This window comes from Rissa tridactyla, chromosome 1 (assembly GCF_028500815.1).
Source record: "Rissa tridactyla isolate bRisTri1 chromosome 1, bRisTri1.patW.cur.20221130, whole genome shotgun sequence".
Lineage (NCBI taxonomy): Eukaryota > Metazoa > Chordata > Aves > Charadriiformes > Laridae > Rissa > Rissa tridactyla.
In genome coordinates, this window is record NC_071466.1 from 188770993 (window position 1) to 189915068 (window position 1144076).

The 1144076-nt window shown below is 38.1% G+C and overlaps 9 protein-coding genes across 17 annotated transcripts; 4 read left to right on the forward strand and 5 right to left on the reverse strand.

The window, feature by feature from the left end:
* Positions 1-70823: 70823 nt before the first annotated feature.
* Positions 70824-541512, reverse strand: IMMP2L (inner mitochondrial membrane peptidase subunit 2). 3 transcript variants are annotated; one of them, XM_054186971.1, is made up of 6 exons: positions 541467-541512; positions 529056-529193; positions 522615-522718; positions 231075-231140; positions 173260-173362; positions 70824-71322 (listed from the first exon to the last, which is right to left on the reverse strand). In XM_054186971.1, exons 2-6 carry the CDS (start codon positions 529188-529190, stop codon positions 71203-71205), a joined length of 528 nt encoding a protein of 175 aa, XP_054042946.1. In that variant the 5' UTR covers positions 529191-529193; positions 541467-541512; the 3' UTR covers positions 70824-71202. The 3 variants fall into 3 exon arrangements, with proteins under 3 accessions (XP_054042946.1, XP_054042935.1, XP_054042951.1); XM_054186960.1 differs by lacking the exon at positions 541467-541512 and adding an exon at positions 532331-532804; XM_054186976.1 differs by lacking the exon at positions 541467-541512 and adding an exon at positions 529395-529805.
* Positions 341099-343652, forward strand: LRRN3 (leucine rich repeat neuronal 3). The gene has a single exon (XM_054186946.1). The coding sequence runs from the start codon at positions 341099-341101 to the stop codon at positions 343223-343225; it is 2127 nt and encodes a 708-aa protein (XP_054042921.1). The 3' UTR covers positions 343226-343652.
* A 23084-nt stretch (positions 541513-564596) lies between the features above and the next one.
* On the reverse strand, positions 564597-819267 carry DOCK4 (dedicator of cytokinesis 4). Of its 3 annotated transcripts, XM_054197691.1 has the most exons (54): positions 818992-819267; positions 813902-814007; positions 731174-731257; positions 730130-730170; positions 727615-727670; positions 725550-725646; positions 720645-720793; positions 719163-719247; positions 717333-717484; positions 697597-697678; positions 696946-697006; positions 694909-695041; positions 693250-693338; positions 677690-677815; positions 660613-660737; positions 658835-658997; positions 657130-657236; positions 656301-656457; positions 650397-650494; positions 650208-650291; positions 650014-650114; positions 649205-649286; positions 647998-648168; positions 646356-646548; positions 638266-638393; positions 635967-636101; positions 631398-631496; positions 624782-624876; positions 616965-617040; positions 615257-615357; positions 614559-614617; positions 612716-612864; positions 611032-611117; positions 605479-605574; positions 603687-603747; positions 598565-598658; positions 594705-594853; positions 593528-593614; positions 591728-591832; positions 589699-589840; positions 588913-589079; positions 587483-587569; positions 585655-585831; positions 581653-581736; positions 579714-579833; positions 579233-579354; positions 578863-578983; positions 578377-578458; positions 578067-578176; positions 576745-576912; positions 574555-574627; positions 571951-572064; positions 570946-571007; positions 564597-567710 (listed from the first exon to the last, which is right to left on the reverse strand). In XM_054197691.1, the coding sequence occupies exons 6-54, from the start codon at positions 725634-725636 to the stop codon at positions 567282-567284; spliced, it is 5823 nt and encodes a 1940-aa protein (XP_054053666.1). In that variant the 5' UTR covers positions 725637-725646; positions 727615-727670; positions 730130-730170; positions 731174-731257; positions 813902-814007; positions 818992-819267; the 3' UTR covers positions 564597-567281. The 3 variants fall into 3 exon arrangements, with proteins under 3 accessions (XP_054053666.1, XP_054053651.1, XP_054053660.1); XM_054197676.1 differs by lacking the exon at positions 813902-814007; XM_054197685.1 differs by lacking the exons at positions 576745-576912; positions 813902-814007.
* Positions 819268-819371: 104 nt separating this feature from the next.
* Positions 819372-877548, forward strand: ZNF277 (zinc finger protein 277). Its single transcript, XM_054187920.1, has 12 exons — positions 819372-819448; positions 842265-842463; positions 845665-845753; positions 847586-847668; positions 861549-861640; positions 863037-863147; positions 866354-866486; positions 873504-873571; positions 874736-874832; positions 875300-875342; positions 875964-876138; positions 877182-877548. Exons 1-12 carry the CDS (start codon positions 819403-819405, stop codon positions 877372-877374), a joined length of 1329 nt encoding a protein of 442 aa, XP_054043895.1. The 5' UTR covers positions 819372-819402; the 3' UTR covers positions 877375-877548.
* A 41315-nt stretch (positions 877549-918863) lies between these two features.
* On the reverse strand, positions 918864-923825 carry LOC128909675 (uncharacterized). The gene is made up of 4 exons (XM_054201710.1): positions 923693-923825; positions 923025-923434; positions 919807-919975; positions 918864-919493 (listed from the first exon to the last, which is right to left on the reverse strand). Exons 1-4 carry the CDS (start codon positions 923823-923825, stop codon positions 919408-919410), a joined length of 798 nt encoding a protein of 265 aa, XP_054057685.1. The 3' UTR covers positions 918864-919407.
* IFRD1 (interferon related developmental regulator 1) lies at positions 923631-936093 on the forward strand. Of its 2 annotated transcripts, XM_054197323.1 has the most exons (12): positions 923632-923969; positions 926017-926121; positions 927066-927147; positions 927591-927715; positions 928023-928180; positions 929555-929605; positions 929700-929878; positions 929984-930092; positions 931887-932021; positions 933267-933395; positions 934519-934614; positions 935399-936093. In XM_054197323.1, exons 1-12 carry the CDS (start codon positions 923924-923926, stop codon positions 935486-935488), a joined length of 1305 nt encoding a protein of 434 aa, XP_054053298.1. In that variant the 5' UTR covers positions 923632-923923; the 3' UTR covers positions 935489-936093. The 2 variants fall into 2 exon arrangements, with proteins under 2 accessions (XP_054053307.1, XP_054053298.1); XM_054197332.1 differs by lacking the exons at positions 934519-934614; positions 935399-936093 and adding an exon at positions 933819-934512 and having other exon boundaries at positions 923631-923969.
* A 1125-nt stretch (positions 936094-937218) lies between these two features.
* Positions 937219-948396, forward strand: LSMEM1 (leucine rich single-pass membrane protein 1). 4 transcript variants are annotated; one of them, XM_054197370.1, is made up of 4 exons: positions 937219-937312; positions 941861-941992; positions 945311-945469; positions 947227-948396. In XM_054197370.1, the coding sequence occupies exons 2-4, from the start codon at positions 941866-941868 to the stop codon at positions 947427-947429; spliced, it is 489 nt and encodes a 162-aa protein (XP_054053345.1). In that variant the 5' UTR covers positions 937219-937312; positions 941861-941865; the 3' UTR covers positions 947430-948396. The 4 variants fall into 4 exon arrangements, with proteins under 4 accessions (XP_054053345.1, XP_054053336.1, XP_054053318.1 ...); XM_054197361.1 differs by lacking the exon at positions 937219-937312 and adding an exon at positions 937329-938290; XM_054197343.1 differs by lacking the exons at positions 937219-937312; positions 941861-941992; positions 945311-945469; positions 947227-948396 and adding exons at positions 937329-938290; positions 938751-939045; positions 940304-941851.
* A 79183-nt stretch (positions 948397-1027579) lies between these two features.
* Positions 1027580-1056419, reverse strand: TMEM168 (transmembrane protein 168). Its single transcript, XM_054207360.1, has 5 exons — positions 1056207-1056419; positions 1050186-1051452; positions 1038812-1038954; positions 1036388-1036662; positions 1027580-1032257 (listed from the first exon to the last, which is right to left on the reverse strand). The coding sequence occupies exons 2-5, from the start codon at positions 1051320-1051322 to the stop codon at positions 1031710-1031712; spliced, it is 2103 nt and encodes a 700-aa protein (XP_054063335.1). The 5' UTR covers positions 1051323-1051452; positions 1056207-1056419; the 3' UTR covers positions 1027580-1031709.
* Positions 1056420-1058068: 1649 nt separating this feature from the next.
* On the reverse strand, positions 1058069-1097557 carry BMT2 (base methyltransferase of 25S rRNA 2 homolog). The gene is made up of 5 exons (XM_054209212.1): positions 1097345-1097557; positions 1084460-1084601; positions 1075232-1075405; positions 1067548-1067662; positions 1058069-1062270 (listed from the first exon to the last, which is right to left on the reverse strand). Exons 1-5 carry the CDS (start codon positions 1097511-1097513, stop codon positions 1061641-1061643), a joined length of 1230 nt encoding a protein of 409 aa, XP_054065187.1. The 5' UTR covers positions 1097514-1097557; the 3' UTR covers positions 1058069-1061640.
* Positions 1097558-1144076: the final 46519 nt, after the last annotated feature.

Here is a 1144076-nt window from a genome sequence, read left to right on the forward strand (position 1 = left end):
TAACTGTAGTATCATTAAGTGTAGGATGTGCTTCTAGAAGTACTGAAAATCCTCTCGTGCTGGCTGTTGAAGAGGCTTAGAAGGCTAGGCAGTCACACTTGTCAATGCAAACTAAACATAAATCGATGGACAAAAAGAAAGGTATAATTTTGAAAGGGTGAAACACAAAACCCTACTAGGTATAATGCACTAGCTTGCACACCTGTGTAAGGTTTGTGGTGCTCCTGAGATGTAGACTAAAAATGCATGTAAAGAATGTATTAAGTATGTTGAAAAAATATTAAAGGAATATTATTTCATTTTTACTCAAGGTCATTCTAAGTATATGCTGACATATTCAACTATCCCAAGGACTTCTTTGAACCCAGACCTTGATTATGCTATAAGCACTTCTTTTACTATCAAAGTTATGTTAGAAAGTAGAAAATCTAAAGAAAGTTGTTTCTTCATTTAGAATACTCTTCCCAGAGGGTCAGAGGGTCTAAGATTAAAAACAAATTGTGTGCTCTTTTCTCTCTGTAATACACTTTCCATAAAAACTATACATGCAGTACATGCTTCAGTATCATTCGTAGGGGTTTTTTGTGTAATGTAATATATTCTTGCCAAACAGGGACTGGAACACCTCTCTTATGAAGAAAGGCTGGGGGATTTGGCTCTCTTCAGTCTGGAAAAAAGACGGCTGAGGGGGGATCTTATCAACACTTATAAATACTTAAAGGGCGGGTGTCAGGAGGATGGGGCCAGGCTCTTTTCAGTGGTGCCCAGTGACAGGACAAGAGTTAATGGGCACAAACTTGAGCATAGGGAGTTCCACCTAAACATGAGGAGGAACTTCTTTACCCTGAGGGTGGCAGAGCACTGGAACAGGCTGCCCAGAGAGATGACCCTGCTCTGGCAGGGGGGTTGGACTAGGTGATCTCCAGAGGTCCCTTCCAACCCTATGATTCTATGATTCTATCATCTTATGATTCCATGAACAACGCCTTAACATTTGAAAAAAAACTAAGTGTTTTTTAAGTTCTTTGAGTTGATTAATATGTCTGAAGGACTGTTTGAGAAAGTAGTCCTTCTCATGCCATGCAGCAATAAAATTCATTGGAGAAAAACAAATACATTGATGTTCTAATGAAATGAGAATGCTGTGTGATCCACAGGAGGAAGCATGAAGTCTTGAAAATACATTCTGAATCATCCTATGTAGCACTCATACAGTTGCATAGTCCATCATCAAAATTTATCTGGGAAAGACAGGAGCTGAAGGTATTAAAATTTAAAAGGCACTTTTGCAGAGAATGTGTAATGAGTTCAAGAAAGATGATTGCAGTCAAGTATTGTACAGAACATGTGTAATGAAAAAATCAGAACATATTTCAGGAAGAGATAGAAAGAGTAAAATCTTTATTAATACTCATAAAATCTAAGTGTCAGAACGCAGCATAGAAATCAATGAGATTAAGCAAAAGTCAAAAGGCATACATCAGGGATTTCAAATGCAGATACTGTAGCACAAAAGGAAGAATGTGCAGATTTTTAAAGCAAGCAGAACAAGTGAAGAAAAAAGGTGTATAGTGCAAATAGTTGGCAGTTATAAGTTCACAAGGATAGGGAGAACAGAACTAAATACTGTTCTTCCCACACATAAACCAAATAAAAACTTCCTATATGGATTAACTTTGGGAAAAGGGGGAGGGAGAACATGGAGGTAATTCATAAAAAGACATATTTAAATAGAAAAAAAAATTAAATAAATTTCTAAAATGAGGAGAGAATTTCTACCGTAGACTTAATGTATTAAACTAGACCTTTAGTAAGTCAGTGTCCATTAACTACATTGGACCTCATCCCTGATATGGAAATAATGTGACTGGGGAAAATAAGCACCTCTTTCCCCACGAAGTGATGTACAACACCTGCCATCTTGGCAGTACATGTATAGAATGACCGTTCCTTTTGTCACTCTTTAAGTTCATATCTCTAAATATATATTGCGTATATCTAAGGATCTATTCAAAAAAGCTGCATGTATCTTGAAAATAATGCAGTAACATTAAAAGGAAGATCCTTTCCTTTGCATATGCAAAAAGATTTCTGTCAGAACATTAAAAAAAACCCAAAACCCTCAAAAAAAATGATGATCCGGATGGTAATGTCAGGAAAACCAAATTCTTCCTTGTCCAGAATTGGCAAGAACAGGATAAATAACATCAGCTTTAAGTTTCTTTACCTAATGTAAAGCATAGAGAAACTCAGAATTTTAGCCCCAAAAGAATAAAGATTTGAGAAATTAAAGAATTTTAGAGGGCCAAAGTTAATATAAGTAAATATAAACTTATTACAAAGGGTGCTATATTAAAAAAGAAAACAGCAAATTCATGAAAAGAATAAATAAAATGTTACAAATCAATATCAGTGAATAATTCTTTCGACCAAAAAAATATCCCAAGGGCTCTGCCTAGTCATGAATACTTCAGCTACTTTGTATGATCCTTGATATGGCAGAATGGGTGCACTGGCTGCATGCTGTTCAACAGTAACAACATAGGCAGTCCATAGTATTCATCCGGAGGATCTGTCAGACCATGTATTCAAGGGCAGATTTTAAATACGGAAAGGCAAGCTGGGCCCTCCGTTTTGCTACGGATATTTGTGCAAGTGATAGACTATGTCAAACGCTGTTCTAAATGAAATGAAATGAAAGGATAAAAGTGTTTAATAGACATAAGATCATGTTTGCTGATCAGAAGACCCACAAAGATCAGCATATGAGCCTTTTCTGTAGAAACTATTTACATACAGGTGTCATTTCCTGCACTGCTGGAAAATGGTGTCACACAAAATTATGCAGTTCACAGCTTCACCACCAAAGACTGCTCTATGTCCATATTATATTGGAGATATAATGCCAAGGAATAAAGGACATGACTCCTTCTTTCGAAAGCATGTTTCCAAAAATATCAAGATACATGTGTAAAGATGGCCTTCAGGTTTGCTTAGAAAGGGCACTGGAAGGTGAAGATCAGCTTGAATTTAATCCAGTATCATATTGGCAACATTATAGGGAACGCTACTCAGTAGATGGGCATAAAAGATATCTACTGCAGGGATGTGTAAGCAGTAAATTCGCACTTGTAAATCACTTCAGGATCTAACACTGTAAGACCAAGTGCTAAAGTAAAATGTCGAGTTTCACTAAGTTCAGAGCTGCAGAAAAAGGAAGCTGAAAAATGTGTGCTCTGATCCAAACAGTGTTTTGATTTTAACGTACTCTGAATTTCTTCTTTCAGTGGGAGGTGAGCTCCCTAATATCATAACAAACTAAGATCTTTGGAAACAAATGGAACATGTGGCTTGACTTGGTTTGAATGAAATACAATTCATGCCGACATTTTTAGAGAATAAAAGGCTCATTTCCAAAATCTTGGCCCATGGAGATAATCATTAATAGAATGGATTTCTATTAGTTCTGAAACGTCTGCTCACTTTAGTAGCAGCCTGCCACCAGCTTTCGCTCGGAGATTAAAATCAATGGAAAAAAGCTCAAGCTTTGGTGCATGACCTATAGGGGTAAAGGTTACAGGCCTTTTCCACTTTTTTTTTTCCTTTTGTGAATCTAATTTGTAATTGGAAGATAAATTCACTGATATGTTTTTGGTTCTTTCATGCTTCTGCAGTGACACAAAGCAACTTTAAAACCATCTGCACTGACAAACAGCCATAAATTTAGTTTAAGCGGCAAATCATGGCAGGCTTGCAGCCGCTTTTGTACTGCTGAAGGACAGTGATAAACCCGACCCTGTGTTTCTAGTCATTGTGTCAGCCCCAGGAATTGTATGACAAAGGCTGAAGAGTATATATTCAACTACAACACAGTCTATGAGATTGTGATAAATGTCAAAAATAAGAGAATCTGGGAAAAAAAAATAATTAATCAAGTGTTTCTGTAAAGCATAAAGAAATATTTTGTCCAGTTATTATGAAACATGCACAAACTTTCCTCCTTGCTTCTCCGGTCTTACCAGCACAACTACCTGATGAGTTCCTGTTTCTTCAGAATGTAAGCTGTGGTTAAAAAAATATGCCCATGAAATTGGCAATGGAGACAATTTTTGTCTCGATGTCTTTGACAGGAAAACTTATTGAGAACTTTAGAAAATTTTTCTATGTATCAATGCTACTTCATCAATAAATTAAGAAGGTGCTGCTCAATAACAATTTGTAAAGTACCTTTTTCATTATGATTCCTTACACTAAGATAACATTTATAAGCATTGCATTAATAATGATTCCTAAAAGTAGGCTTCTGAATAAATTACCTCTATTATAACATGTTGCAGAGAAAATGACTCTGAAATACTCAATAAATTATTTAGTGGCAACCTTTAACAATGTGGTTGAAGTGATGACTTTTAAACAGCTTTCAATCAGGAAAATTTCCTTTGAAAGACAAAATGCCATCTTTTGCAAAGATCCAGGCTTTGCATATAGGTTTATGATGTATATTGTGGGTATGCACAACTAACATCTGCACACACTCAAAGCTGGAAAAAAAAGTGGTCTACCCAGGATAGCGTGGCACCATGCCTGCACCAGCTGAGACCAGATGCAATGCCATATTACTGCTGTATGAACAAGTTTTTGAACCCCAAGTGCTGTCAGGTCGAACTAGTATGTGTCAGCTATATAGAGCAAGAATACGCTTTTTGTTAGACAGGAACCATATCAGATATGCTACTACATATCCCTACTACATTTTTTCTAATTTAATTTAATTTAATTTAATTTAATTTAATTTAATTTAATTTAATTTAATTCAATTCATTTTAAAAGCATACCCATTAATTAGTTTATGATTTAAAATCAATTAAAACTTGGGGCCTTTTAAGAATTTTCACATCTGTGTCAGTCTTTATTTTGTCCCGAATGATCACAGAAATGGAATAAAACAGATGTGTAGGCTTTCTGTCATTAACACTCATTGAAATTTTGTTCATACGCTATATTTGAGGAAATTAGGTTGTAATTTAGCTTCTCTCTAATTGTTATGATTACCTAAACTACAGACAGGTCATGCTAATGGCACATGTAACTCATCAGTGTGACTACTGTGACAACAGAGGTAGTAGCTAGTCAACCTACCCTCTTTTAAAACTAATTTGCATGAAGTAATTCAATTTGCTTCAATGAATGACTGCTATTAATGTGCCAAGAATTCTGATTCGTAGGCTTTTCATTCAACTGTTCCTGCTTTTTAAAGGTTCTGTGGCCAATTGCTTTTTGGGCACTTGGGCATGAATAACACTTTACAGCACCACTGCCTCGTCAATACTGTTTAAATTACTCAACATCAGGGAAGGAACTGAAACAGGAGCACAGGGGAAATCCTTCGATGCAGGAGACAACAAACTTGTCTGCAGAGACATTAGAAGTCTCTTTGTCCTCTCTTTAGACTACAGATTAGCCTAAAAGCCTGGAGAAATAATACGAGAATAATTAAAATGAAAAATTAGATTAATCCCACTTGAGACTACAAACAGTAAAATAAATTGGTGTCTTTTTTTGCCAGCATGACAGAAATCAGTTAGTGAGCACTTCCAGGTTATAACATGCTTGATTTCGTCTAGAGGTCATTAGGTTTGGCATAATCATAATGGCTCCCCATTAAATTAATGATCACCATTTCCATTCTAAACCAAATCTTCATTAAGTTTTGTTTCTTGAATGGTATAGAGTAACACCGTATGTTAGATCCCTCATGTTACATAATTTCATATTAGTTTGTAGTTTTTTCATTAAATATTTATTTTATATATAGATAATTATGCATTATATATAGCCATTTATATTATGCAAGTGTGAATCCATACATAATATTTATATACTAGGTGAATTCAAGCTGAAGCCAAAAAAAATAGTTTAAGATTTTTCTTCTATTCAGCATATATATTTTCTTTGAGAAAATTTTTACATGTAATTACATTTTGAAAACTTAGAGTTAATGAAAAAGCTATCTGGGAGACTCAGAAAAGGCTGATGATTATATAGTTGTTACTGCTTGATAGTCCAGATGGTACTATTAATTATTATTAATCATCTATATAGTACTATGAACAAGTGCCATTGTATGAAAGATAAATCTCTGTGTTGTGGAGATCATAATAACAAGCCATACAAAAGAAACAAAGACAAAGCACGGGACGCATGGGAAACTGTGGAGAGAGAATAGTGATGAGTAATATAGGGAAGATTGCCTAGAAAAACGAGTTCTCCAAAAGGGTTTAAAAGAAGAGATGAAGGTATATGGTCTGTTCACAGGGCTGCCAGAGACCTCTTGGGTCAGCTCCCTGCAGACAAATCAAACATGAAATCACTTTCATAAACTCTCCAGGTTCTATCTTTAAAGCATTTGGGGGTGAATTGCCCTCAGTACTTGTGCCTGCAAGACTGACCCAGAACTGTGCTCTGAGAGTTAGAACCCATCGTCTCATTCCAGCTTCCAACTTACCATAGCCAGTTGATAGCCACCTGTTCCCACGCCAGGCTGATCTTTTAGCTTAAGAAATAGATCTCTCTCACATGCTTGCCCCCTTGACATACTCATATACAGTAACAATATCTTCCCTCATGTTTCATTTTGCTGGATTAATCTCTTAAAGTCTTTTCCTGAGAGATATGTTCTTCGTTCCCCTGAAAAACCCTACATCCCTTCGCTGCAGCTGTTGGGATTCCAGTTCATCTTTCCTTAATATGTTGAGCAAAGTGGAACATGATATTAGAGCTGAGATCTCACCAGGGCCTTTAAAATGACAGAGAGGTTTCACCTTGTCAGTTCAGCTGCTGGGAGCACCTCTCCAGATACACTATGGAATCATCACTGGGTTTTCATGGGCATTTCTCTGTGCTAGGAGATAGCCATTCTGTAATCCTGTCACCACCTGGCACAACCAGTCATTTCCCAGAGGAAGTATGTCCTAGCAGAAATTGTTGCAGTTACTCCATACATCAGGATGCTTCAGCAAGTGGACAAAATCAGCCTACAAGGATGCTCTCAGACACCAGTGATGCTATAGTCCCCAAAAAATCCCTAAGATCTGGCTCACTCCTACATACTGCACACAAGTGCAAGAAGATGAATGATTCTGTTACCTCGTCCAAAAATGTCATCATCAAAGGGCAATAGGAACTCAGAACTAAAAAGAAGAATCATCATATGTACATATGTGTTAGCACGATATCATACTAATCTATTTTTCCTACACTATGTTTAGTGTTGAGTTTTCATTGTTTGCTGGCGTCAAAGCATTTCTTTTACCAACGTGAATCCTTCCTTTCCATTGCAGGACTCTCTATTGTCTTTTCTTTCTTAAAGAAATGTTTATTTCCTCCCCTGAATCTGCATTCCTTCTTTACAGAGTTGTTACTCCTGTTCCTTAAAGAGGCTCTCACACCCCTTATCCAGTTCACTTCAATAACCAGTTTCTCTCAGTGTATCATCTCTATTTGATATTGAATCTTAGTTACTGGCATGCTCCTCCGAGTCTTTCATTGGATTTGCACTCAAATCCAAATCTCATTGTAGGTGCTTTTAGCAGTCACAGCTTTATCACAGTAAAACTTCTATTAGATTTTTACACCGGTTATTTCCACTGTTGGTTTCTCAGATTTTAAGCCTGTTACCTAAATCAGCTCTGTTGTCTCATTCGAGGGCAGCAGCTGACTGCTGCCTGCACTCCCTCACACACTGAACTGCTGCTGTGCTACTCACAGCACGGGATCCCAAACAGCCTCTGTAAGCTCTGAGCTACAGCTGCATTATCCCTACTAAACACAACCGAGTCCTTGGGTCTCACCCTTACAGCGCAAGACAAAGGAAACAACAGGACACAGAGAGCAAAGGAGTGTACAAAGTTCACCACAGTTCCATGATCATACATCAAGTTGTTAATGACACTGTCACCTATACGAAATAAAGAAATGAAAGAAGACTGGAAGAGAAAATTCTGTGTGGCTAAAGCAGACATATCTGAGAGAACACCTACAGAAATTAATCTTGAAAAAATTTTAAGATCCCTCACAGAATGTGGTTCTTGCACATAAAATTCAAATTGTTGTAAGAAGTGAAATGATAAGTAGTACGTCTCCTTATGACTATCAGTGATCACTAGCTTCCATCTTGTTTAGACTGTCTTTACACACATATCTAAGAGTTCCTTACATGCGCAAATATGGAATCCATGCATAAATAAATTGTTAACCCTCTAACAAGGTTTTGATTTAGGCAGAACATTGCATTTGTTCCAACCAACCTCAATGTTGTAAGGCACATTTACACTTATTTATACATCTACATCTCTGGTGTATCAGAGCATTTCTTAAACATTAATGAACTAACCTTTTTCTGCTTCACTGTAAAGGCTCTCAGGTTTCAGCCCAGTGCCTTAACCACAAAGCCTTCCATAAATCAGGTTGGATAATGAAGAGCTCTCTCAACCATAGAATCATAGAATAGTTTGGGTGGGAAGGGACTTTCAAAGGTCATCCAGTCCAACCTATCTGCAATGAGCAGGAACATCTTCAACTAGATCTTGTTGCTTGGAGCTCCGTCAAACCTGACCTTGAATGTTTCCAAGGATGGGGCATCTACTACCTCTCTGGGCAACATGTTCCAGTGTTTCACCACCCTCATTGTGAAAATTTCTTCCTTTTACCTGGTCTAAATATTCCCTCTTTTAGTTTAAAACCATTTTCCCTTGTCCTCTCATAACAGGCCCTGATAAAATGTTTGTCGCCTTCTTTCTTATAGGCCCTTTTTAAGTACTGAAAGACTTCTATAAGGTGTCCCCAGAGCCTTCTCTTCTCTAGGCTGAACAACCCCAACCCTCTCACCCTTCTCCTCATAGGAGAGGTGTTCCAGTACTAATCATAAATATATGCGCATATATATATATGTATATACACAAACCTACTTTCATACCTTGATCATACTGTCACTGCTCTAGACAATGGAGAAATTAAATTAGGCCTCCCTCTAAGGACTATTCAAGGGATACAGGCAGGGAACCTGCTTCCTGAAGAATGCCTTAGTCTATCAGTTCTTGATTACCTTTATGGGAAGAGATTTATTCTTCCAGGGGATTTGGAAGGAAGACAAGCTGATCGTTTAGGCCACTGTATACAGAAATTTGGTGTGCTTTTCATTTATTTTACCTTGACATGGATACTTCTTTAAAGTAGCTCATGTTTGATCCTTACTAAGACAAGCAGTGGCTAAAAGACAACCATTTCTATGAAGATTATGCTTTCATTCATTCATGAACATCTGGCTTTGTTTGAGTCTGTATTAATGGTACTAAGACAAATGTAGAGATTATGTTGTCTCTGCTTCCTTCATGGAGTAAAATGTCAGGTATTAGGATGGATCACTGGCAGTAATCCTTCTGTACCTAATATTAGCTGTTATGCAGAGTAGCCCCAGGCAGTAGCAATACAACTGTTAAAGTGAATCAACATGCTTTTAGATTTATGTCCCAGAAATGTACAAACTTTTATTTTTTGTGTGTGTTTTGGCACTTGTGAAAACGTCAGTGAATTTTCCTGGTTGGTTTTCTATGGAAGAGAAATATCATAGAAAGTGCAGTTAAATCCTCACCAATACTGACCTAAGAGCTTGGTACAGCTTATGTTTGAGGGCCTTTCTGGTTTAGCAGCTAGTGACCTGTGTTTTCCACAGAAAGCAGAGGAAATGTTGCCACTGTGAATAACATGGCTGTGAATGAATGCCAGTAAAATCTTTATCACATCAGCTTGTATTTTCTTTCTCTTTGTTTTGAAATACATAAATACATTTGAATGGGTGTATACAGTCATACAATTTTAAAACTGTAGAAGAAATGTTTACACTCTCAATAAAGGCAAAAATTGTGATATTAATTAAAATTTCTTGTTGCTATGTGACAAAAACTTAACTGACTATTTTTATCATGGTGCTAATATACAGTGTTGTGGCACTACAATGGCTTGTATATAGTTATAATTGCCATCTGTGAAAAAATAATTTTATTTTGTAGGAAAAAACAGCCAGTATGTCATGTCACACTCTGTTTCCATTTCTGCAGTACATTGTTGCCACCGACTTTCAAGCTGAAGTAGAAGTTCAGCAGGAATTTTCTGTACCTCAAAAGAAGTGATGACCTTGCGTTGTTCAACATCGAGTCATTAGGATTCAGCTATCCAGATGAACTGGAGGTTTCAGTTTGGAGACATGTTCAGGAGAAGTCATACAAAATATATTGGTATTACAAGAAGCTAACATCAGTACGACTTTGTAACTCAAAAATGAGTGCACAGTCCATGAACTTCACAGCCAGGCAAGGTGCTATATGATCATAATAAAAATGTAATTACTTCTTCTAGAAATGGTGTGCTGCTATACATTTTTATAGTAGGATTTTAAGGAAAAAAAATACTGTATCTATTATGCAGTAACATTCAGTATAAAAATGACTCTCAAAATTTATAGTTATATTTTATCGTCAATAGTTAAACACGAAACAAATGAATATATTTTTTCTTTGTAGAAATAGAACACAGTGTTTTCCTCCACTTACTCTTTCCTCACCATCATTTTTCACACAAGACCTGCCATTTTTAAATCAAACTCTGTAATAAAATGGCTTTACATTTGACATAGAACTGCTTTTCATCTATTTTACACTTTTTTTTTTTTTTGAGAAAAGGACAAAACAGGTTAAAGCTCAGCAGTCATTAATTAATTTTGTCACTGTAACTTAAAGAAAAAAAATCTTCAGATGTTACCAAAATAGTACAGGCAAAATTTTGCATTCCAGTACTCTGTTCTTCATACATTCATGGGCATAGTTATTAACCCGGGGTTTAGAGATATCTGGACTTCACCAGAACATTTTAATTCCTCTGCTCTTTAGATATTATTTCAGGGAACTAAGCAAATCAAGGGACACCATGCTATCTAAAAATCCAATGAATTTTAACATGGTCTGGGCTTTCCCCCAATATGTCCTGATCCTCCTAGAGCTCAATGATGGGTACAACCCATTTCCCTAGGTGCTGTAAACTTTCCATCCCCACCATGTCTTGTAAACTAAAGCATCTTACGATACAATTAGAAAGATGAAACTCATTATATAAGATAGCAAAGCTGGACAAATTTATCAAATTTGCACTATTTCTACTTAGTTTCAGTACAACAATCCTGCATCTGTTCATTACTTGTGTGATGAAAAAATGACTGTTTTCATTAATGCTTTTCTCTAAAGAGATCCATAATGCTCAGACCGCACTTTGGTTTGGAGTACTTTCCAGCAAATCAATTTCATCTTCATTGTTAGTGATTTTCTTGTTGCATCTTCAGATCCAATTAAACCAATCATGCCTTTTCAATTAACTACAATTACCTTAATTAGATGTGAATAACAACAAGAAAAAAAGGAAAACAACTTCCAAAGTTAATCAAGTTAGTGTATCCTTATTTACAGACTGCAATCAAGCCCCTGCATGTTTCAGTCCAGTTTCCAACTTCAGCACAAGCCAACCTCAAAGAGCTTTAAAAGAACAGTAGCAACATACAGGCAGCTCAATTCAAAGAGGGAAATTTTGTGGCTTTTATTAAATTTAGAAATGAGACAGTGCTCCCTGACAGGTAGTTGTAAAGCAGGTAACCTTTCCCACCCAGTCAGTGGCAAGTACCCAACCCCAGAGCTACAGCCTAGTCTCTGGAACCTGCTCTTTATCCCTTTGGCAAAGATGAATGGCATATCCAGGAGGATGCCTTGTCACAGGCTAAAGTTATTTAAATCACAGAATCATAGAATCATCTAGTTTGGAAAGAACCTTTAAGATCATCGAGTCCTACCATCAACCAGACTGCCAAAACGACTACTAAACAATGTCCCTAAACACCACATTTATCTGCCTTTTAAATAACTTCAGAGATGGCAATTCTACCACTTCCCTCAGCAGTCTGTTTCAATGCTTGATGACCCTGTCAGTGCAAATCCTTTTCAACTTTGAGAATAAAACTAGTTTTAAATGAAAGACAAGAAGTCAGTCACGCTGAAACCCTCAGAAATCTTGATTTTCTCCACACAACTCTTCTGTCAAACCCGCTCTGTGAACCTGCCAGTTCCTTCCCACTTTTTTATTTTCTTTGTATAGTATGCAAGGCACTCTCATTCATATCCCAGTACTCTTTCATGTAAACTACTGCAGTCTTCTCACATGTCTTTTCTTTCTGCTTTCTAAAAACCCAAAGCACTGTTTTGGCTTCTCTTGATAGTATCTTCCCATGGAATATATAATCTGTCTTCTACTGAGTTGCCTGGATCAAGTTCCCTGGAGCAAAAATTACTTTCAAAACTTCTTCCAGGAATGCTATTGATGACTCCTATGTTTTGTAACAATAAAAAATTTTAACACAGAGAAAATTTTCCACTGTAGATGACAGAATTTTTATTGGGCACCTATTCAAAAACTGTTGAACATGGTCCAAAATTAGCCCATTATCCACAGCTGCATTTTTCTTCCCATGCTAAAGTTTCTGTCTTCACATCAGATCAAAATAAGAACAAGGTAATTTGAGGGGGGGGGAAAACCACAATGAAATTTTAATAAAACAGCTTTTCAATAAAAAAAAAAAAAGACAAAAATAAAAAGACCCATGCTAACCAATGGTAATTACCAATGATGATTACAAAATATACTGTGGTAGTATAGACAGTACATAAACTAATACAAGATAAAGAAATGAGGGCTTTCCAGCCCCTCTCTTACTAGATCTACATAGAAACACTGACATGTCAAGACAAAATTCTGTATGTGAACTTTTACCACTAAGAAGACACTTCTCTGCAGATTGAGACAGCAATAAGATGGGTGTAAATTTAGATGAAAATTGAAAAGTTCTTCGATGCTGACAAAAATGATTCAGAAGAAAAACTGTAGCAAAGATATCAGAGAGAGAGAAGTGCAGCTAATATAAAGGAAAAGAGTCACTGTTCTTCCTTAAAAGGTAGGCAGTATATTTTAAATGAGAAATCTGGATTTTCTGAAAAAATCAAATATCTCTAACACTTAAGTGTTAGTTTAAATTAAACTAGAAGATTAAGTAAGCAAAAACTGATGGTTTTGTATAAAATTTGAGATTTATAAGTATTGCTTTAAATTGGTATCATATGATTTTAATCTTTATTTTAAATCTAGAATTAGATTCTTTTTTCCCTTTATAGGTTTCACATTACTGTAAACTCACTGAGACAATGGAAAAGAATAGGTACTTAGTAATTTTGGAAAACCTGATAGTTCTTTATTTAATAAATTTAGATAATTAGATCAGGACTTGGACATAATTTTTACATTAACACATATTTTTTTGAATACTTTCCATAGAATTAAAATAGTGTCATTTATATTCAGTTCTAAAGTGAGTTTGTTTCAGGTTCTGCACCCAACTTTATGTATGTTGTTTGTTGTTTGCTACTCATATGTCAGTCTACAGAAAAAGAAAGCACAGTTTATATTTTCTAAAATGGCTGACAATTTCTATAGTATATTTTTAATGCAACAGGAGTTAATAAAACCTGAGTCTTCCTCACTGTCTTGGAGCACTAGTGTTTCTTGTGAATAAACTCTGCATTCACTGACTTCATTTTGAAGGGCAGTTCTGAAGTGCACAGGCTAGATTCCTGGGATGTTTTGGCTATTGCTGAGCAGTGCTTACTGCTCAGAGTCAAGGCTGTTTCTTCTTCTCACACTGCCCCACCAGCGAGTAGGCTGGGGGTGCACAAGAAGTTGGGAGGGGACCAGCTGGCACAGCTGACCCCAACTGACCAAAGGGATATTCCATACCATATCACACCATGCTTAGCAATATAAAGCTGGGGGAAGAAGGAGGAAGGGGTGACATTTAGAATGATGGCATTTGTCTTCCAAAGTGACTGTTACGTGTGATGGAGCCTTGCTTTCCTGGAGATGGCTGAACACCTGCCTGCTGATGAGATGATGTGAATGAATTCCTTGTTTTGCTTTGCTTACATGTACAGCTTTTGCTTTACTTATTAAACTGTCTTTACCACAACCCACAAGTTTTCTCACTTTTACCCTTCTGATTCTCTCCTGTGTCCCACCTTGGGAGGGAGTGAGCGAGCGGCTGTGTGGGGCTAAGCTTCCTACCCCTGTTAAACCACAACACAAGGTGACAAAAATATGACATACATGCAGTGGGGAAGTTCAGTTCATGAAACCAACCTAAATCTAGACTGGAGCACAATCCCTACCAAATCACGTATGAAGCAGATATAAGAGGTGGGTCTCAACACCAACAAATTCAACATACTGATCCAGTGAACTGCACTGCGTCACTAGCTAATGGAGGCATAGCCTAAGTGTTGGAGTATTTGGACTGATGAATTAGATATGGGATTGTCTTTCCCACAATAGCCTCAATAAAGAATGGTAAATAACATGAAATGTAATTCAAACTAATACACTAAACCTGTAGCGCATATTGCTGTGACAATGATGAGGCATACTGATGTTTGTGCATACCCATGTTCTTCTAGACTATCCATTTCTCATGTGTGTGGCCTTTGTTTCCTTTCTTTCCTGGAGAACGTAAGCAATTTCCTCTGCCAGCACTGAACCTGTCCACCGTCAAACTGACAAACAATGTTTTCCCACATCTTTTCACCCAGGATCATGTCCTTACAGCATGTTCCATTAGCCAGTATTGGTCAGATTTTATAGCACAGCTGGTAGGATAATAAAGCTGCAGAATTTTCAAAAGATTAATTTGTTACAGTTAGGATTAAAACAATTAGCTTCATAGTACTACTGGCTCAACTAGTATGCTGCAAGCATGTAATTTCCCTCCATCAAACATAATTCCTAACAAAAAAGTAGATGCAAGACTGAAAATATATGGATGCCTTTATGAGCACTATTAATTGGGGAGAAAGCCTATGAAAAATGCATGCTGTATTCCTGAAATACTCCCTTCATTTATGTGTGTAGAGAAGTTTTGCCTGCCTTTCATTTTAAACATCTATAGCTCACTACCAATTTATAGCAATTTATAGCCCACTACTTAGTACCAATTTTTTTAATGACTCAAATTAAACACAGCTATATTCAGGAATTTCTTCCATATTAGTGTGTGCTTTACTTGCAGGCATTGCTTGTAGAAAGGGAGGAGGAGGATGAAAATCAGTCCCTAGCCTGATTTGAAGCAATTTCAAGCAATTTCAAGAAGCCTGTTCTTTGTAACTTTCTTAGAGCTAGCTTATTGGAATTACTTTTATGCACTTATACTTCATTGAAGGAAGAAACTTCATTAACTTTCAGCCAATTTTTACTTTTTTATGTAGCTAGGACTCCTTACAAAAATAGCTAGGAACTGATTTAGCAACTCAGTACTCCCACAACGTAAATATAGGTAAAAAGAAGATCTGGGGAAAAACAATTGAAAATTTGATTTAAATACCTGTATTCTGGTGAATGGAAGGAAAGGATTTCTAGATACTTTCTGACCAGCAAGGGTGGATGCCAAAACCAATTTGTTTTGCAAATGTTATTTCTTATTATTTTTTCTTCTGTTCAGATTATTCTGTTAAACATGACAATGAAGAATTAATAACACTAGCTAAAGTCACTGTAAAATTTATGCCCAAGCTTGTTCCATCAGCATTCAACACTGAATTGGTTTTCATTTTTATTTTAGTTCTTGGCTTCATGTGAGCAAAGATGAGTAAACTCTGCCAAATCTTATGTCGGTATTGGATGGAAGGCAGATGTTCATGAGAAACTAAGTTGAGACTTCCAGATTTATTTCAATGGAGAATAAATTTCATTTTCATTGTTTCCCCAGAGTAATGGTGCACTGCAAGAGTTCAATCTATAATGTTTCCTGTCCTGTTTTATAAAATATAGCTCTTGATGGTGATACTTTAATATAGAACTGTAAAATATACCTTAGTGATGACTCACACAATCAAAAACTGAGTGAAGAAATTTGGACTAAGATATATACCAAGTATGTATGCATGTTTATCTGACAGCGTAGCTTATCACAGAGCTGTAGAGGTTAGTTAGATCTGAAACAAAGAAGTCCAGTAAATACCTCAGTGAAAGAAAAGGGACAATGAGTTCACCAATTCTAGTTTTTGGCTAAGTCAGACATACTGTCTAAAAAATGTCCCTGCCTCTAGGTAGGTTTAATAATTCTATTAATTTTTTCAGATCTAACTGCTTCCATAGATCTATTTTGTGATACTGCATGCCTTGTGCTGCACTAGTGAAACCTATTTTAAATACACTGAAGGAGCTCAGAATCAACCTTTCTTTTCTGTTGCCCAGTAAGCAACAGTATAAAATCCTCTGATGCTACTTCCATAGCATCTATGTAAATTCTCAGACTAGCAGGCACCATAAAACAAATGCTCATTCCCAAAGTACCTAATCAGCCCAAACTGATTCCAAGAGTTGAGGTCAAAAACCTTAATTATTTTCTTTGTCTTTCAAAGTAGAGGAACCCACGTAGTGAAGTAAGCATTCGAGCAAAATAAACAAGGAAAAATAATTAAAGAAAACCAATGCCATGAAAAAGACTTATCTATGTTTTTTGTAGTACAGGTTTCTGTACTTTACTTATTATTATTATTATTATCATTATTATTATATCAGCTATTATATAGCTATATTAGCTATTATATAGCTATTATTATTATTATACTACACTTTGTGTAGTACACATTTGTGCGCTACACAAAGACTAGCGGGATCAAGGAAAAGTGTAAGTTCCAAATAATACAGGAAAACACTCAAATATTTTGATGTGAAATTATTGGGTTTCCAATATAATCCCTGGTGAAGTTTTACATTTCCACGTCCATTTAAGCACATCAAACCAGACAGATCAAAAAAGAGGGAGGCACTATGTTCAAACTTCAGTTTAGAACATACATACATAAATGCAAAAACTCATTTTTTAAAGCTAATTAGCAGTGTGACTTCTCATCATCAACACAGAAATCAGAGGAATACCTCCCCAGTGTATATGTACTTTAAAAGGCAAGAAAGCCTCCCAGATGCATCTAAGAGTCTGGACAGAAAGAATCAGTAACTCGGAGATTTGGTAGAATTAGCTCCTCAAATCTGCAAAGCAATGAGTTATTGATCACTCAAAATTAATGCCCTCCTTTCCACTCATCCCTAGTTAGATCTGAAACAAAGTCCAGCAAGTACCTCAGTGAAAGAAAAGGGTCAATGAGATCACCAATTCTAGTTTTTGGCTCGGTCAGACATAATCTCTAAAAAATGGCCCTACCTCTATGTAGGTTTAATAATTCTAGCATCTACATTTTTTCTTTCTCTTTTCTTTCGCTGTGTAGATGAAATGCATAGACTATTTTCCTCCAAGGACAAGCATATCATAGTTTCCATGGCACTGTTTGTTTAAAGTATAAAATGCACTTGGCCACACTTCAAACAGCATGTCATGTATTTCATCTTTCAACCATTCTGAAAAATGAAGTGCATGAGGTCTGGTAATGATGAGGATATTTTTGTATATCACTCATTCAGGTGAAAACTGAAAAGGTGAAATCAAGTGTATAGCGATTAGGAAATACTGCAGAGAGTAGACGTAATCAGGCTGACAAAATGTCACACCTCAGACCTGGTTTTGGGTCATTTAGAGATCAAAGAATGTCCCAGTTCAAGACACAACAGATAATAAACTAAAGCACTTTGACCAGTTTTGACTGGTTTGCAATAGCTAAAGATTAGAAATCAATTTTTCATTGTACTCCCTTTTCTTTTGATTCCAATATTTTTTTCTCAGCATCTGCCGTTTAATGCAGGCTGTGTGCCAAAACCATCTTAAAAAGCCTGCTATGCCAGATGTCACCCTTTTGCCCTTTTGCTCCGTCTGCAGATTTTCTTTTAACAGCATTTGAAGCTAAGTTAGTGAGCATACATTTTCCAGTAAAAGAGGCATTATGAATAACACCTTTTGTGTTTCTGAATAACACCCACAAAGTGCAGAACACATTATACATAAACTACATCAAATATATCTTAAAAAAAGGTTATTAAAAGGTCTTAGCTATGTGGAATGTATCTTAATGCTGTCATTCTTTTAAATATAACAGCTATCATGGAAGCTAGTAAGAAGGGTTAATAAAACCCCACAGAAATGGATTTTACAACATTAATTTGACCTGTGCAGGGTAAAGATGAGCTATTTCATTTTCCATATTTCTTGTAAGTTTTTGAGCTTCCTGTATGCAAGAGGTCTATTTTATTCTTTCTGAATGAGAAAACTGTTCCTGTTTGAATTCCTTATGTAGGAATTGGATGGATTTTTCTAAGGTCTTGGTCCTTAAACTGTGAATTTCTAGAAAGTAGAAGTGCCCACTGCTTCTCAAGTTATAGGCATGAATAAAAACATTTTATTTTCATTAGGAAAAATGAGACGCATATAAACTCTAATTTCCTCAGGCCTCTCTCATTCTTCAAGTACCAGCCACTAACCAAACAGTTAAAGAGTTTTTAAATAGGAGGCAGGGTGGAGGGGTGTCTCTCTTTGTTATAGAGAGAATTTTAAGATTTTGTTTTAATTTTTTAAACAATCTTTAAATATTACTATGTGTCTGATTACAGCATAGACCCAAATTCACTTGGTCTGGCCACTGCAGGTACCCATTATGTGTGGTCACAAGGAAATGCATGAGGTATTTTGGTTTCAGGTTTTCTTTTTCAGTAAAGTTTAGGCAGAGGTTGACTGCTGTGGGTCACTCCTTCTTTAGGATTAATGAAGCAACAAAAACAAAATGAAACAAACCAAAGAAAACGAACAAAGAAAAAAAAATTACCCAGCGCTCACATCCACAGGCTAGCTTACCAAGATGAAGGGACTGTAATTTGAATAAAATACATAGAAATCGGTGAAAAAGAGGCTGGAGAGCAGCCCCATGGAAAGAGATCTGGGAGTTTGGGTTGATGGCAAGTTGAACATGAGTTGACAGTGTGCCCTGGCAGCCAAAAGGGCCAACTGTGTCCTGGGGTGCATCAAGCACAGCATTGCTAGCCTGTTGAAGGAGGTGATTGTCCCACTTGACATTGCACTGGTGCAGCTCCACATCAAATACTGTGTGCAGTTTTGGGCACATCAATGTAAGAAGGACATCAAACTATTGGAGTGTGTCCAGAGGAGGACAACCAAGATGGTAAAAGGTCTCGAGGGCAAGACTTACGAGAAGTGGCTGAGGTCACTTGGCTTGTTCAGCTTGGAGAAAAGAAGGTTGAGGGGTGACCTCATCCCAGTCTACACCTTCCTCGAGGTGGACAGCAGAGAGGGAGGTGCTGATCTCCTCTCTCTGGTGACCAGCGGCAGGATACGAGGAAATGGAATGGAGCTGCACCAGGGTAAGTTCAGGTAAGCTAGGAAAAAGTTCTTCACTGAGAGGGTGGTCATTCACTGGAACAGGCTCCCCAGGGAACTGGTTGTGGCACCAAACCTGTCAAGAGTTCAAGGAGCATCTGGATGACACTCTCTGTCATATGTTTTAGTTTTAGGCAGTCCTGCAAGGAGCAGGGAGTTGAACTCAATGATCCTTATGGGTCCCTTCCAACTCAAGATATTCTATGATTTTATGAAAATGTTGAAATACTCAGGTAAATTAAAGCCACTATGCCACTATGGTATCAGGGTCTGAACTAGCTGTCCAGACTCCCTTTACACTCGGTGGGGAGAAACAGACACTTTAAGGGCATGCATTATCTTAGCTTAAAATCTCATTACAAAACATCATAAAAATTATTTGTAAGCCTGTTTATGTCTGTTGACTAAAATGAAACACTGGCTAGTTCAACTGTAGCCATCTACAGAGCAAGGTCCAAAGCTATGTGTGAAGACATTCATTCCTGCCCTGGGAATCCCACGAGCAAAGGAGCACAAGTCAGGACCACCATTGACATAGTCACCAATATCAGAATTGAGGCACCAGTGAAACTTGGCTGCCACACACATATATACCAGGGGAATTTAGGACATCACAGGGTTAAGAATGGTTTTGCACATGTAAATTTCTGGGTAAGTGCTGAAAGAAACAAATCACCACGTATTCCTCTCTATGGAAACAATATCTACTACCCTCCATTGACATAAAAAGGTGGCTTTACACTGTCTAATTTTAGATAGAACTATCTATACTGTGGGAGTGTATAGATTAAATGAGTCCAACTCTTGACATTTGAGTTAAACACAATGAACTACCTCAGGAAATCTTTCTCTATTGACAAAAAGCAGGAACCTTATTCTACTGAATAATAAAATGTGTGCTGTTCAACCTCTGTTAATAAGTACCAGTGCAGAATGATGTCCAACATAAGGCCATCCAGAGTGTATCTATAAGGATTCCATACAGGCATGTGCAACTCTCATGTTGTTTTTTCTGTTACTTTTATATATATATTTTTATATTACATTTTTGTGGATTTAAGAGAGCAGCGACGTATAGAATAGATATGAAAAAATATGTAATTTACACAGTGTTTGAAGACTGAGCCTGATTCAGGGAAATAAAGCCAAATTTAAGTTCTAGATAGAATGACAATATTTTTATGTGAAGTAAAACGACATGTTATTAATGAAATTATCTCTAAAAAAGACTCCTTTCTACAACAACCTATGCTAAAACTTATCCTTAAGTAAACATGTAGAATCACTGACTTACATAAATTTGTATTTATCTGTATATCAGCGCTCTTTTTTCATAGCCACATGCACACTTCTTCATCTTGAAGTTGCTCAAAAATGTTTGTGACAAGCTTTCGAAAGTTTTCAGTGAACTCTGCTTTCAAAATAGATGTGATAATTAGCTCTTGCAATTCAAGTTTTTGATCATGAAAAGCAGTTTAATAGAGCAACAAGTAGTTAAAAATATTTTTTGAAAGGTCAGATCATTTCCCTGTCTGCTTTGTCTTTCTTTTTGCAAGGATACTCTAAAAATGAAAGACATTAGAACACTATTTACCTTGCTAAGAATAAATGTCAAAGTCATACCTAAAAGAAGAACACTAAACTTTTTACTGAAGGCCAGCTGCCAAAATGCAAATTAACACCTACAAAGAAATATTGGACAATTCCCTTTAATAGTAACAAGACAAATATGAACTTAAAGGTTGATGTTACATGGAATGTTCATTAATATAAGCTGATATATGTTACATGCTAGGGCACATAATTTTGATTTTGATCTTCATGAATTGGAAAATTGTCCCTTTTTGAATTTTAGTGTTATTCATTTATTTTAATATTTTTCTGGGCTTAAAGTGTTTTGTTTTCTGTAAACCTCATATTCTAGACATCTAACACCAGACAGCTGCCAGAATGCAAATTAACACCTACAAAGAAAGATTGGACAATTTCTTCTTCCCTTGTAATTTTGCATTATCACTATTGAACAACGTTGAATATTTGTCTCCATTGAATTTCAAGTCATTATTCCAAAAAAACATTGTTTTTGACATAGTCTTTCCCACAACATCTTCTCCTTCAGGATTTTTTTCTGCATCAGCTGTAAGTGAAAACATATTCCTATGTCAGTTTAAGGATTAAGACTTTTACACATGTATAAATATCTTGTTCTCTTACAAACTCAGTAACAGATTAACAAACACTACCCTTCAATTATAACTAAAAAAAATTATGTCTGAACCCAATGATCTTTGTCGAAAAATGTAGTCATTTCCAAAGTTCAGGGTTTGTCCAGCAGGACAATTTAAAAATCTCTCTCAGGTTTACAATTTGTGGTTTCTTATACACAGTAACAGCTAGTGAATGAGGCTATGTTTCAGATGTTATCAAATTTCATGGTTCCTGTGTGTGTGTGTGTGTGACATGCTCTACTCTAGAGTGGAAGACGGTTCCCTTTAACAACCAAATCTCTTAATTCAGTATATTATGACATTAGCGGAAAGCTAGCAAAAAGAGAAAAGCATGAAGACTAGCATTTGACTGCAGTTTAGCAGAGACATACTCATGTGAAGTCATGCAGCTAATCATTCCACACGTTACTGGGATGTGTCTGAAAAGAAATTCAGTGATTATTTCATGGGATAATTTAATTGTTTTGACACTTATTTTCTTTTCAGTCATTAAAATTTAACTGCAGCATTGAATTACCTAAACTAACATTTTTGCCCTATAATAAGAAAATCTAGCATTGTGGGGGTTTTTTCATTGTTGTTGTTTTAAAGCACCTGTGATATGAAATCCCTGGACTAAACTTCGAAATACAGGGTAACATCATCATGGAACCTACATTATATCTTCTGTAAATTCCTCTTAGTCTCAGTCAATAGTCTGGAATTTCGCAGTCAGTTAGAATTTCTTTCTATCCAGTTCATACAAAAGAAAAAAAGTCTGAGTATTTCCACCTTTTTTTGGGGGTGTGGTGGTGGTGGTGGTGATGGATTGATGTTACATTTTTTAAATTTATTATTTTAATTACTAAAAAGCTTTAATTTTGAATTATTCTTCTAGACCCCGGATGTTTAGATGTATTTCAAGGAAGCAGGTGTCAGAATTTGGCTCACCTAAGACTCTATTTCAGGAACATACTCTTCTTGTACCTACCAAAATAAAGGGGTGTTTTCACACCATTCTGTATTTCTCATTATGCTATCACCTTCATTTGTAACTAATAATTTTTAGCCTAAAATATTATTCCAATTTTGGCAAACCATACCTGAAGTTTAATTAAGTTTTTGTCTCCCCTATAGTATGACACAAATAGAAAATAAAACACACAAATGCAAAAAACCCTACAGCAGTTGAGAAGTGAAAGAGAAGTAGGTGCCTTGGGAGATTTGTAGGAAAATAAACTTATTCAGCCATTTAACTAGTTGATTACTTATTTAATATCCAGCTCCAGTACATTAAATTTATAGTGTTAAGTTTCACAGTATGATGTCACTAGTTATATACAATTTCAAAAAAACCCAAACAAGCCCTAAAACAAACTAACTCAAAACAAACATCTCAAAAGTGACTCAAAGCAATAGATTAATTAGAAGACCAGAATGTAATGTAGTCAAGCATTGGTTTACCAGGGAAATGTAAAAGGGTTACTTTAACACTACACGTCTATACAAACACATACTCAAGCACACACAGCTGAAAGAAACCAAAAACACTGTTCTCCAAATAAAAATAACAGCTGAAATTAAGGAAATTTCATCATACTGTCTTAGGGTTTTTTTGCCAAAGTTACAGATGCAGCATTTAGGCTGAAGCTTGTCAGTGATCCACCTTCAGTGTATGAGTTTTTTAAGCTTAATCTTTATGAGATGTCATACAGTGTTGCAGAAGCAATCTAAATTAGAACACAAGCCATCAGGACATTGACTGATTAGCAGTCTAAAAGTACGATAATCTCACTCCATAAGAAAAATTCCTAAAGCCTCAATGTTAGTAAAAAAATAGCATTGTGAAACAGAGTGGAAAGCCAATTGCATTTCTTTTGCATTCAGAGAGACATAATTTGTTCTGTACATCCTTTTGTTTTCCTTTTGGCTCTCTTTATCTCCCTCTTTTTTTTTCTTTTTTCTTTTTTTTTTTTAATAGCAAAAACTGTTGAAATGCCAGGCATCTAATTGAACAGTAAAGACAAATACTAAGAAGACATCTCTTATAGGGTACCAATTAATATGTTGAAGCTAGATTTCACCATACTTCCTAAAATTCTTTCGGGTGAAATGACTAGCAGAATGCTAAAAATGAGATGAATTATTTAACTACTCAGTGGGAGTTCTTTATTAATTAACTTCAGGACATCTACCAAAGTCTTCATTTCCAATTTATACTCCCATAATACATAAGTTTATTCGCATAAAACACTGCAAAGAAACAAAAGGTACCACAAATAATAACCTTGCATTTGTTATTCTTGTAGTTATTGAAGAAATCATGTTATGGAAAGTTATAATCGCATCAGTGACTTCTGGCATCAATGATATTCTCAAACTCCCTGCCTAATTTTGTAGATAGCTACTCTTACATTTGAAAATTCCCACAGAATTTATAGGTCTCACAACTGAACTCTATACCATCATCCCAGCAGCACTCACCTGCACAGCACTTGTCTTCTGCCTAACCATCTACAGTATAATAAAAAGCTTCATTTACTATTGTCACCTCTTGGCAGAAATCACTAGAAAACAGCTGGAAAAGGTAGAGTTGGCATTGGTGCTTACGGTGCTCCAGCCTGACGTAATCCATGAATTTAAAGGTTATAGAATTCATTGGAAATATGTCCAAATGACGTCTGTCAAAAGGAATTTGAAACTCCACTCCAAGGAATGGCCTTATCAGCAACTGCTTGACCTGCATAAGTAGGACTCTATCTGTCCTTCCTCTTATGCATGTTCCACTTTACAAGGAGGATACATTAAAACACAAGGAGAGATCATGAAAGAATGATTTCATAGCTTGACGGTAATAGCTTTGCTGGGAAGAGCAGACCTAAGTCAAAGTCACTGCTTTGGTGAATATGGTGTGTGTAATTACAAACGACCAGCTCTCTGCATTTCCCTATGCACTAAAAGTAACTCGGCTTGAGTGACATCATTTTCCTTTTCATTTCAACCAATTAATTCCTCTCAACATAACAGTTGTTAATTTTTTTACACTCACTGTAGACCTAAAAACCTAAAGACCTCCATTTTCTATGGTCACTGTAAAGGAAACCCAAGTTCTCAACACCGATGTTTTGGAAAGGCGTAGAAACCATGTTTAGCATTACGAATGTCAACATTGCTGACCTAATCTCCGCTTAGTGAAACAGTCCTGAAGAGATTAGTGAGACAAAAATCAGGGCAAATATGCATCATAGCAGACCAAGAGGTTACTGCTTCTTTGATAATGACCCTGGAGATGACCAGAGTGGTGCAAAGCTCTACAGACTTCAGGCAGGGAAATGTTGGAGGCTTTAAAGGACAAAAGAGCCCAAGCCATAGTGAATAAAATCACCAAACATTTCTTACTGTTAAGCTGAATGCAAGTTGTGGCTGTTGTTCTTCTCCTACCCTGAGTACCCACTATATCCAAGAAAACACCTACTTCATGTTTCTAATGCTTTTTCTTCAGTTTTACAGAGAAACTGGGGTGATCCTGGAATTTGACTTAGGAGCCTTTTGAAGTCCATCATCATGGACAAATTTACACCACATAAGCAACGCTCCTATCCTGTTCTTCTTTTGCAAGTTTTATTGGTCCTCAGGAAAATATTCAAGGCAAAATCTTCCATAGATCTAGAAACATTAAAAAATTTGCAATACCATTTTTCAGTATGTCTTTTTAGAATACACTGAAAACTGGAAAATATTGTATACAGTTCTTCAAATTTCATAGTAAAAGATAATGAAATTTTTAAAATATTCACTGACAACCTCCCTGAAACTCCAGGAATTGAAGAAAAGCAGGAATTAAACCCTTATCCTCTGAATTCTAAATTGTACATCAGACAGTTTTTTTTCAAGACAGTCTTTTATTTTGAGCCAATTTTCTCTTCCAAAATAAATTAAATAAAAATTAAAAAAAATATCCAAAAAATTAATTTTAACAAATCACTTCTTTGGTTTGGCCCTTAGAACATTATAATATTCAAATGTAATGTTTTGATAGAGAATTTTCAAAATAATACTTGGACAGGATAAAAACAGTTAAATGAACTCAAAATATTTTAATTCATAAAATTTTATATAGGTTAAATACACCACACTAAACAAAATGAGGTTTACCAGCAAAGTTTCAAAAGAAATTTAAAGAGAAACTACAATATTTATTGTATGCCTACCAGTGAATAAATCTGACTGTCCCACTCTGAGCTCTGGGAAGGCTACCCTGCCACACATCATGCCTCGAGTGCTGCACCCTCACTGCAAGAATGACATTGAGGTGCTGGAGCGTATCCAAAGAAGAGCAACAAAGCTGGTGAGGGATCTGGAGCACAAGTCTTATGAGGAGCAGCTGAGGGAGCTGGGGTTGTTTAGCCTGGAGAAAAGGAGGCTGAGGGGAGACTTTATATCTCTCAACAACTACCTGAAAGGAGGTTGTAGTGACGTGGTTGTCAGTCTCTTCTACCAAGTAACGAGGAGGAAATGACCTGAAGTTTCTACAGGGCAGGTTTAGAGTGGATATTAGGAAAAAATTCTTCACAGAGAGGGTTATCCAGCATTGGAACATGCTGTCCAGGGAAGTGGTTGAGTCACTATCTTTGGAGGTACTTAAAAGAGGTGTAGATGTAGTGCTTAGGGACATGGTTTAGTGATGGACTTGGCAGTGTTAGGTTATTGCTTGGAACTGATGATCTTAAAGGTCCTTTCCAACCTAAATGGTTCTATGATTCTATATCCTGCGATAGCACTGCCAGGGTCACCAAGATTTGTGCTAGAGCTGACAGCTGGCTGGCAACACCTTGGGAGGAGTGCAGGCTGCAAGTAAGAGGTTTCTTATTAAATTCCAGAGACATGAAAGTTTCTATGGTATAGACTAGCCACGTTTTTGTGATAAATTATTGAAAAAAAATAGATTTAATCACAGAAAAATATTTCCAGCTAAGAAGGATTGCTAATGTATCCAGTGGCAGGGGCAAAGCCACCAATAGTGTACAGCGTACTTCAGTTCATCCTAGATCAAACCAGAGAACAGAATAAGCAATACACAACATAGAATTACACCTCCATGTAGGTACACTAGAAAAAAATTTTGTCTCTGTCTTCATAATAAACATGGATCCATACAATCACAATGTTCTTGTCAGTAATCTGAACTCAGACCGAGTTCGGGCTGCCTGAAAGTCCCACATACAATTTATTTTTTAGGCAAAAGCTAGTAAAATTGGGAATCCTCTGAACGAGTTACAGCTGGTTTTTCTGACTGACTTTGACTTTGCCATTTAGTTAAATGAGCTTCACAGAAGCCGCTAGGCCAGACTCAAAGTGATTGATGCAATCTTCAAGTGCAGATAACATGTCATGCCAGAAATTGTTTCTCCTCTCCTCTGGCATTACCAGTGAATTCATGTCCAGACCAACATGGAAGGTTTGCCAACATGGTGTGCAGCTGGATTAATATATCACTGAACATGGTCTGAAAGCAATTCTTGTGCTATGTTATAGCTAAAAGATGAAAAAGCAACAGTATCTGTCATCACTGGAGATGCAGAGTTTTCCAGAGAAGTGAAAGTCAGGAGTGAATTAAGAAAATCCAAGATTTCCCATGAGATACACTGTAGAAGACTGCAAGCTATTCAACTATAACTGTAATATGAGATCAAAAGTGAATTGGAGTCTAGCTGTGATGTATTTTCAACTACTTACTAACAATAATGAAGAAAATCAGACCGAATTTATTCAGAGCAAATGCATTCATTATTTCAAATGCCAAGAACCTGTTAAATGGTAGAGTCAGATAAATTTGCGGCCAAAGCCGGGGCTGTTGTAACCGGACAGTAAGAATCTCTCATAAATTAAAATTGCTGCTGTAATTTTTGCTGTAATAGACGTAAAAGTCAAGGAAGAAGCAATCCAAAGCCACAATAACAAACTGAAATGACTAATAACCATGTTCCAGTGACAGCCTGCATGCTGAAAAGCTGAAACTGAGGACACCTGAACTCTTCTGTTTTGGTTATATTGGCACCTTGAGAAACTGAAAGACTGAAGGCTGACACACATCCTAATAAATAAAATTCAGTAACTTATGGGAATGGTAAATTATTTTTCCACGGTCTACCCAAACATCACATTAAAAAGCATGAGGAAAAAGCCACTGTTGAATTCCCTAACTCAGCCTACAATGATACTATGTAAAGGTAAGTCAAAGAAAAGTGGTGTGAGCAGATGGCACTTTGCAGGCCAAAACACAGGAGCTTCCCATACAGCAGTTAGGCATGAAACATGAAACAGGACACAGGCTAGTACTGTCTGTCCGTTAAAAAGTAAACAAAAAAAAAACCAAAAAAAAACCCAACCCAAACCTCAAAGGAATTCTGAATGTATTACTATGAATGATACGAACATAAACACAGCATGAAGCAAGCTTAACTCAGTTTGTAGGTAAGCTACTACTGCAGCATAATAATAATTGCTATTTATTATTATACCACAAAGATACTTACTAGTTCCTGCAGAGATCAGAGAAAGGAACAGCATCATTCCCAGAATGTTGAAATTTACACAGTCTAACAGCAAAGTATTTTAACATGCATTTTAGGTAAAACCAGCAACCAAACCCCCCTTTTATATTTCTACGTTAGGAACAAGTCATAGGGGAGAATTACATCACCTGTGACTGAAACTGTTACTGTAATCAATGAACATTTGGATATTCCCTGGCATCTGCACTGTGCAATTCTCAAGACACTCCCATTTGTTTAAGATAATGTGTGTGAAATTACAGTGAGGAGATAGTCATGCTTAAATTTTCCTTTCTAAGCAAGGTTCATTAGGATTGGGTAGAAGAATGTGAAAGTATAAACTTGTGGGTGTTAGACAATAAAAGTCATTTGCAGTCTCCTGGCAGCAGCTTGGAAATAACAATTTCTGCAGTACCAAGTCATGTCAAATAATCTACCATCCATAAAAGACACAGCACTGAACACAAACTAATGAGGAATGCTGAACCTGGGAACAATTAAACCTGTCAACTAAACCTCACCCTGCAGACATGATGGGTACAATGCTCTCCAACACAGAGAAAATCTCTGTAGCTTTTAATGTGCTCCCTCCAAATGGATTCGGTCAATTAAGTAGAAGAAATGGTCAAAGGCTTTCACAAATTTGGCCAGTTTCTGGATTCCAGCCTCCTCAATGAAAAGTTCGAATAGTCACTGTTTGCTACTTGTTCATCAGATAATCAAGCCCTATAAAAATGCCTCTGTCAATAAAACATGCTTAAAGCTGGCAGCAGTCCCTGGGTCTAAGAAATGGAAGTGAAAAAAAAGCCAGTTCTGGATGACCATGCATCGAAGTTATGCCTCAGGATGTGGAGAGGATGACCACCAAATGGATAGGAAAGGTTCACAAGGATTTAGCAAGACTTGGTTAAAACCTTATGTAAGGTCCTGGTGAATCTCCTACGGATTTCCATAACTGCACAGTAAAAAAAACGCTCTTTTTGAAGAAGGTGTTATTTTTGCTATGTTACTGGGCTAAATGGACTGCTTATCAGCTCTAATCTGTTTGGGTTTTTTTCACAATGAAAGATGTTTACCAAGTTGTAAACTACAAAGTTAGTTTCTATTGGAAAGAATGTTTCTGAAATGTTGTACCTGTAGCTTATGAAAATAATAGATTACCCACTAGTTCATAATAGCAGGCGTCTGGAAATTACAACCCAGAAGAAACATCCCAAGTTTAAAGTCTGATTTCATGTTTTGCCTCACCCTACACAATGTTCCCCATGGGAACAAATGTGATTTGAAGGCACAGAGGCTGGCTGAGAGCTGGGAAAGAAGTTATTCTCTCTGGCTTTGCCTCTTTATAAAAAGAATTCATCCCTAAAGAGGAATTGTAGGAGGGAGTATCAAATCCTGCCCTGCGTTTTCAGAATAAGCCATAGCACCGTTTAAAATGAAATGTATAGAGTGGAAAAATACAGGCAGCCTAACCTACCTTGGGGCTGTTTCCTTCCTAAAAAAATCCTGCATGCATGAAAATGGGAGATTTTTGGAAAATTGTCGTCTGCTCCTCCTTTGCCTTGGCAAGAATATTGAAAAGATGAATAATCAAAGCCTGTCCTTGTCTAAGCCTATCAATGTCATTGTGAATGGGTACAACTTGAGCCTTTCTAACTGCATTAGACAGAAGAGCAACCTGAGGCAAGCAGACCTGGCTCTCCCAGCTTGTGCTGAGGGGAAGCTGCAGCATTGAAGAAGCCAGATCTACCAGCAGAAAGATGTGACCTTATTGGAATGGACGTTGTTGGTTGGTGCTGTTAAGCCTGTTCAAAGCCATTTCCAATTACACTTCGCGTAATGAAGGAAATAACAAACATTTCTGCCTAGTCCCTGGATTGAATCAAGTCATTCTTCTGTGAGACATTCTGATCTACAGAGGAACTTCATCTCATACACAAGAATATTATTAAAATTGGTTTCAGATAGCCTTTTCATTTCTGGAAATGGAGGATAGGATAGGAAAACACGGTAAGAAAGGCTGTGTGTAAAGTCTGTCTTTTTGATTTTACCATAGGAAGGAAGTATTCAAAACCAGGCAAAACCAGATCTCTGCTGAGTTTTTCTAGTTTTATATATGACCACTGAACTCAGATTATCATGTCCTGTGATGCAAAAGATACAGAATTCAATGAAATAATCACGAAAGGGATTCACTAGTTTGAATCTCACATGCATATACTGTGATGATTTCTGCCTACTGAGCTTCCAAGTTGAGGAACAGTCAGCTGTCTGATGCCCTCAAGGAGGCTTGGCAATCATGGATCATGCATTAGGCTATGTTATGGAGATGAGATTGGCAGGTTTCAAAGAAAAATCTGTGTGCTTAACTGCTACGCCGACTAACATGAAATGCTTGCAATAGGAATGAAGTCACTAAACACTTTGGGTTCCATAAGGAAGGGCGTGACCTGTAGAAAACTTACTTATTGTTTATAATTTTGAGTGAACTTGGAGCAATTCATTTTCCTCCATTGACAACCTTTGATATTTGTAGTTTCACACCATTCTGTTATGAAGCTGGATAGCACCTAGCTGAGGTGATCTTCAAAATTTTCCTTCTATTTAAATACAAGCACCTAAAGGACATAAACTGATATAGGAGAATATTAATACCAGGAAATAGTAATATAAACCCTTGAGAGGCAAAACTGCTGACTGTCTTCCAGGTCAACACCTTGATCAACCTGAAATTATGCTTTGAAATTAACGTATCAGTCATGTTAAGATTTAGCCAGATTTATGAAATTCAAGCTGCTTTTATTCCACGAGAATAAATTCTCTTTTCTTAACATTCTAGATACAGAATTATTGTACAAGCTCTAAAACTTCATTTCTATTTAGGAGAACCATGATAGCATTAAACATGGCATGAAAACATCACTTATGGTAGACTAAAAGGTATTAGATTACAGATGTGTTAGTGCCAATGAAATGACATAATAGAGCTTGGAAGAATTAACACAGTCATAATAAACATCTTCCACAACAGTTTCCAGGTAGCAGAGAAAATAAATCTACTTCAGGGGCCTTACTAAAGACTTGTACTAAATAGGTAAATAAAATATGCAAGAGTAAATTTTTGCTGGAGGCAATCTCTCCTTGAATTCAAAGGGAACACTGCATAGGATGCTATAGCAAAGAAAGGGAAATACGACAGCTGCAGATACAAGCCCTGAGAACCTCACATTATTAACATTCATGGCTAGGAAAAACATTTCTAAAGGACAGCTTTACTTAATCAGCTACCTGTGTAACTTTTCATGCTTCACGTAACATTCCCATCAGAAAGATGCATCAGTACAAGTCAGGAAAACATCCTCAGAGTCCTCACAGATAACATTTCCTGACCATCTCTAACTCTTTTTTTTCCATGCAGAAAGAGTTCTCGGCACTCTTAGGACCAGTGCAAACATTGTACTGGGTACAATGTAAAGAGGCAATATACAAGCAATCTATTTCAATTAGATCACCATTGTTATAGTCTAAGTACTATCAGGAATAATTCTTTATTTAAATGATTCTTTCATTTGCATCCATCTTCAGTGCCTTGATGTTTTCTTAACACTTTCCCATTCATACATTTACTTTATCCAAAGTACCTATGACTATCCTGTGAAAAGGAAAACCCTGCAAAGTGATTTTATTGATCCTGTATGTTTAATTTTATTACTTCTACTACTCAAAAAAACTCTAACAGCCATTCAGTTTCAACTGAGACAGAAGTCAAGGCTATACTTGTGTTCACCAGCCCCCACTCTAATTGCTTGGTTTTAATCCAAATTTCCCATTTATTAGCCATTTAAAATCCATAGGAATATTTTGCAATTTCTAAGCATAATAGAAGGTCAAAAGGGCTGGAGAACTTGCCTTATGAAGAAAACCGGAGTTAGGTCTCTTCTCCCCAGAGAAGAGAAGGCCTGGGGGGACCTCATCATAGTATTCCAGTACTTGAAGGGGAGCTAGAAAGAGGACAGAGGCTCTCTCTTCATAAGACCTACATGGACAAGGCGAGGTGACAGGTACAAGTTGTACCAGGAGAGGTTTCATCTCAATATAAGAAAGGTATTTTTTACAGTGAGAATAATCATTCCCTGGAACAGCCTCCCAAGGGACATGGTAGAGTATCCATCACTGGAGGTTTTCAAGGTGTCATTGGGCAGGGTGCTAGGTAATGTCATCTAGGCTCCCTTTCCCACAAAAGGTTGGACTAGATGATCTTTCAAGGTTTCTTCCGACCTGGGCTTTTCTATGATCCAGTGGTTCTATGTTCTTCAATACAGATTTAAAAAGGAATGAGTTTTTGAAAACACAGGAAGAGTAACAGACACATTATACTAATATCACAAGGGAATATCACAAGCCTTAGGCTTCTTAGGTTAAAGAAGAAGCAACATATTTTGTTTGTGGCATGGGAGGTCCTTTTCCTTTCATTAATGTTTCACCACTAAATAATAGCATTAAGGGCGGCATTATGTAGCACTGAATCACTTCAGAAAAAAACCTCACAAGTATAGTAATTCCAAAATGTAAAGGAGGTAACAGAATTTTTTCAAGCAGTTCTATAAGATCAGAATTTAATCCGTCATCTTCTTAGATGACAATAAGTGGCAATTAGTGCCATCATTTTTACCAGCTGGTTTTAAACATATGCATAGATATTCTATTGCCAATTTAGAAAAAGCAGCTTCACAGTTCACCCAAGAATTTCTGCCCTCTCTTCAAGAAAATGAATGTAATTTTCTTACATTTTGTAACTTGTAAAATGCATGTGATAGCCCTCCAAAACTTTCCATCTGTTACTGATGGGAAGGTTTTTCATATATATCTGAATATATATACATTATTCAGCATATAATTTAATACATAGTTATTTCAAATTTAAAGAGGAATAAGCTCAACAAGAACAAGAAAATATATTTTGTCAGACATCTGTTATAAATGTCTGTAAGTCTGCACTATAGGATAAACTGTAGAGAAGACTAACTTCACCCAAAACAGGTGCACTACTATAGGATTTATAAGTGACAGAGTGATGAAATATAACGCCTTTTCCCAAAAGCAGCTGCAAATCACCTTATAAAAGATAAAAACATCTTCTGACTTTCGCAATTTAGGTTGCATTTTTTATAATTCTGATGAGTTATTTCAGTGTGTTTCTATGACTTACCATACAGTTGATGGAGTTCACATATAATTTAACAACAACAAAAAAAGCTACTTTTAATAAAAAAAAAAGCTACTTTTAAGACATTGGATGAAATGAACTACAAAGGAAATTTTGAAAAGGACTTCGGGAGTTATTGCCTTTGGGACAGAATAAAGGAAGTTCCTGGTGATATTAAGATTGGAATTGACAGCATCATTCAGCAATATGGAAGTTATGAAGCAATCTTTTGAAAGCTTGGGTTTTTTTCACTAGAAGCTGCATGAAAATCCACGAACTAAGCTTAGCAAGGAGCAAGAAGAGAATATAATCTAATTTGAATGGAAAGATCTCAATGAAAGCTGAAAGAAATGAACATGGATTGGATGACTTAACACTGAATATTAACACCACCTTGACTTTCAAAAGGAACATGACATAAAAAACTTTGGGATAGATTAATATACTCACAAGGTATTTTATATACTTGTGTTTCTAAACCTGCTACAATAGTATGTACTTTAACAAGCAGGAAAATGCAACAAAAATATAAGATAAACTGATTGAAGGAAGAGACTAGACTGTGTTTATGTCATGTCTATAAAATAGTATCCCACTGGATCATGAAAATGCTTCAGGAGGTCTAATTTGCATGACACTATTAGTTTCACATCAGCAAAAAAGATATCAAGTAAAAACAAAAAGTTAACTCTATTGCTAACAAAATTCATATGTAAAATTTGAAAGAGTAGAGGAATGAACATTGTTGAGACTGTGTAAACAAGACATCTTGAACAATCATTTATTAGCATTTTTTTCACTAAACTAAACAGTAACAACAGCCTCAGACAATGTGTTTTAACAGGCAAACTTAGTACTCAGGAAATGTCATCAATTTCAAAGCCTAGCCAGAAAGAAGTAAAGATAAAAAGAGGGAAGCAATCGAATGCATACTGAATTTTATAGATTATAAATCATAACGAATAGGGTTCTTGTTCGTTTATCAGATGTCAATCGACTACCAGGTCAGACTGCATAAATGTGTACAGAATGATAAGAATAAGGCTAGAAGTTATCTTCTTCAAATAATGTAGCTATTGCAAGAAAGGGAGAATTTGCATCTTATGATACCATATTCAATAACACCTGTGAACTCAGAAAGGACCACAAAACCTGTATTTTCTTAAGAATCAGGTCCCATGGATTTGTGCATTGCTCATTTCTTTAAATGTTCCACAGCCTGAGCCTTCCTCTACCATGGGTAAGGCTTCCTTTCTCCAGACTTTCCCTCTAGTCTCAGGGGCCTAGGATTCCTGAAAACAAATCACGCTAGTAAAGACTGAGTACAAGAAAGCACTGAGTACCTCAGCCTTTTCCATGTCCTTTCTTACCAGATCCTATTCAGCACTGTGCTCCCATTTCCTCTAGTCTTCACTGTATGCTTATACACCTGGAGAAGTCTTTCTTATTTCTCTTCCACGTCCCTCACCATATTCAACTCTGGATGAGCTTTGGCTTTCCTAACTCCATATCTTCTCTCTTGGACAGTATCTCTACTTCCATTTCTTGTATGCTGCTACTTAATAGTAGGAGATGTCAAGGAAAAAGTTGGGTCTAGGTTTCCTAACTCCAAGGCAAAGATTAAAATATTCCCTCTAGTAAGGATTCACAACCATGAGTCGGGAATCAAGAGGGGTGCTTGTTCCATGAAATAAAATATGGTGTAAAGCCCCTTGAGCTAGTTCTAGTTAGGCTGGCATGAATGTATGGTGGAGTGCAATGCCATGCAGAGATAACAGCTTGAGTCCCAAGAGCATCATAAACAATTAAAGCAGCAGCAAATGAAAGCTTAAAAACCCTGCTTCTAAATACAATCAGGTAGCTCAGGTGCCACATTGCCTTCATCTGCATATATTGTTTCAACTTTGGGAGCTAGCTCCATTGGCACTAGCTTTGCACATATGCTGTGTTTTGGTATAATACAAGGCAATTATGCAGGGTTTTTTCCTTACGCAAAACAAAAGCAGAAGAAAGACAAATTTTCATACATACACATCCATTTACCCAATGCTTAGAGAACTCATTTGGGAAAAATTCAAGCTCAAAACTTCTGACAAGTGATTTGGAATGAGAATTTGATCCCATATCCTTTTAGCATGCCCTACGTGCCAGACTAAAACAGACAACAGGGTTGTGTTTTTTCTAATTTTTTCAGGTATTGCTATGTCAGAAGAAAAAGAAGTAGCTCAAGCCTAGTTTTAAGGGTCTTCTAATAGCACATCAAATCACTTTAACCATCTTGAAATCTTGCTGCTGAAATAGTGGTCCTATCCTAAAAATCCATGTTAAATTCTCTTTCCTGTTGCCTCTGTTGTCCTACAATTTGTTGACGCACTACTGTGTGAGTGTCTGACCAAGGAAAAAATAAAATATTGCTTTTAGGGACAGGCTGTTCCTTCATTAAGCTCAATGTCTAGGCATAATTACAGTCACTGTAATCTGGCATAAATCCATCCTTCTGCCAAGTATAGACATACCCAGAATGGTCTAATGTAGCTGTCGCAACCAAGACAAGGAGGAACTAACACTGAACATCTCCCAGGGAGACACCACAATGTGTATATTTCTTTATCTTCTGTGGGATGTTCAGACTTCCAGCTGACTATTAGAAGTGTCCAGAAAGAGGACTACAGGCTAGAATATATCCTGCCTCACAGTGAATGGAAAATAAAGCCACAGTTTTACCCATGAGAATGGAACAGGAACTCAGGGAAACCAACACGGGCAGCTGCTCCTTAACTGACAGCAAGTTAGATTTACATAGAAAGCTCACAAGCCTAAGCACTTATTGTTGTGCTTAAGACAAATATTCAAGGCCTCAGCATTATTGTATATAATAATTTGATGGTTGCCCCCATTTCTCTGCTGTATTGCCTCTATGTCATTTCAGCTGCTGCCCATTCCCCTATGTATCATTAACCAGACAGACATCTACCTTACTTGAAATGTCCATCCATGGGCTTGGATTTTTTTCGCCCTTCCTTTTTTAAGTCTGCAGGATCTGATCTGGTAACTCTACAAAATACATTATGGGTGGAGGGAAACTCATTAATATACAAGGCAAACACCATTGAGGCATTCAGCTGAAAGAGAAAGGCTTCCAACCTGCTCCAACAGATATTTAATGGTCGCGTGTGAAGGAGAACTTCAACAGACAAGATCCATATGAATACGCTTTATCTGCAAAATACTTACTAGTTAGATGGAAAAGCTAGAGTCTAACCATTGCTACAAATCAAACAGAGCAGAGAGTCTTCTGAGTCTTCTGCACTGAGTCTTCTGCATTTCATGGTACTCTAACTGCAAGGAAGAAAATACACTCTACAAATATATGCAGTTGCTAGTACTGTGTGTGAAAGATAAAATATAGCTTTTAAAAATAGTTTTGTGAGCTCTTCTAATGCAAACGCTCTCACTGGAATTTTTTACTGCTTTGCTCTCTGTGAACATTTGTTGGAGCGCACATTTACCTCCCTAAATGATTGCAAATAAAAGTGGTGGTGAACACCACCTCCAGCAAAGCAAATTACCAGCTTGCATGTGGAAGAACCACTCTGCTGTTGCATTTCCCAGCCCTCTTCCACTTCTGCTTTCAAAGACTTCCCTGTTCTCACTCTTCTAGCAATAAGAAATTATTATAGACTGTACACCATAGTGAGGAGGACTGATTGAGCAGAACTGTTGGAGAGCAGAATTTACCAACAGGCAGCTGTGACTGTGCCATTTACCTGTCCGCTTTTGAAGTCTGTTAATCTTTTCAGGTAATGGGAAAAAATGTTAGCAAAGTACTGATATTGCATATATACAATTTCCTTCTCTTCCTGTATCAGTCACATACACGTTCGCATGCATACGCACACACACACACACAGAGCATTTCTTTCTGTGTCCAATTCTGATTATGACAGCTCCCAGCTGAAGTTCTCCACAGTATTTTTCCAGTTAAATTTTCAGGAGGAATTTCATTGTATGGGCTGAAAACTGGCAGAAAATGTTGTCAGTTGACATCCACAGAATTTCCTGATATTATATTATTCATTTTTAAAATGTTATTGTGAAACCAGTTAAAGGGCTTTGAAATGGAAAATCCTAGTCTTTACAGTTCTTCACTGATTTTTATCTAGTCATTGGTCTCATTGGCATTTTCTACTTAGAAATAAATGCTTTCATTAAGAGGGAATAGATTTTTTTAGCTGACTAGAATCTTTCAGAGTAATTTTAATGTACACCTTTATTCTAAGAAGTCAGTTTCTTAAATAACATCTATTTGCTCTCTGAAAGCATGTTAACAGTCTTATACAACACACTCCATTAGCATGGAAATGGATTTTTTGTGTGTAATTTACTTTTCTACCACTGTATTACATTATAGCTGCAGTTATCAAAAAGAGACCGGAAAACTCTTGTTTACACACTCTTAAAGTGTGTAAGATTCCAGCTGTTTTTTTATTGTACTTCTAATATGTGTTCTGACTAACAACCTACTTTGTAATAAATACAAGTGCCTAAGTATATCAATACACAAATATATTTAAATTTTTCACATTTTAGAAACATTTTAGGAAATAAAAAGTCAAAATTTTGCAAGCATGTGAATATATGGCATATCTGACTGAGTCATTAGCATAACATGTAAGCATTAAGAATTAATGTTCCAGGAATGATGATCAAGTAAAGCAGGAGTAGGTAGGAATGAGAATATTATTGTGTTCACCTGGAGCCATTTATTGCTAATATGAGTCTTTAAAAATAGACATCATGGCAAACAATTGGCAGTAAGTATATAGCTGCATGACCAAAGAAGGTTATTTCTTCAGTGGGATTGCTGAAAATAATTCCTAATGCAAATGTAACTTCATATAACACAATACTTGGTTCTAACCTTAGCAAAGCATCACACTAAACTTGAAAAATGCAAACGTGTTGAGGAAAAAAGTACTGAGCAACTGGGTTTTTCTAGCACTGATCTTTGATATTATGACAAAATCCAAAAAGTTAAAGTTGACTCAGAGGCAGTTTTGGATACTTTATAGCTTTCAGAACACAGCAGTGTTCCAATTCCTTCCTTTTGGTGTCTCTTTTTCTGGGTCACACACATCGGGTAAGTCTGCCATGGCTTGGTGACATCAATTCTTACCTATCAAATTATTCCACTTGAAGGCTAATACAATCAGCCTTGCTGGGACCTTACTGAGGCCCAGGAGTCATGGAGATAAACTGGACATATTCAGAAAGCCACCTAGATCATGAATTTGTATGCAGAACATTCACTACACCTATAAACAAAACAAAACTTGTTGTTCTACTACTGTAAATAAATTTTTAAAAAGGATGAATTGTTTCCCCACAATGCTGGTTGAATCAGCTCAACACTCTCTGTGCATGAATTAGGCTAATTGCAACAGGCCCTCAATAGACAAAATGTGTGACTGAGTTGACTGAGTCAACTTGCTGCTTAGGACTTTCAAATTCTTATGCCACTTCTGTGTGACTCATAGTAATCTTTGATCCTTAAACTCATGACAGAAAACTGAGGTTATGGCATTTCCATGTGAAATACTGTCGAAATACCTGTAGAAAAAAGATTTCATCCATATGCCAAGAGATCACCCTCACTGAAGAACTATGGGTTTAAACAGTTCACTGCTTTAACTTGCCTTGTACTGAGGGGAGCATACCTACTACACTTCATACAGTAATTATGATAAAAGATACTGCTTCTGAATTTTCCAGTACCTAAGGCATTAGTTAGATATATGAGGATTAAAGCTTATGAGATACAGCTACCACCTGCAGATGTGTGGAATAAATAAATACCTAAGATAGAAGAGACTTCCAAATACTTGGTTTAAGTGTAAACGAACATTTCAGAGTTGCATTTCTTGCAATAAGCGAGGCTTCAAGAATATCCCCCCTCTTCGCCTTTAAGGAGGACAAGCTACTGCATAATGTCTGCTGAGAGCTTTCCGTAGGATTTAATAAAAGCAGAGTCAGGCTCTAACTCTATGAAATGTTCATCAGCGTTCCAGAATGGTCTGCTTTTGTTGACATCTATTTCTGATACATATAAAGTTGCTGTGTATACATCGTGTTTGTGCCATACGCACTCTTAGAAGATGGAGCCAGAAGCATGCTCTCAAGCTTCATATGCCAAGACGAGAAAAATCAACTCAATTGCCAATACCTTCTAAAGCTGCCAAGGTCAGGAAGACCTCGAGTTATATCCTGCTGTAAGTGACAGTTGCATACGTTAAAGATGTTTGTTATGGCAATACATATTTTTCATTTTCTGTTCATAGAGAATAGATTGTTCCTATAAAGAGAAGGTGAAAAAATATTAAGTTAGCATTCCTACTGATCAATATTTTTCTTTGCTCCTTCTGCTCCTTTAAAATTGAATTCCCCTTGAGCTTGTTCACTTTCAACCATATGCAAATTAATAAGGGACAGGGGCAAACCTAACAATTGTTTGTTGTTCTCTAACAAGTGCAGAGTTCTGTAGAAGCCATGGCACGTACCTTTTGAGTTCAATTCTCTATGCAGCTGCAGACTCCTCAATGCAATGTGTTTTGAGACTTAGAAGTAGAATAAATATTAGTTTCGGTGAAGCATCCTCTTTAGCAACTTCAGAGGGTGGGAACTGCGTTACAACGGAGAATGTGAGTTTTCTTCTGATACAGATGTAGAGCAGGAACATCATCAGAGGAAAAATCAGAAGTGGGGATTTGGATGGGATGGAGTCATCTTTATCAACAGGTCTAAAAAAAAAAAGATGACTGAGAATGTCTCAAATTTCTCTGGACCCAATTGCCTCATCCCTGTTTCTTCTCCTTCCAGCTCCAAAGTGGCTAGCTCTTCCTCTGTGTCTCTACCACTGTTGAGACAGCCTGAAAGAGATCAGTAGCTTGGGTTCAGTTTTTCATATGTGCTGCTTTCTCTCACCACATAGGTCATTGAGAGCCTCTGCTCTAGGCACCAGCGATTCACCCCCAGAGGTACCTACCTCTACCCCACCAGCATAGTCCCAGTCAGGATCCAGAGCATACCTGTGCCTCTGCCTCTACACAGGAGTGGGTTCATGAGTGAGAATCTAAGTAGGAGTTCAGGGAAGAGCCATCCCTTTTCCACGCCTTTTCTCTGGAGGCCAGATACTGGAGTGAAGAGCACCTGCAACAGGAGTTAAAAACAATCTTTTGATTGCAGAATCAAAAGGCAGAATCTCTTTAGCCTTTTGGCGTACTCTCCACACCATATCCTAAAGATGGAGCTGCACAACCTGTTCAGAAAAGGGATGCAAGCAGCCCCATAAAGCTGAGGCTCTTCACAACCCAACCCAAAGATACTTAGTGTTTTCTTGAATATAACCTTACAGGCTAGCTAACACTGTCTTAGGCAGTCTGTTGTGATTAAAACACATCTTTACTGTTTCAGTGTAGGGCACTGTAGTAATCTGCAAATTCTAATATGGTTTCAAAGACTTTTTTTACCATGTACTCCATTGACTGTTAGTCCTGTGCCTCGCCTGACGAAGGCAAAAGGCCTCACCTTGCAGTTCATGCCAGCCATGGGTTTGTGATTACAGCACAGTCTGGCCCAGGGACGGAGTAGCCAGGTGTTAGCAGCCCTCTGACAACAGCAGAAAGTGTCCACAGGAAGTAATGGAAGAAACCTCCAGCCTGGAAGTCGGTGACCTTAGCAGTGGTGTAGTGGTGACAGTCAGAGCGAGTGGGGAGGCTCACACTTTGAAAATGCTACTGCAGAAAAGACATATAGCAAAGAGACAAAAACTAATTTGTAACATAAGGACCTAATAAGTAGATGAAGAAAATAACAGCAAAAAGAGCGCATTCATTTGTAAAAGGCTTGAGGGCCAGGTCTCTCGCTTCTTTAAATCAGAATTTCTAAATAGATTTCAATGAAAGTACATTGATTTACCTCTGTGGGTACCTAGTTATTTCTACAGTAGAAGAAATGCTTAATAAATATTATGGATTTTATTCTCACCCTGTATACATTGTTACAGTTCCCTTGATATCAGTGGAACTACACTGGATTACAACAGACAAAGGTCAGGCTTAACTGTACCAAAGAACATTCACTGAGTGCTTACTGAGCTTTTGTGGTTCGGTTTCCCTGCATAGGCACTCTCACTGTGTAAAGCACTTTGAGGAGCTGGGCTCCCCCCCCAAAAGGGGCTAAGGTAATCTGCAAAAGGCATTTTAGGATCTTTATGGAAGTTTGATGCAGAATAGATGTTGTCATTTACACATGCAAATGTAAAGGTATCTGTTCCAAGTAGAACATCCTGATGAAGGAAAAAGATATTATTTGCATTTAATTGTGCCTGATACAGAATTAAGGAAAAGAAAAAAGGTAACACCCAGTTTGTTAAAGTGAAATTTGTTTATAGCTGTCAAAGTTCGTAAGCTACATCAGCTGCTCTGTTTGAAAAAACAGCAAATGGCTATTTGCAGGTGTGCCTTGGCTCAAACGTTCATCCCTTGTGACCTTATGTGAGCCCGAACTGTACTGACACAATAACATTTCTCCATCTCTCTTCACAGATACATCTGCAAGAGTTAGGATCATTTCTGTAAACTTACGAAAATTGTGTGTTCCGCCTTGAGATATTACTTGAGGAAGTCACTCATATATCGATTCCTGATGTTGCTGGTTTTTGCAAGATAAGGCTTCTAATCCATCTCTGCAAAAGATTAAACAGCTTTCATGCCCCCCCCCCCCAAAATTAAAATAGAGGAAAAAAAATAATTAAAAAAAAGATTAGTGTGTTGATGCACTAAAGAAACTCTCTTTTCAGAAATAAGCAAAAAGTAACAAGGCGTCCTGCTTTCTATGTCAGTGCCAACTTCTGAAGCTTTAAAGAACACTTCTGTTTACAAAGAACAGAATGGAAAAACCCCAATTGTGCCGCATCACTACCTATAAGACCATCAAAATTTCACTGAAATGAAGAGCTTTATGCACCCTGCTCAGAGGCGCAGGCTGTTAGCTGACTGTCCTTATCCTCTTCTGTTCTGAAAACAAGAATGCTACTGTGAATTTGAAAGTCCAGTTTGCTCTAACTAACGACTATGAAAATCCAGAACACTCTCTGATAACAATTAGGTTGAGTCAGCCTGAAACTAGTATCAGTAAGCACAGTTTTGCTTGTTCTTTCAAAAGTCACTGAAGAAAGGAACATATTGTAGAAGAAGCCGTGGGATCTCAGGAAGAGAAGGAAGAAAGGAAAGTGTTGCTTGGGAGCCTGGGAAGAGTAAGAAAACATCCTCAGCAAGGAATGTAAGAAATTTTAAGTATCCAAGGCAAGGAAGAATGCTCATTATCTTTGTCATATTTGTTAGTTTCCTCGGTGATTAGGGAATGGCAAGTAATATTATCAGATTTCTCTGTCTTATGAAGGAAGCAGCTCAAATGACTTAGTATGACGAATTTGCAGTAACTGATATTTATATACATAATGCACTAATATGTGTTTTAGGCACATATATTTCTTGTTTGCTGACACTAGTTGAACAGAAGTGCAACAAAACCTTTGCATGGTGGGTGAAAATAAGAATTATATACAACATATAAAATAAGTTACAAAGCTGGAGTTTCACATCTGTCCTAAAATATTAAAGACCTTTATTGCCCTTTATCCTCCTTGGTCACAAGTACTTGTAACAGTTAATGTTTAGAGGTACAAACTTTGCAATTTAAATACAATTGGCATCATTTCTAACAGAAGTATATGTGCCCAGAAATGCACGCGCACACACGCACACACGCATACACACACAATCACACTAACAAATCAGGACACCAAAAATTAAAAGAAAAAACCCCACAACCATACCCCTGAGAATATTGCTTTTAGTCATTGGTGATGAAGGCTGCACACACATGGAAACAGGTGAATGACCAGAGAATTTGATCAGACCAATACATTTTAAATCAGTAGAAGAGTGTCAATTGACTGCAAAGGTGTGGGATGGATCCATGCTGTGTGTGCACAGGAAGCCTAGAAAGGTCTTCTAAAACTTAAGATCTGGTATTACAAACCCATTCTAGCCTTTCCCTGGCTTTGTTTTTTGACTTGTAAGAAATTTCTTTTTCAGTGTATCCTTGTCAAGACACAGTATTTTTGAAAGAAACTTTTTTTTTTCTTGGTATCAAAATCTGATCCATCATAGAATTTCTGACCTAAACAAAGATACTACTGTGGATTCAGAGGAAGGACCAACATTTCTGCTCTTTCTGAGGACCTCTCAATTACTAATAGGCTTTGACATCCATATTTTACCCTGGAGTAGTAAGGCAGTGTTTCACAAAGATTGATACTGAGACAGTAAACTGAGCAGCTTGTTCAAAAAAAGGTCAGAGTGAAGCAAATACGAGAATCCTGATCATCTGTCCAGTGTACAGTACAGTGTACAGGGCGCTATATCCTAGATTTCAGAACTAGATTTGGCACATGAATACTGACCAAAACTTAAGGAATTCAGACCAAGATGCAGCTTTGATTGTTTTTTAAGACTGCAGTATGAGAAATTGCACCTTTAGCCTCCAGAATGAGACACTGAAGAACAGAAAAGAAATGCATTTATTATATCTATGCTTTATTTCAAAGATATATGTTCAATTTTCTACAATTTCTTCTGGGTATATGGAAGCATAAGTAACTGTGCGATTATACATTAATGCTTTAGAAAGACTGTATGTGAAGTCATTGCACTAATAGCATCACTTAATCTGAACATGTTTCGTTCTCCTACTTTAACCTTCAGATGTGTAGATTTAATATATCCAAGTTTTTCAACTATCTCTGAGGTCCTACTATAGGTTTCTTGTAGACACTGGGGAAACTGTTATGACCCCTTTCAGTCATAAGATAATTTTCTTCAGACTAGATTATGCTGAACAAATTATTCTCTGTTTTAACATGAATAAGTTTAATAATTTCACTGGAGCTGCACTGAAACCAGAGTGTAGCTTTTATAATTTAAACTACAATTATCATTTCTTTAATATAAACTGAGATAAAAATCCAAGGAGAGGTGAAATCTTTACGTCTTTTGATTTTTATTTTTTCCCCTGTTGGTTCAAGCCTAGGGGAACACTTCAGACTGTAATTATTTTGTAGGGCACTTGAACATTTCTATTGCTTGAAAAGACAGCAACTCATCTTTCCTAACTATAGAAAGCATTGCTGCAGTTTGCGTTAATTAAAGTCTGCTGTACTTATGCATTTTATAATTAGCCTTATTATGGTTCATAGAGTTTAAACTTCCAGGTTTTGTTCTGAATCCAAATGTAAAAAGCTCCCAAATAACACAATACTCTAGTAAATTCTCTTTAGATACTAACACCCACTGGCCAAAGTTCACTAATACAAATTCTGCTTCAGGAATAAATCTGGCCTTTCCCACAATTATATTAAAAACAAGTAGACAATAAACAAACAACAGACAATAAACCCTCTGGAGCAGTCAAGAGTCATCCAAGAGGGACTTGTGGTGAACATTCCATTTCATACTTTTTGTCACAGTTTCAGCTAGGATGGGGTTGACTTTCTTCTTAGCAGGTGGTGTAGTGCTATGTTTTGGGTTTGGGGAGGGAATACTGTTGATAGCACAGTGAAGTTTTTGGACGTTTCTAGGTAGCCAAGGTCTTTTCTGCTCCTTACACCATCCCACCAGCGAGTAGGCTGGGAGTGCACAAAATCTGGAAGGAGACACAGCCAGGACTGCTGCCCCCAACTCATCAAAGCAATATTGTATGACACATGACATCATGCTCAGTATATAAAGCTGGGTGAAGAAGAAGGAATGGGGGTGATATTTGGAGTTATGGCATTTGTCTTCCCAAGTAACCATTACACATGATGGAACCCTGCTTTCGTGAAGATGGCTGAACACCTGCCTGATGATCGGAAGCAGTGAATTGATTCCTTGTTTTGTTTTGCTTGTGGGCGCAGCTTTTGCTTTACATATTAAACTGTCTTTATCTCAACCCACATGTTTCTTCTCACTTTTACTCTTACAGTTCTCTCTCTGTTCCCAACTGGGGGGAGTGAGTGAGTAGCTATTTGGTCTTAGTTGCTGGCTGGTGTTAAACCACGACATTATCACAGGGGAAATAAATTTTCCCTGTCCTCAACATATGAAAATCTGCAGAAGCCTTCCGAAGTTCACTCATGGATTCTAGGATAAGACTGAGTCTAGTTTGAAGGCACAGTAGCCTGTGGATGTGTCAAAGGCAAAACCTGGGACAGCCTGAAGGCATCTTTGAATTGTGTGTTTCCTGATATTATTTTTTTTATTGTGTTGTTATTTTCTTCTGCTCCACACTGAGGATTTTTCAGCTTAGTGCATGAGCAGCAGTATATATGTCCCTCAAAGTCATTAGAATTGCAGAAATTGTTGCCACCAAAGGTTTTCTTGAAATATAAATTTACTTTACATGCTTTAAGATTAGCTTTGAGATCATGTCTCCAGTGTTTCAGCCATGCAGGTCTGCACCTTTGTCTTTCTATCAAAAAAATGGCATGCTCCCCTCAGGCACATGAAGAATATGACTTTGCTGTCTCATCTGAGATATGGTAATTGCAGTGTCAATGTCAGTGCTTTTACAGACCTACAAAGCTTCAGTACTAGTTATCATATTTTGGCACTTGACACTAGGTATTTGCTGAAAACAGCATAGGTGGAAATGAATGAGACATTTACATAGTAATCTGTCCACATCTTGAAGCCATAAAACTATGACAACAGCAGCATAATATTCCCATTCAAAAACTAATTTTGAGTTCAGTCAGTGGCTGGCCCCATAACTTACCAAAGTATTACTAGCCATGCTGATACACTTTGTGATATCATCAGCAATCAGCTCATTTCATTACCAAGATAACAAAACTTGTTGGCAGCCTGAGTCACACATTATCAGTGGACACTAAGGGGACTGTTACAAAGCTACCCTGTCCTGTGGGAAGCATAAATTCTGGGCCTTGGGGTTTTTTGATAGATTGTGAGATCACTGTGCTTTGTAGCAAAGTAATCAGTGGTCAATAGGATATCTGCAAGATATGAGCCGATTTTTTGCATCTACAGGTTTCAAGACTATGCTGATAGCTGTCCTAAAATCTGTCCATCAACACTGCATCACTTACAGTGCCAGTACGAAGTGAATTTAATTTATTTGAAAAAGAAATAAAGATTTCAGAAAACATCTTTGTCGTCAATAAGACAAAACCTTCTTTCTCATATAACAGAACTGGATACTGCTGATTTACTGATTATGGCAGCCAAATGGACTGTCCACAAATCAGAATGACTCATAGCATCAAAGCCTTTAGAAAGATTGTGAAAATCACTTAAAAGTTTTGGTTTTCCTCAAGTTGCTTCATTTGAAAGAGCCGTGTAGCAAAAAAAGTCTGTCATGGCACTGTCAGAATGGAATCCATGCTGACTTCTACATCTCATTCAACTTCTCTGCAAATTTACTAGGCAAACGATTTAACAGAATTGGCATGCATCATTCCAGCAGCTGCTGAATTCTACCACTCATCTGAGACTGATAATCTCCCTCTTTCATAAACCAACCAGCTGGATAGACCCTTTTTTGGAAAAGGTCAAGGAAGGGACAGAGTGGGCATCTGCTTATTCATTCTAAACTAGTCCAATTGGATGGGGAGAAGACAGGATCCCAGGCTGGGATTTATAACAGTTAGAATACTTAGTGGGAAACATACAAGACAGTAAATAGAAACACCAGATCTTTTGTGCAGAACTTTGGCTCTTAGGTTTTTATTTCTGAATTGTATAAAACTGGGGTACAGAGGCTGATACTCTCTTCATGGCTAAGGCAAGGAAGAAGCATGAGAGAAGAACTTTGATTAATTTTACAGAATTTTACATTAAATGTTCGCTAGATATAAATCCAAAATAATTTACAGGCAAATCACTAGGATTCAGGATTCCTGTTTTGGAACCGAGTCTTCTGTAGACAGTCTGCAAACTTTGTCTTCTTCCTGTTCTGTCCAAAATTATGACCCCAAGAATTTTGTGGTTCTGGCTGTACTGTAGGCTAAAGAAAAGGGTTGTGCTCTTACTTCTGATATCTTATAGTCTGGTACCAGTGCAACGGTCTGATGCGGAAAGAAGTCAGGTCACCCACTGCCATTTCCACTGAGCTTTCTTAACCGAGAGTTGTATTTGTTATAATAAGTAGCACAGGCTTAGGTACCTAGGAAAATTATTGCTCGAAATATTAAACAGTGAAGGTATCTCAAACACCTAGGCATTTTAGGCATGATTTTCCTGCATTGCTCTCTTGAACTCAGTTTCCCAATTTTCATCAAAATGTCAATTCCAAGATCCTTGGCGTTTTCTTGAATAAGTCTGCTGAGCTCCCTGTTATCATGTTTATAAAAAATAGTTAAGCTTATGGTGATTGTATTTATCTAGAAATTAAGATTAAAGTATCCTAAAATCAAAAGATGAATGAACTGCTCACTACAAAATCAAGACTTACATAAAGCACCTCTGCAGCCTCGTTTGAAAAGCTTGTAAATTCAATCATACTAACTTCTTAAGCTCAGTATGAAAAATAAAACTCGAGAACTGCAGACTTGTTTAGCCTATAGAAGGCTTGTTTAGCTTACAGAAGACAAGGCTCTGAGGAGACCTTATTGCGTCCTTTCAACACCTAAAGGGTGCTTATAAGAAAGATAGAGAGAGACTTTTTACCAGGGCCTGTAGTGGTAGGACAAAGGGTAATGGTTTTAAACTAACAAAAGGGTAGATTTAGATTATGTATAAGGAAGATTTTCTTTACCATGAGGGTGGTGAGATACTGTAACAGGTTGCCCAGAGAAGTTGTAGATGCCCCATCCTTGGAAGAGTTCAAGATCAGGTTGAACAATGCTTTGAGGAGGCTGATCTAGTGGAATATGCCTCCGTCCATGGCAGGGAGGTTGGACTAGATGATCTTTAAAGGTCCATTCCAACTCAAACCATTCTATGATTCAGCTTTATCCTATGGGATTCAAGCACTAGAAATAAAGGAATGATTTCCTGTTCTGCTGAAATAGGATAAAATGATGTTCAGAGAGAGATCACTGTACCTTAATCACATTCTGAACATGATGTTTTTTCTCCCTGTGCATTAATGTCAATGGGAGTGTGGGCTTATAGTTTCTTGTGTTCTAAATAGAACTCTATTGTATAATGGAGTGCTTTCAGAAAGTTACTTAATTAAAAAATACATTTCACTTTTAAATAATTATGTCATTAATAACATTTTTTTGCCTTTTAATCTCACAGCGAGGCAAATATTTTAAAACAATTAATGTAAAATGTGGAAATTATAGGCTCACAGTTCTGTTTCTAAAAGCAGTGCCATAGGGCAGTGACACTGATTTAAGGTGACAGCTATAGCGACACACTGTAGGAGGAAACAGGAGCTCTAGCACACTTCCTTGATGAGCAAAATTTGTGTTTATATGTATCATTTCACTTTATCTGACCAATGATAGGCAAAGTGCTCTAGGGCAAGAGAGGTTCAGTAAATTAAAAACAATCATAGACAAGTGCTTTGCTTATTTTTCTTAATCTTCCCTACATTTTATATTTAATTGTGCTTGTCTATTCCTATATTAACTCACCATCCAGCTCTGTTAATCCCAGATAAGCACTAGTAGCAGATGTTCAACATCTTGCAGGTCAATTTTCCAATACAGGAAGAAATATTGGCAGTCTTTTAGTATTTTTTCATGTGTAACCCCTTTACACAAGTCCTGGAACAGAGGTGGAAAGAACCAGAACTCAAGTAATCCTCTTTCACAAATCAAAGCAAAACACTTCTAGCTGACTTGGCCTCGTTGGATAAATTATGACTTGGGAGCAGACTCTAGCTAGCAATAAAAGTACACTGATCGTACAGTTTCCTCTGTTCAGAAATCTGTATAATTTTACTAACAAGAACACAGCTTGTCTATAAACAGTGAACACACCTACAAATACCAACTCAGACACCATCTTGTAATGTCTCCCAGAACATGTATTTTTGTCAGTGTTTCCTAAGAATGAAGTGGGTGAAGTGCAATTTCTTGGGAAAATAAATATGGATACACATTCTGAATACATCTGTTATTCCCTTTTGAGTAGTAATACAAGTACCCTGACAAAATTTGAATATGGACATTTAGCTGGTAGCAACAAAATGAGCTCTGGAATAAAAGGATTCACAGATGTTTGCAAATAGTTTGGTTATTTTGCCTAATTGCTCTGTATCTGAGCTATTAGACTTCAAAGAGACTAAATGGAAAAAGAGTTCCTGAAGCATTGCAAGGGAAAAGAAAAAGGTATGCAAGTTTATGTACTAGTATCTTTCCAGATAAAAGTAAATATGAGCAATCCTTTTACTCATAGTAATAAAAGACTTATGTAAGCAAGTACTGGTTAGTAGAGTCTGACTGTGAATGAGAAAATATTTATTGATAAAATTTATTTCCACATGCAGTTAATCAAGAGGTACATCCATTTGGTTATGCGGATGTTCATTAATTCATTGTTTATGCTGGTTCATTAACCTCCAGCTCCACTTCTCTGAACTTTAGCCTGGAGGATCTCCGTATAGAAATCATTCTCGACGTTGTGTTTGTGAGAAGTTCCCATATAGAGTGGCCTCTTGGGCATAACTACTTATGTGTTGTTTACCTGCAAATATTTGCATATGCCTAACTTAGCTAAGCTTTTTTTTTCCTGAGTGTTTATTTCCTGGACATGATCATAAGTAATAAGACAATGTGGTTTTTTAATTTCAGTAATTACTTTCCATCAGAATTCTTAACCCATAAAATAGTTATTCCATATGTGAAGAGTTGCTTTATTATTGCTTTCTTAAAATACACTAATACATACAGGAATGTCATCATTCAATATAGCAGATATCATTTCTCCATAGAGAGATTTTTAAAATAAATACATAGGTTTTCAGTTATTCATTTTGACAATCCAGTGACATTTCAGTGACAAAGGAAGTTAACATCATGAATATTTTTTGTATACCTCGCAATATTGTCCACCACCTGTAATAGAACACTGAGCATTGATTTTGAGCACTTGTAGCCCAGGGATACATATTTTTCGAAGAAACTACTTGGTCATGTTGAATAATTTCCCTTCTACCTACAGTATCTGATTTGCTTTAGAGGCACTTACAGCTCTGTCAGTAAACCCGAGATTGATTAGGACCACAGCATAGGAATACATAAGGCATGAAACCATGTAATATAGTAAGTCTTAACCCTTTTATCCTTTAGATTGTTTTCTTTCACTTAATTTGTTTTCATCTAGATAAAAATCAAACCAATCCATACAAGACCTCTCTTAACCCCAAAGTCTCATTTTGCCCTGCGATTAATTCCTTCTTCAACAATTTATCCAGCTGACTCTTCAGTTAATTTAAACTTCTTGTTAGAGTTCGAATCTTTGACATGTCCCACATTTCAACATGGTGTTTATAGGCTGACTTACAGGTCAATGTCCTATTTAACCACATTCTATGACCTTTCAGTTCTGAACTAGTCAATGATTTGAACTCTGCTTTTCTGACCAGCCTGTTCTCTTACTATCAGAATTTAAGCCACTTTATGACATTCCAATTAGCCACTGTTTAATTCCAACCATTAAAGCAAAATCTCTCAAACAAGATAATTTACCTTTTAAAAAATCCCCCAAGCCTGTTGCAGTTTTTCCACTTTTCTTGAATCATTTTGACAAGGTGAGGGCAAATAATGGTGACATTTTTCAAAACAAAGATTCTTAAATAGAAAGAGGAGATACACTTAAAGACACAGTTTAGCATGTTTATGTAAGGTATTCATCAATGGATTTCTTTTTTGCCCTATCATATTCCAAATGTGCTCTAAATCTCAGTTTGCTTTGCTTCAAGTACCACAGGGATTATAACTTTGCAGCATTTGACTTTACAATATATTAATACTGAGATGAACAACATCGGGTTAGATCCATCGTGTAACTGATAATTATGTTTTCTTACATGGATCACAAGAATTAAATTTAAAAATGCAGTAATATCCAAAGATACCAACATTGTAAGAGAGAAAAAAAAGGAAACAATGGTTTATATTTTACTTTGTTAAGGAAGTTTATTATTTTCAAAAGTTGAATTGCAAAATAACACCCTCAGAAAACTCAAAAAAAAAGTCTTGAAGACTATAAAAAAACCAAACAATCATGGAAAAGGAAATAATCTGGATGAGTAGCTAAGCAATAGAGTGAAAACTAGGAGCAGTGAGAATAAAATTTAAAAAAAGGGAGAGAGAATTTTTCATCAGTGGCAGTGAGAGGGAAAGTTTATCATGATCAAACTGATCAGTAGGGTGAAAATAACAATTATGGACTGTGACTAATAAAGAAAAACTAGCAGAAAGATTACTAAAATAAAGCCAATAGAAGCTAAATATGGGTGTAAGGAGTTCAAAAGCTTTAAGTTGTTGAAAAGCATTTGCCAATTGAATTACTATATGGTTTTGTTTCCAAATAGGTGAATGAATTACTCAAAATATGTATTCCAAATAATCACAGATGAACCCGTCATAACAAAAGTCGCTCTCATGACGCTCATGCTTCTTGGCACACGTCCACAAACTCTTTCCTTACCAATTTTCACAATATGAACTCATTACATCTGAATTAAAATGAAGTGTTCCCGCCTGAATTGAGAACCACTTCCAACCCTAACTGCTGCCTCAGCTCTGGTTCCCCAGTCTTAGTGAAGGTGCCAGGTATTACTACCAGTTTAAATTTGTTTTGTGCAGTGCCAGCCTTGCTCATTTACATATTCGGTTTCCATTCTGCAGGGAAGCACAACTCTCCAATAACCTGTCCTTAGTCAAGTGTGCAGACAGATGAGCAAGAGTATCTGAAGTCCAGCTTGGCTGAAGAGTTAGCTTCTGACTGAGCCCAAAGGCAAAAAGAAAGTACAGATAAAATAGAAGTGAGACTAGGCTATCCAGAAAAACATAAATTATTCTACCTCTTCTTCTGTGACTTTGGTGGGTTTTTTTTGGTTCTCCTATGTATTACTTGTATCAGTATTCTTTAACTGTGCTGTTCAGAAATTCCCCCATTCCTGATCTACATGGCGGTTTCATAATGCAGCCATCCTTTTTCCTTTGCCTGGATATTGTCATACACCAATCAGTATTCATTACAGTCTCTAAAAAGACAATCCACAGCCCTGCCTCTGTAGCCCAGACCTGTCTGTTTCTGTCTATATTAAATTTCTGGCCTCTTCCTCTAGTTTTCCTTTGTGGAGGCTATCTAAAATTGGCGTAATCCAAATAAAATGTTGAGCTGTTTTCCCTCCAAGATAACCCTGTGATCTGCCCTCATATGGACAATTGCAGCATCCTTTGTCTACATTCTCAAATCCGGGCTATCTTTAAGTCTTAATTTTATATATTCTTTTTTAATGTCAAACCACTCTCTACTGGACAATGACTGTATCCTATGTCTTTAATAGTCTAGTTTAAATCAAATTTTGCCAAATGCAGATGGGACATATGCTCAGTTAAATACCATTTCTCACATGCCATAATTAATTTAACTCTTCTAATTATTGTTAACTAGAATTTTACCTGAAGTTAGAAAAAGGTGCTTCCCTATGAATTTTCAGCTTGACAATCTTTGGAAAATCAGAGAACAGACCAAAAAAAATTCCTCAAAATTAATTAACTTATTTAAATAAAATTATAAATATCTGTTTATGTAATTTTCTTTTTTCTTCTTTTTGAATGATCCAAATTTCAAAATTTTAAAACCTGTTTTTTCCCTTAAAAAATATTTTTGCCTGAAGTCCTCAATGGAAAAAACAGCAACAGAACGGTTTTTCTATCAACTGCTTCAGTATCTGGGTTTGTTTGACCTGAGCAGAGGAAAGACTTACATACTGTGCTCTGAGCTATTCTTATTGATTCCATTCGCAAGAAAAGGTACTTCAAAATTGAAGGCCAAATACAAAAACCTTACTTAATTTAGTAACTAGTAACTAAATCTTACTTAACTTAATCTTGCTTAATTTAGCAGCTGCTCTGCACTGTGAGGTACCCTACAGTTAGCATTACAATCATGCATGCTGGTGGTAAAACTTGTTGATATTATTTATCTAAATACTCATCTCAGATTCTATTTCAGTGTTTGTTTTTTCTTTTACAAGACAACCCTCTTGAAATGTCACATAGCATAACGTAAAACTCAGCTTAAATTCAAGCAAGATAAACTGAATATAAAGAAAATAATCTTAAAAACAACAGCAACATTGTCTAACATGCTTAGTCAAGATCAATACTGTAATACTCTGCCTGCTATTACAGACAAAAAATCCTTCAGCTTTATGTAATGCATTCTCAATTCTTCCTTTTTTTTTTTTTTTATGTAAGCTATTAGCATGGCAAAATTCCAGAAAGTCCATTTCTTGTTCCAGATGGTTCATATCACTGTGTCTTCATACTTGATTTACATTTACAATACCTTCATCTGCTGTACAGGTTTCTCTGTTACTATCGTGAATTACTGTACACACTGCCACTTCTTTCTATTACAACAGAGTTATCAAGACAGAGTTTTATGGGAAATGAATTTTCCTCTCCAATATTCCTCAGTAATTTTCTCCTGGCTCATCCACTTCCTAAAAGTAGCCTTTAGTATAGATGGAATATTTTGTCTCTTTCAAGTTAATCTGTCCAGACATTTACCTTTGTCAATATTATAAAGTTTTCTGAGATCCACTGGAACAGGAGATACATTCACTGTGGAACTGTTGTACAATATGCCCAAATGAAAAGAACATAAGATATATGGATATCTCTTCATTACTTTCTCTCCTTTTACCTGCTCATTTCTCACATACTTCTTTTTCACAGTGGTGGGATTTAAAATTGCTTTTCTTTTATATGTGAGATATGCTTCTGTCTTGAAGAGTGATGGCCACCGTAGGAATATGAAAAATATGACAAAGGACAAGGAACCTAATACCAAACAATGTATTTAATATGTTAACATACCACAGTCCACTATGTAACAAAAACAGAGAGAGCACAGTAGAAAGTTAATGAGCTAGCAAGTGCCTCTTGTATTGGCATCTCAGACAAAAGCATTAGTCTGAACCAAACTTTTCACCTAAGGTTTTAAGCAAATAAATTTTTAATGCAGTTTTCTGTGAGAGCATTAGTTCTTCCAGAGCAAACTATCTTTTTTTCCACAGGTTTCGGCAAGGGCTGGGATCTGGCCAATGAAATATTAACATACCTTATAAAAATATGGTTTTACAAGTAATTAAAACTAATACTTACATATCATTTCTCAAATATATGTCAATGGAATTGTATTAGATATAATTTATGGAACAGAACAGAAGAATATAATGTGTGGCTAGATACATTGGTTAGCCAGGGACTTGCCTGAACTTGAAAATCTGCTGACTTCAATGGTATTCAATAGCATGCTTGCCAGTGGTGAAAACTGACAGCATATATCCAGTCTAAAAATGTAGGAAACGGCTCACTTGAAAAACTTGGTATGAAAAATCAGAAACAGCAGCTATCAAATGTTGACTGAAAGTTACAGGCTCAGACGTTAGCGTTTCACAGTCTTCTGAGCTTTTCTTTCCCACTAGCCACCCTGCAGATATGGCTGAAGATGATCTCTTCATTTCTAATTTGTAATCTTTCCTCTCCATATTTTAATTGGAATAAAACACTGCAATCTTTTGCAGAAGAATAAACTTCAAGTATTTGTATGTGATTATATTTATTTGTTAGAATTGTGTGTCTACTGTATTAATTATGTGATTAAAAAAGTAAGCTGGGTTTCAGTGGATAAAAAGAAACCCTGTTAAATGACTCATCATTTTTTCAGCTAAATAATACAAATACATATTAGGGGTTTTGTAGCATTTCGTATATTCAAACTCTCACAGCTCATTCTAAACAGAATTTTACTAAATACTTAGTTTTATATATTCCAGCACAAATCCTTGGGGAAAATTTAGTTGCTCAAAGTCATTAAGGATTTTAAAATCTCACTCAAATTAGGTAATAAACCAGAACAAACTAAACAGAGGGCAAACTTTTCATAAGAAATATGTGTCTATAGTTCTCATAAAATTAATATTTAACGTGTACTCTGCCAGGTACTATCCCTATGCCATCCTGAGCAAGGGAACTCTCTATATATAACTCTTGTTATGTTAGACTTATGAGCTATGTGACTGTCAGCGTATTTACATAATTGATCACGCGAGCTGTGCTTGGGTTCCCAGTGACTATCTGCTAAGTCTTTTCCTTCAACACTGAGATGTGGAGAAAGTTAAAAATGAGAACAGACAACACAGTTACTTTAGGGTGAAAGCTTTGAGAAGTAACAGGAAAAATATTTCTTGAAGTTAGAGATAAGCATATAGAACACTTTTTTCTTACGTTAACATTGTACAATATAGTTTTCATTTCACTGATCACAGAGAACGAGATGATATGTCAATGGAATTACAATGTTTAGATTTGAATTTAGAAAGCGGCTCATAGTTTTCAAAATACATTTTAAAAGATTTTGTTATAATCACAAAGCTACAATTCAAACTGCTTATCACAGTTATTTCACGTGAGCAGGCTAGGATAACCTTATTTGTTTAACTGGTTTGCGCTGGTTGTTTCTTCAGCTGGAATAATGAGATCAGGGCAGTGGGAAATGTTATCTTCCACCTGATCTCAAAAATCTTTCAGTTGCTGTTGCATTGAAATTGGGACCCTCTTGCCACCGAGCCTGCAATATCCAAGTTTAAAATCATACCAAATGCAGATTGTTAGGTTGTTTTTGCAAATGTAAATGTGTATTCAACCAAGGTGGGACTATGATAACTATGTGATTTGTCCTGTCATTCACAAAGTGACACAGCAAAGTTTAAATCAAGATTTAGCGCTGATTTTAAGCTTTCTGTGCCCAGTGAATGCCTGTGAGCACACAAATTCGGTAGTGAAGACGTTAGCAAACACATAATTTCCAAAATCCCTGTTAAATACAAAAAGGAATAACTGGAGGGAGCACATGCAAAAAGCATAAAATTTCAACACTTTGCCTCTAGTTTACATGCTAGATAGAGCTAATTATTGCCAGAGGTTACAGACTGGTAAAATTACAGAAGAGATATGGCAAATGGAAAAGACAAAATGCGAAGCTGTATGTGGGTAATGAAGAGACAGCGGTAAGCCGAAGCAAGGGATGAGGCAGTGGAACAACTGCCCTCATACACACGGCCTTCAACTACTCCAGGAGGTAAGTCCTTGCTCTTCTGATGTGTTATTATTTTTGCCAACAAGTAAAATAAACTTTCTGTGTGTATCAACCCACCAAGATGAAGTATTCTATAAGCGGCTGGCTGAAGTCTCACAATCGCCAGCCCTTGTTCTGGTTGGGGACTTCAACATGCCGGGTATCTGCTGGAAATATAACACAGCAGAGAGCAAGCAGGCTAGGAGGTTCAAGTGCATGGAGGATAACTTCCTGACACAACTGGTAGGTGAGCCTAGCAGGGAAGGTGCCTCACTAGACCCACTGTTCACAAACAGTGAAACACTAGTGGGACACGTGGTGGTCGAAGGTTGTCTTGGGTTTAGTGATCATGAAAGGGTCAAGTTTTCAATTCGTAGTGATATAAGGAGGGGGGTTAGCAAAACCTCCACCTTGGACTTCTGGAGGGCGGACTTTGGCTTGTTCAGAACATTGATTGAGAGAGTCCCTTGGGAGACAGTCCTGAAGGGCAAAGGGGTCCAGAAAGGCTGGACGCTCTTCAGGAAGGAAATCTTAAAGGCCCAGGAGCAGGCTGTCCCCAAGTGTCACAAGTCTAAAGGGCGGGGAAAATGGCCAGTCTGGATGAACAAGGAACTTCTGATGGGACTTAGGAATAAAAGGAGGGTTTACCACCTTTGGAAGAAGGGACAGGCAGCTCAGGAGGAGTACAGAGATCTCGTTAGGTTATACAGAGAGAAAATTAGAAAGGCAAAAGCCCATCTGGAGCTCAACTTGGCCACTAACATTAAGGACAACAAAAAAAGTTTTTATAAATATGTCAACAAAAAGAGAGTCAGGGAGAATCTCCATCCCTTACTGGATGCCAGGGGTGGAAAGTTGCAACCAATGGCGAGGAGAAGGCTGAGATACTTAATGCCTTCTTTGCCTCCATCTTCAATAGTCAGACCAGCTATCCCCAGGGTGTTCAGCCTCCTGAGCTGGAAGGTAAGGATGGAGAGCAGAACAACCCTCCCATAATCCAGGAGGAAGTAGTCAATGATCTGTTTCTGCACCTAGACACACAGAAGTCTTTGGGGCTGGGTGGAATTCACCCAAGAGTACTCAGGGAGCTGGCGGGAGAGCTCAACAAGACTCTCTCCATTATTTATCAACAGTCTTGGTCAACAGGGGAGATACCAGATGACTGGAGTGTGACTAATGTGACGCCCATCTACAAGAAGGGTCGGAAGGAGGATCTGGGGAACTACAGGCCTGTCAGCCTGACCTCGGTACCAGGAAAGATCACGGAGAGGATCATCTTGAGTGAGCTCTCATGGCAAGTGCAGGGCAGCCAAGGGATCAGGGCCAGCCAGCATGGGTTTAGGAAAGGGAGGTCCTGCTTAACCAACCTGATCTCTTTCTAGGACCATGTGACCCGCCTTCTGGATGCGGGGAAGGCTGTGGACGTTGTCTATCTGGACTTTGGTAAGGCCTTTGACACTGTCCCCCACAGCATTCTCCTGGAGAAGCTGGCGAATCATGGCATAGACAAGTGTACTCTTCACTGGGTAAAAAACTGGCTGGATGGCTGTGCCCAGAAAGTTGTGATTAATGGGGTGAAATCTTCTTGGCAGCCGGTTACCAGTGGTGTCCCTCAGGGCTCAGTTTTGGGGCCAATTTTGTTTAATATCTTTATCAATGATCTGGATGAGGGGATTGAGTGCACCCTCAGTAAGTTTGCAGATGACACCAAACTAGGTGGGAGTGTTGATCTGCTTGAGGGTAGGAAGGCTCTACAGAGGGACCTGGACAGGCTGGATCGATGGGCCAAGGCCAACTGTATGAGGTTTAATAAGGCCAAGTGCCGGGTCCTGCATTTCGGCCACAACAACCCCAAGCAGCACTACAGGCTTGGGGAGGAGTGGCTGGAAAGCTGCCCAGCAGAAAAGGACCTGGGGGTGCTGGTGGATGGCCAGCTTAAAAGGAGCCAGCAGTGTGCCCAGGTGGCCAAGAAGGCCAACAGCATTCTGGCATGTATCAGGAATAGCGTGGCCAGCAGGAGCAGGGAAGTGATGGTGCCTCTGTTCTCGGCCCCGGTGAGGCCTCACCTCAAGTACTGTGTTCAGTTCTGGGCCCCTCTGTACAAGAGGGACATGGAAGTGCTGGATCGTGTCCAGAGGAGAGCCACCAGGCTGGTGAGGGGTCTGGAGACCAGGTCATATGAGGAGAGGCTGAGGGAGCTGGGCATGTTTAGCTTGGAGAAGAGGAGGCTGAGGGGAGACCTGATTGCCCTCTACAACTACCTGAAAGGAGGTTGGAGGGAGGTGGGTGTTGGCCTCTTCTCCCAGGTGAATAATGACAGGACCAGAGGAAATGGTCTGAAGCTGCAGCAGGGGAGGTTTAGATTAGATATTAGGAAGAGTTACTTTACTGAAAGAGTGGTCAGGCACTGGAACAGCCTGCCCAGGGAGGTGGTTGAGTCACCAGATGTATTTAAGAAATGTCTAGATGTGGCGTTTCAGGGTATGCTCTAGTGGCAGAGATTGTAGGGGTTTGGGTTTTTTTGGTTTGGTTTGGGTTTTTTGTGTGTGTGTGTGTATGGTTGGACTCAATGATCTCAAAGGTCCTTTCCAACCATGAAGATTCTGATTCTAAGATTCTAAGTGCACCACATGTTGCCCAGGGCAAGGGGGTGCTGCGGGGTGAGGATGGGGCATGGGCCCTTGGGGGTGCGTCTGGGCAGTGACTCACCCCCTGCAGGCCATTAACGAGCTTCATGCAGAAGCTTGTTCATGGATTTTTATTTATTTCTGGTTTTTTTGCAAGCAGACATAGCTCCACTTATGATTCCAGGAAGTTTAAAAGGTTTTTTCATTTTCAAGATACTTCCATTGGACAAGGTGCACTATTCACCAGCCCATGCTTCCAATTTTCCTGCCCCTAAATATTTCAACATAAAAGGACTAGGCAGTCATCATGTTCAGTAAATAAGTAGCAAGTATTTAGATGAGTCACCTAGATATTACTGCATTTTAAGTACCATTACCTTCAGATAATGTTAAACATAAGCTAAATATATGAAATTTCTACTGTTTATCTCCCTCGGGGACATAGACATAGGAATTTCTAAATGAAATTCATAAAGAGAATGAATTCTTTCCTGTTTTTTATTTTGTAGCTATGAAATAATGATTTCTTGAATATGCATAACAGAATTACGAACAATTCTGTAACAGTGGAATCTTTAAAACTAAATACTGAAATTAGGTCAAAAGACATGGCTGTGACTTGTCATAAATATCTATATTTTCTTTACATGAGGAACAGAAAGCTTCTCTTTTCTATCATTGCAGCTTTTTGGCTTTAAATAGAATTTTAACTATCTGCATTAATTAATGGAATTATCCTATTCCTGTTCAAGAACTGACAGCGCTTGTAATATGCTAAACCTTCGATGAGGCCCATCAATTTTGATTGCAATGTAACAGTGTAGATTTTCCCTTGGTAACTAATTAGTTTTATTCATATAGACACCTTTCATCCATGGAGATAGAAGCGAGTAAAACATGTATTTGAACCCATTCGTAGGCTTAAGGGCAGATTATTGTAAATAAACACTGTTCATCAGTTCAGTTTCTTCGATTTCCTTAATTGGATGATGTTTAAAGAGCTGGAGCAGCATCAGTGTTGAACGTGTGCTTTCTTAGTTAATTATCTATAATTTTAAACTTTGCAGTCTATAATTAAAGACTTTCAATCTATATGCCAATTTATATTACCTACATTTTTATATTTGCATTCTGAAAGGATGTGTTTATGTTTCAGACATAAACTCAGCAGCACATGATAAGTTTCAAAAAACATTACATAAAAAATAAGACATTCCAAGACATTGACATGTTTCATATAGCATTTCCTTCAGGGAGACACCCCCAACAACCATGGCAAGCCCTCCACCACGTAGCACTGTTGAGGAAAGATGGATGATATGCTAGTTAGGTACAGGCAATTCACCAGTCTGTGGGACACGCAGGTGTGTTTCACCACCATCGCTGGAAAAATGTAGAATTTCTCCCTTGGCCAACGCTCTCTTCCATCTCTACCTTGTATGAGTGCATCATAAATAGTGTATCTTTCTCCAATATATTTACTGATTTTTTTAAGAAATATCGCAATGGTTTCCTAGGCATTACAGCTCTTACTTCAAGGCTGTTGCTGGCACTGCTGATGTGGGAACCTGCAGAGGCACTCACTGTTCATGGGAATGGGCAGCAGAGGTCAAAGGCCCTGAGGTGGCAGGGGGCAGAGGTTGCTTTTTATTAAAAACACTTGCATTCCTCCTCTCTGCAGGTATGTCCAGACTAGAACTGTGGTTTCTGTTTTGGTTTTGTTTTGTTGGGTTTTTTTTCCTGGTGGTGGGGGTAAGTATTTGTTGGTTGGTTTGATTTTTTTGTTTTCTTTTGGTTTTTTTCCCAAGGAAGAGAAAAAGGGAAAATAACCTCAAAAGAAGGAGGGTAATATTCTCAGAGCAGGTCAGCAAAACCTGTAAACACATAGATCAGAGAGTAAAAATGACTGTCATTTCTGAGGAAGTCAGTCCTGAGGAAGGACTTTTTGAAAGGAAGTTATGAAGGAAAAGTAAGGACATAAGGACAATGTCATTGAATCTCTGAAGAAATACTCATGGGAAAATATTCCATATTGATTTGTAAAAGTGCTGAGATTAAGCAAATTCTCGTAAGAAAAGATACTTTTATTAAACAATATCTCAGAGGGGCAAGACCGCAAGAACAGAAAAAGGTGGTACGAAGGCAGGATCAAATGCGCAGGTCATCCAGATCAAGATGCAAGAGCCCTGTGAAAGCCATGAACAAAGTTTCTGCTAAAATGCAAAATCCTTCCTGTGGAGGAGATACTGTCTTTTCTGCAAACTAGACAAAGAATCTAACAAAGGAAAACTGGACTATGAGTAGAAAGCACGGAAAATAGCTGTGTTTAGCAACCAATTCCAGCAGATGGTACAAAGAACAGAGAGGTGTCTACACCCCAGAAGAGCAATGGCTACCAACTGCCTTATATTATATCTGTATAGGTAAATGAAGTGTGTCTAGGACCATTCATTCTCTAGCATTGATACCAATGGCCTACGTTCACACTGTTTAATAACTTATTATTCTCCAAAGTAGGGTCATTGCATTCAAACCACCTATAAAAATGGTCACAGGCCCATGTAAACTCCTGCTTGAAGAAGTACCAATTTTCCTGAGACAAAACTATGCCTGAGACTCTTCCTAGGCACTTTTAGTTTATTAGGATTGATGCAATCTTAGAGACTAACTTTCCTACCTTTGGACAATTTGGACATCTCCTTGTGCAGTGCACTTCGGAAATCTCATTCTGTAGTCAATTCTTCTTCCCTTATTTGTTGTACAGGGAGCATGAATATTTGTACTGAAGACGTTAATTTACTAAAAAAGTAGTGTAGCACCTGAAAACTTTTGTGAATGTAGCTTTTTGTATCTTAAATACTTACAGGATTAAGGAACATCTGTGTGTGTATGTATGTGTGCGTGAGAGAGAGAGAGGCAGAAAGAGAGAGAAAAAAATATGCAACAGAGATTAGCCTCACTGTGCCTAAATTATAGGCTAAAGAACTTGTGCTGACTGCTAGATGCCTAAATCACTCTTTGGGTTTATCCCACAATGATTTAGAGTAAAAAGTTCCATTACCTTTCAATCAAGGTAATGCATTTTCTTGTACATTTAAGTATTTTTAGAAAATCCCATCAGAAGTTTTCAGTGTTTTTTAAAAACTTTCATCCACTTACCTCTGAGACGGGTCTGTTTTGAATACAGCTTATTAATAGATAAAAGGTAGAGGAAATAATTTCTTTTTATTATCCAGTTAGTAAAAGAGCAAATATGTTCAAACTTAGTATCACACCCTTGCAGTGATTTTCAGTAGTGGCTAGTGATTTGGCAAGCCAAGCATTTCATTTCAGATGTCTTGAAAAGAGAAAAACCTGATTTTCAAAAAGCATTAAAAAGTCAACCCCTGAAAAACAGACCCTTTCATGCTTGGCACACAGTTATTGAGGACTCAGACTTGGAATTGTGCCATAAGGCAATCCAAATAAGTTTAACCAATTGTAGAGAGAGAACAGAAACCTTATTATTGTTCAACTTGCTGGTACTACTGTGTTTAGCACAGTTTAAAAAGACTTTACTTACTTATATAATTGGTTTTTTATATAATTGCTAAGATCTAGAACAAATACTCTGATTTTTTTTCTGTGAACATTTAAGATATGAGAAAGTACATATTACATATGCTCACGTAAAACTCCTCATTTCAAGAACAGGCAACATGAATGGGATGTCTTAACGAATAGCTAACAGTAATCCACAAAAGAGTTAACACAAAGCACAAGTTGTCTGGAGTGTGAGCTTTTTAACTCAGCTGTAGAGTGATGTTATTCAGATGTTTTCCTTGTGTAAAGTCTGATGTAATCAACAGAAATCTGTATAATCTGGCTGATATATGTGAGTTAAAGCAAAACGTCTAAATCTTCTTTTCAACTTTCCTGTGAAAAAAATAGATACTAAGTTTGGTGCAACTTATTTTTTAAAATCTTAAAGCCATTGCCACCAACTGTGAATAATCTATCAAGAATGAAATCAGCACTTGGAGAAACCTGAATCTACATAATTTTGTGCGATCAAAGGGAAGTTCAAGATTAATATGTGTAATAAAATTCAAGAACAACTAGGAGAAAATTTGGCTTTGATTTTGACTTACCTAAGTTTTTTAATAGCAATCTGTTGTGCCAAGAACTAAATCATATAAAAAACTCAAGGCTTAGATTCATGGAACTTAACTGAGGTGACCAAAAGCTCTTTTAGACTCACTGAAAAGAGACTAGCACCTTCAGAGGGTGAGTGCCTCAACCCACCTAAGTCCTACATCATGCTCTCAAGGGACCTGTCTTTTAAAATCTATTAAGCAGGGCACTGAGTATAAATACAGCCTCAGTTAAAACACTGAAGTTTGGTAAGTGAATCTGGGCTTAGAAGTTCTATGGAGGATTTGGTATTCCTTCTTCGTGAAATACACCTAAAAAGTCCTTTTAGATTTTGAATCCTACTGTAAGCACTGAGGTCTTTCCAGCTTGTAGGGTAGAACCATCTCCAAGGGCTAATTATTCGTATCTTTCAGGGGAGGAAACACACATTTTTGTTGTCGGAGAGTGTTAGTCTCCTGTTAACGCTTTATGTCAGCTAACACGTGATATGGTGATTAAAAAAAAAAGCAAAAAAAAAAAAGAGATGAGTAATTTTATCATAACTGTTCTCCAAACTTCAGGCACAGAAGATATCTTTTTATTATTATTAGTGTGAGAAGATAATACACATGGTTTTCATTAGGAAGTACTTGAAAGATCATGGTATGGCTTTTCCATTTACCTTCTACCACCCTAGACCTCTGGCAGCAGGAAAAAACATCTTGATAATTGCTGAAATAAGGTCCAAGGCATTTTGTTTAAAGCCTAAAAGTGGAGGTTTCCATCTGAGTCATAATTTTTGTCAGTACTTGTGAGCTTCTCTATTTCAAGCTTCACCTTGCTTCTATTTTTAGACATAATTGTTCTTTGCCTTTGGAGACTTAACAACCTTCTTTTCACTGAAAATAAAGCCTTAAGAATTGGCTGACCTCACTACTAGGCTTTAGGTAATGCTATTATAGATTCTGCCAGGCATTTACAGAAATCTATTTCCTATTGTGGATATTCTTTAAAAAGGTTTATATCTTATCTTGGTCACACATTAAAAGATTCTGTAGTTGACAGCTCCGTGGCAAAAGATATTTCATCATTCCTCTAGGACTTTGTTCCTCACAGTTTTATGTAGTTCCCTGAATACTATTTCTAGGTACTATATCCACTGCTCTCCCCTCATCTACCAAATCAGCCATTTCTATGCAGAAGGTTAGCCAGTTGGTGTCAGCTCTTCAGGCTGAGGAGAGCCTACAAAATAGTAGGTGAATATACTAGCCTCTCAGCTATCCTGTAGAAGATAGTCAGTCTCAGCGTCTTTCTCTCAAGATGTGTTTTGAAATGAAGCACACCCCTGGGACCAGGATATGGTCCCAGGTGATGGATTCCACTCAAGAGCCCTTCCTGGAACTGTTGCAGCCCCACAGAAGGTTGCAGGTGTGGTTTCCATTTTGTCTCCATTGGCTTTAGCACAATAATTAAACACCGCCCTTCTCAGCTTGCTCCTGTGTCGAGTCTGGCACTCCAGAGCATGAGTCTCCCCGTACACCTTTCGGGCAGTCTGGCTGGCAGAGATGACGGAGTCTGCTTCAGGGCCTAAGCATCCTAAACATTAGGTCTTCATATATGTTGACCATAGTCACTAACTTTGCACACATATAGCAATCTGCCACCTGAATCTTTGTGATGTTTGACAGTGACAGTCATAACACGTAAAAATAATTAACATTGATAAGTCTTAATAGGTACTTCTCACAATGTTTGATAAGGGTAATTTTTTTTTCCTCCTTAAGAGAACTGAAAGAAAAATATTTCAATTTACCAGACTTTTCAGACAGGTACTGCAGGCCAAGCATCCCACAGACAGAAGCAGCCAACAGAGAGTAAATTGCTCCCAACTTAACATAGGGGATAGCACAAGTAAACAGAAGTTAAGGATAAAATTTCCGACTTCACTCAGATGCTTGCTATTTACAAACTGAGACTTTTCAGATGTTGCTGTTGCATTAAACATTTGTATAAATAATAAGAACATTCGGTTACATTAGAAAAGATGTAAGATAAGTAAAGGATTTAAATTTCATACTTCAGGGCATAACACTAACATTAATTGCCTGGGGTTGGACAGTAATTTCACTTACGGCAGGTTATTCCAAACTCTTCATTATAGGAAGTATAATTTACTGACCCCTGTCAGGAACAGGTTACCGGACAAATGGACTACTTATCTGAACCCTTAAGATATTTCATGTCAGATTCAGAATCATCCATTCATAATGAGGGAAGAATGCAGGAGAATAAAGGAAATGCATTTTTTTAATTACAGGCTCATCAAAAAGAGGTTAAAAGGTTAAGCACTATAGCCTGATCTTAGATCCTCAGGCATCACAGTCCTACAGAAAACTCAGGACCATTTGTGTGATTAACCGTTGTAATCAAATGGATAAAACCATAGGGAGTGCTAAAAAAATGCTCTTATATGTTTCATTTATTAATTGAAATGTGTATAAGAAAAAATATGAGGGTGGTACATTTTATCTCCCAAAGGATGTAAAATTCAATTTTGACATTTAATAGAAGGATATGAGAAAAGGTTAGATGTTAAATAAAATGCTGAGACATTTGTGAGTGGGATGAGGAAGATAGTACATGATGTGGTGGGTTAATATAGTTCCACCAAGTTATCACAAATTAAACATTTTTTTAAATTAAAGTTTTTCTCCCTGTATGATCAGGATAAACTGGTATTTAGACATAGCTGCTGCATTTTTAAAATATTCTACACCTTCAGGTTTTTAGCTACTAAATCATCCAAAGGCAAGCCACTCATCCAATAACACTGTTAATAAATTCCAATCAAGAAGATATTTGGATGGTGACATAATTTGAGTATTGGCAATATTTTCTGTGTAATGTTCTGCTTAAAAGTCTCTTGAGGTGCAGTTATACAAACCAGCTTCTGGCTTATCTTTTATTTCACAAATAAAAAAACCAAACAAATAAAGCCACAGCATTCAGGGCATAACAGATAGGGGACACAATATTTTTTTTAATTAAAAAATACCAGAATACACTATACGAAATTAAGTTTGTAGTCGTGGCACCAGACTTAATAATCTGCATATTTACTTCACACAAAGGAATTACTGAAAAGGAGTACAGATGCAGGGACGGGGACTTCAGCTCTGCTATCTCTGGGGTTCCCGGTCTATCCTCTAAGCCACCACCAGGTGGTTTTCTGGCAGCCTTTGTCCTCTAGTTTTCTTCAAGAATAATTTCTTTCTGCATAAAAGCACAGCTTCAATACAGTGGTTAGAAAGTGCTGCTACATGTTATTTAAAAAAATCCAGTCTCTTTGGGTGAAATTGTATATTTATGGAAGGACAATTTTTACAGTATTTGCTGTTAGTATGACCTCATTGCATTATTTCTGAGCCTATATTGCCACAGGAAACCTTAGCTCTAAAAAGACTCGTCTTTCCCTTCCACCATCCAATGGGGGAAGGCTAAGCCGTCTACTTCGAATTTTGGTTTTCACTAATCTTTTTCTTTCATTTAGATTTGTATTTTATATCACAAATTGTTTACTTGTGCATTAATGGTGCAAGAAAGTGAATGGCAGACAGTCTTGCTACTAAGGAGGTAGACTTCTTGAAGAAGAAATCCTGTTTTTTTTCCAAACCTATCATGATTATCTTATATGACCTTGGACAAGATGCCTAATAGACCATGGTAAGAATAATAGACCATGTTGGCGTGGGGAGAAAGTAATAATTCTCTTGATAATAATAGTAATGATAGTAAAATATTCCAAAGAGAGAGGATTATTCCATATTATAGCAAAATACCACAGGATGACCAAAGTTGCACAAGAGTATGCAGGTTCATCAGCTGCTAGACTCCTGAGCAATATGCCTACAGAATGATGCCTCTGACAGCTATTCAACTTGTCATATGCTGGAAGTGTTCAGAGCTCTTTCTGATTTTAGTGTGGTAAACAAATCTAAAGGAATGAAAAACATTTGTGAAAATCAAACTTCTGCATAGCAAGAGCTGTTACATGTCATCACTTGACTTTACAATGTTACTTTGAGTTCATATGTCTTAGATGTGATCTTTGATGTCTGATAAGTGTTATTTCCTAAGTGTTAGTACATAAGGAGCCAGGAAACATAAACTGTTTATTAAAGCACAATCTATTGTTTTGGTTTTACCTTCTTTTCCTTGGATAGTTCTGCATTAAATTATCCATTTTGTAGTGGCTTTAGACCCGAACAGCTAGTGTTTTGTGCGTGCCATGACAGATTGTTAGTCTTCATGTTGCATCATCTAGGTATGTTATCTTAAAGGATGAACAGATGGAAGAAATGAAACTCAACGCATCTCCTGCTACGGTGTTTCTTCGTCACAGGAAATCCTGAACAACTAATTAAGGATGCTCGTACGCATTAGATGACCATCCATTCTTTGCACCAGCTTTCCATTTTCTCAGTTGGTGTTTTGATTTTCTGTATGAGGCTGTGATGCTTAGACATTGCTGAGATACATAGCTTTGGTTTCCACTCTCTCAGAGGCAGTTGCTCATCTCTGCTAAGAGTACCAATTCCTGATCAGCTTGAAACATCTCTTCTTGCTCTGCAAGTGAAGTCTGGCACCCACTGAAGAAAATTCTATGTTTTGGGCCATAGGAAAGGTATTCATGTGACTCCTTATACATAAAAATATTCACGTTTGAAATATCCTGTCATCCTTTAATTTCTTAAAGTCCTACTTCTCACTTGTGCTTATTCTTATTTAACTCCCCTGAGTTAATGTGACCCAGCACCAAATCACCAGAAGGCCTGTGTTTGAATAGGAAGATGCTGACTTAGAAAGCTAATCGTGATAGTTTGAGTCCATGAGAATTTTGCCACTGATTTCATTGCTGCCAGAACAGGTTCTCATTATGCATTTCACATCTGAGGGTTGAAAACCAAGTATATTACTATATCAAAAAAATAATAACGCCTTTAAGTATGTGGTCATTTGTTATTGCTGCTGCTTGGTCCTTTCTGCTTTGGTAATATGGGTTCGCTTTTCATGCTCTGGATACTGAATGATACATTATGTTATCTTACTCGAATGCTTATGATTTCATTGAGGTATTTCCATTCACTAAGCTATGTGATGACGTAAAATGTCATGCATATTAATCCGACGACAATATGTAGCAAAATAGCTTCTTTTACAAGAATCAGGTTCTTTGGATGCTTATTAGAAGGAAGTGTTACATGAGGCTATTCTAACACTTCTAGGCTTGCATATAATGAAACTTATAAGTCTAAAGGAAGTAGAAATTGATGTAACTTGCTGCCTGCCCAGCATCAAAGGCACCACCAAGTTTACCAATCACAGAATAACTAATCAGAGAATGTATAAAATAGCTGATGTGGATCTCAAGGTGTAGTTAATTCATGATCCCATCTCAAACTACAAACAGGCCTGATAAAAAAATTTAAAACCTTGCAATGAAAAATAATCTATTCCAATGTTTTATTATTTTTAAAATTCAAACGTTTTTTTCTCCATGTCTAACATAAAAGTCTTATTGCTGCATTGTAAGTCTGTTAGTTTGCCTGTACATGATGTACTTGGAAAATCAATGATTCTCTTCCACTTCACAGAAACCTTTCATGATTTTGAATACTGTGCTTCAGACTCTCCAGACTAAATGATAAACCCAAGTTCTTCCAATATCTGGATCCATATCTGGATCCTTCTTCTCAGTTGGAAAATAAGGTCTGCAATCCTAAGGAACTTGAAATAATCTTTTTGGGAATGTTACTGATGCAGACGCATTTGGTTGTATCTTTAGACAACATGAATAGAAAAACATAATTAAGATAATAATTGAGGAACAAGTGCCTTTGTTTTTGTTGATAACTCTCTGGCACTGGTTTTGCAGAACACATACCAGCAAAAAGAGCCAACCAAATTTTCCAGCTAGTCAATATATGTAAGAACTCTGCCCAGTTGATACTCAAGAGGAGGAAGAGGGAGGGAATCAATTAGTGGAAAGAAGGGAAATGAAGACCTGAACAACCAAAAGAAGGGAAATGAAGACCTAAACAACCAAAAGAAAAAAAGCTGATCTAATCTGGTTTTTTTCAACTCCTTTTTATGTTTGTCACTTTCTTTCGGCTTTCATGGGTGTGTGTTTGTATATTTGTCACCAAAATTAATTATGACTGCGCTAAATTTCTTGAACTCATTTCAGTTTTGTTAATTAATTTGAAAAAAAAAACGATTGCAAAATGCTGTTTTCAATCACCCTATGCCAATCAAAATAATTGTGAATTTACTGCAATTAACACCCAAACAAACTGCATGAGTTTTAACTGAGATGAGTTCAGAGACCTATGTGGAACAAAGAAAGATCATGGCACATGTAGACAGTAAAGTGCTTAGAGAGCTGGAACATTTAAGAAGGTTAGACAATAATAGAGAGTTTTCATAGTGATTGAATGTATCATCTAACTGATACACAGATGTGTGTCTTCAAAGAGCTATAGACTTATTTTCATCTTGTCTGAAGTTCTGATAAATGCATGATTTTAGCTGAGATGTTTAAAGATCTTTTGTGTGGTTTGTTAAATTTTTAAAGTACTAATCTATCTAAAGTAAAATTCAATAAATATGAAAATAAGCTGGCTGATATTAATTTGCAGCTGAAAATGTGTCATTTTTCAAGTTCTTTTTACTTATGATGTGTGCAGAAGCTTCACTGCATATTCAGAGTGTATTTATAATATTAATTATATATTTATAGTATTACTTGTATACTATTCATAATCTAATTACATAGTTTCAAATAAATGTGGCAATCAATACTAACAATGATTTACTATACTTGAGAAATGAATGAAACAGTGCCTTCAGACACTGCAATATAATTTTTATATTTTGACTGAATATCTACTTCAGCAAAATATACAGGGAATGTTTATATAAAACACTCCTGAAGGAGAAATTAAAAATAAGCAATATGTATTCAGTTTAATAATAAACACAACCTGCATAAAAAGAAAAAAAATCTCATTAGCTTTTTGAAAAAAAAAAAAAAAGATGTATATTATTAACTTTTCAGCTATACAAGTACTGATTCTTTGGTATTAGAAATTATGGGACAATCCAAAGCATATTATGTGTTTGTGAGGTTTTTTTCATATGCAATCAATGATAATAATAAAGGTTCCATTCAGTTACTAAAGACACAATGTAAAAGATTAAAATATTTTATTGAAGGTTTTAATAATTTCTTATCCAGGGAAGCACAGGTACAGACGTAACAAGTCAAGCATTTTACCCAGAAAAATTGAACATTCAAACCTTCTACAACTAATTATTTCAAAGCAAAATAATGCACAATGCACTACTGTTTGACAATTTTTAAAAACACCAAACAAGAAAACAAACAAAAAACCCAAAAAACTTTACACTTAAGGTGGCATTTTAACATGAAGATGTCGCATGTATTTGCTGATATGGTACCTGATGTTAAAGCATATTTGGCAAAGCTCTTATGGATGATGGTATAACTGCTGCAACTCTTCCCGGTTAAACTTTACTTCAGTGTTTTTTTCCTCTGAACTTTTAGATCACTCTTGTTCTCTCTGGAGTGGTCTGCGCTCCGGAGGTAGCATTGGTTGTAACTTCTGCCAGCGTCGTGGAGGCCAGAGGATATGAGTAGCTCGAGCATGTAAAAGCCCAAGAGAAACCTGTAACCAAAATGTAAGCCAGATCGATTATTAAATACTGCAAATAAAATAAACTGTGGAAAATACAAAGCACTTGATGATTTGTTAGAGCAATGAGAGAACACAAAGCACGCACGCACGTGGAGTGTTTTTTGATAAAACATTTAGTGGAACTCAGACCAGCCTGCTGAAATGCCCTGGCTGTAACAAACATGAGCTAGGAATGTTTTTTCAGATTCAAGAAAAACAGTTGGCCAAAACAGGTAAGGGATTCTATAATCCACTGAAAGCTTTTGGTTATTAGTTATTCTTGGTACAGCACAATAAGGTTCAAGTATCTGTTCTGAAGAAGTTAAACACAACCTGTCTCGAATTTGAGCTATGTACACTAACCACAGCAGGACAGTGGCTTTTCTAAACATGCTGTGCTTTCTACTTATCATTGTCCTTCAAAACTCCATTTTGCCTCCAACCAAAAACGGAAATTACTGTGAATTGTAAATATTTCCCCGAGGATGAAAATGTATTTCTGATAGAATTACTTGAAACACATCTACAGATCAAATACTTTGGAACTTCTAGGATTACTTGCACTTCATTCATTTGTTTTGTAAACATGTTTTACTATCTTATTACTTATTATTGTTTTACTTCAGCAATTTTACTTCACTAATGTTCTACTTCAATAAATCAAAACGAAAATAAATACTGATATCACTTACAAATTAATCACTTAGAGGTGGTACAGTTTAGAAAACTGTATTGCTTACAAAACCTTAAGAAAACCACAAACAAGGCTTTTTTTCGAATATGGTATGAAATGGCTAGACTAAGAATAACTGAGAAGAGTCACATTTTCAGATTGAAATAATAAGACAGGCCTTCAATGTTGGTACTTAACATTGAGATGAAGTAATCTGGTATGGAGTTAATCTCACTTAATTTGAAAAGCCTGCAGGATAGACTTCTGCATCTTAAATTATTTGTTTAGACTTCTTCTGGAGACAACAGCAAGTAGTAAGCTTCCCAGTGTATAATATTCCCAGTAATAAACACCCAGTGCCAACAGAAAAGTTGCAAACAGGACAAAAACACAGTTAGAAATACTGGAATGTCTCCTAAAGAGACAACAGCGTCAGAAGTCTACAAAATTATGAATGGCATGAATAAAGAACGCATAGGCTTTATTTGCCTATTAAGTCATCATTTCTCATAAGAATGAGGAAACATCAGATGACATTATTTTAAAGAATTTTTAAAGACAACCAAAGGAAACGCTTCTTCAGAACGTGCACGATTACATCACGCCTGCATACATTATACAGGATACTGAAGACACCAGAAAAGAATAACAAAGTGGATCAGAAAATAATAATAGAGGCAAAGTCCATCACACATAATCGAACATAAACAAAGTAACAGTGTAGTCTCTATACTCCACATTAGGAAACACTGAGGGAAAAATTATATACTTGTTTTGTTCTTATGCTCTAATGATCTGCTACTGGCTGTTGTCAGAGCCAGGAGTTAAATGGATTTCTGGTTTGAACCTGTACATTCCTGCTTAAATTTTTATGTAAACTCAGTTCCTCGGTTCCATTCCATTACTCATCACAAAAAAAGTGATTTCAGTAAGCAGGTAATTCAGCATTTTATGCAAATAGACACCAAATAGGCCCCTAGGAATATCTTCAGCTAATTTTCTTGATTTAATTTCATAGGATTAATGTATATTCACTAGTCTCTCTCTACGACATAATCAAATCAGTGAAGCTGAAGTGGTCTATATCTAATTCCATATTCTGTAGCTTGATGAAGCAGGTGCTGAATTACTTGAATATAATTTGGTTACTTAATAACCCACAATATCTAAAAGAATCTAAAGTAGATCCCTGAAATTGCAGCCCAGCATTATATTTCGTTTGCTTGATCCCTTGTTTCCCTGATCCATTGCAGCTTTTTTCCTACATTCAAGCAAAGGACAGGCTGCTAAGTGACAACTCCGTTTTGATAGGATTTAGCTACATTTTTTTAAGTCTTGACATACTTCTGTGTAGTTTGCTGGATATTTGTGGAATTCACAGTATCCTTTATCTTAATTATCCCATAAAGGGGTCTGCAAATGTAGTATTGCCACGGGGATTTGCTCCCTGAGTATACAGCATGATGGCACACACATTACAGGCTGGTGCCAAAACATAAAACCACAGCAAACCCCACCACTGCACATAAAATTTGACAGCACTACTATAAAGAAAAATGTTAAAATACTCTTCTCAAACACAAATAACATCCCATTTTCAAAGCTCTGTGTTTTTCTCAGTGCATTGCTTGTTACCGATGTTAGTAGGAGGTCTGCACACAGACTGGGAATATAATAAATGAATCAAAATTTGTTTGAAGCTGAGGCTGGCAATAATTTTGCCCAGAGGATTACTTCTACTGACCATCATCTGACTTTAAACTAATAAAGAAATATCCTTCCTATAAACCTGATTTAAAGGACAACATGACTAGTGTTAAAAAGGAAAAACGGGTATTGTTGGGTGATGGAAGTCTTCGCTAAATAACAAATGACACTGATGCTATAGGGCTTCTTTTATAATAACTTAAAGGATCACTTTAAAAGCACCTTGATGTTTGACTTCTGCAAACAACCTTAATAACTTTGTCCACTGCCTATTATTATTCTGCAGTTACCACAGCAGCCATGAATTTCACTGAGGAAGAACAGAATTGTTTTCAGAGAATAACCTGCCCTTGTTAATGGGTTTACCCTCTTCACAGTTAGATAGGGACAAAGGGTGAACTGGGAGGCTACACTTTCTGTTGCAACAGTGAAATGCTGAAATAATCTACTAGAAAAGGGACTAATCAGTTCCCTTACAGACATTATTTACTCTCTTTACTTAAGAAAATAAGTTTGCTCCCTTGAAATGCTGTGTTAACTATAAGGAAAATCAGTACTTTACAGGCGCAAATTCTTTGAGGAACATATTTCATTTACGGACTTGAGTAAGAGATGCCATAAATCTATATAGTTGATTTTTATTTCTACATTATGATCTACATATTATTCTTGCTGTGGCAACAAGAGATGCTGTGTTGAACTGAATCCATATTATTCTCCCTAACCTGAGCTCTGTAGGCATTAATTCTAATTTTTTTTTAATCTTTGAATATTTAATTGAACAACTGAGAAGTCATTCCGGTAACATAGCAATTTTATCTGCAAAATAAGTTTTGAATGAATAATACTGTTTTGACACTGTTACTGTGATAAAAGCATATTTCCTCGGAGTCTTTAGTTGTTATATGTTACTTGTATGGAGACTGATTAGTTTTGGCACTGCATTAGGGAAACATAAGCCTAAACTTGATAGTGCTATCTGCAGTGGTATTTACAATTATCTATCTTGTTCATTCCATCCTAACAGGTTGGGATAAATGCACCTTTATTAGTATAGAGACTTATATTGCTATGACTTCTCCCCGTTCCAAAAGACATCGTTTTAAAATACTCATTGATTTACAGGCTGTACTCTCCACCTCTTCTTGTCTGTTTGCCATTTGATACCTTCACTGTTTCTTACCTTGATGCCTTTTCTAATCCCAAATCACAGTGGTAAAAGCAGCATTCAGACTGTGCAAGAATCCTGTAGCATGCAGTGGCACACACGAAAATTTCAATGGAAATCCAGGTCTTCAGCTTGGATTTCAAGAAAATGAAAAGTCCAGATAAGGATGCGACCCTAACCAGGATATTCTCAGTTTTCTCAGGATATGTAAAGTCTACCTAACCTGCTAAATTCAGGTACTACTGGTGGAGTAGCTGTGAGTTCCCTTTATGTTAGGTGCATTCCCCACAGATTTCTCTTTGCTTCTTTTTTCCTTGAACCTTTAGTTATTTCTCTATAGCTTAAACGGCCAAGAACTCAAATTCTGTAACAACATTAAAACAAGAAAGTACAGCACCACTGAATATAACCTGAAAAACAGCACTGAAGAACCAAAAAACCCAGGCCTTTACAACCTTTTCTAAAGCTAGACTTTCGAACTAGTCAATTTGCTAATTAGAAGTAATAACAAGACAAAGAGAAAAAAAAAATGCAAGAATGTTTATTCAGCTGTTATTGTAGCCCTGTAGGATGGTATTACCGTTGCTAATAACAAGCTGTAGACCTTGTACCACCACTGCAAGGCCTCAAGATTAATTTCTCAGGCTTCATCTTAACTTTCCTTGCCTGCCTGGAGTTTTGATTTAACTTCTTTAGCTGCAACAATTTTTCTAATGATCAGGTAACTATTGCCTAATTTTTTGCAGTTTCCCTTGTATCCCTTATATGTGATTATATTTGCATCATCTTGTGGTATAATCAATGTTCTTACATATACAGTAAAAAGTAATTATTCCATGTAGAATGAAATATTTATGACTTTAACATAATAATGTGGTTCACAAGACTATAGAAATGGGATAATAAAGACTGCAGGCCTACAATCAACTTAGCAATGGACATTAAAAAAAACCCAACAACTGGCTGGGAGTTGCACAAAAAGATTTTAAGGCTAACAAAGGTAAAAAAAGTTGAGAAGAACAAGGAATGTACTAACATACGCAAAACAAAACATGTAATAAATACAGATAAAAAGTGATGTTGCCAATCAATGAACAAAGAACAAGGCAAAAAACCACGTTCAAATATGTACTAAATTAGCCTGAAGTGGAACTGAGAGTGAGGGAGAAGAAACCATCACAGACAAACTCAGGAAAAAAATTAAATAGACTATTACATTATTTTCTTACAATGGGATTTGGGAGGATTGTGAATGAAATTTAACTTAGTTATTTCAATAAAAACATGAAATATACGTGAAAAATTTACATCTTTGTGACAGAAGGTCCTGTAATAATCATATTATAGTATGAAATAACATAAGAAATCTGGGAATATCTAGATTAGTCACAGAAGATAATAATAAGCAAAGGTAATAGGAAGATAATAATAATGCACAGCAAATTCAACATCAGATCAACACAACGATCCTCTCAGAAGGTGTACTTGAATAAGTACTTGAATACAAATATACTTCTGGAGAAGAAATACTAAGAAACACTATCTAAAAGTTCCCTTTTTTTCATCATGTTTAAGCCTAGAAAGATTTCCATATTAATTAGTATTTTGTCTCCTGGACTCATTAATAAATGTTTAAATTGTGCAATTCCTCTAAAATACCACTGGAAGTGAACAATAATAGCTACCTAACAAACTAGAAACAGAATTAAATTACAAGTGCCGCAGATTATAACCTGTGTACTTAAGGAATTTCATAAACAGGCAGAAAATCAAAATTTTAAAGGTATGTATCAGCCTCTGGTTTTGAAGAGTCACTTTTGCTTTGAAGAGTCTTTAGCTGAATTATATTCTGGCAATATTGCACAGGCCTTCCAAACGCTGTGGCCAATTCTAACCACGCAAACACAAAAGATTAAAATTCTCTCAAACTAAAAATAGATAAAACAATATGAACAATCACAGTGTTTCAAATTATGCTTTCTTTTCTTTGAAGTAATATATTCTTATTACTTTTTCTTTTTGTTCATATGCAGTTTAGTGAAGAAGCTTTATATACAGCCTTTCACATGCTCAGCACTATGGAATATCAGCTGTATTCAAAATTTTTCTCTCAAATTTTCTGTTTCATAACACAAAGTCACTGGGGATGGTGGGCAGTAATTCTGTAACAGTAGAGGTCTATTCAGATTATATTTTGCTGGCTGGATACTTGCTGCTCCCCACAGAGTTTCTGAAAGGTGCCAATACATTAGGTGAAAACTCCTCTAATATGGAGAAATCCTGGGTGATTTATAGATGGCACCACTTGAGCAGACATATGACTTTAATGAATTTTTCCAGATATAGTAGTTCATAGCCCTGCTACCTATATCCTGGCTGTAGTTTGACTACACTGAAATTCTGGAAGATTGGGAATGCCAAATTTGTGTGGAGGTTGAAAACTGTGTGTAAAGGGACCGGGCTAATGAAAAAGGAGAGAAAAGAGTTCTAGAACATTTCATCCCCCAAAATCTCCAAGAAAAACTCAGGATAGAAACACTTAGGTAACTATGTAGTGTTTCAGCTATAATACTAACAAAAACATATAGCGTGGGATAGCTATCTGTGTCAAATTAGATTGCTTGTCTTTAAGAAAGGTTGTTGCACTGGGTTTTGATATTAGATTGTAGGTGTAAAATGGTCTCTCAGAGAATTCTCCCAGCAAATTAGTCTCTTCAAAAAAATCCATACTTTAATAGAAAGTAAACATGATTGCTATTACATTTCATTTTCTGTACATGGTTGAACTTTGAAACAACTACTATCAAGTGCAGTTGAAGGAAAAAAGCTCAATAAAAATAAAATCCCGTGGATTACAGTAAAATCCCAGAGAAACCACTTCCTCTAGTAGAAGTGTCTGGGATAATGAACAATGGCAGAAGAAACAAATATCCTTGACCTCCTTCTTTTATGAATGCAAGAATAACACAAAGATGAGAATCAATAAAGTATTTTGTAAATAAACCCATACCACAACAGATGTTCTTTAACTCATATCAGCTCACTGAAGGCTGGCGTAACAAGATGCTAACTAGCTCATGAATACAAAAAAAAGTGATAGATTCGTTTCAAGTACATAGCAAAATACTAGTGTCTTCATCACTCCTTCCTCTCATCCCTGAACAAATCAGACCTAATGGAGCCATACAGATCTAGTGACAAAGAAAAGAATGCAGCCCATTAATTTTGTTAGTAAGTGTTCCATTACAGTTCCATTAGTTTGATAGCTGAAGCAGCAGCTCCAGCTCCACATAAAACATCCCATATGTGTTTTCTTTCACAGAGCTACTGTAAAATCAGTAAAGGTCCTTATTAAAGTTATCAAATTCAGAAGTGTTCATTTAGATATAAAACATATTATAAAAAATCTGAACATATATAAATGATAATTATTTTATTTTAAGAAAGCTTTAAACGGTGAAAATAGAACACTCGAGAGGGATGCACAAATACTACACATATATATGCACAGACATAATCACAAAATAAGATATACAAGAGAGAAATATATTTCAAATGCAATGGATGATTCCCAGAATGAATAAAATTTGCATGTTAGCCTAGAGTAGCTGAAATCATTATAACAACTGGGACTGCTTGAATTCAACATGGTTTTGAAATTTAAGCTACTCATGTCAGAAGAGGTGAGCACAGTCACTGCATTGTAATTAAAACCCATGTTATTGATTGAATTGAAAAAATGCAATGTACTAAATATCAAAATAACTGGGCTGCATTCTCGTTTGTTCTATCATGTCTACATGCCTATGTTAAAGTTACAAAAGAGGTAAAGGAAGGAAATGGTCACCGAAAACAGAATATATTTCACATATGAGATTTTTCTACAGTTAGATGTGCAGACAGAGACCAGTTAACACCGAACCATAATTTACATTCATAAAAGCTGTGCAGATTTAAAGCAATTCAGTACGAAGTAGTGTATTTTTTATTCAATGCATTAAGAAATCAGCTGTCAATGCCATTGACTAAATTAAACACTGTAACAAGCTGGGTACAAGTATTCTATGAGCTGAATTCTATCTCAATGCATTTTCTTGGAATTGTCGAGGATATACTATTGAAAGGGACACTATAGCTAATTAACTTCTTCACTCCTTCCCAGTTTCTTCTTCTATGTTTTCTGAAGACACCTTTTTAAAATAGAGTTTAGCATATAAAACAGCACTACTACTCTTTTATCTTCAGTAAGCATGGCTTTCTTAAAAATTATTCTTTGTTGCTTATGATTAAGAGAACCATTATACTAAATAGGTCTACAAAAAGATTTACAAACCAATCTATTATTTATTTTAGATTTCTCACAATGAAAATGGTGAAAGAATTTGCTTAGTGCACAGTATGATGTGCTTTGCATGCTGCATATACATAAATATCATTTAATAGTTAAAAGCTTTTTAATATTTCACTGGGTAATGCTCAAAATTCCTGGACTAAATGGGATTGTCACTAAGTCATGTAACTCAACAGAAGAACAAAATTAATGAAAGAGCCCTACATTAAAAAGCAGTAAAATATTTGCAACTCAGTATTTTAAGAACTGATAAATCAAGTGGCAGGAGACAATTACCAAAACACATTCATTATCTTCACGTAGATAGTATCCCAAATCCATGCATACTAATTATTCAGGAATACATAAAAGCCTTCAGTGTGAATTCCTGTTCAGCAATGTATTGTGTCAGTGCCAACTGAGTCAGAGGAATGTCAGGCTCAGTGACGTTTTTCAGCTTACTACACAAAGATTGATTATGTGCATTGTCTTTCTTGACTTAGGACACTATGCAGAAATGCTGTACTTTAAAAATTAAGTTGATTTACATTTTTGTCCCATTGCATGTCATTAATTTAGAGTTTCATTCTAAAGCTTTGGCAAATGCAGTGGTACAGTGCAATGAGTAGAAGGGAAGGAGTCAGAGAGCCGCTCCAAGAGCTCACACACTACCCAGGGATTGCGATCGTGCTCTCACTTTGCCGCTCCTCCCCAAACCCAATTCATCCCCATGGGCTGGTGCTGGAGCAGATGGAACCATGCCCTCTGCTCTGTCACCCCTTCTTCACTGTGCTTCCAGGAGAGCGGGACAGAGGAATCCCAGCACCACTCTGGCTATGGAGATTTACTGTGACGCTCTGTGCAACACAGGGGAGAGCCCTGGCATATTCCTGCTCTGCTTCCAGCCCTCATAATGAGTGGCTAGTATTGCAAAGCTGAGCAAACAAGCTGGGAAGACAGGTCAAATTTCATCAAATTTCCAGAAGTATAGCTATGCCAGGGATCATATGCATGCAAGCTGGGAGATATTGTTTCAGACTCATTCCAGATTAAAAAAATGGAAAGGAAGGAGTCCTACTGCCAGAAGGAAACAGCAGGCTTCTATTTCTACATACACTCCAATTCTTCTTCAAGACAAGTGATGTGAATAAAAACCAAATACTAGCTACCTCTTGCATCTAATTTATATTCTTCATACTCTTTGCAGAAGCTCAGAAAAGTACCCAATCTCATAGGTCAAAAATCAAGGCTATTTATGAACTTAGAGAAGTATCGACACTAAAGAAAGTCATGGAGAACACCCCGTTCCAGTGCTGCCTCATCTGCTCTGTTAGGAGCAGCTCCAGCCTGAGTGCTGAGTGGCTCCATCAGTGAACTCTGTGAAAGGACAGCACTGGGAGCAGCAGACCCCAGACATTTGGGAAAGTTCATTAACTTAAATTTTACTTGGCAGATACCTGGCACTCAGGCAAGATCACATTACAGTAAGTATCAAATGGTGAGGTAAGGGGGGGGGGGGGGAAGTAAAGAAGGCCAGCAGTAGCAAGAAAAGTTAATTCAAGGGAACAGGTGAGAAAATACCTCTTAATTAAAACAAAATGTTGCAACACCTTACGATATTACAACTGTTACTGGGCAAAGCAAGCCTTTTCTAAGCTAAGAGAACTGTTCAGAAATTTTCGGTGACAATAGCTTGTATGTTCAGCAAATAGATCTGTCAACCTGCTCACAGCTTCTCTGCTTTTTTATCACACATTTCAACAGTTTTAGCCTGATACAAATGAGGTTGTTGCAATACTGTTAAAAAAATCATTTTTATTTTCTCTTACCTTAAAAAGACTACTGTTCAATAGACTATTCCACTTAACTAAATATTTCAACAAATCGTGCTGTGAGGCTTGCTTATACTTTCTTCTAAAATGGCATACAGAAACAGTTTGACTTACAGAAAACATGCTGTTGGCAATATGAGTTATGAAAACCAACGGGGAGTAAATATTCAATGAGCAGCTAGGATATCAAAATGTCATTAAATAGCTGCATGATATGTTATTAAAATTATAAAAGACTTTTTAATAGAGGTCTTTGTGTGAGGATGGCTAGAGCTCATCTAAACCAGTAAATTTTATCAAGATAATTGTGTATACATAATCTCCCAAAGCTGAGAAAAAAAAGCAACACATAAATACTTTAAATATATACAAAGATTTTTCTCCCCCTTATAGCTATAATAATAGCTATGCATTTAAGAATGCTTAAATACTTCCTCTCTTGTCTTTATCTGATTTATTCTGTATTTTTGTTGAAACTATGGAGAAGAGATTAAATGTGCTAAACCCAGCTTTTACTTTACTTGGAAAGAACTATCTCCAAAACATTCTTTTTTCCCCTAGTCAATCTTACTGTTATTTAGTATTCTGTGTTTTTATGATACTGTGACATTTGTCAAAATACAAGGCTTCTAGATATAATTCAAATCATATAACTATCCTTTCACTTTGCAACAGAAATTATGATTAAATAATTGACACTATATACTTATGAATATAATTTCCACATCCTACATAACTATTCCTCCTCGTATTAATTTTTTTTTCTTTAGTTCACTCCTGGTCAGCGTAAGATAATGGCATAACAAGTTTCGCTGAGGAAAAATGCTTAAAAAAAAAATATCAGAAGATTCATATCCTTAATCAAATGCTGTTGCAGTTCTTCTATGCAATCCTGAGTCTACAAGGCCGGATATCACGTTTGAGATGATTGTCTAATTCTCCACAGAAAACTCCCTCAATCAGGAAGATTCGTGTTTATGGAGAAGGCAATTTTATAGACAAGTCATGTGATGGATCAAGTCTCCAGGCCTGGCCCATGTGCCTGGCAGCCCAGGTAGAGCTGACTGATCCAGAAGAGGGGCAGGGGACCAGCAGCCAGGGTGATGCCTCTCCTCATCATTATGGGGACATCAGAAAAACTGGGAAGGACAGGGGAAGCCCACTATGAGCTTCCTGACCATTACACTAGAGGTCCAGTCAATTGGCCTAAACAGAAGTACCTTCTGCCATTTGAGATGTCCCAGGAAACCTCTACTGGCCACTGTGCCTCCTCATTCAGAAGGGCATAGGCTTCTTCAAAGTCCTGTGCTATATCTTCCAAAAGCACATAAAATGTCTCAGGTCCACTAGGACACAGGAAAAACAGTTTGTAGACAGTCAGTTCTACCATTGCTCTCTTCAAGACGTTTGTTATTCTTCTTGGTGTATATTCACCATTTTTTTCTCTTTTCCCCTTGCTCTCTAGCCTTCTTTAATGTACCCTTACATAATGAGATAGGATACTATAAACAAAATAACTGAGTCACAGACTGCGTACTTTCAAAATGAAAAGTTACCTTCCTCATTAGCCAAATGCAGTAACCAGATTTAATCCACTACTTTCCCATCACTTTACCATCAAGAGCTATATTTGTCTCAAGGAAATATTAAGACTTGCTCTTAAGCTATACAGCATGAGCAAGAAAGTAGTGGAAGACTAATGAATTCAGTTGCCTGCATATTTAATAAAATATTCTCTCATAGTTATAATCAAGCCATAGTTCAGCAAAGCATATGCTGAACTTTAAATATTCAAGTAAAACACTTGAGCACATCATTAAAATTAAGTAAAATAAAATAAAATTAATACAATTTCCAGTGAGCTGATGATCCAGATTTATTAACTCTTTAAATTACCCGATTTTTCAGATTATATGTAGCTATTAGGTTATTTTAGCAAGATATAACCACACAGGACTGCCAGGTCATCAGTACAAGAAAAGGACTAGCACATTTAGGATGTGAAAGATCTAAATGTTAAAACTTTACACCACTAAAACCAATTCATTATATGGAGCTTTTTCATTTCCAGTAAGAAAATCAATGAAAGTAAAACTCCTTTAAGTGCTGGTCTTTCTAACACAATCTTATTCAAAATATGCTGCAAATCCAACATCTATTTTGTACCTCTTTGTTTTGGAGAACAGAAATCACATTTTCGGTCAGGAGCAGACTGCGTATCCATCAGCATTGCTATAATGCCTGGAGATCCAAGTACCGTCTCTGAAATTAGCTGAGGAGACAGCAGCAGTGACATGTGCAGACAGCACAATCTGATACATTTTCATCAGTCTGTTCTGAAGAAAATATAGTTCTGTATGTTTACTGAGCTGTTTTTCTACTTCAGGATCTTAGCACTCAAAGCAGATGAAAAAAGTGATCCGTATTTTAGTGACACCATTATGAATAGTTCATCTTCTAGCTTGCTTTAGAGTACTAAATTTCTGTCAGCTATAGGTAAAAGCTACGGAAAGATGGCTATTGCAATTGCTTTGCAACAGGGGTCTGGCAACCTCCCTGTAGCATCTTTGTTCCACTAGTGTACAGCCTCAGCAACCCAGTCTGAGCTTGGTAAGGACTACACGTTCTTACTTCCAAAATGATATCTTGTGAACTTTCTTGTTCAATGAGTCTAATGCTTCTTATTCTTGAACAGACAAAAGCCACCCACAAACCTGCAAAGAAAGGCTTCCACGTTTTGTTCCCAATTTCCCACAATAATGTAAGTCCCAGTGCCGTCTGGAGTCACATATAGCCAGAGGCAAATCTGAAGCTGCCTTGTCCTCAGAAGTCTCACCATCTGGTGGTATGCACCATTTACCCGTTTGAAGAGTGGATCAATCTCAAACTGGAGGCTGCCACACCGTATGTTGGTAGGCACGAGGATGTGATTTTAATCATGAGTCAAAACCATGATACCCTAAATGCAGCAAGTAAGACGATGGAAGTTAGTAACTAATGACAAGGGAAAGTGTGGTTCTTATTAAAAGTGAAAAAATGCAGGGCCAGGTTCTCAAGAGAATTGGGAAGAAAAGAAAAAAGAAAAGAAAAGAAAAGAAAAGAAAGAAAAGAAAAGAAAAGAAAAGAAAAGAAAAGAAAAGAAAAGAAAAGAAAAGAAAAGAAAAGAAAAGAAAAAAGAAAAGGGGAAGGGAAGGGAAGGAAGGGAAGGGAAGGGGAAGGGAAGGGAGGAAGGGAAGGGAAGGGAAGGAAGGGAAGGGAAGGGGAAGGGAAGGGAAGGGAAGGAAAGGAAAGGAAAGGAAAGGAAAGGAAAGGAAAGGAAAGGAAAGGAAAGGAAAGGAAAGGAAAGGAAAGGAAAGGAAAGGAAAGGAAAGGAAAGGAAAGGAAAGGAAAGGAAAGGGAAAATGCAGATAGCACTAAAACTTTGGATGGGTGTTTAGAGTTGCCTGAACAACCTGCATCCTGAAATTAGAAGAAAGACTTCCCCAAACTTCCGTAATAACTTCAGTGAGCATTAGCTGCAACTGGAAAACATTCCCAATTAGTACTAATACATTAAATAAGAGTGCAATAGCTTCAAACTTCTACTGAGAAAGAATAACCTTTAGCTTTCGTTGCAACAGAAGAGTCCAATGCAGCACCTTCTCTGCTCTACAGCAAGGCATCTCTTTCTGCAATCTCAGAATACTTTTACATCACCTTCTTCATAGTCTCTGCCAGATCTCTGCAGAAATTAATTCACAGCTATTGCACAGATCTCCAGTACACATTTGTGTAAGGAACTTTATATATAAAGATCATATCTGGATAGGATCCTAAAGCTTTTCTCTCCAGTCTCCTGACTTACTTCTCCTTTTAAGCTGTTCTGGTAGTCCTGTTACCCTCCCCATGTGCGTGTCAAGAAATGGGGGAAACTAGCTTTAATTATTCATCTTCAAGGCTTCCTAGCTGCTGGGTGGTTGCATTCCCCAGGCTTCCCTGGGAAGATCCCACCAACCTTCCTCCACTGCTGGGCAGAACAGCACACAACTCTGGTCCCCAGACTTTCTGCTGCCTAGCTCCACGATACGGTGGGAGGCAGATCCACTATAAATCCCCAAACACTGTTTTATGAGGAAGACTGGAGAGCTGGATGACAAAGGATACAGAAATAATTTCCAAGACAGATTAATTTCCAAGTTCAGCCAAAAGGTGAATCATCCAACAAAAAAGCTAAATTCTGTGGCATCTGAACAAATATTTAATTCTCTGGCCACAAAACACCACCTTAGATTAAACATTGATTGAGATGCCCTATCTCCCTTGTTACTTTTTTAAACCTCATCTAGATTCAAGAAAGCCATCTCACCTGTCCTATTGAAATGAAAGCAAATTGCTGTGGTCATCTTTTCAATCATGAAGAGTAAAGCTTTTTAAAGAGAATTTGAGATTCTTCTCAAGAGAGAGATGAAATAAACATGAAATTTGTAGAATATATATTGTATATGCTGTAGCAACTATCCAGAAAATAGAATATCAAAAAACAGAAAATAATAAAACTGGTTTATTCTCAGGGATAATATTTCAGCTGTCCTCAGTTATTAGCTTTAGTGCTTAAAGAAGCTTTAACGCTTCTTTGGTTTTCAAATGTTGAGGCTATAATACATTCAATTTCTGCTAAGTAAAACTTACTCTTGCCTTGCCCCTATAACTCTGTGTTTATTTAGTTCTTACTACCCTGTACTATGTATGGCATTACTATCAACACTTCTTAATCACTAATATTCATTTCTGAGAATGCTAATCCAAGCCCTTGAGCTGATGAAAATGCTAGACAATGAAATATACATACACAGAAATTGACCCTTTCTTTAGAAAGTCAACATCTCAAAGCTATGACAATCAAAATAAAGTTCAGTCTCCACTTACCATTCATTAGTACATTATACATACTCATTTACATAAGTACAAAACAGACGTAAAATGTTCCTTTTGTTGAGCATCATAGAAATGAAACTGCTAAGAAAGAGATATCAGAATACCTATTATGTCAAAGTACATCTTATTTAACTAAATGCATTGCTGCTACACAAACAAGGTTGAACCTATTTGATGATTATCATTTGAGATTTCTTACTTAGAACCATGTCAAAATTAATCCCTATTTAATGAGGTTTTTTGAAAGGGTTTTAAAATATCAAAATTCTGAAACATGCTCATTAGAGCTATTTGTAAGTAATTAAAAATGATAGCTTATAAATAAGTTGTGATTGGATCCTGAAGCCATGTCAGAAATAGTGCTCAGATGACAGCTTGTCAGATAATTTTATGCTTGATACATGGGCCCTGTTGATCACTAAATAGTGACATTTTTATTATTCCCTTGAAAAAAGAAAGTTAAAATTCCTGCCATCATAACTACTTTTTCCTTCCTTTTCTCTCCTAGATCTTGGCACATTGATAAAATCCATCCGAATATCAGAAAACCATTAACTACTCAGTTTGTGTCCCCCAACTTCTCCATTATCAAATGCCACTGTTATAATGTAAGAGAGCAATAAATTCAACGGAAAAGGTAACCAACATGCTCATGAAGCCTCAGTTTTTCTCTCTTTGACAGAGACACTAACATGATGAGCTATGGCATATCTGTGTAAAATTCTTTTTGGATTTGGAGTGTGTCACATTGTATCCGTCAAGAGTCAACAAGTTTCTCATGACATCTCACCCGTAGGGAAAGCTTGGGTGTTAGTTTTTGTTTTCTTTGCTATTTTAAGAGTATGGCAAGGATTACAGTAAAGGTTTTGAAAACTCCTCAGCCTTCAAAATGTACTATAAAAACTGTCTTTAAAAGAGATATCCAGAAATATGAAGTGCCCTTTATTTTTCATAAATAAGCCACTTGAAGCACGGAGTGTTTAAAAATGTGCCTGCTAACAAAAACATCAACATTATTTTTGTTAATAATATTTATTTGTTATTCTACAGAAAGTTAATTAGATGACAGTAAAACAAATCAATATGAAATGTCAAAATAAAAATAAGAGTATCTTTGGAAAACAAACCAGGAACAGTGATAGAAAAACCTGGCAATTTTTTCATAATTTCTTGATTATGATTACGATTATAATGTTAAGGCTAATTATAAGAGACTAATTCTTGCCATTCATGTTTCTTGGAGAAAACAAAGCTGCCCGGAGCTGATAATGTATATCTTTGTTCTTTTTATATAATGATACATGTTGCATATAAAAAGCCACCCCTGAGCTGTGAATTTCTTAATGTCTTAGCTTTAGATGTAATTTGAACATTGACTGGAGTCTGGAACCTTTCCTCGAACTGATTAGTAACTTATTTGAAAGTTAGTTGCAGTAAATTTGAAAGGACTGTTCCTGTAAACCAGTGCTATTCTTCATGTATAGGCACACTTGAATCTGACCCTAAGATTTATTTCGTTTCCTCTGTAAAATGAGAGATTAAAAAAAAAAACAAACCCAAACATATTTATGGAAGATTGTAAAATATGTATATGTCAAACTTCACCTCTTGAATCTTACCAGTTTCAACCATTAATTTATAGAGCAGTGTGAGCAGCAAGGCTTAACAGTATTATTACTCTGACATAAGTAGATGACAGTCTAGTATTGCACTGCATTTTGCTTTTGATGAGGACTATTATTTCCAATACGCATAATATGTAACAATACCACAGCTTGTCATGACTTATCTGAGAAACGTGAGAGCTTGCAGCAAATACTTGAGATTTATGAATGTCACTAGTACACAGACAGTGTTTTTCATGGTACTTACTGAAGCGCTATGTAAACATACTCGTGTTCATATGGAAAAAACAGGAGGAAAATATTTAGTGGAATTCTAGGTTTTCCAAGAAAAAAACACAACAACAACAACAACAACAACAACAAAACCCCCTCAAATATTTTGATTTCTGTTACAGAAATGTGAATGACACTAAAAATTCTTTTCAGCATTAAAAAGTGTTGATGACCTGAGGGACTTGTTTAAAGAACTTGTTTATCTACCAGAACGAAGCGTTATGCAAACAAGAAGGAACGTTCATTCCCTCTGAAATTTCTGAATCTCCTGTCCATTTATATAAGACAAGATATGAGTAGTGAGCAGCCAATTGCCTCACAGGCATTAGGCTCAGACAGCTATTAGAATATAGTGCAGACTACTGTAAAATTTACAAGTCTGACACAGAGCTTATTGGATTTAAGGGATATAATTTCATTTGTTTCAGTGGACACTGGATTTAGCTCTATTGGTATGATCCAATGTCTACTGAAGCATACGGAAAAACACCCACAAAATGAATCATATGCAGTCCCTATTCAGAGCTCCTAGGGTGGATGATGAGAGAGATTCAAAGATTTTTATTACTATTATCCTTAGCTTATACTGTTGTATTCTTTCCTAATTCAAGGATACTTGGTTTTACATAGGAAAAGTTCCCTGGCAATCACCAGAGAACAACTTCAAGTAATTTCTCTGTATTTGGAATACATGCTGCAATCTCGCCTTCGTTAGAGAGATTGCCTACATTAACATCTCTCTGACCCAAGAAAGAGGTGCTTGCATCCTGCAGGGATAATAAATCAAATACCTTAGGGTTTTTTCTAGCCCCAAATTAACATAATTCAAGTCCTGAAGTAAGACATAAGAAAAAGACTGATTTAGCTTGCCAATTAATACTTTCTGCTGAAGTGCCCTGATGTCCAAAATATAAATGTGAGAGAGCAGTGATTACTGATCAAGGTATTAATATTATTTGAAGAAGTTTAAAACACATATTAAATTTAGGAAATTAAAGTTAGAAAATCGAGTTTGAGAAAACATCTAAGAATAAGACTTGAGGTTAAATGATGACTGATTGAATTCTTTGTTTCCTAGAGCCTCCCTCTCCATAGCCTTGAAATCCTGTGAGAAATTCAGCAAGCTTGGAGTCTCCCACCTAACTCAATAGCCTAAACTGAAAATCGTGCTAAGCTCTGTAGATAATCAGTGCAAAGAGAGGAAGCTGACATAGTGATGTAGACCTGTAGTAAGCTATATCAGTCTTCCCCATTTCTGTCCATTGACTGTAGAGGGAGGCTAGGCAACTGTGCTATTAAATTGGGTGTCTCTGTTCAAGGCTTACAATTAGATTAAAAGAATCTGGGCTTTTATATTGACTTAAAAGTCATGTAATGTTCTCCATTAAAATCCATCTGTTCAAAAGATATGCTCGAAATAACTGCAAGACATCATCTGACATTAAATTAGCTTCCTAAATGACTTGATACTAAATTTATAGAGGACAATGGCAAAGCTCCCTTTGGACTTCACTGGTCCAGGACCAGTAAATAGTAACTGATACTGCTTTCCCCAGTTTCATGAACAATTTGTGGGTTTTTTTCCTCAAAAAATTCTCAGAAGTCTTTCTTTTTATACTGCAATGCTAAAGGAGAGCAGTAATAACTGCAGGTGGATTACTGAGTGTAGGTTACGGTGTTGGGAATCTTAGTGACCTTGAGTAGAATCAGTTTCCAAATGCAATTCGTTAAATACCATTATATTACATGACAGCTCTGGGAGTGAGGGAATATAAGAATAGTAAAGCCAAAGTCCCTTGGGGTAGTCAGATAAAATGTAGCAGAACCTGTCTAAATAACACATTTGTTATATCTAGTTTTGTTGCTTTAAAACGCTTTGCTCAGGAAGTGCTATACTCAGTGGAAGAAATCACCTCATCTCAGCTATCACAAAGGCATTGTTGTATGCTGCCTCTGTTCTAACCATGGCAACATGCTGCCACCAAAAAATAAATCTTTAAAAAAATAAAAATCAGTGATCCAAAGCTAGATTAAAAATATTCATTTCAGAATTAAAACATAACACATTGAAAACAAAGACTTCTTGGCTGACATTAAATCACCCATTGTTCTTTTTTTTAAAAACTGTCAATTTAACCTCAGTTCCCAGGTTTTCTTCTTTAGATTCCACTTCCAGTGCAGTAGATATGCCATTTTTCTCTATGGGACCACATCTGAAATGAGTCAGTCACTCTACACTACTCACAGTCAAAAGACCTTCATCTAAAAGTACTTTAAGATTGGATCTTTTGTATGAAGCCCGAGCAATCTGCAGCCAGTGAAGAATAAAAAATATATTGAGGATTCACTGCCAGAGATGCAATCGTGAGATGCAGAAATAATTGCTGGAAAATAACAGAAGCTGGTGTGCCAGGGAAAGTTTGGGTTTCTTCTGCTTTTAGAGAATTCTATGTGTCCAGACTACATACTAATTTTGTATGCCAGGGTACATAGTAAAAAAAATCATAGAATCATGGAATCACAGAATCACAGAATGGTAGGGTTGGAAGGGACCTCTGGAAACCATCTAGTCCAACCCCCCTGCCAGAGCAGGGTCACCTAGAGCAGGTTGCACAGGAACGCATCCAGGCGGGTTTTCATCAAGAATCAAGAATCATCAAGAACTGTTCCAATATAAGAAATGGCTGATTTCATATGAAAAAAAGCATGGCTAATAAAAATATATTTTTATTTCATTTTTAGTTTCATGACAAAGTCACTGTCGACTTCCTAGTTGACAGCAGAGCTTAGTTTTCCTCCAGATTAATTAACATGTAATGTAGTTATTTATGGTTACAATTGGTGTGTGTGGTTATATTAAGCTAATAGGGACTACAAGTTTCATTTTTCATAATATTTGTTAGGTCTAAGTAAACTAGAGGTTTCTATTTTCAGTTTGATATAGGAAAAAAAAAAGAGACCAAGAAAAACTGAGAAAAAAAGAAGTGGTTATATTTAAAGATTTATGCTGGAACTCTGTTTCTGCAGGTAGTGCATGAATATTTTCTCTGAAATGAAGTGTCCTTGATATACTCTTCTTGCACTTTATACTGTTCTATGAATTATAGAAGAATCCACACTGGCTGTGTGTGTTATTTTGGAAGAGTCACTACTCTCCTTAGAAGCAGACTGAAGTAAGGAAAACTGAAAACTGAATCATCCAACCAGTAGTCATTTGGTATCATCATAGACATGCCCAAGGGAAAAATGAAAGTTCAACTTAAAAATTATCTTGATAAATAAGCTTTCAGAAAAAAAATGTTAAGCCAGGTTAAAAAGGATCAGGACACTATTTCTACGAAAACAACAACAATGAGCAAGCAGACCAACAACTGAGACTTTTACAGCTAATTGGAACAAATGACAAAGGCACACTTCCTAGAATACTGTAGCCTTTCCAATTGAACATCAAAGAAAGGCTTGTACCAGCATGTAACAGAAGTAGCTTCAGATTTTCAGGTGATTTATTATGTTTTTACTAAATCATCAACACACCCTAAAATTCACCCCCGCCCCCACCCCCCCCCCAAAAAAAAAAAAATAAAAAAAATAATCCATCTAGTAGGTCGCTAACCTTGATATCTACAGGAGTAGTAACATTTTTAAAAGAGTACTGAGAGCTAAGACACTAAAGACTGTGGAAAGGCTGGCACTGTCCAGAGGATCCAGTGCAGACGCTCAGAGCTCCTCTGCTGGGGAAGCCTCAGCTTTCTGCAAAGAGTAGAGCGCGCAGCAAGGCAGCTATCATGTCTCATGCACCAGGGAGTTCTCTGTCTAACAGCGCTACTCATCTCTTCAAGGAGGTGCTAATTTTAGGATAATTTGGAAACGCTGTTCCATCTGCAAATTGAATTGCGCTTCCTATTTCACAAATACCAAGAACTAAGTAGAAGTCACCTTCACTTTTTCTATTTAACATTGCTTTTGCTGCAAGAGGCATGTATTTCACAGCTTGCTTTTTGTGCCTGACTGTTTTTATTTTTGATCCTTTGTAATACACTGTAATAATCAGTTTATAAAGACCAGTTTCTTAGAGTAAAGGCAGTAGCTATTACACTGGCTAAGTCATAAAGTATTTTGAAATGTCCTATATTAAGAACTATAGCAAACATTAATATTTTCTTTTTTATTTTAAACTATCATGCAAAGTTAAAAGCTCCTTTTTTTAAAGTGCAAGAGAGACTCTTTTCCCTTGTTAAAGCAAAGCTCCTTTAAATAGTAAAGTAATATTGAAATCCTAGTGCCAGCGTTGCTAGTTTATATGCAGCTGGTGGCCATCTGACTGCTGATATGAAGCCAATTGCAATTTGCCTAATAAGGACCGATCAAAGTTTACTACAGTTTCCTGAATTATTTTTATAGAAACTGCAGGAAAAAAAAGTATTAAAGATAAATTTCCAGAACATCTGCAAACACTAAAAATATGATTTTTTTTTTTAAAAAAAAAACAACCACCAAACCATGCAGTAGGTCCAGTACGTACAGCACCCCCTCATTTCAGATTTAGAACAGAGAGAGATCTAATCGAACTTGGTGGTCAGGGAGTGGATTTTGCAGCCATGTGGCCATGGTGGAATCATTTGACTCTCAAGTGGCTACCATAACAGCTGCTAAATGACAATGCTGGATTTAATTAAATATCTCAGGATTTCTTACAGACAGAAGCGGGCCAGTATAAATCAATACCAGATAATCAAAGTCAGCAAGACAACAAGAAACTGATACTGTCCACATTTAGTGTCCTCTGATATGTGTTCTGAAGTTTTCTATTATTTAATAGAATAAAAAGAACATCTTTTTCTTTGCCTGAAACACTGAAAATTACTAACTACAGCAAGCAAAAAAGGAGCATGAAATAAAGAGAATACAGCAATAGATGAAAAAAGATAATTTCTGCAGTAACAGTATGCAATCTTGTGTCTTTGACAACTCAAATCATTTTGAACAAAGAGTAATTTATGGAGATGAAAGGGCAAGCACTTTCCTTCATTCATTTATTTGTTTTATTCCCTGTAGGATACAGCAAATAAATAAAATTACTTCTAAAAAGCCATTTTCCATTGTTAGCATTTACGCCTTGAGGAAAAGAATCTTAAAATCCTTTAGCTTTTGAGCAAACCCACTTACTATCATCCATTCCTCCCTCTTCTCATTCTTCATGATAAATTCAACAAATTTTAGTGATGTCACAGGTGTTCTAAAGAAAAGTAGTATTAGCAGGCTTATTGTGACCCAGATTTAGATTTTTAAGATGCTTTAATTCATTAAAGCTGAGGCATTTGGACAGCAATACAATAATTATTTGTCCTAGTTGGGGAAATACTTTCTTGTCCTGTTCAATTTGGAAATAAGTCCTGTATTTTATGAAAAGCAGGATCAATTCGAAAGCATTAAAAAAAATCTTGAAAGTTATTTAAAATGTAAACAATTAGCAACTTGTATATAATTCAAATTACATAAGGTTAATCAGCAGAATCCAAATGTAGAGTTATTTCCACAGTGACTTGTCGCATGTTAACAAGGTTGAATATTTGGTATTTTATTTTAGCAGCATCACAACAAAGCATAAGCAGTGTGACCTGGCACAACAGTTTAAATCCAATTAAAGCATTCAGGAATATAGTTTCATAATTTGACAAAAATAAATACAAGAAAGAATGTGTGTCTTGTAGCTAACTCTAGGCACTAATTACTTAGTCTTGATTCCCTTTACTGTTAATGGTGGCAGAGGATTCTGCCTACAGAATCCCTTTATCTTTCCCTTTTTCCATTGACCACGCACCCTAAAGAGATTATCCTGAAGTTACCCCTTGGGAATAACCACCAATGCCTTTTTTTAGGCAATTTTTCAAGCAGGTGACTATAGCCAGAGGTTCAGGCATTCCTGACGTTGCTATGCAAATGTAGAAAAGATAAAAATACATATTGTTGAAAGATAAGATAGATAACAGCCTAAAAAATGTACTATTCCTAAACAGTGGCTGCGGTCACAAGAGACTAGATATCCAGTAGTAAGTAAAGTGGACCCGCTGGTTTCGGAACAAACTATGTTACTGTTTGATGAATGCAGGTATTGAGGAATGAAATTATTGATCTTCTTCTACCTATGGTTAATTCACATCCCCACAAACCCCCTGTGCAGGTTCTCCAACATTCAGCAGTTTTCCCTAAAGCTGATTATTTTCCAAGTATTGTTCACCTATTCTTCTGTATCAGGCTATTATAGTTTATCATGTGTAGGCCAGTTCTTGAAGATCATTCAGAAGCTAAAACATGCAGAAATCATACATGATCCTTACACATAGCAGTACATTAATCTGAAGTAAGTACATGCTATTTTCATTCCGTGCTATCCTTGGGATCCTGTTTATCTATCAGTGCAGTTAAAAGTGTGGGTTAGCATTCATATACCTAGAAACAATCTTGGGATGCAGCAATTTTAGCTGCCGCCTCTCCCTACACTTCTCAGAACCGCTGCAATTCATTGATGATTTTACCATCTGTCTCAAAAGCTAAAATACTTGGTTTAAATATATAAAAGCCAGACAAGCAACTCTACTATTACATGCAAAGGCCTCTCTAGCGCTGTAAACATAAGCTTAAAAGTTCCCACCGCCTTTGGAGTTCTACCTGTGTTAACAATCGTGAGACTAGAACGGGCTTGGCACCAGAATGGCTTAATCTAGGCTTTGCCATGGCAGTGCAAATTACTACAAAATGCCTCCTAGATTACGTTAAGGTTCTTTCCAAAGGAACTGCCTTGCTGGTGGATACATCCCATTGAGACATTTCAAGGAAAAGCTTGGAATTAAATCATCAATTACTATCCATCTTACTGATGATTAATCTTTGTATTTGTATACCTCTCTGCTGCTGTCCCATCTACGTAGGGATTTCTCTTGTTACCCCAGTCATGTAGGTCTAAATAAACCCTTATCACTACATTCTTACTCTTATACGTTGTAGACAAGATTTGGTCAACTCAATATCTGACAGCCAGTCTATGTACTGAATTTCTTTGCTTTTGGATACTTTTGGATAAAGACAGTTTCTCCTTTGTTCCTCCTTCTTTTCTTTTGTGGTGGTGTAACATAGCATTTCATTTTCTGCTATAATATCCTTCATTCCCAAATTTTACCCCTAATTCCTTTTCTTCAGTTAGTTATAAATATTAAGGAGTAGGCATACTTGAATTTGATTACATTAGCACATTTTACTGTATTGTGTTGTCTGTGTTACTCTGATATATTTAATTTTTCTCTATTATCTAAAACATGATCATCATGCTTTGAGTGAGGTAAGTATAATCAGAAAAGAAAGCAAAGGAACGTGCCAAGCTGCAAGACCCCTGAAGTGTAATTTCTCTTAACAACTCTTTTATTGTACAAATTTTCAGTGTAACACTGGGCATTAAAGCATACATAACTTTTATACATCGTATTACCACATGATGGGCAGTTGTCATATAGTGTGCCAAAAAAAGGAGGGATAACACTGTGTAGAAAATATCTATAGCGGTTTTTAGAGATTTTGTTCTAGCAGCACAGAAATGCAATCTAAACTCCTACATCACAACTTGACAAAAATACATTCAATTCAATTTTAGAATAAATCGTTTCTGGAATAAGATTATCTGCCACATTTCAGTTCAGAAACATTTCTTGATATCCACATTCCATTTTTTCACAAACAGGCATTCTGACCAAGTTTGGCAGGGTTTTAATTACAGAAGCACAGATATACCTCTAAAATAAAAGTTTTCAGTATTCAAACTTTGCAGGGACCACTTCATTTAAGACTCTGAGGGTGATATCAAATCTGAAATGACAGTTATGATTTTCAGGCATATTTCCCTCTATAACACATGCATTCTTCACACTTTAAAAAAATGAAGGCACAGTTACAGCTGCTGCCTACTGATCTGTGTGCATTGAGCAGCACAGCGACATATTCAGCTTATCGGAACCGTTTGCAAGAGCATGTTTGTCAAGCAAAACTATCTCAGAGCATTAGGGAACTGGCGTCTCAGTTGGATTACTTCACTAACTCTTCTATAATAGCGTAGAGGGGTTATTTCAACTGAGACTATGCAAACAAAACCAAAAAATTCTCACAGACTGCTAAGTGACTCAGAAACCTCAACACTGTGAAACCTAAAACCGTTTCAGGCTTGAGGTTCAATATGCAGATAAAATCTAGAGACGGTCAGAATACAACAGCAGGAAGGAAATTATAAGCTTTGACGCTGGCCTGTTTCCAAAGTACAGGCCATATCTCAAACTACAAATGGGCATTTTGATGCAGAATAAATACAATAAATTACTAATAATTCCTATGTTTTTATAGCAATATTCCTCGGTGAGTCACAGCGAACTTCATAAGATGGTATCATTATGCTCACATTGTAGGTGTGGAAACGGGCACAACAGGGCTCTCCTAAGCTTTAAGCAAATACATCTAGTAATCAGAAAACACTGATTGTCATGTAGAGACCAGGTCTGTTCATTTGTCACACTAGCTTGGCTCCAGACAAAATTGTCTTCTCATGTATGACTTTCAGCTTGAGGGCAGCTGGAGAACAAATATATTATAACAATGTTCTCTCTGTTGGTCAACCTTTTAGACCTCTGATGCCTGAACCTAAAATCCAGTGCGCTAAGGGCTGTGCTTGCCTAGGGAAAAGACAGCTTTTCCTGAATTGCTCTGAAATGTCATATAAGCACAGGCAAAAACAATAGACTGGTAATTTCACTTTTTACTATGCATTGGTAAAAGAACTTACAGCGTTCCCACGGTCTGCACAAGAACAGAATAAGTGACATATCTATGAAATGCTTTATATTAGGCTTGTCTAGCCCTTCCTGACTAAGCTCTGCCTAGCAGATCAACTCCTTTCTTCAAATTCCGTAGCCAGGCAAGATTAAGAGATCTGAGGAAACAAGATGAGACATCCAGAAAAATAAAAAGAGATTTCTGGAAGTAGAGGATCTAATACTCTCAGCAATGATATGATTATAAAATTCATCTGTGTACACTAGAATATTCCTAACACATTACAGTGCATTATAAATATATTTGTATAGAGTGCATTGTATTTGTATATTTATATATAAATATACATAAGTGATATCTAATCAGATCTTTATCACAGAGCAAACCAATGACAGAAAGCTTCTCAGAACGCTTTATTAAAAGCACAAAAGTGTCAATCCTTTTTCCAGCGGTGTCTGTGGAAAAACTGAGCAATTTCAGAAAGGCCACAGTTTTGCCAAGGTTCAGAGGAGGCAATCATTTTGACCGGACTGTGACCGAGTAAAGAGTCTTGCTAACTTGTATGGCACCAGCCAATTTTACAAGGGGTAAAGCAATTGACATCACCCATTTAAGGAATGTAAAATGTGAGGACAAGGACCCATATGAGTTCACCTTTTTCCATGACTGCCAAGTTATTCTGATCAAAAAGTAACTCAACAAAAGCTTCTGCACCTTCTTAAGTATTTGAAGCCCCTCAGCTGTGGCTCTGGTTATTAGCACAAATTACTCCAACTGTTGTACTGCCATGTAGAAAAGATTGGCTCCAAATTAGTCTCTTCTGATACGAGATACCAGCAAAATCAATTGTTTAGTGTCCTTTGAGCTTTAAAATTCCAAAACTGCCATGAATACCTGAGGGGTTTTACACACATAAGGAATGCATTCAGCTACCCTATCACACACATACGTAATTCCCAGTCAAATTGGAGGATTGTATCATGCATGTTATTAAGAAAATAATCACACGAATACTTCAAAGGGCCTGATTCCCTTCTCAGAGTAGGCAGACAATAAGGATAGCCAACAGAAAATGCTATGCCCAGGAGCCCCTGTACCCCAGTAGTAATTAAGAGACCTACGTATATGGGGAGAAACTCAGACAGTTGATGTCATAAATAAAGATATGTAAAAAGAGATGAAGAGAACAGAATAGACATGCTTGTACATAACCTCTGTATGTGATGAGAGCACTAGCCTGGGAAGCAAGATGACTTCATGCAGTCAGAGGAGATTCAAGTTGCATCAGCCACTTGTGGAGGCATTCCTTCTCCAAACGGTTAAAAGTGTGCTGTGCTAACACACTGAAACTGAGCATCACTGTAGAGAGATACAAAGATTCCCATGGCCACAGGAAGAAGGTCCTGTGAACCTGCCTCTGAAGAAGAGACATTAAACTGAAGGTTGGCTACACAAAGTGGAAATACCGCAGAAAGCAGGGAGCAGCAGTCAGGATTATGTGGGAGCTCTGAGACACCAGGTTATGTACAGGCATGCAGATGGGAACATCCACATGCCCCACCACCAGAAGTTTTTGGAAGAAATCTGTTACAACTGTCTCTTTATGTGGAGTCTGACCCTGTGGAACACACCTACCAGGTCATATTCTTCATCTCTTTCCTGCATTCCAAGAAGACTTGAGCTGAGTGGTGGCACTGAACTTCCCAAAGCAGAGTACTCATAAGGTCACTTATATACGGCACTGCAAGAAACTAGGGACTTTTAGTGTCAGAAGGGGAGACTCCTTGAAAGCTTAGGGATTTTGTGAGTTAGGTAAGCACTAGCCAGTTGATTTTATATTAAAATTTTACTTAAGATGCCTGAAGTTCATTTAATTTTCACTTTAGGGATCCTTTTCAGGATCCGTACTACAATGAGTAAATATATTTTGTGCTGTTTATGAATCTGATAAATATACAGCAATTTCATTTTCCCAATAAAATTATCGGGGGGGGGGGGGGGGGACGACATTATATTTTTAACTAAAACCAGGACACAACAGTGTGATTTGTGCAGATCCCCACCAATTTCAGTAGGGCTTCCCCTAGTGGCAGTTATCCTCCTGCTTAGAGTAAATCACACAGCCAAGATCTAACAGTCTAAACAGCTTCACAGATGATGCACACATTGCACATATAAACACAAACAAAAAAGAGGGAGAAAACAAGTTACCTTTTTTTTTTTTTCCGCTAATCTTAAACACAGACTAAGACTAGTATTTTCAGGGAGAGACTTCATTTCCAGATTTTAGTGAGCTATTAATGAAGTTTCCATAATGATTTTAGGCAGCTCTTTTCCAATACACATCATATTATAATGTGGACTATAAATGCTTTTGTTAACAAGCAGATGAGCCTGTCATTCCCATGCCAAGTAAGGATACTCTCATAATTAGAAACTGCACATTCCCTAGAAGCAAAACTCTTACTGAGTACACAGCTGCAGGGAGCCTCTGTTGTGGCTGCACCCTGCTTCCCACAGAAGAGGTCCCCGTGGTGTGGAAATTATTTCCAGCAGTTATAGAAATCAATGCAGAGTAGATTTTAAATATATTTCTAGCTTTTATTTTGAAATAAGGTTCTGAGAGGGCAGTTGCAAACAGATTCCACCCATCCCTTCCTCTTTAGCCCGAAGTTTAGTAGCAGTTTGTGCAATCGTAGGGGCAATTGATGGGGAAAAAAAATGAAGCATAAAGCAATGAGAGAATGTTTGAATTAAAGTGGATGCAAAGCACTTTCAAGGATAAAAATAAGTTTTGTAAAAGATATCTCAGCATCCAGCAATGGTATTATAACTAATGGAAGGACCTCAGGCAAAAGCAACCCTCCCTTCAGGAGGCTTCTCCTGAACCTTCTGTCCTCCCACTCTATCAAACCTAGCCATAACTCTCTCATAATGTCTGCTACAACAAATTCCCTCATATCTATCTTTCTTAACAAGAACTACAGCTTTTTTTTTTTTTCTCTTGCCTTTTTTAATAAAAATTTGCTTCCAAGCTGGTACGTGAAGGGGGCTTCATAGCCCACAACCATTGCAGCAACTTTTGGGGCAAATGGTCTGCCTAAACTCTTCCAATACCCTTCAGGCCAGACAGACCACCCTGGCTTTTAGCTAGAGATTTCTGCTTTTTGCACCTTTTTGCGTTTGCAGCTCTCCAACACCTTATCCAACTCCCACTCAGCCAAGTGGCAACAAAATGCTCAATGTTGAGACAATCTGGAGATTTTCCCTTGCTTGTCACAAAGTTTTTTGAATTTTAAAGTGTAAATCCTTCTTTACAAACACTTGGGAAACTCATCTGATTTGCTGCCCACTAGGGTCTATCTCATTATACACAAATGTCTATTTCTAGAATCTAATGTGAGCACATTTGCAAGGTAACATGTGAATCACCCAGAATCTACAGCTATACTTTTCTATTCACAATGCTGTCAACTTGGATTTTATATCAAGCAAGCATGCTGTGAATATGATCAAGAAGGTCATCTGAGGGTTGTTCTAGCATTTATTTTAAGGCTATCAGAATTTGGGGAAGTGTGCAAAGAAAAACATAAAGACCGACAAACTAGTAGCTTAAAACTAGTAGTTTATTTACCTAAATATTTAGCTCCCAAGTGCTTTTTTCAGCATACACAGCGCTTACGCATAATCTATGTTAAAGATAGTTTGGTCTTCTATATTACCTTCTCCAGAACATGTCACTCTGAGAGCAGAGTAATCCCTTTAGTATCAGTAGACCAGGGTAGGCAAATGAAAAATTCTAACCTATCATGTACTCAAGATCATCTCAAAAATTGCTCAGCTTTTTATATCCAAATCATTTTTTCCATAACAAGTAATGCTGCCCTGAACACCAAGGTTATCATCTGCTTTCTGAATCTGTCTTGGCAAGAACCACTTCTCAGTGACTGCAAAAGAAAGTTTCTCATGCAAGTCTTCAGAAATGCTCCTTTAGAGTTCCATTAGATAAAGGAAATATTTTCTTCTAGAAATGCTGAGACACCATCCTCAATTTTTTTGCAGGCACAGATGGTCAGCAAATAGAAATATCTTGGTGAAATACTACATTTTACTCTAATATTTAAAGTAGAGATGGAGTTCTAAACACTAATAATATCTCTATTCCTCACAGAATACCCAATGAATACCTACGATCCAATTACACCCACAAAGGTAGTTTGTGAATATTACTTGTATTGACTAGGCTAAGATGCCTGATTAAAATTTATGATTTTATTCAAATAGTTTATATGGACCTCTTTCTCTAAAACCTTTTATAGAAAATAAAAAATAATTATAATAATCAGTTAACTCATAGCATCCCACACTTTTGCAGACTCTAGTGGGTACACTTCCATTTTCAGTGCTACGTATTCGGCAGTAAGAATGAAAATTTAAGAAATCACTGAGATTGAAAACCTCTCTTTTTCAGTGGTATTAGCATGCAAACTACCATCAAGGAAGAAAATTTGATTTACGGATAGAACACAACCAAGCACATGGCAGTTGTAGGTCTTCACTCTATCCAAACAAAAGGCTGAAAAGCTGTGCACAACATAATTAATGGAGCTTAGCAGCAAGTGAGAATTCTGCACTCTCTTTTGTGTTTATTGGTATTCTTGTCAGCATGTTAGTTAGATATATACAGTTTTGTTGTGATATGCTGACAGATTTGGACTGTATATATTGCTCCCAGTGGTTGTGGGCTCAGTTTGCAGAACATATGCCTTCACAAACTGGGTTTCCTCTAAGGAATAAATGAAGGGCATCCAGTATACACTGTTGTCATTACTTCATTACTTTTCCAGTAGTCCCAGTACTCATAACAGTTACTCAAACATTATTACTGTAAAGACGTAAAGAAAAAGATGGATAATTCCTGGTAAAAGGGATTCTTTTTTTCAGGACATATGAAGGATTCAAGTAGTAAATATTCAGTCAATAACAGATTGAATTATAAAGACCCTCTACATATATCTGTCATCATTCTAGCAACTTTATATCATGTCTTTCTATTGGTTTCTCTCAAGGACAGCCATGTGTCCTCTCAGTGACAATTCTGCACTTTCTGACTTCCAGCAGCATGGGCACAGAGCATTTCCCAACTGCATTCTTTTGGAGGGCTCACTACAGCTGACCCACAGTCCTGAGAAGTCTAGGACATACCAACATTACAGGAAAGGTGAAAAGAATTCTAAGAAACTGCTGGAAATATTCCAAAGCATTTAATCTTGATTTATGTAGCAAGTTCAATTCAGTTCTTTAAAGACACTTTGTTTATCTCACCTGTCTTTTATACTGAGAGACAGTCAAAGCAAGGAATATTTTATGGCCTGACTCAACAAGATATTTAAGAATATAAATTGTCACACTCGCATGAGGGTTTTTTTTCATGGTTTAATACTTTCTGAATCACAGTGTATTTAAGTGTCTTCTACAGTGCTGTGAAAGCCATTGGAGTTTTCTGCAATAATAATGATTCAAAATGATAAAAGATCAGCCGTATAGAGCTGGACATAGATTTATAACATAGTGTCCTTGCAAATCTGCACTTAAGACCACTATGTAGTACTAAAAAAATAATTAAAAATTACTGTCAAAATCAACTACCAATTAAACTGAATGAAGGATTCTGAAAAGTCTGTTTAAAAAGACACAAAATACATGTCAGATTTTGTAAGTAAAGTAATTCTGAAAAGGAATTTTTGTTTTCTCCTACCTCAAATATGAAGAAAAATCACTTTGAATCTCATACTTTCCAGGTCCATTTGCCATAGTGTTATACAATGGTAGTAGAAACAGGTCCTTAAATATAGTCTAGTAGCCAGACTGCTATAAATCTTGTTGGATGATTTTTTATTCAGCTACTCAATTAATATTATTTCATTGTAAATCCAAGTATAAAGTATATCTTTGCTACAATAAAGAACAATGCAAGCAAAGGAATCTAAAGCAGAAAATTTGAACAATTACATGATCAGATTTGTTTTATTAGCTAATTCATATTTGATTTTCTTCTATTTTTCTCTTTCAATTATTAGATATGAAGATTTTTTGCAACCATTTTAATCAACACTCTTATCCCACTTCATTGTATGCAATGAAGCAACCATCCTGTGTGTATGGTAATATCTCCATGGTAACAGATTATAAAACATAAGCACAGGATTGTGATCACTATTTAGAAAAGAAGGCGGTTGAACATGAGGAAATTACACTCCCAAGTCATTTCATTTCCTTGATATTTCAGCAACGACATTTAAAGATTGGAATGTGCTGTCAATTCCCAAGTTTCAATTAAAAAAATATTAATTAGGCAATTTACATAAATTTATACCCTAGAAATATACCAGAAAATAAATTAATATTTTATCATATTCATTATTCTGTCTTTAAGGTAAGAACAAACTTACTCATGTTTCACTGTGAGCAAAATCATGGAAATAATTTAATATTCCCATTGAAGTCAACTTGTCTGTGGGACCATTTATGCTCTTAAGGGGAAGCACCTATTTTACAGGATGTATGCCTTTAAAGTATGCTGCATATTGTATTTTTTGATCTAAAGTACAGTCACACAAAAGAAAGCAGCAGAGGTACCTGAATCCACTTAGCTTTTTGAGAATGCATGAGCAAGGAAAAGGATCTGATCAGATATTCCCTTAGTTACAGTTATGAGCTATTAATAGGAGGAGACCAAGCACAATATGACTTCAGTGGACATACAGGAAAATTGCCTTTATGTATGTTACTTAGCTCTTTGGAGCATATTTAAGCAGGAAGAAAGCAAGCTGTCAAAGACTTCAATTCATTGCCTCTCATCTTCTCCTGTGAGGAAAGGACCTACCATCTTTTTCCTAACTATGCACTAAAAAACTGTCTGTGTTTTGATATCTAGTCCCCTTGATCCCACAGAGCACAGATTACAAGAATTACAAAAGGAATTATTTAGACAAGTTCTCAGGAGGAATCTGTGCATTATGGCAGTTCAGTTGACTTTTAGGAAAAATGTATTTAGGTATATTATTTACATTGAATGAAACAGTCTGAGTAAGAAGTTTAGACTAAATACCTAACTTCTAGATGCACACGGACAGATGACAGGTTCTGTCGTCAGAAGCCAATCCGTACCGTTCCAAGACCTGTCCAAATTAAGTGGGATGATTTACCTTCAGGAGTGACTATTTCCCTCCACTGGCTGTAGAGGGAGCCGACACAACGAGCTCCCTTTACAAAGCTTCGAGTTACATCATATAAATTCCAGCCCCAATTGCTCTCTAGTGTTTTATTTATTTACAGGCAGAAGGGACTAGCTTGCAGAAGATGCATTCCTCTCTCAGCACTTTGTGACTGAACGAGTTTTTGTCTAAATATCTGCTATTTTGTTCCTGCTCTGTCTGTTTCCCCACAGACCCAGAAGTATATGATCATCGACCAAAGAGCAGACAGCCTACCTACATTACATTTTTCTTGCTGCAGCCTGCTTGAATTAGAAGCAGTTTGAAAGATGCGCAGTTTCAAACGGTAGTTTATTTGCATTACTCGTGAAAGTCCTCCAGCTAAATTTCCACACAGCACACTGATTATGTCCATGCAAGTGTGTCTGTGGAGCTTTTAAGCTTATTGAGACAAATAGTGAAAGTAACAGACAGCGAGAGCTTCCTGTACTGTGCATAACTAGATTTTCATCTTAGCTTATTCGGAGCTTCCTCAGTGAATGATCCTTTTAGCCATTTTCATATCATCCTAAATAATTCCATGCGTCAAAGGTTGGAGGGTATCACTGCATGGATTTAAAATGCCTAGTTGCCAAAAAAAAAAAAAAAAAAAAAAGAATCAAATTTCTTGTAAACTTATATGTATATTATCAGTTGTAATCTTAGAATGAGGAGTGCTTTGAGGTCAACAAACAGTAGAACCGTTACCACAGTTTCCATTGTGTACATGGTGCCTTTTCCATATAATGAAATAACTTTTCTTCTCTCTAAAAAGCATTTCTGATCTAGGAAATAAACTATCTAAAAGAAAAAAACATCCTCAGGCAAAATTCTATGGACTTCATTATTCTAGAGATCAGACTAAATGATCCAATGACCCCTTCTAGCCTCCAAGGAACTTACAGAAATTACATGACCTTAATGAGTGAAAGTGCACATATTTAATACCCTTTAATAGATTCACGGCTTTTAAAGATCATTATGATAATCTGCTATGGCCTTCTACAGTAACCACTTATCAAAACATTAATGATCAAAAATCATTTCCTATAAGGCATAGAAAAATTCCTTACTAAGAGACAATATTGATTTTAAGACACTTGCAAGTGATAAGAATTCAGTACCATCAGGCAAACCGTGCTGGAGGTCAATGCCCTTTATTATTAGTTTTCTTTACTTTTTATTTTAATTTGCCCAAATTCAGCTTCCAATCACTTGTTCTCATTAAGCCACCTTTACTAAACCCTCCCTTTTATCAAAAATCTGTAAATAAAAATCTACTGTAAATAAAAACCTACTACATTCATACTGTTCAATGAGATTACACACTAATATTTTGGTATTAGTAATTCCTCAATCTCCCACTACAAAGGAAACCCAAATCATGCCTAGTATTTTTCTGAAACATTCCAAGTTAACATCATTCTTCTTAAAAACAAAGTTACTCTTCACCAGGTAGTTCTCTGGTGTTTCTATTTGCAATAGTTCATTCATTTACACTGTGAACACGCATACATAGGCATGTGCACGCATACATATATATAGTTGTATATATTCTGCTTGCAGGGTCTCTTTGCACCCATTTAAAGATGTGCAAATAAATAAACAAACCCCAAAAGGGACCATGCTATTACTTTCAGATGAAAATAAACTGCAAGATGTACTTAAGGCTCTCCAGCTGTGAATGGTCTGTGGGATCAGACCACAGATAATTCCAAGATAAAAAACACTGCAGTGTGTATCATGTGAGTAACAGGACATTTAGGGTTTTCTGTATCGTTGTTCAGATCAGCTCCTGTTGGTCCACACTATTTTCTAAAGCAGACAAGTGACTAATTCCACCGTAATCGAAATTGTTCATAAGCCTCTCAAAATCTACCTGAAGAACTTTCAGTTTCCAAAATTATATGCATTATTTTTTCAGACATGCTGGGAGGCTTATTATGTTCAGCTGTCTTATTACGTTGGCTGCCTTAACTCTTATGTCTCTTACGGAGGAAAATTACCTTTGAAATTGTACTGATATCCTATGAATCTAACCTATATTTCTTTTTGCAAGATCCATTAAAATACATTTCATTAATATTCACAGTCAATTAGCCCATATTGCAACTTAATCCAATCTTTTCATCCTTTGCCTCCACCACTAAGATTACACTTCCACAGGCTAAGTGACAGGAAGATAGAGCAGAAAGACCTCAGCAACTCAGCATGGTTCTTGTACTATGTAAGATTTTGAAGCTGTAACACAAAATTCTTTCACTTTCAGGTTTTGTACCACTGAGTCCATAAAAGCATATTTTTCCTGGAGGCTGTTGGTTGTTTTAAGTATTTCAAAGGCCTTCACTTTTGTGTTTTATCATTCACAACAGAAACCTATCCCACTTGTTTGACACGTTATGTCAGTTACCACCAAAAGGTGAGTTATGGCTCAAATTTGGGAATGAGCAGTACAAATATGGAAAGATCACCACATGACTGATCAGGAAGAAACCAAAACTGTTGTTTCTCTAATAGGCTTTTGAGGTCTTAAGTGACAGCAGTTTAAATTCAGGCTTACTTGTAAAGAAGCTTTATTTTAGTTTTCCTCTATATTTCTCATTCTCATTATAATAACTACTTCCCACTTCTACATTATTATCAAAGCTGCCCACACTTAAGGAAACTCACTGTTTGTCTTCAAATTCCAGCATCCATCTGGACTGAATAATGTACTATAAAAAGAATACGGCATTGCTTTCTTACTTCTTTTGCTTTGTTTTTAAATAAAAAGCTTGATAGAATTGAAGTTTTCAAAGCTGGGTGATACACTTTTTAACTAAAACACGATGCTTTGCTTTTGAAGCAAAAGCTATGCAGACTCCTAAGTGCAGAGAATCACATCACTAAAAAGTCTCATTGTACTGCCACCATCTGCAGACATACAGGAAATAGGTGATGCATCCAGATTGGCAAAAAGAGATAAAGAAGAGAGAGAGACCAATAATGAAGAGAAAGGAAGTGTTGATAAAATAAGAGCTTTTTACTATCAGTAAGGGGGAATCCCTATTAGCCGTATTCATTTTCAAAGAGGGAGTCTGTAGATTCAGATAAAGCTTCTGGCCACTGCTAATTAGCAAGAAGAAGAAACAAAATGTAATTTGCATCTGGAAACACAGGAACATAGAAATCCCCACGCTAAGTCAGTCTTGAGGTCTGTTTAGGTTCAACTGTCTGTGAGGGTCTCTCAGATACTTCAAAGGAGGAGGACGCTTACTGTGTACTGATCTGGAGCTGTACTGCCTGTGGACCTCTGACACCAGCTATAGATGAAGAAAAATCTGTAATGAATATCTTTGTGTAGGTAGTTGCACAAATACATGGAAACAAATCCTTTATTATGTGGCCTCATTTCTTAGTAGAAGCATTGGACACATCCTTTTCTAGCATGTCTGAGTGCAGCAAGCAGCTAACGTGCGTTAGGCCTGGTTAGCATAGCTGCCAGTGTAACCCCATGAACTTCAGCCAGGTTTTAGTTTCAATAAAAGCAGAAGGATTTAGGAAATGTTTTGTGTAAGTAGAAGCAGATCAATCACCTGTCCCAAACAACAGCCTGCACCTTGAACAGTTTTTGTGTGCTCAAGTAAGTAGATAGGCAAACTATGCCAACAATCTGCAGACCATCGAGAAGCGCAAAAGCACTAAAGAAATGCCTAGACTGTGATAGCAAATCAGAAAACAACATCACAATTCGAACAGATAAATCACCAACAAGTTATTCTCTACTCAATCCTATAACTAAGAACACTTAGCTGGGGAATGTTGAGGTTAGACAAGAGTTTCTCAAAAGACTCCAGGGAGAGAAACCTCATGACCTTGCACCATCATCTGGGACCGCCAGGGAAGGAAGAGCCCAGGTGACCCCACAGCCAGGCTGCAGGATGGTGCTCAGGCTGACTGTCACTACTCACACACCTGACTGCTCTGCAGGACTGCAGCATCTCTCCTGTGGAAGAGGGAAGTTGTGTACAAAACCACTACACAAACCTGGCCAACTTCTTGGCCTCATTGCACCACCTCCCTCATGGCACAACGAAGTTATGCAATTTGTAAAATTGCATATATCTGTGAATAAAGTCCTGTGGTATCAAAATCCATTTAGCCTCCGCATTTTCATTTGGTCTTCAACCACGACCCCAAGATGTCAGATCAAAACATTTGCCTCCTAAACCTCCAAAACTCTTGTTTATTTTTCATAATTCTAGTAATAATATATTAACAGGTGCATATTGCCTTGACTTTACAAGGCACACGCTCCAATATCACACAAATCTAAAGACCTTGTGATCGTACATATACCTGTATATATACAGATTGATGAGAACCCGATTTATCATTTCTAATTTCCCTAATACTTCATGGGAGGGCACTTGCATTTATGTAAATTTGTTACTGAATGAACACATTCCTCCAACTGCAATATGTCCCTCCAAGTAGTGCCACCTATCACTGCATATGCAAATACTCCTATGAATGTTAATGTCATTGAGGATAATTAGGGTTTTTTTTTTTGTAATTGAAAACAACAGTGATAAAATATTTAACAGGTGAATCAAGTTAATAATTTTTTCAAAAACAATTTTGTGCTATGATAATACTCTGGTGCTTACACAATAGAGATAATCAAAATTCCAAGTGAAGGACTGCATTAAAAAAGGGAGAGAAAACTTATTACCCACTCTTGTCTAAAAATTAGCAATACCTATTATTTTATGCTAGATAGGTGACCAAAGTTTTCCAATTTGCATAATCTTTTGAGAAATCCAGCTGTATCCAACTCAATCAACCTCTCACATCCATAAAAATCTAAGAAAATATTCAGTAAACCCAATTTCTCTCAATTTCAAAAAAATAGGTATACACATCTCTATATACATCTACCTATGTAGAATAAGCTTGATTTCCATCAAGTGAAATCAGCGCTGTCTTGAAAGGACAAATTAATTTTTAAGTAAGATGTGGTATCAAAATCCATTTAGCCTCCACATTTTCATTTGGTCTTCAACCACGACCCCAAGATGTCAGATCAAAACATTTGCCTCCTAAACCTATGTCTGTTACTATGTCTATGTCTGTTACTGGACCCAAAGATGCAGCCCAGTTTCATTTCAGGTCCAGGTGTACACCCTGTCATCTCCTGACTTTTTTGTAAGGTAATATCTAACCAACTATCAATCTTCCCACAGCCCTGGGAGACCTTGCAAGGTAATCTTGATGCAGGAGGAAATGGTTTGAAACTTTCTGATTGTACATATGTATCATTTTAGGGGATACTCCGCTCCAATTTTAACACCCTCTATAACTAAAGTTTCAATAGTTTTGAGGGTTTGTTTATCTTTCTTTCCTAAGGAATTACTTTCAGCACAGTGGGTTGAGATTTCGTCGTTGATCAATCAGAATGGATAAGAATGAGGACCCACACTGCTGGAGGGCAACATAGCAGTGATTCAGAACACCTCACTGACCTCAGCCTAGAAAAAGTTGTTTGGGAGCACAGGATGATAGTGGGTATTCTGAACATGGGGACCTAACCCGCAGCACTGCAACATTTCATTAAAATACATGCTTCGGAGCTTCGTATGTCCCAAATGAAAAGTTTAGTTTCCTGTCAAAATAAATGTTTCATGTTGCCTTAAATTACATTTCCATATTTTTATTATAATGAAAACAAGTATAAAAAATTGAATTATATTCCCTTTTCCTACATAATTTTTTGGTTCATCAGCTGAACTAAAAATCAGTTATTCATACAGTCCTACTTGCAAGTTCATTAAAAATATTGGATTCCATAAAATCCATTATATTTTATATAATCCCCAGCTGATTTGCATTATTTTGGCAGACTAGTTTAAGTCTTTATTTATCAAGCTTTGAATTGCTATTCCATTATTTTGACTGGGATCAAAGTTAGGGTGATAAGACTAGGTTTAATGGAAGTAGCAAGGTACAGTGAGTAGTGCTGTATTTGTTTTTTTAATCAAGATTATTTTTTACTGCATTTGATGCTAAAATAAATAAAAATATATGATTTAATTTTTTTTCAGTAAAACCCAGGATAAAATTGTAGACAATTCAGAACTATTGGGAAGAAAAAGGACTTAACTTTTTCTTTTTTTTTTTCCCTAAACTAATTTATAACTTCAGTTGTTCAGGTCCAAAGAAAAAGAAGTACATTTGGGCCAGCATGCCTACAGTAGCCATGCGTGATGACGGTGTCCAAAATTTTATCAGTTTACATATAATACTATTTGTGCAATAATGTTTTTGAAAATACAGATTCCAAATGAAATCTTTTAGTTATTGTTTGCAGTTTTGCATCTCTTTGTGGACAACTGCAGACAATTTTATGTAAATGTATCATCTGTAACATTAATAATAAACCAGAAAGGCTCTGATTTTTCCACAGAAATGTATTTCATTTTATATTCCTAAGCCAATCAAGGAACACATTTACTAACTTCACAGCTGAAGAAAAAAATCACACATCCCTTTTTCTAAGAGCACAGAACTTCTGTATTCATTTGGAGTATCAATGTGGGTGAAAAGTCTCTGCATACTCTCATATATTTTTGTTCAATGCTTAAGTATTATAATATTGTAAATGTAAATCATGTTCCTTACCAGGTCTTTCAAAAAATGTAAGTTTACTCACTACATCAGACTACAAAATCTGAACATATTCATATTGATTTTTGACTTTGAGACATGTTTGAAAACAATGAAAAGAAGTGCAAAACAGATTCTGTGAGGTTATGTGCATTAAAGGTAGTTTACATGTAATACTGCTCTTTCAAAGGGAACTTCTTGCAAACATCCTACTTATACATATCTATTTAAAAAACTCTGGCCTTTTTAAAGGAAAAGTGAACAATGTAGTTGGTAGACCAGATTGACTTGCTATATTGGAAATCAGGGTTCAAAACGGATTTTCCTGTGTATAAGACTATTCTTCATCTTAATAGCATATGCTTAAAACAAAGTAAAAAGGAGAAGGCTTACAATGGTGGCTTTTACTTGGAGCACTATAATGTGGTATGTGTTAACACAATCAAACAATGGGAGCAAGGGGGACTCACAATACTCCTTAGAACCCTCAGAAGTTCATTGACCCTTGTATATAGGCAGAGAGGTGTGTGCAGTCAGTATCCTTGGAGGGTATTTTCACATTAATGACAAGTAATAACCAGAAGTTTGTAGCTCTCTAATTGCAATCTAACAACAACAAACTGTGGAGGCAAAGCTGAATGCTGCCAGCAAACACACCTCTCTGTAGGGGAGGTAAAAACTGGTCAATATATACTTATATATACTTATTTTTATATACTTTTATATATATATACTTAATATACATTTATAATCCAGTTTCCATAAGAATAATTGTTTTCCATTTAATTCAAATGCTGCTTTCAGTTCTTCCATCTTTTTCCTTCTTTACTTCTTTTTCTCCTGGCATTTTTTTTCCTAAAATTGTTCTGGTTCTGTATTCAACCTTCCTTTCACCTGACCTCTGCTTCTTTGTGTCTCAAATAAACAAAACAGAAGAAGATCAAAGAAATCAACAAAGTTCTTAGTGAAGCTGGAAAAATTAATTTATAAGAGAGAGATTCAGTTTAAATAGCATATGACTAGCAGGATTTGGAGATAAGAATTAACAGTGTATGAATTTTTAAACGGGAAACATTAAGGAATTAAGGAGTAAGACCCAGAAAGCAAATGGATATGTGAAGCATGACTACAGATAGCACAGAGCTTAGGAAGACAATCTTTTTGGAGAACAGAATAAAGGGGATCTGAAAATTCAAAGCCTGTTGCGTGGGAAGCATGCTGGATTCAGACTGGTGAGTTAGAAGCAAGCACGTATGGGTGTTTTAGGCATCCATACATGTTATTGTATCCTGTAGAACCGCATAATATCTCTGAATCCCACAATTTGATTAGAACAAAAGTAAATTGCACAACTCTATGGCAATTTTTCATAAATCTACTACTTTAAATTATGACACAAAATAATTCACCAAGTACCTTTTATTTTATACACCTTTGACCACCATTTTTTTCATAGCTAATTTTCATAGCTACTGAATATGGTTCTTTAGCTTTTCAATTATTTTTCTTTTTAACCTTTTATCATGCTCTCTATTCTAGTCTAGCTGTTCCTGCCCTTCCACTCACAGACTGTTCCAGTTCTTAACTGTGCTCAGTTCATGCTTCCATTCAGGCCAGACTATGTGAGCCACTGTTCCATCTTTCTGTCAGTTTACTATCTGTCGACAGCAGTAATCTCTCTGCCATCTCTTTCACCTAAGGCTGACTTTTTCTCACTCAAAGTTAAGAGAATGAAGGAGGTAGCTCTGAGCAAAATTCTGGAAAGCTTTGACATCACTGTCTTTTTTGGATGTAGTGCAAAAAGGATGGTATGTGTAAGGGAAAAAATTGGGGCATGATAATGGAAAATTCTTTATGACAGTGATAGGGTTGGATTTGAAAAGGTTTCAAAAAGAGATCATAGATGACTTTGAATCAAATTATTTCACAGGTTTCTTACTTGAAAAGAAATGTGTCAAATCATTTTCAAAGTACATAGCTTGAGTATCAATGAAAAGACAGTAGGAGTCAGCCTACATTCATAAACATGACAATGATTTTAGGTACTTCAGTTCTGAACTGCTCAACAATATACCCTAAAGGGAACTGCATTCAAGTAAACACTAAACATCCAGCCACTGAGCTCTAATTCCTTTATGTTCTTCAATTGGGTTTTCAAAAACAGAAATACCAAAACTCAGTTACTTCCTGGAGTGCAGTCTAAAGTTTATGTGAAAATATAAGATCTAATGTCCTAAATGCATATACGAGCTTTACGTGTCAACATTTATTACATCATTACTTATATGTGTCAATATAACTCTTCTGAAAGCAACTATTATCATGGTTTAACCCCAGCTGGCAGCCAGGACCACACAGTTCTCCCTCTTTCCTCCCTAAAGGGCAGAGAGAAGGGGGAGAAAAGGAGGGGAAAAGGAAAGGGAAAAATAATAGAAACAGTAACAGAAAAGGAAAATAACAACAATAATAACAATAATAATAATAATAATGACACAAGTCACTCTCACCGCCTGGTGAATTGTCACCATCCCGAGCAGTGATGAGGAGTACCCACCCCCCCACAGCTAACCGCATTTAGATATGAGTATGACATCTATGATACGGAACATTCCATTGGCCATTCCATCATTCTGTCTAGGCTCCTTCTCGGCTTCTATGGTAAGCTGAAGAAAGTCCTTGAAAAAATATAAACATCACCCGGCAACATCTAAACCAATATGCATTATTGACATTGCTTTCATACCAAATCTGAAACACAGCAACTGCCAGAAAGAAAACTCTGTCCCAGCTGAAACCCGGACAACTACTAAATAAATAAAGCATGTAATCAATTTTTCTTAAACTTTGTTAGGTTGTTTAGTGTATTTAACTATAAAGCTGATGAGTTATAATGAAACTGTAAGGCTGTTTTTAGTTCAAAATTAATTGCCTGATATGTATCTTGTAAGTTAAATTAGATCTTAACGTGGGCTGATAATGAAAAAATGGATCACAATAATAATAACAGGAAAGTCATTATGATAACATTAATTATTATAATCACTGTGTCTGTCAGTATTAAAATCATGCAATGGTATTAAAGTACTACTATATTAAGGTCAACTTTATTCTCTTGTAGAAGTCTTTGTAACTTGAACTTTAAAGTGGCAGAAAGAAAGTAACAGTGAAAGAGCATGTCTCATACAATGTTTTTCAAGTATCAAGTAGTTGGAGATAAAAAAGTGACTGATACATATTTCCTGAGCATTTTAATACTTATTTAATTACTCTACAAAAGAAAATGTAAGAGAAACAAACTCTTGCAAGCTGCAGCTGTCCTGTCCAGAGTCTCTGAGCTGCTCAGATTAATTTAAGTTTCATTATGCAATGTATTTGTTTAGGAAATAAGAGTACTAACATGCTCTTTAAACTAATTGCTTTTACAGAATGCAGAAATTTTCTCTGAGAAACATAATGAAGCTTTATGAGGTAAATCAGACTGAGACAGCAAGAGAGGAAAAAAAAACCTAGTTACAAGAAATGTCAAAGGGAACTGTTTGAAGTGGTAGGCATGATCAAAACTGCTCCAAATGGAAATGTTGCAGCACTACTTGAATATCTAGAACAGGATAAAGAGGGAAGAGCATATAACTTGACTCTCACTATGGCTTTTGAGTCAAACTACCTTCTACTTGTTGTTGATACTATTTATTTTCTTAAATAGGCCTCTAAAAGGTCAATTTTAGTTCAAGCAAATCTATAGAGAGCATGAAAACAAGTAGAGTCCAACCTGGAACTAAAATTTCTTTCTTTTCGAATGCTGGGTCCCATCTTTCGTCAGTATCAGAATTCTTTCCAATCCTGGGCCCCTCATTTTGTAGGCAATGGAATCCACACATTCCTCAAGTTTATTAGACCCATAGATGACAGAGATATAACATTGGCACATGTCTTTTTCCCTTCAGTATTAACTGACGGAGCTGATGGGGTGCAAAGCAGAGAGCATACTGAGAGCCCCAATCCTGGGGCTTCTCAAATACAACTGCAGTGTGGAGCTCCACCAGCAGGTGAGCCTCTATTGAGTATATTTAGAGTAAAACTGTGATTCATTGTTTGAAAGACAATTTTAAAAATTTGTTGTTTGTTTTTTTTTTTGCCACTACACCATCCAGTAACCATTAGATACCCACAGTGTGATACTGAATTCAACTTGTAGCATAATTACCATTTCTGCAATATTACGAAAAACAGCTACACAGCAGGTGAGGAAGGTATATACATTTTCACGTTTCACATAGGTTAACAATACAACAAAAGGAAATTGGTTGTAAAATAATACCAAAAATTAGCAATCTGTGAAGGTCTCTCCTTTAAATCTTAGCTTAAAGAAACAGAAGATATTGGTTTCTTAGTTCAGTAAAAAAGGACACAATATTGCTGTAAGATTTTTTGTTCTGAAATGATTCTCTTCCTTTATTGCTTTTAGTTAAACTCGGTGTTAAGTACATTTTAAATATATGATGTACCATTGTACTTGCATTACAGTATGCAAATATAAATAAAATTACCACAAATTGGTGAACAATTAATAAGATTCGTTTCAGGGACACTTCGTCACTAAATGCTGTTTCCCTGCCAACCTAGACATGAAGTATTTAATTCTAAATGACACCACCTGCTCCTACCTATAAGTGAAATGAAAAAGCTGCCAAGGAGCTTGTTGGGAATTAACTTATGGCCTTCCCTTTAATCAGGCATTCCTCCATAACGGTGGAATCCAGCAATCTCATGGAATGAAACATATGATTGTAGTATATGTCTGAAATTCAATTTTGAACCTTCATTGTGATGTCTGACTTAACACATTTTTTCCTTACTATTTTTCTTTAGCTGCCAGATGGGTTACCAACTACTTGAAGCGAAGACATATTAGATAAATGCCAATGCCTACTCTGACAAGGACAGTACAGTTAAACAAACATTTATAAATGAAGGGTCCTCTGATTTTAGGTGGTTTTAATTTCAAGGCCTGTACTCAAACTTGCATTTTCAGAAACATGAGACTGAAAGGACAGCAATGAAAGAGGAAAGACATTTTAAGAGTTAAAAAACCATACAGTTCCAAAAAAAAAACCAACCCAACCATAGGAATTTGCTCATACAAATGACTTCTGTTTTCCACAGCGAAGGTTTTGTGATCCTTGTGCTTGGATGTTTCCTTTTCCCCTAACAAACTGCTGATAAAAAAGTAAAATCCAGTACACTGTCTTACATTTTGTTCTACGTCCTTAACATCACGTTTGATAGTCGGCCTAAGTTTTATCATCACATATAGAAGTGACTTAGCAAAAGAAAAAGTCACTGTACAAGCATTTTCCATGATAGAAAATAGCAAGATAACAACCCTTTCACCTTATTATTAATGGCAAGAAAAGTCATAGTGATGTTTTGTAATAAGCTTTCAAAGCCTATTCAGATCTAGCTCTCCTTGCTGACGTGGTTACAAATACTTTAACAGCTACAACAAAGTCATTTGCCCTGCTAAAGTTCCTCATCCAAACAACCGCAACAAGTTTAGCAGGTGTGCTGCATGTTTAAACAGCACGCATCCCAGGTTTTATGCCCAGTATTTGTTCATGTACACAGTATGTGTTTCTGATATACTCATAGCCCTTTGTGTCATAAACATCATGCTGTTCTGCACTGAAATGAAAGGGAGGAAGGGCAAAAAGTATCACCCGCTGAGGAATTAGAAGAACGGGAATACAACCTTCCTCTTTTCCTGAAAACAAAACACAGTCTCCTCTGCGAAGGTTGGGTTCACTCCCTACACATGCTGTGTTTTCAAATTCCTGCCATTAAAAGTGTGATCTGGTAGCTCAGCACAGTCTCCTGATAAAATATTTGCTAAACTCAACGTCTGTTTTCCCCAAGTGAATAAGTACTAGGCAGAGTCAAAGTCTTAAACCTCACCATTTAGATGCTGCACAATATTATCCTATGTGAACACTTCCATAGTTAGACAGACTGCTCAGTTGGGTATATAGTAATCATCCTTTCTTTTGCTGCTGTGTAACCAAAAGCTAATAAAAGACCAAATTCTAGATAACTCAGTGCTTACTTCGAAAATGTTATTCATAATAAAGTAATAGCAAAAGTGGTACAAACAATTTCACTTAGCAACTCCACTAAAAAAAACCCATAGGATTATTTATGTACATATATATGCAGGCATTCATAAATATGACTTAAATGCATCGGGCTCTCCCAGTAGAATTCACTATACTAACTCACTCACCTAAAGTCCCTCCTAAAAGTACAGAAGAGAGCTGGGTTCCTAGACTGTGATTCAATGTGCTGAGCACAGGAAGTCTAAATCACAAGCATGGAAAGGAAAAGAAGGTATGGTGGGAGTTCTGCCTCTTGCATGAAATAGGACAGTCACACACCTGAATTCCTCTGTTTTAAAGCTCAATTTTATCCTGCCACCCATACTTTAATGCCAACTTTAACTTTCCTGAGTGTGCAGAGGCCCAGCTTCAATAGGAAGGACAGGCAGTGGGCGCCTTTGCCCAGAGTAGCTCATAGCTCAGCAATTAAGACACTCACAAGATGTGGAAGTGAAATATTCAAATCTACTCAGGCCGAAGACAGCCTTGAAACCATTAATAAGTGTTTATCCTCAGTCAGACATACTCTAAGCATTTAGAATATCAGGAAAATCAGAAAATCTTGAAGCCCTAGATGAAGGGAGCACAGCTCTATGTATCCAAGGAAGCTTTTGCATGAAAAAACAGGCACCAGTAATGTCTTAGGCATCCAAGCAGTTAACGATGAGTCTCTTAAGTCTTCGTCCTCCACTCTTACTGCATCTAAACACATTGAATATCTGGCGAAGTCCAGAAAATACCCTCAGGAAAAGCCTAATGTTCACCATTGTGTCACACAAACTGTAAATGATTTTAGCATTCAGCTTGTTAAGGGGACAGATGCTGCCGTAAACAAATAAGCACTGAAGTGTCACCAAAATTGTAGAACATTTGGGATTAGGAATAATTGAGGAATTTGTACCAATAAAGACATTTTATTATTAAGCAGAAGTTGCATGGTCTCTTGAGATGGTGTATATGTACTAACTATATCACTCCCTTAACAATCACTGACAAGAGTATTAGAGTGCTGTATATAGAGCTCATCTACAGTAGCAAGAGGCAAAAAACGCGCAGGGAAGTCAAATACTGGAATCACAGAAAAATGGTATTAGGTTTGAAGAGGTGGGGGAGTTGAAAACTGATAGCTCATAATTCAGGGTCGGGCACTTCTTATTTTTAACCTACAGGCTGAAATTCTACTTTATGTCATGGAAAAGATGAATAGTTCCTTCAGGGGGTACCTAAAAATTGTTTACTGTTCTCATCACTTTGCCACAGTTAATACAGCACATAATATATTACCTAGCAGTCTAGAATTATTGCTTTGCAGCAATTTCATAGTGCTTACTTCAAAAGAAAACATGATACATGCCACATAGAGGATGAATGATGACAGCGACAAATAGAAGATATATTAGTGGTATTTTGAATTACGAAAAGTTGCAGTCTACTCTTTTTGTCCTGAACTTGTCAATAATGTATTAAGGCCTCTTTAGTAATTCCTATTTCTAACTATAGAAGCACTTAAATGGACCTCTCACCATACTTTAAAGCATTTCAATATTTTAAATATGCTGAAGACATATGAAAAATAGACATATAGACCCATTAACTGACCTTCCAAAGGTCAAACAGAAAATCTGTAACAGACCAGGACACTGAGTGCATTTTTTCCAACTCCTATTTTGGAGCTTGCTTTCATCTACCTTTACTGTTAGTTACTGGTTTTTACTCATTTTCTCACTTCTTACCTTTCAGCTTAGAATTTACCTTTCTCCAAAAGCAATTATAAAAAGATGCAATTATATGAAATGATTGCAGCCAGCTTCAGAACTTAGAAATTCAAATACTGAAGTTGTTCTCCCAATGAACTTCACATATTAAGAGGTACCTCCAAAATTTAAGACTAAAACTCTGTATACGAGAGCTGAAGTCTTTTAACTCTCTAAACTCTTTTTTAAAACGAGCAGTCAAAAGGCAGCCAAAATTCAACGTCTTACCAAATTTGAATCTTCAACATCATATGGCATGCTTTATGCAAAATAACACTTCATGGAAATAATTCCATGTTGACATTAAGAAAAGAAAAGCAATTAATCACCTCCTGTATGAAACACTCTGCAGTCACTGTCATATGCAATTTTATCAGCTGTATTGAAGCCAGAGTACGTTCTGAATTTCACACTTCAGGGCAGGAAATAGAGAACCTATATGGCTGTCTGGATTACCATGAGCTGTGTTCAGATCCCTTGTGTTTCAGTAAAGGTTTTAAAACTAATACATTATTATAATCCAATTATTCCTGATTATCAGTTTCCTAGTTTATTGTAGTTTCAAACACATGTGTTGATAAATTTATTGTAGTTTCAAACACGTGTGTTGATAAAGCACTGGAAAATCTGGGAGGGGATTTTCTGATAGCAGGTATAGTCAGATTTCCTACCTTTCTGATACCTCTGGTTTATACGTTCAGTTTTCATTAGGAACAACATCTAGTAAGTAGGGTAGGATATTTTCAGACTTAACAGAAAAATCCTTATAATGTCAGACAACACAGAGGCCGTGTTAACCAATATTTCTGATTACCACTTTTTACATATCTTCTGTCTTATATGTGTTATAAAGGCCTAAGTATATAACGTATCCAGAGGAGGGCCACGAGGATGATCAGAGGGCTGGAGCACCTCTCCTATGAGGACAGACTGAGAGAGTTGGGGATGTTCAGTCTGGAGAAAAGAAGGCTCCGAGGAGACCTTATAGTGGCCTACCAGTATCTTAAGGGGGCCAGCATTAAGCTGGTGAGGGACTTTTTAGGATGTCGGGTAATGATAGGACTAGAGGGAATGGATTAAAACTAGAGATGGGACAATTCAGACTGGACGTTAGGAAGAAGTTCTTCACCGTGAGGGTGGTGAGACACTGGAACAGGTTGCCCAGAGAGGTGATGGAAGCCCCATCCCTGGAAGTTTTTAAGGCCAGGCTGGATGGGGCTTTGAGCAACCTGATCTAGTGGGAGGTGTCTCTGCCCATGGCAGGCGTGTTGGAACTAGATGATCTTTAAGGTCCCTTCCAACCATAACAATTCTATGATTCTATGATTCTATGAAGTGACATTTGAACAAGTAAAAACCACACAGGTAAGTCTAGCTACAGCACATGTTCACATGTCCTGTAAGGACTCATTTTTTGTAAGTAGACCAGTTCATTGTTCTAACTCTTCTATCAACAGAAATGGCCAGCTTTTTAAAATATCTATTGATTCACGAGCGTAAATGAGCCATCAACATCTAAGGTAAGTGCATTGCTATGAGTATACTAAGTTCATCAACTAATTAACAGCTAGTAAACTCTAGTAGAAAGCTGTGCTTGAAAATTGGGGGGTTAGAATTTACAGAAAAATTATTGATTTTTTTAGGAACTAAAGGCTTAATTTAGGGACACAATATTCAGGGAAATGAGGAGTCAAATCTTACCTTCATTCAAGTAATTTACACAAACTTAAAGCACTACACTGCCTGTCCTAAAGGCATATTGAAAACATTCTATCCAGCTAAGAGAAGGAGGCAAAATACCCCTGAAACAGAGGTCATGGAGCTGAGAGTGAGAGGATGTACTGGTTTGACAGCACTGAAAGGAGATCTTGACTAGAGCTGTGATAAGACAGGCAGGCAGGAGAGACAACACAACTGGGACAGGTCTCCCAGGACTGGAATTACATCAAGGACCTCAAAGTAACTTGGGACGAGGGAATATGAAATGTCTTAGAACTTGTGATTTCCTAAAGCCTTGTATTTTGTGTTGTGCCTTCTAGTTCCGCAGTACAAATTTCTACCTGCCTCTTTCATGCAGGCAATTATACTGTATATGAAGAAAGAAGTTTTTTCTCCAGAGATGCACAATCCATATGCATGTATTTCACAGAGGCAACTTTAACAAAATATCTGATTATGAATTAAAACTCTTTTTGAAGTATGCTGGGAAGATATGCATATCTAGACTGCATTCGCAGTGAGAGGTTTTTCCCCAATATATTGTTGGTGTTACTTTCTTAGTAGCCACAGTGTAACCACTGGTCCTTAAAAAATACTAAAGACACTTCATGAATGTGGGCATTGTGGGCACTTGGACACCAGGTTTTACAGTGACAGAGCAGATCAGGGGACTGGACTTGGAGAAGACCATGACTTCTTTCTAGCCCATTTGCCACACTTTTTGTCAACCGAAGACAGGGTAGGAGGGCTGAGAATGATGTACGTGCAGGTCTCATCCAAACATCCTGTTGGGATGTGGCTGGGCGCACACCCAACCCTATGATCTGGAAATAGCTGGCATCCCACATTCATTAAGTGACTGCCAGCATTCAGCCCTTCTGTTGTCTAAACCTGTCCAGATTATATCTGTCTCCCATGCTGCTTAAAATGCCAGTGGCATCAGGAGTGAGGTTATGCTGGTGCTAATTCTAGTGAGCTGCTTCAGAACTCTGGATAATATGGAACTGATAATGACTAGAAAAAAACCTAAAAATTTCAGAGGAACCTAAGGTAGGTGAACAAGAAGTAAGTATTATGACAGATGAAATTCAATTTTGACAACAGGCACAATATCACCCATTAGAAGAAACAATGTAAACAACTCATATATAGTGCCTAGTTCTAGCAACCGTAATTACTCACAGAAAAGACAATACAAATGTAACGAAATAAAAAAGTAAAAAAATTGGCCTGGTGAACTCTTAGTATTGACAAGGACGTAGAAGCAAACAAACCTATACGTTCTCAGAGAATAGTTTAAGTCACTGTACTAAGAAATAAACTATATTTTGAATGTATTTGGATGAATGTATTTGATTTCAAAATCACTATACACCAACAAGTACAAAAGGATATAATTTTACAGGTCTATGTGTCACAACAAAATTTGTCCTTAGCTCAAGTATTAGTTAATCAATGCTGAAATGTTACTGGTGTAGGATGTAAAAATAATCGCATTATGGAAGTGTGAATCCCGCCTTATTCAGAACGCTGTCATCTCCTGTCTGGTCTGTTTACCAAGCAGCCACCATTTCCATTTAAGTACAATGATGTTATGAACAATTTGGACAGGGCCTATTGATTTACAAAAAATAGCATAGTGATAATCTACAGAGATCAGAGATCTGTGGTTTCATTTGGTAATTCAAGTTAAAATGAAGATAGATACATAATTACATGCTTACTGAGAATGAAAAATTGCTCATAGGATTAATAAAATCACCTTTCAATTGTAAAGATGAAAAAAAACAACAGGAAAGCAGTAGCGTATCATTTTCATAATGCCTTCAAAATATTTCCTTTGTCTCACAGCTACTTCTGACTATGTTTTAAAAAAGCATCTGCATGTCCTAAGCAAAACATTCTAAATACACGTTGCATGTTTTGGACGTACTTTTTATCAAATCTTATCTAAGCACCTTTTCTGCCTCTGGGTTAGGTCTGAAATAAAGAAATGTTAAAGTACCTTTTTCCCATATAATGTTTTCAATTTAATATAATATTTTTTGTTTTCTAATGGAGCAAAAAATATTGGTAAAGTCCACAGGGCATTTCCCAAATCCAAACTACTACACTCCCAAATCCCCAGTGAAATTATATGGCTTCTGTGGACTGTAGAGCAAGACATATCTTTCATCTAACAAATGCAAGCTTGCCAAATGTGCAGTCATAAAATCTGACAATGTGCAGAGTTTCTGTGCGCTACCATAGACTAGCTATAAATTTCATCATTTTTTTCAAGCTTAATCACAATTCTAGACTTCTGACTCTGTTTCTGCAGGGTTTTTCAAAATTTAGTTTCCTTTTAATCTCTTTATTTGGGACATTATTTGATTATTTCATACTCTTCAATATAACTAACTAGTACTTATCCAGGTAAAATATTTCCTCTACATATTTCCCATGCGCTATTATAGGAGCATAAGATGCCATGTCACTGTAATTGCTCTTAAAACATAGAGTTTGGATCAGTTACCTATCAAGTAGAGTACACTCTAATAGCAAACAATGACAACAACAACAGCAATAACAACAAAGGTTTATTAACTTCAGCACAACTTATCGCTCAATATAGCAGGAGCATCTGTGTGTAGTGTTCTCCTGCAGCCAGATAGATATAAGCAAAGAACCCTCAGCTGTGCCTGGAAAATGTAACTATGGCAGAAAAATCTATTCCACTGTGTTCAGCAGGATGTATTATAAGAAAGGATTTGAAAGAAGCAGATTTCCAGTTTTAGAGATTTGGATTGTCTCAGATGTGTATACAATTTCAGTACTTCCCTGAAACTTAACGAAATAAATGAGTCTATGGAATCTACTTCTGGAGTACAAATCTCACAAGGTTAGGTAGCTTTTCAAGGCTGTATAAGTCGGTTTCTTGCAGTGCAGCCATAAAAACTGAGAACAGTTTCTCAAGCAGGACTCTTTAGAACTTTTGGTACCAGTTAGAATGGAGACTGTGAATCAGAAAATGTAACAAAAATAACATGAATGCATCTGAACTCTTTTGGGCTACACAGAAGATTCCTTGCAAATTTATTTTTCATGTAGTTCCTGTTCTCACCATATTGGTGTACACTTACAGAACTGAATTGCAGTTTTGGAATAAATTCTGACAAATCAACCTGACTTTGTAGGTCTATTGTACACTAGTAGCAGTGGTTAATAAATATTTTTCATTTATTCAACAGTTAGTCTAAAAACCATATCTCTTTCCATCTTTGTAATTTCTAGCTCCCACTTAATGCAAAAAGAATTCTATATTGATGAGAATATGAAATGCCCTTGTGAAATTGAAAGATTATAGCAATTCCAGCATGAGTGTGACAGTATTGCCAACATTATACCCAAAACTCATGATTCAGATCCTGAAAATCAATTATTAGTTCTTATATAACATAGTACTTTTTATTTGCCTTCTGGCTTTTAAACTGTATTTCCAACTCCTTCACTGCAATTATGAGTGCTATAGCTTTCCTCTTGATAAATTTTATTGCAGATCTGTGAATCCCTGCTTATTTGTCAATTTCTCTCTTGTAATATATAGACTGAAGTAAAGAAAATAGTACTAAAGTAATATAGATTAGGTTATATAATGTTGCATATAGTATATGTATCCTCAAAATGAAAATTAGTCTGTGGTCATAAATTGGATACTATATTCAACCAAAAATGCAGACCCATTTTGTCTATCAGCTTCACTTCTAATTCTTATCCTATAACTTCTATTTGACATATTTCTCTCTAACAATGTATATTTACTCAATGGTTATATATCCTCTTCTGCTTCCATTTTAAAGTTGAGTTCAATTTTTCATTTTCTGACTATTCTTTGTCTACCTTTGCGGTTTGTCTTTGGTGATGCAACTTTGGGGAGTCAAGTATCATCTGCAGTGTAATTGATACACACTATAATTTCTCTCCCATACAATTCATGAAGAAAACAGAAATACTCTGGGGGGCAGTTTTCAAGTCTTGTTTTCTTCAAAGTCTTGTTACCTTTTAGAATCGCCATAAAGAAATATGACAGCATCAAAAACACTTAAAATTAAAACTTCGATAAAATTATGTATTTGGTACTTCTCATCTTGATATATATATAATATGTATAGTATTCCTTCCTTCTTAAGTGAATCTGAATGTGAATCAACAACAGTCATAACAAAGATTTACCAAAGCAGCTCTCCACAGTAAACATTAACAGAGCTGTATTTATGGGCAGATAACAGAAGTCACACACTCATGATTGAGACCTTACATTATCAAGCACATTTGAATTATTCGCAAATGAAACCGAATTCATGGATGCCTATTTTCCCCCTTCAATTTCTATTTAATCCTTTACCATCCACTGAGTTTTATGTGGATTCTACATAGCACAGTGGTATCAGCAACACAGACCACTTCAATGAATCTTCCTAAATGCCCTGTAACTATGGACTATTTCCAGTTTAAAATTGCAATGTGTTCTCAGGATGTGCCTGTTATTATATTCAAGCACAGGTCTCTCTAGCAACCACTTCAAAGGTCAGTTCTCATGCCCATGGAAACAAATTAAATGAAAATGTTAAAATGAATTAACATGTATTAATTTTAATGTGTAAGCCTACTGTTAAAATTCAGAATTGTTCCATTGCCCATACTTTTTGAAAGTTATTATCTGTGAATCGTATTTCTTTATGGAATTTCCCTTTATGACACTGAGATTTTTTTCCCACTTGTTGATATAATTCACTGTTTTCTGGCAGCTAACACTTTGAGGTAACTATCAAAAATTGATGGGAATAAAATATCTGGAATATGAGAAGTTGTGTCAGAGTAGGATTCATTGACTCAGCAATGAAGCTTGTAAGAGAACGGGAGCACAGTATTCTTAACAGCTATTCCACATTTCTGAACTTCGCTCTCCCTAGATATATACTTAGGAATTAATTTGCCCAAAGTTAGAAACAGGTGAATGGTCCATATGCTGATTCAGATCTCATTTGAACAATGAAATCCAGGATCACGACTAGTCAATGGATAGTAGGAAAGTTATAGATTTTGCTCCCAAATCTGAAGAAATTTTTCCATTGATTGTAAAAATTGAGTTATAAGGAATGAAACAGAAGTAATGCTCCCAGTAGATCAAAGTCTGACATTTGGGTGATTGTACAATACAACACTACCCCTCTATCTTAGCCTGCTAATGTTGCTCATACAGTTTAACATACAAGTACCTTGCATAGCTTGGCTTGCAGACAGACAAAAGAAATACAAACAGTGCAGGAGCAGATAGCATTCCAGAGGGTGGAAAATAAATATGCAGAAAATGACTCATTAAAGGATGTCTGAACCAACCTGGGTTTTGCATGCACAGTGGAAAATAATAGTCAAGAGGTGACAAAGATGGCAACTTCATGAATTACATGATTACAAAAATCAGCTCTGACTATACAATAAATAACACTGGTGGATTAAAAATATTAACTCAGGACCATTGGTAAATTTTTGTGTCAAGACTGCAATTAATGAAATATAAACTAATTAGCCACAAAAGCAAAGAGATATAAATTTTGTTTAAAAATAATCACTTTTTCCACTGAGAATATCTTGGACAATTTGTATCTTGGGAAACTTACATTGCTAACCTTGTACAGACTTTTCCTTTAAAATGTATGCACTTTTCTCTTCTGGGCATAAACAGAAATATCATTGTCAGGCTAAAACATCTATGACCAGCTCAGACGGGATGCAGAAGAGTTTCGCTGAACTGAAATGTTTAAGACAACTTGAATTTTTGATTTCCTAATCGGTCTTCAGAATAAGTAGATATTTTTTCTTTTAAAATTCTTTTACGTTTTGGTAGACTGATAGTAACGACAAAGTGAAAGCACAACAACGGGGAAAACAAAAGCTTAAGAACGTGAAGGGTAAATACGGGTAAATATCATCACCCTCTAGAAGGACATAAGAGGGGAACTGGCTATATATTTCAAACCCCACAGTGCTGAGAGAATGAAAAGCAGTAACAAAGAGGGTACACTATGAGAAAGAATTACAGGTATACTACATTAATATAGTGTTCTATCTTTAAGAAATGTGACGATGTCAATCTCCAGTGGATGACTAAGAATATCCTATATTAAAGAATATCCTTCCTGGACAATTGGACTGAGAAAAAAAAAAAAATCACTAAAAGACAACATGGAAGAAATCAAGGCACTGACCCCTGACCATTTCTGGAACACAAAATTCAGGCTTTCGGTATTTTTGTTTGTGGTAAATGAGTTTTATCATTTACTGACAGAGATTCTGTTGCCTCTGTATGAAATTACTTTGCCGATAATAAATTACAGGTTTTTGCTAACATTTGAATAGAAATGTTCTGGGTTGCTGTGTACTCTTCAGTAACACAGAGTGAAAAGTATAAAATTTCTTTGATATGCCATATTATGCCATATCTACAGCAAATAGATGATCAATTGTCGGAGGTGTCCCTGCCCATGGCAGGGGGTTGGAACTAGATGATCTTTAAGATCCCTTCCAACCTGAACCATTCCATGATTCTACGATTCTGTGATTGCCCTCTTGCAAGTTTATGAGAAGTATTTGCAGGACCTACAATGTGGAGTTCAGCAAAAGCACTAGGATTACAATACAGGTTAGATACCTGACACTTTCAAGATGTGTGTATATGGCTGCATGTTGTCTTGAATTAGACTATCCTCCCGGCATCTGCACCTAATTCCGGCATTCTTGGCTTGTTGCAGAAATATCTACAGATTTTTATAAAAAATATCCTTACTGATGTGGTGGTTGAGAAGATAATCCCTTTCAGTGTTCTAACCGGGATGGATATATCAGGATCAAGTCCTCACACAGAACACATGCTATAAGCACACAGATTTCAAACACATTTCTTTGTATCTCAGATAAAGCCAATAGTCCCAGGTGCGTTTGTTTCAGTTGGGTGGTATCTGATCTTAGGTCACATGCCAAAAACTGGAGAGAAGCTGTTTCTTAACAGGCAGGCTCCTGCCGGCAGGGTATCGATCATACCTCCAGTTAAGCATTGACCATGCTGGGGAAGCTATTTTATGAAGTTTACGTATGTCCTTGTAATTGTCATCTCCGCTACCTCCATCTTCTTTCAAGACCTACATCTGATTGAGGTAGACATCGATTCCTTCAGTCACCAAAAATGGTGACAACACTGCCATGCCACCATCCAGAAGCATCCACCAGCTGTCTGCTTCTGTAAGTTGGCTGAAGAACTTAACGTTGGAATGCAAGTCCTGCAACTCAGGAGCCAGAAAACTCTTGAGAAGATTGTTTACAGATGCAACATTGAAGAAAATTGCCATCATTTTCTATCTGAAAGATCTTTTTAAAGACACTTTCAGGGCTTCCCTTATTTTTAAGAATAAAGATATCACTGAGAATAAAGAAACCTCTTCCCCTGAAGTTTAATAAAATCTCTTCTATCAAACCTAAAGTAAAAACAAGCTTCTCATCTTTAAATGGCTTTCATGAAAGCAAAGGATGTTAGATGTTATGAGATAAAGAGTATCGCTGCATTCCTAACATACATAACTTTGGCTATTCCATCTAAGCACTGATTGAAATGTACTCAGCTCTTTTGACCCCTATTTCATTTCTTCAGTAAAGCCCGTTAAGCTCAAGAAAAGGTGTTATAAGCTTCAATATGATGAAGGTCTGGAGGACTGGCCCATTGATAGATGGACAAAGCTTAAAACATGTAGAACAGAGCAGTAAGATCCATGCTAAAAGGGGACTTTTAGTTAAAGCATTCATTTCAAAGAGCTGGAACATTTGATTGTGACTGACATACAAAAAAAGAAGTTGTAATTTTTTTTCTTTGATACATTAAGGCTACGCTTGAATGAACGTTTCAATGTGTGCAGGGCAGTTAACATTACACTGCCACATACACAAATAAGAAACAAATGTTTCCATTACTGTATTGATAAATAGATGCAGTTTTAGAAGATCACAACAACAGCTCTTGGTCCAAGTTTTAACTTGGACTTTCAAGTTTTCTTGAAATCAAAATAAGAATTCTTTTGAAGTTTTTAGTTTTCAAGAAAAGTTGCGGGACCTGACCATAAAATTACACTGCATTAAATCCTGGAAGGAACATATGACAGATTTTAAAACATTCAACAGAAGCACAGCTACTAGATATTTAACTATATTCCCACCGACTATTTTAACAGAAGCACCTATTCCATATGTAAGTTTTGCTTTCTAAAACGCAAACAGCCCTCCCTGTCCTACTCATAGCTGTCTAAAAGTCTCATATTCAATTTGTCATTTGATAAGAAGCAGTTGTACATTTTTGCTTTAACAATTTACAAACTTTTGGATGTTAAACCAAAGGAAGTATAAAATGTTCTATTTCAGTTAAATACCAAGTGATATTACATTCATTCAATTAGTATGATATTCAGCAGAGCCTTCTATTTGTCTGGATCTTCAGTATGCTGCACTGCAATGATGCGGGTTCAAAGTATCTTCAAAAATGCAGGTGAAACTGGGCAAGTCACATAAAGGGGCTGATGGAAAGGAATCCTGCTCTATATTACTTGGTGTGCCTGTCTTAAAAGTGTTAACTAGTTGCAATATTGAATACAGACAGGAAGCTCTTCCTTGGGAGAGAAAGCAAATAAAGTGTATTGATATTCTGAAATGTTTTGTCACATTGAGCCTGTTCAGACACCTTAGAAGATCAGGTTCACTCTGGGAATGCTCTCTATCTTCAAGAAGCCAGTCACTCCGGTACAGTTCTTGTTCCTCTCAAAAACAATAAAGGCATGTGTTTTTATATTAGTAAACTTATACTGCAGTAAATGATGTCTTTCGAAACTATTGGCTTTTACCTTAAAGGTTATGTTCACCTGTTTGCTTGATATCTTTTATATGAATAGTTCCACGCAGTCAGCACAGGATAGCTGAAATCCCAATAAACAAGGGTGGTGACCTTTTGTTACTTGTAAACATAAGGCAAACTCTATCAAGTATTCCACAAATTCTCTTACAATAGCACCTGCTTTCTAAGCCCAAGAGGGAATTTCAGAGCAAGCAGATGGATGAGGTACTCATATCAAAATACAGTCCCAAGAAAGAGATCAGTGCAGAAATGCCAATTGAGATTTTATTTACTGTTCACTCAGTGAGATGCACAGAGAATAGGAAATTGAAAATACAGATGTGATGGGAATTATACATGAAAGCATCCAATAAAATGCAATATGTGATGTACTCAATTCCACTTCTGTGTATGCTTATAATATACTGAGGTATCAGCAACCTCAGCTTTCTGAAGATACTCTGCCTATCAATGAGAGCTTATACGCTGGTTTCACCATCAGACCTCCTCTTTGAAAATGTCTTCTTTCCAATAAAACAAGGTAGAATTGATATAGCCACATCTGCAACAAATAGCATTTTCATTCTCTTTTGGTCTCCTGTCATTCTAAACCATTCTAAATTGAGAGAAGTAAGAAACTTCCTCTAAGGTTCCTCTTGAAGTTCCTGTATTTTACTGGGGACCTTCTGAACTAAAATCGGTATGGTTGGTTTTGGGTAGAACATTTATAGCCCTTTTTCAAGACCAGAATTAAGAAAAAGCAACCTTTTAAAATACATTGTTTTACCGGAAAACCTCCTCTGCCTTTGCACTTCAAGTCTTGCTCTCGGTAGCTCTTACATGGCAGATGTCTCAGGATTTTTTTGCAGACAGTTGCAGAGCACTGTGAATCCAGCAGCCACCAGTGCTAAAAACAGCCTCATCAAATTTGATATCAATCAGAGTTTGTGCATGCAAATATTAACATTCAGGTTTTCTCCTCAGACTTTAAGTACATTAAAAAAACATACTTTGTGCTAAGGAAAAAAAAACCACAAAACTTTCCATCTAATAATTATACTTGATTCTACATCTGCTAATCAATGTCCTTGAAGAACAAAGGCAGACAAAAAAGGTTTAAAAAAAAAAACCTTACTCAAGCAAAAAGAAGTTTGCAAACATAAACTTCAAAACATTAGAATGGCAGATCCAAGGTGTTTTAATTTTCTTATATCAATTTAAAAAATTGTTTCATTTTCTTCTGAAGCATTATGGGCAAACTCACTTTTAGAACTTTAAGGTCAAGAGACTACATGTGTTCCTGGCCTAACTCCAGTGATTATGATGAAACTGGTACTCTTCAGTACTTTTGTAATGTGTAACTGGTGTTTCAATTATTAGTAGAAATGCACTCAAGAAGACAGAAGATTAAGAGAGGATTAAAGCCAGCACAGCACTTACATTCTTGAACTGTTTCACTTAAATAAAGTGCAGAGTTTATAATTTCTGCTTTTCTTAGCGTTCATCAAACCCTGAACCATTACAAAAAAAGAAAAAAGATAAATACACAGATGCATTGGGTTTCCTGCTGAAGAGCAAATGTAAAGGTAATGTCATTGCAGCTTCAACACAGATGGTTTTTCTTACACTATTTTACTGAATACTAAACACACGCTCAAAATGTTTGAAAGCACAGTAAACAAAGGAGTCTAAAAGCCCTCTGCATTTATCTAATAGATACATTCAGAATATCTGGATGCCTACCAGATTTTAAAAGATGAAGAAACAATACAGCTATTCTCATGAAAATACTGAAAGTACTGATTTTGAAATTACTCATAATTGCATATTTACATTCTTACTATGATTAATAAAAAAGGCAAGAGTCTGATGGAAACCACTGAGGAAGAAAAATGGAAGGAACACCATTACTTGTGTGCACGACTAAAGGAATTTCCTAGAGTATGCAGAATAAAATGAAACAGTGAACCTACCTTTAAAAATATGCAAGACTTGGATTTACTAATAGGTCAGAAAGAAAAGAACTTACACTGCAAATCACACTAGAATGAACGGATTTAACTTTTGCAAATAGTAATGATGAGCTAGGACTGTGGCATCTCCTTCCTCCAGTTAGCCTGAATGCTTCCAAAATAGAAGTGGAAAGTTTGCAATTTAAGTGTTCTATCATTTGGACAACAGTTAGGCATTGCATAGACTTGACCAGCTACAGACATTTAACATGGTACGATACTGCGACACAAAGGCAGCACACGGAGGCATCCAAAGGTGCAATGGTGTGCCACATGTCCTTTTGACTTCTCATGGCCTTTTAAGGCTTTTAGAGTATAATGACATCATGTTATAAGCGTTCACTTACAACAAAAACCTGATCCAAAGTCCACCTGGCCCACTGTGGCTGTCAGAAAGAATGGACTATGAGATCACAAGTTTCTCAAAATTTCTCATTCCAACTCAGCACATACGACATGACAGAAACTCATCAACAAAGTGTGTACAAACAAATGTGGTTCTATGCGCCTGGCATATGAGCGTCTACAGCATTACACATGGTAACTCAGGCATGAGCATTAGTTATCTTGCAATGCTTTCCAACATTTCAAATTTAACTCTTTTTTGAACTTTACTTTTCAATGTTCAGAAGCAGTCAAATCATATAGTATTTTTCCAAATGCAAATGATTTCTGTTGAAGGAAAAAATATTCTCTCTCTTTATAAAACAGTGGATCATTAGTTATTGCTGTAAATAGTTTTGTTTTTCTTTAATGTTACCTTGGTACAATTTCTTCAAGTAATACTTGTAATTACTACATTTTTGAGCAATCTTCTGATGTATTCTTCCTTCTTTTGCCTGAGAAATTATGCGTTTTATGCACATGGATTATCTTAAAGTATTCAGAGTCACTGAGCCACTAAGGTAAGGAAGCTTTAATTTCTTTTGCGGTTCTAATTCTCACAAGGAGTTACAACTCCAGAGCAAGTTGAAAGAGGATAATTTCTTGCCAGGAGGATTAATGACCATCCCATTCTTGAACAGTGCTGGCATTTTGCTGGTGCTTTGATAGAAGACAGATTGCTTTTTGCTGTTCCTTGTTCTTAAAGGCTTTGCACAACTAACAGCCTTTCACTTGCAGCCAGTGTTTGGGGCACAGGAAAGTCTGAAGATTATTATCACAACCCTGTTCCATATTTTACAAACAACTGCTAGAAAACCCACAGTGCCTCTGCTGTCTTCTTTAAAATATGGCTTTGAGCCTGCAGAGCAGGGCAGAAGATTTTTCCATGGATATAAATTTACAAGGAAAAGAAAAATGTAAAATTTGTCAGATAAACTAGTAAATCATTTTCTGTTCTGAAAAATGTTTATTCTGAGCCATATTGATAAAAGACAGAAGAATCAAAGGAAAAGCAGCCAGCCTAAGTAGAAATGAAAAATCTTGAGTAAAAGGGAGTGCGCAGCCACTCTGTCCCAGAGCAGATTAGGAATCAAACATTGACAAAGGGAAACCCTTTAATGCCTCTTACCCCCAGCATCAAGGCAGATTTAACCTACCTCAACCCTATACTAAATAGAATTTATTTCCCTCTCTGTTCTACCGTGGTTATACTCACAGTTGCCCTGAACAAGGCTAAACCAGGTTCACACACGCTCTACACGGCTGTGCAAGAAGATTACCTGATACCAGAGGGACTCCTGAACTACTACAGACTATGAATGAAGCATCCAGTGAAGCAAAGTTAAAAGGCCCTAATCAACACTGACTTTCCTGCTTTACAGGCAGAAAATGGCCTTCAAATGTACCCAAGGTCACGGGTGATGCAGAGGCCTTTCTCCCTGAAATATCTTTCCAAAAGCAGTGCTCTGGCAGATCTCATGTGTGCTCATCATTTATATTCCATCTGATAATAACACACGTAGCCCTCTTATTCCTATTACTTCCATTCATACTGTATAAATAACTAGGAAATATGCTCTAGGAAATAATTTTGTAATAAAAAGAGAAGGAATATCTGCAGTTGTTCTTTTCCCAATCCCTGAACTATTTTAAATTATCAAGGCCTTTACATTTTATCTACAAATTTCCCTTTCGCATTTCTGTTCAAACAATACATTTCTTTTCTTGAACATGGAGCATCCTTATATATCGTTAACAACTAGGAACAGGTAAAAATGAACTTCACAGCATGACATAATAACTAAAATTACTCACTTCAGATATGTGAATTGCAAAGTCTTTCTAAAATGCAGAGGAAAATACTAGAAATTCTTCCTGGACTTTCTAAAAGCACAGTAAGGCTCTGTAAATACCAGTTCTCATTTTGCAAATATTGGCATGGCCTTAATGGCTCATAAAGTGTCACAGAAAAACCTGGAACTTGAATCTACAGGGTTTTGTTGCAAAGTATTATTTTTTTGTGAGAAATGTGGTAGAGGATAATATAAATGAAACTAAGAGGTAACAAATTATAAGAAACAGCTTTTTGCCATTTCAAGAGTCCTGCCTGGCACGAATAGAAAGTTTTAAGCAGCGTTTTCACTGTTTACTAAAACATTTGACCTTGTTTTCTTACGTCTGTACAACTGCAATGTATGGAGTTTTCTATTTGCTGTGGTATTTTTACTTGTTTTTACGACTTTTAAAAATTCACAAGAATACAATCTACATATAAGCCATTTGAGCATTCTAATATGATTTCAGAGTACTCTTAGAATTAACATTACTTTGAAGCCCTACAAAGTGGCTGAGTGATATAAATGGTCCTTCAGACTCAAAACAGTTGAAAAATTTCTTTATGTTACCCTTTATTTACAAAAAGAAATCTTCAAATGCAGAAGACATTCATTCATCATCTCATAGGAGAAGCTGTTATTTAAAGACAGAAAAAAACTACAAAACTTATAGCATTAAAAACTAAACTGGATTTCCTTTTCATTATTTCACTTTTTAGAATAATTAAGGAGACTTTAAGCAAAGCCCATATATTAGTTAAGATCCTCAAAAGGCCCTTTCTCTTCTATAAATATCCAAGAAAATATAAAGAAGCATAATTAAGTAGGTTGAATCCTTGCTAATTTTTATGTGTTGCATTACTGTAGGCCTGGATTGAAGGCAATCATTTCCTCTCTGTGCCCAAAACACAAGTGAAATCTGGAAGTTACCCCCGAGGTTTTCAAATTCCAAACATGCATATAAAATTATGTCACTTTAAACTACTATTCAGTGTTTTTCCTCTCTCTATTCAGCTTAATAAGTTTCTTACTAGCTCTAACAGAATTTTAAAAAAGCAGAGATTTCCATGAAGTAAATTATTTCAAAATTCTCCCAGTATTTCACATCTGTCCATGTTTTCAAGGCAACTGCATTACAAGAGAAATCAAAGACTAAGTGGGGTAGAGACAGACTTATGCAGAAGCTGAAGTAGCTCCTGAAGAATGAGTCCTTGACAATGTGATCAGGACTGTCTGCATTGCATTAGCAATTCACATGTCTACCTGTACAGATAAGCTGTGGCCCGCCCTAGGATACTCCAATCATCCAGATCATGCAATTAACTCTTGGAGATTAAGATAAATCCCATTTTGTGTGTATGCTTTAGGGTTTTTTTCTGTAGAAGACATGGGGAGGAAGGAATCTGAACCTCACCTTAATATAATGCCAAGGTAAAGCCGAGGTATACTCCTTGACCTGAGAACTGGGAAGTAGTCCAGGGTTCCATCATTCACCATGACTGAAAGCATTTTTCAGGACTTCATGTCATCGACTTTCAAACAATAGGGAAAGGCTACAGCAATGACATTATCACCTTGTATAAAATTTCATAGTCTAAAGTCTTTTAGAATATCGATGTTGAATGTGTTTGCAGTTGCCATTGTTTCTCATAAAAAGCACTAGTAAATGGAAGTCCTAGTTGTTTTCAAATAGCCTGTCTTGAACTCTACAGCCACACACTTTTGAAGCCCATCAGGTTTGCATATATTGCTAGGGAAGAAAAGGAAGGAAAGGAAGAAAAGGAAGAAAAGGAAGGAAAATTCGATGCTCAGAAGTGATTTATTTTATATAATTCTGAAAGAAGAACATCTACAGGATAAGCATGACGTCCAGCATCAACCATGGTATAGGAGTAAATTATCAAGTAGAACAGTCTGTTCCCTTTCATTTTTGATCACTAACTAACTAAAATTCAAGATAATGATATTTCTTATGAATACCCTCTAAGTGATAGTTTTCTGGTTAAAGTATAGGACTGGATTTCCTAAAATCTAAGTAGTAGTCAGACAAAACCCTATAAATCACAGCACCTCCAAGTTTCAAAATGAGATGACGGTAGCAAAGCTTTCCTGTTCCAAAACACTACTGTGAACCTACATCCTTGTTTAGAAAGTCATGGTGAAGAAGACAAAGCCCTCTGAGTATTTATAATAAATTACTAAATATATCATCAATTATTTTTCTTTACAATGGAGGTTACTTTATAAATGCGTACATAAGAAGCCTATTCCCTGGAATTTTAGAAAGTTACAAATTATGAGTTGGTTCTGCAACTGGAAAAGACAATTTAAAGAATTTTAGTTAAAAATGTTAGTGCAAATGTCCGCACTCTCCAACTATTGCGTGAACTCTGGCAAACATTTTGTCTTGTAGTTTCAAAAAGCAAGCCACTGAGAGAAAGTTTTGGCTTTATTTTTACACACAAAGAATCAAATCCAATCCAACAAGATTTAAGACAAACCTGATAATCCTATCACCTTGAACATTTTGACATATATCTAAAGCTTTTTTTTATATGTCTACAGGAACAGTATTTTTATCTTACCTAACTTCTTTTCTTTTTTTTTAATTATTGGTTTTCTTACTGTTGTTTTGACTGACAATAAAAGATCACTGCAATATACCTAGACTGCTGTGTATTTTCAACACCCCCCCCAAATACAATAAGAAGAGCAGGAAAAATTTTTGTTCTTCACTTTAATAGCAGTCATAAAGATAAGCCCATAAATTTGTACTGAATTTCATAAATGCCTGTAAGTAGAACTTTTTTAGCACAACTATTGTTTCAAACAATAGTACTTTCTATTTTACAGGGAGTGGGATTCAGTGCCTTCTCTTCTATAACATACCTTACAGATCTTTTCTTTCCCTCTTGTATTTTCTCTGCTCATTAGAAAAGAGTATGAGTGACCCAGTGAGGGAGTATAATAATTAGGGTACCGTCTAAAAAGGCAAGCAGGACCTAGGGACGCTCCACTTGTGCTACTGCAAGAATACAAGCAGCTTCTCATGCAGCCCAATATCATAATTCTTCCAGGCACTGCAACAACTGATCGTTTCTCTTTGGCCTCTTGATTAATTCATTTTTTCAAATACTATCAATTAACTTTGTGTCATCCTCCATTACTTATCTTTCCCTCCTGTATTCACCTATTTTGTCTTCTTGCCTTTGCCTTACTTTTCAGGTGCCCAGTGGTACTCAACACACTTCTATGTTATCTATTTTCCTCCTTCTGACATCTTGCATCTGTTTTTTCGATCTTTAATTTCCACTTCAAAAATGTACCCACATAGTACAAACAAAGGACCTTAAAATAGAATACAAGCTATTAAAAAAATAGAATTATTATAAAAGTTGAGATAGCCAAACCATGTAATTGCAAGTCACTGTTGTTGCATATTTCATTCTCCTATCCACCCTGCATGAACTTCCACTGCCACAAGTAAAATCAGACTGACAGCAGTCCCTTTTTTGTCTGAGAAGTACCCAGTGACTATATCTGGTATTAAACAATTAAAAAGATTTTAATTGCAAACAATTAAAAAGATAGGATTTCTGCCTTGAAGATTATACAGTGAGGAATAGAAAAGAACAGAAATGAAAGCAAGGCAAGGCAGAAGAGAAGGGAAAACAAGCATTAAACACACAGTAGAAAATATGAGACACGTTTTAGTGGCAGCTGAATAATACCGATAGTACTTTGAAATGAGAACAAATGGGAGAGTAAATAAGACTGAGCTGGAAGTCTGAACTAGAAAGAAAGAGAGGGAAGTGGATTTTGCAGGAAGAGATTGATGATGTTCTAAGTGTTTTATGAGTATGGACTATGAAGTTTAAAGAGGATTTTCTACAATAACATAACTCCCAGCTGGGCCAATTTTCTAAATTCATGAAGGACATTCCTGTCAGTTTGACTGTGTTGGTCTCAGTGAAAGCTTTTTTCATCAAAGCATCCCTCACTTTACTGCCCCCACACCACAAACCATGACCACTAAAAAAATGCTATGAATATTTCAAAGAACTAAATGGCATGGATGGATTAATATTTTAATTCAAGTTATGCTTGCCTTTTATCGAGATGTAACTTTGAACATAATAAATTCTGTTTAAAGAACCAAAGACTTTCATATTCTATATTTTGCATACTTTTTAATTATTTAAGTACTTTCTAAACATTGGAATGTTTATGGACATAGCCAATGGCATGCGAAAAGCAGAGAACAAAACTACGATCATATCCAACCTACTCCTCTGAAAAATTTCCAATCTAAAACAAAGAAGAAATCTGTTTTCCATTGCCTACTGTAAACACTTGTGCCATAACTTTCTTTACTTCAATCGACAGATCCATAAAAAGAGCACTGTACAGTATTTACCAGAAAAAATGTGAAGAAATATTTTTTGAGATTGGCTGCAGGCGACAGCTGAATTATAGCAGTCTGGCCAGTGAATGCTACTGGGAGTGTTCACAAGACTAGAATTCAACAGGACTGAGTGATTCACTCACCTCCTTGATCACATTTATTTCAAGGAATTCATTGCTAATAAACTGCAGCCATGTCATCATATGAAAACAAAACAAATTTAAAAGGTTACCTGCCAACAAAGACTTTGCACCTTTGGACACACAGCTAAAATCCTCTAAACTTAACAAAGGCAAAACTGAACTATAGGAGGATGAATTTTGCATTTCTATCGCAGAAAGTTCATATTTCTTATAATAACCTTCAGATAATTTCTCAATACTTTTTTCACTTAGTAACTCTTTCAGTTTTTAATGGGTTCAATTCATTACATCATGTTGGGTTCGGTTCATTCAATTCATTCATTGGTTACCAGGGCTGCATTAGACAAAGTATTGACAGCATGTCAAGGGAGGTGATTCTTTGCATCTCCTCGGCACTGGTGAGACATGTCTGGAGTGCTGGGCCCAGGGCTGGGCTCCTCAGTACAAGAGAGACATTGACATACTGGAGAGAGTCCAAGGGACCAGAGTATCTCTCCCGTGAGGAAAGGCTGAGAGAGCTGGGACTGTTTTGCCTGGAGAAGAGAAGGCTCAAGAGGGATCCCATCATTGTACATAAATACTTGAAGGGAGGGCGCAAAGAGGGCAGAACCAGGCTCTTTTCAGTGGTGCCCAGTGAAAGGACCAGAGGCAATGGGCACAAAGTGAAACACAGGAGGTTCTCCCTGAACATTAGGAAACATTTTTTCACTGTGAGGGTGATTTTCCCCTTGAAGATCACAGAATCAGAGAACGGCTGAGGTTGGAAGGGACCTCTGGAGGTCACCTGATCCACCCCCCCTGCTCAAGCAGAGCCACCGAAAGCCAGTTGCCCAAGACTGTGTCCAGATGGTTTTTCAATATCTTCAGGGACAGAGACTCCACAGCCTCCCTGGGCAACCTCTTGCTCCCTTTGGAAGCACACCAACAAACCTAGTAAATTTCAAGACTTAGTTTCTTCTCTCCCATGTTATATACTTTCCTCCTTTCGATAGGTTGCAATATTCTATAAAAACTGGATTATTTTTTTTGTCTTTCAACCCAAATTCTTACATCAGGTAGGGGTAATGACAAGACAAATGCAAGGCAGCACAGCCTTCAATAGGGCTGTGGAGAATGGTCAGCAAAGAAGTTTCTGATCATATTTTTTAGACCATATATTATACTATCACTACATTGTACTTCATTTCCTCCTCAGCTCTTTTTCACTGTGAAGTCTGTGCTGGAGATACTCCTTCTGTGGCGTTCTTTAATATATTTCCAAGATAATTTGATACACAAGACCTCCTGTATTAAAGAACATATAGCACTGACTTCTTGTTTGCAACAGTGAATAGTAGATATTCTTGCAGCAAAACAGTACTTTTAGAATAAAAAGAGAAAAAAAAAGATAACCTATTTTATTTTACAATGGTAGATTTCCCAACAGTCATATATGCCTGCACTTACTTCGAAACCTAAATTGTAATTGATTCATGAATCCTTTGTCTTTTCATACTCCTTTGCATAGCAACAGAAACTCACAGATATTCTGGCTTTGCTAGTTATGACTGTTCTGTTGCACTAAGTATAAAAAATTCCATTTAAGACACCACTGTGTTTCATCAGTCTGAGAAACTGAGTGTAAGAACTTGCTACATGGTACAAATTAGTGCAGTAAGATGGATTGCAATTTGGTTATGGTTCTTCTGTCTTGCTTTTGTTTTGCTCAGGCCTCACAAGTCATCAGACTCACAGAATAAGGTGTCTTGCATATACGGGCCCATGACAGACACATCTGCACATCGACATGTGCAGCAAAATGCCCCAGTTATGCCAAACTGCATGACAGAAGAGGGTTTATGGCATTTGAGGCTTTTAGGGAATATGCTATCACAAGACATATTCACCAGCTTCAGTGCATCATTGCTTCCTTCATTCTACTCTGGTGTAGTCCTCTGGTGAAAGCTACAATCTTACAGTGGGAGAAAAAAGTACACATCTCATACCTCAGTTAGGTTCAGAAATCAGGAAGATTTTAAGATCCTCATTTTGTTTTGCTGTTATTTAGAAGCAGAAGCAATGTTTTCGCCCATTAATCTTTATTCAAGCTGATTGTAAATTCTGGTGTCATCTTTATAAATACAAAGTAGCAATATAACCATTGATATCTGCTATTTCTCTGGAATACCTTGCCACTGGACTGTTCACAGAGTACAGTGTTGACTAACTCTTCTATTAGAGCCTTTAATGATAAACTATTTTCTGAAGGTCAGACTGCAAAAAACCCCAAACAGTTATGTTTTCATGGCTCCCTATTTTGTTATTGTTCTTCCTGCACTAAACAGATATTTAGAATCATAGAATAATTTAGAATGGAAAAGACTTTTAAGATCATTGAGTCCAACCATTAGCACTGCCAAGTCCAATACCAAACCATGTCCCTCAGCACCACATCTACATGTCTTTTAAATAACTGCAAGGATGGTGACTTGACCACTTCTCTGGGCAGCCTGTTCAAACGCTTCAATAATTTTTTCCTAATATCCAATCTAAACCTCCCCTGGTGCAACTTGAGGACATTTCCTCCTTGTTACTTGGTAGAAGAGACTGACAGCCACATTGCTACAACTTCCTTTCAGGTAGTTGTAGAGAGCAATAAGGTCTCTCCTCAGCCGCCTTTTCTCCAGACTAAACAACCACAGCTCCCTCAGACACTCCTCATAAGACTTGTTCTCTAGACCCTTCACCAGCTTCCTTGCTCTTCCTTGGACATGCTCCAGCACCTCAGTGTCATTCTTGTAGTGGCGGGGCCCAAAACTGAACACAGTATTCGAGGTGCAGCCTCACCAGTGCCAAGTACAGTGGACAATCGTTTCCCTAGTCCTACTCACCACACTATTCCCAATACAAGCCAGAATGCTGTTGGCCACCTTGGCACACTGCCGACTCATATTCAGCCAGCAGTAGACCAACATCTCCAGGTCCTTTTCCTCCAGGAAGATTTCCAGTCACACTTCCCCAAGCCTGTAGTGCTGCATGGGGTTGTTGTGACCCAAGTGCAGGACCCAGCATTTGGCCTTGTTGAACCTCAGAATTGTCCTTTGCCCATCAATCCAGCCTGTCCAGATCCCTCTGTAGAGCCTTCCTACCCTCAAGCAGATCAACACTCCCACCTCCCACCAAACATAGAGTCATCTGCAAACTTACTGACGGTGCACTCTGATCTCCTCATCCACATCACTGACAAACATATTAAACAGAACTGGCCCCAATACTGAGCCCTGGGGAACACCACTTGTGATCAGCTAACAACTGGATTTAACTCCATTCACGACCACTCTTTAGGCTTGGCCATCCAGACAGTTTTTCACCCAGCAAAGAATACACCTGTCCAAGCCATGAGCAGACAGTTTCTCCAGGAGAATGCTGTGGGAAACAGTGTCAAATGCTTTACTAAAGACTAGGCAGACTAAATCCACAGCCTTTCCTTCATCCACTAAGTGGGTCACCTTGTCATGGAAGGAGATCAGGCTTGTCAAGCAGTACCTGCCTTTCATAAACCCATGCTGACTGGGCCTGATCACCTGGTTATTCTGTACGTGCTGTGTGATGGCACTCAAGGTGATCTGCTCCATAACCTTCCCCAGCACTGAGGTCAGACTGACAGGCCTGTAGTTCCCTGGATTCTCGTTGCAGCCCTTCCTGTAGATGGGTGTCACATTTGCTAGCCTCCAGTCCACTAGGACCTCCCTGGTTAGCCAGGACTGTAGGTAAAGGATGGAAAGTGGCTTGGGGAGCAGTTCCGCCAGCTCCCTCCGTATCAGTCCCACAGACTTGTGTGTGTTCAAGTGGTGTAGCAGCTCACTAACCATTTCCTCTTGTATTATGGGGGGTTTTCATTCTACTCCCCGTCCCTGTCTTCCAGCTCAGGGGGCTGAGTACCCAGAGAACAACTGATCTTAGTATTAAAGACTAAGACAAAAATGGCATCAAGTACCTCAGCCTTTCCCTCATCCTAGGTCACTATGTTTTCCCCTGCATCCAATACAGGATGAATATTCTCCTCAGCCCTCCTTTTGTTGCTAATGTATTAATAGAAACATTTTTTATTGTCTTTTATGGCAGTAGCCAGATTAAGTTCTAGTTGGACTTTGGGCCATCTGATTTTCTCCCTGCATAACCTCACGACTCCTTGTAGTCCTCCTGACTTGCCTGGCCCTTTTTCCAAAGGTCATAAACTCTCCTTTTCTTCCTGAGTTCCAGTCAAAGCTCTCTGATCAGCCAGGCCAGTCTTCTTCTCCACCAACTCATTTTTTGGCAGATGGAAACAGCCAGCTCCTGAACCTTTAGGATTTCCTTCTTGAAGAATGTCCTGCCTTCACAGACTCCTTTGACCTTCAGGACTCTCCCACTGTTGACTCTGTCAACCAGTGTCCTAAACAGGCCAAAATCTGCCCTCCAGAAGTCCAAGGTGCAGTTCTGCTGACCTCCCTCCTTACTTCTCCAAGATTGAAAATTCTATCACTTCATGATTGCTATGCCCAAGACAACCTCCAGCCTTCACATCACCCATAAGTACTTCTCTGTTCACAAACAATAGGTCCAGTGGGGCATCTCCCCTACTTTGCTACAGAATACCAGAAGGTCATTTGGAATTACTACCGTACTTTGAAATAGCTCTGCAGTCGCTTCAGCTTATGCAGAATTGGGCATGGTCTCAGGCAGCCACGGCCAGACTCCTGCCTGCCCTGTTTTCTCCCCCAACAACTGGGCATTAGCTTCTCCCACAGTCATTTGAAAACAGGTGAGCAAAAACTGCACATGAAAGTGCTCTGACAGGGGAAACAAGTTTGAGAAGCACAAGGTTTAACACTAGGTTATCAGGTTTAGCTTAAATGAACATTTAAACTGTGTTTAAAATTAAACACAAAATGTACAGAACATTTCAGGTTTTTTTGTGCTAATTTAGGAAAAATAAATGACTAAAATAAATTTTGAATATAATTAGAGTGCAGCCCTCCTTCATATTTCAGATGTAGCACGTAAAAATACCAGGTAAAATAGGAAAACCCTGTATTTTCATCTGTATTACAAGTATTTCCTCCATATTCATCAGAAATCTTTCCTGCATAGTCTGAACTTAAATGATAGACATGTCTTTAATGTACATGTACATGTACATTAAAGTTGACTATGCAAGAAAAAATCATTAAAATCCCCAGGAAAGGGTCTGAGGGTGGCAGTCAATGACAAGTTAACACTGTAACACTTGCAAAACAGCAAATCTCATTCTTGTCTGTTTTAAAAACGGAATTGTGTGTGACACACAGAAGCCAGGAATTTTTCTCTATGCAGCACTCATGAGGCTTCCTCTGGAGAAGTGTGCACAGTTACACATGATACTAAGAAAAAAGCACATCAGTTGGGAAGGAAGTAAAGAGTAGATGTGACCACAAATGATAATTTCTTCAGGACTTACATGAAAGTCTTGAAGGAATTGTGTTTATTTAATCTAGAAAAAAAAAAAAACAAAGAAATCTCAGGGAAATATAGCAACTGTCTTTTAATAAGTAAAATCACACACAAAAAGGCAATGATTAACTGTCCTCCATCCCCGCTAAAGGAAGAGGAAATCAGAATTGCAACGAAGAAGATGTTCATTTGTGAAGAAAAGCTAATGCTAAAAATAGTGAGGGTCTTGAAAAGACAAGGAAATTGTTAGATCTCCTCCACAGAACAGGTTAGACAGGCATTCAAGGAGGTCTGGGTATACTTGGTCCTGTCTCCGTGCAGGCAGTGGCCTATGTTGCTACTGAGCTTTCAAACAGCCCTGCATCTCTGTGCTTCCTTGATATCACAAATTCAAAGTAGAAATACATACCTACGTTTCAGGTTTTTAAAGAGAACTACATATTGGTTGGGAAGAAGAAAAAGGGACTAATCAGAAACAAAATACTAGCAATGGTAACAAAAACAGTAACTTCAGCTCAAAGAAGTAATAAACTTTGACTCACAAATATAAATTCTGTTTTGCAGTACGCAATTTTATCTGTGTTTTTTTTTCTAGAACACATTATCCTTGTGTAGTTTTGAAAAGAAAGAAACCTTGTAAGTTTGAAAAGAAAGAAAAATAAAAATTTATAGAGTAAATAAACATTTGTGTTGAGTATTTGCAAAAATACAAATGGACTGTTTTGCATGGGAAACTCACTGTGAAACCTCACAGCCAAAACTGACACTCTACCGCTACAGGACTATGTTAAAATACTTGCTGTGAAATGCTCTGTAAATGAACCATACCCAAGATATTATGAGTACTTGCCCATCTAAAATCCCGAACGGACTGAAATTCAGGACATACAGATAAATCAGTTATGCTGTATGTGCTAAATAGTCTTTTCAACGCTTTTCAAACCACTCTTTGTGCACATTGTCCTATATCTTTGAATCAGTTGAATAGGGACTTGCTGGAGAAAACATTTCCACAATTAATTTCTTGTTTGTTTCGGTATAATAGCATGTCATGAAACGCTCACTGAACATAATTAGCTCCTTTACACTACTAATCCAAACCTTTTTGGATGAAAATACTGGCTTGCCAGATGGTAAGAAACAGCAGGATATCTCACCAACTGGGAAATCTGAGTTCAGGTTCACAGGCCACGGGACAGCGATGGCTGTAGACGACGGAAAGGAGAGAGGAAGCCCCCCAGGGCAGGGAATGAAGACTGCCGGTTAGATGGCTTTTGCTAAGCAGGACACACAATTCTTGCCTCTCTCACAGTAGAGTTGTAACAACACAAGGAATGCAGTCAGGTAGAAGACAAAGGCATCCATTAAAAGGAGAGGGTCAGGTTAAACTGCACTCAGCTCACAGAGGTGGTCATAGGAGACTACCACAGGTTGCTTATTCTTGTCTTTTTCCTCTTCCCAACTCTTGCTCCCCTCCCTTCGCTCCCCCCCATCTTCTGCCCAGTCTGCCTCTCTGGTGCTACTATGGACAACCAAAAGAAGAGCCACTACACAAAGAACTGTTCACCTAGATGTACACAAAATAAAACAAAAGACAAAAAAAATGGAAAGACACACAAAATTTCTGCTAGACTACACTGGCAGTGATCAACAGAAGATAATATGTTGCACTGCATATTTGTTCGTTTAGAATTTTGTACTGGGCTTTTTAAACAAAGGAAAAACTTTCTGTGAGCCATTTCATTGTTTTGCAGCCTTGTAGCTGAGGTTCTGTGCAGTGCTTAAGGGAAAGTAGCTTTAACTGAGGCAGGTGGGGAAACAATACTATAACTGAAAATCTTTATGTTGGTCCTGCAAACAAAAATTCCTGGCCAAAGCAAGACACTGAGCTTAAGATGTCCTAACCGGATCCCGCAGCCAGATATTAGAAAACCTAAATCAGGCAGGCTGAGTCAGATTGAAAATTTCTCTGAAAATGATTCTACTAATATTTTCTCTTTCTGTAAGTTGCCTGTTATTTTTTAAGGCATGTAAGAATAAAATTTCTTCTTTAAGAAGGGCAAGACAGCTCCGTGAGGGAATGGAGAGGCTGGCTGCTTCCTACAGGCAGGTGAGCTGGAAGCCAAGGAAGGAAGCACCATGGGCCCGGGGGTCCTGGTGAGGGTGCTCTGGGCCAGCAAGTGCACTCAGAGAACTGGCAAACCCAAAAATATAAAAGCCAGCATAAGACCTACATATGCCGCCTCATTTAAACGTAACTTTAATCACAGATGGAAACCAGCAAACATATTGTTCCAAGTCATTGCAAGTCCTTTCAAACAACTAGAAAGAGAGATCTCAAAGGGTTTCTTTTTATCAATATAATCTAAAAAGATAAGTTCAGAAAAACATGCGGTGCAATAAGCTGCCAAAATTCTGAACAGAAAGTCAGTGTGGCACCTGGCCCAGGCCTAATACTGGTGTCCCCTACGAGTGGATGCAGTTCAGGTCTGCACCGCAGCCCACATCCTTGCCTACAGGTCCACTGCCCACCACTATGATGGTGAGGCGCCTGTCATAAGCCTGGACCAAATCATGGCCTTACTGTGTCTGTCTGTGAAGGACTGTTTACACTTGTGGTGTTATAATCATAAGAACAATAACAACAATAATAATGATAAAAATATGGTTCTGGACAAGGCCAATCTACATTTTATCTATCATAAAACTCCAAAACTCTTGCTAGAGCATTACATTTTGCTAGTAGACAGCAGTATTTCATCTGTTTTCCACACAGTGAAACCATTTAACTCACTTCCACATTTAATCCTTTATCTTTTCCTACTATTTTGTATTCTGTCACTGAAAATGTTTTTTCTCCAGCAAACCTGTGGTGAAAAAGAATGCAAATTCTGCAGCAGCAGTAGCAGCAGCAAGTAAATTAAAACATGGAAAGTTTTATGAATTAAATATGAAACTGGCTAATGCAATCAGTTCTGTACTGTGTACATTATTTATTTTATTAAATTAATTTGACTCTAGTTCAGTTTCCAGGGTGCAAAGGTTTTCATATCAAAGACACAGTAGGGCACTGTAAGAGAAATGGAAGAGAAGCTGATGGATTTGGAGCTGAGCAGAGTGCATTTTGGGATTTCACAAAAGAGACTGCTTGGGATTTTGAGATACACATATTTTGGAAATTTTGTTTACTTTGATAAACAGGATGATAGCTTACAGTGTTGACATTTAATCTGTGAGCACCGGGCTACAAAACTAACACCTCAGAGAAGAGGAGGAGCAATTCACACTTTCTCATGTCATGATTTCAGTCGTTCTGTGAACTAAGACATCACTGGAATGGTCACATAGCATTTCCATTTTGAAATCTCCTTTTGATGTATTACCCCCAAGGGATGCTGTAACAGATGGCTATTCAACAAACATGCAGTCTTCCAACCCATACGCCTTTATCCCCAGCTACACTTCAGAAACCAGTAAGGGAAAGTGTAAAATATTACTGTCAGTCCTACACCAGCTAGGGTTGTAAAATCCTGCTCCTAAATTAATACAAAGCCCCTTCAAAATATTTTAAAAGCATTCTACTCAGTATATATTCACTGCTTTTTCAGGACTATCTTGCAGCTGATAATATATTCTTTGGAGACTGACTATTTCTATAAAAGCTACTTATACAATTAATCTGCTGACTGTCTATCCATACTCCTCCCCAAACATAAACGTTTCAAAATGTATTATATAGAAAATATGAAAGACCCATTTTCTGTTGCTAATATGTTTTTCATATTTCTTATGAGGACCAATGGGACTGTCACAGCATTTCTTCTTCCAAACACAGAGGTCAGCTTCTTCAAGCAATTTTCAAGGAATTGTAATCAGCATAAAAGGTTTCCCAGTAGGAAACAGACTGGCACAGAAATATTTGAAAAAAATGTCTGCTGTGGGGAATAGAAGCTAAAGAATAGATGGCTGCAAGTTAGTACATTTTTAATGTGTAATACATATGAAGGCACTTATTTCTAAAGAATAGGATTATTTTCAGTGACCACAGCATGCAACGCTCTTCAGAGAAACACACCGATAACATTAAGTTTTCTGGGATTCTGGATAGCTGTTTGTGGAGATCTGGATAAGCTTATCCCAATGTATGACACAGAAGTGTATTTCTTTTATGATCACTTAAATAGAAAGTTTCTTGAAGAGGACAATGATTTTCTTTATATTTTTACAGCCCATAGCACAGCAAGGACATAAAAGTACATTGCTCAATCTGACAGAATTAAAAGTGGGTGGATAAAGTGAAAGGGGTACATGTAAGATTTTCATAAACCATGAGAACCGCATCACACGAAAACTATTTCAGATTGTCTTAAAAACATGACTTGAAAGCTGTCTGAAAAATCACAATCTGTATTATCGGATGTCAGCATGTCCCTGTAGGGAAGGGTGCTACTGGAGCCAGGAGAGGTTTCTGCGGGACGGTTCTCTGTCTCCTACTGCTGGGAACTTCAGTGAAATTCTTGCGGAGAACTGAGGACCTCTGCCTTGTACAAACACTGACTGCCATTCTATTTACATTTACAACCCTTCATTTTTAATAATGTCATCTTTATTTGCTTGTTTGCATATCATTTATGTACTTTTATAGTACATATTCCTTAATAAATAAATAATAAACAATTCCTTAATAAATAATATCATTAATTATTCAGCAAAAACAAATCATGTCCCCAGTTAGAACATTCCTCCAAAATAACAGCTAAGATTCTAACCAAGGAGGACCCCTTCAGCTGACTGCTGAGAATATGGAAAATTATCAAACCTGAGATCAAAAGACATCTGATCTTTTAAAAGGTCTGCCCTTCAAAGGGAAAAGGGGGAAGCTGTCAGCCACAATTGGCAGGCACATGCTGAAAAAAACATCTGCATGCAGTGGAGAAATGGAGAGCACTTAGAAATTACTGAGAAATCCTAAGCACAGTTAAAGCAAGATTCATACATGTCTCTGTATTTTGGCTGCTGCGGCTGCAATAGTAAAAACTGATTAATTGTTACTAATAAATCCTCGTTAGTTAAGAAACAGCTGCTTCTGTGTTCCCACACTACTATCCATGTGCCAAACTACAGGGGTGAACTCAAGGGACTGAAAAATAGTTTTGAGTCCATGTCTCAGCTGGGAGATCTGGGCACTACCCGACTTACTATTTCAAGGCAAGGCAAGTCTACTATTCAAGGCAAAAGCCCATTCTTATGGCCATGCGTGTATAGATCTCAGGGAAACTGCAACACTTCCCAAACTGGATGATGAGGAGACCAGGTGTACTGGCATGTCCCAGATTCCAGCTCCAATCTCAGGTCACAGCACATCTAAAATCCTGAAGAGTCATGCTTAAAATCAACTCTCACTAATTTGTGCTTTATTGATTATAAGGAATTCCCAAGTGTGGTCACTGCTTATAAAAATGGCAGAGGCCTTGAACCAAAGTTTTGTGATCCAAACTACACATTGATGTTAGAATTCATGCCTAATATCAGTTATTATAAATCTTATAAACTATAGAAGACGTATAGAGTTTATAAAGGATGCCATCATCTTAATTTTTTGTTTCCTATTTCATTCTTTCCTGGTTAAAAAAAAAAGCAGATGCTGTTTTTGTAAGGCTGAGCATAAAATAACATAATTTGATTAAGAGTCAGAACAGACAAGACAAGACAAGACAAAGATTTGGCCAGAGTGAAAAGGGATCCCAAGGTAGAAAAGAAGGTATAGCAGTACATAGGAAGGAATGAAATCAAACAGTGGAGCTGCACAACTGTGAAGAGCAGAGATAGCTAAAGCTCAGCAGCATGCAGCAAGAGCAGAAATGGTACAGAGCATTTTACCCTGAAAGATGAGGGGCTTTGACTTGACAAAGGGAAAAAACACAGACAAGTGGAGATCAAGAGCATTCATTACATATGATGTAGGCTTCAGTTATTATTTCGCAATATTTGTTAAACCCCAGCAGTGGTTTAACCAGACTCAGGATAAGATATTTTTTCCTGACCTTTGATGTTTGCAATTATAGAAAAGGTTAAGCGTGACTGAGACTGCAAATAATATTAACTGAATGAGTTCATCTGCATTTTGCAAGGGCAAATGGACTGTTCAGAGCCCTGCATAATCTAGGAAAATCGGGCAAATACAAGAAAATGCGAACCCAGCCTTAAAAGTGCATCACATTTCCTCTGAAAAACAGAAAAAAATGCTTACTGAGAATAACCAGGAAAGTGGTAATATAGAAAGGAATCTAGAATTTGTTTCTGTTAGCAAATTATATTGAGTTTAGCTGAAACGCAACAATGCCAATACAGTTTTGCTATTTTGCATGTATATAAATATCCACCTTTGCAACACTTACAGGGAGGGATCTTCCCTACTTAGCTTTAGTATAAGAACTGCTAGAAAACTGGCTGCAGGTGTAAACAGCTTGCCAGTGGAAAGGCTGACAGTGCCATAAAGACTGGATTCCTCTCCTCTGACAGGAGCCGTCTAACCTATATTAGTCACTGAGTGTCCTGTTCATGGCACTTCCAGAGGATGATTCACCCATCCATCTAAAATCCCTGGTTTTTGATGGGATGAATCACCTTCTAGAGGTGTAATAGGTGAAAAGGGGACCCTAGATGACTGGTTGAACTTAGTGCTCAACCTCTAAACAGCCAAAGTAATGTAGCCAAAGCAGAAGCCTGTGATACCTAAAAGTTATAAATTATAAAAATTAAATCAGGATATAATTAATATCCTTTGCCTTGAACCCAAAAGCAATCCAATTAAAATAGTGTAACTAGCAATATCTAAGTCTTTTGTGACTCTATGAATGCATAACCAGACACAATGTGCATGTATTTCATATAAGTATGTGAGTAATGTGACTACCAAAGGGGCAAACAGTTGACATAGGACATACAAGACACCCGAATGATGCTAGACAGAACAGAACAAAACAAGAGCAAAGGACTGCAAATAAGCAACCTGCTAAATACACAAGAAAGATGAATGGCAAAATCAAAAATAAGACAAGTGTGGAATCTCCCTTCTGGGAGCAGGACAAATGTTTCATGCAGGGAGGAAGACAAAAAATGATTAAAACTAGTGTTACTATTTACTGGGACTAATAGAAAGTTGTGAAACATCACCTGAATTAAAGATTGTGAATAGAATAGAATAGAATAGAATAGAATAGAATAGAGCAAACTAGAATATTTCAGTTAGAAGGGACCTACAATGATCATCTAGTCCAACTGCCTGACCAGTTCAGGGCTGACTGAAAGTTAAAGCATGTTGTTAAAGGCATTGCCCAAACGCCTCTTCAAAACTGACAGGCTTGGGGCATATACCACCTTTCTAGGAAGCCTGTTCCAGTGTTTGACCACCCTCTTGGTAAAGAAACGCTTCCTAACGTCCAGCCTGAACCTCCCCTGGCACAGTTTTGAACCATTCCCACGCATTCTATCACTGGATACCAGGGAGAAGAGCTCAGCACCTCCCTCTCCCCTTCCCCTCCTCGGGAAGCTGTAGAGAGCAATAAGGTCGCCCCTCAGCCTCCTTTTCTCCAAACTGGACAAGCCCAAAGTCCTTAGTTGCTCCTCATAGGACATGCCTTCCAGCCCTATCACCAGCTTTGTTGCCCTCTTCTGGACACATTCAAGGACCTTCACATCCTTCTTAAACTGCAGTGCCCAGAACTGCATGCAATACTCCAGGTGAGGCCACACCAATGCTGAATACAGTGGGATAATGACCTCTTTTGACCAGCTGGTTATACTCTGTTTGATGCACCCCAGGATGGGGTTTGCCCTCTTGGCTGCCAGGGCTCACTGCTGACTCATATTGAGCCTCCTGTCGACCAGCACCCCCAGATCCCTTTCTGCAGGCCTGCTCTCCAGCCACTCCTCTCCCAATTTATACTTCTTTCTGGCATTATTCCATCCTAGATGCAGAACCTGGCATTTCAACTTTTTAAATTTCATCCCATTAATCACAGCCCAATGCTTCTAGATCTATCTAGATCTCTCTGCTGTCCCTCAAGAGTCAACAGCACCTCCCAGCTTGGTATCATCAGCAAACTTGTTAATGGTGAATTCAATTCTGTCATCCAGATCATTGATAAATATATTGAACAGAACTGGCCCCAGAAGTGAACCCTGAGCAACACTGCTGGTGACCGGTCGCCAGTCAGATGTAGCCCCAAAATAGCATAAAATTGTCAAGCACAAGGTGGAAAGATGGAGAAGAAGGAAGACAAGCCCACTAAGTGTAAGTATATATACAAACAGTTTTGTATGCTTAGTGCTGACAATTAATAGCGTATAAAAATGAACCATTAGCATGAAGCAGGCTCTTAATGAATTAGTTTAGTAAAGATTTGTTTTAAAGTTTAAAACTGGGCTGATGTGTCAGTCTTAAAAATATTCATATCACAGCAATCTCTAATGCCCTGAAAATATAGACATACATACCTATATTTGAATCTGGACACATATTCAGCTGCATCAGTCATGTGTGTTATGCTAGATGACTAACTAAACTAAGCACTCCAGTTCTTAATAGCACAAGTTGCATACAGGCTTACCTTACTGAAGACATGATATTTTTAAAAATATCAATATCTGACTATAAGTATTCAAAACACTTTCAAACTCACAGTCTAAGATATCACACCTTCCTTACCTTTGTAATTTTTATACAGTAAGAGTGGTAGCAGTCAGACTAGATCAGTGTACAAAATTTCACTGTATGCCAAAAAAATAACTATAGAATCATAGAATATTCTCAGTTGGAAGGGATCCACGAGGATCATTGAGTCCAACTCCTGGCTCCACAAAAGTTAAACCCTATATCTAAAGGCATTATCCAAACACTTCTTGAACACCAACAGGATTTGGGGCCATGACTGCTTTCTTTGGGAGAGTGTTCCAGTGCTTGACCACCCTCCTAGTTAAGAACTTTTTCCTAATACCCAATCTGAACTTCATTCAATGCAGCTTTAAGCCGTTCCTTCACATCCTATCACTGAACACCAGAGAGGAGATCAGCACCTCCCTCCACTCCCCATCAGGAGGAAGCTGTAGGCAGCAATGAGGTCAACCTTCAGTCTCCTCTTCTCTCAGCTGAACAAACCAAGTATCCTCAGCTGCTCCTCGTAGGTTCTGTCCTCTAGTCCTTTCACCATCTTTGTTGCCATCCTTTGGACACAGTCTAATATTTTTATACCCTTTTTATATTATAGAGCCCAAGACCACACACAGTACTCAAGGTGATGCCATACCAATGCTGCGTAAATTAACACTGATGTCAATTTGCAAATATAAGAAAATGTTAAGGTTTGAAAAACATGACCAAAAATTATTCCTAAAGGAATAAAAGACTGTATCTCCCGTAGCCACTTTTCCCAATGCATACTATTGAGTGTTTTTATTTGTGTTTGGAAGCTTGCTAAACAGAACGGAGAAAATAAACTAAGGTATACTTCCCCTTTGAAATCTCATCTTACTCAAAGGAGTAAGCAAATCTGCACAAAATTGTTTATCTGCAAACATCTTCGGACTTTATTGAGTTTGAAAAAAATCTCAGAAGGGATTCATACAGACCTAGATAAAATGTCTTTTCTATCAGAAATTGCTTATTCTGATATTTATTGCTAAAACATATGTAAATTAACAATACTGTAATAAAATTTAAAACACTGTAATAAGATCTTTCTTTTAAAACTTTTAGAAGATAAACAAAAAGCAAAAGTTGGAAATTTAACATTTGTTATTTTATTAAAATGTTACTACTACATATCTCCAAATAACAGAATTTTTGCAAAGCTTCTTAATATTTATATCAAGCAACATTGCCTTTCTTATGTTTTCATTCTGCTAGAAAACATACTTTTTAATTCTAAACTGAATTTAAATAGGACACATTTTCCAATATATGCAAATCCAGCATTATCACACTATGCATTGTTAAATAATGTTTCCGTAGATCTTGTAAAACTGCAGCAATGGCAGTATAAACCTCTTCTACACAACTGAGATAAATAAATCTCTGGAGAAGGCAGAATATTCTTTTCTATTGCTGTAAATATGGAAGTGTATTAAACTTCTGAACTGAGATTTGGTTTAGGAAAATGCTAAATGCTTACTTTCACTATCTGCTAAGATAAAGGTTTAGGATGAATCATGTGCACTTTAAACAGTACTGACAAGAACAATGTATTATTAAGCATTGAACTCTGCCACAGCAAATAATATTTATCTGACAAAATATAACTAGTGACTGACATTTTCTATATTAATGTCATGTTTCATCATTTTAGAAAATGTATTTTCTTAATTCCTACAGAGTGCCCAAGGTGTATGAAGCTTTAGCAAATGTGTGAACACACACTCTCTGTTCTGAATGTCACAGACTGACTCACTTTGGAGAACATAACACTCAGGGAGTCAAATGTAAGTGATACAAAAAAGGGGAAATTAAAAAGTAGTAAATATCTGTAATGTAAAGCCACAACATAAAGCCAAAAAAGTGACTCTTCAGAGAGAATTTAGTGGAACAAACTGAGAACAATAGGCAATATTCGAAAATTAGCCCACAAGCCCTCTGAACCTCTAATAGCCCAAACTGAATTCCTAATATCAAGGTCTGAGAACTGCTACTTCCATTAGGAAGAATGAGAAGTGCTCCTCAAGGGACAGTTAGACAACTGACTTCCCTGTCTTCCTGTGGTTCAAGACATGTGACTGAAAACTGGCTGTGCTTCCATTTCAGCAATTCAAAGTATTGAAAAGGGGAAAAAAAAAAAAAAAAAAGGAAACAAATGGCTGGTGGATTCAGAAAACTGCATACTAATCAAAAGTCAACTAATGTAATTCATATGATTTAACAAAAATACTGAGATCAATCTCTGTTAAGAAGACAAGAAATACATGAAGTTCATGGTTAAAAAAATGTATTTTCTTTGTTCCTGAAAAAAAAATGAAGGGAGAAAAAGGTAAAGGGAAGGAGACAGAAACACGGGGAAAAAAATAAAAAGTGGATGAGGGTTTTTTTTTTGGAAATGCCGGACATAAGAGTAGATCTTAGGTTCAGAGTTCACCGGACTTCAATAGAAGTCCTGATTTTCTTTGGAAGATTCATCAATGGAAAGAATTATGTATGCAGCATTACTGAAAGTTAGGCCTCTTATTAAGTGCTTTCTTACAAATACGAATTTAAATGCACACCTTAACCTTACTTGTCCATTATTTATAAAATCTTTTTGCACAGTATTTTTTTTGCAATGGCATTTTTGAGCTTTTGTGTAAGCATTCTCAAGCATTTTTAGCTTATCGAGATTTCCAACCCTACTACAAAAATAATACATGTACATTTCAGATGCACTGCTGACCACAGTGCTTGCCTTGGGACAGTCTATTAGGCTGCACTTGAAAGCAAACACCAGGAATTTGACAAATGTGTCAGAAAAACCACAAGTGAAATCATTAAATATATAGATATCCATATATTTAATGCAAGATTAATGCGGAGGAAAGGTGCTAATTTGACAGTTGTCAAGTGTCAGCTCCACAAAAACTAGCGAACATGGATTAGCAATGCCAAATCTATATGGAGCTTATACTCTCTAGAGCATACACCAATTGCCACATGCAGTAATGAAAAATAACTCATATCCGCAGTGCTTTACTTCATTGTCTTCTCTGCTGAGGGCTAAAAGCACAACATGATGCTAGTTTTATATTTTCGGTGATCTTGAAAGTATTGTATGAACTAAGTTGAGAAAGCAGGGGTTATTTCAATCTTAAACACGAAACATCTTGCAATCATATAATCTTCTCCATCTTTTATACATGAGGATATGCCTCTTGCATAGTTTTTGATGGTTTTGTCTGTTTGCTTGTTTTCCCACAGTGAAATCCCTTGCACACATTTTCACAATCCTTTCAAGATACCTTCTATCGTTATACGAGCTGAAATGTCTTTGTGCTGCTACTAAATATGCAGTTCTAAAGGGCTTCTGCAGCTGCCTACTCACACACTGCACTAGCATTGAACTCAGTCGGGATGTTTTTTCAAGTGCTTTGAAATACCTTGCAATAGAGAAGGTATTACAGAAAAGCAAACTCTTCCCTATTTCATCCATGTAAACAGAAATCTATAGTGTCTTCTGCTGTGAACTAACAAAGGCTGCTTGGTGTGACAGATGAAATGCCTTTCAGGAGACCCATCATGAGAGTCAACCCTTTCAAATGTATCTAGGGTTGCTCAGATGCCCAGGGAAAAAAGCAGCCATGAGTATTCATACAGCTTATTTCAAAAAAAAAGAGAAAGCTAGGATGAGCGAGACATCAAACTAGATGAGGTTGCACACGGCCTGAAAGACACTTTTTATTTAATATCAAACCTGTAACCCTTACCTCAGTCTGTGACTAAGTGTGACAGAGTCTATACTGATAGGATTGAATTAGGACTGAAAATATAACAAAAAGTCATAATCAAACTGCAAAAAACTATAACGGATTTCTTAAAAATAATGACAAATAAACTTCTGAAAATAATTTTTTTTAAAAAGCCTTTATCCTCAGAAGCTTTCTGTCAGTTTTATTCAGGTAGTCCAATATAAGCTGATGCTATTTACAAATATTTTTTCCCTTTATATAGCTGCATTAGCAATGCCACACTAAGTGTATTTCTGATTAATTACCCAGAACCCTAAGGGACTTTCGGTTTACTGTTTCATGCTTGATATTGTACCTATAATTGACTAAAACAACTGTAAATGTATTTGCAGTTTGCCAGCTGTTTTTATTTTCAGCTTGCGATGAACAGAGGCTGTGAATTATAACAAACAGTTCAGAAACTACAAGCATTTGTGACGTACACAACTGAAAGGATGTCGGGGGATGTATTCCACTTTTGGTATGTAATCCTTTTTCGTACTGTAAAAACATGTGCAATCAATTGTGAGGTTTAGAATTAGCCCTAAGTACTGGGAGATGTTCCTCACTGGCAAAGTGATACCTCCGACTATGGCAGTTTGAAGGACAGGTTCTTATGATCCAAAGAGGAAGATTACTTCTTCATCTATGTATCTAGCACTTACGTGCCCCAAATCAACATCAGAATAAAAGAGGAAACCTTTAAGTATCAAGAAAGAACACGATTCTTCTGGTGCATGATTGTGTGACAAAGATATGATCTCTTTCTCTGAAGGCTCTGCCAGCCCTGGGCAGATGGAGCATGGCAGGGGCTGGAGAAAGGCACGGCAGGGTGAGCTGTGTGCCATCCCTCGCTGGGGAGAGTCTCTGGTGCTATGAGCCTGCAGCATAGCGTCAGCAGGAAAAACCTGCTGGGGGATGAAGTCCTGACCTCGCTGAACCCTCTGGCAAAACTCCCAGTTAGTTCCACAGAGACAAGATATTCCCCAATTTTTTACTACTTTAATGTACTGTACAAACTAGACACAAGATCAACCCTATCTAGCTTACAAAAGGATTTTTGTTTTCCTGACTTAGGTAATAAAGCTATTGTAAATGTCCCAGACCTCAACGGAGGTAACAAATTATTTTTAAAAGTGGAATATATTGATATAGGATAGAAAAATGCAATGCAAAAATCTCTTAAGAGTTTGCTCAATGTCATTAATACGCTGTCACTGAAAGTCCACTTCATGCTGGACCTTAATTTTCACTTTTACTGTCATTTCAAGACGATGACAATACGGTGAAAAAGAGGAAACTTCTGTTCAGTTCCAAATTTAATGGAAAACAAATACCGAATTTTCTTTTGGTTGCAGATAAGACATGAAATCTAAAGCCACTAGTCATTAATCCTATGTAACATTTATTCTATGAAAAGTTTAAATTAGTCTCCAGAAAGCCGGCACCAGTCCAGTTAGAGACATAATTTAATTTTTTTATTTCAAAACCTATAAGCAGGATCTCTGTATTCTTTTTTTCACTTGAAACTTTGATAGCTTTACTCCCTTATGAATCTCATTTTAAAATACATGCATTTAAGTGCCGATTGGGACTTTCTCTAGAGAGCGAGGAAGAAAGGCTTTAAAGTGGAATTCTGACAGAAGAATAAACCTAATTTTTTTATTCCCAAGATAACTGAATCTTTTCCAGATATCACTGGTATCAGCTACTGTCTCTACAGGTAGACAGAACTATTTCTCCTTAGATTATATAGTTTTCAGAAAAAAGCACCTACCTGTTCTGACTAAAAAAAAAGTCTCTGAAGAATAATCAAAACCCATTTTACCAAATGTATCAATGCCTTGTTTCACCTAGAGGTGTTACACTATTGTTAGTTTTGTATCATTACTGTTTGTTACTGCAGCAAGACACTATAAAGAGAACAGGATCAAAACGATCAATAATGAAACCATCATGTGCTCCAGAAGGCAGATTATTATTACGTCCTGTTGAAAAAGGAGTATCAATTGAATTAGACACAGATTTCTAATGTTGATGTTTGCCAAGTTTATTTTACTTAGATATTTGTCATTAAGTTGGAAGAATTTGTTCACTGTTTTTTTTAGATGGTAAGTGTACTACTTCTTTAAATATGCATAATAAAGTCAAGTCTGATTTTCAACAGCTCAGTCATCCCCTTTGAATCTTGGATTCTGTTAAAATAATATGTCTGCTCTGACCTCACCTATTTTGACAAGAAACACAAAAATTCAGATTTGCAGAAGTAGGAGAGATTGTACTTCTTTCTTTCTGAGCTTACAAACAAGAGATAATTTATAACTGGACCTACCCGGAGGTAACGGTACTCAAGCAGCATTTGCTATGCGTTTAACACTTTATAACATGTCATCTGTCTAATCTATCTCAACTTTTCTGTCTCTGTAGAACTTAAGACAGGAAAAGATTAAAAATTCCAATTGTTTTCTGATTTTTTGGTTTATTTTGTTTTTTTCTTTTTTCAAAACCTTTGTTCAAAAACTCATTGAATCAGGCAAGGGGATGTGCTCTTTTCCTGTGTAACCCGGGGAATACGTTAGATTTCTTCAGAGTACCAAGAAGATATCCTCTTAAGAAACACAGATTTATGCTAGTAGGATAAAAGCTAGCTGTAGAGGTTAAGTTTGGTTTCACAGGATTTGTCTCTCAGGTTATAATTTCAATGGCCCAGTGTGCTGTTTGGGCCAGAGCTCTTTTTGATGGATAAAACCCTAATAACTTGAGACATAGCAACAAGGGTAAAGCTAAGGTTACTGTGCTGTTCTAGTCCAGGTAGTGTGAGATTCACTAAAATTCTGCAAGTCAGGGAGAATGTGAAGGCTCAGCTGGCAGTCGAGCTTTTTTTTTTTCTCCTCTGTGAAGTATGCAGCTTTTTTCTATATATAAGCAATCTATTGCAATACGATGAAGAACTAAGATTTCACACACTTAAAGACAACAAGTGATAAATTGAAATGACATGGTTCTGTTACTAGTTTACTGCTGAAGTAATCCAAACACCTTTTTAGGTTTTGTTACTGTCAAATTAATTTGTGTAAAATGTGCCAGGAGAGAACTCTGAAAGCAAGCCAGGGAAGATAGATATCCTATTATATTTTTCTTCTTTTTTAGCGCATGACTTACTTCAGTAAGTAAAACTTCAAACTAAAACACAGATGTGAAATAAGGCTTTCCATACAACCCGTACTGCATGTAAATGCAAATATAAAAGATCAAAACAATATCTTTATTATAGTCTTTTTTAAAGATATAGTTCAATCATGAGAGGAATGCCATGACAGAAATACAAGGTTTGCTTCTGCTATTATGTGAACCGTACCTTACTCTACTTGATGAATTTATCTTAAAAATAATTTTTGCTTTGGCATAAAGAATAATGTTAGAATCTTTCCTGAAATTAGTACCTAGTTTTCTTAGCCACAGCAATCCTTTCCTATCAACATGAATAAAACCTTTCTTTGGTACAACCAGGAAAGGAATTATAATTACTTCTGGTTTTATGGGTATGTGAGAACTTCAGTTTATCAGTTCAGCACCATCCTGGCTTACTTCTTTATACTAATAAGAAATATCCTAATAAGAAAACAGAGAACGACACTGTGATAAAGATAATGAGAGCGATCCAGGAGAGTGAACATAACCTCAAATACTTAGTAAAGATGTCTGGGATACTAAAGGAACATTTTCCAGGTCCTAGTTTTCCACAGAAATCCCCAGCCGTAGAGGTCATCGTGCCCACGCAGAGTTAAAGACACTCCCTAGAGGAGGATCTATAGAGGTACCCTGATAGGCCATTGGCAGCAGCATCTCTGAAAGAGAAATGTGGCCTAAAACCCACTGATACAGGACAGTCTGCTTTGGCCTATGTGCAGTGGAAAACAGACAAAGTTTACTTCTGAACAAATTTTCAAGGGAAGACTGCATATTAGATAAGGAAACAAATATAAGCTTCGTGGTACAAACTTTTCTGTCTGGTTCCTGCAGACCCACTGCATATCTGAATAATGCTTTGCTTTGAAGACATTATTTTTCAAACATTTGAATCAGTCCACCCCTAAACTCCTTAAAGACAGTTAGCCTGCTGGCTAACGTATGCTAAAAAGAATAACTGCAGCCCAGAGATCCCATCCAAGAGCATTTAGATCACCAAGTGTTTGAAAGCCGTATATGGATATATCAAGTTCTTCATGATTGACATAGAAGCGTCACGAATACATACTAATATTTAGAAATCCGTATACATACGACAGAATGATAAAACCAGAGCTTTAAATTAATGCAGTAGAGTAACAGATTTTGGAAATCTTGTTGGAATATTAAACAGATTACGAGGACATAAGTCATAGCTTTGAGAGTGGAGACTTCAAATGTCACAGCCATGAAGCTGCTAGAGCCCTAGCCGGGGCATGCACTGAGTACCATTCCTCCTGAAGCTGATAGGCTTGGACTGTGCTCAGCATGACAAGGAAGGTGACTTTGCACCTGGCAGACAAGACGTGCATTGTTTAAGAACATTAAAATAAGGCTTTATTTTAAAGTTAGGCTTGTTTCTGATTAGACAATTACGGAACTTTTTTTCTAACTTACACACTAAAATCTCTTTCTTGGCCAAGAAGGTTCTATTGTACAAACATACCTGGTTTGCACTGGTATGTGTACTGCTTAATGGGGCTAATAGTGTTGCTGACTTCAATGATACCAGTAATTCCTAGCACTCATCAGTATAAGGAAAGAATGAACTACAGATTTTAAATAATGGAAATTGAGATACTGTGACTTATGAAATATTCACAGGAAAACTCTAAGAGTAGCTAAGAGTGGACGTCATATAGAAAGATGCAAGGCAGTGCTGAGTGCAATCCAAAGTGAATAAAAGACATTTTTTCCTAACTTCCATTATTCGATGTAAGCATGAAGACTAAATTCTTCATTAGCATTTTTTGTCTTGTTCAATCTAAATATTTCTCATTTAACAGTTAATTGCTTTGTAATACTACCAAACTCGACCTTAGTTCAAAATACAATTTATACTTTGAAAATTGATGTGAAAAAACATTCACTCGGATACTATAAACATTTTAATAGCTATCAATAACTAGGAAGAGTAGAGTTACTCTCTAAATTACTCCATTCACTAAGTATAATCAGATCTTATGTTAATTAGGGAATGTTTTGAGTTGTGACCTTACATCTTCATTGAAACAAGTAAAATTGTGAGGGCCCCCAAAATTAATTGACAATAAATAACAGCTGAAACGTGTAAGACCTAACAGCGTGTTTGAGTACAGATCCCATGCATATGAAGCAGTTTCTTAGAAAACAATACATATCTGAGTGACAACAATATATTGAGCTTGGGAAAGACGAGTGTTTTATCTGTTTCCAGCTTGAGGATACAGAGAACACAGTGGCCACAGCAGTATCAGGAACCTTTTGGGGGAGCACATAGACTTTCACTCCAAAGTGCATGTCCATTTTGGTACTATCCACTCTGGAAAAGTAACACAGGCATTTCTGTTTTATCCTACCTATGGAAACCTACTTTAGCAACATTTTGAAGTACAAGTTTGAATTAGTGGCCCCTGGAAGTGACACCGTTATGAGAGTCGTAAAAAAAAGACTCTGGAATGCTTCTATCAAATCAATAAAACTGTAAAAAACGTCCTCTGGTGTGTTCTTTCTTCCTGCCAAAGTCTCTGAAATGTGAATGCAGCTATTACAATAGGTGGAAGCATAACCTGCCAAGCAGCAGTCATGGAGAATTTTGTAGGCAGTTACTTCTTCTGATCCTTCTCCTTTTTCAGCGTATTACACCATGTTTTGGTCATAGGCTTCCCCTGGCTTTCATTAGATATAGCATGTATATGGCCAAAATTCAATGTTGGATACCAGTTTCACATCTGTTACAGAGTACTCCAATAGCCTGTTATTTTGGCATCTAAATTATACAAATCCTGGTTTTTAATAAGTTGCAAATTAAACCTGAATTTTAATTTGTATAATAGAAAAATATGTGAATATAATCAGGCATAATACGGAATTAAAAATATTAAACTGCTAGCAAGTTAGGATTTTTAGACTTTCTGTTATTACTTTTATGCATTTTTAGTGGGAGGAAGCTGAGATTTTGGCTTTAAAACTTCTAACTGGCTTAACCACAAAAAAAACTGAGACCCACTAAGGTGATCCAAAAGTAAATTGGGAAGGATTGTAGCTCTTCAGTTTCCTCTCCCAGTGGTGTACCAAGTCAAAACTATATTCTACAAACAATAACTCTGGCAACATTGACTAAAGGTTTTCATAAGTTCTAACAATGTGAAATATTGCATAAGTACTACTTAATATACATTAATCCAACAGCTGTAAAGCAGTGATTGAAGGGACCATTTACTATGCTCTTAAGAAACACAATGGAGTGACTCTTTAAGAAAATACCTGATAACTCCTTTTACCATCATAAAATACTGAAAGTTTTTTGGGGTTTGGTTTTTTTTTCTAATTTCTTTGACCAATGCTGCACGGATTTTCATTATTAATATTGCATGACTTCCACCAGAAGAGGAAGTGTTATTTTGTGGAACAGTAGATTTTTCTTTCTTTCTTCCTCTTTCTTTCTGATGGTTGACCCATTATTGATCCAAGATCCATGCTTGCAAAGTGCAAATTATCCATCATCTTAATTTTTCTAGCTTTGGTAGGAAAGAAATACCATACCTAAGTATCACATCATGTTAACCACTACCTTGTTTCCCCTTCACGCTCATATCAGCAACTGATATCTCACAAATATTAGGTTTAGAACTTAACATTTTGTAAAACTTGTAATCTGGTCTCCCAGTTTCAAGAAGATATATTTCAAAGAAGAGAGAGCATTGGTATAAACTCTAATACACACATATTTCAGAACAGTATTCATTAAAATCATACTGGGATAGATACACTGGGGGGAAAAAAGCAATTTTGCAATTAGAAAATGTGATATTGAGTTACAGATCTTGCAGCTTGCAGGCATTGATATGTATCAGTGGTTTCCAAAGGTTTACACAGGACTTGTCCTCATAACCCCAGAGAGCTGCTGGTCGCCTCATTGGATATTTCTGTTCTGCATCAAATGCAATTAAACATACTTTCTATAACTACATGAGAACAAATATTATAGTTATATAAATGGTACATAAGTAATACCTGTAAGAGGAAGCAGTATATATTAACTAACTACACAGCAAGTGCCATGGAGTTATTGCTATTTCATGCCACTACTAACATCAGTTTTTGTATCATATATAACTCTTTTCTAAATCTCAAGGTTTACAAGAGAAGAATTAAAACAATTGTACTGTTTCCTAGATCTGACATTGAGATGCAGTAGCTTTTAATTGAAACCAACATAAAATATCAAACCCTAATAAAAACTAATCTGCAGTGCCCAAATCCTCAGAGCAAGTAAATTAAAATACCTATATCCAACTTTAATTAAGTGGCATTGTCTCAAATCACAATGAAGGGAAAAGGAATATATTTCACACTTTATTTTGTATACATATTTACTCTTCTGTTAGTTGGCATTATTCCTCTCAGCAAATGTAACATTCTGTGGGATTTACTCTCAAGAATTATTCCTACTTGTCTCTACTGCAGTGAAAAGGAGAACAAATAACTTTAAAATTCTGCTATCAATCTGAAAATTCCTCTAGACAACACCATTATTATGTTCATCAGAAAACAATTTCTATACTTTTATAGTTTCATTTCTTTAAAAAAAAACATAAATCTGTCCATTCTGTGCTATATTTATAAGTCAACACCTAGTTTGGAAACTGCTTTGATGGCTTTGATAACAATCAGAAACACAGTTATTGCCACAAAAAAAAAGTTATGACTATTTAAAAATTTAAGATATTAGTGAAATAACTGTCATCCTAATGAACTACTAAAATCAGTAAAATAACGCAGTTTAAACTAGGGTGCTTTATTCATTAAGACTTGCAAAATAAGAGAGAGAAAAGAAACAAAGTAAACAAAATGGAGCACTATGAGTCATGCAGTCCCTCAACTTCAGTAACAAGTACTTGTAGACTTAAAATTATATATACACAGACATTGACAAAATTAGGATCCTATTGATTTAGCTCTAGTTAAATATTTCTATTTGTTCCATAACACACCTCTAGAATTAGAAGTACTGCTTCAAAAAAAAAAGACTGTGGTGTTAATATAGCAATATATTTGGCAGTCTGGTGAGGTCCCCACTGACTGGAAAAGGGGAAACATAATCCCCATTTTCAAAAAGGGAAAGAAGGAGGAACCAGGGAACTATAGGCCAGTCAGTCTCACCTCCGTGCCTGGTAAGATTATGGAGCAGATCCTCCTGGAAGCACTGCTGAGGCAGAAGAATAACAAAGAGGTGATTGGGTACAATCAACATGGCTTCACCAAGGGCAAATCGTGCCTGACAAACCTGGTGGCCTTCTATGAGAAGGTCACAACATCAATAGACAAGGGGAGAGCAACTGACGTCATTTACCTGGACCTGAGCAAAGCCTTTGACACTGTCCCGCATGACATCCTGGTCTCCAAGCTGATAAAATATGGCTTTGATGGATTGACAATTCAGTGGATAAAGAACTGGCTTGACGGCTGCACCCAAAGAGTGGCTGTCAATGGGTCCATGTCCAAGTGGAGGCCAGTGATAAGTGGAGTCCATCAAGGATCAGTACTGGGACCGGTCTTGTTTAACATCTTCATCAGCGACATGCACAGTGTCATTGAGTGCACCCTCAGCAAGTTTGCCGACGACACCTAGCTGTGTGGGGCGGCTGACACGCTGGAGGGAAGGGATGCCATCCAGAGGGACCTTGACAGGCTGGAGAGGTGGGCCCATGCCAACCTCATGCAGTTCAACAAGACCAAGCGCAAGGTCCTCCATCTGGGTCAGGGCTATCCCAAGCACCGATATAGGCTGGGCAGAGACTGACTTGAGAGCAGCCCTGAAGAAAAGGACTTGTGGGTGCTGGTGGACGAGAAGCTCAACATGAGCCGTCAGTGTGCACTAGCAGCCCAGAAAGCCAATCGTATCCTGGGCTGCATCAGGAGAAGCATGGCCAGCAGGTCGAGGGAGGTGATTCTCCCCCTCTACTCCACTCTCATGAGACGCCACCTGGAGTACTGCGTCCAATTCTGGAGCCCCTACTACAAGAGAGATATGGACGTGCTGGAATGTGTCCACAGAAGGGCCACGAGGATGATCAGAGGGCTGGAGCACCTCTCCTATGAGGACAAACTGAGGGAGTTGGGGTTGTTCAGTATGGAGAAAAGAAGGCTCCGAGGAGACCTTATAGTGGCCTACCAGTATCTTCAGGGGGCCTATAAGAAAGCTGGAGAGGGACTTTTTAGGATGTCAGGTAATGGTAGGACTAGAGGGAATGGATTAAAACTAGAGATGGGACGATTCAGACTGGATGTTAGGAAGAAGTTCTTCGCCATGACAGTGGTGAGACACTGGAACAGGTTGCCCAGAGAGGTGGTGGAAGCCCCATCCCTGGAGGTGTTCAAGGCCAGGCTGGATGGGGCTTTGAGCAGCCTGGTCTAGTGGGAGGTGTCCCTGACCACAGCAGGGGGGTTGGAACTAGATGATCTTTAAGGTCCCTTCCAACCGTAACAATTCTACCATTCTATGATTCGATGATTTGAGGAAAACACTTCTTTTCTGCCCAGACTGAACTTTAAATATGGCCAAGTTAGGAAGATTCATGCTACCTCGTATACTTTCCAAACTATTCCTTTTAGAAGAGAGGGAATAGAGATAAAGGTTTGCAAAAAAACATTTGCACAATCTGAAATGAAATTTGATACACTTTGTGATCCTCTGAGAGAATGCAACAATAGAAAAGTGGTACTACAGTAGATAAATTTACCATTTTTCTACTCGATAAATGTGTCTCTGGCAATGTTAACACATAAGACAGCAAACTGACAAAATTTTGCTGTCCTATGTCCTAAATAGGACAGTTTACTGGCAAAATAAAAATTGCCTTCATAGATGCACAGAATCATATGGGTAGGAAGGGACATCTGGAGGTCATCTGGTCCGACCTCCAACTTGGAGCAGGGCCAACTCAGGTTGCTCAGGGCCTTGTCCAGTCAGATTTTTTTACTCTCTCCAAGAATGGAGATCTTACAAACTTTCTGGATAATAATAACAGGCAGATAATAATTTCCTATCATTCTGAAAAGTAAAATTTAGAACTTTATTTTGGTAATCAGTGACTCAGTTTTGACAATGTTCCATGTCCAAGGAAGTAAAAATAGAAAGAAACACGAACATTTAATGGATTTTTAAATTATGTCTTTGCAAGTCTTAACATGAATGCCAGGATGAATCAGAATTCCCTATACATCCATAAAAAAGTCAGAAAAGATTCCTTTGTTCCTTGTTTCCATTATAATTTATGAGATTCTATATAGAGAATATAATATTATAATTTCTGTAGAGTGGTTATCCTGTATATGGGTATTTCAAGCTTTTACTTGAGAGAAATAGAATTGTAAGGAAAGGTATACAGGGTTCAGTAAATGATTATATTTGAATGCAGAGCAGTTCAAAGTAGTTAATTACAAATGACGGTATGAACCGGACAGCTCTCTGATCTCTTCTAATATTTCATTAAATCAATCTAACATTGTTTCAACTTTTATTATTCCTGATTTATGTCAATGTAAGTGATGTCAAAAACAGGTGTAGGATGTTCAGCCTCCCATTCTTTCCAATGTGGTTGGAAATATGCACCAAATATTTGGATTAATAATTTATTGTGCTTGAGTGCGTAATATAAAACCTGTTCCATAAGCAGGATGACTGAAGCTTTATTAATGCTAAATAACAGTAACACTTCCAAGTACAATAATAGAGAATATTAGCTAGAATGCAGAAAATTTTTAAGATTTGACATACCTAAGACAAAAAAAACCCCAAATTTTCTGCTCCTTTACAAGTCCTTATGAGCATTCCATTGCTAAGAAGTAGAGTAGACTTACTTGAGAGCTTTTAGTCACATGATGATAGACAGGCTGCTTTAAAGATTAATTTTTATGCATTGGTTTAGACTACAGTCAGGCTAAATGTTTTACTTTCCAAGAGAATTAGGACAGCCATAGAGGACTTTTTATCCCCTATACTGCAAATTCAGTTAGTCATGATAATTTAATGGACAGTGAGGCCACACAATCTTATTATCGAGACTCCCCTTCAGCAGCTCCTGGAGTGAATTGTCGTTCTCAATAGACAAGCTACCATCCCAATTTGCATCTCACATATAATATTCTCTCAAAAGGGACAAGCATATTTACCCTTCGAGGTTTATTTATCAACAGTCATAACACATAATATCCTATCCGTTTTATTCATCATAGACTTTTACAAGTTCAAACTGTGCATGCATGCTATTTACTACTAGTAACTTCATGCTCCATATACAAAGGTTTTTTTCTGATTGTAAACAATTTTACCTATTTCATTTCCGCCAGTGGCCTAGGGTAAATATTATGGAATGTCATTGATTGCATATTTGCATTATACATCCTGTTTAATCACAGTTTCATTTCTTCTTTAATACCCAAGAAAGAAGTAGAAATGTCACTGATCGCATAAGAGTCGTGCTACTCTCCAAGGCTACATTTATACAACAGAGTACAGGTGCAAGTATTGGTCACACAAAAAGAAAGCAGAAGAACCTGCAACACTAGCTAGAAAACTGACGCATCCAAGTCCCCAGGTTTCACTGACTACATTTTCATCACTGTTATCCTCACGTTAACTTTATGTGTGTAAGCATAGATAGGTGTTTTTTTACTGAAATCACACTTTTGTTTTGCAACACTTGACCGCCTCCTCTTGACTTCGGCCTAAACTAAGAAAAATTGGGTTGCTATTGAAGCTATTTGTCTTAAGCCTCTCCAAATGGCTGGTTGGAGTATGGGGACACAAACGGGGTCACTCGGTATTTCGAGACCTGGCAGAATTCTCTGTGGAAAGAGTGGGCCCTGCCTACATACCTTACTGTGCAATTTTGTCACGATGCTGCTCAGCACACTGCTGGGAGCCGTTAAAGTTTTCCCACCTTTTGCCTTAGAGGCTGCTCCATTTCAGGGGAATATGCAATTCTTGCACTAGTTTATAGCTCAGAAATGAAAGCTTCAGCAGATGGCAAGATCATCACCAAGATGATGGGCACTTGTAGGACATGTGGCATTTTTTGTTTGCTATTACGCAAGTAATCCAGAACTGCAGAAAGATATCTGCGTCTTCCTCCAACTGTCCTCTGAACCTCTCTTGGAAGAAGACAGAACATATAAAGCAGGGCTGTTCTCATAGTCTGCAGAACTCTTGGTTCAAATATTTCCTTTACCAGCAGACACACATTGAGCTTCACTGAAAGTGTCTTATTTCAGTTCACCTTACTGTCTAATGAATTTTTCATATTTTCTGGTTCTGACCACTTGTATTCACTAACAGTAGTTACAGAGAGAAATACTGGACCAGTTTAAGACAGTAATTATAATAGACCACATTCCACTACTGTTATTAATTGAATTTGCCCATTGAGGGTTAACAGTTAAGCGATTTCTGTCTTATATCTGAGAGAGATGATGGTAGCCTTTGAAAAGCAAAATATTCACTTATTTTGAACGTCATTCTAGCCTATAGAGTTTTCTAGTCACAGTCTACCAGTTTGGGCTGCTGAAAGAAAAGATAGTTAAACAGATAGGAATGTTTTCAGACAGTTTATTGCATGAATTTTCAGTACAGAATTGCTTACATGGACAATCATAAATGCTAACTGAAAGCCATTTATTCATTTGAAGCTTATGAATGTAAAACTTCTGTTAAACAAAAAGTCAGGCTCAGGTTCAACAGGATTTAGTTTTGAGATTAAACACATTAAAAGATAGATGCATTTTTAATAAAAGGACTAGGATAGGGACCTGGTTGAGCCAAAACCCATGTTTTATGACAAGGTACTCACCCTACCTGTGTCTCAGGTTTCCCAGGAAGATAAGGAAGATAATAGCCTTTTTGCCCTTACACTGGATTGTGAAGCTTAACTCATAGTCTTATCCAAAGCCATTAAAGCCAATAGAAATCTCTCATTGACTTTAATGAGCTTTTGTTCAGGTCCTTTACAAGACAGCTGAAAGACTGCAACTGACTTCAAGCCCTAATTTTATAAAGGTCTTTCATATCCTGTGGTTGGAGGCATTTGGAAACACAGAAATGTAGTAATAGAAGTATTATATTTACCAAACAAATCCTCAGAAGATAAAATTGAATTTTATTTTTTTTTTTAAACTCTGAGAGCGCTATTCAGTGCATGTGTATATACACATTCCTGTACATCCAGGAACATATATGTATCAGTTATTGCATGCACTTATTAATGACTGTTCCTCAGATACCCTTACATGTTGGTTGCATAATCATCTCTGCACTGCTGGATGCCAACTCTACACAATTGATCTGGGCAAAGTACAATTTATAATGACTTTTCCCTTGATTTAGCCAGAGCGTCAGAACCAGAATATAAATTGTCGCTTTATTTTTAAGCTAGCATTGTCCTGGTTGTGTAAACAAAGACAATAAGTGATCTGGCATAAAGTTAACCATCAAGTTAAACCTTCAAAATCTTTAAGAACTTTAAAGCAGCAGAGTTTTATACCTGATCAATTCTTTATAATGTGTGTCCTGCATTTCTGATCTAAGAAAGAAGAATTGCCAGGAACAGTAATGTTAGCTTTCCTCTGCTGTCAAACTACATAGCAAACAGGCCCCCCCAAAACAGGAAAATTACCAGAATTGAAAACAAAAGGGGAAACTTTAAAAAGTGACATCATAATTATATAAGCTTTTCATTATTATATTCCTGTAGTATGCCACTTAAAGAATGGTAAGCTAATATTGTAAAAGCTTGACTTCATTCTATAAGAATTTGAAAACAATAACAGCTAATTGAGTAGAAATCTCTATTCTAGCCCAGGTAATTGAAATGAATTTCCAGCGATATATAAATTTTTATCCCCTTAAGTAATAGCAAAAAGATGCAAGTTCTCTGAATATTTATTGGCTTCTATTCAAAACAGCTATTTTCAGCATTATGAATGGCTGACACGACGTATTTCCAAACCTGAAACACATCAGTATCAAAGCAATAGTTTTATATAACACCAGCCATTCTGTATTTCACAAAGCCTTTTTTTTTTTTTTTAAAGACAACGTACTATAACCATACGCTACTTAATTTAGTCCAATACTTTGGAAAGGTAAGTAATATTTAAGATTTGATCATATAGAGAATTAACAGCATTTCTAATTCAGTGCTACCCACAAATGTTCTGTTATTTTTGTAATATGAGTTAAGGTATTAATTTTATTCAAAGACACGACTAAGCAGCAAGGAAATATTAAACCTTTACAAAATTTAGTTAAAGCATTTTCATTTTATTTACACACTTCAGGAAAATGTCTCTCTGTGCCTTAACATTCTAATTTCAGTCCTATAAAAAACATGCAATAACAAGAGATAATATAATTTATTTTATAATATTTTTATGAACTAAGCAAAGATAATCTAATCTGCCAATGTTTTACATTTTAGAAATTCATCTCTCTCCAAAGGTGCGTCTAATTTAGAACTTGATTGGTATCAGGGTTTTTGCTTTATCAACCTAACCCATTAGGCCATTACACATATTGTTATTCTCCAAGAGAAAAAATTATTCCAACATCTGTTCTCAATCTGTTTTTCCGTAATTTCCTTTTATGCCCCATGTAACTCATTAAGCTCATCTACAAAGCATTACTGTGTCTGACTGGCTACACTATATAAGCCTTTCTACTGTAAGACTGCATGAATATTAAAAAAAATGGAAACCTACTACATAATCCACTTTAAAAATACACTATTTTTACCAAATCTTTTGATCCAAGAAAATATATCTGATTTCACAAATCAGAATTGTGACACACGTAACATTTACCCTAATCTCTTAAGTGACGTAATTCTAACAAAATGAGAAAAATGGGTTCACGTCTTACCATTGTGCAGTCTCTTCCTTATGACTGCTGCAGTCTTATGAGACAAGAAGTGTTTAAGTTAAAAAGAATGGTTTGAAGAGAGTGATTTTAACATTTTAATTCACTTGTGCAAGTGATCTCAAGAGTAGAGCCAACAGAGGGATAGAAAGCATCCTAGTAACCTAAAATCTAACACTTAGAATGGAAAAGAACCTGGAGTCCAGCGTGTCATTCTAAATACACTTCCCATTTTCTTCTGCCCCCTTTTGCCGGTATTCAACGATTGCTACTCTAATTTAATTCCAGAGGAAAATACCTATTTACACTTGACCTGCCCATAATGTCATTCTTCCTGCAGAAGCACGAACTCACTGTCAAAAACTTACTAGCTCCCAAAAGATGCCACTTCTGTGAGAAAAGCGACATACTACCCGATGTTAGCTAGCAGCTGATGACTAATGTGAGGTCAAAGCCTAGTGAAAGCGATTTTCTAATATTTATAAACATCAGTGAATTGAGTAAAAAATTGAGGGTATTTAGATTTACCCCAACGTGCTATCTTGTATGAAAGCTGCACAGTGCCAACCTTGAGGATTTTACCTTGTATTATTTCTGTGTGAGCTGCTGTAAATCTGAAACCAATGGCAAACTGCTGAAGTTTCCTTATGCTCTGAGTCTCCATTGGCAATATATTGTAAGTGAAAAGAAGATTAGTGGCTTTATGACTAAGATTTATCTTGGGAACAGAGAGCGAGAGAGACAAGGAAAGGCCTTCTAAGAGAGAAAAGAGATACCTGCACAGGACAGACTGAATTAAATCCTGCTGGAAATAACCTCCAAAACCAGATGTTAGGAATCTTAGAAGACAGTAGCAGGAAAATAATAGTGAAAAACAGCAAGAAATACAAGCACAAATAAAAGTGATACAAAGCAAAGAAAAATGACATCGCATACTCCAAACCAGACAATAGGCTTTTTTTGCATTTTTTCCTGAGAACAAATTATTTCAAGTTAATAATTGGGCTAAACTTCCAGAAGCCAGAAAAAATCGTAAGGTCCTTGCTGTCGTTGATTCAATTAGAGTCAGTGGGGCAACTTCTATGTGAAATAGGTATGAAATGCACAAGGGTGGAGAAATCTAGCCTTGACAACTTCCCTGTGACAACCAGTGTTTTTTTTATAATATTAGAAGAGCATTCTCTCTTAAAGACACATGTCAAAAAACTGTATACGGAATAGAGCAAAAAGGATTTGTATTTCCACAGCAGGATGCACAGTTTATGCAATTATTTCCTGCATGCTAGATTAAGTTAAAACAAGAACAGGAATCCACACAAAGTGTTACAAAACCAAAACCAAACCAAAACTGAAGTGCAGAGAAAGAGTTTATTGTCTTCCTGATGAACAGATGCACGCTTTTACCAGTCAAGAAACAGATGTTCCAGGTTATGTTTTGTCATTATTCAATATGACAATGGCCCTTTATAAAGAAAATTTATATATTTGTTCTGGGGAAAGTTTTGAAATATCCCTACTGTCCTCCACACACGTTAACACTTACTAAGCACAGTTATGCCTTCCTAATTCTTTATCGCAGCACTGGCTCTAAAGCAAGATCGAGCTCCTGGGAGGGAACCATTCCAAATTACATCAGCTGGCAACTTGTCCTCAGGGAGCATCTGTCAGCTACAGGGGGCTGGCTCGCCCTCTGGCTACTTCTGTGGTACATCCCTCCAAATTTAAAATCTCCACCACTTCTCCTTCCATGCAGGAGAATTAAAAAGAGTCATTTTGTAGTAGTTAAGAGCAAACTCAATCTCTGCTGACCAAGATATTTTGTAAAATCGAATAATTCTTACAAAAATAATAAAAACACAATCACAATCAATTCATACTTGCTGTGTTGCACAAATGACTTAGGATACACATGCTTCTTTTCAGTTGCAAAGTGCAAATGATACACCGTGAATTGACTGGAGAAGAGAAGGCTCCGAGGAGACCTTATAGCGGCCTTCCAGTACCTGAAGGGGGCCTACAAGAAGGATGGGGAGGGGCTCTTTATCAGGGAGTGTAATGATAGGACACGGGGTAACGGCCTCAAACTGAAAGAGGGTAGATTTAGATTGGATATCAGGAAGAAATTCTTTACTGTAAGGGTAGCGAGACACTGGAACAGGCTGCCCAGGGAAGATGTGGATGCCCCATCCTGGGAAGTGTTCCAGGCCAGGCTGGATGGGGCTTTGAGCAGCCTGGTCTAGCGGGAGGTGTCCCTGACCACAGCAGGGGGTTGGAACTAGATGATCTTTAAGGTCCTTTCCAACCCGAACCATTCTGTGATTCTGTGATTCTGTGTGACTTACCGGGCCAAAAGCATTGCTGTCAAAGCTGTGTCCATGGTGATCACCTTCCACCCAAATATGCCCATGTGGAACTTTCACATACTTCTTTTTGTATCCAATGGTTCTAAAAAGAATTGCAAAAATAGCTAATCAATTTAAAAAAAAAATCTACAATGTTTTGTTAGGAAAATTCATACATTTATTGTTTTGGAATTTGACCTTGCATACCATCCAACAGTTGGTTAAAAAAACCTGCACTGAAATCCTTTAGACTTCAAGAGGCTACTCAAGTGAAAATACACAACAATTTTGTCTAAGTTAGTTGCACTATCAGGACCTATTTACTATGTTATGATGGCACAAATCACATGACAACAGTGAACAAGAGACGTTTTAGTTAAACAAAATTAAGGGATTCTTATTTCCATCTCTGTAGTAACAATTCTTTGAACCATCAGATTTTATCTTGAGTAAATGCCAGTGGACGTAAACGCAGGTATACGCAATCACATTTTTCTTCAGGGGTAGTGTTAGGTACTCATCAAAAATAGCCTGGCATATCTGAACTGGCCTCAGATTCAGAGCTTGGATTCCTGTAATGCTTATGTCCTGGGGATAGTATTTCTTCAGCTGTAACAAGCTAAACAGGATAAACTTAAAGGAAGCCCCTAAGAGAGGGCCAAGTGCTGCAAAAAATGACATTGATGATTCAAGCCATTCTCCACAGAAATTCATGCTGAAGCGGTGCCTCAGCATGCCCTGATATTTCAAAAACTACAAACTACAGATGAGCCCTAAAGCTGAGGTGCAGAGTATGCAGAATTCCTGTATTTAGTTCCCGAGTAGCTGTCATTTTCACAATTCCAGTCTGCCTTCTACCGTATACTTTTGCTTTCTTTCAGATGGGATCTGTTATTCTGCAGTCATTCATGCAGGGAGGTGATTTTACCATGCGCGACAAATTACTACCATGATGAAGAATTTACAGACGGGACTACAGATAGCGATACCTCTTATTTTGTTTTGGATAAACAAGTCTGTCCATAGACAAAAAGAGACTTTTGATCCATCTTGTTGCCTCCAGCTGCTCATCACTTTTCAACGTCTGAAAGGCATGTTCCCAAAGCAGGAGGCAGAAGGAGCATACTCTAAAACTAAAGAAAATCAACTGAAGAGAGAAAATCACCTTCACCAGAAGTTTCAGATGAACCGTGCAACAGCACTGATCTGGGATGTTCACAAGTCAAAATGAGAAAACTGGTTTTGGTGAGGTTTGTTTGGATTGAGGGGCTTGTGGTTGTGAGATTATAAGGACAAAATAATGAATAATCTGGAGACCATGAAATACTAAATGAATAAGGAATCCTGAAAAGTGCATTTTATTAACTTTATTTGGCTTTTTTAGTCAAATAAAAATAATAATTATTTACTTTGCAAGTCACAAAATCCAACCAGTGCTTTTTCAAGCAGCTTCTGGGGCAGATGAAAGGATGAGGGTGCAAGAAGTATATTCTAATGGAAGTTCTACCTGTGCTTTCATTGGAAGCTGAAAAAATAATAGCCTATTTATAGAGAAAAAAAGACTCTGATTTGCATCTTTCTTTATAACAGTTTCATATTACACAGTTTTCAAGACTGAAACATTTGAAACAAAAATACAAAACTGCCTTGAGTTGGTAAATCTATGATTTCTTAAACACAAAGAGTAGTTCTGTAATAATTTAATTATGTTAAAAGAACATTTTATTACTATGTAATTCCTTCTTTTTTTTTTAAAGAAATATGGCATAGTTTGGACAATGAAATTATTTATGTTTTGAGATTCCATAATGCTTTGTCTCACTGATAATTTCTTTTATAAAGCGCCATAAGAGACTATATTTTACTAGAAACATGTTTTAAGATACAGGTTCAGAGAAGTTGTCCATTAATTCTGTTCTGTCTGATTAGACACTCTGAAATTTATTTAATTAATATCTTCCATCAGTGATAAAGGCAAACAATAGCTCAAAAAATATTTAATTTTCTCTTCCATTCATCTTCCTGAATATAGAAGAGTAGATTGTCATAAAGTTTTGTACCTGTACAAACTCTATGCACAAGACTGAATTTCACCCAGAAGGGTGAAAGGATTTGAAAGTTAATTCTGCTGACATGTTTACTTCATAAATGTCAGGAAAATAATATGGCAAATGCCAGTCAGTGACTTCATCTCAGACCAGACACAATCTCATACCCCCAAATAATCTCCTCCTTTATTATGATTAGGAAATCACTAACAGGAAGGGGGGGGGGGAAAGCTTTTGCAATAAGTACTTAGAAACAAACATGAAAATAATTTGGTGTGCACAGACAGGTTTGGCAGTGGTTTGCAGAGACGCTGTGAAAATACAAAGGCTTAACACAGGTTTATAGTGTGTTCTTTAAGGCCTAAAGCAAAAAGAAAAAGATTATAGATTGCAGTAATTATCATTGGTTCTTTTATTATTTCTACAACATAGGAGAATACATATATGTCATAAACCAGAAAAAATTGCTACAATTATGCAAAAAAAAAAAAGGTCTTTTACAGTGATCAAAGGAGAATCATGTACAAATTCTCCTATTGAAAAAATCAGATGATTGTACACAAGAAGTTTTTACTTAGAGGAAATAGAATTAAAATTGATGATATTAATAAATGTATTAAGGGAATAAGGGAGAGAAAAAGAAATGGAAAAGAAACAGAAGTAGCACTTCTAATTATCTACTTTAGTAGATAGGACTGATAATGCATGGATAAATCCCCCTGTAAACTCAGTAGAAAAATGTAATACCTTCTACCATTTCATGTATGAGGTATATAAATCACCAGATTTTTCCCACATGTAGGTCCAATAGGAAAAAAATCAAGTTGTATTCTAAACAATAAGTACCTATATATCTGCGAACAAAAAGGAAGCAAGAAAATCCATTTTTCTAAGACAATTCCTTCAAAATGTTAGTGTAGTATTTACATAGGGCAGTTACCTAGGGACGTAGCATCCGCTTTAGCAAACGTCCTGCAAAAACTGTCCTGGGGAATGCAGGTGAAATTTGAAAACAAAGTTTTACTTGAGGTTTTCGCTGCATTAATTAGTAACAAATTGCAGCAATAAGGTCATGTTACAGTAAATTGGATCATCCATTACTTAATATCGTTTTTAATTTTCAAGATAATTTCATTGTTGAATTACTCCACAACAGATCAATAAACCATGCATGCAAGCAAACCAGGCTACAGGCTTCAGAAAGCCATATTCGGTTAATGACAGTAGGTTATTTTTAATTACTGTTGCAATGGCTATGTAGACTTTTTTTAAAAACAACAAAACCCAAACTTGTCGTTTCCTCTCCTATGAAGAAATCACAAATTGCTTCATAACCAAAATTAGTCAGTAACACTGCCCCTCTCCCACATGAATCTTGCAGAAATTAAACACTTTAATCTCTGGGCTAAATTGCAAGATGAGACCACGTGTGTGTGCTACATTGGCAATAATGACTCTTGCTCTAAATGTACAAAGTACCATCCATTCATTACACTAGCTAACCATTTTAGCTAGATGTGCTGTAAGAAACTGCTACCTGTCCTTTTGTGCAATCCTACAAGGCCAAATCACTAACACAAATTGTACAACAAAATTCTGAGAAGAAGGAGAGCCCTTAGAGATAGCTTTGCAGGCAACTAGCATCCACTTTTCAGATTCAGGACCGTGTAAATGCATAACAATTATAAGTGTAATGGTCAATATTTCTGTGAAAAATTAACACAATACGAAGTGAAAAATTACTTTCGAATGCTTCTATCATTCTTCAACAACAACAACAACAACAAAACCTAAAGTCCTCAAGCCAAATATCAACTAAAAGCAAAATCAGCTCATCAGGAATTTTACACCAACTCCTGTGAGAGGCATGTGCTACAAAAGAAATGCAGTCAATAATGTACTACACATTTTGAAAGTAATGTAAAAACTCATTTTGCTCTCTTAGTTGAGTATTCTTAATCTCATTTCTCTGACTTCGCCTGTAATCTTGACCTCTTTGTTAGCTCTCACACATGAAGTATTTAATTAAATTTAGAAGAGTCTGAATGAATTCTTAGGAGAACAATTGGTGTAAGTAATAATTAACTTAGTATTTGTTAATTTCATATCCAGTTCATTAGCATGGGTTTTAATTACTGAACAATCTTTTAAATTTCAGAAAGCCTCTACTTATAAAAAGTAGTCTTTCCCTTTCTGAAGTCTACTATCTTCAAAATAAAAATAAAAAAGACTGTTTAACACCTCATAGCCCTCCCATTTTAAAGGTTTTCTTTAGGAATAGCAGAAGTAAAGATACTAAAATACTCAGATTTTGATACATAGTATACAGGCATCCAAAAAAAACCATAGTGGTGTGTGCAAAAAAAATACTTCAGGTTTTACTAAAATCTTTGACAGGTTAGTAATAACCGCCTGTGCTACTGTTGCTCAAACTGCAGTTAAACTCACTGGCTTAAGAACAGGGTCCATGAGAGTTGCAATAATTTTCTTGACCAGAATGTAATGGAGCTACATTTATCTTTTTAGTGATTTTTACAGAAATTGGTCTGGAATTCTATTTTCTTTTTTTTTTTTTTCCTTACATCTGAGGTACATTTAGAACCTTTGCAAGGGTTTATTCTCCATGATTTAATAGTTAACAGATGTACTTATATCTATCCTTGGCTGAGAAATAATTTCAATCTTGACAGTCAAAAATGAGCTCTATATGGTATTCTAACCACCTGCCCACAAGCAAGAAAAATCTGCTTTTTTAGTATGTGGTACCAGTGCCAAACCAAGCAACTTGGCTCAGCTAAGTTGGATGAGGAATGATTGCCTTCAGTTTGATTTGACCTTGAGAAATCAGAAGGTCTCAGCAATCTGCATACCTTTGGTATCAGGGAACAGACACTGTCGATAATTTCCTCAGCTTGCACAGGACACAATAAAAAAATACAAACTCTTTTGTAAAATAGGTAGTCTCTATCATACGTAAGAGCAACTTTTTCCAAACAACATAAATTGCTGTACGTGGAAATTTTCCACATACCTCCATCTTCATCAAATTCACAGAATGAAAAAATAGTAAGATAGCCAATTTCAGGTGACACCCAGATCCCAAAATATGAACCTTATTGTAATATATCATGTAAATTGTATTAGTATCACCACAGGGAATCTCCCATATGACACTAAACACCTTCCAGCCACTAAGAAATCGCCTTTTTTCTCTTCCAACACACAGATACAGCCATCTGTGTCTTTTTACTTTAACCCTTCCCTTACATATACTATATTCCTTTGACCACAAGTTGTTATTTAGGACAGGTATGTGAAGAAACTAAACATTTTTTTCTGAAGGCCAGGTTACCAGACTATGCACGAGAGTATGCCAATAGGTTAGGAAACATTCTCCGGTTGTGTGCAGCTATTAACTTTTGCCCCAGAGCTGAAATGTGTTTTCCTTAAAAGCTGCAGATCAATTATTGAGAGGCATGACTTTAAAACGTGCACCCAAGCTGAGAACGGGGAAAGTGCTGGAGGAGACCCCGCGCTTAGGATACGGCTTCTGGAGCCCTGCCAGATCTGATATATTGAGACAGGAAGCCCCAAAAGAAGACATGACACAATGACAGAAATGGCAGAATCTGAAACAAGAGACTCCGATTTGGTGAGATGAGGAGCAGCCATTAAGGAGGCTGAGATTTCTTTGCCTACACTTGGGCAAATTTTTGAGTGCCTAAACCCTGTAGGTTTCACCTTTTACAATAAAAGATTTTGAAGTTTCAGGAAAAATTAGGACTAATTTACTGGTTTCCTCATTAGGAACAGAAGTAAGATAAAAACATAGCCTTTTGTAATAAATAAGCTAAGCAGTTAAAGCAAGCAAGATGCTGAACTGCAAATAGGATCTCTTTTTTTCCCAGCTAAAGCATTCCTACCAAAGTGATGCACCAGTGCAGGTTCCTGTGACTCAGCAGTGCTAAGAATAAGTAGAAATCTGATATGGAAAGTACGTGAGATGTTTGTAGCTCTGTTTTATTAATTAGATAATTTTTCACAAAACACTGTGATTGTAAACAAAATAATTATTTAGCCATTACTTTCTTCACCAGCTTCTTCAAAATAGCAGTTAATCACTTTTAAAACATACAGTATTCAGGAAAATTACTGGATTTCAACTTAAATTAAAAAGCAATCTAATCAGATACTGATGTTTACACTTTTTGCCAATTACCTGCTGTGTGAAAGTTAGTTGAATTTTCAAATGCATGCATCATATATTGCATCAGATAGCTTTTAACCTGTGTTTCTACCAGATGGCTACTCCACACTGAGTGAGGTATACAAACACGATTATATCACTATTTTGCAGGACAGTACAGTGCAGCCATTTGCAGCATAATATTTTGAAACCAGAAGTACTGTAGTCATGCAAAATTTTGTATTACTACTGCATCTGTCCTTTACACGGGTTAATAGAACCTAGATCTCATTTTCACTAGGGTTTTCTTTATACTATATTGGCAGAGAACTGGGAACCTAAGTTCTAAGGCCAGAGGATACCAATGTGATGAAATCCAGTTTGAAATCTGGATAAGTACAACCCTCAGACTTTCAGGCAGTAATTCATGCAGCGATTATTGAATAATTCACTACTAATTGATATCTTAAGCACGCACTGTTATGTGAATTAAAAATTTCCAGTTTTGTATGTAAAAATGTGCTTTATAAATAATACTTGCATTGCAAAATATTTTATATATTTATTATGTATTATAATTAGTACATATTGCTAGTCTCACAGACATACGACTAGATGAAAAGAACTTCATCTGAGTAAACATATAAGCTGAAGCTAAGTGTTCTAAAGTGCTGCCATCCAAAAAGCACTCTGCTTTTATAAACATGGGAATGAAGATAACTTTGATGCACACATGCCAGTGATAGGGCCAAATTATTTTTAATGCCACATCACAAACAGGTACAGAAGCTGCGCTTCAAAGTTTAGCATAATGAATTTATCTTGGCAAAGACTTATCTCCCCCCACCAAAATCGAAAGTTAGGAAAACATGAAAATATATTCTGTACATCCACTTGTATATTAATAAATATTGGTTTACATATGACCTGACTTATTCTCTGCAAGCTTTATTCTGACCTCTCTATTTTTTAACTACCTATTTTATATATACAGTTAAATAGATATATGGAAATACACATGACCCACATCACACATATATCAAAATAAAACCAGGTTTCTTAAGCCATATCACTTTAACTTCCGACCCCTGACCCCATAGGTTCTTCCTCAATGCACTCCTCTGCTACCTTCAAAATCTGTCTCATTATTCTGAACGCTAGCTTGGTCATCTCACTTTTTCTGAAGGCACACAAAACTACCACTCAATTAAACGACGGCAAAGAGATTAAACATGTTTGTCTGAATGCCACCTAGCTATAGAAACAAAAATTAACTTAGAAAAACTTTTAAACACTTTATACATTAGAGTCAACTGTTCATTTAACAATTCTTTTTAAGTCAACACTATTTACAGTTAATCAAGTCCAGACAATATCATATTATTTACACTTGCTTCATTTTTCAGCATTGTTGTTACCGTATTTGGATGAAAGTGCTGCAAATAATACAGATGAATATACAAGACTGCCTACCAAGCCTTGCATTTTATTAAAGGGATTCGTTGGATTTTGCCCTCAAGTCTTTCTGTAACTGAGGTATTTTTCTTCTGTAAAATAACCGGTCTTTTGTTATTCCTAGATATGTAAATGAGAATATGCCAACAACGTTAAAGGCCTTTCTACAAAATTTCTTACTGCTATTTTAGCAGTCTAGTGAAATAAATGTACTAGTATTCATATTTATCTAAAATGATAAAATGATTGAAAGGACAGAGAACAAGCCAGCTCAGCCACTAGAGATATTAGCTTCCCTTCAAGCCTGAAGTTTGCTTGATAACACCCCATTTTGTACCAGACAGGACATTGTAACAGAGAAGAGACTATAAATAATCATAAGAGAGAAAAGATGAGAGATATTGCTTGTGAGAATCACAGAATTTATGGGATCAGTGCTATAGGCAAAGGTATCCTTGACAGATCAGATTCCCAGAAAAGGACAGTAATCCTACCTCTGAATCCAGGTATATTTGACCAAAACATACCAAAGACTTAGACTGTAAAAAGAAGGAGGAATCATTGCCGCTCGCTGTCTTAATACCACATAATTTCCCAGATAATTGCTCAAATTTCCTTTGAAGGCTAATTTCAATGCAATTCATTTTTCTGTTCTGTTTCTTTCTTCTTTTCTTTCCTGGATTTTCAAAATATCCTCAAAACACTTTTAAGTATTTTAATGAGTAAGAAGCTGTGGACGTGCTGTTGTTCTATATGATCAATGTACCTGATACAATATAATCTTTATCTCAATGCCCTTCTCCTTCATATATCTCTTTTGGGAGAAGTTTTTCATGATTTCCGCCATTCACTAAGAATTTTTCCCAAAGCTACAATTTCATTTAATCTTGGATGATAACTATATTAGTTGATAACACTTATAGATTGTATTTTATTTTGCTTACATATCCCACTCTGTGCTTTAAAGACACGCTGTATATCTAGGGCCTAGGTTTTGCCCCTCTTGATACTTTTACCAATATGTATATAACTGCATCACAAAAGTCTGTTACTGAGGTGCTGGCAAGCACTTTGGGTGTTGAGTTAAAAGAGCCATAGCTACCAGAAGTTATTTCCTAGGTCTTGTGAACAGTAGAGCTGTAGCAGCAGTATCAGCCAGCAATGCCAGGGGATCTGGATTTTACGGAAATAATTTCTTCTTAGGCAAAATGTCTTTGTATTCATTTGCAGTCACTTGTTATGATTCTAATTTCCAGCCTCACATTGTCTTTCTGTATTTTTTTCAACTCATCCCACCTTCCTTCAGAAACTATGTACAAGACCACTGCAGATCACCATGCACATAGCAGCGGCACAGGAAATTCCCTCTGTTTCTGAGAGTTTTGCTCACATAGTCAGGAGGTGTATGACTACCTCAAGCATTTAATATCGCTTGTCCTGCAAAGCAAAACTCATTTTGCTCCCACTGCTAAGAACGATCAACTAACAGTAGCTTCCCTCCCACAGATGACTTTATCCCTTTTTCCTGTAACATCTGTGTGTGGTTTTGTCCTTGGGTCTTCTGCATAATTCCTTTCATATGGTGTGCCACTTTCTTTTCCCTGCATGTGTTTCATCTGTTCTATCACTAACAGCATTCTCATTTTCTGATCCTTTTCACGGCAGCTCTCCTCAAGCCTTTCAGGAAAGTATAATTTTGATGAATTTTTAATGAGAGTATGGATGATTTCTGATAACCTTTGAAATCACAGAGATTAATTCAGAATCTGGTCTTTGTTTTTTCTAAATTGATTAAACCTATAGCAAAATACTGCTGAGGTGATACTATGGAATATCTTCACAAGGACCTTCCTTTCAAGGTTCATATATAACTTGCATTACTGCCTCTAACTGTATTCAGTGTATTATTATTTAAAATTAGTATTAGAAAATTCTATATTTGATATCAATATGTATTTTGCAATTTGTTCAACATTGGATACTATCTAAAAGTAACAGCATATACTGTATGTATGTGAACATAAATATTCCTACATGCTTTTACACAAATCTGTCACTCCCATTCAAGTTACTGAAACTACTTCATTCTTTTGCTCAGCACATTCTCTTAATCAGAACCGTAACTATTTTCAGGATAAATTAAAACAAAATCAAAATGGTAATTATGTGTTGAAAAAAAGAGCAACATTGCATCTGTTTCGTTCACTTTATTTAAATGGCTAACCAGCTTACTGATTCAGCAAAAAGAAAACATACAATATCTCATTTTTCTCTACTACAGTCTTTCACTTGTGAATCTGTCTGATTCCAACTGCCAACTCTGTGCCCTTTTGAGTTAAGATTATGAAAATGATTCGGTTTGCTTCTTTTGGTAAAAGTTCCATTAACCAAGTGAATGTATCATTTCATTACCTTCTCACATTTCTCTACTAAATTATATTGATAATTAACATGACAGGTTTTTGCTAATATCATTAACAGCTACCAACAATACCATATTATATCCTATATTAGATGGGAATCATTTGCTAGATTCATTGTCATTAGTTTCATAATTTTACCAAGGTAAAAACTTAGTACTAACTCGAGGTCATCTAAGTGAAATTACCAAACCCTACTATCGCTGTCAAATTGGAAATTTTACACCTGTAAGAACGGGAGGATAAACAGAGAACAAAAAGACACTGCTATAGAAAAGATTAATTCTTGCACCCCACATCCTCTTTTCATTAATATTGAATCAACTAGGAAAACTGCTGGATAAAATTTTAGTTTTAGACACATTTTAAGGAATTGAAGACAATTGTTTTGAAGTGAACAGTAAGATTTACAGTACTGTAAACACGACCAAGATTTCACCTGATGCATACTCAATGGTTTGGGCTTGATATATTGCAGCAATACTTTCCTTTTCCCCTCTTTCAATAACAGATGTAGAAATTTTCTTCTCAGTAATCTCTATGCCAACCTAAGAAAAGAGATGCTCCAACTTTTTTTATAGATTAAAAGTTGTAGAACTTAAAAGTTGACTCAGCACTTAATCACCAGCCTGCAGAATCTGCAACTATTAAATAAAGCTCTCTGTAGAGCTCTTCTTCTTGAACTCACTTTTTCTCCTCACCCAACTCCTCTCCCTAAGCAGTTCTTCTGCCTTTTTTTCCGACACAGCAACTGTCAAGGCAGGGGCTGTAGCCTGACCTTTGGCTACTTGTCCTGTGTATTTCCTCAGCCTCCGGGTGGAGGTTGCTGGCCATGCTAGCCTTCCAACAAATGTGCTCTGTCAGAGGAGGAGAAGGGGAGGAGAGAAAAAATTTTAAAAAATCTTTGTAACCCAGACGGGAAAATGATGGCATCCACTGCCTTGGACAACCCCACTGGCCTATTCCTCTACTGAGGAAAAGCTGAATGGAGAATGGCTCTTTTTCCAAAAAATGGTGATAGAGGTGGTCACAGCAGCAGTGCCTCTTCATCACTGCTAGATGTTACTGTGCTAGAGGTTAAAGCGCCGGTATTCTGATTCCTGGGTGCTCCTCAGCTTAATCATAGAATCGTTTAGGTTGGAAAAGACCTTTAAGATCATCAAGTCCAACTGTTAGCACTGTCAAGTCCACCACTAATCCTTGTCCCTCAGCACCGCATCTACACATCTTTTAAATACCTCCAGGGATGGTGACTCAACCACCTTCCCTGGGCAGCCTGCTCCAATGTTTGATAACCCTTTCAGTGAAGAAATTTTTCCTAATATCCAGTCTAAACCTCCCCTGGTGCAACTTGAGGCCATTTCCTCTTGTCCTATCGCTTGTTACTTGGTAGAAGAGACCTATGTCCCCCTTGCTACAGCCTCCTGTCAGGTAGCTGTAGAGAGCGACAAGGTCTCTCCTCAGCCTCCTTTTCTCCAGGCTAAACAACCCCAGCTCCCTCAGCCACTCCTCATAAGACTTGTTCTCCAGACCCTCAACAGATTTGTTGCTCCTCTTTGGACACACTCCAGCACCTTGTAGATTGAACACAGTATTCAAGGTGTGGCCTCACCAGTGCCGAGTACAGCGGACAATCACTTCCCTAGTCCTACTCACCACACTATTCCTGATACAAGCCAGGATTGTGTTGGCCACCTTGGCCACCTGGGCACACTGCTGGCTCATATTCAGCCGGCTGTCGACCAACACCGCCAGGTCCTTTTCCTCCAGGCAGCTTCGCAGCCGCTCTTCCCCAAGCCTGTAGCACTGCATGGGGTTGTTGTGACCCAAGCCCAGAACCCAGCAATTGGCCTTGTTGAACCTCATGACTTTGGCCTTGGCCTATCGATCCAACCTGTCCCATCCCTCTGTAGAGCATTCTTACCCTCAAGCAGGGTAGGACACTCCTGCACAACTTGGTGTCGCCTGCAAATTTACTGAGAGTGTCTCAAACCGAGTCTGCTCTTAGCTGAGATTCAGATGGTCTGGATTTTATTGAGCCCGTGGAGACTAAAACAGGGCACTGTGCTATACAAATGAAAGTATTATTGAAGCACCACATATATATATTAACATTCAGCACAATTTAACCAGCCCTTCCAAGACTGACAACATGCTTGCTCGCTGATGTAAAAGGGCCTTTCAAAATATTTTTTTTAAGTTATCTACTCTGCAAAGACTCTAGAACAACTTACTCAGGACTGAGAAGAAGTAAAATCCATGACTCTGTAGAGCTTATTTAATAAATAGCAAAGAGAGTTTCTCCTGTCAGAATAGCATTTGCAACTGCTAAAAGAAGTTTTAACACATCACAAAGAACAATACCCCATGTGTTTTTTTGGAACCTTGTAAGAAGATCAGCAATGTGAATAGCTGTCTCAGTTAAAATCAGCTTCTTGTAGACCCGTGACTGCTAAAAGAGTCTGGCAATATTTCTGCCTAGCTGCAACTGTAAGAAATAATTCCCCACCCACACACCTTTCGCACAGAAGCTAATTGTTACACCTTCTCTATTGCTTAGCACTAACTAAAGGAATTAAAATTTCCTAGTCTGCTTTAGGCAGCATATACAAAATGTGGAACTTTAATAAATGCTTTCAAGATGCAATTTTTTTTTTATTTATGGAAAGGGGAGAGTTCTTATTCTCTGTACAGTGGAAGCCTGAAACTTTACATGCTTCCTTCTATTAATGTTTGTTAGGAAACTATATGAAAAGATGCCTTTCGTTGCTTTTCCTGTAAAAGTGCATTTTATTTTTTAAAGGACACTACTATCAAAAAGATAATCAAGAAGCTTGCAAGTAAGCCATAAAATATATTAACTATGTATTCTTAAATAAATGTATATTTTTATGATACAAGTTATGCTTATGAGTTTTAAAACTCTCAAATATTTCAATTGTGTTAAAAATCAGAATGATACTTTCTGCTGAGAAAAAATCTGAAATAATTGATCTAAAGGAAAAAGAGTTACACAGTCAGAACAGACTTTATAAATGTAATGTGACACTGGTCATAATTTGGGAAATATAATGGAAACTAAGAACAATATGAAATTTCACATAACATCCATCACAAGATTTCCTGAAATTTCAAAAATAGATTAAAGCAAGAAAAGAATGGGTTAATTTTATATATTTTTTTTCCAATCTTTATTTCCTGCAACAATAGCTGTTGTCATAAAAGCTTGGTTTGGATTTAAATTTGCCTTGAAAAGCTTACTCCAAAAAATCTAAAACCCAAGAAGTTTCATATGGATTTTCTTAAAAGATATGAACCCATATATGTAGATCAGAAGACAACTGCTTTTGAACTGGTGATGCTCTTTCAGACTGAACTTTCAAATTACACTTTTGCAAGACTCTTCATCCTTTGAGGTTTCCTACCCCTTGTATAGATACAATGAAATTCAACCTAGGTTTATACATCAACTGTATTTTAAAGGATATTTATATTCATGGAAAGTTAAAGTGACCTATAATACAATCTGCAATCGCCAACAAATATTTTTTAAAAGAAATTTCCAGGTGTGAATTTTTTTGAGCGTTATTAGTGTATAATGTAAATTACTACTACCAACGTGCCTTGAAACATGGTGAAAGTTGTGCAAATTGATAAGCAAATGAAAAACAAAAAATAATAAACCAGTTGTAACACAGACTTCTCTGAAGCAGTATTTGAATAATTCCAAATCAAGCTTTCAAGAGAAAAAATATGTCACTTTCAGGAGCCTCTATCATGGAACACTTCTCAAAAACTACACTTTGGTTTGTAAAATATTTCAGTTATTTTTTTACTGACCAGCCCTACAAAATCATGTGATTGGAGAGAGGTTTTGTTTTTATTTTTATTGGGAAACATCCAATGAAAGTTATAGATTACTTTATAAAATATGAAGACTGTTTCGTGTCTTCTCCATCACAGCTACGTTAACTAAATTTAACAAAAAAAATTCCTGAACTGCATGTTACAAGAAAATTTAAGAAAAAAGGGATGGGTTACTGCCTGTCCATAATAAACATGAGCTGAAAATGTGTAATCGTTGCTGGACTAAAATTTAGAAAGCAATGCACTTAGTTCTCATCCTTCCTGTCTTCAGCTCACCATGTTATCCGACCCGTGTCCCTGCCGACACTCAACAGTGCCTCAGGTTCTCACTGAAAATTCCCACAGAGCACGTGGTCGACTGACCTTGATTGCCTAGACATCTTACCTGCCCTTGGGTAGGGAGCCTCCAAACCTCCAAGAAGGACCCCGCTACCAAAGTTAAAGAAAGTTAGATAATAACAACTATCTGGGTCCTAGTATGTCCACCTTGCTCACAGTGCATGCAGATGTGTACCTGGGTCCACCCGGGGAGCAGTGAGGCATTGAATTTCTTTCCCTATTGTCCCCAAATCTCTCTGCAGTGTCGTATCCCAGGTAGTTTTGGTCTAGAATAAAAATCTATGACCCTCGACAAATTGGAGCGTTGAAGGATTCATGTATTCAAGAATTATAGAAGTTGAATTCAAAGTGTGTCTATTCAAGACATTTTGTTTAAAAGTTCAAGCAAAGCAAGGTGGATAAAAGAGAAGTTTTGCTTGAAATGAAAGTCTGGCAAATTATTTGTGTCTGATACACACCGCTCCAAAGAGACCCCTGAAATAATTTCAAGCAGTAGACATAAAATACTGAATAAAAAGACTGAAATAATACCAGTAACTTTAGTTTTCAAATTTTTAAAAGAGGTATCTCTAAGCACATTTTTATATCTAGTCACAGGTGCCTAATTCCATGATTTCTTCACAATTCTAATTAAACTCATTAAATAAATTATGTTGGTGCCTTCATGCCTGACAGTTAGTACAAGCAAAGAATGTAGAGATCATAGCACACAACAGCTGGTTTTAATTTCTAGCCAACTGTCTAAACATTAATGCAAGATTCAGGTTCTTCCTCCTATTTTTAATCTTAGCTGAAACAGGAAAATGAGAGAGAAAAAACTTTCTTATTCATATTTCAAGATATTACAACTTGAATACAGGTGTGTGCGTGAACATCTGAATATATACGTGTTTCTTTAGAGGGCTACATAGACACCTTGAGCAATCTACGAGCTGGATAATTTTTATATTTCCTTCCACTGAAGTATATTCTTGCCTTGCACTACAGTCTTGTAAAGCACTCAGCAAGCAAGTAATCAGCCAGCGTGACTGGTGATTTCTGTCCCTTACTGCCATTGTATGATTACTTTGAGGGGGGGAAAAAAAGTGATAAGCATGAATGAAACAAATATTCAAGTATTTTTATTCTTAAAAGGAGACATTTTCTAGGAGGTTTCTACAAAGAATTATTATTACTGAAATAAACAATTATAATTTGAAGTAAGCATCATGCAAACTCTTTTCTTGATATTAGATCCATATCTAAACATAGATAATAATATTTTGTGGTATTTAAGTTTAAGATAACATTACAGTATACCCAAAAAGTATACTCATCATGAATCTTTTATGAAGAGTATAAGAAATGCCTTATTTCTGCGTCTGAGCAGCAGTCCATGTAGCCCTATAGTCTGTCTCCAAACAATTGCAAAAGCAGACAGTGCCCAGAAAAGCGTGTTAGCCTGGCTACTCTCCATGAGCATCGAGATTTACTGTATCAGAGATGTTTGATCGTACATCGTTTTCTACTTCTTTTAGTATCCACTTATTGATCTGTTATCCATGAATTTGTCTAACCGATTTTTGAACCTGCTAATACTGTCTGCCTCCACAGCCTTCTGGGACAACAAATTCCAGAAGTTCACTATCTGCCGTGTAAAGAAGTACTTTCTTTTGTCTGTTATAGACCAATCTCCCAACAGTCTCATCAAGTGCCCCCAGCTTCTGTATTGTGGGATTTGATGAACAATTCAGCTCATGCACTGCCTTCACGATTTTTTAAACCTTAGGTATTTCTCCCCTCAGCCTCTGCAAACTGAAGAGTTCTCGTGTTTTCAGTTGTCTATGTCAGGCAGCTGCTCCATCAACATTGTTTTTGTTGTTTTTCTCTTTAATATCTTTCTATGTCCATCTTTAAAATCATGTCTCAAGAAGCCAGAATTGACAGTATACTTTAGGGGGTTTATATTCCTAGCCTGTTAAGGCAGACGTGTATTTGCTGAATCTTTTGTTAGTTTTTCAGCCTTGGTATTACAATCTACATCAACTGTGGAAACCTAATAAACAGAAATGCCCAATTTAGGAATAGTTGAATATTTTTCAGAGCAGCCTACTATTTGCCACATGTGCTCTTCTTTACACATTTTTTCTGAAAGAGCTCAATTACACACAGTCCATTATTGGACAATAGTAAAGAAGTGCTTCATGGAGCCTAAAAAGATTTAGAAAGCTGATCTTTGCTCTTAGGAGTAGATGTTAATAATAGCTTCTTTTTTTCTCACAACACTGGAATTTCATATTGCTTTGTTAACAGGAAAACCCTGCAAAGCAGTAAAAATTTCAAACCAAAGATCCTCAAATAATCTGAATCACCTACAAAAGGAAAGGGCATTGTCCTCATTAATACTTCCACAGCATTCGGTAACCTCACAGCACTGAGTCAACTGATGTCTCATTTAACTGGTGTATTTCTCCCATTCTCCTTCTCCCCGGGTATGTTTTTCCATTTAATGTTACTAAACCAAGAAAACGTTCATTCAATATTAATTCTGCGAAAAAGCCTTCAGAATTATTATGAAGATGATCAGAGGGCTGAAGCACCTCTCCTGTGAAGACAGGCTGAGAGAGTTGTGGTTTTTCAGCCTGGAGAAGAGAAGGCTCCGGGGAGACCTTACAGCAGCTTTCCAGTATCTGAAGGGGGCCTACAAGAAAGCTGCAGAGGGACTTTTTACACAGGCATGTAGTGATAGGACGAGGGGTAATGGCTTCATACTGGAAGAGGGTAGATTTAGATCAGATATTAGGAAGAAATTTTCACTCTGAAGGTGGTGAAGCACCGGAACAGGTTGCCCAGAGAAGCTGTGGATGCCCCATCCCTGAAGTGTTCAAGGCCAGGCTGGATGGGGCTTTAAGTAACTTGGTCTAGTGGGAGGTGTCCCTGCCCATGGCAGGGGGGTTGGAACTAGATAATCTCTAAGGTCCCTTCCAACCCAAACCATTCTATGACTCTATGATTATTCTTTGACCATTTTAAATACCAACAGAGAACCTAATTCTGTGTCTGATCATAGCAGCAAGTTTCTTGTCATTGCCTTGTATGTTAGCAGGAACACAAGTATGCTGAACATTTTATTAAGTCTTGTATCATTAAGAAATACTTGGCAAGTAGGGCAATTTTTATATTTCTTTTCTGAGCCACAAAGTGCTACACAGGAATTACTTCTCATTCTGCTTCACGTAATCTTGCAATATAAGAGTAGGAAAAAATAGATATATTTTTGTATAACAACGGAGAATCCCAGCATGTTGGTATTTCTGGAAAGAAAAGCACGATCAGCATGATCAGATGGTTCTGAAGAAGTGAGAGTGCAGTGCAGGAAGCCACAGAAAAGACTTCTAATCTTAATAGCCTGCGACAGACACAAAACTCCAAATTCTTATTTACAAACCACAGAAAAGAGGAAAAAAAATCAGTCGAAATCAAAACTGTTTCTACTTATGACAGACAGAAAAAAATGTATAATTTAGGATCAAAATACAACAAAGTATATGTTCCTAAATATATTTTGAAATGATGGATATCAGACTCTCTCTGCTTTATCAAAATATAAACAGTCAGTCATCACCAAAAGCTGAATCTGACATACATGAAAGAAGAAAAAAGGACCAACATGGAATGTATCACTCCTTGAACATCATTTTAAACATTGACATTACCTTTAGTCAATATTCATTTTAAAATAGAAACTTTATAGGCATCATGAAAAGCAAAAGGATCAAGAATAAGACTTCCAGTCTAATAATTTTTAGAATTAATCTATTTAAAGATCTAAAATTTCAATTTTAGATTATTAACATCAGATTCCATGGGTTGGTGACTCAACCCAGTGGAAAACATTTTCATGTCCCCACAGGAAGTCTACTATTTCAATTGCCTTCTCATTTGCATAAGGATGAAACAGATGTCCCTCACCATTCTGAGAGAGGAGAACGTTAGCCATGTATAACACCCACAATTTAAAATTTCAACAAAACTAATATATATTTTTAACAGCAAATCATGTAGAAACTGCATTTTCTGATTTAAAAAAAAAAAAAAAATCTGAAAATAGCCTGAAACCCCCAGTGATTTCAGAGGGGAAAACAAAATGAAGACCCATTCAGTCTGAATAGTCTGTACTTCAAATGGATCTTCTGTTGCATAAAAAATTGCCTGGGACAAGAAAAAATATTTCCCCCTAATAGGTTTCCAGGATCATTCAGAGGGAGACTTTGAACCGCTTATTTTGAACTAGGACTGTGCCAGTCAACCATGATCAAGTAGAAAAATATGACATTACAAAAAGGACTCAGATGACCTGAACCAGTTCTTGCGTTCAGAGAAAATGTCCATCAACCACAGACACTTACCAGATAAAGGTGATAGACAAGAATAAACATATTAGCTATAAAGGAAGATAGCTAAAACTAGGACAGATAAAGCAGTGAGTTCAGTAAGTCACAGCTGCCCATTATACTATGGTATGTATTTCCCCCGGCACTTTTCTTGGAAAGCACTTAAAAAGGCCTTGATGTAAAATGGGAAAATCACTTGGAACTTTGGGTTACTCATGCATTTTGTTCCGCATGGGGCAAGGACGATAAAGCTTGTTCACTTTACAGAGTAAAGTGGTCCTAACTAAAATGAGGGTCCTCATATACTTGTTATGTTGTTCTGGAAACAATTTTATTAACTGTAATTCTGCATAGAAGACTTCACTATCCCTATAGAGAAACTGGCAAAAGCTAGGGAGGAATGAGCACTATTATCCACATTTAATAGACTGATCTGACATGAAGAATCAGTGGTTTGTGCAAGGCTGTTCAACAAAACTCAGATTTCCTAAGTGCCAGACAAGACTATACCTTCCTTATTTGACCAGTTTTATTTATACAGTTTTGAACTGTAATTTTTCTCTTCAGTTTTTCCATCAGTAGCTGTAACTATAATACATTAAGAGAAAGCAATTTGTATACACTGTTCTAATAACTTAGCTGTACAATATCCAGTCCCATCGGTTTATTTGTTCTTCAATACTGGAAAAAATCAGTTTTGTCTGAAGCAGGGGCAATGGGCCCAAACAGAAAAACAGAAATACTAATATTATTGTTAATATTCATGTGTTTCCACAGACTTCTTTCTTCAGGGCCTTAGATGAGTTGGATTTGCAGGGGTTTCTCCCATAGGAATGAAGGTACATCACAACAGAACAGGAGGTAGGAGATTAATAACGTGGTTTTGGTGCCACACACACCAAGTATCAGCAGCAAGACCTTCTGTCTTGGATGTTGGCCCTTGCTCTCCTCTTCATTGCCCAGACAGAGATGCATTATGGCCAGCGGGAATGTATCTGTGCGAAGGACAAAGTACTGACGTATACCAGAGGAGCAATGAAGGGTCTGCATATGTTGCTGGAGGGTAGGGCAGGGATAGGAAGACTCCTATCCCAGTTGCCATTTAAAAAGCAGATACCTCTACACCCCAACAGTGCAAGGGAAGCCAGCCTTCCCTGCCTTTCCTTCAGATGAGCTGCTCCAGCACAACTCTGCATCAGTCATAATCTGTCACTTCCCCTGAGCATTAAAACTGTAATTAATTCCTCATGCCTAGCTATGCAAGGAAGTGGCACTGTATAATTCCCCAGCGAGTCGTTCTCCCTGTCACAGCAGAGAATCTTTACAAGAGAAAGAGAAATAATCTGACAGACACGTGACAGCTCAAAGAGACCTGTAAACATTTGCTTCAAAGCAGAAAAACGCACGTGTGAATTTCTTTAGAGGACAGCTTTAGAGCTCTATTATATTGCACGGGGCTTTGAGAGAGAGCAAATAGGGAAGTGTTGCATAGGAAAGCGCAACTGAGTTGCTGCCAGGTAATTGCCAGCTCTTCTTCCTACTTAATGGATAAGTTAATATCGATTTTAGGACAGGGACAATCATACTTTGTTACCTCCTGCTGGGAAAATTCCTAAGACATAAAAGCACATTATGTGCCTTTCTCCTGCGGTGCATACCCAGTTCATTCTTCAGCTTCTCACCCGGTGAGTTGCAACAAGCGCCTCACCATGGAAAGTCAGTAGAAAGCAATAAGCAGCAATACAGCTGCTATGTCTGAAATAATCCTCCTATCTAAAAAGCTATGTGCTATATCACTGTGGAAATATTACAGCACTTGCTGTACTGAGAAAAAGCCAAGTATTAGCAACATCACAAGTATCTAACGGGAGTTACTGAGGAGAAAGAAGGAAGGAGGATTTCTTCTGCTAGTGCAAAGGGACTTCCCAGTTATACCAACAGCAGCTTAAAAACAGCTATTGGGAAAGCTGGAAATAAAACAGATTAAATTCACAGCAGTCAAACCAGTCATTTCTATTTCAGACTTTTGTTGCCTTTCAGGTATGCTTTAGTGCTTGCTTTTTTTTTCTTCTTTTTCTTATTTTCCTCCAGGCCTGTACATTTCCTTTCATACACTTCTCCCCTTCCTTTATACCTCCTTAAGGGAAAGGCTAATAAATGTTAGGCCTGTTCCACAACGGTTTTTAGGTTTCTCAGCAACCCTAAGAAATACTTTTAGAGACAGCATGCACCTAATAAGGGTTGAGTGGAGTCGTTCCAATAAATTCTTAGGCCCATACAGATGGAACACACCACAAAACCTTGAGCACTGTTTCACTGTGATACAGCCCTTCTGTAGAGCCATAGTCTTCAGCTTCATGGCATCTCTCCTCTCTTCATAGGATGTCGTTTATTCACAAGAGACAGCAAAAGATTCCTCCATACCTCAGAGATGTAGCCATTTCATACATTGGGTTGCAGAGATTTGCTTTGTGATATGCTGCTCTGCATACCTGCTTCTCTAGAATGACAACCTTGCAAATAATAAATAGTGGCTCCGTGAGAACACTGGTAGTGGCACCAACAGCTAGAAGGCAGGTGATGAGACATAAAATCAGCAAAAGCATTGGATTTTTCAGTCTGAAGTTATCAGGAAAATGAAATATTTTTTTCGGGCAGGAAGGTACTTGATATGACTTGCTTGATATTTCTGTGGTCAGAGACTAGGAAACAATACATATATGTGTATGACACACATACCATAAACAGACTTAAAGTGCAAAGAAATGGATAGCAGCTTTTGAACACAGTGAAAAAAATCATGTAAACATTATTAAAAGTCTGGAATGGGTAATTCACAGCATAATCTAACAGTAAAGGAACATTTCCTGGGTGCATAACATTAGCATTATTACCACTGCTATATCACATTAAAAAAAAGAAAGTACAAAAGATAAAGAATACAGACAGCAGCAAAGAAAACCAAATACTTCAGAGTGAACTTCTAGCTCTGGATTAATTGTAAGACACATGATATTTTATAGACTGGTCAGTAATAGGAATGGACAAATACATAACGTTCTGAGATACAGAACATTCAGTTGATACTTAGATGATACACAAGGTATGATTATAATTTGTTCCTTTCTGTAGATTTCCATGAGATCAAGTTTTCTTAATGTAATGAATCACTTCAGTCTCATATTTCAATTTAAAGCATTTATGGCAGTTATGAAACTCACTACTCAGTCTGTGAGGCTGACTGCTGTAGGTTTTGGAGATGGATCACATAAAAGTCTTCAGTCCCTATTTAGGAAATAGAACATATGGAATGAGGACTATACATTGCTTTAGCTTTGAAAAAAAAATATGTGGAATTAAAAGAACAGGAAAATAATTTGCTCCATAACAATCAGGAAGTATTTGGGAACTATTTACCTCCATTCCTTACAAGGCAGCAAGCAAACAAGCAAACGATGCTCTGCTGTGTACTTCTGCTACAGGTAGGAGTCCCAAGAGGAGTCCCAAGAAGTGCATTCCTATGAACCATCGTGTTATTACAGCTATCCCTTTATGAACAAATTTTGAGTTCAAGAATACTGAATTCAGTGAGAATTGTCTAGCAAATGACAAATTGGCAAATGTCTAGCAAATGACAGTGTTTCCTGTAAATTTTTGGAAGCCCAGAAAAGGGTTCTTTAGGACTTGTTTGGACCTACTAACCTGCTAGAAGCAGAAGCAGCAGAGCTAAAGAAGAATTTCTCATTAGTCCTTGTGTGTTTTCTGAGCAGATAATACTTCACTAAAAAAACATCAGACAAATATTTGACTAGTCTGTTTATTAATAGTTAATAAATCTTCAGTGAGAAAACCTCAAGAGAAGTCTGATTTTCATATTTCGTCACCTCTCATATCAGGTCTACATTTTTATGCCTGTTTGATGCACATTATTAATCAAAGGATTATAAGAGAAAAATGACATAAAAAGGTAAAAAGATAAACTGAAGAAATACCAAGAATATAAACAGGACACTCGCTCAACTATTTATTTTCAGTATTGTCAGTACATGCTCAGCAATGTACAAATTCTGAAGACAATATCTTTACCACTAAGGGCTTAAATCTTGTACAATAATATAACTTCCTTGCAAAGCTGGATGGCTCAGAATAGAGAATCTTCTCTTTTCTGAATCACTGCTTGATATTCCTCCTGACTTTATAGCTTTAAATCTGGTCTACTATCTGGTCAGAAAATATTTTTGGATATTTTGTTCTCCGCAAAAAAGTTACTATCATGAGATGCACTCTTATCAAATTCTTATCAGCTACCAAAACCTGAATAAGCATAAAGTCTAAAAGATTCTTCAGATTATTGTCTCATCTTCAGGGTAGTAAGGGTATACGGGATATAAAATGTAAACAAGAGAGTGATTACTCAACCTTAATGAAAATGTTTAAAAATACTTAAGGATTTAAATACACCAAAATAAAGAAATTCAAAGCTATAGATCACATAGCTCCTTCTCATACATTATACGCTGAATACTTTTTTATTGCACTACATGCTTTTAAAGAACTGATACCTTATTAGAAATGTGCAATGTGGCACAGTTATTGTTGCTATGGGAAATATAATATTAAACTGTCTGACTTATGTACATACATTCTCTGATATAATGCTGCTTTCATGTAATATTTTGTAATAAATTTTCTCTTTCACAACCAGTCTTCTATGGACTATTTCCTCACAAGAGGTAGATTGCTCTCCCTGGGTGAACTTTTGCCCTTTTTTAAGCCAATGGGAGTTCTACTGTCAGCTTCAGTGGGGGCCATCATTTCACCCCAAACCTCTGCACCAAACACTGTTGCTTAGGGATATTCCCTGAAGATCTGATTCTGATTTCACTTACGCTGAACAGAAAACAAGAGAAAGAAAGAAACAGAAAAAGCATGAACGCAAGAAAGCAAGACAAAGCAAGAAAGCAAGAGAAAGCCACAAGCAAGAAAGCAAGCAAGTCTTCTGTTCCATTTCAGATTTATATCCGTTATATGATTTCTTTGGCAATTTTCCCATCATTCAGCTTAACAATATAAATCCAAATGTAATATAATCAGGACAGTTCTTATGTCTCAAGAACTAACTGGCCTGGTCTCTGTCAATGACCCCTTGTCTGTTCTTTTTAAAAATGAAGTCAGACATTTATTAAAGGTCTAAATATAAGTTCAGATGTGATGCGATAGCTGGGCATATCTGAAGGAAATAGTGTCCAAAGAGAGAGCATTAATAGCAAACATTTTGACATCAAAATTTATGGGCCTGTCTGCTTTACTTTGCCATTTACAGACTCCGACGTGGAATTTCTCTGCTTCAACTGAGCATTTTAAGGGGCTTAGTCACCTTCCAATTATCTGTGAGTGTTGTACAAATGAAAATGCACTCAAGCTTCATGAAGACCTGCTTAGGTCTGATAGGAATTCTCTATCTAGCCCTATAAACGTGAGTGTAGCCCTATAAACGTGAGTGTGTACACATGTATTCCATATATGCACTCCTGTGTGATGCACAAGAACTATGTCTTCCTTGGTTATCACAGTCCCAAATACAGCCAACTAACAGATAGTTCCCTACACATTAGGTAAGGAGATAGATAGGATTTTTTAAAAACAGTGAAATTTTTAACATAATTTAATGAGAACGTTTGATTTGTGAAGTCCTGTGAGTGACTCTCAGAAGACTTGACTACGCATACTTCACAATCACCAGAGCTCTAGGTATCCATCACCCTTGAAAATTGAAGACTATGCCAATCTCCAAATGTCAGGCTTCTTTTTCATTTCTTTGTTTTTTATATATCTTTTGAGAGGAGGAAGATGAGTGTTAAGGTTAAAGTAATGGATAAATGAGAATGATAAAACTCCTACTCTCTCAGCCTTATCTGACACACATAAGAAATAGCCTTTCAGTAAACACCCTCCTGGAAGACTGGAGTGCCCGCAAAACACAGAGTAGAGCAGAGGACCTTAGGTGGTAAACTCTTCAGTGAACTCTGCAACAGATAATTGAGCAGTATCTGGCGAAAAAGACATTTTTAATATAATCAGTGAAATGTATTCTGTAAGAGAATAAGAATAAAACTAGAATGGTTTCAAGGAAATAAGTTTAAACATGAAATTGATTTTATTCTTCCCTAATTTTTACAATAGACAAAGCCTTTAGAAAACAAAAAGTAGATGGGAAATACTGAAAATTTAAAAATTGACTTTGTTGCAAAATCTATAATGAAAGTCAACTTTTTTTTTTAACATTGTGCCTTCTGACAATAATACATATCTTTCAGCCTTCAATTGTCCATCCTTTTACACATAACTCTCTACATTTAAACTGCTTGAAAAGAACAGAGAAACACATCACCAGTTCAAAAACCTGACAAGACTACATTATCTAATGTATGTCATACTGGTATTTTAAAATCTCAGCATCTGAAGTTTTCTATTGTATACTCAATAAACTGGTCAAACACAGCTCTTAGCACAGTTCCAGCTGACTCTTTTGTTAGATCACGCTGCTTTTCCTTTCTAGATAAAACCAGATGATTCTTTATTAAAATTCCTTAAAACTTACTTTTAAAACTTAAGTATTTTAACTGCCTTTTCTTTGTTATCTACCTAAACATTTACTCCTGATGTATGGCAACAGATTCTTTCTTCATTTGCTTTACCTCTCACACAAACTGACTTTCCTGCTCGCTGTCTGAAATTAAATGTCCGTATTATATGGTTTTCTTTTGATTAGACGCATACAATATTTAATGCGTCTCTATGGCAACAATCTAAGAACTAATTAAGATATAGTATACAGCAGTGAGATATACTTACACATAAGCAAATTACAGCGTACCAACACCTCACTGTCCTGATATGTTAAATTCATTCTCATCATTACTCTTCATAACCATTAAATGTCAGATTTTTCTTTCCTTTTTGGGTATGAGTTTGGGCCTCCCACCTCATCACCATTACAGACACATACAGCTTCCACAGACACAAACTCCGCCTTATTGCACAATCCACGCTTACCCATCCAGACCACCAAAGTCCTTGTATTTTATACATCAGCAAAGGAAATGCTGAGCTGCCTCACACCCACCAGCATCCCAGAGCCTGAGATGAACCTCTTTGCTGAGCTCTGACCCTGTACCTGTTTTGTTCCTCTGACAGACAGTAAGACAAAAGGGAACAGACAAAAGATTTTTAATGGTACTTCTTGAGTCACTTCAGCCACCCAGACCACACTGGGGATTTCAAATCCCCATCTAGGATAACCTGGCTTTCTCCTCCACTTGCTGGAAAGGAGGCTGGGTTCTACAGCAGGGTGAACTGGTTCTTAAATCCAGTTTATGAGGCTCTGGTGATACTAACGACCTCAAACTAATGACCTCCAATGAATTTATATTTTATCTTGGAAAACTGGGAGATAAGTGATGTAGGCTGTCTGCAGATGTACGTCTCCACTGATACAATTTATTCTGTTACAGTCCGACTCATCTTCTCACTTTGCACCAATATCTCTGATTTTTGTAGCACATGCCTTTCTCAGACATTATCGCACTTCATATGCCAGTAAATTTTGTAACAACTGACTGAAAGGTGAATAGTATATATTTGGCACATACAAAATGTATGCTAACACATTTACTTTTCATTACACAGTGGGGCCTGACATGCATTTTATTTACTCAAAATTGATAATCATTATTTTTTTTAAATTTGATGAGTGTTTTGTCAGGGTTATTTCCTTCATTATGTTCATAGTATTAGTAGTAGCATCAACTGGTGGCCAGCAGATCAAATACTAACGAAATCTTTTCCCATTGCTGTCTATTTGATAAAGATTATAGCCTTACAATAAATTTTTAAACTTTTATTTTTTTAAAAAAAGTCTTATGTAAATATTCTCCCCCAAACCCTTTATTATTGCAAAGATTATTATTAGGTAACATCTTACAGGAAGGGTCATCACCCTTACAATGATTAGATTCCACTGTGATTAGTTTAAACTTATTGTACTATGAAATTAAACAAGGCTATATTTTAAATAGCTGTATGAAAGAGGAATTTTCCTTCTAACATTATAAATGGTGATATCTTTTACCAATTATCTGCTCAGACCCACAGTCAATGACCCTTAAACCCAAGATTTTCTATCCACTGTATGTTAAAATAAAATTTATGCATTTTACAGTTCTTGTTCTCTAAAATGTTAAAAGCAGCAATCAAGATTGGAGTCCCATTGTTAGATACTGTATAATCCCATTAACTGGGATTCCACTTAGCTAAGTTTAAAGGTTACAAACCTATTCTAAACTCATTACTATCAAAGGAGACGCATTCAGATGAATTATCATTCATTGCATCTATTTTAGCAACCTATTTTACGCAATATAATTTTACATATCAAAAGTAGGAGTTAGTTAGACCTGTGATTTTTAGAAGTAACTCTCAATAGGGAGAGTAATTGGAACAGGAAATTTTAACTCCTCCATCAATATTTGTGACAGGAACAGTGTATCTCACTCACATTCTACCGAAGTCTCAGAATATATTTTTTGTTGCACAGAAGAGATTAGGAAGGGAGCATAACACTGTTCATTTAATTCTGCCTTTCCAGGAGCAACTCACGCTAAAACTGAAAATGAACTGTGTCTCTATGAAAGCAATCAAAGAACAGAACATGCTTTAAAGATGGGGAGGCATTCCTTTTTTACAGAAAGTGGAAACAGAAGTGTAGAAAAAAGAATGATTACAAAGGAATAGCAAAAACTTGTAGGCTTAAAATCAGTAAGGGTAAAGAATGAAATGAGTTGAAAAAGAAAGGAGCCTAAAAGGCAAAACCAAATAGTTCAATTAAAAAAATGGGAAAAGAAAGCAAAGGAAAGTGTACTTTAGTTACTTAAGAGTTTACCTACATAGAACAAAAAAAACTATGATTTTTTTGTCACGGGACAGAGAGAAGGCTGAAGGGCTCTATACCTTACTTGCACCAGCTTTCACAAAAAAGAATTATTCATGACCAAATGCTTAATTAAAGGAGTTTTAGTGATGGGCTAGGATGGCAAACCAGCATACAGGGAGAACATGTTCTATAAAATATAGACTGTGGATGTATGCAAGAAGGTAACGTAGAATGAAATTCCCTTAGACTGACCAAGACAGTCTATGAACCCATAGCGACTATCTTCATGAACTCATTCATACAGGGCAGGAGATATCTCAGTAGCCTAGGAAAAGTAAGCATAACACCTATGTTTTTATTAAATAAAAAGTAGGATCCAGCGGTTATTGAGCAGTTGGTCTAATTTCCACAGCCAAAATAATGCCAGAGGAAATTATGATAGATTCAATTTGTAACCATCTATACAATGATGAAATGACAAAAATCCAGCCAGGATTTTAAAGATTAAATTCTGTTACATTGATCCAATGTCAGGTTTTTTTGACAAAACAACTGACCTACCAGATATGGGAAAAGTACTAGAAGCATTATATCTTCATTTTATTGAGGCTTTTGATGCACTCTCGAAACCAGTCTCATAACGCTCAGCTAGGAAATACAGCCTGTATCAAAGGTGTCTGGTTGGCATCCATGAGTCAGACGCATTCTCCCAAAGCAATGTATCCATTAATGAGCAGGTTTTCTAAGGAATGTGTGATTTTGGGGTTTAGGGTTGGGTTTTTTTGCAGACATGGGAATAAATCTCCCACATCTATGTGTAGGAGGAATGCAGCAGTTCTCACTCTAAAGCACCATGCTAAGAAGGGGAGGGATGGGTCACAGTTTATCACAGCATGTCATATCATGGCATAAACTTTTCTAGATTCTGTGAGGGGCAAGAAAAATGGGGTTTACTGGGATTACTAACCCTTTCAAAGCACCAAAGAGAATAGTTTATATTCCCTGCTTTCCCTGCAGAAATTAGCCTCCACTGGAGAAGCTTAGTGTCAACTGGATGATCAGTAAATTGTAGGAAGACCCAGAGATATTGGGCAGTTGAATAAAGCTCCCTAATGCATTCCATAGTATCTGGATTACCTGTTGTTCCAGTATTTTTAATATTGCAGCTAACGTAAAGTACTCTTTGGAGCTATGCTCATCCCACAGAAAAATTGGATGAGTAAAAAGGCTTAGTTCTTCTTCACATTTTTACTATGCAAACAGGAGACAGAATAGAGAGTAATCTAATGACATTTGCTGAGAAACAAAATTGTGATGGGTTGTAAACACTTTGAAGAGAAATAACAGAATTTTAAATTATTCCATTACATTTTAAAGATGGTCTAAAAAACACCACCATGAGATTTACTGAAAAATACCATCTTTAGGAAGGAGTAATTGAATAACATTTCTGCAACCGTTCTGCAGCAAAGATTTCAGTCATTATAGCCGATTACAAACAAAATATAAGATAATGTTGATCGAAAAAAGAGACAAGTGTATTTGAGAGATGTAATACAGAGATGTACTAAGAGATGTGTTGCATATAAAACATGAGGAAACTGGACAAATAATTTCTTCTTCTATCAGTTGCTGAGGTCCCAGATATAGTACCACATTGAAGTTAAGAAAAACTTCCTGGAGTGAATCCAGGAAAGAGCAAATAAGTGATACTAGGTTTCAAAAATAAATGTAGATTTCAGAAAGCAATGCTTCTTGGAGAGGGAAAAAAAAATGTCCAAATTTTATACACACAGGGATGGGCTCTGATCTAACTGTAACCACACAGTAAAGATATAATTTGGAATTTTATTGGTATTTTTAACAAAGGTCTATTAGGAGTCAAATCCAATGTCACTCATTAGAAGGAATAGAGGAGAAAAAAACAGAAATAATCATTCTGTTATTATATAAAACTGTGGTGTATCTCCTCTTGAATACTGCGTGTATTTTTAATATGCCTAATATGACAGATCTTAATAGAGATAGAAAATGGTACAGTAAAACTGACAAAGGTTTAGAGAAAAGCAACACATTTCTTAAGCAGACTTGGATTATTCAGCCTGGAAAAGAGATAATTGGGCAGAAGAGTGTGCTGAATAACTAATAAAAATATGAACAGCACAAAAGAAGGTAAATAGGGAACTACTCTTCCAATAGATAATGTAAGGAACATCAAATAAAATGTGACTGGTAAGTTCAAAACTAATTGGTTCTTTAAAGAGTGCACAAGGAAGCTTCAGAACTGCTTGCACAGGGTGTTGTGGATGCTACAAGTTTCAAAGGGTTTGAAAAGTGATCAAACTTATGGAAGAAAAGTCTAGTGAAAAGTTTATTCAAAGACATCATCAACCTCAAGATATTGCTCAAGCTAGGAGAATATTCTGGAGAACTGTCCCTATGCACCTGCCTTCTCTTCAGATTCCCCTCTGACATGGTAGGGTAATCCTGTGGTAAATAAGATCTGTCAGAAAAAATAGAAGGCTTTTTTGTCTGGAAAAATTAGACTAAGTGAAAGAAGCAGCACATAAAAACTGCAGTACCATATGAAGTCCTTTAGAAGGAATAATGATTTTTTTTTCAATAACTTCAGAAGCAAAAGAAAATAATTTCTTAATTTTCACTAACATAATTTACTATTATGAATTATTATGAAAAATATTCTAGCTATACAGATAGAAAGACACTGAAATAGTCATTCTAGGAAGGTTGTAGGATAGCTTTCAGCGAGGTTTAGAAGATTAAGACAGACAAACATTTGTTAGAATATAGTTGATCTTTCTTCTTTGCAGGAAAACTGATTAGACCATTCTCCCAGCTTCTTTTCTATTTTATTACTACAATTTCCACTGGAGTAGATGAAAAATTAAAGATGTATTCCAAGAAAAGGTGCCCCTTTAATGAAAAAACACTTCAAAGTTAATTAAATTAATTAAGTAAAGCTTTGAGACAACACATATGGTGCTTCATTCTTTCAACGGATGTGATGAACAGAACTGAAAGTTTTATAAGAAACATGTTCTGGCACTTTTTTATCATTTAAAATCTATTAGATAGAAGAGAAAGGAGGCCTGAGTGATGGGAAATTAAATATGAGAACAGAACTGATCCTCAGTGGATGAGTATTAGCACAAGGTCACCTCTCAAATAAAGAGAGAATGAGCCCATATATAAACTCCTGTTATCTTGTACAAAATCAGCTTTGTGAATAAATATAGCATGCTTCAGACTCCAAGACTACTCAGGCAGTGCTCTTCAGCCAAAAGGAACTCCAGACAACACAAAAAACTTAAATAAGAAAGCACTTCTCAGCATCATGGGAGAAAATAAAGAAATACCAGTATTGTTCATTAAGATGCCAAGCTCAAAACCTTCCATTTTGTTTACAATAAAGCTTCAAAACATGAGGCAATGTGAGGTCCCTCCAGAAGAAGTACTGTTCTTTTCAGAGTGAGAATCGATGCACTTCCAACAACTTCCTCCTATCACCCAGTCGTTATCAGAAAGTTTGTCCATTAACCAAATCCTTCTTTATCTTCCCTCTTTATCTCACTTTGTCTTCTCTACATGGAGTGGGATGAGGGATAAAGATCTGACTTCCTCTGGTGGCTGCTGCTGTAGCAGACTAGTGAAGCATGATGCCAGGGTATGTTAGATAACTACTTTTATCCTGTTTATCCTTGGATAAATTTTCAAAAAGAATGCAGTGCAAAGGAAAAACAAAAGTACAAAAATAACTTTTACAAAGAGTAATTCTCTTTCTCATCATCACTGGGTTGGTCTTACGAGTTTCCAAGTCACTAACTTAAATGTAGAAATTGGTGAGAACTAAAACACGTACACACACAAAAGGTAACTGAGTAGATTAACCTGTACACCAATGAAATCTAGGTCTGGCTTAATAACCTTCAAATTGCAGCTGACACAATGAATATTAAGCTAGTCAACCATGAGAGATGCTATTTAGGTTTTTTAGAAGAAAATTCATTACAATATACTGATGTTTATGTGGTTTTTCCCTGTACAAATGTGTGTTACTGTTTCTAGCAAACTCGTCACAGATAATTAACAGTGGGTCTCTAGCAGCGATGTTTGTAAATACTAAAATAATCTATCAAGAAGGCCTAAATTAGGTATTTTTTCCGGCACAGATTTTTACCAAAAGTTAGGGAAAGAAGGAATGAAAGGAAGGAAGGTAATTGCTTTCCCTCTAAAATGTAATTGGAAGAAGACTTCTAGTAAATTGAGAGTTAAAGAGAATTATCTTCTGAAAGTACTATTGAGTAAAATTTCCCCAGAAAACAGTAATCAAAAAAAGGTCTTGGTTAACCATTTTCTAAATTCAATACATTTTAATCATGTTTTCCCTATCCTGTGAAGACAATATATTTATTTTCTGAGATATATATATATATGTACACAATACTTACAAAAAAATAAAATAAAATGTAGCACTAAGAAGCACTGAAATTTTTCTGGGAGGAGAACGGGATTGATAATCTCTGGTTTACAAAATTCAGTCATACCATGTTATGAAATTTGTCGGAAAAGGACAGAGAGAGATGATGACTATTCATCTCTATAGTGGCACCTTGTATAATACAATAAATATTCAAGAAATATAATACCTGATAAAAGGTTAATATTGCTTCAAGCAGTAATTAAACCCAGATACCTGAGCCTTATGAGGGGCGTGGGGGGCAGCCACCCCCCAGTAACACATCCCGCTCTAGGATTCCTGCTTTGGATTTCATAACCCAACAGACTCTGCCTAGTCCTCGCACCTGGTAATTTCTGCAGCGATTTCACAGAATTGTTCATTCTTGCAAGCTACTGTAACCGCTCCACATATATTCCTCTGCTTATAGGAATTGGCAACCTGCTGCAGCAGACCCTGCTTGGGCAGGGAAGCTGGACTAGATGGTCTTCCAGCCTCACCCATCATAGTGATTCTGTGGTAATCCAGTTCTATGAGCTCGTGAATGAGCTGACAAGAGATTTATTAAAAATATTCAGGTTTGAAAAAATGTCCTGATCTCTGCTTCCCTTAAAGACCAGACAGAAGACATCCTCTTGTTCTAACCATATTCCTTCTTCTCCTCCCCTAGGAATTTTAGGAAAAGGAAATTATATTAAACAAAACAAAACAAAACGAAAAAAGCCACTGTTCAAAACGGATTAAAGCCTCATTAAGTAGCAACCAGGACTGATGTTTTCAGTCAGAATGATTTATGAATTTTGTTTGCTTTGTGCAGTACACCAGCAAACAAAAGAACTACTCTGAAACCATTCCCTGGGGGGAAAAATGTATGCAGAACAAGTTCAATTTTAAGACTCTCAGGCTGCATTTAACAACAAAACTATGTGAAAATATTAGTTAATTTTCACTGCATCTTAATTGAAATAGTATGATGTAATTATTCATACTTACTGAAGTGTGTATATTCAGCCCAGCATTATCTTCACTAGCTTTTGATATTTCGCCAGACTGACAAATTTGAAAGCAAAGAATTTTCTGAAAGCTTGTTCACTAAGCAAGTGGTTTCATAAATAAGTCTGGGTTTTTCATACAGGAATCTGCATCAGATGTATCTGGCATTTACTATTCCAGAATTGGCTGTGAATTGATAAAGGTTTCTGTGATTGATAAAGGTTCCGTGAATTGATAAAGGCTGTGAATTAATAGCGCTTTAACTATTTTTATGCTTTTTATATAGAAAGCGTTCTTATGTCATCCATAGACCAACTTTAAAATCAAAATATTGTCCTCAGCTTCTCTCCTATATGTAATCCTAAAATAAACAAAACATTAAGGGAGTGCTTGTCTTCATTGTAAAAAATACCACCTACTGTACAAGGAATCAATACCATGTATCCTAATAGAAATAATTCACACATGCATATGCAGTAGCTTACAATTGTATATTTTGACTTGAACACCACGAGTATCTTCTGTTAATCTGAATAATGTTCATAATGTGCAAGTAGACAGTATTCTCTTTCGGAAGACCAATCAAAGAAATAGCTATCAAATGGGATATTTGCTATTCAGAATCGAATTCTTCTGGCCATTAATGTACAAAAATTCTGCTTAAAACCATCCCTAAAGCTGTCTTTAATTCTGATTGTTCTCATAATTCTGATATTCTTTACCAGAAAAGTCTCAGGTCTTATAAGCCAACAATTTAATACAAAAATAATGGTATTGTTATCATCTCATCTGAAATGTATCTAGTCATTTGAAAAATGTCTAAGAAACTGGTGACATGATTCATATACATATGCTGGTGACATGATTCATCGCTTTCTACCTTTTGCAATTAGGCTGGATCTACATTATTTCTGAGAGATAATTGTCTATCCTCTTTCTTAAAATCCTCTAAGTATTCCTATTACAGGGAGGTTAAACTTCTTTCTATAAACAATTACCTTGAAAGATTGTATGAGCTTGGAACCAGGTTTAAACAGGTAGCTGAAAGAGTTATTATAAAGGGGCTAACTAGATAGCTGCTAGATATTATACAAGGAAATACAGTTTGTATTCTATAGTTTATAGTGAGGAAAGGGTTTTTTTTGTCAAGAAATGCTGCAATAATAAACAGATCTTCTATATAAAGTTTGACGGACAGCTTTCCTGCAAATTAGAAGAATGCACCTTAAATTAATACAAAGATTTCATATTTTGCATATGTAAACATCACAATTATATGTCTAATTAGGCATGCAACCATGCTTTTAAACTATAACAGGTGATACGTAACAGCAAGAGAATAGTTGCATACTTAAATAACAGCCTAGAGAGAACTGGGTGAGCCGGAGGAACCGGCATCTATTTAAATATGCTATGCCATTTTCAACATAATTAGTTATCTAATTGCAAATCCAAACTTACTCAATGCATTTGCACAAGTAATTAATTACAGTTTGTTTAAAAGCACTTCATTGGTAGTGCTTTATTCTTCATTTCCTGCAAATCATATTACCAAAGGATAGATTCGTTTTTCAAAAACAACAGAGACAAATATATAAAATGAAGAAAGGCATTAAAAAAAAGAAAGCACTACAGGGTAATATACCATTAGTGTTAAATAGAACTTCAGAAATACACCTTTTTGCTTTCTGAATCTATTTTAACTATTTCAAGCTGCAATATATCTAAATGCTAACAGTTATGTGTTAAAAGACTCTTTAAGCTTTCTATATAAGCAGAGCATCAATTATATAGGTTAGATTCACGTAAACTTCATGCAGGCAGGTAATCGTGACCAAATAAAACCCTTATTTATTGGTATTTTATTACTTGTGTCATACTAGCATCTAGAATCTCTACCAATAGATCTGGAATTACTATAACAGCTTTTCTATCATTATGTCCCAAGAGGTTTACAATCAAAGTATAAAAATTGCACTGCACGCAAATCAGTACACAGGCATATGAATCACAGAATCATAGAATGTGTTGGGTTGGAAGAGACCTTTAAAGGTCATCTAGTCCAACCCCCCCTGCAGTAAGCAGGGACATCTTCAACTAGATCAGGTTGCTCAGAGCCTCATCAAGCCTGGCCTTGAATGTCTCCAGCGATGGGGACTCCACCACCTCTCCAGGCAACCTGTTCCAGTGCCTCACCACGCTCACTGTAAAGAACTTCTTCCAAATGTCTAAACCTACCCTGCTCTAGTTTAAAACCATTGCCCCTCATCCTATCGCTACATGCCCTTGCAAACAGCCCCTCCCCAGCTTTCTTATAGGCCCCCTTCAGGTACTGGAAGGCCGCTAAAAGGTCTCCCTGGAGCCTTCTCTTCTCCAGGCTGAACAACCCCAACTCTCTCAGCCTGTGTTCATATGAAGAAACAAGGAGATCACTACAAAAAGCAATACAAAAACATCTTCCATAAAGTTGAAAATATTATAAAGATTGTCATAAGTGGTAAGCAAATGGATTTACAGAGGTTTATCTTTTTTCTTTTTTCTTTTTTTTTAGTGGGAAACATCAAAGAAACTAGACAGTATTTACTTGAATTATTAAATTACTGGTCAAAGGAAGTTCTTCCTCAGGCTGAGAAGAAGCAGAAGGCAAGTTCTGTGTATTACAGGACAGTGCAGAAAATAATAAAAGACTGAAAATGAAGAAAGAATGGTGTCTTGAGAATGACGATTTGCAACTTGTGAATGACAAGATGATTCACAGGTGGACCCAAAGAAACAGAGGTGACAGGATAAATCTATGAGCAAGAAGAGTCCCAAAGTACCCTGTCTAACACCCCTGCCCCCCGCCAAAAAATATAGCGCATTTGCATTTTTAAAGACCAGAGAAGTCAGAGCGCCAGTAATCAAGTCTAAAGATACTCGGCCTTTACTAGATTTTTACTTCTGATGAGACACAGAACCCACACACACATTGTTGAGCTATGAAATACCCTTTGTGATAAGGTCCTAGAAGGCATAATTATATGATATGAGGACTGACCAAACTACGCAGTGGATTTTGGCACGTTGACTCAAGTGAGATGAAACAGAAGCAGAGACAGTGTGACACACACTGAGAAAGGAAACTGGGAGACCAGCCTGGATGTAGGGCAAAGAAGAGCCCTGGAACAAACGTCAAATGGGAGGTGCTGATTACACATCCACAGGAAGGTGTCAGGGAGGCAGAACAAGATTTTACTTTGGACAGTTGGAAGCAGATCTGGAATACAGATAACTCTGTCCTGCAACTACACACATGACCTCACCTTAGCTAAACTTAGTGATGGCAACGACACAATATAGGCCCAGAATCCTGGACAAATGTTTAAGAAAATAACTTACGCAGAGCACAATGTGAAGCTGATTCAGTGATGGGGGAAAAAACTCAACAAAAACCAAAACAACCTTGGATTTTATACTAGATATAAGCTTGGAATGCAAAGACGAAAATAAATTGTTGCGGATAGATGAAGGAAGATAAGAACAGAATAATAAGCTCGAAATTTAGCTGGGAAGACTTCGGTGAGAAAAGTTTTATAGGTGCAAAAAGAGATTAAATGAAATGAGACATGCTAAAAAGACAATTGGGATCAAGGACAAGTTTCTTTAAGACAGACAAGAATAATGAGTCAGAGTGAGGGTAAAGAGCCAGAAAAACAGGATTAAAAATTCAGAAGATTAAATAAAAGAGGATGAAGAATAAAAATTCATGAAAGAGCAGAGAGGACAAAGAAATAAAGTTGACAAAAAACTGTTGCATCTGTGACTAGAGGAAGAAGGACAGAAAGTTGTAGGAGAAGAATAGGAGGTAATCAGAGGGGAAAGGACGGAACCAGGAATTACCTTTATCCCATGCAAATCACTGTATTTGCATAAAAACTAATAGAGTTCAGAGAAGAATCATATACATGTATAGAATTTATGGAAATGTTTATATTTTATTGGGTGAAATCTTTAATGACAGAAAAATCTAAAAATGTAGTTGGCTTCTGATGGTTTATCATTGCCTCTTTTAAAAGTGGTGTAGAGATCGGTGGCAGTTTAGAGCTGTTAGGAGTTACTAACACATAAAAGAAGGGATATTACTAGACAGAGAGATGTGATGCAATTGCATGGTCAATTAGGTCTTGTGTTCAATGCACAACGTGCCTTTTCCCATTAATGCTATTACATATTACAATGATTATTGTCCAGAAGGAATTTTCCCTGAGCTCCTTCTCCAACAGCATCCAGGACAAAGGAAGAAAAGGGGCAGTGCCCGAGGAAACAACTAGCTTGCAAATTCTCTACGGAAACAGGGACAGTAAGAGATACGCAGGTTCGGAAAATGTTCAAATAGCTTAATTTTTTCTTTTCTCTCTCTTGCCTGGAGAAGTGCTTTTCATGTATGCATGTAAAAGCACTGAAACTCTTCTAAATAGCTGTGCTCCCTCCTCCTCCCAGGTAGGAAGAGAAAATAAAACTTATTGGCTGCAGCAGATTTTAATTCCATTCTGTCTTGTCATTTTGACTCTAGTAGTTACTGAAGCTTTATCTCCAATGAGACTGGACTCCTTTTGAACCCTCGTTAAAAGGGCAGTAATAGCAGTATAGAACCCTGCTCTTCCAACCATGGGTACAACCAGGCAACAGTGAACACAATTTTATGTACGTATATAAACACATACATAAAATTATATACATGTAATTATACACATATAAAAGCATATCTAATACAATATATATTTTAAATTTTATACTTACATATTGAATATATGTCTCTGTGTATACACATGTGCTTTTATACAACAAAATCTCCATATGTTTTGAGGAAAAAAATAAATACAGGAAATTTAAGTTAGGAACTTGCTTCCCATGATTACATCTAGACCCTCTTCAAATGGCTATCTCTGCAATGTCAACTGCAATCACCGAAAACTGATGAAAATGACTTAAAACCCATGACATTGTGAAAGGCTGTGATTGTGGAAAGAAATTACCTTATATTTGAGCCTTCTGTTTTCACTTTATTACCTTACTATGGAAGCTTATAACTGATGCAGCTCTGTATCCCCAAGTCTCAGTGTCCCCTCTGGTACGTAGTATTTTAAGTTCTGGACTTCTAACTAGCCCATTAGTCTATTAAAATGAGATTCAGCATAATGCCAAACTGTAGGTCTCAGGAACACTTCTTGGCTTCCAGATCACCTTTGGTCCACGCTAGTTCTGTGTTAGTGCAAGACTTACAAGTACATCCTATCCTCTCCTCTCCCTTCTTACCTTGGAGAAGAAAACCAAGTATACAGAGGCTAGAAAGGAGGCACAGCACAAACTACACAGAATCAAAGACAAGAGATGCATTATGGTACATCCATGCTATGTAGATTAGACACCATTTAATTTCTAACTCTGTATATGTTTCCAGAGCTCTGATGATTTTAATGGAGCCATGAGTTTCCTCCTAGAGAAGAATTTTTAGGTCAAGTCATCTTGAAAATAGTCACAAGCAACATATCCATATTTTGTTTTCTCACCCAAAACCAACATAGGATGAGATTAATCTCCCCACATTAAATATCTATGCTATGGGCATTCACACTTAATCTATCAAACAAAAGTCTAATGAAATTTAAACACCTCTTCAAAAGTTTGTTTAACCTGTTATTACAACCTTCCAGTGGCAGAAATACCCCAACTTTCTTGCATTAAACAGCATGTAGTACATAACAATCCTTTAGTTATTGAATTATTCCCAATATTTAATGCATAACCCTTAACAGTTTAATCCAATCACTTCTTCTAATCTCTTACATCTTCTAAAGCTATGGGGAGCAGTTAATCATATCAATCATGTAGCAAACTTTTACATATTGAAAACTGCTATCAGGTCTTCTCCATCAAGCTTATATTTTCTAAATGTTCTCGTTCCTTCAAGCTTCCCTCATCTATCCAGTTTGTGTGCACCTTTTAGGTGCATTCAGTCAACCTGCTGTTCTTGCTGAGGCTTCTCCATTTCTTACCGAATCGAATAATTATCTAATATATCCTAAAATCATGTTCTTGTTTAGTAATTAAATTTAGTTTCTGTAAAGCTATCATATTCCTGCTTGCTATTCACTTTATGTTGCACAAATTCCCCCCCTACAATCTCTTTTCTTTTATAACAACTCCTAGCCAATTATCTCATACCTCACAATTTTCATGACAAATGTCAAGTAAAAAGCATGTGACAAACTACCTTATCATCTCTGACAGACTACGTATGTTGATGCGTCAGTACAGGAAAGACATCGTTTACTCTAAATTTGTTTGTTTTAAGAGAAGCTGGATTCTTCGACTGGATATTTTTTTATGGAGGTTTCTTGGAGAAAAGATTCACCCTATTCCATGCTACAGACTGGGAAAAAAAATATCTCTACTTTTTGTATTGTCAGATACTATTATACTTTGTTTTGTTTCATTTTGAATACCAAATCACTGGATTATATTGAATTTAGCATCTCCAGTTCCAAGAGGATGATTGATATCACATATGCACTGCAAGGAAAAAAAGCTCTGTCTTATACAGATGTCAGTGCCATACTTTCATCAGCTAAGTGACAAGGAGTCCCCTAGTTTGAGTATCAAATCTATTTAATGTTCCCAGTGCAAAATCTTGCATCTGGATCTTTCATTTAGACAAAAAATGTGTGAAATCACATACAGATTGGTAGTTCCCTATTGAACTTACATCTGGGAAGACTGATTTACATTGATTATACCAACAAATATATGGAATATTTCAGAGTCATACAAAGTAAGCAATTATCTAGTTCTTAGCAGGGTACAGGTGGTTAAGAGATGTGCTGAACTAAAATCTTCTCCAGTATATTTGGTCAAATATGTTCTTACAGCTATTGTCATAGGCTACAGCATATTAGACATTAATAAAGACATTAATTCACTTCTAGAAGTCAGTAGAAGCTGGTGGAAGAGCAATCTCAGACAGATATTACCACCAGACTCTTAAACACGCATTTTATCTCCAGCACAATGCAGTATAAATCTCAGAAAAAAACATAGCTCTAAATGAAGTGAAATAAACATAAATTAACTACTTAACATATACTTCCCCCAGGCTAGAAACTCTAGAACTCTCTGGTTTAATTTATTTTTGTGCAGTTCCACTGTAATAAAATAGACAAGACGTAAAAAAAGTACTTAACTTGAATATTATAAGAGGGAAGAGTCACTGATGTATTTGCAGATTTGCTCCCGGGATTTTCAACATTACTGCTCAACATTTTTTTAAAGCAATGTCCACAGAAAATAGAAGGTGTTAGAAGACCAGCTATGAATTATTTACAGCTATATTAACTGTATATTACACAAGCATATATTCAGTTACATATCAAAATCCTGAAACTACTGTTTCATAATATCTATATAAATCAAAGTATGTTGTCAAGACTCTAGAGCAAATTGTATTTGCTATTGCTTCTGCTACAGGCATTGCCGAGAAGATGTAATACAGTGGTTGTGGAGATGCTCCACACTGTGACAAATCTCCAGAGCCTCTTCCAAAGAAGAGCAGAAAAATGACATCTGCACCTATTATTTTTAGTGAGTTGTGGAAATGTGTCAGGTTTTCAGTCCCTTATACTGTCACTGTTGTTGAGCTTTTCCATTTTCACAAGGACAAAATTACAAGTACTGTTCCTGGGAAGAGAGAAGAAATTGTGTTTGCAACAGGACTGAGCAACACCAGCACAGTTTTTTTCACTTAGATTTTACTGACTGGATGTAGTACTTGCTTAAATTTTTGTGTCTCAGAATAGCCTTATGTCAGTATAATATGTGTCATCATTTCTAAGATAACTGGGCCATAATTTTTAAAAGCCAAAAGTGAGATTTTTCAAAACTGTACTGACATATCTTGATCAAATAACCTATGAAAACTTGGCCAATGACACCTCTCATTTGGGTACCTATTCAGTAAGTGTCATTCAGAAATTGCAGTGTATTCAGTAATACAGAAAACTGATCCACAATTCACTCAACATAATGGAAAGAATTCCATTCTTGTAAGTGATTTCAGATCAGGTTTTGATTAATATTTATATTAACAGCACTGAGAGATACCCTTAGAAATGTTACGCTCCTTGGCTTCCCATGATCTCCTCTGCATAAACACATTTTTAGTTTTGCAGAGATTCCTTTCAGAGAAGATATTGATGATAACAGCACTGAAGGGCTTGAAAGAGTTTTGTTAGGTGTTTTGTTTTCCAGAACCGACAATAGAAGGAAGGGTTAATTATTTCTTTGCTGAAATGGAGAGAAACTGTCTGCTGCAAAACTAGACAGCTTATTTGCTTTCATAACTTTGTGGATCAGAGGACTTGTTATAAAGAAACTTGATTGGGTCATCAGAAATCCACTGAAGGTTTTAAAATGCAAAAAAACCCAAACAACTACATGCTGTGTTCATTGAAAACCAGTGTGATTGTTACTATTAAAAAAGCTTGGAGAAAATTACAAAACACAAGGTTATTAATTTGGGGATTTAAGAGCTTTCCTGGTATCTATGTCTATATTTATTTAGCTTTCTTTAATTTTTGGTGATGGGTCCCCTTCTTCCTTTTGACAGTTTGAATGTCTGGGTTACAGCACAGCCAGACAGAGCTTCATGATACTGTAGTTCTTAACCGGATTTTCTGTGTCTGAAATCAGCTGATTTTAAAGTCACCCTGGGCCTTGATCTGCTATAGCCACTAATATGGTACTAATGGGATTCTGACACTATGCTGATGCGCGTGTGGTTTGGTGACTCAAGTAGTCAAGACTTAAAGAAACTTTTAAAACAACATTAAAGTAACTGATGGTGATTTGGTTAGAAATTGAGACTCATTTTATTTTAAATGTCCAAAGATGAGTACAATCAGAACACGTCTGAGCTGGAGTGAAGATATGTCTGTGTAAAACTGGAACTCCATTCCGTTTTGCAAACATTATTTCTTTTGTGAAGCTCCAATTTGAACTACAGGTTTTATTTTGGAATTCATGCTGTATTGCATCTTCCGTTGGGGACTAGACTCCATTTGGTAGTAAGATCTTTATACCTAACTTAATTACACTATCTGAACAGCTGACAGGGAATAAACACGACTAATGATTCTGATTATCTCTCAACTGCTGACCTATCCAACAATCTCTCTGCACAGAACCTTGCAGGGTGATCACAACTCATGATGTTCACATGTCTGATATTAGAAATAACTATTGCAGAAAATCACACTTGTATCTACAATACTTTAAAAGTGAGGTAAAAACTGAAAATAAAATAACGATGTTCAATTTAATCTGAATTTCAGGGGAAATTTTGGGGAAATTTCGGGGAAATTTCTCATTTTCAGAATAAGTGAAACGTTTAATTCTTTCTGCAGATCTACAGGGATGCAATCCTGTTTTCAGAGACGTCCCGTTCATGACAATATCTTTGTTGTATAACTTTACCAAACAAAGCCCAACAAGAGGGAATGCAAAACAATTTATGTTGTTCAACTTAATTTGTTTTCAAATTTGCATTTATTGCCAGCTGCTCTGATTGTCAGATGGAGAGTTTCAGGTACTTCCGAATACCAGATTAGCAATCTTTCCTTGTTTTAAGAGACATGAAGTTTATTCCTCCAATCTGGTTCTATTTAATCTAAGCAGAATTTGTCTCCTGTGAGTAACGGATGTTTTGAATTTCTTGTAATTAAAGTCAGTGTGTTTAAGCATATATTATACACTTAATTTATATTTAGACTCAAAGCTTCAGTTGCCTGTAAAGTGACAACACAGAATCTAAGTTTGAATAGCTGAATCATGATTCATTTCAATGTATTTTTCAGTTTTGTTCCCCACAAACCTATCTTATACCTCTTGATTCTTGACAAATTTGGCAGGGTTTTTTTCTCATTCATGTATACATCACTTATACATCTATATACAAATACATTTATATGAGTAGATATATGTGTGTGTATATATATTCTAGATACAAATTGAAAATCCATGTACACTATATAAAATATTTAGAAGGGATTATAAATTTAGCAAAAACAGGGCCTTGTCACTTTCTGTCCTTACTGTAGACTGTCACAGCCAGTGCTCTATATAAATTTCTTTCCAGAACAAAGCAGCTCTCCCAGGTTCATATGTTAAGTAATGTCTACAAGGCAGTTACACGGGAAGCTGGCCACACACCTTAACATCAGGGATACTCTTCTATTATTGACCATTCTTCAAATATCAACCAGTGAGAATACTCCGGCGACAAGGAATAATTCAAATACAAATAGTTTTCAATCATTGCTGTTAAAGGTGTATTCCCTACACTCCAAAGATGTACACCATCCTTAAGCTAACTTCGCGTACATATAAGAAAATTCAAACAAAAATTTCTATACATTAAATGACTCAAAGATTTAAACCACAAAAGGTTGCTGGATGTTTGCCAAAACTTCAGCATGATATTTTTAATTGCTTCTCATGAACCATCTTATTTGTTATGAAGAGTGACTCGTGTGCCTACACATAAGTGACTGTTGCTATTTTAGGCAGTCTTCTGAGACATCCTCATGACAAGGGCAGCTATAACACAATGTTCAAGAGAACTGTGCCTTCCTGAAACTGTAGCTTATAAGACCAGACAGGATAACTAGGGCATCTAAAATGCCACTAGATGGGTATGTTTAAGCAACTGAATCCCACCTATAAAGCCTGTAAAGCTTTCAGTTTTCCTTTGGAAATTAAAGGTTGTACAGAAAGACTTTTTAAATTCATCACTCAACTTTCAGTGGTTTATTATGAAGGACCTTGTATTCAAAAATTTCAAATACAAATTACATTATTTTCTTTCATCACTGAATACATAACATGGAAAGTGCTCATAGTGGGAAACACTTAATTTTAACCCCTAAAGAAGTAGCCACTAAGAGAAGAAGGAAAAAACATCCTTCAGCAACAAATGCTAATCTCTTGCCGTTGACCTCGTAACAAGTCAGCATCCAACAGTTAAGTACAGCAGAACAGAACTGAGCAGCTAAAAGATGAAACTTGCCAGAAATTTGTTAAACTCTGGTAAAAGAAAACTGTGGGCCAAAAAGTAGAGTCCTAACATATCTTGGCATGTTCAAAATTATTTTCACATGCCTGTGTATGAAGGGATGGTATATACAGATCTGTAAATATTTCTAAAGACCCCTCAAAATCTGTCACATACACCAAAGGATACACAGGAAGAGAATGCAATTACCTACGCCAAGGCTCTTACAGAATGACTTTAGCACTGGTACAAAGATGTACAGAGGATACATGAGCACAGGGGTGAGGGCAGGGGTGGGGGGAGAAGAGAAACATAATTTCCTAAAATGTTCCCTAAAAATTAAAAGAAAGGAAGGGGGGTTATAGGATGAGTTACACTACGCTGCACTATACTAGCTGATTAACTGTTGATGCAGGTATTTCTACTGTAAATGGTTAATTCTGACCATGCAGAATTTTTAAGTCTTCACATTAAATAATGAGCCTCGAATTACCTATGAAACGCTCTGGCTTTCCTTATTCATCATCATCACAAAAATCCACACTATCCACAGAGAAATGAAAGGTACAGATGTTACCCTGTGCCTTAAGGTTTGTAACACTAGGGCCTTTCCCTTTACAGCCCTGCAATCTTTCACTTGTAGCACTGAAGTCTGGTTTTGACTTTGTAGTCTTTCACTGACAATATCCCAAGGCTGCTGTGGCAATACTTTTACCGTATACTCCCAAATGGTCTTGTCCTCATGGCCTTGTGTCATCAAATTGCAAACTTTGATGTGTCTCTCATTTTGGGTTTCTCATGGGAACAGATTATGACTGATGTTTAAGTCACCCTTTCTCCTCCCGCCCTTCTTGCACCTCTCACTTCATATCTTTTGGTTTATAACTTTATGGTCAGGAATATCCAGAGCTTAGTAGATAACATTAGTAGATAATTATTATTTACATAGCCCAGAAGCAATATCCAGAAATACATGTGCACAGAGCTTCGCAACCAGTTAAACGAGTGCAATATCTGCACCTGATCAGTGTGCTGCAGTCAGCATCATCAGCACTGACGTGTAAGAGAAACCAGCAGGGAGACCAAGTCGGTCCTGCTGTAGATATATAGTCACTGTGGGAAGAGTTCAGGGAAATATCTGTGGTACTGGAGAAAATGATGAGAAGAGAAGTCTTGCCAGGAGATACTCCAGTCTCTTCCTTTCTGGCTGGCCACTGTTGTAGCTTTCTCTCCTCTTTCTTTGTCTCACTCTCTTTTTTTTATTTATTTTTTAACTATTATTTTCAAAGAAAGCTATTTTTTACATTTAAAGTATGTATACCACCAGATAGGGACCTCACAGGTAACCCTGTCTGCTCAGCCTTCGAGCAACACAGAGAATACTCAGATTTTAAGAAGCCTCCTACAAAAATCAGTAGACATGTATGCAACTTCCCTGATCCAGCTGCTATTTTGGCCCATGTTTGGATAATCTCAAGCATGAATGATGGAAAGAAGATTAAGGATGCTACTAATGATAGCAGTGAAACAGTTTAAGTCTATATGGCCCTGCCAGAAGGAAAGTAATTATGAAACATTCAATATTAACCATACTTTTATGTTCTCTGAAAAAAAGAAATATTTGAATTGACAGAGGGAAATGGTTCGGTTTAAAAGTCCTCAGGCTTTTATTATTACTTCAAAAATTGACCCAAATTTTCAGATTCTATGTAGTAGAGATCCCAAAAGAACATATCTAAAGCTGATCTAAATGAACCTGTTCAAACGTCACCAAAATTTTCCAGCAGAAGACGAGAATTAGGGATAGCTCAGTAATCTGTCAGGAAACTAAAGCTTTCTTTAGATAAATACAGAAACTGAACCAAAGAAGCAACATCCTAACATGTTTATCACATCTTTCAATTCAAAATGTTCAAGATTTTTTAGACAAATAGTTTGAGGAAACATAGAAGTGCAAACAAACACTGCAGCCACACATCAGAAAGTGCTTTCAACTAACTATCTAAATCTGACAATGTAAAAACATGTCGTTGAATTTTGCCTTCATATATAAGGAAATGTAGCAGCTCACCAATTCCCTTAATTGCCTTTCATATGACAAAATGCCCTCTTCTATCCCACGGGAGAGAGCTTTTGACAAAGACCAGCAAGCACTCCATATTAACCTCTGTCTCCTTGCAAAGAAACTGGAATTAACTTCAGCTGAATAAAACTTACAGGACTGAAAAATATTCTAGTACCTAAAAATTCCTTATGTCATTTTTGCCCTTTTCTTTTCATAAATCGGGCTCAAAGAGTTAATTGTGCTGAAATAAACATTAGCATAATGCCTAAGGATACAATTTTTTACCTGGCTATGGAAGTGTTGGCAGCATACATGCTGAACCTAAACTGTAGAATAACTCATTAGGAAATATGCAATAGCTGTGGCAAGATTTAGTACAAATATGCTTGAAGTGTTTTTAAAAATTAATATTATGCTGCTATGCTTGGCTTAATTAGCTTTCTTCTTCATTTACAAAGCATATCTGTCTGGTTTATGAACTTAGTCTCTATTCCCCATTCTTGAAAACCTGTTTAATTAAAGTTTTAGGTACCGCGTAAGCTTCAGAAACAGTAGCATGACTTTTATTACTAGAAATCTAAATCCTTCTTTTAAATATGATCATACCTACATATGCTATATGGGAAGTATGACAAGACATGCTCCATAATACTCCTGAAAAGACACATGATACTGCTACTTTTAATTATACGTGCCATCCATTTCCACTATGTTGCATGTAGGCAATTTTGGGTTTTTTGCACAGAAAGTTGCACTAGCAGTAGAACTGTGATTAATTTAGCCAATCACCAAGTCAGTCCCCTGAAATCCATTAAAGGTCACCTTTCTTTTTTAGGTACGTACCTATTTCTAATCTGTTCATTGATTTCCTCATCCATTATTCTATTCTATCTTTTTTAGAGGTACATCACTTATTAGAATCCCACCTCTACTAGCAGGGTACTATGCTTTGGTTTTCAATTATAGCAAGTCCTATCACAATCTTTTTCAGCATTTATCACTTGCTCCCATTCATGCTATAATAAATGATTAAATACTAATTTATTTTTGCTATATATACAAAATTGAAACCTAGTCATTAGAAATGCTATCTGGGATATACCTGAAGTTCTAGAAATACATGACATACAGTTTATCATAATATATTTTTGGCTGCATATTAAAAAGCTTGTGGAATAATGGTCAGCAAGCAGAAATTATTTGTGCAATCACTGCCAACAGACCACAGTAAAGAAGAAAATATTTTTGGCTCCCCTATGCACAGATGCTGGAGACCCCGCTTAATGACTTGTTACCCATTATACTCAAAATACGCTACAGTTTCATCACACAATTTACTTCACAGAAGCAGAATGTCAACAATAGTCAGTTCTATAATAATGAAAAAAGATAATAGTCATTTTCCCTCCTATTCTCATTTGAATCTCATAACCACTGGGGTGATCAATTTCCAAACCTTATTAGTTCTGCTACTGTGAACTATTCAGGCCCTCATTTCAAGATCAGTTTGCAGTGCAAAAATAGGCAGGCAATCTTTTTAAATGAGCAATTCACAATTAATATTTCTGCCAACATATATTTGCGAGTTTTACATAATAGCAAACGCAATAATTTCAAAATTTTCAAATTATAACATGGGCAGTTATTGCTTAAGGCTGACAAACAGTGCTATAAAATGCGAACTGGCACTAAAGAAGTTTGTCAGGCCATAAATATAAAGAGGAAAAGAAGCAAAGAAATAGGAAACTTTACACTGTTTTTCTAAATTTAAAAAAAGAAAAGAGAAAAGAGATATAGCATCATCAGTTCATCCTGTGTATAATTCTGTATCCATTACTCCACTCAACAGAAAAATATGAAATGTATAAAATCAACTATAAATCTTTGGAGAGGTGACATTTTTTGTATTCTTTACATATGTTCTTATCCCAAAAAATGTTTTCACCAGATTTGTATTTAGACTAAATTGGCCTATTTCCCTTAACATTAACAGAGCTGAAACGGTTCATACCAGCTGAGACTCTGATCCTATGAGAGTATGTTCAGATGATCACAAATGGCAGTGTCGGTGCATTTTAAGAAGTTACTGTGCTTCAGCTTGGGTTGGTAAGCAGACATGTGGTTCCTGTCAGCTCATTGCAATGCCAAGTACATGGTGTTCATTTTAGCTGCCTTCAACAGTTCCAAAAGGGAGCCCAGGTGAAAGCACTGGAAAGATGAGCATTTAAGAACAACACTTTGGAGGCGAGCTATGCTTTTTTTCATATACAGCATCAAAAGTGATGCAATTGCTGTTGTTTCCCTACACATGAGTGCAGATGGAAATTAATCTTCTTCATTAGACTAGAGTGGTATCATGACATGGTCAGCTTAAATGGATCACATGAGGGAGCAGTATCTCCAGCTGTGGGGGATGGAAGGAAGGAGGGAAGAATCTGTGTGTGTATATGTGTGTGTGTGTGTGTGTGTGTATAGAAATGGAAAGAGAGTAGAGAAAAGCAGTATCTTTAAAAAACACCAACTCAGTCACTTGCAGTTACCTGACCATTACTTGATTTGAATCTAACAGAGAGTCTGCTAAATCTTCTTCAAAGAAAAGTCACCTTTTGGGACTCTGAAGCCAGGATAATGATGCAGGTAATGAAATAACCGCGTACTGAGTCTAGTTTGCAAAATAGTTTTCTACTCATTATAGGTGGATAGAATTCTTTCACAGTGTCACCGGCTGAGTTCAGCACCCTAAATATATTCAAGTAAGATAGAAAGAGGACACTTGCACTACTGTAAAATGAAATGACCAGTAAGATTTATTTACATTATTCAGAGTAGACTCTTCCGTTTCAGCATGTTTTCCTTCAATTTGCAAACATAACGATATCCCTGATCCTAATACTGTTCAAGCTAATAAAAACTGTCCTTTCAATTTATAGGAGGGAAGTGGACAGAATTACGAGGTTCTGAACCTTGTTTGCCTTCCGGTACATCTATAAAATCTGCTGCTGACAAACAGACGAATTTATTGTTCATTTTCTGAGATGAGGAACCCAGGGAGTTCAGTTAATGGCTGTCCCACACACTTCTTAATGAGCATAAGCCTACGACATCGTCTTTCATCTTGACTTCCTCTTCTGTAAAATGGGTTTAATACTATTTCCTCCCTCCTACCCCAATCTTTGTTATACTGAGCTTTTAATACAATACATATAGATGAGCAACAGAGTTGACATGGAGCTCAACTTCTATACAGAAACTACTTAAGCAGCCATCTAAACATTGAGAAGATGAAGTCCTAAACTGCTCGGGAGAAAGACCATTTTTACTAAACACATCCTTTGATTCCTAAGAATGGATTTCAGTGCCAAATTTCAGACCACCAATGACATTTGTATCCATAGCTTAGAAAGCAAAAATTTGTGAAAATTAAAATACATGAAAGCATTTTATTAACTATTGGATTTTTTAAATGTTAGTGCATTTTATTTGTTTGCTGCTCACCTTTTTTTTTTAAATCTTCATAAAAGCAACCTATTGAGCTTCCCATTGAGATGATTACACTTGTATGCATGTCTTTTCTAACCGTCTGATGTCTTGGCAGCTTCCAGTGAAACAGAAATCAAATGTGTTTCTTTAAAAAAAAATGCCTACAAAAGAGATTCTCTCTTAAATGAGATGAATACACTGCATTTGTTTAAGCTTCCAATAAAGATAACATTCTTCTAAATGTTGCATAACGCATTTGAAATTTAGTATCATATTGTCCTGGTTTGCGGTAAAACAGAGACAATTGTCAGTAATTTTACTTTTCAGTTAAGCCTCTTCTAGCTCTCTGAAATTAACAGCATATTCATAGAATCTCTAGTCCAACCTCCTGCTCAAACCAGGCTTAGCTACATGATCAGGTGAGGTTGTTGAGAGCTTTATCCAGTCAGGCCTTGAACACCTCCAAGGACGGAGACAACAACTTCTCTGGCAACTGCCCCATAGCCTTACCATCCTCACGGAGAAAATTCTTCTTCTGTGTGGTCTGAACTTCTCTTGTTTCAAGTTATGCCACTGCACCACTATGCCTGGTTCCACCTTCATGCAAACTTCCCCATAGGTACTGGGTGCTTGCTGTTAGGTGACCTCAAAGCCTCCTCTTCTCCAGGCTGAACAATGTTTCCCCAGCCTCTTCTGACAGGGCAAGTGCTGCAGCCCCTGACCAGCCAGAAGTCTTGAGGCCCTCTGCTGAACTGGTTCCAGATTATTGATGTCTTCCCTGACCAAAACTGAACACAGAAGTCCATGTGTGGTCTATGACACAATGGTATTTTTATTTTCTTAAAACAGCATTTGTGTGTATCACAGCCCTGTTCATAATGTTCAAAAGGCCTAAACATCCTAGAAAATGATTTCATAGAAAATAAAGACCTGCTTATTAGTAGTATTATCCATTCTTATATTGGTCTGTACTCGGTGTCCAGCACACGGAAGCCAGTCAGAAGTGAACTGGTGACCGTAACTCTGCTGGATATTCATACTGCAAAAGTTACACGCTCTCAGTCCAGACAGGCCATGATACTTCACCAGTACTTTTCCCAGCTCCTCTTAACAGATTTCTGTTCTCCATCCTTGTAGTTTTCAATGATAAAGACATAAAGTGCTTGTCTGCCTCTTTTCTCTTAATTCTGTAATATATATTAGCACAAGATAGAATGGTACTTCACACAGCTACAGCTAATGCTCGCAATAAGTGTCTGCAGACACACTTCCTGCATATACTGGCGTATACTTCATGATAACCATGGGCTGCGTAAGTACAGGGATTTACTGAAAGCCATGAGAAATGTTACTCCAAGGTGCCTACAGAGCATTTTAAAAACTTCCCTACTGTTTATTACTCTGGCAGATTAAAATAGTCTTTGAACACTACTGAGACTCATTATGCACTGTGTTCACAGATACAGCATCTCTTAAAAGAGATGCTGCTTTTTGCATTTTAGAGTGCTGCTTCTCTAATTAAACCAAAAACAAAACAAAAAAAAAAAGAAGAAAAAAAAAAAGAAAGAATAAAAGCCCCTTTCTCCCTCCTGTAGATGCAGCTGTCATTAGTGTCTTGGTTCAAATGCACACTAGTAGAGACTAGCTGAGTACATACTGCAATTGCAATTACATATTCAATTTTTAGTACTTTTGCGTTTAGTCTGACTAGTAACTCTGTCAAAACTACTGTTATCGATGGTCTCTCTTTTATTGTCTCTTAGCGTTGTCCAAATTAAACCTCCTCACTTCAGAGGTAATACGATATGTTGTTTCTTTTTTCTACAAGCTAACACTGCAAATTCTGTACAATCTCAGAGAATCATATTACATTGTCTTTTCCCTTTCCTTTCCTGGGTCTACGTTGTAACTCCATTGTTTCCAGTGAATTTTAACAAGTGAAACCAACTGAAATATCAGAGAAATAATATTGATGAATTACACGATCTTTTAGCAATCTTACTGCTGTTATCTGTACTCTTAGGAAGAAAATATGTCTTTAAAATATTACGGATATTAAAGGAATGAAGACCTTACTGCACGGAGCAATGAGTAAATACTGCTGTAAGATTAACATTCACACTTTCCAATGTGGAAACAAAAGTAAAACATTAGTCTGGAAAACTGTGTCTTTTCATTTTTTGCATTTTCATATTTTTTGCCTTTATGAAAAATTATTTTACCCTGTATTTTCTGAAAACAAACGACCGCCCATTTGTACATTTTTTTGTTGAAATTGAACTTTCTATTCTTATTCTTTCTGTCTCTTCATGCACCTTCCTCAAATATTATGGAACCAAAATCTAATGCAAAGCAAAAACATTTCTCTATATTTTATAATGAGCATGAAGAATGCCCAGTTTTAGAAATCCAGCTTTGCAAACCTTCATTACTGGGCCTAGAGATCTACAGAACCTTAGAAATTTGTTACAGATAAGAAAATCTTCATCCTGGATTTGTCAGTTAGTTTTTATACCTTAAAGACGCTGTATCAATATATATTCCCATCATTTGTATTTATAGAAATGGAGTCCAGTCATGCATATGGAAATGGAATCAAAATCAATGGAAACTCTATTTAGGAGGCTTACAAGGATACGATCAATGCTGAAGAGTCATGACAGAGCAGTATAGCTGGAACCTAACAAAAGCTTTCATTGGCTTAAAAAAAGCCCATCCATACCTAACAAAAAGTAGCGCAAAATATACTGCATAAGTCCTATGAGATATGCATTCTGTGCACACAGCCACAAAATAAAAATATTTTGGAGGACAAAGGGTTTTTCATATAAGGGATAGTTTGGCTGCCGCTACATCTTTAGATACATAAAAACAGAACAATACGAAGATTGCAATTAGCTAGTCAAAAGGAAAGATGTTCCAAAATTTGTAATCTCTCAGGACAGCACTGTGTCTCTGTAGAGTACAATCAGTTCTAAGTTCTGTTGATTCCACTAGCACTCTTGTCAATATGGATCCCCACACTCACAGATCTATATTCACAACCCAAAGACAAAGACAATGGACTTTGAGAAAGAAGGAAATAGGATACAGCAAGAAACATCACCTGGGTATCATGACCAACTGTGATTCCTAGTCTTTCAATGTCTTTTACTGCTATTTCATTTTTCTATTCTAACTTTGAGCCATTGCAAGCACTACTTCACCACACCACCAGTACCTCAGAACAGTTACCACAGGTCTTTGTGTGTATTTTGGGGGTTGTTGGTGGAGAGGGAACAAGACTCTTACTACAGCACTAGTGAATATAAAATGATTTCTGTGATTAAATGGCAAAGGTCTGGATGCAATTCCTGCCAGGTGATTCCCTGAAGATGTTACGTATAGAGACATTCTTGTGCCCCAACACTGGCAAAATCTGAGTTTTTCTGAAGGCTATTCTGCTTCCTGTAGGCAGGCAGTAATTTTGTAGTATAATCTAAGACAAGTTGCTATCAAGTAATAGAGTCTCTGCATGAAGACAGCTGTTTTGTTAGACAACCATCCTTGGTCCTGAGTGAAAACCAATAGCAGCCACAACTATCTGATAAAATTGAGGTAATTCAGTGAAAAAAACAGAAAATTTGTTGATTGGCTTTTTCATACTAAAGGGATACTGGATGTCACCAACAGACCATCCAGTCTGGATCATCCAGTTGGTGATCCAGAGTAAAAAAAAGGCAACCTAACACGTGCATAGAGTAGCGAACAGTTTGTTTGAAGTTGAAAGGATTCTTCCAGAAGTGGACACAATGACCAGATTTTGGTTATATTTTAAGGCAGTATGGGATCTTTGACCGTCAGAAATATAACAACCTGCATGAACTTGAAAACAGAACTTGTACTGTGATTGCTGCATTAAATACTGCTGATGGGCTTTATTTCTATTAATTCTCCACTCCTTTTTCAAACCCCTTTATATCTCTGCCCTTCCTAACATTCTGTGACAATAGTTTCTGCAATTTAATGATGGACCTTGTAGTAAAAGTTGAAAAATTACTGAAGCTTGGTTTAGACCTACAGCCTAATACTATAATGATCTATCTCTGCTTCGTCATGCTTTGAGAAACAGGGAGTATTTCCTTACTCACATCTTCAGAGCAGTTTTGCAAGATGCAACACTGAAATGCAACATCATTTTGCTGAACCATTCGATCCTCAGAACACTGACTCCCAAATAGCCTAAAAATAATTTTTCCCTGGAAAAAACTTTTTAAAATTGCTTTTCTTAGGGGCTCACAAAAATTCTTAAATCAGGTACAGTATTAAGAAGCAAACAATTATATGAAAGAAATAGAATTGGCACACCAAGCTCCTGCCGACCTGTGCAACTGTGACAGACAGAAGGAAAAGAAATTAGTTCAGCAAGTCAGACTTAATTTTAACTGTTACTAGTTTAATCCCAATTTTGGTTTACCTTGCATAAACCTTAATTTATTTGTTTTACTGAAAACATACCGTAACTCGTCTGTGATAGATTACCATAGAATTTGAATTTCCACTACTGCATTTAAGATAAATGAGTTTTAATAAGTTTAATTTCAAGTTATTCAAAGTGGTTTACAATACCAACATTAATTTTTAACAAATTAGATTATATTGACTTTAAAAGTAGGCCTTTGGAAGAATTATCATTTAAACAGTCTTCAGGAACCATTGTAATGGTTTCCTACTTAAAGTTAATTCTCCTGTGAATCCATAGAACACAAAACAAAACCTGATCTATGGGAGCTACACTTTACAATATTGTCTATATACAAGCTGACCTACAGATTCGTTCTCAAGGGCTAAATGGTGATATTCTGTCTATCCTTTAAATTCTTTTGAGGAGGAAGTTCTAGTAGCTTATCCAAATTAAATTTTCTGTTATAGGTTTGTGGCATGTACTATACGCTTCCAGGGATTTACAAGACACTACTGAAGTCACTTCACCTGGACTGCCAAGTAGATTGGAAACAAGAACAGAAAATTGAAATGCCAGACTTTTTATTCAGTGAGTGAGTTTGTAGCATTTTTCAATCCCCCAAAGCACATATCAAAAGGTGGAGTACGATGTAGTTCATAATGTCTGACTACCAGAAAAATACAAAATAAAAGGTCGAAATGGATCCCTTATAGATCTCTCACCTACATTCCCTTTCAAAAACTACAAGTCAGTCATTATTATTTTCAAAATGACGCAGTTTTTATCTTAGTTAATGCTTTTAGAAATGAAGAACTGAAAACCAGGATTTTTCTGTTGTGGAATCATAACACCTGAACTCAAGTCAAAATATAAGGAACATTTCCTATTTGATCTTTCATGACTTTCAGTAATTAACAAATAGTAAAATGCTAACTAACTTATTTTAATTGATAACATGAGAAAAGACAGCATCGTTTTGAAAAATTATCCTTAATCATGCCCCAAATAGATCGACTAAAGATAATTCATTTATCTATGAAAGCATAACTACAGACTCACATATCTCATGGAGCACTAAATGAAAATACCTTCCAACTCACAATTATTTGGAAACCTTTCTTCACAATGGCAACTAAATTTCACCATCAACACACATGACATCAAGCAAAATTTGCAGAGCAACAGACAGACTTTGTACATTGAACTGACCTCCCAGACAAAACGTCCAACGCAACACAACTGGAATTCTGATTGATCAACTGAGCAGCAAAAGGCCTAAAGAAGTGGGGGTTTTAGCATACAGGCATATGTACTCCAAAGACTTGATATTAGGAATAACGATGTTCAAATGTTCCTCTAAGGTCAGTATTGCATCATGTTTCACCCATACCAAAAAAGAGTCAGAACCATGGGGAAGAGTCCCATGCTTTCAGATACATTTTTGTACATAATCCATGTTACTTTCAATTTCATTCAGAGCATTGTTGTGTGCTAATGAGGAATAATTCAATATATAGAAATATATACAAACAAAATCTTAAGAAATCAAAGCTAAGAGACTAATTTCAGACATCAAATAGGAGTCAAAATCTTCAATTTATGTTTTCTATACATGCTTTCAGTTACCAGTTGTCTGTTTTAGTCACAAATAGCCTAGTCACATACCTGCTTGCGGTATCATTACAAAATAAATACATATTTTTAAACAATCTTGCCAGCTTTGATGTTTTATCTTATTATCTAAGCTTTTGCTTTACCATAGTGGCAGGTATTACTTACATTTCCTACACATACACAATTAAGGAACAGCAATACGTAATAAAAACTTAAGTTACGATAGTCCAATAATTTATTCCTTAGCTAAAAACTAGTTTCTACAGTTAAAACAAAAGGCTTTGGGACAAATTTCATGTGTTCAAATAGAAAAAAAAAAGCACATGTGAATTACTGAGATTAATATTTCTATCAATAAATTAATCTAACCTGTTTTACTAAAGACAAATGAGGATCATTGTACAGTCTTCTGTACCCATGAGTGATTCACTAACCTACAGGCTCATCAGTATTCTGCACACACTCTCACAGCTATTATGCCCCACACCTTTGTCCATTTGCCCAAGAACACCCACAGAAGTTAATGAAAAGTTCAGAGTCTTAAGGCATTTGAATGTACAGCATAATTGATTTCCTACAGCTGGAATTTAAGTTATTAAATGTCTTTTGTATTTTCAAAAACTACATTCAGTTTCAAAAATTCAGACAAATATGTTACTAACACAGAACAGTGAAAAGTAACCCTTGAAGTTGCCTTATATCGTGGTCTCTTTTTGACATTGTTACAGAAATGAATGAGGAATACTGAATCGTCATTAATATCAGTCTTATCACTTCTATGAATTACAGCACTAATGTCAACTACATCAAGGAATAAGTACCTTCTTAAGGACATAGATCTATAAAAGGTATCACTCAGTAGCTCACACTACTCTATGTTTTTAGTTCTTTAAGGTGGTAGCTAGTTTTAGCTGTAGATGTCCACAGTTTTTGGACATCAAATTATCTTCTTAGTGTCCGTTATTTCAGATATTTTCCTTCAACAGAAATTTCAGAATTCATTTTTGTTTCTCAAACTGAGATGATTCGGAATTTTTCAATAGAACAGAAATTGTATCAACTGCAAGAGGGAAAAAAATAAAAACCAGACAGAGACATATTCCATAGTGCTATTAACTAGGGTTCATTGAGACCACACTCAAAACCTTGATTTGAATTGCAGCTGCCAAGTACTTCTTAAGTATTCACTACACCAGAGCAAGAATCATTATCTAAATGAATTGAGTCTTAGTCTGCCATATTGTCTGAGAGCTCCCAGGGTCATTCATATCTTAGTGTGGGAAAATAGGGATTTACACTCCCAGCTCTATGCCAATTCTATTCTGTACCTGGGAAAAAGAAACTCTTTCAAACAAACATTTTCATCAAAATAATACTGTTCCCACAAAAACTTTTGATTTACATCTACTAGTAATTTATTTCCAACCAGCCCCAGTAGGAAAATCTGTCTGTCAGAGTAAACCCAGTCTTGAAGCACCCCAGAGTCTATTCTTGCTACAACTTTTTTTCTGATAGAATAATTTACTCCAGTTCCACCATATTCCCTTCAGATTCCTACACACTGCAGTGAAGGCAGTCATCTATAAGGGTTCTTTGTCTATAAAATAAAATTAAATAAAATTAAACTTAATTTAAAATCCCCAAAATTTGAAGCAAATAAAAACCCCAACCCCTAAAACCCCCCAACTTTTATTTGCCAACAACAGTATGAAACAGCAGCTGGACTCTCTAAATGAAAAATCAGAGCCCCATAATCTTTTTGAAAAAATGCAGTACAATTACCTGCCTTGATACGTGGCAGATATTCTAAGAAACAAGCATTATTTGCACCCATGTACCTTTCATGAGAGAGTGAGCAGTTTTGTGTAACATTTCTCCTCTCATTAAAAAGGAGACAGGTACAATGCTGACATCCCTGTTAAGAATAGATAGAAAGAAAATACTAGAAAGTTCTCGTTGTCTAGGATACTGATTTAACATCCAATGAAAAGCTGCACTATTCCTATAAAGACTCGGAGACTAAGGCTTAAAATACTTACTTGATAATGTCTCCTTCAAGAGCAATCACTCGTTTAATGATCTTCTGTTCAGGGTTTCTAGGAGACCTGTGACAGGGGATAAGGTTATACAGTCAGTAATGTTCCCGTTGTTTTAAGAAAATGAAAAGAAATTCCACAAAGAAATAGACACTATTAAAGTCATTAGGAGATTCCATGTTCTCCTTGATATAGCATCAGTCATGATGTTCCACCCTGACATGAAGCTACCGTAATCATTCTCCTCACAAACCATCATTGAAAAGCAAATGCTGAAAAAAGACCTGCTTACAAACACCACAATAATCAACGTACCTTTTATCATGAAAAACACACTCCACAACATTTGAAGTAGAACATCCCACTACTAATGAAGAGGGTACCTTTGCAAATAGTTTAATGTACTAAAACGTGAATTCCCCATCAAGCTTTTACATCATATTGTGTTTAAAAATTCATGTCATTCACTCATTTTGGGAAAAAAAACTCCCTACGTTATATTAATATCTATCACTAATTTAGGTAAACCTTGCCTAGGGAATTCTGGAAGTTTAAAAAAAGCTGTAAAATTTTCTGAAAGTTTCATTCAGATTTATCCAAAGCTTCTTAATGCACTTCAAGTTATTTTCCTTTAAGCATATTTAATTGAGTGGATTCTGATCATGCATTACACAGAGTTATGAGAAAGCAAAGCTGAACTTGCATGCCTAGCCTGAATACTCCAGCTTCCTGGATGCACGTTAATAGATAGCATTATTAGAAGCATTATTCTTCCATAGTTTTAACTGGTTAATGTAGACATATGTGCACCGTAAAATTTCTTTCTTTTCTACTTTACCTCTTTTTCTTTCCATTCTTCATTTTTAATTATTTAACTATGCTAACTTTGTAGAGTGTTTTCATGTTATTTAAAAAATTCTTTTTATTTCCTTCTTGTATATAGGAAAGTCAGTGAAGGAACAAATGGCTTTGATTTTCTGTTGATGCTGTATGTTAGACTCCAGTACAACCTGCTAGACGTGCAATTGGAAAAGCTTTCTATTACAGTTTTCTTACCTAAAAACATTGCCCATGCCATCCTCACCACAGAGCATTACCTTTGAGCTCATCTCTGGTCAACGGGTAGCACATTAAGATTACATTTCCTTAAAACGCAAAGCTGAGATGAGTCTGGATGAAAAACTTCTCACTGCTGCATGACTAAAGGCATTTGCAGTTCACTTTCATTTCCAAAAGTTAAAAAGAAAAATAGTTTCAGGGTTATTCTATTTTTTTAATATGACGCCAAAAAAGTATTCCAAACATTTGAAAAGTGGTTTGTTTTTTGTGTGTGTGTCAGTATATTTTAAATATATTTCTATTTCAATGTAATAAAAAAAAAAATAAGAAGCATAATTTGGAATTTCAAAATATCAAATAGTTTCACTTTACTAAGCCTGAAAATCCTATTTTCAAAAAGCAGTGTGGAGCAGTGAACACAAATAAGGACCATACTTTGACTCCCTAGTCATCACTGGAATTTTCAAATCGTGATATCATTTAGACTAATATTTTTTTTAACATTAATTTTACCCGATGAGTTGCATAATCAAGTTCAGTCTTGTCTCTCATGCTCTTTATTAGGCTGAGAATACACATTTTTATAATATTTTACATGTCAACCTTGGGATGAATTAATCACGTTTCTGAGATGCTCATATGATTCAAATATCTGGATTATCCACAGCACTTTCTGATGCTGCTCCCTAGCAGGCTTCAGTGCACACTCACTCCTGCATTGACCACCTCTCTTTCTCAATCAGAGCAAAGGCTAAGAAAAAAGAACATGCCTTTATTATACAAACCATTATAAATAAAAAAATATTTGCAAAAATTACTTTACCGATCATTTATTTCATTTTTAATTTATCTAGGCTCAGATTGCAATATTTTCATGTCAAATTTAAGTAATGGAAATAATAATATGTAATGTATGTCATGAACTGTGCATTTCTCAAAGACTGAATGAAAACAAATTTTAAGTTTACTCTTTCAAAACTGTGTTCTGGTTTAACACATTATTTTCACAGGTTCTTTGAAATTCCCCATGTAAGCATTTTCAATTGATTAGTGTGTATATCTTGTAATGATATTACTGACCCCTTCCTTAATTTGCCTTCCTTGTGCAAAAAATTATAATGACCTTGAACAAACACTGCTCTAAATCTGCAATATGAGTATTTGTTCTAAGAGTGCTTACTTTTTTGCCATTGATGACATATTTAACCAAAACACATAATTTATCAGAAAGACGTCAAGGAATTCCTTGTGGAGAGTTATTATAAATCAGGAATATTTTTAATATTTGAAGCCAGAATAGGTTAAAAATAAACTTTTTACTAATGTTCTGATTATAATTCATGAAAATAGAAAAGGACTGGTAAGAGAGGGAGCAGCAGACTCAAACTGGCCAATAACACGGGCACTTTTAAAATAAGGATTTTCAAGAGAAGATCAGAATGTTTCACCAGGAGCCACAGAGATTGAACAGGAGGTAAGAGACTAGTTTTGAAGTGATGGATATTGATGCCTTCCTGAAAGGTTTTTAGTGTAACACTGGGATTTCCTTGATTATGGAAATCACAAAACCACACAGATATAGGCAATTTCTGTCTTTGAAATTTCTCAGTAGGTATAGAACAAATTAAACAATGAAGGATAAAAAAATGTCAAAACAAAAGTAATTGTTTAGTACTTCTCTCACTGATATCAGTGAGGTCACTAACAATAATCTTTGAAAATGGGATTTGTTCAAAACAGAAGGAAATAGAAAAACAAAAGAAACCGTTGATTTAATTTTTTGCACCTCTCCTAAATTATACTGTATTTTTTCATTCTCCTTATATGAAAGGTCATATTCAGGTATGCTACTTTTAAGTGACGGTGTGTGGGAAAAGACGAGATTTATTACACACAATGAAGATATTTTGTCTTCCAAAGATGTCATTCAGAAAGATCATTAATATGAATTAATAACAACCATCCATACATTTACCAGCCAGATCCATATCTGACGTTTCACAGAGCGGTCACCATTCCTTGATGATGTTCGAAATCAGCCTCTCAAAAAGTTAAGATTACATTTTGCTCAGTAAAAATATCTCCTCGTCTACATATAACCATTTTTCACTATGCATGAATTAGAGACATCAGTGCAAATAAAAACAGTCAGAATCACTATGAAAATCTCAAGCACATTACAAATACTAATGTGCAAGTAGCAGCTAGCAGCACATCAGTGATGCACTAGGAAAAACATCTCTGGAAAATAAATCCACTTCTTAAATTCAGATTGAATTCTACTCCACTCATAGTCACTTTTCTTTTTCCATGAAGAAAAATGGAAAACAGGCAAGTCTAGCAGTGTGTCCCTCAAGCCATCAAGCTCGAGGATAACTCATTGTTCCCAATTTCTCTTTAAACAGCAGTATTCTTTGTTAAAGCACCTCAGAAGAATGACTGCTGCATAATACAAAAAGAAAGCAATGGCCTGTGTAGCATCCAAGACTGATAAATATTTTTTATTTTATCTGTCAAAACAATGCTTTAAACTTCACCTACAGATCTCCTGATGGCTGGCTGCAAATAATGGAACAAAAGAGCAACATCCTCTCTGTCTGAAATACCTTCTGATGATGGGACATTTCACTCTGCCTTAACAACGATTTCTAATTTGTTCCAGACTTCAAGCTCATGCACAGTGCAATGCAGAAATCCCAGCCTCATGCACAAAGACATGAATCATGGCATCAAAATTCAGATTCAGTTTTAAGACAAACAACTTACCAAGGGAAAATTAGACATTTGGTATGTAGTTTGTGTTTTCCAGATGCAGCTTTAGCAACTCAACGTAAGCAACCTGCCACAATTAGCCGCTGGTAATAATCCTAGCTCATTCTCCTAAAACCTATATGTTTGTCTTATTCTGTATTGATTTTCAGCTCTACAGTCCTCATCCATGCCCAGCTTTCATTAAAAACCCACGAGCAACTCCGCCACAGTAAAGGAAGAGAAACAAATGCCCATATCATCAGGACATCATTAACTTTGGATTAAAAGCCTCTCATGTCTGGTCATTTGTTTGAAAAGGAATTGAGAGAGTTAGGTTAAATAGAGGTGAAGGCAGATCACCCCAGTGATTAGGGCAGATTCAAATTCCTTATTTATCCACAGCAAGTACTTCAAGACACAATATTCTAACCTCCATCCTATGCATTATTCTGGGGCAGGTCACCCTTTATCCAATTGATACTGCAGAAAAAAAAAAAATGCAGACTACATAGGAACCCTCCTCTCCCTACACACACATTTAGTTCTAAAGTTAAAAGATATGCTTTAGTAGAAGAGCTGTAAAGAGTTCAGTTTCATTTTTACATAAAAAAAAAAAATATGCTTTTCAGAGCTGCATGTTGTCATGAAGAAAAATATTGAGAGGATAAAGACTGGTCAGATAGCTTCTGTTGGGTTTTATCAGTGATGCACCCCTAAAACCACAGTCTGAAATAAACTAATAATTGACAAGTTCATAAAAAGAGTTAGTTTCTTGAGGAGGTAGAGAATAATAGCTAAATTTCAATAAGAAAGTGACACTTTGTTTTATTTCAGGAAAGCCCTAACAACCTTTCCTGTTTATCACCTCAATATCGCTTCTCCAATAAAAATTAAATATTTACTTATGTTTTTATTTTTAATTATATGCTCTTACAAATTCCATACATATATACATATGCATACACACACACATGTTTATACACACACATATAAATTTATACAAGCATCCTTTCTTCTATGTTCAATCCTGTATTGAACATTGTGGGACTGCAGTGCTACAAAACATGTTTGTCAGGAAAGACAGGAGGAATGATACAGCCATCAGGAAAACCCACTGTTTAGCAAGGGATTGTCAGATATAAATGCTGACAATTCTCTGAAGGCTTTCTCCTTTCCTTATTGAGAAAATGAGTATTTCAGTCACAATATTGCTCCTAAACTTTCTCCTTTCCATCATTTCAATTATTTATTTACTCTAATGGATATTGCTTAGCACAATTTTAAATAACTGCCCCATAAACTAACTAACATTTGATCAATCATGATGTTTTCATATTATTTCCACTTCTTGTATGTGTTACTTGACCCTTCTTTAATTCTTTGAGTTGTCTATATTCTTCTCAAGAGTTCCCACAGCAAATCATGCTTAAGAGCTTGAAACTGAAGGTTCTACAGACTTTTCTAGAGAGAGAGCACTTTTTCTACAATATCTTAAGATCCCAGCAAAATAAGTGAAGGAAGACAGTTGATTCATTTCTATTCTCTAACAGGATATATTAACATGTATCCCCAAATGCTATGTGATATCATTTCTTGCTGAGCATGCAGTCTCTGTAATAAATAAATAAAAATAACCTACCAATCCTGGATAATGATCAAACAAATTGTTTGATGCTCAGAGACACAGCAGACACACCAAAACCAATTATATTTTTCAACAGATATTATCACAATAGCTATCATGAAAAGAAGAAATTATACCTGAGCAACAGTAAAGTCCAACTAAATAAATGCCACAATATATGATAATTTTTATTTTCTTTTTCCTTGAATGAGCACTCAGATTTTCTGGGTGCATGCATTAGAAAAAGAAGATAAGATCTTATACTGTGAACTCATAATGAATAAGCAGGTAATACGTTTCAAATAGATAGCTTGAATTAGATACTTTGATGATCTACATACGCTTAGTGTTATCCATCCATTATCCTAGTCAACCTGCATGGGTTTTGCGCTCACTTGAAAATTACTGCAATTTTGATACTAACTGAGCATTCTCTACAACAGGACAAATGACAAAGAACAGGTATTTATTAGTAAGTTCCAGTGAAAAGTGCCTGAAGTTTTCAATGTTTATATGTATGTATCTATATATAAACATATATATGTATATCACTGCTAGCACATGGCTTCACTTTTTATGATATAGAAGCAAAATGTTTAGGCAGCAGCCGGAGGTTTGCCTTCAGATTATTCTCAGTTTACTTCAGATTGAGATATACGTGATTTGATGGTCACTCACATGGAGGTAATTGAAACAATGAACACTGTGTTGTTATAGCATGAACAGACTGAAATAATGAAGGCCATCTTCTTCACAAACATAATTTCTGCTTTTATGTACGTTGTTAATGCCAGATACTGAGAAGGATTTAGCTCCATAAAACAAGATAAGGGCGAGGTTTTGAGATCTTAGTCTAACACTGTGACCCAAAGACATTCAATCAGTGACCTCTTCATTTCTCAAAACTAATTTCTGTCTGATCAAAAAGTCCTATGTAGTTATAGTTTACACTTCTGGGAACTTCTAGAATTGCAGCAGGATGAAAAATTAGTTGCTTATCTCCTTCTCGAGCCTTTTGGGGATCCATAAAATAGCCAAAGCAGTAACTAAAATGCAGATAGAGACCAGAATAAATGGCATTAATATACCTACAGCACTGGGAACCTCTAAGTACAGTTTTGTTGGCTTTACTTTTAAAACATGCTTGGAGGAAGAGGAAATACAGAGGCAGTGGAGTTGTCTCATCCTTATTTTCTGACTTTGCTTAATAAGATAAACAGGGAGTTTTATATGGCTGCATCACACACTAGATAAAGACGTTGACCCTCAAAAAATTTTGTGCCCCTGGCCTATGATGAAGGAGCTTCCTGTTGCCGGCATAGTAGTTGATGCTCAAACTCTTGTATAGGAAGAACTATGTAGCAATACCCATTCTTTTATCCCTCCCAGTACTACAGCAATGATAAAACAGATCCAACATATCCAACTCTAAATGTTGTATAAGAATGCAAATTTACTTAATATATTTTCTATTTCTAAACACATATTTTCTAAAGCAAAACACTTTTAATCCATTCATTTTGCTTTTTTCACAGTCCATAACTTTTCTTTGAATTCCATACTTCTTTATGCAGATAATGAATCTGATAATAAACATAACATTTATCTAATCACATCACAGGTTCTGAGACAATGTCTATATTGTGGAAAAAACCACACAATATAATAGTGGAGGAAAAAAAATGACCACACTTATTTTATTCTTTTTTGCTGTCATTCCTATTGCAAATTTCTATTATATAGAATTTCTGCCCTAAATGTACCCAGTAACCAGGTCCAACATCTGCGTTCAGTTTGGACCCATCAGAACAAGAAAGATACTGACAACTGGAAAAAGTGATGGACCACCAAAATAATAGTAACAGAAGAGTAATGTAACAGCAGTGGCTAAGGAAATTGGGTTTGTGCATATCAGAGAGGAGACTATTGTCATCTATCTAACTGGCGATTCATGATTCAGACTTTTCAGAGAGCACAGGTGCACAGCAGGAGGAGGGAAGGAAACAGCATCAGTTGCAGCAAGGGAAATTCCAGTTGGATATTGAAAATTGGATATTGAAAATATAAAAAATATTTTCAAACCGCATGAGGTTAAGCAGTGGTGCAGGTTGCCCAGAAAGGCTGGGAATCAGAGAGACAGTGCTCAACTGGACAAGGCTCTGAGCAGGCTGACCCAGCTTTGGAGTTGATCCTGCCTTGAGTGGTTGGTAGGACCAGATAATCAGCAGAAGTGCCTTACAACACAAATTATTTTTCACTTCTAACTATGCACAGCCTTTAGCCTTATTGAAATATATGAAGAATCATGATGTTGATACCTTAAAAAACAACATATTTCATCTGGCATGCAGGCTCTGATGCCAGAAAAGACTGTACCGATCACCTTAATTAACTGCTGTAGCCCACAAATTTTTAATTTTTCTTTCTTTCTTTTCCATCTTTTCGGATAGTACCTAATTCTACTATAAAGCAGTTTTAGAGAAGGTTATGATATCTTGTCTCAAACATTCTGAGTGACGAGTCTAACATCCAGAGAAATTACTCTAAAGTTTAATTATCCTTGCTATTAGGAAATTGCATCTGCATTCAAAATTGAATTTAACCAACTTGAATTTCATGCCTTCTCCTCCAAGGCAGAAAAACCCTCAACATTTTATTTCTTCTTCATGCAGAAATATTTAGGCACAACAGTTCTTAAATTTCTCTTGGATTCAACAGCTAGAACTCCTTAAACTTCTCAGTATACAGTTAGTTTTCCAATTTAAGGACCGCTTTTGTGACCGCACTTCATATTTCCCCCAACATTTCCGTTTTCCTCTTGGCACACTGACATGAGAACCTAGTACTATTCAGCTTGTATTATTATTACACTTAACAATAAATTAATTAGAGCAACCTGATATTATTATGCTGGCTCAATGCAAAATCTCTTTCCTATTTACAATGTTCCATTTATTTTGTATATTCAGGCAAATAGGTCATCCTTTGAAGATGTCGAGCGGGTGTTGAAAGGATACAAAAAGTGCCAGACATCTAAACCGCCCTCTGAGCAAACTGCTTGCTAAAACAGTTAACCAATAAAGTTTTGACTACTAACTGCACTTCACATTCTGTAAAGTATGTTTTTGGACAGTAACCATGTGATTCAGGTCATGCTGTAATGACACGACCACCTTATTATTTATTGCCCTTTCTATCTCCGTATCGTTTGCAAGCTTAACCAATGATTATGAAGACAATTGACAAAAACCAGTACCTAGCTTTGGGTCACAAAGCAGTCTGCTGTAAATATTACCATCCACACCGGCCTCTCCAACCGTATCTATATCTTCATAGTTGAACTGACCTATTTATAAACTGTCTAATGTGTCCCACATTAATTCTATCGAAGGCAAGTTTCTAGATCAGGATATTATGTGGTAGCAAAAAGAATTCTTGAAGAAACAAAGTACACTATATTATGGCCTCTATCAACATTATATTTATATAGTTGTTTTGTAATTTTATTGATAAAACAGACCAGATTTGCCTGACAAAACCGATTTCCAAATTGATTGACTTTAACTGTATTTTAGCTTTTATTGATAGAATGAGAAATAAACCATGTGATCATTTTGACCAGATAAGACATTCCTATGGCCTTTCTCTTTGTTTTAAATACTGGAAATTTATTGCCAGTCTTGAAGTCATTTATATTTTCTCCTTCGTCTTTTTTCCCCTTCAACTGCTAAAGAGGCATTTTCCAAATGGTATTCCATACTGCAAAAACTGTTGAGTCCATGCTCGTCTGTCAGTAGCAATGTTTGACCCAGTTTTGATCTTAAATAGTGTTATAACTTTAAAGGAAGTGACATAGATAGCAATTTTTTTCAAACAAAATTATCATGCATAAATTGTATGTAATTTTGACAATGTTAGCAGACAATGAGAGCAACAGAATATATTCTTCAGTTGCTCCTGGATTTCCTCTGGGCTAAGTTTGAGGAAGCAGGCCTCAGTCCTAATAAATACTGGTTTAGTGAACCATTTTGAACATTCACCATTTTTCATCCATAATTTACAAAATAAGTACTCCAAGACAGCAGTTGCACCAACTGGTTAGGCATAAGTTCCAGGGATGCTTGATTTGCTCAGCAGCTCCAATGGAAAATATGTACAAAGATATAATTAAAAATATGAGGAAAACTGTACTTCTAATAACATCATGTAATTCTTAATTTAACTTCACATTGCATTAGCATTTCTCAGTCAAACCTCTTTTAAAAAACAAAATCGTGCACTGCCAAAAAACTATTTGGTTTTTACTGAAAGTAGTGTTTTATAATAATTACAGATTGCAAGCACGCACTGTTGGAAAGGTAGTATTTCATTTTTATTAAATTTTAAACTGTTTATGCATAACCTTAAACAATGCTTCCCTTAAACTTCATGGGGAATTCTGAGCAATCTCTAAACTGAAATGACAATCGGAATATATCACCTGCATAAAGCCTCAGTAGTCTTACATTTTGCCATATAGACATGGAATAATTAGAATATGTAAACAATTTTCTCAAGCTCTGCAATTCTTGGATATCTGTGCTTGTTCCTTCTCTCCCTTCCTCACGGACCCCCATTTCTTAGCTCCTCTCTACATTCCACTTTAGTGGAGTTTTCAAACAGAGCAGGAACATATCTCTCCGAGGATAATACATTCAGAAAAAAAAACTAGCTTCCATGGTAAATACCCATCCATAATGTATCTCCTGGAAGCAGACACTCTTTAGCAAAGATCTCCTACGCTAAGATGAAGGAGTTGGAGGAAAAAGAATAAAGATCTGCATACTTTCAAAGTAACTGAGCTTTCCCTAGTATATTTACAGCATGCTATACAGTTGCAGCCTCATTATTAAATGAGACACAGTAGTAGCAGATTTTCAGCATTTTTCATAGATGTTGAACGGTAATTGCAAATAATTTGGATCTTTGTTAGTGGATAACTGTGGACTCTCCCCAGTGGAAACTAGATGTATGATCCCTACGTGACAAAATTAAGCAAGCCTTTCTACACTTTGAACCCAGCGATCAAAATTGTGCATCTGAAAAAATTTCAGAATTGCATACAAGACAAAGTCAAGAAAAAGACAGAAAGAAAAAAAAATCAAATACGTATCCATAAGAAGTTACTATGTAAAAATTTCAGCCAATTAGCTACAGTGAGGCAAGAAAAAAATAATATTTTTTTTAAAAAGAGGAAAATTGAAAACTTTAATTAAAACACTTCACTGTAGTAAAACTAATTGGTACTGCAAAACTATATGACAAATCACTCTGAAAAATCTCAAAATACTATAGTAACTCACAAGCACAGCTACTATTTTGAAGTAAAATCTCATTTAATTGGTTCTCAGCCTTCCAATCTAACCACTTTGAGGTTAAACGACTCAGCCGCTTGTAATGCAGGCTGTGTAATCACAATAGTTATGTGCACTTGACCTTCTTCCTGTTAACAGAGAGACTCAATTAATTACTTGCTGTTTTAACTGGCCATTTCACCTTATCTTCACCTTTCCCAAAAGGGTTAAAACACTCTATACCTTAACCTTTGACTTTGAAACCATACATAGAAATATTTATCTACCAAATAGGAAGTTAGCACGATCTAGGAATGAGAGTATCTGGGCTTCTATGCTTAAGTCAACAACAGTAATATATTCACTGTTTCATTAACCATTATGCTGTCACACAGAAACCATATTTCATCTTTACTATAGCTGCCCAAACACTCTAGTCTGTAATGGAAATAAAATATGAGTGACTTCTGTTGCAACAGACAACAGAGGGAAAAACACAGAAAATGCAAAATGTAGTCAAATGCTTGAAAATCATTCTCGGATTGCCGTATGGAATACTAGATAGAAATAATCTTTAATATATTCGTATGATTGCTAAAATTATGCTTATTTTTAAAGAATCTTACATGCCGTGAGACTCACTTCCATACCTTCTTTGATTCTAGGATTAGACCTGTGTTCAGTCGCATCTCCTCTAAGCATACAAAATTAAATAATCAGTTGCTGTCCTAAAATGCTAATTGTGACCACACAATACACATTGTGCAGCAATTTTCAATCATTATTCCTTTCTGATGGGGTTCCAGAAAACTTTTCCCGTTATATAACACCACCACAGCTCTTGAAAAAGTACTGGATGCATATTTAGGTGTTAAAAATATCAGCGATGTAGGAATCAAGATATCTCAAAAGAAATTTAGAAGTTAAGAAGCCTGGGTCTCACGTTGTCTCTACTAGAGACCAAGTTTAGCATCTCAGATAGGAATAACATAATATTTAGGAAACAAAATTGTGAATCTGAAGAATCCGAAGTTTTGGTCTATCTTTGAAATCACCTAAACTCCATAAGCACACTGCTTTTTAAATTTTTCTAAATGTTACTTCAAACACATGTTGAGAAAATCTCTTTCTTGGTGTTTATGAGTAGCTTGATACCTTCTCAAATTTAACCTCAACTATGGCCAAGAAACTAAGCCTTCCGGATGAGGTAAGTCTGTTATAGTCAGTGCTCAGAAGGTAACACCTTCTGGAGGGGAAACTCTCTCCTGCTTGACTATAAAGGAAGCCAGACGTCAGCTTAGTCTAGCCATCTTAATATTAAATGATTCAAGACAAACTGCTTAAAAATATTGTTTCATCTACCTTGTAAGTATCTGTTGGAGATGTTTTTTAAATAACACAGGAAAGCAAGTAAAATACTAATGGTGAGGTAAAAGGAAGACCAATAACAATATAATGTATACTTTTAAAATAGTTGTAATACATCGTTTTAGTAAAAAAAATCATTTCATAATATAGACATTATGTCAATGTAAATACAAAGAAAAACAAACAAACCATCTAACCAACCAACAATTTCAAAGATCTCTACAGAGGCCAAGAGAAGTCTTGGCTTCAGAATGATTTGTAATTATTTTTGTAAAATAGTGTCAAAAATGAAAATCAATTATCTTCCAACTAATAAAAGGTAAAGACAGAGGCTTAACTAAGAAACAATTTTGCATCTCTATTCATTATAGCTATTAAAAAACCTGTCCATAGGACACAATCCTAAAGATCTCTATGTGCTCAGTAAGCACACAAAGAAATAAATTATTCCCAGACTCTATAACATTAAATTCACTGGAACTTGTATACAGTTATATAATAAAATAACATTGCAGAAATAGAGAGCGATGCTGAGGATAACTTACTTACGTAGTTCAAAACTTAGTATTTCTTATAATAGAGTGCAGAAAAAAATTGAGAATTAACATTAGCAAAACAAAAAATGGAAAGTTACCTACATATTTTAAACTGACAGTTACAAAACGTCATTTGCAGAAGTTACAAGATATGATTAAGAAAAAAGAACGGCAATAAGACAATTGGACACAACTAAAAACTCTCACAATGAAAAGAAACCAATCATCTAAGTTGTGGGGTTTTTTCCTCACAGCTTCTGCTTTTAGCTAAGAGAGTATTTGGGGAAAAATGCCCACAATTGTCCAGGCGTCCACCCTGCAGAGGAAATCAGGCTGAATTAACCATAGATTGGCTACTGTGACAGAAATCTTTGTAATAAAAGGAGTTATGACCTGCTTATGAGGATTTGGCAAAGAGCAGCAATGGGAAATTTAATAGGGAGTATTTTTCCACATGATATTCTTTCTCAAAATCTGATCTTCTGTGTCAGCAGGTCATCAAGCATTGTGCTCCATTTGATACTAATTGCATTATCCTCCACTTGTGTGCTTTCACAGATAGCAGAAGGGACCCTGCACAGTAACTGAGGATATTGCTCGAAGAGACTTTGATCACTTAAGCAGGCATGAAAGAACTTTGAGGAGTTTGTCAAGAATAAAAAAAACAGTGTCCCACGTTGGTTTTTTCCTATGAGATTTTTAGGATTCTGAGCTGCAAGACACTTCCTCTCTTGTATGATGACAAATACATTTATTTAAAAAATTAAAAAGAGAAGATGAAATAAACTAGAAGTGTCACCAACAGCGAACAGCATGAATGAGTAAAAGAGCTATACTTACAGATGATTTTTCCCTTCACACAAAGCAGTTTACAAGCTTTTTAGATAGTGTTCCCCTTCTCTGTGAAGGCCAATCTGCTCTCCCTCTTTCCCCAACTGTATACACAGCCTCAGGGTTTGGTCTGCACACTTGCTTCCCAGCTCTTCCCACGCTCCAGTCCGCTCTGGTTATTCCACCCAAAATGAATTCTTCAGTCTCAGGCAGCAGCAAAACCAGCCCTCGCCCCATCCAAGCCTGTCAAACCCGATCCTGTGCGACAGTTTCCCGCAGAAGGTCCCTGTCACCTTTTTCTCCAAGTAAATGATATGCTGCTCAGAATATTGCTAGGAAAGAGAGAGATTGGCAGAAGAGGCAAGAAGGGAGGGGAAAAGGATGAATTGAACTTCACAGACACTTTTTGACATTCTGAGGACGCATTCTTCACTCTCTTCCCTCTATCCATGAGGCAAAAGTTCAAACAAGTTATTTAACATTTTTGTATCTTTTTTTTCTTTTTTTGGAGTGGATCCATGTTAGAAAAAGGTGAATTCTAGTTGTACTATATCTCAAAATGTTGTGCCAGTCATGTTTCACTTAACCCATTGATTCATTGCTTTATTTTTAAAAAGCTTTTTTCTGAAAATATTCAGGAAAAAAAGAAGAAAGTCCTCTTACAGAAAACAGTCAAAAGAAAATTCAAGCCAGAAAGATTAATGATAGAGGCTTGTGTCAGGAACTAATATGGAAAAAAGCAATTCTTTATTTTTTAGTGGCTGGAAATGTTTGCAGTATTAGCAGCATGAAAACCTGGAAGGAAGAAATGCAAGATATGGTGTGGGATTAACAAAACTCTTAAGAAATTCTACTGGCTCTACTATTGAATTTTTTTAACACGTGGTTTGCATACTATTTGATTTTGGACAGTACTGACAAATTCTGACATGTGTTGACACACTATATGTATTGGGCCTTGCTGACACGAGTATCAATTAGAAAGATTAACAACAATCTTTCAACAGAAAGATTAACTCAGCTAATTCAAAGTTGGCACTATTGTCTTTGACATTCTAAACTTAAGCCTTTACATTTTCATGAGAAATGCGTATCCAAAACAGGTTGGAAACACAAAATTTAATGCAGCTGGGTGTGAAAAAAGCACTTTCACGCCCTTAAGAAAGCAAGAACAACACTGCACATTACCAGAGTTATAAAGAGCTGAATATCAAGAGCAAAAATTGTGGGAAATCATACAGATCTTTGTAACACCAGTGCCTACTGCATGACAAATTTAATCACTTAGAACAATCTAAACTTTTCATTTTGATTCTCTCAGTAATATTCTACTATCCATTCCTGATAGCTATTTGCTGCAGACAAAGATCATAAAATATATACTGGAATATATTTAAGCTGTACGGCATAGTGTTTTGAGATACTAACTATATACTTCTGGCTCAAAATCTAAAGATAGCTTTTGCATATACACTCCAAATGACGCATTACTACAGAAACAGTTACTAACACAGTTCCTTAAAACTCAAAGCTGTTTAGTAAGTGGTATAGTAATAGGGCTGTTGGAGCCATGATGGTGCAAGTATAACCTTACTTCTCTGAAAGAAAACATACAAGATTATAAAAAGGTGTCTATGAGTTTTGGTTAAAGGGTGGTATAATTCAGAAACTTCAGGATTAGGCTACGCTTCTTTTTAACCAAGAAACAGCAATACTGAGACTTAGCACTTATGTAACTCTGTACACTCAAAGCACTAATTGACAATACTACTAACATTTGTGATTTATAGCGTTTGATAAAAAGCTACCAGTGCACTCAGCTCTGCTATTCAAGTCTGCTGTGCAGACAACATGACGTGGGACTAGTCTTTACAAATGGATAATTGGAATGTAACCAAAATGTTATTTAAAAAAAAAAACAAAACAGTTGTCACATTTGGAACAGAAGATACTTCCCTGCTTCAAGTTGTGATCGGTTCAAGTTGGCAAGATGAGTCACCAGCAGCAAAACAACTACATCAGAACAGGCAAGGAGTCCTCAGCAGGCAAGGATGTTCGTGACATAAATGTGTCATATAGGAACGAGCTGGGAATCCCTCAAATTCCTGCCTGTTTATCTGCTTCAAAGAGGAAAAAACAAAAGCTGTTCTTCCTTTAGATTTTCACAAGCTTGTCTTTGACAGGATTAGTCAGTATTAATTCTCCGAACGCAGTGAATAGCAAGTACCCCTGACCCCTAACCCCCCCGCAAAAGGCATCCCAATTCATTCCCAGGGGCAAGGAAGGAACGCGCTGCTGGTACAAGCTCACAGATGTCTCTCCACAAAGGGCAGCACCTGCTACCACCCTAATAGCTCAGCGCTGGTCCACCCAGCTGACAGTTAGCTCAGTCAATACATTTCTACAACAACCTTGGTTGGCAGATCTCAGATCACATTTGTTCTTTTAAATATATTCTCAACTTTGACAAGATGGTCCGTAGTCTGGTCTTTGCAAAAGTCAATCGAGTTGTAACTATACTCATAAAAGTAAAAAATATTTCACGGCTTATGGAAAACCCCAACCTACCTTGATAAAATGCTAAATATAAATAAGTAGAAAGTATATGGGTTACATTTAACAGCACTTGCAACAGTGTCCACTCAAGAGCAATTTTGTAAGCTACAATAACAGCTCATAATCATAGTATGAATACAAATGTCTTTTTTCTTTTCTTAAAATATTAATGACATCAAGAGATTGGGTTTGGAGATAAGGGGGAAAGAGAGAATAAAAACTTGTATAAACTAGAATTTTTACTGCCAAGTTAATTCGTGAATAAATGAGTTTTAGATTGCTGGCAGCAGTTCACTGAGACATCATGTACCCTCCAGAAAAATTTTAGACTGTAAGTATCTTAATGAGACAGATGCAGTCTTCTCCACAACTGCTGAATCACAATTTCATCATTCATGTAGTGGAGCAGAAAATGTAAGAATGAAATTAGAAAGACCTTCTCCATTTCAATACAACAAGCCCTAAAAAGCATAATCAATTTTGGAAAGAAAATTAGCTATATAAACACTAGTGCATACGGTGTGTTTAATGTTTTCTATTATGTGTGGAAACGCAGCCCAGTACTCAACTGATCGGTTTATAATCAGACATAATTTAGAAAGTACTGACATAGTTCAAATGAAATTTTATAAAACGAGCAGTGGTACTACATGCCCAACTTAGGACACCTGAGGGCCTCATTATTTCCTTGGTTAAAAGCTTCTTTTCTACTTAGCTCAAAGTGAGTACAAAAGTCATTAGGTATACGCAAAAAAATTTGAGCTTGTCAACCAATATGTGAAGGACCCTTAATGGTGAGCTATACGTAAACTGTAGGTGCTTATATCACTCAATCTTCCATTTGCGAATTGGCATGATCTGTGAAGGTGTGCATTTAACAGCAAAGACAAGGATGAGATAATTATTAGATCTCTGATTAGCCAGAGATATCATCTCCTTTGCCCTCAGGAAATGCTATAGGACCTTTTTGGAATGCTTTACAGGCAAATACATTATTTTCTTTCTTAGAGGATGTTGCTAGTCCTGACCCACAAATTTGATTCCCTGGCTTGACCTTAAACCTGCCTTACCCCTGCAGACTTGTCTGGCAAGCTGGACTCTCAGCTGCCCCAACCATGTCCCTGGCGTGGTCTCACACTGTTTTGCATAAAATAACAGAATATCTCAAGTTGGAAGGACCCATAAGGATCACTGAGTCCAACTCCCCGCTCCTCACAGGACTGCCTAAAACTAAACCACATGACAGAGAGTGTCATCCAGGTACTCCTCGAATCCTGACAGGCTTGGTGCCACGACTGCTTGCCTAGGGAGCCTGTTCCAGTGACTGATCATCCTCCCAGTGAAGAACCTTTTCCTAATGTGCAATCTGAATTTACCCTGGTGCAGCTCCATTCCATTTCTTCATATCCTGTCACTGGTCACCAGAGAGAGGAGATCAGCACCTCCCCCTCTGCTCCCCCGCTTGAGGAAGTTGTAGACTGAGATGAGGTCACTCCTCAACCTTCTCATCTCCAGGCTGAACAAACCAAGTGACCTCAGCCACTCTTCATAAGTCTTGCCCTCAAGAACTTTCACCATCTTGGTGGCCCTCCTCTGGACACACCCTAATAGTTTGATGTCCTTCTTGTATTAAGGCACCCAAAACTGCACACAGTACTCGAGGTGGGGCTGCACCAGTGTGGTGTAGAGTGGGACAATCACCTCCCTTGACCAGCTAGCAACACTGTACTTGATGCACCCCCAGACACAGTTGGCCCTTTTGGCTGCCAGGGCACGCTGTTGCCTTATGTTCAACTTGCCATCAACCCAAACCCCCAGATCACTTTCTGGGGGGGCTGCTCTCCAGCCTCTTTTCTCCCAGTTTGTATGTATAACTAGGATTATCCTGTCCCACGTGGAGAATCTGGCACCTGCTCTTGTTAAATTTCATATGTTTGGTGATTGCCTAGCTCTCTAGTCTATCCAGATCTCTCTATAAGGCCTCTCTACCCTCAGGGGAGTCCACAGCTCCTCCACGTTGCAGCACAACATACTCTCATACAAGAAATGCATTCACTCGTTTGAGGGGACAGAGCAGGGCCTCACATATTCTTTTAAAAGGACTATTTATGACACAAAACATTTTTTTCCAGGGGCTGTGGGCCTGTCCCCCAGGGGGTGAGGGACTGCCCTGGCTGTCCCTGGCTCCCTGTGCCCCTTCTCTTCTTGCCTGCCCCTGTTACTCCCTGAGGGTTTCCAGCTGTGACTCTAAGCAGTCAGGCCACCCACTAAGCCAGAATGCCTTTGTCTTAATTCATATGGCACTAAAGCACTACAAGGACCTAATTAGCATTGACAAAGTGGCTTCAACATAACTAAAATAAATTTTTAATTACTTTAATTAAACAAATGCAAATTCCCAAATGTAGATGAGTTTAAACCAGTTTAACAAAGCTCTAGTTCATTTCCATGCGTGCTCTTGATTCTTCTCTGTGTCGCAGAAACAGGTATCCCTTGAGCATGGCAAATAAATGAAAGCTTCTGGGTGCTGAGTAAAACAATCGCATCTGCCAGCTGGTAAGATTATTCCAAAAACTTGATGAGCAGTTCAGGGCAGGAAAGGAAATTGCTACTATGAGCAGGAAAGAGGATGCTTCACAGGTTTCGATTCCTGTGCTGGACAATCACCAACCACATGCTAAAAGCCATACAATCTCGGCCATCAGTGGCAGGAAACTAAGTTTCACTAAACTGTGGGATGGAATTGATGGATGAACAGAAGGACAGAAAGGCAGAAATTATTTTATCTTGCACAAACTGGCAATGCTGGCATGGCTAGACAATTACAACTGGGGTTTAAGAAATCACCAAACTTCAGGAGAACCTACCAGCTTTGGCTGGAAGTCAGTAATTAACAGCATTCACAAAACTAGACGCAAAAATGTTGGTGTGGGTTTTTTTTGTTTTGAGTGTTGTTTTTTTTTAATTACCATGGAGAGCAGCAACCTCTGTAGAGTGGTAGTACCTTTTTAAATTACTATAATTCAATTTCTTGTAACTTCCTGATTGCAGTCAAACACAATTCTTGGTTAAATCACTCCAAGCAAATCTGAGGTTTGGTTTCCCCTAGTTGGTAAGCAGAGTTAAAAGTGAACAACTTCCCTGAAAAACAGAGCGTTATCTACCAAGTGTAGTTTCCTATTTGGCCATCATGAGGCATGATAATTATGGTAACAGCAGGGGAAGGAGTGGGTCCTGATAGCCTCCTGCATCAATGCCTCTGTGTTCATCATCATTTGTGTAGAGCTTAACAACACTCTGTCTCAGATCACCAACCCACTCACTCACCCAGCTACATTCCTGCTATTTTCAAGTACTCTGCTTCATTAAACCTTAAAAGGACTCTGATTGCAGGCTGTTGGGGAGTGGTTATGCACTTTTTTCTTCTCTGTAATTAATACAAGTAAGTCTTTAGAGTCTTACTCTCACACTTCCAAAGTAGTTTCCTTTCAGTTTACTCTTTTCTACAGGGAAGGGCAACTCTTGCTTTCTCTAACTTGGGAAGAGGTTTGGACTGAGAGTTCTCTCTGCCCTTAAAGGTAGGAGTGGGGATATTTTTACACTATTTACTGTAGCAATAAATTGCCAGTGTGGCCACAGGTGATTTAGCAGATTACACAAGGCAATGAGACAGTTCTAAATAGATTTTCTCACTTTGAATAATACTTGCTGAAGTTAAATCCTGTAGGAATAAACAGATTTGACAGATAACGTATGTACAATATCCTACTGCACAAACCTATTGTTTACACACATAACTGCATATTGGATTTTTGACAGTTGAAAAATCGCATAAAGATATTTACCGTTTTCAAGTTTTTGTAAAATAGAGAATATCGAGCTACATTTAGGTACTTAAAGAAACAAAGTAATCACATCATTAAAATTTTTAAATAAATTATCTAGTAAAAGTGAGCGTTAGCAGAATAGTACGTTTCATTGAAATGGAAATTTCAGAGATATTCACAATTAACCACTATTTATATATAAGCCCACTTGTCAAAGTCACTCGCCAGGTATTATGGACCAAGTACACTTTTCACTATGAATTCAACTGTGCAAGTGCTAATAACTCTGGCTCTTTTCCAGTAAAGGTATAATCACATAAATAGTCCCATTGACATCTAGGGCTCAGGAATGACCTCCATATTTAAGAACAATTTATCTGCCCAGCCCTGTTCCACTTGCACAAAAGGCAGCAGAAATGATTCCGTCCTGCCAGCTGTCTCTCTGGGAATTATCCATGTGACCCCTAAAGCAAGCACAAAGCTATTGTACCAACACACCAACCCACTCCTCCTCTGGAGTAAGGAAAGAGTTCAAATGCAGTATGTTCTCCTTCTCCTCAGGTGGAAGGCAATCCCTAATGGCCTCCAATCAGTAGAATCATAGAATCATAGAATGTGTTGGGTTGGAAGGGACCTTTAAAGGTCATCTAGTCCAACCCCCCTGCAGTACACATATACCACCTCCAAAGACAGGCAAAAAGAAGGGAGGATGTTAGCAGGAGCCGTAGCTTCTCTCCATCAAGTCAAAGCTCTCATGACCGAGTATTTTATATCTTCTAAAATAAAGAGAGTGGAGGAAGGTTTTTATTCTCTCTTGTTCTTATTTTATTCCTGACAAAAGGTACTGTTCAAAACCTATCTACTTATTTACCCACAGACTTCTCTGACACTAATATCTGCTGAATACTGTCTCCCAAAAAGCTCAATTGTGATTCCTTTCAGAAGCCTCTGTCTGCTATTTCCTGCGTCATCTTCTTCAGGACTCCAAGCTGTTTGGAAACATTTGATATCAAGCATTTTAGCAAGAGCGCCACAAAACCTAATTGCAACTGAAAACAGGCATGTGATTTCTAAATAAAATTCTTGTTAAATAATAACAGCTTGATGCATTGAATCTGCACTGCAGATTGAGCATGTGAAAACACTGAATTCTAACCAAGTCTTTAAAGTGAAAGGATGAAATAATCTCTCAAAAGAAGTCATACTACCTAACCTTGCTTGAATCATTTAAGACTGTCCTTTCTCACTGGAGTTTATTACAAGGCTTTTGATGAAAGTATTTTATTTTGCAACGTAATTTTTGTTTCCTTAGTTTCACTGCCATAAATATCTTTTTTTCCACATACCAGCAATTGCCTGTACTTTTCCCTCTTCCAAATATGCTACTTATAGAGAATTTCCATTCAAATCAGCTTTGAAAAAATTTTGAAAAAATGTTGAAAAAATTGAAAAAAATTTTGAGGTACAGTGGGATTCTGCTAGGTAGAATGTGAAACAAAAGGACACACTAGAAACTGAGAGGCACCAAAAAAAATTATGTTGTAATACTGAAAATATTTGAAATTGAATTTCCAACTTGAAAAGATTTTCAAGAGCATATGAGATCACCGGAATGCACAGAAAAACCTAATTAGCAAAGATACAAAGAAAAATGAACAAGTCTTTTATTTTGTTAATTATAAAGGGATCAGAGAAGACTGACAATGGGAATTATGCCTTTGTTCCTGAGAAATTAACTGCTCTTTAAGAAATGAAAGTCAAACATGATATTACACAGGCCCATTACCCACGTGAACTTTGGCTCTTCAACTCCAAATAAGCAGGTTTCTACTGTTAATGCTAAAAGTCAAGGTCAATTTGCTTGCTTCTACAAAAAATCAAACCATTCTTTGGTATTCATTATTTGGCATATCAAACTATTTTTATGGTATTCTTTTCTAGGATATATCAAACTAATACAAACTAAGTTAAAGCACTTGGTTTAGCTCCCGTAGAAATAAATGGTAGAAAAACTTCCCCAATGAAGCTAAGCCAAGACCAAGCCTGTAATTCTCATTGGAAATCCTTACAACTAGAACAAGGAAATCTGTAAATAACTATTGAACTATAACCTATAACCTTGTCTTCAATCGCAGCTCGAGATTTAAAGTTTAACCAACCAACTCCTAAATTTTAAAGACTTTGGTATAGTTTGGTTTTTTTTCTAGGATGTTTACCTTTGCATTCAGAAACTGAAAGACAATTTTCAAGACAATCTTTGACAAAAATAAATCATATGAGTATTGAAGTGGACTTCTTTGAAAGGACATAAATACACCTTTAATTGCTGCCTTTTCTAAAGAAGAGAATTTTAGACATCCTGGAGACCTACCTGAACAATCCACAGACAAGCAAATGACACTTGATTAATTTTGGCAACAGAATGGGAATACAGCAATATGTTAAAGTATTTGAAACCACAAACTTGCTAGTTGGTAATAAACAGGGGAATTATTCTGTCACTATTCTTTTAAGTGTGACACAGATGTTTTATTCTCATCCAACAATATATCACAGTAAAGGACCTTTAAGGCAACGAGCTACCACCAACGCCTTTAAGAATGAAATTTGAATAAAACAAATATATGATTTTTCTGTGAAAATAACTTCTGTCATTACACTTTTAGTTAATTGTATTTCTAAATGTCTTATCAATAAATTCATAGTATATAGCAGATCCATTTGTTCATATGAAAAGTTCATCTGAAAGCATCAAAATTCAAAGCCAACATCAAGATACTTATGATTAAGGCATACATGCAGGCATACTACTACTTTTTATATTTATTCAGATTGCCAACTTCACAGTGAATATATTAATGTTGTCCTTGTATGTCACTTGCATTCAATCCCTGGAGTTAAACTAATTTGGCGAACATCCAGCTACAAATCACTTAGTTAAAATTATCATTCCCTTGGTGAATATTCATTGGATCAGAAAGGAAATATAAAATGAAAGATGATTATAAGCAACTTGTCACTACTTGAGCTTTAACCTAACCTTGTTGTTATCCACAAATGACTGGTTATTTTCCATTCACAGGCAATAATCTCTGCACTATTAGTAATTAATATATACATAAATATTCTACAAAAACCAAATGACTACTGACTGATACTTTGCAGGCCACTCCCACTAATAGCTGTGAGTGAATGAATTTTAAAAGCAATCAAAAAAATAGCTGAAAACACTATGACTAGCAAGAAGAAAGGGAGGAGGAAGTAACAGTGTCTCATAAAACCCTCAAGGAAAACAAAAAACATTTTTAGTAAATACTTTGTCAATTAAATGTGTAATCTATGTAACAGCAACTGAAGAAAACAACAGTAAACTCTCTTAGACTACTCTGTTCTGAGTTTAAGTTGTTGAAATATCTTCATGTCTGAACTTACTAAATCATACCTTCTATTTTGCTCAAAAAGGACAAATATTAGTGACATTCAGGCAGGGGAGTACAAGAAATTTAGCTTCCTATTTGCCCTTTGGATGCCCCTGAGAGAGGGTACATTGCAGAGACAACATGCTACATCTCTGAATACAACAATGTCAACTATACTGTTTACTTCAGATAAAATTGCAGAAATGGGTGGGATGGAATACTACCATTACCGCTGGTAAGACATTTGATTCTTGCTACATATAAATGTGAGGCTTCTTCAGATTCAGGCCTAAAACCATCTCCTGGACAATATATCCTAATAAAGGAGACTGTTATCAACTTTTTTTAAAAAAAAATAACTATATTTAAACTTCTTAGACAAAGGGTTCGGAAAGATTTTTTATCTTGAAAGAAATCTGAATGCTTTTATATGCAGCACTATTCATTTTAGTGAAAGACATTTTAGGACTGCTATGAATAATAGCCAGAACTAAGAAACAGTGCCAGTGTACATTTCACCAACTTCAAGAGATGATCTGTAGCACACAAAAACTCTATGGATATATTCCTTTATTGGTTATAGTTACTATTTATGGGTGGTTGGTTGGGGTTTTTTACCTTTTTTTATTTTAATAACAGTGTATATTTCTGAAGGATTGAGGAAAATATATGACTTCTAAAATTTACACATCTAATTTCTGATAATGAATTTAAAGTAGGTCTCAGTACTGATCATACTGGTGATTTTGGATTAAAGGCTTAATAAATTAAGAAAAAAAACCCTAAATCTTTCACCACAGGGTGGATAATATGTCTGGATGAATTTTCAAAGGCTTGTGTTTAATATAGTGAAAATAAGTGAAAAAACAAAATGGCGGTATCTATACACGGCACCAACATCTTAATCAAAACAAGCCAGTGATGACTCAAGGATTAACTCCCACACAATTTAAATTAATTTTATCAAGCAATTACATCTAGGTAATATTCTTCCCCTTCCCTTTCTCATCATCTGTTTTCCTTGCAAAAGAAGAGGAGAAGCTTATGTCCTAAATACTAGCTATGTAAGTGTTGTGAGCTATCTAAAAAGATTAGCAAAACATGAAAAAAACAATTAGCATGACAGTGAATTCAGATCTTTGCCAAAGGAATGTATTATGTGGGTTACAAAGGTGATAAGGATAAAACAAACCTGTCAAAATTAACAAAGGTAAAATTCTACGGCTCTTGCAGAATCTGGTTAATACTAGATTAAATCCCACAGTTTTGAACTTTCCTGCCCTTCTTGCAAGCCATTATTGGATACAGATATTGTGGATGGGACATTATTAAGTGCTTGTAAGCAGTAAATGCTTCCAAGCAAAAACTTGATATACATTGAAAAGTTTCCAAAAAGCATTAGATTTGTCATTTCAAAACATTAACATTTTAATTAGAATATCAGACAGCCCATCCTTGTAATACGGTGGTGTTCAAGAGAACAAAGATGTTGTCCGAACATGTTCTGTCATAAGCATTTCTAACAATAAAAATCTACTTGGCTTGAGACGCGGTATTTATCATTATTATAGTTTTGTGAAGGAAGAATTATTGTGACTCTCTTCATCTCGCTTTCCTCTTTTATTATTTTTCTTCCATTTGTGATTCTTTAGTGAGTTCTATCATTAATACCATCCCTCAATATCAGCTATTACAATGTCATTTATTACCTGAAGTGCTCACCACAATAAGTAAACACATCATTTCAGAATGGCAGCATTGACTTACTCCAATTCTGATACAGGCTTATCATTTAATACTACACATTTCATACGATAGAACTGTCAAATCACAGGCCACTCAGAAGCGGAAATCACACAGTTTACAAAGTGATTCTAGCAGTACTATTTAGCCTGTAGCCTTCATAAGGAAAGTCCAAATATACTATAACATATCTATTTATAACAATTTTTCTTTTTAACATTTGCTAAGTATAACTCTGTCATTTATAATTACAGGTTTAAATATATTTTTGTTAATTTATCTGATGGTTAATTAAAGAAACGGAGTTGGTCACATCTCATTTGGGCTCAATCAGTTTAGCTTCACATGTTAGTGAGTCTTCAGTCTGTCTATTTACATAGAAATTGCATTTTATTCCAGTATCTAAAATCATCTTGTCTAACTCTTCCATTTTAACTTCTTATGTGACTGAAGAGGTATCTCATGTGGATACAGCCATCTGTCTTTTCCATGCCACCTGCAGGGCTAAGAGCTAGCTTGAGTGCCCATTTGAATCTCTGTCAGAGGTGGGCCAGAAGTTAGAATATACTGACTTATAGCACGAAAAATAACATTTTTTTTACATAGTTAGATGGAAATCCCACATTCTACTTAAATTCTTACCTTTCTGTTGATCAGAATTAAACTATTCTGCTTGGACTGCTAGTAAAATTATGATGGAGGAGAATCTTCCATCTTATTCTCCACCATACCCTGATTGCTACATATCTCTCAGGATATATTTTTTTTACAAGGGTGAAAATTGAAAGATGGAGGCATTCATAAATATTTTGACCCACAAACATGTTATAGATCTTGCTCTCTTGCAGGGTTTTGCAAAGGTATCATGAATGAATACAAAAGAACACTAAATATGCCCGTGGCAGCAAGGTTGGAACTAGATGATCTTTAAGGTCCCTTCCAACCTGAACTATTCTATGATTCTATGATATTGACCAAAGGCAAAAATGCAATTATAGAACCAGGAATATTGCAAATAAGTCTGCATAAAATTAAGCAAACTTTACTTTATTTTCAGTTTTGGAAAACTTTTTTAAGAAGGACTTGACTTCTTAACGAATTTGCCCAAACTAGTTTGAAGTAATATCTTTAGCAAAACCAACTTATTTCGAGGTCTCAAAATAAAGGCAGTGTTTATTGCATTTCAAAAGTTTTCACAGGGCAGTGGAAAAGTTTGACATAATTAAAACCAATCAATGCATAGCTCTCAACTTACATGTTTTTCACACGTTACATTATTATGTTCAATCATGTATGAAAGTCTGATGAAATATCACTGCTTTCTGGAAACTTCTAAATATCTACAGGTTTATTGGTAAACAACAGAAAATATAACCACTCAGTAATAGCACTAATCACACTCCTTTGCTGAAGGGGGTTACTCTGTTCTCACTTTCTCCTTTATACTCTCCTTTCTCTCTACTCACCCCATTTCTCCCTAAAATACCTTCACATGTCCACAGTTTGCACCACTTTTTCTAATCCTCTTCATCCTGATCCATTCTCTTAATCTTCTTTCAGAACACAGCTAGATCTCTTATTCTCCTTCAAACTCCAGTAATATCTGCTCCAAACATGCCTTTCGGCTCCAAACCTTTTCCTGATACAATAAGTCTACTCTTTACAATACCTCTGCTCCGGTTGTGCCAGCTGACAGCTATCTGAAGATTCTATATACCTCATTTGTTTCAAATTCTTGCCCATTCCAGACACTTGGACCTTTCAGCAAGATACAACCTCTTTACTCATCTTAGCTTATAGAGGCTTCCCTCCTGAAACAGACTGCATGGAAGATCTGTTGAGCTTCGCCTCCTCCAAATCAGCTCTCGCCTCCATTATCTCTTCCTTCTGGAACTGTGCAGCAGTGATTTCCCTTTTCCTCTCTGTCTCTGCCATGTACTTATGTTTAACTCTTCACTATCAGCTTCCTTGTTTTCATTTCTTCTTTTTACATATTCTCCTTCTCATGTCTTTTCTAGCTTTGATTTCTACATTAATGAATCATCTTCTCTCTAACCTCCCCGTTTATTTGCAATTTCCTTGCTGACCCACTTCAGCTCTTCTCCAAATCCCCCACTACCCCAGAAAAAGTTCAACATACTTGAGCTTCTCAAAACACTGTGCCTTCTCCAGTTACTCTGCTGCTGTGCCCTGTTTGCTTGCTTCAACACAAAGTTTACACCCGGCATGGCCCTTGTATTACCTCTTTCACCACCAAATAGGATAAAGTTTGGGTCTCTCTCTTTTTCAAAAATCTTCTCCTCCTGTTAAGAGGTCTCTTTTTTTCCTCTTCTTTATTTCTGTTATCTCTGGATATTCGCACATTTAAAACTCCCAACTGCACACTCAGCATCGCATGTCTCATTTGCTGCAACATCAGTTTCTCTGCCCCTAGCAAATGCAATCTTGTTCCACTCATACCCACTCAGAACGCTGCTACAAAAATGATTCTCCTTATTTGTCGCTTAGATCATGTCAATACTGCCCCTGCTGTATCGCATCAAGCAAGCTATTACTCTACATTTTAAAGGTCCCCAAAAGAGATACAAGACCATGTTTTCAGTTTAGCATGTTTATATGATTAAAGGGGTATGGATGGACAGCGGGGGAAAAAAACTGCTGGTTTTTGTGGTCCTGGTGCTGCACGCTGACTCTGTTTGAACTGCCTGGAAGGAGAAGATTTTTCCTCCCTAAAGCAGCTGGGTATGCCAGGAGAGAGAAACCTCTGGAGCGCTGGAAGGGGCCCTTCCTGCAGCGGGTCTCTCCTAAACACAGACCTCAGGTGTGAAAAATAACAGATGAAACTTTTTAAAGATACAGACAGGATACGCAAGTCTTTTGTGGAACCTTGGGGCTTAACTGCGATAGGGGTGGGGGAACAGATGGGGAGAGGGAGAGGGAGAGGGAGAGGGAGAGGGAGAGGGAGAGGGAGAGGGAGAGGGAGAGGAGTGTGTGCTGCAGACTGGTTTAAGAAGTCTGTGCAAGGTGATGGGGAAATGCAGGCCTATTTTTCATAGACCAGAAGCACTACTCCAGGGTCTACGCTTCATCAGAAAATTGCAAAAAGCTAGCCAATTGCATGATGAGCATTATGGGTTCCAGGATACGTGCAACCAGAACACACCTTTGTGTCCAGTTTGCAGTTACTTAAGAGTCGAACCGGGTCCAAATGAACATTAAAAGGTAAATAGCATTGCTCAGTAAGTCGGGCAAACAGCAAAAATAACTTAAGGAAAATCTGTTTTACATACATATAGGACTCTCAGTGCAAATTGAAAATTCTGTGGTTTGTGAGCAATGCAACAGGCACTGAAGAGAAATTAAAAATAAGTCCTGAACTTCATTTATGCACTGTGTCACTGTTTTAAGGCAACACTTATTTTTAAAAAATATTCTTTTGCTTGCATAGGAAATAAATAAAATCTCTATATCACCATGCCCTTTATTAAAGCAACCTAACCACGGGCTGACTGGCAATTCACTTCTAATTGAACAGTTACAGATTTAACCATATCATCATGTCTCTCGCTTCTGTAGATGAGTATTCAAGACATTTTCCATAGATGTGAGTGTCAAAAAGAGAGAGGAACTATATGTATTTTTCATGAAGGCTAGATCAGCACAGCATAAAATATCTCAATTCATATAAAAACAAAAGCCTACCACAAAATCATACAATTACCGTTCCTTAGTTTATTAACAGTCTCTTTCAACAGAACGAAAAACCTTACAGGTGTGCTTTTAAGGATTTTTCAATAGAAAAATTACTACTGTTAAAAGTCCACGCTGTTAAAAAAGATGTACTTAATAATAGCATACAAGTTTTAAAAATTGTTGGTTTTAAAAACTCTCAAGTAACCACCAGTCTGTTTGCACTTAAAGACGCACAGGCTTTTTTTTTTTTTTTACAGTTTATAAATTACATATTTTTACAGTCTTATCCTACAAAACGCAGTAAAGAAATTAAATTCTTACTTTCATACCTATGCAGGATAAACATACATCCCAAAAGTGGAGAGCAGCAGAAGAACAAAATGTGGCACAATTGTCTGTCAAGGTGACTGCAAGGCATCACCGTGATGCAGCTGTGAGAGAGACCCGTGTAACCCGTCTGCAGTAAAGAACAGAAAGCATCACTCCGATACCAAATACAGATCCAGCCATCCATTCTCAGGCAATTCAGAACACACGACAAGGAGAGGTAATAGTGAGACCAGAAGTCACACTATTTCACAAAAATGACTAACACAATTTGGTTTGTCAGACAAAGCAAAGACAGAAGACTGTGCCATATTTGTCTGTATATCCTAGGGGGCAGAAATTGGAGAAAAAAAAAGTGGAAAGAAATGTTTATTGATCTTTTTAAATGCTGTGAGGATAGAAAATGTTGCCACAGGACCGATGACCATAAAGTTACCATGAATAAACTTAGCCTGGGATTATACCAATGCTGTAATTATTCACAAAGAAGAGCCCCCAAAAGGCAAAGACTAACCATTTACAGGATAAAAGCTGAGACTTTTTAAAAAGTGTATGATATTGATGCAGGAGATAGCCAGAGGCAGATTTTCATGAAGCAAAGGGTCTATTTTAGCCTCCTTTTCCCAAATGTATGGGGAGATAACTTTGTACTATTGCCCTAGAAATGCCAGTACATTACTGATCAACACACTTTGTGATAGTACCAAATTGCATTCATTCTCATCATTTCCTTGGAAATGCAGATACCATGTTATTTGATGAGCACAATTTCAGCTTCCCTAAATGCTCTATTCAGACAGGAACGTAAGGAAGAATATCCAGTTATTTCATCAAATAGTAGTTCATCTGCTGGATTCTCAGATAAGTGAAAATCAGCTGAAATATTCTCCATTTTAAGAAGTGGAAGCAAGTTTTATACAGCTGGCATCTCACGTAGCAAACACACAAATAATGAACTGGATACAACTGTCACTCCTGACTCACCACTGTACACTTCCCACATATTTTTAGACACCGCTGATTTACGATACAGTAGACTAACATACTGCAAGTCACAGAGGTAGCTGTAGTATCTTCCTGTAATCTAATCACATTGGCAAACTGCAAAACCTTTATCAGTGTTGACGAGCAATTATACTTGTCTGCCCAGTGAAATCAATCTCCCTCGAGAATAAAGGCTCGCCAGTAGCATATGCACTATACAGCTGAACGTAGTGCTGCAACTGCTGTGCTAATGTGTCATGTGCTTTTGAACAAACAGCAATATAACATAACTCTGTAATCATTTTCATCAAACTTTTCATGTTTTTTCCTCCCTCTTTTTTTTTTTTTTTTTTTTTTTAATTAACATCAACTAAAGAAAAAATGAAAAACATATGGTGTGTGACAACAGTAGTGCTCTTCTGGTCCTGACCTTGAACCTAGACATTGGGGAAAAAAAAATATAGTAATATATATTGTAAAAGCAGATTGTTGACCTGCTACTTTCATTGTTGAACATTTCCTCTCCCAAGTAGTCCCAAGCCATCTCTCATACATGTGAGAACGTCCCTGGGAGCTTACCAAGGGAAGTCATGATTCCTACTTGTTTCTTGGCAAGTAAGCATTTATGATGAATATGGCCCTACTAAAGGAAACCAATAACATTGTTTAAAATGACGCATTTTAGGAGCCTAACAGAGGTAATTTCTACACAAAAATGACCTTGCCGTTAACAGCTTGTTTTTACTGATACTGTTTTCAGTGTGATTTCACTGGATATTGAAGTTGTTACTTTTCAATATTTATGCCAAAACGTCCATATTTTATCATCTGCCTTTTCAGTTTTCAACCTGAAGGAAATGGACATGAATTATACAAATGCAATATATGCAGGCATCAATCTCGCAACACAGCTTGTTTATTTTAATCAGCGTCACCTAGTGATATGCCCACACTTGTCAGTGTGGCTCTTTTTTACCAGCTTCAACCCTGCTCCAGCCACCTCTTGATTACATCCTTGCCCTTTTCCTACAGTATACACCCTGATTAACACCATTTTGTTTCCAGGATTCGGAACATGTAGCATACGTTGTATGTGGTCACGTATGAAAAATAACTGGTGCTACAATGGGTCAGTTATTTTAATTCAGTCTATCACAAATGAATGTGACAGGCAAGACTGACAGCAATTTTATTCCCCGGGCACAGTCACACAAGGGTTATAAAAGCTTAAATCCCACAACGACAGTGGGATGACACATTAACACAATATATGCTATTACGGTCACTTCGGCAAGTTATTACTAATGGAAAGACGTCTACTGATAGCATAAGGGAGGAGTAAAGCTGATATTTACGCATACAGTTCTCTCTACAACAAGTTCATATAACAAAGCAGTATTTGGTGCTCTTTGCTCCCTCAGAGAGGCTACCAATAAAGTACTTGCAAAAACTAAACAGCCCTCAAGGATGAACCCAACTGATCAAGGCCAACGTACCCGCAATCCAGCATTAGGGATGCTGGGAATAGAGAAATACAGCCTCCAGTGATGCCAATATTCTTTTACAAATATTACATTTACATACACACAGAAATTATGAAAAAATGCATGTATAGTGGTTAAAGTGCACAATTTAAGTCACTCTTTTCAACTAGACTAATACAACAAATTGAAAGACTAGCCAACCTCAACATATAAAAGTGACTACAATTATTATAAGACTACTTTGCATCAGAATATAAAATAACAGACAACCTTTCCCACTTATAGATTTAATTTATTTTTACGCTTGTCAGATCCAAGTTTGATCAAAATTGCTGCAAACAAAAGACTAGTAAATCCATGGTCCATTGGACAGTTATTGAAATGTCAATTTATTTCACTTGCTTAGTTCTATTAATTATATTCACAATACTAATGAGGAACACTAAGCTCTTTCCTTGGGATAACTTTTTAGGTATTTCTAAGTGAATGCCTATGTAAGATAAAAATAAAATCACCTCATTTAAACTTATTTAAATCTTCCTACATTCTAAAGAAAGAGCAATAAAAAACTTGATAAATCCATGTTAACTACACTTCCCAAAGCTTTAGGAAACGTGGATAAAGCATATTAACCCATTGCATCGTTGTAGCACTACAATAATTTTAGTAGCTTGAAGTCTTAAGGCAAAAATAACATATTCCAATGGTGACAGCATTTGAGTTGTTTCCAGAATGATTCCTCTATTTATAAATATATCTTGTAGAGGACTTGAAAGACTTTTTATTTGACATAATAGACTCAATACCTAACTACATTGAAATCAATGGTTCTCTGTCACATTCCCCTTTTCTCTAAACATTCAGGAAGTCGTGCATCCAACTATCTCTCTGATGTTAGAGGTCAACCTATCTGCTTTTATAACCTACAGAGATTTCTAAGCGGGCCTTTAGATGCCAATTAGCAAAAAAAGCATCATGCTGGTGCTCACTGGTCAGCTCTTAACAGACTTCCTTTGCTAAGAGAAAGGGAGAAATGATGCTGGTCTCACCTCTCTGGAAGGTATCTCTGGCCTAAGTGAATTCTGAGCTGCCCTCTTAAGCTGCGCTGTGCAAAACCAGAGTGACAGATATACCCCCCATTACTAAAAATGTTCAGTAAATGTGTGCGTGCTGTATTACATTATACATATATGTATACATTACATGAATTTTAAGAAATATATAGATACAGAGATAATGACTATCGCATTTCAGAGTTTCTGCGTGATTTCCCTGTGAGAAAACTTCCAAACTTATATATGAAACTTCCAAAACTTCCAAACTTATATATGAAAGAAGAAGATGCTCAGGCTTATACAGAGCTCCTATTAAATCTTGAAGTCCAAACTGAATAGTTTGCATGTAAAAGAAAATACACGATACTCTATGCTAAAAGATGCTTTGTGAGTCTCACATGACAAGGAAAGGGAAAAAAATAAAAAAGAAAAAATAAAAAAAGTAAAAAGAAAAAGAACAAAGAAAAAAAAAGAAAGAAAATTAGGAATTCACTGCAGACATAAACAGACTACCATATGAAAAGCTGATGATTCATGAAGACCAGCCAAAAAGAGATGACAACTAACTTCAAATCTCACAAGGCCAAAATTGGTGGGCTTTTTTCCTCTTAGCTTAGTTATGAGTAAGAGTTAAGTTTTAAAATCCTAATAATAATTTATAATAAGAGCATCATAGCTGGTGACTGAATGTTTTGCTCGACTTTAATTGCAGTGCTCCCAAGACATATCAAAGACTTCATAGGACTAAAATAGAAATATTGTTCATCAGAGAGCTTGAAAATAAATTATTAATATTTGGTTTCTATCACTTCTGTGGTTTATAATTTGTTATCTTTAAATTACCTATATATTTTTACTTCTTTTTTGTTATTCTAAAGAGGAAATCTTTTGACTCTCTTTCCTCTGACACACCTTTTCTATGTTTTCTCAGTTTGAATCCAGTTAGCCGCTCCTGTATTGCCTATGGAAAATGAAATTACCCTCACAATCCATTTGTTTTCTATAATGTAGAGTTAGTCCCTATTTGTAACTTTTGCCAATGCTCTATAAACTATTCAACACACGTCACAAAAGCTTTTCCTTGCTTGAAGGGCTTGTAGTCTCAGAAGAAACTAGGATGATTTGACTATGAAGGCCATGAAAGGAAAACGGAACAATGGTTAATACCACCACCACACCAACACACACACACATATGCACATTTTTTGTGGACATTGCAAAAACACATTTTTAGCGCTACTGAAGCAGAAAAAGGACCGACTGTCTTTTATTTAAAGATACCACTGGGAAAATGCTTTCTGCCTCAGGCAGAGTAGCTACGCCTACTCCAATCCAGGATTCCAGACAATGCTGGAAGAAGGAATCAAGGGCATCGTTGAGCATATGAATCTGCTTTCTTTTTTCCTAAAATCAGGCAGGGAAACAATCTCAGCCTACACTACAGATGTAGATCCATATGTACCTTTCTTCTCTTCAGTATTTGCAGAGTTTATTATTATCTGGTTTATTATCAGACACAGAGACAGGCATATTTGGTGTGCTCGTTAAACTTTCTGGTATTCTGATCAAAACTGACAGGTCCTGACCACCAGGACTAGAGCAGGAGAGGTGCCTTCTGCAATGGTCCTGAAGTTCTGGTCCTGAAGTCCTGATCGGCTACAGCTGGTGACACACAGATGTCCCCTCTGGCTCAGTCACCCAGGTTTCCTTTCCAGGGAAATTAGGACATGTCTAAAATAAAACAGGGATGTGGCTGGGGTGTGCGCCTGTGTATCACAGTTGGAGATAGTCCCCATGACTCCACTTTAAGAACAAGATTGGACTAAGCAGCACAGCGCGTTGAAAGTAGAACAGATTGTGACTATGCAAATAGTAAGCTGTTGAGTCTTCAGCAAGAAATCAATGTTGAAGTATGCTTTTGGCCCTGAGAAAAATTGCGCTTATTGGCATTAAGAGTGGCATAGGACAGAAACTGTGGCAAATGAAAGGGTAAAAATATTTCACTAGGAAGAAGAAGAAAATATGTCCATGCGGTGAAGGCTTCTAAAGATAGTTTTATGGGTTTGCTTGGACTGTAACCTTCAAGGCACCAAATGCATTTATTTTAAGGCAGTAATGAAAACATTTATTTCAGCGCACTGAAAGAGCAATCTCATACTATTACTATACTATAGTAAAGTTTAATCCACACCATCCTCAGCTGTGGCAGTTCTGATAATACATAGAAGCATGTTATCAATGCCTGAAAAACAGCAGGGAAGCAGCTAGTCAAAATAAAGCACGTCAGTTTTGCAGTTTACATACAAATATGATTGAATTTCTTTTCCTATGTTATTATAACTGCTCTGCTACAGCAATTGCTCGGGTCTCATAATGACAACATGGGCAAGAAAAACGAAAAGAAAATTAAATAAAAGCAGGATGACCTGGTAACAAGAAACATAAACCTCTTTCTCCCTGTGACTAGAAGATGATATTTAATCAACAACTGTGTGCTTTGAATTTGAGTCAACCTACCTCGAAAGGCCCTTGACCAAAGACAATTACAGTCAGTGAATGGCAGTTATTTTATGCAGTTTAGTATTTTTGAATTTGAATCACTCTTTTCTATTCACCTAGAGTACAATAATTCTATATTAAAATAAAGTGCTAATAATATCATGTTAAGTACACTGGCTTAAGGCCAGAGAAGTTCAAGAGTAAGAAATGTTCCTGCTTCCTATTTACCTGGCACTTAAGTTTAAAGCTTTGCATTGTGCAGCTCAGATAACATATTACAGATATATCATACTCGTACATATCAGCTCAGATAACATATTACAACTGCACACTAAACTGACAGTTCTCTTCTGAGTTTCCATTAAAATTCTCTACTACGAAGAGGTTCAAAATTCACCCGTGAAAATATAGTCTTGGGAGGTACTGGCTCTCATCTCAAGAATGGATATTTTCATTTTTTCGCAGGAAGTATCTGAGGAAAAATTTCAAAAATCATCTCTGAAGACACAAAGTGAACTGAGCCGTGATTTGAAGGAAGTTGGTCTGATAAAGGGGCCCTCAGTGGGGCGCAGAACCTTCACTCACTCCAAGCACTCGCTGGGAGGTGGCTGGAGTCCCTGACAGCAGCAGTCGCCTTGGCTCCTGCCCAGTGCAGTCACAGAGCCCCGATAACACGTCTGCACGGCAGTACAGATGGATCCCCTTCAAGCATATGTCCTTAATGTGAAAGGCTGCAGTCCTCTTAGACTCTAACATAAGCTTTCCACATCCTGTTCCGTTCTACAAAGAGGAACCAGATTTATTTTGCTTCCTTCTGCCATATGTGCTTCTGTAGAGAAAAGAGGATTTGTCCTAGTAAATGAGCACGTCATACAAAAGGAGAAATATTAGTCTCATTTCTCTCTCCCATGCACAGACTCAGCAGAGAAAAAAAAAACATTAAACATCAAGCGTTTAATATGGAATCCTGCCTCTGATTTTTTTAATACATATTCATGCTTAAACCTTCAAAGCATTTAATATAATCAATATAATTTTGTAATGGTTTTTTGTCCATTTTCTAGCCATCTTAGGCAACATAGTGAAGGAAAAGCAAAATATTTCTGATCCATGTTCCAAAGCCATGTTCTTGCAGCTTTTTCTCCAAGGTACCATTTGAAGCCACGTTGTCATTTCACTTTAAGGTTTATCAAGCATTGCAAGTCCCCCTTTGGAACCTAAACATCGTTGGAGGATAAGTAATTACAGAAAATGGCTCCAACTGCTGCTATAATGAACAAAAATTTCCTAGTCAGAATAATGTTTTCAAGTTTGTATTGGTGAATAGTTGCATATGAAATGCTGCTATAGTGAAGCATCTTTGAGAAAAGTGATTTTGATAGATCCTCATAACAATCCCACTGCAATAATCTGTATGAAAACTCAGTTATTTCCTTACTTTCTCGTGGAAAGGGTAGACTACAATGTGAGGAAACTGAAATGCACAAAATTATCTTCGCATTATCTTCATCTGCCCACACTTGAAGGCAGCTTTACTTTATTTTATATTACAAGAGTACCCAAAGTCAAAATTGGTGTCAAAAAGCACTTTCTAGTCTTCTTCATGGCATCACTTTCTCATTAAATCAAAAACAGTGACAATTTCAGGGCAACAAGTTGGCTTTATACCATGGGAAAATCTCTTCTTGACCTAAAAGAAGTCTGCTTGGACTGATTAAACTAGCTTTAAGGCCAGATTGTACAGGTGTTTGGCACGAAACAGCTACTCCACAGGATCTTGCTAAGAAGGGTTCTGTGGGAGAAAGAACAGAAGGTAGTTACCAGATTGATGACAGAATAGAAAAATGTCTCCCATGGATAAAAGTTTAATGAATTTTTGGCTGTGCACTATTCAGAGAGCAGCGTGCATGTTTCTGCATTTGAAACACCAAGCACCTATCCAGCCTCCAGAACTATCTTTTGTGCATTCTCTCTGACTGCCAAATCTGACACAATTTGTTTCACAAGTACAGGCGCTGGAATGTGAAACACCAATTACCAGAACAGGAAGATACCCCTGGGAGAAGTTATTAAATATGCATGTGTATTCATGAATACTTCACACTTCTCCACTGACCACACTACATGAACATTCACTAAAATATGTAAGAGTTCATGAAAACTGTATGAATGACAATGAACATCAAATGAGACATTTTGTATCACTTTTTGATATGTGACATCTAGACCTTCAGGGATATTATCTGACTGTCAGACTCTTCAATATCTTGCTTAGAAGCTCTGAATTACCCTCTGCAGGAATCTGCATTGTGCCTTAACAGGCTAGATAGTCAACACGCAACACCTAAGCTTGCAATAGTTTAACATAAACACGCATGAATCTACATACACCAGCACAAGGTATCATCCTTGCAATCAATGTTCAGGCAATCGTTTCTCCAAAAATTTCACATTCTTCCCCATGTTTTTTTCTTTTCATCTAAGAATACTCTCAATCTATTCTGAGCAAAACTCAACTTTCACACTTTTCAAAATGTAAGTAAGGCTCTGCTATTAGCAATAACATGGCATTTCCACCCTGTTATAGCATATATACAAAGTATTTATGAATAACTCAGCCTCGTCATTCTTGCTGACTTTGCAGACTGCTCTTGCAGCTCCTTTCTCAACCCAGCACTCCCTCTTCTTAGGACACTGAAAGGCACCAAATCCACTAACAGTTCTAAAAGAGAGTTCTTAGACATTACCAATAAAACAACTTGAAGTGACTCAACAAAATGTCTCTTTGCATGGTACCATCTGGAAATACAGTTCTCCTTAACTGGTCTACTTTTATGTCTATTCTGAGACCTGAAATTTTTTTCTTGTTACACTGATCTTTCCTCCATCTACCTTCTCAAAATTATTTTTCAGGCCTTCTACACTCAGTGCTCTTCCTAGAGGAATATAATTGCCTTGTCCATAACTTCCCAACTGTACATACAAAATCGCATTGTGGTACCTATAGATAAATCAGACAAATTAGGGAACTGACCACACTGTAAACTCATTTGCTATAGATCAGTTGCAATAGATTCAAATGGGTACACAGAGAAACTTGCACAGATCTGACTAAATTGATTCAAATATCAATGTAATTTAGATCAGTGACACTTCTTTTTGAGGGAGGGCATTAAACAGCATTTCTTCCCATTGGATGTACGCATTCTCTGGATGTAACATATGACTCTCCTGTTTATAGCAGCACAGATATTCTTTACATAGCTTTGATTTAACTCCACCAAAGCGGGTGAAACCTCTCCACTGACTCTGAATAGCTTTGAATTAGCACTGTGGTCGAAGATATGCCTTTATGAGCTAAATACAAAAATATTACATTGCAAAGTCATTTATCTGTTTGATGTACAATATACTGTTCTTGGTCTCTCATCTCAAATCAATGCCAATTATCTTTCTTGCTTCTTCCTATGCCTGTTTGAAGCAAACAATTTAAATCCTGTTTTTCTTTGCATTTAAAAGCTTATTTTCTGCTCCCTACTCAATTGTTGTGCCATGTCTAACACTGTATGCTATTAAAAAATAGCCGTATTTAATCCTCAAAACAAAGTTTTTTTTCTTCTGTATTATTACATGTGGAAGAAATGTTGACAGATGGATCAAACTGTTTGCCCTCGAATGGCATTATGAGTGGATAATGAAGAAAAAAATGTGCAATTTAGATTAGATTACTGGTCTGAAAGCAGGCTGTTCTAGTAGCAATTACAGAAAACTTACTTATTTACATATAAATAGCTAAGAAATTTCAACACAAAATGTACCTTAAGACATAAAATAAGAAGTTCAGTAAAACAAGGCTTAGGTGCGCTTCAGTGCTTGGTGAGGCGATTACAACAACCATGCATCTAACAAACAAAAGCAGATAGAAAGCCATTATAAAGTCTTTATTGGAAGAGGAAGAACCGTGGATTTTTTTAAAAAGCACTCCCACAACAATCAGAGCTCCAATATCATGAAAGCTTGACTTACCATTCAACCATTTTTGCAAAGGTTCAGTTCTAATATCAGCCAATTATGCTTATACAGAGAACAATATGGAGAATATAGTTTGAACACACTGTATCTCTACTTCTGCCTAGGAATACTTTAATTACAGCCCGGCGCTCAGTCAGCTGTATATCTATGAGTAAAAAATCCCCAACTTTTTGCAGGATCACTCAAGAAAGAAGTCCTCTAACATCCCACTAATGCCTGCATTAACTGGAATTCTGTAACGCATAAAATAGCAACTCCTATGGACATGTTATTTTCAGTTACATCTTGCTGGCAAAGCAAACAAGTCCCATTGGCAATAATGAATAACATCATCAAAAATGCTGTCATTTAGCAGGAAGGATTTGATCAACAGTTATCTCTACTAAATCATTCCCTCACTCACAGACCAAGACCACTCAGTTGTGAGAGACATACAGGGGCTTTGCAGACAACCCAGACTGCAGACACGACATGCCAACTCATACCTGCTGCTTAATTACTTTGCACAAGAGCCTTTAAAGGAGGCTGAATTCTGTCTTCAGGAACAGGGTGACCTCTCTATGGAAGGCATAAATACACTAACAGTGACTTGATAAAATAATTTAAAAATTAATAACAACAGAGAAGGTCACAAATGTGAAGGAGTGGAATATAAAGAAGAAAAAGAAAGGCTGAGTCCCTTGAAAGGAAAGATTTGTGCAACTAAACTGCCTAAAAAGAAAGTCAGGGAAGAAAAAGAAAAAAGATTTTCTATAAATGTAAGGTATTTTTACTCACTGTAACTAAACTCTGGGGAGATCTATCTAGATGAGCTTCGCAGAGTGTCAGGCTAGATATGCTATGCAAAACGTTTCTTCTAATCTTCAGCAGCTTCTGTGCTGTTAATAAATCCTGGTTTTAATTAGACCACTTGAGTCTTAGGCTTTTATAAGGAAAATTTCCTACAGGTTGTCCCAGAGAGATAAAACTTTCAAGCACTAAAAGGTAGCGGAAGAAAGGTCGCCGACAGGGATTCCCAGTCAAAGAGGACAATACTTCTCTTTTAGAGAGGTATACGACTACTGTAGGTCTAAGGTCACAGGCATTCTTCTTCCACTGACCAAGAACAAGAAGCAAATTCAAAAGAAACAGCAAAGAGCAGAACATTCACGCCCTTTTTTCTTCCCTCACACTTTAAATACCTAGGCAGATAAAAGGAATGGTAAGTACTTGCACTACTACCAAATGACAAAATCCCAAACACAAGACTGCAATTTCAGAGACTAGAATTGCAAAGAATTTCAAATACAACTTCTGATTTTATCAACCTGTTTTTTTGTCCCAATATGAAATGAATTAAAGGAATTGGCTTTATTGAAAGTATTGAGAATGCTTATTTAGATTACATTAAGATTAACAGTGTCAGCTCAAATAACAGATCTACAACAAATAGGAAAAGTACAGAGAGATCTGCAGTCAATAGAACGGTTAAAGACATCTGCTTTAATAGTTAATGAAACTTAAAGCAAAAAAAAAAACTTGAAAGGTCAGGGATTTCAAAACTTTGACAAAATACGTGACAAGTAGCTGGAATGCTGATGAAAGTATTCTGTACAACCACTCTCTAATCTCCTATAATCTTCTTTACTGCACAATTGTGCAAAACTCCCAAAGGAAAAAAAAATCATGTTTAATATTGTTTGATAATAAATTACTGAATGCGACTCTTGAAGTATATCTTGTAAACACGAAAAGAATACTTTGCCAGCTATAATACATGTGTTGTGTTATTCCTACTATTATAATAGTTGCTTTCTAGTCACTCCCCACTTTGCATACAGTTCTGAAATAAGAAACACTTGCAGCAAGTAATATTACAGCAAGCAAACTGTCACAATATTTTTAGGACATATTTGGTCTGCAAATTTCACAAACTAGCGGTTGCAATCAACATAGAGGCATTGCAGCTGTCACCACCTTTGAATCTGCTTAATAATCCTCCTCTAAAGAATATACAAATAAACCAACACTAGTAATTAAGCACAAAATCCCCATGCAAAGAGAGAATTTCAAAATGCATCTACAGTATTCTGCAAGCGTTGCTGTAACTACTGACGGAATAGAGGCTCTTCCAAAAGGAAAAAAGCATTACATACTTACCTCAAATTTCCCACATGCATCTCATTCTCTTAGGAAATCTTCCTCAGGTTTTTTTTTTCCTTTTCAAAGATCGTAAGATCATAAGTATCAGTAATATGATTCTTTCTTTTTCTCCATTTAGAAATTATTTTTTTCTTTACTTTTGAACTGCATTCAGTTATTTGACATGCTGCTGTGGCAAAAGCTGTGCAGAGAAAGGTTGTAAAAGGCATGCCCAACACGAAAGACAAAGAATGGCCTAAAATGGGAAGTCAATGACAATAGTCTGACTCAGTAAAAAATAACTTGGGGTTGGGGAGGGGAAGGATGGAGGAAAATCAAAGCTTTTCATGTATTTTTCTCTTGACCTGAGAAAGAACAGGTGGTACGCTTAAAGAATCTTATTACAGCTAATGAAGACCTCCATGGAGACTCCCAGGTTCAACTGAAATAGCAATCTGTTTGAAAAAAAAGCATTTGCCTCCCTTTTTTCCCCCATTCCGTACATACTCTGTGGATTTGAAGACTGTGCCTTCTGTACCTGTTTAACCAGGAAACAACTATGTGTAATACACATTCAGCAAGTGATAATGCAGAAAAGTAAAAGTAGGGTATGATGTTACAGAGATATCACAACTTTAGAGCAGGAAATTACTGAGGTTATGAACTGAAAGTCATTGACATGCCCATGATATTTTGGCAAATTTCAACACTTCAAAGGGAATTATGTAGAAAAGTTTCAACTATCTTACCTGGCAGTTTCAGGTAAGATAATTTAAAGGGTTTTTTTAAATGAAGTAATGTATGCGAGAGTCCACATGCAATGAATACACAGCTTGAAAACACACTGACACAGTAAATGTCAATATTCATATAATAATGCCTCCAGCTACACAGGCAATACACATCTAAAATAGAAGTGTTAATCATATTGTGAAAATACCTGACTAGTAAGACTACTATTTTGAAGTTACGATTTTGCACCCATATGAACATTATTTGTCATGGAAATAAACCAGATTTGAGTGGTTTTATTTTCACATTCGAACACCTATGATACTTATGTTTTTTATATATTTATCATGTATTTGATTACTTTTTTGATACCATGAGGCTTACCACACAATATGATCCCACTAAAGATTTGCACTGTATTAAATCAGCTACTTCATTACTTTTAGAGACCAAACCACTTTATTTTTCTATTTGTACTGCAACATCAATCATTTAAAGTGTATTTTCAATTGTGTTTATATTATGAGACATACAAAGCACATGAGGAAATACATTGTAAATAAATTATTATTACATTACTAGATAGCAATAAAGGTTGAAAGCAAGGAAGAAAAAACACAAAGTGCACTATTCTGATGGTGAGACTGCAGCAAACAGCAAACTGCTTAATCTATAGAGACAGGACAAATGTCAGAGTAAATTCCTGAGCAGGACTATAAAGCTCCAGGGAAAGATAATGGCATACTGTGCTCTTCAGCTTCTAGGTCTCAGCCTGGCACCAGGCTCAGACCATTCCTCTTTCATGCCATGATCCACTGCTTGCATACGCAGACGTCAGAGTTGTTGGTTAAAGGCACATAAGGAACGCCGGTAATGAAACTCACCCATTTCATTTCTCATAGCACTGTCAGTAACTCACAGTGCAAGCCAAATGGTTTCTATCATGTTTGAAAACCAACCACTAGCCAATGGTACAGGGACAATCTATAAATGTTTGAGCAGGTATGAAACTGCTACTGAAAAGAGGAACGCAGATTCGCGCAGGACATCTGATGGCTGTCTAGTGGCCCATATGAAACCAGCACTTGACACGCTTTTTCTTGGTTCCTGGTGCACAGAGGAGAATTAATACCCAAAGAAATCAGTAACCTTGGCAGTAAAGCCAAAAAGAATGAGAAATTCTGTCTTTCTCTTAGCACCTAAGAGTTGAGACATGTTACTTGAATACAGAATAGAAACATGCACTGTTACCAAAGACAACGCTACTGTGATATGCCAACTTCAGTGTCAATTCATGTAAGCGACAGGCATGCTACCTTCACATTCAAATTAGAAGGTGGAAGAAGCTCACTTTTCCTGCTGCTGGAGTACAGCTCAGTACAGAGAATTTTCACAAAAGTGTCTACTGATTTCAACGCTAAAGTATGCTTCTGAGAGGCACTAGAAAGAAACGTTTATCTGCTAGTGAGACCTCTATAAAATATGTTATATACACCAAAGAAAATAACTTTTCCAGAACTATCAGAATTCTTGAAAGAGCATTTCTGGCAGTTTCTAAACACAGTTACAGTGGCCAGAGTTTCATAAAATAGGATTCATGATCCAGCACACACCTGACAGCTGTTGTTACCACCACTGCTGCTAAGGCTGTTAACTGCTGTCATTTTCAATGGCAGCAAATCCCTAATTAGGAGAATCCGTGATAGGAAAGTGTATGGGCCTGTTCTCAGGATAGAGCAATGCATTTTGAACTAGTCATGATAGTAAAAATTAAAAAAAGAAATGAATTAAGAGGATGAAGATTTTTGCCAGCCAGCATCTAGCCAAACCAAGCAAAGCACAAGATTTGGTGGAAAGGCCACATGCCAACTAAAAGGACAGATGCTGGCAAAAGAACACAGGAACAGGCATAATGGCCAGCAAAGTCTTCACAATCATCAGTGGCTTTTAAAAAATACTAATTTTTTAAAGATTACATAGTATCACATATATTTTATATGTATAGGTGAATAAGAGCTAGAAAAAGGAATTGGAAGAAGGGCTCCTCTAGACTGGATATTAACCCCAAGGAACAAGCTGGTTGAGAAAGTGGTGGTGGGTGAAAGGCAGCTTGGGAGGGACTGATGTTTAATTTACAGAATTCACATTAGTTAAAAGGGGAGAGACAAACAGCAAAATAAAACAACGAACTTCAGGAAGGCAAACAAATTTGGATGAATCAGTGGAAAGATAGAAAAAAGAAGTTAAGAACAGAAGGTCAAAGAGTAATTTTTCTCAATAGAGAAAAAGGCTGGATTTCCACTAAATCAGAGTTTTCGCTGATTTTAAAGAACAATAAAGTAGGCCAAGTAGAAAAGAACATACAATGACAAAATAAGAAATGCCAACACACATTATGGAATACAAATAAAAAGAAACAAACATGATTAACATGAAAAAAAATCCCTGTGAATATACTAGCAGTGAGAGAAAGACAAAGGAGATATTGACCCATCATTCAATAGAGAGGAAAGGCTATTGACAGAGAGAGTGCTGCAAAAGGGCCAAAGTATTTAATAACGTTTTCCACCAGTTGTCACTAGAAGAGTCAATCGCAAGCCAATGGCCAACTCAGTTTCCACCAAAGGAAAAAAGACAGCTCAACTCTTAACACTGGTCAAGTTGATCTAAAGATGTGGTCTAGAATCATGACTGTCTCGACAATCTTTGCAATCATTCAACCTCCTAAGAAAGTAAGATTAGGGATATAAAGCCTATTGGTAAATTTGAAAGTGAGAATTGAGTGGGAAATGCAGTTGGGATTTGAGTGTGAACATTTGGGGAGACTTCTTTTTATTGCTTTATGTAGTAGGGTACAATCAATCTTTATTAATAACAGACCAGAGTCCAAAACAAGAATAAGGCAATGAAGAAGAGTTGAGTCATTCTAAAACTTCAGTGAGGAACATCTGTTCACAAGAAACATCTTTGCTATTACAGAAGCTGTCAACTGAACTGAATCAGATTAATCTAACCCATGATTTTAAAAAACATTTTCAAAACGGTTATGTTTCTTCACATCAGAACCCAGTAGATGCTATAATGAAAGAAAAAAAGTTATTTATCTCCCTCAAATCCATAGCATAAGCAGAAAAATTCTTTATAGAGCAATCACTCAGATTCACTATTCAATTTTTACCATCAGTTCTCTTCCTTGTTCCTTCCTGATTCTTTATCGCAGGTTGTCCATATACAAATTTGTGGTGATAACACAACTGACATAGTCAAGAGAAAATAAAATCAATCTTAAGATACCCAGGATCATGGGACCCAGGATCATTAGATCCACAGGTCTAAATCTCCACTTCTTTTTTGCTCTTCAGAGAAAACAATATCGCCGGGAGAAGACATGAGACACAAGACTTTAGAGGTAAATACATCTAACTAAACACAAGAGTTCAGACCTGATTCTGAAATCTGACGGAACAATAAAGCTTAAGGACTCTAACTCCAGGGCAACAAGAGCTCTGTCTCGTCAGGAAGGAGCTACAAATGTGAACACTGCACACATGAGATTTGCAGAGAATTATTAAATATAAAATGCCTTTATGTTACAATGTCATAATCAGATACCTATCATGTTGGCAGCTGCAAACTTTCTGTTTGTTTACTGAATGAAATTACACTATAAATATCACCTCCTTTTTGTTTTAATTATTAAAACCACTAAATTTCAAATCAGAAGAAACCGAACTTTTTAAATACATTTTATAAAGAATACAGATAAAAAACAAACTCACAATTAATTTACAATCTATACAAATGAACAGTCTGCAGTATACATTACTTATATCACCCTCAAATAAGAAATACACTGTGTGGATTTTGCAGTTAGAAAGAAACACCTATTTTTAAATTTTACTTGTGTGACACAGTGTTTTGCGGTACAAAAAGTATGCAAGTAGACTAAGTAAAAGGGACCGTTAATGAGCACTTACAGGTAGGAAGCAGATATTTAGCTTTCAGCTAATAACACTGTTGTCTAGGCTGAGTCAGACTGAAAATGATTTTTTTTAACACTGGAAGATTTAATTAACATTTTGCAATCATTATACTGTTCTGCTGTTACGCTGATTTTCTTGATCAAGCTGTTAGTTGCTTTACAAGACTAAGATATCCTCAACTACTACACACAGCACAGAACATTAATCACATTCCTGACATTTTCAAATCTAGGTGGGTCTGTTTTGTTTTGTAAATATGTGCTGTATCAGATACATGTGCTTCAGATTGATTTAGAATATCACCAGAGGGATACTGAAAAATCACACAAGAAAGAAAAGGAAAACCGTATGAAATTGGAGAATCATAAGATGTAATTGAGGCCAAAAGCAGAAGCCATTAATTTCACAAGAGAGCCTTGGATGGTATAAAAAAACACTTCAGATGCATTAGTTGGATATTGTTTTCCGTTTCAGTATGAGTAAGATCAAATCAAGGCAGCCTCATAGTAAAAGGAATCCTACAGTTACACTCTGCAAAGAGGGGTCATTTTAATTTCAGGGTCTTTTATTACACAGCAAGATAACTGATTGAACTGTGAAATAACATTTACAGCATAAATAAATTCTGATGTCCTCTCTTTAATGCATTTAGAAACTATAGAAGTATTTTGGGGTTTTTATTTGCGGAAATTATTATGATTCTTCAATTACTTTTGCATAACTTCAAAATATTCATATGAAGACTGTCCTATTGCTAAATCTTCTACCATTGCTAAATTTTGCACTAATTGTCAAATTAACTTTTTTAAGAGCTGTGATTATTTAATAGTTTCAGGGGTTCAAAGCTCTTCACCAAGAATGGACTCGTTTGCTATAAACCCATTATTTTTTTCTTACCTTTGGAAGCCTTTTTCTAGAACAAAATACTGTTGGAATTCAAAGGAAACAAGTGAAACATTATAGGCATTTCTACTATAGTAAATATTATGCAAAATGGGAAACTATACTTCTTCCAGCCTTCAGAGGATCAAGTGCCAACAGAAAGACAGCCTGATACCTGCAGAAGAGCAGCGTTTCCCAAAACCAGCCAAGTAGCTTCAACTTAACATGCAACTTATACTAATCCATGTACAAAGGTGGTTTCAGTAAGCACAGACATTTTAGTGTTTATAATGCGCAAAGATTCTCAAGAGCTCAAGGATTCTAAGCTGATCTGTTTTTTGAATGCATATTCCTTTAACAGAAGATGCTGCTCTTTTGGTTTAATTTTCAGAGTTCCCTTTTTGCCAATTTAAACTAATAGACAGTAAATGCTTCAAGGGCAACAGGTACTATTTCTATTATAAATATATAAAAAATAATCCCTATTTTTTAAAATAACAAATGCAAGAGCCTGCTTAAACTGGTGAAGAAAGACAATACCACCAGGAAAATTTCAGTCTTTGTATGACAAATAATCAGCATCATCTGTGCTTTCTTCTCCTTACAGGCTGGTTGAAATCTTATTCCCATCAGCTATAAACCCACTGGGTATTAGCTATCTGTCTGATTAACCAAGGCCTAAGTTTTTCAAAAGATATTTTCTTTAGATAGATACCTTAAAAATAAAATGACAAATCAAGTTTCATCTAGTGTAAATCTGAGCATCTCTGCGATGTAGCTGAATTGCCAGGTCTGTATTAATATACATTAGTGGAGATCTAGCTTAAATAGTAGACTTTTACTAAAACAGTTTAATATTTTTTTTCTAAAATAGTAAAATTTTACACAGCTATGTAAAGTGTTAACAAGGTTGGCTAAATTGTAAATTAACACACAGCTTGTAAATCAATTAAACTGTAAATTAACACACAGCTTCAGTTCAACTAAACTAGCATTCATTCAGAGAAAATCTGAAGTGTGTGTTAATGATACTCTCATTTTGGCTTAATTGTGTATTACAGCCAGGCCTTTTTATAAAATTTTTGGGAAGATGAGACTGCAGAGGCAAGTGATATTTATTCACTCTCGAAAATGAAACTGAATCACTTTTATCCCAAGACTTATGAGTTCCTGCCTGTAAATTTATAACTCACCTGAAGACAATACACAGGGGGGTTTGGAACAAGGTTGTCTGATGATGATAACGACAGAAAATCAGTGCGTACTATAATGTATTAGCGTCAGTGAGACTCCCTCCCTCTCCAGCTACACCCCCACTAGTCTGCACTAGGATGCTGATCCCAGATATTTTTGGCAGGTATTACACTTCTTAGAAACTTTGCTAAAACCCTCAATGCATAAAACATACTCTATTGTTTTTATTTTAAGGTCTTAGTCAAGTACGTGGAACACCTCTCATAAAAGATTATCTATTAATGCATGAATATGTGCTGAGACACTACGCTGCATGCCAGCAGCTTAGCAGCTCTGGATGTACTTCGCAAGAAACATCTCGACACTTTTATTTACATGCTACCAAAAATACCCTCAGGAAAATACATAAACATTAAATGAAATGTAAATTTGGCATCTGTCAGTTCAAACTTACCCACTGCAACTTTGAGTCACACACGTTGGCTGAACTGAATAGTCTGAATCCAAGTAACCTCATCTTTAGTCATAGACTCATTCACACCTCACCCTCAGCGCCAAACCACCACTAAGGGACAGATTTGTCTACCAGAAGAGCAGCAGATTGTAGGAATGAGGTTAAATACGTTTTGCTGTAACCAGAGGTACTTCCAACTAACAGAACAAGGAATACATTTATTTTGCAGTTGAGGAGGAATATTTCTGGACTACAGCAGTCAGTTACTATCCAGGTGAGAGAAGTAAAAGTAAAATACTGTGAACACAAGAGTTAGCAGATACATTATTTTTAAGTTGGCAAAGAAGACCAAAGAGGCACTTTGAAACTTTCAGTGCAGACATAACGCTGCAGTACGTAGATCAGCTATTGTGTTTCAATCGCAAGACTAGCAATAATCGTAAATTTCTTTAGATTTTAATTAAACTTTCCATAGACCTGAGCATATATCACTAACAGTATTTAAATTTCTTAAGTCACATAATATTTATACATCTTCACCACTCTTCCTTTAAGCCATAAAGAACTATACATAATCAGCACTTTTCCCCCAAAGAAAGAACTATCGTATTATAAACAACTTTGATTATATTCCATATATAATTACCATCTACATTTCAAGATTACTGTGGCCAGTCCAGATCAAATTATTAGCATACGCTAGCTCTGAAGTCTTTATTATCTTCAAACTTATTACCAAACTTTGAAATAAGAATTCCTGTTTTCTGCTTTAACGCAACTTGTTTTCTCCATGTGTCTGTAGTGATGCTCATATGTCTTCATTTGAAATTGTCCAATTATATTTTAATGTTACCCTAAAGACTCTTTAATCTTGTCCATTCTCTGTCTGATGAATAAGTATTTCACTGCGCTATAATACTTTCCCAGTGTTTTCACTGTAGATTTTTAGGCAAAAATTCTACTCTAGTCCAGTTTTAATTCACACATAGAAATCATTACTCCTTCAAAAACACTCAAATAACGGAAAGAACTGTTCATATTTTCAAATTTTTAATAGAATGTATCCATTATCTTAAAAAACTCCCTCTTGTCAGGAGCATTACATTCTTTTTTTTAGTGTTTAGCGTTTTTATCTCAGGATCACCTAGCTATGCGTGCCCAGAAATTAATCTTGATTTATGCTCTGGAATTCTCAGAGTCATTTAATTTGGCTATAGGAAAACACACGGCAATTCCCAGTAAAGTTTTCCCTACTTGCCCTTTCAGCCTGGGGGGCAATCCAAAGGCAGCATTAGCAAGAACAGCCACATGTGCTAATATGGAATTATTGTTAGTCAAATAAATTTTTCAATCAGGATAGCTACATTTAAAATTCTTGACATTCAAGGGCTCAGATGTGTTATCCACTTGTTAAACCACTTATGCTTAAGAGTAACATAATTAAGCCCAAACTTAAAAAAAAAGCAACTCATCAATGACAGAACAGTCACTAATCAGAAGAGAATATGATAAACTCCTCTGCTATTCTATTTATGCAAAAGAAAAAAAGGATGAAACTGAGTGGTAAACTTTTATTTGTAGCGCCTAGTCTACTGTTAATTACTACTTCTGTTAATTAAACTGTAGTAAGCAAGGAAAAAAAACCACTTTTTTTAAAAAAAACAGCTAAATGCTTAAACTTAGAGATACAGGTTCAACAGTGCCTTTGTGATTTCTTAAGGAAGATTTGATTAGATATTATTGCTGAATTAAGGAGGATGACCTGCCAAGCAAACCCAATTTTTAGGAAGTGTAAATTCTAGATGAAACTCTGCAGTAGACACAGAATCAACTCTGTTGACCAGCTTAGAGAAACACCACCTGAAGTTCAGAAGCCGAATCTAACACAGTTACTCACACAGAATTCTATTAGGAACAAGAGACATCTAAAATTTCCCAATATGATTCTTCTTCCATTTTCTAAGGCAGTTTCTCTGACCAGCCATTCTAAAATACATCATGAAGCCATTCTCTACAGAGATTGAATTATTTGATCAAATGGCAAAACCAAATTATGTGGCAAATACAATTGGACTACACTTTTGTTGAAACTACCTGTATTGTGACTTGAAGCTTTATTTTTCCTCTCACCTATAATATACCACATAGCACAGCTGGATACTTAAGATCAAAAAAGAAAACCAAAAGGCAAAGGTTGAACTAATTTTTCAGGGTAAATGCAACAAAGAGGAATACTGCAAATAACTACGAAGACAGTCTTCTGAAAAGGAATAAGGGATGCCTGCTGCAAACGTATTTTTGCATCTTTCCCAAATGTAAAGAAGGTAGCAGTACTGGATTACACTGTTAGGCAGACATCTTACTAGATCTCAACAATAGCTAGTGGGCCCCTATGTACCCAAATACTTGCCTTACATCAACAACTTATTGACCTACTGAAGTCAATTAAAATTCTCATGTGCTTAGGGGTAGATAAATTGGTTTAATCTCTTACCGAATCATAACTTTAATTAAGATATTCTTTATACAATCCCCATAGCATCTTTTTTCATGTGCAGTCCCAGTGACTTCCATTAGCTAATAATAAAATATCTGTATAAAAGCCCCATGAAAATTCTTCCTAAGGATCTAACTCCATTTAAAGCAAAGTAATGCATTATGTACATAAATGTTTTTTTTTCCTATTCCCCATCCTATAATCTTTGCCTCTGTATAAGGAAGCAACGAGATTTTTCATTGTTGGGAAAGTACTCGCATACTGGGTGCGTATTTGATTAACGCACATTAAATGAATGCTGTCTTTTTTCTACGATACTTCCTTTTCCCAGTACACCCTTTTAGAATAGTGCCTATAGAACAGGCCTTTTTAAAAAGAGGTGCTTAAAATCTGAATAGAAAAAATAGAATCATATGTATTACAGATCAAAATGCTAGTGGGCCAACCATTCTGTCTCTGCACTAGAGCAAGATTGCTCTCCATGGTGCATTTTCTAGTATTTTACCAGTAAAGTTTTTAATGTGCTAAACAATAGGACTTTTACCATTCCTCTTGGGAGATCATTTGCACTTAATATGTATTTCTGAAAAAGCTTTTGGCAAGACTCTACCTACATTTTCTATCTTTTCCCATGCAATGTCCTATTGAACACCCTACATATTCCTTCCTGTGTTTGGTCTTTATACAGGTCTTTATACAAAATATTTCACAGGTCACCTTCCTCAATCCTCTCCTAATCTGTTACCTGATATAGAAACATTTACTTTTTTTAAAATAAAAAAAAAAAGAGATCATGTATAAATATAATTTGAACATATGTATAATTGGAACATACATAATTTGAACGTATATATAGACACACAACACAATATAAACACACATACATAAATATATGTACGTATAACATAAACATGCATTTAATGTTTCCTTCTTAAAATAAAACTTCCATCATCCTCACTTTTGTTTATCGTACAATCATCCTCAGCAACTTTTTGGGATATTGATTTATGTATGTTTGGATGCCATTGCATCTGCAGTCTGATACAAATTGTCTTGATTTCTACCATGCAAAAGTGAAAATTTGTGTCTGATAGATCTACATAGCAATGCAGCGTCTACTAAATACTAAATTATATACTATCTTCATTATGTAGTAGTCTGGAATCATAACAGATTTTTCCACAAAAGACAACTTCTGGGTTGTTTTTTTTTTTATTCTCATTATGGCATGAGCGTAATCTCAATCTCAAATGTTAATAGCACCACTGAAAAAAAAAATAAATAATGAATTTAGACTTTTGATACTGACTTCTGTGCTATCATGTAAGTGAATTCAGGAAATACAGTCTAGCTTAAACCACTCAGTCACTGAAAGCTATTAAGAGTGGTTTAGGCAGAAAACTGACAGACACAATTTAGATAAAGCTGATTCTACATTGATGTGAGGTAGCTATATTAGAAGCAATCTCAGGAGGTCAGGTGGTCCTGTTTTCTACGGTTCATTTAATGAAATTATAATTGTAGCAATTCATTCTAAACCATTGAAAAGTTGATGACTTAGTCTTGTAAATATAAGCAAGTATATATATATGCTAATCCAAAGAGTAAGTACAGAATTACTAGACATGCAAACACAGAAATCAAGATCCACATTTCCCATATACACATACCAAGTGATACCTGGTATTACACAGGAATATTTGCTTCGGAAATAACAAAAGGACAAATGTTTCATGCAGTTTCTGTGTATTCTTACTACATATCTTAGCCAAAACCAGACTATGTGAATTCATACAAAATAAGTAGGTAATAATTCTTAGAGACATCTAATAAATTATTTTTTTCCTTTTCAAGAAACATTTACTATTGATGGTTACATTAGACCACATTAGAGTATTATTTTCTTTCCTTAAAAAAATATTCTACCTTATCAATGTTTGTCAGTCAAACTGATAAAATTGCCATTTCATAGTTCTGCTTAATAGCTCAAGCCTGCTAGAAGTTAGTGTCAGATACATTTCTAATCCTGTACAGAATTCTGGAGATCTCCCATATAATGTAGGAGTAAAAAAATGCACAACAGCAACTACCTGTGGAACAGACCCTGTACAGTATTAACCTCATAGCAGATAAATTGCAAATTACCTGCTACAAAGCCAAGCCCAAACAACACAATCTTTAGCAAACAGAAATCATATGGTTTATTCAAATATGAAAATTACCATATACTGATCCACTATATGACTGATCTTATGTCTAGTTAAATATTTCTAGATTTCAGACAGTAAGGAAAGTTAAATTCTACTTGATAATGTCGCATTTGGTATCCAAAACTTAAAGTCTTTACAGCTTCTGATGTAAAGTGATCTAAAGGCATTTCAATTTTAGGGTGAAATGAGATGTCATCTATGGATCTTTAGTATCAGCAAGAATCAATGAAGTGGCAATTTGCAGTAACAGGCAAAGCCTAAATATGGCACACCTGGGAAAGGAGCAGCTCCAAGGACTACAGCACACTCAGTCCAACTGTCTTTATTCCAACCAACGCTGCACTAAGTCAAGCTCTCTCACTCCGTTACAGTTTTAACATGCAATAAAATTAACGTTCCTCTACATATTGATTTTTCACTTCATAAAAATGTAACAGTCTGCAAAAGAAAATCGCATTGCAAGTTTTTGTATTTGTTTCTTTCTTTGGCTTAACTTCAACTGGCAGCCAAAGTGCCCTGTTGCCAAGGCTGTCCCAATGACACCCATCCCTCTGCCACGATAAAGTAACAAATAGCAACTGCCATGTTATTGGCATATGCAAAACCCAACAGCAAAACTCCTACTTTTAGTGAAATGAAGTCAGTCTGAATGCACTTTTAATAAAGTACAAAGGATAGCTTCACCGGGGTACAGTAAAACAGCTTTAAGCCTGGGATTCCCCCCTCCAATTTAAAACCAATGAAATATTACCTATTGCAAAAATAAATCATAACTTACCCAGACAGAAGTGCTAGTTCTTGTCAGTTTTCTGCCTTTTGAACAATACTGAATTATTGTACGCATTTTGGAGAGTTTTGGAACGTAAAACAGAATAAGACAGTAAAAATAGGATATTAAGCCTGGAGTATCAGCTAAGGGATCAGATAACTACAATAAATTCACAAATGCTGCCTTGAGATGAAAGAAATCTCACCATTAAACATAAGTAGTGAGATCATTCTTAGAAAGATTCCTTCAATAGAGGGTGCATTGAAGAGACATGGAGGATTATCAATACAAGCTGTCCTAAGTGCTGCTTTATAATGAAACTCAAGCACTATATAAAAATGTAAAAAAATATATATATAGCTGGTTTGAATTTTATCATATTTGGCCAAAACTATGTGCCAAATTTGACCCAAAGGAAGCATTAAAAATTATTTATTCTGTTTCTCTAAATCATAGAATCATAGAATGGTTTGGGTTGGAAGGGACCTTAAAGATCACTTAGTTCCCACCCCCCCTGCCATGGGCAGGGACACCTCCCACTAGACCAGGTTGCTCAAAGCCCCGTCCAGACTGGCCTTGAACACTTCCAGGGATGGGGCATCCACAATTTCTCTGGGCAACCTGTGCCAGAATTTCTTCCTAATATCTAATCTAAATTTTCCCTCTTTCAGTTTAAAACCCTTAACCCTCATCCTATTGCTCCACTCCCTGATAAAGAGTCCCTCCCCATCTCTCCTATAGGCCTCCTTTAGGTACTGAAAGGCAGTTACAAGGTCTCCCCGGAGCCTTCTCTTCTCCAGGCCGAACAACCCCAACTCTCTCAGCCTGTCTTCACAGGAGAGGTGCTCCAGCCCTCTGATCATCTTTGTGGCCCTCCTCTGGACCCACTCCAACAGGTCCATGTCCTTCTTATGTTGGGGACTCCAAAGCTGGACACAAATCTTTCATATAATTATTTTTATGGTATAAATATTTGTCTTAAGAAATCCATAATATAATTTCTACTACCATCTTTGCAAAACTTCATTCTTTTGAGAGTTTGCTTGGTTTCTACAGAGTTTCTGTGGCCTGGTTTTTCCATTTGAATCTTAGTGAAAGGTGAACCTTAGAACTACATTATTTACATTTCATTTTTTCCTTCCTCTATAAAATTATGATTGTTTATGACAATTCATTTAGCATTGATTTTAACAAAAGCTAGACCAGTCATAATAGAATTAGGAATGCTTAAAATTATGCACATCTTAGAAACCAATTTGCAGAGAAATAAAACTGAAAGAAAAGATTATTTCTATGCTACAGATTAAAAATTTAAAGGTCCAAATTGATTAAGACATAAACAATAGCTTACACATCTTATGGTGTGCATAAGGATATGTGACCTGTAAGTCTGCTGAGCATGGCAGCAATAATGCAGGTGGTCACTTAAGTCTTATTCCCAATGACTTGGCCTCTGTTACTACCACTGCTGGAAATAAAAAATTGAAATAGTAGGACAAGACCTTTAAACAAGTAGAGAAGGCTTTTCATCACTTCCATAAAGCAAAAGATGCTTCTCAGTGGTACATCCATATTTGCCAGTGTTATCAACCTTAAGAATTTTTTTCAGTTACCGCAGAACAATCTTTATTGTTTTACAGTCATGGTAATGTGGCACAGTGTTTTGCAATTCAATTACTTAGCACCATCTGAACCAAAATATTTCTTCGTTTAGTATAAAATTATTTTGTCAGAAGCTTCTTCTCATCAGCCTGTTGTTTAATTGCTTTTGTCTTTAGCAACCAGAGCATTCACAGTTTTTTAATTATTTGTTTGGGTAGGCCCTAAATCACTGCAACAGACATGGACAGGACAACCATCATTTCCTTCCATGGTAAAGAAGAACTGACTGTGGCTAAACACTGTAATCTGTAGAATTTACATAAACACATTAATTAGCCTTCCTTTGTTTCTCTCCAAAACCATATTAAAATACCAGACACAGCTGCCTCTCTGAGAGATTAAATTCATGTCCTTTCTAATTCATGATGTCACCCCAGTCACAAGCAATTTCCCGTAGTTTTACTTTCAAAAGAAAGACAACTAATGAAAACATCACTATAAAATTTTACATGTGTAAGTTGTGCAGACATTCTACAAAAAATTTAGTATTCATTCGAGACCCTTTTCTCACACCACTGGGCAAAGATATATAAGCCAGCATTCCTGAAGCTAAATCAAACTTCACTTCCAATAAAATAGGCAGCTATTATGACACAAGCTGAGAGCTTCAGCTTTTATTTCTATTAGAATGTTGCTTTCTCACATACACATAACAGAATTATTTGACAGAGTGTAACGCTTAAGGATGAGACAAATCATTGGGGTTTTACTTGTTCTGATAGGGGTGATCAGTACCAGCAGAACATTTTATGGAAATGTATCACAAGGAAAGTACCAGATGAATTTATGGAATCAAGTAAATGGGTTGATGTGACGGCCAAAAGGGCCTTCCTGGGGTTTTACAGGAGACTGAGAATGAAAAGTCCTCAATTTGAAGAGTAATAGTAACATTAGAAAAAGAAAGATGAGTAAAATTGGAAGACCCTATGCTAGGAAATATTGATACAAGAAAGGCCCAGGACTGCATCAGCAAGATCATGGAAAACTGTGTGAGTGTCTGGGAGCAGAATGAAAGGAGGAATGAGGAAAAGAGATTTACAGTAGTAAGTAGCTCTGAAGACTGACATCTAATAAACACAAATTGTGGCTCTTGGATGAGTCCCACTTTTTGATTCTCGAACATGTAGATTGGGTTTGCGGACTGTTTCTGACAAATAAAGACAAAATTCAGTTATTTTTATTGTTACTGTTATGATTTCTGGCACATCACAGTCAACAAACTTATATCCACAGTGCTTCAACAGATGACAACTAAAGGAAAAGGAAGGAGACCACATAGAAAGTCCGTCGTCAAGAGACTGAACCCACATGTTCTAGTCAAGTCCATATCTATTAGATTGTCTTGAAATTAATATAATTAACTTTATTCCTTACCTAATGTTAATGAGAACACTGCAGTTAGAATTAAATGCCACTTACATATCATACAACATTCATGACCACAGTTAGAAAATTTAGGAAAGAAAGCCATACTATTGTGAACACTCACTTTTTCACTTATTCCAGTATGATACTATTTTTTTAAGAGAAACAAGCAAAGGAATGTTCACAAGTGAAAAAGAGAATTAAAAAAAAATATTATTAACAAACTACTAATTAATCTGCATTTTTGGCATAACATAGCTTTAGCTTTTTATCTACTGAACTAAAATCTCTTTAAGAACCAATAGTGACAGGCCCAGCACTGACAACACTTAACAAAACAAAGGATGAACGCTACACAAATATTATTCAGATCAAATTTTTCTCAAGACCAGGCCTTAAGTCTCTGTCCACAGAGAGTTATATTTTCATGTTGGTGCTCATAAACAAACCCTTAAAATGCATACAAAGGGTTCATTATGCTATACACAATCATTATAGTCAATATTATCTTTCATTCCCGCTATGGAATTGTGAGTCAGACCTCACTGTGGAATGGACCCACCTCTCTCTCTAACCTCCACAGATACAATACTGGCCAGCATTGATGTTTAGTTAAACAGTTAGCTCAAAGGTTTTGAATGCTTATCATAAACTAATGCTCATCACCAACTAACTTCACTGTGCCGACAAAATATATTTTAAAAACAGAAAGACAGCTGTAATAAAATATTAATTTTACAAATTTAAATGTACTGCAGCAAGAAAAAAAAAATCAAACGGCTTTGGTCACCCAGCCACATTATACCTACACACTTTAAAGGTATTTTAAACTACTAGCTAGATTACTATTACTATGTAAACATGGAAGTCCAAAAGGAGGACTGGGGCCCCCGAACTAAAAAGAGAAAGCATGTAGTGGTCAGCTTATGAGTTAAAGGAGCCGCTTTGTAAAAGACTCCTAACTGCATGCTAGATTTGCAGCAGTAATCGCATTAAGCAAACCTATCAACTGCAGTGAAGGTAGATGAATGTAAGTAAGAGTAGACAATTGCTCATGACACGAAATGTTGGCAGTCGGCTCTAACTGGCCATGCTTCAACAAAGCATTTAAGCATGTGCTAAAAGGCTCTTTTGGCTAGGAACACTTTCTTGAATTGAGCCTAAGTGCTTTGTGGAGTTAGGGCCAGATAAAAACATGCATTATTCCTTTTTGTGCACAAAAACTTTCAAATACAGAGTGCTTAGAGAACTGATGCAGTCAACTTCTCCATCATTTAAGAGAAAAAAGAACAGGATGTACTTAGAAACTATAGGAAGTCATGATTTTCATATGCATTGACAGTCACACCTGAAGTTGATTATGAACTAACTTGGTACAGACTGTTCTCTGCAAGGCTGGAGTGATGACGACACAATGATGCGCGTTGGAATGAGTGTATATTCATAAACCTGAACGTGAGCAGCATATTTTTATTATAAACAAAACCTACTATAGTATCTATGGTTTGGTGGAAACTTTGAAATGCAGAAAACCATGCAAAAGCATCTTTGCCTTTTTGAGGAATTTTTTAGAGGAATTTATGTATTATTTCATACATATGTTCTTTATTCTGTTCTCTTCTCTCAAAGCAACAGTCCACATACCTATCTTAGGGAGGAAGCTGCTCAGTGGTCACCACTATCTCATCTTTCTTCAAATAGAAAAATGCCAACATCTCTATCACCAATGCAAAACTATTCTGTAATAAACCACAGAAAAGACTTTTTTGTGTGTAGAGGTGTAATCAATTCAAAAAAGCAGAAGATATCAAAGGGAACATGCATTTCCATCTATTTTTTTAGTGCAACTTAATTATTAATTGAAAACAGGTACATTGTTTATCTTACCAGTTGTATAGATACTATGAGCTACTGAAAAAATTGAATCTTTTTATTTGTTTACAGCCCTTAAAGAAGACTACATTTCTCATTATGCATACTCTCATATAGCCTGACTTTTTGCACTTTGAAGGCTTAAGACAGGAATTACTGCAATATACAACTTTCACTCAGAAAATCTGTGTTTCATGTCTTAGGAAATAAACCTCAGTCTCTCTAAATATAACAATTAGAAGAAGGATAACCAATTGCTTTCCCTTAATGAAAGAGACGTGTTCCTAGTTCCTCCCACTTTACCTCTACCTTCCAGCATTCCTGGTACTGGGGAGGGAAAAAGATTAAAAATTTTTAATTTATAAATAGTCTTTTGATTTCTAAGTCTAGATTCCAGCTTTTATAATTATGCATTTTATATATTCCATGTGACAAAATGGTCAAGTTACTTCCTAGTACTAGGACAAAGAACCAACCCAGCACATTTACTGACTAATGTAGAATCTCACTCCCAGATGGTTATTGCCTCTCATTTCTACAAAATAAGTCATCACTGTCATTGTTCTACAGCTTAAACAGACATTCTCGCTTTACTATGCAAGGATAAATAATGAGAAGGTTTTCTAACACCTGTGTAAACCAGAGTCTCTATTTCCCTAGCTTTAGCTACCCATCTTGCACCTCTTCCTTTTAGAATTCATGTTTTGATCATAAGTGACCAAAACTACAAACAGAATTCCAGATGAGATCCCACTAGTACCATGTATGTTGCCTTTAATATTTTCTTTTCACTCCTAAAAATGCTGTAATACATCCTGATATAGCTCTACACTTGTCTTTTTTCATTGCCATGTCACATTTGTGGCTTTAGTCACCCTGAGACTAATAAAGCTAGATCTCTCTCTTCCTCTGACACTTTCAATTATAACTCCCAGCTTATAACAGAAAAATCTTATTAGTTCCTAATTAGACTTTGTACTACACAATTTTGTTTCACTCACCCTTGCTTCTCTGACTTTCCTGATCTGATTTTCCCATCTTCTTCTATCAGCCAGTTTCCCAGCCTTTATTTTTATACTCAGAAATATTTCCAGTTGCCTTCAAGTTAAGCCACAGTTCAATACGAATTTCTTTCAGCAGTAGCACTGATCTGAACTAAAGTAATCCAAGAGGGGGGAAAAAATACTTTTCTTTTTTTTTTCACAGCCATATCGTCTTCCCTATCCAGTTTGTCATACAAGTTCTGCTGACAGTTAACATCAGAGTGAAAACAAGCCCGGGAAAGGAGAATGTGCGTCTTTCAACAGTGATGTAATCTGCAGACACATTAGCCTGCTCTGGAGGCATTACCCTGTTGTTCTTCACTAGCCTCAGCCTGTCTAACAGATGACTGCCACAATCTTCTCTTTGCTTAATAGCCTTTACCTTTTCCTGGCTTCAGCACTTGTTGGATCCATCACTCATGGCATTGATTCAGGGAGCTAAGAAAGTAGACCGCCATTCACCAGTATCAAATATCATCACACTGATAGGGCTGAGCAAAGGGTCAGAGGAGGAGGAGAGCCCACAGAGGGGCTGGGGAATGCATTTGCTGATGGCAGAAGGCTGGAACGACTGCAAGTCAGCAGGTTAATCTGCAAAGGTCATTTTACAGCCCAGTACCAGACTAACAAGAGCTTGCTGCTCTCAGAGGACCAGATCTTTTTCTCCTTGGCCCTTTCTCTACTATTTCTGTTCCTCTTCCCTGCTCCTAGCCATGCAGTCCTACCATTGGCAACGTTCAGCCCCTTTGTGAGCTGCTCGCACCCACCTTGGAGCACACAACTGCCCGAAACACACTGAGTGACTGAATTCACATCTGCTGTGTGACGGGAACACTCAGCAAGGAGGAGAGAGGCATGAAGGCAGAACCATGCAGCTCTTTTCTTTTGCACCGCTTCTCCTTTTCAGCTGTTTTGTCTATAGGCTTTTAATACAAAATAATAATTAGTAGCATTAATAACACATAACTAAAAAATGTATTTCAGTTGCTGACTATAAACCAACTGGAATGCTACTCAGTGTTAAAAACAATATGCCAATTTAAATGTTTGAAAGGTACTTCCAAGTTGGTAAGATTTAAAACATTAACTCAGCCAGATTCCACAATGTGGGCTCATGGTAATTTTGACTGCCCAGTGAGTCAATTAGGAAAGTTTTGGGAAAATTACGCCTTTTCTTTAGAAGAAGCCCAAAAGAGAAGAAACATACTGGGACACCACCCTGGAGCTTTGAAACAGACATTCACCATCTCGTCGTATATCACCATCTTGTCGTACATCACAATGTAGAGTGTAGGCATACACTCTACATTCTGAGTGAGAAATATATCATTAAATAAGGTGTCTTGTCCAAATATTTATGACTTAATTACTTATTTGTATAAAGACAAACTTCTGTTTTAAGAAGTCATGAAATTTTAATGAGGACAAAAGGCAGTAAAGTGAGAAAACTTGTGAAACGAACTCTATGTTTATCTCCAGGGTGGCATCTGAGAAAACGTCCCACAGATACTGCCTGACTCGAGAATGGAGAACGGGTTCTGACACAATTAACCTTTTGGCCATACAGAAAAAGTTATTTTTAAAAGTGAGATGTTTTCTCAAAGGCCAGAATTTGTACACCTTGCAAACTGCACTCCAATCAGCACTTCTTCAAAACTTATAAAACACAACGAACTTCGCTTTTCAAAATAAGTATTAGAAATACCAAAACATATCCTTAGCCTGCACATAAATTTTCTTTATTTGGATGAAATGACAAGAACAGACAATACGTGCCAAATACTAATACAGGAGTAGCCGACAGATAAAACAGTAATAAGGGGGAAGGTAAGGCATGGAGCTTATGGAAGTAACAAAGTTTAGTCAACCGGGCAGATGTAATTCTTGTGCTCTTAACCAAGTCTTCTGTTACATGTAAAGTATTGTTGTGAATCTGTGAAATTGATTCCAGGATTAAAACTTATGAAATTTATCTCCTCCTGAGCCACCTAACATCCTTATATAAATATATATTTTTATTTCTATTTTAATGGCAGCATTCTACCTTTGTGGAGCACATGCACTACAGTTGCTGTTGCAGGTAATTGTGCAAATAGCAATCAAGGGAAGTTTTGCCAATGAAAATGTTGTTCTTCTATTGCAATTTAAAATATTTTCAGTGCTTTTGCTAATTTAATTTTTTGCTAATTTTTTGCAGTTAAATACTGCAATTTTTCTGTTCTGTTCTGAGGTGCTTTCTGCTCATGGTTACTTAATTGTTTTATGAAAATAAACAAAATCATTTTATTCACTTAAAAAATAACTCATTATGGAACGAAGTCTAGCATCAGCTAGAAAACATTGCATAATTTTGTTGCCTTTCTCCGTCTTGCCATTTTTTACTAGCTTTTTCAGATTTTGTAAATAATTCAGACATTAGTATGCAACTTACCCCTTGGAATACTTTATTACAACGCATTTTTTCAATATATATTAAATCTTTCTACAAAGTCAATTTTTCAGGCATCAAAAATATAGTACTAAAACCAGTGCTGTAGGTTACATGTTGACATGTTAACCAAAAGACACTTCTAGGATTAGAAATAAAAATATATCACGAATTAAACATTTGATATGCACTGATTATTTTATCGTTATAAAATATTGCAATTTTACATAAAATATTGACTTTATCTGCTTAAAAATTTTGTGTACTATCCATCGGCATACAATACACAACAGTGTACAAGCAACCTCAATACACTGCCCTGTAGTCGTACTTCATGTCTCTCACTTTTAACTGTGTCAGTTTAACAAGACATTCATTAGACCTTCAGTATATTCTTGACTCTGCACGTAACATTTACTTGTTATGCATAAGGTATAAAGCAACAGAGAGAGCTAGGAAGATAAGTTATGTAAATCTCTTTGGAGCAAAGCAATGTGCATTGTAAGAAATCTTCGGAGTACTACTGAAAATAACATTTTCTACATATGTTTAGCCACATTTATTGAATTGTTTGGACAAAAGTTTGTAACGCATATTAAAAAATATGGCGATGTTTCAAACAGATGAATAAAACAGAAAAGACACAAAAAGGGAATGAAGTGCAATAAGAAACATAAATGAAATGAGGACGGTTTCAAAACTGTCTACATTAGGTGAAGGCAGATTTTTCTTCACTGGACTAAAAATTACAGAAAGGTTTAACTGACCTGATTGGCAAAGAACATTACCCCAAATCACCTTTTTTCAATAATTCTTCCAAGTCTGAAGAATAGCCTTTTTACCATACTGAATATAGCATCTCAGTGTCCTGCGATAAAAGGTTAGAAATGCAAAGACAGCTAGAACATATCTGCCCCAAATAAATTCCTTCAAAAGGAACTTTGTATTTTGAAAGAAAATTCACAAAATAAAAGGAAAAAAACCTGTAATTGCTTGAAGACATATGTTATAAGCAGGGTGAAGGTTATAAAAAAACTACATGAAATAAACATGGATTTTAAATACATAAGCAGGCTAATGCTAATGGTCATAAGCCTGATACTTAAGCTACTTGGTTTTGTGCAAAGGTGGCATATTTGTGCTCTACTCGTGGCATAGTGTCTTTTGTTCTATAATATATTTGAAAACAAATCTGAAAATATCATTATTATCCAACTATGCAAGCAGCACTTCTGAGGGACTGAAATCCTAAACTCAAAGCAAGCATTTAATCAGCCAATTTTTAAAATTAAAAGATTCAGAGTCAAGATAAACAATCATCCATCATGCAAAACAATATAATTTTCTTTCTTTTGCCCATTAAGCCAATGGCTCTTTTCATAATCTGATAAGTGAACAACAACATGAAACATCTGGAAAATCTGAGAGTTGATATGCCAAGGAAGAAGTAGTTCATATCACATAGGAGATTAATGGAAAAGCACCCTATACAATGTAGAGAGCCATGACTGAAACTCAGAGACGTACTGCTGGATCAGTATGGTCTGCCTTTCAAGCCAAACAGAATTAGGCGAATTAAGTGTTTTCAAAAACCTCTTTTGGATGTAAGATTGTACTTTCACATGGTGTTGTATTGGTGTTGTATGTATTTACCACTGCTTGGAACTAACTTAGAGACCTGCCTTTTGGCGAATGAAGACATGCTTTAATATGCATACATCTACAATTTACTTATATTCATTTATATATACATATGTATTAGAAATACAAAATTTGTTGACATACTTGTATATAAAAGTGTGAGGATGACTAACAAAGTATAGTATCTGACTCAAGTTCCCAAGTTACTGGAAAGAAGATCTTGTGATAACAAGGTACACTGTGGAAGCAGGAAAGAGTAAATAGCAGAATATTTTAGCCAAAAGGAACTAAATTCTTCAGGTGGAATAAATGCAGATGGCAAAAGAATTTGAAATTAGAGTCAGGCCAAAGGTTCATCTACTGTCTTTTGTCCAACACACGCTAAAAGCAGAAGGAAGATGGGATCACTCCATCTACAGAGACACTTGTGTTATCTAAAGCCAAATTCACTAGAAATGCATACGGGCACACACACACGCATGCACACACACAAAAAGCAGGACAGAGGGGGATGCAAAAAAAGCATTATGGCAAATTCCGTCCGGGAACATATACAATGAATTTAGTGTTACTGAGCTGCATATCTCAAAAATAATTTCTTTCCATTCTTCCTCTTTCTGGAATAGCTTTGTACTAATATTTCTAAAACCAAGATGTGACATTCTGATTACACTGAAATCAGTAATTCACAAAACCCTCATCAGCAAAACCAACCCTTTACCTGGGTTTTCACTTATATGTGTTGCTCACTATTACTTATTTTAGTTTATGGGTAATTTTCTTCCCAAGTGTATAAAAGCAGAGTTTACAATACGCCTTGGAAAAGTGACCACGGCACATGCAGTAATCGCTACCACGAAAGACACCATTTCACATTTTCCATGCCTTCAAGAAAACCAGCAGTAAATTTCTCTTTATAAAACTTTAATTCTGAACCCTATAATGTAAAACATTTTATTACAACATCTATCTCACTCCCTACAAGTATGTTTGGGAATGACTTGTCAAGAAAAGTGAGAATGATTCCATGATTCCTTGAGATGTTATCAATAAATTACTGCAAATTAGCTACCAAATAAGCCCCATGTTGCTGTTGCTAAATGTTTCATTTCCACAAGCTCTTTAGAGAGCCAGTGCATTATCCCATTGAACTACTGAAGTACGGAATTATGTGGTATTAAAGGTGAGGTATGTGCTTATAGAGCCTATTGAACGCTTTCAAAAATAAAGACCTATAGCCTTGCATTGTTTGAAAGCAGTTTCTCCCTTTCTTTAAACCCTTTAAAAAGCCTATGAAGATTTTAATATTCACAGGATTTACACACAGGTAAAATAATGGAAGTATGGTTCTCAGAACAAAAAGATTTGCCATGTATTATAGAGCGCTCTAATACTGGAGCTGTTCTGAAAGGGCTGATTAATCATACTGTTTAAAGGTTGTGACACATTTATGCTCAAACTAATACAGGCAAAGCTAGTAATTCACAGTTACAAACCTGTGCAAGAGACAGCTCATGTGTTGGGACACCTGGTTTTAATTTCTGGACCTTTTTGGACCCTGCCTATTTTTGCATTGAAGCCAGTTAATTAGCACATCTTAACTCTTTAGTGATTTGTGTGTTAAGAAAAAAAAGAGGCTTAATTTGTTGTTATTTGGATATGCACTGAAAAGCCTTTGTCGTTTAGGTTGACTCAGAAGAACCATAAAAACTGTAAAGAATAAGGATAATAATTCATATTGTACTTCTCCTTAGCCAAGATCATAAAATTTTAGACTCACTTTAAAAAAAAAAAAGCAATCTGCAGAGCATTTATTTAAAACACACAAATAGGTGTTGACCATAAATATGCTGCAGATGTCAGCCTAATTTATAAATAAATATTTAAATGGGTTTTAGTAAATTCTGAACATAGATCTTCAAGCTTTATAGAGCTAAAATTAATTCGACGCAGAGCAGTATGAAAATTTGCATAGAGAGACACTGGATATTTGGTGCTATCAACACCCTAGAACCCCTGGCGTACAGCTGTGCTGATCATGGGCAAGGAAAAGGTCATACTGGCATATGCCAAGTAAAAGCTTCTCTCTCCAGTTCATCCAAGCCAGAATGCTGACCTTTCAATTTATTTGCCTTACAAGCTTTTAAAGCATTTACCCATGAAATATAGGCCTTGCTGCATCTCTTTCTGGCCCTCCCTTCCACCAAAAAGAAGAAAAATGGACTGCACCCATGATTTCACCTGCCCACATTTTAAACTGGGGAATGGGCTTGCAGCAGCTGACTCCAGGAGCATTGCAGTGGCGGGGGCAGGTGTTGATCAAGGCAGCACTTATCCTATCCATAAGTGTGTCCCCTGCCTGCCTCATGCACCCTCTGCATGGAAAGAAGGGGAATCTATGTAAGCAGAGTCTATGAACCAGGTCTTGGGCTGACAGCTGTGTCCTGCGTCAGATTGGCCATGTGTTGAGCCTTACTAAAGCAGACCACTTCAGAGGGGTCTTTAAACCAAGAATACAGGAGTCTTTCTGCAACAGCCAAAAGAAGAAATAGATCCCACACAAGCCAGCCCTCCCTCTGACATCCCTGAAAGTGATTGATGCATAAGATACCTTGAAGAGGAAGCAGACGACTAAAGTCTCCGTCCCTCTGGCGAGAAGCTAGCAAGGGCAAAGACCTGAGCGGTCAGCAGGGAAGATTTCAGGGAAAAGAAAGGGGAATTGCCTTTTTTTTTTTTTTTTTCAAAATTAGGAGTGAGGTGGGAGAAAGCAATTGCATGTTCTTTGCACAGTCACAAAGAGGAGGGAAAGACTGGGCACAGGGAAGATGAATCATTGGAAAGTGAGATTCAAAGCCTAAGGTAATTTGTAGTTAGCACAGTTAGGAATATTCAATTAAAGGCTTTGAAATGCAGCATAGGCAGCAATAAAGATTTTGTATTCTCTCCAAAAGTAGCTGCACTCACACCCAGGACCGGGACAGTCTCAGGAGGAGTTAGTGGAATTAATAGAATCACTAGAATCTCCTCTCCTGGTCAAAAGTTAGTGCTCCTGCCTGACATACCAAATTATTCCCCATTTAGGTTACTCTTGAGGCACATTTGTAAATGGCAATATTGAGTCTCCTTTATGTTCAGTTCAATATTCTCCATTTGACATAACAGCGGCCATGATAAAAATATGTGTCCTGAGAGTACAGTTAGGAAAATATGAGAATGAATCAGCAGTTTGATTTCTCCCTCTTCAACCCATGCATTTTAACTTGTTGGGTTTCCAGTTTGAATGTTATTACTATTTAATTAAGGCCATAACTATCTGTGCTTCGGTTCCTGAAAGCCTATTTGGCATAACATTCGAATTAGCAGTAATGAGAAAAATATGCTCTTCCATCATCAAGTTTGTTACCTTGATGAATATCTCTCTATAGGAAAATATGAAATGAGTTAATGTACCTGCCTATTAAAGCCAGTTCAGGAGACGGCTGAACATACAGGTGGCCTATTAGCTAAAGAAAAATTCAATCTAAGGCCCAAGGAAGAAATACAGATGTATCTAAAAAGTGGATTTACTACAGCTATTTCTCACAGCTACTCATAGAAAAAGTAGATGTCAGCAAAATTAAGTGTGTTAAAAGATCACACTAAGAAAAGTTAGGCAATTTTGGGGCATTTGGATTTTGCATGTAAGATGATAGGGAGGCTTATATGCATTTTCTATGCTTATAAGGCTTTTTGTGACTTTCTTGTAGCTGAACTTAGATTATTTGTCACAGTCGCCAAGAAAACCCCAGCGGAAGATACTGAAAACATTACCTGAACAACGGAGTGAGGTTTCTATTTAATGATCAAAGTCACAGATGGGAACAAAACTTTGGGTACAATCTAAGGACTTTGGATGACAATTTGTTTTAGAAAATATGATCAAGGGTATGACTGTTTCCATAAGTATCTAAAGAAGTGGAAATCAACTTTGGTCTTGGTTTTGTTTTTCTACCCAAAGTATTTCCACTGGAAATTTGTCCCAGGATGTGGCGACTCAAACAAGAAGAAAAAAAATATTTTTCTTCTAATTTCGAGATTTTAATTTAATCACATTTTGTTATTCTGCTAGCTGTACCTCATTGTGTACCAGCAGGATGTATTTATCAGCAGGAATCTTATTTTGACTTATCTGACTCTCCTGCACTATACAAGGCAAGGTTTTATAAACCCCTCTGTAATGTGGGCTCCGCTTGTCATTAATTGCATATGTTTCAGTTTGAGTTCACATTTTTCCTCAAGCACAAAACCACAAGTGAATGAATTGTTCCAAAGGAAGTGTCCAAAGTGCTACTAATTCCTTACTGCTACTGGAATAACTTTCCTCGTGCATCCTAGGACCATATATGCTTTTTTCACAACTGTGCCATATGGTCACCTTATACTTCTTGATCGACCAGTAATACAGAGATATGTTCTCCTCCTCAGTTATTTCTAAGTAATAACCCACAACTTACAGCAGAATTGCATGTTATTGGCTCCAAATGACCTTTCTTCGTAGACTACTTGAGTGTAATCCCATTTCTATTATTAAAGTTCAAACAGCCTTTCTGAATGATATTCCTATTTTCCTCTGAGCTGCTTATCATGGGAAAAACCTCTCTCCTTCTCCTGTTCTCCCTGTCCTTTGCTTCCTCCTCACAGTGATGTCATCGTAAAATTTACTTGGCAATAAACTGTTATTTATGTTATCTACTTCATTTTATATTATATTTTTAGCCAAATATTTAAATTAGGTTATTAAAAATTGTTGGTTCCTCTTCTCTGGTAACTGTAATTACAAATTCAATTATTAACTCTTAATTGTCTCTCAGTATTAAATGGTCCTGGTCTTCACCAGGTAAATTGTATCAAAACAGATGTTAGCTTTTTCTGAGAGTACATATCCCAGTTATTTTATAACAAAATATTGATTTCATCTCTTTTGTGACAATACTGGTGGGAGTCAGAGGCTGAAGGGACTCTTTTGGAACCGTACCAGTTACACCATAAAGGAAATTGTCAGTATTACCAAACACTGAAGATCTTATTTCTTGGTGCAAGCATAACTTTAAGGATAATGAATAGCAATGCTTTTAGTGTACCTTGAGACATGTTGTGAATCCTTGCAATAAGACAGTAGAAAGCAAACAGAACTAGTGCAGGATTGAAACAACACAAATACTCTGGAATATTAAAAATTGATATTTCTTAGCTGAGACAAATGAGTTCTGATATCTCTATGTAATCTAAATACATTTATTTTATTTCAACCAAAGGTATTCAACTAAGTCAAGCCAAGGACATGTCAGCTTTACCACAGCTGCCTTTCTCCCTCTCATTTAACAGTCAAGGAGTTAAAGAAGATGATCTACATGGGATTGGCTGCTTATTAATTGTGCACACAAACACACACATAAACCCCTTCGAAGCATATTACCTTTAAAAGTAATCTCTTATCACCCAAAATGGCACATGAACTATGCAACATATATTAAGAATAATTATTCATGAGACAGATATCAATTGCTGATGACTTAAAGCTCATAATTTCAAAATAAATTGGCATTCAAACACACGTAAAATACAGAATGTGCTTCTATTTTCAAAGTACTGGTTTTGTTGTCACATGACCCAACAGAGTCATGGGGTTTGTAGGCCTTAAAAATGAGAATTTCAATCTTCGTCTTTGTTTTTATATGCTGTTTGACAGAAAAACTAACTGATAAACTAATTCATATATTGTACTTGCTGAATAAGAAGACTTACTGACCACATACTTAATTTCCCTACAGCTCTCTGTCAATCTGGCTGGGTGGCTGGGCCCAAAGAGTGGTGGTGAACAGAGTTAAACCCCGCTGGCGGCTGGCCACAAGTGGTATTCCCCAGGGCTCACCACTGAGGCCAGTTCTGTTTAATATCTTTACCAATGATGTGGACAAAGGGATTGAGTGCACCCTCAGTAAGTTTGCAGATGACACCATGTTGGGTGGGAGTGTTGATCTGCTTGAGGGTAGGAAGGCTCTGCAGAGGGATCTGGACAGGCTGGATTGATGGGCTGAGGTCAAAGGCATGAGGTTCAACGAGGCCAAGTGCTGGGTCCTGCACTTGGGTTACAACAACCCCATGCAGTGCCACAGCCTTGGGGAAGAGCAGCTGCAAAGCTGCCTGGAGGAAAAGGACCTGGGGGTGTTGGTCGACAGCTGGTTGAATAGGAGTTGTCAGCGTGCCCAGGTGACCGAGAAAGCAAACAGCATCCTGGGCTGTATCAGGAATAATGTGGCCAGCAGGACTAGGGCAGTGATCATCTCCCTGTGCTTGGCACCGGTGAGGCCCCACCTCGAGTGCTGCGTCCAGTTTGGGGCCCCTCACTACAAGAATGACATCGAGGTGCTGGAGTGGGTCCAGAGAAGGGCAATGAAGCTGGTGAGGGGTCTGGAGCACAAATCTTATGAGGAGCGTCTGAGGGAGCTGGCGTTGTTTAGCCTGGAGAAAAGGAGGCTGAGGGGAGACCTTATCGCTCTCTACAACTACCTGAAAGGAGGCTGTAGCAAGGTCGGGGTGGGTCTCCTCTCCAAAATAACAAGTGATAGTACAAGAGGAAATGACCTCAAGTTGCGCCAGGGAACATTTAGCTTGGATATTAGGAAAAATTTCTTCACTGAAAGGGTTATGAAGCATTGCAACAGGCTGCCCAGGGAAGGTGGTTGAGCCACCATCCCTGGAGGCATTTAAAAGATGTGTAGATGTGGTTCTTAGGGACATGGTTTAGTGATGGACTTGGCAGTGTTAGGTTAATGGTTGGACTCCATGATCTTAAAGGTTTTTTCCAACGTAAACAATTGTATGATTCTATGATTTCTACATCTCTCTGACACTTCCAGCTTATTTGTGAACAATTCTGATCTTTAAGGAATCAATTTCAAGTTATTTAAACACTTATACTTTAAAAACATATCCAGTCAAACCATATTTGTCTGGCTGTACTAAGGCAACCTTTTGTTTCTAAGCTTATTAGTTGACCATACACAATTGCTAAGAGGGGGGGTTAATTCAGTTGTTAATATAAGTGTTTGTTCAGCACAGAATACATGTGCTATTAATGTGGGGAAAATGTGCTGGCCCCAATATGATGTCAGTACGTTTGGGTATGTATTTGCAGTCATGTCGTAAACTTAAGCAAGGAATTTTGCCAAAACAGACTCACTTTCCAAGCAAAGGTTTGGTCAACTCATAGCCTTGTTTTAGCCATTATCATTGGATAGGCACTTCTTTCTACTTCAATCTAATACTACACTTCATTTCAGCGAACAAAAACCAGAACTCATATTTGATACTAGCTAAATGCTACACCAGATTTCTCAAGTGTCTTTACAGTAGAGGTATGCAAAGTGCAGAACAAAATAACATCTGCTTTCCCTGTTTTACTTATTAATATTGTCATTTTTGTTTTAGTAGGAACAAAACAAAATGTATATATATATAAATCCCTAAAATAAAAACAGATGTGCACACTTTCATAAGCATGTAATACAATACTCTTTGACTGTATTCCTTAAAGATGTGGTGGTATTAAACCTCTTTTGTTTCCTTTGCCTCTTTCTCAGTGCTATAATGCAATCCTCAGTGTTTGAGCACCAGACTTCAAATGAGAGATCTATTCAAAACATGCACAGACAAAATAAGTGGTTTCCTTAGTAATGGGAACTATGTGAAAGCCTCTGAAACAGCTCCTCCTCCAGTAAGTCATTATGTACATGATCCTTTCTACCCCCAACTTATTAATGTAAAGATAACTTCACATTTAAAGAAAAATACCTAATGTGCATCCACAGTTTTTGGCAGTCAAATTACAGAGGAGAGGGGGAAAAGTCACTGCATTCCTAATCAAATACACTAGTTTTTAATCAGGATGTTGCATGTTCCACTGACCTTTTAATTAATTTTCTAGATCTGCAAGTTGAAAAAAATGAAATTGTGTAACTAAACTACTAAGAACTTCACTTTGTTACCCATTACACTCCAATAGTTTAGTATATTCGATTTAAACTATCCTTAGGTAATCATATTCTGAACAGAGGCTGCACAAATCCGTGCTGTTCCTTGTCACCACTAAGATAGCTTCATAACAATTACCCATGACCACAGTTTGAGAATGGTATCGATGGCATGGCAAAAATTACTATGACACTTCTCTTAATCTCAGAGTAAAAGTAACTAAAAGCAAAATGACATTCCAGTTCTAATATTTAGCTTAGTGGCTCTGCTTGTACTCTGTTTTCTAAATTGGCAATATAGCTTGTGCAAATAGTCACGAAAAGCAAATAATCTAGAATTACTAGTGTTGTCCATCCATTTTCAATATTAAACGACAATAAAATGTTACAAAATAGTTTTTGTTTAGTTTAATCAAAAAAATGTAAGAAATTCAAGTCTGAAGTTCTGCCCTTGAGAAACCCACTGCGGCTTGCCATATATACTTAAAAAAATAAATGTGACATTATCTGGGAAAGTGGCTAAATTAGTTGGGGAAGGAGGTTCCTGTTCACTGATCATGTGTTATTTGCCACACCACACAGTGTTAACAGAAAAAATGTTAAATCTGTTTCAGATAATAGTTCAGGTAATTCTCCATAGAAAGGAAAACAGATATAAGCAAAGAAATGGAGAAAGTCCTCTCTGTAAGGACAGAAAGTTCAAGATTTACTACCGCCCGTAAGAATTATAACGTGTCACAAACAGGATGAAAATTCTAGGCCCTATACTCAAACTATTACTGCCACCATTTTCTTCATCAACCTCAGATACAGATTAACTCAAAGAGTCATGACACAAAAAGGTACATCCCATGTGCATACCGGGTCCCACGAGCAACAAGCAGATCCTTAGGAAATCAGCAAGGGTACCTCAGTCTTAAAGTTCTACCAGAAGATCCCAATAAATTACATCCAATTACTATGGGGTACAAAAACTCAGATGTCACCACAACACAGACATAAACATACTGAGATGAAATCAGTTTTAAATTGAAATACATACACCGAGCTTGAAAACCTCTTTAAAGATCGCATATTTCCTCTACCTAATCCAGCTGCACATAAGGATTCTCTAGCCACTTGTCACTACCGTGTCTTCATTAAGTTTCCCATGCGGCATCGCGAGGTTGTGGTTGCTATGTGTGACTCGCTTCCAGCCTTCAGCAGATGCTGGTATGCCAGAGATTCTTCCCTATTAAAATAGAGTCAGGGATGAAAATTGGAAGAACTTGGGTATCACTCCAAGTTAGACCCAACAGGTATAAACCATGTCAAGATTTTTCAGACTTCAGGCCACTCCAGAAGGCTGACTATAGTTCTGGGACCTATAATGATGAAAGAGACTATAGCTCTTGCCTGGGATCTTGTCCTTTCTGTTTCAGAGAACATAGCTGCTACATGAACAGGCAAATTTGCTGAAATAAGCAAAATCCCCTTGATCAACAAGATAAGCATCAGCTCATCACCACTGCTTTCATTCATCCCCATCACACATGACTGAATTTGCCTGTAATATACAACTCCTTTTACTACGCAGTTCCAGATTTCGCTAAGTCACATAGCACCTACTACCTACATAGCTTTTAATGAAGTAACTGATGCTTTGTGTAGACGTGAACTTTTCCTTATGTGAAATTCTTTACAGGTTCATGACCTAGATTTGTTTCCATCTGCTCTATCTCTATCCTATCAACACTAACTCTGAGATTTGATAAAAAGAAAGTTGGTAGCAGGTTAAGTAATCTCAGCATAACACTTTCCATTATGATGTACAACTGCATTTAGAAACTTGAACTCATTGTTGGCAACGAGCCTTTCATCTTCAAAAAAGACAAAGAACTAGAGCTAGAAATGTTGCTTTTGCTTATCATTGAAAAAACTATTCCATTTCAGAGAGATACACGTTGATAAAAGTTACTCTTTGTTTGTATGGAAGCATAGCCCTTAGGAAAATGTCAATAGTTACTTGCCATAATATCCAAAAATGCACATGACAGCGTAAGGTTGACGACATTGCACTGAAAATGCTGAAAGAATGGGGTTACACGAAGTGGTGGCACTTTTTTCTCTCTTCCAGCCAGATCATTCAATGACAACTGCCTATAATTAATAAGTCAATTAATAACTGATGAAGCCACAAGACAGATTTCCTTGAATCTGAGCAATTCTGGACCTTCATTCAGAAAGGAATACCTCCCCACACCTCACATGGAAGATGCACTAAGGCTACGCTTTGCAGAACTGGTGAGAATTAATCTGTCAAACACCAGCTCCTTTCTTTTTTTACACTAAGGGCTACAAGAAGAAAGTGCAAAGAGCCACCACTCAGCCCTCTTCCTTATAGTTATGGTGCCTCAGAAACCAAGATAGGGGCACGTAAGCGATAAAGCTATTCAAAAAGTGCCTGCTCTTTTGCACTTCGACATAATCTGTATGGATATGCACTTAGAAAGAATTTTTTAATTGCCAATTTCTGATATAAAGTCTGTCATCTTAGAATTTAAATCAAATACTTATGGGTTATTTAATTTAACTGCATGGTATTTATTTCAGGTTTTAACTATACTTGCTGTATTCTAAACACAGCTGTGTTATCAGAGCCTAAAAATACTAGAAATGGTCACCGTTAACGCCCAGAACCACAACAAACCTATAGGATATTAAAGCCCAAGGATGCTCCACCTTTCTATGTAATGAAAAAAAGGAAGGAGTTTTGAAATCCTCTTCCGATTTTGAGAAAAATGCAGGCACAGAACCACTGTATTTTAATAACTAAATTTTTTTAAGCATCATATTAATTGTCCATTACAAACAAATAATTACCTGGTTTATTTTCATGTGCACTCAGTAATCAGATAAAATGCATGCTAAATAAATACCTGGAGTTAGCCTGCATTACTTTCATCATCTCTCTATCAGTCTGAGATATGTTTTTTCTACCCTGTAACCTAATAAGCTATATATATAATTCTGGGGAAATAGATTACACTGCTATTTTAAAACCACCAAGCATCATAGTGAAATCAGCAGGAAAATAATTTAATGAACCTTAATCATCATAATTGTATTGGTTATAAAAGATATTTTTCTTCTGCAGATAGTTTGAAAAAAAAATTATTCTTTAGCATTAGCTAAATTAAAAAAATTCAATTATTTCACTTTTTATGAAACAGAACTTTATTATGATATAATAACATTTTAACTAATATGTAAATGTATGCCTATCAAGGAGGTACTTTAATTGCATATATAGTCTATCATGAGAACTCACTTTCTTTATGCAAGTATACTTTAGCTGATTTAATTATTTAGCCCTCTAATTACACAGTCCATACCAATCAACCAAAATGAAGCACTTCTATAATCTTAATTTCACATGTCAAATCATTGAATATGTTTTTGCATGATTCTCATGTTAACTAGAAAGACAGATTTTGAATGAACCACAGTGAGTACGTGAGTTTAGGGGCAAAACCCAAGATAGCTTTCATGTTGGGCAATGGTAGTCCCTGTGTATTCCCTTTCCCCAGATCTCCTGTTTCCCCATTGGTTGAGATAAGAGAAATACCAGTATTAAGTTGACTTTAACAGAACATTTTCCTATTTTTAATTTTGCCCAAACTTTTTGAAATTTTATTCTGTCCTACTCCACCCACCATCCCACCCCTGTAGCACAAGTTTACATATTTTGTTTGGGATAGGTGTGACTAACCACATGGCTGAGATAGGAGGGATTTCCATTTTTCCTGTGGGGGCGAGCATGGCAAAAAGCCTTACTTTTCTGACTTCAGGTTGTGCTTCCTTAACACATCCTGAGCACTGTCCCATCAGACACGGGCCATTATGTTGTGCATCAGGGAAGGCTCATAGGTTCACTCCGGGAAGTTCAGAATGGCTTGTATTTGCAACTCATGATGGTGAACATTAAGTACTACTAGAGGCTCCAAGAGCCACCTCGTGGGAGCAAAGGAGAGACAAGGTTTCATCAATGAGCCTTGAGGTTACAGCAAGGTGACAGGACATCTTTCTGGCCTGAGGTATTCCCTGTCCCAACCCCAGGCAAGAAGACCTGAAAGGCAACCAAAGATGGGTTGGCCCCGACTGTTTTTAATGTCTCTTTAATTCACACTAGAAAAAAATGTAATGACCGTATTACGAGAATGGGAGAAAATGGAAGGGCCACATGGCCTTCCTCCCACCCTAGAGCAGCTCATGTATTTTCAGCCTGTCAATGAACTGCCATTATCTCATACATAAGACGATCCTACTCAGTTGTATGAAAACTGAACAGCAGACATCTTGAAAAAATTTAAAAGTTGCTCCCTCTACTTAGTTTAAATGCAGTATTCTAAAATTTGAGGCAGAAGGAAAAAAAACTGCTTTATTACAGCCACAATAATGTAAGTACCAGTGGGTCAAACATGTCTGGTTTTGCAAAATTTGTCCTAACTAATTACAACAAACTGAAATTTATTCAAGAAGTTGGCATTACTTTAATTCACTTTTCATACTAAGTGATTTTATGAAGTGTAAAATAATTTTCTTACAGAATAAAAACAAAAATAATGCAGTCCACGATCTCAGACTCAAAGTGAATCAAAATGATATATAGTATTCATAAAATAGTAACCATTTTATAATAGAATTCTGGTGCCATTGCTGTTGCAAAAAGAACATTCATTTACACTGTTTGCTAATCTTCAGAATTTTTTCATACTATTATCAGACAGGACTGTGAGCTTTTCTTCAAAGCACAAGTGTGAAATGAGAACCACATCTCGTTTCAATCCACTAGAGGGTGGCCTGCCTCAATCAGGGCTGTAGTGCTGAATTCATGCAAGATATCCAACATTTTCTTGGTTTTGACCTGTTGATAACTAACTCTTTGTATTTCACTATTGTTCATCTTCTATTGCAAAGTAATTTCCTTTATATAAAACAGTATTTATGATAAAAACACTTTTTCTAACAACTATCTCATATATTGTTTTGTACACGGAGAAGGGATAATATATTTCAGCGTATACTTTCCTTAAATTGAAAAAAAACCTGTGAATTATTTTACACTTTTTAAAACCTTCATAGTTTGTATGCTCTTTGTTCACAGACAGAGAACAAATAGAGAAAAAAAAATTCTTCACCAAAGCGTATAGTACAAAGGGAGAAGAGAGAAAGAAAGGAAGAAGGAAGGAAGGGAAAGAAAAATCTGTGCAGCCCATTGTTTATATAATTAGATGGCCATAAAAGAGAGACTCAAGTAGACAGAGACTGAAAGAAACTGACTTTATGTAACCAACCCCTTCCTCAGTTTATTGTAGATTTTTATTTCTCAGAAAGATGTTTTACTGCTCCTACTTTCTACTGATAAACCTATGTAATAAAATTTAATATTTTATAAAATTTGGAAAAGGAGGAGTATGAAAAATCCTTTATTTTCTTAAACCAAAAAAAAGCACCAAAACTGGGGGATAAGGAGCATTTTTCCTGAATGATTTCAACATGCAGTATCCCCTGAACTACAGCAGCCTTTGCAGAACTTCAGTGATCTCTAATCAGTTGTTCTGAACACAGATAACATCCTTATACAGCTTTAGAACAAAAAAAAAAAAAAAAAAAAAAGGGATTTTAAACCTCCCGAGCTGTTCTGTACAAACACAAAACATGCCCTGTAACTCCCACAAATCGGAAGAGATCTCTGGAAGCGTGCAAAGGCTTGTTTCGTGTATCCGTACCCGAAGCAGCAGTGTCACGTAACAGACAGCTTCCCACGGCCAACCAGGCTGGCGCAGCCGCGCGTACTACGCGGCATCTGGGCACGCCGAAGCATTGGCTCCTCTCTGGGGAGTGGAAGGGGCTCAGTTATTAATGACCGCTGAGCAGGCAGCACCATGTCAGTGTGACAACCGAGCGGGTGAACGATGCACCACTAACCACCATGGAAACAAGGAGAAATAAGAAGAGCTAGCGAGCATCTCTCTCCCCCCTCTCCGCCCCTCTCTCCACTGGATTGCGAGCCTCCGCCAGCCAGGCAGCAACAGCGCTCTGGCAAATGTAAGGGATCTCAGCTGGCAGCACAGAGAGTCTCTCATGCTGTAGGATATCAATAGATACATCTTTGTATTATATACCGCTAGGCACCCGCACGCACACCGCCTCACACACACACATACGTGTATGCACATCTCTTCAGACTCTGGCTTTAATACAAGCATGTGGCTACCTGAACTAAGGAATCAAAATCACCGAGATGCAAGAACTCCTCCAGCTCTGAAACTACTCTTATTATAGGGTAAGTTCCTCTTTATTTTCAATTTTATCCTGACTTTTATCTTAACGTGTAAACTCTTTCCCCTTTCCTTTTTTTGGAAAGTTATTTTGTTAGTGTATTTCCACATTTTACTTTCTGAACAGAATTGCAAATGCAATTTGCTTTTTGTGCCAGAGATAATCTAAATGTGCTTGCAAGAGTATCAGATTTGTGCATTTGTTAGCTTTAAAGAACATCAAAGGATAAAAAATTATAAAGGGCGAACGTTTCCTCTGATGTTTCAGATGCTAAATCAAATTACACAGTTGCTCTGTGTTTTGAAACCAATAAAACAAGATACAGGACAGCCTCCTTTCTTCTCTCCAGTGCTAGGATTAAGGGAAATGCTGTTTATGTCGGGACCTAAAAACCACTGAGCAGCAAGGCTGAATGAGCATATCACAAACAGTTATTGAATTTCTGCCAGGCTACATCTTAAGGATTGTGGCAAATGACTTCGCTTAAAAACATCCCCTTTCCAGTCAGAAGGGACAGTGTGAATGTCTGATTACTGATGCAGCTGGAACGGACGCGTTAGGTAAAAAGGATCGCATTAAGCAGAAGAGTTCTAATCTTCTTTGGTAATTAACAGGATCGCAGCAGGGTGCCTCTAAAGTATATTTTCATGTAAGGAGACTGTTCGAATCCATCACTATAAAAGCATTGCCTGTTTTACTATAGAAAGGCTCAGAACTGCTTGTCTTTGCTTTCCAGGTCTTTGTTTTCACATGTCTAGTTGGAGTTTTTGCCCAGCACTGCTGTTCAGAAAGAGAAGAACCCAACACAGGGGGATGAAGGGGGCAGTAAATGCAGGGAGCTAGGAAAAAGACAGTGATTTTCTATTTGACCAATTTAATCTACATAAAATTCCATGCTAGCACTACTGTTGCCTACTGTGTTTGTGTTTATGTATGTCTATGTCATTTCTCTCATGCAGCATAAGAGTACCTCAGATGAAAACACGTTCAGTAAAGTCCATCAGCATGGATCTGTGATTCATGCATCAGTGAAAGCCAGAAAGAGATTTTACTTTACACCATGAAAAAGATAGGCTAGCTATACAATGCATGCTTCAAAGTGAAAAAATACAACCTAAATCTTCCTGCATGTTTTTGTTTGCTTTTTAGAATACCATGTCTGTATTAAAAAAAGCTCAGTATTTAGATTATTTCTCCTACCCCTTTTTCTTCCCCCACTCCCTCACTCCTGTACACCTTGGAGAACATTATAAAGAATCTGTTCCTTTGCAGCAATGCAATTATTTGCTTGGAATTTTAGAGTTAGTGCGTTTCGGAAAACAAACACTGCGAAACAACCATCAACAGATAGCCAATGGCTGTAAGCCTGCCACCTTTCCATAAATGTCAGGAAACGGGTAGCTTAACAATATGTATGGTAAGAAGTCAATTAATTCAGGTGACCTTTGTAAATGGTGACAATAAAGCAGCTCTGACAATATGCCACAGCATTCGATATTCCCTCTGGAAAATGAATGAGCTTAAGAAGAGGTTTCCTTTTCAGAGTACAAAATGAAAGGTATTGAAGCATTAGCTCCTGCTATTGGCAAGCTTGCTTCCTCTATTTTAGATGGTCAATGAAATCTGTTTAAAGCAAGCTGCCTTATTTTATTATGTGAACCACAATCTCTGGTTCAATTAATTAAATATGCTGTTTCTACCCACGTTGCATGTGCATTTTAGTTGTTAAAACGAGAATTTCAAGCTACTGGTTTGGATTTTTACAGAATGTGCTATACAAGAAGGAGAGAAAACCTGATTCTGATCTCTTCATGCTATATGCAAAGGACTACTCTGATGAAACTTTTTCTATTATATACCACAGTGGACTCGCAGCTTTTCTGAATCTTGACCCTTACCCATTTTAATGTAAAAATTAAGTAAATATGAGTAACTTTACACTCATGCATATTGGGACTTGCCACATATACTCTAATGCGCTACTTTAAAATATTATACAGATATGCCAAAGAGTTTCAGAAAAATGTGGTCATTCCAATCATATATGTACAGAGAAACATGTTTCATGTCTGAATACACAGCATAGCCATTCCTAACCAGCAAACCAGTCAAAATGTATGGTGACTGTATTTTGGTTAATATTCCCTCAAAGCTCCTGCAATAATGTTGTAGCGTCAGACAATGACTGGCTGATGTTGTTATGGCAACCCCAAAGTACCGCCTTTGAGGGTGGTAGATCTGAGCATGACATCGCAGCATGCCAGTTTGGAGTACCCACAAGTAGGTGAGTATTTCTCTTTTGCACCAGAATTAGACCAGATCAACTAGGCAAGGTTGCTACCTGAATGCAGATCAAAAATACCATGTTTGTTAACCAATTAAGAATGAGCAGCTCATGAAAATACTCATGTTCTGCAAATCACTTGTGATCCCTCGTGCCTTGACACAAGAGGACAAAATGAAGTGTTTCCAAGTGAGAGCAAACCCTTTAGCAGTGTTGGGGCCACTTTCTTTGACTCTTACCCCTAATCTTTATTATATCAATAATGATTCTACAAGCAAACCGAAAGCTTTGTTGCTTGGTGACAACCACTCTAACTTTAAATGGCTGGTGTTCATAGCCAAATGTTAGAGCATCTAAAGCAACAGAAGAAGATAAGCAGTAGGAAACAAAGAGTTTTTCAAGACAAGCTCTATCTTATTTCTGAAACAAAACTCACCACAGAGAAACAGTTAAACCTTTTTTTAAAAAAAATATAGGTATATGTTTTAGTGAGTTGTGGTGCATCAACCTTTTAGTTAATTCATGTCTCCTGCCTTCAGATAGTACCATTAAAAGCTGAAGGAAAAGAAAACTCTGGAGAGAGACATTGTCAGAAACTATCTTAGTAAACCCTTCCACTTTAAATTCCACAAACTCCACTTAATATCAACTAGCAAAAACTGACACATAGCGCTCAAGGAACTGTTTTCTGAAGACCAAAAAATGGACAGCTTCTAAAACACAAATTTTTATCTTTTTTTTTTTAAAAGAATAAGTCTTCAAGCCCTCATACTACTTCAAAAAGGATGTTAATTCGCATTCTAACAATACAACAAGCAATTAAAATCCTTTAATTTACTGAAGGAAAAATGCCAGCAGAATTTGAGAAGGAACAGTAGTGACAGATGTCATTAGAAAGGTCATTAAACACATTAGTATTAAGAGAAAAATCAATACGTCTCATTACAACTGTAATGTAACTGTAAAACCGAATTACTGTGCCTTTTACTTTTTCAACTGACCAGTCCACAAACTGTTAAATGCTGATACTGTGAAACGACATTGTTCATAATGAACTTTCCTTAATATCCTTGAGGCCAAAAACTGTATTTAAATAAACAGTATGATCTTCAGTTATACACAAAATTTATAAATGATGTCATCAATGTTTCTGCAATAAATTAATATTCTCAGCTGACCTGAACTGATAAAGTTTTATTAGCACAGCGCATGGAGCTATACTCATCTGTGCCAGAGAAATAGCCAATACGGATGTCAATCATATTATTCCACTTTGGGTTCTTTGTGGAGTAGCTGAGTGTGCCACCCGGTGAGAAAGAGCATTTTAATGGGGGTGAAATACAAACTACTTTCACAATTGTGCTGGATCCAATTACCCTCTCCTGACAGAATTTCCCATTCTTTATACATCAAAAATCATTCCATATAGTAAATCAACCATAATAAAAAGAATAGCAAAGAACTAATAAAAGACAGTCAACATGTGCACGTTTTCTTCTCTTGAATATTTAAAGACATGTTCTAGTCATACAAGCCAAAGGAAATATAATTTGATAAATAGGATTATAATTATCATGCTCATTTACTTCTATTTTATGATTTCTTAGCTCTAAAGTACAAACTGCTTGGAAGAACAAGCTACAGACATGCTCTCACCCCTAGCATATCCAAACCTGCTTACTGGTTTTCTGCAAAGCCAAAACAAATGCAAAGAAATTAAAATGAAGGGAAAGTTTTATTTCATAGCCACAAATTTATGCAGCGTATCCTTGAAATAATTACCCTTCATTTAGAAATATTTATTCTTCACAAAAAATTTAGCTCAATAAAACTCACTCTCTTTCAGCTTGCCTATTCGTTTAGCCACAAACTAACACTCTAATTCAAAGGAAATAAGAAATAAGATCTCTGTATTCCCATTATTTCTATTTAGCTGCTGCATTTCTGGAATTCATTAAAATATGTGCCCCAAATTTAATGGTAGCTTAACTTTATTAACCTCTGAATTACAGCAGAAAAGAATGCTTGCCTCTTTTCTGCTCCCAACTTCCACAATCGCAGTCAAACTGGGAAAGCTTTTTGACAACACTGACACAAAAGGAATCATTTAGCAATTCCCTTTCCTGCATAAGCATCTGTATTTAGAGGTAAACACTGCAAAGCTGAATAAAATGCTACAGGGAATATTTTTTCAAAATATCTACTGAGTATTACCCCAAGAGTCTTTTACTAGAGGGTTCTTGTCATGCAAATAACAACCACTCTGCCAGGAAATACTTTAAAGTCTCTAAAACATTTGGTATGAGAAAGGTAAAAATCTTAACTTTTGCTGTACCAAAAATTCCCTGGATATCCAGCTACCAGTATGAAAAGAAAAAAAAAATTTAAAAAGGCAAAATATAAAAAAAGATTGTTTATACAATTCTCTGTCTAGGGATCAGATGGTTTCAGAAATTGTCTGTTGAATAAATTACAGAATACTAATCCAGAATAAACATCAGGTAACAGAACACACAAGGAAGAGTAAAGTTGTGCACTGAGACATTTTTACAATCACTATAGAATATCCACCACCCTGGATGAGAGAAGATGATTCTCCTAATAGTATTTACAAAGGCAATGTGATGGTCAGACATTACTAGGGCTCTTCTAGTGTAGTCTTGAGAGGCTGGAGGAAACTACACCTGAAAATCGGGTTGGTTAGGATTTATCATCATGGTGGTAAAATAAAACGCCATCCTTATTCGAGACAGCATAAGAAATATATCCCTGACTTGGGAGGCATTTAAATAAGTGTAAATGTTTAACTTGTTCCCTGAATAAGGATAAACACAAACGTCTCCCCGTTCTGCTTTACAATAGTGGCACATCTCTGCTGAAAATGGAGATGTATACGTGTCACTATTTATATCATATTTATGTGATTTATTCTGTACCTAAAGTCCTAATAAAATTGTTCATCTTGACAGGAATAATTTTTATGCGGAAACAGAGACTTTTCCCAAAGATTTCAGCAGGTGTCATGGTAGATGTAAATTGAAGGACTGGAGACATCAGTTGCTTCACCCCAAGCTCATTCCTGTTGCCAAGTTTTCTCAAGTCCCTGAACTTCCTCTCCCCTCTGGAAAGCAGCTTTCTCTAGAGGTCGAGTCAAGCATCAGCAATTTTTGCAAATGACACTTAACAGTGAGATAATTCACAGTGTTTCTACCAAAGTGCAGGATTACCTGCTGAGTTCCCCCCACCAGCTGCTCCATGTTGCAGGCCACAGAAGCAGCAGAAAGGCAGGAGAGCCCGCTCCAGCGAAGGCTCATATCGGGCCTAAGCCTTCCCAAAAAAACTCTTCCCTGTACAACAGCTCCAAACCTACTGCACAACACAATACTGCTCCTTTTCATGAGTCCCATATGGCAACCAGGCAGTGCTTTAAAAAGTTTTCATCCATACCCCACGTGAAAGTATGTTTCAGAAACAATACAATTATGAAGTACAATATTTTCTCTTATCAAATTCTAAACAAATAAAAAATGCCTTTCTCTATGAAAAATAAAATTACAGTCAAGTGGCGCTTCATTACCACTGTAGCTTGAGGGACATTATCTGCACAATTCCTATTTAATACCAGTTTATAATAACACAGAGCTACTTAGGTTACCCTCTAAACATAACATTGCAAGTTTATCCCATATATATTCATTTTATTACACCTTTTTGAATATATATTTCTTTTTACACAAGATGTGCCATGTTAACTTTGAAAAAAGACAGCTGAGACTGTACCGCAGCTATTTCATGACACTCACACAATACAGTAATTTCACTACCTACTTCATTTTAATTTGTTTGGCCAGTTACTTGCTGGTAAGCCCAAATACAAGGCTAAAACTCTACAGCACTTGAGAGAAATGGAATGATTAATGACTATTATACCAGTTTGTAGAATTATCCTTATGAAGTGGGAGAAGACAAAATGAGGTAATTGCAAATATAATGATCTGTAAAGCTAGAAATGTTTGTCTGAATAGCAATTTCACCCAGCATGTATAATTCAGGAAACATATTCTTCTGAATGTTGCTTTGATATAGATTATCCAGTCATCAATATTGTGTCAGACAAACGCATTTTTGGTCATTTCCTTTTTATTGTGCAATATTCAGCATATTACTTTAGGGTTAGACTCTAAACTCCAAAAACACATAATGAAAAGTACTCTGCCCTCCAAGAGCAGCAGCTGAGCTCCTGAACTCTATCCTTCCTGGGCAGAAAGAACAGCCAGTGAATCTATGGGACTGCACAGCAATAGTCCTACATTTTTCACTTCCACAGACCCAAGAACAATTTGCATGTTTGGACACACATCGCACAAACCCTGTACTCACTCTGATAGGAAGCAATCCCCTTAGATATTAGTGCAGAGAGCAATTTTAATATTATGAACTTAGCTCTACATTTCAGTGGTATTACCTGTAAAATAGCGCATTTTCATTCCTAAACTTGCTACCAAGAACCCATGGTTCAGAACAAGTCCTAGTACACTTGGACCATATCCTCACCACTGCTCTAGTTCAGCAGCAGTCAGGGGAGCCGATGCATTTGTGTTCACAATGGTACAGATGCTTCCATGCCTTTAAAGCACAATAAAAACCAAATACCAGTTTTCATTCTGCAACAACACACTTTCATTTATAACACACATTACAACTTTAAGATATAAACCAAAGAAAATCTGATTAACACCAACTCACACAGTATCTATAATTTTGCCTCATTAGCCACAGATACTAAAGCGCAAATTGCCCTCTCTTGCACCTCTAAAGCTGGTGCTACTGTATATTGCTAGTGATTTCTGATGTGTTCAAACACCTCAGTAAAACCAGGCTGGATCAAAACCATTGTGGGAGCCTCAACTGAAATTGTTATCTTTTATTCCTTCTTCATTTTTTGCTAATTGTGTCTGTTTCCACTATCCCATTAACATTGTTTTAACAGAGTTCTGTGTAAAAGTAATTATAAGAGAACTATCTGCTAAAAACAAACAAATGAAACTATTACCATTGAAATTTCCATACTAGATGGAACAACCCAGAAACCTTTCACAGATGGTCCTCAGAATTGCCATCTTTGAGTGTAATTTTACTTCCATTTGTGGTAAATAGCAAAAGCCCCATTGATGTCAACAGATGCAGAAGGGATTCGTAAATGCTTTTTCTCTTTGCTTTTTGGTGTTTTCATGATTTTTCTATCTAGAAATACAAAATTCATCATGGTGCTTCATTTCCACTCAGGCCGCAAAGTAAAAGAAAAAAATAGCTCCTTGAGAACTTTTCTTCTTGTTTAGAATAATCCTAATTACTATACATAATAGTATATACATATTAATAATGTTATAGTGCAGCCTCTTTATCTAAGACATCTAGACAAAGATCCACAACTTTGTGAAAAACAATATTTCCCATAAAAGGAAATCTACCAAGTCAGTTACAAAAAAACTTGAAATCACAGTCCGTATTGCCTAGAAAAGCTGACTAGGTACTACACTTTGAGAGACCCTGGAAACAAACCCAGTTTTCAACTTCTGGTCAAACGGAATTCAATTAAGCAGAATTATACCAAACATTTGGCAAGTATTGTGCATTCTGGTTTGCCTGTGTGAGGAAACAGTAATATTCAGAAATGATGAGTCTTGATGAGGAGAAGTAAATCTCTTCAATATTTAATACGCACCTAACCTTGAAATATAACTCATAGACATCAAAATGATGTTTCAAAAATGGAAACACATGGTTCTCTCTGTAACTTTTTCCTCCTATTTGCATTTCACTTTTCTATAGTAAACATTTTTCCGTGAAGGACATCAGTGTTTACATTGTCATTTTATCACATGTGAGTAAAAGGAATAAGATTACGCATATTTTGTTTTTAAGAGTTGCCATAATTAATTTACTTAGTAAAAAAACCCAACAAACCAAAACCCCAAACTAAATTTATTTTGTATTTCTATGGCTACTTGGCAAATGAATGAGGAAATTAAAAAGTTTTGTCCAAATAGCATGGACATTAAAGGTATATTCCTATTCCTGTCATTAGAAGCAGCAAGAGTTCAACTCAATTCTCCCAAACATTCGGAGGAGGGACTTACCATAAAACTGGCCTTTTACTCTTTAGTCATAACAGTTAACTTGCAACATAGAATTTTTTGCAACTGTTTATGATTTGTGTCCTATTATTGCCAGTTCTATTCTAGACCCATGTGCCTTTCTCTTGTCCATTAATGAGTTATATCTCTTGGAAAAGAAAAGAATATACTGTGGTCTTCTGAAACTCAGATCTTCACTTGTTTGTTGCATAAATGTATCCCCTGCAGCCTATCAAAATGATGTCTAACATTGGAATTTGGCTACTCTTACTCCATTCACCTATAGTTAGCATGTCTCAGTAACGCTGTTCTGTTCATGTTCATTACTGTCACACTGGGGAATAAAAAGGAAATGAGGGGAAAAAAAAAACCCAAAACAACACAACCAAAAACCCAGAATTATTTAATTTATGTATTTTTACCTATGCTTTCAAGCTACTAGCCCAGATGTCACTGATGTTATGGAGAGAATATAGTAATTTTACTATTTTTTTTTTTAAAGATATCTGAAAGAAATATGCAGACTTTAATGTCTACATTAAAGGATATTAAGGACATTTTCAGTGTTAATTACCATAATGCTAAAGTCTTTGTTGCTTCATTTTAATGACAGAAGTTGTAGTACTTATTCCTGTATTTCCTTCTATGATTTGGAATAATTTCTAACTTTCATACCCATTACTAATCCTGTTCACAGTTACATTTAGAAGGTGCTCTAAAAAGGATTGTATTATTTATATGGTTTACCAATTAAAAATAAAAGTGTGATTTAATTGGAAAAGTATTGATTCAAATAGAATAGAATGCATTCTCTTGTAACTATGTATTTGCCTTAAGGGTTTTGAAAGTGGAAGTCACAGAAAGGTTTTTCAATTTATATTTAGGTACATAAAAGAACTTCCTCTAATAAAGTTTACATTTTAAAGTTGTTGATTGCCGGCACTCCCACTGCATTCAGAGGCTTCTTAATGCAATCCAGATCTAGGTGCCTTTTTTAGGCATATAAATATTGCCTTCAGTAGGTGTCACTTAACAATAAACTATAACTAGAATAGAGAAGTAAAATTACATGCAATTTCAAAGATTTAATTGCTGAAATCTTAAATTAACCACACATTGTCCAAATTCTCAAGTACATTTAGCATCCTTGGCTACCATCTCAGTTGAGGCAAAGTATATTGATCCACGTACTTGGAGTTGGCACACTTGGAGATATGCCAACACAGGTCCTGGCCTTCTGTTCCAAACTGAAATACCTTTTGGTCTTTTAAGGGTTGGAAAACCCATAAACTTCCTGATTTTCAAGTGTTATTCTTCATCACTGCTCTGACAGTCTCTGTGGTTTACCAAAAGTTCACAGAAAGCAACAAAAAAACTTTCCATTTACCTCAAGTGAATGTAGATTAAGTCTTTGTAGTCTTCACTTTGTTTTAAATTTGGTTTATGTATCAGTTCTTCAAACAATGTCTTCTGTTGGTATGGTATTATATCAGCCCTATCAGCAGCACAGAGACATAGAAAACACTACAGAAACATGAAGACAAATTGATAAAAGTTTTATATAAACACACACCATACATGCCTGACACAAATATGGCACAGAAACGATAAGAAGTTATGTTGGGACTGTAGACTATCTATCTACAGCTACTCAATGGTAAGCATATAAAAGTTGTGGTATAAATCCGCTATACTGCTATTTAATCTCTCATGTAGAGCTTAGCCAAACTTTCAAAAAGTCTGAGTAAATTTTGTGGAAGTCATCTACTCCATAATTAATCGAAATGTAGATATTTTAATAGAAGTGATAAGAAGTAATCAATATTCAATGTTCAATCCCATAAAAGATAAATTTTCATTATCATTGCTTAAAAATAAATTTTGCTTGGTATGTCAAGGTACAGTATTGAATCCACATGGACCAAAATCAACCATGATCTATGTGAAATGGGAAGGTCAAAGAAAAAGATTAATAAATACCGCATAGCAACTAGTAAGAAACTCCAAAGTTCAATTTTACCTTCCCTAAACTGGTCTGACGAAACAGCTGACTCTGCTTTGAGCAGGAGGTTAGACTAGAGACTTACTGAGGTCCCTTCCAACTTGACCCTCCCATGATGATATGATCCTTTCAGTACAGGGGCTTGCTCCTTTGCCAGCATTGTCTTAGGTAACGATCTACAGCACCATTGTCCTCATCAGAACCTGCTTAGATGTCTTAGTGTGGCTGCATTGGATGAGAGCAATTAAGATGCTACCGGAGGTGAAAGGCACTGTCCAATCTGTCTTGCTACACGTTTTGAGTTTGGTCTCTGAGCCAGTGGTATGGGGTTGAAAATTTGGAGAAGGCAGGCAGTCTCATAGACTGCTAACAGCTATAAAGGAAACAAAACTCCATGGAGTCAGGAGGCAATATTTGCTTTGTTGTTACCTACCAAGAGAAAGTAATTTGACCACATCCCAGCAGGATACTAAAAATTGTTTAAATGCCCTCCTATCTTGTTTAAAATTTTAAAATAACACACTATATTTATTCAAATAACAGAAAAAAACCCCCTATTTTCTAGTAGGGGAGAAGAACAATTCCCTCAAACATTACCATCTTAATTTTTAATCTGTGTATTTCTGCTCAGCCAGGTGTTCAGTGTATTCCACAGATTTGGGGCTGAATATACTACAGTTTAAATACAGTCTTGAAAATAGAGCATTGGCAATTGTGAATTAGAATTAGCATAATGACCGCTTCATAGTGAGCTCTACACTTTGACTTTCACTTCATGTAGTGATTATTCTTAAACTGTTTCACTCTTTACATGATATAAACCTGCAACGAGTTTCATGAGGAGTGATTCTGCTGAGAAATCTTGCCAGTTTGGAGCTATTATTTGTGCTGAGTTTCTCATAGTTATCTCCAATATCAAGATTCATCCGGTAATTACTTCTACTAGAGTAATTTAAGAAACATGAACCGGTCAATTAGAATTGCCTAAAATTTAGAGTACCCTTATATAGATGATTAAATGAACACCATTTTTAGTCCTAATCTTTGAAAAAAGACAGCAGTGTGCAAATGATGACAAACTAGAACCATGCTATAATATTATATGTAACTTCATTGAAGCTGTGGAGTGTAAATTAGGGCAGAAATAAGCTGCAGCACTAAATTCCAGCGTTTGCTCTAATGTTATTGGTGGATAACATAAGACAGATGTTTCAGTTCTGAGTTCTGAACGTGCATAAAATCATTGTCATGAGATTAGAGGGAGGGTTGGAAAGCCTTTACAGTATTTTTCTCGTATTAGAAACTATCTTGTGCAGACAGTTTGCAATTCTGTTCTTTAGCGTGAGTAAAAGCTATAATTTGATAATGTTTTTTAAGCAAAATGTTTCTGAAAAACATAAATTATATTGCCAATATTAATCACTGGAACTATATCAACTCTCTAAATCAATATTCCAACACAAGCATACTCTACAGTATGAAGTACAAAGAAGTTTTAGAAGTACTAAGCATTTCACCAAAATAATACCAACATAGTATCATAGAATCATAGACTATTGCTTAGCTATCATCTTTACACTTGCCTGACAAAGTCTGCTTGTTGCCATTCACTGGGGTTAAGTATTTGAATCTAATTAAAATCAAAATGCTAATGATATCCTATAAAATTATTTCTTCTTATAACAAGGATAGTTTCGCTCTATGCAACAATTTGCAGAATTCATTAGCAAACATTTTCCAAAACAAGCACAAAAAAGTTTGCCTGAACACAAATTCCTGTTCAGGCCCTAAATTGGACTCATGTGAACAACCAAATCCAGTTTTCCTAAATGCCTGCAGACACTCATATTCAAGATAGATGCTTAACAGAATATGACCAATTAGAGGAAGTCATATCTAAGTGCACAAGACAACTCTTAAAATTTCTGCTTACATGACCTGATAATCACACCCAGTGAACATGATCAGCACTTACAGCAACCACAGCTACATCTTATTGACAGTAAATACAGAAACTTTGACAGAGCAAAAACCAGTTTAAGCTGGTAGCTGAATGCTTAAATGACTTCCTGAGCCATGCAAAATACAAGTGTATGGAGAGACTCAAGGTAAAAGCTGAAGCTGATCTAATTCATTGTTATGTAAATACTATAGAGGAAAACCATAAAAACCAAATTGAGAATATGAGACTGTATATGATACTGCTTTCCACACTGCAAATTTACATGTGTTTTATTCTTGGACTTTTCCTGCAAAATGCAAAAAATGGTTACCCTAGCAACTGCCACATGTTCCTCAGTTTATTTCTGAGATACAGAGCAGCCTATAACAGAATAATACTGTGCACTTTTATCAGGATCTCTCAGCACTATAGAGAATTGGGAACTAAGTGTCACAACATGTACACGTATTTTCTCAAAGTTTTAAGAAGGCATATTAAAGAAAGAGTAGTTGTATATATTCTGCATGTATCTTTTTGCAATCTTATTTTCTATATTGCTTTATGTGTAAATTAAAAACAAAGATTAAGAGCTGTATGGAGAAAAATGTATACTCTGTCCAACCTGACAGTTGCTTTCTGCATTTTTCTTTCATTACGGTTCTAGTAGACTTCTATAACAAACAAGTAAAACTTTCAAAACTTCTTTAATGATGTAGGAGATATCACCTTCCAAAGCATAATCATAATGTAGATCTCCAATTCCTATCATCCGCCAAAGGCTAAGGTTTTGTTCAAAGTAAGAATTAAAGCATTTCACAGTTAATCATTCATTATCTGCCCTCCCTCCCCAAATGAAGCGAACTCTTTGTTACATGCCCAGGACCTATATAATTTCTGAGGAGAATTCTTGCAATAGTAGTACAAAACAATCAGCGTGCTAAAAAGGGAGCCATCTGAAGTTAGCCATTAATGAACGCACCTTAAGGAAGACTCTGTCATTCTTCCGCATTCTGAAGGCTGGAAAGAGGCCTCTGTGCACCTGAGATCTGCAGCTCAGGTCCTACAGACAGACTTTTTTTTCCAACCAGTCAGCACTGGAATCAACGAGGACTCATACAGGAATCTTAAGCTTTTTCCCCCCATCTCCCAGTGCAATATTTTATGGGTTTTGCATGAAAATGTTTTTGGATAGAATAGAGGAAAAGACTTGGTTAAATCCTGGCTCCTCATTCCAAATACATGATTGTGCCCATTCAGATCATAAAAATATTTCTAAATTTGTACTTGAAACAGAATAATCAAAATTTAAAAGTCTTTGGATTTAAATAGCATTTGTATGTTTGAATATTCTTCCCAGTAGCTATTTTCACAAGCTCTAACCAGTAAATGCTGCTCTGCCTATTTCACTTGTCTCTGCTGATTTCTTCTACGTCATCATGTACCTTAGGAAAAATTACAAAAGTGAAGGAGCAGCTAAACAGAAGAAAACAGAAGCCCATATAATTTTTGCTGCAGTTATCAGAGATGGAGAGTTTGTAAAATTTAGGAATAATGGCATTTGACTAAAACTGCAAATTACAGTCTTAGATTGATGAGAAAAACAGCAGCATTTGTAGAAGTCCTGAACAGGTCATAAGTTTTGAGAGGTCTAGTAGCACAGGAAGCTCTTGGATTGAGAGGGTGAGGGAATAGAGGCTAATTCTGTATTTAGGCTTTGGGAAGAATTCAAGCTAAAAGTGCCTCAGACATAAATGAAGGCCTAAGGGATGACTGTGAATAGGATTAAGACTAACACATTAATTTCATATATACCACATATACCTACACATGTTGGGCAGTCCCTTTGGAAGCACATATACTTCAACAAATTATTACAGATATATAAAAATAAAAACAATAAATTCAAGTGCAATGTTATGCTAGTCCAGGATACACGCACACACAAAGAAGTGATTAGATTTTTACAATTCAACAGAATTTACCTTTAGTAATACATAAAATAAATTATTCTTTTGATGCTTAGTTTAATCAAACTACAGAAACAGAATAGTGGGGAACATATAAACAGACTTTTTTTTGCATTCCCTTGGGGCACAATATAGAGTAATCAATTGTAAATTAATTGGGGAAAATTTGTTTTGCATAGCATAGAGAGGCAAAACATTAATTCAGAATCATTTGCTTAATGGCATTTCTGATATGTTATGCATGTATTCAGCCTAGTTTTTCATAGTGAGATGCAAAACAATTACCGAGGATGTAAATACCAATAAACCGTAATCTACATCTCTACTGAACAAGTAAAACTAGAGTCAAAATACTAGATAATCTCTAATTTCTACCAAGGAGTATTCACAGTAGTTATTTGAGTGCATCAAATCCTTCATCAATTAATGAGAATTTATAATTCTTTTATTACATTTAGGTTCACTCAGTACAGATATACAAAGCCACTCATGACAGCACAGAGGTTACATGTTGTATAATCTATCTGTATGTAAGCATTCAAGTCAGTGCTAGCTCTGTATATGTTACTTTCTTTTAATTTTTATATAAACTTAATACCTGCTCTAAGTACACTTTCAATAGAAGCCAATACTGGTTTTAATGGCATAAATATTTATGTCCAGAAATTGTTCTCTTTATTTTTAAACAAAATCCTGTTTGTGATTTGCCTTGTATTGGTATAGATAGAGACACAGATAAAATAAATATATGAAATACATGAGATGATAGAGAAACAGAGAGAGAAAGAAATTTTTTAAAAAGCCACTCTATAAAGTCGTCAAACAGATCTTCAAGGGAAAGCAAAAGCACATAAAGTAATAAAATAAAAATCTGTATAAAAATAACAAGCATTTTGCATTTTACTGGCCTTAAGAAAACTAATTTTAATTGGTGACTTACTGAAGATGAGACTGAATAAATGCCACTCTTGCTCTGATTAAATGTCAAGGCCATAGACATGTTGTTTCAAAGTGAGTGAGCAATAATTTGGTGTGTATAATGAACCTTACAGATGATTTATCTGTGCAGTACTCTCCTATTCTTATCAATGAAACTTCATGATCTGGTGTCTCAAACTGTAGCTTCTTTATTATGACATGTTTTGGTTTAATAAAATTTCATTTTTATTTTTAACAATAGAAGCAAACAGATGCAAACTTAACCTGACTGTGACTACATCTCTGTCATTAGGCAGAGAAGAAGGAGCAGTCAGAAATCTTATTGCTTATCTGGAAAAGAGTGGCTTGTGATGATTTTTGCTTTTCTTATCATAAATGAAATTTGAGAACCCCATATTCAAGTTCTTGTCCTCAAATCCACCATTTCCACAGCCAGAGGCTTCTAGGTCAATGTGGTTATCTTAGAAAGATAAGTTTTTTGTGACTCTGTACAAGTCTAAGCTCCAGAGGCGCTCTAGGTCCATGTGGTTATCTTAGAAAATGAAGCTCATCACCACACTATTCTATAATCTATGCCTAACCAGACACAATTGAGCCTTTAGGAATTAATAGACTTCTCTAAGTGGCATAAAAAGAATCTCCCAGCAGAAAAAAAACACTGTGAACTGGACCATTCTGTTCAAGTTCCTTGCATATAAGAATTCAGGAAATAGTTTACAAGTATTTCTAGAAGTATTTCTAGTATTTTTAGAACTTATATCTATAACATAGGAAGATAAACCTGGGGAAAAAGGCAAAAGCTATTTGCAAAGGTTACTGAGACATTCTGAATGATATTTCAGGACAGTATTTGCATCCTTTTTTTGCTTTTCAAATTTATTTGTATGAATAAATCTGTGTTCACACAAAAAGCTGTGCAAAATGAATTTTGGGTCTATTGTTCAGCCACAGAGCAAATTCTGGTTTGGATTCAACAAAGTTCATGAGCAATAGTTTATGAAAAATGAGTCATTCACTTAGAAAGTAGCTCTAACAGAAAGTATTACACAGCGTAAACAGTAAACTCAGAATATCAAACAACAAATATGAATTATTGTATTTATTCATATTGCTTAAATGAAAAAAAAAAGTATTAAAAAGAACATGCAGTTAAATTCTGTAATCTGGAACTGGTAAGTGAAATCTAATACATATGACAGCACGCTGCAAAAAGTAGGAAACACTGATAACCCAAAGAGACATGGAGCTTAGGCTAGAATTTGAGATCTTTCACATTATGCGTGATAAAAGCTGAGCTCTTGTAGCAGGCTGACGGCATGGTAAATTCTGGTTTCACTTGTCTCTTTTGGGCCTAGAAAGCACTGAGAAGTCTAATTCTTACCACATGGATCCCCAAACAGCCATTAGACAGACAGCCTTAGCCTGAGCAATAGAACAGCCCTCAAACGTCCAAGGAATGAAATGTCTTTTTGCTTTTTTTTTTCTTTTTTCTGAGAAGTGCTGGAATTCACCAAGTAGAGTGGAAGTAGAATTAAGTTAACATCAATTCAGTTTTATTTCCAACTCAGTTAATTTCCAAAGATGGTGAGCAAGAGAATGACAAAATAGGAAAAGAAAAAAAGAAAATTTACATTCTCTTTCCCCTCATCTTACTCTCTCCTGTCTGCCTCTAGCAGACAAAACCTGTTATAACTGTCTGTACCTATAGCTTTCAGAACAAATCAACAGTTTAATTTATTATAACGTTATCACTTGAAATTGTGCTCAGAATTCTAGCCATCAAGGAGGAAGTTAACAAAATCCTTATAATTCCACAGCTATTTTACAAAGCTAAGATGCAAATGAGATGACCAAATAATAACAAAAAAACCCACAAAAAAACCAACCAAACAAAAAAACCCACAAAAAACCTTAGTCATCCTGAATAGTTTGATAACTTTTCTTACCAAATACTTTTCTTTTAAACTGTGAAGTTGACCGACAGGAAGACTATGAATGCTATATTGCGGGGATATGGATAGGGGATATGGATGGAGCTACTTTAAGTTGATTTGCACCCAATAAGTATTCTGAATATTTTCCAGTCACAAAATTTAATGGGATCACAATTAACCTCAGCTGGGTTCTAACACGCACCCAGTCTGCAGAACAGAACACTATCTGTATCCTCCTTTCCTATGGCCAATCTCTGCAACTTTATTTTTAACTCTACTGAAAACATCTATTTTACAAAGAAATAGATGTGATACTGCAGCAAGTGTCAGCGCCCCCACTAACATTGTCACATCAGACAGAAGTCATTGAAATCTGATGATAATTTTGAACATAAAAAGGATATTTAATAAAGATTGTATTAAAACAACTGTTGCTTTAAAAGTACGTTGCCTGATAGAGCCAAATAATCACCTGCATTTTTCTAATACCTATTTGGAAAACTCTATCTGGCCCTGGAACTTTCTTTCTATAAAATGCAGAATGGAAGCCAAGCCTAACACTTCTAAATAACAAAATATCAAACCAGTATGTGTAGCCTCTGGAATTAAGGATTTTTTCTAGTGAAACAAATTTTGTTTCACGGTTCTTAGCTATTGTTATTTTTAAAAGAGAAAGCAATTAAAACCATGGTGAAAAATTATTTCAGAGTGACTTTTGTAGCAAAAATACGATAGACTCAGTAGCAGTAAGATAGGAATGAGCCTGTTCCAAAACAATCTGCCTAAACTAATTACCAAACTAATGAAGGCTAATCATTTCAAACCCTAATAACAGCTTGAAAAATCTACTATTGCACAATTAAGCAGATGAAGCAGAAAGATTTTTTTCACTAGAATGTGCAGATTTATCTTTCCATTAGGTTTAAAGGATCACATTTTTATATAGTCTACTATTTTATCTATACAATAAAGCAAAATAAATCAAAACAAACCTTCTTATTCACCAAAAATAGTTAGTGGGTTGTAAGGCTGATGTTCTGTAACAAGTTCAGAGAGAGAAATGTTGCCTTAACAGTCCTAGAAATTGGGTTCATATATAGGGAAGAAGTATCTGGGGGCATCCGCAGGAGCCTTTCTGCTTCAGCAGAACAGAATTCTTACTTCTCTGACACAGTCACAAAGGGGAGGTCGTATAGCAATTCCTGAAAGAATTTAAACCTCGAAAATAGCTTGGAAGACAGAAAAGAGGAATAAATGAAACTCATCGAGACTCCTTCACCGTAACATTTCCTAGGTTATCAGATTGGGAGGTACACAGTATTAAAATGAGATTATTCAGCCTAAGAAAAAACAACTATGAGTGCTTATCAGCTGAGCATAGTTAATAGTAAACTTTTTGATCTGCAAACATTAAGTGAGCATTGCCTGCACTCAAAACATCCTTGATACTGCCTTACTTATTAGATCGTCATCCTGGATAGCCACGATAAGGAAAAGGATGCACAATCCTGCTGGAGGCACATTCAAACGATCTGTTAACTCTCAACAAAACAACAGTCCGTTTCAAAGCAGGAATTCCCTTGATGACAAAGGGTTTGGTAATAGACCAAGCTACTAAGAAAACAACCTTCTCAACCTGTTGCGAAACCTTTCTGGACTGGTGCAGATCACTACATGACAATTTTTAAAGGAATACCAAGCCTTGCCTTATCTTCATCAATATGTAACTGCAGTCAACCATTTTTATTTCTTTCAAGATAATGCTAGTTTTTTGTAACTAAATATCTATGTCTCCGCCTGGAGTAGATTCTCCATAAAACATTGGACTAGTGAATATCGGTTTTCTGTGTCCATATGACTCTATAAACGACAAGGACATTAAAAGGGATTTAGACCTCCTGACTGTAAAGAGAACTCATCTCAATAATTCTTCAGTATTTTGTTGCAAGATAGGCTTTTATTAACTAACTTAAAATGTTTTGAATGTTTTAAAAGTTGACCCTTGAAGAATAATTATTTGTAGAAAAAAAAAAGCAACTAAACGGCAAGTTTATTTGTAACTTATCAATTATCATTCAATTCTAATGTTTAGCAGCAAAATGGGAAATATAATGAAACCGAAACCCAATTTTCAAGCCAAACATTTTTATGGCCTTTAGGGTATTTTCCTTGCTGCTTGTAATGGAAGTCTTGATCAATCCTAAAAGCCTGCTCCTGAAGGACTGTCAAACAAAGCTATTTCACCTCATAACTGCTGTAGGTTTCTACTCATTACTTCTATAGATTTCAAATGCTACTTCATCTTCCCTGCATGTGTCTCACATTATCACTCATGAACGACAGGAGACAAAAAGGAGCATTCTATCACTTTCAGGGAAATGTTTTCAGGACTTTTCAAGTTCTCAGCCATTTGGATGTGTTGCTTTGCATATTCACGTAATTCCAGAATAATCTCAACCATTAACCAACTGAAAGCTACTGGATGGCACTTCAGAATCAGAATTTCAGGAATACATCACGATCGTTCTCCACAACCAGTATTGGAAACTGAACCTGGTCAGGGTTTGAAAATATAACAGTTAGAATGCTCACGTTCTGCACTCCCTGTTCCACATGATAAATGTTAAATCTGGATTTACTTTCAAAATTTGCATTTTACACATAGAATAGCATGATAAGGACAGTTTAAAGCATACTAACAGAAGCTTAACAACTGGTATGGATTTTGAACTTCAAATGCTTTCCATGCTTTGTTTTCTTTGTATTAAGAATGTTAAAGCAATTTAAGGTGACATTTCCACGCTCATTAACAGAGGACACAAAGTCATTTGCAAGGAGACAGACAGGTGGTTTATAACTTCCATCATTATAATATTGAACAAGGTGACAACTATTGCCTGAAGGACGGATAATTATACTACAAGAGAACTTAAACTACATATTCCTTTCCCATTTATAACAACTAGCAGAAAAAGCCACACACCAAAACCAAGTTATCCGCATTTACCTGTTTAAATTGTGGTGAAATAAATTAATCCCCAGTGCACATTTCTTGGTGTTGGTTTGTGTATTACATCAGCTAACTCTATCAAGTGAATTGGCTATTGATCTTCAAAAGTATCTGCACTACCTATTAAACACTACTGCAAGAAAGTAGGCCTACTTACATTTTTAGAGAATCACCTTGTCACCTGAATCTCCTTTTTGAGATGGTGGATCAAATGCTCTTGAGACACTGTCTGCTTGGTTTTAACACACCAGCTGAGGAAGGACCAGTTAAGAAGTAAAACAACTCTTCCATATGTCACAGAGTTGATATGTGTCCTCTGCTTTAAACTCTCCCAGGGTATATATGCACTTTTCTTCTCTGAACTACAGCAACATGTATAGCTTCAAATATTACAAATTACATGGATGACTTCAAAGAAGCTCAGGCAACTTTGGTATTCCAACTGCTTTTTTTCCTTCCGGAGAACACTGGAAAATTCTAAAACCCCAAGGGCAGTTTCTGAGGAGGTTACTGAAATATACATATCCCTCAGAAAAAAAAAAAAAAAAAAAAAGACATCATTCTACCCTTCTGATTCTAGTTTCTTCTATTATTTCATGGGATGTACTCTAGACCTTATGATATGTATCCAGAAATCTCCTTATTTTCTTCAAATGCTTCATGAGCATTTACATAGGACACAAAGTGTTCTTCCATTATGTTTGCCCATTACATTTTGTCCAGACATACTCCTAGTTATTTTCCATAAATGCGAGTATGTATTTTCCATTAATTCTAGGTAGTTTCCATACATACTCCTAGTTAACTGGGGAGAACAGTTTATTAATTCATTGAAGACAAGCAGCAGTATGAGGGAACAATTTCTGAGAATATTTTTACGACTGGAAGAACATTTTTCCAATTAAATCTTCATATGGCCCTTCTTAGTTGACATATTTTCTTACAATTATCATGCACATACATGGAGGTAAAATAGCTCCAGGTTTTTCAATATATATAACTATTCCTCATCTATCTATAAATGATATATCACTGTACTTAATATTTGTAAAAACAACTCAGCTATTTCTCTTCTGTTGTCAACAAATCTAAAATTGTTTTACAGAGGAAGTAGTATTCTTTTTCCCACTTTCTTTTCACAAAGATTTATTATAATTTTCCTCATCGTAATTTCTTCTGCCCTTATTCCAATTTATTTTACTGAACCTGAGTGACCACAACCATATACAGTATTCCATGAGAGTCCTTACCTATAGTTGATAAATGAAACTAAAGAGTTTTGGCATTCTAGTGCCAGCGGTCCTTCTATGAGTAGAGCACGCATACCATGCCTTTCTCCTTACTTCTGATATTCCTCTGATGTCTTCCAAATTTGAAGAAGAAATTACTACTAGACCTTGAAAGCATAATTTGTCATTTCACACTATTGAAATGTCACACTATTGAAATATCTTTCTTTACTTATTCGAGTTGTTTTACTGCTGGAAAAGAGTACCATGCCATTGTCTGAAAGCAGAAAGGTGGAAGTCAGACTTAAAAATAAATGTCTTACAATAAAAAAGCAGGTTGCTTCGACTTAACATTATCATTATTACAAAATTATGCCTAATCCATCTTTGGAAGGACAAACTGGAAGGACAATTTGAAACGGTTCATCTATCCCACTTCAACACCAGTGATGAACAAAACTGTTCTATCATTCCATAATCACCTCTATAGGATTTTTTCAGCATCTTAATTCAAACTTATCTTTTGTTCAGTTGGAAGAACCATTTTCCCATAGCAAGATGCATTTCACTGCACAAACACATCTGTGCATCTCTCACATTCTTATCATAATATGGGAGGTAGTGTTCCTACATGTCTTTACATATGCACCTACAGCAGATATCTATGCCTAGTCTTTGAATCATAAGTAGTATTCACAACAAAATGCAAGAGAAATTATGCTTGTCAAGGAAAATCTAGTGCAAGCTTTGAGTACAGTGATCACAATCTGGTTGATTGACTTGAATACTTGAACGGTAAATACTGGTCAAAATTCTCTGGGAGACCAGAATGTTAATTTTAGCACTGCTGTCAGATTTGGCACCCAAAATGCAGAAAGGTGATGTAAAAGCATGATAGATGCTGGAGAGCTATGAAAGAAATACAAAATCAAGATGCAGCTATATCATGTAAGTTTCATTATCAAAACAATCCTGTTCTATGACATGCTAATGTCATGCTAATCATCTAACATTAAGGGATTGAGTGAATTTTTCACTTTAGACAAAATACAAAAAAATTCTTTTAAAATAATAGGAAACACTAGAATGATTGTACATTGGGAAAAAATGGAGTGGGGAAGGTGGCTATGAATCTATACATGCTGGAGAGATAGAATGGTTTAATTAAATTTACAATTTTGAAAGGAAAGGAAAAACACTTGAAAGAGGATTCAGTTACTGTTCCAGGAACTATGTGATTATTTAGCTGTAGTGCCACACACAGTGGAAGGGATACTGTTCTTAGATGTAAGTATTGCTATTTATTTATCTTGTATTTATCCTCTTTCTTCTGGTCTTATTTTAAAAAGCAAGCCATAAAGAGAAAATAAGATCAGCTTTTTAAAGAATTCACTTCTGAGGAAATAAGAAATGAACCACGATAATCCTATAGTGTGGGTTACAGCTGATGAATGGGTCATAAAAACACAAAAAGCAATAATTTCAGGTCTGAAAATAACATTAGTTTTGCAATCATATAAAAAAAACTTAACATGTAATGTTATTAACGAGATGCTCAGCTGAGCAAAAACTGTAATTAAAACTAAATACAAATCAAAATACCTCTGCAATCAGAAATGACAGTATCTCTATGAGCTGGTAATTTATGACTACGCATAAATCACTCTAACTGATATAAGACACAGCAGAAAACAGAACTTTTATTTCCTTATCTTTACAATAATATTCTGCTTTACTCATTGTCAGTTTTTGCATCCTGAAATCGTTTTTTCATCAATCCATTTCTCTACACTGCTTCAAGCAAGATTTAAAAAAAAATATCCATTTCTGTTGAACAACATATTGTGAACCTGATTCCCCAGGTGGCTCAGAATGAAAGTAATCACCTAATATATTCACATTTATAAAGTTAAAGCAATTCAGCCTAACTTGGTAGGAAAATTCATGATACAGAAATATTATCCACTACTGGCATCTCAAAAAATAAATTATTTCTGGTTTTTAGCAAGGCATTTTTTTCCCTTCATGGATCTCAAACCACATTCCATGTAATAATTTATAAGTGTACATCAAGTTGTCATGGCTGCCACTGAATGGGGAGTACTGGCTGGGATTGTAGCAGGATGTTCTTGATATAACTGCATTCATTAAGCCCTTTTGTATCTTTAGGTTATTATAGTTGATAATCAATACAGTGCACACTGGAAATGATAATTTTTTAAATTATTATAAGGGCATTTACCTTGACATGACCACTTGCCAAAACAAATCACAAATATACCAAAAACTAAAAGGTGAATTCACTAAACATTAGGAGTCAGCCAGTAAAGACTGATGATTTAAACAAACTTAGGTTTTTCAAGCCTAGATCTTTGTTATTGAAAAATTACAGAATAGAAATTGTATCTCCTAAAATTATCATGTTTATTGTGGTATTATTTCAGTGACCTTTTTCCTGTGATAAATAAAAAAAGATAAATTAATACATTTCCAAGGAAAATATTATGTGCTAAGTACAGCCACTATATTTCTCTGTCTTTATTACAACTACCTGAACATGCTTATTTCTATGTTTTAGGCAGGTTTAATATTTCCATTTCAAAAGCCACAAAGAAAAAAAAATATCACAAAATGCAGATTTTGCCCATAGCTCTGCTGGATTTTGGCTAGGCCTCTTTACTAGTCAAACGTACTGTAGACCCCCAGAATCAGTATGGTAGCTTTCTAGAAAATGAAGCCAAAACTGGTCTCACTCGTCTTCAGTTCTGGCCATCTGCTTGAAGCATCTGGTAACTGGGTACATTCACCCACATCCAGAACGTGACTGCTCTCTTGCCAAGTATGTGCCTAGGTAACTGCCAATATGTGCTTCTCCACTACTAACATGACAACTGTCAAAAAGAAGTTGAACATGTACGAATAAATCTAAATTAAACTAACACATTACTTTCCCAAGTTACAGCAATATTTTTTTTAACATAATTGCTTGATAATGGCAACGGTAAGTCACTTACACAGTGAAACCTTTCTAAAGTTAAGAACGATAATACAGATACCAAAGGTCTAAGTACTTTGAAACTTTATTTTTAACATTTAATCCTTGCTGTTTTCTCTGAAAACTAGGAAAAAATACGTGTAGTTATTATTTAAGAAAAAATCAAAACAAGTAATACTCACAATCAGTTAAACTTCTAGATAAAAACATCAGAATTATACATTCAGTATGTAATTTAAGAAGACAAAATAAAACAAGAAATCTGTTCAGATTCTTTTCAAAGTTTCTTTTGCAATTAATCCAAGTATATTAGACTATTAGATGTAGTCTAACTGCCACGTATTAAAAATATTGCAAGAGGATTTGGAATGCCGTATTAGAAATTAGAACACAAATGACAGATTAGAACACAAATGGCAAAGAAATACATAATTTCCATTGAAATTCATCCTGCTGTCATTTAAATACAATTTTCCAACATCTCTGCTCACTCAAAAATAATACCTAAAAACTATTTTATGCACTTCACATTGGGAGAAGAAGTAAAACAATAAGGTAACTGCAATTACTGAAATGTTTAATTCCTTTACCAAATACCATCAAACAACCTTTTTGTCTTCTTTTGCTATGACATTTGTGAAAAGGTCAGATGTATTCAGTGGCTAGGGACTGTGCGATGAAAAGTTAAAAGCACATGAGAAAGAGATCTACAGACAGAAAATCTAAAATCAAAGTCTGGAAAAGTATTCCAGGATCTTGATAGTAAACTACTAGACTACAATGAGAGGAAAAGAACAAACCTGAGGATATTTAGAGATTGTCACAGTAACTTCTTTCTTTTTCTTGCCCTGTCTGAACTCAATTAGTGAAAGAGAAAGGGTAAATCTCATGTAAATCTAGCTGATCATAATGGTTTTTTGTATCTATCTTTATTTGTAAATTAAAGTAACCTCATAGCATCTGATGTCCATGGATATAAAGTATAAAAGTACAAAATTGTGTCATTCTTATCTTGTAATGGTCTAAGGAGTGAGGATTTGTCCTGTTTTACAGCCATATTAAACATTTTAAGCTTGTGGCTTTCCCTCAGGAAAATTTATTCCAAGTAAGGAAAAAAATGAAAAGGAGGTGTAACAAGTTCACAAAACAAATATAAACACATAAGCTGAAATAATTATTCCGACACTGTAAATTGATTCTTGTGTTTGTCATTTCCTCTACGTCTTGCACTTACTGCTATTCAGGGCCAGCCTGAAGTTCTAAAAATCAATCATTAGGAAAAAAGTAAAGTAGATTTCCAAAATTATTGAAGGTCCCAACAGGAAGCCCTAGTCAAAGTTTTCAAACACGTCCAGATATTTCAGATATTCACTTTTGAGGTTTTCAACCCAAGACTCTTAAAATCCAGTGGTCACCTGATATCATCAGCTACCCAAGTTGAACGCTTCAGGAATGAGATTGTCAGAAACACACTAATTTCCAAAAATCCTCATTCATGTTTTAATTTGAGTAGCTTTATACGGTAGCTATATGTAAGATTATAAAACAGTAAGAGCACATTATAGTGAACTGTTAATTTGTATTCATAAAGAGAAACAGGATTTTGTATAAAACTCTTTGCCCCAGAGTAGAATGAAAGCAAGACTACATATGCTAGCAGAAATTCTTTCCATTTTAACAAAGCCTATATAATTTCCAGCAACTGTATTGGACCAACTAGTAGACCTCACTTCTAGAAAAATTTTATTTCAAGACTGATTCTGTTATGCAAATCTATTAAATTATCTTTTTCTGCTTTAACCTAAATTTATACTCCTGCCTCAGTCACAAACTTCCCATACATATTTCAAGAAAAACATCCTAGTTACATTTTTATAGAGAAAAAAACCCAAAGATTCCTGTGCCAGTTCTTGAAATAAGTCAAATAAATAAGTTGCTGCATCTTTTTATCAATCGTGCTGTAATAAAAAATTCCCCAATGAAACAATTTTTTTTTTATTTTTATGACACAACACACATGGAAGAATTTCCTTATAAAATTGTCAGAAACACTAAAAGTTCAAACTTAAGTCTGCATATTTCCATAACTAACACTTCAAAAAAAACCCCAAAACCCCTAAGTGCTGCAAGTACAATCAGGTGAGGTATGAAATGTCCCGTGCCCGATTTTTGGTTAGTGACATTTCCAGATTTCTGTCCCCAGAACTGCTCAAAGTGGTTATAATGACAAGAATTGAGAAGTGGCTCTTTCAGTTGATGTGTTTGAAAGGTAGCTTTGTATGAACAGCTGTGTTTTCAAAATGCTTGCCACCTCTAAATTGGTCCTTGTGAAGTGAACTGTTTGCCTTATTGCCAGCAGGGCACATTGCAGCGTAGCTGCTGCATTTTTAGTTTTTATCACTGTCTCTCTAACTGCTGAAGTGGAAAAGAAAGATTGCCAAAACCTGACGTGTTTCTTTTCCTTTCTGCCCACTCTGACTTGGTTCTTAGCTGTCTGTTGCTCCAGTGATGAGAAACGTTGCTCAGTTTATTCATTCACTGAATGTCTTTTCCAGCTCAAATAATGGTGATACCCTCTTGTAAACCAAGGCTCCAGCTGTCAATAGCAGTAAATGAAACAAACCTAATTAAGACATACCAATCATTGCCTACACAAGAGATAATTAGGCTGCAAAAAGTCGCAGGCATCAGGGTGCATTTTTCTGAAAGAAAGAGATAATACCTTAAAAGCAAGAGGCACACCATATTTAGTAAGATAGTAAGTATGGATTGCAATAGGGATAGACTTCCAGAAGAAATTAAATAATCTGTCCACAAAGGTTTAAACAGATTTAGGACAGAAATTCTAGTACAGGAAAACAATCATAAAAATACTGAATATCCCTACTAATTAGCCATACTAACTTTTTAGATGCAAACTCTATTTAGACCTTTTAACTGCAGACATCAGGAAGCAAACCATGCCATTTTATCTGGATGAAGAAATATAGGTACAATCAGAGTGCACATAAAGATTTATAAATGCAGCTAGGTAAAGAATTACATCAAAAACTCCAAAAGTACGATGCACAGCTCCTGCTGCTGCTTGTTTGAAAACTCTTATCCCACAGCTCAGCTTACTGGTGATAATTTGCCTGCTGAGCTTCATCTCTACAAGCTTTTCTATTGTGCAACACAGTAGGTACAAGTTTTAAGAATCACTTGCATCACATCAAAAATCTTGAGAGGTCACCAAAACCCACAAGCATAATAAAAATAGTATTTTTGCTTAACAAATAATGCTGACATAATTGCCTTATTTGAATTAATTTAATATTTTTTTTTAAGAAAATATCTACTTTTAGAAAATATCTTTTAGAAAATATCTCTGTGTATGTAAATCTCAGACACTTTAAATACTACTCAAAAGAACATACAAATAGCCTTCCGCTTCTCTTTGTCCTTATTAGTAACTTTAAAACTGGACATTTGAAACACAACTTTCACACAAAACTCCAGATGGTACAAAGGACTTAGCTTTAAAGCACTGGAACCCATTAATAAAAATTCTGAAAGTCACTGTTAGTAAGAGTATTTCAATTTAATCTTTATTTAGTATTATCAGTACATACTTACTATTACCAGTACATTAATGAAGAAAGGGAATCAATGCATTCCCAAAGTTGAAAGTATCACAAAGTTAAATGCTTATTTTCCAATACAAACATTTATCTCTGTGATGCTACATTCTTCAAGGAAATTGAACTTCAATTACAGTTTATAGTGTTGAGTGCAAGCTATAAATTTACATGAGGTTTATTTTGTTATAGTAAACTGCAGCTCACTTCTCAGTTCAAAATGGTTTACACACATCTCAAGGTTAGAAAATTAATTATATACACGCACACACACATAATCAATACAACCAGTTGGCATAAACAAAGTCATACTGCATAATTTGATTCTGGGTTTTCATGTCTTCAAGTGGGACCAGAAAACTTAACACCAGTAATCCATGTTTTCTTACCTTCTCTGTCAACATTGTGTATCAATATTATTATAAACAAAAAGACTAATAAAAATGTTTTGCCACTCAAATGATTCTATACCATTTTTGCTGTGTATTCCTCTACTTCACTTTTTTGTGTACTATGTCATATGATGTGCACTAGAGTCATATGATTTAGTTTTACGTTGTCCTGCAAAGAGCAGGAAGTTGGACTTGACAATCCTCATAGGTCCTTTCCAACTTGAAATATTCTATTCTATGATTCTATGATCTCATAAGCCACCATGGATGTCCATACTACTCCAGAAACATTCTTTTATTCCACACCTCAAATGATAGTTAATATAAAATCATTTTCATGTAAAATAATACATAGCTTTGGCAATGTTTAAACCAAAAATCTTTCTGAAGTGAAACAACGATGACTGTGCAGGCTGGGAGAGCGTGTGAAAATTATTCTACAGTCTGTTATTCAAGGCACTCAGCCCCAGTGAATATTTTATACAAGGCAGAAGCACTTTAACTGAAGAAATAAGAAAGATTTATGCTAGAACACCATATGAGCTTGAGCTGGTGGCTTATTAGCTGAAACGTACACCAGAAAGAGAAAAGGCATCAGATTAAATCACAAAGAAGAATAATTTCAACCTGGATCTCTAACCTCTTTTTTGCTGCCTTTTGCAGAAAGCCCACTCTAATATATACTACATGAAAAATGTCTGCTGGTGCCCTTTTTTTGGCTTGAGAATCCCATAGAAGCTGAAGTATAATTTCAGGAGGAGTATAAACTCAAATCCAGAAGGATGTTGGCTCCATGTATGCAAAAATGTAGCAGTTTACGTGCTTTAACTGGTACAGCCTCTCAGGTACCTGGGACGCACATGAAAAGTCCGTCTTGCTCCACATCCTATTTTTCACAGTGCCAAATAGCAAATGTCCAGGGAGGAGAAGAAAACCAGGTCAGCTATGTAGTTAATACTTCCCCAGAATACTTTCCCAGTACCTCCACCAAACAGAAGTCCCTGAGCATCATAGTGGGATGAAAATGCTGAGATTTGATAGCTGCAGTAGCAGTATGTTGAATCTCAATTAATTTACTATTCAGGTAAGATTTCCAATAACGTTTCAACTATTAGAAGCTTATATATTGTATTTGCCAGGCTTACAGATATATTTTTAATACACAATCCAAAAAAATTCCAGAAGTCAATGGGACATGCTTTAGAAAGTGCATCATGAACATGACTGAAAAAATTCCCCCCCATGGCCATCCTCTTTTCTCCCTTCATCTCATTTCCCAGAACAAAAGAACAGATTACATTTTTACTATTTCAGTCAGCATGCCTTTGCCTTTCAGTATAAACTGGGCCATTTGCATAAAAACATATTATTAATCCTCAAAACAGCAGAATGTTTTCTGTATGTTTATCTCACACATTGTCTGTTCGCTTTATTGATATACTTACATGTTAAAATAAAATATTAAATGTCTTTAAATGTACATAACAGAAACAGCAGCCTCAAAGACTTGCGGAATGTACTTGAAATTGGCCCAATGCTCATGTCATTCAACATGGTCCAGCACCTTTCCTCTGAGCTGATATGGAATACCTATGTGGTCAATATGCCCAGTCTTCCTGCGCCTGGAAAGGAAACCTAAAAACCAAATCCTTGACGCTTGACTTTTGGGATTCTGTCTATCTATGCCAGAAATACCTCAAAAGTTATTTATCAATGTCAATGAAGCACTGCTCTTACCTTACAGTTTGTAAACAATGTCACTCTGAATTTTAACACTAGAGGCAAGGGGAGAAAGGGCACAAATCTGTATCATATGGCAGCCTTCTGAGACAAAGTCCATTTAAAGTTAGTGTAAAGTCTATATTGTGAAGCAAACGAAGCAATTAATGCGTACTACTTCATATACAAAAACACAGAAGCTTTTGAATTATATGGCTTGGAACACAACGTACAGTCACAGCAGTATTTTTTCCCCCAGAAAAAGCAAGTACATACCAAAAATCTGGAGAGGACATATTTGATGCTTCAAGATGCTAAGGCTTCAGCCTTTACTATAATTTGGGACATGAAGACAATCTGCAACTTCAGAGCAAATTTCTGATAATGCAGAGTTACAGACCAAAGAAGCAATTGCTAGTGTAGATTTTTTTTTCCTTCTTATCACTCTAAAGACACTTTTCTGTTATTATTATTCCTTGCAATTGAAGTTATTGAAGCCAAAATAAGCAAGCCAGTAATTAGCCTGAATTTGGCAAGACGACAAGCTATTTATTATGAGGTACATATTTCTTTCTAATTATCACTTTAAAGAAAAAAACAAATTTTTTTCCTAAACAGCGGCTATGAAAAGGATTAGAATATGATAAAAACTGTGGATTATCAATTTTGTATATTTCTGTATAAATATCTCACAGGCTTGCCTAAGAATGTCATCATTAGGAATGTGTATTAATCCAACAATTCTTTTTTCCTTTGATTACACATAAATTATGTTCTTTATAAACTTAATGTTCAAAAGTTAAATATTCATGCTCTGTAGGATTTTGCTCAGTGTTTACATTCTCAAAGCCAACAGAACTCAGCCTGCTTCTGGTGATAACTGAAAGAAAAAAGAAAATATTTTATAGGAGCATAAAATATGTAGAAAAATCTCACTGATATATTTTGCTTTATACTTTGTGGATCTTCATCTTTCTGTAGAGCAATGCTCTACTGGATGTATGACAAGCTACAAGTCTAAAGATATATTACTATATTAACTTCATTTATGCTATCTGGATACCCCTACAATACTCTAGGCACTGCAGTCATTTTCTTTTCTTACTTGCAATAATTAACATTAGAGAGCAAAAGATGGCTAAATTAATTTATAACTTTATAGTTTCTTATACTAATTATTTCCTCTTCTTATATTTTAGGTCATCCTGTCATTCCTGCAAACACTAATCAATCATGGGATTTGAAGTTAATACTACTAAATAAATGAATTGCTTAATCTCCTATGACCACCTATACATACTTCATCTTCACAAAGCTTATCAATTTTATGTCATCAAGGACAGAGTGACCTTCATTTCCACAAAATGCCTCTTACTACTGGACAAGTTGATTACAAATTTATCACTTATCCTCAGGAAGAAAGTCCTTCGCGACCATCATCTGACAAATGCAAGTGTGTGTATTATCAATTGACCAGGTCGTGCTGAATTCCAAAACCATAATTGTGGAATACTAAAGGGTCTGCTACTTTTCTGAACATTTGAGCTAAGATGAAGGACATGCAACTCAAAATTAATTTTCTACTTGGCCTAGTTATCACTGCGCTAGTACAAGCTGTAGGAAAAAAAGCAGACTGTCCAGAGTCGTGTATATGCGAGATCAGACCATGGTTCACTCCCAAGTCTGTGTATATGGAGGCTCCAACAGTGGATTGTAATGATTTAGGCCTTTTTAATTTTCCAGCCAGACTGCCTGCCGACACACAGGTTCTCCTTCTACAGACTAATAATATTGCAAAAATTGAACATTCAGTAGACTTCCCAGTGAATTTAACTGGTCTAGATTTATCTCAGAACAATTTATCCTCGGTGACCAGCATTAATCTTAGAAAGATACCACAGTTGCTTTCAGTGTACCTTGAAGAAAACAAACTTACTGAACTCCCTGAAGAGTGTCTCTCTGGACTGCACAATTTACAAGAGCTTTATATTAATCATAACCTGCTTTCTGTGATTGCACCGGGAGCTTTCATAGGCCTCAATAATCTTCTCAGACTTCATCTCAATTCAAATGGTCTGCAAATGATCAACAGGAAGTGGTTTGAAGCTACTCCTAATCTTGAAATTCTCATGATTGGAGAAAACCCAATAATCAGAATCGAAGATATGAACTTTAAGCCTCTTATTAATCTGCGCAGCCTAGTTTTAGCAGGCATAAATCTCACTGAAATACCAGATAATGCTTTGGTTGGCCTTGACAATTTAGAAAGCATCTCCTTTTATGACAACAGATTTGTTAGAGTGCCGCACATTGCTCTTCAAAAGGCTACAAATCTTAAATTTCTGGATCTAAATAAGAATCCCATTAACAGAATACGACGAGGAGATTTCAGCAATATGCTGCACCTAAAAGAGTTAGGAATTAATAACATGCCTGAACTGATTTCTATAGATAGTCTTGCTGTTGATAATTTGCCAGATTTAAGAAAGATAGAAGCTACCAATAACCCCAGATTATCATACATTCATCCAAATGCATTCTACAGACTTCCCAAGCTGGAATCGCTCATGCTCAACAGCAACGCGCTGAGTGCCCTGTACCGCAGCACAATAGAATCTTTGCCTAACCTCAAAGAAGTTAGTATACATAGCAATCCCATTAGATGTGATTGTGTCATTCGCTGGATTAACATGAATAAAACAAACATTCGCTTCATGGAGCCAGAGTCCCTGTTTTGTGTAGACCCTCCTGAATTTCAAGGCCAGAATGTGAGACAGATACACTTCAGGGAAATGATGGAAATCTGTCTCCCCCTGATAGCTCCTGAAAGTTTTCCATCCACTCTGGATTTAAAAACTGGCAGCCATATTTCCTTACACTGCAGAGCAACAGCAGAACCAGAACCTGAAATCTACTGGATAACACCATCAGGACACAAACTTTTGCCTAATACTATTTCTAATAAATACTACATTCATTCTGAAGGAACATTAGACATACGTGATGTAACACAAAAAGAAAGTGGCTTATACACATGTATAGCGACGAATTTAGTCGGGGCAGATCTAAAGTCTATCATGATTAAAGTGGACGGCTCTTTCCCTCAGGACAGCAATGGATCTTTGAATATTAAAATAAAAGACATAAAATCTAATTCTGTTTTGGTTTCATGGAAAGCAAGTTCTAAAATTCTCAAGTCCAGTGTTAGATGGACAGCCTTTCTGAAAGCTGAAAACTCTCAGGCTGCACAGAGCGCTCGAATACCATCTGATATAAAGGTATATAATCTTACGCATCTAAATCCATCAACTGAATACAAAATTTGTATAGATATTCCCACTATCTACTCACAGAATAAGAAAAAATGTGTCAACGTAACCACAAAAGGACTGGACTTGGCAACGAAAGACTATGAAAAGAACAACATAATAGGATTCCTTGCCTGCCTTGGTGCTCTTTTGGGAATCATCTCTGTGATATATCTCTACAGCTCCATCTCACGAGAGATGAACTACGACGTTGGACACAGCTATCTAAAGAATTACGTGAAGAAACAATCCTTTTCACTCAATGAGCTTTATCCTCCTCTAATCAGTCTTTGGGACATGGGCAAAGAAAAAAGCACAGCAATGGAAGTAAAAGCAACTGTAATAGGTGTACCAACCAATATGTCATAAATATGTCAGTATATCGCTTAATTTCTGAAATAAAAGCACATGACTGCATTTGTGCTGAATAAAAAGGCAACAAGAAGAAGTATTTCTTTTAGGAACCAGACACCTGGACTTTGCTGCTGCCGACAAATGGGAATATAGACTGACTCAGCATAAGAGAAGACTTTTAACTAACTGGCTTCTAAGGGTATTCTGCCAACCAAATACAATTAACTTCAATTTCTAGAACTTTCATGGGACTTTTAAGTCTGGAATACAGTGCAAGTAGCCAAGAACATTTTCTGTATTTTTTTTTAATTATTATATAAAAGTAGTGGAACTGAGCAATACCTCCTCCTGTGCTGTATTACACACACTAGCCACGAGTTTTTTGCAGTGAACAGATATACTAAGATTGACACATGGTGTAATGAAATGGACAAATTCTGTAGAGTAGACACAGTGAGTATGTGAATTTTTTTTATGAGGAAAATACATTTTTGATTAAAATCAAAATAGTTTTTGGCTTGTGGGTTTTTTTGTTTGTTTGTTTGTTTGTGGTTTTTTTTTTTTTAAAAAAAAGTCTGGGAGCTCTTGCCTGACAATAAACAAACTCATTCTAACATCTGATAAAATATGTCATTACATGTTCTCCTGTTAAAATGCCAATCTGAGCACACAGGATATTTTTGCTGGTTTTAGGCTGTATAACTGCAATAAAACACACAATAAACATTTTTATAAACTACTTACCCATAATAATAACAACCATATTTTTCACGCTGCTTGTTGTGGGAGGAAGAAGAGAGAAGGGTGGGAAGGAGTCATAAGGCTGATAGGAAATAGATTGTTAGCTACTGATAACAGCAAGTCTTGAGCTGCTTTAGTATTTTCCCAGAAGCCTGAAAACTGAATACAATGTTTAGACTCAGATAATATAAATACAATATTTTGTCTTCAGTCAAAAGGGTAATTCAGTTATTATTAATGTCCAAAGTTTAGGCTGGCCACACAGAGACCTCAGATAGCTTGAACAGTTTAAATGATATTAAGGCTTTCTTTCTGGACTTGCACACTTCTGTTCAACAATAACAACAACTGACTAGTTTATAAACCTCCTCAGCTTTCACAATGTAACAAGCAATAAATGACTGACAGAAACATTATTAGTAGAAATGAATTGAAACAAAATGAAAAGAGAACAATAAAAACCTGACTACTCATATTGAAGCTAAAGTTCTCATGGGAGTAGGACTGGGCCCATAAGTAGCAAATGTGCACAAGAAGCTGCTGATCAGAATGTTGATTACAAGCTAAACCCAATTTTGTTAGGATGGCAAAAGGGACTACTCCTAAGCCCAGTAAAGAAAAGACATTTGACCATTAAAATACACAATGAAAAGACGTGGTACCTCCTGACAAAGAAAGCAACAGCAAAATTTTTGTTATTTTGGTTCACATATAAGAAAACAAACAGGAATAATGAAGAAAAAAACCTGGTTATTTCTGAATATTGTGCTTAAGGAATATTCATAGAATGCATAGGTAGCTTGAATTACAAAGCAAAAATAGGAGTAATAAACATTTCTTGTAAGTCTTTAGTAGACTTTAACATTTTTTAAACTCTGTAATAATATCCACATTATCTTTCCAGACTTGGTTGAAGTAAACATTTCTGCTGAATCGCTGACAGAATTTTTGTAGGTAGAAGAAGAGTTACTTCTGTATTTAGACATTAACAGAAGAGTTACTTCTGTATTTAGACATTAACAGAAGAGTTACTTCTTGTACTCAGACATAAACTTTTTTCACTTATTTATAGTTTGCTGCATACTTTCAAAATGTTATTGGTCTATAAACACTTACAACATGGAAAAACAATTTAATTTTACCTAGTAGTAATAAATAATTTGCTTCCATGTTAAAGATGTAATTTTTCTAGTTAAATCCCAGGATTTTTAAATTATGTAGAGATGATTGTCGAAGTTGTTGAAGGCAGAAAGAAGAACCTAATACTCATTTCAAACTACCAAAACTTAGAATATTCATAGAGTCTATATGTTTCACTGAAGAAGGAAGTTTACAAACCTGAGGAATGGCCATCGCACGTAAAGGCACAGTGAAGCTGAGCAGAGAAATGCTGCGATGGCATGACAGGTTTCAGCACCACGGACAGCGCTTCCGGAGCGGAGCTGCTCCGCGAGAAACGGGGTGGCTCAAATGGGACCCGTCACCAAGCAGATATTGGACTTGTCAGCAAGAACTTCAAGGTATATCATGTATGTCCACCTTTGGAATCAAGCTACATTTCGAACTTACAACTCTTAGAGCTTAGAAATGAGAATCCAATTTTTTTTTTTTCCAGGCAAAAACATCACACAACGTTATAAAACAGCACACAAATAAAAGTCTAATGGGGAGCACTGATAAGAAGACATTTTCCCTTCAGAGAATAAGTACAGGCTTTATTTACTTTATTTAAATATATCAGTAAAAGTTTTTGTTGATAAATTTTTATACATTTTTATACAGAAGAATTTTCACACTAAGCTTTTGAGAGCTGAAATGTAACTAGATATATCTCAGAAATATTTGAATTGTTCTACACTTTATACTGATATCAGATGAAAATATACCTTACATTTTAAGACTAAATTGATTATCCTGTTGCTGATTGTTAATATGTAAATTACTTCCTTTATATTCCAAAAAAGATAAATATAGTTGCATTTTCTTAAAGTAGCTTTGTAATCCTCCTCTCACACAACCTTGATTAAGCCATTTTACAACTTTATATCTTCCTTTCTCTGAAAGTATCTCTGAAAGAATATGCTGAGCTTTTCTTTTCAGCATGTCAACAAGATGCATCTTCTGTAACTAACCAACATTGAGTAATACTCTTTATTTGTGCAAATATGTCTTCACTGCTTTCACTCAAAAGGGAAACTTCAAGAAATACCAGGAAAATTTCCATAAGAATAGGGTCAACAGCATCTCTACAATGAGTTATGAGATCACAGAATTTTTAATGACTCATAGAATAAAACATTTGTGATTTTGTAGGGGTGCTTAACTGATGGAGTACAAAGAAGGAATATAACGGCAATAATGAGAACAGGGATATCCCTTCAAAGAGTTCTCACTCTTACCAAAGGATCTGCAGAAAGAAATGCTTGTAGATTTAGATTAAAACCTTAAAAAGAAATACTAGAACATTCAAGTTAATATCAACATCCATTTACTCATGAACTTATGTGTCAACAGCATTACAATTCTTCAGGATTCTACTGAGGCTTTAAATACCTTTACATTGAAATTTTACGTGTTTCTAACAGAAACGTAAGTTTAGTGATATTTTTTGATCAAATTCTATTTACTGTAAGAACATGTTAAAGGCAAAAAGCATGTTGGAGGTGAGGCCATTTAAACCCACTTAAATTATATTTCAACATGTATATTGATTGATGAATGGTTGTTTTATCCTTTTATTTTATACACTTTTGTGTGTTTATGTACTTATGTTCTACTAGCAACATGTTAGCCTGTCTGCAGACCTTTATTTCATTATATCTATTGCATTATTTTATCTAATATACAAAAGTAGCATCTTGTACAACACATGGCAATGCTTTCAATGGCAATACTGTGAACCACCTACTATCCATATAAACATAACATCTTTAATATGTACACAGAAACATCTCCATGATATTAGCCTACCAAATTTCTAAAAAGATTCATTATTTCTCCATGGCCAAAGACATTCTTCATGTTAAAATCCCCACAGAATCTACAGGTGAGCAGTGGGATTCTTGTGTACCTGTGTGTAAAAATGGATAGCTGTTCCTTCCACAGATATATTACCCTATAAACCTGAGAGTCCTTAGGAAGTAATAAATCCACCTTTTAGCTTTAATAGCTTAGTGTGTTTAACTTATAGAACTTCATGGACATATGCCAAAAAAATCTAACAACAATTTTTTCAGCAAAGTAGAATCTCTTAAAAAAGTATATTAAGAACCTCCTAATAGTGGCACAGTATACTTTTTAATAGTCTTTTCATTTACAGGAAGGTTGTTTTTTCCACATGAGGCATAGGGCTAAAATTTGTCTGTCTTTTATTAATTGGGATGTTTACTCTCTTTAATGGAGGTGGGAAGTGACAACAAGCTGTATTTAATTTCCTCAGAAACAGAGAAAAGCATTGCCACACACCTGTGTTTCCATTTATTTAATAGTTTTCTCTCAGGAATCCAATGCATTAAAAGCAGTATTTACTGATTATTCAAACCAGAAAACAGTAGCTCAGAAACAGATTAACTTTATCTTGGCATTTGACAGCAAACCTTATTCTGAAAGATGATACTAATGAAAGACTGTTTGAAGTGTCTGGCTAGGCAATACCCAAATCTTAAGCCTGAAAAGACTTTTAAATTCAATTTTTTAATTCAGTTACTTTACTTCACTCTATCAGCTACTAGACTGAAAAATAGTGTTCTATTCATAAAAACATCAAGCCTTTACTTCTTAGTAAAACATTTACAAAAATCAATTCCAATATTCCATCAGCTAACACAGACAAATGCTAGCTTACATATGTACATTTAAGTTTCTGTTTTAGCTACAATGATGTGAAATCATAAGTCCAAATAGTAGCTAAAAAACTTCCATAAAAGATCACAGAATAACTATTGATTTACATCTTAAAAGGAAATTTCCAAAATTCACTAATAAAATTCATTCTGCTTGTGTAACCTGAAGCAGTGACCTCAAGATAACTTAAAGAAGAAATGGAGATTCTTTCCTCAATCTTGTGCTGGCCGTTAATAGAAGAGACACAATGATCAACAATAAACTTAAAAAATATTCTTCTTTATCTGAAACCAGAAGAGATATTTCCAAAAAAGGTGCCTACATAGTCTAGAAAATAACTTCACATAATAGACAGTACCAGAAGAATTGAGGGTTTAGAGAGAAAAAATTGAAAAGTATCACTCTGTCAGACTTAAGAAAACAATTCTTATTAATGAACCGAATGGAGTAAAACCAGAGTGGAAGGGTGGCACTGACAAGACAAGAAACTTGACATAGCAGAAAGTGTAAAGTATGAAACGTCCAGTATGGAAAATACAAAAGACATTTTGAAAGATATAGTTAAATGGAATAGAGAAGACAGCCATTGAACACAAGCCACTAGAGACAAACCAAGACTAACAATTCACCTCATGCTAAAGATGAGAAAATGTATTTGGAAATCGATTAACAGTTGCATGCAGGTTTTGTAGAGATAAAACCCAAGATGGCTAGAAACATACCCAGAGTAAAAAATTACTGGTGTTGCCTACTGAAGATCATGGGACTTCATCACAACATAGCTTACAGAAAGACATCCTGAATAAAATTTCTGGGGAAACAACAGATACAAGTGATCTTTTTAGAACACCTTTGGGTCCCATGAGCATCAGCAGAAAGATGCTGGAATAAGCTGCTAGGTAGGGGGAAAAAAATGCATCCTTCTGGAATATTGGGTGACCAATTGTTTTGGTAGGTTGGTTGGTTGATGTACCAAATGTGTAATTTGAATAGCTTCCCATTTAATACCATTGGAAACAATTGGAACCATTCTCAGGAAAAGCCTAAATAGGCTAAGAAGGATTATCAAAACAAGAGAATGATTATCTAAATATTCAGTAAACATAAAATCAAGACACTGAGAAGAAAAATTAATCTAGATGCCAAAGTTCCAACCAAACTTCATTTACCCGTATGACAACTCTAGAAGTTGGATATTAAATAACATAATTGCAATTACTCATTTATATGGATGAATTCAATTTGAGTTATTACTGAAACTTGGCAAGATTTGCGTGATTGGAATGTTAAAATACATAACCACAATCCGCCTAGTGAGAATGGTGCTTTGAAACTGAGAACTGAGCTATTCCCTTCAGGTCCAATAAAAATTCTGAAGGAGTTGAGTCCTCTTCAATGTTTATATTATGGGACGGTGTGAAAATAATATAATGTGTCAGACTAAATTCTGTCCATGATTAGCTGCACTTCAGTATTCTCAGACAAAATGTACAAGCATCATTTGTAAATAGTGTAAGCATACAGTGGAACTAGTAATGAAAAATGACAACTGACCCTATGGTATGTGACTGACTATGGTTGTGTTATTGTTCTGATTACATTAAGTAGTGTTTCATTTCTATAGCCAGGGTTTTCAAAAAGAGATATAAGGTTAAGCCAATTGGAAAACATATTTAAAAGACTTGTTATTTTGAACGCTCAAGAAAAACTTTAAATAAAAGGAGTGTTCATCTACCTTCTTGAATACAGTATTCTCAGAGAGATGCAGAGCTGCAGTTACATGGAAGTACCTTCCCATTTTCAATTTTAAAAACGGAAGTAGACTGATCTTCAAAGAAGTCAACTTTAAAAGAAAGACTGCAAATGATCATAAATGTGGACTATTCTTTTCAAATAATGGAAAAATCACTTCTGTCTTTGGCTGCGTAAGAAATTTTGATCCATCAGAGCTACCAAACATGAATGAAACAAAAACTGTGACTGTGTAATTTCTATTTCTAGGAATTACAACTACAAATATAATTTTTACTTTTAATTAATGCCAGGAAAAGAACATCAACAAGAACATTTTTCACTTCAAAAACAAAAGTATACTCACCTACGAAAAGTCTATACAATTTACATACAGTTATTTATTATTTGGCTAACCACTTAAATAACCTGTGCACTGTGATGATTAATGACATAAACAAAGCTATAACAAGACACAAACATCCAGTTTCATTTTGAAAGCTTTTCGGTGCATCCCTCATGACTCTCAATTGTTGCTCCAAAGGACATATATCCTATCTCTCATAGGTCTTGTCAACCCTCTATGTATATCTCTGGTACCCCAGGGCATCAAAAAAGAACTCTAGATGCTTAAGTTTAGGAACATAGCTATGAAAGAACAACAACATACAAAAAGAAATTCCATTATATTACAAAGAAAATTAGCTATCTGATGGGAACTGATTTTTCTCTAAAATGTTATTTTACAGTTAATGAAGCTCATTCCTATTTAGAAAAAACGGAGCAGGGGGAGGGAGAGAAAGTTCCAGTGTTTTTGGAAACTTAAAATCGTTTATATGATTTCTTTAGACATTTGGGAAGAAAACTTTCTGCTTTCATTTGCTAAATTACTGTGATAGAAAAAATACAAGTATTTACACAACATGAATTAATAAAAAACCTGAAATGAAATGCGGATATGAAATGTTGACATTCTTACAGAACATTTGACATTCATTGAACCAACAATTTCAGATTTTAAGAAGTTCCATTGGAAAATGTTTAATTCTTTCTAAAGCTCATCCCACAAAGACATTCAAGACTATAAATCAACAGTCTTCAAAGCAACTGAATCTTTTATTAAGTCATTTCTCCCTTCAGACAAAGCTGAAAACTACAAACGAAATTCCTCTGGCAGCTAAAAAATGCTTTTTACAAATCTCCCTCACTTGCCCTTTTTTTTTTTTGTCTCTCAGCTTCCATTATTTTTAGTCTTTTTTTCCCAAAGTCCTTTTCTGTGCCTTGATGCAAATGCTCTGTTCCTCTCCTTTCCGTGATTCCTGTGGGTCCTTTGCTTACTTCCTGCTACTATTGTTGCCAGACCGTCACATCATTTCCAACACTGTCAGCAAGGACAGATGTTGTCTGACTTAATAAAAAAATTATCAAGCAAACATCATATTTGGAGGCAAAATATTTGAATAGCAAAATATAAATATTAAAGAAAGACCTGGAATTGTTAAAGAAAACGCTGGTGTAAAACTAATCAGCTAATGAGATGAAGTATCTTTCAAAGAAGCAAAGCATAAAAATGTAATGACATTCAGATGAAAATAATAACAGTAATATGGGAGTAAGATAAAGCTGAAAGGGCAGGCAATTTGGGCAGATGGCCTATTCCTGATCCTAAAATAGCTGATGTTCTTTTTAACATTACATTTCAGAAGAGTGGAAAACAACTCCATCTGCCTTACACTTACATAGCTATTGTTTGTTATGCGTGTTGATGACAATTTCATGCTGTACTCCAAATGGCCATAATGCTTTCGGGAATCACAAAGCTACATGCTGTATGTATTCAGGTGTGGAGAGCAATATAGAATAAACAGCCACATGAACAAGACAATAAATATCATAATAATTGTAGCTTATTGATCCAAGACCATTTACATTCATATTTCTACAAAATATACCCCCTAATATGGAAACTCAGGATTTCCCTCACAAATTGAATACACTGATTCTCTCCCGCCCATTCAAAGTACACCGTCATGTAGTACCTCATTCATAGAATCATATTTCCTTTAGTAGGAATTCTCTATTAAAATAAAGAAAGCAAGGTAAGGAAAGTCTTAGGAAAGTTACCAAAATAACTTCTTAGAGAATGTAACACCCATGGTAAACAATCATATTCTTCCTTCCAAGAATTATCCGTTAAAAGAGACTACTAAAATCTAAAGATTATTGAGTTCTAAACAGTACTCTGAATACAGGACTGTTCTCACTATGTGTCCTGGCCAGAGCTCAAGTGAAAGCAGAAGTGCTGAGGACAGCCGTACGTAGAGCAGATAGTCTTCCACAGCTCAGTGCTAAATTAAGAATCAAGGAAGGCTATAGCTACTGTCCTAGATACTGCTTTCTGCTTCAAAATGTCCACACACGAGACAAAACTACTTTCCAAGCCATCATCATGAAATATACAGGTTGATTCCTTTTGACAATCCAACTCAACTTTATTCTTTATCCCCATATGTCATGCAGATTTACACTCTTTCCCAGGACCAATGGAAGGATAGGATCCCTCTATGACATTTGGTGTCATATATCACCCTGAGACTGCCTGTCAATACTTGCACAGTGTGGATTTGATCAGACAACATTGTTGCTAGCCAGACAGACAGCTCTCAGGTTCACACAGATAAGGAAGTAAACAGGAAGAGTCCCATGTTAATAACAAGGTATTCACAGGTGATCCCTTCAATGCAGACTATTACGTCAGATGAAAAAGAAAACTTAGAAAGAATAATAAATGGACTCCTATGGAAGCATGTACTTGTTTCACTCTCCAGCACTTAAGATGACCTGAGAGCTAGGTACCAGAACAGAACAAGGGCCAATACAGCAATACGAGTCACTTCTATCAATAGAAGAAAGAAGACAAGGAAGAAACTAAGATGCCAAAATGAACCTGTTTATGTTCTTTTTTAAGGACTAAACTCACTAAATATGGTTTCTAGTGACATCACAACAGTGAAAGAATTACTTTGTTCATCTTTTTAAGCCAAGCAATTACACCATCTGGATCACTAGATTTTGAAGGATAGATAAATAAATGGGAAGATTATCTCTGTAAGACAAAAAAGAGTGAGGCATGCCCGAACTGAGGTGTGCAACAGCATGGACAACACAAAACCAAGTAGAAAATGAATTCTGCTTTTCAAGCTAACTGAATAATTAGGAAACACAAAAAAAATCTCAAAGCTTTCCTGATAGTTAATTATCCGTGCTTCAGAACCTCAACAGAGAAGGAGGAACATGCTCCCTTTAAAAGTAGAATAAACATTGGCTTTTCACTGGTCAAAGACAGACACACCTCAAAGAGAAATATCTATTAATATTTTTGAAAAAGCAGTGATGATACTCTTCATTTCATTTAAATAAATTTCTTCCAGTTCATACCTAGATTTTATAATGAAAGCATAAGAGTCATAAACTACAAAGGTTTACAGTTTTGTCATTTAGCATGTGAGCACAAGTCAGATTCCTTGAGATGGCTGTTGGAAATAACATTTGAGGGCAGAATCTTGTCAGAAATTCTTAATTTTTTTTTGTATGAAATTGTGCTGTATGCTGTTAACATTTATAATGTCTTTTGGTTTCTGTCTCTAGCATGAATTTCAGCTAAACTTAAAAACATACATCTGAATACTTAATAGCACCAAAGAAACTGGGTTACTGTCTGAAGGCTACTAAAGACAGCTAAAAGACAATGCTTTGACATAATGGTGGAATGATTTTATAGGACACAGAACCATATGATGAAAAGCATCTATTCCTATGTATTCTAATATTTAAATAGAAGATAAAAGGGCTACTGAGTTAGAATTATCACTTTTAAATGAAGTGCAGAGTGTCCAATAATTATGCAAAATAAAAACCATTTAGTCTCACTATAGTAAAGCAATGACCATCATTAAACTACAGGTAATCAGCTATGGCTTTCTTTACATATCAGGTAATAAAAGGATTAAATTAAATCAAACTGTTACTATCAATTATACTTGCTTAGATTAATTTAATCTTACCTTAACATTTGCTATAAAATGGGATAGGTAAATATATGTTACTTAGCTTTTTAAAAAATGCATTTTTGTCTAGTTAGTCAGACTATTGTGTAAACGGAAATACAATGATAGCTTCTGAGAAAAATTAAGTTATATCCATTTTATATTACTTTGACTCAACATGCAAAATGTGGTCATACACATTTTACCAACTCATTACTGGTTTTGTGCCTTACAAAAAACTACAGTGTTCACCAATCATAACTGTTGAAGTCTTACATAATTTATTTCATAAATGCTCTGCAGGTATTTATGAGAAGTACCTGCCCATTTTTAGCAAACTAAGTGCTATATTGAATATTCATGTGCCACACAATGTATTCCAAAATAGGAAACAATACTTTCTCCTAAAATACCTGCTTGCACAAGTTCGCCCGTCTATACCTAATTTATACAACATATGCACACCACTCTCTCTATTTTATTTCTTCTACAGCCACCTAATAGGATTTTAGTACTCAAACTAGGATGAACTGTATCCCCATGACTTCCAGACTCTTAGTTTGACAAGAATAGCACTATCCACTGTCACAACACTTATAAATGTATATTTGCATTATCGAGTCCAAATCATACTGCTGCCTTTCAGGCTGGTAGAGTCCAATTCAAAATTACTTCCTTTTCTTCCTTTCAGGAACTTTAACCTCTCTCTCGCCCTTCACATTTCTTCCATTTATTTAGCATTAATCTACTGTTTGCTCTTCCACAAAATCACACCAGCGTGGGCATGCAGCCCTCCTTTTAACTACTTTCTACTTCATTAATGCTTCATTTTTTCCCAGTCTCCTATGAACTGCATTTCCATAGCATCCTCTAGGCTATTTGTTATCTTTTTATAATTTTCTATTACATGAAAAAAAGAGCAGAAAGAAGTTGAATTGTTCTGTGGATTTGAATGCAAATGTCAAGTGTAGACAGAGCAAAATTGCAACCTTGAAAACTCTGCGGTTTGTTCCTCTACCCATTACAGCAGTCAACTCTTCTTAAACAATATTATGTTAACTAAAGCTCACTTTCTCTCCCTCAGTCTTAGAAAAGCTGATTAAAATAGAGGGTTACCACTACATCTAGAGTAATTTTGAGTTATTTCCAGCTTGTGTAATGACTGGATTATTAGAAAGAGAAAACAGAAAGAGAACGATCTCATTATTCAATCCAGGCTTTCAAAAGCATATTGCAATTTATAAGCATACACCAATAAACATATTACACCAAAGCACATACACCAAAAAGAAAAGCCTCCAGCTGCACTGAACATCAGTTAACTAAATAGTTTCAAATAAAAGAGACAAAAAACATATTGTCAAAGTGGTGGTGTTTTTTCTCTACCACATCAAGACGTAGGTAAGTGCCCAGCAGTACTTCCTCATGCAGCACAAGCATTTAGGTGCATAACTTCCACTGAATTTAACAGGTACTACACTCTGACCTGTTTGAGTATTTTGGACATTACTAAGCACGTCCCTGAACCATGAAAAGCCTGGCCCCATGAACCCAACTATCTGACTCATGGCCCTCAAAACTTTTCATATGCATGGCTCTAGTAGAGACAGTATAAAAGCAATGTACATCATTCATTTAATTGAAAACATTACATATATATTTAATTAGGACAAAATGGGAAAAAAACAGTATTATTTATTTAAAATGCTTAGAATAGAATACTTTGTGGAGAGCATCTGTTTCAGGATTAAATAATTCAATATCCATCAAAGAAATACTGGATAGTCTAGAATTTTAAGTACCAGAAAAGGAATGTTCTGTATGTTCAGATATTATCTAATTGCAAACAAAAGTAATATGCCATACGATATATTCTAGATGACTTTATTTTAAGATACAACAAATAATATAGGTTTCCCTCAGATTATTACTGCTCCTGACCTAAAAAGTTTCTAAGATCCTGCTCCTGCTATTCATCTCTAACTATCAATAATCCTCCTACAGGATTTCTTAGGCTTCAGCTTATCTTCCTCCTCCTTTTTTCTCCTTCATTTGAAAATTTCTTTTTGCTTCAATTATCTTATATGTGAAAGTTCCCCGTCTTTGTATGTCATGCAACATCATTCTCCCACTATCAGCATCTCTTCTTTTGTTTAACATTCTGGCACAGAACTCTCCTTTTCTCTTCCCAAAATTAATATTCCATCACACTGGATGTGTATAAAATAATCTAAATTCTTCTTGCTAGAACCCTTACATTAAACATGCCAAACTGTATGTATAATGAGATGACACTCCAGTGAGTAGGGGTTTGCTTTAATCAAGAGTGTAGAAAATATCTCATAAAATATTCAGAAAATAGAGAGAAAGTTTAAGGAAGGAAAAAAATATTTAAAACAAAAAATGGTAGATTGCAAATCTTATCATATGTTGCTAACAAATCAAGTGCAGACCATGTAAGTACTACAAATAAAAGTGAGGAAAAAATCAGAAACTGTCGACACTCAACGGTAGATAAGTCAACGGTAAAAAACAAATTGTAACGTAGGATGATAGAAATATTTCAGAACAATCCAGAGAAGAAGATAGCAGAAAAATGTGGCTAAAGAGGACAAAATCGCTAAAAGAACAAGTTTGAAACAGCATAAAATCAATAAACATGATAAAAAATAGGTTGAATGAACAAAGAGGTGCTACAAGTAGTGTTAATGATGGTGAAGGAGAAAAGTAGGGTAAAGATCTAGGAAAAAGATATAAGATATTGCTGAAGAGGAACAAGTGAAGACACTGGGTCTAACAACTGGTAACACAGGAATTACATGTAGCAAGAAATGAGGCAGTAGTTGGAAGCAAATTTTGGACAAGAGGAAGCAACAGTATTATCAAAACTTGAGAAAAAATAATTATAAAGAGATGAAGGAACAGCCAGGGAAATCAAGTGAGCTTGAAGAAACCGTGAAATATACATATCCAGAACCTTCAAATGGAGACAAGACTTAACAAGAATGTGGGAGAAGGACAAAACAGCAGGAGCATGTGCTTTGATTTGCCAAAATATTCAGTACAGAAACAAGTTGTAAGAAGCCTGACCTTATGAGTATTCTGAAATCAACAGGAAACAACCATGTTTAGGAAACAAATTATAATTTCTGTACCTTATGAGTCATAATTCACCAACTGTCTAGGAATTAGTTACAACACTAATTGTAAAACAAGGAGTACAAAAATATTTATTAGAAAGTTAAAAGAAGTAAATGCTTAAGCAATGAAGAAGAGCATGCCTGGACATTCTAGCTAAAATAAGGAAGGCAGATACAACAGGTAGTGTCAGTTGGGAAGTTTCATCCAGAAGACAATTGAAAGCTGATAACCCTGTGTTATTAAGCAAAATACTTCCATAAAGAAATCTCAGAGGGAAGGAGACACTACCGTCTCTAATTAAAGACTGAGCTCAAGGTCCAGGAGCTGCTTAACAGTATCAATTATAATGCCACTAATAACCAATTAAGGTTTGTGATTTTTCTAAACATTACCAGAGCCACAGCAATTTTTATTGTTGCTTTTAAGAAGCCTCAAAATTCTTTAAAAATAATTAATTCTAAAGGATTAACTCAAAAAACCACAACTTTTAAAGGCAATAACAAAAGACACTGGAATGTATTCAAGCTTGTTCTTAATCATATCCAAAGCAAGTGTATTCCACTAAAAAGAAGCCAAGCATTGTCACACAGAATAAAAGCCTGAAAAAAAAAACAAAAGGGAAGAGCAGGAGTGTAGGAGAGAAAAAAAGAAACCAAAACTAATAAAATTAAGAAGAGGAAAGATGGAAGACAAGAATTATTCAATTTAATAATATTACACAAGTTAATATATTTGTTATATATGAAAATACTGATGCAGAGAGGCAGACAGAATACAGCAACAGAAATTATCTCTTTAAAAGGTTTTCTTTTTAAACCCATTTTAAAATTGTTAGTAAACTAGCTGAATGCTCGGTGAAAACTTGGAAGTAAGAGAGCCTGAATAAGCCAACTACGTGTCTGCATGTAAAACCAGAGCTGATCTTAAAGATGCCTCTCAAATGCAATTTGGAGAAACCTGAATTAGCAAGTCCATAAAGTGCTGTGCAGCACTTCAAGGCTCTTACTAGCTTGGGTCCAAGTACATTTGAACATTATTAGCCTGACAGAAAGGCACATGAGCTTAATATCACTCCCACCAGCCCTGACTGGCTTGGAAAGACCCCACATTCATACCTAGATTGTATATACAGAGGTGCTAAAATATACAGTACTAGCCATAGTAGTTAAGACAGCAATGCTCCACACTCAAAGGGTAGTTGTTAATGATTTGTACTCGTAAGAGACCAGTCACAGGTGGTGTTCTTCCGGGGTCTATTCTGGGATTTACACTGCTTAGCATCTTTATCAATGACCTGGAGGAGGAGACAAAATCCTTATCAATCTGGCAACACTAACAAGAAGGATGCAGTCAATATATTTGAGGACAGGGCTGTCATTTAGAGGGACCTAGAGAGGCTGGAGAATTAGGCCAACAGGCTAATTCAAGGAGCGAGGAGACATGTAAAGTCCTGCACCAAGGATGGACTAACCCCTGAATGAGTACAAACCTGGGAGTTGCTCACTGGGGAGCAGCTCTGCTGAAAAAGACTCGGGGGTCCTAAGGACAGTTGGCTAAACTCCCCTGGTAGTGATGTAGGCTAACAGCGTACTGGTCTGTATTAACATGAGAGTAGCCAGTAGATTGCGGAAAACAATTATTCCCCTTTACCCAGCACTTGTTAGATCACCTCTGTAATACTGTGTCCAATTTTGGACCCCCACCCTCCCTGTACAAGAAAGACATTGATCAACTGGAGTGAGTTCAGCAGGAGGCTCCCAAGCTGTCAGGGGCTGGAGCACTTGCCCTACGGAGAGAGCTGGAGGCAGCTGCGGTTGTTCAGCCTGCGAAAAAGAAGGATTCGGAGTAATAAGTAGCAGCCTTTCAGTATCTAAGAGGTGGCTGCTAAGAATGCATAGCCAGGCACCTAAAATTGGAGGGGGGGGAGCTTTAACTGGGTACAGGAAAAATAATTAATTATTAGGAAAATAGTCTCAGGAACAAGTTGCACAGACATGTTATGAAATTTCCATTCTTCAAGGTTTTCAAGACCCAAGTGGACAAAATCATAAGCAACATGATCTGATTCATAGTTGACCCTGTTTTGAGCAGGAGGTTGAACTAGATGACTTATCTTCCAACCTCAATAATTCTACAGAGCAGTTATACCCCCAGAGATTATACCTGTGATGTAACCTGCTCAGTGAAGCAGAATGATTTTAGCTGAAATGACTCCGAAGTTTTGATGAGGAACATCCTCTTCCTCTTTTTTAAATGATTCAGAGTTTTTGCAGAGATGCTACAGTTTGGGTGGGTTGTTAGGCCTTTGACATTACTAAATTTTCAAACCGTATTCATAATGCAGACAGATATTTCCATATTTTTTTCAGTATGTGGGCATACTTTATTTCAAATATACTTAGTCTATTTTTTTGGACTAAATTCTTAGGAATTTCTTACATGCCTTTTCTCATATTCTACCATTTTCATTATGATGCTCCTTCTACATATCTAAATGGCATAATTTTGTATAAATGTAGAGCCACAGACTGTGAAACAATATAATAGTATTTCCTTCTTTTTCTTCAATGCAGATATGAGTAACTAGCAATTAGCTAGCATCCATTTTTCAGAAATATAAAAAACGTAGACTAAATCCATCAACATGAAAAAAAGATTGAAATTACCTTCCTCCTTCCAAAAAAAATATGAAACTGATGATCCAGAAAATCTTTCCTCCTGTGCTGCTAATTATTTCAAAATTTCATTTCTTTGGGCCATGGTTTTGTTCTATACCTGCAATCCTTCCTTCTTAACATTTCACTGTGTCTTCAAGCTTGAAATTTCAGTTTGATCAAGGATAATCCTCTTACAAGTAAGGTAACGTCCCAGACTGTATGCCTAAACATGGAGTTTCACCACTATGATGAAACAGTGCATGAAATTTAAGAACTTGGAAAAACACAGACTACTTTACAATATCAAAAATATTTCCAAAGTGGTCCAGAGGAAAAATTCAGTCTAAACAATACCTGGAAAAAAACTGGAAATGCTGTAATTAATAACTGTAATATGGACAAGTGGAAAGAATAGGTGGAAAAAGAAAAAAAAAAAAGGATACAAACAAGAACTAAAAATGGAGACAGAATCCACCTTCAGGAAAATTGCTGGAAATACACATGGAAAATGTAGCAGAAATCAAGACATTCACTAAGGAGAAAGCTGATAATAAGTAGAGCTTATAAATGGATATGAGATCATACAATTGGCTAGTGGGAATAAGGAACACATTAGAAAATAAATTTGCTGGTAAGCTAAGATACAGATATATTAAGTTCTGATATTAAGCAACCAATTAAGAATCAAGTATATACATAGGAATACAATAATAGTTATATTCAAATCACAAGCTTTCCTAGCTTGGTATCCTGTCTCTGACAAAGTTCAACAGAAGATGTCTAGTGAAAAACATAGGACCAAGGTGACTCCCCATAACACTTTCCCATAATACACCCTGTCATCTCCTCTAATTTCCAGGCCTCAGGGACTTCTTCACCCAGGGGAACTTTCATGTACCTTCATGTTTAACAGTCTTTCATGGACTCTTCTCTCATTAATTCATCTGAGCAGTTTTTAAATCTATGTAAGTGTTTAGCATTCAAAACATCCTGCTGATGTGCCAATGCGTTCTAATGATGTTTTAACAACACGCTAAAGAGATATGTATTTTTTTGCAGCCAGATGCCAATACAGAGGCTTTTATTTCTCAGTAAGTGCAGAGGGGTCAAAACATTTTTCCCTTTAACTAAAGTGTCAACTTTCTCAAATATTTGGTAAAACATGTTGGAATTCTAATGTAGCCAACATCCTAATAGGAATAGGTGGAGGAACCCTGATCTGTGAAAACGAAGCGCTATTAAGACCATTACAGAATGATCAGACTGTTGACCCTGGTTTGAAAACCACCAAGGTGACTCAAGGAAAGAAACCGTCTCCCCAAACACTTTGCAATCTAAAGGTGATTATTACTAAAAAAGGTGTTAAGATTTATTCTGGGACAGAGAGGAAAAGGAATTTGGGGATGGTGTAAAATTGATTATGCGATGTTTTAAGCAGAATGAGGAAAAGCAGGAAGAAAGAATCAAGATGAAAAATTGGACATGAACCGGCAATGTGTTCTCGCAGCCCAGAAAGCCAGCCATATCCTGGTCTGCATCAAAAAAAGCACGACCAGCAGGTCAAGGGAGGTGATTCTGCCCCTCTACTCTGCCCTGGTGAGACCCCACCTGCAGTACTGCATTCAGCTCTGGAGCCCTCAGCACAGGAAAGACATGGACCTGTTGGAGTGGGTCGAGAGGAGGGCCACAAAGATGATCAGAGGGCTGGAGCACCTTTCCTATGAGGACAGGCTGAGAGAGTTGGGGTTGTTCAGCCTGGAGAAGAGGAGGCTCTGGGGAGACCTTATTGCAGCTTTTAATATATAAAGGGGGCCTACAAGATAGATGGAGACAAACTTTTTACCAGAGCCTCTAGTGATAGGACAAGGAGTAATGGTTTTAAACTAAAAGAGTGTACATTTAGATATAAGGAAGAAATTCTTTACAATGACAGTGATGAGACACAAAGAGGTTGCCCAGATAAGTTCCGGATTCCCCATCATTGAAGTGTTCGAGGTCAGTTTGGACCGGGCTTTGGGCAATCTAATCTAGTGCAAGATGTCCCTACTCATGGCAGGGAGGTTGGACTAGGTGAGCTTTAAAGGCCCCTTCTGATCCAAACTATTCTATGATGCTAAGTAAGGAAAACATAAGGAAAAAAGGTGCTGACCAGTGGCTGGTCCGTACATTTGTCTGGCCCCATGTTGTGTCTGATCACCACATTCTGTCCTATCTCATTAAATTTTAGTCCTAACTATTTCCAGTGTAATTATACTTTCCAGTCTGTGTGTATGTGCATGATCTGCTAGAGAACATCAGGCTGAACTGGAACCTCTGTTGGATAAGATTTCTCAGTGCCAGTCACTCAGGAGGGACTGCAGGCCTGGGAGGCCCATAGCTCTGGGTGCCAGTAACTGTATGAAACTGGGTCTGGGGCACAAGTTCCAGGCGGAAAGATTGAACGTCTGAAACAGATGTGTTGTGGATGGGTTTGGATGTGAGCAATAGCAAACTCCAATCCTGATCAGTTCGACGAGGGGAAAAAGTTCAGGTTATCCATTGTGTTCGTATTTGTGTGCTTATGCTGGTGCTGGTAAAGAAACTGTTTTCTGTCTGTATCGATCTGTGTGGCCAGCCAAGTGCGTGTACCACACAGTGTGCAATGTGTGCTTAGCCTCGCCACTGGCTGGACCCCTGGGATGCAGAACCACAACAAGCTCACATTTATCGCACCAGGACAGGAGGCCCTGGGTCTTATAATGCTCCAAAGTTGGCTCTAGTAGACTACAAAAAAATCTTCCCTCCAATCTGAAGTTCATAGGTTCCAATATCTCTAATACAATTTCTAAGGTTACCCTACCAATAAAAGTATTTATCATAAGTAATAATATCTGAGGTGATGACTGGTTTAATCTCACAATCATTATATATGTAAATAAATGTAGTTTTCTAGTGTAAAAAAATAGCTTCTAGTTTAAAAATATTTCATTACAAAACTTTCCCAAACTATTTCCACATTTTCTTTCCCCTTTACAGCACAAAATAAACTCTCACGGCAACACCATCACCACAGGCAATAAGAATTGATCAGGGGTATGCTTATTGATACTGACGTATGCTGACAAACACTTTGACTAGTTTTCTCTAAGACTTCAAATGCGCTACACCACTGAAATAATTTGTTTTTTGTCCACAGGCAAAAGAACTGCCTGTTACTAAAGCACACAACCTTTGCTTCTACCTTTGAGATCCTAATAACTAACAATTCAAATTGACAGCACCAACCGGCGTCAAAATCTTATTGTGTCCTGAGGAACAGACAGAAGAGTCACACCTTAATTAGTGAGAGAACATTCCAAAAAAAGCAACTGCTTTCATTTTACCTTCTGCCATTATTGTGCTCTTTGATTTAAAACAATAATTAATTATGTCAATTTGAGCTTGGTATCCTTCTCTCACAATAAGCCAGTTGAGTAATAGTTTGTTTGACCACTAGCTCTCACTTCTGTGTTATGGCTGATTCCTGCAATCTTGACATTCTCTCCTAAGCACTTGTGAAATTTTAACCTAGTTACAGACAGTCTAAGCCGTACTTTTATCGCTGTCCCTGATATTTTCTTAGCTTCCTTCAGAAACTCAGTGAAAAATACTAGATGCAGTGACCTAAGCTGTATTTAGAGCATCTTTCTCTTAAAGTCTTGAGCTATATAGGCTTCTGTTAATCCTTGTTGCTCAGCTTAACAAGTCAATCGTGTTACAGCAGCAATAATTCCTTTCTTTTGTCAAGTTGCTAATGATGGAAGAACTAATATTTAAGTCCATGTATGTTCAAAGTTTTCTACCTGTGTAGTCTCCTCCATACAATCTACTTTTTAATTCCATACTAAAGTATAGATAGGTAAGTGACAAGGAAATCTCCATTCTCTTTGCAGCTTCATGTTCTTCCTGCTCCATGCTAGTCAGACCAACAAATGCAACTTACTTAATGAAATTTCATACTAATCATGCGTTTAACTGCACAATTCAAATTTCACATTCATCTCAACTGCAAAAGGGCTACCATTTCTTCTTTTGAGAGCAGCCCTTCTGGAGAAGGCCTTGGTGGATGAAAAGCTGGACATGAACTGGCAATGTGTTCTTGCAGCCCAGAAAGCCAAACTTACCCCAGGCTGCATCAAAAGAAACATGGCCAGTAGGCCAAGGGAGGTGATTCTGCCACTCCACCATGGTCAGACCCCACCTGGAGTACTGCATCCAGATCTGGAGCCCTCAGCACAGGAAAGACATGGACCTGTCGGAGCGGGTCCAGAGGAGTTCCACAAAAATGATCTAAGGGATGAAATAGCTCTCCTATGAGGACAGGCTGAGAGAGTTGGGGTTGTTCAGGCTGGAGAAGAGAAGGCTCTGGGGAGACTTTTCAGTACTTAAAGAGGGCCTACAGGAAAGACGGGGATAAACTTTTTAGTAGGGTCTGCTGCAACGGCACAAGGGGTAATTTTTTTAAACAAAAAGGCGGCAGATTTAGACTAGATAGAAGGAAGAATTTTTTTTACAATGAGAGTGGTAAAAGACTGGAAGAGGTTGCTCAGAGAGATGGTAGACACTCCATGCCTGGAAACATTCAAAGTCAGGTTGGACGGTGCTGGCTTTGAGCAACCTGATCTAGTTGAAGATGTCCCTGCTCATTGCAGGGGGCTTGGGCTTGATGACCTTTAAAAGTCCTTCCAACCTAAACTATTCTATGATTCTTTTTTTTTTAATATTGTGAAAGCTTGAGACTTTGATATTATAGTTAAAATAATATCTCTAAAAAGTACTGACTAAATGCTACACATTACTCTAGGAAATATTAAAGCTCTCAAAAATGTTTCATAGTTCTTAATTTATTTAAACACAGTAAGGAAAAATATTTAGTAATTTCTAATATTTTATTCTATTTACTTCACCTTTATAGAGATTTCACACTTCAATTGATTTGGAGTTACACGTAAAAAAATCTTCTGCGGTTAAGATGGTCAGTTTTCACTTTTAAAATATTTTCGTATTAAAACAGCCACTTTAATATGAACTTTATATATAAACTTTAATAGCGTATATATAGTGCAATGAATGCACAAGTTTCCAACCCAGTCTACAATACTGTAAAATCAATTGTTCTCTGAATGACTGCTCACATCCACTCAGCATGAATTACTGCTTTATAAAGTACATGGATATTTTTCCCTTGTGCGCAACACAATATACTGTATCTAGTTAGAAAAAGAAGAGAAAGATTCATATTTTCTACTGCTTATTCAAATTTTGTGTAATAGAAATCTTATTTTTCTAATTGTGTCAAGATGTTATACGGAACAGTTCTCCCAAACAATTTTTATGAGCTACTAGTTAGCTCATACACCCTTGCTTTCTTCCTTTTATTTAAAAACAAAGGATTCCCAGTAGTTTCATAGTAGAATGAGTCATTCATAATCTTTAGCCTACTTACTTGCGTATGTCCCGTAGCATACATTAATGTTACTTATAATAACCAGCAACTACTACAAACAGCAGAAATTACAAGGTTGATTCCCACCTTAAAAACAACAAAACCAACAAAAATCTGCATTTAGATTACCATCATATTGTTTATTCATATAAGGACACGTTCACAATTTTCTAATCTTGCAGTCATTGACTTTAAGACTAGATACTAGAAAAAAATTCAGCACATACTTAGACATATAAGTGCCTACAAACCCAGACCCAGAGTGCTGTGGTGGTTGCATCATTTGCTCTATCAACTTCTGTCTCTGAGTAGAAATCGAGCACCACTATATTCACTATGAAATACTCAAGCGTTCAAAAGATTCTGAGTTCAAAATGAACATGCAGTGTTACCAATGGAAAACCTAAGTAAATTTCTCATTCCTAAAAATCAGGAAATGCTCTATTTCACACACACCAAAAAAAAAAAAAAAAAATTATTTGCTTTACATAAAAGCTTCTTATGAACTATATGCAACTTGGAAAAGCATTATGGGTAATACACCATTATCTATTCCACATCTTGCTAGATTTAACATTAACATTGAAGAAATCACAGCTCTTATATTTACAGTCAGTTAAGCTACCATGAAACACCTTTTTTTTTCCTAGATATCAATATCATAGTGTAACATAAAATTTCTGTATAAGCAAAGGACAAAAAGCAGTAAAGAAAAAAAGTCCATATTAGAAATTAATTAACTGTAATTACATTAGAGAATGGAGATTTTTTTTCTAGATTAGAGAGTTTGAAAAGGTTAGTAACACGGCTAACAACCATAATTATAAAATTAACCGCCTTAATTGCTAGTCTAAAATTGCATGCTCCAAAAAAGCCTTACCTTCAATAGCACCTAAATGGATGCCACAAAAATTGAACTAACCATTGAAAACTATTTCACTGACATTTAACCCCAGAAAGGCATGAATTCAGTGGTATCACTTCAGCTATCAATATGCAAGCTAAACAACACAGGCACATTAAAAAATGAAATCCACAAAAGAAGCAATTTCACGAAACTTTTTCAGGCTTAGAATTAAAATTAACTTAAGTCAGAGGCAGATCTTATTTTGGAGAGAGTGAGGTTCAAACCCAGCAGAGTTTTACAAATCTCCCTAAATCTTTGCTCTGATGTTCTGATATAGTGACATGCAATGGCTGCATAACATAGCAGAGGTTTAGGAGAACAGTATTGCAAAAAACCCCAGTGTCTATTATTATCAAGAAGACACAAAAAGATTATATTTGTTTGTTCTTGGGGATGGGTCTCAATTATCCCTCTGCATCTTTAGCATGTGTTTCATTTATTTATATTCACAAAATGACTGCTTTATTGCAGAATCACTATACAGACACTACTCCTATCACGAAACCAGATCACTCTCTTCTGTGTAACAAGGAAAATTAACGGGAATTTCCTGCTATTTCTTTTATTTTAAATCACTTTGTTAAAGAAAATAATTCAAACACTTGCTAAGGACTTTCTATTAATAAATAGCACATTTATTACACAGCAGATGTGCTGAGAAAACACCCCCATGTTTACCACCTAGTACACATTTAATTTATTCTTGCTTTCCTCTGATGATTGGCATTTATGACATAACAAATGTATTTTTATTAATTCTCTCTATGTTTAAGTACACATTAGACTCAGATGCAGCTTCAATTCGACAAAGGAGCTATGTAGGCATAACATGTCTGCTAAAGCCCCCTTACTTTACAGTTGCCAGTATATCTGCACTTGATGCAATTAGTCCTGGAAAAAAAGGTAGGAAGAATAAGCAAATAAAGACAGTATTCTATATCCAACCAATTCTGCTCAGCACCAGTGATGCCCTGTGTTCCAAAAGTATACATACTGTGAAAAGAAAGAAATTTAATCCCTATGGTGTTCATAGTTTTGTGGCTTTTGAATTTCTTAAAGGTATCTTTGCTCTTGTGTTTCCAGAAGCAGCTATCAGCACGATTCTTGTACCTTCCTTGTACCAATCATTATTTTTTACACTTCTCCAGAGAACATTTTTATTCATCTACTGACCAAACAAAATAGTTGCAGTTTTTAAACCCTCTCTTCTCAAGAAAATCTCTCCCTGTATTCATCGTTCTACCTGACTGTACGGTAATAGTAAATTTAATGAATTCACTTAGGAACTCTTAGGGTAACTCAGCTTGCTACTTCTTCTGTTCATCTGTTACTAATGAATTTTACATTCCATTAGACTGCCTATTCACCTTGGCTGTTTTTCTGGAGTTCCTCAGTCTTCCATGGTACTACCTCATTCAAATAACTTGATATTACATACGAAATTTGTCTCCTCTTCAATTGCACCGTTCCTAAACAGCCCACACATCAGAACAAGATATTTATTTACTAAATTTCCATACTAGAAAAGGACCCCTCAATCTTACTCCTTCATTTATCCGATCTCACCAGTCTCATCTTAAAATTACCACCACAGTATCTGAGTACCATCTGTACAAAATCAAGAGCAATAAGGTAATTTTAATGGAATTTACTTGGGAATACTTGTCTTGGGCCTAAACCACGACAATACTTGAGGTCTCACTTAATTTTGAGAAAGTCTTACTATAGGGATGAGTCTGTAATTTTTCTCAAATAATGCCAAAATTTAGATCTAGTCTGTCTCTTCTGGAAGATTAAAATATGCATTATTCCATTTTTCTTTATTTGTAGTAAACTTATAATCTTCAAATTCGTGCTGGACTGCTAGCTGCATCTAGCAAAAGGCCAAATCTTGGTTTTCTGCTCCAGCTACAACTATAGTTATTCAAAGAACCTATTTTTTCTAACAAGGAAGAAAAAGGTTTTAGAGTATCAAAAGAAGGGAAGTTTTTGACAAAGAAACAAGGAATTATGACAGAAACTATTCTGCAACAGTAACATGAAATTAGTACTCTGATCATAAACTAAAGCCATCACTATTGTTCCATTCTGTCACTACTTTGCACAGCAATTTATAACACAAAATAAGATGCAGTATGTCACATACCAGTGTCATGATTAGAGCAATAAATTTTAGAACTGCAAATGATGTATACATCTCTTTTATTGTATAGAACAGCTAAATGAGAAAAAACATCTGATGAAGGAAATAAATCATGTGTGAAATTCTTGTGAGAAAACAATCTACTTGCTTTCATAATATATGTTATCACTAAGCAGCCTAACCAATTACAGAAGCAAAAGGTGACCCCGGTTTACAGCTGCCACATTTTCTTTAAGGCAAAATATGAGAAAAATACTTTCTATGTGCTATTAAAACTCAACTGTAGTAGATATTTTCTAGCTTAATTTCCTGCAAACTTTTCTTGAATCAACCATTTTTATTATGGGCTTTTATATGGTGAAATTAACCCCAATATAAATATTTTAATTCAAACACTAAAATGGATGTTACCACAGTGGAGAAAAATATGAATTTTTCTTTTGATCTAAATTTACTGGAAATGAATCACGGAATAATTTTGATTGGTAGGCACACGTGGAGATCATCTCACTTAAACCATTGCTAACTTCATGGTTTGATCAGGCTGCTCATGACCTTCCTTAGACAAACTGTGAAAAAATTTATGAATTTATTGTATCAAAGAAAGTCTTCTTTGAAACTTTTATTCTGATTTTTACATTCTTCAGGCTAGAAAGACCATAGGACTTTCCTGTATCATACCAGAACACAACTCACTTTCTTTATATATATTGTTCTGGAGGAAGCGATTGTAGATACACTAAACTGTTAATTACAGTGATTTATTTTTCTGTGCATGGGAAAAAGAACACCCTTCTGTTTGAAAGTACCAGAAAATTTAGAATTCAGCTTACATTTTTCCAAAATGCATTGCTAGTTGCCCATTTTTACAGAAAGCAAAAATAAAAGAATTCTTCTCTGTGATGCTGAGATTATAAAAATATTACACAACATTGTGTAGCTTCAAAAAAAAAACCAAAACAAACAAAACCCCCCAAAAACAGCTGAGGATTTATTTATTTACATCACCAAGTGGTGAAAACTAAATAGTAATGTGGCTATTTTTATAACAAATTTCACAATATCTCAGGGAAAGTTTTCTCTCCAAAAAGCTCTTTTAGCTAAATAGATTCAGCTCCAGCTCTGGTAGGGGTATTTTTGTTACTGAATTAGGTAACCCTTCTCAGTTAGTAGTAATTAAAAGGCTAAAGCCAACATAATGTTTATGTGCTCCACTTCTGCTTCATGAGTGAAGACAAGCCAGTAGTATCAAAGATGGAGATGTTCAGGGCTGGGGGGGACAATAAAACACGCTAAATCTCAGGCATAACTTACACATTTATAATGCCCAGGAACCAAGAGTGTTGGGAATAACTCCTAAGAGACAAGACTTTCTCAGGCATAGTTGGTTCTCATTCCTCCATAGGGAAAAAACAAATAACCTGGATAATCTCTAACGTAATCTGGATAATCTGCTGAGGTTCCCCAATTATTTGTTCTGTTTTCCTCACAAGGAAACATAGGCATTGAAGAGGGCAGTGAACACAACCTGCAGTGCAGACACTGTAGGATACATGAGGGACAGACATTTTGCCTTTTGACTCCATACCATGTGAAAGCAGCCCATTTTCAGACCCGAGCAGAACTTTGAAGTCATATGGACATGTTTTTTGCAGCATTGCATATAAGATAATACTGCCCTATAGTCCCGAGCTGTTTATGCATGGAATGAACTTGGTGATTGTCTTATAGCAGTACCAACAAAGTGACATTAAGTTACTGACATAATCTGGTCTAACCTCCTACAAATCACATAACTTCAGTCCCTGAGCTTGACCTACTGTTGAACTAGAGCATATAGTTCAAACAGTTTAATTTTTTTAATTAAAAAAATTAAAATATGGAGAATCTTCCATTGCAATATTACAATGCAGAGTCAAAAGGCCACAATAAAAAAGGGGTTGCATTTTTAGTGTAACTGATTGATGCATACGATATGAAGAAAAAAATGATCTCCAAAGAATGTCTCCCAGTATCTGTAACTTGAAACCCAGCAAAACCTCTCATTGAATAAATTTTAAAAAATAAGACAGCATATCTTTTGAAGAGACCAAATTGAGATATGTATTTAGGAAGGAGATTTAGGAAAAAGACTAACCAAAACTTAATTTAGATTTCAACTGTCTTAAAGTATTAACTCCTCATATATAAAGAATTGATTTGTGGTTTGATTTATATCTAAGACATCACCAAAGACACAAAATAAATGTTGACGGACATTTTTCCTTTTTTTAATTTAGTGGGTAAGCTCATAGAAAACCTTTATTAGATAGCATTCTTCTTGAAAGACTGACAAACAGACTTGGGGGGGAGGGGGTGTAAATATAAAGAAAAACCATTTAGACTTTAAGATAATAAAACAAACAAAGTTTATCTCCTTACCCTTATAGTAAGAACTTTTATATATATATATATCTAGAAAGCAAGTGAAAGGAAAAATAGGAAGGAGCTGTTTCTGTACAAAAAACATGCTGTTTCAGGATCCTGTTGGAGAAGACGCTTTCTTGTCTTCATTTTCCCTCTACCTGAACTGTTGGTCTTCCTCTTCAGCATTCTACACTCATTTAGCTGTACGTCTAAATTCCCTACGGGTCCATTAAGTATGTTGCTAGGCAAACAGTCCAGCAGCAACTGTAAAACAGGAGGTTTGGATGGGAGCCAGTTTTATAGGTCACTACACTGTAAACCTTCACATCATTAGAGAAGAAACCAGTCTCGCTAGCTGCAACTATTACGATTGGTATTCTTTCATTTCTCTGAAAAGATTGAGAGTCATTCATACTACACTACGTTTTCATTAATGGGTATTTCTAAATCAACGGCATCAATGAGTATAGTATTTTTCCATATAGTAGAAGGTTATAATTCCCTACTCATTGGAAGTATTAATACTATCTATCAATTGTTTAGAAATAATACAGTCATAGCCATGCTAAACATGTACAATTACCATGCAAGGGACTTCTAGTTTACTAACTTGAAAAGCACATACAACATAACAGAGGACTTAATCCTACATAAGCAGTATGTATTGTGTTTTCTTTCTTTTTTTTATTTTAATGACAATAAATCAAAGCAGACCTATTCACACAAAATTAGCCAGCTACCACATTATCAGATTCAGGAACGTGCCAAATAATACAGACTGAAGTATTGTTTCTTTGCTGTAAAGTATCATTATCTTGAAACTGAGCACAGAAACTCTTCAGAGTGATCCTTATACTAATTCAAACACAGAACACTATCTGAGAATAGCAAACTGCAGAGTCCTGCTGATGTGACCACAATGCATTACCACGTGGAAGAACTGCTGCTCCAATTAGTAAGCCCATAAATAAATAAATACGGTCCCGGAAAGGAGAAGATTTCAGTATTATTGTTCTTACAGGCTGGAAAAGCAGCAGTGAAAGAAAGCAGCACGCAGAACTGAAAAATCAAGGCAGATCCACAAGAAATATCTATGGCTTGGACATGTATATCTTAAAGTTTCTTTAGTTACTATTGGAGCATTTCTGAGATGAAGAAGCAATGTGAAGCAGAGCAAAAGAAAAACATTTCCTCTGTTAAGTTTACATATTTAAAGGAAAATATATGTGTTGAAATATATATCATTGTAACTGTACATCACAAGAGAAATGTCATTCAGAAAGCAAAGCACTCACGATATCAACTAGTTCTCCAAGTTTCTCTGTCCTTGTCTGTTCTTTATCAGTAACATTTTAAATTTTATGGTAGTAAAAGCGCACCAGTAATCTCCAAACTTTATGTTTTCAGGTAAAAGAAAAAGAAGAACGGTTTTGGACATAAGAAATGGAAATGCATAAGCTGAAAGATCACCACTGTCAAAGGTACAGAGATTTAAGCAATGACAGTAATTCCAGGGATTTCTCATCAGTATGGAGTGCAGGGAAAATAGTGGCAACATTTTTCCCAATTAAGCCCTAGATAATCTTCTGTACCCCCAATTTGTTGGTTGTATGATTTTTTTTTCAGTCTTAACACGATACTCTGTATACATTTACTTCTCCAGAAGTCCAAAAAAATTTCAAGCAAAGAAATTGATTTTTATAGCACTACTATAATCTTGAAAGAAGGTTTAGAATTTGTCTACTACTTATCCTGTCAGTTCTTGAGGAAAAATATCATCAGACAAAGCTATCAGAATTATTTAAAATCTCTGACGCATATATGTTTGGGCTTGAACAGGCAAGATGGAAACTTATGCTTTTAGTTTTACAAACAACAACTTCCTTGTGTTATCTGGGCTTTTTTCGAAGAAAGATTAGCAGACCTAACTCACAATCTCTCACTGATTCTCCTCAAGCAAGTTCTTAAATCCGTCTAATCTACGTACGTAAACAAAGATGCCAGAAAGGCTCATTAAAGAACCTCCTTTTACAAAACCCTGAGAGCTTAAAAAAGCCTGCTGGTACTAACAAGTTTTTCAACTGCTCTTAAAAATTTGGCACTATAATTTGTATTAAAAGGACAAAGATTAGGTACCAGATACTAGTAAACCCTATGTTGACATAAGCTTCAGAACTACTGACAAATTGTTAAACTGAAGGACAAAGGCTGATACCTGACATTTGCTAGTTTTATGGGAATTCTGTTAAGAAACTTGATCTACATGATGCGATGAGAAAGCAACTCGGCAATTGTCTCTTAATGTCCACTTAAGAAACAGAACCATCAGACTGTTGGTGGTGCACTGCTTTTTTCATAGACAAATGTCTGGGCCTTGAGGGCAGACAGAGGCCTTAATGTCCCTGCTTGTCTCACAGTGGATGGACTTTGGACCCTCACTGTGGCCTGTCTCCAGCCCTGTCTCTGGTCCCATCAGCTTTTGCTGCTGGCGGGACTCCTCTGATGGCCCCCGGCCCTGGCTCATCACTTGCTGTGTGGGGAACTGTCGACAGCCCACGATACCAGATCCTGGCTCTGCTCCCATGTTTGCACCCCTCAGTGAGGGCAGAGGGTCGAGAAAAACAAACAAAAAAAATCATAAACATGAATTCGTGAAAGTTAGAAGTTGTAATGAGGCAGTCCATTTTGTCAGAACTTGAATAGCCCGAGAAATCTGTCTTCATTGAAAATCATACCAACAACGAAGGAATTAAACAACTCATTTCTGCAGAGATGCAGTCTACTTTTTTGGTACGCTCTTAATACGCATAGACAAAACCCATATCATGAAATTTTTGCAAGTGATTTTCTGCTGTCAGTGCATCACAGAGGTGCCTAAAGTAGTTCTAAATGGGCTACTCGGTTGCTGAGATAACATAGTCCTGTTAGCACAGACACTGCATAATGTACTCAGACCATTAGTTGTAATACATTTTTGAAGATAGTGGTATATTTAGGAATTACTTTTGATAAGCTATATCAACCTGAAGAATCTCAGTTGTCTCAAAAAGGCAATCCCATTTTGGAACACAACAGGACAGGATAATTTGAACTTGTATAAAGAAATAACAATATCTTCTCTAGACAAAAAGGATGATAAGTAATACATACTTTAATAAAGCATAATAGATGCGAGCCTTTGCATGCTACAACAGTAAATGGAGTACACTGCTACTGTCTAGCATATGCTGCCTAAATCAATAGAATTTAGAGGAAAAATAGCTTTCTAACAACAAACAGTCAAACACACTCACCTAAATCAATATCAGAAATAACAGATTTACCATGCACTTCATGTTCCTAAAATGGTCTTTATGAAAGTTTAGAACTAAAATCAAACCACAACCTAGCATTTTCCAAAAAAATTTAGATAATGGATGGGAAGAGTGAGAAGCATTAAAACGAAAATAATGCACTCAAAATGTTCAAACCAAACACAATAGTTCATACTACACAATTATATCAATGGCCCTAACATTTTTTAAAAATCTGTAAAGATGCTACAAAGAAATGTAATAGAAATTTATAGAAAAACATTCCTATACCATACACACTTTTGCTGAAAGTTAAGAATTACATTAGCATTATGCTTCACGTTCTAAAGAATGTAAGTCTCTTGTCCTTGATTGCATTTTGATATATTTCCTCCATCAATCACAATGAAATTAAGAAAAACAACAAATTTGTATCCTGTGTCTCCCCACCAAAAAAGTAAACTTCACTACATACACACAACTCTGCTGATTAAACAGTTAAATTTTATCTTGCTTCTCTCCATAACAGGCCAAATTAAAATATTAATCTCACAAATGTTGGCCATGTGGTAATACGAGGGGATAAACCCATCACTAAGTGCTTTTACTTACAGATGCAGCTCTGAAAATCACAGATTAAGCGGAGTTAAAAGTTGGAGGCTTGTAGCATAAATTTCAAATCTCACCATAAATGAGATTCCAAAATATTATTGCTACATGAAATGATAAAATTGACATACTAGACAGAAGTTATTTTTAATCTGTAGTTGTATTCATTTTGGGAAATATTTGGTGTTTTGTCTTATTTTTTTAAAAGACAGTTTTTATGTTTACCAATTTCCATGTTTAGTAAAATGAAAACACAGCAAACATATTTATTTGTAAAGCCTTGAGGTCATCTTGACTTTGCCAGCTGCAAGAGAAACTTAATCCAAGCAAAAACTGAAGTGCTTTTAAATGTAAAATGTGCTTGCTTTCACATGAGCAAGCAGCCCGCAGGTAAAAATTGCCTGCCATGGACTCAAAAGATAATGGTGGGATTTCAAGCTCTCTTTTCAGAGTATTTGTAACTAAATTTGTTGATCAGAAGTCCACTGAATATCATAATGAACAATACGTGATGGGCACAGATGTGAGATCTGACAACAGGATGCCATTTTCCCGCTCACATTTTTTTTAAATTAAAAAATGTAACCATTTCCTCTCACTGCTGATGTTATGTTGGATAATTTATATTTTGTGAAAATGCAGAAAAAGGAAGGGGGAGGGGGAGAACGACAGAATAATGATAACACATTCCCTAAAGAATGTTTTTGGCCTGAAAATATTAAGATATTTTACAAGAGTTGCCACCATCACTGTGAGCATTGCTGGCTTGGACTGAGCATTTCTGAAACCGAAAGCTGCTACCATGCAGAATTTAGCCTATGTAAAATTAGACTGAGTGGCACCATCAGTGAGGAGACAGTGTAGATAAAAGCCTACAAAACTCATAACTTGATTGAGAATATCCAAAAGCACCTTATCTTTCTAGCAAACAGATGGAGGCAGAGGGGTAGCAGAGAGAATATACAGCCATCAGACACTGACAGGCATTCCCGATTTTCTGTGCTCAAGACCTGAACATCACATAATATTGCATTTCCAGTCCTGCACCACTGAAAGACTTCAGTCCATAAAGATGTAAGTATAACTTTTATGCCATTAAAAGCCCTTTTAACCTTTCAGCATAGCACAGACATTTTTAGTGTATGTATACATTAGGCTTCACAGATTTGGACTATCTGAGAGGCTTGGGGATTTTTCTTATGCTCCAGCAAGAAGATACTCTACGGTTTTCTTAGGCATTTACTACTGTTATCCGAACTTCTTCATTTGTTAATTTGTATTTTAACACCTATATAGTTGGTTGAATAAAACAGGAGCCTTTGATATTTATGGTGTCAGATTATTTTTGTTCAGTGATACTGGGACAGCCACCAGGAACTAGTTGACATGGTGGCAAATCAGAAATGTTCCAAGAATCAATTCATATCATAAGTCCTGCTAAATGCAATTGCTAGACTTACTTCACCCATAGTTCTTTGCCTTCTGTTATTTAGCAGATGTTAAAAAAAAAATCGAGAAACTCTAATCACTAACTGAAAACTTGATGAGTAGTAATTAACAATTACTAAATCCAAGAATTTTTACAGTTCCTTTAAAACTATGTGGATAAAGAATGAAAACATATTCAAAAACAGTAGCCCATAAGTAAACTGCTAAAATATTTAAGAATGTTTTTAAATTAATTAACAGTTTGAAATATATGCCTTCATTTCTGGATACCGACCTTTCTCCTACTCATTTGTTCCACCTAGTCAAACCTAATGCTGGGAAACAGATCAGTAAGTAATGATTCACCCAGGTAGAAACATGCTATATGGATGAGCGTGTGTTTCACTCCACTAAATTCAGGGTTAGTTACATATAACTGAGGCATGAATTCCACAAAAGATGAAATTTTTCTCACCATTGATGAGAAGGAGGATAGCACATATTTTATTCAAGATCCTCTCTATGCACTTATACTATTCAAGCAGTATATTTAATTCTTGCATGGTTGAGAACGTCAGAGACACACAGATGGAAACTAAGCAGCTAGACAGAAACAGTAAAATATCAAAGGTACACTCAGGTTAGATCACAGTATTCTACAGAAGATCTTTACAATACGTAAGAGGAAAAATCTCTCTACTAGGTCAAGATTTTCATTGACTTCAGCATGACAGCATTTCATCCTGAAAAATTAGTATTAGAGGAATAAACATTTCCCTGGTTAGGTAGCCCAAGTTCTATACACAGATCAATCTCCCCTTGGCTATCATTCCCTGTTAGTCATGCCTCCTAGCTGAGCCATCAGTAGAAACGCCAGAAACATTTCACTTACTCTGCCAAAATAATTTAAAACTGGTTCTCCCTTTTCCCCAATCTGTCTAATTCTTCACACTCTCCCAGCCTTACTCTTCCCAGCTCTAACAGGCCTCAGCCTCCAAATCCAGCCAATACACACCAAATAAATTTACATTTGTACTTAAAAAGCTAATTTCACACAAATCTTAGATCATATGAAAAATGATCTGTTTAACCTTTTGGTAGTAGGTATTGGCAGCACAGTAAGAAAGTTTATTCTGCTTGACAAATGCTTACTATGACTTTACCAGAAATCAATTTTCAAGTAAGACTTCAAAAAACTGTTGTTACATCGGTATGCATAAGGGAAAATTGCTGTCAGTTGGATCATGTAGCCTTATTCTGTTCACCCACTAAGATTTTTTCTGTGGTTACACTAAGCAGGAACCCAACAGATTTTCTAGGAATCTGGGTATTCAGAAACTTCATATGAAGACAGATATGAGTTCAGATTACGAAGTTCAAATTTTTTCAAAAAAATACGAGGATTTCTGCATTAGAGACTACAAAATTGATGCTGAACTAAATCTAGGTATAGAAAAAGTAAAATAGGAATGTGTCTAGTCAGAGTGAAATTTGTCTGATTTAAGGTACCAGAAAATGATCCATGTAGCCACGACCATCATTGTTCTGGCAAACTTAAAACTTTTTTTTTTTTTTAAATTCATTCCAGATACTCTATGAATAAGAATCTATAGTTGCTATGTTTTCAATAAATTCCAAGGGAATCAGAATTTCAAAACAAACATTCTCCTAATGTTTGCAATCCAATCCTTGCACGACAAGGAAAAAGGGCTATGAAATTAAAGCTTCATAGCCAGGAAAAAGAAACTCCAGTATTCTGTTTTCATTCTCCAATCTGAAATAAATATAACCATGAAAAAGCAAGAAATAATTAATAAAGAAAAAACATAATATAACTTTGGCTTTTAAAATTATTTTATCTCCAATGCTTCAATTGTCTTCTTAAAACTGAAGAACAACAGAAATATTTTAATATTATCTTGTGAGATACTACGTACTGTATCAAGTGCTGCAATACACCTGCTGACAGAAATGAGACTCCAGGGGTCACCGGTAAAGAGAAAATTTGCAGTATGTGCTATCTATAAAAGTCTAGTCAAAGAGAATATTTTATACAGTCAGAAATAACTTCTTAACATTTTGCACTCAAACAAAACAGCCTAAGCCTATATTTTCTAACCTTATAATGATTCTTGACCAGTGCAGGTAATTTTATGAAATATGTTACACTTACCGTATTAAGTCACTACAGTAGAAGTAGGAAAGATCACAGTCAGAGTAACAGTTAAGGGTAGCAAATTAAGCATATTTTTATTAGATTAGCTCTTCTTGTATTCTTTTATTGGACACTATAACATTAAAATAAAATAGGAAACCAAAAGATTCCCTGGATGACATGTTCTCATGATACCTCTTGACTACTGTCATTCAATATTCCCTCCATGTGACTGAGAGAATTAGCAGATTTGAGGGTTTTTTAATACTAACCCACATAAACAATTAACATAAGTGATATAAACTATTTTCACTCTTTTCTAGACAGTGCTCCAATATGATTCTTATTACTCTCATTTGACTAGAGACAAAAACTTGAAAAAAACTGAAACTATCACCTGAAAAAAATGTATTTTTGTATTTGAGATGCAGCACACTTGCTAAAGCTGCCAGTTCCACCTCTGCATCAGTAAAGAGCTGGTATATTCTTAAAGACTTTTCTTTCTTTGAAATAAGGCCTTCTAGTCTGAACTAACCTCAAAAACAAAAGACAAAAGGTCCCTAGAATAAACTACTTTCTCCAAGTTGTTTCAAGTCCTCTCATGATTTCAGTCCTGACTCAGTTATCATGCTATTAATATTAAAACATATCTCAACCTCCAATGAGAGAATTTTTGAAGGAACATTTATAATAAACCAGGATAATTTTTGGAAAATGTATACTATCAGGATCCCAAGAGCAGAAAACAGTTGTGAAGTAGCTCTGCCTGTTAAGAATAAGTTTCAGAGGAGCTTGAGTAGTTCTTTCATGGCAGATAGGAAGATAAAGCCCAGCAATCCTTCCTGCCGTAGATCAAGATTGTTAGCTTTATAATTAACGCCAAGAAAATTTAGCTAAGTCAGATAGCAGAAGATGAGGAACCTAAGATTTATTTATTATGTTTCAAAATGTACCTTGGGAATCATACTTGCAACTTCTTCTCTAACTTGGCTAGACTAACTGCAGGTCAGACGACAAGACATCTATATGAATATCACTAATATTACTTAATCTAGAAAAAGATGATACTTTAAAACATATCACTTCAGCAACAGCAGGAATTGACTTGTTAGCAAGGAAAAAGGATAATGTTAAATATTCAACCATGACCATCGCCTCTCTAAATTATTTTCCTAGCAGCTGCCATTCTTTGGGAGATGGAGAACCCAAATATCAAAACACTGTGAAACAAAAATGCTAAATACAGTTAAGTGAAGAACTTTTGGTTTTCAAGTATCTTCCTGGAAAATATATCAAAGACAAATATTAACACAGTTAAAGTGGAGTTAATGCAGAAAGACTTATTCAGCCAAGAGCCAGCAATACTTCAATATGTGTTTGACATTTGTAGAATACAAAATTTAAATAAACAAATTTAAATAAATAAAATAAACACTTCAAGGTGTCACTTCCCTTGGGCTGTCTGCATCTGTTCCTTTACACTGAGGAATATAGCTTACCTTACAAACTGCTTTTGTTTAGAACCCAGCAAAAAGGAATTCTGCTTCAAGACTGGGATAACAGGCATCAGCACAATACTAATATCAATACAAACACGACAGGCTGATCTATCAGCCTTCCGAAACACCGTGATTTTGGTGGGTTGGGGAAAGGACATATAGGATACACAGGTGCTTTGCAGATTAGCTAATATAAAAAACAAATAATTGTCCACTGAGAGTTAGTATCTCTTTCTATTTACAGCATTGATAATTCAATATTCATTTTATTATGTATAATCCAATTTTTAGAAGACAAATCATTTAAACTAAATAATGAAACAAGAATCTCAGCTTTAATTAAAAAAAATCCATTCCTCCTCATTAAAACAAACAAACAAACTGACACAAAAAAAAAAAAAAACACAAAAAAACCCAAAAAAGAACTCTGGGGGGAAGGGGAGGAGCATCCTGAATCCTTCAGGAAGATAATTCCATGGTTCTGCAGGAGCATTCTAGTGATTTTTGAATGTTTGGGGCATACATTATTCTCTCAGTCAGCAGAAAGGCACACAGATTTTGACTTATGGCTTGTTATTACTGATTGTATGGACTTTAACAAATAGAAAATGAAATAATCACCTGCATAAACACTGACACTGCATAGATGTTTAATCTCTGTATGTTAGAGAGCTGCTAAAGACAAAACACAGTGCAATAATCAAAAGCATTAAAACTCCCTAAAATCCTTTTAAAAAAGGAAAATTAATGATTTCTTATCATCAAATTATTGTCGTTTCCTTTCTTTCTTTCATTTTTTTTTTAAGTTAATTCAGCATCTGTATGATTTCCAGATAGTTTGTATCTGCTATGTGAATTATCATCCAGATTTGCTACCTGAAGATTGATGAAGAAAGTACAACACTTTAAAGACCTAGATATAGTCACGGTGTTGTCTAAGAGGGAGAGGGGAAGGCTATGAAGTCTCTTCCTGCCTTGTCGTGTAAAGCAAGCGTGCGGTAGAGCAGAAAAAGCAGGGAGCAACTTCTCCCTCCCTCTGCACACTAGTATGTCTGCCCTGCAAATACAGCTGTTTCAAGAAATACAAAGTGGACGTTTGAAAAGCTAAGAACACTGCCAGTGTAATGAGGTAATGAAGTAATTTTTGGTTTTCCTTATATACAGCTAGGCAAACTATTTCAGAGAATCATTTAAAAAAAAAAAAAAAACAAACAAAAGCCACGCTACCAAGGATGAACGACCTTTTGAAAAGTAGAGCTGAAAAAAGGTTATTATTTTCCTGTCTTTATCTCCAAACTAATGGTCTCTTCCATCCATTAGGACTTAAAATACATCTGCAACCTCTCATTATGGAAATTCAGGAAAAAGGAACATATGAGTCAGTTAAAAAATTTGACAAGGTTAAGAAAACAAGAGGAAAAAAAACAACCATGGAAAAAATGCAAACTGGTGTAAAGATTTCATGCTAACTTAAGCATCTGGATGACTCAGTATTAGTTGAATATCAAACTGCAATTTGCTCAGCACTTACAGTTTTGGCTCCCTGTATTTCTAGTACAAAACGATAGACAGTCATGCAGCAACAAACATGCACATACCTATTTACAATCCATACCATCAATCTAGCTGTATGCTGGGTTTTTCCCACTTAGTGAAATTTATTTCTAAAACATCCACTTAATACTTGAACCGGATGCCTAAACTGCTGTATTTTCACATACGTCTGATCAGAGTTATATTTAGCCATCATCAAAGAAGGCCATTACTTGGGCTGTCAGGCTAGTAAAAGCAACAAAATATGGCAGGAGGAGAGCAGATCTGAAGCATCACCCTCCCGAAGGAGGGCACGGTGCTGACGGTAATGAAACTAGCTGGCAGTTTATGGGGCACATGTTTGTGTAGTTGCTCTCACATATTCCTTCCACAGCCAAAGGAGAGAGACGCTGAGCAGGCAGTGAGTTGCCTGGTGGTCACAGGGAGAGAGTGAAGCACCTGTTATGTCCCCTTCTAATCAACGTCCCTACATCGTTCAAAGGCATGGGGTACAACCATCTGACATTGGTTTGCAGAGGTGGCGATAAAGGCAAGCACAGCTGGCTTGTTGCTGGGGCAGTGAGTTCACTTAAAAGATGCCAACGGAGAGGGTAGGGAGGACAGAGAACAGCAGCTGTTCTGCTTCAGCAAAATTTTACTATTCATTAGATGAAGGCAAAATAAAGCATTTCATCTTTCCTCTCAAGGGGGCAAAATTCAATTTTCCCAACACTGCTGAGTAGCGCCAAGATGTGACACACCTAAACTAATGAAGCCAAGAACTGTTGCATTTTTAAAACACACATTATCTACACTTGGCTAACAGCCTATTCAGTGATACTTTGTATCACTGTATAATTACAAACCTATAAAATCTCCATTAAATTCACACCAGTAAACATTTCTTCGAATTGAGTGAAATAAAGCATTTTGAGGTATGTTACTCTCAGCATTTATCATAGATATTAGAAATATATTCATCAGACCAGATTACAAAAAAGTTGTAATTCCAAACAATCAAAGTAACAGAGCACTTAATTGCCTCATACCAATAAAGGAAAAATGATGGCAGAATCAATTAAAAATATATTAAACAAATGTATTTTAGGTGGCAGCACCCCACCTTCATTTTAGTGCATATTTCCTTGGGTTTTATGAGCTTGCTAGTTTTACATCAGAAACTAGGGGACATAAAGAGATAAACTACCGCCATTGCCTTATGGATTCCGATACAGCCTAGAAGGTAAAACCAGCAAAAAAAAACCCTCATAAAATATATAATATACTTTTTGGAAGGGATTCAAATTTTTCTTCAGAATTACTTCCCCTTTTTTCCTCTATTCACAAAAATTTTGATTTTAAAAAAGTCTTCTCTAGATGAGAAGCACCAAAATGTCTGTTTCCTAAAGCACTGAATATTTAAAATGTTCCTGGAAAGTCCTGATAAACGACAGGGATCATTTGTGAGTGTCATATCTTTCTCAGTCTCTTCTGCTTTAGAGATCTTGGAACCTGATCTTTTAATTGCTGTATGCCAAAAAAAAAGGCCCCTATGACAAGCATAATGATTCACCCAGAGTGCAGCTAGCTGTAAATTAGTTAAGAACAAAGAGGAGTGGAGGACTTAGGAAACTTGCATCAGTCTTTTTGCAGGGTTTGTATTTTTGTTGAACGGATGCAGACAGATGTTCTAATTTCCCAGAGGATGTCAAGTCCACAGACCCATCTTCATCGTATCACAGTCACAACCTACAAAATTTCAAAAGTTCTGGCAGATCTTTCCCTGTTATGCTCTCTCCATTAAAATATTCAAGACGTACAAGAGGGAACATTAAGAGTTTGTGCAACGGGAATACCTGGAATCAAAAGGCTCCTCATATACGTCTTCATGCTATCAATGACAGGTGGCAACTTCTAGTTTCCAAACTCTCACTTATATTAAAATAGAGGAATTATTTTCCTTTTTTCTTAAGCCACATAAAATGTTTAAAAACCAGAGTAAAAATCATGGGTGAGAATATTATGTGTAATTGTATAAACACACACAATTATTTACAGAAATACACGCACATTCACAGAGTCACAGAGTCACAGAATGGTAGGGTTGGAAGGGACCTCTGGAGATCATCTAGTCCAACCCCCTGCCAGAGCAGGGTCACCTACAGCAGGTTGCACGGGAACGTGTCCAGGCGGGTTTTGAATGTCTCCAGAGACGGACACTCCACCACCTCTCTGGGCAGCCTGTTCCATAACTTTATCCAGTAACAATACAACTGGAAAATCATGATTTAGTAGCTCTGCACAAATATTGAACACTGAAAACTCAACCTTCACAAGGAAATATTCACAATTTGATTATGTTGTTTTATTAAATACATGTAGGGAAAATAATCAATTAAAGAATTGGTATATGTCACAATCAGGAAAAGAGGCCACATTTCCAAGACACACAAGTATTCCTGAGCTATTCATGCAGACATCATTAAAATTTAAACTGGAAAATACAAACATGTAAACAAAAAAAGCATCACTGAGCCACAAAAGTGCAGGGAATCACTCATGCATCTTGTTTAAGACCTTAGATTTAAGCCAAGGGGAGTAGACGCAAGACTTTCCAGGTTTCTCGAGAAGAAATACAACCATCTCCAAGCATATAGCAGTCTGCCCTCTTCCTTCCTTCCCTTCTCTTCTCTCACACAAAAAAATAAATAAAATCCTATCCAAAAAGTCCAAATACATTCTAGTAGTAAATCCTTTGAAAAGATAAGATTATGTCTGAAATCAGTGTATGTTACGCTGCAGAGATTTTCAGCAGCCTACGTAAAAAGTGTTGGCTGGTGTAGTGGCACGACAGCTACAGGCTCAGCTGCCAGCTACAACCTCCTCGTTCAAGAACGGACACATCGGGTGTCAATCATAGAAGACTAATGCCTTCAAGGTAACACATATACGAATATTGCTGTAGCATTGTTGACTACTTTATAAAGCAACAACAGTATCACTTCACCCTGAATTGCAGGGTATCTCCTCCTCCTTATTGATAGCAGAAGGAAGGAACTCCTTTTTTTGAGTGTAAAAATATTTTCCTTCTTGTTATAAAAAGGAATCATTTCTAATTCTGTTAAGATAATTTAAGTTTACAAAATTACCCTTGAATATCAACAAGAAATAGTAGCATTAGATTTGGATGAATACCTTCATAAGAACACATATAATTCATACTATAGCTGAAAAAATAACTCTGCTATAAAATATATATATTCATTGTACATATGTAATTTAGCTTTCTAAGTGTAAACATTGCAACAAGAAGGTTTATTACTAATTGCTGCTCTAATAATGTACCAAATGCCAGCTTGAAAATTAAACATTCACAAGAATATAATTAAAATGAACCCCCCACTCCCAAAATAAAAAAAAATAAAAATCTGTGATAAATAAACGAATCAAACAAGTACTCCTGCTGCCTTTGTCCGGTTCTTTTTTTCCCATATGGTATCTTATTTGTCATATGGAGGCTGCAAAAATACCATTTTAGAGAATAAATTAGAAAAATGAAGCATAAACAATAAAGCGTGCTCAGCAGTCATGTTTTCCAGTGCTCTGTAGGGTAGCTGCAGGAATTTTCCATGCTGTGAGTGTTAATGAGACCCTCCATAGGCACCATTAATACATAAAAGCAATCACCTATAACTCACCTTTTCAAATCTGTACTTCTTGAATTTAGTAACTGGAAGCAAAAGAGGAAGCATCATGCAAATACCATCCTCATTTAGCGATACGCAACCATTAGTCAAAACGGGGTAGAAAACAGAAAAGTTACCACAATACATAAAGGCTTCAATAATCAAGCACAGAGTCCAGAAGCACTTGGAGAACATGGACAGTTTTGAAGACCGCAAAGCTGTCCTTAAACATATGGTTTTCCTGATGGAAGAAAACACTCTTACAGGAATTACTAATTAGCTAAAACTGGCTGGATTCAAGATACTTAGGTACTTAGAACAGAACGGGTATCTGACCAAACTCTATAATGACAGTAATCTGGCATGAAGAAAACTCATACAAATTTTACACAGTTTATTTCCAAGTCGTGGCTTACTTTTGTAACAGTTATTCAAGTGAAAGGGATTAAAAATTCAAATTTAACACATGGATGCCATGGAAGTTCTGGCTAACAGTTGCCAACATGAGATAATTGTCACACACAAGCAAGTTTCCAAACCAGGCGCTGGACTTCGGCCAAAGACAGCTCCACCAACCTGTGAAGGACCTCAGGCTTTGGGTTGGAAGTCCCTCATCCCTATTCCATTTCTGAACTGCCAGCCGTCTGGGCAAAGTCATGGGTGGGGTCCGGCAGTCCCAAATACTTGTCAAATTTTGATGTGAAAGCATATTAGTTCTTTCTGCCCAAACCACACAGCTTAGGATACTACTTACTAGGTTTAGTGGCAGAAACATGAAACAACAACATGCTACCTTGCACTGCGGTCTGGATTCAAAGCGATTTCTCTGTTCCAGTTATTGTCCCGTTTCTACATAATTTGAGCAGATACTCAGAAACGAGACGCATTTTTTTAAACAAGACCCACCTCTTCCACAAAATGGACACTGACTTGCGGCTTTAGGTCACTCTTTCTCAGCTGCATTTCTGCTTCTGATGATGTAAATTAACCCCTTGGGTTTCCCACAGTTCTCATTACCAATAACTGATTCAGGTAGGACATCCTGTATCAACGCAGTCCTTTTTGGTACAGTACTATACATTGCCAGGTAAAGACAATTTTTGGAATAGTACTACCTGCTGGATGAGCCCAAGCATGTAATCTGGGCTGAAGCTCTAAACTGACATACCAAATACATATCAAAGATATCCCTCAAAGCTAGTTTTGCTAGAGGTCAGTTCTGGCCCTTCCCTACCCTCCTCCTGGCTTTGATGCCCATTAAGGCCCATCACTGAGTAATTTCAGCGTGCTAAGTTATCAAAGGCACTTTGATTTTGGTGGCCAGATTAGCTTCCTGATGCCTTAGTGTGCTGCAAGAGCTCAGTCCGCATCTGATCTGAACTGAAGCATTAGAAAGAGAGTAGTAGAGTGAATAGGGTGAAGGAAGACGTCAGCCAGCAGTTAAAGGGGCTTGGTTGCTACCACACTTATTTACACAATGAAATGCACTTCCTGAGTGCATTTCACTTTCATAGAAGTGAAAAATCACTGTGGCTGTACATGAGATTTTCATTCTTAAACTTAAATAAAATATGACTCCAGAAATACTCACTATGCAAACACATAACTGAAAATAAGAAATGTACTTCATGAATAGCTCTTCATAGAACCGAAACACGATAATGGACAGACTTGAGAATGGTAACTGATTTGAGATAAATGATCTATCAATGTGACTTGCTAGAATGAGGGGCACCACGACAGCAGCCATTTTCATCTATGACTAAAATTTCTTTTGCTTCCAGTTTTAGGCTGGAATATCATCAGCAAGGAATCACATACTGATATTTGGTAGTTTCAGTGAGTGGTTCATATAACTGAAATATCATTTCCTCTCATCTGGATTCCATCAAATAACTATGAAAAAAGTAAATTCCATCACTGTTCATGTTCCCAAACAGCAGTAGCTGAACTGCAGTTTTAAAAGAGAGAAGGCTTTATACAGTGTCCCAGTGGCATGTTAAACCACTGTGTCAATTACTATTGTAATCTACATCATCTACTACATCTCCTTCACTTTTTTTTTTCCTCTCTCTCCGTCTCTCTCTATTTTTAATGAAAAAGTGAAATACTGCCAGTGCCAGCCAGACAGGAAATTAGCTCAACATTAAGGACAAGTAAAATTGCACTAACACACACTAAAAAGAGCATAGCTATTTTCTGAGTTTTTCTTATTGCTTTTCTACTATGCTGCATAGACATTTGACTAAACCAATAAATAAGGAAAGTTCAAAATGGCCTGATCCAGAGCACAGCAAAATCAAGGGAAAATGTCTCAACCTATTTACATTCAGACATGTCTGCCACAAACTCCCTTTTCAAAGCAACTTTGAATTACTGTCAACATCAGTGGTACGACTGTTATTACCATGAGAAGCTCATTGCCACAAGATGTTTTACAGACCAAAAGTCTGAAAAGGTACAAAAAGGGTCACCAGAATTAGTGGAAGATGGATATTAAATTAGATCCAAGGTATTAAACAAAACAATACAAATGCAACCTGTGGCTCTCAGAGTCCCTGCAATCCTATCTGTTGGAAGCCAGATTCACCAAGCGAAGAAACACATGATTCTTCTTCCATATGTTATAGTTTGGGCAGATTTACGGGAGTTTGTTTTGGTTTTAAATACTGTTTATGTCTTCATTCTGTCAAGAAAATTCCTTACTTCTTAAAACCCACTTACCGCAGGGAAAAAATAAAAGTAACCAAGACTGACAAAAATAAACATGTGAACCCCATAAAATGCAACATTTGTGATGCTTTCTTTTTTAGTTATGTTGGTTTTCCATTGATTGTTAGTGATATGGAACAAATAAATGGGGCATTCTGCTAGTAGTGGAATTTTTTTTCCCTGTTACAGATTTAGTAAATAATGTTCCACATATTGTGACACCAAAACACTGGTGCTCTTCATCTGTTCTAACATTGTTTCAAAGGATTATACTCAAACATCAAAGGCTGTTTTTCACAACCCAAATTTTGCACAGATATAAACTGCTATGGTAGATTAAGCTCAACTTGTCAAGTTATATACATGAATCATTAGGTTTTATTTAGTGGACATTTCTAAATATCAGCTTTCAGTGAGGTCTGTGCTGCTAATTTTTTTTTCCCTGTAATTACCCACTGAATTTATTTGAACTCATTTATTGCTAATTTGTCAAAATAAAGAATGACACTAGAATCAGCAACTTTATGCTAAATTTTACATCGATTTAATGCCTACGAATGCTGACCACGGAATTATATTTCTTGTGTTCCAAGAAACCAGTTTCTCACGACTTCAGTCTTAAAAGGACCATCGATAGCAATATATGTTTAATCTCCCTCCCTTCATAGGTATATAATATAAAGTTTATCGATCAGAGATTACTTTTCGCTTAAATTACGGATTCTGTGATGGGTATGGCCTACTTTATTGTGTGGTCTTAATTGCCTATGCTCTCTCTTCAAGTAGAGTGAGTCAGGTAAAACCGTCTGGAGCCAGGAGAAGATTGTGCCTTCATAGTGACCAACTGACAGAAGGTCCCAAAGGCTGCAAGGGATGGCAGAGCAGGGAGTGCCAAGGGCACATGCAACCAGGCATCCAAGGAGAAAGAAAATTAGTAAGAATCAGAGGGGATGACTCCAAATTTTCTTCATCCCAGAAAGCCACATAGTAGTTGAAACCAAGCATAGGATGAATGAAGGACCTAACGTGCAAGGACTTGAAAGTACATGGAAAGAGTAATATTGAAAACCTGTTTATTCTGTTTTGCCTAACCTATCCATGTGGAGTTTTATTCTCTATTTAAAAATAATTATCCAGTATAAACTGGTTTTATGAGTTTAAAAATCTTTTAGTCTTTTTCAGGAGCTGCCTATAAAGAGAAGGTCAAGGCAGATTCTCCTCAAAGCTCTGGCCTTCTCAGGAAACCACGAAAGCTTACTAGAATTCTGCTACCAAATCTCATGGCATTAACATTTCAAGATTATATTTTTATACATTTTGTAGATTTACAATTTATAGTTTTATACAATTTATGGAGAGGTGCTTTATCTAGAGATTTAGAAAATTTATAGAGATAACTTTATAGATCTATAAAATTTACAAATCTCCTTGAGGTAAATGAGAAAAGACTCTTTTTATTTATTTTATATCTAACACTTAAGCTGGTTATACTTACCAGGGAGAATGAATTTCAGTTTATATTAAATTTTTTCGTTGTGTAGAATTTGCTTATTAGGGATTGCGTCTATATCTGACTTAATGGATCAATGCTGAATGACAAGAAAAGAAAATATATAGTCATCCAGATTTGTATTCTATTCAAATTAGATATTATTAAAAAGTTATGATTATGATTAAGATAATGATTACTATTTCTAGACAAGATATCACTCAGATAGAGAACTAACATGAATGCTACCGGAAAGCTGAAGAGAGGGGCAAGAATAGTCTACACATACCACTCAAAAATACGTAGCAAACATACAGCCTTTAAAAATGACAAACGTACATAGAGTAAGCTATATCTGGTGTTCATTGAATAACAAGAACAAAGTATGAGTGCAGGTCAACTTTCTAGCTCTAGAGGAAGAGCTTAGTTACTCAAGGAATCTTCAAAGTGAATCTGAATCTACAAGGGCATCATGTGGGAAAATAGGTTAAGAACAGGCAGTATTGCTATTTTTAGGCACAAAGGAAATCTAAGAATATGCGTACATGTGAATCCCAACAGAGAGCAAGCAATGTCAAAAAAATAAAAGAGACTGAAGACGCAGATAGAATAAATGCTTTTGTCAATATGTGAAATGACTGAGAACTACAATGATCAAAAAGCTCTAAAAAAATTAATAAAATACTCCCATAAAAGAATAAACTACCCCACAAGTTAGAAGGACAAAAAATCTAATAGTTTTTTTCCATAATTTCCACTAGTGATAGAAAGCGCTAAAAGGGAATAATTTACCTATCACACTGGGGTCTTGTGAACAGTGTTTAACGTTCATGAAGTACTCTAAAGCCAAAAACAGCTGCTCAGACACTCGTACTGTTATTAAAATGTTTCTAATAGACTGAAATAACAAAATGGTTTTGAAGGTTCTGAAGTCAGATGACCACACCTCCTAGTTTTGGGGTCAGTCTCATAGTCCAATCATGTATTTATTTGTAGGTTTTAGTACTAGTTTATGTACAATCCACTCATCCTGTTCTGTTTCCATCCCTCTTTTCCTTGTGTTTCCCTAATAGTTCTTAAATTCTGATGATTTGGGGCCCAGCTATAACAGAGTAAGTTATCACACAATTACATAATTTTTCCTATCCGTCCACCAGCCTCCTCTCCAATTTCTAACAAAATAAAATCTCTGGTTTATCAATCCCATTGTAGTTTAGTTTAAGAAAGTAAGGACAGTCCAATTAAACCAGTATCCTGTCTGACAATGGCCAAAAATGGATGTTTAGGGAAATGTGTATTCAAACTACCCTAGAAAATTTTTCTAGCTTTTAGCAATCTTCAGTCAAGAGAATCCTGATCCAAAAGTGATCTCTAGATCTTGGATTTTCTTCATGAAACGAAGATAGGATTTCATTGCCTATCTCCACAGATCCACCCCTTTCAAAACCTTCTTTTAATTTGTTGAACAATTTAAACTTAATTTAGCAGAGGAGTTTTTGTAAATGTAAGGAAAATCAACAGTGGGGGAAAGGAGACACTTAAATTTATGACCCTTATAGGAAAAGGCTATAGAGTGACCACACTCATTCCCTGTTTCACATGGCCCGCGCTGTGGCCAGAAGAGCCATGGCATAGCTCTGCCCCTTCCACAACCCTAGGTAGGGATTCACAACACAGTGCTGGGTATTATACTGTGTGTTAGATGGAAACCAGAAGTACTGTGGGGTGACAAAGCAGTGGCAACTTGGTGAAGACATGGAGTTATTTCTGTGGTAGACACTACAGGAAAGAACTGAGCATACCGCAGTGGGAAGGACAGTGTGGGGAAATGGGGAGGAAGCTGAGATGTCTAGAGGGATATTTCATAACTTTGCAGGAAACCTGGCTTCTAGCTCTGTCTGACACCTGAACACAACAAAGACAAAGGTCTTCCACTCAGTCTACAGTGGAAAAAGTAGAATACATCAGTGTTGAAAGGAGAAGGGAAGGAAATCAAAATAAAATGTAGTAGTGGCATAATGGAGAAGGCAAGCAGTCTGTACAGTAAGACAGCTCTAGAGACACATTTCTGTACTATTTGAACAAAAAAGCCTGCAAATTTAGGTGGATGAACGGGAAAAGTACTTAAAAGCCAAATTCTTCGTGTTAGGATTTTCTGTCTGTTGCAAGGCTTTAGCGCTACTTTGTGACAATTTTTAGAATAACAACAAAAACTAAAATACAAAGTAAAATAACAATCCTTCTTCACATTTTGTTGTTCAACAGTTGCCTGTACAAATGGCTTCCCCAGCATAAAACAAAACTATAGGTCAACAGCACAAATGACAATAAAAGCTGAAATATCTCTCAGGATCAACTTCCAAATGGCTATCAGAACTTATTAGAAGAAAAGAATTTATATCAAAAAGACATTTTTAACATTTCATAACTTGTTTTCATTCAAATGGGAAAGAATAAAAATTCTCACAGAAAAGAAATTCCAAAAATATGTCAGTTAGAAATCTAAAAAAGTAACCATTTTGAATTATTCTAATAAAGAAAGAAAATTAGCCCAGAATGATATAGCATCAGCAAATTCAGTCTAATATGGAATTGCTATCTTTTGGTATAAGCTACATTTTTCACTTTTTTAAACCTTCTCTAGGTTTTAGAAAATAACCTCAGATATGTATGCCATGAAGGCTACATGGGGAGTTCTAAGAGTCTCCAGATACTCTATGCCGACAGGTTTTTGATTAATAAACAGTTCTTTCATTGCATAGAGATGGTAACACTTTTCATGAAAGAATATAGTACAAAAATTTACATTTGTACAAAATATGTACAAAAAATTGTGCTTTCTTCTACACGTATGCTGCGCTTGTCGAGCTTTCGTACTGCAGATGTTTGCAAATATGCCAGTCATCTCCTGAACCACCGCTTATCACAGGTAAACAAAGCGTTTGGGCAGAGGAAGAGCCTTGGACTGCCAAGACAAGAGATAACTCAATCTTGTTGCCTAACTGGCTCCCCTGCCTACTCCTGAAAACTCTGTGTGGCTCCTACATATTGCCAGACCATGCTGGAACATATTTATTGCCAGTACTACAGAGAACCTGAAAAGCACAAGGTTGAAGTGAAGGCAAGAAATGTTGTACGCTGTAAAGGGTAGAATTTGGATAGAAACTCCTTGATGGGCATGCCCGGGGCATGAAAGGTTTCCAGCTGAAATAAGAGAGAGCACAGGCCCTCTGCCTCGAGACAGAAAAAAGCTATGCATGTCGCAGTGCTTTTTCTAGAACATTCAGAAAAACAAGCTAAGAAATGAACAATCAATTATTAGAAAAAGCAGCTATGAGGAAAGGATATGCATTCTGTCTCTCAAGACACTGAGAATCCTATTTCACTATCATTATCATAGGAGGTCTTGTCCCTTAGATGCGGACAGAATTCCTGACATCATGCAATACTTACTGGCTTTTTAAACTCCACTACCACCACAAATTACTCCTCCCCAAATTATTTTTCACAGCTGTAGATACTACACATAGCCCTGTCACCATTTTTATTGTAGTAAGCGATACTTATTTTGCTTTTAACTTCTAACAAGCTATATGTTAACATCTTCACAATGTCATACTCAATTTACTGAAGTATGTTAGCTGTAGTCACAAAGCTGTGTGTTCCAATAAGAAATGACTCAAATTTGGAATATCAGCTAATGAAAATAGAGAATTCCAGATAATAACACTAAATATAATCACTGGTTTCATGTTGAAGCAGCTAATGATCTACATTAGGAAATTTTTTGAGGTTCAGTAGATACAGCTGATAAATTTTAGATATCTTCCTTTCCTCTTAAATGAACCATGAGTATTTGTGTACTGAAATGATCTAAACATAAATTTTCTTTTATCGGAAAGAGGCTATTTTCCTAGCCAGCACTTGTTAAAACAAATCAGTATTTAAGATTTGTCATATGTTAGAATATTTTTAAACTTACCTGGGTAAATAATTCAAAATTGTACTCTTTGCACTTACTATGATGTACATAGAAAAGCTGCTTTTGTTACAACTGTCTGAGCTCATTTACTGTAATTTTAAGTGACAGGAGGAAGCGAAATCCCATTATTACCTATGGAATCTCTGATGCATTTTGGAATTCTGTCTGTATTTCATCAGACAGCTGCTATTGCTTTTCTTGCACAAACTGGGCTGACAGAAAACCAACGGATTCTGAAGACTAATTTCATGACAACATCAAGTTTCCATAAATGTTAAAAGACACGGCAGACAGTTTCTAAGATCTTCTGACACAGAAAATGAGTACTATTCTAGTTAATGACAATAGACTCCGGAATTTACCAGATTATTGATCAAATTTTCTTCACCTTTGATCACATGGAAATGCATGTTTACACTATTTAATCCATTATTTAATTGGTTTTAAATGATAATTCACACTTGTTTAGTGAAAGAAAGAAAAGCAATTTTATTCAGAAAAAGTATGTAGAAGATATGCAGTTAGTTGCTGAATTTCATAATGAAGAGCAAAGCAATTCGATACAGGCTAGTTAATAGTCAAAGCTTCCAGTTTCTGTGTAATTGCTGCACATTTGTGACACAATGTTTTCTTTGGATTTTTGTTCCTATACTGCTCTAGATAATAAAAGTCCTTAAAAGAATGTGCTTGTTGTAAGCTCTATAGTCATAAATACCATAAACAAAAGGTCCTGATGCACCACAACTGGTGATGCAATTCTACTCATTGGAAAAATGGCCCCTTTCTGCTTTTCATGTTACGTGGTGAACAAGCAGATCAAAAAGAATTTTGCATTTTTTCTTAAACGCCTTTTTTCTTTGGTCATTTTATATACACCAAAATATTTAAAAATGTGCAGCTTTTAATGACATTACTTGAATGCCTTAAAGGGAAGACTTCTGACTAGTTAAGCAGTAGATGTCCGATCACTGATGTGGAAAAGAACTTTTACTTCCATTGGCTGATACATATTTTTGTTCTTAACTTTCTGTGCTTTTATCTCTTTCAAACTAAGAAAAGAGTTTCTCCTCTGGACGTCATTCTTCTTCCTTTCATACCAATAACGGGCTGTCAGTAGCAGATTCTTTTTCATTATCTGTTCCATCTAAATCAGTCTCCTCCTCCCTATCACTATGCTCTGTTTTCTTTCCTTGCCCGTTGTAACTTCACTATAGCTCATTCAAGGTGTGTGGATACTCACAGGGTTAAAAATATTCAACGGATTAGTTCAGCTAGTCATATTAATGACTAGAGACACCACTGCTTTACTTAGCAATTATTGTGATGATATAATGCACTTCACTAAACATGGACAAAAAAATACTGGTGTGGATTTGATATATGCAAAATATTTTCACATTTGCAACCAGTTTCATCTTTTTTAATTTGACCTGACATTTATCTGTTACGTAGGCATAAAAATGGTTTCAGGAAAAATATATTTCAAAACTGCAATTTTTATTAATATTAAAATCTCTTAAGTTAAACTTGAACCAGCCTTGGTGGTAATTTTTGAAAGACTGATACATTATAAGGAAGAAAATACCCATCACGGATTACAAAGCGATATGGATATCAAATATCAACTGCTTTACATGTGATCCAGAGACTTACTAAACAAAGTACTAATATATTACTTCCAAAAGGCTAGTCCTGTCTCATTCATTAATCAGGAGACAAAAATAATTCTGTGCCAATACAGAGGCAGAATGATGTTACGAAAGGAAGGTGCTCATGTTAAACTGCGAGTTGTGATCTTACAACATAAAAACCCATCCATTAGGATTCACATTAAAACCATCCATCTAATTTCAGGAGAACTCACTTAGACATAAAACCCACTGCAAGACACAGAATGTCACTGGTTTATCCTCTAAGTAATATGGCTCCATCAGAAAACTGGATAGTAGTTTTAATAAAATAGGAGTCATAAGTTTTTATTACTTTTATAATGAATGCTTTTCAGTTTTATTGGCTCTTGGAAGGAGTAATTTAGCTTCTCTATTTAAACATGACTTTTTATCCTTCACAACTTGCAGGTTTCAATGTTATGTTTCTAACATTATAAATATAAATGCAGATACCGAGGTTTTAATAAAGGTATGAAGTTCTTTTCACCGATACATACAATATATGATTTTGAAAATCACAGGAAAAGGAAAAAAGATTTAATCACTTTTCTAGGCTGATACAACTCACAACATTTTTGAGAATATAAGAATATAAGCTTTACAAAGTAGTTATCAGTGATCACACTGAGTTAGGTAATATATACTGTTAAACATCAATTTTGATGCTTCTCTTGCTCTTCAAATTTTCATGGAAAAAGCATTCTAATACATTTCCCACATATTAATATCATGGCCCTTACTGACATCAGTGAGAGTTTTACCATCAATTTCTTAGATCACAAAATGGAAAGATGGGACATCAACATTCTTCTATAACGAGAACCAGGAGACTGATACTGATTTTAAGGGGAAGAAAAAAATTAATTTATGTTCTGGTCTTTTTTTCTTTTACTGTGGTTTAAATAGTTAAGCATTGGAAGTTTAAAAATACTGCTCCTGAAGTGCTGTCTAATTTTTTTTTCTAGAGGTTTGGAATAGACAGGAAAGACGTGTTCTGGTATCATAAAAGCGTTTTGTTCTTCTCTGATTTTATTTGTTACAGAGGAAATGGGAAAAGAACAATATGTTTGTACAGTCTGTTTTTAAAATCGTGAGAAGTCTTTAACAAGCAGTGAAATTCTGGCATCACCAGACGTGTCCTAGTAAACAATTGTCTGAAGTACATTGGCAACCTGAAATTCTACTAACCGATTTATAGAAGGCAAAGCTGTCAAAGCTGTCAGGTATAGTCTTCTGGTATAAAAACCGTGAAAACTTATTTTTCCCTTTGTTCTTTCCTGTATATCTGAGTGACGTGATGTCAGTAAAGTGTTTATAATAAGCTGAAGAAATGTTTACAAACAACTTCAGCTTTAGCTTTAAGAAACTAAACAAAAAAATTCTTTTTTAAATTTTGTTACAACTAAAGGGGACATGACACAAAGAACCAGCAATTTTCAACAACTGCATGCATCCCGCTATTTTGGCAACACACTGGCTAGTTAAAAACAGAAATTAGAGCAGAATTCACAGAAGTTGTAAGAGGAGTTGGCAATGGAAGCTGATGCATCAATGTCTGCCACCTCTAAAATAACGGTGAGCAGCTGCATGTGCAACTTCTGGACAACACACCAGAATACCCTGGCACTCACGGATGACGTGAGAGCAGAGGGTCATTTATAAAGTACTCATTATCTGTTTATGGAATTTCTAAGATTATAGAGTGGAAAAGTACATATGAAAGAAAATTATTAAAATCAAAATTTAGTAAAGCTTCACCCTGTTGTACATCATGAGGAAATCCCAAATTTCATGCTTACTTTTTAAAAAAAAAAAAAATAAATGTAGCTGGCTATAACTGAAATTTGGAGGTTGCTAATATGTTATCATTACTCAAATAATTAAGCTTGGGAGCAATAGATTTTTTTTAATTAGCTATCTCAAAGTAAGTACTATTATAATAATCTAATTATCCTTTGAGGCAGCTTTATGCATAAATGTTTTAAATATTCATTGCCTTGCTACTGGGGGCTATGCCTCAGCTTATATACTCTACAAGAAAACAAAATTAGTGTTACGCACTGAAGAACATGTGTGAACAGAAAATATCAGAATGCTGCTATTTTATGTTTTTCTTTCAAGACCTTCTAAGGCTTAAAGGAATAAGCCAACTTGTCCATTTAATTTTTTTTTTAATGATTTACGTCATTTATACTGTCTACACCTGCTTCTTCCCCATAAGCCTGAAATAATGCCACTTCTCAAATGATTGAGCTACACAACTGTTAATGAGTCGCCTTTCAGATTTTTATATACATCTGCCTTTAATAAACTAGTCTTTCAGCAAAACTACTTCTGAAAAAAACCTCTTCGCTATTTTTAAGAACTGTTGGTGTATCTCCTCAGAAAAAAGAATGTTGGACTGCGGCAGAGGGAAAGCACAACCTAGATAGAAGGGGTATCAACAGTGAAAATGCAGAAGCACACATTAGTAGCAAGCCTGCTCCGGACTTGGTACACATTGGGGATGCTGGCCGATACCAAAGCATGTGCCAGCATGTTTTTATGAATACTGCTACTTTCAGCAGATCCAGGAAAAGCTGAAAGGAATCTGCTCATTGGTGTGGCAATCAGACCTTCATGTTGCTATACGTACCCTAAGAGGGCAAGTTTTACTTAGTGTCGTTTCACTTCATGAAGGCTTAACATCTTAGGTAGGTAGGTAATATATTATCGGTACCTGTTTCAAATTAATAACACAAATTAAACGAAATAAGTATTTTAGTACTCAGTTTGCAATTTTAAAGACTACATCCAACAATATCATTATGAACCTATAATGTGACATAGCATGATCATTTTTCTATATTAAATATAACGCTCTCTCTCTTTGTACTTCTTTCACACATTTTAAACACTCCTGGAATGGAGATACCAGTAGATGTCAGAATCATTTAAATATTCTGGTTTAAGATTAACCATTAGACCCACTGTCACTGTTTTTCATTAAAATGTCATCTAAATATGAGAATTAGATTTGGTTTAAAAAATACTTTCTTCCTAACTGGTCAGTAAAACAGGGCAAATCTTCCTAAATAACAGGTATATTAGGATGTACCTTTTCTTGTTCTCAGATCACCCTTATGATATCAGACTCCAACTTTGCTCACAAAGTATTTATATTTTTTATCTCATTTCTTTACTCTTCACCTGCTAATGAGTATTCCTTCCCCACTCCTAGAATTTTGACAGAATTCACTCAGCCTTCTGAAGTCCACATTCTTTTGCAACCAACTTGGCTCAACTGCATTTTCTATAACTACCACTCTTGTGTTTTAATGTGAACAGGATGTTTTTAGAACAATACAGGGTACCCAATACACCTCACAACTCCAACATGCTGGTCATCAAAACTAGACAACTACTTTTTCTTACTGGTAGTAAGAAGCCCACCCCCTCCCCACCAGGAAAAGACTGTCTTATCTGCTACCCTCCTGAAATTTAACCCTGAGGACAGAAAAATAATCCTAGTTTTATTAGTTGAAATACAAAAGCTCTAGAAATAAAAGAGAGAGAAATGTGATTTGCGAACTGATAGCTTATAATACGTCTGATATAAAAAAAAACCCAACATTGAAATATGTCTTTGCTATACATGCCTTTTCTGTCTAATACAATTTTATTCATTACATATATTCTACATAAAGGAAGGTGAACACTTCACTGTAATCAAAGAACATTTCAAATCAAAAAAGGACTATCGGAAAAAAGTTCCTCAGAAGATAGATCATTCAACTTCTAAATGCTTAATTTAAACAACTGATACCCGATCACTTAAATAAGAAATTTGAAAGTACATATGGAGTCCATCAAGTAATGCAGTTTTCTGGTTTGTTATTTTTATAGAGAAAAACATTTTTTTTGCTTAATAGAGAGTAATTTTCTACCATAATTACTTAGATCAAGTCTTTATAATATTGATAAGCAGCTGTACCGAAATTGCATTTGAGATGCAAGTAAAGCAAGTCAAAACTACAAAAGATACTTATTAAATGTGATTCTTGCATGATAATTATGTAACTTCTGTATTAAGTTAGAGCAAAAAGATGAACAAACGTGCACAGCATTTGAAAGTATTCGATCAATGAAAACATTTCCTCTTCAATTTACCACAGCACCACAAAAACCGATCTGGATCTACTCCATGAACATACACATCTTCTCTTGATTCAATTTGACAATATCTTAAAAATTTAGTTTGGATGTAACAGGAACATGTTGTTGACACATTCTATCTCTGGATTGTCAAATAGAATAATAAAATAAAATCAATAGTAAACTAGAGTTTGTTCAAGAGCCCAGGTTGTAGGCAATATTGCCAAGAAAAAAGAGGAGAGAAATAATTCGTATCTGATTCAATTTCATTCTAAAAGATTTGTAAAACCAAAACAATGATCAAAATCATATACTAGCATCTGGTTTTATTTTATTTTTTTACTTTAACTGTATTTAGGTGATATTTACTTCAGATATGTAAGCAAGCCAAGTAGTTTTAAAGTTTTTGTCTCCTTAGTTTCATCTCTTAATAAATAAATGTCCAAAACCAAACATTTGTCAATGCTCTGTCACTTCTCTATTTTAACAAAGCATTTTAAAAATCCAATATTCTGTCTTATGCTTTAATTAACTAGCAAAGAGAGAAAAGCTTATATGCACATCCATTTACATTCAATCCATATAAGTGTCAAAATACTTCATGAAAATGAATTTATTCCTTATGAGAAAAATGCAGATCTGTTGACGCTGTGTCTGTAAGGCTTATGTGCTTTACTGTATTTCCTAAATTCTGAGAAACGATATAGGGGTGATTCTTCCATCAAAACATGTATAGATATCAGAACTTGAAAAAAAACTCCCTTTTGAAAACAAAACAGAAATGTTTTTCTTACAAAACACTGTATCTCTACTCAGCTAGACTTCTGATACACATCTCAACCAATGAATGAGGACAAATATCTAATTAAATAACCTCATTTTGGAGTTAAAATCTGCTACATACAAATGCCTGGAAACTGTCAAGATCGGCTGGCCAAGGTGCATGGAACAGGAAATAAAAGTCCTTTTTTGGCTGTATGAGATGTGGATGCAAGATTTCATTTCATTTCCTAGGTAGCCATTGTATATCTAGAGACAGAATGTATACTGAAGATTAAGAAATATCTTTTTAAATTCTTACTTTGAAATAAGTATTTAAAATATATATGAATACAGAAAAATGATTTCCTGATTTTTTTTTAAACTAATTGTACCATGTCCATGTGATGCATACTTAAGACATTATTTTATTGCTAAAGGTCAAATACAGGCAACTGAAACAGCTGGAGAGAACACAAATGCTGTAGTCTATCATGCCTGGACTGAAGAGCTTCTTGTGACTGAAAGCTAGATCTTTTTATAGCTAAGCGTGGCTTTCTTCTCGATTAATTGAACTGTGAAAGATACTATATTGGAGGGGGTTTAAAACCACCTGCCTCAGATACCTATTCCAGGATGGGACTAATTGCCCTTTGGGTGAGTCCTTCCTCTTCATAAGGCAAAGCTGGATGATTTATTTAGACTACTTTGGTCACAAACACATATTCAACTGGGTAAGGAATACATATGTCAGAATTATTTGGCTAGTAATTAAAAACACTATCTTTGCTAAAATGCAAAAAAAACCCCATCAGGGCCCCAAGTGGATGTACAGGCTCTGCTACCTCTTTCGCCCTCATACGAGTTTGGCTGCCCAGAAGCATGTCCATGGACATGGCCAGCTCTGATGGAGCGCAGCTCTGTCACCATACCTGTGGGAAGCTTTGTGGGTGTCCCCCAGCCCCCCCATCCCCGTCTGCTCTTGCCAGGGGCTGGCTGCAGCCTTGTGCCTCACAAGTACCGACTTCACCCAGCCCCATGGGGCTCTCCTTGGACTGCTTTGATATTTATTTTGGCCTCCTTTGATATTTACATCACAAGTGTATCTGCTTTTAATGCGATTCCTCACATGCTTACATTTATTCATATGTTACAAATTATATATGTTAAGAATTACACTGGATAGGCACTCTCTGACCAAGGTCTAGCAAAGCTTGAGGTTTTAGAATAACCTACAACTCATTAAACTGCGAAACAATTTTAATTTTTATAAATTTTTCTCCTTTAATAATTTTCAGTGCTAAGAATTTCATACAAACCTGCCATTCAGTGATTTGTTCCATTTTCATTAAATCCATATGAATCATCCGATTACCCCACTCCCTACTATTACTCAAAGTAGTCCCAACTAATTGACAACTTTTTTTCCAGGCTGTATGTGCTTCTGAAAGCTTTATATCTCAGGCAGTGGAGATTGTCTTTATCTGCCTCACTGAGATTATCTACAAGCTGTGGGCTATTTGTGTCACCAGCACAGGATAGGTTAACAATGACAACCACCACTAACACTCTCCTGATGGATTGTCCTGATGGATCATTTGGGACCGCCTTGAAAGAGCCAAGGGCAAGCTGACAGATAAAAATCAGCAGCAATTGATTTCCAGCAGAATCTTGAAAATCGGAGACATACATCTCACTTGTCTCTTCAGATACACAGACTACGTTTCTCGTAGTATTCACTGCAAAAGAAAATACCCATGAAGGAGTGGTGGATTCACTCAATACTTAAAGAACCATCAACTGCTATATTTTATCTTTGAAAACAATAGCATGTTGTGTTACCAGCTGTTTCAACCCACCAGTATGTACTCGAACTACTTTAATTGAAGGTTGGTAACATATTAAAGGTTTGACCTTTGGATATCGAGTATTTCAAGTTACTTGGCGATTATTCACATCAACTACTTTATATGCTTCACTTGCACATGTATCCCAGGCTTCCTATATCGCCATTGAAGCACAGTTGCTTCTGCCTTTAAGCAGTACCATCACATTTATTATCAAGTCAAATGAATTTGACCCTTACATGGGTGTTGAGGGAGAACAGGAAGAACTTTAAAAGTGAACACAAGGGCTAAATGGTATGGCCTTGAAGACAGTAAAGTTACAGCAGAAGATGCCAAACTTGCAGCAGTATCTCCTTGCACAGCGCCCAGCAGCACAGCGAGACAGAAGACACACACTTCATTAAGGAGTACTCAGCAAAAAATTAATTTTTAGAAACTGAAGTGCTAGAGAATGTTCCCAATAAGATGTTGCCTTGTACTCCATTACTATCACATGCTTAATTTAGACATTAAAAATCACACACTTAATTCTATCAAAACCAGAAAGACCGAAGGCAAAGAAATGTTAAGTCCTGCCTAAGCACTTGCAATTTTTCTAAGTAATCCAGACCGTTCTACAGCTCGTTTCATAGTAACTGTAGGAGTCTAACAAGCAATTACTTTTCTATGGCATTAAAACATCTCTGGTAACTGTTGAGGCTGTTAAAAATACTAATAACACCCACTTGGCAGAGAAGACTCAACCTACTTGTAAAGCCTAGAAAGGAGTTCACTCCTGTTCTTCACAACGTGCTGTCTTTCTTGAAAGACAAGAAAGAAGTTTCTTGCATTTTTTCTATCTTGAAATGTACACTCTAAATTCATGTTATGTTTCTCAACATGCAAAAAGGAAACTAAGTTATTAAAAAGGAAAAGTGTCTATGAAAACTCAGATAAAAATCTGGAATTGGAACTCTTAAAGATATTTCTATACAAAATTTACATTCTTCCAAAATAATAATTCATAAAGAGAAAAAAATTCTTCAAGATGTAGACATTTCCTTATCTTTGTATCCGACCATATATTACTTCTGCAATAGCTGTTCCAGTATGTGACATCGACCTCTTACTTCAGTCTAAATCTTAAAGTTTATAAAAACAAAATAATAAAAATAAATTCAGAAATACACGTGAGTACAGGCACAACATGAAATGTATTTTCTTCTGTTTTCTGTGTAATAGTGACTTTAATAATGTCATCAAATGACATGAATTCAACTAATTGTGCATGCATGACATTCACAGGGTATAATACTTTCTGTTAGAAACAGAAACCACACATGATCAACTGTGAGAGCTACAGATGAAAAAAAAGTTAGCCAAATTGGTCCCCCATGGAGGACAAAAATAAGCACTAATTGAAGTTACACAAGATGAGGAGCCATATGTGGAGGCTCAGCCAGAAAGCTGAATAGAGAGGTTGCTAACATAGATCTATTATTGGTGCAATCTTTAAGCTTTATAAGTATGGGATCCAGGAGATTACTTTATATATTATACAGTATCATGGGATTTGACAGAGATAAGAAATAGTCAACATTAAGAAGCCTCATAGATCAATTTTTACCGTGCTTGTAGAAGCCTAGTAATTAAGACCCTGCATAAAGTTTCACAGTAACTAAGGGAATTAGGCAAAAGGCTCTTAATAACACTCAGCACATCTGAATAATGTAACTAGGTTAAGGTGCCTAGTTCAGAAATAGGCATAAAAGGCTTTAAATGGCCAAATGAGAGCATAAGCTTTAATTCAAAGACATAGCCAAAGTTAAATCCCTATACAATATCTGCAGAAACTCTTGCTTGCCATGCCTTGTAAAATATGTCACGACCATTGTGACAGGTCTGTGTTATATACCAAGGTAGCCTCCAAAAGGCTGAACAGCTGAAGCACTTTCAGTGCTGATGTTGAGTTTAGCTAATGAGCAACAACAGTTTGTGTATTGAGAGGTTTGGTTACCATGGAAGAAGCCTGGTAACCAGAGAAGCCTTCGTAATAGTGGTATCTCAATGGGAACTACCCAGAACTGACTGTTTTTGTAACTAGGTTTGGAAAATGAAATGGATGATGAGGTTTCTGTAATTGTGGCTCCACTGTGGATATTAAACAATTTCAAAAATCTGAGTTTAAATTTCTACTATAGAAAAGAATGCAGATCACTATGTAAAGAACTTCGTTTATACAACATAAACATGCCTAAAATATAATGTAATACAGTACATTACAGTTCAAGAATATATTTATGCCAAAAAATAAATATGTAAATGCTATTAACATCAACATAAGCCTATTCACTAACACATATTCAGTGTGACATATCAACAAAATTATTGCAACTATTTCCGTATTTCTTAACTCAGCTGCATTGAGGAGAAAAATCCTACCATTAAAATAACAATGTTGCTTAAGGGATCACAGGTCTACCTGTCATATTTTTATAAAGTTATTAGAATATTGGATCTCCATAATAAAATATATCTACACAATATGAAGCTTTCACCTATCAAGTCACTACAGTTTATGAAGACTTTCTGTAAAGCCCAGAAGGAGATATAGGTATGAATTGCATTCTAGAATAGTGGCAGGAAAATATGAACAGATATCACACAGAAACACAAAAATAATGACATTAGATCAGAAAAGCCTGGTCCTTAACAGGGCAATGTTTATATTAGATTAGTTTCATGTGACAGAGGTAAAGAAATGCAGCCTGACTAATCATGGTCTACTACGGAGGAAGAAATGTTGTTAGAATAAGTAAAGCACAAAGTAAAGCCAAAGCTACTTCTTGTGCACAAGAGGGTTGAGAATTTTCAGTAAATTCTTGGAAGACATCCAGAGACATCAAGGGAAAAATTCTCACAGCGATGGATGATGAGTACCAACAAAAGAATTTTCAGAGTTTTGCTGTGAGTAAATTAAATAATGTATCTTGTGGTTTGACTCATAAAGGAATCTTCTTACTCATTAAATAAGTGAAACTCAAAGAAGTGATTCCAGTTCTTAATTTTTTTCTGAAAATCTTTTTGGAATCTGGAAAATCACTTTCCAAAAGAGAGACGTATGATAACAGAGAGCAATAACCACATCAGAGCCCCATATCACAGTAGGAGAAATGAGTATGGCCACTGTCCTACCTTTAGCCTCATTAAATCTGAATAACAATATGAACCTACCTGAGAAAATACAGTAAGCTTTTCACATCAATTGACTCAAAGTCCTATTAAAATTAAGTCATTCTTAGTCAGCTGTCACTATCCAGGTGAAGAAATTGAAGCAACATATTAGTTGTCTATGGAGCTTCGTAACAACACTAAGGGAGAAAGGAAAACCAACATTCAGAACTTGCTGATCTCAAGCCCTACTTCTCCAGAGCATTCTGCCTATCTCATCTGACTACTCAGAAGAGTCAGAGACCTTTACTGTATATTAAAATACAATTTAAAACTATGCACCTAAGTCTGATAGCATGGATATTTAGTATCTACGATATTCAGTACAAAGTGAGTAATCATCATTACCTTCAGTGAGCACCATAAGAATGATATGCTGCATGAACAAAATAAGAGCATACAATGTTCAGAACAAATTTCTGCGTTTTTTTTAATAAACAGAGTGACTAGTCATAACCACATATAACAATTTTGCAAGATATTAATACTAATAAAATTTTTAAAATGTCTGCAATGTATAATTGAAATAGGAAAAAAACCCTTTTTGCACCACATGAATAAAATAGTAATCCCTTTTTAAAAGTTCACAGTGGATTTTTTAAACCATCCTGCTTCTTTAACAATAATAGATTTTTCTTTATGTAATATATTTACCTAATTAATAATGTATACCGTGGAGCATTTTGTAGAGCTCTGGATCAATTAAAACATGTAATAAGAACAGTTTTAAAAGGCATTCTTCCTTCAGTTAGGAAGAAAGAAACTTTATTTACTACATTTCTCACACCACCACTGAAAAAATAGAACTGTGTGTAAACTTAAGTTAGATAAAAAAGAAATTCCCACCTCTTTCCTCTCATGCTTCAAACTAGAAGACACAAGCTTTAGTAAAGGAGACATAAATACAGAAAAGTTATTGGTACTCTGCTACAAAAAGTATTTTTTCTTCTGATAGGATGACGATGACAAAGCAGAGCTTGGTCCTCAGCCCCTGTTCTTCTCACTTTGCAGTGACTGTGAACACTTTCCTCCACTCACACAGCTTATAAAGCTATCTACTGATAACTCAAAAACCTACCTGTCTCACCAACTTATCTCCTATGCCTGGTTAATAGCTCTTCTTAGGCATGCCACTGTCACTTCAGACAGATGATTCTCCCATCTTCACTTTCAAACTCTTTCTGCCCCTTCTTCCATCACTATTAACGACTATTATTCTCTTAATCTTTCAAGACTACAGGCTATACCTTTTTCCTTGTTCCTTCTTCTCCATCCCCTCATCAGTTATCCTAAATATCTCTCTAGTACCTATCATTTTATTTCCATACACGTTTCAGCAAGCACTGCCATTCAGCAACTCATCACTTCAATTAATAGGGTCTTGTTCTGGCTCTGAGCTATTCTCTCACAAACCTTTCTGTCTCAGTGACAATCTTGGTGCAACAGCAGTTGTTAAACCACAAGGCTTTGACTCTGTCTGGCGAGTCCTTCTTTGCTTCCATTGCAAAACTTAAACTTATATCACTGTCCTAATGTTTTTGAAAACACCACGTTTAGCCTACGTGCTGTGCCCAATTGCTCCTCATCATCCAATCCACCACAGATTGGCCACATATACTTCAAATCCCTTTTGTTACACTCCTCCATCAAAGGCCTCTTCTTTGTCTTCAAAGAAGACTTCGTCTTCTCTTTTGTTTTGTATCTCCCTTCAGCCTACAAACAAAACAGCCAGCTGATTCATTCTGACAAGTATAGGCACTTACACCCAACTCTACTCACACCCATGTGCAACCTGACACAGTTGGTGAGGCAGCTTGTATCAGAAATGCAGCCTGAGCTATACGAAATGCAACATGGCAGAAGAGAGAAAAATTATGATATATACTGCTTTTTTAGCTCATTTACAGTACATTCATACTGTCTGTAGTGATGAGAGTATTTGTCCGCTTTTGCACCCTTGTTCACGTGTTCATATATGATGCATGACAGAATTTTAGTCCTTCTGAACTACTGAAAAACTATATTATAAACTAGGTGCAGCTGATACATAATGTCTGTGATCACTGACTAATGTGGAAAAAGTACTGTTTCTGACTAGCTGCCACTTTGCCTGTTACATCTGGTACTCATCCTCAGCCTATCAATTGGATTTATATTAACGGCTGTCTCGGTTATTTTTTCCTAAATGCTATTCTGCAGTGAAGAGATGATATCATCAATTAAAAGCCCACACTTGCATCTCTTCAACAACACATCGCACACCCGATCAAATTTGAGACAGAGAGAAACTGTGTCTTATTAGTTTTCTAAATGAGCCCCATATACATTGTATGCATAAAAATGAGCACATTCATCAATAAATGGTTCTACTTTAGTGTTTTGGTTCTATTTCAGTATTTTGCATAAGAATTAGATAGTATACTATCCTCCACAATCCTGTATATTGGAGGTTTTTTCAGATGAGAAACAGATCAAACGCAAAGACACTCAAAATATGAACATGCCTTCTATCACACATGCACAATCCCCTACGCATATGTAAAGATTTAAAGCTTGCGACATTGCAGGAATCATTCAGTTCAATTTTTATCATTGGGATAGTTGCGTAATCCCATCGAAACGAAGTACAACTCTGACTGCTCGGCATGATTGGCCGTGTGCAGAAATGGCTAGATCAGAACTATCATACTTTTGCAGATGTTGCTCAACCCATTGCACAACCTGCAGAAGGTGGCTTAGGAAAAGGCAGAGATGACATTATCACACCGCCAGCACCCCAGCCATCTCAGCCACAGAGCTAAGGAGTTTCGGTTTGCTTTTGAGAAAGGGAAGGAAAAGGGTACACTGAAACGGAGAGCAAACTTCTATAATAAAGCAAAAGAAATAACTGTAAAATTTATAAATGAAAATGTAAAGGACATTTCCTGCAGCTGATAAAGACATGCTGTTAAATTTCAAAGTGGCCTACTGCTGAATGTGAAATATGAGTATTAGATGACCTGACCATGGAAAATGCCCTTAACCAATCTAGGAAATGGCTTTTCTCTCCCAATCATGAAGAAATATGTGCTGAAAGAGCTGTGCATCATGAAGTTGAATAAGAAAAAATTGGGACAAAATGTGAAAAAAAAAAAAATCCCAGAAAATGGACTAGTAGTTTCTTTTACCATAAACTTTGTTGAATATTCTTTAGGGAAATAGAGACGGCTACAACACAGGAGAACAAGGACAGGTGTATGCTGCTCAGTGATCGTTCAGCCGAGCAATAACTCAGTGCCTTTAAGAAGCTATGAGTTTAACGTACAGCTGAAGTACATCAGCAAGGAGAGAAATCCAATCTCCTCAGAGATTATTTATGACAAAGTGCACCTAACTGAGGTCCAATTTGTTTGTGGAATTGCAGTCATTCCATTTCGACTAAACAACAAATGAATCTGCCTTGCAGAGGATTGGTTCAGAGTGTAAAAGAAAACAAGGGAGAGAACAGATACAACACTTCATTTACACACCAATTTACAGGCTCACTTACAGAAATGATTGATAAAGCAGTTTTTTGGAAGCAGAGAACTATCTGAAACAGAATGCCTCTGAATCACATCTAAAATTTTTCCTCTGTAGAGTGAGCACTTCTTATTTCCGATTTCTTAATGTATACTCATTGGCTTAAAATTCGTACATCGTCTCATTGTTTTTACTGTTTCCTCAATTTCCTTTACATGGTTAAATTGCAAGTTTTGTCAAAATAAGACAACGTAACTCCTGGTTTATAGAAAAGTAAGAATAAATTTTAAAAAGGAAAAAAACCGCCAGGGCGCGGTGTGGGCTGGCAGCTCCCTGCGGGCAGGGGCAGCGGGAGCGGCGGGCGGTCCCGTGGCACAGCCTCTAGAGCGAGGGCTCTTCCCACTGCCCCCAGCAATGGATCAGGGCAGCCAGGGACAGCCCCAGGCATCAGGCACCTCCTTGGGGAGGTATTATTCTAATTAATAATATTTAAATTTTATGATATATGCTATTTGAAAGCACACTATTTGAAAAAGCTCACATTTTACATTGGATTTGCTGTGGAAACATTGAAATCACGTAACATCAGCTAACGTGTGAATCGATACTTTATGACTCAGCTTGATTTTATTCAAAATCAACTTCAAGTATGTTCACTGTAAATTAACAGCTGAAAAGGAATTTTGGTCACCAATTACAATTTTGGGTTAATTTCTGCTCCCTTTCTCATCCTTACCTTCCACAGCAAGACTTTTCACTCCTCCACACTAAAGCGCATACAAGCATTTCCCCAGTCACTGAAAACAATCACACATCAAATAGTAAACAAAAATATTCAGGGACAGCCTGGGCAACATTACCAGAGTCTTGAACACTACTGCAGTCTTTAACTTAGAGTAGAAAAAACCTGAAATTGTTCAGAAATAGTAATTGGTGGGTCCAGAAAAACCCCACGGGTCCACAGAAGAGGGGCAGAGGAAATAGTCGTTTTTCACCAATTAAAAGCAAAGCTATAATTTTACGTGCACCTAAAATGAATTCTCAAATCCCAGGTCTTAAAAACCACCAAAAATGGCAAAGCAGCAGAGCACGAGATGTGCTTTTCAAAAGAAGTACTGAAAAAATACTTCTTAAATTAAAAAAATGTACTGAAAATGCAATTCAATATGTATTTCCAAGCAGAAGAGGCAACGGTTATGGCAAACACTCAAATAGAAGAAAGGCAAAAAGTCAAAAACAGAGAACTAGACAATTTGGAGAATCTGTATTTGAAATGGGATAAATTAGCACCTACTGAGGAGTAGTGCAGAATGATTTACAAAAAAATATACCGAAAACCCAGTAATCAAACTTTGCTTGTCCAAAAGCTGAACATGAAAAGAACCTCTATTAAGCATTGAAAAAAAAAAAAGAAAGGTTTTACTCTCCTGCTGAATGAAAGCAAAAATATTAAGGAGGGAGAGGCTTCTCTCAGCTTCTCCAATGTGTTACATAACAGAAGCAGACGAGGCGTATGCTGTTTTTCATTGAGAACCTCCAAACTTTGAAAGACATACAATGATAACTGAACTTCAGCAAAAAAGAAGGGAATCTTCTGTGCTAACGATACAACAATGAACATGGAAAGCTGTATGGAAAGAATGCAGAGTTAAATGAAGCCAAAGTAGAGAGACAGGACTCCCAAGATTGTCCCAAATATGAGAAATATGTATCTATCTTTGTAACTAGCTCCCCAATGTCTTGTTTTTAATATTGTGATGCTTATCAAAGTATCTGCTTTATACACAATGCAAATAAAATTAATATTACTAACACCACTAAATTTAAAACATTGCAAAAATAAGTAACAACAAAGCAGCTGACGTCAGAAAAGGCAAAGGAGCAAAGAACCTGACCATCAATATAAATAACACTATGAAAGATGGTTTAACTTAATACTGCCTTGTTTCGCCAATTATGCAAAATCTTTTGACTGTGTGATTATGAAATATTGTGAGAAGTGATGTGTGAAATGGGATCTCCTAGACACTCCATAGACTGATAAGCGATATATGTTAGCTGTAGGGAAAATATCAATAGATGTGACAGGACGGTTTAAACTGAGGAATATATTTGCAAAGATGTGTACAATTGTCTTTGGTTTAAATATATATGTCTGCTTAATAATGTGGGACTCACTGAAGGATTCTGGTTAAAGAACGAAACTTAGTTGTCATGTAATCAAATTACAGTATACAAATTACATGAACACAGAAGAAATGAAACATTACTAAACAAACACCAGCATTAAAATAAAAACATTAGCAATTAACGATGACAAGACCTCCAATACAATGCAGTTACAAAGCCATTAGGGGAGGAGCATTAACAACAGGTGATAAATTTGGAAAATTTTGGATACATCATAAATACTAAGGACAGGGGTAAATTGGAATGCTGCATACTGTCTTGAGCAGGAGGCTGGATGATTCTGTATCTATTCTTTACATGTTTCTGTGTGAAGCTCTGTGAAGCTCGCTGTCTGTGAGTTCAAGTTGGGAAACTATTAGTTTCTTTTGAAGCCAACAGTGTTCTTCTGAGTAACTTCTAATTTTGAATATGGGTTTGAAAATCTTATTGATGGGGTAGAGGCTTTCACGACTTGATGCTATCAAAGACTACAACAGATTCTCAGCACATAAAGAGAATCTCTTAATGTATATTTCTGAATATTACTATAATCTTACTTTACAAAATTTACTCTAAAAAGGAATTCATACTTGTTGAGAAACGGGAGTCCTTGGAGGCTATCTACTTTGGCTTCAGAAAAGGTAAATAGAAACATTTTGAGACTTTGTGCTCACTGTATACATGACATCTGGCTCAATGGTAGAAAATGAAGAGCCCATCCAGAGTGACTAGTTGTCATCCTACAACATCTGAAACTATCATCTGATTCAAGAAGTCACAAGCAAATGTCATGATGTCCACTAAGCAACAATATATTAATTTAGAAGCATGTAAGACTCTTAGCCAAGAAAATAATTGGTACTATCAGAAAAACAGAAATATTGCCTTAACAACATGAAGAAAATAAGGCCCTTGGTAAAACCTATGATTTAATATTTTACTTAACCAATAATGCAAGATAATCACTTTACCTATGTTTTTGTCCTGCTATCTTCCCCCACCTATACTCTAACCAAATACATTATCTTTTAACTCCATCAAGACAATATTACACACTTGAATTTTTTCTAACATACTTCGTATCATTAGTGCATGTATTTCAAAGGGATCAGAACTTCTGTCTCTGCTGGTGAATGCTGAAAGCGTAGATGCTTAAGAGACTCCTATCAGAACTGCCAGTTCTTTATTCTCCTTTTCTTCTTCCTTTCCCTTCCAAGGCTTCTTTTCATCTTACATTTCCTCCAAATTAAGGATGGATTTTATTTTTTATTTTTTTATACTAAGAATCACTGTTGTTTATGAGACCAACTTGCTTTGAAAAATCCAAGCCACATAAATATGCTTCCTTCACTAACTTGTCCATATTTTTTTATCATACAGCCTAAGTTTGCCCAGTAATAGCGCTCTTGAAAGTATGGGAGCAGTGCAGGCATCTTGGCAGCCATTTGAGGAACAAACTAGTAAAGAATATGCCTAAACAGGGTAGGAAGCAACACAGTCAATAAATTTACTCACTTTTTTGGGGTAGTATACAGTTTATCCACTCTATACCAAAAAAGAGTTTATCCACGTTTTGTTTTGAGTGTACAGTTCAACTGATAAAGGCAACTCTTTGCAGTATAGTGGTTCTGGTGAGAGTTATTTGCGGTTTAATTTTATTGGCTAAAGTATGGTGATTTCTTATTCATGTCTCACCTTTCCTGAGTAAAAAAAAAAAAAAAAATAGATTGGATGTAGTCTGGCATATTTTTGCCAAAATAGATCAAAACTTAATCGCTACTTAAAATAAAATGAGCTGATAAGTTCTTTGTGAAGCTGCACATTTGGCATCTTTGGAAAAGTACATCACATACTGCTAAGGAAATTCAGCTGAAAAACCTGGTAAACATATGCAGTGTTGCTTTGTATTTTTTCTGGCCCTAATGCTGTTAACATCACATTGTTAAATTTCAGTGTCATCATAATTCAAGTTTGCAGTAGCAAGTATCTTCAAAATGGGGTAACTCTACAAGGAAACTATTGCTTCTCCCTTGCAATTACAAGTAATTCCCAAACCTGCCCACTGAAACCCAGTTTTAAATATAGTTATGACCTGAGATTTCTACAGTAATTTAACTTCCATGCTAGTACCTAAGTCCATATAGAGCTTATTGGTTTTATATCATTATAGTGTTGGATTATACCAGGAAGGTGATGTCTGAGGAAGTAGTGGTGGTGTCCCTACATATTCCTAGTGTAGTTATGCCTTTTCAGGAGCAACTTTGGCTTTACGACTCCCTTAAAAATCTAAAACCTGTTACTGAAGGAAAGCTAAATAGGATCATGCCTATATCAATAACAGAACGTGGATTTAACAATTAGTATCCTGGATGCTTTAAAATACAATTTTTTACCATATGCTTACAGACACATGCACAGAATTCATGAACATAAGAAAAATTTTTGAAATAAAGAATAGCAAAACTACATACTGTTTTGTCGTTACTTAACACTGTTTACAGATTTATCCATGTCAGGACACTGCTTCAAAAAAATCAGTATTTTGTGACATGTAGAAACTCAATATGCATTTTGTTTTGAAATTTCCTATTACACATGTTGATTTTAACACATACTATCACCAAGATCCTCTCAATGATTCAGTCTTACACATGTGTAGGTTCTTAAAATTTGCAGGATCTGAGCTCCCTAGTGCTCGGTCTTGAAAAAGTCTTATAGAATAGGACTGATTTAGCATACGTTTTCCTTCAGTTGTTAAGAAGTTATATATTATTTGCTTCAACCACCACCACCAATCAAATTTACCTTTCATGTATTGAGAATTCGTAAGAAAGAGGATTTTGACCTCTGCTAGTAACTTGTCCTTTTGCCTAAGGTCTACATTAGAGGAATAAAAGTGCTTCCCAAATGCCCTTTTGTCAGAGCTCTGAACACATTCTCCCCAGGAGTGTACGTTTCCTCCAATTATCTCCTGCCTCTAGAGTCACTCTATTCTGCTTTTGGTCCATGTTTATCTAACTCCAGACAGCCTCTCACTCCACTTGTCACTTACTTTTCACCAGGATTCTTTGCTCTTTGGCTGCATTTATGACACACCTAATTCATTGTCCTTTGCACTTGTTTTTTCCTTGGTGCCTCACACGTCAGTTCTGAGGTATTTCCCAAGAGACTTCATTTCAAGCCATAAGCTGTGCAGACTGTAGTCAGTCTCTGGACTGCTAATCCGAAGATGTGTTTTAGTTTTGGTAGCACTCATACAGCTGACATGATACGACAGAAGAATGTGAAGGATACCACAGATAAAATTTCTGTGAAATAAAAATCCACAGTACACGCATCTTTCAGAGACCCTAACGTAAAAAAAAAACCAAACATAAAAGACCATAGCTTTAGCAACAACAACAAAAAAAATTAGCTGTCAAATAGCTTTTTTTTAGTATTTCTTCATATTCAAAGCACAGCAGTAATTAACAGATCTGGAACAATTTACACCAAATAATACGACCAAATATACTTGTTTGCCAGATTTGTATCTCCTGCTTCTCTCTAACTGTCTTTAACTATAAATCTATCTTTTCTTGGACGATTATTATTTCAGATCAATAACAAATATTTTCAATCTGAAATAACATCCAACAAAGGGTGGGGTTTTTTAAAGGTTAATGCTAAATCTTTTTAGTTCGTATTCGTCTTCATTACTGCAAAACCAAATGCATGTACAGATGAAATGTACTGCAGGACAGCATTAAGCAGGATATTGTTGAATCAGTATTTCCCTGAACTTTGTGACAGACTGCTTTTAATGTCTCTCCAGGTTGCAACATTTAAAGGCCTCATAACATCCAACTACAGGATATAAAATATTATTTTTGGAAACCACAACTTAAAAGACTTTTAATCATTTGAATTTCTTGATATATATTCAGCTTTAACTACTCTTACTAATCGTTTCTTTGAGGCAGTTTAACTAAGGAAATATACAGCAAAAACTACATGAAAAAGCCATTTCACAGATGACAAAATTCTTTGAAGTAACAGTTATAGAAACAACTTATTGTATGCAAAGTAAAACAAATCTGTCTTCATGGAGGACTGTCAGAATACACAATAACTTACTGATTAGATAACTGATGAGTCTAACATATTGACATTTTGTAACAACCACGCAAATCACTTACTGTGCTCATCTAGAAATTGGCTAGTTCTGTATCAATGAAGAGTTCCCATCTCATCTGGTGCGTTCTAATTTGGCTGTGGATTCTTCAAATAAGAAGACACATTTTCCATTCAATGAAAAGTAAAAATAATCTAAGAGGCATTTTTCAGCAGTTTTGTAAAAGAAATATGCTCCAATTATCTACAAATGTATGAAAGTTTAAAATTATTCAATACACGTGCCTTTACTGAGACTACGTCTTCCCTAAACAGCTCTTCTCTAGACACCGCCTCTTATGCACAAAAATGGACAAAAGTAGTTACAGTGTAAGAAAATGGCTTCATTATGGCCAAAACTGTAGCCCAGCATTATAAAGCAGGCACCAATGAATGAGGAGAGTGCTGAGTGATCCGAGTACTGAAACACCTCTATGGCTATGATTATGGCTGTTCTGACAAGCTCGGGAATTACCTCAAATATATTCCTTCCACCACTCCTGGCCGAGGACAATACGTAATACTGCTGCTGCCCTGACAACCAGAACAGTATTAACCCAGTTTGCTTAACCTGGGAGGAGATAAAAGTTCTCTAGAATAAAAAGGAGAGGGAACAGACACAGCCCATCTTGCATTAAGCAAGCCCTTGGTTAGAAGTATGTTTGACAGCTGTTGAACGACTGTAGGAAGTATCTCCGGCAATCACATATCAACGAGTCTCTGAGATGATGTTGTGCTACCACCTAAAAGTGTAAGTTAGTCACTGCTTTTACAGGCTGGAAGAAAAAAAAAAAAGCCTAATCTTCTTGATTTAACTTTCCTCTATATCTTCTGAATCATCAGCATTTGGTACTCGAATAGTAATTAATGAAACAAATGCTAACGATAACACTACGTTTCATCCTTCCAGCAAAGCTGTGAGAGATATTTTTTCTTTTTATTTTCTCACAAGGCATTAAGAGAGCTTATTAGTAGTAAAACGTACAAAATCTATTCCAAAGGGTAAAATAAGTATGTACTGCTGAAAATTAGGGAGCAGAATGCATAGACAACAGTAAGACAAAGTTGATATTAAATATTAAAAAGTATGAGTTATTGATATATATAATACTTTTTGTTCTCTTGGAACTTGTTTGCAATTAGTCGATGAACTCTCAAAATAAAAATCAAAGACTTTGATTTAGAATGAGAAATTGTCTAACACACTGATCAAGAGTACAAAAAAATATTGTAAGATTGGCAATCATTCCTCCAAGAATTTCAAAGTTCAAATCTTTAAAAAGAAAAAAATCATCTTTAAATGGTAAAACTTTCCACTGTGAACTTACAGTATATCTCTGTACTCATTTGGTCAAATCTGGGCTACATTTGATTTCTTGTTCATTCAAGAATAAGGCTGCATGTAAACATAAATATTGTGTTTCTTGAAGAATTTCCATCATTTATTTTGAAATTCTGAATCCAAATACAAGGAGAAATTATTTTATTCAAAATACTTTCTTCTACTCAGCATCTGTATGAAAATAATGAAAGGCCAGCACCATAAATGTGATACAGAGTTCACATATAGCCAAGGATGAGAACACAATTTGGAGAACATAAAGTACTGAAATCTATGACCACATCTAATGGAGATCCACGCTCAGAAGGGCATAAGAAAATGTAAGCTTCCAGTCACAAGATTTAAGTATTCAATAAAATGAGAACTAAACAAAAAGGAATAAGTGACAGAATACACTAGAAAATTGTACCATGCGTCAAGAATATGGTTGAAAGTATCAAACGTATCACCGAATCTGCACAGATGAGAATTGAAAGCAAAGGGTGGATCACATCAAAAAAGAACTTCATATTTACAGATTAGGCAGCACAGTGATCATGAAAGTCTTTTGCATAAGGGGATTATTGCTTACACTCTTTGTTTTTAATGCTGAAGTAATCCTCTTTGGTTGGCAAGTCCATAGACATTCCTTAACATTCCTTAACCCATTTGAAATGAGTAATTTATCATTAACTGAGTCATCTACCCTTAACTGAGTAATTTACCCACATTTCTACCTATGTTTTCAGTATTCCTTCATTAGTGCTAACTTTTCTGCTTTTAGTGGTTATACTTTCTTTTAGGTAATAGATGCAGAAATTAACTTAGTGGAAACCTAAACCTATTCATTCTGAAGTTATTAGAAAGGTTTCCAGAGACTAAATAAAGGTTTAAAAACTCTGTTCATGATTACATGAGCATGATCTAACAAATCAAACTAATACCCACTGAGATGTGCAGTTTTTTCACTGAACAGAAACAAAGTAAAAGGAATTTCCTCACTATAATAACTATTAAATTATTTTAAAGTAAAAATTAATAAAAAAGGCATGTCATTCTGGAAAATAGACTGATTTAGGTCACGTATAAATTACACATTGCCACCTTCACAGCATCTCACTACATATGATAATGCAATTTTTTCCTTTATTGGAACAGTCACCCATTTTGTTATTGTTCATAGCAACCTAATTTGATACACAATAGTTCCGGGAGCACGGATTTCAAACTGCACAGAAATATTAAATTTTAATACAAACGTAGTCTTTTGTCCAACAAAAGCTTGTTCTTTTGGAATTTTACTGAAGCAATTCTGAAGTTATTCTATGAGGCAAATTCTTTCAAGTTTTGTATCTCTTTTTCACCCCACTGATTTACTTCTTCCTAAAATTAAAACCTCATTATACCTTTTTTTTAAATCAGTTTATATATTTCCATAAAACACTGAATGAGTACAGTGAGAAAAAAAATGCATGAATACTGATTTTTTTAAGATCATCTTCCTGCTAATGAAACCACTTTCCCTCCATTTCCCTAACACTTTAAAAATGCTTCAAATTTTTAAAAGAACGTGGATAAACAGGTTGCTCCAGCTGTAATATGCATCAAATCCAAATAAACGGAACAAAAGCATCCTTTAGAAATCTGCAACAGAAACTACTACTCCATTATTTCCCCCTCCACTTTGTAGGCAGGTTACATCATAGATTTTTACTGTAACAAAATTTGAAAAAGAACACTAGATCCCTAAAACTTCAGTTTCTTAAAAATTCTTCAGCTGCCGATCAGAATCTTTATAAACTTAATAAAAACCCACAAACCCCAAAACCCAAAATAAGACATGCAAAGCAAAACAAATGCAATTGTGTTTCCTGCCTGTTTGCATGACTTGTTTTCCTTGCTGTTTCTTCTGCCAATTAAAAAACTTTGAAATCTGCACGGCCTACTTTCACTGCCGTTTCAGGCAGCATTCGTGTCATGTACTTTGGAGATGTCTGTATCTCAGCTAGTCCCATTATGCTCTATTGCAAATAGAGCGAAAATCGTCACTTTTAGGACCCAAGTTGTAAGTTATTTTAGATGTCTGTTTCAAAATGAGATGGTTTACTCACCTGGGAGTGCCCGTTTCTCTCCACTGACTGTAAGAGAAGTCTAAACAATAAGCTTAGATTTAGACACCTCCATTTGGCCAGATGCATTTCAGGCTTCCAGTCCCTCCCGATAGAATCTCTAATTCACATGCCCAATGGGCTTTTTTAAAAAAAACATCCTATATAACAGAAGCCAGTTTCCTGACAGTTCCACTGTGCTACTCGCTGAGCTGGACACTGGGGTAATTTGCTTCTAAACTCTGTAAAAGATAGTATTATTCCAACAGTGGCATGGAATGCTTTGTCTTGTCTGTATGTTTTCATTTCTGATATTACAGCATTGTATAGCTTAACTTTCAGCAAAATTTGGACAGACATAGAGCTAGCACTTTCCCCTCCTCATGTTTTTGGTTTCCAGAATTTGTGTGGAAGTTGGTATACTATTGATTCGGTGCCTTTTTTTGACACTCTCTTTAAAGGGCAACCTGTTTGGTTTTATTTCCCTCTTATTTAGTTCCATCCTCTGAGCTATACTGCACTTAGGATAATTTTAGCATCTTCAACTGAAGGAAGCTGTACCTCACAGCTTTCTTACAGTCCCTCAGTTTAAAAACTCTTGCAATCTTCTTCATGTTAAGTATCAACAACTTGGTCTCCTTACACTCTAGATGAAGTCATTCTCTCTTACATAGATGCCCTTTATTTGTAACAGTTCTTCACAAAATGTTTCCTCCACAGAATATTAAAAACCTCTATATAGGAGTTTATGAGTTTAAACACTGGGTTGATGAGCAGAGCTAATAGCCAAAAGTAATGACTTTATATTTCTTTCCAAATTTCTAACCTATTTTGGGTTTTGGACAGGCTGCTTTTGGACTCGTTTACACTGAAATAATTATTTAATTCCCAGAGTACCATTTGCTAATCCCTTTGCAGGACATAGAAGGTTATCTTCTATCCCTCAAAGGACTGTCAGACTGTTACTAACAAGCATTTCAAAATAAAATTGCTGTTATATTGCAATTAACAAACAGGAATAAATCACTGATATAGCTAAATCCCAGGAACCAGAGATGAGAATGTTCAAGTACACTACAACACTTTTTTTCTTAACAACTCTTCAACAACATTGGACTCAAAACCCAGTCTTAAAGCAAACAAATATTTCTTCCAAGGGCTAGGAATAAAACTAGTATAGCCTTACTTGCTTGATTCCCAATAGAAACAGTACAGCTATTATTGTTTAAAGTATTAATGCTTCATAGACATTAAAGACAGCAACTTCTCCCCATCTACATGTAAAGCACTTGCACTCTATCATTTGCAGCTTCATCTGCTTGACATCTAGTTTCATACACCAAAGACACAAAACCAAGGGATAAAATTGTTCTTCATTTGTGCCGATACTCTAAATTTGAGGTGCATCAGAAATAAACCTGGCATTCTTCCAGTTTATTTCAATCTGATCACGCTAGGGAACAGTGCTTGGTGTTTAGCATCCTAATAATTCTCAGAAGAATCACAGAAATCTCTCTAAATAAACTGTTAGCAACAAAACTCACTATGCAAGGTCAAAAAACATTGCTGACCGCATATGAAATCTTTGTAAGGAAGCTCACAAACAAAGACAGTAACTTTGATATTTTTCACTTACCTGCTTTGAGAAATCCCTTTAGGAGGATCAGGCACTTAGTATTTAAAATTATACCATCTGCACTTTAAGGTATATATAGTAAACAAACTGCATTGATTTCAGCCACATTGTGTGGAGCAAATGATCTGTTAGTTTCTTTCTACAGCTATGCCATTGTATTTCAAGCCTAATTTATTTTCATGGATTCTGGTGTCACACTTTTCTTAAGTATAAAGTGACAATAAGTGACAAGGAAGGGACTATATTATTTTCCTCCTGAGTAAGTTCCTATCATGAAGTTTCCTGAGAGAATACTTAGATTCCTTGGAAAGAAAGCTCAGCTTCACTGTAGGGACACTCAGCACTACAGACCCAGAATGGACATAACCCTTGCATGCAGAAGTGAGCCTAATAGAACGACTATGATGACGTATTCATGGCGGTATAGTTTCAGCAGCTTTAACTCCCATTATCACCTAAGTCTAATCCTTTAATTTATACATAAAACTTTTGGTGTTGCTTCCAACCAGAGGTTAGATACAAGAACTTGGCTATTTATACAATGATAGTTCCTCTGTCACACACAAATTTGGAACAAGACAATTGAAGCCCACGAGTGAGGGTACCTGACGTTCCCGGTGATGCTTGAGAGCTGTCTCAAACTTGTCTCCCTTGTAACCTAGGAAAAGCCTTTTTTTTTCTTTTTTTTTTTCTTTTTTTTTCTTCTGTGCCTCAGCATCACTTATGCAAAACCAGACAGTGCTTCATTGTGTGAAAAAGTTGTTTGGAAAACATTCACGAATTTTAGTGAATTTAAACTCATTTTACTGTAATGATGTTGGCTATATGTGCGTTTAGACGGAAAGCAAGGTGAAACAGGTATATCCAAAACTGACCATGCTTACAGATGGATGACTACGGAAATGATGAGACAGAACAAGAGGATGTGAGCCCTACTGCATCCATTAGCCACCCTCTCAGTAAATTACAGGCATCAAAATAAAGCTGGCATTGGAAGCTGTAACTTCCCACTTATCCGTTGTCAGTCAGGGACAAAAGTGTATATCCAGTACTGCCTGTGCTCACCTCAAAGGCTGCCGTCCCTTCTTGAGAAGCTAACAGAGGTTACCTGTGCCTTTTTTTCCAGAACTGAGAGAGATCTTTCAGTAAACTTGCAGTACATGCAAAAGCATTCAAGGAGCATATTGTTTGTCTGTTTTCCAATGAACAGAGACTTGCCCATGGCCATACAGTCCTGCTAAGTATCTTCTAAATAGGAAACTTATGGTTCAAGCACTGCTGAGATGGCAGTATTTTCAGAAAGCAGCAAAAGCTCACTTTTATGTAAGTAATGCAACTGTCCAGTGAGCAAAATATGAAAAAGGCTGTTGCTGGAGAACAATCTCTCTTCTAATTTAACACTGAAAAGGCCTTCAAGAGAATCTAAAGACCATGCAGCATCTGAAGTTGTATTAATTGATGCCTACTGATCTTAACAGTAGCTCATGACCTGTTGTGATGGCTGGTTACAATTTGGTCACACATTTTAGGTTCATCTTCTTTACTTAATTTAGTGAATTTAGTCAATTTACTTCAATTTCTTTACACCCCTTCATAATTTACTTGCTTCACATGCTGTGGAAAATTCAACAGGATGGAAAAAACGTCATGAATATTTCTAGGCTACAGTGCAATGTGCCTAATGAGAAACTTAAATTTCAGTTTCACAAAAACTAACATATGTAGTACTAAAAGTCCTTGTCAGTGTGTAACTATAATTGTACTCTGTTCACTTATAGGACTGCCTAATTAGTCATTAGTCACACCAACAGAATGCATCCCCTATCTCCCAGAATCAAATATGACACAGCAAAATATTTTAGGTTTGTGTTGCTAACCAAGTATTTTTGACATACTGAATATTCCAGGAACACAGCCATCAGAGACCAAGAGATTCTGGTCTGATTTGAAATTGTCTGGCAAGATGGAAAACTTTAGAACAAATCTTTTTATTGCCTCACAGATAAAAACAGATAAAAATCTACAGCAATGCTGAGCTCCAACTATTCACAATTAGAAATAGGATTTCTACCCGTTATTTCTTTTCTTCGGATAGTAAATAGCATAATGAAGAAATTAGCATGAATGCTTATGTCTGGCATCTAGCAGGGCTGAGTAATTTGGGAGTGCAGGGAAGTGGAGACTGGCTGATGGGTTTAATTTGGACTTCTTTTTAGAATAATTTAAAGTAAATTTAGCTAAATTGTTTGAACACAAAAATATGAATGTTGCATTTTCAAAATGTTTAGTTTTTTCAGAACCTCTTACTCTTTTGGTATAAACTGTTATACAAATAAATATTCGCACATAATACAATTTTCTTAAAAGATGCAGTTCCAATGAATAAACTATTTGTCCATTAGTAAACTTTGTTTTGAAGCAACATGATTTTTACAGTCTAAGGTTGTGAAGTTCTGAATAATTCAGATATGTGACAGAAACCAAGTTTACAGTAAAAAGGTGACAAAGAAGCTCCTTGCCATAAGATGTAAATCATACTACCGTACTTAGAACCGTCTTCTCAGTACTGTCAAATCTCATGTAATTCAGTGTTCCATGTAAATTTGGGTCTTCATACAACTGTATTAGGCACGAGAAAGGTAAAAATCTTTGCAAAACGTGTGGTCCTTGTAGTTTTTGTAGACAACAAAGACCATCCTACTCCAAAACTTTCCCTTAACTTCCAATGGACTTCTCCAAAAGAGCTGTGGCAGGCATTTACAATAAGCTTTTGCTCCATTTAGACTACCTAATTGGTACAGTTTGCTAACAGCCTAAGCCTGAAGATTTCCTGGCAGGTCTCACTCACTTCACACAGCTTGACTAGCATAAAAAGATATCTCCAGCATGTATTTTCCCTAGATGCTTATGGAAAATTGTAAGAACAGGGGAAACTTAATTCATGCCGATATGCTTTTGGCCACTGGTCTAACCCAACATGGGCATTTTTACATGTTTTACTATATTCTTTTGAAATAAAGTATGTAAAACTGCAGGCAGTCATCATGATGCAGGAAAACCATGGATTTATACAACCGTATAGTTGTATTCTCTGTTTTTTTCTCTGTTCTTTTGCTGAGAATTCATAGCATCTAGTTTTCAAACAATTACATATCATAATCCCAGGCTTTCATTACCATGTGATAATGGTCAACTCAGACCCCACAATTTTATATATGGAGCTCAGATCCTTTCCCCTCCCCCATGTACACAACCTTAAATTTACCTATATAAATTTTCATTTGCCATTTTATTTGCCAGAGTCTCAAGTCAATAAAGTCCCCTGGCAAATTTTCATTGTTGGTGCTACCTTAACTACCCTGAATAAGTTAGTAAGTCAACAGCAAACTGACTTATAACACTAACTTTTTTTTTCCCCATATTAGTTATTAATATATTGAAAGGCCTATGTTCAATAAAGTTCTTGCAAACTTCACTGGAAACCACCCTTCAATGACCAAAGCACTATGCATTTTAATCAACTATTCATCCTTGCAAACCTTTCCACTTACACAAAAACTAATCAGTTTCCTTTATAGCTTCTGGTAAAGGACCAGAGTGAACACCTTTTAGAAATCCCAGTCAAATGTATTAATTAGCAGGATCCACATAACAACTGATTCTCTCACGCAGCATTGTATATCCAAAAAGCAAGATTTCCTTTCACAACAGCCATGCTTCCTCTTCCAACACCATACCATGTTCATCCATTCATTCGTTAATTCTATTATCCATTCATTAGTTTTCACTAATTTGGCCATGTCTGTAGTTCTTCTGGTCACCTCTGAAACTCATTTTTTGTTTAAATTAATATCACATTTGTTATTTTCAGACCTCAAATTCTACAGTAGTTTTAGGCAAGAATAATTCTCACTGAAGGCCATCAGAAAAATGAGTTTGGTGCATTCTAATCCCAATCTCAAATCCATTCATATGGTAACAGGAAGAGTTTTTGTTTTGCAATCATCAATTACACAAAATGATGGAGGCGACTGAATGTTTTCCTTAGAATAACAGGAACAGCACAGATATATCCAAAAAGTGTTTTATTTTCACACTCAATTTCCTCAGTCTGTATTTCTGCATAAAGATTATGTCAGACATTTCTAACAACCGCATAAATGCTCTGCATTAACGAACAGACATTTCGGTCATTTATAGGACTGTTAATATTTTAGCCTATGAAATCATTATGTAAATTAAACTAATTTCCACGGCAGCCATTCGACATCAAGCAGCTGCACAAACCAGGATTTTGCCTTTTCTAAAGAAATCTGCATAACATTGCATTTTGTATCACAGTTATACAACACCAGTATTGTCCTTTACTGGAATAAAAGAGACCTTCAAGCCATGGTCTATATTTTAGGCACTGCTGTGATGCTCACCTTACCATCTGTTCACATTAATCTCACGAACAAGTCTGCTCAAAAGCATGCCAAATACAGTCAGGTTTACAGTAAAAAAATAATTTTAATTAGGAGCAGAAAGAAGAACTTGATCACTCTCTATATATCTAGAGACAGTCACCTTTAAGCCTGTATTACCATAATTGAGAGTCTTTCTTTGGAAAACACCCAGTTAGCAAAGTGGACAAGATAATCATGCTACTCCATTAGCTCAGTGGCTGTTCTGACCAAGTTCCCCTACAGACCAGCCTCGGCCTCTCTGTTTCCTTCTTCTCATCACCCACTGCAGCAGATTAGCAGAACAAGCTACGTCTTTGGGAGGAAAATTAAAATGCTATCACTTAATGGATCTGGTTGAAATACACATAAGCAGTCTGGTGGACTCTCAACACCAAAACAATGGAGAAAGACAAAGGGATTTGAGCAGCAGTGAAGAGAGGAAGTGAGAAACAAGAGGGCTCATGAAACAGAATTTTATCTGTCACAGAAATCTTGACTCACTTCTAATTATGTGCTTTCTGAGATTATAAAAATTGTGGTTACACATGAAAAAATTGGGAGAAATAGATAATTTGTTGAATATACAGAAATTGAAAGATAAGCAGGACCAAAAAGCTCAGTGAAAGATGGCTCGCTCTTCATGTAATGGTATCAAACTTATTTGTCTATTATCTGTTTAAAAACCCCAAAAGACAGTAAAGTAATTATTAATTGAAGAGTAAGACATATGGTAGAAAAATATGACTAAGCAGAGACCTATATATGGGCATAAGCATGTGTTAAACATTGGTTATATTTGGCAGAAGCGTAGATTTCAGCATCTCACACTTAGCCAGATGGTTGAACACAAGCAGGTGCAGATTAGAAAGCAGGACCATATAATGCCAAAGTCACATTCAGAGATTACACAAATACAAATAGGCATAATGGGAATTCTCTGTCTTTAGATGAAAAAGCAGCTCTCAGTGTTTACTGAGGTTTCTGATATTTGGTATTGCTTTTGACGGATTCTCAAAACTTTGTACCACCATCATTTTCTAATTACAAAACAACAGAACGATAAGCGTATCTGACAGGAAAATGACTTTCTAAAATAGAATGTGTATATACAAAGGGGCTAAATCTACATACAAAATCATAATTGGAAATAAAGTTTAAATTGTAATATATGTGCAGGTTATCTTATTCTTTAGAATAGTAATTTATCTGACCCTCAGTGCAAACAGTATGTCCAGCTTGTAATTTTTGAAAATATGTTATGGTAATCAAATGCAGATACCCAGAGAATTCACCGGTTCTCTTTAAAAAACCTATGTAGACGGTATGTGTGTCTCCCTACCAAAAAACAAAGAAAAAACCCAACCAAACAAAACAAAATAACAAACCAAAAAATACAATCTTAGCACCTTTACTTGGTGTTCTGTGGGATTTTACAGAGACTTTCTGGAGAGATGTCCTCATTTTCTGGGTATCCATCAGAGAAAACCAGCCACCTCTTAAAACTCAGGAGTTATGAAAAAAGTATCTTAAGAAGTAGAGAGCAAATAAATGGCTCCTCCATAACCTTATGTTTAGTTTCACAGAACACAGCAAACACATGCAATAAAAAGCATAGTTAGATGTAAAGGATAAGGACTCGCTCATTCTATTAGGTACCATATTAAAATAAATCATTCAAAAACAATAATTGGCATTTAGGAAATACAGCTACTAAAATGGATTTAATCATCAGAAACTGTTTGCATTATTATCCTAAATTAAAGTAATGAGAAGATGAAGACAATATTAACAGAATTAGTTGCTTTCCTTAGATGGAAATCTACTATTTCAGTCATGGGATCAGATGTTAGTGTTTCATACAAAAATTCATTTGATGGTGACAAAAAGAGCAGGAACAATTTTTAAGAACGGAAAATAACCATAAAACACATCGCAGCATTTTTTTCCGACCCAGACATTAAACTTCTTCACCTAAGATGGCCTATATTCAGTACTAATTTTTTTTTGGTTTTTTTTTTCTAAATTCTGTTGTCGCTGTGACAATATTTTCTGTCCATATATTGCAGGTACTTTCAACAACTGTCTTTCAAAATTCAGTTTTGATTTTGGCCTTATAAATACTTGTCAATAAAAAAAATGTAGAAAAACATATGCATTAAAATCATCAACTGAACATTATTCTTCCTATTACGCTCATGTTATTTTTTTTCAAATCTCTGTTAACCAGTGAATTACAAAATGGTAAAGAAGATGGATGCTTAATCATTGACTAACTCCCTCAGTCCACTCCTACAGATGTGTAATTGATGCCTATTATGTTAATTCGTTTTGTAACTTAAAAATTTGTCCTGCAGGAACCAACAAGCTACAAATCCATTCCATGCACAATATTAACCAGCTATGAATTGTTGATTTGGCCAACTTTAAATTCTTATCAAGGCACCATGTACTGTACAGATCTATGTATAACTCATGCAGTAGGATTCCTCTATTTGGCGGAAGCCCTACTACAGTCAGACCACTTCAATTAGTTTTAAGGCAGGATACAGTAGAATCTCCCATCTTGCTTTTAATGTTAAAGGTGAATTTGAGATTAGTCAATTAATAGTACACTACGCAGCTCACCAAGAAAATTTAGAGGCGATGATGATTGGCGAGAAGACACTTTGAACTGCTAGCACCTACGTTAATTTTAATTTTGTATAGTAAGGAAAATACTTTCATTTTGCAAAAGATAGCTTTAATTTTTAACACTACTAATCAAGACACTAACAAGACATACTACAACAGGAAAAAAGAAGCCTCTGCTTCAACAATTTGCTACAGTAAAACTACAGTGAATTAAGCAAATTATGTGTGATAAAAAGAATGTTGTACTTTGGACGTATTACTGCTTTTCTTGAGAACTTGTGTAAAGAAACAAGATTTGAACTGATTGTTACTTGGGAAGAAACAAGAAGTGACTGTCACCTTCCCATTTTATCCTGTTCTTGGAAAAGAAAAAAGGGAGTTAAATCTAGTAAACAGGAAAGAGTTTCTTACCCAACACCCCAACACATTTTGATGGCAAACTGCACATTTGCCATTATGAACAGAGAAAACAATAAGACAAAAATCACCCTAACGGAGTTGGAAAAGGGTAAAAAGTGCTGACATCTTAAAATATTGCACTTGGACTTTACAGATACAGTTTAAATTGCATCGGTGCCAGGTGGAAAAAACAAGCAACCATAAGCATGGAGTTTATGTTCATGTATTTCTTTAACAGTACCAGTCTACACTACAATCAACAGGTTTAAAAATTTTATTTGTGAAAAAAGAAAATCTTAGATTTCATAGCACAGCTACACAGCCACACCAAAAAAGGATGACAGAGTTGAGGCAGGTTTTTAAGGCGCCATACTGTCCTGAACAAGCTCTCTAACCCATGTTCAGGAAATGGATACTGCATAACGTATTTCTAAACTGGGCCTATACCTATTTCAGAGGCCTCAAACAGGTCAACAGACAAGGCCACATTAAAACTACTTCCACATCATCTATCTTTATCCATTTGGCCAGCAAACTCAAATGCAATTCAGAAGGATGATGACTCAAAATATTTCATTTAGAAATAGTACTCACTGCAAACCATTTTAGAAAGTAATCTATATAACAAAATAAAGGTCAAGCGCCAATTAGTATTACATGCAATTTATAATGTTATATTTTAAGAGAAGGGACTAAAATAGACTTGATTTATTTGTGATAGCTTTTCTCAATATGTCCAATTGCATGAATAGAAGGATAATTACAATGGGCACGACCAGGCTCCCAAGGGTCACTGTGCAAAGCCCTCTAAAATGGCAGGTCTGTCTCTGCCTAGAGATCTTACAATGCTAATGCTATTATTCTTTGTGAATGAAATATAGAGAAGAAGGGGAAAAAGAAAAGAAAAGAAGGAAAAAAAAAAAGAAAAAAAAAAAGAAGGGTTTAAATTACTGAAACGAACTCTCAGGTAAAGATGCTTTAAATATCCTGTGGTAGCTTCCAGAAATGCTAAGCTCAAACTGATTCAATTTAGCACCTGTCAGTGAAGGTATTTCACTCCTAAGTCAGTCTATAAAACAGACTACAATGACTGAAATATTTGTTTGAACTGTGCCCAAACTATGTCCACACATATATGTGGCTGATAGCTTTTTACTCTTCAAGCCTGGCAAGCAGCATACGAGTGATTAACTGAAGTGATCAATCTAGATTTACCACTCTCTCTTTTAAATATCCTGCTCCAAACCAATGAGAGAAATTATCTGAAGCACTAAGACAGCACCATTTGCTGCTGCAAAGGGACTACAATTAGCTTGTAAATTGTTTTAATTTGTTTGATTAGCCTCAACAAAAAGCAGGTCATCTGAAATATTTCTTCCCTGCTTTGATACCTAAATTACTTTCTCCTTAGGATCATTACAGACAGCATGTACAGTGACACCTATTGCCTAATTGTAAGATCCAGCTTTTATAACCTCCGCTCTTCAGACTAGAATTTTCCATGCTGGATGTCTATTAAAAGCTGAACATTTTTTCAGAAGTTTCCAATTAAAATTGCTCAACTATTATTGGAAACCAGGTAGAGGTAGAATATATTATTCTGCCAATACTATGAAGTTCTTACAATGATTTCATTGAGAGATTTTAATGACCCTTTCTTTTGAACCAGGATCTGTCCAGAGATTAAATTTCTATGAAGTTATAGTTTCTTCTGAGCCCACAAAAGCCTATTTAAATATTGCAAAGTGACAAACCTTTGAAATCCCCTTTTTGCTTATAATCCATTGAGGTCACCTACTTTACCCTACGGCAATCTTGTTTATGCCGAGCATATTCATTCCTCCCATACAGCCAGCACAGTTTATCTACCCCCAAAGGAAAACTGGGCATGTTTACCAGCTTGATTCATTCTCCTAATTAAACTAATCATGCCAGAAACTGAACTTCTTGTCCTTGATTCAACATTTTCTGTGAATCCTCCACTAAAGACTATGTGTGTCATGCTAGGCAATTAGTATCACCCTCTGCTTCTGCTATCATAGAACCATAGAATGATTCGGGTTGGAAGGGACCTTAAAGATCATCCAGTTCCAACCCCCCTGCCATGGGCAGGGACACCTCCCACTAGACCAGGCTGCTCAAAGCCCCATCCAGCCTGGCCTTGAACGCTTCCCGGGATGGGGCAGCCACAGCTTCCCTGGGCGAGCATCTTTCTGCAATTGCTCCCCATGCCTGGTATTAGATGATGCAGAGGTTAAGCACGAGAACCAAACCCAAGCAGAAAGTCTCTCCTGTACTTTCAATAGCTCTACCAAAGGCATCTAGGAAAGTCAGAGAAAATAACACTAGTTGGTCTTGCTGGGAGCTGAAAACCGAAGCAGGTTAAATAATAACCTAGGGCAAAGGAAGGGAGACAACAGAAACACAGGATGAGACAGACACACAGAAATTCCTTTTTAGAACAGAACTTGTGTTTACTGACTATAAAAACTAGTCTTATGTCACCGATTACCAGTGAAAGCCACTAGCAAAGTTGATGTCTCATCCCTCTGTGCTGCTTTTTATATAAAACCTAACACGAGCTTGCTATTACTCAATATTCTTTCAACCCAATAGAAGTAACTAAAACACAAGCTTGGATTTGCATGTACTTCCTATTTTTCCATAACCCTTTCATACACAATAACTTTTATTTTTTGTGAGAAAAGTCAACATTTCATTTCAATGGTTATTTTGCTCTCCGTGTTAATTAACTATGGTCTGTAAAATTAAAAAAAATAGGTAGAGAGACATCTCCGTATCTCCCTTTTATTTCAGACGCTAATGTAGATTTAACTGATTAGCCCATTTGTTCAGACAATTATGGTATTAAAGTAATTATTTTAAAAGAATGTATTTTTCATGTGTGTCTCAAATAATGAATGCATTGTTATTCTGCATCTCTTTCTTAACCATGTTCAGTCTATTTTAATCTTAGATACCATCCAATTGTGCTGAAATATCAGTTTCTGGATCAGACTTCATCTATCTTTCTTTCCCAGACCAATCTGAAGCTTGTCTTTCCAAAACACCTTGTATCTTTCCATCACTTCAGAGGTTCCTGCTTATTGAAAAATGCACTGCCCCAGTAGTTTCATTCTGTTTTGAGGGAGTTTTCCCACATCTCTAACCATTTCCCTTAACATTCATTCCTAGGCTATTCTTCAGACCTACATTTTCAGGTTGTATCTGTACAGGATGATGGCATGTCGCGATTAATCCAGAGTTGTAATACTAAGTACACACACCATCTGTAAAGGACTGTGTTATCGTTTGAAAAGATCACACTTTCTGGCTCACAGGTTTGATTGATGGGAGTTTGTTTCCTTTTACAAGAAAAACAGTAATCAGATCTCAGACTTGTAACAACCACTGATCATATCAGAGGCACTTCATTTGGCAGTGTTCCAGAAACTTGAGATGAAAATTAATTTATGCCGGGAAATACTGAGATGACATGATCAAATTGGAGCATTTCAGTGTTTTCACTGTTCCATCAAGAAATTATTGAAAGGCACCTCTTTTACTGGTAACATTTCATATTACAATCAACAAAAAGAAAAACAGAAGAGATTTCTTCTGGAGCTTACATGGTCTTCATCACTGGAATTTTTTTGAGGACGGGTTAAACCATCCCTCACAATGTGTTAATTCTACTTGGACAAACATCTGAGTGACACAAGGGTGCGAGGCTATCTATTGTTGTGGACAGGAAGTCAAAACACAGCACCCAGCAGTACATGCCTCTGTAACACCACTAACGTATCGGTGTGTGCATGTGCTTAATCCACATGACTCACTGAAGTCTAGAAACATCCAGAGAACAAGGAGTTTTGCTTCCCCTGCTTATCCCACTGGACTTAAAGCTGCAGACTGCTCATTCTTCCTTCTGCAGGCAGGAATCTTGTACTGAGTACCCAAAGGTCCAGTTTCACAGGTGAGATGAAGGCTTCTTCTCCACAGAATGGTGGTTAGAGCGCTGGGGTGAACTACACAAAACCACTTTGGTTAAAATAAAGCAGAGTTTGCCTCCTGGGCAACTGTGCTAACTAAGAAGCTACGACGCTGAAGCAGGTATTACCTAATCCTACCTACATACTATCGCAGATTTCAGGATCTTTGCAAAGTAAAGTTATATCATCAGTTCCAGTGATCTCCACAAGTAAACAAACTCATCATTTCAAATAGTTTTAAGCCTTCTACAATTTCATGCCACTCTTTTTCTAAAGTCTCTGCCTTTCTTATGTTAAGTTCATTTTGGTTATGATTTTTAGAGTCACCTACCACTCATGCCACAGTTGATGCTTCTTTTGAGAGGAAAAAAAAAGGAGAAAACCTTATTGCATGTGCCATGGTCCCAATTTTGATTTCTTTTAGTATTGCTCATTGTTCACCATGAGTGAGTTGTTATATCATACTTTTTCTTTTTTTTTTAGAACTGGAGATTGGCTCACAGAAGCGCACAAGAAAAAACTGCAACAAGATGAATTCAGCCGTACAGCACATTGTAATTATATAGCTAGCTAGTTTTATGCACTAGTTCCCATTCCTGATGCTGGTCTGATTACTCCTGTGATTCAACCACGTTTTGTTTGAGTGGTTATAATTGTAGGACTTAGAGACATTTCTAATAATTACTTAGGATGTCATGCCTTCCAGCTATCCAGATGAATTTCTATTGCAATCATGCCACTCAGCTCACTAAGGCAGTCTTGCTGGAGTACTTCACACCCTTCCCAATTTAAGTAGCAGAAATGGTCTTTTGTCTTCTGCAAAACTTTCTACCTCTCCGTTCATCCTCCCTTTTTTGGCTAATAATAGCACATTAAGTAACACGAGTCATAGGAAAGAGCTGAAGTACATTGCACTACTAATATCAAACTTGAACATACATTCTTACTACTTCTGTCAGAGACCACCCATTTGAGAAACCTTGCTTCTCCACTAACATCTTTGGTTCTACCTAGGCTTTTCTATAGAAAAGCTGGAAAAATACTAAAGAAAAGTAACAGTTATCCTTCATATAAATTTTCTCATCTCCTTTCCAGTTCATTTTGGAACAGACTAAATATTTTCTTTCTGATATTTTTTCCACCTACTATAGCAGTAAATACGAGAAATACTATTGACAGCTTAATTTTTACAGAACAGTTTGATTTTTTTGGAATAGATGTTAAGATAAGCCTTTCTCCTTATCACAGCCTTTCTCAGTACTCAAGCTTGCTCATAGCAAAAAATTATCCTGATTAGACTGTTCCTACAATGAGTCGATATAATATGCAAGTTCAAAACCGCAAAAAAAAGTTCACGAGAAGCCCTGAAGTTTCAGAATCTTCCTAAAGTTCCAGAATTTAAGAAAAGAGTGAATATTTTTAACAATGCTTTTTAAACTATAGAAATGTACATTTAACTCTCCCCAGGACAAAGACTGTAGTCTTATCAGGCATATTACGTAAGTAATATCATTCATTGTTAATATGTTCTTTATTATTTAGTACGCTTAGGTAAAGTTCTACATTTTCACAACTGAAAACAGGATCTGATAAATATAATAATATGCACTTGCTACCATTATAGAGTTTACTCTGTATGCCAGATTAATGCCAGTAAAGTCAAAAGTCATGGTATGGTAATAGCTGTGAGGATTTAAGGATATAAACAAGTCGGGGTTTGGAGGAAGAAGTACTACCTTTTATTAAATAAAGTCATATAGCTGGGCTCCTTGCATTTAAGATCTGGGTTTGTGTGCCCAAAAGCCTGTGTTTTTTTCCTAACTGACAAAAATCATTACCACTCTCTATAAGTCTTGCCTTCCTGATAGGGAAAAAAAGATCAAAACGACACTGAAGAAGAGCTTAGTTTTGGAAATCTCAACAAACTAGTAGGACACAGCTGAATGTGTTTCCTGTCCATTGTTTAGAAGGAATAAAATAATACTTGTTAAATGAATATTGAAAATCAGGAAAAGAGGTCCTTTGGTTGCCTTTTTTACAAATCACGGTGGAAGGAGAAAATCTTTCAACATTTCACCACATAAACTTATGAAATAATTATCCTTTTAAAATATTATTGGTATACTAGGTGTTTTACAGGCTGAAAAAGACCTCAAGAAACTGCCAGTCGAACAACAGGCAGTGTTCAGAGTAAAAGAAAGAAGAATACCAAGGTATGTTAACTCAGACGTGCGAATGGACTTAAAATTTATATCCACAGGTGACAATTTCGTGAATTATTTATGTGCATCAGAAAATTTACAGTAGGGACCTGAAAGCACAGAACAAAAATGCTTTGCAGATAGACTGAATAAGGTACGTACAAGGGAGTAGGAGGGAAGATATGGAACATTAGGACTAATAAATGCTAACCTTGAGGATGAATGTCTAGAAAATGATGGCACTCAGAAGAGCTAGTACTGAGGGCTGCTTGCCTTTGCTAAAAAATAAGCTACAAGATGAAACGGAGAACATGGAATTGAAATAAAGAAACTGGTATGAAATATTTTTGCAGGCACAGAAGAAAAAAAGAACAAAATCAGTTAAAAATTATCTCGGGCAATGTCTTTTTCACATACCCATGGCACTTTACCACTCGGTATAATTTGCTGTTGTAAAAATCACATTTTTAAAATAATTATTGTGTAATTTCATATATTTTGAATCCCTGTGGGGTATCTTATTTATTACAGGAAAGAGTGTACTTTACTATGAAAAACATTATTATGGGTGCTTAGCTTTAGTGCAAAGCGTACAAATGAGTAAAACAAAACTGTTTTACAGATCTGGTTTCTACAGTATTGTAAGCAGTCATGTCCCTTTATAGCACGTAGAGTAGGAACGGGCTCTAGTGACATACAAAAGAAACTCTTTGATTACGCTGGTATTAATTATACAATACAATAGCTCCTCTGAGATCAATAGAATCAATCTAGCTTGGTGAAATATTTGAGTATCTTTTACTACTGAGAAGCATTGCAGAAGTGTAATAATTAAATTAACAAATTAGAAGGACTGCCAAGCACTTAGTATGATCTATGTTTATGGATAAGAGTGAATGAAATGGTAAGATTAAAAAGTAATTTCCCTTTTTGATCTGAGACCTTCTGTCATATATGGAAAAAAGCATCCTACATGTTTGAACTCAGTCCCAAATTAAGCAAGTCCCAATGTTGCAGTTTTTCCTGTCCTAAAAAGGTAACAACAAGGTAATTACTACCCGCCAACTTTATCTATTTTGTTACTGTCTCTATCTTACTGAGGATGCAGTTTACTTCACATTGTTGTCGAAAGCTAAATCACTTTTTCATAATTATAATTCTTGATTTTTTAAAAGAATATGATCCTAAAATATCATACATTACAGGCTGAGAATGTTGGGGTTGTTCAGCCTGGAGAAGAGAAGGCTCCGGGGAGACCTTATGGCGGCCTTCCAGTACCTAAAGGAGGCCTATAAGATGGGACTGTTCCGATAGTACAAGGAGTAATGGTTTTAAACTAAAAGAGGGAAGATTTAGACTAGATAGAAGGAAGACATTTTTACAATGAGGGTGGTGAAACACGGACACAGGTTTCCAGGAGAAGTGGTAGATGCTCCATCCCTGGAAACATCCAAGGTCAGGTTGGATGGGGCTCTGAGCAACCTGATCTAGTTGAAGATGCAGGGGTGGGTTGGACTAGATGACCTTTAAAGGTCCCTTCCAACCAAATCTATTCTATGGTTCTATAATATGGCTGAAAATAAACTTGTTCTTGAAAATACTGTGTTTGACTGCAACACTTTTTTGTATAACTTAATTTTGTAGTTACACATTTGTTTTGGCCATACATATGTAGTTTTTAACTTCTTTCTTCTCCTGTTTTCATAAATGATTAAAATGCAGTAGTGGTGCACCATATTCAACGTTGCATTTAAGAGTTAAATTAATCAGAAAATTTAAACTTTTATTCACGTGCTCTGAAATGACAAGATGGAAAGTGTTAATGGCTTTTTATATTTATTTTTTTTAATAGAGAATCAAAATAAAGAAAATCCCTAAGAACTCAGAAGTATGTTTTTTGGCAATTTGTCTTATAATCTTTCATATCTCTTCTTCCAAGCTTTCTGGGACACGTTCTCATCCCCAGTCTATGAATATAGAGCAAGTATAGCACTCATAGCAAGTGAGTTATGTAACACAGTGTGACATTTTAAATAAAAGTGAAAGTTTGCACAGCAAGACGAATGTGCAGTGGAAACACCTCAAGAAGCAAAAGCAGAATCTATTCACTAGTGAATGGAAGGACGTATGATGATGAGGTCTTGAACCAGATCATGGAGAAATGACTGAGCTCACTGAAGACTGTGCATGAGAAAAGTTAAGCTGATGAAAGTAATTTGATGAAGATGGAACATACATTTACTGTTACCTTTTATAAGTGAAAAACCACTCGCATAGTTGGGGCATGACTGATGGAGTTAGGGGAAGTATACGTCGTGTTCTCCATTCTCCTTTGAGCAATTTGTTTCCATCCTACCCATGTTTTTGGTGGATGATCTACAAACAGTGTACTCCTGCAAATTAAGCTGCCACGAAATTGTGACGGCTAATTCCTTACAAATTCTTGAAAAACGATACCCATAATGGGCAATTCTCTCATTTTCCCCAGTTTTATACAACGCAAGCATTCTGCTAATTTGTGCCCGTTTCTGTCTTCAAAGATTTGTTCCTGAGCCCTCATATACAGAGTATGAATAATTTCCAAGGCCAGGGAATAACTTATGAAACATCTTTCTGTCAAAAAAGCAAACTGTAACTGTGTGGTGGTTTGTATCCCTCACAGCCCTATTGAGAACACAAAGATCTCTGATTCCAAAGTCACGCTTGGACCCGGTTCAGCAGGCCTTTTCCCTAGTACCTTGACTTTGCATTGGACAAATATGAACCTTTTGGGCCTGTTCTGAAGTTGGGAAAAGCAGAGTGTTTCCTTCCTTCTCTTTCTTAAATTTTCCAGGGCAGAATAATGTGGGTTTTGCAACAGCAATTATGGGCAAGATTCTGATAATCCTTTGTCCCCATTTTAATACACTTTCCCAGTAAACAGGTCCAGTGTACATTACCGTTGTCATAGTTACATTTGCTGATAGAGCTTTAATTCTAATTTAATTTCACCAAATAACAAAGACCTTTGCAGAGACAAAGCGGTGACATCAGCTGTTATATCAGTGCCCATTTAGTAGATATTCTTTGCCAGAATAAAGAAATTATTACATAAGCAAAAGAAGTTATTTCTTAAGTAGCACTTGTTGAACAAGTTGTACTCACCAAGGGGCAAGTAAGCAGACTTTTCCGTTTTTAATTACATGTAAGGTTACTTAGTTGTTAGCTATGCATATAATATACCATGTCATTGTTTATTATGTTAAATTTATCAAAAACTATTGTCTTTCAAGTAAAATTACGTTATTGCAATCAATTCTCCCAGAAAGAAGAAATAAAGGTGCAAAACTAGAACTTCTGCAAGTGATACTAGAAGATTCTTTATTGTCTCCTGACTTTAACAGACAGTACCTCATTTCACAAATGAAGGCAAAACAAAGGGTGTAGAACACAGAAATCCAGTATTTCATTGAATCATGTTTTAAATTAAAAAGAAAAACCTGAATTAAAGTATAGGTTATTTTTCTGTCTCAAAATACTTCCCTATTTCAAGAGTTACTAGCATTATAAGGTAGCAATTACAAAAGCATCAATAAAAGTAGTAAACAAGGAGTCATCCAGGCCTAGTTTTGAATAATCTTGAAATATGGACCTAATAGAAAAGGATGAGGTTAAAGCTGCATAAAGGGTTTGATGTTTTGAAACGGACAAGACAAAGTGTTATGCTGTTATCTACATACATGGAGATGAAGAAGTATGTAAACATTTGGAGGCTATTCCAGTTTGCTGCTCATTATAATTCTTGAAGTGACAAAGCTGTATTTCAGACAGAAGAAGGGAGCAAAGGAAAAGGCTGCCCACTACCCTGGAGGCATTTTCATACACGCATTGCTCTTTTCTACCAACTTCAATGAATTTGGGCAGTAGTTACCCTAAATTATATCCTTCTTATCCAAACCACCACAAAGGCAGATTAAGGTATCTCCCCTTTTACAAGGGCATTTACTGCTTTGATATCTACGTGATTAGCATGACCATTTCTGTACTTCAGTATCTCTGCAAAACACATGCTGCATATAAAAAGTTATTTGGAATACTTGAAGATAACAATCTCTGATATTTCACTCTGAATTATTTTATGAACACACTTCAGGTAATGGGTATTCTATTTCGATATCAGTATTATTTTAGAAATGTGGACTAAAACTAAATAATTTTTTGCAGAAAAGCCTAACTATTGTTTCTGGTGGGACCAGATTAACACAGAAACTGACCTTACCTTCTTCAGTCTTCCAAAAAAACAATCAAACATCCCACAGTTCATGTGACAAAGCAGCTGGATATATGCAGATTTAGCTGTCAGGTAGAAATCTGGATATGACTGAGCTCAAAACAAGAAGTGGAAAGTAATTCTTCAGCAAAGTTTTCCATCACAATTGATTCCTTTTAAGAAGTGAAAAAGCAGCAATTTTTGGTGATTGTATAGATGCATAGTTAATTTCCTCCCCACTAGTTTTAAAAAGAATGCGAACAAAGTCAGCCTCTTCTTTGTCAGCAAAGACATCTTTTATTTTCAGTTTTGACAGGTTTTAGCTAAATTTGAGATTGGCATTAACCCCAAGAAACTGGACTGATGTTTCCATACTGCTAACAATTGCTAACTGATTTAAGATTTCTACAATATTCAAGTAAATGGAAGTGTCAAAATGCATCACATTGTTAGTCTCACATGTTAATTCTATTAAGAGCTTTTTTGGTCACATAAAAAGAAGACTGGGAAGGATATCATTGCATTTTCAAATGTATTAGGAGGGAAGATATGGAAAAACAGTAGTAACAGCAGAAAAAATAAATATAAACTTTATATAAACACACTCTATGTATGATGTATAATAATCAATTGATCATCAATAAATTTAGGCTAAAATGATAGTATCTGATCCTGCAAGAAGAGATTCTGGAACAATCTTCCAATTAAAGCTCTGGGAGCATAAAGTTATAAAAAATACTATATGGTGTGATACTTTGTAATGAGAAGGTATACTGGCTGACATGATGCAGGAATTACTAATTTCTTCTTTTTTCTCTTACTAACTACATATTCTACAGTAGAAAACTAAGAGAAAACACCTTGAATTCTAAATCTTACCAGGATAATCAAGAAAAAGATCTCATATTTTGAATTATTAAAAAATAAAAAGATTAATACTACTTTTCAATAAAACCAACTTTCAAGTAAAAAAAAAATCTTCAAAAATGCATTGGAAATGTTGACTATAAATTGTCTACTCTCTAAATTAAAGGAACATCAAAGAAAATTCCAAGTGAAATCAGAGACCCACCTTCACTAGAAGGAAACAGAGAATCAACAGAAAAAATACACCTTACAGAAGAAGTGCATGTAGAAATAAGCTATATTTATTTCTTTGAGGAAGTGCATATCCATCCTTAGGTCAACTCCAAACTTATGAGACTCAAAATGCAAAAATATTTCCAAGTGTCAGAACTAAGGTAAATAGCATAAATTCCTCCAGCTTAAAACATCAAGGAAATAGCGTATGTCAGCCTGAAAGATTTCTATTGAATTTCCAGAATAAAATATTTCAGTATATTTTTTTAAAAATGTTAATTAAAAATGTTAAGTAATAGCAAAAATCAGTTTCAAGGTCCTATACTCAGACAACACCTATTCTGGCTACTGACTACAGGGATATTTTTTAAATTATCACAGCATCTTAATCAGTAAATCCGCGTAGGGCAGCAATGCAGACTTGACTGTGTTCTAAGTTCACAGTCTAAATAAGATCACATACCAAAAAATTTGCTTTTCACTGCAAGAACAACTTACACACACTTCAACCACTTAGTATGGTGTTCTATACTATGTAATGTGGTACTGCTACCATTCCAAAATCTCTTACAAAAAAGGTTCTGAAACATATCTCATAGGATAGTCAATGTCCTCTCTGGAGCCAGAAAAATTACTTACATTTAGGTTCTAAATTCTTGACTGCTGTTTTACATTCCAGAGAATACTTTTCCAAATTTTGACAAAAAGGAAAGTAAATGGATTACAGGTCAAAATTTCTGTAAATCAGTATTTAATTCCTTTCAGTATCCAATTATCAACTTTTCTATATTTACACTCTCTTTCCATTTGAAGATATATTTTTCTAGAATCTAATTATGGTTTGGCAGGAACATTGCCCAGAGCATTCTGGAGTTCTGCAGATTCTTAACGCCAGAACTTCTGGCAGACTCTCTATGTAGCAGATAAAATTCTAGTAGAAAAGGCAAGAAAGAAAAAGCCTTATAAATGAAGAATCTCTCCTCATCTCTTTTGCAGCCAATGTTGAGCTTACTTTGTCCCATTTGGCCAAAAGTGAAAGGCTATAACAGGGCTCAAAGGTGCAATTTTGGATGGGTACATTTTTCATTGGAAGCAATCTGAAGTTTCAGCAGTCAATTGTTCCAACTATTTTTTTCATACAATAAGGAGGATCCTTTGAGAGAAAAGATACATTAAAAAAAATTTAAAATTCATTAAAAAGTTTTAGTATTTCATTACTCACATATATAAATTCTATTATAATGAAACTTTACTTATCGCCCCCCTTTTCCCCAAACTCAACTCCAACACATGAAAATCTAACAAGCCTTGTAGAAAATTAAACACTAGAGGCAGGAAATAGAAAAGTTTATGTTGAACTGCAAAAAAATGCAAAGGATTTGTTAAAGAACATATGAAAAGAATTTGAAATATTCTCTCTCTTGATATCACTTCCACTGTACAAAAGAAAACAGTATTATGAATCACCAGCACGGAGAATGAGTGAATGAACAAACTACTTCTGATTTCTCCCAACTAATCTTCTTACAATATCACCCCACAAAAAGAGAAAATTACTTAGTATTCATGAGAAAAGCACATCATAAAAACTGTACATCATATTATAATATAACTTCATAAAAGGATGTTACAAAGCCAATATAAGTTCTTCAATAATAACACAAAGTATTCTTAAGATATATATTCTTCATTTCTGCAAATTGTTTTGCAGGGACTATGGAACACCATTACAGAGAAAGCCTAATTCTTAAACAGAATCAGAAAGAATAAGGGAATTTAAGAGGTCTCCAAATTAATCCTTATGCTCCAAAGCAGGTACATCTTTACCTACAGCACTCTTGACAAATGCTTTCTGGTCTCTTTTTATGCACTGCCAAAGTCAAGAAGATCTACAGCTTCCTTAGGCAAAATAAACAAGTGCAGCTACTTTACTGTCAAAAATGGTCATCTCGCGTTGTTGTTTTTCCTCCCTAATATCCAACCTAAAAATCCCTCACTCTTATCTGAATATGAGTAAATCAGCATTCCACAACTGGGATCATTATGCTTGAGTTAACCGATTATAAATGGGTGCATTGTTAATTTAACATCTGATTCTAGGAGTTCTATCAGCAAATTATCCTAGATGGTTACTCCAAATTTCTTTGTGAGGTTTTCTTAAATTTACCACAGAAAATATAAATTATTTCCTAGTTATAATATTCACGGTGTATATAAACACATCTAACATATGTACCTCTAATAATCCCATACCTACTAAAAATACAGAATTAACACATCCTTAAAAAAAGCATAAATATTAAAAATGTAAAGAAAGTACAGTTAACAGAAAGAATAGTTAACCTCTTGAAAGGCGGGGGGGGGTGGGGGCGGTGGACAATAAAATCAAAACTTACTTGCTCTGTGTCCATATTACGTATTCTGTGGCTTAAGAACATTAAAAAAAAAATACTTTTTCAAATTACAATGAACGCAATCAACACAGTTACCACAGAGAAAGTCATATTGGATGCAAGGAAGAGGTTCATATATAATTATTCCTAGAAACATTGTGGCCATTTTGGGCACCATCACAGGATTGAATTCAGAGCTTGTGGAGGTCACAGAAGCTCACAAGAAAGAATAAAATATGATCCCTTATGAGGGCGTTGTGGTTTAACCCCAGACAGCACTTAGGACCATGCAGCCGCTCACACAGTTCTCCCCCTTTTCCCCAGAAGGGCAGGGAGAAGAGGGAGAAAAGGAGGGGAAAGGGAAAAAGAAAAAACTTGTGTGTTGAGATAAAGACCATTTAATAGAACAATAACAGAAAAGGAAAATAACAATAACAATAATAACAATGAAAATTACACAAGTCACTCTCACCACCCAGTGAACTGGTACCTTCCTGAGCAGTGATCATGGATTCCCCTCACCCCAGCCAACCCCCATTTATATACTGAGTATGATGTCTATGGTACGGAATATTCCACTGGCCATTCTGTCGTTCTGTCTATGCTCCTTCTCAGCTTCTATGGGCAGCTGAAGAGTCCTTGAAAGGTATAAACATCACTTAGCAACAACTAAAACAATATGCATTATTGACATTCCTTTCACAGCAATCACTAGACAGAAAATTAACTCTTTCCTGGCTGAAACCAGGACAGAGGGCAAGGAACAGATTGAAAAGATGAAATCCCATTCAGACCTAGAGCAAAGCCAAGATCCTGCTAAAGACACTCGATGAAAAAGAGGTTTTGATGTCAGAAGGAGTACATTTACTGTTTATTGTTCTTATATTCGAAGAATGAAGACTTGGAATACAGAATTTGCAAATAAACATGCGGGCACACAAGACATGCATAACTAATTTGATCAATTCCTCTACCTTCTAGAAAGACAACAAAAATGCTTTGAGTATCATCTCGCGTCTGTATGAGAACAATAGATTTAAAACATGTAAAACCTTGCAAGAACCAGTTTTTCTTCAAGAGCTTCTGAATAAGCTTTAAATACCACAAAATACTTTTTAATGAATGGCCCTTCCTGCTGGATTCAGTTGAATGAGCATTTATTGAAGCACTAATTGTCACCACTACTTTCAGATCTCCATCAGTTCTCATAAATGTCCATATGTTCTTTGGTTAAGAAGTGCAGCTTAATGACACAGGAAAGTGCAAGCCAATTTATCATCCTTCCTTAACCTTTTGAAAAAATAAATTAGCTTTTATGAGAAACAATCACAGTAAATAAAGTAAAAAGCATTTCAATTCTATCATAATGCGGTGTCATTTTGCATTAAATCTTGGTGCAATTGCTTAACTTTAAAATGATTTAAATCAATCATTTATTTTTTTTCTAAGTGTTTAGTTAGCTATAGAAGGGCAAATACACAGACCAACTTTGCAAATAGCTATATATGTTTAAAATGTGACTACCCACCAGGTGTTTATACATCCCTCTCAGCTGAGCCACATTTCTACAGAACAACCTATACTTTCAACATATTTATGCTAGTATAAAATTATTATGCTACAGGGATTTATCGTCCCTTTAAACACCTACACTTAAGTAAAGGATTTTAACCAGTATAACTGAATCCACACTAGAGGGTGCTGCTATTTTAATTGTAAAAGGTTTTTACAGTTAACGTTGCAGTTTCAGAGCAGTACATTTCATAATGTTTCAGAAATGCTTTGCTGCTATTAGGGACAGCTGATTGCTACCAAATGAGAATTAAACTTAGGATCACAGACATGCTTTTGTGCTGAAGTTCAAGTTTTGTCATGTGTTGCTTTAGTGAACTGTATATAGAATAAAAGAAACCTGCTACCAACCTCATGTCGTACACTGGAACCCGTACTTAATGCTTCAATTACAATATTTTATCTTCAAAGGAACAAAGCTCACAAGAAGCACTGAAGGGCCTTTTTTCCCTATCCACCTTGCCATAGACCAGACACGTCACTGGTGCACATTAAGTCTCCTTCCAAATCTAGAAGGTGTTTATTTTTTGCTATCATAATTTCACATCAGTCCTTCTATTACACACTCGAATATATTAGTTAACAAAAGGATGAAGAGTTTTTAGCATCAGAAGAATAATTTATAAAATTAATACTGATGGACTTGAAACTGCCCAAAATTATACCAACTCTTCCAAAACAAGAATATGTACTATTGCCACGTTGCATTTTTGGTGAAATGGGAATAATTAGCTTCTACTAAATAAAAAAGTGAGGTTTGAATCTTCTGATAAAAAGTTATCAGTATCTTAAACACACCTATCTACCCCTTTGTAAACAGATTATGAGTACTATGGAGCATCAAGTACAGTTCCTCTCACAAGGAAAAAGAATTACCTAAATGAATATCATTTGAACCTATTAAAAAGCTCTTTTCTCAAAAAAATCTTTTTTGTACTTTGCAGTTCCCCTTGCTATGTGGTGGTCACTGTTAGTACAATAAAAGTGTTAAGTACATTCTCATAAGTTCCCTTCACTTCTGAGAGTTTTGTCATGTTTAGTAGTAAATCACTGAAGTACCAAGAAATGAAAAAGAAAGAACAGAGCAATGTGGAGGGAAAAAAGGATTATAAAGGAAAACACATTTTACAAAATACATACGACTTCAAAGCTTTAAACAGAATTTTGCCTCAGGCTGCAGCCTTTGCAGGAGCTGGCTTCCATACCAATAATTCTCCATCTTCCTTGATCCATACGAAGCAACATTAAGTAATACGCTGCCTCGTATCTCATCTCCCTACCCACACTTTGAACTTTCTGTGAACATGGGCATTACTGGAAGGTCTTAAGTGTATCATGTCAGGGCCCATTTGTCCTGGTCCACATTTTTGGATTATAAAAAATTTTACTGTTGTCCATTTCCATTGTTCATCCAATACCAAACACACTCCAGAATGCCTATTATAGGTCAAGACAGAACTTAAAGAAATAGTATATGTTTTATGTAGCTTTTACTTCCTCAGAGATTTCTGTCTCTCTTACCTGCAGGTTCTATCCAAGGAATAAGGGGAGAGGAGAAGATATTACTCTATCTTCTCTCTTCTACCTTTTCCAGAGACAAAAGGAAAACATTCGTAAATGCAATAAAGCGAAGGGAAAGATTCTGCTCTACAATAAGACAAATAACAAGCATAATGCCACAGAAGGATCCTGTGAGAAAACGTTCTGCAAGCTAGGGGGTATAAATCGAGGTGATCTGAGCTGGACTGAAAGAATAGAAAATTTTACTCTAGTTCCAGTTCTTCTGCAGGAAAAAAAAAAAAAAAGACAAATCACAACATTGGAGACTAGAGAGGATGAAAACACCTCATCTGAATGAAATGCATAAATGAGTAAACCTCAGAAAATTATAATGTACACACACACTGATTAAGGGGGTACTATGTACACTGCACAGTGAAATAGTACAGATTTAAAAAAAAAACAAAAACAAAACCAAAAACAACAAACCACAAAAAAATAATAAGAAAAAAAACCCCACAGAGCCAAAAAAAAAAAGGTAAAGTTTTAAGATTTTGAAACATTCTAAGCCTGCTTGATTTCTGGTCTCTCGTCCACTCTCGTTCTCTCTCTTCCTTCCATCCCTTCCCCTTTTCCCTGCTCCCTGCCTCCCTCTGCCTATTCTAGGAAAAAACAGACAATGAAATTGCTTCATTAAGTTGTCAGAAGGATATAAGCACTATTTAAAATTTGCAGGTGGATTTTCACTTTGAAAAGCTTAGTTTATTCATACAAGGAAGAAGGCATTAGATAAAACTTGTAAGTAACAAAATAGCAAATATTATAGAATCATAGAACACTTTGAGTTGGAAGGGACCTTTAAAGGTCATCTAGTCCAACCTCCTCCTGCACTAAGGAGGGACACCTTCAACTAGATCAGGTTGCTCAGAGCCTCATCAAGCCTGACCTTGAATGTTTCCAGGGATGGGGCATCTACCACCTCTCTGGGTAACCTGTACCAGTGTGTCACCACCCTCATTGTGAAAAATTTCTTCCTTGTATCTTGTCTAAATCTTCCCTCTTTTCGTTTAAAGCCATTAACCCTTGTCCTATTGCAACAGGCCCTGATAAAAAGTCTGTCCCCACTTTTTCTGTGGGCCCCCTTTAGGTAATAAGGTCTCCCCTAAGGCTTCTCTTCTTCACGCTGAACAACCCGAACTCTCTCAGACCTTTCCTCACAGGAGAGGTGCTCCAGCCCTCTGAGCATCTTCGTGGCCCTCCTCTGGACCCACTCCAACAGGTCCATGTCTTTCCTGTGCTGAGGGCTCCAGAGCTGGACGCAGTACTCCAGGTGGGGTCTCACCAGAGCAGAATCATATATTCATATCAGAGTAGTTAGCAAATCATTTACACTAGGAACCACTCATTTCAAAGGCACATTAAAGATTTTAAAACAACACATTTCTACAAAAATAATGTGCTCTGTTTACTAATAATTCTGTAAATCTAATATGTACTTTTTACAAATATATATTGTGAATTGTTTGCACAGCTGCAGGAACATCTGAGTGCTTAAAACTTCTTTAAATTTTTCCGAGAATATTTAAAGAAAAAAAGATTTTCACATCTCATATAAAGATCATCTGGATAACTTTGATAATCAAAACTAGCCACACACTTAACTGGTATCAGGGTTCAAAGACTTCTAAACATCCCATAAAGCAACCTGTTTCTGGGCAACAGGATGCAAGGGAAGACCAACATTACAGACCCCCTAAGATCTTATTTCTTCCCCATTTTCACTATTCAACAACATGGGTTGAATGAACAGGGGAATGGACAGGTTAAGAAAATTGTTGTTTGAGGCAACTAAAACAATTATTTCAAAACAATAATTTTTAATGTTAACTCAAAAATGAGGTAACTTCAAAGAATCACTTTCCTTTAACAGTGTAATCTCTCACAAAGTTCTTGTTTTATTCCATGTACAAATTGAAACCCTGACTTTTAGAAATTCTGTCACTGAATATGGATTTGTTATTTAACTATCCACAAGATAAGCAAATACCATCTCATAGCAATTCAAATGATATTCTTAAAAAAGGTTTTAGAAACAATAGGTCACTTAGCAATTCTCTCCACCACTTAACCAGAACCCCCATAATAATACTGTAAAACGTTATCAATTAATATTAATTAATTTACTATGCATGATATTGCTAACACATATAATCTGTACCACCCAAGGCATTCTCTCTTTCCTGCAAGAGTAATGCTAGATATCGTAAGAGCTGCATAATGAATATTTGCATGGAGAAATGCTCAACAATTGCATGACAAAGGTGAGAACAGCCTTATAAATGCACCATTTCACTATTGAAATCTTTTCCTCAGAATGCACTTTTAATGCAGAAGGAAAAACAATGTCTTCAAAACTTGGTCTGTTTGTGAGCAAAATCAGTTGTGACTGCTATTTATTTTCTTCTAGTCTGGTTCACTTAAATCTGCCCTTAACTTTTCCCCCAAACGCTTGAAACTTCTATATGCACAAAATTTTATCAAGTTAAATTCAGACAGCCTTCTGTGGGCAAGTAATCCTTCTCATTTTATTTGATCTGTTTGCACAGCTTCATGGGTACTGATGTCATCTGGGAAAATATGGGGAAGTTTCCAAATGGCTGATATAGAATCAACTAGTATGGAGAAGTCAATCATTTTACAGCTGTAAATACAGATTCTGGTACAGTTTGTGTCTCACCATTGAAGTATATAATGTAATTTTTTTATAAGAAGAAAGATATTCCCTGTCTATAATAATGGCAAGAGCACAGCACAAAGACTACATAATACATCTGGGAAGGGGACGCTGAGCTAGCAGACTGTGGTCTGAGCCAGCATAGTCATTGCTGTACTGTTAGTTAATGTCACTTTGGAAAAATGTCAGTTCCACACGTACAGAAAAAAGTACAGTGATGATAAAGGAAGAACGCATGTTTGGAAAGAAGAAAAAGATTTAAAAATGAAGCTATGCGTAGTACAAAGGGGAAATAGAAGTACGAAGCCTGAATTTTATCATCCTTTCACTAGTCATTATAGCCATTTCCAAGATCATTTCAAATAATTCTCTACATAATATTTCTCAAATAAGCCACAAATTTTGACAAAGGCTGTAATAATTCAAATACTGTTAGCAGATTACAGCCACGTTACGACGCTACGCTCCTCACCACATTGCAAACCTCGCTTCCACTAAAAAAGGGCATACTCAAGAAAAACCATTTGTAGGTGTATTGTTACAAGACTTCACTTTCTGTTCCCACTGCCGCTGTTCTTAGCAGCAAATCATTCTAAGCATTCAGAAAATAATTCTAAAAGCATTCCACTCTGGTAAAAATACACTGAAAACCATAAAGTGTCTTTAGATTTGGGAAACCTCTGACTCTTCATTTCCAAAGCCAAGAAACTGCAGCCATTGCCAAGACATGAGGATCAGAGTTGTATTACCACACACTGTGCTGAAGAGGATGCAGCAGTATTTAAGAGACGTATTTTACCTGCCGCAGGACAGGTCTGAGGACCTGCAAAGCACAAGGCTGGGCGCAGGCTGAGCTACAAAACCAGAACAGGAATTGATTACCATGAAATCAAGGAGCTCAGAAAAATGTGGAAAAAAGCCATCTCATTGTTTCATTCTATCCATGCAGAAAGAAAAAGAAATCTAACTTAGAAATGCTTTCTTACCTAAAATTTCTCTAATTTACATCTTAACGCACATGTGGCATGGAACCGAGATTTTGTTTAGCTTGGAAATTGATTAAAATTTGCTACCCTAAGAAGTGTAGGCAATTACAGCTAGTGAAAGATGCAACAATCAGCTAACAATGTTCCCACTCGAATATGTACAGGTTGTCACTGTAAACAACGACATGAAGCTGAGACCGTGCCTTCTGGGCAGCCAGGAATGGGTAATGCCTGTAAACAACTAGACAGATAGGAGCTGAAGGAGGCAGTAGATACTTTTTGTTTCCAAAACACAACCTGATGCATTGCGTTTAACAACTTTGTTAAAGCACTCTGATTTGTATCAGTATTACAGTGTTATTAAATAGTCACACTGAAGTTTCTCTAATGTACTCCTTGCCTAAAAACCTTCATATAGCTTTTCATTTATTTTTATTTCAACCTAGACATGAAAATTATCCAATATTTCTTTTTTGAAGTTCTAAAGTCAAAGTCAATAATAAAATATAGCACAGAATAATGCAGATGATATGTAGTAAAAAGAAATGAGAAATTAAGTCTTCGGAGATTCCACGGAGAGTTTACTGCCAGAATCAAAGAAAAAAAATAAACCTAAGCATGATATTCTGTACACAAATATAGAGATAGAGACATCATAGCTTCTTCCTTGAAAGCCTCGATGCTAAACACCTTCTCACTAACCCCACTTGCCCTGTCAACAGTAGACATTTTATGAAATGTTTCTCCCACAAAGGCTCACAGCTTTACCTGAGCAGGACATTTCTTTTCTAGGACCCAGGATTACGTGTATTAAATAGTCATGTATATGCTAATATTTCCATTAAGGAAAGAAATAAATATTGATTTCAAAGTTATCTGATATTTATGTACCATTTAAATTAACAGCATGTATTGGTTTTTTTAACCCATTAGAAGTTTTTGAAATTTGCTAGAGACCTTGCATGTGACTTTACCCATCACTAAGCTAGTGCAGTGCTACAGCTTCCAAAACCAAGATTTCCTCCACTTAGTGTGAGTGGTTCCACGCTGCCACTCGATCGGGGCGGAAGCTAAGACAACTAATATAAGAAAAGTCGTTTGGCAAGAGACCTGAGTTCTGGAGGAGGTGACTACAGCTTCTGAAGGGAAGCAGCGTGCTAGCACAACCTGCCACAGCGTGTTCTTTGCCTCATTTGCAGGACCCATTAAAACAAAACAAAACAAAACAAAACAAGGCAAACAGACAAAAACCAAAACAAAGCACAAACCCAACAACCAAAAAAAAAGGAAACATTCAATATCAAAGCAGCGACTATGGTATAGAATGAAAACATATGAAATCCAATAAAAATTGTATTCACGTCTGTGTAACCTAAAATAGGTACATCTTGTACACACAGAAATGTGTGTTTCGCATTAGTGTCCAACTCCACAAAGCTAGCTTTACTTCTATTTATTGGTATTGTCATAATATAAAAAATAAATACCATTTGTTAGGAAAGCAGCCGTTACACAAAATTAACAGACATATTCTGCTTCAGGGCATGAATACAAGAAAATTGTCAGACATTAATAATGTAGACAGAGCATTTTCCTGGGAAAATGAGGATCCAATGGAACAACAGATAAATCATACCCAACCGCTCACTGTTTGTTGTTTCACAATCTGTTGTATTTTATAGAATATGACTAGTACAAGTCTGTTACAGCCATAAAAAAACATTAGTGGAAATTAATATGTAAATTACTGTAGTGCTTGTGTGGGATGCCATTTCATTAATTTGAATTCACTGACATGACTGTGTAATCTAAATTTATGAGTTTTTCAACTGCTTCTCCATGGAGAATTCTGCATTTATTGAATTTTGCTTTAGAAGTATTTTATGCATTAAATAATATTTGCATGGCAGTAATGTACATGAATGGCTTGGAATTTAATATATATATATTAAAAAAAATATATATATATATACCAGGTATTTAGCCTGTGAGAAAACATATAACCGGAAGTGCAAAAAATGCATGTAGATATTTCCTTTTAAAACATTTTTAGACATCAATGAAAACAAATTATTGTAACATGGAACACAAGCATTTTTTGAAGTTCTCAGGAACGTAAATATTGCTCATAATGACTTTGTTGAAACAAAAATCTTCCTTTTGTTAATATAAGGGGTTTATGACTCATAGAATATCTTGTGTCACCCATCAGAGTTTAAGAAGAAAAAAGCACAGCCCAAAAAGAACCTAACTATCAACAAGAAGCTTTATCAATACATAGGGCAGCTTGAAGGTTAAAGCTTCAATATCAAGTTTTGGGAAAAGCCATCAAGAAAAGAAATGATAAAGTACTTTATCATTCAACACTTCTCTTTAACAAACATCAGGACACAAAGACGGTAAATGTTTTGCATAATCTTGGCTTTAATATCCTCTAGTTTCCTAGATGTAAAAAGAGGTACACAAATAACACACTATTGAAATGTTTGTGGGGTAAATACTCCAAATACAATGTTTGCTTTCTGAAGAAAACACAGCAAAAGCTAAAGAAAAGAAATAAAACTTACTAAAAATACAACAAAACATTTACTCAATTATGAGGATCTAATTTCAGAACTATGAAAATTTCAGGGTTAAAAAATATTTCTATGATCAAGAAGTTTTCTTTGTACTTACTGACAGCACTCTAAAGTGTTCTTTTCCCACTGTGATTCTAAATGTTTTGACATTACCTATTTGTTGGTAGGACACACGACTGGGTTAATTATCTGGCAAATATGCAATTCTGTTAAGCAACAGGATTGTTTCATTACCACGTCTCATCAAATTGTTTATCTAGGAGTGTCTATGGTGCGGTTTTACCCCTAGACATTTCTGGCTTTTTCACATTGAGACTTGTATGCATAAACAAAATGGGGTTTTTATGTATCATCTAGCCTCTGACTGTAGAAACTCACTTTGGAACAGGGCTTTCGGGGGGTGAGGAAAGGGAGGATTTGATATCAGATTTGTTTAACCATGACACAATGACGAATACACACCCAGCCAGCAGCGAATGTTTCACACTTGTCAAATCCTCCTGTCAGCATCCCCTACAGCCCTGCTGACTACCAGGAACACCTGTCTGCTCCAAGGTCACTCCGATTCAATGTCACCTTGCAGTGAAAACGTTCAGACACAATTAGGATTTCAGTATCATTTTGCAGGGAAATCTGATATTTCTGTCATTTTACTTATAATTGATTACTAGGCAATTATACTTTGTGAATTAATATGATCTTATAAATCAGAACCTTGAATTAGTTTGTCTGGATGGCAAAGAAAAATGCACAGACGTGACACAAAGAAGCATGTGCAGACACAAATGTCTGATAGATGCAATGGCTACAGTTCATTTCTTTATATCAATTACATTTTCATACGTTTCGTTCCACTGATTTCCTATTAAAGGAATCTTTTTTCTTTTTTCTTCTTTTTCAAATTGAGGTGGAGATACTTTTTATAGTTAAAATATCATCTGTTTTTTGCATCCTAAAACATTTCCATCTACTTGCTATTTAGGAAGCTACCTATTTCATGGTAAATACTGAAGAGTCTTTAAAAAAATGCTGTATTTCCTAATACTGAATACACATATAAATTAAACAACCATTACATGTCCACAAATCTGCATTCAGGTGTAAATTATAAGAGCAGGTAAGAACTACAACAGGAGTCTCTGTTTTGTTTTGACCTTGGCATTAAAATGAGTGCAATACATAACTTCGTTCTGTTCCCCTGAGTATCCTCCGGTTGTTCTGAGACTGAAAACTTCTCTTCGTGTCTGTAACTATCATTTTCTATCCTAAGTCTTGCAAAACATAGCAAGCAATTGTCAGGAGACATACATTTCTCAGCAGCACTCAACCTATTTACTAGCCACCTCTTCCTACACTCAAGTCTTCCGAGAAACATTTCCTTCCTGTTATCTCATGTTAAACCGTTCTTTCCTCCTATCCACAAATGGAATAACAGATTTCATAGATCAGAAAAGCAAAGGGGAATGATTCAACTCTTCAGAGGAATATCGATGCCACTGCTGTCTATCACAGAAAACTCCATTTGTCACTGCAGAAATCAGTGCAGAAGTTTTAAATACCCACGCGTCATGGATCTTGTAAAACTATCTTCTCTGAATTTTTTTAAGCATTGCCTTGTTCTGCATATGCAAAGACAAGAATTTTTCTACTGAAAAATGACAAGGCTTTCTACTGGAAAAGAAATAAATGCATGCATCCTAGTCTCAATCGAAACACAGCTAAAAAGATACCTCAAACGTAAAAATCTGCTAAACCTTCCCCATGCATTGTCCGGACTTCTGACTGTTTTCATAGCATCAGCTAGCAGGTCATTGGCTCCAGGCTGTTTAACTACTGATAGTCAATACCAAACAGAGTTATTAAAAGTGCAGATATTGAAAGTCATTACAGAGGACCAATGATGGTGGGTACTGCCTGCTGTGACTCTAAGATGCTTTCCAGACAGACCTCTGTAAAGTGGCATCTGAAGTCTTGCTGCCATGGCTGACTGTCTTAGGTCTCCAGCACTGACCAAACAGGGTTACCTAGGTACAGGCTCCACAGAGTGGAGTTATTTCAATAAAAAGTGATCAAGTAGAGGGACGTTTAATGCCAGCTCTTTCTCAACTACCCTTATAGTCCTCATTTTGCAGTCACCACCCAATTTAGCTCTTGGCAATCTGTATATACTTTTCCTTTAAAGTATCATAGCTTGTTAAAGTTTCCACTATAATCGTCTGAAATGTACTCAAAAGTTATTCTTGTTCCCAGAAAGTAAAGGCATGAGGAAAGGAAATATTTTGCCCACGACTCTCAGTTTCTTTCCCTCTCAGTTGGAACCTTATATTGTGAAGAGCTGAATGGCTAATCTTTCAGATACACAAGTCTGCCTTCATATCTGATCCCTCTCTTCCTAAGCTTGTCTTTTGTCTGCTGATTTAAGAACCACAGCCAAGGACTTTATAGATTTTCTTCAGAGGGAGAAAAGTTGTAGTGATGGCTGGTTTTGCTCGTGACTTCATCACTCATTCTTCTGCTGAAGTCAACAGAAATTTGTGATATTATAATTATAAACTGCAGCAACAACCGATTGACTCCACGTCTACCAGGTCTTAACAGAAACTTTCCATCCTGCTTCACACTACTGACAATGACATCAAATCCCACCCTTACCAGCTCCTAGAAAAACTGTACAGTCTGTGCTGTCACTCACAGACCCATCATATTTAAAGACCACACAGAAGGAAATCTTACCACATTTGTATTACATGCAAGAGAATCAGCAGAATTCACAGAATCATCAAGCCTCCAATTGCTCAACAGTTTAGTTTTCTGGGAAACACAACAGACTTCTTACACACACACACAAAAACAAATAAAACCAACACCATCTTGGCTAATCCCACAACAGAAAATCATGGTTTATCTTCAGTAAGAACAAGGCCAATACCCAGATTTCCTGCCTAAACATAAATTGATTCCATTCTCACCCACAACTTCTTCACCTGCCAATACTGACTGATCCACAGCATGCCAAGTTACAAACGAGACACTAAAGGTAGCACCATTCTATTATTTACACAAAAGACACAGATAACATTGTTATCTTCTGGGGTCCCTCAAATTTCAATGAGAAGATTCAATAACCCCTACTTCTCCATCAAACTGAATCTCAAATATACCTACAGCAGTATCAATTTATTAGCCACTGTACTGAACATAAAAAAGAAAACCTGCAAGTTACTATAAATAAAAGACATGCAAACTATCATATCCGTCATTATAAAACCAGGTGGTTCTTGAAACACCCCAAGAAAGCTATAAAATACAATAAGCCCTCAGACACTACTAACATTCACTGTATCGTACTCTCACAATGCCCAGCTCAGCAATCTCAGACCCTTAACTAGATAAACACACCACTCTAGTGAAATCCTTCAAATCTTTCACTGAGTCTTCTAAACCTCTCAGTTCTGACTCAGGGAGACTCAGAAAACCCAGATGATTCTGAGAGCTAAAACATAAACTCCAAAGCATGCTAAAAAACACAGCAGAGAACATCAGGCTTCTGATGCTTTATAATTCTCCCTCATCCCTAACACAATGCTTTGGATTCATCTCTGTGTCTCTGCCTGAAAGGACTTAATGACTCTATTGTCTCTTCTCTGGATAATATCCTTTCTCCTTTCTCTTTCCTCCCCCCCTGCTCCACAGATACCCACTATTTTTTCTTGCAGATGATGCAGATCAGTAAACAGGTTGAACTTGTAACAACTTACAGTTGCACTTCAAGACCTCTCCTGCTATTTCAGACTTAAAGAGGCTCACGGGCTCAAAAGAAGGTCTATTTTCCAGTTACTGCAATTAGTCTAGAGCATTACCACCTCCTTACAAAACCTGTAAAGCTTTTATTCTTAGAAAATCATATGAGTGCATTAAAGTATTTGTTGTTAGCATAAAGACTTTTAAGTGCTAATGTCTAGGGGAGATAAATAAAACAAAACCATGTAGGGCTTCAAGAAGCATGATTACAATGTTCTTTTGTCTACCACAGAAAAACTATTTCTACACTGCACATAAAATTCAGATAATTATCTAGTAGTTTGATTTAAGGAAGAGCATACAGGCTTCTTACCGCAGTAACAAGAGCAATTACTTTTGTGGTAAGTTAAATATTAGATTTGGAATGTTTTCAAACTAAGCATAATAATGTTTTAGCAGCAGTTTACACTATAAAAAATTCAAGCAGTGTCCTTTTATGCATCTGCAAATTTAATTTTTAACGTGCTAAAACTACAGGTACCGCAGTATAGAAGTGAGGTTAACCAGCATTTAACAGGTACAGTAAGTATACTAAGAGTTATATTACCATCCCTGCAATTATTAGGTATAATTTACATTTGCATGTAGATACACGGTATAGAGGTATAAAAGCAATCTATATAGTGATTCAGTTAGAGGCAGAACTGCTTTTTTCAAATGTGTTCTGTTACTGGTTTCTATACGTGCTTTCATTAAGTCAAAGATACTGCAAGTATGGTAATAAACTATTGAGATTAGCTTGTTTTGCATAAGACTATCACATTGTATTTATTTAATTATGCAAGCAGTGTTTCTTATACTTTAATAATTTTCATTTGATTGTTTACAAGGACAGAACCAATTAAAAAACAAGCTTACTAACCTGTCTGGTTTTCACGTAAGAGATCTCAACCACATGAGAAATTCCAGAGTATATAGGCAATACTAGTTGAGTTGAACACTACCATGAGACATCTGACTTACACACTCACCACATCCTTTGAAATACTGCTTTTTTCTCTCCAAAATAAACCAAGCAACATTAACTCAGTCACATGACAACTCTGTCTGTAAGAAGTGTTTGTGCGCTACACGCAAAGTGCAGCACTACGAAGTCCTACAAAGATTCCATTTAAACATACAAAACCTACACAAAGTTTAAAAAAAAAAATGTAGATTTATCCATATCATACTAAAAATAAAAATTATTTAAAGTGGAAAAATTAAGAGATCTTCTGATATTAGACTACCTCCTCAGATAAACTGTTTATTGCTTAATCTGTTACTAGCCAGTACCATCTCCTCATTTTACTTTCCATGTTTTGGACATAACAATTATCTTCAGGGTGATGTTTGGCATATTGTTCAGAACCTTAATCTTGGAGAGCTATAGCAAATTAAAGTTTGAAGGACAGCAATCAGATTGATTTTTATGCTTATCAGATTTAAAAACAAAAAAATCCTGAAGTTACTGTTTTCAAAGTCCTTGTTATGCCTTCCAGAATTCTTCACAGGCCATTAAGTCCACAATGTGGATTATTGCCTTTGGGTATTAAAACCAAACTATTCAAAATGCTATTTTATTTACCAAGGTAGAACCCACACTAATTTTCCTCAATGAAGATTTCACAAGATTTTGGTATGCCATTTTAATATTTCTTAAGTAGCTAGATTATCCTGATAAACCTAACAGCCCAGAGACAGCCACCACACTCCAGTACTTCAATAATAATCCATGAAATGAAACATACTGATTCAATGGAATACAACTCATTATGGCCTGTTAAATTCAACAAGGGGAAAATCCACACGCACAGAGAAATATAGTATGAATTCCCTAAAAAGAAAGATAATGTTGATGCACAAATTTTCAAAGGAAAGGTACAAAGAGATTATCTAAATGAGGTTTTTCAAAGCAAAAGTAAACACATCCATTTGTTGGAGGGGAGAGGGTTGAAATGGTTTTGTATAACTTTGGAAAATCTAATTGTTCTCACGCATGCTTACGTTCTGCTCAATCTCACAGTGTATTCTGCCCAAAACAGAAGCCCATCTGGCAGATGAGCTGGCCAGTCTCAAACGTTATGAACCATGTAACTGCAAATATCTTACACACCTGTATCAAAGTGGCCATGGTTGGTAACTCGTCTTACAAGTTATTAGACCACAACTTATCTTATTCTCGGAAAATTAAAGGCGTTTCATTAAAACAATTTAGTATATGGATTTTTTGTGAGCAAGACAAGCTTTGGGTTGTTTGGGTTTACTGTTATAAATTTACAGAACAGATGCAAGGTAATTGCTAATGACAATATCTGGATAAAGACAGGACCTAAGCACATCAAAGTTGCCACAGCAGAAGTGTATATTATAAATTGTAGCTTCTGGAATCATCACATCATCCTATAGTGCAACAGAGACTCACAGCTGCAAAGGGCAGTTAAGGCTCTGTCATTCTCCAACAATTCCCTACGTGCTCTCTTCAAATTACACACGCTGTCTACCCAGCATCATACCTCACACAGCCTTCGCACAGCCCTCTGTAAATAACTGGAAGCTGCTTTGCATACGTCAAAACAGTTTCTTGGCCAAGATTACAATACCAGGATCTATCCAAGTCTGTGGCAACAAGGAACCTGAAATTCCAAATGATTTCACAGAACATAAAAGTGTTTATCTGAAATTCAGCTTTTAACCAGTAGATGTATGCTGAACATTTAAATCCAGCAACATTTAGTTCATAGTCACAATATATTTACCGAATTAAAAATCCAATTTTCTCTTCCAAGAAAAATATTCTTCCAGCAGCATTATTTTAAGATTGCCCGGAAAAAAGCTGATTTCTCTGAGAATTTCTACCCATGTTTTATACATTACTCAGGACTATTTAACCTCATGTGACCATACGCGTTTCAATTAGATTACTGATTTAAAACACCTTCTATTAGGGAAGATGTAATTCTAATGTGGTTTTCTTAAGGTGGTCTACAAATAAAAGAACAATTTCAATGAATTTTATTAATTATGTATGGCAATACTATATTACAAGATATTATGCATTTTCAAACAAAGGTCTGCAATGCTTTTCTAAGTATGTGGATTAAAAACCCTTTTTTTTTTAGTAAACAGAATACTTAAATACAAAACTTAGTTTCCAAACGGAGTAAAAGTAAGACAATATACCATTCTTAAATGTATTTCCTCCATTATCTGAAAATACATGAAGTGAACTGAGTAAACATTTTTCAAGTACTGATCAATACCCCGAAGACAAAAACTGTTGTGAGTTCTCATTTGTCAGTCATTTCCTTTAGCTACTTCAACAAAAATGTATCTAAAACAAGCTATACCTAAAATAAAACCCCTTATGTTATTTAAAAATATTATAAAATACTTCTAAACTTCTTTTTTTTTCCCCCCAATGTGTTACATTCATTATTAAAAGATTCTTATTTCTAATAGAGGAAGATAAAGTAAAAAAAAAATATCAGAGTAAACTAAAAGACAACTTCTTTAATGATTAGGAACATTCTGATATTTTTTTTGCATTATATTTAATATGATCAGCTCGTTCAGGTAATTCCTGGCTAAAGCAAGAGAAAGAAAATGAAGAAACTATTATTTGAATGGCTTTTCAGACAGAACTTAGTTTTCTTGAATAGAGAGGACAAAAGGATCTCTTTTCCTCTAATCAGAGAGAGCACTAACTCTTTCTAGCTAGCGGGGATCTCAACAGCGTGTATAACATGATATTGTACTTGTGACTTTCTGACTCAATGTTATTTAAAGAGAATATTCAGCAAATTTAAAAGGACATTCATATTCAGGAATATAGTTCAAAGAGCACTACCTACTGTATCAGCAATTTGGACAAGAGAAAGTGAGCATTTTTGGATGGAGTTAACATCATCCTCAATATACCTGGAAGCAATAAACCAAATCTACAGCTTGTATTACTCAGTACAGCTCCATTAATTTCAGTGGTAACAGGCCAAAATTTGCATGACCTGAGAATCTGGCACAAATCTGTTAAGAATTTTTCAAGCTTTAGTTGTTGATATATAACCAGCTCTCAGAAGAGATGACATGTCAGTTGACTCAAACATAGCATTTGTAATGGTAGACGTCCATTAAAAGTATATAGATTTAAAAAATTAGTTTGAGTGTTAGGGGTCTTAAATCTACAGCTTAAACATAATACACACTAACTACTTATAAAATATAAAAACACCAAAATGGAACAGTGTAAAAAAAAAAAAGAAGTGCATTTTTTTAAACTAACAGCAATTTGTACATATATAACATTGTATTTCCTTGTGTACTCACAGGGAGAAAAATGTAAAGTAAGTCCATGGGAGACAAGGCACCTCATTGATTTTAAGTCCAACATTTAAACATTTCTGATGTTCACAAAGCCCTGCAGGCACCTCAGTTCACTCAGTGCCTGAGTTGCTAAAGCCTGCAGAACGAAGAAACCTTTATCCCAGAATACCCTATGGCACCATAGTCATGGAATACTCCCGGGTGTCAAATCTCCTCTGCCAGAGAAGGCGTGAGCTGCAGCCCCTCACAAGGGAAAGCGGTACTACTTCACTCCCTCTTTACCCATCCTTCTTCCATTTTTGAAAGGTGGACTTTTCTTTTAAAAAATGAAGAGTGTAAGGCCAAATTTTAGGATCTTGAGAAGACACAGATGCTAACCTTGCTGCTTAGACTAGATGCCCAAATTCCCAGGAGACAAAGGCTTATGCCATTACTGACCAATTTCAATCCTTGTCTGCCTATTGAGCTGGAATTTTGTATCTCAATCCTGGACCTTCTTCACATACACTGTGTATAAAAATTGGATATTTCATTTCACTTGGCAAAGGGTATCTAAAGATTGCAATTTGAATGCACATTATAATGCTTCAATCATTGTCTGAATCTAAGTTAAGTCTTGCAAAGATCTGAATATAGACTTGAACATTCTGGAATATATTCTTTTTCTTCATTGACATGCTCCCCTGGCCTTTTTAAAAAACTGTATCTGAAATTTTCTATTGAAATGGAATTTAATCACAATGCACATTTATATGCCTTACACTGCTGACCAGATTATTAACCTGAAATATTAATCAGAAAGCAATACCTCATAGTTCTTATGACATTTCAGAATCCCAGATCGAGCCTCCTATCTCAAGCAGGAACTGGAAAATTGCCAAAGCATTTACATGTCTCAAAAATAATTCAAAACTCAAGGACAAGGCAAAGCCTTCCCAACATCCCAGCCCATCCCAAGCAAAAAAACCATCGAACTACAAGCAGTATTGCATGTATCGATGACCTGTGCCTCGAATCAATACAGATAAATTAGAAGTATATCGCTTCTTGGATTAGATAACATTTGGATTTTGGACAGAATTAATGTGTGTGTCTGGGTGGGTTCTATATAATATTGAAAGGTCAGAACACAATGTATAGCAAGGGGAATGATGTGCATACCTGTTTATCATTAAACAATGGAGAAATCACTGCAGCAAATTCCCATGTAACTGTTTCATATGGAACTTTAACATGCCCTTCAACCTGCTTATATACTTATATATTTATTCAAGATTAACTCTCCATACCAAAAAAATCAGTGCACAAAATCACAACCACTGATTCTGCCCGACAGATTCAGAGGTGTCCCAAGTGGTAGTGTATGCTATACCTCAATGAGAGGGCAAGATGAAGTTTAGAAAATACACAGATTTATATATTTTACAAACAGATAGAAATCAGAGATCATTATCAAAGGGAGCCAGCAGTTACAAATTTCCTTGATTTCCTGTAGCAATAAGGCATATTACATTTTTATTGCCTGTTTTAATCAGCAGAAACTTTTATTTTTTCTAATAATTTGATGTGCATAATTTGTTTTATGTCCTGCTTCTGAGGCAGCACAAATCCAGTCAAAACTATAACGCAGGTGCCACTTTAAATAGAATCACAGGAAAGATTTGGTGTGTTGGTCAGAAATAGAACTCCAAAACATACAGATTCACATCCAGCCTCTAGTAAACATTGAGCTATGACTTAGTTTATTTTCTGTGATTTCCATTTCATTATACACATAAGATAATGACAACAGTGCATTTATAATAGGACTAATGTACTGGTTCTATCCGAAATCTTTCATCCTCACATCTTTCAGGGTATGCAGTAAATCCTTTAAAAAATAAAAAATAAGCCTTCGTTATCACTCCTTACTGGAAAGCAAAGCAGTAGCAGAAGATAAAAGATACGATCATGCCAGCAGCAATAGTAAACAAGTATCACCTCCTCAGAATTTCTCTTGAGTCCATGTTCCTATTTCTTTCCTTCTTCGTTATGTGTAAGAAGTTCTCAGTAATGAGCAAGCCCTGGCTGCAAAATCAGCCTGACTGAATATCTGAAATTTTCTTTTAGTTTTAATTGTTAGAAGCATAGTTGAATAACTGTTTATTTAGAATCCATCATCGTTTCTTGTTCACCACAATGAATTTCTGAAAAACAGTACCAGCTAAAGTGAATTTAAAACTGGAGATAATAATATTCTTTAATTGTGTGAACTTTCTGAACAAATACTCAAAACTCTCATGATCAGAATATTACACAAATATATAGAGAAGATACTGAAAATGTCCTTAAACTGTCACACACAACACGGCATATTCTTTAGAAGCCTACATTTTAATGTTATCAATAAACAAAAATATTTTGAGAATCTGTTTGCATGTGACATTACTATATACATGTAAATCCATAATCCCTCTTTAAAAATATAAATGAATACAAACTTCATAGGTAGAGATGTTTATACTATAGCCACTCTGGCTTCATGGATGTTTGCAAACAACAATTTCTAAACCACACAGGGATTTACCTCGACTGACCTTAAGCATCTGAAGTTGACACATGGTTTATGCTAGAGATCTAAATCCTCTCTTCAGTCAGTGAAGAAAAAGAGAAATACCTTTGAAATGATTCATGCAGCTTTACTTAGCAATCTTACAGGGTGATGAATTAACCACTGAAGGTGGTATTTCCTTTCTGTTGAGTATTACAGGAGCCTAGATGACTGCTTCTAGATGTCTAGAGCTACTTAAGATGGATCCCATCGTTAATGATCTGAATGTCGTTGCCTCTAATACATCAGCTAAGAAAAACTTCTAATTATTTGAATAGTGATTGCCACCGGCAAAACTTGCTCTGAAAAGGCTCAGCAAATAAGATAACATAGAATGATTTATCTTGAGCTCCAATAATGCCTGGAAACACACAATTAATATTGTAAGAAATATGTTTATGTCTTTTGTTTCTTTCAGACCATACTTTCAAGATCTTTGATATCCACAGTCTCTTGTTCGGGACGGTATTGCGCAAAGTATAAATTCTCTTTTACAGAAGAGTGGGTGCCTACCATCAGAGATGAGAACTGCTGCCTTCCATTTGAGTAGAGATACTATTCCTCTCTGCAATAGGAAAAATAAAGTATTAGGGGCAAAGAATTTTACAAACTGAACATGAGTCAGCACTGTAATGCTGTTTTAAAAAAGAAATATGGTTGATCCTTTAACAGGGATAATTTGGGACACACTGGGGAAAAACAAGAGCCTGGGATCTAATTACTCACAGAGTTGACAGCCATCATAAATAAAAGGGTAAACTATGTGAAATGTCAAGGAAGACAGTGACAATGAAAGAAAGGAGTGAAGAACACTCTCCAGAATGTACATTATAAAATACTCATTAGACATCACGTCATGCTTGTTAGAATGAAAGTGCCATCCTTTTCTAAAGTCAGGGAAGTAGTGTATTACTAGCTAAAATAATTCCTATCAATAGTAAGCCTGGGTATGACCATCAATTATTTGTTTTACCAATAGCAATGGACAATATCTTTTTAGATGACATATAATCTGTTCAAGGCCATGTTTAAGCAACCTGATCTGGTGGAAGGTGTCCTGGCCTATGGCAGTGGGGTTGGAACCAGATGATCTTTAAGGTGCCTTCCAACCCAAACCATCCTATGATTCTATAATGCATGGAGCAATTTTTCCACTGTATTCAGTACTATTAAGTTCTTGGGTGAAATACTGAGTCCTATTTTGGGTAGTACAATTCCAGAAAAATTTGGACAAACTGCAAAGAATCCAAAAGTCCAGAGAAGAGCAGTAAGAACAATTAAAAGACTACAAATATGACATACAAGAAAAATATAGAATTAGTTGACTTTGTTTAATATAACAAGATGATTGAAGCAAAGACTTAAAATCTTGAATTCTTCAAATAAACACAAAGGTACTGTAAAGAGGAGGGTAATAAGGAGTTCTTCATTTCCATTGCACATGAGCTAAAAAGCAACGGCCTGAAATGGCACCAGTAGACATTAAGACAAGAAACTGAGAAAAAAAAAAATTATATTTCTAATGATAAGTAAGGTTTGAAACAGCGTGCCTAGGAAGGTAAGGGATCATCAAAACAGCATGTTTTTCTAAGTAATTTAAAACAGTAGTTTACAAACCAGCATAAGCACTGGCCAGGTCAGATCATCTTATATCACCCCATCATCTCACAACATCACCTTATAGCACTTGCTGCTTCCTCCACCAACTAGTGAGAAATTTCCGCTTCTATTTCACCAATTTCATTCCAGATCCTTTCTCTAGACACTGTGTCAGGCACCATAGCTTCCAGAGCCCCCTCTGTCCCTAGTTTCTTGACTTTTTTCTTCTCCCATCTCTCATACAAAAAGTATTAGTGTCCCTTCTGCCTCAGAAGTGTACACAGCTCAATATATAAAGAATCCTTTGGACTTGGTGAGGCACACCTCACAGCTTCAGTAACCCTTAATTATACATTCTCTGACATATTTTGTTACAAATCTATGAATGCAATTCCATCGACAGGGTGACCCTTCTTTTCTTGTGGCTGGAAGTTGAAAGAAACAGATTTTCCTCAAACTTGCATCAATATATTTGATTGATAGCAGCTGATCTACTGAATTTTATATCCAAACCTTCTGTACAAAATCTGAAAGCATCTGTAACATGTAATACAAAATTGCAGGCCTTTTCAGGCCACCAGTATACAAAAGTCTGTTTAGATTTCCAAGCCTTTTAATAACTGCCAGAGCTTCCTATATTTGAGTTAATTAAATTAATTCTTTCATATTAAGATCAGGAAGCCTTCGCAGCCATTCTTTATCTTCATTATGCGCCTGTCTTCACTGATGCATATCCTTAATTGTGAACCAACTGATTATATGAAGCAAATGCCTAACTCCAAAAACATCTAGGTAGCCATATTTATAGTTTTCTTTATCTTGAGACTGTTTATTTGGGGAACTTGATCACTCAACCACCTGCAGATATAATTAATTCCAAATAACACACAGTGTTAGTAACAGTTGTTCAGATAAGAATCTTACTTGGAGTTTTAGTAAGACATTATTCTAGGTATTACAAGAAACACATAAAATCCTTCTTAGGAGAATATAGACCCAGGGAAGTGACCAAATGATTAGAACTAAGCTTCTCCGTTTTCCAGCAGGGTGTGGAAGCTCTACCCACGAAATAAATCAGAGTCAGAAGTATCCTCCTGTTCTTGGCTATGGCCTCAAATAAAGGCACATGGATAATTTCTGAAGGAAATACTAGGATGTTGCCTCAAACACCTTCAAGCTGAGGTGTGCACATGACCCCCAAACTGAGCAGATATCAACTTCTGAGCTGCTATACAAAAGATCATCTCTGCTTATGTTTTGGATGCAACAACTTTTCACTGAACTTCAGAACAAAGATGTATACTTTCTGAATCCTAAATACCATCAGAAGGAAGACAAGCACACTGCAAATTAAGAATTATGGCATTACTAGACATGTCTGATATATATTATGTGTAAAGCCCTGTTTGTTAAATATGTTTTGCCCTTAACTTCTTAAGTGCCTAAGATCATTGCACATGATTTCCTGAATTTAGTGCTTAATCCTGCTTCATGATTTTTGGCCACCAAACCCTTTCTTGAATTTGGCTCTTGTCTCTTAGCCCCAGTAGAACACCAGTGCAAAAGGCCATGTATTGTACTTTATTTTTTAATAGAATGAAGGTATCAAGAAACCACATATTATTAAAACCTCAAATAATAACTCTCTTTCATGTCTTTTTTTATTATTCACATATGGAAGCATAAATTTAAATTCCATGAAATTCCAAAACTTAATTGGATTCAATCTGAACGGGCATATTGATAATTTATGCAAAAATATATTATAGAAATGCTGCTATTTTCCCAAACCCAAGGGAGAATGTTTCAATTAGACAAATAATTCCATTCATTTTACAATGCATCAATAACATTCGTTATTATTCTGAAGTAATTTCCAAAGTTATTTAGCATTATTTTTATGGATAATTTCAATTACAAGAAATATATACAACCACTGCACATTAATCAATTCAACATTTGTTGAAATCTAACAGTGCATTTTTGAGTTGGATTAGCACTAAAATATAAAAACACTACAGTATAAATTTGTGAAATTAATATAAGGTATCATATAGTTTCCAAGCTGAAGAATATCTTGTGGGATTGGTCAAGTAAAAACTCACCAGATAGACAGCTAGGAAGATTTGCCATCCTTATCCATTCTTACTAGGCGATGATGATGACAACAAAAAAAGATAATCTGACTAATCTTTCATAAATATAGAAATGCTTCTTTCATGAAAACATGAAAACTGAATTACTGTGTGCTATATATTCACAACATTGCCTACTTATTGCAGACTGAGCTTCACACAATGCTACTCGTATGCTACACGTGGCTCAAATCTAAAAGAAAATAAGAGTCCTGCTTCAAAGAACTGATACAGAGGTTCTATCACTGCATCTCATTTATGTAGTGTACTGGGATGATGTTGAGTAACTAATTCATTTTTTTGGAGATTCTTTGGAGTCAAGAAGTGGTTAACAGTTCATGCAGTAATCAGTCCTCAAATTCAAAATCACAAATTCAAGAGTTTCCCAAATCTTCAAGCCGTCTTATTTCGCTCCAGTTCAATAATGATAAAAATTGGTTATATTCCCTGCACCTGTGCAACCGTCTTCAAAGCAATCAGTTTACAGTGTCCTAAGAGCTTACAGGTCGTTTAACAAACAGAATCCAAGACCTGATGATGGGCAACCGCAGATTACCAGCTAAGCTACAAACTGAGATTTAGAACACAAACAGAAAAGTTGCTCTTTGCGGACACAATTCAACTAGTAGATTGGAAAGGGAGGGAAAATGTCATCCCCTTACTGAAGTCAAGTCACAGAAACCTGCACTTTTTCATACAGACATTTCATCAGGCAGTGTGTTCAATCTAGTTGAAAACAGAAATTAATTTTTTTCAACTTCTTGTCTCTAAAATTAAGAAACACAAAGAGACATACGTGATACGGTTAATATTAAAAAAGATACACTAAAGCACAGAAGTTTCTATACCTCTTTCTATAATTAATAGTTTATGGTATCTTTTATAAAGGAAAATAGAGAGACTCTGATTCACTTATTAAAAAAAATAGCAGCAATTGCTGTTCAAACTTTAAACTACTTCAGGTTTGTCTAAAAGATGAAAATGTGACTGAAAAGGCATTCTCCTGCCTTTCACATCCATACCATCTGTCAGGCTGGAAAAGTTCTGCACGGATTAAGCATATGCCTGCATTAGCACACTCAAATAGAAAAAATGGGGACTGTACCTTCAGGTACAGAACTGCTGCCTTGCCTTCATCCCTAGCCTGTTGTTTCTGTGTACAGGCAACACAGCCAGCTGCATAAGATTACCAAGAAACAATGCTTCACAGCATAACTATTCCTTCCAGGTCCCATTCAATGCCCACCAAGAGAGAGGGAGATGGTTTTGAGATGCTTCAGGAATCCCTGGATGTGCCTGCCGCCTCCTGGGGCCATTAACAACCAAACTAATTTTGTCTTTCCAACAGTCTTACTGATCCTGGAGGACTAGTTCCATACATTGCCAGAAGCAGGAAACAAAAAAAAAAAAAAAAAAGGAAAACAATATTCAGAGATTCAGTATATCTTTTCATCCCAATGGAGACCCAAAGTCTCATAATGGATTAAAAGTTCATTACAGTTAAAAAATGGGACAGTTTTAGTAATATTCTTAAATTGATGTGCTGTTATATTACACACCTTTGTTTGGGGATGGGAAAATATTTTTCTGTTATCTTTTGTTCCTCATCATTCTATTGATTTTAAAGGTACAACTGATCCAAAATATTGGCCTTGGATAAAATATCACATTGATTGACCCAGTATGGCAACTTTTCACTTATATTAACAGCGAAAACATTTACCACTAGCTGCAATGGCATTCTCTAAGTTTTAGTATCCTGGCTGTTTTCTAGTACAGAGGTATAAAAAAAGTTAAAGTAAGCACATGCTACGAGAAACATACAGCCATAGAGATTTGTATTAGAAATGGTAATACCGGTATGAATGGAGAATTAATGGGAATGCAGCGGAGTGGAAGGAAATAATAAAAAGGAATGACAAAAGAAGGTCTATATGAATGCATGTATTGGTGAAAATGACATTAATAGGCCTTAAAGACCCTCTACACACAACTTCACAGCACACACTAATTAGAAAAACAAAGAACAGGCTAAAATGAATGACAGTCCACTGTGAATTAAACAAAAGATCTGCAGATTCAAACCATTAAAAGATGATGATGGAAGGTAAAGAACGGGGTTGGAGTCACCCAGGTGAAGAAACAAGAGAGAGTGAGCACCTCCTAAAGGCTCAGAGAAGCAGGATAGGATGGAACAACAAACGATCACAATCACCGTCAGCTCCTAAAGGGTACAAAAGGCAAATCCCAAACCAGTACATGGTCACCAACCTAAGAAGAAGAAGCAGGCATGATGAGAACTCGGTAGTTACAGTCAGTGTCAGTATAAATATGACTACAGTATAGGTGTACCAAAACTAAATTGAAAAGCACTAAAAAAAAATCAAAGAATATTTATAGTTTTATTTTTTCACTTCCTCTATCAGTCAGAATGACTGATGGGTCATGAATCCACATTCATGATATTAATCTTTATTTTCTTCCTGTCTCTTTATATCTGACCTTTTAAAACAGCATGTAGCGTATACTCCTTTCCAAGAGGTATATAGATATTGTATGCTGCTGTACAGACTGCATATAAATCATTTAACTTGAAACAAAGCCTTCTGGTTGAATTTCAAAGTCCTGAACTCCTTCTATGCTACTGCATTGTAGTAATAAAAACTACTTTTTAAATACCTATTAGCATATATATGAGCAACTCTCATTAATTTTTAAACCTATATATAATGTTAAGGTATGCTTACAGCAAGAGGTACCAGGTTTTATAATGTAATTCATTTAAAATTGGAATCTGAAACTTGGCAGATGGGTGGGTAGAAGAAGACAAAGAAACATAGTGCCCAGTCAGTCCTAGGATTTGCTTCCAAGCTGGCAGTTGTTGCAGTGCCAAAGCAGCCCAAACCCCCAATCCTCCATTCAGTCTTTCCGTGGGAATCATTTTTGCTCCATCCTTACTTGAAGAAAGTCTGAATTCCCAGGTGGTAACACCCCTGTTCACTAAATGAATGCTTAGTACATCCAACTGCATTCCACATCCTGCTAGAGGTTTCCATTCCAGGGCACGTGGCTATGACAGAGAACGGGCTGAGGATTAAAAAAAACCCACTTCTGTATTTTCTAACATAGCAAAGAGAAAAAGGATTAAGATACCAGATGACGTTTAACTTTTGCACTTCTTTACATGTTTTATAGATCACACTTCTCCTGGCTTACCATGCCGTACAGTTCTAGAGAAGACGGACTGCACTTTGCCTGTCACTCTCAAACAGCATTTCCAGTTTATGAATCAGTCTCTCAAAAGATACTTTGTGCTGTTACGCCCGCACTGCAGAAAGCTGTTTGATTCCTATCTCCGGGAATGCCAGTGGTAGACTTTCAGCAGTACATTTACATTTCAAATCAGGAAGTGAACACAAGCCATTTTATGACCCTTTTCATTTGCATTTCCTCTGACGGGAACTACCCCACCAGAACAAGGGCACCCCATTGAACCAGTTGTCTTGCCATGCTCCAATTAACGATGAGAGAGAAACAAAATACCAAATAGCAGCAGCAGATTTTTTTTTCAATACCTGATTAGAAGTAGAAACTCCGTTCCACAGACAAGTTATGAAAGGATACATTACCTAAACACAAAATCAGACAAGACATTTTCGTATCTAAAACATAACTGTTTCAGTGCATCAGTTGTCCAGCGTGTTTAAAAGACACAAAAGGAAAAGAAAACCTTTTTTGCAACTAAGCAAAATGAGGAAGGTATGACTCTTCAAACAACCATTTTATACCATTTTTATCTTAAATATTTCAAAATATAAGAACAGCCATACTGAACCTGATCAAAGATCTCATCTAGCTTGGCATCGCAGTATTTAAGACAAGGAAAGTCTGTATCATGTTTCCCTCCTGCTTGACTCCATATTCTCCCAGCCTCCAGCTATTTTTATCTCAATGAATTTCAGAGCCAGGTGTTGTTTTCCTAAAACTCCATTCAATCTGTGAAACGTAGACCAAGTGTGGTGTTTCATCACACTGATGTCTTGTCATTCTGATTTCATCCCTGACCTCAGAAGATGGAATACTTTTACTGTCTTAAGCCAAACAACCATCCAAAGGAAAAGAAAAACCATTTACTCTTGGGTTTTTTTGTATATTCACAACATGTAATGAGAAAGGATTTCAGTTGTCAGAATTAACAGCTTTATTTAGCATTCACTTGACAGAAAATTAGCAGTTCCCATCTGAGAATAAAACCTGAAGCAGTTGTATTTTTCAACAGGTGATCAAAATAAATACAAAAATTAAGGATCACTCAGGATCTAATCATCTCCTTTGCACAGCTGACAGGAATCATAACCATAACATAAATAATTTGTGTATACAGGCATATAAAGGAAGCACTGATGAGGTCCGCTATTAGAGTAAAGTATTTTGGTTGCACTTCATTTAAAGTCTAGGCTGAAGCACGTTTCAGCCTATAGAGGATCATTTTATACCTGGACATCTGAAGCATATTCTGTGGTCCATTGCTCTGCAATGAACAGATGTTTGAATACACCCTGTGCTACAGATAACATTAAATTTTCCTCCTGGGCTTTACAGGATATTGGTTCCTAATGAGCAAATTTAATACTATCGCAAAATATAGAATGTGTGAGATAACACACATAGAAAATAATGCAAAAGACTACGATTTTCTGTGCATCTTTAACTATGCTTAACATTTATTATGGACTAAAACTATACCAAGAAGTATTACACAGTAAGTTGTCTTGCTATTATGCATTGTAGAGCACTAGTTATGTATAAAGGAAAAAATAAAATACGTTGGCTACTCTAAAATTGTTACTTTCTTCAGATAAAAAAACATTTTAAAATATACATGAAATTCACTTTATGGTCATAAAGTTAAAATTCAATATAGGTAAGAGAATCAGGAATAAGAAAATTACGCTTTTCAGCAGGAAGAGGTGAGAACAGAGTCCTGTTAGACTGTGCATTGTAAGAAAATAAGTGAAACACTGAGCTTGGAGTAATGTTCACAGCCCACCTGAGCCGCTGGCAAGACACAGCAGAGTTTAATCTGGCCTTCCTCGACATCCTGCTCAAACAGTCCCTCAGCCTTTGTCCAGCATGCAAAATCAGGGACATAACCAGAAGCAATTTTTTGTGGTTTTTTTGCATGCGTCTTAAAACAGTATTTGGAGAGTTTTATGGGTTTTCCACAATAGTGTGAATACCAGTTTTAGTATCTAAAGTAGAATTAGCACAGGTATTTAATGTCATTGCTTAAGATTTATACACAATTTTTTTCAAAGCCACACCACTAAATACATGGCTTAAGAACTGTTTCATATTATTCTATAGTGCAACCACCAGGTAAGTATGACTAAGAATAATATACATACACAGACTGCACCACAGATACAGAAAACATACCTAGCATCCAATATCATAAAAATAACACTTTTCAACTTTGGGCTTCCAGATAAAAATTTCATTTACAGAACCTATATATTCTTATTTGCTAAACGGGTTTATGAAATTCAAATATTAAAGCAAGTGATTTCTATAAATATAGAATGAAAACATATCAAAGTCTAATATATAGTTATGTCAACAATATTTTAGCTACCTTTGATGCTTTCAATATTTTATTACATTTTTGGCTATATAGTATAAGCAAGTGAAGAATGACAACTCTACCTCATATTTGTCAGAATTGTATCATACAACCATTATACACCATTTCGTACTTTGCAGGTTTATGTCTTTTGAGAAAGCTGTTACACAGCTCCTCAGTATATCCCATTTGATTTATTAACATAAAGTAGAATGTGATTAGACTACCACATCTCAGTGAAATAATGTTCAGCTACATTAGCACTAGTTTCATTTCAATAAAGTGAAAGTTGACATGACAGCTTTCCTTCCGCCATGTCAAAAAATGTCTTTCATATCTGCACATATTACTGTTTTATGCTCTCGCCTACTACATCTGTAAAGCACTCTTTGTGTCACTTTTCTGCATGGATCCAAGCCTTTGCAAGTGTGATTAATGTGAACGCAGCATGCAAGGCTGACTACAGTCATTTGTGTGCCAGTATCATTGCTGGTATATTGCTCTGTATTCTAGATCTCCAAGGATGCTGTGATTAGACTTGAGTTCAGAAAATCTGTTGTTAAAATCTGAGCTTATTTAGCATTGCTTCACCTAGATAATACTCAGGAACTTCACAATGTCCTAAACAATGAGGACTACTGTAACATAAATATCTTCCAATGGGAGTTTAGGCAACAACATCATTGCATTGATATAATTAAGTTGTAAACTAGAGTGCAGGATTTCAGCGGGAAACTAAAACTGAAAATGAGGACAGCTCTCAACTTATTTCTACTTAACTACAATTCAAAATTCACATCGAGGCCTCCCTGATGGGCAAGAATATACTGATATTCAGTCTTTTCAGAAAAGTCCTAATAATCATCTATAGGGAAAAAAGTTCTTTTGCCTTCAGATTTGCCATTATAGACTGCAGTCAATCAGATTCTATGTCTAGGTAGGAACACAAGACACTTCATTTAGTTGAGAGATACTTCTAGTGGATCGCCAAATTAATATTCATTGCTACCTGGTTTCAAACGTTATTGTTCTGAACTCACAACCATAATTTTACAACAGGTGAAAGCAGAGGAAATATCCAGTACAGATCACTGAAAGGGACTGCATGGACTGTGGCCAAACAGAATCACTATAGGATGTCAGAGAGTATTGTTAATCACATGGGAAGAACACTTTAAAACAAACAAACAAAAAAGCAAGAAAGTAAGCATGATTACAGTATTTACATGTGATGGACTGAAAACATTTAAAAATATATCAGGATGACTACAGCAAACACATGAGGGATAACTTAGAACAGTTGGGGCCGGTGAGAAGTATTATTTTTGTAGGTGTGTTTAGTGTGTCTGTAGGTAACAAAACCCTTTGTTTCTACTGTATTTTCTGATTTAGATAATTTCCTGGTGTAGTTCAGTAGCTTATCTATTGCCTCCTGAAATGGAGCCTTCAGTGAGAGATTAATCCTGAAAAAGAGCATAAGAATACTTACACGCTGGCAAAAGTAATTAAATGAAATGGTAGGTTTGAGAGCTGTACGCCTGTTCCTGTTACTGCTCTTGCCAATGTAGATGTCTTTCTGTATCCAAGCTATCTCCTGTCTCTCTGGTAAGTATTCAGGACAAAATTGTTTTAACTATTTCCATGGAACAAGGCAACTGAAAAACAGATATGGATGATTTCACACCCCCCCTCCCACCACTTTGTCACCTCAAGGTTGTGCTGTCTGTATTTTAGAGCCATGAAGAATCTGCAGCTAACTTATAGACTACAGAACACACATTAAAATGCTGTTAACCGATTTTCTGACTAAGGGTAAACTATTGCTTTAAACTGATGGTTAAATTTGTCCTTCTGAACTGCTTTTAGCTAACACTCTAGGGCTTTTATGAGATTTTGGTCCAACCAGAGCCACCTGCTGCAATTGTCTCATCGAATGGGACATTTAACCCTCATCTGACGAGAAGTTCCAATCATGGGCAGTTTCTGACTTGTTACCAACTTTCCAAAGTATTCAAAAGGCTGCTTACAGTTCAACATATTAATTTAAACGAAAACACAGAGAGAAAATATGTAAAACTAAATTGCACATACCATAATGGAATGTAACATCACAACAGTCTTCTCTGCATTGGAAGAAAGGAGGGTTTTTTTGTTACTAAAATGGTTAAGTAGAAAATTTTGTGTCTTAAACTCTGTGCTTCTGTTTAGGTAGACTACTTTTTTTCTTTCTAAGGGCATATCTTTTAATGTAGATTGTCCTTTAGTTATCAAAAAAATTGCACAACTGAAAGTTAAATTGATGAGTTATTTGCTATTCAGCTCCTTCCAAGGCTTTCTGTTTGCTTGATTGGTTTTTAACAAGTGTTAATTACCTTTCTCCTGATTAAGTCACTTCCAACTTTGTTCCTTGCCTAGCCTTAGTAACTACAAATCATTTGCCCTGATCTGGTACTTCATCCAGGACACAAACCCAATATGTATTTCTTATAGAAGAATGGTAAGAAAATCATTAGGCGTAAGTATACTTGATTTTAAGCTCTGCATACAAATATTTTCATGGTACAGGTCTTATGGTAGAAATATTTGGTTAACAACAGTTTCATATACATTTGTATTGTCCTCATACAATCTTCCAAGCTGTAAAACTCAAGGTATTTTAGAATCATAGAATGATACCAGTTGGACGGGACATCAGGAGATGTCTGCTCAAAGTAGGATCAGCCAGATAGGTCAGGTTGTTCAGGGCTTTATCCCAGTAGGGAACTTGCAAGGATGGAGACTGCACAACCTTCTCTGGGCAACCTGTTCACATGCTCAGCTCTACTACTGATGAAATAAGTTTCTTGTTTCTGTATTTTCGGGTCAGCATAGCCTGTTTCACATCTCTCACTAAAAGCTACTTCTCTTAATTCTAATGAAACTCAGGGACCCTTAATAAATCCTCAGTTCCTGGAGCTCTCTCTCAGTCATGTGTATAAATTAATCTCCCAAATTTGCAGCAGTTGATTATCTTGGCAGGGCCTCCTACTAAGCCTAACCTGAGGGACAACATAATACAGCATCTGTGCCCTCTGAGGTTCACCTAAGGCTCCTATTAGCTCTTTGCATTTGATATTGATTTATTTTGCAGATACCCCATATAGCTTTTTGAGAAAGAAACAATTAATAACTAACTCAGCAGCATCAAGAAAAAGTAAAAAACATAAAAAAACCCCAACAAAATATAAAACCAACCAAAAACCAAACAGAAAATCCACCTCGATTTACCCTACTAGAAAATTGCCACAATGGTAATTGTGACTGCTGAAAAAGAGATTTGTTCTCACCTACTTTAAGAGAGATCCATCTTCAGATAGTATTTCTATGAGTTTTGATGCCTTTATATAATTGAACTATGAGAACTTTAAAAGAGAGAGGACTGGAAGCATAATGCTTTTGAACTGCTACTGCAAACTCAGCTAATGTGTGTGGTTAAGCACACTAGTGTGAAGAGATGCTTTTAGAAGAGGAGGACTAAATTAGCTGAATTTTGGCATAGAACCTAAAAATAATATGATACGCTCTTGAATAAAGCTATTTTCAAATTTTCTGCATTGAAGTAAGGGATAAAATAACAGATCTTAATAAGGGATAAGATGTCCACCTAGCAAATAACAGAAATGGAAAACATACCAAGTATAGCACATCATACATTTGTTAAAATAATGCGAAGAGACGCTAGAAAATCACTAAATTCTGGGGCTTAGCATATATTACCTTGATAGAACACTGAAAATTATTATAACTGTTAAAATCTGTGAAAAACTGATCTGTGGCAAATAGGTTCCACATATTTTCTAACTCTGTCCTGCACAGAGACTACGTGTGACACTTTGAAGAAGCTCTGGTATTGGTTTACAGTATCTTTTGTGAATTCTTCCATTCATTCCAGCAAAAACTGACACAGCCCAAAGCATCATTTCGTAGTAACCAACACTATAGAACTAGCTATCCGTAACTGAGAGTGAAATTCAGTCATCCATGTCGAGTTGTGATAACCATAAATGCCATTAAAAACTTAATGGCATTAAAAACGTGCTAATTCACGCAGCTTCTAATCATGTTTAATTGCAACATTAGAACAGTAAAATGCATTTGGTTGGGACTGCAGAACATGAAAAAAACAACTTGCCCGTTAAGCCCATTTTCTCAAAACATGTTTTTGAACTCCACTTTATCTGTGAGAGAGTTAAACTGTTTGGTACCAGAGGCTCATTTGTATACTTGCACTACAAAATTTAAATCAATTAGCATAATCAAGTCCTATCAAGTGTTTGCCACCAAAATGAATTATATCTTTTCTTTCAGTTTACCCTTGAGCTATTGTAATGAATAAACTAAACACAGTAAGTGCCAAGCAAAATTTAGAGTTCTGACAGAGAACCTTAAACTATTCCACTGAATTAGGAATGACCATAATTGCAATTTATAAAGCCCTCACACTTCTGCACAGCAACCATTTTATTAGGATTTATTTAGTGTCGATATGTATCTTAAATGTATAAACACTTGTATATTTTATGTGAAGAGTGTCTTATAGGCAGCACTGAAGTAGTTGTGCCATGTCTAGCCCAAATCCTGTCTCAGACCAGGCATTCAGAAAAAAAAGTGTAAGAAATCTCAGATGAATTCTATTTGCTTTTAACTGTAGATTGTGTCATCATTTGTACTATTCTGAATCTTAATAAATTCTTAGTTTTACTTAAGTACTGTTTGTCCTGAGGTTTTTATATATGGCTCCCAAATATATGTATCCTGATAAAGATATGTTGTCTGTCCTAACTTTGGTAATAAAAGGAATGAAAGTTTAAGTTAGAATTGTTATACTCACCATCATCAACAGTTTCATACAGGGTATTCTAACAAAACGTTCTTTGAGAGAGATGAAGTGAGATACTTGACACCTTCTTGCATACCCAGATTATATAAATAACCTACCCTACTTTTTTTTTTCCACCAGAAAACATTAATTTTCAACTCTTATTTTTCCAGATGTCTACAAATTTCAAAGCAAGATAGTCATTTTACCTTTTACTTTCCTATTACATTGACACAGAGAGCAGAAATGTTCTTAATGAAGATGAGTAATATCCACTACGGATTGTAAAAAGCACATAAAATGTCTTCTTTTTCCCCAAAGAAAATATCATGGCCACTAGGAATTTATGGTGATTGCTATTGGCCATAAAACAGGGTGATTAGTCATGATCCAGGAGAAAGAGAAGCTAAGTACATGAGCTCTTCAGTTCATGAATGTAAAACAAAATAATTTTATCTTCACAAAAGACTGAAAAAACCTTAAGTGACAATAAGGCAAAAACAATTATTGCAGAAAAAATAAAAGCAGGTTTTCTGACACGGGAAGTTTAAAAAACTGAATGCAACATGATACTAAAGTGAAAATCAATTCACTACATCTAAAGTAAAAACTATACTGAGAGCAGAAACCTTGACATTTCAGTGGGAGACATACCTTTCAAAGGATCAAATTGTTCTTATAAATTGAAGATAAAACAGCAAATTAAATAAATCAGCTGGAGAAAATCCATAAGATAGTAAAGTTCAAAATATCAGAAATAGACTTTCCAGCTTTCTTGAAATGAATAGTTTACAGAAGGCATTAAAGATTCTGTATGATTTTTGTTAGTGCACTTTTCATTTCTACGTTAATAATAGGGGTGAAATGAATATTTCTACAGCTCGTGTTACCATTAATTTTTTAATATTCTATAAATCATAAAGACTCAAAAGGAAAGGGTTTCTAATTGAAAAATACAGTAATCTGATGTTTTTAAAGAAAAAAAACTTTGAAAAACTTTATTGGAAACATAAATCAAGGTATAAATCAATTTTTAGCTATTGTCTTTTTAACATAACTTGTTGATATAACTTGTTGATGTAACTTGTTGACTGCTCATTTCGGATTACAATTGCATAAATGAAAAGAGTTACAGAAAACTCAAACAATCCCTCTTGAAACAAAGCTGTCAAAATACATTTTTGAAGTTAGCTACTTTTAAAATACTCCAATAAGAGCAGAAGGTTCACCTTCCTCTCTCAAACACAAATTCAATTACATATATACATGACTTTTCAACAAAAGAATACTGTTGTCTGGCACAGGCCTCTCCTAAGAAAAAGGCTAAGACACTTCAGTTCTGAGTTCAGAAACCTGAATTCAAGTGTCTACTTGAAAGCACCCATTACTTTCTAGCCTGTATTAATGGGCTTGACTAGATCTCCACTGTACATCACAGGACTTTACACACCTAACTTCCCAGATACCTAGAAGTAGGTACTTACATTCAAGCATCAATCTCCCAGTAGAATTCAAACCTTTAACTACTGAGCAAAACGAAGTTTTCCTTAAGCTATAAATGATTGCCTGCAGAGAACACTTTTTTTTTAAAGGTGAAAAATATGCAATAACAAACACTTGCAGCTATATTTTCTGTACGCTGGCACCAGAGGTAACTCTGAGATAAAAGACCTGATGCTCCAGAATCCTTAAAGGGAAGATACTTGAGGGTTTCTTTGAAGTTACCCTAGGAATTTCAAAAGATGTACAAAATGCATTACCATCAGAAAAGTCTGATTTGTCTAACCATATTTATTAGTTCTCTTGACTATCACTGTCACTGTTACAGTACAACAGTCACTTCAGTGTGTATCATTTGAATGATTAAATCAACACAGCATGGAAATTAGAAAGGCCTAGAGACCAGTTCCTGAAGCAACATGCATAACAATTTTATTTTAGCAGCAGATACAATTAACAATATTGCAAGAACAAGTATACAAAATAGAAAGAAACAAACGCATGCAATCATAGAAGCTGACATTTGTCTCGTTGTGACACAGACGACTATGTTAAAAAAAACACATTTAAGGAAGACTCTATGTGAAGGTAGGACACTTGTAATACCTATTTTTGTACCCTACTTTGCCAAGTAGACTTATAATTAGTCTTCTGAAAAAGCATTCTGCATTACTCCCCTATATTCCTGCATCCTATCCGTCCTAAATTCAATTACTACCTTAAATTTGTGTCATTTTAAAAGGATGTTGCCAATGAAAGTATAAAAACCCTGTAACGTATTTTGTGGTGTCTTTGCCATGTACCCAGCTCAGAAAGCTCATGCATCACTTCTCTAAAGCCCACGGTTGCTTTCTTATGAAGAATTTATGTTCTAAAAATATCCTTCAAGATATCTTGCTTTGTTAATATACATTTCCACTTCTTACAAGAAAATAAGCAAACTGTTTTGCTAACCAGGAGCTCTGTCTTACTTTTAGCCTAAGGAAATGGTGTTAGCTATTTTTAGGTTTTTCACCCAATAATTCTACTTGCACAAATATGAAAGTTTAATGTTGACAATATCCAAAGTGCTGGGTCAACTCCCAAGAAGGCTGTAAGAAGTTTTTCTTAACATTAATAAAAGACAACAAAAAGGTTAAACAGCTGACAAATCTGGTCAAAATTAATGCAGATGTCAATATATTTATAGCATCCTTATACAGACAAGCCAACAAACAAACTATTGAACTAATAAGAAAGGAAAATAATTGTGTAGTTTAAAGTTCATACAAACTTTCAGACAGTAGACTGCATATATCCCAGCACTAGTCTCTCCCACACTAGTCCTTCTTGACCTCCACGATTCTTATCAATATACAGGATGAAGGCTTGAACAATAAAAGGAAGGTGGGTGGGCGCTGGAGATTATCTTGGATACCACGGACAGCCTGAAAAGATCTAAAGGTCATGAATTATAGTGATTTTAATCTCAGATAAATACAAAGTATTTTCTAAGAAATTAAGGTCATAATATTAGGAAAAAATAGTCGACATCCTCCCTCGCAGTTGAACTGGTACAGTTGCAGATTGCTTCATAATACTCCAGCTTTCAACCTACAAATGATGGCAGAAGCCTAATAGGCTTTCTCTTCATTTTTTGGACTAAGCACATAGTCCAATCAGGAAGCACATTGTGCTCAGAGGGATGGAACATCTCTTATGAGTAAAGGTCTGAAAGAGTTGGGGTTCTGGAGAAGAGAAGGTTCCGGGGAGACCTCCTTGCGGCCTTTCAGTACTTAAAGGGGGCCTACAGGAAAGAAGGGGACAGACTTTTTAGCAGGGCCTGTTGTAATAGAACAAGAGGTAATGGCTTTAAATTAAAAGAGGGAAGATTTAGACTAGATATAAGGAAGACATTTTTTATAATAACAGTGGTGAAATACTGGAACGGGTTGTCCAGAGAGGTAGTAGATGCCCCATTTCTGGAAACATTCAAGGTCAGGTTGGAGGGGGCTCTGCACAACCTGATCTAGTTGAAGATGTCCCTGCTCATTGCAGGGAGGTTGGACTAGATGACCTTTAAAGGTCCCTTCCAGCCCAAACTATTCTATGATTCCTAAAGCCTTCCATCTCATACATACCCCGACACCAGAACTAAGATACTCCTCTTTGAAGCCACCACTATCATAAATGATTTTCAAAAAAGGACAAGAGCAGAAGAACAACCGCTGGAGGGGGATTCTGATAACAATGATTTATTGTTATCAATGTGAAAATCCACAGTACTCTGCATGAAACAAACTGAACCAATATGTCTGGTTTAACTGGCAGGACCTTGTAAAATGGAATATGCAGACAGCCCAACGCCATTTGAAGGTTGAAGAGGTTCAATGTCATAGGTGTTCTGATGTCACACATATGAAACATTGACATATCTCTCTCAAACTTTAAGCCAAAACAAACAAAAAGAAGATAATGTGAAACTATGGTAGCTTTAAAAATAATTCAACAGAAGAGTACTGTTTTAGTGAACTAAGCTAAAGTTACAAACTTGTAATTTAATTAGTAGTTCTTTAAAGTACAAGGAAAAAATGGGTATTTATTTCTAAATAATAAGCAATGCTTTATAAGTAAAATATTTAATCTACCAGAAAGACTTCTGTGCTTATTATTTTCAGCAATCCTACATAACACCATTTTATTTTGTACACTTTGAAGGTTAACACTTACCTTTCCCATAAAGTTACTCATTTCACACTATACTACAGATACTACTGGATTTCATGGACCTTAATAGCCAGTCCTGATAAAAAAATAACAGACGGACATGCATAAGATTGAAGGGAGAGAGTCAGGCAATGCAGAACTGACAGACCATGTTATAAACCGTGACTTATTAAGTCCAAATGAAGACTCAACTACTTGGATAGTTTTTCAAATCTACGCAACTTGCCTGAAGTTCCTAAGTCCTTTATTAAAAAATAATGGAAAATAAAGAACAAGAATACGAACCAAAATCTATAGGCAAAAGATGAGTGAAAGACACTTATTTCAACCATGCAGTCTGGGCATATTTTTTTTTTGGGGGGGGGGGGGGGGGGGGGGGGGGAGAGAAGAAGAATAGCAAACTAGGCTAGTATTAAAGGGAACATTATCAATGGACATGTATCTAAGTTAAAGGGAACTGAAAGAATTATTTATAAAAATGCAGAATAGGCAGAATCATGCAACATGTATGCTCCTCTGCAGAACAGCTATTGATGCATAACTGTCTAGATGCAAGATAGCTGAAGTAATCTAAAATATTTATTACTTAAGATTTAAAATACAAGTTATTTGCTTCCTATAGTTTTCATGTCACTGAAAAATGAGCCACTGTGCTTTGCAAGCCTTAGGAATCTAAAGTAGGGATAACCACAAAGGTAAGAAAAAAACAAAATCAGCTCATGTCCCTGATCTTATTACACACAGATGGTGGCATAGGAGTGATTAAAAGCAACACTTGGGTAACTTTCTAGCCACTTATGCAAAACACTTTGTTGTTGTTGTTGGGTGGTATTTTTTAACTATATGAATAACTGAGTTGGAGAAATATATATCATCTTAGACAACAAAGCACATGAAATTGAGGGGTCAGTGAGGAGACTAGAAAAATTCAAGCCCAAGAAACAAGATTACATACCATGAAAACAAAATGCAAAAATACCTCTAGGCATAAAATCTAAGACAAGTTTTAAGATTCAGTCAAAGTCTGAAAATGGACTCCACCTGCTGAGTATTCTGCTCTTTCTGGTGGTTTTTCTGAAACTGAAAACATGAAGTGGGAAACAGTGAAAGCACGCAGGATTTCTGTCCCTAAATACACACAGTGGGACCAACATAAGAAGATAATAGTGAAACACTTAAGAAGACAGAATGCTAAATAAAACACAGTGAAGGGAACAACAGATCTCATCTGCTCAAATTCCAGGCCCTGGATAGATGTGTTACTGAAAAATTAGTCTCATATATTTTCTAAGCGTGTGACACTCTGTAGACAAAAATTATTTAATATTCTTTGAAATAATCTGAGGTGTCATATACCTGATGAGTAAAGGGTAAGCTAACAATTTTCAGGGCATAAATTTTTATTAGCCCACTTTAGGGTTCCTCGTTCAAGTGAGGTTTTTGAAAAGAGGATGTATACAACAAATCTAGACAGAGAGTCATGTATACTTGCCTCCCACCTGTTTAATATTCCTTTGTATAAAGCCATGGCATAGCCTTATACACTAATTACCAAGTCTCTCTGTGTACACCTTAGAGACCATTAAAGTAAAAAATGAAAACCTTAATAGAAACTCTGCATTTGGCTTACTCATATCACCAAAAAACAATCTGTGTAATGGGAGAATTGTAGTCATTCCCTTCTCTCACCAATATAAGTTCCATTCTCATACAGCTCCACTACCCTTTTTTCCCCGCTATTTATTTTGCCTCCTCACCTTCTATTTTTATTGTCCATCTGCTTCTCCTTTCCCTTGCGTAACTCCTCATCTTACTCCTTAGCAGTAATATGTGGGGCAAAAACATATCTTCTTACAGGCCACTACGAAGATATTAAGCCATTCCAGCACACAACAGCAATCAATACTGCAGGAGAAGCAGAATACTGCACAAAATACAAAGATTACTGAACACAGAAATATTGATAGAAACCAGGAATCAACACAACAATGAAGCCTTTTTTCATTTTATCCATTTTATTGTTATATTATTTAGATTTATTTGGAGTATAAAGTCTGCAGATACCAACGGACTGACAATAATGCTGCAAAATTACTTATGGATCAATTTTTACAGAAATGTATGCATCCTTGCATTCCCTGATCTTCACAGCTTTTACATTAGGAAGCAAAATATCAACTATCTGGAAGAGGAAAATGGATGGCAGGGAATGCAATACATAAACACATAATATAAGCTTGAAATAAAGAAAGAAAAAAAAAAATCATCTAACTCAGCTCCTTTCCCTCAATTCTCTGCCCTATGGTTCTATAGATTGACTAGACCTGACCCACTGCACCAAACTCAAACCAATGTATCGATAAAACCAACCAACCAAATTGTGCACTAAGAAACAGAAAGAAATTTTTGCCAACCTGTTAACCCAATCAGCTAGTATTTAAACAGGCTAAATACTTAATCATTGGAAAAAGTAACACAGAAATACATGATCTGTATACTATTACAGTTGCTTGTAAACTGGTATTTAGCTCAACTCTATGCAAATATAATGGACAATAAAATTGATCACATAAGATTAAAAAGCTCAGTTGCAGTAATACAGCCAGATTCAACTATTTCTGTGATTCATTCACAGAAAATTGTTATCTTCAACACTAAAAAAAACTGTAAACTAGCATGAGGTTGCCTCTTTCTTTAAAATTCTCATCCCTCCTCTTAAAAACTAGATGAGGGCTTAAAACATTTCTGATTCTACTCTCCCTCTAATAGTCCCTCATTAGCTTTAATTACTTACATTCTACATAGTAATATTATTCCTGCAAACAGTCAAGCCTACTTAAAGTTACTTTCTAGAAATAACTAGAAGCTATGACACAGGAGAGATGCTCATTTTCCTTTACCACACACCAGCAATTCAAATGTTCCTTCCTTGTGTGCCTTATTAGGTATAAAAATCAACAAGTCCCTTTGAGTTAATACATTATTTTTACATCTTGGTGAAATTTTCTGAAATGTCTAATCTATTTTACATAGGATTGTCTTTGTGGGATTTGCATACAACTGCCTACATACAACTCACTCCTATTTTCATATATACTGATAACAGAATTCACTATTTTGTTTACACAACTTACACAGGATGCAATAATTATCCCTCAGAATAACTTGCAGTTATTCACTGTAAATACATCTGCTCATATGGCACACTACATGTCAAATTCATCAGGCTTAACTTCACCTATCTAAAACATAGGTTTGTCTAATCTAATCACCCAGGTCCTCCATCCAATTCATTGTGAAAGACAAGCACAAAAAGACGACAGTTCATCCCATCTGTATCAGATATGTTTCAAAATGGGATAAACTGCTCTCTTGGGGTGCCTACTTGTCCAGTTAATTATAAAGGAAGTCTAGGTGACTAAGTTTTATTAAAAATCAAATTTTTAGACAGATACACTTAAATAAGATATAATCCAGCCACTAAATGGCAACAGAAGTATTTCTGATAGTGTAGTGACATCACCGCCTCAGAATGACACAGACTAAGCAGACAAAAAGGTATTTGCTGTCAGCAGAGCTGAATTCAGACTAAGAGTTGTCTGCACGGCACCTTTAGCTGGTTTGCTGTTCTCCTACCACGACCCAGCACAGCTATGCTGACAAAACTCCATACAACAAGCTTGCCCTGGAATGCAACTATAAGAAAGCTGAGTCAATAAATTAATAAATATATTAGTTGACTATTACAAAAGTTCACAACTAAGTATGATTGCTGAGATGCAAAAGAATTCTGCTGGATACTAGTGCTTATTCTGCACTACAGTTTATAATCTTCTTTAAATGAGAACTAAAAGTACAGTTCACAGCAAACATTAAAAAGCGTTCTAAGAGATATACTGCAATAGAAAGCAGTGTGTGCTGGAACAAACTGGTTTTTGGATTTGTATACAAGCATCACCCCCCTGGTCTGGGTAGTGTGGTGGGATGATAGCAAAAACCAGCACAAGTAAATTTTCTTGTGAATTTAAACAACTCGCTTGGTAAAGCCAGACCTTTGATTGTGAAGTCAAAGCAAGGAAAACAGACTCTGATGTTGGCTTAACCACATGTTTGTGTTTTCACATGTTAGAAGTTTTGCCCTCACCAAACGTAATGAGAATAAAAATCATAACAGGTATATTCAGGCCTTTTAAAAAGAAAATAATCTGTTCAAACCAAAATAGCAAGAACAACACAAGCTTTATTTAAAGCTGATACTTATCAGACAAACACAGCATGAAAAGACAGTAATAAACTTATGCCCTGCTATGCCTAGTGGACTCATAAATACTGCTTTTTCTTGCCTCCTCTCAAGTCTGTGATCAAAAGACAGAACACTCTTGGCAATAACACAGTTAAGATTGAAGAAGAAAAACAAAACAAAAAAAAAAGGCCTGGAACAAAATAAAATTGTTGCTCTGTAGTCAGTGTCATCATTTTTATTAGAACTTTTCTTTTTAAGGAATATATGCTCCTGACTGGAAAATAAAGGTCCAGAAGAAAATAAAATATTTTGGAAAGGAATTCAGAGTGAAAATACAACTATAGAATCATAGAATTGTTTTGCTTGGAAGAAACCTTTAAGATCATCAAGTCCAACCATCAACCTAACACTGCCAAGATACCATTAAACCATGTCCCTAAGCACCACATCTACACATCTTTTAAATACCTCCAGGGATGGTGACTCAACCACTTCCCTGGGCAGCCTGTTCCAATACTTGACAACCCTTTGGGTGAAGAATTTTTTCCAAATACCCAAGCTAAATGTCCCCTGGTGCAACTTGAGGCCATTTCCTCTTGTCCTATTGCTTGTTACTTGGGAGAAGAGACGGACCCCCACCTCGCCACACCCTCCTTTCAGGTAGTTGTAGAGAGCGATAAGGTCTCCCCTCAGCCTCTTTTTCTTCAGGCTACACACCCCCAGCTCCTTCAGCCGCTCCTCATAAGATTTGTGCTCCAGACCCCTCACCAGCTTCATTGCCCTTCTCTGGACCCACTCCAGCACCTCAATGTCTTCCTTGTAGTGAGGGGCCCAAAACTGAACACAACACTCGAGGTGGGGCCTCACCAGTGCTGAGTACAAGGGGATGATCACTTCCCTAGTCCTACTCACTACACATTTTCCTGATAAAGGCCAGGATGCTGTTGGCCTTCTTGGCCACCTAGGCACGCTGCTGGCTCATATTCAGACAGCTGTCAACCAACACCCCCAGGTCCTGTTCTGCTGGGCAGCTTTCCAGTCACACTTCCCCAGTCCTGTAGTGCTGCATGGGGTTGTTGTGACCCAAGTGCAGGACCCGGCCCCTGGCCTTGTTGAATCTCACACCTTTGGCCTCAGCCCATCAATCCACCCTGTCCAGATACCTTTGCAGAGGTTTTTTACCCGCAAGCAGATCAACACTCCCACCCAACATGGTGTCATCTGCAAACTTACTGAGGGTGCACTCAATCCCTTTGTCCACATCATTGGTAAAGATATTAAACAGAACTGGCCCCAGTGGTGAGCCCTGGGGAATACCACTTGTGGCCAGCCGCCAACGGGGTTTAACTCCATTCACCACCACTCTTTAGGCCTGGACATCCAGACAGTTTTTCACCCAGCAAAGCGTATGCTCATCCAAGCCGTGAGCAGCCAGTTTCTCCAGGAGAATGCTGTGGGAAACAATGTCAAAAGCTTCACTAAAGTCTAGGGTAGACAACATCCATAGCCTTTCCCTCATCCACCTAGCAGGTGACCTTGTCATAGAAGGAGATCAGGTTTGTCAAGCAGGACCTGCCTTTCATAAATCCATGCTGACTGGGCCCGATCACCTAGTGGTCCTGTATGTGCTGCATGATGGCACTCAAGATGACCTGCTCTATAACCTTCCCTGGCACCGGGGTCAGACTGACAGGCCTGTAGTTCCCAAGATCCTTCTTACAGCCCTTCTTGTAGATGGGCAATGCGTTTGCTAGCCTCCAGTCAACCGGAATCTCCCTGGTTAGCCAGGACTGCTGATAAAGGATAGCAAATGGCTTGGTGAGCACTTCCACCAGCTCCCTCAGTACCTTTGGGTGGATCCCATCCAGCCCCATACACTTTTGTGCATCTGAGTGGTGTAGCAGCTCACTAACCATTTCCTCTTGGATTATGGGGGCTTCACTCTGCTCTCCATCCCTGTCTACTAGCTCGGGGGGCTGGGTACCCAGAGAACAACCGGTCTTACTATTAAAGACTGATGCAAAGAAGGCACTAAGTACTTCAGCCTCTTCCTCACCCTTGGTCACTATGCTTCCCCCCCACATCCAATAAAGGATGGAGATTCTCCTTAATTCTCCTTTTGTTGTTCATGTATTTATAGAAACATTTTTTTATTGTCTTTTAAGGCAGTCGCCAGGTTAAGTTCTAGTTTGGCTTTGGGCCTTCTAATTTTCTCCCTGCATAGCCTGTAACAGTTTCATGCAACACTCAAGCCATGTTAGTGACATACTGTATCAAGTCTTCAAAAAGCTTGCTTTGCTTACCTCACATTAAAAAGTCAAACTACTGTTTAACTTTCCATGCTACTTCTAAACAGTTTACTTATTTTTTACAAAAACACACTTTTTCTGCTGTGTTTTTGAACTTCTGTTTTCTGCTGTTTATGAACACTTACAAATAACTTGAGTTAAAGGAATTAGACACATTTCCAACATGCATGCCATTTCCAAAAAGACAGTATGAACGCCCGATTCATTCCACTGGTTCCTACACAACAGTTCGGATCATTTGTTTTAGACAGAGCTGTTTCTCACATCTCATATATACATCAAGCACAGCTTTAAAGCATACAAATTCTAGAATGTATTTATTAACCTTATTTTGATAACCAACTTTTTTAAAGTAGGCCTAAAAAAACCCATACTGCTAAGAAATTAATTAAAATATGTATATTGAAAATTCTGATTTTTCGCAGTAGAAATGATAATAGCTTGTTCTTCCTGTGGCCAAAGAATTTACACAATTCCTGCTTTGGTACCATCAGGACTTATACACATGCCTCAAATATTAATGAAGATTAAAAACTTTCCTTCTTTTTCTGTCAGCTACACTAATAGATCTTAGATTTACAAATAATGTAAGATGAAGCGAATAAAACATTAAAACAGTTTCCTCCATAACGGTGACAAAAGCTGTAGGCTGAGTTGAGATTAAGATGCATCAAGACATGTAAAACATTTGAACAAGGATTGGTATTAATGTATTCCTCACATCCAACGTCAAATACTTTAAGCCAATTAAGCAGCAGAGACACAGCTAATATATGTAGCTGATTTTTGAATTTGTATACTATTTATCTGAATTACTGTAGCTTTCCACAATTATGAAGTTGAACATGAGCAGTTTTGTACATTTGCAGTCACCGTACAGCCTAAACATTTTGGTTTTCACTTCATGTTATTACACTGCTTCAGGCATGCAGATTTCCATTAAGCCACAAAGATTATGTGGTTTAAAAATTATTTCTAAAAGCAAAGAATTAGAGATGACATGTGCCATGTCTTCTATTGGAAAATAATTTTAACCATGAGATCTGACAATGAAGATTCACCTTGCTCCACATATTGAGCAATAACAGAAACCTATCAACATGCACTTGTGCCCCATTTCAACTCTCCAGGGTAACTAAGGGCAACTACCATCATTAACAAGAGCAGGGCTCTGTTGCCAAAATCAGTTTTGATCTTAAACAATGATGCAGTTCTTTTGGATGGAAGACCAAGGCAGTGAGTTAAGACCAAGGAAAATTAGGCCTGGAAAAGAGGAATATGATCCAGTTGAGCCTTCTTGCACTGAGGCGGAACCAATAATACTTGATTTATGCCCGGCAGAACTTTGTCCAATTTGCTCTTTACATCAAGAATTCTGTGTTTCCTCCTCATCTTCTTTTTTCCCCTAGAGTAATTAAACTCAGGTTTTCCATCTTCCTTTGCAAGGCTTTTTAAAAAAAGATACAGACCTTTTTTGGTTTTGTTCCTCCAGAATCTCTCCAGCCTACGAATGCTACATAGTATGAGTTTCCCACATTCTCACTGGAACATGAGCAAGGATCATAAAGAAGTATATCAATCCTCCATTACTTGAAAACACTTCTGTAGTAATAGGAGGCCACTTGGTTTCTTCTAAATTTTATTTTCACAGAATCAGGAGGACAGAAAGGTTGGAAGGGACATCTGGAGGTCATCTGGGCCAACCTCCCTGTTCAAGCAGGGCCACCCACAGCCAGTTGCCCAGGACCATGTCCAGAGGGCTTTTAATAATTCAGAATTATCTTCTCCATTACTTCACCTGTTTTTCACATTCACACTTTTTTTTCAACTTCAATGTAAATAATAAATCAATTCTTCCTAAATCAGCACAATGACATCCTAAATCTGATTTTTATGACACTTATGTGCAAAACTACAGAATTGATTTCTTCACTGCTACAGCAAAGGTAAATCTAATATATTCAGGCTAGCTGGTTGATAGACCTGAGATTTTAAAAAACACATCAATACAATGGTGTGGATTTGTATTGCATTTTGCAAGTTTTGCTATTGAAAGATTTATGTCCATCCACCACTGTAGAAAGAATACGATCACATTACTGTGATAGTGCAGTAATATTATGGCTGAATTTCACTTTAATTTACACTATTGCTTAAGAAATGGCTAATAAAGCAGTTTTCAATATGGGAACTAAACTAGTACACTATACGTTACACAATAATGGATAGCAAATTACCACCAGGGGAAAAATGTGTGGCAAATGATGCAATTTTAATTTATTAAATTTTCAAAACTCCAGCAGAATATTTTTTAGGATACTCATATGAACACTAACTCCCCAGTCATAACATTTGCTCATATTAGCACTAAGAATCATCATCAGCTGCCTGATTGACATATATGCTTAATTTCAGAGAAAGTCTTACTTTTGGGGGGGGGGCACTTAATGGTTACCGTATTAGCAACGGTGTGATTATTTGTTTTAATGCTTACCTAGCCTCACATTTTATTATACTTTCCTCAACAAGTATTCTAACTTTACAACACTTGAAAATACAGGATTTATGTACCTAACTCACAAAAGTGTACTATGTATCAAAAGCAAATGCACTCATGGTGCTAATACTTCCATTTAAATTGGGGGGAGGGGGTATGAAAGAAACCTGTTTGACAAAGCTCAAATTAATTTCTAGTTGCTGGTAGACTTTAACAGGGACACACAAGTGACAGGCAACTAGAATGCTACACAAAATACATGGTTATGTTCCTTGTCTGCAGGGTGCTACACTTCTTTTTAATAACTGCTCTTTCACTTGAGATAGAAAACTGAAATACTTAGAATGTTTTCTATTCGTATTGCAAATGAAACATTACTGACTCATTTAGTAAAAAAAAAAATTCAATACCTTTTCTCGTAATTGAGTTAGTGACTGAGCTTAAATAGTCATTTTGCTGATATAGCAAAGTAAGTATAGGAGATACAATATTTTACATTTCTACCAACAGGGTGACAGTCTTCAATTTGTTAAATACTATCCTTTATAAATATATCGTAAGGAGGGTAACTATATAAGAATGACCTAATGTACTAGGCAAGTTAGTCCTTTGGTTTCTAATGTATGTTTGCAGCTAAGGAATGACCATGTGTCAGAATGCAACCTAACTATTTTTGTAAACTCCTATCGAATGACATACAAACCTCATGAAGTTCAACAAGGTCAAGTGCAAGATCCTTCACCTGGGTCGGGGCAATCCCAAGCACAAACACAGGCTAGGCAGAGAATGGATTGAGAGATGCCCTGAGGAGAAGGACCTGGGGGTGTCAGTTGATGAGAAGCTCAACAGGAGCAGACAATGTGTGCTCGCAGCCCAGAAAGCCAACCACATCCCAGGCCACATCAAAAGAAGTGTGGCCAGCAGGTTGAGGGAGGTGATTCTGCTCCTCTGCTCCCCTCTCGTGAGACTCCATCTGGACCACCGCATCCAGCTCTGGGGGTCCCACCATAAGAAGGACCTGGACCCGTTGGACCAAGTCCAGAGGAGGGCCGTGAAGATGATCAGAGGGCTGGAGCACCTCTCCTGTGAAGACAGGCTGAGAGAGTTGGGATTGTTCAGCCTGGAGAAGAGAAGGCTCCAAGGAGACCTTAGAGCCTCTTCCTGTACCTAAAGGGGGCCTACAGGAAAGCTGGGGAGGGACTCCTTATCAGGGACTGTAGTGATAGGACGAGGAGTGACAGTTCTAGACTGAATGAGGGTAGGTTTAGATTAGACATTAGGAAGAAGTTCTTTACAATGAGGGTGGTGAGGCACTGGAACAGGTTGCCCAGAGAAGCTGTGGATGCCCCATCCCTGGAAGTGTTCAAGGCCAGGCTGGATGGGGATTAGAGCAACCAGATCTATTGGAACATGCCCATGGCAGGGGGGTTGGAACTAGATGATCTTTAAGGTTCGTTCCAACTCAAACCGTTCTATGATTCTATCACAGATTAAATGACAAAGAGAAAATTAGAATCCTGTTACAAAAAATAAAAATAGCTAAGAGTGAACCATTGTTCAAATAAGTTTTTTTCCCCTTTTTAAAGTTTGAGTTTACTGAAATGTAATTTCTTGAACTGCTCTTCAGCTACACAGCGAAGTATTAAGAGAAGACTTGCCATCATTACCAAGGCAAATAGATGTTTATATGCCTTTTTTAAACCTAAGTATGGAAAGCTCATAAAGAGGAATTAAGCCTGTTGATATTCAGCGGGATAATGGCTACCTTTAAGGTGCCTCAGTCAGAGAACAGAATCCAAAGTACAAAGGCAGAAATACAAAGTCAGGCAAAGAAATTGCTTTCATATTCATTTTCATAAGTAAAAGCAGGTGTTTCACAAAGGCAGTCCAAAAATCTGCATATCTTATTTGTTACAGTGACAAAGCAAAAATGGAAAATACCCAATTAATTGTATAATTAAGTCTCCTGAACAATCTCCTGGAACAATTTATCTTCAATAGCTACGGAATATTTTAAAAATATATATGTCAGTGTTCATGAACATAAGAGTGGAAGGTTACCATTTTAATGATAGTAATCAAATCTAGAAACCTGGTCTGCCTTTTGCCTGTAGTAAACTATTATTTTAATAATTTCTAGAAGTAAGGAAGTACAGGATAGAAAGTACACTCAAATTGAGAAGTCAATTATGACTCTTCAAATCTTTCTTAAATAATCATAAAGTTTATCTGCATAAGTGTTTTTCCCATTCCCCAGAATAAGCTGTAAACTGACAAAGGTATTTCTGAAGTGCCAGAAGAAACAAAAACAAAAACAAGTTTCACTCTTAATTAACATATTTTCCAATTTCCAATTAATATCATCATTTTCATTTTATTATGATTTCTTTCCCAAAATTTCCTTTGTAATGAAATGTTCCATGTAACTTCTGTGTCATGAGGTAAACTTTAAAAAAGGAAGGAAAGCGAGGAAACAAATGTACTAACCTTTCACTTCCAAGGCTTTGCAGAAGCAAAGCTTGAAGAAGATAAATCAGATAATCCATTCAGTAATTTTACGCACGTGTAATTTAGCCACTGAACAGAATCCAGCTGTGTATTTGTTTTTAAAATTTCAGTGAAAACTACAAAGAGCCTTCACAGAACAAACATATAGATCTGGAATACTGACTACTAGATCAAATAATTCCTAAACCCATTTTCATCATTTTAAATAGAAGTATCATCACCTTGATTTGGTTCTATTTTATAGATGGACAGAGATCAGATTTCCATATATTTCATGCATCAGTAATAAAGAAATAGCAAGTCATTCTTGTGACCAAACAACACGGCTAGTAGAAAAGGGATAGAGGTGTGATATTTTGAAATATGAAAAATTAGACTCTCAGGAAAATGGTATTAAGACTGTAGAAGCAACCGTTGACAAATTGTTAAAACTCAGACAATAACCTTGAAGAACCCAAACTGCCAGATATGACAAAAGGCTGAAACTTTGTACCAGTGAGACCCCTTAGTCACAATACACCTCAGGAATTAGACCAGATACTGTGAGAGTTAGTTATCTGTCAACAGTTTTCAAAATGAATGCCAGCAAGTGAAACATACATACATATCTTAAAGCAAGTCACAACTGAATTGGTTTAAAATGTGCATTACCTCAGTATTAAAATAATAAAATAAAAAATAACACAAAAACATAAACACACATGCAAAAAAACTTGAAGGTAAAGATGTCCCTTGTAGGTCCCTTCTCACAGCCTATTTTACATTAAGAGACAAATTAAGTGTATGTGCCTGCAAACTGCTACAATAACGTAAGTTTCTACATACAATGAGGTTTCCACAGACAGAATTTATCCAAAAAATTCAAGACTCTTCCTCATAGCAAAGTAGTTTGAAGAGAGTTACAACAGCAATCACAGTGAAAAGGTTTTCTTTCAAGCATTTTTTTTTCATATCACTACAAAATGCACATTTTGGTTTTTTACAATAAAAGGAGGAAATTACAGCATATTCTAGTATGCAAAGCTTCACAGCAATAAGTATGACTTTTCAGGAAGCTGTCTCAAATTAAAAAAAGAAAAAAGCTTTTGTGTGTTTGGTAACAAATTTATCAGATTAGATATGCATTGATAATTTTACAGCATTCCATAACATTATGTGACACTACTAATAGTTTTTACAAACATAAATATACACACAGATATATTCATATGTATACACAGACACATCACAAATGCCACTTTTTCTTTCAGTTTGGTGAAAAAAACCTATGAAAGGTGTAGGGGGAAGGATGACAAATATTAATCCTTGAAGCTGTCTCAGGCTCAAAAAGATAAAGAGCTGAACACAGTGTAGTTGATTAAGTTTGATTTTTTTTTTCTGCTTAATAGTACACACAGACACACACAAAAAAAGCCTTTAAAAAGAAAAAGAACATCTATTACTTATAGACCGTATTTGGAAGTTGCACAACACTTCTCAAAGCTATACTATATATACAATCAAAAGTTACGTCAGGACTCAAATGCTCAGGTTTTCTTCTAGGCCCATGATAACGCATACTAACTACACTCTAAAATGATTTAGTATTTCCATTTGGATTTTCTTGCCCAGAGCAGAGAATCATTTTCCCCCCTCTGGTGTCATTCCTGCAATAAAATAGGAGGTAAAATGTACCAAGTTGCAACTCTGTAATTTACTGCAACAGACAGGAGCCCTATGTCACCCTCATGATGCTGAGACCTAAAGGAAAAAACCAACACATTTTTTTCCATAATACAAATGTAATTTCCCAATACTCGTCACTACCACTCCCTGTCCTGAGAACTCCAGGTGCCATGCAATAGTGCAAGAGCTATCATCTGACATGCCACTGCCTTGAATTAACAGTTCTTTTCAGTTACATTGGCAAACAATGATTTTTTTTGTGATGCAGTAGGTAACGCATAAAATCCCAGACTACACCACGCAGGATGTTGGGTTTTTTCCTAGATTTTGCTGATTTTAGAACTTAAAATGTCAGCTTTCAGACTTCACAACATCATACAAAATGAATTCAACACCTTCTCTTAATGTAGTCCTCAGCATTTTCTCCTTAGAGAAGAGAACCAATCAAGCCATAAAATCATGCTACCTCCTACAGTAGTTCTATCTGATGGGGAAAAGGGAAAAAGGGGAAAAAAAAAAAAGACAAGACAAACTGACAAACCAAAAATAGAACAAAAAGCCTTCTTCCAATCATATAAACATGCATCCTAATTCAATAATTTGATTCTGTCTTCCCCATGTGCTAGAAAAAAACACACATAACTAATTTACTCAAAGTTACATAGAGAGTCCAGTGTTCACATTAAAACCAGCAAAGATCCTTACAGATACTGATTACTGGCTTTTAAGATAGAGCGCTGTTCTCAATTTAGAAAAACAAATGGCACTAACCACACTATTATACTACATACAGGTGACCAGTCTTTCAAGTCTTCTTTATAGATAAAAACTTAATTTTAAATAAACATATTTTTCAGTTTGGCTTTTTGCCAGATCATCTGCAGGAATCAAATTTGGAAAACACTGGTTTTAAAAATCTTCTGTTAAGACTTGGAAATTTAAGCAAAGAATTACGAAGAAAAAACAAAAAACAAAACACAAAACAATCACAAGTATCTCCAAGTCAAAGCAATAGTTATCCTCTATTTGACTTTACTGAGTTTAGGTTAATGACCTGTAACTTAGTCATCTACACACGAGAGCTATTTTAATTACACTACAAAATATATTAAACTACTGTATTATACCTGCAAGTCTTACTACAATAATGCTAACTGAAATTTTTCTAACTCTGAAAAAGAACATGAAAGTCAATAACGATCATGCAATTTTTTCTTGTCTCTCACGATATCCTTGTATCAACATCAGGATGTTGCAGTCTGGCTGAGCGGAAAAATCAAACAGATTAAAAAAAAAAAATAGTTGAATGATCAGGTTCAGAGGGTAGTGGTTCATGGGTGGTGCTCTGCCTGGCAGCCAGTAACAAATGAAGTACTGTAGGTGTCTATCCCGTCCTGTTCAACTTCTTTATCAGTAACCTGGAGGTGACAGAGTGCATTCTCATCAACTTTGCAGGTGACACCAAATGGTGGGGATCAGTTGCTACACTCACAACCAGGGAATCTAAAAATTCTGTCTACAGTTTTGAGCCCCCAAGAAAAGGAAAGACATTGATAAAATGGAGCACATTCAGCAGATGGCCACCAAGCTGGTCAGGGGCTGGTGCACTAGCCCTGCAAGACGCAGCTAAGAGAACGAGCTTGCTCAGCCTAGAGAAGAGACAGCTCCAGGTGGACTTAGCAGCATGCCAATACCTACAAGCTTATCAAGAAGACACAGACAGGCTCTTCACACTGGTACATGGCGAGTGGACAAGAGACAATGGGCATAAGTTGAAACAAGACAGGTTCAGATTGGATATAAGGAGAAACTTTTTCCCAGTAAGGACAGACAGGGAGTGGAAGAGGCTTCCCTGAGAGGTTATGCAGTCTCCATCTTCAGAATTCTTCAAGACCCAACTAGATAAAGCCCAGCAGAACCTGGTCTGACATCATAGTTGCCCCTGCTTTGAGTAAGAGGTTGGACCTCCTGAGGTCCCTTCCAAACTGAATTAACATATGACCAAGGATGTGATCCTATGGTCTAAGTCTTTGAGTTTAGTGAAGATATAAAGACATGGATACCTGCCTTAACAAAATGTCCAACTTTTTTAGATTTCTTATACATAGGCAGACTTTTGCTTAGACTGTGAAGTGTTTTGAGTACTTTCCACTAACTATAATAAAAGGGATGGTCAAAGAAGTGGCTACCCTCCCCACTTCTTCCCCTCAACCTCACCCCTAGTACAAGTCAAAGCTGTCTGCAGAATTGTTCTTTACTTTCAACAGCTGGACAGGCTGTCTGAAATATATGGCAAGCAAGTCTCAAGGCATCATTCTCTAGACATAAAAGGCAGATCCATCCTTTTAAGCCAGTATCTCAAAAGAAGAAAGATAAAGAAGCCAGTCCAAAAATTTGCATCTACGGGGAATTCATTCAGAGTAGGCATATCACCAAGAATGCTGATAAAATTCTCATGTAAATTCACTGTGCAGTCTGAACAATACAAAGAAAGCATTTCCCTCCCACCCTCTTCTCCCCTCAACTGGTGTTGGCTTTTAACCCATCATTAACCACATAACCTGAAAAGACATATAAAGCAGCTTTTCAAGTTTAGCATAAAGTAGTTTATGGTATCTTGACATGCTATGGTGCCATTAAAAGCTTCATATGCAGATAAAAGCTACAAAATCAAACGCTAAAAAAACTGAATCATGTCTGACAAAAAATGTAAATGATAGATGCATTATTAATATAAACTCTCACAGAAAGAATTCTACTTATTCAAGGACATGATCATACAAATTAGAGTTGTGAATTGGAAAATGACCCAATATACTATAAAGTCTTTCTTCCTGCTGGCAAAAAAAAAATATTCTATAACATGTATTACCGAGTGTTTTATCCTAGGAAGTTGAAAGTAGATTAACTGTTTTCTTAGTGTATTTCCTCACACACAATCACTCACACAAATAGCTCGGGATAGCTTATCTTCCGCTATTTCTCTTAATGCATTTAGCGTCCTTATGTCCGGATTGAACTGAGCTGTACCCATTATTAGTACTTTAACTCCCATTGTGGGTTATGCAAAATAAATCAACTGCAGTTGTGAAGTTTGATGCCAGAAGTAAGGACACCAGTCCCAATTTTCTCCTGAGAGTTAAACATGCAATGACAGTGAAAAATCTCTAGAAAGTCTGCCTATTTCCATTTATTATAATTTAAATGCTTGCATATTTCCATTTCTTAGAATTTAAATGCTTGAACAGCATCATCTGATTCATGTTAAGCTCCTTCAGTACTACAAATGCTTTACCTTTTAAAACACTGAATTTCCACATTTGTGCTGGAACATAATATAAGGCTGCAACTTACAACTCCCTAAGGGAATCATGTCAATTGGCATTTTAAGAATTAATTCAGTGACCTACAATAATACGAGTTTCTTATGCACAATATTTGTCAGTAGGCAACATGGGAAGTTCAGAATTCATTTAGAGAGCCCAAGCTTTATAAAGGCAAGCGAAAATATTCTTGAATTGCTTCCTCTAACTTGGTAAGTGTTTTCTGGTCAATGTCTGTAATATAAGAACAAGGAAAAAATATAAAAAAAAAAAGGATCTGTACGTAGTATGGTTAATATTTAAAACAGGAAGGAAAAAGGAAAAAAAAAATCCTGTCAGTATATGCCCATCCAGCTACATTATTGACCTGGTAAGATATTCAGAGCATGTGGAAATTTTGCAAATCTTCTGGAAACTACAGCATGGTAGGTCTCATACATGCTTACACAGCTTATTTTTAGTCACTATAAAGAAAATTTGCAACCATAAGCAGGTCTTTGGGGACCGAAGGCACCATCTAAAAAGGCTTAATATCTAATTATATCATTATATCAGCATTTCCTTCTGGTCTTACATTTCACTGAAATGTCGGAGGCAGCACTTTCCCGAATGGCTTGTGCAAATGAACCAAGCACAAAGAGTTGCCTATAGTTTCCCAGGGTTTGCTGTAGTAAGTACAAGTTATCTCTAGAAACAGCTTTTTTGAAGTGATTCCCACCGCTTCATGAAACATGTTATACTGTGCACGTGAGTTTAGTTTATCAATAATACAGAGTTAAAGTGGGATTGAGTTATCAAAATTAGGGTTTAGGTATAAATGTGTATAAAAACTGAACATGTTCTAAGCAAGGATGAGATACTCATGCAATTATAATGCATTCAAACATTGGAATCAAGACTGGAGTCAACATTTACGATGAAACCACATCAGTCACATGAAGACAGAGGGAGAACAGTCTCTACTGAAACCTTAAGGAAAAAAAGTTTACAACTTTTAACTTCAAAATCCTGCTTTTAAAGCTACTCTCAAACATATAAGTGACACAGGCAAGAACCAATGCTTTTTGTTATTAAAACATAATAGCTTACATATGAACTATCTATGTAAAACGAAACACCCATAGAAGCAATCTGCAAGAAGGGATTATTATTTCATGAAAGGATAATACAGTACATATTGTCAACTTTCCTGTTTTATCATAGAGCCTGAGGCAGCAAACAGTTCAGGAAGTGCCTCGTATGCAATTGCTGTCTGTCCTTCGAGGATACTCTTCATTTCCAAACAGTATTAAAAAAGTGGTGAATAGGAATTATTTTCAATTCCTACACAGCATTTATTAACTCTCCATACTTATCACTGGGCAAATATAACACTTTCTTCCTGAAGGAGGTAAGTACAAATCTTCCTCACTCAAATACTATTCTCCACTTTTTTCCAGACTATACATGTATTTTTAAATCAAGGAGCCTTTGCCATATCTTTGCATAACGCTATTTTTCATTTGGTCAAATATATAGCATCTGACTGACTGAAATAAAGATTCCCAGTAATATTAAAATATTTGAATTGAATACCTTAGTTCAAATAAAGCAAAATGGCCAGTATCACAGAACAAAGAACTTAAAGAAAAATCTAACAGTAAGACAAAAAGAATACAAAGGGACTGATTTCCTACCTAAAATTAGCTTTTGGGTTTGGTGTTGGTTTTTTTTTTTTTTAATATATATTTTCTTTACATAACGGCCAGGTTCTGGCTATACAGTCTGTTTCACTCATGGAGAGTTGTATTCAATCAGCCATACTCCAGCAGAATTACTGTCACTTTCTACAGAATCACATCAATATAAGCATCTTCAGAAATATGCACTGATCCTTCTTGAGCAACTAGCCAGGAAAATTAGGATATGGTCAGGCACAGCATTTTCCCTGCATCACAGACTCTCAAATAGGGGGCTTGAAATTCAGTAACACTTGCTATTTTAAGACTTCTTCTGTTCTCCTCTTAAACAAACAAATACCATGGTGCTACATAATACCAAACTGGAACTCACACAAGACTATGTGATCTTCATTACTGGCGATACTCAAAACGCCTGGTTAAGTCCCTGCACACCCCGATCTAATATTACCTCTTCTTTAAGCAGGTTTTGGACCACAAAACTCCAAAGTTTTAAGTCCGTAACTCATAGTTAGGAACTAAACTATCAGAGAAGTAAGGAAGCCAGACCCCTAAGAATGACAGAGAGTGAAGAACAGCAGTGCAGGAACTAAAGGCCACTAACAAGCCAAAACTAGTGTTATGTTGATGAATGGTAGGAAGACAATCAGATACGTATCTGACATCTGTACGGGAAAAGTTGTAATCCAACTGAAGTAAAAAATAAATTTCACTGATAACTACTTTTTCATTTTTGCTGAACCTGTACCTACTGATGACTTAACCAGTTTCCAAACAGAGACAGATTGGAAGTGCAAGCTCTGAACTGAAACTGCAGTAATAATGAAACCCCCAAAAGAGATACTTTTGAAAGATTGCAAATGAAACTGCAAAAAGTGAAAGAATTCCTTGAAGAATCTTTTATGCATTTTAAACTAATAAGTCAGAATTATAATTAAGGCACTTGGCAGGTTTCATTATAACAGATCAGATACTAATTCAGTTCGGATATCCAAAGCTGCGGGGTAGAGGGTGAGGGGCAAGGAACTAACAAAAGATAGGACTTCACACTTGGAAAAGAGTGATATGCGATATGGCAGGCTGCAGAAATCACTGAAGACAAAAACAAAATACCCAAAAGAAAAAAAAGAAGAAAAGAAAACAAAACACAAATATACTTACAATGGCTACAGAAGAAAATAAAAAAAATGGAAGAATACCAAGTAAAATTTTAGGAGAACCCTCACTGCTAGAAATTTCCTGCCTCTAGCAGGAAATACTGCTAGAAATAGCACAAGACAAGAAGCATATGGGATGTGGGGCCATGAATGGCATTTGTAAAACAATGTACAACTGCAGGTGATGCAGCCAAGAGCTGCCAACTCAGAGTAAGGAGAAAAAAAGTCACACCTAGCAAGCAAGCATACATATGTACTCTGCATCAAAAACCAGTAGATACAGCACAGCAAATCTGTTTAGAGTTGATGCCTGCAAAATCCAACCTGGAAATGGATATTTCTTAGAAATAAAAGAAAGCTCTTGTGAATAGAGAGCTGAATTTAGACAGTCTCAGGTAAATGTTATTTCTGGAAAATGCTTTAAAAACATAACTGGAATTAAAGCATTGATATAGAAGACAACTACAACTAAGAGCTTAGAATAAAGAATTAATGCTAAGGATTATGTGATTCCAAAATACAGTGGCTAAAACAGAACTTGGTGAGCTTATTTTTATTTTTCTTTACAGTCATGATGAACAGAGATAATACAATCTTTTAGAAATTCTAAAGCTTTAAATCTTGTTCAGTAAATACCAGTACAGAGAAATATAAAAGTAAAAAATTGTGTTGACATATCAACATTCTAGTGACCCTTTGTTTTTAAAATATGTTTTCTCAGAACTAGCGTTTTACCCTCTACTACCTTCTACCTCTGGAAGAGAAGGGCAAATTGGGATGAAACGTATCAAGATGAGTTGAAGGGCATGAGAAGCTCCAGAGAAAAATCTGTCTTTTCTCTCCAGGAGAGCAATGTAGTATTTCAATCAATGTATAGCATGCAAGACTAAAGAGTGCAACCTGTGCTTCCACTGTCCGTCTCATTAAACCTAAGCTGTCCTGATGCCCTTGCTCTGGGAAACGGAGAGCTGAGAAAGGCCTGAGCAAAGCAGCACAAGAGCTGCACCCAGGACAGTCCATCCTTCTCCTTGCAGATGAGGCTCATGGGCTAGCACAAGGAGCATTCAGGCTACAAGGAACAAGGATGTCAGGAAAGGAGGAGGAAAACGCTTCAGGAATTTCTATAAGGAACCAGTAGAAAAGAGAGGAAGGTTCCTCCTTCTGCACTTCAGGTGCCAGAGACAAAACTATTTATCTGCCCACAGAAACAAAATGCTGGCTAGGAAAAAAGGGGGGAACTGGAAGCCCCTGATGAAAAGACAGATACATGATTAGGAGAACGAAAAAAAGGTGGATTGGCTGTAAAGAATCACAGGGAGGTGGATTTCCTGGGGTATGACATACCAAGGTTATTGTGAGGAAGAGGAAAAAAAACACTAGATTGGTTTCAGAGCAAAACATCCATAAACAAAGCAGGAGAGCTCATTCAAATCCTCTGAACTTTTGATGGGTGTTTCAAGAAAGCCTAATGAGTTGGAGCCCCCAGAAAGGAAATGGACCCCACAGAAAAGTGGGAGAGTATCTAATTCATTGATCTTGAGCAGGTTCAATTATGTGCAATGAGCCTTTCGGCACACTAGTTTCATGTGCTAGGGAGCTTTGGCCATTCTACCAAATGCGGGTATAACCAGTGAAGCTTAACTGAGAGAAACTAAATACCAAGGAAACTTATATACCACCAAGATTAGATAGATTTTCAGGCGATATATTCTGGACATAAGCACTACAACAGAAATAATCAAATCCATTGGCAGTTCTAAATGATCCACTGGCAACGTAATAGATTCTGTGATTCTAGGTATCTCTCTGTTAACGTGTCAACTCCAGTAGCACTACGAAACTATTTAATATCATACAAACAAAAGACTTCGGTTTTAACCTTCATTGATTCTACCAACTTACATCAACGGCAATGTGATTTCATTTTTCACTCCTGTTTACTCTCTGCATTATATGACAGTGTATCATTCCACAAGTTTTATTTTAAGACATAAGGATACTGCCAAATAAAAGGTAATATGAAAAATTTAAGAACTCCTTGACAGTTTGGGAGACTAATTTGCATTAAAGTAGGAAAACAGAAGCATCACCTCAAATCTCAGCAACTTGGATAGTCTCTTCTAACAGAGAGCTTGTTTTTTATTTGATTTGGTGATTCTCATCGATTTTTTTCCTATAGAAATGACAGACTGTGGATGAAAAAAGGTACTGCATACAATGTTTGATACTATGAACTTTGACACTTGCAATTGTTTCCCAACTGAAATGCATTTCTTCCAGCTTTAACAAACCTTTCAATGTAGAAGTACAGAAGTTGAATATTCCGTCCTCTTCAAAGCTCAAATTCTTGGAGACATTGTAAATCCTGTTCCACATAATGGTAGCAGACATCTGAATCAAAGAATTACACTTCATTTCAGTGCCATCATATAAAGGTGTCGCATGAGGAAAGAAATAACGGGGCTACCTTTACAGGTGGGGGTCCTTTGAATGCTGTGTTTAGAAGCATATTTGAGACACTGCATAATGGTGTCTGTCCTCCTTTATAAATCCTCCTATCAACCAATGGTTGGCGGACCAGAGCCAATTCATCCATCATACATATCAAATTAGATGGCATGGCAAGAAAAATGCTCTGGAAAATCTTAAAATGTCAGCACAGCAGTAGGAAAGTAGGGAGAGGACCAGATCCGAGTATCTAAAGTATTCCGCATACACTCCAGAAATCTATGCAGAGTTAGAGCCTGGCTACCACCCAGACAGAATTCTTTGGTGAATTTGATGACTTCTCTGGGGCACAAACCTCATCTTCTGAATTTCTGTAAAACACTACATCCCCTACAGTAAAGTGTGAAAAATTGTGCTATTCTTCAGAAGAGAGATGTTTCTTTCTTCAGCAGTTACTTCTTATCTTCAGAAAATTCATTACATACACACACACATATATTTCTGATACCATCCTAAAAAATGGTTTAATAAAGTTCTGCAGCCACAGGTATCTCAAGTAATTTTAAAAGCTATCAGGAAGGAGGTTCTTCACCAAAAACAGAAAATCCAAATTATGGCACACATTTTCTAGCACTTGCTAGAAAAAAATGGACATGTAGCTTTAACCACGGAGCTAAAATATTGTAAGATGGCAACTGCTTCCTTCAGAGTAAATACACAATTTCAGCTACACATGTAGGCACTAACAAACCAATTAAATGAAAAATTTACATGGAAAATAAAAACTAGATGGATGGGGTGTTTCTTCTAGACAGCAACACAGGTTTGACAGAAAATCAGACTACAACTGGGAAATAATATTTACAGAAAAATGTTTCCTTTATCCCAAGAAGGATACACATTATTTCATGTCAACTGAAAAAGTTTACAGTAAACAGGTCTAAAGAAAAAAACGTGGCTTGAAATCCTCCAGGATAAATCTCTCTCTGATGAGGAATAATTCAAGTTCATTAAACTTTACACAGCGCATTCTTCACTGCAAAAACAACACAGAGAAAGAAGAGAAAAAAAACAAAGAGAGAGAAAGAGAGTGCAGGAGGGAGAGAAGGGGGAAGGGAAGACAGAGGGTTTTCTTAATTCCGAACCACAATGTAATTCCAAATATAAATTAAGTCAAAATAACAAAGCAAAGTTTTCCTTATTCTGCCAGCAGAGGTAGTTTCTTTCCTCCTTTACTTGTTATATCAGTATCATGAAAATGCTAAAACAGCAGCTGCTTTTCATAGGGTAGAAGTGAAATTAAGCAGGCTTGCTTGGCAGCTTAACTGCTGATGAGAAAAAAAATGCTTCAGTTCGTAAAAGATTTTGCTCTATGTCTTAGTGAATCAGCCTCATTACAAATTTCACGAAGACCCTTGCTGGCACATAGCTGATAAGCAATCACTGCTTAATTTGTTTTTTTCCATAAATCTTTTTTTTTTTTTTCCCCGTTATGGTACTTATGAGCATATGAGACTGCTAACTCATGCAATACTCACCTCAGTACTTAATACAAGCTAAAACCAAGCTAAAAGTATATTTTGATAGTGTAGTTTATTGCCAGAATAGAGATGTAGCCACAGCAGTCAAAGATACGTTAGCAGAAATGCTTCTGTCAATTGAAATTCAAATGGTAAAAAGATTATAGATACTGTTTTCATTCAGAAGGTATCTTCCCATATCTACATGCAAATCTATAATTATAAAAATCTATTTTTTGTATATGCAATATTTACAACATATATCTGCTTTCATATAGAGACTCCAGTTTCCATTTATTATACTTTAAACTGAAATGTGTCTTATTTAGCAGGAAATCAATTCTCGCCCTTAATTCCATCAGAGTATGAGTTGTCTGCCTAGAAAGCAATACATCAGCTGTAAATTTATAGCTCAATATGGATACCAGCCCACAGCTAAAAATTTGCAGATCTATATAACCAAGCACATTAAACAGTCCTCCTGGGTAACGTATAACCAGAAGTAACTCTCATAATTCAGCACACACTATGGGAAGAGCTATTACGACCACGTCTGTTCACCTTTTTTGGTCCAATCCATTTTCAAAAGAAGCTGTGCATATTGTCAACATAATGAATGAAATCACAAGACTCCTCATAAATTTTAAAAGTCCTAAGGGGTTTCTTCACCTTCATGTGAAATCTGAGCACTGTATGCTTAAACTGGTGTGGCTTTTTTTTTTTTAAATTAAATTATGCATTTTGATGAATGTGTCCTTTTATTGGCTACATCAGCATTCTCTAAAATGCCTGAAAGTGAAAACATTCAGCAATATAGCTGTGTTTTCTTAGATTAGTCCTGTTTTACTGTATAATCCCTTCAAACTGCACTGGTTTTCATTACAGTAGAAGCTCTTCCCATATATCTTCCATCATGCCTTAGAGATTCTATTATTTATTTTAGTATGAAGAACACTATAAAAGAAAATATTTTTTGAAATGTACCATGAAATTCCTTAAGGAAGGGTTTTTTATGTCATTCTAAGAAAATAATCTCTGAATTCTAGTAATAGAGAAAGAGCATCACGTCATTGTAAACACAGGCTAAGAATACCACGTCTTCTCTACTGTCAAATGTAGTAACACAGAATATATTTTATTCTTTGTAAAGCAAATGTTCCCTGGAATAATCCTTTTATAGAGGACGCTTTGCTGGGTTATTTTTATAACTGAACTAGAAAGCAACCAAGTGAGTGCGTCAGTGTTGGTCAGAGTTTGGTATATTTAGTAGAACAAAATCTTTGTTCCCATTGTACAGCAGCCTTCAATATTGTCCTGACATGCTTTTATCAGTAAAAGGAAAATATTTGAGAGGCTGTGAATTTCTAAAGTTAAACCAGTAACTGTAAAAAAGGAACCCATTGTGTGATGAAAGTACAAAACCAGATTTACTTAAGTTAAAAGACTACCATTTTCTTCGCTACACCTTGCCTCTCTCCCTGAACCATAAGTGTTTCCACTAATTTTAAGACACAACAGAAATGTATCACAGCAGGATTTTGTAAACAACAAATAAAAGTAGTAGATACATTACGAATCATTAGCATGAGAAATAAAAAAAGAGCAGCACAGATGTGGAGTTCTTTGAGTTTTTTGTTCTGTCATTTGGGAAAAAGTATTTTTTGTAAGATCGATAATAAACTTTGAATTTTGACAGCAGAATTTGAAACCATCATAAAAAAAGCACTACATAAAACCAATACATCTGGCTACAGGCATATTTCTCACTGTAATACAGCAGTGAAGTTTAATTTTGAAAGTATGTGAACCTTTCTCCTGCTTTCTTATTTTGCATAGATTTCACAATGATGGTCTTCACAAATGCAAGTTGGGAGTATAAAAAAGTGGCAGAAGTAACTAAAAATCAAATGAATATACCTCATCCTAAGAGCACCGTCACTAAATAATCATGGATATGAAGAAAAATTATCATGACATCCATTTTCCTCTTCCAAAACTACTTCAAATACATCTTGACATCACTAAGATATAAATTCAATACTAGACGCAAACTACGTAGCTTGGAGCTAATGATAACGGAAGACACAATGTTAATGTCAGAACTCAGCGTCTGGTCTATGAATACCTTCCTACAGTACATAAAGCACAGAAACTGGAGATCATCTCATTTCTCATTGAGTATCTCTCTCGTGGAGTATTTCTCATTTTACTACAATATCTAAGCAAAGGAAGGTGAAGTACAAGCAAGAAATACACACTCTTCACAAAACTGGCAACTTCTTACGTTTGAGAAAAGTGAATCTGGAGAGATTCTTCAATTCTAACCAATGCTCTCAACGACTGTGCTCAGACTCCAGTACATCCCAACCTGAATTCTACATAAAGAGCTACTGAGCTATGCAACACTGGCACAATTTTCAGGTAAATCTGAAATCCAAATTTGAAACCTAATACTTGGATGCATGGATTTGTGATATTCCCTGGATGAAGAACAAAAAATACTTGTAATTTTTGCAGTTTATTGCCACAGTAAGTTTTAGAGAGAGGTAACGTTTAGCAGTTTATGGATTGGCTGTCCATGAATTTGTTTAGTTTTAAAAAGATGCTGGACAGATTCAGGGACTATATTAATGGAAAGAAGCATATCCAACGATCGTCAGTGCTGAGGAACTACAAGGGGAATTCACCATAGACAGAGAAACCACATGACACTTACCACCTCCTTTTGCCAGTTTTGGAAACAGATGCTGGAGTAAATGTTTCCTTTGTCAGAGATTTCCATCCAATCTTTTCCATCCAATCTAAGTAGCCTTAGATTTCATTTCACTTATAGCCTCCACATCCCAGTTTCTGACCATCTTATTTTTGCAATTGCTGTGCCAGAAAATTAATTTACAAATCTGTGCTTCAAAAGATCTCCCAGCTACCCTTCTACCAGAGCCCTCACCGAACAACTTTATTTCGAGATTTACTTTGGCTCACAATAAGTTGGGGCTAGGCCAGCTTTCACGTATTTGTTCCTAGTTGAAGGTACTGATCCTTTTAAACCTTCCATGCTTAACAAGAACCAGAATTATTTTGTGTTTTAAAAGCTTTATGAATTTTTACTTTAATTTTATTATCTCATTCTAGTACATAATAAAATGAAACACAAACTACAAAGTTTTTTCTACATGATAAATGCTATTTCTTGGTAACGTTATTCTTTCAAGTAAAATCTGTTTCAGGTTGTTTTTAAGATGCATACAACACAATGTCCTTACAACCATTTACCATATTTAATGGAACACATGCCTTATATAACACTGATATCTCCATAAATTCATATCAGTAATTTCATTAAGATTTTTCAACTGTCTTGCATCAATTGGCATTCAATTTATCATTCCTTGTGCTCACTTTACAGGTCTATACTGCACTTTCCAATAGCCTATCCTATTTAAATGTCAGAAACCTTTATCTTAAAAATCTCAGAGATTATTATTGCTTGTTATTTTCAGTAAAGCTTACAACTAAGAAAGATTTATAATACAGCGCTTAATAGAGTTACAACCAGGCTGGGGGGACAGGTAGCCTGAGAAAGGACAGGAACAGTAAGAAACCAGGAAAGAAGAAATTAAAAGGCATTATCTGCTCTGACAGATTCAGAGAAAATTGATTATCCTAATAACCTCACTCACTTCTGAAACTGTTCCACACACCATGTTAAATGCAGGTATCAATAAATGAACTAAGGGTCTGAAGTTCCCATTTTATTCAATACCATCAATGGAGCCTGGATTTTGATGTCCCACTTCTCATTTGTCTGTTTGAGCAGAGCTGAATCTCCCTCTGTTACACTAATGCACCCAGTGTTAATGCAGTATACTATTATTCAAAGATGGAGTTTGGGATTGTACACTGGCTGAAGTCCCTGTATGAAACACTGTACACTGTTTCAAAGTGCAAGAACCTAAACAATAATTATTTAGCTAAATATTGAAATGAAAATATTATTTCAATTTATCACCTGTGTGAGAACTTCAGCATTCTATTTTAAACCCTCGTCATAAAATACTGCTTGAAAATCCTCTTAGATCAATGTGGTGAGAATCTAATTAAATCAAGTTACTGAACTGTATCCATAAACAGTGGTTTTAATTCTGTCAACTTAGTATCACTAATGCCATCCATAAATTTTGTCATGTTTACAAAGAAACCATGAAAAAGTCAGCGTTTCACTACATAATAAGTTATGCTCTCTTGTGTGACTTTAATGGGCACTGTTAGGATAACAGCAGCCAGCCAATTTAAAATTTTCAGGCTTCATTTTGTCAGCATCTGTGATCCAAGGGGTCATTCATTAAATTATGACCTTCTTCTCTTCTGTGTGGTTTAAGAGAGAGTAAGGAAAGAAGGAAAAAAAGAAAATAAAGAAAATATTGATGTAAATACAAGAACAGTATGGAAGACCCCCAATATTATTTAATTACCTGCAAGTCTAACTCATTAACAGATGCTTTATCACAACAGGATGAAAATTTGACTGTAACATTGAAGACCCTTGTTGGTCAGCTATTACAATCTCACAAAAGGAGGCTCCAAGAAACATACAGTGAAGAGTAAGAGACGTGACCCTGAAATTTAAGATATAACATAAAAAATATTTCTTCTGAGCATAAGAAAATTGCATGCAAATAATCCTTAAAATTGTATGGTGAAACAAATTCAAATAATTTCATTACTATTTGGTCATGTAGTTTAGGGACAGCAGTGTAAAACTCATATAGAAATATGTTTTTTAATCTAAATTAAAATCCACAGCATTTATATGGCCCACCATTTAAAACAAAACGTCTAAGGATAATTGATAAAAACTAATTTCTGGAAGTGCTCATTTTTCTCCATTGACTACTGAGAAAATCTGGTGAGTAGGCTTGATTTATGACATCTAACTATTAAAACAATAGAGATAATTGGAGTAAGTTTAACGCAGAAAACCCCCTTGAGGCAACAAAGAAATCTAAGTGGAGTTTCTTGAAAAATGATGCTCTTGTCCAAAGTCAGCATCCTTAGGCATGACAAAATATAAATAAAAATAAAATAATAGTCTAGAGGCTTCATCCTTAAGGCTCCATTAGAGACTCTTCAAATGAAAAAAAAAAAACCAACCTACCAAACAAACAAAAAGCCCAAGTCAATAGATGCTATGAAGAGAGGAAATAGATTTGCTTGCTGGACAAACTTTAACAGATGAACTAGTCTGTTGCAAGCACTGAAAAAGTAAAGTATTAATATAACCTGTTTGTTTAAGGAAGTCTGCAATGACAAAATAAAATAAAAAAAAAAAAAAAAACCCAAAACAGAAGTAAAATGAAGACGTCTCAACTCCTTCTCTACAATCTCTACTGAATAGAGACTCTACCAAAATGCAGCTAGGATCAACAAAAACAGAACAATCTCACGAGGTGTCAATAATATAACTTTGTTCTCCATCACAGGCCCATTCTCAGGTTCCTTGTTTTCTCTCTGATGTTTCTGTATGTGTTTATTAGGACTGCTTGAAAGTGGCAGGATTGACTTCCCAAGATTTACATGCTTAAAGGGAGTGGGGGTTGAGAAGCAGTTCATTGTCCAGAAGCACACCATCTGTGGCTTGGGTAGGACCTTGGATGCAGACGCAATCTAAGCGCCTAAACCATTAAGTGGAGACAAACCTAAATATGTTTTTCTTCAGCATCCCTCTATATAAATCTCATAACCACATTAGCTGCAGTGCTATAAATCCCCCTCAGCTTATTAGTATCCTCCTGAATATAACAATCCAAACACAGCCAGAAAACAACTTTAGAAAGAGATCTCATTTGCCTGTAAATACACAAGTCAGAATGCTGTGGGTTGTTTTAAACAGGCCCCAAATTGAAAAAACCTTCACTTCACATACATTTCCTATTCATCACTAAGACACTGAATAATCCTCCTATCCGACTAGAAGCTTACCATTTTATGGAGAGGACCTTCAGCTGATGTACACACACTCTATACAATCTGATGAGCGGGGATTTTGTTTTCAAATAGCATCTAGGATAGATTCTAGAATAGTCATTCTAGGATCTAAAAATTTTGTTTACAACATAGACCATAAACAGATCTATAAACAAACAAGTTAAAAGACTAAATATCACTTTTTAACTTCTGATTTTTTTTAATAAACTGTAAAATAAATACATTTAACATTTTCCCTTTTACTATTTTTTAAGTCTTATGATTTTCTGAACTGGTTTAAAATATATATTGGATTTGGACCCTAAGGAGAAAAAGCTGAAAGTAATCTTCTGGGCTGTGGGTTGGAAGAGCAAGAAGGGGATTACAGTCTCTCTTCTTACAGGCAATATGAACCTCACACGCTCTAAGGAATTACAACAACAGGGATTCCGAATCCTTTCATAGTCTGGGTTCTCAGCAGCACCAACCATTGCTTTTGTTCCAAGTCACCCAGGGAAAGAAGAAAATGACTGACTTTCATAAAGAGCAAACACATTTAATAACTTTTGCAATGGGTGTGAGTGATATGTTGCAGTCATTCTGCTACTGTATGCCAACTGTTTCAAAGTATGACCTCTGTGTGTCCATAATTAATATTTCCCAAATGGATTATGTGATCTGAAATTAGTCTACAAATATTACACATGCATAATAAGCATTATTAAATTATTATGCAAGCCTCTTATTTGCCAGCATGTGTATCATAGATATATTTTTTTTAATGATAACCTCACCAATTTCCATCCATTAATAATTTTACTATTACAGTTCACGAATTCCTAGTGTGGCTAATTTTCTTTCTAAATTAATGATCATTTTGAATATCAGCTATTCACACTAGTCTATGTTTGTTCACCTTTTGTACTTGAATGAAACTTCCATAGCAATTTCAAAAATCGGTTTATTCTTAGAAAGCACGTGGGAGACCTATCAGAAATATACGAATACAGGAATCATAAACCTATTCTGTTCAAAATGCATGTTTTAAAAAAAAGGTTCTTCATGAGATAACGTTAAAAATTGTATGACTTTTTTCTTCATGTAGATGAAGCTCATGACAAAAGCAGTATCGATGTGTTTTATTTGTTCACTTTGTCAACTGCAAGTACGAGACAAAGAAAAATAGGAAAGTGTTTACTGAGCCCATTCCAGTATCAGTCACATTACTATTAATGTATCCTAAAGCAGAAGTATAACTGGTAGATGAGAGATACTGAAAATGGATTATTTCTAGCCTGAAGTAATGCTCAGTGCTAACAAGACCAAATGCTCTGTACATTTTGGCTGAACACCAGGGGCTGACACAGGTTTGCTAGCCCTGCCACGACCATCTAGAGAGTGTACTTGTTGCTGCAATGTAAAACCTCCTGAGCTTTAACAAACAGTACACAGCTGCACACAGGAATTGAAACAAGCCCACACAGTAGAGCTAAATGTAGTTGCTAGCAGAAATTTCTAGAATAGCCCAGGAGGGCTTTTACAAATCAGGACATGAAAAGTCCCTTCAAATTTAAATTTCCCTCAGCGGTTAACTGCTGCTGCATTAGCAAATCTTGTGAACTGAAAAACCCTGCTGAGCTGCCTTGCATATACTTATAACACCAGTGATATCCTAAACACAACTGTTTGAGTCCTTGATAACTATTTTCAAATGTGTTGATTCATTCACATACAGACTAGAAAGATCTAAAGTTCTATTATGTTGCACCTGATCACTAACCACAGGTAAAAGCTGATTAAAACATAAACACTCACACAAAACACCTGTTAAGTGTTCTAAAGGAGAAAAGTGGAAACTATTTAGAATTAGACACCTGGAATAACAGTGGCAGACTTTAGAAAAGTGTGAGACAACAGCTCTTAAGCTGCAGACCACAGTTCTCCAGTTCTAAGATAACACAACACAGAATCAACTATCACGCTGTCTAAATACTTACATAAACCTCAACCTACTTTATGCATTCACATACTCTGTAATCTCTTCAGCATCAGTCACGGCCACAGGATTACAAATGAGAATTTACCACTAGAATTGGGAAACCAGCTACTCAAACTCTATCAAAGATGACCACTGAGATACTGCCTTAAAAAGGATAAATTAAAGAGGAAATAAAGAGGAGGAAACGTGCTATATGAACGTGCTCAGCTGTTTCAATTATCAAAACTAAGAAGCATCTAGACAAAGTTTCAGATATTGCGATGCACTTCTTTTTTGCTAAATTTGGGTTCAGACATTCAGAGGTCCTTTGTTTTGCTAAACCAGGTTTAACTTAATGTTTGCTAACACATTTTCACAACATCATAAATTTCTCCCAGTAAAGATTCATCCTAACATCACACCTTCTCATCACTGTCAGTTTTAAAATGTATGGAACAAAGTACCCTCTCTCTCAAGGTAGCAGTAGTAGTGCAGTTCTGCTGATGCGCAAAAAGCACTGTCTGACCACAGGAGAACATAACGTTTCATGCAGTAAGGGCGACAAGCGCTAAGTCAACTTATTTAAAAAAAATCTAGCTAACATTCAATATTACAGTCCAGATATCATGGGATAATGTAAAGGTAAAACATTATCTTAGAAAATCACAAGAGGCCCATGAAAGATTATTGTTCTTACAAATTTCTGGCTTTGCAAGGTATTTTAAACATGTTACAATAAACACGTCAACTATACCAACAACCCCCTTCAACTCTCAAAAGGTGTGCATGCTGTTGCCATGGAGTAGTGGTTATACTGACCCAGAACAATCTACGTTCTTCACAAGCTTTACAAAGAAATCACAGCTCACAGTGAGGAAAATGTAGTTAACAACAAAGTTAGCATTTCACGTTCTGTGGAAGCTGTTCCTATTTAAATCAGAGATCTGAAACCATCTCATCATAAGCTGTTTGGAACAATGAAGCTAAGACTCTAATTCTGTCTTGTGGATTCAGCTAAGCTATTATCAATTAAGGATACGGAATATAATTTGTAATTAAGTTTTCCCCTTTAATGTTAAACAGATAAGCCTTTGAAATCAAGGAAAGTGCAAACGAATACAAATCTGCTGTAGGAAAAAATACTACTGTCAGTGTCCTATAGGACTGTGGAACACACTGTGCGTGATCACGCATTTAAATATCTTCCAACAGTATCTCTTTACTAAGGTCAAACTCAGCACCAGTTTAAAAATAGACTGTTCTAAGGGTGAAGGGGATCTTATGCAGACGCAAACATCACAGCAGGCCTTCTGGGTGTACAGGATGCTATTATCTTTTGCTTGCTGACAATATACTTCCCTTTATATGGCAAGACCACACTTCTCTCATTACAGTTGCCCTAGTTCTCGAAACATCAAAGTTATTGTTCTGAGAATGCAACTAATTTGTCCCTTAAAGCAAACACATAAACCAACACATAACACATGAAATACACTCACTAGGTATCTCTCTTTTGCTTTAAGATACACGCTATTAATTACCAAAACCCTAAATGGCATTATGCTATGGATCTCGGTTTTAAGTGAACTATAAAGTTTTACTTCTACCTTTTTCCCTAGCCCAAGTTTCTATTTATATACTACATTTTTACATTTCACAAAGGTGAAATTCATGAAAGGTGCATTTCATGAAAGAAGATACCTATGCTACCACGGAAAATCTGAGCAGAGTGACTAGAGAGTAGCAGGCTAGATTGTTCTGTTCCACATTGCCAGAGGAGACAGGTCAAGTTCAAATCAATTTAAGTTATATTTACGAAATAAATAAAAAGATTCTTGTAGATTCTTCCTACATCAAGCCACTAAATTACAGCCGTGACACTAAAATTTATTGGTAACCCCTCTCTTTGCTTTCAGTTTTCTATCACATTAAATTTTTTGCCTTCATTTTAGGTGTCTTTTATACTACATTCCTGACACATTTCTCTGATTTACAGTCAAAATGTTGACTCTGTCCCTTATGAATGAATCTGGTCAGACTTAATTGAAAATTTAACAAGTGAGCAAACAATTACTTGTGTACTTTTCCAGGCTTCTCTTCTCACTTGGGAACTGCTCTCCACATACATTTGCAAAGCAGTTCCCTTTTACTATAGTATGTTAAACATGACCCAACGTTCAGCCATCTGCATTCAGGCTGCCACCCACCCCACTGATTGTTTCACCATACGCATCTGCCTGAATCTACTCATTGTTTCTCCTGTAGAGAATTCACTATCTAGTTATAAAACCCAAATGCAATCTTACCATTCTCAGTACATTCAGCTATTAACACAACAGTCTTCCAGACTGAGTCTTTCAGAATCCGCTAGAAGACAAATATCACAACCACATCTACACAATAAGAGGCTTTTAGAAACTCCACTTTGTCGTGGTTTGACTATAAAGTAAATTAAAAACATCATAATGCATGTTGTAAACACTAACTGGTAATGTTGACGACTAGCTTTGAAAGGGTATAGCAATTATGTCTCATATCTTAAAAGTTCCATTGCTGAAATTTCATTTGATGTGGACAAACAGAATAACTCAGGTTGGAAGGGACCTCTGGGAGTCATCTACTTCAACTGCTGGCCAAAACAGATGCAACTTCAAAGGTAGATCAGGGTGCTCAGGCTTCTGCTAGTCAAGTTTTAAATACCTCAAAGGATGGAGGTTTCACAGTCTCTCTGGCTAATGACTTAGCCATTCTTATTGTGCATTTTTTTCCCCCCTATATCTGGTCAGAATGCCCCTTGCTGCAATTGTGATGATTGTCTCTCGTCCCTTTGCTGCACACCTCTGAGAAGAGTTTGACTCCATTTCTCTGTAGCTAATCTACAGACAGACAGCTGACAACAGCAGTAAGGTCCTCTCTCAGCTGAACAAATATATAAGCATGTATTTAAAGATAAATTCTGTCCAAGTGAACTTTCCAGGAGCAGCTGATTGCACATAAAAAACTAATGTTACATTCATGAATACAGCCTAACATAATTTCCCTAGAAAATACAGTGATGATAAGGTTAATTATAATTTTAAACCTGATAATTTGCCATTCCCTTGTTTTTGCGTTTGCTAACAGGATGAAAAAAAAAGAAAACAAGGCCAAGACTCTGCTTATTACATGCAAAAATATTCATGTCCACAATATACTCAGCATGGGTCAAGACCCATGGTTTTTCTTCCAACTTCACCAATTAGATTGGAAATAAATATTTTTGATGTGTAAGCAGAATACACTTTGTCAGCATATGTATAGTTCATTGAAAGATTCCTAGAAGTAACATTCTGCAGTTAATATTTATGGTTGCTCATAATACAACTGACTAAACTGGCTTAGGGGAAGTTATTACTACAAGATATGAAGTCAGCTGTGGCAGTATTTAAACTACAATTTGTCCAAGAACACACTGTATGAAATACCCCATATAATAAAATATCACCTCAGTATTTTGCAGACTGTACACAAAACAAAAGCAGCCTAATTGCACAAAATGCTAAAATGTATTTAGGTATCTTTTTGCGTACTCAAAAACTATAGAACAACCGATTTCATTTGTTTAATAGCATATGTCCAGGACTTCAGAAAAATAAAATAAAAGTTATCAGCCTTCACGGCTTCAGAAAAATTACTGCATTCTAGGTTTCAAGCATTGCTGAATCATATTACAACATCCTACATACATTTTTGTGTTAAAGCTTTCATACTATTGCAGGTAATAGAACTTAGCATTTGAATATGCAAGCCTTGATGTTAAGGAACGGTATATCTTTGAAAGAGAATGGTTTCATATGAAGAAGAAAGAGTAAGCTGATCTGCAGAGTTGGTCTACAAAAATGACTTTTCTTTACTGCCTCTCTTTTTAAGTATAGAACAACTTCTTCAGAATAGAAGTTGATACAGCAGCTTTAGAGCCAAAATGTGTATTACTCTGGAATCATTCACAATTCAAGTAAAGCAGTATGAAAGATAAGATCTTAATCTAGTGAGAACTTTATCTTAAACTGAATCTAGTATTTCATCAGTTCAGCACTCTGAATTTCATCAGTTCAGTGGAACCTAAGTTTAAGTACTTTGATACATATCTTCTTTAGAAATCATGGTTGGTGCATTGGCTTCCCCATAAGTCCTTTACCTTCAAGGGAAGGAAATGACTTTCAGCAAACTATCAGTTTACTTTCAGTTTAACAATCCTCTAAAGCTTCAAGCTATCCTATCTGTTCAGCAGATGGAGTACACATTCAAAAATTATGATCCATCTATACTTACCATAATCAAAAATATACTTGATATTTTTGTGCAAGGATATGAATACCCATGACTTTTTTTATCCTATACCATCACAGATGCTCAGTCTGAATTTACTTAAGAAGGATGTGTCTAATCTGAGTACCCTATAGAGAATGAGCTTTGAAATTCCTCGTTAATTGCTGAAACAATCGTATTTCCTGCCTCCTCCAGCAATGAGATTGTGTAGACTATTTCACTGACTTGTAAAATGTTTCCTAGCTCTAGGTACCTACAAGTAATGCCAGACATAAATAACCAGTAATTACTTCTCAGCAGTTGGAAATGTACTCAGAAAAAATATATCAAATATTTCGCTATCAGAGTTGTCAATTTTCTTAAGGTTAAAGAAAAAAGGTTTAAGAAAAATATGCTTTTACCTTTCTGTACATACATCGCAGCAGGCATTTAAATCACCAGATTCTGCTGAAAGCAAAGCAAGTTCCTAGCATCTAAATTATAAATATTTCAAAAGGTAAAAGTGACATTTTTCTAAACCAAGGCAGGTTTCAAGCTCCTTTGCTCAACATGACCTTCGCAGGGCAGTCAGCCATCCCAGTGTAAGGCAGGGAGTTACAGGATCGCAGAGAGCTTTCCAGCCAATCAAACCACAGCTGTAATCTCTGCAATATTTCAAGCAGCTGCCCACTTAGACCCAGGATCTCCAACATACTATGATTGCCCATCATCAAGAACAGTAGGGAAACCTATTCTATGCTGTTCTCTTTTCTATTGAACAGAGGCAGGTAAAAGTCATTTTGTTTGTTAAAATGGGTTTTTCCCCCCCTTTTCCTCTTCATAGGCCTGATCACTAAAAAGTGAAGTAAAAATAAATTAATCAAATGAATAAATAAATCAATTTTGGTTTGAGATTGAAAATTTCTGTTAACAGTACTCCTTCAGCAGAACACAGGTCCTCCTTATGGATTAATTAGCGGCTAACACCTTATCTAATCACCTTACAACAGAACCTAGTTTTCCTCCCATCTTTCTTGCTTTTCAAAGAATCAGACATATATATGTCTGGATGAAACTTCAAATGGAACTTGTTTTTATTATTCACATCCTAAATTGGCTGAGTTGCAACATAACCATAACTTGCAGTTATTCCTGTGTAAATACAGATGGGCCACGAAGAAAAATACTTAAGGAGTACTGATCAGTAGATGATCCTGTATAAACCAGATTTAATCTTGATGCTATTGAATTGGTACTGAGATTGGTAGGACACAATTTCCCTCCACTTTCACTAGAATGTGTCTTAGTGAAATTTTATGCTATTTATCTCAGCAGTAAATTCATTCAAATATCACAGACTGTGCATCTGAGTTTAATTATTTTTGTCAAGTCCCCCAATGCTGTATTTTAAATGAAGAGCAAAGGCTACATGCAGAAGGAAAAAAAAAAACAAACCCAAAAAAACCCAAAACAAAATCCCAAAAACAACAGCAAAAGACACAGTAACAGCCTTTTATAGTTTTTTCCAAGTCGCACCCTTCAGCCACTATAAGACAAATACCTCAAATGAGAACTGATGGAATTATCTTATGAACAGTCATTAAGATTAAACTATGTTTTAACTAGTAGGAATTCACATTTTAAACAGAATTTCTGACAACCACACTGATGTCCATAAATTTATCCAAGGGATGCTAACTAGAATAAAAAATAAAGTGATTCAGTTAATGGTCTTCTGTTATTAAATCTCAACATCTGCAAAATTACTGATCTTATAGCAAGGTTCCAGATCCACTTATATCCTATCAAGTACCTGATGTAGATTTAATAATTTTATCTGACATACGTTGAGCAATGTTCCAGACCCACTTATATCCTATCAACTACCTGATGTAGACTTAATAATTTTATCTGACATATATTGCTGTGATAGAATGACAATTTCTTCTTTTTTAATTACCAGTTTATGTTAGCTTAATGTATATAAGCTTAATGTTTTCTTCTGTCCGATTAGCTTAACTCGGTAATCAATTAAGTGGTTCTTAGTAAACCTGCAATGTAGTATTCTAATGGATACTCTAATAAATATGCAACAAGCAACAATTTCTTTCTTAATTCAGTAGCATGGTACTTAATTCAATAACAAGGCTGATAAAATCAAAATCAACCAGAATATGAAGTTCTCACTGGCAATGCTTACAACAATACAGTACTCTTCCCGATCAACTAACACTTCTTTCACAAATGGCCTAGGCCATCTGACTTCCACGTAATGAACTTTTTAGAAAAGAAAATATATTTATTTTTAATTCTCCAAATTACAATTTGATGACTAAAGGGTCTGTAAGTCATAACAGTCATATATGTTACTTTTCAGCCTAAAGATTCTAGACAGACTCTCTCCAGTCATGATTCTTGCAAACAAATCTTGTACACTTCCTATTCGTATCCACAGACTTTAAATTAAATACCCATAACTTTAACTACAACAACTTCTTTCCTCCACAACTGCTCAGTTTCCACAATATTACAATAATTGCTCACTTAAACCCAACCAGAGCACTTCATAATATAACCAGGGATGATGTACGGTATCTAAAAACTTCCCTTAGAAAATGGATTTTACTTACTTTGTAAGTACAAGATGCAAGTCTTTCTTTCATCAACAGTATTAACACACTCCTACCAAATCTACTCTAAGAATAGATTGTAACAAAGATAATAAAAGTAGAACTAAATATTTGATTTTTATCAGGAAAAGACACGAGGGCTTTTTTTTCCCCAGCTAAAAGAACAGAATAGGAAAAGATTTTCTGAGGTCACTGAGGCACAGAAAGTAAAGTGATTATTTAGCTTCTATGTCAGCACAACCTCCTTTGCAGTGTTCTACCTGCCAGAAGACAGATGACTTGGTACAGGGACCTAAGTACAAACAAAAATAGAATAGAAATTGGAAGACTTAAGAAGGTCAGGCAGAGGAATTCGTAAAACGTTGTACAGTACTTCAGTCAGAAAGAAGCTTTCTTAAAATATCTATTCATGTTACATCTATCAGAATTTAGTAGGAAGTCTTTTCATAATTACAACTACTGATTCAAATTCAAGGCAGTTCCTTCAATAAGTACCTTCTTACTGATTTTTATTTTACTAGGCTAGTCGTCTTAATGAAATTCCAATTAGTGATGTTTTATGAATAGTATGTATTCACTTCGCACCACGTGAGAACTCTTGCTTCCATCAACTGAACAAGACCACATTCCTTCAAAATTTGGATTATTCAGTTTTGTGTGAATAGGCTGAAACTTGTTGAACCGTCACATAAAATCATCACAGCAACTATCTTCCAATTCTCATTTCTGAACAGGTATCAGTGAGGGATACAGCAGCAGAGACAACCTCACGTGCAGTACTTTGATTCTTCCTCCAGAGTGTTGATCTACACTGGATTTTTCAGAGCTCAAAACATGTAACCTTACAGAAAAATACTTAGCAGTTACCAAAAGCAAGGGAGTTTGCTGCAAGGCCTGAACATAACCTTATAGTCAGAGGAAGCAGTGACAGAGGCTACTTAATATCTTTCATCAGGGTAGAAGATAGGAAGTAAGCTTTTTTTTTTTGTAATGTCAAGAAATTTTCTATGTAAAAAGTTGTTTTTGTACTTAAAGCAATTATCCTTTTATATAAGAACTCACAAGAAGCTGACAAAATATACAACATTTATTTCTTTATTATTATAGCTGACCTTTAAAAACATGTTTTTAAATATACTGCCCATTTTCATTTAGCTATTATAGTTGAAAACTTTAGAAGAGTGTTACCATTCAGAATGTACAGAACAGCATTAGTTCTCAGTCTTTTTCCAGATTACATTAGCATAGCTATTTTTATTAAATGCATAAGCACACATTCTAAATTAGTAAAGGAGGGACACCTGGCAACCTACCCAGCAAGTAGGTTCCTGCTCTCAGTCACACCTTAGAGAAGGTTTTCTCTCTGTTAGAGAAGTAACATAAACTCCAAATGCTAAAATCAGTATCTGTGAATATTTACAGCCTTGCAATTTCATCATTCAAAATTTAACAATCCTATATATACTACAGTCACTGCTAACTCCTTTGTTAAAACCCTATTAAACAAGTAAAGAACAAGACTAGGTCCAAACTTTTATTTATTTTAAAAAACCCCACATTTTAAATGTTTGAATTAGTACTGTTGTGTCTTCATTTCAAAAGCTTACTTAAATTTTGTTATCTAGATAAAATTCTACATACACAGTATACATATGCTGATTTTTGCGATCTTCTACATGTTGTAACAACTTTTTTCTATATTAGGACAGGAATTTTGTAATAAAAAGAAGGCAAGATTTTACATTCAGGATATAGGGTTTTCAGTAGAGACAACCAAAATGAATTCTAGACCTATAAATCGCTCTTTGGCAACACCTTTTTACAACACCACTTACATTTGTACACAGTAGAAATCAAATTACATATAGGTAAGCTGGCAAAAATGCCCATTAATACACAACAGAAGAGCACTATCTCGATTAGTACCAGGAAGTACAGTTGCAGCATGTATTCCTAAGGACCCGCATGAGCTGTACAGCCCATACTGTGATGCTACAATGTTGTTGGCATTCAAACTTTACAGAGTAAAACCAGTTGGGAGAAGTCTACACATCCGATAACTCATTCTGCAATATCTGATAAAGTTCTACGTAACTGTTGGGATATACCTCAGCAGAGCTCTGATCAAGGTCCGCCTGGCAAAAATAGGCATTCATTTATCTTTTAAAGATGATCTCCTGTGCCACATGACTACATTCTCTCTTTGAAGATAAATAAATGCATTTCCAAACCAAAGAAAATAACACACTTCTTTTTTGCATCTGTTTCAGAGATGCAAAGGTAGCATTCTGGAACACAGAATGATGGAAATTACTTAATTTATTGAAAAAATATTCCTGTTTTGATTTTTAATTTATTAAGTCCCAGTAATATAGCAGTATCTAAATTAAGCACTCAAGCAAGTGATCAAATTAAGGATGATATTAATTTCCCTTAGTTCTGAACCAACTTAAAATTGTGAGTTCCAAAGCTGTGAGATGTAACATTGAGCTCTCTTAATTCTGGTATCAACAAGGAAGAGTTTAAGCCAAAAGGAAAAACATTACTTTAAAACATCTTCTAAAACGCTGAGGTAAGATTTAACTATTTGTAAAACACTAAACTGTGAGTAAACAAACCATTCTTTGCTACCAACTTATTGGCTCCACTGTTTTTATCTGACTCTGATTTTATACTTTTAAGGGTTAATGCCATCCTAAATATTATGTCTAAAGCCAGGTATATGCACATGCGTGCACAGACAGTGGCTGATTTTACAGCTGTGGTTGTGATGCATAGTTACATCCACATCAGATGCAGAGACAGGGATAACAGAGACACAGCACATGTTTCCATAAACTTGCAGTCTACATTTAATACCTTAACCAGCCACAACCACCACGAAGTACTTGGGTGCTCAGTTTTTACCAAAGTCAGCAAATAACAAAAATGTATGTTCATCAAGAACTACACTGGATCAGAGAAGAAAAACTTTTGGATCTGCGAGCAGTATCGCACACGTAATCACAGGCTGGGTGATCTCTCTTCGGGCGTCCAGGGCCACCAAGATTAACTCATCTCTTTGCTCCAAGGTTTGGCTGGCAGCCATCTACTTCCACAGGACTTTGCCAGTTGGGATCTCAACAATCCCTTTTAAGAGTTGCGATAGAAACAGCACCCACCCAGAGTGACACAGTATTTCTGATGGTATGAAGAAAGCAAAGAGCTTGGATGGCCCTGGTCAAGCTGCCATGAAGGAATATTTGACCTCAGCTCGTTCTGCAAAAGACCACGCTCCCACAACCTCATAGTTATTTTCTGCTATGACTTGGCAACGAGGAGACAGCAGGAAAATGTTAAGCAGCCAAGCAGGATATGAAAGGAAAGACGGTTTACATACCCATCTGCCTATCTCAGTCACACCAACACTTTCTCATCTGAATTTCTAACAGGAACAGAAAAAGCAGCAGCTGATGGGAGACCGGCCTTCCCTGTTCATGCCTCGCCTAAATCAGCCATATCCTCTGAAGGCCACCAAGTAAAATTCATACATATACATACATAGGTTGTCTATTCACAAGTGAGTTATAGAAATCATAGGTAAAGAACTGAAATGAAAATGATAAAAATACTAACCCGTTTACACAATGAAAGTCTCATGTACCAGAACTTAAGTCTCAAACCACTCACATGGGTACAAAATTACATCCAGATACTGTACCCTGCAAGTCTTTACAACACAATTAAAAACTTCACATTACAATAAGCTGGTAGGCCAAAGCTGCTTCTAACAGACCCCTATCATGAAGTACTTAACAACTTAAAAGTTTTTACTGATACATAAAATATCCTTCACTATTTTCATATCAGAACTATTCAATAGATTATTTTTACATTGTTTAACTTCCTTTGTATTGTTGTTAAAGTGTTTTTTTAATTCTCTAGTCTGATTATTCAGAGTACTTCCCTGAAGATTAAGAAAAACCTCAGTACAGTGCCTAAATACAATGTGACTTCTTCCATGTGGGTGTACATAAGCTCCACCAATAATAGGCAAAATTTTCAATACATATGAAAAAACCCACAGCATCTAAAATATTAGTTATCATGCCCAAAGATATAGCAGAGTGAAAGCAATCAATGCAGATGGCTCAGATGGTACCACAAACCTTCAAGAAGTATAATAAGAATGAAACTATTCATTCTGTTTTCTGATCAGACAACATGCTCATCTTCTGTTCAGTCTATTAATTACTAATCAGTTACATTCACTGTTCTAAACAATCACCAGAGCATGACTTGGACAGAGAGATGCACACGTAGGCAGAATCAAATTTTACAAGGAGTCATTAAGTGACCTGAAATTGGAGACCTTTTGCAATATTAGGTGTTGGAAACATGAATAAATTCATATTTGTAGCTAGACCATTTACAGAAAATCTTACATGCCAGACAATAAGACACACCATAAAGTGTAGTTTGCTTTAAGAGCTGGTAATGAAAATTGTCATATAAATTACCACTACAGTGAAGAGGTAGGCAAAAAAATGGGACAATCAGAAGAGATATACAACAAAAAGGAAGACAGACAATATAGCTTCCAAAGAGAGTTCTGTTATAATCTACATATTGTGCATTTCACTTACAAAACTAAAACCTTAAGCTTCAACTATCCAAGCAGCATGTACGATGAGTATGTATTATATCATTGCGTCAGTTATGCACACTTTGACATTCCATTTCTATTATTACATTAAGGCTGAAATGGAGTTTCTGTCCTCTCTTAGTCTTGCATATTTTCAACAGCGAAACACTGCCACCTTTTGGCTTGATACATAGACCTCCCCATAATAATTGTAAAATTATTTTTTTGTTTTGCTACATTTGTCCTTTATGGAGACAGCTGAATTCTTGTGATCTTATTTAAAATTTTATTCAGTAGCCAGATTTCTCCAGGGGGAAAAAAAAAAGTTAGTATTAATTGGTAAAGAAACACTATTTTTCTCACAAATATGAGTGTACAGCCAAACAACTCAAAAAGTATACTCCATTAAGCCACATAATGTTTTATCTATTTTCTCTCTTCATCTCACAGCGCTTTTTTCTTGGCAATTTTGGTACACATTTATACTGTAATATCTTTATATTTATACTGTAATATCTTACATTCCTTTCAAGTAAAATCTTGGTAATGCATTCTTCAAACATCTGAATTTTGAAAACTGTTTATAGGAATGACAATAATGCATTATTAAAAAATTCATGTTCCTTGTTCATATATCTACTTAGTATTGTACATTAAATATTAAATACTGATGGTTCAACATTTATATAAACATGTATTGAAATAGATGTGAAATTACTTACACCAATGATACAATGTCCCCACGTTGTACATCATAATTTCGAATGCTCCAGTGGTTTAAGAGCACTACATCAGATGCTTGTCTTCCCCCAGGATTCAAAGAAGGCTGAGAAAGGGGGGAAAAAATAGCTTTAGATCTACATTTCCTCTGTGAATCTTCCACCTAACTCTCATTCCATCAACAGGTGCAATCCATTAAAAGCAGTAAAAATGTACCCATTGAAGAAACTGTTGTACCCACCCACAACCTGTTGCATTCTGGGAAATATATGTCTTTATTAAATGCCATGTTAAATGTCATTCTTTTATGACAAAGTGTAGTTCGCATCTTTCAATGCACTACCGCATGCAAATTAAATTACACATACTTATGACAAGTCTGATGAAAAGAAGTGATTGCCTTTACTGCATATCATTTAATATTAAAACCAAAGGAGAACCAAGAACACTAAGCCCCAGAAAAAGCAAACTTTTTGCAGGCATCTTACTGCTTATACAAGCATAATGCACTAAAAATTAAATAGGTACTTGTAACAATACTAATTCTCACCTTTTGCAAAGGGAAAAAACAAACCCTACACCTACAGCATACGCTGACGCTGCCAGTAAATGTGAGCCTTCTGTAACAGGATACGAAGAAGCATGAACTCTCAGAGAACCATACAGTGAAATGAGGCTGTTCACTAACATCAACATTAAAATAACCAAGTAATTAATTAGTACAGAGTATTAGGAGGTACATAGAACTGTACACAATTCTTTTGTGTGACAGGGTACAAAACCAGGGTACCTGGTCAATGCTGGCTCTGAGTTAACCCATCAGAAAGGGCAGAGGAAGGAAGTAGCCCATCACAGTACTGTCTTCGTTGATTTTTACAGGGGTTATTTCAATACAAATACTCCTTGTATTAAGACAGAAAGTATTTAAGAGTAATCCAGGCTAAAAACTATGCTCCTAAACCAAGACGGATACTTAGTATTTATTCGTAACTTCAAAAGCGATTTAAAAGTGGTGATTTCTTTTTACTACAGTTTCCTCATTCATCTTTTCTTTTCTAACCAAACCAGTTGATAAAGACCTCTCTCACATGGTATCTGTGAAAAACTAGCTTTTCCAAGGGCAACGAGAAAGAATGTGCTGGGGTCTTGACTAGGTGTAATTCCCATGAACAGCAAGGAATATAATAGATCAAAAGACTAAATATGTCAGGGTGGGGGGAGGGAAATGTCGCAATATGTTTAGTCAAACAGCAAATGAGGCTAGTTACATTTTGAGCTGTGGACTATAAGGGCAAATTTCTAGCCAAGTAAGTCTGCAGATCAAAGCAAATCACCTTAATATCCACTGAGATATGGTCCAAGTCTAAACTATAAATATATTAACACCTATTGCTATTTTATCTACTAGAGTATACGCATTGCAAGAGCCAGATAAATGAAAACCATAACTTAAGTAGAAGATATTTGATAATATTTTTTTTTAATCAGGATATTCCAGAACGATTGTCCACCTTCTTAGCCTCTTCCATCAAATAATAGTATCTTTACAAACAAATTATTTACATACAAGTTCACAAACAATTCACAGTCATACTTATTTTACCAAATGCAGGTACATATGGGCCACAACCTAAAAATTATACTAAATATAAGGCAAAGAGGCCAATTTTACAAAGCAGGAATCATATATATGGCATATTCTTACAAAGTAAACTGCTTAGTACTCAAAAAGATCTACCTTAAAGGGCCAAAAGAGAAAGTCAAAACAAATGGAAATTTTAAACCCATTGTTCCAAAAGGTAATGTATTGCATAGCTGATACTTAGAAAAGATTTAAATGAGTGTTCACAAACTTTTCCTCTCAACTAAATCTACATCAACTTAATCTTACAGAGAAATACACCAGGTAGCTACAGTATACCCTAGTTGCATTATCCCAGTTGACTCCTACTGTTTTCTGTATTTAAACAAAGGAAATGCTTTAGAGTTTAAATACATTTGGATATTGCATAATCTTTTTAACTTAAAGCACTCTGAATGTAATACCATATTGCTTTCTATTTTTAACAATACGTTGCTCGTGGTTTTGACATACAGAGTAGATATACAACTCGTTACACATTAGAATTATGTTTGAGAGATAGACAGCAATGTAGATTTTTTTTCTCTCTTTCCCACTAAACAACCTGACATATTCAAAATGCACAGACAAAAATACTGTTTTAGTAGAAGAAATGTAAGGGAAACTAGAAGGAAACAACTTTCATTTTACATCAAGAATTACATTTTTCCATTAAAAAAAATAATCTAAATCCTTCAGCAAGTCTCTCTAACGTAAATAACATAAATTGTGATTCCACACACACAAAAAAAAAAGCATAGAAAGAATTTAATGCAGTGTATTCAGAGACAACTTACTCCCCATGACATTTTTACTAGTAGTAAGGTCTCAGGTCTAGCAAAACAAAAATACAGCTTCTGAAAAAGTAGTCAACAAATAGGGTCACAAGGGCTCTTTATTTTTACAAGAAACAAAATAATACCAGGGCTTCTTCCTTCCTCTAGCTTGAAGCATTATAACTTGTTTGCCTGATTTCTTGGCATAATAGCCTGCTACAAATGAGACACACAGGTCTTAATTTAGAACTGTGGTGCAGAAGTCACAAAACATTCACTCTTCCCAATTACTAACTAATCTAATGCTAAAAGCATGCAAATTGAGATCCCCAGCCATATGATGAAGCCTCACAGGACATGAGGTTCTGTAAGTAGGAGGCTAAAAGCATGCCCTTTTACTATAAATAATGATTAACTTGATAGTTGTTATGCTGCTAGTGAATACCAGAAGGTCACAACTTATTTGCTTATAGCTTGGGGAACAGAACATGAGCTCACAGGCTTAGGTACAGCAATCCTAATAATAAAGTTAGGAGAAACTGCCACAGAATAATTACAACTGCTATTATGCATAATGGAATAGAACATTCGATAATGTTTGCTGCTGAAACAAGTGTGCTTCGTCAGAGATCGCTGGTCAGGCTACTTGCTATAATCCTTGGTATTGAACTGTTTGCAATAGAACTTGCATATAAAGTTGCACATACGCTGTCATCATCCATCTCACTTGAAAACAGTCCATTTGATTTAATGAATTTATATATCCATGGGGGGGTTCCCTTTTCCACACCATTATGTATGAAGAGTTTGTAATACCAAACATGCAATGAAACTCAACAGAAAAAAACATAAATGCACATCAAGATGTCCATATGATAACATTTTAAAGTAAATATCCAGCATTACAAGAGGAGTCACAAAAAATCCACCACTACCAACTAAGAAATCATATTACCAGTTATTTGTGTCACTTACATTCAATGTTGTAAACAGATTAAGACTCACTTGAAACCCACTATTAACAAAATGCTAGAGGAGCACATCAATCTGTAAAATCCTAAGCAACAAAACCACCTCATGTGAGGACTGAAAAAAAACAGTAATTTTGGAAAGAAAAAAGGTAATGAAACAATTAAAAAATGTTAAAATTATAAACGGTGACAGTTCAATGTTATTCCCTATAGGTCAGAGTTAATACTCCTATACACTGAAGTCAGCACAAGTGACAGAATGACAGGTGGCTGAAAGCACTGTAAAAACACAAAATCAGCTTGAGACAATGAAATGCATGAAGTCTGTCCTAATTGACTGGGAATAAATCAGAAAAATTCTATTTTCATTAGAACCTTTATTCAGTGTGCTTGCCGGGGTGACAAAAAATATTACCATCATACGTAACTATGAAGCAGCAGTAAGGCTGGTCCAAAACAAAAACAGAAAGTGGGAGGGAGAGAGAGCAGCAACAGAGAACGAGAGTAGGAAAGCGAGCGTGACACAGAGAGATTTATTCCTGGCTTCTTGTCAGAACTTTTAATTTCAGGCTCTGCAGGAGCCACAATGATGAGTACCCAAAGCCAGCTAGACATTTCAGAGGTCTATTACAAACAAATTCTTGGGAATCATACCATGATATCTTCAAATTGAGACAATAGCACTGGAAGCATGCGATTGATGGATATATGACTACATGCTGATTGAACCTCACTCTCCCTCATACCCATAGCTTTCAGATACATTCAACATAGATCACACTTCAGAGAACGCAGCAAACAGATGGAAATGCAATGTGATGACCAGTACTCCTTCAGGCTACTCTGCAAGAGAGGGATATATTCCTTATAATTATGTCCCTGTCAGACTTAGTTAGGTGTCTAATAAATCTTGGCAAGGAAATTAGTATCTTACTAAAAGCACTAAGAAGTTTTTTTTGTAGTCTGAAAAATATCCATATGCATAGAAGTTTAAAACAAACTTCTATTTCAGAGCTACAGTCCAGAATAAAACCAGAAAGATAATTTCACAGACACTGTGATGTCAGTAACATTAGAAATGTCATCTTTCAACCTACCCATACTTCAATAACAGAGGGAATGTTTAGTCAACAGATACATCAAAGGAAGAGCTTAGATTTTAATCACCCAGTGAATATGTATTACTTTCCCTAGCCACTACAAAGAGTGCATATCCTTCTTTGTCAGGTTGAATAAATCTGAGCAAATAACTGTAGGGTTTTTCAAATCTTCCATGGATAAACCACAGTTAACTGTATGCCCTTCAAGTGAGTACAAAAGCAACACTCCAGAACAATACCAGAGCACTCCCTAACACTTGAGATTTTGACTTCAAAGGAAACAGAAAACTGAGGTCTTCACCTGGGGGGCTCGACAGTCTTGTGGAGTAGGAAAACCTGGAAAATTTCTTTCCAGCTACTGAGATAGAACTATCCAAACAAAAATGGATGTCAAACAGAACATTATGTCAGAGACAGAAAAGACCAAACAATGAAATGCAATGTGGCATGCTAAAAAAGACAACCCCTCAGAAATTAAAACAAAACAAACAAAACCAAAACAAAAAACAAAAAACCCAAACCAAAACAAAAAAAAAACAAAACCAAAACAAACAAACAAAAAAAAATAAGGAAAACCATAAAATTCAAGATGCATCTGCATCCTAAAAGCTGCATGTGGCTCTAAATCCCAATACAGGCAAAAATGGGGGAGTTGTATTTGTCTGATTTTGTACTTATCTAGATGCTGTTATACATTTGAATTTCTCCTGTCTGAAGATAGTAAAAAGAAAAAGAAATTGTTTTTCCCCATTTCCCACTCCTCTCCTCTCTTCAGCTAATTTCTAGCTCTGCAACTGTAATCCCTAAATCCTCCTACCTTTGATTGGTCATCAGTGATATTCAGAATAACATTCATGAAAAGGACAAAGGTATCGTATGTTATACCTAACTTCTGGTCCTGGATTGTAGAATGACTGGAGTACAATGATTTTACTTTGGTCCCTGTTCTTGAGGTGAGAGCTGCCTTCTAGACCAGGTGAGGTTACTTGACAGAAGTTCAACACCAGATTATAGACTGGCACAAAAGGCACAATGCCACCTTGCTATTCCCTCCTGCCCACTCCATGCTTTTCTATAGCATTAAACATAAATCAGCAAAGCCCAGGTTTTGTTTGCATGAACGCCGCACAATTCAAACCCCAGCAGCTGGTCTTGACTGTTGTGAAACCTCTCTTCAAGGTACTGCGCTTATTCAGATAATCAGAAAATAGGGCTGGGCATCTGAGAATCAAATCCTTAGTCTCCGCTAACTGGAATGTTGCAACATTGGAACAAAATAAATTACAGTTATCAGTGGTGATGCACAACAATATGCAGTGCACGTGATTCAAAATGCAAAGTAGCACTAAAGAATTGGCTAACTATGTTACAACATGTATTTTTCAAGTCCAAATAACAGAGGCAACAACGTAGCTGTTCATTATCATAAGTATTTCTTTATCTTCTATATTTATTCACTTGTACTGGATAAACACTCAGTATAACCAACGTAAAAACAGTGAACTGATACTTATGTCCTGATAAGCACAGATATTAATATTAGATTGGGGCCATTTTCAGTATTCTTCACTGAAATGTTACCATTTGCCTCACAATTACTATAATACAGCTACTAAAAATTAATAAAGACTCTCTGTGAGTCATCAGTTCAATCCCAAAAGACAAAAGGTAGTGCTCAAAAAAGAAATCTTTATTTCTAAATGACTAGGAAGATTAAAAAAAAACCCATATCTTTTTCACTACTTATCTATATATTTTTATTTTACTGAGACAGAATTTTGGGAAGTTTTGTTCTCAAAAGCTTTTCTTTTCACATCTTAAGATATTTGTTTAACAAAGCTGAAATTAAACGATTCCGTACTGCAATGTGGTCATTTAATACCAGTTGTGAAAAAGATTTTTCTTCTACCTTGCTATTGTCAGTGGACAGTCACTTTTTAATTTCCTGACACACCAAAGATATTTCCAGCAATACCTGCATTGATGCTCCTTCCACCCGTGCTACGCAGGCAACTCTGTCCAGGAAAGTCACCGTTACTGGAACAGCAACAAAGAAGCCTTTAAAAAAGGCTTTAACGTATCTCTTCCCCAAACCTTGAGCCTGTGCCATAATCTGAAAAATATGACGAACATGGGGAAAAAAAGCTGTTATAAAGCAAATTTTAAGTAGCAACAACATTGTAGCAATGTAAAAAGGAGCAGTTAGGAATAAATTAATTATGTTATCTGTTAGGACCTCCCAATATCCAGTGAAAAAATCTTCATCAGAATTTAAGTCTATTCTACAGAAGAGAGCTTGATACTTGACATTTACCTTTAGCTACTTTGACCATTTCTTGTGATCCTGTGCCAGCAGAAGTACTTGATAAAAATGACCCAATGGTAACAATTCAGCTAAGCAAAAAGCAAACTGATACAACCAGACAAAATCTAATCAGATATTTCTGGAAAAAAAAATAATAAAAAAAATCAACTAGATCAAAATAACCAATTACAGACCAGTCAGTTGGGAGTTTACACCCAAAATTCTGTAAATAATTTTCTCTCTATACAGTGGTAATTATTAATTTGTGACCCCCCAAAAATAGATTGTGCTATGTAAAGGAAAAGCTGGCAATTTGCAATACATTACCATTTCTTTATGAGATATTTTCACATAGAAAAGTGCACAAATGCACACTTGTGGTAACTGCAAATATGTAAAATCAATTGTCACGTATATCACAGGGACACAGTAACACAATGACTCTACATAATGACAACCACATCAGAAAGTTAAAAGCATACTGTCAGACTAGGCAGCTAAGTAATGACACGTGGGACTACTCCACTCCAACTCACCATTTATTATGCTGTCTCCCATCTATTTATTTAGCCCCAAACCACTAAACATTCTTGAAAAACACCTACAAAGTATACTGAAACACAAAAGTTGTTCGATCGCATTACTGATACCTCTGAAAAGCAAGGTGAGTACCCAGGTACTGCTGAAAAGGTACAAGACTATTTTACATATCATATTTTTACACATCATAAAAAACGCTGCCCTTCACCTATTGGCAAGTCCAATTTAAACCTTTGTTTTTATCTAATAAACACTCCTGGTAGACCCTGCACAAGATCAGTTTGTGGAGTCTGTGCTCCCTCTTTTACATCCTAACTCAAACAGACAGCAAGAGAAGGACAAAACAGACTGCACCCTCAACTTTTGAGACCTTCAGTGTGATTATATTCAAGAACATGGAATTATTTTTCAACCAAAATAATAGAAAAGATAAGTACATGCAGTTTGGTTCAATCCTCTTACAAACAGAATATTTAGAATTTCAGAATATAATCATGTTTTCTTTGTTGCATTTTCAGAAATATGGAAGTGATGAACTATGTGTATGCAAATTACAAATTCAAATCACTCTGATTAAATAGTACTGAAAGCAGTATTGCTGTCCCGGATATGGCTACTCAATTCCATAAAGCTCCTTACACTTAAGAGAGGAAACCCAGTTCTACACAGGAAGCCATCAGCATATTCTTCACTAAAATTATTTACAGATATTAATAACTTTGCAATGACAAGATCTGTCTTCTAAAAGACAGGAACATCTTTACTATTACTTCTGACATTCACCTTCACAAGGTTTTAAATCTCTTTCATCTTTTTTTTTTAAAGTGGAAATACTTCACTATCATCTATAACTCCTGCTCATAACACAAGTTTAACTAGTAAAATGTCTGAATGTACTTAATGCTTGTAATTTGATTATGTTTTCTTTCAGTGAAAACATTTTCAATTTTCATTAACAGCTTTCACAAAGAATCTGAAATAGGTTGTGAAACAGAACAAAAACCTCATAAATTCAAGATAAATGTTAAAACACTTTCAGCTTATCGTTTAAGAACTCCTTATTGGAATCAATCAACCAGAAGACACTGTTGCCTCAATCCGCACAGATTTAACTTTTATTCCACATACAAATAGAATCTCTAAAAATCAGGTATTTGTCTACTGTTTAACTAACGGTACGATTTTATACACCTTAACACCCTTCTATCAACCCACTGATTCTGACCTTTGCCTGTCGAGTTTTCTGGCTAGAATTCTACTACTCTGCTATGAGCTCTAGCATATCTCAGACCTCCTCCAGTCTAACAGCAATGTCAGCCTCAAAACACAATTTCAAGATGTTGCCCACAAACGTATCCACCGTATTCTATGTACAGTCACTCTTTGAGCTGAAAGACATTGTCTGACAGATGCATCACAATATGATGGATTTAGGAGTATTTTTTTTTTAAACTTTAAGAAATTAGACAGATTTACTTACTTTTCAAATTCCTCATAGCAAACTTATTTTTCATTAATAATGAAGCATGAATGTTGACCCCCATTCCTTCTACTATAATCACTCATAAGCTTTGTTGTTAACTTCTTGCAAAAGACCCATGCAGGTATCTACAGAAAAATCTAGTATCTGCAGAAAAGTAATTGGTCAGACAATCCACTGGAGTCCCACGATATGCTCTTGGAACTGCAATTAATAGTGACACAGAAACTAGCAGCCAGGTTAAAAGAGCTAAGATAAAATGCTACATTCTCAGTATATCATTTGGCCAAGGCAACACCAGGAACATTAAGCAGCTGTGGACAAAAATAAGAGTTCAGGTCCTACTTTTGTGGTTTTGGACACATGCAGTATTACATTGCACAGCATGAATAAAGGTGAGGAGAAAAACACCAACAGCACCCCTACAAGCAACCAATTTACAAAGCCACCAAAGCCAACAACAGCTGTTGTGCTGAAGGACTTCTCTACTTGTACTGAATTTCCCTTCCTTCCTCTACCAGGCAACTGATCAAACCACTGGTTTTATCTTCTATCCACACCAAGATGAATCCTTCACTTCCAATCATGCTCTACATTCTGAAAAGTTTCCTGGTTCCCCGCCTCCCACAGTAAGGGACAGCTTTTCCCCAGGACACAAACTGAGCAGGCCTGGGGAAGCCCTTCCCAAAAGATAGTAAACATATGCACACCCATTTTAAACAGTTTGAGAAAAATTACTTAAAAACAAATTCATCTTTAACCTTAAGTCCTTCGATGTAACAAAACATTTTTAACACAAGAGTAAGATGTTACTACATGTCAGTATCTCACTGGAAAGTGTGCACTTTTTTGCCAGCTTTATTTCATGAGCTTTCCCCTCCAAAAAAACACAGACAAGCATTTACCACGGGGTAAGTATATGCACATGCAGAGTTGACACAATCCCACTGCCAGTAACTGGAAGGTTACCCATCACTCTTTCAGTAAGAGGGACTTCAAGTTGTCTTGCATTGCCACGGGGGAAGACCCTGAATGTAGGCAGCAGAAAGATGGTTTGAAGCATTACCTTCTACCAGTAACTGCACACATGAATGCATAATCCTCAACTGATAAATACTGTTCGATTAAAATGTGCAGTGTTTTCTTTTCTCATACTTAGGTGGTCTTAGGAGAAAAGAAGGGAAAAAAGTAATGATAAGTATTTACTGCGGTCGCAAGAAAGAATTTAGGGTAGCAAAGGGTAGACAACACAGATTCTTACAATTTTTTTTTTAAAAAAACAACTAATTTTCCAGTTGGAGTATTTGCTTACAAATACAGAAAACATTAGATAGCTATCACTCCTGGAGATAATATTCTGCTCACAGACATTATATTTTATACCTCAAGCGCTCTAATTAACTATTTTTTTAGAAAACATATTCGAGAAAATTTGTGAAAACTACTGAAGGAAATATTGCCATAACTTTCTAATATTTCAATTTGATACATTTTTCTCTATATTATAGAGAAAAATTATATTTATAATACAGACTCTTTCTAGTCTACATTTATTTTATACTCATATTATACAGATATATCTATTATTTTATATTTACATTTTTCTATATCAAATTAATTAATGGGTTCATTAAAAAATGCATACATCTCACATGTGACTGTCATTTATATATAAAAACTTTGATGTCCAACTTTCAAAGTAAATTACAAATTTTAGCAAGGTTGAAATTAAGTATTTCCAAGTCTCTACTCTACTTTATTTTTACAATCTGCGGTTACAAAGTTACTTCTAATGCTCCTTTAAATGACAGTTTACTTATTTTTTTGAAAAGTGCCCTCCAGAATGGATAGCCAACTTGTTAACAGCTTTAAATCTAATTATATAGAATTTGAAAAAGGGTTGGACAGTAACAGCCAACAAAATTGTTAAGGACAAGAAGCTGATTATTTCACAGGTATATAAAAATATGCTAACAAGTTTGAAGGACACAGCATGATTTCCTAATATATAAACAATAAAAGATGATAATCATATATACTACTTAAAAATTGTAAATTCATCCAAGTAATAAATCAGTAAGTAACAGTTGGTTCAAGTGCTTCCTAAAAATAAGAGCTCTGTGAAGTATCAAAGTTTAATGATACTGAGTGGAACTCTCTGGTATAAAGCACCTGTAGATTTTAAGAGCATCACATTTCCAGAGTAAAATTCTACAATCCAGTACTATGCCTGTTTTATGCTGACAGTTAAATATACAGCAGGTTTAAACGTATGTCAGTGGAGCAAGCAAAGGATCTTTGCTGAAAAAAATAATTTTACCACCACATATTCCTGGATCTCTGCCCAGTCAGTGAGACCTTGAATAAAATCAACAAATCACAATACTTAAAAGATGGTGCAACAAAATCAAACACATAAAACAAAGTAAAAATAATTTAGAGATGCATACACTTATCAGCATTTATAAACTGTTCTTGGTTTAGGAAAAAAAAAAACACAAAATAATTCAGTAGAACTGACAAACTTCAAAGCAACAACCTTGAAAACTTGTTTGAAATGGCAACATGAACAAGAAAAATCCAAGATCAAAAATGCTAGCATATAGCAGGTCAAAGCATTAAGAATTTCACATTGTGCAGCTCAGAGATTAAGGCAGATGGAGCACAGCATTATCTGGACTGAAGTATCTGGTGCACAAAAGGTCCAGGGATTATAATGAGCCTCTCGTGGGTACTACAACATATGGAGCAGAGATGCTATTTAGATAGCTCTTTACATATAAAATGTTTATTTTTTCTTACACTTGCCTGCACATTAGAAGACACTGTTTATCAAACAGCCTGCAGAAACTCATCAAGTAACGTTCAGAAAGCCCCAGGTTAAAATATATTTGCAAATCTAGGTACTTAAAAATTACCCACAGAAGTATGATAGGAAAAATAGCTGTAAAAACAAGGCATTAGCAGTCATCCACAAAGGAAATAAAATGGCCCCTGATGTGCTTCTACAAGAAGGCATGTGAAGGAACAGGAAGGAGAGAATTACAACATATACGCAAAACAACTACCCAGCCAAGACTCCTACATTAGTTTGAAATGACCTATTTGATCTAGTTGAGAAATTAGTAACTATACTATGTAGAGTTCCATAATCCATGGATTATATCTGTCAATCTCAATATGCATTTTTCTATAAATCAATGGCATCACACTAGAACTCAGGCACATATAGTTTGAAAACAAGGAAGACTTTCATAACAGAAAATACCAAAATGCATGAATAAGCCCAATTCCATTGCACCCTATGAAATACAAAATTGAGCACAAAAGCTTTTGTTTTAAGTAAGACTGGTACAACTTGAAGAAAAGGTTATACCTGGTCTAACAGTTGTGATGAATGGGATGCTGCTCAGTGTCAGAATTTGTGTAATCTTTTTAACGTGTGCCTCTTCTACAATCTTTCATGATACAAGGCCAGAGTGAACTACTGCCATACAGCCTGACCCTCATTTCCCACTTTAGTTGTACATTTCAATAACTTTTACATTACAGTGATTTTTGTAAGGGTACATGTATGCAGACTTTTTAGTAGGCTAATTTAATTCATATTAATTTAACAAAGTACAGGCTGATGTACACAATGATGGTGATGACTGCCTGTTCTGGTTTGAGCAACACAGGATTAATTTCTCTTTCAGTAATTTTACTTTTCAGTAAGGTCTCTTCTAATCCTTGGGAAAACTACATTTCTAGAAGACTGTAGTGTCTGAATTTGTGAAAATATTTACTGTATAGCCAGCTGTGGTATGTGGGTTTCAAGGTCTCAGTGTTTTCAAGCCTTGCCAGGTGCAGGGATGGAGAGGGGTGAGACCCAGGCACTTGACTCAAGCTAACCAGCAGGATGGTTTCATACCATGAACATCACACTCAATATAAATTAGAAAGTTTGCTGAGGAGTTTCTCCTCTTCTATGATGGCTGCGATCCTGAGAACTTCTTGCCCCAGTGACAGACCCCTGAGCCCTTCCCTTCCTTTTGAAGCCACAGCTCTCGCAGTGTCCGACATTTGCTGGTCCCTGCTGGGAGTGCACAGCTTCCTGCTGATAGAATGGGCTGAGTATAATCCTTGTATATTTTATATTGGTATCGGGATCAATATTGGTTCTTTAGTATTTTAATGTTAATTATTTTGTCTTATTCTATTAAATTTGTTCATATTTCAATCCTCGTGTTTCCTTGTTTTTTCCTGATTCCCTTTCCTGGGTGGGGAGGGGTCACCAGGTGAGCCAATAATTGTCTAAATGACAATAAATTGTTGTGAGTTCTTCAAACGATAACACTGCCATTTAATAATTAGTCCGTGTAAGTTTTCAGTTAAAAATAATTAAAATAGGTCAGTCTATGTAAGTTTTCATTTAAAAATATTGTCTAGTTCCAGAAGGAGCTCTCATTTATCTTTCAACAAAGAGAACTCCATCCTGGTATTCCACCACAGTGCTGAAATTTCTATTCCATTGATGTATTTATACTGTACGCACTTGTTTTCCACACAATATTCCTCCATCATATTAATCTCCCTGTATTCCTCAGCATACGGTCATTAAAGAACACCACTCTACTGCGAGTTTGGAAATACCACAAATCACGGAAATGACTGTTGCATTGCTGAAGCAGCAAATCCTAACCTAAGCAGCGTTTTCAGTGACTATGTGTCACTATGCTCTGTAACGCACTGCTCTTCTCCTTCTCCTAGGTTAGTCATTTTGTCCTGATATCTAGATGTTTTGCTTGTTCCAAATACAAAGCAGCAGATTTTGCTGGCCTCAACTCCATTATATACCATTTTTGTATGCCCTACCTTGAATTAAAGCAATTACAATGTCCATGTAATAGCTCCCATCACTATGAAATATGCAGAATTCTTTCCAGTATACCACAATACAGAAAAGCAACAATAAAAATCCAGTTTTGTAATCTTCTCAGAGCTATAACATAAATAGAAGTCCCCAGAAGCAGACAAAAATAAATCAACACAACAAACTTTCAGCTTAGAAACCACATCAATGCAAAAAAGCTTAAACCACAACAATCAGCAACCTGATCTGTCACAGAATTAGTATTGGGGAAAAAAAAACCAAAATAGTTTAACGTGGAACTTTTTCTTCTTTTAAGCTAGTATTACTACATCCCACCACTAGGATCTATCCCATGTACACAGGCTCAGTCCACACATTGGTTGTAACTGGAAAGAAATTCATAGTGCTTATTCTTACCAATTCATTTTGTTTCTCAAGGATGTGAATTTTACCCTTATGGACAATCTTGTATTTCCAAACAAAACACTTCACTCTTCAAATACAAAGCAAAAGCAGAAGAAAATTCAACTGTATATGAAAGTTACTCTCAGCAATTAAAGTAACAAGTAGTTCAAAATGGACAGTAATCAGCCACCCCTCAGTTCTGACAACTTAGGATTCCATTTTACACAGGTAAGCAATCAAGAAAAGGAACAGAAATACAATCACTTTTCTACATGTATTGCAATACCAAAAAAAGATCAGTAATTGTTATAAATTGGATCTTTCCAGGGCATTTAAACTTAAGATGTACTGCACAGTCTTCAAGTACTATCCCACAGGTAACTGGCAGAGTACCATTTGTTCTAACATAAAAGACACAATAACTGCTTTTACTCATGTTTCTATATATTCAAAGAAAGTATTAATCATTCATATATATTGTACATAAAGGAAAGTACTAAATTACATCAATTTTGGAACACACTTAAGTGAACAACATAACTGCCTCTTGCAACTGAAAGTTCTGTGTTGCCTTTCAGCTTAAAGATTCAATGCATGCAAAATAAGTTAATTTTATAAATTGATTTGAAGTGCCCTTTACAAACAACTACCAGCTGCTGTTATGTTTTGGTCTCAAGTAGACTGTATAAATGAGGTGTTGCTTACAAACTCACTCAATATAATTTGTAAATTATATTTAGAGTAAACAATAGCATAACCTTTAATTCATTTGCACATTTCCCTATTCAGCTCTCTGGATTCTTTCAAGTACTATGAAACTGTCGTGTTAGTTGTTATCCAGAATCAAACTTCGGCAAAAAAAGAAAAAAAATAAAATATTCAGTTTTAAACAAAATATACAGTGTTAAGTATTCATATAACATTGAATAAGCGACCTAAGAATAATAGCATTCAACTTAAAACATGAACATTGTCAGAAAAAAACTAAATGCGAAAAATTCATAGATTAAGAACAAGTAAGTTTAGTAGAGAACAGGGAAGTTTCTTCTAGACTAATGAAAAATCAAATGAGTAAATAGAAGAAACACGCTTCTCAGCTACGAGTCTGTCAGGTATGCAAGTATGCACTGAGTATATAAGGACAGAATAATAAGTGACAATAATATTTATTATGCTATGAATAGATCCGAAAGAAAGAACTGAGAGAATGTATTTAGTACTTTAAAGGTATTTTCCACTTTCAGTGTACTTTACAAAAATTACTAGTTCTTCCACAACTACTGTAGAGAAAGCTTTGTGCATACTTGCTCAAAACAGGGGGAAATTAGAACTTATTCCCCAACATAACATCTCCGTGAAAACTAGCAGTAAGAGCTGATGACCAGCTACTTACTACTTATAGTCTGTGGCATATTAATAAACTAAACATACAAACTAATATGCAAAATTGTGTGCGTTTGAAAAATAACTTCCTTCATTTTAACAACTCGGGTTTTATCCTTGAACATTAGAGGTCACTGTGGGACTTCCTATGAGCGTACCTAGTGTACTCTGTAATAACCGTTCACCACCATATTGATTTTGAGTCTGGGATTTGTGACAACTTCAACTGCCATATAAACTTCTCAGGTCTAAGGCATAAACAAAACAATTAAACTCAAATACTTTGAGGAATGCATAATTAATAATTTTATTGAAAAATTAACAGCAAAAGCTACATTATAAACGCAAAAAGTTATTTTAGTAGTTGTAGATTTATTAATTTCTGGCATAAACTGGTAACTTTTTCACAAAGCAAGAGACATTATCCAAGGGGCCATTCCCCGTTGTACCCAAGACTCTTTGACAATAGTTTAGAAAGACACCAGTTAAAAGTACAAAATCCCTTTGGTAGAGAGAGCAGCACATTATTTATATAACTCAGGACCTAGTTTCTCCAGCAGTTCGGGACTTCCAGTGTACATTCCAGGCAATTACAATTGATATTTGTCCCTTGAAACAGAATCATATTTCTCATTTTTAAAGACTAAATCATTTCAGTTGAAAAACAAGCAAAAGATCACCAGACATCCGTAAAACTACAAATGTTAATTCTGTACTCACTGCTACTAGTTCTAGATTTGTAACTAGAACTTTCAGGTTTCAACTTGTCCAATCTTTATAACTTAATACAATACGAACATTAAAAGACACATTTTTCAACTGAACTTGGTTCTAGATTTCAGTGACTCATTTTCAAGTGTGAAAATAAATTTATTTTCAACAGAAATTCTAATGCATAGGAACTAGATTTATTTATTCTTGCCAAGATTTCCAGGAGGATGTGAAACCTCCAAATATTTTTTATCCATTCATAGAAAAATGTATATTTTGGCCACTATTTAGAACTGCAACTAAATTTAATTGGTCCAGAAGCACCTTAAAATCATGGAGAGCAGATTGTGTGGAACATAGAGTCTTTGTTTTAAAATGATAATGCACTATTGAGCTAAAAGCAAAGCATAAGGATCCAGGTATTCCAGAAATAGTTGGGATCTGCGGCACACTGGTCAACTTTAGAGATCTCAATGCAAAATTCCAACTGTGACTGTGAAACCTATTTGAATCTCAAAATTATTTTTCATCACAATTCAAATACTATTCTCAAGGATCTGGATACCACCCACTATTATACAATATGTACAGTTATTTCCCATCAATTCCAAGAGCAAAATTCTTTTGGTAACCAAATAAAAATTACACAGAAGAATCTGTAATTTTAAAAGTAAAAGAGATTATAGATCCCCAGAAATTTCCCCATCACAGTTGTTAAAAATGTTACGTTTTTTACAAAATGCACGTGGATTCAGTTACAAAGCTACATTTAGGAATAAACAAGTCTCATTCTAAAGTTGTCTAAAGAAATTATTTCATTTAACCTGATAATCCCCAAAAGGTCTTGTCTTCCAAGCATATTCTGTTGACAATTAACTGCTGTTTTCTTCCTAACTGAAAAATGAAAAAGTATGTCTGCACGTACGCTTTTTGGGAATAAAAATGTCCTGGTACAATAAAGTTACCTAGAGAGATGTGAAGCAGCTTTCCTAGTTCACCTATCTCCTTCTCTCTCAATGAACTCAATTAATTCCAATTCAATGGAACAGCAATGATATGATACCAAAAAAAAAATCACAATGGAATACTGGCTAATTAAAAGATATTATAAGGTTAGAGTCTACTTGGTGTTCAGCTGCAGTTTTTCTATCTAAGCTTTTCACTGACTTCCAAAAAACTTAATTTTCCTTAAAAATGGTAAGAACACCACAGAGACACATCTAGGAACTGGCTGAATCTCTTCACCTACAAGCATTGTGGCCTTTATGCAGAGAAGCATGAAACTAAGAACAGACTGAAGGACAAGTACCAGACATGGAAAAGCGGCCTCTTTAAGATAAGTTATATCATTATAAACCGAAATTATAATTTCTCTCTCAAACGTCCGGGTAACAGGAAAGCCACTGCATCAGGATCCTAGAGAACTGCCATTAACTGTAGTCCTTATAGGACAAATACAAGATCTGCTAGAAATTTAATGTGGCAGGAAAATATGTTAAATAAGAATTGCATACAGTCCAGGACCAAGAACAGATGATAGCAGAAGTCCCAGTTGCAGGCAAAATGCAAGCGAACCAGGGAGCTCAACCACTAAGGCATTTTCAAGCCTCTGTTCCCTCCTACACAAGCAAATGCTTCTCATACCACTTCACTTCTACCTTGCAGCGTCGCCACTACTTCCTCCCCTGAATTATAGAACCATAGAGTGGTTCAGGTTAGAAAGGACCTTAAAGATCATCTAGTTCCAACCCACTGCCACGCGCAGGGACACCTCCCACTCGACCGGGCTGCTCAAAGCCCCATCCAGCCTGGCCTTGAACACTTCCAGGGATGGGGCATCCACAGCTTCTCCGGGCAACCTGTTCCAGGGCCTCACCACCCTCAGACTGAAACATTTCTTCCTGATATCCAATCTAAATCCACCCTCCTCCAGTTTGAAGCTGTTACCCCTCGTCCTATTACTACATGCCCTTGTAAAGGCCACGTAAAGGCAGTCCTTTCTTGTAGCCCCCCCTTTAAGGCCTAAATAAGGCTGCTATGAGGTTTCCCTGGAGCCTTCTCTTCTCCAGGCTGAACAACCCCAACTCTCTCAGCCAACAACAGTACTTCACTCCACTCGCTTTCCCACTTCATTTTAATCCAACTCCTTCCCAGTGGGCAGGAGTAGATGGGCAATTTAAAGGAAGAGAGGGCTAGGGGGGAATCCCACGCCAAAGAACAGGCAGCGAGCCTTGGGGCACGGCAGGGCCTTGTGGGCGGCTGAGGGACACGCGGCTGAGGGACACGCGGCCCTCTCATTCCACCACGCCCCCGCCCGCTCCCGCACCCCCCGCACAGCCTCTCAGGCCCGCCCCGTCCGCCTCGCCCCCTGGGGGGAGGGGCCCTGCGACGGCCGGGGAGGCGGGGTCCCCTTGGCTGCCGACAGCCCGCTTCCTCCCCGCCCGGAGGAGGCGGCTTTCCGCCCCGCCGCGCCCCCGCGGCGCCGAGGGGCGGCACCGACCGCCTGGCGTGTGTCCGTGCCGTCCCTCCCGCCTCCTCTCCTCAGGCCCGTCCCCGCTCCCTCCTCCAGCACAAGGCCTTTCCCCCTCCCCGCGCTTCTCCCGCCGCTTCCTCGCCCCGCTGCGCACTCCCCGCCCCGGCTCTCCGCGCTCTGAGCCCGCCCGGCTTCCGTCGCTCCACCCGCCTCCCGCCGCCTTTCCCCGCTTACCTCTTCCTCCCTTCCGCGGGGAGGGGGGCGGACCGGCGGCGCTTCCGCCCGCCGTCACGTGAGCTAACGGCCGCGGCGGCGCTGGGCGCGGCGTGAGGCGGCCGCCGGGCGCCTCTCGGAACGGCGGCCCCGGGGCGGCGGTGGCGGCCGGGCTGTGAGCCTGCGGGGGAGTTTGCGGGGTGATGGGCTGCGGGGAGCGGGGCTGGCACCGAGGGCTTGGCTGCGGCCTGCTCGGCGCGGCGCTGTGGAGGCGCCGAGGCCTGGCTCGTTTACCTGGTGTCCGACGAGGCCCCTCACAAAAAGAATAATGCACTTGGCCTGATCTTTCTTTAATGGCCTGATCTTTTTTTAACCGCCTGCGTTACAGTAGGTGTGAGAGTCTCCGAAAACTTGAGACGGTTCCGTGATTCCCTTCAGTGATGATGGGGGTCCAAGCACTCAAGGACTCCACTGTTGTGGCCATTTTTCGACAGTGGGATAAAAATAAACTGGTGTGAATATTAATGGGCAATATTGGGGGGTTTTGCATAATATTGCAGCATAAACCAGTTCTGTAAATTGCATATATTGTAATCCACACAGGAAAAGGCAGGATTTTTGTTCAGCTGGTGGGTTTCCCTCTACACACCAGGTTTCTGGCAGCAACCACGTTTGCTGCACCTCAGACCTGTCTGCGTTGCGCCTCCAGTCCTGCGGCCGTGGATGGAGATTGATTTTTCCTGTCTACTGCAAATGGATGCACTAGGGTTTGTGATTTCACATATTGTTTGTTTTTATCAGGTGCCATAACAAGTGCAGGCACCAGTCCAAAGTGGGAGGTTTCTCCAGATAGTTCATGTACCTTCCAGAGTCAATGCGCAAGCTGATGTCAGAGAAACTAATTAAAAGTTACGCACACAGAAACTACCTCTGCCTCAGGGAGTCCCTAGCTAGATGCTGGGAGAAACAATGTGAGATGATGCCTCTGCCCGACTCTCTGCAGTCAGTTACTTGTAATTTATTATTGTTATTTTTAAGTTCAAATATAAAACTGTTTATAATTGAAATGATCTTGACTTTGAAGCTCAGCTGTGTAAGTGTGAATGCATAGTTGTAGTCTCACCACGTCTTTTTACAGACATAAAATACTCTTCGCACAGTTTTTGAGACAGGAGTCAAGTATCTAAGAAGACAATACCGTACAGTATTTATTAATGAACTGAATTGGAAGACACACTCTAAGACTGTTTTTTACTACAAGGTTCTTGAATTATGTATACATAATTATAAAATTTCTTGTTACCGCTATTCCAAACACAACACGCCCAGCCTCTTGTCAAGTCTGAACCTTTCAGCAATGCTTACAGATTTTATTACGCAAAATAACATTTTCACAAAAAAGAACCCAGAATTAGTTTCAGTGTGATTTTGTTTGCTGAAATAACAATGTGATGCCAATGTATTTGTTACCTAGTGTAAACCAGTGATTGTTACCCTATTTCATTTTTTGTTTTCTCTTGACATGTTTTTACATAAGCATTACCTTTGCAATAAAATAATTCTTACTAACTTTGTTGTCAATTACCCTTTATTTAATGCATTATTTCTTCAACACATTTGAGTTGTGTGCTCACTGCAAGATTCTACAATAATCTTTTCACTGCATTGCAGAGGAATAAATGTATTCGGCAAGTGGTATCCACCATCTTCATGTTCATCACCCATAATGTAAAAATTTTAACTGGGAAATCTTCATGAAATATTCATAAGTATTGGTGCAAAACACGGTATTATACTTTCAATTGTAACTTTAGAGAAGCATCATGGGAATGTGCCTCAAAGTTTCCGTGCGTTCGAAACTGACAGTATGAAATATTTCCCACTGAAACTCTTGAGCCAAAACTCTTCTGTGATTAAAGACTTTTGCTGTAAACCTCTCAAGATCAAATGACAGTTTATCAGCAGCTTTCTTCATTTTGAAATTACGTGTGTGCTAAACAACTAGCAGGAAGTACCCATACTTATTCTTCTTTTATTTGTAAATAAAATTATATGTATCAAAGCCGATACTAAAGTTGCCAGCTGCAAATGATGCATTACCAATGTTTACACTGTTATTTTTCTTCTTTTTTTTTTATAAGTATTCCTGCTGCAGCTGCATTGCTACCTAGAAGCAGAGGATAGTTTATTTTGCTTTCAACTCTAACAAATAGCTACTGAAAATGTTTTGCTGCTTCCATGCTTTGATGCATCAGTGGCTGAAATAAAGCAAGCATGCCCTTTTCACCCGCTGCGTCAATTGCTTTTCAGCTGGGAGTGCCATTAAAGCGTTCTTGGCAATCCATAAAACTTCTGTACCACAGACTCTCAGCAGACAGTGGCAAGCTTTATACTAAAAACCCACTTAATTCAGTTTCCCCTAGCTTGATTTTGTTTTGCATTTTATGAGCATGGAAAACCTATAGGAAGATACTGAAGACCTGCTTTTGAGTTAAAATCAAGTACCATACATTTGCAAATATGACTACCTGTAGGGTAATTAAGGCCTGTTTATCTTTCTCCATATAGTAAAGGAATGAATGTTTGAGTGGTGTTGAGCGTGCTGTTCTGAGGAGGTGTGTGTTGGAGGAGGATATTGTGCTGGCTCCGACAGCCCAAGAGTGCAGAGAAGGTGCTGTGAAAAAAGGGCACGGGCACGGGAGGCACAAGATCCAGAAGCCTGATGGCTTAAATGGATATTGCAGATGAACGCTTTGTATCATGCCCAAGGGCAGCAATGAATGGTGTGGCACAAAAGAGGGCAATAAAATCTTAAACCTGATATTGTACTGGAAAAAAGTGATTATGGCATCTTCAGTGTTATTATACTGTTACACATCTCCATTTTTTTACACGACTAGGCACCTAACCCCTGCTAGATTCTGGGCTCTGATAGTGGCTTGTGATAAAGGATTACACACTCATTTTTGTGGATTTTTTTTTTTTTCAAATAGAAGTTTATATTCAATGCGAGTTACCTACCCACATATTATAATGTTGATAGCTACATATGAACTATTTGTCTACATTTCCTGTATGTCAAGGAGGTGACATAGGGCCCTTCTAGGACAGGGTTAATTGCATAATCTGGATGTTGCAAAGGAACCATAGAATCATAGAATGGTTCGGGTTGGAAGGGACCTTAAAGATCATCTAGTTCCAACCCCGTGCCATGGGCAGGGACACCTCCCACTAGACCAGGTTGCTCAAAGCCCCATCCAGCCTGGCCTGGAACACTTCCAGGGATGGGGCATCCACAGCTTCCCTGGGCACCCTGTTCCAGTGTCTCACCACCCTCACAGTAAAGAATTTCTTCCTAATATCTAATATAAATTGACCAATTTTCAGGTTAAAACCATTATTCCTCATCCTATGGCTACACTCCCTGATAAAGGGTCCCTCCCCATCTCTCCTGTAGGCCCCCTTTAGGTACTGGAAGGCCACTATTAGGTTTCCCCGGAGCCTTCTCTTCTCCAGGCTGAACAACCCCAACTCTCTCAGCCTATGTTCATACGAGAGGTGCTCCAGCCCTCTGATCATCTTCGTGGCCCGCCTCTGGACTTGCTCCAACAGGTCCATGCCCTTCTTATGTTGAGGGGTCCAGACCTGGATGCAGTACTCCAGGTGGGGTCTCACTAGAGCTGAGTAGAGAGGCAGAATCACCTCCCTCGATCTGCTGGCCACATTTCTTTTGTTGCAGCCCAGGATGCGGTTGGCTTTCTGAGCTGCAAGTCCACGTAGCTGGGTCATGTTGAAATTCTCATCAACCAGCACCCCCAAGTCCTCAGGGCTGCTCTCAATCCACACTTGCTGTGGGAGGAGAAGCATCCCACCCCACCTGTGCCAGATTTCCCAGGGACCCAGCCAAAGTTGGCACCAAATACTAGAGGGAGCACAGGCCAAAACTCCCTGACTGATGTTGGTAGCTGTGCACTTACCTGTGGTTCAGTGCTCTTCACTTAGAGAAAGAAAAAATCAGGTTTGGTGGATTGTGGCGCTGTATGGAAGTTACCATATAAAGATCTTTGGAGAAACATTTCTGTTCCTCGGTGCTGATAGTCTTTTGACCATCCCATATTGTGTATGTTATGCCTCGTACATACTGAAACACAACCTGGTCAGAATAAAGTAGGTTTGCTTCCAGTTGGTCAGGCAGGCAGGAGAGCATAAAACTCTGTAGTGACCTCTCCATCAGGGAAAGAAAAATTGAAACACAAGAAAATTATTCCTGAAATCCTATCATTGGTCAGTGAAACTGCATAATCTTCGAAGGGCAGAAAATGTGTAAATACTTACAACAGTCTACTTCATTGTGTGGGTTTTCCTCAAGGAACAGTTATTACCCTCAAATTCTTGTCATAGGAAAAAAGGAAAGAAACATGATTTGCAAAGTCAAGAGTTTATTGTCAGTGTAGGTAAAATCTTGACAGGCTAATGGAAGTATTATCAGTCTACATCTAATAATTATGGAAAAATAATACAGTACTATTACAGGGAAAAATAATCTCAATAATGATACAGTTAAAATTCTTATACAAACTTCCTAACGTCCACCTCTCTGTCTCTGGTGTTACGCTTGCCCTTCTGTTGCCTCCGTGGGTGCTGAAGCGGTTTGAGTCACTGTGGTGGGAGTTACTTCTTCTCCTTGTTACCCCTAGAACTGGCTTTCCCTGACTCCCAGGTCTGTGTATTTTTAACTGACTGCCAGGTGACTTGTTTATAGCCCTGGAGTTTCCAGTGTCATCTTGCGCCTCCCCCCACTCCTGTCATCCCATGACTGTAATCACCTGCGTTGCATTATGCCCTGGTAAGGGCATAAACATTTCATTGTAACAAATAACTGCTTATTACCACTGTCTATATAAAAAATCTTATGGTTGTATCCTCACAATTATATGAAATTGCACAAAAGTAAAATATATTAGACAATAACCACCTGATCATTAGAAAATTGGTGTTACAGGTTAAAAAAAAAAAGCTAAAACAGAGCTCCAGGCATGCTAAAGCAAGCTCAGCAAAGCCCGACAAGTCTCGAGAATTTTCGGAGTCAGTATGAAGCTCATGTTCTGGTACCATCCATAGAAATACTGTATTTACTGAGCTAGCAGGTCCTACATAGATGGGTCCTACATGTTCAGAAATGTGAAAGTCACTCAGCCTGATATTACTTATCACTTGAGAGTCTTCAATTTATTTAATGAACAGTAACTAACTTAGAATTCAATTCTTAAGTGTAATGTGTAAACCCTTATCTTCCTTTTAAGTGAGGAGTAAAAGTTACAAAAGTTAGTAGCAATAAACAAATGTAGAGCGATCATTGTAGATAACTGGTTATTAAATGCTTAGCATAAAGCAGACAGCAGTTACTTCGCTATTACATACAGTACATTCTTTCAGCACTGCCAAATTTAAAGGGTTACTTTTACCTGAGCGGAGTCAGCATTTCTGTGCTGTCCTTTCTCATTATCGAAGTTTATTTCTGAATCATTTCTCCTGTACATGCAATTTAAAGGTGTGTAATTAACTGGTTGCAAGTTGTTACACAGTTGATGAACTGTGAACGGGGCACTGATTTGTTTTCTTTATTTACATGTTTCCCATAATACTCTGATAAAGCAGGATGCTGAGGCTTTTTTACCCTTTGTATTATTCCTTGCTTGTTTCATCAGATTAAGAAGTGATTTGTGGAGCCATTTGCAATTCCTCAAATTCCATTAAAACTTAGTGTCCAGGGAAGCCTTAATCAAAAACATAGTAAGTGCTACAAGATGAAGACAAACCACTACCTCAAACAAGCAGGTTAAGGAAGTGCCTGCTTCTATCAGAAGTGTAGCAGTACATCTGACCACCCGCAGCTTCTTGTTTAACAATATGCTGGTTTTGAAGACCAAGGCACTTTGTGAACTTTCTGCTGCTCATTACTCAGTCCTCCTTCACCTGTTCACTTTTAACCGCACAGAATAATAATTGTGTGGGGCAACCCCCCCCCCCCTTCAATCAATCAGTAGGGAGGGAGGAATTTTAAGACAGCTTCATCATTGTGGTCTCACAAAGGCCACCATTGAGTGTTTACCCTTGTCAAAGGTGTCTACCCGTGAGTGTTTGTAGGCACCTTTATTTTAGCATTGTTTCTAGCAAGCATAATAAATAGCTCACACCCCGGAAAGTCCATCTTATGCATATACATTCTTGGCTTTAACTGGTCCTAGTTCTCCTAGTGAGAATTGTTCTCTGTGGGTTATCAGAGCAACATGATTTGCAACACTGTTTGCATCCAGGTCACCCCACACTTTTTGTTTGCCATGAAATGTCTCGCACAAGAAGGACATGGACCTATTGGAACAGGTCCAGAGGAGGGCCATGAAGATGATCAGAGGGCTGGAGCACACCTCTCCTGCAAGGACAGGCTGAGAGAGTTGGGGTTTTTCAGCCTGGAGAAGAGAAAGCTCCAGGAAGACCTTATAGCGGCCTTCCAGTACCTAAAGGGGGCCTACAGGAAAGATGGGGAGGGACTTTTTACAAGGGCATGTACTTGAAAAAAAACAGCTTCTGTAGTTTCTGTAGCAATCATGTAAGACCACAAACTATGTAGTTTACACCAAAAAAGTTCACGTGGTCAAGATGACACAGGATGCCCAGCTAGCTTAGCGGTGTGGGCAGATCACACATTCTCTCCCTGCGTTTACTGAGGGGACAGTTGTGGCTGTTGTGGTCAGCACTCTGAGTCTTGCTGATCGCTGTGGGTGATTCATGTCTGCAGAGAGTTCACACTAACTCTGGGAGTGCCAGACACAGTTTCAGAGTACTCATTTACCTTGTTTCAGCCTGCTAATGTTTACCAGATGGGGTAGGCAGGAACTCTTTACCCCACGTGGTATTGACAGGTCCAGAGTGAGGACTGCCACACTGTTAGCTCTGTGCTGCAGCAACGTGTCTTCTCAAGGGGAGAGATGGATGTGACGTGATGTCGCCTTCTCCTCCCTCCCTCCTAGGTCAGTGACTGCTGCCACATCTCTCCTGGAACCAGTTTCTTTTCTCTCTCCCACCTGTCTTCACTCGTTCAGGCAAATATCTCAACCCTTTCCTCTCACAGCAGACGTCTCCCTCTGTTGCCCTAACAACAGGAGCAGCTCAGCTGCGCAAGGCAGCCAGGGATGGAGTTTTTCCTTTCTCCGCTCACTGGAAACAGTCCTTTCACACTTTGCACCTCTATTCCATGCCTTCAGCCTAAAATGCTGATGGCAAAATGCATCACTGAATTATATGGTCCTCTCCTGCTAGAAGGCCCAAACTCAGAGGCAGTTGTAGGTGCACAATAAGGTGGACACTGACACGTCTGCTCAGTCTGTTCTCCAGTACGCAAACCACAGCAATGGTGATGAAAAAAGGACAGAACAGAGAGCTGATACTATGCATAGCAGCTGGTATAAAGGAAAGGGTAACAGCTATCCATCTACTAAGCCTCTGAAGTTGCTCAATGGCTGCTAATCATGTATTTCCCAGCTTGCCTTCCCATGCATCTCTCCTGACTTCAAAGTTAGATTTTACTGCATGTCCTGAATTCTTGCTTCTTTTCTATGCATGTGACTTGAAGATGCTTTTTATCTTATGAGAAGTTATCAGCCTGCTACAGGTTGAACAGATGTCACTGGCCCATGTCTTCCTATCTGGGGATGTGACACAAGCAGGCAGTACATGAGCCTCTCAGGGTTTACTAATAGGAAAGGGAATAATAGGACCAAGAACCTCCTGATGACCATCAAGACTTTTTTCTAGAGAAAAGATATATATTGCAATATATATATCTTGCAAGCTAAAGTCTTCAGAGCCACCAGCTAGAAAATATTTGCAGATAGGCACCTTTGTTCATGCATGCAAACACAGGTTAAGAACAAGCACACATTGCTGACACACAGACTCTTTTGCTTAGCGTGGATGTTTGGCAGTCCCACAGAGACTATTCAGACCACATGTGTCTAAAACTCCTCCAAGGAGCATGGAAAGCTGCAAAATACTTGGGGCCATAATCTGGGCTATATTTATAACAGCAACATATGAGCATTATAATATGCGTAGAAGAATCGCTGGGACTAATTGCCTTAAAATTCTTGTCCTGGAGTTCAGGCTCGAGCTGTTGACCTCTGCTCTCAGTAAAATCTGTGTGTTATCACAGATTGAAAAAGACCCTTCTGTAAAATGATGTCTAAAGAAGAAAAGTAAACCAAAAAGGCATCCCTTCCTTTTGTACCTTCCTTTTGCAGAATCTCGCTTGTTGGCCACTTGACGCACGGGTCTTTCATTGCACCACCCTCACTGACTGCTGCCAGAGCAGCTGCCTTTGACTGAGGAAACAGCTACAGATGCTTCCCATAGACCAGACCAGCAAAGTTATTTCTCTGAGAAGATTCCCTTCTGAATTATGGAATCTGTATAGGAAGCCTTGCAAGAGCTGATGCCCGCGCTGTACATGTCAAGCCTATTCTGGGAGAGAGTCGGGTCCAGTGACTAGTCAGCTTGAACTGTTTTGATGAGCAACATGAATAACTGTGGCTTGAAAGGGTTGACCTCCTTGCTGTTATGGAGTAGGACTCATGTAAATCACAAAGGACAGCAGACCAAACAGCAGGAAGAGTTATGAGTCTTGTGCTTTGGGGTATGGAAGTAGGGGATAGGCTTGAGCAAGCTGCTGTTGTTCTTTGGTGTAGATGATCCTGTGAGGAAAGCATGGGACAAAGCTGGTGTAGTTTGTGTGCTCTGATCGGAAGGAAGGTCATGGCAGGCAGTTCCTGGGTGCATCTGGTGTATTTGCAAGGTCCCAGGTTGCTAGTGCAGTGATGAAGGCCACATTATGTTGCTGCTGTTCTAGTTAGCCCATTAAGTTTGATGAAGGTACTAACATAAGGTTGGAAACACAGAGTGTGCTTTATTTCCATTATGGAGTAAGTGCCTCAAAGCCATCTGTGTTACCTCATCTGGAAATACATTGGCAAGACCATCTCAGCCACCACTCAAACTGAGAAGATCCAAAAATAGATGTACCAGCTCTCTGCACCTGCTCTCCCTGATAGCTCCAGTGTCAACACCTAGAGCAGATCATCTGGGAAGTGCAAATTCCCCTCGTCCATCAGCCAGGGAATTTGTGGATGCAGCTGCACCGGGGGAAGGGCAGCCCAGTGTTTCATGGGAAGCCTGGCCAGTGGTAGTGATATGCTTGGGCTAAGAGGCAGGCCACAAACATGCAGCTGTGCCAGAACGTTCAGAACCAAATTCACTGATATTCTCAAGGCACGAAGCCTGAATATCCTCCTTTTCCTCTCTGTTCTCTTCTGGAAAATGAAGGAGTTTTTATCACTTTAACACCATCACCACTGGCAAACATTAACATGACAAATTCATATTAGTTTGCTTCATTATCAAAATCTTCTTGGGAAACCTCATCTGCAAAGCAGGACTGCCTCTGCCATCATCACAATTGGATGTCACAGGCATCCTTAATTTCCTTTCTTTTAATGCAGAACAAGTTGGCAGTTTATTTGTGTATATCCTGGGCCGTCCAAGCAGTGATTTTCTCATAAAGATGCCGGATTCAGAAGAAGGCCTTAGTGAGGTTGGATGCTTCATATATGACAGCTGTATTGAGAGGAAGGAGTAGGATTCCTGACAGGATTGGGTGGAGCTCTAGGTTATATACATTATAGCTTAGCTGTTATAGTGGACTGGGCATAGGACCACCATGTAGTTACACATGAGGCACCATGCACTTTGGTTCTGCCACAATTAATGACGATTGATGCCATGTATGATAAACCAAGGATAACAGAAGAACATGGCAGCCCAAGTCCAGTTGCACACACTTGTATATTAGCAGGTTCAAGCAGATCCAAGCAGATCCACAGGATCCTGAAGGTTGATCCAGCCAACTGCATAGTAAGGAGGTGGCTACAGAGCTGAGCGCTTCCAGGTTTCCATCCTTTCCTTTGCAGCTGCCAGTCAGGATGCCACAGGAGGTGCTCCAAGAGCTAATCGTTGTCAGGAGGACAGGAAATTGGCCTCAAGGATGCACTAGAAGCAGTGGAGGGGCAGCTACTATAAAAAAAAAAAAAGGAATAGTTTTATTATTTACATTGTTTGTATACAAATAGTTACAAAATACAGTTTTTTTTAAGAAATCATACTGAGCAAGCCAAAGCCAAATCTTTCATGTAGTGCTAGTCTTCTGTCTCTGCAATTCCTGTATCTGCAATTTCTGTCTCTGCAATTTTGGGTTTTTTTAAGACCAATTTGTAGGTGATACTGGCCTTCTGGATGGTCCTCAAGTGAATGCAAAAATGGCCCATACCAATAAAAAAACTCCAAACCTGCAAAAAGCCCGAGTGAATGGACATTTGACTTATCTTCAGGCTCTTGAAGTCCATTCGTGAGATTTGGTATCATCCTCTCACATTTTCTGTTCTGGTCTATGAAAAGTGACATTTTTTCCCCTCTGAAAAACCCCTACCCTTAATTATACTGCCTTGAGTAAAATCAGCATGAGCAGTTTTCAATGAGAGAGTGGGAGCCGGAATGGAAGTAGGGGAGCAGGCGGAGAGCTACTGAGACAGAAGCCTGGAACAGCAGAGGCATGAGGAAATTAAACGGAGGCGTGCACGGCCAAGTGTATTGAAATGGCAAATAGGAATCTGGAGGAACTGGTTGGGGACTAGCGGGGGACAAGCAAGCAGAAATATAATAGAGAGTGTGGGTGAATATGAAAGACAAATGGCAGAAACAAAGAGCCATTTATAATAGGCAGGAACAATTAAGCTGTGTAATTACAAAATCCTGCTGCGACTGAGCTCCTGTGCAATTACTACATGGACACGTACCCCGAGCGCGGCGCTTTGAAGAGGATGCCAACAGTTTCTCTCTCTTTTGTTTCCAATCCCCGTCCCCCCTGTCCCCACACCTCAGTCGGCAGTGTTGTATGTGACACCATGGTTTTCTGCCCCAGCGTCAGCGTTGCCGGCCATGGACAGTCACAACAGCACAATGCCGCTTAATCAAAACCTTCCTGCGAGCAAACACAAGGCTGGAGGAGCACTTATAATTAGCTCCTCGTCAGCAGCATGGCACTGGCAGTGGTGGCATCAAGTCAGTCTTAAAAGGTTTTCTTTACTAATGCTACGTGGAACTTCAGGTATTTATTTTTTTCCATTTATTGTTCATGTAGAAAACATAACACGTTCTTTACTAATATATTTAAAACAAGTACGTGACACAATGTTACAGGAGAACAGTGGGGGTCACTTTTAAGAGCAATTGGCACCTCCGCTTGCCTCTATTTGGTGTGTATTTTGGGGGGCCTTATTACAGGTTGTCAGGTCACCATGTTCTGAGCACATCTTATTTGCTGAATCGATTTTTACTTCTAATTGTATAGGCTGGGCTGAGTTAAAATGTTTTTTAAATTAGATCAGCACCTTCAGAATCCAAAAATCTTCAAAGAACAGCTAACTGCAGCCTTTCAGAGCTGCATTTCTAAACCTCCCATGGGAAAAATCCCTTCCAAACACATGAAGTTAGAGCCAATAAAGGACGAAGTCGTCAGATGTGGAATTGAGACACTTAAATCCAGAGTTATGGTCCAAACCCTACTGCTCAGCTGTTGTATAACCTTGTAGATAATTCCTCATTTGACCTGCAAGTTCTTTATGAAATCCTGCTTTGCTGCAAGCGTACAGCTGCAGTTGCACAGACCTAAATCAAGGCACTGAAGAGAGCAGGCTTTTAAATCTGCCATGAATTAGCAGAGCATGACTTACATATGCCCCAAATGATCAAGATTCTCAAAAGATCTAAATATGGCTACTTGCTTTTAAATAGCAGCATTTAGTGTACGAGACTTACACTTGTAGTTAGAGAAGTCCGTTGGGAAGCAGAAGAGCTTGATTCCAGTTTCCTGCTCACCTTTTGGTTTCAGTTTCCGGAGCTCAGGAGTTCCTAGGGCTGATCCATACGTGCCAGATTGAATGGGCTGCCTGGCCCCAGGTAGAGGGGGTGACGCTGACTGCTGTTGCCCAGACATAAAAGAAGATGGTGGCTTACTCCTGCGGTTTCTGCAGCTCCAACTTCATCTAGAGTGCTCAGTGCATCTTCTAAAATCGCCCGCTAGACCTCAAGGGCTGCATCAAAACGAGTAGTTTCCAAAACCTGATCAGGTTGGCATACAGTTTAGGCACTGAACTACCTGCTCCTGTAAAATTCATGCTGTGGTACTTCGTAGGAGGCAATTCTCAATTTTATAGCCTCAACTCGTACCTCTGAGGCACATTGTATGTTCTTTGGAAAGAAATGTTGAGCCCTGAGGGACCGTTTTTGTAAAACACTCATTCTGAAGGTCAGTGAGTTTAGATGGGGATGCCTGAGATGGTTATATGGCTCACTGAGCAGGTTTGTGTCTCTTCTTGCTGTCTGCTCCCTCAGTGTCTTTACACACAGACACACATGCACGAAAAAGTAAAATTTCTGGGTGTAAATAACCAGGCCATTCATCTGTCTGACCAATTTTGTCCACCCAACACACCCTGGTCCATCCATTCTGCATGGGTTGTGTGCTCTGGACCGGCAAACAAACTCCTTTGTGCCAGCCCTGCCCACGCCAGAGGGCAGTAAGAGGCAAAGGAGACGTGATGGAGTTCAGACTTTGCCTCACCTTTCGCTCTGTGGCTGCTGGCCACCGCTGCATACTGAACGGCATTCTTTCATAAACTCGCCAGTAACACACGCCGTATGTAGTTTCCAAGGGCACATAAATTAGTCAAATCTAATGCAGCCATCTATTACTAGACCGCATTTCCGTTCCCATCACTCAACCTTGAAGCCACTTACTTAAGACGTGATGCAAGAGTTTTCTTTCAATACTGAGAAGGGGTCTCCTTTTCAGTGCCTGCTTGATCATTTTTAAACATTTTCTAAACTCATTTTTTCAGGCTGAAATCCTTACATTCCCGCGTGAGCCACTGAAGCTGAATCTCACAACAAACAGCCTCGTCAGGAGCTAAAAATATGAAATGTAGTGGTAGCAACTAGGGAAATCAATGGAAATTATTCAAAAGCTTTTTTTTTTTTGATGTTACACATATGCATGTATCCTCTTGCCTGGACAAATGGAGGCATTATACTGCAGGTTTTTGGGTCTCTCATTAAAATGAACCTCAGTGATAGCATTCGCTTAAAAACAGTCATGTTTTTAATTTGCTTATATTTGTATGTTCACAGAAAAGCTTACAGGGCTAATTTTCTCCTTCAGAGCTCTTCTCAGACCTCCAGGAAAGTTTGTACCCGATTAAGCTCTTCAGGCTTAGCAAAAAATAATTTGGAACTTCAAGATCAAAAGATTATCATATGAATACGATGTCTGTTGATATGCATCTTAGAAAATTGTGTGAAAATGTGTTCAGTTATACTCATGTGAATTCTTCACCAAACTGGTCAATAAAAGAAAATATACATCCCTTGCAGGGGAACAGATGCTGTAATGCTCTGGGTTTTTATAGTTGGGGCTAGCTCTAATGCCAACTGCAAGTACCAAGCCTTTATGCTTCTGCCTTTCTCCGTGTCCTTCCCACCCCCAGGAATGCCCTGCCCTGAGGGAAGCACCCAGGGGCAGCTGCTCGTCAGGGTGGCCACCAGAAGCTACCTGGTTTCCTTAGTCAGTAATAGAGCTGCAGGGACAGCTGCGGTTGGAGCTCCACCTTTGCTAAGGCTTGTGTACCTCGGTGTACGCAGGTGAGAGAGTTCCAAGTGCTGCCCCAAATCCTGCGCTGAGGACAGGCGTCAGCATTAGGTCTTTGAAAGAGCTGTGTCCCGTGGTACTTTGCCATTTCTGGTGGTATTTGCAATGTCTAATTCACCAAAATGCTCACCCAGGGAGCTAAACAAGTTGTGAGCGCTGCTCTCTGACTGATTCAGTAGGCGACGATTAAATGAACACTGAAATTAGTGAGGCAGCCCGGAGGCAGGTATGTGATCACAGTTTCCTGCTACCCCCAGAAACGCATGAACGGAGTCATGCTGTGTTTGACAATACAGCAAATGGCTGATTATGTAGCCGAAACTGGGAGAGCTTAACCCTGGGCTGGTGGCCTATGAAGGAGAGCATTTTTTGTGTGCTGGGGAAGCTATAGATGAGAGAGTGCCGCAGAGTATTTTCCAAGGGAGAGCAGCTAACACACCACACAAACAACAACTAACTATTGAGACAGAATGAGACACGCCACAAGAAGGAAGAAATGCAGCTCTTCATTCTGGTGGGTTTGACATTCATTTGGGTTTAATTTGAGAATCTGGGTCCCAGGCTCGCCAACTAATATTTACCATAATTAAATTATATTGCATATAACATTAACACATGCATACTAGCGTGAACATAATTAATTTGCCATTATATTTAACATAAATTTGGGAAGGAACTACCAGTATAGTGCAAGTTTGCTCCAAGCTGTGGTATGGTCTCCACAACCACATCGTGATAGTCTCCACAATGGTCAAAGATTTGCCTGGAAATAGTATGGATCAGCCACATGCCGTCTGAGCGCTCCATCCCTGGGACTATGGGGTGAAAGAGGAGGTGCTGCCTCTTCTGGTCATATTTTGTTGGTGTCTCCCTTTCTAGGAGGAAGGCCATGGGAACTATCAGGCTGAGCGCTGCAGACTTGCACGTGAACTAAAGGCTTTGCTACTCGGCCCAGTTATCATATAGCCATGCCTTGGTCACGGCAGTTTGCAAACCTGGAGAATGTTAAATGCAAAGATATACGTTCATACAGACTTTTAAGTATCGGCAAAGAAGAGCGTGTGAGGTCAGGCCTTGTCCTTTTGGATCTCCTAGTTGGAGACTTTGGCTGACTGCATATGCCAGGTGTCGGTTGGATAGGTCTGTCCCTTTGAATTCAGTGTATTGCATCTATTCAGTTAAATTCAAAAGCTCTCTCCAGGTTAGACTCCGTTCCGTTCCGAGTTACATTCCTGTAAATCCAATGTAACTCCACTGAATCTATTTGTTAAACCCTTTTTTTTTTTTTAATCAGATCTTGATGACTGACTGCATTTTTGTAACTAAGCCATGACATGAACTATTTCTTCTAAAAAGAAAGAGGTAGTTTGCATTAAGAATTCATAATTTTACTTTTTTTCCTGGTGCCTGATTCCTAGCATTAAAGAACAAAGGGGAAAAAAACAACCTCTGAAACATTAAATGTGAACCTTCAAGCTTTTAACATACAGTAAAATATTTATGCTTAATAAAGAATGCTGCATCTATTGTGACTTAGTTAAACGAATTCGCAAATGCTGAACAAGTCAAAAGCCTGGAAAAAAATGTCAAATAACATATCTCCCAGGGACACTAGTCCAGTTTTGTCAAAGCATCATGAATATTTTGTATAGTTAGTACAATGATGGCAAACTTTCATTATACATCTTGGTTGAAAAGCGAGGCAAGAACACCCGCTTGTTTTGCATCAGTTAGAAAGTGCACTTTCATCTGACGCACAGAGATTAGAGCATGAACTAAGATCAAATATCAGATTAAAAGTGCTGTATTTTCTGGGGGGCACTGTAAATCACATACTCTGAGGCCCACTACAGCTTTGAATAGGGGACTTATTGGGACATAAGCCATCGGCTCTGCCAGGGCAAATTTTGTGTGTGAGTGAGGACAAAATATAAATCAAAGGTAATAATTCCAAAATGCTTTTTCTCTTTGTTTAAGCATCAGAGTATATGGGTTTGAATTTGGGGAGGGGGTTGGTTGGTTAGGGCCAGCTTTTTATCCCTTGATAGGTAGTTTGGTGTGAAATCAGCGTGGAAAGGTGAACAGTTTTCCAAATTCAGGACTGAAGAGGTAAAGGGAAAACTATTTTCATCGTTTATTTGGCTCTTGTAAATTGGGAATAAGTACTCGGAAATCTGTGGAACAGCGTCCGGATGACACTCTACTCCAAAATTTTGTTCTCAAACAGTTACTCTGGTAATCATTTAGTGGCATAAAACATGTTTTTCCAGTAATGTTGTGTGCAATACTTCATTGGTAAATATTGAATCTGGAGGATTTAATACACTTAAGTGTGCTTTTCAACTTCTCAGTTTATTTCAGGTTTCACATTTGACAGGTTTTGTCCAAAGGCACAAGAAAAATGCAGATTGTAACATGCCACATTGCTATCATCTGTTTCTGGCAGCTTAGAAAGAATATGAATTCCTTTATTTTGCCTTTTTATTAATTGCATGCTGTATATCAAAAAGGATTTTTGAAGTCCTAATGTGCAGCATCACTTGATTTCAAAACGCATTACCGAAATAAAACACAACTTCATAGTAATCGCAGTTTTATTGCTTCAATTCTCCCCCCCCATCAGAGCATTTCAGGATTAGCCTATTGAAGATGATTGCCTCGGAACTATCTGATTGTAAATGGTTTAAAGAGCTCCCACTTTCACCCAGAGTGTGTACCAGATCATTTATACATTTTTCATACCCCTATTACATACAATAATCTTAGAGGGAGGAACTTAAAGAAAATGATGTAGGTTACAATCTGCCTAAAGCAAAAATGTTTTTAGTGAGCCAGTCTTGAAGTTTAAATACCTTTCTTCCAATTATATGAAGAATTCCAGTTATGCACAGAAATGAGTGGCTAGTCCCAATCGCATAATGCATAAGCCTACAAAAAAACCCTCTTAAACCACTAAATTTAAAACAGTCTTTAGTCTGAAGAGATAAACCAATACAAAAAGTGAGAATACAAGCACTGGAAAACTGGGTTTGCTTAAGTAATTTTATAAGGTCATTAAAATAATAATAAACTATTTTCCAACACATCCTCTTAACACCATCGTTATCCACCATCAGTCTCTGCTATTTATTCCAAACACGTTTAGAAAAAAATCAGAGCCTAGAGTCCCTTCACAACCTATTGGTGCAAAAACATAGCCCTTTTGAAGAACTCAACGTCTTTTTGACCTGAAGATCACCTGCAGCATTTTTTCTTTGGGTGCTGAGAGCTCACACAGCAGCACACGCAACTTTATAACCCCAGCACCCAGGACCAGCCTCCCCCGTGCAGTCGCTATTAAAGTTGTTCCGATCTGTTGTTTATTCACTTACTTTCTGGCTCTACTATGCTGTGATTTCCCACTGGAAAGCATGCCTAAGGATGGGAGCCTGCCCTTTTCCTTGCATAGAGCCATTCTGCCTGGGCTGTGCAGAAGCATCGTTTAATAGGCACTTAATCAAACGCAGGCAAAGCCACGAGGGCAGATGGCTCATTCTTCCCTTCGCTGCTGTACGACCTTGTCAATACGTTGCTCTCCAGGCAGGGCGCACAAAACAGGACACCTATGGAAGACCTGAGGAGGAACTACAGCAATTTGTCTGCTCCGGGTAAAAATAAAACCAAACCGCAGCAACCCCCATTGCAAAGTGCTGCCGACTGCGCCACAGCCAGAGCCAGGCTTCAGCAAGGAGATTAAAAAACTGTCATTCTCTGTCGTTATTAATCAATTTATTTTTGGTGCTGCTAAATATGTTGTGCAAGGACAGCGTGGCAGGATGCTTTCTTGCCCGTGAAAGCACATCGTTCAGGGCACCAGTTTTAAACTGGCCCCTCAAAATACAGACGGGGGTCCTGGCAGAGGCAGCCCGGGCAGCCCGCGTTCCTTCAGGAGTGCAGCACGGATAAATCCATATAAGGTTAATTTATTATTTGAAATTTGTCAATATTATGTCAACAATAAATTCATAATGTGGTTTAAACCAAGTCTCTTTTTTTCATTTTGGGAAGCAGCCTCCTGCCTATTGCCTTTTTTCTTTAGAGACCAAGGTAGGAATCAGGGATAAACATGTGGTTTTCAGGGCAAATCCAGGTTAATTTACCCACAGTGTTTATTCATTTATGTATAATCAGTGTTTTGAAAAAAAATAAGTATTACAGTCCCGTGTTCCGCAACACACCAATCATCAAAGATAGACCAAACCATCAAACTAGCCAGATGTTTTGTCAGCCCCATAACCCTTCACAAAACAGCTTTCTGTTCTGCCAACAGCAGCCACGGCTTTTCTTCCTTTCGTCACCCAACCAAAGCAACTCATCTCAGCAATTGTCGATTGCTAATTAGTTTGAGTTACACGATCATAGCTGAGATTTTGGCAGCCTGTTCTGGAACAGATTTATTAATGATGATCAATTATGACCAGGTGGAATTTCTGACAGATGATTTTTTTTATCGTTACCTGACAATATATGGGAAGGCTTCAATTGGAAAAGTGCAGTTAATGGGCTGACCCTGCCATCTGCCATCCTTTCTGCTGCTGCTTCCACGTTTTCGTGCCTGCTCAGAGTATCCCAGGTCAGTCCCTTTCCTTCAGCTCGGTGTGGAACACAAATCTCTCTAATGAGCCAGCGCAATATTGAAGACCTGTCATTCAAGTTGCGCCTGGTTTCATCTCGCGCAACTGCCGAAAGCTTCACCTGCAAGATGGGCTGGTGATGTCTTCAATAAAAACAGTACTCAGCCAGAAAAGGCTCACTGAGACCATTTGCAAAATCAGCTACGTTTCCCAGTTCTCAAGCTAAACAAACGGAAGATTTGTTTTTGTTTTTGTTCGGGTTTTTTTTCCAGACCGCAGAAACAGTAACACCAAAGGAGAATGATAAATAGCAGTTTTGGTTTAGGATTTGACATTTTAACTGTTTGTGTGTTCTTTACAGCGGCTGCAGCTCATCACAGTTTATCGTTCATGCAGTGCAGCAACGCTTACCAGCGCTGATGAGCAAAGGTGAAGGCAGAGCAGATACTTTGAAACCTAACACGGTGAGGAATGAAGCTGAGCGGGGGGAGGAAGTCAACGTGCGGGATGTCAGAGCTGGGCTTGCCGTAGAAGACAACTGCATCTAACACCGTGCTCTGCCAGAGCCGTGTGGGAAGCTGCTTAATCCAGGTCCACTGAGCTGGCTCTGGAAGCCCTGCTTTCCCCACGTCAGCTCCTTCTCCTTGCCGCCTCCTCTGCCCTCACCCACGCAGCTGCCAGGGAGACCAGCGGGTATGGCCAGCACAGGTACGCCACGGGCTTCGCTCCCAAAAAGGAGATGGTTGCTAAGGTTGTACTTTTTCTGTCTAAATCCATTTTGTGATTACAAAACACTTCACAGAGAGATCAGCACAAGAGAGACGTGGGCATGCTGGAGAAAGTTCAGTGAAGGGCCATGAAGAAGATGAAGAGACTGGAGCACCTCTCCTATGAGGAAAGGCTGAGAGAGCTGTGACTCTTTCGCCTGGAGAAGAGAAGGCTACGGGGATCTCATCCATGTAAATAAATGCCTGAAGGGAGGGTGCAGAGACGACGGAGCCAGGCTCTTTACAGTGGTGCCCAGTGACAGGACCCTCTGAACATCAGGAAACACTTTGTCACTGTGAGGTGACCAAGCACTGGCACAGGTTGCTCAGGGAGAGATTGTGGAGTCTCCATCCCTGGAGATATTCAAAAGCTGCCTGGACACGCTGCTGGGCAACATGCTCTAGGTGGCCCTGCTTGAGTGGGAGGGGAAGGAACAGAGAACCTCCAGAGGTCCCTTCTAACCACAACCATTCTGTGATTTCTTGAAATGATTCTTTGTGCCTTCAGCCAGGCAGATATGAGCACAGGCAGAAGAGGGGCAGAAAGTAAATACATCTCTTAAGGAACAACGCGTGAACTTGTGTCTCTCAGTGGCTATCCTTTCGTGTTCCGATACTTTGGGGGTGTTACAGTGAACGCTGGAGGTGCTTGCGGGCTTAGCTTCATTCATAAACACAATGAATTCTTTTCCAGGCTTGGGAAGCTATTTTTAATCTACACTCAAACAAGCAATAAACTCACAACTTAGAACTGATCTTCACCCTTTGAAGGTTTGGGATCAAGGGACAGCGAGAGAGCTCTGAACGCGACCACCTCTAAGCTAAGAGCTCAGATATCACTGACTACAATTTTTTCTGTCTTCCTCTTTTTTTCCTGTCTTTTCCTTTCTCTGCACGTGATTGAGAAAAAACCCATCTTCTGCAGGCACAAGAAGAGTAACATTATTCAAACCTACACGGACACCAGCGAAAGCCACTGCCACCCCCCAGCATTATCTCACACAGAGGGAAAAAACCCTGTAAAGTATGGGGTAAAAATCCATCACTTCTCAAAAAGTAGCAAATATTGCAGAAGTCAAAATAGATCTTCATGACCTGAAAAATAGTTTTCTCTCTTTTTCTGCCTGCTTGCTGCCCCACAGACCCTGTCTGCATGTTCAAAGGAGCAGGTTACGACTTGCTTTGATTTTTGCCTGCTTATCATCATGCAGCTCAGGTTTTACAGCTATAAAAACTCCACTGAATTATAGCTTTAGGGGTATTGACAGGACGTGCTTCAGTTCTGAGACAGAACTTGGATGGGGGACTGCAGATGCAGGAAAACTCTCCTTGGCAACATAAAAAGCCTCTGTCCAGTGTGCACAGTTTTCCTTTGCTGCACTTAATGGCCTGAGAAGAGCGCAGCACAGTAATACTTGCTGCTCCATCTCCTAATGCGCTAGCCGAAAAAAAATAGCTGTTTATTGATGTGTTTCATTCATTGTAAAGTGTATTGTGGTCCGTGTTAGACTGTTTTATTTTCTTCAGGTGGGACTAAATTCATCAGGCATCGGCTGCTTTCGCCCAACTCCTCTTGGACACGTGCCAGTCTCTGACAACGTTGATATGAACCTTTGCATTCATTTCACTGGGCGTTGCATCGCATCCTTGGCTTTACCGCAGCACCGTATTTACAAAGGTGAAGTGAACACCTCAAAAACAAGCACAGTGGTCAGGCCGCCGCAGACCCCGCTCCAGACATCACCCCTGCAGCAAGCCCTCCTCTTCCAACAGGCGCCAAAAATGAGACTGGCATGGGGGCTCAGAGAGCGGGGGCTGTTGGATCTACGGAGCTCTTTGCTTTGGCTCTACCAGAGCGTATTCAGAGTGCAAGGACAAAGCATTGCACAAGATACATCCCTTGAATAGCAGCCGGCCCAAAGACCCAGAGCAAGGGTCTCTCAAGTCATTTTAGGCTTAAAGTGTAGATTCAACATTTCTCTGCTCCCTTTACAGGAGTTGTTTATTTTCCCTTATCCCACGCTCAACAACTATCTTGAAATAAAATTGTATCTACCTATTTTTTTCTGTGAAAAGAGGAGGATCATGAAACAAGGCAAAGGTTTTCCATTTACAGGGTGTGCCGGGACTGAGTTTCACTCTTTGTCAAAGCTTAGTCCCTGCAGGGACATTACCTACCCCCCACCTCCTGGTTTTAGTGAATGAGTTTAGTCCCTGTCCTTGAGCCATCGCTATGTCTGTGAACACAAACTCCTACAGGGACTCTGCAGGCAAACTCCCCCCCAGCTTTTGTTCCAAAGGCCCTTGCGATGCTCCCCCCAGGAGCTGTGTCGTGCCTGCGCTGCATCCCCTCACCGACGGCCTTGCTTCTGAAAAGCCAGAGGAAACACCGCAAAGGAAGTTGGTGAGGTGAGGTCAAGGAAAAGCAGCAGCGATAGCAGCCTGTCACAAATAAGCAAGACTGTAACGCAGAGAATCCCTCTGCAAAATAATTTCACAGGAAACGGAACAAATTGAAATACGCTACTGGATCTAACACCAATAGAGAATCAATGATGTAAAACGTTTCAATATATAACCAAAATTTCAGCAGCTTATGAGCTATCAGAGCAGCTATTTCCTATGAAATTTGGACACGGATTTGCTCCCTAAAATACCGAGATGTTCATTGCAAAATACACTATGAATTATGCACCGTGAGGTAAGAAAAATACTGTCTAGCAAAACCAGGGAAATATTTTAATATCTTGCAGGGCTTTAGGATTTACAAACTCTTTGCCCTTGTGATTCATGAGCAGAGTGTCATTACAAGCGCACCGAGTTCCTTACCGAACAATCCAATTTTAAAAAATATTTCATGTTCTTTCTTCAGCAGTCTTATTTTACCACCCAGGAAGAGTCACTCCTTCCTGATGCTTAGTGCACACATGGGCTATGAAGCTCTCAACCTTTCATATTCCTAAGGCTTCCACATTTTAGCCATTTAATCACAAGATTTTTTGTTAGTGTTATCTAAAGCAACTAATCATCCTAGTTTCCTATAAGAAATATATGTCAAAAGCTGAATTAAAATGACAGGGAGAATGATAAAGGCTAATTAAATTAAGAAGGAAAGGGCTTTCTCCTACAGAATCTGCTTCAAGGTCAGAATCTAAAGGGCTCCGGTGGTGAATATCCTTTCACACTGTCCCGGCAGATGGGGCTTTGCCCTTCGGCTGGCATAATGCCAAGGCTTTACCTGGATCATCAGAGTGTTGTGGGCTACCAACAGAGCTCTGGAGCAAAGAGCCGTGTCTGTCAGCACCTGGGGTTACTGACACAATGCTGCTACATGCCTCACTGACCACAGTTATGCTCAAAACAAGATGCTTTTCATTACTTGTACCTCAGGCATTGACTCCTGCCTGTTGGTAACTTTTTGCTCGGTCACTGTGCTTTTTACAGACGCTGTTGGACAACCTGCGAACAAGAAGAATGGTCAGGCAGGAGGGCAAGGTGCCACTTTCATACAGAAGAGAAGATATACGCGTAGCTACACCCTGTTCCATGTGAACAGGGCCATATCTGCACTTCCCTGAAACCTTTACTATCCCGGGGTAACTTCGCTTGGTGCTTCTTTCAGGACACAGGCTATTGGCTGTGAGCTGACTTGGGATATCATGATACTTGAGATCAATCTCACTACAGAGGTATTAGCCCATCATGAGAACAGGTCTCAATTGCGACATTTCAAAGCCAGCCAGCCGGGTCTGCAGTTGTTTCTGTGGCATCCCAGAGGTACCAGCATCTCAAATGCAGTATTTGAATAGAACATCATCTCACCTATTACGCATACGTTGGCTAACATTCAAGCTATTGAGCAGTAACAGCAACTTGTTCTCATAGGTCCTCCTGAACGAGCTTCTGAATTACTCACTGTCATCCAGAAAGTGATAAAACTACATTTATGAGTAATACATAAAATTCAAACGAGACCTTTATTTACATTAGGTTTTCAAGCGCTGGGTGTTGCAACATACATAACAAAATTTCATACTACATTTGTTATAGGAAATCAGGTTGAAAAGCTGATCTACAGAATCAATTTGTCAAAACTGGCTAAGCAGAAAATGTGTCAGCTCGGTTTTAGAGTACTCTGTCAATTTTACACCGTCTGCTATGGTTCAGAGTATTCCTGATGTCATGGTTATAAAAACAGAGCGCTCATGCAGGTTAATTTACAGTGAACTCTCCTAGTAAATTTTACATTCTTCACTGGCTCAGAAGAGCAGGTCAATACTCTCGACATTGTCTCACAAAGCAATTATGGATCCAAATAGGGAGAAAAACCAGGTCCATCAGGAGATTTTTAACGAAAAGTGGATTTAGCAAGACAAGGAGTCAGAACTTTAATTCCATGACAAACTGAATTATCATCTCTCATTCTGTAGAAAACAAGTTGTACTATAAAGATTAATCAAGTCCTTTTATTCCATATTAACATTATGCAGCAACCAATATGAGTGTCTAGGTAAACAGAAACTTCATGAAATGTTTTTGCTGCAAAGCTGACTTCAGTAATGCACGCAAATGATAAAGTCATCAACTCTGCTCACTGCCAGAAATTAAAAAATGGCTTTAGGAGCAAATAACACTGATTCATACTGTGCTCAAGCACTAGTCAACAAAATCTATTAAACTACACAGGGGTGGAAAAAAAATAAAATCAAAGCAGCTTTGTTATCTTACTTGTGACACCTTATTTAAATCTCAGGCATTACCTCTTTATATCAGCATAAATACGTAGCCTTCTACACCTTTTATGATGTGGTTACAGACACAAAAATGTTATAGTAGAAAGCAAGAGCTAGTTCAAGGAATTTCAGACTTTGAAATCAGCAAGATACAAAGCTAAAATTCATATGTTCCTGTTCAAGTTATGAATACTTTCACTAAAACATAAATATTTTAACATATATTAATTTTTTCTGACATTCAAAATTGTAAAGTCAATATGGCAGAATTATTGTTAAAAGCACATATTTACAAATATTCTTTTTTTCCATACATAAAGTATTTGGCATAATTATAACAATCTTACTGCATACACAACTGTTTGTTTCTTTTTCACATAATGGTACACTCCTTATTAAAATTTACCAATTATGTACAAAAATACTTGAACATTTATTATAGAAAACCTCTATAACTACCATCAACAGCTTGTAACTGCTGAAGGTTTAATTGAGAGAATATAAAAAGTGGTCACTTTCTTCCAGTTAAACTATCAACAAATCAAACACACAGCTAAAATCAACATGAGCTTCCCAACAAAAGAGGGAGAATATTTTTAACAGCATGATTTAAAATGCAGTTCACACATCTGTTCCCAAGCATATGTTAAACAGTCAGTAAAAGAAAGAGGATACAAAAATTACATACAGAAGGTGCTTTTCCCCCCCCCCGCCCGCCTCCACATTCCTACGGCTTGGCATTAGCTTTCCAGAGCTCTTCAGATGCCAGTCACTAAAATACAACCTAAGGCCAAACACCATTCTCCTACAATAAAGATGACGGTGATGAACTCAAGGTCAAAAGCAAATCCAAAACCCAACTCCACTGGTACGTATGCATCCGAAGAGCTGTTCAGAATTTTTGCTAGGTTTTTACGGAATTATTAATGACCTTTGCAATTAGCTTTTGAAATTTATTGATCAATATCCAGTAATTTGTATTTTTAAAGATGTGTTCATTTAGTGTATTGCCTTGGTGCTAGTCAGTGCTGATTCTTGTATAAAAGTTAAATGAACAATTCATTCGTACTTATTTCATACACAGACTGTATTTTAGGGTGAACTTTCAAAAACAGCAGAGAACCTCCACTAGCAAACTGCTAGCTTTTTTAAAAAAAAACAACAACAACAAAAAAACATTGACCGGAAGAATAAAAGTAAATTGCACCTCAAAAAGAAAAGGATGTGTCAGGTACAGTAATACATGAATGGCACAAAACCTTACCAAGGTTCACCAGAACGGTGCTGTACGCTGAATGAAATGCAGGTATTTGTCCATCTTAAAAACAACATAAACCAAGCGTGTGTTTCAAAAATTCCAAACCACATTCTTACAACAGTTCTCTGCAGTATAACTTGTGTTACATCTCAGGTTTTCCACAGACATTTGAAATGACCAACCTCTCCATCGGGTAAGAGAAACAACTTTCAGCCTACTTGCAGAAACATCCTAGTCTACAGGCTACTTTGTTAGAAAGCGTGCATTTATCTCTAGTAGTAAAGATCCAGTCAGTATATTCTGTATTTTGTAAGAAGCATTCGGCTAACTCAGATGAGAGTTATATGGTTTTAGGTTTAATTTTTTAAATAAAAATAAAGTACAAATAAAAGCATTTATCAGTATTCATCACCACGAAATTAAAAAAAAAAAATAAATCCTCTCATTCATGCTTCCTATAGTATCTGGCAACCTAAATTAGTAATTTCATTTCAAATGTGCAACGTAATATTAATAAGCATTTCGCAACTGCTCAAAAGAAAAGGTGGGCCAAATATTAAAGTGCCTAACTAAACGCATTTCACCATTTTTAAAAAATGTCGTTTCTTAAACGGTAAAGGATTGGCGGCAATCGCATATAAAAGCGGCTATCTCATAGCTGAGAGACTTTGCGGGGCAGAGGCCTGGGCCGGGGCACCTGCTCAGTCCTCCTGCCGCTGCTGTTTTCCAGGTTGTTGGGCCGGACCAGCTGTGGTTTGGGCGGCAGCGCCGGCGGGTCGGCGGCGGGCGGGATGGAGAGGCTGTGAGGTAGAGGAACGGGGCGTTTCAAAGTCCGCTCGTACACGCTGTAAGGCGGCGGGGTTTTACTTTCTTTTCTCACAGGCTCCTCAGGAACGCTGTAGCTTGGGACAGTCCCTGACGGTTCGCTGCCTTGGCTTTCGAAGCCGGACGTCTCCGACGTGCTACATCGGCTGAGCGAAGAGATGCCGCTGCTGTAGCTCCCCGACAGCACCGGGGAGTTGGATATGAGCCCCGAGGAATGATACTCCACCGGAGACGGGGTGAATGACTGCACAGGCCCCTGCTCGAAAGAAGGAAAGAAAGGGAAGAACAATAATTTACCTGGAGGAAAAGAGGGAGAGCTTTCCTGCACTCTGAAAACACACAGATTATACAGTGCACAGATTCTGACGCTCGATAAACATAAACATTTGTGTCACTGTTTAATTAAGATCCAATAAGAAACCAATAAAAAGCTCATGTCAAGAGTGCCTAGGTACGCTTTAACCAGTGTTCGTGCCAGTAATTCATGTAAGTGGAAGTAAAACTATATTTAAATGTTATCTTACTATCACAATGCTCTGGAAAAATCTGGAAGCCTTTAAAATGAACCCTGAGTTTTCCTGGCTTTAAGCGAAAGGCGTAACCCCGCGCAGGGCATACCTAGTGGCGTCCTGCCCCCTAACGCCAAAGCTCAGGACTTGCATCCCCCTCACGGCTGCTGCTTCGGTCTCGCACGATCCGATTTCACTTCCCAAAGCTTTTCCTCACGGTTTTAGTGCACCGTCATGCAAGGCAAAGTGCATTTACATGGTGGCATCATTTCCGAGCACGCCATAACGCCGGCATCAGAGGTGGAGCGCAGAGCGGATGCCAAGGTGACTGTGGCTGCAGACAGCATTCTGAACCACAGCTGCTCCAGCCTCCCTCTCCCCCACCTCCCGGGCGTTCCGTGGACACACCGTGCCATTTGGATGAAACACAAAACAGCACTGCGGGCCCTGGGGATGAGGGTCCAACGGAGGACTAAGGTTGCAAACGGCTGCCCCAGCGGCCTGGCAGGGCTGTGGGGGAAGGTGAAGGACGGGGAGCTGAGGGCCCAAGCGGCAACAACAGTGCTGACAACGAAGAGTAAGGCAGGGGCAGTAAAGCCCTACCTAAAAACATTGAGCAGTCCCTAACTCTAGTGAAGCAATTTCAACTGAAAACTGCAAAAGGTTAGACCATACTTCGCAAGCTGAAAAGTTTTTGCGACATACCTAATTTTGACCAGAGCCACCTGCAACAATCTAGACTTAATGGCCTCTAGCACAGGCTAAAAAAGGGATGGAGAAATCGCATCATAGACCAATTTCTCCCCCCAATTCTTGTTGCACTGGTTGGCGCTCAGCTGCTCAGCTTGAGGTGAGAGTGTGAGCCATGCAACAAAGGGTGGGGAGGGGGGAAAGGAGAGGGGCATGGCTGGAGAGAGCTGGCTGCACTGACTTTATGCTGTTGAGATAATCTTAGTTATCCGTCTAGGACTGGATCCACAGTGCACTGAAAGCAATGGAAAAAAAAAATTCTTCATTTACATCAGTGGCTTTGTACTAAGATGGCCTTCTCCGGCAGCACACAACAGCTGGAACAAAGGCAAAAAAAACCTGAGCCCTGTATACGGCTAGGGAAAAGCAGAGCAAGTTTTATTTAAAGCTTAATACGTGTTGAAGACATTTCAGAAATTGCGAGAAGCCTGTTTAACCGCTTGTTTCAGGTTCCGTTCCTCTGCATGTGAGGAGGCTGCAGCTGCGCTCCTACTCCCACAGACATCCAGGGTCAAGGTTTTCAAATAAATGACGTAATTGGTGCAAGTTCCAAGAACACTTGACACTTGGATTAAGTGACCATAGATAATATTTAGGACCTTTGTTTTTGTCATTCAGAACAAGAGCAAATATGTGTAAACCCTGCCTGCTTCAATTTAGGAGCTGAGCAGGGGTAAGCATTTGGTTCCTGACGGCAGCGCAGGCTGCTTGTACCAGTAGTCACTAACAGTCTAGACACCAAAACAGTCTGGAAATTCATGGATGCTCGAAGTGAGATCCAGCAACTCTCACAAGTATTCTGGGCCGGCATTCCCCTCCCAAGTGGCAATCCAGGCTTTGGCTATAAAATACTTAAATTCTGTCCAGGCCTTTAGAAGAAAATGTTAGGACGAGCTTGAAACATCCCTAAGAATCATCAATACTGAGTCCGTTCAGGAAAAAAGGAAGAGTCTCTCACCTTTTATACCAGATCCTAATGCTCTGAAAGAGCTTCCTAGTAAACAGCTAGTGGGAAATCGGAGATCGGTGCTTACTTCAGCAGAAGGTATACTATGGTAACAGGAATACAGGGCACTCGTATGGCCAGCACAATTGCTGTGTTGAACCTGGACCACTGTGCAGCTTCAAGTGGAAATGTTACAGGCTCATGGGATGACAGGAGAATGACTGTGGACTTGCGATTAGGGACCTCAAGGGAAAAGGAGGCGTTTTGGGGTGCCGCTTTCCTCCCCCACAAGAGATGTGCGCCTCTGCAGCATTAGTTAGGCATTGGGTAGCTGAGGGACCACTTCAGCAGGGCTGTCTCCCTCTGCCCTTGCACCCGAGTGCCTGAAGCCCCAGTCACGCTCCTTTCTATCTGCTCTCCTTTCAGGGTGTTGACCCTCATGTCTCTAACGGCAGAATTATCCCAGCTTCCATGGGGTGGTAGAGGCTATTCCCAAGACTAACGTTGTGCAGTCTGCCAGTACCGGGGTTTGCCTGGAATATGCAGGCTGCGTGTTCCTGTCCTCTAGTGCTGTGGGAGACGCAGATATCCTGTTCTAACCAAGAAGTTGTTGTGCAACAAGCAGGTACCAACACATTCACATATCTTAAAACAGAAACGAAACCTGCTCAGTTTAGCCTGGATCCCCAGTTGCTATGGGTGTTTAACTGCCAGAGAAGAACCAATGCTTATTCACAGCCTGTGCTTAATGCTTCCTACTGTCAGGCTTCAAACTACTTCCAACTTCTTACACAACCTTGCTGGATCGTTCTGCAGAGGAAATGGACATTAAGATGACTGAAGCAGGGGTTACTCTCTAACACACCCTCTAATCCAACAGCTCTAGATGCTAGAGGAGTAAGAGCGATGGGTTGCACAACAGGTTCTCCTTATCTGGCATCTGCCCTTTTGCCACTGTTGGAGATAGAATTCTGGACCAGGTAGACCATCAGGCAGCTCTTGTATTTCTTTCTTACACTCCCTTCTCCACTGACTGAGGTGAACTTGATTATATTGAGAGGCTAAAGAGTCTGAAGATTAGGTTTCTTCCCTGCAGTTTTGACCATCTTCAGAGCTGCCGTAATTTTTATGGCTACTTACTCTTGTGAATGGTTTTTGTATAGGCATACAATAATAAAAGGAAAACATAATATAATCCCAAATAATGTATGTTAAATATATACTGTCTACCCAACAATGCATATGACCTGTCCCACAAAGGCAATTCACTGTAATAAAGACAGTACCTTCATTGGTGATCTGCCAGCAGGAGAAGGGGAAATGGAGGCTATGTGTCTTGCTGGTGATGCTGTAAAGTTAGAAAGATTTCAGTGCACTCTTGGTATTACAATTTTCACTAAGAAATCTTTTTAAGTGCATAGGAGATCATTCTATACACAAGCATTATCTCTGTTTCCCTCTAGGTACTTGCCTGATGGCTGCAAATAGTTTTAGTTTTTGTTTATTTTACTTTGTTCTCAGGATTATCTTGCAGTACAACCAATAGGAAATTTCTGCATCCATCTTCTCTGACAAATTTTGTATCACTGTAACTTGGTTTATATCCTACCAAATGATGAGGATTCAAAAAAGTCCATATAATAACCTGTCCCCCCTCTTTTTCTTCTCTTAGGAAATGTATTATGTATTTGTATGTCAAATAAGAAGAACAGACAATACATAATGTACTTATATCAAACATTTACCTGTAAGTGTAATGCAAACATGCCTGGACATACTTTGAGGCATAAGTCTAAAACACAAAAAGCATCTTCACTCTCTTGAGAGCAATTATATTTATAGGATCACTTAACCAGTCCTTCTTTTAAATGGAAATTAATCTTTTGAAAGGCAAATTGGTTATAGCAACAGAACTCGTGTACTTCCATGCTTGCTGTGCATTTTCTGGCCAATAAGACTCTTTGTGGTTAATGATCATTTCTGATTGCTAACATCCAATTATCATAAGATCAAAAGATTAAATTTTATCATCCTCCCTAGTACCAGCATGAACTGTCTGAAACTACACAGTTATTAAGCAAAGGGGCAGAGCATTGAAAACAGAATGCTAGAGAGAACATGTCATGAGATGAAAATACCTGCGAAGGCATTTCTACAGCCTTCCATGAACGTAATCAAATAATAAATAAACCTGACCAAGAAGTTAAACATTAATCAGAGTGGAAAGAATCTAAGCCCTCAAGTAAACATTTTTTTTACTGGAGCTTAACCTGAAATGTCCATTAACTCACCAGTCTGTGCAGGTCTTGGTGGTACAGGAGGAGATATAAGCTTTCCACTTTCTGATGTGTTTCTGGCTTCCTTCCCACTGTCCAGGCTCCAGCTGCTGGGAGTGGTGTTTACAGCTGGAAAAGAATGAAAAAGCCGATATAGGCGTCAACACTTCTAGCTCTCTGACTTGCCTTTACCCATGAGGGTAAAAATAACAGAGTGAAAATGTTAAACAACTTAACAAGCCTGCCTGAAAGGCTCTCATGATTACATCAGCATTTGAAAAGCTCTTAAATAATGGCTGTCGGTCTTCTGGTTGCCTCATGTATGCATCTGGCCCTCAGGTCAGTTTGGAATTGTGTAGGGTTTGGACCATCAACAACAGCAGGAGCTGAGACAGCACTCTGGTGCACTGCAAATCCAGCCACAAAGGGAGATAAGCTTGAAGCCTGTTAATATAATCAGTTTATCTTTGCACCAGACTCCTATTTAAAGGTTTCTAGGCAGAGAGGAAAAGACTATTCCTAAACCGTTTCCATTAACTCATTTTATATACAGAAGGGACTAGAGAAAGGAACTCGCCAAATTCCAATCAACCTTCCTCAGAAAGCTTTCAGTCCTAACAGTCTTTTGTTGCCTGCACAGACTACAAATTCAGAATTGAAAGAAAGCGGAAAGAAGGGTACGAAATGGAGGGAGTAAAAATTTAAAGAAATGAAGATGGCTGGAAAAGAAAAGAAAAAAATTATTGAGGACTAAGAAAAATTATATACACTGTAACCATGATCAAGGATCTTTACTTGATCAAGTAAACTGACTATCACTTTGAAATGTTTAAAACTGGATGTTGCATTTGTCTGTGTGACTTTTACCAAATTCTATGACTTTATAATTGAACAATCCCATAGGGCCTGGAACAGCTTACTTAACAGAACTGAACTATCTCATGTTATCAAGTAACCAACAGGTTGTCAGATAGACAGGGCATTTAACATGGACGGGACAAAAGGTAACTTAAACCCTACAATTTTTCTGACACGTCCTGTAAAAAATGGAAAAAACCTGCTTCAAACCTCCCTCCTTCTCCCCCCCCAAAAAGCACCACCACCACCACCACCCTTCAAAGCCTCAAACCTCTTGCCTTGCCATGACAGTTTCCTTCTTGTGTGCTTATTTCATAGTTGTGAGCAGAGAACCACATGCAAGGACTCCGTGCTCGTTTACAAAGATGAAGCGAAAAGCAAAGTATTGCTGCTCACCGATGGTATCAATTATTACTATTATAGCAACACCAAGGGCTCTCAGGACTGTAATCCCACTATACCAGTATATACCAAACTTAATACAAAAAGTAAAGTACAAATAATATTTGTTTCGTAACTACAACAATATTGTTATACTATAATTGCACATTAGTTGACCCTGAGAACAGTGCACAGAATGATCTCTTTTCTAGAGGATCATTTTACTTTTTTATTGCCAAAATATGCAATACATTGCGTGCTTTTTATCGTAGGCTGTCACCTAGCAGTATGGTTTTACCCTCATCCTAAAAGTGGCTTGGCACCAGACCTGGGTACTTCAAATGCCTGAATCTCTTGACAAGCCATTTTTTCTTTTAAGTCATCCAAGCAGTCAGTTCTTTGGACTGCTAAAGTCTCCAGCAGAGAATATTTTATTTTAACAGCTCCATAACGTACTTGGCTGCGTAGGCCAGTGGAAAAGTTTTGTCATTTCCATGTTAAATTATTTCATATGTTTTTCAGCCCTGTGAAAAATTCCACACTTGAGCTTTCATAAAAACTTGGACACAACAATACTTATAAAAATCAGCTCTTATTGATGGAAATCTGACTCCTGGTCAGTTCTTGTTACAGCATATTCTTAAAAAAAATGTATTTTCAATACACCTTTTTTACTGTCTACTTTATTCAGGGTACCACAAAGGGCAGCACATCGTGAAATGATGGAGCATATTATGGATGTGGAGCACGTAATGAAATCTTGGCACAATAACTGTGCCAACAATACTGAATTTCCCCATGTGCAAAATTACAAAAGGCAGTATTTTGTCTATGAAATTCATAGGTTTCTCATTTACTCTAATGAAAAAACCCACAACAAACAAAACCCCCCAAAAATAACAAACCACAAATTGATATTTTCTCTTCCATCAAAGCATAACCAAAAGCACGTTGACTATTCGGTAAAGAGGACTCGCAGATACCAAACTTCAGGATTCGATCCATCTCTTTAGCTTCTCTCTGCCCCTGTCTCCAGAAGTTCATGTCCAGGGTTCATCGCCCCACACGTCTCTCTTGAGAAGCAGAAAGGACAGCTCTCACAGGCAGCCTGCAGCTACCTTCTGCTCCATCACCCCTTCCTGCAAACTTCTGGGCCCTTCTGAGTGCAACGCTCAGTTCAAAGAAACACCACGTTCCCCCCCGCTTTTTGGCAAAGTGTTTTGAAACTGAAAAGTGTTAGCATAATTTAGATAGTTAGAATGTTTTGAAACTTTGAGATGACAATATACGCTCAAAACAATTAGGATTCTACAGGCATATGACAGATTAATTATCTTTTCATTGCTTCCCAGATTGGTACGGTGCAGCATTTCTACTCACATTTGTCGGGACCTGGCAGATTGGAGTCACTTCGTGGCAAAGCACCATCTCCAATATGATTAAACAGCATTCTCTGTAAATTGAGAACAGCACAGTTTAGGCATAGCTGCTGCTGTATTTCAGTAACCTTTAAGAAAACAAATATCTTTGTGTTATTATCCCCACCACACAGGTCTACTTTGGGGCTAGAGAGATAAATGTCACTTAAGAACAGAAATAGTTTAATAAAAATACGTGTCTACAAATAGGGAGTAGACCAGTTTTCTGAAAGCTGTACACACTGGAATCAGAGGGAGGATTACTATGTACTGAGTTCTGACAGTTTCCAGCTCCCTAAAAAGACAAAATAAGGCTCATTCCTCAAGTGGTATCTTGATAGATTACTAAACAAGTGCAGGGATAGATCTGCAATAATTTCGTTGCAGAATCAGGATCTGAACAAGGTTTAATGTTTGACAATATTCAAGTTATGGCTGTTATCTTAGAAGAGCATTGTGTATTATTTCCAACCCTGACTTTTTTTGATAGCAGTGTTCTTACTTCTCTTGTGGATAAGAAACACATAAAGTGTGTTTGTCTTTCCTTTTCTGAATATTTATTTTTTTAAAAAACACACAAATTTATGAAACACTTTAAAACTTCTGCTAGTTATTTCTTTTGGCAGCAGTCAAATAATCTGTGGGTCACTAGTTTGTCTTCATAACAGTTGTAAACAGCGTACAGGTAATGCTGTATGAACAGTAATTTGGATGTACTTTCCAAAGGCAATGAGAACAGATAAACTTTACTTTTTTGTTTTCCCTTTTTTTTTTTTTTGTTTTAAAGCTAGATCAGACAATCAGTGAAGTCCAAATCAAATCTCATTCTTGTATCTCCTTCCAGTGCTCACAGAAGACCATGCCGAGTCAGCGAGGCACTACACTGTGGTTCCACAAGATGGCAAACCCAGCTGCAAAATAATGAACATCGATCTAACATGTTGCGGCTCCGTGTTTCAAAGTGAGGAGCAAATACTTGGCTAATTAACTTAACTCAACGTTAGGTTTGCCTATCTATGCTGTACTACAGTCATACTGGATCGAGTAATATCTGTTTTCCTGGATTTAATGTTAAACTGAGCGGTGTAACTACGTGTGTACTCTAACGTGACAGAATATGTCATCCCACGTTCCCGCCTGGTCTGGATTGAATGTTCACTGCCTAGTGAGTCCGCAGTGCGCTAGGATCTGGTGGGCAAGTGTTGATATCTGTTTTCTGTTGTGAAGGTAAAGAGCAAAGGCTGAAAAAGCAACTGAAATTGGAGGAGATAGAGAGACAAAAGCTGAATGAAATACAAAGAAACGAGGACATACTAAAACAATGAAATATAAAACCATATGGAAGAACAAGAGCAATCACAGGGTGTTTAATGAGACGCAAAAAAACCCCAAAACGGTAAAACCCCAAAAGCTCCATTAAGAAGAACAATAGCGCAAAAACCAAGGAGGCTTGTTGGCCAGTCAATGACAGCAGGCATTCCTCTTCAGAGCATGGGAAGAGCTGGAGAGACACTCAGCCAGAGTTTAAAAAGCAAGCACAAATGGATGTTGACTGAAAACAGCTGTACATAGATAACCTTGAGCATCAATTTCAATGAGGGAAGCGGATGCAGTACTGCTGTGGTCTTGTTCTATGAAGTCCATCAAGCTTCCTTAAATGAGGTACCTACGGCCTGAAACGCTTGATTTGGACTTGAAGTGCAGGAATTTGCCTGTGCGTCTCATCTTTCCCGGTTGAAAAAACTATTGTGAAAATTGCATTCATTAAGACATAACATTTATAAACGGGTGTTCCTTTCCTCATTAACTCAGTGTGAAGCTCCAATCAAGACTATTAGAATAAAAACAGAAAGGACAAGGAACAGTTTAGGCTTCAAAATTCTAATGAGAGTTGCAGGTCTCTCTAAGATATCTCCTTACAATTGTCCTGAGGATTGTTTTTCCCCTTCTTAATCAGAAGGCAGAGAATCAGAATTTGGTTTCTGATCACAGTCTATTTTTACTGCTCAGGGAATAGAGCGAAAGAAAGAAATTGCACCTTTCCCCAGAAAGATATATCCTCATTTATGGTTATGAGGGCAGAAAGAAACTGTCAGACCTTCTCATCTTTGAAACATACTTCACTGTACGAGCAAGATAATTTTCTACTTACCCTATCTTGGGACACTGAGGGTAGAGAGAGATTGGGAGATTTTCCTGCCGGGCGAGTCTCAGAGAGAGTGGAGACTGGGACTACGAGCTCCTCAGCCTCCCTTATCGAATCTCGGGTAGAGTGGGGGATAGAAGTCGCATTCCACTTGGTAAAGCAAGAGTTTGCGGTCTGGGAGCAAAAACGGGATAATTTTTTCGTTGCGGCAAACTGTAAAACCGCTGTATTTAAAGAACATCTCCTGGTCTTTCCTGTATGTGGTTTGGCTCCACTAACACTAAGAAAGTGCCCAGTAGATATATCAGTAAGTAGTTCCCAAGAACTGCCCTTAAGTCTGGCTAAGCCTCTGTATTACTTCATAAGCCCTCAGGTAACAGCATGAGGACTTAAACAGAAAAGAGGAAAAAATTAAATCAAGAGCCAATTCAATAACTGAAGAAGCAAGGGACAAGAATACAACTAAGGAGAAACCAACAAAACATTTCTAACATAAAGGATCCTGGACTACCAAGTTGCTTTGTATCAGAGGCAAAACCTCTGGTGGAGATGAGAGTGTTGAGAGGAGGGCCTTTTACACTGTACTTATGTTCTTGTCTTTCTCAGCTTCAGCAAGAGGTGCACTGTATGATGGCATGGATTAAAGCAGCAACTGTGTTAAAGAAAAGCACTTTAGGAAAGTAGGTCCATTAAGAAGAAAAGATGAAATAAGGATTCAAAATTGACCAGCTCACCAAGCCGATTTTGCATTTCAGATAACTCAAAAGATACAAGTTTCATACAGACCTATGTAACAGTAATTTTAAGGTAAAAACTCAACTAATTCTTTTCTCTGGAATAACAAAATGTCTTTATTTTCTGAAATTACACTGAAAAATAGGAATTGCCACATGGAGTGGGTTATTATCTCACAGTGGCTAGGATTAACTATTTTAGAAGAAATAAAGGGGAGGTCAACGTGGACAACTGCCGTGATAACAATTTTTCTTTCTTTCTTCTTCCCTAGATTGAACAAACGCTGCAGTTTCACACAAGCAGTCTGTATCACCTGGTAAGTCTTTGCGTCTCTCTCACTGCAGTAACTAAATATTAAAAAGCAGCTCTAAACCTAGACAAAGCAAGCAGAAATGTGATCAAGCACCCTGTATTCTATTCACATCTCTCTCGTGTAAAATATTTTAGAGTATTTGCTTATAAAAATAAAAAAGAAAAAAAATCCTTGAAAATTAACAGCAGTGAGCAGATGCTGAATCTGCTCGAAGTTCAACAAGCACCTTTATCATCTTCTTAGCTACTTGTGTTCAGGGGACTCCCAACAAGCTTCCTACCTGGGAGGTTTCCAAAGGAGTAGGGTAGATGGCACTGCAGGGCCTCTCTCTGGGGGACAGGCAAGAGTTTTCTCGCGAATGCTTATGTTTGTCAGACAACAGTGGAGATGCTAGAATATAAATGTGTCAAGCGATTAAATTCATGCAGTGAAACTTGAACCTTTCAATTCAGTCCTCTGTCCCCAATAATTCCTATTCTTCAAACAATTGGCTAGATTTGATGTCTGACCAGTGATATCACGCAGAAATTCAGCTGTGTAATGTGTCAAGAATCATTTAAAGCGGTTTACCACAGTAGATGAGCACTGACCTCTGGCACTAGATGGAGCAGAACTGGTCACATTAGGTGAAGCAGAATGAGTAGAACTCAGGCTTGAGGTAGACGGACTGGGCTGTGTATAGAAGAGATGCTGCTGTTACCACATCACACTTTCTAGTTTGCAAAACAAAAATTTATGACATACCTTGGACTTAAAACAAAGAACTTGTAAATTGTTAGACTAGTTTCTCAGTATTTAAAAATAGCAAACCAGTATAAAGAGCATTAATATAACTACACAAAGATGCAGTAAAATATCAAAATAAATAGAAATGTAATTAATGAAGAAGGAATAGTTACATAAAAAATTGTTCTTTCTAAGTTAAGGGGGTTAACAGCCTATTTAAAGATTTGTTTTTTAAAAGAAGTATCAGCAATAACTTTAAGATTTCAGAATGAAATAATAGAAGCATTAATTTAGTAAATAGCCTTGTAAGAAAGATTCTGTTTAGTTTGAAGAATGACAATAATTTGTACCTGCATGTTAAAAACTTCATCGGAGCTTTCTGATTGCCCAGTGATATTGCTGACTTCAGCAGAAGCTTGGGATGACAGTGATGAGGATGAATACCGATTGACAGCTGGGTAACTCAAGGGACTATTAGAAGAATAAAAAATGGTTAACTCTAGTTGCCATGTTTATGAATCTCCACAGTTTAATTTGGATTTATTGGGGGGGGAGGAGGGGAAGAGAGAGAGAAAGAGAGAGAGAAAATGTATATCTATCAGCTCTTCATGACTGAACATACTTCAGGCTGACCATATAAGGAAGTGTGCACACAATAAAAGTATTTTATGGGTCATCTGTGAGTAGCAAAATCCATCAATTTCTGGTATTTTAACTTGCCTGCGTCGTGGTATTACCCTGGCACCATCGGGACTCATAGAAACAGGTAGGGAATTTCGGCATACACGAGGACTTCCATTTGGGAAATGAACAGGGCTAGCTTGCACACAGGCAGAAAATTCCTGGTGAGTTGTTAAAAGAAGGTTAATTAAAATGGACATAATATCATGAAGCATTTTGTAAGATACAGACAGTCAGCTGAATAGCTACATCTGCATTTTGGATCAGCTTCATCATTAGTAAGAAAAATATTTTAACTTTTCACTGATGATACTTTCTCTTTAGTAAAATGTGACTATTTTTCTCTGCGCTGTGTGGAATGTTTATTAATTTTCTCTTCGCTATGTGGTACTGTTAATGCTACAAGATGTAACGTGGACAAACAACCAGAAGATGTCACTATTTGTTGCTTAGGAAAATTAAACAACCCTTAACTGCAACTAAACGGTCTCCTGGTTTATCCATGCACCTGCTCATGTACCTGTATTCCCAAGCTCGACTTCATCACAAAGAACTGATCCACCAGCTTTTTGTGCAACGGCCTCATGTCCTGTGGCACCACCTTCTCGTGCACCGCCAAGCCAAATTCTAGAATCTGCGCCTGCAGAAGAGACAGGACAAAAAAGGGGAAAAATACATTTTTGATCAATTTTCTTTAAGCTTTCATCAATTAATAATAAAAAAAAAGCCAACAAAATGCATGTTGTATTAAAAGCATCTACCTAAATCCCTGACAGACCTGTAAGACCAAACAAGACCTAAGACCAAAACCAGTAATACACAAGTGGATTTATGCCTCTTTTGATTTTACTATCCAACTTTCCCAAAGGTTTGGCCTATGTGAATTTAATTCTAACATAAAACCCACTATGGATAACATAGTGAAAAATCTGCCTAAATGGCAGCTTTACAAAGGAGCAGTTCTAAACCCTAAACGAAAGCTGTTTTCTACAAGAACAGTCATAAAAAGCATGAAACAACAGCAGTGGCCACATCCACCAGAGAGCTTGTAATATATTTTCAATGAAATCCATGGCTCCCTATCCTATTCCAACTCCCCAGAGACCTCAGTAAGTGGTGGCTTTATGTATATTCTTGACGCAAGGCATGAGAGGCTTCAGAATAACATTGCTAAAACTCTAATCTTGCTCAAATTTGGTCACAGGCATTTGAAATACTGAATTGGCTACATGAGGAATCAGATAAACTCAAAAACAAAATAGCTCCGCTATGCTGTAATACCTTTGGATGGGAGCTGCTAGCTGACGTTTTGAGGCAGCCTGCGAGCGGGCACGCAGCTGCGCAGCATCACCGACCCGAGGTCAGGACTGCAGCACATCCATCCGCACACGCCGCCACCCCGGCCCTTCCGAATGCTCCCCGTTGTCTGCTAAATCATCTCTGGGTGCCAGACGGCATTTAACTGCTATCGCTTGGAATTCACGTTTTTGTCACGGGAAGTTGATAACTCCAGTTTTAAATTGTAAGGGTTAAGCTTGAAAAACCAAAACTGCAACGTAAATTACACTATCTAAATGAAATTAAAGTGAGCTCAGTGGACCTATTCTGATTTATACTGTCTGATGATCTGTCCTTCGGCTGATCTGATCAAAAGATACCACAATGCTGATGAAAAATGGAATTTCCATCTTGCCAAATTCCAATACTCTGACCTCTTTATCCCATGCTGGCAATAAAGTTTGAAATTTCAACATGCTGCATAGAACAGAGATAGCTAAATGTCAGTTAAAAAAGCTGAAACACTTAGCAAGATCATTTGATCAAAGTAATTTTTTTCAGCATTTCCAAATGGAGACACTTCATATTTGAGGCTGGTAGGTGGCTGTCTTAAAAAAAAATAAAAAAATAATACAAAAATCATATAATACATAGAATACCAGCTTAATTTAATAAATTGGTGTTTATTTTACTGCCTACATACCTTGGTAATTATTATTAGATATCTTTCACAAATAAGATTTTTGATTTTTTTTTCCTCTTATGCTAAATCTTGTAGTGAAAGTGTTTGTTCCGTAGTAGTGGTAAAATACAACATACAAATTTTTGCTGAAGCTATTAGATGTTTCAACGAGATAATGTTCATTCTGTAATAGTGGTAAAATATGTTGTGCAAATATTTGCATATGATCATCACAAGACAAAAACTTGCCTCTCATTCAACATTTAATTTAGAATAGTTTGAAATGATTAAGATGATGATGCAAAAGTCTAGGGAAAAATTATTAACATGACCCAGAGACCTGCTTCTATAGAAAGTTGCTGTCTACTTGGAATCTGATTCACAAAATACTGAAGACCACTGGGAAATTACTAACCTCTGAAATTTTATATTTTATTTTGGGACACTTTTAGCCAGACCAGCTAAGCAGGCCACCTAGTCAGTCTCCTCCCCGCTTTACCTGCTCGAGCATCAGCTCTCTCAAGCGTGTGATCTTCTCTCCATCCTCTGGATGATTCAAGATGTATTCTTTGATAAAGAATGCCTAAGCAGAATAAAATCACAAAGTAACATAAAGTGAGTAAAAACACATGACTTTTTTTTTAAAAAAACAAGTTTCTAGACTATATTTTCGAAACAAAGCCTCCTTTCTACTGCAACAGAGGATAGTAAATGCTGAATAATTAATTATTCACATATGCATTGGTGGAGACTATGGGCAAATAAAATATAGCCACTCTTGAGTGGAATTTACCAGTTGTTCAATATCCAAGACAGATCCTGGATCAAATTTGGAAATCTGCAAATCAGAGTTGAAATCAAACACAGGTCACCTGAATGAAATATCTCTTCCTCGTTAATTGTGACATAGGACTTTCAAATAATTATGAGGCATTAGATTTTACCATCTTTTCATACTAGGAGTTTCGTTATCCCTAAATATAAAGATATCTTAAGAAAAGTGTGGAACTGTATGCTATTTTATATATTGGAGCTGTGACATTATCTTCGTATTCACTCAATATAAATAATGTTTTAAAGAACTCACAGTGACACCTATGTCAAAAAAACACACTTTTCACTTCAGGAGCACCTGACCAACATCGAGGTGTGTTCATGAACTTATATGACTTTCCACCCCATCTCCAATGCTCGAATTGTACCAGTCGTAGTACCCCAAAGTCAGTTTACCCACCAGCAGTGGCCTGGACATAGCACTCCTCTGGTTGTTCACAATTGCATCTGTCTTAAGATAGCACCTATCCTACTCCGCAAAGGGATTATATTGAATTTACAATAATTCTTGACACTATTCTGTAAAGAAAATGCCCAGCTCCTCAGTTGAGAGATTTCTAGACCTTCTCAAAAATGCACTTCTCACAAAAAGTCTCTGTACGCATTCCTATACGTACACATGGTTTTCTATCCATAGAGCTGAGAGGGTAAGAGTGGCTGCCCTGTGCTGTGTTTTCCTTTTGCACCCGTCTTAGCATTTCCATCACATACTTCTTATAAGGTTCTCCATCCAGCTTTAGCTGTTAAAATCCTTGCGAGGCAGAATCATTAGTAAATATGGGGAGCAGTGGAGCTGGAGATAAATATACCCCTTCCTCTTAGTTACAAAATTTCATGCTCTGACAACCCGTAACAAGGAAGTGCTGAGACCTCTCTAGAAAATGCTGATACTGTAATGAAGAACATTTATTTCACAAGGTCCTTTCACTGCCGATAAGTAGACTTATAAGAATTCATGTTTAAATTGTTAAAAGGAACCCTCTGATACTCGCTAAAATCCCAAATCCCAAACTTCTGCCAGCTGATGTTTTTTTTTTCCCCTCAGCTACAAGCTTAATATCCTTTCAATACCAAGCAGGTGGTGTCCCAGCGGTTTTGGGCTGAGATTTACACAGATCTGTAATGAGTCAGAGATGTAATAATCTAACTTCAAATAAAATCACCAGTACTTTAGAGAAATAAAAATAATCAGAATTTGACTAAATCCAGTATCATTCTTTGAACCAGTGGTTTCCAATAATCAATCATGAAAGCGCCTCTACTCTTCCAGCACGTGTAAAGGAGCTAAAATAAATGTAAGTTATAGTAAAGACTGCAGTTTGAGAGGTGTTAGTGGGCACAAAACACACTCTTTAGCAGTGTTCAGAAAAATTTGAAAAAAATCAGTTCAGTCTACAGCCATTTTTTAGCACACAATAAGGTGCTGCACAATAACTATTACTCCTATAGTTCTCCTGGAATCTGTTCTGGTATTGAAACCAGCGAAACTGCAGCTTTAACATCTGCAATAGTGGCCAAAGTGCTGAATAATTAGAGATACCTACTTTTTATTGTATCAGCAGAGAAGAGAAAAAGGAAAAAAAAGGGAAAAAGGAAAAAAAAAAGGGAAAAAGAAAAAAAAAGGAAAAAAGGAAAAAAAGGAAAAAGAGGAAAAAAGGAAAAAGAGGAAAAAGAGGAAAAAGAGGAAAAAGAGGAAAAAGAGGAAAAAGAGGAAAAAAAGGAAAAAAAGGAAAAAAAGGAAAAAAAGGAAAAAAGGAAAAAAAGGAAAAAAAGGAAAAAAAGGAAAAAAGGAAAAAAGGAAAAAAAGGAAAAAAAGGAAAAAAAGGAAAAAAAGGAAAAAAAGGAAAAAAAGGAAAAAAGGAAAAAGAAAAAAGGAAAAAAGGAAAAAAGGAAAAAAGGAAAAAAGGAAAAAAAGGAAAAAAAGGAAAAAAAGGAAAAAAAGGAAAAAAAGGAAAAGGTGGGAGGGGGGAAGGAAAAAGGGGAAATGAAGCAGCAGCTGGCCAGATGTTATTTGCTGGGCCTTGCCTGAAGGGAAGGAGGATATCTGTAAAGACATGGTCATGCTTACCTCAAGACCACATATGCTCCAACACTGACAGACTTTGAGCTTTGTATAGGGCAGAAGGCAAAAGCAAGTGAAACAGATAGGCAAAGCATTTACGGAGGAGAGGAAAAGAAGGGAGGTAGAAGATAAGAAGCGGCAAACCAGCAGGAAGACATATAAAGACTGAAAAAGGGACATGCAAAGAGGAGGAGGATGAAATAGAAAAAAACCAACCCAACAACCAGATCTCACAACTCTCACTATCATTTTGGTCTTTACAACACAAATTGGTGAAAAGTCCTATTTTAGATATATAGCGAGAGAGAGAGAGAGGACAACAGTAGGGAACAGAAACATGAAGACTATCTAGGAGATCAAGAATTGCAGCTAAGAACAACAATAAGAAAGGAGCAAGCTAGAACCTTTAATATACTGGTGCGGAATGGGAAGCTAGGCAGAGACAGCGAGCTAGCTCTGACACTGCTAATCCAAACCAGACATAGCTCTGACATGACTGTACTTCTCAAGGGACTCCCTTCGTGGGGCTTTACTATGCTAAACAGTTTTGTTGCTGTCGATAAAGGCAGCTGGGAAACATCAAGCATGGTACCGCTTTGGTTTAGTCTCACAATGTTCATAACGTTGCAGTTTTGATGACAGATTCTAACACTACAGTGGACTCAATTTCTTGTACTTTAATTTAGATGCAGTTTTCTCAAATTTAACACTGTTGAGTGAACACCGAATCTTGCAGCCTTTGAGACAAGTGGACAGAATGTTATTCAACTTGACATTTTCAATGGAAAAGGAACAACCAGAAGATTCAAGTATTTCATAAGACTATTAGGAGAAAGAGGAAGATCAAGTGGGCTGAAAAAAATTATCCTTCATTTCTTTTTACTGCAGTTTCAAAACGCCACAAAACTTTGTGGAAATACAGCATCCCAAACATTTACGGTTCTCCTAAGGTGATTCAGAGACGATAATGAGGAACAACTTTTGGGAAAGAATCCAGCGTTAGATATTTCTTAATTATACGTATGATTTCTTACTAAATTTTCCATAAAATAGCTTTCCTTAAAAACTTGGAGAAGAGAAAGAAGGATATAGAAAAATATGATTCTTCAAGACAATAAATTCCTTGTTAAGAATTTTGTGTGTGTATATATACATATATCTCTTTTAAAATTGGAATGCCAGCACACAAAAGTAAATTTGCTGGTCAGTCAGAAGTAGCGCCTGACCTAGAAGAGCAGGGAGGAGGGACTACATTATAATAATATATATATATAAAATAATATCTATATATAAAATTATAGTTACAATTAACTACTTCATTAAAAATCCTCAAACAAACCTCTAAAGAATACAAGGTAATTGTGAATTGACTCATCACTGGAGAAAGTTTATGGAACTTCTGCAGCAAAACAGTTGTTTCACTAAAGCTGTACATATTTAAAGTCACCTCACCAAAAACTGCAATGTAGGTATAATTAAAACTAATATTGAAATAGTACTTTCTGTCCTCAGTTCATACAGAGGAGCTGTATTTGTACAAAGAAAGAAACCAGTAAGAAACTGTCTTACGACAGATTTTTAATAAACAGAAAATAAATTGCTTACCTCTTGGTATCTAGCAACTCCACCATTAACTGCTGCATCAATGACCCCATTTAGACACATTGTGAGAGGGTTAATATTTTGCATCTGTCGAGTTTGACACTGAGTGATCAGTGTTCTCAGCTGCTGGTTCTTATTTTCTAAGACTTCAATAGCATTCTCAAGGGGACTCATTTCCACCTGAAAGAGGAGTGAGAGATATTGTAAACATACTTAATCTTCAGTTAAAATATGAAATATATTAAAGGTAATTTTTGATTTCTTAAAAAAACCCCAATATTATTCTATGTTCTAGAGTACTGGGGCAGAAAAAGTTCTTCTCACCTGGGCTACACTGTCTGAGTGAATTAATTTTATCACATAATCAAGGACCAAAATGAACAACCGTCCCTCTTTTATAGATTCATTATCTGACCTTGAGAGATACTCAGCCCTTGCTGCAAAACACACACACTTCAGCCTGTGGTGGAACTCTTGGAACTCAGGGTTAAACTGTCCTTGGTAACTTTACCTAAATTGGGCTTGAGGTCAGGGAGAGCTTCACCATACTTAAGGGCACAGAGCAGAGCTTAAGTATGGGCGAGCTAGTTCCCCCCACGCAAGGCGAAGTCAACAACTAGACATTATGGGTGAGTTTGAATGTAAGCTTCGAGTTAAGATGATGATCAAGTTATTGCCAAGGGCAGTCCTTAAGCAGCATGTGCCCGTCCTCTCTAGAGACTGAGAAGCTTTTCTCACAGGTAGCATGAACTGCAGGGAGTGAAAAGCTCAGCGATGGGAAGAGTACAGGCCTGAGGTTGCCATAATTTACCGAAGCATACAAGCACAAATCTGAGTCATGATCTAGTACATGCCCAGGAAAAATTATTACATAATGGTAACATGATAGTAATCTAAGGAACTTCATATTAGGGGCCATATTAACCTAGTAAGAACTCAGTAGGAGTCAGCTAACAAAATTTCTCATGTCACATGTAATTTTTTGATTTTTACTAAATTCTATTTTTGATTTTCTACAGGAGAATATGAGGTCAGTGAACAAATTACAGTTTGTTGCTATTATAAAAGAAAAACACAATAGAGTTTTAGAGAAAATCAGTTGTACAATGGTATCCCTATATTTAACAGGACCATTGTAAGACTGGCTTTCACAGGAAGGAAAATAGTTACAGATGTTATACTCCTGGGCTCAACAATTGACCAATTATTTAGAGATCTTTACATGAGGAGCACTGCTCCAAATACATTCAAAAAGTATCTAAGGATTTTCTAGGAAATACAACAACAAGGAAGGAAAGAAATTATAATGTGTCAGTACGAGATTGCTACATTAGACCCTATTTCTACAGGTTCTGCGTAGGCACGCTTCCCTGCCCATGCTGGGAAGTGGGAACTTCAACAGAACTATAGGCAGACACAGAGATATACCCACATGACATTTATTACAGTACTTGGAGAACGTTTACTTTTCAAGAATACTGGAAGATATGTTAAGCTATAGGTACTCTAAGTATTAAACGGTACACCATGCCGAGTTGTAAGAAGGCAATTTGCTGACATTAAATGTTGTCTTTGGCTGCCCATTATTGCCCTCAACTTCTTTCCTCAACTGTTTGAATGAATCATAATGGGCAGTTCTTAATAATACTTCTCAAGATATGAGAAACTAGACAACTTAAAACACTTGGTAAATAATTTTGTTGCAGCCAGCTTGAAAACTTGATCAAAGAAATTAGATATGGTAACAAATCTCAAAGTAGATCATCAAATAACATATGGATAAGGAAGTAAACCAACCCACAACCTGTATTGCAATCTGTCTCATACTCACTACTTCACGTTTTTCCACTTCAAACCAGCGAGATATTCCAGGTAAACTCTGCACCAAGATCAGTGTGGTTCTCTCCACCCATAGGCTCTACAATATACAAACCAAATTGATTTCCCTAATTTGCCTCTATATTATCTATATATTATTACCGGTTTTCTTTAGGAATACTTTCATTTAAGTAACAGTGAAAAAAAAAAATTAAAAAAAGAAAGTATTAACATACAGATTTCTACTGAAATGTCTACCCCAGAAGCCTATGACGTTCATTTTTCTTCTTACTTTCTAGGACCTACTACTAAGGCAGTAGATTGTGCTGATTCTTTACTCTTAAACATACTATTATTCTATATTGTATGTTGTCCCCTAATCTCCAAAAGTCACTCACAACTAAATTAGCATTTTAACATTTCCTTTCTGAGATAACATCCGAGAAGAGGGAGAGTTCAGAAGCAGAACAACTTACAGATCACAGAGAGTGACCACCTCTCCTCTGTGAAGTCCCGTTTGAGGTTCCACAACGCACGGCTGATGCGATACTCGAATGTACTACTGTTAAACACTTTGTGCCAGAGGTTTGTAAAATGATAAATCATCGCATATGGTAGAGCTCGCACAAAATATTTATAAGCTGTACAATTAAAATCAAGCCTTAGGGTTTAATTAGAGGACAATAGTGAGTTAATTTAGATGATTTATTACCCTTACCGTTCTTTCCTCTAAGTTTATAACAAAATTATTATGGGAAAACTCTCTTTGTGTGTCTGAATACCAGAATATATTCTGTGTCAGGATGTTTCTTGTGGGTCAGAACTAAAACATTGCTAGTGGGTCAGAAGTAAAATTACACCAGAAGAATGTAAGATAAATTTTCAGTGTGGCGTTTTTATTAGGAGGAACAGAAGTCTTTTACATATTAGGGAAGGAACTATTACTCTTCCCTGAGACAATCTCTGAGTTCAGAGGTAGTTTTTAGTCTTGATATCACAGGAAAAGAACATTATGCTGTAGTTTGGTCAAAACTGTCTCACCCTTGCTCTAGGGAGAGAGAACTTTTGGCAATCCTATCCATACCCCAGATTACCTACTCAACTATGTTTTCCCGGTCTGCCTTATAAGCTTCTCCGAAGGCTGCTCTGCTGTCTCCAGTTCTGCCTTCTATATATCACTCGCGCAAAAACAAATGTCTACTTTTTCTCTCCTATTCCCACATACAACAAAATCTTCCCATCTCCCATATATTTTTAATATTATTTTAATTAAAATGACAAGCAAAATAGTCAAACCTGAGCTACCATCTCCTTTAGAGAATTTGTTATACCACAGTCAGTTGCATAACACAACTGTAGGCAATGTTTCAATAATACAACTATCGTTGATGTTACAGATAAATCCATACGTCCAGTAGCTTGGGAAAGTGCACGGTAATTTACCTTGAATTCATTTTCCTTGTCCTTGGTTCCTTTGTGAAATGGTCTGTCATATCGGAATCGCCAGATGTGATTTACTTTGTAAAAGCTTTTGATGTTATCAGGAATACCGTCTCTCTGCAGGACTTCCTGGTTTTCTGGAATTGGTGTCACTGCATAAATCTGCAAATCTGTATGTAAAAAGTTAAGGCTATCTCATTTCATCCAAATTAGCAAAGCTAATTTGACTCCTGAAGCACGACAGAAGAAAAACTCTCTAAGAAGTGTGTACCAGGACATACATCTAGATTATTAATGGCTGGGGAAAGGAACCTGAGAGATTTTTTGATGGTTTGGGATTTCTTTTTACTGTTTTGTTGAAAATTTCATATTTATTTTTGAAATAGAGCTACTTACATGGAATAGTACATAGAGTAAAGGGATTTAATGAAATATATTCTTACACACAATATGTCATACCATGCTAAAATTATGTTGTATTATAGGAACTTGAAATACTGCAACTTGAACTAATACACCATTATCACAGCAGTGATAGTTCTACAAGTATTTTTGGCTAACATAAGAGTCTTAATAACCTGTCAAGGAATTTTTAAATAAAATCAACAATTACAAAGAAAATAATTCCAAACATAATGGAGTGACTGGGACAAATTGCAGAGGAATTCTAACCTACCCTTTATTTCAGTGGAGGCACATTGTGATTGAAATCGGCTTTAGGTGTACCTACATTTTTTAAAAGCACGAAAGACGTAACTGCGGTGTATGGGTTTGTGATTATGTGGATACACTGTGCTTCTGCCTGAAAGATGGTCTCATCTGGCTGATTAGCATGTTGCATAGCAATGGCATGTGGGAACTCATTCAGCATTCGCTGCTGGAAGGCCTCCAGCCTTTCATAGTCATGTCCTCGGCAAACAAATTCCTTATTCTGAGCAGAATAAGAAAAAAAAAAAAAAAAAAAAAAATGAAGAGCAAGTTATGTGAAAATAATTTGGTATCATTAGATAGACCCAAACATATGCTCTTAAATATAGACATTCGGGGCATTTTTTACATCGCTTTAAGAAGGAAAAAATAAGAAACAAAAGGCAATAATGAAAATAAGAAATCTAGAAAGACCAGGTTACTTAGAAGAAGAAAATTTTACAATATAAAGTATGGTTTATTCAAAAGTCTGGAAAAATTGAATTACTATACTTAGAGCTTTAATAAAAATCTGAAGAGAGAAATTGTTCTTAATGGATTAAAGTATGTAACTAACATAACAGATCATATCAGATTGTATAAAATATGTAACAAAAATATAATGCAAGAGACAGTTAAGACAATGAAATGAAAGTCCTTTTCATGAGGAACTAGGAAACTTCGCTTTGAAGTTATACAATTCTGAAGAAAAACAATGCATAAGAAAATGGTAGAACACATTCAATTTGCCTTATCCTCTAAATGACTATGAATTATCAGCCTTATAAATTAAAATTATCCTGTTTTTTGCAATATGAAGTAAAAGAATACTCCTGGCTCCAACACAGATTCTTTTACCTGGATGCCCACTATGAAGTTGCACCATTATTTTCCTGAGATTGTACAACATCAATACAGGTACCACACACAACCTACATTAAACATGAGATGCCTGGATCTGGAGTAACTGTTGGAACTAGTCACTGACCGTGGTGGTGCTGAGGGCACTTTTTGGTTTGATTCTGCTCGCACACGTTTGAAATAAGGAAATATCTTAACCATTTTTATAGAAACACTATTAAAGGAATTCCCTTTAAAAATCTATATTAGACAATTCTAAAAAGTCATTACTATTGTGCTCCTCTTGAAGCAGGTTTAGACAGAAGCAGTTGTCTTTATCTTGACAACAGAGACAGGAAGAATTGAATTTTGAGAGAGCCTGGACTTTCATGGGAATTGCTACAAGAAACCAACTGCAATAGTGTTATTGTGCAACTACAAATTAAAACGTAGCTTTATTCTGAAGCTTTATTCTTTATTCCTTTATTCTTTATTCCTTCTGTACTTAACGCAGCCAGGCTGTTTAAAAGAATTGCAAACTGCTTTGCCATAATAAAAAAATAAAAATCAAATGTAAGTTTTGAGGTGTTCTTTGCTGGTGCTGCAAGCATAAATCTGTGCTAAGTACATTTAACTTGGGAAATGTATAAATACTTCCAGGGCAGATGCATAAGCAGTGAAAGACCTACAGGTCTGAAAGTACTGCACTATTGCACAATTTCCCCCAGTACTTCATCATTTGATGTATTTTTAGTAATCTAAACATTAAATTATAATTCACATTTTCAAATTGGTTTACACAGATGTTATATTCAGATGACTACTAGGTAATATAAAAAACTATGTGCCTGTCAGATTCTTTTTGTGCACTGCTTTTAAAGGGGAGAGTTTCGTGCTATATTTACCATTTGGATTTTGTCATTTTCCCCACCACAAAGGCAAAGAAAAATTAGGCTTTTTAGGCCTCCACCATACAGAGGAAGTTTCTTCATCACTTATTTGAATTACCATAGGAAGAGGGAGCTTGGATTATGACTACAGAGGCTCCATGAATAAGATGGATTCTGTTCTCTTCCCAAGGTGACAGTCAAAGCAGCTGAACCACTGCAGACTGCGGAAGAGGGGAACAGGGTAAACACGACTAACATTTTCAAAGGCACTTCAAAGAATTCCCTGTTTCTCACAGGATAAGAACTTGTACATGGTACGATCAAATTTTCACATAAAGTGTTTATGAACGACAGCATGAATTCCAGAATTGCTCCATTCTGATTATTTTCAATTCACTTACTCTCAAGAAGAATGGGAACTTCTTTCCATAAAATCCAACTCTGAAAAATTCTGGCTCCAAACGCTGTTGATCCATAATTTTATCATACAAAGATGCTTCCATCATCTGGGTGAGATTGATAAGAAATGCAATTAGTTTTTTCTGAAAACATATTTTCACCTTCAACTATCACAAAAGGAAGGGTCTTTCAGCAAACTGCTCTGGAGTACTGGAATTGCAGTGCACCTCTGAGCAACAAAAAGGACATCTAGATGTCTCTGAATGCATCAGATTAAATAATTGTACCTCTTAATGACCTGAGAATTTCCAAGAATTAAAAAAAAAGTGCTTTTAAATATGAAGTGTCTATATCAAAGGGGTAAAATATTTGATTAATGACAACATGCATAGTTCTTTAATGAAAAATGGAAGTCATAGAAATGCAGTTTGAAACATATGACCCAGTAACCTGCTAATCATCCAAACACATGGCAGTAATGTGGTCAGTTCAGTCAGCAAAGTCCACTTTCCACATTCAAAAGAGTTGTGTCCAAATCATACCAGATACCAATGATTTAAGCATCTAATGTGAGTTACTTTAAAAAAACCTCACGATAGCAATTAACATCACTTTTGATCAATACATCCTGCTTTTATTTCACTCAAAACACTGACACAAAGCGATCTTAATGTCAAAGCCCCCTTTTTCTGATGATATTTCAGTCAAGCGTCCTCTGTTCGTAATTTTTTAATATGGTGAAAAGCCCCTCAGTATTAGCCCTATTTTAGGTAATGCAGACAGCTATTTGATGTGTATATGATATCAAAAGCTGCCTAGTTACATTGCTGTGAGAAATCCCCACACCTCCATTTTTGGATAAACATAGGTGGCACAGATATAGTAGAAGGATATTTCCTAATGCAAACACAAAACACGTTAAATACAATTAATTAAACAGGCATAAACTAATTATTTTATTCCTGTGATGGCAGTCAGTTTGCTTTTACTTATAGGATTCTGCCCTTGGGATATATAAAGATGTATGGAATAAGCAGATCACAGGGAGTACTGCCACATAGCTCTGTGGTGAGAATTTTGCATCATGTTGTTAAGCAGCTCTGGATTAAGTCTACTTTAGTCACTCCTAGCAGCAAGTATCCCACACCTACAGAAAATTTAAAAAGGAAGCTGTAACATAAAATTGAATCCTTCCGAAGCAGACAAGAAAAGGGAAGACTGAATAATCTTTAAAACACAGTATCAGAAAGAACGAAGAAAGAAACAATGCTTAGAGTTCTAAGAAAAATGTGAGAGAAAGCAGGAAGACTGTACCAGGCAAGATTCATTTTGGCTATATGGTATTAAACAGACCGTATTTTTAAGCATTAAATTAAAAAACTGCAAAGGTGTACGTTGCTTGTTGCAACCTCTTTGCTCCCAGTTACACATGCAGATACATTGCTGCTCCTACTGAAGGACTGCATAGAGCACATTCCCTGGATAAACCACAGGAAACCAATTAAAGTGAATTTGTAATACAATTTTTCTGCATAAGCTTCGTTATGCGACCTTCATCGTAAAAGGGGCGCTGTACAGGTACAAACATTGCAAGATCAGTTATTTTCCCATTTTTCTTCAAAAAGCTCACACTCCTTTTTTATAATCTTCACGGTAAAAAGAAAACACAAGCTAAAAAATAAAGTTTGCAACCCAAACCTAAGACCATTCCACGTCAAATTTAATCTTCTAAGTGATATTTTATAACCCAAAGTAAACAGCTTTTGGATCTCTGATTGATGAAAAGTACTCAGGTACATTACCCTCATCTTGCTGAGGTTTCTGTAGTCATAGTAGCTCTCATACTGTTCTGCAATTTTCCTGCATAAGATAATGCCATTTTCCCAACACTGCAAGCAAGTAAAAGATATTCAGCAATTTCAAAACAACTGTTGGATAATTTGTGATTTGTTAGTGATCTGTTCTTTCTACACTGTCATACTTCCAGTAACTGAAAATACTCCAACATAATGTCCGCTAGCAATACCGATAGCTGCTGAGTAATACTGATGAATTCTTTGAAGGATTGAAAATATATTTAGAGACTTATTTAATAAATTATTTTTTCAGAACTATCACTGCACAAAATATAAGTCATTGCGAGAGTGACAGACGTCTCTTTTGATACTACATATGAGATTGATTCAACACTATCATTTTTGCATTTTAAAATTATCTTCTTAACATATCCTCCTTAATTTTTGTAGATTGGAAAATATTTTATTGCATCATATTAGTTAAACTCCTTAAGATAATTACAGAATTTTTTGAAAAAACTGATGATCAGCATGAGTTTGATTACATGTACTCAGCTCACATGAACATTACACTAGCTACACAAAATTGCAATCAACTGCATGTTTAGCAGCAAGACAAATCATCACACAAAGTACGATGCATAGAAATTAGTATATAAAATTTTAGACTACAGCATAATTATTCTTGCTTAATTCAGAATAAACATTCTCAGTGATGACAATGAACTGTGATCCCCAAAACTCATTTCTTTTTAGAGATTCTGCAATTGCTATTCTAAAAGATGCAACATGATTTAGAATGTGTAAACATAGTCCTTATAATCCAGGCCCCTGAATTTTTTTCCCCTCACTTGGTCACTAAGTGAATTTCATCAGCTTTATATGGCTCATTTTCACCACCTTTAAAATTGGGGAAAATTATGTTACCTTTTATGAAGCGCTTTGACAGTTACAAAGCAAATTGCTACACAAGTGCAAATTATTGTCACATGTCAGTGTGGGATTTCTAGGATACAAGCACAGGACTAGAAGAAACCTACTGTGTCGCTAAGTAACTGCTTAATCAGGCAACGAGACAAACACTTCCCCTCTATATGAGAAAGGACTGCAGCCCCAGCAGTAACGTCCTAAAATGAATAAACTATCCTTTCAAGATCCACTCACTGAAATAGGACTATTTTACCTTTCCCCTATCAAAGTTTTGAATGATGGTCAGATGGAGACACTCTTTACGTTGCCACTCTGTTTGCATGGGGTAGTTGAGAAATTCTCTCAGCGGCCGGTCAGACCACTCCAACAGCTCATCGTACAGCAGCAGCGTGTAGGCAGCCTCTGCAAGACAAATTATAGCACGGTACTTACGAACACCAAACAAATAAAACAGCCAAACCAAGTACACAGAAACGTGAATGCTCCTGACGAGATGCACCTTTTTAATGGGTAGCTGATTTATTTCAAGTATATGACAGATGGTGGTACTGGTTTTGGACAGAGTTACTATCTTCAGCTATAATAAATTAATCTTACAATTTTCACACACTATTTAAAGTAGAGTCACTGGGACAGTTTTCCTGGTGTCTGACAATACAAAGGGGACAGCCAGATTAAGAAAACAATTCCCCGCTTAGCCCTAGTCTTTCCTATTGCTAAGGAGAAACACTCACTGGCTCTGCTGTCTGAACAAGGGAAGGAGGACCAGAGGATGAGGAACGTCAGTAGGGAAAGAGGAAAGAAGACAGATAGGACTGTGGACACACTCCCAAAGAGATCAGGGCTGGGAGGGAAATGAAGAGGCAGATATCTGCTTAATAGACTAATTCTTTCCATAATAGAAATAAATCCCTCATAGCTGAGTCTTAACACTCTACCATAACAAATAATTTAGAAGTGAACACATAATTATTATTATTTTTTAAACTTTATTTATTTATTTATAGGTTTGGAAGGGATCAAACCTATTGTTGCTGTCTGGTCAGAGAACTGCGTAGTAATCTTTAGATCACGGTAGAAATTATATGGGAATATAAAAATTATTACTATTATTTTTACTTTGATCTAAACAATTCCTCAGAAATAGTACACTAAAACTAATATTAACGAACCTCTCTATTGCAACATCAGACTTTGGTCAGTTACAAAACACCGGAATTACTACTGGCTATGACAATTCAATTTGGGTAACTGTGCACATGCATTATTGTTTTCCATGTCAGTGTTCACAGTCTATTTTCCACTCACAGGACCACTTTGCATCAGTCAGCACAAAGATGGGCCACATTCTGGAGATGTGCTGCACTGGAGAAAGAAGTTGCCTAGTGGACTTACTTTATTGCAGGTTTTATAGGTTGTACATAAGGCAAAAAATAACTATAAAGTTTGCCCCAGACAACCATATCGTAATTCTGCCTCTGCCTTATGAGTTCTCATAAGACAGGTGACTTAAACCAAACTCCACAGAGTTTTTCCTAAGAGTAGTGTTCCTCTTACGCGTCCAGCTTAAGAACCCGTGGGTGAAAAACCATCACTGCAGCAGATGTTTGTGGGAGAACGTGCTTTGAATCCTTATGTTGTAAAATGCTAAACATGGTGCAAAATGATGCTGCACTGCTATACATACGTGCAAAGGACATGGCTGAAGTTGCGCAGTTTTAACTCTGGCATCACACAGCTTTCCGGCTGCTTGACTGGTAACATCTTTTGTCATAGCTTCAAGCTACAGTTTGGTACTCAAAATATGCAGCACATTCATATACCAATTTAAAAAAAGTCCATGAAGTTGATAACAACAAATCATTCAAAATCATAAGGAAGCAAAAGATAGCAGAACATAAACACATGTCAGGATAGCTCCCTCTGACCCTTCCTTTCTAACTTGGCATGCAAGTCCTTCGTTTGAACAGATTTTTGCCTGTCATACCAATATATATATTTTTTTTTTAAGTTATCATAAATGTATATAGAAGGTTTCTAAAATAAGAATGGCCATACTGGACAGAAAGTCCGAAGAGTCCCTTTACCCAGCGTCCTGGCAGTAGCCAGTATAATAAATAACATATTGGTACCTTTGGGAGAGGTCTGTAACTATTGGCTGTGCAGCAAAACAGTAAGGAGAGATAAACAGGGTTGACTCACGATGTGGGAAATTCAATTAGTTTTTTTTAACAGGAGAGATTCAAAAACCTAAACATTTCTAAGATGGATAGATACAAAGACAATTTCATTACACTTCTGAGGTGACTGAGAGGACACAAGAGGAATCAGTGCGTTTATGTGCTTCAGCCTCAAGAGAGTTATATTTATAGTTGTAACTGAGTGCTAGTTAAAGAAAGATTTGAAGCTACATTTTATATTAATAAGGACTTTTTCTTTTTTTTTTTTTATAGAGGATTATTAGAGACAGTTCTGTAAATTATACTATGGAAGGAGAGAAAAATTATTTTAAGGGCAAGCTGGCTTCATCCCTAGAACGAAACTATGCAGTTAGCAAATTAATGGTGCAACATGTAGGAATGCTGCTGAAGTAGCAAACTTCTTTTCTTACTCCCACGTACTTTAGGTCAGCTGGTTTCCAAAAGGTCTGTGTGTTGATAAGGGAAGGTAATGGGCTACATGAGTCTGTTTTCTAGTGGAAAGACTGACTCTATCTCAATGTCACGGGTGTGAGACAATTCTTCCTTAAGGCTCTCATGGCAAAAAAAAATAAATCAGTCTCGTGGAATCTACCATGGCAAAGAATGCAAAAATCACACATGTTAATAATAAATACACAGGAAATACATCAAAGTCCTGGAAACAATTTTTGAGCAAAATACTGTTTAAAATAAGAATGGATAGCAAAACAATTGAAAAACAATAGGTTCATATCACCGCTAAAGGTAAACTGGACACATCTTAGCAGCCAATGCATAGAGAACTCAATATTGCTTAAAGAGTTACTAAGATCTGTTATGTAAAATCAGGAAATGAATAGTTTGGCACAAAAGCCAGCTGTGGGAAACATACTGCTTGATAATCAAAACTCTCTTGTGACTCACTACTGCCAGGTCACATGAGGAAATTAAAATCTCTCCTTAAATACATCTGGCTAACCAGTCTACACTTTAAACCCATGAGCTGCAAAGGGAATGTGGAAATTCCAAGTGAAGGATCTTTCTTACGGATAGCAGAAAAGCATAAGGAAATTTGCCATGGCAGTAGGTACCTGTATCCTTTTACTAGTGACCCCCAGCCAAGTGATCTGCTTTTAAGAAGGAAAAAATTCTGGAGAGATTCTGAACACATGCACTAGAAATTGCAAACACTGGGGAAAAGATGGAGGTATTATAAGGTCAGTTAAATATTTTGGCAACCAAAGATAGTTTAATTTAAAGAGATACTGATTTTATCTTCTCCAGCAATTATTGATGGCACGTAGTTACCTAAATGAAGTGCCCTTTACGTTGTGTAAACAACAACCATGCACATTATCTTCTTACTTCTTCATTTAAAAGATAATGGCCAGCCCTGGCACTAAATTCACATTGAGAAATCTTGGACAATATTACTGCAAACATGGTATGTGAAGATTCAGAAAGACACCAGCAGAATGCTACACTGGTTAGAGGTTTTAGTGTGTCTGTCTCATCATTAGTAAGCGATACAGGTCTCCCTTTCTTTTCTTCTTTTAATCTAAAAGTTAGGTTCTGAAACACCACAGCAAACAGCTAACCAGCAGCATTACAAAACAGTATATAGGCTCAGATACTACCAAATGGACTTATAAAAACTTCCTCTAAACTTCACTCCTTTTGGGTGAAGAATGACCGTATCACACATTTCTTGCTAGTGTGTATCAATAGTGATCATTTACATTCAACGTGGCACAGCAAGTAGAGTTGAGGGGCTGAAAAAAAGCCATATTTTGAGAGAGATTAATTGGGCAAGGAAACTCTGCTGTTGCCTGTGTTGGTATGTTCTCCACTGAGGACACAGCTTACAGGTTTGCAAAAGACTGCAAATCACGGACCAGTCCTAAATATCTTTTTGTAGTTTGTACTCAATTACCTGTGAAGTTTTGTGCTTTCAGATGTAGGTCATAGAGCTTGTGAATATAGCGAATATACATCTCTTCCTTGTTCAGTTCAGTCTTGTAAAAATTCTGCAATAAAGTTGAATTTTGAATGAAAGGTAGCAGTTAATAAATATATGACAGTGGTTACAAACAAAAGACTTCAAACATAATGCTCTAGAAATAAACGCATACATTTGAAAGTTTCACATGTACAAAGTCATTACACGTAACTGCAGTAATATGGTAAGAAGTAGTAAATAGAATAGTAAATTTTCAGTAGACAAGACAACATGATCCTGAATGTTTTTTTATTTAAATTGTCATAGAACATAAGAGGAAGAACCTGAAAGAACTGGAATCTGACAGTTCTTTCTTTGTATATACTAACCTATCCAGAAAGTGAACCCATATATCCTTACTTAGGCCATTTAACATCCTGCTGAAAGCTGTATGTTGGTTTTAAAATATTGACAGCACTCTGAATTTTGTATTCATATTTTAACAAAATATCTACTGCCTGGTATGTCTACTCTTCCTTTGGTTGTAGCAAAATGCCAGAAGGATTTTGGTAGCTTTGTGAAGAACTATTTCGTATTGTAAACAGCAAAGTCCTGAATGAAAAACGTGACTTCTTCAGCATTACCTGATGCTAGGAACTGGTAACTGGTGCATAAATATTGGACTGTATGATTGAAACACACAAAGCTGCGCTCTAAGGTGATACCCAGGACAAAATTTCTAGAAGTGGCTAAAGATTTTGGGGTGTGTAACTGCTATTTGTTGTTACATAGATAAAATACGGAATGCAATGTCAACACTTTTAGTTCAAAACATTCATAATCTACTTGCAAGCCCTAAAACAAAGTATGAAAAAGTTATAGGGAGACAAGTATAACCCTATAGCACTGTTCGCAAGTATTGCCATACTCACTATGGACATGCAGCTACCGTCCCCCTGCTAGCCACACTTAATGTTCAGGATGATCTGCTTTGCTTAATAAAAATGTATAGAAGAATCTAGCACTGGTCCTCATTACAATTAACAGTTTCTGTTCTATTATTCAAATCACCTATTATTTTGAACTCTAAGCAAGTGACCAAAATTTTCCCCCTATTGTACAGTATTCTTATTCTGTGCCACTGTTTCCTAAATTGTGTTATTATCAAAGAGAAAGGTGGGAGGAACATTATCAAAATAAAAACTTTATAGAGAAACTATTTTTTTAACTGACTTGAGAAAATGACTAGCTATCAATAGCTCTGTAATGACATGCCTGCTTTAGGCCACCATCTGTTTTTATAATTCAATGACACCTCTTTTCCTCCCACAAGGTATAGATCAGGAACATAAGCTTCTCTTTAGAAGAGAAAATGAAAAAATATCTGTTTGTATCTTCATATTTACCTGTCTGAAAAAAAGCATAATCTACAATACAGAATTGCGAGCAATAAAGCATAAAGATTAAGACAAAATATGGCACTGAACTGCAGTACTAGACTTCTCAGCTCTTACCCCTAAGCGCTAAAGGCTGCAGTACGTGCACAAGTCTGAACTATACAAATCAACTGGCTCTTCTCTGAAGCTCAGCTCTGACAATGTCCAGTTGGTCTATAAGGCAGACCACAGCAAGGCAACTCACTCACAGCTCAGGAAATACATCGTGCTAACAAAGGTGTCGTGTCATTTTTCAATAAACTATTTCAAGATAAAAACTGCAGCAGATGAAGTCTTCAAAAGGGGACATGATGTAAGAAGTAGACTTCCCCAATTAATAAAGACTTCTTTTCCTAAGAAAAAAAACAGCTTGAAAACAGGCAATTTGGACACGTTCTACTTAAATGGCATGATGTCTACATGGCAGTGTAGAGCATCACAGGAAAACGTCCTCTTTCTAAAAAGACGATACAATTTTGAATTACTAGAACCTAAAATATCAATTAAATATCAAATCCTAATGAGCACCAGAGATGCCTGAGAAAAACTACTCAGCGAATTACCAGAAGGTATTCAATACACTTCACAGAATCATAGAATAGTTTGGGTTGGAAGGGAACTTTAAAGGTCCTACCCCTCCGCAATGAGCAGGGACATCTTCAACTAGATCAGGTTGCTCAGAATCCCCTCCAACCTGACCTTGAATGTTTCCAGGCATGGTGCATCTACCACTTCTCTGGGAAGCCTGTTCCAGTGTTTCACCACCATCATTGTAAAAAAAATTATTCCTTCTTCTAGTCTGAATCTACCTTCTTTTAGTTTAAAGCCATTACCCCTTGTCCTATCGCAACAGGCCCTGCTAAAAAATTTGTCCCCATCTTTCTTATAAGCCCCCTTTAAGTACTGAAAGGCCACAATAAGGTCTCCCTGGAGCCTTCTCTTCTCCAGGCTGAACAACCCCAACTCTCTCAGCCCTTTCCTCATAGGAGAGGTGCTCCAGCCCTCTCATCATTTTTGTGGCCCTCCTCTGAACCCGCTCCAACAGGCCCATGTCTTTCCTGTGCTGAGGGCTCCAGAGCTGGGTGCAGTACCCCAGGTGGGGTCTTACCAGAGCAGAGTGGAGGGGCAGAATCACCTCCCTTGACCTGCTGGCCATGCTTCTTTTGATGCAGCCCAGGGTACAGTTGGCCTTCTGGGCTGCGAGTGCGCATTGTTGGCTCATGTCCAGCTTTTCACCCACCAGTACCCCCAAGTCCTTCTCAGCACGGCTACTCCAATCCCTTCATCCCAGAGCCTGCATTGATACCCAGGGTTGCCCCGACCCAGGTGCAGGACCCTACGCTTGGCCTTGTTGAATCTCATGAAGTTCACACGGGCCCCCTTCTCGAGCCTCTGGCTTGAGTCTCTGGACGACATCCCATCCCTCAGGTGTGTCAACTGCACCACGCAGCTTGGTGTCGTCTGCAAACTTGCTGAGGGTGCACTCGATCCCACTGTCTATGGCATTGGTGAAGACATTAAGCAGTACTGGTCCCAGCGCAGACCCATGAGGGACGCCCTTGTCACCAATCTCCATCTGGACATTGAGCCATTGACCACTACTCTCTGGATGTGACCATCCAACCAATTCCTCATCTGACGAACAGTCCACCCATCAAATCCATAACTCTCCAATTTAGACAGAAGGATGTTGTGGGGGACCGTGTCAAACGCCTTACAGAAGTCCAGATAGACAACAGCCATAGGTCTTTCCTTGTCCACTGATGTAGCCATCATAGAAGGCCACTAGGTTGGTCAGGTAGGACTTGCCCTTGGTGAAGCCATGCTGGCTGTGTTGAATCACCTCCCTGTCCTCCATGTGCCTTAGCATAGCTTCTAGGAGGATCTGTTCCATGATCTCCCCAGGCACAGAGGTGAAGCTGACAGGCCTTTCAATGCTTTGGAACAACTCTGTGATGACAGAGTTCTTTCATTAGAAATTCAACTTTCAAATTGGAGTTAGGTGATTCTTATGCATAAGGAACTAACTCCATTAGACACCTCTTAAACAAGCATTACTAATGTGAAACCTACTCTGTATGATCCAGACGGTGGGGAGAGTGAGAAAATGTTCCTACCTTCTTTTATCTGCGTTATTGCTGCTGGTGCACACCCCCCCTTCTGCATATTTCATGACGTTGCATAATGCCAGTTAATTTGATAACTTGGTTAACTTGGACAATTCTATTTTCTGGAAGAATAGCATATACCTCTATGGCAAAACAACATAAAAATTCGCTTTTCATGCCATCAAGTCCTCTTATCTTTGCAAGTCAGAATACCTTTAAAGTAGTGGTGAAAAATGAAATATTGCTTCCTCCTCTGTACTTCAAATAATTTTAACATTATACATTCTTCTAATTACTCATTGCATGAAACATCTTTTGAGATGAAAACCAGTTCATCCATCATATGGGCAAGAAAATGGCTTAAAATTTTTGTGCTATTTCTGTAATTGAAATTTCCTTTTCAAAATTTAGCATTTGTTGTTTCTGGGGTGTGCAAATAGTATTAATTTTTTTCTGAAAAATTGTTCAGGTATGAAATCCACCTTAGCCTGTAGTAGTCATTGAAAATCCCATTAAAAGGTATTAGGGTGTTTTGGGGTTTTTAAATATTTTAATTTTCTTTTTGTGCAAATCTTAGATGATCTCCTAATAATGGTTTAAAAACTCCTTAGTGATAGAATGAAAATAATCCAGGTGCTTTACAGAATTCAGATCATGCCAGATATTCTGACAGAAAGCCAGCTGCTCTATGGGTACGTAGTAAACATCATCCCTATTTAGAGAGCAGTATTTTCCTACTGAAGGAATCCTTTATTCTCTTATGTGTAACTGCTACTTAGAACTGATACCAAATTGTTTCACTGACGTCAAAAATGCAGAATTACAAGTCAGCTTATTCTGGTTTGTTTTTTGTTGGGTGGTTTTTTTTTTTTTTTTTTCCTGGCTAAAAATATAGCTTTCCAAAACATTCAGCATGAAAATGGAAACTTTCCAAGGTTAACGGAAGTCAACAAACTTGTCAGTGGAAACTGGCCTAGAACCAAGATACATCTTGTAAACAAAAATGAAATCTTTTTCATAATACAAATTTGCACCATTGGTCTGTTTTAATGATGATAACACAACAAGAGGTGGTCTTGAGCAGCATTTCTGGCTCTTCTACTGGGAAGAGAATAGATAGCCTGCAGTCTTCAGAAGATATCCCATATTACAGGTCATAAGAAGCAACTTGTGTCAGTTATTGGAGAAGAAAGGGAACAGGAGAAAATCATGTAAGTTTTATTGGGTTTGGGAAAGGAGGAAAGGCTTGTGTGTTTCTATGAACTCAGAGACCAATTAAACTTGGGGAAATACTTTGGTGAAGTTTATCCGGTAGGAAGAGACTGAAATTGAATAAGGCAGTATTAGGGATCTCTCAGAGCCCAATTATAAAATGCCAGGGAAGACTAACTCCCCACTGTATCAATTTCACCGTGAAAAAAAAAAAATCAGTGATCCTAAGTACGGTGTTATTCTGTCAACTTCCACTCAAACTGCATGAGGAAGCAAGATACCTCCCATTCAAATGTGTGGCTGTATATTAGAAAATGCTCAACTGGAATCAAAAAGGGAACGAAAAAGTATTATACAAACCAAAAGGCTAACAGTGCAGCCAATCTTTTTGCCATCCACTTCTCCCATTTTCATGCAGTCCCTAAAACAGAAAGTAATGAAAGTCAAAAGGAATTACGTTTATCCTCTTATAGTGAAGCACACCTCAGAAAACAGACATATTTAGCTCAGCAAGCTAACCGAAATGATGCAACCCAAAGGCATTTGGGTGAACAGCTGACCCAGGCATGTAAGGGACTTCCTGTCTCCTTTTCTAGGACATGGAATACCTCAGTCATCAAGAAAGTAAATGTTTTTCTCTGGTTTTGTCATTGATTTGCTGGGTGACTGCTGGAGATCATTTGATTTCTTCATACCTTGTGTTCAAATCACGCCAGCAGAAGCCAGCATGGCTGCCAGAAGAGGCAGTCCTGTACCCCTCCTGCTCTCAGGCACTCATTCCCAGTCCTGCACTGCTGCCTGCACAAACCTCAGGAAGAGATACAGGTTAGGACTATCTTCTGCTAGGTTAGTTTTAGCCCACGTCAGTCAGATCACCAAAGCGCAGCACAAACACTTGTGCTGGCACAAGGAAGAGGGTGATGTGCATGATGGAATGAGCAGGGATGAGTCTGCTTTCTTCAGAGACAGTGTACATCTAAGTTGGCCATGGAATTACAGCATAAATTCCTCTTCTGCGAAAAAACAGAATGAGACTGACCTTCTCTGTAAAATGCTGCAAGATCCACCAAATTTTTCTCAGTACCACTTTATAATTAGTATCATTTATTGTTTGGGAAGGCAACAGATCTGACCCTCAAGCCAAAGGTTAAAATGGAACCACATAGAGTTTGATTATCACAAAGGAAAAAGTAGTCTCTGTATAACCATATTGGAGCAAAAAAATAACAGGCAGACATTACCATGTAGTCACTAAAAAAATTTAATGCAATTTTAAAACATTCTTGCATACACGAGCTAAATGATCACCCCAAATACTCTCATAACCACCAGTATGCACAATTGTTTTGAAAGATGTTGAATTGAGAGCCCTGGAGGTTGTAATCCAAACAATCCTTGAAGAGGAATAGCACCGCCAGGCTTCTAGAAATTAAGAGTTCAGTCTCTTTGTTGACAAAATAGCTTTCCTTTCAAACTATCAGTGAGGACAGCAAGTGGAGTACCAGATCTTACCACGTGTCCCCCATGAAATTGCGGAAAAAACCTAACACTTAAGCTCTACAAAGTGCTACTACTAATGGCAATAAGGAGAACTAAGCTGAAATCTGTTTAAAGTTTCTACAAGGACTTCACAAGTGACTGAGAAAATCCCTCTTAATCTCTCACTCCTAAAAGGGAGTATCTCTCTCTTATTTCCCCCTCCTTTGTTCATGTGGTACAGTCAGATGCGAGCTTCTCACCCAGAGATCATATCTTTGTATACATACTTACTGTGCTGGCTGACACTACAACTAAGCATGATTGACATAGTAGTAAGAATTTTACATATTCCGTAAAACAACTGTCAAGTGATTAGTATTGAGCTCCGTGCCTTCAGACAGACTTGAGTCACTAACCTACTACCAAAAGTTCCTATATTGCTTGAAAGGAAACTCGTACACGCCAGTGGATTTTCATACCACGGGGAGGCTACTGGGTTGGTTTTCAGCCAGCTCGTCTCATTTTCCTGTTGACTATACAGCTGCTGTCAAAGATCCTGAGCACGTACAATTGATGTGTCCATGCACAGTCACCATTTGCACAAGATCACCATATTTGCCTCCTAATGTTTTGAAGAGGACAACCCTACTTATAAATGGTGATAATCACTCACCTGTAGTCCAGCAACCTCTCCATGAGGCGGGTCACAGTGGCGATTAACGAAACGCCACTTTCCCTCCATGTTTCCCGCTCAATTTTCTTCAGTAGACTGAAAAAAAAAAAAAGCCAGAACAATTTTACCGTTTATTTTTAACTGTCACTATGACAACCACTCTGCTTTTACCAGTACCTTAATACCTTAGCAACATCTTTGATAGTTAGGTTTTCTTTTACAAACACCCTCCCAAGAAGCACAATTTGCAAACAATGTCTTACCTAGGATAAGGACCAAAAAGTGGAATTCTAGTCCAGGAAGCATTGACAAAACAAATGATTTTTATATTAGCTGCATCAGGTTAAAATATATCAAATACCTAATTTTCAGAATATATTAATATCCCAAAGACTTAACAGAACTCTTACATAATAATATATATATATATTAATTTCATGCTGAAACATGAGAAAATGGGGAGTTTTAAGATGTACCTAGAAAAGAATATTTATCAACACAATATACCTTCTCAATTGGACCTCAATTTTTTTAACAAATATTTTTCCTGCTCTCCTCTCAAATATTTCATTATGCATGAAATATAAGAACACGTAAGGGATTTGAATAAGATGATTCCCCCTCTTCACTTAATATTTCCCTCTGAGAACATACTATCATGCACATGTAAAATTCTATTAGCTCAAATTATGATAAGATTCTTTATTAAAAACCGTTGCGTTGAGTCCTTACACTAATGTAAACGCAGATTACACATTGAATTGCAAAGATTTCAAAATGGTGTTATAAGTGGAGCTGTCAGTAAAATTATACTTCATACTTCTTTCTGTTACAGGCCTTTGATTTTCACTGCTTAAGTTTATCAAATATTAATCATTTGGGCATGGATTTCCAACATTTCCTCCCTGAGAATGAACAAGGAAATATTTATCTACAGAGTTGTGTTACTTTCATGCTTTGGCGCAGGATGTCAGATGGATGACATGTCCATGGAGATATTTTAGCAGTCTCCCTGAAAATGCGCTCAGGTATGGTTTACTGAAAAGTCTCTGAAAATTGCCACATCCATATACTCAGAGCTTTTTAGAGAGTTGTTAATAGCGTCTCCGAACCTTCTGTCTGCAGTGGGCAAGCTGTCAGCTCCACTGACCTTCATCTATACTGAGCATGTTCAGTGCCATAAAACTCCTACGTCCAAATTTCACCAACAACATAACAGCGCCCAATAACTCCTACATGCCAACTGCACTAGCTATACACTCCAGCTCTGCTCGGCTCCTTACATACGGGGGGATGTCACAGATGCAATTCTCCAACCTTATTCGACCTAAATGAAGCTGTGCTCTGCTGGAAGCAAGAAGGAAACATTGATCTTCATTCTGCACCCTTATATTGATCTTAGACTCACTTCTCCTCTTTAGGAGGCAACCAGATGTCTTTCCCTAACATTCAGAGACCGGTTACCTGTCATTGCTAGCAGAGAGAGATGACAAAGCCATCCTTTACCAGAAGAGGTTAAAGCACTAATCTGGCACCTCTGCTTTCCATACAGAATACACAGGCTAAATTAATTCGCTTTTAAACCCCTTATATTCCTTTCAATACAAGTTTTTGTGGCTAACAAGAAATAAGAATAAAGCTTGTTACATTATTAAGCAGTGATTACTGCACTGATTTTTCCTTTCTATTGCCTTTCAACTCTGTATTAAACAGGAACATTTCAACCTAAATTCATCAAAATAATTACCTACAGTTCCTGTAGAAAAACAGCAGTCTGACTTCTCTTTTAAAACAGATGGTTTTCATCGGTATTTGACTTATGCATGTTCTTTATAAATGTATTGTCATATTCATTATAAATATACAATTTCTACAAATGGGTTGTGTAGATACATTCAAAGCACTTATTCAAACTGACATCAATGTCGTCAGTTGAACAATCTTATGACTTGCCTTCTGATGCATTCCTCCCCCTCTCCACCATACATCTTTCACCACAATGCACAGAACAAACACTCAGAGTAAAGAGCTACTGAAATATACCCCTTGGCTTCCTCATGGCTACATCTAGATAGAATTAAATTCCTGTTGCTTACAGGTCCCAAAGCATCGCAAAGATGCTATGTTCTACAAACCACTAAGGGGGATAAACAACACAGAGAAACAATGAAAACACTTCTGCCTATCCATGCTGCTATAGCCTAACATCTGGGCTCACCTGAACAATTGTGGTTTGGTTTTTTGTTTTGCCTTTTTTTTTTTAAAATCTCGGAGACCCAACAATAAGAGAGTGGAGGAGTGCAGTGGGAATCATGTTCAGGCTAGCTCAATCATGTAGTGAGTGGACTGTATATGCCTAAGCCACAGAGTTATTCAGACCACTAACTGACAGGCATCTGATCCTGGAGGTGCCTTAAAACATCTGGATGTCTATTTTGGAGTACAAAATCCTCCAGGTACCTCAGTATAGCCAGAGGTTCCCTCATCTAGTCAGATGGGTCAAAGTCAAACTTTGCTGCCGAAGTTCAGAGATCAGTGAGGACCTCCTCAAACCCTACAAAAATATTCAGAAGGGCTCTGAAAGACTCAGTCCAGACAGAGTCTAATAGACTGGGCAGTGCTGAATTCACTTATGCAATGGGGTGGAGAAATTGAGAAGACTGAAGACAGCACGGGAGAGGTGGCAGCCATCACTTTTGATGTAATAGCTTCATGGCTAGACAAATCACCTACAGACTGGCAGAGCTCGGTATTAAATGCCTGCTCAGCTTGAATGTTAGCTCCGGTTTCTTCAAAGAGAAGCCTCGTTGTCAGGCCCCCAGTGGAGTTCACTAGCCCAGGTTTTGTGCTTCAGTAACGTGGCCACCTAACCTCCAAACCCAAAAGGGCTTGTGTTAGGCCAAATTGGATACAGCTACAGAAGTAACGAACTGCCAGCATCCATCAGATTCAGAACAAGAGTTACTTGAGTACATCCCTTGGCTTTCAAGGATTTTGTTCTAACCACCAACTGTTTAATAAAGTGAAATCATTCTTTCCCCTGTGCTAACTCAGGAATTAAATTGCAGTGTTACAGTGTAAATGTAAATCCGGACATTTTTCATATCATGATTACCCTGGGTAGCAATTATAACATCTAGTTTCTCATGATAGCAAAGTGTTCACTAGTCCATGCTTTGCAACTCTTCAAAAGACATCAGGAATTAATCACTGAGTGGTCACATTCAAGTCCCTAGAAAGACATTGATTCAAAACAGCAGTCGTCTTCCCCCTACTTTCACTATGTCTTTTCATTTGATAAAGATAAGTCCATTATAAGCAGTGAATTCTAAGCACATAATGTTTTAGATATGTCCTGTGATGCTTATAATTTGTCCTTGAAAATAGAAGATGTTCAAAAAAAAGTTGCAGTGACTGTCTCTGGAAAAAAAAAAAAGGCAGTTAACGTGGGAGTTGAGAGATTTGAATTCATTTTCTGATTCAGACAAAATAAACAAAAACCACTACAAAACCTGAAAGCGTCACACCCACTGCAGTCACTAGACTGTATCTGAAGTAGGTGTGTGCATCCCCTTGGCTCCCAACTGTACCCATCAAAACCAACCATGCTGAATCTTCAGAAAGATCAAGTAATATCGCAGCATTTGCTCTCCTTAAGGACCACAAAACCTCTGCCTGCTGCGAAACTACATTACTGTTTCACAGTCCTTGGGTATATACCACATCTCTGTCACTTCAGCCTAAACAAGTCTGCTTTCTTGCACTGTCTAAAAGCACTCTAATATTTCTTAGTTTAAATTACCTGTGGAAGAAATAAAAAAAAAAAAGAAATCTCAGGCGAACTGACCTCGTCCCTTACATTCAGTTCCCTAAACTGTCCATCTGATTTCAATCATTTTCTTTCACAAACCCTAGAACACTACGTCATCCTCCATTTTAGATTAGTATCTTCTGCAAGCCCTCCTCTTGAGAGGTGTTAATGTACAGTGTCAAATCAAACTCAGATAAAAAAATAATGATAAACACTATTTTTTCTTAAGCTGGAAGTGAACTTGAGTAGTTAGTCTGAAATTTCCCAAAGAGTTTTAACTTCTGTTAGAACAGAAACAACAAGTATACTGATGCTGTGAGACATTTTGCAATTTAAATGACTATGGCTATGTCTTCAGCATTTAGATTTATAAAAGGCTTTCAGCATTTGTCACTGTATCTTCTTTAACATCCCCCAGTTTAAATCTAACTCAAAACCACAAAAAAAAATAAAATGAGGAACTATATTTCATACCAATATGCTTTCCTATAGAATTTTAAATTATTTCAGTGACAGAAATCCTGATGTATTTTGCACATGGGAATGCATTTAGACTTCATTTTATAATTAGAGCTTTCCCCTTAATGACTTGATTTTTAAGTTAGAATACTGTGTTACTAAAATATTGAAATCATTTTACCTTTTATTATCTTTACTCAGATTATGAAAAATTTCATGAATAATTACAAGAAAGTTCTGCTTTAGCATACTGTACTGTTGTTTATGATTATTATCCATTTCCATAATATTCTGCCTAGTCTCTCTACCCACTTTTGATCTGTAAATGATAAATATTTAGGAACTCTATTTTTTTTAACTCAATACAATTGCAGATTTTTACGTTTGCTATTCACAGACACTGAGATGTGAATGTTCTTATTTAAGCAAAAACAACAGAGCTGACGCTAATACTTGAAGAAGAAGAAATGGTTAAGAAGCCATATAAACAGGAAAAGATCTTGTGTTTAATACCACTGAAGAAAACACAGCTTGGAATCCTGAAGAGGAACAATATATCTCCTACTAAACACACCAGAAATAAGTGATATCTTCCACTTAGGTGGAATTGAGTTCTGAGGAGCAACAGAGACAGAGTTCAGTTCGTTATTTTGTACCTGCACTCTGTATCAATTGTTTATTTCAGTCAATGGCATAACTTATGGGCAACCCCGGGGACTGCAGCATTATTATTAGCTTTTCCTATTAGATTTCAGAGATATGTCATTTATTAAAATATACTAAAAGATAACAACTAGTTTATAAAATAAAATCATAAAAATAAACTTATGAGAATGAATAAAATTGTTTAAATCAATTGAGAAATCAACAAGTGACATTACATTTGGCAATAGAAAATTACTTATTAAACAGCTTTTTATTGAATTCTTATGCCTTGTTTTCAAAATGCTCCGTTTGAGCTCTACCTGCACCCTACGCAATTACGAAGCATTTCTTGCTTTTCTGACTTTAAAATTAGTAGGTAGAGAAAGAGAATGTTCTGTGATATAACAGATTTAGGCTTTCCCAATTATAGCTGTATGCAAGAAGTACAGCCAGACTTTACAGATGCCATACAACACCATAAAATGTTTTATTCCTCGGATTTTCAGGAAAAAGAAAAAAGAAGAAAAAAAAAAAAAGATATTTCAACTGTTTTAAGCATTCCTTCTCTACAATGATATTAGCATCTGATACAAGCAGCCGAAGTCAAGGAATTAGTGTAAGATAAACATATTACTCACATACTGTTGAAGAGCTCTCGGTATGTTTCGTCACCTTTACCTTCCGACATGAGGCTGTCCAGTTTGTCAATCAGTTTTGCTTCCACCTGCAACATATAAGTGTGATGTGAACAGCTTCTTTTTCCTTTAATGAGATTAGGGAAAATTGAGAGAAGACTTGTTTTTATGCAAGGGACTTTGCTAAATGCATATCTTAGAATTATTGGTCAATCATGCAAATCTGATGATAAGTCACTTCATCTCTTTGAAGCTGTTATCATTCCCAAGGTTTGTGGGGTTTTCTTTTTTTGGTGTGGGTTTTTCTTTTTTTTTTTTTTTTTTTTTGAGGGAGGGAGCTAATTTAAATTGAGCAACGTGACTTTAAAACTACAGGCTGAGTAGCATTTGCTGCTGCTAAGGCAGCTATCTATTTATGGAGTCAGACAAAAAGCACACAGCCCAAATAAATTGCCTGAATTCTCAATGCAGGGCTGTAAGCACAAGCCGTTTTCTTAGACTTCAATAAAAACATCATCTTTTCTGACCTGCACCCCTCTCTTCACAAATTAATTTTTAGAAGTGTCTATACTATTCAGAACACTTGGGGGCTCAGACTTACTTTCCCAGCCTTCCTTACCTGCCAGCGTATTTGGTTAGAGATCTGATTTGCTGGATTTACGTATTAGCTATCAAAGAAACTTACAGAACATATCTGGTGGCTAATGACTCCTTCATTGCATATTTTTAAATGTATTGATTATAAAAAATAGACAGGTGAGTCTATGATTCTATGATACACCGTGCGTTAATATTTCAAACCTCCTTCGTAGCAGTAATATATTAGCAACCACAAATCTAGGGGAGAAACCAAGCCGTTGTCAAGATATTTTATTAGAGAATAAATCTATTACAATTCACATTTAAACCCAAGCTGAAAACACAGAGAAGCAGAACAAGTGGATTTTTTCCTTCTCACTCCTTTTTAACATTTCTATGGTGATTTTTAACAATAAGCTTACATATTGATAGTGAAATGCTACCTACTTACACCACGTGCACTCCTCTGTTCTTAATAGTTTGTTTTGTGTTTCAGATACAGCTCCCACCGTAAGCATTATGATTGCCTGGGAGTAACTCAAATACTTCTGCTTTCCTTCCTTTGAAGCAGCAGGAAGGAGGGCACTGAGAAATGGTTTGAGGCAGGCTGAAAGAAGTGAGTGGGAGCTGCGGGAGCAGATGGCACATTTGGTCGTTCCTTCCTAGCCCGTTAGGAAGGTGTTTGAGCAGCAAGAATACTTGGATCCTTACAGAAGAACATTCCTCAGAGGAACCATCTGATCTTTTTCATGCTAACCGGAAGGGAAGCTGGTGGAATCCTACCTAACCAGTAGTCTGTACTGCTGTAAAGCAGAGCTGAAAAACCACCACAACAAAATCTGCCTTGTTGAAAATAACTCAACTTTTATTCTTCGCTTCAGTAGGCCATGGATTTTATCCCTCATCTTGCATTAATAGCTTGATAGCATTAATTGGACAACCTTACTACCCCTGCAGTGAATGAAAAGGGAAAACCCCAGTAATCCCTCTCCAACAGGCAGAATGTTGTGGCTACTACCTCCACCCTGAACCACCAATGGTTTGGACCAGCCCTCTCTGAAGTGCTTGAATTTCAATCCCGTTTTATCAACAGCTTCACGTTCAGTACCTGTTTAAAGTTGCCACTTCGCCTTTGCTCCCAGTCCATCATGTCATGGAAAATGGGAATCATTACGTTCCTCAGGTCTGGCTGAGGTATCAAGGTCACTTCCAGGAAGGGGCCAATCAATGCTGGAATAAAGTGAAGCTTGTGTTCCCCTAAAATGAAAATGAACATGAACTTGAATGTGAACTGAGTGTCCTGTGAGCTATCAAACAATCCAAAATAGCACTCTAAATGTCTATAGATTTTTTAATCTCATGTCCATCACAGCATGGGCTATTTCTTAAGCCCAAAAAGCTCAGAGAAAAGCTGTAGACAATAGAAGAATATAAGGCAAACACAATTTATCAGATTTTTTATGCAATACTGAGTTCAGAAGTGACACTGTGTTGTTATCTGTATCTCAAGTTAGTCTTCCAGAAGGAGAACAAAGAGAGACAAAGCCATCTCTGAGCATTTCATTTATTTTTCACAGGAATTGTCTGGTTTCTAAGTTCTACACGCTTGTGTTTACAAAATGGTTAACTGTCTGATATTACATGCTCAACAAAAAGAGGTGAGTACTTTGATTTTTACCTATCTTTAGTTTTGTGAGTACAGAAATGGAAGTACATGTTTTGACTGGAGGAAAGGGAAGATGTGACTCAGCTGTTCTCAAAACAACTCGCTTTAAGATCAGTGCTAAAACATCTTCCATTAACTCACCATATTCTACTTAGCAGAAACTATAAAACTGAGTTCTTGTCAGGAAAGCTAGAAATGGCGTACAGTAAAGATTGCCCATTTAGTTTCAGTTTTCCAGGCATAAGATGATGCACACTCAGGTCTTATCCTAGCATGCAGGAAGGAGATGGGACCCAGGAGTGGTCCTTGATGTACCAGTTTAGAAATACCCATCATTTATCCAAATAATTTAAAGGGATGACTTAGAGTAAGCAATAATAAATACTGTAAATAAGTAAAATATGCTACATAACAAATGTAAACAAGATAGTAATAAGCAAATATTTCTTATTTTGAACATTTCTCTTTCTACTACAGGATGATCTGAAAGACTGGTTTTTTACAACTACATGTCTTGCTGGGGAAAAGATTTATAGAATTGGGATGACAGTATCTCAGTAACCACCGATGGTCTTCATATCTTTAACGAGCCCTTTAATGACATGAACTATTGAATAATTGAAATATAAAGATGACAAACCTGGTGTCCAAATCTTCTACTCAGTTTTGATTTTCTTCCCAAACAATATTTAATTGCATTACTCTGAGGCTCATACTTTCAAACAGTTTGCACAGTTATTGCTTATAAATATAAAAATGTTCCTAAGTTTATATCCAGGCATATATTTATCTCGTGTTGTCCAATGTGTCATTTATACATCAGTCACTGATTTGTTTATGCCTTTATATTTTAGTGCAACTAGGACTTAGGGGATGATTTGATGTAAATCCAGCATCTCAAGAGAGCTTCAGAATTAAGATATATGTCTATTCCTTAAACTGTATGGCAACAGAACGAAAATTGTGAACATAAGTATATCTCCAGGCATAATAATTCTGCCCAAAAAGAGCAGTACTTTCTTTTCTAATTTTCTCTGATGCTATTCTTTCAGTTCTCTTTGAAGAAATAGGGATAGGTCAGATACAGTACCAAGGCTTAGAAAGCTGAAATTAGCTATAAAGAAGGGAACTACAGATGACCAGGGTTTTCCTAAACTTGAATCAAGACTTCATGTGAACTTAGTTATCAACAATTCCTCTATCACTGGCAAGTGTATTTAATAGGTGAAGAAATAATAATTGGTTTTCATTTTATAAGCTACTGATGATGTGTTTAATTACTTACCTAAATTTTGCCACATGCTGAAGATTTCACATCCCATTGTTACCCGCATGTCACCATATCTGCAATGTATTAAAAAATAAAGCAAAACAGTGGAAGATGATTTAAGAAAATCAAGTTCATATGGCATTCTGTGACATTGTTAAATGAAATGTCTCATGTGCGGTCCATAAAAAAACTACTTTAAAAATGGTGATTTATTCCAAGTTTTTGCTCTTTCCATTGTACCCAGCTAAAATTGGATTCCTAAACCCAGGTTTATTTGCAATATTGTCAAAAGTATTAGTTCTTTCTAAATGCTGTACATCGGTAACGCAGCTGTGAAGCAAAAGCTAGTTTTTGCAGTATATGAGAACAAATAGTTTTGCTCTAGCTTAAAGAAATACAATGAACTCATACAGACAAGAGTGCAGTGCCTGGCAGAAACACCTGAACCAGTATGAATCAACTTATGCACGATCTGGAAATTAGTGTTGGCACTGCTACAACATGGCTATTTTGCTCCCAATATCTGAACCGATTTGGGCACTTTTAGGAAGGCTGCTATCGGCTCTGAAGACCTATACAAACTCTCGTTCTAGTCAGTGGAAATACTGTTACCATTATCTTTTTTGGTAGGCCTTTTTGCAACCTCCCATGCCTTGCATTTTGAGAAGCGTTTGATCTATTACGGTTTTCTAGAAGCTGACAGCAGTACTTACTTTTCTAAAACCTTTTTCTTCTTGGAAGGTGTGAACATCTCCAGTTGCAGACATAACTGGTTTATAAAAATGACAGCAAGAAAAAAGTAGGAATCCCATATCTACAATAAGCATATGGCATTGGGTTATTTCATTTTCTCAGTACCACCATTTTATGACCACTCAAGATGCAAATTCTCAAATCACATCACTTGTTTCAGTTTCAACTAATAAATTACTTGAACTGTTTTTGACTAAATTTCTTTGCATCCAAATATACTTTTCACCAACCCCAAAATGTTCAGCAGAAATACATCTATTTTACATATTTTATATCTCTTAAACATAAAGGTTTCAAAGTTGCAGATAATTTTTTTTCATCCCTGCAAACGAGAAAAACCTTACCTTCTAAATATAAAAGAATTTTTTTGGTATATTTAAATAGAAGACTACAAAATTTTATGCCTGTAAGTCCAAAACCTAAAAGATTCTGACACTTCAAAAGCTATCACATAACCAAATCGCCATTCTCTGGCTCGCCCTATTTTATATAATATTTGCAGGTCTCGCTGCAGGCTTCACTAGGCAAAACGAAAGCCAGGCTTTGTTAACATATTGCAAATATACAGATGTTTTGTGCACACGCTTTATCAATCAGATGTTGAATCTTCTCCTTAGAAGATTAAAAGATAAATTTAAAGATAAATTATAAATACATTACTATATTAATTATTGTAACCCAATTGTAGATGCTCCATGACAGGAGAAAGAAAGAAGTGTAGGGGAAGCCCGACTCCAGACACTGCCGTTCTGCAGGACAGTAATAACATTGCTAAGCAAGTTTAAGGAACAGAGATGCCTTGTCTACAGGCAATTCCTTTATCAGCTTTAGCCTCTGAACCTGTGGAACTTCATAAAGGATAGGCTTCCTCATGTCCAGTTATGTCAAGCAGATAAATCTGCATTCCTGCCAGTCTCTCCAACAGGAGTCTGGATTTTCGGAGAAGCACCCACAACTTTGCTGGAAGTCAACAGGAGCTCACTGTTTTCTCTAGGAAGGAAATTCTGCAGTTTTTATGATGAAGCAATTGGACTAATGTCTCTTGGTTGGGCAGAATATTCGTTCAGGTTTCCATGGGAATGGGTCTTTTCAGACACAGTCCTAGGTCTTATCTGAATCCTGAAAGCATCATTCTGTAATTCACAGTTTATCATAGGTGCCGTATCTCACTATATGAGGTACTCACGCACATCCTTAACTACATTCACTGTGCAGTGTCATAATTTTCTAAGTTTAATTATGCAGCATGTTAATTGGTCTTGAGAGAAATTACAGAAATGCAAACCCATATTTTTGATAAATTTGCATCAATTAAAAAAAATGGAATAATATTCCTTTCTGCGATAACTCCAAAATAACAGACTAATAATAAAATTAATTTCTATAATCCAAAAAAATTGCTATGCAAAAATCTTGAATAAGTAATCTAACAGAGTCTGAAATAACAAAACGAAAAATAAGAAGAAATAAAAAAAATGCACACCACTCCTGATTTTTAAGACAGTCCTGTATTTAAGAAAAAACTTAATCTCTGAGCACTTGAAATTGCTGATTTAGTATACGTTCTAGCTATTTAGATGCTGGAACTAAGTTTAATAACAAACAAACAAGCCATAGGATGATGTAGCAGCTATTACATCTATCATACATTAGACACATTTACTCTACCTTGTAATCAAAGTTTTCATTTAAGAAGTTTTTACGAAGGGCATCCGAAAGGTACAAGACTGTAGTAATGATCACACTGGGAAGAAAAGAATGAAAAAGACAGTAGTTTTCATTAAGTGGAAATTCATATTTAATACTCAGAGCCAGACAATTTCCCAATCAAGAAATAGTTGTAGCATGTACGGTGGCATTAAATACTACATATACAAATATCTGACTACTAACAGCACCTATTGACAGAAAACATCCACATAAAGAAAAAAAAAAAATAGGCGTGATGTAAGAATGTATGCTGAAAATAGATGTTCCGTATAGAAAAATATAATTCATCAGAAAGACAAACCATAAATTTTGTTCTGCAAATATCAGATTTTATACACACTTCGTCCTACTAGCACTAATATACACAGTTGGGCAATTTGGCTTCAGCTTTATTGGTATTGAAAATATGTGTGCATAGATATAAAATATCTAGTAATTACCAATATACGATACTGACAGCCCTATGGACAAAGAGTCTTTTTAATGACAACCGATAAATGCAAAACTGTAAGAGCTCTGCAAGAATAATCTGCCTCTAAAGATCTCAATTCTGTATGTGGCAAACATTGCCCTACATTGACAACTGCCTGAATTATATTAATCTATTTTATATAATTATATATTATATATATAAAATCCTTTTACTGTGGTTGTCAACCAGAGGTCAATGACAGCCTTGTTCATTGTAGCAACCAAGTTTGGTAATTACAGAATCAGAACATCTTTAAAGATTATTTAAATATAATTCATTTCAATGATTCAACTCTTAAGCTAACCTCTGCAGCACTTGTGCCTATCAACACATTTAGTCAAACCAAAATTCCACATAAACCATTAAATTATTTTTGAAAGTAGTCAGTAGTGGATGCTTATGGAGGAGGAAAAAAGATAAACATAGAATGTTCTTTTTGCTGTTACACTCATGTATTTTACAACAATCAACTGTTTAAGGACCTTCTGAGAAAAAGGTTATATCTACATGTTTTACATAGTTACCATCTATCCACTGTTGATACACCTGGTACTTCTTTCAACATGGTTCTTGACCTGTATGCCGTTACAGTGCTAAACTTTGTTTCCCATTCCGCACTTTGGACTTAATTTTTTAATATTTTTGCAATGCATTCAAGACAAAATATGTTTTATTAAATATAATAACAGCAATATGTATTTTAAGGGTATAATATTTTCCATCTTCACAAAAATGAAGAATTATATGCTCACCAACCCACCTAGGAGATAAATTGTCTTCTGTCACTTTTGACAGATTTCAAGTTTATAAATACAAAATGGCTATGTATCATTTAGCTTATTACTAGTTCAAATGTTTGCTTCCATTTCTCTACTTTTAAAATGACTGTCCCTGCCAAACTTTACCTTCTGGTTTGATGTGTCTGAACACCTGTAACAGCCAAGTCTGAGACTGTTTTGAGAACACTGCTTGAGTCTCAAGTTTCATTCCTTCCTAGTTCCGTTGCTCAAATGTCATTTTCATACATACTATTGTCTCAACAATTATAGCGTAGCTTTTCTATCCAAGTAGCGTTCCATGTTTCGCATTCATCTGTATGGTTTACCCCACTTCTCCACCAACGGGGAGTTACAGTGTGTGTCAAGCACTCCTTGTTGCAGCACAGAAGACAAAGTGTAATATAAGCAAAGCTAAGAATCAAGGCAAGGATAAGAAAAGAGAGTCCTGTCATTCTTGTTATTGTGCATGATTTAATTTACAGCCCATATGTTTCACAAAATGGAAATAGTTTGCATATTTCAGGAAGATGTTCTGATAGAAAAGGTCAGTTCATCAGAACTATTGCTATGTAAAATTTCAACCTAAGTCCAAAGCAATAAAACCCTGAAAAAATGTATGCCAGAGAAAATTCCAGAAGATCTCAAGAACTGCAACCGTATTGCCAAGTTTACATTACATAGTTCTATTTATGTCTGAGACAATTCCTTTCTGGCCACATTCCTTCCATGTCAGGTGAAACTGAAGAGAAAGATCTGCTTCAATTCTTATGAGAAGAAAATTAGACTAGAAATCTTAAATGCAATTTTTAGAGGATTTTTTTCAGAATTTTCCAGAGGTAATACAATAACTGCAATGCAAGTATTTCTTGCTATAGGCAGCATAGGTCAGTTTTGATTTATTTGGTGAGCCAAAGATATGATATGGATTAGCTCATAAAATGCGGGTCTGTAGAGTGAGAGCGCTGTTGTAGATATGTTGTAGATAAAAAACTTCAAATCTGAACTTCAAAAGATCACAGAATCACAGAATGGTAGGGTTGGAAGGGACCTCTGGAGATCATCTAGTCCAACCCCCTGCCAGAGCAGGGTCACCTAGAACAGGCTGCACAGGAACGCGTCCAGGCGGGTCTTGAATGTCTCCAGAGACGGAGACCCCACCACCTCTCTGGGCAGCCTGTGCCAGTGCCCTGACACCCTCAAAGTAAAGAAGTTCCTCCTCATGTTCAGGTGGAACTTCCTATGTTCAAGTTTGTGCCTGTTACCCCTTGTCCTGTCCCCAGGCACCACTGAAAAGAGCATGGCCCCATCCTCCTGACACCCACCCTTTAAGTATTTATAAGCGTTGATACAATCCCCATTCAAGATGATCCCCCTTCAAGATGAAGCCATTGTCTTTGACCCACAAACAGCTATTCTGAATCCACAAGAGAAACTAAAATCAGGTAGGACAGAAAAAATTGGAGGTTCTCTTTATAATGTAGGTTCTATAAAAAAGCAAAATCGTACCACGCAGAGACAGCAGCCAGAGGACAGATGGACAGCTGTCTGCTCCGCTGCAATATTCACATTCCAAGTTGCTTCCCAGCCAACGATTTCAAAACAACAACAACAACATTTATTTAAAAACCATTTGAGTATCAAACTAGAAAACACTGAGTTTGTGACAAGAGTTGCTTTTCTTCCTCTTACCACCTGCCACAAATTTGTTCAGAACCACTGTTTTACAGACGAAAAAACTCTGCTTTTAGCTAGTAAATTATTCTGGGTTCATACACTGAATGTTAACCCAAGGTCCAGGCAGGGCATTTTTGACAGAGTGGCTTTTCCATCAGATTTTCACAGCAAACCCTTCTGCAATACACTGTTTGAAAAATCCAAAGCAGCCCCCAGAAGTTCAAAAACTGGTTTGCTGCCTGGACTGTGCTCTGGCAACATGGCTTTGTCCCGGGCAGCCAATGGTAGAAAACAAAAGCTTTCTTTTTCCGTTCTGATATGGGACAAACACGTAACATTAGCTTCTCATTTCATCCTTTGATATTTCAGAGTGAAATCTTCCCAAGCACAGAGGTGTTTGAACAAAGAAAAAGTTGCTTTCCTATTTCATAAATAAATGAAACAAACTTAGAGTCATATATATGTGTATATATATATGTATATAAACTTATTCATACATGCATACCTATGTACACATATGCTTTTTGCGACAGACTGAATACCAGGTTCAGTTGTTAGCAACATTTTATATTACATAAAAGCAAGAACGTTGTTAGCAACACTGTATTACATAAAAGCGAGAATTTCTGTTCATTGTAGGAGTCTCAGACTCCCACACCATGGGAGCTAATAGGATTCTTTAAAGCAGCCATAATGATAAAACTAATGCTAACTCGATGTCTTCCTTTACCATTTATTCCGTTTGAGTGACTTTTAAAAAATGATACCAATGTCCTTCAGTCATTACCGAATTAGATAACCAAAAGGATTCTCTGTTTAAAGTCCCTATGCCCAACTGTCAGTAGATACATTTGGAATTTTAGTATAAGCAACATGTTATAGCAAATCTTACTTTACTGATCAGTTATTTTACTATAAATAATAATATTCATACATCCATTTCATACGCTTATAAAATTCAAATTGTGAATGGTATTATCTAGCATCTCTAGCATTCAACAAAACACTGAAAGGATATACAGAGTTAATCATACAGGATCCTTAAAATTAAAGGTTCTTGCATACTGAAAGCAGTGGTAAATTAGTTCATTGTTCAATAACACATAGGCACAGTACGTTATAAATATCAAACCTTGGCTCAGCAAGTAATAGAAACCCACTTTGCTCTCCAACAGCCTCCTCAATTGTTAATGAAACACGACATACCTGGAGTTCAGCTGAGTCTGTTAAATGCTCTCCAAAGATACCAGTCAATTAAAGCATTAGATACGTGATTCTCTTCCTAACCTTAGCGTAACTTAAGCAAGTGACCACTACACAGTGATTTCCAGTTGAGAGAGACATTATGAAGATGTTATCCAGAAGCTTCAAATTTAGTCTGGCATACTTTATTACAGAATTTTGGATTCCTTTCTGGCGCTAGGCAACTGATTCAGACATCTTCCTATATCATGTGGTGTTCATTTGCAGTTACAAAGAGGAGCTGTGCTTAGAGGGCCAGCAAACTAGCTTACTACCTAGCTGATGTAGAAAGTAAGTCTATCCCTACAATGAAAGAAATCAAAACTATATTCTATGTAAATATAAAAACGTATTTTGTCACTTAGTAGTGACATCCATGTTAGACATATTAGACACCCGTAAGTGATTATTTTGCTTTGCTGAACATATGCTGATTAGCTCACTGCAGGTATTACATGGTTATGCAGTTTTAAACAGAGTTAATGTCTGTTTCATTGCTCAACTGCTATAAGCTAATAAACATTTAGGATTTTTTTGCTTGTTCTTCTCCTTCCATCGCAGAACACAATTAAAAAAAGATCTATGTCTCTGCTTTAGTGCTAAGTCTGCCTTTTTAAATGTTACTTTATTTCTCAAATTTTGTAAGTCACTTGGTAGTTTTATAATGCTAGCCATTAATATCTTTTTGTGTTGGGCATCCGGACATTCAGAATTAGAGACTGTGCATGCATCATCGTGAACTATCCCAATTTCCGCATAGTTACAGATTTGTCTTCTTGAGTTCACAGTATCTTCTGGGGTTTTTTTTATCCCAGACAGCATCCAAGTATCAGATGCTACATAATTATTGAAAACACTGCAACAAGAAAGAAAAAAATCTAGAAGCCGGGGGCAGCAATATTTTTATATATAAATATTATATATTGAAATAACTATGGCATTTTAAGACCTAAAAATCTTTCAGGTAACTCAAGTCCTGCATATATAAATTAGAGAAAAAAAACAAATTTTTTCCCCCCCCTCTCAGGAAAGGCTTATTACCTGATTTTATCCTTGCTAGGACTCATTTCTTCCTTAGGCTCAGACAGGCTAAATCTCTCTTCCTGTAAATACTAGTCAGTTTGAATTTCTATATCGCCCTCGGGACAGGGGAGAGGAAAGACAGTGCTGCTGGTGATGTGACTGCAGTGATGGGTGAAGCTCCCAAGATACATACTGCCTTCAGATTAGCTACCGTTTCGCGGGCTGAAGCCCAGACAGCCGAGAAGGCGGCCATCCGACGCTGCAAACATGACAGTTGTTTTATTCCTGGGAAGCAGGAGTTAGAAAAGATCCAGGCTGTTAATGGCTTACTTGATTATGCTCTTAAAAAGATGGGCGAGGCCTTCTAGTTTTTTCCTTTTAGACATGACCAGAGGAGCAAGGAGTTCAAGAAGTTTTGCCTTCAATCTTGAAGAGTCTCAGACCATTGAAAGCACTCTGGCTCGTCAAGCGAACCTCAGGGAGAATGGCTCACAGCTGCTCCTGTCTGTGGTGCAGGCAGTGCCCCGCTTTCTCATCCTGCCTCTAGGCTCTTCCCTTTGCACTTAAAGATTTGGGGTTGGGACAATTCTAGCAAAGCTACTACTCTGTGGCTCTGTGCTTTTGAATGCCAGGGAAGCTGAAGGTTGGCAGCCACTGCAATGGCAGGGGGCACAAGTGAAAGGAAGGAGCTCCCATTCAGAAACAGGTCCAGAAAAACTAGTGTTCTGCAGCTGAGGAGAGAATAGATGTGAATTTTCCTTTCTACCACCTCAAAGAGGAAGAGAAACTAAGCCATAGATAAGTAACATAGGAACGATGAGCCTTCAGTTCACACCACACTTTTAAGTACACCTGGCCAACCCCCTGTTCCATAGTAAAGCAGCATTTCTTCCACAAAGGAACGAATGCCTAGCAAAGCAATTATTGAATGCTGAATTGGTAAAGATGTGTTTACACCCCATTTGCTGGCAGTAATGCTTATGCAATTGTGTGTTATTGGGTTCAGATAGCCAATCTGATTGGCTTCTCATGGCCAGTTCCCACCAGCAGTTACTGTCAACTTCTGCCTGTCTTCTTAGCCTGACAGAACGGGACATAGAGTCACCTCCTAGAAGGTCAGAAACAACATGACATGGATTAATAAAAGGAGATGTGTGATGCTAACAAAAATACTGGTGCAAGTAAATGTTCCTTTTGCAGAATTTAGTATCATCATCTTCAGCATATCTGAACACGACCAGCCGGAGAAACATGTGCCAAGGACGTTCCTAAATCTTAGTTTTGTATGTGTCAGCTGTTGCAAAGCCATCTGCCCAGCCAGCTGTTTCTGGAATATAAAACAATTTCTTAGATTATATATATAGTCTAAAAGTTCCTATGTTTTTTACCCTCTTTCCTGTGTTTCTCAATTTATTTCTTAAGGATGACTACCAGATTCAGGCTGGTATCAGCCATATTTTCTTTAGTATCATACACAGAAACAAATGATCATATCCATTCTTTGATTATTAACAATTTTTTTTGCTGTAATTCAAACTTGGCAAGATTACTAACATTAAATGAGGTAATGAAAATGAACAAAAAAAAATGTTACTTTGTTAAAGTCATGACAAAGTTTGAACAAATGCATGATGCTTGCACATACACACACACAACAAATATATAACATCAACCCAAGTTGTGCCAAATTTAATTGTTACAATAATATTGTTACTAGTAGTCTGTACAGCACCATGAATTTAAGTTCTCCTTGGAGCTGACAGGCACAATGCAGACTAAAGACCAATTTCCATCAGGCATTGCAGTACGTACCGTGAAAGTTTAAGTCAATCCTAAATTCTGGATTCCTAGGTCTGCCCAACACAACCCCCCTCCCTCTGCCGACACTGGCGTTTGTATAATTGTGCTGACTGTTCAGCTGGCTTATCCGATCAAAAGCTAAGCCTACAAAAAAGGATTGTAGACCTCTTGTAATGACTTCTCAGAAACGCTGGGAACCTGTTTCTGTAAAAATAAGGCCCGAGCAGAGAAAGAGTAGCTCAAAGCAGGTTACATCTCAAAGTAATGCTTAGAGCCCTATGTTACTGTTGCCTGTGCTGTACCTCATTTCCTGATTTGTGATTTTTAATTTGTGATTTTTCTGGCAAGCGCTAAATTAACAAACATGCAAAAACATCGTTAATGATATTACAGCAGATAATTTCTTCTTGAGAGCAAACAGATCTTTACCAACTCAGCATTTCAACAAACAGATTTGAAATGAAGTCCTGTTGAGACTTGTCATTTGCTACTTGGAAAACAAAGCTGCTGATGCTTAGCATCCTCATTCTGTAAAAGTGTTTCTGAGTTTCCAGTTATATGTGCTTACTGTAATTCAGAAGAGAAAGAGGTACAGATTATATTATGAATTTGTTGTGTAAAATAAATCCAGAGATTTTAAATCTCAAATGCAAAAATGAAAAACTGCAGCCAGCATTATAACAGATACTTTGCATTTTTATTACATACATCATATAACTTTATTTATTTATACCACAATCTTTGCATACTACCCATATTTTTTATTAACATTAAAAATGCCTTACTTGTTTGCAACCAAACGCATCACTGTCCAGTCTTTTGGAAACATCTCTGGTCGTATTAGTATCCGAAATACAGTGAAAATCTGCAGCAGGAAATCCTTTGGAAGGAAAAGAAGTAGTCATATATCTTTGCTGCTTTAAAAAGAGAGGCAAGCTTTAAAAATATTTTAATCAGAGACAAAAAATCACTATAGAAATAGCAGAATTGCATTTATTTTCAACATAGATACACCTCTGAATATTTTTTCATTTTTTTTTATTCCCCAAGAAAGCTTCAAATAGTGATTTAATTCATTTTTCTTAAAAGGAGGAAGATAATTTAATGTGTCATTTGATTGACAGCAATGCATAAGAGAAATGTCAAAGATGCATTTGGTTTCCCACCCATACACTTCCACAAATGTGATCCCGAGAACAATTTGCAAATCAAAAAAGCACTTTACAAACACTACAGAGTTCTGAATATCTCCTTAATCATGCCAGGGTTTCATCACTTTCAAGATCTGTTCTGAAAGTGGCATTATTTGGTGGGAAAGAGAGAGAGCGTAAGGACAATTTTATCATTGGGTTTGCAAAGACCAGTGAATTCAATAGCGATGCCCAGGCCCCCGAACTGTTATCGCAGCTGGCTGGCCGTATGCAGGTCACTTAACCATTCTGTCTCATTTGCTGAATCTATAAAAATAGTGAACACATGTGAGCTACTTCGAATGTAGAAAGGACTGCTTAAGAGCTTTTAGCATTATCGTCTCCTATGTCATTTACATCATGAATAAATAACTAAATTAAACCATTCCTCTCAGCACACGGGTTTTCAGATTTTCTTTTCACAAATAGAACTACCGACAAGGGTAATATTTCTAAGGGCCCATCTTGATTGTGTGTAGTACTGCCAGTATTTTTTAGTAAGCAAAATGGAGCTTTTGACAACATGAAGAGCATGAAGGCAAGTGATGTAACACGCCTAACAATCCTTGTGGTACCTGACCTTGAAATGTTTTGTATTGATTCTGCCCGCACCATTTGTAGAGAGTGAGCCTGAAACACAGATGAGATGAAGATACAACCATAGGATACCAAATAATTTTCAACACCAAAATATATTCTCGAGTGCGTTTACCAAAGTGTAGATGACGGGCATTGCACAACAGATGTCTTTCATTAGAGAATCACTGTAAAGGGGGACGAATGCAGGCACTGGGAAAGCAGCTGAGATCCCTGCACCCACCACCAGAGAAGATTACATAAAAGAGACAACCTGTTTTCTGAGCAAGATGCCAAAAAATTCTCTCTATTAAAGAGTATAAACGATACTCATTGCAGATAACACAGCGTTTGAACACAGGTGACCAGCCTTATGGCTGCTGAACTGAAGAGAGCAAATGGCTGCTGTTGGGAAACCAAGTGATGGTTTAAGGACTTAAAACCCCAGGGCTGTGTGAGGTGTAAACTTGGTGCCTTTGAGACCCATGGGCCACTGCCAAAGCCTGCTGAAATTCATCAGCTTGTTCAAAAGTCATTAAGAAAAGAATGACAGACAGAGAGGAAGATCACATATACTTCATTTCTTTAGGTAACTGGGCTAAAATGAGAATAAATCTTTTATTCCAAGCAAGCTTTAAAACAAAGCAAATGTAGACACTGGCATTAAATTTTGAATCATTAACACCAGGCTAATTATTTCTAATTTTAACAGAAAAAATAGAAAATTGTGTTATCAATTTAGTGACAAGTGATATTAGATACAAAATGTGGATTTGAAAAGCTCGAGTAAGACTGAAGATCTCTTTGTTATAGTACATGTTAAAAATATATAAACAAAATGCAGTATAATTCAAAGCTGAAATACAACTGAAAGAAACAGATAACTCATAAAAAACTTTACAAGAACTAGTTAGTTTTAAGATTTTCAAGACACAACTATTAAGCTTCTGTTAACAGTATTAATCTGTAGTGAACTTTCATTTTTTTATGATTCACTTTTTGTAGATTGGGTAATACATTTCTCTAGGAATCCACTATAAGCATGGAAATAACCAAAGGGGAAAATACCAGTTGACTTTGCCATTGATGTGCTGGGATCCTTCATGTGTCAGCACTGCTCATTGATATTCAACGCCGGTGCTCACTCTCAAGGGACCCACCTCCACGTAGCAATTCCATAAAAAATTTTGATCACCATTACAACACCTGGCATTTTGCACGCTGCAATTGCTCATTTTTGTTTCATGGTTCAAACGTCACAAGGCATTACTATAAAGTACCATTCGTGGAAGATCAAATTTGTAACTATATTTCGAACTGTTTCCTGTGCACTAAACTATTATCTTTCATAGTTGTATCTGCTCTGCTGAACACATCATAATGATTTAGTAACAGATTTTAACATTTAAAAAACATTTTTGCCGGCAGTATAAGTGAACCAACATTTGGTTGGTTGAGTACAGATATAATTAATGTCTCACTTGCCTTCTATCTTAGGAGACAGCAAGAGACTAATTTTGTCCTTTTACATACTCTAAATACCATCTCTTAATATTCCTACCTAGTGTACATAAGCTCTAGTACTATCTTACACCACTTAAATAACATCACAATATCACAGTTCAGTTTCCTCTAGCAGCAACATTTGCTTCATGAAATTATCAAACTGTGATTAAGTGAGAAGCATAGCCTTCCGAAAGACTGAAAACCATCTATTCATTTAATAAAAAATGACTTGGAATTTCTTTCACATTTCCCTGTATGCACGTAAAATCCTCTGTGAAGCAGGTCAGACTCTTCACTGGATCTCTCAGGGTGCATCTACATTAACATTTTAGTTCAGGTCAACAGCCCACTTTGAAGCTAATTGCTTGATCATCCATCGCTTTGGCTCACACTGCAGAGTTATCGAGCTACTTGTTATGAATTCTTTATAGAGCATCCTAGAGCTTTTTTGCAGTGTGCCAAGGTACCCACAAGACAGGATGACTTGACAGTGAGTTGTGTCTGCCCAGGCAACTCATCCATCCTGCGGCCAACTCCTTCCCCAGATCTTCTTTCCTTCACTCCTTCCTTAATCTGTTATCAGAAGCTGCACAAATATTTGGTTTAGAGCAATCCCTCTGCCCTAGTACTTGTCCTTTCAAAAGTCACATATGTGAGCAGATGTCCTGGCATAGTGGGGGAAGGATGGTAGCTAGAACTGCGCTTCTCCACCATAGATATTCCTCGTGCTTACGGACCTGTGTCCCAGGGGTCATTAGAGAAGAGAACAGTGGAATAAATTTCACTTGGTGGTAGCGTTTGGCACCCACCTTACCCTGCTCAGGCTCCTTTAGCTGGGGATTAGAGAACTAGTAACGTTTATATCTTTTTCTCCATCATAACTCTCCTGTATATCTATTCTGCCACAGGATGTAGGGTACTCTGGCAATGGATAAAAACTAGGCCTTCTGGCAGGTGGTTATCTATTTGTTTTATCTTCTTTTAATTTTTTAATTAAAAACCCCACACATATCAGCCAAAACCACCTTGCTGTGGTCAAAGCTGCATTGTGCTAACATATAATGTTTTTCTCATTCACTTTCCCACTTCTCCTATTAATAACTTCCACTGTTACCTTTTGTCATAAATTATATCTGAGCTTCTTTGCGGCAGCAAATATCCGCCTACAAGGGCGCCTCTGTTCTACAAATTGCTGTAAAATATATTTACTAGAAGAAGATGGCATTTTGTGGTAAGCAAAAGGAGCATATCTTTAAAATAATATTGAAAGATAAAAGGAAGCATTTAAAATTACTGCCTTATTAAAGTCAATGTTTCAAAAAGTGAGTGAAGTATAGTCTCTGGTGCTACCACTCAGCCATGAATCCCCTGTCATTTCTTTCTTACTTCATTTGCATGTTTTCAAATATAAAATGTTTTTTCTATCTCCTGCTTTGTGTGGAAGAAACCTGACTCTCTTAAAGAAATGACTAAAATAAAAATAGTCACCATGTCAATTACTTAAACTAAATATGTTTACAAAATAGTGGAAACATTTCCATAAACAACCACTTGTTTAAAGCATCACTCAAGTCCATGTCATATAAAAATGTGTAGATGCCATTCCTTCAAAGGCTCCATTTTGCTATACTGTGATTAACAAGCTGCAAACAGCCTTTAATAATTTCGGTATAGACTGTTAAAAAAAAAAAAGAGTAAGAACTGCAAGCATATTTCGAAAGAATGAATGACAACATTCACTCCCTTTTTACAAGTATTTGCATGAGTGAATTTTTGTTTGGAGAAGTGGTTTGGTGGAGGTATTTTTTTAATAGTATCACAAATGCTGTGCAAACTTGCAGTCATGCAAGCACATGACATAGTCGCCTTCAGAATTAGTCCAGAATAAAGAAGAAATACCTTGTGATATCTGTGCCTAACCATTCAGTGTAGATGGTTAATTATAAACAGCGGTAGGCAGAGCAAAACAGCACAGCAGATAGCAATTCAAAGGCCTGGGTGACACGCAGATAAGTCCCTTGGAAACCCCGTATCAGATTTGTACTTGTAATGTGGCTTAAGGAAGACCAAATCCACTTTGACATCACTGACCAGGGGGCAAAAAGGGGATTAAAAAATACAGCAAGCTGATGGTAGTTACCACTGAAGCTTAAATCCCAAAGTACATGCTAGCCACAAGATTAACTATGGCTACTAGTTCAATCTTCAAAACACCTCACACACAAAAAAGTCTTATCAGAGATATTTACACCTTCTGAATCTTCATTTACTCATACTGATGTCATTTCCTAAGAAACATATCTTAAAGCAGTATAAAATATCAAGGAAGTTCCACAGTTGGCAATCAAAGCAGAAAAATACAGAGGTAAGAGGCGAGATGGTTTAGATAGCTTAAGTCATACACAATCACCTCATGATTAACAGCAGTGTCAGCTTCACACACTAGCTCTCATCTTCCCCTCTTGCTCTCAGTTATACGTATTTCAGTGATATTTGATATTTCCAAGTGAGGGGAAAAAACCAATATCTTGTATTATTTAAGATTCAGGAAAGCAGGAATGCTGCATTAATTATGATCAACCGACTGCCACTGAATCACTGATGGAGCTGATGCTGATTTGATGAGATCTGAATGGAAATAAACTCTGGACTTGAGTTCTTAAGACCTCTATTTTGATAGCTGATGGCACTGGCTACAGCTGCTTTCCATATGTCTCTCTATAATAGTCGGGTGTGTGCGTGGGGGGAATATAAATGTGTCAAATCAAACACCATTCAAGCATTAATTCTAGAGATTCTTCATGTTCTGGAAGCAAGAAAGTCTGAATAAACTCAACGCTATTTCATAGATACATCAAACAGAAATCAAGCTTGAAACTTCTAGGAAATATAAAAATCTAAACCTAGTAATAGGGACCTGCTCAGAACTCAAGCAAAAGGGAAATAAATTTCAGTAAAAGATGCCTAGGTTCCACAACATATACTAAAAATTGCCTAAGGATAACAACTATGCTAGGCGAAAACAGATGCTGTAATACTAGTATAAAGTCATCCACCCTGTATAACTCCTAGGTAGCACTCTTGATTCATGGTAGAGATAACTGCTTGGCATTTTCTATCTTTCAAGCTCAATATGAGCACCTCACTACAAAGAAAAGGCACTCACAAATGGTATGCTCTCTTCAGAACAGCTCTAAACCGATATCAGGAATTTAAGGAAATGTGAAATTGCACCATGACTAGACTCCCCTTTTCAGGGCAGTTTACCAAATGGTTATTTAAGAGTAACATCTAAAAATATACTATCACACTAGGACATGATTACCCTCCTGTCTAGGATCACTGGCTGAATAACGGGCATAAGTGATTACTCAAGATTTCTTGTGTGGATCAAATTTGGTACTATGTAAGTTTGTCAGGGTCTAGCAGAGTGACAGTCTTAATGTATATCTTTATGTAGGAAATCCTTTTTTTTTTTTTTTTTTAAAATCCATCTCCCTCTTCTAAAAAGGAATTAAAAATGCAGTATCTCCATGAACCCAGTAACTCCATCAATGAAATTGGTAGAAGCTGCCCTGAAAGAGCTCTGCAGCTACTCTCTTCCATGATCAAACTGGGCAGACAGACATCACAAGTCTGACAGTCCCTCCTGCCACTGGACTCGCTGCACAGTTAAGAAAAATGGAGAGTTAGTTAAATATGCATTTCTCAAGCTGCATGTTTGCCATTGCTACATATAATTTAATGAATGACTAAATAAACAAATATAATGAACTAAAAAAACCCTATGGCCTGACAGAAAGAATCAAGCAGAACTGTGTAACCTTAGATTGAAACCATCTTTAAAACAGGCTTGGAGGCTAAGTTTATGGCTTTAAAGCTATTATATAGTCCCTCGCATGCCGATTCTCTCTGCCGTCATTGTAGAAGCAACAGAATCCAAGCCCCACCATAAAAGTGGACCCGAGTACACACGAAAGCCTGTGCAAAAGTTAGTTAATCTGAAAAAAGGATTGCATTTAAATACTGAAGTGTTTCACCAAAGCACAGGGATATCTTAAAGGGAGATAAATAAAAAAGAGAAATAAAAGGAGACTTGAACAAGTGCAAAGACAATTCTGTTACTTACCCTAAGATCTTCCTTAGTGTTGAAGCTATCAAGAAGCTGTTGATAATGTCTATCAGTCATTTGTCGCAAGAGTGACAACAAACAGGAGACAAATTCCCCCTGTTCAGATAAACCAAGAATAGAAATATTATAGATTATAACATCTTCTGTACTTGAGCTTAAACTGTCACATTATAAGCACTTAAAAATAATGAACAAATGCAAGGGAAATTAATCTACAATTAGGCTTAGACTCCATATTTTGTGAAAATACATTAATTTAGCTATGAACTTACTTCCTATTTAAAGAATTATTTTTCCCCAAATGCAGTTTACTTGCTTAGCAAAATCTATTTGAAATAGTTCCAGAAGGGCTAAACCAGTAAAATTTTGATTTGTGATTTGCTTCCTTTGTATCTGTTTTTAAACAGATTATTTAGATTGCTAAAATTATAACCTCTTACTCAACTCAGTTTTGAAACAAATATAAACAAAAATATTTTGCAACAATTCTGGGAAGAACGCTATTGTTTCACTTTAGGGAAGAAATTAATGGAGTTAGCTGAGAATTTTTTAAAAATATTTTTTCATCACAAAAACCCCATATTTGTCAAAAAGAAAAATCATTTATAGGATTGAACAAACTTTGAAAATGTTTTGAACAGAAATTGCCTTGGACCTACAGAGGAATATCTCATTAAAACATATATCTAGAAGTTGAGTTTAATCATAGGGCAAAGACCACTCTCTCCCACGGTGCCAATTCCTGGATTCACACTCCACATTGCGGAAAAGGGATGGTCCAGGCAGAAGCTGAGGACCTTACTGGACTGCTGTGAGGATTCTTCCCTGCCTCCTTCAGGCAGCATGGGATTCAGGAATAAAAGAGCAGAGAAGTGCACAGGGTATCTATCTCCTGTGCATGATCAAGATGCTACGGGAAGGAATAGGATCTCCCTCACTCCCTTTCCTGTCCGCTTGTTCTCTTTGGAACTGGCAAGAAACACTGAATGGCATCAATCTGGTCTGACTGCAGAATGGATGGGGAATGGATGAGTAAAGAGTGAAAGGTCTGAATTTCATCTCAGTGCTTAAAAAGAACAATTCTGAAATCATATAAACTTGTTAAAAAATGGGAAATACACTTCCAGCCTGTATCTACCAGGAATGGGGAATGAGACTGGGAGAACAGACAGGTGCGATAACTATTTTTAAATGGTGTCTTATATTAAATTGTCAAGTCAAATTTTGGGAAAGTTTTTACCTGTCTTCCATTAAAAACAGAAAATAAGACTGAAAAGGGCATATGCTTTCACAGGAATGGCTGTTCCAGATTTTGCATTGGAAGGCCTAATTCACTTGTGATTATACCTTGTATATTTGGTGGTGTGTGAGGGGATGGCTTTCACTGGCAACGTGGTGATAAAATAATAATTGTCTTGCCCATAATAAGATTCTACACTGAAGTAATGATCCCAAATTAATTACCTCCCTGTAAAACCATTGTTTTTACAGTGAACATAGCATTCTCAAAACAATATCCTAAGGCTACAAAGTCTCTTAATCTTCATGCTCTGGGCATAACTATCAAGGTTACTGCTGCTATCTTGTAGATATCTGAAAATGTATTTCCAACCCTATCGGGTTCTCTTCAGAAAACAAAAAGACTTTGGTCTTCTATCATTTTTTAATATTTTCAATTTCATTATACCTAGCCTCAATATGATTTTATTGTGCCATTTAGTACAATGTATGTTCACCTAAATAGGCATAATTTTTGGAGACTTTTATTCCAGTTATAAAATCTGAGACTACTCAGATTTGGCTAATTAGCCAAAACAAGCAGCCTAAATAAATAAGGTTATAAGTATACCTGATTGCTAGCTTGACTGACAAAATTTGAGTATGAACCTTTTGAATACTTCCCTTCTTGCATAAGAATTTTAAGCAGTCCTTTCTAGTCACCTTCCTTCTATGTTCCCACATTTACTTTGACTTATAGTAGTATATTAAAAATCACAGTCTGTTACAGAAAGCGGTACTATTGTAGTTGACAGAGAGATTAGCTATAAAAGAGTACCAGCTTTAGCTAATTGTTAACTGACCGCTAAATTTGAGCTTTTAATTCAAATGTAAGTAGCTATACAGGCAGCTGGTTTTTAAAATAACAATGAACATTCAGCTGCATTTGTTGAACTCAACACAAAATGCATGTTGTAAGCTTTCTGCCAGTGTCAGACACAGACTAAATAGTCATGGTACATGCGAATCCTGCACGAAAGCAAACTCCACACACATAACGACCTTGATAAAAAAAACATTCAGCATCTATTTCTAGTGTCATAAGGCAAGCCAAGCAGTATATCCAATTCACTTAGGTGGAATCCTGAAGTAATTTTTTGTGTCTTATTTATGGAGCACAATTATGAAGATACATGGAGCTCACAATTAAATTGCAATTCATTTAGGTTCTGAACTTCCAAGATCTGAAATCAATAAAGGTTCACTTCAGTTGGATTGCTTTCAGCTAACCCTTTATATGCAAACACATTTTTCCTAAGGAAATCCAAAGGTCTATATCACTGACATCCTAAAGCAGAAGTTTCACTTTCACCATTACGTTAAATTCAATGCTTGTTAGTATAACATCTGTAACAATGACACGCTGAAGCCATGTCTTCTTTGTGCTCAGTTTAAAGCATCACATGCATCTTGCACTGCAAATTGAAATGGTACCAAGGTACCAAAACTACTTAAGAGAAAAGAAATGGTGCGGTCATGGCAGCACACAGCCTGATGCTGCCTGCTTTTATGCTGCTACTTTCTGCTGCTTCTTTGTGCAGAAAAACAGTGACACGTGGGCCTGGAAGATCACACCGAGATGAGTGTGGGACTACTTCCACAAGGAAGACTGTATCTGATGCAAAATTATGACAGAATTTTATCCAGTGTGCTGCCATGAAACATCTCACAACGAATATTTTATGATACATGCAGCTTGAAATAATGGTAACACACTGGAACAGACTCTACTGCTGTACTCACATTGAGTACTTTATCATACTTGCTCTACAAATAGTTCCAAGAATCTGGCTCCATGTATTGCCATAAGCCCATACTGCATGATGTTTCTACATAAATGTATATAATTGCCTTATGCTGTGCTGTGAGTCACTTCCACATTAAGTATTCTTTGAGAGCCTGTGGTGACAATGACATGGCTTTTCTGATGCATAAAAAGAAAATTTTGCAACTTGAAAGCACTTTCAGAGTCTAATTTTTTGATGGTGTGAAAGAATTAGGCTGTCATGGTGTTTTATGAAAACTTAATCTGCAAGCAGGTGGATATCTCACAGGAAACCGATAAGCTCAGAGCTTTGCTACGCTAACGGTCTACTACAACCATTATTTCAGCTTAGATTTTCTTGTGATGGCCTGATATGCCACACAGCGTACATTTGTAATTTTGTAATTTAAATAAAAAAACCCCAAACTCTTAGATGTATAGTCCTGCTGAATCACAGTGATTAAAGCATGGTGTCATCTTATTACAGAGCTTGGTCAGCTCCATAAAACACTTCATATAATGTTTGTTCTCTGTGGGGTAAAATAAAACAAACAAACAAACAAAAAACCCAACAACACATTTATTCCGCAGCTGTTAAATGCTTTTGAAATGTTTGATCTCAGAGGACATTCTGGTTTGAAAAACAGTCATCTTTCCATTAATGAAAACTGTTACAGTGTAAAAATTGGGCAATTAATTAATTAATTAAGTGTATAATGAGATGGTAAATCACACAGCGTAGTGTGTTCTCTGCACAAAATGTTACCCCCTCACCTCACACTGAGGTCACATCCGTTACTATATTAGAACTGATTTGCCCTTCAAAAGCAAACTGGCAACCTTGCTGAAAACAAAGCAAAATAACACTTCATTTTGTTTCGTCAATGCTCATGATAGGCGTTTCTGTAAATGCCTGCATTTCAACCTTCTAATTTGCATGAGTTGTTATAGTAGGTTGACCAAAATATCATTTGTTAATCTTCTAAATTCATCCTCTATGCTCTACTTCATGTGATAGAAATGAAGCTCAAATGCTCAGCCAAGAGAAAAAAAAATAATCTCCCAATTAATAAATTTGAATTTGTACAAGTCAGTGTCACAGATTCTACAGGCATTTTTAGAGCTGTTTCATCATGTAAAAACATATGAGTTTTAGGAAATAAAATGTTGTTGATTGATGCTCTTGCATTTTCAGGAATTCAAACTTAAAGAGAGTTTCAGAAAGCTATTACATTTGTCAGTAAAAGAAACACAATGAAATAATTATTGACCTGAAACAGTCTCAAAAGAAATACTGGTTTTGAGGTTTTTTTTGGTCACAATTTATAAATAAATTTGATGAAAAGAATTACTGTTTCCACTGAAAATGAATAAAATGCAAGAAAAGTTTTCGTTGTTCTCCTCATCCTCTGTTTTATACACAAAATCTTAACATTGTGCATTGCAATATAAAGACAATATTGTCACAAATCTAGTAGTCCAACCAATGACAACTGAGAGCTATTTCAGTATAAGAAACTTACAGTCACATCTTGAAACTGGAGGCGCATAGCGGAGCCTGATGGTTGTGGTCGGCTGGTAATCTCTAGTATGGTCCTTAACAGAATATCTAGCAGGCTGTTCACAATCACATCAATTTCTTCCAGGACAGATTTTTCCTTAAATAATAAATAAAACATTTAAGATTTTAAAATAGAAAGATGACCACAGGCATATCTCCATTCGTGTTATTTTAGAAACAAATGATGGTTTTACTATGAATGTCACAGTTGAGAAACAAGGACTATTCTCTAATTGAGATATTGTTTAATTCTATTGATTTTTTTCTAACAGTTTTCAATTAATTGCATTGTACTGAAATATAAAGGACAGTTACGGGGATGATTTTAAATATGTAAGTGTTCATCAAATTAGCATAGCTCTATTTTCAATTAATGTTTAGAAGAAAGCAGTAAATAATATATGAGAACTTTTGGGGCAAGATTTTTATAGGTAACACCCATATATTTTCTGGGGAAATTGCCAAGGGAGGCTTAAATTCCAAAAAGTAGAATTCTGTTTTCACACTTTGAAACTATCACCAGAAACAAGCAGATGGTGCTCAACCTTCAAGACCTGCTTCCGCAGTAAGGACCAGCTACATCGTTTCCCATCAACTGAGAAGCACAAACAAATTAGTCATTTCTGTAAGCCTACAACTGCTTGTATGCAGTATCGATACAAAGGAACCAAAGCATTCACCGCCAAAAGAGACCATGATACCTCAATTACATGCATGGAAACACTTGATGAAGTCAAGTTGTAGTTACTTTTCCTTTTTAATTCAGATGGAAATGTGTTTTCTCTGCTTCAACAATGTTTTCTGTCTCCACTGCAGCAGACACCACCATCTTAGTCTGAGCGATTTTATCCACAATTTAAGATGATAATTCTTTGCAGAAAGAAACACTTCATAATCAAATGCACACAACCAAACTAAAACTCAGCTGACAAACAGATCATTCAACTTTGCTGACATCGAGGTGTAGGAGTGTTTTTTTTTTTCTTCCAGCTTCCTACACACCCAAAGCATATGATTTGTAACAAACTCAAAATTCCTGTTTGGACTCAAGATGAGTCTAGTGTCATGGCCGGCTTCTCTGTCACTTCATCTAGTACCAAACAATGTTAACTTTGCTACTTACAAAAGCAGACAGTATACAGTGTATTTAGGAACTGTATCAACTGTGAGCATTCATGGACAAAGTACTGTTAGAATGGCCAACAACGTTGATTTTCAAAGTTGCCTGACTGCAAATTCACTTGCTCCGTCAACACTAAATTATCTTGATTACCATGGAAGGAATGAGGCTCTAAACTGATCCACAAAAATCATATCAAAGTCACTAAGTTAATACTCTCAAAGACTACTAAAAATAGTAGCCGCATATCTTGAACACTGGAGAGAGTTTTATGTAGACATCCACTTGTTATTGTGTACATCTTTGCCTTGGTGACTCCAAATAAAAGATCTCCTGAAATTAAGACCAGACATGTAAACCTTTCCCCCAGTCCAAAACCACAGCTACGCTTTATCACTTTATCTTGTAAGGAGGTATTACACTAATCCAGGAGCCGCTGCAATGAAAATGTTGTTACGGGGCCAAAGTCGCACGCCACGTCCCTATCAAATCACTGATGGAGCAACTTTAATTGCTGACAGTGGTATGAAATGGAGAAACACATAAACCAGTTCTCACTAACACATTCCAACGTAATGTATGCTGGCCTTGTTATGTATGTACTGCACTAACTACAGGCAATGTCTGCTTTTAATCATCTTATATCCCTTTTCCTGTCAGAACTTATCACCATCTTCATATTTGCAATACACGTATCTAAGCTAGCTCTCATAATGTAGCTTTCACAGATTAATTTGCAAATACAAACATCAGAAATTGGCCACAAAGTCTATCAACTAACAACCAAGGGCAATCCCCCTTGCAACAGTCATATCAATCTATTTACCTATATCACCCCTGTGTCCTCTCTGACTAAACAGCCCACAACAGAAAATGCCTCTAAAAGAAAGCGGACATTTCTTTCTGTCCAACACAACACTCAAAAAGAGTCACAGCTTGGCAGAACGCTATGCGCTACAATTAAAATACTCTTGCATGGGAAGAAATGGCTCACGAGAAATCAAGATGACATGCTTATGCAGAATCACTACACAGAACACTTTAAAATGGTCTTGGTCAAGGTCCAGTTTGTGTCATTAAATGTCATTGAGCCATATAAAGATGTTCAACACCTTGTGGATGTCACATGGTGTTTACTTACTGAGCTGTTCTTCTTGATGAGGCAAAATATGTTGCTAAGGATACGTGCACACATTATAAGGTCCTTCTGCTCTTGTAAATGCATGTGGAGATGATGTAAAACTACCGGAAGAAGAATATATCGAGAATCTGGAAAAAAGGAAAAAATCTATGAGTAGGAGCTTCTCATAGAATAATTTAATTTTAATATAGACATAAAATATATCTTCAGTCCAAAAAGGTATTTCTGATAAGCAGAAGCTTTTACTTGCTTTAACCAACATTTTTGATAAGCAGAAGCTTTTACTTCATAATCATAGTATCCTAAAACAAATATTTGAAGAACAAACAATATGCTGAAAGTCAGTATGTCACATCATGGGTGGAGAAAAACACCACTGTGTGGAATATACTATAGATAACAGAAAATTCTAAGTAATTATTGAACTGTCACGCAAAAAAACTTAGCGTAGTAATATCTGTATTCATAATAATGTTAAATTATGCTCTAGAGTTCCCTGTCATGTGACGGGATCCTTTTGCAAGCCAATGCCACAATAGATTTAATCTTGAAGTTACGTTATTCTAAAAATGAGTTCACTTTACAAAGAAGCAGTACCTACATATTTCTTTCAGGACTTTCACTTTCCCAGATTCCTCACTCCTACTGAGTATGAGAAATTTAGATCGCTGGTGTCTACATAAAATGATTTTCCTTTCCTCTACTTCATTTTCTAAACGCAGCACTTTGGTGATATTTTCAGTCCCGAATTCTCTCAAAATTATGCAAGAAGTTCATTAACATGCTACTTTTTCTTGCTTCTTTTTCTTATAATTAAAGATGATGTTAAATGGGAAGAGCCCTAATACTTACACTTGTGATAACACATTAAACACTTATTTACAATTTGATAAATGGAATGGGTGTTATCTGTTTTCATTTTGTTGTTTTTAGATCTTTGCCATAATTATGTTCCCATAGAAATGTACTTGAATCATTTCCTCTATTAAAATTTTAATGATGATTATATACTACATTATCTAAATATATTCATCTACCCAGTTCCTTTGTTCATTAATGTAATTATTTCCTAAAAACTGAGTTTGTCTAGCTGGAAAATTACTCCTTTAAAATCATTTTGCCAACCAGGTACTGTCCATGGACTAGTCTTTCTATAAATACTTTTTATCCTCTTAAATATTCACTCTAGTTTTTCCAGGAGGGAGAAGAAGATGGATTTATTCTGAGATTTTATTTCTTGAATGCTTCTTTAACTCACTGAAATATAGCACTAGTCTTGTTTTTCTCTATTATTTCCTTGTTTTCATTGTGTAATTGTCTGTATAACACAAGACAAATCATATGGACAAGTTGATTTGTATGCACTATTTAAGTATATTCTTGTTTTCAAAAAAAAGAAGGCTTGCCCGCTCTTTTTAAAGGGGCGTATCATGCTTATTATTTATTCAGGTGTTTTGCTATATCTTCCTATTGAAGAAAAATATAAAAAAAGACTATATGGCAATAGGTCATCAATGAATGTAAAATCTGTACTACTGAGACCCAAAACTGGGAAACAAATAGCCTTTATCCAGTGACTGCTTGCTTCTGCCAGTGCCTCGGCAGGTTTTCGTCAGGAGTGGCCTGAGAGTTCACATCTGCCTGCAGCTGGGCAGAAGCGTCTCAACCAAACCAACCAGGCAGGGAGGTGGTTGAGTCACCATCTCTCGAGGTATTTAAGAAACGTGTAGATTTGTCACTTGAGGGCATGCTCTAGTGACAGAGATTGTAGGGGTTTTTTGTGTGTGTGTGTGTGGTTGGACTCGATGATCTCAAAGGTCCTTTCCAACCATGAAGATTCTATGATTCTTTGTCTACCTGAAGAGCAGAAGCTCAGCAAAGCGTTGCCCCACATAGTCTGAGATGTCAAGTGTGCACAGCTGCCACTGACCCATCCACTGCAAGATCCATAGGGTCAAAAGGAAAGCAGGCAGGAAGATGGCTAATACGCAGACGTCTGGTTAGGCACGTGCCAGCTTCTGATCCTCACCCCTAAATCTGCTTATTAATTAGTGATAGATGAAAAGATAGAGATAATGCCTTCAGTTGAAGTGAAATTCTTATAAAAAAGACCTAACCTATTCTTACAAAAAGACCTAACCATCGGGTTACAGGGGATGGCTCCTTTTCCCTGCTTTGTGATAGGCCTTACACATACTGAATTCTTGACTGGTAACCCATCTTCAAGAGAAGAGATGAAGTGTTCTCTGTGTAAAGCAGCCCATGGCTCTGCATTTGGGGTACTGTCTTCCTCTTCAGGAAGCTGAATCCAGGCTGGCAGAGCACTGAACCTGGTCTTCCATTCCCAGGCAAACACTCAAATCACTACTCAACACCACAACTGTCCCAGAGAAGCTACAGTAGCTCTTTCACACTTCACTGGCGTGAGCCGTACCCTTTGGGCCATAGGTCCTCTGAGGACAGCAGGTCTTCTCTTGCAGCTACAACTGAAAGCCCTCAGCCCAGAAGGCGAGGAGAAAACAGGAGCAGCCCTGTGCCTAGGTGTTTCGTCTTGGTTAACTCTAGGCAGCTTCCTGATGAGCACACAGAGGATTTGTTACCTTTACTGAGGTGCCCACTACTCTGTGCACTGCTTACATGTAAGCACAGCATTATGAACTACATTTTGAAGTCCAGAGAATCTACTTGTAGCAACACTTGACTTGTAAATAGCCAATTCTTACATATAATATATGACCTGAAGCACCTCAGACAAAACTGAGCATCCTCATTCAACTGTTTCAAGTATCCCATTTTTGCAAAAGCTCCATAAAATAATCAGGAACTTTGTTTTACCAAGACCAAACGGATTAGCAAGAAGCATTTTCTAATGACTTGCAACTGTACATGGGAGGGAACAATGTCTGTTACTGAACTAACCACCACATATAACGCTGCTTTAGATATATTCCTTGTAAATTCATAATCTAAACACCTCTCTGTCTTGACCCGTTTAGGTGGAGAGATACAGTGGTGTTACAGAAAAGGAAAGCTGGCACATTCACCTCTCAGCCAAACCAAGGATTATGTGAGAAAGTTTGGAGAACGTAGTGTACAACATTTGTCTTGAGTTACTTTTTTTTTTTCTTAAAAATTGTCAGCTGCAATGTCAGCCACTGTATATAGAAAAATTAATGAGCGCAAGAAATGGTGCAATAATCAGAACTCTTAGCCGTCACTCACTGTCCTAATTTTTCTTCTGTGCAGGAAGCCAAATTAGCTGACTGTTTAAAATGCTAATACTTGCCCTTTACAAATATTATACAGAAAGAGAGGAAAAAAATCATGACATGGAGCTTTTCAAGTACATGCTTGGCATAATTAGAAAGACAGGCTACTCTGGGCAATCCTGGTGACTTTCCTATGCAAGCTACATTAACATTTAATATTTAACCCACAGCACAACTTTCCCCCTTGCTTTTCGGTTAGCGGTAAAGCACCTGCATAGATATAAAAAACCCTTTCTTTATTCTGGTGTATTTTAAAGATTAATTTCAGGAAGACGATATTCATTTCAGTGACTATATCAGAACAGATGAGCAAAACTTCAGCCTGCTTGGAAAAAGGATTAGCGTAATTGAACATTTTAAACAAATAAACAGCATTCTCCTTGAACAGTGAGAAGCAAGGAAGTTGTTCTTCTTTTTGATAGTTTCACTTGGACCTATTCAATTTATGCCTCCTTGTTTGGAAGAACTTTCAAAAATTTCATGAGGAACTGTTTTCAGTTGAAAGAAAAAAATTGCCTGAAGTGCAGAAGCAAAACACAGGTATGGCTGAGAAAGTCCTCTTTTAGCCTAAGAAAGAGACACAGGTGTGAAGCATCACTTGCAAAGCTTTTGCAAAATATTTTCTGCTCTCCGCTATAGAGGTACTAATAAAGGTCGAATTTTTGTATGCAATATACATACATACATGTCCCCACAGGTGTGTACAGAAGTATACATACACAAAGAACTCCAAAGAACAGTATATTGGTATAGAAGAGAAATTAAGAAATACCAATTAATCTGAAAAAGATACTGGAGTACTTGAAAGCAGTACTATGGATCAATGTGTAAAACCTTAATGTTTTGAAAAAAATACTTTTTTTTTTTTCCCCCTCAAATCCATGTTAACATGTAAAGTTTAATGTATTTTAACTAAATTTAATCCAGGATTTGTATTAACAATTTCAATATTGATAGGCTTTTTGCATTTTTATAGCAATTAATTAGCTTGCAGTGATTACTGAGATATCTTACAAGTCTCATTAAAGAGAAGTTTTGAGTCTTTTGAAAAAACGATGGAATAAGAGGGAAATCATAACACCTAGCTTTTAGAACTAAACCTCCTTACCAGTTAATGGTATCTTTTCCTGAACTTGTTAACAGCTTTTTTTTTCATTTCCATATGAAGTCTAACATGTAACAACATCCTTTCCGTGAGGCAGTTCAAAGATATTAAATTATTCTCACTGATTCTGTCAGATTTTCATCTCTAAATGGCTATTGAAACATATAATTTCCTACACGTACGTTCTCCTGTGAGATACAGGATGCAATTCTTAGGTGAACTTATTCACAGAGACAGACTGAGGGAAGCAGTCAATCTCTGAAAGAAAACAAATAGATAATTATCACTTTTCTAATCTATTAATAGTGGATTTCAGTGTAAAATAAGGAAAACAATAAAAAACAGGTAAGGGATAAGCTATATATAAGCCAAATACATAAAACTTCACACATGAAATGAATTAAATAAAATGAACACATTAAGATGTCTTTAAAACACCAACTCAGGATTTTTCCTAGCTTCATAATACTTATACATATCATATAAAGATACCATACACCATATGATATCTATAGTGTAAACGGTCAGAGAATTAAACCCCTCCTCTATTTGTTTTCAACAGGCTGCCTTTGTCCTACCCAGCTACTCTTGCATCGGGGTCCAAATCCTCATATTTTGGGAAGACACAAAGTTTCTTGCCTTGTAAGAACATTCTCCATGTGGTAAAGAGCTGCGCCACAGATTATAACTGGGCTAAGATACAGGCTTTATCAATGCGGAGTTTTCTTTTATTAGGACTTTACTTACTAATGTAATCTCTCTCCTGGTAACTGATGTGTTTGATCAGTGGTGATTCCAAGAAAATTCATCCTCTTTGGAGGAAGAAACCTAGACTTACACACCTCATGTTTTCATAGCTATTGAATTTGCAAGATCAAATATTGCCCTTAGAGTAAAAAAAAATTATTGGTGTTCTGATATCTGCTGTTTAACCATGTCAGGAAGGACATGATTTCAGATGTGTTTCTCTTATTGTCCTTAACTCTTCCCAGCAAAACAGATCTAACTCTTCCCCAAAGCAAGCTATAATAATAATTAATGCAAAAAAGACAGCAAACGAGTGCTAAACTACTGATGTATCAGAAATGACAAAGGTAGAAAATCATCTGGGTACAGGCATATGTGGGTCATCAATTTGGCCATTCTACAAGCATCAACAGGGATGCGTCCAAAGAGTTACACCCAAAATACCAGGAGACTGGAAAAAAGGCCAAGAGGAAATAAATACTGATAGTCTTTATCAGCAGGAAAACTGTCATCTGTTTCTTTTTAGACAACCAATGTAGTGTACTACAAAGATACAGAAGTAAACACGAAAAAACAGAAGTAAAGTAAGGCCTTAACCCCTACTAACTTTTTCATAGGGGCTAGGCAGTTAACTGCTGTTGACACCTTTTAACGTCGCTGTAGTTGCGACCTATGGGAAGAGCTGAAGTTTAAAATCACTGAAATGGAAAAAGGGTCTAAGCAAGCTATACCAAAACCTCAATACAGAGCCATTTCAGACATCCTATCCACACATGATCAGTAAGTACGATATATAACCTGCATTCTCTAGAGAGACAGGTAGAGACCAGATGCATCAAATACATCTGAAATTGTACTAAACACCCGTGCTTGGGCACCTTACATCAACCCCTTTTATGTCTGATATTTCTGTTTTCAACGATATACCAAATATATTTCCCAATTTTAGCAAAAGCATAGCTTTCATGTCTGTTGATTTCTGCAGCGGTGGGAGCTAATGGTAGTTGTTCAGGCCCTTGCAGCACAAAATGCGTAAAACTCCCATGCTAAACTACTCTCGCTTGTTTCCAAGCAAGCTCCAGATAACAGAAAATATTATCTAAGAAGTGCCCTCCTCATTTCTAGACATTTGAATAAATAGATATTTCCTGCATTCCATCTATTCCAATGTGTTAGCTAACACTGCAGCTTGCAGCGCTCGTCAACTTCATCTGGGAGACAGAAATCAATTATTTTCACAGCAGCAAGGCTCAACTTCACATTAGGATGTACTGTTTACTCTGCACATTAACATAGCTGAGCGCAATATTTATGTTCCCAAGAGGATTTTTAAAAGGACTTCCTTCTAGGGATTGACTGAGGGAAAGTCTACTTATATTTTTGTATTTTAAAGAGATAAAACATTAAGGGCAAAGAGACCAAGCTGCTTATCTCCACAAGACCCTTCAGCTTAATGACAACTGTACAATTGTTTGCCTGAGCTTCCTATCATGGACATTGGGAGCTTATTCTACTGCCTGATGTCTTTCACAACAGTTTCCCTGAGGTCTAAGAAATTTAGATTCTATTTGTATATAACCCGCACTCCATGTAAAATTTAACATGTAATTTTCTAATTTTCATTGCTTTTATAGCCAAACCAACTCATATTACTTCTTAATAATGAAACGGGATTTGAATAGAAAAATAACACTTTTACAAAAGGAATCAAACAAAAACTGTCATAAGGCTGAAAGTAGATTTACAAATTCAAGGAAGTCCCCAGGAGTCCCTCACATGGCATTAAATAACTCGAATTACATGCATTCATTTCGATCTTCTGGTTAGGCTGACCTAACCAAGATAATGAGAGGAAAATGGCAACGATGATACCTGGTCCCTAAGTAGTTTGGAAAATGAAAAACGTAATTTAGAGCATCCTTAAGACTGCTCCACCCAGAGCACCAAAGGTGTGATCAATCAGCTGTAGGGAGAGCTCACTGTTCTGGAAAGGACCGCCATGGAGGCTCACATGGGAAAGGGTTTTGCAACCAGAATGAAGCAAAGTAGCCAGGATCCAATACTTCTTACCCATTTCTTTGAGCTCATATTTTTAAAGTACAATCACTGAAAGCATTTAAAAAAATGTTTCAAGATGTCTTCCTTTATTTTGCAGCATCTCAAAATATTTATTCATATCCTGGTGTTTTTTGCAGAGCCTTCATCATTGTAATGTGTTTATCTTGAATGCCTTAGAAGGTAAAAGTTACTGTTTCTACTGAACTCCATCAGCCAATATCGAAACAGCTCTCAAGAGGGCTTTTCGTGAGTAAATTAACACTTACTAGAATTCTTAAAATCTCTTCTATTTGAATTCTTTTCTTTCAAAATTAGTTCATCTCAAATTTAATATTTGCTCATTTCTATGGGTTTCACTTAGAATACAAAAAGAGTGTCAGGCTCACCACTACACAGCAGTTTGTTCTTCTGCATAGCAATTGACTATGTTGTTATACACTTTATGCACCAACTATCACTTGCATTTGTGTAGACTTTTATGCTACTTTAAGAAACGGAGGATTGAAAATGCTGAACTAGCAAGAGTTACACAAATAAGATCGAACGGATAGGTGACAATCTGTTTGCTGAACTGCCCCCAAAGGAGAAAAAGAAAAAAACAAAACAATTTAGTAAAGCTTTTTCCTTTATAATTACTTAAAAAGTATAAAGCAAACTTTCTTCACAGACATCCTGCCAGTAGTAGATCAAAACAAAACTATATTTTAAGAGTCTTTGTCTCTAAAACCGAAACCACTAAATTTAACCAACTGTATTTTTGTAAATGAGCAGCTTGTGCAGAGCAGTGCTTCAAGAATCGTTCCTTAGGAAGCACTGCTCTGAGCGACACTATCCCCTTTAGCACCTGCTGGCCTGTGTACCAAGGACACAATTTGAGTTCCTTATCTGGAGGCAGCCCAGGGTAACCTTACCTGGGTTAGTGTACAGGTGACTCTCTACAGTCTTCCCAATACTCTGCAGTTTAACAGCTTGAAGGGACTCATCCCCATGCATGACTGTTGGCAAGCTGCCCAGAGCATCGTGAACCAAATTGGCCACTTCTCTTACATCAAAGAGCTTCAAAAGTTCAGAGTACACCGATGGGAATGAGCTGAGAAACACGGCCTAGAGGAAAAGGGCAAAAATGGACAGTCAGATCTTGCAGTATAGTTTTGACATTTATAGAATTTAAATAACCATAGAAATCTAAGTAACTGTAGAAAAATGCCCGGTTTTACATTTCAAGGGTAGTTAGTAGCTTTAAACATGGTCATATTTTCAGAAGAAATATCCTCACATTCATTAATGGGCTTACACTTGTGACTATTTTCCTTTAAGCTTTATCCAATTCATTTCTCCCAGGACAAAGTGAACGTATAAAGTTGAACTTAGAACAAAAATATTTATACTTTACAGATTCTTCACGATCTATGCGAAAGGAAATTTTTAGAAGGATAACAGAAGCCAGCAGATATCAGAACAAAAATACTTGAGTGGAGTTGCTCTGGTTTGCTTTGCTTTAGATAAGTAATATAACAGCCTCCCTATCTTCCATTTTTCAAATAATGAACACTTTTATTTTTGAGTGAGACAGCACTGGCAGCCTTGGTTCACTTCAACAACCCTAAAATAGGGGAAAGTCATTGGTGAGTATAATGAATATGGAAACAGAACACTGGAAAAGAAAGGAGGGCGATGCCAGAGAAAGGAAGCTAGAACTGACATTCCCTTCTTCCTCACCAAATCCTGCTGACTGAGAAAAGCTACACATACCTCAGACCTTCTTCACACCGGTGTCAGAACAGGTGACACGCAAGGTTAAAGATACTGAAGAACTCCTAATGCAGTTGTTTATAGCATTTTGATATTATCTTTTCATTCCACCTGCTTACATGATATGAGATCGAAGAACCACCTGCCTACTCTGTTCTCTGTGATTTGCCATTTTCTTGGAAGAACAATTTTCTACAGAGCTTAAGAAATTAATAATTCTTAACGGGTCTTAAACACCTCTGGTTACAGAAACAGGGGGAGAGGACGGCATATCTACAAACTGTAGAAGTTGGTAAATCCATGGCACTTAATGTAGAGAACTATCTTCTGTGTCTTTTGCCTCTAGACAATTTTAGTAGTCTCAATTGAAATAAAGATACCAGCTGAGCATTAAAACGTCCAGTTCACCAAGACTTAAAAGTTTTCTGTAAAGCATGAAAGCTGATAGTCTTTTGTATGGCTCAAATTCTTCAGTTCCAATGTGGTTAAACTAAGCTGTAAAATGCCCAAAACAGAGAAATTACTTTATTTGTATCCAGCAATATAATTATTATAATTATGACACAATTATAATTCAAAATTAAATATTAGATTTAGGATTATCTACACCAAGCATATTTAGAAGCTGCTGGTATGAAAATTTCACACTGTAGGACAAAAGGTATGAGGATGAGCTGAAAATGGACATTTTGCTCTAGCAAAACCACATTTTCTTTCCTGGGAATACAGGTAAGGACATGCATACATTTTCTATAATGGATGTTTTAGGTGGCAATAAGTAAGGTGCTCCTGAAAACTTACTTGTAGTTGGGATAAAGCACTAGCTCCTTTGCTCTCTTGGGAAAGGAAGAAGCGTACTGACATAAGAAGCTCTTGAATACAGCAGCGAAATTCCTCCTCATTTTGTCCACCAGTGGCAATAGAGAATAACCTTCGAGACTGAACTATATACTTAAAGATATATTCCTGGGCCTACGGATGTCAAAATCAGAGATAACTCATAAAAATAGACAAGGTCATTAAATAGAACACACACATTGATTATATCATTCAAATAATGACAAGGACCTGAAACAGGACACCATGTTATTTAATTCTGGCAAATCTTTCTATTGAAACACTAACATTTCAAAAGCACATATGCAGAAAAGCTCCTCCCTTGCCTCTCACAATCTCTACAAACCAGGGAGCACACATGAAAAACTGCAAAAATCTCAGCACTGCCCCTTTCCCCATCCCTTGCATGTCTTTGGCTACGGAAACATTGCACGAACATACAATATAAGAAGTAGGCTCAAACTTTTGAGCTGTTCTTGGAATTTCTCTTCCTGTTAAAAGTTGTTTTCCTGTTGAATGCTAACCAAATAATATATATATATATAAAAAAAAAGCTTAAATTAAGTTGCAAAGCTGTTGGAACGTAAATTAAACATACACCCCTTTCTTATTAGCAAGATGCCTAAATTAACAGCAGCATAGAAAAGCACATTGATATTTTATTTACAGACTGTAGCACCTGTCCCAAATGGGATTATTGTGTTGTACAACTCAACCTGACTCCACGCTGTGCTCTGTTGATGGTACAAAACGGGGCAAATGAGCAACCAAAATCACCTTTTTCAGGTGTAGAGTAGAATTCCCCAGTGTCAGGATTGAACCCTTAAGTCAGCATGCAGGTCTGCCATTTAGATTCAGTTATGCAACAGATGCTAATACCACCAATGCAATCCGCATTTGATTTCTTAGATCTACCTCCTGCTCATGTATATGCTCACTCAGTAAGGAACATAGAGCTCCAGACTCTGCTGGTAGTAAGCTCCATGGATAGGCTTAGTTACAAAGAGAGAGATGAATAGACTGACTGTGCTGAAAAAGTCCGCAGCTCCCTAGAATTAGTACTACCATTCCATCATTTGTACCTACTTTGCTTCATTTTGTAAGTTGAGCCTGCTGGTACTCTACAAATACATCATTCAAATATATAATTGCCTTCAACGATTCTTATTACCTTTAGTACTTCCTGTATGTGCTCGTGCAGCTCCACTTCAGTGACTCGATCAATATGCCACTTTAGTACTTTTATAAGATCTCTAGAATACCACATGAGAAAATATTATAACACACCAGTGGGAGAAGGGTTAACTTTGCATTTAAAATGCAAACCCATAGCTGTCACATGAGAAACACTGACAAAATAAAAAAGATATAACTAGATTTCACTAATCACTACAGGCTCAATGTTACACTTAATTTTCAGTCTGCTGAAAGCCACCTAGTAGATTTCTGACGAACGGGAAATAATACCAGCATTACATATGCAGTAGAATGATTTTGACAGCGATACACAAGCTCGGTTAAACCATAAAAGTCCCCGCCAGCGTGGACTACCCCTGCTATTCCATGCATTGGTTTGCAGTCTCATTAAAGTGCATTGGTTTTAATGGAAGTCGAGGTAGCACATAAATAAGGGGAGCACGGCAGAGGAAGTGATACTTGTTAGGGCACTGCTCTACAGGCAGTGAACACAGTTGCAGCTGGATGATGTTAAGGCTCCTGTGTTTTTCAAAGTAATTCAAATAAAGAAATCCACTGAAGAAAAAGATTTAAAAATGAAGCCAATGTTAGAGCGTTAGCAAGTAAGCTTTCGGGTAACTTAAAGTTACTTTACTCTTTTTTTAACGGCCTACATCTGGGCATTCGTACAAGCATTGCATCTTATTTCAAACGCTACCATTTAATTTAGCCTAATGATTGATTCTGCTTAGTTTACAAATAACTGTCAGTATTCAAATCAAATAGAAAAAGTACAGACTTCACCTGTATGCAAGCGCTCCTGCAAAATGACTTTCAATGTAAGTGTCCATTACTGGCTTAAAGTGGTGAAACTTGCTGTCCTGCAGCAAATTTATTATGTGAACCTAAATGTGAGGGGAAAAAGAAAAAAAAACAAACTTTTTTTTTTTTACTTAGTTCTTAAATAGTGTTAAGCATCATCACAAAATAAAACTTACCAAACAATCAAATACTTTTGATCCATATTTTTGAGAGTTTTCATCTAAAATCCCAAATAAAGTGTCTAGTGTATCTTGAAGAAACTGATTGGAGAAAATAAGAGACAGTTTGTTATTAAATAGGTGGTTTTGTGACATTCAAATACGTTATTTCCCTCATATTATCTAAAAGGATAGAAAGGTATATACCTTCACTATTTCTGAACCATCAATCTCTTTTAATTTTGAGAGGCAACCTGCAATTTTGTCTGGGTGGGTTCTCCATTTCAGAAGGTCAAGCATATCTCCTGCAAAAACAAAATGCAAGATTAAAGTTGGAAGCAAAGAAGCATTTCAGCTTTTAAATTCTACTATTACAGTCCACTCAGCAGAACTTGGCATCATCAAAACAAAAGAAAACATCTCAAGATTTGCTATAATATGATCTGCCCAACAACAAACTTTAATTCCATCCCCTAGTTGCTCCACCAATAGAAACATAAGAACACAGTACTGGGCCATTAAAATCAGTCCCCTGTGGCAACTGTATCATGCAATCTTGTTCAGACATTTATCAACTACCATCTTAAGAAAAGTAATTATTCTGCTGTCTCTCGTCCCATTGAAGGATGCCTTCTAGAGCCGTCCTCTGACAGATAGCAATAGTCTCCTACATTGCTGGTTTGAATATATTTAAAATACTGATCTTCCTATGTCTTTTTAGAGAACAAAGACAATGCCTCTAAGATCCTGCTTTATTAATAAGCAACACAATATCTTCTGAAAAATCAACTCTTTAAGCTGAAACACACGTGAGCGTCTTTGTACTTTCTCCAGTTTTAATTCATTCTCCTTCAGCTTTCTTGACCACAATGGCAACTACCTTACAGGTGAGATTACATCACTGTTTTCTATACCATTAGCATGGTCATATTTCTGCTGTAAACACCTGACACACATGTTCTAGAATTGGAGGGGTTTTTTAGATACATCGTATTGGTGACACAAATAGGTCTTTCTCCTGCTTAACCCTGTTCAGCTCCCTGGCTACAGCAGAATCCCCCAGAGTCTCCATGAAGGTATGATCCTGCCTTTTGTACCGTTACTTTTGGTCTAATTTCTACTCTTTCTTACTAATTATTCAAATCAAAGTTACCTTGCTTTGCCTGTATCATATTTTGATTTTGTCCCTCTCAACCAAGGAGCCCTTTCAACTACCTATTAGCAGCAAATTTCATTAATAGGCTCTCTAGTGTCTCAGGTTTTAGTGAAGTAAATCCCATCCCCACCCCGTTCCACCCCTTTAAAAAAAGAGATCAATCCAAGGCCTAATTCTTCAGATCTAGCAGTATTTTCTTCCCAGTCAGGAAGGAAATTCCTTCCACTGCAGTGCAAACTGCTAGTTCCCTTTTAGCCTTTATTTACCAGTTTTAAAATTCTTATTCTAATCTGTATCTTTTCTAATTTGCTATGCGGTGTGTTATTGAAGTCCAGATGGTTTAGATATGCTATGTTTCCTCTGAATAATAATAATAAAAAACTTTGAAAAGAAAGATTAAGAAGTTTATTCTGGCATGATATGCTTTGATAAAGCCGTCTTACAGAACATTCCATTTAGCTATGTGTCCATTTTTTCATCCATGATTTCTTGTAAATACTTGCATAAAATTCATCGGAAAGTGATGGTCCAGTTAACATATCTGTTCTTCCACCTGTCTTAAATGTAAGTACTATATTTATTGCTCTTCGGTCATACATCACTGCTTTCAGCTTCAGAGATGTACTAAAAAAAACCAGCTTGCTATGAGATTGGGAATTTCATGTCCCATAGCATTCAATGCCCTAAAATAGAGTTTCGCAAACCTGGCCTGGCTTTTCAGCAGTTTTCACTTGATCCTGACCTTTGCTGAACTCTGACACGTTGCTGTTATTTTTCTCCCTTCTGTTGCAGGTTCTCTGCTTGCTCCTCACATTTTCTGCCCATGACTCACTCGTTCAGGTCTGCAGCACTCCTTTCAAGTTGTATTCAGTAAAAGTTCCACATATTTTTGAACCGTTGAGTTAAATAAATCCCAAAGCTCCTTTACATTCAAGTTTACTACTTCCACGTTTCACTAACCAGCTTTTTCAAGTTTCTCAAAGCCTGGCCGTTTGAAGCAGAAAACCACTGTCCACCCATTCTCTCAGTGTAAGCTGAAGTTCTGTCCTGTGTAGTTGATCACTGTCCAGCATTATCTCAGAAAGGTCCAGTTCTTCTGAAATGTCCTCAATACTTATCAAACTAAGAAGCTAATAAGCAAGTTTTCCTCTTGGTTCAGCAACTGTTTGGGTGCTTTCTACCACAGAACGTTTTCACACTCAAGTAACATTTGAGCCACATCCATCTTTGTGTCATTTCTTTCCAAGTTTGCTCCAGGAAAGCTCCTCTCTCCCACAACAAAAAATGAAGTAATATTTCTGTCTTTCATAACATTGAACAAATCTCCACCTATATTCAAATCTTGCCAGAAGTGTTAATGGCAATCACCCTACATACTATTCCACTAATATTTTGCTACCTTAATTGGTTTTGGTGGGCATTAATTGTTTTTATGCATTTATACATTTCTTTTTTTTGTCTTGCTTCACACTGTGCTAGTATGGAATGGTTCGGATTAAAAGAGATCCTAGAGTTGCACAAAGAGTGCTGAAGGCTCCCACACATGCATCAGAGGCACTTCCCAAAGATCAAGGACCAATGATAGGTCTTATTATTCCTTCTGTCAGGAATTTTCAAGAAATAAGCATTACAAATCCAGTGAACCGCATTTGTCTTTTGGATAATTAAACGGACTTCTACACTTTATTCTGCTTAAGCCTCAACTTGAGAAGTAGCGAGACGAGCTGAAGCTGTCAGTTCATAGCAGGAAAAACACTTCTTTACAGGTTTGCTGGAGGAACTTGGTGGAAGATAGTTGACACTCAAAATTAGGGATTTGTTGGGCAATTAAAAAAGAAAGAGAAAGGAAATGTAAGACACTCACTTCAAAGCACTTATTTCAAGGGAAATGCTAAGGAGGAAAGACATTGCTGAGATAACATTAGCGAATAGCCCAAGCATAAATGACACGAATAGAAAATCTGACATGTGACTCACAAGGGGAAGGGATAGCAATGCGTCATGTATTAAAAGAAATGAGAATATAAAATTGCCCCCAAAAATAGGCCCACTAGGAAAAAATAGTTTTGGGAAAGGGAAAAAGTCAATGCTGCTGACAAATTTTGCTGAAGAAAAAATTTCCAATGCCTTCTCTTCTCTCCTCTCAGATTTGTACATTTAAAATAGGCTGCACCTGATCTACCATTCCTACCAAACAAAACACTTCCCTTCTCCAAGTCCGTAATTTAAATCCAAAGTGCTAGGTTTAATAAAAGTTTTAGGATCATGTGTATAAGGAAGTGGTTTGGGATGATCTTTCCATCTCTCTCCTATAAATCCCGAGACATCCGAAATTGGCCTGGTGTAGCACTACTGCACTTCAAAAGGAAAAAGCTGAATTCCAGAACTGGCAATCTGCATTCCTTTTCCAACAGGCTGCTTCTGTGGTTTCCAACACTCCCTCCAAACTGGGGTCACTCTGGAAAGATGCCCCCTGTTACTTTTGTTTTATTAATCACCAGTTTGGCTTTTTTTAAATGCAGATAGATGGATTACACCTCTGCCTTGCAATAGACGTGCTGTATGGCATGTTGCTCTGCTGACGAACAGCTGCTTTACTGGGGATGCGCCGATCAGTGCTGAGAAATGAGTGGATGCCAACTTGCTAAAATATTCTGACTTGCTGGATGGATCCCGAGTCTCTGGCAGGCAGAGATCCCTCCTATATGTCAAAAACTAAATAAGACTGTACTGATATCTACTCAGTAGAAAAATATTATGTTCTCTCTCTCTCTTTGAGGTTTTTTTAGAATAATGAAGTATGACTATCCAGGTAAGAATGTAATATATAAAAGCTGTATACTTTTTTGCTAACATCAACTGTTTAATTATCCAGGATCAAAAGTCAATCTAAGGAAAAGCTAAGTGGCATACAGATTAAAAAAGGATGCGTTCTTATGAGATATGTTGATGAACGCACAGATTCCTCTGGTTAGAAAGTCTCCGAAAATTGTTTGGAAATAATCCTAAAACCCCCTCCAAAGTACACAGGGTAAGGAAGTTACGGATCCCAACAACTGGGAGTCAGCCTCCTTTCCCCAAGTCCCCATAATTTTAAAATGCATGAGAGCTGATGGCATGTGGGAACAATCAATGAGAGAATGACAGCTGAGCAAAATTTCCCAGCAAGCTAGTAAAGCTGTGGCCTAATTCAGTCACACCCTTTACAAGTCGGGGTTCGGGGTCCTCCCCCACCCCATGGCCAGACCAATAACATAATTTTCCATTCATTTCCAGGCTGGACATTATTGTTTGTAGACACAGGCAGATCTCTGACAACTTCAGAAAAAATCTCCAGACTTAAAAAATGATTAAAAAATAATCAGCAGTTTTCAAAACTGCTAATACAAATGTTTACTAAAAAATTAAATACACAGATCTTTCTAACTGTGTATTTTTTTTTCATAAATAGGCTACATTCTCTCAGGGACAACTGAAGTAATGCTCACATGACCAAATATCCACATGCTTTGCTCTATGTTCATTTTCTGAGCATGCAATAGGTTTTGGCAAATTTTTGTTTAAAAGAATGGGGATTTGGAAACTCACCAAGGTGAACTTCCCAAAGAAGATCCTTGGAGAAAATATGAGCCTGTCTATTGAAAATATTTCCACCCTCTGAAGTACTGCTGAAATAATTGTTAACTCTTTGAGAGCTGAAAAGCGGATCAATATTATTCAGATATTCTACACCCTCTTACTCAGACTATGGTTAAAAAAAAAAGGAAATTTTATGCCCTATGTCACACATCTATTTAGACTAAGTATAAAGTAACTTCTGTACTGTGAAAATAAAGTAGTATTATAATCCCAGACAATAGCGCAACGACTTGTCATTGAGATACTTAAGTTCTGGGCAGCACTTCCATGCATGTGTAAGTACTAGTAGATTCATGTGTTTTCCTAAATCAAGGCCTTTAACTGAAGCAAATTGTCTCTGATTGCCTATTAGCAAACTTTGGGGAAATCTTTTATTGGCTAACTTTTATTACTTTGGAGCTAATTGCTATGAGAATACAGAATGAATGTGCACAGTGAAACAGACCACTTTACTATTTGCACGTAGTTCTATTTTGGACACTTGCTACTACACGGTGAAAATTAAGATGATTATTTCAATTTTAAAAGCTGCTCTAGTTGCTGTTAAACACCTATAATCAATTTGCAAGCAATTAGCAATTTTATCTTCATACATATAAGAAGGGTAAAGATACAGACATTTACACGCAAGCAAGATCTTAAAACTGTGATAAACAGCTTAGAAAAAAAAATATAAAACTGTGGGGATATCAAAGAATGATCAGAAACACATTACCAAGCAAATACACAATATTCAGAAATTCATGGAAAACTGTTTCAATTACAAATGGTAGTTAATATGGCAAATAAACAAGAATCTTAAGAATTTTATACAGAGCAATGGTAGAGTGAAAACACATTTTCAAACATATTTCTATCTGCTGCTCCTTATATCTAGCGTATAAGATGGCTTTAAGTAGTAGTAAATGTTTGTTGGCTTAAAGGAAGAAAAGTGATAAACAAAAAAGCAGTATGTGCCTAACTAAAACCAAACTGCCAGAGCCTAAAGTCTACAATAAGTATTTAATAAAAATTCTACAACAAACAGATTAAGAGGTTTTGTAAAGCAGCTGGGTTTTGATAGTTGATTCCAAGAGTGCTGCATTTGATTCCAATATCATGTTAATCTAAAAAGCATTCTTGAACTACTTAAAATCAGCGGTTTGTCATGCTGCATTGGTTTCCATCTGGATAGAAAAAATTATGAAGAAAACCAGTTTGTAAAATGGATAGAACATAAGTTATTTTTGAGTACATCCATGCTTGCCTGGCACAGAAAAGGCTAGCTATCACACTCATTTGAATTCATCATGTTTCAAATAATCAACGTATCCTACCATTTTGCGTGAGTTTAGTGGAGCAGAGAAAGGACGTAATCCAGAAGGACTCTTTAGTGGTTTTTACTGCTTGGCTGTTGTTTCCTAGGAAAATTCCCTTTGAAAAGGGGAGTTTGAGGTAGCGACCAGAATCCTGAAGGTTTGTGTTTTCTTCACACTGTGAAAACAAACCAGTTAAAATAACTGTACTGCATAAAAACAAAGGAACAAATCCTTAAATTATATGAATTATTATTGTTTCTCTGCCAAAAATTGAAGAATCTTCACTATGCCTGTTACAACCTTTGTTTTAGATCATAGCTTCACATCCGACACCGAAGTATAATAAATTTGCAGAGGATACGTTGAATGAACAGGTACAAGTTTTGGTGTTAAAATCTAAAAGTTATCTGGGAGGACATCAAATCCTCTGAACAAAGAGATAACTGTTAAATGTGGAAACAAAAACTCAACAAAACTGAAATATCTCTAAAAATGGTAACATTGAGTCAATCTGCGTAAACAAGCTTGCTTGACTTTCCAGCTTCAGCAATGCGGTTAGAGGGTATCATGGGGTTCACTTAGTGTGTTTTAGTTAAACTTACCTTTGTGAAATCCATTATATAACAGGAAGGTTTAGTAAAACCAGTGCACTGAAATGCATACCTAGATTCAATTGCAATTTGTCACAGGAAGCTTAATATTAAGCAATCAGCAACGGATATTTTAATGGTGACAAGATTATCACTCATTCGGTAATGAATACAGACTTTCTCAACCTAATGTTTCTGGGCACTTGAAGTACGTTCCAGAGGAATCATTACAGCTAATGATTACTAATTCAAATTACCTTGTGTACAATGAGTTCGTGGGTGCCATCTGGCAGAGTCCTCCCATTTTCCTGCATCAGGGGCACGAAAGAAAAGCCAAACAACTTCTTCTCACCCTTTTCTTTTGCTGAAATACATGTGTAAATAGCAGCATTTAAAGTTAATATTAAACATTTTAGACAAAATAAATGGATATAATACAACATAAGAAAGTATAGTGGAAGCTATTTGCAGCTAGTCAGACTAAGATTATCTTAAATTTCTTTTCAGATTTGGACATTATTTCCTGTAATGGTTTCTTTTATCTCACTGTAAATCAGAAAGCAGTATTCTGGAATGATTTGGTATTTATTAACAACAAATAATGGAAGCCACCAAATATACAGTCTTAGCGATACAGAGCATGCTAGGAAACCCAAATGAATATGACCTAGCCAGTCCAACATGAAGAGAAAGGGGTTCTTTGTGACAATTATCCTCTATAGCAGCTTCTATCTACTGGTCTCCATTTTAGGTCAGCCTCAGGCTACACTGCACTTCCATTTTCAAATAAGGCATCTGCCTCTACAGATACGACTGAAGATGTCACGGTTCCTTACACGAAGGCTAGACAGCAGATAACATTTTCAAACTTGGGAGCCTAAGCTCAAATTCCACAACTCACCTATCACCTAAATGTGAAGCAGACTACACAACACTGAGATAGCACAGACTTGACTGCAGCCAATGAGTACAGATGCTGAACACTATTGAAAATCAACCCATCTTTCATCAAATGTGTTGATAAATGACTTTTGAGTCTGGGTTTAGCACATTTGGGGTGGTGGTAGGCAATCATAACAAAAACATCCAACTTGTACTGCATGGGGAAAGATCGTACAAAAATGTATCATCTGTTTGAAACACACCACTGATGTTTTTCCTTTATTACTTCATAGCTTATAAAAGTTATCTTAAAAAGAAATCAATGCAAATTTCTTCCTATATTACCTGTTCGTTACAGGTTAGTTTATGTACCCCAAATCTAATTATACTATCACTTAATTTGTGTGCCACTTTACACAAAGGCAATCTAAATAATCAAATCTTGCTTTATCTATCACCAAAAAGAGCCAAACAGCAGCAGTTTAAAAGACGTCCAATTTTGTCCACCTTTCTCTACAAGCTCGACAGCAGTCAGCACCATAGCTATGAATCCTGTCTCACATGACTTGGTATGCAGAACGTGGAGCCAGACCTCAATTTTAACTGCAAAATAATCTCTAAAATTGTTCAGAATGTTTAGAGAATTTTGGAATTTTATAAGTAAAAAAAAAAAAAAAAAAAGCCAGTACAAAAGTGATGTTCTTTGACCATGATATATCTACATACATTTCCCATTGGCTGGATTGCTAAATGTGTACTAAGGAACAGGTTTAATTTTGGATAATTCTCCAGGTAGATCCTAAATTTGCATTTTGAGTTTCTCTGAAATTCTGTTTACGTTTGCAGCTGCAATGTTTCTATTTCTACTTAATAAATCTAGACTGGTTTCGTCTGCTATTTAGGCTTTACCAAAGCACTGAGTTCCACACCAAGGAGAGCTGCAAACCTGAGAGGCTGTGTCATGAAAGCATTACAGAGAAAGTTCATGCAGCTGTTCTTTTTCCTGAGGTATTATGGCAACTCATGTGCTGACTGCAGCTGTAAGGGAGAGGACTAGCAGAAGTCGCAAGCAGTACTTACTGGAACAGTGCCGGAATTCACAGCGGATGTGTGCTCCTCTGAATTTATCCACAGGAATAGGAAGTTTCAGCAGCTCAGCCCATCTGGGACCATTGTTGTGATAAAGCACAAAGGAATGGTACTCGCTGGCTGGTGGCTCTCCAGAGCCGAATGAGATAAAATCCTAATGAAGAAAAAGTATTGATTAGAGATTAAAGGCAGATTAGATGACTGGTAAGATATCATTCAAGGGCTGTTCTTACAAGGAAGACTATTTAATATTTACATTCATATCATAAATTTCACGTGTGGTATAATGCTCAAAATCTTAAACCCCACAAAAATAGTAGTACTTTAATATTGTTAATATGTTAATATTTGCTGATTAGAAAAAAAACCCAAGAATCTTCCACACCGATGAGAATAGAAGTATTATACAGGGGGAAGTGCGTGATCAGGAATGCTTAAGCAACAAACGCGATGTGGAGTCCCATGACACAGCACGGTCAATCCGGTGTTATGCCCAAGCAGCAACCAACAATTTAACTGAGACAAAGCTTAAGATCTTTAGTCCTCTGAGATAAACCTGTAACCCTGCTGTTATCAGTGATATGTCCCAGTATGAAAAAAGAAAGACATTTGGATTCCCTGATTAGGAATAAGCAACATGTTGGTTGCCTTTGCCACATCCATGATAGCCTCTCCATAGCAAAGTCGGCAAATGGATTTGTCTAAGTCCTGACTTGGGGATATCTATTAATTCTCTGTGGGAAAGGTAAGCTATAGCTTTTCTCCTCAGCAGTTATGAGGGATCACCTTTGCATTTCAATATCCTTTTATATATAATATTTATATATATATAAAATATTTATATATATTTGTATTTATATATATTATTTTATATGTCTATTTTATATATAATATTTATATATACTTATATATATAAATCTTTTATGAGTGTATATATATAAAAAAGGTATCTATATATACACAGACATAAGTATATATATTTGTATATACAAAAACATACATACACTGTATGCCATGCATTTATATGCACAATCTCACTTCACATATACAAATACACACACACAATTTGCACCAGACTATTTGTGTTAGCCTTTCTTCACTTTTCCTCAATATCACGCAGAACATGTGAAAAATGTACTTTCGAATAAAAAGAAAAAAAAAAAAAGATGCTAAATATGTATGGAAAAGGTTGAAGGTGAACAGAAATCTTTTGGGGCAGAAAAAAATCTGAGAGTGTCATCTATTAATAATTAAAATATAAAAGAGTGCCTGTTTGTAAACTATCACCAGAAGCATGCAATCAGATTTGAAGGGACACTAATTTATTCTTTTATTGACACATGTTGGTGATTTTTTCATCAAGGATCTCTGATTTATTAATATCAGACAAAAAATTGAAAACAATCAAAACATATTCTGTGTAACATGAGGAAACGCATACCTACTAAGAATTATTATGAAATAAAAACTCTCCAAAACTTGATCTTGCTTCAACATTTTCCAGTGTCTTAATGGAATCATTAGTTATTTAGTTGGCATTTATAGGTGTTTATCTGAATCACATAATTGATCATAGAAATAAAACAAACATGCATTTTCATAAAGGCTTTAAGCAAAGTGGAAATACTTTGAATATCTAAAGACAGCAAAAGATAAACATGACCTTTCCAAAGCACTTTTGTACTCTTCAAATAATGCCACAAATGATTTACATCTGAAAAAGTGTATCAAAATTAACTACAGAAAGGAAAAATATACAACAAAGATACCTTTAGAATTTGACCACTGCTGTCCACGACATGCATTGTCACTTCCACATTTCTGGCCACACTTTTCCCTCCTTTCTCAAATTCTCCTCTTTCTACCGTGATATATAAATCATTCCTCATTTCACCTATAAAAAAACCAAACACAAAGTATGCAAAAGTCAGTTCAACTTGCTTACTTTTTGCTTTTAGCAGACTTTCACCTTCTCTTCCAAACAACAGATAGTATCACACCCACAATTTATGAGTCTTTTTGGATTTTAAAGAATATAATTTGTTTTCATAAACCAAGAAAACCAACAAAGCTTCCCTCTAAAAGCCCAAGACATTATCTGCCATATTGAACCAATTCTAGGGGCTTTAATTTATCTTTTAGCTCTTTTGGGTCTTTACAGTGGCATCTCCAGCTACACCGAAGCTGGTGTCTAGCTTCACCTCATTTAGTTCCTCTTTTAATCTAAGGCGATATTAATTTGGGGTTTTATTTATTTATTTATTTGTAATCTTTATATTTCTCTGTTAAATGTCTCCTTCAAGAACTAATTACAACTTTTTTACACTTAATCTCAAAAGAAAGTGCATTACTTTGAAGAAGCAAAAAGCCAAGAGGTTGAAGTTCTTGCCATTAGAAGGGCAGGCTTCCCAGATTCCTAGCATTCAAATCTGTCTTTCTGATGTAAAAGACCTCAACACATTTTACACCGGCAGGGTGTTCTGAAGTTTTCTAGCAAAAAAGTTAGCTTAGTTAGCGTATTTTTTGGTTATTGGAAAGGCTTCTGAGAATTTAAAATCTTCATCAACACATTCAAACTGCAAATCCAATACAGGCACCACCCGTGTTACGTACACGTTATTAAATACTGCTAGCATGTTTAAATTGAAATTCTTTGCTTGTTAATACATTAACATGCTAAGTATTCTGTCAGATGGTAACCAGATCTTCTGGATGAGATCAATGGTAATTTTATTTTAGTTTCAATTGACACAAAATTCATCGTTGATGAAAGGAAGAAAGATTGTTTGGCAGTTGGGAGGGGGAGGGAGGGAGGGAGGAAGAAGCAGTAGTGGCGGTGACTGGAGTGGCACGGTAGGGAAGTCCCTGTTCTGTTTGAAGATGCTAAATCTATTTCTAAAAAGTGTAAACTAATCTATCTCTGGACAAACATTAGTAGACCTGCTTGGAAGCAATTGGCCTTCGCTTGTGAAACACTAGAAAAATGAAGGACGAACAAGCACCATAACATTTTCTAAAATTCTAATTTCTAGATTTGGTAGAAAAAGAAATTGAGAATATATGCTTTCATCTAGTGAAAACCAAGTTTAGCATAATGGGAAATAATAAAGCAGACTTTCACTGGTGAAAAGAAATCAAGTATGACAGTTCTGAGTACTTATAGGAGTACCACTTAGAAGTCAAACATGAGATGGATACTTGTACTGTGTGTAAAGTTAATCAAAAGATATGTAACTGATAAATAATTAGTGTATCTTCAATTTCTGATTTCATTTTAATGTGCAAGCAGAATTTGACCTGCTTGAACTTTCCAGGATACTCATTTCACATTTCTTGCATTTATTTTACCACGTGCAACTCTCCAGTGACTTTTAAGTACCAGAAACAAGGATCTTCCTGCAGTCTTCTAATATTTTTATAACATTATTTCATCACTGTATGCAAAATAATTAAATGATTCCTCCAAAGTACAATCTAAACCATTGCCAATGGCAAAAAAAAAAAAAATGGCAAAAGAGGAAACTGCTGTATTATGAAGCCCTCAAGAACCATGCCCATAAAAATAAAAGAAGGGGGAAATGTGCCATTGTAGTACCTTATTATCAATTATCTTCTGAAACAACTATGGACAGAGGCTGGAGTACAGCTAAGCAGAATGAACAGAAAGAAATACCAGGACCAGATGGTATTCACTTAAGACTTTTGTGTGAAGTCAAGGATGCAAGAGCTAAATAAGTGTGTGCAATCATTGAATCAATCTCTGGTTCCTGGTGGAAACCAGGTTCAAAATAAGCAAAAGGTGGTGGTTATTCAGGTAATGGACAGAAAGACTTGTAAAAAAAAAAAAAAAAAAACAAACCAAAAAAACTCCCAACAACCAAACACAAAAGCAATGCCAAAACAAAAAACAAACACAAACCGAAACCTTTCCAAAGGATGTTGTGAACGTAAAAAATGTATAAGGGTTCAAGGGAAGAACGGAGAAGTCATGGAAGCAAGATCCACTAAAGGATATGAAACAGACAATCGCAAGCAGCTCAGGAAATCCCTTGAGCTGAAAATAGCTGGAGGCTGGGAGAGCATCGGGGGGGTAGTTACCATATATGCATATATGCATGTTCAGTTCTTACTCTTCCTTAGATGTCTGTCTAGCTAGATGGGCCCTAAATCTGAATCAGTAAAGCTGTTCGTATGTTTATTCACGTCACAAATTAAAAACTACTAGATTATGATTATTTCCACATTGCAGTAATATTTTATTGTAAAAGTTTCAGAAGCCAGTACAGTACGGTTACCAAAAAGCATGCAATATGTTGAGTCCTTGCTTAGCATACACTTGTACTGGGATCGGTTCTAGTTAGTGCTGGCAACTGGTCGCTTTCAAAAGTCTACATTCAGAAAAAATGACGACACACAATAAACAAAAAGAGGAGCTTTGTTATATAACTGATTTTAGCACACAACTTATAGTTGCAGCAATTCCTCTTTAAAGGTTAACTCAAATTCTATATGCATTTGTGCTACATTCAGTCATTATTGTTATTCACCAGCAAGGAATTATTTCAATTTTCCACGGGGTCTTCACAGAAACATAACCAAACAACCATTTCCACCACAAATTTCATGACCATCCTGGATGAAACTCAGTGAAAATCATATTTTTTCCTTTTTAAAAAGAGTAAAATGTTGAGCATTTAAATGAAAATGACTGTGGAACAGGTTGTGCAGAGAAGTTGTGGATGCCCTATCATTGGAAGTGTTCAAGGCCAGGTTGGATGGGGCTTTGAGCAGCCTGGTCTAGTGAAAGATGTCCCTGCCCACGAGGGGGAGCAGGGATGATGAGATTGATCTTTAAAATTGATATTTAAAGATACCTTCCAACCCAAACCATTCTATGCTTCTATACAAAAATGAGAAAGCATTTCTAAAAGAAGTAATTAGAGCTTCACAGAAGTTAAGTGGGCTTTCAAAAACGGTGTCTGCATCTTAAGGTTTTTAAAAAAAATCCAAGCCCATTGAGTTGCACCTTTTTAATTACCAGAAGAAATCAAATCCCAGGGAAAAAAAGACACAGGAGTAGGATGTACTTTCACAAATACTGTCCTGTTCTCCTCTTACAAAACCTTGGCAGAGTTTTAATCAGTATCATGAGAGGATAGTTCACATGAATTTTGTTCTGGTCTACATCCATTCAGGAAGCTCTACTCTGTCTTCAACCTCTCAGAGCAAATCAAGACATGTGAATCATGTTCTTAAAAGAAAATGCCAGATCTTCTCCGTTATCATGCAAGGCAAATTAAATCCAAGAGAAAACTAAGCCACTCACGCTATATGAATAACAACAATACTTTATATGTAAGGGAAATAACTGCAATAGACTGGAAAATTAATCAAAAAGAATGTAAACTATGGGCTATATATCAAGGGTACAGTCTAATCAGGCAGATATAACAGCAGCTTCCTTTTCTCAAAGTATGTGACATATCTGACATCTTATAATCTTTAGAAAAATGTAGGGTTGGGTTTAAATTTGGCCTTGTGTCTGGACTTGTACTCACACATATTTCACTTTTGGTTTAAAAAATATCACAACTTGCAACCAAAACGTAAAAAAAACAACTATATTGAACTTGCACAGTTTAGATAACTGTGCTGGAACATTAAGAACTTAAAGCCATGCTCCTAACAAATCTTATGCACAATATTTGTACGAACATATTAAAGGTAAAAGCTTGTAAGATCGAAAAGTCAAAGGGGTTGCAAAAATCAAGCACAAAGCCTTATCAGAAAATAGCTGACTGTAAAAAAGAAAATGGATTTGGAAAGTAGACTTCACTCTGGAAAGGAAAAAGGAAAGAAAATTATAATAAAAACTTATACAAATATACTTGGATCCAAATGTAAAAATTATTTCACTCTCAATGTATTGCTCTGGAGATATCTTAATCACTTTTACTCCTTCAATGTAGAAATTCCATTGCTTCAATCTTCCGTAACAGAAATTCTCTCTCCAAAAAACCAAGACTGTCTGTGTAAAACAAAGTGAGGGCATTCTTTTATGGCCCCTCGTGCAGTAAAAACAACTCCAACTTCCTCTATAAAGCATTCAGACATCAGCAAATTGTAGAATTTATCTATATTCCTTTAACTGCTCTTTTTAATTTACAGCATCTGCAATTACATAGTTGATTACAAGAATATGCACCATTTTTCTATGGGATCTTTGCCTTAACCAGTATACCAGACAGATAATTCTGAGAGATTAAATCATCTTGTTTTCACTCAGAGGGGCCATTACAGCTACAAGTAGCACTGAAAGGGAAAGTCCTGCTGAATATTCGAGTTATAAGGTAGATTTTGGTGAGTACAAATGGTATCTCAGCTAAAGTATTTGCATGACTCAAATAAATCTCTCCTAGGTGTATGCGTACTTAGGTTTTTACACGGTCTTATACTTGATCAAACGTGAAGAATTTACACAGAAACAAGAGAAGCACATCTTATATAGTATAGTACATCAGACTTTAATTACTGGTTGAAAACATGCCTACAGGATTGAATCTCAACCAGATATGATGAGACTTTAAACATGATTAAAAAAGCAACAGACTTTTTCCAGCTTATATCCATGTTGAGAAATACAAGTCTCTTTTCTGAGTCTGTTTCAGTGGAAACATCCACTGGTTATTTTCAGCATCAAGTTTGGTACAGCAATAAGCAACTGAAAACAATATAAAAAATTATGCTCAACTTTAAGGTGACAAACCTATCTCTACCTATAATGAAGTTGTGTGGTATGAAAGATCTAGATCATTTGAAAGCATTTCTTTCAAAAGAAAGGGCAGCTCATTTTCCCTGTTCTTATAGAGCACCTCCATCCTCTGACTCCTGTTGTGACACTTTCTTTAAGCTTTCTGAATTCACCAGCGCTTCTGGACTGTGCAATGAACATGTGGATGTCAACATCCAGTTAGTCATGCTGTTAACCATTATAGGGTCAAACCTCATTACAAGTTAGCTTTGTCTAGGACTGAAATACAGTTTTCTGGGTAAAAAAAGACTATAAAATGGTGAACCACACACACTAAGATCATGAAACATGTTTTGTGAAGCTAAACCACCTAGGTCTCCTTAGAGGTGAAGAGCATTTCTAGACATGTGGGTTATGGGCTGAGTCAACAGAAGCTGAAGAAAAGCAAATTAAAGAAACCATGTGTTGCATTTCTGTGTTGTCTGAGTCACTTCACTGCTTAAAAAGCTGCTTATCTTGGCACAGCTACTTTCTAGCCACTGTCCTGATAAAAAATGAGGTTAACACGTTACAAGCAACATTAGGTAAGGCAGAAGGTTGTTGTACATTGGGTATCAGATAACAAACAACAAAGCAGGGGGAAAAAAAAAAAAGGCTGGTGTTGGTCCCCATAAGAGTAGGAAGTAATAGGCTGTCTCTTGGAAAAGTGGAAGAACTGTGAGGATCAAAAAACATATCTAGGCAAGATGTTGATCTTACTTCAGACAATAATGCAATGCACTGAAAATACATTCTGTCCTAATTACAGAAGTAACCATTAGCCCCAACACTTTGGTACTACTTTAGCACCCTATTATTTCACCTATTTGGCGAATCATGGAATGGTTCGGGTTGGAAGGGACCTTAGAGATCACCTAGTTCCAACCCCCCTGCCATGGGCAGGGACACCTCCCACTAGACCAGGTTGCTCAAAGCCCCATCCAGCCTGGCCTTGAACGCTTCCAGGGATGGGGCATCCACAGCTTCTCCGGGCAACCTGTGCCAGTGTCTCACAATGTCTGTGCCATTAGGAAGAATTTCTTCCTAATAGCTAATTTAAATCTACCCTCTTCCAGTTTAAAACCATTACCCCTTGTCCTATCACAACAGGCCCTGCTAAAAACTCTGTCCCCATCTTTCTTACAAGCCTCCTTTAAGTATTGAAAGGCCACAGTAAGGTCTTCCCAGAGCCTTCTCTTCTCCAGGCTGAAAAACCCCAACTGTCTTAGCCTGTCCTCATAGCATAGGTGCTCCAGCCCTCTGATCATCTTCGTGGCCCTCCTCTGGACTCGCTCCAACAGGTCCATGTCCTTCTTATGTTGGGGGGTCCAGATCTGGATGCAGTACTCCAGGTGGGGTCAGGGCAGAGCAGAGGGGCCGAATCACTTTCCTCGACCTTCTGGCCGTGCTTCTTGGCATGCAGCTGAGGATACAGTTGGTTTTCTGGGCTGTGAGCACACATTGCCAGCTCAGGTTGAGCTTCTCATCTACCAACACCCCCAAGCCCTTCTCCTCAGGGCTGCTCTCAATCCATTCTCCGTCCAGCCTGTATTTGTGCTTGGGATTTCCCCCACCCACGTGCAGGACCTTGCACTTGGCCTTGTTGAACTTCATGAGGTTCACATGGGCTCACCTCTCCAGCCTGTCAAGGTCCCTCTGGATGGCATCACTTCCCTCCAGTATGTCGACCATGCCACGCAGCTTGGTGTCATTGTCAAACTTGCTGAGGGTGCACTCAATCCCACTGTACATGTCGCTGACCAGATTTTTAAATATTAAGTATTTTTTAAATATTAAAAGCTACAGACTGAAGCATTCCTACGAGAACTTCTAACTATGAAGTGAGGGCTAGAGCTATATGGAAATTGAAGTTCCATTAAAAAAAAACCCAAACAGAAAGCTGCAGTGATGTGGATGATTATATAGCCTTAACTTTCCCATGCAGCACAAGTGTTAAGTGCATATTCTGCAGGGACATTTACTACAGTAAGTGAATTTAATTGTACGTGAAAGGTGCTGAATTGAAATGTCTGAGTTGTTAAATGAAAATGTGTACAGCACAGCATTGGCAGGACCTGCCTCTTCATATGGTCCTGCCAATAAATTTCAGCTTTGACCTGGCAAAAATATCTTCAAAGCACTATTTACAGACTGAGAGAGGAAAAACTCCAAACCTTTCTTGCCCCAGATATGAAGGTGCTAACCAGAAACGTTACAGCTTAAGGTTTCTGACCCAAGAAGAAATGGAAGAAGCTTCGTGACTTTAATCCAACTAGCAATGAAATGTCCAAGGGCTGAATAGGAGCAGAGAACAGAGCCCTGATGAGCAGCAATTACATGAAAGAGGTAATTACAAGGTGCAGGAGGAAAGGCCAATGAAAGTCGCAAAACAAACGCAAGACAGACTGCTGGAGGACACACTTAACTAATGGAGGTCACTACAAGAAAGATACTGACGTGCTGGAGAGGGTCCAGAGAAGGACAAAAAAGCTGGTGAAGGGTCTAGAGAACGAGTCTTATGAGGAGTGGCTGAGGGAACTGGGGTTGTTTACCCTGGAGAAAAGGATGCTTAGGGGACACCTTATCGCTCTCTACAACTACCTGAAAGGAGGTTGTAGCAAGGCGGGGCGTCGGTCTCTTCTAACAAGTAATGAGTGATAGGATAAGAGGAAATGGCCTCAAGTTACGCCAGGGGAGGTTTAGCTTGGATATTAGGAAAAATCAAATTAAGGTTATCAAACATTGGAATAGGCTGCCAAGGGAAGTGGTGGAATCGCCATCCCTGGAGGTATTTAAAAGATGGGTAGATGTGGTGCTGAGGGACATGGTTTAGTGGTGGTTTTGTCAGTATTAGGTTGATGGTTGGACTCGATGATCTTAAAGGTCCCTTCTGACCTAGATGATTCTGTGATTCAGCCGTCCTGAACTTGACAGTTATAAAACACAAATTCTAAGTAACTAGTAAAGAGAAAAGAGCCAGGAGTAATTTTCAGGTTGGAGATGACAATACATGCTCAGGGGTCCTATTATCTCCACCGCACAGTTTCATTATGGGATGGCTCAGCAGGCTCCCTTTCCTTTATAGATAGGAGGCTGCATCATCACTATTCAGGACCTGCGTACAAGCACTGGTCTGCTGCTGCTCACAGGGTGTACTCCCAGCTATGGGACCTACGTGAAAGCTTCGCACAGCTCAGAGAGGTCTGAATGCTCCCACTGAACCTCAGATGACAGGAGCAAAACTGGTAATCTCTAGTGTGGAGAAGGTCAGATCAGGATAAGCATCAAGAGAACATTTATATGAATGTACTGTTTGTTCTTTTATTTTTCTGGAAACATTTGTACCTAAGTGTCAAAGTAATGATCCTTCATCACAAAACTGTTTTTAAACTTACACTGAGGAAGCTGTGAGTTACAATTGCAACACAAGTACTATAATAACAAGACATTTCTCATATTCCAACCACATTTAGAACTGCAGAATTTCTTGTAGTATATTAATATTGAACAAGGTTTTCAAGCTGAAGATAGATGTCAAAGATCAAAGGTAGCTGTCTTTATTAGAAAGAAAAAATACTTTAGTTCGCCAGCTATCCTTGAAAAGCTTTCTAGTGAAATAAATTCTAATTTGATTATTTAGTACTGTAACAAAACACAGCGTGATTGTATTTGAATAAGATAGCACCTCTGATAGTTATAGCTTTCAGTGTGCAAATCTAAACTGTCCTGACAGCAGCCACTAATTTAAAAATAATTACACACAACTCACTCGGAGCTTTTGTTAGGAACTGCTTTTTTGAAAGCCTTGCTCAGAATTATAGGTCCTTTAGAACCATGAATTGGAAAGGAGCAGAAAACATGTTATGTTTAGAGAAACTTCCTGTTCATTCATATGTCTGTAAAATACAAGCTAATGAGTTGCTTTGTTTTATACCTAAAACATGACTTGAACAGCTCTTAAAACAATTTCAGTTGTAGGGACTGAAAATCCCTGGATGTGGCACAGACAAAATGGTATTATCCAGGATGCTAATCTTGTGGATGCAAAATGTTTTAGAGAAAAGCTCCTTAGAATACTTTATAGAATGGGACAAGAGCTGTGTAGCTACTGTCACAGTGGGAGGATCTCAAAAAACACATAGAAGGTGATTTTAACTTGAGGAAGGGGACCTCAGGACTAGGGACCCTTAGTCTACCCTCAGAGTCAATTCATGCTGTGCCTTTTAGCAGCTAGGAAGTTCTATGATGTTACTATCCATGCTGATATATGACAATAACGAGCAAATCTGGAAGATAAGAGACAAGGGCAGAACACCTTCTACTCCCTTTTTAGCCCAGTAAACCTGGAACTGGCACAGTTGAAGTTATGATAAGAACAAGCAGTTTACAGAAATGCAGGGAATAAGACAGAAGAGCTCAATTTGAAAGTAGGTGGTCGTATGTCTGGGTGATGCAGTACTGACCGCCAGGTTTTAGCCTTATCTCAACAAGTTACACTACACGCTGATCATATTTGCAGCAGTCACAACTAGGAGGTTGTAAATACTTTAACTGTGAAAACGTAGATGTTTATTAATATATACACTTTGGGGGTGGGGAGGGGGAAGAGACTAAGTCCTGGAATACTATGGCAATACTAACCTCTTGCTAATGCCTTTCTGGCAGTTGAACTTTGATGATTTCACAGAATCTGATGGTTTCATGGCATCATAGAATGGTTTGACTTGGAAGGGACCTTTAAAGGTCCAACCTCCCCCACCCACCCCCGCAATGAGCAGGGACATCTTCAACTAGATCAGGTTGCTCAGAGCCCCGTCCAACCTGACCTTGAATGTTTCCAGGCATGAGGCATCTACCACTTCTCCAGAAAATCTGCTCCAGTGTTTCACCACCCTCATTGTAAAACATTTCTTCCTTATATGTAGTCTGAATCTTCCTTCTTTTAGTTTAAAGCCATTACCCCTTGCCCTATTGCTACAGGCCCTGGTAAAAAGTCTGTCCCCATCTTTCCTGTAGGTCCCCTTTAACTACTGAAAGGCCACAATAAAGGTCTTCCCAGAGATTTCTCTTCTCCAGTCTGAACAACCCCAACTCTCTCAGCCTCTCCTCATAGGAGAGGTATTCCACCTCTCTGAGCATCTTTGTGGCCCTCCTCTGGACCCGCTCCAACAGGTCCATGTCCCATGACCTTCCTTTTCTGGCTGACATACCTGCAGAAGCCCTTTCTTATTATTCTTTGTGTGCCTTGCCAAGTTCAGCTCCAGCTGTGCCTTGGCCTTCCTCACCCCATCCCTACGTAACCAGGTAACGTCCCTATACTTTTCCCAGGATACCTGTCCCTGCTTCCACTGCCTATGCATTTCCTTCTTGCCCTTTAGTTTGACCAGCATGTCTTTACTCAGCCATGCCAGTCTCTTGCCTTCCCTTCCTGATTTCTTACACATGATCCAGAATCGTATTTAATTTAAAAAAAAAAAAAAAAAAAAAGAATCAAGTTAAGCAATCTTGCATCATTTGTTAAAATCGTAGTACAGAAGGCTGTTCTCTGAGAGAAGGACATCCTTCAGATCATCTCAGGAAGATACAGGCACACTGCATTTCACAAAATTTCATCACCGTAGGAAGTGAAATCCCATTATTGAAACAATTTCTTTGTTTTGCATTGTAGGAGATACCAAAAGAGTGGCTGACTGCTTATCAGCAAATGTGTTCAACACTTTTAAGAAAGGGGGCAAATCTCATTGACATGCTTGAAGGTGCCAGTGAACACGTGTCAGACTTACTGGCATGGACTGGTGACCATGACAACCACCAGTCAGCTGTCTCTTCAGTGCTTTCTCCCCATGTAGCAATACCTTGACTTCTTCATTATTGTGGCAAAGAACAACTTTGCTATTTGCAATGAGCTTTTGATAGACTCACAATAATTACTGTTTATAAGTAATATTCACATATGACTCTAGAATAAGAAAGTGTTGTACTCAGTGCTTAAATATATACATACAAAGAAAAGGTCTGATATTGGGACCCTCTGGGTGACACCTGACAAAAACTTATTTGGGGCAGGGGGGTTTGTCTGAATTTAAGTATATGACGGGGGATGGGCAGAAAGAAATAAGACCATTTCTAATAATTATATACTGCTAGCTAGTTTATATTTTATCACCAGCTCTGGATGTGTTAGAATTTTGTGAGCATTGGTGACTGATAACGCTACTGCCTTTTTACTACTGGATTAAGTAAACTTTGGCATTTAAATCAAAGGCAAAGATGAATAAACAGATTCCTTTTCTCAGTTACCCTACCTACAAGCCCTAAGAAACATGCATCAGAAAACAGCTGATTAAGCAAATGAAATGTCCTTTACAAGGGATTCTCAAACTGTAATACTTTAAGAAATGGATTGTAGATCTGCCAGGTAAGACTCAATTGTTCTGTGAATTCTTTTTTTGCCCTTCCTTTTAACAATGAGATGTAAAACAAGTTACTTTCAACAAGTGGAGAATAAAAGACTTTCAAGCTTTTTTAACAGAAAACTTTGACCTGTTGATTTTGGATAGCTACAATATAAAAAAAAAATATTTCCAACAGAATTTTGAAAGACCATTTATTTTTACAGAGCTAAACATTCACTTATTAGTTTGCGAGTGTTCCTTATCTGTTTTATTGAAGAAAGACTTCCAAGCCGTAACTATCCTTGTATACACTTCACACGCATCACTGCTACTTTTTCTATGCTCAAAAGAAAGCCAGCTTACTCTTCCAAATACTATAAACTGCAGAAGACCCTTTTCTCTGTTATCCACTTCCAGAGACATTAAAACAAGGGAAGTCCATTTAAATTCTGGCTTTTCTTCCCTTTCCATAGTTCTCTTCTATTTTTCCTTCAGTTCCTAATGAACCAAGAAAATAAGACAGAGGAGATGGGAAGGAGAAGGAAAACAATATAGAAGTTCCTTGCACTTGTCTAACCAAGTATGTAGTCATGTATTAGTATCTTTGTTTTCTCCAGTGACTTGTAGAAATGATAAATCCTTTGGTAGATAGGATCAAAGCTTTAAAAAAGTATTAAAATAGGATTTGGAAAGCAGAGGATACTCCCCACAGAATACTACAATTTTGTGAAAGGTCAAAATTCAGGGTGACTTTACTCCACAATATTACTTAAACGTATTTTGTGTAACTAATATATCCAGGCAATATTACTTTCAGTAATTAAAAATACATATTTCTGGATTCTTGGAAATCAGAACAGCAAACAATGGCAGGTGTTAAATTTAGGCTGTTTGTACTCCATAAAGGATAAAGAAGATTGGAAAAATTCATGCCATTGCTCATGGGAGAAAATGCTTAAGCGCGTCAGACGTATATTTCTTTTCCTAGAATCAACAGCTCTTTACTAAGTCCAAGCTCACTGACAGATACAGACACTTACCACGATGAAGAGAACAGATTCCATAGCTTTCTTTACATTTTTGCTCTTCAGACTCTTATTCTAAGCTTTGAAAGAAGGAATATGCTTCTAGTCAAAACCACATCATTGCAAAATGCATGTTATCATAAGGATAGCATTTTGAGAGATCATTTGTATAAAAAGACAAAGATTTCAGTTCTAGTTTCATTTTAAAAGCTTCTGAAAATAGAAAGTAAGAAAGATTGGAGAGCATGTATGTGCACATGAAAAGAATAAAAGACCTTTTAATAATCCAGATGAAGGAGAAATGAGTATATTCAGTAGCTTTCAAAGGAGAATTCTGATGAGATTTAACTGGACAGCTAAAGGGCATCTATTGAAGGTAAAAGTTGACAAATGCAAAGCAATGCAGATGTGATGGTAAAAAACCAAAGTTATTTTTCCTAAATTAAACATATGAAACTTTAATGTAGGAAACTTAAAAGCACTGCAACATCCTGGGCAGCTCATTCTATCTGCTCAATGAGCAGAAATTGTTAAAAAAAAAAAAGATATAACATTGAGAAACAAAATATGACTTTTATTGTTTGACAAATAAGTCTAAAAGTATGGAATTCCACTACAGAAATTAATACCGCAGCTTCAGGTAGAGTCTTTAGCTATGTTATTTGCAAAATTATATCACGGAATTAGAAGAGGACCAAAAAATTCAGAGTGAAGGATTACAAGCCAAGACTTTGCAGTCAGGTCTGACTAGCTCAGCTATAAGCACTGGCATTATAGAGCCTCTAACCTTATGTACAAGGAAAACAATGGTCAATGTAATACCATTGTACTGACTCGTCAATTCTTTAACCTCTTCTAATAACATAAGAGTTTAATGATTTGGATGGACAGGAAGAAATATAAACTCTGATCTTAGAGCAAGAGGTGGTCAGATCTCAGCAGTGGTAATGCCATTAGTTCAGGTCATAAGCTGAAAAAAGGTGTCTGTAGGTAATTGATATCCATCTATGAAAATCTATTGAGATGTCAGCCAACAGGCCAATTGTTTATATGTTGCAGTACATTTTATGGATTAAGACATTTGGAGGAGAGCTGCTGCCCTCTGTAAGACACAGAGCCTTTCAAAATTGCATCTATAGCTGTTTTAAATAAGAATTATCTTTAATATTATAGACGCACATATATAGATGCATAGAGTAAGTTTGTAGGCAACATTCCTGGAAGTAAGGGTTGGACCTAACTGAATTTCTTAGTGAAAAAAGGATTCTACAGAAACACAAGAGATGCCTTTACTTTATGTGCTAGTGTATCACGCTGAATGGATTTTGGCTTTGCATGTACAAAGTAATCAAGACAACTACTACCAGTAATAGACTTAGCGCTATTTAGAACAGTATAGCTTAAATAAAGTAAAGCAGATGCAGTTCTCATCTGATAAGCACAAGAAAGGAAGATGTGCAACTATATGGATGCTCATCAAATGATAGTTTAGAGTGTGTTTAGAACTGGCAGTCACAGCACAGAGCTATGGCTCCTCCAGTAAATCCTCATTTAGACAAACAGCTGTGCTAGGGTTTATGTCAATTCTAAAAACCCCAGACAACACACACTAATGATCAGGCTTCTTCAAGGAATTAGATATCTTCCACAAAAATGCAACAGAAAATGTACATGCATATGTGCTAGAACACATGAGCATATGCAGCACTGAAGTTATGCACTGATACAGATGCTGTAAGTCAAATTTGAAAACGGATTCCATAAGAGCACACTACATAAAACAGCACAAAAGCTGGAAAGAGTATGTATAGAAAAATACAAAAGGGCTTTCACGTTCCATCACCTATTATGTACGTTAATCTAACTTAAAGTACTGTTCCAAAAGTATAGTATGGTCATAAATATTTAATGCTAAATTTTATATACTAAGTAGTGCTGCGGTTGTCTGTCCTTTCAGGAAATGGTGAACACAGAAATTTAGGGTGTAAGCACAGTCGTCCTTCGATTTTGTACAAAGCTTTCCGAGAATACTGACTTGTGAATCTGCAGACTGCCACACTAGGATGCTGGAAAGGAGTTTACTAGTGGTTGCATAGAATCTGCCTTTAAATCCTGGTTAAACGTAGAAAATGCAGGTTGATTAGACTCACAATTCTGTCAGCTAGAATAGAGTTACTTATTTCACGGCCTTTTTGAATCATATATGCTTTTTTCTACCCATCTACTTCACTTCCTAAAGCACTTGGAGTTCTTCATTAAAAAATTCCACAGGTCCTGCAAAGAGCATTTCTCTGGCTTCACCCTGTCAGGCTCCGGTGACATAAAAAGCATTGCTCTATAAAAACATGCATTATTATTGTCAACAAAATTCTAGTTTGGCATGTATGATGATCCCAGTTACTTTTAACAGCAAAAACCACAAAGAAAAGGATTGATATGATGAAAAATTAAGGTCAGAGAGAGTTTAAATACACCAGAATAGGACAGAGACTTAAAATATGGCATTTATAAAAGAGATGCTGTAGTTTAGCAGCATGAAGTATTTCTTCTTGAATAATTCAAGAGAGTCTGGTTCAGAGCCCTAACCTAAGTGCTAATTAGCCACAGCAATATACTTACTTTCAACAAAAATATAAAATAAGATCTAATTAATGACCATTTCCAGTGGCAAAAGATGAAGTTCTCTAATTTATCTCTGAAAAAAGACACTAGAAGAGAAACAAAATGAAAGGAGAGCTTTAAAAGAAAAAAGCATTTCAAAGGCTAGCTTCCTGCGGGCATTTCAGCGCCTAGGGCATACTGCTCTGGTTAGCCCTTGGAACTTGTCATTCCAAGAGTAAGATGATTATTTCTCTTTAGGAGAAACCTCTTCTATGCCAGTAAGCATAGAATAGAAGTTGTGCATTTTCTAAACTGAGGTATGTATACATTCGGACTGAGAAAGCAGCACCCCAGAACCCATATATTATTTTTTTAACTAAAAAAAGGGACAAACTGAGACCGCGCAATTCTTTGAAACAGAGTTGAGAAACTCCTCCAGCAGCTGATTACACAGTACTCTGTTATAACATGGTTTTCGCCATTTACTACATCACATTATTTCACAACTGGAAAGTGAGGGGATACGAAAGCTATTTATAGGACTTCGAAAATGTGGTAACACAGAGCAGAAGGTCACTAAATCGTGGATAAATGGGAGAAAGGTTTCTTAATGAGAGTTACAGTGTGCTCACTAAAACTGCTTCCACTGTTATCAGCTATATTATCTACAGTACTCATTTGATTCAAATTACAAATCCAACAGTAATACAACAAATAAACCCTAGCTAATAAGCCATAAGATTTCAATTGAATGCTTCCATCAAACATACATATATAATTTACCTTTGAATTAAATGGCAGCTGACTCATGCATTTTATTGTTCTAAATATTGCAGCGACAGCAGCAGAGCATTTTCATAATAACGCTAAAACCGTTTTATTAACTTGTGTTCTGTGCATGTTTTAAGTGATTAGCAGTACTGATCAAGCATGTAGAAGGACAGATGTTTAATTGGCAGGGAGAACACAAGAGTGAATTCTCAGTTGTCAAGTTTCAGGCAGAAGTTCAAGAGAAATACATGCCCATAGCTAAAGCTGAGTCTCATTACTGAGCTTTAAATGCCTATTTAAGACCTCCTTGATTAGTGAAGTATTAAAGCTTATTTATTCTTGCCTCAGAACATTAGTTTACTTCTGATTTATGTGCCCGGGAATGCAAAGACACATCTTTTTAAGAAGGTAGTCTGTATTAAAAATCTGCAAGTCATGAGGATGATTTAAATTTGAGAGAGTCAAGGCATTGTGTGTGTACTCAGATGAAACTAAGATGTGAGCTCCTCCCTGCAACATTTCTCAGCAACAACACAATATCATAATTGTGCCAAACTAGTCTGCTTGCAAATATGCTTTTCCTTTAAAGAGACATTAGCCTTATAATTTCCAGCAACTCATTAAACTTTTTAAAAATTTAATTTCAGGGATGGAACTATAGATATTACTGCGATCTTCTTTCTGTATTTCCTTCTTCACATTCATATTGACACATTCTTTCTACCTTCCTTAGCATCTGTTTAAGTATTTGCATATTTTGTCATACAATATAATCAAAATGAAATCTCTACAACCCTATAATTATCTATTTCCACTATCTTCATTTCCAGTATTTGAGACACAAATCTGATGAAACCAGAAGCTGTACAGTGTCAGTGAGATTTTGTGAATCCTTATTTAGAAAGCTACCATCTTCTAAGAACATGATGTTCGGCTGGTTATCTCTTTCTCTGCATAGAGCTCAGCAGTCTTGTATTCAGTCATCTCCACTTCTACAAAGTGGGGTTCCACCTCTCAAAAAAGGCTGCTATAGCTGTATGTCCTTTTGACATTGACATAGTAACTATAAAATGTATAATGTAATGGGACCACTGGGACAGAGTTTTCTTCTAACTATCTGAAAAAAAGTAAAATAAAAAGGTCTCTGGAAAAGTTTAAGAAGCTTTAGAATACAGTATTTATTTGGAAATAAGCTGCAAGCTAAGTAATTTCTCATTAGTTCTTTCTTCTGCTGCTTATTGAGAGGTTTTTCTTTTTAACTTACCAGGCATGATAATATTGGAAAAACCTAGTTTCCTTGTTATGGATACTCCATGGGTAAACATGGACGTATACTCTCTCCTAATTTGTTCTATGTCTCCATGAAGCAACTGAAGAGAAACTGCCAGACCTGAAAATGATGAGAAAAACAAGGAAAAATAAGCCATTCAAACAGATTATGGTCATCACTACTCCTTAAATTTTATATAATTGCAACTATGCATGCATTCCTAAGAACCCAGAAAATCCAGAGGGCATTCAATAATACCAAGCCACCCCACCTCAATTTTTTTCATGTATTTGGGAAGGGTATTAACATCCAAAAATTGATGAAGACTTGAAAACAAATACCCATGAAAAAGCATTTGCAAATTATTACTGATGTGTAACTAAACTACGATGACACATTGGCTTAAAATTATCTCAATAGGGATAGATTGAGGCCTTGACTGGAAAAAGAATCAGAAAAATGTCAATTTAGAGAAACGTCAATCAGAAATATTTGCTACTATTTCCATTTTGCACTACCTTCAACACAATGCTACCTTCATTTGCATGCAAGAAAAGGTGCAAACACAATGGTCCCTACCCATGGGAGAAACATGAAAGTCTCACTACAATGCGTCACTTAACCCGATACAAAATTATACAAGTTATTAATTCAAACTCCAAAGAATCAAACTTTAATAAACCAATATAGCATAATCACTATTTTTCACTTAGGCACAATAATTTCATAATGACTGAAATTACAATTTATTTTTTTTTCAAAAATCGTCATATTTAGTCAATCATGCTCTTTCCAGTGTTTGCTAGAAGACATGCAAAATGCAAGAGTGGCCATATAATAATTTTCCAATATTTATTCCTCTAGAACCAAGGAAGAATAACTTCATCTACTATATCTGCAGTATACAAATAAATTGCAAACAGTATACTTCATTATCGGGAGTTGGACTAGTTGATCTTTAAAAGGTCCCTTCCAAACAAACCATTCTATAATTCTATGATTACAGCTGAGATTAACAAAAACCAATATGCATGCCTTTGGTTATTTCAAATATAATCACTGAGGCAAGTGTCAGGATGATACAGCTTGTAAAGATTAATCTTCCCTGACCTTCCACATTACTACAGCATATCACGTGTCAACATACAGATCAAGGAGAAGATAAGAGCAAACTCTTCATGTACACTGAACAACTGGAGATAAACAGACAGCTCAGAAGAGTCACGATTAACTTTAGATTAATCTTAAGTAAATAACATGTACATACAGACTGATCAAGGTCATCAGCCCTTTGGGCTTTGGAAGAAATTTCCCCTACAACCATGTTACTATTTAACCGAATAAATTTACTTGAAGTCTGATGGTTCTTAAATCAGAGCTTGAAAAATCTGTCCTAAGTACTTCCAGTCCAGGCGACTGCACTAAAGAGATGAGAGATGTAATTAGAATAAAAATTTTATCTTTTTCCTCTTACCTACACTTACATGTTATTATTTTGGCAACTCCAGAGAACATGATACTTTGACTAGACTTCCATTCTTTTATGAAAAACAGCTCACCTACACATCTTCAACTGAGTACATAAACAAATCTTACAAGGAAAAACATTCACTGAAGTCTATTCTGTTTTAAGGACTGTATTTAATGCCAAGGGCATTAATTATTTTGGTAATGGGAATTTGTTCTATCGTTATCCTGTTAACAACTTTTAGGAAGTAGTGACAATTATTATTGGTGTAGACAAGAAAACAAACCACACTGTGGCCAGCTGGTGGTACAGAAGGTTTGTAAGCAGTCATACAGGCAAAATTCAGACTCTGTTAGAGCAGGTGAAAAGTTTTTCATTACTGGATTGGAAAAGCAAGGCTGCATACAGCTCTCTTACAAATACGGAAAATTAGCCCACATCCAATCCTGTTTCTTTTACATTTTAAGAACTTGTTATACATACATATGTATAACCATACCCCATATACCCCTCTTGCACTGTTTTGTTGGAAACTTAAAAAATATTTGCCATTGCTACAAATCACATAAACCATAACAGTGTTAACCAGATATTGTACACCGCCTGGTGTTGAGTAAAGTTATTGTGTTTTCTAGGAAAAAGTTAAAGACCTCAAATCCAATTAGTGCTACAGTTTTCTTTGTGTACAAATTTCACAGATTTCATTGAAGAATTTTATTTAGCTCAAAAGTGAGATGTGTCAAAAAACCTCATCAATGTAAAAATAGTTTTAATTTAAGAAATAAGATGTCAAGGATTTGAAGTACTTTGTCACGCAAGGTGAGAAAGGTATTAGAGCTCTCTATTTCACAGCATTCATTGTTAGAAAATGCAGAGTCATCCTTTTATATCCAAAAGCATCAAGAAAATCTCTCAGTGAACACACTTAAAACATGGTTTAGTCGTTTTACCTATAGTTCATATACATCTTTGGAATACAAACACTATGCATCCCCCAACTCTTCAGAATAATGAAGAACATTGGAATACAGATAGCAAAGTAACTTAAAAATGTTATATGGTGTAAACAGTCCAGTGCAATAGGAAAGAGTGAAACTAAACCAGAATGGAAACAGAGGAAAGATGCACAGGAAAGGAAGTCTGACGAAGCTCCGACAACCAAGGTTTCAAGTTAACAATCTTGCCACAGAGGATCCAGCTGCCAAATAAAAAAGGAATTGACAAGAAGGGAAGAAGATGACCTAAAAAAATCTGGTAAAAATGCTAAAGTTAGGAGCTTTATATAATCCATGAAAAGAGGGCGATCCCCAGTTAAGTGTTCTGATCGATCTCTCAAAGCTCCACTAATTCTGCAAGGAAACTAGACCCCCTTGCACTAAGGGCCTAAAATCAGGAGACGCACACTATTACTGAGGTGTGACACCCAAGTTACACAATAGGTTGCTTGAATTCCCACTGATTTGTTACATTCAGGATCTTGTGATGGGCAAAAGGAACGCACTGTATATGAAAAGACTTATTTTTAGTCCTAATAAAAGTTATAACAGTCTTATCAAAGAGTTATTATTAGTCCATTTACAACGATACTAACACACTCCAAAAAAAATACTGTTAAAATTACATATATACACACAATCTTTCTGGTATCTACTCCTTGCTCACCCTTCCACTGCCCCTCTGGAGTCTTAAGGTCAATGGTTTCAACCTGGGAAGGTGATGTATGGTGACCGAATTATCAGCATTTCAAGTCCTTTGCCATAAGAAGTAGGGTGTTGCCTGATTCTTCCGTCTCTCTCTCTAGGCTCCTCTTGGAGTAATTTTTATGTTTGTTAATGTGCTTTATACCTTGTTGTTTCTAGTCTGCACATCTGCATTACATCTTCATTCATCATATACAAGCGGGTTTATATATGCCATATATCTGTTCTTTGCTCTCTTTGTTTCCCCTAAAACTGGTTTTATTCTGCTCTCAAGGTCACACTATTTGATGACCGGTACTTGGACACTGGTGAGCTGTTCATAGGTCTGGGGGCCCTAGTATCATCCCATGGCAGTACTTTCAAGGTCTCAGTTATGGTCACATGTCTTTAGTCTTCTATGTTCCATTTTCATCTAGGATTATAGATAGCTAACTCTACATAGAGTAACTACATGTTATAAGTATCTAGTAAATACAAGATGTGTACCAAAGTGGGTAACACCACACAATTGTACAAAGCTAAGCAAGAGCTAAAATAAAGTAGATATAAATTTATTACTTTGTCTTTAGATAAATGCTTTTATAAGTCAGAACAAATCTCCAGGCAGGCTAAGACAAGTCCAGCCAGCCAAAGCCAGATAGGCAAGGAGGACTGTGTTGACAGTTACAAGCCACAGCAATCCCATATTTATGGGTCTATAAAAATACAACGCACTTGCCAAAGAAACGAGACACCCATCGTGACTGAGGAACCATGCATCTGAAATAGAAGTCATGGGGAAGCGGCACTTTAAAAAGATGGAATAATTCACATTTTACAAGGGACTAAATTTTGTATCCTTATTATAAATCAAATTACATCACTATCAGTTAGAGTTAACTCTCATCATTTAAAACATACTGACACATCACAGAGCCATTCAGATTTTCAGAAATTGAAGTGGGACTCCCTCAGACATACTGCAAATCAAAATGGAATGACTGAAAGATACCACCTTCCTCTCCAAAACGTAACCAGAATTTTGCATACCATAATGGCCAGAAAGCCACTGAACTCAATCTACAAGTGATTAAAGCTGTCCCTATGGAGAAAAAAGGAAGGGGTGGAGAGGAAATGTTACTGCTCCTAGAAAGGAAGGTTTAATCACCAGACAGTAATGAGACAGGGTCAAGGTGGAGCAGGCTTCCAAAGAATTTGGTCAGCAGCCAATCTGGGAGAGAACACTTCTAGGAGAAGACACTCAAGGAGAAGGAAAGCAATCAAAAGAATGCAGAGGTATTCTTTTTGTATACAAAGATAGAAAGTTAATTCATTAAGATTTCTCCTATGGGAACATGAGCACGTTTTCTGTCATATAACAAAGGTAATATCCTTTGGTTTTAATTTATTCCACACTGATGATGTATGTCAACATCAGTTCTTTCTTCTCTCATTTCATGCACCAGACAATAAAATTATCCGCTTTAGAAAAAATTAGAGCATTCATGCTGAAACAGCTGTGCTAAGACAAAGCAAAATAGAAAACCGCAACATGCCACCATACACTGACTTCGATAGAATCACTACACTGTCTGTAAGACCTAGACCCTATCCAAAACTTCATAACTATGAATTTTCCATTTCTAGAATATTAGGAGCTAAAACATAACAATGAAAATGATTATCCAATCTCTGAAAGACTAGCACATTTTCTTTAATTAGGTACATAGTGTAGCTTTGTCCTCTCAGAAAAAATTTCAATTACCTCCCCAGTGGTAATTAAAACCTCTTATGTTAGCTATTATTCTTTATTTACTCCAGTTTTGAAAATATTACTGCAAGACTCTGTGTGGTATGGCAAACAGATCTGCTTTTATTTCTTTTGCAAGCGCATGAAATTTCTCACAATTAACTTGTACCATAATTCACCACAGATTATTTTTATCATTCAGATGAAAGAGAATACAGAAAATCGACAAGTTGCTGAATAAGCATTCCATATTTTTGTTAGATCTGTCATTTTACCTTAAAACAGCTTTTATACTGCATTATTGATTTCTGCATTTAGTTATGACAAAAGGCAACTGTTCGTTATGCTTAGAGACCGCTTATTTGCATTTGAGCTTGTGGGGGGAAGGGGAAAGCATTTACATTCAGCTTCTATCTACTGGCAGCAGAGGATCTTAGATCATATTAAGAAGAAAATGCCTAGCAGCTGCTCAGGAAGCTGATAGAAAAAAGACTTGGACAGAACAATATTCAGCACTGTTTGTATTTTAAGAAAGGTAATAAAATAAGGCATCTGTCCAAATAAAGCTGCCTGAGGGTGTTAAGAGTATTCTGAAAGCATACAGGTGTTCCCATTTCTGGTGGTATTTAAACTGCCCGAATTACCACTGCAGAGATTATACCAGTAGATTTCCACATTGTTATTGGCAATCAAATGATTTATTTAGGTAATGTGATCTGGAAAAAATAATCGTATAAATCTTGTGCAATTTGGCCACAGCAAAATCTGTGTACTAAATCCCACAAATTACAGTCTGGGAACAGAGAGGAAAAAAAGGAGAGGTAGATTCAATCCTCCCTGGCCTTGTTAAAGACTTGATTGTGATTACTTTGAATTATCAAAGGAAACTCCAAAGTCTTTCTCTTTTCCTCATCTTTAAATTCTGTTTTTTAGCTCAGTATAAAAGAATGAAACAAAAACAGCCACTGCAAAATTTTGAGAACTTTCTTGGAGCTCATGAATTAAATGAGCTCTTGTACCTAAGGCTTTTGTCAGAAATGCCCTCAAGTGTGGAAAGTCGGGGTTTTTTACTTCTTCACATGGAACATAAACACTTAAATGCAAATGACATCATATTATCACAAGAAAACTGGCTTGGAATTTCTTTACAGGGGAAATGGCAGAGCCTCAAGTATTTCTTGCCAGAATCACCACAGAACAAAGGTTAAAGGACCAGAAGGCTAAATGGTGATTATAAGCATCTGGTCTAGCCTCCTTATAGAGACAATAAAGATCGCAGCAATAATTTCTCCAATTCTTACCTTACTAAGCCCGCTGATGCCCTTTTCTATTAACAATACGCACAGCATGTCAATACCCCTTTCCATACTACATTGTTATATTGCAAAAGCGAATCATCTTGCTCAAAAATTTTTATAATTACATTTTTACACACTCTTTTCTTAACTAGAATATTAGTCAGTCCACAAAAGACAATTCAATGGTTCCCAGCGACAGGACAAGGAGCAATGGGCACAAGTTGGAACGTAGGAAGTTCCGTTCAAATACATGGAAAAACTTCTTTACGGTGAGGGTGACAGAGCACTGGAACAGGCTGCCCAGGGAGGTTGTGGAGTCCCCTTCTCTGGAGATTTTCAAGACTCGCCTGGATGCAGTCCTGAGTAATGTGCTCTAGGCAATCCTGCTTTAGCAGGGGAGTTGCACTAGATGATCTCTAGAGGTCCCTTCCAACTCTGAAGATTCTGTGATTCTGTAATTTTACAATTATAAGTGTCTTATATTGCTTCTAGTGCCAATAACAGACAAAAGGTTCCAGGGAAACACCTGTTATTTTCTCCTTCATGAAGTGCAGCTCTGCAGTGCAAACAGCCTCCACACCATTGTATTTAGAAATTTATCTACTTGCATCCCACTTAAGTGTCTCATTTCAAATAAAGAAACAGCTAACGTTTAACCTGAACCTAAAAAAGGCATTAAAAGACAGATCCCCACCACCATAAAAGCCCAGGTAACATTTGTAATGAATTTGTAAGTATAACCCTCAAAGAAGCTAAAGTCATGCATGAATGTTCTATAATTTATAATTTGAAGTAGACTTAAGACCTTTTATTCTTTCAGTAGCTAAAGTAAAGAAAGTCAACACTAATAGTAACAAGCAGACTGAAATTTTGCAAAAGGCTTATAAAAACCTCACTGCTAAAACATAATCCAAGATGGAAATATGAGCCAGCTATTCTCACTATGTACCCTTAGCTAGGAAGTTCCGGAGTTAAATTGAGTGCCATTTCTGCAATCACGTGCATAACTGCAGGACTGCAATGAAGAGCAGGTCATTACCTTCTACTGGATAGAAGATGTCCCTGACAGTATCACAACTGCACGTTTTTCATTCTTCTCTAAAAACAAGTATTTTAGCAACACTCAAGAGCACAGTATGAATTTAACTTTATTAGAGTCCTTATCTCCAGCACAGTCTACAAGTCAGGCTATAGGAAGGACATTTACAGATAACTACACCAAAAATCTACCTTGAACTTTATCCTTTGAGTCCTTATGGTAAAGCCAGAACTTTCACAAACAACAACACAAGCTTAAACTGCAGTAAAAATGTACAAAATTACATCTGGCTGGTCTATAAGTCTGCCACCTTTAAGGATTAATATCTTTTCCCCAAACTACCATAACTAATGCTAGATGCTAGATTAGGCTACATATTTTAAAGATTTGGTTACCCCTGAATTAGGGAAAAGGGTTTAACATCAGATTGCCAAACAATATCATCCACCCTGTAAGAAGTACTTGAAAAAGTAAAGTTCTACACATCCTTGTCTAAAAACCTGCTCTAAACATTTTTTTTTTTTTTTTTTTTTTTTTACACGTCAAAATTGTCATTCAGGGCCAAATGATCTTGAGAAACAAAATGGAATGCCTTAATTCATTGTGTACTTAGTGAAGCATATATGAGCACTATTCTTATTTTAAATGTATTTCAAATAGCAGCCTTCAGTGACAACTAATTCTTAAACACATCAAAATGGAATACATATAATCTCCTTGTCACAGAACTTTACAAAGATTAAAACTGACAGATTAATAAATTGTAATGAAACTAGAGTAATTAAACAAATGCGCTTGCTGTTTAAATGTTAGTGATGTACAGATACAAAATACATTTCAGTGTACCACTGACACACCTGTGAATCCTGCTGAGAACAAACACCAGAGATCTTCTCTTCTTAGCCGAGCACAGATGCAAGGGGTACCTTGATGTGATTAATCATGTGCCCAGGAGTTACCTAAAAGTTACGTACTTTGTTCTGTTCTATCTTCTCTGCTGAGTATGTTACCACTTCTGCCCTCATTCTTACTCATTTTCCAACAGCCATTGCTCCACCCATCTCTCCACTGTGAGCCTACACCTCCTTTTCGTGGTTCCTCCCAGCAGGGAATGCACATTTTGTTTCCCATCTGACATTTCTTATGCTGATTCACAGGAAGAAGCTCTCCTTGCAACAACTCTGAGTGGGGTAATGCTGTGAACTACTGGGGTACTGTCACACAAACACAGTCACACTGCTTCTTGTATCTAGGAAATGCCATAAGTTACCACAGCTCTGTTCCTAGAAATACCGCACTCTGTAAACTTATAATGAGCTGCCAGTTCCCTGTTGTATTTGACCTCTTGTAGCTATTCATCACACAAAGTACGGAAAAATGATGCTCCTCAGTTATACCACTTCACGGGGCCTCTGCAGTTTCTCTACTGCAAGGTAAACAATGACTCTAACAGGCTTCCCCCTCCATATCAAGGAATTTGCGAGCCAGATTACTTTTTGTGAAATAGGAGATGAAACAGCCAAAGTATATGGTTTTCCACCTGTTTTTTTAATTTCTCGGTGTTTTACAATAACCATGGAGAAAAGATATTATTAGAGTGCCAAGAGGCTGTTGAACGCAGGTAAATAGGTGTGAAAGGACACATACTGCCCCAAAGCACACACCGCTGTTTCTATCCAGCAGCCTCCATTGCCATAGAACCACAGAATCATAGAATCGTCTAGGTTGGAAGGGACCTTTAAGATCATTGAGTCCAACCATCAACCTAACACTGACAAAACCACCACTAAACCATGTCCCTAAGCACCACGTCTACCTCCAGGGATGGTGATTCAAACAGTTCCCTGGGCAGCCTGTCCCACTTTTTTTAGTTCTCCCAGGCAAAAGGAAAACAAATCATGCCAATTTGGCACATCCATTTGACAGCTTCTGTTAAGGCCTTACATTAACTTTAACCTTTTAACACCATTACACTGGGATTCGGAGAAAAGCACCCTCAGAGCTTTGGCAGCAAAGGAAGAGAGTCAGAGTACTGAAGGGGGGAAGTGATGTGCTGAGCATCCGTACCTATAGCCTCGCAAATGCTAAACCACTTTTTTTTAGTAGCTGAAACTTCTCCTCCAGGTGCAAAGAAGATTTCAGTCTAGTAACTAATATTATATAAATTTTAAAACAGATGGCTGCTAAGGGAAAAAATTCTTTTCACCTTCCCATCTCTGAATAGACTAGAGGATCAAAAGAAGTGGCTACTTGTAGAAATCAGGAGACGGTGGTCATATTGGTTACTTCAGTTAATTAGCCACAGGCAACGCTTCCTTCACTTGTGAGTCCAGTTTGAAATCCAAACCCATTTTTCAGTAAGTTAATACATTTAAGATCCATACTTGCCTCAGAACTTGTGTCTTGTCAGATGAGTTCATGCCTTGAGCTGCTCTACCTTGTGCCTTCCCTGACCGTGTCTTATACAACCACTGAGCTAGACTGAGATTTAGTACCAACTGATGTGTGCTGGGCAAAAAAACGAAGAAGTTCCCTAAAACTAAGGATGTTAGCTTCTTTATGAAACTTTGGTCTGGTTGAATTAAAATGATAGCAGCATAATGAAATTCAGCTTTGAATGAGCAATCTCACTGAACTACAAAAAAAGTTAGATCTCACTTTGAAGTTGGTTCCTCTTTGAACTGGTGTTGGACCACATAACCTCCTGAGGACCCTTCCAACCTAACTTACTGTATAATTTAATGAATAACTTTCCCCTCTAAGATAACAGTTTGTCATTCCTCATGATGGGATTCTTAGCAAATATCTGTCAACAATATGGGCTTCAAGTCGTCCACGTTTCAATTGGGGCATTATGCAGTTTCCCATTTATTGACCAGTCTCCTTTTGTTAGGCAGCATCACTTCTGCTGCAGAATTTTTGCACAGGTACATGGAAACAAGTTTGAATTTATTACTAACAGTAAAAGATTCATTTGAAAAAAACTACTTGTGCATCTTTCTCTTTTAAAGAAAGAAATTAACAAATTGTGGCTGACAGGCTTAAGACGATCTTTTACAAATCAAACCACAACCTCGATTTGTCTTAAAAACAACCTCTTTATTCAGGTCCTCCCTCCATTGTATTTAAAAATTAATTATCCTGCCAACTACTAGGTACAATGCAGTAATTTCTGATTTTATTCTTCTTATGACCTAAACTGTATGAAAGAGGATATGATTTATGTAGATTTTTCAAGAGCTGTATTTCGACCCCCTATGCAACGGTTAAAAAATTAACACTGTCACTATATTAGAAAACACCCTAAAAACGGAAGAAATCATGCTCAAGCCTAGAGTGGCAAGAGAAATCCCACCATTTTGAATGAGTTTCCTCTAAAGCTTAAGGCTCTCCCCTCAATTAAAGTTAATGTATAATTAACAGTGTTTCCAGTGGAGTTGCGATGTAGGTTTGGCATTGCTACCACAGAATGCACCACACTGCGTTCAGTAAACACGCAATTAGGTTCCATCACTCTTGTCTAGTTCATCAGAGCATTCCAAGATAATGGCACAGAAAAGACCTGATTACATTCGCTATTTTCGTGGAATCCACAGAAGAGTCCAAAGCTAAAAAGCAGCTAGATACTTTTATAGTTTCTTACACCAGCAATTTGACCTCTATAGGATTTGAAAGGATTTTCAACTTCTTTGCTGAAACAACTGAAAAGCACGTGTATCTTTGTCTCGGCTCTCAAGAATTACCGCATCAGGCACATGCAGGTTTTCAAGACTTGTTGTAAGGGCATCTAAATAGGCATTTACACAGGAGCTTACACATGAGAATGTTAGGAACCTAAAGTAAAAAGCAGAACAAAAAGGGATGTCTTGCATCCCCTTAAAAGTGAGCTATCCAGCCTTTCTTCTCAAAGGAAAGCAAAGAAAGAGGAAGTTGTAGTGCATTTTTCATCAATTTTTAATATGCTTTTTTATTCTCATTGGGGAGAATATTCATATGTAACATGAGACAAGGTTTAAATCTCTCCTCTATAGGATTTGCTAAGAGGACATGAATACAGATCACGCTTACAAAAATCATGTGCTACTTGGTAGGCTTTAGAGCCACTTTCACTTTCCCCATGGTATAATGAATATTTTCTGATTGTATACAAAGCTGAATAGTTGCTGCAGGGAAGTCTGAGGAGCCAAGTGATTAGCATGCTCATCTGGGACGTGTGAGACAGACTGAAAATCCTTTTCAAAATCAGAGTCTGAACCAAGACATTTTCTGTCTTTGAAGAATGTCTCAAACACTGGAGTAAATAATTTCTATGGTAAACCCAGGGAATATTTATATATTCCCTGAAACAGCATGGGCACAAGAGTCACAGCAATCCTTTTCAGCATTTTTTTTTCAGCCTAGTACTCGGGAAGCTAAATCTAGCCCACCCATATCCTGGATGGTGCAAGTGTCCTGGGTGCACGCAGATACCCCACGGTTCCCAACTTCAAGCAGTTGTGGAAATGAAGCTACCTGAGGCTTTAGGCGCCTACAGGAAGATCTCGTGCCTAAGGAGATACTTCGAAGATGCTGATGGTGTTTAAGTAGGGATTACAGTAAGAACCATCACTGTTAAACTGTGTAACTTGCTCACAGTTGTAAGTGGGTAATTTTTATAGACAAGAACCCTCTACCTTCAGAGCTCAAAGGACGGCTCCAAACACTAGACAAAAAGACTGTTCCAATTGCTAGACATCCTTTCCATCATCGTGTGCTGCATTAAGAAAATTACATTTCAACTTTTGAAAGCCTAAAGAACTGGAGGTAAAAAAAAAAGGTAGTGTCCCAGACAAGAACATAAATTCATCTAAAAATCAGAAAAAAGAAAATAATTCATTACTCGGCATAAGTATGAACAATTGGAGTTGCATTCTCTGATTCTTATTTATTTATTTTTGTATAAACCCATGTTTAATGACAACCAGATTTGGCCTGTTCTGTTGCCCCTTGTCCTAAAATGCACTTCAAACCACTTTAAAGATCAACAGGTTCACTCACGGTACAGTAATTCTGTGGGCAAATGAAGCAGCTATTATACGATCAATAACAGTTTACAAGGCACTTTGTACATTACTGCCCACTTTATTAAAGAGAAAAGCAGCCCCCGTCCAATCCTATCTATTTATTGTAGTCCCAAGAAAGGTCCAGAGCACAGTTTCACAGTCATACCCAAAGAATAAGATCTGCAACTGACTCACACTGCAAACCCTACGAAGAGGTTTCGACATTTGACAGAAGCCCAAGCTTTGATATGAAAGCGATGACTTTGGCTAGGCTTCACTATCTAAAATATTCTATAAGGAGAGAAAAGATGATTTTATATGGTTTGAGATAAGCCAGTTACTGTTTTCTAGATCTGTAGTATACATTTTACTGATCTCCGGTCCTACAGATGCTGGAATAGAGATGTGTTATTTTCCGTGTAAGACTGATGTAATTAGATGCAATCCCCATGCAGGAATATTCATTTTTCCATGAATTTTTGCATTTCAAAACAAAGTAACTAGCTTTGAATTCTAAGAAAAAATATTATAGGAAAAATAGTTTTTATAGCCAGCTCCACTCATGATATTACTGAAACCTGATTTGCTTAATAATTAAGAAATCATCTAGATCTAATGGTACTTATTCTACAAATACTACAAACTCAATGTAAGAAATAACAATGCTACTAAATGCAGCAAAGCCTGTACAATTTGGCCTTTGCATTAACAGTTTGATCTCCTACACTAGGCAACCAGGTGTCTTCTAGTAAGCTGATACGTGAACACCAGCTACAAAGACTAGTGGTGAATGGGAATTTGATCCACTACCTGCTACTCTAGTCTTTGTTATGCTGGAAATTCATGCAGAAAACACATTCCAGTTCCCACTCCAGCCAATGATGCTAAATTATTCATGAGACTGCATCCTTCCATTCCTGCATCCACTGAAAAGAGGAAAGGGGATGAACATCTGTCCTCTGCTCTTTTCTGGGCTGTATTAAGAAGTGACAGTCATTTGTCTTTATTTGATCTTTTGTAGACAGAAGCTGAGAATAAGACGCAAGAGGATTCTGTACTTAAGAACAGAACAGTTGAAGTAGAAAACATACTTTTTTGGGGAGTGGGGGTTTGAATGCTAAATACAAATGCTATAGTCTGGCAATATGTGTTTTACATGCAAGTCTCTAAATTGATGTTTTGAATTCCTTTTTAGTTTTCTCCAGAAAACTGGAAGAATTTTTTTTCTGCAGAATATTATGAATTATCTGATAAACTACTTCAGCAGTGGGAGATAACAATTTGTGGAAACTAAAGACCATGTGTGAAAATCTCCTGAGCTGAAAGAAACTGTACAGGACAGAATCTGAGGAGGGAGCAAGCCTAGAGGATAGACAATAGCTGTTGTTTACTGTGTTACCTTTCTTAAGTCTTTTTAACATGATTTGAAGAGGGCAAGTGCAATATAAACCAAATATTCAAGTTCTCTTACATGTAGCTCATACCTACAATGGTTCCTAAGAGACAGAAAAACCCATGTCTCCTGTAATGCAAGATTTTCTCCTTTTTTGACACCTATAAGGTGGCAGACAAGGCTAATGAGTCCTCAGAACCAGCCATTCAATACTATTACAGAAAAAGACAACAAAGGAAAAAAAAGAAAGTAGTGTAACAACAATATTTTCCATGAGGTGTCAGCAGAAGTATCTGAACGTATTGCTAAAGCCTTGCAAGTGCTTTTTCAGGCTGCGAAGCAGTCACAGAGGAACAAATTTCGTGTGTGCAATATAAATAACCTTTCATAGTTCATCTTCTAGTTGCTCAGTACCCAAAGGGGCATTACTGCTTATTTCGTCTTTCCCTCTCCAACCTTCACATGCACTACTGGAACTCTGTGCTTCCTTCCCCCTGACAGCCCTTTTCAAAACGTAACTGATCTTCAATTTGCTAGCTTCAGTTTCCAGCCCCCCGTAACCTGGAAAAAAATTCATGTCTTTCACATTGAATATTTGGATAATTAAGAGTATTAAAATTTATCCAATGTCTCCTAGGACAACTGGGTATTTAACTGTGAACTTTTATTTCACGAGAATGAGATAAGATAAGCAATGTATCACAGAGTAAGCAGGTATTACATGGACAGTCAGAATGACCAAATTGTTCTCCTTGAATATAGTTAATACATTTAAGAAGCCCAACATTATACTTACTGAGTAATGTGCTCTTGTATTTTCACTACATGATTGTTATATTTATTGTCCCCTAAGATGCATGATATTCTAAACCTTAAATACATGTATATATGTGGCTAGGTTCTATATAAGAAAATAATAGGATTAGAAATGATTAAATATATAACTTCAGTCTTGATAAATACATGAGCTTTTATGCACTTTCTGGTTATCCGCTAAAGATTGCTGAACATATATTTTCAAGATAATCATTATGCTTGAAATCAAGTCAAAGAAGTGTGTTGTCTACTACATGAAAGGTATTACAATTACCGTACAACCTGGAAAATTAGTTCACCTAAGATTTTTCTACAGTCGTATTTCAACTAATTAACATTTCACAGGGACAAAACAATATATGAATACAAGGAAAATAGACTCATAAGCTTCCATTTCAGGTTTCATTTGAAGTTTGACTGCATCCCTGGATGACAGCATTCAGAAAAATTTAAGAAGTTGGTATTAGAAAAACAAAACAAAACAAATGTAAATTCAACATCTCCTATGGGTCAAACCACCATCACACAATAACAAAGGTCAGTTGTCTCCCATTTCTTAAGTCACACACCCGAATTTATTTTGATGACAGTTACAGTAACATACAGCTGACTATGGAGGACTTGTTGGTAAGTTCTTGCTCAGCTGGGATACAGAGCTACCAGTAGAAATGCAGATGAGACTGGTAGCTCCCAGTTCATTTGTTTCTGAAGTTTATTATACAATGTCAATGGCAAGTTTTATATTCCTGATAAAAATGTGAAGCAGAAATGTCAAGCAATAATGATCAATAATTTGATCAGTCCCACATGAGAACAAAACTCTACCGCAAACTGTAGCTCCTCAGCACAGAATAAAAGTTTGTATTACAGTTCCTTGAAGAAAATTCAGTGACTTTTTTTTCTTAAATATGCAAACGAATGGCAATATCATACATTTTCATCTAATACAAGTATTTTTCTCCATGTGAAAAAATATTTCTTTCATAGACATTAGTTCTTCTAAAATAGAGCCACTTCATTTGCAAACTAAGAAAACCCCACAAATGCAAACAGAAACGTGGCAACTTACCTGCATTGGAGCCTGTCAAGTTGTAACGCGCATTCAGCTTTTTAATGATATTTTCATGGATCTGGTACCAGTCACTCTCTGTGTTGCACCTAGAAAAATCACAACTTTCTTAACTGAAATAGGAACACAAGTTTTTCAGACTGGCTTCACCGCATATCTCTAAACAAATCCTCTTTTGTTCATGAAACTAATAACACGACAGGAGCTAATAAAGCCCCATGAAACTGCCTGTCTCAATGGAAAGGGTGAGAGTGCTCTTACCATTTGAGAAATGCACCATGAAAATATCTGTTTCGTGTGGCAAAGGGTGGGAGAAAGATATGAGCAATTACGCTCAGGAACTCAGCCATGACCAAGTTCATCATCTGTATAGATCTATTCTTCAGCACTAAACCACACAGAAATCTATCTTGTGACACTCAAGAGGAGACACAGGACTCGGAGCTGGTCTTAGCAGACAGAATAATCTGTGCTGTACACTTCAGAGTTATTTAAAACAGGACATGATCTTCAGGAGGTAGTCAGTGAAAGAGAAAACTGCATTTCAGTATACATTCAGAAAAGAGCTGCCTTTCCATAAGGAAAAACTGAACATGTTCTAATGGTCACTTTTCATGGTTTAGACTGGAGTTAGTCTTAGCATCAAATCCGGTTTTGAGTGACATTTCTTCTTCCATTGTTTTTGTTATTTTAAAACAAATGGGCATTAAAAAACAAACAAACAAAAAAACCCCAACCAAAAAGAATATAATTTTCAGAAAAATCTAACAATTTGTTAATCAACAGCGAACACTTATTTGACTTTAATGTCTTGGGATTCTAAATAAGAGCCAGCCCACATTTTCACCGTCACACTAAATTGTTTTTCTGCAGCACCAATTCCAGCAGCTCTAATTCAGCACAGAGGGATACAGAGAGGAGAAGGGCTGCCTGAAAGACTTCCATGCTTTCAATATTTAAGTGCCAACCCTGGGACGGGCAGAACTTCCTCCTGTGCATGGCAATATGTGTCCCAGGTTTATGTACTTAGAATAGACCACTCCACAAAATGGCTCTTACTATAATGTCCAAGATCAGCAGGACATTACATGCACTGTATTGCTACAACTATAAAATTGAACTTTCTTCCAATTACTATCAGCCCAAATCCACTTTTTAATCAACGACTCATTTTTAAATCTATTTTTGATTTTTCATTCTCCAGCACTAACTGCCTTTTACACTTTTGTTATGCCCATTATAGAATTGCTTCATTTCACAAAAAGATACTCTGCCTCTGCCTGCTTTTTTCTGTAGTTATAAAGTACTTCCGCTAGCTGCCCAGGCAGCACAAGGCGTTTAAACAAGTCCTAAAAGCACTTCATGTTGCCATAAAGAGAGCTCCAGAAGCTCTTAAAAGGAGGTGAAAAATGTTGAAACACACACAAAGATCTAAAAGGATGTAACCTTTATCTTTACTATTGTCCCACTTTATAAACACATCTGTAGAATTAATCAAAATTTCCAAACTGTGACCAAAAAAAAATAAAAATAAGAAATTAGCTACTATACTTTTTTGGAACAGAAAGGAGCTACAGCTATTCACTTATACTGCATTTAACACCACTTCTTCTGATGCAAACTGACACTTTCAAAAATTAAGAAAAAAGCATTCCTTACATGTATACTTTTAAGACGAGGTCATCCTTTGAATCTCCTGCCAGCAAATCTGCAATACTGAGGACTGCACAGCCAAAGGGCCGTCTATATTGTACGTTGCAGGCATTTTTCTTTTCTCCAGCTCCCATTCGTCCTGCCAAACAAAACACATATTTGATGCACAATCCATGGAACTGTCACTCTTAAAACCACAGAAGGGAGGCAGAGAGCGATCCGGCTCAGTATGGTGACAGGTCTGAGTAGATAAGGCCAAGTGCACTCATAGCAAACCTGGTCCATCTTTATACTTCACTAGGATAACAAATGGTACAGGAAGTCCCCTAAATATGTGGTGATCTTGAAAAGTCTCAGACCATAGGTCCTGCTCATCCTCTCATGACCTCAACTCAACAAACAACACTTTCTGATACCCAGTGAAACCCCCCTCATGACACCACCAAATTAAATTTAGAATTCAGACATGACAGAGTGTTCAACATTTGCTGTCCAATGAGAATTACTTTACTGTGGTTGTTGCTACCCATGATTTATATGAGAGGTGTTGTGATTCAGCCATTAAAATGTAGTAATTGAATGCTGCTTCCAAATAGGCAACCGGCTAGCAAGGGGATAACTGACCAGCTGCAGAAAAATCAAGTAGAGATGAAACATGGGGATGACAAAAGGCAGAAGAACAATTTATGCTAAGGAAAGAAAGAAGGCAGCCAAGGAAAACAGATTTGAAAGAAAATATTTTTCCTAGCCTTTTCTATTTGATTTAAATACAATTGATCAATCTTCTCGCTGTGTTCCTGGCATTTGAAACTGCCCTCTTTCTAATGATTTTATTCAATTGTGCACTGGCGGCTATGTATCTTTCCCACCAAGTCTTAATTTCTGAAAAGAAAAGCCTATGGTTGCAGTTGCTGCAGGGCAATGCCTCCTCCAAATATTCCTATGCATCACAGCCGCTAGAAGAGTAATTTGTTCATTTTCACACCACGCAGCATATAAATTTTATTTTAACTTTTTAATATTTCAGTGGTTCATTTATAAACTTGACTGAGAATATATCTGAAAACTATACAGTAGGAAAAATTCTACTCCTTATTCTTCTTTACAGCATTTATTCTTCACAAATATACTTAGATTACATGAGAGCTTACCATACCTTTTCCCAATCTTTGTCAATAAAACCAAAACAGAATATTTTGATATTTTAATGAAACACCAAACCAGCATGAAAATGCAAGGAAAAATTATTCCTCAAAGCTGTAGAATATTGTTTACTTTGTAACAAGTTATTTCTGAACACAGCATAAATTACAGCAACAATATTTCAAATCAAAATACCTTTCAAAAATAGTTATATTTAGTAGTGCTCTGATGCAACTACAGAGACAGTTTACAAAGACAACAATATATCTAAGAGGTCAGAAGCAGACTCGAAGATTATTGTTTCACATCAATGAAGCCCAGAGGATAACTTCTTAAAATAAATACCTAACACAAACATACACTTCTCTTCCGCTTTGTTCTAGAGGACTTGATATCTGTCTATAGCATCAGGGATTAAAGTTATTAGGAGACTTTCTCCATTTCTTTCCCTCTCCCCCTTTTTAAAGGGGTCAGGGAGAAGACTAAATTCATCTGAACAATTTCAGATATACATCAAATATTAGACACTAATTAGGTACATTAAATTTCCAGGCAAGTTTTTCTGTGAACAAAGGATGCTTGAAATTACTCTCTTTGGAACAAGAATGGGCTCCCCAGTGACAACTCCATCATCTTAACGCAGTTCATATTTGACACTTTCATTTTGTTTTGTGATACTAACAAAACATCCTGCATCTAAGTTCCATTAGCAGCACACTTGAAAAATAACACAAGATAATGCTGAGACATTCAAAGCAATTCTTCCATCAAAAACCAGGCATTTTTCTTTTCCAAAAATTTATTCAAAGACCTAGCTAATATAACAAATCACAAAGTTGACCCCAAGCAGTCGTATGTCTAACAAATATAAGATTTCTACTCACAGATGATGATACCTACCTATTCGGATAATGTGCACAGTGATATAGATGTCTTTCCTGAGTTCACTGCTACCCAAATCCTGCATAAGATCAGAAGCTCATTATTTCTGATTCCTGATTAAAATGTGACATTTAAAGAGATCCTTACACACTGCTTTCACTGCCAGTGAAAGCGATAAATGAACAGCGAGTTCATTTATACGGCATTAACAAATTATCCCTTAAACACTTTAAATTGACTGTCATGCACTCAAAACAACTGTCCTAAAATATCATGGGCTAGAATAATCAGCAAAATCAGTGGGAGGACACGTGAGACTCGCTGCGTGCCTTGAGCAGCAGCGATGCATTTGTGCAGTTCCTAGTATTCTCGAAGTACGGAGAGTGCTGCAAACAATCTTTATAGGTGTAAAATGCAGAACTGGTCCTTGTTGCAGGGAGAAAGACTGGTACATACGCCCACGCGGAAGCTTAGATGAGCGTCCACGTATTGCCCGAAAACATTCAGCTTGGGAATTCAGCAGCACTGTTCAACCAGCCTTTAGAGTTGACGTTTGTAACAATGTAAAAGCTTAGGGAGCAGGTCGGAGTCAGCCACAGAATAACAATTTAATCCAACTTCTATGTTCAACAGCCAGCACAACAAAGATTGAGAATAGGCAGAACTCACCACAAAGAGAGAACAGTGTCTTTCAGGCTTTTCTGGACATTTTGGCAAACCATTTCTGTTCAGTCTTAAAAAAAATCTTTCACTGTAAGAAAACAAATATGACAATGTTGAACGACACTGCAGCAAAGTAGATCTCATTTTGATCTTATTTCCAGATGCAACCTTCCTCAAGATATAAAAGAATGAAACAATTTGTTTCTAAAATTCTCAGCCATATCAATAAAAAAAAAAAAAAGGGAGAGACTAGTGAAGGGTGGCGATTTACTTAATCATCTAACAAAATTACTAAAAACTCAATACAAAATAGAAGACTGATTGTCATTTGGAAGAATAATATTGTATATCCTAGTACACAGAGAAACACAAGCAATAAAATCCATTTATCCTAGAACTGAAGTTAGACGTGTAGTATGCTGGTATTGATTCTTGCTAAACAAAGGTCAACATTGCCATGCTTGTATTCAACCAATATTCTTTTTCATAGATACAAAGATGATCCAAGGGGATTTTTTTCCTACTTAAGTCTATCAAAATCTCTCACTAGAGTACACTGATTTTAGCAGTCTTGTAAGAGTCTTGGAAGTTCCAGCAGGGCAAATTTCCTTTTCGGAATTGTGTTCTGCAATCTACCATGGGGTGTTAAATTCTGCAGCTGCTACAAGTACTAACACCGCTACTGGGGAGATGCAGAGAATTCTTATTTCAGAATAAAGAGGACATAAGACCCCACGGAAAGAGATATTACTTCTTGAAACATTCCTATTTGATACTAGGTCCATTATGGATCATGTCCGAGTAAACTTCATGCATGAGAATTTTATGAAAAACCAAACTTTCCATGCTTTGGATCATTTTCTCCGAGATACAGCCTCACAGGAAATGTAACAAACATAGTTCTGCAGTGAAAGATGCAGAAGACAGGAAAAGTAAAGAAGTCAGAAGTGTTATACACGTTTCTCTTCACCCTCTCACCCTCAGCCCCAGCTGGCCAGACATTTGAGTCTGGGTGCCCTGTAATATTCAAATCAGAAACAGAATTCCAAAGTGCAACGAGGCTTTTTTCCCAACTGTAATCACCTTTCTGCTTATCCCGGAGGCTAAACGTAGTTTACCACTGCTCTATACCATCCACAGCTTTTAAAAATGCAGCTAGAAAATCACTAGGAATATGTTGGATAAGATGCAACTCAATAGAGACTAATTAAATCTTTATTGCACCAGCATTTGCCTTGTAGAAAATCTGCATCGATCATTCACAGAATCAGTCATTCACATTCAAAGGGACCTTAAAAGGCCCTCTATGTCCAACCTCCTGCTCAAAGCAGGGTCAGCTGTAAGGTCAGATTAGCTTGCTCAGAGCTTTAGCCAGTTGGGTGTTGAAAACCTTCAGTCATGGAGACTACACAGCCACTCTGGAAAACCCATTCCAATGTCTGACTGACCTTAATTTTTTCTTTATATTCAGATGGACCTTCTCTTTTTTGAATTTATCTCTTATTTCTCATTCCATGCACCATTGATATTACTGATCTTCTTTTAGGCACAGGCAGGTGACTTAGCTCCCCTTGAAACCGCTTCTTCTCCAGCCTGAACAATCTCCACTGCCTCAGCCTGCCCTCCCAGGGCAGGAGCTCCTGCCTGCAACCGATGTGAGGCTTTCTGCTGAACTCACTTCAGTTCATTAATATCGGTCTTGTACGGGAGCATACAAAACTGGGATGGTCTAACCAACGCTTGGAGCATAAGTCTTATGAGGAGCGGCTGAGGGAGATGGGGTTGTGTAGCCTGGAGAAAAGCAGGCTGAGGGGAGACCTTATCACTCTCTACAAATACCTGAAAGGAGGTTGTAGAGAGGTGGGGGTCGGTCTCTTCTCCCAAGTAACAAGTAATAGGACAAAAGGAAACAGCCTCAAGTTGCGCTAGGGGAGGTTTAGACTGGGTATTAGGAAAAATTTTTGCCCCATAAAAGGGTTATTAAGCATTAGAACAGGCTGCCCAGGGAAGTGGTTGAGGCACCATCCATGGATGTATTTAAAGGATGGGTAGACATAGCGCTTAGAAATATAGTTTAGTGCTGGCTTTTGTCAGAGTTAGGTTGATGGTTGGACTAGATGATCTGAAAGGTGCCTTCCAACCTAGGCAATTCTATGATTCTGCGCTGAGAGGGGATGATCACTTCCCTTAACCAACTAGCTATGTTCTTGTTGACGCAGCCCAGGATGCTGTTACACTCAAGGGCACATTTCTTAAGAGCTATGTATGGAGAATGCTTAATTTATTTTTTTTTTTTTTTACGCACTAGCTATCCAGGCTGAACCTACAAACACTTTTTCATTGTGATTATTTGAAAACATTTGTGCAATCCTCAGCTATGCAGCTTTTTTATCAGACAGCATAAAAGGCAGAACCTAAGAATAGTAGAGTTGAACTCAAATACCTCAAACTGCATGAAAACATTATTTTCTCAGAAACATTCATGTTTTATGATACAGCCAACTTCTGCAGCTTAGGTCTCCATGGAAACTTTAAAAATGAGTTTTAAAGACTGTTTATGTGAGTATCTTTTTTTACAGAGAAACAGGTTGGTATTTTGCTGTTGATTTTAAAATGGTTTTCAAAATAATTCTGCCCTTTCATTTAGATTTAGCTCATTCGCAAATTGGAAAATACAGCAAAAAAAGTGCAGAGCTTTGTTTCTAGATCTCACACAAAATTATTGTACATTGAGCAAGCATTATTATTTATATTACCGAAGCAGCTAAAGCTTTAGGACCCCATTATGTTGGGCACCATGCAAAACTGAATACAAAGAAAAAAGTCTCTGTTCCAGCAGTAACAATACAGCTTCTGTGCCCTGAAGCCTGCAGTGCATTGGTATGCGTCAATACAAATTTGGCCAATACAAGGCAATTCTGAATTTCACCGCCTTATCTTCAGTCTGTAGAACTACTTAAAAGTAATACATACACACATTTCACTACATTTTTTGTCTTTAAAACAATCACTAGAACTGTCAATTCAAAGAAAAACACCATTCAACAAGGAATTGTCTTGCTATGGATAAGCCATTTCCATAGTTTACCTACAAACTGGCAAATACTGAGTTTAACTGGGAGTGTATTCTATATTTATTGAAGTTTACATTCTGCAGAAACAAAGGCACACCTTTTGAAAGCTTCCTACTCACTATCAACTACGACATGAAATTTTCAAGCCCCGCTTATACTCACAGACCATGAGATTATGATTCACAACATAATTAAAAGCCAAGGACTTTTGTCATGCCACAAAGAAATGCACTGATTGCAACAGACATGTAATGGTTATGCAGATCTAATTTCCTCACTTGAATTTGAAATTTTGTTTGACTAAAGCATAGGACCCAGTGGTGATGAAAAAAAACAAACTGCAAACAACAAACAAAAAAATATAAAAATCTTAAGCCTTGTTCAGTGCTTTGATAATGTTTTTTTTGTTCTTGAAACATATCACAGTACCAGTTACAGCTCAGATTAAAACAGTTATCTTCGAACATTACCAGGGACCAAATGCAAGCAGTTGACAGAGTGCATGTGCGTTTATATACCTTTTCAAAGGATTTCTACAGAGACAAACAGGCTAGAAAATGGTTGAGGAAAGTAAACAGCCTTCCTAGAACGAAATAACACAAGATTCCCAAGATCTGAAAGCTTGGCTTCAAACACCAGCAAAAACTCCAGTGGGTTAAATCCGGGGCTAGTATCTTAACGCACAGCAGTTTTCTCAGCAGCCAGTTACACATACATATATATGGCAAATATACATAGCAGTACCCCAAGGGGGAAACACCTTTCCTTTGTATTGAGACAATCTGATTCTAGTTTACACTGCAATGAATTTTTTATGAGCACCAATCTCGCCACTTAAACATGCTGTACACATTTAAGCTCTGCTGTCTTCCCACTGAAAATAAGGAAATAACTAATGCTGGAGAGATTAATTTAAGAAGGTCAACAAGGGATTTTTGTACTGTAACTTCCCGTGTATTAGCAAAGTAACAATGTGTTCCAAATCTGCCGGCTTAATGCATGCATTTAAAAGAAACACGGCCACAAACTGTTCTATTTTCATTGGTGACCCCTATTTCCTTAGTATTAGCAGGAAAATGTTACCAGTCACATGTTACTAGTCTAGACAGATTGCTTGTTCCATGATTTATAAACACACTATCAAAAAAAGAACCAGCCAGATTTATACCACTTGGCATATTCTTGTGGTAAAGCTATGTCATCATATAGTCATACTTCTCTGTATAGCTTCACTTTCAGACATCTTTATAAATGCTCTCGACTTAAATATAGGTTACAGTGATTTCTAAAGCAAACAATGAGAAGCAGTAAGAGAATACTGCCTCATAATTCACCATCGTAAGTTTATGACATTCCAGAACACTGTTAATGGACATTCATTAAGAACTTGAATCTGAATTGACTTCATTTACAGCTAAAGGTTCATTGACTTCATAAAACCAAGATCAGACGCAAAATGTTGTCCTTGTACTTAGTGGTGAAATGCAGAGAAGTGTGGTACAACGTGTCATATGTTACTGAAGTAAAGATAACAAAGCCTTAAAACTATATTCTTAATCAGAAAATAACTGAATGATAAATGTGCCAACATGACTTAGCAGTACAAGCTGTTCCACAGTAAATCAGCCACTGTATTTTAACTCCCTTATGCACTTATGAAAACCATAACCAAATTTCTATCTGTAAAATAAGTAGCAATAAGCAAAGGGGGAGAGAAAAAGTATATTATAAAAATCAGGTTTCAGCCAATTTCAGATAAAGATCAAAACCAAAAATAAATCAAACAAAACCATACGATGATGTTATATCGAAGCTTATCTTCATGTCTCTTAGCCATGCTGACAACATGGGGGAAGGAGAAGAAAAACATTTGCAAACACTAGCTTTATGCTTTGGAGCCCAGTTTCCCTCCGTTAGCTGTACAGCTAATGGGGAAAAGTGGAAAAGGGAAAGAAGAAAGTGAGATGGAAGGGGAGATGGATGGGAAAGGAAAAAAGATATATGTAGTTAAATCAGGCTCCTGCTCTCTTCTTCTTCCATCTCTTTATGAACCGAAGGCAGCCTTAAGAATTTAGTTTTTATGAACACACCCTACATTATTTTACAAATTTGCACCTGTATTTTAACTCAGAGGTAGCATTACACATTTCTTGAAGAGAGTAACAAGTTACTTAGGAAACAGTAATTTTGAATTATTTTTCATGAAGTACCAGGAGCCAAAAGACAATGATATAGTTTTAAAAGACAGACAGCATGCTGGAATCTATCAGCAGGTATTTACAACTGAAGAAACAACATACACCAGAAGCTGGAGCTCTCAGTAATAGTGAGCTTAGTCTGACACCATGGATAAACATTTTGTAGCACAGCATTTTCAGTGCACAGACCTACAGATCCTTTAAGCTGAATTACAATCCTGATTATTATCCTAGTCAGTGACTGAGGTAACAGCACGGATACAAGCAGATTTGCTGTATCTTTCCCCAAAGACGGAAATTAAACTTGAAGACAGCAGGTGGAATGGGTAAAAGTGAAGGGAAACAAAAGCATTTAAGAAAATCCCCTCCCTCCAACAACACCTGGGCTCCTATGTATTAATCACCATTTGGGGGTTTACAAACGGCAAGTCTGTATTCTTCTGTGCCGACCCTGAGGTGCCTTTTGCCGGTAGCCAGTGCGACTGCAACACATTCTCGATAAGATGATCTGTAAACCTACCAGAATACCACTAGTGTTGAATATTGAATATCATTACCTAAATCTGTCACAAATACGTCATGGCTGTACCCTCCCTGTTCTAACACTGCATTGACTTCTGAATGTAACTTGCAGCGCTTTCATCATCGCAATTAAAACCAATTATTTCTCCTGTTACATTCCTGATATATTGAAATTTTACAATATAAACAGTAAGAGGGTTATTCATATGAGAGACCTATCAATACCACAGGTTCCTCTCGCTTGGGTTGGTCTGTCTGCTTTAAAAAGCACCTATCTACACAAGAACAGTTCAAAGATCTATATAAGCTATCACCGTTTATCCAACCACAGCAAGTAGGAAGTATTTGAGAAAGAATCTTCAAACAGTAGATAGGTAGGTACATTTGTTTCACTGAATATGGGTATTCATGCGAGGAACTGAACTACATCATGAAATACAACTAATTTCTAACACACTCTCACACCTGGGAATAACACATCTGTACTTGTTGATTTGAGGGCATATGAAAGATATGATTAAAAAAAGGCTCTGTCTCACAAAAAAAAATACAAAACCAAATCCTTTCAAAAGCATTTTCTTGCTAGACTACACTCGTGTCTTTTTTTAGAAACTCATTCCTACCATATCTACCTCATTTTACTTATCCACAAATGCAGTTATTTTGCTGCAAATTCTCGTGCAGCAGTTCCCGTACAACTGCTGAATCGGACAGTCTGGGCACTCAGGCCAGTGCAAATGGGGCTTGTTGAAACGCCAACTCCTCAAAAATGCTCGGAACACTACCCTGAAGTAAAATGTTATTCTCTTGCAATTCAAGAACGGTCAGTATTTAAAGAGCCATTTATCAAAAATGTCTCATTAATGACAGCAAATTACACAGCATTGCACAAAGTCAGATTAAATTAATGATTTGCAAGAAGTATTATTAAAACATCTAGAACGTCTTAAAGCCAGGACAAACCTTTTTGATCAGCTGGCAATGAAGGGCAAAATACGTCTGTAGAAAAGACATTTATTACAAAAAACTACCACAAGACCAAAACATTTGGAGGACACAGCTGTGCCAAACATTCCTTTCATACACATTCTTCCCACTACATAAATCATATCTGCTTATACTATTGCTGTTGATGAGTTTGTAAAACTGAGCTGCCAAAAAAATTACTTACTTGCAAGGGATAAATAAAATATATTTTTGCTATTGATATCTGAAAGCTAAAAAAATTTTAAATATTAATAGGTACAGGGGACAAAGAGGACAGACCTACAGAAATCTTTGTAAAATACCAACCCACTGATTTTGAAATTTCTCATTGGTCATGGTATGTTCCTGTGAAGAGTTTCTAAATCCAGAACAGTTTTCAGGTCAAAACCAGGCTCAGGGAAAGAAAAAAAAAAAAGAAAAAAAAAATCATCCTCACACTGTAAGGTAAGGAGCCTAAATACTCATGGGGCACCCTAGAGGCTCAAGTTCCAATGTTTGATTATTATATGTTGAGTACCTTTTGGGTCAGGCTATTAGTTACAGTAAGTGTGTCTTTTACTCTACTTTTGTAACTGCCTTGCTTTATAAAACAATAAATCAATGTAATCAAAGGGGGACACGGACTGACTGGGCCGGCACTTTAGTGTTCTTACGTCTGATGTGGAAGAACTCCACAGCAGACAGTTCACACCAGTATTCTCAAGAAAAAGTATTCACTTGAGGTATATCCTTCCCATTTCCAGTTTTACTGTGACCGAGACACAAGTTTTTGCTAATTTCCTCTGACGACTCCTACTCCAGAATTTCTCCTCGTCTAGGATCCAAGCAGAGGAGAAGCCCTATGACTTTTACTACTTGACTACTCCTGCCAAGAAAAGGCTGACAGACTATATAAGTCCTGACTATATTCCTACACGTAGGAATCTTTCTGCTCAGAATCAATAACTGGAAAAAATGAGGCACGTTTTCTGAAGGGAAGCTTTTGAAGTTTCTGGAACTTCAGACTTCTCTTTGAAGTTGCTTTTTATAACTCTGTATTTATTTTCAGCTACAATCATACCAAATCCATTCTTGTTCAAAAGGGCAAATTATCAGGTGTTTTGTATTAAACAAAGCCAACAATGAAATAATTAAGCCCGCTTATATATTGAGTGTGCATATATCTCAATATAAAGGATAACATAAAATTTAAAAAAAAAAATTACGAACACAAATATACATACCAAGTTACACATCTAAAAAGATATTTTCATTCCAAATGCATAAAGAGATTGTTAATAGAGCAGAGCCTGCTCTCTTGCCAAAGTGACCTTTACGCTTCTTTCAAGGTGTTGCAATCCTCCTGCTAAAATCAGGACTACCTCCTCAATGAGCAGGAGATAAATAAAACCAGGCTGGTTTTATTTCATCTTGTTTCTGAGGAGGGACAAAACAGAGTAATAAATGCCTGAACTAGAATGGAGCACTCAAAGAGTCTACTAGCCAGAAAAGCCAAAATGTTTCATCTCTTCTGTATCTACCAGGTATGGATATACATCCATTGATTTTGTGTAATTCGCTGTAGCACAGTTTTAATACTGTGCAAGACGAGATGTTTTCGTGCACACTGTACAGGAAATTGAAAATAACACTGAGCTGCCCTACGCTGTGATCCAGTAAAAGTGCAGATTATGCTTTTGTGGCAATACTATAAAGGAAAAGTAGCCCCAAGCTAGTTCATTGCTTCTGGTTCCCACGGGTTGCTCCCTCTACCAGAAACCCTGCTAGCTCCTTTAGCTCAAATCCCTGCCCTGTGTCGCAGGCACACTTGCATGGAAAAAGTCAGGATCCAAGACTACTTCAAGACAAAAAGCATCCATGGATAATGTGGAGGTATCCGAGTAATAATTTCGAAGGAACCTGATGAAGTGAAGGTTATGCACATTAAAAAAATAGTATTTTAAGGGAAAAAGGCAGAGTAGCCTGTCACCTAATGTAGCCTATCACCTAATGATAGCTCAAAAATTATAATGACCAACTAGATTGTGTGTAGCATATGATATGGCATTGTACTGAGCACACTTTAATGTACATACATTTTTTTCTTTACAAAAATCTTATGTTGCTGAAAAACTACAACAAAGCCCCATCCAAACTCTGCCTCTCTAGTCAGTGTTCACTTCTCCCAGAAATTCTGTGCTATTGGGATCAGGTAATTTAGGCTGAGAGACAGTTAAAACATATCCCTGAACAACTGCTAAAAAAGCAGATGCCTTTTTTTCCCAGTATGATGTTAACTTTCATAGATAATTGTAAAAACAATCCCCTCTCTTTATGCACAGCTATTTATAAATAAAGCCTCTGAACTTCCATGATATTCAGAAACAAAAAAGAATTGAATATTGTACATGCAGGAGCAGAAAATCTGAATGAGGATTGTCCCCACCCAAGTGCAGGACCTTGCACTTGGTCTTGCTGAACTTCATGGGGTTTGCACAGGCCCAGTTACTAGTCTGTAACTAGTGGTGTACTCCAGGGGTCAGTACTGGGTCCAGTCCTGTTTAATGTCTTCGTTAATGATCTGGATGATGATGCACAGTGTCCTATCAGCACGTTTGCTGATGACACAAAACTGGGAGGAGTGCCTGAAACACCAGAGGGTTGGGCTGCCATGCAAAGGGATCTCAGCAGACTGGAGAAATGGTCTGACAGGAACCTGCTGAGGTTCAGTCAGGGAAAGTGCAAAGTCCTACACCTGGAGAGGAACAATCGCATGCACCAGTACATGCCAGGGGCTACCTAGCTGGAAAGCAGCTTAGCAGAAAAGGACTTGGGGTCCTGGTGGACACGAAGTTGAACATAAGCCAACAACGTGCCATTGTGGCAAGGAGGCCAATGGTATACTGGGCTGCATTAGACAAGTTATTGCTAGCAGGTTGAGGGAGGTGATCCTTCTACCCTCTAGTCAGTGCTGGTGGTGCCACATCTGGAGTAGTGTCCTGTTCCAGGCTTCCCAGTCCAAGACAGACATGAACATACTTGAGAAAGTGCAAGAAGGGCCAGAAGATGTCCAAGGGACTGGAGGGATAGACAGAGAGAGCTGGGACTGTTTAGCCTGGAGAAGAGAAGGCTCAGAGGGGTTCTTATTAATATATATAAATACCTGAAGGGACAGTGCAAAGAGGACAGACCCAGGCTCTTTTCAGTGGTGCCCAGTGACAGGACAAGAGGCAATGGACACAAACACACAGGAGGTTTCCTCTAAACATCAGGAAATAACTTCTTTACTGTGAGGGTGTCTGAGCACGGGACACAGGTTGCCCAAGGACGCTGTGGAATCTCCATCCTTGGAGACATTTAAAAGCCATCTGGACAGGCTCCTGGGCAACCAGCTCTAGGACGTTAGATCAGACGACTTCTGGAGTTCCTTTCCAACCTCAGCCATTCCATGATTTTGTGATTATGTAAGTACCACATAAAAGCAGCACAGATAAACAGTTAAGTCATTTGGGTCTTTACAGTAATATGGTTCTTTACACATTTGTCTCCACCTTCCATCTCTGTGAGTTAATAACCGCCATGCTACACCACCTTACCACTTCTCTTTACTTGCCCTGAAGTTCCAAATGACTATAATTAACGAACTGTTCCTCACAACAATATGCAATATATTCTTCATTAGCCAGCAGGCCATCCATAAAGGATTCTTCCCCTGTACTTTTTTAATAACTTCCGTAGCCTTGCACTGAGTACTACAGCTTCACAAATATGTTCTCCATCTCCTTTGTGGTCTAGTGTTTAACATTGTTTAGAAGCAACAAAGAATTTAACTATTCAAGTCTCCTGCATTTCGAGTGCTGATGTCTGGAGCACTGATCCTAAATAAACTAGATATTGAAACTCAAGTGTAACCCACTTATATGCTTTAAGCAATAATGAATCTTTGAGCTCTTGCTCAAGAAAGGCCACAGGGATATCTTCTCAGCCTGTAAAGAAAAAAGACATCTCAGGTTCTCAATAGTGAGCCGTCTGGGTAATGGAAATATATTATCACCTTGATTCAAGAGGCATCCAAGCCCTTCCTCGCTGTTGTTCTGACTGTTATCAATAGTTGTGTAAACTTTATTTAGAGGGATGTTTAAAAGTCCGGTTATTTGAGCTACGCTAAAACAGAACAGACAGTTTTGAAGATGCTGATGGAGGCTGCGAAAAAATGCCTTTAAACATTTTCTTACTATACCAAAATCTTTTAAGATTTTCATAGAATAAGAGGGGGGGGAGAATATTTGTTTCTTAAAGGGAGAAAAACCTGACATTATGGCTTTTTTCTTAAAATAAAATAAAATAAAAATAATTAGAACACAAAATAGTAAGTATTTTGACCAACAAAACATGGATTTCAGCTTTCAGCAAGTGATTTAACTGATTTAAAGTAATAGCAGAACTGAAAAATGAAAGGCGTAAAAAGACTGATGATGTGCATCAACGTCACTAAAAAGGTGAGGATAAGTATACAACAAAGCAAGCGTAATCATCTTATTCTTTGCTATGGTCTGGAGTCCACACAATCATCAAGCATATAATCAAAAGCTCACAAAATACAAAGAGCAGTTCGCTTTCATTGGCCTTGTATAAACAGCCTATTCCTCTTTGTGCTGCTTAAGAATTTGTGCTCATTTGAGGGCAACATGGTAGGTACAAACAAGGTTGTTCAAGGTGACAAGAAAAGGAGGATTAGCATGCCAACTTATCTCTGCTCCTCACACAGATGGGGCCAGAGGCATCCATCATTTGTGATAAGACGTTCATATCATATTGACACAGACACAAAAGTGTATATCAATGAAAGAAAACGTTACCACACTCCGTCTTTCTGAAGTGCTGCCTTAAAATTGTCCTATTAATAGCAATCCTATTTGGAAAAAACTTAAAACATTAAGAAAATGGTTTAGACACTGCTACACAAGAACTGTGTGTCACATTGCAGATTTAAGAAAAATAATTTCTATAGTAGCACGTTGGCATAACACAGAGGCACAAACTACATCAATGTAAAGGTCAAGAAAGCAACTGGGACTTTGGGCAGGAGATGACGCAGCATTCTTATGCATAATCATCAATGTCAAGAACAGGGTCTGCAATTCAGCAAATGTGGGCAGCAGGCTTAATACCCTCCATTCCTGTTTTCATAATACAACACCCAGATGACGGTTGCTGCTGTCTCCAAAATTCTCTTAAAAAAAAAAACAGACAAGATCTCTGGATAGCAAGGTGCTACAAATATAAATACAGTCTTAAGAGTACCTACACTGGAAAGGGCAGGCATTTCAGAGGACATTGGGATATTTGATTTTTTGAACACAGTCATCTGGTAAATATTTTCTTTGGGGTCTTGTTTTTTTGGTTTTGTATTTTGTAACGGCACAATATTCTTGTGACAAAAATAAAGTTAACAGAATCTCAGTGAATAATGCACATTGTCTGGAAAACAGCTAACTTGTTACTTTGTTCCTTTCAACTTGTTAGACTGATTCTATTAAAAGCTGATAAGTGACATCTTTCCAGGATCTGATAAAAAAAAATCAATATATTTTTGATTAAAGAATTGGTGTTCTTAAAGCTCCAGTGTAAATGGCCCTCTGGCTACGCTAAGGTCATCACTTTTGCAACAAACTGCTGTATTCAGTAAATGATATGAGTACATGTAGGGGAAAAGCATGTACTATCATCAGATCTCTCTTATTTCTCCAAAAATCTGCCACTACACACTGGTAACTGTGTCATCTGTTGAAGTACATACTTTGTAAGTGTGATCTAACTGAAAGGAGAGAGGTTCATTTCATTAACTTTAGTGCTGGTAAGAGAAGATATCCCCAAAGCAAACAATCACCACCACACTCTTCAGTACTCTAAACGTTGGGAATCTAAGCATCTTCATATTCCAACTTTACAGAACAGAAGCTACTGATAATTTCTTAGGAATAGAAAAATCTCAAAAACTTCACAAATCTCATAAATGACCACATATTACAAGAGATTTATAAAGCAGCTCATGAAGACCATTAGAACACCAGAACACAGGATCGTTGCACTCTGCTGAACTGTTGAAAACACACATTTCCAGTCTCCCTTCGGAGCTCTAAGAATGTCCTATCTTCTACTTAAAGTTTAAACTTAGCTGTTTTCTTGTAAGTGCATCTTCGTCTCTTAAATTAACAATAAACTGCTGAAGTTAGCCCCTGATGATTCCTAGAGTTTTCCCTGGTGTGTTCCTGTATCTTGTTCCATTTGCCTTCCCTTCTTTCTGCTTTGCAGTTTTCTTTATTAGGACAGCAACGGCCCCCGAGTTGGGAGGGGGCGAGTGTGTGGCTGGCACTGCTTTAACATGCTACAGCCTTATGGCTTGTCCCAGGAAAATTCTTTGATATATGCACTATGATGTCTTCTAACCTTACATTCCTCTTCCTCTTTTATTTCTGTTCAGGTCACAAGCCCTGTTCGTGTATTGTTCAGTTTTTTGTTCTTTTTATTCCTAGCAGCTAGTTTAGCTAGAAAATATGGATAGATACACATGCATACACAGTCAAGTGAAATTAGTATGCACCAATTAAATTGAAAATGAATGACTTGCAACTGCAGTCTTAATGCACCAAGTGCACTAGCATGTCACCACTCAGTTTTAAATACTTGAATATCAAGAGTAAACTTCTACAGTTTTCTTGCTTCCATACAGGAAGTAGAATATTCATGTCCAAAAGAAGAATTTTAAAGTGTGAAGACAAAGATTGGACAATTACATCAATATAGAAATAGTCTGCAAAGTAATATTAATTATTACTGTTTATTAAAAACAATAATAAAGTATTTTATTATTACATCCACCTTAATACAATAGAACTAATCTTACTGTGGATGCCAACATAATTAGAAAAAAAAAGTATTTTTAATAGCAATTTCCAGCAACAAAAAGCACCTGGCAAAAAGTACGGTCCTATACTGTCCCAAAGAAATGGCAAGTGATCACAAAAGAACATTTATCTCTAGCTTACTAAAGTTGACGGAAAAACATCCCTGTTTCCCAAAATGGATGGTGATCACACTAGGTTACGCGCAAGTGATGCATCACAGCTGCTACCAATCTAGAGAAATCTTTAGTTAGGAAGTCTGAGGATCAAAAAGAACCCCAAGCATCACACTGATTTTTGTGTTGCTATCTGACATCAGAGTTCTTCTCTAGGCAAGTCACTAACTCATTTCTACACCACAGTTCCTCACATCTCACCTGAAAAACATGTTATCATCTAATTCTTAGCACATGTTGGGAGAAATATGAGCATTTATCCATGCTGTTAAGATGAAATATTATTTAACTGAGAATAATGTAGTTATAAATTTACCTAATTTTCCTTTTATTCCAAGCACTAAAGGAATACTAGGACACATTATATAAAGCACAATAATGGTTTAGTGGTTTTATGGCTTTAATTCTCATCTCTGACTTATTTTAAAAGGTGCTATTCTAGAAATGCACTGTCAGGTCACACAATGAGAGCACCAATTTATATGTTAAATTAGAAGAATATTCCTTAAACATATACATTGCCTACCACAACGTAATAATAAGAGACACACAGACCATGCTTTCTTTATTAACAAAAGAATTTTAATATATACTGAAGTAACAGTACTAAATTTGTAAATACATATATCACTTAATTTTGATCCATCTACTCTAAATCCTTTGCAAACATTTTAAGAGCAAATTCAGAGTGCTTTTCCTTACGGACTCCACTCTGAGGTGCTAATGTCAAGAAGTCAGATAACTAATATTGACTATCTATATCCTTTATGAAGTCAGCGTTCTGAACTTGGAAGGCTCAAGCTTTATTGAAATATAAAGTAGTGAAACAGAAAACAGAAAAGAAATAGGATGGATTCAGCTCAAAATTACTTCCAGGTATGCTGAGCAGCTCTTTAATCAATACAGTGTATGGATTCTAAAAAGCTAGCCAACATGCCCTGAAGAAGACACAGACATTTCATCAGCTAAATCGCTTTCTAGGTTTCACTGTCTATAACTACGTCTCTGTAGACTGTAATAGGTGCCTAGAGATGCAATTCACACAAAGATTTTAAGTTTAGATGTCTTTGGAGCTCGATTCCAACCCTAAAGCCCATTTATTCTTCATGAAACCTTCTAAAATTAAACAAGAAGGAGATGCTAAGCATTGGCATATGTCTTAATCTTGGCACGTTACTCGGGACTACAGAAAGACACTTCCATCTACTCAGATTCCGGAGCCTTACGGCATGTCCCCCTGCCCTGAAGATACACTTGCATGTCCTTTCAGAACCAATTCTTTTCTAATGAAGCACACCTAATCAAAGAAAGAAAAGGTGATGAAGAGGAGCAAATGCTAAATTTAAATATAAAGCATGCAGTGACCACGTTAGGTTTTGTTTTTTTTGATAAAGAGGAACAAGAGTGTAGTGTAGGTGATGAACAGATTTATATTAATAGGTTGGGGTTTTCTTTTAAGAAAACAAAGACTCATGCTCAGTTTCATTCTCTGCCTTTGAATGTTCAATGAATATTTCCAGGGACTCTGGACTTTCTGTTAAGCTATAGCAATCGTCATTAAGATATTGTTTTTCTGTTGTTCCTTACAGAGATAAACAGTGGCTAACATTGTTTTGTGTTAGAATCCTGACAAGAATACTTACTGAACTTCACTCCTGTGGCAAAACACATGGGTCAGGAGAATTAGAGAAAAGTTGTGTGCTGACATTCAGCATCATAGTTTTCAATTTGATATCTAATTTTCTTTCTACTTTATACACCTATATTCTTTTAATTTGTTGTTAGAATGTAATGAAGTTATATTTTCTTATCAGACAGTCAATTCTAGTCCTACTGAGTCAAACACAAGAACTGTTAACACACTCTGCTTTCTGCTTATAACTTGGTTTGTCTCAGTTGCTATGGCATGCTTTTTTTTTTTTTAGAGAGAACATATAACTATAACAACAAAGTTTCATTACCTTTCATTGTTCAATGACTATATTCTAAGTTTGATCAGTTATTAATGTTGCCTGAGAAAACTATAACTCTAAAAAGGCCTAAAGACAACCTTATTCTTGCACTTTAATATTAAACTATACCTTCCCTATGTTACCAAGTACCTTCTTTTTTCCTTCTTTTTCAAAGCACAAACTTTTCCAGATGGTAACATGCTATCCATATTATTAATAACTCATATATTTTCAAAATAAAAGAAAAGAAAAATCAAAGCCTTTCAAACTATTTCACACTACAGTTGATCAGAAAAATCAATAATTGTGAATTTGCCAATTCACTACCACAAAATCATATTGGTTTATGCGTGTTAGTAAAAATGACATCCTCTTATCAGTAATATATAAATACTGAAAATTTAATGAAAACATTCTGTATAAACTCTGCAGCAATATACAGACAGATTTCTACTAATACATTAAAAATAGTCTCACTAAGAAAAATGCCACAAAATATCATTTATATATTGTGGTTCCTTGCAGATGAGTTACGTGAAGAAGCCAAGTGAGCTGTGTGCTGCAACGTGTTCCATTTCTTTCTGAACATTGCTAACCATTTTGGATCAGAGCATCCTACTTAGAGGCTGCTTTTTCTTGCACTACTCTGGAGCTGGACTACGAAGGGAGCTGCTATACTCAAGCTTCCTAAGACTTACTATTCCTTTTTGTAGATATGTGCCCCACCCTAGTATCTACAATTGCAACTCAGTTTAACCATGATTTTTGAATAAATGTTTCTGTTCAAACGGCTGAACGTATGAAACAGATAACATAAAACAACACCAGGAAAGAAAAAAAAAAAAAAAAGGCTGTGGAAAAAGATATGCAATCAACTACAAAATTAATCAGATAATGTTACTTCTAGATCTCCAACAATCCTGTAAAGATGCTATTTCAGTTGCATAAACCTGAGCTTACAAAAAATGAAACAGATATATAGAGAGATCTTACATTTGTAGGTGCACCTGATAACAAGCAAAGTTAGTCTTAAGAAAAATATCAGTACAGAAATTCTATCATTAAATCTCAATTCTCAATTTTTACTCTCTCCAAATGAGTGCTTTGTTTAAGAGGGTACAGAGATCACTTGCTTTATGTCAATTTACATCAGATGGACAATGAACACTATATTATAATCCACATTAAGACACATTGTTGGAGCCATTTTACCTGTCAGCTTGTACTCAACATTACGCATTCAAACAGTCTCATTAAAACAAGCAGGATTACACACCTGAGGAAAGCTTGGCACACATATAGCGCTCGCAAAACTGAAACTTGCGGTAAAAAGCAAGAAAGTCCAAAGAAATAAACCCTCAAAATCCTAATATCATAAGCAACGAATTGAAGAAATATATTTTAAGTCATATATATTCATATACTTCTATTCTTAATCAAAGATCTTTCTGTTTCAGGAAATGAACTATCATGTATAATTCCTTACATTTATCTGTACTATTAACAGGTTTCATCTATTATTTTCATTGCATTTTTCTACTGGTCCACAAGACGATGACTTAGGAAACCACAGACAAATGACACAGGTAAGTTGTGACAGACATTAAGGTGTTGCCGCACACAGCTTTTGACCCGCCCTTCCATCAGAAACGAGCAGAAGAGTCTGTGCGTCCAGGCTCCACAGCTCTGCTCTCGCCTGCAGGCTTTGGTAGCATGGCAGGGTGTGAACTGCCGTAGCTGAGGAGCGCAGATATGGTCTCCTCTCCTACATCATATTTCTGAGGGAAGCTGTTCATTTCGTACACGCATCAGCCAGGTCCTAAAGACCTCTGAAATACCCCACCCATTGGTACTGAATAAAAATTATACATCGTACCATACTGTTGTGCACCAAGACCTACTAGCTTTGGTTTAACTCTGTGATAACCTGGTTATGTGAGTTCCAGGTGTAATTCAGAAAGACCATATAAATCTCCAGCTTGGACACCTCTGCATTCCAGAGTTTACTCTGTGATAGAGACACACCTTGTTTTTAATATGTTCTTGTGAAAACTCTCTTGGTTTCAGCTTTTTCAACATGTTGAGAGGTTTCTATTTGTTTCTTGTGAGGGTTTTTTGCTTTGGTATTTTTTTGTTGGCGGGTTGAGCATGTTTGCTTTGCAGATGGTTGCAAACTGCCTTCACAAAGTTCATCTTGTCATTACCCCCACGCCCTATAAGGCAGTTTGGATTCATGGCAACACGCTTCTTCAAGGTTTGCCAGTAACAGGAGGAGGAAGTTCACACATAATAAAGCAGCTGCAAAAAGACACTGGAGTCAGCAATCAATAACTAAAGGTCAGATCATAGCAAGCATGTGACAAACAGCTCTAGAATTTGTGCTTTCATGTGAACACGAAATCCAATCCATTTGCTTTCATACCACCGCTACTGCCATAACCTTGTTTTCAGCAATCCATAACACTCAAATTGTTTTCTGTCAAGGTCTGAAGCTCTCTCCTAAATCTATCACCTGCTGTGCCGTTCACTGGAGTGAACACAAAAGATGTGCCCTGATGCACGTTTAATTTTCAGAAATGACAGTAAACTGTGTTTTGGTGACTGATGTCCAAAGTGCAGGCCAGAATGAAGTGTCAGTATTTAGCAGCTAATACTGTAGCAATAGTTGCTTACATATGATTTCATTACCAACAAAAATCAATTTACTCAGTATAATCTTCGTTCAAAGCACTGGTTAGTTATCTTGGCCAACTACAAAACACAGACTCTGTTCTGTCAAATTCAGCCCAAATTCCACATGGTTCCTCAAATTCCTATTGCCATACATAAGACAATAACTAGTACACAGTCATGGCTTTGTACACATTTTGAGTAACAATTTTTACCCAATTAACAGGCTTAAAGCACTAGTTTATATTTCTTTTTGTGCATTTGTGAGCTGTCTTATCTAAAGTGTTTATTGTTTTGAAGACTAGTCTTTCATTTCTCTAGTGGCAAGTCTTAAAGCACATGATGTTTTTTGCCTCCAGAACTTACTCTTTCTATGGTAAGGAGAGCAGAGAAGAATACAGTGGCCAAAAACCCACAGCAGATTATGAATGGGACCCTTCTGACCAGAGGCTGATCTCCCATCACCAGTGCAACAAGCATTTAGTGCTTCAATCTTCCTCAACATATTCCTCAAACAGAACTTATATGGCTCTTGCACTAACTCCGTTCTCCTGTGCTCGTATTTATTGAATGCATCATGGTTCCACTACTGCTCATTCCCATGATCTCTCTCTCAGCCAGAAATGTGCAAGGAGTAGAAATAGCTACTGAATATTTAAAATTTAAAAAGCTAACGGTGGTCTCACAGAATTTAAGCTCTAGGACAGACAGAAAAAGAATCAGCTCCCAGCTGAAAAAAGAGACCAAGTAAACCCTAAATGTGAGATCGGGTTTGCCTCTTTCACTGAAGAACGGGCAACTCCTCATTGAAGTACAGGCTCCTTTTTTTATAAAAAGACTCTTCATTCACTAAGGGCAGCCCCCCAGTCTCATGTACCTGGGAGAATTCATCACGGAAATATTACAGAGCAAGCAACAGTTCTAAGTTTTGAACGTGCACTGATTTGAGAGAGGAAATTAAGAGATACTGAAAAATGACCTTTAGGTCACAAAACTAATATTCACTCTGTATGCATACATGTATATATGTTCCTACACAAACAAAACCAACCAAAAACTGAAACAGCTAAACAAGACTGAGAAATACACATTATTTAAAACTAAAATGATACTACAAAGTATTAAGTATAGAAACTGAATTTCAAAAGGAAGCAAAAAAATTATCCCAAATCAAGACTACCTTCTACTTGTTTCTAAACTTGTTTCTGGATCAAAACATGCAATGCACATTGACAAAACCTGTGTAAAATCAGTATTCCAGTGAAAAATCATATGGTACCTGATGGGCCGATTTTCTTTACTATCAAAGAGTGAGAAGATTACTTCAAGTTCCTCTCCCAGATTGGAGCACATGAGACTCTTCATCTGAACAAAAAGATGGTGACTGCTAGCTGGTACCGGTGTGTCTTTTTTTCGATGACGATGCTCCATCTAAAAAAAACACAAACAACACAGCAGCCGGTTTGAATTAATGGTGAAAATCTCAAAACAAAAAGAGGTAAAAAAATGTAATACTGAAGTACTTTCTTAACCACAATTTTTAACCTTTTAATTTAGTAATAACTTGTAATAGGTTTTCTTCATTTTATTTTAAATTTGTATCTCAGGAGAATGCAAGGAAGTGACTTTTCCAGTGCTGCACTGCACCATAATTATCTCTAGGAGAAATACAGTAACCTCTAAAAGTTTAACTTTTTTCTACTCAGAAAATTCTATGCCACTTTAAAGCTTTGTGCTATAACAATATAGTATTTCATAACTGGTTTAAATAGTTAATGATATGATATTCTAGTATGCAAACACACAAAAAATGCTCTTGCAGAAGACTAAATACCAGTATTTTAAAGTAGAAAAAAATCATGTAGATATTCTATAAATCTTTGTCAGACTGCTGTATAAGAAGGTACTAAATTCTCTTGGTCTGACTTCACAGTTTATACTTTCACCATTTTAATCACCCGTTAAGGGTAGGAAAATATTAAGTTGTACTATTTCCCTCTTACATTATACCAAAAACAATTCTAAATGGCAGTATTTTTAAGCTACTTAGCCTTCAAACTGAGGTTATCTTAGGCTTTTTTTTTTTCCCCCTCTTTATTTTTGAAAGTGCACTCCAGGTGCTCCATCATTAGTTTTCTGGGTTATTCTTCCTCTGTATGTTTCTCTTATGATTAATGGTTCCTCGCAGAATTTCATCTAGTGCTTCAACAGGATTCCCTAAGATTACATATGACTTTGAAACTGCCCAAAGGTATACTGATTCTAGCATAAAGAAATTACTACTAGGCTTGACTTTATAAGTTATCAACATAATTAGTTAAAAATTATCAAAAATATATTATAATTTCAGCTCCACAGCAAATTGTGCCAATTATATTTTTGCTTTATTCTATATTTAAATACGTAAATTAACACAAATACAATTTAGTTTAAATAAAAGCTTAGTCTTAAGCAACTAAGGCTCAGACTGTATATCTGTAACAGCTGTGGTACTTAAATATAAGCCAAAGCCCACATAAATTAATTGGCAAGTCTTCTTAGACCTCACTGGAGATTAAATTGGAATAAGAAATATCAATGCTGGTTTTAGTAACTCAAGATGGGCTTTCATACCAAAAGGAGAGCTTTTCTATGCAGTTTAACTGCTGTTTACATTAAGATATTAGAAAAAAAACCAATAGCCCAGTGTGATTAATTGTGATCATATTTGTACCATGAGTAAATTATTATATTCCCACACATCTTATCTAACAGGACTCATGAGCCAGTTAAAGCTGTAATGAAAGAGAGTCTCATAAGTTTTTACTGATTATTAAATTCAGGTTAACAGTCACAATTTTAATGACATATCAGAAAACAAAACTTTTAACAAATAACATGTAAAACGAGCATGTTCACACACACAAATTTGATATCAAAGCATCTCATATAGATGTGGAGATGACATAACTGCTCGAAAGAAAATTTCTTTCCTCATAGTAAAAACTCAATCAACTATCAAATGCCAGTTTATTTGATCAAAAAAAGTACTTTTGGCAAAGTAGAACAAAGCTGCCATGAAAACATCAGTATGTAGTTTGATAGCAAAAGTACTATTATATTTACATACCAGCCTGTACAGCTCCGTAATGCTGATCTCCTCAGGATCCACCATAGCATATTCTTTTCTCGGAACTAAGTCAAGTCCCAGTTGTCTGCATGAGAAATGAAATAACAGTAAGTAGTCTTCACATACAAAGGAAATAAATTACCTCATTGCTTTTATTTGTATTTAACAGAAACATTCCAACAAACAATGTAGATGTTAATTGGTACTCTGCAAATGGTTTTGTTTTAATGTATGTTGGGTGTATTCACCATTCACAGATTATCCCTGCCCTTTCTTCATTTTGTAATGTTAATAGAATATGTTTTTCCACAATTTCTAAATCTGTTTCACATTGTGGACAATGTACAATGGATACTGTCCTTTGTACTACTGTGGACATTGTACAATGTGACTTGCCCTGGTATTGTCAATTTGAATGACAACCACGGAAAAGAAGATAAAAAGAAAATCCATCTAATGCCAAAACATCAGCTAATTTTTAATTCGGACTGGATGGCATCAAAGCTGCTTGGCTGTATCACCTGAACAAAATATGAAATGAACCTGAATCAACAGGAATAAAACTTACTTTCAGCACAGCAGCAAGCAAGAAAGATTAAGAACATATATGGGGTAGTCATGCTGACTTTAGGAAAGATTTGAAAAATTAGAAAATCTTTTAAAAATATATTTTTAGAGAGTAGGAACTGACCACTCCAAAAAACCATCACAATTTCATTTGGTTAGCACAAAATTCTAAGCAGACAGGTAATCATACATTGTTGATTGCAGTTCTTCCACTATGTTAGGTATTTAGGCTTTCAGAAAGCAGTAGTTGCAGAAACCCCTGAAATTCCGTTAATTCTTTTATTGAGTATCGCTGCATTTAGTCAGAGTTTAACTGAATAAATATAGGCTAAAGAAGAGACTTTGGAAACAGCACACAAATGTCAAAAGGTATTTTAACCTTTTTCTCGTTTTTTAAACAAAAAGTAAGATAATACAATTTGCGTCATCATTTATTAGTTATTCAGATAAAGGAAAGATGCAGAGCATAGTAGCAAGATGTATGTTAAAGACGGCCAAGTAGGAACTGAATTGGGCAGCAGAAGTCAAAAAGGAATTAACGTCAGCCAATACAGCTTCAGTTAAGACAACAGAGCTATGCTAACTGCATCACATAGGAATCCGGCCAGGTGTGTTTTAAAAAGACGTAAAAGTATATTGCAGATATCCCAATGCAAGTCTCTTGTAGAGAGCACCACTGCTATGTAAAATAAACCAAGAGAAAAAAGCAAAATAAAAGACAAGACATTTTTCACTGTTAAAGCATAGTGGATAGAAAAATAACGAAGGAGAAAGTCCATTAAAAAAAAAAAAAAAAAAAAGAAAAAGTAACACCTCTAAGAAATTTGTTCCTTACTTCAACATTCTACAATGAACCTAAAGCTGTGGTATTATAATTAGATTATACTGTTTTCATTTATTATTATATTTACTCACTCATTGCCCCAATCCAGACGAGCAGTGATGTGTCGCTTGACATCCTTCATTCGATCGTGGGTGAGATGGCCGACAAGGACCTGCCTTCTCAGGTCTAGGATTTCATTCATTATGTGCCACAGTCGGTGAAAGAGATCCCCCTCATTTCTCTGTGACATAAAAATATAATTGTCTCTACATCAACTGTATAAACGGAGAATCCTTATAAATACAGATATGGTGGGGAAATCAAGAAAACTTCCTTCTTCCCCTACTTACTCATGATCTTTTTTCTCCCCTTCTTACTGTGACCATTTAACCCGCATGCATATGTGTTTGTGTGCATATAAAAATATTTCAGACCTTACCACAGAACCTGTCTTTGCACCCCACTCCAAAATTTCACTCCTACTCCTTATGCCTCATGTTAACACGGTCTAATTTATGTGATAGATATGACAAAAATTCAACAAAAAAATTCATTCCATGCCATAGCACTGTCTTATTCCAAGAACATGTTCATTCTGTGCTGCCGTCCCATCCAAACTGAGTAGTCGATCATGTAATTCAAGACTATTTGAACTCATACATGTAAGGGGAACAAAAGGCAACAGCTCCCAGCATTCTAACTCTGAACCACAGAGTGCTAATGTTCCTTTAACTTTTTCTTGTATGGATATAACTGTCTAATAGTACCTAATAAATATTATAATAAATAGCATGTCATGAATAAATAGTATCACGTAGACAGAATCTTGTCCAGACAGTTCTTCGTCATTTAACTGTGAAGCAGGAGAAATTATGTGAATATGATTGCTTTTTAAACCACATCCTCCTACTCTAATTATATACCAGTAAAGGACATAAACAATTTCCGATAAGTTTCCTCCCAAACAGAAGTCCTTTGAACTCTTCCTTCACGAATTCTAAGTGTTTTTACTTGATACAGTTTTTCTGAGAAAATTTAGCTTGAGGAAATTATTGCAACCTCCATTTAAGTGATGCATCACACAAAGTTGAAAAAACTTTCCTATTCAGACTTGTTATGCTAATTCTTGCTAAAAACCCTAAACCCATTTCCCTTTTCCTTCTTCCTATGAACAAATGGCATTTAAAAAAAGTTCAGCTACTTCTGCTGCATAATTGCTATGAAAAGCTAAAATTCACTTACAAGCACCATTACTCTCCATCAATAACTTTTATATTCCAAGGGCTCTGGCAAACTGCAGTTTGATAAATCTACTCTTTATATTTCACATTTATTCACTTCATAAGCTCACTAAAATGGGCATTAATTTATTGTTTGTCTTGGCTTTCTCTCTGGAAAAAAAAGAAAGCCAGTGTATTTTGAACATGCAGTAACAACAGCACTGAAGAAAAAAACTGCCAAAAAAGAAACAACTTCAGTAAGAACAACAGGAATAGATGAACTTTATAAGCAAAAGAAAACAAACAAACGAAAAAGGTCATACAAATAGCTCTTGAATTAGGAGCAAGAGACAAGAAAGACTTTACAGGCTGACAGTATGTTTTCACAGTTTTCCATCAGACACTAGCGTATAAAGATTTCATCTATACAGTTAAAAAAAAATAATGAAAATAATCAAATTTGATTCAAACACTAATTCGGGTGCATCTTTTTTTTGGTATCTGATGATAAGCTCTATTGAAGTAAATGATTCATGTGAATACAGGAGACATGCTAATGTTTAACACTATTAAGCTCAAAATAAAATTGTCAGGTATCCTTCCTGAGCTTTTCCGAAGCTCTAGCATTTGTCTATGAGTTGCTTGTGTCTCAAAGTGCTGAGTGGATCTGCACACAGCTGGGTTTGCTTTATAGATTTAGGTCTGTACACCAAGGAATCATGTTTGCTTCTCTTGTTCCAGGAGAAGCCAATGTATTAATATACTTGCTAACATACACAAAGCAATCACACTTAGGTATGCTTCAGACATTCAAGGAAACTACTTCCCATTATAATCTAGAGAAATTTCAAACAAGCTTTGAAGAAATCTTGTTTCTTAAGAAACGGTTCATACTGCTTAATTACAATTTAAAAGTTTAATATGATACTGTATAACTTAGAAGCCAACAGAAAGAAAGAGTTGATTTTGTAGCTTCTTATATAAAAACTAAACAAATTAGCAACTGCCCCAACTGGTTCGGAGCAGCCTCTCTGAACACGATCCATATAATCGTCTCAAAAAGGCAGCAGACTGGCTACTTCTGCACCAGCCTGATTTGTAGGAGGTCTATCGGCACCGCTCGTTGCTGTTTCTTATGTAGCAGAAGCTGCCCCTGCATCAGCAGTAGGTAGCTAATCTTCTCACAATTTAAGTCATAATTATCAACTCAGCAATGAGTTAAGATGAGGGATTGGAGACTGTGCAGATGCAAGTGAACAGGTTTTGATTACATTTGATGTGTGTGCATTCTGTCAAGTCCAAACCATGGTTTGGTTTTAGTGTAGTAGATTAGAAGGTCAAATGTTAAAAACAGAAGACGAACAGATGCAAATCACAATTTAAAACTAAAATATTTTAGTTAAGCCTTTAGAGACACAACTGTACAGTCAAGAGAAAGTAAAAAAAAACCAAGTCAGTTAACAGAGGAAATAGACGTAGGCATGGAAAAAGGAAATTACAGCAATTCTTATGGCTTAGATTATGATGTACAAAAAATTGTTGAAAGGTGCAGAACAGTCAGCGAGGGCTGAATTTCAGTCAGAATAAAGAGGGTTATTGAACAGGTTTCTTTCTATTTGTTGTAAGTACGCTGAAACAGAACAATTTCTACCTATGGCGGTAGCCAATTAAGAGAAGGAAATGGTAGGAAAAAGTAAGTCTGTGGTCTGAAACCCCTCAAAAGAATGGGAAACTGCAGCGGGTTCACAGGAGACATGGGAGTGAAAAACAGTCTAGGTAGCTTGTATCCAAGATCCTATTGATACTGCACAACATTTAGATAAATAAAATAGAATAATCCCACATCTGTATGATTTATATAATGGAGTAAGAGCTACTTAAATGACTGATGATTCAAAACAAGACTATAAATAGGAAACTATCACGTGGCTGAGTTTGGAAGAGTTTTCTCTATGCAAAAATGTTTGCCTACCTTATTTAAAAAAAAAAAGGCACAAAATTTTTAATTGATATAATCTTTTCTTCATCTGAATTTTTTAAGGGAGGTAATTACAGAATCAGAGAAGTCACGTTTACAGAGTGAGCACATTAGAGTGATGGAGTGATAAATGGAAATTACAGAAATAACATACACCACAGGTGTTCTTTGAGAATGAAAGAATACTTGCTTATTGCTTCTTTGTGTTTGATGCTCACACAACTACTACTGGAATACTATGTCCAGTTCTTAGTCCAGAAATGCAACATTAAATACAACAAGGGTTCAGAAAACAGGAACAGTTAAGGCTAAAAAACATGATTTAAAGTTAAATTGGAGAAGATGAATCTACTGTGATAGTTAAACATAAAGCTAAGACTGTAAATATCTATTAAAGCGGAACAATTTCATAGAGCAGCATTCTGTAGGGAGTTGAAATAATTATGTCCTGGATTCGGCTGGGAGAGTTAATTTTCTTCCCAGCAGCTGGTATAGTGCCGTGATTTGGATTTAGGATGAGAATAATGTTTTAGTTGTTGCCAAACAATGTTTACGTTAAGTCAAGGACTTTTCAGCTTCTCATACTGCCCTGCCAGCAAGTAGGTTCGGGATGCACAAGAAGTTGGGAGGGGACACAGCCAGGACAGCCGACCCAAACTGGCCAAAGGGATATTCCATACCAGACAATGTCATGCTCAGTATATAAACTAGGGGGAAAGGTGGCCAGGGACTGCTGCTTGGGAACTGGCTAGGCAGCAGTCGGAGGGTGGTGAGCCAACCGCATTGTGCATCATTTGTATATTCTTTTATCATTATTATTATTATTTTTCCTTCCTTTTCTGTCCTATTAAACTGTCTTTATCTCAATCCATGAATTTTACTTTTTTTTTCACCCCCTGTTCTCTCCCCCATCCCACTGGGGGTGGGAGGAGTGAGTGAATGGCTGTGTGGTGTTTAGCTGCCTGGCAGGTTAAACCACAACAAATTAATAAGAATAGTATGAATGAAATATGAAAATGTATACATAAGTACGAGATGAAGTGACGTAGCCACAGAGCACCATAAGTGCGATTTCATTCAAACAAGAAGGGAAACAAACTCACCTGAAGATGTCAGGGAGAGGGAGAAAAAGACCAGAGACACAAAATATCCAGACAAGGAAAAGAAGAGAACCGTGGAACGTGGAACTTTTACTTCAGACATATGAAGTGTGAGGAAGAAGTTCAAAACCAGAATCCAATTCTCTACTGTGTGGTAGGTAAGTCTAAAATCAATTCACTACTGCTCATCAAGAACCACCCCCCAGCCTCCCTCAGCAATGAGGACTCAACAGCTGGCAACCCTTGATTTCTGTGCCATATACAAGAGATCCCGGTCTAATAACGTGCACGCATTTCAGCGCTTGTGAGTGTGTGGATGTGACCGGAAAAAAATTTATGAGAAAATTAGTATAAATCAAATAAACTAGCTGAGAGATTTCCAGTAATATACTATATTTCAACAAAATACCAATACTCTTTCCAACACTTAAATTCAGCAGACAAAGGAATCCTTAGATCCAATAGCTACACAATGAAGCTGGATAAGACTCAATCAATAAGTTGCTAAAGGTTAGCAGCTGTAGCAGTCAATGATTGGAACAAATTAAGAGATGTTTTAGTTCATAATTAGAACAGTTAAAAAGCAAATTGAATGCTTTTTTCCAAAATATATATAGTTAAACTAAACTAGAACATCTAAACAACAGTGTGTCTTTTCAGCTGGCATTAAATCAAAGCAACATTATTCAGGGTACTTGCCACATAGAGTTGTTTCCACATCGTTCCCCAGTCTCTTAAAGTTGATGTCATTTCTGTAATAACAGAATCTTCTGTTGGAATAACCATTTCAAATTGTCTGTAACATGCAGAAGAACACATGATATTACACAAGCTTTACAAATCCCATTATAGTTACTAATATAAAGACTTCCTCCTGCCAACAGTGATGTCTATCAACCTACTCCTTCAGACCATGACACTTTCTGTTTGTATATTTCATTTAATCCCTATGGAAAAGTCTTGGATGAAAATAATTTAATCCCCGTGGAAAGTCTTGGTCCTAGAGAAGTCAAGGTGATTTTTTTACTATGAGATAACCATGTCAAAAACTACTTTCATAGCAGAGTAATTCCCACAGTTTCCAAAGGGATCTTGCTACTTTATCTTAGACTCCAAACCGGTGATTTTTGCCACTCTATTTTACATCTCTGTGTATAGAAATATGACAGAAAATGTCATTGCTTGAACTGAAAGAGGATATAAAAAAATCAAAAGAAAACTAGTACAGTATGAGTGAGTTCTTTCCTCTTTGATGCTGGCCAAGAAAAGGCTGGGTTGGCTTTGTCAACCCCAAACTCTCTACCAACACCACCAATTTACATACCATCACCACCACTTCGTTCTCACACACAGTACATTTCAAAGCTTTGCATTCATGCCTCAATTACTTTTCTCACAATATCATTTCCCCTCTTATCTAGTTAACATAACAATGTGACATCCCCTGGCCATGATGTGCTGTACGGCACATGGCCTGAATAGCAAACAAAGAAAAAGGCAAATGAAGGCAATAAAGATTGAATTCCCTTAAAATACTGTCATGGTGTCCGCTAACAAAAATTATTCCATCTTTAAGCTTTGTTTTAGTGTGATGGTTTACAAAATTTTATTTCACTGAACCTTCAGTTTTATCTACAACCACTTTTAAAGGAGAAAGGATCCTAGGGCATCACAAACCACATGTGGCTTGAACTCCATAGCAAACAACAGACTGTTTTACAGTAATGTGGAGCCATTTTCACCTGCGGGAATAAGACTTTTTGTTTTTTCAAATATGATAACAGTCTTCATGATTATTTTTGCTCCTCATGAAACATGGACCTTCGAGTCACTCACTCATGCTCTCAAAATAAAGGTCACCTACACCTGACGTTTAGGCCTCCATCTATTATGGTAAGAAATGTTTTTGCCTAAACAGGTTTCAAACTGTTATGTATCAGGTCTATTAATAAATCTAAATAAATAATACAGTGTGAATGATCTCAAATTAAGTCAAACGTTGGAAATAACTGTGTTGAACTAAGGTCACTGAAAACCAAAAACGTTTTAAAAGTGATACTGTCAAGTTAAGTATTATACCTACAAAAAATAAAAATCAATTTTTCTTTTAGTTAGAACATTTGAGTTCCTAAACAAAATTTTAAAACTTATTTAAACCAATTGTTCTGTTTTTTATTAACTCTTCTAAAAATTAAAAGAGATCAGTTGTAAAAAATAAATATTGGCTTTCATCACCTGAAGAAAAGAAGTAAAGGAAAACACACCTCCATTCATTTCCAGGTTTGGTGAAATCTTTTGCCATTGAACTGATACATTATTTTACCATTATTTTTTTTTTTGTAAAATGCCAGCTGTTTGCAATGGTACAGCTGCTGTCCTCAAAGAAAACAACTAATCTTAAACAGCAGGTTAATAGCCAGCTTCTGTACAGAATAACTTCTTCTAATTAAGGCAATGCCTTTTTCAAGCCAAACTTAACAACAGGAAGTGAAAACAGGCAATTATTTCCTCTTTCCTCTAGACAATACAGACTGATATTCCCCATCGTGCTCTGTGTCTTTTCAGAATATGTCACTCCAATTTTATGACCATGCAGAAGTATCAGGTTAGCTAAGGACAACCATTTCAAGTCCTGTGGCAGTAAGCTGAATTTAAGATATTATAACATAATAAAATCACCGTTTTACCTTATAAGCAAAAGATTTTGGGTACAAGTAAATGACCGTGCATGTTTAAATATTTGAATCCAGAATGTTTCACCTACCCTTTGTTCTTAACACACGCATTTTTCAAGTGAATGTAGTTGGATGGAAATATGCCCTGAAAAATAAAATAGTTTAGGTAAAAACAAAAACCTCCCCTTACATGAGTTTGGAGTACCATTTAGTTCTATTTAATACGCAAATGTGTGCTGAATTAGAAGTTAATCATAATTATGGTTTCCATACATAGTTTACCATATCAAAATAACTACTAACAAACATGCACAAAAAAAGAACGCAATATATATTCAGTATAGATCTAAAGGAAACTAAAATGCCACATGCAGTAGTTTTAATCCCTCATTACTTCAGAAAATTAGAAGATAAACATGTGTCAAACATGTAGACAATTGCTTGAGAGCTGACTTATCCTAGCGGTTTTATTAATTATTCCCACCTTGACCAGAAATGGACCAACTCTAAGGGGTAACATCTTACCAACATCATCTTAAAAATAGTATCTTCAGATAGGGATTCTCAAAATAAAGCAAAATAACTGAAGTTAACAGAGTTCAATAAAAATAAAGTTAATAAAGAAAGTAAAAATGAAGTCTTAGTTGGTGGCTACTATGCCCTGCAGTGCATGGGAAAGGTGTGGTAGATGCCTACCAAAGAGCCTCAGTGTCCTGACAGGAGTGGTTGTTTTCTAGTTATTTAATGGCTCTCCACTGTTCTTGTGAAGGCACCGCATTGTTGCAGCAGCCATACTGCTCTTACAGCACACTAACCTTCGTAAATCAGAACAATAAGCAAAATGAAGCAACTCGGCTTCAAGCTACTGGCTGGGAACATAATATACTACAGCTCTTTACATAATGCAGTGAGGGAAAACACATATATGTTCTCCTTTATACACACAGCTGCTTACAGCTTTCCTTTGTGATGATGGTGCCCCCTTTTCTTTTAACACAAGCAGATGTTAGACCTTTGACAAAAACGCATCTACTGTGTAGAGCCAACTGCCCTTGTGAATGCTGCTACTCCTCAGTACTGTAAAGTAGTTCAGGAGAGCATCTCCCAAGGACAGTAAGATGTACAGCCTTGCACTTGTAACGACATGCCAGGAAGCAGGATGGCTGCATATGCACGCTTGCTGCAGACCAGCTGTCACATGTAATTTCTTTGAGTGTCAAACCTGGCAGAATAACAAGGGAAGAATCTTGACAGAGCAATAGTAATAACAAGCAGAGTTACAAGGTGCTCTTATTATTTTACTTTTGGAGAGACTCCCTTCAAAAACCTAATTCAGAAAACTGTTTGCATTCACACTAGGAAAGCAGAAAATATACATCTCATTTCTTCACACATCAAGTCATGTTTAGAAAACCTATTCATAACTTCTGTCAACACGTTTGACAGACCACAAAGCAAGACTGACAGCAAGCATGTGGTGAGAATTGCAACAAAAGACACAGAAGATGCAATAACAAATCCCAACTGCTTATGTCTTATAAATCAAATTGCAATATATATCAATGAGGTCAAAGTAGTAAACATCAGATTAGACTCTGTTGCTAAATTTATTGTTGACATTGACCTTCCATACAAAGCAAAGGAAATTTATGTGAGCAGAGACTGCAGACCTAGGCAGAAAAGGCCAACGACTTATGATGTGAGCCCCTAGAAACTTTTGATATTAATGCATATGTGCCCTATTTTGCAACTGAAGAGGCTTGGAAACAAAGGGAGGAAAAAAAAAAAAGAGCGAAGCTTACAATGCAGGCTAAAGGAGCAACAGATGAGTTAAGATCTTTCTTCAATGGCTTTAATAAGAATAAAACCATTAGTACTGTATTGAAAAAAAAAAGGAAACCTTGAAATGGTTTCCCATATGAAAAAAACAAAATCTTTACAGTCACAGAGGCTAGTCAGCAGGAGAGATTAAGAAAATAGAAAGACAAATAAGATAGGTAATGCTTAAACATATTCAACATGAACAAACATTGAAACATGAATTTAATAATATTTTATGTATGAAGGCGGAAAAAATAAATAAATCAGTGAAGTATGGTTTAGAGTATTACCAGCTAGACTACTATGGAAATCAAAAAATGAAGTGAACCATATATTTTACATGACAATACATATCTTTTATTCAACTGATACAATGCATGTGGCTCCTATAAACTGTCTCCACTGCCTGCTCTAAATTAATTCATCACATCAAGAAATATAGGCACAGCCTAACCAACTTTTCCAACAGTATTTACAATTTGTATTCTCATTAGTCTTTTCCTTTCAACTTAGCTTCCTCTGAGTTCACAATCTAAAAATCAGAAATAAAAGATAATTCACCAGAGCCTCAGATTTGTAAAGAGTAACATTCTAATACACAGGAGCATTTCAGAAGTGTAATCCATGTCCAAATCTAATTAAAGCGATATCAATAATATACTTAACACTAAGCTCTAGTTTTCTTTTAAGAGTAAATATCATAGACTTACATGGAGACTATAAATTTTTAAAAAGTAAACACATGTTTTTGCCAAAGAATGCAAAACTGCAATTGACCTTTACCTTAACATTGGGGTTTTTTAAGGCAAATCCTCGGTACCATCCTGTGAAGAAAGAACATTTTGCTTTTTAAAGTATGCAAATCATTTCCATCTGTAAAACAGATTTCATCTTTTGGACAGATATGACAATTACACTGTGCTGTCAGACTGCACTCATTTAAAAGACTTTCCATACAATGAAAGGTATTACATTTAAACCAGTTCATATTCAGATGACTTAATTCACACATTTTTGGGAATTACTCTTTAACCCTGTATCCCCAAATATTTCTAACAATGTAATCCAGGTATATTTTATGCTAGACACCACACCACATAAAAGGGAAGTGTTCACTGTAAATATTTACAAATAATTTTTGGACTTCATGTTCTAAATCTATCAATCACATTACTGTACAAAATTCATAATATACCTGATTGAAAAGAACAGATCCTATCCCTTTTGTAAGAAAATTTCTTATGAGACTATCAGTATATAATCCTGATATGAAATCAAAAAATACCTATGCAATCCTAAATGATCAAAAAATCATGTGGACAGATAAGCCTTAGGTAACGTATTACAGAGGCAGATTATGGAAAAAAAAAATGCAACTTCATTTCTTTTACACTAGTCATGGACATTTGCTAAAAACATATTAACATTCTCTACCTCAGAACAGAGGCAGAAAAGAATGTTTATACTGCTTTAAGATTTACACTTCTGACTTTGAATTCATTTGAAAGGGTCTTGATGGCAGCCAGGCTTCCCTTGGAAATACCAAGAAAGCAGAAGAATCAAAATGAGAACTTCTTGCTGTTTTAACTGTTACAATCTGTGAATGTTTATTAAACTGAGAGATTAAATAAAAAGAATGAACTGCAAATTAATTATTATAGGGATTAGAGCTCATTGGAATTGTAAAAAAAAATTAAGAGGCTAGAAAGCATTATATTATTGACTTCAAAAATGTGTTAATTTAAGAAAATAAATTACTAGTAGAGGGGTTCAAATCAATGGTATACAGTAGTTCATTATCACTGGAATTCCAGCCTGTGAACTCACCATCACATTTCTCTAATATCTGAACAGTGTCTCCAATCTCCAGTGATAGGCCATGTGGAACTGTCCCTCGAAAACCAGCTATTACTGAAAAAGACAGTAAATTCCACTTATTTATACCATTCAAATAGAAATTCTTATTCCTCTTGTTAACAAAAATAGTATATTAACAGGGGGAGTTAAGTGTTAGAACGAATAGGCTTACTGAAATCTAACAATCTGTAGAAAGAAGCAGAGGTTAAGTCACTTTTATAAGCAGAAAATTTAAAACACAGGACTTGGGAAAAACCCAAAACACTTACAAACTTACTATACATGAATGGAAAGCTTGTGCTTGAGAACACTGTTAGCTAGACTGTAACTACCCTGGCAGGACAGAAACTGTTCTATTCCAAATGTTCACACTAACACATATCAGACCTCAGAAGTTTGCAAGCTGAAAGTGCCAGTATTTTTGTTGCCATCTATACCATCCACACACCGCAAAAGGAAAACCTTGTTTCACATTTGCTTAATGGATGCTATAGACTCAACACTCCATATAATCCCAAATATGAGGAAATGGTTAGGGGGTGGAGACCAGTAAAGCGTGCCGTTCACTAAAATTAGTTCAGTGCACACACAGTCTCCCCTGCAGCCTCCCCGAAGCCAGTGAAGCCCAGGCCATGAGCTCAGGCTGGGACAAGAGCTACAGAAATGGGCTTCCCTCGCTGGAGATAAAACATGCCTCAGAAACCAAACGTCCACCAGAGCGGTAATGTTCCCAAATACTTAAAATGGTCAAATTTTAAGTCTTATATTGTTAGAGCTAAAAAAATAGCCAGCTATTTATTTCACTCAGAACCAAAATATAATACTCAAAACCACTCAGGCTGAAAGAGTTGGGGTTGTTCAGCCTGGAGAGGAGAAGACTCCGGGGAGACCTTATTGCGGCCTTTCAGTACTTAAAGGAGGCCTACAGGAAAGATGGGGACAAACGCTTTAGCAGGGCCTGTTGCAATAGGACAAGGGCTAATGGCTTTAAACTAAAAGAGGGAAGATTTAGACTAGATAAAAGGAAGAAATTTTTTACATAAGGGTGGTGAAACACTGGAACAGGTTGCCCAGAGAGAATGGTAAATGCCCCATCTCTGGAAACATCCCTCCGAGCAATCTGATCTAGTTGAAGATGTCCCTGATTATTGCAGGGGGGTTGGACTAGATGACTTTTAAAGGTCCGTTCCAACCCAAACTATTCCATGATTCTATGAAAACGCTCATTCCTAAAAATGCTAAAAAATCCATTAACATGATAGATAGCAATTCAGCTATTCAACCTTGTGCTTACTGTATTTGAAATTCTGAATTAAAATATTGCCTAATTTAGGCCATGAGACCAAGCAATAGTGATTTTGATTCTCTGTATTGTAATATTCTTTTGAAGCTTAATTTTGAAGTTGAAGAGGATAATCAATATCAGCTGGGCGTGATGCACAAAATTACTTAGTGGTTTAACAGCAGTCTTGCTGCTATCAAATATCTATCCATCTAGACAGGAAAACCCAAATCTCACAGCAAAGTAAAAAATCCACCAACTCAGAGGCATAAGAAAAAAATCTTCACATTTAAAAGCCAAAAGAAACCCTATGGGTGCAGATATGCATACAAAGCAAGTACTCTTCCAAAGGACCTGCAAGATTTTGAGTCACAAAAATAGATTTTAGCGTCTCTTGCCTGATGTCAGAGGTCTCCCTGCCCCAGGCAGAGAACACGCTCCAACACAATATAACCTGTCATCCACTGCCTGTGCTTGTCACATTGTTCGTTAAAGGCAGCTGGAGAGATTAGCTATCAGCAGCCACGAAAACTGTAAATTCATTTGCGAATCTTTGCATAAAGTTGCAGATTTTAAGAGTAAACCAATAGGATATGGTTTATACTACAGGATGGCATGTACGAAGATGTACAAAAAGTACATTTTTGCCAAGTCTTTCTTCAAAATCTGAAGGTTTCAAAACTCATTACGTTCAATCATCTCAGTCATCACTGTGCTTAACCCACAGTCTTTATTTATCCCCTTAAAAAAAGCGTGTGCGATTATGTGCCTGGTCAGTCCCTGAGAGTTTGATGCAACATGTGACTAGCATTTGTAGCATTAAGCTCCTGTGCCCACCCGCCTTCCGCCCCCACCAAGTCATGTGTATTGAACCAATCTCTATTCAGTTTGGTGCTCCTCCTACTCTCCAATGTATTTACACAGAAGTAAAATATCCTGCAATAAGCACACCAACCATGATCAAGTACACCATTTTTAAAGAGTGTCGGTTGCAAGACAGCATTTTTACATTGAAAAAGTTTCTCTAAGAGTTGAAAAATGAGAATTTTTCAATTAATTCTTCTACAAAGATCTAAAAATGAAAACAGCTTATTAATGATAAAGACATTAGAATAAAACCACCCCACCCCAAATATCAATATAGTGTGTATTTAAGTTCCTCTGTAGCATCTGAATGACAGATGTCATTCTAGTCACCTAACTTACATGAAACAAAAGTAAATGTTGAAGCCTGACAAAATACCACATATGTACAGCCACCAAAAAAAAGTTGAAGAGCTAGCACACAAAACCAAACCAAACCCTTGTGTTATTACACTTGTGAGATGTCTTATTTTTAAACTCCATGTTATAAAGAGAATGACAGTCATTTTCTCCTTAAGAGCCAATATATCCTGTCACATTGTTATGATCAAACTTTGCCGTGACATTCAGTTTTTATTACTTAGTAGATCTGTTAAAGATCTTTTTTAAGAGAAGTTTCAAAAAAAAAAAAAAACTTTTAGGACAAAAAAAGACTGAAATCTGATACAGTGCAGAAAATAGCTAGAATTCGTTTTAGAGCACTTACAGGGTAAAAAAAAAAAATTCTACCTTGAAATATCTTCTAGAAAGATGGCCTGCAGAGTACCAGAAAAAGAAAGAAAGAAATGAGGGCATCACCTGTACCACTGAGCCAGCACATTCACCTGATCGACTTGCAAAACTCTGTCTGGATTCTTGCAGAGGTCTCGCAGTGAGGTCAGGCTCAAAACAGACAGCCCATGGTCTTCAGCAATGCCACTCAAAACAAAAGAAAGTGTACTGCAGAGCAGCAGATAACTTAATGCAAAGCACAGAATTCACAGATAAATTTATCACACAAATGTTTACTCAGCTACTTTTCTACTAATCAAGTCACGTTACAGATTTGGGACTGAGACAGTAGGTGGCTATTCATGTCTTTTTAGTTTATCTGTGGGGAAGAAACATAAGTAGACTACAGGGAGCTTAACAAAGTTGTGGAAGGAGGTAGTTACAGTTCCACCAGAGAAGATCCCAGGGTTCAAGCGAGCTAAGACGCAGGGTTCTTAACCAAGCCATGACACAAATTTGATGGACTAAACTCTCTTGCCCTTTCCTCCAATGACCATATTGTTCTGCCACACTTTGCAGATGCTCATTAATTCTTTCTCCCAGCAGTAGTAAATGTATAATTAATCACTCTGTGGTGACTGTGGTTTAAGGTGTTTTTAACCTAACTCTAGAGCAGTACACACCTATCATACTCACAGAACTGGACTTTTGATATATACAGCATTCACTGAGGCCTGTGTATCAAATATGCACCATTTTCATTGGTGTGATTATCACCTTCTCTCACTTCCATTGCAACTGGACAGCAGAGACCTTAGAAAAGGAGGCCGGACAGCAAAAAAGAAGTCTACTCTGAATATAGCTCACCTACCGATATTTGCAGTCTTTGCAGATGTGATGTCCACATGCATACCCCCAGGAAGATAAGTATCAAAAGCACTTACATCTAGATACACTTTTTCATCACTGTAGCACCTGAAGGTCATATAAATGTCCTGTTTGTGTTTCAAGCACAGGCATAGCTGTTGATGCCCTCTTCAATGACCTCTCAGCCACAGGAGAAATGTGGAACTCCACAATAAAAGTTTGTAGGAGGATATACTCTCAGAAGTGGTTTAGAAACTGAGTTCAAATACAGCAGCTGGCTGGCATTATTAAATATTTTCTTGCTGCCAAAGGGCACTCAGAGGATAAGAAAGCAAGACAACAACACAGGACACAAAAACCCAATCCATACAGAAAGTGAAAACATATGGTGAAAACTAGAGTGACATGCAATATTAAAGCAGCTTTGGGTTTAATGCCGACCTTAAAATTTCTAGAGGGTATCGCAGGTGCAGTGAATCCCCAGCTATGAAGCAACCCATTTCTGTGAGAACTATGGAGAGGTAATCAGAAAGAGAAAACTTGTTATCTCATATGGGTTCAAGTTACCCGTCTATGATTAACTGCTAAAATTAATCAAGAGTGCTAGTATTTTCTTAATTTTCTTCTTGTATATTTCAATAGAACAGAGTCAGTCCAATCAAGAATGTGACATAAGACCCTACAAGGCATCTTTATGTGTTTCACAAAGTTTTTCACTACAAGGACCTGTGTGAGTAATTGCAAAGAGGTTTCCAATCCTTAACTTCATATGAGACCACCACTGCAACTAGCAAAAAGAAGAGAGGGAATAATCTGACAGAGCTCTTGCGTTCAGCTTCTCAAAAGAAATTTCATCTTTCTACTCTTAACCTAAATCACTGCCTGTCTGTGCTCACTGTTGGACAGTTTTACACGCGCAAGTGCCTGGCCTATAAAACGATCAATCCAAGAACAAGCTCTTAATTAAAGCCAAAACTAAGGTTTTTGGTACAGGAACTCACCTTCTGCTCATCTACAGCATGGACAGCATTGCTGTTCTAAAAAATACTACAGGATTCTTTTTCTACTTGCAACTAACACATTCAAATCTTACATGTCAGTGTTACAAAGATGCATTTGAGACTCACCAAGAGAGTGCTGGGTTTCACGGCTGGTTTGACTTTTTGTTTAGAAGATGAAACAATCTCCCCACAAAGGGTGTAATGTGAAATGGTGCTCAAGATGCTCCCCCCATCGAGTTAAAATTAAGCTCAACATGACAAAGGGAGACATGGACTACACTGCAGCTCCTGGCTGAGCAGCAGGATGTACACCCTCACATATGAAGGAATCAATAGCAGTAGGGACAACATCTACAGCAACTACCAATACTTCAAAAACGAGCATTTGTACTCAACAGCAGACTCAAGTTTCACATAATAAAAAACAGTCATTCAACTGAAGAAAGGGGGGAAGTGGGGGAAGGATGGGGGTTAGAAAAATTTAAATTACTTTAATAATGACTTTAGTAATTACTTGTCCATATTGTGCATGCTAAATGCTGGAGTTAAAAATAAGACTCCAGTTCAATACTCTAAGTCATGATGCCCCAACTATCAGAGACAGAATATGAACCACACAGAATGTAGTAAAACCACACCGGAAAATAACAGATTAGGAGGGTGGGAACGCTGTGTCAGAGGGACTGATTTGGACAGGGAGCAAGATGCTCTGATAGAAAAGGAATTGTTAGCTGGTAACAGGGGTGGGTGGCCCACTTCAAAGTTTTGCGCAGGGTTAAATTCTTAAATTTTTTACGCCTGAAATAACTGGAGATCTGCACATAAGAACTAATGAGGCAGACATTGTTGTTCCTTTCCTCCTAATAGATGACAAGAAGCTATTATTGATTCCAGATATTATCTGCTATAATTGAAATCAGGTCCTCTTGGTGGCAAAAGCAATTTTTGAAGTTTTTATTCCAGACTTGAAGTGCCATTCTTTCACCAGATTAAGAGTTTCAGGTACAACCATCTCAAGGGGTTTCTTTTATATTCAACAGTTGATAAAAATCATCATAAAAGCTGTAATAAATGAAATTGGGGAGCTTCTAATGTTAAAAAGACAGCTTTGATTTTAGTTAGAATAATACAATAGATCCATACTGGGAACAGTGCTGTTCAACATCTTCATCAATGACACAGACAGTGGGATCAAGTGCACCCTCAGCAAGTTTGCAGACGACACCAAGCTAAGTGGTGCGATCGATGTGCCAGAGGGACAGGATGTCATACAGAGGGACCTGGACAAGCTAGAGACGTGAGCCTGAGCAACCCTTATGAAGTTCAACAAGGCCAAGTGCAAGGTCCTACACTTGGGTCGGGACAATCCTCGTTATCAATACAGGCTGGGGGATGATGTGATAGAGGGCAGCCCTGCGGAAAAGGATTTGGGGGTACTGGTGGATGAAAAGCTGGACATGAGCCAACAATGCGCACTCGCAGCCCAGAAGGCCAACTGTACCCTGGGCTGCATCAAAAGAAGCATGGCCAGCAGGTCGAGGGAGGTGATTCTGCCCCTCTACTCTGCTCTGGTGAGACCCCACCTGCAGTACTGCATCCAGCTCTGGAGCCCTCAGCACAGGAAAGACATGGGCCTGTTGGAGTGGGTCCGGAGGAGGGCCACAAAAATGATGAGAGGGCTGGAGCACCTCTCCTATGAGGAATGGGCTGAGAGAGTTGGGGTTGTTCAGCCTGGAGAAGAGAAGGCTCCAGGGAGACCTTATAGCGGCCTTCCAGTATCTGAAGGGGGCCTATAAGAAAGCTGGGGAGGGGCTGTTTGCAAGGGCATGTAGCAATAGGACGAGGGGCAATGGCTTTAAAACTAGAGCAGGGTAGGTTTAGATTAGACATTAGGATGAAGTTCTTTACAATGAGGGTGGTGAGGCACTGGAACAGGTTGCCCAGGGAGGTGGTGGAGGCCCCATCCCTGGAGACATTCAAGGCCAGGCTTGATCAGGCTCTGAGCAACCTGATCTAGTTGAAGATGTCCCTGCTTACTGCAGGGGGCTTGGACTAGGTGACCTTTAAAGGTCCCTTCCAACCTAACAGATTCTATGATTCTATGAATAATTTACTGTTGCATATTTTCTTTATGATGGAAAATTGAGCTTGTTTTTATGCAGTTTTTTAGCTGATGAGTAATGATGTATATATATTACCGTTGAGGAAGACTCTGATTCAGTGGTCTTTATTGCAGAAATGTAAAAAACTATCCTTTGATATGTACTTATGAATAGTAAATACAACAGACATCTGGCACTGTAAGCAGATGCAGAAAATGCAACATTAGAGAGAGCACATCAGGACAGCCACTACAAAAAAATATTCATAATCACACCAACAGCTCTACCCAGGATACTGTTTGCAACCTATTTTCTGAAGCTACTGAGCACTGGCAAGCAAGGCAACTATCCAGTGGTACAGCGCTCAGTGTTTTGTGGCACAGGGATGTCCTGAGACAGACATGGTATTTCTGTGTTAAATAATATTAATGGACTTTTCTTCTTTGATTTTGCCTAACCAGGCTTGACATGCATCATAATGTCAGTGTCCAAACTTGCAGCAAGCTTTCCAGTTTAAATATGCTTCATGGAAAAAAAGTCTTCCATTTGTTTTACAGTGCCACTTAAAATTTAATTTCATGTCCCCTTGTTCTTCTGGGAAAGTTTGAATAAGCAATCTCTTGTCACCCTCTCTGCACCTTAGCTGTACCTTTTCCACGATGAAGCTTTTTGTCTTCAAAAGAAGCTGAAGAACGTTTTTAGATTTCTAAATAGGCAGGATTTTTTTTAGAAGCGTAAACACACACAGGCGTACACTTTGCTAATGCAGAATGGCCAAAGCCTACTGTACAAGGCCATCACGTGCACTGAGCTTTGCCTAGATATGAATTGATCCGGATGGAGTGACACGACAGCATAGCTACACGCTCATGCTTCTAATACACGAGTTAACTCGGGCATCTGTTCAGTAATGCATTGCGCTGCCTACAGATACCCTAGGAGGCTTGCTGCAAACCAAAAACAAGCTAATGAAGACAGAGACAGAAAAGTAGGGGAGAGGGGGATCAATCTAATCTCCTTTCAATAAACACAATATATATGAATGTTAGTTTCAATAACAGAAGTGATCCTTAAATCTCTCGCAGATTACTGAGGATAAACACTGTCAAATTTATATTGAAATGAAAGAACGTGAGTTCTCTTGCCTGTATATGTATGCGTACGTACACCACAATTAAAAGGATCAAATGCATAGCTCAGATGAGGACAGTTCAGGACTCCTGAGCCACATGTGGCTTTTAAACATTTCAAGTGCTGCTCATGTGCAGCAGTGAATTGTTCTTAAGAGATGAATGCTCATGTGGAATTTTCCTAATAAGAACATTTATTGAACAGCTATTCATGAAAATACCTCAAGGCACTTCAAAAATAATAAAAAAATTTTGTGTCAATGTCCAAACTTTGAGAATACTATATGAAGTAGAAAACTTATATACAACTGTTCTTCAGTTGTCTGAAAAACAAAACAAAACAAAACCATCCGAAACTGCTAAAAGCACCAGCTACCTATACAGATAAGGCAAATGCCGCAAGTCTGAAATACATAAAGGACACAGAGCTGCAGCAGAATGTATTCCCTCCTGTGCTGGCCTCAACATTTGAATTCAGCAAGGTAATCGCTTTCAAATCCCCGATTACAATGCTGCCAAAACCCATAGGGCTATTCTAACATAGATAATCGGTTTAGTGTGACTCTCTCAACATTTGTCAAGCTCTCCTCATCCTGCATCTCAGCTACAGGCAGGAACCTTAGTATCTCCTTGATAGCTTGACTGGTTCCCCCAACACCTGTCAACATATTTGCTAACTCTTTCCTTTGGGTACCCTACTTATTAAGCACTATATCTTAGGAAAAAGTACTAAATTAACAAGTGATGGCTTCCTGGGGCACCTATTTGCTGTTGAGAATGGACGCAAATCTAGAACACCAAAACAGGAATAATTCAGTATGTACCACCAGGGTCCCTGTCCTTGCAGATATGAGATTTCACTAATTGTTTTTCTTCTATCAAATAGCTAGCTAAGCCCTCTATATTTCTTGAACTCCTGCTGCATCTTGTTATGTCTACATCTTGCCCCTGATGCAACTTCCTGATCTGCATTAGTTCTGGAACCAGGAATTTAAAAGTAAAAAGAAAATAAAACAAACAGGTCTTTACAAGTCTAGAAAATCTAGTACACCTGAGAGTCTGCAAAGAGATGATACAGCTCCTCCCTATGAATTTGATCAGGAGTCTCCTTCTCTAGAGAGAAGGAATGTCAATGTAAAACCCGTCAGGGGCATCATGGCAGAAGGTGAGGTGGACTCAGTACAATCAGGTATAGATTTCATGCATTCAATCAAAATATAATAAAGGAAGTCATCTACATCCAGTTCAACCAGCTCGTCTCACTTACAATTCTCTAAAGGAGAGCTACACATGCAGTACCAATGTCGTAGGACTGCCATCTTGAACAGTAAATGTGGATTAAGTGTCATTTTCCTTCATTACTTGGAAACAGCATTAGCTTACAAATCCAGCTAACAGAAAGGAGAAAGTGGAAAAAAGTAGATTATGTTAAGATGACATTATCTATGAGAACAACCTTCTTTAGTTAAAAATAACTGTGTTATTCACTATGACTTTTATTAAGACTAAGTATTTCCCGAGTTCTAAGCATTTTCAAACTTTGTTAACTGATTGCCTTAATTTTTAATAGCATGATCAAGGAAAAGAGTTATTGCTATTTAACTTTAACTGGAAACAAATCTTCAGATTTCGTTGATAGCATTTGGGGAACCAAAGTTTCTGATTAAAATAAAATAAACCACCAGGGGTTTTTGTAACTTCCTGTAAGTGTCAGGTGTGGTAAAAAAAGGAGGTTAACGTATTCACCGCACAAGTGCATTATTTGAGGTCCATCGAAGCAAACAAAGCCCTGTGATTGCAGATATCAGGCTATCATGACAACTCTTCACTGCATTTTGGACCTCATTAAAGCATGAGGGAGTGCTCACCAAAACCTCCAAAAAGTTAAATTTAAGAGACACAAAGTTCTATATGATTTCGAACCCAGATCCATGGTGATACTTTTGTATATGCCGGAAGATTTGGTGGCTATCTGTCACATCTCAGCATAAATTTAATATGAAAACTTGATGCCTCACATAGTTTTAGACACAGGAGATATCTCCCAGAAAACACTTAACTGTTTTCAGAATAACAAGAAGGTTTTAAAGTAAGCCTTGAATAGATGAGTACATCCTTACAATTTAATGCTGACTTAATGCAAGAACACTGGGTATGGTCCAAATTCTAATGACCACACATTTCCCTATTCTCCTCTTTCTTCCCCAAAAGTGTTATAACACAACATGCTGCTCCGAACTTGGGGGCTATAATTTCACAGCCTTTAAACGAACGGCAAGTAGCACCATGCAAACCCAACCTCAGAAGAGCTGTAGTCTTGTGAGCTGTAAAAAAAACCAAGACCAGTGTGCACGCTGCAGCATTACTCCTCACCAACTACCTGAGCCACCCAAGGGGAACACTGTTAGACAACAACAGTACAGTAGCTGAGAAACTCCATGTGGTTGGTATCAAAAAGTTTGGCAAACGAGACTGGTTTCCCCTTAATATTTCACTGTTCACTCCCATTCAAGTAATAAATAGCATTCAAGGAAGCCAAGAAAAGCAGAGCACAAGTTTTCTTCACTAATACAAAAGAGAGAGCACCCATCTTCTACAGTAATATTTTTCTAAAAGACAAGTCCATCAAATGACATTATAGAGGAAACACTATCCAGTTTTCTTCTATTTCCTTTGGAAGAGCAGAGTTTAACTCTGTACTTGACCTGCCATCTGTGGAAGACAATAAAAAGTATCACTGGAAAACCAGTGGAACTTAAACACACAAACACAAAAATACAACAAAAAATAATAAAATCAACACACCCTGCAATTTTCAATGCCATTGCTTTTCAGCTTGTCTGGTATCATTACATGTTATATGAGTTTTAGCCTCCTGGTAATCTGTATTTCTCAGACATTCAAGCATTTCATTATAAATGTAAGTATTTTCATTTTACCACTAAGAGTTCTGTTTATTTTGACTCTAACCTACCTGCAACGTTCTCTCTAGCATTTTATAACTCAAGAAATTATTCTGCTTTTGTAAGCTATGAGCCTTAACCACATTGCTACTTACAATGCATATTTATTAAATGTCAATTTTTTGCTGCACATCAAAAGTTATTGCAATATGGTTTAAATCATGAGTAATCATTTCTTCAGTAATGAAACAAAAACCCTACCAACTTATGCAATAAGCAAATTGTGCAATTTAGCTAACATTAAAAATAAACTGTAATTGTGAGCTCCTGTAGCCTGTCCTACAGGTCAGCCAATTCTATGTAGATAGGAACTCAGTATCAGAAAACCTCTTGAAAGACGGGACAGTTAGGCAAAGTGTGGAATTAAGTGCAACTATGGAAGACAATGATTACAAATCACTTACAAGTAACCTGGCACATGTTTTTTATCTTAAATGAGGCAGAACTTTCTTCATCTAGTGTAACTGAGAGGCGCTTTAAATGTACTGGAATACAGCTATCAGCACTTAGTAAAGCAAAACTGCTTTCTCTTGTGAAAATCCTCAGAGACTGCTGAACGCAAGTTTAACACGTCCCACTCTGGCTTTAAGCTGGTTTACTAGGTTTAATGGTTGAAAATAACCACTGCACTTTTCAGCCTGATTTCAATAGTTGAGCCAGCAGAATTCAGTGTATTTATTCAGTGTAGCCTGCAGAGTTCCATCACTAATCCATAATCTCAGTAAAGTTAAAACTTCAGGGATATTTAACATAATCCCACAAGTATCTTAAAATGTATGACTAAACAGAAATGTAACAAGCACATACACTTTTTTTCCTAATCAAAGCTTTGAAAAATAGAAACAAACAACTACCTGGATGTGTACTTTTTAACGGTATCTCTGTGGTGTTGCAGTGCACTTTCAGAAGAGCGAGTGTAAGATCCTCTTGAAAAATCAGAACCTTCACATTCTGCTCATGCTTGCTTAGGAACTGTGCCTGTTACTCCAAAATCAAGGATGAAGAGAGTTTAGGTTCAGTTGGTGACTGCTTATAAGAGCACGAGAAAAATGTATCCAAAAAGTATATGCAATTAGGATAATGAATTTTGCTGAGAAGTGGGGTGTTGTTCCAGTTGATGTAATGGGGGGAAGGAAGTGTATAAGCAAACTGTCTTCTTTAAATGTTTGTATTACGATTCATTGCTGCATCTGAACATTTATCTTTTTATATATGAGTACTTCAAGAGACTAGACAATTTTGGGGGGTTTTAACACATGGGGAGAGTCCCTAAAAATAACTGCCATTGTAACAGTTCTCTCCTTACCCCTTCTTCTAGATTTAGCACAGAAGCCTAGGAATACGCTTGGGAGAACACAGGTCCAGGAAAGCATGGAAAACGGTGATGTATTTCTGAGAAATTAGAGAAATTAGTACTGGGAGACACACGTTATCATCCTGCACCATTAAATGCTTCCTGAGTGAAAATAATCAAGGTCTTGACAAGCAGCTGGGCAGTCCCAGGCAAACCAGACACAGGTAAAACACAAGAACACAAAATACAAGAAGTAAAAACTCCATATTGTAAGTAAGAAACATGAGCAGAGATGGGTAAAAAGACTTATATCAGCCCAGTGTCTGCCCGCAGGCTAGGAACAAAGCTGAAATAAGCTAACTCAAATCAAGCAGATTTGCAAACTATCCGCTTGGCCACTGTCCACATCATTAAGCCACATTATGTGCCTGTTTTGCAGTGAACTGAGGTACAAAACTTACAGACTTAAATGAAAAAAAAAGGCCAAACTTCACTTGAAAGGGGCAAGGACGAGGCAGGGAATGAAGGGAAATGGAAGTCAAGGCAAATCCAGCAGCAAAGCAGAGCCTCCTCCCAGGGTGCTGCTGCTCTGGAAGGCACTGCTCCTAGGGCTAGACATGGCCACAGTGCCACAATTCATCAAGAGGCCCATCACATCATATCACACACAGCTGATATAATTATTACACTAAGTTAAAATCATTCATTTTCTTAATTTTTTTCCCCCTATAATTAATAGTTTTCTGGGGATACAGTTAGAATAACAGAGGCTTCATGGGATTTATCCATGATCTGCAGTAAGGAGTGGACAAAGTTATATTTTCCTTCCACACTTGAAAAGCCCTTCTGAAACAAGAATATGGAACTCAAGCAGAAGACCCCTTGCAAAAACAGATTCTAGGAATAAGTAGATTTTATGCAAATGAGCATTTACTAAGTGATAAACTATGGTGGTCATACCTTTGGTTGTTATGCAGATGGTTAAACAAATTATTTGGTCAGGTAGAGGAGTATGAATGGATTTTTTCCATTGCACAGCCATTACAAATTTTATTTTTAACATCTGCCTTCAGATATTAGTTCCAAATTTATTGGTCTTTTTGCTTTTTATTGGAACATCCTTAGAAAGGGCATATGAATTAAGAAACTAATTGGCAGGAATAAATCACTCAGACCTCACTATTGTCGATTTTAAAAACCAAAACAATAATTACGTATGCTACTGTACCATAAAGTATCTTGTCAGTGTCCTGCAGTTAATGCAAAAAATTGCACTCTCCACAAAGAAAGTAAAGACAAATTGTTGCAAATTACCCTGGAAATTCCTTATATGAGGTTTTCCTCTCTGCTATGAATGCTAACATCTCAGAAAGCAATTTATTCCTCAAATAAATGTTGATAAAAATAATTTACCACAATTAAATACCCAGTTTTCTTCTTTCAAAGACCAAATCGCAGCTGTAGGTGCTTCAGGAAGAAACCAGTACTGCCCAACAGCAATAAGAGTGGCTTAGGAATCCACTAGGCAAAAAAAACAAGTGAAGAAACCACGGTTCCCACCAGTCTAGCCTAAGAAAAAAATTCTTTCAGAGTCTGGCAGTAATGTTACCCATAGAAGCAGGAACAAGACACACCAAGCAGATAAATCAGAGATTTTATATGCATCAAAAGGACCACCTCTAGCCTATCCTGTGCTGTATCTCAAAGGTCACTGCTTCAGATAACGGCTGTAGCTGCCACCATGACAATAACCAAGCAAACAAAAACCCTGCAGTTAAGGTATAAGGAAAACTCCGCTTAAACAGAGCTGGCTTATGGCAAGTGGCACATGAAAAACAATGTTCAAAGCTCCAAAGCATATATAAAACCAATTGCCGCAGTATTCAGAAGTTCTGCCACTACCAGATTCCATGGCGAAGCCCTCGCTTGCACAAAATTCTCTTCCACATTTTTGGAATAAATGTAACAAGAAGGAAGGCTCATCAGAGGCATGCATCATCTTCCACTACAGTAAAGAACTGAGCTTGGAAAAGACATCTGACAAGATACTACACAGGTATGCAAATCAGAAACTCCATGGGAAATGAACATGGAATTATTGTCCCCTTCTCCTCAAAACATAAAAACTGCACAGAATTAATGGTTTGGCAGCAGGTTTGAAATGAATCAAATAATATTTTCACAAAGGCACAATGAAGTTACAGAACATCATTGCCACAGAATGCTGTGAAGGTCAAAAATAGAAGTTTTAAAAAGGGGTTACAGATACAGGAAGGCTTAAGTACAACAATCCTAATGCACCCTTTGGCTTTGGAAGTCTCTAAAAACTATGGTTAAATCTACTTTCCTCATTTCTTACATGCTTTCCCAATAGAGGGAAATTAGATTAATGAGGGAAATAGAGATTAATGGACAGGCAAGAAGCATCTGTAGCTTGATCCAGGTTGGTAGTTGTTCAGTTCCTATACTCCACCAAGCAGTTTCTGATATCAACTTCAGCTTAAGTAGCAATATACAGGTGTTGAAAATCAGTAAATTAGATGATCAGTAGACTGCAAGGATGTTTTTAAAATTGAGTGAAACAAGCCCTCAGGACTGATAAAATCAACATCATGCAGCATGTCTAATATATGGAGATTTCTTCTTTTTAAATGAAAGATACTAAAGAGTATCAGCTGCTGAGAGCCAAGCCAAATGCTGAATCTGAAGATGGCTAAGCGCAAACATACTTAAAAACAACAGTAAGTTTCCTTAGATTTATCTGTCTTTAAAACAAATGTATGACTTCTGCATTATTCCCCTTTCCTCTCTCAAAAAAATCATTTGCCTGTGACGTCCAAATGTAAGTAGTTGAGACATCAACTCAAATATAGAATCACTGGGACCACCACACAGGAATAAACACTGTTTTGGATTTGATTCAGGAGCAGGTCTTGATCCGAATCCTAACCCTGCGTGCTAATCAAAACTATTACAGGTGTGTAAATGATCGGTAACACTCTTAGCCTGTAGTGGGTTTATTCTCCCTAACAACGAATTGAAGAGACCAAATCAGAGAAAAATGACATTTTATGGGGTAGGAAAGTATTTGCAACCCAGTACACAGTTAAACTTGGGGAGGAAGAGGACAGTAAGAGGCATACCAAGGCTTGCAACATTGCTTCTAACTTTCTTAAACAATTTAAATATAGTCCACTCAACTCAGTTATAAAAAATATGCAGTTTATTAACTCTAAAATTACCAACCTAATTAAAAGGAATTGCTTTTCCACTTCAGTAGGATTATCTGAAAGGTCAGCCCACAACCAACTGCTGGGCTTGCTCTGAAATTCTTTCGTTCCAACCAGCAGCAATGTTAATGGCTATGATAATTACACTCATTGGTGGTTTGGTTACTTGTTGCCCCAGAAAGAGATACCATTATGTGACCAACATAATCCTACCTAATCCTTGAAGTCTTGCATGTAAACCCCTCAAGTGTCACAGAAAGGAAGTTACATATGAGCGAAATCAGTGAAGTAGTGTGTTGTGGCTTTTCATACTTGTTTTCTAAAACATACGGAAATTAGATGATTTTATGCTTTCATTCTCCAAGAGAACTTGAGGTGTCATGTGAGCTAAAACAGAATATTCTTGTTCAAGTACATCCTGTGGAATTTGCAGTCTTTGTATTTCAGCTGGATTAGACATGAGAAGAGACAAACTATGAATTTTATGTCGAAATACCCCTACCAACACTTCACCTTTTCTGAAAAAAAAATTTAGTGTGCTGACTATAAAATTACATTTGTTTATTTTCATCTGCTCTACCGTTTCTATTTTACCTTTTCAGTTCCTTCCCCTCCTTTTTTTCTTTTTAAGGACTGAAATAACCACCAACATTGGCACATAGCAAGAAACAGCCAGTAAAAGGAGCAATCAGCGATGGGTGAATTAAAAGTTAAACTGAAGAGATCGTTAGTTTGTGCCTTTGTAAAAGCAGCACAGTAGTACTCAGGACACAGAAGGGGACTGATGGGATGCGTGGACATTGGCCTCCGTAACACCAAAATACGAAACTGATTAATGGAATTATTGTAATGTAGGGCAAGTGCATGCCAAATCAAGACTAAAATATCATCTTAATGATTCAACCTTGCAACTTGCTTTGCCCAGGTAGGCTTTTGAGCTACGAACGTACTCCATCAGGACTAGAGATTTACATAAAATATTCCAGGTTGACCTGGTTTCATCAACATTAGCCCTATTTAAAGCTTATACAGCTAGGAATGGGAATCAGAATTAGGTGACAAGACTATGGTGTTCTGGCTTTTATGTTTTAGGATAGGTTTGTTTTTTTCACTTTAATAATTCTTAAGGTCCATTTAATTTATTCCAAAATTAATGAAAAAAGGAAAGGTCTCTGGTTTTAGCAACACAAAAGCTAACAAAAGTATGGTAGAGCAAAAACTGGGCCAATTCAGATGTGTGTATTTCATCTCATCCCTCCTGAATTTAGGGTAGTAGTGAATGAGAAAGATGCTTTCCAGTTTTGACTCCTCTCGTTAAAAAAAACCACAATACCTTTCCATCTTTGTAAGTGTATCTTCTGCAATTTAGAACTGCATACTTAATTTCAATTTTTTTCAACTATAAAATTCTTAATGCACAGGAGCTGATAATTCATGCTTTTCAAAACTATGGATTATTCATAAATTACAACACGGAGCCCATACAGAATTACCTATGCTGATTTCTAGTGAAGCAGCTTGAAGGAGCAGCACAAGTGGCAGAATAGCCACTAATATACCCATTTCTCAGCAGACTAATTAACTCATGCCTACTCACCATAAAAAGGTATCTACTCCTAATTTTGGTATTCAAGAGAGCTCTTTCAGAGTGACTTTGGTTATCTCTGCAAGACACTACATTCTGCCATACAGCCACGAATACCTAAATGTCAGATTGGCTATGGTTCATGTACATGGCTTTCACTTTTCTCATATTTCTAGTATAACCAAGATGGGAAAAGCAACGACACTACCAGGCTTTGTCATAGCTCTGGTGACAAAAACAATACTCTGGCAACAACTTACAACATTTTGGCACAAAACAAATGTTTCCAGTTGGGTTTGCCCTGCAATTCATAACGTAAAGCTGACTGACAGAACGGACAGTGTGAACCTGCAGCTGCAGTAGTTTGCCTGATATAACTTAGAAATTCAAAAACTTCAAAACAAGACAGTATTCTCTTAAATAATAAAAAAAAACCAAACAAACAAACCAAAAACGAACAAACAAGACAAAAAAACAAACCTCAACAACAACCCACAATCAAAAAAACCCCAACAAACAAAGAAAAAACAAGAATCAGTAGAGGAAACTGAATCAAAGACTTAATCAAAGGCTTACAATGGGAAACTGTGTATTACTCCCAGAAAGACAAAAGTGGTAATGTAAACATAAGTGCTAAAACTACTGTAGCGTGCAACATAGATTCACTGGAATTCTTAATCTCGTCGTAAGACTCTAAAGTAGGTCACAGCAAGCTTAACAAAATTTGACAGAAAGCAAAGACTAAGGGGTAATAGTATGCAAATCACCTTCCTTGCAAATTTGACACTTGGTTCCCCAACCCCCCCCATGATTTTGACCAACCCTCAACTAACTACAAAAGGATCCATTGCCTCTGCAAACAGATGAACATTTATGTACACACCTTTAAAAACAAGCATTAATGACAAACCATGTGCTTTTAGACCACTTCTAATTGTACTTTCAGTATTTTTTTTTCTTACGTAGTGCAGCTGCTCAGTACTATCTTAAATGCTATGATTAGAAGGTATTAAAGAGATTGAATATATTATATAGAAATCTTAGTTCAAAATATACATATATATATAAATTTATTTTTTTTTTTAATATTCTCAGGACTCAGGCTTAATGGAGAATTTAATCTAACTTTTGCACAGAAGTATTTTAGAACAAATTTCAATTAAATTATGTACTGGTGCAAGGTAAAAAGGAAAATACCAGTTATTTCTTTGTAAGTAAAATTTATATAACCCCATCTATCTTAATGTTCAGCCCATCCTGAGATTATGTTTACTGGTAAAACAGAGAAAAAAATGACCCAAGAATGAGAAAAGACTGCAAAGCGTCTCGCTTCCTTACATTACAAACTACAACCGTGACTTTCAGTACTTAATATGCTTAACACTTAGTAAGTTAAATAATTAAGTGAAATTTGTCTCTTCCCTATATTCAATGAGTTAACTTGGACATTTAGGATATTAGAACTTCAAAACAGTTTTGTTTTGTCCAAGGGAAGGCAAACAATTGAGGATAAAATTCTTAATTTAACTCTTGTAAGTGGCTCCCAAACCACATTCTTAAATCTGAAAGGTACATTCTGACAGACAGTTATTGTATCTAGAGATTTTGTTTCCAGTTCAATGTTTCAGATTTCACTCTGGGAATAGAGCGTTGTGCTCATGGTATCATCAGTTAGAAGTGAGATGCTACTGCACCAACACTGCACTCAAGACAGCATGTTAATCTTATTCTACATTATTATACCCAGGAAATAATCTAGCTAATTTGTCAAGCAGCTCTCATTTTTTTCTTTAACTAAAATGGATATTGTTTCTCTTACTTCTTTACAACTGTTTTAAAAACAACATTTCAGACTTAAGTACTGTACACCTGTGGGGCTTTGATACAAAAAGTAAAACCAAAAATGGTTACAGTAGGGAAAATTATACTGGATATAATACAGTGACAAGGTGAAACCATACATCTTAAAAAAATGTGCTTTGTTATCTACATTTTAAAAGCCACAGTACTAGATTCACCTTTACTGTCAATATACAGTCATGTTTTCAGATGTCTGCTTATAATCAAGGTAGCTGTATGTAAAGGAATCTTCCAAACCCAAATCTTCCTTAAGGTGCCAGAACAGAACTTCCTAACACTGTTTAATGAGGCTTTAAATAATGAATAAATCAAGTGCAACAGTTTAGAGTATCTGTCGATCCATGCCCAGGTTATATCAGGAGTGCTTTCTCCATTGCTAAGAGGTTGGTGACGTGTGTTAGCCAACTGGCGTTTGGCTGGGAAATGGGAATCAAGGATCATTAAACTTTAATGACTTCTATCTGTGGTAACCAGACCAAATTTGTTATAAATGGAAAAAAGTCCAAGACAGAATCATTTTTGTCAATTATTAATGCAGAATTTTGCAAACCTCAGTCTCAGGTCGGTGGAGGTGGAAAGATTTGGAAGAAGCAATAAAAGGAAGTATAAGACTCAAGGAATCTGAGGAAGTTGCAGAAAGGTTCTGCAGAAGAGATAAAGACGGGAGGCTTATTCCCATGCCAGGGAACTCCTAGGAGGAGGACAAAGGGAGTGTGTCAACAGTTCAAAGTTGATGCAATGTGAGGTAGGGGGAAATACAAGAATGAGCCTTTCAAAGACTCCCACATAAGTAAAAGAAAGCAAGCACCAGAAAAGTTAGGAAATTGAGTCAGGGAGGAAATGTAGAAACTTTTTATCCGTGAGGAATGGAGCCATTAGATGGAGAAATCTTTTGGAAACATACATATTCTTAAATATTTTTAATATCCCTTTAATATAACATTTACCTAGACAGGTAACTGTTAACACTCAGTGCCAACAAGCTCAGAACGGCACCTTTTCAGGACAGAGTTCTGAGATTGCAAGTGGCCCCAACAGATCAGGGATGGTGCCAGGACCCTGCTTTTATGAAAGGATAGCATACAGGTAACCCTCACTAGGCAAATGCAACTGAAACAAGATGAATCTGCCATAAGCTAAAAAACGCTAAGGCACACTGTCATACTGAAGTGACACCCAGTAATGCTAACACAAGCCTAGCAGCTCTCACACAGGTGGGTTTTGATATTTATCCAGAGAGAAGGTTAACTGTTGGCATAAAGGAAACTACAAAGAACTTGAAATCTTAAAAGAAAGGAGAGGTGCTAAATTCAGAGATGCTGAAAAAGGCATTTGTTTGTTGGCTTCTCAGAATTCTTTATTCAAAGGACATTAGCAAGTGTTAATTTTTATTGGTTTTTTTATGATGTGGTCATTTGTCCTCGGAGAATGGGACTGAGACCAGAAAAGTCATTCCATGTAAGCCATTGAACTAGCAGCAGATTGCTATGATTTCTGGATTACATGGAGCATTTCAAAGGTGAATGCCCTTTCTGATTAGCCATCAGCATCCTTTCCTATTTTAGAGCATTATTTATGTCTCTTATTTAGGCACAGGCCAAAAAAAGACAGTCAGCATTTCGTATTTGACAGTTAAGGACTTCAGTATGAAGTGACTCGATACTAACTACTGTGCGTGAAAGCCTCAGTGTTGTGATTTATCACAACAGAAACAAAACCAAAAAGCGGTGATGGAGGGACACAGCAAATGTTTGCAACTGCTGATAGTCGATGAACTGGCTAGTTTACAGTTGTACATAGGCAAAATTAATAGAAAACAACACAGTAGACTACAGGATCTGTATTTACATAGATGAATTGAGAAGATTAATTAACATTCTGATGTGTCAGAGAAAGTGAAGTGTCAGGACAAGTGCAGGGTAAAAAAAAATAAAAAATTAAAAGGTAAGAACTAGTGTTTCTAGAAAAAACTAATTAGCAGCTAATTTATCATATTGCAACTACCGGCCAATTTAACATCCTGAGGGGGTTTCTGAAAAGTTAGAAGGGGAAAATTAAAGAAATCCTCTGAAACAGATCTAGGGCAGTATTCTAGGTCAGTATGCCAAGAGAAGCGGAACTGCAGAGGGCTGGGCAGCAGTGGCACTGCAATCTCAGAGCTGCCAATGGGTGTTGCTATGGGCACAAATCCCACAAAGGAAGCGAGATAGGAAACCAGCTCTTTCAGCACACTGACCTCAGTGGCAGAACAACCCATCCTGTCTTTGGGATATGCTCAAGCTGACCACGACGTATAAGATTCCTCCATAGACTCATTTTCCCAACCACTGCTGTAATACAAGTGTTATTTTTGGAGGAAAACTTACATAATCACAGAGACCCTGTGATAAACATGGATTTCTATTCCTCAACTTGAAGAAAACTTGTAGATGAGATTCTCTTCCCCATAAGCAGGAAAGTGCTTCTTAACTTCTGTGATGTGCAGGTTTTTTTAGCACATTGGTGCCAACAGCCCGGAGGTGGGGCAAAGCTCCACTTTGAATGCTTGAGCCCACCACGGGGAACCTCCTGCGCTCATCCTCAGCAGTTATCAGGCTCCTCTGTCCTACCCTAACACTAGTGGTGGGACTTGGCCATCTCCCTTCAGAATAGGCAATTACAAAAAGTATTCCAGAAAGACAGCCAAGGTAACTGTAGTGTAACTGGCTGTTACACTAGGATACATGGCGGGGGGGGGGGGGGGGGGGAAGAAAACTAACAAAAAAACCCATCAATCAACACAAACCACCACCCCAAGATTTGCATTAGTATCTCAGTCCCAAAGGATGACAATGTGTTTCTTCAATTACCTCCCCCATACCTTTTTCTAAGCATGTGTTAAATACGTTTGTCACGTTACACTATATTTTAAACTCAAGATGACTGAACCAATTATGCTGCCATAAATATAACTGTCAAAGTTAGCTACACAATCCCAAACTGTTTTTTTTCCAAACTAAAAAAATTGCAGTTTACCCTAGGGATCAGGCTAGACATGCCAGAGTAAATTACAAGTATCTGTAGCCCAGAATAAACATTCCAGCAACATTCAAACTAGCAATTACAAAATAATTAACTACTTCATTTTAAGAGACAACCATTAACTAGTATCTACAGAGGTATATATTACTGCAACAGGCCTTCAGTTACGACAAGCCCAAAGAAATGGTTCTAATGTCTAGAAGACACTAAGTCAACAACAAATATGCATAGCACAGGAGTTGAAAGAGTGTTTGGTTTTATGCTTATAAAAATATATGTGAACAACTTTAAAAGTTCGGTAAGGAAAAAGAGGAATCTGAATTCATCGCAGGAGTGGCTGCTCATTCACTTAAATGGAGCTCAAACTGTTTGCTTATCCATAAACAAGTGATTTTTGCTTCCTAATTTCCAGCTTTGCCTGTCTCTCCATTTTTGATACCACACCCAGGACCAATCTTCCAAGTCTGGAGAACCTAAGTGAAAGATGGAGTCTACACACAAATAAAGAGAAGTTTGAAAGTTACTTGCTTATATCTTTCAACAGAAACACAAATGGATTACATATTTTGTATTTCACGGCACATAAACAATAGGCATTAAATATAGGAATGCGGATGTACATCTCTTGACCCTTGTGCTTGAAGAGGAGAGTCTGAATATTCATAGCCATTCGCTCTAAAAGGCCCAGTTGCGTTATCCACTCTCTGTCTGCACACTTGGCATTGCAGCCACTGGTGCTCACCGGCTGAAGAAGAAAAGCTCCCATAAAATGCAACTTAAAAAACTTCTTTTAATTATTCCTTGCTAAATTGACCAGGGTAATCATGGCAAGTTCCTACTTCAAATACCTTACATATCCTGTAGTTACTAGTAAACTAAGGTGTAGCTAAAGGTAACAATCCATTTAATGCTCTCAGGACCAAAGAGACGGGGAATTCCTCACTTAGTAACCACCTTATTCATGAAACACAAAGTTCCTTCAGTGCATAACAAAGGACTAAGAAATCAAACACAGATAGATACCTGAACTATTTCACTGTATCATTCTTCTCAGACCTCAAAATCCCCCAACTTCCCCAAGACAACAGAAATTTGAGGTCTGGCAAGAGAAGACCATTAAACTGCCATTAAGAGCCTCTAAGAAGCATCATAGTTGCTTAAAAGTAGGCAACTATGATGTATCCTGTAAACCACACACTTCATTATACACACTATATTTCTCCATTATAGCAAGACCTACACAAGCACCTAGTACAAACACCTATCAAACATACTGTCAGCCACAGTCAAGAGATAATAACTGGGAGGTACAAAGCAGAGTTCAACAAGCAGAAGACCAATCTGTGCAATTAATATTAACAATTTACAAAGGAACAAATCCAGACATTGCCTATTCAAAACCCAAAAGTATGAGGAAGTACAAAGGGACTTTCTTCACTTCTTAAAATTTATTAAAGGCTTGCTTCTGCAAAACAGCAGTGAGGATAAGCATATTAACTTGAGCCTCAGAAATCACTCCACACACAGAACAATCTGTTACAAAACTAGAAATACATAGCACCAAATGTTTATCTGCAGCTTAAGCATATAAGTATCAGCCTAAAACAAAAGATTTATTTTTTAAACAGCCTGACAACACCTCTGTGATCTGTTATTTTATTAAGTACGTCTTTCATTGATAAGGACAGGGGGAATACATGTTTTCCACTTACCACTCTGGCTTTCTGATGGCAAATTTTCCCTATTCTAGAGTTCAGTACTTTTTACTTAAGTCTGTTGAACCTCATTCCTTCTGCATGCACTTCTAACCCCGTAATGTTATCCCTGAGATGTTCTGAGCATAAATTTTGGTGTGAAAATTGTGAGAAAAGGAACAATATATGTATTTCATATGCTAAGCATCAATAAAGCTGAAGATATCTGCCTCATGCTCCACTGCAAAGCTGCTCAGCTCAGGTGACTGGTGAAATTCAAAGTTTTCCAAGTTACTTCCAAAATTGTCTTCATATCAAAGAAGTTTCATTTTCTTTTTCTCACTTCTAACTAGTAAGCAAAACTAGATATTACTAAGAAATGGTAGCATTTATTCCAGTTGAGGACAACAAGCATTTTTACAACCATTTGGGCAAGCCCGTGGTATGTTGCCTTGAATGAGATTACCCTTCTCTCCAGACAGAAAACCAGCAACACTTAACTTTCCATTCAGCTCTTCATAAAAAGTTTTCTTCAACCATCCACTGGCTTCCAGCAACCCATTATTGATTGATTTGTGTTTTTGAAAAAGGCATCTGCACAGCATTCTAGATGCATAACTTTCCCCTTCCTTTTTCCTCAGCTAGAAAATTTAAGTTTCAATTCCAAGTTTGATGACTTACATAACTAAATTGTAACTGCCACAGTGCATTTAATTTGCATATTCCAGATGACAAGAAAAATGTATGGTTACTCCAATTTTAATGAAGTTATACATCCTCAGAAAGAAAGATTTTTATCTGGATTAAATATTATTACCCCAAATAAAGCCTGGAGCTCTCATCCACTTCCTGCAGGACACATTTTATCAAGAAAAGCCCATTCATTCCCAGAAATGACCTTTGCTCAGGATAAAAAGCTTGAAAGCAGCTATTCTTTATGCTGACAGATTTGTAGGAAAGAAAAAAGTGGAAAAGAAAAATTTATATTCATATAGCAAGTTTATTCATGATTTACTACACCATGAGGACCACCACAGGTTACTTACTACACTTGCCTTTTGTAAAACCAGATACAATGATTTCCCCAGGGTATTAAACTGTATTACATCACCTGTGTGCTGATTTGTTATGAAAGACTTGTAAAATCTTTTTAATGTATCAGACCACTTTTTATAAGAAATTCAAGTTATTTCTGGACATGAATGAGATTGTATGAGCTGGTTACAAATTATTTTTATTTTTTTTTTTTTAGATTTCTGGATAATCTCCAGATTTTCAAGTTAGATAAGGTGCTTGCTGATAATGTTGTCTAAAGCACCATCTACACATTTGGGAAATGAAACTGCCATTCAGTTTCAAATTAGTTCCTGGCTTATCTGTCATTTCATATTGTCCCACTAATAAATCTCCAAATAACCATTTTAACTTGATTTCTGACCCAGAACAGATTAGATTCACTAATCCAGCCTGCTTCAATTTTAGCTGCGACATCAGAATTGGACATTACTCTGTCTGAAGGCAAATCACCATTTCAATGGATATATTTTCCACATTTTCGCTGTTTTCAAAACAGCTGAGGAACCCTATTTGCTTTAAATTCCTGTTTTGAATAGATTACGCTGTCACTGAACTGCCAAAATCTGCCAGTATCATTCTCCAAACCTGCAAATGAGGACTTTGTAAATCGGAAAAGTATACAAACAAGTTGGGTTTTTTCTTAGTATTGTTGACTAGTGCAAGTTAACATACGTGTTTTCTGCCTGGCTCCACTGGTCTGAGACTCTAGCAGTACTTCACTGTGTTTTTATTAATGTTAACAACAGTGAGCTATCACCATGTTGGGCCATATCGCCTTACTTATACAGCCTTCCACTACAACATTGATGAAAGCGTGTAGTGACACTGATTGCACCATTGTTCCCTTGAGATACCAACTTATTGACTTTACGTCCAGAGGAACTCTGTCTTTATATCATACAATCAGTTTTTAAATTCATTAGACTTTGGACATAAAATCCATAGTCATTTTTTTCAAGTCTTTCAAGGCAGATCTCAACCTTTTAATATTTGAATAACCCACTAAATTCCATATAATCATCTTTTGAAACCTACGTCTGCATGCTTGGGTATTTTTGTGTTAGTCTGATTCCTGATTTTACAGCTATTATTCTAACAAAAAACAATATCTTTCTATTAATTTCATAAACTATCCTCTAGGTGCAAAACTGAGGTTTAGCTCGGATATTACAAGAAAAAAAAAAATCATGTTTTAACCAAAAGTGTTACAGTTTTCCTACCGAAGCAGTTTGTAGAATATCGTATTTTAACATTTCTGAAAAAAAACCAACCCCACATTCATTACACTGTAGCTTCTGGTAGCATAGTATTTCAAATACACTTTTAAAACATAATATGCTATTCTTAAACGGAAAAGCAAAACTGCAAAATAACCATAGCATATTCCTTTGCTTACCATCTGTACCAGGCTTTGAGTTGCAAAAATGCAATAAACTTTTAAATATAATGCCACCAGTAAAGCATTATTTGCCTTGGTTTCCTCTTGTGGTTACTTTTGTCACCATCTTTACAAACTTTTAAGGAGAAGTGCTTGCGGGACATTCAAAGGAGATGGATACATCAAATTGGTGACACTAGGAGAGGTACTAGAGATGAGGTTAAAACAGAGGCTAAAGAGAAGAGTAAGAGGGAAAAGGTTACAAATGAGAAAAATGGAAGTAGGAAATATAAGTTAGACAGATTCCTTCCTTCTTCTCCTCCTTTTGACATCCTAGACTTTTTATATCTGGCTTGTCAGTGGATGTAAGGAAAAACTTTGTCACCATGAGGCAGTCCAGCAGGGCAAAAAGTTGCTCAGGAAGGTTGTGCAGTCTCCCTAACTATAAGTTTTCAAGGCTACCAACTGGATAAAGTGCTGAGTAACCTGGTCTCATCTCACAACTGACCCTGAATCAAGAAGAAAGTTGGACTAGAAACTTTCTGAGGTGCCTTCCACTCTGAATATGCTGTGATTTATTCTGAGTTCTCGAGCTGAGTTGTGACTAAAGTTCTGAACCATGCATGAAAAGAAAGGATAAAAAACCCCATCCAAACTATCAAGTAAATTCTGAAGAGCCCTTTTACTATGTTTACAGTCTTTCTGCCTGTTGTCATGTTCAGAAGCAACGTTAAGGGTAATCTTTGATCTTCAAAAGGAGGAAGAAAAATTATTATTCAGTATTCCCACGAAATTCTGTTTCCTCTAAAAGCTATGTAATTGTACATTTTGTACCCAGCTCAGATGAGACTACAGTGAATACAACTTCTATTTAAATGAAGACAAGCTTGTCTAAATAAAGCCTGAAGCTCTTCTGTTCTTCAGAACAGAGTGCTTTGCCTGAGCCCTGCTCTCAGAGAGAGAAAGGGGGATTTCTGATGAACCACTAGGATTAACAGCAGTCCCACGTCTTGCTCAAGTACATCTACCTCAGTTGTAGACCCTACTGTTGGTGGCAGTATTAGTATCCAAAATTACAAGGATGTAACAACAGTCTAACTACTGAAGGCTACCTAAGAAATCAAAGATCTGATTTCCCCCAACGTAAAATCAAAATATAAATAGTAGAAAGGTATTCTGTGGAGAAAAAAAGTTCAAGGTAAAATACAAGCTGTTTGGACCCGCACATTCCTGCACATGCTGCAACAAAAAAACAGACAGACGTTACATGTTTCTACAAAGTGTGGGTATGCTCTGCATTAGCACAAAACAAGCATAAGCACAGCCTTATTGTGGAAAAAATAGCCCCTAAAAACCAGGAGAAAATGCATGGAAAGAATGCCTATCCCTTAAAAACCATCAACAGAAACAAAACATCAAAGGTATACAGTGAGCAGAAGGTAGAAGGTCCTTCACTTTTGCTTTTATCAGATATATGCAAATATTTGTATCACTTTGGCAATCGGCTGAGTCTGGGGAAGTTGAGAGATTAAGGTAACAAACCCATTCACTAGGACACTGACAAAAAATAGGCCCATTACGTAGTAAGTTTCATTCAACTTTAGCTTCCTTTTCAAAAAACCCACACAAACAGTAAAAAAAAGGAAAGAAAAACCACTCCAAACCCCAACAACCCACCACCATCACGCAATCAGTACGTTGTATCTATGAAAGGATAGGAACAAAACAAAAAAAAAAAAAAAAAAAATCACAGAATCGTAACAAGATGTTTCCCATAGAGCTGGACATGGAGGAGCTGAACCTTTTTGTTAGTATACAAAGAACTGTACATTTTGAAATCCCTACTGATACAGTTCTACAAAGACTGAGCTGTTACACAGCCCAGCAGGCATAATCAAGTCAGCCGTAAAAAAAAAAATAAAAAAAATTAAAAATCTTGCTTTCTCTTCTACCCAAATTACTCCTCCATGAAAAATTCTAGGTCTGCATTTTAAGTGAACAATAGAAATAAAAGCCAATTAATGAATGCCTCTACCAATGCAAAATTACATCTTGCAGTACACAACAGTGTTTTATTCAGCCTAGTTAAAGTACAAGTCAATAGCACTTTCCAGGGATGATTGATCTCATATATCCCACTGGAAAGAGCTGTGCTGTTTAGTCCAAATATTCTGTATTTAATTTCTAGGCATCAGCGGCAGAGAAAAACTCTCATTAGAGAGTTATGTTCTCTGTAGCACCTTAGACATTTCTTCTTGCTTCGTGCCGCCAGCCATCTTCCAGTGACCTCCACAATCCCCCAGATGAAATTCTCTATCTCCAGTTTTTTTTCCTCTCAGACAATGTATCTTGAGAGGGCTGATAAAAGCTGCACAGCTCATGCAGCACTTTCCACTATAGCAGCTCTATCCAATATTGATTTGATACAGGGCATCCAAAATAAGAGACGATTCTAGAGGCCATCATTTCACAAGACTCAGGAGTCTTGGAGAGACTGGTAACACTAGTTATAAGCGATTAAAGGGGAGACAAGCAGGATGAGAAACTGAAATAACAACTAGCTCAGAAGCCCTCAGAAACAAGAAAGAAGAGACCACGTAACAAAATAAAATAAGGTTTACAGAGAGAGTTCATAACAAAACCTGAAAAGGTTTGCATAAATACATCTCAGCTAAATCCTACTTAAACCTTCTCCATACCATCAACTCCAAGGCTTTCATTACCTGCCCACCAAAACTTACGTGGCTGTGCTGGGTTTTCACCAGACTGTTCTTCACCATAATTTAAAGATATCTGTGAAACCACAAGATCCAGACCTGCAGCAGACTCTGCCTTCAACCCATTTGACAAGGAAGGTGAGCCTCAATTTTAACTTGCATTTTTAGTACTATAATGTCACTTCTTTCAACTGAACATTTATGGCAGGTCCACACACATCAGTGTGTTATGAGCTACAGTATTTACTTCAGTTTGGTGCTCGGTGGCATCTTCTGAGCAAATGGGTTTCAGACATGACTGCCAAAGCACAAACTCCCTGCAGTGTTTAGACAAAAAAATAAACCAGACAAAAAAAACCCAAATTGTTGACTTGCTCAAAAAGAGCCCATGCCCTTGGGACCAAGGTGAGGCATAAGCAGAGTAATAGAGACTTGTCCCATCCCTATCTTACATTGAAACAATAAACCTAATTTACTAAGATTAACCTTCAGAACAAGCCCATGCAGTTTAAACAAGATATGCAAACTACCTGGGAATATGCAAATTGATCCACTATGTAATTTGCATAAAATCTGAGGGAGAAAAGCTATGAAACATTTGGCACTTATGCTTTAATCCTCGTGCTGTCTCCCCTGGCAGGCAGAGAGAAGGCCCTCCGCAAATCATCACGAAGCTCAGCATTATTAATGGCCACACGCCTTAGAGACACTTCTGTGGAAAGGGTTTCCATAGCTAACATTAATATCTATGCAGCAAATCACTTTTATTTCATTTTTCTAGTGCAGTAAACCCCAATGCCTCAATTACGACTGCTTCACAATATTGCAAGTCTTAAGTTCCCAGACATTATCTCATAGAAAAGAAATAAAAAAGGAAAGACAAGAGAGTGTAGGAGAGGAAAGATATTACTTAACTGCAGTTACGTATTTCTGTGTGCTCTTACAATGTTTTGCTGAGTGGAATCTGCGTCTTTAACTGCTAATATAACACCAATACTGAAAGTCATAAAAGCACTTCTGTTCCTCTTGGTCCTGTCTGAACAGCCACCACAAGCCAAATACATTCGTAGTATTAGAGACATCTATTTCTGGACTACCTAGTCTACCTAGCCCAAACTAAAAAACAAAACAAAAAACATTAAAGTAAAGCATTCTTACTTCTATCTTTGCCTCCTCATTTGGACACACCTGATGGAAAAAGTTTTCCCTGAGAAGGAATATAAAGTCTACCAAAAAAACTCCCTAGTATTGTTAATCAAAGAAAAATAAATCGGTGTTTCCCTGAACAGAAAGTCCTTTTCTATCCCCATGACATTAAAACTTTAGTAACACACTTTCTTCAGTGTTTAGGGGAGTGTGTGTGTCACTAAGAAATTCTGTGTTTTCAACCATTAAACGTATGCAGATCAAGTAAGCTCTTTGCCTTCCCAGGGAGTTTTCCCATGTGAGACAAGCCTAGCATGAAGGCTTGTATTACAGAGAGAGTGTTTACTTGCCCTGTGCATAATGAAATAAAATTTTCAGTTATTTACATCTCCAATAAATAGAAATGGACAGACTCATACAATACATAGGAAAACAATAAGCAGATACATTGGCATAGCATTTTTAAAAAATGCATTGATTAATAAGATCTGAATATGAAAATATTTGGTTCATATTAAAAATTAAGTAGAAGCATTCAACGGAAGGATGAGAGAACATGATTTAAAAACTATGACCCATATTGCTGAATGCCTATTCTTCTAATTTTGAAAATAATGAAATGCAAATAGCATTCTTCCTAGTAAACATTAGATTGTTTCCTGCAGTTGAAGAACGGAAATCAAAATGAGCATGTGAAATCTAGTACTGAAATATAAGGCCACCGCTTTATTTCTCAAAGTATTGAACAAATCTCTGAGACCTCAGGTACTATTCTAGTTTGATAAATGGGCCTTGGACGCTGCACACACATTTGATTTTGCTGAATCTGAAATTTCTCAGGGAAGAGGCGGCAAATGCAGTCAATAACCCAGCACGAGAAATGATCTGCACAACTGAACTCTGTCCCACTTTCCAGCTGAATTAGGTTAGCTCAGCTGCCAGCCAAACAAGCAGGCCCTTTCAGGGAGACTGCCTGGCACACAAAACGGTCCTCACCTGTCTTCAGCACATAACAGCCAAGCCGAAATTCCATAATTTAAAGAAATTACTTCTATAAAAATAGTATTTTTAACACTATCGGCTGATAGTGCTACCATTCTATGAAATACTTGGAAAGCATTTTTAAGCATCCTCCTAACTAACTGTACTACACCACATAATGCCAGTGAGAAAGAGTTGCACAAAATGCATTTACTATTTAATACATCATTAAAACAAATAGATTTCAGACACAAATAGAGAAACTATTTGTTTTAAAAATCTATAAACCTTGTTGTATTAGCAAAAACCTTTTACTATAGTGGAAAGTTGTAGGCTCTTGGAATGCTGATGAAGTGTTACACACCACAAAGGTACCGGTGATACCAAGCAGGTACAGCATTATCTGCAGGTTGTGTCAGCGTTACTGCACCGTCTTCAATCATCTTCAAATCTCACCAGCAATGAAATACAATTTACAATTCTGCTCACAAACAAACCAATCTGCATCTGTTTATATCCATCTCTAAAGGCAGGAATAAGACATGAAGTACTTCATGTTGCACAACATTTGAGTCTTCCTAATAAGAGAAATCATTTACTAATCCTAGGAAAATGGAAACAGCTGCAGTATAGACAGCATCTCTCTACTATTCCCTACTATACAGTAGAGCCCTATGGAAGATTTTAGTCAATACAGTGCTCTTTCAAACCCTGAATAGCAGGAAAAAGTCACCTGGGTTAAGCATAATCATTCATTTCAAATCCTGTCCTTCAATGCAGAAACACATAAGCTTAAAAATAAATAAATAGTGCTACAGTAGATTTGACAGGCTTTAGGCAGTTACTTCTCTATTTAATAATCTAAATAATTGCATACATCTTCTTTTCAGCAATGCACGGCACAGGAAAGATAAGACTGGCAAACTATCTGATCCAGGCAGAAAGCTAAAAATGTTTGCTACTCCACTCCTTAATATCAGGTGCACATAGCATAAGCCTTACTATTTGCAACTATTTATATTCCACATCACCACTAGAGTTTGAGCAACACAAAGCATTCATAAAGTGTTTTCAAAGTGAAAAACATTACATAAGCAATAAAGCTTGCCTGGGCATAATATCACAATTCATGGCATATTTAATAACTTAAAGGATTTAATACATCAAGAGTAAAACTGACACAGTAGCTTATTTTCAAGTAACAAATTAACAGAAACATTTGACAACCGTTTATAAGCAAGGCTTCTGGAGCTCACACACACACACTAACCATCTCAGTTTCATAGCCATCATTCACAAACTGTGGTCTGCATACCAGTGGCGGTACAGGTGACCATAAATAGTGGTGTTCCCAAATCAGTGTCATAAAGAAGATTTTCATTAGTCAGTGAGAAATTTTGAGGGCTGATAGCACTTTTTCAGTCAAAAATCTTTTGATAACAGTTAATCTACATGCTGTTCCATCTGCTTATACACTTATTTCCTTACCTTTCCTTATGTTATACACCAGAAATTTCAACAAAGAATGGGGCATTTAAAGGGAGTTCTGATTTCCACTAAGTGCTGATCTATCAGGCTTTAGTAGTTAGAAAAGTTTCAAAGCAGCACTCAGAATTCTCTGATCAGTCTTGAATATCTGGAGAATTTTTAAGCATACCTATTATAACTTATAATGTCTACATAGCCAAACAATAGAAGATAAATATGTATAGAGAAAGATAAACACGTTAGTGGAAACTGCTAAAATAGTAAATTTCTTAATGTTTTTACAAGTTTATTGTAACAGTACGTTTTGAGTGAATTACTACTGATGCTTTCAAAAGCATAGGTATGCATCAGTACAATTATCATCTTCCTTCATAGAGACGTGTCCCTAGAAAAACCTGCTTTTCTGATTTCATAGTATCGTAGAATCATAAGGTTGGAAGGGACCTCTGGAGATCATCTAGTCCAACCCCCTGCCAGAGCAGGGTCACCTACAGCAGGTTGCACAGGAACATGTCCAGGCAGGTTTTGAATGTCTCCAGAGACAGAGACCCCACCACCTCTCTGGGCAGCCTGTTCCAGTGCTCTGCCACCCTCAAAGTAAAGAAGTTCCTCCTCATGTTCGGGTGGAACTCCCTATGCTCAAGTTTGTGCCTGTTACCCTCTTGTTCTGTCCCCGGGCACCACTGAAAAGAGCCTGGCCCCATCCTCCTGACACCCACCCTTTAAGTATTTATAAGCGTTGATAAGATTCCCCCTCAGCTGTCTTTTTTCCAGACTGAAGAGACTCAAATCCCTCAGCCTTTCCTCATAAGAGAGGTGTTCCGGTCCCTTAATCATCTTGGTAGCCCTTTGCTGCACCCTCTCCAGCAGTTCCCTGTCCTTCTTGAACTGGGGAGCCCAGAACTGGACACAGCACTCCAGATGCGGCCTCACCAAGGCAGAGTAGAGGGGGAGGATGACCTCCCTCGACCTGCTGGCCACACTCTTCTTGATGCACCCCAGGATGTCATTGGCCTTCTTGGCCACAAGGGCACACTGCTGGCTCATGGTCATCCTGTTGTCCACCAGGACTCCCAGGTCTCTTTCAGCTGAGCTGCTCTCCAGCAGGTCAGCCCCCAACCTGTACTGGTGCATGGGGTTATTCCTCCCCAGGTGCAGCACCCTACACTTGCCCTTATTGAATTTCATAAGGTTCCTCTTTGCCCAACTCTCCAGCCTGTCCAGGTGTCTCTGCATGGCGGCACAGCCTTCCAGTGTGTCAGCCACCCCCCCCAGCTTTGTGTCATCGGCGAACTTGCTGAGGGTGCACCCAGTGTCTAATCTGTAACAAATGGTGATGCACTCCCGCCAGCCACCAGACCAGAATCACGGAATCACAGAATCTTCAGAGTTGGAAGGGACCTCTAGAGATCATCTAGTCCAACTCCCCTGCTAGAGCAGGATTACCTAAAGCACATCCCTCAGGGCTGCATCCAGGCGAGTCTTGAAAATCTCCAGAGAAGGGGACTCCACAACCTCCCTGGGCAGCCTGTTCCAGTGCTCTGTCACCCTCACCGTAAAGAAACTCAGAAGCCCACTAGTATACCTGCACCAGTAGAGGCTGGGGACTAACTGGTTAGAAAGTAGCTTTCCAGAAGAGAACCTGAGGGTCCTAGTGCACACCAAGTTAAACGCAAGTCAGCAATGTGCCCTTGCTGCAAAGAAGACCCATAGCATCCTGGGCTGCATTAGGAAGAGCACTGCCAGCAGGTCAAGGGAGGTGAGACACATCTGGAGTGCCAGGGTCAGTACAAGGGGAGAAGAGATTTCAGGTGGAAGAGACCTACAATGATCATCTAGTCCAACTGCCGCTGGGGTTCTCCAGAAAGATACAGAGCCTCAGGAGTGAATCTGGCAGGGGGCCATGAAGATGAAGGGCTTGGAACACCTGATGTATGAGGAGAGGCAGAGAGAGCTGGGACTGTTTAGCCTAGAGAAGGAAATGCTCAGAGGGGGACCTTATCAATGTGTACAAATACCCAGTTTTGCAGTAGTGCATAAACATGATGGAGCCAGACTCTTCTCAGTGGTTCCCAGTAACAAGCATAAACTGAAATACATGTGGAAACACTTCATTGTGAGATTGGAACAGGCTGCTCAGAGTAGTTATGTAGTCTCCATGCTTGGAAACACTCAAAACTCAATGGACCACAGCCCTGAGCAACATGCTATAGTTGACCCTGCTTTGAGCAGAGGGATTGGATTAGCTGATCTCCAGAGGTGATCTCCAGCCTCTGCTTTCCTGTGATTCTGTGATCTTTGAAGAAAGCACAGCTAGAAGTCAAAAAACCTGTACATTTCTGTACAAACAGGCTCCTTTTACCAAATTGTATATCCACTCAAAAACAGACAGAAAACCAGATAAGTATGAGTGACTTTGCTATGAGTAATACAGATTGAAAGGAAAGGGCAGGCCACAATTTTATTTTATAACAGCCTAATGAGAATGCAGGTCAAAGCTACAGCTAAGGATACCATTCTTTTGATCCAGTCAGAGACCCAATCAGGGAAAGACAATCTGTCTGTTGACATAAGGTCTGTTAACCTTAAGTACTAACCACACTAGAATGTACAGGTATCACAGGTGCAAGATGGGAATAAACCCAACTTTTAATAAAGAATATTTTTGAGACAAAGAAAATGGCTGCCCAGTCTTGATTTTGGTTGTCAGGAAAATTTATTGACTAAATGAAGCACACGATTAACTAACCCACAAAATAAGCATGCATTCAGCTACACTATAGGAAAAGAAGTGAAACAGTCTTGCAAGATCTCTTATTTTGTCCTGAAGAGGCATAACATCTGAAGTGTAAATTGGGAGGATGCTTGTCAAGGGATAACCACTACTGGGCATGCTAATCAGTGCTCCTGGCTCTGGTGATGATACCGATAACCAATATTCTCTCCTTTCTCTACTCCTTTTGTACGGTTACACTTGATCAGCAGCGTTGCTTCTCTGCTAAGTGATTCAAAAGGAGAGAGCGCCAAATCAGAAATATCACGGAAATATTCCTGCTGACTGTGGACAGGATTATCATGGAGGCTTTCCCAAGCCTACTACACTTTAAGCATCCAACCTATTGCTTTGAAAGCTTTTCACATTAAGACAGAAAGGCAAAGGAGAAGAAAAGCAAGTAATCTGAATAAGTAACCAGAAGTTGCTGGGAGATTAATAATTTTTTTTAATTCAAGTTAACTTCAAACCCATTTGTCAAATGCATCCATTACTGCAGTGTGATGCACCTGCATTTTGAAATAGTCTTTTTAACACCAGCCTCCACTGCCTAGTAATGTGAGTGATAGCAATTCTTATTCAACTTAAGACATTAGATGCTCCCTATACAGCTAATGACATTTATGTAGTTCCCAGAATTCTTAAATACCTTCCTAACAGTAAAAAATGTTGCTTGTCTTACATCAACCTCTAAACGATAAAAGAGTCTAATTTAAAGCAATCAGATTTGACAATCAGTGAATTCTGAGAACAAAGTATATATGCTTTCAGACAGTGTTAATGACTACTACCATACTGAAAATAAGCATACTGTAAGACTCCTCTACTCCCTTTACATACATGTTTGACAAATATTAATACGGCATCAGGTCTCCTATGAACATTTCTATACATTTATTACAAGCTTTTACAAAATATAAGAGCAAAACATTTCAGTCATGGCCTAAATACTATACATTCCTTCTGTTTTCTCAAACTGGTACCCATTTGAATTCGTTCGATGTTTAAGTCATCTTCATAGAGAAACACAAAATGTAAGAAAAAAACCTCCTGTGGCAACACTAGTTAAAACAATGTTGTGTTCTCCTACCTTCCTTTATCCAAATTCCTGTTGACAGTCAAAGAGATTAAGGTTTACGTATGGAGATGCCACAACTTGAAAGTGATCTTTTTTCAACTCATGAACTGCCTATACTTTACTGCTTCTTCATCCATACCAAAAGGCAGCTGGCACTCTGATCTGCTGTCTCTGGCCAGACAGGTACACAGCTAGTATTATTACCACAGTAACCTTTCACAACAGCTCACCAAGACTTCATGGAAGAGGCTCCCAGCTCCCTCCTAATAATCATTTCCTGTTCATCAACTCTGTATCAGAAATATCAGTAAATTCCTCTAACTTCCTGTTTCAGAGTGCAAAGAGAAGGTAGTACCTTATCAGAATCAAAATTCTTGTATGCAAGAGTTGGAAGACATGCTCAAAACTTCATTGTATTAAGTGCCACACATAACCTAGCTGATAATACATTAGAAAGTAATTGGAATTTTCAAATACAAACCAACAGTAATCTTTTGATACAAGGAAGAAATGGAAACATCAGCTACAACTCTCTTGGTAGCAGCCATTAAATCCTGTACCTAAAAATCTCAGACTGTTTGCATTCCTATTGATGAGGGTTCATTAAAAAAAAAAATAGTCACAGAAAAAAAAATATCTAAGATTTCTAGGGGCCTGAAACCAAACCTGCCAACAGGATGCACAAACAACTGAGCTACAGTTCAATCAAATGGATTTTTCAGCTCATTATTGTCATTTGGGATTTTGAGTCATGGGAAGATAGTTACAATAGATATATTTTTTTCTACATCAGAAAACAGAGGAGTTGGTCAGAGAAGTTGGGCAGAGGAGATGGCATGCTTTTAAAAACCAGCAAACAGCATTTAATTTTTGTTATCTCCTAGATTGTCAGGGATGATTTCACAGAAATCTGCATGAATGCTACAGACATCATGACCATAACTTTAATGAAGTATCAGAGAAGGGTAGAAAGGGTAAAAAGACTTGCACGTATTTTCCAGGGCTATTCTCCCATTCATTTTTTCCACATCGATCAATTGCTGTCCTTTTCAACAGAACACTAAGCTAGTTCAAACATCCCATTCACTTACTACTCAATAGAAATAACATACTCCATAGTTCACTACCATTGATCTGTTGTAGATTAAATTAACAGCCATCATGCAATTAACGGAAAAACTGATACATTAACACTGGAGCAGAGAGCAACGATGGTTTCCAATTGGACCTTTGATATAATCCATCAGTTTGAGGAAGTAATTTATTGTAGGATTAGTGTGCCTTCGCTGGCCTTAAGAGCCAGCAGTACAGTTTTATGCGAGAGATGCTTTAGAAGCAGCAGAGAGCTTTGCTTACATTAATAGTTTACTTCTACCATATTACAGTATATGATGCTTTCAAGCCACGTTTGAAACAAAAAGCATCCAAGTTTGACATTCCAAGAACTAAGCCAAGAGCAGCAAGTTGCTTTTGCCTAATTCTGCTGAGTTCTCATTTTGATTTATCTATTCTGCATGGAGATATGTAAAGCAGGGTATGCACTTCACAGCTTTGATCTTCTCTCAGTGTTAATTACTCCCATGTGCTGGCAGTAAGAGTGGCCACAGCAATTAAACAATCATGACAGCAGTGGTAGCAGCTGTGGTCACAGCAGCAATCTCCTTTTCTTATTTTCCTCCTCTCCTTCCAGAAAGGAGACAGGTAATGGGAGGGAAGAGCCCTTCACTCCCATTTCAAACAGGAGGTTGATGATCCTGCTCTCATTCCTTTTTGTCCCCAGAGGATTCCACGGCAAGGACAGCTCCAGACCCTATCCTAAAAAATTAAAAGCTCTATTGGGAAAGGAAAATCAGACACAATTCGCAGAGCCAGAGAGTAATGCAAAATAGAAGAGGTAGTGAATACATGCAAACAAATAGAACAGGAGGGACAATGAGGGCAGTGGAGTCAAAGAATTTTTAGTGGGTGTGGTTTGTTGTGTTGTCTTCATTACAGAAAAACAAGAACCCCTAAGTATAACAAAAAGGGACACTGACTACTCCTGACAGCACCCACCAGTTTCTGAAGAAATGCTGTGAGCTACTGCAGACTTCCAAAGCATATCCTACCCAGAGGCCTGATTAATATTAGAGACTAGTCACAGGCCATGTGGTTACTTGTGAGCCTCCTTTTCAAGTCTCCTCCTCCATCTGTAGGAGTCTGGCTCAAGTTGACAAAAAAAAATCTGTAGCGTTTTGGAGTGTCAAATATTAGGCAAATGTAAAAGTGCCACTGAGTCCTGTGAGAGAGGGGGCGGGTTCACTTGAGGGGGTTGTGTACTTCACAGAACAAGGTCCCCACAGCACCGGATTTTGTAGCCTCAGGTAGAAACTGAGGTACCCCAGGGACAATGGAGCATCCCCTCTTTTCCCCCACTGACTGTGATCAGACTGGTTGGGGAGAAAAGGCATCCTGATTACCTCCTGCCTTCACCCCACAACTCCAGGAACCTTTCAATCCATAATCCATTTTTTTTACCCACAAACGATACTATTAAATTTAGTAACTCAAGTGAGAAATATCAAATTACTAAACATTTACACCTCAGGCAAAGAAAAGATGTAGATCACTTTATAGAAAGTAATTCTAAAAACAGGAAATGAGAAGGCCATTGGAAAGTATGTCTATTATGCTCAATTACAATCAATGCATGATTTCCACATACTAAACTTATGATGAGTACTTAAGCATTACTTGGATGATTACTATATTGCAGATGTTACTTCAGTTTCTTTAAAGCAATAAATGACTTCAAGTTTTGGGGGCTTTGTTGAGGGAGGAGGTGTTGAGGGGTTTTTTTGTTTGGGTTCTGTTGTGGTTTGTTTTTTTTTTTTTTTAAGTTTAGTTTAGCTACAGAACTGTATCCAATCTTTACAGCTGCTATGTGTTACTGGAAGTGTACCCTAGCATTCAACAATATAACATCTTTTACCACAGCAGGAAGTACCCAAGAGGAAGAAAGAAGCCTCTCCTCAAGTCTGACTAGAGAGCATGAAGAACTTTAAGAATGCAGCTGACTTCAGCTTAACTGAACTGAATTACTTGTTAATTCCCAGACTGTATAACACGGCAGTATCAGTTCTCCACAACTGATCTTACTCTCTCTCTCAATTGCTTAGTGTCCAAAGACTGAAAAATTAATGGAAGTAGATTTGTTTTCTTTGAGGATTTCCGGGTTTTTAGACCAATGCTAAAGGAATCTCCTATCTACACTGCTCTGCAAATCCATATTGACTGAAAAGCCACATAAGGCTCTGGGCTCTACCAGCCATACTAAGGACAAAAATGCTGAGCATTACTTTAATAATGCAGTAGGAAGGGCAGCAAGCACACCTTCTATAATCCTTCCATTTTCTTTAATTATGTGATATTTATGGATATTTCCCACATGGAACTTGTAGGACTATTCCCTTTAAAACACTGAGTGAGGACTAAAAACATTAAGAAAGTTTTGCTTCCAGATATTTTACTGCAAGCAGGACAAGTGAAAGAGTCCCACCCAGTGTGAGAAATATTTTATATACAGACAAATAATAAAGTGGGATCAAAGTAGAAGTAAACACATTAATGCAGAGTTTGCAGCTTACATATATTACAATACAGTGAAATGTGTGTGTACTCAGTCTCTAAGTGCTGAACTACCTTTTATTGGAATATTACTTCAGAAGTGATTATTCCCTAAACACTCCAGTTAGAAGGTGAAATAAATTTCAAGGATTTTATTCTACAGCTCAAGGCTCATGACCAATAAAAAGTGGCAAAGCAGTTCATGTTAATGGATTCTTAATTAGTCTGGGATGCACAAAAGAAATTTAACATAAGAGTAACTTCTAATTCTAAACTTTGAAACACCAGAGAGCTTCTCAAACAAAGCAGCAGCAATGTCTGTTCCAGTGTCACAGTAAATATGAAAACTGAAGACTGAAAGTTGTAAATGTGGAGCAATCTTTCTTTTGCAGAAAAGGAAAACTAACTTCAGAAAACAGAACACAGGCCGCATTTTATAAACCAAGTGTAAAAATAAAACCATTTATTTTGCAAGTATTTGCAATAAATTAAAAGGTATGAAATCAGATTTATATGTGTATTTATTGATGTTTAAAAAAATATAGAAAGATGAACTAAAAAAGCCCTTACCTTTGTCCAGAAAAAGGATCCATCCCTAGTAAATGGGGAACAGTAGGTCCCATTATTGCCCCATAAGCCAAATACAAGCACCAAGTATCTGAATGACTGCAACGACGTTCTGCAGAATGAACCAGAACTGACCTGCTTCTCATTGCAGCAGACCAGAGGCAGAAATACTATCCCATGCCATGTTCCAGCCCACAAGAGATGGGAGCATGTTCTCATAACTATTTATTTGGGGGCTGGAACTAGATGATCTTTAAGGTCCCTTTTAACCAGAACCATTCTATGATTCTATGATTTAATGACTTACGATCACTTGAACACGTTCTAACATAAGGATCTGAAATAAAATTTAAGATAGTATACAAGAATTTCCATGACAATCACACAAAAATAAGCCTCCTCCACAAATTGTACGGTAGCCTTGAGAAGGATACACTCTCTGCTACAAATCTGAACTGTAGCAGTATTTAACACTCTTGTGCTAAGAGATCTGTGGTAACAAGTGACCTTTTATATACCGTGATCCCAGCTTTAGCCTCTATCATGATCAAAACAGAGTATCATTACACCTAACTACACTGTCTTTGAGATCAGTGACTACTAATGACTAAGGGAGGTCATCTTGGTTGAACACAGGCATCTGAGCTCATCAGTTTTGCTACATCCAGTCTGGCTCAGAGACATAGGGGAACGAAGCAACAATTCCTCTCTAGGAATGAGACAAGAAAGAACAGAAGTCAGCATGATGCAGAACATTTTCTTGGTAAGCCTTACTGAGAGGAACTGGCAAGGACTGAAAAACATTGTGCTGCTCTAAGAGCCAAGAAGAAAACATAGCAGTTATGTGCAAGCTAACCTACTGTACCTGCATAGCTCAGGGTTGCATCTCTCTCTGCAACAGTAGATTTAAAAAAATAGAATAAATAAATCAGAGTAATGCTGGGCTTCAAATTAGACCAGTAACATACAGAAGCAAACAAAATTCATACGAAGCCTTTAATGAAGTCAGGGGGTACTAGTTTAATTAAAAGTGGGTTTTTTTAAAGACTAATTCAAACAACGCAATAGAATTATTTTTACTACCATATTTTGCTTAGCAGGAAATACCATTTTCCCATATGTGCATTTTTCTTCCTCTATATCTACACAGCAAAAATGAAGACTTAGCATGTTGTACTTAAAACTATCATGGCCAGATCACAAAGTAAGTGATTGCAACGGTGGCTCAAAAGTCTTCAGCGCAGAAGAAACATAACCAGAAAAAAATACAGGTTTATAGCAGTAGCTTTTGAAACTGTATTTATTCTATATATTTTTGTTAGGGTTATTAAAGCTCCCCAGAACTGAATTAAAGCAGCAAAACTATTTACCATTTCCTAGAATTGTATGGGTTTTGTTAAGATATCAAATCTGATGTCCATACTGATTAATGCTAATTATACAAGTCATCTTAGTTGTGGACACAGAATAGAACAATGTATTTCTTCTTTCTACAACCAATTTAACCTAGATCCTTCAATTTGGTTTGTGCTGTCAGACTTGCTAGAACTTCCCATAGACTAAAAACATAACCTGAATGTGCTGAATGTACAATTAAAGTATTGAGATATTTTAATATCTAGTGTTTTTACTGAAACCTTTCAATCTTCAAAAATTTCCAAGCTGCATCAAGTACAAATTCAGATATAAAAGACTGCCATAAAAAAGTGCACAAATCAAATCTTGTTCCCATTTACCTAGGAAAACGTTGAAATAATTTAACATGCATTTCATGAACATGAAGCACACACTAAGTACATCAGCTAATGCAGATAATACCACCTTTTCTCTTTACAGAAATACAACAAATCACTACAGCAAGTCTCCTAACTATAACTAATATTGAATTCAAGAGAATTTTTGCACCAGCAGCATGTGAAAGATACTTAAAGCACACAATCTGATGTTCTTAGTGTTCCTTCTAGATGACATACACTTTACTATTTTGCTTCTTATTCATCTTCACAGCAGTGAAGTTCACAGTAGGGACCACAGACTAGAATAACAATTCCACAAGCAAATGAGATCCAGATGACTTTCTCAAAATGTTTCATTGCGGTTTATAATATGCTGCAAGATTTGTTTTTATCCCCATCGTCACGCACAGGAAAAAAAAAACATTTACAGCTGTAATTATGGAAAACAAAGACAATTCTTAAAAGAATTAACATACTTTACATGATATTTTTGTGCTGCTTTCCTTAATATATTAGTAATGGCAAACAGTCATATATTTTACTGCCAACGAGACAGTAGCATAAGTGTTATCATAAAAATGTTGGATTTACACCCAAGATACTACATCAACTGCTTATTCCTTTCTAACAAAGGATTGACAATGGCAGAGGGTAGTCCTCCAGCTCTCAAATAATTGGGAAAAGGTAAAACATGCAAATATACATTGATAGGACTGTAATTAGTCTTAGAAGAAACTGAAAATCCTGTTGACTTAAACTTAGAGCAGTAGCTGAAGACTAGTTTTCAAAAAGATTACTATAATGGAAGCAGTGCCTTTACAGAGGCCAATGGCACTCAAGAAGCTTCTTACATGTCTAAAAAAAGAGATGTTTTGAGTGTCAGAAGTGTACCTCCAAAACAAGCAGAAGTAGCTGGTTAGTGGAAAAAACTGACCACATCTAGTACAGCTCTGTCATATGCACTTGAACCCATGCAACAGCCATCTCTCACAAAAAAAAAGGCTTTTTGCAGGGAAAACCAAAACAGAACCCCAGACCAGCAGTTTTTCAGGACAGTCATCTACCTATGTTTCAAAGGTTGGAATTGCTGCTTTTATCCCTCATTCACTTGTATTTGTCATTCATGTTCCATGTCAAAACTCAGAAAAGCCCTTAAGTGTCCAAGTACTATTTAAGTATTATGCTGAATCATCTGTAAAAGCTGCAATTAGGGATGAAAGGACAGGGGTACAATCCACAACTTGCATAACTAACCATAAAAATCAGACATCCTTAGATGTTGAGATCTGATGGAATACAGTCAAGCCTGTAGGGAAGTAAAATTCAGTTTCAAAACATGAGTGCTTTTGATAGCCTACAAAATGAAATATTTTGTGAACCAAGCAAGGAGTAGGATGGGACAATGCAGAGAGAAGAGGCATAGAAAAAAATAAAACAGGCAAAAGAAAAAAGCAAGCAGTGAACAATGAGTTGCTGGAATAGGTAGAAAAATCCCACAGAGAATTCTCTTACAATGGCAGCAATTGGGAAGCAGCAGGGATGAAAAGAGGTAGAGCCAGTGACAGTTTCTTACAGGTCGTCTTTTGGATTTGTTTGGGCTGTTTTGGTTTTTGTTTTAAACACAAACCATCAAGGCAAGATTTTTAGATTAAAAAGAAAAAAGACTAGATTTAAGCTTATTGCCTTAGCTGTATATTAGGATGGCTATTCAATCATTGATGTTTCAGTTACATGCTTCTGTAGTATTTCTATTGTATTTTCTCCTTTAATATTTCTATTACTCTAATATTCTAAGGCACTAAACAGTCTTAGCATGCTGGGTACTGTACAAATAAGTAGTGAGACAAAGCTGTTACCTGCAATACTTTTACATTGTAAACAAAGGGTAAAGAAGAGAGAGGATACCATTCCGTAAGGCTCACACCAGCATCAACTGAACCAGAAGGATGCAGCTCTTCTACTGTTGGCCACGTGTCTTATTTAAAATATAAACAACCCCTGTCTCCATCATCAACGCTAATATTCTTCCTGCAAACCAGACACTTAAAACTCTATTCGTATTCTCATCATCTTAACATTGAGCTGTTTCTACATTTTGCTTGAAATGAGGGCATCTTAATTATAATTGAATATTTACATGCATTTCAGTATGCAAATAGTACTATACCAAATACCACATGTGACAATGTTCTGTAAGAGCTAGCTATCAGAAGACACATATTGGTAGCAGTTAAATCAGATTTAATACAAATCATGGAGAATGGCAGGACACAAGTGTTAGTTTAAAGTTTTAATTTTTATTTTGCTCTAATTCAGCACAGGAGAAGTTTCCCATTTCAAATTCCAGATCAAATTCCATGGGCGTAGTGGGAAGTTCTAACAGGTTCTTGTGGCAGAACAGCCATTTACAGAAGTTACAGAAAGCAATTCTAATGATCTCAAATTTTAAGACAAGCATAGGACAATAGAACAGTTTGGGCTGAAAGGGTTCTTTAAAGGTCATCTAGTCCAAACCCCCAATATGAACAGTTCTTTTAGAGGAAAAATATTAGTAATCAAGTCATAAAAGATAAGGCTGAACTATGTAGGATCTGTTGTGCAGAACTAAATAGCAAGATGAGACATTTGTGATTTCAACTTTTTCTTCTTAAGTTTTGGATGAGAGCTGAAGAAAGTGCTAGACAGCTTCTTCAAAAACACAGTCAGCTTTCAAGCATCCATGATAAGTTTTCCTGTTACAAAGCAATAACGGCAAGGGAGACAGAGACAAGAATGATGACAGGCCTGGTTGAACAGCTGTATCACTTCCAGTACCAGCATGGATCTGAAAAAGTTACTACCCACTTTGGCTATAAAGCTGAGCTATTTTTATGCAAAACCAGCTCAAGTATATTAAGACCATAATCCTTGAATTGTGATCATAGCGGACTACACGCTGCAGAATGCTCCAGTTCTCATGTTCTAGTCGAGCATAGCCAAGCTTGCAAGCTCCAAGGCGCACAAGTTTCAATACAGCTTTGTGCTGCATCCCTCAGTTCTGTGGATTCTGGGAAGGTTCATTCACTGGGACACTGTGCCAGGTCCCTGCTGGTCCTGTATGCTTGCTGCAATGATGCAGAACATGAGCACTGCAATGTTTGTTTGATTTTAGAGTCATTTCAGGTCCTACAAGGCTAACACTTAGCTGAGGTCAATAAATCCTGCTAAAAACAAGGCCACTATTGCAGAGTCACTAAAGTGTTACTGTACTACGTTCTTCGCATTGCCTAGGTTCTTCCCTCCTTTGGGGTGTGCACGTTTCACTCACTCCATTTAAAACCAACAGTTACAAAATATTTTCCAGTCTGGAGTCTTTACTTAAAGGAGAACACTATTTCAACGCAAGCTGCAGGGATAGTCTCCTGAAGGTGTCATCTTTCAGCTGAAGTCACAACTAATTAGCCCAAGGCATTTCACAGCCTGCCCTCAATGTCTAACAATTACTGCTGCTCAGCAACCTCCTTGTTCTTATGAGCTGCAGAGCAGAAATCTTCACATGGCCCCAGGCTACAACACACTACCTGCCTGAAAGTTTAAAGAGCAGACTAACACATGAATGAGTTGCGTTTGGGGTTTTCTTAAATTTTTTAATTTTGTTTTTAAACAAATGCTGTCAATATCTTCATCTGACATTGACAAAATGTGTGCCTTCATTAAGACATGTCCGAGATTCATGTTAGAAGTTTCAGATAGAAAGAGAAACTCAATACGGTTTAATTTTTCATATCCAATATATTAAAAGTATAAGAACTTCCTTTTTCAAGCTTTTCCTATCAGCTGTAGACATGAATACATAAAGGAATTAGTGTCCAAAGGGCCTAGACAGAATTAGGTTCCATTAGTCTGTATCTATATAAGCATACCGTAACATCTGCTCCAGATTTACACATTGGCAAAGCAAGAAGATGATTATGCAAATAATGAGAATGTAATACATACGCATTCAGGCAACTGGAGGGAAATGTTTCTCCAATAACTTCTGCTCTTCCATTAGAACAGTCTACTTCAGGAACGTACTACCAAGTAACAATAAACCCACAATCTTAAGTAATATTGACTGTAACACAGTACATATATAAGCAGCTCAACAATTAACTACTGAGAACCAATAGTCTAGATTCCTGAAAGCATAGAGAGAATCAGCTTTGAGGGAAAAAAAAAAAAGGTTTTTTCCACCATAAGTTTCTGCTTCTTCTATAATTCCAAATAATTATATGAGGAACAATAAATAGTAACCACGTTTGAGATATTTTCCAAAGTATACAAAGTAGTCTAGAATATTTAAAACTACCACACGCACCGACTCACACATTAATATTTTAAAGAAGCAGAAGGGACTCCACGTATCCAGATTGCTGGACGGCTAATTCAGACAGAAATTTAAATAGTTGCAGTTAAATGGTCTTCTTTGGAGGACCCTGAATTTTACAGTACCTACCAACAAATCTCTATTTTACTTCAAAAAGAAAAAAAAAGCATCTTCTTTTTTCTATGCTAGCTCAGCTTCTTCACCGTCAAATCTGAAAGAGCTCTGCATAAGAACTCAGGCACTGAATGCATGTGAGGAATGTGGGGTGCATAATTCCCCACCTACACCCAGTCACCCACCTTAGGATAAAAATAAATTGTCCTTATAGTCCATCAAGTAAACTGGCTCAAGCACTCACTACCTTAAACCAAAGCTTTGGCTAAAGCCCTGAGGTTCCCATGGAAGCTCATAGGGCTTGTCCTATACAGGTTGTTTCAAAAATTCATTCTATTTTTGACCAGCCATTTAGCATTAAAGTATATATTTTAAAGTACTCAGATGTCATTGTAACTGTACACTATGCATTTAAACAGGTTTCTAAACACACAGATGAAATCTACAAAAGCCCTTAACAGTTTTTGAAAAAGTTATTTCTGTAGGTTCCTGTACTTTATAGCTGTGTGTTGCCCAAACTGCTGAAACCTCTGCACATTTCTAGCCTGATTGGCATTGAGAGAGGAGGGAGAAGAGCAGGTCTCCCCTGCCCTGCCAAGGGCTTACTTCAGCGAGCACTAACAGTTTATAATTTCACTGATGAGACTGAATGAAAGAAAGTGCACATGAAGTGCGTACAACTTTCTGGCTCTGCTTGAGAAAAGATATTCCAAGTTTTATTCCCAAATATGACTAACACAAAAAGCATAAAATCTTGGCATTCAGATCAAAATCTAGGATTTTCCTCAGCTGTCTCTGCAAAAGACACACTGCTCAGCAGAGCAGCTCCAGCTGAAACGCGTGCTCACAAGTAGAAGCTCACAGGCCTTTTTCCACAGAAAAGCTGATCCTGAATTAATGTCATTTTTGATCAGCGAGAGGCCAAATTTAATAACTCTCCAGACAGGCTACAAAGTCCAAATCCTATTTTAGGTGAAGATAAGAGTACAGAATTTAACAGGGTTTTAAATTAGGGGCGGAGGGTGCGTGAGTTCCTTCTCATGGTGTTTGAAGTCCTACATACATTTCACTAGAAAGAGACACTCGGATAACTGTAGTCTATTTGGGAAGGGCTAGGATAAGAGTTTGGAGATGTTTAAATCTATATGAGATCGAGCACACAGTCACAAATATTTCACATTTGTTCAAGGCCTCTCCAAAATTTTTACGTATTAAGTCACATTAGGTGAGTGTTGTTTTTTTTTTTTTTTCATAAAAGTTGAAAAAGCTAAATGAGGAACACTAAGCACACTGAGTTTTAAATCCATGTGTGTAGTGACAGGCTCAATACTCAGATTTCACAGTCCCTTAATTCTGAGTTGCCTGCTCTGCCCAGCAAGGTGCCCTGAAAAGCCCCAACAGGAAATCTACCATATACAATTTATCAAACAGCGTTTTAACATGCCATAGCCAGTCCCTTATTTTGTGGGGTTTTTTCTCCAAGTAATTTAACAGTAACTTTTGAAACAGCTGACAAACCCCTTACTGCACAGGCTGTCCATGGTGGGTTGTGGAGCGGCCTCTGTGAGGAGCGGCCGGGGCTGCCCCGGGCCGGACACAGCCGGTTCCAGCCGGTTCCGACCGACCCACCCCAGGGCACGGCTGAGCCCCGCAGAAAAGGTGGTGGCGGCACCTTGGGGAAAAGAGATTTTGAGTAAGGGCAAAAATGCCTAACAGAGAGGAGGAAGGAACAGAAAGGCGCGAGACACAGTCCTGCAGACACCCAGGTCAGTGAAGGAAGGGGGACAAGACCAGGTCTCCCTGCACCCGTGGAGGACCCCACACACTGGAGCAGGCGGATGTGTCCTGAAGGAAGCTGCTGGCCATGGAGAGCCCACAAAGGAGCAGGTTTTCTGTGGCCTGTGGAAAGGACCCACACTGGAGCAGTTCATGAAGGACTGTACCCCATGGGGGACCCACACTGAAGGCGACAAAAGTACGAGGATGAAGGAGCAGCAGAGAGGAGCTGTTACAGGCTGACCGCAAGCCCCCCGTTCCCCGTTGCCCTGCGCTGCTTGTGTGGGTAGAGGAGTTGCGAATGAAGGAATGAAGTTGAGCCTGGGTAGAAGAGGGATGGCTGTTTTACCTGTGACAGTAATTGCTGAGTGAACTCTGTCTTCATCTCCATCCACAGTCTTTTACATCTTACTTTCTGTCCCTGTCCTGCTGAGGGAAGGGGAGGGAGAGCAGCTGGGTGAGCATCTGCCAGCCAGACGCAGTCAAGCCACCACACCAATATATATGCTTAGCCTTAGCACCAGTTTTCTTGAATCACAATCCTTCTATGACCCACCTGAACCAGTTATTAGCTTCCATCTGCTATATAAATACAACTAAGATTTTGTTAATATCTTCCCACTGCAGAAAATAAAAAAAGAACAGCAAGTTTGAATTGTAATGGACATCTAATTTCTAAATAACGTGATAGAAAGCATCATTCAGGACTACAGGCTACATTTTTACTTCGTGTAAATGGCTCAAAGCACCCATCATTTAACTTTTTATAGAATGTGTATGTATGTCTAATATACTTGGAGGAGCCACTTAAACTTTAAGTCTATCTTTTCTTGAATTCCTTCTCCATTATGGAAATTACATTCAACAGCCAGTTTAGACAAGTTAGCCATGCCTAAATATTCATTTAACTCCCTTTAGTTCAAATTCGTACAGAACTTTATGATAAGCACCAAATCTTTTATTTCACACACACAAGTCTACTCAGAGACCCTTTACGCCAAGTGCTTTTTGGCTTTTACCCTGCAGTAATCTAGCCAGCATTTTCCTCTGAGCACCCCTTGTGCTTGACAGACATCAAGCCACAGAAAATGCTTGTGCAGAATGTTGCTGTAGTTAGAGAAGCCAAACTGCAGAAGGGAAATGAACTTATGTCTACATGATGTGTAGAATTTACAGGAGAAAAAGGTGTTTGCCCACAATGTTTCCATCATTTATTAAATTTCTGCTTTGAAGCCAAGTTTCCTTCCAATGCATTCCTAATATTTCTACCAGGACAGCAGGAATAGGAAGATCTTTTCAAGCTTCAATTTAACAGATACATTTAGTTGTAAACAAGTTTCTAACAGGTATGTAATTCTTTCATAATGTCAGTAATATGACAGAAAATGGAGGAAGCACTTTTGGACAGCATGTATCAAGCTTTTAAAAACCTTTTGTTCAGATTTACAACAGAGTAGGAGTTTTCAACCAATCACTGTTAGTGCTTCTAGTGAGGATGATTGAAGAAATGGATTCAAAACAATAATATATCAAGGCAATTCCTTAATAACCTTTTAGAAGTAGCTGTGAATATGTATGTTCCTGATACACACACATACTCCCCCCAAACAGGCAAAGAACAAAGACAATTAGCATGAAATCTGCAGTCTATTCTAAATCAAGATTCTAGAAGCGTAGTGAAAAGCTTTGAAAAACAGTTGCAATAAGCATTCATCATAGGAATTCGTGCTGCACAGTTGCCTTTCTTTTTTGTTCCTCCTTTTCAACCACAACAGTTTCTGTTCAGAGTATCTTCCACTTAAAAGTTACAGTTACATCATCAAGTGCGCAGTAGTGTAGGACCTGTATCCTAATTTTCTTTTTCAAACAAAACCTTAAGCCAAGGAAAGCATTTCTGGTGTTCATCAGCCTTAAGAAGTTTCTCTTAAGTTATAGAGCATACCTGACAACTTTTGACATTACTTTGGAAAAAAGGTACAAGTTCCTCATAGTTCTCATTCAGCACCTTGGTGGTTGTAAATGACCAAGTTAATGCCAGCACCTTGTGATTTTTTTTCTAAAACCTTTATTCAATTCTCTTCCTACATCAGATGAAGTGTCCTTCCTTTGCATTTTGATTTAGCTGAAGTGCTGTAAGAAACACTCAACTTCAAGCAAAAGTTCTGTCTATACATCATCAATTCTTTGAATTAAATTTCTTAATTCTTCTTAAGACATATTTTTATTAATATGTTCATCTCCAACTCTTATGTCTCCAGTTAGCCACATTAGAGATTTTAACTCAATTTGCATTTGCCAATAACGAGTTCGGCCTTTCCCCCATTGCTGAATTTGCAGCAACTGTTTGGTCCAAAATGACTGTAATTTCTAAAATACTTGAGATGCAATTACTACCCAAGGAGAAAAAATAAAACTCAGTTTCAGAGACTGAAACCAAGTGTGTCAGAGAACATCCAACCAGATTTCTCAGATTGTGTCAATATGTTTCCCCTTGTGTAACGTTAAGAGCTGCTTTGAACTGCACATATTTGACTGCTCAGCAATTGGCACACCACCCAAGGCCCCTGACACTCAAATACACAGCTCATCACCAACCACATAAAAACACACAGAAAAACCTGTTTCATGAAATTGGTACATTCTACGCAGACAGCCAGTAAGTGCATCGACATTCCGTATTTTAAGTCTCACTATCATTCATTCGGTGAGTTTGGGACCATTTTGGTAACAGTAACTCCATATTAAATGAGAATATGAAGGTTTAAGTGGGTAGCAGAGAAGTATCATAGGCACAATGAACATAACTTTGTGATTTCCTCTGCTTCCACGTTGACTCTGTGTGGAAGGAGTACATAACTGCATTCTTCAGAAATTTTCTTCAGACTAACCACTGACTCAAGCTGCAGACTGGCTCTAAACAAGTTGAGCGGTTTGTACTTATGCACGCAGTCTTTACACATCTTGCCTTGTTTGTGTTTCATATGGACAGTTATTCTGAATTTGTATATTCATGGAAGCCTTATTGTAAAAAGCAACCCTGGTAGCGGTAGAGTGACCTCTGTCCCAACAGCTTTAGCTTTTTCAGATTTCAGAGGCTATCTTCTGCAGGAAACAAAACAAAGACAGTAATAAAACAGAATAAAAGATTTAAGAAAGTCCACTTGCTTTCTTCCACTTCCACCCCCACCCCTTTTAAGGTTATTTTCCACAGCTCTTTAAATAACAAAGGACTCCAGTGCATATAAACACAGGTTCCAAAAGGGATAGGCTACATTCACAAAGAATGTAAGCGGAGTGGTTTCTAAAAATATTTCTCTGGTTTCAAAATATGGCATGATGGAAAAAGAGGAACCAGCACTGTCAGTATCACTCCCTGTGAGAGAATAGGAAGACAGAAGTATTTCACAACCATTAGAGAAGCTCATTACAGCTGGGGGTTGAACTGCGTCCCCGACTTCTCCTCTGCTCTCCTTTGTGGAACTATATTGAAATGACAGACCTATAGTTTCATTCTCTACAGCATGAAATTCACATTTCACATGGTTTCAAGCTAGATCTCTGCACTATGACATCTCATTTCGTAGCGTTCTGTCATGATTATCGGGCAAATGATAACTTATACTGCCTTGCAATCTCACATACCATGATAGGTTTCCATTATGCCTACCTCTCCTCCCGAGCTGAGCTGCTCACCGTTATCATTCAGGATGGGCCCAGGATAGCAAAACTACTGACTAAACATATTAACACACAGGCCCATGTGTGAACTGGTGCAAAGAACACAATTGCTACTCAGATACCACTAACAATATTGTTTGCACAATACTCTTCTTCTTGGGCTTGTAATTACAGTATTGCTAATGTGACCCCAAACAGCTGCTTCCAGATTGATATTCCATACACTCACACAAGTGTAGCACCGACAGAAAGGAAGGGTCACAAGAGACCTACGGTATGTCTGCCTCCCTCCACAGCTATGGCTGTAACTACAGGCTAGAGGATCCCGAGCTAGATAGCTAATAGGAATACAGGCAGGCATGCAGTGGGCACTGCTGTGCCTGCATAGTAGACACATCTTGCAGAGCCCCTGCCTTCGTCGTACCGCACTGCCTCTTGCTCTGCTAACTCCCGAGTACTGCAGTGTCTGCAGTTCCTTTATTTACATACATGTTGCTGTCTCAGAATACCTCTTCCAGGCAGAAATTTTGAATAGCCTAGTGTTCTTCTTGATCCCAGACTTTGGCTTCGTGAAAATAAAACTACCTGATGACATGCATACCTTCTCAAAAATTTGAGAAGAGAGAATAGTAGGTCCAATCCATGATCAGGCAAGGATTACCCACAGGATTAGCTTAAGGTTTCCCAATACATGTGGAAACACACAGGGAAGTCCCTTTTCCTAACTCTATCCATGCCTAATCCTACAAATATCAATAAATTTTGTCCTGAAGAGTGAATTTACACAAAAGCCAAAAAGAAATCCCACACTTCTCAAAGCTTTTCTCTTCCAGTAAAGCATTATTCCCCCCCAACCAACCCCCACTAAGTTATGTATGGCAGAGTAACTACTGTCCACCACAAAGAACTAACAGAAGTCAACTAAGTCATGAGAATTTGAGATGCCTAACAAACATCCACTGAAACACTGCCTTAAATTAGAGTGAGTCAGTGACTGAATAAGATTCATATATGCTAACCCATCTGCAGGAAAGAAAAAGCAATTTTGCAACCAACCCAGTAGTCCCACAGCTCAGACAGCCACTGTCAAAAAATAGTTTGTCTAGAGAACTGTAGCAGTATTTGAAATAACATAGTACATAGTTGCTCTGGATGAGCCACCAAAATTTTACATTAGCCATTGCCTAGGACCAATCCAAGTGCCCTTTTTCCTAGTTGTCAACAGCTGTTTGAAGAAGCAGAAAAAAGTTTATGCTTCCTTAGCCCTTCTACTGCAGTAAAATCATGAAATAAGGAAAACAGTTATAAAGTTAGGGCATGCTGTGATTTTTAGGTATGACTGATCTTACTTTGAGGGCAGAAGGACAATTGCACAAATGTAATTTAGTATCTAAATACAGGAAAGCTCATTCTTCTGTCCTGGAAAAATCTTCATCTTGCCAGAGGGTGAGAGAAACAGCAGTAACGTATCTGGAAGTAAGAGAATCCACCTACAGCAAGGTACTCCATCTCATAAGAGCAACATGTTTTATCAGTGAATTATGAACAAGGCAGAAGGGAAAATTTCCCTGGAGAAAATAAGTCCTTGCAAAAGCTTTCTTACAAATATCAGAAAAAGGAAAAAACGTCCTCTTTGAGGACTAACAATATGGAAACCACAGCTTCTTAATTTTACCAAAGCAAATTTTAGATTAGAGCAGTAGAAATGCATCCTAATGAGGGGATATTAGAAGGAGTTGATCCCCCTGAAAAATAAAGCCCCTGAAGGGGCAACATGGCAGAGATACACAGTATAACAAACAGCACAGAGAAAGTAGGTCAGGAACATCTATTCAACCTTCCTCATGAAGTTACAAGTAGACAATGCAACTGGAAAGCTACTAAATTAAAACTGGTAACAGAAAAAAAAAAACTTTTCATATAGAAATTCTTGTTTATACAAGTAAATACTGTGTCTAATTATGTTGCAGTTTGGGCCGACTGTCCACTGAAACAAATGACAGATGCTCTCTGACCTCTCTCCCGTCAGAGAAGGGAGAGCATTCTCCCTTCAGGGAGGGAAGGAAGAGAAAGGAAGAGACTTATGATTTTAAATGAAACTAAACTACTTTAATGAAATATTAATAATAAAATAAAAAGAAAATAATGAAATATATACAACATATACGAAACCGTATCAAGCTCCCAGGATGACAATCATGTCACTGTCAGGCACTGGGAAAGTCCCAGACTTGACTCAGCAACATGCGGGAACTGGATTCCAGATCTGAAGTCAGGAATGCATGGATTGGGATCAAAGGCAGACAAACAGACAAAGTCCTCTTGGGACACTGGCCATTGAAGAAAGAGCTGACCCTTTAATCCCTCAGCTTTTATACTGAGTGTGATGCAGATGGGATGGAATACCCTGTTGGTCAGTTTTGGGTCACCTGTCCTGTCCACTTCTCCCCACAGGTTTGATCCCTTTATGCTTTTCCACTTCCGATCCTCCAAAGGGGCAAATAACAGAGTTAGCTGACCTTAGTTGTTATAGCAATAAGTATAAGCAAGAGCATCTCTGCATCCTATTTCTTGGCATGAATTAGAAACAATCAGGTGTTATCACTCTGGAGGGAGACAGTGCCTTTTAATTTCGGAGAGTTCACTTAGAAGAGGTTTAGCTGAGAAGATACTGAACAGAAAATTGGTTCTGTTTTACCTCAAAACAGGGCAAATTACAGCAAGAAACAGAAGGCAAATGCTTAGTAAAACTGCCAGAAAGAACCAGATATTTGCAAGGTTACCCAACACCATTAGAGGCAATATTTAAAATATGAACTATTTTGAAAGGGCACAAACCCACAAGCTCTAGGTGATATCCATTACCCTGTGATCAAGAGGAGCCCTTCCCCATTGGCAGGTTTTGGGGCTCCCAAGAAGCTCTTTTCATACCTCCCACTGAAACACAGACCCCAGCCTCTTGGAAATGAATCACTCCTCCAATTAAATTCTGTATTCTTACAAGAAAGGCTACGTGATCCATCTGCAAGAGATAATTTTCCACTTTACAATTTTGTTGTGTGCAAAGAAGAAAAAAGCTCATTCGTTTTTAAGCACAGCTGAAACGCTGGTAGTTCTATTCCATCCTGATTTACAGTTATTGATAGTATTATCAGTAATGCATAACTTTGTCACATGCATATTTTACCTCAGCTTCTCAATTACCATTTCTTGTCAGCACACACAGGTAGAGAATTCCTTTTTATTTTTAATTTGTGGCTATTGTGAAAGAAAGATTTCTAATACTTATCTAACTACAGATTACTAAATTGGGGTGGTATGTTAGATGTCACAACCAAAACCAGTAACTGGCCATTATCTTCATTTAATAGAAAACGTACATTAATTAAATACACATGTATGGCAATCTAACTTGCAATGTAATTTCATTAATAGTCTTCTGAACTTTCAGGGAAGCTAAGAAACAAAATCAACACAGTTGTATGAGTCAGTCCTTCTCAGCTTTCAGCCTTATACTCTTGACATTTTGGACACAAATGGAAACATTTAGAGTTTTCTACCTGTTTACATTTGTAAGTGAAGCAGTCTGTCCATAAAACACTGATAGACAGTTAATTTCCTGAACTCCTGCTAAATTCTGCTTGATCTTTCCCCATTTTGGTTGATTTAAAGCAATTTACTGCTATTCCAATAACCCTTAACCCAGAAATAGCACAGGAAGGAGTTATGGCCAACAGTTTAAAACTGATCAGAGACATGCTTTACTTACCTGCAGGGAGTTAACAGGAAAGGACTGTTGCAAATGAACAGTCAAGTTAAGCTCCTTGTATCAAACAGAATAAGCTGAACAACAGTTGAAAGATATTCAACTGAGCAGCAGAAGTGTTGTAAAAAAAGAGATAAATTTATTTGGGAGAGTTATGTGCTGAGATTTGTTATACATTACATTAAGTTTTAACAGTTATTTTCATAAAACACAGAATTGCGTATTTCAAGTGACACAACTCAAAGTGTTCACTGGCAAAATTTGAAATAAAGCCCCAGAAAACTACCTCCATTTTACTATACGTTATACTGCAGTCCAGTTTGTATTACCCACTGTTGTCATGGTTATCAGTCCCATCAGAATTCATAAGTGAGTTTCTCATTTCCTATCTCCCCACACACCATGAATAATACCAGCTATCTTTTCCACGGAGTTCATACCTTACATTTTTATTGCCTGGCTTGGTCTTTGTCACCTTGCAAAGCGTTTTTTTTTGTTTGTTTTTAAACCATTAAACATGCCCAATGTCATGAGAAATAATGCACACTAGAAGAGCTGCATGCATAAACAGACACTCAGGAAAAACTGTAAAGAAAGTAAAAAGAAAATTCTGCTCTCACTCAAAAGCATCATCCTCATGGACAGTGGCTCGCTAGTTTCTACAGCATTGGTAGTATAAATAGCCCCATAAATCCCAGGTCACCTAATCATTCAGAGAATTTGCTATCTTGGGAAATGTCATTGAGAACATCTCTCATTATTGCAGAATTCAGAGTTTGAATTTGATCAGTTTGCCATAGGGACTCCATGCAGTTGGTAGAGAATTAGAACAATAAGGCCTCTAAAACAACCGACCACTGCAGTCTGGGGCACCTGAAATTCTCTAGCTTGTTTGCAGGAGGGAGGAATCAATTTACTTTTTTTTTTTGAGAGTATTTTGGTAACTGTCTAGAAATCCTGGAATTAAGTCTCACTCAACAGTATAGTAGGGCTCCTAACCCTAGATCACACGAGAAGCAGAACTGAAAGCAGTTCTTCAAAACACACAGTACTACCCATCAGCTCCACATTTGGCCTATTCCACCTTGTCCTACACACACCTCTGTAAAACACAGCAGCAGCAGGGATATGCTACTGATAGAAGTGCACGCAAAGGGACAGTAGAATGTCACTTGTATGGCTGTAGACTGGATTTCAGAATTTTATACTTTCCCTGAAATGTATGGAATTGAGTTTATCTTACCACCTGTAAGTCAGATTTCCTTTTTCATCAAAGAAAACAAACAGGCCCCTCTATAAAGTGGTCTGCTTCATCTCCAAGTAAATATCCTAATGTCCTACCTGCACTTGTCCTTAGTAATGTACTTCTCAAGGTAATTTGGTCCTGCATCAAAGCCTTTAGATGATTATTTCCTTAAGCTGTACATTAAATCAATACTTGAGTGGCCACACACTTCCTACCAAGCTTGGTCACAGCTCAGACAAACAAGTTCAATTCCTCTTGGGAACTGAAAGCAGCAGCCATAGTTGGGTAGAGATAGGACATTCAAATGCCCAACCTATGTGAATGTTATCAGCAATTAAAGGCACTTAGCAATTCCCTTGCTGGAATAATATTTTCAACTTGCAAGTGCAGTTATTTTGTTGTTTTTTTCTTCCTGAGCTGGAAAAAAGTGAAATACATGTGTATCTGAGAACCAGTATTCAAGATGGCAACAAGCTTTTAAGTAATCCGTCTCAACTTTCTGCTACTGTTTATAGTCTTGGATTTTTGTTTTTTTCTCCTTGAGTGCAGAGCATGTGAATGCAAAAAAAAAAAATAAACCTAAATTAAAGCAGTTGTGTGCTAAGCAACTGCTTAATCATGGATGCATTTGAAAAGTGTGGAGCTTCAGCATAAGCTTAATGGGAATGAAAGAGTGAAGTTTCACCCAGGAAAGTCATACAGAAACATAGTCAAAAAAGCAGTGGAGTGTGGATGGGATGGATTACATTCAAAGAGCTCTAGTCTGCCAAGTTACTTTCATTTTTTAGTTAAGTTCGGCAGCTTTTGAAAAAAGTGTATCTCAATTCACATACTTGGAATGAAATCAGGTATTTAAGTCTTTCCCTTTAGTATTTACTTTGATTCTCGATATTGCTTTTCTTCAGATTATGACATGGCAAAAGATCCATTGTTTTCTTCAGCTCTTACTCAATATCCTAGAAACTGCTTGGAGATAAAACCTGAAAATATCTTCTTTCCAAGATCTGCCCCAGCAATTCTTCAAAAATCACCAAGGGGTAGTATTTCCCTTCATATACATGCTCAGCTTATTATCACCACCTGACTTCGTTTGATGTTACAAAGAGGACAATAGATCTCTAAGACCATATGATAAAAAACCCACACAATTTCTACAGTTCAAAAAAATGCCTTAATAGTCAGTATTTTCAGTTTATTCACTCAATATTCAGTTTATAACATACAGTATGTTATAAACCCAAGTAAATATTTATCTAACAAGTTCGGCATTTGAAACCAAATCCTTCCTAAGAAAAAGGCATTTCTCATTTTCAAAGGACAAAACAGAACCTAAGTGGCAAGGTATGGTACCCCTTATTTGTAAGCTAGTAGCACTTGACGATTCTTTAAAGTACAAAACACAGGAAAATAATGCGATGGGCTTTTTCCTAATCTAATTAAAAAATTAAGTATGGAAGCTATATCAGAAATTCTACTTATATCAACCTACTGACACCCTGACCTACTGACAACCTACTGACCTACATAACTCATTTGAAAAACTAAAGTTCTGCTGAATACCATAAATTTCTTACAGAAACAAGGAAATGGCTCCCAACACAGCTAACTAAAGGTAAATTTAATTGTGAGATTTCCTTCACTGTTCTTATCACTTGCCAATTATTGCTGTTCTTTATTTCAGGTATGAATCGTCCAAGTATCAGTCTATTTAAATTCAGGTGAAACCTTTGACTTTTTTTTTTTTACAACGTGTTTGAAATCATGATTCAAGAATTGCTTTGTTCAAAGAGTAAAACCAGGCTCAATAAAAAATAGGGGAAGTTTGTTAGACAGTTTAAATATCATCATCTGAAATTATATAGTCTTTAATATAATCTCATTCCATCCTTTATTTCATGCTGCTTTTCCCCAGTAGAAGCAGCCTTAGAGTGGAGATACACCTTTGAGATGTACATTTATAACTTCTACGTGATGACTTTTATCATATCTACTGAAATCTTTAGACATTTAATAGCAGATCCAGATCATATAACAACAGTGAACTATTCTCCTCTCCCTCCTTGCTTCCTTCAGGCAAGTGTCTGATTTCATAGTCTGCATAAAACATGTTTGTTTTAACATGAATAAACATCCAGTCACTGCTGAGCCAGGCTTAGCCAACAACCCTCAACCCTTTTGCTGAAATACCTGTTTTGCCTCAGTGGAGCCAAGGAAAGCAACTATTGCTTTCCTTGACAAGTATTGTTTTCCTCCGCCAGGTGAGGAGGTACAGACCCATCACCCAGCCAAGTCACAGACACTATTAGTTAGGTCAAACTCAGAGGTGTATGTTCCTCCCAACTCCACTTCTTATTGAGGACTCAGGAAGACAGAAAGGAGCAAGCTATCGAGCACTGAGAAAACAGTCTACGTCTTCCTTACATTTAAGGGTACTGCAGAAAAATGGACGTTGGCAGTGAAGACTCTGTGACAAGGTCAGGCAGAATGTATTCAGCTAATAAATTTAAATGGGTGTTACCTGTGATGTAAGTGGTGACATTAAGAATTTCCCCCCCTCCTCCATTCATCAAACAGCTTGAAACAAGAAAATCCCCAGTTCTGTGCAAAGAAGCAATGTCCATGTTCAATCCATTTAGAAAAAAGAAAACATTGGGTCCATAAATTTTTTATCATAAAAGGATAAGTTTAGCACAGGAGAAGCTCAAGTTAACAGAACTGTGCCTGTATATAGCAGCCAAGAGGTTGACCCCAATTAACTCTGCTACTTCAAAAACATGTCTTCAGAAAAAAGAATTACCATGTAAATACAATGACTTCTTGTTATCAACATACAGCTGGGATCTACCCATGGCAATCATTTCAATATATTATAGACTCCCTAGGTAAACATTAATATGGTGTACTTTATGCAGTGATCTGCACTCTGTAAATACTTTTGACAGATGACAGCTCCTCCCTGAGAGCCAACCTCTGTGGCATCACAAGAAATCTCCTTCTGTTGTTCAGAATAAATAATTTTTTCTGAGCAAAAGTGAAATTAAAGCCTTACACTGGAGCAACTGAAGCATACTTAAAGCAGGTCTGTACTGGAAGTTATTCATTCTTTGTTACTCCTTCTGTTATGCCCAAGTCTTGTCTTATACTCCAAAATTAACAAAAAACAGAGAAAGCCTTTAATTTAGCAGTTCATCTCTGAAGAATTACAACTGATCTTGGGAGTACAACATAGTTTACTGAATCTAATTTGCTTTTTAATTAATTATGATGCTAACAAGCTATTCCATTTCATTTTTTCTTGGGGGGCATGTTGTTTCCAGCTATTCCAAAAACAACGAGAGCACTCCATGGATGCAAGTGCATACAGTTAAACAAATTTAATACCAGGATAAACTTTTTTTTTTACTTCTATATTATAAAAATGGAAAAAGAGAACAGAACTAACAGGTACCAGACACTGTTTACACATCTACTTTCACACACAATTACATTTCAAAACTTCATTCTACATATTATTTACGCTTAATCTCAACCATGACATCCTACAACTTAGAAACTCCCCTTTACACAAAAATATACAAGTTAAGAGAGTTTATTATTTCTACTGCAGTTCAGAGGAAAGCAAAGATATTTCAGTGTTTTAAAGGAGTAAAAATATATATATACACACACACATTACACATCAACTAATTGTCTGAAGTATCTTCAAATATTTCACAAATGTAAGAATATAGTTTTCTTCCTCGGCTTAACAAATGAGCATACAAAGGGGTTTGGTGATTTGCTGCATATCATAAAAGAAAACTGAGGAACAGAGAAATAGAACAGAGTTTCCTAGGCCCAGTATATTATTGCTTAATTACTATGACTAGAACTATCCTGCAAGAAATTTGTGGCTGACAGCAACCAGAAGGTAATTAAAGGACATAAATGAACAATGCAAATCCCACAGTTGAAGTTCCTAAAATACTTCTTTTTAATCTCTAGGGAAATTTATTTGGGTTTTGTTAAAATTAAAAAGGCAACTAGAATTTTTGCCTCTATTAAATATTGAAACAATAAGCCTGTGATAAGGTTTAAATATTAATCATACATTATCTGATTCTGTACTTAGTCTACAAGTTATCAGGAGCCCCAGAGCAGCTCTAAGTACCTGACCTAAACTAGTCCTGTACAAACATTTTCTCTTTGTAAAGGGGGAAGGTTTCAAACCATTCCAAAAACCTTTGTATTGAATATTGCGCAGATACTTAGACACATGCACACCGACCCCCTTCCGTCCTGGGCCTTTGTTTTGACTACAACGATGTCTGACAGGATCCTGCTCAAGTCTTTTCCTCAGACCTGTCCTTTAGGAGCTCTGGGAATAGATATTTAGAGGGGTCATGCGCTTCTCAGCCCATCACCCAGCACAGATGTAAGAACTCTGGAAGAAGCAAGTTGTTCAGGGCACTCCTGAGAGCCAACTAACATCAGCTAAAGCAGAATTGAAGAAAGCATCTGTCCCATTGCATCTTCTGCACTTTGATTCCAGGGCTGCAGCATCTACTGAAGACATTACAGTAAGGATAAAAAGAGATACTCCCTTCCCCACCAGCATGAAAAATTAAAAAATAAAATAAATCACTGTTTATAGTTATGGAAAATGCTTGTTCCCCTCCACCTGATGCTACAAAGGAGACCTTCTTTACTGTATTAACATTATATTATTTCCTGAGTATGCCATCAGAAAAGAAGTGCATTGAAATTTGTCAGTGACTAAGGTAAGAAATTTGGTCTTTGTTTCCTTCTATGTAATCAAAGATACTAGATGTTCAGTGATCCATGTGTCACCTTCCAAGGACATGCTCAAAGCCTGAGGACAAGTTTGTGTGGTGAGAGATAAACTTGGTAGCCCCGTGTGCCTGATGACCACCTCTTAGGACCAAGCTCAGGCAAGTGAGACTTCAGAGTGGTTCTGTATCTCTGCTGTGGATAGATGTCACCATGTGTCACAGACCAATGTTTACTGTTTGGCAAACTCACCTAAAACCATAAAAGGCACTCATTTCTACATAATAATGTGAATATTGCACGATTACCTAAATCTTTCTAGTTGTGCTTCACATGTCTTTCCACTTAGTTATAAATTGATACTGTGTCAAAGATAAGATAGCTGACCTGGAACATTTTAAACTAAAGGTTCTTAGGTTAATAAGTTCTCCTTAGTTTTACTCCTACAAATGCAGTTAAGATACACAAAACCCCCCTCAAAATAAACAAAGCCCAGAACATGAAATTCACTGAGTGCTCCACCGAACATGGTACAATCTCACCCAAAAGGACAAGAGCTTTTTTTTTTCCCCATTCACTTCTATAACTTCAGGAAAAGCAGGTATCCAGACTCAGAGCAGAAACCGTTGTTCTATTTGACAGGTACAACAGAAATTCAATGTAAAAACATCATTACACAAACTCTCTCATTGTAAAGATGTACACAAAGAGTGCTTAAGCAATAGGTTTAAGGTTACCCTCGCATAGTTTATTTATCATTACTTTTGCTGTAGTTGAACCAGTTCAAGTGTGTACATAAAACACATCCATTTCTGAAACAATGCAGTGGAAATTTAGTTTCCATGGCAACCTGGCAATTGTGGGACACTTTGGGGGGGTTTATTTGTTTTTAACAGATGGGAAAAAATATCATACTGCTGTCCCCAAGCTTAAGTTTCATTTCAGAGTTACTTATATTAAGCCTTAAGGCAAAAATTTGTTGTAGAAATTCTTGTAATTTTATCTTTGAGTTGAACAGTGTTAAGGCTTGTTACAATCAGATAAGCTTAATCACATAAAATCAGATTAAGCAGGGGACTAATTATATGGCTACAGCAGATCCCTCCTTAGTTATTTCTAGTGAAACAACTTTTTTTAAAAAAACTCTGGAAATAATTAAAGAAGTTCAAATCTTGAAAGTTTAGCTTGAAATATATCATTAAGGCATCCCACAATTAATAAAATATATTTATTTTCAATTAGCATAGCATTAGTCATTTATCTTAAACAGAAGAGTTCATGGCTTCAAGCATGGAAACCTAGGATGCAATTTACAGACTAATTAGCACAGATTCTGAAGCAAACCTGTTCAGAGCAACACTTCAAGACTTAAAAGTCAAACACACATCTGTAACAAACACATACCTACATGATACCCTTCTACAATGAAATGACTGGCCTTGTAGGCAAGGGAGGAGCAGTGGATAGTCTCTAACTGGACTTCAGTAAGGCCTTTGACATGATCTCCCATAAGACTGTCCCAGAGAAGTTGATGAAGTACAGGCTAGATGAGCAGCTCGTGAGGTAGTTGAAAGCTGGCTGAATGGCCAGGCCCAGACAGTGGTGATCAGTGGCACAAGGTCTAATTGGAGGCCAGTGACCAGCAGTGCCAATACTGAGAGTACTGTCAGCAAGTTTGCTGATGATACAAAACTGGGAGGAGTGCCTGGTGTGCCAGAGGGTCATGCTGCCATCCAGAGGGACTTCAACAGGCTGGAGGAATGGGATGACAGGAACCTCCTGAAGTTCAACCAGGGGAAGTGTGAACTCCTGCACCTGGAGGGGAACAACTTCAGGTGCCAGTATATGTGGGGGACACCGCATAAAGCTTGAAAGCAGCTTGGCAGAAAAGGACCTGGGATCCTGGTAGACACCAAGTTGCATGTGAGCCAACAATATGCCATTGTGGCAAAGGAGGTCAGTGGTACCCTGGACTACGTTAGGCAAAGTACTGCCAGCAGGGTGAGGGTGGTGATCCTTCCCCTCTACTCAGCACTGGGGAGGCCCCACTTGGAACCCAGTTGTGGGATCCTCACTGCAAGAGATATGGACATACTGGAAAGAGTCCAACAAAAGGTCACAAAGATGAAGGGACTGCAATGAAGAGCTAAAGAAGGCCTGTGGCAAAAGGCGTTGGCAAGCAAGGTGTGGTAACTGCATGTTTTAACAGCCTTGCATAATGAAATGCTTGTCAATAGTCACTGAACATAAAGCTTTATATAGATCATAGAATCATTTAGGTTGGAAGAGACCTTTAAGATCAAATCCAACCATAATGACACATATATGACATGTATAAAGGAAAGAAAATAAAAAGTCCATTGAAATCTAACCTTTGCACTTCTTTGCAGAAGTGGCAGGGGAAAAAAATTTGGACAATAGAAGTAGTAATGTTTCTTAAAGGATATCCTATATATTTGCTGGGGTAAGTGGTTACTTTACACATTTAAGTTCTGCTATGGTTTTGGAAAAGAAGAAAGCACACATCACTTTCCTTCCGGTATAGCTCAAAAATTTAGGACAGCTTCCATGTCTCATGAAGAGAAGTTATAGATTGTTACAGTGAGCACTGTCTACTGTAACAGAACAATTGTTCTCTGCAAAGAAATTGTAAAAAAAGAGACTGGCATTTATTCCTCCATAAGATAAAGGCTCTCTCATATCTTACATAAATATTGGCACAGATTAATAAACCCAGACAGGGAAGATCTCTAACAGGGCTCATCTCTATCAGAGTTCCTGCATCTAAAATACAAAGACTCTACTTCATTTTGTCAATCATTTGAATCATCATAGGCACAAACAAGTGCAGTACAAGGAAAGTGACAGTACTATATGTACATTGACACAGCAAGAAAGGCTAGACCCATTGGAAAAAACATTCACTACAACTGTTTTTGAAAACTAGCACATAGCTGTTTATTCTGTGCATGGAGAGAAACGCGGGCAGTATTTAATTTTAAAAATAAATCTCAAAGCTCCTTTTCCAGGAGTTTTAGAAGCAGTCATTAAAATTAACTGAGAATCCACAGTATTTTCCAGAGTCTTTGTAGCTCTCAGTAATTATTTCTTTTCACTATCTTGTTTTTATGAGGTAAAGTGTCTCTGATTAACATTACATTCATTAATAGCAAAAAAAAAAGGCAATTTATGCAGGAAAGAAGTTGTCTGCTAATTACCAAAGAAGATGCCAATCATAATACTTTTTGAAAATTACTTGTTAAAACAATATATCTACTTGAAGTACCACTGGTAAAATTTTTCCAAAGATCCAGTTTTTAATCATACATTTGTTTCTACGAATTATTAAAAAAAATCAACTGTTTTATTAAAATAAAGTTACGTATGTTTGGTTTTACAGTAAAAAGCCAAGTTCTCCCCTCTTTTTCTCTGGTTTAGGTAAGGTCAAGTATCTTTCATAATATTCCTTCACATTCATAAATCATTCATAAAGAACAAAATTCACTCCATTATGTCTACTTCCAAATTAATTTAGAATAGCTGAAAATTGTAACAGTGTTTTGCATTATGTGAAACATGGAAAGGTGACCACTTCTTACCAAAGTGAGATGGCCCATGGTAAGTCTTGATTCCTCACATGCCAGACTACCACGAGGCTTGACCAGTGCACTAACCTACTAGATTCCCCCCGCTACAATATAGCAATCTTTCAACATTCACATTGCACAACACACACACACAAATCTCAGCCTAACATACACATTTATTAGATTATATAGTCAAGTATGCAGTGGAGGTTAATTCAGAATTAATTGCACATAGCTTATACAAGTGCTTTGACAGCATATTCAAAGCTTTCTCAAGTTCAAGTCTTAAATTCTTTCACAACTCAGATATGTTTATTTTTTTAAACTTTCTCAGCAATTACCTGGTGCAGCCTCAGGCCAGACTATCCGCACTGACATTTGTCAATGGACAGAATTGAGGTAGCTCTCAAAGTATCCTTTATACCAGTGTGATGTTTTGTGACTGCAGGTATGGATGAGGGTGGAGATCTCTAGACTGCAATAGAGACCATTATTTCTATTACAATAGAACCTAAAGGCCCCAGGACGCCAGCATGCTAGATACTAAATATATTTAATGACAGCTTTTAAGCCACTGCTATTGATGTCCTCTGGGAACTCTAAGAACTATTACATTAAAATAATATGCTATATTTGAACTAATAGTTTGAAACCTTCCCTATTCTTTTTGAATCAAGAGATATTTCAAATGCTTTTCTTGGTACAAGCGGGTATTAGGAAGAACTGCCTTTACACCTGCTTTCCATCACCTTCCAAGCTGGTATGGAGAAGGGTAAGACTGAACAGGAGCAACAGGAGTAAGTCTGCATCAGACCTGAGCTCTTGCACATGCACCAGAGTGGTGAGAGCATACGAACAAAACAAAAAACCCAACAAGTTAGCACAAGCAGTCCTGGACAGGCATCTGCCTGTTAATCATCTGTCTGTTTTCACTTCCCCTCCTGCAGCTCCTGCCCAAGATGCTTCCACTTTCACAAGTCCAAGCTTTAGACTTCCCCAAATCAGTCCCGTTGACTTCTTGTCACCAACTCTCTCTGTAGTGACCTGCTGCAAGGCACACAAGAAGAATGTGAAGAGGAGAGCTGGAAACAAGGACATTAGTTGGGGATTAACTGAGGAAAGGGTTACAAGAGGGCTGAGCACACCTGCTCAGCTCAGGCCACAGAGTGCCATGGCAGCCCAGGACACCAGCAGTACCCAAAGTGCCTGCCCAGAGAACAAACCAGAGCAGCTGCATTCCCAGTCATCAGCACCACCTGAACAGACTGGATATTACTTCCCTCTGAAAAGGGGGAAATAACATCTCCACTGTCCAGTACTTAAGAGATAGCTCATAAAGAGGCTGCTGCTAAACCACAGACAACAAGTGATGCTCCCAATTCGTTTATCTCCCTACATTCATGGGCTCAAGCAGACTTTGACAACCGCCAGAGGCAAAAAGCTCCCCTAAACCCCTTCTTCACAAATCCTTCTTTCTTTGCTTCCAAGTCCCCTCTCTCAAATACTTCCCTTGGCTGTTTCAAGCTCTCATTACTAAATGTCTGCTCTCTGGCTTCATCTTACTAAATTTGGATTTTTCCACCACTTCTCCCTTCTGGTCTGTTTCCACTTTGTATACCCAAACTATGTGCAGAGTACAACTAACAGTCATGGATGTAACTAACAAGTAAGTTTCAGTGGAGGTGAAACACCTGAACCTGAATAGCAGTGGACTTCAAGGTCTCCTTTTATTTGCTACAGCAAACCCCAGCCAGCAACCAAGCACCACACAGCTGCGCATTCACTCCTCCCATGGGACAGGTAAGAGAATTAGTAGAGTAAGAGTGAGAGAACATATGGGTTGAGATAAAGACAGTTTAATAAGTAAAGCAAAAGCTGCGCACGCAAGCAAAGCAAAACAAGGAATTCATTCACTGCTTCCCCATCAGCAGGCAGGTGTTCAGCCATCTCCAGGAAAGCAGGGCCCTGTCACACATAACAGTTACTTGGGAAGACAAACACTAACTCCAAACATCACCCCACTTCTTCCCCCAGCATGATGTTACATGTCATGGAATATTCCTTTGGTCAGTTGGGGTCAGCTGTCCTGGCTGTGTCTCCTCCCAGCTTTTTGTGAACTCCCAGCCTACTCGCTGGCAGGATGGTGTGAGGAACAGAAAAGGCCTTGACTGCTCAGCAACAACCAAAAACATTAGTGCACTATCAACAGTATTCCTGTCCCCAAAACACAGCACTACATCAGCTGCTAGCAAGAAAGTCAACTCCATCCCAGCCAAAACCATGACAATCACCATTAGAAATAACTGTTAAATATAAGAAATAACTATTGAGTGTAGCTTAGAACCAAAAGACCTTTTGTTTTCCTATAACTATAGGCAACATCTCTAATTTTCAATTCAATTGGGAGAGCTAACAGGTTGTCCATATGAACCCTGAAGGACACAGAGAATCCCAGTGCTATCTGGAACGTAGGATAGTGTTGACATCCTAATAAACATGATGAAAATGAGTAATTTAAAGAAATTTGAATATTTAAGGCAAACTATTAATCTTATAAAAGCAGCTGTTTCTACAGAAGGCATGTACATGTTAGAATCCAAAAAGTTAGTTTTTGAGACTTACTGTGCAACACCTAGAAATAAATGAAAGTACTGTCAAAAAATATTCTGATCTTGCTGAAAATGTTAATCCCAATCCTGCATTACAGATATTACCAAAATCTTCATCCCAAGCAGAAATATCAATAGGAAAACCTTAGGATAACAGGACATTTCTGAAGAGAGTCAGATTTTTCCTGGTCCATTTCCCCTTCCCTTCTGCTTGCTCCTCTCCCCCAGGAGCTGACAAGCTGATTGACAGAAATGGGGAATCAGAGTTTGGGTTTGTTTAGGTACTTCAGATCTGCCTGTCATGAAGTCTGCTTTTGATAACAAGGCCTTTCTGGTTCTAAACCTTAAAGAAGCTTAACTACTGACACAAAAGAAATGGCTTGACAGCACCATTTCTTTTGCCCCCTCCCCCCCGCAAGTATTTTCAAGTCACCTCTCCTCAGTCCCCATTTGCCCCCAACAAACTGTTGGCCATTCACACTGAACACAATTTGTCACAGCAAACTAATGCTGCCATGATTTATTCACGCACTTAAGACTACCGAGTACAACAACTTGAGAACCAAGACCACTCTCTCCAGACAACACAAAAGTTATCAATATCATGTATGGCACATTCACATCATGTTTAATGTGACATAACAAAGTCAACTGTCAAACCTTTAAGCCAGAATAAGTCTAAGTCTTTCTCCAGCGGCAGTGTCTGGAGAATAGCAAAGAGAATATTGATCCTGTTTCTTCTTTCAAGAACCTAACAAGATAGGGCAAACAAATGGTCAGTTCTGTTACTACACATAACTGCTTTTGACATTGATAGCATCTCTTGTCCAAATGCCTAAGACTGAAAAAGTTAAAAGAAAATAAGACAAGACTATGCATTACATCACAGAATTTCCGGTTTTCTGCATTTGTTTTGAGAAATAAGGCCTTAAATTTTAACCATAAAACACATAACTGGGCTTTATGTTGATTACTTACAATTAAAATTGGAAACAAAATACTATTTTTTTCCTTATCACCTTTTAAAACTTTCTAGCAGACACATGTCAAGATCTATCCAGGCTAAAGCCCAGATATGCTGAGTACACAGTCAGTCAAAAAAGTAAGTAAATAAATCTCTGGAGAGCTTGGATGCCCTAACAACTCTCTCTTTAGAGTGTATCAAGAAAAGCTGTTATTTGTTATCTTAATCCAGATACTACTACTACAAACTTACAGTGGCACATGGCTGGCATATAGCAATCCATGAGTTGGTGACACAGCCTGTACAACATTGTGAACAAAAAAATAATCTCCATTTGACACTGAAAACCAGCTAACAGCATGTGATTTGCACAAGACACTAACAGCAAATGGTTCAAGGAGGTAATGTTGTCCTTAACTGATCTTTATAATATACGATTATTATATAATATTTTGCCACTTGGGAAATAGAAACTTTATGAATAGGACAACACCAGAAATCTTCCCCTGTATCAGATGACACCAAGCCAAACTTTTTTCTCCCCCACCTAACTCTGAATGTTTACAACTAACTAGCTTGAAACAGAAAATTGTTAGAATTGTAGAAGCTGGACTGCTTTGTATTGTTTCAGGGATCTTTCGTGTGGGTTTTTATTGTTTTGGGTTTTTTTTAAATACCCAAAGATTTATCATCTTGTGTTGTGGATTTGTTCTGTGGTAGATTCTTTCACAAAACAAGGGAGAAAAAGAAATCAGTGAAGGAATGCTGGCTCTAAAGTACATCTTTGGTACTCAATAGATGAAAATCAAAAGAGAACATAAATATTTACTGTAGAAAGCTTAAGAGTGTGAGCTCAAGTATTCCACTTCTGTTAAATAAACTATCAAAACCAGTAAGCTATTCTTAATGAATTCCTAATGTTTCTGTTGAAGCCTCTATAGCATAGAGGAGGTTAAGTCTCTTGACAACTTACACTGTCTCACATTTAGCTGGGAGCCTCATGACAATCCTCTAGGATGTTGAAGGGAAACCTTGGGACCTTCAGAGACTAAAAGAGCAATCCAGCAAGCTTCTAAACCCCACACCTACGTGGACCTCATGCAGGCCCCCATGCATCTCACAGTGGATTCTGCACAACCACGGCCTGATGCCAGATCCCATCATCCTAACACAACAGATATTTTTCCAAATGCTGGAACATGTAGGCATTCAGCCCTCTTAACAGGCTCTGTGCCTCAGAGGCCAAAGTTCCCACTTCAGCATTGCCAAGTCACTGTAATCTGTCTTAAAAAGCAATAGAGCCAGCTAACAACATCACACTCATCCATCCAGGGTTGCAAGTATGACCGTAGCTGACTGTTTAGGTCAAATCCATTGGCAGTGCCTGCTCAGCCTACTTCCTTCACCTGCCCAAACAACCAGCAGAAGACAGCTCAGGTAAGTCAAGCCACCTTTTGAAAGATGCCATTTCTTGTATTACAGAATGAACTGGAAGCGAACACCAAAATAAAAGTGAGCATTCTTCAACCATCTGCACAGTTTCTGCAGTACCTCCCTGTTCCAGCCTAATCACTAGGGTAGGCTGAGCCTGTGAGAACACAAAATACATACGTTAGTTTCTACAGACAGAGGTGGTAAAAGCTGAGAAGCTAAGACCCTCTTACTATGAGGTGATGGCACTGCCATCCATATACGCAAGTGTTGCTTGGTGTAACTTGCCAGGTACAGATGCATCCTGAGCAGCACGGTACCACCAGGCATTTGCAACGACGCAAAGGGGCTTCATACAATTGTTGGTATGAGCACTCACTCCCAAGATGGACACTGTCAGGATAGGCTGGAAGTGTGCCATGGCCTCGAGGACTCAAAGAGAGTTTCAGCTAGGTATGGCTTCTCCATATGCAACAGAAAAAAGCAGGAGAGACAAAACATTTTTGTCCACATGATTAATGCCCTTTAAAAAGTACAAGATAAAAATCCAACCTATGGCATTCATACTGATACCAGAAGTAATTTAAGAATTTTTCCTGTTTTAAAATGTAGTGCACCCAAATGACTGCATCATAGTTGTACCTGCAGACAAAAATGGGACAGAAACTTTAGAAAGCAACAGCAGCATCTGAACCAGCGAGAAGTCACAGAACAACCAACCCTTTTTTTCTTTAGTTTCCACCAACCAACCGCAGATGTAATTCCTGAACTATCTCAGCTATGTCAGAGGAGACAAGTACACAAGCTTTCAGTCAGCAGCGCCAGCCTGCTTTTCAGCGTGCTGCTTTACAAACCAGGCACTGAGGTCATGTAATTGGGACATAGTCAATGAGCAGATTGGTAGTAGATGTGGGAATGTAACTCATTACTGGAGACTCCCCATTCAGCACTCCAACCACACCAGGCTGTTAAGGGATTTATACTCAAAGGCATTTACCATTACGTTTCCAAGTCAGATTTATAATCCGTGTTTCCTTATTCCTCAATTTTTCATGTTGAAAAGATAAACAGAGACCAAGAACTTAAGCTGCCTGTTTTGACAGTTTAAGGAATATCATCACACCCCAGCAGCATGTCAGTGCTACCTGGACATTTCCCGCTGGGGATAACCACCAAGATCTCATGCAGAGCAGGAAAGCTACCGTGTGACTGAATAGAACTACACAGCCATTGTTGTGTATTTTAATCTAAAGTGTATGAGCCTGGTTGGGGAAAGCAAACATGGAGGTGCAGAAGCCACTAAATTCAAATGACTACAAGAACCACAAAGACCCTGAAGCAGTCTAAAGCATAGACCTTACCCATGTGATTTAATTTTTTATATATTTTTTTTTCCAAAAGGCAGTGCTGAGATGCCAGAAAATGAACAAAACCTACATTTGCAAAGGGAATAGAAAAACAGAAGCAGGTGGTCAAGTAGCTAAGCTGGCAGAGCATTTGGACAGTAGCCGAATGGCCTGAATTCGGTCTTTAGTAAGGTCACCAGTGTCTCCCACAGCACACACAGCTGCATTACTTAAACCATATTTGTGATAAGAAAACAGCACTTTCAAATACATATTTAAGACTACAGAAGCGAACCATAGAAGAATAGGCATTTAAACATTTTAATATTATCCATTGTGATTCGTTGATAAAAAGGCCAGTTCAGGAATGTTACAGACATTCATCGTACTTCTGCTGCACACAGTTCATGATAATACAGGTTCAACTCCTATCACTCTCTGCAACAGCCCTTTGGGATGGTATTTCCAGCAGTACTGGTATGCATGTACTCACACACACACCCTGTTTTCTAACTAAAAGTGCCTGCAAGCAATCACAGAACACTCACTCTGAACAGCAGCCTCAAAAACCCCAAGTCCTGCAGTGTGCAATCAACCTTAGTTCAACAAAATCACACTCATTCATCACTTCCCACACTTCTGAACAAATACATACTCTTCATTTTATTTAATAAATGGCATTTTTAGTACACAAGTTCTACTGGTCTCTGCATTTCACCGAGGTGAAATGAGGTGGCACAGACAATACAGGGAATGCTAATGTTTTGCACAGCGAACAAAGCATTTCTTTTAAAGCCAAGTGAACATGTCATTTAATCAAGATTGGTTTTGCCACTTGAAAGTTCACTTACAAATGAAATTCAAACTTGATTCCCATAAGCAACAGGACACTGACAAAATCCACTACCTTGGTGAAGCAGTATTAACGATAACATCTTACAGATAACATCTAATGTCTACATCTTCCAACATTAACCACTGTCTCTGTCATCTGTAGGTCACATAAGCAACCAATAAGCAACCAAACCCTCAGGTTGCAGCTAAATGTTGACAATTCCCAGCTAATGCACTCACACCTCAAAGGCTAGAGCTCGTAACACAGGAAACAGCATTACCCTGTGAGCTCTCAATTCAAGCACTTCTTCAGTCACAATTAAAACATTGAGTCAAAAGTTTCCAAGCAGCCTTCTGGAAGGAAGAAATCGTGTATGTTCAGGAACAGCTCATTGAGAGAGCAGCAAGCCCTTACTTAGCACCACAGGGCAAGGACTTTTGATTAGCCCAAAGCTCATTAGCAACTTCAAGAATCTCTCAGAGTCATTATCTAGCAAACTAAAACCTGCATGACCTACAAACTAAGATAAATACAACTGACTACAGAAAGCTCAAATCTGAGGTCCTTACCTAAAACCACACAACTAAACAAGACACCATGAAAATTCAAGCTGAATCAAGCACGTAAAAAAAAAATCTTGACATGGTCTTGTTTCTGAAGTGTGCTTTAATAAGACCCAATTAGCATTACAAGTAATGTGATATATCCTTTCCAAACCATAATCCCCGAGAGCACATTGTCCAGAAATGACTGCCCAGAAGATCTGCTTCCCCCACTGTCTTTATTCTGCAAGTTTTGCAGCAGGCCTTAATTACAACTTCCCTGCTGGACAGGCAGGCAGCAGATGCCACAAAGAAGCCATCAGTGGAGCATAAAGAAAGCTTCTCAAAGCTTCCCACACTTTCACATTTCTTTGTGCCTTTCACTACAGTCTGAACTCCTCCTCGCTCCCTGTGCCTGGCTACCAGCCTTCCCCTCTGCCAGTTCATGAGTAAACCCTTTTGCATAGCCCCACTTCATGACCTGATAAAAGCACACAGCAATTCTGAGCTCTTTGCCCCTGCCTGACATTTCACTTAGGCTCCATAATCCCTCACCCAGTCTCTTCTTCCCAAATCCAGTACTGACCATCCTCTACTGGATTTGCCAAATCTAACTTCCTAGCCCATCTCCCTTCGCTGCCAACTAAAGCTGCTGCAATGTCCTTCAAGCTTCCATATTTTCAAGAAAAAGCCCCTCCAAAACATTCCAAATAAAAGTACATACTTAACAAAAGTGTTTTCAGTTCACTTACGTCACGATTTATAGCAATTCACCTTTGCAAGATTAACAAAACAAATAGTTTCAAGGTAAAAAAATAATTTGTAAGTAACCACAAAACAACTCACATAAAATCTTTGGATATCTCTCCATACAACTGTACAGATATATTTCCTTTTCATATTATCAGAAAAATAAACTAATTCAGCCTGAAACTAATGATGTACAGAAAGTACAGAAAGGATGGTGCTATTTGGAAGAAGCACATGGGTAATTTAAGTAGGGGGAAGGGTAGAAGTTCTGGTTCTAAATCATAATTGTAGGAGCTGTTAGAGGAGCCAAGCGCCAGAAGCGCCTGCCAAGTGCTATTCACCCACACACGCACGAGCGTATAATGCTGGCTTGAAGGGAGCTCGATAAGAGATTGCAAAGCAAATTATATGAAATCATGCTCCATCTCTAAGCTTGGAGAATTTGGGGTATTTAAACAGGGTATGCTGTACTGTTTATGTGCTGCAGCGCTTCACACTAGCGGTGTCAGTGTTTCAGCTCGACAACATCTGAAGCCACAGCATTCCTCTCGCCTCCCCGGGGCCTGCGCGACATACCACAGGCTGCAGGAATGCCTTCGCACATTCATTAAGTCAACATCCATACAGAAGACAGAAATTTCTTTTTAGCCAGTTCGCAATAACTAATACTAGGAAAAAGTCAAGGAATTTTATGGCTGAACTATACACTGATGAATTTCTGGAGCTAAAGTCCTCTCCGGAGGAATTAAAATGGTAGAATTCAGTATCCAACCTTTGGAACTAAGAAGAAGCAAAGCCAGACCTGTCCAAACAGCTTTCCTATTAAATATAGATCTGAGGAGACCAAGCTATTCTTTTCCAAACCACTTATGTATTTTATCATTAAATTGTCTTTTTATTTATAGAAGATATCACACATAAAGCACTTCCTTTTGCAAACTGAGATTGTAGATTTGTAAAAAATGACAAAACACTAAGTAGCATGTATACAGATGTGAAGGCTAAGGGTTATCTAAACTATCTTTGCAAAAAGCAACAGTAACACTGATGCCTGATAACAACTATCTGCCCCTTAAGTTTTAAAGGTACTTCAAGGATTCAAGATTTCAGGGGTAAAAGTAAATATTGACGTTTTCAGATAAGTCACATATTTTAAGATCATGCTATGGAACTCTTCATAAACAGAATCCTGGATCTGAGCCATCCCAATGGTTATCAGACATACAATAGCTTTTTTTTCCTCCCCTTCACCTCCTAGTTCATTGTGGTAGGGCTGAACAGCAGGGACACACAAGTTCAAAACCTTGTGTGAAAACTAGTTGACAACACACTTGGCCATTGGAAGTGTCACAAGCAAGGCAACTGCCAACTTGAAGAAACTTGGAAAAAAATACATACACATGTTATGTATCACACTCCAGTCCCTACCCTCATACATTTATGTACATCAAGCACACCCACCACACACTCCCAGGGGTTGTTTTAGATAAAAAAATGCTTTAAACACAGTAAAAATCAGTTCACAACTACTCTAATTAAAAAGAGAGGGAAACACCCAAGAAAATGCCTCCAATATGATGAATATTATGTATGTGATCCCCTAGCTTTATAGCTACCGTACCAGACAAGATGCAAGGACGCTGTTTCATATTTAACAGACATTGAAAAGCCTGGTATCCCCATAGACCACAGGCAAATCAAATAACTCCTGTGCTAAGAGGTACTTGTTACGTGTCCAAAACTGATTTTGGTACAAAACAAACATTGCATAATTAACAAAGTATTTTCTCTAAGCTTGAGTCCCAGCTTTTGGGCCTAAAGAAATGATGGGCAGAGGAGCTGGATGACAGGGGATGAGAGGCAGAAGAACAGAACACGATTTTGGTACTGCAGGATGCCCCAGGCACTCCACTGAGTATTTCCAGGAAGGCGGTCACAGATATCCACAGCAAAGGAGAAAACAGGACAAGACTACTAGAGATAGTTGGAAGGAAAGTTCCCAAGGCTTTTTCCTCAGAATTATCCCCAGAACTATCCTGAAGAGGCAATGGCAATGCTCAAGAGCCATCATTTTATGAGAAGCAGCAGTTCTCATTAATCTGAGGGTATTCAAGTTCCTACATCAACCACATCATTATATGTTATCATTATAAAGTATGTGTTTTGATAATAACCAGACAGAAGTGTTTATTTTTCTTTCCAATATCACTATATTGAAAGGACTCAAAGTCTACCTGTTTAAGTTCTGGATGGACCAATGAGACACAGACCCCTCAAAAGGATGTTACAAGGCAGCTACCTCTCACCAGCCAAGGAATTCTCTGCCTCCAGAGCCACGCGCCCAGTGGGCTCACCCTGCAGCCAGGTCCCATTCAAAGCTGAAAAGCCCCGCTGACTGGCAGCACCAGTGTGGCAGGAGGAAGCACCAGTACGCCGTGGCTGCAAGGCACTTCGAGCAACACATGAAGAGCGCTGGGGTCCTGTCATCTTTTGTACTCCCAGCTGCGCCCTCCCTCGCCTCCCCCACGCTGGCACACACTCTTTAGCAGACAATTGGAGCCCAGCTAGAGGTGCTGATCCAGTAGAAATCCCTCCCTGCCAAAAAAAAAAAGTGATTAGTTTTCAGCCAGATCAGCTCTTCTCAACTGTTCATCCCAGAAGCTGTTACAAGGGGAGCACATGGCCAGAGCTGGGAGAACACCAGAGCTGGCCCAGTCTGGACATGGCTCTGCTGGTCCCCAGACAATTACGTTCTGCTCCCCAAAGCTTCCCCACCCCACCCCCGACACGTACTCAAGACAATATGCTATTCTGAGTTTCCTGAATTATTTTAACATATGGTACCATAGCTGTGCATAGTCCTATCCTACACAAACCCCATATTTTTACATAAAACCTGCTATTTGTAGCCTGCAGAGTGCTTTTGAGGTTTTGCATAAGGTATGTAAAAAACAAATGGCATTTTACAGAGGTCATTAAAAAGCCAAACTTCTGCTCTGCAAACAAAAAATCCACTTCAGAGATTAACCAGAAGATTCTAACTTGCTAGTTTAAGAGTCCATTCAACATTTGTCAGCTAAATAAGTTTATTCTGGACCTCTGCTTCTCTACAAGTGAGCTGCTCCCCATCAGTCCAGTTCCTTTCTACTGGGTCATTATTTTGCTGAGGAACCCACAAAGAGAGGTAAAGCACGCTAATAAAGACCGCAGATCTCTATCAGCTGTACAACCATGTCTACGCCTCAATTATGATACTGTTAACTGTCTGCCCAAAAAGAGAGCTAGAAGCAATATTTATCAATATAAATTCAAACAGATCTTTGTGAGAATCATCATGAAAGCCCATGACTACTCTAATGTTACAGTTTTTCTGTAGGTTTTTTAGTAGGTTACATTTTTCTGATTACATTGAGAAAAGAGGGAACAACATAATTTGTGTTTAATATGACAACTAACATCTGTACATAATCTCAGCCATCTTTAAAACCAGTGTTATTTATTATACCTATTAAATACACATTTTAGAGGCATTGCTATAGAAGCCACAGACTATTCAGTAGAATGGAATCTTTGCAGAAGTGAAACAGAAACACTTTCCTTTGCATGCAAATACATTGAAACCCAGCAATTTTCAGTCTTAAAGGCTTCCCAGTGGATTTTCTGAACGTAAACAAGCATGACCACACTTAAGCTCGAAGATGCAAAAGCAGGGGATGTGGTCTAACACCAGATGACAGACAGGCAGCAGCGAGACTGACACCCCTCATCCTTCATACTACCAGGAAGCCAAGACTTTTTATCAAGGGAACGAGTTTTAAAATACTATTTCTTAAAGCACAGTGCAATTGCTTGGTTGAGATGAAGCTACTATTTATATTTTTAAAAGCATTAAAAACCCAAACCAACAGTGTTTTCCAGAAGCAACCACTGACAGCAGCTTTAAAAAAAGCCCAACCAACTCTGCAGGTGTCTATGGAGTGATTTCCATATTACCCTGTCTCCAAACCTGGAGAGTTCATTACCTCAGATTGCTGTGAATATTGTTTACCATGGTACATCTCCAAATACCATCTCCAAAGAAGATTAAACTCTAAAACCAACAGTTTCCTCACATACAAGAGGAACACACACTTTCCGGGAAAAAATATACATATCTTACTATTGTCTGCATCTTTTACTATGCTTTTTCAATTAATTAGTAGAAAGAAATTGTTCAAAGTCTTTGGATAATTACATCATTACAAAAAGCCTAACTTGTATGCTGAAAAGACAACAGACACGTCTTTTGTCTTCCAATCTCATTTGCAATAACAGAATAAAAAACAATTCAAGGTATTGAATTTAACTTTCCAGTTATGTAAGCAACTGGAGAATCTGTAATTTGAGATGCTTACTATTATCACTGACATATTTCCTTAAGACAAATATAATGCCAAAATACATGCTGGCAGAAACCTCCACCATTACTTTACCTGTTTAACCTGGCAAGCAACAAGAATAAGCCCATTTCTTCAACACAGTTGAGCACTCAGAACTGCATCTGCCCCAATGAGAAGAATTTTAGCTTCCAGGTCTTGTTATTCCAAGTGGAAGAAAGGATATCATCAAGTAATATCATTGTGGCTTGAGTTATAATTAGCTATTCTTTTTTTTTTCCTGATATGGGTGGGTGGAGGAAGAGAAGCAAGCACAGCTACAGTAATGAACTCTGTACAGAACCGACACATGCTCTCTTACACTGAAATACAAGAACAGGGATCTTCTGTTTTCCACCTTAGGATTTCCTCTTTTTTTGTCCAAAGTTTTACAGACCAAAAAAAAGGAAGGAAGCTGGGGGCAGGGGGGGAAGGTAGAGGAATAGGGAAGGGACAGATAAGTGGAGAATGTTTAAGTTTACACTATTAACCATGAATAATACAGCAGCTCTGCCAGCTCTTGTTCACTGAATTGTTTCGAAAATTTATTCTTTCTTTATCATAGTAAGAGGGGAGACAATCTTAACACCAGAAGGAGCAATTCTGAATCCCATGCAGAGGGAGAAACGGCAAGTCAATCTCTGTATCCTCATTGTGTAACAGACCTAGTACAGATGTTAGGAAAGGAACCACGCAGCCTAGGAAAAAAGCATATCCCTTCAAGGTACAAAATATTAGCCAGTTTTATTCCTTATAAAAACTACCACTATCACTTATGAAAGAATTAGTACTTACAACCTGTGACCCACCTCTATACCGCTTAGTCTCAGGGAGCGTACCTTACAGTTGTACTCTGGAATCAGGTAGCACTATGAACCGCTGATGACATTTAAGTTTCCCAATGCTACTTTTTTCCCAAAAAAATAAGAAAGTACACTTAAGAATCAAATAGCCATCTTTATACAGGGCTTCTCCTCAGAAAAATAATATTCTGTATTTTATGGGTAATATAATCTACAAAAGCATGATTGCTACTTCATTTAAGTACAACTATTTCATACTTATATAGTCTACCACATACCTACAACTTGATTAAAGATCAAGCAGTTACCCGTTGCTGTTTGTATAATACAATAATGAAATAATACAATTTTCGCACCTAACTTGCATTTAACTTATGTAACAAAATAAAGCATCAGAAGTACTGGCTCCCTGCCCCACCCCCCCAACATCTTGTACGTGCTTAACTCACTACACTACTCTGGGGAAAAGTTAAAATAAGGCTTCATGGAGTAATCATTTCCTTTCTGCACTGCAACCTGTAATTTCAAAGAGTTTCAAGAAATGAAACATTATCCTATTATATGTGGTCAATGATTTATGATAGTAAAAGAAAATGCTTTGGTTTAAAAATAACTAAACAGAACTCAGAAACTTCTATTATGGAAGAGCCCCTATTGTACAGTTGTTGCTCACCTCTTAGCCACAGCATGTATAGATTCCCGTACACTCAATGCAAGTTATTCATGAAAGTCAGTACACACCTTTATAATTAGGAATTTATTTTGTATTTCTAAACAAGACTCAGAAGTCATAAGTTCAGTGCAAACAACAATAAAAATCAAATCAAGAAATCTCAAGCAATGGATTTGAAAGGGCACTCCATTTCTTCTCTGCTGCAAGAACTGACCAAGCTCATCATTTCGCTACTGATTGCGCAAGAGCGGCCACCACCTGCTTCCAGAGCCCTGAAAGGACACACATACACACTTGAAATCCAGTAACACAGAAAGCAAAACTGAAAAATATTTAAGTTATTCCTCAAACACCCTATTGCAAGTTCTGCTAGCTAACAACCCCCTCTCGGGGTTTATTACCTCGTCTACTATTTGTGCTTTTCTACACACAACCTATCAAGAAAACAAAACTCAATGTACTAGAAAGCTGACTAAACAGACTATACCCACTTTCAATTGTAACAATTTCAGCTGTTACTATCAACAAAGTAGATAAATAATTGCATGTGAATCTGAAATAAATTGACTTTGTTCCTTAATTGGAGAAGGATGAAAGGTGCAATCAGTATCAGCAGGGCTTTTTTCCCCTTATATTAGCTCTCCTTCAAGAGCACATGAGCACATTTTTGCCTTATCCCATAATAAGACTGTGTTGGGTTTTTTTAATCCTGCAAAACTGATTTGATTTTACCCTATTTTCTTATTCAAGCTAACAAAAAAAAAGCAGCAAGCACAATGCATTACAAATTGCAAAATCCAAGCTGCTTTCTTTGTCCCTATAGCCCAGGTGACTTTCAGAGCTGCACTGTTTGCAGCTCTCCTATCCGCTCTTGAGCATCTGGAATTTAGATCAGCATTATTTTCAAACGAAAAATTTCAGGTGCCCAAGAATGCAAAGTTGACAAGTTATCAGATCATCTTTAAACTATGTAACTGGGAACATACATTCTGAATAACGAGAAACATGCATTATGAAGAGAAACAAGAAACAGAAAACAGCTATCACTTCAGTCTCTTGTCATTGTAAAGATCTGAAAAATACATTCCTTTAAACCTACAGAGGCAAACTAATGGCAAATCATTGTGGCTTCCAGGCGTCTTTAGTTGTTCATCATGCATTGCTTCTCTTAACAAGCTCTGCTTCTGTTAGCAAATACAGTTCCTAAACTGCATCTCTCACAACAAAGCTGTCAGACAAGGTGCTTCCAACAGGCTTATGCAAGAAAGGAAATTTGGGAGCCAGCATGGCTGACAAACAGGAGAAACAGAATGGAAAAGAGGTGCTGTTCATTAGGGACACATAAGCAGAAACAGTCAGCTGACAAAAACAGGATGGGAGAATGACTGTCTAGACAACAGTACTCCGGAGAAGGATTTGAAGGATTGATTAGCGGTTCCCGACTGAACATGAGTCAGTGTGATGCTATTGCAAAAGGAACAAACACCACATCAGGAATGACAAGCAGACACACCGCCTAAAGCACACACTAAGATTCTCCTGCTTTACCTGACAAAGCTTTCCTGTCCAGTTCTGAACTTAGATCAATTGGTCAAAGATAAGAACAACATCATCTACAAGGAAAGGATGAAATCACTGGAGCTATTTCATACAAGGAAAAGGAGACAGTCTTGGCAAGTCTTCATATACACATAAGGATACATGCAAGAGGAAAAGTACTCCGATGCTACATACTTTCTAGTAGCAGGATTGCTAAGCACTGACTACAGAAGTTGCAGATGCTCCATTATCAGCATTTTAAAGAACATGTTGGCAAACATCCTTCGGAAGTGATAGACAGTTGACTTGGCCTTGAGAAAGTGGTACAGATTAAATCTCTCAAAACCTTTTCTAAACATATTTTTCCTATGTTTATATTGATCACCCACCAAAAAAAATTAAATAAAATCAAAACTTCGTATTGCATCTACCGCAAATGAAATGCATGCAACTTCTCCCTCCAGATTAGTCTCCTGGTTTCCAAATCACTGGGAAGGGAACAGCGGTCACCTCAAAGGCATTCCGCACAGCTTCTCAAAAAAGAATAAATAGCAAGAAAAGGAGGAAGAGCAAAACCAAAATTTATTCAGTGATGTACATAGTTACATGCAAAAATAAACAGTAACAAAATAAATTCCACACTAACAAAGAAAAGCAAAACCTTCACTTTTCAAAAAACCGCAAACCTTTTGTGCAAAATCACAAAGACAGGCTTGAAAGGACTTTGATGGGTCACCTGGTTTGTTCCCCTGCACCTTCACAGAATCAACTACAAATCCAGTAGCAAAAAACAACCCCAAAACACAAAACAACAAAAACCACCCCAACACAACACTCAAAAGTCCCTCAAAACTAAAGAAATTAAGGAGTGTGTCTCCCAGGGGTGCAAAATCTCTGCTGAAAGTGCCTCGTCTCAGTTGCTGAACACATTCAACTGTCACAAATGATCCAAGCAGCCAAAATGCTCTCCTCAGGATATTCCCTGATCCCAAGACTCAAATTATGGAGAACTTTATAGACCAAAACCTACACAGTGAGTTACACTCAGAAATTAACTGGAAACTATGGAACATGGTAGATACAGTGTTCACCTTGAACCAGGCTGAAACCCTATTTTATTCTGAATGTTCATTTCTGGGCTGCAGGTTAGGGAATACAGACACTCCTGCAGTAGTGAAAAAAGTTGCTGATATCTGCGTGGTAGGAATAAAATAACCAATTATAGCTTCCTTGACAGAGAAGTTAGTGACTCCATCACATGCTGTCTGAGCTCCCAGAAAATCAGATTACATTAGCCTGTGCTAGATAACAAAAAAAAAGCCTTCTCCCTTTCAGCAGGGAGACCACATTCTCACCTTCACTCCTTATGTTATTTCATTCGCTGCTGTTCCATCATTTTTAACTAAATCTCACCCAGCTAGTAGCCACATAAGTCCAACGCTGAGAATGGTGGCAAAAAACCTTCAATACAGTGAAAGAAGAAAAACACAGTGTCATCAGCATACAGCTAGACATGAAATAACATCAGCCTTCAGAGATCTTCCCTAGTAGCTCCAGATACATGGGGAATAGGAAAGATGAGATCTCCGAAGGGCACTATGTAAGAAGGTGTTAATGAACCAATCAGCTCTGGGTTGCCCTTAGGAGATGATAAAGGCATTCAAAACATCACATCTATACTAGAGACTCTAGATTTTTGGAGGCAGCTGTTAAAAAATACATTTTAAAAAATCTTTATTTAGTCTTATTTTAAGGCAATTTCACCACTTTATCAATATTCATTTAAGTTACAGCTAGTCTTATGACTAAAATGAATTAAAAATTTCAACCTCCATATTCTGCTCTCCAGTGGAATGTAGTCAGTCTTTTTTTTTTAGTCCAAAAGCTGTGAGTTGACATCATTCCATTTTTGAGAGATACTGAAAGTTACTGCTTATGTAGAACACCAGGAAAATACCATCTTTATCTGACATCCTAAAGTGATGTAAAAGCCTCCATGACAATATGTCACATGTCAAAAATCTTCCTATAGCAAAGGCCCATACGTTTTCTTTCCCAGACAGCTAGAACTCAGGGAGTATTTCATAAAGTGAGAATGGGCTCCTGTCACCCCAGTGAAGTGAAAGGAGTGCTGGTATCCTGCCAACTTGACTCTCAGTGCCCTGTGGTACCCCACCTTCACCTACTCACAGGTGACCAGCCCCACAAACAGTCACAAGACCTAACAAGTAAACAAAGATCATCCTCCAACCATTCATTAGCCAAACGGGGTTTGTGGGCATCAAAATGCGCTGTTTTGCCCTGCCTCAACCCCAACCAGTTATTTAAGGCAGCTTGACAGAAGTTTTGGATATAGCTCATTATTAGTGAGCATATTAGTGAATGCCACATAGAAACATGAGGCAAAATCAACATAGCAGAATGGAAGAAAAAAGACTGAAGGCTCCACTTGTACTATTTGGGGATGGATGGAAGAGAAACTGGTGAAGTATTTGTGTTAAACAAAAACACATTATACTAGAAGTCTAGCACAGTTATTGACAGAGCTACAATGTGACATTAAGCACATCATAGTCTCTGTCTTTTTTTTGTTGAACTAAACAAACCAAGCTCATTTACAGTAAAGTTAGCTGGCAGTCAAAAAAGTGACTACAGCATGCAGATAAAGATGTCTTAGCTATCTTTCAAGAGAATTGCTAGCTAGACTAGTCTGGCTGCAACTCAGAAGACCAGGGCACAAGCCAATTGATTCAGCTTTGTCTATGTTCAAGTCAATACTGCTCCTGTGATCAACTAATACACCCCTGTCTTTTTCCTCCTATAAACCTCAGCTTACAGCACACAGTCATTTGATCCTTCCATTTCACTAGCTATAAAATAGGAGATGGCCACACTTCATACCCCCTTGGGAAGGCAGATTTATGGCTTAACCACACTAAAAATACCAAGGAGTATTTAATCTTGTCTGAGCTAAATTAGTACATTTCGCTGTACGGAATGACTTTAGGATCTGGAATACCATTCTGCTTATAAATTAGATTATGCATTGGGCAACTGTTTTTAATTATTCTCCTTAATTAATCTTTCTGTCCTAATCCAAAAAATGCCTTCCTGAGGAATTGTGAGAAGCTTCATGCTCAATAGAAAAAAGTGAATTCACCTACATTCCAGAAAGCATAACACCATCCTTATAGATTTTGGTAAATTAAAGGAATCAGATGATATGGCAGTATGTAAATCTAGGAAGACAGAAATAAAAACTGATCCTCTATATTCAGGCTATCTAACAGAACTTGTATCTTTATTCCAAACAGCAGCTACCAAATAATTACATAGTTCTGCAATTCATTTATTACAGATAAAAGTTTCCAGTTTGCACCAACCACTAAGAGTCACCTTTGAAAGCTACACTTACCAGTTTGCTGCCTATGGAGCATCCACAGCTATGCAGTCTTAAATGACTCGTTTTAACAAAGGGGTTGGTTATTGTTCTAAACAACATTGTTCTGTTAGGTTGTAAATTCACTTACAACATCACACAGAATTTATGTAAGCCAGTTCCATTTGACATCTACCAGATTTAGATACCATAACAGCAAAAAAAATCATACCTCTCCTAACCTTACATCAGCATACTTTGTGCTAAATACTCCGCATAACTGACCACTGGATCCTTTGTGCGATGCCATCACTAGTTTGACACAACAGATGAAGGTGTGATTCAAAACATATGGAATTTCAAAGTGAAATACAGAAGTTTAACCTTCTGTTCTGAAAATAAAGATATCAAAACCCACACAAAGCAAACTTTCTCAGAAACAGAAATATTTCAATGCTTGTTTCACCTTTAGCATCCTCAGGCATAATACATAACTGACAAAATCTATAGCCTTAGAAACAAAAACACCTAACTGCAGTACAAAGGGTGTCACATTTAAGTGTAATAATGTCCTTCATTATGGTAGTATGTCTATCTACTAGGAAATGAACTGGCAGCGTGGCTGCCTACAAGTAAATGAACTCAGAGTAAAGCAAGCTGCTCAGTAAAAAGCAATTAGATATTATCAGTGGCCAGCAGGCAGAAGTTTAAAAATTTGAAGAAGATTGTTACTTGTATTAACTACCCCTCAAAGTGGGAATCAGTCAGGCTGTGCAAGTGAGCAACAGCCACCTGGTTACCAGCAACCCTTCAGTGCAACCAGGTGGCTGTTGCCTGGTTATTCATCCATTTTGGCATGTCACAGTAGAAATGTGCAGCACACAGCATGTGCTGCAAAATTCAGATTGAAAATGCAGATGAGGTCTGATGGGGATGCAAACCCTGAGCTCTTTGTATAAAGGATACATATGCTTGGTACAACTAATCGGGATCCTCCAGGGGGTTTTATAATGCACCCATTTTAACAGGGCAGATAAATGCATCAGTATTAAAAAAATGTATGGAAACATAGTAATCCCATCACTAAAAAAAAGAAAATACATACGCAGGTCTGTGGTGCAAAATGCAAGTTTGATCTACAAAATTCACTTTACATGAAGTTTAAAGAATTATATGGCAAGATACAACTTCTCCTGCCTCCCCTACTACTGCTATAGAGCACAATAGCTCATACGATAATTGGGTGTGAAGATTTTGCAGACAGCACTCATCATGCAGGTGAGTGAGCACACAGCATAAAACACAGTCTAAGAGAAAAACTAAATTACTTTAGGTTAGTATTTCAACATTTTGCAGTAGTCATACAAACTACGATATCATGCCCCATCCTAGGGGTACAGAGGACCCAAATTGAACAGTGGCTTTTTGTTACTATCTTGAATAGTCTTTGGAAGGCAAATCACAGAAAACCATGGAATGAATTTAAATAAGAATAAGCATCTTTCTGTGACTATATTATATTTACACAAATAAAGAGGATCTTTGTAGTGAACTACATTTTCTCGTTGATCAAGAGGAAGCCCACTATTGAGAAATCACAACTGTATCTCTTTAGCAGGCATAAAATTTCAGTGACAGCAACCCTGGTAAGCAAGGAAAAGCTGGACAGTGATCCCTGTGTAAGTACCTGAAAAGGTTTAAAGGATATCACTTAATTGTTTAGCAACCAGGGAACAGTTATTCAAATAAAGGGAACAGGGTTTGGCTGCTTGTTTTCAGTGTTAGAAAAGATGCTCCATAGTAATTTTTATCTCATTAATCACGAAGAAAAAGAAATGCTTCAGTTGTGAAATAGCATACTATGCTCAAAAATAAAAATTAAAAAAAACAACAACCACAAACCACAACAAATAGACCGAAAGGAGGGCTGCAGCTTGGAATACTTGACTGCTAATATCCAACATGCCATTCCAGGGAGTCTCAGAGTGGTTTTTAAGCCTCTGCCCATCCTCGTAAAGAAAGGAGGGTGGCAGGACTCATCAATACCTTGCAACCCAGCTGTGACCTGGCAAATAAAGAAGTCAAGAAAATAAATTCCATCGATGATCTCTATAATTTAACGGCCGGAGGACGCCGGCCACATCTGGGCTCAACTCCAAATGGGACGGAGCAGCCCCGCACGGGGCTGCCTGCCGCGCTAATTGCTCGCCGGAGCGCTGCTACACACACACACAGACACACAGAGACACACACAAAAACAAAGGAGGGCTCCACGCTCCTCCTGCTTTTCCTGTCATCGGCACAACTCCGCGTCCAAACGCGCCGTAAACAGACGGAAAGCCGCTTACTGGGCTGGTAGGTCTGTGTAACAGCTCAGCCGCATCCGTGTCGGAGTGGGGGCTATTGTCCGGGACCAGCCACCAGAGTGCTGGCGGTCTTAATAGGTGGTGTCAAAAACAATCACAGCGAGCCTCCTCGATCACTTCGGAAGTCAAATCAACGGGCTTCAGAGCCGCGCACCGGGCGGAGTTGGGCAAACGGGCAGGGAAAAGCGCGACTCCCGCAAGCGACACTTTGTCTGGTTTCCCCCAAAGCCGCCACAAAACCCCCGACGCGTGAACAATGCCCGCGGCCCCGCTCCCCCCCGGGCGCCGCCGGCACCGGCGGGGACCCTCTCCCGCCGCCGGGTCGCCGCTCCCAGCGTCATATACGTATATATTTTTAAGGCTGCTTTGTTCGGGAAGAAGCCGAAGCGCCCGCCTCGGAGGCGGGGGACCGGCCCCATCCCCGGGCAGCGACGGGAGGCGCCGGAGCCGCTGCTCGGGCATCGGCCGCCCTTTGTTGCGCCCCTGGGGAAGGGACCGCTCTTCCCCCCCACCCTCCCCAGTCCCCCCCACCGCCCCAGGGGGACCTCCGACCCCCACGGCCGCTCGGACGGGCAGGGCGCTGCCTCCGCTCCCGCGGGAGCCGGCAGCAGCCCACGCTGGTCCCGCGGGGGCGAGCCCGCCCCGCCGCGGGATGCGCTCCCCGCTCCCGATCCCCCCGGCGCTCCCACTCTCCACTCACCCACGCCGTACTTCTCGTGCTCCGTGGGTATCCACATGCTGGCGGCGTGCGTCCCCTCCCCCGCGGCCAGCAGCCCCTCCGCCGGGAGAGGTGGCCGGCGAGCGCGCCCGCTGCCCCTCAGCCGCGGCTGCCCGGCCCCGGCGGAGAAGGCATTGTGCGGGCGGGCTGACAGACGGACGAACGGACTGACCGAGGCGCGCTCGCCGCCAGCCGCTTATATCCCCCGTCCCGCTGCACGCCGGGGAACGTAGTGCCTCGGCGCGGCCGCGCCCCTCGTCGCCCGCGGCTGGGGGAGAGACTACGAGCCCCGGCCGGCCCCGCGCTCCCCGGCGGGGCGGGGCGGGGCGGGGCGGAGCTCGGCTGCCGGAGGCCGCCTCCGACCCGGGCGGGAGGAGCGGCGGCGGCGGCAGCATGGCAGCCTCCTGTGGGGCCGGCGGGCCGGCGGCGGGCCGGGGAGGTGAGTGCGCTGCGGGACCCCTCGGTCCCCTCTTTTCAGGTGGGCAGCGGGGAGCGGGGGACACGCGGGGGACACGCGGGGGACACGCGTGGGACAGGCGGGAGCCGTCAGGGCCCGGCTCGTGGGGGCGGGCTTGTGAGGAGAGCCCCGGGCAGCCCCGTCCGCGCCTCCCGGCAACACCTTCTGGTCCTGCCGGTGCCGTTCCTCCTCTTAGCCGAGCCCCGCGTTCGGCGCGTGGGGCTGCGGGGCCGGGAGAGGTGTCAACAGCGAGTTGTGCTGGAGTGGGACGCGGTGCCGGCGGCGTGGCGGGGAGGTGGGACATCGGTCAGGCTGTCCCCCCGGAGGTGGGACATCGGTCAGGCTGGTCGTCTGACTTCTCACATCCATCCGTGCCTCAGCACGTCCGCGCGCAGAGATGAAGAAAAGCAGCCGGTGCGCAGCGAGGAGCAGAAACGGGCGGTCGGGGGTGACAGCCAGGCTAAGCCAGGCACCATAAGCAGCAAGAACAGCGAGGTCTCCGTCCTTGTTGAGAGGCCTGTATGTCCATGTCCCTTTAGAAGCAGCTTTGCTAGAGCTCACCTTAGAAATCCTCAGGCCGAACTGATCCTCGTTAGAGAAACCCGGGCACTGTGAGGCAGGAGCAAGAGCTTGAGCTAGATCTTTAGGTCCTGGGGGAAGGAACGGATGGAAAAAAGGAGGGAAACTCCAGTGATATGAAGCTGTTCTGCAAGGCCTCGCCAGGTACAGGCTGTCACTCAGATGAGTACGCCTGGTTTTAAAAAAGTGTTCTCCAAGCAAATCATTACTCTGAACTGGTAACTAGAAATTTTAGGGGAGGATTCGGTTTGATCCGAACGAAAAAAAGAGTTTAATGTTTTCACATTTAAGAGAGGAAAGTGGTGCCATTTTTTTTTTCAGTTCAGGTTGTCTTTTAGCTTCTACTGTCAAGTTATGTTGAATTTTTAAGTCGCCAATAGTGTGAAGGACAGAACATAAGGAAAAGTCATGTGCCAGCAGACAGTTTCAAACCTAAAGTTAGAACACACTTATTCTGTGTTTATCCTTCTAGTTGTCAAACTTTAGTAGTGAGTGATCTTTTGGTAGCGTGATCTTTTAAGTGACCTCGGTGTTGTTTCTTTAGTATGTACTCTGCTTCTGTTCATAAAAGTATTTTAAGCTAGTAGTTAAAGCAGTACTCATACTTTATTTATGTGTTACGGTGTGTTGGTGTGAGCCTCTCCTATGTGAAAAGCCAGACCCTTCCAGAGCACTTCCACGCTGCTGTAATCGCAAAGTTGTGCTGTTTTAACTGCTGAAAAGGACATGCACTTTTGTCTGTGCAGGTCTTCTGTGTGAAATCATATATAAGGTCTGTGGAATAGTAGAGACGAGGATGTTACCCTGAGGTTTTTCCGGGAAACTCTTCTAAAGGCACTGGCACCGGTATGAAAAAAAAGTTTGTTCCGTCGGAATTCAGAGGCCTGGGTTGTTTTCCTATTAGTGGGCTCAAACACTCATTGAAAGGATTAGTGAACTTTCAGTGTCTTTGCTCCCAAACTTGCTTTGCATCCCCTGGCAGATCCTTCGGAGTCTTTAGGTGAAGAAATGTGTAAAAGTCACTATTGAAAATCAAAGTAATAGGTGCCAAGCTAAATTAACTTCCACCTCAGCCTATAGACTTCCACGTACATCCAAGCTCTCCTTGTCTCCCTAAGAGAGGGCTGCCAACATGCTGGCTGGGAGTCATGAAATTCTGCCACAGCCTTGTAACTGCTGTCTGTCATGTTAACCATGACTAACTTCAGCATGTTTGTACTGGGCTCAGAGCCCGTCTTTCTTCTTCCCTTGAACAAAGACAAGACTGCCCAATAGCTGAAATAGCCTTTTCAAAATTATTCCTGTAAAGCCCAGTCGTTTAGGGTGAACAGCTCTTATACTATAAATCACGTTGTCTCTGGGCAAAGAAATAGCTCACCCTAATATTTATCATTTCACTGTCTCTGAGCAAAATCCTTATTCTTTCAGGGGTTTCATTTCTACAAAGCTAATCGCTCTAGCAACATCTTGTACTTGCATGTGCACCTGAGAAGGCATGTCACTTCTTTAGAGACAGTCTATGTCTCCAAAGACATATAACATATTTCTTCCTGTCTTGCTGTTTCCTATTTACAGGAAAGCCTGTGCTTGTATATTCTAATTCAGGACAGTGTTGCTTTCTAGTTAGTTCCCTCCAGCAGCCTTCACCAAGTGGCTTGTAATAAACACATCACCATCCACAGTACAATTTGTTCAGTCTGGATTAATTATGCTACATATCAGCATTTCTTACAGCATCTGTCAATAGATTTTAAAATGAGATTTCTTCTGGAAGTGTGTCTTTTATAGCTTCATCGGCAGTCTGACAGTTACAGTTTCCCACTCGGGGTCTTAATGTGCTCAAATGCTTTTTAATACCATCCTGCTGGAGTGCACCATGCCAGAGCACTGCGTGTTATTCTTTCCACGTCTATCTCTTGTGTGCCATTTTTAAGGGAATTCAGTTTACTGCGGAAAACTAAAGTTTGACTGGTCTTGCACAAGTCTACCTTTCCTCATTGCTGCATAGAGGATACTTTTAGTGAAAGTTGTTTTGTTCCTGATACTGTGAGCATCGCTTCTTTAGCTTAACTCCCTCAACAGTTCCCTCTGTTGAGGATCCCATAGCATCCTCTCCCTAAGGATGCTATGAGAGCTGCTCAACCCAGTGGACTCTGGGGTCCAGGGATCCCTCTTTCCTGGTCACTGAAAGCCATCCCCATGTGCTCTCAGACCTGAGAGGCTTCTCCATCTGGGTCGATGGATGCAGCTGCTGCTGTTCCTGCCTGCAGGTCTGGCCAGGGACAAGGCTGAGCGTGCACCTGAGAAACTGAAACGGTTGGCCACACAGGCACCCACAAAGCAATGCCTTTATCATACCCTCGTAAACTCCGACAGCACTTGCATAAACAAAAGCAGGGATAGCCCAGTGTTGTTCCGCCCTTCTGATTGATCAGGATTGACATTCACTAGGGAAAACACAATTCCTCCTTACATTCGCAAGCACCCCCATGTTTGCGAGCCACTTGAATATCAGCACGGGCTCTAAGTCTGTTTCATATCCTTTCCTGGACCTTGGGTCCCTTACCCAGCCACTGGCTCAGACACCGAGTCTTTCCAGGTGAGGGTCTCCTCCTGCTCACCAACTGCTCCAGCTTAACAATTTCCACCTGATGCATAACCAAGTCTCCTATTTCTCATGCTCTTATCTGAGCCATCTCAGCCTCACACCATCTCACCGACACGGATACCTCGGCCTTGTTGGCCTTGCAAGATTTCACTCCCCAAAAACTCCCAGTACCATCCCCTCCAAGTTTTTGTGGAGCCAGGCCGCCTTTCATGTAACCTCCTCTTAACTACCTGAGAGCCAGCCCTTCCTCACCATGCTCTCGGTAACTTATACCAGCTCCTCACTCTGTTATTTATGTTCAGCTGTTTCTCGTGTCCTGCCCAGTAGTTTATCATGTTAGCTAAAGCTCACATGAACTTTAGCTAGTTCTTGGCCTGCACATCTTAGCACCCTTTCTGCCCTGTTTCTGGTGTTGGCTGCCAGAAGCTGGCTTGCCGTCTCATCATTGTGCCTTTGGGGCATCCCCTCTGCTGCTCCGGCCTCTGCCAGTGTGAGGTCTTGTCGGGCATTTTAGCTTCTAGTTAATTTTCTTCATAAACTTTTTTGTGATTCTCCCCATCTGCTTGTGTATCAGCAAAAAAAGGGCTTGATCTGGCTTGTCTCTTCACTTTTGCACCGAGCACTTTTGTCCTTTGTGGGTCTCCAGCCTTTCACGCTGACGTCTCAGCTGTTTTGAGCCTGCTTTTCATTTCTCACTCATTGTCTCTGTTCCTGAGCTGTCATCTGCCTCTAGAAGGCCCCTATGATCCTCTAATGATAGTTCTTCAGCTGGTTACTCTCCAGCATTAATCCGGTCCCTCCTGCCCGTGCTCTCTCCCGCACCCAGCTCGGTTACTCCTTTTGTCCTGCCCCTTTCCCTTCTGAACTGCCATCCTCCGCTGCCCACAGCTCATCCTTTGGCCCCAGCATTCCAGTCCTGCTGCCATACATCTCATCAGCTGTCGTACACAAACTGGTTCTGGATCCTGTTTTCACCCCTGCTCTCCGTATTTTATTTTATTTTTAGATTTTTTGTGCTTTTCCACCTCTAAGTCCTGTGTATCATCCCCTTTCCACTCCTGGCCCTCCCCATGTGTGATCTCTCTTTGTAGTCCCTGCACCTTCTTTCCTAGGATAAAACTTCATTAGGTCTGATGGAGTCACAACGGCATGAAAGGCTGTGAGGCAAAGCATCAAAGCACGACTGCCACATGAGGTACCTGGCTCTCATCTCTGCTCTTAGGCAGGAGCAAATTAGGAGTCAGAAAGATGAAGTTTCTCTGTAGCTCTCCTGCTTACTGAGCTTTTTGTAGGTAAAGGTCCACGCAAAAACTTTCGGGAGTGGGAGAAGTGCAGCACTTCTTGCGTCCCATGGGCTAAAATGCAGATGGGATTTGGCTTCCATGTTGCTGATTCATTTCTGTTTTGCAAGCTGGGAAGTGAGGAGGGGAGTAGACAAGTGCTTCCCTTTTTCCACTCTTAAGTTATGTCCCCAGGTTATCAGTGACTCCTGACGACAGCATTGTAGTGATGCTTCCTTCACATTTGCTACTCCAAGCTGTGTTAAGGGGTATGGTGCTGCAGAGCACTTTGCACAAAGCTTCTGCATGCATCAGGGTAGCCCTGCTGAAGGAGCGATTGAAGGGATTCCCCAGCAGTGACCTCTGGCCACTTATGGCTCTTCCAGAAAGGGAAACTTCTTCTCTTACTCCCTTTCTGATTCCCTTTCCCTGGGAGAGCCAGACAGGGAGGGAGATGGCAACAGCAGCAATGTACGTAGCTGTGCCCTGCCCTAAAGCCTGTTTTCAAGATGTGTAGGATCAAGGAGGATGGTACTCTTGAGTCCCATTTAGGGTGGCGAAGACTGATGAGGATTGAAGTGCATAACACCATAGACACTGAGTAGACACCCTCACTGTCCGATTTAGGAGCACGTGCACATTCATGGATCCCTTGGACATTACCATGGCCTCTGTACCCATCTGATATGTCTGCCTGGGCCCTCTACCCAGAATGTAGGTTTCCTCCTGTTCGATAGCAAATCTGACTTGGTGTTGGCTATCAAAATGGATACATGCATTCACACTTGTCTCACAGTCATGGTTCTCTCAAATACTAGCAGAGTCTCTAAGTGCTTTGGCTGGGCTGCCTTGCCAGGCGTCGACTCTGACCATGGCTGGGCCTGGGCCCCTTGCCCAGCCTCTGACTCAGACCTTCAGTCTCTCCAGATAACAGGTCTCCTTCTGCTCACTGGCTACTCCAGTTTGAACCTTGCTAGCAAATTACACATACACGCACAATGCATACAGGGTTAAATTCACTAGGAAAACGTGGACACACCGTGGTCCCTCTAGTTGCTGGTTCCTGGACCTTGCAGGCCTTGTGAGGCAACTGCTGGCTCTTAGGCCTTTTAGCAGTATCACACGTAGGACAGAGGGTGAGTTAGTTACACAAAAAAGTATTAAAGGAAAGGATTTAGTAACAAGAAAGTATTGACCTTGGTGATCAGGTGCAGGGTTTGACCAGAAAAGTGTGCCCACCAGCAGCCTGTTTAGATGCAACTGGCCCTTTTTATTCCCTACCTTCATTTTCTGACGTGTTTTCCCCACGATCCTGCCCTTTTTTCCTTTGGCCCCTCCTCTGAATTTCTCATAATAAGCTAAACATAATCCCAGAAGCCTCTTCTGATACCCCATAGCGAGCTTCACACAATTCCACAAACACCCTCAAATATACCATAATACATATGATAATCACATTTCCCCTTCCCTAGCAGTGACAAAGTTCAGGTTCAACCTGTGCAAGGCTGTCTGAGTAGTTCCTTTAATGACATTAGTTCCTGTAGTGACCAAACACATCTTACTGTCTCTGTTATCACCTGCGTATTGTTTGTGTATGTTTGTGTGTTATCTGCCAGTTTCCTTCTTACTTGTTATTTCTTTTATACTGAATAGCCTTTAACCAAATAAAGTAGTGAACTAGATGCCCTCCTATGCCACACATCCTTATACTACCCCTCCTACGCAGATCAGCCCCGAGTGAGCGGGTTACCTCTTCCCTCTTCAAACATCCACAGCATGCATCGTTGTGAATAGGGAGCTGCTGGCTGCACGCTGACATGGGTGAAAACCCCAGCAAGGTGACAGAGCAGCCGTTGACCCAAGCATACCCTGCCACTTCTTGTCTGTTTGTTCATCAGAGTTCCTTCGGACATTAGCCTAATGAGCTTACACAGTCCACCCATCTTCCTGTTTCTGTTTGATGGTTTTAGAGGTTGGTATCCTGCTCGGTACCCTTCCATAAAGCCCCAGCCAGTTCCAAATATTCACACACATGGTTGCATCCTCAGTTGTTCTCCCACGGGGGGGCTTCCACACATCTAGATCCACCGGTGATCCATTGCTTGGGTTAAATCTATGTGTTCAGTGGAGGATTTCAAGACCTGGGGCTTCCACTGTACCATAGATTTTGGACACAAGAAGAAGAGATTCCTTCTACCACTGGGCATTATAAGCTTCATAGAATCATAGAATGGTCTTGGTTGGAAGGGACCTTAAAGATCATCTAGTTCCAACCCCGCTGCCATGGGCAGGGACACCTCCCACTAGACCAGGTTGCTCAAAGCCCCATCCAGCCTGGCCTTGAACACTTCCAGGGATGGGGCATCCACAACTCCCCTGGGCAACCTGTTCTAGTGCCTTACCACCCTCGTAGTGAAAAATTTCTTCCCCATATCTGATCTAAATCTAACCTCTTCTAGTTTGAAGCCATTACCCCTCATCCTATCACTACATGCCCTGTAAAAAGTCCCTCTCCAGCTTTCAAGGATTCACAAAAGATCTTGGTTTGACAGAGGTTAATTATTGTGAACTGAATGACTAGCAATTACACCTGGAGGATAAGTTCACTAATTAATTCTGTAAGTGTAACACAATTTATTTTAATATGACTACAAGAATGAATCTCCTAAAACAGTGTTATTTAAAAATGTTTTAAGAACATTTGTTGTGATTTTTAATTAAAAATGCAATCTCATAGTCATTTTGGATGGTTACCTGATAAGCAAGTGGATCTTATGGAGGGCTGGAAATTACTGAGTTATGGTTGGTAAAATAACCTTTTATGTGCTTCTGTGTTTGAAGAGTAAAAAGGAAAAATCCTTTCATGTCATGTTACAATAAGATTTTAATGGCTTTAGCCTTCCACAGCACATTTCTTAAAAAAACTGATGAAGGGAGAATATACAAGTGAAACTAAGTATTTCATTAAATGGGTAGTAATGGATTAATAAAATAAGTAATGGACTGTATTGCTTGGTAATACATATCTGAACTGCCTGTGATCCTGCCATAATTTTACAGATAATTGTGTTACAAACGTGCACTGTATTTTATCTGAAGACAAAGGGGTGTCCCCCACACCTCAGCATGAATGTGTAGCTGCCGTTAGATCAAGACAGAGTTCTGTTCTCCAAAAATGCCCAATAAAGGCTTGTTGTTTGGTTTTCTCTGAATTTAGAAAACTTTTATAGCTTAAAAAGAGAAGATGGATGGCCTTTATCTCTTAGATATAATATCACCGTGTACTAGTGGACATAGAGCTGGCTTTAATTCCAGTAATCTAAGCCAATTCTTGCCTGCTCAGTAGCAGGTAAAGGCTTTGATATGCGAACAAACTACCAAGTATCAGCTGCTCTATATACTAATTGGAGCTCTTTGAGAAGTAAGCTGCTTCAGGCTACCTGGTGAGCATGTGCCTGTGGACCACAGAACAGGTTAAACAGGATAACTTGTTTTGCGTGTTAAAGCCTTTAAGTTGTTTGAAATCTCTGCTCAGGCCTTCTGTTACCTGCAGTGGAGCAGCAGTGAGTGGTGGTTCCTCAGTCTACAGACTGAGACAGTTTAAAGGATTTAATCAGTATTAGCAAATACCTGCTTCTTACCTGAAAGGCTTTCTCATTGCCTGAACAAATAATAGATGTGGACGTGCTTTATTTAGATGTAGAGGTGCGGACCAGGGAGGTGTTACATGTTTTTTGAATGTTCTAAGTGTGACGCAGATGTCAGGATACTTTGTTATGCCTACTGAAACACTTGTTCACTGTTTTGGTTTGGTTTGGTTTTTAATGGGGAACACTGGTTTTCTGGAGGAGCACCAAACCTGTAAGTCCTTGTAGCCAGTGATGTCTGCCATAAGGTGTGCCTGTCGTATAAACGGGCGGTTATGTTCTCCCTTTAAGACTTTCGCCAGCTTTCTTGGTGAAGGGATACAGGGCTTAAACTGGGGTATGGTCGTGATAAGAGCGGGCAGTAGGAAAGGAAAAAAAGGACTTAAATGTTACAAAATTATTAAATATTTTAACTTCAGTATAGGTGAAATTCTTGTCTGTCCAAACAGCCTTCACAACCATTCCCAGCCCTGTGTGCCTCCTTCCACCACGTCCTGTCTTGCAACCTGTGCTAGGACTCTACATCTTCGTGTGAATATCTGCATCCTAAAACTGCAATTGTTCCGAGGCTCTCTGCAGTTTCTGCTTCATGTTCTCATCCACAAACTCCCAGTAGGTTGAAGCCGGGAGAAAAGCCTGGAAGCATTTGTATGTCTTTCTATGGACCTTTTAAAATAGCTTTAAATATTGCATCAATAAAAGCCCCACACAATGTGGGAAAGAGCATAGCATTAAAGAACTGGGAGGGAAAAAATGGAGATAGTTTTGTGCAGGTCTGTGCCCGCAAAGAGTTGGGCACATCATCCTGACCGGTGTCTCACTGAAGTCAGGGAATGTATATGTGAAAGTGCGTGTTCTTTACAGAATTGTTGTTTTGAGTCATCAGTAATTCATCAGTAATTCATTACACTAACTTGAGAGGAAACACTAGTGTCTGGTGACCTGATAACTGTTGAATTAAATAATGTATTGGTCAGTACCATCAAAACCGCATAACCAGACTGAAACTGTGCTGCTTAGCTTGCAATATAACACAAAAATTTTTGAAAGATGCCAAACTGCTAAAGAGTAGGGTTAGGTAATTCGGGGGTGTGCAAGCAATTTTCCTAATAAGAATATACCAGACACTACATAGGAGTACAAATGTAATGCGTGTGGCTATTTATGCAATACAGTTCCATGTTAGGGAGTCTCTCTGCCCCACTTGATAGGGCAGTAGATTTGTGCCCTGTAGTATAAGCCATAACACTTCTTTGCTGTGCGAATGTGGAGTGCTCAAACTACTGCGCACAGAAGTAGTACCCACATTTGATGCTCTGATTATGGTGTGGAGCCAGGAGTGCTCAACTGGAGTCTTTATTGATTTTTCAAAACATGCTACATGTTATGGCAGTCAAATTGTAATTATGAAATAAATGAAAAGGGCATTGTGTTTTTCTCTGATTATAAAGGATTTTAAATCATCAGTGTACAGCAGTAACTGTCAACTTTTAATTTTCTGGCACTATAGGGAACGGTATAGTTGCAAGTCTGATGTCTGATCATTGGTATCAAGGCCTGGTTTCCCAGTAGGTAATTCCATGTTCACTGCTTGTTTGCCACTCTATCCTCATATTTTGCAATAGTTGACCTGTAAATGAGAAATTGTAGTAGATGCTTTGTCAGTGGCTTCAGTGGTCCAAAACTCTCAAATACCTGTCCTCAGTAATATATTTCAACTGGATTTCTTGAACTTTCCTTTTGATTTTTTTCCATGTGTTTTCACTGGACCATCTCTTCCGAATGGTTTTTTTTCCACTTTTGTGTATTTTTCTCTGATTTTTATGACTGACAGAGAGTGACCAGTGTGAAATGGCCCAGCTGCTTCTTTTTGATCCTTGCTCATTGAGATGTCATCCTCCCATTTGTCATCGGTGGCTCTGTCCCCAAGGAGTAGCTACTTCTGCTTCTTGCCCTGTGTAGTAGGAGCGGGTTAAAAGCTCTTTATCCCTGTGGTATAGAAGCTTTATAACTGGATATGCCATCTGTTTCAACCTCACAAGCCGGTATGGTATGGTGTGGCTCTGTCTACGTGAACAAATAATAAGGCGCAGTAGATAAAGACAAACGGTGCTACTGTCCCTGCATCTCTATTACATGGTTTGACATTTTTGCTTTGGATTAGTCAGTCTTCCCACACCAAACAGCCTCAACGTGCAGGTGTTTCAAAGCTGTCTGAAGCAGTGCCCCTTGGTTTAGACCCGGATGTCTTTGCAGGGGGTTGGGATGCGTTTCATATGTGTCTGGACTCCGGACAAATCCAATTCACATCGGATTTGGAGAGCAGTTGGAGCAACAAAACTGCTCTCTGAATCCAGCCAATGTGCGATGCGGCTGGAGGATGATGGGGGACTGCCGGACTCCCGTGTGGGTCAGAGCTATGCTGGGATGCAGGAAGAGGTGGGCAGCGCAAGGAAGCACAGGGCAGCATCCTGAAATTCAGGACTCCTGCCAAAGCTCGTAGCGTGTGCCCCAGGTCAGCCCTGGCAGTCCCGCAGTGGGAGTGCAGAAGACTCACAATATGAAAACAGGAATGGTTATGAAACAAATGCGTGCGGTAATAAGTGATGCTGCTGTCACCCGAGCATTTTGCTAGCATTTGTCTTGACCAGTGTGCCAGCGCTGAATTTTATTATGACTCAGTAATGCATGAATAAATGAGATAGAGCTTTTTCTCTGAAGGCTGGTATGTAACAGAAAACATCCTGCTTGAGGTTTTAATTTGATTTTGTCTTATATGGGATGAAAGCATGCAGCCTGTGTTATTACTGCACTAATTTAATGTTCAGGAGTCTGCATGTATTTATACAGTTAGCAAAATGTTGCCTGAAAAACATAAACAACTTGTATCACTAATTCTAACATTCTAATTCTATTTCTTGAGGAAATTAACTTCAATTATTTTGCCATCCATGTCCATGAGTTACATTAGCAGTATCGGTTAGTAAGTGTATATCATACTTCAGAAGTCAAGATTTGTGTTGTATGTTTAATGAATGTGTGAAGGACAAGAGAAATAAGTCCAGTGTCACAAAAATATTTATTTCAAACTCTGGTACAAAGTCAGAATACGCTCACAGAAATTTGATATAGCCTGCTGTGAGATGTCCCTTTGATCTGTAAGACATTAGTATTTGAGCTCTGACTTGAAAATACTTTCCTCTGAAATTAATTTTCAAAAATTTATTTATAAAGAGTATAAATAGTGGATTATTTGAAATACAGTCAAAGCTTTGTTTTCCTGAGCTAAGATATCAATTAGGCTGAACTATGTTGATCCACATCACTGCACGCTATAATGAACTTTCCTTTTCAGCCATTGTTTTTTCCAGTTTGAATACCAATTTATGGAGGTTTGATTCTAAAAGTAGAAACAACTTATTTTGCTACTCTCCATCTGGAAAAGCTCCAGTTCACTGAGAAAGCAGCAACAGACCACAGAGCTTCTAACACCACAGGGCCTCTTCCTCATACTAATTCTTAGTTAAGTACAAAATTTGGTTAAACAATCCAGCCTTGAAGGCTTTCTGAGTATCAGGAAGCTCAGTCAGAATACCTGAGAGAGACTTCAACCTATTCTGTTGGTATGAAACCCACATACATCAAGGATCCCAGAAATGGGACTTCTCAGGATGCACTTTGAGGTTACTTCTCATTTATATGAGTCTGAAAAAAATGAAAGTGACATTTCAAATGAAAATTTCACACTGTTTTTAGTTGGTTTTCTCAAGTAGTTGCCTTTTTCAAGGAACGTCTACCAGTGTTAAGGAGTTATAAACCCTGTGATACAAATATTTTAGTCAGCATGGTGAAAATTCCTGTCATAATGACATGGGGGTGTCTTATAGGAATGGCTAAAGCAGGCTTTGCGTTTTTAAAGGAAAATTACACAGACTTTCCTTTAGCTACAGAATGTAAAGCAATCATTTAAAAATACCACTAGGCAATCCTTTTAACATCAAGAGGATAAATGCGCTTGGGAATTGAATCCTGTTAGAGGAAAAGGACAGGTGACAAGAGAAAAGATAAGGAAAATCCTTGTAATGAAGAATTATTGATCTCTACTAAATAATGGTAACAAGAAGCAAAGAGTAAACTAATTAACACATTTTGTGTAGCAGTGCTGGCATAAAAGATACGAGGCTTAGTACAGTAGCTATTAAAGGCACCGCAAATAAATTGTAGCTATGAAGAAATATTACTGTCCTTATTAAACACACTGTTAAGACCCCTTCTTTGTGGAAGAACTAAAGTCACAATCACAGTAAATGGAAACTAAGACGTACCTATTTCCAGCTTGCTAATGTTTATGGGGGAGTCAGCAGAACAGTGGCAGTGGTAACACAGACAAATGCTAATGCATACACATCTTTACTTGTGACACCTTCCAGGGCTTATTTTTAAAAGTTTTAAAATCACAGTCTTGATCAACTTGGCACAAAATTGTACTTTTTTTTTTTTTAAGTAGTTAGTTTTCATGTGAAAATAGCAGAAATTTAGTCTTTATACCCCAACTTTAAAAGAGCATTGTTTATGCTTTATTATGGTGCCTTTGATAAGCCTTTGTATTAAGTAGCAAGTTAAACAGAAAAAAGCTACTAATTTTCATTAATTAGATTTGGGTGATAAGTGCAAAAGAAGAACCTGAATGGTCACTTTTGTCCATCCATTACAAATGCTGTTGGATATTTTCTTCCTCTTCTTTGTAACTAAACATTCTGAGTGTCAGGCTACATAATTACCTTGTTAATCTTTCCAGATGATAGGGTAAGGTTTAATCATTGCTTCTTAATCCCTGATTTTAGTACATAACACGGATCTCAGCTCTCCATGTCTACCTTGTCATGTGATCAATCACACTAAACAAGAAAAGGTCAGTATTGCTTACTTCAAAAATACCTTTTTTATTGAAGTGCCCTATTATTCTGGAGATAACTATAATAATTCATAGAAGCCAAAGTGATTCATAAATATCAATTTTTAAAATTAAACATTTAAGTACAGAGAAAATGTCAGGGAAGACCAGTGAGTATTGAGTACCACTTCAGAGTCATCTTGATTTGCTTTGTTGCTTTTCTATTGAAAAAAAGAAGTGTAGACAGATGTAGTTCTTTACAGATATTCTTTAAGACAGCCTCCATGTATTTATGATCTACATTTCTCTTCTTGCAAATACATTGAGGTGAATAACAAGTCAAATATCCCCCTGAACTGAGTAAGATTGTTCACGTAAGCAAAATGTTTGCACAAATAAACGTTTGTAAAACTAACCACAGAGATTGCAAGGAAAACTGCATCCAAAGCCAAAATTCAGGAAAGAAAAAGCTTTGGGGAGATTGTATGACAAAGGTTCTTGGAAGGAGAGACCAGGGGCATGAAGGGAGATTGGTGTCTGGTGCTGTAACTCGTATGCATGCCACCTCTGTACTGCCGGGCTTTTGGGGAGTGGGCAGCAAACGGAGGGAGGGGTAGAAGGAAATAAGTTTTATGGAAAATTGCATAATGTAATTAAACTGAACTTGATTTCCTGATTCCTGTCACACCCATGAGGAGATCTGAGCACTAAAGGTGTTCATAGGAGGAAGACTCTGGTAAGGGCACCCTGGGGGAGTGGGCAGAGGGGGGTTAGAAAGGAAGGTGTAGCTACAGGTGTGGAAGACCAATGTGCTGAAACTAGAGAACGTTTTTGGGAGTAATGAAAAACTGCGTACCGTGGGCACAATCTGTCCTGCGAGCCCAAAGCAGCACCCGTGGCTGAGGGAAGTAACACGAGTAAATCCTAAGGCACCTCCAAAGGAATCAGTAAGAATTTATTGACTGGCAGAAGTGGATGAGAGTGGACGTGTTAGGGCTTGGGAGATATTTTGAAGATGTTGCTAAAATCAAAGAAATACCTGCTGTAAGTAGAGTCCAAACTCAATGAAACAGCAAAGCAGAAGTTCTGCTATAACTCATCACATGGGTTGTCACTTGTGGGAATTAGTGTGCATTTTTCATTTCAACTTTTGGACAGGGAAGGTGGGGGGAAAAAAGGGTAAACATGCATTTGTTTAGTAATTAGGGTAAGACATGTTTTCCTAGTTTGGTAAGAGTAGGAATTGGCTTTGTATTTTGAGTATGACACAGATGCTTCTGCAATGCTATACCATTTCACCCTTTAGGTGTTCTGTAAACAGAAATGGTACTAGTTTTGCTTAACAACAGTTGTAAGAAGTCAGAGTAACTGTAAAGGATGTAATAAAATTATTCAAAATTTCATTCTGAAGTAGATAAATATTGTTGCATGTTTCTGACCAACATATCAAACCCCACATTTAGTTACGCTAATGTAAGTCCATGCCATTTACCCAGGAATGAAGTAATTATGTGGCGCTGAGCTTGCACAGAACCTGTCTGTAACGTGTTAAATATTTATAAATTGCATATTAACATCATCACTTAAATATTGTTATGAATACTTATTAGGGTCACTTTCGTGTGTGTGTGTGTGTGCATGTGTGTCCCGCCCAATGCGAGAACAGTGGATTTGCTCTGGTCTTTATTTTTGTTGAGGTAGGGGTTTGCCTGGGCTCAAGCAGAAAGATGGCAAGCAGTGGCATATACCTGCTGGTAAACTGGGCAATCATGTAGTTTATTATTTAAACATGATCTTATTGGCAAGCACGTTGCTTTTTTTTTTATTAAAATTCCAACACTTCACATTTTTATTAATCACTTTCCCACTCCTTCTATTCACTCGTATTCTGATGCCTGTGCTCCGGTACCCATAGCAACACTTGTTAATGCTAATGAAACTGCAACATCCTAAGCTCCCCGACAGAGCAGCCCTGTTAAATATGGCTATTAAGCACAGTTGTATTTCTGTTAGTTCCAGCTCCCAGCAGACACCTGCTCTATAGAAACTCTGTCCTGAGATATTAGGATTTGGTAACTCACAGCTTTTCTTAAAACTGTCATTTGAATGGAGTACAATTCTCATATTCCCAGACAGTGGAAGCTACGGAATATGTAGGGTTTCTGTAAAACTGACAAGGTTTAGCTGTAGGATTAAGTATTCTTTTGAAGTGCTCATTTGCATTCAATGAAAAACCGGGCACGGCTGAGACTGACTGATCTTGGGGGAAGCTACAGGATATGTTGTCTCCTAGAGCACGTGGGCATTTTAACTAAATATCGTTCATAGTATGTTAACAAGCAGAAGTAATACCTAAATAATTCCTCATGAACTCAGACTCAATGATAATTCAACTTAATAGAAGTACTTGAGCGCTTTAATACGTGGAGCTGGGGAATTGTTATGTACGTTGATTCTTCTTTCACTAAGGAACATATTTGCATGTAGTACTGGTGAAGATGATGACAGGGTGTTTTATTTCTATTATTCTGATTTTTGTTTTTGAATACTCTTTATTTGGCGAGTCATTAGTCATCCATCTTTCATACTCTAGAAAACAAAGGAAAAATCCTGTAATCAGTATAAAATCTCTTCCAAGAATATGACCACAAATTAGGGAATGCTGCTGTGCCAACAAATAGATGCTGCAGTGCCAAGGCTGCAAAACAGGGAAGCTGTCATGTGTGTATTTCAAGTGTCAAGCCCGTGCGTCTCGATACTCTTTTTCATTATAGCTCAAAAAAACCTTGAATACTAGACAAAGCTATGGAAGTACTCATTTCCCAGAGAGTTTTAAATGCAGCACTGGTTTGTGCAGAATTACCTATAGGAATCCAGCTTGGCTCCCTAATGTACCATGTCTGGGGGGTTTGGTCATTTTGATAACTAAACATTTTTGCCATGTAATCAGTGTGAGCATGGGGGAGGGTGCTCAGCTTTTCTGCTTTCCAGGCGGCATCTGTTATGCTGTTAGTGTGGAGTGCCAGGTTTGCTAGGTGTCTTTTGTTTTCCTGTCATTCTTTCTTCCCTTTGTTTTTACATGTCTAAAAACCTCAGTCTTTTACTCGTTGTTTAGACTCCTTGATTTGCTGGTGTATCTTTGTTGCGTTCATTTTTGGTTTAGGATCATTTCAAGTTCTTGTGCTAATCTCCTCATAATATTAACCAGCTGTATTAATGAGATAATAAACCAGACTTGTTAGTAATGAATTGATTCATTCAACTACTGGATTTAATTAGAAAGACACTTAACATTCCAACAGATGTTCTTATTTTGTTTCATTATCCTTGTGTTACCAACAGTGGGCTTATAAATATATACTCTGCATGTCTATATTTACATAATACACTCTTCAACCTAAAGCCTTGTTGCTGTGCTATAAACTGCAAAAAATGACACGAAGCCTGTAAATATGTGTCTTAAGCCAATTGGTGTGAGTTCCTCTTTCATCATTTCATTTCTCAGACAATGTGGAGTCTTGAATTTTCAGAGCATTCTTCATCTGATAACAAAATGCTTAATCTTTTTTAAATGAGTTAGATTCCTTCCACCCTAGATAAAAATCCTTGCCTTTGGACTTACATTATGTCCTTTCCTTCTGCTCTCGTGATTCTCATTCCTTTTTATCTGGTGGCAAAGCTTCAGAAAGAAGGGTATGAGTGCCCCTCTCCTCAGCATTCCCTGCAGATTAATTTAGGGAGTTCCTCCTTCGGCTTGCTGGTTGCCTGCTGGAGGGCTCTGCCTCTCCCTGAGCTCTGGCACATGGGTCGTGGCTGCAGGTTCCATGCCAGGGCCAAGCCATGTGAGTTAGGAGTTGTAATAGTGAGGTTATTTCATTGATCTGAACCCCAGTATCTCCGCTTCCTGGTTAGAGAATGAATTTATGCAGCAGTGTTCAACTTGTCCCCAGATCTAGTCAGAGCATATGGTTCAGATGTGCCACCAAGAAGAATTAAGCACTACAGCTCTTACTGCATTTAGTGCATTACATATGCCTACGCTGACAACAGTAGGTTTTGAGAACTGAAGCCAGTGCTGGATGTCCTTCTTAGGAAGCATAGTGATAAAATCTTAGTGTTTTCTTTTCCTTTATGTGTAATCCTTTTGAAGGAACCTTGCAGACTTTATAGGGCATGCTTATGGTAAAATTACAAGGAACAGCTGAGGCTGTTAAGCTGAGAAGAGAGGAGGAAGCTGAGATGAGAAGAGGAAAGTCCTGTTTCATCTTGCTGCTTCTCACCATGCACTCCTTAGCTGGCTCTTGCACTTGGTGGACTCTTCTGTGAGCCTTTTCAACATTATTGAGCAAAAAGAAAGAAGTGAGTAGTTCTGTCTGGTTAAAGAGTTGAATCGATTCATCAAAGGATGGGGCAAGCCTAGGAGCCAACACAAGCAGAAGGGCAATAGCAGACAGTTAGGAGTGGTAGGATAAGGTGGAGGAAGACAGGATAACAAGACATCCCTCCACTTCTTGGTGGCAGCAAGCTGTTACGCTGGCTAAAGTATCTCGGAGAACTTTGCCTTTTACAGCTCACCTTCAAATGCTGAATCTTTCCTTCCTTTTCTTTCTGATACTCGCATCTATTGTCTTGGCCATAAAATTACACGGCATATTGCTTTGTGATAATTGCATGTGTGATTGTGCAGGTAGAGTACATTGCGTGTACTGCTACAGTCTGTATTATAACTGTGTGGGTGTAATGTTTACTTAATGTGCAAACATTAAGTTTTGAGTTGAGAACAATTGTATTTGAAACTAAAAATGTTCCAGTAAGGAAAATTAATCCATTCTGAGCCTGTTGCTTCATTAACTGTGATTAACTAGTCTATATTATAACAACACTTAAAATAAAATACAGCCACATAATTTCTCTATCAGGCAGCCTTTTTTTCATTTTCTTTTATCACTGTTGTAATGGTGTGTAGAGTTCCTGTGCAGGGATGAGGGTTCCATTGCATTAGGTATCCTATGGCTGCTTATAACAAAAAAATAGTGCGTATTCTAGTTTTGAAAGTAATTTGTGTAATCCAAATCATTTTCCATACCGTCTTATTGTCAAATGTCTTCAAAGTATCCATTTTATTTTCCCCTGAAGAACTGAGTGTACTTCTTAGTCTTTTCTTTCAAAGAGTATGTTCCTCTAGTCTCTTCTTTCTACTAATGACATTTTTTAGCTCTGAGTTAAAGGTTGAACAACATGGTGTCATCTGTCAATTCTGTGAATGAGAGAGGGATTTTCTTAGCTCCTGAGTTCGGTGGGCTTTCTGTGAAGCCTTTGGGATATCTGTTTGGATAACAGTCATGCTGTTTTTCCGTTAGGCAGAGGAGGAAAACTCAGTGGTGACAGGATGATTTGGCAGAAACTTAATGGATGGATTTTATAGGGCTCTGTTCTCATAGGGACCTAGGCCCTGTGCTGTTCACCACAGACAAAAATAGGAAGGGAGTTAGGTGATAAATTTTGCTGTTAATACTTTTCTTTTTCCCCTAAGTGATAAGCGGGAGGGCCAACTGAAGCGCTGCAGAAGAATCTCATGGTATGTGAGTGAACTGGACAAAAAAGGTGCTATTCAGTGTTAACAAATGCAGAATAACACACATGGGATCAAGCACAAAGAATGTGTCCTCTGTCTTGCACATTAACACCTGATTCACAACTTCTCTGAGACTTTGAAATCACTGAAGATGATTCAGTGGTTAATTCAATAATCCTAAAAACAAGCAAAATTCTAGGAATGAAAAAGAAATAGAGAAGAGACTGAGGGAAAATGGTGCTGATTTAGAAATCCATTTTCTTCTTCTCTTGGGCGTTTTCAAGCCACCCCTCACCCCAGCACATGAAGAAGGGTAGAGTAGAACAAGCCAACAGTTGGACAAGGACAAGGAGTGAAGGACCATTAGGAGAGCATGAAAGGTTCTCACAGATTTTAGTAGGTGTTGACAGACCAACAATTTCCAACAGTGCGGCAGAGAAAAAAAAAACAAAACCATAAAATGCTGTTAAACGGATGTACTCGTTAGCCTGTGACTTAAACTGTCTGCCCTCAGATTTCTGGAAGACTATGCTATTTGTGTGATTACTGTTTGTTTGTCCTATTTTTATACACTTCCCTAGGTAATTGCTTCTTGCCACTGTCAGCCAGGGCACTTGCACTAGACAGATGTTTAATCTGACCCTGTGAAGTCACTCATGTGGACTTTTAAGAGAATATTGTGGAAATTTTAAGATAAAAGCCTTTCCGTCATTTTCAAGTGTCTCTGCATGTGGGAGTCTTGGTGGAATCCGGGAACTCAGTCTGAGTGTTTTTATTTCCCTGTTAGCCCTTAGCTGTGCTTTAGCTAACAGCTTTTCTTTAGTACCTGTGGCCACTCTGCTCCAAATATAGAATAAGAATTAGCTGCTTTTGCAGAGATTTCAATAATATGCTTAGCTTTATTTGTACTATTTTGATGTTTGTGTTACGTGTTAGCCCATTAAGTGTTATGCTAAAGGCTGTGCATCTTTGTTCAGGTCTGTGCATTTATTCCCTCGTCCAGTGTTTTTTTGCAGCAGATAAGTACAAAGATATTTTCATGGATTCGTTTTTCCCCTCATCTCCTCCTTTAAGTGCCTTTGAAATAAATTGCATAAGCTTATGCAGTTGCCAAACTGGTCCAGTAGTCTATATTTAAGTTATTCTCTTCTAGTATTAGCTACTCTATTTGAACAGCAAAAACATTTTCACTCCAGTTTATTCGTTTCAGCAACTTGCCACTACAATTAAAGATTAACAGCTCTGTTTTTCAAGCCCAAACAATTGCTGTTCCCGAGTACTCATGCTAAATTACTGTATCAGCTCCTTGTCAGCGTTGAGTAGCAGTTCCTGCCATACACACCTATTTTTTGAAAGTTGGTTTGTTGAAGCAGATAGGCGCTTGTTTATTTAGACTCCTACATGTTTAAATAGGTCATTCCAAGAGACCTAAACCAAAAATGAACAAAAAGCAGTGTAGCTGCTTACTGGGCACAGCTGAACTGGCTGACAGAGTATCTTCTTAGTTCTCTTGGCATCAGTGAGAGTCAGCAATTGCAAAGGAAATTAAGTTGCTCTACTTTTCTCTGTAAACATGTTTTAATGAATCTTCAGGCTACAAACTAATACTGAGTGGTAAGAACGCACAAACCTAGAATCTTGCAGGTAACATCAGTTTTGCTTGGGAGAGCTGACCCTTTCCTGAGGATTGCTCTGCCATTTAGTGTAGCAGCTGCTTTTCTTAAAGTAGGAAAAAGTGGAACAATTTATACAATGCCAGTCTAAAAAAGAAATGTCCGGAGGAAGGGAATGTGCTGAAGTGCAGGTAAAATTATAAGAGGAAAAATGTTAGATCGCCAGCAGCCGTTGTATTGCTGTAGGTAATGCCATGCGCTGTGTGCTGCCATCTCTCCATGCTGTTTAGTTTTATCGGATAAACTGAGTTTAGTGTACTCTGACCATCAGTCTTCAGCCAACAACTGCCTTTCGGGGAAGTTTTATTTTTCAAATGTCATAAGTAAATCCTGAACCGCTGTGTGGAGCAGATAAGTTGTGCCAGGAGCAGCATGGAACCGATGAAGCCATATTTGCTATGGTTTTAATACCCGTTCCCACCTGTGGCTCCCAGTATGTCCCCTGCAGCACCCACTTCGGGCAGCTGTCAGCACAATCCTGTGGCTGCTGTGGAGCGCTACATGCCCACGCTGGCTGGACAGCCACTGCTGAACAGCGTGTGCGATGGATGGCAGAGTCCCATTCCCCTCTCTGTGCCTCTTCGTTTACCTTTATCTGAAAGTTCTCACAGAACTTTTAGGAACTTCCCAGGTCCATCTCTGAAACTGCAGCCCTTCTTCAGTTATTTCAAAGGTGGAGGATAGAGGGGAGCACTGCTTCATTAGCTTATTTTCCTAGGGGAAAAAAGCTAACTGGCTATGATTTTTTTTAAATTATTTTTCAAATTTTCCATGTGGATAAGTTATCAAGTTATCAGGTTTGGTGTGTTTGCCAATGTGTAATATGTATATGTGAATTTTGGTGGGTGAAAATTGTCATATATTGGTTCTTCTATCTGATAAATATTGTTAATTAAACTACCTTTAACCTTACACATTTTAAAATGCCTGTGTGACGAAATAATAGGTTTGGGAGAAGGCCTTTTTCTTAATTCTTTAGATATCTTCAGAAACCAAAACCCAGGGGGTTCTGTCTGAACATCAGGAAACATCTTTTTCACTGTGAGGGTAACCAAGCACTGCCGCAGGTTGCCCAGAGAGGCTGTGGAGTCTCCATCCTTGGAGATACTGAAAAGCCACGTGGACATGGTCCTGGGCAGCTGGCTCTGGGTGGCCCTACTTGAGCAGGGGAATTGGACCAGATGAGCTCCAGAGGTGCCTTCCAACCTCAGCCATTCTGTGATTCTGTGAGATTTCATTTCTTTACAGAGGTGTTCATGTCACTGCAGGAATTTGGAGGCATGGAGTATGGAGTTTACTCTTCTGCTACACAAGTTAACTTCATATCACGAGAGTCAAGGAGACCCATGATGTTTTCTTTTTAGTTTTCATCCTCAGAGTGCAGGAACTATTGGGGAGCCTTTTGTGTTTGCTTTTATTTTCCTTTTGCTATCAAAAATTGATGTAGCTAAAATTGAAGATACATACTGAAATTGGTATTTGGCTTCCAAGATAAACCTTACTAAAGACTGAGATATGATTTGTTTGGAAAATGAACACCATGGTTTATCTCCAGACAACTGGAATTTCGTTAGGCTAATGGGGACAGCTGCTGAAATCTGTCGGTCACACAGTCCTTCTTAATGAATTACACTAATTTATACCAGTGAAAGAGCTTATGAATTTACATTGCTATTGTTTAAATAGGGGGGAATGCACATAAACCCTGTGTCAGTCTGCTTGTTTGCAATACTACTGCAGTTCTGTGCAATGCACTGAGCTGTTGAACTACAAACAGCAGCGAACCTGATGGAGAACATCAGCTGGTGACTCACCTCGGTGTGCTGTCATTTGAGCAACCCGTGCCTGAGCGCTGCAGTATAGTACCAACACGTGTCATTGACCTTTCCACATGGGGCATGGCTGGCCCCTCCTCAACATCTGTACAGTTAGGAAGTGTTTCAGCGGGCGTAAGCTTCCATGTGGCAGTAATCCTTATCAACAATGGTCTTTTCCTCTGTCACAGAACAGTAAGCGAGATGCTAATGGGGAAAAAAAAGGCAAGACAAATGCATACAGACCTTCAAGAGTCGATCAGAAAATGATAGAAGTACTGTGCAATAAATAAAGTATAATTATGAGAAATCACCATACAAAACAGTTTGTGCTATACAGTCTAAAGCCTTCCTGATAGTGTGAGGAATATGACAAAGAGGGTAGCTTCGTTCATATCAACAGGTAAACTAGTTAGTGAGAGGAAGAAAATTAGGTTTCTCATAAAACTTGGTTTAGTAATAAGCAGAGCACTTGTGTCTGTCTGACTTGGTGTCAGCCGGGAGGTTCAGTTGGAGCAGATGGTTGAGAACTGTCCCCTGCTAACCTCCTATTTCCTTCTCGGAAATAATGCAGTCAACTCACTTCCAAGCACCTTGTTGCTGGAGTGATCCATGCAACAAAACAGGGAGGCAATAAAACAGGTTTTACATGTACTGCCTAAAAGTACTCCAAGTGATGTAGATTTATTCACTTAATCCAAATTAATTATTCTTTTTATTTATTTTAGATACAGAGTGTATTTTGGAGCCTCTGTCTCTGCCAGAAAGTCCAGGTGGTGCTGCTGCTGTAGAAAGTTCTCCCTATGTGCCCTGTATTTTCTGCAAAGAATGCTATCTCTTAGCAGAAGAAAACCAGCTCCTGAAGCACATGATTATTGAACACAAGCTCGTCATAGCAGATGTGAAACTGGTTGCAGATTTTAGAAGGTAAGGGTTATATTGTTCGAAATGAGCATGTATGAGTGCAGATATTATAGAAAGCTTCAGAAAACTAGAGATCGTCTTATTAAAATGCTTTAAAAAGCTGTGGAGTGTTGTGGGAGGATTTTTATTACTTTTTTGATGAGTTTTTTGTTGCTGGGTTGTAAGGCTGTTTTCCATTCCTCTCCTACTCCCCAGCCCCCAGATGTTCCTGAAACCAGGGAACTTGATATTAGAATACAGGATAATTCCCGTGTTAGACATTCTTGGACATATCCTAGAGACTTCTCAGGTCCTGTCACTAATCAGCAAGTTGCGTACAAACTGGAAAGCTGTTTATTTCATAAAGCACATTCTAGACAATCAACTCTCTCAATTTTGGGTTTTATTTGTATAGGACAAAATTATTTCTACCTCTCTACAATGTCCTAAAGCTGCGTATTGCTCACAGAAGCTGCTCACTACAGGATCTCTCACATTCTGGGATGAAATTAATTTGCCCTGTTTTAAGGATGCCAGTATTTCCCCACAGAAATCACATTTAATCCTTAACTATACTTTACAATACTGTGATCTGCATACAACTGTGACTCCTCCTACAGCTGTGTCATTGATCATCTCAGCAGGGTCATGTTTGGCTTTCCCTCTCTCAACTTCCTCCAGTAGCTGGCGTGGCCCCAGCTGGCTTGTAACTTCAGAGACAAGGCGCTTGCTTGGCATTTTGCTTTCACACACAGCAATGTATGGGCCAGGCAGTAGGCTAGGCGATACCTGCCAGTTTATAAATAGTTCTGTTGCAGTGTTTAAATGTTATCCGGCTAATTTCTGAACTAAAAAGAGTTTTCTGGTAAGTATATTTTGTGAATAGTTACTCAGCCAACGCCAATAACTTGTGCCTATCAAGGTGCAAAAAAAAAGAAATATTAAGATAAAATTTAGGAAGAGAAGTGTAAGCCATATAAATCCATATTCAGATGTATGAGCTTAACGTTGCTTAAAATGGAAAGCCGATACTTGTTTTTGTTTGGGTTTATGCTGAAAGCAGGCAGAACAAGAATGCAATGTTCTTTGGAGATGATGCTAGTTTCCTCAGATAAATAAAGGGATCGGAGCTGCTCAGTCATGGACCACCGGTTTAAGTATGCTTTGGGAGATTATTCTGTGTTAATAGAAATGTATTTTAAAATCACCTTTTCAAGAAAATGTTTGTTTAGATTCTTTTTGCTGCTAATGCAATTGGAAGGTAGACAAATCTTATGTAAAGTGGCCCCAGGATGTGAAATGATCAATTTATTACTTCGAAGTGTGCCTTCTCTTATTTGCGGTACTGCATATCAGTGAAATAGTCTAACAGTATGTACAAAAAAGGAAGTATAATCTGAGGTGTAAAACTGAAGTGTGTAAAATACAGGGAAACAGCTATGAAAGCATAGAATTTTTTTATACTTGGCAATGAGTTACAATCAGTCTTAGGCATACATTTGTTGACAGAACTACAAGAAGTGCAGAATACAGAGAAGAGCAATGCTAATGGAAGTTTTTATTTTGTTTTTTAACTTGGAAGAATAAAGATAAGCTGGCATTAGGGTGGGGGGAAGAGATAAGGGGAGTAAGCTTCCACTGCATGACTGGACATGATCACTCATGGACACTGATCGCTCTTTCTCTCTCCCTGGAAGTATGACAAGACGTTGGCTTTATTTGTTCGTTGATTATTTGGGTTAAGTCTTATGATATGAAATCCCTTAACAGTAAGCTTCATGGCACAGACTGTTATGGTTAGGTGAGTTTGTCTGAACAGTGTTCATTTATTTCAGTGCAGGGAACAGACTAAATGACATCCTGAAATCCCTTCATTTACGTCCTAAAAGCTCGAGGATGACTTATTCTGGAAGACTTGCTGTTTTATGTAGCAGCAAGACTGTTTTGTGCATTATAAAGAATGGAGCAGGCAGGGGGACAACAAAACTCTCACCTCTCACTTACTGACATCTAATGATGCCTCTGAATGAGCTTCAGCCATGCGTGCTGGCCTCACTGCGCTTAGTTGTCTGCTGTACCAGAGGTTAATCCTCTCCATGTCAGAGTTAGCAGAAACAAATAAGTGCTGATTTCTTAGCTGCTGCAGTCCAAGTCCTTATATAGTAAGATAGATGGTAAAGAGGTGATACGAACCGCCATGGGATGTGATAGCTGTGGTGAGTAAACTTTTAGATTGCACAAGTATTAAAAGCTACAACTATTTAGAAATGTCCTCGTAATAGTATCTGGGTTTTTTTATAATTGTTTTCCTAATTTGATGGCGTGTCAATAAGAAGCTGTCTTTGAATAGTTAGCCTTTACCTTAGCGACTCTGACATGGTTTATATCACGCCCATGAGTCATAAGTATAAATATAAGCAGGCACTTAAGTATTTTCAGATATTTTTTTTTATAGTAAGATTCTGAATAATTAGCACAAGGACTGCTTGGTTCCCTTCATCATATAATTGAAGGTGATGATTTCTTCTTGGTTAGACGGTAGCTTCTGGTTCAGTGGGAACCTAATCACAGTTGGGGTCTATTAATGCTGCTATAATGCAATGATAGTACAAGAATGTTTTTAAACAACCGTAGTTGATGGGTTAAACCTTCAAGATATGTTCAGGGCTTTCCTTATTCTGTCTGCTGTCCCACCCCCCGGTGTTTGGGGGACTTCATTTTTCTGTGTTTATAGTTGTCTGCCAAGCTACAGCTTTCACTGGAACTCCACAGGAGACCTGACAAAACCTCACTTCTGACAAGTAGGTTTTTTTACCTAGTTTCAGATTCCTGTCTGTGTCTTGCAGAACACAGAGCACAATATTTTGGAAATTTGAGAGTACACTGTGGTATGTCTTTTCAGGAAAGATGCATCTGAGTGGCACTTCTGTCTGAAGATGTGAATAGGTCACAGTGTTTATGTAAAGCCTAATGCAAATCTGTCTTACTGCGTTCTTCGCTTTGACAGGATAGTTAAACCCAGTTTTAATGAAGCCAAATGCATTTAATGAATTGGAAAAATAGATTAAAGGAAGAAAAAAATGAGATAGGAATTAAAAAAAAAAACAAACAAACATAAAGCACTCAAGATTTTAGAGGACGGAAAAAGCAAGAGCTGATCAACTATTTATTAAACCTTTTTTGACCTTTCCTTTTTGACTTATCCTCTCCCCCTTATTTTTAAAGATACATCTTGTACTGGAAGAAGAGGTTTGCAGAACAGCCCATCACAGACTTTTGTAGTGTGATAAGAACAAATTCGGAAGCTCCATTAGGTAAGTGTGTTGCTTGCTTACTCTCTGTTGGCCAGATCATGTGATAATTTCTGGCAGATGCTGCTGCTTTGATCAGTCAAATGTGAACTAATCTGACACTAGGTCAGAAAACCACAGGACTAATGTTTAACTCTTAACCACATATTTAAACTTACCTTTTCTGAGGATTGCAACATGTGCTTCAGCACTCTGCTGAGTGAGGACGAGCTCAATACACGCTTAACTGCGCTGCCGAGTTGAGTCCTGTTGCAAATCAAGGCCTGGAAGCAGCGCTGCTTACATTGTGGCTGGGGAAGCTTTGGCACCCACTGCATAAACCATTGGTGACAGTCCTTCCAGAAATGTGGAGAAACCTTCCCAGTGAGCTGTCTTTCCCAACTTCACCCGGTCCACCCCACTGATGCTGCTAACTCCTCCTGGACAGCAGGGCCACAGTTGCCCTTCCTTTCCCCTGCCACAGCGCTTACTACCCCAAGAGTTTTAGGGAACAATATCTTCATGGTGGGGGTAAAAAGGCTGCCATTTTCTGTGCTCCAACAGAAGACCAAAGACCACACTTCACAGTTCTGCTGCATTGGCACAATGGGACATTCCATCCTAAGGACAGTGATGACTGTGCGAAGGAAGTGTTTTTCTCAGAAGTAGCTGATATACTTCTTTCATTTCCCCTTTTCTAACAGAAGGATGTAGCTTACCTGAAAGCAGATAAGAGAATGTTAAGGCTTTCCTATATCTTTAATTCTCCATAGAGAGCTTACAAGAGAGGAAGAAATGCATGCAGCCAGTGTCAGAGATGGGTGGAAGGTGAAAACTGAGAACAAAATGAATGCAAATACACTGTTTTAATTATTCAAATTAATTTTAAGAAAGGTAGTCCTAGATAACATGAAAATCACTCCAAAGACCATAATTGCGTTTCTCTTGCGTGTGTATGGTTTTGCTTCTGAAATTTAATGCTTACCACTCGGTTTGTCAATTACAAATAAATTGCCTAAATGCCAGAGCTTGCCAGAATTACAAGCCGTTTGTTAATTTTAAAGTCTATCTCCTTCAAATCTGATAGCTTAGAAATCAGGGAGGTTGTCTTACTTCACACAGGCTTCTGTATGAAAAGATGGGAAAGACTGAAATCTACCAAGCTTGAAATTGTAAAAGACTTAATAATGGTCACTTCAGTTCACCAACCACGTAACGCTTTGATTAATAAGTGACTTACTTTCAAATGCAAAATATTTTTGTAAGTGGTTTTATATTTTCTTACACTGAGTAATTTTGAAGTAATTCATTTGAATAAGATTTGTTTTATTATTAAATTGGATATGAAGATAAATAGTAAAAAGGTTAGTAAACATAAAATGTGGGTAAAACACATAAGTAGAATGTAAATTATGCAAGTCTCAATGTGTGTTACTAAACAGTTGTGGTGCATATCTGCAGATGGAACGAGATCTGATGGTGAAAGGTGACGTGATCGGTCAGGGTAAGGGGAAGGTAAACAGTAATTTATACTGTTACCAATATAAATGAAAACAAATAATAAAATTGCTTTATGTCTCCAGAAGAACTATCATAAAATAAATAAAGCTGGTAGTGAGGAAAACCTTGTCTTTGTACTGCAATATAAATGATGTAAAGGTCTTATAAATATGTACATACAAATATTTAACCATGTTTCATTAAATTATGAAATTAAAATAAATTACTTTTGTAGATTAAAAAACACATTCTCACATTCTTAATGCATGCCAAAGGTTTAGCAAATTATGTCCCAGAAATATTCAAAGCAGCTGCAACTTCCCATTCCTTACCCATACTTCCTAATCTCTCAACAGAAGAGCAGGACAATTATTTTCTCCTATGTGATGTTTTACCAGAAGACAGATTACTTAGAGAACAACTTCAGCAGAAAAGACTGGTAAGAAATTACTGTTGCTTCATTTTTTGAGGTAAACAGTTCTGTAGTGTAATATATGGTAACTTAGTGGGCATTTTAAAGTGAAAGCATTTTTTGCTAGACTGCAAAATTCTGATTTTTTTTATATTTTTTTTTAAGCTCATTTGCCTAGCTGCTGCACAAGCATACACAAACTCCTTGTTTATAGATTTTTCTTTGGATGAAATTTACAGGTTGTGTGTCAGTGTTCCACACGAGTGGAAAATACACCCAGAGCACTGAAAAAGGCTGTGTGCGCTGAACATTTTTCTTCTTGCAATAATCTGCAGTGCATTGGCACACTGTCTTTTGTGTAATTATATACATGGAGGGAAATTAGCAAAATAAAACTCAATGTGTGACACTGTGAAAAGGGAAGGTGATACTTATTTACAGAATCTTCAAGCAAGTTGTTTTTGTACATTCACACTCTCTTACCCAGATTTCATTAGTTCACACTGGCGTAATCAGAAGCACCACGGTGCATGAGTGGAGGACATCTGGCCAGTATGGTTCCTGTGAGGTGCAAAGGACAAGAAATGCCAGCTGTTGAGTCCTCACGAACTGCTCTGGTTCTTCTTCCTTAGTGATGGCAACCTGGTACATTGGACAGACCTCTTATATCTTTTCAGAGCTGTCAGTTCTGAATGGGTGGTCCTTCACATTAAGCTCTTGATGACTTCATCTTCCATGAGTCTTAGTCCATGTTGCTGACCACTGGGGACTTTTTATTTTGCTTTGTCTTCTTGTTTGAAATACACATCTTTAGTCTGTTTTTTCCGTTGGGCTAATTCAAAAATGAATGTTATGGGACACATAGCAGCCTTCAGGTCAATGTCCTCATGTTGGGATGCAGGGTCTTCTACTGACTTCTCATCTGTACTGTGAGGTGTTAGAGTGCAGGCCTTTTGGTCTTGACATAAATATGTTCCTCAGTTTACTGCTGGCAGCTCTGTTCTGGGAATTGTCAATACAGGCCTTTTAACCCTTTGTTATGCTGTTTCTTCTGGTACCTTACCTGGTTGGTAAAGTACCAACCTTATGTTTCTATTACAAGTCTGTACATACACAGCATGCAACTAAACCCACCTTAAATCATAAGTATTCAAAATGAAGGACATGCTTACAAAAACCAAATTCTAGTCCCCAGGAAAATTGGGATTGGCATGCAAAATCCATTTGGTTCAACTACCCTGTGAGTGCTGTTTCAGTTTGCCAGGTAAAGTACTGTTCTGCAGCTCAAGGCACGTGACTAATGAATCCCCATAACCTGTGGAGTACGTACAAGTCTTACGTGGCTCTCCATAGGATCCCAGCTCCTGCAAAGGAGAGTTGTGGTAGTTCTGCCACTGAGGATTTCACATGGAGTTGGAGTTGCCTCATCTGAAATCTTCATTCCTGTGTAGGTCCATTCTATTGTCATGGACTGAGAAAAAAAACAGCTGATGCGCTCATGCCTAGGATGCTTCTCTCACAATTCGTTGTAAGGAAAGCCATTCTGGATCAGTAAAAAGGTTTGTCTAGAACAGCATGATATCCTTGCCAGCAACAAAGTGTCTATGGTATTTGCCCTCTTCTGATCTCATGGTGATTCTTTCTCAAAATATTCTCCTAGTCTCCAGCAGCAGTGAGTTGCACAGCTTAACTACACACTGGAAGAGAACCATCTGTTTGGCCCTTTTGAACCTGTAACCTAACACCTGGCTGGTTTTTGTATTAGAAGAGGTGGTGAAAAATTCATCCTTTATCTTATCCAAACCATTCATGATTTTTCTCCTGATCCAGACCCCCCTGCCGTTATGTCTTTCATTAGTCATATGCTGCAGTGCACCCTCACAGCAAAGGTGGCCAACAGCATCCTGGGCTGCATTAGGCAGAGTGTTGCCAGCAGGTCAAGGGAGGTGATCCTTCCCCTCTACTCAGCATTAGTGAGACCACATCTGGAGTGCTGGGTCCAGTGCTGGGTTCCCCAGTATAAGAAAGACACAAACTCACTGGAGCAAGTCCAGCAGAGGGTCACAAAGTTCATCAAAGGACTGGAACATCCTTCATACAAGGAAAGGCAGAGAGAGCTGCAACTGTTAAGCCTGGAAGACAAGGCTCATGAGGGATCTTATCAATGCGTATAAATACTTAATAGGAATAAGGAAGGGGGAGCCAGACTCTCCTCAGTAATTCCCACTAACAGGACAAGAGGCAAAGGACACAAATTAAAAATTGGGGAAATTCCATCTGAAAACAAGAAAACACTCTTGCTGTGAGGGTGGTCAAACACTAGAACACGTTGCCTGGAGAGGCTGTAGAGTCTCCATGTGTGGAGATACTCAAAACACAACTGTACACAGTCCTCAGCAGCCAGCTCTGTGACCCCGCTTGAGCAGCGGGGTTGGACTAGTTGATCGCATAATGTCCTTTGCAGCCTCAATGATTTAGTGATTCGAGTTAAGAATGCTGTCTATTTGATGGTTCTTCACTGTACATCATTGTTGCACTTCTTTGTACCTCTTCCAGTTTCCTATAATGCCGTTGAGGTTATGGAAGACATCTTGAACATTGCATGTGGGCATGCGATGTCATAATGATGTTCATTTCCCAAGCATATATCATGTTTTTGTGGCTTTGAGGAAGGAAAGAAGATCGTGATTGAGCACGGAGCTAATGTTTCTATAGAACTGTCTATTGTAATAGATATTGGACTGTACTTTCTCTTTTTTTAAAGGGCATTTGTTTCTGATTTTGTGCTATTTTGTGCTATGCAGTCCTATTCCAACTAAGCCTTCTCCCTTGCCAGTGTCAAGGGAATGCAGAATCTATTAGCAGGTGACCTGTCTCATGTCCTCTGCAAATAGATGTTTCTTCAAATTCAGAAAAGAGTGCAGGATTTAGCCCAGCGCAAATGCTGGTTTTGTTTACAGAGGAGTTAAGTTAGAAAGAGGTATGCATTCTTATTTTGATGTGAAATAGCCTTTGCTATTAACACTGTTTTAAATATCAGAATTGTATCTTCAGTTTTTACAGAAGGATTTTGTGAAATCAAGCTGCAGCTGTAGTTGGGGCTGATGGAGTCACTGCTTTCATTACAGCAATAAAATCTGTTTAGTTTTTCATTTCCTTTTGCTGCAATCTGAGTGTTGACTTGCAAGTTAAATAGTTATTTTGCTTTGCAAAGTCTTTTACCTCCAGACAAGTCCAGCAATTAAGAGTGAGCTGGCAAATGGGCTCATGTGAGTTGCGCAGAATAAAGACCAGAACTATACAACTTTGGTGATTTTTCTGCAGCCTTTGAATCCTAACTGCTGTCTCCAACAGGAAGCCCAAACAAGGACAAATGTTGTCTTTAAAATGTGCTAGCTGAAGCATTTCATTTTGCAGTTTTGAAACTCCAGTTTAGGAATATTTCAGGCTGTATTGCAGCAGGAGAGCTAGCCAAGGTGGGTGTCGTGCAGAGACATTATGGTGACTGTGATGTATTGAGAGAGGCCAAGGAACGAGCCTGAACTAGGTTAGAGAGCACAGCTTGCTGAAATAGCCGACAAGGCTGTGTAATACAAAACAGATACGGTCTTTTGGAAAAACACAGTCTTGACAAAGAATTCGTAGTTGTGAAGCATTGGAACCAAGCAGGGAAGTCCTGGCAGCAAAACTCAAGATACTAGGAGAGGCAGTGTCAATACGAGCCACTTGGACTTATCTTTAAGATTATTCCAAAAAAAGTAAAACCTCAAACCTGTTTTTGGAAAATACACACTTCCTACCACTTCCTTGCCTTGCTGTCGTGTTTACAGCTATTGTCCTGTTGTTTGACTGGTAGTTTTAGGTGAAGAGGCTACTTCTGTTCCTCGCAGTAAATAAACCCTGAAGAGGAGTCTTAACCAAAACTAGAAAAGGGACACAGGCATGTTTAGAATACTCAAGTATACTTGCTTCCCAGGATGAGATGTTTGTATGATCCCCAGTTTGTCAGAAGCTTAAGCTGAGACAAGGTTCAAGAATTTGAAGCTGTGCACTGGAAAGGGTTGAGATGCTAGCCTAATTTAACATAATGCAACATCTGAAGTGCTTACAGTATAGCTTATAATGTCAACATGGTAATACCTACATCTGAAATTCTGTACATCCTTCTTTCCCAATGTTCACAATTTAATTGCTTTTCTCAAGCACTGTGGAACCTTGCCCCATCCTCCATGGACTTTCGAAGAGTTGTCACACTATTGGTCAGAAATCATTTTATCTAATTCCATAATGACTCTTAGTGAAATTCTGTCAGATTTGAATATGTAAAATTTCCGACTTTTAACCCTTTCTTACCTTTTTCTGATCTCAGTTCTTTGTTTCTTTTGTTTTAAATGCTTTTCATTAATGGTTTTGATATAGCTAATTGTTCCTGGAAAGACTAAAGCCCTGAAGATTTCAGGCATTCCTCTCTTGTATGTTTGGTCTCTTCCTACGTTAAGTAATGCACCTCTGCTTTTCTTTGCCATTTATTTCTAATGTATTTGGGGCCGGGGACGTTGTTTTTTGCTTTTCCATTTTACTGTGTTAGCCTGTCTCCATCTTATTTTCGTTGTCTTAGCTCAAAAAAACTTCACCTATCTTCAGCTTGGCAGCCCATGGTACATGTCTGCTGTAATTTCAGCACTTTTTCTTTTCATACATCTTTGCACAGTTACTTATCATATCATGAAACTCTCACTCCATTTTTTAATTGACTCATCTTCCTGAACAAGCTGTAAGAATGTCTTCTACATCGGTATCACAGCACCCTTCAAAGCCCATGTCGTCTGACCTCTCATTGCTTACAGCCTGCTGAAGTGTAGGTTGTAGCCTGTATCGCCTCAGCAACTGAGTCAACTCAAGAGGAAGGGTGATAGGGAAGAGAGGAAGAACCTAAGAGTGGGACAGACAGCTAGGGGAACAATCCCTTACAGCCATTCCAGTTAGTCATTCCCACTGTTCACTTTGAACCCAAGCTCTGCAGACTACACTGAATCTAGGATAAGTTACAGAAAAAAAAACGCGTTCCCTATTCCTAAGAGGAAACTTGCCATACAAAACAAGAGTCAGAAGAATGCACCTCAGAGGTTTCACAATAAATTTATAACACTAATACCGCAATCCTGAGATTTTTGCCATTCATTATAGTGCCAGCTAAGTTATAGTTTGGTCTTTGTACTCATTCAGTCTGCCTAGGATCTGTGATTCATCAGACTGTCCAGCTTGTTTTCCTTCTTACATCCTTTTCCCCCTACCACCACTATTTGCTTCCCAATTTCCTGTTTTTCCAGTCGATCACAGCTCTTATTTCTCTCTGGGTTTTTTGTTGCTGTCCTTTCAGACCTAGTTTAAAGTCTCCCCACTTAGCTGAGAAGATGATGTCCTAAAATACTCTTTCTCTTCTTTGTCAGGGGGCTCATTGGTAGCCTTTGTTTCCCCAGCCATATGATGATATTCTTAAATGCTCCCTATTTTGTCACTGTTTCCATAGCTATATGTTCCTCTCCAGAACATGTTGATCTGTGCCTTGAACTCAACCAAAAAGACTCAGGAAGACGCTACCCGTTCCTGTTCCTACTTCATTCTTGTTCACAGAGTTTTGTGGTAACGTCTTATCTAAGTGTCTAGTAAAAAGTCAGGAATGCCCAGTTGGGTGCTCAGCCTGTACCAGATGAAGTGGAGTACTCTCAATTTCATCTCCAGATAAGCAACATCTCTTGGATGATAGTAGGTCACTGCCCCATTGCTTGCCACTCTTCTCTGTCCCAAAAGTGGGTTTCTAATGCCGTCATCCTTCATTCCTTAGTGAGTAGTCTTTGACATGCCAATGGGACTCTGTTTGTGACATTCCTGAACTATGTATGAATTTTTACATTCGCTGGATGAGAGGCAAAAGTGCACAAAGTAGTCAGTAAACACATGTGCATTGAATGGTGTGACAGCTGGCTTCAAAGGTGCTGAATGTTTTTCAGGCTGGATGTCCTATCCTGACATATTCCTTGTATTTCCATGCACCCTACAGCTAAGCTGTTTCCTGAAGGGCTTCTCCAGCAGGCATCTGAAAATATTCAAGAAAAGGCAGTCTTTGTGAGATAACATTGGTGAAGACATGATAATGATTACAGAATTGGAAGTTGTTTTTTCTTCTGTAGTCGAGAGGCAAGAGAGTACTGTTTGAAGTGGGAGAACTGAATACAGTGATCAGTAAGGAGAGAATCTGAATATAGAAGTTTGGAGACAAGCTAGTGATATACAGATAAGACTGCAGGCCTTTACAAAGATCTGAAGTTTCTGATACAATGATTCTTTGTAAATATTTTTCCTATTTAGCACCTACAAGCACAATCTAAAGCTCATCTGCCAATCTTTGAAGAAACCGTAGGTACAAAACCAAATGTATTTTTCTTACACTAATAAGAGCAGTTTAACCTAATGGTGTATATAATTGTCAAATAAATAATGTACTTGGCAAGTTTTTAGAGTCTGTAGTGCATCTCAAGTGTCACCAATCCCAGTATACTGTGCTGTTTTGTTTTATTGCCAGTAAAGTGTATAAGCAGCTTCCTGTTGTGATCTGTCAGCGCGATTTTTTTTAAATCAGAATCCGTTTCACTTGCTTCCTTTGCCTGCAGCAATAGCTAGTTTCTGTGAGCACTCAGCAGGGAGGTGTAACTTTTATTTAAATTGGAAGAAACTACAGCTAGAGATACACACTGTGTGTTTGAGAGATCACCTAGCAGAGCTTGATAAAATATGTATTCTTATTGTGAAGTCTCTATCTTATAATATTTAGATCCAAATTCACACCTGCATTGCTATCTCTGGCAGTACCTTATTTCCCAAGCAGATGCTCTGATTTCAGTAGTATTAATGAGTCCATTACCGTAACAAAAGGAACGTGGCCTGTGATTGTGCGCTCTTCACAGCAGTGTGACTAAGAGCACAGTCCTTCACACTATAACAGTCATAAAATTATATGATAATTTAGGTTGGAAAAGACCTTCAAGATCATCGAGTCCAACCGTTAACCTAGCACTGCCAAGTCCACCACTAAACCATGTCCCTCAGCACCACCTCTACAAACGCCTCCAGGGATGGTGACTCAACCACTTCCCTGGGAAGTCTGTTCCAATGCTTGTCAACCCTTTCAGTAAAGAAAGTCATGAAGTTTCTCTTCAAAGGAACATCTTTAAACAAACTACCTCCCCAGAGGATATAGCACCATTTATAAAAAGCTTTCATTGGAACTTCTCTTAAGTGATCATTTGTATAACATACTGTCTTTCTAGTCTCTTGCCTAGAGAGAATGAGAGTGAAGGACCAGAACTGGCAAGGCAGATGCCAACAAGAACCCCAAACTACAATATAAACTTGCCACAATCCAGAACAGTACTGAAATACTTAAAGTTGAGACTACTTGTATGCTTAAGTCTTTGGATGAGAAACTTTGGACTTTGCCTTGTCAGGGCTTATGGCAGTGGTTTTTTTTTTTGTCCTGAACATCTTAAAAAAGCAGACACATACTGCTGTTAGTTCTGTTTTACAGACGGAACTGCAGAATCCATCCTCCACTGGACAGATGGATTCCTGAACAGAGGAATGATAGATTCAGGTGTCACTGCAGTCAAAGTCACTGCATGATCTTGTCCCGCATTGCACAGTAATCTGCCTCTATCTTGAAGCTAGAGAAGTACTTTCTGCCTTAATTTCTTATGTATCAGAAGTGCTGTGACGGTAAAGACACAGAATTTGAAGAAAGAAGTAATATATTTTTGTTTTAGTTGGATGTAGTTGGAAAATGGATTTCCAACTACATTCCAACAGATGTAGTTGGAAAAAACATGCAAAATTTTGACCACCAATTCTTTCCTCAGGTTGGAATCAAAAGCAGCAAAGCTTGTGCCGATTCCTGGTTGTGAATGGTTGTTCTATGTCAGTGATCCAAGCCATGCATTTAAATGGCTATGTAAATTATTTATGAGGGCCTTGTTAGTACAGGAGTTTATGATAAATTTAAAAAAATGCAGTGGTCTGACAGCAATAAAGACAGACAATTTAGCACCTGGGATACAGTGTCTGTTGGAGGGAAGGGTAGCAGGAGTTACAATATCAGAAAAGTCTAATGTGTCATAAAATGACCTGTCCTGAGTCCATAGCTTTTGGCATTTAATGGAGTTAGATTTTAGTCTTACTTTTTGAAGGCATTTTGCGTGTCTTGAATGTCTATAGAACTATAGGCCAGAGACGAAGTAATTGTTTAGGTAAAAGTGCTTACTAGCTGCAAGTATGCATTTTTCATCTTTTACTGATTATCAGTGTGAATTCTTGCTGATGCATAGTGCTTAAGCACTTCTGGAAAAAAAAAATGGGTAATTTCTTCCCAAATATTGCTTCTTAGGAGAGGAACAGGCACATTTTTCTTTCAGGCACATTTTAAATTACTACCTCCTAGGTGAAAGTCTGAACTCCTCACAGCCTCAAACTGAGCATCATGAATGTGCAGGGCATTTTTCTAGACTCCCAGTTACAAATTGTCATGCAAATGGTCAAATTTCTTTTGTATTAGCAGTTTGGTGTGCTGGTATATTTAAAGATGATCATCCTGGTATAAACAATTGCACATTCTTACCATGTTTTTTTGTTTGTTTGTTTGTTTTATTAGTTGGTTGGATTTTTTTATGGTAGGATCACCTATATAGTAGAAAGTGTATTACTAAGAGCTGTAGAAGAGGTTTTTCCAGACAGAAAAAAGGGGAATTGGATTAAAACTGAATTTGATTTTATTAAATACGTTAAGTACTCCTGCAAAGCAACTACATTTTTGTTGCATGTAATTATGACCAGTAATATCCAGCTTCCATTTGCCATGCTTGAAGGTGATGTCCTGTAGAATTTTCCTAAAGCTATTCCACGGGAGGCTGCTAACTGCTGCAGTCATATCTGCTGCTAAAAATGTGCTTCCAAGAACTTGTCATCTAGCAGTACGTATGTTTGACAATGCCTGGTTGATCTCATAAGCTTCATGTGGCTTGCGGGGACAAAGAGTTTAGACTAAAAGCCTCTGTAATTTGGGTTCTACTTTGTATCATTGAGGATATCGGTTCTTCCGATGGTTGTTTCACAACTAGTTTGGCAGTCTTCAGTAAAGTAATGGATTTTGGAGGGGAGCAGTTAGCAAGTCATAGAATATGGCAGAAAGAGTGGAGGACACATAGCTGTCAGAACATCTCACAAAAGATAAGAAGAGATGGGGGTCAGGAATTATTCAACAAATTATCAGTATTGTAAAATATTTTCCTGATATCAACCTATGGCATTTGATTCACTTACTTTTGTAGTGTTTTGGATTACCTTTTCTGTCTGTGCTCAATTATTTTATTCATTATGGAAAAAGAAAACTAATATAAATGTATTTTGTGATCTGTTTATTTTTTCCTCAAGTGACTTTGCTCTCTCATTCTCTGACACTTCGATGTGACACAGTATTCTAAAGAATTTTGGAAAATATTCATGGCTGAAATGTTTTGGGGTTGTTTTTTTTGTTGTAGCATCAACCATGAATTAATGGTAACAGCCCCAGCAATTCCAATGGGTTAGAAACTGGTGCAGATGTTAAATTACTCATTTCCTACCTTGTAACTTCAGTTTAAGCTTGACTTTCATTACTAGCTGAAAGTCTCCACTCAGAAAAATCTCAGAAGTTTTATGCAAGTTGTTGTAATCGCTATTCTCCCGTCAGAGCTCCAGCAATGGAGCAGAGGTAAAAGAGTGTTTGTGAGTGTCTGTAGGGACCTCTTGCTTTTGCTGTATTTGACTTGAACCACTGCTTTTAATTCCTCACCTGTGCAAGAGTTGCTTGCTGGCTCAGGAGTTCCCTGTAGCAGTGAATGATGCCAACATTTGATAAAAGGAGCGTCTACCTTGGAAAAGATTTGTTAAACTCTGTTGAGTAAACTGATAAAGCCGCGATGCTGGGTTAGTCCAAGCTCCCCGGCTGCCGAGCGTGATGGTGTAGGGGCAGACGGGAAGGGTGAGAGAGCAGAGTAGCAGGAGCACCATCTGTCTGGAGGATGCAGTGTGCTTCTCCTTCCCCCTCAGGCATAACTGTGAGTAGCAGCACACTGGGACTCCAGTAAGCAATTTGTATAAAGTGGGAATCTGGAGATACGCAGCCAAGTATTGCAGAGCATTTTTTCCTCTCCTAGTAGAAATTAGGAAGCCACGTTGGAATATTTTTAATAGGAGGTTGGGGGTGTTTAAAACCTTGCCATCTTAATGTTTGAACTGTACGTGTTATCTTTTGGTTTCCTATTAGATTGTTTCTAGTGCATTTGACAAAGTATGTAAACTACACGCAGACGCCTTCAAATTGCAGGTTGGCCAAACAGGGTCGGACGTGCTGCTGAGCGGAGAGAGGTGACAGCTACAAGTGCCAGAGGAAGCCCCGGTTCTTCCTGACGTGCTGTGGGATGTTCGCTGTCCGTGTGGAGCAGACAGATATCCTCACTTAATTGGGTCTCTGCTGAAGGGCTCTCACAAGATGCGTTATGCTCCATTTATCTCTTCCTGGAGTCAGCCCTGAAAAATAGGAATTTACATTTCTGGTAGTTGGTGTTTTGCATAACGCAGCAGGACGTGAGCGGATATGGCCTGGAATTCGAGTAGGCACTGCTGAGCATGACTCCAACGTGAAATGTACACCTTGTGGGACAAAAAAAACCAAACCAAAACAAAAAAGCCCCCGGATCTGCAGACTCTTAGCTGATGTGCAACAGCTACAGCTCCCAAATTGTGTGGTTGAACATGGGTCCTAGAAAGAGCTATGGCACGGTGCGCCTATCCCCTGCAGCAGTCGCTGGCCCTAGGCCAAACGTAACTCCTCCAGCAGGCATCCTTTCCACCCCACTGCCCCTTGCTGGGTACAGCGTGCGGCTCTTGGGGTAAAGAAGCCAACAGCACGTTTATTTGCCCAACGTCAGCCTTCTGACATCTCTCAGTGGGCAATGAGACGTGGTGCGGTAGGCCCACACCAGCCCATCCATGCTGCAGGGCACGTTTGGGCTTGCAATGACAATAGCTCAAGCCTTCCTCTTTTTTCTTTTTTTTTTTCTCCTTTCCTTTTTTTTTTCTTTCTTTTTTGCCTTCTGCGGAGCTTATCCAACTGAATGCGTAGCTGAATGTGAATTTAGATGTAGACTGTGGGCAAGTTTGGGCCTTAATCCACACAAAAAAGGTACTAAAGGGTTAGGTGAGAAACACAAAGCTCTGCTGTTGCAGGCTCTAAAGAGATAAAGAGATTGAGAAAATCCCCTAAGACATTCAGTCAGGATCCCAAATGTCAGAAAGCAGACAGCAGCACCTCTACATTGCACAGAAAATAAATCCTTTACCAGTTATCAGTACTTAAAACACAAGTACAGGGTCGTGTACTGGCAGGCTGAAAATATGCTAAGTTTTAATCCAAACACCAATTCTCCCACGTCCCAGATGATTATAGCCTTTCCATCTGAAGTGTATAGTAACTCCACAGTATAACGACAGATGAGGAGAAGGCTGAAGTACTCAACAACTCTTTTGCCTCAGTCTTCACTGGCAGCCTCTCTTCCCACACCTCTGAAGTGGATGGACCACAAGATGGGGACTGGGAGAGCAAAGTCCCTCCCACTGTAAGAGAAGATCAGGTTCGTGCCCAGCGGAGGAACCTGAACATACAGAAATCTATGGGACCTGATGAGCTGCATTCCAGAGTCCTGAGGGAATTGGCTGATGTAGTTGCCAAGCCACTCTCCATGATATTTGAAAAGTCATGGCAGTCAGGTGAAGTCCCCGGTGACTAGAAAAATGGAAACATTGCACCCATTTTTAAAATGGGTAGAAAGGAGGACTCTGGGAACTACGAAGCCGTCAGCCTCACCTCTGTGCCTGGGAAGATCATGGAACAGATCCTCCTTGAAGCTATGCTAAGGCACATGGAGGACAGGGAGGTGATTCGACACAGCCAGCATGGCTTCACCAAGGGCAAGTCCTACCTGACCAACCTAGTGGCCTTCTATGATGGAGTGGCTACATCAGTGGACAAGGAAAGACCTATGGCTGTTGTCTATCTGGACTTCTGTAAGGCGTTTGACACGGTCCCCCACAACATCCTTCTGTCTAAATTGGAGAGTTATGGATTTGATGGGTGGACTGTTCGTCAGATGAGGAATTGGTTGGATGGTCACATCCAGAGAGTAGTGGTCAATGGCTCAATGTCCAGATGGAGATTGGTGACAAGGGCGTCCCTCATGGGTCTGCGCTGGGACCAGTACTGCTTAATGTCTTCACCAATGCCATAGACAGTGGGATCGAGTGCACCCTCAGCAAGTTTGCAGACGACACCAAGCTGCGTGGTGCAGTTGACACACCTGAGGGATGGGATGTCGTCCAGAGACTCAAGCCAGAGGCTCGAGAAGGGGGCCCGTGTGAACTTCATGAGATTCAACAAGGCCAAGCCTAGGGTCCTGCACCTGGGTCGGGGCAACCCTGGGTATCAATACAGGCTCTGGGATGAAGGGATTGGAGTATTCATGCTGAGAAGGACTTGGGGATACTGGTGGGTGAAAAGCTGGACATGAGCCAACAATGCGCACTCGCAGCCCAGAAGGCCAACTGTACCCTGGGCTGCATCAAAAGAAGCATGGCCAGCAGGTCGAGGGAGGTGATTCTGCCCCTCTGCTCTGCTCTGGTAAGACCCCACCTGCAGTACTGCATCCAGCTCTGGAGCCCTCAGCACAGGAAAGACATGGGCCTGTTGGAGCGGGTTCAGAGGAGGGCCACAAAAATGATGAGAGGGCTGGAGCAGCTCTCTTATGAGGAGAGAGTTGGGGTTGTTCAGCCTGGAGAAGGCTCCGAGGAGACCTTATTAAGTACAAACATTTTAGCAGAGCCTATTGTGATAGGACAAGGGGTAATGGCTTTAAACTAAAAGAAGGAAGATTTAGACTAGATATAAGGAAGGCATTTTTTACAATAAGGGTGATGAAACACTGGAACAGGCTTCCCAGAGAAGTGGTAGATGCGCCATGCCTGGAAACATTCAAGGTCAGGTTGGACAGGGCTCTGAGCAACCTGATCTAGTTGAAGATGTCCCTGCTTACTACAGGGGTGTTGGACTTGATGACCTTTTAAGGTCCCTTCCAACCCAAACTATTCTATGATATAACTACACTGATGCTGTTACAGCACCAGACAAAATAGCCTGCTGTGTGGTTTTGTTGTTGTTAGGAAAATTATGGTCAAATGTTGTAAAGTGTCTAGCCTAGCCTGTTGCTCTACACAAAACAGTGGTAAAAGCAATCAGCTTCTCCTTTTCCCTGATTTTATTATGTGCCATAGGTCCTTGCAGAAACTGCCAGGGCTCTTGTCATCGGTCCCATATTATGAAAAACTCTTCTAGATTGCTCGCAATTAGACATGTAAAATTGAGTTTATCATTCCACTGGTCATTATGTGGTTACCCATAAACTTGCTCACTGATACTAGAGGTAAATCTGAACCTAAAAAGAAACAATATACAAATTCTGTTATATACATAATCATTTAAATAGCTGCGTTAAATCTCCCTGTGGATTGTATTTCTTTCCATGCGCCTTGTATAATACTAGGAGAATTTTAATGCAACGCAACTGGAGCACATACTGCCTTTGAAAAAACTTGCAATTTTTGTGAGAAACCACCCTCAAAACATACTAACTTCTGGTTTGTGTCAGCAGCACATTTTAATTTCGTATGTTGATTGTTACCAGTAAGGATAAGGAGGTATAATAACCTTATGTGATGGAATGATTGTTATTTTTTATCAGAATAACTGTGTCTGTTTCTTTTCTTAGAGAGAAATTCTAGAACAGCAACAGCGGGAGAGATACGACACGAGTTTTCGTAGTATGTGTATGTTCTGTGATCAAGAATTCACAGGAAACAGGTTTGTTTATTGACTTGTTTGCTTTTGTTTTATTTTTTTCATTTCTGCTCGGCATCTTTGTTTATAGTATTAATGTCATCAAACCAATTAGTGCCTAATAGTAGATCTCAGAAGATAGAATTTGTTTTAAGGTATAGTTTCATTATTTCTTTCAAATACAGTGCTATTTTAAATAGACCCCTTCCCACTTTTCAATCCTTTAATTATTCCACTACAACTTTTTGTACCACCCAGTAAGCTTGAGTTGGGAACTGAACCATTTTGAAGAGAAACAGGTTTGCCGTTGTTTTAGTGGCAAGGAGAGCTGTTTAAGCCAGTATGAGCTATTAAAAAGTATTTCTATCCAGTTACACATATTCCTGTTTAAACCTCATCAAACCAGTGTGAATTTAAAGACTGAATGAAAAAGAGGGGAAGAAAATTAGAGTGAGAATGGAGTGCTTTGCAGCATTGGTCAAGTGCGAGCGGGAATTGCATTCAAGTGCTTGCTCCAGTGAACATTTGGTTTTACACAGTACATCCATTTCAGCTGGAGAGACTGAGTCTTATCCCTGAATGTCTCTTTGCATGGGTAGTTCTGGTACTCTGGAAAGGTAGAGGAACCTGGGGTCATGTCCCTGCAGGTCATCCCAATGTTGTGTGTGTGTCCTGTTCTCTTTACTGCCCGGTGTGGTGAAGTTCAAATCATTTGGCCCCCAAGAACTTCATCCTCTGCTTACTCTTGGATCTCACAGAGTAAGTGATTTGAAAATCATGCCTGGATGGCGTTAAAGGCAAGGCTCAACAAGGTTAATACTTGGATGATTCCTTAGTACCCAAATGCAGAGTTGAGGCATATAGAGAAGTTAGGCACCTAAGGAATTAACCAGTATACCTCTATTAGAAAAATAACTTAAACATCCATTTGGTTTCTTCGTGCGTATTTTTGAGTGCCGTTCTTGGTGCTAGTGCTTTGTAAAGCAATATTGCTGTAAAAGCATATCAGACACAAGCATTTCTGCTTTGTTAACCAGCATAGAGAAAACTGACAAATGGCTTTTTAGAATGTTTCTCAAGACAGTTGTTTGAAACATGTGATTTGCTTATTCAAGTTAATAAATGAGCCTTGCTAACAGTGAGGGTCAAAATAAACTGTACTGTAATTTCATTTAAAGGGTTATATTTCATGCATGCAGATTAAGCGGTTGAATTGTTCAGCAGAGCTGAAATTGAAAACTTCCTATTTCAGTAAAGTTGCATTCTTTTTTTTTCTGGCAGCAGCAGCAACACTATTATTGTTTATTTAATGTTGCCTTTTATGCATTTTTAGAGCAATTGGTGTATCTTGAGTCACAAATTTAATAATTCTCATGTATTTTTAAAAATATGTAATGTCCTTTTCGAACGTCTTTTGTAGGTCTGTCCTACTCAATCATATGGCAAGAGAGCATGCTTTTAACATTGGGCTGCCAGATAACATTGTGAATTGCTATGAGTTTTTGGCTGTATTACAGGAGAAGCTTGACAAGTAAGTAGGTTTTTTTATGGGCTTTTTTTTTTTTAGTTTGACTTAGGTCATATTTCTTTTAACCTTGGAAATAAGCTGGGTTAAAATGAATTCAATATTCATGGTTAGTTAAGAAGAAACAAAGAGAGAATGTAAGTTTATTGCAAGTGCTCTTAGCAGGCTTTTTGTTGACTTGTTGAAAGCTAATTCATAATAATTCATAGTATGTGTTTGCTGGAAAAATGGAGTCACATGCAGTGTTTCAGTTGTTATGCATTGCACAGTTTCCATTGACATCAATAATAGCACGTCCCTTTTTCTCATAACCATTAATGTTCTTCTTTCTCATCATAACAGTCCTTTTGCTAAACATCTCTTTAATCTCTGAATACAATAGTTCTTATGCCAATCTTTGTTTCCCTCTCTATATATCGGTAACGTGGGATGTTTGGTCTCTCCCTTCTCTACTGCTTACAGAGTACATCCCAGAGCACAAGGGGAAAGCCAGTGTATATGCTGCCTCAGAAACATGTAAAACTGAGGTGGCTGAAGACGTTAAAAAGGGAATTTGGGAGAAGAACATGGTCAGCAAAGAACAAGAAACTCTTCAGTTTGAGTTTCCCTTGCAAGTTTCTAGGTGCCCTTTATGGATTTCATAAACGGGACAATTTGAAGTATGCTGCAAATGTAAATTGGGCTCTAGCAGAAAATGTACTTCCTTAAGAGTGAAACTGTAGCTTTAACAAGTTTATTAGATTTTAATACAATCTGTAATCAAAGACCGTAGGAGAAATTTGCCTAAACCTTAGGCTTAGTTATGAAAAGCCACAGAACACTGGGATTTGTGAAAACTGGGATATGTAAATTAGAGTCAATATCCTTCCAAGTAAATTTAGGATCCATTGGTTTGTATGTCTGGGGAAGAAAAAAAAAAAAAGGAAAAGCAATATGAAGGATGGGAAACCAACAGTGCTGTCTAATTTGGTCTTTGGCCTGACAAAGAATGGGCAGTCACAATAGATACAGGTTAACTTTTTCCAGAAATGAAGATGTATTAAGAAATCCTTTTATGTTACCGTAGGTGTTGCCTAATGCACTGAGGTACCTTGCTCACTGATAAATGGCAGCTTTACTATTTATCAATAGGACCTGAGGGGTTTGCTTAGATGGAGGTTTCTCAAAGCCAGTCCTCTCTGTAGTTAATACACACACTGAAATTGCTTCCAAAGCAGTGAAAGGCCACTCCTCCTACTGCTAAGAAAAGACTTAATAGCTACGTTAGTAGAATAGTACCTGAAAATATTATTAAGAGGAGAAAAATCTTGTTTCAGGCAAATAGCATGGCTACATTGTGTATGCTGAGGAAAAGCATTAGGTACTCTTCCTGAGAATGCCTTTCACAAGTAGGGCAAACACTTTACTCTTAGCAGGTGGAGCAAAGCAGATATTAAAATTGATAGATGTATTCTGCCATCAGACCTGTGATTCACCAACACAGCAACATTTAGATTTTGAGGCTGCAAGCACAAGGAGAACTCAAAACTTAACAGTAAGCCTAAATGTTACAATAGTTCTTGGAAGGCAAAAAGATACTGAGAATCCTGAATTGCTGCTCCACACACACAAGAGCGGAGTGGGATCTGCGTGCACGTTTGCTGACAGAGTATGAGGGTTTTCAGGGTGTGGGTACAGACCTTCTAGGCACAATATTAATGGTTTCTGCTGGGGTAAATGCTTGAGTAAGAAAATAACTTTCTTCTTCAACATCTATATCTTAAAACCTGGGGAAATCACTGAAAGGCCTGACCCAGACACAGTTAAAATTCCTTCTGACTGTACAATCAAGCATGCTTTCATCTGTGAGTAAATAAAAAAAAAAAAAGTGATCATTTTAATTCAGAGCCACCACAATTTTTTTTAATATCCATGGGTTTTGTGTCTTAGAGTGCTGATGTTTTTCCCTCCCATCAAATTGTTTTTCCTGCTCGCCAGCATCTCCAATACAAGAATATAATGCCACAGTTAAAACATTTTTATTTCATGAGAAATTATTTTCTGGGGTTTTTCCCCATCCCTCTGCAGAGGTAATTTTCAAACAGCCAAAGAAACTGTCTCCGTCTTGGTAGGATATATAAGCCATCACTTACAAGAAAAATGTTTTAGCACTTTGGCTAACTGGAGGCTCAAGACATACATCTGTTAAAACAAGGCTGTTGGCGTAAGCTCAGGGCTCTGATACATCTCTGCCAGAAAAATATGACCGTCATCTATTTCAGGGCGAATCACCCATTTAGGCTGAAATGCAGATTACTGTCCTCCCAGGCCACCGTCTGAGTCAAGAGACTTGACTTAATGCTTTATAGGTTCAACTTTTAGTTGTCAGTTGATAATCCAGTGGAGAGAACAATTATTTTACAGTACTCATAATAGAGAATTTAAGACAGCTTCCATTTTGTTTTAATCATTCTGGAAGACATACTTTGGCAAAATTATCATTTGTTAATGAATGCTTTTACCTTCTCAAGTAATGTGTGTATATATATATAAAAAATAATTTGTGTGTATATAAACGTGTACATTTATGTATACATGGATTATTACATATATATACACACGCGTGTGTGCACATATGTATGCATGTGTGTATATGAATTTATTTGCTAAATTTGATTTCTCAGGATTTCAAAATCCATTGATCACCCTGGCAAACTTCTATTTAGCCTCTCTGTTGAGTTAGAAGTATAAAACTTCCTGTTTAGCTAATTTAAATTGTTTTTAAAGATATGTAGCACATTCAGAGTTCAAGTGTTTTTTCACTCTAAATTACAAAGAAACGGTTACTGGTGGATTGGATGCCAGTATAAGTGCATGCTGAATTAAGAGTTCACATGTTCACCAATCAGCGGCCCTCGCATGCCCTGGTAGGACGGTTTTGGGTAATCAGACTTTTCTTCCACTTGGCATGTGGAGCAAACAGTAAACTTTTTTATTATCCATATTTTCATTTTATGGCATTTTTGTCATCTCTGTGTTTGATTGACTCTACTGTGATCTAAGATCATCTTAGATCGAATAAACTTTCTTTTTCAAATAAACTTTCTTTTTCATTTAGCTTGCTCTCACATGCTTAGGATTAATTTTACTGTATATATCTCCAGATTATTTAAAGAGATTATCATGTATTATTTTCGTTTCAAAGTATTGACCTGTTTACCTTTTTATCTTAGTTTGCAGTGTTTATACTGTGAAAAAGTCTTCAGAGACAAGAACACACTTAAAGATCACATGAGAAAGAAGCAGCATCGCAGAATCAATGCCAAAAACAAAGAATATGATAAATTTTATATCATTAATTACTTGGTAAGTGGTTCTATGAATAATTAGTAAATTGACTAAAGCAATACAGACAATATCTTGTTAAAAGTGAGTAATTCCAAACCAGCAATTAGTACAAAGGTCAAAAATCAAGTGAAGGACTCTTAAGAAAATATGCTCATTTATGGTATGATATTCTGGATAATTGTTAAACTAAGGAATAGTAAACATCTGTTGTTGAGAATTGATTTTGAGAGACGCAAGAATGCAGCTTGAAGAGATGCTAATCATCATGTCATTAGTGCTCAGTCTCTGCTTTAATAACCAAAAGGGAAAATGAAATAGAGTAATGAACTAAATGGAGGTCTAACTTGAATGCTATTGGCTTCAAGCTCATTTTTTACAAACCTTAAGCTGGAAGTACTCTTCAGAGTTTAAATTAAATGCAAAGAGGAGGAAAATGAAAGATACATAGATGAAAGAAAAAGTAAGTGTTCGGTTTTAGCCTCCAGGTAGGTGTATGTTGCTAAGTATTAATATTTTTTCTCTCAGACCTTTGAGAGTGTATATGCATGTGTGTGTAACAGATTTTCACTTGCTGTCTTCAACTTGTGAATACAGGAGCTGCTTCAAAAGCTGCTACATTCTGTCCCAGAAATAACTATATTTCACCTGAACTAGTCTTTGTGCTAGTGTTAATACATGTGTTAATATCCATGTTATAAATAGGCATCCTTGACTGATTTACCTACTCTTTCCCTTTAATTTCTCTCCCTGGGTTTTACTCTAATAAGAGTATGGTTACTTTTATTAGAGTAAGAACAAAGAGTTGTATGGTTAATGCTCTGCCAAGTCCCTTCTACCCAAGATGGAGTGAATTCCCTCTGTGATCCTGTATACTTTCCTTCCAAAGATCAATGAGGCCTATATTTTCTTTTCTAAATATTCAAATATCACTGTTTTAGAAACTGACCTGTATGTGCTGCACAGTGGGGAAAAAGTTATGAAGTTTTGCTGGGTAGATGTTCTCAGCTCCTCAATAGAACTGAGCATTCACTTCTTCCTTGCAAGTTAACAGACTTGAATTTAATGTTGTAATTGTCGTAAGTGATTTTAATAATTTTGTTCTTCTCTGCTGGTCCTGAAGGTAATCTTACGTTTTCAGAACTTGACATCCTCTTTGAATTACCTTCTATGTCTAATTTGCATTCATTATTCAGGTTTGAATCTGTCCCAGCTTTGATCAGGAAATTGAGCTAGATGACTGCCCAGGAGCACAGAGAACCATGTGATACTCCTTCAGAAATTTGGGAGACGTGCAGGGAAGTTGTAAAATCAGTGCAGGCACACATAAGATCAGTGCACAGTGGCTGTGTCATGTTAATAATCAGAATATGCCAAACTAAATGTAGCAGCAAGACTAATATTTGTTTACCTAACCTCTTTTCCCACTCTCTTCAGTTGCTCCAAAACTGGTGGCCTTATCCATGCTCTCTACTGTGGCCTGTACGCTTCCTGAACCATGTCCAAGCATTGTCTGGGTAGTGCTGCTGGCATGGCCATGGAACATGCAAGCTGCTAAACAGTATGGGCAATCACAGGGCAGTGCTCAAGTCAGGGCCTTGGTCCTCTTTAGTTATTGCTGGTATACTGGGCAGGACTTTGCAGAATGACTTCTTATGCCAGCCTGAACCAATTAAGGTATTGATCACTTAGCAGCATCACTTAGAGATGTATTTTTCGGATCCTTGCTATTACAGACAGAGAATAGTAAATATAATTCAAATAAGATATGTCAAACCACCAAAATGTTTCAAATTGGGCAGGGGCATCTGCGTGTGCAAGGTTTGTACCACTGTGCTGCCAGTGCTGCTTTTGGGACATACTTTGCACGGTCACAATTCTTTCTCTGGCTCTGTATGTTCTGCTACAGCCGTGGTTTTTTTCCACACGTTTTCAATTGCCTTTCACTACATTTTACCCAATGGACTGTTTCTGTCTTTCTGATCCTTCGAACTGTAGCCATATCAGAACTTCTGACATTTCTTCTTTTAAAGAAAGGAATTTTTTTTGGAATAAAGGATTAAAAACAGACTAAAAACTCTGTCTTAAAGACTTATAAAAGATTGCTATAAAATGTGTATTTGCACACTGATGTTGCATGAGATTACATTTTTCATTAACGTGAAATTTTTAGAATAGATCCTATGTAGTACAAAGTGTTTGTTTTCAAAATAGCCTTTGGTAAACACTTTATTTTTGCACAAAGGAGAAAAAGATTAAAGGGAAGGACTTTGATTTGTTCACTGTGGGTTCAATAGATGGGCCTTTACATGTAAGGAAAAATAACATTATTCTCTACTGCACGTATGTAGTCTACAGTGGATTATATTAATGTGATAGATTCAGCTTGAGAAAAAGAATCCTATATTCAGTGAATTCTAGACACTATGCAAGGTCTGCTTTCTGTAATGACTTGATGTAGAGATTTTGCTTCCTCTCCCCCAGTACCTCACAATTTACTAGACGATTTTTTTTTAATGTGTACTATCAAGCTTTACTGACTTATCAATGAGCCTTAAAAATTTGTGCTTTGCATTGCTCTAAATGTCCAGGGGAATTATACAATTTCACAGACAGAGACATGGATTAGATATCTTATCTGAAATGACACAGGTACTGTTTCAAAATCTATTACTCAATTCATCTTGACCTAAAGATGTAGGTGTACAATTTACCTATTTTTTGTATGTTTTCACTGAAAAGTTTGAATTTTGAGAATGTAATAAAGATCTTTCTATACCAGTTTGATCAAGTTTGTTTTCATCACAGAGGCTGTAAGACTAAGTAGGCCTTTAATGATAATCATCAATACTACTATAGTCTTATCCACCTTACTTTTAGGATGTGCTTTTCTATCAGCAGCTAAGATCTTAAGCTATTTAATTGGATAGGTCTTTAGTACAACCATCTTACAGACATTATTGTCCTTTTTTTATAATTTTCCGTTACATATTATCTTCACCAAGCACTGCATAAAATAGTCTTATTAAGCTGGAACTGGCAGTTTCCTTTATTTTGTGGCTTTTGTACTGAGAGGCTTTAAGGGCTTTTTGTTCAGATGTCCTGAGAACGTCTGCTGAATTGCCTCATGATCTTCTGGCCAGTTCTTACTTGTGTTTTTAAGCTGATGGCAAAGCTCCCGTTGATGTCATTTAAAGCAGTAGGCTTGCCTGCTGCCTTCCTTTCCCTCCATTCTGCTTTTGGCTTCGCTTGAGTTTTTAGTGCAGTTGTAAGAATCTGTTTTCATAACATAAGTTACGTTTTATGTCTGTGTGCTGGTAGTTCCCTCCCCTAAATTTCCTATTTGGCATAGCAATGAGTAATATAAGCGTTAATTCCTTTTGGTATTCTGCGCCTTTCTATGACTTCTGTCATGACCTACAAGCTGCTTCAATTTGTCTACCCCAATATTATTGACATGTTCTGTTGCTCACAGGTTAGTGTTAAAATAAGAGTACTACATGTGATTTTTAGTAGGAGTGGAAGCTTTTGTTATCATGAGCATGTATAATAGATTTCTTTCATCAGGAAGTATCAGAAGTTTATTATTAGATAGTTACATTGAATTAGAGTGGGAGTTTTGCAATTATGCAAATGACTTGAAAGGCCGTGGGGTCACTTCCCCAGTGGATTTGGAGGTCTTTTGTCAGTATTGTGTAAGTATGGAAGATGATACCAATCCTGTTTGGAAAGGCTTGAAGTATAAATTGAAAAAGAACAACTGATAGTAAAGGGTGAAGAATGGAGCAACAATGCATCCAACGTATATATAGGTTACATTATTTTTCTTCTCTCCAAAAAATCTTCCAACCTGATTTTCTTGTTTCTGCGCCTGTGTTAGATTGTGGCCCCATGACTCACCTTCCACAAAGAGCCAAGTAAAAATGGAGAGGGAAGAACTTTGTAGTCTGTGGTGACTGCTGGAGGCCATAAAAGAACAGAAGGCAGTACTAAAACTCTCTTATTCCCAGCCCAAGGAACTGAGGTGGACCCAGACTGACGGGGCCTTCCCTTCTGTGTTCACCTGATTGTTACCAGCAGCACTTTAAGGATGGAGTGTCCATTATAGGAAGCCCCGATGTTTATTTTCAAATTGACTAATAGCACATATATATATAGTAATGTAGCACCACTATAATGAATGCACTTATGACTAAGTTAGATGGCTGAAAATGATACCTCTTACTTACTAGAAAACTTGTTTCATAAAGCCTTTACTTTTCCTCAAAGATAAAATATGTTTTCTCCTATTGCCAAGCCTGAAATCATCATTATTATCTGTTGGGGGTCAGAGGAAGAACGTTTTATTGTTGGGACTACTATTTGTATTTAGCCTGACTTAGGCAGTGTGTATTTTGTAAAATAGTAAAGAAAAATCCTTCCTCAGTTGGCGATAGTTCAAGACTTAATAAAATCCCCCAAGTGGGGGAATGCTCCATATTAAAATTCATCCAGTGTCTATTAACTAATGCTGGGGTAAGACCATCTCTTCTACCTGAAAAGCATCTCGAGCTCTGCAGCAATCTGAAACAATTGAGATGATCACAGTAAGGCAGGTGAGAAGATGGGTGAGAGGAAATTTGCAGGGGAAAGCAGCGTCTGTCTGAGCTCCACAGGCCTGGAACTGCATTTGCATGTAGTTCAGTAACTGTTCTTTTGGGAAAACTGCTTGAGATACCAGCTGCTGTTTCTAGTTTCTCCCATCTCAGCACTTCTCAAGTTGAGGTATGTTGCCTCAGTGAAGCACACAGACCTTCTCCCTGTAGAACCCTTAAAACCGTGCTCAAGTTGAGAAGATAAATTGCCTGCGAGTCAATTAATCTCTGTGCGCTTAGACTTCACGTCGGAAGAGGAAACCAAACCACACACATTTGCCTGTCTCCTCACTTTTTTATTCAAACCTCCTCTCTGTGAGGTACACAGGAAGTATTTTTTTTAAAAAGTTGCTTTTCCTTGGGCATCTAGCAAGGCCTGCAGTTTTTTTTAATTATGCGGTTCTTACTGCTTGAACTATTAATGTCAAGTCTAGTTTTTTCTCTAGTTTTGCTAAGAATTTCCTGGGAATCTCTAGAGATGATTTCTGGGAGCTCTTGCATCTTGGATGAAAGAGCAAAGGAAGTTCAATATGTAACAAAGGCACCTTTGGTCCCAGATGCCCATCAAGCTGTAGAATTGAAAAAGTGTTTTAAAAAAAGAAAAATTATAAGAAGTGAAAGAGCTTTAAGAACGTTTCGAAGAACTCTTTCCCGCTGAATTGCTCAGCTTCAGTCTCTCGGCAGTTTCATCACAGTGTCCCTGGTTATCCATCCACCAAGAAATTTTCCAGTGATACAAGACCTGATTAGCTTTTTCCTTTTTTTTCTCCTCTGAATAAGGAATGGGGGGATGAGGGAAACAGAGACCTCTTACAAGATCCATCTCTGCCTGCTTTGCAGAAACACCAGAAAGACACGGCAACAGTAACAAAGCTTGTGCATGCTTTTCCCTTTTCACCTTTAATTAAAAGGTGAAACTTAATATTGGCTGCTGTTCTGAACATACTCTTTTGTGCACGTATACTTCACGCTGGTAAGGGGAAAAATTGTGAGAATTTATCTTCATTTTGCAGTGGTTGTGAGCCGCTATCCTCTCATTAAGGTGGTAACATTAACAGCCATAGAAAACTAGTGTGCAGCTGGGAGAACATGTGGTGAGAGGTGTTAATGGCTTCATGTTATCTCACAGTAATGGTGACATTAACGAGCCTCCCCTGTAACTCAGAGAGTTTACTCACTACCGTGTAGCATCACTGAATTAATTACTGAATTTTCATTCTATAATATATGATGACATTATGTTTAGAGCTGTCTAGGGACATTTGTTTATCATTTACCTGATAGACGCTAACAGCTTTGAAAATTCTCGTTAAATCGTTAAATGATGGATATCTTTTCCTTTTTTTTTCCAAACAATGACAAAGGCAATAATAACACTTGTTACTAAGGATATTATTAAATATATTTATCAGAGAGGATATTTGAATGAAATAAATGAAAGAATGATCATTTTATTAGCTGCCTTTTTTTAATGAAGACAAGATCGTCAACTGTGATCTTTGTGAATCCTTAACAACCATCAAAAGTATGAGTTCAAAAATACTATTTCGGTTACTAGTTAGGTTGCTCTGGTTTATTTTTAAAAGCAGGAAGAATGAGAGGAAAGAAAAACACTAGCTAAAGATCACTGCTGGAATTTCAGTAGAGCGCTTCAGCTTTTTATTGCCTGTTATTTATATCGCAGTCATGCTGAGAGTGCTTGCCATTGTGCTGAATGCTGCGCAAATGTATTGTGATATACTTTGTGCTGAAGGTCTTTAAGCTATAAATAAACAACACAAAAGGTAAAAGGAGGAGTAGAACACCATGTGTAGATGTGCTTAACATTCACTCCTGAGAAGGGGATGGAAGAGAAACCGGAGTCTAGCTCAGAGATCTGTGCCCTGGCTCATACTGCCCTTCTGGAGTACTCTCCAGCTAGGTTTACACCATGTGTTTTTACTGACATAACCTTGTACAAGGTACAAGCACTGACTGCTGTGGCTGTGCCAGCTAAAGTCTCAGGTGCGATAGCTGCGGTGTTTAAGAGCAAGGTAGGCAGGTTGGATTGAGCAAGTGCGATGGCAAACTGGAGGCAGTGATAACACACCCACCTCGGGAACACCTTGGTGGTGTTGCAGCAGTCTAGTTTTGCACATGGTTGGATCCTCTCCTTGAAAGCTCTGTGCCAAATCATCTTTCCAAACGTAGGGTGGGGAATGGCCCATTAAAAGACAAAACGAATTGTTATTTTAAAAATTATTACTAAAGCAGTGTTGTATGGCTACCTTTAACTCACTGAAATACCAGCGTAATTCAAAATAAGATGTTGATTGTGACTTCCCAGGTGTTCATTCAGTTGATATATAAAATGTGACGTGAATCAGGAAATGTTTTTTCTTTTTCTTTTCTTTTTTCTCCTCAGGAATTTGGAAAGTCCTGGGAGGAAGTGCAGTCAGAGGATGACCGGGAATTACTGTGTAACACAGAAGAGTAAAGTTACTTATGTGGCCATTATAAAGACTTGCAAGACCATTATTGTTGACAGTAGTTACAGGGAAAATGTTGTGCATAGTTAATATACAGTTAAAAATCATTTAAGCCAATTAAATCAACTCTAAATTGTTCTCATCAAAGACACTTCTCCACAATGAGGGCTGTAAATTTCATATTTCAACCGCAAGCCTATCTTTCATTTGCCTTTTGGGCAAAATGGTGATTTCTTTTTACTTTTGTGCTAAAAAACGGTCGAATGGGTTTTGCTTAAATTTAAAAATCAGGAGTAAGCAACAAAAGTGTCAGCATGAGAAGGAAATGGTATAAAAAAGTCTGATAATGGGATTTCGAAGGAAGGTTTTCAACAGTGCCGATTTAGGACAATATCCACCTCTCTGTATTCTTCTGTGGTGCAGGCCCTCAAATCACTGCAGAGGTGGCTTCCTTGGCCGTAAAGAATAGAATAAGCAGGAAGTAATTTGTGGGTAACAGGGACCCTGACCTTCCTGGTTCTGTCTGTGACTTGAGCTTAATTTTACTTAATTATACCTGGTTGCAATAATATTTCTATCTCTTACCAGTATTCGAGTTCTGAATAGATGTGTTGGTAAAGTATTTTCTGTGTGCATGTCTAAACATAGCATAAATTAGTGTCTCTTTCAGGAATAATAATATTTGATAAGTAAATAACACTTAGAGTGAACTCTGCCTGATGATTATGTCTTTGGCTGGTGTAATGAAAGATTAGAAAGGTATAAGAATTTTAAAAGACCTTATAAAAATAAACACTGAACGCAGTATTTGGTGAGTTGCTAAACTGGATAGAAATTCAAGTTAAGATCCTGTTTGTTAGTGCAGGCAAATTCAAGTAGGACTCACTGCCTGTCTGCACAGTAAGACAGGCAGTCTTACTGTGCCTGTCTTACTGTTTAAAAAGTAAGTGCTTAGTTATTCTTGAATTTGTAGGTTTTTTAGACTGTAAACCAGATTCTAATCACGTATCCAGCTGTAAATCCACGCTGTCTCTTCCACCCCTTTAAATTATTCAGTTTCTCTGGATTTAGTTCTAGTGCTGTGAATGCAGAATCTAAAATGCCTTTTTACAAAATATCTCTTCTCTTTTCCACAATTAAATGAATCTTTTTGACTCTTAATCGTAAGAGACTGGTCTGACTGGGAAGAGCATCCGGTGTGTGCAGTTTGCCTGTTCTGTGAACAACAAGCAGACACCACCGAGAAACTGTATCTTCACATGCAGGTAAGACTTGTTTTAAGTATCAATTCTTTCATCACTTTGAAATTAAGAAGTAAGATTGTAGCATCTTTGTTAAGATCAAATCAGCTGCTGCATTAGAATGCCCTCTTTAGTGCAGAACTAAAATACTGCATGCATTTCCAGCATCTGTTCTCTAAAACATGCAGAGGATTAAAATTTTACATTGAGAGTACAGACAATAAAGAGGTAGCGTCTTTAATATTACAGTGACTTGATGATTTAATACATTTGATGGTTAGCATCTGTGTTTCAGTTTTAATAAGCTATTTTACAGAATACAAAAGTTTCTTGTGAAACAAAAGTTCTGGGGGTTTGTTTCATGTATGTGTTTGCATGTCTATATGCATATGTCTGTGTCAGTCTATGAAAAGCTGAACTGTTTTTAACTTGGAATAGTAGAAGCAGTGGAAATAAGATATTTTATTCTTTCCGGGTTTTTTTTCCTACAGAAATCACATGGATTTGACTTTCCTAAAATAAAATCAGAGCATGGTGAGTAAGAGATACTGTAATTGTCAGCATTTGCCACTAGTGTGGAGAAAACCACATCATAATAATAGTGGAAAACAACTGTATCAATTTGATTTTTGTTCAGACATTTAATTTTTCCACTACGGAAACTGTTTCTGTCAGCCTACAAAAGAACACCAAGAACGCTTTATTTTTCTGGAACTGTTGTTAGTGCTAAGGATGTGTGATATTTTCTTTAAAACCATTGGATTCTCTTGCAGAGTAGCTTCTACAGATATTTACTCTATGACTCCCAGGTCTGGCTGCTGGAGCCCAATAACAATAATAATAATAATAAAATTGTTGTTGTTGTTGTCAAGACCTGCTTGTAAGGTAGAAAGCTGTGCTCTAAGCTATGTTTGGCCAATGTTTGCATTCTGAAAACTGAGAGGAAGAAAGATGTTTGCAAATTTTACATTAAAGGAAGGGCTAGTTCCCCTGCAGCTGGGAAGAAGCATTTGTTCAGTTAATTTGCTAAGTTACAACATTCAGGCAGTGCTGGTCTTCAGTAAACCCATCTGAATCTTTATACTTAATCCAAGAAAGCGTTTGTAAATTAAGTCTTATGTTCCTTAAGTGCTTGTTCGCTACCATCTCTCCCAGGCCTGAACTTTTATCAGCAAGTAAAGCTAGTGAACTTCATCAGAAGAGAAATCCATCATTGTCGTTGTTACAACTGCCAGGAGAAATTTCAGTCTAAAGAAGGATTGATAAGTCATATGGAAGAGACCAAACACGTTACATTCCTGCCACCCAGGTCTACGTGGGATCAGCCACAGTAAGGGCACACATATTTCTTTCAGCATTTATGCTGTTACTTGATAATGTCTGTAAAGCAGTAAGTCGAAACTTCTGGGGTTTGCCAGCACAACACTGGCCGGAGCTCTCCAGCTCTAGTGGCCCAGATAAAATAATGACTGGTCTCAAAACTACTCAGAATTATAGATCCTTGTACTGTCTGAAGCTAAAACGAACATATGATACTGCTCTTCTAGTTGCATCCAGGATGCACTGCCCCCATAAATTGTGTCTGCACTGCCAGGTCAGCATGATAGAGAAGTTTATTGTTGCAAAATTGTCTTTTGCCTGTATTTGCAGTTGTGCCGTCAACAGTGAAAGGCGTACGTGGTGCACTCAGAGCACTTTCCCTCCTGGTGGAACCAAGGTTGAATCTGTGCACCAAGGTGACATCTTGAATGCCTGCTTGTGGGCACAAGATTCTTCCAGCCGTTAGCTCTCTAGGGAGATGCAAATCATGCCTGGGATGGGCATCTGGCACGTATTTCCTTGCTAGTAAAGATATAGCCTGTGGAATATCTATGGATATATAGTTGTAGAAACAAACGCCCTTCTTTTGCATGTCTAATATAGATATATGCATAATGCCTACCTAACTTTAAGCATCAAAACAGGTTGGTTGTTTACTTTTAGTTTTCTCCTTAGCAAACAGAGAGTGTAACATAACACTAATTCAGATTGTAAGTAGGCTGAATACATCTGGGAGATGATGCCATAGGTGGTAAAGCACCTATATTGTAACTCAAACATCTCAGTTCAGCGTTTGTTGTGGGACAAATCTGGATCTGTGGCCTCAGTTGTGACACATACAGGTGAAGAAATAGGGTGAAGGACTTGTCTGTTGCCAACTCTCCTGTGTTACTCTTCTAAGATGTACATGCTAGTTGATTTCTTGGGAGTGCTGTTTACTCTCATTTCAGACAACCAGGCTTTCTCATTTTTTCTTTTTTAAAATCTGATTTCATAACATATTTAAAAAAAAAAATATTTGACTATCTAGTAACTATGCCTTGTCGCTTTCAGGTATTATTTTCCTACCTATGAAAATGATACGCTCCTGTGTACGCTGTCAGACAGTGAAGATCTGATAACTGAGGATCAAAGTGAAGATATCCCTGTTGTAAGTGAAGATATATCCAATCTAAAAGCTCTCAAACAGAGCAGTGTTTTAAACCAGCTCCTGCATGAAGAGAACAAGAGTCAGGAGAAATTTTGACCACGAATTACAGTTGCTGAACTTTGAGTGTTTCTTCTGCAAGACAAAAAAAAACAAAAACGTTCTTTCACAAATATTGGAATACAGTTTAACTCATAAATGATAAATAAAATGTAAGTGTAAACTTTTTTGGTTTATCTTCCTTTAAATTCTAGCTTTATTTTAAAATTAAATACTGGATTTTCTGTTTGGCTCTCTGAATACTTCTAGTATTATTTACAAATAGGATTTTTCATCTTCTTTTTTTTTTTTTTCTGAATACATCAGAATCAGAGTTCTATTTTAAGGCCATCTTTTGAAAGGCACAATCAATTGAGACAATACATGAGCCCATGAGTGAATCTTCTATGTGTTACTGCTGTTAGGGTATGGAAAAGAGCCTGAATTTAATTCTTGGTGTGTTACATAAAGCAAATTTTTTAACCTTAGACCTTCTTCAAAGTGAAAACAGATCTGTATATCTCTATTATTCATCATCAATATATAAGATATATGGTGCCTGTTCTGAAAACTGTCTCAGATACACCAGTAAAGCCCATGGATATCTGACTACATGGAAAGCTGACAATCCAAAGCCTAAAAAAGCATAGGAACAATTGCAATCTTGGTTGTATCAAAGATTCAAAGAATTTAAAGTAGACTTCTTGTACGGTCATGAACTGAGATGCAAAAGAAATTACTTAGGGGATCGCAGACACATAAATCCAAATTAAATCCTCAAAATCTCAGCTGAACTGTCCACTAAGGTTACCAGATTTCCTTTAATATTGAACTTCAAAGTTCCTGAAGTAACAGAAGGTCTTCGGCACGTCCAGAAAGCACCTCAGTCTTGATAATGCAAAGCAGCTCAGAGCACAGGTTCTGCTAGGATGTTCCAAACTAGGTATTCCTGCCTCTCTTTCTCCTCTAAAATCTTAAGTAGTTCCAGAGTTCAGGTTTTGCTTTGCATGATAGATATAACCGCTGTCAAAACTGGCAGCACATTCTTTTTTTCTTTAGGTTAGTGTTAGAGCACTTGTTCAAAATGTGGGAGTCTCAGCTCTGTGCCCTTCTCTGCCTGGGAAGATTCAAAGCCAGAGCTTTGCCTTTGCACAGCCCTCGTTACCTGAAATAGATTCCTGTCAACAAGAGTTGTCGTTTGTCATTGTAAGGTGATTGAGAATTATATAGCAGTCCCTGGGAGTAGGGGCTAAAGTTCAAATCTTTACCTGTGTTCTGTTAAGCTTCCATATCCAGCCTCATTCATCCTGCAATTCTTTTAATTTGCATTGAACTTGCTTTCTCCTGGCATTACCCATCACCCACTAGCACCTCTCTCTACTTCCCCTTTCTTATTTTTTCTTGGGCCCAGGTGCTCTGGAGATAAGTTAGAACAACAGGATGCTGAAAGTGTGCTGAGGAAGACAGATCAGCCATTTAACTGCACCACGAAACAGAGGCAGAGGCAATATCTGAGTCTGTCAAGAGGAAATGGGATAGAAGTGGTTCAGCAGGTGCTGAGAATACAGACATAAGAAGGTGTAGTCATATATCTGCATTGCCTTTGATTAAAGAGGTACACAAATTTAGGAGGAGCAACCCCAGTATTTTTTAACTAGAATATCTGACCATCTTAAATAAGCTATAGTCTGTATTTCTTGCATTTGTAAATTTCTTGATTTCACACAGTAATCGCAACGGCTGTTGCTGTTGATTTTTTTTTTCCACCTCTTAAGTAATTTTCTTCCCAAGCAGTTATTTTCTTCCTAAATTAGAAATTGATTCCAGTCTTTGCTTTTCAGTCAGATTCTTAGCTGAGGTGGGAGTAAGAGTTGATGGAGTTTACATTAATGGCGTGTTGAGCAATGGAAAAACTCAGGAAGAGAACTATGGCTAAATCAGCAGCACATGAATGTGTTTTATGGCAAGCCCATCTCTGAAGGGCACATTAAGGGAAAGATAAAATTTTATTGATATATCGTAAAGTGAAATTGCAAAACATTTCCTAATCATGAGGAATGTTGATGCTGAGTCAGTCAAATCCCTACAAAATGAAATCCAGAATGTTACTATCAGCAGTATGGAATGACTGCTGTTCCTGGTTCTAACAGATATTTGAAATAGCAATTTATCAGTGTAGAATTAAGATAATATCTTGAGAGATATTGTATAAATAACATGGATTGGTTGTCTTTTTTGAGTAAAGAGGAAAAGGTACTTTAGGAACAATTTAGCAGCAGTGTATAATTGTTCGCTGAAAATACAAGGAACATGAGGAGTCAGATTGGGGTTAATCTTGTTGCTCCAAGTATGAACAGCAAGCAACAAAGTAGGTTTAAAGTATCTGTAGGTTCACAGAGAGAGTTGGGGTACGGTTTCTAGAGTAAAAATTGCGTATCTTCGTTTAGCACAATGATGCTTCTAATTGACATTTTGTTGGACCATACTGTATTTGTTTGTATAATGGCCACAATTTTCCCTAGGCATTCTTGTCCTTTATCTAAAGCAAAGACCACATCAGTGTCTGTTTTAAAACTGAGATTATCTTTTTGTCATGAGTACGGGACACAGTTACAACTGCGTACAGCATATAGGGTCAGTTATTATATGAGTAAATATGCTCTTCTAACAAAAGAGCATCTTTGAAAGCATTACAACAAAAATAGTGTTGCCATAAGTCATGGAATGGACAGAGTTGGTGGTTGGCAAGTGCTTTTGAGAGAGTCAGATCAGGAGAATGGGTGGTGTTAATTGGTATGAAAAAAGCTACACTAGTTTAAGTCCAGTGCACATTTCTTACCAGAATATTTCCTCTTAGCCTAGATCTTGACTCCTTATACACACTCACTTCACTTTATCTGAAGTTGTCCCCTTGTTTAGAAGGGCCTGGGTAAAAGGAGGAAAAGGCTTGTGTCCTGGTGACCAGTAATCCCTCCTGTCCTTTTTACAAATACCTTAATTATGTCTTTGATACTCCTCCACACACCATTTATTCTGGCAATTCTGTGCAGACTTAATCTGACTTAATGAGTTAATGGTCGTTGACTTTCATTTAAGACGCTTACTGTTTTCGGTTTCTGTATTACGTTTGTCAGGCATGCTGTGAGAGAGCTGTCAGTGGCTGCTCTCAGCTGGCTAAAATGATAACCAATGTGCGAAACACCAAAGTAAGTCTCTGAAAAGTCTCTCTGCTATTGTCATCATTCAGTGCCATCACTGCTTCTCAGTTCTGGTTAAATCTCTACTATTGAGTGGGGATGTTTGGTACAGTATCTCTCTCTTTCTCCCATTTTACAGAGTGGTTGACCTAAATCTGACACGAGAAACTGAACTGTGAACAGAAGTGCAGTCACTTTCTTCCAAGGTTACCAGTCTCAGTGCTCAAGTTCAAGTCCAGAGCGGACACTGGACATAGTTCTTGGCAACATCTACCATCCGCTGCCATTGTGTGCAGTAGCAAGTTTCACAGCTTTGCTTATGACATGGTGCTGTATTAAATGATCTTGCATTATTTGCATTTTACTTATATGTATACAGAGGCAAAGGAGCATCAGAGGTCCCAGAGAAAAGCTTTTACAGGGCAAGATGAAAAATGCCTTGTTTTCTCCAGGAGTTTTTGTTAAGTCATGGTGCTTTCTGGGCCTTAGTTACAATAGTATGACTGAAGTGTCTATGGTCAAATTGTGCCCTCAGCTCTCTCTGCCAGGTGCGTCAAACTTGGGTAGATAACAACTGTCACATGGAACAAGTATGTTGTAACCCTGGCTTGAATTACTGCTTCCATGCAATAGTCATTAGAATCAGCTGCTGCAGAAATACTACAGGCAACAGTGGCTGCATGAAGAACCTAGTTCATGTAAAATTCGTTCCTTTTCTCCATAAGCACTGAATGTGCTGTTGTCCCCAGTGTTTGGGGTTTTTTTCCTATTAGAAGCTTTCTGCTGCTAAGTCACACTTAATTTGGCTTCTTCCACCAGTGAAATTTTTAGTTGCTTCCTGAGTTTGATTTTACTCATTTTCACAGACTCTTGCTCATGAACATACAGATAAGGTAACTATTTCAGAAATCACCATGTAACCCCTTAGTTGAACTCACATTTGATATTTTACATCCCTGATAAATTAATTCTGTCCATAGAAGAGCAGGGGAATTTGGGATATTTACAACTAAAAATACATCAGTTGTCTTTGCATAAATTTAGATAGAAATAAAAGCATTTTCCTGCCACAAATGTTCCTTGGAACACAGTTCTTTCCATCTGGTTCACCATCCTGAGACTGAGAAGCTTCCCGTGTGTAGATTACATATGAGCCTGATGGCTAATCTTACGTTATAATCAATAAATGTAGCCTATGGATCTTGGAGTCTTTCAGCTCACCCTAAACTAAATGCCTAAAACTTTATTCAGTTCCTTGCCCGTAGAAATCTAGTGTCATCTGAGATTTTTGAAAATATTGTGGTCACCAGCTGCTGCTCCTGAAGGTTGCTGATCTCTCAGAGGCCTTGCGTCAGTTCTGTCAACTGCGTTTCCGATACCATGGAGCATCTCAGATGCCATTGAGGCGTATCTAAGTCAAAGCAGCTACATCCAGCACTTTTGGCTGGTAGCTAAATATCTCTTTTAGGCTGCGGTAACTATAATGGAAACTTAGGCACCTAGGTCACATCTGTTCCCCTACATCTGGACCTCCTAAATTTCATTATATTCATTTAGAGCTGAATTCTATCCTACTATTACGGAATTCATTTAATCTGAAGGTAGATATCTACATGGATCGGATGATTTGCCTTCTGGAATGGAGAAGTAGCTTTGGTAGCTACACTGGAAATATGTAAAACTAGTCATTTAGCCTCTGCTGCTCTTTTGTCACAACAGCTTTGGAGACAAGAGGACAATTGGTTACCTTTTGGCACATATGGTCACGGTTAAATCATAATCATGGACCTAAGTATAGAAACCACTGAAATGTAGGGAGAAGTACCCTACAAAACATACATTATATATGTGCTTCCCTGATTCAAGAAATCAAGATTAGATGATTACAAATCAAGAGTAGATGCATGTTAAACAGGAGCAATCAAGAAGCTGGACAAGTTCTGCAGATAGGTTGTGATTTGCCCATGAACTACTATTGTGTCTGTATTTTTGCCTGAGAAGACCCTCCTGAGACTGAATATGGTGAAAAAGATGGTAATAGAAGTCTGTAGACCACATTGAGGAATGTGGCTAATGCTTGACTGTCCCACCCCTACCTTTCTAACCACATCCCAGGTTTTTCATGCATATCTCGAAATTTTTTTGGCTTGTAGGCATTTTGGGTCAAGAACTATCTTTTTTCTTTTTTTAAATTTTATTTCTAGCATTTAGCATGCATGGTTTAACCAGGTTGAGACCAGCAGGCACAATTACAATGCAAAGTAATGACATTGTAATGACGTCCCCAAAAAAAAGAGCTATGGTTCATGGTGATTAATTTAACTTGGCTCTTGACATAAATTATAACAGTCTTTGTACCAACTCATCATAGAAGAAAGCATTAAATAGCACTTAAAATGGCACGTATCCCCTCGGGGTGCCTTTGCAACGGAAAGAGTTTGTAGCTCTGCACAAAACTGGGTCTGAAAAGACTCCAACGAAATGTGTCCCTTCCTCTGGCGGCTCGTACATCTCAGTACCGGCGTAAACAAGGAAACCAAGACACCGCAAGGACCTAGGTGTGAATTCAGACAAGAGGGGCTGCTGCTAGGTGTGAAACCTGAGCCAGATATTAGTAAGTGCTAATTATTATTTTAAAATCTACAGGCTGGTGGTTGTTCTTACAAATTGCATATTGCAAGTATTGCAAAGAAAGTACAAGGAGCCTTATCGCATCACAGGAAGGAAAAACATATTGTTCTTTATTTGCACTTACTGCTCCAGCGTCCCCACGCATTGTCAGGCTCTTACAGCTCCTGCGGCGTTTCTTTCGCAAGTATCCAGGCTGGTATCATTACTCGGAAAAAAGACATTCCAGAAACCCTTGCTCTTCCTTTTAGCACCATGAGGAGCCCGGGAAGAGCTCTCTAGTATTACTGCTAATCACCTGAAGACTGGTAAGCTGTAAATGCGATTCTTTGGTATAAACGAATGATTGAAAATTTCAAATTCCGAGAGGGCTGTGCAATGCTTTTTAGTAGCACATCACACGAGGATGTAGTGAAATCCCTGAGTATAATTACAAGCAGACTTTTGTCGTCACCTCCAGCCACAGCTTCATTGAGTGTTAGGAGACTTACTTTTCATTTCTATGCTCTCTGGAAATATCAGAACAATATTGAAATAAATAATGCAGGAATTACTGATTGCTCATTAGAGAGTCTGGGTTTGTAAACTGCTTGCTACCGCTTTGCAGAGCTGAGCATTGCTTTAGCCTTTAGGTGGTTTTAGCTTTAAACTTCCAATTGTATTGTGGTCAGTTTGTTACTTTCTGACGCGTATCTGTCTTCACACCATTTACAGAAATATTGCTGTGAATCTTCACAAACATTTGACCTATTTTAATAAACTGCCTGATATTTTTGTTTGAATCTAGATGAAATAAAGAGCAAATAAGCAAGGAGGGAGCTTAGCATTTGAGAAGAAGGATCATGAACGTGTGACAATGCTGGCCTCTCATATTTTTACAAACAGTGACTTACCATGCATCCTTTGACAAATATTGTTACTACCCTGTGCCACAGTTCCCTGAACAGCAAGATTGTGATCATATGGTAATAACTGCCAGGAAAAAAAAGGCACATAGAAGATGGGATTCCAGAGTGTGCATTTGTATGTATGTCAGGTTTTCATATTTAAAATATTTAGTTTAAAAGGTGACTAGATCACAGTCAAAATAGTTACTCATTCCAGAAGAAACTTAATTTTGGGGGTAGTTTCCCAAAAGGAAACAAAAGTTAAACATTTTTAAAATGACATCTTTTAAAAAGAAGTGTTAACTTCCTCATCCGATTTTCAGAATATGTCTGATTTTCCATTACTTGAGGTTTTTAAATAGAGAATTAATATTATGTAACAGATCTTCTGCCTTCAGTCACATTACAGATCTTCCAAGTGTTCAGTTGCATACTAAGGAAGACTGGTTTTCTGTAAGAAAAGAATTTCTACATAATGTGGAGTAGCCATGATCCACACAGGTTAGAGAAGATGTTCATGCTTGTCTCCTCTAGCCATATAAACCCTTGAGTTTGCTGAGATTAAAATAAATTGTAAAATACTGTGTATCCTTTAATTCATTTAATTGTTCCTTTGCGTTGTAAACAGTGCCCATGTAAAATCCTAGCTCTCTAAGAACTTTTCAAGTGCAGGTTTAATATTTTCCTCATAAAGTACGTACACATGAGGTAGATAAGATTTCTCCGGATTCCCTTAATCTTGTGTTATTGCATGTGCCTTGCCATTGCTTCACCGTAGGAAAGTTTCTGTGTAAGACAGGACATTTTTTCTCTATTATAGCTGATACTTGGATGAGATTCTCTTCTCAAAAGTTACTGCAATGGTACCTTTGTTCATACTCTTGTTTTAACCAGAGGCCTGAGTTTTCTGACTTGCATTGAGGCACTCCGACAACCAGGCGACATTTCAGGTAAGTAATCTGTGAAAGGGCCGATCACTCAGTAACACTGATACTGTTTCTGTAGGCATAAAGCGTGGGGGAAAAAAATCTTCCTGATCCTTAATTTCTTGGTCTTTTTTTGCACAGAAAACAAAGGGGATCCATTAAAGAATCTTTAATAAAAGAAACCCTGATATCCTCTTTGTGACATCAGTTATATTTGCGCTGAAAAAAAAAATCTTTTGGAGGTTTTCACCAGATGGCTGCTTATACCTGCGGCAGTCCCAGAGTGCTCTCAACGACACTTCACCCTCTAAGTGAGAGGCAGGTGAAAGCAGCACCTCCAGCTCTCAGCAGGATGCTGAGATCCGTGCTTCAATGGAACAGCATGGACCATTTCCCCAGTGATGCTGGACTGTCCCCAGTGACCTTTAAAGATCAAGGAGATGGAGTTCCTGCTAGACTCTGGTGCCACTGGGAAAACTGTCTAATTGCCCCTAATGACTGGTTTGAAACCAGTTAGAGAGGATTCCAGTCAATATCTGAAATTAATGTCAGCATCCTGCCAAACAAGGATTTTATGCTATTTAGTTTTGTTTCCATCTGAAAAAAGAATTCCTTAACATGTTTGACAGTGCTTATCCACTAAATTTCTTTTGGGCTTTGTGCTGATTCAAAAAAAATACAGTCAAAGACTCTGGCCTCTCTTGTTTCCGCAGTTTTATTCCTCATCTCTGCCTCTGCCACCATCCCTCCTATTACTCCTCGGTCAGGTCCACCTTGCGGGCTCACAGGAGTCCTCAGTTTAAGCTCAGACTCTGGTTCTCCTCCCATGGGATGACAAAGTCCAATAGGCTCTAACAGCAGCTGAAAGCTGACCTGAAAAGAAACAAAGGGCTTTGGGACTAAGAGAAGGGAAGCTGTAAAAATTATGCCCCAAGTACTACCTTAAAAATAAGACTAAAATGAAAGAGAAAATTGGATAATAAGCTGTGGAGAAATCACAGGAGGGATGGGGGACTCTTGTGGAACATCAAGTGGAAACTTGCTCTGACTTCCAGAATGACAGCAGTTGCTGGAAGGAAAAAAATGAAGATGACACGACTACTACCAACCATTTTATATTAGAATAAAAATATTAAGCTCAAAATATCAGGGCAACGTTGGCCAAAAATAGACCTGAGAAAACCAAAGATCAAGCTGTCATCTAAGTGGAAGTGGCAGTTGCAGATGAAGCCACATAACTGAGTGAGGTGTTGTTATACCACCTGGAAGCTGGACTAAGTATTATTTCAAATAGCTAAGGGTTTAATGGAGCTTCGTACATGTGCAGGATGTCTCCCTGCAGACTTAGGGCTTTGCAGAAGCAGAGGGAGGTAGTGAGACCTGTTAAATGTTGGTGGGCTCTGGTCATGAAGTAAAAGGCAAGAAAACATTTTCTGCATGTATGTGGGACGATCCGTGGAAAAATCAGTAGTTGTGGGGTCTTGCAAAAGGGCTTTTATAAATCACTAATGATAAATTAGATATTCATCTATTGCACATAGCAATATTTGAGCATAATGTAAAGAGATGACTGGTGTTGTCTGTTGTGCAGGCTGTGAATTAATCTTCTGGTGGCTACAAAATAGTGAAGGAAATCTGGGGGTTTTTGTAATTTCAAGGAACTAATTAGTATTTTGTCCTTTTAATTGCAGAGTGTTTATGCCTGCCTGTGAGAAGGCTATATCCGTCCAAAAGATTTGATCTTTTTCCCCAGGTGTTTAGAGTGGTCGCTGCTTGCTCTTCGGTTTTGTAACATGTTTAACTCCTTGCCCCTCTGAATTTAAATAGTTGAAACGGTCTTAGCTTAAGACACATGGTGATAAGGCAGCCATCTGTTTAAAAAGGGGTCCAATAAATCTCATTTTCAGTCGTTGACTTAAAATACCCTTTAGCTTTAGCTCCTGTCATTCTATCAACTCATTTTATTAATGGTTTTTAATTTAATTTATTTTTTGTCCCACGTTACATGGAAAGTTGGAGGCTTAGAGTCTGTAAGCTGAAGTGAAACAAAAAAGGCAGAAACCGTGTAATGGTACAGCTTGAGATCCAGGATTTCCAAAAATCTCAAAAGGCATGCCAAAAAAATCCCCAGAATAATCAGAAATCTTGCAAAAATATGAAGCAAGTTTTTTTTTTTCATTTTTCGGGACTGGGAGACATTGACAATACTTGGCACACAGAAAGTATTACAAGGCTTATTTACAAATTACATATTTACAAGTGTAACTTGTTTACACTTAAATACCGAGGAATAGAACAGCAGAAGTAAAACTACACTGCCCTAATGAATCCTTCCTCGAGATTTTCCCTCCCCTCCCACCCTCCGATGAGTCCTGACATCTCAAACCTCCTGTAAGGTTTCAAGGACCTTTGGTTCCCCTGATTTCAAGGGGAGTTGCCAGCAGTGGGCAGCTTACAGATTCAGTCACCAAATGTATTCAGTGCTGCAGTGTGTTCACACAATGTGTCCACTGCTGCAACTGGTAACTGCAGTAAGTTACGCTATAATACATTTTACAGGTGAGCAGCACTTGTTTTTATCATAAAGAGCCATATAAATGCTTGCAAAGACAGCAAGAAAGGGAAAGACACCTCTTCATTTTCTCCCCTCCCTTCTCTAGCAGCTGGCTGACACCACTTAGAATCATAGAATGGTTTGGGCTGGAAGGGACCTTAAAGATCACCTAGTTCCCACCCCCCTGCCATGGGCAGGGACACCTCCCACTAGACCAGGCTGCTCAAAGCCCCATCCAGCCTGGCCTTGAACACTTCCAGGGATGGGGCATCCACAACTCCCCTGGGCAACCTGTGCCAGTGCCTCACCACCCTGACAGTAAAGAATTTCTTCCTAATATCTCTATAATTATCTCTGTAATTTCCCCTCTTTCATTTTAAAACAGTTACCCCTCGTCCTATCCCTACACTCCCTGATAAAGAGTTCTTCCCCATCTTCCCTGTAGCCCCCTTTAGGTACTGGAAGGCCGCTATAAGGTCTCCCCGGAGCCTTCTCTTCTCCACGCTGAACAACCCCAACTCTCTCAGCCTGTCCTCATGGGAGAGATGCTCCAGCCCTCTGATCATCTTCATGTTCTCACCCTCAGGACCCACACTTTTCCCATCCTCCAGCTGTTCTGCAGCCAGCCAGCTGCCCTTTCATCTCATGGCAACTTGTGCTGGGCGAAATTCTCTTTTCTCTGTGGTGGTGGCAGGTTATGGCTTCCCCTTCATACAAGGAGAGGCAGAAGAGTGAGAAACCCTCCTAATTCCTTCTTCCAAGAGTATATTGTTTATATTCACCCTTCTCCACTTTGCAGCGGTGCACAGATTTTTATCCCTGCCTCAGCAGGTCAGTTAGGGAGTTGCAGGCAGATGGTTCACTGTCAGGCCCGGATTCCTTAATCCCTCCTTCCCCTTGAAGGCAATAGCTAATATGCCAGCTAAAAACACAACTAGAGCACTACTTGCTGAATTTCCTTTGCCTGTAGCCTGCTGATATGGAAGTTCATATGTGCACACAGGTTAATTTTCAGTGAAATTTCTGAATTTCCTGGCTAAATCTAAGTAAGGGCTTGGGTGCTCTAAAACTGAGTTAAGTAGAATGGTCCCAGTTCTCGTGACTGGCTTTTTTCCCCCCAGTGACTGCTTCTCTGTGGATTTTATGCTATTCTCCGAAGCAGGGATTGCCCCTCCAGGCTGATCACCCTCAGCGTTGGGCTGTAGACCTGTGCTCATACCGGAGCCACGTTCTTGCACTGCCCTTTCTGTCCTGTGGCAAAACATCCACAAGAATCAAAAACGTTTAAGATGAAGCTGCCTGTAAAGGAGATACTTGAAACTGTTTTAGCTGGCGGAAGAGACCAGGCCAGATCCCTGCTCCCTGCACAGCTGTACTAACCTACGCTCTTACACGGCAGTTCTGCCCACACTGTGAAAGAAAGCAGTGAACACCTTTCAATAATTTAAAACGAGATGAAAACAACCTCCAGGGAAGACTGCAGGCTACATATCTTACCTAGAAGAAATTCCTGCAGCCTTCAATCAGGCGAGTCCATGCTAGCGAGTAAAGGGCTTTTGGATGCAAACTTCCTCATCCTTTTCTGCTGGCTCCCTGATTCCTATGCTGATGGTTCGGGCTTTGTTAGAGGATGCTTGTCCCTGTGGACTAGAGAGGGAACGCAAGTACCAACTCAGGGCTCTGTATTTCATGGCAAGGGCCCGTAAGAGTTGCTGCACAGTGTCTCAGCTACTCGTAAAGGCACCAGCAGTTCCTACAGGTGAGTAGAGCCAGGTCCTGAGCAGAAGAAGGGTACATCAGCCTGAAGAAGCTGCGGCAGCGAGCAGTGACCAGAGCTGACATGCTCTAGCACTAGCTTGGTTACGGCACTACACTATATAATAGTGATAATAAGCCACAATCTGGGGCTCGAGGCAGCTCCCTCGTGTCAATGCTGTTTAACTTCCTCAAGTCTTGCAGGTAATTGCTACAAAAGTAAAAAGCACACAAGCCATAACAACTGCCACAAATTTGCCATTATTCGATTAACAAACTGCAGAGGTCCCTCCTGTCCTTTTCTACACAGTGTTTCTGTTCCTGTTTGAAATTGGTTTTGTCACCGGTGACAGATTGCAAACTACCTTACCTTTAGAAAGTTGACCGCTTTAGGCTCTGCATCCATTACTGTCATTTAACACATTGGAAGAAATGTAGAAACAACTGCTGCTGCTTCCACGCGGCGTGCTACAAACTTCCTGCGAAAAAATCAGATGTGATGTTTTGACAGCAAACACTGCTTAGCGTGCAAGGCTTCTGAAATTAGCCACTTAATATGCTGGAGTCAGCGGACAATCTACAAATAGGTGCCTGCTTTCTCAAAACATTGAATAATTTAAGTTCACAAATTCACTTTCACTAATCGTTCGAGAGAATAAACATGAGTTTGTGTCCTTTGGGGAGAAAAAAGAAAGTTCTACCTGAGATACGCAAAACCGCCATCGCTGAAGTAAAAAGGCTGAAGTGAGTCAACTTGCAGGGATCACACAGGAACAGCGCAGAGCAGGAATATCCAACCCTATTTTTTCAGAAGACACAGGTCCCTCAGGAGCTTGGCACACGGAGAGTCACGCACACAGGGTACGAATTTGCTTTTTCTTGTTCAATTTGGAGGCAGCCCCTGGAGCGCCTGGTTGGAAACCACAGATTTAGGACTTCCAGAAGAAAGGAAGGGACTAAACGTGCCCCACTTTCTGGTCAGTGGGAGTGAGCAGGCTTTATGAAAAAATACATTGTGTCACGTACAAGTTATGTATAGACTACAGTAGGTAGATGCCTGACCTCAATGTCTAAAGGACATTCTGTCCTGAAAGGACAGACAGGGCTGAAAGCCCCCGTACCCAGCTGTGCTTCAGCGCTTCATCTTATCATTCCTGCTGCATGGCCATTGTTTTCTTTTAATGAAGTAAATGTTCATAGAGGTACCAATCTGGGTCACTGAACTCAATTCATTCCTCGGGCGTTTTAGTCCAGTAATATTAAAGAAGAGCTCAAGTAGTTTTGAATCATTGATACGTGTGATGATCTTTTATTCATTATTTTCTGTGCATTATTGATTGTATCTTTTGCTCGTTTGCTCAAATGGAGTTCAGTTGCATTTAGGAGCTGAGAGTTTGTACCATCTGACAGTTGGGCTGGAGGCATCTCCTGGCCTCCACGTGATTAATTTCAGAACCTTAATCACTGTGCACGTTCACTGTTTTTCAGTAGTTGGCCAACATCCGAAAGGGAAGACGTGGGCTCTGAACTCGCCCCTGCCCTGCTGGTTTCTTCAGGCAACAAGTGCAGAGAGAGCATGTCAGTGTCCATCACAAGTGCAGGCTTTTTGGTGGGTTGTGGGTTTTTTTGGCAGGGGAGCACTTAGAGCCTTTTCCATCAGCCAAGCTCCTTTTAGTGTCAAGTATTTTTACATTCTGTGATTAATTTCCAGGGAACAAATTCTTGTCTCTCTGACCCTGTCCAAAATGTTTTCTTTAAAGAAATCAGTTGATCTGGGGGGTTGAGAGTGCTTTTAACAAATATTTGTATTTTTACTCAGATTAGCAAGTCAAAGACGTGCGTTATTATCTCCTGGTAGTTCTTTTTCCTTCAGCAACCTCTTGAAGCCCTGATCTCTTTTTTGTGAGGACACATCTCAGACAGTCTCTCTCCAACTTACTTGAGTGTAATGCAATTTAATGCAGGTCATGCAATCTAAGAAGAGCGTACAAGGCTGAGCAGCTGCATTTTCTGTTCTGCCTAACACTGACGAGGCCTCTTAAGATAAGGGAATTGAAAATTTCCTATGATATTTGTGCCTTTTTATTGGGCAGGTAGTTTATTCTGGCGTCAGAAGCTTGCCACCCACAACTTCTGCGTTAGCACTTGGGGTTTTGCAGTGAAAGGAGTGAAGGGGAAAAAAAGAAGGCATAAATGCAATTGCGTTAGGTAAAACTGCCAGTAGAAGGGCGAAAGCAGTCTCACGCAATGTTACAGAGTAACACTGTTGTCTTTGCTGGCCAATTTACAGAAAAATGCTGAAATGGAGTTCCGGGTCCAGTGTAGTGTCTTCATTTATAGGTATGACTTTCCCTCCTGCATTAGGGCAATTTGGCAAACATGTTTTCTTGCAGAGCAAATTTTGAGAGTTTCAAAAATGCTAAATCTATTTGTCATTCTAATCTATTGATATCTTTCTCAAAAGCCTTTTTGTATAAATGGTGTTCAGCCGTCTCTTTTAATTCAGAGGCTTATCCTATCCTAATCAGGTTTTCCATATGTACAACTTGGCAAGTGTTTTATATTAAGGGATAAATTAACCAATAAACATAAAGAGAAAATAATAAGTTCTCTTCTCCAGAGAGCTCACTGAATGTGAAAAGAAGATTAATGATAGCCTCTTTTTTCTACACTTGAAGGTGAAAAAGCTGAAGTTATTTATAGGACTGTTTGTCCTATAAGAAACAACTGAATAGAACAACAATAGAAAGGACTATTGGGGGAAGGACTACATTAAAAAAAGAAAAGGATTTTTTTTCCATTTGTTTCTGCATATTGACTTCCCAATATTTTTTTTTCTTTTGCAAGTGTCCTGTGACTCCATGTCAATGTTCTTCATCCCACACTGATCAACACCCTCATACGCTGAAGAGTTATGTTGTGCGCGCCACGTCCTTAAGCAAGAGACAGCATCTCTGGAGCCCAGAGCCCAGAAGTGCCCTCTGTGTATGAGCAGTGATTGCCCAGATTCCCTGTCTCGGGTACAGAAAGGTAACAGTCAGATGGAGGTGCTAAAAGCTAGATAGAAACTCTGTTTGTGTTTCATTCCCAAATCCTTGCTTTATAGACTATTTTCTTGGACTAGGCAGGCCGATTGTTTAATCATTCAGTAGGCTCTCATTTAAAAATATTTGGAAGTCTTGTTGTTACATTAGCCAATACAAACAGCATTATTACATTCTTACTACCGCTTTCCATCTACTTCTCCCCTGCCGCATCTTAATCCTATTTAGGTCCTGGGCTCTGAGCATCAGGAATACACCCATACGTATTTGTGGAATGCCAAAATATCATGAGTACCTTTTCTGCTTTGACTTAGGTTCTGGCATAATATAAAAAATGTATGATAATATTAGCTCCCAGCTCCTTCCTTTGAGCATTGGGTAGGTGCGTTCGCTCATCCTCCCTGGGCAGTTATCATCAATTTATAATTAGGTTCAACTATTTCACTGTTGGATTCTGTGCACTTTTCCAGCTGGCATATAAACAATACTTTCTTAGTATTCTCAAAAAACACATCTTTCCCTCTCTGAGGTATTTCATTAATGTATTACCCTCGTGTTTTCTAAGATAGCCCCATTGTACACTTCTATGTCTACAGAAATTGTTGGATTCACCTAGAGCAGGGATTCAAAGAATAGTGTAATGATAAGGTCTAACATGCAGAAGTCTTAAAAGTGGTAAAAATTCTAGTGCAAACATGTGTCCTTGTAAGGAAAGTTGTTCTCCAGAATTACCTGGAAGTCATTAAGGCACTTGTTCGCCCTTTAATCAAACAGGGAGGCTGGCGCTATTCTCACCATTTCCAGCACTCACGCTTGGATGAACCCGGGCGGCGAGCCAGCTGTGCTAGTTGTGATGGTGAAAGGCATTTTTAAGCATGATGCTGCATTTTTTGAGATCCTTAAATTAAATATGCTAAAATACTCAAATATAGTGTCAGTAATGTGATATATACCATAGCTATATGGTAACCAGCTTTGATCAACAGGGAAAGATACTGTGCACTATCATGGAAGAATCCCAGGCGTACCTTACAGGATCAGGTGACACCTGCATGCCATTTTTCCTCACTATGTATCTGTTTGCAGCAGTTGTTTTTAGGATATTATACTGAAAACCTCTTCCTATTTCCAACACAGACTCATTTGCGTTCACATGGGACCACGCTCTGCCGTTGCCACTAACTGGATGCTAAATAATACCTTCCTCTTCCAAATAGAGGTATTGCTCAACGGGAGCAAAGGAATTTGGATGCAAACCCATAGTTACGCGGTGGGAATGGGGAACTATTTCCTATCATCTCCCTGCAATTTCGACTTCAGTGAAACACACAGGGTCCTATATGTAACTCCCGTCATCTGTGCCGGGAAAGTCTTTGCTGCTTTCCCATAGTTGTGTTATTCTGCTAGGAGAGCTGTGAAAACATGGCTGTATTTAAAGGCTTTTTAGACAAACACTTTCTCTGACTTGCCCTGGGTTTGCTTTGAGTTTAATTTAGAAAACTTTCCAGCTCAGAACTAATGAGGGTACATGTCTCTGTTGTGAGGCAATTCTGTGGCAAAACACGAAGCTACCTCCACGTGAGAGCCATAGGGTATGGCATTATGCCTCGTAGACGTCTCTCAAGCTGTGCCAATTTTTGCATGGTGCCTGCATAATACAAAGGTTGTGCATATTATAACTGGGTTGGCCATTAGAAAGATTTCCATGCTAGTGAGAGGACACGGTAAGGTCTGCTAGAAGTTTGTGCCAACTAAACATCCTCGCTTTAAATCTTCGTTCACAGTGAGACAGTATGCTAGGGCCATTCCAAAAATAACCCCTCTGCTCTTACTGCCTACGGGCAGGGAGGCAGTGTTTAAATCTTAACTCGACAAGTCCTTTTCAAAAATCAATCATATACTAATCCCATTGTGCAGCTTGCTGTGGTTGGGGACACAGTCATTAATACATAGATGTGAAAAAATACCCTGACGCCTGCCCTGGGCTGCACTCAGAAGTTCACGTACAACAGCGGGGCTCAGTTAAATGCTCGATTACTGTGAATACCCTGAAAATCTGGCATTTCCAGCGATCAGACATGCAAGTTAGGTGCTCCGCGCAGCCCTTTGCAGACTCCTGTTTTGCAAATCAAGGCTCTACAAGGCCAGAAGCAAGTCAGGAAAACAAGCGAGGCAAGGGGCGGCCTGGATGACTGCTTGTGAAACCCTTCTGTTGGAAACAGGCTCTGTGCCAGCTTTTCCTTTTCTATGATGTTTTCCTTTCAGGTTTGGGTCCACTGTCTACCTCTGCCTCTTTTGAAGATTTTTTTCCTTTGAACATTGCGTTCTTGCTTCACAGGGAAGCAGAGCCATGGGAGCACCAGCAAAAAAAAAACATTTGTAGCTCCAGCATCCAGAGTTCTGGCCTCTCACTTCATTTGCTTCGAGCTCGCTCATATTCAAATCCCTTACAAGCCCCGTCACTGCTGGCAGCAGTGGGTTTGCCAGTTCCCAGTTTCTTTGAGCATTAGAGGTATTACTAGGGCATCACCTACTTCTGCAAGAGAAGGAACTTACTTGGAAACTTATGTAGCAATTGCAACCTAATTTCCTTAAAAAGATGGAGAGGCTTTTTTTCTTTTTTTTTCCTTAAAAAAACTGGATCCCAGCTTGATAATGCCTAAGAAACCTCTGAAACGCTTGCTGAGCTGGTTGAAATACATAAGCCTATATTAGATTCTCTGCAGGCGGTTACAGAAACTTGAATCTGGAATATTGATCAGGTAAGAAGCATGGCTGTTGAAAAAACGCGGCGATGTAGAGCCGTGTTTCACAGTCCAGCCTTGCCCATCCGTGCCTCAGGTAACAGACCAGAGCCGTGAAGTACCTGCATTAGTGTTAGAGGGAAGCATATTTTTTTCTTGAACATAATTAATCTTTTTCCTGCAACCCACGTGCCCCAATTGGAGGGCTATGTCATGTCTCAGGTTGCACATCCACACCGGGAAAAGAAAAGGGAAACAAAAAACCTTTCCTAAGCCAAATCCCCTCCAGAGTGCATCAGACCATCACGCCGGCTGTCCCCGCACCGTGCCACTGGCCAGCCCAGCCAGGTCCACCCGGTGCTGCTGCACCTTTCTGAGCCAGCTCTTGCCCCTTGCAGCACCAAAGGCTGGGCACCGTCCCAGTCTCTGGCAGGGGCGTCTCCACATGGAGCGGAAGAAGCCTTGCCGGGGGCTGTCTCAAAGCCAAGCCTAATTTTGAGTCTTCCCTTTGTTTTCTCCAGGGGAAGGGGAGTCTGGTGCTTCCCAGCTATCACAGAGGAACATCTGCTATTGGTTCCTCTGGAGCAGTGGCTGTGTGCTAAGTTGCTTTTGTTTTCAGGCATCTGATGTTTACATAAGACTATACCCCTTCAGTAGACTATACACCCCAAGAAGTGTATTTCTTTGGGATGAGCACCTATTTTGGAGCACGTTTTCAGAAGTTGAAAACTGCATGGAACATGGAAGATATCGCAACTGCCCTGAGTGGTGGGTGCAAAACAAAGATCTCTCAGCAGAGTCAGCAGCCTCAGAAGAGTTTCCCGGTGTGCCATGTCTGTGTGCCGACGGGACGAATAGCTGCTGCCAGGAAGAGTCCAGCAAGTCTGTGCCCCTTCTCAGAAATTCACAGGTACAGTGCAAACTCCCTGTGAAACAGGGAATTGCTACTTTTTTCACTTTCAGGCATCTGCCTTTTAGCTATTTAAACTCATCACTTAACTCCTCAAACTCATCTTTCAGGAGCCATTTAATCCCAGAGACAGCTGTGTCACCGCAGCAAAATAATAACTTAGATCAGGTTCTTGTTAGAGGATTCAGCAGGCAAATAAAAGCATGTTCAATTTATCATATTATATTTTATATAATAGTTTGTAGCAAATTTGCATGGTATTCCCTCCACGTATCATCTCACCAACACAACACAAGGACTAGATGCAAGCCGGTGATTTCAGCTTGTGGCAGCTACAACATTATGAAAATTATTTTGCTTACATGGCAGAAAAAGATTTTTAAAATTATTTGTTTTGATCAGTCAGATACATTTTGTTTTCATCTTTTTATCTTAAAGTTGGAATTGAATAAATGACAATAAAGACAGAAACTGACAACTGGTTATTGAAAACTTTGCTTGCTGCCCATTTAAAAAGTGGGCTACTAGTGGGACACTAGTGGGCCAGTTTTCATTCCAGCTGAGAACTGGTAACTCGTTTAATTGCTGAAATGCACTACTATTTTTAAAGAAAAGGAAAGGTAGTTCAAAAGAGGAAGACAAAATATTCTACGGAAAATTAAGATATTGTCAAAATAAAACCTCTCCCTGTAGGACCTTTGGGTCTAAGCTAGTCTGCTTTTTCAGCAGAGGAATACAGTGCTGGAACGTTTGTGAACAGCTCTTTTGAAATAGTGAAGGGGATGAGTCTAACGGAGCACATGCCTGTCATGGGTTTTCTGATTAATCCTGGAAGATGGGCGGAAGATCGAGCAGCTGATTTAGACAGAGCCCAGGATCCCTCTGGGGGACGGGAGGCCTTTGTGGAGACGAGGAGGAGAACGTGCTCCTTCGTGGCCACAGCAGAGACCACTGCCCCAGCCGCCGAGGCAATTAAAAATTGAATCTCGAGACTGAAGGCTGCACAGGCGAAGCAGTGCACGTAGCAACCTGCCCGAGGCGCCACGGCTGAGGTTGCTGCTACCTTCTCCGTACACCAGAAATCTCACTGGAAATTTGCTAGCGAAGTACGTAGACAATCGAAGTGCTCAAATGCTAACAAAATAAACACATCATAACTACAAAGACTCAGGGAGAGTAGCTCTGCTTTCGATGTATTAAACCAATGGTCATCTTCTCAGGCTGCAGTGAGGGAGAGGCCAATTCTCATCTCAACTCGTTGGTACAAGCTTCTGAAGGCAGGACAGCGATAGCTGGTTTAAAACAGTGCTGTGTGTCTGCAGGGGTGGTTTAAAATAATTTTCCCTTCTGGTGAATAAATACAAAACTGATCTAATAATCTACTGTAGTATCTTTAACCTGTCTGTTCTGCCCTTCCAGATGGTCCAGCTTCTTTGTAAAATGAGATATTTTAACCCTCATCATAGACAGGGTCACACAGACAACTGATCATAGTTTTCATGTTTGCAGCATCATTTCATTACCACAGGCAGAGCGAATAGAATAAACTGAGAGATCATAATGTCTCCATTTCTCTGCTGATGCAAATATTACCCTGTGCTGGATGGGTCACTCAAGAAATCCTAAAATCAAAGAAAAAAAATCTAATCCTCCATGTAAATCACTGTCACCTGAACAACTTTGCTGCACAAAGCGTAACACTGATGGAAACCCGGAGCAGAATTCAGACCAGCTCTAAGTACATGCGACTCATTCCTTCTGCTCTGCCAAGTCATCAAAAGAGGAACACACAGACTCACGAAATGATTCATGCAGGAAATCCAGAATACTGCAGAATTCATCCCTCTGCTGTGACAAGCTCCTTTTAGTTTCATGTATTTTATTTCCAATGCAAATAAGCTTTCAAGGGAAGACACTGCTTCCAAGTTTTATGCAGGTTACTCAGGATGTGGTGCGAGTGACGTGCAGAAGACAAGGCAAGAATTAGCCACTACAGCAGTGTTTCATGAACTCAGGGGTTCTGCATGACAAACCTTCAGGCTGGAGATGTCAGCGCTGCAGGCACTGTTTACACAAAAGTCAAGTTTAAGTGAAGGAAGCATCTCCCTGAAGTTCTGCTGGGCTGGAGTCAACACAGGGTGTCTGGATGCGGAGCAGGCAGCAGCAGGCTGGGATGCCTCCATCTGTACTGGGGCTCAGTCTAATCAGAAGGGGAAGTTCGGAGATCAGAATAGACACGGGAAGCGTCCAGACACCCTGTGGATGGAGCAGGGTGAGGGTACGTAGCCCTGCTGGGAGGGGGACGAGTCACATCATACGGCTGAGGAGCTTAGGGGCAAGGGACGGAAGGACCAAAGCCACCTCATCCCCTTTTCCTCCCCTCCTGTATTGGTCAGGAGAGAAACCACTCCCACTCCCGAAGGACACCAAGGCCAGGTTTCCTTTGTTGCTCTCTGAGCCCGCGCTTGGCCGCACCTTACTTTAAACAGCTGGTATCTGGTTGCAAGGCACCGAAAAGCAATGCAAGTAATGAAGAAAATGAAACTGCGCCTTAAAACTGACATTTGCCAGCATCTGCGTCTCATCTTGAAATTCAGCACACCGTTAACGAGAAATGAGTAAGCTGCAAGGCACAGATAGTCTTTCTGGAGGGTAAAGCTGCGTGTGCTGGGTTCAAAGCCAAGGCGACAAGGGAAGCTCTCATCCATACGGCAAACCCTGGTGCCAGCTCCCGGCTGCTGACCTTCCCCCTCTTCGCCGGCAGAAAGGGAGCTGGACACCAATGTAGGCACCAACACTTCAGCATTACAGCAAAGGACAAGGCAACATGAACTTCCACGGCTCTAACGCAAGTTTCATAAAATTCTGCGTGTTTCTGGATGTTGTGGTTCTTTGTGATGAAAAAAACCCCACCACCAGCCTCCTTTTTTTGTAAGAGTAACTTTACACTCAGTGTTGGGGAACAAAAGCATGAAAACATAACCTGGATGCACCTAAGACAGAAATTAAGTGCAAACTAACAGAAAACAAAATGGATTTTAAGTAGCATTTTAATCCACTTCTACTCCATGACTACATCTTTTGAAGGGCTGGTTTGACAGCTCTGCAGATAAAAGGCACAACACTTTTTAGAAACAGTACAAAGGTTTTTAAAAGGCTTTCAGAGCCTTTTAATCCTACTTTTGTGTTCTGACAATCTTCCTCAATTAAATACTTCCTCAAGTATCAAAGATGCCCTTGGCGCTGACAGGAGCTCTCTGTGGCACTTCTCCTTCCCAGAACCACCGCGGTCTTGCCCACGTCTCCGGGTGGGTTTCTTTACCGAATCCTGCGAGTTTGCTCAGTGGGGACGAGAGGCGTGAGCAAGAGGCTTGGCTTTTGCTTATTCTAGCATTTTTTGGGTGTCAGAACACCCCATGGGTCACTTTTCCTGCAGATTTCGGCCTCCCCACTCCTTCTCCCCTTTGGTATCTGTTTGGCCGATGCTCACTGGTGTTTCTCACCATCGCTCCTCCTTGTACCTGCACTGTCCACAACGAATTTGATAAACAAACTTCTTAATACTGCCAACACAGAAGTGCCTCACAGTTTTGTTTTTTTTCTAAAATGCTTTTTTTTCCCTCTTTTAGTCCCACAGCAAGTTTTGCTGACTGAAGTCTGTTGCATGGTAGGGCAAAAAATGGTAGGAAAGGTCTGTGACCCCAGGAGATACAGGGGGGAGACAACAGTAACTCTTCTATACAACTTCTTTCTGCTTCAGGCAGTGCACAGCGACTGGGCAAACGGGCAGCTGAAGATAAGTTAGAGGAGAAAAGCAAGCCAGATTACAAAAATAAAGGCAGTTTCTCCTTGGAGATGATCTCATATCTGAAGAACTGAACTCTCACTTCCTTATCCTTTGTCTTCTGCTTGTTGTTACTAATGTTGTCACACAGAAGTCAGGAAGGAAACAGAACAAAACAATTTTAGGGAGAGAGAATGTTATTTGCAAATATCTGAGAGTGCTTGGAGGAATCACCACATCGTTCTCCTTCTCTGTTAAGAGGTTTTTAACAGTATCTTCTTAGCAAAACCTAAAAATGAAGAAAATATCTGAGGAAGGTTGCGTTCCTTCTGGTTGGTTAAAAGTAGCAATAGAGACTCATCTCAGGGCGGCCATTTAACTAGGACTGACTTCACACAACGGAGATGCATTTCAGCTTCTGTCAAAAACAGCCCTAAAGCCACAGACTTGGGACCGTTTCCTCGAGACTCGGTCCCTGCAACTTGCTTTGACCATGGTGGTACCTGCATGGCTGCACCCCACCGCTGGCTCCCCAGGCCCCTCGGCAGGTGCGAGCAGAGACAGAAATGGGCTGTGCAAGGGGAGGGCTGAACTTCAGCATCTGTGCACAACCCAAACGCACCAGCTGCTGTCAAAACAGCTGGAGGAAGATCTCCTCCTCCTCCTCCAAAGATAGAAACCTTTGTAGCAAAAAAAAATATCTCACAGCTGTGGAGAAGCCCCAGGTACACAATTATCCACAGTTCTTTGCGCATCACATCTGCCTGGCAAGGAAATGGTGCTCCATCAGAGTTGTCTGCAGTCCTCTCCCTGCAGAGAACTGGGGGAACCCACAGGAGCATCCCCCCAGGAGCGCGGCAGTACCAGGCTGCCTTCAGGGACCAGCACCCGCGAGGGCTGCTGCGGCCGGGAGCGCTGCCGCAGGGCTCCCCGCCTGCCCCAGAAATAATGACTGTTCCTCTTAAAAATACAACCCCCAAATCCCTGGTATGTCTGCATATCCCTGCAAGGGATTTATGGGCAGTTTTAGCCTTCAGAGTTTGGAAGATGAATAAAAATAAAAAATATTTCATAGGAATTAGAGTGTAGATAACTCAGACACAGGTTTGCTGGGCTGTTTGCTCTCATTGTCAAGGGAAACTGAAATACCTTCAGACTAAAAACTAAAGAGGCCGACTGTGCCAAGCAGGTTATAGCCTGACCATAAACAGAGAGCAGTGCCTTGGACAGGTTTTCTTTGCTTTTCAGTGGACCCGTGCCATTTCACAGCTGCCAAAGACCCTGCTCCACAGTACCCTGTAATGCAGATGAGAAACACGGGCTTGCAGCTCCTCTAATTTTCAGGCAGCCGTATTAGCCGTGCTGGAAGATTGAAATGGCAAGCCATGAGTGAAATTAGTGTACCGTGTTAGAGGAAAAGCATTCAGGCTAACTGCAAGTGCCGTGCATAAGTAAGACACAATTCTACCTCTCCTGCTTAGCAATTCTTTTTCTTTATACTCCATTTACGCTATATTAACTATTTATAAGAGATCACTTTAAATCCCCTTTGCAGTCAGCATGCGTACATCTCATCTGAAGACTCACGGCTATTTGTTGAGGCTCCGTAGCCATGAAAACACACTGTGGGTAATTGTTAGTGTGAGGGTTTCGACTGAACCGGTAAAAAGTGTTTGTTTTAAGTGGCTTTACAAAAAAAGCCATTTTTCCATCTAGCCTCTCTCATTTATGCGCAATCTGAATTCATTTAGGTAAGAATGCTAACATGTGCTTGAGAAATAGATGTTCATCTGGGGAGAACCAACTGAATTTCACGTTTTGGAACCGGAAAATGACTTTTTGCCCATATAAAGAGACAATGTGTGTGCTATGCCCGCGAGGAGCAGCGTGCAGTGTGGTACTGCACCCTGTTGGTCTGCCGCGTTATCGAAGCCCAGCTCCGTTCTCAGTACAATGCAAGGCAATTTCTTTTATATTAAACCTTTCAGCCAAGCTGTCTCCAAATGCAGCCTGGAGACAGGTGGGAAAGAAAGTGGAAGAAACTCACATCCTTGCAGAGAGAGTGTGACCTGCAAAGGTGAGAAGAAAAAGTTGGATTAGAAAAGCAGCCAAGATTGAAGTGCCCTCGCTCACTAGTTGGCAGGTGGAAGCAACAGAAAAAATAATGAGCAAGCAAGGAAAAGGGAAGAAGGTTTTCATGCCACTTGTACGGAAGCAAGAAAAGAGTGACTCAAAAGCCTGACTCACATGGTTTGAACATATGCAAAAGAGCGAGTTCAGGAGAACCTAAAACGACATTTGGGGAAGTTGGTGCCGAAACTCAAATTCCAGAAAAGGTGATGAAAAAGGTGTCTGATGAAGAACGTGCCTGATTCAGTCTTATTGCCTGAGTACATGGCCACTGAACTCATTTTAACTCAGAAAGATGACATCAGAGCAGCCTCCCGGCAAAAGCGGGAAGGACAGGCTTCCTGGAAGGGGGCCAAGGCGGGGGATGGAAGCGCCGAGGGGCTGGCGGGGCGGTAGAAGAAGGCACGTATACAGGGTCAGAGTGCCATCGTGAAGTGGGTAGCAGGATCAGAGAGATCATGCATCTTACAAAAGAAACCGGGCAGGGAGGTTCAGGGGCGGCTCCTCAGTTAGGACAGTTCTCTGCAGAGGAGCCTCGCCAGCACTCCCCGCTGATCGCTTGGTCATACGCTCTTCTGCCATTAGCACTGCTTTATAGCTGAGTCAGGAAACAATGCGCACTCATCGGGCAGTCTGTAAAAATAAACCCGTCCTGTCGAAGCCACTGATTCAGGGATTGCACAAGACTGTAACTTCATCTACGTGTTGGTCAATGACTCTTTCCCAATCCAGTCCTACTGGTTAGCTGCGCCGTGCCACCGCCTGCCTGGTGGGGACCTCGCAGTCGTTATGAGATCAGACAGTGGTTGTTACGTCCTCGCTTGCTCCCACGCTGCCGCCCCCCCTCCCCCCCTACAGAGAACTGCTGGAGATCCTGGTCCTGCCCAGCCCTTGCATTAATGAGTCTTGGAGATAATAAATGCCAAAGATAAGCAGCTGGCTCTAGTCACTTCTGGACCAGCACCTTAAGGGAATGGCTTCAAGGATGTTCGTTTGGTGAAACCACAGTCTTTAGTAGTTGTTGACAGTGGTATTTTAAATCTGCTGCATTGTAACAATATGATAAAGGACTTGGAGATATGATTGTTATTTTGTTCTCCTTAAGACAGAAGTTTCAGTGACTCTTTGTCTCATGACTTACTTGGAATTTAAGATAGGACGCAGTACAAGCTGTACATGCCTGAGCATCCAAGTGCTCGCTTCTCACATAAGCACATGATTTGCGATGATCTGCTGTGGCTTAGTCCATGCATGAGATTAGATCAAAGATGAACTGCTCTGGAAAAAGGAGGAATGAGGTGGGATGGGATGGGGTAGGACGGGATAAGGGAGTATCCACCACTCAAAAGTCATTGCCATGGATGCCTAAGCAGGGTTTTCCTGTGTCACATGCCAGTTTCACCCACAGCTAACATTGTAAACCATTTAGGTTATGCATTTGGGCGTCGTGGAAGTTGTTAATTGATGCAGTCAGGAGACCCTTTTAGTTTCTGTATTAATAACACAGTCCTTTTCCTGAGATTTGCTTTGCTTACAGCTCCAGACCCCTTTTTAACCTACACACACACCAACAGCTTCCATTGTTTTCTCTCGCAATCACGCCTCTCCTCTGGCTGTGGCCTTTCCTCCATTCCTCCACCAGGTCACGCTTGTCCCTGCGTCTCTCACTGGTGCCTGGGGACACCCCGCTGGGGCTCAGGTTTGCTTTGGGCATTGCGTTTCGAACAGGGCTCCTACCAGTACAACTCCTCTCCTGTAGCACCTCGGAGTGCAAAGCAGCCCTCAGACTAAGCGGCTTTACAGAGTTTAAGGCAGACTGGAGGAGTGCTTCATGTCAGCGGTTGTGACCTGCTGTCCTCCAAAGGCTGACAGAGCTCAGCATGCACCCCTATGGGCAGGAGCCATGCCTCAAAGACTGTATGTTTAATTACTAATTTCTGTGAGAAACCTCAGCATTTTCTGGCTCCCATTTTTTCTGGTGCTTGACATAGCCCCCGGCAGGAGACAGCTTTATCCCAGCAGCCGTTTGTCACACAGTGAAAGGGAGAGCTGCCACCGCCTCCGACGACGGGAGGCGAGGGGGTGAGAGCCAAACACCCACCCCAGCCCTGGCTCCAGGCGCCCGGTGACGGCAGCTCGCTTGGGAACCTTGCAAGCGATATACACAAAGAAAGCCAGCATAGCAATAAGGCCACAGATGTCGGCACAGCCTTCGGTATCAACCCACCTATGCCTGTGGAGGATGGGGGAAGAAAAATCAGTGTGAGGTAGAGCAACCCACGGCAAGGTTAGCTGGTGCAACGGGGCCGGGAGGGCACCATGGCCACCCAGGGAAGCGGGAAGGCACAGGTCAAGAAATAAAGCACCCCAACAGCCCCCCTGCCAAAGCAGGGCTGGCTGAGAGCCGCCGGACACCGCAGGGCCGGGCAGGCAGGCGCAGGAGGAGAACGGGTAGCCAGGTGGCCACATGGCGCCTGTGCCTCTGGGCAGCCCCGTGGGCTGCTGAGCTCTCACACCATCCCCACACAAACCTACACCTTCTCTTCTCCCCGGGGGCACGGTCTGCCGGATCACTAGACTTGCAAAGTGACAGAAAACCAGAGTCTTCCTCCCAGTTGATACCCCAGGGGCCAGGACAGGACCCTCCTCCTTCTGCCTGCACCCAGCAGGCACCAGCTGGCCTCCCGGTTGGGTGCAGAAAGCAAAGTCAACCATCGCTGCCCAGCCCAGAGCAACCAGCACCATTTCCAAGAGCGCTCCCCTTTGCTTTCCCAGCCCTCGCCTTCGCCTCTCTCTGCTGCATGGCCACAGGAGCAGGCCATCTGCCTGTGCTGTGGAAGTTAAGCACGCCCAGAAAGTCTCTTGAGAAGTCCCTCCTGACAACAGAGAGCAAGACAGGTCTCCCCACCCTCTGTAATTAACAGCCAGATAAGGACTTTACATCTTCCAGCACTACGAGCCAGCTGAAGGCAGAGCATTGCCACCCTGATGGGGTCGCATGTAGGAGGTGGGACTTTCCTCGGGGAAATCCAGCTAACCCTGGGGAGCTTTGGCTGTCAAAGTGTCTCTGCTCCGAGGGATAACTTTACAAGGGCCAACACGGACTAATGCCATGCATTAGGCCCCTTTCTTGTGTGTTATCTATTTCTGTACCCTTGCCAAACGTCGCATTTATTGGGTTCAAACTAAGGGTAACAGCAGGTATCCAAAGTGTGTAACAAAAGAAAAAGAGCTTCTGGGAAACTCCCCAGCTCCAGTTGGCTTCTGCTTTAGCAGGTGCTAAACCTCAGCAATATTCCCCGTCACCTGGGGGCTGGATTACAGGCAGAGCCAAACAGCAGTTGTGGGGATTTGAGGAGCAGTTTAACGTGCAGGGAGCTGGCAAGACTTTCAACACAGGAACACCAGAGTGGAAATGGTGATCTGGCACCGTAGCTCTTGCCTACTCCTTTTGAAAAAGGGAAATTCTGATTTTCATTTGACTAGTCACGTGAGGCAGGCAAATGCGACGTATAGCCTGCAGGACAGTGGTCGTGAATATTGCCATATTTCAAAACACTGAGAACAGGCTTACTCCTATCTGTTTTCAATGTTTTTCATTTGTTCATCTTGCTTAGATATTTAATATTGCCTTTTCTTCCTGTGTGAGCTCATCTCCGTCTTTCTGGTCCCCTCGTGACATGCATGAATGTCAATCACTTATCCAACTGTTCAAACTAACAAGGATGAAAATTTAACTCTATTAAGCTGATTCATTATTTTATGATGTCCCTCACCCCCCGCCCTCAATCACTCCATCTTGCTTCAGACCACCCCAGAGATGTTATTAGCGCGTGATGAACACAACCTCTCTTACTTTACTATTTCATTATCACTCTTAACGCCGCGGCAGTGCAGCCAGCCAGCGGGCGAGCTCCTGTGATTAGCTTGCAGATCTGCAAGGAAATCTGGACGGTCCCTGGTGTTTTTAAGAATTCAGCATTTGTTTCCCCACGTTAAATTCACCTCTCGCTGCCCCGGCGGTGCCCGCAGACTCGATGAGCCATGTGGCCGGCAGACCTTGCTGGGGACCGCGCTCCTCAGGGGTGCAGTTTTGCTCAGGACTTGTCACTTGATGGCCGAGAGAGGCACCCTCTCCCCCCCCCCCAGGAGCGCTGGCCCAAATCTCCATGACAACAGATTTGGGATGGAGACCCGGCATACCGTTTGCCAGAAGGTCACAGCGGCAAAAAAAAATGTATTGGGAGGGGGAGGGAAGAGCAGCTGGGGAAGAGGTCAAGGGGCAGCCTGCAGCACCTTCAATCATACTGAAGTGTGAGTTCACTGGCTCCATGTGCTGGGGCTTTTAAAACAATTTTGTGAGAAGCCATTGCCATACAGAATGAATCTCTAGTCAAATCCCGTGTAATTCTATCTGCTATTACTTTTTTTTATTACTGTAATGGAGAATACAGAGAGCAAAACCACATTTCTTGCCCCACGGACCTCGCGATCTGAATTCAGGACGAGAGACGAGAAAAAGCCTGGTAGACAGACAAAAGGTTATGGTACTGAGGATCCATTTGCTGATGTAATTCATTTTTAGCTTGGTTTTCTAAGAAATTGGAGCTGTGCAATTGCAGTGTCTGCCTGTCCTCCTGTCTGCCCCCCGCCCCTCCTCTGCAAGGGCTCCTGAAGCTGTCAGGCTATTTTTACCAAATCTGCCCAAGAAGTAGAAGTCTCGCGGATAGTTAACTCTTAGAAGAATCACAAAATGCCGGGGACTGTGTAGAGCAGAGAGTAGAGAGGGAGTGCCCCGACGGAGGAGAGGAAAGGGTGGCTCAGCCCCCCTCCGCTGAAGAGGCATCGCTGGGCTGCGTGAACGGCATGTGCTCGCTGGCAGCCGGGCGGCACGCACGGAGCTGGGAACCCGCCGGAGCATATGCTGCCTCGTGAGCTGCCAAAAATATAGAGGCATGAGAGGAAGATGAAGCACTGCAGTGAGGAATTACTGAAAACATGGTGTACAGATGAAGGAACCGGGGGACAGAGTAAGGCAGACGGAGGACATCTGGCCAGTGTTACACGAGACGGGGTGCAGGGACGAGGAAGCGACCGGGATGATCACGTGTGGGGGGACATGAGGATGTGGGGGGACATGTGAAATGAAGCAGATTCAGCCCACAGAACAACTATTTGGAAATAGCTTTTGCGTGTGTGACATCCTTGGAAGTGTTCAAGGCCAGGCTGGATGGGGCTTTGAGCAGCCTGGTCTAGTGGGAGGTGTCCCTGCCCATGGCAGCGGGGTTGGAACTACATGATCTTTAAGGTCCCTTCCAACCCTGACAATTCTATGATTCTATGACATAACTGCACACCTGGGAAAGTTGCTGGGAAACGCATCAACCCCAGTCCTTGATTTAGGCCGAGGAGAGGCACACCGGAGTCAACAGCAAATCACCATCTGCCCCACTGATAAGGAACAGCTTCAAGGAAAGTTGAGCCTGGTGTTCACCCAGCCTCTCAATCTCCCTCCTGGGGTCAATGATAAAACTGCTGAGTAGCGTAAGTGCAGTGGCAGCATTTTGGAAGGTGCAGGAAGCCCCACCTGCAGAGCCGCTGCACCCGAGGGTGTGCCTCCAGCCCTCCTCCTGCTCCGCCTGCACTCGCGCGCCTCACTGGGATGCTCCACGCAGGCTGCGATCTGCCTGCAAATGCTCCCGGGCACCTGCTTCTGCCAAAGATAAGGGCAGCTTTCCCACAGGTATGTCAGCCGCATACAGCGGTTATGAAAAGATAAATAAACCACAAATATTTGATATTGTCTTCCGTGCCCCTTCGCTCTCACCCGTTCTACAGGGAAGCACCAAGTCTGATGCGCGCTGCTGTAAGCAGCCTTGATCCCTGCTCATCCTGCCGTTCCCTGTGAGTTCCTCATTAGGCCACGCTTGTCTCTAATGAGTGCTAAACCTTTGTCCTTTGCACACCTTCTGAAAGTATCCCGTTAACAGGACACACGAACTGAGCAAGCCATAAGAAAGGCAAAAAGAGAAGCGTATCTTTGGTTAGCTTGTTCTGTGCAGCAGTGATAATATATACAGAGTAAGTCCAGGTTCTGATCACGGTTATTCTTGAGCAATTTCATCAGAGTCAGTTGTATTTCACACGAGTAATTGGTAGTGGGATTAAAAAATAGAGAACGACAGATAAAAATTACTTAGTTCATTGCATGGGGCAGTGGTTCATACAGAACGTCTTATTCAAAACCATTACTTTACTCCACCGTGCAAGAAAAATAGCTCTGCCTAAGGTTAGGTTTTACATTTCTGGGGTTTGCATTCATTTTTGTATGCAAAATATTTGTTGAGTGTGAATGACTGTGCTCCAGTGAGTGCTGTGCACTGCTAAATCATTTATTATCCCCAAATAATTTAATCCGATTGTATGGAAACCATGCTGAACTCCAGAAACCTGGATGCTGTGTGGGCAAGCTGCCAGCCAGGGTAAACCAAAGACATTCTGTCCTTGGGGTGGGAAAGGTACACCGTTGGCAAGAGCTTTCAAAAAAAAAAAAATTAAAAAAAAAAAAAAATCAGCATCAGGAAGTATCTTGGCCAAGAGGAACTTGGCAGAGCAGTGTTTTAGCTCTGCTGAGGGACTGTGTATGCCCATTGAAACCGTAACATCTGTGGAGGAAGGGCAGAGCGCGCGGATACAATGCAGTTTTATGGCAGCGCTGCTTAGTCAGGGAAAGGGACTCCAAAGGGAGCCGCTGCAGCCAGCTGGCCGGCTGATGAATGGAGTAACCGTTGTGGAAGAGATCAAAAAGCTAAGGAGTGCTCCATCATCCCCCATAAAGGCTGCAGTATCAATTTCTGAGGAACAGCGAAGCTCGCAGCTGAAGCATGTAGGTGTGATTTCGGGAAATATCAAGCGCTTTTTGGGTTCTTAATCATGAAAAATTAATTTGGCCTCACGAGCAAGGCAACGCAATGACAAAATTACAAAGAATCCAAAATTCAGCATGAATGAACGGAATACAGACAGAATACTGGGCCTTTGTTCACAGAACGAGGGCAGAAATTCAATATATTTTGTATTGGTATGATGAATTCCCACTGGATTCCGCTGCGCACCTCACGGAGTCGCTCACTGCGCAGAGCACAACAAAGGCTATTTTTTGCTCTGAAATGTGTTGTGGTGTGCAGCAAAAATAGCTCTTAAAGACATTTATTTATTTTTACTCAGGTTACTGCATTTTTTTATTTCGCTTTTACTGAACTTCAGGACATTTATTCATTTTTTCCTTCATTTACCACCGTTACTGAACCACAGTAACTATAGAGACATTGTCAGCTGATCAATTCCAAAAAGTAAATTAAAGCAATTTCTAACCCTACACCTCTCCTTGAACTTCCCTGCGTAATTTCCATTGTTTCACACTTACCTGCTCAAACCCCCAAAATGTTCTTCCTTTCCCTTTTCCCACTCTTTGAAAGAGCCATACGAACAGCAGGGAAATGACTTCAGCAAAGCCATAAAATTGCTTGCAGAGCTGCTACATCAAATGCCTTCCAAAATACAGGGAAATACATTTTTTCCTTATGTTTTCTAATATCATCACGGGTGTTACAGCGCTACTACAACAATGGGCAAGGCAGTTCCAGGGACCATTGCAATTTTCAGCTGGCAATGGGCCTTCTGGTGTGTATTACCTTTTAAGATGCTTTTCTGGCATCTAACAGCTGCCTTCAGGAAGATTTATATGCTATTTTAGTTTGTTTAATTTCTCTTCACAGTTAATGTGTCTTTGTTATTGCCGTGTGGAGTTCATTAACCGCACCAGAAGATGGCAGCAATGGAAACCACTTTCGTGCCCTCCATTCATAAATTACGCTTCATGCTGAGCAGCAATCAGTGATATGACGATACCAGTCAACGTTTAAAAATTGTTTCAAAAAAATCAAGAAAATCGTTTTAAAAGCAGCAGTCCTCACAGCTGTAGACACTGAAAGACGTGAAACGTGGAAGGAACTACGTGCTCCCTTCCCAGGATTTGAAGGTCATTTTCCCGACACCTCAGTTACAAAGATCAGGGATAGAGATGTCAATAAATAAAACCCTCGAAAAGCATGACTTTGCCAGGCTACCGTGACCGAAAGAGTCTAAAGCAGCCTTAATTCATTTGACCTTCATGGCACGCCACAAAAAGCATCTGACTCTGGAACGGAGGAGAACTGGGGAGATTCTGCAGAGAAATCATAAAGATCAGAAATACGTTTTGGGGCTGCTGGATCTCGACTCGTGTCACTGGTTCGGTGTGAGGAGGCACCGGGAGTAAGCTGTTTATTTAACTGTTTCTATAAAACATGTGAAGGAACACGTAGAGCCAGGCAGAGCGTTTCCTTAGGAGGGATGAGTATTTACACAGGCAAATTAACATACATATTTCCCACAGGACACAAGCATTATTAGACCTGTTATGAGCTTTGTCAGCAGCCGCTGAGGAAAAAAAGAATCTTATTTACCCTTCTAAACACGGACCAGTCTTCAGGGCAATACAGCTGCTAAACTTATTGACACGGGCGCCTGCGTTACAGCCAGGATTTATCATCCATGATAAATGCAAAACCCTCTCAGTTTCCGTTGCAAGCTTTTGCTCCCGGAATATTACGCATTTTATTTATTTATTGCCCAGAATAAAGAGCATGTGGGGGAAACGAGCTTCCCCGCCGGGGGTGGTGTTTGTGAGGGCCACGGCAGAGCCCCGCTGCCACTCCGGGCTGTGGTACCTGCGGGGCAGCGGTGGCAGCACCAGTGCCAGCATCGGGACTGGGATGCTCCGGCTGGCACAGATGCTCCAATACATCCACAGCTTTCAGCCCAGCCGGGGCAACCCCGGGCACGTGTCCCCAGGAAAGGTTAGGAGGCAAAGGTTGCTGTTTGTGTGCTCTCCGGAAAGGGAATTTGAGCAGTGAGAAGTTGACTTGCCTTCTTGGTGAACAAAGAGGAACTCCCGTCCTGAAGAAACATCTGCTTTCATCACCGATGTATCCTCACAGAAAAGACTGTAACACATCAAGCTTTGGCTAATTGCTTGTTTTAATGAGATAACAAAGTAAATCATGTTTATGGAAGTAAATCTGTCCTGCATCGCACTCTTTTCATTAGTGAGAAATTAGTCGTGACTACTGGAAACAAATGATGTTATGAGGTTTTATGGGGCTTTCTTGAGTTAGAAAGGCTAATATTGCCAGAAGGAATACATGGGTTTTGTAGCTACAAGCCATTTCAATCATGGTAGAGACTTCCGAGTGTTTTTCCTTCTGGAAATTGAAGATCCACAACCCACAAGTTGTAATGAGCTCTATTGCAAGAAAAATCTCAGCAAGACTGCTCAGAGACGTCCCCTGTGCAAACCAGGTCAGTGACTATTCTGATGTAAAGCAACTTGATCTAAAAGAAGTGAGGATCAAAAGAAGCCTCCTTTAGTTACATAAAAAACCTGTAATTATGAGGTTAGTTAATTTGCAGAACAAAAGATCGCAACCTCTGGGTTTGTTCATAGTTTAATGTATTCTGTATCTGAGAGCACATGAGGAAAATGGACTTTTGCGCCTCTAATTGTTCCTGTGGTTAGTCTGTATGAGAAGTGCCTTCTCTTAAACACCTCAAATGTAATTATGTTCTATTACTACCTGTGTCAAAAATTTTATTACGAGCTACAGTGAGTATTCATCCTACCTGGGTCTATAATAGTCTAATGCGTAAATGTGTCTCTCTTCCTTATTTCTAGCTCCTCAAGTGCATCAAAAGGCAGTCAGATTTACATTTTCAGCGTGCTGTTCTACTGCTCCTAAGATGTTTTCAAATCAAAAATGGAAGGGATGGTACACGCGGCACTAGTGGTATGTTGTTAGTCTTATAGGGTATGCCTCACTCCTCCAGCCCTATTTATATAACATATAAACAGAAGGGAGAGATTTAAAGAGACTCTAATAACCCTCGGTGCAATTGTGAGTAATAAGTATATGAGTATAAGCGCTGGTAAAAGGGGCACGCAGCGCTGTGCTATCACACAGAACTGTGGAGGTCCTGGGCAGCAGCACCCAAGAGGAGCCTGCTCTGGGTTTTTTTGAGCTCCGTAGGCTTTGCCCTGCAAGAGGAGGAAAGGGCCCTGGGGGGCTTGTAGGCTCCATCCCTCGCCCTGCTGCAGGCTGGGTGCCGGCTGCCTGTTCCTCACAGCACAGAGCTTTACTGTGAGCCTGCTTTAAAAGTGAGATGCCCTCCGAAACGCCTGAATTGAGTTGCAGATGTGTTAGACAGCTTGGAATAGCGATTAGCTCTTGCCAATGTCACCAGACAAAAGGGAACATTTTCTAGATTTAGTAGTGGAATCTAAAAAACAAAAAAAAACCCACCACCAAACCCACACAAATGGGAAAAAACCTAAAAGAATTACCTTGCCTTTCCTTATCACCTGACCAAACCAGAGCTCTCAGAACCACAGCAGTCCTATCTTACCCAATACAATACTGCATTGTATTGTGCTGTATCTCGCTATAGCTTATCTTCTGCATTATCACCTTCCTTACACTGTTTTCCATCCTGAGCCCACTGCCTCTGTCCTAGAAACAGCAGGCAGGCTAGTGGGGTGGAGCTGCCAGATGTCCGGAGACCCCCTCACCGGGCCTGATCCTGATCCCCACTCACGCACGAGCTGATGTCGCAGCCTGACCTTGGCCCATCCCCATCGCCGTGGAGATGATTCCTGGTGGCTGGGGCTGCCCACGGCTGCCCTTGCAGTAAGCAGTAAAGGACTGAACAGGGCTTTGGTGCCAACTGCTTGGAGATGAGGATTTGGCTTTTAATGACGTTACTGGCAGGTGTGGCGAGGTGCTGGCATCCGCCGGACTGGTTTGGGATGCTGAGCTCAAGGCAGAGGAATGCTGCCTGTGCTACACGTGGTGATTATCGCCTCCAACCAGCCGGCTCACGAGGCACCGCATCTGTGGATATTTCCACTGCGTCTCTGCTACGATATTCTCGACGGCTCCCATTAGACGTGCATTTACGGGGCGCTGTGCACCCCCTCAGGGATGCGGGGGCAATCCCCCCGCGCTGTGCCTGCAGGGACAGACGTCAGATGTGGTGGAGGACAGAGGGGAATCACCGAGCGTGCAGACACACTGCCTGATTGAGAGATGCTACGTCCAACGTTTCCCTGTGCGTGATGAGGGTCAGGCAGGCAATATTGTCATTTTTTTTCCTCTCTTATATGAGAAAGCGAGCTGCTGGAGGCAGGAGATCTCCCATGTGGAGTCTTACACAGCCAAACACTCAACATGAAACTGATGCAGGGCCCCGTATTTTACTCTCTTATTCTTCTTCTGTTGTGGTTTTTTTTTTTTTTTAACATAGTTTCTTCTTCCTTTTTCTTTCTTAAGGTCCTTTTGCCAGGAACACTCAGATATCAGGAAGACAGTGTGTTTTTACCCACAGACCTCACCCCAAATGCAATTATGTATTTCCGACGGCATGCACACGCGTATTTTCCAACAGCTTCTCTTGGGGACGGGTATTTACACAACACTTCTGAGGATAAAATTCTGCTTTTCTTAAACAACCTGCAAAAATTGCTTGCATGCCGTAGCAAACCATGAAAGGATTGGGACATCAGGTGCCCAATAAGACTGAGAGTCTGTCCTGCCACGTCCTTGGGGCTGAAACACGCTTGAGAGCGGAGGAGAGCCGTGCGGCAGCCGGGCAGGTCCGTGTCACGGGGCCGCCGAGCGCGGACCCAGACCCAGGGTACAGAGCTGGGACGGGCAGCGTAGGCTATTGACGTGGCAAAGGTACTGTGGCTTGTCACGTGTCACTGAGCAGCTGGTTGTGAAAGACACTGTTTAAACAAACTGTTGTGTACATTTCCATGCCAGTACCTGTTTGCCCGGATTCTTATTTTCAAAGCGCAGCTCTTAAGCGTATTTGAATGAGTCATTATTTTTGGCTAGCATTGACAGCAACCGGAAAATCTAAACATTGCCCTGTACATCCCTTGCACTCCACAGATTGCACCGGAGTTTTCTGTAGGGGTTGCATCCTATTTCTGCTCTGTTCACACCCTCTTTTCTCTATTTTCATCCAAGAGCATTCTAGTTCTGCCAGGAAGGGCTCTCTGATCCCTGATGGACACGTACGTTTCTCCCTTCAGTGCAGGAGCACCTCTGTACAGCTGCTTATTGAGCCAACGGTGGCAACTTAGCACTAGCAATTTGATTCTGTTAATTTTATTCATCGGTGCCTGAAATGGTAAAGCAGCTTTTGCATCCAGGAGTGAGTCCTCACCTTTGGGAGCTCAAGCCAGGGCCCACAAAAACCTTCATACCAATGTCTGCTTGTTTATGTTTGCCTGTAACAGGGTAACTGTACAGCATTGCATTCAATCATTTCCAAAATATTAGAGGAACGTTACAGACAGCCCTGGGCAGAAACTGCCTGATTTTGAGGACAATCGATCAGAAAGCGGTGGTCAGACCCCCTAGTTAGCGTGTCCAGCACTTCCAACAGCAGTTGGAACTGCCCACCGCCCAGAAAATAAGTTGATAAAATCTTCCAGCATTGCGAAGATCTCAGCTCTTCTCAGTGTAAGTCCAAAGTGTTTGATTAAGTCTGTGAAAGAGAAGGGGAGAGGGATGAGAGAGAGGGGAACCACGGCGGCCGTGGGGAGGGAAAAGAAAATGGGGGACACTGAACCCCCTGAGGGAGGAGGAGTTTACCCAGACACAGATGATGCAGGAGCCGTGGAGTGAAGGAGGACTTGGAGATGGTGAATAGAGAGAGACGGGAAGGGAGAGCACAGTCATCCTGTGGGGAAGAGGAAGGCAGGAATGCAGAAGTATCTGGGATGTGCCAGGACTTCGACCACGAGGTGTACAGCTTATTTCCTTGCTGTGACTTAGGTAGAATAAAAGCCACGTAGCTATCGGCTCTCTTGATACCACAGAAAAAGACCGACTCTCCCTTCTTTGGAAATGACCTCTCCCACTCCTCTTGCTCAACCAGCTCTCCGTAAGCCAGTAGCTGAAACAATCTTTCCCCTCCAGCAATTAACCACTCTTGATACTTCCAATTTTCAGTGTAAAGAGCAGTATGAAGTCTGCATATTATTCAGACTGTGGAGCCTGGGCTTTGGCAGGTCTCAGCAGCTCCAGCTCGACTTGCAGTGAGAAATCACCTTTCAAATAAGCAGCAATCAAGCAGCAATCTAATAATCATTTTTCAAATAAGCATCAGTTTCCACTGATGACATGGAAATAGGGCTGCAATTACATGATAGCTGATAACAGCTTTATTGTTACATTTCCCTCCATTTCAAGAATAAATTTATGATTTAAAAATGACACCTTTTGACATTCATTATTTGGGCAGCCTGGTAAATGTGTTAGCAACAAGTGGGTGACTATTCAACACAAAATGCAGACTTCCGACAGGAATTTCTTGTTCTTGGGAGCAAGCAGCCTAATGCTGCCACTAATGACCAGGACACCAGAAACAAGGGGGCGTTAATGAAATTTAAAATAGCCATGTAAAGTGGGAGGTGATGTCTTTCTAAAGGAGGTTTTAAATATTGCCTGGGAAGAACTGACCATGAGGTCTAAGCTGACAGAAATAAAGTACAATTTAATAATCCACAGTGAAAGATCATGAACTTCAGGATGAACATGAATTTCAGGTCTAAACTAGGGAGTTAATGAACTGTAAATCATTGGGAGGAAGGAAATATAGTGCAGAATTCAGTGCACATAATGGCAAACTATTTGAGACAGGGTATTTCCAATTGACAGAGAAGCAGGAAAGCCATCGATGACAGTGATGAGACTTCATCTGGAATACTGGTCATCTGTGTTCAAGAAAGATAAATTCCCATGGGAAGCAGTGCAGAGAAAGACTTCAAGATTGGTCAGGAGATAAAACCCAAGAGCATTAAAGCCTGGGTTTATGTTTCCCAACTTCAGGTACTTCACAAAGACATATAAATTAAGAGCACAGTCACCAGGGACTCCTGTAGTCAATGGAAAGAGATGGGAATCTTCAGTCATTCAGCCTACCTAAGTTCTGACTTGGCTCCTAAATTAGGTGTTTTATTTAAATACTTTAAGCTACATAGGAAGAATATCGCCCTAGGGAATTTGCATGGCGTCCTCAAAAACAAAGGCTGAGAAAGGAACCAGCTGCTCCCAGAAGTATAAACACCACAGAAGAGGTGAAGGTCAGCTTTATCGGCAGGACAAACTGATAAACGCTGGGCACGAATAAACTTTTCTGATAAACAGAAGGCCGATCTTTGGAAATGGCCTTCCATATGTAGATGGGGGAATAAGAAACTTGACTAGAATTAAACTGCAGCTGAATGAGTTAATTTAAGAGGTTATGAGATGAGCATACCTGGGCGAGCAAACATTTGGACTGGCAGATACAAAAAGGTCCCTTCTGCTCTTTTGTGCTATGCTGGTTTATTTGGATTTTCATTAGCGAATACAAACAAGGCTAATCCAAAGGGACGTCTTGCAAAATGATGTGTGTTTTGGCAAAGAATTATCAGAAGGTGCTGCTGCCTTGTTGCTGTTGTCCATCTGCATCAAGGGGAAGGACAGCAAAATCTATTTCCTGGGAGCAGAATTGCTCAAGAGGAAAACAACCAGGAACGGCTACAGCGCTGAGCGCCCGAGCTGCCGCTGTGGTACTGTACACCCCGGCAAACCGAGGGACACGCTGTGCATCACAAGGTGCTATTCAGAAGCACCAGAAACGCTGTGAAGGTGCTTCCAGTTGCCGCTGGCACACGTGGCGTGTGCCGCTGTGCGTACAAGCGATGGCAAGTTAGGCCAAGTTAGCGTCCTCCCGCTTCACGGCTGGTGCAGTAATGGAAAATCATTGCCCGCGGGCCAGCCCCCAGTGCAAGCCTGAAGTGCTTGGGACACACAGTTAAAAGTGTCCCAGCAAACACAAACCCGGACTATCGCTTGCAGCTGCGTGTCACCAAACAAGGCGGCAGAGCGCGGCCGAGTGCCTGGCAAACAGCTAGAAAAGCGTGAGCCCGGAGGAGCTCTGGCTAAAGCACTGGCAGAAACAGCTCTGGAGTATCGTCTCCCGCTATTCAATCCTTACTAATTTTCAGTGGAATAAGCTTCTACACACATTGCCCGAAAATAATGGGGGAGAAACAGAGAAATATCTGATTCTCCTACAAATGACACTGAATATTGGCTAACCAGTTGGGTCAACAGGGTTCTAATGCAATATAAACATGTTTGTTAAGGGGAACAAGATGTGTACTCCTGATTACTGTTATCACATGCTAGGGGAAAGGCCGTGTCACTGTTCTCTCATTCTATCCAAACCTGATATTTTGGAATTAATTTGAGGGGATGGAAGTCATTGAGAATTCTAGAGTTACACTTGAACCTGGATCCAAAAAAAAAAAAAAAAATTAAAAAAACCCCACCCTTCATTTCAGAATAGCGGAAAATCATTGATTTTCAACTTAGTGGTTGATGTTAAGAAACTCTAGATTTTGCAAAACCGGCAGAGAACCAAGTGAAGCAAGACAAAAACTGACAACATACAAGGCCTTAAGAGGCATGAAATACTTGCTTTTACAACAGCACTGATGTTCATTACTCAAAGTTGTTTGTTCACTAAAGCCCCACAAGAAACAATAAACTAGAGACAAATCTAGTGTCCCATACAGTTATTTAAAAAAAAAAAAGAAAATTGCTCACCCTTATTCTAGCAAAATCTTATTAGCTATTGCAAAATGTTTGCAAGGGCTTTACATTTGACAAGGAGCCTTATCTTTCTTTTTCCAGGGGGGCACGGTTGCTCTGTAATGCTGTTATTGTTAGGGATAATGTTTGTGGTCAGTTGCTATTGACAGTGACAGTCGAAGTTTGGGCGGCCAAATTTAGAGATGAAATTATTAATGGCATATGTACCAGAGAGCTTAACTATGCATTGTTTCTTCGTGACTTACCAGGAAAAATTCTTAATGAGGTCCAAGAAAGTTTGGCATGAATAAGTCATAAATATGGAGCGAAGGATCTGCCTCAAGAAAAGGAGGTTAAGTACCAGCATCGTATGGATAAAATCAGCCAAAATATGTGGGGTATGAATGCAGCTGAACCCCCCTGCTGTGGACAGTCAGGGTAGTGTGTAACTGAGGACATGCTCAGCTGCATAAAACACAGTTTGATAAAGTCCACATATATCGTACTGCAGAAGTTTTTAATTTAAAGACGATTGTAAATTTGAAAGAGCACAAGCCATCTTTCTTTTTACATGCAGAGTGCAATATATGCCTCTAGCACTGTATATATAATATAACCACCGCCAGGGCTGCGAGGGGATGGTGTCTGTGACCATGAACCGCTCAGCTGATTCGCACTGTCATGCCTCTGTCTCAGCAGGCAGGCTTGCTAAATCCATCCGCTCCCCATAAATAATTGAACTTCTTTCCTGATTGCTTTTTTTTTTTTCCCCCCTTCAAACTGTCCTCTGTGCATCCATACACACAGGGCTGCCAAAATTAGGGGAAAGAGCACAGGCTGCTTTTGCATCCCCTTACTGCTCTGGACTTCAGCCGGCCGTAGACATCAGGAACTTCCCCTTGGCATCTAAAGTTACTCCTTCAGCTAAGCCAAAACTCCCTCAGAGTTTAAAAATAGTGACTCCAATGGTGAGCCTGCTGTCACATTTCATTTTATTCTGGACTTGGGGTTCTTGAATGTACTTGGACCACAACTGGACAGGCTTCCAAAACATAAATAAGAAGAGGAGAGGTAAATGATGTAAAGAAACTGAAAGGACTTCCAACCTCAATGCTGTACAACTGCTGCTGCAATATAATACCCCTGAAATGCTGCTGGGGGACTGTTTAGCCCTCTAATTGAAGAAGAAAAAAAAAAAAAAAAAAAAAAGCTGCAGCTCTTGGCTTTCCCTCGCTATATTTTTATTTGAAGTTTGTATGTTACTGTTGTCTGTTAAAAATTCCTGTCAGTTGTAATCACCATCTCAGAAATGCCATTAATCACTCTCTAAGAACTAATGAGATACATCTTGCATGTATGCCTGGAAGTACATGCGTCCATCTGAGCACCTTCCCAGTGAAAACCTGACGTGAGCTCTCTCTTCCAAGTCTTAACCAGGTGCCCTACCTATGCCAAGGAAATAAATGAGTTGCCTCTGCCTACAGAGTCGAGCTAGTCCCAACCAAGCACAGCACGGTACCCACCGCAGCCAGAGCAGAGGAGGGCCGTGACTGTAATTTGTTATGGGCAGATTTATTTTGGGCAGTGAGGCTACATATCGACGCTGACTGCATTTGGAGCATTAAGCATTCCAGAGTGAGGGCCTGCTAACAGGTTCACACTCTGAAGGCTTGTCAGGTCAAGGTAGGTCACTAGAAACACAGGCATTTTGGAGTATTTGTCCAAAGACTGCCTTAGCATGGCCCGTCGTCCAGCTTTGGACTTTTTTCTTGGTTCTGAGATCTTTTATGATTGTGAGGAAGTTGACCGTGCAATACAAGGCAACCAGCACGAGCCTGGGATTCTCTTCTGTGTCTGAAGAGAGATGTAGTCTAAGGAATGGCAGAAAGAAAAAAAGAATATCCAAAAGATTTTGTCTGCAAACACAGCAGATGCATCATATTAAAAGAGAAGGAAAACATACCCATATGAACCAAAGATCCATGTAATTGCCTCATTTCTGACTTCTGTTATGGTTTGAGAAACCCACAATAACTTATTGTCAGTTAGACAATTATTCTATCACCTGATGGCCCCTCCCCACCCGTCAGGAAAAAAACCAAGGAAACCCAAGGGTTGAAATATAAACTGATTTAATAGAATAATACTAAATAATTAACATTAATAATACCAAATAATCAATACCAATATAAAATACACGAGGATTATACTCAGCCCATTCTGTCAGCAGGAAGCTGTGCACTCCCGGCAGGGGACAGCAAATGTCGGACACTGTGAGCGCTGTGGCTTCAGGAGGAAGGGAAGGGCTCAGGGGTCCGTCATCGAGGCAAGAAGTTCTCAGGATCACAGTGATCTAGGGAGAGAGAGAACTTCTCAGCAAACTTTCTAATTTATATTGAATGTGATATTCATGGTATGAAATAATCCTGTTGGCCAGCTTGGGTCAAGTGCCCGGGTCTCGCCCCTCCTCATCCCCGCAGCTGGCGAGCTCGAAAACACCGAGACCTTGAGACACACATACCATAGCTGGCTATAAAGTAAATATTTTCACAAATTCAGACAACAGAGTCTTCTAAAAGTGCAGTTTCCCCAAGCATTAGAGGAGACTTCACTGAAAAATAAAATTACTGAAAGAAATCAGTTCTGTGTCACTCAAACCAAGACATTTCTTTACAGCATTTAATGGTGTAAACAGAGTAGGTCGGGCCATGCCTCCAATTGTTCATAATAGGATGATGGTTTACATGTCTTTAAAATAAACTCTGGTACACAAATACTTACTAAGCCACACATACTGACTCAGTCTTACATACGTATGTCCTTCAGCTGGGCTGAAGTCCTTCATTAGACCTTTTTTTGGGGCCTCTGTCAGTGTTAAGCTGCCTGTGCTCGAAGGCAGCTCTGCCTCTGCAGCCGAGTGACCCTGGACCAGGCTGCCGTGTGAGAAAGAGCTGTAAGAAGTGAGGGCTGCTTACTTTCGCTCAGGAACTGCACTTACACTGAAGCCCTCTCCCTCAGTCTTTGCCCGAGCTACACTACAGATACGCCTCTGCCGGGCCATATATGTGCTGGTCCAGACTCTGACCCACTCGGGCTCATCTTGGATCCTCCCCGTCACTGTAGGCTTGTCTGACGATGACCGGACTGGTGGCTGTCTGACCCTGGTTATTGTCACTGAACCAGATTCTGACCCTGACTCGCTGGCTTGACGTCAGACCTCCTTGTAACTTGGATTGTCACTGGTGATCTGTACTCTTAGCTCAAACTCATAACCGCCACCAGACCTGCTTTGCTCTTCTTGTTTGGGTGCTGTAGGGCTGCTCCTGCGTGGCAGCGAAGCCACTGCCGTGCCTGCCTTGCTGTCACCCTCTGCTCCCAGCTCGCCTTGCCACTTCATAAAAGGTGTTTCTCTAAAGGATGCCGCCTCTCACCTACCACCAGTATCACTGGTGCCGGTGGGACTGACACCCCCAGTATGAGTAGCTCCAGCACAAGCCAGACAATAGTTGTACAGATCGCCGACACCACCTGACTCTCCTTTTAGCCAAAGATTTTTGTTAGAAAGTAGTCTTGAGCCAGCCTACAGGCGCCACGTGTTCCTGCTAACAGGACAAATCAGGATACTGGGCAAGAAATCAGCAACTGAGACGAGTCTGTTCTGTCATAGACAACAAAACTAAGCAGCGGTACGCAACCCTTCTTGTGCGATCTCCTGAGCTGTTAGTCAGATAACCAGGGAACCTCGGCAACCTGGAGACAGTGCACTGCAGAAGCGCAAGTAAAATTCAAAGTGGTCATGTATCCAAAGCAGTCACCTGTTTTTTGTCACCTGTTGCAATTTATTTTGGTTGTCCAAGTCTGGCAACACCTCTGTGTACCTTAACCATTGCCTTTCCCACCTTGGCTGCAACATTGTCTCCTCTCCAGGGCTCTACCGCCACCTGTCCTGGTGAGACCATCCTCAAACATACAAGGGCTACGACGCTTCTCTTCATACTTCCAGTTCCACCATGAGATACTACTGCCGCACCTGCCCACTACAGGACACCTGGACTGTACAGGCACAGTTCTACTCGTTGTTGAGATTGTCACACCTGCAAGGAGCTCAGTATGAAACCCAATCCCTGCCAGCAGCCTCAGACAGCACTGCTGTCAGGCGAGGCGACCAGCACGAAGGCAACCATTTCAGTTAAGTCTAGGCCAGTCAGTCTGCACCTCTAAGATCAATAATTATTACTTTATATATTAAGAGGGCCAGCACACAGGAAATTGTTAGGACATGGCTGATCTCACTAAAATGGTATTGGCATCTTCCATTTAAAATACTCCCAACCATACAAGTTTGCTTGGCTGCTATCAGGCGTTGTAGCACTTACCCAGCTCCCTTGTTCAAATACTGAGTCTTGTGTACCGAAGAGCACAGTTATGCCTTCTGTACTTAATTACAACTCCTCTGCCCACTTACCTGGAAGGCTGTCCTCTGCTCTAACATCTCATCCTGACAGAGAAACACTGGTGCCTCTGAGACACTCTCGTGTTGTCCTGTGCACATTCAATATATACTGACTTCTGCCCCTTTTTCCACTCTTCTTAAATAGGATGCTAACAAAACTGGCTAGAACTTTTCAGAAATTTGACTCTCCCGTGTCCAAGGGATTGTTTACCAGGAGGCTCCCTCTGCACAGCAATGCAAAACATCGGGCTCCACCAGTGCCCACAGATATCACAACCGACAGCTACCATTTTCTAGCAATAGACACTACTAGCATTTCCTTATTCAACAGGCACAAATGGGTCACTAAATCCCATTTCCTTTATATTTATGTAGAATTGTTATGAAAGTTAACCTCTCTGGAAGTCTGTGTAAACATATTTTGCATGCAAAGGAACTGAAATAGTACAATTATTGTTGTGTCTTACGTAACTTTTCAGTATGTTCCGCAAAATCGTCTTCCCCTCCCTCAAATACCGCAGTACTGTTGGGGCCCATCAGTGAGGTTTCACACTCACCTTTCAGAAATGTTATAATCTGATCTCTTTTTGGTGGATAGGAATGACATCCTATTTTTCTTCATTTGAAGTTCAGCAGAAAACAGGAAAAAAAACCAACCCTATTTGGGATTAAAACCAGAACCATACAGACTTACAGTACTAACTCTCTAAACTGGAAGAGTAATTGACAAAAGTGTGACAACAAAAACCATTTTTGTGCGTGGAAGAACATCTGTTTTGAAGAATTGCACTATCTATCCTGAATCTACCCGTTTTTAAAGGAATCTGCCCTGAATCTGCCTGTTTTTAAAGGACAGGGGCACAGCTGAGCTCTTCCGGCGTTTCCCTGGAGCCGTAACTGCAACCAGCGCCGCAGACACGTCCCTGTCCGCCCACAATACCCAGCTCACATTTTCCGCTGCCGGCGACGAAGGCGGCACACGGCCCAGCTGGGCACACCAGCCGGCAGGACTCCGCCGGGCCGCCCCCGCGCCGCTCCTTTCCCCGGCCGGCCCGGCCTTTCTCCCCACCCTTCGCGGCCTCAGACGCCTCCTGCGCGGCGCTGGAGCCCCGCCGTTACGGGCAGGCCGCACCTCTGCGTAGGCCAGGCGCTCCGCCGCCTCCCGGCCCAGCGCGGCCCGGCACTCTTGGGTGTCCTGAGGAGGCCCCGCCGGGGCGGGAAGGCGGACAGCCCGCTGCCCTCCACCCCTCGCTCGCCGCCCGGCTGCATGCTGCACGGTGCGGGCTCCAGCGGCCGCGGCCCAACGCCGGCGGGGCGGGCCGGGTCGGGTCAGGCCGGGCCGCCGCCACTCCCCCCCGGCTCAGTGGGCCGGCGGCCAGGCCCGCCGCTCCCAGCCTGCACCGCGGCGCGGCGCGCGAAGCGGCGATGACGTCCCCAACCCCCGTCACCGGCTCACACGACTGAGTCACCCGCTCGCCGCCGCAGCGCCCGGCCATTGGTGGCGCCGCCTGGCCCCGCCTCCCCCCAGCCCGGCGGCTATAAAAGCCGCGCCGGCGCCCCCTCCGCGCCTTTCGCCCCAGGTGTCTGAGAGGAGAAAGATGCATCGACTCCGCTCACGGGCCTCCACGGGGATTTCTGCCTTCGCCGCCGGTTCGTCCTCCGCCTGCTTTCGCCAATCACCTCCGCTGCCCCGGCCCGGGAAGTCGGCCTCGCTGAGACGTTGGAGTAAAAAGCGATCCTGCTCTTCCATCGGCTGATTGTCGCTGATTCCCGGGCGGGGGGGAGCGGAGAGACCGAGACCCGGAGAGGGGCCGCGGGAGCCGAGCCGAGCCGAGCGCCGCTGCGACCATGCCCAAGCCGAAGAAGCGGGGGAGCAACCACCAGCGCGGAGCCGGTGAGGGCGGGCGGGGGGCGTTCGGAGCGGGCGGTCTGGCAGGGCGCCGAGTTCGCCCGACGTTTTCCCGGGGCAGGCCGCGGCCGGCCGGGCTGTCCCGGCTGGCTGCGCCCCGGCTCCCTGGTAGGGCTAGCCGGGGAGCGGTAGGACGGCCGGATGGCCGGGTGCGGCGGCGGAGCTCCCCGCCGGGCAGGACAAGGCCGGGTGGCGCCGCCGGGCTGACAGGAGCCAGCCCTGAAACCGCCACCTCACGCCCGTTTGCGCGCATGCGCCCGGCTGCGCGGGCGGCCCCGGGGAGGCGGCGGGCGGCGGCTGTGCCTGGCGCCGCCGGCGGCGGAGAGCGGCGCCCGAGGGGCAGCGGCCGGCGCCTGCCCCGCCGGGGGCCTCCCGGCCGCCGCGGTGGCGGGTGCCGCCCGGCCGGGCCTGGGGGAGGCCGGGCCCGCGGGGCCGCACCGCCGCCTGCGTAGGCCCTTGAGGGTGGGGGGCACGACACACGGCTGCTGCTGTCGCTCCGGTGTCCCTGGTGTGGGTGTATGGCAACGCATTGTGCTCCGACGGGCTGCAGTATCTTTAAAAAAAGAGCCAACTTCTGAGCCTAAAAGAGGGTATTATAAAATACACAATATTCCTACGGATCCCGGCTCTCAGTCGTGCTGATGGCCGGTCAGAATGGAGGTTTTGTGGGCTGGTGAGAAATTCTGCTTCGGGCCACCGTAGCTGCGAGCAGCGTCTGTCTCCAGTGTCAGATGCTCAGGAAGCGTGCGAGTCGCTCGGTCTCTTTGCAGCTGCTTTTGTTTTAGCTTGTGAAGGGCTGGCAGTCGTTCTTGCCACTTCTGCCACTGAACTTCTCTGCTTGACGTCACTAGAAGCAAGAAGGTGGCCGTGCCAGAGCCCTGAGCGTCCAAGTTTCTTGGTCTGTGCATTGGCTGATGTTTGTCCTTTGTAACTGTAGGAAACATCAACAGTTATGGTCAGTGATACAGAGATGGCGTACAGCTAAGAGCTACAAAACCTCTGACGTGTGAACTTAGCTTTATTGGAAAGCACTTGGACAGTGATCAAGTCACGGTTGATTCTGCCTAGATAAAAATGATATTTAGGGGTCTTGGTAGTCAGGAATCCTGCCTGAAGCTGGCAAGTGCAGCGCATTGCCTTTAAATAACTCAAAATCAATCATACCACAAGAAAATAGGTGGAAGAGGAGAATTCTGAGTTCTGTAAATGACATTTGGGAGCTGTTGGAGAAATAACAGTGAAACTGTTCCTTTGTTAGTCAGCTTCAGTAGATGCAAATTAAGGGCTAGGCTAGGACAGCAGTAGAAATTACAGTATTATCAAGTCGAACTCCTCCAACTCTTAGTGCTGTAACAATAAGATACAGGCATGAAAAGTTGTAGAGGTGAGCACTGGTGAAATAATACTGCTTTCCTCAAAGACTAAAGTTACTGAACTGAGGCATCCTTGATTCCGAGAGGGAGAACTTTTTCCCCCCTGTTGAAGCATTCGATGTTCTGGCTTGTATTTGCAATTCAGTACTAAAATAGGGTTGGACACTGCTGATGTTGTACATACTACACTTAATCCTGTAAATCCTGCATTGTACTGGGTAATGTATGTTTGCCTAAATGTATAACTTATCTTGGCTTGGAGTCCCTCAGAAGTGAAAAATAAAGATTGTATGGCAATCTTTTCAGGTGTCTTATCCTAACAGTTAAAATAATATAGAGCTATTTTTAGAGCATAGTCACAGGAAATTGCATTAACTTAAAGGTGACAGTAGAAAGATACTACAGTTACGAGTTCTACTAATACTTTGAAAACTAATTGAGCTCTTCCCCCACCATTCACAAATGATCTTCCAGAACAGAGCCAACTAAGTCTTTGGAACAGGTGGGAGTAAAGGACGTATCAGAGGAAGGAAATGTGCTTTTTGGATCAGGGTCAGGGAGAGTGAATCTGTTGGCAGGGTTAAATTGTACTTTTGGTGTTTAGATCTTCCTTTTCCATATGAAAAATGACCAAACTATTGTATTCATCTTTCCTTAAGGTGGTCAGCCCAGAAATGTGCAGCCTTTTAGTGATGAAGATGCTTCAATAGAAACCATGAGCCACTGCAGTGGCTTCAGTGATCCTGCTAGCTTCACTGAGGATGGTATGTTCTTTCATTTGTATCTACTTATCTTTTTAAAAACATAAAACCTGAGTTGAGTTAAGAGTTTAAGTAGTAGACTGTAAGTAGCAGTAGTGAAATAATTACATGCCCTTAAACACTGTATGGCTGTTAATCTAGTTGATATAATTTTGTTTGGCAAGAATATACTCCAGGTTTCATGAGCCTCTCAAACTGTTGGGCTTCTTTCTATTAGAATTATACAATGTTAACTTTTGGAGACAATAAGAATTTTAAGGTGCATTATAAGACATTGATTTTTCATAACATGTAGTTGAGATGGTAAGAACTGCAGAAGAGTTTGGGGTGGAGTCACATTTGCCTGTTTTGAACTAGGTTTGTGCTTTGTCTCCACTACCATCTCTGCAACCTGGGCTCTTCTCATGCCATTTTGTTGGGAGGAGGGGACCTGAAACCCTGCTACAGGGGAATAAGGCAGGGACCCTTTCCTGTGAATACTTGCTACTCTTAACTGAGCTTCTGCTGCAGTCATCTGTAGTGCTGCCAGACAGGACAGGCTGCTTAGACAGTACTCATATCTCCAGTGAACACCCTTCTGTACTCCAGGGGTAGGTGTAGTGGACGGGATGAAAATGTGTTGCTGACAGTGTTGGCTGATGGGCATCAGTTGTAGCAAATTTATGTGAGGCCTGATTAGCTCCCTCATTCATTCTTGGCACACATAAGAAGCAGGTATAGAAACAGCACAGATGCATCAATAGATATGTTTTTATAAAAGTATTTTAAGGGGTATTTTGCTGTAGTAGGCTGAACACCATTCTGTTGCTATAATACTGAACAATTCTGTAGCTATTGTCTATGTTAAACTGCTTTCCTGTTAGTATTAAAAACATCAAGTGCTGGATACTACTGTGTCTTCTAGTAAAATGTGTATCAGTAGGACTAAATTATTTCCTCTGGATTAGGGCCTGAAGTTGATGAAGAAGCCACTCAAGAAGACTTAGAATACAAATTGAAGGGATTTATTGACCTTACGTTGGACAAGAGGTATAGTATGCTTTGAAGAAACACGCTTATACAGTGTTTTCTGGCTTTCATATAATAAGGGAAGTATGCATCAAACTTTTTTATATGCTTACTGAAATAGCAGTTATTTCATGCTGGGGAGGACTTGCTTTTCCCCTGGATCTGAAAAGACCTTTCTCCCTTCACCAAGTTTTTGGATAAGTGAGAGTCAGGCTTTCCTTTCCTAATAGCTTGAAGTAGAATGACTTTATTGCTAGCCTGGTGTATTATTGTGAACTCTATCTTCAATTTAAGTTTGTTTGTCCTTGAGGAAGGAGGGAATTCATAGCATTTCATACTTCATGGTAATTCTGTGGGTTACTTTTCTGTTGGGTGCGGACAAATATAAACTACCATTAAAACACAGGCTGAGCTTTAACTGGTGTGTGCTGATTTCAGGACGTCTTCCTTCTTTCTTCTAACAGTGCAAAGACAAGACAAGCAGCTCTTGAAAGTCTGAAAAGTGCTTTTTCTTCTAAAATACTATATGAATTTATCATGGAAAGGAGAATGACACTAACTGATAGCATTGAACGCTGCATAAAGAAAGGTAATTAACATGCTTGCTATTAGGAAGCAATAATCCCTATGAAATAGCTCACCGTTTAAAAGGAATTAAGACTGTGAGACTTCTCTCACTACTTTATAGAATGCTTAATAATTTAGCTATGTTAACATTTATTTTTTGAATTTAGATGTCATATTTTAACTGACTTAGAAAATTAATTGAAATTATCTTCTGTCTGTTGGTTTCGGAATTTCCACTTGCAAGTTTTCAGACTTGAAAAGTCTTTAAATCTTTAAAGGAAGGAAGCAATGCACAAAGTGATTACTCATCATAGTATGTTAATCTCTAGGTAAGAGCGACGAACAGTGTGCAGCTGCCGGACTGGCATGTCTTCTGTGTGTGCAGATGGGGTCAGGAATTGAAAGTGAAGAGATTTTTAAGACCCTTGGTCCACTTCTGAAGAAGATTGTCTGTGATGGAACAGCCAGTATCCAAGCCAGACAGGCCGTATGTAAAAAAAATGTTTATTTGCCAGCCAGGGACAGAGGGCATTTTTTGACAGGTTCACTATTGTGTAACCCAGAACTAAAGGTTACTACACTAGCGTAAACTCGTAATGTTGGCATATGCTCTGAATGATGCATAGCAGTTTTCACTGACATAAAAAGTTCCACATGAAGGCTGAAAGTCATTCTCTTCTTCAGCCTAGGAACTTCTGTAAAGAGCTGTTACATCTCGTACTTTGTCAAATGTCTTAACTCACTGTGTGGCACTCTGCTTACTGCCGTTCTGAGAGCTGATGTTGAAATCCTGTAGAAAGACATGAAAGTTTTCCCACTGACTGTTGTATCCTTCTGATATTAATTTTAACTTCTTTAACAGCAGAGGAATGTTGCTTATGCAAACGTATTTATATATGATAAAATTACATATAGCAGATCTAGAACTACGTACTTTAGCAGATCTAGAACTACATACTTGATACATTCATACTACCAAAAGTATTTACAGTTTTTCACTCATCTATACATGAGCAGTATACTTGAAATATTGACTGAAGACAGTCTAAAGCTCTTGCTAAGATTTTTTTTTTTTAAAACTTCAGAGTTTTAGTTAATATTCTCCAGCTTGCCTTTACCACTACATAGCTTGCTACTTCTATTGTACTCAAGCTGTGTTACAGTAGACACTGTCAGCTGGAAGAGGAGCTAGTGTTAGTTCAACAGTAGTTGCTTCTACAAACAAAAGCTTTTAAAGCTTGTCCTGTTTAAGTGTACTTTTGAGTCCTGTGTGGTTAGTGCAAACATCACTTTTCATTTTTTTTTTCTTATTATTTCTAAGAGGAGATGCAGTAGAATACAGGTATAGGGAAGAGATGTGTAGGACCTTGCAGTAAAAGTTGGAAAGTTCCAAGGCTGTTGAAGTCCAGTGTTTTCATGCCATTTAATTGTAATAGTAATAGTGCAGAGAGGGTGAGAATACTTCCCACAGTTGTGAATAAATATCATATATCTATTACTGTTTATCAGCATATTTTCTGCTAGTCATTCCTAGTGAGATTTAAAATAATTGGGTGAAAGGAGTGCTACATGCATGTACCTTTTTGGAAGGGCTTTGTAAGCTATATTAAATAATACAGCATAAAAAGTTGACTGCTTGAGACCTGCGTATGTTGTAAAACTATCCTGAAAGTAGATGGGAACTGAGAGCTAACTATTAGAAAGTAGCTGAATTAAACAGTGTTGAAGACTTCTGTTCAGCTAAGGTCTTATTCTGAAGTTTCCATTACTCAAGTTGTTAAATTTCAAAGGTCAAAGTTTGAAGGTTTTGTCAACAGTAACACTAATGTCAAATACTGATGCTTTTTTCTTTTGTGTCTAGTGTGCAACCTGCTTAGGGATTTGCTGTTTCATTGTCACTGATGACATTACGGTGAGGATAAATAATACTTTTTAAAAAAAAAATTGTCTGTATGAAAATGTGTGAATCTTAAGCCACTTCCATGATCCTTTTTTCTTCTGTTCAGGAGCTGTACTCTACTATGGAATGCCTGGAAAACATCTTCACAAAGGCCTATCAGCGAGATAGAGACACTAATGGTGTATCGAGTACCCATAATACTGTGCTTCACATCAGTGCTCTCTTAGCTTGGACGCTGTTGTTGACCATTTGTCCAATGAATGAAGTGAAGAAGAAAATTGAAATGTGAGTATCTTTCTTGGAAAACACGATTTGTAATGACTGGTTTTATATGCAGTGAAGTAGAGTCAATAAAATTTACATCTTAATGAAATGTGACTCCCTCCTTAGGCACTTGCATAAGCTCCCAAGTCTGCTGTCTTGTGATGATCTCAACATGAGAATAGCAGCTGGGGAAACACTTGCCCTTCTGTTTGAACTGGCACGTGAAACAGACGCTGTAAGTAGACGTCAGCAGCTAAATTTTCTTGGACTGGCATGACGACAAGACAAATTGTTTAAACTTTGTTGCATAGCACCCCAGACCTCAACAAGTGGCAGATAATTCACTGGGTTTTGTTCTTTGTAGTGAGCCTGCCCCAATGTAATTGGATATGGCAGTGATTCACAGCAATTTAGCTATCATTTTTACACTAATTTCCTTATTGCAAAACAGGACCAGTATAACAAACCACATCAAACAGTACTTAAGAGTAACTAGAAATGTAGTGTGTGAGCTTTAAAATCTAAATCGAACACCAGCTTTAAAAAAAAGATGAAATAAAAGTCCCCAGAGAGGTTCCAGGATAAAGCAGTATTGTTCACTGTAGTGGGAACACTCACTAGATATATGGTTTTCTCCAGATAAGTTCCAGTGATTCCCAACCTGCAGAATTCTGCTCTCATAGCTAAAAAGCTGCCCTGCAGTAGAAACAATGTTGACTTTTAGTATTGTTTTTTCAATATCCTTATTTAGGTACTGTGAGAAGAATAACTTGTGAAACCATCATGCAATACAGCATTTATGACTACTTTTTTTGCTTTTGCATTGCATGAGATGCAAGCTTCCTGGTATTACCCCATACACAACTCAGTTTGCCTTTACATTCTTCAGTATGCCTTATTCTGAACTGTTTTCTTGAAGGAAATAGCCTCCGCTTACCCATGGCATGGTTTAGGAGAGCTGCATGAATGGCTCTTAGCTCAGTCAAGGCTGCTGTGCTTTGCCAGAGCACTGTCCGAAGTGAAAGGATAACTCCAATTTAAGTCAGGATACACAACACACTAACACTGCATAATCTGAAACAACGTGCTGAGACTTCCATATAATTGCAAACAGTAGGGATTTGAGTCTCTTGGCTATGGAAGCCAACTTTGAAAGAAAAAAAAAAAAAAGAGACCAGAACTTAATCCTTTATTTGGTCAAACTGACTGCAAGTAAATAAAATATTAAAATGCATTAATGAATGAGACTGTATTGGCTAAAAACTTCTTCGATTCCATTGAGGAAATGCACCTTTAATCATTACAAATGATTCTCTTTGGATCCTTAACAATCAGTGCAGGCTGAAAATGCGTACCATGTTTTGCCTTTGACCAGTTTATTTCAAAAAGCATGTGGTAAACTCAGCCTAGTCAGTTGACTTGACAAAACATTCAGATTTTAAAAATGACAAAAACTTGTCTTTACATAAGTTTACATATATTCTTACTAATCCAGGTAACCTACTGCTGAATTAGTAAATGGAGTGGAGAAGATACTTCCTGCTGAACAATTGTGCATTAAAGTTACTTCAGTCATTTTTTTAAGTGTTTTTTTTTTTTTAAAAAAAAAGCTGCTTTCTAATTTTCCACCCCATACAAGAATTAAGACTAAATATTCTGTACTGTCAGTCTAACAGTGTCTCACAATCCATCTCCAGCAGCGTGAATTCTGTACTAATAGCCTGAAAGTGCCCTCAACTTGTTGACAGGGGCGGCGGCCAGGTTGAGCAGATCAGTCAGGCAGTTTGAGTCCCTTGGAATTATGGAGCAGAACAGATTGACAGATACATATGCACGCTGAAGGAGCTGCACTGTTTCATGTGCCTCTGACTACCAGAATAGAGTTTGATAGTGTCCTGCTTGGTAGACTGCATTCTGTGATTTTGTTCTTTGTTAAAAAAAAAAAAAAAAAAAAACAACAAAAAACCCCCCCAAAAAAACCAACAAAAAAACCCCAGAACCAAACAACTTTTTTTTTTTTTTTAACTAGGATTTCTTTTATGAAGATATGGAACTTCTAACAGAAAAACTAAGAGCTCTGGCTACTGACGGAAACAAACACCGAGCCAAAGTAGATAAAAGAAAGCAGCGATCTGTCTTCAGAGATGTTCTAAGAGCTGTTGAGGTGATGCTTTTGTCTTACTTTGAATGTCTGGATTGTAACTATGTAGTGTTCAATTTAATGAAAATCTTTTATTACTAAATAGAATTTCTGTTTCAGTGAAAGCAACAGGAAAAAAAAAAACATTTTAAAGAAGTGAGATTTCAAATCCTGATCACCTGCTTGAAATTTAACTGCTTTTTTAGGAATGTAGAACAAAGTCAGACTGTTTATTTTGCACCAAACTTGACTTCCATAGTGAAGAGTGTTTGTTTTTCTTTAAAGAAGGCTAAACATTGCACTCTAAATACTAAATTATTCTTATTTTTTATACCATGAGCAGATTTTTTCATACAAAACTCTGTAGAACATACAAAGTAATGTCCTGTATTTTGTGAAAAGGTTTATTGTAAAGTCTCTTATTATGCTGTGCGTAATAAACAAAAAGCAACTTAGTAGTAAGATACGTTTCCAAATGGCACCTGCCAGGGGCTGAAGAAGTGTTTGTGTATGGGGGGGCAACAAGGGGGAGCTAGTGTCTTAATTTTTGTGCACTAATCTTTTGGGTTTTCATATACAGATTAATATAATAATACAAAAAGTTGGTTAGTGGTGTAACTTCTCTCTAGTAAAGCCTCTGAGACAAAAGTCAAGTTTCCATCACTTTAATGGATTATTCTTTATCTTACACCTCATGAACTGGATTTTTGATTTGTCAGATAATTACTACTTAACTCTGCTGTATGGGTAAGACCATCTAAATAGGAACTGACATTCAGAAAAGTTAAACATCTTGGAAGCTAAGGAGAAGGCTTTGAAGTGATTTAAACTCACCTTTGAGATTCTGACTGTAGAACGAGTCACTTGTTACATTTCATTGTGATAAGTGTAGCTTGCCACATTTGAAAGGTGGGGACTAAATGAGGCTTACAAACTGACTGAAAGGTGACTCCACTCGGAACTGGTTTTTCTGGAGATCGGTCAGTTTAAAGATGAAAGTTAAGTCTTCTTTTAAATGCTTTCTGACTTGAAGATTGTCACCTTCAAGTCTTACATGAGATTTAACTTTAGGTGTACATCAGTTCATGAACAAATACAATCTTTAGTATGTGCATATTATATTATTTGGAATGTTTTGGTGTGCCAAATCTATTCATGAAAGTAAAGTTTGTAAGATACATACAATTCCTAACACAGTACACTGTTTAAAAACAGACGACTTTAATTAAAATTAAAATTATAAATGTTGTTTCCCTTAATTTTGGACAGGAGCGTGACTTTCCTACAGAGATGGTTAAGTTTGGACCCGAGCGCATGTATATTGACTGCTGGGTTAAAAAACAAACTTATGATACCTTCAAGGAGATTCTGGGGTCGGGGATGCAATATCATTTGCAGGTGAGCTGCTGTTTGATACGTGCTCAGGCTGTTGTTAACTAGAGACTGCTTTTTCCCTGTCTGGGAATTCACTCTATGAATTGCAAAACCATGAGTAGAACTTGGTGAAATGATGACTTTTGCATTAGACATATTAAAAGACAGCACTTATAAAATGAATACAAGCTAGTTTTAAAACACTTTCAAGCTTACTTGAATTTGGCAAAGTATGCCTGCTTGATAGAAGATGTGCCGAAAATACCCTGGGGGGGAAAAATGGAGAGGGGGAACTGCAGTGAGCTAGAACTGTCTGGGTGAGCTGCCTCTGAGTTGTAGCCTGGGTGTGCTGGGTTAGCAATTAAAGACTTCTCCAAGAAGCAAGAGATTCAAACTGAGTATCTCCTTAGCTTCAGGGTTTTCCTGAATCCTTACGCTCTCTTTCAGAAGAATGGTGTAGTCATCTGTCTGCTATAGAGCTGGATGCATCCACCCTTGCTGTTCAGGCCTGTAAAAAAGAATGCAAAGTTTTAGTCAAAAATAATGAACACAGCTTGCAGGCCAAAGATGACAGTATTCCAGAAAGGAAGGGATAAGTCCTTATCTCTGTTCTAGGAACTGTTTGTTCACTAGTCATCTGTTTAGACACGTAGCAGAGCAGGAACTCTAGCTTAGGAGTATATGCTCCCAAATTGCTATAATCATGGGGCTAAAATCTTCAGTCCAGTGTCAGCTGCATTTCTATGTGACTGAGGGAGCCCAGGCATGTAGCAGCTTTTTCAAAATTTTCAAATACTACTTTTGCAGCCAGATATTTTAAAATCAGCGTGTTATGAAACCATACAGATCTGTGTTCAGCTGCCTAATCTTTTGTAGAGGACATAACAGAACAGTGTCTAATTTGCTGGGATGAAAAAAAAAAATCAATGCAGGTGGTAGCTGTCTCTGTCTTATAAAGAGGGCAGTTTTTGTTCTTAGCCTTATTCTGATAAAATGAAGGAGTTCCCTGGCTTAATTGCAAAAGATGCTAAGATTTGTGTCTAATTGCTGCTCTTTCATACTGCAGTACTTGATATTTAACAGTAGTCGTCTTTGGAGACTTGATAATCAGAGGAGAAACTGATCATTTGATGTGTTTCTTGTTTAGTCAAATGACTTTCTTCGGAACGTGTTTGAGCTTGGTCCACCAGTAATGCTAGATGCTGCAGCTCTTAAAACAATGAAGATATCCCGTTTTGAAAGGGTAGGTTATTGCACCTTAATGTGTTTTCTTTACTTCATACACAATTATATTTCTCCTGAATTACGCGGTTTTCCAAGCATGCACTTTAGAAGCTGTCATCTTTAAACTTGTCACTTTAGTTCTAATAGTGACCCATATTGTCCTGAATGGCACCAAACCTTGCTTGTATCCATCTTGGAGCTCTTATTTTAGATTTTCCACTGGGCATGTATCTGCTACTGCTTTTCTCCCAAGGGGGTCTGAAGGGTGACTTGGTTGCCAGTCGGTACCAGGTTCATGCTCCATACATGTGAAACTTGGTCTCTTAGGAGAGCCCTAGGTTTTTGGGTAGGGACATACAGGAAACCAGAGAAACTGAGTCTATTAAAGACAGTATCCCAAACTCTCCAGTGTGAAACAGACACTAGGAGGATGACTTTGGTCTGTTGGTTGTGAATGTACTCATCCTGTGTATGAACAATCTGTGGAATGGGTGCTAGCAAATTTAATCCGGGGGCAGGGAGGCAAACTTAATCTACATTGTGTCTGTATGATGCTCAACACTGACTGGCTTCTAGAATTGCCCTGAACTCAGTCACTTCCTTATACAGTCCAAGTTTTCTTTAAATGTATACATATTAGGATGAATCAGCCTTTAGTGCAATGATACTATACTGTAAATTTCAATTTATGTCGAAGACGAATAAAAAAAAAAATATTTTCAGCAGTTTCTTAACATAAAAAAAATCTCACAGGGTATAAGCCTTTCGAACATCTGTGATTAATTTTTCCTTTTATTTTGTAGCACTTGTACAACTCTGCAGCATTCAAGGCTCGGACAAAGGCTAGAAGTAAATGTCGTGATAAAAGAGCAGACGTGGGGGAATTTTTCTAGATCTCCTTTTCCATGGGGTTCAATTTTAAGTATTTCATAACTAAAATAGATTTGTAACCTTTAAATGAATTTTTTAATTTCTGTAGTCACAGTTTGCACTTGTGCAGAGGGATGTTGTATAAAGTCTGTAAATATAATGCATGTTGTTGCTTAGTTGCATATACGCTGTATATAGATTGTTGTAAGATTGGGTGCGGGGATACATTATAACACTTGTTCCAAAGGTTGAATATATTGTAACTGAACTGTTAAATGGGGTGAATAACTAGTCAAATGCTGTGTTTCAGATTGGATTCCTTACTTTTATATAAGGTAAATTAAATGAATTCATTGACCAAGTATTTTGGTAAGAATATGCTAATATGAAAGGATGAACTTGTTTGTCTGAAGTTATTTTAGTAACTTCTTAAACTCTTCAGTGGCAGGTGAACAAAGAAATTTCTACACAGTATTACTTCATCCTGAAGGGGACTATGGAGTTCATTTACCTTCACTTACAGTGAAGTAGCAAATGACAAATTGCCTCAATGTAAAATAAAAACAAGCTTCTCATGTTCTGAAATTGGATGTTTAATTTTTGGAATAAAGATGTTTCTCACTCCTTGCTTTCTGTGTAAGAGTAATCACTCCACGCATGAAAAGCTGGAACCGTAGCAAGACCTAAAGGTTGCAACAGATGGGTTTGTTTCTTTGCCCATTCGGACACATGTCGTTGGGTTGGTCTCAGTGCTGTAGCTGGATGCTCTGTGAAACTCCACCTTGCTGGCTTTGGAAGGTTTATCCTCCGTGTAGTCCACACAACGGCTTACTGTTCATTTGTCCTCAGTTTTGTAATGGCCAAATGTTTCCCAGCTCTGGTACTGCAAAACCCCGTATCTCACAGGAGCCCTTCCAGTTGCCCTGCTTGCCTCATGGTGGCCCTCCCTTTCTGGCTCTTGAGGACTGAAATGTGCCAGTAACTTGAGAATTGTCTGTCTTAGGGATGGCGGGAGGTTTATGTAATAAAAACACTAAAACCTAGATAGCTGGAGCTTCTGAACCAGAACTATAAATTAAAGTGCTTGTTAGAATAAACATTCTTAAAACTGTAGGTCAGGCAGAGGAAGTAAACTTAACACCCAAAACCACCCCACCCCACCCCCTGAAAAATGCTGCTTGCTCTGATAAGAGAGAGTTTGGTGGGTGTTGCTCTGGTAGTTTCAGATTATAGCAGAACCTATTCCAGAAAATCCATACATGATAATGAGTTGTACCTCCTAATTTGCTTTTTTTTCCTCAAGTAATACATTATGTAAGAACTTGTTTGGCTTATGACACCGATTACTTAGACTATACCATGGCCTTCAACTGCAATTTTTGCTATTACTGATGTTTTTGTCACACAAGTAAAGAAACCTCTGATCCCTGACCTAGATGAAGCTGGCTGCCGCTGTTTGCCCAGCCCAAGACTGTGCCCCCAGTGAGCTGAGCTGTTCCCACAAGCCAGCCCCTCTCTCCCGTGGCTTCTGGGGGGGTCACATTTGCCACCTTTACCTACTGTAAAGCAGCACTTCTGATAGCTTCCTGGCCTGCCAGTATTTTGCAAGATTGCTTTCTGCAGGAGCTCCTGGCAGGTGGCGAAGCATGTGGTTGTCCTTTTCCCCCATTGCACTGTAGCTGCTGACCACAGAGACCAGGACGACTTCCAAGGCGGAGGGGAGATGGGTTGTTTTGCTGCCCTACAGAGATGTGATGGGTTTGCAGACCTTCTCAAGCTTAGAACTGGAGGGCCCTAGGTCCTCATCTTCTGATGAGGACGGTGTCAGGAATCTTTCGGGGATGGAGGTGAGACTTCTTTTTTTTTTTTTTTCTGGCTTGCACATCCTTGTTTGAAGGGAGGACTTCTAGGAGACCCCCGCAGAAAGGGAGCACGCTTATTACGTCTGCATTACTGCCCAGACTGAGCAGCAGCGGCGCTTGTCAGCTTGGGGTGGGAAACTATGAGTCAGAAGATGCATCCTCTCTGCTGTTTCCTGAAAGGAAAATACATTTATTGTCAGTTTAAAGGGGCCAAAAATTTTATACGTACAGAATGGCTTTGGAAAGGGTTTGGTTTTTTGAGCCACGGTCCCTTCATGTAAGCATCAGTGGGCTGTAACATCACATTCTGCAAGAAAAAACTAGTCATCAAAACTGTCTGTAAAAGAGCAACTATCCGTACTCACAAAGAGTTTATCTGAACTTATTTTTTAAACAACTAAGGATACTGGACAAATTAATCCATCCCATAATACTGTCCCACTTGAATTTGTATGGTGTGTGGGAGGAGGAAAATACCCTGTTTTTTTCTAGTCTATGCCTTTAAAGCACTCATGACTGCAATACTGTAGATACGACTCCTGCATAGCAAACTGGTTACTCATAGCTACAGCGCTGTAGATATGACTCTTCTGCGTAGCAAGTGAGTTCTAAAAAGGCATCGTAAGCCAAAAGGTTGGTGAAATGCTGATCACCAGTAACAAACCTCATTCTCCGTTCTAGGGTATTATCATCATCATGATTCCAATATGTTTGGAATCCCCCAGAAAGAGCTGCGTATGTGCTGATTTCTTTTTAAACGGATCAATATTGTGAAGTCAGTATACTTAGCCGAGATGAACTCTAAATATAGATTGAGGGACAGTCTGTTTCATAGCTGCCTTCATGGGTCCTGCAGGAGTTGACAGGTTTCTAGGGGTCTAAAAGTAGAGAGGCGTTTTCTTCGGGTGATTTTCACTGTCTGATTTCTTCCATATTGGCACGCCACCTGAACCCGGTTATGTTGTAAGTAACATTTCATTCGCCTGCTTTTTATTTCCTTTTAGACTTGATTGTTTTCTTTTTTTTTTTTTCTGGGAAGAATTTTTGGTGTGTTCTCACACCAAGTTCTAATTTTACCACAACAACTTCAGGAGAAATTTAAAAGTCGCATGGGGAAAGAAGTCTTTAAGAAAGGTTAAAGTACAAGATAGAGTGACTCCAAAAACCCTGATGTTTAGTTTGTTGGGAAAATAATCAATACTTTTGGCTAGTGACGCTGATGTCTGTATCCTCTCTCCTTTGGCATGTCAATGGAATCAAACAAATGTAATGGAATCAACAAATGACTTTGTTGAATTAATAATGGTTATCTTCACTGGGGTTACATGCACAGTGAGGAAATCAGTTTTAAATAATTAATAATGAGTGCAGAAACACATAATTCATAATATTAATGAATCAAAGGTACTCACATTTATTACAGACCAAGTTGTTAAGAAGAGTCTTCCCTGAAGTTGCAGGGAGGTACTAACTGAAATACCCAAGAGAAACAACTCTTCAGAAGCTAAAAATAACCAAAAGCCTCTGTGGCCGAGGCGGTAACTTTTAGCAGGCCGCTGTTGAGACGCGGGGGTCCGTAGCGATCGCAGAGCCAGCGCTGGTGGGGACGTGGCTCACAGACCGTGCTGCCTGGCACCGTGTGACAGCCTAGGGGAAGGGAAGTGGACGCAGCTGTCTGTCCCGAAATCACAGCTGCACACCTAACAATCCCACGCTAGGTAAGGGTAACCACTACTATGCCAGCTTTTCTACCTTATCTTTGTATTTTGTAGCAACAATTCTGAACAGGGCAGAAATAAGCTGTAATATTTTCTTAGAGTCTATTAAGTAGAAACATAAAAGTACACATGCCAGCCAGTCAATCCCCACTATCAGGAGAACGAGACCCATCGTCAGGAGCGACTGAAGCACGTAGTCTTCAGACTTATTGAGGCTCAGTGAATGTTTATTTGGCTGTGTGCTCAGATTTAGGGGAATTATGACAACCTTCTGCATTTGGTTTGATGAGGGAAAGAATGGGTCTTTTCTGTGAACACTCAGACCTGTATTCCTCGAACTTCAGGTTTGTAATTTAAGCGCCAGGTTAGGAATCCGGTCACACACTGCGTTCCCTATTGCTTGGAGAGGGAGTGAGGGAGAGACATGCCAAGAGGGCAATTCAACCCACCTAGGATTCAGAAATCATCCTTAGGTGCTGAACACTCTCCATCAACAGGGGGTTTACATCCCATGAAGCGGCGAGTTATGTCTGGCAGGTAAAATTGAACTTGAGAGCTTTGATAAAATACTAAATGGGTAAGATGTATTCGACTCCAAGTCTAAACTAATCTCTGTGAGCTCCCCCCTTACATTCACTAGCAAGGGAAAGGTACCTTTCGACTGCAATTGTGAGGTTGAAAGGACCTATCCCAGAGCAAGAGGAATATTACCTGGAGGTACATATTTTTCTTCAATAATTGCAGAGGGAGTTTTCAGTGTCCAGAGTAGTCTAAGATGCCTAATTAGAGCACCTGCATCTCCTTAGAGCTAGAACTGTAGTTTGTTTCTAGAAGACATTTTTGGAATCAGGGTAGCATAAAGAAAACAATAAGACTGTTGAAGAATAATGTGCGATTCACAGAGCAGCCTGCTTAGGTATTGCTTCTTTTCTGTATATAATCTTCCTTCGTAACTGTATTTATATAAACAATCATTCAATGATTCAGGCACCCAGACTCTGCAGAGAAGTTGGTTTTGCTGACTGGGCCCCATCCAGTGCACTTTTTAAGGCAAGGCGTACTAGTCCGAAGGAAAAGCTTTGCCCTCAGGTTTTAATTTGTCCAAAACTAGCATCTATCTGAAGTAGAACCATTAGAAGACTAATTTTTGCTCAATTTTTTGCAAATAAGAACTTCACAGTGATGTGCATAAGCATACCCATATTCTTGCTGCTTATCTCCTACATCCGTACCTGCTTTCTCTGTCTTATTTCTGAAGGAATTATTCAGTGATGAAAGCAGAGAACATGAATGACATTCTTCCTGGTGGTGTAAGTGAAGGTTTGGCTTTCACTGTGGTCAGGATATCACCCTTCATCTTACCAAGTACTGACCAAACCAAAAGGGTTATACAACTATATGCAAAAGGGTTATACAACAGAGCTCAGAGGGTAGTGACTGGGGGCACAGAGTCTAGTTGGAGGTCAGTGACGAGTGGTGTTCCCCAGGGGTCAGCGCTGGGTCCAGTCCTCTGCAATATATTCATCAATGACCTGGATGAGGGGACAGAGTGCACTCTCAGCAAGTTTGCTGATGACACAAAGCTGGGAGGGGTGGCTGACACACCGGAAGGCTGTGCGGCCATACAGAGAGACCTGGACAGGCTGGAGAGGTGGGCAGAGAGGAACCTTATGAAATTCAATAAGGGCAAGTGTAGGGTGCTGCACCTGGGGAGGAATAACCCCATGCACCAGTACAGGTTGGGGGCTGACCTGCTGGAGAGCAGCTCAGCTGAAAGAGACCTGGGAGCCCTGGTGGACAACAGGATGACCATGAGCCAGCAGTGTGCCCTTGTGGCCAAAAAGGCCAATGGCATCCTGGGGTGCATCAAGAAGAGTGTGGCCAGCAGGTCGAGGGAGGTCATCCTCCCCCTCTACTCTGCCTTGGTGAGGCTGCATCTGGAGTGCTGTGTCCAGTTCTGGGCTCCCCCGTTCAAGAAGGACAGGGAACTGCTGGAGAGGGTGCAGCAGAGAGCTACCAAGATGATTAAGGGACTGGAACTCTCTTATGAAGAAAGGCTGAGGGATTTGGGTCTCTTCAGTCTGGAAAAAAGACGTCTGGGGGGGAATCTTATCAACACTTATAAATACTTAAAGGGTGGGTGTCAGGAGGATGGGGCCAGGCTCTTTTCAGTGGTGCCTGGGGACAGGACAAGAGGTAATAGGCACAAACTTGAGCATAGGAAGTTCCATCTCAACATGAGGAAGAACTTCTTTACTTTGAGGGTGGCAGAGCACTGGAACAGGCTGCCCAGAGAGGTGGTGGAGTCTCCAACTCTGGAGACATTCAAAACCGGCCTGGACACGTTCCTGTGCAACCTGCTGTAGGTGACCCTGCTCTGGCAGGGGGTTGGACTAGATGATCTCCAGAGGTCTCTTCCAACCCTATGATTCTATGATTCTATGAACTAAATTGCTAACATTCAAATGAATGCTGGAGCCAGTCAAATAGATTTTCTCCTTCTCTCATTCCTCCCCTCCCCACCCACACACATACATAAGTATACAAACACTTACGTAGGTATACATACATATATGCACAAACACAATGTAGAAATGAAATTTTGTACTCATCAAAGGTCTCCAAGAATAAAGAAGTGCTGTGTACTGCACTACCCTTGCCTTCAAGAACTGGTAGGTGTGCTAGTCCTTCAAATCCCTTTATTTTAAGGGCGATTAAGGCTGCTCAGCATTTCCTTAGATCATGACACCAACTCTTACCAGTTATTTTGCACATCCCTGTTTTAATTTACCTTTTTAATTGTTATTTCTTTGAGATACAATGGAGAGGCCTTCCTTGGAAATTAACCTGCCCGATACTCATGAAGAAGGAAAACTTTATGTAGTTGATTCCTTAAACAACCTAAACAAACTAAATGTTTGTCCAGATGGATCCCAACATGCACTAGGTACGTATTATGATGCTTTGTGGTTTCCTATACATACAATAGGCCATCAAAAGAGTTATGTATGGCATTTGAAAAGACTGACCACATTGTGTTGCACTGATGTCAACAGCCCAATAGGCCAATATGTCATGTCAAGCTCCGTACTGTAAAATATAAGGAAAAGATTGAAAATGGTCTGATTTAGACAGCTCAGATTAACGGTTTAACTGCTCCTGTTGAATATTTCAGGTATTAGGTTCTTAGAAATCCCTGCATTTGGCTAGGGATTCACTGTCAAGCCTGAACCTATCTTCCATTTCCACTGGGATCCATGAGGTGATCCCTTGCAGCATAATTTCTCCAGTAATGCTCAATATGCACCTACTGCATAAATAGCACCATAACTCTTCAAAAGCACTGAAATTCACATGTGGCAACAGAAACACCAGAGAATTTCTGTTCATTCTATTAAGACCCATCTCCTAGGGACTCAAACCAGTTATCGGAAATATCCCATGAGACTTTTAAGCATTTTAATTCGCAGACTCTTTTACAGTTTCAGATATGGGCTCTCACACTTCTGGTTTTATAGGGCTTTTATCTTTGATTTGCTCATGGCAACAAGAATATTTTCATCCAATGATAGCTACAATATGCTTGAGTTCTTTGTGACCTGAAAACATCTCAAAAACAGGAGTTCTCTAGCAGGATTCCACACGACAATATTTGAATCTGCTTTTATTTCCCTTTTCCCTGGCAAATTTGACTGAAGAACAACAGCTATTAGAAGAGTTTCAAATGGCCATAACTTAATCATGCTTCTAGTTATAGGATTTAAATGCCTTTTCATTACTTCTGAGTCCTCTGACTTTTCCTTATGCAACTAATTAGAGTGGTGCTGGTTTCTAGATTTAACAGGAAGATGTTAGACACCAGCTACTTAATTTTCATATGTAGATTATCCTGATATTGTTACTTCTACAAGTGCAAAAGGAGACAATGGGATAAATTGGTTTTAACGTCAAAGAAACTCTTTGCAGTGTGGCTGTCTTGCTTTCTTTTGTAATTTTCATTGGACAGTATCATTTACTTTCCAGGTAAATACACAGGGTTTGGTGGGATCATATAGGGTTCTGTGGAATAATCACATGCATGCTCCTCCCTACATTTCAGCAGTAAATAAAGGTAGCCTAATATGTATTTTATGTATCAATTTGTAAAGTGCTTTGGCTCCTTCTAGGATTATTCCTTTTGACATATATATTTTTTATTTTTTTTTTTAAAAAACTTGGAGATTCTGTAGCTATCTTATCCAATCATTTAGATCCATAAAATGATTTTTTCACAGTCCTTAGCTGCCCTATTCAGCAGCATAAAATTCTGGTTTTCTTGCCAGAAAATTAGTGAGATCTGTGGAGTATTTTCCAAATTTTGATAAATACTAAACCCTTGTGAATGTCTATTGACAGTATGGCAGATGTCCAATTTGGTTTAAAAAATGATGTTTCAAAAGTGTTGCAATACACAGCAACCCTCCTGCTCAGTAGCTTAATATGACCTGGCATAATTAAACACACAGCAACCATGTTACAAGCTATTTAAAATGTATATACCTTTTGATTGCTTTGGTAGCAGCCATGCAGCAATTTCTTTACGGTTTAGAGGATGAAATGGTCCCATTGTTTGCAGCTTGGCAGGAATCTGTGTTCGCTGATTCCTCACAACCCTGCAGTCTGGCAGGTTCATCCAGCTGAAAGAGTAAGAAGCATTCATTAGGCAGAGCAAGCACAGACCACTTCCGAGTCCTCCATTGATAGCTTAGTGTGCTTGAGAGACAGCAATAGCAGGCCCTCCCCACCCTTATTATTCTGATTAGAAAGCAGTATTGGTGCAGGCACTTAGTATATGATGCATTTGTTATGAATGCTAAGGGAGTAAAAATAAAACGCCCAAACCCCAATTATTAAAAGGTTTCAGCTAACCCGCAGGCAAGAGTGTGTTAAATGCAATGAAGAAAAGCAGAGATACTCCCAGAGATCTCCTACTAGCTCAGCGAATTGCTCAGCCCCAGGTTGGTTCATTAGTAAAGTGCTGTAATGGCATACACAGCCTTCCCTCAGCTTTATCACTACAGGCTCAGTTGCAAACACCTCAGAGATTTCTACCAGCTAAAACAAGAACACGATCTAGAAATATATTTTTCACAGATGCACACGCTACTCTCCCTTTTGGAATGGCAAGGCAGCAACTGTAGGAAGAGAAATTACAGTCATTTGCATGTGATTTTAGCATGTATGAGACTGACACCAAAATGAAGTTATGTTAGCTCCCTGCTCCCCCCAAAAATAAACTCAAACCTTAGTAAATAAAGTAGTACACAAATTTGGGATTAAAAAAATATGGCTCAAGTATGAACATTTTTTATATTGACATGGATTTCCTCATGGTGTTCACTTGACTTTACCTGTTATCTTTAGGGTTTATTGCCACATCTCATTTGATCGCACCTGTTTCTATGAGAGCAACTACTGACTTTCCCTGTATGCAACACAGTCCCTAAAAAGCAATAAGCTGGCTTGCTGCCCGGATTCGAGGGCAGCAGAGCAACTGCTTCTCCTTTTTTCCCCTCATTCTTCATATGCTTGAAGGACGACATATGCAGTCCATGTGAAAGTCTATTCCATTTTTGAAAACTTGGGAGGATATGTACCTCATTTTTTCACTGGAATGAAACCAACAAAACCTAAAGAAGAAGGAGAATATTAAAAACACTTGTTTTAAGTAAAAAACCCAAGAACTATATTAATCCTATCCAACAAACTTCAGAAGCTTAACTGAGATGCTTAATTTGGGAAATTAATCACTCCCGGAACACTTCTATCGCCAAGCAGAAAAAGATGCAAATCTAGAGCACCAATGTGTAGGATGCATCTGTACCCAGGTTTTCAATATGACTTTTTCCCTCTTCTCTTTTGAAAAGGTTGAGTCCATTCAGGCCCTTAGAAAGCCTTCCGATGAAAACTTCATTGCCACCTTTGTACATGTAAAACTGAGCTGTAAAACTCTGAACTGTAAAACAGGTCAACTTCAACAAAACAGTGTATTTCAACAGCAGAAACATCTTTGTTGAATATGTCCCAACAGCTATAACAGATGTATTAGTTTTCATATTTTCAAATTCAAGCTGAGCTCATAAATTTGGTTTCTTCCCTTCGCACGCAATATCACAGGAAATAAAATCTGTTGGCCAAAATTATGACGCATTCCGCATCATTTCATGAAGCCAGAAGCATTTTGTCATGTTTATCCTAACCAACCTTAACAAACTTTATCATCAAGTGATCTGTCATCTCGCAACAGATGAGGAAGAGAACACTGGTGATACCGGAGAAAACACAGCAGGGAGCAACATAAGAAACCAGCGTTTGTTCTTCGTCACCTTCATTCTTACTTTGATCATCAGCTTGGCACTTGTTTCATTCGTAATATTCTTAATAAGTAAGTAAACCCGTGGTTCTTAAAAATGTAGGGTCAATTGGAAGAAGAGCTTTGCTGAAATGTGTGATGCTAGCTTATAACGCGCTACTGCTGCATTTGCATGGTCAAAGCTTTGCCTGGTTATGGGCAGTGGCTCTTGGCCATGGGTGTAAATGCACAGGCCTCTACTCTCTGAGATACAAGGCACAATTTTGTTCTTAGTGCAAAGGTTTTGTGAGCATCGACAGCTGTCAAGAATTTAGCTCAGCAGGGTTATACCATGTCACTAAAAATGCTGACTGGGAATTAAATTAAATTTTAAAGATGACTGTATGGCAGTGAGATACTTTGACAACGTGCCTTCCATTCCTTTCCAGACAAAACTCAGTACTGGGGCCATTCCACTGAAAATGGAATCATACCCAGACTAACACTTAAATCAGGCTACCTGAAGAATGAGCTGAAGGTTGACAGACAGCTACTGACTAGAAATTGGTTTAGGACTAAGACAATCTCAAACATAAGACACAAAAAACCAGATAAGATATATCAAGCTTGTCACGTAGCATTCAGTCTGTAGACATAATTACTGTTCTGTTTAGCTAAGCACATGACTACAGGTGACCTCGGCTTATGGAACCCTTGCCATCTTGGGGTTTTCTGGACTAACGGTATTGAACAGAGTACGAGGTGCATTATTTTAATTTACAAGTCCATTTTGAATGAATTGGAATCTCTGTGAAATCAAGATTTCTTTTATCCTATAGTAGGGAATTCACTGGAGCATAGCAAAAATCCTCAGTTTCCTCTATGAACAGGAAATCCCAATCCTTGACTGAATTTGCTCACAAGCGCTCAAAGGACAGAATATCAGACAAGTGAAGAGCGCAAAGGAAATTTTAAGTGGCATGACTGTAAACTCTTAATTAAAATATCTCGTACTTGAATTCCAGATTTATTTAATGGGGAGCTGCTAAAAGTAGAGCCCTGATATAGAAAAATGAGTAATGTGCCCCTCTAGTGGAAAGATGGTAAAGTATTAGTGAAAAGGCTACTTACAGGGATTAAAGCAGTTTGCATGGGCTCAGGAGGTCTGTGTTTTTTGTCACTGATCTCCAGACGTGTTTCAGATTATGTTACAAACAATCTCAGATCATGCTTGCAAGCCACAGACATATATTAATTTAGCATTGGCACTATTAGACTTAAACTTCAAAACCCATGGGTAAATTTTGTTCAGAAGGCCAAAATAAAAATAGCTCCAGAAGTGTACACGATGGATACTGCATATTGGTGTTCCAGAGGAAACTGGCCTCTAAATGCCAATATTTGCAAGAATTTTCCTTTAATTTAAATGCTTTAGGAAATCAAGTGCAGTGTCTGTAGTCTGCTGTGTGTTTTAGTAATTGTACTTTTACAAAAATACAGGTGCCTACTGCCCAGAAATAGCATCTTGGAGCCCCTAAATAAGACATTTTCCTGTGGACACTAATGGAACGGATGCATTCCTGAAAGCTGCAAAATTTGTCTGAGCCATATTTGATTTTATTACAATGCACTAAACTGAATAAAACAGAAAACAGGCTATTAAACAATGTAGTGAGCAGGTAACTCAACCAGATGCGTAACTTCTTATCATTAGGCACTGCAGTTGTTTTCCCGTTTAATATTTTAACTCATCATAATTCCCTACAAACTCCTGTAGGAATGCAAGAGAGGGTAGTTACGTTCTTGACTTAAATGTTGCCAATTTAATGCGGTACATTTTCCTTTTCAAGTTCAAACTAGAAACAAGATGGACCAAATAACAAGCAGGCTACTATCTGAAAAGAAGAACATAGAGGAGCTTAAGAAAATGAACAATATGATATTAAAGCATCTAAATCAATCGGGAATTAAGAGGAGATACCTCTTCACACAGTCTCCTGATCTTCATGATTACCTCTTTACCCATCCTGAGATGAAAGTCCCTGGAGAATAAATCTTCTTTGTAATGAAATTCAGTGTATTCATTTACTCAGATATATTCACATATGGCACACAGGTTACTTAAACATTCTGGTGTGGTCACAGGAGCACTGGAAAAGCTATCTGAATGAAAAATATTAGAAAATAATGTTTTATCCTGTTCTATGCGAATATAGATTTTGAAAACTAAGCCCATATAATTTATAATAAACAACGGGTTGTCAACAATTTTGGGCAAGAGTTCCAGATTCTCTGTGCGTTGTAAATTGCAGGGCTAAGGGCTTAGTTTTACTTTAAATGTAAGTGAATGATCACAGAAAATAGTGATTTCTATTCACGGAATCACCGCATCACGGAATCATGGAATTTCAGAGTTGGAAGGGACCTCTAGAGATCATCTAGTCCAACTCCCCTGCTAAAGCAGGATTGTCTAGAGCACATTACTCAGGACTGCATCCAGGCAGGTCTTGAAAGTCTCTGGAGAAGGTGACTCCACAACCTCCCTGGGCAGCCTGTTCCAGTGCTCTGTCACCCTCACTGTAAAGAAGTTTTTTCTCATATTTGATCGGAACTTCCCATGTTCCAGCTTGTGCCCGTTACCCCTCGTCCTGTTACTGGGAACCACTGAAAAGAGTCTGGCTCCGTCCTCCTTAAACCCACCCTTTAGATACTTGTAAACATTAATAAGGTCTCCCCTCAGCCTTCTGTTCTCCAGGCTAAAGAGTCCCAGCTCTCTCAGCCTTTCCTCAAAAGGGAGACGCTCCAATCCCTCAGTCATCTTTGTTGCCCTACGCTGGACTCTCTCCAGTAGTTCCCTGTCTCTCTTGAACTGGGGAGCCCAGAACTGGACACAGTGACCTTGTTCACTTAGTTGGTCTCCTGTTTCTTTGGAACAAGTTTTGTGTTTGCTTCTGTACTACTTATATTTAAGGATAACTTCCGATTCCATAACTTATAAATAAATGCAGTTCTGCCACGGAGTTTGGTGGTTTCCTCTTCTGTGCATCTAAATAGATTGACTTACTACTCCTTTTGTAAAAAACCAAACTTGAATAAAAACAAACCCTTTCATAACATGCCATATTCAGTCCAAATTGGTATTGACTGGAAGTGGGTGTCGTATCGTCTTACATGGGAAATGGGTTTAGAGGACTCAGTCGGGTAATACACATCTCATAGCAATGCTAGCATGCTGTACTCAGTATTTGCTGGCAGTTTCTGGGTGAAGGCCAAGTGTTTTTATAAAGTGATGTGGGGAAATACTACACGTTCTTGTACTCTTTCCTATAGTTGCTGTTGGCCACTATTGGAGAAGGGCCAGGTGAAATCTGGTCTGAACCTTCATGTTTTTTAAATGCAGCAGTATCTCAGAAGGTGAAAGCAGGAGCCGACGCTTCCTCACTCTGACTTTACATGGTTGTGTCAACCGACACCCAAAAGTGCGATCATATAAGAGACTGGTGGGTAGCTTTGTAATTTTAGTAGTCATAACCTTCTACTAGTACATACATTAAGAAGCCACCTCTATTATCAATAAATAAATTGGCTACTCCCATCACAATGGCGCAATGGCAGCTGACACTATGGAGTATGTCCAGCATCTTCTCTTTTACTTGGAGTTTTCTTTCTCATCCAGTGCTTTCTTATCTCTTCTGGACAATTGTACAAAAAAGTCACCGAAGTCGACAACTTGCACTTTAGTCTCCTTTTCCAGAATGAATGATAGTCCCTTCTGTGATGCCTACTTCATAGTCTATAACAGAGTGAAGAACTAGGATCAAGGAATCTTTCTTGGTGTCACTCTACTTGGATTTGCCCACCAATTCTATTCCTGCTATTAGGAGTGCTTTGCTTTACACCTATGTTTTACATCACCTTCTTTTTATTTCTTGATTTTTCTCTTCCTGATCTGTTACTGTCAAGTCATTCATATGAAAACTGTGAGGTTTGGCCTTAAGAGTTTATCACTCCTGCTGTTAATTCCCAGCTGCAGTTGTAATTATCTCCTCTGGATATCACAAGTAGTTGTTACAAAAATGACTTCAATATAGCTAAAAAAGAATGATAAAAGTAAGCGCAGAACAAGTTGTAAGGAAAGAAACCCTAAAATATCCCAAATATCTTTCTGTAAATGCTGTTAAACAATGAAAGAAAAAGCATCGTAAGACTAAAAACATGACACTCGCAGTGTTGTTTCTCTGTTCTTCTCCAAGCTGTCAGCTGCTTTTTAATGACAGTATTAAATTCTCATCTCTCCCACTCATCTTGTAGCTACTGTAACTGCTTTCAAGCTCCTGTCTCGCTCTGACACACATCCGTACTTGTTAGCCAGGGAGAAACAACTCTAGTATTTGGCACTGAGTGCATCTCAAACACGTGGATTTGTCACATCCTTCATTGCAATTGCAGCTATCAGAGCAGTCTGTGGTCTACTAGAAACCAAAACCAATCATCAATAGATTTTTCTGGCAGGAGACTGTAAACAAAAATCCATGCTACAGCAACAGTCCCTGAAGAAATGAAAGCTTCCTCATCAATCTGATCTTGTCCTCAATTACCCTTAATCTAGTTATTCAATCTGTACTCTTAATAAATCCACCTTTTCTGTCTCTAATATCGATTAGAGTTGGGTTTTTTTTTTCATTCCAGGGTTTGATCCTGCAAGGTGCTGAGTGCCCCCAGCTGCTACAGATTTAGGACCAGCTGGGGCATAGCAATGTGCAGGTGTGCTCAATATCACACAGGACTGAGGCCCTGAGTCACCCTTTTCATATTTGATCGCTTCTTCACTTGCAGTGATCAGCGATTAAGATCAGTGACTGAAAAAGTGCAAAGGCCCAAGGAACTCTTTAGGCCCATCCCGTTAGCACTGCTGAAACACATCTGCTGCTGAAGCCGCTTGCGTACAAGGGAGACTGCATACGGCTCCTTGTGGCTTCTCAGCTCAAGTTGCCAACATCCATGTACAGTTAGAACTGCTTCCACATGAGACCAGAGCAAGGGTGTAGATGGCTGCCTTCACAGCAGAGTGCCACAACCACTCCACCAACGCTTTCTGGAGTACCCCCTAAACAGAAGCAAGTAGCGGCTCCTTCAGGGGAACATTGCCATTTAATCTACTGACAATGAAATAATCCCAAACAAACCGATACCCGTCTCTTAAAATCTCCTACAAACTTGACCCTGAAGCAAACTTCAGCTCATTCCAGAGCTCCATCTTGAATAAACAGCTAAGTGACTAGTAAACTCCAAGCTCCAACAGCATGTGGCATAACCACTGTGCTGTATCTGTTACAGTGTCTCCTGCAGACATAAGTTCTCTGTTCTTGTACGGCTGCACATCTTGAGAGCCTTTGCAATACCTGGGTTCAGACAGATTTAACAACAGGCCACTGATGCTCATGTCTCTCAACAGCTGCAACTCCTATCATTACTGAAATGACAACTTGGCTTCAGGAAACTTTCTGCTGAATAAATCTGGACAATACTAGAAAGATGCTGGTAAGCAAGAAGAAACACTTTAACCAAGAAATTATCTTCAGCTTCCACCAAAGACATCGTGGTGCTAGTCTCTGAAGTGTTGCCTGATTCTTTAGCTGGTTAGGTAATATCAGTAGACAAAATACTTTCTTCCTCTGGTTAGCTTGCTGAGAAATTCACTCCTTTGCTCCTGATATCCACAACAGTCCATGTTCTTCTTAACCCAAAACCATCAGACTGTATCTGACTATGTGAAACTACACGTGGAGAGACTATACAGCAATAACTAGTAGAGGGTCAGCTAGTGCAGGCATTTGCTTGCCTTCCTTGGGGTCATGTTACCATGAGAACATCAGCTTGTACTCACTCTTGTGCTCCTCTAGAAGGAAATGGAGCTCAGTATCTACAAGAGGCATGTAAGAACTGAGGACAAAACATTCTTTATAGAGGCCTGTCTATGAACCAGTCAGAGGTTTAGGTAAATCCAGACACAGTGTGTATCTTCAGTAGAAAATGATGCACAGACAGCAAAGGGAGATTTTCAGAGGGAATCAAATCCATCCCTTTGCCTGACCGAAGCATTGCAATTACTTAAACCATTCCTGATAGAGGCTTGTCCATTCACATTGTAAAATATTTGAAGGATGGAGCTTCTACAAGTCTCCTCTTCTAGTGCGTAGCAAACCACATGGTTAATTTTTTTTTCCCTGAAGTCTAACTAAAATTTTCCCTACTGAAATTTAAGTCCATTTTTACCTGACCTATTCCTTGTGAATATGAAAAATAGTTTGTAACATTCCAGTTTTTCAGTTATTTTATATTACACTAACTCTGCAAGGCAATTTTACTCTTAAGAAAGCTTTCTTATCCCCTGAGATACTTGGAATTTTAAGACAACACTTATTCTTAAACTCTAGTATGAGTTCAGTTCACATGCTTCATCCACTGGTAACAATACAAAGCTGAACATGGGTAAAAAACAATAATGATGTGCGTACTCTGAATCTGGAAAAAGGGAAGAGAAAATTCCAGGAGTGGGAAAAGGATTGTCACAAGTTTTGTTAGACCGCTTGCTCTCAAAGGTGATGTGCTGTGTGCTGCACACAATCCAAACAGTTCAGGAACACCAAATGCAGTGTCACGGTATTCGCAAAATGAGCAGAGTGGAACAATGTTGAACAAAGCAGAAGGAGAATTCTCAGAACTAGAATTATCTGAACAAAATGCCATTTTGTAGGGTTTTGATGTCTTTGGAGATAAAATATTTACTTTCATTCTACCAAAGCATAATCTTGTAAAATTACACATGAAATTGCCTGCAAATATGCATTTTCAGATCCAAAATTCCAAGTTTTCTCATTCATTTCACCCTGTCTGACTGGAGTTTGTGCTCTGAGATTCAGAGCAAAGCAATGTGCTCCAGGAAAGCTTTAGTGTTTTGAAAATGTTTATTTTGACAAAATTGTAACCAGTTTTAATTAGAACCCTGATTAACAAGATCTAGATAAAACAAATAGCAACTAAAGATTGGATTTATGTTTTGAACAGTAACTGAAAATCATCTGTCCAAGAAGATGCTTAACTTGATCTTCTTATAGGTTTCTAGTGCAATTTATCTTGGAAGATGTTGGCAAATAATGGAAGTTGGATCAAAACCCTAAACCGCAGCCCAGTGCCACACGGATCAAGGGAACTGTTCTCTTCAATTAAGGAAAAAAAAGCACATTCAGTCCATTACTTGTTAATGTTCTTATTTTCCTGACAGATCAACAAGAATACTGAGATTAAAGAGAGGGAACACAGGGGAGGTATGTACTGTCACTTCCTCTGGGATACATAAGAAATAGTAACACTATGGCCAAAGATGTTAGTCTTATTTGAGAACCCGATCAATCTTAGAATTCAAGAAAAGGTTTTTACAGAGTCTGTTTCCTATCCTTTCTCTAGTTTCTGGGCCACGCTTCAGCAATCGAAATGCTGTCCACGATTCACTGATGAGCCAGCAAAACCCCTGAATGGTAATGAGAAACTTCCAGTGGAAACAGTCACAGCACAGTGCTGCTGCTAATTTATCACTGTGAGGCAAACCGCATTACACACAAGGGTGAAAGGACAATTTAAAAATCGATTGCCTGCCAATTTAAAAATCTATTAATAATTATGGGTTTGCTTTTCAAGTTCTGCACTGCTCATTTAATCTTAATATCTTCTTCACCACATAACTGACTTTGGAAAACTGTGCTTGTCTACAAGGTGACACAAAATTTTGAAATTCACAGACACCCTTTGCTCCTCAGCAAAAGCTCATGGCTGATTCATTAATTTGCAAGAATGCTTTAGTTTTTTTCTGAACGGAACACTGAAGCATTTTCTTCTGAAGACCTCTCCCTGAGTCCTCAAAATCATATGGCTAGATATGTAGGTGATAACAATAATATTTTTATTGGTTTTTCAACAGAAGGTGTGACGTGGGTTCTAGTTCTTTTTGTGCGTCATCAGTGACTGATTGACTTTGCACCTTGAAGCAAGCTTAAATAACTAGATAATGGAGAAAAAGCCTACTACCTGTAAACTAATAATAACAAACACAGAATTTAATGGTGTTATTTTTAATAGAATTTTAGGTGTAGTGTTTTTTTAAAAAAACAATGTCAACCAACCTATTGTGGAGTGGAAGGAAAGTGCTTCTTGTAGACACTCGTCTGTAGGATTTTATTCAGATTGGTGTGCCTGAGCTGCTACTTTGACCCAGAGCAGCTCTTGGGTTGCACTTCTTGCTTGACACGAATATAAGTGAATGACTTTAAAACAGAGGTCCCTGAGGTCCTGGCGTTTTGGGGCTGTTTTGAACTACCTTCGGCTTCATACAAAAATCTGCAGCAGGAGGATCCCTAGCTATTGACAGCAAGTGAGTCAGCTTGCTGAAGTGCACGGGGAGTGAATGAAATCTAGTGAACTGACTCAGCACCTATAAATAAATACTGACTGACTCATTTAGGCCTCTTCCTCGAGGAACAGTGGTCATAACATGACACCAAGATAAGATAAGCTCATAAAAAAGGAAACAGCCCCCAGAGTTTTGCTTAATGCTTTTCACGTTTTCATGTCTTCCCCAAGTAGTCATCTCCAGTCTGAGCAGGTATGTCCAGGCCTTTACTCAAGAACCTCGGCTGAGGGAAAGAGAAAGCACTGGCCAGCTCAGGCATTTCCTAGCAGGCCTGTTGAAACCATATCATAGAATCACAGAATTGTCTAGGTCGGAAGGGACCTTTAAATCATTGAGTCCAACCATCAACTTAACTCTGACAAAACCACCACTAACCATGTCCCTCAGCACGATGTCTACCATCTTTTAAATACCTCCAGGGATGGTGGTTCCACCACTTCCCTGGGCAGCCTGTTCCAGTGTTTGATAACCCTTTCAGTGAAGAAATTTTTCCTAATATCCAGTCTAAACCTCCCCTGGTGCAACTTGAGGCTGTTCCCTCTTGTCCTATTGCTCGTTACTTGTGAGAAGAGACTGACCCCCACCTCGCTACAGCCTCCTGTCAGGTAGTTGTAGAGAGCGATAAGGTCTCCCCTCAGTCTCCTTTTCTCCAGGCTACACAACCCCAGCTCCCTCAGCCGCTCCTCATAAGATTTGTGCTCCAGACCCCTCACCAGCTTCATTGCCCTTCTCTGGACAGGCTCAAGCACCTCAATGTCTTCCTTGTAGTGAGGGGCCCAAAACTGGACACAGCACTCGAGGTGGGGCCTCACCAGTGCCGAGTACAGCGGACAATCACTTCCCTAGTCCTACTCACCACACTATTCCTGGGCACGCTGCTGGCTCATATTCAGCTGACTGTCGACCAACACCCCCAGGTCCTTTTCTGCCTGGCAGCTCTCCAGCCGCTCTTCCCCAAGGCTGTGGCACTGCATGGGGTTGTTGTGACCCAGGTGCAGGACCCGGCACTTGGCCTTGTATCTCACCTTCCTATGTCTGTGTCCACAGTGCCCGAGCAGGCCCTGAGAACGGTAGGTACGTTTTTGTCGCTCGTACTAGAAAGATCTTCCATTCATTAGCACTTGGTGGCCTCCGCAGTAACGGGAAGCCTGCCGGCAATGACAAACAGGCCGAAGAAAAACCAGACCGTGCTTGTTAATGTAACCGCAGCTTCGTTTCCAGGCTCTGCAGCGCCCTCTTCCCGGGTGTACGCTGCTGCCGCCGATACCACCCAGGCCTGCTCGGCCCCGCCGCCCTCCCGGGCCCCTCAGGGCGAGGGCGCCCAGCGGCTTCCCGGCGGACGGGGGAGACCCCTGGCGGCCGCCAGCGCGGCCCGCAGCCGGGGCGGGGTGGGCCTGGCAAGGCCCCGCCGGGCCGCAAGCCTGAGGGCGGCAGGGAGGGGAAAGGGACGAATCCCTTGAGGAGGAGCCCTGGGCAGCCTGGTGCGACACGAAAGACCAGGGGAGGGGAGACGGGGGAAGAGGCCTTTTTGCAGCAGAATAACCCAAAATGTCGAGTGAGGCTCTGGTCGGGCGGGGGGGCCTGCAGAGGGGAACGCAGAAGTACCAGGTGCGAGGGTCAATGAGACGCTGCCGTGCGCTTAAGCCAAAAGGGCGCTGCTGTCAGAAAAGCCTGATTTTCTTCAATGGCTCTCTTTTTTTCTTCTCCCCACTCCCCTCCCCAAGGGCAGCAGTAATGCCTTTTTAATGAGTTTTTAGATGCCTATTGCTGTTTTGATGGAAATCGTCACGTCAGGTACTTGCCAGGAGCGAGGAGAGTTGGCAAAAGTGCTGCTGATCAAAGACATTAACTTAAAAAGAGAGAAATACAAAGGTCCTAGTGTAAATTTTCCTTTCAGTATTTGCAGTCCCGTCACTGCTGACTCCCTCGTCGTCCGTCTGTGAAGATGCTCTGCCGCGCACCGCAGCAGTACACACAGGGGCTCGTGATCAAATCAAGCCTAAAAAGGAATTAAACAGCCCGAGTGTCTTTTGAAATGTCCCTGAGCGTTTCAGCATTCCCCTTCACTGTAAACACGGCAGCTTTTCAGGAGAACGAGGAAGACCAATGCCAAGGTGAAGCCTGCGCTGCTGTCCCACCCAGGGGAAGGAAGGAAAGAGCCGGGGCCAGAGGATGAAGATGGACAGGTGATGGTGGTGTAGGATGAGTCAGCCTCAGGAAATGTGGACCTCTCAAGTATCTGCTTTGCGGATGGATGTTCGGGGCAGCGCTGAGGTGAGGACTGTCGCAGGAGGAACCTCAGCCCATCTTGGAGGTGGGGAATGGATGTTTTCTGGCCAGCAGAGCCTGTTACATGCATTCCTAGGAAAAGGTCTGTGGTGGCCCCTGTGGACATTGTAAATGCAGCCCTGCCTGGGTGAAGCAGGAGCCAGGGAACCCTGTGCTCAGCATGCGGCATTTGCCAGGCCTGGGAGCTGGGATAGTGCTTTCTGAGAGTGGTTAACTTGGATCTCACTAGTCTGTTCAGCACTGTTTTTTCTTCCTTCAGATCTGTGATAAAATGACATTCTGCCAGTGACTGGAATGGCCATTAACATGCTGATGGAGAACATGCTGCTGAGCCTATTAGACAATCATTGACATGGAGGCACACACTTAAGTCATTACTTTGACAAGGATTAGGCATATGCGTTGATTTGGGGGAGATGTAGGCCCTCTTCAAACTTATTATAATGCAAGGGGCAATTTTATATTCACGATCTATCCACTCATTTTGAGATGGAGAATTTCTTATGCCACTTAAAGAACTCTTCCCAATACTCTGCAAGGTTAGTAAAGATGAAGCCATTTCTTTTAATAAATGTCCTCCATTATGCTTGATAGACCAACATTTCCCTTTCCATAAGAATATGGGGCTTGTAGTTTGAATTTCTACCATCCTACTGAAGTAGCTACACTAGCTGTACCAGTGTGATGTTGTTACACAATACCTGCCATCCCAAAGTAGCCAGCAAACTGCCTGTTTCTGCTCTTCCTAGGAGCAGTTTAATACTCCAGAGTGAGCTACTCAAAATGGGTTGTACCTCTCACCACTGAGAGACTGCAGTCTCCTCTGCATTCATATTTCCTTCTGGGGGGACCTCTGGTCTGGGGCCAGTCCTTGCAGGATAGCTGCCATCTGACTGATTTCTCTGTTCTGAGTGGTTGTAACCTGTTGCAGTTTAAGACTTTTCAAGACAAACTCTTGCTTAAAGCTGTCATTCTGATATATAAGGAATTTTGACTGGTATTTATAGTCAACTTAGCTATCCATCTTGGCAGAAAGTGAAGCGTCTTATTTGTAACAGATATCGTCGTGATTCTGTGCATCTTAGGGCAGAGCCCTGTTTCCATTTAAAGGGCTGCAGGCTCCACATTTTTGCAACCACAAAAGTATTACACAGGCTAATTGGAAGGGAAACACACCCTTCCCAAATAGTTGATATAGTCTCCTATCCTTTTCTTAGGAATAACAAGCACTAATACCATTACTTGGCGTTCAATAAGCTATTTGGAAAACTTTCCATCGTGGTTCTCCTTGCCAGCTCCAGGTGTAAAGTAAAAAGACTTTATAGTTTTTAGTCTTTATAGTCTTTATGGAAGTTTCCAACAATTTGTGTTGTATAGCTTAGTTCTAGTTCTTCGTTAGGTATCTAAAAAAGCAGTGGGGTTTCTCGTTTCTAATTAATTTGCCTCTTTGGGAGATTCTTTTATGAATACTGCAGACTATACTTCTCACCTGCTGTTAATTTCTTGCCAGCTACTCATGCACTGTATTTTCTTGTTCCTCCGGCAAGAACATAAATTTCATATGAAAGCCCTCACTACAGATACGTTTACTGGAAATGTTTTCTTTCTCAGATGTGGTTTTTTCCATGTAAATGGTACAACTTTAACAAGTGTCGCTGAGAGCTGCATTTAAATGCTCTGTAATTTGAGAGCTATAGCCCTCATCTGGGAAATAGGAGGCAATAGTTGAAATCTCTTTAAGCCTGCCACATAATAGCTGAGCAACTGGACAAAGCAGGAGAGGGGACACTAACACTACCATTGCCTTTTTTTATCCTATGTAGACCGTGATTCATCAGATGTGCTCTAAAAAAAATGAGCAGATTGGGCACTGTAGGAGAGAGAGATGTGCAAACAGCTCATTCCTGCATCCTGGCAGACCTTAGCTGTGAACTAGATGCTAACTGATCAGCATTGCCAGGAGAGGGTATTTAGATACTCAGGGAAATTTTCTGCTGCAAAGATGTGTCTGCATGCTTCCAACATTACACGGCAAATTAGCTGGAGTTTTGAAGATCTCAATTTTGAGCACAGATGAATGAAGTGGCAATTAGCTGGAAATAAGGTGCTTGAAAAAAGCTGTATCCTGGAATTCAGTCCAAAGGATTAGGAAGATAACCAAACAGGGAGAGGATCTCTCAGGATCTCTGTGGCACTCAAATCCCAGTAAGGTTTTATTACCTTTATTACCTTTATTACCTATAAAAACCTCATAAAGGTTTTATAAATCCTGAAGGTGACTAAGTGTCATGATGACAGCCATTTGTAAATCTACACCTTAATCTCCCTGGGCTGTACATCTCCAGGTGTGAAGTGGAGGTAGTAGCATGTTCCTTCTTCAAAGAGGTATTATGGGGATAAACTAAATATTGTGAAGCATCTAGTGATAAGAACCAGATAATGTCATATTTTTTCCCAGGGAAAACAATAGGAAAGATCCAATTGGGTTCAACAGGCACAGGATTTTCCTCAGAGTTGCTATTCCACCTGGATGATGTGAAAGGAAGAGAGCTTCTTACCCTGTCGCTCTTACCTCTGGCAGTTCACACTCAGAGCTGGATCTGAGAAGTAGTTTCTTCTCATTCGAGGCCAAGGGAGGCATCACTTGCTCACTTTGGAACAGGTGGGGAGGGAGAAGATGCTCTGTAGGTGTGCAAGGGGTAGAGACTTTCCTGGTGGTAATAGGAAGAGGTGACAATGGTACCACTTGCCTTTGCCTTTCTTTAACCTTCTCCTTTCTGGAACTTTCCCCCTGACTCAATTTGGCATTTCAGTCTTGGCACCCAAAGTGCAGAGCATCCCGACGCAGAACATTGGATGAATGAGTATGGTGATCTTGTTCCATTTTTTAAGCTTTTCAATTCCCCTTTCACATTACAAATCATTGAATTAAAAAAAACAACACCACAGAGACATACAATTAATGACGTACATTGAAACATATGGTTTCTGGAATATGAAATGTTCCAAAACCTTCAAGGGGAGCTGTATACACCTGGGTGCATTCACCAGTGCATGGAAAAAAGAAAACCTCTTCAATAACGAGTGTTGGCGAAAGGGGGAGGTTTAAAACAGGCACTAGAGAGAAATCTGTGAACAAAGCTTTTCAGGATACAATACAGACTTTTCCCACTAGGTGGTGGAAATCTGCCACCATCCAGAGCTTTTTAAAAAACAGTAAAAAACCCACATAATTATGAAGGGCAGGCTGAATTAAGATAGAAAATAGCTGTAATAACAGCTTACGATGTATCGATTAAAATGAGTTCTCTGCCTGTCGAAGAGACAATCATAGAAAATTATTCTTAATGCTATCCCTGACACAAAGGCAAAAATGTCAGTTAGGGAGGTTTTTGGATGTTTTAGAAAAGGAAATGAAAGGATAATTTAATCTAAATGAATTCTCTCACCCTCTATGGAGGGACTGTCATCTGTAATTTCAGACCATAGGAACTCAGGAAACAAATCTCTCATGCATTTATTTATCTTCAACTGCCAAAATATATTTTTAAAATTAGTATTTTTAATTAACATGCTTCATAGATCCCCCACAGCCCAAGACTCGCTGCCGTGTAAGCATTGTTTCTAGAGGTGTCCGCATGGTGGCAGCAAAACGATCAATTATTTAACAACAACAGATTTGAAAATGACACAATTTTCTGTTGTTCTTGGCGTAGTTTGTGGCTGGAACAGCAGTGACAAAGCACATGCTCTGGTGCTAACATCACAGAAGGAACAAGGATTTGCAGAGTCACTTGCTTCTTCTAATACAGCACCGACAGACAACTGCTGCTGACTTTATTCCACCCTTCCTTCTTCAAAGCTACTCCCAAGCAGTACCTGACATATGATTCATGTTTTAAGATGAAAGCAACTATTACGGACACAGTTTTCAAAGATATTAAGGACCTGCTCTTTTCACTGAAATTCATGGCTGTTATCTCAATGGCAGTTCGCACATCCCATAGAATGAAGTCATCAACACACCATTTTGGAAAAAAAAAAAAAAGAAAACAGGAGATGGTGAGATACTGGTTTAAAGAAGCTGTCATTTAGATAGTGAGCTTGCCCTCATAGAACAACGTACAATAAATCATGTTCTTGTTAATGTCATTCTGAGATGCTGGGTTCACCTTCTGATCCATTTTATCAGAGCCTATATTGAAAAAATCCAATCTTGTAAAGTATAGCCGGTGTTTACATCTTGTTTCCCAGAAAAGTATCAGACCCGAACACAGCCCTAATGTGCTTCTGCCCAGTGCCATCATTATGAATGTTGAGTTCTGCTCATCACACAAATATATTTCTTCATTTATGCATAGACAGGTCTCAGTGTTGCTGTTGAATTCCTTGATTTCTTCTTGGCATCTATCATAAAAGTGTCTTGTAGTTGGGTTAAAAGGCTGAACTCTTCAGAGGACTGGGATGAGACCTCAGTTAATGAGTTACAGCTAATCAATGCTCTTCTGGTCCTGTCAATGAGGGTCACACCAACGCTGCTCCTTCATGTCATTGCCAAGGAATATGATCTCTCTCCTTGACCTGCCTGCTTGATCTCTGAGCAGCCTACATGTTGCATGGCTACCCCACCGATCTGTGCAATAGCTGTGATACTTGCTCTTTCTGCCAAAGAGATCTTGCATTCCTAAGTACGATCAGCAAAGTTGCCCCTGCCATCTTCAGAAATACCTGCCTCTGCACCGTTCCCCTTCTAACCTACCTCTCTCCTTTCCTGAGTCCGACAGTGATTTCTGACTGCGGATATGCAGCGATGCGCAAGCAGGGAGGCTGTGCAGGACTAGTCTGGCTTCATCTCCAGTAACCTTGTAGCCAGAGAGTGCCAGCCCTGCTGTCCAGGCGGGTGTTTTTATTTGAGTACTTTTATTGGGTGGGTTCTCAAATTTAATTAGTTGTGGTGGTATCAGTCGTCTTTCTGCTGCTTCTCTTCTTTGTCCAGTCAGGGATTGGATTTGGATCAATCTTAGGTAAATATCTTGACTAGTATATAGTAATTAGGCCTTTTTCCTAAATTACGGTGTCTGTTACTTTTGTCATTTTCGGAACATCAAAGCATTTCTTTTCCTGCACTCACAGTCTTCTATACATGTATCACATTCAGTTAGAATTTACCTTCGGTATTGCTGTTGATAGGATGAATGGTGACTGAAAACAGTGTAATGACAAGCTTGCCTCTGCATCCCTGTACTCAGTAGGATGGGGTGGGAATGCTCCGTGTGACCTGCTGTACTCACGGGTCATTGTACCTCTGCCGTACCTCTGCCGTTAGAGATGTGTGCACAGGAAACAGCCACCAGCAAGTTGTGTCCTTCTTCATCCCATAAACCTTATGCTGTGCAGCAGAGACAGATCCGTGAAGTTCCTAGCTGGCTAAGTAATTAAAAATAAGCATTAAAAATGCTAGAAATAGCAAGGTTTCTTTATATATATACATATATGTATGTGTATATATATATATGAATAGGTTTTTCTGTATGAAGGCCATTTTGTTGCCTTTATGATGCTCAGTGGATTACGAAATTAAGCTGTACTATGCAGTAAGTGTGGCTGGCTACTATCACAAGAATTTTGGAAAAAGAAATTCACAGCCAAGTGGAAAACAAAACATAAAGCACCTTTCTAGAGAATGACCATGAACTCCAGCACTGGTAGTGGTAACCAGAAAAGGGCTTGTTCAATTATGTTTCCTTTAAGAGCCCTTCTCATCACCTTTCCTTTCCCTGGATAAAGCGATTGTGCAAGGAAAGCTGGTTACGCTGATCTCCAGCCTGATTGCCAAAAAATAGTGGAGCATACAGTGGTTATTCTGAAACTAGTGTAAAATACTCTTCCATGAATTGACCATTCATGTATTTGGGTGACTGATGAAGTTGGTATACTTTTTCTGCCTTTTTTTTTTTTGAGATAAATATTTTGTTGCTGTGAACTGAAATCTAAGCAAACAAGTATGCTGGCTACATATACGTTACAAGGGGAAGTCCAGATCTGAACTGAAATGCAGTGCTATAGCGATGAGTGACAGAAAATCTCAAGTTAGCTATAGCCATAACTAGGTTACTCTTCTCCTATTAATTAAAAGTTTTGTTCTTTTTCCTGGGTGTTTTTTATGGACTGCTGATAACCACAGCAAATAATATTGCAGTGGAAATGCTAATAATGGAGGTGGTTATTCCCTGTTTATTTGATTTCTGGAGCGTCACTCAAAAAGTTGTTTGAAGAACTGAAGATAGCCTCTTTTTTTTTTTTTCTGCCTAGATATAAGGAGTAGGAGCTCTGCATTCTACAGATACTGTGTAATAATTTCCAGAAATCCATTATTCATTAAATGTTGCACCTAATTTTAGGTCTCTCATTTTGCAATGTTATCCTTCACCCTCAAAAATGTGGTATCACTTACATAAAGGTTGTTTTAGAGGCTTCTATTATACAGAATCACATTAGCAATCCAAACCATTTCTTCTCTGTGCACAGACTTCCAGCCAGGCCGGTATTATTAAAATGCAGAAGTTATAGTATTTCTCTTCAACTTTATTTGCCTTTTAACAGTCCTGGTAAAGTACTGCTTCGTTTGCAAATGCTTCCTATCATGAAAATGGAATATATCAACACTAAATTGTCTTGACTCAGCTGGCTTGGGTACACTTGCAGCAACATCTATCTCAGATTGTGGTGCTCACCCAAGACAGTAAGTAGCGCGGGGGCAAGGCAGTGCTGAAGGCCATACTGTAACAGCTGCATTTCTCTGAGGACAGACACTAGTTAATTTTAATTTAGGGTTCACACAGCTTTATGAATCAGGCATTTGGCTGCGGAAGAGACAAAATTCAGAGTCTGTAATACTAATTGCCACAATGTGATTATAATCTCAGGGTTAAGGGCAAACTCAGTTCCAAGTAATGGCATTATACCTCTGCATCTTACAGTTTCTTTTGCAAATCAGTGAGTATATGCGAAAACATTTGCAGCCTTTATTATATAACTTCTCTGTAAAGTCTAATGTAGGCTAACTCAGCACTTGTTAGACCACATCTAGATGCCACATCCAGTGTTGGGCTCCCCAGTACATGGACCCTGATAACATAGCATGAGTTCAGCAGAAGGCCACCAGCGCAGTCAGTGGCTGGAGCACCTGCCCTGTGAGGAGAAGCTGAGGGAAGGGGGCTCCTTCAATTTGGTGGAGAGATGGCTTTGGTGGTACCTCACAGCATCCTGCCAGTAACTGTGGGGGAAGGTATCAAGAAGACGGAACCAGACTCTTCAAAGCAGTGCGTGGCAGGAGGACAAGAGACAAGGAACGTAAACTGAAACAAGAGAGGTTCTGACTGGATGCAAGGTACATTTTTTTCCCATGAGGACAATCAGGCACTGGAACAGGCTGCTTAGGAAGGTTGTGCTATCTCAGCCTTGGAGCTTGTCAAGAACCACCTGGATAAATCCTTGAGCAACCTGGTCTGAGCTCACAGGTGACCCTGCTTTGAGCAGAAGGTTGGACTACAGACCTCCTGAGGCCTCTTCCAATCTGAGTTATCCTATGACCTTGTTTGTTCACGTTTGTTGAAATTACTAATTCCTATGTGTATCCTAGGACAGGTTTTCAGTTTGATCCACTGCTGAGCGGCAATGCCCCTGCCCAGTAACTCTGGTGGCCTGAGGTCAGTTTGCCAGGATGGAAGATTCCCAGGATCACTGAATGCATCATGGCATTAGATAGTTTGTTGTAAAAAGTCATCTTGGGGATTCCATTAGCACACAACACTGTGACATTGGAGCTGCTTCTCTGAAGAGAGAGCAGCACTGCAGCAGCAACCTGAAGAAATTGTTTTTTATGCATTCTTGCTTGTCTAATGTGATTAGGTAGCTCCCAATGTAAAGTAGTTGTTCAAGCAATTGACTCCCAGGTGGTACATACCTTCCCTTTTCCTGTGTCTATTTTTAATGTAAGCTCTTTGCAGTAGGGGCTATTTGTTATCTTGTGTTTGTATTTTGTCTAGAACAAAGCAAATTCAAATTCGGTTGGTCTTAGGTATCATAGTAAACCCAACAAATTACATTCGGGTCAGAAGGATGTACAACACACACGTGTGTTAGTGGTAACTGGATGCTGTTGCAATTCCCTTAGTGCAAGAAGGAGAAAGAGATCAAGGTAAGCAAGATGCCTGAAGGACAGAGCATTCCATATATGAGTGCTATAAAGCCAATCACCCAGGCTGGCTGCTTCAGACCTGTGATTTTTGTAATATATAACACTACGGCAAGAGAGGAATTTCACCTCTGAGCTATCACTGGGGAGAGGATCAAATGATAGGTGGAAAGTGAGAAGGAAACTTGAGGGAGAAATAATTGTACTCTCCTAATCCCTATATTCTAAATGGCTCTCCATGTTTGAAACAGAAGATGGTGACACCTATTCTTCAAATAAATGTATGAATGTAGAATGGAAGATAAAAGTATGGAATGGGTCAATAATAATAATAATAATGATACAAATGTACAATTCTTGTGTGTGCGCGTGTGTTTTCTGAGAGGCTGACAATCAAGAGTCGGCATGTGCATGAGTGGAAGTACTATATATGCGTATGTGTCTGTGTAGAGCATTGTGATGCTTTGGGAGCTGCAGAAATAACATTTAAAAAGTGAAAAAGTGCCTAGTATACTCTTACTTCTGGATAAGGGAACTAAATGGTAGTGCACTGGTAGCTTTCATTCTAGCATTTTCTAATTTCACAGTATCTGAAATTACAACTTGAATATTCTTTTGCTGTAGGCTTTTTTTATATTACACGCAGACATATGCATGCGTATGGGCATACCTAAATGCACACATGCAAACTATGTTAAATTCACACCCTTCTAAACACATAAAATGTCTTTGATCTTATAGATACAGTTGCAAAAACAGATTAAAAAAAGTCCAGAAGTGTAGGTTAGTACAGTACATAATTTTTAATCTTAATGTACTTTTTTAGGAAAAGTTATCACATTTAATTTTTATTAAAAAATGCTACTATCCAATGGGAGCAATTTTACTCTAGTCCGAATGATTGCTTGGTAAGCATGAGGCAAATTCCAAGTGCTAACTGTTATGTCTGACATTGAATTTAATACACCACGGGAAACTGCAGACTGAACAGGTTATAGGAACAATTTTCTTATATTTCAAGGTTCAGAATCCCATAAATCTCTTATCAGGCTTCCTAAATTAATGATTACAATAAATGGTTTCACCTGGTCTTTTACTGAAAATAGCTCCTCTTCCAATTTCTATCAGTTTTCTTGCTGCCATGAAGCCAATTTCAAAAATAATTTTTTGGGGGCAATTTAATAGCCCTCCTGGTCTTAATTTCACCATGCAAATGAAGAGAAACACCTGTACCTGCAGACAGTGAGCATGACTTTAACCTGTTTACAGGTAAGTCATTGGATTTTCTGTCTTGTTCTATCAATTCTCAACCAATTCCAACAATAATTTGCAACTTTTTTGTGTAGATTGCTATCATATGTGAGATCACAGCCACCAACCATCATGCAAAGCCAGAACAGACATGGCTGCTGATATTAGTTGCTTAAATACTGAGTTCAAGATCGCATCAAGCCTTCTGTAGATTTATGTGGTGGTGGTAACTACTTTAATTTTTTTTGTGTCCTTACATCTGAGTTAGAAAAACTTGTACCCACCTGAGCGCATTGCTTCCTTCAGATAATGTTTTTCCCAAATGGATACAATGGAGTTTTGCCACTGACTTCAGAATTTTTCACCCAGTTATGTCTAGAACTAGGTCCAGATATATCCATGGAGGGTCTGGGAAACTTGCCCAGTGACTCAAGCTGGATCTATTCTCCCTGTGGCTCCTGGGAATATTTGTTCTGCCTGAAATACTGTATTCCCTAAATGGCAAAGAAGAATGTCAGTTGAGGCAGTGTACGTAAAAAGCCTTCATTAGGAGCATGGTCTTAGGTCTGGATCTTCTATATCCTGTTAGCACTGCTCTAGGTTACTTGTTTTATATGTTGTTCTCAGTCTTATATCTTGAATTTGTATTTGAGTCACGAAATACAGCGATGGGGTATCCAGCTTCAACAAAAAGCACAGCGAATGTTCCTTTTCGCAGATGACACGTAGCCCTGAGGAGACAGCACTTGGTGTATGTGGGCTTCAGACCCCATGAAGCCAAGTTCTGCTGCCTTGGGGACAGGCAGTGGGGTGAGTGGTCTACCCAGCATGACGACTCCCATGGTACCTGCAGCAGCAGCAGGGAGTAAAGTTTCTAGGCTTACCCTATACACCTTCAGCCTTAGAGCTGCCAAAAGAAGGTATGAATAGTATTCTGGGTCACTGTCCTCGGACAACATTTACAGTTTCTTAAGATGCCCTATGGTATGAGGGCTATAAAAAAAAGAACAGTGTTAGAGGGAAAGGGAGAAAGAAAATGGGTCCACCAGAAAAGGCGAAATGAAGAATATGACTGTATAACTGGGACAGGCATGAGAAACAGAGGAGCAGAGCAATTGCGATGCAGTCCGAATTGTTTTCTGCACTGTCAGCCCTCATCTGGGATGTCAGCATCATTCACTCTTCAGAAGAAGACAGGGATAAGCAGGAGGTTTCGTCATGTGAACAGACTTAAAACAAACTTTGCAGTATTTTCTCAGTGCACCCGCTCATCTATTAAAAATATTTTGCAAAGGCTTCAAGTCCTGGAAGAACTCCAAGTCACTTTTGATGTGAGTTTTGGGAAAGTTTTAATAATAAAAAATATTTTGATCGTATAAATAAAATCATTCTTCAGATCTGAAGTTTGAACCTTTGCCCTTTTTCTGCTGTTTTGAAATCCAGAGACTGTTATAAATGTATTAAAAAGTTCAGTGCTGTGGAGAATATTTTAGCATCCTAAAATCTCACTTGGGAGTGTAGTTTCAGGCTTTCATTTTATTGATATTATGCCAGAAATTATTTCATAAAGATTTTTAAAGATTTGGAATATCCAGTTATATATATGACTGTGAATGAGATGTGCATTTGAAAGTTCTGGAAATTATATGGAGTACTGTTAGTCAAATTTAAAAAAAAAACTTAAGGCAGGTTGACACTGATTCTACTTTTTCAAATCTACTTTTAAAAAATTGCTATTATGGCATTATGGGATTTTTATCCAAAACTGCATTATATTTTATTGGCTACGAATGATAAAGTGTATTTATGTTAGAATAGGATGTTGAGTCAGTCACAGTATGTGAACTGTTACAAAAGAGAGAAAATTAGTACATTAAGGACAACTTAGCTGCAGGTTATTGCTTTACAGTGTTTTTCCATCTATGCCTTTTTATCTAGAAATAACTAAGGAGCTCAATCACTGTAAGCCTAGGAATGACTTTTGAATTTTAAACAACAAACAAATGAAAAGAGCTGATTCAGCTGTATATTTTTATTATTCCCCCATGCCGACTATTTCTAAACTGGCAGTTTGAAGGGTCTGCAAATGTCAGGCGTATCCAACATCCTGAGCAAACCCAGCCTGGATGCAAATGGCACAGTTTAATGGATTTTTGGTATCATTTCCTGCTTCCTAAAAAACGTTGTCAGGGAAAGCTGTCCTTTAATACCAGAGCTGCTTCTTTTTTGATGCATTCTCAGCCTTCAGTAGCAATTAGACAGTGGCTGTCCAGGCCAAAGCTGTTCTTCCTCAAATACTTCCCTTGCGTACGGTTTGCGCAGAGCAGCCATGGAGACGCCTGTTGAGTTCCCGGCGATATTGCTGGATGAAAGGTGTTCCATTCATGGAAACTCCCACTTTGCGAAGACAAACCAGACATCAGCTAACAGTTAAGTAGGATTTCCTAATGATGTGTGTCACCACAGTGACACAAAGCAACTGGAACGACCTGCTGTATCTTATAAAATGTAAAATAACGATCTCTATTCACTTTGCACCAGCAATATCCAGTGTAATTCCACTTTTATGGGCTGAATTACTGGAGTTGTGCTGAAACAAAAGTAACAGGCGTGAACTGGGCGTTGTGCTTTTAGTGTCTGGGCAAAGACTAGATTTGAACAAAGAGGCTACAGCCAAAAGAGATTGCGGTATATTAATAAGCAATGTTGTGTTTGTTTTCACTCTAGAAAATTTGGGAAGGGCTTAATTATGTGTCATAGCAAATGAGGCCTATTCTTCACTGCCCTGTGTAAGCTGCAGTCATTTGGCCAGGACAAAATGGATGCTGATTGTTACCATTTAGAGCTGTTACCATTTTATGCTCCGAGCATGCAGGTCACCTTGGGAACCGCTGAGGTGGAAAGGGTAATGTAAGCAAAGTGAAATATGTATGAGCTAGAGAGAAGGGAAGGTCCCATAATGAAGGAAACATCTTCATATTACAATGCATGTGTTTGAGGTTCAGTTTGGCCATTCTTTCCCAGGAAAGCATCAATTCAATACCATTTTTGTAAGCAAGGAGAATAGAATACAACCCTTCATATTGTTTTCTAAATTTCATCGGACACTTAACCAGTAATTTTAGGAGCCGATCCCTGGTCATTTCCCAATGCCCTTTATATTCTCCTTTATATTCTTCTATTCAAAGGACAAGGATATTCAGGAAAAAAATAGAAATCTGATATTTTTCTGCTAGTCTGCAGTGTTTAATCACATTAGGAAATCCATTAAAATTCATGGCCATCTTAGCAGATGCGTAGATAACAGCTGCTGTCCCCCACACTTCTCAGATCTGTGTGAGAAAAATATGAGTCTATTTAGTAGCAAGTAATGGTTATTATGCTGTCATTTTTTCTATTTGGAGTTACATTCTGTTTCTAGCAAAATCTTCCCAAGGCTGCAGAATTAGAAACTCTTTTTCCTACTTGTATGTAAACATTCATTTTCTATGGTTATATTTAATTTGAGAAGTTAATTTGAATAATAAAATTGTAGGAATACTTGAGAGATTTATGCTCTTTTTAATTCTTTCTGTTACTTATTTTCATACATGAAAAATAGTTGTGGCTTCAAAGTATATCTATAAATCAGACTAAACATTCTTGTATTCATAATTCTAGAGAACAAAGCATAATCACTATTGTCTGTAATGAACAAAACCTGCATGGGGTTGGAAGGAAACAGTTTTTGAAATTAAAAAAAAAACCCTTTTAATGGGAAAAAACCCAAAATGTTTGTGTCAGTATATTGGGCTACTGGAATTATACTTTACAGATATTTTAAACTCTGATTATAGTATTAAATTTTTATTCAAATTTTTTTTTTCTTTCCTCTGAATGTCAGCCTGCAGAGGTCAAGCTACGCTTTGGAAGCAATACAGATCTAAATATTACTTAGACAGGAATACAAGGGCTACATGAATAAGCAAGTACTAATTATAGAGAATCACCATCAAGTGATGTCTAGGGCACGTCCCAAGAACAGTAGGTAAGTTAGATCCCCTCATCACCATGGCTTGTGGGGGGCATTGCTAGAGCAGCCCGGGCTCAGCCTGATGCATCCCTCAGTAGATGCAGCAGAGCAAAAACTTGGGTAGCAGAGCACTGTACTCCTCTTAGTCACAACTGTAAGTTTAAGTGTCCAGTGCCATGTATCTGACATGTCACTGAACACAGGAAAACAGAAGTCTCTGCCAACATTATATTAATGCAGCGCTTCAAGAGTACTTTCCTCATTTGCTCTGTGAGTTGTGCTATAAAAGAAGTATCTACCATGTTGGAAAGGATGCAGTCCAGCCCTCCCAGCCCAGCTCCACAGGGTGTGTAGTAAGTACAGCTGCATCCCCTCCTTGGCCAAATGCAGCACAGTTTCAGAAGTTCCTTCCTTTGCTGGGCCTTTTTGGATACTGATTCAAGGAGTTCACAAAAGAGAATAGTCTTGTGTTTCTTTACTCTTCTGTATGATCTGAACTGGCTTCCAAATTATTCAGAAATATCTTTTTAGTCCCCTGCTTAAGACAAAAGTTTTATGTCTGCTTGGCCACTTCCACTGGCAGACTGCCTTTTAACCCAAGAACATGTAGGACAGTCTTCTACTAACTGAAAGTCTTTTTGAGTTTTATCTTTACCTGGCTTTGTCCGAGTTGCTTGTGTCCTCCTGGACACTAATACGAGAAGGCAGGGGAGGACAACAGTGACAGTTTACAGTTAGAGCGTTAGTACAAAGCATGAGGCAAATTTGGATGCTTCTGGTCCTCATCCAGAAGATGAGGATCCATACTCACATGGGCAGTCCAGAAAGTAGAGTCAGAAGGCAGGATCCATACTCACATGGGCAGACCAGAAAGTAGAGTCAGAAGGCAGCATTTGTCTTCAAATATCAGGAAAAGGCTGCAGACAGGAGCCGCTATCAGAGGAGCAATCTAATATTGAAGGAAAGTTCGTAAGACCAGGTGCTCCAGCACTGAAAACCAATCAATACCAGAATGAAAAGCTGTGGGTTATCTTAACTTTCCTGTCTTGTTTTGTACATGCTTGCTTTGGTTTATCTTCACAAAACAAAATTAGATTTCAATAGCAATAGCAGCAGCTGCAGTGGCAGTCCCTGTAACTTTTCCTTTTTGCCCCTCAAATAGGACAGCCACTGCCCTCTAAAAGGCAACTAAAAAGAAAGCATATAATTAATGCTTAATACTTGCAGTTGTTACTGCTTTCATTTCTCCCCCTTCGCTGCCTGTGCCTTTGATAAAGAGAACAAAAGATTTTTAATGGTAGTCGACAGTAAGCAGGCTTCAGTACCAGAACTGGCAGATTATATGCAACTATTGAATTTCATATTGTGACAGAGCTGTGTTAACACTTTTAATTCGCAAAGTCTGTGCACTGCATCAAAATGAATCCAAGAGCTCTAAGGGACCGATATATTCCCTGCCAGTTTTGAAGGGAATTTTGGTCTGTGGTCTTCAGTAACTTTCTGACTGCATCTATCTCACTATCACCCAACTTAATTTTTAAGTGCTTTTCCACCTAATAGACTCTGCAGTCTTGTGCTCCTGTGCTCCCCACACACCTCACCACAACAGTAGTTCTGTTACAGCCGGGAAGCCTAAGCATGTAAGGGAGCAAGACTTGCAGGGAAAGGTGACGCCTTCTATCAAAACACTGGATACATCTGAAATAGGTGAGAGTGCCACAACTGAATCTATAAAAGTCTGTGTGCTGATCTGAGGGAATTTCAACTGAGAGAAGCAACTTCACCTTTAAGAAAAACTGAACACCCATCAACAGGCTTTAAAGCGATGCCGTCCTACACTTTTAGCGTACAGAGAGAAGAACTTCATCCGGGAGCTATGCACTGAAGTTCTCTTCATGGTATGGAGAAAAGATCTAGGTAGGTGTCTGACACCCCAAGAGTGTGTTCAACCCACTGAAGTATTGTATCCTCAGCCTTGGCAGTGGTGGTCAAGAATATTCACCAAGTCATCCCATGAACAGTACAGAAGAAATGCCTCGTCTCTGGGTGCCCAAAAGGTGTGACCTTCTCAGCACTATCGAAATTAAAAGACATCTCAGCCTTCCCAGAAACAAGCACTAAAGTATCCAGGAAACATTACTGTAGAAAATCTTGTGGTTACAATCTTGTGCCGACTATGGCAACTTTGCAGCAACGTTAAGAAATAAGTCATCACACATCCTCCTGATCTTGAACCTTAACCATGAAGCAATTTTGCTGTTTTTAAATATCTCTTTGCAAAATATTGAAATAAATAGTTAGAGAACAGTATTGTTCAAAGATTAATTTGCTGCTGAGATTGTTTATGCAAACTATATCTTCTGTTGAGTACTTTAATGTTTTAGTGAGTCATATTGCAATTACATTTTCCCCCTTAGTTAGATGACAGTAATTAGCTATGCTACAGGAAATTGCCTAAATGGAAAATTTTATGTAGGCTTCCTACAAATTTATAGAATATATCATGGAAATGGTTTTCCTACGTGGCTGAGAGATATAAGTCTTCTCCCTCATCCCAGTTTTACGCAGTTTTAAATCTACGGACTTCAGAAGAGTTATGCATGATTTACCCAAAAATGGCTTTTATCTCCAAATGAGAACAGAATCAGGTTCCTGATTCTGTATCAGAATCAGTAATGAGGCACCACGTTGCTTTCTTCGCTCTTTAAAAAAATTGTTAACACAGTCGCTCGTGACTCAGTGGAAGAAAAGCATTAGCAAACACGGAGTCTGACCTCCCATCTCTACCTGGCGTCCTGGGATCTCATCTGTTTAGTCCATTGAGGATTATCTTGTGCATTTACTTGTTCTAGACTTTTAGATATGGCTGTTAAAGTATTTTGCGTACATCTTCATTTTTATTTGTGGACACAAATATGCAAACACACATATATACATTTCTAAACACACTCTTGAAACAATAAAAGACACACATGTGGCTAAGTAGTGATAGAGCTGAACAATTTATCTTGCTTTTGGAATACACAGACATTTACAAAAATCTTTAATAATGTAACTTATTGTCATCTAATTTTTCAAGTAAGGTCCATTCACAAGATTTGTGAATTTTACCTGTATAAACTCTGGGTCATTGTTATACTGTTTTTAATGCAGCACAAAAGCAGTCTCAATAGATCCAGATTTAATTACTTTTCAGTCAGAAAGCAACTGATGGATTTATTTCTAAATCCTTAAGGCACTGAAACTATGGTCCAAAAAGAAGTGTTACGGGTTTGGTGAGTCAATGTTGCATTTTTTATTTTTTCTTTAAAAAAGGAAATGGCTGAATTTCTGTTTTATGAAAAAGAAACCCATTAAGTATGGTGACCAGTGCATATATAATACAAACACTATCATGACCAGTACAATTGCTGGATACAGAAAGGGTAAAACACTCAATCGAAAAGCTAATTAAAACTTACGCAAAGGGAGTTCAAAATGGAAAGATGGCTACAGGAAGTATAAAGTAATGACCTGAGCATCAGATCAAAAACAATTGTCATGTCATAGATTCATAGAATGTGTTGGGTTGGAAGGGACCTTTAAAGGTCATCTAGTCCAACCCCCCCGCAGTAAGCAGGAACATCTTCAACCAGATCAGGTTGCTCAGAGCCCCATCCAGCCTGGCCTTGAATGTCTCCAGAGATGGGGCATCTGCCACCTCTCTGGGCAACCTGTTCCAGTGCCTCACCACCCTCATTGTAAAGAACTTAATTCTAATGTCTAATCTAAACCTACCCTGCTCTAGTTTAAAACCATTGCCCCTCGTGTCCTATTTTCATGAATAATACTGTGGACTCTGGGGAGATCAGTGCAGAGAAAGTTAAAGGGATATGGGCTCTGTTTACCTTTTAGCTGTGTTACTTCTTTCTCCTTCCTAGTGTCTGTCTATGCTACATAACTGCAAGGGAGAAATTCCCTTTGTTTTCTTTCTAACCATTTTTTGGGATGTGCCGTGGAAACTGTGTTCTGAGTCTCACCTGAGCATTAGCTGAGTGCTGCCGCTGCTGCTTTTCTAGCCTCATGCTTGTATACTTTTAGTACCTACATTTTAAAGTTATTGCTTTTTATATTTTATCTTAGGTCAAAATTCTTACATTCTATTAAAAAAATTGTTAGAGTTTGAAGAACACAGACATGCCACTAGCAATCACAATTCAACAACAGAAACTTTCCATCGTCTGAATGCTAAAAAGGTCCCAAATGGTGAGAATAGTGAGGTTCCACTGTATATCATCATATTAAGACCCTTCCGAAGTTTTCTTTTTATTTAAAGCTAAGTATTGTTTTTATTTTAATAAAGGCCTTAAAATGCTGATTACCTTCTAATGCAAAATCTAAATTTGTTTCTACTAAAGTAGAAGATATTTTCTGTATGATGTATCTGTCTCCCAACAAGGATAGTGGTCCTTACAGATTACTGTTCTCTGAGGAAGAAATGACAACATGTAGATTATAGAGTGCAATATTTTAAGATTTTCAGCATTATCTTGCCCATACCGTTGAAAATAATGCAAACAATAAAGTTACCATTTTTATGATCCACAGATGTGCTTTGAACCTTGTTCAGTGTACCTAACTCTACTAATTGCATTCCTTCTGCAATGCTGTTATCTAAATGCTTCTCTGTGTTCACTACAAGGCTGTGGGTTTTGATAAAGCTACTCCTAGTGTGAGAGCACAATTTCTAATTAGTCTTTAGCGCTGTGTCCTTTCATGGTCTCTTTTTACAGGTTACCACACAATTCATTAAAATGTTGATGTTTCTTATTCTGGAATAATTAAACTTGTTCTGTGAGAGATAGCTTTAAATTCTGCCTGGATAGAGGCATGAGAAATAGCCAGACAGTCTTCATAAATACATATGCCAGACCCTATTTGCAAGGAGACACTTAGTCTACCTAGTATTTTGATCGTTTCTTACTGGGGCCCATAAATACATATTTTTAAAAAGACTCTCTTTCTGTGTGCTGCTTAAAATGATTTTCTGGGTTACTTTTGTTTACACACAATGTTATCTGTGGATCTTCCCATATTTTTTTAATTAATTTTGAGGTACTAACAATATCAAACTTCATGCACTTAAAAGGAGAGAGTCTAAAAGGAGAAAAGCAACATTTTTTAATGATGAAATTATGTTATTTGTAGACTACTCATGAAAGGGCATATAGAGCTCTAAATTTTGCTGGCTGCAAAGCATCCATTTTTATGTTGTGCAGCCCAAGTATGATATTGCATCTTGGCAAGAGATTAAACGATTTATGAGGAGAAAGTAATTCAATGAAAGCAGACCTATAAACATAACCCCACTGTTGAAAACAATAGTGATACTGATCAGTGAATTGCAGCAGAAATTGTGAGTACACTAAAAAGATAAAGTGCTTTTTTTTTCTCTTGGGAGAATAGGTTTCTTAAAACAACAGTGACTATTCCAACAGTGGATAATGGGTATAGAATTGCCTTATTTAGATTTTAGCTAGGCCTGAGTGTTACCCATCTTATATCACAAATTGTTGTAATAACAAGAGGGAGAGATTACGTGGGAGAAAGAAAGAAACCTTTATTTGGCGCTTTTTTGTTTTTTTTTTTTTTGTAGTAAGTGGCATCTGTTTGAACAAATCATGATTTTGGGATACTATAATTGACACTGATGGAAAGATACCGATGTGCCAAAGTAAGCAGGGTTGGTAGTAGTGCCAGTGAATATAACTATATGATACTTTCAAGGTTAAGATCCAAACTTTGTTTACCGTAGTTTTGCCAAACTTTAAATGCTGTGCTGAAAATTTTCCTTATAGCTGCCTAATTCACACAGGATCTTCCCTTTCCCTGCTCCACCCCCTTTTCTTTAAAGTTTCAGCTGTGTCTGAGGATGAGACAAAAGGAAAAGATGTCAATCTGCTACTTTAAAAAGAATTTTGGTAAACTTTTCTTCTGACCAGGCCTTGCATCCATAAGTTTTGAAGAGAGCTTGGAATCGGATAGGAAGCGGTATTTGTGGCCAGAATGGCTGTATGCAGTGCAATGCCACTCCAGACTGGTCGTATTTCTGAAAGGTTTCAGTTTGTACATGCTTGGCGGAAGCCTGCAGAGCCAAAAGATGTCAGCAGAACAGTCTACACAAATCCTGTCTGATCAGAGCCCATAATTTACCTGTAAGTTTCTCTTGTTCCTGAATTTCTGCTACTGCACATTTTCTGCCTGAGAGAACCGGGACCCACCTCCTGCCTAAGACCACACAAGATACACAGACTAAGCATCATCAGGCCTAATTCCTGTGGGAGATGTGGAGTTGCATGGTCCAATCTCTGCCCTCAAACCTGTTTGCACATTTTTACAGACAACTTGTGGCAGAAACAGCCTGAGAAAGGCTGGTGGAAGAGCAAGAGGCTACAGCACGTGTCGCAACAGTGCCCTATTTTCTTTCACACTAAGAGGCAGAGCAGTGTCACAGATTTTTTGGCAAACAATTTAGTCATGTCTGAATTTTCATGTCTGAGAGTGAGGGGCGAGTTGGGGGATACTTCCAGAAGCTACTGTCTCCTCTTATGGGAAGCAGCAGCTCTGGGGGCAGACAGTAGGAGACAGAGGGCTGGGGAGAATTACCCTACGAGCGAGAGCCCAAGCAGGTGAAGGAGGTGCAGGGGGAGACAGAAGAATAGCAAGAAGTCTGCCAGGAGCTGTGCTCACTGAACCTCTCTGCCATAGCTAAAGGGCATGTGATAGTGCAGATACACAAAGGGACTGAAATTAAAACAACTTGAATTCTGCTTGTCCAACTATTAATTAGCTGACTTCCTGTGAAATACTATTGTTCTCTTGACATGACTTCTTACATGCAAAAAAATATCAAGAGAGTGAAATCTCAGACTCACTGATACCAATATAAATTTTGGCACTGACTCCATTTGGATTAAGATTTTAGCCACAACATGTAATGAACAGAGAAACATATAACCATGGAAAATTGTGTTTTGTGATTTATCTAACTAGTGTTTGAGATTTAAGAATGAACTGAAGGACTGAAACAATAGAAAAGCTGAGTCAGAAATAATAAAAAATTAAATATGGGACCAGATGTATCTGGAACTAGATGGTGATTAAATGGCAGAAGTGCTGAGGTTATAGACTGGGTACAAGATTCTTGTGCAGTGTGATCACCTAGCCCTGATGTCTGATGGGCAGCCAAACAGATCATTTTCTATTAAGCAACTCCATGCACCAGGTGCAACCAACAATTGAGCTTACGATCAACAATCAACATATGGCATATGGGGTCATGACCGTGAGAGGCTGTGGTGGTGTACTGAAACTGATGTAGTGTCATCCGCTGGAACACACTGTGACATAAATCATAGGAGAAGACACTTTCCGGACGTCATCTTGTGCCACAGTTGCTCCCTGCAATGCTACCCCAGGCATGGCCCCAGGTGCACAGCGCTGTGAATGAGCGTGCTTGTTGTGTGTTGGGTGTCTCTCATTTTTCACCCACTGAAAGAAAAATCTAAGAGCTTGATATCTTCCTCGGACTGTTACAACTGTTAGCTTTCCAGCGTCCTGTATTCACAGACCTCTGACTCCCTGACGCAAATTTCCATGCTAAAGAAATGAGGGACCTTCAGCATCTGAAAGCATTCCAGCATTGATTCTTCTGGAGTTTATTTTTTGCTTTGAAACAGTTCATCAAAGTTTTAGCCAAGATAAAAGGCTATACATGAGCATCTCTGACCAACTTCTGTTTCACACACTTATGTTTGAGTCTGTTAACTTGTAAGAAAGAACTAGATTAATCGAAACACCAGTATCTCCTCTAATAAAGTTACAGTGGGGAAATTTTCTGAAAAAGTTGACTTACTTTGGTTTCTTTTGTTTCATGACCTAAAAATAGAAAAATCCTTATGACAGAAGAATGGCTTGACTTCCATATGAAGAGTATGTAGCTCACTCAGGTGCAATTAAGTGACTATCACATCTCACCAGGAGTGAATATGGCCAAAGTCTGTTCCAAGATAAAACATGAGTGGCTAATTTCATTTCCATGAGTTTTATCCTACGGTAACTGCCATGCTGAGGAAAATAGCACTGCAAGTTTAGTTTCTGTGTTAACTTCAAAAGTCAAACTGGGTGCAGAGGGGCTCTACGTTGCTGTGCTACGAATTGTCTGTTGCATCTTTCTCTTCCTGTGCTCAGTGCTCTAACTCTTCTCTACCCACTCTCATATCAAGATACAGGTTAGAGGGGGAAAACCTCTTTTGTACTTTGTAGTTTTGTAGAATTAACGTTTTTGTGGATGGAGTTCTTTCTGATTTCACATCTATTGTAAAATTGTGGCTGATTTCTTACAGTTTTCCAACCAAAGCAGCTATGTGTGTGTGCAAGAGAGAGAGAGACAGCATGCATGTACTAGCAGTGCATGTTACATGTGTGTATAAATGGAATGACTTAGTCTTAACCATGACACTCTGGATCCTCTGGAGGAGGTGTGCTGTGAAAGGCAGAAGCCCATGACTTGGGCTGTCCTCCAGCCCCCAAGGACACTCTTCACTCCATGGGTATGTGCGTGACTTCAGTGGAACTAATGGCATTACCTTAAGGAAAATATGGGCTGGTGTGAGAATGCTTCAAGAATCATGATTATTGTATGCCTCTTGCCAAGGCAGGAACTTGTATGTAATTATAGACCGAATAATTCTACTATGGTTCATCTAAACATACTGGCAATGAATTCATGAGAACAGTCTTTGGAAGAATCACGCAAGCATTGCATGGTGAGTAGTTCTGCAACGGTCCCCTCAAGCCCTCAGGTCATTTGCTTTAACTACTTTGGAGGCTATCTGGGAGCTGCTCCAAATCGGAAGATTGCAAAGATGGAGATTAAACTGAGGTTTTCTGAGAAAATGAAAAAATGGAATTAGCATAGGGAATTTGGGATCACTCCTGATCAACATTTAAACACTGAGAAAATGGTTTTATAGACAGTGAGGACAACAATTATTTTTGTTAATGACAAAGGCATAATGCCAGAAGTAATATACTATTTGGTTTTCTGGTGGTTCATCTTAAACTGGAAGTCAGTGATAAAAATTGGGACCATGCTAAAACAGACGGTTGATAAAAACAGTGTTTTAGATTATAAATGCTTAGGAATTAGATATTAGAGTGCTGAATATTTATTACTACTGGTGCTGATGCAGAATTCTTATTTTTCTTTTTGTGTGCTGGAACAAAAATAGACAACCATCTTCAAAGAATGCATCTTCTCCTGTGATTTATACCTCCAGGGATTAAAACTGCATGGAGACCATGGTCCCCAGGTGGACAGACTGGTCTTCTGTAGAGGCATGTGATTGACTTTCTGCCCTTTTCACAGCATTACCTCTGTAAGATAAGACTTGTGCATCAATCTTTTTACTTACTTAGATCTTTTCCAAAATTTATGTATGCTATAAACAAGCAAAGACACTCCATGCAGTATGTTGGAATTGAAATGATTTTGCATCTTTATGCTTGTCAACACTGAATCGAGAATTATGACTTGGCTAACTCACATATTTGTTTTGTGGCATTTTATTTGTATTTGGTTACCTTCTGAAGGAGAGGTAATTCCATCAGGAATGGAAGTCTCCCTACTTGAAAATTTTAATGGAACAGAAGGCAAGAGTGAGGAGAGGAGAGGAGAGGAGAGGAGAGGAGAGGAGAGGAGAGGAAAATGGGCAATCCGAGTTCCAGAAGAAAATTGCTGTGCATCACTGCAGAATGCTTTCCAATGCTTTGGAAAGTTAAGAGCTGTTTACAATTTAACATTACGAAATTATATCAAGTGGAAATTTGGCATATGGTTTGCCAGTCTTACACTCTTCAAGAAGAGAAAAAGATCTCCAATACTAGAAATTAACTGGAAAGGAAAGAGGCATAGTATTAAAGCAGTGGGAGATAATTGCTATCCTGACGTTTCTTAATGACTTTTTGACCGGAATGCAATGCCAACAGGTATGTTTGATTTCCTAGCTGTCTAATCGATAGTTTTCTAAATTTTCTTTCAGTTTCATCAGGTAGTTGGGCTGCACTGTTTTCAGACTCTAGTAACCATTTCAGTATGCGTGGCTGAAACAGTTATTCTTCCATTTTTTATTAAAGAAGATATCCAGTACTGAAAGTGAGTGGTTGTGAGTGGTTTTCTTCATAAGACATTATATGAAATTATACTAATGTTGCTGTTAATCATTTTACCTGTTACCTGGTTTTGACTGGGACAGGGCTGTGAAACGGATGGATGCAGTTCAGTAGTCTAGACTGAGGCAATGGCGAGGTGAGGGAACCTGCTGGAAGGCATGGAAAATAACACCTCTGCACTCTAAAGATACGTAACTGCCAGCTGTGATTAAAGTTTGAATTTATGGGGAATTGCATATTGCTTGCCGCTCTTAGCTAAGCATGGCAGGATTTTTCTGTTTCTGTTGGCCACTAAGATAGGAATATTTGTTTTGGAGGAGGACGTTGGTGCTGAACTCTGAAATTAGATACTGGTATGTGATGCGTTGTTTACTGTCTTGTCTTGAAAAAGAAAGTGATGCTGTGGAGAAATGAGCAGCCTACTTTTTTCCAAGAGCATACAACAAAAGTACTTCACATTGCGTAACGTCCATTTATTTCCAGGCACAGTCTGAGACATCGGCTTTGATCTAAAAAATTCCCGAGTCAGCTTGGGACTTTCCTCCATGTCTTCATGCAACTACTGGAATGGCTGGGACAGTGAGAGCACCGCAAGTGTAATTGTAGTTGTTTGAAAACCCAAAGAGCTGCCAGCTGAGAGGTCTCTGCAAAGGGCTCTCAAATTTGCAATCTGATTCTTTCCCTCATTAATAGGGGCCCATTTAGGGGAGCAAAATACCAACATCCAGTGACAATTATTGGTGGAGAGAAGGGTCTATTAGTCCAGCACTAGGCTTTTGCTGCTTGTCAATGGGATGAGGGATAACTGTTTTCCCTGTCCTTTTATGTGATTCCTTTGTTATAAGACAAGGGAGCCTAGAACCTACAAGAGTACCTCTAACATCCTCCAATTCTGAGAAAAGAAAGTCTGTTCAGAGCAGCTGTGTGGGAACACAAGGTCTCTGGACAGATGGCTTTTGCCTCTGGCAGCATTTCCAAGGTCTGTGTGAATAATGGCAATCTAAAAACTCTTCTGCCATTTTTTTACAAGGAAAATGAAGAACTTAAGTTTATTGTGTATTGGAGGAGAGCTGGAGAGCATTTTCCCTGCTCTTGCAGTTATAATCCATACCGAAAATAGGCTAGGCATCATGTTCAGCGCACCCCAGCCCAGACTCCTGTAAATCAGTGGTACATGCTATGCAAATCTCTTTTGAAAGCTGACAAAGAAGCATACCAAATCCCATCATGTAGGGGTGTAAGGTGTTTATATTTTTTAAAGCAAAAGCATATAATGTCTAATATCGGAATGTGCAGTACCACATCTCTCAAAAGGATGTAGGTACTATTTTCCAATTTTTTAAATTAACTCTCTACTCTCACTGCTATGAATTGTAATTTTTTCAGTCCATTTTGTACAACAGAACCAGTATTCAATTGATTAAGGTTTAATAGGAGAACATGCTGATCCATCAAAAGGAACACAAGGCCCTATTATGCTGTTTTTCAGGCAGAATATGAATTAGGGTTTTTTTTTTCCTGGTAGATTCTATGTTCTCTGGATTCTGTGTCTGAAGCCTGATTATCTTAATTCTCCTGGGGAAGGAAAAGGGAGGATGCTGCACACAGCCAGTCAGAGATGCTCAAATTTTAGCTGAACCATAGGATCAACTGTAGGACTTAAAATATTTGGTCTTGTAAGCAAAAGCATTCTATAATTGTTAGAATGATTTTGTAACTTTAACTCCTGGTTTCATAAACTTATGCTTGTTTTTTGTGGTAAAATTTTTTATGACTGTCTGTCTTCGTAGCACAAACTACTAGATCAGATAGAGAACTTAGGGGCTGGAAGGGAGGAAGATTTTAGGCACCTGAGCACAAGGTTGTGTTTCCAGAGGAGGATGCCTGCCCTTGGGAGTGCCGCACGCCTGCGGAGGCCGTCAGCGCTGCCCAGGCGCCGTGGCTCTCTGCTTGACTCCAGCCTCCGCCCAACCTGAACACAGAAACTAAGCTCTCCTCTGCCTCTGTTCCCGAGACAGGCTGATTCCAGCTGCCTTTGTAACACAGCACTTAATGCACACGAAGGTGAGAATGACTGCATTTTGAAGTACAGGTGATGTGTGTTTAGCAGCTGAGACCCACTCCATGTCTCCCTCCAAGCTAAGACAAGAGAGATGTTAAAACTTTATCTCCCGTCTCCAAAAAAAGTGCAGCCACCTGCAGGCTGTTGCGTGTGGCTACTTCCATTTTGTTCATTGAAACACGGCTGTCATCCAGAGAAGAATTCAAAACTCCCCGAGTGATCAAGCAAGTGTAACTGCAGGAAAGGCTCTCAAGTTAAGGGACCCGCTCCAGACCTTCTATAGACAGACGATATTCCAAATTCTTTGTCTCTGCACCTAGGGTTCTTTGCTTATATCTAATTATTATGTAATATAAAATACATAAAAGCCTTAGCTGCAGTGAGCGCAGACATGAGCTCCCCTTCCAAAATGGCTTTGCTAAGCTCCAGTTAGAGAGCCAAGCTGTTCGCATCTCCTCCAGTTCTGGTTTCATGAGTTTGCTGCACATTTACGCTGGTTCAAGAGGAATGACGGATGGTGAAAAGAGCACCTCTACCACTTCCCTTGTGACTTGCTGCGTATACAGGCTCTAGTGCCCATATCCTCTTTCTGAATTTACCTGAAATCCCGCCGGAGAATTTTAATTAACAATATACTCACAGATTCATCAACCGTCAGGAATTTAGAATGGGAACAGTCAAAATTTTCTCCTTGCTTATATAAGGTAACTGATTTTTTTCCCCTAAATTTCTGTTTTCCTTTCCCTTACTTGGAAATGAGAGTTTTGAATACTCATTCCATTCAAGCCGTGTCTTTGCTTAGGTACTGGGAGCACTGATCACAGAATATTGCAAAAAGCATAAAACATTTGGACTTGCCCGTTTCCCTTTGTTCTCTGGGGGAACAACGCGAATGGAGTACAGAAAGGATAAATCAAAGAATGTAGCGGTAGTTTTTTTTCAGTATCCTGAAGTATAGTTCAGGTCTCAGAGCCTCTGTTAACCACGCTATAACTTTTTTTTTTTTTTAAACTTAATCACCTCTTCAGTCACAGGGGCATAAAATGGACTGTCATTACTGGCTACCATTTTTGCTCCGAGGCAGATTGCTTCCATGTTTTACAGCAACCTGTTTCTGTGCTCTCAAGATCTACATTACAATTTGGGGGAAGGTGACTCTCCTACAGATCCTGTCTTTGGTACAGGCAAAAGGATTTTAATCTTTAAAGGCAGCTGCTGTACACAACTGCTCACTTTTTATTAACTCTATTTGAACTACCTCTTTTGTGGGTAATTCTAGCACCTATGAAAAGGAAAATTACAGCTAAGGTGAAGGTTATTTTTCATACAATGGCATTTTGTTACGAGTTAGACTTTCATGTATTCTACAGCATGAATTTGAAAGGACTTGTATTTTGCCATTTCAGTGGTATTATTCTGAACCTAGATGGGCTAATAGTTTCCAACTGGCTTGTTGTGTATTAAGGTTGCTAGTCTGGCCAGCTGAAGAAAATGTGATTTTTCATGTGCTGATGATTAAGGCCTGCAAGGTTAGGCACTGTGATTTGTAAGCTGTAGATGCTGGTCTCCTCTTCTGCTCTGAATAGGGCCTGATGGAGAGGGTACTATTTTAGCAAATGGAAGATGTGGTCTGAACCTTTTCATGCTCAAAAGGGATTTCCATATTGGTCTCCCACATGCTACAGGCCTGCTTTCACGAACAAATATCTCTTGCTGTGAGTTAAAAAAAATAATTATAAGCCCTGCTCTGTTCTTGGTAATCGCATTTGTAAGTGCCAGCTCTTCGGAGAATGCTTTAGCCTCTGCTTCCTATATGGATGAAAGCTAGTTCAGGAACATAAGCTCTGCAAAGGTAATAGGACTTTGGATTTCCTAACCTGCCGTCTTTCCTGTTAGCGTTAGGTGCTCTGCTGCTTCCAGGGTGGTATTACAGAACAGCTAAACTGAACCAGATGCTGCAAATCCCGGACAGCTCTGTTTTCCCACCTCTGCTCCCTTCTTTAATCCATGTACTCCAGTTGTCTCTCTTGTGTTGGCACTGGTGCGTATCTGGTCCTGCAGGAAAATGGTTCAGATCTTCTGGCAGGCCGGCTCCATGAACTGCCTTACCATGGAGTCAGATAAATGCCAGCTCTGGGGCAAGTGATAGGCTTGACTGCCCAGACGGGGAAAGGCAGTGGGACTGCTCCTTTTGGCAGCAGATAGCCATTAGGTGCCTTAGATGTATTCCCACACTGCCCTTTTCTGCATATGGGGTTTTGAATTATGTTTCTGCCATGCCAAACTCTAATTTTAACTATCCAGTTGCTAGAGACAACTGCACCAGTCGTATACTTAATGAGAAAGAGCAGAGCCTTTTGCATTATCCAGATAACAGGGCAGTTATCTGTGAACAGTCACTGACACTCCTGGATGTGTCGTAGTCTCTGCAGTAGCTCTGATACGCCCAGGATACAGCACATTTTACAGACATTAAATATGTACAAGGGCAAGAGACCCAACGCATTCATGACTTGCCAGAACAAATGAATGTGTGAACATTGAATGAATAGCAATCATTTCTCTGATATGACTTGTTTGTTGTTTTTTTTAATGTGGCAGCTCTTTGTCGTAGGGGTGTGCAGCTGCACTTGGGAAACCCACGGCAGCCTGATGCTTAAGCATACAGCACTTAAGTGAAGCAGGAGAAAATAAGTTAGAAAGAAAAACAGAAAAATGGTATTTCTTTGTATCCTTCTAACCTCTTGGCATCCTCACTGTAGAGAAATTTTGAGCTTTTTACTCCTTTTTAGAATAAAATAAAGAGAATATTTTTGAGGTATTTATGATTAAGCAAATGCAGCCCACTGTAACAATGTAAAATAAACTTTTAAGTATAGTCTATGTCATGTAAATTATCCAGTCATTTAAACTATCTGTTATGTGTCTTCATGCTAAGATGTGCTCTTCATTTTTTTTAAATGAAAGCCAGATGCCAGGCATCACAAAACTGCATGGCTAACACCGAACAACTGTCTTTTCCAAGAAATAGAGCCATGCCCATAAATAGAATTAACTTGTAAAACTGGTTTGGGAAGAAAATAAATCCTGCTATGAAAAGAGTGGGATAAATGTCGTATCTGTTTAGTTAATGTGATTTACCTGATTTCTTCCTAAGGAAGGTAACATGGCCAACCGATCAACATGTGCATGACATTCTTGGTATGACAGTCATTACTCTTGTGCTGTTCTTTCATTTTAATTAAGACAGGGCAGTGCCAGACTGAAACTGGCACAGATCACAGCGATGCTCATGGTTGTTCAGAAGGACAACCTTATTCAAGACCAATTTTTAAACCCACCTTCAGAAGGCAGCCATGTGGGAGGGAAGAACTCTGATCTTCTCTGATACCAGCTGATATCAACCAACACCAGGCACAGGGAAATTAACGTGCTCACAACTTCTGCCTGGTGTTGCTGTCGTGCCACCCCATTAATCTCCTACCTTGGGTTGAGGGTTACTCCCTTGGTGGTCACTTCTACCACCAATCGCTGAAGGTCTCACAAAAACCTACAGGCATTGGCCACAAGTCTGGATATGTTGAAAAAATGATAGTATTTTGCAAAGGCAGTATCACAAATACCTTTTTACATCAAGTACCATTTTTAGAATTATTAAATGGCAGTAGATAATTTTTAAAGCCTAGAACATTTATGATATTTTCAGTAACACGAGTAAATGATTGACACGTTTGTTGACTCAATGTCCAGAATGGACTAACTTTATTTTAACACTTTGTTTCAGTATTACAGTAGTAATAATATTTTCATTTATTATAACACGAGTATTAAAGCATAAAAAGTAACAGGTAAAGAAGATTGTTTAAAATTTTCTATTTCTGCTTCACATAACAAGAGATGAACAGATACGAAGATCGAGGACAAGTTGGAGACCAGAGGTCCTTGCTTCAGCCCCTGGTACCATGTGCTTGCATGAAAACTGTGGCTTTTTCCTTATAAAATCTGGAAGATCCTCTGTGTGATATTCCCCAAATGCTCCCCTCCTCAGAAACAAATGAAAAAAAAAAACCCAACCAATAACTTTAAAGTGATCTCCGAGGTCTCCAAAACCCACGAGGTGGAAGAAAATCTTGACTGCGTTGTAAAGTCTGGCAGTGTTAAATTACATGTTGTTGGAGGAGGGAAGCTGGCTTGTGCTTCTGGAGTCTGAACGGAAAAGTACTGAGCAAGTGGTATTTTGCAAATACCTGTGTCCTGGAGAGCTGCTAGGAAATTTGGGAGGACGTGTGGTAGGGTCAGCAGGAGAAAAGGAGGACAAATTCGGTCTGACTGGTGAATGTCAGTTCAGGCGATACAGCCAGCGCCGCTGGCCATGTTATTGCCCCCAAAGTTGGTTTAAATGGGCAGAAAACCCCTCCTGTGCGCAACAGATAATTCTTACAAAAGGCCTGGCTATAAATTTAAAAAGCATGAAGACTCATTTTCGTATATTACTTTTCTGATTTCCCTCCAAGTCTTCACCTTTCTTCTTCCCACATCTTTTAAAAGGTGTTAACATCTGATTGCATTGCAGTCAACAGCAAAGCTCCAGCTACTGGTCTTCCTGTTCATGAGGGAATTAGTTGTATTTATTATTTTTATTTTGCTGTAAGCTTAAAGCATGGAACATTCAGAGCTCCTGCTTCTGCTGCGGTTCCCGCCAGTAAGTCTTGCAATTGCTACAGTGGCTGTGCTTGCGGGGATTTTTGGCTTTTTTTGGCTCTTTTACAAACTCTTCAGGTAACCTGTCCTGCATTTATCTGGATTTCCTAGATTTCCTACTTCCAGAGCAGGCGCTTAAATGAAATACTTTGTGCTGAACAACCCAATGTTTTCCGATTAAACTTTTTTTCAGTAATACAATTTCTGATCAGCTACGCTCCTACTTATTTCCCAGGTGCCGAAATTTAACCACAACAATTCCCCTATTTACCTAAGCAGTTCAATTTGCAGCTTATGTGTGATTTGATGTTGGAATTCAAAATACCGATTTTATTATTTTTTTTTACAAGCCGGAAATAAATAATTTTTCGTGGCTTAGTATTGTGATAAGTTTGCAGCGTTAAAAATTAATTTGCCAGATTTATGAAGCGTCTCCTTTCCTATTAGAAGGAAATAATAATACAGTTCTCTCCTCAGCAGCAAGTTCCGTTGTTCTAGTGAATGGTTAGATCTTCAGCTGCTCTGAAGCGGCGTATTTCCATTTAATCCTGTAGAGCAGACTGCTTTACAGAAGGTAAGAGTCTGTCCTGAGACAGGCACTACCTGAGAGTACCTTAGAGAAGGCATTTGGAGTAGACAGATGCTTGGATACAGTAGAATGGCTGCACAAGAAAAAGAGTAAAAGTAGTTTTCATTAGGGTAAAGCGAACTTAAGCAAGACTAAAACTGCAAAATCTCATCTGTGACTCTGATCATTTAGCTGTAGCCTCGCAAAAACGGAATCACCGTAAAGAGGCTTTGCATGAACTCGCTAAAGCAATAGAAGTTTCATCTCTCCCAAAGGAACGTCCACCGTGGGATTTATGGTGTTTATGTTGCATAATAGCCCGCTCCTCTCTACGGAGAAGAATATCCTAGGCTTAGTGAGCGGCTACATTTTCGATCAGGGAGTATATTGGAATAGAGTTTTTTAATATTTGTTGTCCTCTTTCAGTCTTGTAGTTTTTTATTACACCAAATTTATCCCCAAGTGATTGACAGCTGCATCTTAGAATATAGCTACAGTGCAGCAAAATTAGATCAGTGACTATAATAAACAATACCGCATTTAGAGGCTCAGATCAGACTGAGCTACAAGTAATCCATCTTCTGAACATATTAGGTTACCTTATGCTTGTACATTGCATTAAGCATATTAAAAATTGACTTGTGAGTTTTTTTTAAATAAAATGAGATATTTTAGTAGGTAATGGAAAAGAGAGGCTGAAGTTCCCTGGTTTTCTACCCAGATAACCCTTATCATTAGATTTTGTCCTTAGTGGTCAGTGTTTCTGAAATCGTGGGTTGCTGCTGTATCCCTGCACTATACTTGGAATGTTTAAAAAGGTGCAGTTATGAAATTCCGTCTGCCGCTAATTTTAGACTGATCTTACAAGAGTCTGAGAACTCTTAAAAATGTTGTGCATTTGCAGCATTTGGTGTGCTCGACACTTTCTGGGACTGAATCTTTTCAGTGAAATAAAGTTTTTCCTACTTTTTGTGATCAGTCTGCTAGTGTCAATAACGTAATTCTACACATGTGGAAATGGATTCCTGCTTATGCTTTCATTTCCATAATTTATCTGTGATGCATTTACAGTTATTGATTAAACGCACTTGAAATGGTAGGTTTGCACCGGCTTTGCAGTTCTTCTGTAATCTTACTAACTTCTTTTTTTCATTTTTTTTTTCCCTGCAAGGGTGTAAATTGATTTATATGAGCATGCTGTTAATAGTATAACTCCTTGTCTAGCCCCTTGGGTTCTAATGTTTTTTAAACACAGTACAATTATGGGAAACATTATATTGGAATGACAACATAAATCATCCCCATAGGAGTCTGAGCAGTCTGGGGAGTAATCGTGTAGAGCCCTGCTGAGGTAAATAAGAACAGTAATTTGAAATAAATAAAAGACCAATGGTGCTAATGTGGATGTCTCAAGAATATCATTAAGTTTGTAATGACAGTGTTTACTTGGTGTAATGATACTGGATGTAGTGTAATGTTGCTGCTTAAATCATAACTTTATAGTTCATGATCCCGTCTCTTTTTCTTCAGAGAGTACGCCAGGTTGGCTGCGTTTCCGCATCTATCCTCCAAACACCAGCACTTTGTCGAAGAGCGTACGCACATGTGAAATGTGGTAAGATTCTCTAGAACTTTGGTTAAATTTAGTCAACAAATATTGAAATTCCAGGTACAAAAAATGTGCTTATGGAGATGATTTTTTTTCTTTGCTTCCTGTTTCTTACCGTAGTCAGAGCGTTAAAAAGAGTAGGGAAAGCAGGTAATAAAACTACTTTCGTTTGACATTCATCCACCTACAGCGGTGTTGTTGTTTGGGTCTTAAAGGGGTCTTAGACCACTTTGCACTTGAGCACAGTGTGAATTTGGCAGCTGGGCAGCCTAGTGGGCTTCCTCGCTTGCAGTAGCTTCTTCACCAGTACTTAATTCTCATTGATACTCCAAGCTATTGCTTCTCCCTTGACCTGCAGGGGAATTCAAGTATGAGTTTAAGATACAAAAGGAAAACAGTTGATCTGAAAAGGAACTACTCTAGGGTTTTTTGTCAATCTCTATGTGTCTAACGTGTACAAATTACATAGTAGAAAATACTTAAAAGATATGTTCTTTTCATAGAAAATTTATTCCCCCCAGAATAAATTCAGCAATATAATTTTTAAAGTAGAAATTGATCTTCTGTGAGATTTTTTTTTTGCAAATGCCGGGGCACATCCATGTAAAGCAACTTCTGTAATTGAAAGCATGCTGTGTTTATGCAAAATTAATGCAAAATGTTCATTACATAAACACAGCCAAACCTTTAGAACACATTTTTTAACATTTGGTGGTATTAACTCTCTTAGTTTCTGAACCAGTCTTGGAGCAAGGTTAGACTTTATGCAGTCTGTAACACAGATTTATGTGCTGCCAGTGTAGGTCCGACACTACTTTTCAGTGACAGGAGTGCTATCGGTACAAGGTGTAGCAGTTTCTGGGAGAAATGCTTCTGACATCAGCGATTTCAGTGCAGCTTGGACAAGTCAAATGGGCGTGGGTTCCTTTTGAAAATAAAAGCCACTTCTGCTTGATTTTGCTTTTTGTTTTTAAACAGGAATAAAACATTAAGATAGTTTATATGAGAAGCTTGTTGAACAGATCTTTTTATATGTTATGTTTTAAAATGTTAATAATAGATTGTATTGGGGAATTAAAGACGTCTCCAGAAAAGGCACACAAGCTCTCAGTCTGTCTCTGTCCTCATCCTCCCTTACAGGTACCTACTGTCGTTACCGTATGTGAGCATAGCGGCTCTTTTATAGACTATCTTGCGGAAATCTTGACTGACCGATCGCATGCAGCTTTTTCTCATTTGTAAACACAACCATTGCATTTATCAAAAGTTGTTACAAGTGGCAAAACTTTTTTCTTAGTGTCTACATCGGATTTTGAGTGATTCCTGCTCTCTTCTCACTGAATGCATGTGTATAACAATGCATTTTGATTTTGAAATGTTGAAGTAAAGATTATCCATCTCCTTCAGGGTATCGACAAAGCTATAGATTAGATTTTGAGACAGTTTTCAGTCTTTTCCAGTGAGCTCAAATGGATTTTAAAAGTCTCAGCTTTAAACACTCATATACTCAGTCAATGCAGTGGTGCATGCATGTGTTGGCCATTTCTAATTGTGCTCTCAGGATTCAAAACTACAGGTATCAAACCAGAACTAACATCTGCAGTCATGGTTAATCTTGTTGAGTATGTTTATTTGGCTGGCTCCAGATATCAATTTGCAGGATTATTGAGGTCAGAGGGTTGATGTATTTTGTGCCGTTCACAAAGCCTTTGATGTTACAGTGGCAAAGAGTCTCTCAGTGTTCATACATCTGTGTTTCCTGCAGATGGTGGTCCATTTCAGAAAGGCATTGTGTAACTTTTTGACTAAATTGTGCAAATAATTTCTTAAAAATGTCTGCATTTTAGGTATTTCTTTCATATTGCTTCATGATCAAATTTATACGTTATCGGTGTATGTGCTATGTAGGATAACATGTATTCATATACCAGTTCTTAGATTTTATTCTCCTATTTTTTTTATGATTTTATGTTTGTTGACCCTATTCAGCATGTCATTCTGATGTTTTTAATTAAATTAAAATACGTTATAGATCTACTTGTCTTTTTATGAAATGCATTTTAAAAATCTAAAATGAGTAATAATGACAATAATACCTGGTAAACCCAAGTAAAGGAGAAGGTGAAAGATGAGATTTGTTGTATAGTTTGGCTTTATAAGTCATTGCAGCTATGCAGAGGTTGCAATGGGGAGGGAGAAGGGAGTACTCACCTACTCAACTTTTTTGGAAAGGTATCAGTAGCTAGATAGGGGGTCAGGGGCAGCCATACATCAGTAAAAAAAACTGCATTGCAACACCAGCTGTTCTTTCCAAAGACTTGGAACTCGGGCCTTGTAAGTTCTGCACTCAGCTCTGTTTCAATTTATTTTGTGACCATGAAGGTGTAGCTGCGTTTTTCTGGGTCTCTTGTTTTATTTCCGGCTGTCTGCTTTTTGTCTTTGAACTGTAAGCTGTAGTGGTAAGAATGTGCATTTTCACTGTGTGTTTTCCCATGTCTCTGATGCAGCAGACCAAGTATTCATTTAGCTACATTGGCGGCGAGAGGTCACAACTCGTTAAAATGTAAGTGGAGGTTATAAATTCGGCTCAAAGATGGCTGAGTTTTTACTTCTGGATTTTACTTTGCAGTGAGCGAAAGCACCATGAGTATTGTCTAGGAATTACTTTTTTAAATTTTAATTCAGTAAAAAATTTGATGCAAGCGTGTATAATGCCATCTTGTTGCAGCCACAGTGTGCCCGGTGAGGGGTGCCAGTGAAAACGGGGCATCTTCTGTTCTGGCATGTGCAAGTTCTGTTGTGGGCTGTCCTGCCAGTCCTGTACATACGCTGGTACCAGCATCGCAGAAGGCAGTATGATTAATGTCTGTCAGTTGGGGTTTATTCATTTTCTGTCTTCCTTCAAGAGTACCTGCAGCTTGTTTCCAACAGCAAAGTGGCTCATGCAATTACACTCCAGATCCCTAATCTAGGAATTTGATCCTGTTGGCCTATTTCAGGTGTCAAAGTGTCAGAATCTCAAAGATACTGTTTCGACATATTTCATTAAAATAGGCTGGTGGAATTAAAGGGACCCTAAGGTGGCAATGTCAGTGTAACCTTTATTAGGCATGAAAGAACTGTCATGAGAGAAAGACAGGAGTACTCAGCTTCAAGACAGAAGTTGCACCCAGAGTTTGGGTCTTGCACACCGTAAAATCTGTCTTTCAGCCAAAACTTCATTTCTGTGTGGATTTTCTGCTGTCTAACATGGCACAAGCTGTGGTGGCAGCGTTTTCTGCATTTATAATATCACCTCTCAGTCTGGGACTCCGCATTGTCTTATAAGGATTAAACCCACTCAGTGGACTCCGTACGCTTCAGGTAAAAAGTCAGCCAGTTACAAGAGGTGGGTTAACTGGAGACCAGGCTTGGTAGCGGAAGAACAAGACAGGAACAGGTCCTTGCGTCTTGGAGGCAGCACGTTGTTAAGGCATTTGGAATATATTGTACGACTTCGTCTTTGAGTGAGAAAATACCATCTGAAAGGGAGTAGACAGATGCTTAGATACAATGGCTGCACAGGAAAAAGAGTAGAAGTAGTTTTCGTTAGGGTAAAGCACACTTAAGATTTTTAGAAGAGGACTTTTAGGTACTATCAAGGGAATGTTGTAAAAAATGCCAATATGGCGTACTCACACTGTATGTATTAAATGTTCCGATTTCATTGTGAAAAACATCTAATCGTAAGAAAAATGCCTGTAGTTTTATTTGTTGCTTTCTCCCACTTGTTATGCATTGGTAATAGAAAATTTGAAAGAAGCAATAGGTGCTGCTAATAAGGCTGTCCAGTTGGACCCTGCAAACCCTGTAAGTGATCATGGTATGAACAGTATGTTCTAGCATTTAATTTCTATTGGTGCTTGAGTTTATTCATTTAGCTATTGCTGATTTCCTAGAAATTACAAATCTAATCTGCTGTATTTGTTATAAGAGAGCACTCCTTTGACTAGCTTTTATATAGTGGAACTGTAATCAAAATAAACCTAGTTATATTCACATAAAATATTTTATCATGTAAGATATTTTCAAGTGAGGAAAGTGATATTTTGATAGAGAAATATTTGCAGATTTAAATTTTTATATCTCAAATTTTCCATGGAAGACTTTTCCTGTTACAGATATAAACGTGCTTGTGTAGTGCAGATCTGTCAAAGCCACCTTCAAAGTACGGAACTTGGGCACTGGGAAAAAACATGAAAATCCAGGGTTTAAGAAAGGCTCAGAAGATAACCATGTTTTTGCATCACCAGCCTATGCTGAGCTCTGAGTTGCAGAGCTTAACTTCTTCCAGTACTGGAGGTACCTGGAGGGATGTGTGTACAGGGTCATAAAAGAGTTTGTGGTGCAGACGTACTTTGAGTGACAGCGTCACGTAGGAAATGGGTTTACTGATGTAGATGCATAGTTGCTCAGTCACACGGCAAGCATGATAAATTCTTGAACAGTTACAGCAAGAAATGCTAGGGCTGCATAAAACGCAAAGCATCCAGAATTGGTCTGGGATATTACAATTTAAGTAAAAAAGGTGTAACAGGTACTCCTCTCGGTGTCGGAAATGTGACGCTATGCTTCTTGGTGCACACTGGCTGGGTGAATACTGTTTTTAACCAGAGCTGACTCTGTTCACTCCTACTCATGCACTAAAATGAACCTGCTAGATGGTGCTCTTAGAGGCTTCCGTCAGCTTCAGAGGCATCTTTACATCTTCAGCCTGCACACAAAAGAAGTGCTGCAAAATAATCCTTACCTTCAGGATGGAGCACACTGAGCCTGCTGTTATGCTTTGTTTTACAGGACACATGCTGCTCATACATCGAGGCTCTTGTGCGGAGCACTGTAAAGCACAAAAAGAGAGACGTTGATTTAGGCAATAGCCTCAGGCTCAATCCTTCTCGTGTCTGTGTTTTAATCGTAAGGGGGGGCTATCATAAATATTCTTATGGCAAAAAGGAGCCCGCAGCCTTTAGAAAAAAATGAAGACCATGAAAAGGTATAGAAATTTTAGTTTGTTTTGCTTCTCATGCTGTGTTTAAAAACAGAAAACGTGAGGTCAAATTAGGCTTTAGTTTAAGCATTTGCATATCTTTTCTAAGCCACTGTTTATGTGGACTGAAATGGACCTCAGATACTTTTGGTTTTTGAGTTTTGTTTTGATCTAATCTTCTCATATTATGGAGTGCTTAAGAAAAAGCTTTGTTTTTGGATTACCTTTCAGTTACAATTCCACATCCCTCCTGCAGTAACTAGCAGCGCTTGGTTAAAAACCCAAAGCCTTACCAAAGCAGAATGCTCCTCAGCACATACAGTTCTCCCTAGGGAGAAGATAAGGGAACAAACAGCGTGTGGCAGATGCTCGTCACATTGCTGTGTGTACTACTGGAAGGCATTCAGATACTACTGTGATAAATGTGGTATAAAGACATGCGTAGAATAAAACAACAACAGAAAGGTGATACATAGCAACTGCTGAAGGGCTGTACTGAATTAGCTGACTGTTGACCATCACTGTCTGCTTTCTGAACTCCATTTTATTCACTAATTTGCCTGCTTAATATTTCCCCGTTACCACAGACATTCTCTGGAAACAGTTGTCCTTCAGAGGATGGACACCAGTGGAGATTTTACAGTGAATATAGCCCTTTAGAGGGACCAAGGGAACGATTATTACAGTTTGAAATCAATGGGAAGCTTACAGTGATTTCCCACAATGTACTGATGTGATGAGGCATTGAAATTTGATCTGATTAGCCTCTGAAAAGTTGAGATAATATCAATGATGGAAGAATATCAGTCCCGAAAGAACTGTCATGCTACTTTCCACTCAGGCACACAGTATTTTCTAAAGTTGAAGTTGGTTTAGAGTTGACTGAAAGAATACTTGCAAAAGTAGGATGGCACAAAATTGAGACTGCCAAAGAATTGGGAGTGTCTCGTTTCTGGCAGCATGACTAAATACGGTATTTTGGTTTTAAGGAGAAAAAGGAATTACAGGATAGATGGAACATTATCATTAAAGTTAAAATTAACACAAGAAATATGAAGATTTATGGTTACTGAGCAGTGTGCGTGCACATAAAGAAATAATACAGTATCAGTGGAACAGTTCTAGGCAATGTTTCAGTTCACAGAGTAAAATGCTTGATCAGTAACGTATCAAACCTGCGTTAGTTTCAGCATCTCCTGACACATCCGAGGATCAGTAAAAAAAGTACGTTTTCACATAAATGAGGTTCAATCTTTATTGCATTTTTTCACCCTTCTTTCATATTTTAAGAAAGACCCATAGGTCTTTGCAACTTGGTTTGCATTAGATGCAAATTACTCAGCATGGGACAATATTATGACATCATAGAGATTTTTGCAGGTGAGAAATTAAAGTTGCATCTCTATGAGACACACTAAATGAAAATTTGGATAGTCCCTCAGGAAAACTTCAAGCTAGTTTACTGAAGATTACACTTCTTTTACTACAAGAATAATTGATTTTTGGACTAGTTCCTACAAGCAGATCTTAGAAGAGAGATCATGACATTCCAACAGCATGATAAACCTTCTCCATCCAAATTCATTTTTATGAGATTGTTAATATCTACACTGGGCAGATAAAACATCAGTTTCTATGTTACCAACGTGGCCAATGATGATGAAGTGTCTGAAATTTAATCAATCACTTTTTAAAGCTAAAGGAATGAAGTCACCTTGCTGGCTGGGAATTGAAGATATGATTTCAAAGAGGCTTGCCAAGCAAACTAGGTGATTAGACTTCAAGCTGTGAAGGAGCAACACTGAAGAATATGCTTAATTTTAAACACAAAAGTAATTTTACAGAATTCACTGTGACTTAAAATTAATTATATGCTCCCTGGAACCAGTGTTTTAACTCTCATCTTCTGCAATTGGACTTTGACACATACATCTGAAGTGTTTCAAGTTCATTTGCTAGATAGCTTGCAATTTTCATATGCTGCTGATTACAGTATAGGATTGTGTTATAAGTGCTCTGGTAATTAATGTGCAATTAGTAAATAGACACTTTACTTCTAATGCTCTATGAAAGCATAGAAAAATTGTGGAGAATCCTCTGTTAATTCACAGAACAGATGTAGCATAGTGCGCATGTATTCTGCTTTCCCAAAAATGCCTTTCCGATGTACTTTGTTCTTGGTCTGAAGGCAAAAGATGTGGAAAATTAAGGTCCCTTTAGCACCCATAGATAGTTATTTGGTGGGACTGATGAGACTGAAAGTGCCAGTGCAGTATGAGGACCCCTTGATTAAGGGTGTAAGATTTGCTCAGGCCACTAGCTGGTGTTCACAGGTCAAGTGACTCTTAATCACCACTGACATCACGTGTATTAAAACTGGACAAGTGGACACCTATTTCTTGTTATTAATCCCTCAAGGAGTCAGGAGTGATGGTTTTTGGGATCCGGTATCTGTAGCTTCTCCACATGCTCAAGCTTATTCAAGGAATCATCGCTATGTTATTATACATTTAATTCCATACTGCTGATGCTCTAGTTAAAATTTCAGTTGTTTTCCCATCAACAGGCCTTTCAACTGCCCAAGAGGAGTCATCAGTTTTTTGATGTAAAGGACTTCTCTAATCTTAAAATGCCATGTTTCTATAATAAGTGAGAACTCATTCGATTGTATAGAGAAGTACAGAGCTTATCTGAAATGAGCGGTCAGAACAAGCTTTGATCTATTATGGTTTTACTTTTTGGCAGTAAGAGTCCATAGTTATCCCATCTTTTTCCCCAGTGGCCATGGAATAGTTATAGTAGGATGACCTACAGGATGTTTTTTCCCAGGGTTTATATGTAGATATCTCTTTCACATGCAGAAGTTTGTACTACCACTTTTCTACCAGTACGGTTTATTGCCATTCTTTCTGGAGGAATACATCTATAACAACATTAGCAAGTTATGTGAATTTTCTTCACTTACACTGTAGTGGGGATTTAGTAATTTAACAGCTGAATTATAATGATACTTTTTTTTGGTTTTGTTTAGATAAGACCTTCAACAAGAACTATAATATTATCAGCAATGTTTCTTAAAATATACATCATTATAATTACTTCTGATCAATAGGGCAATGAAATTATTTTGTCCTACAAATACTATGTCTTTAGGGAGAGTTACAACTTCTTATTCCTATGAAAGACCTGCCTTTCTATTGCCTTCATTGAAACTTAGCAATACTGAAGGATATTAATTTCTAAAACTCTACAGCCTGCTTTGGGGAAATGTGATACATTTCCTACACAGTCCTCAACATGCCGTCTCTGCAAAACTCCTGTCCTGTGCTAATCCAGACCATGGGGTTGTCTCTGTGTTACTACATAAAATACACCTGAACCTGTTCTCTGACTCTTAAAGGAAGTGTCACATTATGACTTACGTTCATATGACCAACCTTTCTCTTCTTTATCTACGTTAAACATTGTGTCCATGTCATACTGTCTATTGAGAGTAACTGCCTGGCTCATGCTGTCCTAGCAATATGGTATAACTTGGGAGGGTGGTAGCTGACACAGTAAAGCCATGGTAAAGGAGAATGCTAAGAATTAAATACGATAAACAGTATAAAGAACTGCAAGAGAGCGCTTGAGACTGTCTTGGCCACGTTTAATTCTCCAACAGAGACTGAGCTTTTGAGACTTTCTGTTAGAGGATGCTGCCTACGAATTAAGTTTATGCCTGCGCTCAGACTTCACTATAAGATACTAATTATGAATAACATAATTATGGGCTTGATCAGACACTTTTTTCCTAATTCTTTCAACGTTGTTATTACTTAAAATAATGAAATGTTCCCCAGTGGTTAATAACTTTAATAAGTCATTCAGTCGTTTCGTTTTCTTCCATTGAGGCAGCAGAGCTAGTTCCTGTGCCCCCTACCCGAGGCTTCAGGATGCATGGCTTACAAACAAAGATGCAGGACTTGTTTAAATATTCCTTCAGAAAATCCAACCATGATTGACAGTCATTTCCTCACCTGCCTGTTCCTTTTTGGGTATTTTTTGTGTAGATTACATAAACTTCAAGCCAAAGGCAAAGTTGATATGCATGCCTTACAGTTCTTAACACCTGATAGTATATAATTTTGAGAAGCAAGTTGGACTGATTTTGCAAAGCTTGGTTTTTTTGCTTGTTTTACCATGAAACAGAAACAGATACGATAAAAAAATGAATTTAAGATTGGAAAGGGATGTCTTGGGTCATTGAACCAGGTTCCCTGCAATTGCAATTGCAAGGATCCGTGTCATGTAACCTTTTGGTTTGTCTTAACATTTTTTACAGGCCTCAAAATACAGGTTTTTTTTAAAATGATTATTTTAAAGAAGAATAGCTTCATTCCTTTGAAGGTAAAACTCAAATTTTTCTCCAGAGAACACCCCCTCGCTATTTAAAATTTAGATATTTCTACTGTGTATAGCCAGATCTCTTTATTTCTATTGCAACTAGGCTGTGCACTGTACTTGTAGACCCCTTATTCTGTACGTTACCTTACCTCATTCAGGCGCCTTTTACCATGCAGAAAGAGCACTCTGCATACAGAACACATCCAAGTCAAATGCAGAAACCAGTTTCTTACTGGCTAAAACACAGAAAAGATCACTAGGACTAACGAGCTACTCAGCTAAGCATTAGTATGCTCCCACCTCAATAAGACACCTGAAGAGCATTTGCTGGCCATAGAGGTATCAGTCAAGTAGAGGAAGGCTGATTGACTTCTGCTCTTCTTTGGAACAGATCTTGATGGTGCTGAATTGTCATCTTCTGCTTCCCTCTTTTTTCCTGAAAGTTTTTATGCCTCTATATGTTGTTTGCCTTTTCCCCTTAAACTGCTAAGAACTCCTATCTCAGTAAACCTCTATTTGCAGTTTTACCTTTCTTATCTTGCCTGGCTTTACTCTGCAGATCCTCTCAGTGCTCTTTCTCACCTAGCAATCCGCTTACCAGTCGGAGCTAAGGTTGCACAACTGGCTGTATCAGAGCTGAGCCTTGGATGACTGATGTCTTGGTCACAGGCAGCTCTGGTGGTGGGGGCAGGCCTTCAGGAGTGGCTAGAGAGAGGTAGACTTACAGCTATGCCAGTGTTAAATACTGTTGTATTTACAGTAATTAACATTTTCCATGCATATCTGTGTGTTTATGTTCTCGATCTGTCGTTAAAGTTGTTTATGCACAGGCTGTTGTTCTGAACGCATTAAAGATTTTTATTATGTACTTTTTCAAGAAATGTGTTTCTGACCCATAAAACTTTACTAAAATATTGAAATTTTTTCTTTCTTTGAGAAAGTCTGTTTTCTTTCAGTGCAGCATTAAGGAAAGAGCATGCAACTGAATCACTTCCACATTAAAAAGTGCAGCCTTTAAGTGTGGTACTCCAGCTAGATATCCAGACAACACTGCCTGTTTAAGGAGGATATCAGATGTAGAGACAATGAAGAAACTGGATGCAACATCAGAAGGTAATAATATATCCGTTCTTATTGACTGCAAATCTATCCCGAAGGCCTATTTCTCTTCCTCTAGAATGTTCTGTTTTCTTATTTTTATTGAGAAGCATTTCTATGGAGATACAGAAGTACATAGTGCTTTTATGGAACATAAAGCAGAGTTCCACTTAGTCCCTACCCAAAACGTAGGCTGATTTTTGTCAGGTTTTTGTTTGAGTTTTTTTTTTTTTTTTAATTGACAATATGGAAAGAACAGACAGGTAAGGAACGAAAGGCTTAAAGCGGTGGAATTTGAAGACAGGTAGGTAGATTACATTTGCTGATTAATCTATAAAATATAATACGTGTAAAAGGTTGCAAATAAAATAATTGCAGGCAAATGACTAAGTTATGACTTTTAAAATCTAGGCATAGATTTTTATTTTCCTGCTAGAAACACCTAAATTAACGTTTTTCAGCAATACGTGCCAGTGATTCAGGGTTGCTGATTAGAGGGGATAGAGGTTATTCTTAATACGTTGAATTGCTGAGAAAGATTTTTGTTTGGTTTGGTTTTTTTCTCGTTGAATGCATCAAATCGGATAAAAACAGTTAAAGAATAGTAACACTTTTTAACTAGAGGCACAAGGAAGAAGTATTATACTCGTGGAGAAGGTTCAAAAGAGATCTTTAATTTTTTTAAAAAAAACAGTATATTTGCATGTGTAGGTCAAACAGCGGAATAACACAGGGAAAAACTTTAAAACTAATTGAAGTGCAAATGTAAACTCATTTCTGGTTGTTGTTTCTCTGTAATTTGTTTTGTTTGTTTATCTAAACACTAATGTGGAGGTACAATGAGATTTTGGTTTTAAGGAGGATAAAATAGCCTCATGAAGATTTGCTATTCCAAAGGAGGGAACAGCAGTGTTGGTGTAAGCAGCTTTACGTGATTTCCTTCCCAGTGTTTCCTCCATATTTTACCATGATGAAATATGAAAGAAAGTGAAACTATGGGCCATTCTAATCCGTGCCGATCTTTTCAGACCACAAGACAGCTCTTCAGATATTAGGGATTGTTGCTGGGAACCCAGGCAAAATTCAAGATGGCCTCAAGATGGCCTGTGTTGGCGCTGATTCTGTGCTGTCAGACCATACCCAGGCTCGTGGAAAAGGCAAGGGACCTTCAGAGCTGTTGATGCCATCCTGGCATGCTCAGTGCCTTTGTATTGAGAGCTCAACTAGACTAAGAGTATATAAAACAAAATACAAATGAGATTTACTGAACATGAAAGTATGTTTTGGAAAAACTAGAATAAGCAACATATCCCAATTTAGTGCAACACTGGAACAGGCAAAATTGTATGAAAAATGTACAACAGAAGCTCAAACTGTATTTAATTCCTAAACTGTTGTATAGGTACAAGCATGTTCAAGCATAAAATTACTTTGCCATATTTTCTTCAGAAGGTGAGCTTTCAGGGAACATTCTGTGAATCACCAAGACTGCTTTGGAGTCTTTTTGGAGAACCACGAAGGAAGAAACAAGGATGGTAATAGCAGTAGAAGTGTCATCACAGGGATAAGGGACCAGTTATCCTGCATGGCAAACGTTAGTTCTGGGTATGTGAAATAAATGATCAGTTAAATCGTTACGGTCAGTATACGTGCATGCACACATATATGTGCAGGGACAAAACCGCGTTTCTTCATCACGAAGGAAAAAGCCCCACACCAGTAGAAGGAAGACTTTAAAATTCATAAGCCAGGCAATTGATGGCAAAACATTGGTCCTTGTGCCACAATCAGCAGTGACAGATTTTGGTTGTCACCAACACCTGTTAGCTATGTGCTCTTTAAAAATGCTTTTGACACCAGAAACTGGAAAGGGCTTCTTGGTTTTAAGCTTTCATACCTCTTCCAGCCAAGGAAACCAAACCAGGATGGTCCCACAACTTTTTAACGCTAGTGAAAAAGCTGGCAGATAATTACAGTATCCTTTGGCAGATAATTACAGTATCCTTTGTATGTAACATGTCCTGTGAATCTTTACTGTGTAATGTATTCCAATTTATTATTTTTTGAATTTACAAAATAGCTAAAAGTAAAACAACATTCTCCTTTATGTCTTCAACACATCTTTTTCAGCAGAGGTACTGCAGAGTTCAGAAGCTGCATCGGCAAACACTGCCTGGTTATTGCAGTCCTTAACTTTACCGATTATTGTTAACAGCACAAGTGCCTAACACACAGCAGGGAAAATGAAGCACCCTGGAAATTACTTCAAAGAAGCTGCAGAGAAGAGAAATCAGGTCTGAATTCCTTTTCTCAAAGGTGCTTGCCTCCGATTGGGATTCTTAGATCTTAGCTTTCTCCCTGCTGAAGTACCTCTTCATTTTAGTGTAGCTGAAAAAACTGAAAGGTAGCTCTACAGATGGTACTGGTTTAATTACAATTTGTGGGGTGATGCAAACTGCAGTCCATTTTTTCTAGGTTAAAAAAAAAAAAGAAAGCAAAAAACACAACAAAAACTTGTTGTTTCTCCAGGGATAAGCATCTTCAAGACTACATGCTGGTTTTCAGTTCTTCACATGGAATCATAGGAATATTAGTTGGAATGGATCTTTGTAAGTCATCTAGTCCAGACTCCCACTTGTAGCAAGACTGTTGCCAAATCTAAGTCATGTCAGCTGTGACTTCACCTAGCTGAGTCTTGAAAGTCTCTGGGAATGGAGTTTCCATGGCCTTTCTGGGTAACCTGTTTTAAGGTTCACTACCTTCCTGATGGGCAAGTTTATCCTAATGCCCAATATAAACTTCAATTTGAGGCCATTGTCTGAAAAGTTTGACACCATTATTTTTGTAACTCCCTTTCAGTTGGTTGTTGTAGAGCGAAGTTAGTTCCACTCAGACTTCATCTCCTCCTTGTCCGGCTAAACAAGACTCTTTCCCTCAACCTTTCCTTGTAGGCCACGTGTCCTTTGCCTCAAGAGCCTTCTCATGTTCTTTCTCCAGTTATCTTAAATTTCTGCTCAAACTAGGTGGCACAAAGCTAGATACACTATTCCAAGTACATGAGGTCACTTTATTGGCTTATATACAACTTGAGACCCACCACAATGACCCCAGAAGCTTTTCAGCCAGTTGGTTCCCAGTCTGTTGCGATGCATCCGAGTTTTCTGCCTCAGGTTCTGAACTTTGCACTTCTCATGGAACTTCACGAAGTTTCTGTTGGCTCGATCCCCAATATCTTGTCAAACTGAAAGTGATATTTTTCAGAACAGAGTTTTTCATTCAATGTCTGTAATGCTGTAGAATTAATCTGGTACTTGCGAAGTTTGAAGTACTGTAGTGGCAAATAACTTTGTAATAAGTATTTCCAAATAAAATCTTTGCCAGAAATTGCCACTTTGTTGTAACTGTTTTATTGCTGTAGAACTTAGGTTTCATCTGTGGAAATGGTATAATGTAGGAATGAACAAGACTTATGCTTTAACCGTAACCTTGTTTTCTCTAACCTTGAAGCCACTTTCAGGTTTGAATTAGTCTGTGGTCTAATTTTATAGCAGATACGATGGATCCTAAAAGAAATTTTGAAGAGAGCTGAATTGACTCAAGGTGTCCCAGGGTGAGACCTAGAGTTGTTTGTAGTGACAGATGTTTGCAGATCTCTGAAGAGATTCTATATAAATCAAGAACATCTATGCTCAGATTTGCAAATTAAATCCCTGCTCGTTTCATGTGGGCTTAACAACTTGAGGAGGGGGAATAATATTAACCTTATCCTCTTTTTAGAAATGTAGCAATGTTGATTGAATTATACCTTTATTGCTATCAAATGCTGTTTACCAGCTGGTAGGGTGGTATGCCCAAGACTTTGCGTATTGCTCTTTCACAGCATGGTTACAACTTTATAACGAAATCACAATGTCATAGAGGCAAAACCACAGCTGTTTAAGCCCATAAAATAAGTGGTTTACAAGAAAAAGCATAATCAGTACTATCAAGTATTTTGTCAATTATATTAGCAACAGAAAAATAGAAAATGATGCCTATTTGACAAGAGACTGTTTTTTTAAGATGTTATATTTGCATAATGCTCGTCTTTTCATATTATAGAAAGCAACAAGACATCATAAAAGAGATATATCCATTATTCATGAATTTAAATAATCTGACTTGCATGTGGAAAATAAGACTGAACTAGATTTTATGTTGTTATAGTGTTTTAAAAAAATACAGGCAATTATTGTTTTTTGGTTTTTTAACTAATCCCGTTTCTTCAGAGGCTGATTCATTGTATGATCCTGCAGTTAGTAAATTAAATATTTTCTTATTAACTTCAGTATAATTGACGCCTTATATGACTCAGAGTGCTGAGGGTAAACAACTCAGGCAGAATTATCCTGTCACATCTGTGGGGCTGATTAGACGTAAACATCAGTCATGACAGTTTAGGTTTGCTGCAGTGCGTGTGACTTGTCCAGATGCCCCTGTATTATAAGCAGGGATGTCAACTGACACTTCTTACCAGATCTATGTTAGCTTCAAAAGACAAAAGTAATTTGGAAAAGAGAGTAATGTTTTTCTACTGCACCATCTTGTTTTTTAGGAAAAACCTGTTTATCTCAGCACAGAATTAGTGACTAGATATAATTATCAATGGAAGGGGCATAAAGCAGACTAGTCCGTATCTGCAATGGTACTACAAAAAAATAACGCCTGAAATTTGGTTAGTTCAAACCCCTTGCATCTCTGTGTTTTTTCAGCTTTCCTGAGTATGTTCCAGGTATTCTTTCTGTGGGCTTTATACCCATTTCCTGAACATAAACCCTTCCCTCTTTCCAGTGGGAACATTGCAATGAAGCAGCTCGGTTGTTCAGTGCAACAGCTCTGCAGCTGCGACGTGCAGCTCTGACATGCAGATGAGAGTCCGTTGTATCAGTGCTAAAGCTCCATCGTCTCCCTCCCGCAGCCGCTCCAGGCGGAATCCATGCAGGAACTCACTCGAAAAGCAAAGAATAGGTATCTAACTTTACAGAAAGGATGATGATTCAAGTTGCGTTGTCAATATGGATTCCGCAACTAGACCAGCTTCCCATTGTGATTCAGTGGTTCTATGGTATAAATCAGTGATTTATAAAAAATGTTGAAATACACTCTCATTTCCTCTCAGCATATTTATTGTTTCCTAACACTGTTAGCATTATCATCAGTTACAGCACATTGAACTGTGGTTTTAATGTCAAGACTTTTTCTTTGGTGAGCAGTACGGTTAGTTTGGAACTCAACACGTTGTTCCTTTCTGCATGCGTTACGTTGCATTTGCCAAGATTGAATGTTGTCTGCTTGACCTGCAGACTTACTATGACTTCATCTCTCCGTTCCTCTAGACCTCCTCCCATCAACATTCTGCACTAGCATGAGATTTCATTCTGCATTGCTCAGTTTAGATGAGATGAAGGCTGTGGCTCTTACTTGAAAGTATCTTTGTTTCTGTAGGAAGCCTGCTTATCCTTAATTTACTCAGTTTTGAAGAATTAAGTGTTTTTTCCAGGACAATATACATTCTGAACACTGGTAAATGCTTGCGACCTTACACTTACTTAATCAAGTATTTTTCCCTGAAAGTAAGAAATTTATATCTTTGGGAATACTCTTAGAAATGCTGTGGTAAGGAATCCTTCCCCTTGAAAATTGTCAAATGTTATGTTTCATGGCTTGGGCCACTCGCTTCGAATGTTGGAGAACTGCTTCAGTACTTCCCTTTCCCTGAAGAGGATTTGAACTCATAGGACTTAACTCCCAAAGCAGGCAATTGTAGCTCAGTGAAAGCATGCTCTCAGTCTCTGCTTGAAATTGCTCCATTTTTAAATGGCATACTTAAATATTCTTTGGGCCAGAAAGAAAGAATGCATGTTACAAGGTAAGATTTAGGATTTAATCCCCAATCATTTGGTTGTTTCAGTGTTTTCTATCAAAAACTGTGTGCATCTCCTCTACTGGTGAAAATGTGGAGATCTCTTGGTTTGACTGTCACTGCTGGATTTAAGTGCATGTGTTTGATTTAAATTCCACTTTGGGCACCTGTATCCTTCCATGAAATGGGAATTAAACGCTTCCTGACTTAGGCAACAGCTGAACCAGCATTTTAGAATCTAAATTTCTGACTTTGGCACTGAAAACAGATAGTGGAGGTACCTAAATGCTGCGAAGGTTTGTCTTGAACATGTGTGTGAATTTTGGGAGTATTTATAAGCTTAAATTGTTTGTCCATTTAGTTCAAGTATGCGATTTGATTAATCAGCATTAGCCATTTTGATTCCTTTACCTAACTTCAAGTTTGAGAAAGCTACTATGAACTTGCGCCCTTCAGCATAATACACCTCGTATTTCAGTCTTGCTGTTTTATTTCCGTTTCAATTAATGGCTGTAGGAATAGGAATGTTCACATGTTTTGTTTGAATTATGAAAAATTTGTTTCTTTCACGTTGAAGATGAAGTTTCTTGAACTCACATTTTGTTGGCTTTCCAAGCTATTTTTGAAAGTACTTATTTAAAGGTTAATAGACTTAACTCTTAAGCATCATCCTCTAAGAGGAAGTTTTGTTATCACCATAGAATATGCTTCCTGTGGCTCAGGGTTAGGTAATACTCCATCAATCTCATCAAGTCTATGTGATCATTTAGATCCATTTTGTTACAGAGACAAAGAGGAGAACGTGTGGACAAGTACGTGGCACAGTGCCAGCAGTCAGCTGAAGTAAGATGAACATGCAGCTTTTTTAGAGAACAAATTCCTAGATTATTGGCATGGATTATCTGGTGAAAATTTTTTAACATTGTGGAATTGTAGGTTTATAAATGATTACACTTTACTGTTTAGCCTAGTCATTACTCGGAAAATAAAACAAGTTTCCTGCAGTAATATGTATCAGTTTTGGACTGAGATTGTTTTATGCCTACTCACAGAATCACAGAATGGTAGGGTTGGAAGGGACCTCTGGAGATCACCTAGTCCAACCCCCCTGCCAGAGCAGAGTCACCCAGAGCAGGTGGCACAGGAACGCATCCAGGCGGGTTTTGAATGTCTCCAGAGATGGAGGCTCCACCACCTCTCTGGGCAGCTTGTGCCCGTGCTCTGCCACCCTCAAAGGAAAGAAGTTCCTCCTTATGTTGAGATGGAACTTCCTATGCTCAAGTTTGTGCCCATTACCTCTTGGCACCACTGAAAAGAGCCTGGCCCCATCCTCCTGACACCCATCCTTTAAGTCACATATCAGTTTGAAATGCAGTTTAATGAACCAAATTCCTTCAAAACTGGAAGATTTAACTTCTGTCACACTCAGACTTTTGCAAAAGTAATGGTCTGAATTTCGTGGCCTGTAATTGCAACTAGGACTGAAGTAATGTGGAGTATCAAAAGTTCCCCTGAAGTCTCTCAGTACCATGCAGAGTTGGAATTGCAAGATGCGTCCCTGCCCTGAGAGACCAAGCTTCCTGATTTAAGATATAGTTACTTAAAAAATAATTGAAGAGGGATTTCTGTCCTTGGTGGAACCTTGCGCTCTGCTTTTGTTGAGTTTAGCAGAGGTCTGGCTGCCTGGTGTAGCTGGCTTTGCATCCATGTAAAAGTTTGGACAATCACACTTTCCAGAGCAGTCAGCAGCAGACGTGCAGTGGAGAAGCAGCATTGCACATTGGAGATGGAAAGAGTCTGACAAGTGGCAGCATGTATCGTCAAGAAGTGTATTATATTTGTGTTTCTGGCTGGTACTCGTTTTGGTGGCATTCGCACAAGTTATCCTTGCTAAAGATTAACCTGAACTATGTCACAGCTCGTGGTGTCAAGGCGTATCTAATCATCAGAGCATCAGTGCCAGTATTTATTCATTTTTATCTCAAGACACTTTGAAATATTTGACAAGAGGATTGCTGTAATGGATTTTCAAAATAATATTGTCCGATACTGCTTGTATCCCTTTATCGTAAATATAGTACAATGGAGGAATGCATTGTTTTGCATTATTTTTCTTTGTTTTACATTTAAGGTATAGATGCCTGAATTATATTTCTTCTTTGTGATCTAATACAATATATTTGATTAAGGACCGTATTAAATTACTTCTGTTTTAAAAATATTCTCTGATTCTGGGTTAACTACTTTATTATTATTATTAATTATTATTATTATTATTCTCTGCATATATATGTTTGGTTTTGTTTTTTGTTTTTTTTTTTTTTTTACCAGTGACGTTCCCTGTGTTTATTCAGGAAACGCTTCTGTTCGAGGAATTGGAATCTGTTCCTCTCCTTGATTTTTGTGGGATGGGAAATCTTCTATTACATTCTCACTTATAAAAATGGAAAGCCTGATAATTCTGTTGGTGCGTCTTTTACTTTCTCTGTGGCAACGATGGCTCTGTAGACAACAGAGACCACATCTGGCTGCTACTGAAGCCAGAAAAAGTCTTTGTCTCTTAATGGAGAGTGAGTCAGATTTCATGAGAATGGATGATAGCTGTGAGATCAAAGGTACCAGTACGGTGCTGTGGGATGAAGATGTATCGCAGCACTCTGTTCTCTCCGTTCCTTGAATGGAGAGTGGTGCTGTAACACCGTACAACCCAGTGCTGCAGCTTCAGTCTGCAGAGCCAATACCACTACACTTAAGCAGCCTAATTAAAACCGAGAATGTCCAAGAATGCTGAGACTTCAACGAGTTTAAATATAGAAATCTATATATCGAGAGGTCTTTCCTATTTGAAATTTAAAAAAAAAAAAAAAAACCAAAACATTTTCTATTTAGAAAGTGGAAACTGTCCGCTTTCTTATTGCTGAATGCCCCAGCTTTTTGCAGCTCCTAGGGCTTCTTCCTGGAGCGGGAAGATCTCCGTTTCACCAGAAGATTAATCCCTGGCTGGGATTGAAGGCACTGTGTCTGGACCTTGGCTGAGGGCTTCATCTGAGGATTTCCTGTGTAGTATTTGTAAGATACGTCGCATCTTAACTCACACCTGTATCAACATTTGCACCCCTAAAATGAGACTACGAGCTGGGAGAAAAGACTGTTTGGGGTGCTCCAGGGCTGATAGCAGTCAGCATCCTCTGGGAGGTGCTAGTGCTTTACGGTATTGCATTCCCAGCTCGTACATTGTGGGGCCTATCTTCCTGAGGAGGCACCGAATGCTATTTATTCTTATTGAACTTGGGGAAGCTGAGAAAGAGCGGTCTTGAAAAACTGGTTGCTTAGAGGCATTATACTCGTTATATTCAAAGCATTAAAACATTATATTTACTCTTTTTAGATCAGTTATCTGTGAGGCACTGTTAGAGTATTTAGAATTACTGCTAATTTAAAAATAATAATATAATAATAATCTAGAGTCTTTGCAAATTTCCCTTTCCAGTACAGAAAGAAGGATTTTAGCCAGAAAAACAGAACATTGTTGCTGCATTTAACAGCCCCTGTGACAGCGTGTCCATCCACGATGGTAGTAAACAAGAAAACCATCTCAGTTGCTTGTTTTTATCCAAGCATAGTTGCGCATACCTTCTTTTAACTGACATAATTATGATCATAATGCAGCTAATCTGGAGGTGGTCCTCTGTTCCTTCAGAGGACAAACAATGTAAAGAGAAGAGATTTGCCAAGGCCGTATCAATAAAGTAAGTGTCCTCATAGTTTTCTTGTCAACCTTTCAAGTGCTTAGCGGTTATTTGACCTTGCTCAAAAGAGCCAATTATTGTAGCACCGTAGGATTTGATTTTCATTTTTCTCAGTGTAAATACTTCAGATAACTACTGTGGCTACCTCGGTACCTGCTTTGGATCCCGCAGGGACAGTTGCTCTTTGCAGGTCTTGAGGAGCGGTGGCTTCTTCCTGTGCTCTCCCTCCTCTTGCTTTCGCTCCAGGTGGAATGGCTTCTGCAGCTACGCTTACCTGGCTCTCACCTCCGCAATTAAAAACCTCCTGCTGTCTTTTATGCGCAGATTAGAAACCAGTGTTGTTTATGTGGCAACCCTGTAGCAGAAAAAAAAAAAAAAAAAAAAAAAAGCAAAGGTTAAATTGAAATTTTGGGATAGTTCTGTTTTTCACGCTTTTTTAGTACTTCAAAAAATTAGCAGGCCTATTGTATCACCTCAATCCATTTCAAGTATTTAGCTGCTTTTTAAAGCAGCACTAAAGCTTTAGAGTAAAAGGACTTCATCTTAGTATTGTATTTGAGTTTCAGGCTTTAATCTAACTTGCCGTAGCATCATAATATTGTACTTGATAAACATTCTCAAAAGGCATTTTTAGTTTACATCAAAGTTCCTTTTATCTTTTAATGGTATGGCATATTAATGATTTTTTTAAAAAGTATGGTTATCTAAAGAAAAGCTATTGAATATATATATGATTCTCAACATTGCTAGATAGCTGCAGTGCCCAGAAAACACAGGACGGCAGGGTTTGGTTCAAAGCCTAAATTTAATGGATCAATTAGCCTTGGAAGTTTCCAAAGCTCTTGAGGTGAAGCTAAGCTCATTTTTTATGAAAACAAAGCACACGCAACTCTTGGGCCGACTAGCATCTGCACGCCAGCTTTCAGTCTGGGAATATATAATTAGCAGTCGAAGTCGGAAGAAGCATTTGGCCAGCTGCGTAGCTCCATGCCATTGCGTAATGCTGTGTTGCCGAACCCTCTCAGCAAAGCAAACCCAGAGGCACTGCGCGAACCCTGCGGGCCTCGGTCCCCACGTCTGATTACGCGGCTTCGCACCCTCCCCTTTGCTGGCAGCTTTACTGCCCGGGTTCACTGGATCGCTCGCCGGCTCCTGGTACGGATATTATGGCATGTCACCTGTTCGGGCCTGCCACGCAGTCAGACATCTCCGAGTTTAGCTACAAGACACCTACATCTTGTCAGACCCGTCTAAAACCATTTTGGCCGTGCCCTCCTGCGGCGTGCCCTGTTTAACCGGCGATAAAATCCTCTCCGATCTCCTGTTGATTTGCTCAGATTATGAGATTTGTACGCTAAGGATTTTTTGCTCTGCTCCCTGAATGTATAGAAAATCCGTTTGCACTGGGGTATTCCCCGAACCAACAGTAATACAGGAAAAGCTGGTCTCTACTGTAGAGGTCAGGGTTTGGGGCCTTGATTCTGAAAAGGATGAGTTTCCTGAATGGTAGGACTAGGGACAAGATAAAGCATCTTGTCTGTATATCTATATATCTCTGCCAGAATCAAATACATCTTGGTGTATGAGTTATATTTCAGACAATATTAGTAAAACAATTGGGATCTGAATCCTCCCAAGAATGTGAGGTAAAAATAAAAGAGAATAAAGGTGATCTTTCAGCACCTGGTTTTGGGCACTGTACAGCAGAATCCACAGCCTGAAACCCTGACTTGCCCTAGGTCTGAGAAGGAATTTATGTGCCAGCAACCTAGTTGAGCCTGAAGTTTGCTGTCTTGTCCCCCAAAGCTTAATCCTGACTTAATCCTTGGCTCCCCAGAGAAGGCACACGCAGGTTACCCGGACCCAGCCAGCAAAACCAGGGAGTTCTTGTGGTCCTGCAGGATCCCTGTCCTTCACTTCGGAGTCTCCCCGCATTCACTCAGGTTTTACGGTGTTTACCCTTGGGAAATAGCTACGCTGTGCAGTGGAGCTCGCTGCAGGAATTCTGAAGTCTTTCAGGCAAGAGAAATAAGAAAGATGGGCTTTACAAAGAGATTTCGAAGCAGTTATTCTGTATTCTTACATAAGTCACAAAGGACACCCAGAGCTTTGTGAAACAGTAGAATTTATGGACCTGATTTCCTCTTGGGTGTTTGGGGGGTATTTGATGTAGACCCTAGACTCTCTTGACAATCAAGATGGTTCTTCTACCTGAGAAAGCATCCTTTAAACCTCTCACCAGAAAGTCTAAATCCCAGCTCTGACACTTGTTTTCACTCCCTCAGCTCTTTAATTTTCTTCTTTTATATCTCTACAGACAACATAAGGAGAAGCAATTTGCCAACCTAACTCCCAGCACAACTTTTTCAGTTATTGATTGTCTCATAAGGAGAAGAGCCGATTTCCAATTTCCTGTCCTGAAGCATACCAGTTCTGATTAAAAAAACCCCCACAAACTTCCAGAAAGCAAAATGGATGGTTTTTAGGATTGCATATAAAACAGAGTTGAAGATAACATGCAGTTTTCCCGGATTTTAACATGGGAACAGCACATCTGACTTTCGCTGTAGATAAAACAACTCTATTCAGTACGGGATAGATAAAACCAAACCAGCAGACACATTTTTATTTCAATCAATAAAACAAAGTGGTAGGCATGAAGTCTTTTCTTTCCTTTTTGTGCATTGTAGCGTGTTTTGGTGAGATCAGGAGGAGAAAGGCTTAAGTTTGTTAGAGGTCTTGGGGACCACAGTATGAAGTAAGTCTTGCTGCCTTTTTGCCAGGTGCTGGTTAATGCTTAAGTGTTCTACCAGGACGTGTCCTGCTGGCGGACACGCAACCTCCTACTCAGCTTTGCCTGTTCCAGAGAGGATCTCAGAGATACAGCTGGGAAATTTTAAACTGTATCACAGCAATTTTGGACTGAATCCTGAGTCAGCCTGTTTTCAAAAAACACAGCCAGAGCAAGGCGGTCTTAAGACAGTAGGTCTGTGCTAGGCTTGTCTGGTATAAGAAGGTAAAATTTCATGGCTAATCGAAATTAAAACCAAAGACTTGCATTCTTAAATTTAGTCACTATTTAAAGAAACACTGATGACAGTGTATCTTCCCTCCTCAATGCAAAATCCGTGTTTCAACTTAGATGCTCTGTATAGCCGTGACAGGAGATTTGCCTGCTTCCCACGTGCTGAGTCCTTACAGGAAAGCCCTTGATTGAAAATGTTGTGGGTGGGTGTTACTGATAGCCAGGAAAAAAAATAAAATAAAAAAAAAAAAGGTATAGACAGAAGAGGACAGCAAAACCCCATTTAGTCTGACACAGCAGGGAGAAATTAAGAGACCCCTTGTGACTAATGAGTTCAGGAGCGGCTTTGACTCAGTGCAATTACTAAAAACTCATTTTAATCCAAGGTATTGAAGACTTAATAGCAGTGCAGTTTACCTTATCGGCTTTAACAGATAGCGGTGTATACTCCAGAAAAGTCCGTGACTCTTTATTTACTTCGCTGTGGTGATTTGTTGTACCTTTAAACAGAAAGAAAATGCAGACTGTGATGAGGCCCAGCAGAATCTCTGGCAATGCGCTGTGCCAGCTTTACAAGAAGACCTCTTTGAAATGCATCTATCCCTTTGGGCAGTATAATCCAGTTTTTCATTGTGGTGCAGAGGAATTGTCATGCCCCTGTTTTCTGGCCTGCCGCTTCCATTTTTATTGCAGTCTCGGATGCGTGTGCAGCAGCAACTGAACCTTTGCGGTTTACAGGTAATTTTGGTAAATCTTTGACATCTTAGCAGCTGTTGCATGAAGAGCAGGGGTGTACCTGAAGCCGGGTAGGATTTTCCAAGAGATTGAGGTCACCACAACAGCAGTTCTTAGGTAAACTCTGTGCATTCATGAATTACAGCCTTCACCTTCTTCAGAGGATGATATTACAGTGATGACTTTGCTAGAGTGAAGTTGATATGCCCTTGAAATGTAAAGACTGGCTCTTTTGGATGTCCAAATTACACACATGTACTCAAGATTACCATGAAATCTGGTATGTCCTGTGCTAATGTGGAATAGCACTTGTGACTCAAATTCAGGCAGGAGTCTTGAAATTAATTTTCCTTTTCATAAAACAGGGCTTTTTTAGTGCTGGCAAGTGAAGGTCACACCTTTTGGGAAGATGTGACCTGCAAATTATTAATCTGTTTATATCTTAAATGTTCTTAGTTATTCAACACTTATTCTAGCCAGAGCAGAGCACTGTGTGAACCTCTGAGGCACTTGTATGGAAAGCTTAATTCTCTCTTCAGGGAAACTGGAGGGAGCCTCCCGGGGCAATAAAACGTGGACTTCTGAAGTTGCCATTTGAGAATGACTCTGGTGGGGACACACTGCAGCCACTGAACTGCAACACCATCCAGTTCTTAGTAAAGTTTATGCTTGTCATTGACTGAAATCAGTGTTGAATTTAGAAATGACTGGTGAAGGAAACCATGTTTCCCTTCTTTTTGCTTAAAGGAAATGTGAAATTATCTGCTTTATATGGGTTACAGTTCAGCTAGTTCGGAAATGAAACGATGTGTGAATGTTTGTCAGGGGCAGAGACTACAGGATCAACAGCTAGGAAGGAAAAACCTTGGGGTTGCAATGAAGAGAAAGGCAAATTACGGGAAAAGGTGAAGTGTTGGGGCAACTCTGGGGAGAACAGCTGCAGGGGGTGAAACTGGAGAAGGAGGAGGAATTGGATTTATAGGGGATAGAGGTCAGTTGCCCCTTACTGTGTACCAGGATCTTGGAGGAACTCATCTCTCGTGAACCCGGGGTCTTTCTGCAAGACCTGAGATTAAGCCTCTACCTTAGAGGCTGGGAGAGCCACTTACCCTCTGGTCACCTCAGTCGTCTTGCCCCAGTCTCCATCTTGAGCGAGGGGAGGAGGATATTAGACACCACAGAGCAACCTTCAACTTTTGCCAGCCACTTTTTGTTTTGTCGGTAAAGAATAATAATGCTGGCAGGCTCCAGCTTCCTGCTTCCCTTGCAGGTGCTTGGCACAAATGCAGCCGCCAGCTGGGGGGGCAGAGGGCAGGGGTCCTCCGCAGAGTTACGGGGGCTGTTCTGGCCTCTCCAGAGCCCGGACTGTGACACTGCATTACCCACGCCGCAAAAATTCCCCGTCTGCGGGTAGCCGTAAGATTAACTGCCCCGCAAAAGTGTCTTGAAGATTACTTTACAAAACAGATCAAGAAAGTGGTATGGAGAACGAGTGTTTAAAAATAGCTATTTTCCCGTGACACTGCAGCAGTTTGGATGAGATGACAGGTCCAAAATTAAAGATGTGTCTTCGCAGGGGTATTTATTTCACATTAAGCTTATCTGCTGCTCATGAAAGCAGCTGCAGCTAACAACTAACAATGCAAAATAATTAGAGTGTCCTGACTGCCAAGACAGTGTTTGTTCCTCGGTCTGTTTTGAAGGTGCTTTGAGTTCACAGCTTACTGACGTAGTACAGACAAAGATAGGTTTTTAATGTATGGCGAGCCCGCTGTTGTGTTTCCCACCAGGACCAAGTAGCCCTTTTGCCTTCAGGCCTTATCCAGCTGGGGAGAAAATTGTGGGCATTTTTACCTGCACATCCCTGGCATCACCAGCAGCAGAATATGGCTGTGGTGCTCCAGTGCTATGTCAGCCAGCCAGGGGCAGATCTCCCTGATTTTGGGGAGGAAGGAAAGGTTCAGGATGGGCTTGAGAAGTATCCCCTGAAGAGGTACCTGAGCCAGGAGGCATCTGGGCTAGCCCAGATGTTTTATTAACATAGTGAGGTAAAAGCAAATTGTAGAAGACCCAAAGAACAAACAGCAGGTTTCATGAGTGGCAAAATGCAAAGGAAATTAATTACCTGTGGATTTGAATCTCCTAGCTGGACTCTGGTGTTTAATGACACTAGCCGTAATTTACGCCTCGGCAATAAGGACATTCATGATGTATTCACTCCTGTATGCAGTAACTAGCACCTGAAGTGCGTTCAGCCTTTCGTTCAAGAGGGAGGTTTATGGGAGGTCCGTCCCCATCTCCTCTGCATATTTTCATGAAACTTGCAGGAACCGAACATCTTTAACATCTCTAGCCTGGCATGAAATGAGATTTATATTGATCACTGCGTTCCAAAGTTACCGGGAACATACGCATGCACACACAGGGTTATTATGTGTCATCTCCGTAGGAAACTGGGCAAAACCCAGACCTCCAGCAGTATTTTTACCGTATTCTTGTTCTGACAAGCTGGATGGCATTTCGTCAGAGAGCAGCCCGCAGTGAGCCTCTCTTGGCTGCTGATAAAGCCAGGCCCTCAGAGCTGAGGACAGCTTCTGGTTCACACAGCTGACGAGAGACAGGTCCAAGAGGATTCTGGCATCAGCAACCAACCTGTCTACCTTGGCGGTGTTTTCAGTGTGCCACATACTGGATTTACAGTAATAAAACCTTACAGTGGAATAAGTTTCTGGAGCCCTCTAGAAGCGAGGCATCATTTAAAGCAGTTTGATTCAGTTTTATCATTGGGTTGTTGAGACGGCACTTATGACAGATGACTCATAGAATGGTGGTAGAGCTTTTAATTGTCTAACAAGTCAATTTTACAAGGAAATCCTAGAGGGGCTATTATAACCAGTAAATGAACTTTGTACCTATCTGCAGGATGCACTGAAGGTACAGCTGTAACACTGCCAGGCAGCACTCCCGTCTCATCTGCTCCTCTACAGCAAGCTACGCTCTTACATGCCAGCAGCATTTTGTGAGGGAATCAATCTGCCCCTGTCTTGCTGAGTTTCCATTTACCTTCTTAAACAAGTACATCTGTGCTTTTTAATACTGGATGCAGTCTTCCAGTGAAAACCACTGTGCGGTTGGTTGTTAGCCTACTTCCTGCAGGCATCCAAAGCATGAAATTTCTTCCATGGCTTTCCCAAGTATTTCCCTGCCAACGTCCTCTGAAAGCTCTTCTTCCCTTTCCCACTGCAGCGATGGGAACCATTGCTGTTGACAGGCAGCTCGCCTTGATCTATGGTCTGCAGCAAAAAATCTGCCACCTACCCCCACTGGCCACACATTACAGGAGTGTAGAGAGAGGACTCTTGACCACATAGTGTCATACTTGGGGAAAACAAGGCGGGAAAACAACTTTTGTCTCCAGTGTAGGGAAGATGCAAACATCTCTTAACCGAAGGGTGTGGAAAACTGCATCTTTTAAGTCATCCAAGTAAGAAGTTCATTTTAATCTACCTGCCTTCCGTGGTGATGGAACATGAGCCATTGGTGCTGTCAAGGACAATTTCCTCCTTCCTTGCAATTCTGAACAAGAAGGAGAGAAGAATCAAAGGAGGGAGTGCTTGAACAACACCTAGTAGTTTATGAAGGCTGACAGTGAGCGTTTTCAGGGCTGTTTTCAGGATCTCTCAAGCTTGGAAAGAGAAAGATGAGGGATTAGCCACGTTATAACTGAAGAAAACCTCACCATAAGCAACCAGACTTGGGAAAACAGGGATGAGTGAGAATCGTTCCTGCAGATAAAGAATGGCAAACGGCTTCACTGGAAAGCAGACTGAAACAAGGTGCTTTTTTTTTTCTTTTTTTTTTTTTTCCTCCTATCACAGTTTACGTTCTGCACAGGCCATAGCATAGGGCATTAAGAACTGAAGGTTTGTTTTGATGGCCATATGAAACAGGACATCCAGCTGAGGGCTCTCTCCCATACAAGATCCTGGTCCTCAAGGTACCTGAAACAAAGTGGGCAGCTAATTGTAAAGTTGGAAATCTGTGATCTCTTGGACTTTGACAAATTCATGCAATAGTTTCTGTAAGCATCAAAATTTCACGACTTACTCTTTTTGAGTTTACAAGCTTTCCTCTTTGGTGTAATTTATTACAGCAAAATGGATTCTTTTTTTTTTTTTTAAGTATGAAGTATTTGATATCTGTATAATCGAAAAAGTTCTATAAAAGCATAACTTTCAGCCAAAGAAGTTCTGCTTTCATATTCAGCAATTTTCATGAAATATCTAAAGTATTTTAAAAAGGCTCCCTGATGTTTTAATGAAATATAGAAGCCAGTGTTTAAAGAAAATAATTAAGTTCTCAGTGAAATATCTTGTAAGTTAGGCAGGCTCCAAGACAACACACGCCCAGTTTTCATGAAATTGTATGTCGCATTTCATAAATTGTTCAGACCCCATATTTTACAATATTCATTAAGTTTCATAGCAATAATCATGACATTTAATAGCAATGTTCATACAATATTAAACAAAGCATAAAAAAACCATCACAGCCACAAGCTTAATAAATCACAGGAGTATAAACTTCCTTCCGAGCTGTAAGAAAACAGTCATCTTGCTTCATTTTTCTTATATTTCGTTAAAGAAAGACAAGCAATGTTTCATGGTAGATTCACAAAACAGGTCTTAAAATTCTCACCAGCCATTCATAGGCCAGCCCTTCAAAATCACACAAAGCGTGAAGACTGCTGCCACAGTTTCACTGGAATTTATTTTAAATTATTAATAATAAAAAATAGCCCCCTCCTGTCATAGCAGGAGTGCTGCTCTGACAGCCTTCATCAGAGGCTACATAAGGGACTTCTGGATAGAGTAGATTTCTAGTTGCTCATAATTTCTACCTCTGTGTCTTGAAGTACAGAATCTTAACACTAAAAGGCTGTTAAGTGGAAGTCTGTGGCCTTGCATCTTGTCTTTCAATTTTCCAAATTCATACTTCATCCTTACCTTGCAACTAATTAGTCGGTAGCTCAACAGCCATTCAGGAAAAGGCTCTGTTGATCAGGGAAGCGGAGGATAAGGTGGATCTCCAGGGAGAAGACCATCAATTCTACCCATTACAGTAGCTGTGGGAAGAAGTGGATGCTTTACAGCGTGGTGCATTAATGCTGACAAACGTATCTCTGTGCTAAACCACACTTTGGAGCAAGTGACTCCACTAACAAAGACAGACACATAATGTAAGAGCAAGGAGGAGTAGATAAGGTTCTTTAATCACTTCCACCCTGTTGAAAATATATCATGTCCTACCTGTAGAGCACAGTCCCGTCACCAGCCCACAAATAACCTGCTGGGGCCTAACCGATGGCTGATGAGCAGAGGCAGCAGGTTTCAGGGCAGTGCTGGTGACCGTGTTTTGCAGAGATTACGAGTCTGGTAATTGGTGTGCTGCTTCCCCAGCTTTGCTGGTTGTTTGTCATATCTCTAGAGATGTGTTCTGTGTCAGGATGAGATTCTTCAGTCAGGGCAGGTCACCCCACATCTGAGGAACCCATTTCTCCCTCCTTGAGCCCTGAAACCTTTTTACACTGAATCAAGGACTTCCAGGAAAACTTGTTACTGGACGTGAATCCGTGGCTCCTCGTCTATGATCTGCTGGAGCTGCCAGTAAAGCTGCTTCTTGTTGACGAGCAGAGTGGAGGCTGTAAGGAGAAGGCTGTCAAGTGCATCTCCACAAGGCTGTGTGGTGTTAGCGGGGCTGTGAAGTGGATCACTGTGTCTGACGCACGCTGGTAATGACCTGGAGATGACTGGCCACCTCCGGAGGAGACAGCCCATGGAGATGTGTTAGCAGCTTTTGAAAACCACTGCTTGGTGCTAACTGGACCTTCATGTAAGCAAGCTCTCAGTTAAGAAGGTAAGCGTTCTCTTTTGGGTTGCCTCTATTATTTTTTTTTTTTTATAATGTTTTGCTATGCTCAGCTGTGGGTGGCAATACAGTACAAAACACACCAATTAACATGTGTAACTACTCCTGAGTACCAAAAACTGTACAGTTAAAGCACTCGGGCAGTACGTTCTGTTGCTGCAGGGATGTGTTGTGTGTGCTGGGCATCGGGGAGAGACACTGAGATTTCTGCTGGAGTTTATTCAGTTACTTCTTAGGGAAAGCTTCCTCTAATGGGAGTTTGGAAGAAACGAGCTTGTAATTTGGCTCATGATGATTAAATTAATAGCGAGAAGGCAGTGCTTTGATCTAATTTTTTGGTTCCTCCTGAGAGGAACATGCTTATTTGTCAAGAGAGGCCTTAAAATATTCTCATCTCCTCAGCTCCCACTAGGCTGGTAAGTGAAACCTTCAGCTATTCCACAGGCAAAGAGCATTTGGGCTGAGCAAAGCCTTCAGGATAATTCATGTAAGCACTCGAAGCAATTGAATCCCACATAAAGTTTTTCTCCTGTCTGTATATGAATGAGAGGTCTCCTGTTGACATTTGTCAGACTCCAACACTGACCGCTTTCTCTATCAGCCGCAGAACTGCTTCACTCTATAAATATTTAGTAGTAATGTTTAATGTTTTCAGACATGACAGACCTGAAGTACAATATACCGAAGTGACCTGCTTTTTTAACATGTGTGATGGTTGGGAAAGGAAATTCTCATGCTTGCTACTTGGAGGAGAGTAGAACAAACCGACAACCACATGGGGACAAAAAAATGGGTCATCGTAAGGTACCGGTAATGCCTGGAAAGCATTGGTGACAGTAGGATGTTCCCGTGAAACCATTTGGTGCCAGCTCATTAGAGGGCTTTGGCAAGGATATTTGGCATAAAATAGATTTTATTTAGAATTAGGGACTCTGCTGCCTTGCTCTTGGCACGGAATGAACTTGCAAATTAAGCTGTCTGGTAATGTAATGACATTACCTTGCATTATGAATCGTTTTAGAATTAGAAACATTGATCTGAATAAGAAATGAAGACTTCCTAAGAAGTGGAGAAGCATGTACAGCTGACACTCGGGGCCTGCACGCACATGCACGGGAAGGAGGCGTCGCAGGCTGTCCCAGCGCTGCAGCTCTGCGCCGCTTCTAAGCCTCTGCTCAACACCTGCGTCCTTTTTTTTTTTTTTTGCTAAGATTTTGAGTTACTCCAGTGGTTGCTTCCGTGGTTATCTTTTTTCTCGTGTTCAATTTCTTTAAAAAACTTTTCTTCTTCACTGGACGTCTCAGGTGGCTTAATATTAAAATTTTATACTTGCCAGGGGCTTACTTTCCAATTAGGGCGAGTTTGAAAAGTCTAGGTTAGGTGGAAGAAAGTTTTAAATACAGGGAGATGGTGGCTGGGCATGTGATGCCTCTCTAAATGTTTGATGAAGAGCAGGACTCAGTTCTGGCTGCCCACACTCCGCATGGGGCAGAAAGCACATAGGCACAGCTGCGCGTTTTTGGAGCAACTCACTAAGTATAAGTTTGGCTTGTTTCCTAAAGCGAGTTCAAATAATAAAAAATAAAATAAAATAAAAAAACCCCCACCCTACGACAGCCTTGAGGTTCGGTGCCCTCCTTGTAAGAAATGGGTACATTCTCGGTATGATCAGCTCATTTCCCTCAACATGCCTCCAACTCACAAAATTACAAGCGGAGAGAGCTTCCTTGGTATTTTCTTTGCAAATATTTCTCTCTCAGACCAAAGGCACCATCCAGTCCTCTGAAGAAAGCTAACTTACGGAGCACTGCAGCTATTTTCCTGTAGCCTGAGCATACAAGAACGCAATATGCTCTCCTGCATGTATTGTGCTTTAGCATTCACGAGTGTCGTTATGAAGGCAAGTTTTGAGTCACATGCTGTGTCACACTACAGGGAAGAGGAATCTCAATTATATAGCATGCTTAATCATGAGAGGAAATGGATCTGACTAACTGAATATGCAAATGCCATTTCGAAATAAAATTATGAGCTCTTCCTGGTGTGCAAAATGCCGCTGCTGAAAAACGTTTTAATATATTAGTACTTGACTTCAGGAGAGTGTGGTTTATGAAGAGAAGAAAGAAAAAACATAAGTAAATTAATTTCTTCTTGCGTTGCATTGTTCTTGAAGCTGTTGGTATTTTTCTGGCTTGGAAAAGTGTAGTTGACACGAAGCTTTTAAAGCATATTTTGACATTTAAAATGCAGCTTCCTGTGCTTAGGTTCACGCATGGTTTCCTGAGACGAAGGGTGGTAAGTAAACACTCACTGCTGGCTTTCCTGCGTACACCACCAGGCTGTACAGGATGGGATTTGCTGTACACAAGGACAAGCTGCTTCTGGAACCTTACACCCCCTTGCTCTAATAAATCAACAGCTGTTTGGCAAGGAGACAGGAATTTTCTTATTTACCCAAAACTTGGTATTTACAGCTATTCCCCCGTGGCGCGGGTGGTTACGGTTCACTTCCCGGGGCTGCTCAGTGAGAGCAGCACCTCCCAAGCCGCTGTGGGAGCCATCTCTGGTGGAGCGTCTCCTCCAGTCCCCATCACAGGAGCGTTCCACTTCGCGTGGGGCGGTGGGCTGGCTCGGGGAAAGGTGACGTGCTGTACTCCGAGAGCATCACACTCTCCTGAGTGGGGAGACCTGATCCCACACAGCTTTACATACACGTTAAGGTAGCTGGAGCATTGGCAAGGGAGGCCAGTTTCCGATGTCGCCGGTGAGTTCTGGAACCAGCCATCTAGTTAAATGGGACTGTCTCTTTCCAGCTCTTCAGAGCACACGTTTGGAGGTCTTGTCTAGTCATACCCACGATGTCAAGCTCTGCAAGGAGATGAATAGGGAAAAAGCTTATGGACTTAGAGGTGCTGGGTGGTTTGCTACACGGCCCCCTGTGGACTGCAGGCTTCCAGCCGGTTCCAGAAACAGAACTGGTGGGACACCAGCATTTCACTGACAACTGCGGGCACTGGCGCAGAGTCCAGACCTTGGGGCTCTGGGGAGATGAGGTACCAGCACTGAACTCGCCTCAGGGATCTGAACCTCATAGCTGCTGGCTGCAAACTGCTCTGACCTTAGCGCCAACCAACAGCCGGGAGTGCCAACCGGGCTTCTTGCCGCCTTCTCCTTCTCTTTCCCTCGGTATGGTTTTAAAATAGCATTTTAATGGTGAAACAAGAGTCCAGATATTAACTTGAACTTTTAACTCCAGAACGGATGTCACAGTTCCCAGTCCCGGTTCCCAGTTCTCCAGCTGCTTACCCATCTGCAGCTGGGCTTTCAGCTGATGTTAGTGACAGTTCGTCAATGACATCCTGCCTTGCTGGTGGCTTGGCAGGCCTGCTTCCACCCCTGGCCTTCTCCACGTATCTGGGGCTTGAAATCCCGGCTGTGGGGCAGCACCGCACCTTCACACCACGCACCAAGAGCAGGTGGAGGCTCTGGGGCCGGCCCCCTGGTTTCTCCCAGGGGGAGGGCAGTGGTCAGCAGCGTTTCTCATGAGGGCAGCTCTTCTCCAGCGCCGTGCACACCCAAACCCACAAGCTTGCTGTGCAATGTGTGCGAGGCTGGTAAAAAGCTCAGGTGAGGAAAGGAGCCATTTCTGTGCTGCGGGAACCCTAACAGAGGGCTAAAAGCTGGGCTGAATTCGCGTAGGTGAGAGGATGATGTTTGGTGGACAAGCGCTCACTGGGTCCTACCATGCAGCCCCTAAAATCCCAAGGTTTTAAATTACATTACATCTGCCCTTTGACTTTGTAGTAAATAAACCAATGTTTCTTAGAGTGTAGAATACATGGAGTGGCAGAAGCACCAGCGTGGGTGTCCAGAGCGGTGCAGATACAGGATGAACATGTGGTCCCACATGAGAGCTGGGATGCCTGTGAGCTCGGTGGTCATTCCCCAGCCCAGATTCATCCAAGTGGCGTTCAGGGTAAAGCTGATGGCTCGAATAGGAGCTGTATCTGAGCTACAGCACTCAAACTGGGGACTTCTGCTGTGGGAAAGACAACCCATAAATAAATGGAAAGTGAAAGATGGATGAGCTGGAATGAGCTGTGAACTGACAGCTTTGTGACCGGTTTTGACTTATTTCCCTTTTGCGGTCTAAAGCTGAGTGCCTCATAAATTCTGAAGACATCAAAACTGTAACTAAGACAACTGAAACCATCCTCGTATCACTGGAAATATAAAGAGCAGAAACTGTAGCTCGAAGAGAAGAGACGGTGAACGGGGAATGAGTTTTCTCCTCTAAGTGGTATTTTTGGGTATTTACTTCAGTTTTGACATTATAGGTCAAATAAGCACACTGACACAATTGTGGGCATTCGGGGTCACGCAGTGACTGTCCTACAATCTAATATAGATCTAGAGATGAAAACAGTTTCACAGTTTATGGTTCTTTTTGGGTATTCTACTGACCGATCTTAAAGATCCTGGGATCCTCAAGTAGATACCTACCAACCCTCGTCAGGCATGAGGTGACACACGGTAGACACCATTTGCCAACCACTGACCAACGTGCTGGTCTCAGGGGCCATTTCACGCTGTGCTAACTGGGTAGACAGGAGGGCTGTGGGCTTTTTGGGGGGAGGAGAACATAAAATGAGAGCAGCCGCATCGGGTCTGGTCAGAGCCCCATCCAGTCCGGCACCATGTTTCTGAGAGTGGCCAAAAATGGGATGAGCCATAAGAACGGGTCAAAGAGTTTGTAGCTGAGAAGAATCCTGATCTTGGGTTACTAGCTTTGTGTCTCAGAGCCCGCGGTGCACCTGTCTGCCGAGAGTCTGTCCTAGATCTCTTTATCCACATAAGCATCTGCAACACCCTCTGGCAGGACTCACAGCTTAACTCTCTATTAAGGTTATTTAGTGAAGAGCTGGGGAAAGAATTAGGAAATGAACTACGGTAACAGTACTCCAGCTGCAACTCGATATCTAGCATCACGCAATGACCAACAAGCCTTCTCTCCAGGCTACAGGCAAGCGAGAGCTGCTAACTTTCCACCGGCAACAGCTCGCTCTGCGACTGTGCCCAGCCGTTTCCCAGCTGCCATCAATTCCTTTTCTTGTTTCCTCAGAAGAGCCACAGGGCAGCTGACGCCCCGCAACGAATTCTGGAAAAGTACTAGCTTTTCAGATGGTTGGGTTCTGGGGTTTTTGGCCCCTCCGCAGAGATTGCCTCTAAATGTTACACTTCTGTAAGATGCGTTAGGAGCTTTGGGAGTAGATTCCCAGGAGCCCCACACTTGCCAAGCTGAAGTCTGGCATCCCCAGCAGGACAAATTTCTTACCCAGAACTGCAGATGCCTGAAGACTCTGTACAGCTATTACAAGCCTCCAACAGCCAGGTCTAGTGTTTATGTGCACATTTTTGTGTATCAAGAGCAGGCTGGTCCAAAGGCTTATGTGCTCTTGTCTGTGGGTGGAACTGGTCTGTCGGGGCTTGTTGAGACGGGGCATCTCCCAAGTGCTGGCCCCGTATGCACGCTCCCTATTTGATTAGGCAGGGTGAAGGTCAGTCACGTGAATCCTTCCCGGTAGCTATCTTAGTTTTTTTATACACCTATGCCAAACAAGCAGGCATTACAAAATATTTGACGTCCTGCCCTCATCAAGCAGTCTTGTGGCACACTTTGCAAGACAAGCAGGACACGGTTCCTTTCTAGGACTTCCTGCTCCCCTTCCAGCCCGACTGTCTGTCCTTCTGTAGTTCAGGTACCTCATCTGTGTCTGCCAGCACTGTATTCTGTCTGCATTCATCAAGTCTCTTATCAAAAACATGCTTGAAACAATCCATTTCCAAGAGTAATTTTAGATACCAGACACCTGCTTCAAATTCAGCGGGGAAGGTACCATGTTTCCACATCCAGAGAAGCATCTGGAGCCTCACCTGAGAGTAAAAATGAAGCAGAGGCAGAGACCTGGCTGAAGCAGGCTGAGCCATTGTCCTCAGCGGCAATGGCAGAAGACGGGGAACCTTCTTCAGTGCCGCAGCAGATGTTTCATGCACAAACACCACTGCGGGAGCGTGCCTGAGGGTATGTAACACCCACTATTGCCTCCACACTATAAAACCCCCGCTACTCAGCCAGCTGTAGCTCTACAGCATTATCCCATTTCAGGCCCTGTATTAAAAATATAATAATCGTAGTTTTTTAGAAACCATCTTTATAGGGGTACGTTAAGTGGTGCCAGGACATGAGCCTAGAATGGAATCTTGCCTGTCTATCCTGTCTGGTTTTTAGGATGGGCCACAGCACACTTCTGGCCGGGCTGACAGCTTTCCCTGGCTGGGACACGTTTAGAAGGCAGTTTGGATGCCGCTGCCCTGGTTTGGAAGGTAAGACAATCAGACAATCTGCTGGTACACAGAGGCCACCTCTGTAAGAAACAACACTGATCAGTTCTGAAGCCTCACTCTAGTTCTAGGTCTGTGAATCCCATTTTCCTGAATCCGACCCATCTGATAGTATTTCTTTTCCTTTTGGCTTCTTTTTTTTTTCTCTTCTTCCTTGTCTTCTGCCCTTTCCTTCCTGGGAAAAGGAGTAACCTTTCCTTAAGGATAAAAATCTTTATAACTCTTTTGCAAGGCAGAAGAAATCTTCAGGACTTTCAGCTATAGAAGCCTGATTTGTCAGGGTTTCCCCCCCCCCATCTCTCTTAATGGATCTCTTATGCATTTATAATGTACTCAGTACCATGGTATCTAGAGACCTTATACACAATTTATAAAGCAAACATTTTTTTTGCAAGAAGTTTCTGCTTCTCTCCCGGCTATTGCCAATCTCTGCATCAGGCTGTTCTCTCTCATTTGCAAAGGAAGCCAAGGTGTCTTCTGTTATACTCCCCGACACAGACTGTCTTACAGTACCCCGGCTTTGTATTTGTAGGATGGCAAAGTCAGGTTCACGTTGATTTATTTCAGCAGCTATTTACTACAGAGCTGTCTGTAATCAACAGAGCTGGCTGCATTTCTCCACCAGCTTCAGCCCTGGCGTGACTCAGCGCTGGCAGTTCCCCAGCTCCAGGCAGAGCCGTGTCCGAGGCAAGAGCCCGAAATGTTTCAATACACCTTGAAATGACTCTATGAAAGAGAGAAAATAATCCAGTGCTGATGAGAAGCGAAGTTTTAAATTTCTGTGTCATTCTGCAGGCACCTGTTGGGAATAGTTTCCTACTCAGCATCCCGAAGAGTCCGACCGCTGCCTTGCAAGGTGACCATCGGGTGACCATCCCTCCACAAATGCCCGAGGTGCGTCTGCACCTCATTGTGCGAGGAGGCTGTACTCGTTCTGAATCTCTAAAGGAGAGCTCTGTAACACTGAGGGTCTTTATTGAATCCAGCTTTCCGGTCTCCAGTCTAATATGGTGGTAACAGCGTATTTGCGGTAATGGGCAACGTATTCCAAGATCCGATGGGACTGCCGGAGTGCGGTGCTGGAGCCAGCAGGTAACGCTGATAAAGCCTTCATGCACTCCTTGCTCCAAATCAATGTGCTTGAATTTTTTCTGCTACAAACTGCTGTGGACTTTTTTTTTTTTAATAGTAAAAAAATACTGGAATTCTTTATTTTCCTTCCAAAATACTACTACAGCTCAGCCTACATACTCGTCAAGTGTAACCGCATACTGTGTTTTCCACGAGTCTGTTACATCTTCATTCCTAACTGACAAACGGGTGGCTTTTCAGAAACAGGACAATTTTCAGAGAGAACTGAATTTGAAAAGCTTTTTTTAAATAACGTCTTATACCACAGTAATACCATAAATAAAATCTCTTCACTAGGTGTGCTTAGGTTACACTCGTTTTCCAACACTACTATGTAACAGCACCTAAGAAGAAAAATTATTTGAACATTCATATGGCTATTTACACTGACTTTTATTACCTAGGTCACCAAAATTTAACAAACAAACCCCCAACAAAACAAACCCAAACCCTGTGCCGTGGCTGCAGACATACCTTGGGTTGCCCGACTCCATCCGGAGAGACCTAGAACGGCTGCACTGAGGGCGAGCTGTGTTGCTCTCTAGGGTTACCTCTGAGTTTGAGACTGAGCAGACAGGATCCACAGAAGTCTAATAACAAAGGAACGCTGCTTAATAAGTTGCAAAAGTAATGGATTCAATCATGAATTAGAAGGATAAGTTGAAATTAATTTTTTTCTGGTTAAAAAAGAAGCAAAGAAAAAGAAAAAAAAAGTGCCGCTGAATGTTCATTGTGCCCAGTTGGTCGATGTGTTAAAAGCACTGCTAATGGCGCAGGGCCCTTCTCTGCAGCGCTGGGCCCTGGATTACCACCGCCATGCCCGTCACCCATCACACCAGCAGTTCTGCTGCTCCTACCTTCCCTGCAGAAGTCTTCACTGAGAGGTGCACGGCCCGGCCCCAGCTTGTTAAGAGTAACGGTGGGACTGTTTGCTCAGGAGGGCGCGCAGGAACCTCCCCAGCCGCTTCCGAGAGGAGCAGCCACGCAGAGCCGACCTCCGCAGCACTCGGCAGCGTCACAGTGTCCTTCTGCTTCGCTCTCCTAGGCTTGATCTCCCTCAGGAGGAACCCTCCGTTAACTTTAGAGTCAGACCTTACTGGAGATGACAAGTTCGACTAAATACAAATACTCAGGTAGATGAAGCCTTCAATTAAGTGTCTATAAAATAATGCCTCAAAGCATTAACAACACTTTTACTAGTTTGTTGACTAAGTGATAAAAAAATGACAAGGTGAAAACTGTGCTAATAATTTAAGCTAATATTTCTCGTTTCTATTAAACTGTTAAAACTACAGATAATCCTTAGGGTATTTTCAGTAAACCCTGTTGCAGTTTCCAGCTAAAAAAACCACCTGAAACCAGCGTACAGAAAACGCCCGTGTAATTCAAGAGGAAGCACGGAAATTTTGGAAGTGATCAAGGTATAAACAAAAATATGAAATGGAAATGAGCATCCAAACCAGCAAAATATATTTAAGCAATATCACAAATACACAAAAAATAATCTATTTACAGATCTAAAATCAGTACATCCAGTAAAAATCCTCCCCCCCAAAAGTATTTATAAACAAGAAATTTAACCTAGTTACATTGTCTACTGCTGGCAACAGAGGGGCTTTACAGCTAGTATAGCATTAATTATGCCTTTGCAAAATAAAGGGAAAACTTAATAAAGGTGAAGGAATTGTTTCTGTGAAAAACTTGAACTGAAGGCTGGACAACAACAATCACAAGGCATACAAGGCACAAGGAACTGCAAACACTGAAGTCTGGTAGTGCAAAAAGGAAGAATGGCTTTTTTTCCCCCAGTACTTGTTCAGAGAAAAATACTACTGTGAATTTGCAATTCAAATTCCTTTTAAATACTTCAATTTGTAGGACTTAATGCATTTGTACGTTTCAGCAAGGCTGATACTGTACAGAAGGTAAATGAAACACAGTCAACATAAAATTACTGCCGTGATATAAATTTATAGCAACCTTTATAACAAAATGTCTGAATATACAGTACAGAGACAAGCCCCTAAAAAACAGTTTAGATTTTCTCCATCCAGGCAATTCGTCGGCATGTTACCGCTAAAGAAAAGCAACTTGTAACTGATAGCACATGTAACATTCTTTGGAATTAGATTTACATTTCTCTTTCGGGTGTTGTCCCTGCCTTTCACGCAGGGAAGAGCAGAGGGATAACTTCTCGCTCCTCCCTGGGATGAGGAGCTCCTGGTGTGTTGTCCCTCAGGGACACGCCTGGGGCTGGGCAGAGACCGGTGGAGATGTGCCAGTGCCCGCAGCCGGAGAAAAACTCCACCTGGGAACAAGGGACACGGTAGGATGCATTGGTATTAGTCGGTGTAAAAGTAGGGAATTAATACTGTTGAATTCCTGAGGCTCATCATCCCATGCCCTGGGTTTTGTTGTGTTTGGAAACACACAGGACAGTTTCTTTGTCCAAAAAGGCCTAACAGTTTTGAACGGCTGTAAACATTTCTTTTAGTTTAAGTCAGCATTTTCACCATGCCTTTGCCATTTATAAAATAATAAAATCAAAAGCAGCTCATGTTAAACCTATTTCAAATTCAGAAAACTAGAGTCCTTTAATTGAGAAAACGGAAACAAATCTTGTAAACACGGGATCAGTTTTACAAATAATCTTTTTGCTCTATTTTTAGCTGACTCCTTATCTAATTTTCAGTAAATTGATAAAGATCACCTGCTGTATCCTAGAGAAAATCCAACCATTTGATAAGTAAGCTGGAAACTGTTTAATAAACACAGGCAAAAGATCAGCACCAACTGTTGGGTTTGTTCCGCCCGGAGCCACAGAGCGGACCCTGCTCACAGCCCCAGGGCAGGTCAGGAGTCCCACACTTTTCCTATTCTCTTTGATGGAAAAAAAGAAAGATACAGATGACATCCATAAAAATGTAACAGTAGCAGGTACAGAGTAAGATTTACCCATGATAATTTGCAAGAAGTGTTATGGTTGATAATCAAAGCTTTTCCAAAACAGAAAGGACTAACTTCTTGACTTCCAAATGTTCACAGGGTGACTATCGGGTATTACAGTGTTGCTTTATGGGGATTTTGTTAAAAATTTCCAGTGCTGAAGTCAGAACAGTTTATGATGCAATCAGATGAACTTTTACGGAAATGGCAGTCAAAATAACGGTGATTGTACAAACCAAATGATTGCCTTTATGCAATCTTTATACTCAAGGGTTGTTGACCAGAAATGGGTGAAAATTGACTTCTGCAGAGGAGGCAGTGCTGCTTTTCTGAGACCTGACGGATGCTCGTTCAGCCTAACTTCAAGTATCAAATTTGTGTGCTTGAATGAGTAGCTTATGTACTCAATCCAGGCTCCAGAGGACAACTTAGAACAGAAGTGCTCTAAAGTTATTCAGCAGACATAAGGGATTTGTTTGCTTGACCTCTGGCATATGAAAGAAAAAGCAAAACAAATCTAACAGGCACAACCACAGGAAAATTCAACCTAAAACAGAGATCAAATGAGTCTTCCTCTGGAAATATTTATTTCTCTTTGTTAATGAGCAGTGGAGCAGTTCAGGTCACTAGTATGGGTTCAGGTGTTTAGCTTTCAGACATCTGAATTTAAATGAGATGACTCCTGCCTTAGGCTCCCACGTTAGGAACTTAAGTTGGATACCTGAAGTTAGACGGTGCAATTGGCCTCTAGCCTTACTGAGGACAGCCACCTCTCAAATCCCTGACAGAGCTGCAATCACAGCATTTACTTGGAGAAGACCCCATGGAACTGAATGGTAGTAGGATACCTCATCTCATTTCTTTATCCTCTTTTCACTTTATGGAAAGGGACAGAGAAAAGCAAAGTGGGGTGGGAGCGTGTGTCTTGCTGAAAAAAGTTGTGTAATACAAACCAACGAAGAAACTTAGTGGCTGCCACTTGCAAATCCTACAAAATCACCATTTTGAAGCTGGTGAGCTCAAATTACTTTGGCTATTGCAGATTTCATAATTTAATCACACATTTTATTTTCAGGAGTTACTAACAGGTATCAAGTGTTAGCAGATTCTCTAACTTAGCTGGCTAAAAAGTTCAAATGGAATTAGAAGAAAACCTTGATGGCAAAGACTTAAAGAGCTCTTTTCAGTTCTTTAAATAAAAAAATTAATAAGTTATATTTTAGACAAATATCAGCTAATACCTAACTTTTTAAATAAAAATACTGATGGAAACAGAAAAAAGTAAACTCTAGGTGTACTGGATTGCACACACATACGCAAACAACCCACTACAAATTGCACTGTCTTAGCCGATTAGTTGTTTCACTCCTCATTTTCTGCACTTGAGAAAACAAGACCAGAAAGCGATGCAGCTTCTCTGACTGAAAAGGAAAGGCGGGGGCAGGATTTCTAGACTCTTATCCAGCTTTGTAATTGGAAGGATTAAGATTAGGACCTTGTGGCTGGGAGAACAGAGTTAAGGAATACTCAGGATTTGCTCCTGTCCTAAGGGAATAATCTATTCTTTCTGAAAAACTTTGCTCGTGATTTTAACAGATAATGAATCCATTGCCCCAATCCTGTACTCAGCATTTTACAGAATCAAGGTCTTAGGCACAGCAAAGACTTCAAATAAACATGGAAGCAAGGCAATGCTTGTATTCCTGTTTTTTATCTATGGATTATTTTCTTTCTTAAATTCCTGGGGTTATGTTTCTTTTTTTCATCAGGGTAGCTTTTCAAAATACGAACTAGTAAGAGCCTGGAAAAGACAGAACCACCCTAACAGGTGAGGGAAAAACTCTCAGTGCACTTTTCACTCCATATATGAATTCACTACTGGGAATATTTACACACACACACACAAAAAAAAAAAGATTACCAGCAAGTTATTGGAAAGTAAAACTGAAAGTTTTTAAAGCTGCACTTCAGCAAACATTGTCCGAGCAGCATCAGAACATTAGAGAGTTGTCCTATTTCCTTGTTTTCTGTGGCAAATTTCCACTGATGGCAGCAGAGAACTGAGGCAGGGGCTGAAGATGTAAAAGCAAATAAAACTAAAGATTCTTTGTAGCTACTTACCTACAATAGCTACTCATTCTCTTTTTTTTTTTTTTGGCTCAGTGCTGTTTTATAATACCCTTGACCACACCATATAATTTCAAGGACATATAAATAGATTTGAGTATTAGCTTGGTTCCTTTCCTGTATTTGAACCTTATAGTGGATATAAATGGCAAACAAGCACGCTAGAATATTCACAGGGGCTGTTGTCCATCAAACTGGTGACTCTGAACAAAGGCTGCTTTAAGTAACACATATGAACATGTGAACTGTCTCCAAAATGCGTGGTCATATTAAATAAGTCTCTTACATATGTACATACAGACCAGTAATAAAACTCAAATATCATAGTCCTACCCTCTTCTGTTTAAGATCGCAGTTTCTAACTGTTGCATATACTGTAGCTGCTCAAAGAGCTGAAAAAAGTGAGTGTAGCAGACTTTTTCAGAGAAAAATAGTCATATAAAAAGTTGCAAGTACAGTAAAGTGAGAACGTTCCCAAAGCTCTCACTTAATTTCCTCTTTGGTTCCTAATTAGGATTTGACAAGTTTGAAACCCTGTCCTGTGTCCAGCACTGCGGGAAGAAACCAACTCATTTTCAATCTTTTCAAGCACCTAAAGCACGCTTTACAGACCCAGAACAGATTGAGACCACAAAACCAGTTTGCCAAATGTACTAATGGATAGGTGATACGTGGGAAGTATATCATCCAGTGCTTGGCAACATCGCTTCCCGTTGGCAAATGCAAAGTGTAGTCGCTCCAGTGTTTTGACACACCATACACTGCTTTCACCGTACGGCCCTTTTCAGACCAGCTGATGTTGCTGTCAGGATTACAGTTGTACTCAACCCATTGCCTGGTGAAGTCACCGAGCTGTGGAGGGTCTGCTTCCTCAATGTCTACAACTCTGGCCATTTCTGCTCCTTGCACGGCAACATACTGGTCATTTACTTTTCTTACTTCTTTAACCCAAGGCTGAGAGTTCTCACAGTCTAAAACGATGATGAGTCGAGAACAAAAAGTGCCATTCTTTTCTCTCCACCACTCCAGAAGTGTGTCAAGTCGTAAAGCATCACCTCCTGCCACAAGGAAAAAATATTTAAGATTAGCAGGAAGAAACAGAAACCTCTGTAGAATTTTGACTGTGGGTTCCAAGAATCCCTTATTTTAACCACCTGGACAGAGATAACGGCAATTTTCAACTGATCCTCCCTGCTTATAGATGTTGCAGATCTCCAGAGAGATATTAACTGATTCCACCTGACTTGCTGTGGCAGATGAAGCCTTTAACTCACTCTTGATTAAAAAAAACAAAACCAAACACCAAAACCAACCAAGCAACCAACAAAAAATAAAATAAAAATAATTCTCTCAGAGGTGAAAGAAACTACAGCCTTCTGAAGAAATCTGGAAATAGCTAAACAAGGGAAGAAAACCTGAAATAGAGTTTATTTGGTATTAAATTCTCAATAATTCTAATGGAAAAAAACCACTTCTTTTAATATGTTTTTATTAATATTAAAAAGGACTCCTCTTTTAAGGAAAAGAGAGGACTTTGGAACACAACACATGCTAACAGTTTGAAGCAAAACGAGAAAGCCACCTACAGGCATAACCATCGCTTTAGCTTGAAAAAATCATGTGACCAGAAACAAAGAGATTCACTCTATAGACACAGTTGTCTTCAGAGCTCTAAGAAAATTAAAATTGGTACGGATTCACAACTCAATGAAACAAAAATCTCACAGGAATTTGTCCACAATATTTATTTCCTATCAGCTCAGAAAACACTTGCAACTACAGTGTCCAACTTCTCATGTTCCGTCTCAGCTCTCGCTCCAACAATGCTTTAAAAGAGCAGATTGCAATTAAACCAAGTTACCCGTAGCGGGAAGGATTTCTGCTTATGTGTAATGGATAGCGCAGGATGTACGTAGCTTTGAAAAGCAGACTACTTACTCAAGTGCCTTGTGAACAAGTGAATAAATCTCGACTGACTCCATAGTGACTGTTAATGTGAAGAACTGATATGGCTAGATGTTGGCATGTTGGAGCTATGATACAGATTTACAACAAAAACAGTCTAGTTTGAAAATGTCAACTTTAAACAGAAACGAAGACTTTTATGAGAAAGGTAGAAAAATGTGATTTAAAATAACTGCATTGTAATTCCATAGTGATTGTAATTGTGGAATATAAGTATATTTAGCAGTGTTTAAAATCCCATTAGTAGGAATTTAACTGCACAGATGAACCTTAAACAGAATCGCTGCATATTTCAGCACTTACATTTCTACCTGCCAGGGGTGACAAAAAAGTGCTTCAAATTAATAGCTCAGAGTTAAAGCTTTGAGCATGCTATCTCAGTTAAAGTAAAAGCAAAATTACTTTCTGAAAAAAAAAAAAAGCAAACCTGAAAAATTTAGTACCGAAGAAAATCTTAATATACAAATCTACAGTAATGACTTGTCTTGGTACATGATCCCCAAATTGCTGAAGTTATTTACAAGCAGAGACTTATATAGAAGCTATTTCCCTTTTCTAGATAAGCCTTCTGTGTCAATTAGCAATAAAAAAATTCTTTATTTGTTTGTGTTTTAAAGGCTGATAAATAAACTTTATTGCAATATAACTACACAGGGCTGCAGGTGATTTCAAAACAGTACTGGATAGTTGCGCCCGAAGAAAACCATCTCATCCTTCATACGCACACGCAAACACTTGCTCAGCTTCTAGCCCTGCTAACCTCAAACACATGGAGACATTGGCCAGTGCAAGATTTAGGCACCAAGCTGTGTAAGAAATCCATGTGTCTGGCCACGACTGGCTCTTTGGCAGGTTTCGCAGGCAGCTAAGCCGACAGTTTCAGCCACAGAGACAAAGCTTCATTAGCCCAGCTCTTGCCTTTGCCTTTGCTCAGAGAACATGACCTCCCAGGTCGTTTGACTGCTCATACCTTATGCATGACTAGTTAACAGTTTCTTTTATACACCACTGTGTTACATCTCAGCTTCCCATGACAGAGAAACATCATTAGTGAACTAATAAATCCAGTAAGCCTCCTTTAAAAGATGCTGTTACAAAGCAAAAACTACATTGCTACTGCTGTGTCACATCATGGCATAAGCCGGCAGTGAGACATTACTTTTTCTATTAGATCCGAATGTTGTATTTCATTGTTGCCATCTCGCTTCATTCTCTCCAGAGGTCAGAGCATGGTGCACATTCAGTACTGGAGCTGATGACCAAATGTTCCATCTGGCACAAAATGCCACTGTCAAAGACATGCGGTACAATTACACAATCAAACAGGCTTCACCTTTTCAGTTTATACTCCAAGTTACATCCAGGAGCAGTGCTATCTGGAAGGAGTATCAGGTTGCACTCCATGATTTATCTAAAATTAATCACAAAAAAGGATGCAAGACCTGTGACAGCTGCCTGTTCCTCTCCTTTATGTGACTATACATATCTCCAAGTAGAAGCTGAAGATATGCTTGGATAGAGAACTGAAAAAGAGCTTTGTGAGAAAGCTGAGCACCTCTGCCTTTATATACTATATCTTTTAGCACAGAGACTTTCTTTTTATTTTAACGGTTACCTTGGCCCTTATCCTAAAAGTGAAGACAGAGTTTAATTTAGGCTACATCTACCTCAACAGATATAGAGAGGCCTGACCTCCTCTGTCATGCTCCAGGCTGGCCAGATGTAAGCCAGGACTGGGCTGAAAACTGTCCAGTTTTTGCAGCAACATTTTGCTCTATACACGCTAGAAAGCTAAGGGTGTCTATGGTGCTGGCTGGAGCACGGGTGGGAGGCAGAGTCTTGCTGCCAGTCTGCTCCACACAACGTGTGGACACGCTCAGCAATTGCATGGAGCGGCAGCCACTCTTATGGACAAACCACCCTCTTCTCGGAGAAATCATTCAGCCCCCCTGGTGTACAATGTGGTACATCACTCACACTAAGCTCAGAATACAGCTATGTCTTTTTAAAATCACTGATATAGATGAAGCCTTTGAGAAAAAATACACCTTGCTCTTCAGCAGGTCTAACAGTTCAGGCACGGAGTCAGCAGGTCTAACAGTTCAGGCACGGAGTCACACCAAAGCAGGAAAGCAGCCTCCAGATGAAAGCTGACCCGTGCCTGAACATCTCAGCATGACCACACGCAAAGCTAACATCTGTCTGCGCTGCTGAAGAGCACATGCCACTAGGGAGAGACTCTTGACAAACAGCCAGGAGCTCGCAGGCAGAGTGCTTAAATCCAAGAGAATTAATTCTGTCCCAGGAACAAAAGAAGTTGCATATTTTCAATATATTTACTGCAAGATTCACTTTTTGCACACAGCAACCTCAGGCGGCCAGCTCCATGCAACAGGAGAGCAAGGCTAAACCTAGCAATGATTTGAAAACTTCATTAGGTTTACCAAAGAATACAGTTGAGATAGGACTGCCCATTATAAAGAGGCCAAAACCAGGCCAAGAAAAGGGGAAATGGTGAAGTCAATGCCAAGCATATGACAAGGCATTAAATCGGGCCTTTATATAGGGGGTTTGTAGTCTTGAGGCTACGCTGCGCCCACAGTCACTCCCAAACTCTAGGATGTCAGCAAACCAGATCTGTTTTCACAATACAAGGTTTGCTATATGCTTGAAGACCTGCTTTTCTAGTGTGGATTGTATACCTGCCTCCTATTTCTTTGATTGATTCTTTTACAAAAAAAACCAGGGCACATCTTAAGGACATGAAATGCAGATCTTCATGACAGCCTAACTGACACAGTGACACACAACATTGCATAATTCACTCTGCCATGTCCAGGGAATGAGAAGAGATTATTCTTGTTCATTACACTGAACAAATATTCCTCAAAATACAGGGGAATTCTATCTTTAGAGCAGAAGGGGATCATTTCCACTTTACTTTTCTGGAAAAAAAAAAAAAGTGATCTTTAAAGTGAAGTTGTTGACTTCTAAGGGGAATACGAAATCACGTTTTTGCTCTCTTCCTTCCCTATCAGGAGCTTGTATAAACCTGTTCGCCAAAGACTGGTGGTTCTTTGCCATTCTGGACTATCAGATAATAAATGTGATCAAAACCTCAAAGTTTTGCAATACAGTATGATTTTTTAAAGAAAGAATTATTTGATTTGGAAAGCTTATCAATACCAAAATTATTACTAAAAAAATTTCCTGAACCCGTTACCTGCCAGTGCCCATTCACCAGTGCCATGTGAGTGTCCACTGTAGTATAAAATGTAGGTATCGTGTCTGGGTCCATCTGCTGTCCGAAGTTCAAGAAAAGACTTGATCTTGGAGTGAAGGGTATCAAAGGTCAGTCCGCTCGTAGAGTAATCACAACCATACGTCTCAATCATGTGATATGCAAAAAATCTTTGGATGGCATTAAGCATGCCAGTAGACCTTAGATTTAACTCTTGTACATGCTCAGGTGGAAGAAGAGTTGGCTGGCCATCGGGACTAAAGAAAAGAAAAACAGCTTATGATTATGATTTGTAATTATTTCATGCTTAGTGGACTTTTAGCAGTTGGTGATTTTTTTTTTCACCCTGTGCATATTTTCTCTGCTATGTAGTAGCACTGTTTTAAATTCAAATTGACTTGATATTTACAGTTTATAAACAATTCAAAATACTGTATTTGAGCGAGGGACCACAATCTCCCCCTTCCTTCTGTCACACTTCTTCACTTCAAAGGGTACTCCTTACACAGCCCCATGCCATTCTGGCAGCTGAGACAGAGGGAGAGTGAGAGGAGCCATGATGTGAACATGGCGGGCTTCAACGATTTCATTAAGCCCCACTGAAATAGGACTGCCTTCACACAGACGTTTGTTCACGCACAACTGGAAAGAAATGCAGGGGGAATGAGTGCTAGTCTGCGCAAAATATCATGCAAACTGGTTTCCAATGATAGACTAAAGGGAAATCCAAGTACACATATTGCTCAGATATTCTGAATTATTTTCTCTCTGTTCCAAACTAGCTGTTATTTAATACGGTGCTCACACAAGTACAGTAATTCTTACTTGTGTGTGCTGTTCAGATGCCGATCTTTCGGCATCAGAAGTATGTTTCAGATGGTATTCCCTTATAAAATTAAAGTTCTAAGAAAATTACAAACTAGACCTGGAACAAACCATGTACATATAGATATGTGTGTATGTGCATATGAATATGCATATATAACAAAAGAGCCCCTGGGTTCCCTGGGCAATGGACAGATTTTATGGATGAAAATACGGAGATGGTCTTACTCTCCTAAAAGAAAACACGACTTCTGTTTTTTATACATATTTCTGTCTGTATATATGTATGTATTCTTCATGTATTTGGTTTGCAAGTCAGTGTGTAAAGCTACCTGCTTTCTTTTTTGGTCTTGCTAATTAAATTTCACACCTTCTCACTTGTCTAGTGTCTTCACGAAGGCTAACGTTCCACTACTACAATTATATTGAATCATTACTGTTTGTCTTAGCAAGTGAAGACTGGGCCCATTACTGAAACAGTCAAACTTTATTAATACAGAAGTTTAGTTCTGTCAGGTCCTAAACAGTTGCTCAAGAGTATCTCATTCACTCAGAAATTAGAGAACACTGGCAGAGCTTGAATAACATAATACAATAAAAGAATTAAATTATTGCCATGGAAACAAAAATAATTTATTTCTATTGTAATGTAAATTTGGAAAATGTATTGTTTTAATCCCTAACAATAACTGACTACATGGACTTTTTTTTAAAAGAGTGCACAGCTGAAGATTGTAGATCGAAGCTCAGAAAATTTGTTAAGAGACAGTGATCTAAGATCAGCACACTAGCTTCTGTTTTTTTGCCCATTATTTTCTTTTCCCTGTCCACTGAATCCATTACACGTACTGCAAGCTGGGCAGTTTTCATAAATTGGGCAGTTCTATTTTTAAGCCTTTCATTTCAACTTACCACTTTGCTTCTCTTGTAACTCAAATGGATAACTTACATAGCTCTTGTTTTATTGTTTAGCAAAAAAAGGTGTACACACAATTTTAATTATACAGCTAAAGTAGCATTCGTAAGTTTAAAGCTTCTAAGAAAAGCACCCAAATGGGCAAATAATAATAGTACAATCCCTCCACCCCTAAGCATTTATCATATGGTAACATTTATATTGCATGAAAAATCAGCTGTAAATTCACAATACCAATAACTGACATGTAGTCCACTCGCAAATCTAATTTTAATGTCTTTTAAATGTAGACACCATCTCATTTAATAGAATTCAAAATTGTTTTAAACTGATTTGTCTGGTTTCTTAAATCTCCTGTTATAAAATATCTGCACTCAGTCAAATGCCCCAATCCTCCTTTGCGTGAGATATAGACTGTGGAATGTGCTTATGCACGATTGGTGCGTAAAGCATTCATTGGTTTTCCAAAAGCAAATTAGATACATATAAAATGGTGGAGTGATTCATTCCTTTTGGAAGGTAAGGAAAAGGAAAAATACACTATTTGCCTATTATTTAAATTTGTATGTAATTATTGAAAAATACAAGCAACAGCACTGCATTGCCTCTACAAGCTAACAGTACACTTAACAGTACCATGAAGTTGCAATACACAGTAACTATACCTGCAAAAGTTGGTGGGAATCACGACGGCATACCCAACACACGTTCCTCCCAAGCAGTTTCCCAGCTCATGGAAAAGGCCATGAGCCATGGACTCCAGAGGTAAAACGATGAGAAATGCACTCATGAAGATCCCATTGGTTGGCTAAAAAAGAAAACAGACAGATTTAGGTATTGCATGAAAAATCCTTCCTCTCTGTTGGTCATGGTTTTATGAATAATTCCCTGTGTTTAATCAAATCAATTTAATCAATTGGGTCCTGAAACATGCAAGTTATCATACATAATGTATACTTATTTTTCCACATGTTACACGGTGAAGTACTCTAAAGACAAATGAAAGGCCAATTTAGGGGTCTGGGTAGAAGGTAGCTGGTAAGCAGGGATCACTCTTCTGAAAGGAGTGCATCCGAAAACACGAACAGCACACGAATATGTTTAAAAGCCCTGATAATAGCTTAGCTTTACCCATTTAAGCAGGAAAATCAAATGCCACAAAATTATTTATGGGCGTAAAGGAAGTGTATCTGTAAATATCTGCAGGATCAGGCCTTAATCAGTAAGCACAACACAGAATATTATGTACCTAGCATCAGACGATAGCATACTATGCTGCATGATTAAAAATATAGATTTAATTATTCCTGCTTTTTAATACCAGAGTTTTTAAAATATTCTTCGTGGAATACTACGTATCACACAAAAGATGACTTGTGAGAAAATTTATGAACATTATTGGAATTAAAAAGACAATTCTTTATCAACTACATAAACATCAGATGAGAAGAGACATCTACTACACGACTTTGTAGCCTTCGCACAGCTTTGTGCTTTGTCTATTGAGCTTTCCTGTTTTGTACGTAAAAAGCAGTTTTGAAAAAGATTACACTCACTGATAAATAGATGATTTCTGTGAAAAAGTGAGTTTCAAAAGTCAAGTCTCAAGCCCTAGTACTAGCAAAACAAGAATGGACTTCTGAAATGCCACCTGTCAGCGACAGGCAGAACAGACAGACATTCATTTTAATTATTTTAACACGATGTGACTGGGTTTAATGAGGCATTAAATGCTTTAGGAAAGGTAGAAACAGTATTGTAATGTATAATTAACCAAGAACTTTAATATCCATGGTGCAGTTATTAAACATTGAAGTTTGTTATGCAGCAAATGAAATAAATTCCCAGCTATGGATTTATGTCTTGAGAAGAGTCCTGTGGCCTCTGACCACATCTATATTTTATTTGCCTTCTTTGCATGAAACTACAATATTAATGTTTTTAAAAAATCTGGATATTGCCTTATTGTTTAACACTCAGTGATTTGATGTAGACTGGTAGTTCAACTTAACACATAGACAAAGGTAAATAACTCAACTATATTCAGTTTTTAAACAGGTAAACACTGCACGACTTAATCCAAAAGAATTGCTTTACCCATCTAATGTGCTTCCTGTCCTAAGGAAGAATACCCTTTGCCATTATACTTCTGACAGAAGAATTCCACCTATGTGTGCTTGAAATGGTGACAGCAATATTTTTAACCACAAATAAACACCAGAATATGATACTGACTGATAACTAGCTGATAGCAGTATTAACTGATAGCACTATTCTCAAATAACTGGTAACTGTTAACTGATAGCATTATTCTCAAATTCCAACATCTGAAACCACTATAAAACTATATACAGCTCCTATTATGCTTCATGCAATTCTTGACAAATGAAAAGTTTATTTATTTAGCTTCTAGCTCTCAAGGGCATGAAGACATGACATTGAGGAGACATCAAATCCAGTTCCAGAAGAACCACCAAGAGCTTCCCTTTACCCACAGCCCTGCACACCTTATCATAAAAATGCAATTAATACACTTATTGACTTGCTAACATTCAAGCTAGAAAACTGGTTCGGATATAACAAGTCCATCAACAGGTGATAATGGTAGTGTTAATACTGCAATCCGATTTCACGTGGTATAACGTAATTTGACGTTTTGTGCTGATAATTTGAATCTACAAGGAGCAATGTGTGCCTATGAAGCACACATACATTATAATAGGAGATTCACAATCACTTTTATGTACATCATTTTCCTAGCCATCTCAGGAGGTACTTTGCATCACTCCAGATGCATGCTTTCCCCTGCCCGAGTCATGCCTACACTCAGAGGGTCAGGATCAACGAGTGAGCGAGCGGATGGAATGTATTGAGGACAAGTGCAGAGAAGCATTCACACACTGCAGTCTTGAGTTTTGTGTCAGAGAACAAGGATGTTCAGAATTAATTTTCCCCAAATCCATACAATTACCTGAAATCACCAGAAGACAAGAAAGCTTAAAACAGTGTAACAGTTATAGTGCAACCTCAGCTTGTTTTGTTGTTAATAAGGAAAAAAGAATCCTGTAATTAAGACAATATAATTTTTGTTTCAAATGTATCAGCAGATATTGCTCATTTTTGTGCCTCAGTTTTCAAAATGCACTCTGAAAAGGACTCAGAGCGGCAGCAATAAAAACTTACAAAGATTTGGTTAATTTCTGTTCTATAGAAACCTTGTAAAATATACGACTTTGATGAAACAGTGGAGCTCTCTAGCTAAATTAGTTGCAAGATTTGGAGACTTACTTTTGCAACGGTAGATACCAGAAGGATAATTTGCTTTAAATTAAAAAAAAAAAAAAAAAAAAAAGGGAAGACCCTGCAGAAACTGAAGTGCTTGTCTGGAAAAGCTTCTATTCATGATCAGTTAGTTAGAGGATTTTCTAAACCTTGGAAAGACTGAATGCGTGGATGAGGAAGTATTATAATGCATTTTTATGACAAATTCAGCTTTTCCATCATATATAAATACAAGTTTTCTTGGATCTTGTTAGAGCAAACAGCTCTTACATTGCATTAGTGTTTTGGTCCCAGTGAACATATTACAAAATAAAAAACACACTTGCCCATAAAAACTACAGCTATCATAATATCCTAAAGAATACTACTATATTATTACTTTATATAATTTTATTGTAAAAGTTTTCTTCCAACACGCCATCTTGTTCTAAACACTCCCTGTGTTTTCTTAATCCCCTAAAACACGTGCAAGTTATTAAGCCTACAGAGTGTTCTGCGGTAACACAACTTGAGATCATCACAAAGATTAATAATTTCACCAAGCTTCTGACTGAGTCTGACTTCTAAAAAAAAAAATAAAAAATATTACATTTAATTGTTGAAATTACTCTGACTAATATGAAGATACTGGCAAGAAAATTTGTAAGTACGTATGAGATAAGGATCCTACAGAGAAACTGTAAGGATCATCTCAGTGATCCATCTTGCTCTGTATCCTGCTTTTAGTTCATACCAAGTATTAAAGGGGAATGGGAAATAGTGTTATGAATCAACTCAGCTCCACCTGAAGGTTCAAATTAATCTTCATTTAGTGGCCATCTTACACTATGGATATGGATATTTTACATGTATAAACATCTATCTAATGCAAAGATGCTGGCACTTGCTGTCAGCATTTTTTCAGCAGTTTTGATTTAGAAGAAATGTATTGCTAACAAATATAAGAATGATTAATGATGATTACAGAAGCTCTTTAGTAAGATAATAAAGTATTTTAATTCAGGGCTGCAAAAAAATGACTGGTGGCATTTTAAAACATCTAACCAAAAGAACTTGAAATAGCAAAAACCAATATCTAATTAAGTTAGTAATTACTGTAAATCTGAAGATAGGTCCCTCTTTTAAGATAACAGCTAAAATGCCAGGTGGAGACTGTCAGTGCTTTACTAAATCCAAAAGATTTGATGACTGGTTCTTAATAGGGCAGATGGCCATCGATGCATAGGTGAAGCCAGAAAGGGATTTTGTTGTTTCATCTGTTCAAGCCATTTTCATTCTGTTTTCACCTGCACTGGCAATCTCAGCTGCAGCACATCCCCGTACTCTCAGTGCTCACTGGTTCCAGACAGACTGCTCAAACAAGCAAACAGAAGACAGGCACCATCTGAGCAAACCCACAAAAAACATGAGAAGCCATTTAATCTCTTAGTCTTTGGAGTTTTTTTGCCTTTGTCTGTCTTCTTCTAAATTAATATTTAGGAAATACACAGTGTCATTTCAAATACACAGTTCTCATTTCAAATAATGTAGAAAAGGTAAAAAAATATACTTCTTGCCTCTGATGACTGAAATGACAGATAATAAAAGATCAGTGAGATTTCACTAGTAGTATTATCTTTCTACTTTCTTTAGCTTTTCAAGCCACACTTATTGTTAAGTGCAACTGTTAAAGCACCAGAAGAATTCAGAGGTATTTTACAGCCAAGATATATAATTTTATATTCACAGATAGGACAACTCCAGTCCCAAGGAGTAAACCACTGTTGGAAGTGGAACCATTAACAATGGAACATTACTGACATGTGACTGACGAAAATAACAAGGAGGAAGAAAAGAACCCCAAACCCTCCCGCTAGTTTAAATTGGAAGCCAGTTACAAAGACCTACAGAAGAGCCCTACTGATTAAAACAGAAATAAGTTACTAAACATATGTCAACTAAGATGATCACAGAATCACCAAATGGTTGAGGTTGGAAGGGGTCTCTGGAAATGGGCTGGCACAACCCTCTGCTCAAGCAGGGCCACCTAGGGTCGGCTGCTTGGGATTATATGTAACAGACCAACAACTTAGAAAGCTGAATAATATTCACCTATTTTATATATATATATATATAATTTTTATATATATTTTATAATTTTGTATATATTATATATATGGGGTTTTTTTATATATATATATATATCTGCTTAGCTCCTCTGCAGTGATTCTGCAAAAACAAAGAAGTATATGCTCCACGATGGAGAAGGCTCAGTAGAAAACGGATAATGTGATAACTAATCTACAAATATTTGATGGATAGCTTATTCCAAATGAAAAGAAGATACGTTATTACGGGTAAAAAGAAGCTTCAAGACAAAATTTGCAAAGTTACAATGTAAATCAACTAGCAGAAGAAACAGTCTTATAACAAGCTATTGAATGAAAGAATAGTCTCTGAAGAGCAATAAATAATCCATTACTTCTCACTATTAAAACAGCACTGGGAAAACCTAGAAAACAGTTTGCAGAAAACAGTCATCATGTTCACTGGCAGACAGATTTAATACATTACGTTTCCCATCCCTGACTCCTGTTCTAACCATGGGAAAGCCTGTGCTTTAGTCTACGTGCATTTGTGCCTGCAAAACCTGAAGTGGTTGTCAATTTAAAAGGACACTAAATGGCTTTCTGATTATTTTTTTTTATATAAAAATTTGATTTCTGAAATTATTGAGACTCTGACAGCAAGCTTAACACGTAAATCACATACTTTAGACTGACAATGAAGACTTTCTCTCTCTTGTCACCGGAGATCCCCATCATGACCTTGGGCCCTTGGAAGCGGTGGTGACAGAGAACTAAAGATGACCAGGCTGACAGAGAGGGGGAAAAAAAAAAAAGCAGGAGTGGCATTGCTATTTGAGAAACTACAGAGAGAGGCCAGAGGATGCAGCAGGGCTGCCAGGGGAAAAAAGAAAAAGAATTAAACTGGACAAGCAAAGCTTGAGGAGGACTGGATTAAAAATACAAGTCAGGAAGAAAAGCAGGGGAAAATGACAAAGACTGGATATTATTTGCATTCAAAAAAAGTTATTTAATCTGTGATGTTAACAAAAGTATGTGCAAGTAAATACAGATGTTACTTAGAAAACTTCTTACTATTCAGAAAATAAGCTTGTTTTTAGAGAAGTTAAAAAAAGTCACCATCTTTAATTTTCTTAAGGCACTGTAAATTGATCTTTCAAGAAACACCAACCACACCACAATAAATACTACAAAATCACTACCTCTCCCCAAAACAAGAAAATACTCATACATACAATAGACTAACTTTTCTTCCATGAATAATTCGAGTTCAATATTACTCTCCGTTTAAGTACTCAAGCATATAATGAATGCTATTATTTTACTAACCCATAAAATTCACTAAAAACAAGAATAATGTACTGAAAGTACTTCACTCCATTACTTTATCTGACTCTGACATAGTTCATTTTTCTCTTGGTAATATTAAACACAGGTCTTCCAGGGATAATAATTCTCTTTGGCCAGTAGTTCAGAAAAACTAGTACTGTTACCTTGGCATAGAGCACTTAACAAAATCTGATTTTATATTTCTGAGAAAAAGATTCCTCCAAACCTTTACAAGATCTTTGCTTGCAAATTCCAAGACTCCCATCTGCAAATTTTTCATCATTTTATTGGCTTCTGAAAGAAGTAATGGCCAAGTCATTTGAACGACTTCTGCTGGATCTTGTCCCATCCAAGAGCTTAATTATGGACAGGCACATGAGTAATTGCTGAAACGAGTAAGTTGGAGCTAAGGAGTCTATTGATCTGACTGAAATTACTCACACAAATGTAAAGGCAGGTGCAGAACACTTTCCTGCAGATTTTGCAAGGAACATTCCAATGTATTCCTACTAACGAGTCAAGGTGTCTTTCCATTCCAGTTAAAGCAGGGATTATTCTCAGAAGCAAACCATGTCCCAGCTGAAACACGCCCCACTGAAAAGCTGTTACTCCATTTTTGTATGCAACCAGCTTTAACAAATTACTTTTATACTTCTCGTGCTTTCTGAGCTCATCCTTCAGTTTCAGACAGACCTGACAATTCTGCTCTTCACGTTTAAAGCTTGATCTGCTGGAGAAAGATTCCGCTCTCAGGAGCCACAGATCTTCCCAAGCACATATTGAAGCACCAGGAATGGAGACTTTCAACCCATGGCTTATTACAAGGGGTAAGGTCCCTGTAAAGAAAAGTCTTTGGCATACAGGACTTCCAGCCTCAACAATTCTGCATGAGTCACGAAATACCGTGTGTGCAACAGTGAGTTAACTGACACCACTTTAAAGGCCCTTACACAAAAGGAGATTTGATATTTTTCTGGCAATTTTAATCAAATAGGATACTTCTAGCCAACAATTAGCAGACAACTGTCTCCTTAGGTCTTGACCTTTCATACACTTGAGATTTATATGATGCGCAGATATTACAGTTATTAAAAACATTAAAAGAGCATATATAATGTGCTTGTAACAAAGTCTTCCATGATAGAGAACCCCTCTCACCACCCCATTTTTGGCTGTAACACACACAGCTGAGCTAGACTTTTTATATGCTTGGGCTAATTATTTACAGCTAACTGTTAGAAAAGTACCTTTCCAAGGCTCAGGTTTTTAGCCAATTCTATTTATTATATAGGAGGTCAAATGTCAGACCAAAAAGGGATTTCAAGCCACCTCTCTTATCAAATGCAGTATCATTAAACAAGCTTTCAGTACATCTTCAGAGTTAGGAAAGGTATAAATAAAAAATGCTTCACCTTCCAGGTGGTACTTAACAGACTTCAGATATAATTAACACTTACTAAAACGACTACATAAATCCCAAACTGAAGTTGCAAAAACTGAAAACTGTTAATCTTACACATATAAAAAATGTCTAAACAACTTTAAAAAAGCAAACATTTTCAGGAACTGGTGACTGAGGAATACTTGGCATTGCTAAGAGAATGTAAGGAAAAAAAAAGGTTGAAAATTTAAGTAAAATGAAATTCCGTAATATAAGAATGTAAGAGTGGCTGTATTAAGCTGCACCAAAGGTCTGTCTATAAGAATGTCTGGTCTCCAAAGAGGCCAAACGGATGCCTAGGAAAGACTGTAAAACAGACCAAGCATCTATGTTTCCTGAGTTCTCCAACCACTGGTGGTTCAAGGATTTCCTGAGCCAGACACAATTTCCATATAGTATATAAACCTCAGTGAATTTGTTTCCATGAACTTGCCCAGTTTCCTCCTGAGCCTCTGCAACCACTCGGTACGCACAGCCATGATGTGCCACGATAAACAGCTCCAGAGCCAACTCAGCTCTGTTTCAGGAACTATTCCCACCTCTCTGGCTCCAACCTGCTTCTTGACAAGTTGATTCCCCTCAACTTCTGCACTGGAACTGATCGTTTATTGTCTCTTACTGTTTACCTTCTCCCACATCACACATATTTTATATGTTCATCATATTCTCACTTAGTTTTCTCTTTTCCTGACTGAAGCATCTTTGTTTATTCATTCCCTCCACGTAAACTGCTTCGTGTCTATAATGCATTTTGTCGCCCTTCTCTGAACCTTCACTTGTTTTCTTATCTATAGGATGGCAAGTAAGAATTGCACAGTCATTCAAAATACAGAAGCTATGGATTTATACAGCAGCATAATGATACCCTCAGTCCTTTCCTAATAATTCCCAATATTTAATTTGCTTTTTTGACCACTGGTAAACACTAAGCTGATGTTTTCATGGAAAGGCATCTAACACAGCCCTATCTCTTTCTACCCCATAGTGATGTCACCAGCTTTCTTCTGCAGTGAAGTTTCCTTAAAAACAAAACGAACCCAAACAAAACCCTGAAATCCCAGCCCACTAAGTATTTAGCAATAACTATTGCTTTTTAAAGAGGAAAGCTAGAGTATTCTCTAACAGTCTGATTTGCTGCCTTACTGTTACAATACGTATAAATCACTACAAGGAAAGTATATATTTAGCAGAGAAACTTGTTTGGTCCATTACGCTTGAATTTGTTAGACCTCCTGAAACAGCAGACTTAAAAATCCAGCAAAAGCTTCTGAAGTAGAGTCTCAAGGTCTTGAATTCCCCCCTACAAAGAAGAATAATTGGGTTTTTTTTTCTAGAGGTTTCCTTAAAGAAACAAATGCTCTGCAAGAGTGTAAATTGTGTGCACATGCATCATTGCTTTCTTACTTCTAATTATTTTGAAACCTGACATTATCCAGAAAAATACAGAAAAGGCCACAGTTTCCTGCTATCACTATAATAAATGAGACATCCATCTATTAAATTATATTCTGGACAGGTCTGATAAAGTATTTAATTTTCTGACAACAGATGAAATAGGCACAGTGATCTGCAAGGCAAACATCATAACATCTTCTGAAGTAGGAACTATTTTAGCTGGAGACAACCACATTCATAAACTTAATCTAATTGATTACTAGAAATACATGATGAAAGAAATAGAAATATAGTAAAAGAAATGTAAATGTAACTATCTACTAAAACTAAATGATGATTATTATAAAAACCTGAATTTCCAGACAAGTGAAAGTATTTGGTCTGATGCCTTTCACTTTTTGACACTAGAACTACTCCTTTTCCCACTTAATAGGCAAATACACAACCTGTCAGACAGAGGTGATGGGCAACAGTTTATCTTATTTACACACAGGACGCCAATAACAAACATTAAGATTTTAAATGCATTTCCAGCTTGCCTCTTATGAACAGTTCTGCACAAGTCATTCCACAGCACTTCTTCAGAATTAGAGAAAATTATCAGACACATAACAGTTGCAGTTATTTTGGGGCAGTGGATGGAGACAGAAAAAAATTACAAAGAATTATCAAAGTGAAGAGAAAAAAGTAACAAGATGGGTGTGAATTCAATCCTCCTTCTTACGGACACAGCTTGCAGGAATGTAGCAGTCCTCCTTCAGGAAGTGCCTGTGTGCCTTAAGCAGATGGATGGAAAAGAGAGGCCTTCTCCTGAGGAGTCTGTCCAAGGCTGGTGGTTGTAACTCCCTGCAGACAGGCTCTGGGTGCCACCAAAAGAAACCGCCTCTCTCCAGTGGTTATCCGGACAACTTACACACTTAAGTTGTTCTTACTGCTCTGTTAGGTGTAACGGGGTGGAGTGACTCCATCCAAGTAATTTTAAAACTATGCAATTATTAACTAACACGTCTCAGGATGTTAAAGGAGGAGGGCAAGGACAGAGAAATTAATAAGACTGTCTGATAGAGATGGTAAAAAAATTGCTTCTACTGACAAACAGTCATCTAGCATTTAAAAATTAAAGACTAGCATTTTGATAAAATCACACACCTCATAAGAGAAAGTACGGAAGTCAGCAATATTAGCATGCTGATATTGCATCTTTATTGTTTCTCCCAAACCACCTTCCCATTTCTTTTGGTGCATTAGAACCTTCACTTTCTGTAAATAGTTTTGGGATTTTTCTTACCTACTTCTTTTTGGTTCTATTTCTTCCTTTTGTCCTTTCTGCAAGCTCACACACTATAGCAATGCATGCTGATACTTTTCCAAAGAAAGAGCAAAACTACCTAGACTTCCTTCCACACTTGCGTGTTAACCTCTAATGCTCTTCACGCAAAAAAGAACAAAACAAAACCACAAACCAAAAATACCCAAACAAACAAAAAAAAAAATCACAAAACCAAACCCATACCAAACAAAAAAACCCAACACACACAACCTCACACAATAATTGTAAATCTTCTTTTCCACCAAGTTCTGTAACACCTTGTATCCACAAGGTTATTTAATCTAAGAAAATCTGCAGGAATGAACTGGAAACACTAAGGAGAAGTTTCTGGAGACTGGATCTGCCATAAATAATACATAATTTTTATATATTATTATTATATATATGTCATTCATGTAAGAGATGCATGGGTAAAAAAATTATTGCCATCGATTTTTAGACAAGCTTAAAAAAGAAAATAGACACGAAACTCACTTTTCACCCTACTGCAACTGTGACACCACACAATGTACTTAAACCTGAGCATTTTGAGAGAAACGTATGTTTTCTGCTAAAGAAAATATAACATAATTAAGAAATGGAAAGAAAAGTAAAAAAACACTGTGATTTTAAGAACTGGTCTTTCAGAGGACATACCCTGTGGTGCATAACTAGATTTGAAAATAAGACACTCAGAGCACGTGCCAACGATTTACTATTTTATCAGCTAACCTAACTCCACATTAATGGTTAAATGCAAAGCAAAATTATTGAAAATTATATTCTTAAAACATGAATTTTCCTTGATTCCATTGAAATAGTCCATAAGAAAAGCCCTCAATATAGTGAGTGTAACTAGGGTTCAACACAGTGATTTACTTTGAAAACAAGTTTTATGGCATAATAAATTCAAAAGCAAAATAATTTTGTTAAGTAGGCAAACTTAAAATACTTTGCACACTTCTTTTGCCCCTGGAAGCATTAATTCTTCCCATTCTGCCCACATAAAGAAGCTGGTATGTTCCAGTTGTCTTAACAGGCCACAGACAAAGCAGCACAAAGTGTTAAATTCGAAGAGCATGCTAGAGAAACCAAGGGTTCCAACTTCAAATTGCTGAGCCACAGCACACCATCAAATGTCACAGGAATTCTAAGGAGCCAACAATTCTCAGGAGCATTCTCAAGAGGGACATCAAGATAAAGAGATTATTATTTACCTGCCAAGAAACGGCTCCCAAAACAGCAGTTGCAACAAGGCTGAAAAATACTAGCTGTTCCGAAATTAAACAGAAGTGACGCATTCCTTTAGATGCCATAACTCTGTCAAGGCTGTTGTTTTCTGCACGGTGGGTATAGTATACCTTGTGACAGTCATTTAGTTTTGTGTGAAATCCCCACAGGGTTATAAAAAAAATGACATGACAGATCATCCAGAAAATTCCAAAAATAGAAAAACCAGGTATCACAAAATACCAGAGATCCAAATCACGTAATTTAAAGGCTGCAAGAATGAAAAAGATTAGTTCAATGACTCCAACTGAGATGACAGAAAGCCTTCTGCAAATTTTACCACGGTACAAGTAGGGCTTCCATCGTTCAGTAACTGAGAGTCCACTGAAGTAAACGTCGAGAAGGGGATCTGAAATCAGGCAGCTGAAGAAACATGCCAAGGCAAATGGGTTTGTGGGGATTTGCAGTGATGGAAAAAAGAGTAAGGATGCAATGGCTCCAAAAATTGCCAGATTTGGAATTGCCAAAAAAGACTTCATACGTAAGTCGATAATCAACATGGCCAAAGCCATGACCAACAGAATAATACTCATAGATTTTTCTACCAGCATAGTCGTGCTGGCAATTGCAAATCCAACTAGCTCCAAAAATTCAACTGTTGTCAGCAGAGTCGGTCGATGATGGATGCAACCACAAATCCTCTCAACCAGAGCACATAATATCCTTAAAACAATGGCGGAGAGGAGCAAATATTTGGTAGCTTCTTCTTTCACATCCGTTTTGAAGGCAGAATTGTTAAGAAAACAGAGAAGGCCAAGCAAAAAACCAAACCAGAGATTGGAGAGACTCAAACTTGCTGTTTCCATTGAAAAATAGTAGTATAGTATGCTGGCAATTCCAAGAACAAAGAGCCCCAGAATAAATATTACCAAAATCAGTGCATCCGCAGTTTTTTCCCACCTGACGTAAAGGCCCATGCAAATGGCAACCAGTAGGTTGATTCTGGCAAGATAGCCAAGGTATCTGACGGAGGAGTGCATGTTCACTTCTCTGTTTGCTTCTTCTAGCCTTGTCATTGCTGCATAGAGACAATGACTAACACAGTAACGCAGTGACCTACACATGTAAACTGCAGTTAGGGGGTTTTACCCACTTGACTGAAAGTAAATATTTGGGTTTCATCCAATAAACACAATGCAATCGCTGCCTTCTGTAATATCATTTCAGTAACAGTGGTCCAGAATCACCAAAGTCCTGGAAGAAAAATTAAAAAAGTTTTAATGGCAAATAATTCCTTCTAATCATATACAGCATGAACATGACACATCCTTTCTCACCAAAGAGTTTAACATCTAAACTAAAAAACACATAATAAAGACCAAGCAAATGTGTTGTTAAAGGTCATTCAAATTGGGGTCATTATTAAAACCAATATAAAATGGGTTCTGCGTAAATCTTATTTCATAATTTGAATAAGAGGAAAAGGTAAACCAAACCTGGCCTGTGCAGTGTTTCCACAAAACCCATCCATTAGGCACCTACATTAGATATCTATGGGTATCCAAAATATTGCTGTGATATCCATTACCTTCTAAAATAGTTTAATATTGTTTTAAAGCATTGTTCTACTTCACCATTACATTTGGTAAGTTTTCACTTTATACTAAACCTTTTCAGCATGCTTTGCAAGACTTCTTTTTAGTAGTCAAACAGCTACAGGATTTACAAAAACAACTTTGTAATCAGTTAACAAGCTTAACTCACAGTAGATAATGAAAAAGGATATCATCATCTCCATTTCACAGAAGGGGAGTGGACACACAGATGTACCAACTGATCTGGCAACATTTTCAGAGACTTTTCTTAATGTAAAATCAAAGCCTTCATTTTCAGCCCTCTAAGCCACTTCACCCACCCCCAAAAAAAAAACCAAAAAAAACCCCTACAAAATGTTCAGGATAAATATTATATTTAAAACATAAGTGCCTCCCACTTAAATCCATTTAACCTACATGCTTTTCTTTTTAATATAGTATAGGAACAGATAGTAACGTACTTAGAGGAACTTTGTAAGAAAACACAGCTAGGCAGATTTCACTGCAGATCATTACTATTTCACGGGATAAGCTTCTGTCCTGGTTTCGGCTGGGATAGAGTTAATTTTCTTCCTAGCAGCTGGTATAGTGCTGTGATTTGGATTTAGGATGAGAATAAAGCTGATAACACACTAATATTTTAGTTGTTCCTAAGCAGTCAAGGACTTTTCAGCTTCTCATACTGGCCTGCTAACAAGAAGTTGGGGGGCACTCAAGAAGCTGGAAGGGGACACAGCTGACCCCAGCTGAGCAAAGGATATTCCACACCATATGGCATCATGCTCAGCATATAAACTTGGGGGAAGAAGAAGGAAGGGGGGTGATGTTTGGAGTTACAGTGTTTGTCTTCCCAAGTAACTGTTATGTGTGACAGAGCCCTGCCTTCCTGGAGATGGCTGAACACCTGCCTGATGACGGGAAGCAGTGAATGAATTCCTTGTTTTGCTTTGCTTGCGTGCGCAGCTTTTGCTTTACCTATTAAACTGCCTTTATCTCAATCCACAAGTTTTCTCACTTTTAACCTTCTGATTCCCTCCCCCATCCCACCGGTGGGACTGAGCAAGCGACTGTGTGGTGCTTAGTCACCATCTGGGGTTAAACCAGGACACCTTCTTCCTGGTCTGAACTCAAGTATTGAAACACGAGGATCACGGTAATTCTACTGGTGTCTAATCCTATGGAGTTTACAAATAAACAATACTACTAATTGCTACAGTTAGGAAAAAAAAGTTACTGAGGAAAATCTAGTTCCATGAAAATCTCCATTTTACTGTATTTATATAATTTTCTACTTGTCACAACATTGTGAGAGGCACAGTTCAGAGCTCTCTAGTTAAAGGCAAAAAAGGTTTGTACTTTGAAGTCACAGCCCTGCTCTGGACACAAAATGTGTTATAAGTGACAAATTGATAAGAATTACTCAGAGAACAAGCTTTCTGTGAAACTACATGTAAAGAGAACCACATGTACTTCTGATTTTTGATCCTTTTGTGCCTAGAAACTCTAAATCAGGAGTCACTGAACAAACAAAACAGAGCTTATACCTCCAGAGAAAATAAGGCAGAAAACAACAGGTGGATAACATGAAAAGTACAGAAACAAGAAAATCAGCATCAATATCTTTTCGTCTCTAATTTTCTTAAGAAGCATCACAAATTACCAAGAGACCAGGAAGTTGTCCAAATTCCCTTACTTAAAATTTACTGAAATCCTGTGTAGTATTTATATTTGCTGTTAAAGTTGTTAATGAAAAGTTTTATATAACAGTATGATTATACAGGTTATGGGCAGAGTCCCCAACATGTAAGAAGACTCATATGTAGCCTCTATAATTTTTTTAAGTAATTACCTAATTACCCATCTTACAGAGACTTCTGAAGAGTTATTGGTATGACAGAGCAACCAACGTGTCAAGAACACTCAGAGCTAAGTTACTGCTTACAGCTTGTATTTGTAATGCTGGTGAAAGTATGAAAGGACACCTTGACTGAAACTCCCTTTATTCTCTCTTGATTTTTAAATTCTCAATTTTTAAACCAGTGAACAACAAAAGAAAAAGTGAACGGACTGATTTACCCATAAGCTTTGCTGATTTGAAGACCGACACCCAGTGTAAAACTAGCTTAACTACTTGATGTAGAGACAAACTAGGCCTAAGAAATCCTATTGTTTAAACTACTTAAGTTTGGTAACATATATTTTCAAATTATGTTAAATACCTAACAACATTGCAGATATTACTTGCAGAAATTATTAATTGAAATAGAACACATACCATATACTTAAAGCAAATGGCTAGTGCATGATGTAGCTGTAAGTTAAAGTTCTTTGGATTTCAACTGTGCATTTTCATAGTACTCATTATTATTAATATTTTATACGTATAAACTTAATTCTGAGTTGCCTGGATGCTTAAGATCTCGTAATACTTCTCCCCTGACCTGGTAATGTACTTAGTGGTCCACTCAACCTTTCACTTGTTTCTACTTCATATATATAACAAAGCCCAAAGTCAGCTATCATATTCCAGGTCACAAAATATCAGGTATCATAGCACGGTCCACAGTCTCACTGTTTCTTGTACTACAATTAACATTGGCATTATGGACAACTTGAGCCATTTATTTCAAGTCCTACAGGTGCACACACACACCAGTTATCTCTTGTTCAAATCATGAATAGAATCGCAGAATAATTTAGGTTGGAAAAGACCTTTAAGGTCATTGAATATAGAGGGACGATTTCACATGTCCTTCCAACCCACAGCACTGAAGTGTAATGGCTGCTACGCTGAAGCACATCTGCCATCCCGCCCTGTTATCTTGATTCCTGAGCCTTTCTGGAACCCTTCCAAACCAAGGGGCTAATACTGTATGTATTCCCTTGGACAACGGCCTCATGGAAGCAGGCAGATGGGCTCACATGCAAAGGGCGGAAGCTCCCGCCTAATGCCTGGCTCAAAATTTTGCTATGGTCGCTAAATTATTTTCTGGTGGGATCATTACACCACCAAACTCCCTTACAGGCAGGCAGCTGCTCGTCACAGAAAACCACTCTGACTGGTTCAGCTCGTGACAAGCGGAGTTCTGCTGCCATCACATCATGAGAAACACGATGGGGAAGCTTCCTCTGCCGCCACCCCATCTGCCGGAGCTGGGTGCTGGGGCTGGAATGCTCCTGTCCCTGGCAGAAAGACACAGGGGCTGCTCCAGCAAAAAGTATTTGCAAAGTGACACAGCTCAGACCGTGAACGCAGCCTCCTCTTCCTGACCTTCCAGACAATTAGCAAAAAGGTGCACGGCTAAACCACGCTATTAATCACTAGTGTTTTCCTAAGCAAAACAGCTGGTCAGCTTTTTGGGGAAAAGAGGAAAAGGCACATATTCATGATTAATATATCCCATCACACAGCTATTGCCAAACAAATGTAACACAGCAATTCAGACAATTTTAATGAGAAATTTCAGTATCTGATTTGTTCTTTAAAACATAGCTATTTGTTACTCATTTCTGTTAAGACTTTGACTGTTCAAAAACTATTCCAAGTCAGGGAGGAAGGTGCTGTATTTGCTTGTTTTTTTAAACTAATGGCCTTAATGTTTCAGGTTGCAACATCCGAGTTGCATTCCTGAGCAAACCACATTTAGATCCAAAACAAACAGAAAGTGCACACCCACTTTTAAATATTCGTCAACTTTTGCAAACACAATTTTAAGCAAAACCTAGAGTCTAAGTAGAGATTTAGAAACTAAACTACCCAGGAGCTTTCCTATATGTAAAGCATCAGCATTCCCAAAGTAGTTTTTACCCCGATTTGCCTAAGAAAGTAGAAGAAAAGAACCAAACCCCAAAGATGGCTCAGTAGTTTGGCTGCAGTCAATTTAATGTTTAGGTGAGGCCTATTGAAAGTACTAGACCCTCTTTCCTTCAGTTTTATTCTTCCAATTTAGTGCATTTTTAAAAAAAAAAAAAAAGCAACTCTATGAGACTTTGTTTTTAAACAACAAAGTCGCATTTAGCTAACGTATTAACCCAGGAGGCTTGGCCCTCAGGTGAAGGACTCCCTCAGCCGCCGGAGGCGCGGACCCAGCCCGTATTTCGATGTCCGCCGTCAGACAGCCGGAGGGCAGCGCCCGAAGCCCTAGCTGCCGGGCTGGCCCGGCCGGCCAAGTTTAACGACGGTATTCGGCTCCGCGGAGCGGGGGCTGCCAGGCGCCGGTCTGCCGCGGCCACGCCGCTCCCCACAACCTGCCCTGCGCAGCCGGCCCCGGGCCTGCCCGGGAGGCCGCGTCCCCCGGGGGCTGTCCGCCAGGCTCGGCTCCCCTCGGCCCCTCAAGCCCGGCCCAAGCTCCCCCCGGGCCGCCGCTGTGCCCCCCGCCCGCGGGAGGGGGCCCGTCCCCGTCCCGCACTCACCTCAACAGGCGTCCCGGAAACTTCCCGCCCCCCGCGCAGCGCCGCCGCCATGTTGAGGCTGAGCCGGGCGTCCCGTCTACGGGCCGCGCCGAGGCTCAAACCACGCCGCTGCCGGAGACGGAGGTCGCTGCGGCGACCAGGCCAGGCCGGGCCGGGCCGGGCCACGAGGCGACCTGTGGGCCGTGGTGGGGTTGTACCGGTGTTGCCACGGGCAGCCTCCAGCCCCGCAGCTGACTCGCTCTCTGGGAGTTCAGCAGCATTTGGATGATCGGCAAGAGTGAGGGGTGGGCGGCAGGGCCAGGGAGGCGACACTGCCCTTCTGCGCCGCTCCGGTGACACCCCACCTGCACCGCTGCCTCCAGCTCTGGGGGCCTCAGCACAGGAAAGACATGGACCTGTTGGAGCAGGTCCAGGGGAGTGCCACGAAGGGGTCTGGAGCACCTCTCCTGTGAGGGAAGGCTGAAAGAACTGGAGTTGTTCAGCCTGGAGAAGAGAAGGCTCCAGGGAGACCTTGTAACAGCTGTCCAGTACCCGAAGGGGGCTACAGGGAAGATGGGGAGGGACTCTTTTATCAGGGCCTGTTGCAATAGGGCAAGGGGTAATGGCTTTAAACGAAAACAGGGAAGATTTAGACTAGATATAAGGAAGAAATTTTCTACAATGAGGGTGGTGAAACACTGGCACAGGTTGTCCAGAGAAGTTGTGGATGCCCCATCCCTGGAAACATTCAAGGTTGGATGGGGCTCTGAGTAACCGGATCTAGTTGAAGATGTCCCTGCTCATTGCAGGGGGGTTGAACTGGGTGACCTTTAAAGGTCCCTTCCAACCCAAACTATTCTACAAAAGTGCATTCTCTGCACACAAAAAAAATTGCAAGGTTAATGGGCTGGAAGAATATTAAAAACACACCAACGAAACCAAACTTATAAACACTGTCAACCGGTGCTTAGGACACAGAAGAGGGAAAGCTGTTCTTGAATCAGGACTGGAAGACAGACCGAGCCCTCCCCAGCCTTTCCCATCCTTTGTGAGCCTAACCCTTCTGGGGAAGAGGACTCTGGTCCCAGACTGACTCCTGATTCCCAAATGAAAGCTTTCACCACCCTCCCATTCTGCAGAAGACAGACTTCCTTGACTGTCAGTGTTTCATAACACTTGGTGTTGGAAATCTATGTTTTGAAGTGGCCCTTGCAGGCAGGCAGGCAAGAACGGGAAGTTTCTGGATCATAATAGCTCCATTGCTTAGGCAGGCAAAACAAGGGGAGCTGGAGTTTGAATGAAGTTTAGACAGCTGCTGCACAGGGGCTCTTTGAACTGCAAGAGGGCTGGCCTGCTGCAGATTTATGTCCTTTGTCCCTGTAAATCCCTTCACTACGAGCAGCCCCTTCATCCCCTTAGCCAAGGAGCACTAGTGCTGACTGGCCACAGCTGGATACCCAAACATCCGAACTTCGACAGTCTGTCTTTCCTGCCTCAATCATTCGGACAACTCATTCACAAGAACCTCACTCATCTCCAAAATTCTTACCCCTCTTCAAATTTTACATAAAACTGGCCAACAGGCCTATAAGTTACTTTAAAAAAAACCCAAAAAAACCCCCCAAAAACCAAAAAACACCAAAAAACCCCCCCCAAAAAAAAACAAAAAAGAGAGGGCCAAGAGGTTTTCCTTTTACAAGCAGAACAGCAGAAATCTCAGCTGCTTAGTAAATGTCACCTGCTTCAGATGCTTTACCAGCATCATGGGCAACACTTGGTTGGTACTGTATCTGTCCAACTGTGACTTAGGAATACTCTTCAAACAACTATTTCTTGAACTTCTTGGAAAGTATTTTATTTAAAAAGTAAAAAAAAAAATGACTAAGCTTTTGTGCCAGTTTGTGAAACGCAAACCTTATAAAAAACATCTTCCTGCTATTCTACAGGTACAAAACAATGAGTTGAGGATAACTGAGGAAATGAGGAAAAAGGAGTGGAAAACCTGAATATATACATATCCCAACTGCAAGCAATCAAAGATAGGCTGCTGATTCATGGAGATATGATTACAAAGACTTAGAATGATCACACTTTTCAAGACAGGTCAGCAAGTCTCCCTGAAGCAGAAAAGCACAGAAAGATTCTGCAGGAAGCAATACTGAGAACAGCTGTGAAATCACATTTTCTGATCTTCACTGTCAAGAAAGAGACCAGAATATACCATCTGGTTCTGCAGTGCTAGGTACACACTTACATTTCTGCTGAAATCTAATTTTATTCAAATCTGGATCTGAGTAAGAGCCTTGCATTTTCAGTTTTTTTTGTGTTTCTTTTCCCATTGCCATCCTTTCCCAACACCTCCAGTACTCAAAATCACCAAGTAGAAAAACACAGCAATGACCTCAAAGGGCCAACGCACAACGGGTGCTGCAAAGGTATTTCAGGGAGACAGAGGAAAAATTGAAAACATCTAAAGAGAGAAGAGAGGAACAGCATTAGAAAGTGGTCGCATCCTAAGCGGGCAGGCAAAGTAACATGATACAGGATCAACTGGAGGAACTCCAAAACCCCTTCTGTAAAGCAAAGACCACAACTGAGATGTAGAAACTGAAGTACCAAATTTAACACCTTTACTATAATTCAGTTGTTTATAAAATTAACCCAACACAACTATTTTCTTGACAATAAGGAAAATAACTATGCATTGGTTTCACTGGATTTCAGCATAAAACAATTGCACAGGAAGAAAAAAGGACATCCCCACCCCAAAGAAACAATTATAAAAAACATTTTCTGTTGTTTTGGTTGTCTTTTTTTTTTTTAATAAATGTGCTTTGTTCACAAAAAGTAGTGAGATAAAGACAACAGAAATGCAAATACATATTTTTTTCCTTTTCCTCTTCAGCACCTTAAGAATGAGAGATCTCTTGCACAGTCATAATTTTCAAATATTTCATAACCTAGAAACATTCTTGTACCAAAGCCAAATATCCAACAACTCCTGATATCACCATTTTATTGTTCATGGAGTTACAAGTATTTATGTAAATCCCACTTTCCTCCTCCACCAGAAACTACTGTCCCTTGTAAAAAAAAAAAAAAAAAAAAAAAAGAGAGAGAGAGAGAGAGAGAACAACAAAAAAGAACACTTTAGGTACTTAGAATGAGCAGTTATGAATCTTGGGTCCCTAAACCACAAATACAATTGTGTCACCAGCCTGCCAAAAAGGCTGAAATTTTAAATGTTAATTTTAAACTGTTTTGGGGGGATAAACCAATTTACAGTAACCAATACCAACATATATGTTAGCTGGTATATAACTTTTTTTTTTTTTTAAAAGGAGTATCAGTTAAAGTGTTAGGTATGCTTTGAAGTATGCACAGATTAAGTTTTCATAAACAGCTGAATTTATAGCACCAATATTTTAGCTTTAACATGAGCACTGCTGGAGTCAGTGGTTAACTGGGAAGAAAAAAAGGCTTTGACTGACAAAAATTTTAGTGAAAATGAAATGCTAAAGCATCAGATGCAAATACTGACTTACAGCTGATTTTGAAGCCATGGTGTATTTCATTAGACAGGTGTTTTCTGAAAAAAAAATTTAAAAGTCAACCATATTACTTGTATGTCTAAACTTCATTTTTTATTGGAATATCATTGTTTGGTTTATCATTCAGATTGAATAACAAATTTGAATCACGTATTATGGGATGCTTTAAATTTAAGAAGGGAAACACAAAAAGCTTATGCTAAAGAATAAAGCATTGTAGTCCATATCATGTTTGAGTTAAGCTGGGCCAATGTGGGATGACTCTATGTAGGAAACAGTATAAGAGAAAAACAGGTAGGTCAAACTGTGACACTTTCAGTGCAAAACTTCAATGGAAGGAGTAAGTTTCATTTTTATACCAACCACTGTGTTATCCACACTACAACTTCAGTTTATCTGGTTATCTTCTGCATTATAAATACAACATGGCAGGTTAATATGGTGTAAGGTACATTTCATCACCACCACCTCCAAAACTAGTATTTTCTATCATTTTGCTGAAGTCAGTCTTAAAACCATGATGTGGCACCCCGTTCAAATCATTTATTATTAGGCACTTACATATAGATTTAACAGCCTAACATTCAAATCTGAAAACTCTGGCCATTATTTTTAAATGGAGGGGAATCTAAGCTAAACTAATATTGAATCCTCTATTTTTACCACTGAACAGAATTGTTTCTTCCTGCAAAGACTCAGAAATTTATTACACAAGTCAAAAAACTTAATAGATGTAAACCACTTCTGTTCTATCTCCTAACAGTGCAGGTCAGTTTTCAGACAGCTATGGAGTTTTTATTTAACTAAACGGATGATTTTTGGGTCCAAATAAGCAAACAAATAGTGTATGTTAACTTCACTTATGTGGTCTGAATACACGGATTTGTGCAAATATGGGTATCCTTGAAAAACTTGTATTATTATCTTCCTTTTTACAAAATCAGTCTGTAGTTACCATATAACTTGGGATGTCTACAAATAAGGACAAGTAAAGAAAGAGTTGTTTGTTTTTAAAATGCATAAATAATTTACTTTAAAACATGACAAACCCCGCCCTGTCCCCCAAAAAACACAGTTTGAAGAGAATACAGAACACCATCATTGGGGAAATACTGATATGTGTTAGTGCTTGTACACTCATAAAATTGCAAAACCATGTTCCAGCTTTGAAGTGAAACATAATTGACTAGACGTACCGTACTCCTCTGGGGGGGGATAACATTTTCAGAAATCTCATGTCTAACTACTATTTATGCAATGAAATTACAGTATGTATAACTATGGATGAGTATATTCCAGTGTTGTGGTGTTATCTCGTTTTGGTGGTGTCTCAAGAGGGCTGCAATAAACATAAAATCAAATGTGCAAGCATTATAGTTTCTCCAGCCCAGGTTTAACCGGAGTGAAACAAATTTTGGAAAAAAGTTTTGTTCCATAATTAAGAAGGGACATGCGTAACCAAGTGTCTTAACCTATCTGCACATTTAATTAAAGTGCAAATTATTTCTTCCTACATATACTTCTCAGAAGCCCACCAACTCCAGTGCCTTAAGCTCAACCACATTGAGTTAAAATATTGAAACAACATTTAGCAAATTAAATAGAATTCACACTTCACAGCACTAAAGAAAAGAATGGTACCTTTCTGGAAAAAAAATTAGTGATACAAATCTAAAGAAAGTAACAGCAATTTATGCTATGACATGAGTCATTTGCATAAAACTTGTATTTTTTTCACTTTCATACAAGAATAAATTTTAAAATTCAAAAGTAGAAAAAAATAGCAAACTCTGTAAACCTTTGCATTTTCTTTATGCAAACCATTTTTGTGTGTTGAGCCCATGTTAGTATAGCAAAATTAGTTAAGCAAGAGGTTTGACTGCAAGGGCATTTCAACGACTACATTAACTTAGAAGCAATATAGGATCTTCTAGCTCATAGAAAGGAATTGAACTAGACTGGCTTTCTCCAGAGTCTGAGTCATAAGGAGCATCAGGTAGCTCCATAAAACCATAAGCTAGCTGTTCATCTTCGGTATCTGATCGAACATAGCAGGAAGTGCTGGAATACTCCTCATCCTCTATACTGTTGAAATCCTGGGGGATATACAACATTCCTGGGTAGTTCCTGCTAACCAAGTCACTTGTTGTTTGCAGGGAAGTCTTCCTAAATGCCATCAGGTGCATGTGAGAGAACTTGGAATACTTGAAGCGTTTAAAACCCAAGGACTCGATGGCAATTTTCCAGCTCTTCATCATCATAGCCCGGCGATTCTGATGAGATGAATCAGGAGTTATTACAAGCAATAAGCCATTTAATACGAGAAGTTCATGTGCCTTCTTGCAGCATATCCATCGTTGATAGGGTGATGGAAAGTAAGAAAGGAGGAGTGAGAAAACGACGACATGGAACAGTTCTCCAGGCAGAGAATCAATGGGGTTTTTCAGTTGCTTAAGAAAGGCATCTATAGCATCTTGTGCCAGTTGAAGAGGTTGCTGAATTTGAAGATTTAAGAAGTCACATTTGTATACGCTCTGGCAGAATAAGAAAAACAGAAAACCAAACAAACACCAAGGTTAGTTTAAGGAGCAAATACAATCCAATCCCACTGAAGATCAATGATGACCTCTCCATTTCCTTGAGATGTCAAACCTGCTGAACATTCCTCTTGCTACTAAATCAAACAATCTAAAAATAACAATTTAATGCATATTGCTAGCTTTCACAATTACAAAGCAACATTTTAGATGTGCAGTAATTTACTAGAGATTTGACAGTTGAGGATTGTTAATTAAAAAAATAAAAATAGAAATTTAGCCCAAATAGAAACAAAGTATATATCAATTATCTCACAGATGATTTAAGAAGAACTCAGATAAGCCTACATTGCTTTTGTTTCTCCAGATGCTGGAAGCCTTTTATAGGTTTTTATAAACTTGAAATACATAATTAGAAAATAAATTTGATACCTCAGTGTTTCCACCAGTTCTCTGAAAAGAATCCAAGAAACTTAGTAGTTTAGTCACTTGGAAAAAAAGTGTCATTCTTTATTGGTACAGAAACAAAGAAGCTACGACAAGGCAGTATACATTGGAAAGTTACAGTACACAAACTGCTCTGCAGCAGTGATGCAGGTCCATGTTTTAACCTTGCAGTGAATGCAAAGTGTGGTGGTACACATTTGGGCAGTTGTCAAAGTAAGCTAAGGGCTGTAAATTCATCTGTTGATCATTTATGCACTCAAGCTGTCAAAGATGGGAAATGACACCACAATACAACATACAGAAGAATAAGTTCTTAACATCCTTAATCACAGAGCATTCAAAAATAAGAGTAACAGTACACTATTCACTACATTTAAGTTTTGGCACTTTATATTAATAAAAACCTGGGACTGACTTCTTTCATAAAAAAGGTATTAAGATAGAAGGTTTTGACATGACAGCAACAATTGTTATTAATGCCTAGAGAACATGCAGTGAACAACAGACACTCTAAACAGGTAAGTGAACATGAAAGCAGACACAAAACATTCTGTGGAGTGCATCTGAAAAGTGGAGTTAGATCTGTTGCTTTTCCATACCGCAAAAATATTTGTAGTATGTTTTATAAAGCAATATTCAAAAAAGAGATCACTAGAACACTATTGTAAAGGTATTCATAACGCAACTGATATGCAAAAATCACATTCTCTTTTGAGAGTATGCAATAAATGAGATAAAATAATCAATGTTCAAAAAAATCTGTGATGTAGCTTTAGTCTTGGCCTCCAGTAAGTGAAAAAACACCAAAAACCAAGAAAGAGATTTGTATTATGTGGCTATAATCAAGAAATTTTAATTGCAACCATTATACCTGCAGGGCTATATTCTACTTCCTTGTAATATTTAGAACAGGAAATTAACAGTAGTAATTTCATGATATCCTCTAATATGTTTTAAAAGAAAGAACTGCTTTGAAGAATAATTATTCATAGTAAGATGCTAACTTTACTCAGAAGCAAGACTTAGGTCAAAGTTTATACATACACAGTTGAAAACGCAATTTAGACTGCATGCATTTCTCAGTAGTGTAAAAATACTCATAAAGCAGCTATGTACAAATAACATTAAAGACAATTTCAGGACTAAACTATGTTTCAAGTGGAATCTGAACTCTGCAGACAGTTTTAAGACAAAAATCCCGCTAAAGTGGAGACTGCTACTAAACTCTATACATACAAGTCTGAACTGATGCTAAAGTACTTCTAGACACTGAAACAGCAGTTATATTTTAGTGCATCCACTGACATTTGATAACACAATCGTACTTGTATATTCTAATTTTTGATTCCAGTACTTTCCAGCCCCGTTTCCATTTTTTTTTGGTCTCAGACTGTATTTGCTCCGATACAACATCTGCATATTTAGCATGTTTCCCAGCAGTACGTAATTGTATTTGGATTTTCCCAAAGTGGAGATTCTCCCTTCATTCCAATTCTTTAATTTATTTTTTTGTTACGTAGACAAATTAAACTCCTCTAAGAAAATAACCAGTGCTAATTATACTCTGGAATGTCTGTGTTATAAGCAGAATGATCTGAAGAAAGGGTCAGCAAGAAGAAACCTGTTCTGCTTATCCCAGTCTCAGTTTCCCTCTTCCTAGTTTCATAGAATCATACAATAGTTTGGGTTGGAAGGGACCTTTAAAGGTCATCAAGTCCAACCTCCCTGAATAAGCAGGGACATCTTCAACTAGATCAGGTTTCTCAGAGCCCCGTTCAACCTGATCTTGAATGTTTCCAGGGATATTTCCATCTACCACCTCTCTGAGCAACCTGTTCTGGTGTTTCACCACCCTCATTGTAGAAAATTTCTTCCTTTTATCTTCCCTCTTTTCATTTAAAGCCATTACCCCCTGTCCTATCACAACAGGCCCTGCTAAAAAGTCTGTCCCCGTCTTTCCTGTAGGCCCCCTTTAAGTACTGAAAGACCGCAATAAGATGTCCACAGAGCCTTCTCTTCCCCAGGCTGAACAACCCCCACTCTCGCAGCCTGTCCTCACAGGAGAGGTGCTCCATCCTTCTGATCATTTCTGTGGCCCTCCTCTGGAGCCACTCCAACAGGTCCATGTCTTTCCAGCATGTTTCTTTAATACTGAATGTTTCCCTCAGTGTACCTTACACCAGGACACTGAAAATGAGTAAACAATGCCTAGCTAAAGAGAATGCTAATTTTTCTCTTGATGCAGTTCCCCCTCTCTCGCCCCCGCCTCAAAACACAAAATCTTTTAATGGAAATATATTTCCATATTTGTATCTCTACAGTTTACATTCTTTCTTTATGAAAGCAATTCTAAACATTCTGAAGACATTAATTCTGTTATTATGTAACTAACATTTCAGCTCCTCTCCTAGTTTTTCCACAGTTATATCCTTCCAATTCCTAAATTAGCTGAAGTATTTTACTCAACAACTTAGTCTATATCCAGAAGGTGGAATAATCTATTTTTATTAAAGAATGAATTATTTAACCCTCTATTTAACACTATTCAAGAAACCGACTCCTTAAGAAGCTTCTGTGCTTCAATGTGTTTCAAAAAGTATTTTGGTATCTTACCTGAAAGATCTGCTAAATCAGAAGTTTTTACCAGTTCTTCTATTTTCAGCTTCTACCACTAAGTTATCAGATCAATTTTTCAGGTCAGAAAACAACATTAACTACCATAAGAACCCTCTGGCTGTTATTCTGAAATCTTAAATCAGACTAGGCAACAGCTAGCCTAAAGATAAATTTATTTGGGAGGTTATGGTGCTGATGCAGCTCAAAGCAGAGTCATCTTGAATACATCAGGGCTTATTATTTATAGCTTGGAGGTGGGCCTATGCTTATTTTAGCAGATGCATTTGAGTGTACAAACTTACTCCATGTCACTTCAAGAACGCTTGCTAGCGAGGTTTCAAGGTGCCCTAAACACACCAAAGTATCCAAAAGAATGAAAGTAAGAGAAGCTGGTGAGCCCGAGAGAGGCCTCACAGTAACTACATTGCTCTGCACAGTAGCACTCCGGGGAGTTCCTATCATCAAGCTATGGTACTATGTCAGATGACAACAAATCAATTATCTTATCATTCCCTTGTACTGGGAGATAACCTGAAGAACTGGTTAGTGCACAGAAATTGCAGCTACCTGACTACCCCCTCTCCTGTTGTCTGGCCTGGATTACTCACATTCCTCCATTACATCCACAGAAGCAACCCTTCTGGGACTCTTCCAATAATGGCTTTGGTCACTGTACATTTGATTTTCATGAGAACACAAGTAATTTTCTTATGAAAACAGCAGGATAGACTAGATATCAACTATGCATACCCAAAATTTAATTGTTAGATTCAGCTTGTGTAACTTCGGGTGCCTAGGCTCCCATTATAGTCACTGAAGAACTAATTAATACAGCCCCCGAGGTTAAAACACAGTTCACCTCACAGCTGACATTTAGGTTTCACTGACTATTTTTAATAGATCTCCACTGACTGTAATTGGAACATAGAACCTCAGATGTAGACACCCATGATCTATGTGTGTTAGCTAGAAATTTACTTGCCATGTAGTATCATTTTAGATGCCATAGCCTGCCACTTCAGTGGCATGCGTCTCGTTTAGATCCTGTGCCATGCCCAGCAGCCCTATGCAGATGTCCTACAGCCTCTTAAGCAGTGGAAGGCAATCGTGTTTGGGCAACTGATGCCTATTCTTCAAATTAGGCAAGATGGAGTCCACTCAAAGTTTCTCTGTGTTTTAGATAAAACTAACACTGAATTGATTTTTAAAGCCATTTATCAGACTCAGGTTTTTTTTCAATAATATCTTTCATCACCTCTAAGCATATATGCAAAAATATAAAGTAGGTGTTAATGGAATAAACCGGGTGACCACAACAAAATACCATGCATTTAGCATGTAAACCACACCGTAGCAAATAAGAACATTAGTTTCAAGTTAACTGTAATATTGTACTTGTACACTTCTCACCTCTCACTTCTATAGAGGGTTACCTTAGGCCACTGAGTTTAATAGAGCATGATTTTAAACTGTAAGTGGTCAAGATGTGTATGGTCAAAGGCTTTTCTGTCAGAAAGGCATTGTTTCTGTATCTTTTCATTTTCATTCCACTTTGTTATTTTGCTTTGTTGATAAACTATTAGGACTGACAAAAGTTGAGTCAAAAGCAAACGACAGAAAGAACATATGCTTACAGCTGAATTAGTGCATTTGAGGACCTTACTACCTAGAGAAAATGAAGCAATTTACCCCACAAGTGCTGATAAATTTGTCCCTAGGGTTGCAGTTCAATAATAATTCTAGCAAAAAACTGAAAAGCCCCATTACAGTGCACTTCCGGTTACTAAAACTCCCCAAAAAACCTCCCCAAGTACAGTCACTGATCATTTCCTTCTGTCAGTGAACGCAGCTTCTATGAGGTTCATGCCTAATCATAAGCCCACTCAATTTTTACTTACGCCTTTTAAGATGCAAAGACTCATCTGAAATGCCATTAAAAGATGGCTACTAAAACCTTCCAATTTGAAGATTTACAACTACATTATAAAGGCAGAACTGCTGAAAACAATTTGATTTTTAAAACAACACAACTACCCTTTAGAGCCTGTTCATGGGAAAGGATCTTGTAGGAGGGGCACAGTTCCTATTTAAGCACAGATATTTAGGATACATACTTCAGTATTAAACATACTTCTTTTTTTTAACGTCATTTTGAAGCATTCTAAAATATTTGAGAATCAAATTATATTAAATTCAGAAAACATTACATACCTCAACAGCTGGAACAATATCTATGCCAACTGTCAGAAATTCTTCAAACTTCAGAAATGGATTAAAGCAGCTACCAACATCAAGTAATCGGATCTTCCCCAAGGAGTGGAGCAATCTAAGAAGCAGCAAAAATTCAGCTTTATCAAATGTTTTTTTGAAGCTATATTCTGAATTACAATTTCAGATAACTAATGCAAAAAAATTCTCACAGAACACCACAGTAGTGACTAATAGAAATGAATGCTATACTTGAATTGCTGAGATACCTAAAGGACCAAGCTCTATCAGTAAAGCGGATGGTCCTCAAGCGGAAGAGTTTATGTTCAGAGCAGCTGTTATACTATTAACTTGTGAACTTGTAGTAAGAAACTAAAATGGCAACTTGTGTGCCCACTAGACAGGTTTTCTCTACTGCTTTGTGTTTCCCACTTACCTTTTTGAGGTATTTATTGGTGTTGAAGTCACCCAAGTCACCAAAGTTAAAATTTCAGGAGTTTAAAAGGGAAACTGGCAACACTCTGTGACCTACCCCCTTGTCAGTCCAATTTTAAAGGGCATCTGAAGTCAAGTGCCATAATTGGTTTAATAAAGACAAGAGAATACATAATGTTTTTTCAAGGTAAACAAAAAATATCAAAGAAATGAAAGCATTTAGTTATTCTCTGCAAAATTTTTAAAATATTTTATTTGCTTTATGTTAGCTAATATTTTTTAAAATGCTGGAAGTTCACTCCAATTCTATTTTCAATGGATGCTGTGAAAGAGTTAGATGAGTCCATGCAAAGTTGTAGGGAAGTTATTCTAAACATCTGAATGAATTGAAGTATTCCCTCAAAACTACTTGGGAACAAAAAGTCTATTGCATGCCATGCCATCAGTTTTCTTTTGGAATATCCAAAAGCTTTTTAATGAGAAATAGTCAAAAATAGCCATCTAGTTTAAGAAAGAGAGTCCTAATCAGACTAATTCTGAAGTACTCAAAAATGAAGATTTATCCCTTAAGAATTCTGAAGAACGTTTTACTAAGCAAAAAAAAAAAAAAAAACAAAAAAAACCAAACACACAAACTACCTCCTTATCTGCCACTGTGTGATGACCCTCCTATTCAAGGTGAAATTATAGATAAGAGGACTGATGGCTGTAATGCTAAATGCTTAGCTATGCTACCAAACAACAAAAGGTGAATTTTTAAGAAAGAAGGCGGGGGGATTGAGAAATCAGGAGTTACTGCTTGGACTGACAGAAGGAGGTTGACAGACTGCTGAGGACACTCTGATACATTACCAGAATGCTGCAGAGATGCACACAGACCCTTCCAAAATATCATGGAAAATGAAAAAACAAACAAAGAAACAAACAAAAAAACCCCCACCACCACCAAACCCAGCACACTGAGTAACTGGCACATCATCATCTCAAACAGATTCCAAAATTTCCTAGGGTAAAAAAAACCCTGGAAGAACAGGAGATCAGAAATAAAATATCAGACTGAAGAAATGAAGAGAGGACACTCTCGTACTGTCTGGTAGAAGCTCCCACTATAGCAAAGCAGAAGATACGCTAGAGGCTGGCAGATGAGATTTGCCTTTTCTTGGGAAGCTCTGACATCACCTGTAACCAACTGCAAAACCAACCTGAAATGCCTTTATGAAGATAAAGACATTGTTGCTCTTTCCTTTAAGTTAAATATATAGTTTAAAAAAGAAAAGAAAAAAGATGCCTGACATCTTTTGAGGATAATGACCGCTGACTTGCCTCTGAAAGCACTCATCTTCCAAAGGACAGTCTCTTTGACCAATGCCTAGAGGAACATTTGTGGTCTTCAAGTTTGCAACCATAGGCATTTTCTTCATGACTAAGGTAGTTACCAGTATATATCATGCAGCATCAGATAAGATCAACACACCTGTACGACAGTACTGGCAGTCAGCTATCTTGTCGTCATTTAAAGGTTTTGCCTCATCCTGGCACTTAGTTTGTCTAACCTGGTACACTGTCCTTCTTAAAACAATTAGAATTTGAATGTTGCACTCAGTGACCACTAATATAAAGCAATCAGCTGTTGAATACACCCTACAGTCAAAGGCATTGTTCTTCAGTTTGTTTTATTTTCCGTGCATTTTGAATTTGGAGGCCCTTGCTGTTTATTTTTTCTTTGCAATTGCAATAGACCAGTAAATGCTGGAGTTAAACAATTCTGTTCAAGTCCGCTAGTACAGACCTTACACCAGCCTGTTCTTTAAAGCCCAACTTAATGAGTGCATCCGCGTATCAAAAAAAAAAAAAGAAAAAGAAAAAAAGAAAATATACAGCACCACTAGCACCCAACAGTTTGAACTCTTTCTATTGGATCATTTACAGGGCTGCATCTAAAAATTTCCATCGTGATTTGTAAGATCTTAGAATATCCAAAATCCATTAATAGAGGCAAACAAAGGCAAACTCACTGCTTCCACAGGGAATTCTCAGGGTGGAGAATGGTAACTTTCCAGCAAGCAAATGTTGCTTTTTGCTGAAGTTTCTGTAGTGAATTCTAATTGGCATCTCCAAAATAACGTTTGTCATGTTTCTGGGAAAGATTCAGCCCTAGAGAGACAGGTAACTGCAAAAATTTTCAGATTTATCTGCAGGGTCAACAGAGTCCAACAAAGCCATGGTTGTACTCATAGCAACAACAAAGCAGTAATGAATACTGCAGGAAAAAAATTAAAAACTTTAAGCAGCAATCAAGAGATCTGGGTTTCCTGTGTTCCTCCTAGACTCCCAGTGATCTACCACAGACAGGACGCTGGAGAAGCGAGAAAAGATTTCTTGTTGCATTTGGCAGAATAATAATGCCAAGTTTAAGGATTTTGCTTCTACATGGAATAGAAGATAATCAGGGGATACTTCTGTCCTGATACCAGCATCACACCAATGCAAATAGTGCGACAATTATCTTTAAGTGTACACGTTACCAGGCTACTCTAAGTCAGCCAGGAGCAAGTGAGATTTCAGAATGAAGACGATAGCAACAATTTTTTCCCAGCTTGGATGCCAATCCCAATGTAATCTGTACAACAGGAATCTGAATACTGCAGAGTGACCATTCAGATCCGAGTGGCCATAAATCACAAACATGGGCTGAAGTAGTGTCTTTTTCCACATAAGGCTAGTATGAGATTTCTCAGACCAGCACATATCCTTGTCTAGCAAATGGAGACACTAATGGCAGCCTCTCTCATTCAAACACAAAAATGTATGTCTGTAGATATGCTTGCATTCTACATAAGAGTCCAATGGTAACAGCAAAAGAACAGAAGACACATGGGACCACAGGAAACACAAGAAGGAACATGACTATATAATGCAGATAAAATTTCCCATAAAGAAGAATGACAGCCTCTAGAGATCTTAACATTTTCCATTTAAAGTGTTTGATGAGATACTCGTACAGATTAAAATTAAGCAGCACAACGCAAAGCCCTCTAATCTCCGGGAGAGCCCACTTCACTTACGGTAGAGTGAAAAATCACTGTGATGTATTCTGTCTTCCTCTCTTACAAAACCTGCATTCTTGGCTGCAGCATTTTTTTGACTGGGTGAAGGGGGACACAACTTCAGACTACTACAGCATTGGGGCACACTTCCGGAAAGCTACAACTCTGGATTCCACGCTGAGCAGAACCCAGAAACTCTCTTCTACACTAATGGACAACATATCTAAGGCATATGATACAGGGCAAATTCACTCTGGTAACTGTGTGTCACATCCAAGAAGCCTTGTAGTCTAAATTCAATGCAAATGTACTTTGAAACCTTAGAAGTAGCAGAGATTCAGATGCTCACTTGTGTCTTGACTTCCTGTTGCTTGTCAGGTTTTGCTGCCTCTCAGAACACAGGTGCAATGAATCTCTTAGTAGCAATTCTCAGGCTGCCGGTTATCAGTAGGAACAGGATCCTAGTTAGGTGCTTGAAATAATTTTGAAGCTCTTCAGAAGCACTTAGATTCAGTCACTGAACATATACAGAGAGCACAGACCACTAATTCAGATGGTCTGAAGACCACTGGTTCAGATGCCTACTTTTTCAGCACTGGAACTCTTAAGTCACGTTCCTCAGTGAGAATATAACTGTGACGATTGCTGATCCAGCAAGCCTATGACTTTGTTAACAATTGTAGTCTTGTGGAATTCATTGCTAATCAACCTTCAGTCCCCTGTTTCCTAATGATATTCAGTCAAGGCAACATTAAAAGCAACGGAAATACTCTGCCACTGCAGGTAATCTCCAAGCACATCTTGAATTCGCAGTTCTGCAGTGAATTAGTGTGCAGGTAGAAAAACAAAATGCAAATAGTTTAACATCAGGAACTGGTAAAGAAGTGTACATAACCTGGGAAATCAGTGCATTTTAAATGTATCCCACACTTGTTTATTCCAAGAACTTTATTAAATGGACTGCAGCTCTTGATTAATACCCCCTTAAAAATGCACCTATTATTCAACTAGGTGTTGTGCGGATAAGCGACATTTTCTCTTGGAAGCAGATAGAAATACAGCACAGTTATACGACCATAAGGAAAGTCACTTTATCTCTGAAATTAATCACTTCAAGTGCTGATCTCCTAGTTTACAGTTTTCAATTACTCTTATTATTTATCAAGGATGGGAGGTGGAAAAAAAAATTCAGAAGCCTTATACTGTTGTCAGAAGAGAAGAACAAAGCTATGTATCTGGTTCTGAGTGGCAACACTAGTATGCCTCAAATCTTTCATACTATCCGTGCATAAAGATATCCACTAGGAAGGTCTAGCTTGCTGAGCTATATCAAAGAAGGAATGATAGGTTGAACCTTAAGAAGCAAACCAACATGTGGGAAGAATTCATACCAAAAACGCTGTGATTTTCACCATTAAGGATAAAAAGCAAGACTGCTTAATTTGACAGAAAAAGAAGAGAAACAACTCAAAAAGAGAACAAAGAGAGGACTGATTTATTGAAGGGAGGAGCTGCTAAATAGCAGATAACGGCTGCTTTTATCTTGCAAGACTGAGCCATTTTCATGTCCAGGTTCACAATAGGTGCAGTTTTAATGTTAGAGACATAAGAACTTGTCCTGGGATGGAAGGAACTACTGTGGACAATACATTATTTTTCATACAGATGAAACTAAAAAAGGACTGTTCACATTAGTTATTTCTGTGAGACTCACCAATTTTAATATGGCAAAGAGGCGAGCAACATGAGCAACTGAAAATGGGTTCAAAGTAGCTGAGTGATTTCCTGAGTTGCAGTAAACTTAGCCCTTCTGGTTCCTATGATGTTTCCTACCATCACGTTTAAGAGCTGGCTGAGTGCCTCCTATTTGTCTCTACATCTCCCAGCATCTTTTTTACTACCTGTACTACCTTTTTATTCCTGAGCTAGCTCTGCTCCTTACCAAGCAAAGTACAGTCTCTCCACAATGGCTTGCCAGTAAAGGTAAGCTCAGAAAGAGTTCCTATGTAAGCAGCCTCTTTTTAATACTACTTGAGAGGGGATTACATATGGGAAGAACAAAGTTATTGTCTTTACACTTAACCAGAGTAAAACAAAAAGTCATAGGCTTAGCCATTCCTATAGACAACCCCACAACTCTTATTTGTAGTGTTACCTGACCAGAATTGAGTGACAGTATTTGAAGAAGAGTGTGTGTATGGGGAGGTTCCTCCCATACTCCTTGTACCAAGACCTCACCAAGATTCAGAATTCACTAATTGATCAGTGAAGACATGGTAGAAAAGCATTTCAGGAGGAAAGTATGCTTTGTGTAATACACAATCCATTTTCATTCTGATAAACTCTGTAATTTCTTCTATAGGGCATAGAGGAAGAAATTGAATTTTGATTTCTCTGGGTAGTAACTTAGAACAGTTATGCACTGTTGCTTTAAGGTCTGTACAGCTACTAAAAACCTTACCATCATTTGTTGCTTACTCAGCTAAATATTACGAATCTTGCCTTTGCCAGGTTTGTGGATGTATGTATTTTTAGAGTTTTGAGAATGAAGATAAAAATCATCATCACTCACTATATTAACAAATACTTTTAAATTTATTTAATGAAGACTTCTCTGTTAGCTACTTTCTATACACACTAGTCAGAACAAAAGGTAAGGCTACAGACTACTGGTAGCAAGAAGAAACTCATGTGAAGTTAGCTCTGCAATGGCCATTATAAACTGTACAAAGTACGAAGATGGAGAGCTAATGCTGTCTCATAAACGCAGAGAGAGCTAGTGCTTTACCACAACAAGGCCTCCCACTGGAAGGCAAATCAACTTTAAGTAGTGTATGATCATCAAACCTATTGATTGAATCAAACAAGTACCAACAAACTGCTATTTATAGTAATGCTAAAACCATGTGTTAACAAATGCCAGAATTATTGAGATGTTATAAGGTATTAGTATCTCATCAGCCCTTTGTGCAAAAGTGCCTGGCAGTCCTCATTAAAACCAGGTATTCAGTTTGAGGCTGACTTAGCAAAATGAGCACTAAAAAGAGAAGTCTGTGGGGAAAGTCAGTTTATAAGAAGCCACTACTTCCATTTTGGAAGCATCTGTTGTCTTGTCATAATAGGACAACAACAGGGTAAGTGTTTTTGTTCTGCATGTAACTATTCAACTACATAAGCATTTGGGATCTTTATGCCTTTTGCAAGTTACTTTACAAACATGAGAAACCACAAAAGACACCAGCTCATAAGGACAGACACATCTGCTAATGACATTAGTAACATGCTCATTCCTTTCCTAATATTATAACTTAAAGGAAGTTCTGATCACAGATGAGGTGCTACAATAATGAGAAAAATCTCTTCAACAGAAGAAACACCATTGCAGATAGTTGTAAGAATTGGTCTATGAAGAATGTGAAGCAAGTCATAAGTGTAACACTTAAGGATAATATGCTTATGCATTCATTATTCCTTATACTTGCAAAAATATTAAATTCTTTCCAACACATGGAATAGCCACAAACATGACCCACGTTATTTAAGAAAAAAAGGAGGGTGGGATCGTAACTGAAACAGTAAAGCTACTCCTGAATGCCAAAAATAAAATTCTTACTTGAGTGAAGGTCAAAACCAAAATTAAAACTGTTGTTAGGAAAATACCTCAAGGATACTACAACTTCTGCAGAGCCTGTCATCAGAAAGCTAGCACATGTAAAATTAAGGGTTATAATTCAAAATTGCTTTTGAAGTGTATAATTGGAATCAAGAGTTTCTCTGCAATTATTTATGAAGAGAAAGTTTTAAGTACTCTGATATTTACATTTGGCACTTAGTACTTACATAAGCAATTGACTTTTCAACAATGCTGAACAACCATTAGATTCTAACTTAATTAACGTCTCCCTTATTTCACCTCAAGGTTTAATATAAATTGCATTGCACACCAATGACATACAAAAGTGAAACTGACAGCTTAGTCATCTTCATTAAAGTGTTAGAGCATTCGCAAACAATTTTTTTAAGGCATACACCAAAATATACAACATAAATATTTCTTGAAATGTATATATTCACATGAAAATGCCCCTTCTTAACTCTTAAAAATACATCTAACTGATCTAGTATGTTCCAGGCAAAAAAACGTCCAGGTAAGTCTTATCACACACAGAGTGGGGGAAAAAGTCTGGAAAACAAGTAACACTTACTCTTCTGTTATAGCTTCATGATTTGTCAAGCCAAAGTTTGGCAAAGGATCTTCAATCTTGGGAGCCTGGGGAACATTTAAAGCTGGAGTGGTCTTAGAATCAAGAAGTGCCCTTTTTTCATCTTTCTCAAGTGCTTTTCTTTTCCCACCGTTCTGAAAATATTCTCGGCATACACTGAAAAGATAAAAAAAAAATTTCCCAGAAAAAGAGAGTGCTATTTTTTGGTCATTACTATAGATAAGACACACGACAGAGGTTTAAGAGATACAAGTCATGTCAGCTTTTAAACAAATCTGGCTTTTACTGCAACTTTGGTAAATCAGCTTTAGGAAAGATGCAATACACGTAAAGACACACTTGAAGTCAATTGGTGTTTTATTTCCAGAAATTGGGCCGTAAATCGCAGTTGAGTAAAAGATTCAAAATAGTTTTATCTGGATAGACTTTTAGAGGAAGATAGCAGAAGTCGTGGCAGAACATCACCAGAGCATAGACTTCGGCTGTCACCTGAGTACCACAGTTCTCCACTAAGGTGCAAAGAGTTATAACTAGCTACTCATAAATGCAGGGGCTTTTGAAACATCTGTGTCTTGCAAGGCACATAATGTTGGGGAAAAGAAACATAATCCAGGCTTCTGGGCTAACTTATGCCAGTTTTTAACTTTAACTGAGTTTGCCTGGGATGTTTTTTGTTTTTAAGTAACAGATATCTACAGTAGCTGTATTATTGTGAAAGACTTATTTTAGCTTTCAATTTTTTCCCCATACTTATTTTGCTAACAGAAACCAGAAAAAAATAAACTGATCACACTAGAACAGAAACGTATACCAGTTTAAAGGAATGAATGTTATCAAAAATGTTAAATTACATCTGCATACCAGTAGTCAGCACTAGTGTATGAGAAGCAAGCATTATGTTCAAGAATAACTGAATTTTGTCCACAAAATAGAACTAAAATTGGAAACAATTTGTTGCTGTGAAATTAAAAAGCCTGACTCACCCTGAACAAAGCAGTATTTTTAATTAGATGTGCCAACCAAGTACTTGCATGGAAAGTTTAACAGATATAGTACTTGTTTGAATGATATTCTCATAACAACCCATTTTTATGATGCTTTCTTGAAATTCAATTTTCCTCTAATAAAGCTGCAGAGGTTTGAAGGAAAGGTTTCAGAAAACATACATTCAAGTGTAGTTTAATAACACCTTATACAAAGCAGGATCAAGATAACATAGTACTTCACGTCACAGATTCAGGAAAGGACATGTTGGCATAATGCTGCATTTAAATCACAGAGACAAGGACTCCGAATACACAGGCTTATCTAAGGGTTGGTGATATTATATCCAGCCTCTCCACCATATAAGATGTGAAGGATAAAACCAAGTCATTGGACTTGAGTTTCTCAAATGGAAACATACATAATCAAACAGGTACAGGTAGAAGTTGCTTTACTCTGAGATGGTAGGAAACGACCACTTTGAGTCAGTAAATGTGTAATTACAGTAACGCTTTATGTCCAGGTTACTAATTCTTGCCATGAGGGAGGGAAAAAGAATAAGTTATCCTGGATGCATTTCTGTGCTGACGTGCTTATAGGACCTCAAGATCAAAACCGACCTGTGTCTAACAAAGTCAAAGCACAAGGAAGTTTTACTTGCTCAGGTAGGCCCTAGGCATTCTTGTACTATATATAAAAAGTCTAAAATGCAGACAGTAACCTTAGAGCAGAAAACACAGCTATATAAAAAATAAACTCAGTAAACATGATATTTATAATCAACAAGTTTATAATTCCAGTTCCTCAGTAATCAAAGCTATTTTCAGAGCAAAGAGATGCCAGGTGGAATAAAGAAATAAAATCCACCTCTTAACAATATGGAGCAAGATCACATGCAAAAGCATGAACAACAGTCCAGGCTACAATACTCCCAGATATATAGACTGTGAAACCACACCCAACTCCATCCATCAGAGCTTGCATGTACGGAAAGACAATTCTACAATCGACAAAGTTAAAAGTAGAAGGAGCCAGTCACTTAACTTAGCAGGAACGAGATTAAAGACATCAGTAAACAAAACCCTAGAAAAAACACTTGAATTATGGCTGGTATGCTAATAAAAATGTATTTTATACTATTGTGTCTTATTTGTTTATAAGCATATGATCAATTTAGAGCTATTTAGTTCTGTGTGTCATTTAGTCAAAGAAATGAAACTCGGGGAAAAAATGAAACTCAGCTACCTTACTACTTTGTTAGCATCTTGCAGTCTCTTTATTTTTAAGTCTTTTTCCTCATTGTCTCTCAAGACATCCAGAATCAAGGGCAGTTTAAATAGTGTTGCACTGCCATTGATGCTGACATGTTAAGTCAGAACATCAAAAAGTTCGCAACCTTGGAAGAACGTAGTGCTTTTTCTCAATTATTGATGTTATCAACCTTTTAACTCACTAGAAGCTGGTATGTTGTCCACCTTAATGCTTAATGAGCTGTTGCATTGGAGAACTACCTACTTGTAAAGTGTAGTATAAGCTCCTCTTGTCACTGAGAAGCCATTTCTTCCTCATTCTTGGTACTGGTACAAATCAGTATTTTTTCCATCCTTCTACTCTTGCCTATCATGTCAACTGAGTTCTTATAATTCTATATTCTTCTTAACTGATCTTCCTTGTCTGCCCATAAGACACTATCAGAGTCAACCATGACGAGAGGCATCTTCTGCTCCTGGGTTTTCACTGGTAGACGGAAGGACCAGAACCACAGGAAGGCCCAAGACTGGGTTAAATTCTTCACATTCAGATCCTGATCTGCATACCTGTGCAATACCACAAGAAGGCAAACAAAACCAAACCAAACCAAAAAAAAACAAACCCAAAACCAAATCCATCCATCCAAACACAAAACCCCAGGAAACACTGCACTTCATAACCTCTGAGGGTTACCTCCATTTTACGCCTTTCTGAAGTTACAGTAATTCTGGCAGGATTACTACATGTTGCCCTTTTGGCTTCTGTGGCCACAGAGGAGCTGTATGTGTACCCGCCTCGTGGAAGCTGATCTCACAGCTACCATGGGGTACAGCGAGCACCTGGGCAGTCACTGCACAGTAGCCAACCAGAGGTTACCCCATGGCAACTTGATGTAGCCACATGTTTAACTTCACAGCCATTAAAAGCTGTCATTGATCACAGTGTGGTTCTGCGTATGCAGCTATATAAGACTACATTTAACAATTGTCTCAAGGAATGAACAGAACATCCCTTAATTATCTACAAAGAGAAATAAAACTAAGGAATCTATTTTATAATTCTGAGAACTGACATGTCTGCATTTTGAACTGGCATTTAAGCTTTCAGTCTTTGATGAAACAATAATAGCTCTACAATTAACATACTTGTTTGTGAAGAATTGTGCAATGTAAATGCTACGTGAGCTAACATTTGCTACAGTTTACACAAACAGCGAAATAAACATTTCAGGTCTAAACTGTTTAAGTCTGCTGGCAGAGAGACAGGTGAGGTGTCCAGTTCATGTCTTTGCTTTAAGAAAAAAACCCCAAACCCTAGGTATTTCCTCAGTGAAACTTGTTTTCCATAATTCACATCTCAAAGTTGACCATCATGTTCTGCCATTTAGGCTGGACACGTATAGGAAGTTTTAGTAAAAGCCAATATGAATACATATTCATTTGTTAATATGCTCCAGCCATGAAAGAGAAACTTCATTTTCGAATACAGCGACCAAACCCAAGGTTTTTCAACAGAATATATAATTTCAAAAAAAGGAGGGGGGAATTCCTAAAGAAACACCTTATGAAATTAAAACCCCATGAAAGAATCAGTAGGTAGTTCTTCTCATCAAGTAATAATGAACAACTAAATTAAAACTGGTGTGGTCAGCTTTTATCATGGCCAAAAGCAGTTTCTGATAGCTGTTATCAATGCTCAGGGTTTCAAGCAGCCAGTTTTACAGGCTAAGAACTGACACAGTCCATCCCTTCCCTTCTGCTTTATAATGAGGAAAACATGAGCTTGACTCATGTTCCTTGCAGTATTTACTAATCAAAACCTAATATTGAAGATGAAGTTCACTGACGGTACAGAGAAATAACATACTTCCCTTCAGAGCTGAAGGAAACTCTGGACTTATCATGGTTTCTGTCTGTAAAACGTTTTTCCTGTCCTCTCACACACTGAGGAATAAGTTTATTAGTGTCAACTGACAGAGCTGCTGTCCTGAAAAAAAAGCAGAAGAGTAAACTCTTCTACGGGCTTAACCCACCCACCTGCCAACCTCCAAAAAAAAAAAACTCAAGGAAGGGGGAATTCTCAGCTTCCCTTGCACCCATTAATCATATCTAGAAGAGCAGAAAAGTTTATCTGGAATGGAAAGTATTTTGCTATTGTCATGCACACCCAGCTTTAGGTTAAGGAAATCCTGTATTCAGCTATAAGTGAGACAACTAGGTTTCTCAACCTAAAGTATTATAACTTGTTATTATCACAGTTATATTTTGTTAAACTTCTAGTTGAGAAACTTCTCTACATTTTTCCATTTTATTTTTTAATACTTGGTCTCAGTTCTAGGGTTTTGAGAAACACAATTAGGTCTGTAACCGGATGTTTCTCTGGTGTTGTGTCCACCCCTCCAGCCCTAGCCAGCTTCTGGAAGCAGTGTCCTTCATTACTGGAGGATTCCAAGAACTTGAACATAGCCAAAAGTTACCATATGATCACTGTTCTAATTAGCTCCAGTGTTCAAACAGATATAGTTTTGTCAGAACAAAGTATTATTTAAGAGCAAAATGAAGACTGTCATACAAACATGAACAATAAACATTATGCCTTTTTTCTATTTTAAATGGTTTCACTCCTCCTGTTTATGCCACCTCCCTCTTAATTCCATTCTCCTGAAAGTGAATTGCTCGACTAACTACATTCATCAAGAAAAGCTGCAAAACAGTGTTGAAAGGACTTTAAACATTCATTCATTCAGTCTTCCAGACCCAAACAGGATGAGCTTTCCAGGTCTAGCAGAGACGTGTTATTCTCAAAGATCCTGTAAGAGATCACTCTGGCTTCTCTTCTTTTGACTAGAGAGTTTCAGTTAGTTTTTAGAAAAAAAAACAAACCCACAAGGCTTTTGTGGAAAAAAATAGAAGATTTTTGATCATTTCTTCATCTTTCTTGGAGTTAAGCTACTGTTTGTTTTGGGGGTTTTTTTTGTTTGTTTGTTTTTGTTTTGTTTTTTTTTAAAGTGCAGTGGCGGAGGTGATGTTTTGGCTAAGAGCAATGCTAAATAAAGTTGAGAAGTACTTTATGTATCTTGTGGACAATCTAATTAACACACTCCAGTATGTTATTTGCCTTTATTGCAAAAGCACCACATGACTCTTTCATATTCAGCTTGTGGCCTGCTACAGAATCCAAATGCTTTTCCAGAAGACTGACACAACCAATTACTCTCTGGACTGTATTTGTATAATTGATAATATCTGGTATAGTTAACAACACTGTTAATTTTAATCCTGCTCCCAGAGTGACAATTCTTTTCTGTTTGATCTCATTTGCAAATTTAATAAATAAGACTTTATTCTAGCAGATTGCCAATGAAAATATTGATTAGTAATGGATGCAGGGACAGACACTGACAGAGTCCTCCTCAATAATTCACATATTTAAGATAAACCTCTAACATCTGTTCTTTGCAAGTTTCTCCAAACAGTTCTGCACTCACCCAACAGTAACTTCATCCAAGTCCGTATTTCTTGAGTTTACTCATGGAAGTCAAAAGACTTTAAAAAGGTGCAGATCTAAATAGTGCTTTGTCACGATGGTAATTTTTATTTAGAAGTTCAGATTTTGGTTTTTGTTATTTAAAAAAAATTGCCAAGTCAACACAAGTCTTAACACTGATGCAAAAGCAACAGAAAGAAGCAAACCTGCTGGTCTATCTTATTTTGTTTTAATTAGAACCAGAACAGGCTGGCATTTGTTGTCCATACAGAGGTTCACCAGCCTACCTATGCCAGCAAAAAAATCAAGAGTTAGGATAACTATTCACGGTAAACATCATCTTACCCCATTTTGGTTTAAGTTTTGTGTTGTAAAATAAGTGAAATGAAAGAGAAACAAAAATATTAGTTTCCAAATACCATTCGCTACTGTATTCAGTTTTCTAAAGATTTAAAAAGAACGTTAAAGGAAGGACAGTTGAGTGTTGCAGGCTTTTTATACCACCACTCAGGGGATCATTAAACTACATCTGGAAGGGACAAAGTTTCAATCCCTCTTCCCCTCCTGGCTCCACCGCCAGCTAACAGATGTCTAATGTTGCACTGAAACAATAAGTAAAACTGTCGCTATACAATGCAACATATGGTCATCAGCACAATCTATCATGTACTGCTTTCCATCCTCTATAGCTTCTAAAGTCTGGATGTGTCCTTGTTTAAATCAAGAAATAATGAAGAAGTAAAATAAAAATAAGTTTTATGTCACCTGGTTTAAGAATTAATGTCAGAATAAGCATTTTTCCAGTGACTTCAACTAAATAGATAGAAAGGCTTTCGAAAGGGGAACCCTGCAAGAAATTTTTTATTCTCAATCCTGAGACATACACATGGCTTCTCTAGTGGTTATTCTGCATTCTCTGATTTACTTTATCAGGTGCTTCTTTACAGGAGAATATAAGAAAAATGAAGGTAAGGTTTTTAAAAAACAAAACAACACACAAAGAACTTCTTTTAACTAGTGGAAAAAAACGCTTCTCAGTTTCAGATCTCGAAAAAGATATTTCTTCAAAGAAAAACAAAAAAGCCTAGACTATCCTTTCTTCAGAAGGGACACACCAGTGGTTCCCAAGTATTTTCAGCATTCCACTCCCAAATTAAACTTTATCCAATACATCAGCTACCTTCCTGCTGTCATGGTGACACAGTTAAAGCACTGAGCAAAAGCTTTCAGAGAAGTCTCATGCAAGTCAAGTTCTCTTGTATGCAATTATGCACCCAGAGACAAGGGGTAGCAGCAGCAATAGGACCTGCCATCTGTCTGGCACACCTCTTGGCCCATTGAGAGGGAACAAAAAACTGCAGAACACACACAGTCAATCCAATATGTTCTGGTATCTATCCATCCAGGCCCGGGTTTAATCCGAGACACACAAAAGAGAAAAGCACACCTCTTTTTCTACTGATGTAAAACTCCCGACCCCTTGGCTTTGCAAATTGAAAAGGTACGTGCTTTAACTAAAGCTTTATACTGAGACAGAGCATTTTAATGTCTCTTGCTAGGTGGATTCTCTTCTCAATACGAGTTCATGCTGCAAAGCCCGAACTGGACACTTATTTAAATGTCTTGTAGGAAAAACAAACAGAAAACAAGTGAGACACAAACAACTTGAATGCACAGGCCATCAGCTGTCCACAAGGAACATTATCCTGTCCTACAAGCTAAGGGAATACCATTTAGCTGAAGTTACTTTCAAGTAAGTGCATACCGCTCTGTTGAAAAAAGTTTCACACATTATTTGACAATCAAATTGTAAGAAAATATCAAGCAATATTCTATGGGAGTCTGTCCTGGGTCCAGTACAATTAGTATTTTCACAGATAACCTGAACACTGGGAACAGCCAGTACTGCTCTTAACTGATCTGTGAACTATGCCAAGCCGGGGAGGGGGGAAGGGGAGATACTGCAAGAAATCACAGTATTAGAATTCAATATGATTCAAAAGAATGTAATTTAGTAAAGAGAAGTACATATATCAGCATTTCCACAGAAGTAATAAATAGCACCAATACAACAAAACAACTATCAACTGAGGAAGCCTATAAAAGAGAAATGGGGAGTTGGGGATTACAAGTGAGCACAAATCAATGTCCGCACCAATGCAAAAAAAACTCACGAAAAACCCACCAAACAAGGTCAGCAGCATAACAAAAGTTTACTACAGCCTCAACAGTATTTCTTCATTTTATTTATCCCTGGCAAGAACAGGGGAATGCCGTGTCCCTTTTTAGGGGGTAGTTCTTTCCAATTGATTCACCTCACTTGTAACTAGGATAAAGATACACAAAACATGTCCAGAAAAGGATCTATAGAGAAACACTTAACTATTTTGGAGGGTGGGTGATGTTAAGCTAAAGGATAAAAGATTGATACGTAAAGGAATTATTTTCAAGTATTTAAGAGTCTGTTGTAGGGAAAAAGCAAATGAGCTTACTATTACTTGCTACATTTCCAGAAGCCACAGAACAGTTCAAGTTGCCACCAAAAAGTACCCTAGATCAACTGTTTCACAGTTGTTCCCCCCTCCTTTTTTTTTTTTTTTTTTTTTTTTTTAAATGGGCTCAAAGACCCATATAATTACTTTAAATTTAGTGACACCATGCCTGCTTTTCTTTGCTGTGTTTTGCTCATCACACCGCGGCACTCACCTGCAGAACCTACAGACTGGCACACAATGTCACTTTTCGCCTGTCTAAAGTCATACCCAAAGGGTGGACCATTGATAAATTCTCTTCCCTGGTAGATTTCAACAGTATTTTGTTTTATTCAGCTGTACAGGTTCCATGGTATGCCTTGGATACCAACTGTATGCAGGAATCCTGAGTGACCAACATTTCTCCTCTTTTAGGAGTTTATGCTCTTCAAGGATTGAAACAGTCTAGCTGAACTCACTTCGCAACTTTACTATTAGGACAGCCCAATAAAAATTAGATACTTATGACAGGAATTTTAAAATTTAAAATCCATTTAAAACAAGTTTCACAGAGGTTAAAGATTAAGACTTGAAAATTAAGCAGCAGAGATTTGCATTTAGAGATCAAACACAATTATACGCACAAATCAAACCAAAGCCCTGAAAACGAAACTTTAGCTACACTCACTGTATACGTTCAGTTTAGGTTCAGACAAACCGATAGAAAATGACTTCAGAGGTTTACTTGCAAACAGCCTCAGTATTCGAGGGAAAAAAAAAAGTGTTTGATGAAGATACTTAAAAAAAGGGCCACCTTATAACAAAACACTTCATAAGCTATATTTTCTTGGTAAGTTGGAACAGTAAGAAGGTACTTATTTTAGGAAGCAATAAATCATTAACATGCTATAGAACAAATCTTTAAAACCGGCAAAAAACCCCCACACTTAAGACTTGTCTTACAAGTAACTGTGAGTAGAAGTGGGCAATTGCATCTTTCAAATACATTAAGATTTACCTGCAACACCATTCAATTCGGCCTTCCCCTTCACAAGTTTTTGCCCAGTGATTATCTGCAAGGTTTTTCATTGCCACAGCATATTCACACAGAGTTTCCTCATCCTCACAGTGCTCACGCCAGATCTTATCAAAGTCTCCCACTAAACAAAACAACAACAAAAAAAATTGCACATTAGATACAAAGTGTCTCATTATCTCCATGGCAAAATCCCCATCTTCCAATTAAAAGACGTTACATAATGAACCCAGAGATTACTTTACCTGCACATAACAAAAACAAGGTCCCCTTTCCCTAGTCGAACACAAATTCGAGGTCTTGGAGAAGGAAGGGACTATCAGATACTTGAGAAACTAGCAGTATTCTCAGTCTACTGATTTTGTTCAGTTTGTCCTGTGAAATTCAAGTCCCTGGGAAGTTTTGCTTTCAGATTTCTGTCCATGAGCATTAACATGACAAACATTTTAGAAATGAAACAATGAAAGATTTCCTAGTAGCATTCATGTTCATGGCAAATACTGTGGATGATATTACATGTCAGAAAGAAAGTTTAACCCAGAATACAGATTTCTTTGGATATAGTGGAAAAGGAATTCACGCCATCACTGATGTCTGCCTAATCTTGCCAGTCTCAGTGAATTAGCTTCTAGGCAAAAGTACTGGGGGTGGGGGGGTGGGGAATCAAACTGACCACAGTCAGGAAGTCACAGATAAAATCGTCTGCTGATCTCCAAGGACAGATTTATTTCCATGCTCCTCATCTTGCTAAAAAGAAGTCTTGCAGGTTAAATTCTGGCACTTCAAAGTAATTAAACATGATGATTTTCCCTCTTTTGCTGCTAAATATCCACTTCTTCTAGCTTGCTTTACATAATGTACTGCTAAACAAAATGCTGGTCGTGGCTAACCACAATTCCTATCGCAAGAAAACCCTTGGTATACCTTACTAAAAGGACATTTCTGCCCTAGGAAAGAAAAATACATACTCACTGGTATGATCTTCACTAATTCCTTTTGTGTTTCTTCATCACAAATGTGTGCACACACCTAGTATAAATATATATAAGTCTGTTGAATAAAAATTACCTACTGATTTTGCACCTACAAGCCGATCGGCTAACAAGTTTTCAAGAGCAGAGCTTTGACTCTAAGCTTAGACTGCGACAACTAACACATTTACACAACATGGTTCCAGAAAGTTTTTGTAGCACCCTTTGTATTACCAAAAAAACGTTTAAAAACTGTATCAAGCATAAGCTAACTAATATCTGCTAAAGCCTGGAACTAGCCTACAGCATGACCTGTCCTCATATCACTAAAAGATTTCTGTTTGTAACCCACTTAGGGCAATTTCTTTGATGTGCTTTGTTTCAATTAGCAGGAAATAACTAACAGATTTCTTCCAGGGGCAACTTTTTCCATCCCCCTCTCCCTCCATGTGTGCAAAGCAGTAACAATCCCTCACCTCACCTGTCCTTCAATTACAGCAAGACTGAGTATGATGGACAAGTATGGATAGTTGTGTACTTAGAAGATTCAAACCAACCATCCAGGTTACTCCCTATTTAAGTTTGGCTTAGGGATGTCACAGCAATTTTCTCTTCAAAAATAATCATCTAGCACACTTGTACAATCATCAAAATGAGTCACGTTTAAAACTAGGTGTTTATACTCCCTTGTGTGAGACGGCACTTGAGATGGAAGGGAGTGGACATGATTTAGTTTTAACAAAATAGGGAAGCTATGCAAGAAATCACATATTCTGCTTGCTATTCAACAAGCATATATGAGAAAGTTACTAGACTGGACAAAAAAAATACAGTATTACATTTGACTGGTATCCCTCATTATTTCCCAAATGACCCAAGTTCAGAGAGATATGCTATATAAGAAAAGGTGCTAGCATAGTCGCCAAGTGACAGCTAGAGCAGAGAAACACCCAACTCACAGGCTGGCCCCCACAGGGGTTTCTGCTAAAATCTGTGGGTCACTTTTCCAGAGCTTTCAGGAGATCCTTAAGCAGAAAAAAATCATGCAGGACAGAACACACCCTACTGACAAAAGAGAGCAAGAAATGGTATAGACAGTGTCCTACCAGCAAAGGGGGCAAAACAAGCACGACTCGTACAAATCTCTATTTCTTGTGTCAACGAAGTGCAGAACCCATACAGCAGCAAGCCAGAAAGCACTAGCCAAGTTCAAAGTGTATTCTCAAAGCAAATTAATTCTGGTGCAATTTAGATAAAATTTCATAGTTTCTCTGCCACCATATTCTGAATCTTACTGCATGCTCCAGACAACTGTGAAATGCTCAAATGACCTGCAGTTGCTAAAGTTTTGTTTGAAGAACAGCTAATTACAAAGGAAAAAAGCGAACGACTGAACACTTACTGAGGGAAAACATCACAAATACAAAATCCCAAGTTTAGCACTGTTCTTCTTTTAGCCCATTACTTCATTCGGTCTATTCTTAAGCAATTATTCTATTTCCAAATACCATTTTTCTTTAAAACTTAAGAAATATGACAGATGAGGAAGAAGAAACATGCAGAGAGCAGATATTCTTAACTAGCCAGTCCTTTCTTAAAGCAAAGTAGCAATGCCTCCTAACGCTGAATTTTGCTCTCATAGCAACTCTTCTTGTTTCCTTCTGAACAAGGCAGATTTGCAGTTCTCTCTGAAAGTCAGAGGAGGGTCAAAAGAGTCCACAGATAAGGGATCCTAAATTTAGATATATAGCAACAGACCTGGAGCTGACTACCAGCACTCTGAGACATGAACTTTGGGTTACAACAGAGCTGCCTACGACAGCAACAGCTTCTTGGCACTGAGCTGACAAGAAAATAAAGCAGAATGATACAGACTATTAAGAGCGACATGCAGAACAAAAGCGAAAAATTAATCACAGAGTAATTCCGTCACACATCCTATATCAAGTCAATTCTGCATGCACTTCTGCTTTGTTTTCATCTACCAATGCAGCAGGTCTAGAGATAGAGAACATGGCAACATGGGACAGATAGAGCACAGCTTCTGTATGAGGAACACCTAAACAGAGGCCAGAAAAAGGCAGTTGAAAGCAGGAAAGGACACACCTCCACAAGATCATGAATGACAGAGGAAAGGTAAATATGGAACAACTTCTGGTTGTTTTAAGAGTAGGAGACATTCAGGAAAAGCATAAAAAGACAGCTTCAAAGCAAAAACCAAAAAAGTTATTTCTTCACAAAATGTATAATTAAGCTTAAAGTTCATGTAGCTGGGCAAACTAATGGAAGAAAATCCATGACAAATTCCATATTCGAAGATGCAAATTCAGTAGCTCCTAGACCATGAAATCACTGAAAGACTGAACGGTAACCAACCATACAGTGACACTCCAGCAGCACTTCTCATATATTCTTGTCTCAGCATCTGCTGTTGACCCACTTGTCAATACTGTGTTTGATATGATACCCATTTATCTGCCCTTTCATTAATGTAAGCTCCAAAACAACTGCAGACGAAGGGTTTTCTTAAGACACTGGCACCATTGTGCAGGGATTTTCAAAGACGCGTCTGAGGTCCAGTTTCCCTTGAGCAAGTACCATGATAGTAAGTTAGTTGTTCTGGGCTTTCCCCCCTCCCATTCTTCTCCAGGGTGAGCTTTGAGCAGGCACAGACAGGCACATTGGATTTACAGGAACTTTAATTCCAGAATCATGCTCCAATACTGAATTAAAAACGCAAATAATGCTTCCTACCTGTTGAGATTTTGAGGTAGTGACTACAACAGGTCGTCCACTATCCAATTTCAAACTGATGCCCAGAACAGAGTAGAGATACGTATTAAATTTTTCAAGCAATAGTTTATAATCCACTGTGTATTAATTTTTCAAACAATACGTTATAATCCCTGTGCAAATACTGCATTAACTCTAGTGGAGTTAAACATTTATTTATGAATCATTGCTTGTGTAACCAAAAAGGCAGTAAAATAGGCAGGAAGGTTTTGCCTCAAAACTAATGGTTTAAACTAAAGAAATAAGATAAATAAAATCTTCTGTTAAGCAATCAATGATGCTGTAAATTAAATAGAAGTTTGTGGTAGGCTAATATAAACGAATAAATAAAAGTGTCTTGCATGTTTGATCACATCTTAAAGTTAATATTTGATTTTGTCCATTAAAGTTTTCAGCTCACATACGCATGACCATATCATAATATAAAGTTTAAGGCTACTGGACACTCTTACTATAGATGTAGATATCACCTTTTATGTGATTTAAACCATGGTTTGAGCACTTACTCTTCAGAGATCTTCGTAGCTCCTTGGATCTCCACCAAGGAACCAATTAGGCCAACATCCAGCTGAAAAGTGTGATAGGCAACACTGGCTCATAACAGGGGTTTCACATACCTCTCAAATCACTTCAGTGGCAGTATTTTAAAATTATTTAATGTTTTCTCTCTTTTCTATCCAAATTGTCTAGAAAATAAATAAATTACCTACTCTTCACTTTGAAGATTAACTATTCCTTTAAAAACAAAAAAGCCCAAAGCCCACCTCTTTCTAGCAATTCTGTCAGTAAACAAATGACCGTCCAACTTGTACGTTCTTTGTAACACAGTCCTGACTAATGCAATAATAAAAATCCAATACTCTTTACCTAGAAGAGATAAACCCCTCCAAATAATTTCCACCCACATTAATATTGCCTGCAAAAAGCCAAATCATATCCCCAAACTCAACCACAGAGTAATCAGCAGTTGCTGAATCCTGTCACAAACAGAACAGGTCAGGCATGTAGAAGTTATTTTTAAATGATCCTAATTACTAGATAATTTTAATTGTGTAACAGCAATAGAGACCTAACGTTAGCTGTAAGTTTCAACAACTGAAAACATTTTTAATAAAGAAGAATCATACAAGCTCATTTCACATTTATTTACAAGATCTCACCAAAGGTTCCCAGTACAGCATGAGAAGAGCAGGTTTGCCACTCTTGGTGGGACAATCCCACACCTTAACTGTTCTCTCCTGGCAGTCCATTTTTAAGAACAAAAACCCAGCTGTCTTGCATACTATTTTTTGTTTGGTTTTGTTTTTAAAAGACATTTCTTTCTAGAGTGTTAAATGGAACTGTCATTTAAGGTATGTTTATGAAATAAATAGAAAAATGAATTAGTCAATTATTCTTGAACTTCCGACAGAACAAATCATATTAATTGGTATTTTAAACAAAACACAATCCTCTGTATATAAAAGAAACAGAGCTCAGTTTTGCTAAAGGCAGTATTTTTCATTTTGGGATGGGATAAAACCCCAAACAACTTATTTGAATCATTCTATTTTATCAGGCAATAACATATTTAAGTCATATAGAACTAGAAAATACTATTACATCCACCAGACAAGTTTTCTAACTACTATTTTCCTTAATTCCATCAGTGCTCTTCAGAAAAAAAGTGCAGTCATCTCTGACAATCTCAAAAACAAGTATGAAATACTTCATCCATCACCGAACCAGATTTTGCATCCCAAAATTTAACTAACACCATGCACTTAAGCTTCAGGTAGATGCAATGCGGGTTTAGGTCTTAATCAACAACTCCCCTCAAAAGAAACAGTTTTTTAATATTTGAAGAAAACTGGAATTAGAACAGCCATTATTTCCTTCTGGAAAACCACAATTTGCTGAATTCTAAGTGGGGGGGAAAAGGGAAAAAGAACAAGAACAGATGGGGGGGGAAAAAAGGCAAGCAAGGGTTTAAGAGTTTGAAGTCTTGGCTACCTACATGCTGATATAAATTGGTAACATAAAAAAACAGATTCAATCCACTCCCTTTTTCAACAGTTCTATTTAAGAGCTCACTGCCTTCCTACGTACACCTTTGATGGCCCTGGTAGAGGAGAAAACAAGCTCAATAAATTGACAAATAATGAAAGCCAGAAGCAAAAGTGACACGTTCATATTTGTGCAATAGTTATTAATAAAGCTCTTTGAATTGCTCATTGTAAGAAGCAAACCTATCCCCCCAATTAACAAGCGCCCATGACAATACTGGGTAACTTCAGATGACAGGCTGCTGGCCATAGCAACGCCTAGCAAGATCTTTGAGCTTTCTTTTTTGTTGTTGATGGCAATGCACTGTGGAATGAAAAAAATCCATCTCATTTTTAGCCTCTTAAGACCTCCTCTCACTTGCTTCTACAACATGCTAAACAGTAAATGGGAAAAGCAACTCTACACTGTCCACTAGGCTACAGCTGAAATCAAATTCCTAGGAATATCCAACAAAATTTCCTCATTAACAGTGACTTGTCAGCTGAAATTTAGCTGTACTACTAAATGTTGGGATACTGTGACAATGATTAATAAAATTACACGAGGAATACCAACTAATGCTACGCTATTTACACTTTTCAGTGTATCCAAGATAAACTAGAAACTTACCAAACATCTGTCTTACTAAAAAACAGTATTTCTTGTGAAAGACATTAGGTATTTTTGGCTTCACTGTTTTCCAATTTTATATGTCTAAATAGATAACATGAACTTCAACTCGGGCAAAGTTCAAGCAATCAGAGCTAATATTTTCCTTCTCTTGTCTGACTAGTGTTTGCTTTACCATTCTTAGGATTTACCTGAAATATTTCACAATAAAATCTTAAAAAAGAAAACGAACAAAGTGGAAGAATCTCATTTTCTCTACTTATCTCAATATCAGTGTTCCTCCCTTCTACTCACATAGAAAGGATCCATTTGGCCAAATACGGATTTCTACGTATGACCTGTCAGGTAAACTTCCTATCTATCTGTTTACACTAGACTCCCAGGGTACAATTCATCTGCTACTTACAGCATCTACTGGAGGTCAGCTTATATCACCCTGAAGAATGATCTGTGTTTCCAATCTGCTATAAATCTCCGATGGCTGTCACGCAAACAGTGGGGAGCCTATATGCGATAGTTTAAGCAATTACTGCCCCCAGGTGTTGGACCTACTCTATGGGAAACTATCACCCCTCTCTCCTCTTCCCCAAACCTGACTTTCTGGGACAGACTACGTGCTGCACCTCAATGACACCCATGCAGAGATTAACAGAAACTACTGAGTTTGGTAGATCTGTGCAAACACAGGAGCAAGTAAATCGGCAGCAGCTGAGGCACAGGCACAGATTTCATTACACTGACCCTGCAACACCATTTTCCCCACAAAGGCAGTTAATGGAGCTAGGAAGGACGTTACATATAGCGTTCAGTGCATGCAAGTCTGTGCTGTAGCCACTGGGCATTCAAAATTTGTGGACTAAATAAATGATAGCAACGATTTTATTAGTTAAATCCCCCAAACTATAAAATGTTATGGGATTTCTAATGGAAGTTTCACTGCAAAAGTGTGGTGTGCAAACTGTAAGGAGAAGCGTATCTTAACGCCTATGTCATAAAATAGCATCAACTTTAATTTTTAATGAAACAGTATTTAGTTTCTGTTGCTTGAAAATGTAACAATTAGTGTTCCCAAATGTTTACCTCCTTCAAGAAATTAATCCAAGTGGGGAAAGACAAATGGGAGATCTAAAATATAACTGGTTTGCTGTGTAGAAATAAACCTAAGTTTTCAACAAAAAACAGTAACAACTGTTAACTTATCATGTAGAGTTAGTGACAAAGTTTTCCTGTCCTGTGAAAAATGCCACTATTGCAAAATGTTTCCTGTTTCACATCAGGAAGAACTTAAGCTCTGTCAAGGTTTTTCATGAAAAACATGAGAGGAAGAGACCATAAAGTAACTGACTTCAGAACAACTCGTCTCACGTGAATGTCTAAACCACTCACCTACTCAGACTACTTATTGTTGTCAGGCAGCGTTCTGTAAATTCTTCCTAATTTTCTGTATGTGAAAAAACTCTTAATAAAGTTATTACTCATTTCTTTGATGTTTCGACAAATCTTTCTTTTAATGAATCAAACTACCACCTATCAGTTTTTGTAATACAATATCTAGTATCAGGCCAAACATCAGTTCTGTGTGATTCCACGCCTGAACAGTGTGGAAGGAGAAACAAAACACACAGCAAAATATTTCATAAAATACCTTTACGGATACCTCAGCAATTTTTTTCCACTTGTACTCAATACAGGACTTCCATGGAGAAGAAGAGGGTCTTCCAAATCATTTTTCCAGACTACATATATAACAATCTATATAACTGAATCATGCTGCGTAGAAAATGTTTACTTGATAAATACAGCTCTACATGACTATAAAGGTAGCAAACAACTCAGGAAAAAAAAAAAAGGCTGCCTCTGTACCAGGGGAGGGATTTTTATCATAGTAAATATTAACCCTACTTGGCTGCAACAAGCATCTGACAGCAAACAAGTAAAGCAAAACATATATAAAACAAAAAAAACCCCAACATAGCAGATGTTCAATATATCATGTTTATTTCCCTATGAACCACTAAATCTGCTTTAACAAGGCTGTCTGTCAGGCCTGACAGACATCAGTGTACATGCAATATATGGAACATATAGGCATATATGCAACAAAGATGACGTGTTCTAGCCTATGGTTGCAGGTGCCCAAAAGATGCATAGTGGAAAATCCTGTAAAATCTGGGGTCACCTACCGTACCGGGCAACGGAACCAAGAGCAAAAGACTAAATGAGAAATTTTTTTTTTTCCCCCTTTGCCATACCGAAACAGGCTGGTAGGAAAAGACCAGATTCAGGTTTCGTAATTTCCATACTTTCTAAGTGCTTGTCTCAAGCATGCAGAACCCTGAAGTTTCTCATAAGCGAATAGCCGAGCACTTGAGAGCTGTTGTTTCAGCTTTTGGATTTTACCCTGGTCTGTAAGGTAATTAAGATTAAACTAATCCATTTGGACAGGAAACAGAAGTAAAACTTCAGAAAAACAGCAGCTTTATGCTAATGAGGTACGCTCCTAAGTGAACACGTTACAGCTTAGTGTGTTTTGTTCTCACTTAAGAATGTTTCCTTCATGAAAACGGAATTTATAGGCTAACCTGAGGAATGACGTGCATTTTTAGGAACCACTAGACAGGTTTTCTTTGTCTCTATCACTGACTTAAAGTAGTCCGAAACCACTTACTAACAATTAGATAATTTAGTTGACGCATTCAGTGTGGACAAGGATCGATCACCTTAATTAAAAAATACACTTTTTTCTTCACACTAAAAAACCCACACTCGTTTGTTAAGCTTAATTAAACCATTCTAAATATATACTACATTTTAAATATATAATACTACCTTAGCATCCACCATCCAGTGGTGGTGGTGGTGGGGAAGCGTATCCTGCAATCACAAAATAACAAATGTGCCACGGCATTTACAATTACCTACTACCTCTCTATATTTACTAATTAACAACAGGGAGGGTGTAAGGGGAAGGGAAGGAAATTGAAAAGGATGAAAAGAAAAGGAGATAAAAAAGGGAGGAAAATACAAATATTCACACTAGGAAGTCACACTAGATTAATAATATCCCCAAAACAGGAAAAAGTAATACAGTAAAAAGTTAAAACAAAAAATGCAGTTCAATGCTAACTTAAAGTTTAAGCTTAACCATTTTGAAGATGGCAAATATTTGTCATAAATACGTTGGCACACTCTTGGGACTATGATATGACATGAGATACAGTACAGAAGTAAAGCCAAAATCCATCCACCATACTTAAAAGTATATGTGGTTCAACAAATGCAGAAATTAAAAAAGAAGGCAAGATTCATCTCCGATGAATCTCAAGAGTTATAGTTTTTCACCAAGAAAAAAAAATTTAAAGAAATCAAACCCTTTAGATGACATGATGTTGACTAAACTTTACTCTAGTAATTCCTTTGCAACAGCAAAAAAATCATTGTGATGCATCCCTAGTTAAGAAATATTGCTTTTGCACTTTGACAAGTATGCAACTTCTTCCGAAACATGTTAGCTTGCAGTTTTGAAGCATATTGGTGCTTTTCCACTGTCTCATCTTCATAAAAGAGGGGAACCATTGTGGGAAATGAAACAAAGTGATAACAATGGTGCCAGTTATAAGCAAGTCAGATAATACACTGGCTTGCCTTTTACAATTGCTCATTGAAACTCAAGACTTGCTAACATCAGCAAGGCAAATGAATTCTCAAAGAAATCAGCTTATTAAAATCAAGCCTGTATAACTTCTATCAACAAACATCTCAGTGTCGCAAGGACGCATATATTTTCCCTTCAACAATTCTAACAGAAGAGAGTAACTTAAGATCGTATTACAATACCAAAGGCTTTCTTAGACTTATTCACGCTGTGCAAGCTTTCAGAGGATACTCAACATGCTTTTGCCTCTACCAACAAAATTAATAAGCAATTCTATTTTATTATCTACAAACAAAGCACTGAAGTCCACGCAACAGCAATTCTAGTACTGTTTGCTTATTTATATAAAATAGGAAAGTTTTGTAGAACTCTAGTAAGTGTGAGAAGAGGCGAAGTAAAAAAAATAAAAATAAAGATAAATTTAAAAAAGGACAATACATGATTTTGGAATAATACAGATAGCTCTGTTTCTCCTTCATATGGAGGCGGGTGCATTGCACTGGGGAGATAAGAGACTTCGCCTGTGTAACAAGCTGTAAGCATATAACCAAGGATGCATTTTTTACCTTTGCTTTTTCATACCCAAGTTATAATTCAATTCGTACTGAGAAATTACAGACGGTTTGTTGCTTTTTTACTCCTCTTTAGCAAACTGTCAACTTTGACTTTTTCAGGGTAACGTATTTGCCAGTGTCTCTGAGTATTAGAAAACAAAACAAACAAACAAAACCCCAAGAAGAGATCCTTCACAGTTCAAGCACATACTATTATTACGATTTCAGAATGACATTAAAGGCATTTAGTAAGGAGATTCTCAAGTCTGCTTTTAGAAGCATAGAGAAATGTAGGGAGAAAAACCTCCAAAAATAAAATTCTCTATTTGAAACAACCTAATATATGAAGTACTATCACTACTAATCACTAGTAACTTGTAAAGACCACCTACTATCGGATGATTGGATGAGCAGGTAATGGGTGGAGCTCTCCTTGTTGCACAGACTTGAGGACCTGTTTAGGTTTTAACTCTCTCCATGAAAACATACACAATGTCGCTAATTTAGAGTGACTAGAAAAATCACTGTAAATTTTCACTAACACATGATTTACAGGACATATGAAGTTAGTTAAGAGTGCTATTTGCTCTTTTGTTTAACCAATTACCCTGAACTAAAGATACAACACAACTTACCCTTACATACTAACTTTGCTGAGAAGTAGGCTTACATAGACTTCCATGTAATTTAGGCTCTCATCTAAAAAAAATTCAGTTGTTACAGAGATTGCTCACAGTTTTTTAGTTTAAAGTTGTCTGCCTTAATCTGCAGGCACTCTGAAATAACAGAGAGATATGAATTGCTCAAAGCTGGACTCTTTTGGCAGGATTCAACTGCTAAAACATACTATGTTCCTTCACCTAAACGTCAGGACAAGAAGGGAGATCCTCCCTTCAGTTTTGGCTCCACAAGGCCAAAATAAGCAGTGACTCTTGATCATTGTCTACATAGGTAGATATCTGTGCCCAAATCCCATGGACAGGCTCCCACAGAGATTTCTGAAGTCCAGAAAGCAGAATGACCTTGTTACTTCAACAGAAGTGCTATATGCGGACATAGAGGAGAGGCAAGAACTAGTGCATCCAATAGGAAGAGTTCCCATTCTACAAGTGTCCTTCTTGAGATACGCACCAGGTCAGAAAGAGATGTGGACTCAGCGAAAGAATGAATGGATGAATTTTTTGTAACCTGTGTTATAAAGATTAGGTAGATCCTTATAATCAACCTGAAGAGGCTACAAATTTCAGCAAACAAATCTCAACTCTGACGCTCATCTGAAAGCATTTCTGGGAGATTTTAAGCATTCCTAATACCAGCCATAAGAACCTTGCATAAGGGCATTAATGCTGATGACAAAGTAAATTTTTTCAAGGACTCAGAGCAATTTATTTTATAACAGCTTTTCCCAACTATTTTGCTTAGAGCTGCAGCCTGAACTATCCCTCCACGGCTGAAAGACAGGTGGCACAAACAGTTCATGAAGACCCATGCCTCTCCAAATCACCATTTAGTCGCTCTTGGCACTCATGACCTACTGTCCTCCCTGCTCCTGCAGATTCCCAGCGTGGAAAACACTGCCATACGGCTTGGAAGCTGCCTGTGGTGAAGGGCCTCGCTGTAGCTATTGGCTATGAAGTCTCACACGGCCTGGTAAGGCAGGGCCACATGGACCCATGTCCACACACAGGTGCAGCACATCTTTAGCCAAGCGCTGCATTATCCCAGGGCACCAATCCTCTTCTCCTACATCCCACGGGAAAAGCTCCTGGAGATGCGCCCTGAGCCCTCCTGAGCGACGAAGAGGTGTCCCCTGCCAAGGGCCCCAGGAAAAGGGGCAGAACCTCGGCAGACCCCACCGGGGCTCCTCAGGCAGCCCCACGGCAGCGGCGCCCCGGTGGCCCGGGGAGGAGCAGGAAGCGCGCCCGGCGCTGCTCCCGGCCGCTGCTCCCAGCCACCCCCCCCCCACCGCCGACACACCCCCTTCGGCAGTGGTCCGCGGCCCAGCCGGCCCGCGGCTCTCCGGCAGCGGCTGGGGGGGGGGGCCGGGCCTCCCCGCCGCGCCACGCCCGCGGGGGGGACACCCCGATCCGCGCCGAGCCCCCCGCGGGGGGCGGCTCCCCTCCTCCCGCCACGGCACGACGGCTCCCCGCCGGACCGCCCCCCGCCCCGTTCCGGCTCCCGCGGTGAGGGGAGCGGAGCGGGGCGGCCCGGAGGGGGCGGCCCCCTCCCCCGCGGTTACCTTCCCGGTACTTCTTGCGCAGCCGCCGGTGGACGCTCTTCACCACCCCCGACAGCTTCTCCTGCTCCAGCTTCCGCTCCTGCTCCGGGGGCGGCGGCGGCAGGAGGGGACCGGCGGCGGCGGTGGAGGCCCCGCCAGGCCGGGGCCGTGGCTGCGGAGCGGCCTCCATGGTGTTACCGCTGCTCCGCCGCGCAGCCCGGCTGAGGGGGAGGGAGGGAGGCGTGAGCGCCGGGCGCTGCGGCGGGGCGGGCATGCGCGCCGCGGGGCACGACGGGAGATGGAGTCCCTCGGCGGCAGCCAGCCTCGCCGTCCCGGGCGCCCGGCGTCCCGTCGGTGCCCTCCCTCGGCCTTGAGGGCAGGGGGTTGGCCGCACCCCGGAGGTGCGGGCTTGGTTATGCCCAGGAAAACTGTCCACCCCCCCACCTGGATCAGGTCACCCCGCGGGGCTTGGTAAACTACGGGGGGAAATCAGGTGAAAAACACAGGAAGTGTCCCGGCGCAGCACGACTTACAGAGTCATGGAATGGTTCAGGTAGAAGGGACCTTAAAGATCATCTAGTTCCAACCCCCCTGCATGGGCAGGGACACCTCCCACTAGACCAGGTTGCTCAAAGCCCCATCCAGCCTGGCCTTGAACACTTCCAGGGATGGGGCATCCACAGCTTCCCTGGGCAACCTGTTCCAGTGTCTCACCACCCTCTGAGTGAAAAATTTCTTGCTGATGTCTGATCTAAATCTCCCCTCTTCCAGTTTGAAGCCATTATCCTTCATCCTCTCTCTGCATGCCCTTGTAAAAAGTCTGTCTCCAGCTTTCCTGTAGGCCCCCTTCAGATACTGAAGGACTTCGAGGGCACGGCTGCAGCGGGGGCTCCTGCCTTCTCCCTGCGTCATCCCAGTTCACCTGCTCCCCAGGGACACCCGTGACAGATCTGGGTGTGAATCCCTCCAAAGCAGGGTGGTAACACCCATTCCCCACCTACAACAGACCTCACGGAAACAAACTGAATTCAAAATAAGGTAAAACGAACCTTGGTAGGTTGGTGTCTGTGGTGTGGACGCGGGCATTTGAAGAGCACGGTTCTGTACAGGCTTTATTCCGTCTTCATGGAGCTGCTGCTGGGCCCGTTTCTCAGCAGAGTACAGTTTCTGACATTATTTGGGTGGAAATACACTGCCGGAGAAGGAGCAAGACCTGCAGCCGGCAAAACTGCCCGTTCGAGGGGAAGAGCTTCATCTGCAGCTCTGCCCAGCTTCAACCTCTCACCAAACCCAAAGTACTTCAGCTCTCTCTTTCAGTCCTCGTTGGAAACAGGATGGACAAAACCACTCCTCACGAGATCACGGCAGGGAAATCTGCCACGAAGTTGCTTGCTTGTTTGACTTGGCCAGAAGCAGCTAATTGTCTTCTCTGAAGATGTTCAAAAACATTAAGGAGGTAATTGCGGCTGCAATTAAATCGGTGACAAATCTGACTTGGGTAGGGTCAAGATTTCATCCTAATGAGAAGTCAGTGACACATGCAACTGTGTGCAGTGGGGTGTATAACAGGTCCTCATCAGCACTCTCTCAGTCCTGCCAAAAAGATTCCACAGCTGATCACAGAGCATGGTGTCACTCTGCTTTTCCAATAAATTTTCTGAAGGTTTGGGGTTTTTTCTCAAAATACAGGAGAATTGAAATTTTTTGCTACTGACATCAGCACTAAGACAGAAAAGAGGAGTGTAGTGGTTGAGTTATTCTTTTAGTTACATTTTTCTTTTAACTTCGAAACTGGAAAAAAAAATGAGCATGTGTTAATTAAAAAAATACCACTATATATTAATTTTACTTTGACTTGGAAAACATCCAAAAATCAGCTTCTCGTGTGGGTTATTGTATTTCATACTCACCAAACTGATCCAGGAAGTTCAATCTGAATTCAAAAGAAGGCTTGGTGCTGTGGTTAATGATAGCTTTCTGAAATATTTCTAGTTCTAGTTTTATATGCAAGTCCACATAAGAAGAACTAAGACAGTGTAATATGAGATTACATTGATAACTACTTTGATTACATTGATAATTACTTGGTAACCCCTTTGGTTAAGGGACAGCCTACATGGTGGTTACTCTTCCTTCCGCTTTGACATTGTGTAGGATTTGCAGAAGCACGGAACGAAGAGGAAAAGCATGAGCCAGTCTTCTGTGTGCGACGTGATGCTAGGAGAGCAGTGAGGGAGCCTTCTCGGAAGAGTAGGAGCACCAGAGGGACAGAAAGGAGACGGAGGCGTTTGGAGGATGCCTGGCAGATACTGCTGTGGCATCAACCCTCCCAGTAGCAAGCCTCCAGACTCAGAAGTGCAGGGTACACAGTCAAAATCTGAGTGTGTCTGTGGTTTGGAAAACTGGAAATCTAATTGTCTTATGTGAAATATACTCTCTCAGAATAATAATAATATAATAATAATAATAAAAACTTACTATTTGAATGATGTTGTCACTGTTGGGTTTCACTTCTTAGGAATTCTTTCTAAAACTAACAAAGTGGCTTTAAATACAAAATGGTTTGAATTTGTCACAATTATTTCAAAACTTACAGTATTAATATTGGGCATACTTTATTACCATGACTTTACGCTGTACAGTTTTTACACAACTCTTCATTTTTTTATAAAAGTTAATGATGTTGCTTTATATTTTCAATATTTTGATTATTTTCTGGTATTTTAGAAATAACATCAACAGGGGAAAAAATCTAACTCAGTACTTTAATGCACAGACTACTTTCATATCTAGGTGTACAAGCTTTTATAAAAAAATAGAGAAGTACCGAATTTTTAACCTAAGTGGTTCTACATAAAAATAGACCAAGATAAAAAATACATTCTTCTTAAAGAAGTAACTTAGAAGTTTAGTTTTCAATAAGCAAGCAAATGCCATTTACCAGTTGTCATGTTTTTCCAGGAATAAAAAAGAGAGAGTACTCTAGGAAGAGGCTTTATGCTTTCAGGACACACAGATACGTGGTGAGAGTTGGGTCCCAGCAATGGACACCAAATGCAAAGCGATGGAAGAAGGCGCTTCCCCAGAGCGCTGCATGGAGATACCGGGAGGTGATGGAGCGGGCGATTAAAGCAGGACCGGTTCTGGCAGGCACTAATGACCCACTGCTCTGTCAAGGTAGAGAAAAAACATCTGTGCTCAGTACATTTCTTGAACGCAGTGCAGGAAGAGTCAAGGAACAAATGAAGATGAACATAAATCTTGTGATTGTCCCCGAGGCAAGAGAGCACAACGAGCGATAAGGACGCGTGCACTTACTCCAGGGGGATAAGACAATAAACTACCTATGTCCTGATGGGGCCGATGGAGTTTGACCATCTGAGAAAGAGTCATTTTGAGCAGCTAGGCTTTCTATCCTGAATGTAGAAAATAGACAAACAATCTTCTGTGTATTAGCTACTTTCTGGAAAAAAACCAACCAACCAAACAAAAAAACCAAACCAAAACCAATTTAGGACAAACTAGAACAGGTTATTTTGACACTTCTATAATATTTCAGTGCCCGTCACTTTTTCTGAATAGCTTTAGAAACAAAATTCTGGGTTCACAGGCCGGGAGGAGGAATAACCCCAGCCCTTTCCAGTACTCAGGTGGCTGGGACATCCACTGAGGATGTGGGAAAACCAGTTCACATCTCTGCTCTGCCCCAGGGGATCTGAACCCACATCTTCCCTGCGAGATTATACAAAGTGGAAGTGCTCTTCCTTCCTGAGGGAAGCGTGACAGCAGCCTATATTTTCAGTCTTTCTCCCCAGGGAAACTGTGGAAGAAAAGTAACATGAAAACTTTCTGAGCTGTGCAAATCATCAGTGCTCTGCTTCCAACTCTATTTTACCAATCAAGTCTTCTCAGCCTCTTCGTCCCTTCTATCTTATAGATGCTGGTTGCTTGAAAAGGAACCAAAAAAAATGACACAGCATCAAAGAGAAGAAACCTTTCTAGACAACACTCTCTCTCCAATGTGATGACATCATCATAAGAGTCTCTAATGCAATGTAATCTGTAAAAATATTACCAAAAGCATGTAATGATTTTAATGGAATACTGAAACACTGTGGTAATTTAAAAGGAATAAAAGGTTAGATGCATAACTGTTGTTGCTATGTGTATCCAAAGGAAAGACAAACAGGCATCAATAGCATATTTAGTTTGAATTTAAGATTTTTCTTCTTCCTTAATTGCAGAGTCCTATAAGCCACGAAATATGATGACTTGATTTAAAAAGTGGGAGCCACATCCCTGAATTTGCACCGAGGCAATTATTAAGAGCTGGTCCATTATTACATTTCTCCAGACTACACACTTTAGTAATTTAGTAATTAAAATTACATAGTAATTAAATCTGCTACCCCATAACAATAATTTTATAACTACAGATCCTGGATTCCATTCCTGGAGGTTGACACCTTTAAAAATAAGTTTACATCAGCAGTCCCATTACTTAGTCCCCTGTGTATTTTAGTGGAAAAATACCCTTGATATTGACTGCAGTTTGCATCTGAAGTCCCAGTATTTACAGAAATAAACATTTTCTTCTGAAAAACAGAGGATTCTTCTATTGAAGGACTAGTTAAAGTTGCTCCTCAAGTAGGCAGAGACACCCAACTTGGAGAAGGCAGCTGAAAAATGCTTCACACATGGGGGCTCACTGTGGAGTCTAATTATGAATCCTCAAGACCACAAGAATTAGATAGTGATAGGAGATTTTATTTATTCAAATAGTGTCTTTTGCTTGTTAGCTCGTGTTGCAAAAAAGGCAGGAGTAATTTTAACAGTAGCCAGCATTTCTGATAAACAATACATTCACCATCTCTGTCGTGTCCAGCAGATACCAATTGTGTCTGTCCATGGAAAGGAACTGTTTCTTTAGACACAGGAGGGAAAAGTTAAGACTTTGTTATTCCCTTTAGTCTGTCACTTGTTTAATAGTAAAGTGGGAATTAAACTCTGTGGAACTACTGAAGTGTTTCTGGAAAACCAGCAAAGTACTTTATATCTGAATTATTCTGAATGTTATGTGTATGTGTAGAAAGTAAAACGATCCTTTGATACTGAGAACAGACAATGCATTTTTTTGTGTAAATGCTGTACGTCATTGTACAACTTCTTTGCAACACAAGCATCGCAAACATACTTAATACTCTATTAACAAAGATCATTAAATATAAACATAACTTATTGAAAAGTAATCCCAAATTCCCTTAAAAATCTGGTTTTTTATTTATTTTAGTTTGAGCATATTCCTCTGTTATTTGGAATGTATGAATTATTAAATGAAGAGAGTCAATATAATGATTGCTTTAACAAAGACTACTAGCTACTCTTTCTAGATTGAGCTGCTTCTTAGCTGATTTCTTGCTGTCATAAAAGATTAACTCATAAAATCACTTTGATTTAGCAAGAGATGTCAAAACATCCAGCAGGTCTAACTGGTTTTCTTCCAATGTCAGTCAAAATAGTATGTGGTTTTAGCACTGATTCATGTTTCTGTCAGCTGCTATGCATAAACTTGCTGAGTAATCAATTTAGACACAGTAACTTCAAGAAAATTCAGTGCTAGTAGGAAAGCTTTTATGTTTGATTATTTGTGCATCTGTGGAACCTGATAGCCTTACAGATGTTCTCAATTCTTGGGATTCAAATTCCAGTCTTCCTGTATGAGTCCAGTATGTATAATTCCAGTTCAGCTCAATAGCAATGTGGCTGTACATTATGTCATTTTCAACTTGGGAAATACGGCAGTATCCCTGTAATCTTGTATTGCAGGTAAGATAGACTGACTCATAAACTAAGATGACCTCACAGTCTGATTGGGGTTGTGGATGCTAAAAGGCACCCAGAGAAAGACTAAGCTGCGTGTGAATTTTTGAGACAGAAAAAAAATAAAAAAAAATCTATGGAGAATAATCTGCTTCTGTGAAGCCGTGGATAGATCAGGGTATGCTGTGTCATTCCACTTTTCTCTTTCTTTCCTCCTAAGTCATGAGAGGGTGTGGGAGAAGATATTTTGGGTATCATTAGATATGACCTATAAAGGAATACATCTCTAGTATGCATAAACTATTCTTGTCTATTCCAAAGATTGCCCAAGTCCTTTTAATCTCTCCTGCCTCTTGAATGCTGTCATGTGGTTTATTTGGGACTCCACTGAAGTTCAAGTCAAGTTTTCAGTTAAGAAGATGAGAGAACAACAACAAAGTCTATTCATACAACATCAAACAGAGCTCTGTCTTCGGGACAACATATTGCAGGCGGTATAATATACTTCAGGAAGAGCAAGGAATGCCGAAGCTCTTACCCTGCACACACAGTATTCGGTGCAGAGTTCATGTTTTAGGTTTGGGTAAGTCTGGCCTCAGTGACGCTAATGCCTAAGATCTTATCAATAAAATTAAAAGGGTTAGTACTCTCTTCATTGGTTTGAAGGATCGGGACTGAGGAGCCTAAAGAATGGTGGTAGGAGAAATGAAACCACGAATATTAATGCTGTTTCAGAATTTTTGACAGTAAGTACACAAAGGCACGTAATAGTTTTCCCATATGAGCACCACAGATAAAGATTATCCTGCTGTTAAAAGAATGGTTTCTCTTTTCTTCTCCCGAACATCTAATAAAACAACTGTGACACAAATACCATGAAGTGAGCATTCTCCATGCTAGATTTTTTTTAAATTTTATCTCCTATTACTATGGATTAAGAGTGATCTGATAGCAGCTGCCCTGAGGTATGAATGAGACTACAGCCTGCAGAAGAAGAGAGCAATTCTGAAATGCTTATTTAAAGATAGGCAGAGTGTGATAAAATTAAATAACCATTTCAATTTGTTGAGGATACACTGATAAACTGTTATGTTCAAAAACTAGGAAATAGAACAGAAAGGTATTGTAGCAGTTAATGGAGACACACATTTCATACTGATGTTCAGATTTTAGTTAAGACTTGAAATCTTTCAGATTTCTGTCTAATAAAAACCTCTCTCTACGTGTGAGAGTGTTCTTGTCCAAGATTAAGATTAACTGTCGTGTTAACTTCTAGAAAAACTGCTATAATTATGGTTGGAATCTTAAGTTCTTGTTAAAATAATGACTTCTCACACGCTGAAAACATTTCAATAATAATTTAAAGTGTGTGTGTTTGAGCTACACATAACACAAATCATTACATTAAATGCAGGTTAGAAAAATTAAAATTGTCAAACAGCAAGGAAATAGCGCATCTACTACCTTCCAGCACCCCTTCTTTCAACTCCGCCTGGAGGTTTCAATGGCGGGGGGCTGCAGCAGCGCCCTGCCCCAGCCCCACGCGAGGCCAGGGGCTGTCACACAGTTTATTGCGATTCTGCCGTGCTTTCCCTCCCCCAGCAGGTCCTACGTGGCTCTCACCATCTTCTCCCCCTGAGTCCCTGTGATGGCCCCGCTGTGCCAGCCCTCCACCCTCCCTGTGCCTCAGCCCCCGCAGAGCCCTCCAAGCCCCTGGTCTGGTTTCTGGTGCCTGCTCCTGTCTCGTTTTCCTGCTTTCCTGTAGGATTTCCACAACTCCGCAACTTCAGTCTCACTAATGGCAGTGGAGGGCAGTGCCTGTGCTGGAGCCCGGCCTTGAAGCCACAGGGAGAAACACACGGAGGTGAAATGGCTGCCGTAAACCCCTCTATCCAAAATGGAAGGTGGCAGCCATGTTGAGGAAGGAGGAAATGTGAGGAAAGGCATCCATCTGTCTCATGGCAAAGTTCAAACTGCTGCCCTCAGGAGAGATGGCAGCGCTGAAGACAAGAACATTTATCGGGGGAGGATGGGGTGATGTGGAAATGCAGGCTGAGAGACATGTCCAGAAAACCATGGAGGAGACCCACGTGTGCAGGCTCGCACAAAGCTAGGGTAGCCACCACAAAGCATGAACTATTAAAGTCTGAGACCTACAGCACTTCTGTGCTTTCTCCCTGGGCAGCTTCAAAACGTTTCGGAGCAGGACCGTAATCTCACTGGCATTCTAACAGGAGGGGGAAGAAGTACCTCCAAGCCACAGGGCAGCCTGCACCTTCATCTGGCTTTGGCAGAATCCCAGCTCTATGATCTGAACGGCTCCGTAATTACAACCGCAACATATTTTCAGCCCCTACAGGTGCTGTGTCTTTTTCATTAATTAAAGAAAAAAGAAAGGGGAGGGGAAGAGCTAACTGCAAATACTTAATTTCTTCAGAGTTGTGGTTGTCAAGTGGAACCTGTGTCTTTACAGAAAACGTAGTTCCGCTTTTCAAAAGCAGCCAAATTTTGCTGGGGATCCAGTACTGAAGTGCTCGCATTTGCCATTTTTACTTGTTCCTTGAAACACAACGCATGTAGATGCTCTTTGTCAGAAAAGTTTTCAAAACGGTGCAAACCCTCCTTATAAATGTTGATGGCTTCATTAGAGGGAAATGTCATTAACAATGCTTTTATAATAAAAACGTCTATTTAGGCTACTCGCTTTTCTGCTCTGGTCACCAAGGAAAAGACATCATTTTGAAAGTCATAATAACAACGTACTGCAAAATGGGGACAATGATTTGCCAGGACACTGTAACGTAAGGAGGGCATAAGAGCCAAAGGCAGAGCTCCTGCTTGCCGGAATGTGAAAGGTGGATTTTTGCTGGATGACTCCTTTAAATCCAGGTGAAATGGCTGCCAGCTCCCAGGTCATATGCTCACCAGGAACGTAATTTCATATTATAAAGTTAAAATATTTGCCTCTTTTGGAGCCTGACGTGATCCACAAAACGCAGCATGAGGCTTATCACGCAGCCTAACAGGTACATGAAGCGCTGCTGTCCTTGCCTTTTCAGAAGCCAGAATGGTCTCCTGGAGGCTTTGCTGCTTAAATAGAAACAGCCTTTTCTTAGAAGACATAGAAATAATTCTGAAGCATCAAAAAAGTAATTGTGGCCAATTTTCTTACATAACTCATGACCTTTCAAGCTCTATTTGTACTCATAAAGGTGAATTTTATCCATCATTACTTAAAGGTCCCTGAACCAGAACTAAAAGCAAAAATATATTTTAAAAGTAATTTTGAAGCCTGCCTTTTCACTAAGGTTTGGTTGTGTTTTTTGTTTTTTTTTTTTTGTTCTGAACAATACTAAAACCTGTGTGAAAGGGTGGGAAGAAATTTTTGGTTTAAAAATATTCTAGGTTGTACTTCCTTTTGGTAAAAGGCTATCTCCATTTTTTTACCATTCAGGCTGAATTCTAAAGACCCATAGATATATAGAAAGGTCTAGCTGGCCTTACAGTTTTTGGAGGGTTGGTCATGTGTGTCATTATTTTTACACAATTCGCTATTTCAAAAGGAGTTGCCTGTAAACCCAACTGTGTGGGAGAAACAGAATTCTGTTGGTCTGTGAAGGCTCGTTTATGAGAGGAGCGGCTCAAATTAGATGGTGTGAAAGACACTGGTTTTAGTATGGCCACTGTTTATATTTAAATCATGTTTGGTGAGGACTCCTGAGGGCACTCAGAATTCCACCCTGTTCCCAGATCCAGCACGAGGCATCCTACAAATCCTTGTTGACAGATTTTTTTCAGGCTACCTACAAATCTCATTTATTCTGTAGCCTTGACGTTGCTTAAGATGCCTAGGATTACCTGGGACGAGGATGCATTCTTGGTCATGTGTTATGCCTGATGCGTTTCCTTAATTTTAGTCTGTAATTTGTGGCAGCCCAGCAGCTGCTTTGTGAACTAGCCTTATCATGGAGGCAGAAACCTCTGAGCAAGGGGCACATATCCAGCTGCAAACAGCAGCTTCTGTAGCCACCCAAGTGTAACCCGATGGAGCCAGATTGCTAAGAGAACCAAAACAAATGGCTATTGTACTTTAAATTCACACCTGGCTTGTTTGTTTTGCCATAGCTTCTTCATGCAGATGAACATGAATGGGACCCTGGCCAGTTTTCTTTTGCTGGAGGAACCTTTTTGCTCCTGGGGATTGAATGGATCTGCCTACATTAGCGGTTAAGAGCACTACATAAATGTTTCTGTGATGTGAATCGCCCTTGCCTGTGAATCTCCTACACTTGATGTTCTTTAAGTTACCTCACTAAAGGCCTTTGGGGGACAGGAATTGGATTTCTTCCTAAAGAAGCTTAGCTGGAAATTGCACGCCAGGGATTTTTCTAACACACCCCAAAGGTAATGGGAACATGTAATCTTTGGTCTGTTGAGAAAGACTACAGAGGTTGATCCTGTTATTATTTTGAATTGTACTCCAGCATAATTTCCTCTTTTATGCTGAATAAAAAGAAATACCAACACAAAGGTGATCTTTTAAAGCTCTCCATTGCTGAAACTTCTATATAAGTGCTAGGACTTCCTTTTTGCAATCTGAGCAACTTGCTGAGATTTTTGAAACTGTAAAGAGAGGGGCTTTCCAAAATGCCTGTGTTAATTGGTATGGTGTAAGAGACTTCCAAAAGAGTTACCTAATCCTCAGTGAGTCACGTTTTTAATGGAATTTTATTTTAAATAAATTATCTTCTACATTCTCTCCACTCTGGGGTATATGCTCAGTGACAGTAATACTTACTGTTCTGATATTTCAAGTTACCAGGTCATCTGTGAGTGTTTCTGAGACTCCTCTTCCTATAGAACCCGCCCCTAAATGAAGGTAACAAGCAAATGTCTATAGTCTGAAGTCTTCTTTTGCTACTGGGTATTGCTGAACTGACATGTGCTTGCTGGGTATCAGAGATGACTGACATAAGCAGCTACCGCTTCTGACAGCAGTTGCTTATCAGGTCTAAATTTGAATCTCTCAACCTTACTGGCAAGGCTTGGGTCAATATGCTTAGTAAGGGATTTGTGATCACTATTACTCTGCGTATACTCTTTTTACAATAGTTTTACAAACAGTTGGCTCCAGACTAACGTAATCTGTCTTGCTTCTAACAGAAAACCAGTAATGGCCATTGGATCACAAGCCGGCATCTGGTGTGTAAACATGCAAATCTTGATTGATATATGGGCAAAATAGCTTCATAGCTTTGGAACAGGCTGTAATTCTGACTGCAGGAATAGTAGTCAGTGTGCTCAGAGGAACTATTTTCTCACTTCAGTCTTTCGCTGTTTCTTGTGTGATTTTATAATTTCACATAAGTAGAAGTCTGATGTAAATTTCTTTCTAAACATGGAGTTGAATCCTTGAATAAGAAGACCAGATGAGATTGCAACGAGAAGAGATTTGTAAACTGAATAAAGCCAAAAATAAAGAACCAATTTTTCAGTCTTGTATATAAATTAATTGGCACATTACACTATTTTTTACTATTCATGTTGAATGTGCTCATGAATGCCATAGGAGCAACTTGCAAGCCTCAAAATGGGCATCTCAGACAATGCATAAGACCTTGCGTTCAGGATCATATGGTAGGGAGAATTCCTGATGTGTAGGAAGTATTCTCTGGTTTTAGCCTCACTGAAGCGTCACCCCCTGCCATCCTACTGTGACCCCTCCCTGGCTCCACCACCTCTTAAGCTGGCACAGCAAACACAGGTTGCCCAGCTTTGTCTAGCATGGAGGTTAACAGCATGGAAGGGAAGCATTGTGCTGTAAATTGATGAAATTTGGATACCAATGCAAGGAAGCATGAGGCAAAGGCCCATTAAGTGAAGGCCACACACAAGCTAGAAAATCTGACGGGTCCATGAATAAATTGAGGTTTACAGCTGGAGCAGGATAAGGGCAAACTGGGCTTTAGGTACACTACAGCCCTAGATTAAGTGCAGTTCCTCTCTTCAGTACTGTCCTTTGAGATTATTTACAGGCAAAAAATTAGATTGTTAATTGTATCTGGTTCAGAATTTGAAGAATTTCTTAACAAAGAGCAAGACTATATTTTAAATGCTATATTCTCGAAGAAAAGATGATGTTGATGCAAATACATCATCTCACAAGCCATAGGTAAATTGGCCTGTAGCATCTATGCCTCAAGCTAGTGCTGATCAGAATATGTTTTTTTAAGAATATCTTTATCACTTTTAAGAAAGGAGATTTCTTTAAGAGTAACCAGGGGGAGAACTGGGTCCAGTTCCATCACCTTTTATAATTCAAGAGAATTGAGTCATCTGCTTCTTGTCAAGTCGCACACTTTATGTAGTCACTTGCATACATTTTACATGCTAAGAAAAAAAATGACCCTTTGCATTATATAGGGTGTTAGACCTACTGTCTCAGAGGACCATTTATTTAAGTCCTCAAGTTCCTCTTGCCAGCTGGTTTCAATGTGGAGATGAAGCGAAGACACTCATCCTTCAGCCATTTTGGCATGGGGTAGCCTCTGCTAGAGTGCCACAGATATCCTCTAATTACAGTACACCCTCCAAAATTAACCAAGGGACCTAACCTGCACTGCAAGTTTTGCGCCAGCCCTTGTCATCTTTGAATAGTTGACAAAGAAGTTGTGCCTTTCTATAGACCCTTAAGGCAGAGCAAGGTAATGAAGAACTGGGCCATAAGTCAGGATTTTTTTCTTGATACTCTGTGGTTCCTGGCTCCCAATTCAGTATTTTAATTGCAAAATAATACTTCATAATTAAAGAGTGCATACTTTGAAATGGTAACTTTAGCCAAGTATTGATTATTTTTTTAAAAATTTACAAGGTTCGTTGTACATGATGGGAGGTGACCTAATGAATCACAGAAGAAAAGCAAGAATTAAAACTTACACTAAATATCTGTCTTTCTAGATTTCACCAGATTGATTTTAAGTCTATAGGCTAAGTGAAGATAATATATATGAAATTGCAGTTTCACAAAGATTGTTTGATTTATACTAGTGAAGCTGAATTGTAGTAGATACAGATTTTTTGTATGTAAAAAGTGTAAATTTCTTACAGGAACCAATTACCAGTAAACGGGAAATGACCAAATAAATACAGCACTTAGAGACAGAAAACATGAGAGGAATATAACATTGTTCTAAAGCTCACAATGTGTTTAAAATAACGAGATACTGTAAATGTTGTCTGCAATTAGAAAAAGAACTGTAAACTGGTTTTTAATATGCTTTAAAAATTTAAGAAATAGAAACTAAGAGGAGGAAAGGGCACATACCAGGAAAACATTTTAATCCAATCAGCCAGCTAGGTGATCAATTCGACAACATAGCAAGGGCAAACAGATCAATGGGTCTATCTTCAAATGAAAACAAATGTGTTTACTTACCAACACTTGCATCTTTAAGATAAACATAACCTCCTTTCTTGTCAGTTAAAATTCCAAGGCTTGTTGATGTTGCCTCTTTTTTCCCTAAGTAATTACTTTTGCATTCACTTGGTTTGCCCTTACTTGACCTTGAGCAGAGACTGGCTGTCCAAAAGGAGTCAGCTGTTGACATCATACAGCTCACCTCGGAACATCCTATGGTAGGAGATTTCGCTCACAGAACTCATTCTCCTTCACCCTGAAGTCACAAATTCAGATCTATCCTAATCGGGATTAAATATAATTAATTTTCTCATCAATGTTTTTCAGTAGCTTCTTATCTGTCAGCGACAGTTCCGAATGCACAAGTGCCTGTGTGGCAGCTAGATCACTAACAGCATCTGCAGGTTGTTTTAGGAGTGGTGGAAAGAGCCACTGCGTTCACAAGGACTAATCCACCACCGTCACCGGAGATCCTGTGGTATGTGTGTACTTCACAAGCATCCACAAAATGTCCTGCTTCATGTGGAACTGTGAGTTTGCTGCACTTAAAACTGAACTGAACTAGACTTGAACTAGAAGGTCAGAAAGCATAAGGGAAGAAGAGACTTCTTAGGAAGGACTGTTTCAGCATGGAATAGAACTACCTCTTGCAGTATCAAAGGATTTTATTCCTTAAAATAAGGGAGGAAGACCTCAGGAAAGAGGAAAGTGCATTGCCACTTCCTGAGCCCTTTCCAGAACGTGACCAAGAAGGATCCGTTCTCAGGGCATGAACCTGAAAGCTTCCACCAACCCTACATTTAAAATTAACAGTCACTTTCGTCCTTGTGCTGATGAATTCAACAGGAAAAGCTTCCAGTCATGAAGCCTGTGCAATGTGGAGATGGTTCTTTTTAGCCTCAAGCTGTGCAAAGCAGGCTTAAGGTGCTCGTTCTGCCTGGTGTACAAGTAAGCAGTAACAAATTCTATACGGCAAAGACAAGAAAAACAAGATTTATCATTCTTAAGCGCAAGAAATCTTGGGAATGCTTCTTAAATCATACTTCTTGTGAAACAACTTGTTGCAAAAACAGTAACGATATAGTTGGTGATTATGATGATATTGTCTACAATAAAGTAACCCCCTCCCCCCCGCCAAGAATCTAAGTATTGTGCTGTTCGTTTACTCCAGGGAAGAAAACCAGCTGGAGCCACAGCTGCACTGGCAGCAGATGTCACAGCCATAATGCTCATTGCCTGTAGGTGTAAGATATATGAAAAAACATATTTACATGCCGAAGCGAGACACCAGTATAGTGCTGTCTGAGCTATGGAGACTGAAATCTAGTACCTGTAGCTGAAGGTCAAATGAAATACAATTCAACTTTCTGGGTCTAATAAATGTAAGTTTAGCTGATATACAAATCCATCAATTCTGCAAAACACAAGTGAAAGTTTAAAAACAAATCTTTACTGCAAGGCTTTGTCTTACTATTGCTCTGGAAAAGCATGAACAGCTTTCTGCGGGTATATAAGCACTGTGAAAATGCATGACATTCTAAGTGAAATATGCCATCAGTGCCTCAGTGCTTGCATGCAATTACAGTATATAGTAACTGGACAAAAATAAGTTAATTGCAAAATCATCCTCAGATTCTGTTTCCTGCTCCCACCCCCATGAAAAAGCTGCCTTTGTTTAATCTTTAGTCTTGATTTGCAAGTTAGAAGTCACAAGGAAAACTGCAATTGGTGGTGGTGAACTTAGCTGATAGAGAAGCACAAGAACACGTATCATACATTTTCCGGCTGGCAGTAGGTAGAGGTAAAGGTTAATGGGATCCAAAGGCACTCTGAGTTTTGGGAAGAAAAGTCTGGGGAGAGACTTAGCTGGCTGCAATTCAGAGCAGCTGTGGGATGTGAGAGTGCTGGGATTTTCTCAACCTGCTTTTCTGTCACTTGCTTTTTAGCTGCTTTGCAAAGTCTAAGTTTCAGTGATTGCTGTCCTCAGCTGTCCTTAGCATTATGTCTTATTGCCAAAACTGCTAGGAAAAAGCCAGGCTCCCTCTTTCTGTCCGCAGTCGTATGGCCCAGGTCAGGGCTGAGAAGGCAAATCCACTCGGCACTGACAGGAGCAGTATGCGGAGAGTTCATTACTCGCTGTGAGTCACCCACCCAAGCTGCCAGAGAGAAAAAGATCTTTTGTATTTTCTGCCTGCTCCTGGCTTTTGTTGCTGTTGTGAGACAGGAAAAACAAGGCATCCTTTGACTCTGTTTTTATTTTTAGGTGCATTTTCTCCTCTTCCCTTATTCAGTATTTGACATCTAAAAAGCTCTGACTTTCCTGCTGCTTTCACAGACCAGATTCCCAGAAGTGTTGTTTGGAAGGAACCTGTGGACGTCATCTAGCCCTCTCTCCTGCTTGAAGCAGAACTCGTCCTGGAACTAAATCAGATCAGCCATGGCTTTGTCTAGCTGAGCCTGGAAAACTTCAGGGATGAAGGACCCTTAGCCTCTCTCAGTAAGCACAGTGCAACATGACTAGAAACAGAAGCTGACCATAGGCTTTCCTTTTTCACAAGTTTACTGGTTGGTAGGAATGCAATCAGCAAAGGAGAGCTTTTGCAGCAGTTAACTTTTTGCAGCAGTTAACCTTGATGATGCAAAGAAAATCATGCTGTAATGTGGTACTTTTTTTATTATTATTTTTGTGATTTTCATGAAGCATCAACTTTTAGAATCATATGAGCTAAGAACGTTAACTTGCTCTGCTTTATGTGGAAGTTTCTAGCACTATTGATTGCAGAAATATAGTGTAAAAAGTAACTTCAGCATACACCCATACTAAACAGCTTAAACCCCCTTTGCCATGCCTGCCCGCTTGCCACCCAGCAGGAGTTTCCCAACTGTGTGGAGCTTTGAGGGAAACCAGAGATGTTAGAGAAATGCTTCAGAGAGGTGTTGCTAATGAGAAGATGCTGGCGCAAAGGTGATGACAACAAAGCAGCAGTTCTTGTTTCCGCCCTCAGGGATAAAGAGTGGTAGGCTCACATCAGGTGCTGGGAGGAACACTTACCTGTCCATGATAGGACTGGAGCCTCTGGCACAGTTCTTTATTTTCTTCTCCATTTCCCCTCAACCCACAGCAAAGGTTTTCTGAGAAGTAATTATAATAGGATTAGTGTGTGGTGGGAGTAAATGTGCTTATTTGTAGTGTGACTAGGGAAGATGAAGTTAGAAGAGCAGAGGAATGTTCTGTTGGATTGTCTGAATTCTCAAAATTCTGGGTAAGGTCTGACTGAGTTGTTTATTTTTACTTAAAGGCAGATCCCTAATCATAAGTTTTAAAATGCAGCAATGCCGAGGAGGACCTGAGGGTGATGGAGAGCAGATGAGACAGGAGTTCACAATGTGATGAAGTTGCAAAAAATGAGTACTGTACCAGATATATAAATAGGGTATGACTTTTAAGGACAGGAAAATAATTCTGCTTCATGCAGCTTTGCTTACACTTGGGAATACTGTGTCCAGGTTTAAAAAGATATTGATAATTTGATGGAATCCTAGACAGCCAACAGTAATCCTAAGGTTTTGGGGAATCATTCCTATGGAAATAACAAAGGAATTTAAGTCTAGGAAGAAAAAGCTGAGGCTATAATCTGTTCCTCAGCCTAGAATAAACTATGATATTTCAGTCTTGTGAGACAATTGCTGGTACAAAACAAAGGGAATGTCTTGAAATCAAAATAACTGTCCTGCTATTTAATTCTAAATGAGCTTCTGGTGTTTTGCCTGGTTTCAATAGTGGCCTTATGTATCAGTTTAGGCCAGTGAGGTATTTTCTGCATCACAGAAAATTGTCAGGTGCATCAAATCCAGGATGGTGGTAGGCACTAGACTCCCCCATATCAGCTTGTCTGCCAGAATGCCTTAAAAATACAAGTGATTCTTTTCCAGAATTTTACAGCACGTGAGTTATTACTTCTGCGCAAACATAATTGAAGAATACATATTTCTTTCCATGTATAGCCGTGCACAGAGATATCAGTATATGAATCACAAAATGTGCTTTATCTAAAAACATGGGCCTAGAGATAAGTATTAGTAGACAGGTAGGTTGCTACAGACCAATATGTTTACTAGCTCAAGGTATCCGGCCATTTGCTTAGTATAGTAAGATGAGAATACACTGGATTAAAAGGAGGCAAATAGCTGATGATGTAATTAGGAGTTGCCAGAGTGGATGCATCTACTAATTCCAAACAGCTTCAAAGTTTTCACATGCTGCTTGTTTACAGTGTTTTTAGTATGTACTGCATGAAAATGCTGGATTTGTCTATAACACATGAGCCAAAAATAAAAAAAAAGTAGCATAATTATTTTATGTAAGTGCGTGTATGAATTATCTAATCTCTGTATTTGTCCCACTGCTTTGCCTAGTCTGATCTCCGTCCTTGGACGTTACTTCTCTAACACATCTTCTGTAGGTAGAAACATTGTGGATGTCCAATACCGACAGGATGTCAGGTACATTTTGATCCTGCTTTAATGTACGAGTAAAGGCTGTGTGGCTAATGCCAAGAAAAATGTACAGTCTTTAAATTACATGATATCATAACCCAGTTTCGCTCCAAGCCAGGAGGAGACTAAGTAGCTGAAAGAGTTGATAACTGGAAGTAAAACATTTTGCTTCTAGGCATTAAGTAGTTAGTAAATAATTATTAACTCTTATTAAATATCCAGTGAGAGAATTAAAAGACCCTGGTTTTATGGGTCATGCGAAAAGCAGCATTTTTCAACTAAGCTGAAGCAAAGTCGAAAAGCTGAACAAAATTTCAATTACTGACTTCTCTTGAGGAGGACCTTTTTTCCCATGGAACAAATATTTATGAACACAATCAATCGTAAGCTTTCTTTAATGTTACTTGTAGAGAGAAGCAACATTAAGTTAGGTCAGATGCATTCAAGCTCTACTGCCATCCTTTTCCCAGCATTTCATTTATTACACACAAGCTACAAGAAAGTCATGGATAATGTTGTGAAAGATCAGTTTCTAGTGATGTGAGTGGGAGCTTGCAGAAAGTAGAGCGTTGCTGCTTTTCAGTGTTTTGTGCCCTTGAGATGCCTTTCCATCCCTGATGACGGCTGAACCCCAGACAGGGGGGCCTTTTATAATGCAGATCGGGTTGTTCTCCTGACTTCTTCAGTGCTGTCACAAATGTATCTCATCAAGTAAAGAAACTTCCATGAGCATGTGACCTGTCCCACCTTCACAGTCATACTTCTCTCCGCAAAATAAATACGTTAGGTTCAAGATCACCTTCCTCTTCTATAAGGCCCTTAAAGACATTTTATAGTATGCATCTGGGTTGAGGCAGCGGCTGTCATCTCAGGTACAATGAATCTGACTATGACAAGAGAAAAGTCAGGGGATGAGACAGCGCTTTCCTGGAGACTGATTCGGGATCACTTCTGATCTCATTACTCTCTGTGCCAGGTAGAAGAGGAACTCCAGGCCTGCCTTCATGAATAAAAGCTCACAGACTTGATGATGAATGAACACATATGCAACTTTTATCTGGAAAAATAGGATGGGCTCTGTACATGACAGATGCTGTGTTGTTTTCTGGTTTTGTTTTCGGTTTTTTTGGGTTTTTTTCTTGCTGTATTATGATTTGAAAGCATGGCACGAAAAATGGCATAGAAACCTGAATGGTGCCGCATAGCCAGGACTACTGTTAATGTAAATTGACTTTTTCCAAAGGCCTGGCCCAAGACAGAAATAAGTTCTTTGTACATACATATAAATGTATGAATATCTTCTGTGTATGTAGATGTATCTTTCCCCCCTTCAGTGTTCATTTTCTTGAGGGCCTTGTGCCTTGAGAGGCCAGTTCGGATGGGTACTGCAAGGTTCTGTTTCTTCGGTTTGGTGCCTTTTCATGTGGATTTTTTTGTCGACATTGGCCTCGTAGCAATTTCTTGTCCCTTGGCACAAAGGGTTTGCCAGTATTTGGAGGCTCTTCTGGCTTCTCTCTCTCAATAGCAGAATTTGATCATCCTTAGTATTTATTTGTTGCAACTTTGTTTACTTAATTGCCCTGACACGGTATACAAACAGCTTTCCACGACCAACTTGTTAACTTATGGTAGCCAAGTCTGAATTTCCAACTGGTCCTGTACAACACTAAGCCCTGCATTTCCTCCTGATGAATACCATTTGTGCCGTCTGCTGGGTTGCTTTTAGTGCTTTGGTTTCCCTCGGCCTCTGAAAACACAGAGCTAAAAACATCGATGCCTCAACCCATTGCCTTGCAATCAACTGAGAAATCGGAGACGCCTGCTGACCGAACTGGCTTAACTGCTTACCATACTGGCTTTAACCTTGGGCAGCAGTTTCTGTCTCAGGTGTCATCACACATGGGAATATTTAATTACTTTAGCCTGAATGAAAGGTACTTACCAGACCTGTGTGAATGATGGATTTTGTTGTGGGGTAAGCATAAAAATCAAATGTAAAATTGTTTGGATTTACTCCACGTTAAATGTATCATTCTGACTGTAAATGAAAATGTAGTTTTGGAATGAAAATTTTTTTAATTAAAAAAGCATTAAAATTACTCACTTAATTCAACCCAGTTGTAATTCTTTCCAGATTTGTCTTTCCTCAGCATAATTTCTGATCTCTGAAAATGTCTTCTACCTCTACTGTTCAGTATATCCATTTACTTTATCTGTAGTGGTAACTTAGTGGCAGCCTTTTTCATGAATACTAAAAATAGACTTTTGGAGATCATAGCTTGATAGTTTCTTTTCCCATCTGACGTTAATTTTCAAACACATTTTTTGGGGAGGTTATTTTCTGGTTCCTTTTTTCACTGCTCTCCCCAGATACTGAGCAGTGCAGAAATCTGTCTAATGCTTTTTTCGCAGCCCTTCATCTAAATGTGAAGGTCCTCGTGCTTTGCTTTACTTGCATTTATCTCCTTACATTAGCGGCTCATCTTCTCTTAGCACATGCTTAGACTTCCAGGCCGCGTTCAATATCATAGTCATTTTTGAATCATTGTTAATTTCTGCTCCAATCCTAGACCTAGTACTTTTTCACATATGTACTTGGTAAAGCTGTTCGTAATCCTCTTACCCATTTGCCCAGCATTACTAACGTGGATTCCTTTTTTTGATGCTCTTGCTCTTTCTGAAGTCCTTGAAATTCGCTTCTTGGAATATAGCCGTTTACATTCCAAAAAAGATCATTTCATGTTATGCCAAGAAAATGGTGATCACTGGGATTAGTTCTTCAGAAAGGTGGATGCTCCCGTGCTTGAAATCTTTGATTTCAGGATCATAAAGTTGTAGCCTGTGTAATTTAGTCTTCTCAAAGCTTTACGCTAGCTTTGACTTGTGACCAGAAAAAACATACAGTTGGCAAACACACATCTAATACTAACTTTCACAGCTTTTCAGGGAAAGATGTGATTTTTAGATGTTTTAATAGACTAGCCTAGATAGTGGTGAGTTGTGCGCTTAAGGCCTATGATGATATGGTTATGTTTACTGGTTTCTGTTGGTGGTCTGTTGGTGGAGCCATGCAGCCTTTCTGATATGCAGGTGAACTCCTTGTATTTTTTTCTTTTTGAAGCTTTAAATTGTTTCTCTTTTTGTAAATGGTATAGATATATTCTCTCAACATGCGACCTGGTACCTTTGTTATGGACTCAGCAAGGCAGGCTTTGGGTCACTTTGCCTCTTAAATTCTGTATAATCTGAATGTACTCTATAAACAACTCATAATCTAGAAAGAATTGAGACGTATGATGTTGATGTATAATTCATGCATTCATTTATAGAGGGTGCAATATGCACATGCTAGCAGTTTCCTCTGGGGCCTGCAAACTGAACTGAAAGTTGTTTTGACTTATGTTCAGTGTAGTGTGTGGAATAGCAATTTTCCAAGATATATCTTAATTGTCAGAGGAAGAGGTGAATTACTATCCAAAGTAGAAAGTAGGACAAGAAAATCTATGTCATGTCACAGTCATTAGTCCAATCAGAATATGAACAAAGAGGAGGGACCATGGAAGTTCTAACCTTGTCAATAATAAAGGAGAACAACCAAAAATCAAAACTGAGATTAATCTCATAGTGATTATTTAAATGTTAAGATTATCTTCTTTTATCAAGCGCTGTCAACTCTTAAGAGGGGTGTCTTAATATATTAGGGATACTAATGGATGATTGGTTGGGAATAAGAAGGAATAAAATTGTTATGTGTTGAAATCGTATTAATCTGGTGTTCAAATCCGTGGGGCTAATGGGAAAATCAGAAACCCGTCCTATCCTAGACCTTATATGGTATTTTTCCTGGGCTTTTTAGCAAAGAGGGTATCCCTATTATACTGATATTTCATTGATCAGGTCTTGTGATTTTAAAAGTACATTAGGAATGCACACGAAGTGTTAACAGGAAGAATAAAGAGTAGTGTTGTGGGAAAGACCTCTTGTAAATTTTTGGGGAGTTTTTTATTTCCGTTTTTTTCCTTTGTAGGTTTTGGTGTTTTTTCTAAATTCATTTGAGTGTGTTGATTTTCCACAACCTGTTGTTTTTTTAATTTGTAATTTCCCTTCTGAAAAGGCTTTCCTTTTCTTGGCTTTTTTCCTTTCTTAACTAATTTTTTGTACTTTTTTTTTTCTTGTCTCCTTCCTTGTCTATGTAGCATGACCACTGCTCAGTATTTGTAACAATTTAGGAGTACTTTTCCACTACAATTCCATACTTTCCTTACATTTCCACTAGGATTCACACCTTATCATTCAATGATGAAGTCAGTGATTGGGATATGGCAGGGTTTCACACCGTTTACACCTTGCTGTATCACATCAGCCCAATGCGGGCAGATACCTGTTTTGTAGCTGAGGACCTCGGAACAGGAATTTCATTCCTTCGGTCAGTGGCAGAGGCCGGTCAGAGCCGGGCTTGGTGTGCAGCTCTCCCTCACTGCAGTATTAGTCTTTATTCCTTTAGGCTGAGCTGTGTCTTACACTCTCCTGGTCACCACAGAGGTCGCATACAATTTCAAGCGGCTCTTGGCAGCTTTAGCAGGGAGCACGTGGTGGCACTAACAGAGTTGGTTTCAAGCTGCCTCCAAGAAGCAGAGAAGTCGTAGCCATAAACTGCCCTTCCAGCCCTGCCTTGGCTACATGGAAGGAAACTAAAATTAATTTTCCAGAGATCTCTCTGTCTATTAAGCACAGAACATTATGAGAACACCTGTGAACATGCCTGGAGTGAATTTTGACATTTCTAGCAACTCTGGAGTAGGAGAGCAACTGGATCGCAAAGGTCATCTCTGAAATGAGGAGTCTGGCTTGGGGAGGCTTGGAGACACCAGCCTCCCCCTGTGTGTGCTTGGGTGAACTGGTGCTAAAGCCACGAGCATCAGCCAGGTTTCCTACACCGTAACAGAGTGCAAAAGAATGTATCCCACTGCTTTGGAGATGTGTCTCTGGGGAAGTTTTGTCCCAGTTTTGCTTCTGTTGTCATTGTGGGGCATGTGAGTGCAACCACTACAGTGAGCAAGGTGGTGATGTTTAAGAAATGTACACTTGTCTAAAGGGTTTCTTTTGACCACAGACTGTCGTGCCAGCACTGGCAGCATAAGACTACTGGTATTAGATAAATATTTTAGTATGGTGCATTAATTTTAATGAGATGGTGGATTTAGGGCAGCATATAACTACCATAATTCGGATGAATTTGGAGATCTGAGCCTCTTTGTTGGAGCCCTCTCCGGGGCTGTCACTGTGCCTGTGTTAGTCGAGCACATCTGGGCTAAAGCCGGGGCTGTGTTGGCTCAGGGCCAGCTGTGTCGGCTCTTCCAGCGCTGTATCCTCTGCAATTCTGCCACTGGAGTAAGTGTGAGGGGAGTGAATGCAGCTCTCCCGTACCTGTCAAAGCAAGCACAGTCTAAGTGAGCTCTCGGTTGGACTAACTGTCCTTTTCAAACATACCTTGAGACTGGTCCACAAACCCTGTTCTCCTCCAAAGGGGAGCATCTGAGTACACTGCCCGTTGCATAAGGAAACGGTGGATGGTAGAATTCAGGTATTTAATACCTGTAGATACCTTAAACCTATATGATTCAAACAATATGAATTCAGCCCATCCCATGAATTAGACAGTTCCTGTGTAAGATGAGGCACAGCCAAGAATTAAAATAAAAAGGAGCAGCGAGCACAAGCTGGCAATGAGAAAATACTAGTTAGCACGATGGACCATGGTGTGACCACTAGCCAAACCTGCTGCCTGTCTGCGTTCTATGGGCATCACGGCAGAGGAGGTGTTTTAGGAGGTTTTAGAAGACTTTGCAGACTTTTATACTGACGTGGACTTCACCGAGGAGGAGAATTTTCAGAGGATTTTTGAAGACTTGGCAGACTTTTATGCTGAAATCCCCTCGTACATACAGGAGGCAGGGACAAAAATAAAAGCTACACAAACCTGAGACAGAGCTGCACAAAAACTGCTTACAAAGTTAAGAAAAGAGGGGGGGAAGTAAACCCCAGGCACAGTGGTAGAGCAGAGGGGTTCAAGAATGTAGCATAAAAAGAATGTTACACAGGGAAAGAGCTGGTATTAAATCAGCACTTGTTGTCTACCTGTGTCATAAGGAGGGCAGCAGGATGCCATTCCTGCCAGAGCTGTCCTGCAGGTATCCTGGGGACCATTTTCTGCCTTACGGCAGGGCGGCAGAGGAGTGGGCAGGTGGCGGAGGGCTGCGTTTCTTCCCTCTGCTCCTCCTCTCTGCTCTCCACAGCAAGGGCTCAACCACCTCTAGACTCTGCTCCCACCTCGAGTTTGCTTTTTTCACCCTACAAAGCCAGTATGACGGCACCTGGGAAGGCTTTTGCAAGGTATTTTTCCACTGTTTGCGGCACTACCTCCAACAGCAGTTGTCAGATGCTCTCTTGCCCCTTTCGTGATCCCATGTACATCCCTGCAGAGTGGTGTGAATACTGTCAAGCAGAATAGCACTTTATACCCACTTTACCCAGATGCAGTGACTGTGCAGAAGTCACTAAAGTCCACAGAAGCGGAGAACAAGTACACAATGTTCTGAAAAGTAATTAGTCACTGTATGCGAAATATCAGTGAAGCCTTTGAGGGAGAAATTGCTAAATGAATCAGTCTTGAAAAAGTACACCCATTTAATCAAGTGGATTTAAAAATCAATCTGGTTCATCTGGTGCAAATCTCTAATGTAGATTTCCGTTAATCCTTTTAACCCTTGTGTATATCAATTTTGCTTGTGTCAGTAAGTTACTGATGCAGAGCAGATATAATAAAGGACTTAGCACCCATGAATTCAGTGCTCCAGTGCCTGAATTCTAGGTGCCTGGAGTAAAGTGCAATCATACAGTAAAGCATACAGGCTGCCTGTACAGACAATGGGAAGAATTAAGTGCCTGAGAGGGGGTTTGGACCAGCCCTTGGGCAACAGGAATCTCCTCAGAGCTAGTGATGGGGGGCGTTGAGCACAGGGGTACGTCTGAACATTTGTCCCTTTTTGGAGTTTTAATGCCTAGCCTGAAAAAAAGGGGGTGTGAACCGGTGTCAAGAGCTTCAACCCATTTTTGGATGTCTGCAAACACACGTAATTTTAGAAAGCTTGCCTTCTGTCTGGTTGTGCCTCCCACCTTCTGCCAAGCAGATGGAGCAGGTGCCCAGGGCAGGGGAACAAGCCCAGGCCACCAGCTTTCCTCAGCCTGGGGAACTGCCCCTGGTAACTGCCTCTTTCACCAGGGGAGGCACCTCCTGCCCCTTCTGCAGACGCAGGGTACCAGGGAGCAAGCAGCACAGTCATCACACGTCTGTAGAGCAGACAGGTGAGAGTCTAGGGTGGTAGCTTAGGGGTGGGATGATTCCCCAGAGCAAGGAAACTCTTGTTCCATAGCAAAATCACAGGATTGTGGCCAGTGAATGTAAACCAACACGCAACACATCCAGTTTTCAGGGAACAAGACGGTGCTGAGGTGGTGCTTTGGAGACATCTGCCTCTCCCCATGTACTGCACTGATGCCTCTGTACCTTACCCTGGGCTCCCTTTAGAGGCAAGAGGCTAAGGATTTTTTTTAACATGGCCCCAGGTTTACTGGGACTGAGGTCCAAGGCTTTGTCCGTGCAGATTTTCGGAGCTGCTCTTTCTTACACAGCCTCCATGTTCAAGTTTTGGTTTTATATGCGAAGTAAAGCCCTGCTTCTGCTTCCAAGCAGCAAAGAGAGAGTGTGCAGAAGAGGAAACACAGGGCGGATTGCTGAAACACAGGTCAGGATTGGTGCTAGCTGATCTCTTGTGCTTCACGTGCACTGTGCCTGGGAAAAAAGCAGGACTGAAGAGAAAAAAGACAACAACAAGGTCAACCTTATGCTACACTGGGCAGATCAGCAGAATTTCTGGGTCAGAATGGATGAGGTGTCCAAGTGCCAAGTGGAGAGTTTTCTAGCATAAACAGCGAGGAAGAATTTGGCCTTCAATGAGAAAGTTTAACTCTTGGTTATTGTAGGCATATGCTATCTGACATCAACAAAACAATCCTAATGCTGTTTTCATCAAGCTCATGGAGAGTTTTGCTTAGAGACCTGCTGGAAGAGCGCTGGGTTAGGCTGGTGTCTAATTGAGTTACCTGAGTCTAATTCTGTTGTCGTAATTGCCTGGGGGAAGCAGAAAGGGCTGGTTACCAATTAAGATTTTAATGTTATTAATTTAAGAGAGCTTGAAGGGTATATGTAGTCTAAGGAATCTATCCAATTGATAGGAAAACAAGTTAAATATCCTCCTGCCTCAAATCCTAGCTGTATTCTCTGTCCAGGGAATTCAGTTTTCTATTTTTACATTGGAAAGGTCAGGTCTTTGCAGCCCGCGGGAGGGCTGGCATAGCCATGCCATGAGAAGCTGAAATCCAAGCTGTATCTCTGCCTTCCCACAATGAGGGGCCAAGCGATGAATGGAGAGACACCCTCTTCTGCAGAAGAACAGCTGTAACTTATGTTTCAGCCTGGCGTGACATCAATGTTTAGGTCTTCCAAAATCTAGCTGCTGTCTTCTAGCACAAAGAGTAACAGAAGGAGAAAATAATATACCAGAAAGGAACAGTAAGGACTAAAACATTGCTTTCTTCTTCATAGCTCTTTATTGAGCAGAGATGAACCCACTTCTAGCAATCATATGAGAAATGGGATTGTTTAGCCTAGAGAAAAGGGGGCTGAGGGAAACCTTATCACTCTCTACAACTACCTGAAAGGAAGTTGTAGGGAGGTGGGGGTCAGTCTCTTCTCCCAAGTAACAAGCGATAGGACAAAAGGAAACAGCCTCAAGTTGCACCAGGGGAGGTTTAGACTGGATATTAGGAAAAATTTTTACACTGAAAGGGTTATTAAGCATCAGAACAGGCTGTGCAGGGAAGTGGTTGAGGCACCATCCCTGGAGGTATTTAAAAGATGGGTAGACATAGTGCTTAGAGATATGGTTTAGTGATGGTTTTTGTCAGAGTTAGGTTGATGGTTGGACTAGATGATCTGAAAGGTCCCTTCCAACCTAGGCGATTCTATGATTCTGTTATACAAAATGCTTGCTACAACCACCCCGTACAGTTCATCTTTGTGAACTTCAGCTCACAACTGACCTGAAGTACGGAGTACTACATAGCTACAAGGAGTACTACTAAAATCTGTCAAACCTCCTTTGGCAGACGAAAATTGTTAAATCTTCAGGACTGAATGGCTGCTTTAGATGTTTGTGATAATGCAAAAAAAGTAATTAAATATTAAGCAAGCTCCTATTACTACTCCTTTTTTTTGTCTCCTAAACTTTTTCAATGAGAGAGGAAATGTTGTGTTTTGAATAAGTGCTAAAGCGTGCAAACTGTTATCTCTTAAGTTATATAAAGTGCAGCCAAAAATTAATCCTGCAGTATGTTTTGGGTTTGTGTCTGCCAGCCCTGTAAACAGCTTCCGTACGGCCAGTGCATTCACTTAGACTAGAAAGTCTTTTGTTATCTTGTGGCTTTTCAGATGCTGAGGCTTGTTCCAGTAAGGTAGCGGTGACTTTCCAAGGAGCAAAATGGCAATTTATAATAGAAGCCGCAGAGTTCAGTTTCCCAGAGTGTGACATAGGGCAGGTCTGTCTCTGTGATCCAAAGGGACTCTGCTCGTCTGACCTAGAGGGCAGACCATCACCTATCCGTCTTCAAGAATGAGGCAATGGTATCAAAGCAGAGCTCTGTGTCCTTAATGGGCTCTTTGAAGTGCAGTAGCAGAGAAGCATTGCAGCTCCCTTCCTCCTTTCTGAAGAAAATCCAGCACAGTACGGCGCTCTAGAAGTTACATGTATAAAGGTAGAGAAATTAAATACAATTTTATGGAATATGCTGCTCTGGGGGAGTTCCCGGTTCTGTTGAGTTACCTTATTTGTCACTGAAGCTTTAATTGTAAAGCTGAGCTCTGCTGTTGATAACACTTCCCTGGTCTGTAAGCGGAGGAACCTTGTGTCGCCTCCTCTGCAGCTGCAGTCCCCGCGTGGTAACTTGTACAAACAGAAAGTGATACTTCCACTGGTACCTCCGTGATGTTAATGTAAATGAGTATACAATGTGAAAAAAAAAAAGAAAAAAAAAGAAAAAAAAAGAAAAAAAGATTAATTTGACTCTACAGTGAATAAAGACTGTGTGAGGCTTTAGCTACCCCATTTTTTTAGAAGCTCATTTGGCCTATTTTCATACTGTTTTGCTGATCGCATTCTGCAAGGATAGCAAGTCAGTTAGCTAGTAGGAGCGATTGCCAAAATGGAGATTAATTGAATATTGCAAAATATTGGTGAAACATAATACTGAATTCTTGTCTTCACATGGGCAAATTTATTATCTTATTTATATCAGTGCAATCAAGTTTTTTTTCAAGAAAAAGCCCAACAAAGCAACATGACTAATCTATTGAAACAGTTCATTTTTAATACTGACTACTGGCAGCAAACTACTTACTAATGAGGTTCAGGATGTGAATTATTGTTGAAATGAATCCTTGAATAGTTCTGTATAACGCATTGGAGAAAATCACAATCTGTTTGCAACATATTTCAAAGTCGAAAGAGATTAAATTAATTTCACATGTTATATTCCTTATGAAAAAGCCCCTGGCCCTAATAAGCATTTCCTACTGGCTTTTTTTTTTCCTGATAAGGGAAGATCTACCTAAAATAGAAATGGAATAAGCAACTGCAGTGAATATTCTACTAAGTACTGAAGTAGTAATATGGTTTCTTTCCCTTGAGAAATAGGTACTAAAACATTAACGTTAAGGACTTTGGTGTAGGTCTGCTCTAATGTATACTCAAAGAGAAATCAGCCACTGCTAATCCTGTCACAAATCATCAGTTTCCATGTATTTTCAGTATCACCTTTACTCATTTATAGTACTTTATTATCTAGCAGTTAAATTGTCAGAAGTTGTTTTCAGAACAGTGAAGGAAAAAGAGACTCTTCAGTTTTCTCTCTGGTCACGTTTCAGCCTGGAACACCTTCCTGATTTAATATAAAAATACCTTGCAAGTTCAAAAGAACCCTTCAGGTTATATTTATGCCTGCAGACTTTATGCTGAATGAGATAATGTTTGCCTGTGCTATGGTGGTGCAAGTTGTATAGAGGTCTGGAGAATAGCTCCTAGCTTGACTTGCAACGAGACTTGTAAAGTTATCCTTTCAATTAACAGCCGAGACAACGAAGTGCCTTTGGGAATTTCAGTAGCTGCCCACTGGCATCACCGAGCACTCAAAGTTTACTTTGAATATTGTGAAATATATATTCCAGCAAAATATATACTATTACTGTCCTTTTTGTAGCTTTGTACAGCAGGAGTATGATGAATCTGGATACTGCTGATGTTAATAGTGATGGAGCACATACATACATTAATGAAACACTTAAATGCTCTGATGGTGAGAGCTGTGGCAGGTAAGTGCCTCCGAGTCAGTTGCTTCCTAGAGATCACATTCATTTAAGTGTCCATGTTTCTTGCACATGGATGAATTGCCTCAGAAAAGATACACAAGAGCACGAGTGTGGACATGCCTGGCTTCCAGTTAAAAATTCACAATTTTTTGCTTTCTTCTTTGGCTTGGAGGAATTCACATCAGTTATTTCTCTTATGGCAAGAGTTCCTGTATCTCCAAGCTATGTGGCAGGGGAAAGGGGACCTTTGGTCTGCTCGGGCAGCACGAGTCTGCCTCAGTCACGACTTTGGCTTATTCCTTGTCTTCATTTGCCGTTGGTCAACAAGCTGTAGGTGCCACCTGTGCCACCCTGACAGGGTTGTGCTCTGGGCAGGGGCTGCAGCATGGTCACTTCACCCCCAGCACCCTGCAGCTCGGCCGCTTCCTCCCTCCTGCAGCTTGGGGCGATGCCCAGCGATGAGCAGAGGTGACCAGGCTCTGGCAGGACTCCACTAGCTCTTGCTGGTGGCAGCGGTCCCCGTGCAAACACTCCTCGTTGGAAGACCCCAATATGGCAACTGCCAAAGAGAAGGTGAAAGGAGATGGAGGGAGATAATGGTTAAAAAGTGAAGAAACCCAACATCCCCAAGCCCCGAGTGGGGATTGTGCGTGAGGAAGCATGGTGGGACGTGCACGCGCCTACTCGGGCAGGAGGGCTGCTGGCACAAACCCCATAAGATCTTTTGTCTGATGTGTTGTTTTGGCGTCATTTAATGCATTTTGATTTGGTATTAGAAATTCTTAAGCCAGCTTGATCAGCAAAACTGCAGCCCGACTCTGCCCACCTGTAGAGTGCCAGGGCACCCACCGCAGGGCCATTAACAGGGCAAGAAACCCAGCTCATGACCCGGCATCTAAAAAGGACAGGTTATTTTATCTGTGTTTCTGTGGATTCAGTACTCCAGAGCCCTAGCTTTCCTCTGTTTAATAAAAACCAGCTAGTTTTAGGCAGAAACCTATCCAAATTGCTAATACATTTTCTGCTCTTCACCACTGATGACTGAATGTGAAGTAACCCCACTCTAATCATTTGGTAATGTTATGCTTTTTTTTTTTCTCTCAATACTTCTAATTGTGCACTGAAAACAAAACCTACTTGTAATTTTCTCTGTCTTCTGCAATTTGTTATTGGCTCTTATAGATTATTCAGTAAACTCAAATTGCTTTTTGTCTTAATTGGGTCTTGTCTGCACTCTGCCCTGGCCAATTTTCAGCCTATCACCTAATTGCTTTGTGCCCTAATAAGATTGACCAGTTGATACAAGGAAGTATAACATTTATTTTACACCTCATATTCCCCTCAGCTTGTGTAGAAAAAAATCATTTTAGAATTAACATATTTTGCGGTTGATTCTAGCGGCTGCCCATTTTCCAGAATGTCTCACTAGCTAAAAATAATGGGGAGAAGATTGTTCAGTCAGCTTCTTCCTTTAAACATTTATTTTTTATAGCCATCACCCACCTCACAGTAAAGTTTTCTGAAATCAGCTTTTGGAATTTTAAGACTTTTTTTTTTCATTGACATACAAATCAGAGTTTGCTGGAGTTTAATCGTTCTGTTTATGCAGCAGTTAATAACCAAGTGTCCAAATACATCTTCAGCTCAGGCCTCTCCCACTCCTGGGTCTGTGTTGCTGGTTTGTAATGCAGTTAAGTAACCTCATATGTTTTATTCAAATTAAATGTTATGTTGTGGGTAATAGGCACTTTGGATAGTCCTTTTCAATGATATTAAATCTGCTTATCCTTGTTCTAAAAAGGGCATAACCTCATTTCTAACTTCTCCCAGGTCACAAGATACAGTAATGTGAAACTGGAAAGGGATACGTCAAAGTTTTGGTCTATGTATATTGCTGGTTCCATTTAACTTCCATAAAAATTATCCGGAGATAATTTGCGTGTGTGACACATAAGAGATTAGGTACTAGAATATTAAAATTATTGTTTATTTGCTCTCAGGCAGTCATCCCAGAAATCTTGTGAAAGGGGTTTTTTTGAAAATGAAGTAAAACTGTAAGCTTACTTCACAAATAAAAGTTAAAAATAATATATATATTTATGGGAACAGAGGGAGTGTGAGGTGGGTTACACCTTGTTGGCTCTGGAGAGGTGGCTTAGCTGTTCTGCTTGGCTACCTCCAGCCCAGTTGGATTGTCTCCATAGGCGGAATGGGCATAAGGGGCCAGTTTTAGGTAGGCAGTAGGTTTCAGGGGACTCTGACACCAGCCAGCTGAAGTAGAGAATGGATTAAGCCATGCTGATACCCCCTTGACAAAGGGAGACGCCTCCTACCCAGACCGTCTCCTGTTCTTCTGTGAGTGAAGAGCCCCAGGCAGCAGCATCTCGCTATCCGCCGCATCCAGCTGTGCTGCACGCAGCCGCAACCGGCTCTTCAGAGCGAATGTGTGAGGCACACGGGGGTTTTGGGGACCATACTGAAATTTTCTGTCGTTTCCTGCTTAGCAGCAATTCTGCTCTAACAGGGAAGATAATCAATGTCGCACGTGGTTTCTGTCTCCTGACAGTTCCCGTTAGCTGGGACCGAGCTGAGCCTTCACTGGGTCTTTCAGTTCAATAGAAATCTGCATGTGAAATCTGTCTCTTTTTTGCCAGCCCTGATTACATGGTAATGATCAGTTATCTTTCCTTACATTACCTTCCCTTGCTTACTTGTAGGTGTCAGGTTCTCCTTTCTCACTTTTGTTTCAGCTATTAAACTGTCAGAAAAAGCTAGTGCTTTCTGGCAGTAATGAAGCTGCATTTGGGGTTTTGTATGAATGTGTTTTTATGGTTTTGGTTTTTTTTGTGTTTTGGGGTTTTTTTCTGTTTTTTTTTTTTTTTTTAAACTGTTAAAAAATTGCATCATGCATCTTTTGATTTCCATTGCAGTATCTTTTACTGCAAATTAATAGGTGGTTGCCTGGCTGCATTCTTCCACAACCTGGTTAGGAAACATGAAAAAATGAGAATTTTACAGTAATTACTTGTTCATGAAAACTAATCTCTAATAGAAGAGTAAGATATATGTACATAATTAACTTAGAAGTATTATCAGCACTGTATATTCATAACTAAGAATATACACATCTTTAAATTGGTGCACACAATGTACTTAAGTACATTTTTTTCCTGTTTATATATCCCTACAGTAACAAAATGAAAAGCAGAAAGTGTCATTATTAATGACCTGTAAGCAAGTTTAAAGGTTATATTTGTATGGCCCAGAAGTAGGATTAAAAAGAAGACCTAATTTTATAGTGCTGATACAGAAGAAACTCGTATCCATTTTCCTTTGGCAGAGCACCATCTCTATGTAGATTCATTATGAAGTTATTAAAACACCACTCTTACCGAACAACTTTAAAACTGAGGATCTTGGCTGTATTATTTAGCCAGCCACTTTAATAGAATATAAATATCATACAGGATGTCTTCTCTGTACACAAAGCCAGCCATCCCATAAACCAATGCATCACGCAAGGATGTTACATCTGTATATTTTATAGGAATTTTCATGTGCAAGCATATATAAAATAATGCATCTTTCTATAATTAGTATGTCAAAATATGTGAGAAACTGAAGTTTGACTGTAAGAGTATAGTTTCAAATGTTATTTTAAATTTCTGTCACTGTTCTGAGAAAAAATATTTCATGTAAATGTTCCTTGCCAGTTCCCCACCCCCCCACCCATTTTCCATTTTTCCTTCTAGGCCTGCTATTTTTTGAATTTATTTCTTGCATTATTGTGGATTTTGTGCAGATACGGGTTCTTCTTCCACACTATAGGAAATTTGCACTAGTGTAGTATGGAGAACTTTGAAGAGTATAAGTTTTTTCTGCTGGTGTCTTTCTCACCCGTTTATACAAGTAGTGGGCAAATACATTATAATTTTAATGCCCTGAACTGGTACAAGCATTGATTAGATGATGAGAAACAATAGGCCATATTTCTCCTCCCAGTTCAAACTCATTATAAAACTTCATGTTGTACTGACAGTGTGGTCCTCCCTTTGAGGGAGGAGAGATGAGAGGCGGTGTTGAGTAGATATGGTGTTGAATACGTTGTTATATTACAAAAAGCTTCAGAATCATTGGGAAAAAAGTGGTTGTATAGGGTCTGTGTTGGAGCAGTGGAGGGGACTTTTCCAAGCCTGTCCTTCTAAATTGCCTTTCGAGACAGGTGCATTTAGGAGTTAAAGCTGGTGTTGTTATGCAGAACCTTCCTGTTGAAAATAAGGTATGTAACGGCAGCAGATCAGGAGAAGAAACTATTTGAATAGCTGAGGTTTCAGCTATTCCTCACCATTCAGAGTTTGCAGAGAAGCCAGTTGCTTTGACCAGAGTTGGATTCCTGCTCAGTGAGTTGGAAAGGTTCCCCCCAGATGGGGGCTTCTCCTGTTTCTACTTTCCAGCGTTAGCTCATGCAGTTATAACGCCCTGTTTCATACCTCAGACATGAAAGAGGGTGGTGTGTAACTATCCGGTATTTTAATCCCAGATTTGGCTGTGCTGAGTTTAGAGGAGCCGTCCGGATGCAACGAGAGATGCGTCGCTTGCTCTGCCCCTGCCCTCTCGGCGCCCAAGCACCTGCCTGCACCCTCTTCAGGGTTTCAGGGCTCCTCTTGGTTTGCAGCTTTTGCAAATGCATGTGTCTCCTCTTACTTTGCTTGTCCAGTTTCCCTCCGCTACTGTTGGCCCTGTGGTCTTTCAGACTATTTCTGGGCTACTTACTTAATTGTTGATCATTAATGTTAAGATAATTTCCTTCTAACAGGGATATAAACTGATAAGTAAGTTTGGCTAATTACTATCTCTTACTCAATATTCTCTACTTTTCAAGTGTGAAACTAGGTGGTTTGTGTATCGTTTTATTGACAAAATCACCTTTTTATTAAAAAAATCAGAAAGCAGAAATCATCAATGTGAGTAAAGTAACAGCTGTTAGTGGTTTACTGCGGGATTTATCACCGCAGACGAGTAGAACACTTGTTCCCCTGCCCCCTCTTGGCAAATTTCAGCTCTGTCACACGTCTTTCTCGAGCGTATACTACTTGCTTGGTACAAAATCAGTGTGGCTTTACTACTGAAGCAATGAAAAAAATCTGCCCTATTTAAGAGCTGTTCTGTGGATATTAGTTTTTCTGTACGCTGAATGAAGAGGCACTCCCTTGCTGCTTATTCACAACATTCATTATTTCTGATTGAATTGCTTCTGTCCACTGAGCCTCATAAAGGATTGAAGAAAATTTAAATATCAATTGCATCAAAAGTGTATATAACGTATTTTAACAATAGCAAAAGAAAAAAAAAAGTGTAGAAATAAATACTGCAGGAGCTACAAGATTTCCGGAGGGAATTTTTGTAAAGGATCTATTTTTCTGTTGAAGATTACAGTACAGTTCTAGCTAATTATCCTCAGACATCTTTTTTATTATCTCCTCTTTAATGACGGCAAGTGCAGTGGTGTGCGATTGTGTTAATTCCCCCTTTATTCCTGCGAATCTCAAGCTTACAGACTTTCTTTGGCTTTCATCCATTTTTTGGTATTCTGTAACTTCTTCAGTGCAGGTTCTCAAATGAAAGGTTCTGCTTTGGCCCCTGAGGACTGGAACACAATATTGGAGGTGGAGGCAGCGGAGGCCTGGCAGATCCTGCTCTTTGATCCGCTGGAACTTGTATTGACTTCTCATCCTTCCCCTGCCTGACAGACTCGTGGGGGTGGAGAGGAACCACTGAAACAGAGGTATGAAAGCAGGGGTTTATAGTGCTCTATTCAAACGTGTAGAAGTACAGGGATGCACCCTTTATTAAAGGTAGCGATTGTACTAAATAAAAGGAAAAAAAAAAGAACTTTCAGCAAAATAAAAGGAAAGGCTAAATAATTGATCAAGGGGGAACCCGTTAAACTGCTGGTGTGCTCAGCCTACATTGCTGCAAACAGCTGAGGTCTTTGAAAGCAGCTACAGGACTGCTTGCTTGTCTTGCTTGAGGTCTCGTGCTCCTACACCTTGTTGTAACATGTGAACTTCAATGAAATTGTTTTGTTCAATTGATTTTTTTACACTCTTATGTCTTGCTTTGCAAATAAATTAAACAGAAAATAGCTGGGATTTTAGGAAGTGCACATCTCTCTTCAAGCAACTAGAGCAGAAAATCTTTGTAGTAATTGACCTGCTGAGACTAATTCAAATATTCAGTGGCTCAAATGTCTTCTGCCTTACTTCACCAAGACCTGTGTACAACAGTCTTCAGGAGTAACTACAGGAACTGCTCATTTTTCCAGGCAATTATTTTTGAGTAAAGGTAGGGAGACAGGAAGGAGAGAGGCAGGAAGGATGCTGTCCTTGAGCAGCAGTTCAGTCTGATAACCATTTTCAAGCTTGTTTTCACTGTGATGCTTTGGGGCAAATCTGCTTTGTGTTTGAGAGCTGCTGTTACATTTGTTTCACGTTTGTAAGAGGAAAAACCATGCTGGAGCACTTTATCTGGGATGGCAGGCTGCTGGTAGCTGTGGTACATCGCTTCTGTACCTGCTTTTATGACTTTTTTCAAACCCTGAATAGAACAATGTCATGGTTTGGGCTGGGCTGGCCACCAAATGAACAACAGATGATCTCTTTAGCCTCCATCCCTTCAGAGAAGGGAAAGCATCTCTCCTCAGAGGAGAGGAGGGAAAACAAGAGAAAGAGAGAACTTATGGGTTGAAAAAGAAACTAAACTACTTTGATGAAATATTAATAATAAAATAACAAAAAGAAAAGATAATAATAAAAAAATAATGGAATATATACAATATATACAAAGCCTGGTACCGAGCTCCCAGGATGACAATCATGTCACCGGCAGGCACAGACTGCACTCAGCAACCGATGGAAACTGAATTCCAGATCTGGAGTCAGGAATGCACAGATTGGGATCAAAGACAGATGAACAGACAGAGTCCTCTTCGGACACTGGCCACTGAAGAAAGAGCTGACCCTTTGATCCCTCAGCTTTTATAGTAAGCATGGGGCATATGGGATGGAATACCCTGTTGGTCAGTTTTGGGTCACCTGTCCTGTCCGCTCCTCCCTGCAGGTGTGACCCCTCTACGCTTTTCTGCTTCTGACCCTCCAACAGGGCAAGTAATGCAGTTCGCTGACCTTAGCTGTTATAGCAATAAGTATAAGCAATATACCATCTTGTCATACCATTCCTTGGTATTCACTATAAACATCAGGTGTTATCACTCTGGAAGCAGACACTGTCTGAAATTTTTTTTAAACTGTTTCTTCAGGCCGAAACCCAGTTCTGTTTTTCTCCATGGCCAAATTTTCTTTCTAAGGAAATCAAAATTAAAACATATTCATTGTCATCTCCACCGGCATGGTTGATGGTTAAATTTGGGACCTTAAGTCCACAGGGCGTTCATTTCTCACAGGGCCTGTTTAGGAGGTTTCCACACCCAAAAGCACACGTGAAGCATAGGACAAGTGCAGCTGACGAGACCTTCTCTAGCTCTTGTCATGATGAGTTCGTTGAGCACTGGACCTCTCCCTGGCCACGAAGCCTTGTCCTGCCTACCCCTGGGCACTGCTGCTAGCCACACCAAGCGTGCCCCGGAGGAGAGGTGTGTGGGCTGGTTTTGTACATCTCACAGGTACCAAAACTGTCCCTGTTGCAGCTGTGGTGCACATGGGGCCTCAGGATGTGCTTGACCCCCAGCCCTGGCTCCATGCCACTTCTGCTACCACCTGGTATGACTCCTGTGGGCTTTCTGCTCCTGCCCGAGACCCTGCTCCACTCCCGTTGTGTTAGCAGCCGTCTCTGGCTTCATGCCTTGGTCTCTGACCCCAAAATCGTGCTCTCTTAGGCCTTATCAGATGCTGTATTCACAGACTGTGGCTGGAAGTTTGACTTGGACTTCTCCATGCTGTGCTTGCACCAGTACATCTTTCAGTGCCACCTCAAGACCCACGTTTGCAAGGTTCAGGCATTGGGAACTGGTTTGAATGGGCCTGCAAGGCAGAGCAGCTGCCGCTAGGGTTGTGTGGTGTCAGAGAAAAGGTAAGATTTCCTCTATTACATGTTTGAATCCCATGCACTGCATGAAAAGCATATGGGACGTGGATTTCCCTGTACTTTTGCGATTGCAAGGCATCTGGAAAGGGGTCTTTTCTACCCATGGGGCTCAGGGACCCTCTCTGCCTGCACAAATGGGTTTTTTGTACCCATGGTTGACCTGTGTGCTGGCAGCAATGGCTCTTCCGATTTTCTGTGATAAATCACCCATCTGATGGGGACTGTCCCAGACTGAATAATGTTATCTGTGTCCCAAGACAGTGGCTCCCCATTTGCTATACAGTCACTGCTCCAACAGATTGCAGACAGCCAAACTCTGGTAAGTAATGCTCAGCTTGAAACCATTGACCACAACTTTCTGAGTTTTTGAGAAACCCAGATTCCAGTTTGCGCTCAGGGCAAATCTGGATGCATTGAGGCACATGGTCCTGACAAATTTCAGGTGGAGTTTCCCAAATTCTTCCTGCCTGATACCAGACATGACACAAAGAGCGAGTGTGTTCACCTGTTTTATCAGGTGAAGGGACCATGGTGTGAATGGAAAAAGGGGCAGAAGTGATGTGGAAGGGACAGGAGATGTGGAAGAGCCAACTGATTTTGCACTGACTAAGCTATATTTGTAATTGACTACTCTTTACTATACGTAATTTTAATCTATTTGTTTCTGTATTTGTATTCCAGTTTCATATGATACTTTCCATTTACGTCAGCTCCCCTTGACCAGCTTTTGATCTGCTGGACCAGCATTAGCCACAGTTGGCAATGCAATCAGTTTAATGGTGTTTAAGGATGTTGAGTTCCTATAAGGGGCCAGCATGCAGCACGTGTTGCACACAAAGCCTTCTCCTCCCTGGGGTGAGCAGAGCAGTTCTCCTGGGCTCACGTGGACACGCAGGGGCAGAACGCCCTCAGTCTGTTGGTGCCCGTTCCCAGGCCCAGCCCCAGCCCCCTGCATCGTATCAAAGTGCTACAAGTGTGAGATTTAAGAAGTAACAGAAAGAAGGTGAGGCTAAAGAAGGCAGCCATTCATTCTGCTGCTCGTAAATGATTTTCTTTCATTTTCCCTTAAAAAAATATATATCTCACTTCATTTTTTTATTGTCTTCCCCAGCTCCATGTGAAATCCACAGACACAGTAATTATTCCTCGTTTCCTTCTGTCAAACAGAAGGTGACATGCTGAACAATTAAGGTTTTTTGTTCACAGTAAGCTACAATGTCTAAAAGAAGAGAAAAAGACTCAATTTTAAAATAGTCAGGAGAGAGAGAGGACAGTCTGCTGTCTCATAGAAACCAGGTCTTAATTTGTAGTAAAGTAGAAGCTTTTTCTTCTTGAGGCCTATGAAATAAATTTCGTCACTCACCGCTTCTGATTTTCAGCATTAACACTTGCTGTGGGAGCTAATCTACTTTCTATTGTCCCAACCTGAGATGATTAGTGGTATATCATGAGATAAGACCTTTTTTTTGCTATTAGAAATCCTGTCCTCAGTGAATACAACCCTTTCTCAATGAAATCTCTCTCAGTAGCGCCCCGGTTCAGGCTGCCTGCGCCGTGTGTCGCTCCAAAACCAATTAGGAAGCTGTCATCGGGAGACAGGCTGCGAAAAAAAACCGCACATGTACTGGTAATTCTCTGCACCTCGGTACTCTTTGGAGGGCTGGCTGCTTCAAAATCGCCCCACGCGTAACCTGAAAGGCCAATTCTACTTATTGTTCACTTGAAGTCTTAAACAACTGAACACAGTGGCCACATCTAAGTAAAGCTATGATGTACGATATATAGGAAATACTATTCCAGCGAAGAGATCAGTCTAAAATATGTTTTTCAACTCGGTTATGAGCATTTGGAGACACATCTTCCTCTCAATTTGAGCATGAAAAGGGGAGAAAAATTACTAAACTTCAAGTAATCTTGTCTGAACGGCAGAGGAGATGCAAGTGAAACATGTTGCAATAAATAAATATACAGTTTGGGTTCTATAATTTTCCATTGCATTAATTTGTCTGAATATATTTAGATCAGTAATTGCGACTGGAGATTAAGGCTGTTTATGGCAACTGCTGTATGTTGATGGAAATATCGTTTGATGTGCCATATTTTAAAACCATGTCATTGACTTTTGAAAACTGCTTCAAAGTTAAACGCACAAAATTACTTCAACAAAAGTTGAAGTAATTTTTAAGTCCCTTTTTACCATACAATTAAAACATAAAAGATGAAATGTTAAAGGTCTTGCATATTTTATGCAGAAGATTTAATTTTTCTAAGAGCCATTTAACTGACCTGGAATTACTTTTATAGAAAGACACTGTCTGATGCAGTCAGAATATCCTAGCCAAATCTTGCTTTCTCATCATTCTCTCTTTAGTTTTTAGTTCTGCATTTATTAATCTATGTGCTAACTTAATGTTTGGCATTTCAATTTTTCAGACCCCAATCGAACCGTCCTATGGTTACAGAATGAAAGCAGAGGTCTCAGGAGACTTTGTGGGAGCCCTGAATTAATGTTCCTTTCCTAGAAGAACATACTGAAAATGCAGAATTTCCTTAATGGCACGCATGGACTGCTTCTGAATGAGAGCATCCTTTGCTTGTGCACCTACATCTGGGTGACCTTCATTCTCCCAGCTGGCTGCCAATTTTATCATGAGCAACCCCAAAACCTTCATAAAATCTTTAATTCTTGGAGGGACCAGTGTCAGTTCCAGTTTTATCCACATCAAGGATGGATAGCAGGTGAGTGAGTCAAGCTTTGCCAACATCCTGGGTGTCCAGATCAATTAACTGAAACAAATAGTCATTTCCTACCAGGATATCCTGCCTCAAGGGCTGTTGCTCAGCCTCAAGAGAAGACAGGCATGTTTTGCCTGCTCCTAGAGATGAGTAGTAGTGAGGAGGGAGGAGGGAGGCAGGTAGCAGGGGCACACATTCCTGCACTTCTTGGTGCTGGAAACCAACAGGCCCCAACGTTGCCCACGGTGGCAAAAGGATGATTCTGGCAGGGAGGCTGGGACTGTCTTCAAAGGGAAGACCAAGAGGGTGGGTATTTGAGCGTAAAGAAGGAAATGTAGCACAGGTAGTGGGGGAAGGAAGCCAATAATAGGAATAATAAAACACTCAGAATGAAACTTCAATAACTGTAAGATTGAATGCTGTTTTTAAACTAACAAGTAAGGCTTTGGCATGCTTAAAATTTTCATTTCACTGGGAGAGAGAATTAGATTGGAGAAAGTATATTTTCATTAAGTACGGAGAGAGCTCTCATCCTGTATTTTCCATTGTTGACTCTGAAGGGGTGCTCGGAAGAAAATGAAAACCTGAGTAGCTACGCGAATGCTTCCTGAATCTGCATCTCCTCTTCCTAATTGAAAATCATGCACGGCAAAGCCCCTGGCTGACAGGCAACACCTGGAGAAGTGGGCACTGATTCTGAGTGTCCCTGCTCTTGATTACCTCTTCTGATATGCCTTACGCTGTGCAATAAAAATAAATGCATAAATAGGCAGAACTACTAACTGGCTTGTAGATCCCCTAGCTGCAACGGCATGACCATCGCATCATTTGTAAAGGTGCTATTTGTAATTGTTATCCATTATAATGAGCACTACAGTATTTACGAAGAGGAAAAGGCAGAGATCACTGTAGGCAATTAACAACTATAGCACTTTCAGTATTTCCATTCAATTCAAGTTTCACAGAGACATTATTCCTCATCCTAAAGATGAGTTCATCTTTTTTTTCTTACACTGAGAAGTTATCTGTATATTTTCCCCCTTTTTTTTACACTTAAAGGGACTTAAAAATGACTTGAACCTGTTTAAAATGTGGTTTGATTATAATAATATGGAGAACTTACATCACTGTTTTGAAAATCCTTAGGAATGAAACATCGCTTTCTAACAGATTAAACTGTCAGATTCTGCCCCCTACACGTAAAAGCAGCTGTAATATACAATTCCTTCCATAAACTGCATTTTAAAAGCATTTAGAGCTCTCTTAAGACCTGATATTCCAGTTTAAAGGCTGTTCCAGAAATTCAGTTTTATTTAGATCCTCCTTCTAATCCTTAAATCTGTGTGTAGATCTTCCTTCTAATTTCTAGGATATGAGCAATTAATGCTCACTTGTTTTTGTGTCAGTTTGTTTTGTGACTTGGTAGTTCTTTTCCCTTCCTGTTGTTTATCACTGAGTCACATCCTCCCTAAGCCTTTGGTCTAATTAATTACCAAACCAATTTTTTTATGGTATGATAAGCTGTGCTTCCCTACTCATCCAAACAGTCTCTTCTGCATCCATCTAGTTTAAAAGTGGTGGTGCTGAGGACCCAGTACCCACACATTTAGGAGATTTCCAGTGTGGACTTTCCGCTAGTCTCTTTCTGTGAGCTGACAGCCTGTTGGCAGTGGGCGCGCTTTAAATGGTGTCCGTCTTCCAGTTTGGTTTCTCCTGAATGCACCTGGTGCGTGACCACTTTGTGGTGTGAACCAAGGTGTCCTCAGCGATGGTTCACTTAAAACCCACCCTCCTGGCCCAGACTGAAATGCTGCTGTAGACAAGCCCCGATAACACCACGGCACTTCCCTGAGGAACTGGGGCTTATGGCCAACGTCCTTTTCCAAAACTCTTTCTTTTCATTCCGTATACTGAGGGTCACACATGATAATTGGTTGTCACCCTCCACTGCTATCCATTATAATGAGTACAACATTTTTTTTTGGAGAGGAAAATGCAGAGATCACTGTAGGCAATTAACAAAATATGCCACTTCTTTCTACCCCAAAAGTCTTGATATTCATTTTTCCTAATAGGGCAAAGCAGCTAAAAGAAAATCCATTTCTAATAGGAAATAATTTTAAAATGCAAGTACTAAAAGGACTGATCATTTAAACACTTCAAGTAAATGTGCTTCTGAGCTTTTGTTTTAACAGTTTCTTTGTATTTTTTGGCTATTCCAAAATGGTGTGATTTTACTAGGATTTAAATGTGTTGAAAGGCACATTAACCAAGAGAGGGGAAAAAAGGAGCTATATATAGTTTTACTGTCCCTTTAGGGAACCATTGCTTGAGCTTCATTAATATGCATTTTAACACAATCTAATTTACTCATATGGCTGGCCCCAGGTGTTTGGAAAGGCAACCAGAGGAAAATCAGATCATACTAAAATTAGAGACAAGAAATATTGAATGCCTTCCCTTTTAGGTCCTTGAAAGGCACATATTAATTATAACTGGATGAATTTATGAAAACTAATACTATGAACAGCTCCAATAGTAATTATTTTTGAAAAATGATCTCTACCAATAAGTGTATTCCACTCAAAGTGCGCAGAAAATGTTCCGTTAAAGAAAATATATATATATATACTGTCCCCCCCCAATTCAGTATTTAGTGCAGTGCCCCCATGACACGTTTGTGATGTATATTTATTCACTGAAAACCACAATACAGAGCCTCATTTCTTGTGTGCTGCTTCTTGAACGGCTTCAAATGGGGCAGAGTGTTAGATTTTGATGGATTTGCCCTGTCCTTCTAAGGAGAGTGCATCTCTGCTGGGTTAGAAAAAGCTAAGGCCAGCAATGCTGGGGAGGGAAAAGTGATAAGGTGTGGGGGAAAAAAGGTTAAAAATCTGTCTCCGTATGGTCCGATTAAGCACTCTGTGCTTTCGTGAAGTCAATAGGAGGCTTTGGCAAGCAAATGTTCACAGCTGGTCCCTGAGCTGCTAACAGGATGTAGTGCTGCAATAAAGGGGCTTTATATATTAATTTCCTAAGTGTCGTCTTGATTTGCAGCAGGAAGCGTAAGCAAAACAATGTCAAACAAATTAGCCCTGAAGGTGCCTTTGGAGCAGCGCAGAGCGGTCTGCCCTTGCCCAGGTGCTCTGAACTCTTCAACTGAGGAGGTGCTTGCCTGGGGAAGAGACTATTTCAGAATAAGTCTTTAGGGCTGAAACAGCCGGAGTTACAGTGGTAGCAGGCTACTGAGGGATGCATATGGTATGGGAAACACTTAGTCATCTCCAGTGAGATTCTAATCTGAAATATTTGACCTTCCCAAGATTAAAAAATTAATGAGAGTCCAGCAGAGAGGAGGGTACCACACGAGAAGTAGCACAGGGGCTCGTATGACCTGTGCTTGGAGAAGCAGCGCCGACTAACACGACTCCTCCAGCCGGCCCTTCCCACCCAGGAGCCAGTCTGCGAGGCTTTGGAGGAGCTCAGCTCTCCCCAGGCTTCATGAAGACTGCAAAGGAATCAGGAGGATATCTCCCCATGGGGTCCTCTAAAGAGTTTTAATCCTCTTGCTAGAAATTTGTTGAGAGATCTTGTTATTTCAGCCTTGAGCCAAGTTTGCTTATTCGTAAATAAGTGGAGTTAGTTCTGTTTCAGATAGGGTGTGATTTGAGAAGAAACCACACTGAAACGTACTCACATGCAAATCATCGGGTGTTTGTCATATATACCGTGCTTTACACCTCAGTGAAGCCCTACGGAGGAACGTTACTTTGATGTGATAAGCAGGGTGACATTAAAGGTGAATAGTAGAGTGCGCTGTTAAGACAGAGTTTTAAACGTACTTATGGAAAGAAACAGAGACTCCACAGAGGGTGCCATTTAAGAATAGTCCATCTAAAGAACATTCTCCTAAAGCAAAACATCAAAGAGAGGATAGGAAATATGTTTTAGGCCAGGATTCTGGAAAGAAATCAAAGACATATGAATTTCATTAAATCACCCAGGAGTTTAAGAAGAAGTAGGTTCAAAATGTACATGAAAAATATTGCAGTAACTGAAAAGGGGAAAAAAATACCGAGTGACTGGAGACAAATACAGAAAAGAAGACGACAAAAAAAAGGATAATTCGGAACTACCTTAGGGAAATAAGTTACACTGGTGGATGGAAAAACATCTGAATGGGAAGGAAATTTTGCTCCTATCTGATCAGAAAAACAAGCAAACACTATTCCCAGAACAAACCTGCACATAGATATGCTCCTGCAAACTTGACAAACCATTTATGGGACCTTTTATAAAGAAAAAAAAAAAGATAGTTGAAGCCTTCTCCTCTCTGTACTCATTGTTTCTCTTAGACTGAGCCAATGAGCAAGTTTACAGGAATGAAAACATTGCTTTTAATCATTTAACTACCTGTTAGCAAAAGTACGTACTTTTGCAATATGTCAATAAATCACCCTCTGCCGGGTGTCTCAATAACGTTGCTACATTAGCAGGAATGACCATTGACCTTAACGAGAAGAAGTTTTGCTCTGCCGTGGCACTCCAGCGCCCACCCACGCGTGACTGCGACCCACGGCCACGTGTGCAGGACGAGCCGTGGAGCTCGTGGAGTTAAAAACCCAGCAGCGACGAGGTCCTAGGGAGGGAAGCCAGCATTCTGGTGCCGGCCTGCAGCCTGCATGGGGACTGGGCTCTAGCCAAAAGGGACTGAACAAAGCCAGAGTCTTGACAGGTGCCCTTGTGCCCACTGCCCACAAACCTACAGCGAGACCCTTCCCCTTGGCCGGTGCTGTCGCCCCTCTGTGCCTCTCCCTGCCGGGTGGGAGCTCCTGGCGGAGGGAGCAGGAAGGAAAGAGAAAGAGGAGGGATGTGGGGCTGAGGAGAGACGGGGTTGAGGCTAGAATAGTGACTGGGGTGTAATGTGTCAAGGTTAGTGCTTTAGACCCAGAAATAAGCATTTTTCATCGTACAGGCTTCCAGCACACGGTAAGTGGTACAGCTGCAGGGTAACACCATCTCCATTTTATTTTCTGCTCAGTCCATTCCTTTCTCATTTAAATTACTTTCTTTATATGACAGGTTCGAATGCTTATTTGCCCGTTCTTTCAGCCGCCGCTTTGTTCCCCTTGAGTTGAAAGCAGGGAGTATTTTGTCCGGCACATGCCCTGGCTAGTGCTGCTGCAAGGCTCCTCGGAGGTGGGGAGTGGGACCTCTCGCAGGGAGAGGAGCCCAACTCTTCTTCTTCACGGCTGCGCTGTTCACTTGCACACCGCAGGGCTTCTTCAGTGCCTCCTTGTTCAACACCATCAGCTAATGAATGCTGCAAGAAAATACATGAGCAATGTTAATATCTATTCCACATGGCTTTTCGATGAATAAAATCACAGAAGAACAAGGGTGTCATCCAGACGATATTCTACATGTCTTCATTACTGTTAGTTATAGGGTGTGGATATACGTGTTTCTGAACAAAAAATTAGACCCACTAATAAGTACTTTTACCCAAGAGTGTGTTGACAGCTGATGGCTCAGGGAGCTGTGTACATAGAACCCCAGATAAAGTGTACCGTGAACCTATGCTTACATTATCCCTTGATGGATGCTTAAGTGTCTGTAATCCTGGATGCTCTCCTTTTAGCTAAGGATGCACCGTCAGTGCATTCTGCACTTAAAAACAGGGATATTTAAGGAGGTCACGATACAGACAGTAAACGGTTATGGTTTCTGTTCGTTCAGACAGTTGAACTCAGGGAGAATTTAAGAGAGGAGCTGCCTCTGAAACACTCAGAGTAAATGCTGGACTGGTTTCTAGAGAAGCAGAGCAGGAAGAAAAGGTGGGCCAGATAGGCTGAGGATACTTAGTATTACTTAGATACGGAAAAGAGTTTGTGCCTGAATTATACCGTATTTAAATCCTAATTGTACACGTTTAGTGCTTGGGTAAGACATTATCTGTCTCGAGTTAACTGTATATATTGTAACTACATTATTTTGCCACGATGCTGTGAAAAGAAAATTTGTTGGGTTTTTGACCTCACCGGCCCTGAGGAACCTATGCAAATTTACATCCATAAATAAACTGTGCGATTGTTATTATTAGCTAGTCGTGCTTCATTAAAGTCTAAAATTCCCTGGTTGTCACATGCCAATATGCCGTGAATGGATATCACTGTGCTCAGCTGTAAACTTTGTGTCCAGTACATCTTTGCAGAGAGCGTCTCTGCCCTTGCCTTATCCTGGAGATGTTTGCAAGGTCAGTCTGGAAGCTCCTCAGGCACCTAAACACGAGGAACTACTTCACTCAGGGGTGTGCAGAACCTATTTCCTGATGAACACCTATTGCAATCCAGAGTTTGGATGCCTTTCCACCTCAGAGGTTCACCCCTTATATGTGCTCTGAGAAACCTAACACCTAGAAAGATAGCATTAGAAGCGAGAGCTGGAGGTCATCTCACTCACTGCTAGCCCCTGGCTGGATGAGTTTGTGTCTGCATCCAACCTGCTGCTCAAGGCTTCTGGTGATGGGGAATCTACTGTCTCCCCAGCTGAGTTATTCTAGTGCATAATTGCCTTGCTGCAAGAAAATGTGCCTTTATATCTAGCCTAACTATCCTTTCTTTGATTAAAGGCTACTGTTTCTTTTCTTATCACCACAGACAGGGATAACAGATCCTTCTTACTTAGCAGCAGTCAGT

Bases quoted from the DNA above. Each gene is read 5' to 3' on its own strand.
- LOC128909675 (XM_054201710.1), bottom strand. From the start codon at position 923,825: ATGGAAGAGCAGGATCGCTTTTTACTCCAACGTCTCAGCGAGGCCGAC. The intron at 919,976-923,024 runs GTGAGCTGGGTA...CTCTCTCCCTAG, and splicing joins CGTCGCCGGCAGCGGAAAAT to ATCACTGTGATCCTGAGAAC. The intron at 919,494-919,806 runs GTATTGATTATT...GCCATTCCTTAG, and splicing joins TCCTCGTGTATTTTATATTG to ACTACATCTCTCTTCAGACA.
- IMMP2L (XM_054186960.1), bottom strand. From the start codon at position 532,468: ATGCTTCAAACCATCTTTCTGCTGCCTACATTCAGGGTCTTCCCCCGT. The intron at 173,363-231,074 runs GTAAGTATTTTA...AATTCTTTTTAG, and splicing joins CTTGAAGGAGACATTATCAA to AACCATTGGATACAAAAAGA. The intron at 71,323-173,259 runs GTAAGTCACACA...TTTTGGTTACAG, and splicing joins ACAGCAATGCTTTTGGCCCG to GTTTCTCTTGGGCTTTTACA.
- DOCK4 (XM_054197676.1), bottom strand. From the start codon at position 819,028: ATGTGGATACCCACGGAGCACGAGAAGTACGGCGTGG. The intron at 636,102-638,265 runs GTAAGTAAACAC...TTATTATTTAAG, and splicing joins TCATCAAGAAGAACAGCTCA to GAAAAATCTGTCCTGGAAGA. The intron at 576,913-578,066 runs GTAGGAAGCTTG...TTTTGCTCCCAG, and splicing joins CTCCTTTGGAAACCTCCCAG to ACCGCAAACTCTTGCTTTAC.
- LRRN3 (XM_054186946.1), top strand. From the start codon at position 341,099: ATGAAGGACATGCAACTCAAAATTAATTTTCTACTTGGCCTAGTTATC.
- IFRD1 (XM_054197323.1), top strand. From the start codon at position 923,924: ATGCCCAAGCCGAAGAAGCGGGGGAGCAACCACCAGCGCGGAGCCG. The intron at 929,606-929,699 runs GTGAGGATAAAT...TCTTCTGTTCAG, and splicing joins TTGTCACTGATGACATTACG to GAGCTGTACTCTACTATGGA. The intron at 933,396-934,518 runs GTGAGCTGCTGT...TTTCTTGTTTAG, and splicing joins GGATGCAATATCATTTGCAG to TCAAATGACTTTCTTCGGAA.
- TMEM168 (XM_054207360.1), bottom strand. From the start codon at position 1,051,322: ATGTGTAGGTCACTGCGTTACTGTGTTAGTCATTGTCTCTATGCAGCA. The intron at 1,036,663-1,038,811 runs GTATAGTTACTG...TCTTTTCTTTAG, and splicing joins ATTCCCACCAACTTTTGCAG to TCCCGATGGCCAGCCAACTC. The intron at 1,032,258-1,036,387 runs GTAACGGGTTCA...TCCTTGTGGCAG, and splicing joins TGGTGAATGGGCACTGGCAG to GAGGTGATGCTTTACGACTT.
- BMT2 (XM_054209212.1), bottom strand. From the start codon at position 1,097,513: ATGGAGGCCGCTCCGCAGCCACGGCCCCGGCCTGGCGGGGCCTCCACC. The intron at 1,084,602-1,097,344 runs GTAACCGCGGGG...TGTTTTGTTTAG, and splicing joins GCGCAAGAAGTACCGGGAAG to TGGGAGACTTTGATAAGATC. The intron at 1,067,663-1,075,231 runs GTAAGTGTTACT...GCTGCTTCTTAG, and splicing joins CATGAAGCTATAACAGAAGA to ATTGCTCCACTCCTTGGGGA.
- ZNF277 (XM_054187920.1), top strand. From the start codon at position 819,403: ATGGCAGCCTCCTGTGGGGCCGGCGGGCCGGCGGCGGGCCGGGGAG. The intron at 873,572-874,735 runs GTAAAGTTACTT...CTTAATCGTAAG, and splicing joins TTACTGTGTAACACAGAAGA to AGACTGGTCTGACTGGGAAG. The intron at 874,833-875,299 runs GTAAGACTTGTT...TTTTTCCTACAG, and splicing joins AACTGTATCTTCACATGCAG to AAATCACATGGATTTGACTT.
- LSMEM1 (XM_054197343.1), top strand. From the start codon at position 940,317: ATGAAAGCAGAGAACATGAATGACATTCTTCCTGGTGGTGTAAGTGAA.